Raw genomic sequence first — 1,153,433 nt, forward strand, 5'->3', positions numbered from 1 at the left:
TTTGATATACCACATTAACAAAATGAAGGATAAAAAAAATCAGATGATCATCTTAATAGAAGCAGAAAAAGCATTTGACAAAATTCAACATCCTCTTATGATAAAAACTCTCAACAGAGTGGATATAGAGGGAAATGCCTGAACATAATAAAGACCATATATGAGAAGCCCATAGCTGACATCATTCTCAATAGTGAAAAGCTAACATCTTTTCCTTTAACATCAGGAACAAGACAAAAATGCCTACTCTCACCACATTTATTCAACATAGTATTGGAAGTTCTAACAAGAGCATCAAGAAAGAAAAGGAGATAAAAGGAACATAAATTGGAAAGGAAAAAGTTGAACTGTCACTATCTGTGGATGACATGATTTTATATACAGAAAACCCTAACGACCACCAAAAAACCGTTACAAGTTATAAATAAATTCAATAAAGATGCAAGATACAAAAAAATCAACATACAAAAATCTGTTGTGTTTCCATACACTAATAACAAAGTGGTAGAAAGAGAAATCCCATTTACAGTTGCATTAAACAGAGTATCTAGAAATTAACTAATGAGGTGAAAGACCTCTAAAACAACTAAAAACGACAAGACAAAGTAGTCCATGCTCATGGATTGGAAAAATTAATATTGTTAAAATGTCCATACCATTCAAAGTAATCTACAGATTCAATGCAACCCTTATCAAAATTCCAATGGGATTTTTCCAGAAAAATAGGACACACAATCCTAAAATTTTTACAGAACCACAGAAGATCTCAAACAGCCAAAGCAGGCTTAAAGAACACAGCTGGAGGTATCATGTTTCCTGATTTGAAATTATATTACAAAATCATAGTCATCAAAAGATTATGGTATTGACAGAAAAACAGATACACAGATCAATGGAAAAGAGTAGAGGCCATAAATGAACCCACACATATATGGTCAATTTATGACAAAGGAGGCAAGAATATATAATGGGGAAAGGACAGTCTCTTTAATAAATTGTGTTGGGAAAACTAGACAGCCACATGCAAATAAGGAAACTAGACTATTATCTCATAGCATAGACAAAAACTTACCACAAAATATATTAAAGACTTGAATGCAGGACCTGAAACCATAAAACACTTAGACACTTAGAAGAAAACATAGGCAGTAAGCTCCTTTATATTAGTCTTAGTGTTTTTTTTTGTTTTTTTTTTTGATTTGACAGCAAAAGCAAATTCAACAAAAGCAAAAATAAACAAGTGAGACTACATCAAATTAAAAAGCTTCTGCACAGCAAAGGAAATCATCAACAAAATGAAAAGGCAATCTACTAAATAGGAGAACATATTTGTAAATCACATCTGAAAAGGAGTTAATACCAAAAAATATTAAGAACTACAACTCAATAGTAAAAAAATCAAACAACCCAATTTTAAAGATGGGAATAACTGAATACACTTTTTCCCAAAGAAGATATCCATATAGATAACAGGCACATGGAAAGATGCTTAACATCAGTAATCATCAGGGAAATGCACATCAAAACTACAATGAAATCACCTCATGGATGTCAGAATGACTTTTATAAAAAAGACAAGTAATAACAAGTATTGGAAAAGACATAGAGAAAAGGGAACCCTTGCTCACTGTTGGTTGGAATGTAAATTGGAACAGCTACTATGGAAAATAGTATAAAGATTCCTCAATATATTAAAAATAGAACTACCACATAACCCAGTAATTCCGCTTCTGGGCTTTACCTGAAGAAAATGGAAACACTGATTCAAAAAGATATATGCATCACCATCCATTCATTGCAGCACTATTTACAATTGCCAAGACATGAAAACAACCTAAGTGTCCAACGATGGATGAATGGATAAAGAAGTAGCATACATACACTCAATACTATTTAGCCATAAAAAAGAATGAAATCTTGCCATTTGCAACAACACGGATATAACTTGAGGGCATTGTGATAAGGGAAATAAGTCAAGCAGAAAAAGACAACTGTATGATCTCACTTATATAGAGAACAACAACATAAATAAGCTCATAGATACAGAGAACAGATCGGTGTTGCCAGAGTTGCAGTGGGGGAGGGAGGTGAAATTGGTAAAGAGGGTTAGAAGGTACAAAGTTCCAGCTATAAAATAAATAAGGCATGGGGATATAATTTAGAGCATGGTGACTATAGTTAATAATACCTATTGCAGAGAGGAAAAATGGTGGAAGAGTAGGAGACCCTATTCCAACTGGTCCCTGGAATTGAGCTGGATATCTACCAGACCACTCTGAACACCCACGAAATCAGCCTGAGATGTAAGAAGATCGATGTGGATCTCTACAAACAGAATATTACAGGCAGTTGGTTTTGAGGTATGAAGTGGGGAGCCGTGATTCCGTGGGCAGATATGGGAGGATAAACAGAAGGGGGAAGGAGCTGCCATAAACCTTGGTGCCCAGGAGGTGAAATAACACAGGAAAGCAAAAGCCTCCCACGCTGGGGATAGGACATAGACTCGCAGACTGGTAACAACAGGGAAAGGACTTTAGGGCAGCCCCCCAGGCTGAAACCTGGAGCAGTGGGGCTGCGCCTGCAAACTGGGGGCGGCTGGCGGTTTTAGAAGCACAAAAGGCAGAGACGTGCCCCGACCTGGAGGCAAGGACTGGGAGTGCTGCTGAGGGGCGTACAACCCAGGATGCTTCAGTTTATAGCAGCACAGACAGAAACAGAGATAGTGTGGCCTGGAGAGCTCACTGAAGAACAGACTGCGATCTCTCTGCTCCGAGGCAGAGGGTTGGAAACAATCTCTTCTTCTCACTCATAACAGATGGGGAAAGCCACCAGGGAAACCCGCCAGAGAACAAAAGCCCCCAAACTGGTTTTCACTGAGCTCATCACCCCTGCCCCCCATAGGAGGCAGGGCAACTCTGCCCAAACAGGGTTGCCTGAGTAACAGCGCAGCAGCTCCCCCCCCCCCCCCCAGAAGACAGGCTGAGAAAACAAGAGCCCAGCAACCCTAAGGTCCCTATAAAACAGTTGCATCTTGCTTGGGTTGTGGTCAATAATCTGGACTCTGTACATTCCCTTCACCACCCCTAAAATCAGAAAGACTCAGAGACTATGACTTTTGCCACAGATTTACAAATGGATACAGATATAACCAAGATGTCAGAAATGGAATTCAGGGTAGCAACTGTGAAGACCCTAGCTAGAATGGAGAAATCAATTAATGGCAACAGAGTCTCTAAGGGAAGAAATGAAAACTGAACTGGCAGAATGTAAAAATTCTATCAGTGAGAGTGATCTAGCACCAATTGATAGAAAAGAAGGAAAAAGAGGAGCCCAGGGAAAAACAACTCAAAATCCATGAAAACAGAATCAAAGAAATAAGTGACACCATGAAACATTTCAATGTCAGAATTATTGGGATCCCTGAGGGGGTGGAGAGGGAGAGAGGACTAGAAGATATGTTTGAGCAAATCGTAGCTGAGAACTTCCCTAATCTGGGGACTGAAACAACATTCGTGTCCTAGAGGCAGAGAGGACCCCTCCCAAGATCAAGGAAAACAGACCAACGCCCTAGCATGTAATACTAAAACTCAGAAATCTTAGAACAAAGGAAACCATCTTAAGGGCAGTTAGGGAGAAGAGATTCCTTATGTACAGAAGGAAGAATATCAGAATAATGTCAAACCTATCCACAGATACCCGGCAAGCCAGAAAGGACTTGCAAGACATATTCAGGGTACTAAACAAGAAGAACATGCAGCCAAGAATACTTTATCCGGCAAGACTGTTATTCAGAACGGATGGAGAGATGCAGAGCTTCCCAGACTGGCAGAAACTAAAATATTATGTGACCACTAAGGCAGCCCTGCAAGAATTATTAAGGGGGGTTCCATAAAAGGAGAAAGACCCCAAGAGTGATATAGAACAGAAATTTACAGAGACAATCTATAGAAACAAGGACTTCACAGGCAACATGATGACAAATTCATATCTTTCAATAATCACTTTCAACATGAATGGCCTAAATGCTCCCATAAAACAGCACAAGGGTGCACATTGGATAAAAAGACAGGACCCATCCATATGCTGTCTACAAGAGACTCATTTTGAACCTAAAGATACATCCAGATTGAAAGTGAAGGGATGGAGATCCATCTTCCATGGCAATGGACCTCAAAAACGCTGGGGTAGCAATTCTCATATCAGACAAATTAGATTTTAAGCTAAAGACTGTAGTTAGAGACACAGAAGGACACTATATCACTCTTAAGGGTCTATCCAACAAGAAGATCTAACAATTGTAAATACCCTCGCCCCCAACATGAGAGCAGCCAACTACATAAGCCAACTGTTAAGAAAAATAAAGAGCCATACTGATAATAATATGCTAATTGTAGGAGACCTCAATACTCCACTCTCAGAATAGACAGATCATCTAAGCAGAAAGTCAACAAAGGAACAAGAGCTTTGAATGACACACTGGACCAGATGGACTGCATAGATATATACAGAACATTCAACGCTAAAACAGAATACTCATTCTTCTCGAGTGCACATGGAACTTTCTCCAGAATAGACCACATACTGGGTCACAAATCAGGTCTCACCAATACCAAAAGACTGAGATTATTCCCTGCATATTCTCAGACCATAATGCTTTAAAACTGGAACTCAATCACAAGAAAAAATTTGGAAGAAATTCAAACACTTGGAAGCTAGAGACCACTCTGCTCAAGAATGTTCGGGTCAACCAGGAAATCAAAGAAGAACTTAAACAATTCATGGAAACCAGTGAGAACAAAAACACATCGGTCCAAAACCTATGGGATACTGCAAAGGCAGTCCTAAGTGGGAAATACATAGCCATTCAAGCCTTGCTCAAAAAAAATAGAAAAATGCTGAATTCACCAACTAACTTTACACTTTAAAGAACTAGAGAAAAAGCAACAAAAGATGCCTAAGCCACGCTTTAGAAGAGAAATAATTAAGATTAGAGCAGAGATCAATGAAGTAGAAACCAGAAACATAGATCAGATCAATGAAACTAGAAGCTGGTTCTTTGAAAGGATTAATAAGATCAATAAACCACTGGCCAGACTTATTCAAAAGAAAAGAGAAAGGACCAAAATTAATAAAATTATGAATGGAAGGGGAGAGATCATGAATAACACCAAGCTAATAGAAACATTTATTAGAAATTATTATCAACACTATATACCAATAAATTAAGCAACCTGGAAGAAATGGATGCCTTCCTGGAAACCTATAAACTGCCAAGACTGAAACAGGAAGAAATTGACAACCTGAATAGGCCAATAACCAGTAACGAGACTGAAGCAGTAATCAAAAACCTCCCAAAAAACAAGAGTCCAGGGCCTGACGGATTCCCTGGGGAATTCTACCAAACATTCAAAGAAGAAATAATACCTATTCTACTGAACCTGTTTCAAAAAATAGAAACAGGAGGAAAACTTCCAAACTCATTCTGTAAGGCCAGCATTACCTTAATCCCCAAACCAGGCAAAGACCCCATCAAAAAGGAGCATTTCAGACCGATATCCCTGATGAATATGGATGCCAAAATTCTCAACAAAATCCTAGCTAATAGGATCCAACAATACTTTAAAGGATCATCCACCACGACCAAGTGTGATTTATTCCCAGGATGCAAGTGTGGTTCAACGTTCTCAAATCAACCAATGTCATAGAACGCATTAATAAGAGAGAGAAGAACCATATGGTCCTCTCAATTAATGCAGAAAAAGCATTTGACAAAATACAGCACCCTTTCCTAATTAAAACTCTTCAGAGTATAGGGATAAAGGGAACATTCCTCAAGTTCATAAAATCCATCTATGAAAAACCCTCAGCAAATATCATCCTCAATGGGGAAAAGCTGAGAGCCTTTCCCTTAAGATCAGGACCACGACAAGGATGCCCACTCTCGCCACTATTGTTCAACATAATACTAGAAGTCCTAGCAACAGCTATCAGAGAACAAAAAGAAATAAAAGTATTCAAATTGGCAAAGAAGTCAAACCCTCTCTCTTCGCAGATGACATGATACTTTATGTGGAAAACCCAAAAGACTCCACCCCCAAATTACTAGAACTCATACAGCAATTCAGTAACGTGGCAGGATACAAAAATCAATGCACAAAAATCAGATGCTTTCTTATACACTAACAATGTAACTGTAGAAAGAGAAATTAGAGAATTGATTCCATTTAAAATAGCACCAAAAACCATAAGATACCAAAAACTAAAGAGGTAAAGGATCTATACTCTAGGAACTACAGAGCACTCATGAAAGAAATTGAAGACGACACAAAAGGATGGAAAAAGATTCCATGCTCATGGATCGGAAGAATAAACATTGTTAAAATGTCTATGCTGCCCAGAGCAATCTATACCTTCAATGCCATCCCAATCAAAATACCAATGGCATTTTTCAAAGTGCTGGAACAAACAATCCTAAAATTTGTATGGAATCAGAAAAGACCCCGAATCGCCAAGGAAATGTTGAAAAAGAAAAACAAAGCTGGGGGCATTACGTTGCCTGATTTCAACCTATATCACAAAGCTGTGATCACCAAGACAGCATGGTACTGGCACAAAAACAGACACATAAACCAATGGAACAGAATAGAGAGCCCAGATATGGACCCTCAACTCTATGGTTAAATAATTTTCAACAAAGCAGGAAAAATTATGCAATGGAAAAAAGACAGTCTCTTCAATAAATGGTGATGGGAAAATTGGATAGCCACATGCAGAAGAATGAAACTTGACCATTCTCTAACACCATAGACAAAGATAAACTCAAAATGGATGAAACACCTCAATGTGAGACAGGAATCCATCAAAATCCTAGTGGAGAACATAGGCAGTAACCTCTTCAGCATTGGCCACAGCAACTTCTTTCAAGATACATCCCCAAAGGCTAGTGAAACAGAAGCAAAAATGAAGTTTTGGGACTTCATCAAGATAATAAAGCTTCTGCAAAGCAAAGGAAACAGTCAGCAAAACAAAGAGGCAACCCACAGAATGGGAGAAGATATTTGCAAATGTTACTACAAAGGGCTGATATCCAAGATCTATAAAGAACTTCTCAAACTCAACACTCAAGAAACAAATAATCAAGTCAAAAAATGGGCAGAAGACATGAACAGACACTTCTCCAAAGACATACAAATGGCTAACAGACACATGAAAAACTTCATCATCATTAGCCATCAGGGAAATTCAAATCAAAACCACATTGAGATACCACCTTACACCAGTTAGAATGGCAAAAATTGACAAGGCAAGAAACAAAAAATGTTGCAGAGGTTGTGAAGAAAGGGGAACCCTCTTACACTGTTGGTGGGAATACAATTTGGTACAACCATTTTGGGAAACAGTGTGGAGATGCCTCAAAAAATTAAAAATAGAGCTACCCTATGACCCAGCAATTGCACTACAGGGTATTTACCCCAAAGACACAGATGTAATGAAAAGAAGAACCATATGCACCCCAATGTTCATCACAGCAATGTCTGCAACAGCCAATCTGTAGAAAGAGCCAAGATTCCCCTCAACAGATGAATGGATAAAGATGTGGTCTATATATACAATGGAATATTACTCAGCCATCAGAAAGGATGAATACCCAACTTTTGTATCAACAGGGATGGGACTGGAGGAGATTATGCTAAGCAAAAAATAGTCAAGCAGAGAAAATCGATTATCATACGGTTTCACTTATTTGTGGAACATAAGGAATAGCGTGGAGGACATTAGAAGAAAGAAGGGAAAAATGAAGGGGGTTTTGGAGGGGGAGACGAACCATGAGAGACTATGGACTCCAAGAAACAGACTGAGTATTTTGGATGGGAGGGGCACGGGGTGGATGTGTTGGCCCAGTGGTGGGTATTAAGGAGGACACATACTGCATGGATCACTGGGTGTTATACGAAAACAATGAATCGTGTATCACTACATCAAAAACTAATTCTGTATTGTATGGTGACTAACATAACATAATTAAATTAAAAAAATAACTATTGCACATTTGAGAATCACTAAGAGTAAATCTTTCAAATTCCCATCACAAGAAAAAAAAGAAAAAGTGTAACTACGTATGATGATGGATGTTAACTATACTTACTGTGGTAATCCTTTTGCAGTCTATACAAATATCAAATCATTATGTTGTACACCTGTAACTAATATGTTATATGTCAATTATACCTCAAAAAAAGCCCCAATGAAGTATAAATGGTATAAGTGTAAACAAAATATATTTCACCCTAATCAATAATCAAAATCAAATATAAATGATATAAACATTCCAATTAAATGACAGATATCATATTGGATAAAATTGCAAGATTCAATTTTATGCTATATACAAGAAAGGAACTTTAAATATAAAGGCACAAATAGGTCAAAACATAAAAGGATGGGAAAAGATATACAATGGTCATAGTAATCAAAAGAAAACTGGAGTAGCTATATTACTATTGACAAAGTTGTTGTCAGAGTAAAGAATATTAGTGGGGTAGAGAAGATAATTTCATAATTATAAAGAAAAAATTATCAGTGTAACATAACAATCAAACATTTATGAACATAATGGAGCTTCAAAATACATACAAACTGGTAAAACTTCAATAGACAAATCCACGATTACACTTAGAACTTGCAATTCTGCTCTCTCAATAAATGATAGAAGAATAGGCAGAAAATCATTAAGAGTTAGCAGACTTGAAAAATCTTATCAACTTACTTAACCTAATTGACATCTTGAGAACACTCAAGAATGGAATACATTTCTTTTTCCAAGTGTACTTGGAACATCTATATAGATAGACTATATCCTGGGTCATAAAACAAGTCTCAATAGATTAAAAAGATGAATGTAATACAAGGTACTTCTGTGATCAAAATGAGATTAAATAATAAATAACAGGACAATATTTGGGAAATTTGCAAGACTGACCAGCCATAGGTGACAATGTGGAGTAATTGATACTCATAACTACTGGTGGAACATTCCTTTTGTTAAATAGTTCGTCCATTTCTTAAAAACATAAACATATATCCTCCATGTTATCTCTCAACTCCACTCCTAGATAAATGAATACACATATCCATAGAAGCCCCATACATGAATTTTCATAGCAACATTATTTGTTATAGCCAAAACTAGAAGTAGATGTAATTAGCAGTTATAGATCAATGTCAATTAATAGCTGAATGGATTAAAAAACTGTCGTACATTAATGCAGTGGAATACTACTCAGCAATAAAAAGGAATAAACTACTGACACAAACAACATGGATAAATCCCTACATAATTATACTGAGTGAAATAAGCCACAAAAATAACGTGTGTTGTATTATTCTATTTACATATAATTCTAGAAATTACAAACAACCTGGAGTGGCATTCAAAACTTATCTGATTATGCATTTTACATATGGGCAATTCATCTAATGTCAATTATGCCTTAATAAAGCAGTCAAACTCTGTAAAGTTAAATTCTTGGCTCAAAAACTAAAAAAATATATCAATAGAAACGTATATGCACCTCAGAGTAGTTTCACCTCCTTCTGTGTGTCTTTCACCATATATGATGGACCATAAAATTTCTAAATGCATAAGACAGAGACAAAAAGTTCAAATCCTAGAAAAAGTACATATAAATATATTTTAACTGGTTACTGTTTAAATATAAGGACTTGGATTTGGTTATTTTAATTTTGTATTTTCTCTCTTCCTAAATTCTTTTATCATTTTTGTTAACTATCATATATTGTCTTGGGTATGCCATATCGTATCATCAGCAAATAGATATTTATTTTTTTTCCAATTCTTATGCCTATATTAGATTTGCTAACCACAAATCACTATATTAAAAAAATGTGCTGGGGTACCTGGGTGGCTCAGTCGTTAAGCGTCTGCCTTCGGCTCAGGTCATGATCCCAGGATCCTGGGATCGAGCCCCACATCGGGCTCCCTGCTCGGCGGGAGGCCTGCTTCTCCCTCTCCTTCTCCCTCTCCCCCTGCTGTGTTCCTTCTCTCGCTGTGTCTCCTCTGTCAAAAAAAAAAAAAAACTTTTAAAAAAATGTGCTGAATGCCAAAAGATTCAAAAACTCTTTCCATGAGCAAAATTTAATCTAGTTCTCTTTCTTATTAGCTATTAAGAAATAAAATCTAACTGGGACAATGTTTAAGAATATTTAAAAATTTACTTACCTAGTATTTAAAGGAGGAAGAATCACAAAAATAAGTCATATTTCAAAAAATGCAAGTTGTATATATGCTGCTTATATGCATCAACAAAATTTTTAGGATTAAAAAATAAGGTAGACATTTTTATTCATCCCCTCATGTAATTCTCAACAGCTGTAAATATGTGGTATTATTTACTGTCATTTTGTAAATAAAGTCTCTGAGATTCAGAGTGTTTAAGAACTTGCCCACAGTAGCCCAGTAACTAATTTTGGAGATCCTATGTAAACCCAGGTCTGTCTGATTTCAAAGTCCATGGTCTTATATTATACTTGGCTAATCCAGACTATACATTTTAGCAATTGTTTGAATTATTTGTTACTGTGTAACAAGCCACCCCAAAACTTAGTGAACTAAAATAACAACTCACAAGTCCACAGTTTGGGCAGGGTTCAGCAGGGTTCAGCAGGGTTCAGCAAGGTTCAGCAGGGTTCAGCAGGGTTCAGCAAGGAAGGCTTCTCTGCTCTGTGTAGCGTCAGATGGGATGGTTTGACTGGGACTTAAGATCCACTGCTTAAGAGAGCTCATTCACGTGGCTTGCAAATGGGTTCTAGCTGTCAGCTGAGAGTTTAGCTGGGCTTGCCAGCTGAAATACCTACACATGGCCTCTGTAAGTGGCCTTTCTGCATATACTAGTTGTGGTTTCCTCAAATGTGTAGCAGCTGGGTTCCAAAAGCAAGCCTCCCAAAAGTACCAGGTGGAAGTTATATCATCTTTTCTTGTCCAGCACCAAAAGTTACATAGCATAGTGACAGCTCACTCAGATTCCAAGGGAAGTTACATAAACCCTGCCTGTCAATGGCAGGTGCATTAACACCACATTATGAAAAGAACCACTGACTAATCTATAAGCAAACTGTTTTGAAATTTTTTCAATGCAGTCTTTAGAAAGCTCTTGCATTTCATTTGTTTTACAGTATTTTAATATTTTAAAATGCCTCTGAAAAAAACAAAACTTTTTTTTCTCCTTTAAAATTGAGTGTGAGTGATTTGTTTTAAATGTTTTTTTTTTTGCTACATTTCCTTAGCCTGCATTCTCATAAGTTCATTTTGCTTCATATTCATTTGGCCATTAAACTGCTTTGCAAATATAAGAAAGAAAGGAAGAAAGGGAGAGAGGGAGATAGAGGGGAAGGAAGGAAGAAAGGAAGGAAGCAAGGAAGGAAGGAAGGGAAGAGAGGGGGGAGGTGAGATACAATATAATGTGGAAGGCTTCTTTAAAAAATACTATTTGCCATATAAATAATCTAGAATAGTATGTCTCAAGATATAGTACATATACCATCTCAACAACAATTACCTGACATACATGCTCAAATGATGATTCTAAAGTACCTGTTGAGAAATATATCATTTAAAACTTGGGAGATCAAGGCCTAGGAATGAACATTTGTAACAAATTATGTAAGTGGGTTTTTTTGCATCCTAAAATTTGAGAAACAACTTTCTCCAGCTCTCTTGCTTCGGAGAAAAAAAAAAAACAAAACTAAACTAAAGAAATTAATGTCTTTCCCAAGAACAGAGTTAAATATGCTATTTTCAGTCTCTCTTTGGGAGTGTGTTACTGTTGAGTTATTAAGAACAAGTTTCTTAATGATTTCTATCATTTAGATAATAAAGAGTAAGCCCAAGAAAGAGCATCACTGCAAACTCAAGTGACTACAGGGGCAAGGAGATAGTATAAATGAGTGTGGTAGAGCTGGTACATGATAAGATAAAATAGGAAACCAAGGGAAGGTCTTGAACTGGCAACAGTTTGAATGATCAAAGAACCCAGAGGAAGATAAAATTTCATTCAGGACCCAGATCACTTGGCCTGGGAAATAAGGCAAATGCCATGACCACTACAGTACAAAGGTTACACAATGGCAAAAGAGGAGAAAATCCCACAGAGATCATAAATTGTTTTTGGCCCAAAGATGGCTCCAGAGCCTCGCATTCTACTTATGAAAGAGGACTTCAACTACCTTTGTTTGACATCAAATTTTTAATTGATTAAGTTCTTTCTAGCCCGTCTCTTAACTCAGGCAAAAGACCTTGAGAGTAGAGCATGCCCTGATGGGAACAGAACTAGCCTCTCAAGCAGTAAGGATTGACCTGAGCCAACAATCAGGCCCTGCCCCCCACTGACTCCAAAACAACAATAAACTTGACTTTCACTGCCCAACTCCAGGTACCCACCTCCGTCCCACATTTTCCTTATAATAAACCTAGAATTATTTTCAGCACTTTGGAGACAGTCTTTGAGATGCTGGTCCATTGTCTTCCTGGTGTTGGCCTCACTGAAATAAATTCCTTTCTTGTTTAACCACTACTCATCTCTGGCCGAAGCTGGTCTGCTGGGGACCCCTGGAGCGAGGTGCTCTTGCATCCTTGCACCCTGGCTACGCTTGATGGGCAAAAATGTTTGCTGGGTATTTATTGAGTAATAAGTTAGCTTTTACTTATTGAGTAAGAGAAGTTAGCTTTTGGGATCTCCAGGAAGTACCTGAAACTGAGTCGATGACACACAGTGAATTTTTTGCCCTGAATTTTAAGGTGGATGAACATTTTTTCCCCGTCTTTCTGAGTACACACACAGAGAAACAATTCCTTGAGATTCTGTAATTCTATGAACATTCTCTCACTTTTGTGTATAATGGAGTCAATCAAGAGTTTATTGTTCTTCCCAATAAGTTCTCCTTTTAAAAAGGTCAACATTACTGGTCCCCAAGGAGCAGGATCCCTGCTGACTCCTGTTCATGACTCCTCCAAAAAACAGCCTGCTCTCTCAAGAAAATTTCAATTTTCATTTTTCAATGGCTCCTTTTTGTAGGTATAGCCTGTCTTCTCAAGTCCTGCTGGATCAAAAGCTATTTCTTAGGTACTATTATATCTATGCAAGAGGACAGGAAAAAATATTTTTGAATTCTGATGAAGAACCTAATTTTGGCTCATCGGAGTACTTCTCAATGCAGCAAAACCAACTGCTCCCTTAAAAACAAAAACAAAAACAAAACAAAACAACAACAAAAAAACACCTCCAAGATAAATAGCCAGAGGCACAGTGGCAAAAATAAGACCTGCTTTTACATTTCTGGGACACTGAACAGAGGACATTTAAAAGATTCAAAACAAGCTGAAAAGAGGGTACTGCTGCTGTTGGAATCTCTGCTGTTGTGAGCCCGTCACTGGCCTTTGCCTGTCAGGGGCGGTTGAGATCTGTCCACTTACCCGTTTTTTTCTCTCTGCCATTGCTGATTGCTAATTTCCTGAGCATTAATTACAAAGTTCAGTCCTTCCCCCATGGAGTCTGAAATAGAGAATGAGAGCTAACTTTAGAACAAAAGCCGTTAAATTCCCCCATCTACTCAGTACATTTAAGGCCAAGGACATGCAAAGCAAAGAGACACATTCCTCCCCTTTCAGGAAAATTTCTGTGAAATTAGGATGACTCAAACATTCCTCTCGGTCCTTAAAATAAAGGGTGAGTGTTAAAGGCATTCCATTTTTGAATGGCCCTAAAAAATCTTTTTCTGGGAGATCTAGGAAGAGGGGTGAAATTATCTCAGCTCATTGAACACAAATAAATGTTCTGGCCATCCTTCCCTGTGTGATTAAACCATTGTCTTGATCACAGACTGGCCTCTAATTCCCAAAGGTGTACATCGCCTTTGTGCTGTTTTTCAAGAGAAAAGAAGAAAAAGAATTTTGAGATAATTAACTTTTTTACTTTTGATCTCAGGGACAAATTGCATACTGTGGGGCTACCGGCTTGTTGTTTCAGCCGCCATGTTCAATTTGTAGCACATCCTCATACTTCCTTACCAAGATTTTGTTTGATGGTTAGCAATTTCCATGTGGAACAGAGAGGAGAGTCAGAGAAAGAGAGGGCCGATGTGACAGGTGGCAGGCATATAAGTGTCTCTAGTAGCCACAATCATAATTTGACTTGTATCCTGTCAGGGAGATTCTGTTAAAGCAAAATACGTCTTCCATTTTAAAAATGTCCTAAGAAATTATGATAAAGTAAATGGGGAAAGCTGGGAACAAGTCAAATGTGAAACTTGTGTGCCTGCACCCACTTAGGAACAAAGACTTCCCTTACGAAGGAGTATTAAAACTCTACAGAGTTAAAAAAAAATCTAAGGGTGCCTGGGTGGCTCAGTCTGTTGAGTGTCCAACTCTTGGTTTCAGCTCAGGTCACAATCTTAGGGTCCTGGGATAGAGCCCCGTGTCGCGCTCCATACTCAGCAGGGAATCTGTTTGAGGATTCTCTCTCTCTCCCTCTGCCCCTCCCCCTGCTCATGAGCTCTCTGTCTCTCTCCCTCTCACTCTCTCTCTAAAGTCAATAAATTTACAAAAAAATCTAAACCCCGGAAACACAGACTAAAATCGGAAAATCAATGTCAGTGTTATTTAATGACTCTGTGACTCAGTCCAGTCAAAGACATTAACCTTCTCTACAAGCCTCCGCTTCCTCGTCTATAAGATGAGAGATTCTGGACTGGACAAATGTTCCTAATTTACTCTCTAAATTTCTAGGGATGCCATGATTCAAAAGCCTAATGGAAATTGTCCTCATATCATAAAAAAATGCTCATCTAGCTAATCATCCTTTCTTTGTATTAGCTGGACTTAAATCTATTCTAAACTGTAAATGTAATAATTATGGTCAGAAGGCAACAGTCAGCCCTCTGACTTACTGAGAGCTGCTGAAATCATTCCCATCTTCCCCGTGCCCTCGCACACTGGGGGCAATCCCACACCTCAGTCACCTCCCCACCATGTTGAACACGATTTGATGCTGGGTCCATTAATTCCTCCCATACCAAACAGTTGATAAATGATGAGAGCCTGTTGGCTAACGTTCCACCATCTCTTGGGCAGCTCTCTTCCCCCTGCATCTTCTCCCCCTCTTTGTTCCTCTCCTTTTTGCTCTCCCCCCTGTGGAGCAAAATATGTGTCATGTAGGGCCATTTAGCGGTTACTTTTTGAATCTTTATTATGTCCTTGAGTTTTCCTTTTGTACCCTACATAGCTTATTTAAGTTTTGCTTTTTTCTTTTCAAACTATTATAGGAGTTGTTGAAGATGAATTCTCTCTACCTCCTAACACATATATCTTTGATGAATAATAATTCATTATGCCATTTGATGAACAAAATAACAAAATGATGACATTAGATATGGTCTTCCAGACTAGCGCTTGAGCAAATATCTTGTTACTGCGGGCTAGCCAAGTTGGCACATAAAAGGAACTATCACAATGTATTATTACTTATCGTGGAATATAATTTGATAAATCAATTCTTTCAAAAATGTTAATTCCAGATGTTGAAAAGTTTGAAGACTACAGATGAAGAAGTTTGGTAAGGTCTTTTTTCAAGGAAGGAGAAAAATGCCGGCTCTGCTGACTGTCTTGTTGAATGATTGGGCAGTGTTTAGGGTTTCTCCTAACCTCTTAAGTCTCTTTGGAAAGACCAGTTTCAAGGTCCTCTACCTCTTTCCCTTGGACTTACAGTGAGGATGGTCTGTTTTAATCTGATATGCTCTGAGGGCCACTTTTCCTTTGCTTCTCTTACCTCTTTACTGTTTTGTTGTTTATTTTTGCTAAGATAGTCTTTGAACCTGAAGAAAGAGGAGAGAAATGTTGACTGACCCAGAGCTTATCTTTTAGGAGATTTTAAGAATGTGCAAATATAGCAAAACTTTGAAGCATTGAGGAATTAAAAATAAGTCAAAACAGAAATATAATATAGTAATTACCTTTGGATTTTCATTGAATGGACCCAAACAGTTTTGTGAAGTCACTTAGGAATAAGTTGTAGGACAATCTACATTTTTTTCCTCTTTCTCCTGCCAAATTTTGCTCCTTCCCATTTCCTTCCTGGACCAGGAATCTTTGCCATTTCTTGTAATGTCTACATCTCTATAAAGTTTGCCACACTAAAGATTTTTTCTCTAAATGGATAAATGGCTGTAAGTATTTTATTTTGTTACATTATATTTGTTTTTTTTTAAGGTTTTATTTATGTATTCAACAGAGAGAGAGCACAAGCAGGGGGAGTGGCAGGTAGAGAGAGGGAGAAGCAGACTCCCCACTGAGCAGGGAGCCTGATGTGGGACTTGATCCCAGGACCCTGGGATCATGACCTGAGCCAAAGGCAGATGCTTAACACACTGAGCTATCCAGGTACCCCTATATTTGGTTTTTAAATATAGATAAAGTTAGACCTAGATATACATTTCAATTACATAAAAGCATGAACACCTGTCTCCCCACAATACAAAGCCTGATGCAAGATATGTTGCTCAGAAAAGGAAACATACATGCAATGCATATCTCAAGTCCCAATTTGAAAATCAATGTTCATCTTTTAAAATACATTTCAGAACTAATGTGCTTTGATGGAGATAAAAATGGAAAAATAATTAGACACTATCCTCCTTATTTGCATTCTTCAGACCCATTCCTGATTAAATCAAACTAGTAGGGTGTTTTGTTTTGTTTTGTTTTTCCCCACTGATGGCATTTTTTGTGGAGTGGCAATTAAATCTCAGCCATGATGAATGACCCACCAGCACCATAAGAAAGGATTTTCTGAGACACAACTCTCAACCGAAGAGGCAGTTGTTTGTTAAATGAGAATTTTGTGCAAAGGCACAAAGTCTGTGTAATAGTAGAACTAAAACTCATAAGCTCCAAAATGGTAGAGTGGGGTCTGAATTTCCCTCTGGAAACTGCTGAAATCCAGCCCTCCTTATTTCCCTGGTGTGTGTGTGTGTGTGTGTGTGTGTGTGTGTGTGTGTGTTGGCACTGAAAGGGGAAGAATCCAAAAACTCTGTAAACTTTCAAATACAGAATGTGCAAATCACTGAACTCAGTTACAATGTCTGTTGGATGGAATTGGCAAGAAGCCGAAGCTGAAAGTAATGGTGTGGACAGCCTCACCCCATTACTTTCAAAGCAATTGATTCTGTTGTAGCCATTATATCACTCTCGATTTAAAAAGAAAAAAATGGTGGTGGTTTATCATCTCTCCCTTCTAATGGATAGGAACATAAATTTGCTCTCAATGTGGAATAAGTGAACTAAATATAAGGTGTTCAGCTTGTGAATCTCTGTGTCTGACCCAGCGATCAGATGACATATGCTCAACTCTGTTGCCAACATTTATATTTGCTTCCTGTGTGAGGGAGTTCCTGGGTTGCCTGCTTGTCTAAAATGGCTTTTGAGATTCAGACCAGCTTGAAGGAAAGAGAGATACTTATCAAAGTCAGTCATTCCTCAATGCCTGAATATAATGTATCATGTGATGGTAAGATGGAGGATTTTTTAAGGTCTGGTACTACTATTATTGTCTGTCTTTGGGTATGTGATTTTTGTTGTTTATTAGACTATTAACTAGAAAGAGATATTATTGATTAAGACTACTTATACCATCCTATAGATCAGATTCTTTTTTTAAAAAGCTGAAGAAAGAGAAAATGCTGTACTTAATATCAAATGCATAGTCATTCACACATACATGAGAGGCTTTTTGTTCAAAAGTTGTTCTGCCAACACTATTTTAAAATAAACAGATCCACCTGAGAAAACAATATGATATCAGAAGCGAAAGTCCAAACGTAAATTAGGAATAAGGAAAGTCAAACATATTTTTATCAAGTTTATAGTTCCTTCGTTAATTGTTTAAATGAATTGTTTTATGCTAGTTGGTTTGGTTGCTGGGTATGAAAGGAGAAATCTACAAATGGATAGAAAGGACTTTTCAGCATTATTTCCAGTTGGTTAGGTGAGGATCAGTTCATGTCTCTAGGTTTAATACACACAACGGTTCTCAAACTTTGCTGCACATTGGAATCACCTTGGATTCACCTTAAAACATACTGATGTCTAGGTCCTACCCCCAGAGATGTAGATTTAAATTTTCTCAGTTTTGTCCTGATGATCAAGACTTTTAAAAGCTCCCTAGGCTTCCTTGGGCAACCAGAATTCAGAGCCCTGATTCTCAGAAATTAGTCTCATAAGTGCAGATGTTTGAGCCCAAGTTGGTCTGGGTTTTAGGAAACCCCTATTACCACTCAAGTATGAACAGAACCCATAGCTTGTCTTTCTATGTCAAGGTGTTAGTATCTTCAAACACCATTAAAATTCCATTTTCATTTTTAGAAACCAACAGCTCAACTGGGAATTACTGGAAATGGTTGATGACTCATTCCATTGTTAAAATTAAGTAAATTCCAAATATTGATAACAAGTTATCCTTTAGCTTTCAATCCACCCCTCCAAAAAATTTGGTAAGAAAATTCAAACCATGTAGGTCAAAGGATACAAACTTTCAGATATAAGAAGAATAAGTTCTAGGAATCTAACATACAGCATGGAGACTATACTTAACAATACTGCATTGCATATTTGAAAGTTGCTAAGAGAGTAATCTTAAATGTTCTCACCATAACAACAACAAAATGGTAATTATGTGAAGTGAAAGATGTGTTGACTAACATTATTGTGGTAAACATTTCACAATATATACATGAATCAAATCATCACATTGTACACATTAAGCTTACACAATGCTATGTCAATTACATCTCAATAAAGCTAGGGAAAAACATGAAGGACCTTTGATAAAGCTTTAGTTTTGAGCTTTATTATTTCTCTTCTAAAAACATTTATTTATGTAAGCAATTTATCTAAGTCAATAAAGTGATATTATTGAAGTTACTCTAGTACTTTTTCATCTAGAAGATAATATTTATATATATATATATATATACACTATATAATTTGAGTTACAACATAATATATTCCACATACAATAAGTGTACAAGTGCTTTTGTTATATTCACAACTCAACAAAAGGGAATGGAAAACCACCCATGTTTTACAGATGAAGAAAGTAAGTTTTTATGATGTGAAATGACTTGTCCAAGGCTACCCAACTACAAAGTAATGGAAATAAAATCAGAGCATTTGTTTCCACATTCCAAACTAATATACCTTTTTTTTCCTGGTAGAATAGTATATTCCAAACAGTCTCTGCACCTTAGTTTTCCTGGAGAGCAGCTTATTGAAATTTGAAAATTTTTCCTTTACTTTGAAAGCAGAGCCAGTAACAAAGTGGTAGGAGGAAACACATCTAAATACAAACTGAGCTGGGTAAATACCCCTGTATAATGAGAACACCTATTGCTGAATACCATTGTTAGGTAAAGAATTTTGAAATATGGCATTTGCTAACTGCCTTATGCAGGAATTAATTGTTAATGAATTAGAGATATTATATCAAAAGAAAATCAGAAAGAAAGGTTACTTCTCTTTTGTTGGTAGATATGTACCACTGCAAAAATATCTTTGTAAGTAAAAATTTAAGGAATGTTACGATCCTACGAGATATGTTTTGTCACTAATGTTATTTGTAATGGAATTCAGAAATTAGGATAACATAGTTAAGTACTTAACTCTATGTCCTATTCTTAAATACTTTTACCTTATAGGCCTCCTTTAGAAACTAATAAAAACCACAGAAGCTCTCTCTGGAAAATTGCTCATCATTACATTTCTCTCTTTTTATTTAAGATTTTTATTTTTTTAAGTAATCTCTACACCCAATATGGGGCTTGAATTTACAACCCTGAGATTAAGAGTTGCACACTCTACCAACTGAGCCAGGCAGGAGGCCCATCATCATTACATTTCTAATACAATTTTGAGAAATTCAGAGACTCTTAGACCCAGATTGAGAGTTGTGCTCAATTAAATGGTATAAAAATTCAACCGAAGCAAAGTAATCCATTTATTTTTGTTTGTTTGTTTGTTTATTTATTTATTTATTTTAAGATTTTATTTATTTGACAGAGAGAGAGACACAGCGAGAGAGGGAATACAAGCAGGGGGAGTGGGAGAGGGAGAAGCAGGCCTCCTGCGGAGTGGGGAGCCTGATGCGGGGCTCAATCCCAGGACCCTGAGATCATGACTTGAGCCAAAGGCAGACGCTTAACAACTGAGCCACTCAGGCTCCCCCAAAGTAATCCATTTAAATATAGAGCCATTTCAGGCAAGGAGACTTTAAATAAAATATTTTTTTATGAAGAATTTTCTTGTTTAAAGAGGGACAGCACCTGCCATGTGTTTATCACTCTGTATATTTAGAATTATTGTAATTTAAGATTTAAGAGACTGTATATTTTCTCTTAGGCATTTTGCCCATATTTGGTAACAAAGAACTATAACCAACTGACCACTGATATCTGGTAACAGGGTAAACTAATAGCTAGTTTTGGTAGAATTACTAACAAAGAAAACAAATATATATATGTAATATATATATATATATATACATATATTACATATATATAATATCTCAGTTATCTTTAAAATAAGGAAATGAAGGACTCTTCTCATAAGAGCTACAGTTAAATGAGTTGTTAAGAGAATTCTATAAAACAGTTTAAATAGACATTTTAGTTTAATTGGATTTCCTTCCGATTAATTCTTAGCTAACATCACTTACTGAATTTAATTTAGCATTGTTATTTTGACCATTTTAAGATATACTCTCAAATCCTGTAAGTTGTCACAAATCTTAGTGTTTGACCTTCCCCAGAATTCACTGGGAAGTTTTAAAATTTCAGAACTCAGTATCAAAAACTAGCACATAGGTGACTTTTGGTTTCAGTTCTAACCTGTAAAGAGCTCGGAAGTTTGTCACTTCAATCCTTAAAACAAGAGAAAGTTTGACAAGCTGAAAAACATTGACTATTCCTGGACCCATCAGAGAATTAAGATTTTGCAGGGCAAACCATCAGTCCAAAATCAAGAGAGACAGGAACATCAGTGAGCTATGACAATTGAGAGCTGCTTATCTGAACCTGTAGTTACTAGAAAATAAACTTACTAGTAAGAATGCTTAAAAGATAATTTTGATAAATTCCTGGAGCTGGAACATGGAGTAGCAATGGTAAAGTGATAAATTCCTGGGAACTACAGTCTTAGGGGAACTCCCATATTTTTATGGGTGCTATCTGTAGGAGCCTCACTAGATTTGCACAGGGAAGATCTAAGAAAGATGCTCTTGTGGCTCTGCCAAGAAGAGGAGTAGAAAAATCATTGTAAAATATGCCCGGAACCTTCTTTATAACGAAGGTCTAGCCTCCAGGGGTAAAGAGTTTATCAGAACTTTATGCCAGCTTGAGGAAGGAAATCCTTCCCATTGCAGCCCTTCCAGCCTTTCTGTCTCACTGAAGGGGGGGAAAAACATTAGTCAACAAGAGTCAGGCTTCAAGGAAATAAATTAGGAATACTATAGCCAGAGAGGGGTGCAGGGGAACAGGGTGAAAAAGAGCTCTACCAAGGGAGAAATATTTATGAAGTTCACAGTCCCATCACAGATCTATCAGAGCACTGAGATTTCATTAGATTATAGAATGCCTCCCATCCCAGTATCTTACATCACACCAATAGAACTCGGGAATAATAACAGTGGATTACAGATTGAAAAAAGCTACAAGACATAGATTCTTCATGAGAAGGAGTACTTAAGGAAGCTTGAAGTCATGAGGGGAGACAATCACAAGGACACTAGAGGAATTTGATTCTCTAAGCACATACAGCTGCACAAATATTAAACACAGTCCCATTCCTAGCAACATCAATACAAATCCCAACACTAAGGTCCTATTTACATCCTTACATCAATTCTTATTACCCAAAACAACCTTTCAATAAGAAAATTACAAGGTACAACAAAAGGAAAATAAACTAACCCACAGTCTGAAGAGGTAAAGTAATGATCAGAACCAAATTTACATATGACAGATATTAAAAGTATTGGACAGGAAATGTAAAATAATTATAATTAATATGTTAAGGGCTCTAAGTTAAAAAGTAGACAAATATGCAAGAATAAACAGGTAACATAGGTAGAGAGAAACTTTAAGAGAGATTGAAAGGTAAATGACAAAAATCAAAAAGACTGTAACACAAATGAATAAATGCCTTTGATAGGTTTGTCAGTACATTGAACACAACTGAGGAAAAAATCAGTGAGCTTAAAGATATGTTAATAGAAACTGACATTACCAATTTTTTGACAGTGGAGCGACAGGAACTCACATTCATTATTGGTGAGCAGTTGGGCAATTTCCTACAAAGATGAACACAGCAGTCATCCTTCTAGGGATTTACTTAATTGATTTGAAAACTTATGTCCACAAAAATACTTGCATGGAAATATTTATCTATTTATTTATTTATTTAAGATTTTATTTATTTATTTGACAGAGAGAGACACAGCGAGAGAGGGAACACAAGCAGGGGGAGTGGGAGAGGGAGAAGCAGGCTTCCCTCCGAGCAGAGCAGGGAGCCCGATGCAGGGCTTGATCCCAGGACCCTGGGATCATGACCTGAGCCAAAGGCAGATGCTCAATGACTGAGCGAACAAAGCACCCCACATGCAAATATTTATAGAAGCTTTCTTTATTGTTGCCAACAACTGGAAGTGACCAAGATATTATTCAGTAGATGATTGGATAAACAAACTATAATACCTCCACACAACAGAATACTCTTCAGCAGTAAAAAGGAATGAACTATTCAGTGACACAAAGATATAGATGAATATTAAATGATATTTCTAAATGAAAGAAGTCAGTCTGAAAAAGCTATACATCTATGATTCCAATTATATAACATTCTGAAAAGAGCAAAACTATAGAGATAATAAACAGACCAGCAATTAGATTGGGAGGGGGTTGAATAAGTGTGAATAGGTGAAGCACAGGGATTTGTTGAGGGTGGTGATGAAACTATTCTGTATGATACTTTAATAGTGGATATATGACACTGAATTTGTCAAACCCACAGTACTTTAAAGAATGATGCTTAATGTATATAAATTTAAAAAATATTTAGGAAGTTGAGATATTTCATTATAGAATGCAGAATGTGTCAAAAGAATATAACTGTATTACAAATATATTAAATAATCTCCCCAAAGGGGCAGGAGGAAAAGTTAACTGCCTTAAGTAACTGAAAGTGGAGTCTGTACAACCAAAAGTAGAAGGTACTTAGACACTGTACTCTAGTTGATTAAGTTGTGTCCCATGGGGATACAGGTAAGCAATTCTGAAATCATTTTACATGTATACTGAAATTAAGCAATGAAGTAAATGTAGTAGATCATGGGGGCAGGTTTCTCAGTATTGGAGTGTGGGATTACAAATAATCAAGGGGAGGGGGCCAGAATAATCCATGTGGTAATAAATTAGAGTAGGAAACATCAGTATGAATTCCTGTTTAGCTTAATATAGGTAAAGTGATTAGGGATAGAAATATTCATAGATATATGTATCAGGTGTGGGTTAGTATATACAAACATATGTTTCCTTCTATGTCAGCTGAGAGGGCCTAGAAGCCATGATGTCGCAGTAGAAATGTGCACACCTAGTACCTAGATCTCAGTTTGTAATATTCTATGATAAAAGGAACCAGGGATCTTTACAGAAGTGGTTGATTACAAGACTGAGCAGGAAATATTTAAGATGGGCCTGGGGCATTTGGTAAGGAAGTAAAAAAAGAGCCAAACAAAACAAAAAACACAATGATGAAGTATGTCCAAAGGACACAGCAGTCAACTGAAAAAGTTCCCAGTGGCCAAAGCTGGAGTAATTTGAACAAAAAAATAAATAAAGTAGTATTGTATTATGACCTAAAAGTATAAAGTAAATACCTAGGAGTCCATTCTAATATAAATAACTGATTGAGTAAATAATGAGTAATAGACTGATTTCCTTTACAGAAGAATTCCAAATAATTCACGTAGATGCTCCACTCACAAGGAATTGGCATATGACTCTTCACTCTTTAAGTATGAGCTACACATAGTAACTTCCTTTCACAAAGTACATGGTGGAAAGCAGGAAAGAAGCATAACTTACAGTAGAGTAACCAAATACACCTCAGCCATGTGATTAAGGTTAATATCAGGAGTGAAAATCATGTTAATTGTATGTTACCTTGACATGATGTGGTTAGAATAGATTTTACTTCTGTGACCTCTCTTCCAAAAACCCATCAATCTAGTCTAGTCGTAAGAAAACACCAGATAAATTCCAATTAAGGAATATTCTACAATACCTGACCAGCACTCCTCAAAACTTTTTTGAGGTCTTCAAAAATAAGTAAAGTCTGAGAAGTTGTCACAGCCAAGAAGAGCCTAAAGAGACAAGACAACTAAACATAATGTAGTATCCTGAATGACAACCTGGGACAGAAAAATGACATAAAAACTAAGGAAATCTGAATTAAGTATGGACTTTAGTTAATAATATTATAGCAACATGGATTCATTAATTGTGACAAACAGACCATTATAAAATATTAATAATAGGAGAAACTGGGTATAGGGTATATGAGAATTCTGTACTTTCTTTATGTTTTTGGTGAGGTTTTTTTTTTGGTAAATCTAAAACTATTCTCAAAAAAAAGTTGATTTTAAAAACTCAAATAGAGTGTCACTTGTCAAATTCTTGTTTAAAGTTATAAATCATCTATCCCTTGCTAGAATGTTATATCTACAAAAAGGCTTACTTTTCATTTACTCCTCTACACCTACTTTTTCTCTTTATTAGTCTCTATATATGTACATATTATACATAATTTAGTTTAGTTACAACAACATATATCTTAAAGAGCTCTCCATTATCATCTAAAATGGTTATTTTCTACTTTGCTTTGCTAAGGCTTCTGACATATCTTTAGATAGATGTGCACTATTTCAATTATTTCTCAAATTTATTTTTTTGAGAAGATACATTTTCACTCTTATCATGTGAGTTACACTCAAACTGCTTTTCCTTGAAGAGAACTCGTTTAAACCTACTAGACTAACTTTTAGCAACATATTGAAAAATAAGTTAACATACTAAACTATAAATAGCTATTTAATATCCAGATGCATCATGTTTGATCTTTAAATAACCAACAGAAGTAAATTTAAAAGTAGAGATTCATCAGCTTTGCTGGTTTTCCACATTCTCTGAATTTGAGTCTGTCATCTAATAGACTGTGAAAACCTCGTGAGACTCAGAGTGACTGCCTCTTGGAGGCACATTTACAACTGCACCTGAAGACAAACACAAGCAGAATCATAAAATGGCAAATTGCATGTTCAGATGCCAAACTCCAAGACCAGATTGATATTTACACCTGCAATTACAAACCGAAGTGCACAGTACATTACATGTTCCAAAGAGATATGGGATCACGTTTCATAGGCACAACCTGACTGCTGGAAATCACAGCCTTCCCTGACACACAGTGAGTTTTTGTACCTATAATCATGATCACAGCGATGTAACCATTGTGGGGAAAGTCTTCCATTACATGTTCCAGCTTCATGGCTACTTCTGAAAAAGAGATGGATCAATCATTGTAAGTAAATAACGAAGAAATAATTTGTATATATTGGGGATAGAGTTTTTGTCATTTTGGATTTCTGAAAACCTCAGAACAATTTTTACAAGTTTATTACAATACGGACAAGAGAAACAAAAATTAAAGAAAAAAGAATAGTGGGTAAAGCATTAATGGGTGAAATTCTAGCTCACGATGGTAATTACATGGGATTTTAAATAACATAGACTTTCTGGCTGCAGAAATGCGGATGAAAAATGGGGAGAAAGGGAAGGAAACGTACAAGATACAAATAAAGACTCATCCCTCAAGAAGACTTAGCCAAGGAAACATGAAGACATTCTAATCAATATTTCTTCATTTCTCAAAGAAATTTCTGAATATATAATTTCTCTAGACAAATAGCTCAAGAAAAAGATAGAAATATTCAAAGAAGGTATTGAAACCACAGAACATAAAAACTGTGGAAAAATATAAATATGACAGAGCTGCAACTTTACAGTATGAAAGACGACAAAATAAATACAAATTGAAATGTAATTGGTGACATGTTGTACACATCAGGGAAAATAATACAGATAAAATGGTAAAGAACTAAGATATAAAATTGCTATAATCTAAATGATAGAAGACAATGGAGAGTTAAATTCCTAAAGATCAGAACTAAGTAAAACAGAAAACGTTAGAAATATAATAGAAGAAAACTATTGAACCTGCAGATCAAAAGAACTTGGTATATCCTGGGCTTTACTAATAGAAAGCTAAATTATAACCAAGCCAAGAAAGCACTGAAGTCAGTTTTCAAAGCAGCAGGATTGAAGAGGGAGATAACTTCAGGTTGACACACACTGAATTTCTTTAAAATATTCCAATGAGATACTGAGTAGGCAGCTCTATATGTACTTCTTGACTTCAAAAGAAATGTATATTACATATATATGTATATATTTATACATATATTTCATATATGGGATGCTTCTGGAATTTAATACAAAAATAGAGAACACATTTATAATAATCTGACACATAATATATAATAATAATTGTGCCCATTATACAAAAAGCAATTTCAGAATCCAAACACTATTTTTAAAAAGTCACATTAGATGAAAAAATAAATTAATAAAAATGGTAATTTTTCTGCTGGTCTCTTCATGGTGTTAGTTTCTCTGGTTGGACTGTGGAGGGCAGAAACCATGGGGCAGATACAACATAAGAGCTCTTCATTGCCATTTTCTCATAGTTTTATGTTTCAGTTTCTGATTGATTCTAAAAATATGCTGAAAATGGGGGTAAGGTCTACCTTGCCTGAGAAAAGCAATCAACCCATCATGGTAGAGTTTTTTGTTTTTTTTTTAGTTTTGTGTTCCTTAAGGTATGTTAAGCTCATGTCAGAGTAAGCATTTGAGAAAAATCTGAAAGCTATGTCTATAATGGTTAATTTTATCTGACAACTTGACTGGAAGGTGACCAGACATTTGGTCAAACATTATTCTGTGTCCATGAGGGTGTTTTGAATGAGATTAACATTTGAATTGGTAGACAAAGTAAAGCAGATTGTCCTTTCTCTAAAATGGGTGGCCCTCATCCAATCAATCGAAGACTTAAATAGAAAAAAAAAAGTCAGGGCACTTGTTTAGAGCTGAGACATTGGTCTTCTGCTTTCAGACTCACACTCAGACTGGAACTATGCCATCAGACCTGGGTCTCCTGCTTGCCAACTACAGATCTTGGGACTTAGCCTCCATAATCGCATTAGCCAATCCCTTACAATAAATCTCCTCATACGGTTTATATGGATATCTACATCTATATCCTTTATCTATCCAACCATCCATATATATTTAGAGAGAGAATGTGGTAAGAACCTTTATTAAAGCATGAAATCAACAAGTCTACAGATGTCAGACATCAAAATGAGGCAATGGAGAAGTCATGCTAGATAGAAGCAGTTAACCAACTACATGCTATTGGCTAGCAACTGGCAGATCAAGAAAATCAGGGTAATAGTCTCAAACCAAAGACAAGTACTAGGTACAATTTTTCTTACTTATTCAGGAATTTGTTTTATTCCAGGATGAAACCAATCAAAATGCACGACCATTCCAGGTAGAAGCAGATAGGACACATTTGAAATTTGATAATTCAAACACTTGATTGGAATATAAGTCTAAATATAAGAATGTCTTCTGATGGCAACATTTCATTTATAAAGGGGTTATAGTAGGTTTTCTTTTAAACAAAAATTGAAAACCAGCAAAAATAAAGCCATATAAATAAAAAAAGATGTCACCAGGATATTTATGAATATTTATCAAAATATTTATCAAAATTATGTATGGCTTAGTTATATGTAATGGTACTGTGCTGCACCATCCAAATGATCTATGTAGAACAGAAGGTCTGTTTACTCTCTGAACTGCTTAGAGTACTGCCAGTTGACAGCCCTTAGCTCCATTTAAGAATTGTCTCATCTGAAAAGAGTCATCTTGCCCAACACCACACTCCCAGCTCTGAAGCAGCCTATATCCACTGACTGGTTGATGTGAGGATATAAAGCCCCGACCTCTTTGTTTCTCTTTGGGACAACACTGAAAGGCTATCTCACTTTTAGAGCCTAGGAGATCCCCTCTAGTCTTTGTTAAGACTTTGTTTTGATGACACTACAGGTTATCACCTCCTCCTGGGCAATCTTACTCCTCTACCTTTCTGCTTGGTTGCCTTCTTTCCTCACCCCATGCTGAAGGTATGATTGAGCCAACAGTTTAAAGACAATACCCTGTAAGGATAGGATTTTATGCAGAATATACTCTAAATCAATTGTATTATTTTATGCTCTGCTCCCAAAAGTAGAATGTAGGGTTCCATAAACCAAAGGGTGTAAAAATGGGCAGCTTCACTAACCATCACTTTGAATTACTCACTCAAGAAAATTTTGCTTTCCATCCCCACGTTCTAGGTTCTGGAGGTTTATAAGTCCTAGTTCCCAAACGGTAATTTTTCCACTGGAAAAAGTTCCATGGAACTTTAAGGTATGGCTGCTAACATCTACATCAGAGTCCTTAAGGTGCTCAGGGACAAGTGGCAAGTAACAGGAGTAACTGACTTTAATCAACAAGAGGAAGTAGGGATACTCTTACCCAACAGGAGTATGGCTGAATACTTGCAGCATCTAGACAATTTCCTAAGGCATGCTGAGATGAGCATGCCGACAAGAGTCGTAGATCCTTTAGGAATGAGGATCTGAGTAAACCAGCAGAGAGGGTGAGAGGAAACTGGAATGATTAGTAAAGGAAGGAAATGATTGAATATCAGTTTTGGGAGACCAGTTTCAATGGCAGGAATGATCTTTTATCCCACTAATCTTCCTTTTATAAATTCACTCCACGAAGGTGAGACAATCATAATCTTGAAAGAGTTGCTTCCAGAAATTAAACAAGGAAGTGTATTTGAACAATGTAAGAGGTGGACTTAGAAGGGGTGATATGTCATCCACATACACTTCAGAATGAACTAACCTATATCCCTAGCTGCTAAGAGTACTGTTGGCTGACAGACTGGGTTTGGTCTATACAAAACATCTAACTAAAATGCATTAACTATCTAAACATCATAACATGAGCTTTCTAAAGCTGGCTATAGCAGATGCTATTTAGTTGCCCTCAGCTGAAGAGAGTTGCTTCAACATCATCTCACCACCATTTTGGGTAGCCAGCACCTGCTGAAATATGGGCATAAAGACCCAGTCCCTTTAGCTAATCTGGGAATAACTATGAAGGTACAATCTCAACCTCACAATATTCTGGGGTCATCTGAGTCTTTTTCTATGATTGCATCACAGACCAACTTCTTACTCTGCCCAATTCTGCTACATTTCCTTCCCACACTAGTATAAATTCAGGGAGCTTACCCTAATTAATCTCCTGAATACTAATTTCTGTCTCAAAGTTGGTTTCCTAGGGAATTCAATCTGCAATATTTTCCAAAGATAAGAGATGATTGAGTTGTTTCTATCCTTCAAGATAGAACCAATACTCTACAACCATATACTATCACAGTTTTGAAGAATATTTGGTAATGTACATAAAATTTCATAATATAATGTTGAGTGAAAGAGAAGCAGGGTAAAAAATATGATTATAAAGACATGTGAGAGAGGCAAAGTGAGAGAGAAATCTGAAAAGAAAATGCCCCAAATATTTTATAGGTAATCTAGACTTAAGAAAGATTATGATTTTTTTCTTTGTGTTTTTCTGTGTTTCTGAATACTCCACAATTAATATGTATTGATTTTTAATTAGAAAAGAATATTTTAATCCACATCTCAATGCTTGGTCAGATAGCACAGTACATTTTAGAAAATTGTGGTATCAGTATAATTTTCACACATAGCTAGGATGATTTTTTTACATTTATCATTTTAAGGGAGCTGTGGGCTTCTTCATTTCAGCCAATGTAATAATTTTTGGTGGTTAAGCTATATTTTCTGTCTTCCTTTGTGATGAAATATTGAATAATTGTTATTTTCAAATGTACAACCCCATTGAGAGCTTACCAGCCTAACTTCTGACTTGTCTGTCTTTAGGACAAAAGACCAAGGTACACACATTGTATTTCTCACAGTGCTCAAGTGCAGAGAATGGGATGTGCACAGACCGCTGTTCTTAGATTGTGACAAAATATCTCATCCACAGGCATTCACTTTTTGACCATTAGGACCCAGGCTTTCTAAAGATGATTATCAGGGATGCTATGCAAGCTATACTCCTTAACACTACATGCAGTTTCCCCATAAGTCATTTTCATCTGATGAATTTATTATATTCCCTCTCATTTCTCCAGCACTGCTATTTAACCTTGGGACCAAGAGTAAAAGAGGGGTTCTTTTTTTTTGGTCCCGCTGCTGTAATTTATTTATTTATTTATTTATTTATTTATTATGTTAATCACCATACATTACGTCATTAGTTTTTGATGTAGTGTTCCATGATTCATTGTTTGCTTATAACACCCAGTGCTCCATTCAGTTAGTGCCCTCTTTAATACCCATCACCAGGCTAACCTATCCTCCCATCCCCCTCCCCTCTAGAACCCTCAGTTTGTTTCTCAGAGTCCATCGTCTCTCATGGTTCGTCTCTCCCTCCGATTTCTCCCCTTCATTCTTCCCCTCCTGCTATCTTCTTTTTTTGTTTTTTAACATATATTGTATTATACATTCTTATTATACTTTTGATGCACTTTACTTGATAAATTCCTACATTGGACTTGGGTCAAAGGGGATATATTTAAAATATATAATATAAAACTTTTATTAAATATTTCCAGATTTTTCTCCAAAAGTTTATATCAACTTAGAGTCTCATTAATAGTGTATGAAATGGCCTGTTCCCTGACACTTTCACCAACACTAGTTCTTATCAATATTTTTAATTTTCGTCACACTGGTTTGGTTTTTTAAAGTTTAAGGAGGAATTGCAAAGGGGAGACTTTGGGGATAATAGATATGTTCCTTTTTTTAATTATAATGTTGTTTCAGTTATATACATATGTCAAAACTCATCAATTACATACTCCAAATACATGCAGTTTATTGTATGTCATTTATACCCCCAATAAGGCTGAAAAAAAAGAAAAGAACCCAAAATAAAGGCAAGGCAAAAAAAAAAAAAGAGTAAAAGAGAGGTGTCGTGTGTGTGTGTGTGTGTGTGTGTGTGTGTGTGTAAGGGGCAAGGTGCTATCTTTTTTAACAACCAATTCCCTCAGAGCTGATTTCTTCTAAATTGGAAAGATCCTTTATTTTGAATGACTGGCTGATATGGTGCCTGGTTAAGTGATTGCCTTCCGAGTGCTGGCAGTAGTGACTGATACGGGTTGACAGACCCAGGTAACCGAAACAGGCATCTACTGCCAGCTATTGTTAAATGAAGCAAGGCAAGAGGAGGGTTAAAATATCCTACAACTGTGGCCTCAAGAATGAAAATATAGCAACACAGCAGTAACAGGAGCAGCAAGATAGAGGCATTAACTAGCTTTCTGTTCTTGTTACCACCTTAAGACGAGATGGCTTTGCATTTTGGAGGTAAATCACAGCCCTGTTATATATTTCCTAACACTCATATGATTTCTGCGAGTGTCATGCTACCCAGAACCAGCCACATTCATTCCATTCCTTTTGTTCATTTCCCTTTCTATATTCTCCCCCAGCAAAATCAAGTTTTTTTTCCAGCAAATAGAAAATGAGGCATGTGACAGTTATCAGAAATGAAAATACATTTGCCTTGCTTTAGGTAATCCATTTCTACATTTGTATATCCACATTTAGTTTTAGTGATTATTTTGAAACAACTTCAACCCTTAGAACTGGCCTAATAACTTTCATGGCATATATAGCCATTAAAGAAACCTGAAGCTTTGGACAAAGCTTGCCAACAAATTAAGGAGGCAGATTATTACTCAACAAATGTCACTCTAACCTGAGGTTCCACATTATAAAATCATTTCCAAGTCCTAATCAGCAGCTCATCTATTTTCAGCAATATTTGACACAGCATAATGTTACTGCACCAAAGGCATGTGGGCAGTCTTATGGCATTCCCGACTGTGATGGACTTAACTAGGTGAAGAAGGTATAGGTTTATTCTGGAATCAGCTTCAAATACAAGCAGCTTAGAGTTGAGTATGCTTGAAATAGTCTGCTGCTTTTGGCCCTGTGTGCCAAATTTAGCTGTACCTTCACATGTAAGTAATTTGCCCCAAATATAAAGCTGCAGATTCACCACACATCTAATTATTACTAGCCAAAGAGGCCAAATTCAGCATCTACACCGAGAGTAACTAACTCACTAGACAATGAAAAGTTCATAAAATAATCAGATTAGGTTAACTATGTGACTCTGTGCATGTGTGTGTTTAACTGAAAAATAAAATACAGAATAATCAAGAGCTGAACAGTTGATTTAATTTCATTGACAAACACAATGTTTGAAATGGAAATCAAGGGAACTATCCTGATAATTGCTTTTATAGCAATTGAGACAGAAATGTTCCTGAAATACTCAGTAATTGTTTTACTTATCCATCTCATTTTGCACTTCAAAATAGAGATTTTTGAGACTTCAGCTATCAAAAAGTTATCAAATACATAGTCATCAAAAGAAGAAACAGATTTCTGCATACCAGTAGATGAATTGTTCAAAAACAGATGAATAAGTAAAAGAATGAATTTGAAATGAAGCCAGTAGCTTTTTAGTGCCTTGTAGGTTTCAAAGATTTTTACATATACACTTTAAGTGCTAATTGTTAAAAATAAGATACACACAACATTCAAATTTGAGAATTCAGTTTGCTTCTTCATTTCTCACCACCAGTACCAATCCATCCTGAGATCTACTTCAATTATTTATAAAATAAAAATAGTACTACATAGGAATATATACCACTTGACTTACTAGTAGGTGCAACTCCACTAATCCGACCTCTTTTTCCTTGCACTTTTGTATTCATTCATTCACTTGACAGACATTCATTATTCTCAGTTTATGCTGAAACTGTAATGTTCACAAAATGAAATAGATTTAAGTTTGGTTTCTTAATTCTAGGTGCTTATACCATGTGTGAGAGGCTGTGATTTACCTCCAAAATGCAAAGCCATCTCGTCTTAAGGTGGTAACAAGAACAGAAAGCTAGTTAATGCCTCTATCTTGCTGCTCCTGTTACTGCTGTGTTGCTATATTTTCATTCTTGAGGCCACAGTTGTAGGATATTTTAACCCTCCTCTTGCCTTGCTCGTTTAACAATAGCTGGCAGTAGATGCCTGTTTCGGTTACCTGGGTCTGTCAACCCGTATCAGTCACTACTGCCAGCACTCGGAAGGCAATCACTTAACCAGGCACCATATCAGCCAGTCATTCAAAATAAAGGATCTTTCCAATTTAGAAGAAATCAGCTCTGAGGGAATTGGTTGTTAAAAAAGATAGCACCTTGCCCCTTACACACACACACACACACACACACACACACACACACACACGACACCTCTCTTTTACTTTTTTTTTTTTTTTTGCCTTGCCTTTATTTTGGGTTCTTTTCTTTTTTTTCAGCCTTATTGGGGGTATAATGACATACAATAAACTGCATGTATTTGGAGTATGTAATTGATGAGTTTTGACATACGTATATAACTGAAACAACATTATAATTAAAAAAAGGAACATATCTATTATCCCCAAAGTCTCCCCTTTGCAATTCCTCCTTAAACTTTAAAAAACCAAACCAGTGTGACGAAAATTAAAAATATTGATAAGAACTAGTGTTGGTGAAAGTGTCAGGAAACAGGCCATTTCATACACTATTAATGAGACTCTAAGTTGATATAAACTTTTGGAGAAAAATCTGGAAATATTTAATAAAAGCTTTTATATTATATATTTTAAATATATCCCCTTTGACTCAAGTCCAATGTAGGAATTTATCAAGTAAAGTGCATCAAAAGTATAATAAGAATGTATAATACAATATATGTTAAAAAAAAAGTGACTATGCCACTTTCTAGCTGTGTGTGGTAGAGATTATTCATTGTCTGCCCATATCCATCTTTGACTTTAGAAACAGATCTTTTTTTTTTTCCCTCTCCTTCTCCCTATCAGTAGCACTGCACTCATTCCTAAGATGTTATGATTGACCAGTGGCACTTATTAAAGAGTTGGGGTTAGGGGGCATCCAAGGAAAGAATTTAAAAGGGAGCCACAGAGATGCAAATGCCTGGCTCTATCCTCCCCCATAGTTTCTCTTGCTTTCTGAGTGGAATATAGGATTTCCATAACTGCCAGCAATTTTGTGTAGTGAGGCAAACCAGAGGATGAATGTCAAGTATACAGGTTGGCATAGCAGGGAGAGAAGGAGTATGAGTGCATGATGACTTATTGGAGGCTCCAAAAAAAATCACAGACTCCCTACTTCTGAAATTAAAAAAAAAAATTTTGTTAGTTAACATATAGTGCAATACTGGTTTCTGGAGTAGAATTCAGTAATTCATCACTGACATAAAACACCGAGTGCTCATCATAACAAGTGCCCTCTTGAATACCCATCACCCATCTGCCCATTTTCTATCTACCTCCCCCCATTAACTCTCCGTTTGTTCTCTATCATTAAGAGTCACTTATGGCTTGTTTCCCATCTCTCCTTTTTTTTCTTTTCCTCCTTCCCCTATGTTCAACTGTTTTCTTTCTTAAATTCCACATATGAGTGAAATTATATAGTATTTGTCTTTCTCTGACTGACTTACTTCACCTAGCATAATACACTCTAGCTCCAGCCATGTCACTGCAAATGGCAAGATTTCATTCTTTTTGATGGCTGAGTAAAATTCCATTTTGTGTGTGTGTGTGTGTGTGTGTGTGTGTGTGTGTGTGTGTGTGTACCACCTCTTTATCCATTCATCAGTGGATGGACATTTCGGTTCTCTTCATAATTTGGCTATTATTGATAATGCTGCTAAAAACATTGGGGTGTTTTTCGAAACTGTATTTTTGTATCCTTTGGGTAAATACCTAGTAGTTCAATTGCTGGATTATAGGGTAATTCTATTTTTAACTTTTTGAAGAACCTCCAAACTGTTCTCCAGAGTGGCTGCACCAGTTTGCATTCCCACTAACAGTGCAAGAGGGTTCCCTTTTCTCTAGATCCTCGCCAACACCTGTTGTTTCTTGTGTTGTTAATTTTAGCCAATCTGACAGGTGTGAGGTGGGATCTCATTGTGGTTTTGATTTGTATGTCCCTGATGATCAGTGATGTTGAGCATATTCACGTGTCTGTTAGTAATCTGGATGTCTTCCTTGGAAAATGTCTATTCATGTCTTCTGCTCATTTTGTAACTGGATTGTTTTCTGGGTGTTGAGCTTAGTAAGTTCTTTATAGATTTTGGATACTAAACCTTTATCAGATTTGTAAATATCTTCTCCTATTCTCTAGGTTGCCTTTTATATTTTTTGATTGTTTCCTTCACTGTGCAGAAGATTTTTTATCTTGATGAAGCCCCAAAGTTCATTTTTGCTTTTGTATCTCTTGCTTCCAGTGACCTGTTCAATAAGAAGGTGCTATGGCCAAAGTCAAAGAGGTTTCTGCCTGTGTTCTCCTCTAGGATTTTGACGGTTTCCTGTCTCACATTTGGGTCTTTCATCCATTTTGAATTTATTTTTTTGTATAATGTAAGAAAGTGGTCCAGTTTCATTCTTCTGCATGTTGCTGTCCAGTTTTCCCAATACTATTTGTTGAAGAGACTGTCTTTTTTCCATTGGATATTCTTTCCTGCTTTGTCGAAGACTAGTTGACCATATAGCTGTGGATCAATTTCTGAGTTCTTTATTCTGTTCCATTGATCTATTTGTCTGTTTTTGTGTTAGTACCATAGTGTCTTGATGATTACAGCTTTGTAATATAGCTTGAAGTATGGAACTATGATGCTTCCAATTTTGTTTTTCTTTTTCAGAATTGCTTTGGCTATTTGGGGACTTTGTGGTTCCATACAAATTTTAGGATTATTTGTTCTAGTTCTGTGAATAATGCTGGTGGTATTTTGATAGGGATTGCATAAATGTGTAGCTTGCTTTGGGGAGTATTATTTTAATAATATGTGCTCTTCCAATCCATGAGCATGGAATGTTTTTCCATTTCTTTGTGTCCTCTTTAATTTCTTTCATAGGTGTTCTATAGTTTACAGAGTACAGATTTTTTACCTCTTTAGTTAGACTTATTCCTAGGTATCTTATGGTTTTTGGTGCAATTGCAAATGGGATCAATTCCTTTAATTATTTTCCTGCTGCCTCATTATTGGTGTATAGAAATGCAACCGATTTCTGCACATATTTTCAGACTACAATGCTCTGAAACTGGAAGTCAACCACAAGAAAAAAATTGGAAAGACCTCAAATACATGGAGGTGAAAGAACATCCCACTTAAGAATGAATGGGTTAACCAGAAAATTAAAGAAGAATTTAAAGAATACATGGAAACAAATGGAAATGAAAGCACAACAGCCCAAAACCTTTGGGATATAACAAAGGCAGTCCTGAAAGGGAAGTATATAGCAATACAAGCTTACCTCAAGAAGCAAGAAAAGTCTCATATATACAATCTAACATTATACCTAAAGGAGCTAGAAAAGGAACAGCAAATAAAGCCTAAAGCCAGCAGAAGAAGGGATATAATAAAGATTAGAGCAGAAATAAATGACATAGAAACAACAACAAACAGTGAAAGAGATTAATGGATTAACGAAACTAAGAGCTGGTTCTTCAAACCCCTAACCAGACTTATCAAAAAGAGAAAGGACCCAAGTAGGTAAAATAACAAATCAAAGAGGAGAGTTCACAACCAACACCACAGAAATACAAACAATTATAAAAGAATACTACAAAAAATTATATACCAACTAACTAGGCAACTAGGAAGAAATGGACAAAGTCCTAGAAACTTACAAACTACCAAAACTGAAACAGGAAAAAATAGAAAATTTGAATAGACCCATAACCAGCAAAGAAATTGAATTGATCAAACATCTCCCACAAAATACAAGTCCTGGGCTGGATGGCTTCCCTGGGGAATTCTATTAGACATTTAATGAGTTAATACCTATTCTTCTCAAACTATTCAAAAAAATAGAAATGGAAGGAAAACTTCCAAACTTATTCTACAAAGCCAGCATTATCTTGATTCCAAAACCAGACAAAGACCCCACTAAAAAGGAGAATTACAGGCCAACATCTCTGATGAACATGGATGCAAAAATTCTCAATAAAGTACTAGAAAATTGAATTCAACAGTACGTGAAAAGGATTAATTACCATGATCAAGCAGGATTTATTCCTGGGCTGCAGGGGTGGTTCAATATTTACAAATCAATCAATGTGATACACCATATTAATAAAAGAAAGCATAAGAACCATGTGATCCTCTCAATAGATGCAAAAAAATTATATGACAAAATACAGCATCCATTCTTTTTTTTTTAAGATTTTATTTATTTACTTGACAGAGAGAGAGAGTACAAGCAGGGGGAGCGGCAGGGAGAGGGAGAAGCAGGTTCCTGCTGAGCAGAGAGCCCAATGTGGTGCTCGATCCTAGGACCCTGGGATCATGACCTGAGCCAAAGGTAGACACTTAACTGATTGAGCCACCCAGGTGCCCTTACAGCATCCATTCTTGATAAAACCTTCAACAAAGTAGGGATAGATAGAACATACCTCAACATCATAAAGGCCATATACAAAAGACCCACAGCTAATATCATCCTAAATGGGAAAAAACTGAGAGCCTATGGTCAGGAACAAGACAAGGATGTCCACTCTCACCGTTACTATTTAACATAGTGCTGGAAGTCTCAGTTTCAGCAATCAGACAACAAAAGGAAATAAAAGACCTCCAAATTGGCAAGGAAGAAGTGAAACTCACTATTTGCAAGCAACCTGATACTCTATGTGGAAAACCCAAAAACTCCACCAAAAAATTGTTAGAATTCATACATGAATTCAGCAAATTCACAGGATATAAAATCAATGTGCAGAAATCTGTTGCATTTCTATACACCAATAATGAATATTTTCAATCTGTGAAATTAATTTCTATTATGCTTGCTAGCAGTTAATTAATAAAAATTACTAATTTATAAAATGTATAATCTTGGAGAGTCCCCTATTCTCTCTGAGCCTTCTCTTCAGCTTTAAAATAATACCAGCTTTAGGGGCACTTGTGTGGCTCAGATGATTAAGTGTCTGCTTTCAGCTGTGGTCATGATCTAGGGGTCCTGGGATCAAGCCCTGTGTCGAGCTCCCCACTCAGGGGAGTCTGTTTGTCCCTCTCCCTCTGCCCCTCCCCTCTGCTTGTGCATGCACTCTCTCAGAAAAATAAACAAAATCTTTAAATAAATACATACATACATACCAGCTTTGTAGGATTTTCAATTAAAAGTTTTAATGTTGGGGCACCTGGGTGGTTCAGTTGGTTCAGCGTCTGCCTTCAGCTTAGGTCATGATCCCAGGGTCCTGGGATCGAGCCCCACGTCAGGCCCCCTACTCAGCGGGGAACCTGCTTCTGCATCTCCCTCTACCTGCCTCTCTGCCTACTTGTGCTCTCTCTCTGTCAAATAAATAAATAAAATCTTTAAAAAATGTTTTAAAAAATAAATAAATAAAAGTTTTAATGTCTGTAAAACAGACAGCACATAACAGGGGTATGCGCAACAGATATTTCTTGTACCTAGAATGCTCTGATGCAGTCTTACAGCTTGATTACAGAGAATTCTGTTCCGATTGGTCAGAATCTATGTCTTACCAAGGGTTGATCTGGTGTTGAATAACACCTCAGAATATGTTATAGAAATTAGATCCTAATCTAAAGAGAATTTTTACTTACATAAAAGCTGAAATCATAATTGGATTTAGGTGAGAGAGAAAGCCAATAAAGATGTTATAAAGTAACATCAGTGGAGGTCAACCACTTGGTGCCAAATGTAAGTGGTTTTGCCTTTTGAGCTCTATGATTTGATATGGTTACTGGGAAGAGAAAAATACCAATGAGGAATATTTATATCCATGGCATGTTGGCATTGATGGAAGATAAGCTCATTGGAAAAATTGCCAACAAAATATACAATGCACATCCTGTCACAATGAGAGTTGAAAAAATAGGAAAACCCCATATGAAAAGTCATAGCTTTGTAAAAATTTTCATATCATCCAAATTCTTATTGTGCAAACCAAATGTAGGTTCCATACATGCTTTTAAAGTTGAATTCTTATTTAATCATTTTAAGTACTCTCTCTCTCTCTCTCTCTCTCTATATATATATATATATATATATATTGAGCTTCATCAAATGCTTTTTTAGAAGTGGGTATACACTAAAGAGTATTAAATAAATGAATTAACAAATGTAGACGAATGGAATGGAAACAGGTAATGATTAGTTTTGTCTTTCGCTTTATATATAAAGGATTTATTATTTCAACCTGGTAATGAAATGCAAAACACTTCCAAAATAATGTTTATAAGTTTGTTTTAAGCTCTGATGTTTAAACTTATTAACACAAATAAAGGAAATGCTAATTAATACATGAGAGCTTCTATATGATGTTTATGACCCTCAGTGTGATGAATGAAGGGAAATGTCTGTGATAATTAAAGAGGAAAAGGAGAAGGACCCATTGTCATCATAATTAAAGATATGAAGATTTTCCAAGAACACAGACTGCCTCAAGGCTTGCACAAACTCTACTCAAGACCACGGAAGGAATAGATGGAGAAGTCTTTGTGGTTTGTCTTTACAGGAGAGTTGAGAATTACTTATGACCCTTCGAAATAGTTCCCTTAACTGCTTTGCCCATAAGATAAACACAATTTAAGAAGTGCACAGCCTTTCACTCCATGGTTAAAGAGAAGGGAAAAAGTATCAGTCACAGTGTCACAAACAGACATGGAAGAATCTTGGAGATCCAGACTTTCATTTTGTAGAATGGGGGGGGGGAAATCAAAAGCCAAACAAGAACAAGAGTAGTATTTTAGGGATTTTTCTGAAACAAGAAAATGTTGGATAGGACTTTTAGGGTCAAACTATATGACTGGCGTTTAAAAAGGAAAATATCAATAAATATCTATAATAGTTTGGAATTTCTGTCTTTTGCAAGTGAAAGAACATTGACTAATTCAATTTTCAAAAAGTCTCCATTTTTATATCAATGAATAGTAATGATAATTATATAATAAAAATAAGGTTTAGATAAAAATTAATATCTGCTTAGAAGATGGGTTAGTAGCCTAATATCAATGATAAAATAAAATGTCCTGTTCTTGGGTCCTTTGCTAATACCAGTGGTAACAGTGTGTGTGTGTGTGTGTGTGTGTGTGTGTGTGTGTGTGTGTGTGTGTGTCAGGGGAAGGGCAGGGGTACAGGATAAGATCCACAGGGAATAACTGGATATATAGAAAAAAGGTCAGAAAAGGAGTTTTAGGAATAAGTTCTAGAGTGGGCTGAACTATTCTGAATATGAAAATGAGAATCTGTTTGTTTCAGTCTTTTTTGACCTCTGAACAGAAGAGCCAACTGCATAAAAGTGAATGGCAGAACAACTTGGTAGAATGTTTGAAGGACATTCAAAAATGGATTTTAAATACTCAGTTTTCAGTTACTTGCATTTCTCCAGTATAAAAGTTCTCTACTCTCAAAACTTTCAAAAAATATCTGTTAAACACACAGTGACCATGTGTGTATGTGATTGTGTGCACATGCACCTAAATTAAAAAAAAAAAGAGCCAAGTCCCCTTGAGCAAATGTCATATTGAAGATAAAGAAATAACAGTAAGACAGAGATATGGAAAACAAATATTTATCGGACACAGAACATCAGAGACAGAAATTACTATGAAAATTGACAGAAAAACAGGGATGGTATTAGGCTTTCCATGGCAAGATGATTTAGGCATTTATATGAATCACTGTTCAACAAAGCAATTATTGACAAGCATGTTATTCTGTAATGAAGAGTATATAAATGTTAGTATAAAAATAGATTCATGGTGAATATTTCAGTGAAGGGTATGTAACAGAAATATTTTTTTGAAGAAAAGTCCCTCAGAGTTCACACAAAAATCTGATATCAGCATTGTAATGATGTCTCAATCTATGCACAAATAACTTAATAAGAAGGCTGAACTTAGGGATATACAAACATGAAAAAATTTTTATTGTTCACCAAAACTGACTTCAGCCATGTTGATTTGTACTTCCATTTCCTCATTCTAGATCTTTCCAGTCACTCTAAGTAAACCTTTTCCACTGTTCTTCCGTTCTCTGGGCCAAGACTGCAGCTCTTCTGCCACTGGTGGTATGCTGTACAATTTCTCAAAGCTCTGCCTAGTCTCAACAAGACATGGCTACATTCCAAGGTACTCAATGAGCGCATTAGAAACGCATGTACTCATGCCATGTCCTGAAGCAAAATTACAAACTGCTCCATTGTAAAGGGGGAAGTAAAATCCAGTGCCTCTTTCTGGACAAATGACTCAGGACTCTGACAATATCTTCAAATCCCCCCCTTCCTATAATTCTCTACTTATGTTAACCTTTGAGGTAGGAAGGGTTATAGTGACACAGAAGTTGGTCATCTTGTATTCGTCTTGGAGGTATATGTTCCCACTAATTCTCAGCTCATCATCTTTTTCTCATTCTCAATAATGGAGAAAAAGAGCTAGAAAATAAAGACCTTTTAAAGACATGATGTGGCACTAAAATAATAAGTGGCTCTCTTAAATATTTTTAAGTAAAATAGTTCTTGTTTTGCCAATATGGCAACAGTGGTAAAGAAGACCCAACTATTAAGGTGGCCTGCTATTGTATAGTTACATTTTCTCTCTGGTGAAGTAAAATCTAAGAGACATATCCATCTTTTAATATGGGAATGTGTCTTTTAAGACACCACTGATGATTTTTAGTTCTACAGGAGGAACTCTCCTTTTAAGCTAAAACAAAAAAGATTTAGGCTAAACATAATTAAGAATTTTTGTCTGTGTGATTAAACACTGAAAATAGGATGGACGTTCAGAAAATATTTACATGATTCCAAATAATAAGGGGATTTAGCTCTCTAAGGACTGATCTATTTGATCAATTCAAAAGATGAATTCTTTCTATCTGTGCAGGACCTAGCCTCCTTTGGAAGCACCAGCCTGGATCTGACAAACTTTTTAACTTGATAGGTAGGGCAGTGGTAACATCCCCTACTGTGAAATTGGACATTTTTTAATTGATATGTTGATTGGCGGGTACAAATAAGCATTTACTGGGTGGGAGCCCATGACGGTGACATCTTGGAATTCTTGAGACCACCTGGCAAAATAAAGAAATATTCTGTATTGTGCACGACTTTTGAAGAATTACCCACCAGCCAAGTAGGTAAGAAGCCTGATTGTAATTATCTGTGCCTAAAAACAACAACTTTTCATAATAAACTCAAAGTATTTTAACACTGTTTAAATGTATGCTGAAAGCTGCAGAAATATAACTACTGTGTTTATGGAGTCGAGATCTTGCTTTGTTTTATAAGGAATTTTATGTGGAGTTGTTAGCTATTTCAGAAAAGTACATGACAACAGCAATGCTGTTCGTGATATCTGGGACTTCAGTACAAACTCCTATATTAATCTGTATTTGTAGCTGTCACAATTTAGGGATTCTACAATTAGGTGGAAACATCTGGCTAGTTAATTTATCTTGTACAGAAGTACCACAGGGCTTGTGTATTGGAAAACGTATTATTTTATTCGAAATTACATTCCTTTTAAGTTTACACTATAATTTGAGAATTATATTAATTTTTTAAGATTTTATTTATATGGGAGAGAGAGAGAGAGCACAAGCAGAGGGAGGGGCAGGGGGAGAGGGAGAAGGAGACTCCCCGCTGAGCGCAGAGCCTGATGCCTGGCTGGATCCCAGGATCCTGAGATCATGACCTGAGCTGAAGGCAGATGCTTAATCAACTGAGCCATCCAGGTGCCCCAAGAATTGTATTAATTTTAAATGTGTATAAATAGTTCAGTAAATATATGATTTTCATTTCAGGATAGTAAAGGAGCATTACAAAAAGTACTTGTTACCAAAGGGAGTGGTGTGGCTGATAGTCCTGGCTACTTTTCAATTAGATTATATGAAAGCTTCAGGTCCTGGACACCAGATGTGGAGAGGATTCTCATTCAATTTTAAAGGCATTTCTATTTACATAAATGGTTGAAAAAAATGACATGAAAATTTGGCAGACAAAAAATATCCTTAAGCAATAGTTAAGAATTCTTTTGATTTTTATATTCAGTCCCCTAGAATAACGAATGCTAAGGTTGGGATAGATCAAGAATCTTCTCTGAGAATCAGGAAATAATGCCCAAAGCCAAAGATAGAAAGATTTTTTTTTTTTAACAGAATGCAAAATACCATCATGGTGTTCTAAAGATTTGCCATATTATAAGGTAGAAGGAAAAGTATAAAAGTTCAGGTATGGAGATTAATGTGGAACCCTCCAAGGAGAAGATAGTGATTGCAAGTTAGGAGTAAATGATTATTATGTTGAGGTGCATTTACATCATTGACATTGCACAGAATAGGGGTTATCCAGCCTTGCTCCCTAAACATAGAGGTTTCTTCAAGGTACATCAAGTTATATACTTAATCGAGGATGGGACATGCATATAGGCTCCCTCAAATCCTGCTTTTCTTCATATACAGCAGCAGTTCGGCACTGTTCAAACTTATATATTTGGGTTTCCAAGCATTTGTCATTTATGACAAATGTCATTTAATTTTTTTTTTTAATTCCTGGTTTTATAGACTGAATGACACTGTTGTAACCGAAAGCTAGAGTTAACTTCTTAGTCTGTTCAGACTGCTATAGCACAATACTGCAGACTGGGTGGCTTATCAGTAAGAGACACTAATTTATCACAGTTCTCTGGAAGTATAAGATCAAAGTGCCAGCATTGGTGGGTTCTGGTGAAGGCCCTCTTCCCAGATGCAGACTGCTGACTTCTTGCGTCCTCATATGGCAGAAGAAGCTAGGCAGCTCTATGGGGTCTCTTTTATAAGAGCACTAATCCCATTCAGGAGGGCCTCCCTGTCATGACCCAAGCACTTCCTAAGGGCTCTGCCGCCTAATACCACCACATTGGGCATTAGGATTCAACATATGAATTTTTGTTTGGGGTGGGGGAAGACACAAAATTTCAGTCCAGAGGTTATGAAGTTGAGATAGACTGTTACATTGTTTGCCTCAATGAACCATGCCTCCCATACTCATCCCTTGTATAGTCCCCTCCCACACTGGCTCTTGGCTTGGTCATATGTCTTGCCTTGGTCAATAGGACATTAGTAAGCAGAGGCTTGATAAGCACTTGCTCATTATATCTCCCTTATTTCCCTACCTAGAACATTCCCTCTTGAGATGATCATAACTGTGAGGAAGCTCAATTCAACCACCGACAGTGGCCAAGTGATAAAGAATGAAGGAAATTAGCCAACAGCCAGAACTGAGGCCCCAGGTATATGAACACTAATGGAGGAGCCACAGGCCAGTCCCGACTATTTGAGCTTCCCCAGCTGAAGCCCTAACCAACAGGAAAGAGACAAGCCATCTTTTGCCCTGATGCTCAGAAGAGTGAACGAAAAAACAGCAGCTGTTTTAAGTCACTAAGTGACATAAGTTAAGTGAAACAGGGAGCCTTTATGATCCCTTAGCTAAAGGACCAAGGCTACTGTATGTGTGAAAGCAAAGGTGATATGTTTCAACTATTTTTCCAAAGAAATGCTGCTCAGAGTCCCTGCCCCTCTTCTCTGGGTCAAAATTCAAAGTGTCTCTGAATGTAATAAATAATACTTTCCAATATAAAATAATATAAGGGTTTGGGCATGACATGGATTAAATTATTTCCTATTTGTTTGTTTTAAATGTCAGTGACATGCCATTTCTGTGGCATCAGTGGCAATTCTCAAGAATAGAAAATGATGTGGAAAATTGTAAATTTGGTTCTTTTTTTTTTCACTACTGGGTATTTACCCCAAAGATGCAAATGTAGTGATCCGAAGGGGTACATGCACCCCAATGTTTATAGCAGCAATGTCCACAATAGCCAAACTATGGAAAGAGCCAAGATGTCCATCGACAGATGAATGGATAAAGAAGATGTGGTGTGTGTGTGTGTGTGTGTACACACACACACACACACACACACACACACACACACACACCATGGAATATTATGCAGCCATCAAAAGGAATGAAATCTTGCAATTTCGTTCTTTTTTAAAATAAAAATTCAACAGATGAAATTTCTTTTTCTATTTAGAGAGTAGAAGTCATATTCCACAGTTCACTGCATTTGCAGAGTAAGAGCATTAGTATTCACTTACTGGTATATAGTTTGCCATGTAAATTGACTTTAACAACCATATCCTGCAAGACACTTAGAAATCTTTAACTATTTGTATCTTTTTAATACACAAATTTGGCTCTACCTCCTATTGCCTATGTTTTCGCCTGAAGTATGAGGGCATGGTATTTTAATTCCTCCATCAGCTATACATTTGGGTGAAATTTGCTCATCTACTGTGTAAGATCTGTAAGCTCTCAACTGATGCCAGGAAGTCCACCCACACCTCGTGTTCTGGCCATGATCTCACCAGCCCCTACTCTGCCCTGATTGAATAATTGTTTCAATAAAAATAAGTGTAAGCTCTCAGTTAGTATAAATGAGTAGTTGTGTGGAAAATCTTGTTTCATCCTGCTACCAGCTTGACAGGATGTGCTGTCTCTAAATGTGTACCACTTGGGAAACACATGCTGGGACTTCTAAAGTCTCAAAAACCACCAAGGTGAAAAGTCCCCCAATAGCAATAGCAAAATCTCAGTTATTTTGTTCCCTCTCTATCCTAACATGAGACTTTGTACAAGTCACAAAACTTCTGTGTCTCAGTTCACCCAAAACTAGACTGAAATTTTTAAATTAAGTGATTGCTGAGAGGATAAAATGAGGAGATACAATTATATGTAAATCTGTTTTGATATTAATCCTTGTGGGGGGGCAGGTAGAGAGAAGTATGTGCTAATATATATCATTGTATAAATCCAAGATAGTACTTTTATAAGCATTGTTATTTAAAATTTGAAATGGAAAAAATTAAAATTAAAAATTAAAAATCTGGTTAAGCTTATGTGTCAACTTGACTGGGCCACAGGATGCCCAGATATCTGGTTAGACATTATTTCTGGGTGTTTCTTGAGGGTGTTTCCAGAAGAGATTAAGATTTGAATTAGTGGAATTAGTGAAGCAGATATCCCTCCACAGTGTGGGTGGGCATTATCTAATCTGTTGAAATCCTGAATAGAACAAAGGGTAAGGGAAGATTTAATTCACTCTGACCCCAAGCTAGAACATCAATCTGCTCTCAGTGCTCCTGGTTTTGAGATTATCAGACTTTGAGTAGAATCTATACCATCACCTCCCCAGCTCTCAGTCCTCTGAACTATACCACCCACTTTCATGGGTCTCCAGCTTGCAGAAAGACGATAGGACCTCTTAGTCTCCATAATCACATGAACAGGGACCTTACAATCAATCTCTCTCACTCTCTCTCAATCTCTCCTATTGGTTCAGTTTCTCATTGGAGAACCCTGGTCAATATAACCATCTATAAATTGGCAAAGGAAACATTTTAAAATCAAGTGTAGGGGCACCTGGGTGGCTCAGTCAGTCAAGCATCTGCCTTGGGCTCAGGTCATGATATCAGAGTCCTGGAATTGAGCCCCGCATCAGGCTCCTTGCTCAGCAGTGGAGTCTACTTCTCCCTCTGCCTCTCCCTCTGTCCCTGCTTGTGTACTCTCTCTCTCTATCTCTCAAATAAATAAAATATTAAAAAAAATAAAAAATAAATAAAATCAAGAGTAGCTTTCTAAAATTTAGGCATTGAGTAGATTCCCCAATTGCTTTGACAAAAACAAGTGTAAACTGAATTTTTAAGTTAAATTCTATTTTTCTTACAATGAGATTGGTTTCCAAGACAAACTAAAATGTATACAAATAGCCACAGCTCAAAGGAGTATATGCTTAAACAGCTAAATTACTTTAACCTTTAAGCTATCATCCAGTGCTTTTGCAGAATAAATTTAAAAGAGATTTTTTTTCTGTTTTATTTTAAACTACACTATTGTATAAACTTACTTCCTTGATTCTTCAAACATGACCTAATCCAATAGGAGGTTATCACATCTCAAATATTTCTGGGGTTCTTAGGAAAGGGAAACATAGGTCGGAAAAAAATATAGCCTAGCAGGCTGTCATGGAGAATCTCAAAATGAGAAGCCAGAAACCACCACGTCATTTCAATTTAAATGAACATCCAGGACAGTATTAGAAGGAAGAGGTAGGAGGCTGTGAGTTGGGAAGGAGAATGAAATCACATGTTGGTGATGGACGGGAAGTAATGGAGGAATGTTTATGGTTATGTCAACTTAATTTCGGTAATTTTATTCTGCTATCACCTGACAGTTTTATCCCCTTCCCCAATCTTCTGCTCCCACAGCATGAAGTTTGTGGTACAATTTTTATATACTAGGAAGGGCCCGGATTACAGGAATCTTCAAAGCTCTCGAGGAGCCAAGGTGAACACCAACATAGAATCAATTCCATTGTGTAATAAGAATGTATTGGATGGAAAGCCTCAAGACACAGGTTCCTCCCACTTCTGCAAGGTGCATTTGCAGAAGTCACTTAATCTTTCTATTAAGTACCAAGCCTAATGGAAAACAATTTTAAACACAGGGTCACTCAGAGAATGCTGCGCTCATGTGCTCTCCTTGAGCAATCTACCTGAGGTGAGCCTTATCCAACCAAGAGATGGCTGGGAAAATTTGGCAAACAGACCAGTAGTGAGTGTTTCATGTATTTAATTATAGAACTGAGTCTAAAACAAAAAGTGAAAGACTACTATGTATGTATAATGTGCTCTGATAAAATAAAAGGAATGCAACTAAAAAATAGGAGAATATGGGAGATTCAAGAGAACACTCGCTATGATGAACACTGAGTAATGTACAGCATTGTTGAATCACTGTATTGTACACCTGAAACTAATATAACACTATATGTTAATAATACAGGAATTAAAATTTAAAAACTTAATAAAAATGGGAGGATAGGAGAGAGAGAAAAGAAAGTAGAATAAGTTATAGGCTGTTGTGTAGGAATACTAATGAACACTAGCCAACCAGACAGTAAAAAATAAGAGAAAGGGAGATCAAGGGTACTTGAAAAGGTATACATGTAAACAACAACAAAAGCAAAAATCCAAATCTTCAAAATACCAAAAGAAATTTTTAAAGCAAGGAAGACACACAAAATATAGAAAGAAACAGTAAATATAACATAACACAGAAATTATTAAATAATAATATACACAGCTGAGACCAAACATATCAATTACAACAAAAGTTTCTTTTAAAGGAAAAACATTTTCAAACTGGCTCCTTCAGTAAAATCTACCTCTAGGTGTATTTAGAGAACACCTGAAAGATGATTTAAAAGGGCTAATATCCAAAATCTATAAAGAACTTATCAAACTCAACACCCAAAGAACAAATAATCCAATCAAGAAATGGGCAGAAGACATGAACAGACACTTATGCAAAGAAGACATCCAAATGGGGCACCTGGGTGGCTCAGTTGGTTAAACGATTGCCTTCGGCTCAGGTCATGATCCTGGAGTCCCGGGATCAAGTCCCGCATCGGGGTCCCTGCTGCTCAGTGGGGAGTCTGCTTCTCCCTCTGACCCTCCCCCCTCTCATGTGTTCTCTCTCTCTCTCTCATTCTCACTCTCTCAAATAAATAAATAAATAAAACCTTTAAAAAAAAAGAAGACATCCAAATGGCCAACAGACACATGAAAAAGTGCTCAACATCACTTGGTATCAGGGAAATCCAAATCAAAACCTCAATGAGATACCACCTCACACCAGACAGAATGGCTAAAATTAATAAGACAGGAAATGACAGATGTTGGTGAGGATGCGGAGAAAGGGGAACCCTCTTACACTGTTGGCGAGAATGCAAGCTGGTGCACCCACTCTGGAAAAACCTCCAGTGTGGAGATTCCTCAAAAAGTTGAAAACAGAACTATCCTACGACCCAGCAATTGCACTATTAGGTATTTACCCCAAAGATACAAATGTAGTGATCCAAAGGGGCACCTGTACCCCAATATTTATAGCAGCAATGTCCACAATAGCCAAACTATGGAAAGAGCCTAGATGTCCATCAACAGATGAATGGATAAAGAAGGTATGGCATATGTATAAAATGGAATATTATGCAGCCATCAAAAAATGAAATCTTGCCATTTGCAACAATGTGGATGGAACTAGAGGGTATTATGCTTAGCGAAATAAGTCAATCAGAGAAAGATAAGTATCATATGATCTCACTAATATGTGGAATTTGAGAAACAAGACAGAGGATCATAGGGGAAAGGAGGGAATAATGAAACAAGATGAAATCAGAGAGGGAGACAAACCGTAAGAGACTCTTAATCTCAGGAAACAAACTGAGGGTTGCTGGAGTGGTGGGGGGTGGGAGAGATGGGGTGGCTGGGTGATGGATGTTGGGGAGGGTATGTGCTATGGTGAGCCCTGTGAACTGTGTAAGGCTGATGAATCACAGACCTGTACCCTTGAAACAAATAATATATTATATGTTAAAATTTAATTTAATTTAATTTAATTTAAAAAAATAAATAAATAATAAAAGGCCTAAAAATAGAGGAAAGGACAAAGGCATAAGGAAAAAAAATGAAAGAGCAGGATTCTAATCCTGATAGCCAGATAAAGTCAAATTCAGACCAAAAAACAAAAATAAAAACAAAGAACAAGTAACATTAAATGAGACAAAAACATAGTATAAAGCTAAGAATACATGTTCGGGAAGAAAAAAAAAAACAGCATTGAGTTCTACTTCTAGTTCTTTCTGTAACTTTGAGTTAGGCAAGTTCACTACCCTGAGTGTAAATTTCCTCCATACTAAATGATAATAATAAATTTACCGAACAGAGTCCTTTCCTTCTGCCATAAATATAATCCACATTCAAACAACGGGGAAACAATTCCTGTCACCCACCAGATGCTTTAATGCTGAGTGGAACGTACAAGCTCTATTAGCTTGTATCCAGAATATTTTTATAAGCTCCTCTAGATGTTTGTTTTTTTTTAAAGTGTATTATTTAAAACTAAGAACCTCCTGTCCTTTCTGGATTTCTAAAATGACGGAACCATATTTTTGGCTGTGGGTTTCCGAAGGCAGTATCCATAGTCCCCTGTGGTAAACACAAAGAGAAAAAAACTTACAAAAGCTCATCCAGATTTTCAGCAAACCCACTGCTTTTTCCTCCTTTGGAATTAACACATGTTTATTGAATTCTACTGTATACTGGGCACATATGGCCCTCTTTCTTGCATTGTAATTTATCTCAATTCCACAAGACTTCGTCGAGGGACTACTGTGGCAGGCACTAAGTGCTGCCAGAGTGGCAGCTACCAACAGCAGACACAGTTCTCAGTGACCTCGCAAGGTGGCCTGAATTTCCACCTCCTTATTTATTTCTAAGGAGTTCTCATACTCCTGCCCTATAGATGCTGAAAATGATTACTGTGTGCAGATCAGTCTGGAAGACCTTGAAACATTGATATGCGGAGGTAGTTAAAGCCTGCACCCATCAGCCTATAGGGTTTTCTACTGTGAATCAATAGGGAACCCCCAGCTTGGCCTTACCCTGAATCACAAAAGAAATTTTTCATTAAAGAACTAAAAGAAGGAAAAAAGAAGGGAGTAATACAGAAAGGAGGGAGATTGTAAGAGATAAAAGCAGAAAGAAGGGAAGGAAGAAGACAGAGAGAGAGAAAAATACCTTGTATATATTTATAGATTTTCAAATGCCACATAATTTGGCCTTTGAATATCACTAGAATGTACCTGTCTCTGACTTCAGCTTTTGCATTATGTATTTATGTAAAATACATGTAGCCAGGAGGAGGCTTTGAAATTCTCATTACTATTCCTTGGGGGGGAATTATAAACTTGTTCCTGCTCATACAAACTCAGAGAGAGCTGTCCGCAATCCTCTGCAATATAATTATTTAATCTGAACCTGTTATATGTCTCTCTTCTCTTTCCTGCCATCTGATTAACTGACATGCAATTATCCTGTGATTATTGTATTTCATTAATACCTTTGGATCCTGTGTTCCCATTTTGTTGTACCATCATTTGATTTTAAATGCATTAAATATAATCAGTTTAATCCCAGCTATACTATATCAAATAGTTTGCCACCTACAGAATTTCCAGATATATTTTCAGTTTGCACAGTAAATAGAGAATTGAGGCCTCACCCTGACTGAAAAACGGGCACTATTCATTAGAAGAGTAGAAACTGAAAGAACTGACAAGAGTTGAAGATTTGAAGGCAATTTTGGCATACAGTTTATCCGGTATTACAAAAGTACCCGAATGAACAAATTACTTATGGGAACACAGAGCAAAGTCCATAATATAAACTCAAATATTGGAGCAGTTGTGGCTGTAGGGCCTAAACAATGTGATAATATAAAAATACTTTTATTATTAACAAAGTGTATCATAATCATGAGTTTTAACAGTCCATCATTGACTTTGCCTATGGATTCCTGCTTTGTATCAAGATAATGCAAATTTAATTTTTAACACTGTAAATATTGTGATGTTTTCTAAGAGTTTAGATAGTGAAAATAAGAACAATCCCAATACCAATGTTAGCATGACCCAGACATCACCAAAAAAGAAAGCTAAATGTCTGTGTTATTTTAATAACAGACGGAAGTACAACTGGGCTAAGGAGGTAAATGATCACAACAGTGCATATTAAATAGTATGCTAGAAAGAATTTGGAAATGGGCAAGGTGGAGGAGGAGATATGAAAGCACAGATTGAGACCGAATCTCACAAATTTGGGATGATTCGGGATGATAGGGCAAGTACTTCTAAATCAATTAAAGGTTTTTTGTTTTTTTTTTTCAATCTCCCAAAAAGATAAGAATGCTCAGTCAGAAATAGCAGCCACTGAATTAGCTTTGGCATTCTTCACAAATGAAAACACATACTGTTGTGACTTTGTTAAATTAACATATGGTAATGAAACCCTGGTTTCATATCTGGGCAAGGTGGAGGAGGAGATATGAAAGCACAGATTGAGACCAAATCTCACAAATTTGGGATGATTCGGGATGATAGGGCAAGTACTTCTAAATCAATTAAAAGGTTTTTTGTTTTTTTTTTTTCAATCTCCCAAAAAGATAAGAATGCTCAGTCAGAAATAGCAGCCACTGAATTAGCTTTGGCATTCTTCACAAATGAAAACACATACTGTTGTGACTTTGTTAAATTAACATACGGTAATGAAACCCTGGTTTCATATCTGATAGCGAGCCTCCATCAACAGAAGACAAGGGAAATTGAAATCGAGAAATGTAATACTCAAAGGTCCTGGAGGAAGTTCATGGCATGCCTCAAGGGGACATATGAAACAGCCAATACAGGGTACAGGCAGAGACACACACGACTGGGGCACATGCCTTTTTTGGGGTTAGTAGGTGGAGTGCTTTGGGGTTTCCAGGCTAAGGCTGGATTGGTCAATTTAAACCAAAAAGAGTGAAGTTTTAGTAAGCTCCATGGAGGTTGTAGCTAAGGAGCAACAACAGGAGGGCCCTGGGAAGCAGAAGCCTTTATCACAAGGACAGTTGGGAAAATCACATCAAAAACTTGCATTTACTCTTGGACAACCAGGCCGTTAACGTAAGGTGTAAAAGGCTTTCGATCTAAAAACGGAACCCGAGCACCTGAAACAGAATCTCACGCATGCGCCCTCAGAAAAACAAAACCTAAGAACGGTCCGGAGAGAATGATTTCCTCTAAATGCCCGACTTAGAGAAAACAGAACTTACCTCCTGACTAATTAGGAACATCCGCCCAGAATCTCTAGCTTCAAGCCAATGAACTCCACTGTTTGAACTCTGGCCAGCCTTCCCCTTGTTTGTATTCCTTGAGCATAAATAGAGCCTGCCCCAGACTTTTCAATGGATTCACCTGTAGCTTGCTACAACTGACATTTCCCAAATTGTAATTCCACAGCTATTTCCAAATAGACTTAATTTCTGGTAATTTGGGTTTGCCTCAGTATACCACTTAAATTAGGTTGACAAGGGCATGAGCCATCGTGAGGGGCTAATGTTAGTTTAAGGCCCCCTTGGCCAAACGAAATGAATGCCAAGACAACACCACCATGCATTAACTTAGCTAAACTCTTGACAATATCATATTGTTCCCTTTATTGTTCTATGAAAATGAGTAAAGTTACATTTTCTGGTTCAGAGACTGCCATTAAAATGTCTTGTGGGTCAACGAAAGTAGAAATTTTGAAAATAGGTATGTTGGCTCCTTACAGCTTACAGCTTTTTCTGTCAACTCACGAATGGTCACACTTTCCGCAGTATATAAAGTGATACACTGAATCATGGCAAAAAACAAAAAATTTTGGGGGCGCCTGGGTGGCTCAGTTGGTTAAGCCACCGCCTTCAGCTCAGGTCATGATCCTGGAGTCCCGGGATTGAGTCCCGCATCGGGCTCCCTGCTCGGCAGGGAGCCTGCTTCTCCCTCCAACCCTCCCCGCTCTCATGTACTCTCTCTCTCTCTCTCTCATTCTCACTCTCTCAAAATAAATAAATAAATTTTTAAAAAAAATTTTATCCCTAGCTATTAGATACTTTGATTTGAAAAAAAAAGTAGTTTAAATTCATTTTCTAAATTCTATGGTTTTAATAAAACATCAGTTAATGTAAAATAAAGATTGTTGACATCTTGACCAAATACACACCTCTACACTCTGCCTATCAATCTGCATAATTAGGCGATAAGGCAAATGTAAATTTTGGAAAATTCCATTCAGTTTATAAACTTCTTACAAAAGAAAATGAAAAGATTTTACCTGTTAAATCTCCTGTAAACCTTGTACACTATGGTGCTAAAAAAATGATGTGATTTGCTTATCTGTAATATTAAGGATTTCATAATGAAAAATTTTTATCACTTTTCAGTTTCCTTGAAATGTGCATTAACACTTAATGGCACTTTAGATTTTATTGAAATAAAAGAAGATAACCTTTCACGTGTCTACAGGATGGCTTTCATTGTGGTCAGTCATAGGAAAGATATTAAAATGTTGGCCTATTGTAAAATTACATTTTCAAAGTTTGGGACAAGAAGAATATTCTCCAATTTAGACATACATTTAAGATGAGAAATGGAAAAAGGATTACAGTAAAACATAAACTTATATGCTGTTTCTCCAAAACTATTTGATCATCTTTGGGGGGGCCATAATGAGTCAAGAAAAGGATGAACTGATTGTATCTGAATTATTTAATGCTATGTGTAGGTTGCAACAAAAACTCATTCAGCAAAAATCATGACTTGTTTTTTTTTTAAAATAAGACTGCTTAAAAATCCAAAAGTATGTCTACAGAAAAGGAAAGCCAAATTTAATAGGACTTTCTCAATATATTTACTAAAACCATAATTTATTTGGGATCCAATTTTGATTTCACAAGTTCAGATTATCTCTATATATTAAAACCACTTTCCTGGAGAGATTTAAATTGTGATGAAATCCAATGTGCTTCTGAATGCTCAAAAAATGATGGACATTTTAGATATGGATAATTTATATGATGAATTTATACATGCAAAAGATCTTATTGACAAACATCTCATCTACCAAAACAAGCATATAGATACAAAATGGATGACATTATTGTCAGTGTTTTTGATTTAAGCCATAATTTAAGTTATAAGAGATATAGAGTTTTTTTTCATTATTTGTTTTAATTTGCAGTTCACTAATAAAATATAATATGGAGCATCTTTTCATATGCTTATTTGCCATCCATATATCTCTTCTGATGTTCAGATCTTTTATATATTTTAATATTGGGTTGTTTCTTTATTGTTGAGTCTTAAGAATTCTTTATATATTTTGGATACAAGTCCTTTATCAGTTATGTTTTCAGCAAATATTTTCTCTGAGTCTGTAACTTACCTTTTGATTCTCTTAACAGTGTCTTCACAGAAATCTTTGTGTCTTTGTTAAAAATTAGTTGACATTATTTGTGTGGGTCTATTTCTGAACTCTCTAGTCTGTTCCATTGATCTATTTTTCTATTCTTTCAATAATAGCATATTTTCTTGGCAATTGTGGATTTGTAATAAGTGAAACTGGGGAGTGTCACTCCTCCAATTTTGTTCTTCAGTATTGTGTTGGCTATTCTGAGTCTTTTGCCTTTCCACCTATACTTTTGAATAAGTTTGTTGATATCCACAAAATAACTTGCTGGTATTTGGACTGGGATTGCGTTGAATCTATAAATGAAATTGGGAAGAACTGAAATCTTGATAGTATTGAGTCTTCCCATCCATAAATATGAAATATCTCTCCATTAATTTAGTTTTTCTTTGATTCCTTTTATCAGAGTTTTGTAGTTTTTTTCACATGGCTCTTGTATATATTTTGTTGGATTTATACTGCATATTTAATTTGGGACATACAATAAGTGGTGTTGTATTTTTTTTTATTTCAGTTTCCAAATGTACACTGCTGGTAAATAGGAAAGAATTGGCTTTTGTATTTAACCTTTGTGTCCTGCAGATTTGCTATAATCACTTATTAGTTCCAGGAATTTTTGTTGTTTTTGTTAAATATATGGAATATTCTACATAGACGTCTAATCATGACATTTGTAAACAAAAGCAATTTAGTTTTTTTCTTCCCAATCTGTATTCCTTTTATTTCCTTTTTTTTGTCTTATTGCATTAGTTAGGACTTTCTGTACAATGTTGAAAAGGAATGGTGGGAGGAGGCATCCTTGCTCTACTGCTGATTTTAGGGAGAAAGTATATAATTTCTTACTATTAAGTATGATGTTAGCTGTAGGTTATGTTTACTGTTTGCTCTAGGTAAAGGTGTCAGAGACTAAACTTTCCCCTTTCTGGTCTCTACTGTGGTCTTTGGATTTTCCTAGAGATACTTTCAACAGGGCCTGAGGCTTGACGTTCTTTCAGCTATAATCTTTAGTTACTATACAAGAGCCCTATCTATGACGGTGATAAATTGTGGAAGAAGAGGAAGCATTCTATAGTCTTCTTTTAGGTTATTAGTCTTTTAGTGAGCCTAGGCCCTTGGGCTCTAACCTTTACGAGTACTTCTCTGAGGTAACACAGGAAAGCTAAAGGAGACCTGAGTTTTGGGTATTTCACTTTTCCCAGGTCAGTTATGTTCTAATAAAACCCAGGTCCCTTAGGCTCTGGAAAATATTTGACCTTTAGGATAGACTTTTGTTACGGAGAACAAAATGTTCCGAGCTGACTTCAAAATTGCGGCTTTTCCTTCCCTATTCCAGAAGCACAAGGAATTTTTCTTTGATTTTTACCCTGAGAACCCGGTGAGGCTCTTGGACATGAAACTCACAAAAGTGTGGGGGATCCCTTAGAACTGGAGCCCCTGGAGCTTTTAACTCTTAAGCCAGTTAATGCTGAACTTCCAGCAATTCCTCAAACATGGTTTAAGTGTTCCCGCAGGTACTGGTTCTAGTTGCGTGCTTCTGTTCCAGGTAAGCTTTGGATCTCTTTCTCTGACTGTTTCTCCAGTTTTAAGGTAAGGTTTGAACTGTGACCTCAATTCTTTGATGGGTTTAAGAAGAGTTGGTGATTTTCAGTTTGGCCCTTTTCTTATTTTAAGACTAGGAGTCACAACTTCTAAGCGTTTTACATATCAGACCAGAAACCAGAAGTCTCTGGATGGCATTATTGAAAACGAATCCCTACAAATTGAAAAGGACTGCTTGTTCTGGTAAGTAAAATCTTAGGTACACTATGGCCACATGCTTTTGTTGAGAGGATATTTAGTTTGATGTTATCGTATTGGACTGGCCCCAAGAATCAATGTATTGTGGCTTTGATAAGAGCAAAACTGTAAGTTGAAATAAATTTTACGTTTAACCAAATTCAATTTTGCCACTACATAAAAGAAAAAAAGTTTATCCTAAAGGCTATAAGAAATTTAGAGAAGTATTACTGGGCAAAGAAACAGAAGGAGTAAAAGTATCCTAGTCTATCATCAAAGAGAAAACCAAGCAGTTTTTTAAATTGAATATAGGTAATATCTGTTTAATTAGTCCTATTATATTACGTTCTCCTTTAAAAGGGTCTTAAATTTATGTATCTTTAGAATATACAATAATACAGCCTATAAAATATAAACATCCAATAAAGAATTTTAAGGGTTAAGCTGTTGCACTGAAGAACACAAAGGAACATAAAATTATTGTTATATTTTTCACACACATTATTTATTTAATTAGTCTTACTCTTAATTACTACCAATTGCCACTGTTCTTTAGTCCTGTTGCTGTGTTTAAATAATAGCATTTGTGTGACAGAAAAATGACACAAAATAATAATAATTTCAAACAAACACCTATATTTCATATTTATATGTTAAAGTAACAACTCATGGTGGATAATTACTTAATATATTATTATATTTTTGTTGTGATATGGCTGAGTCCTGGGCTGGCTCTCTAAAATGTGGTTGCCCTATATGACTTCATTCTAAGAAGTATAAGCTTTCTGAAGGCAACTAGTGGGCAGGAGGCAACTGGCTAATGGCCAGTCAAGGAAGCACCTGTGGTAGACCCTATTAGTAAATGACAAGAGCCTATCCAAGCCTATGAAGTATATGCCATAAATCACTGTTTTTAATGTAATTTTCCCAAATATGTAATAAAATCCATTGCATATTATTAGCCTCCTGCAGTACGGCAGGAAACAGAGGGGAGGGACTATATGCATGGTGGGAAAAATGGTAGAAGAGGATAATATATACTCTACATACCACAAGTGCCCCAGAATGAAAATCAGGAGGAGGCATTTATCAGCTCTGAGGCTCAAAAGAAATGATAAGAACAGGTTGCTAAAGACAGGTTGGTATAGACCAAGAGGTTAATCATAGGTGAGGCAACAAGTTGAGAGTATTACCCAACTAGAATGACAAAGGAGGGCTTTTACATAGCTAGGGTGGCAGTACCAGTGATAGCTTAAAAGTTACCTGTCAGAACATGTAAGACCTTTACAGACTCCTAGAACTATTAGCAGGAATAAGAAAGCTTAAAGAACTTGCACAGGTGGGGCAGGACCTGCGGATGGAGAACAGATTGCTATAAAGGTGAGAGAACTTTTTCACTGAGAGAGAGAGAGAGGTGCTCAGTAATAATATCATTGAAAAAAAGATGTCTGAATCCTATCTCTTGAGTTTCATCAATAGACCTCTTATTGGAATTACTAAGTTTTAACTAATTTCTGTCACTTACATACAAAAGAATTATAACACAATCCTCTATATTTACTTTAAATAATTGAGAACAAATAAAGATATTAAAGTTTTACAACATTAATGTATTTTTTCAATTTATTGTTATGATTTAAAAATTTTTTAACTATGTATATTTGATTGCAAGTTGGCCTAAGGTTTTGACCATAATATTTTCCATATAAACTTTCTGCTAACTGTCCTTTCATTTTTTTAACCCGGAGCTCTATCTTATATTAATAAGAATCCCAATTACTTTTGTTTACATTTAAATGTTATAATTTTGCCTATCTCTTTTGCATGTCAGCCTTGTTAAATCAATTTTCCAGTAATCGCTCATAGACAGCTCAAGATTGGATTTTGTTTTATAATGTAAACTGATAATTGTGTGTGTTTGTGGTTATTGATTATATTCTTCCATCTTCAATTTTTTCATGACCTACTTATGGTCTTATTTTTGTCATTTGTTCTAATTTCTGGTTCTTACTTGGTTATGATTTAAAAATCTTTTTTTTCAATTCTATTTACTAGTATTTTGTTAAGAATTTATACACCTATATTCAGAAGATATATTGGTCTATAGTTTTCTTTTGTTGTACTATCTCTGTCTGACTTTGTTTTCAGGGTAATACTAACTTCACAAAATAAATTAGAAAGTGTTCCTTTCATTTCAATTTTCCCGAAGAGATTGTGAAGAATTGTTAATTCTTTAACCATTTGGTAGAATTCTCCAAAGCAACCATTGGACTTAGAGATTTTTCTTTTGGAGAATTTATTTATTTTATTTTATTTTATTTTTTTAGATTTTATTTATTTGACAGAGAGACACAGTGAGATAGGGAACACAAGGAGGGGAGAGGAAGAGGGAGAAGCAGGCTTCCTGCTGACATGGGGCTCAATCCCAGGACCCTGGGATCATGACCTCAGCCAAAGGCAGATGCTTAACGACTGAGCCACCCAGTTGCCCCTCTTTGGGAGAATTTATTAATTACAAATTTAATTTAATACTTACAGGGTATTTCAAATTATCTATTTCTTATTGGGGGAGTTATACTATTCTGCATTTTTTGAGAAATTAGTACTTTTTGTTTAAGTTGTCGAATTTATGGGTGTAGAGTTGTTGGTAGCCTTCCTTTATTATCTTTTGTGATGTCCATTCAGCCTGTAGTGACCGTCCCTATTTCATTCTTAATGCTGATAATTTGTGTTTCCTCTTTTTTTTTTTTTCTTTTTCGGTTTTGCTAAGGGTTTGACAATTTTATTGACATTTCAAAGATCCAGATCTTTCTTTCATTGATTTTATCTATTGTTTTCTGTTTTGAATTTTATTGATTTCTGCTATTATCTTTAGGATTTTCTTCCTTCTAACCACTTTGGAATCATTTTGCTCTTTTTTTCCTAGGTCCTTGAGGTCTGAGCTTAGATCACTGATTTGAGGCTTTTCCTCTTTCGTAATGTATATCTTTAATCTTGTAAATTTCCCTTTCAACACTGCTACAGTTATGTCCACAGATTTTATCTGGTATTTTTTTTTTATTCAAGCTCATTGTATTTTTAATTTTTGTTGAGACTTCCTTTTTGACTCAAGAGTTATTTAGAAGTGTATTATTTCACTTCCAATTGTTTGGAGATTTTCCACCTAGGTTTCTATTATTACTTTCTACTTTGATTCCAATGTGCTCAAATAACACAATTTTTATAATTATGTCTTTTCAATTTGTTGAGGTTTAGTTTTTGGTGCAGGATATAGCCTATCTTGGTATTTATTCCACAGGCACTTTAAAAGGATTCTGAACCCAATTTCCAACATGTGGATGTGACACCAGTTGGGGATTCTACAATTCAACTCAATTCTGACACGATCTGCCCAGTGATAGTCAGATCCCACAGGATAAGCGGTTAGTTTATGAGACTGTCCCCACTCTCTCCACTTCAAACTCGAATCACAAGTTCAGGTTGTTTTCTGCACTTCTAAACAGCAGAGGTTTCTACAACCTTCTCCTTGGGTTCTATTAATTTGCTAGAGTGGTTCACAGAACTCAGAGAAACATTTGACTTAGTAGATTACTTGTTTACAATAAAAGGATGTAACGCAGAAATAGCCAGATGGAAGAGGTGCATAGGGCAAGGTACAGAGCTTGGAGCTTCCATGATCTGTCTGAGCATACCACTCTCCCCAAATCATGTGTTCACCGATCCAGAAGCTCTCCAAACCCCATCCTTTTGGGGTTTTATGGCAGCTCCATTACAAAGACATGATTGATTAAATCATTGGCCTTTGGTGATTGAACTCTATCTGCAGCCCTGTTCCTATCTCTGAAGGTGGTGGGGATGGGAGGTTTGGAGGGACAGAAATTTCTAACCCTCTAACCACATGGTTGGCTCCACTGGCAGCCAGCTCCCACCCTTAAGTGGTGGCTCCAAAAGTCACCACATTAACGTAACAAAGACACATTTATTGTCCCCATCACTTAGGAAATTCTAAGGGTTTTGAGGAGCTCTGTGCCAGAAACAAGGACAAAGACTAAATATATGTTCCTTATAGTCACAGTACCACCCACTTGCAAAGAATGTATATTGTTATTGTTGAGTAGGATGTTTTATAAATATAATTTCAATCCTTTTAGGCGCTGGTCTTGAGTTCATTCATACCTTGCTGATTATCAGTTTAATTGTTTCATCAGTAGTGATTAGGGTGTTAAAACCTCCATTCAAAATTTTGGATTTTTCTGTTTCTCTTTTCAGTTCTCTCAATTCTTGCATCACATATTTGACAGTTCTGTTGTTTAGGGCATACACATCAAGGATATCTCTGGCTTCACGTTGGACTGATCTTTCATCACTGTATAATGTGCTTCTCTCTCTCTAGTAATTTTCTTTGTTTTAAAGACTACTTTATTTAATATTAATACAGCCATCCTTGCTTTCCTTTGATAAATGTTTGCAGGATATATTTTCTTCCATCCTTTTATTTTTAATCTACTTGGGTTGAAGTGAGTTTCTTATAGATAGCATACAGATGGGTCACATTTTTTGAAATATATTAGGAGATTGTTTTCTTTGTTCTGGAAGTTTTCCCCATTACCAAGTTGGACCAGCTGTGCAGATAAGATGTTGGTTTCAAAAACACTTTAGTGATTTTTTGACATTAGGTTTGGTAAGGCCACACACTTATTTCCTCCAATGCAGATATTTCAACAACTCTTAGGTTGGAAGTACAAAAATGATACTAATTGGGTTTGTTCCTATTTTCTTCTCACCTCTCCTAACCTCTAGACCATGTTTTCTCAGATTTAGAAGTTACCCTAATATTGTAAGGAACTGGTATAAGTTATTATTAAGAAATGTAAATTATAGAAAAACTGCCTAGAGATAACACTTTCTCTTCAACTCTGCAAATGTAAATTTGAAGTACTATTGATTTCTGTCACTGTATCAGTCATAGTCCACGTTCAGCACTTGCTGTTCCTACTACTTGGAGTTTTCTTCCTTTTAATATTTAGATGGCTTACTCACCCATTTTATCCACAGCCATGCCGAAATCTCACTTTCTCTGAGACTCCTTCTCCAGTATCTCTTTCTGTAAGAGGTCCTCTTCCCTTCCAGCTTCTTGAACTATTTCATTTTTATTCATTGCACTAATCACTCACTACCTGGCATCCTAGCTTATAAATCTGTGTGTTTATTTCTCTTTTTTTCTGTCTCCCCTCTAGAATGTAAGATCTGTTAGAGCCCAGGCTTTGGCTGCCTTGATAACAGTGATGTCACAAGCACCTTCAAACAGTGTCAGACTCAACAAAATATTTGTTAGAATGTGTCCAGAAAGGGGACTCAAAATAATTACCTCCTTACTTCTCCAGAATCTTTCAGCACATGTATTTGAATCATGGGATTTTATGATGTTTGGTTCAAACTAGGCGATTACAGCAATGACTTATCATTCTCTTGGAGGAAAAACACATGTTTTGGCCCTTGATGTCTATTTTCAAAACAGTCTGATCAGTTCTATACATAGCAGAAATCCCTTTAGATAAGAGGTTTGTTTGGACCATTCTGTAGGCAGGGTAACTATTCAATAAATTTTTCCCAATTTTTCTTTTTTATTCTTTTGGTCAGTTGCTATAAGGTGGTAGTAAGTGAAAGGATTGGCAACCTGCACTTGTCCCACCAATTTTCCAGGAGTCATAAATATATTTATTTTTTTCAGTAATAGGATGTGATATGAAGAATATAGGGCAGCGAACACCTACTACCTGGGGATAGTATTGTGGGATTTCTTCAAACCATTCATATATCAAATATCACAACTAACTAAATAAGTGATCCACATCTACTAGCCAAATGTGTATGTGGATGGTGTTAGGACAGCCAAAAACAAAAACAACTTGCTTTTTAAAATTACTAGATCCACTACGGTTTTTACTTTTCATTATAAATATGTATATAGTTCATTCTGTGTAGGACATATGAATATATTCTATGTGTATATTTTGCTATTAAAAAAAGCAAAATTCAACTTCTATTGGGTAGGGAGCCTAAATATTTTCTAAACAGTTTTAATAAATTATATACATTATATATATAATATATATTATGTCAGAATACTACATTATATATTTTAATGTATGATAATTTTGCTGGCCTCATTGAAGAATTGTGGCTTTGGCATAGTCATAGACTTCATTAGTTTTGATTGAGACTTCGAGCATATTAAAAAACTTCTTTAGAGTTTCAAGTTTCTTTTTTCATATAAATTTTAGATAAGATTCTCTACTATTCCTATTAGAATTAGAAATAATATTATAAACCTGTATAAATTTTTCCAGTGCACAATAAATGAATATAAATATTATGATAATTAAAGACAATTTAATTATACAATTAAATAATTATTTCTGTGCATTTCTAAGTTTTTCACGTAAATAATTCATAATTAGAAAAACTAATTATCTGTCAGACTATGCATACTGAGTTTTCATTTGTTGTTTTGGGTAGAATGTTCCCTTGGATTTTCTATTTGCTTTGGAATATTAAAAATACTTGACAGTCAGCTATGAGAATGTAATTTCCTTCCTCATAACATTAATGGGCTGCACAACACAGAAGTTGAAACAAGAATGAGAGAGGGACTTGACGGGAAAAGACTGAAAAAAAAAAAAAAGGTGGCAAAGAATTAAGATGTCAAGAGGAAATTATATGTAGAGACGCAGGGAACTCCAGGACTGAATGCCTTAGAGTTTATCTAACACATCTCCTTAACTACTTATTGAGGGTTGTGCCCTTAAGAAAAAGGCTTACAATTTTCTAACTTCTACCAATGGATACGTTCAGGTAAGAATGAAGAATTTTCCAGTAAGACTGAGACTGGATGGATGTTCACAGACCACTTTCTTCTTTCCAGGCTCATAGCTCAGTAGTGTTCCCCACCCAGTGTCCTTTGCAGTTAAGTGTGGCTACGTAATTGATTTCTAGCCAATGGATTTCAAGGAGAGGTGACATGTGACTCTTCCAGTTCGGGCCTTGCAGAACGTTTCTAGTACAATCCTCCATCTCTCTGTCCATTACACTGAAGGTTAAATAAATATTTTCAGAAGAGGGTGAAGTCATAAAATGAAAGGACCCTGGGTACCAAGTGAACCTGGGAAGCCCATCGACCTAACCATTAGAAACACATATGTTGAGATCATTAATAAAAAGTGTTAGGCCACTGAGATTTAGGAATTTATCGGTCACAGCAGTTAGCATTACTGCGGTAAATAAGTCCGCAATTACACTGAAAACATTGTACTGAAATTATAGTTTTATAAATCTGAATCACTTAATTGGCTGCTGTAACAATTCTGAGTTTAGAAACAGTGCTGTGTCTTATTCGTGTTTGTATTCTTAAGTTAATGCAGGTATTCAATGAACGCCTGAATTCAGTGAATGATGAACTAAAGTTCCATATTCATGGAAATAACATATTTTAGGTAATTTATACAAGTTCTCTCATTTAATTATCACCACATTGCTTGTGATATGTATCATCTTCTCTATTTTATAAGCAAGGAAAAGAAAATAAGAAGGCAAGTAATTTGGGCAAGGTTGACAGCCCTCATAAGAAATAACAATCAGGGCGCCTGGGTGGCTCAGTCGGTCGAGCGACTGCCTTCGGCTCGGGTCGTGATCCTGGAGTCTCGGGATCGAGTCCCGCATCGGGCTCCCTGCTCGGCGGGGAGTCTGCTTCTCCCTCTGACCCTCTCCCCTCTCATGTTCTCTCTCTATCTCATTCTCTCTCAAATAAATAAATAAAATCTTTAAAAAAAAAAAAAAAGAAATAACAATCAGACCTGCCTAACTCTAAGTTTCACATTACTTGCTTGAAACATGTGTCACAAAGTCTGTGGAAATCTGCAATTTATATCTATAACCTTGTGTCTCATCGTTTTCAGAAACACTTTGGTCGTAATTCAGTTCCATGTTTCTCTGGTGGAGGTGAAAACTCAAAAATCCCAGAAGCAGCGTCTGCCTTCTGCTCAAGTCATGATCCCAGCATCCTGGGATCAAGCCCCACATCAGGTTCTCTGCTCAGGGGGAGTCTGCTTCTCCCTCTGCCTCTGCCCCTCCTCCTGTTCATGCTTTCTCTCTCTCTCTCAAATGAATAAATTAAAAAAAAAAAATCCCAGAAGTAACTTTCTTTTCTCGGGAAGCTTATTAGAAGTTATTATTTTCTAAAATATTTTATGTCTATCATATGCATTTATTTTGTTTTTTAAGAAGTTGGTAGGTTTATCTTTTAAAAAGTGCTCTAGGTTTTTTTTTTTCTTTATGGGAGGGAGAAGGTGATTTTGCTTCAAACAATGAGGTAGTTTATGATTTAATCGAAAATAAAATACCAGTGACTTGTTATCTTCCAACAAGAACTCTACAGTCCTTTGCTTGCACACTCCTTATTAGTCTCCTTGGCAACGGGTAATCACTTGTTTCCCTTAAATAGATGAGATGCCAACAAATATGTAATAGTGACTCGATGCATCAGCAAAGAAAAGTGCCATAATGACAGCATAATAAATCTGAACATGAAAAGTTAATAGCCACATTAGTGACAGCCTAACTATAGTGTGAGAAGCACATGGAGCCTGAATTTTCTGCTTCTATTTCATTCTTTTTGTGATACTCAGGTCTCCCTAGAAGGCCCTCCCCGCTCCCTCCCAATGCATGGCCTAAAACCTGTAAAGGCATAGAAACCCTTCAAAGTTAAAATGGACCAATTAATAATTATTACCCCCCATAAGAAAGGATTTTAACTTTATCTGGATCAGGTAAATATTTTTATAAAAAATATGACTTTGAGGTCAACCTTAAAGAGTTAAATGTGTAATTTGAACCTAACGTATTTATCTAAATATTTCACATTTGGAGGTATTCACCTTGATTTGTTCCAATCAGGGTCATTAATCTCTATTAGGATATTCTCTCTGCTCTCTGATTAAGTATCACAGCTCTGTTGTATAGACCAATATAAAACTCACCATCGTTCTCTCACCGTGGAGCCAGAGAGAGCTGGGGCAGGCCACACCTCTGAAGGTGTAACTAGGTACAGTGACCCTGCTTGATTCATGGGGGGGGGGCATTTCCTCTTCTCATTGTTGCTGGGTATATATGGGCCTTTTGCACTGGCCAGTGGACAGCCATTGCTTTAATTCATCCCAGAATTAACTGTGCTCTGCAGTGGCATGAAATTTAGGCCAAAACAAGAAGCCAGTGACACAAGTCTCCTACCTTTCCTCCCTTCTTTGTTTTTAGCTCCACTTCTTTTATTTCCTATCATTTCTTCTAGTCTTTTCCATCTTCCCTTAATCTAGGGTCCAATTCTGTCTTTTCCCTTGACAGAATAATAGAGCCATCTGAAAAATGCATCTCCTATAAGATATTAAGTAGCCCAACATAAAAAAAAAGGTGAGACTAGAGAATAAAACAGATCAGAGAAATAAAAACCTAAATAAATATAAATATTATAATAATACTAGAAACTTTTGCTGTCATCTGCCAAGTTGTTGCCATATGTCAAACTGCGGGCTAAACTTTATATACATTATTTTCATTTAATCTTTACAATACTGATACTACTGTCTTGATTTTACAAGCAACAGGGTCACATAGCTAGAAAGTGGCAGAGTGAGTACTTTAATCTAAATCGGCTGGTTTCCAAAGCCAACACAGAGTTGAAAGGGTCATTCAAGGAAAATGGATCATTTTTTTACAAAATGTAGTCATCGTTCATTCAGAATTCTTGGAGGGTAATTAACCAAACTCTGAATAGTTCCAAGTCTCTGCCTTCCAAGGCATCTTTTCCATTATTAATACTCAGAGGAAGAATAGCTACTATTTATGTCATGCTTGCAATGTGCCAGACACATTCTTAACCTAGAACATGATCAGTGATTCTAACTGTGGGTTCTGGAGTCAGACTGCCAGGGTTTGAATCCTTATTCTACCATTGTGAGAGCTTGGGCCTCTGTACCTTCATAACACCTCAGTTTTCTCCTTTTATAAAGTGGGAAATAATAAAATCCCCATTAATATAGGGTTATAGTGAGAATTAGATGAGGTAATGCACATATAACTCAACCCCTGGGAATGTGATTGCAACTAGGAAGCATTCAGTTAACCACTTTGTTGAGTTGTTTTTATTGTTGTTGCATGCAAGGCAATGTGCTGAGCGACTTACCTGCATTATTGCACCTGATCTTCTTAGTAATTCTAAGTTATGCACTATGGTTATCCTTATTCTACAATTAAGAAAGATGAGGCCCAGAGGGGTTATACAATTTTCCTAAAGATACAGAGAGAGTAGTGGCTGAGCCAGGATCCTGTCCTAGGCATTATGTCTCCAAAGCCTGCCATGTCAGCAGCTGGTATTCTGACTCTATTGTTGGACAACCCTGTTGGTTAAGAAGCAGGTTCCTATTTGAAGCCAAACTGTGTCAATGAAATTTAACCCCTTGATCTTAGTTTCTGTTATTAATCATTTATGCATATCCCTGAACCATGAGAATTTTCTTTTTCATTCCTCCCATGTAACGCTCCACCTCCCTCCTCATCCACCTTACCCCAACAATCCTGCCTCACTAACTTCTCAACACAAGTAATTTGTTAAAGTTACTCTAGGGAAAATGTACAAAATAAATATATACCTCCCAAAACAAGAAAGCAATTTTCATAACGTGTTTGACCAAAAGCCTGTCTTAAATCTAACAAATAAGATCTATTAAGGATCAATGCTTTTCTTATGATGGAAGGTAATGATAGAGGCAATCCACTGAATCTGGGAGTTTCTCAGCCTATTCTCTGAGAAGAGTCAGTTCTGTGTCCTTTGCCAGCGAGAGAGGGGCATGCATGTCCAAATTTACTCTGCCCCAGTAGGGATGGGTGTTCTGGCTTGGCGGCTCACATTACCTTACACCCACAAGGCACTGGGACTGCCTTTCAAGAATCAGCATCTTTAGAGAAGTTATATGCCTGTTGCAAATTTGTATCATAGCAACATGCACATTTTTAATAAATAAATGGTTCTCCAAATAACTTTATTCACTGAGGAGAGATTTCAGGTTCTTCTCTCAGTCTGAATAGCACTTGATGTTCTGTTCTTCCTGTGTTGAATCTAAAAACCACACAAACTTTCTTCCCCCTCCGTAAATTATTATCAGACGTGGAAAATACTTTGGTTTTTCAGGGGATGGTAAAACATTATTTTTCAAAATTCTCTGGAGTTATTAGAGAAACAATGTCAAGGATGAGAGTTTGACTTAAAAGGATGAATCTCTCTCAGATATCCTTTCCGTATCTACCACTAGAACACTGACTTGGCAAAGGTAACGTTGTGATTTCATTTCCAGTCAGCTCATGCCTTGAGTGCTCCTCCTTGCAGTTTAGGGGGTAGGGTAAAGTGGAGTGGAGTAACAGAAAAAATATATATACACTACAAGATAGAGCATTATATAATTTTTTACATACATAATTATGTGAGGGATTATGCAATTGAACCAAGGAAATCAGGCTAAGTTCCAAGTAATCTCTATTGAAATGCCAAATATCTCTATTTTCACTCATACCTCACCCTACCCCAATTCTGTCCTCCATGGTTTATGGTGAGTGGTCTAACATAGTCCAAAGATTCCTCCTATACGAATGTCTCTACCTCTGGGAAAAATACCTGCCCAGCCTTCATAAACAAGAACTTCATCATTTAGAAAAGTCATGGCATCCCTTCTTGTATGGCTCTAGACACTGGCTCATCTTCCACCATTCTGAAATTCTCTCTCATCTGCAAGCCTTCTCTGACCTGCCTTTTCCTTTTCCCCCAGAAGATAGGTACTCATTTTTGGTTTGTGTAACAGTTTATGTATCCTGCCGGCATAATCTACATTTATTTTTCTGCACGTTCATGTACTTTCTATAGTGTGAACTTCTTAGGACAGATGCTACGTTTAGGCTTTTTGTTGTTGTTGTTTTTAATCCAAATTGTTTAGCAAATTGTTTCAAGAAATGTTTGTGGGATGGTTGGATGACTGGATGGATGAATTAAATGATGAGACTTAATAGTAGAAGGAACATAGAAGATAGTAGAAGAAAAGTAGATAGTAAAATATAGTAGATGGTAGAAGATAGAAGAAAAGTAGAATTATATAACTGACCCAAGCTCTTCGCTGCCTGGAAGAATCACTAATCAAACATTCATTGATGTAGGAGATCATTAATTTGAGAGAAAAGAGCAATTGGATTAAAAACAAAAAGACTGGGGCTTAAATACCTACAACAGTACCTACTTCCTGTTTGACCTTGCTCTTATTGCTTAATTTCTTAGATCAAAGACTACCTCTTGCATAAATTGGGCATAATAAAGTTTACCCCAAAGGATTTTTATAAAAATTAAATAAGATTATGTAAATAAAGGGTCTGGTCAATTACAAGTACTCAATAAATGGTAACTATTACTATTTCTAAGCCTAAGAACCTCTGTATACTTTAAAACCTATTTTTGCTCTTAAATAAAAATTATTGAAGACCTCTCAGTGCACACAAATGCATGGATAGGCATTTTCTCCGTAACACTAATGTTCAAATCAAGAGATGATTTATCACACACACACACACACACACGATCAGGAGTACAAAATGTCTGTTGTTCCCTGAAAATACATTTTGGCTTAGGAACTGTTGCTTGTGTACAAGGCATACAGAATAATAATAATAATAATAATAATAATAATAATAATAATAAAAATGGTAATATTTATATTGTGGTTATTATGTGCCAGGTACTATTTTAAGCACCTCACTTATATTTGGTTCATTCATGGACATAAGAGCACTATGATGTAGAGGTACTGTTAGTTTCCCCATTTAACAAGTGGGGAAACTTAAGCACAGAGTAATTATATAACTGGCCCAAGCTCAAACAGCTTGTAAATAGCACCAGTTGGGCAAATTGATTAAGGGAGCAATGACATGAAGTTACCTCATTATGAAACAAGTGGCTGGGCAGGAGCTATTCAGTATTTGTAGAAAAGCATCTACCCAATCTTATGAAGCTAAACATAATGGAAAGGAAGAATGACTTACAGAAACATATACTATGCTAGTCTAACTTATGCATGGTTGGAAAAGAGGGTCAGGTTCCCACCCAAGTGAAGAGAGTCCTTTTATTGCTTGCTGTCTACTGGCACCTGAAGTTGCAAGACTCTCGGGCAAGGTGGGTGGCAGGTAGGAATGCTCAGCCCAGAGCATTAGGTGCCCAGAGGTGCCCAGAGCACCATTTGGATTTGGAGCTTGCAATTTTTTGTGTGTGGCTTGTCCCTGAAGAGGAATGCAGTGATATTTGGGTCATGTAAACTCTCTAGAATGTACTTCAGCTATGTAATCACATAAACTGGTATCTATGGGAGATTTATACCAAAGTGGAAAAATTCCTTTTGGGAAAAAGCCTAGTCATAGTGGTGACACTACTCCAATATTATTTATTATACCAAAGATTATAAAGAAGGGCCACTAAAGAATGTCAGAACTAGTAGCTCTTTCAGACAGTGGTTTAGTGTACAAAAGAATCACCATGAGAGTTGGAAACAGGTAGAGCATCATCTTCAAAGATCCTGATTCTCTCTTAGGTAGTGCCCAAGAATTTGCATAATGTGCTTTCCTCGCGATGCCTTTGGGGGTGGTCTATGTACCACACTTGAGCAAACTCTGCTCGAGGGCATCTGTAGTTGTTTAATAGTTGATACCATTTGTTTTAAATGCTTCAAAACCTGTTAAAAATTACAGAAATGATCTCTTGACCCTTATGTCATTACCCTAGATCCTAAGATATGCAGGCATTCTCATACCAAAATTTGGAAGGCAATTAGTCTCAGACACAACGGAGATTGTAAAATGATCCTTCATTAAGTGATACAGATATTTTTGTCCTCAGAGATCTCAGGGTGCCATCAGGCAGATTTGGCCTTGTAATTTTTTCTACCATATTTAAAATGTCTATTTCCTATCACACATTTCCCCGCAGTGGTTGGACCCTTGCTTAGAGACAGTGGAGATGTGGATGCCTCATGGAGAAGTCCTGGCATTCCATGATTTCTGACTGCCGCTAAGGAATTCATCAGGTTTAGAAAGGCCTCTTCTTGCTGCTCTGTAATTGATGACCCTTCTAACATCAATCTTATTGCTGTATTAAAGTGACTACAACACACTGAAGACTAAATAAAAGGAATTTGAGATTTGAATATAAGAGGTATGGCCAAGAGCAGTGAAAGAGTTGATGGCTGGTCACAGATTTTGCACTTCGGTCTGAACATCTTAGATCGTTTTACTGTAAAAGGAAAGACAGTGAATGGTGAAGTGCTCTGCAACTGAAAGGAGCTCAGAGTCATCAGCACCATCATCGTTACCATTGTGATCATAGTCAACATTATTATGCCTCAACAAATTTAATTAAAAGCTGTGACCTTCAGCCTGTAGTACAAATGATTTCTGGTTATCTATTCTTTAGCTAGATTCTATGAAGTTTTGTTATTTTCTCTACAAAAGAGCCTGATGAAACACTTCCTAGTGTACAGTAGAAAAAAAATAGGCATTGGCATTCTTGATCTAAATATTGTCTCCAAAGTTCATTTACTGTTTATCTTGAGGCAGGTGCTTGACTTCTCTGATCTTATTTTACATTTATAATATAGGGACAGTAATTTTTTGCCCTTGTGATCATTGTGAAGATAAAATTTAAAAACCAGAAGCATAGGATTTAGCATAGAGACTGGCACTGACTATATTTTAGTTACCATCCCCTTATCAAAAAGCAACGTGTTTTATTTAAATTTTTATTGTTATGTTAATCACCATACATTACATCATTAGTTTTTGATGTAGTGTTCCATGATTCATTGTTTGTGCATAACACCCAATGCTCCACGCAGAATGTGCCCTCTTTAATACCCATCACCAGGCTAACCCATCCCCCCGCCCCCCTCCCTTCTAGAATCCTCAGTTTGTTTTTCAGAGTCCATCATCTCTCATGGTTCGTCTCCCCCTCCGATTTACTCCCCTTCATTCTTCCCCTCCTGCTATCTTCTTCTTTTTTTTTTTTCTTAACCTATATTCCATTATTTGTTCCAGAGGTACAGATCTGTGATTCAACAGTCTTGCACACTTCCCAGTGCTCACCATAGCACATACCCTCCCCGATGTCTATCATCCAGCCACCCCATCCCTCCCACCCCCCCACCGCTCCAGCAACCCTCAGTTTGTTTCCTGAGATTTAGAATTCCTCATATCAGTGAGGTCATATGATACATGTCTGTCCCTGATGGACTTATTTCATTCAGCATAATACCCTCCAGTTCCATCCACGTCATTGCAAATGATAAGATTTCATTCCTTTTGATGGCTGCATATTATTCCATTGTGTATATATACCACTTCTTCTTTATCCATTCATCTGTCGATGGACATCTTGGCTCTTTCCACAGTTTGGCTATTGTGGACATTGCTGCTATAAACATTGGGGTGCACATACCCCTTCGGATCCCTACATTTGTATCTTTGTGGTAAATACCCAGTAGTGCCATTGCTGGATCATATGGTACCTCCATTTTCAACTTTTTGAGGAACCTCCATACTGTTTTCCAGAGTGGTTGCACCAGCTTGCATTCCCACCAACAGTGTAGGAGGGTTCCCCTTTCTCCACATCCCCGCCAACATCTGTCGTTTCCTGACTTATTAATTTTAGCCATTCTGACTGGTGTGAGGTGGTATCTCATTGAGGTTTGGATTTGGATTTCCCTGATGCCGAGCAATGTTGAGCACTTTTTCACACATCTGTTGGCCATTTGGATGTCTTCTTTGGAGAAATGTCTGTTCATGTCTTCTGCCCATTTCTCGATTGGATTATTTGTTCGTTGGGGGTTGAGTTTGATTAGTTCATTGTAGATTATGGATACTAGCCCTTTATCTGATATGTCATTTGCAAATATTTTCTCCCATTCTGTCGGTTGTCTTTTGGTTTTGTGGACTGTTTCTTTTGCTGTGCAAAAGCTATTTATCTGGAGGAAATCCCAATAGTTCATTTTTGCCCTTGCTTCCCTTGCCTGTGGCAATGTTTTGAGGAAGAAGTTGCTGCGGCTGAGGTTGAAGAGGTTGCTGCCTGTGTTCTCCTTTACGATTTTGATGGACTCCTGTCTCACATCTAAGTCTTTCAACCATTTGGAGTCTATTTTTGTGTGTGGTATAAGTAAACGGTCCAGTTTCATTCTTCTGCATGTGGCTGTCCAATTTTCCAACACCATTTGTTGAAGAGACTGTCTTTTTGCCATTGGACATTCTTTCCTGCTTTGTCAAAGATAAGTTGACCATAGAGTTGAGGGTCCATTTCTGGGCTCTCTTTTATATTCCATTGATCTATGTGTCTGTTTTTGTGCCAGTACCATACTGTCTTGATGATGACAGCTTTGTAATAGAGCTGGAAGGCCGGAACTGTGATGCCACCAGCTTTGCTTTTCTTTTTCAACATTCCTCTGGCTATTTGGGGTTTTTTCTGGTTCCCAAATTTTAGGATTATTTGTTCCATTTCTTTGAAAAAAATGGATGGTATTTTGATGGGGATTGCATTGAATGTGTAGATTGCTCTAGGTAGCATTGACATCTTCACAATGTTTGTTCTTCCAATCCATGAGCATGGAACGTTTTTCCATTTCTTTGTGTCTTCCTCAATTTCTTTCAGGAGTATTTTATAGTTTTCTGAGTACAGATACTTTGCCTCTTTGGTTAGATTTATTCCTAGGTATCTTATGGTTTTGGGTGCAATTGTAAATGGGATCGACTCCTTAATTTGTCTCTCTTCTGTCTTGTTCTTGATGAATAGGAATGCTACTGATTTCTGTGCATTGATTTTATATCCTGCCAATTTACTGAATTCCTGTATGAGTTCTAGCAGTTTTGGGGTGGAGTCTTTTGGGTTTTCCACATACAGTATCATATCATCTGCAAAGAGTGAGAGTTTGACTTCCTCTTTGCTGATTTGGAAGCCTTTGATTTCTTTTTGTTGTCTGATTGCTGTGGTTAGGACTTCTAATACTATGTTGCATAGCAGTGGTGAAAGTGGACATCCCTGCCGTGTTCCTGACCTTAGGGGGAAAGCTCTCAGCTTTTCCCCATTTAGAATGATATTTGCTGTAGGTTTTTCATAGATGGCTTTTATGATATTTAGGTAGGTACCTCTATCCCTATACTCTGAAGAGTTTTGATCAAGAAAGGATGCTGTACTTTGTCAAATGCATTCTCTGTATCTATTGAGAGGATCATATGATTCTTGTTCTTTCTTTTGTTAATATATTGTATCACATTGATTGATTTGCGGATGTTGAACCAACCTTGCCGCCCAGGGATAAATCCCACTTGGTCATGGTGAATAATCCTTTTAATGTACTGTTGGATCCTACTGGCTAGTATTTTGGTGAGAATTTTTGCATCCGTGTTCATCAAGGATATTGGTCGTAATTCTCCTTTTTGATGGGGTCTTTGTCTGGTTTGGGGATCAAGGTAATGGTGGCCTCATAAAATGCGTTTGGAAGTTTTCCTTCCATTTCTATTTTTTGGAACAGTTTCAGGAGAATAGGTATTAATTCTTCTTGAAAGGTCTGATAGAATTCCCCTGGGAAGCCATCTGGCCCTGGGCTTTAGTTTGTTGGGAGCTTTTTGATGACTGCTTCAATTTCCTTAGTGGTTATAGATCTGTTCAGGTTTTCTATTTCTTCCTGGTTCAATTTTGGTAGTTGATACATCTCTAGGAATGCATCCATTTCTTCCAGGTTATCTAATTTGCTGGCATATTGTTGCTCATAATATGTTCTTATAATTGTTTGTATATCTTTGGTGTTGGTTGTGATCTCTCCTCTTTCATTCATGATTTTGTTGATTTGGGTCCTTTCTCTTTTCTTTTGATAAGTCTGGCCAGGGGTTTATCAATCTTGTTAATTCTTTCAAAAAACCAGCTCCTAGTTTCGTTGATCTGTTCTACTGTTTTTTGGTTTCTATTTCATTGATTTCTGCTCTGATCTTTATTATTTCTCTTCTCCTGCTGGGTTTAGGTTATATTTGCTGATTTTTCTCTAGCTCCTTTAGGTGTAGGGTTAGGTTGTGTATTTGGGACCTTTCTTGTTTCTTCAGAAAGGCTTGTATTGCTATATACTTTCCTCTTAGGACTGCCTTTGCTGCATCCCAAAGATTTTGAACAGTTGTGTTTTCATTTTCATTGGTTTCCATGAATTTTTTTAATTCTTCTTTAATTTCCTGGTTGACCCATTCATTCTTTAGTAGGATGCTCTTTAGCCTCCATGTCTTTGAGTTCTTTCCGACTTTCCTCTTGTGATTGAGTTCTAGTTTCAAAGCATTGTCGTCTGAAAATATGCAGGGAAAAATCACAATCTTTTAGTACCATTTGAGACCTAATTTGAGACCTAGGATGTGATCTATTCTGGAGAATGTTCCATGGGCACTAGAGAAGAATGTGTTTTTTGTTGCTTTGGGATGGAATGTTCTGAATATGTCTGTGAAGTCCATTTGGTCCAGTGTGTCATTTCAACTCTTTATTTCCTTGTTGATCTTTTGCTTAGATGATCTGTCCATTTCAGTCAGGGGGTTTAAAGTCCCCCACTATTATTGTGTTGTTGTCAATGTGTTTCTTTGCTTTTGTTATTAATTGCCTTATATAATTGGCTGCTCCCATGTTAGGGGCATAGATATTTACAATTGTTAGATCTTCTTGGTGGATAGACCCTTTAAGTAGGATATAGTGTCCTTTCTCATCTCTTATTACAATCTTTGCTTTAGAATATAATTTGTCTGATATAAGGATGCCACTCCAGCTTTCTTTTGGTGTCCATTAGCATGGTAAATGGTTTCCCACCCCCTCACTTTCAATATGGGGGTGTCTTTGGGTCTAAAATGAGTCTCTTGCAGACAGCATATCGATGGGTCTTGTTTTTTAATCCAATCTGAAAGCCTGTGTCTTTTGATTGGGGCATTTAGACCATTTACATTCAGGGTAACTATTGAAAGATATGCATTTAGTGCCATTGTATTGCCTGTAAGGTGACTGTTACTGTATATTGTCTGTGTTCCTTTCTGGTCTATGCTGCTTTTAGGCTCTCTCTTTGCTTAGAGGACCCCTTTCAATATTTCTTGGAGGGCTGGTTTTGTGCTTGCAAATTTCTTTAGTTTTTGTTTGTCCTGGAAGATTTTTATTTCTCCTTCTATTTTCAATGAGAGCTTAGCTGGATATAGTATTCTTGGCTGCATATTTTTCTCATTTAGTGCTCTGAAGATATCATGCCTGTCCTCTCTGGCCTGCCAGGTCTCCGTGGATAGGTCTTTTGCCAATCTAATGTTTCTACCATTGTAGGTTACATATGTCTTCTCCCGAGCTGCTTTCAAGATTTTCTCTTTGTCTCTGAGACTTGTAAGTTTTACTATTAAATGTTGGGGTGTTGACCTATTTTTATTGATTTTGAGAGGGGTTCTCTGTGCCTCCTGGATTTTGATGCCTGTTTCCTTCCCCACATTAGGGAAGTTCTCTGCTATAATTTGCTCCAATATACCTTCTGCCCCTCTCTTTCTTCTTCTTCTGGGATCCCAATTATTCTAATGTTGTTTCATCTTATCATATTGCTTATCTCTCGAATTCTGCCCTCGTGATCCAGTGGTTGTTTATCTTCTTTTTCTCAGCTTCTTTATTTTCCATCATTTGGTCTTCTATATTGCTAATTCTCTCTTCTGCCTCATTTAGCCTAGCAGTTAGTGCCCCATATTTGATTGTACCTCATTAATAGCCTTTTTGATTTTGACTTGGTTAGATTTTAGTTCTTTTATTTCTCCAGGAAGGGTTTCTCTAATAACTTCCATGATTTTTTCCAGCCCGGCTCGTATCTTTAAAATCATGATTCTGAACTCTAGGTCCGACATTTTACTAATGTCCCTATTGAGTAGGTCCCTGGCAGACGGTACTACCTCTTGTTCTTTTTGATGAGGTGATTTTTTTCATCTTGTCATTTTGTCCAGAGGAGAAGAGATGAATGAGAGAACAAAATGCTAACAGGTTAACAACATCCCCAGAAAATATGCTCTAAACAGATCAGAAAAGACCTGAAACCAGGGGAGAAGAAAGGGAAAGAAAGAAAAAGAAAGAGAAAAAAAGAAAAAGAAAAAGAAAAAGATAGAAACAAAAACAGAACAAAACAGAAAAAAAAAACAGAATATGATCAAATATGATCAGGCTAGTGCATAGATCATTGTCACACACTAGATTTTGGGTGTATTTTAGTCTGTTAGAAGAAAGTGCCTCCTAAAATTTTAAAGAAAGAAAGACTTATATATGTACAAAATAAGGGTTGATATGATGAAGGGATGGAATATGACTGTAAAGATGAAAATTATAAAAAAATTTTAAAAAGGAATTGATAAGGTGCTTGAAAAAAGAAAGAAGAGGATAAAAGAAAGAAAGAAAGAAAGAAAGAAAGAAAGAAAGAAAGAAAGAAAGAAAGAAAGAAAGAAAGGAAGGAAGGAAGAAAGAAAAAGGGGAGAGAATGTGATCAGGCAGGAGACTAGAACAAAGCCATACACTAGAGATTTAGGGTATATTTTGATATGTTAGAAGAAACTGTATCTCAAAATTTTAAAGAGAGAACAAGTTATATATATGCCAAAATAAGGGTAACTACTATGAAGGGATAGAATATGACTCTAAAAATGAAAAATAAAAATGTGTTTTTAAAAAAAGATTGATAAGATGTTTGAAAAAGGGGAAAAAAAACAGTTAAAAAAATTAACTTTGAAAGACTAATGAATCATGGTAAAAAAGCCATGAATTCTATGTGCAGTATTCCTCTAGTGCTGGTGTTTTGCCGTTCTCATTGATGGGTAAACTTCATCTTGGCTGGCTGTTTGTGCTGATCTTCCGCGGTAGGGGCCTGTTGCCGTGGTTCCCAAATGTCTTTGCCGGAGGCAGAATTGCCCCGCCCTTGTCAGTCCGGGCTAAGGAATCTGCTCGGGTTTGCTCTCAGGAGCTTTTGTTCCCTGTAAGCTTTCCGTACAGCTTTGAAGGACAAGAATGAAAATGGCAGTGTCCCAGTCTCTACCCTTGAGGAGCTGAGAACTCGGGGCCCCGCTCCTCAGTGCACCCCGAGAGAAAAGCAGTCACTCCCGTCTCCCCGGTCTCCGGCCGCACTCCATGCTCACCCGGCCTGTGATTGAGCATTTCTATCTCTGGCACCTGACCCTGTGTGGAGTCTCCAAACCCAGCAGATCCCTGTGGTGTGCTCCCGCGCCGCTCCTCCCGGGGGGAGGAAGGGGAGTCTCTGGCTCTGCCACTTGTTGGGTCTCTGCTGCAGGAGCAGTGGCCCGACTGGGCCGCAGATCACAGTTTATGGCAACCCCGAGCTGAGAGCCCGCGCCTCGGCTCCGTCTCTGTAGCCTGCTTCCCCGCTCCGATCCCTGGGAGCTCTGCCACACTCAGGCACCCCTGGTCTTTCTGTGACCCCGAGGGTCCTGAGACCACACTGTCCCACGAGGGTTCCAGCCCCCGCTTAGCCACTGGAGCGGCGTCCCTCAGCGGAGCCGACTTCTAAAAGGTCCGATTTTGTCTCCGCGTCTCTATCACTTGCCAGAAGCGGCCGACGGAGGCCCCTCCCCCGCCATCTATCCTCCCGAATATCGCCTCGGATTCACTTCTCCGCATGTCCTACCTTCCAGTAAGTGGTCACTTCTCTGTTCAGAGAGTTGTTGCTATTGTTTTCTTCGATCTCCTGTTGAGTTCGTAGGTGTTCAGAATGGTTTGATTCCTATTCAGCTGAATTCCTGAGACCAGACGAAATCCAGGTCTCCTACTCCTCCGCCACCTTGCTCCGCCCCCAGCAACATGTTTTATTAAACGCAAGGTACTATGCAGAAATTTTTGTTATTGGAAGGGTCCTTATATATCACCTATTTCAACCCACTGATTTTATAAATTGGGAAAATCAGGGTTGAAAACAAACTGTTCATACAATTATTGACCAAACCAGGACATTTTGGTGCTTATAATGGAGCACTATTCATGATTATACCTACGCAACTGCTATAAATTGCAAGTGTTCCAGGCAAACTGGGATTTCTAATCAGTTTACCCAAAGATAGCCAATGACTTGCCAATGGTCCTAGGAAATGATATTAGCTATCTCTTTTGTACTCAGTTCAGCATTCTTTGTGACCACACCTGCCTCTTTTAATACCTTATTCTTGAATTGTATTAATGATCAAATATCTTAAGGAATTATTGAAAATATTCATAATTTTCCAGAGACCAGGCTAAAGCCTGTCCTTAGCTTTCCCCTCTGGCCCTACCCTGCTTCCCTGTTTCCTCTGCTCCTGAGAGCACACCTTCGGTAAAAAACAACTTTCATGAGAATCTCATTTCAGGCTCTGGTTCTAGAGGACCCAAACTAAAGACACCAGGAGTGATTGTGGATAGCTTTCAGGGTCCTCAAACTTTGATGACAGAAATGGAGGCCTTGGTGGTACTTGTTTGGCTCAAGAGCTAGGCAAACCATAAGATTAGAAATAACACCTTAAAGAGAAGGGTACAAATTGTGGGTAGAAGTTTTCTGGGAAAGGTAAGGTAAGCCTACAGTGGGTTGGTCTCTGTTCGCAAAAAGGTATATTGAAGTCCTACCTCCAGAACCTGAGAATGTGACCTTATTTGGAAATAGGATCTTTGCAGATGTAATTAATTAAGATGAGGCCATACTGGAGGAAGGTGTGCCCTAAGTCCAACATGACTGGTATCCTAATAAAAAAAAAAAAGAAAAGAGACGCAAGCCTGTAAGGAAGGTAATGTGAAGACACACAGAGAGAACCCCAGTGTGAAAATGAAAGCAGAGATGGGGTGTGCATGCACAAATGGAGAACCTGCCAGCCACCACCAGAAATTAGGAAAAGGCACAAAACGGTTCATTCCTCTCAGCCCCTAAGAGGAAACCAATCCTGCCAGCACCTGGGTTTTGGATTTCTAGCCCCTATAACTGCGAGAATGAATTTCTGTTGTTTTAAGCCATCAAAGTATATTGTAATTTATTTCAGCAGCCCTGGGAAATTCGTATACCTAAGTATGCAATGGTAGTGAGTCGGCATAAACTATGACAGAACCATTTCTATACCAGCTGTTGCTGGCAATTGTGCACCCCTCCCTGTCCCACTTCTTACCAAGAGGAAATCCAGAGAAAAGGAAACAGTGGCCAAAAGAGGCTTCATTTTCTCCTATCCTGTATAGCATTTTGCTCCCATTAAGTGTTGCATTTAACTAAATCACAAACTTGCAGAGGGTATGTTTATGTAGTCCTTCCCATTATAACCCAACCCAGCCCACCTGAAATGCTCTGACACTCTTGAAAATAATTCTGATTAATGAATAAAACATGATAAACTGATAATTAGCTTTTGAAGGTGAATGCTTTAACAAGGAGGGTAATTCAGTAAGGTTCTAATTGTTTTCCCCAGCATCAGACCCTTAGCTGACATTTGGTTTTAGCTTCAGCATAACAATTCCCTGTCTATGTTTAGAAAGACCACGAGCAATTTCCTAGGACTTGGCCAGATATTATTCACAATGCCTGGATTACACACTGAAAAATGTGAAGTTGTATGTTAGTCAAGATTCCAAATCTAGTTTTGGCTTAGGCTCCTGGCTTGGAACACTGAACAGAAACTTATGATCGGCCATGTTTTGTTGTCGTTGTTATTGTTGTTTTTTTTTTTTCTAAGCAAAACAACACGAAGAGACTTTTGCTACTAGTTAATTAACAACTTAAAACCCATAGATGTTAATGTTAATGGCAATGGGTCAGGCAGAATTTAAGGAGAGATATTTTGCATGCCATGGCTGCTTCTATATTTTGAATGTTAATCCTAAATGTGGGAAATTATGGGGGTTATTTCAAAAGTTAATAAAAATACTTTGGTATTAATTTTTTTTTCAAATTAACAATCTGGCAGTTCATATGCCTTTGCGAGAAATTGTCTAGGGCCCTAAAAAAAAGAACCAAAATGTATTCAGCAAAGGTATGCTCAGAAATATTATATCTGAATTTTTCTTATTTTCCTTGAAAGAATAGAAGAGATAAAAAGTGTTTTCATGTGAAATATGCTTGGTGTCTCTTCCTAAAATCCGATTTCTGCTGTTAGCTGAAGCCAAACCATCCGTTAGAGAAATGTGAAGGAAAAGGCAGAATCCTTTTCTTGAATGCAGTCACCCACTCGCTGCCTGAATCAGTTCTTTTCTGGGTGTCAAATCTAGAAAATCCCACATGCTCCCATCATCATATTCTAGTGAAGGGAGCCTTTACTGAAATTGATGCTTGTAAAACATTAATCGTTAGGAAGCTGCCTATCTAAATGAGAATCAAAAGCATTACGAGATGAACTCGGAAATGCCAAATTGAAGGAGAGGGTAAAAGGTTAAAGAGAACCCTGAAAACTAGATGGCAAAAGTGTAGGTGGTGATTGAGAATCAATAAGCCATGCTGGAGTTTGTAAACCAAATGATTACAGTGGCCTGGCAGGAAACAATTACTATGGTCTCCGAGTGTACATCATAATAAATTGCAAAACTCCACTTTGTCCAAAGGGGGCAGTCACAGTTCAATTGCAGCTGATAGTTGCCTAGTGGGAATGCAGCACTACGGCTCTCAGATTTTTCTGATTTGTTAAGAGAAATCAGAATTTCCAATTAAAAAAATAAAAAAGCTTTTTGGGATATGGGAGATGTTTGGGAGCTAATTAAAATTTGTTTAAAAAGCACTGCTCAGGCAAAAATCTTTTTCAGCCCTATGGAGACATGGACTATTATCTTGCAACCTCTTGTCTGCACTGAAATTTTATTTCAGCAAGGGCCAACCACAGGTTTCAATGCTACAAATAAAATGACTGTACTTCCTTATACTTAAATGAAATGTACTGAGTGGTCAATTTAAAGATAAGAACTCCTGTCTTTCTGACAAGGGAGAAAGAGGGGCCAGTGGAACAGGCAACATTCAGAGATGGACAAAACAAAATATTTTATTCCCCTCCCCCTCTCAAACATTTCTTTTGAGAAACAGTCATGGGACACATGTTCTGTGAGTTGCTGAAACTTTTAGCTGATGCTTGGAACAACCATGTTATGCAGGGGTTGGTTGGTTTGTTTGTTTTGTTTGTACTTCTCTGAATGGTAAGATGTTACAAACAAGCAGAGTAGAACATATAGAATGCACATCGAATTTGTTCTAATATTTCTCTTCCAAAAAGCCTTAAAACTTAAACTAAGAAGGAAAAATGTTTCTTAAATTGGATACATTGCCTAGGAATTATTTGTGGATGAGAGGAAAATAAGCAACCACATTTATTTCATGAACTAAGTGAAGACTAAGGACTTAAACGTCCCAATTTCCTGAAAGCATCTGAAATATCTTGTCCCCAGATAATTTTGATATTGTTGAGCAGAGAGGAAATAATGGCTGAGGACATTTCTAGGGCTGCTGAAGGAACCAGGGAGCTTTCATCACAAAAATATTACTAGTGTCTTTCTTTTATTGAAACTGAAAAGTTCTTAAAGAATTCCTGATAAAAATAAAGATTAATTTGTTCACAGCTGAAAGCTTAACTTAGTACAGGACCAGAGACAGGATAAAATGTTCTACATTTTACATTTCTGAGTCAATAAAATTGATGGCTTCATTTCATATTGGGGAAATTATTAGCATATGGGGAGATTTTATTACGTGACTTAAAACAGAAGAATGGCATGATACGAATTATGTGAATTGTCCTGATTTCATTATTTTAAACTTAAGATTTTCCTGGCACACAAAAGGGAGTTCTTTGAGTCTTCAATTAAAATAAACAATAACAACAACACAAATAATCATAATTCAAGTATCAAAATGTAAAACACACAAACAATTTAATCTCAATGGTCCAAATCCACCTGGGGACATCAAGAACCTCTTACTAAGGCTTATTCAGCATGATTTGGCAAGATGAAAAGAGCAAAGTGATTTACAGAACATATGGGCTGTAAGGTGGCACAAATTTGCATCCTGAGCATTTTGGCTTCTGCTGCTCAAGTTAAGATCCCAAAGGTGCAGATGAAGGAACATGCTAGAGCACCACCTCGGCATCATTTTAGCTGACAGTCGTATCTGTGTGATTATAGGCAGGGCAATTTCTTTGATCCCTGGTTTCTTTCCTTTTTCTTTTTTTTCAAAATCAAGAAAGCTATGTATATTGTCCCTCTTCAGTGTTTGTGGTAGTGCTCTTTCAAATATGAGGTATTATTGTCATTGGGTAGAACTTTATCAAACCTTTTCCCACGTGGTTGATATTGGACGAAGCCCTGCCTATATTTTCTAAACTATGAGAATATAAGGTGAAAAAAAAAAATCACATAACTTTTTCCCTTGAGTAGTTTTTTTGCAGGGTTACAAAAATGTAGGACAACCCATAGCCTATTTTTAAAATTTCAAAATTTTATTTAATTTCTTTGAATGTTAATGTCAAAGTTTCCAATCAGAAGTCTGGTTGTCAAAAACAAATATTGCCTTCAATTTGCGGTCACTAAATGCATGTGGATTAGCTATTTTTAGAACTTGAGACTAAGGCTCAAATTGGCTATCAGTAAATAGGCATAGTCATCACTCAATTTATTTGATAGAGTCTGTTTAATGTTCTATTATTAAGAATAACTACTTAAAAATTGCCAAACCTCCAGTTTTCATGAGGGTTGAGTATCTCATCATACATCAGCTAATAATAATTTTTTCTTCAACCACTTTTAGGAGGCAATTTAAAAGTAATTGTAAAATTCCAGTAAATTAAATGTTACTAGCAGAAATGATGGACTACAATTAAGTAAGGAAACCTTAGTTGAACTGACATAAAGATTTTGACTGATAAAAGGAAAAAACTTACCAAGAAATTTCCCAGGAAAAACAATGTTCTTAGCATAGAGTGACATGTGTGTTTAAGATTAGATGTCTTAAATAAAATCTATCAGGTTTTTTTTTTCCAGGACAAAATTGAGGGTCTAACATAGCTACAAATGATATTGGTTTGGCATCAGATTAATTCCACTTCAGATATGTAGGAATATGAACACTGTAAGCATAAGATGCATTTTAAAACAATTTTATTGAAATTTATAGAAATTAGGCTCAGATTTTGGAACTAATTTTGAGAGGCAGGTGACTTGCATTTACTAAATTCAGCTTTTTTTTTTTTAGCATATCTTTGTAGTCACATTGTTATTCCTTTTTTTCAGAAGGGAGTCATCAAAATACCAAGTAAGTTGGCCCAATTTCCTCATAGATAATTTGTGTTCTGTGATGATCAGTCTTATGCCTAGACCCCTTTGCCACAAGGCTTTCCTCAATATTCACCACTTCCACACATTTTTTTCCATAATCACTTTAAAAAACAGATGTTATCCCAGGAAATGCTTTTTGACTATTTCATGAAAGCTAAACTTTCCAGAATCTCAAGACCTTTATTTCTTTTCTGTATCTAATAATATTAACTCACGGTCATAATAGACACAAAGCATTCAGTGGAGGGTCTTTACCTAATATTAGCTTTGCCTTGCCCTGGTGTCCTATGTTGAAATTATACAGTGAAATATTTTAAATTGAGTTGAGAAGTATCCAATAAAACCCATACTGTTATTTTTAGTTAATAAAATTCCATACACTTTTACCATGGCTTAAAGATGCCATAACACATTTCCCAGTGGATTTATATCTTACTAGATTTAGATAATCAAGTAGCCAAATGACTTTAACAAATTTTGTTTCCTAAAAAAAAAAAAAAAATACAATCCAGGCCCCCAATAAAGGATTCTCTCCTTGCTAATTGTCTTTAGTCCTGTCTTGCACACTACCTGGATTTAAAAAAGATTTGATAAAGGTTCAACTTCTATATTGAAAGTCAGTAGCTTGTATGAAATGTTACAATTGCATTATCCAACTCAAACTGCTAGCATAATAATGTTAGTAGAGAGCATAGAACCTTGCTTTATATCTGCTTGTCAACCTCTCCAATGCCCTAAATTTGTTAAGATTCCCAAATGTGATATTAGAGTTTCTCTTCTTAAAATAAAACTAGCTTGATCATTGGAAAAAAAAAAGATACTGCCATGGCTTTGTAAAAGGATGAATTCTCTATCACTTCACGTATATACACACACACATTAACCTTAGAATTGGTTACTGTTCAGGTATTTATTTTTAGTTGGACTCTTTTGCTTATAAGCCATTTTAGCCCTACTCTTTGGAAATTGCTTTTAGAGTTGACTTGTCAGTCATGAAAAGAACATAACCCCATTCTCTGTGGTTTTAGTAAACTTTAGTAAACTAAATTTACTAAATTTAGTAAATATATACATAATATGTATGATCTCCTAGATCATACATATTAATCATCAAGTTTGACCTGAAATGCATTTTGGCCATTTGTAGAGTCAACTTCACCGTCTAAGACAGATTACTTTCTGTCATTGAAAACAAGAAAAAGATGATCAGACTGAAGGTAGTTCTTGGTCCTTTCACACCTGAGCAAGCCAAGGAATTCTTCAAACTGTGATGTTTTGTAACCTGCATGGACTTTTTAAAAAAGTAGCACATAGGAGGTTTTTCCAGTGCAGAAATGGCCTTCCATCACCATTCATAATTCTGATAAGCTGTAAACCCATTCCTGAAAGTAACAACCCTGTAGGCCACCTGAGGAGGCGATATCAATATATCCATCTTTCACTGGAAGCCCTGATACCACTCTCAGAACTAATAAGTAGACAAGTAAGACTTGCCTTATAAATGATCCATTTCACTTCCTGGTAGTAGCCTCTGTCATTATTAAAGTGTGCCATAGAAAGAGCAGAAGAGGTGCTCTAGAAATAAATCTACCTTTTTAGTGAAAACCTACAGAAATCAATATGTAAAACATTCACTGTCAGGACACAGTTCAAATAATTCTTGCTGTAACAATGATGAGAGCATCACTGATATCCTTTGTGGACGAAGTGGTCTTAATAAAGTATCCATTAGCTAAAACACAGGCAAACCCAGGATAGAATTAGTGATGGCGAGACCCTTTCTGCTGAAGAGAGAAAGCACAACAAAAGGAATAAGGATGAGGCATTTAAAGCTCCCTTCCACACTCCCACTGACAACTTTTTATTGCTTTTATTGGGTTTGTTTCGTTCAAAATTTATGGTGTTCTAGATTGAGAAAAGAGATGCAGTGCATCCTTTATGACTTTGTGAGAAGTCCAGTGTGAATTAGCAACTCCTCTGATAATTGTTGAAGTCTACATTCTGATTAGATGAGTGACCTACAGTGTGGTGTACACTCAGGATGGAGAGGAATATAGAACACCTTTCTGGACATATGAAAATATTTGAGTAGCTCTGTGGTTCACTACAAGAAAGCAATTTTATTTTTGACAGGATGAGAGAAGTGGTCTTTTAATGCAGAAATAGTAAACCAGCTCAGCCGTACTACTGATGAAGAAATTGAGGACAAAGCATGAGTCTACTAATTATTACCCTGCAGGTCAGAGATAAAGTCTACAATAAAATTTGACTTCCTTCAGCTCGTTTTCCCCACCATTTTATGATGCTCTCCCATATACAAACAGTTATTAATATAATGTCATCCATGCTAATGTCCTGAAAGGTAGTTCTCTATATTAATTCATATTTGAAGGAAGAGGACTTTAGACCACTTGAATCATTTAGCTTTGTGATCCGATTTCTTCAGGAAAGTTGAACATTACATGGGTATGGGGACAAAGTATTAATTTAAAATTTAATTGTAAGTGAAATTTAATGCCATGTGTGCTATGTATTGGTCCTGTGCCTTAGAAACTTACATGGCCACATCCACAATAAATTTGAATAATCTTATTTTTTAAAAAAATTGTTGTCTTTTAATTTTTTTATAATTTCCTCTTCTTCTAATTTGCAAGTGAGTATGAACACTCCTGGTTAAATAGTTCTTTGGCAGGAAAATATGTAGCACCTTTCAAAAAAACCAAATTATAGCTCTGATGATAATGGCAGTGAATTATTGCGATAGATGAAGGGAAGCCTAAAAGCACCTAAGGATTGTAATCTTTACAGATGTGGCAGGGATGGTATAAACTGCCAAAAGCCAACTGTGTTTGCTTATGTGAATAGAACAACCACTCTTCAAAGATTAGGAACAGTGAGAGGAGCAATTTGTCATGAGTAATCACCTGTTTTCTCAAAAGAGAAATACAGTACCTCCCCAACGACTGTTTCCCATTTGTCTGGTTGATCTGGAGGAGGTGCAGCATTGCTTTTTCCAGAGGCATTTGGTTCCTGCCATGCATTTATATTTGTTTCAAATGAAATCAGAGATATTTTCTCTATCACTTCCTTGCCATGGGTGTGATGCATGGGAAGGGATATATAACCATAAAGTCAGACCACCCTTGGGGATTTTCAGAGCACCAATGCTGACCAATCGGACTTATTGATCTTTATTCATGAGAAAAGTTCCCTAAGGAAAAGGATATAGCTTTATAGCAGTCTGAACTCTAATAGATGTTGATCTGGTGTTGATAAATAATGTGGAATGGAGGGAAGCAATTCACAGAAAAGCCACTGTAAGTTCTATAGTTAGGCTTCATCCTTTATTAGGTAGTGAGTAAAAGACAACTGATGATTACAACTCCAATTTAAGAGACCATTTAAACAAAAATGGTTCCATAGCGAAGTGAGGCAGAAGGGATTTAGGTATTTCTGAGTTTTCTCATATGGCTGATGGAGAAGATATGGCTGATTTGTTTGTTCCCAGCAAATCATTAAAGTTAGTAACACCTTGTGATCCAGGACTCTTTGCATCCCACAGGCCCTGACTTCTAGTGGACTGGCGAATTCACTTGGGTGAAAATGGGGAAGAACAGCAAAAGCACATAATAGTGAGACTGCATCAATTAACATGAAGTTCTCCAACAGAAAGAGGTTTTATCAGGTGTAAAGGTTGTTGGATAAGGATTCAGGCTAACTTATAGTGAAAGATCAAAATATTTGACAAAGCAGGAAAAAGGCAACTAAAGTTCAAATCCGTTAGAAGCTGGTCACACGGGATATAGACAGAGCCCCAAATTCATGAGCAACTTTCCATCTGGCTGAACCAGTAGGGTCTGTGAGTGAAAAAAAAGGAAACACTTGCTAAGACCAGAGAGTAGAGATGTTGGTAAATGTGAAATTACCAGGTATTCTCAAAAAACAAATTTTAATACTAACCAACATGTTTAACCAGAGATGTGTGGTTTGAAATTCTTTTTACCAAAGACTAATGAAATACTTTTTTCTTATCTGCCTGCCTTCTCCCTTTTTTTTTCCTTCCTTCTTATTTTGTTGTTTGTTTAACAAAAATTAAATAAAGCCAACTGCTTTAAAGATATGTTTATATGACAAATGTCTATATAGCTAGATGGTGGAGAAGAACTCCAAAGACCATGTTCAATGTTGAGCACCAAGCACGCTATGGGTGTTTATTAAATATAAAATGACAAATGCTAAATACCTATCTCTCAAATGGTTTCATCTTGAATCTTTTTACCTCTCAAAAAGGTTACTACAGTCTAGTTAAGAGCAGTTTCAGGAAGGCCATACCCAGCCCTCCCCTATAGATTTAAATAGTCTTTACAAAACCTTTTCAAAAATATTTTTTTTCTCTAAATCTAAATCATGTAGGGTTGATTTGTACATGTTTTATCATTGTTCTAAGTTTGAGTCTCCTTGTTCTTATTAATGCAACAGACTGGCTGCATCGAATCCCATCATAGTGATAGGTATACGTTAGCTTTCTATGGGAAAAAGCAAATAGCCTTTATCACAAATTAAAGGCACAGCTATTTTTATGCCATTTGTTACCAACTTAATGATAACATGTAACATGGGATGGTTATATAATTATTTTATATAGATTTTCTTTTTATAAGTTATTCTCTTAATCTTTCTAACATATATACAATATACATATATTTATATATACCCCTGATAAATCTTGTTTTAAAGGTAAAACATCAACTCCTTTCAGCCTTCTGGTGAATATCAAAGGCTGCCAGTATTTCATAACTCCACTAGAGAAATGATGGTTAAGTGCATCTTACCAGAATTTTTTCAACACTATATCCTTGGTCTGCAATCACCTCAGGTTCATTTTTCTTGTTTTACTAACATTTAAATATATATTAATTGTTTATATCATGTCAGTAGGAAATCTAAAAAAACAAGAAAAAGCCCACAACAATAGCTAACATCTATCATCATGTTCAAAGCAGGAACCTTTGCCTAAGAGACAACCTTACTGGTAGGATATAAAGGGGATATTGCAGAGATGCAATATTCTCTAGTATTTTGTTTGTTTGTTTGTTTGGGTATGTACTAACATGAAAAATCTTTACTTTGCATTATCATCTTAGGTAATGATCATTCCTTATCCATGAAACAGAACAGTTGTACTGATTGTTTCTAAAAACCCCATGATGCATGGCTTTACCTGTTTTCGGATATAGTTTCAGTACAAAGCCTTGCCTCTTTCCAGCAATACCGCTTCAGGGGGGGGAAATAGTACTTTGTAAGAAATTACTTTTATTATTATTATCTCCCCCACCTCTATGCTGAGCCCTGCACGCTTGTCCTCAATCTCAAGTCATCTACAAGCTGGATAGGAGGGGGAGAATGTGGACCAGGAAGACCTCGACAAAACCCTCTGGCATTTCTGTATTGTTTGACTGCTTACTGGCATGAAATAGTTGTTCATTCTACCTTTTGCAATTCTTTAAAACCTAGTGGCATAGATTGAGACACAGCACTATTGTTTTACAAGACATCTACTGTATCTACTTTTGTTGGGATAAATACCCAGTAATTGCTGTCATAGCAAGAGGACCAGCACGGGTACTACTATTCACAGTGTTGCTTTTGTTGTTGTCTTTTTTTTTTTCTTTTTGTTTTTTCTTTTTTCATATTATCTTAATCTACAGCGTAAATTATTATATATACACATTGGAACCAGTTAATGCCCTTACAATGTATAGTTGTTTCATAAAGCGGGAAAGACAACGCAGAGGGAAACAGGTGCCCAAAAGCACAGTCACAAAGGCTTCAGAAGTTCTAGATACCACTACAAGTCAATGCTGGAGATCACTTCTAAAACAATCAGTGTTCAAGAGGAATGCTTTAATTTGGAGAAAATACCACCCCCTCCCTTCCCACCCCTAGACCGCCCTCCTTTTTTTTTTTTTTTTAAATAATCTTTTCAATTCACTATCAAAAGTCCTGGCTCTTCAGATAGACTTTAAACTATAAATAAACACTGCATAGTTCTCTTTTGTTTTTTTTGTTTTTGTTTTGTTTTGTTTTTTGTTTTTTGAAAAATTATTGCAGTACAAGTACTCCCATTTGGAACTCAGTAAGGAGCAAACAGCACAGGAGTGTGGGCGGTCCGAATAGGTCCCGGAGCTGGCCTCAGGAGTGCGGGCGGGAGCGCCGAGGTCTGGAACAGTGTGGCCGCTGGAGCAGTTCGGAGACTGAAGGGGGAGTTCACAGCTACGGCCGCAGCGGCGGCCGCAGCCGCCAGTGGGTTTGGTAGAATGCGTGGAGCCAATGGCTTTGAAGGTTCTTTTGAAAATACTAATTTTACCTGCAAGGAGAGAGAAAAAAAAAGGGGGGGCAGAGGACAGGAGTTGGGGCATCTACCCTTAGAACCCAAAATGAAGGGCAGCTTTAAAATGTAGCAGAAAACAACTACCAAGATAAAATCACACAATAAAAATAACAAGTGTCACTAAAAGTAATGAAAAGTGTAGAACATCTTTCCTTTGAAAGAGCTGGAAGATCACTTGAAGATGACCAACTGAGGATGTTGAGAAGTCCTCTAGAAAAATACTCAGCAACCTTATTTTATTTTTCTTCATAAATATACCTCCTGAGGAAAGTATTCATGTTGAGAAAAAAAAGTATGGAATCTTTACACACACACACACATTAACTGTCATGGAATAGATACTTTAAAAGAGATTTATTAATGCTGTCAACTACTATTAGGCTACCCAAGTGTGTAAACTGGGGAGCACAGCAAGGTGCGAGGTATTAACGAAGAGAAATAAAGATAACAAAATTCCACTTTCAAGGAAGACACTTACCTCCCCCCCAGATCTTCCAGGTTCTGCTTCCTCTTTGTGCAAATGGTAATAACATTCTCTTAACACTACTCTACAAAACCAGTTCATTCTTTGGCTGGTAGCGTTAGTAAGATGGCTGTTCTCACAGAAAGAATGTCTCCCATTTATGGAAACAGTAACATAGAGCTAGGGAGGAGGTTTTGGATGGTAACATTAACACAATTTGACTTCCCTGTTTATTTAAGAACCGTTCACTTGATTGTTGAAAGCTGCATCTATGCTGGTCAGAAATAGCACTCAAAGTTAGGACCAGTGGTGCTGAAACATCAGCTCTGTGCAGAATTCACAGCCTTTCAATGAAGCTAAAATTGCTTCTGTACAAAAGAGTAAAGTGACTTCATTTGCATAAAAATGGATGATGCTACTAAATTAATTGGGTCAACTCCTACTGAGGTCTCATAAGAGATGATTGAAGTTTTCCTTTAACTATATTTTCATGTGCCAGCAACACACAATAGCACCAATTATTAATAAGATCTATTTGGAAGAAAACAGATTTCAAAATGCACAATTCAGCACATACCATAGATCAGTTGTTCTTAACTTTTCACTGAGGCGTGGGTCTCCCTGATAAAAGCTATGGTCAATTCAACCAGGAAAACAAAAACAAAAGCGAAACACACACACACACAAACAACGAAAAACTCCACATGGTCATAAATATTAGCTTGAGATCATCAAGTTTCACAGATTTCCCCTAAATTCCTAAAAAAAAAAAAAAATTCCAGGTCAGGACACTAATACTAGTGTGTTCACTATTCTAAAAGGTATATTTGGGGTAATGGGAAGAGGGCATCTCCCGGGAAGAATTTCCCCAGGCCTTAGATACTATTCTTGGTGTAATAATTAAATAAAATCAGCCATGCCCTTGAGACTGTGCTATTCGAAATCCAAAACTGTTGAGGGTATCAACAACATCAGTGCTTTGCCCCTTGAAGATATTAAAAAGGAGATGTGAGAACTTGCTTTTCACTGCCCTTTCCTAAAATTATCCACTAACATCAAGACCAGATTTCATGTGATTACTTTCCTGACTCAAGAGTTTGGCTTTACTCCCGTCCCCAGGCTCTGTCATTAACCAGAGCCCAACTCCAAAAGGTACAGTTATCGGACAGTGGCTAAACGTGGCAAACCACCCAAACAACTCATGGAACTAATAATTCTGTTGTTGGAGTAGGGGTTGGACTTTCCAATCAATTGTTTGTCATGACTTAGGTTCTTTCCATGTATTTCACTCAGTAATTAACAACAACAACAACAACAACAAAGTCAAGTTCCGCAGACAACGGGACATTCAAGATCACTGTTGTTTGGGAATCAACGATGACACTCACCCCCAGTGGATGTGCTGCCTTCTGTAGTTTGTTGTAAGGACTGTATTTAGGTTTCGGGGGCTTCCCAGCAGCTCTGTCTTTGTGCCTTCTACTGCTAATGTGCTATTAAAAGCAATTAAAAATGACAGCTTTAAAAAAAAAATCCCCAAAACCCCCTCATAAATATTGTTTTAACCTGAAGAAGGATATTAATTATTTTATACAAGTTGCAGAAAGATGAAAACAAAAGAGCATGCACTTTTGTCCTTGGATTCTGATGGCTTGAGGATATATCTTTTTATGCTACTCATTTTAGTATATTTTTAACAAAAAGAAGGCTCTTCTTTTCTCCAGCCTTTCTCTTCATCGCTGCACAGATCTCCTTTTTAAAAATGTACAAAGGAAAGGAATGTCTAAAGGAATTTTATGTGCAAATAAACAAAGATGCCCAGGCAGGCATGAATTTATTTCCATACTAATATTTATCCTCACATTTGTACAGCCAAATGTCAACCCCTAAAATTCTAAAGATAAATAACAAAGGTGCATAAAATGACTACGATATTGCACATATGCATATAAAACACAACACAGTATGGGGGTTGGGCCTTCAATTGGCAACGTCTAACTAATCTCTTTGGAAGACTAGTCACAGTAAAAGTGAATGCAATAGGATTAGTCATCCCTTTAGCAGGTGGCTGCAGGATAGAGAAATACAGTACAACACCATGTAATAAAGTACATAAAATAAAAGAATAGAACAGTATAAAATTAGTTGTAACATGTAAACATCTAAACAAGTAAAAATGGAACGTTGCAATTTGACCTTTAAAGAAAATCAACACTTTTGAGTGGGAAACCTGGTAGAGAAAAAACCTAATACCCCTTTTCCTCCCACTCTTCAGAAATAAGAATAGTACAAATTCACTTCAGACATTTTCTGAAAGGACTTAGAAAATATTACATTTTACTATTTCCTTGGCAACTAAAATAGGCATAAGTAAGGGCAGCGAGTAGATTAAGTGGATGGATGGGTGGATGGGTGGGAGAAAAAAACAGGAAAGAAAGGGAACAAAGGAAGCACACACATTCTGCTCATCAGGATGTCCCCTATCTGTTGTTTTCATTTCTAGAATATGTGCTGTCTACCTGTTTAAGTTGTGTTTCCGAGTTGACGTGCACATCACAGATTTCACAGTGAAACGTTTTGTTTTGCAGACCTGTGTTTCCCTTATTAACTGGTCCTTTGCCTTTCACACCTGCCCTAGGAAAGGCTTTGATAGTCCCACTTCCATTCCGGGCTTCTAGCATGGTTTTGTGCTTAGTACCTGCCAGGAGGATTTAGAAAAAAAAGAAAGAAAGAAAATCTTAGCTAGTATATGCCTTTAAGAAATGATACAGTAACAAAATGAGATGTCTAGTTTTAGAGCAGTTCTTCCAGGGATTATGACTGAAATATGCTTAATTTAGAAGACAAGGTGCTCTGACCACTTTACATAACATTACTTAACTACTCATGTTTTTACAATGTCCCACATAACAAACCGGCACCATTAGTAGAACACCTACACTCCAGAGTCCCGAGATGAAATTAAATGGGTGTGACTTCGTTTCATTTCCTCTTGATGCTAATAAGACATAAATGATAGCAGATGAGGAAGAGTGATTTAGTTGCTAAAGGTATAGTTGGAGGTGATGTGTAACAAATGTAATCAGTTTAAACATGGTGTGTTTACAGAAGTGGCACTAATTAAAGACCCACTTTCTAAACAGAATACAAACAAGCTTTCTTGGCTATGTCTTTTAGGTTCAAAAAGGAAGAGCAAGAGTATAAAGATCTTGATGCCTGGAAAAAAAAAAAAAAGCCCTATTAGGATAGTAAAGGTCACACTGATTGGTCATGTCATTTCAAATAAAAAAAAACAAATGACCAAGAAGATGAGCAGTGAAAGGCCAAGCAGAGACACTATACACAAATGCTTCTTTTTAATAAGCTAGTAACATCTCTGGACTCTCACTCAAAACTAGTGTAACTCCAGTTATTAACACTTGTTTTTTTTTTAATTTTTTTTTAACTACTAGAGTTCATGAATGGGAGTTTTCTCTTAAAGTTTTGTTCACAATTTTCTTTTTCTTAGCATTGATAACTATTCTTTATTTTTCTCACTTAGCCATATGGTTTTGCTATGAACTTTTCTCTTGTCATCATTTATGTACTTTCTGCCATTCCAGTTGCTTAAATCCTTTTTAGTAGTTTCTCTTTCCTACTTGGATTTATTAGATTGTTATCAGCACTGGAAGCATAAAAAATGAGATTCTCAACTTCGGATTCCTGGACCAGCCTCCCAGAATCATTGACTATGAATGAGGAAAACACATTGAGGGGCACACTAGGTCAGTGCCAATCACCATCGCCTTAAATAAGAGGTGATGAATACACGGAACAGGTTTACTGGCACGTCTCTTTCAGAATGATTGCAACTTTACTGAATCCAATATTAAAAAATGTATATTCCTACAACATAGACTCTCCACTCTCCACTCTCCACAGAAAAAGGTCAACACCTTGTAAGTAGACTGGAGGACTTGAAATGTGGAGCCTTAGCTAACTGCTCTGTGGTGCTGGTGGGGAGGCCTCCCTGCAGTCTGCTTTTTTCTTGCAGTTTGCAAGCCCACCCACCTTGCAAAATAGACACAAACACTTTTTACCTGCAGATGGTGTAAGCCAGTGTAGGGCAAAACAATTCTCTAGGGAGCAAGATCTATTTATGTGTGTGTGTGTATATATATATATATATATACACACACACACATATATACACTTTGTGTATATATATATATATATATACATATATACACTTTATATATATATATACACATATATATATATACACATATACACTTTGTGTCACTGTGTATGTGTGTGTGCATGCCGCGTGTATGTGTCCAGATGGTTGTCCAACCTTCTTTATCCCAACAGGTGATTTTATCAAAATATTTCTTTTCCATGCAACTTCTTCAGTCAAACTGAGAATTTCTGGGCTGGTTTGGCTTATCAATGCTTAAGAAGTAGTCATTAGGAGAATGACACTTATTCTGACTTTCTGGAGGGACTCTTGATCCACCCTGGTTAATATCTTTTGTAATTGAGAAGCTTACCGTTACCCTAGAAGATGCCAAATAGGAGTGGCAGATAATCTTTGGACCTTAATAATAATAAGGCCATGAACACTGACCACAGCTGACTTGCTTAAATGAATTTTTCACTCGAAATGTGAAACAGATGTCTCGATGAAACAAGTTTTACCTAATTCTCTTCCTGAACACAGAAACATGGATTAGACCTGGGCTTCTTGAAGGTAACTCCTGGGTTTTGCTCATACTGTATTCTCAGCGCCTGACACACAGTAGATACAGCTCAAGTATTAGATATTAATAAAGAGCAATGAACAGATATTTGTAAAGAGCATTGTGAGCTCAGACTCAGGAGTGGTAGGAGTCAGAGATTGCCTCCATTAGCTGTGTACATTTCTTTGGGCCTCAGTGTCCTCAGTTTTTCGTGAAAAATGAAATTATCTGCTCTACTGAAGTGTTGCATTAAATGCATTTATTGTTTTAAGGATTACTTTTGGCACTTCCATGTGCTCTCAATAAATTTTAGTCAATTCTCTTTTTCTTAACAGTGCTGGTCTTGTTTAAGCAAAAATTTGGAAATCTCTAAATACTTTAGAAGTTAGTAAAATCTATCCTTTGATAACTGCCTTTTCTGTATATTAAAACTTAGTGAGGGATAGAATAAGCTCTGTCTAGGGATAGAAAGCTTGAATGAGCCTAGTGAAAATGATCAAATGTTACCACTTCAAGTTATTGCCAGAAAAATTTACCCAAATTTGTTATAAGCATTAACTATAAAACATTTCAAAGGTTTTTTTTTTTTTTAATTATATAGAGAAAACCATCAAAATCAGCTAAGCAAAGCATTACTTAATAGAATGTTTTGGGGAGATTTCTTTGAAGAAAAAGACAAAACATTTTTTAGTATTATCTGTGTCTATAACATACAACTAAAAGGAGACTTACAGATCTTTTGAAAAGAATATGTCCTCTTAAGTTGTTTTAAACATTCTTAGACTGTTTTGTGAATCATGCTAGTAAGCTTAGAACTACTTCTTTCAAATTCTAAAAAAGAAAAAATGCAAAGCAGGAATGCTCATATTTAAATCCTGCATTCCAATGTTATGGAATATAAATCCACTAACCGCAACTTTAGTGAAAAATAAAAAGAGAAAGCAAATGAAATAACGCAACCAATCCCCAAATAAAGTTAGCAGCAACTGTGGTCATACTAATAATCATGACATAATAATTCATCCTTACAAGGTGCCATATGGCCTCTTAGCTCCATTAGAGAGAGACTGAGAGAGAGAGAGACAGTGAAGTCCAAAGAGGACAGTCGACTTGCCCAGGTTCACATAGAATTGCTATTTGCGGATCTGAGGTAAAAATGGTCTGATCACTTCTAGCCTGTTTCATTGTAACATAGAAGAAGAGGTGGTGTTTGATGGAAGCTATAGTCAAAATCAGTTTATGATTAAGAATATATTTTTTTAAGATTAAAAGAAAAACCATAAATGCACAAGTCTACATTCAGAGCTACAGGCCTTATTCCATGCATAGAAGGTGTTTCTGAAAGGGAAAAAAAAAAAGAGAGAAATACATAGAACCACAATTTAGATGCAAAAGACACATCTCCCCACCCTTTAGCCTGGTTGCCTCTGAACAAAATCAGCCTTCAAACCTGGTTCCCTGAAAAAAGGCCCAATCTTCACAGTGGCTTCCTACTATCTAGCTCTGAAAGAAAGCACTCTGCTAGTGATATTGGAGAGGTGGGGGTGAGTATGGGGGGAGTGGAGCACTCAGGCAGTGATTGTGGTCTGCTTTGGGTGCAGGTAACAGGGGGTCCATTACAGAGAATTAGAAAATAATTAAGTGGACTAAAACAGTTGTCTTTCCACTAGCACCATGAACTAGCAATGCTAACTAATGTCCGTGATAAAGGACTGCTTCCTAGAACACGATTTGTCTATATTCTGTTTTTACTATTGAGATTTTAGCATATATTAAATTAGCCCATTGTCTAACTTATTTTATACTAAACATCATATGCTACATGGAAATTAATTTGCAGACCTCTCCATTATACCGTGGGCCACAGACACACAGGAATTCAGCTATAGGCTCTTGTTTCATTAGCAAGTCCATAACAGTTTGAAATCATTCAAGCTCACAAAGGCTGCAGTTCATGCATTCAACCGCTGCGGTACTCTGTATTTTTAATGTAAACAGTAGATCATAAATGATCAATGAGATGATAGCACCATGATTGTAAAGATGAAGGCACAGAATTTGAGCTAACTCAATTCTGTCATCCTATCTGACCACTGGACCTTTTTATGTTTAAAACAGTGAAACGCAGTGTGAGCCAGGGTCACAGCTTTGTTTGGCAAGTTCCAGTTGCCCACGTTGGTAACTGCCGAGTGATGCACACGGCACTGGCTGCTTCCCTTCTCTGTTCCCTCTTCCCACTTCCTTACCTGTGCCCCTGGCCTCCCCTAAAAGCCATTTGCTCTCAAATCCTGGTCCCAGAGTCTGCTTCTAATGGAACCCAAACTACAACACACCATACTAATCCTATGATGAATCCTACGATGAATCCTACAGCAGCTATTCTTTTCGTGATGGGCAAGTGAGCCTACAGAGATCCTCTCTCCTTTACACCCCCCTCCCCTGAGTTTCCCCATATGGGATCCTAAGGGAATGATGCAGGAACCAGTGCACAAGGGGCAGTTGTTTGAATATGGGAACGACTGCATTCGCCTTCCACACGTAGAGGACGTCCCAGACACAACACGCCTCCCACTGGGGCTTCAGTTACAAAGAAGAGAGCTGAATCTGCAGATCAAAAATGGCACACAGAGGGGGTTAAAGAGAATTTACTTGTGTATCTTCACTTCTTCCTTTGCCACCTCCAGTTCTGGCCCAATTGGCTAGTGCAAGTTCCGGGGAGGCCTAAAATAAGCACCGGGCCTGGACCCTGGAAAAAGATCTCTGATGCAGGAAGGGAAATGCAGGGATAAAGAAACCAAACTTAGACAGAAGGGGGCTATAGTCCCCTGAGCAGGCTGAAGGTTTGGAGGGGACACCCCTATAAAACGATTCCTGTAATGTTTCACTGCATTTGCCACCTTAAACTCCCAGATAAGATGGTTAGAATAGTACTCAGCTCTGCCTGCACAGTACTTTTGAGTTTTTTTGTTTTTGCATCTTTTCTTTTCCCAAACACTATAGCTTCTAGGCCTGGATGTATAATAAATCAGAATCCCTGAATATAGGAAATACATACATATATATATATATGCCAATTACTTTCTACACAGATGGCTTTTTAAAAAATAGAGGATAAACACTTTTAAGATATTTTTCTTTTTCTTTATTACTTGTCTTTCTATTTTCCTTCTATATTTATTTCTTAAAATATTTAAAATTTATATATTTATATATTTAAAATATATATATATATATATATATATATATATATGTGACATGGGTGAATATGCTTTTAAAGCTTTGTGGGCATTTCTGACACAGAAAGCAGAGATGAGGATTGTAGAATTGGAATATGAAAAATGTTGACCTGATACAACATAATGAAATAAGTAATTATTCTTTGCTTCTTAATCCGATGTTTCTGACAAGAATTCAGGAAGGACATCTAAATTCTTGATAAATTAACTCCAGCCTCAAAGGTATGCTTTATCTGTCAAAGCTGATCCCTCCTCAAAATGAGTGTGTTTCTCTCTCGGTCTGCAGAATGATCAAGAATTCTTGAGAAATAAATGGACTTTCAATGATGTTTTTGCTCTACAATTATCTGGCATCCCTGAATAATGTAATTGCATGAGTAAAACATGAGGCACGTCTGCACAGTATAGATTCTGACTTGGGGCCAGATCTTTTTCTGTATTTCTCAGCCTCTGAACTCATGAACTCCCAGATGGCACAACTAATGTTGCATGCGCGGGGCGGGGGCGGGGGGGGAGATATGTGCTGAAGGAATTGCTCTCCATCTGCAACTATTCCCTTAGAATACTGAAGTCAATACTTGAACATTACCGTGCAGCACAGTGATTGGCCAGTGACAGCCGACATAAAGCTGCAATATTAACCCAGGGTATGATTTACAAATGATTCTGTTCCTATTGTAATTGCTGACAGGGTCCTGGCAATGAACTAGGCCTTTTAAAGGAAATCTAATCTAGGGCCAAAGGGCTGGCTAAAATCTCAGGCAGGATATATATATACAGTTATTTATATCAATATATCGATATAATCTAGATTTTATTAATAGATAATATAGATATTGATATATAGATTTAGACTCTCTTTTTGTATCTACGTATCTAGATAGATAGGTATAGGTATATAATATCTATGTAATATCTTTCTATACATACAGATATACAGTAGATGGATAGAACTGAAATACATTGGGGAAGCATTTCATCCTGGCTTATCGGTATATTCTGTTAAGATATGTTCAAGTTTAGTGTTTAAGTTAGAAAGACCTAAGTTTAAATCATGGCTCAGCCACTTAGTTGGTCATGTGCCTTGCCTGAGCCTCAATCGAACAGCAAGAATAGTATCTTTAGGTTGTCACAAAGAATAAATGAAATATTGCATGTAGAGAACATACCTCAGTGGTTGCCCATAATAAGCACTTTCCGTTTAATTGCCCAGGTGATATAGAATTAGCCCAATTGGCATCATTTTGCCATAAAAACCATAATGGAGAGGTTTTAGCTAAAAGCTCATGGAATTATGGAACCAGATTTTGCAACTATATCATTGAAAAAACTTCAAAAAACTTCATTTAGAAGCCAGTGTGTGGGAGTACATAGCAGTTTTGAAATCAAATAAATGCAAAGCTTATACTTTAGAATTATATTTTACTTTATCTCCTAATGTTTAATAACATCTGTGCACGCACACACACAGACACACATCCATAAACACAAACACAAGCACGTCAAGGCGCAGGAGCCCTGCAAGGTCTCGTGTAAATGACACTTTGCATGTCATTTTTATTTTTTAATGGTTAATGACTTCCATGTAATAATTGCCAGTTTTCCACCACCCCTTTGTCCCCTGCTGCAAAAGATACAATCCATTCAGAGGAAGATAATTGCAGAGCTGTTGAGACAGAAAAGAAATCACTGCATCTCACCACTGTTGTGCGCCTCCAGCTGCGAGGCGGAGTTGACAGCAACCTTGCATAGCGAACAGTAAAGAAGCCGTTTTGCCTTTTCTTCCTCAGTCTCCGTGGAAGGACATGAGCTATTGCCAGTGGCTGTCGTGGGGCTTTTTTCCACTTTGGAGGTGATCTCAGTTGTCATAACACTGCTTTTGCGAATTTCCACAGTTGTCGTTGATATTGCTGGTGTCCCTGTGGTACTGTCTGCATTCAAAATAGCACAGGGAAAAAGAGAAAAACACTGGTATTACCTTTCCCTACTTGGAAATGTATCACTAATATTACATTCTGCTAATAATGATAAGAGCAGCCAGCAATTACTGCTTGTCGACGAGTCAATCATCTCATGAAGAAATTTGCATAGATGGCCACATGTAGTTGCCTATATTGATATAAACCATGCAGATGATTCTGAAAAATACACCCAAATACACTCACATTTTTTTTCTGCGGGGCAAATAAACATACCAACAGATTTTTCTTGTTAACATGTGGCCTTAGTAAAATAGTCTTTACAATGCATTGTACATTGTATGCATCTATTTCTACACAGATGGCTTTAAAAAATAGAGGATAAACACTTTTAAGATATTTTTATTTATTACTTGTCTTTCTATTTTCCCTCTACATTTATTTCTTTAATTAAAATATAAGTACTGATCCTTTTCTATAGACTTGTGCAAAAAAAAAAAAAAAAAAAGAAAGAAAGAAAGAAAAAAAAAATGGAACCCTGATGACATACTGGTTTGTTCAGGATCAACAATTTAGAAAATCATTGTCCTATTTACAAAGAGTCGTATATTCAATGCCAGGTACAAAAACTCTGGCCTGGCATATTTATTAAATGTATGCTCTGTACCAGGCTGTGTTCAGAGAGTTTGTTACACAGTATTCAAACATCAGTGGTCACTCTACAAGAAACTCACAGTCTGGTCACACCATGTTAAGGTCACATCATCGTTTTAAGAGTCTGATGACCATGAAAGTGTTGATGTACTGGAACCCTACAACCCTTCTGGCTCTGAAGTCTGATTCTAAATCTGGAGAGGTCAACCTCTAAAGCAAAAGTCCTTTATCCTGACTTCACTTGGGTATACACAGCTCCCATTCCAAAGATGACAATTACCAATTACCATTAGCAATGTTTGCCATATCCAATAACAAACTGCAAGGGAGCTCTAATGCTCCTATCCTTTCTACTTTTCTACTACTTACTCGGCCTCCCAGCCGGCTGGTTCTTAACCTCCTATTCAAAATATTCCCAGGCTGTCTCTCTAGCCGCACCTGCTCCTGGAACTGTTTTTCATTCCAGATGCTGCCATGGTCATTAAAGCCACACTGAAAAGTTCATAATAAGTGAATTAGGCAGTGGTTATAAGGGACAGTGGTCTGCCTGCAATGAAGTGTTGTCCTCATAAATGCTTACTTCTTATTAGATTACATTATCAAGAGTTGATTGCAGTTACAGGATGCCCTTTAACTTGGACATCTCCTTTGATCCAGATATAGATGTGGCAGTTTAGATGAGATTGGTTATGGCTTCGTTCCCAAATACGGCATCAGAAACACTAGTCAATAAGAAGAGAAATGGGCTCTTGTTGAGGGCTGTCGTATAAAACAATTCATCTGGATCTTATCTCCTTTGCCTGACGCTTCATCCATGTTTAATCACTTATTTAACTGCTAAGATCCTCGAGTAAGCCTACTTTAGTGTTTTGAAGAATATCCTTCAACCGTGTAAAAAGAGTCATACTGCTCATCAGTTTTTCATGACTAGAGAAAAATAAATAAAATTACTCTAATGCCAAGTTCTGCCACCAGAATACATTTATTCCCTTGAACATTGACAGGTTCATTTCCTGTTTAATTTTTACTTATCTCTTGAAGTGCCAATGTTAAAATACCAGGTCATAGCTAGAAAATATTTCTGAGAACCTAGATATGGCATCAAAAGCAATGACTACTGTACGATAGTCTAGTAGCTATTCCTTGCTCCCCCAAAACCAGAAAGGATTGAAAGCATATGTGTCTATGAATAAATAACAAATGCCCAGTTAATTTGCTAAGTGTTTTATGTACATAATTTCATTTAACCTTCACACAAACTTGTACAAGTGAGGAAATTCCAAAAATTAAGGACATTTCCCAAAGTCACAGAAATAGAATACAGTGAGTCAGGGCAAAGTGTTTTATAGGTTGAAAAAATCAGGGATTTAAAATAAAAAGGTTGTGGATGATATTCTTGGCCATGACTGTGACACATGGTAAGGTCACAAAGTAAGGTGACAAACAGCAGTAGGCTAAAACTACTAAATTGGTCTTACAATCAGCTCCTTGTGGCGTGACAACCGTAAATATAGGTGTATTTAAACTTTGTGTGGCTACATGCTGGAGCCAGTGTGATACTCTGGCTATTTATTTCATTTAAATCCAAGTAAGGATATCCCTAGTAAAACCCTACTTCTAACAACTTTTCCTCTGGATTGACTATGTTTATCTTATGTCTTGATCTGAAAACTGTGCATAGCATAGATCATAGTAACCCTAAACCAACTTCCCTATTTATAGTGAAATTCATAAGAAAAATATAGAATAAACAAAACCATGGATCTTGTAATCCCTGTGACAGCTACATTAGTATTTTCTCTAACCTCAGAGGATACTGTACATTTAGACCAAGGATGCCAGAAGATTACAAACAGCCAGATACTCTATGCCTAGGGCTTAGTGAAGTATTAACATTTCTTAAGGCAAGTTCTTTGCATGAGACAGGTTTAGGGGAATTAGTAACAAAATGCTTAACTTCTGGCCCTTCTGCTTTGGTGCTTTAGACCTCATAGCTGAGCACAAATCTGTTATTTTCACAATTTTGCAGTTAATTTGAGAGAAATACAAACAGTTATATTTTTCACTTTACCTTTAATATATAAATCTTGTATCCATAGGTAGGATTACTATTAATTTATAACAATGGATTTTTCAGTTACTTTTCATTTATCAGTGGTGAGGAAACTTTTTCATGGAAAAAATAAGGCAAGTATATTTTAAGATTATGCTGTATTTAAAGAGAATCAACTATGTTATACATTGCCTAGAAAATTACATCTAGCCAAGAGATTTTCCTTAATATCATACATTAAGTTACCAATTATACATAATTCTTATCCAACCATAAAAATAGAATCTTCAATGGGTGTTCACATTAATAGCATATATCTTTGATAAGATGTGAGACGAATTACCTCTATATTTCCTCCCCCAAACTCACAACCCCTGTCTGACCATGGGAAAAGCATTCAATAAACCTAAATTTAAAGACATTTTATGAAATTCCTGACCAATAGTCCCCAACACTGTTAAGGTCATCAAAACTAGGAATGTCTGAGAAACTGTCAAATCTAGATGAGTCTAAGGGGACATGATGTGATGACTATATATAATGTGGTAGCCAGGTTGGGATTTTGGAGCAAAAAAAAAAAAAAAAAAAGGACATTAGGTAAAAACTTAGGAAATTGGAATAAAACATGGACTTTAGTTAATAATAATGTATCACTATTGGTTCATTAGTTTCGACAAATGCACTATGACCCCGTAAGATGTTAACAGTAAGGGCAAACTGGATGCAGGGTATACAGGTACCCTCTGTAATATTCTTGCACCTTTTCTGTAAATCTAAAACTATTCTAAAATGAAAAGTTCATTAAATTTAAGAAAAACAGAACTATAACCAGTCAACAAATAGTGCATCATTGACAGTTACCTGGTAGAATCATGATCAAAAGAGATCTTAGTGGTTTCATGATATAGCTTTCTTAGTTTTCAGATTAATTTTTTCGGTAAATTTCTCAAGGTCACATAATGCTCTGGGGAAGAAACTGGGACTTGACAATGCATCTCCTAACTCTAAATTAAGTGCTTATTATCCTGTGTTGCAATGACTCACGTATTCAAACTTGATTCCATCAACATTTATTAAGCAGCTCTTCTGTGCAAGGTTCTATATATACTAAACCACTGAGGATGAGAAGGCTGATAAATATCCATCATGGTTTATGAAGACATCTCATGATGACTTGAAATGATAATAATAAAGTTAAATCTTTAATCAGTTTTATGCATTGCTATATGCTTGTACTTATACTTGGCATGAGAAAGACACTCAAATATTTATTAAAAGAAAACAGTAAACGAATGAATGAATAACAATTACAGCTAATGATTACTGAATCACTTTTAAAGCATTTAAAAAGTGTGAATTCATTCAATTCTCATAGAAACCTAAGAGGGGCATACCATTTTTATCCCCATCTTGAGAAGAAATTGAGGTATGGAGAGATTTGGGAACTTACCCAAAGCCAGAGTGGCCAGGTGGAGCACAAGGATTTGAACTTAGTCTGGCTCAGAAGCATATGCTCTTCATTTATTTTTTATTGCTAAAATTTTGATTTTTCATAAAAGAACTGACTACATTCTCTTCAGCTAATTCATTTTTTTTTTCTCTTCAGCTAATTCAAATTGGTCATGATTTATTATGCACATTTGAAGATAGCATCTTAAAAATTTGACTTTAAAAGAAACTAAACATAGCCTGAGCTAGAATCAATCATGTATGTCCAATCATCCATTTATGCTAAAGTATTAAGTTACTGGAATCCTTTTGGGAGGAGGAGAGAAAAGAAAAATCAACAGCTCTCAAATAACCTCTTGTGCAAAATGGTAAAAGTAAACTACATGTCTTACTTTTTCTTTTTTTTTCTTTTCTTTTGTTCTTTCTTTCTTTCTTTCTGTCTTTCTCTCTCCCTTCCTCCTTCTTTCTTTCTTTTCCCTCCCTCCCTCTCTCTCCTTTCTTTCTTTCTTTTTCCTTTCCCTTTTCTTTTTTCCTTTCCTTTCTTTTCCTTTCCTTTCCTTTTTCCTTTCCTTCCTTTCCTTTCTTTTCCCTCCTCCCTTCCTTCTTTTCTTCCTTCCTTCTTTCCTTCCTTCCTTCCTTCCTTCCTTCCTTCCTTCCTTCCTTCCTTCTTTCCCAAAAGATGGGAAACTGGAATAAGGGATTCACTTTTCCTAATGTCCCCTAAAGGTGGACTCAGATTTCTTTGCACTCTTCAACCAATGACCCTCTAAGAACAATATATATCACAGGGAGTCAAAAATAATGGGTGCTATTCAGTGGGAAGGAAAAGGTTTGAGATGGTTTGGGTCTGCATTTCTGGGCAGTTTTTCTGCTGGTATCCTGTAGCAAATATTCATTATTGCAACTGTCAGTATTTGGACTTCGCATCAAAACATTACTAATAATTTGCGGGATGGGGCTTTAGTTGAGAACGAAAGAAAACTTGTCAGTATTCAGAGTGGCCCATTGGTGGCCCTCATCCTTGTGGAAAACACATTTTGTTTTTAAAATACCTAAAATACCTTTTAAAAATCCATAAAGCATAAGAAAAGTTTCCAGAAAATATCAACGACTTGAATTCCAGATAATAAAACAGAACAGCCAAGTTACATGGTCTAGGTAAGAAATTAATTCTCCTAGACCCAGACCTCATAACCCAAGTAGGACAACCAGAGCTGAGTTATTTAAGTTTCCTCTCAGGTGATAGGAATTAATATTATGACCCAAAGATGCTCATCATGTTTTCCTGTAGATTAGAAACTCAGAATTATATACAATTTATGTCCTTCTTCCATGTGTGAATTTAAGTCTCACCCAGGCTTGCGAACAAGTGAGCAGAACAGCTGCTTCCTCTTAAATATGCTGACATTCTGAAGTATAAAAAGGTCCCTCGTGACAAAAAAAAAAAAATCACAAAATTTTATAAATTATTACTGGTGGTTTCTTTCCTATGGATTTAATTTAATTTAACTAACACTTATTGAGCACAGTACCACACCATTAGAGCCAGGCAGGAATGACCTCTGCATTGGGTACTGTATTTTTGAGGGCTCCACATATCACAAGCCATTGAAACAAATGTCTATTTTTTTATTTTGTTGATCTTGTAAGAATGTTTGTTTTTTAATATTTTTATTTATTTGTCAGAGAGAGAGAGAGAGAGAACACAAGCCGGGGGAGCGGCGGGCAGAGAAAGAAGCAGGCTCCCGCTGAGTAAGAAGCCTGATGTGGGACTCGATCCCAGGACCCCGGGATCATGACCTGAGCCAAAGGCCGAAGCTCAACTGATTGAGCCACTCAGGCATCCCTTGTAAAAATGTTTTTAGAGAGTTTGATAACGAATTGAGCAAGTGAGAATGATAGGAACGGGAAGTGAGAGCTGGAATGGGTGCCTCAGAGGCCAGCATACAGTCAGAGCTTACAAGCTTGTGTGTGTATGTTATGTGTCTGTGTCTGTGTGTGTTGCAGGAGGGTGGCTCAGTCGTCTAAGCATCCGACGCTTGATTTCATCTCAGGTCATGATCTCAGGGTCAGAAGATCAAGCCCCTCATCAGGCTTCGTGCTGGGTGTGGAGCCAGCTTAAGATTCTCTCTCTCCCTCTCCTTCTGTCCCTCCCCCCAAGCTGCTCCTGCTCTTTTCCTCTCTCCTAAATAAATAAATAAATAAATAAATAAATAAATAAATAAATAATGGAGGGGGAGGAGATCACAGCCTATATCTGGAAACCAGAGGAAGAGGTTCGTTTGCTCATACCCAGCTACATGAAATCACCTAAGCAGACAAAGTCCTTTCCCCAACAAATTCCCTCCCTCCCCTCTGCCGGGATGGTATAAGAAGGGTTTCAACCTGCCTAAAATCCTGAGCTTACAAAACGAAGGTGGGGAGAAAGGGTACCTCCCCCACAGGCTACCTGACTTGGGTGGGTCCAATCACCATCCGAAAGTCCTGGCTTGGGGAGCAGCTGCTGCCCTGTCCTTGCAGATCTTTCTTACCACTTGGTAGGTCTCAGGTCTGACACAGGTGAGTAGATCTCTTATCCTTCAGGTTACAGGGGCTAATCCCTGGGGTGCAGGCTGTGGGGCTGCCAGGTAAGCTTCAGGTAGAAAGTGTCAGTATTTACCTGGATGACATCTGCACTCTGGTCTTGGCCCTGAAACTTTTGGGCTGGGCCTGAATGAACCCTCATGTCAGACCCTGTGCTACTCACTGGAGGTGAAGAAATAAACATGGTATAATTTGTACACTCAAGAATGTAATACAAAGTGCTAATACAATGAGGGAGAGGGGGCAATGGATTTTCTCTCTTTGAGGAGGTTGAGCACGAGGAAGTGTCACTAGAAAATATTAAAAAAATAAGTTGTACTTCAAACTTTGATTTTATCATGCCTCCAATTGTTCAAGTGGCATGCAAAAAGTGATTTCCTGTACTTTTTAAATCACAGAGCATATTCTTGTCCTACAGTGACCTCAATGAATCTCTTAACGTCCAATGAAACTCTTAATGACTGAATGAGTAATTCTTTCTGCCTTTACCATATTTGAACTAGATTTCCCATGTCTTGCACATATTAGAAATTATAGAAAGGCAAGAGATTTCAAAAACTCACAAAACAAAAATATCAAACTGCAACTTTGGATGCTTCTCAAAGCTGCCCAATCTATGATCTCTTTGAGGCAATTACATCAGGAGTAGATTCATACATGATAATGATTATCTATTGAACATGAACTCACTTTGTGCCATGTATATCATATGCAGAGTAGGATGTAAATTATTTTGATGAAATGTATTTAAGATGGAGCCTATTTTTTTTTTTTAAATAGGTGATTTAACTTTTGGATTTGCCTCTTGAAGCCAGGACCAATTAATTTCATTGGGAATGGCCATTTTTTAGGAGTATCTATGATTTTTGAGAGGGTAATATTAGATTAACTTTCATAGGATAATTTATCAGAAATTTAGGTTATTCCTACCACTGATTAGAATTTTGGAGTAATAAGCTAGGGAATGAGGTTGCCAGGTTAGCATATAGTTGCAGAAGCCCTCAGAAGGAAGTGATGATTAGGACCAGAGCAAAGGATTGACTTAGGTTGGGCAACTGTAAGTGCAGCTAACGAGGAGGAGGAAGGACTGGAGGATGAGACCAAGCAGGAGGGACACCAGAGGTCCCTGAAGCTCAGGAGGCTCAGCAGAAACTGTCCAGCCCCCTGAGGAGGTAGGCAGGATGGAACAGTTGGCCAACCAAAGCGGAGATCTACTTATATCTCCAAACCTTAAGCCTCCAAAATGTCCTTGATCTCAAAGCGGACCTCTCTAGTTTGAACAGGGATCTCATCAAGGAGAAACAGGTAAAAAACTAGGCAATAGTCACACACACACACACACACACACACACACACACACACACACACACACACACACACACACACACCAGGGAAGGCAGAAGATGTAAATGAGTGAAGCAAGGCCCCTGACAACGATAGTATTAGCCGCTGTGGTAAACCGGAGAGCACACAGCTCTGTAGGAAAGAGGTAGTTCATTATACCACTTCAGTTAGTTCCTGTCATTTTAGAAACACATCTCCAGTTTTGCCAGATGCTTTATTATTTTGATAAAAGCCAAAAAGTTTTATGTAAAATTTCCAAATTATAAGCATTAGCAACTCGTGTGTGTGTGTGTGTGTGTGTGTGTGTGTGTGTGTGTGTGTAAAATCCTGTGTGGGCCAAAATCTTCTCTGTGTTCTATCTGAGCTGTGGACCACCAGTTTTGCAAAGTTCTCTAGGGACACAGTGGCTGTGCTTCCAGACACCGCTCATTTCTACAACGGATCAGAGACTCTGGTCCTATGGCTTGACTTAGCTTCTTCCTCAGAAGACAAGGTCTCTGCTTGAAGGAAAGATAAGCTGATTAGAGTTGTTATTTTTTTTTTTTTCTTTATAAGACAATTTGCCTTCATTCTTTTCTTTCAAGTCCACAAGAAGGGGCTGGTTCTAGAACAGAAACCCTGGCATGTCTTATCAGCTATGTATCAGGTTCATAACTTAATATCTCAGTGATGTTCTTGGTTGATAATAGTTACCTCGGCAATCTCTATCAATGTCTTACCATGTTGGAGCCTTAGTTTCTAAAAGTCAGGGGGATATATTATACTCCTTTAGTATATATACGTACCCCACAATTCATCTAGAAAGAGCTTGCTAGATATTTTATAATTGATACATATAGAGGCTGTTGTCAGTAAATTCACTGTTAGGCATTTGCCTTTCTTTCAAAAGTTGAGGTCATATCCCTGTAAGTCACCAGACTGAAAACTGGCATAGCAATAAAATAGCAAATCTCTGACCTGCTAACCTAAGTTTTCATCCGTAATTATTTTCATCTTTTTTTAAAAAAAATATTTTATTTATTTGATTGAGAGAGAGAGGGAGGGCGGGAGGGAGAACACAGAGGGAGAAGCAGGCTCCCGTGGAGCAGAGAGCCCGATGTGGGACTTGACCCCAGGACCCCGGGATCATGACCTGAGCCAAAGGCAGACACTTAACCGACTGTGCAGGTGCCCTCATTTTCATCTTATAACTCTTAAAACACTGCTTCTTTCACTCTCTTTTCTCTGTGCTCTTTTGGCTCTTACAACATCCAACAACGATGAAACCAAGAGGTTAGAAACTTTTGTGCATCAAAAATAATCCTCTTTCTGGAAACTTAGTGGTTGCAAAAACGTGTTCTATTTCAGAATCACCTGGAAGTTTTGATAAAACAGATCATTGATTCCCTCCCTCAAGAGTTTATGATTCCTAGGTCTGGGTTGGGGCCTGAGTATTTGTTTTTCTAACAAGTACCCAGGTGTCGCTACTGCCACCGCTGCTGGTCTGAGGCCAGAAAATCAAGAACCGCAACCGACAGATCTGTCAATTAGGTTAACGCAGCTTTAGAGCTATAATATCACTTAAGTAGAAAGTCACTGATGTAAAAAGGGCAAATGAGGGGTCAAGTGAGCACTGTCCTGTTTTGCTTGTGACTAAGGGAGTTCCTGAGACGGAACTTCCAGTACTAGAACAGGGGAAGGCCTGGCAAGTCAGGGCAAGCTGATCACCCTATAAGGGAATTCAGGATAAATCAGGAAACAACTCTTTAAAAATATAGATTTTAGATACTACCTAAAGCAAGCAATGAACATTTCTATTGAGAGATATATATTTTTTGAGATATATGTGACAATAAATGAGGGAGGATGGAGAAACATTCAGATTGTTGAAACAGAGAAACCTAACTATGGGGCTTAATTAACCTTCCATGTAGCAGTTAAACCAGGGGCTCTTTTGTAGGAATATAGTCTTCTCTCTCTAATGCACAGTCTGTACATTTCCAAGGGAATCCATTTCTTAGATTGCTCATAGGACGTCTGCTTCATCCCTTCCAAACACAGATTAATCTAAGTCAATTCATTCAAAACTAAGTTAATCAGAAGGTAGGACTTCTAGGACTTGGTAGAGTCCATTGAGTGGGTCTGGCCACTGTACATACAATTGTAGGCACCAAGAAGAAGGGGTGAATTTTGTCAGAATTTGTGAACTTTCTGATAAATTTTACAGAAGGGAAAAAAAAAAGGAGGCATCAAAAAGAAAATCAGTTTATTTCAAAGCTATTTTAAGTGACTTGGATGCCACTAGATTAGGAAGTTGTCTTTTTAGGCTTCTAAAGGAATAAGAAAACAAAACAAAACAAAACAAAAAAAAACCTTTCCAAATCTATGAATGGCAATCCCCCTGCTCCAAGACTTCCAGAGGGGAAAGTGCTACACGCCACAGTAACCGTTCCCATTTCATCAAAGAGAATGTCTGTATATTCAAAAACTCAATTTGAAATTGGGCAAAAGTCAAGGCATGCTTTTTCAGTAAGGGCCTTTGGTAGTTTGTCTGTTTAATATACATAACAATAGTTTCCTTTCTGCCCTTGTGCTTTAGGCAAAAAGTAAGGATTTGCCTTGTGTCCTCCATAACAGCTAACTATTAAAAATTATGACATGATAAATCATGAATCCTGAAAGCTTTTACTAATTAAAAGTGAAAACAAAGTGAGAGAGAACATGCCTTCTGACTAATGAATTTAGAATGTGTAGAGAATTGGGGATATGGAGATAGTTCCGCCAAGCCACTTGGCATACAAATCCTTGCCGTAGAATCCTGTTAGGTAGCCCATAGGATAAAAAGGAAGTAATAATTGTCAGCTCTTCAGTTTTCAGGGTTTTTTTTGGGGGGGGGTGGGGGATACCATAGATCTGTCCTGAAGATAAGAAAACAAGCTCTCATAAATGGCTGGCATACTGATAAATTATTTAGCGTGGGTATAATTTAGGACCTTATCCCATCTGGGCTTGGGCGGTTTATTGTATGTGTGAGTTGCTTAGCAGTTTTCATTACAATGTTAGTGCTTCATGGATTAACTACACAGACAATGTTTTAATCACCAGAATGATAACATGATGTAACATGCCACACTCAGACATCTGGATTAAAGGATTTTTTTTTTTTTCTTTACAAAATTTCAAAACATCAGGAAAGGTGTTTTCAGGAAGTTAAGTTCTACTGGATAAATTATGGACAATGGTTGGCAAAGATGAGAGACATAGAAAAAGAGAAGACCTTTAAAAATATCAAGGAAACATATTACATATATATTTTTAATGACAACTTTTCAACAACTGCTAGGCATTTCGTATAAACTATGTTGTCTCAAGATTCAAACTCCAGTCATTTCACCCAAGACAGCAATTTCTTTTCCCCTCTGCTGAAAGCAGAACAAAAGGGAGGTCATCATATAATACAATCACTTTTCGATAGAATTTCTCTCCTCAAAGTTGTTGTTTCCTTGTAATGTTAATATACTTCAGCCAAGAAATTTTTAAGAGCTGGGGGGGGGGCATAAAAATTAGGGGAAGTATGCACATCAAAATAGAACAAGAGAAATGAGAATTCTACACATTTCTAAAAGTTTGGTTGCTGAAAAATTAATACAACTGCTTGGAAAAATAATAAAATTCTGGAGCAAATGTCTCTCTTCCCCAGCAAAGCCAAGAGACCTTTTTTCCAAGATGTTAAGAATCTCATTTTATCTACGGAAGCAACCTAGACCGGATTTTCATGAAATTCCAGATATAAAACTAACTCTCCTATTATTCCGATAAACTATCATATTGTCCCAGAAATCTCAAGCTACAGCAAACTGTTTCTTGCACAAAAATTTACCATATCAGGGTGCCTGGGTGGCTCAGTTGGTTAAGCGACTGCCTTTGGCTCAGGTCATGATCCCGGAGTCCCGGGATCGAGTCCCACATCGGGCTCCCTGCTCAGCAGGGAGTCTGCTTCTCCCTCTGACCCTACCCCCTCTTGGGCTGTCTCTCTCTCACTCTCTCTCTCTCTCAAATAAATAAATAAAATCTTTAAAAAAAATTTACCATATCATATAATCTTCTTTTTGTTTTTGAGAATACCCTCATTGTAATTGCATTGCCATTTCACCAAAACACTAATTGAAACATTAAAAAAAATTAGACTCTCTTTTGTCTAATGATACAGAATAACCATTTTGATTTTCCTTAGGGCTTACTTAAGAGGCCAGTTATTTTGGCATTATTTACATAGCTTCAATTATTGGGCGCCTGGGTGGCTCAGATGGTTAAGCGTCTGCCTTCGGCTCAGGTCATGATCCCAGGGTCCTGGGATCGAGTCCCACATCGGGCTCCCTGCTCCTTGGGAGACTGCTTCTCCCTCTGCTTCTCTCTCTCTCTCTCCGTCTGTCTCTCATGAATAAATAAATAAAATCTTTAAAAAAAATAAATAAATAGCTTCAATTATTTATTTTGAGTATATACTTGGGGAAAAAAAAACCTTTTTGGTTAGCTCTATCAACAAAGATTTCATTCAATACCTTAAGATAAATATATTTTTAAAGTACAGCTGTGTTAATAAAGGATATGCTGCCTGGGAATTAATTTCAAAGTAAATTCATATTATCTGTGACAGTTGGTACTGTCATTCTGATCCTATAGAATGCTAAATATTTTTATAGTTACAAAAGAATAGAAATCTATCCTATGAGACCTGACCTCTTAAAGGATGATGGCATTTCTCTTCCATTTCACTTTGTGGGATCTCATTTCATGAGTCAAATCAGAACACCATATTAGAGACCATTTGATATGAATAAAAGTTCTGAAATTTCATCATTAATTTAGATAAAATAATTTTTTAATGATTTCATTTATTTATTTATTTAGAGAGTGGGGAGAGGGAGAGAAAGAATCCCAAGCAGACTCCACACTGAGCTCAGAGCCCAAACGCTGGGCTTTATCCCATGACCCTGAGCTCATGACCTGAGCAGAAATCAAGAGTCAGATGTTTAAGCAACTGAGCCACCCAGGTCCCCCAGGTAAAATAATTTTAAAATATAATTTTTAATCAAGGCTTAGGAAAGAGTCATGATTTTATTTAGGATACATATTTGTATAGCTGTTGTTATTAAACACGATTTCTATTACTTTTACCAAAACCCAACTGTGACAATTAAAATTTAAAGCCAGCACTTAAAGTAAACCACTTTGCTGTATTGATCATTTTTTGAAAATTAATTTTCTTGGGACAGAAGATTTTCTTTTCTATGTACCCTGTTTTCTATAAGCCTGTTTTAAATCAACATTGTTCTTTTAAAGTTGTGTCTCTAGAAATGGGGAAAAAGCTTTATTGTGGCATGTGACTAGTTTCGTTCACATCCTTACTAGCAAATTCTTCTTACTCAGGGAGGAAGCCAGGCCAAGGATGCTAGCTGTCCAGGGCAGGACGTGTGAAGTCAGAAGTCTGAGTGGATGGGGAGTGTGCACAGCGGAGGCCTCATCCAAGCCTGGCCCTTGGTAGGCTGTTGCCAACCAGTCAAGATCACAGCCAGGTCGACAGCCACTTCACAAGGCTGGCGAAAGAAGTCAGAGCCAGAAGGCAAGCTGGGTGAGAAGAAACAGCTCTCAGGTATTTAAGGACATGGCTTAGGACCATGGCAGGCAGACAAGGTGGTGACCTTGTTAGGTTATTTTTAGCATGGAGGCTTTACCTCTTGGACAGCACTGTCACGGTTTATTGAGGAAAGAGTACTCATGGCCACTATCTGTGCCTCCCAGAAACGGGGAGGAGAGGCAAAGGAAGAGATGGTAGCTGTGTGTCTAGAGACCTTGTGCTTTATGTCCCTGGATCGCACTGCAGGAAACTGGGAGAGTGCAGGCAAGCCCCAGGCTAGGACTCATGCTCCTCTCTTGCCTGCTGTTTTGCTCAACTTCCCTATTTCCTACCTCATCCAAAATAAAATAACTAACTAAATAAAATCACACATGTACGTATGTATCTCTCCCTTTGAGATTTCAATTTGCTCCTGTGAGCTGCTCTTCTAGAATTGAGGACATTGCTAGAGAAAAAAAAGTTAAAAACTTTCCAGGTTGACTGGGAAAAAGAAAAAAAAAAAAGTGACCAAGTACTGGGCAGGTTAGCTGAGAGAGTTGAGTTGTATGACCTGAGTTCAGTGAAATCATTTTTTTTCTCATCAGCTCATCTAGAGAACATTGAAGCTTAGGCCTAGCTTTGTAAAAATACAGTGCTTTTTACCAAAAGTGAAGCACAAAATACATTTACCTAGATAATTTAAGTGTAATAATAATTGTATGTATCTGGGGAATTCTTGAAAAATGCTTAGACATTAAAAAAATAATGCATTTTATTTTCACACAATTTTATTTTCATTCCACATGTGACATATTCATTTTCAGCACTGCTAAGCCATAATTTCAGTAGTCATTTGCTTTTACTTAACTCTTCAGAAAAATCCCACTGTACCTAAACTTCAAAGTACAATTCCAAAGCCAATGAAAGTCTCTTCTCTGCCTGACTTGTCAATCTGGGTTAATAAATGTTTCCTCAGACTGGAAGTTTAATTAACTTAAGTTGAATAGATGTGAATGAGATAGAAATTATTTGTATTTGCTTATTAGCTCTGTTTTTTTGTAAGATAAGAAGGAACTAGAGAGAAAAGAAGCAAGAGAGACCTGTGTCGTATTTGCCCTTCTAAATTACAGATTTTATAGGGAGAGTACTTTTGTGAGCTTCTCCTCTTAAAGGATATTTCTCTCAGTCAGTGGACTGATAAAAATATTGATGGATCAATATGATGGACCAATCCATAGGATTTGGGTGAAATTATTCTCTTTTGATCTTTGAAGCTCACATCATCATAAATGCTCCATTTCTAATTGAAGGCTATATTCTGTTAAGATTTCTGAGAGGCCAATGGAAAAGGTGCCACCACAAATGATGATTTATGAATTCTGAAGTGAGTATCACTGACACGCAAATGAATGGTAAACGCCAAAGAAGTCTGCAGCTGATTTTTGTGAGATATATGTTACACAATATACCCAAGATTATAGATAATGCATCACTCAAAATGAGATAGACTGTTTCTTCAACTACTTTTATGTCTCATTATTTTTTGCTATTTTAAACTTTGCATGATATAGAGTGGTTCTCTCTAGTGAGTCCAACAACCTAGCTGTCTAGTTTTATAGATTCTTATTCTACATGCCATTACTGTTACATGAATCAGCCATCAGGTGTGACAGTGGACTCTTTCAAAGGTAAACTAAATAATTACGAAATTAAACAAATGTATGATAAAGAACATTTAAAAGATGCAAGATAATAGTGATGCTCTACATTTGTTTAGTGCTCTTTAGTTTTCAAAAAAATTTTGTAGACACTTTTCTCTTTTTATCCTTGTAACAATACTGTGAGACATGAGAGTTCTTACTTCATTAACAAGGAAACTGGCTTATTGACATAAAGGCACTTGCTAGAACCACGTGGCTATTAATTAGGAAAGCCATTATCAGTGCCAGGATTTTTTCAGGGCTTATTGTTGCCAACTGGCAGAAAATATTATCTTTGATTATCAAGAGTGAAGTATAAAAAATTGCATATTATCAACAGGACATTGCACAATCACACAGTAATATAGATAGATAGGGAGGTAGAGATATAGCTAAGGCAATTTGTATGACCTGAACACGTTATATATTTAATTTTTAACTAGTTTTATTGTACTTAAAAGAGCCATATGTATGTGTTAAACCTTTTTTGTATAGTAACATTACTCTATTATTTAAATTTAATGAACCATGTCAGATTTTAATACCTATTTATCATATTTACGAAGGGTTTTAGCTTTAGTTTTAGAAATTGTAATCATTTAAAACGTCAAAAAAGACAAAGATATTATTTTAAAATAGAAGTTAGATCACATCACTCTTCTCCTCAAACTACCAGAATATTCCCTATTTCATCTCAAGTAGAAGCCAAGGTCTAACTGAAAGCTGGCATTCCTTATCTTAGATCAGAAACAAGACAAAGATGTCCGTTTTGCCATTGCCGTTCAACATTGTACTAAAAGTTCTAGCCAGGACTATTAAGTAAGAAAAATAAATAAAAGGTATCTAGAATGGAAAGGTAAAAGTAAAACTATCTTAGTTTATAGATAGCATGATCTTATATATAGAAAACCCTAGGAATCTAGAAAAAAAAATAGAGCTAATAAATGAGTTCAGCAAATTTGCAGAATACAAGATCAATGTGAAAAAAAACAGTTGTATTTCTATACACTAGCAGTAAACTATCTGAAAATAAAATTAAGAAAACAATTTCATTATCATAGCATGAAAAAGAATAAAATACTTGGGAATAAATGTAACCATGAAGTGCAAGGCTTGTACACTGAAAACTACAAAGCATTGCTAATGTAAAATTTAAAATATCTAAAAAAATGAAAAGACATTCCTACTCATGAATTGGAAGACTTAATATTCTAAGATGGTAATACTCCTTGAAGTGATATACAGTATAAATGTAAAATCTATCAAATTCTCAATGACCTTTTTTGCAGAAATGGACGAGCTAAAGTTCATATAGGAACAGAGGGATCCCAATATTCAACAATACTGAAAAAGAAAAATTAAGTTGGAGTTTTCATACTTCTTGATTCCAAAACTTACTAAAAAGCCACAGTAATCTATAAGGCATAAGGATACCAGAATACAGATAAATGGAAAAAAATTGAGAGTCCAAAAATAAAACTACATCTATGGCCAACTGATTTTTGATAAGGGTAACAAGACCATTCAAGGGGAAAGAGTAGTCTCTTCAAGGGACATACGGTTATTTACATGCAAAAGAATTATGATGAACCCCTGTCTCAAGTCCTATACCACTCAAAATGGGTGAAAAACCTAAATATGATAGCTAATACTGTGAAACTCTTGTAAGGAAATATAGTTGTAAATATGTGAGACTTTGGATTAGGCAGTGGTTCTTAAAAATGATACTAGGGGCACAAAGATAAAAAGAAAAAAATAAATTGGACTTCATCAAAATCAAAAACTCTTGCATGTCAAAGACACTATAAAGTGATAAAAAAAAATCACAGACTCAACAAGAAAAAGACAAACAGACTAAGAAGTGGACAAATGATCTGAGTAGACATTTCACCAGATACAATATAAAAATGGCCAAAAGACACATGAAAAGATGTTTGACATCATTGGTCATTAGAGAAATGCAGATCAAAATCACAATGAGATGTTATCTCACATTGACTAGAATGGCTATAATAATGATGAAAAATTGAAATAATACAGTAGTGTTACCAAGGATGGGGAAAAATTAGAATCCTCATTCATTGCTGGTAAGAATAAAAAATGGTGCAGTGGCTGTGGAAAAGTTTGGTAGTTTCTCAAAAATTTAAATATAGAGTTAACCTATGACTTAGAAGTTCTACTTCTAAATATACACCCGAGATAAAGGAAAATATATTTTTACACACCAATTTGTACAGGAATGCTCTCAGTAGAATTTCACAACAGCCAAACAATGAAAACAACTCAAGTTCATCAGCTAATGAATGGATGCACATATGTGTGATGTCCATACAAGGTAACACTAGTTAGCCTATATAAGGGAAGGGAGTACTGCCCCATGTCACAACGTGGATGACTCTTGAAAACATGATGCTAAGTAAAAGAACTTAGTCACAAAAGATCTCATATTCACGAGAGTAGCCAAATCCACACAGACGAAAAGTAGATTCGTGGTTGCCAGAGAATGGGAAGGAGGAGAAATTAGGAGGTACAGGGTATCTTTTTGTGAGGATGCAAATTCTGGAATTAGCGCAATCGTTGCACAACACTGTGAATATACTAAAACCCTTTAGATTGCACACTTTAAAATGGTTAAAACAGCAAATTGCTATGTGAATTTTATCTCTGTAATGTTTCGTTTGTTTGTGTTTTGAAAAGCCAATGTTCTTGCAATGGCCATCAGGCCTAGGTAGGCTGGACCTCGTTATCTATCTGACTTTATCTTTTTCTACCCTTCCCTTTTGTGCCCTCCTTAACGACCACGCCGCCGGGTCTTCTTGCAGCCTCCCACCTCAGAAACTTTGAGTTTGCTGTTCTGTCTATCCAGGATACTCTTCTCCAGAAAATCACATGACTCCTTCCCTCCCCATCTTCAAGGTCTGTATTACCTTCTTAGTGAGAGGCTTTATCTTACTACCCTGGGTAAAACTGTATCCCTGCATCCAGGCCTGCAATTCCTCTTTCCCTTCCCTGCTTTCTTTTTCTCTACAGAACTTAATCACATTCAAATATGCTTTGAAATACTTAACAGCCTAAGGGCTGTTCATTATCAGTCTCCACCAGCAGAATGTAAACTCTCCAAGGGCCGCGATTTTTAGTATTTTTGTTCTCTCCTGATCCTTAGCATCTAGACTTGCACTTGAGACATAGAGTCCCCAACAGATATTTCTTGAACGAATGGAAGAACAAACAAAACACCCCAGGAAATAAAATGATGCTTGAAAAGAGAGAATGAATTGTAGGAGGAGGCAGAGGAAGACCCAACATCAGTATGTGATTGCATTTATGTAGAAGTCATTGTTTATCTCTTTAAAATATCTCCTTTCTTTTTTTCCGGTGTGACTTAACTAGGTGATTTTTAAAAAGTGATTATTTTTTAAAATAAGGAATTTTGTGATTTCTGAAATCTCTTCCAGCTCTAAAATAATATGATGTTTTGAAAAACAGGATGTTTATTAGAACTTAGCTGTAAGATCCACAGATTTTCTAAAGAAGTGATTAATAAATTAATTTGAGAATTACACACAACTAATTCTTCACTGTCCCTTCTTTACCAAAGGCCAAAAGCTAAGTTAGATAGCGTATATGTGCAAAATTATTTTCTGCATTTGGGAAGTTATGTCAGGAATCATATCAAGGCGATATTGCAATCTTTTTTTTTCTTCCCATTCTGCTAGATCAGGAAGAAAGGGATGATAAAGTCCAGAAAAGTGAGTTTCTGAGACTCCTGGGAAAACAAACAAACAACTAACTTAAAGAGGCTGAAAAGGAGATTGAGATAAAAGCCAGTCATGCAAGAAAAAAAGGAAAATTTGAATTCTCAAGTGTCAAACAGTGTAAAACCTAGGAAATGTGACTCTGTTAAGAAACATTGAGGTTCTCTCTCTTTTAAAACTAAAGGTAAAAATATGAGACACCTGGGTGGCTCAGTTGGTTAAGCGTCTGCCTTCAGCTCAGGTCATGATCCCGGGGTCCTGGGATTGAGTCCCATATCAGGCTCCTTGGCGGGGAGCATGCTTCTTCCTCCGCCTGCGACTCCCCTTGCATGTGCTTTCTCTCTCTGACAAATAAATAAGTAAATCTTAAAAAAAAAAAAAACTATAGGTAAAAATATGAAAAAAGTTTACTTTTACTAAATATCATGGTTCTTTAAATCTTATCCTAAACCTAAATGAATTTTATGTGTATTATTAAGACTAGTTTAGTAGTTATACTTTATGTTTGTTCACTTTATGCGCTTTGTTCTTGCTCTTACAGAAACACCATCATTAAATAAAAACACAGACTGATCTTTTTTTTTTCCAGGTAGTTAATTCTGTGAAGAGCCTACCTCCTAAGAGCATGAACCTAGGGAAACTTTATAAGCAATTTTTGACCTGGTAGCTAAGAATAAGTAGTCTCAAACCTAATAAGTTGATGCGGCCACACTGGAAAACATTTTAACATAGTTTCTCAAAACATTAAAAATAGACTTACTATGTGACCCAGCAACTCCCATCCTACCCAATTCCACACATACCTAAGAGAAAAGAAAACTTAGGTCTACACTGAAACCTGCACACAAATGTTCACTGCAACATTATTCAGAATACCCAAAATGGAAAAATCCAAACATGCATCACCTGACAAAAGGAAAAACAAAATGTATATCCACACGATGGCCGATTATTTTGCCCCAAAGAGGAATGAAGTCATGATACATATGACATCATGAATGAACCTTGAAAATATCATGTTAAGTAAAAGAAATCAGTCATAAAACCAGGTATTATGTAATTCCATTTTTGTGAAATAGCCAGCAAAGGGAAATCTACAGAGACAGAAAGCATACGGGTGGTTGCCAGGGGGTGGGAGGGATGGAGGGTGACCACTAATGGGCCTGGGGTTTCTCTGGAGGGCTCTAAAATTGACTGTGGTGATGAACGCACAGCTCTGTGAATACACTAAAAACCACTGAACTGTATACTTTAAACGGGTGAATGGTATGGTATGCAAATTATATCTCAATAAAGCAGTTATTAAGAAAGCACAATAAGCTGTGAAAATCCCTTTTAAATCCTAGCACCTTCATTTCTGGTTTTACTATGAGGAAGCACAACCAAATGCTGACTCATGTTACCTGGAGGATATGTCAACTCTTATGTTGATGCAGTGGTGAACTTAAAAGTATTAAGGAGCAGGACTTCCAGCTGTCTAGGCCCTGAGGCTTCTATGTTGGGGGCTGAGCTTTATAAATTAATACATGCAAATGGGATGGTAGTTATGTACCTCAAGCCAAAAAGATCCTCCTGAAAGACAACTATAATCATGCCTCTGTTAAAAACCTTGTAGAACAAAATCTAACCTACTCTGTATAATATACCAGTCTGGCTCTTGACAGCTTTCAAGCTTCCATTCAAGCTCCTCACCTGCACACTGTATTTTAATCTTGTCATACTGTCCTAGTTGCCACACATGCTATGCCCTTTTCTAGTTTGGTGTGCATCTTTTGGCCAAGGTTCAGCACAAATGTCGTTGTAGAAATTCAGCAATTCCTTCACCATAAGCTTATAGCACCCTTGCCCATAATTCTACTGGGGTACCACTCATGTTACCATAATTATTTTTTAAATTAATAATTTTTTCCCCAGACTGTGAGTCTCCCAAGGGCAATATCTAGCACTTACTAAGTGCCTAAAAGAAGTACTTATTATTTGGCTGGCTGGATGAATGATTGAATCTAGTATTGCATTTAACTATCTCTGATTCACATCTCTGCTCTGCAGGGAAGGGGAAGAAAAGTGGAGTGAGACAATGTAAGTGAAATATAAATTTAAAATTATGTAAATGGTGTGGGTAATCACAAATTAAATGGGTGGATAATGGTGTGGAATAGGTACAAGACTGATGGGACATGTTTTACTCTCAGTGAGTTTTCAATCCCCGTCAAGAGAGCATTCTACTAAAAAAGGAGCCCACCTGCACTGTTGGTGGGAATGCAAACCATTGCAGGCAGAGTGGAAATAAGTATGGAGTTTCCTCAAAAACTTAAAAATAAAATTACCACATGATCCAGTAATCCACTACTGGGTATTTACTCAAAGAATACAAAAACACTAATTTGAAAACACACATGCACCCCTATGTTTATTGCAGCATTATTTACTCTAGCCAAAATCTGGAAGCAACCCCAGGGATCATTGATAGAGGAATTGATAAAGGAGATGTGGTACACACACACACACACACACACACACACACACACACACACAGACACACAGACACAGACATACATACACAAATGGAATACTACTCAGCCACAAAAAAAGAATGAAATTTTGTCATGTGCAACAACATGGATGGATCTAGGGGGTATAATGTTAAGTGAAATAAGTCAGGCAGAGAAAGACAAATACCATATGGTTTCACTCATATGTTTAAGAGTTTAAGAAACAAAACAAATGGATAAAGAAATAAAGAGACAAACCAAAAAAATAGACTTTTAAATATAGAGAACAAACTGATGGTTACCAGAAGGGAGGTGTCTGGGAGGATGAGTGAAATACGGGAAGGGGGTTAAGAGTACACTTATCGTGATGAGCACTGAGTAATGTAGAGAACTGATGAATCACTATATTGAACATCTGAAACTAATATAATGCTGTATGCTAACTATACTGGAATTAGAACTAAAAAAGAGAGAAAGCATTCCACCATGCCAAGGATATTTTATTTTTAAACAAAACAGCCCATAAACACAACCAACCACCTCAACTTACTGCTTGCCCAATGTACCATAATCTATGGTTTTGCTTGATGAAAATGGAACAGGTTGGGCATTCAGGAGAGATGGAATGTCTACACCAAATTGCCACCTTCCTGAGATATTTTCTTTCTTTCTTTTTTTTTTTTTGAGAGAGAGAATGAGATAGAGAGCATGAGAGGGGGGAGGGTCAGAGGGAGAAGCAGACTCCCCGCTGAGCAGGGATCCCGATGTGGGGCTCGATCCTGGGACTCCAGGATCATGACCTGAGCCGAAGGCAGTCGCTTAACCAACTGAGCCACCCAGGCGCCCTTCCTGAGATATTTTCAAGGGTAACTATGATGATACCCAATTTTCACCTTGGTGGCAACTTTAGAACTCAGCTCACATTAAGATGGGACCCCATTCTCTAAGTCTGGGGAGACACAATTCTGTTCCAGGTCCTGAGCTAACCCCTTACAACCTCCCATAGTCTTGCTTTACAACCTAGGCTGCAACAGCTTTGGCCCACATCACTAATATTATTGGTTGTTGCTAAATCACCTGTCAAATTTTCTGAATTCTCAGTCAATTTACTCTGAATATGAAGCTTGCTCCTTTGTGTTCATGTTTCTGTTCATGCTGTTTATATAAGGATTCCCAAGAGACTCAGGCCTGATCTCAGTTTTATGCTCAGATGCTCTTTCTACAACACCCTCTTTTTTCTTTCCAATGCTAGACAAAATAAAATTCAAATATAGTTTATTGTTGTGTGTTCTAACTTGCATGAACGACTGATGTAGATTTGGAGTGGAGTGCTTTTGGTTTCTGTATTTGCCTGAAATTCATGTCTCAGCGTAATGCCCTGTGTAACTATTTCATAGATATCAGATCATGTGAGAAATAGTATAGAGAGCCATAAAGTAGTTGGTGGATATTGGGTACTTATCATTTAACTTTGTTTATACAAGATTATATTTAGCATAAAGCTTTAACAGCATGCTTTTAAATTGGGTACTTCAATGGGAATAAAAGGGACAAAGCAATTGATTCTTTTTATAAAATATTATATTGCATGCAGTTTAGAAATTAAATCTTTGGATGTAATCTTGTGATGAAGCTATAACAAATGGGTCCTTTAATAAACACACAGTGTTTATGTGTGTGGTCTTTGTGCTATGTGTGTAAGAAATAATATTTTATATCATTTTTTATTGGCTACAATGATTTTTAAGGAAAGAAGATATAACAAAGTTATTAGAGCAGCTGTAATCTCTAAAATTGATGGTTTTGTAATTTGATATAGAGTCATGATGTGGAACTTTTTAAAGAAAAGAACAATTAATTAGGACAATTGGTTTGTGATCTAGTTCCGGAAAAAACTCAAGACTCATCTCTCTGTCATGAAAAAAATATTAAGTTGATTGCCTTAATAACATCTAAGCTTTGTTGAGCACTGTGCAATTTGCTAAATGTTTTTACATCCTTTCGTTCTCACAAAATTCTTTAAAATCAGAACAAGAGTTATTTTTGCTTCTTTTAAAATGTCACTGTGGTTGATAACACTGTATTGTATAATTCAAATTTGCTAAAGGAGTAGAACTTAAATGTTCTCACTAAAGAGAGAGAGAGAGAGATGTGAGGTGATGGATGTGTTCTGTTAATGAACTAGATGGGGGGGAATCCTCTCACAACAAATATGTATCTCAAATCATCACCATGTATACTTTAAATTTCTTAAAGTTTTATATGTCAATTATACCTTAATAAAACTGAAATAAAAGCACCCCACAAAAGTGGAAGTTGGGAGACCTGAGTTTGCTTCTCTAAATATCCAAGCTCTGGGGCACCTGGGTGGCTCACTCAGTTAAGTGTCTGCCTTCGGCTCAGGTCATGATCCCAGGGTCCTGGGAATGCGCCCTGCATTCAGGCTCCCTGCTCCGCGGGGAGTCTTCTTCTCCCTCTCCCTTTGCCTGCCACTCTGCCTAGTTGTGCTCTCTCTCTCTCCGTCAAATAAATGAATAAAATCTTAAAAAAAAAAAAATAAAGATCCAAGCTCTGCATGGCTGGACCAAGACCATGGTGTACCTCTCCCATCACCTACGGTATCATAGAGAACTGAGGTGAGGAAAGGATACAAAGTGAATACCGACTCTCTGCCTTTCACCTTTTAAAATCATTTTCAAGGTTTCATTTTTCCTTTTTGGTCTTCACATTCTAAATGCTATGTGAATTTTTTAAATTTAAAACTTTGGAATTAAGTTCTAACTTTGAAGAGGACAGTGTAAGAGAGCAATTCTAGTACAGATGTTATAAATTCACATTTATAACATTATTTTTGTTGGGCCAAATGTTAAATAAGAACTTAATTGTTTTCAGATTTGCACAGCACTAATTAGACCTCCAGCCAGTTGAAATCACACATTATCAACTTGTAGCTGTACATTTTAAATGTCTGCTGAAAGGAGCTGAGTTGAATGCTCTTCTGAGATCATGCCCCCCGCATAACTACAAATGTCCAGGAAGGCTGCTTGCGGGCACAAACTGGGACAAAAACACATCTGCAGCCATATTCAAGTATTTTTAACCTCTGAGCACTTCATATCTGACTTAGATACTCCCTGTGACACTTTCTAGATAATAGATAAGAGTAGGAGTCTTGCTATATAGTAGTTGCTAAATAAATATTTTCTGAGTGAGCTAATATTTTTGGTTCCTAAATTTTCAGAACAGAAATGTGACAGTCCAACACATCATTTGCATGTCCAATGGCAGCAGTAAAAAGAACAATCAACAACAAATCCCTCAGACTAGAAACTCCAGAGCACCCCATAGGGGCTTGGTGGTTGACATTGTTATATTCAAATCCAAACACAAACTTTGACTTTTAATTTAATCCTTACCTCTCCCCTAACCCTGACATAGGATGCAAGGATTCTTTGGTATTTAAGATTTCTCAGACTATAAGATATGATTTAGTTTCTGGAGAAAAGTTGTGTTGTCATAGAACCAAATGACAAAGAGAAAGAGACGTTTACTTCAGAGCTGATCCTGACACCTAAAATGCTTGCTTGCAATTAAGTCAAAGGAAGAAATATAACTTCTAAGTAAAGAGAGATAAATAAGTATATAGGTACGTAGATAAGTAGCTAAATATTATTTTAAGGGTAAAAATAGACATTAAAATATATACATGTAACATTATGCTAGAAGTAAATAACAACTTTTACGAGTCTAAGGATAAAACTGATAATGAAGGTAAGAGACAAAATAAATTAAAATGACTTTTAAATGCTATAAAATTTGAATTATATATGGCAACATTATAATTATACATTATAATTATATAACATATATAACTATATATAATTATATAGAGCATATAATTATATATAATAAAAATTATATAATGCTTTACATAAAAAGCTAAAAAGCTAAACAGGCAACACCAAGTGAAACAATTTTTAAAATATTGTTTGGGACACCTGGGTGGCTCAGTGGGTTAAGCGACTGCCTTCAGCTCAGGTCATGATCCTGGAGTCCCGGGATCGAGTCCCTCATCGGGCTCCCTGCTCAGCAGGGAGTCTGCTTCTCCCTCTGACCCTCCCCGCCTCATGTGCTCTCTCTCTCATTCTGTCTCACAAATAAATAAATAAAATCTTAAAAAAAATCTTTAAAAAAAAGAATTAAAAAATATTGTTTGATGGAAAAATATGTAGATGTGAAAGATCAAATAAGTACAGTAAGTACAATATTAAAGGGGATACATAAAATTGTATTAGTCTAAAACTGTAAATATACAAAAATAAAATAGATTAAGAGGAAAAATGAAGTAGAACAGAAAATATTCAATAACATTATATATAATATGATCCCATTTTTATAAAAAATACATCCCATGTAATTTGAAAGGAAGCTAGGATATATAAGTGATTGACACAATCCGTTTTTTCTGTATTAAAACACATACACAATTTATTGCTTTCACAATTAAAGAAATACTAATTACTTAAAACGATGACAAGAGAGCACTGAGCAGTGGTCAGCATGTGAGTCACACAGAGAGGCCGAGAGGCACACATGGGAGCCTGAGAGTCCTGAGGGTATGCTCAGAGCTGCCAGCCCTGGTGGAGTGAGAAACAGCTAAGCCCCTTGAAGATAGAGTTCTCCGTAAAAGCCGCCCAGGTTTTTCTCACTCAGGACTCCAGACTCATTGATTTTCTCCACAGACGCCTACAGATATGCAAAGATGCCCCTTTCCAGGTGGTTACACTAGAGACCAAACATCTGGGAATCAGGAGAAACCTCTTCAGATCTGAGGTCTTTCACTTTTCAAGGACAGGCCTTACAGGATGATTTTCAGCATTATGGATGGGGTTAAATGTTTACATTTTAAAGATGGTATTTTTTTCTTTCCAAATTGGTACTCTCATATAGTGTACTCTTGGCAACCGCACACATACAAATGAAACAATTGAAACAATGCAATGAACTGAAGTGAGCTCAGCTGAGGTAAATGTTACATACAATTCCGGATTAAGCAAAGGAACAAAGGTTACAATAATCCTTAAACTCCTTTAAATCTCTACCTAAAGCAAATATTTTATTTTACAATATTCACAGAGTATTTGCTTCAAACACATAAAGAAGACTTTTGAGAAAGTAATTGCGGAAGTTTCAAAATAACTTTATAATTCCTGACTGGAAGGTTAATGTAGAGTAACACATTATTCATATACACTTTTCTGTTAACTAGGCAATCTTATATTTTCAAATGGAAAACCAAAAGCCTTCTTTTAAGTGAGTCCACTAATTTGAAGCAAATAAATCTTAATGTTAATAAATGCATTTTTATATTAAAAAGACAAAATATATTCCCATGCTGTCTCTCTGTGTCTCTTCTTATAGGCATACACACACACACACACACACACACACACACACACACACACACACACACACACACACACACACACACACACACACACACACACACACACCCCTGCCTAGAGAACCTCAAACTCAAATGCTGATTGCTTTTTCTCTCTGGAACACTGTATTAGCTTCAGAAACAACAGCAGTCAATTCTTCCCCAAATAGAGGAGGCTTTAAAACCACAGCTGTTAGAAGCTGCAGTCCAAAGTTAATATGTTTATGCCATGTTTTCAACTCATGGTTTCCAAAAATCCCTTTTTTAAAAAAAAACATAGACACACATGCTTAATTATTTACAGCCAACTGAAAATAAAATACACACACATGTGTGTGAGCCCACTCACATACACAACTCAACACCATTTCAACAGTAATTTCTGGATTAAGAAAAACAAAATTACAGCAAATGTGTAGCATATTAAAATGTTCATAGAAATATCACCCATGTGAAAATGAGATAGTACCCCTGCTTACCAAACATTACTCGGCTACTCTCTGTTTTTTCAGTGGGGTGCAGGCAGAGAGATCCAAGCAAATTTATGAGGCGGTCATGTGACCCCAGTGTCAGCCAAAGACTCTGCTACAAGGTGAGAAGCTATAAATTTCTTTCTCATTAAATACTTAGTCATCTTCACAGAAAGATTTTACATCCAAGTACTCTATGCCTTGTGTTTAACAGATTTCCATCCATCTCTCTTTATATGGGATATTTTCTGTTAAATATTTTTTTGTGCATATGTTTTTACTGTCTTCTTGACCACCTGGAAAACCTAAATTTTATTTCCATGTAAGGAACTACATTTATATCTAGTCTTTCCAATTTTTTTTTGTGACTTTAGATTATATTTTTACGTAACCCATTAAGTGTTTAATGAAAAACACATTAATTTTTAAGCATTGTTCTCCTCACTGGATTTTTTTATTTGAAACTGTGGTCATGTAGGTGCTATAAATTTGTGTACTAATGTCGTATATAATCTCAGTCAGTGTGAAATACTTTCTCTTTTCTCAGTGGGGAAAATCACGTATTGAAATATTTCATGCAGAGCTTAGATCTAACGGGCTTCTCTTCCCTTATTCATGTTTTTGCAAGCACCCCTAGCCCCAAGACGGTCACAGCCTCTCATCACCTGGCAAGGGTAGACAACGCAAGACAAAATATTTTAAAGTCCAGGAAAAGCCATAAAAGAATGAATGAATCAGGAGCCAAAGCTGTCAGTTATTACAAGAGCTTAAGCCTACATTCTCAAATAATTCCAAGAATGTATTACAGTTATTTAGTTTTCTTGGCACTCTTGTCTCACATCTGTGTGAGTCTCAATGTGTCTTGTTTCTGTCCCAACTCTGCTTCTTCCTTGACTGTGAAAATAAGCCAGTTAGAGTCCACCTGTGTGAATTTCACCCCATTTCTGTAATCTGTTTCTTTATCACCCATTTAATGTTTATAATTAACCGCACAGTAGACCTACACTAGGCACTGGGGATAGGATCTGGCACATAACCAGACTCATGGCCTGCAGGCTGATCTACTCTCTTGGGTTCTATTCATTCTCTATCATACTTTAGGCTATGGAGACTAGTGTGAAGACTACTACTCTTCTCTGCATAAATGTGTGCCAGGCAGCTCTACTAGGATTTGCAAGGGTCTTGGAAAGTTCTTGTCTCTTTCTACTTCCACAGTGAAGTTCGGACTACTAATAGTTCTCACACCTACATCACTGACATAGCTCTGTAAATGATGCCTGCATGTCTTCTGTTACACCATTACATCCATTCTAATATGCAAATCTATTACCAATGAATCTCTTACGTTATAATATGTTCATTTGGTCAACATTCTGGGACACAGGATCCAATGACCTTAATATGGCTTACAAGGTCCTTAAGGATGTGGTTTCTGTCTAACTTTCCAGATTCCTCTTTCACCTTGCCCACTCCTCCATATATCCACTTCGCTCTAGCCACACTGAACTTCTTCCATTTCCTTGGAAATCATTCTTATCTCAAGGCTTCAAATAGTATGTCTCCTTCGGCTTTAATATTCCGGCTCATCATTGGGTAAAGCCTATTTGTTCCTCAGCTAAGATAGTTGTTTTTCCAGGAAGCCTTCAAGGATCCCCTAAAATGGGTTGTCAACCCCTCCTGCATGCTGTGGCTAACAATCATGGCTTTCAACATCTGTATCTCAATTTCCTGCCTACTAGTTGCATGCCTCACTAGTCTGAAAGCTCCATAAGAAATGGTAACATCCATCTTGTTCTCCATTATGTCTTGTGAGTCCTGCTCAAGCATTTATTAGGTACAAAAATTTGTTAAATTAATGAAGAGCTGGTTCCATCTCCTTTAATTCCATGTTCTCTCCCAATTACACATGCCCTCTTTCTCCCCACCTTAGGTCCTTGTGAATTATTGGCAAGTATAGAAGAAAGCAGAGGACTGGAAACTGAGGACAGTATCTAGTACTGTCCTACGATTTGATAAATGACAGCACACTAGCCCAAAGAGATAAAATAACTTGCCCAGGACACTGAACTAGAGAGAAGCAGGCTCTAGACCAGAACACAAATCTTCTAAATCCCTGACCTGTGCTCTCTTGACTACGCCAAACTACTTACTGATGATCAAGAATTTCTCATCAGCTCCTTCCAACAAGGTTGTTGTGCCACTGGCCCTCGCCTTTACATTCTTATCCATACCAAATGCTGTTTGGGGGGCCTGGGCAGCTTATTTCATTCATGGCTCTTCACCAATGTACTCGTCAATGCATGTGAAAGTAGAATTAAGAAGGAAACTTAATTAATGAGATTCTGTGTCAAAACTTGAACACAATCCACTTACTTCTCTATTGAACGCACTTGACAGCTCTTACAAAATACTAAAGCTAAGAATGGTTTTGTTTTTGTTGATGCTGTAGTTGTTGTTAGAGGTTTAGATTTTATTTATTTATTTATTTATTTGAGAGAGAGAGAGAAACAGCATGAGAGGGGAGAGGGTCAGAGGTAGAAGCAGACTTCCCGCCAAGCCGGAAGCCTGATGTGGGACTCGATCCCAGGACTTCAGGATCATGACCTGAGCCGAAGGCAGTCGCTTAACCAACTGAGCCACCCAGGCACCCGTTGTTAGAGGTTTAGAAGTGTTTTTTGTTTGTTTTTGCCAAAACAGTATTCTAAGTACATGTAAGTTGGAAGACTAAGTAAAATAGTTTCTTTGAGATATTATTACTGATGCATAAAGACTTCATAGTATTTGGGGAAAAAAACAGTTTTCCAAAATTGTGCGTGAGGTTGTTTTGTTGTTGCTGTTGTTGTTGTTGTTGTTTTTGCCAATCTTACTGCTTTCCCAATGAGTCTGGCCTGGGGAAGAAGGAGAAAGGGTGGATGCTAGCCAAGAGCAAACACACTGATCTCAGTTCACTTCCAGGGCTATAGCTTCATCCTGGTCTTAGATGTCTTGTGTCAGTGACCTCTTTTTGTGGGATCTCCCTGGTCATTCTCAATATCCTGGTTCTGTCCCAGCCAACTATGCTTCTCAATGGCTATTCAAGGCTCATATGGGTGCCACATGCTTTAGGACCCAGAAATTGCACTTGTGAGAATATGCATAGTAGTTATGGGCACATTGGAAATGTTGGTTCTGCCCCTTGTGTGTGGTGTGAATTTGAACAAGTTAACTTTGGAAATGTTAACTTGTTCAGTTTCTACACTTACAGAACGGGGATATTAACCACAATGAGATACTGCATCCACACCCACTTAGAAAGGCTAAAATTTAAAAAGCTGACAATTCCATTTGTTGGCAAGGATATGGAGTAAATGAGACTTAGGTATTGTCTGTGAGATGTAAAATGGTATGATCTCTTTGAAAAAAGTCGACAATTTCTTATAAAGTCAAACACTTCTATCCTAGAACACAGCAATCTCCTAGGTATTTATGAAGAAAAATCAAAATATATCCACGAAAAAAAGTATACACAAATGTTCAGAGCAGCTTTGTACATAAAAGCACCACTGAGAAACAACTCAAATAGCCATGACCAAGTAAATGGAGAATTTGTGATATATTCATAAAAGGGGATACTATTCAGCAATAAAAAGAAACAACTTAATTCGTACAAAAACAATATGTATGAGCCTGAAGAACTTTATGTTGCAAAAGACACTAGGCACAAAAGAATACACAGTATGATTTCATTTATATCACATTTGAGAAAGGCAAAAGTAGTCTACCATGAAAGAAAGCAGATCTGCGCTCTGAATAGGGAAAGCATTGACTGGAATGGGGTATATGAGTGAACTTGCTGGGGTGATGGTAAGGTCCTATATCTTTCCCAGGGTGATGGTTATCCTGGTGCATTAAGAAAAAAATAATGGGTAAGAGGACTAAGAATATAGCTACTAATGGAATGTGTTGATTTTAAAGTGGGATAAAATGGGTCATATCAACCAAGGATAACCGTCTTTCTCTCAGCACTTTGCTTGCTGTGTGTCTTATTAGGCACTTAGGGCAATCTCCCCACCCCCCCCTTGAAAATACAGGTTCATTGCATAATCATGGTAAGGGCACATACCACGTATTTCTCTATTTTCTGTTTTCCCTGGTACAGTGTGGCACAGACCAACTCTTCAACAAATGTGTGCTGATAGAACTAAAGAATTAAGAGCACATTATAAAAAGCCTATATTAAAAATGTGCTGGATACAGAGTAGCTGTCTAGGTAGCTTGAGGAAAGCAGGCAGCTGTCCAGCTTTAGAATTCTTGACCCAGTCACTAGTATTATTCTAAAATGTGATGGGGCTGGATGTAGTCTACCTATATTATCCTTAAATTTCTATAAAGCTGTCAGAGTATAAAATGAGAAAGCACATCAGAAATTTTAATATAAATCTTTTTAACATTTAAAAATATTGTTTCAGGGCACCTGGGTGGCTCAGTTGGTTAAGCAACTGCCTTCGGCTCAGGTCATGATCCTGGGCTCCTGGGATCAGGTCCTGCATCGGGCTCCCTGCTCAGCGGGAAGCCTGCTTCTCCCTCTGACCCTCCCCCTGCTTGTGTTCCCTCTCTCGCTGTCTCTCTCTGTCAAATAAATAAATAAAATATTAAAAAAAAAGAAAATATATAAAAGAAAAGCAAAATTAGTGTGATATGTACCTAATATGATTTCTATCTTTAATTTTTTTGGAAAAGCAAAAACAAATGGTTTTCCTAACATCTGATTAGAGAAAATGTTCTTTATACGCAAACAATGAATCATGGAACTCTACATCAAAAACTAATCATGTAATGTATGGTGTTTAACATAACATAATAAAAGAAAAAAAGAAAAAAAAGAAAATGTTCTTTATTGTCATATCACAGACCCAAAGTGAGCCAGACCTATAGTTTGATAACCACTCCCATGGACAGAAGATGCCCTCTGGGACTGACTATGAAGATGAATAATATAGGACACAGCAAAAAGTTAAGGAAAGGGCCCAGAGTTGACTACCTCTTTGTGGTGAAATTGTGTTTGCATGGTTGTTCCCAACTGTCAGCCACCAATGGGCCCAAGTATACCTTTATATTTGTGGTACACTTTGGGAAGGTTTGCAATTACATGCAACACAACACGGCCATCAGAATATGCCAGGAGATTAAAGTAAGTAATGGGACTTTGAATTCAAATGCTATATCCAATTCTTCATTAAAGACCATATAGGATAGTGAATCACAAAAATTATTGAATTTTAGAGTTAGATGGTGGGTCTCATGTTATATCTCTGTCAATTTAATATGAAAAACAGGGGTCTAGAAAAGTGTGAATGACTTGCCCAAGATAACACACATGTCTCATATTGTAGCCAGGGTCAGTTCCAAATTCTCCTGAGTTCTGAGTTAGAACTTCTTGCACTGCACCATCCTCTGTTTCTCACTCTCATTCCTTCCTTCACTTAAACCCTGGGTTGTTTTCTTACCATTATTTGGCAGGGTCTATTTATACGAGGACATTATTTTTATGAACTAAGTTCAAAGCCATAGTCTGCTGGTACTGCAGAGGTTCTGCTAATACATAGCCCCTAAAGCAGCTCTGATACTCTCTCTAAAGAACGCAGAGCAAGTACGCAAACTCATTTCTCTGCAATAGAATGTCAGCCTCTTATATATATGGTGGAAATATTTCTCTGTTAATTAATCTATTATATGGAATCTTCTAATAATCAAAAATTCCCAGGGGATGGAGTACAGAGAACACTTTTCATCCCTCAAGTTAAAACATCAAAATATTTTTATTATAATCAGTTTTGTCTTATTTGAAATCGCCTGCAGTAAGTAGGGTAACATTTCCCTTAAGACTCTTTAGTTTTGACACAATTGGAAAAATGATTTCTTTCTGAGTATATTTATAGGGTCTTTCTAAATATCTTTGTGCATGAAAATCTCAGAGAGACAAAGGAAATCAATTATTTTTGGTTATGTTTTTTCCTTCCCTATTGGAGGGAAACAGTAATTATTTCTTCACATTTCATTACATACATAGGTTCAGAAAACAAAATGCTAAGTTTGCTAAATTCCTTTGCTTAATTTAGAGAGAAATTTTGTGTTTACATGAGGACTGGTCTGTACTATTGCCATCTTGAAATATGTTCAAGACAGCATGACCTGAGTATTTAAACTTTAGCTCATGTTACACTCTGATGAAGCCTCAAGGTTAAACTTTTTCCATAGGCTTGTAAAGTAATAATTCCTTATGTTTATAACAAAGCCATGTTGCTAAGGGTTGGAATGTGACCAAAGAAGGACTATTTAATTCTATTTTAACATTTGTTGACATAAGGCACTGTCCTAGGCACTTCAGGGGGATACAAAACCTAACTTAAAAATATGACAAGAGGTCTCTACTCATGAAGAACTTAAAACTAAGAATAGGAGGCAGATAAGAACTCCCCCCAATGGCAAGGGGACATAAGAGGAGGGCTACAGCACAGGAGCAAGTAATATATTATGGAACCCTCAAGAGCAAGTGATGACTCCTATTTTGAAAATCCAATCCTCAGCTACAAATGGCACTACCAGGCAGCCAACTGCTTACATCTGACTCTGGGTTATCCTTGCTCCCTTACCTCTCACCTCTGATCCATCCACAAGCCTGCTTGTTTCTGTCTCAAAATGTACTTTAGATCCTTCTACTAATTCTCTCCCCACACTGTTCCAAGGGACCATCACTTGCCTAGACTGGTGTAACCACCTTTATTCATTCTCCCTGATTCCACTCCTAATTTCTGATCCACTCCCTGCACTACAACAAATGCAAACATTTTTGAAACATGCAAAAGGTGACTCCTATTTAAAACTCCACAATGGCTTCCCATTACTCTTGAAAGTCCAACTGCTACTGGGGCACCTGGGTGGCTCGGTTGGTACAACTCTTGTTGTACTCTTGATCTTGGGGGTTGTGAATTCAAGCCCCATGTTGCGTGTAGGGTTTACTCAAAAAAAAAAAAAAAAAAAAAAAAAAAGGCCAACTGCTATTGTAGCTTACAAAATTAGCATGATTTGGTTCCTGTCTCCCTCTCTTGTTTTGTAGAGGACAGAGTGGCTCAGCTCAGCATCCATGCCAGAGGCCAGAGAGCTACAAATTCTAGGTCCTAGATCTACCCATTATGTCCTGGCTATGGTTTGGTTTCTATCATTTAGATTGCATCAGACTGGACAAAGGGATTTAGAAAAACATTTCTTTCTCTTTTTTTTCTCCCCTTTTTTGACAAGTAGTATGAAGGAAGGGTCTGTTTTTCCTGGGGAAGTTTCCCCGTGTGGGCTGTTTCCTGATTGCAGTGTCTCCCTGATACTGGACATGGGCCCCCGCTGGCCCAATTCTACAGGTTTTTTCTTTCTGTAGCTCTCCTAATGAATCTGCAGTCCATTTTATCCCCCCTACTAAAACAAGCTAAGATGAATTCTAAATCCAGCTGTTCAACCCTGAATGATATATTTATTTTCCGTTTCTCTAATATGCCAAACTTTTTCTTTTTTAAAAAAGTCTTTGCACATACTTTCTTCCATGACTGGGTTGGCCTTCTTTGGGGCCCTTCTCATATCTCACTTCTTGTTGTAAATGTGAACTCCTCAGAGATACTTTTCTTGGTTAATGAACCCAACTTAGATGCTCCCCAATTTTCTCCCATTAAACACTCTGCTTTTTTTTTAACAGCAGTTAACAGAAGCTATGCTATATAAACACATATAAAATATCAGATATTTTGTAGCATATACCTATATCTATATCTACATAACCTTGCTTATCATGTTTAGCCACTTAATTGTAAGTTCTGGCACTTGCTCAGCGATGTATACCTAGTACCTTGGAGAGTGCATGGGACAAAGATATGTAAATTAAATCTATGTTGCTTCTAGGAGTTGTCCAACTTTTCAATCAGCCCATTCTTCTTTCATTGTTTTTCATTGACATGGTTTAATGAGGGAAACCGAGAGGGAGTATCTATTCAGAGTAGCAGGGGAAGTTCCCCAGACCACGGCATCGGGGCAAATCATATCAAAACTCTCAGAGTAGTGAGGATCACAAGCCTGGGACTGTGTCTCTGTGTGTCTTATCTCCCAGGCACTGTGCAAGGTCTCTGCAATTTTAGTAGGTACTTGAGAAATACATGTTTGGCAAATGAACTGATCTCATTCCATCCTTACATCTGAGAGTAATATGAGGTCTGGGAGGTTAAATCACTCTCCTAAGGTCAACAGAAATTATACTTTTTTTACAATATTCGCTTACGGTTCAAGCTATCATGCCTCAAAAATTTCTCACATTTTACTTTTGACATTAGAAATATATTTCATTTATTTTAAATTCTGAGAAAGAAAATTAACAATTTTGGATACTGAAACCTTAAAACAAACATGCAGAATATTTTCTAATCAAAGCCCTCTCACAAGTCTTGCTCTTCTTAAAATCCAAAATGATTTTATACTGCTTGAAACCCATATGTAGGTCTTTGTTAACAAAAATCATACATAAATGATATAGTCCTCATATTCATTACATTCCTAATTACACATTTCCTTGAATAGTTTTATATTTTAATTATGACTAAGATGTATTTGGTGTAACTGATAAGGACACTTCTCTCTAGCTGTTGATACAGAAAATATAAAATAAATTAAGAAAAAAACTTGTTTTGTTTTGTTTTAGAGTTAAATCCCTGATATGTTATTTCTTTTCCTGAGGTATGCAGAGTGATAAAATGCTACTGGGATAGTTAGAAATTTAAAAGAAAAAAATATTTTAAAAAATTGGTTGGTGAAGGTAATAATTGCTTTGTTTTATTCCATTTATCATTACCAATAGTTGAATTGATATTTATATTAGGTAATGCAATTAGACTAAATATTTTATACTAAAATATATATATATTCTGTAACAATATATCTGAATGCATCTATTTCATCTGGAGCAATCAACTTCTGTTTTGATGTTTAGTGAATAATGTCATTTATAAAATAAGACTATATATTCATTTAAAGTATCTAATGATTCTGGGAGCCTGGGTGGCTCAGTTGGTTAAGCGACTGCCTTCGGCTCAGGTCATGATCCTGGAGTCCCAGGATCGAGTCCCACATTGGGCTTCCTGCTCAGCAGGGAGTCTGCTTCTCCCTCTGACCCTCTTCCCTCTCGTGCTTTCTATCTCTCATTCTCTCTCTCTCTCAAATAAATAAATAAAATCTTTAAAAAAAATAAAGTATCTAATGATTCTTTTGCTCATCTTTTGTCTTCAGGAGATTAGGGATTTGATACTCATTTTTAAATCTCTCATAGCTACGGGACACCTGGGTGGCTCAGTCACTTAACTTTCTGCCTTCAGCTCAGGTCATGATCCCATGGTCCTGGGATCGAGCCTGCTCAGTGGGGAGTCTGTTTCTCCTTCACCCTCTGGCCGTTCCTCTGCTCATGCTCTCTCTCTTTCTCTCTCAAAACGAATAAATACAAAAAAAATCTTAAAAAAATAAATCTCTCATAGTTACTAAGAGATTTCTTTTTTGTAAAAATCCAAAACTTTTATTTAGACTCTCTAATATTGAAAAGATTCAAGAGGAAAGACCCTTGTAGATTCAACATTCTAAAACTGTATAAAATTTCAAAACATCTTTATTTTTCTCATAAACCAAAGAGCTGGCTCCCTTATGCTCAAAGTTAAAGACATACACACTTCAAATGTCAGGCCCATTAACTCTTTCAGTCCCCCTAGGAAACAATCAATGCAGAGTTATACTCGTGCAAATAAAATTTAAGACAGGAAAAAAGATTACATTTTATAGGTACTTAAATTTTGAGTTTAAAGTAGACTCCATTGGCACACTTGGGAAAATCTATTTCTTTTCTCTTGGTTTTTATGGCTTAATGTAAAATCATTTCCAGTGTATTATGTATGGAAAAGACCTCATCTTTTAGATACAGCTCATGTGTATATGCATTTTGCATGCACAGTAAATCATCAACAGACATGTAAGTGTGTTGCTTTCTCAGCAATTGTTGGTCATATGGATTAAGGGATAGAGAGTAGTTAAATATTCCTGATTATTGGAACATAGCTCTGTAAATATTCTTCAACTCCAACTGCAGGGTTAGACATTTAAATGATTGATATTTGTTTGGGCAGAGAAGCTGCAAGCTATGATAATGCATGTAGCAGCTTTACTCTATTGAAACACAGCATTTAAGTACAGAACCAAACCACTTCAGTTGTGGATTGGATTTAAACACGGCCTCCATGGAGGAGGGCCACTCCTTATTTAATTGTTCACAAAGCCTCTAAAACAGACCAAAGTAGTCATAAAAGGGGACTGCTCAAAGTAATAATTGCCAAACTTATTATTTACCTAATAAATCTAAAATTAGACCATCCACTTCCCTGACACCTAAGTTGGAATTTTTGTAATGACACTGAGCTCAATTTTCTTCTTATGGTAGAAGATAATCACATATATTTGTTTGAATTATGTCTTTAAGATACTCATGCTCAGGGTGCAGTGTGTGTGCATGTGCATATGTGGGTTGGAAGGAGACCTTTATTCTCTTTTATTCTGCATTAGCAGCATATATAATATAGCTGTTTTTAGGTGAGAATGGCTACCTTTTTCAGATCACAGAACTTGAATTTAGGTCAGAATTAAAATAGAACACTTCTTTTCTAGCAAAAAAAAAGTTCCTTATCCAAAATCTATTTCTTAGCTCCTTTCACTTTGGCCAGAACCTAATTCTCCCCGAAAAACTAGTTCCAGAGGGTGCTTATTCTTTCCCTTGCATTGAAGAGATTCTGGGATGACCGTCTTCCTGGATGCAGTCTCATCCATATTCACAGCCCTCTCTCTGTTCCCATCCCTTGAGGAGTCCCCTGATCACCTTGACCATCTTTGCAATTGCCCCGCAATTCTAACACCTTCCAAGTCACAGTCTTTAAGGCCCTTCCTTTACTCTGATAGACCGAATCCACCATACTTCAAGGCCTCTTCATCCCACCCCTTCCTTTCCTGTCCTATTAACAGCTCTGTTCCGGGAAATGTATCATATTTACAATTTAGCAAAGATCTGCCTACGTACTTTCTTCTTCAAGTCACTGCTGGTACCCAAATAACCTACCAACTGTCAGATTAATCTCCCTAATGTCAAACGCTGAGTCCTTAATGTACTGTGTTTGCCTTTTCTTGCTGGAGTCCCATCCTCCCTACTCAACCCTGGCATTCTAACTCCCCATCAACCAACATCATGTTCATTTCTGCAACCTCGTTTTTATTCGTGCTCACTCCCATCAGGCTTGTTTTTTCTCTGACATCCCAAAAATCTGTGTCCAAGCAAATTCTTCCTTTAAATTTTATATCTCTCTTGGAGCCCCCGGAAATGAGAACCAGTAAATACAGATGCATGGCCACCAGTTTTCTGCCCTATCAGTTACCAACCCCGTTTCTAAAAGACACAAATCTATGGGTGGCAGTGACTTTCTCTACTATCACATATAATAAAGAAGTCAGAGGGGGCATCTTCCAGAATTGATGATTCTCCGGGAATGTGTATGGAAATGTTCTTGGCCCATTTCTTGCTCCCTTATCCTTAATGAAATTTCTTTCAGAAAGTTGTATTTGCAGCCTCTATGAAAGGAACATAACTTTTCAATCAACACAATACCAATTAAAGAAGAAAATGCATCTATGTTATTTATTTATTATATGTTATTTATTATTATAGCCTAAACCCTAGCGCAAACATTAGCGCATATGAGATGTTCCAAAATATGTAATATATAAACAAATATTTACTGGGGATGATAGCATCATTGTTCAAAATACCCAAAATGTTTCTCCACAGCGCCTCTCCCTACCAGAGAATTGTATATGCCTCACAATGTGAGGACTCACCATGTGACAGACCTTGCTCCCCTACCAGAAAAGCATGAGTAAAAATGACCCCTTCTATCTCTTAGCAGATAATTTAACAGATAATGTATGGCTTAGCCTTTCTTTCTTTTTTCCCTGTACCATAAGACAGGCAATACCCAGATACACCAACTCTATCTAACCATGCCCAGAAATAAAGGTTTATTCAGCAAAATCATAGCAAAGAATAAATTTTAGTCTTTGTAAGCCATTGAGATCTGGGGGTAATCTCTTACCATAATATAATAATATTATATTGTATTATAATCTATTACCATAATATAATTTGGCCTAGCTGTCTCAGACAGAGAGAATCAAATATCTGAAGTAGGACTACTCTCTCCTAGTACTGGCTATTGTCTCAGAAAGAAGGAAAGGGCAATTTTTTTTAATTCAACTTTGTGAATATATTCAATACAAAAACACTGTCCCCAGTCACACAGAAAACAGACTGCCTGAAGGGACAGGAAAAGAGATAAGACTTCATTTTTTCTCTTGACTTTTGTTCCAATTTGCAGGAGGGTAGCAGGAGAAATTTGAGGTAGAGGGGATTATGGGAAGTTTTTTTTTACCCTTTAGGCCATATACATCTTATAAAATATGTAAAATGAACTTGTATGATGTATAATTAAAATATTAGTAATAAATATATGAGAGGATAAAGTGACAACCCTAAATTTCATGTAAACTTTGGATAGAAATATTTTTGTGAACATACTATTTAAGATCAAAACATAAGTTATCAAGTTAATGTTTTTATACCTAGATGGGTAGCCTAGAAGTACCGATATTATTCCCTCCATAGGAAACTTTAGAAGATTCTAGAGCTGTAAACTAATTTATTTCAATATTCAGGCAGGAAATGCATATTTCTCTGTATAATTTCATCTATGATACCACTTGAGAAATTTATCTTTGCTTTATGTAACTTTTGTGGAAATTTTCCTTCTCAGACCTGATCCATAATTTAGCATGTGTAATTAACACATGTAATGATGTGTTAATGATCTCTTATTTATACAGCATCTAGCTTCAATGAACACAAAGTACTCTATTTACTTAATTTATTCTCTAAACATATGCATCTGGAACTAACTTTGGACTTAAATTAACTCCACTAAAGAGTAGATTTCTATAAAATAAGATTTATTTAAGGGCAAGAATAAAAAATTAAGACATGCAAATATTCTTCTGCATGACAAATTTATTTAAGGCTTTTGATTTAGAGTTAAGAGTACTAGAAAAGCATTTCCAAACTCCTATCAGCATTCAGCAGGCTCCAGATGACTACCTAGAACCTTACGTTTTTATTAACATCATAAGAACTTAATTTGTAAGGAAAGGCTACTTTGCAGTTGCAGCTAATTCTATATTTACCTGCCTCTATAATTTGCTTTACTTATAGCTGTCTCTTGCATTAATATGCATTACAAAAGCCCCCTTCTAATATTACTCGATTTGACAGAAATGCATTAGCTATGACAAATGCTTCATAATGTACTCAGACAGTATTAATGCAAGTAGAATCTATGCTAATTATTGCTATTTAAACACAGAGGTTACTCCTTCTGGTCTTCTTTTTCAAAATGGAAATAAAATTTACAGCCACCAGAAATTAGAAATATCTGCTTTTTAAATATGCTTTGCATTAAGATCATTTCCCCATATTAAAAGAGCCATATGCAGACTTAATGGCATATAATAAACATGGTGGATTCATATACTTATTAAAAAAAAAGACAAAAAAGGATAAAGCCCTCACTTGTATGGAAAAAAGGGGGATTTCAGGAGGATGAGCCACTTGGTATCACAGTAAGATTAAGGCCGTTTGTCACTCGGTATCAATTCACCCTCCAGTGGTCCCTTTTTTTAACTGCCCCCTTGTTCTCATCACATACACCCAGATCAGCAGCTCCTTTCAATAAGGAAAGATCCAGGAGATGAAGAAGGATTTCCTGTTCACTTTGATGATCACTAAAAAGCATAGCACATATGGCCTGATTCACTAGTAGGTTATTTGGCCGATGATTTTTGATACTTGACTTGTTCAAATTTGTAAGCTTAGCCCATGAACCAAATCCTTTATGGAACTCAGTGAGAACCTTGGGGTCCACATAGCAGATTGTGAACCACTGCCCCAATCATACCGACTAAAATGCCCCAGGCTAGCTTATCCAATTTGCACGACTGTTTTAGCACAACTACAAAGACTGAGAATTCATCACCTCCCAAGGTAGCCCAGCCCACTTGCAGATAGCTTTAAATCTTCGAGAAGGCTTTCTTATTGAATGGGAATCCATCTTTCTGCAATTTCCTTTCATTGTTTGGCTAACTCTGGACCAGTTAGCTCTGTCTCTGAGGCCTAGAATAGCACATGAATGTAGTAGGTGTTCGATATACAGTTGTAGGATGAATGAATGTATTAACAATCCTATTTCTTTTGAAGTCATAAACTTTGTAATCTTTTTTTCCAAATAACCAAGTATTTGGACACTGTTCTCAATGTTTTCGTCAGGTTCAAAGTTCCAGTTGCTTCAGGTACTTCTCTCCTGGTGTGGTTTTTAGAACTTTTACCTTCCTAAGGATTGGTTCTAGCCTTGAGCAATTTCATAGACTTTCTTTGAAGTGAGAAGATAAGAACTAAGGGAAATGTACTAAGCACGGTTTGACAAGAGCAGTGTAAGTAGAACCTTTGGTTCTTTAGGTCTGGGACCCATTTGTTCTGAGTAGGATTGCAAAAACTCATGGTCTAGTACCATGAGTAGGTTGGTTTCTTCTAAGTGTGTGGTTCACTCTAAATCAGCAGCCAGTGAATTGCAGGCCTACTCTTGTCTACGTCTGTTTTGTATATAAAGTTTTATGGGAACACAGGCACAGCCAATCTTCCATGTATTACATATGGCTGCTTTCACTCTACAATGGCAGAAATGAGTAGCTATGACAGGGGCTGAATGGTGTGCAAAGGTGAAAATGTTTCCATCTGTTCCTTTACAGAAAAAGTTTGCTTTTTTCAGTTAAAGTTTATGGCAAAATAGGGGCACCTGTGTGGCTCAGTCGGTTAAGCATCCAACTCTTGATTTCAGTTCAGGTCATGATCTCAGGATTGTGAGACTGAGCCTCATGTCAGGCTCTGCATGAAGTATGGAGCCTGCTTAAGGTTCTCTCTCTCCCTCTGCCCCTCTCCTCCCCACCCGCTCTTCATGTGAGCATTCTCTCTCTTTTTAAAAGATTTTATTATTTATTTGAGAGAGAGAGAGAAAGAGAGAGAAAGCATGAACTGGGGGTGGTGTGCGGAGCAGAGGCAGAGGGAGAAGCAGGCTCCCGGCTGAGCAAGGAGCCTGATGTGGGACTCGATCCCAGGACCCTGAGATCATGACCTGAGCTGAAGGCAGACACTTAACTGACTAAGCCACCCAGGCACCCCTGCTCTCTCTCTCTTTTTTTTAAAAAAAAGGTTCATGCCAACATAAGCTGTATCACCAAGCATCACAAACCCAAGGGAACCCAGGAAACTATTCCCTCCTAGGCAAAACTAACTTTTTGCCTTATAATTCCTTCAAGTGTTTCCCCAGCCTCTGCAATTGTTAGAATTATCTATGAAATTTTTTAAAAAATGCCAATTCCTGGGTCTCAAACTAGGCCAACTAACTCAGAAACTCAAGGGTGTGGCTTTGAGTCATCCCTGGCATTGGCACCCCTGCCTTAGTCCTATCCTTCATTTATTTCTGGTTTTGTTGTTATTGTTGTGGTTGTTTGTTTGTGTTTGCTTAATTTTTACTCTGACATAATTTTAGACCAACAGAGAAATTGCAAAAATAGTATTGAGAGAATTCCCATGAAGTCTTCATTCAGAATCCCCAATGATAACATTTTATATAACATTAACAAAATTATCAAAACCAGGGTGCCTGGGTGGCTCAGTTGTTAAGCGTCTGCCTTCGGCTCAGGTCATGGTCCCAGGGTCCTGGGATCGAGCCCTGCATGGGGCTCCCTGCTCCGCGGAAAGCCTGCTTCTCCCTCTCCCACTCCCCCTGCTTGTATTCCCTCTCTCACTGTGTCTCTCTCTGTCAAATAAATGGATAAAATCTTTAAAAAAATTATCAAAACCAGAAAAATGACTGTGGACAATCCTCTTGACTAAATTATAGGTCATATTCAGATTTTACAGTTTTGACATGTAATTTTTTTAGTGTATATTTCTTTGAAATTTAATCACATGTGTATATTCTTGTAATCACCACCACAGTCAGGAAAAAGACTATTACTCCAAAGAAACTTCCTCATGCTACCCCTTTGTGGCCACAGCCTCCCTGCAACTCCAAATCCTAAAAACTGGCTGACTATGATTTGGAGAATGTTACATAAATAGAACAATAAAGTAGGCAATCTTTTGAGATTGGTTTTGTTCATTCACCCTGATGCCCTGAGGTCTACCCAAGTTGTTGCATATATCAATGGTTTATCCCATTTTATTGGTGAATAGAACTCTATAGTATCAGTGTACTACCATTTGTTAATTCATTTGCTCAGTGAAAGGCATTTGGGTTGTTTCCCATATCCAGTGAGCATTAATAGAGCTGCTATAGAGATTTGTATTCCGGTTTTTTCGTGAACATAAGTTTTCAGATCTGTTGGAAATACCCAGAAGTAAGACTGCCAGGTCATATGGCAAGTAGAATTTACTTTTACAGAAACTGTGAACTCTTTTGCTTAATGGCTATACCAGTTTGCATTCCCACCGTCAATGTGTTCCAGTTGCTTTGCATCCTCACTGGTATTGGTATTGCCAGTATTTTATTTTATCATAGCCATTCTAGTAGGTGTCTAGTGCTGTCTTATCATGGCTTTAATTTGCATTTCCCTAATAGCTAAAAAAGAGTTGAATATATTTTTGTGTGCTTATTTATCATCTGTGCATTCTTTGGTGAAATACCTGTTCAAGCCTTTTGTCCATTTTCTAATTGGAATGTCTGTCTTTTTTTTTAAAGATTTTATCTTTTTATTTGAGAGAGGGAGAGAGCATGAGTGGGGTAGAGGCAGAGGGAGAGGGAGAAGCAGACTCTCTGCTGAGCAAGGAGCCTGATGCAGGGCTGGATCCCAGGACCCTGGGATCATGACCTGAGCTGAAGGCAGACGCTTAACCAACTGAGCCACTCAGGAACCTCTATTTTTTATTTTTTAAAAAGATTTTATTTATTTATTTATTTATTTGAGAGAGAGAGAGAGTGAGAGAGAACACAAGTGGGTGGCAGGCAGAGGGAGAAGCAGACTCCCTGCTGAGCAGGGAGTCCAGCACAGGGCTCCATCCCAGGACCCAGGGATCAGGATCTGAGAGGAAGTCTTAACCGACTGAGCCACCCAGGCTCCCCTGGAATGTCTGTCTTCCTACTGTTGAGTTTAACATGCTCTTTATATGTTCTAAAAAAGATTTGTGAACTGAAAATATTTTCTCCTAGACTAATATTTTTCTGTCACAGAACAAAAGTTTTAATTTTCATGAAGCCCAATTTATCAATTTTTTCTTATAGGGATCATGCATTTGCATCATTATCACTCAAGGTCCAATCTGGAGAGATAAACTACATAGTAATTTGCTCATGGAAAGTTCACTATTAACGCCAAGAGGGGATAGCTTTATGATGATTGGTTAGTAAGAAGTAAAGAGATCTCTGACTAATTTAAGACTAACAGATATACAAAGTAGCTAACACTCCTAAGGCTGAGGTCATGTGCCTAAGGAAGAGCCCATCCTTCCCAGAGCTGAGCTCCAGAACTTGTTGGAGAAGGTGTGGCCATGGCCCACTGAATGGTTTCTATAGGGCATCCCTGGTGGTACTTGCTGGAAATCTGGCCTCTAAAGTACTAGGGAAAGGGGTTCATGGTTAATTATCAAAGGGCACAAAGCTAGAAAATTTCTATTTGGTGAGTTGGGAGAAGTTGCAGGCCTATGTGTGCTTCTGGCCACCATGCACAGTAGGAGCTGGGCGTCTATGGCAGAAGCTGTCCACACTGCAGGAAGTCTGGTCAGTGACCAAGATCAGGAAGAAAAACTCCTTCCTCCTTCAGTGTCTCTCCAGTGCCCTTTACTGACAAAGCTTAACATAATGCCAGCTAGTAAAAAAAAAAAGAAAGAAAGAAAGAAAGAAAAAAGAAAAAAGATACTTTAGAAGGGCCCACCCAAATCCATTTTCACAGAGTGAGGCCTGCGAATAGGGCTCTGCCCTACAGTTTCACAGTGCCTACCGGAGAGGGTACTGCCTCTGCTTGTATCAGCATTGAGCAGGATGGTAAGCAGGACTCTACCCCACAGTTTCTGAAGGGACCAGTGAGGAGAAGAAGCTTCTTTGTTCTGTTCACCTATAGTGGAGTGCGTACAGCCAGAAGGGGCCCATCCTACAGGGCTACCATCTTGCAAGTGTATAAGAGGGCTGGAAAGAGGCTTTCCTTGGGGCCGTTGTGTGTGCACTCACTGGAGGTTCCAGGTTGCAGGCTGTTCTAGCATCCAGGCTGGCATTTAGGGGAGGAAAACGGAAAAACAAAACAAAATAAAAAACAAAACAAAACAAAACAAAAAACATGGAATTTCCCACCGAGTCATCCCTCAAATATAAAGGCCCCCAGGCAATCCTACTTCTGTCTACCAATCAGTCTTCCGAGAGTGGTTCCATGAGAATTTTGCCCAGGTTTTATAGTTGTAATTAGCAAGAAGATAGGCTGCTGTGTGCTTACTCCATCTTCTCTGAAACCAGAAACTCTTCATAGCCTATGTTTAAATTGATTTATTTCCTTAGACAGCTTGTCAAGGATTGTTCCATACGTAGGTGTTTCTGAGGCATGGTATTATGTTCAGCTGGCTCAGGAGGATTCCTTCTAAAAAATGCTTATTCTGATCTGCAAGACTTTCTTATTTGCTAAATCTAGAGATGGGCCATAATGTGGGCATTAAAGAGACCCATGTCGATACGAAGGGCAAGCTTTAGTAAATATTGGAACTGATGAAGAAAGAACTTGAATTGTCCTAAACTACCAGCTAGTGGAAGCAAATGTACATTCAGCATCATCGATTCTCACCTTTGTGGCACAACAAAGGTCCAGGAATGCCTTGGTATTCTTTTGGTTATACCATCATTTCTGATCTTGCTGGCTATCGGCTCCCTCCATGGGGTTTCCTTTTTCTTTATTTTTTTTATTTTTCAAATTTCTAAAAAGATTTACTTATTTGAGAGAGAGAGAGAGAGAGAGAGAGAGACTGTGCACTTGCAGGAGGAGGGGCAGAGGGAGAAGGAGAGGGAGAATCTCAAGCAGACTCTACTCTGACCATGGAGCCAGACCCAGGGATCGATCTCATGACCCTGAGATCATGACCTGGGCTGAAATCAAGAGTCACACATTTAACTGACTGTGCCACCCAGATGATAAACTTTCTAATCCTCCCCTCTCCCATTTTTTTCTACTTGTGAGGATCACAGAGGAGTGAGAAAATCCTACTCTCATCTCAAAATTACAATACATGATAATAATAATGATTATAACAATAAATGGTAAGAGTAACCTTTCTACCATTTCAGAATATCTACTCTGTGCCAGGCATTATGATACTGTCTTAACTGCAATTTTGATCATCCTCACTACAATTTATTATTTGACAGATGAGGAAAATAAATTGTATAGTAGAGATGGGAAAACTAGAGTCTGATTCCAAATCTCTTCTACTTTTCCCAAACCAACCCCTTGCCTCTAACCCCCTACTGCCACATCTATAACACCTTTTTTTTGCCTGTACCTAAAGGTAATACATTGTAGTATTTCCATTCTGATTTTATCTACTAAACAAGACCGAAAGCTCCTTGATGGAAGTGAATTACCTTAGGTCTTAAAACACTGAACTGACACAGAATCCTGTTAGGTGTTGAGTGGCTGCTGATTTTCATAGCTGCCAATTTAGACGCTGTCTCTCTCTAGCAACTGACTTAGCAGAGAGATTAAAAGAATTTATCTAGAGAGTCACAAATCCAGCCAATGACTAGCTGAGTGGAAGGGATGCTCAGTGAATAATGAGGCTAACCTGACTGATAATCAAAATTTGACCATGCATGCATATGCACACCTAACTTGAAAAGATGTGTCACTGTATGCATTAATTTATAGCTACATACGAAGAAACGGAGTCAAGTGTCATAAATGGAAGTACAAGCCTTTCAAATACACACATTTCAGAGGCTCATATATGATGATGATACTTGATAAAGGCTCACATCAGTCATGCCACAGCCTCCTGTCCTGATTACAAAGTACACACTGTCCATTTCTCTGAACATGATGACATGTTATCAAAAGATGATAAATGTCCTCACAAACAGGTAGGGCTAAAAGAAGTGCCTGCAATATTTCTCAGTGGTTTTGCAACAACAAACATCTTGTCTGGATTTTCTATTCTGTGGACTGAAAAGCAAAAGGCTTTAATTATCAGGAAAGCTCAAATGTAAAGATATAAAAATCAGAGGATCTGGGCACTGGAAAAAACATTACATCACATCTCGTATAACCATAATCCAGAGCTGGAACTTGCTCCAAAACATTCCTAACAACTAGTCATATGGCCTATATCAGAATTCCTCCATAGTCAGGAAACTATCTGGATGCTTTATTTGAAAGGAAGTTCTTTTGTTCATTTGTTCATGCAGTCATTCATTCATTTGATAGTCATCATGTTTTGTTTTTTGTTTTTTTGAGCCAAGACTATGCAAGGCACTAGGAAAATAGCCATGAACAAAGCAGACACATCCCCGTTCTTAAGGAATGTCTGTTCTACTAGAAGTGGCCAACAATAAACACAACTGCACAAGAATAAACTCTTTATAAGTGTGATAATGTGAACCTAGTGGATTGTTCTATATTTTTCATCAATTAGCCCTAGTTGCATAGTTTCATGCCATATAGAACAAGGCTGTCTTCGTTCTTGCACATGGTGCCACACCAGATATTTGAGGATACCTAGCATCTTACCCTCAAAACTTCTTCGGGACAAATGCCTCCAGAATGGCTTTACCTCTTTCACATTTGACAACATGTTATGACCCTTTATTCACTACTCTGGTCCTACATGCTAGGTTCTTTCCTTTGTAAATGCAGTGGTTCCTAATCTATCACCTTTGGTCATCATCACATTTGTTACAATTAATTATTTGACCCTGATATAAATGCAAGAGGGCTTGAACATGGATGGGAATACAGGGCTATTTACTGAACATTGTCTCTACTGCAAATTCCAAATTTCACCTAACATCGTGACGGTAGATGTAATAATGAACACTATCAGCTTCCTCATTGTCAATCCTACACCTATACTTTCAAATGTAATCACACACACACATACCATATAATACGCACATACATAACAATGTTAATATAGCAATAAAATGGAGAAGACTTGATTTAAGAAAAGGAATTAAATAATATGCTTACTGAAAATGTAACACACATGGCTGGATCACAACCTTGCATTGCAGAGGCAACATGCCTAGTGTTCAGGATCAGTCCTGTGGGCTTAGATTTGCTGGATTCCAATTCTGGTTCTATCATTACCAGCTGTGTGACTCTGGTCAAGTACTTAACCTCTCTGATCCTTAGTATCTTCATCACAAAATGAGAATAAGATGAGAATCCATGTTCATCCATAATATATAGACTGCTTGACTCATAGTAAGTGCAAGAGATACATATGTTATTGTTGTCATTATAGTAAATTATGCAATGAAAATGCAATTTTTTTTATTTCTTAAAACCAAGTCAGTGTTCCTAAAGAGTTTCCTCCATGCTAAATTGGAAGGGGGTAGAAGAATGTACTAGAACACTGAACTTATGTATTTATATTATCATAGTCTTTATAGGTTGAATAACCTCTTTTTGATTTCTTTTAACCCTATGGTACAAAATTAAAATTTTATGTCTCTTTCTCTTCCTGTGCTTGATCTACCTCTTCCTCTTCCCTTCCATTAATTTCAGGAGGATTATAATTGTTCATAAAATTTGTTCTAGTCTTCCTGACAGTCAAGGCAAAAAGGGAAACAACTCATTATTAAAAAGCAAGAAGTATGCCAGTTCTAAAAAGAGCTAATATTAATTTAGCTTTTCTGGCACCTGTATATATCTGCATATCTAGAATATAATCTTCTACCATACTACCAAGGCAAAATTCCTAATCTTATTCTAGTACATCTGACTATCTGTAGAGGAATTCAAATGTATCCCTCTGATTATCCTGATTCTCAACCTTCTGTTCATCCAATGTCACAAGTGCCATAGAAATAGGACAGACATGACATTCAGGAGATTGCAAGTAGAATAGGCCTGGGCCCACTGGGCAGATGGCTACTTAAGACTTGGCTGTTTTGTTAGACCAGGGTTTTTAGAACATGAATAAACCCGGTCAGCTTCAGTTCTCTGGAAGGAAATTTACAGCATTTATTTGTTTAATCTCTCTAAAGCAGTCCAAAAGCACTACCTGAAGGCAGAACTTAGAATTGGATTTCTGGTCCCAGAGGACACCACTGTTGCTGCTACAGTTGGCCTAAAGCCCTAGCATGTAACAAGCACATTTGCAGTTAGAGTCTATTAATAAACTGATGAAAGCTCACCAGTTAAAAGCTGAAGAATGCCATTTAATGCTCTCTTTTGCTTTTAATGGACTGAAACCTGTTAAAATGGTGCTAAATAATAAGACAATTTTTTTTTTTGCCGCTGATAGAGGGGCAGGAACACACACACACACACACACGCACACACACACACACACACACACACACATTGAGAGATTAATTTCCACAGGCTCAACACCAAAAGTAGCTGGAATGGAGCAAAGCCTAGAGTCTGGAGGGTCCGAGAGCCCCACAGACAGTCTGGAGATGAAACTCGAGATGTTTCATTCAGACAGAACTATGATTACATTATCAACTTTTCCTGGGGCTATTAAATCAGTGGAGCAAAAAATAGGCACATTTGGTCCACAGACAGAGAGAGCCAAGTATAGCGGAGAGCGGCTTAAAATGGCACAACAGATGTCTCGGGGCTCTCATATCAAGGTGCATGCTCAGAAGGGCTCTTCCGGGGGCTCTAATGGGGAAAATGGCTTATTGAGCGCAAAAATGAGAGAAGTTAGGGGATGGACTTTTAAAGACTTTGCTCATTCTTTCACTTCCCAGACGGGCTGTTTCATCTATTTTGGATTTGTGATGTCAAACCAACCCATCGATGCAGTCATTTTGGTGAGACTTTTGCTTTTGTGATGGCTGTCACAATCAAACTTCACAGTCAACATTTGGTTCTCTCTTGCCTCCTAAGAACATTCATCTGCCTGTCCCACCCAATGTCCTTGACCGGCAGGAGGTTCCAGACCTCCAGGAGATGAGGAAGTTCTTCGTTGGTCAGAATGTAGCCTTAATGTTAAGGACATCTCACTCGTGTGGTTATGGAGACCACTTTCTGATTTCCTTCCTGTTTGTCTGGATTTAGATTCACAACCTTCGTCTGAAAACCTGAAGCTATCCATTCAATTTTTATATATATTTGTAAAATTCTTTTACTTCAACTCATGGCTCCAGTGTTTTGAACCTCATTTTAAGTTGGATTTAGCTTCTGCTTGCCTCAGTCACATGATCAATATGTCCTTCCTTTTATTGCCCCAATTTCTCTCTTGCTTTCTAAATCTTGTCCTGCCTTTTCTATTGCAGCTGTTAGAATAGAATAGAACAGAATACCACTGTGGCAGATTTCATTTACAAAGGTGGTTCTCAACTCACAGGACCATCTTACATTGGGACTTTGCCATCATTGGGTGGAATCTAGGCCCTCTTCCCTTGTGTCTGTCACAACCAATAGAGTGTGGTAGAAGGATATTATGACTGTAGAGGATAGGTCATAAGAGGAAATAAAGCTTCAGCCTGGCTGTTGTTTACAAACCTCAATGTGAGCAGCCCAGAACATATGGAGAGGCCACCAGTAGGTACTCTGGCAGATAGCCCCAGCTGAGGTTCCAGCCCAAAGGCAGAATCAGGAGCACCTGGGTGGCTCAGTTGGTTAAGTGTCTGACTCTTGATTTCAGCTCAGGTCATGATCTCAGGGTGATGAGATGGAGCCCTGCATCGCTCAGCATGGAAATTGCTTAAGATTCTCTCTCTCCCTCTACCCCTCCCCAAGCACCCCCCCAAATAAATAAATAAATCTTCAAAAGGCAGCATCAAGAGCCTGACATGTAAGGAAGGTCTTGAAATCACTCCAGCACAAGATCCCATTTGACTGTTAACATACAGAAGATAGCACGCCCTGCTCCTCCACCCAAGCAAAACCTGCCTACTTAATCCCAGAATCATGAGATATTAATAAAATACTAATAATACTAGTAATAAGATACTAATAATCATGAGAGATACTGATAGTAAATGATTCTTTTTTTTTTCACTACCAAGTTTGGAGTGGTTTATTTTATACAGAGATAATTGAAAAAAAAAAAAACAACACATTAAATAGCTGAATATGTGGAGACATCTAGACCAGGGATTTGCAAAGTATGGTCAGTAGGCCAAATCAAGCCTGCTGCATGTTTTAGTAAATAATGTTTTATTGGGATACAGCTCATTTGTTTATATATGGCCAATACTGCATTCATGTGACAGTGTCATCGTTGAGTAGCTGTGACAGAGAGTACATGGCCCACAAAGGCTAAAATATCAATACCTGGCTCCATTACAAGAGTTTGCTGAACCCTGATCTAGACAACTGGCTGACTTTTCTTTTCCATTTTTTAAAAAACTTTTGACCTTGGATTTTTACCATTTTGCACGCTTATTTCCTATCCAACTCTGTAAAATTATATATTAATTTGCGCACTAAAGATAGACTACACATACACACTCATGCATTTTGGTAAAACTTTCATTAAACTAAAATATACCACGGAGATTCCAAATAGTCATACATGTGGTTTTCATAATGGTAATGTTGAATTGAGTATGAATTGAGGAACCCAAAATTAAATATGCTCATTGACCAAATCAGGGGGTGTGCCACATTATGATAAAATGTTTCATTTTTCTTTCTGGAATAAGAAAACTGCTAATAATACTGGCAACTCCTGACTGCAGAAGTTTACACTGAAGTGGATTTTGATGAAAATAAAACAAAGGTTTTCTCAGGTTTTTAACTAAAGGTAAATGTTCTTAAAAGCCAACATCTAAACTTAATTCATCTGATGACAAAATACCCACACACTGAATAGGCCTGGTTTATGGATCTTAGATGTGTTCTACGTGAAAGAATTATTTTGTTAATCAAGGCCAACTTGGCACGTTTTCTTCTTTACTCTTTGTATTATAAAAAATTAAATTTCTGCAGCATACAACCAAAAAAAAAAAAATCTATCTTACCCTCGCCTGTTAATTGCAAGTTTGACGGAAGATGTTACCTTTACCCTTTTGAATAAAGAGACTAAGAGTGGACAGAAATACTCAGGGGATTTGACAACCATGGCAAGTAAATTATTCTATCAATGTTCCAACCATAGCTATTAGATTAGCGGTTTTTAACACAAAGACACATAATCTGGTTGGAAACTTGGATTACTCTAAATTAAGAAACTGTTTTTCATCTACTATTTCAAAAACCTTTTCAAAATCTACTCATCCTTTAGGGTAATGAATACTTCCGGCCCCACTTCCTAGGAAAGAAAAGTTAACACATACTAGGATCTGGAAAAAACAAAAAGACAGATATTACATCACTAACATATTTTTCCACAGTATTTGGCAAATGAGAGATTTATGAAACGTTTCTACTAATAGGGAGATAACTATTATTCTGTCCCATTTCTGACACACATAGCTTTCTTCAAAGCAAATTCTTTAAAATGGGGATGCCAATAACTTAGAAATAGCTCTTTTCATTTTTAATTTTTCTGTATGAGGATAAAATGTGATAATTTGTATGATGGCATATTGAAAACTTAAAAGCTATATAAATAAAAGCTACCCTGTTTTTGAAATTGCTAATTTTATAGGGAAAATTTTTATGACCTTGAATTCTAGATTACATTACCTTATTTTTAAATATCACCATATGCTAATCTAAAATGTCTTAGTAACATAGGAGGAAGCTTGCATTTATGGGCCTTGAACCAATCCTTTCTGGGTTACTGGATTTTCAATTACTTGAATTACTGCACTAAATATCATTTTAGTTGCCTGAAAGAATTAAAGCACTTTTCCAAAGTAGAAATTCTGAGATGATACATATCCTATGAGACTCTAATTTCTTGAAATGCAGGTAATCTCATCTCTTTATTTGATAATTTTGTTATATTCATTTAGAAAAATAACGTTTGACTGAAAAAAAATCCACTTGTTTCTCTTGTAGTTTTGTTCTTGCAGAGAATTCTGTCATTGTGTAGACAGCATTATAAAATCACACAGAAAAGTTAAGGCTGCAATGGTTTCACATGCAATTCCTAAATTAGCTACTATAAATTTTACATAGATGAAAGATGTTACTTTCCAATACACATGAAGATTTTCTGTGTGGAAAAATAATAGCAATATGGTTTTCATTAACAAAATGTAGACCAACAAAAAACTCTGGCCTTTAACCTTATCTTCTCTTACCAGCTTCCATGCAGGTGAAGACCACAATAAAGATGTGAAGAGCTTAAATGTGGGCAGACACACACATTAGAAACTTTTAACAGTTCCAAGGACTGCTATGCATAGACAAAGATTTAACACCCCTTAGGGGTGTTAATAATGTTTTGCAAAATAAGTGGAACTATCCTGGATGATCCACAGCCATGATGATGTCAATTAGCAACCAAAACTGGGGCTAGTGCTAACAAGGTTTATGGGAGGATTTCATGTTTTGCTGCTTAAGAGAAGACAGCAAGGCAAAAGGAGTCAGAACTTGCATTCAAACCCTAGCTCTGCTTCCTACAAATTTGTAGACTTCAGTCAAGTTCTTCAATTCAGAATGTGGTTTCTTTATCTGCAAATTAAGAATGTTTATTTCTAAGAGTCAGGCACTCCCCATAACCTTCATAAGCCTCTAGCACAGAAGTTCTAAACCACTTGGGATAGCCTTTTTTTCTGTCTCCTTCACTAAAGTGAGTCACTAGAGGATGGGAGTTATATCTAAAGGCAGCAAATACTGAATACTTGCTAAATGTTGACTAAATGCAACATTTCAACAAAGAAGTCATTTTAAAGATGACATACTCTAGACATTCAGTTTAGCATACACCAGTTAATATTCACCCCCCTTCTACCTCCCTCAAATGAAAGGGTCATTCCAACAGCTCTAAACTTTCATGGTACCATTATCTGCTCTTTTCTCCTGACAAATCATGTTCTATGCTGGGTTACATTTTGGGCTTATTTCTTGTTTTCTCAACCAGACTGAAGAACCTTATGGAAGAACTCCTTTTCTGCATCTTAGTTTTCATTCCTGGCTTATCTGACCTACTGTAAAAATACTTGTAGCTGAATGAGTAGGTATGACTGAATGGATGGATGAAAGAACAAATAACCTACAGTTCATGAGTCAGAGTCTCGAATATCTGACCATTTCAGAGAGTGGTGAGGGAGCTTTTCTTTTCCACAAGCCTTTCTACTTTGGCAGCATGAAAGAAGTACATTGTTTTTTTTTTGTTTTTTTGTTTTTCTTATTGTACTTAATTCCATTAGAGAGTTGGCAGGAAAACAGAAGGCGGGACAATAAATAAAATAAGGTCCAAATGGGTCAGTATCATTACTGCTACACATTCTGCATCTTGACCTTCACCTTGGAGTTTGGCAAGGCACCAACTGTTAGTCTGAATGTGATTGACTTGAACAATCACATAAGTGTAAAATGTCAAGGCTGCCCCTAAACTGAGTCATAACAAAAGCAAAGCAAACTAAAGCACCAGCTGCACGCTGGCTGAGTGGCACAGATTAGACCCCACATAGTTAAATATGCTCTCTGCCCTCAAATTTAACCTGATGCCAATGTCAGAACTTGAAGTTAGTACATAGTCAATCTGATTCTGTACAGCTTTTTAAAATGTTCCCAACTCTCATTAAAAACAAGAGTAGCACAGTAATTTCATGATGAATCTGACTACAATTATGATCATTAAAATAGTGACTTAATTTTATGCTGTCTTTAGGAAATGTTCAACCCAAGGGTTGCACATTCAAATTCTGAGTTACACTGGTTAATATCTTTGATTTGTATTATAAAGTAGTTAAATGTGATAGAGTTCAATTAGTAAGACTCATTGACTATATGCATTCAAATTGTTGCTAAACATTTTGGAGTGTGTTAGTTTTTACTGTTAATAGAATTCTTAGGATGATCTTCCTGAAAATAAAATTAATACAGCACTATTTATTGATATATATTTTTTCTTTTCTTTTCTTTCTTTCTTTTTTTAAGTAGACTCCATGTTGGGCATGGAGCCTGATGTGGGGCTTGAACTCATGACCCCGAGATTAAGACCTGAGCTAAGACCGAAAGTCAGAGGCTTAACTGACTGAGCCACCCAGGTGGCTGATATTTTTAATGTAAAACTGCTAGTTGCCAGGGCGCCTAGGTGGCTCAGTCTGTTAAGCGTCTGCCTTCAGCTCAGGTCATGATCTTGAGGTCCCGGGATCGAGCCCCCCGTTGGGCTCCCTGCTCAGTGGGGAGTCTCCTTCTCCATCTCCCTCTACCCTCCCCACCCCCGCTCATGTACACATTCTCTCTCTCTCTCTCTCTCACATAATTTTTTTTAACTGCTAGTTGCTGGGACAAAGATGTGTGATGTAAAGGTGTATGCTCTATCAAGGAGGTGAAAATTTCATGGGGTTGACAAGTAGGAAGATATACAATTTCAGTAAGTGCTAGGGCAGAGTTTACATAGAAGCTTGGAATAGGAATCAATCAGGCAGAGTGTGAATGCATTTGTATGCATTTGTATGCATCCATGCACATATGCATTGGCACATAACACGTACATCCTCTGTGCATCGGTATGTGATGCATTAGGTAGGGTGAGGTATAAGAGAGGATTTTTCCAAGCAAAAGAACACACACATTTTGCTTGCAGCCCTCAAGTGATTTTGCTGGGCTGGAACTAGGGACAGATATGGAGGGCTGACAGAATGGTAGGTAAGAGCTAGATCACAAATAAGTTTTGATGCTATGTTTAAGAGTTTGGCATTCATAGAACATAAATAAAAGTGTAATTTTTAGTTTAAGTATCTGTTTCAGTTTGGGTTTTACTAAGAATTCAGTAGAAGCTTTATGTCTCCTGGCAGCAAGAAATATGCTGTTGGTGTGCTTTGTTTCACATTTCCTGTCTACCACTATTAGATAGCAAACTCTTCACTTTCCCAATTTGAAGACAAAGTTCTCTAATTGTCCACATGTTTTTACAGGTGCTCACCTCACATACTGTCATATTTGATCATTGTTCAACTTTTTTTGTTGTAGTAGATATTCTACCTTAAAGAATTATTATCTTGCCATTGAAATAGTTTATCAATATATAAGTATGTGTCTACTCAATTCCTAAGAAGGACATAAAAATAGGGGAAAAAATTCCTCCATGAATTAAAGAAACAAAAAGAAGAAGAAGAAAAACACATACAAACACACAGAGACACAGATGTTTCTGGAAGTGTGGCATCTGTAGGCAAAGCCACAGGGAGTTTTAATTTAATTTTTAAAATTCATCCAGATGTCTGGTATTTCATAGATACCGGCTAGATGTTTAGCTTGTAATTTATTTTAAGATTTGATATTTCTGGTAAAAAAAACAATCACATATACAGAGTGTGTACACAGACACAGACACCCATGTATGCATGCCAAGTTAGAGACCCAGTTGCTTTAGACTCTAACATAAAATTATACACTAGCTTGTCAAGTTAGTCTTAATTCCCTTATCTTGCACACCATACACCTGCACCCAAACAAAGCTGGATGACAGGTCCTTTACAAAGTTTAGGTCTCTCACTGCTTCATTCATTCATTATGTTGAGGAAGACCACATGTTCTTGTCTAGATGAATAATTCATTGTGAAATTCTTCTGTGATTCAAGGAGTTTTATGTAGTGTATCTAAGACAAAACCTTTATCAGCCTAACAGGACCAGCAAAATACCATTCATCTTGATTTCCTCAAGCACAAGAACAGGACAGAATATTTTGTGTTATTTCCATGTCATCTCTAATATACAACTTGTCATCACTGGTTCACATACAAAGATCCTGGAACCACAATATTCAAATAAGTGCTAGATTTTTTTTTTTCCTTCTGAATTTCCCTTCTCTTTTTCAGTCTCTCTGGAGATCTGCTACCAGCATACTCTGCTGGCACTTATCACACATCTTGAGAAGGGAACACTTGATAGAATTCTCTATCTTTGACCAATCTGAAGCATGTCATGAGCCAGTGCTAAGAAAAGAAAAAGCAATTTAGGCATAAATGTTCTCACAATTGTACTTCAACTCCTGCCCCAAGAGGCATGCAATGGGGTCCTTTATCATCGTACTGATTGTTCCAGGGAGGGTTTGTTTGGAAGAATGGATCAGAAAAGAAAGACCCTAGGAGCTAGCACAATTTCCACTAAGCCAGGAGGGGCATTTATACACCACTGCATCAGATCTTTAAGTGCTGATAGAAATGTGTCCCTTTTCAAATGACTTTATATTTCTTCTTAAATTTCAACAGAGCTATGGATTCATAAAGCACAAAAATGTTTGTTTCTCTGCTTAAAGAAAATGGGCAATGCTGATTATGAAAACCTGGTGTAGTGGGATATTTCAGGGGTGGGTATGAAAGATAAAATCTTGTATATAAATAAATGTGTTAAATAGTTATATTTATATATAATATGTACTATACTCTATCATATATACTAATATATAATACAATATCAAAGATACATAGCTTTCTGATATCAAGCCCAGCTTGTATTTTGTTATTATTTTCAACATTTGGGACATTTGTTTGAAGACTATGTCAAGAAAAACAAACTTTTCCCATCTTCCTTATGAAAACAGAACAGAGCTAATTCCCACTTGTCCTCCATTAAAAACTGTGTACCTATTTCCTAAATGACATTGGGATTAGTGTTTCCTAACAAATGAGTCATCTACCACTTCTATTTCCAGTTTACAATTCTCATGATTTGGCTTCTACATAAATGGAAGGGGGAAAAGAAATGTTTGTGCTTAGCTTTGCCTGGAACTGGGCCAATTGTAAACAGCTGGCTCTAGAGGGTAATTCTCAGGAAAGAACCCAGAAAGGAAAGAACCCAGATTTTGTGACTTTACAACTGATTGACTTTCCCAAAGAAGCTTTGTTTCCTGATATATTTGCTTTCAGTCACTGGCCATCACTTTACAAAGTAAATCTTTTTTATCATTAGAAAATATTTTCTTTATCACTCCAAGTGCCTGACCAAATAATGTGAATTCAAATAAACACTTAGAGTCAATTATTAACCCAGAGCAAATAAATACTCCTTTGCATTCCTAGAGCTTCTCAAAAATAGATTCAAAAACATTTCAGTCTCAGCACCTTTGAGTCAGATGAACACGATATCCCCGGATTATAATTTTAAATTTTAAAAAAAGAGAAAGAGAGGAAAAAATGGATACAAAAGAAGGCTAAATCATAAGGATGAATAGTGCAAATTCAAATAACACAGTGGCTTTATCTGATGAATATATTTGCAATTCACTGAGACTTGATAAAGAGAAGTATGTACTAGAACCAGAAGAAATGTTCTCAGATCTTACCAGTTAGATGACTAAGGTATGTCTATATACTCAATGTATAGGCTAATTAACTCTTGATCTTTAAGTGCTGATAGAAATGTGTCCCTTTTCAAATGACTTTATATTTCTTCTTAAATTTCAACAGAGTTATGGATTCATAAGGTAGTCACAGGAGGGGACATTAGAAATGTCAAGGTATTCCTTACCTGTGCAACTAGAGAAACTCAAAACAAATAAACTTCAGGGGTTAGACTTGATGACCTTTATGAAAACTCTGAAATTTGATGACTAATATCTCAGAATTCTTTAGATTAATGAGAACCGTTGTTCTTCCATGGAGTCATCTATGCAACAAATATAAAAGTCTAAAGCTTTGCTATGCTCCTCCCTTCAAAGAACAAAAACACAAAGCTGGCTGCTTCAAGTTTTAAAACTTCTTATTTATATTTTATATAAATAGTACTCTGTAAAAAAATAAACAGATTAATCAAGTATATACCCTCAATGAATATGTCATCTAGCAATAGGAGGAGGTAAAGATATAAAAATTATATCTTTTTTTAAAGATTTTTATTTATTTATTTATTTAACAGAGATAGAGAGAGAGCACAAGTAGGCAGAGTGGCAGACAGAGGGAGAGGGAGAAGCAGGCTCCCCGCCGAGCAGGGAGTCCGATGCGGGGCTTGATCCCAGGACCCTGGGTTCATGACCTGAGCAGAAGGCAGACGCTTAACCGACTGAGCCACCCAGGCGTCCCTAAAAATTATATCTTAAGATAGGGTAGTTAGGTATGGATTCTTATGGGATTTGAGATGCAGAGAGAAGAGAAAAGTGATATACTTTTAAGAGAGAAATTTAGAAGAACAGTAAGACAGAAAATGAAGGTGAGACAGAAAAATAAGGTGTGTTTCTAGTGGAGAATATTGCAGGTGAGCAGCAGAAGAGAAGTTTGGAAAGGTAGGTTGTGGTCAAACCACAGAGGACCATGAGGCTCAGCATGAAGATAAACTGAAGGTTTCTGAATGAGTAGGTGCTATGATCTGCCCTGTAGAGTATAAACAGACAGGAGAATGAAGAACATGGTTGTCAAGGGACAAGAATGGAGACAGCTGGACTTGCCTGGAGGCTAGGGCAATTGTATGAGCAAGGCACAGACTTGTACGAGGCCAGAATGAGGGTAGTAACCAAAAGGGAATGAGTAAAGGATGGGAGGGGAGTGGATTCTAGCACCTGAATAGACATATGGACTGAGATAGAAGAGGCAGAGACACCTAGAAAGTTTCAACTCTGTGAAGTTCAGGATCAAAACTGAAACTAGGAAAGACAGGATGGAGACAAAGTTGGGGATGGTAGGGAAGGTTAGGCTTTTTTCTTTCTTTCTTTCTCTTTCCTTCTTTCTTTCTTTCCTTCCTTTCTTTCTTTCTTTCTTTCTTTCTTTCTTTCTTTCTTTCTTTCTTTTTCTTTCTTTCTCTTTCTCTCTTTCTTTCATTCTTTTTTTTCTTTTTTTTTTTTTTTTTAACCTGTAAAACAGAAGTGCTGACAAGCCACCCAAGTTAGTGACGAATAAGTCATGGAATGTCAGGTTAGGTTTTAGGCTAGAAATGAGGAATGCTGAGACATCTAGGCACAAGTGATGGTTAAAGCCATGGAGGAATGCTGTGTTACTGTTCACCAATTTCTGCTTCCCCTCCCTGGAGGAGATTATTCTTCCCTGCCCATGATAATCAAGCTTGACCATGGAACTTGACAAAGTAAAGTGAGAAGAATATTAGATGTCCCTTCCATTAAGAAGCTTTGAGAGCCTATTGATTCACAATCTTTTTTCTCCCCCTGCTATAGAATTGGTAATGTCCAGCTAGTGACTCCTTCATTAGCCTAGCCTGCAGTTAAATTAACCTGGAAGAAAACCACAGCTAATATGTAGTGTGAGGGAGAAATAATTAGTTGTTGTAAAAGCCACTAGGATTTGGAGGTTGTTTATGACTGCAGTATAAACTAGCCTAACTTAACTGATAGACCATGGGAATGAATAAGATTACCCAAAAAGGAAAACTAAAGAAAGATCATAAGATGACCAAGCCTGGGACTTAATTCTATGATTGTGAATTTGTCATTTCACAGGAGGAAGAATGAGCTACATTTGCTAAGTTACTTTGGGAATACTTCTTAATTTTTCTCATTACTTCTTCTGGGTAAAAAAACCTCACATTTAAAAAAAAAAAAAACCTTGCTAGATGAGACAAAATCATTCTGGCCATATTTGGAAATGTTTGCTCTTTGAATTATTCTCTAATGATTAGCAACCATTCTTACGTACCAACAATTCTGAGTGCTTATTTTTAAAAATATTATTTTTGTCTGGAAATTTTTCTTTGTGTAAATTCACTAACCTAGCACTCTTCATTAGATCATGAGAAATAAAATTATGCTTTAATGTTAGGGAGTCTCATCCTGCCTAGAGGTAGGGGAACTAGGCTTTCTGTGAGCAGTTGGTGGTTGATCACTGAATATTATCTTTTGCTCACCACGCCAGCAGGCAGAATGACATAAGCAATGACAAAAAAAAAAAATCCCAAAATTATAGTTCATGAATAAGAGCTTACCCTGCAGATCATGTAGACATATTTGTTATCCTAAGGCAGCAATTAAAACCCATAATATATGATTTAGGAATTTAAGAGAAATGGTCAGTCAAAATTATTTTTATCAAGTAGATATGCAGTGAAACTTTGTTCATTATGACTATTCTACTTCCTGTATTTTAGAGAATCCCAGGAAAGCCTCCAAATCAATGTTCTAATTCAAGTCCACACCACTTCTTGTCCTTTTCGCTACTGTCGTCCACTCTTCTTTAAGGTGCTCATCTATCAAATCGTTGTATACTTAGCCTTCTTAATAGCAGTTAGCTTTTTTATATAGCTGGATTATTTTCATTAAGAATGATTTTATAAAACTAGTAAAATGTGATTTAATGCATCTATATCTTTTATGTATGGATAAGTCCAGGAATCACAAAACAACCTTGTGTATTAAGCAGTAGAGTTAAAATTTTTTTTGTTAAAACATACATGATCTTTGGTTCTAGAGTCTTATCTCTCTCTCCTTCTGCCTCCAAGTATTTAACTATTCTAGGAAACTAGCTCAAAGACCCATCTTGTTTTCAGGGTTGTACTTCTTCCTAATCAATATGAAGAAGCAGACAGTAATAAAAAGGACACGTAATAGTTTTAAGAAAATTCCAATTTGTCAGCGTAGGTGCATCTGATTTATATTGCAATACAAACGGGTAAGAAGGCTATAAAATGACAGGAGGTTTCCTGGGCTACTTCTCATGGGTAGTTTTGTGGAAATCCCAATTTAAGGACAGAATTCAGCTTAAAAACTTCTAGCGAGTGTGTTGAAATTGTTAGTCTTTCAACCTATATGACTTTTTTTCCTGGGTATAGTTTCCCATGGATTAGGAAGGCAATGTACTTCTGATGCTCATAACGTTCTTCCTTTGGCTTTAGGATATTTATACTAAGTTTACAGACTTTGCTATCCTTTCTGTCCTTCTGGAATTTTCTTAGCTTCATCTTGAAAGGGTATGTCACCATTTCAACACCATTCCAACCATTAGATAAGTGCTGGCCTCTCTGCTAAGAATCTGGTTATTTTACGTAGGTTCTCGCCACACCCCAATCCAAAACCTATTTCCATTTAACTTCTGAAAGGACAGAACCTTCATGACTGCCATCCTTTCCAAACGAATTTCTGACTGAGGCATGGAGGTATGTATTCATAACTCATTTATTATTCTAGTTTCCTAGGATAGTTAAGTACCTGGAGGCAGAAGGAGAGAGAGATAAGACTCTAGAATCAAAGATCATGTATTTTTTAATGATAAAAAATTTAACCCTACTGCTTAATATGCAAGGTTGTTTTGTGATTCCTGGACTATCCATACATAAATGATACAGATGCATTAAATCACACTTCCCTAATTTTACAAAATCATTCTTAATAAAAATAACCCAGAGACAACACACATGGGAGCCTTTCCTAACCGAAGTTAGCAGTTTTACCCATCATGTACAAATATATTTTTAAATGATGAGAATCCTCAATTTAACAGGGTTTGTTTTTTTTGTTTTTTTTGTTTTGCATTTTAAGAGGATTCGAGGTAACCCAAATAGCTATTGATAAGAATATCTAAGAACAGAGAAGACTGGGGACAAGCAAAAACTTTACATCAAACCCCATCTCTTTATATCAAACTAATTTCTTTGTTCTTCCTACCTACTATCTTTTTGCAAAAAAAAAAAAAAATCTTTATGGAAAATATGGCTTTAGGGATCCCAATTTGTACCCTGATAACTAGGAGCAGAAATTACACTCACCTGCTTCATTACTGCTCATTCCCCTACAGCCACCAAAATAAGGCAGTGAATTTTCAGTTAATAGAGAAAAAAATTAATGCTTTCTTGATAAGGTTTTACATCTGAATTAATAAGATGGCATAATCCAGTTCTTGCTCTGGATACCAAAGAATTGAACACGACAAGCACTTTTTTTTCCCTGTAGTATGTTGTGACACAAAATTGGATGAATCAGAGAGCCAAAGAAGTGAAAGAAAATACAGCGATTTACTAGATATTTTACTCAGTACCTACACCATACTAGACCAGGGTACAAAGATGACAGTTGCACTCAGCCTCAGAGGGGACATGGGGATCTCAGGGAGTGTGGGGCATAATGCATCTACCAATAATATACTTCGGTAAAGGACATGACATGTGTCATGGGAACTCAGAGCGAATATCATTATTCCTTACAGATTCACATAGAAGCAAGCATCTCTCCAGAACATCTGAGGAACATATATGTGTCTAATCGATGCCACCATGTGTAATAAAGTTGCTTTAATCTGTTCTATTTGTTCACTGTAGCATTTTACATTTTCATCAGTTATGGCTGGAAGATTCTCTTCTACTTAAGATATTACTATTGATGATGATATAAATGCTTCCTGACCATTGTCATTTGTAGGGATTAGAAAACAACCGACATGTACCAGCCATGGTGTTCTAGAAATTGATTTATTAAAGATACATCTATGAATCACACAGGACCTCTTTTTATGTAAATATTGAGGACCAATGGTCTTATATTTAAAAATGCCAGCTTCGGGAAACCCCACTGGTTTCCCCTGCCATGAATAAACTGGTTGCTTGCAGGAGCTATCCCAAGAGGCCATTCAGAGGCCATTATTTCACTGTGAAGACTCTGTTTAAAAGAATAATTGGCATCGATAACACTTACCTGTGTATGCAGAGGGAAGGTTACGCAGCCGTAACAAGCCCATAATCACACAGCCACTACTTAAAACAACGCAGGGTTTGGGATTTATGAGAATAAGTCCTGTCAGTAATAAAGCCCTTATCGGGGCCTTCTCGATTCATTTGGCATCCGCTGCCGTGTACTCACAGTCAAATCTGCCATGTGGTTATAGGCTAAGGTGCTGCATACAAGACAAACGATACCCACTGAAAAGATTTACTTCTCAAAAACATGGCTTCAAGTGCCTTTATGCTTTCGTGTTCCTCTAAAACAGCCACAGGACCATTTCAAATGTAAAATCTGCAATATAACTAGTGATTATCTTAAACAGTTGCTTAAGGGGATTGGAAAAATGAGGAGAAACAATTACCATTACGCAGAGAGATGGATCGAGCATGAATCAATGCGCAGGAACATAAGGAAACAGACATGGGGCTGGACAAGGGAAGGGACCCCCAAACAACGATGATGACAACAACAACAAAGATCATCGCTTAACCTGTTTTGTCAGAGCTGGTATTGATGGTATTGGTAGTGATGGAGGTGAAGGTAGTCTTTGCGCTGTCCTTGGCAGTTACAGATTTCTGCTTATTTTTCATGGCTTCCAGTGCTTTGAGCTTCTTGGCATGTTTCGTGCCTTTGTAGTGGGCCGCAGCCTGGCTCTACAAAGGAGAACAAAATGAACCATGCAATCAGGCTCATTTCTAAACTGGCATTCTCTGTATTACTGCAAATACAGACTTCCTTTCAATAATAGGTACCATTCAAGCTAATTCTGGCAGTGGCCAAACAGTAGGGCTCTATTTAGAATGATGCTAGAAAGCAATGGGAATCAACTTCTGAAACCTTGGGACCGAAGGAAGAAATATTCTATCATTTCTCTTAAGAGAAATGTAGCTGAACACTAACACGTTGACAACATTTTCCTGGGGAATGGGGAAAAAAAAAAAAAGAATCTATACCCATATTGCTTTTGTTCTGCCACAGAAGATGCTGGGCTCCCAAAGATTAACAAGGGCCCCAGAAAAGAGTAACTCTCTTGGCTCAGGAAATGTGTTTTCTCTTTCTACAATATATCTTATTAATATGATCCCCGACAGGTGTCTACAAGGAAAAGTTCACATATAACAAGGGAAGTGGGCACCCTGGAGACTAAGATTGAAGCTCGAGAGTTCAAAAGCAAATGCACTAAGTCCAGATGAAGTACACAGAAGTTGGGCAATTTCCTGATCCTTTCTTTCTCCTCACTTCCTACAGAGGTAGCCTGAGAAATTCAACGGAGTGGCATTCCTTAAACACGTGGGTCTTTCATGCCCTAGTCCATTGTCAGGAGGCTCCAGTGTGTTTTGACTGCTTAACGGGGCCAATACTATTCTTTTATCCATGACTTCTGAGATTTGAACAGTAATATACATTTTTCCAAGTTTACATTTTCTTAACACAATTTTGTTGTTGTTGTTCTTACTAGAGACATACTAATTGAGATAGAAAATCATTTTAAAGAATTCTGTGTTTATTAATGTTCACTGGAAGAAAAGAAGACTTGGTGGCTTGGGGTGGGATGGGAGTGGGCAGGGAGATTCTTAGATCAGATTCTTAGATCAGCTCAAAACCCTTAAAAAGTCTCACAAAGAAGAAATCTCAGTGGAGGACTATATCGGTTAGACTACCTACCACTTCCCACGACTTATTTAAACTCCATGTTCTGGCTCCATTTTGCCAGAAAAAATAATAACCACACTGTCCTCTTTGTCATAGCAATGGTGGGTAGGTAGGGTTGCAGTATAATATCTTTTTATAAATAGATAAATAAATAATCCACACCTTCATTTGCATCATTCTGACAAGTATTCTCAAAGGACTAGGTACCCTTATTGAAAGAACACTGGACAAGGAAATTATATTAGAAACAGTCTGAACAGAGAGGACATTCATGCATCAGTTACAAGTTTTCCAACAACACATAACATCAAAAGACAGTGTGAGCCAAAACGTGAAGTTAAGACTTGCTATAGTTAACTGAAAAACCAGTGATAAATTGGATTGGGTTGATTCTACATAAAGAATGCCACTTTGATGGACAGAGTTGCATCCCCTTTTTTCCTGCTTAGTTCTCCTTTTTAATAAATCAAGTCCTTTGGCCCTATCTTTTGAGGGCAATATGCTATAGTCAATTAAATCCACAATATAGACAGTCATCTTTTCTAGGCAGCTGGCTACGTACTTTCCTGTAAAGCGAAGTCCCTCTCTTCTCTCTGTCAGCATTCCTACCCTTGACATAGAAGTAAATGTTTTATATATAATACACATTAAAAGACAGGGTTTAGTTTAACAATGCTATCTGCACTTATACCTCCAAAATATACATTTTAAGATTCCTAGCAAGTCTTCATCCTCAGTAGTATTTCAAATCAGACAAGACTTTGTTTTAACACACCATAGGACCAGGTGAATGTCGCTATTTTGGATATTTGGAAACTAACTCCAAAAAAACCCCTGCACGTGAAGAAAGTACTTATATCCCCAAAATGTTCTCTGCACAGGTACAGCTAAGCCAATGCTTTCAACCAGTGAAATGGCTCAGGGAGTTGTGAGGAGAAGGGGGTGACAGAGTGAGCAATAGTTGGTGGTGGGCTCCCAAGTGAGACACCTGATCCATTAAAGACATGATAAAAAATGCATACTCACTTGAATACTTGAATAATAGTCCCAAAGCATCTTGATAAAATTATTTCAATTAAAAATTATCTGACTTAAAAAAAAAGGTAACTAAGCCTTTTCTAAATTTGAAAACAAAAAACAAAACAAACAAAAAAAACAAATGAAGATCCAAAGTGCTATGGAAAGATCAGGACATGTAAAATTTAGGGGAAAGATAAAGTATAGAGGGGTTGACTGCCCTGGAGGTGACCAATGTGATTATGATGATGAAGGGCATATGTGTTGGGGGAGGAGGTGGACATACAGGTTGGAAACTGAATGTAAACACATAACCCTTTCTGGATATTTTACATTTCCTTTGTCATAGACCTTTATTTAATGTTTGTAGAATTTATTGTACTGCTCTTGGATTATACTGATATAAATTTTTCTAGTCTATGCATGTTGACCCCATAACTTCTGATCCATCTTGATACAGGTGTGTTGTATAAAGGTATGTTCCTTGTGTAAAGGAAGTACACCCAGCGAGCTCTCTTTACCCCTTTTGGCCACTTCCTGGACTGAATAAATTATTCAGCCCCATCTAATATTTCTGTAACTATAGACAAAGCTGGAGTCACTGGGAGTTTTTTTTAAAAAAGCAGTAGTTGGTCAGAGATATTTCTTTGGGACTCAGCTGCTTTTCCTTTGGGTAGAGAGGCGCTGGATGCACCTTACCACCCCACATTCCCTCTGGGGTTGTTTCTATTATTAGCCATTCTCTGAATCAAGTCACTCCCAGAAGCCTGGGAACCATCAGACACAAGCAAACATTATTTTTTCACAAGAATGGTTTCAAGGTTAAATAAGTGAACTATTTCATTGCGGCACATTTCAGCATTCTGTATTTTAAAACTGAAACAGAATCAGATGATCACAGTATACACAGAAGTGAGCAGAACAATAGATATGGGGCTTTGACAACTTCTTTTTAAATAATGAGTGTAGTATTAGGGTACTGTATAATAAACATCACTACTACCGACCTTGAAATAGCACATGACAGCATGAAATCTAACAAGTGTCATCCCAGAGGCGAGTGCTGACATTAAAGATATGCACACGCATTCCTGTAGAATAGAATGACGCCACTTTAAATGTCATCACCACATCCCAGTCATCAGTAGCCAGTCAGACTTTCTCATCTTCAAATTTTATCTTCAGTATTTCAAAATGGCTTCAAGTTTAAATGCAACTGAAGTCCCAAAGTAGAAAAAAATAATTGTCAAATGGCCAAAATTGGGAGAGGAATCTCATTCCTTTGAAACACACGTATACACATTTATTTTACTGATCGAAGTGGGAGGCCAATTGATAAATCACTTTTATCTTATGAAACTCACTGAATAATTTTATGTTAATATTCATCTATCATTTTATCTCATTAGCACCAATACATTGTACATTTTTACTCTACCTCTCTTTAATATGAGGTGTCTTAATATGATTTTTAAAAACTAAGTTTATTGTTAGCACACACATCTAGTTCCCATAACCAGCTAGTTTTCATGAACACATATCATTTCAAAAGGAACATGGTAGTCTTTGTTAGTTTGTGATATCAATGTAATTTTGCCACATATGAAATTGCATTAAAATTAAATGAAAGGTAACATATTAAAAGGTAACATCAGAAAAAGAAAGGTATCATATTAAAAGGTAACATCAGAAAAAGAAAGAGTAGTTATTAGAGAAGTTGTAATCCTTTTTGAGGAGGGGAGAGATAATACTTGAGCCAGAGGAATTTTTTCTTCCTTCCCTTTCCTTCCTTCCTTCCTTCCTTCCTTCCTTCCTTCCTTCCTTCCTTCCTTCCTTCCTTCCTTTCTTCCCTTTCTCTCTCCCTCTTTCTTTCTTTCTAAGAAATTATCTGATATTTTTAATTTTAGCTTAGATTATTGTTTTAGAGATAAAGAGGAAAATAAAGTGATAAAACATGATATAATATCCTAAACTCTAAAACACTTACTTTAGATTTACATTTTAGGAATTACTAAAAATTACTTCAGGGAGAAGTTCAACATTTTTATTTATCTATGTACAGTTGTTTTTATGTTGTATATATTCATTCAAATGTAATACTGAGGCAGTGTTTACAGACTCAGCCCTATAGGTTAGGGCCAGTGTGCATTTTAAATTGATCAGCAGCTGGGGTGCGTGGGTGGCTCAGTTGGTTAAGCGACTGCCTTTGGCTCAGGTCATGATCCTGGAGTCCTGGGATCGAGTCCCACATCGGGCTCCCAGCCTGCTTCTCCCTCTGACCCTCCCCCCTCTCATGCTCTCCCTCTCATTCTCTTTCTCAAATAAATAAATAAAATCTTTAAAAAAAATAAATTGGTCAGCAGCTTATTAAATACTTTGAATATCACTTTTGTATAATATACCAATCCTTAATGTATCTTAATTCTTTTATTATCAAATCTCAGCTTCATTTAACACTGATATAAATAAAGAATTAGTTCTCAAAGTGTGGTCCCCAGACCAGTATCAGCAGCAGCAGCTGGGATCTTGCTATAAATGCAAATTCTCACCGTCCATCCCAGACTACTAAATCAGAAACAATGGAGCTGGGGGGCTTAGCAATGTGGGCTTTACAACCTCTCCAGGTGCTTATAATGCATACTAACGCTTCAGAACCACTCATCTTAAATGTGTTAGAACATTTTCTTCAAAGATGGCCCCTTCTTTAATAAATAGCCAAAGTTTAGATTTTTTAAAAAGATTTATTTGTTTAATTTTAGAGGGGCGGGGAAAGGCAGAGGGAAAGAATCTCATGTAGACCCTTCCTGAGTGTGGAGCCCAAGGAGGATGCAGGGCTCAATCTCAGGACCCTGAGATCTGACCTGAGATGAAGTCAAAAGTCGGTCACATATCCAACTGCAACACCCAGGCGCCCCTTAAGTCTAGATTTTTTAAGATTAATATTTAATCATTTAACATTTACTAAATGTGAACAATGGGTATCACCCAAGAAAAAACAAAAGCTTCTTTCCTTAAAAACAAGTCATAACAAGAAATTAAAAAAATAACTGATACACAGGTAGTTGGGGAACTTCTATCAAAGAGGGATGGATGCAAAAGAGCAAATCAACCTTAGTAACCTCCAAACAATTCTAAAACCCCATAGAAGTGCTTCCCAAGTCCTTGAAATTTTCTCTTTCCAGTTTTTACCTTTTCTTTTCAAGCTAATTATTGTTGCAGCATGACCTTCTGACCCCATTATTTTACCTTTATATTGAATGCTTTGCTATGATTTATTTTTCCGGGGTTTAGGGACATCCCCAGCTCTATGAAAAAAATAAATAAAAATCAAGCCCTGTGCACAACACTTAAAACATTCCTATAACAAGTACCTAGTCCACTATTTTACATGCATCAAACTGACTTAGTGTTAGTCATGTCTAGCTTCTTTTCTTATGTACTTTGGGCTCTTTTACCAAGGGAAACTTCTAGCCAGCAGACAAAAAAAGACAACTCTGGTAAGCTAAGAGAGTGCTTCCTCTGTTACTCCGTTTAACAAAATATTTGAAGAAGAAACTTAAAAGACAGAATAGTTCATTGTTTTTACACTTACCTTACTGCTGTGGATACATGTACCTTTCAAATTCTCTTACATAATGGAGAAAATGACGCAATATAGGTATTTTTATCGCTTAATTACACGTCCCATAAAGAATATTTAATAATTTATTTCAACACTTGATTGTGTAGTTAACATCTAAGTAGATGACTGCATTATGAATAAAAATGAAAATTCCCTTGCACTGAGTCCCAAGGTGAAAAACATGATTCAATTAAGAGTGTTCTCTGAGCTCAAGTGATTGATGCCTTACTTTAAATGTGTTCCTGTCTTCCGTACTTTTCAATACAGAAATGAACAGTAAGAGTCACAGGAATAGAAAAAAAATAGAACAAAAGAGATAATGCCACAAGATTAGAGTGATTTTTATACACCACCACTATCCACTGGAAGAAAGAAATTCTAAATAAACAAAGAAAAAGAAAAGGGGCATGTCACAGTTTCTCAGATACATTAGGTAACTATTTGATTTTTTACAAGAAAAGAAAATACCTTTTCACTAAGTACTTATGTAGTTGTGAAAAAAGTAATCTAGATGGACTCACTTATCTTTTCAAAGTCTCTCAATGCATCTACAAACTTCAGGACTTTTAAGCGATAAGTATTTAATGTTTTCAAGTATTTAATGTGAGTGCTAATGTACAGGACTTATTTGAGCGGGAGAAGCTAATCTGAGAGGTCCTGCCTGGTTCCTGCTGTGAAACCACTGTTTTTGTGTATTTGGAATCCAGACAGCTGCCTCACTGACCTCTCGTGGTGGGGTCCTGACTGGGGGACACTGGCTCACCATGGGCTCTGGTATGTATGTATGTATGTATGTATGTATGATGTACGTATGGAATGTATATGATGTGATGAAGCCAAAAGAAACATCTGGTTTTGCCTAAATTTGGTCAATATTGATGGGAGCTTTTTGTAAGCCCGATCCTTCTAATGAGTTTTAACTCTAGTGATATAATCACAAACATGTTTTGTATGGAACTAAGAGAAATCAGAAAACCACTTTGTCTAACTACTCAATCGGTGTTCGGTATCCTTTCACAATGCCCATAGCTTAACACTCTGCTCAGTGTGTGATTGTCAGGTACCACTTAAAATGAGGGGGGGTTTAGAAATGTTGAATCTAATTATATGGGAGGGTCAAGTTGTCATAGGTATTGGTATCAGTAACAGAGAAAAACGGCTTTATTTCCCGGCAGGGTATGCATGCTTCCTCTAAATAACCCCCAACTTCCTCCTCCAGGCAACCTACCTGCCCCCTGGCACAACCCCACAGTCCTGACCCTCACGGTCACCACGTCTGCTCTCTATAGAGAACAACTGTTTGCAGTGTAGCTCAAGGAGGCATAGCCTTCCCTTTTATTCTCTTAAGGATAATACCACAAGAAGAAATAATTTTCAGGCCTTTGCGTGACTGCTTCCCTCTGTCTGGAGAACCATTACTTGTTTGGCAGAAATCTACTCATCACGTTTCACCTGCTCCATGGAGTCCAGGGTAGGTCTGCGTTATAACACTTATGTCACTGCCATAAAAAGGGTTAAGTGTCTGTTTCTTCTAATAGGGAATGAATCTCTGAACAGAGAGAGAAAGACCTGGTGTTACTCATCATTCTGTCCCTAGAACCTAGTATGGATCTCTAAATAGGTGCCTATTAAATGCACGTTGAATTAATTTCACATTTTGATTTTAAAATGGAAATATGCATATGGTGTCTCAATGGATTTTGTATGTGAACAGGGTTCAACTTAATTCTCTGCCATTCTTTGGCACTCTGCCTTATCTGTTGAACACACTTTAGGGAATTTTTATGGCGCTTAATGCTGGAAAAGCATCTGGCACAAACACAAACTATTATTTTTTCTCAGGGAGAAAGCTTATCATCAACCACAAATTGTGCTATTTACAGGAGCTCTCTTTGCATGGAATGTAGCAAAGGAATAATATGGAGACTGTTTCACTTTTTAAAAACTTTGATAAATAACTAACAAGTTTTTTAATCTCGGAAATGAACTATTCCAGTGATGACTCGCAATTTAAGATTTCTCTGAAAGACTAAATTCTTATGTAAGAATTTTCAGTACTTGGAGAATGCTATTTCTCTGTTAACACTATTTTTAAGCTTTCAAAATGGAATATTTTATGCTCTAAAACAATACAGGGAAATTATGACATCATTAACCCACGTTCCTCCCTGAAAGCCCACATAATAATATACATCTTGTATTTGCTGAAAAAAGAGCACCTTCCATGGGGAAAAATTATCAAATTCCCTACTTTTCCACAAACCAAGGAAGGGCTTCCCTCTATAATTTTGTAGCAATTCTAATCTCTAATTCATAAATTTGAGAATTGTTCTGATCACAACTTTAATGAACTTGTCCCAAAGATGACCTCTAAGATATGCAATTGTTAATAAGATTCATTGGGTTCACAAAATAACTATTTATATTTGAGATAGATATTTTATCAGTGTTAAGCATCAAAACAGTTTTCTGAAGTACTTTGACTCTACTGGGAAAAGATGAAGAGTGAGATGACAAATAACCTCAAGAACTTAAACCCTTATAGGCATAATCAACCTGTATTCCAGCTGCAGTCCATTCATTCACAAAGGACTCACAGAACTGTAGCCAGACATTATCGTAGTAATGGGAATAGAGCAGAGACAAGTCAGACTGATAAATTACATTTACACATCTTCTCTATAAAAAGAAATACCAAAGACAAAGTAAAAAGGTTTGAAAAAATATGAAAAATACTTGTAAATCCTACTGCAAAGAGGTTAAACTTCATATTACATAAAGAATATCTAGAAAATCAGGAAGAAAAAAAACAACAATGATTAGAAAAATTGGCAAAGCCTTCATGCAATTCAATGAGATAAATTATCTCAAAGTACCTAAGGTTTCTTGGGATGGAACGGGGGCTCAATAATGAGAATAAATGGCCATTTTTTGGTCAAAATAAAAGAAAGTTAGTGTTCATCTGTTTAAATCAATTTGGTGCCTAGGTAAGAATTCTGGAAATAGAAAAAAAAACTGAATAAATTGTTATTTTGTGGAAATTGTGGGTTTAGAAAAAAGAGAGAAGAAAATACTTTTAAGTAAGAGAAGTTATGCCAACTGAACTCCACTTCAAGACATTCCTTTGACCAAAGAGGTCTGAGGTAAGAGAATTTGTGGGCAAAACCCAGCAAAATCACCCAGCTTCCCAAATGATGGTCTCTTGGACTTAGGAAACTATTTGGTGGACAGAAAACACTGTTTGTTGTTGTTGTTTTTAATTTCATATAACCAAAGTTGCAGGAGGAAATGGCTTTGGCCTTGGATTAACTTTTGGAGGAAGGGTGAGCCAGGAAGAGATAGTGGCAATGACTCTAGAAGACGGAGTTACCTGGGCATGCGTAAATGCCCGATACCTTGTTATGCCAAAATTTCTAGAAAGTATTTATTTTCCCTGATTGGCCAGGGGGTGCATGAGTTATGTTAGCAACTCTAATCCCATGAGTTTAGTGCTTAGACAAAACTTCCACAAATGGTGAGGTGTTAATAGCACAGCGTTCCCCTTGAGCAATCAGTAGTCCTTGGCAGAATTCTGGTCAGAGGGTTTTTTTTCCTGAATGATACTTGGAGGAAGAGCTCAGTGTGTCATGAATGCATCTCCTGATCCTGCTGTTCCTCTACACAGTGGATGTTTGTATGAGGCGTTTATGGAATGCTCATCTGTGCCAGGTAGTCTGTTAAAGGCTTTATATGAACATTCTCACTCATTCCTTGCAAAGACCTATGAGGGAATTATACACTCACTATGAGCATTTTATGAATGGAGAGACAGAAAGTTAGGGCCACTCAACCACATAGTAAGGGCAATGCAGGGTGTGCACCTATCTGTCTCACTCCAAAGACCACGCGCACAGTCTTGTTGCCAGTCCCAAAGAGACTGGAACATGGAGAACCTTATTACATAACTTCATAGTGGCTCACCTTGCAAAGGACATAAGTAAGGCTAAATAGTGCATAGATATTAAGCTCATGAATAAGAAATTATTCTTGATTTTTGTGGCCATTAATTCAAATAATTTCACTCATTGTCTGTGTTAGGCCCATGCTTTAGATACTATTATTAGCATCATTCTGAGGGTCTACCTAGTTCAGCTCTTTCCTTACCAGCTCCAACAAAGCAATGCTGATGTTCTAAACATAGTATGGAAAACTATGTGATGTTTGCTTATATCCCCGAATGTGAAGCCTTCAGGCATCAGGAAATATCACTGGGCACCAGTCAGCTCTTGCACAGAGAGCCTTGTAGCCTTGGTTAAAGATTATATTTTTTACTCTTTGTTCAAAAGAAAGGCTGCTTGACAGTTTTATGATACGCAAAAAACACAAACATTTTGCATTTCTGTGAGCTCACTCTGGCAGGGGCAAAGAACACTGGATAGGAGGAGGAGGGCCAGAGTGGGAAAGGAGCAGAGGGGCAGATTTCTACTGCAGTGGCCCAAGGAAGAGATCGCCATTGCTAAGAATTAGATGCTGAAAGCAAAAACAGAGAGAGAAGTGTGCACAGATTTGCTTAATATGTGAGTTAAAAATGTCAAAAATTGATGATGAACTTTGAGAGGTGGTCTCAAATATGCCTCATGGATTTCTGCTTCTTGCAAACACATGACTGGAGGTTCCATCCCTAGAACTGTTGATGGTGAAAGAGGTCCAAATGTTTGGGGAAAGAGCAAGAGTCCGGTTGGGATATGTTGAGTTCACGAGTCTTTAAAACATCCAAGTAAAGTGTGGGTTCTGCAGTTAGCTATGTGGTCTGGAGCTGAGAGATGAAATCTAGGCTGGAGCTAAACTGGGGAGTTATCAGAAACAGATGGTAACTGAAGCCACTGGGAATTGCCATTTGAAAGGCAAATAAAAGATTTTTTCCTGTTTAACCACTGAAACACAATCCTTAATCAGCTGCAACATTTGAATGAGTGAACGAAGACTCTGGCTGATAGTGTATGGGATAACATATTTCCAAATTCTTCATTGAGCTAAAGTATACTTCATCACTTAGCTTCAAAAAAAGTCTTTCCTTAAAGTGCTTAAAATCTTCAAGTTTCAGCCACAGAGTGAATCATTCCTTTTTTAATCTTCACACCAACATGTTAACTAGAAATAAATGACACGTTTCTCTCTGCTATATAGAATATCATATCTCAGCATTTGGTCTCTAGAGGCTTGATTCATAAGGATAAAAGTTCTATCACTAGAGCAGGAAATGAGGATTGGTAAAGTCCAACAGTTGAAGGCTAAAATGAGTGGCCTCCAGACATGGCGGTAAGTTGTTCTTTCAGTTAAAATTGTAGTGGATAGAATTAGCCATTTACAGAAATCTTATTAAAGGGTAGGTCAAAAGCAACAAGGCAGGATGGGACTACTAATCAAGGGCTGAGTAAATGTAAGCGAGAACTGTGCTTAATGAATATTATTAACATGTCTGAAGTAAGACCATCTTAGTTGAATAGGTCTCACCCTGGCATCTGGAAAAAGGGAATTTAAAGATTAACTTTATCGAGATTTCTTTCTTTCCTCCTGATAAATGTGGGTGAAAAACCAAACCAAACCAAAAACCTAACACTATCTGTCTCTATCTATTATGACCAAAGGAGAAAGGGTTTATTCTGTAAGTCATGTTTTATAAATTTGTACACATGTAACATTTAAAAGTCAATAATTATAAAATTTAAGTACTTTCTGGCTTGCACATGTGAAGAAATAAAAGCCCACAACTTCATGAGATTACTAAGTTTAAGATCTTTATCTACATTTTTTCAATATATTCAAATGTTAATTTTCAATTTTTGAACAGACCTTTAATTTTAATGCTTTGGGGGATGTAGAGGACTGCTTCTGACATTTTTTTTTTCCCTAATAGTATTTGTGATTAGTACTAAGAAAAGTTAAAAAAGTATTCTCTAAATAAGACATTCAAACTTTGACTTTGTAAATATTAAGAAATTTCTAACCATTGGATTTTCTATAGTATTATCTGAACCCCCAAACTGTCTGAATTTACCAGGGTCAAGACAAAATTAATAAGCATCTATATTTTCATGACAGGTTGGAATATTTGGATCCAATTTTAAATACAGGAGTTGTTTTAAGTGATGCTTGTTAATATCACTGCTTCCAGTGCTTAAACCAGCAAGTGATTCCCCTCTTGGGCATACATTAACAATTTACTTTTTGCAGACAAGTGCACAAATATGATTAGCTTTTACAAATTGCTCTTTATTCTGTTACTAGTAATTTTTACATTATTACAGTGTAAACAGATGCTATTTTCCACCACATATGCAGCTGTAATGAGCTAATTTAATGTATTAAAACAACAAAAGAACTTCAAGAATGAGTCAATGATTCAAGATGCATGGAAACCGAGAGAAAAATCAAGCATGAAGTTTGCAAAAATTGTTCCAAAATTCAGCTTTCAATAAGGAATTGTGGAGCCCCTGTTCTTTGCGGTTGTTTAGCCAAAGCTGTGTTTTAACCTTCGCATGGGAAGTCCTGCTATCTTCCAAGTGGAAGGGTTCCATAGGCTCCTTTACTCATTGTGCTCCCATTTCCTGAAAGGCTATTAGTGTCACTCCTTAAGGTTGAAGATTACATTTACTTATTTGTTTATCTGTTCATTTAAATATTTATGTATTCAACAAGTATTTATGCTGTGGGGCATTCCAAATATAGATAGGCATTATGGGAAGTAGATCAAGAAAAGGAGATGAAGAAGAGGTAGCAATGAAAATAGGATAAAACCCTGAAGAATCTGGTATCACGGGAAACAGAGAGATAACAGCTTCTGGAAGGGAATGGTTATCAGTACTGACTGCTGCTGCCATATCAGATAAAAGGAGAGCATGGAGGGGCGCCTGGGTGGCTCAGTCGGTTAAGCATCTGACTCTTGATTTCGGCCCAGGTTGTGATCCCGGGGTTGTAAGATCGAGTCCGGTGATGGATAGGGAGTACGCTTCAAATTCTCTCCCTCTGTCCCTCGCCCTGCTTGTTTTTTCTTTCTCTCTCCCTCTCAAATAAATAAATGAAGAAATATTAAAAAACAAAAAAAGGAGAGCATGGAAGTGTCCACTGGATTTTACAACATATATATTGTTGGTAACTGTAATACAGGATAGGATAATTTAATGCTTAATCAATTGATTGGAACAATGGATTTTGGGACGGTCTGGATTGCGTGAAGTTTCTGAATGTTTGGTCATGGAGTTGCCAATTTAAGTGTTTCCAGATGCAAACCTTGTCATCTGACACTATCATGCTGAACTGAGCACTATTATCTAATTCTACTAATACATGTTTCCATATTATAAGTGGATATCTGGAAACAGACCTGCATTTTGAATCTATCATTCATAAAAGCACAAAGATGAGTTAATATTTTCAATAACATCAATGAGTTATTTTAAAATACTTTCACTTTTTTTAACAAATCCCTTGGAGTAGAAAAACTTTTATTTTTTATTTTATTTTTTTAAAGATTTTATTTATTTATTTGACAGAGAGAGAGCAAGAGAGGGAACACAAGCAGGGGGAGTGGGAGAGGGAGAAGAAGGCTTCTCGTGGAGCAGGGAGCCCGATGTGGGGCTCGATCCCAGGGTCCTGGGATCATGACCTGAGCCAAAGGCAGACGCTTAACGACTGAGCCACCCAGGTGCCCCTGGAGTAGAAAATCTTAAAAGTTTAAATAAAGAGAAGGGATGATGTAAAATAACCTATAAATAAACCATCTAGTATTAATCCTTTCCGATTTTCAGGGATTGTTTTTTTCTATCAGTAGGTATATAGTAGATGCTCAATATCTATTTGTTGAACAATGATTATATATTATTATGCAAAAAATGAGATCACATTCCTTACTGTTACATAAAATATTCAGTTACTAACACATCTTCAAATTTCTGTATTTGATCAAGATTGTTTCATTCACACCCTCATCGTGATTGCCACTCTTAGGGAGAGATGATGTAGTTTGGTGTTGCAAACAACGAGTTAGCGAAGTGAAGGCAAAACTCCCTACTAGTCTCCTAGGTTTATTCATGTATCCAACTTAAACCATTTTACCATTTCACCTGAAATTTTTCCTATCCCTAAAATAGAGCAATGGTGCAAATGGTTATAATCAGGTTCCTGAGTAAAATGATTTATTTGTTACTTTGAAAGCAAATTTTTAGATAAAGATTAAATAAGGGTCTAGTCTTACTTATTCATAGAAATATTACATGTAGGCTTTCCTCTATAGATTAGTATTTTAAATTGGCTACCCTCTGGTCTTCAGCATCCTCCATGTCTGCAGTGGCCATAACTTGCTACATCACCAAAACAACAGGGAACAGAGGTGCCTGACAACCAGAAATGCTCAGTGCAGAAGGATTAGTAAAAGAGAAATAAACATCTATGTTCTCAAGTCTCTCTAGTTTAAGTTCTATTTGTTACAGCAGCTTGGCATGAATATAACTAATCAAATCCTTCCCACAGATTTTCAGGTGAGGAACAAAGAACATAAAAGTGCCCTGCTAGTGGTGCCTGGGTGGCTCAGTCAGTTAAGCGTCTGCCTTGGGCTCAGGTTGTGATCTCCAGGTCCTGGGATCAAGCCCCGTGTCTGGTGTCTGGGCTTCCTGCTCAGCAGGGAGTCTACTTCTTTCTCTCTCTCACTCTCTCTGCCTCCCCCCGCTCATGTTCTCTCTCTCTCTCTCAAATAAGTAAAAATCTTTTAAAAAAGTGCCCTGATAATAATAATAGTAACTACCAAGTATTTGCCAACGAATATATTCTATGTACTACTGAACAGATTTTACCTAAAGTTCACAGTTTCTCTCAAAATTAGATCTTATTTTATTCATGTCACAGATGAGGAAACTGAACTTCATAATGTCTAAGTGACCTGCCCAAGGTCCATAAGGAGCAAGCCAGAGAGGAAACATTTAAAGCCAAATATTCCTGTCTCCAAAACTCATGATCCTTCCAATACAACAGCAAGAATTTTTCAAATAGTTCTGTCTTTAATGCAGATATTTAGGAAAATGAAAAAATATGTATATAACCAGAAGGGGAGAAAAGATTAAAAATTTAAAAAAAAAGTCCTTTCTGATAGATTTCCTACTTTCTCCTATACCCTTACCATAAAAACATATTTTTTTTAATATACTGTCCGCTTTCTGGGGCACAGTGTCAGGTACTCATAGAAGAAACGTATTTCTTCTTCCTTGGCAAACCGGCAGATTACACTTCTCTTATACCTAAGTGGCTATGAGGTGGAGTGATAGACAATGAGTGTGAATGTAAGTGACCTGTAATTATGTCCAGCCTCAGTTTACTAAAACTTCCCAAGCATAGTTTTCCAGGTTCTTTCCCCTTCTGCCTGTTGGATGCAAACAAGCTTAGCCACATTGGAAGCCACACACTAAAGATGTTGAAACCACAAGATGAAAGCGTCTGGATTTCTGAATCTCCACTTGGAAGAGATGTGCCAATGGATGGAGTGCACAAATATTGGGTATTACATAGGAAAATTTAAAATATCTATTATTAGAGCTATTATACATCCTTAAGAGAGATTTATTTATTTATTTATTTATTTATTTATTTATTTATTTGAGAGAGAGTGCGAGTATGGGGAGGGGTAGAGGGTGAGGGAGAGAATCTCAAGCTGACTGCACGGAGCTCAGAGCCGGACACAGGGCTCCATCTCACAACCCTTAGATCATGACCTGAACTGAAATCAAAAGTTGGATGTTTAACTGACTGAGCCACCCAGGCACCCCTAGAACTATACATCTTTTGACTGATTTACACAACAGCCAGAGTTACATTAAACTAACAAATGCATATACTGTCTTATCATGTTTTAAGTCTGGATAAACATAGGGCTCCCAGCCAAGGAAAAGAAGAGCCAGTGTATGAGCAGGTAGACACAATTAAGTTTGCAAATTTATTTTTTTAACTAATCTTTGACTAAATGAGGACCAAAGTACTCTGAAAATCTGCATGTTAAGTGATTTTTTAAAGAAGCAAGAATGTGATGTATCTTTCTTTGGGCCTCTTTGGGTATTTCTTTGGATAGCCGAGAGTAAAGAAAGACCCAAAAATGGTGTTAAACCATAAATTGGACAGACCCAAATCACCCTTTCTATATATTTCCTTATCAATTCTTACTAAATCAATATTATTCTGGTATGATTGGCATACCCAGTTTCCTCAAATGCTCTACCTGAAACCAAAGTTGGAACCATGACTGAGGGTCTTCTCAGACTTTTCATTGAAGCCAGGTAATATGTTCTTACCACAGGGCAATGGAATTTCAGTTTCTCATATCCTATTTGATTTTGACAGAATAAATCAAAAGATCCTGCTCCTTCCTAGAAAGTCCTGCAAGTGACTGATGAAACTCCCCAAAATTTTAACATCAAACACTTCAAAAATAAGTACTCCTTTTATTTCAGGAACCCTTCAAATCCACAGCTTTTTATGTGTCTTCATTTTTCCTGGCTGTCCTTTCTCATCACACACTTAGAAAGCTTAAAACAAAATAAAATAATTTACTCGTGCCTTTTAAAAAGAAATCTTTTCAGCAGACACCAAGTTAATCTTGTAATTCTTTTTTCAATCTTACATAAATTTAATCTATAGACCTTAAGTTCCTTTCGGAAACATCCATTCATTTTCACTATCTTCAAGTGAAGAACATAAGAAACAATGCCTCACAATAGGTGTGTAATTGCAAAAAAAAAAAAGTACATAAAACTTTGTATAAATGTTACTATAACCCAGAAGATCACGGTCCCAGGTTTATAAGCTAAGCATTAGGCATAAGCTTTACTTTAAGTAAGTGGAATGAAACTAAGTTTGGATTACATGGTTCTGAATTTAAAATTTGGCTTTCCACTCAGGGACTATGTGACTTTAAGCAAGCTACTGTTCTCCAAACCTCAGTGTCTTCATTTGCAAAATTACTGTAGGAAAGGCTGTTCTTTATTTTGTGAGGATCAAATTAGAGAAGCAAAACTTCAGTGCCTGGAATAAAAACTAAATTTAAAAGAATTCTGGAGTCTCCATCCTGGTATTTGATTAACTTACTTTTCATTACATTAGAACCCTTTTGTGGAAGGCAGAGCTTTTTCTATGTCCAACTCTCAGACTTAACCCCGTTTGGGAAACTCAACTAACTGCCCCCATCAGCTCCAAGCTATACTAATGGAAGGAGAGAATATTAGTAGTCTTAATAAGGTAAAAAAAAAAAAAAAAAAAAAAAAAAGATGATAAGAATGTTTTCATAATAACTTAGAAAAATTATGCTAAAATAGACCCTCAGCACGAGGAAAAAAATGTTTGTTTTATGGGTATTTCATCCTAAGGAACTTGAGAAACCTACGTACCCCTTCCAAAGCCCAGAAGATGCAAGATCTAAAAAGTTGTCCTTCCTTGCTGCAGATACAGCTAAAGGAAAACCAAATGGAAGCCAATGATGGAGTCAACTCTGGGGGAAATGCAGAGAACAACTTGTCAGCGTGTTAGTAGACCAAGAGAATGGTAAAATAGGAAATGAAGATTCGGAGATGAGGGAGGAAGGAATCCCCAATTCCATCCAAAGGGACTAATGGATCATTTTAGAGACTGACAGATGATTAGACAGGAAAGGAAAATTAATTTATGAACATGTGTAGTCATCTAATAAATATATGATTTCCTTACTGGCAAGGGGCTAGATCTTCCCAACCTAATATTATGGCTGCATTATAGCTCTAACACAGCTACGTTCTTAAAAGTTGTTGCAAAGAAATCATTCTTACTTGTACGTAACGTGGAACAGAAGATCTGCTTGCTCCTGGAAAGAGGCGGGAAAACGATCCCCAACTTTTTGATGCCAGTTCAACCCCCTTCTGATGTTTAGTGGGAACTTTCTTTGGGACCCTTAGGACTCAAAAGGTACCTTATAGTTAAAACAATATATGCCACCGTCATGGTACATTTTAAAGAAATAGGAAACAAACTATATAGTGTTTTGGGAACATTCCTTTTTCTCCCTCAAATATTTTAATTCTTGTTAAAATTCCTTGGAAAGACATTCTTGGTTTATTGTTTTTCTTTTAACTTTGGGTGGGAAAATAAAGTGTTTTTGTTGTTGTTCATTTTTATTTTTTATTTATTTACTTATTTTTAATTTATTTTATATTTATTTTTATTTTTTAATGTTTCTTCTCATAACTTTATTATTTTAAGTTTCTATTTTACTTCCAGTTATCTTACAATGTTATATTAGTTTCAGGTGCACAATATAGTGATTCACCACTTCCACACATCGCTCTGTGCTCATCACAAGTGCCCTCCTTAATCTCCATTGTCTATTTCACAACCCCCCCCCCCCAACTGCCTCCCTTCTGGTAACCATCAGAATTGTCCTTTGTTTTTCATTAAATGCCAGCTTGATGACCAGCACACTTAGTTTCAACTCCTCTCTCTCATTTGCTCTATAATTCAGATCCATGTCACATTTTCCCAAGACCTTTCGAGAAAACGGCGGCTTTTTGTGGTGACTACAGGAAAGCACAGTATTTAATGAAATGTGTGGATTCTGTGTTCAGAGACCTGGTTGCAATCTTAGCCCCACTACGTGCTGGTACAGGGAATTTATGCAGCCTTTTTAAAGCTAAAGTTTCTCGGGGTGCCTGGGTGGCTCAGGTGGTTAAACCTCTGCCTTCAGCTCAGGTCATGATCCTGGGGTCTTGGGATTGAGCCCCAAGTCCTTGTTGGGCTTCCTGCTTCGTGGGGAGTCTGCTTCCCCCTCTCCCTCTGCCTTCCCCCTCACTCCCGCCCCTGGCTTGTGCTTTCTCTCAAATAAATAAAAAATAAATAAAGCTCAATTTTCTCATTGGCAAAGTAGAAGTAACAATCCATAATTACCTGTTCATTCATGCTTCTTTCAAATGTTGCTATAACCCACGTCATGTACTAAACTCTGGGCTAGATACTAGGGCTGTGGTGGTGGAGAAAAAGAGAGAGAGAGACTCAGTCCCTGTCCTTGGTGAGCTTGGCATTATCATAAGGATTAAAGGAGTCAGTGAATTTAAAAACACTAAATGCTCAATATATGATAGTTATATCTATTAGTGCTCAGGACACTGTTATTATTATGACACATAGACAAATCATGGTGCAGGTTATGAGGCTTTTAGGAGATTTCTAGATTTCCATTAAAAAAAAACAGCAAAAAGAGCAATACACTTTCAGATGAAGTGTGCTTCTCTCACACTAGATTGCTTGTAGAATAACCAAAATGTATTTGCATGCACACACATATGAATCATATTAAATTGCCAAGACGTGAAAATTTTTGGACCTATAAAATCAGCAATTTCACATGCCCATTCTAATGTCAGCAGGAGCGAGGGAGTGCATAAAAAGATGTATGTGGGAAGGAGAACACAGTGATGAATAGTACATGCTGCAAAAGTTTCCCTCTCTCCAACATCATATTTAACTAAATATAGATTTCTGATAATTAGATTTTAAAATATTCTTAAAAATGGAACATTTTGGCTTCCTTCTGGCTATAGCTCCAATATAAATTGTCAAGCCTAATGGAAAATACTTTTAAAATGAAATCATCTGCACTCCATATTTGAAACAAGTGCAGGAAGCATTTGTACAGAAGTCTGTAACTGTCTGTTGTACACAATATAATATTCTGAGTAAATATTCCAAATTGAAACATACGCATTAACTTCCGGCATCACGTTCTTCTTCGCATTTCTGTTTTTCTTTCACCAATTCGTTCCAGCACATACTGAGTTTATTCAACAGTTACTGAATGCCCATGATGGCCAGAAATGATTTAGGTGCTGTTATTCAAAAACACATTTAAGGTAGTAAATCAAAACCTTTTACAAAGGAAAATAGCCCCTAAAATTCATTGAGACACTCCAAAGTATCACTAACCTCTGATGTTGGAGTTTGTGCCACTGCCTCACGTGGGGTCCCGCACTTCAAGGTTACAGATCCTGTGATTCAGACCCTGAGTCTGTATTCCATGAAGATGGATATAATCACTGCCATCAACTGACGAGTTATGCATAAAGCGGTGGTGACAAACAAGGCCACAAGCCATCACAGGTCCCTGAAGTTACTGATGTAGTACCAAACCTCCAGTGACTGGAAGAACAGGTGGCCCTCGCCCTGTAGACTGCAGCTCTAAATCTTCCCAATGGACTGGGAAATAAGCACTTCGCCATTTAATATGAGCAGAGGAAGTCACTTCATCATTGGCCTGTCGCATGAATTGCTGACATAAGAAACTTTTCCCTACTTAGAAAACCACAAGTACCAAGCAATTACTTATCAGTTGGAAAATGCCTGGGTACCCACCCCCCCACACACACACACGCATGCACGCATGCAAACAGTCTCTTATCTGGAAATAAAGGCCAGTTCTCTTTGAGGAACATTTTGGTGCACTAAACATTTGAACTCCAGTCATCTTCTGCTAAATTCTACAGCAGCAAACCTTTCAGGGATCTGTCAATGGCATATAAACTTATTTATGACTATAGCTGTGCATCTGTTATCCATCTATATGATGCAAAATGCCAACTGTCTCATACCTGAACAGCAGTTCGCTGGATATCATTTTTGAAAAATGTTAGGTCAAACCTGCATTTATTATACAAGATCTTGTGGCTTAGGATTAGAAAGAGAAAACCCAGAATCAACCTGTCAGTTACTGAGTCAAGCTATAAATTGCTCCTAGAATTAATTGCTACCATCTTCTTATATTTAAAAAAGTAACTTAGTGACTCTGCATGTTCAAACTTTATTGGAAGGAGGAATGGGCCAAAAAGGTAGAACACATCTGCAGAACCCAAGGAACATACGGTTATCTAATTGATGAAGAAAGATAAAGGAGGAATCGAACATCTAGCAATCCTTGTCACAGACATGTAGTTTGTGACTTTGGAAAGACACCGAGTATGAAAAACATGACCACTTTTTATGCCAATACCGAATAGAAGAAGGAAAGAAAATTAACTCTAAATACCTGCTGTGAATCTACTGCTTTGCTTACAATACTCCCTTTAAACCTCCGAGACATCTTTGCATGATAGTGTTATCCCCTTCATTGCACACGTGAAAATTTGAGATTCGTGGAAGTTAAACAAACTTGCTCAAAATCACACAGGAAATACGTGCTAAAACAGGGTTAGCCTGATCCAAGTCCCTTAGTCTTTCCATTTCATGAATCTGGAGCAAATAGTAACCTGGAAAATAACTCCTTTCTCATCTGAACTTGCATTGTGTGGACTAGGTGCAAAGCTAAAGTGATGGTCTTGGTGATTTATCAAGGGATCATCCAAAAATTTGAACAGATTGCCACGTCAACACTCTAGAATGTTTACTATAGCAGGCTTAATATAATCCTCCCTCCTCCACCCCTCTCCAAACTCCAAAAAAGGTGGTTCAGTTCTCTGACACAAAGGAACTGGAACTAAGCTCAACCTCCCTCAGCAGCAAATCACTCACATGCTGACCAGAGAAGGAGAGAGCTGGTGCTTCTACCCCCACCACTCACTTGGATAAGCACAGCTGGGCTGAGGAGACCTCTTTTCCTAAATTCTGTTGCCAAGCTGAATTTTATGATCTTCATTGGCAGATGATCAAATACAAACTCTTAACTTACAGCCAAGTTATCTTACAGCAGCTGTTGGAAGAACTAATTTAGAATGCAAATCTAGTCCTTAATCTATGGGAAAACTGTTGCAGTGATGGATGGTTTTTGAAGCAATAGTTCATGAAAGACACCCCTGTGCCTTCTAGTATTATGGAAAGAGAAAGATTTAGCTGCCGTTTGTGTTTATTTGTTTTCTTTTGAGCAACTGCCTCTATAGGGGGAATTAGAGCCCCATGGTGGAGGGTCCAGGTGTTTCAATCTGCCTCAACTCTCTTTTCTACATAAATAAAATTGAGATCAGAAGACACATGTGTAGACTGACTTTCAGATAATGTCTTCTTAGTATTTAGGACTCCTTGATTTTATGCTAAGTCTTCTAAAGAACAAGGCAGTGGGGATGTTAACAATTCGCCTAGAGTTTTTTGCCATGTCAAGAAAGGAGGAAGGTCAGCACCCACCACTGCCTCTGCCTCTGAAGAATCCTGTTACTGTAGGTATGAATTATCAAATAAAGTTGATAGTCATTTTTTGTTGTTGTTGTCCACTTAACTGCCAGTGAACAGTGCCCTTCTAGAACACCTAATAACTAAGAGTTCACTGAATCATTCCACAGCTTTGATCCCCATCTTTTCAGTTGAACAAAATCTTAGAAAATATTCACTCCTGGTTATTAGGAAATTTCTTAGTATTCTACTGAGTTATCAAAGGAACCCGGGCTTGTGCCATATCTATGAAGATCTCATCTATGGCAACCGTCAGAGTTAATGCAACTGAAGAATGTATGTCTCGATCTGTTCCTGTTTTGTTAGGCATGGAGAATGAGTATTGTGTAACTGCAAATCAATTCAAAGAATTATTAGAATAAGAATAAAGGGAAATTGCTCTAATAGGTAAGGAATTAGAAAAGGGAAGATACATCCACTTTGGGTTTTTATTGTTATTCTTTCAGCTTGGCGTTGTATACAGTGGAGAAAAGTTGGTAGTCTAAGTGAGTCTAAGTGATTTGACTTTGAATATTAGACTAGAAACTCTCTTAACCCATGAGGTACCTCTAACTAGTCACCTCGACGTATGCTTACTGTTCCACATGAGCCAACATGCACAGAGGAAACAAAATGAAATGGTGCTACTCATCATGCCTATTTGTGATCCTGCTTTTTCCTGACCACACACCATTGCTTGTCACCCCTTAGTTTTCTCAGACACATAGCTGTCTATATGACTGATAAACATGAGTCTGTGGTAGAGAAGGTGGGGTTTCAGTTGGGATTAGGAAAACACCATGAATTCACCGTAATCACAATAGGGAGCTGGTGCTGGATCTATTCAAGTTCAATACCCCCTTATGTTCTCTAAGATTAGGTGCAGCCAGAGCCCTTGATCATCCTAAATCTTCCTGGGGATAAAACACTGACAACTCATCTGGAAATGCAGTGCCTTTCTTTTCCATTTACTATTGCCCTCATGGACATTTGGATATTTACATCATTGGGTATTCATCTTATTTGTTGATGCAGTACATGATAGAAGAGCCTAACAATGTGTTTGGTATTAAGATACCAAGAAAAAACATCTAATGTACATTGACAGACCAAATACTTTGAAGTCAGGGTATGAAGCAAGCTCATAGGAGGAAAACCATATTTGTTCACTAAGTGTGAACTAGGGCAAAGGGAGTTTCTTCCATCTCTCCTAAGAATGTCTCTATTCCTTGTCATGGGGTGTGGGCTTTTCTGGTTTGAGTATGAAAGAAGAGGAAGACAAATTGGGGGAAGTCTGATATGTTATAAACCTTGGGTGAAGTGAAGCTTCAAGATACACACACACACACACACACACACACACACACACACACATACACATCTCAGGTAAGCACCATGATATTCATTTAGCCATTAATTTACACACTCAATAAATACTTATTAAGCACTGCTCTAATTACTTGATAAAACAGTGGACCAACACACAAACGATCTTTGCCCCAATAGAGCTTACATTCAAATTGGCAGTGGACAATAAACATAATAAATACTTAAACAACGAAGTATATTAGGATGTAATTAGTTCTTAGGGGAAAAACTATCAGGTAAGGAGAGTAGGAATGACAGGGGTTGAAATCCTAAACACAGTGGTTGCATCATGAGGTGGTAAAATTTGAATAAAGTTTGAAAAAAAATTGTAGAAATCTAAGGAAAGAGAATTTCAGGCAGAGAGAGAGTCCATGTAAAGACCTAGAGGTAGGAATGAGCCTGGTGTATTCAAGGTATAGTAAGGGCAGGGTTGGAACTAGGTTGAGGTAAATGAAGTACTTGCCTCAGGAGAAAAATTTAAGGGGATAATAAAAAATCTCCATGATAGAAATGAATAATATTTTCATGCAATATTTAAAAAAGTTAAAATCAGTGCAAACAAATCCATGGTAGACAAAATATCAAACTTTTAAATAAGATAGAATCTGACCTGTACTTATATATCCCTGCCTCATTTGCCTCTTTCCAGTAAAACTTTATCTACAAAAGCAGGTGACCAGCCAATGGGCCACAGTTTGCCATTTTTATCTTTTTACTATTGCATTTAATATTTGTTCTGATTGCTCAGTTTTTTAGCAGCCCTTACATTTTGCACCTGAGTGCCTCACTTGCCTTACCCTAGTCCTGGCTCTGCAAAAGAGGCCACTGTGGCTGCAGAGGGGCAAGTGAGGGGGTGATGGGAGGAGATGAGGTCACAAAGGCCCCTGAAGGCCACATTTCATAGGGCTGTAGAGCCATTCTAAGGATTCTGCCTTTTAATCTAAGTGAAACATACCACACTGGAGGGTTTTAAACAGAAAAGCCATCTGGTTCGAACTTACGTTTTTAAAATGTTGAGTAAAAGGAGTAGAAGCAGCAAGAATAATTAAGAGGATGTTTATAATAATTTAAATAAGAGATGATGGATGTTGGCTTGGACCAGTGAGGTAGTGTGAACGTGGTAGAGAATGATCAGATTCTAGATATATTTTGGAGGTAGAACTAACATAATTTGTGTAGTATTGAACATATGGTGTAAGAGAGTAAGAAAAGATAATTCCAATATTTTTACAGGATGAATCAGAAACATGGAGCTGCTATTATCAGAGAAATGCCATTTATGAGGCAGGTTTAGGGAATGAGCCATGGCCTATAGTTTGAACAGTTTAGATTTGAGGTATCTATTAGCTAACGAAGTGATGATACTAAGTAAGCCATTGATACTCAAATACGAAGTTGAGGAAGAGATTTCAGCTGAAGAAATAAATATGGATGCCATCCTGAAATCTATAGAGTTAACTTATTCCCCTCCTCAACCTCCAGACAGTGAAGTCATTCTTCCATAAACTAGAATTCATCTCTTCATGAGATAGAACTATGTTAGCATCTACTCTTTCAAGACTCTTCAGTAGCCTAGGAGTTTGTTTAAAAACAACAAAAAACACCACCCCCCTTGGTTTTTGTACCTTCGGTGGAAATACCTTTGGTGGGATCTCTGTTTTCCACTGAGGTTTTAATTCTCAGCATTTTTTTTTTTTAATGTAAAGATTGACAGTGTGTTTCCAATTAGAGGAGATGACATGGTAAAATTTTCATAACTGGATCCCACCACAAATGTCTCACTTTCCAAAATCTGCATTAAATTTTCTGCCAACAAGGAATGTGCTAAAGAACTACAATGTAACTAAACATATCCACAGGGGAAACACTGGAAAAAAGGGAAAGAAACCTCTCTTGAGTTATTCAAAATAAAGGTCTGTCACTTCATATCAGTCTCCAATAAACTGTAACAAATTTTTCAGCCAATCTGTTTTATGAATATATAAACATGGCCACTTATGTTGGGCTGATTTTCAAAGTTTGTCATTAGGTTATACACTGTGGCTACTGTTTGAAAGTACAAAAATCATATGGCAGGCTAAGATGACAAGTTCCTTGTGGCAAACTATTTGTCTAGTGTCTCTGGGCTAAGAAGAGATGAATTGTTTTGACCTGCTCTTCATTACAAGATCCAGTCTGCTGACTGCTAATGAGGAACCACAAGAGTGGGTGCAAATATTCTTGTTAATTGTCAAACCTGCATAATGACAAAGCATCTCTTGCCCGAAGTGATCAGCTCCTACCCTGGTAAGAGAGTCAAGACCACAGATCTATCAGTGAACTAGTTTGAGCTGTTTAGCTCAGACTTTCAAAACCAAATCCCATTTAGTGTTGTGTGGTTTATGTTTCTACATGGATCACTTTCTTGTTAATTGATGCCATTTGCCCTTGTTTTGTTTCATGGATTAAAGTAAGAACTAATAATGTCTAAATGTTGGTATCAAATGAAAACAGCAGTCTCTCCTTGTTGTCCTCTTTCACTCAAAAATAGAAATAAATCATCATCATAGGAAGTCCAGCCACAGAAGAAATTTCAGGCTTTTCTTATTAATCCTTTTAAACCGAAAGGCAGGAATCCCAATCAAATCCACATTATTTTGTAATTTCATATTCCATTCAGTTTTCTTTATGCTTTGTACTCTAAATGTTAAAATATCTTTTATGCTTCTCTAAATTACTGTTCTGGATTTTATAAAGTAATAAAATACAACAAAATGCAACAAAGAGAGAAAGTATCTTTGTGGCATACACAAAGGACATATTAAATGTTTATTTAATCATATATTTATTTTAAATACTTTATGAAATCAATAAATATTTCATCATGATAATGTTCTATCATTGCCCTCGTACTGCTCTGAAAATGCTCTTGTTTTAAGAAATATGAGTTGGCTTAGAAAGATAAGAAATAATTTTACTGCTTATAACATATATTACAGACACAGCTAAGAATAGTGCTGACTTTGGACAATTGATCTTAAAACATTTGCTTCTCAATGTCTTTTTAAAACATGAAGATAGCTACTTACTGTTACTTAAAATAAGATAAAAATTAAAGATAAATATTCCCTAGCCCAAGCCAAAACATAAAACAAAAAAACCTAACTGAAGAAACCATTAAAAATCAACAAAATTAGACTTGCAAACATTCTACTAAAACATATGCTAAACTGTTTTTTACAGAAGTACTGAATATTCATTGAATTATAATTTATATCATTTTAATTTCTACAATAACTGCATTAAGAATGAGAAAAAGTTCATATGAAAATAAGGAAACAATAGATCAAAGCTACCCTTTTGAATTAAGAAGGCAAAAGCATGATAATAATAACAATATGGTACAAATTATCAACCAAACCTTGAGAGCTATTTCAGGAGAATATTTCATATGAGAGAGCAGAGTTAAAGATAGACATGACAACTCAATGAGAACCAAATGTAAATGATAAAACCATCGACAAAAGCCTTGAAGGGAAACGCTTTCCCCATCGAGGGATGATTTGTACTGGCCTCCAGGTGTAATATCATGTGCACTGATGAGCTGATCAACAGAACAGAACTTCTACCCAGCTGTAATCAAGAGTGATTGATGGTTGGGACAAAAAAGTTGATTATCATGACAAGTTCGCTGATGCAGAGAAAATAAGCTCTGCTTCGGAAATGGATAAAAAACCTGTTAAGAGACTACCTTCTGCAACCTTATTTATAAAGGCATCTAAGAGAAGGTGTAAGTTGTACAGACGAATCTGATACCCCGATAAACCTGATAAGAATAAATTTGCCATACCTCGATCTCCACAGATTTCCTATGTAAGGAATTTAAAGGCTCATTTAGGTCCACTAAAAAATAAACCACATACGTTCAATGTTACCTGTGCAATTCTTAAAAGTATTCTCTCTGCTTCTCAAAGTATTACTGAAAATCACACACAGACCAAGAAAATTAAACTTTCATAGCACACCATGCCTCCATTTGCCTTCCTCAGCTCCGTCCTCACAGAGTAAACTCCCCAAATGACTGCAACCTTTACAACTATCGTATTCAATTAACATCAAAACATAGATTTGGACTGAGACAACCGATCCCAGAGGCAGTGTTTTGCATTTAAAATGAGATTTGGCAGGCTTGAAAAAGGTGAATCTGGGCCAGAATGTTGGGTGTACTACAGTGTTCTAGAACAGTAGTTAGATTATACAGAGTTCTAGGGAGTCTGAAGGAATACATCCATTTTCTCAAGTTCTGGTTCTAATGTCATCTAAGAAATTCTAACACCATAATCCCAATGCAGTGTGCAATTTATAGCATGCCTGGTACAATTTCAATCTCCTTAAGCTGGCAATAAAACCAAATAGCCACTCTTAAACTAGTCAGCACAAGAAACTTCTAGTGTGGAGGAGGTAAAATGAATGGGTATGTTCATTTCATCTATAATCTTCTGGCCCTGTGAACCCTTGAAAAAGGTACAATGACTCTAGTTAATTAATACAGATAATAGGACTCAGTAAAAGAGACAATACAGAGCAACAGCTCAGAAAGCCAGGATACAAAGGGCCAAAAAATCCCAAATGACAAAAGAATAGATGCTAATAGGAATTACCTTTTACTTGAATTCCTTTGCTCCTCTGCCCAGGAACAAATTCCTCTACTGTCCTAGTTTGTAGGGCCATGGCAAAACCAATGGTTTATTAAAAGCTAAATGAACTATAATGACATGTAACAAAAAAGTCAAGGGAGGGGCACCCGGGTAGTGCCGTCAGTTAAGCATAGGACTCTTGATTTTGGCTCAGGTTGTGATGTCAGCTTCTACACTGCAGCACTCTGTACTTCTAGCAACTTAGCAACGAGAGCATCCACCTGGATTAACTTCTGTGTTATGTGTAGGACTTAAGTGACCAATTGTCTTAGCTGAGAACAGTCAGCCGATGCCAATGCAAACCTCAAAATAAATTTCTCTTAGGGCATGTCACCTGATATGGCAAATAAAAGCACTGTGCTGGGACTTAAGAGCCCTGTTTCCAGCCCTACCAGTGGTTTCAACAGCTTAGACACCTTGGACAAGTCAACCAATATTCTGACCTTTGTTTTTTCCAAATCTCTAAAATGGACAGAATGACTTCTTAGCATCTCTAAGTCCTAATACACAACAGTTCTCTGAGGTGTTCACAGTAGTTCATAGAAATACAAATATCAGTTTGATTACCGGAAGTTATATAATACACCTACTCATTTACATGTTAAATCAACTTTTCTTTCTAGAGAAAATGGTCAAATTTTCCATGTCTAGGAGAATCTGATAGAAGAGTGAATTTTATTATTTTGTTTCTCTTTGTTTATAGAGAAAAAGAAGCCCAGAGAAATATAAATTCTTTTATAAAGAGTTCTCTTTTCTCAGTCCCTTACCCTTCATTCCATCCACAGATGAAACTCTGGAATATCAAAGCCTGATTCAGAGAGTCCCAAAATATCCCAGTGTTGAAGTTTTATTTTTAAAAGCCTGCCAAAGAAGCACGACGCTTAAATAGGTTCCTGTGCTCTTGACTGGCTCATTTTCTCCTGAAATCTCTAACAGCCAGACCCAATATTTCCTGCCTAGTCCTTCTGTTCCAAGTTTTATTTTCTGAGAATTCCTGACAGAACTCTAGGCTCTATTCAGGAAGTAGATGGTAGTGAGGCTGAGTGATGAAATGGGACCCAAATGCACACCCAGAGCATAAGCCCTTCAAAAGGGACGTCCCAGGCACTTGTTTCAAAAGCAGTCAAACCTCCAGTTCATCACCACACGCCCCAGAGCTAGCTCCTCACACAAGGGTGACATGACAGTGCAACTAAACCTCATCAGGCCCCAGACATGACTCTTCACACACAAGCTGAATGGCCCTGTCATAGAAGTACTTTTGAAGAAGAAAAAGCACCCAGTGGGAAGGCCACAGTGTGCAGCCCGAAGCTCTAAATAGCTCTGTGAGTCCTGAAGACGCACGAGAGACACTCTCTTATGACAGGGATGTTTCAAAGCTGCCTGAAATTTAATTTCTAACTGGGTCCCTCAGAAAATCCTTTGGGACTTAACCAGCAGCAGCAACAGACTTAAAGAGGTTGAGAGTTTCTAATAAATGCAGCTTTGCCAGGGACAAGTTGACCCTGCAGTTTTTAAAAAGGTAAAAGGTAAAGATTTATGAGGAGTGAGAACCTCAAATCAACACAAGAATACACTAAACACAGGCACTTGCCAAAGGGTGGATCCCTTTAAGTACTTTTCTTAAAGATAGATATTTTCCAACTTCAATATTTCTTAAGAAGTAATTTAGCATTCGAAAATAAAACAATGATAACCACATTATTTATCCCGTCACATAAAAATGACCTTTCCATTTCATTTGCTATACAGTTTATAATCCAATTGTTTACATGTTCTATTTTATAATCTTTACAACATGGCATAAGGAATGGCTATTCATTTTATTTATTTTTTATTTTTTTAAAGATTGTATTTATTCATTTGAGAGAGAGAGAGAAAAAGAGAGAGTGAACACAAGCTGGGAGGAAGAGGCAGAGGGAGAAGCAAACTCTCCATTGAGCAGGGTGCCTGACATGGGGACATGGGGCTTGATCCCAGGACCCAGAGATCAGGACCTGAGCCGAAGGCAGGTGCTCAACCATCTGAGTCACCCAGGCACCTCCGGCTATTCATTTTAAATAAGGTGATTATGGAACCTGTAAATTCAACAAAGAGCCCCAGGACACACGGCCAATTAAAAAAGTGGCAGATCTAAGCAAGAGGTTGTCTAAATCCTGATCCAGTGATTTTCCTACCATCACACTTGGCTTCCCTGGATGCTGTTTTCGCATTTGGGATTAGATGCACATCCCCATGCATAGATTTTTATTAACCCTTATCATAGGATATGCAATAAAATGCTGAAATCTGAATGAGGCAATGATATCTATGAACTCTCCTGGGCATGTTTTGAGACAGCAGACACTGACAGAAATAGGCAAGAAATATTTAGAAAACTGCAACTGAGGCCTTCAAAATGGAATTTATAATTTAGGACAAAATATGTGCGTTTTTTAAAAAAGCCATAGTAGGATAGTAGATGCAACAATTCCTTTTTATTTTATAAAATTTAAGCATGCTTATAAAGGACATTTGGAGAATAAAAGTAAAAAGAAATAAGAATAGTTCTTCAACTCCAGTACAACCACCATTAGTTTTTTTTCTCTTCCTCCAAGCAGTATTTCCTTTAAATATCGACCCCCACAAAGAATATAGATTTAAATATTTTAAAGATGTGTCTTAAATTGTGATGTTATGAAAGTTTAATTATCTAATTTGGTAATTTGGTAGGAAAAAATGTTCCTTTTAGCAACTTCATCACTATAAGGTCTCATTTGGTTACAGAAGTTAACACAGAGGTATAAATTAAATTCAGACATATTACTTAATTTTACTACATTCCCGGGTTCTAAAATGTAGAAAAACAATAATGATTTCTATTTTATAATGCCATTGAAAAATGTATCAATTATATCAGTGATAATCCCAAGGTTCCCCTTTGGAAGGGTCTTAGGGTTCCAAGCAACACAACATTCTAATGAGGTGCTTTTCCCTTCTGCTTTACAAAACAGCACCTTGAAGTAATTGATGCTGGATAGTCCTGAGTCATAAAGACATGTTGCTACTATATTATCACACAGTAATTTGCATTTGTACTTAAATTTTCATCAGGTTTATGATTAAATCATGTGACTGAATATGGGTGATGCTATTTGAAAGTACTCGCAAGTACTGGTGGGCAAGGTCTGGCCCAGGCTCTAGATGACTTACCACAGCAGCCGACACATCCAGTTCGTTCTGCAAGGGAAGGAGCCCCCAGGTACACAGATCTCCAGCCACACCATTACTCTAGGATTGGCTGGAGCCTTTGGATGGACTTGCTACTCCGCCTGGACCAGATGGGGCAGGAACAATGACAAGAGTGGACACTGACCCTGTGTGGCTAGTGGCCAGTAACTGGCCAGGTGGCCTTGTATGTCTCCTATATTTTCTGCTCCTCAGTTTCCACAGTGGAAATTAGCAAAAATTTTCTTCTGTCTCTAACATGTTATGAAATACTATTGTTAGGCTAACCAGAGTGACTCTTAGATGCTACAGCTTAATGATTCTTTAGTTTGGGGCCTGAAATCTTACTTTCCACCCTATAAATAGTCATCAAGTAATCATTTGATACCTCACTTAATAACCTTACATCCATGCTGGTCCTGCTATAAACTGTCTTTCAAAGGTACACTTAATAACTTGCTCAGGCCAATGGTAATTTATACTTGTTTTAAGATGCTGATAAGATAACTGGACAAATTATAACCTTTTGGTCTTTATTTGGGAACTTTTTGCATAACCCTTACATGTGTTTCAGGTAAATGTTGAGAAAAGTTTTTTTTTTTTTTCAAAGAAAAAGCTTATACTAGGAGAAAGCAATCTCATTTAAAGTGCATATAGTATAATATGCCATTTAAAAAGATTTCTGTGGGGCCAAAAATAGAAAATGTACTGTACAGGAAACAGGTATCACATAACACCAAACCACACAGATTATAAAATGAAGGGTTAAAAAATAAATAAAAGCATAGAGGGAAAGGAAATTGAATTTTCATGATGCAAAGATGAAAAGAACTACAAGCTATTATTTTCATTGGAAGGGGAAGAAGCTTTGAAATGTAAAAAGGTTCATAAGGCAAAAATCCTTTCCTATGTGATTGAGGATGCAACCAAGCATACGAGTGAATTACAGGGTTACTTTTCCAAAATAATTCTAGGTTTAAGAACAGAAACAGGAAGATAAATTCCAGATATACCTGGAAGGAGCAGATGTAGTTTTATTGGGATTAAAAAACTTTTCTTGGGTTTAAAATGGTCAAATATGAGATATATCTATATGTACCTATCTAGAAAATATTTGTATTTTCTCTTAATGTAGATTATTTTCTTATATGTGGGTGAATGGATGATAAATCCAATTGATCTTGGCACTCACTATTAAATATTTTATAAAAGTAATATTTGTGGACATGACCAGTCAATAGTAAACAAATTTCATATTTCCAGAATATTAGTTCCCCTTATTGACATAATAATGCTACAGAGACATTTTTTAAGTCTTTAGAGTTTCTGCTCCTGTACTTCAACTTTGTAATAATTATATTTTGTTTGTAAATCATAGGTAAAATGTTGCTATGTCATTTATAAATTTAATAACATTGGGTTTTCCCATTTTTTTTAAACTGCAATTTTAAAAGTTAGCACTGCATAGTGAATTTACTTTTAACTTTCAAGATAAAAAAAAGCAATGAATTCACATGCGTCCAGTTTATATAGAGCAATGAAGCTATACTGGGTAATTATCTGATAAATTCAAGTGGTCATAAAATTCAGTTCAAATCTAAGCCAAACATCCAATTGAGTATCTGTGGCAGGCAGAATAATGATATTTAAGACCTAATCCCTGGAAACTATGAATATTTACATTATATGACAAAGGGGGATTAAGTTAGCAGATGGAATTAGATTGCTAATCAGCAGATTTTAAAGTAGAGACATTATCCTGGATCATCCAGATGAATTCATTGTGATTATAAGTGTCCTTAAATGTGGAAGAGGGAGGCAGAAAAGTGAGGGTCAGAGTCATTCAATGTGAGAAGGATTCAACTGACCATTGCTTGCTCGAAAGATGGAAGGGAGTCATGAGCAAAAGGGTTGCCTCTAGAAGGTGGACAAGAAAGGCAAGAAACTGAATTCTCCGCTGGAGCCTCCAGAAGGAACATAACCCTGCCAACAGTGTGATTTTAGCCCAGGGAGACCAATTTCTGACTTCTCACCTTTAGACCATAATACATTTATGTTGTTTTAAACCATTAAATTTGCCATGATTTATTACAGCAGCAATTGAAGATTAATACAGTAACCATCTAGTGAATGGTCAAGTCTGCAATTGTGTAATTATGACCTAGACCAATTAGTCTAAATTTTCCAAATACCTTGGCCACTTTCCATGTACCACATGCCAGACACACCTGAAAGCAAAATTGTGAGAATGAAAAGCAACTGTCCCCGGTAAATACATATTGATTTCTGTATCAACTTGAAACTTCATTAGGCAAAATAAATTGCTATTCTCTCTTATCAAGGAAATAATACAAGATTACATTTTATAAAAGATGTAAATGTTCTTTATGTTAATGTTAATGCATACCGGGTAATAATTCTAAAGACTTTAAACATGACTTTGATATCCAACAACAGGATTAGAAACTCTCAAAAAAAAACAAAAAACAAAACAAAACAAAACAAAAAAACAAAAGGAACAATTTTCCTGAAGTGGTGAGTGATCCATAGTTGGAGATCACCAGCCAAGGGCCTAGCCTACATGTGGCAGATGGTTTTCTTAAATCTGATGGGAGATTGGGTGCAATGAGCTTGAAGTCTCTTTCTGATTCCCAGTTTACAGGAAGTTTACTTAACACAGAGGAAAATATTGACACTGAAATTGTTGGCAGGAGGAGATATTGAAACAGCCCCCATTAGATGTAAGAAGCTGACCGCATGGCTCCTGGGAGACTTTTGCCTCATTATCTGATCAGTTCCGAGGGAAATATCAATACGATTTAAGAAGGAAAGAAATCAAGAAAGAGCCACTTAACACAGCAATTACAGATCTATATGATTGTTCACTAAATGTTTAGAAATGATCAAAATTGAAACTATTGAGTTCAGAACTCCAATGTACAGGTCAAGAGGACTCTTCTTTTTTTTTACCGAAAGAGATTATTATATGACACTTATCAGTTGAAAAGATCTTTAGTTAATAAATTACACTGTGGCAAATTTCTTAAAATTCAAATCAAATCAAAGCACTCAGTATTTAAAAACCAACAACAAAAACAAAACAAAAAACCAAAAACCTCTCTTTAAGTAAAATGCCATATGTTTAGCGTATTCTTTTTTTATATATCAACAAATACCATTTAGGTGCTATGCAGGCAGCCTACTCTTTTTTTAAGCCAACAGAAGAAATGTTATAAAACGATCTGATGACTGTACTAGTAGGTATGAGTTCATAAGACAGTAGCAATCCTTATACAACATGAGATGTTCTCACAGAAGAAAAAAGACATTTTATTTCTGTCACATCTGTTTTCTGTGGATGATTATCTCACATGATCTTCTCATTACCAGAGCAACTAAAAGATCTACTTGCCTAGAAAGATTAAATATTGGAAGGTCTAACATTCTCCAGAATCCAGATCATTTTGGTCATCGCCACACTGCACATCCACGTAGGGGAAGATAATGGCACCTCAGAGGAGTCACTTTGACAGGATGGGGTCCTCTCTTTGCCTAGAGTACCAACAGGTATTCAATTCCTAGACCTTCCAAACCAACATTCCTTCTGTTTTCTGTACCTTTTAGGACAACTCCACACCAGAGGACTCTGGTTGGGGAAGGCAGACAGTGTTTTTCACATTGGCCATAAGCCAAAATGAGCTTCACTGTGATGAATCCAGAGATTTTCTGATCCTTAGAAAAGGTATGGAAGATATGAATAACTCTCTGGATAATTTGCAAAGCACTGGTCAGGTCCACAAATGTCTCCTTTCTGTCATGTTCTCCACCTAAGTTTTATTCATCAGGGGCTTGAGTGCTTTGAAGTCTTTAAGACTCCCTTTTAAAATGCTAATACTTCTAGAGTAATAGCTTGAGAATTCTAACACAAATATCATTAAGGACACAAGGGCTGGTCTGGAATTGGGGACCACCAAGGCAGATAAAAAAATTTACAAAGCAAAATGTTGGCCTTGAAATATAAGTTGGGACCTATATCAGAGGTATAATTTATTAAAATCTTGTTGGTCCTAAATTTGACTATATTCCAAAGGGAAAGTGTATTACCTAAATTTAGTATTCCCGAGAGACTAAAAAAATACCATTAAACTGCAACTATAAAATATTGTTAATGTATGATGTTTCCAAAATAAACAACCAAAAATAATAAAATAAACTCCAAATTTAAAAGACATAAGAAGTTAAAATGTTATCTTTGAATTTTGACATGCTCAGTTATTGGAGAAAAATGTTTAAGAAATCTCTTCTGCAAGATTAGAACAGCATAATGCATTTTTTTCAGTGAATACTAAATGGTAAACTTACATCGGAATTAAATCTCAACTGGCAAATGTTGCATGATATGATTTGCTTTCTTCGATGAGGAAGAGGAACCCCGAATGTATGATTTATTACAGCTTTCTGAATCGGGTCCATCTGTAATGAGAAAGAAAATACAACAAATAGAAATAAAGCTTGTCAGTTCCATTGGAATGTTGCCTATTTCATTAAAGAGGCAATCTGTACAGCTTGAATCTACTGCTCACATTATAAAAAACATTTTTATTCTAAGAAACAGCCTTTCTACTTTCTTGGAAAATAGACAATAAGCTCGAAGCTCAGTATGATAAGAAAATGATAAATGTACCCTTTAGAGTTTGCATACTAATGTTTTTTCTCATTTATGATCAACAATTGTCTCAGTTTGATAATCCTAAAATATAATTAAAGGTTTATCAAAATTCAAGTTATTGAAAAATGCCAGCAATCTTACATAGAAGTGTGTCTATGCCATTGCCCCAAAATGGACTTGTAAATAGACTTGGTCGGATGAGTAGTTCTGAAAATAAATTATGCACCATAATCCAACATTAACCTTAGGCTACGTTTGGTATCTTTTCTATGTTAAGAATATATTACACAAATCCTACTTTCTAAGAATTCAAATGCATGCAGCTATCCATTCATTCAAAAATCATTTATTGACCATTTACTATAGGCTGCTATCCTTGGACTTATTATTTGAGGTTCAGAGAGTCTGGACCAGACCAATTATGTCTCTCCATCCCATATTCCCAGGATAGGTCAAGGGACACCAAAGACATAATGTCAGCAATCCGGCTCTGATAAAACTCACCAGCTTTGTCCCACCATCCACATCAGGGGTTCTCAACTGTTGGAGTCAGACAAAAATTTTGATCTGCTTCTTAATACTGGTGCAACCTCTTTGCTTATCTGTGTCTCCTAATGTGGTGATGAGGTTCAAAAGTGATAATTCATGAAATTTACCTAGCATAGTTAGTGCTAAGCACATTAAGAAGTCAATAAATGTTGGCTATTATATTTTCTCTATCACAGCACATGTGAAGATCAGAGTTAACTTGAGCCTCAACCTCCTATAATCATTGTTGGCACACTACTAATTTCTCACATGGCCAAGAAACATTTCAAAATAAATCAAATGTTACACATATGGCTATGACTTCTGTTGAATGCCTGCAAACTTTAGAACTCTTAACTCTCATCAGATATAAAGTTCTTCTGAGAGTACTCACAATGGGTTTAGATAGCTCAGAAATAATTTCACACACAAAAAAATAGCTAAGAACGTGTCTGTGAAATACTCTAATATTCAGCTTCTTTGATACATTAGAGTTTATTAATTATCCTAAACCAGTCATTGATAAATTCCACCTCCTTTTGTGTAATTCAGGTTACCAGAACTAGTTCATTCATAGGCTGTCTTCATAGTAGGTAGGAGGAAGCTTCTGTCTATTTAGTCATAATTCCTATTAGGCTGTCTAGGCACTCCTAATGTACAATAAAAATAATAATATTCAGCATTTATTAAGTGTCTTCTATGTGCTAAGCACTAGGCTAGGTGGTTTATATATTAAACAGTTGTGATGATCAAGAAGAACTGATGGGTGTAATCATTTTTATCTTCCATCATCACTTTACATTTTTTTATCTGATGTTAATCCTTTCCCAGATTCTGGAGAAACTCAGCTATCCCATGATTTTTCTGGTCATTTCCAGGTATTAATAAATTCTAGGATCCCCTTTCTCCTTACTATTGAATTTTATCATACTTTTTTTATCATAGCATACTTTCTTTTTAAGCAGTTTTATTTAGGTATAATTTACATATAATAAAATTTAACAATGGTAGGTGTAGAATTTGATGAGATTTGGCAAATACGTATAGTAGTATTATTACACAAAACATTTCCATTTCCTGGGAAAGTTTTCTCCTGCCCCTCTCAATACCTGACTCCCACCCCCCACCTCCGAAATCGCTGGTGTGCTTTCTGTCACTATATTTTTAGCCTTTCTTGAAGTTCATATAAAGGGAATCACCCCTGCTTCCTTAGAAGCCCAAATGAAAAATGAACAGAGCTTGAGAAAGCCAAGAGCCACACAAATGTGTGAATCTGGGCTACTTCAATAGCCTTCATTCTGCTTCCCAGGATCACTTTTATACTTGTTTAACGTGCCATCACAATGTTTCTCTGACAACAATCATAGAGAACACTTGGAGATAATCTGCCTTCTGGCCAACAGTTAAAGAAAAATTAAAAGCAGAAAGAGGTCACTGACTTAGAGGTAGCTGCTTCATCATATGTTACTGCATCTGTTCGGTGCATAAATGGGGACTATTTCTATTTAGGGATAAGGCGAATTATGTCTATAATCCATTTAGGAATACTGAAGTCCTCTTATAATGACACTATAAAATAAAAATAAATTATATGTCTATATTAAAGATGCTCTCTCAGAATGAATAGTGCTGAATTTTTATCATATATTAGTGAGCAGCATATTATTTTGGTCTTTCAGGAACACTGGAAAAGCAGTGACCACATTCAATCCAAATGTGTAGGAGGTGTTTTGGAACTAGACACTTAATGCAAATGTGGCATATTCTCTAGATTTAATTCTTTTATTTGAATTGAATGATGTTCTGAACACTGTGAGTATAAAATCAAATTTCAAAATGCAAAGTAGTGTATTCTTCAGAGACAATTTTATTTCCCAGTATACTTAAAAAAAAACCCCACTTAACTGAATTATATTTCAAAGATGGATTTCACAAACTATAGTTACACCAACAAAAGTAATTATCTTTATCATTTTAGAAATCCAGTACAACGAAATGATAAGTTTAATGCCTTTATTAATGAGCATGAATCATATTCACCTCTCTAATATATGCATCTATAAGTATAAGTAAAACCATTTACAACAAAGAATCATGAAAGGGCAAAATCTAAATAATAACCAGTTCTATTGTTACACAGTTAATTAAATGATACCACCTGGTATGCATCTATTACCAACCAAGGTGACACACACACACACACAGCCACTTTGATCATTGTCTAAACATACCATTATTTGCCATTATAATCAAACATTTTGTTTAAAAAGAAAGTCATATGTGTTGGTTTTTCCCACAATAGGTGTGATCTGTCAAAACAATGATACCTTATTGTATGTTTGCATATTATCATTAGGAATTTTTCCACAAAATCAGTCTCAAGAGATGCCAATGTGTGGAGGTAAGAAAAAGGGGTTATTGGGTCAAATAAACTGCAGGAAACCTCGATACTACAGCCTGGACATTCACAGTACACAATAAAATGTTAAATTCTCTGAGATGACTTGCAATAAAAACATCTGATTTGAATAAATAATTTCTAAAATAATATAACCAAAACTTTTGTTTTCTCTGTCTTTAAATTTAGCATCCTTGTTCAAGGCGTATAGTTTAGAAAATAATGATCCGGTAATATAAACAACATAAAAATATGAATGAAATGGAAAGCTTTCAAAAGAAAGTAAAGGCATTAAATTAAAAATGTAACACAAAGAAATGAGATCCATAAGAGCTTCGATACATTTCACTTATGCAGCACGGAATTAACTAAATTAAATGGTAAAATCTACGTGATGTTTTAATACATATTTATCTAATTTCTAAAGCGGGATATTCTAAATACATTATCCAACCCCCCAAACAAACAAAAGTGAAGAATGATACACTACCTATTGATATGCTTACCCAAACTCTAGTCTAAAATTCAATTTCAAACAGCCTATGGCTTTATTTAAAGCCAAATGAATATGTTTTTCTTCATTTCAGGCTTAAGGATCTTTGCATTTCTAGCTCAGGTCTTGCTTTTCCCTCCCCTCCCCTCTGGGCATTCTGCTAAATTGATTTGTAAATGAGTATACAAGGGACAGCTCCAGCTCAAGATTCCCTTCTCCAGGATGCCCCTGGTATTTTCTGAGGATGGGGGTTAGCCCTGAGTTTACATTTCCTGCTCTAAGAGACTTCTCTTTCTGTTCCTATTATTATTGTGGCTTTCAGTTTTAAAATCAAAGAATAAAAACTGAAATGCCAGGAAGTTTAGAAGTTCATAAATATAAAGGTGGTCTCTTCCAGCTGGTATTTTGATGTAACAATTGCCAGTAACAATAACTCTAAAGGTTACACTCACAGGAATTTACTGTGTGCTTTTATGTTTATAAACGTCATTTCCATCCTATCAACTTGCTGAGAAACTCTCATTGCCCCTCGCCTACTATCACACTACCAATAAATGGCAGGGCCAGCTAAGATGCACAACCTCCTACTCTGACCCCCCCACCCCCCCACCCCTCCACCCCACCCCCCGGCCCGGGACTGCCTGTCTCCCTCGGGTACCACCATTAAGATTTGTGATGTCCACTGTCCTGGACATTTGTGCTCTGTAGTATTAGGGGACATTGGGTTGAGGCCCTGGTGGATTTACTATATCAACTATGAATTAACAAAATTTGAGTTTATATTACCTATATTCACACATTAGAAAACACCAATAAAAAATCCTGATTATCCCAATCCTGCAACAAATTTGTTCATTTGAAACATATGCAATGTTGACCTTTTTCTTTAATCTTTTAAATGGACGTATAATTTACATTAAAAAGTGTATACATCTTAAGTATATCATTAGTCAATTTTTTAACCTGTGCATACTTCCATGTTATCACCATCCCAATAAACATATAGAACATTTTTAGCAATCTAGAAGGTTCCCAGAATGGAGTCACAAATTTGGGAGTCCCCAAGCCACCTGCACTTCTGACAAACTGACTACAAATTTGGGGGTTAGCATGACTCCTGCAGGTTTGATAACTTGCTAGAATGATTAACAGGACTCAAGAAAACACTATACCTATAGTTACACTTTTATTATAAAGGATATAAATCAGGATCAACCAAATGGAGAGCCCCAGAGGGTGAGGTCTGGTAGAATCCTGAACATGGAGCTTCCATGTCCCTTCCCCAAGAAATTAGGATGCATCACCCTTCCCAAAACCCTCACAGCTAAGAAATTTGCCCAAACCTTGCTCTCTGAAGTTTCCATTGGCGTTTCTATACATATGCATGGCTGATTGAATCTTTGGCACAGTGAATGAACTCAATTCCTAGCCCCCTCTCTCCTTCCTGGAGGTCCAGACCGATATTACCTGCTCAAAGCCCAATCCTCCAATCACATGGTTAGTCTTTTTGGTAACTGACCTCCATCCTGAGTCATCTCATTAGCATAACCCCAGGTGTTATCCAAGGTGGGCATGATTCACAAAGCCACTCATCACTCAGGAAATTCCAAGATTTTAGAGGTTACCTAAAATCTAAAAACTGAGGACAAAGATAGCCAAATTCTTTATTATACAACAATTGTACATCTTTGTATTTTTGAATGTGTATTTTTACAGTTATAAGCATAATATAGAATATTTTCTCTTTAGTTTTTTATTTAACAATATATCATAAGAATACTTTCATTTAAACATAGTTTTCATACTTACCAGTTAAATGGTGGCATCTATTTCATTAAATAATTGTACCACAATTTACTTAGCTTATTCTCTGTTGTTGGATACTTAGGCTGTCACAGTTTTAAATAGCACTGCATAGATCATCTGTATAGGTGCAACTTTTATTAAGAACCACAGCCTCTTATGACTCAGTCATTAAGCGTCTGCCTTCAGCTCAGGTCATGATCCCAGGGTCCTGGGATTGAGCCCCACATGGGGCTCCCTGCTCAGCGGGGAGCCTGCTTCTCCTTCTCCCACTCCCCCTGCTTGTGTTCCCTCTCTTGCTGTGTCTCTCTCTGTCAAATAAATAAATAAATCTTGGAAAAAAAAAAAAAAAGAACCACAGCCTCTTAGTGCTGGAAAGAATCTGAGTGATCATTTTTTGCCTTGTCATTCTGTTGACAAGACCACTAAAGCCCAGAGGTGTTTCTACCAGTGGTAGAAAATGGACAAGAAACCAATTCTCCACATCCCAGTTCTAGGTTCTTGTACCTATAATATATGACAGCAAGTCTAATCCTTCCTCTTCCTCCCCCCCGCCGCCCCCCAGTAGGAAGTAAAAAATGGTTAAGATGTAGTCTAAAATGTTGCTGCTCTTATTTGCCGGCTGTTTTATTTTAATTTTTCTAAACTTCTATGTCTTTACCTCTAAATGGAGTGTTAATCATGTTGGGTTATTATGAACAATGAACTATATAAAGTATACAGAGCCCAGCATTGTGCCTGTCACACAGAAAGCACTCGATAAAGGAAAGTGCTTCTTCTATTATTAGTTTATAGCAATGATAATAAACATCACCATTCCTGTCCAGAAGCAGAAAACTGAAAAAAAAAAAAAGAGTAGGAAGATGCCTTAAAAGGTCCAAGTGATCCAAAACCATCCAAGAAAAAAATAAATTTAACTATAATAAACTTTATAGTTGAAAAAAATAACAATAGCTAATTTTATTTTTTTTATTTATTTTTTTTCGAGAGAGAAAGAGAGAGAACAGTGGAGAGGGGCAGAGGGAGAGAGAGAATCTTCAGCGGGTTCCATGCCCAGCGCAGAGCCTGATGTGGGGCTTGATCTCACAACCCTGAGATCATGACCTGAGCTGAAATCAAGAGTCAGGTGCTTAACTGGCTAAGGCTAAGCCACCCCAGCACTGCAACAACAGTTAATTTTAAATGAGCACTTACATGTGCAAGGCACTGTCAATAAGGCCCATATGTCTCATTAGGTCTTCACAGTATCCCTACAAGGAAGACACTCTTGTTTTCTCCTTTTAATAAACTTTATTTTTTTAATAGCAGTTTTAAGTTCACAGCAAAATTAAGCAGAAGGAACAGTAGTAGATCCTTTTTTTGCTCCCATGTTATGTATGAAAATGTTTAGGTACAGAGACATGAAGTTAATTGGGTTAGGGATTCACAGCTAGGCAGTTCTAGAGCTGTGGTGTGAATTCAGATAGTCTGACACCATCATTTTCACAGTTTTAAACACTGTGCTAGATTTTCTTTCATCAGCAAAAGAAAAAAATATATCTTTACACACACACATACACACACACAAAGGGGGTGGTGGGGGGGAGAAAATGTCTACAACATCCAAATCAATCAAAGATTATGTACTCTGGCTATACAGAGGAGCTCTAGAAATCACTATGATTGCTAAAAGATATCAAAGCCAAAATGTTCAAGGCATATTAAAAGGCAATTTGTAGAGAAGAATATCTGAATGGTCGATAAAAAATAAAATGTAGTACTTATTCTGGAAGTAAAGTTTAAAATAACAAGGAGGGTGCGTGGGTGGCTCAGTTGGTTAAGCGACAGCCTTTGGCTCAGGCCATGATCCTGGAGTCCCGGGATCGAGTCCCACACTGGGCTCCCTGCTCAGTGGGGAGTCTGCTTCTCCCTCTGACCCTCTTTCCTCTCGTGCTCTCTATCTCTCATTCTCTCTCTCTCAAATAAATAAAATCTTAAAAAAACAGATATTAAATAAAATAAAATAAAATAACAAGGAGACAGCAAAAATAGCCTGACAATATTTTGTATTCACAAGGATTTGGGAAAAGTGCATAAAAACTTGGCATCACCTCGTAAAACTGAAAATGAACTGAACATAAGATCTAAACATTCATCCTCTGGAGAAACTCGGGCTTATGTGCAATACAAGATTATTACACAGAAGTTCCCTGCAGTTTTGTTTGTATCAGTAAAAACGTTAAAACAACCTAAATAGCCAATGGTAAATAGTCCAAGAGCTATAAAATGGAACACCATACAGATGTTATAAGGAATCACTTAAATATTTCTTTATCAGCAATGGCAGATAAAATAAAATGCATCAGAATATCTACAATATGACATCAGACACTAAAAAAGAAAATCACACACGCATAGTCAATAGATAAAGTAAGAAGGAACGATTAGGGGAGCACCATTTTACACCTTCTAAAGAAATAATGTGTCTAGAAAACAGCCATCAATTATAGCTATTGAACAAAAAGAGACAACTAGACAGCGGGCATCTCTTGAAGAAGTACAAAACCACCTCTGAGGAAGTCATGCTCAAAATAACAAACCTGCATCTGATCAAGCCTCTAGATATACTTACCCATTCTTAGGAAATAAAGGGACAAAAGAACATGGTAAAAGCCTCTACATGGATAGAGAAAGGGGAACCCTCATGCACTGTTGGTGAGAATGTAAATTGGTGCAGCCACTGTTGAAAACAGTATGGAGGTTCCTCAAAAAATTAAAAATAGAAATACCATATGATCCAATAATTCCACTATTGGCTATTTACCCAAAGAAAATGAAAACAATAATTTGAAAAGATATATGCACCCCTATGTTTATTGTAGCATTATTTATAATAGCCAACATATGGAAGCAACGTCAGTGTCCATCAATAGACAAATGGGTAAGGAAGATGTGGTATGTATATATACACACACGTGTATACATATAATGGAATATTACTCAGTTATATAAAAGAATGAAATCTTGCCATTTGCAACAACATTGATGGACCTAGAGGGTGTTATGCTAAGAAAAATAAGTCAGACAGAGAAAGACAAATACCATATGGTTTCACATATATGTGAAATCTAAAAAATAAAACAAATGGACAAATAAACAAAAACAGAAACAGATTCATAAATACAGAGAAGAAACTGGTGGTTGTCAGAGGGGAGGGGAGTGGGGGGGCAGGAGAAATAGGTGAAGGGGTTTAAGAGGTACAAACTTCCAGTTATAAAATAAGTAAGTTATGGGGATGAAAAGTACAGCATAGGGAAATAGGATTGTATTAACGCTGTATGGTGACAGATGGTGACTACACCTCTGGGGGCTGAGCACAGCATAATGTACATAATTGTTGAATCACTGTGTTGTACACCTGAAACTAATATAATAATATATGTCAACTATACTTCAATTAAAAAAAGTCTCCACATTAATAAAATCAATACATTCCAAACTGTAGCAAACAACAGAACATGTGTCAGGCTTTTTTAACCAAATAAGTAGCTAGAATATAATGGGAAGAAGACCTATAACTTTAAAGACCTATAAGAGACATAGCAATTAATTCCAAACAACGGGGCTTACATGGACCCTGATTCTAACAAACTGTATAATAAATATTGGAAGATAATCAGGAGGAAATAAAATTGGATATTTTAATATTTTTTTTATTTTCAGTTGTGATAATTGTAGTGTAGATATTATGGCTACAATTTGCTTCAAAATAGTTGAGAATATTTGAGAGCTAAAGGAGTGAGGATACTGATGAAGGTCGGTCCTGAGATGAAAACTGCTGAAGGTAGATGCTGGCTATGTGAGTTTTCATTATATTATTCTATTTTTGTACATGCTTGAAATACTCCATAAGACAAAATTAACAATAATTACACACACACACACACACAATCTATAAATGATTCGTGGATGCATACATGTGTATCTAAGAGAACGTGAACCAGAGCAGAAGGAAGGGAGCATACCAAACTCACAACAGTCGTCTATGGGGGATCTCAGAATGGGACCAGCACAGTGGCTATAGAGGACGGAGCTACAGCCAAAACATTACATTTCTTCTCAGTATGGAACTAGAAGCAAAAGCAACAGAATATTAATGGCTGTAAAATTCTGGGTGAATATGGGTTTTGTTATAATATTTATCATAATTTTTATTTCTTTTAAAAGATCAAAAAGTAAAAGATCATGTTCAAATCCCTCAGTAGATTGTACATGGGTGAAAATAAGTTGAGGTATGATGCCTTTACAGTTCTTTCTTTGAAATTTGGGCTGGTAGGGAATTTAACAGGAGTACCCATCACACAAGATCAATACCCTGCTCTGAGTGGTGTTGAATGCAGATACACTTTAAATCTCATAGTTTCTCTGCTTTGCCAAATAGCAAAGGATGTGCATGAGTTCATTCAGCAAATAAATTCATTCGACTAGAGGTAGCCTTATTCCCATGAATCTCATTAATCAGGTCATGCCCAAATCTGCTGATTTAAATCAAGTAGGAAATATAATACATAGAAGTCATACAGGCACATTAAAGGAATAGCCATTTGTCAAAACTCCACCCTTCAATTCTTCTGTACATTCTACTTTCTCTGCCTTGAAAACTCTTTTCCCCATGCCTCCGAGTCCATCTTCTCCTGACTAATGCCTACCCACATTTCAGAATTCAAATTTTCAAGATACTTAGCTGGGACCTCCTTCAAATGGGCTCAGTCCTCCCACTTACCCAGAGTAACACTCAAATCGCACCATCAACTTTATCCTTGTTTTTCTCTCCCAACAGATAGTTAAGTCAAGGCAGGGCTGGGTCCCCTTGTTCTTTGTCTCAGCTATTAGTAGAGTGGCTCCCAGTTATCATGGGCTTAACACATGCCTTTTGAGTTGATAGATAAATTGAATAATATTGAAACCCAATATGAAAACATAATACCAATCTTGGAATGGTATTAACAATAGCAGTGAGAAAACATGGATTCACAAGGAAACCTTAGGCATAGGAGGTGAAGTCAGTCTATTAGAAGCAAAGTCACAAGAGAAATGACTCTGTGATAAATATGGGATGTAGGATATAGACTCTGGGAGTGTAATCTAGAACTCTAAGCTACCAAGCAGAATTTGCTTATAATCTATCACCATCTAAGCAATAGGGCCCTTGTTGATAGGTTCTTTCTTTCCTTTCTTCAATATGAGATCATTTTTCCCCCACGCATCTTCCCGGACAAAGGCTAACAGCCATACTGGTCCCCTGCTTGGTTAAGGAGAAGATGAGTTTGTTCAGAAAACAAATACTTGACCTTCAGTGAGCAAAGACATGTCCAAATGTCAGAGATTTCATTGTCAGTAGCTCTCTGCCATGGTTATTTTTCCTCATGTTCTGTGAGTAGGCTAATTAAGTGAAATGTAGAAAGCTCAAAGTAAAGGATGGATTAGCTTGAGGGGATCTTAAGACATTATTTTTCTTAGAATCATTTATATGACCATGCAAATTGCATTTAACCAATGTATCATGGCCCTGTCATGGAATGCCCATAGATACATGCATTTTGATATTTTTAAGTGCAAATATGAAATTGTTACCAACACAATTTCTCTGTCATGGAAGTTCAATCCTTGTTACAACTTTAGAAATTATCTCTTTGTGGTATTTTCAGTGGGTAGGGCCTATGTTTCATGCATGTTCATAGGCCCTGTGCTTCTCATTCTTTTCTCTGGAACTCAGAATATATTTAAAATTTAAAGAAACTTCTCAGTTTATAAATGAGAAAAGCTATACCCTGAAGTGGGGGAGGGAGTCTGAGAAAAAAAGGAAGGGAAGGTGATTTCATTCCACTGATGGGCTTCCTTTTCTGCAACGTTGATATTTTTTTCTAGCCAAGAGAATATTGTTTTTTTGAAAAGAATGAATCTTGACTGATCACACTAATAATGCCCTGTAGAGAAGATTCCAGTGTTTAATTTGGACACTTTAGAAACTTTGTTATCAGTATTACAGGGACTTAATTTAACTCAAATGTTTTGATCAGAATCCTGCTTCTGGTGGACTTAAATAAGAAAATCTCTTACAAAGACAATGAATGCCTAGGATGCTTGCCTGTGCAAGAAGTCAGCTTTCTCAATACTCTTCAAGCTTGGTCTCTGAATAAGGTCTAAAGTAATTAAACCCAACAACTCCAGAGCTGGGATTCCATTTACACAGAATGCCCCAGAGAGCATGGCATTATTGATTGAGCAAGAAAATAAGTTCTAGAAATCCATTCTATTACCAGCTGTACCAGAAGTCCACAAACACACCTGGTTGCTGGGCAGGTCGTTGAAATATGGGCCAGGTGTTGAACTCTGCCATACTCTGAGATGTAAAGAAAGGTAGGGACAAACACACTGTTGTACATAAATTATAAGTGGCTAAATTGAAAGGATTTTCTCTTATTCTGAAAGTATGTCCCTCCTAATTTTCTCTTGAACTCCTTGCTTTTACGAAATCAGATGAATTTATTTATTTAATTAGGTAGTTCTGGCTTGAAAAATTAAAATGCAAAAGTCCTATGTTAATTGGCCTTTTAATATTTTCTTTTTAATATTTTAACCATGTATTAATTTCCTAGGGCTCCCATAACAAAATAGCGCAAACTTTGTGGCTCAAAACAACAGAAATTCATTATCTCATACTTCTGGGAGTCAGAAGTTCAAAACTGAGGTCTTGGCAAAGCCATGCTTCCTCTGAAGTCTGTAAGGAGAATCTTTCCTGCCTATTCCTAGCTTTTGCTGTTTTCCCAGTCATCTTTGGCAAACTTTGGCTTATAGATGCCAAGGATTACTATAATCCTCTGCCTTCACATTGCATTCTTCCTATGTGTGCCTGTGTCCAAATTTGCCTTTTATAAGGACACCAGTTATATTGGATTTTGGACCACTCTGCTGAATTCATTGTCACCTGATTATCTCTGCAAAGAGCTTATTTTCAAATAAGGTCACACTGTGATGTACTAGGGGTTCAGGCTTCAACATCTCTTTCTGGGAGGACACAATTCAGCCCACAAGTGGAATGGACAATGTGAAAATGTAGAAATCACTGTAAAATTTTACCAAAGCACAAATTCTAGGACTTCTTGGTTAAAGGAAAAAGAAAAAAATCAGTTTCTTTGTCTTAGTGGCTAAAAAGGGAAATCTGAACAAACAGTGGATCACTGAGACCATTCCTTGCCTGCCAGCTCCTTAACATGATCACTTTAAGCCTCAAAGAGTTTTGCAACCCCTAAGGGTCTGGGAAGAAGAAATAAGTTCAAAGGATTGAAATATACATAGAGATGAGGAGAATGGAGTTCAAAGAGGTAGTGCAGATCTTTACGAGCAAGCCTGCAAATAATTTATGGGGGTATTTCTGAAATGTCCAAAATGAAAGTTATAAAGTCTACAAAAAGACTAAACGGTGGCACATCGGTATGATATAGGTAAGTGAATGTCCTGATTTTAATTGTTTGGTTAAATTACAAATGACATATATTTGTGGCCACATGTTTTGCATTGTATTTTTTTTTCTTGCTCCTTTGCTTGTTTGTTTCTTTGTTTAAATCACCACTTAATGCTTTTGGAGAAAGTGTCATGTTTGGACCCTTTTTATACAAATTCCATCTCTTAGGTAATCTATATGATCTGTTCTAGCATGGAAATACCAAGATAATACACATATTAAAATTAAACATGTAAGAATATTCCTCTTGCTTTTGTTTTGTTAAAACATAGATGTACATATATGTCTGTGCACATGCATATTTGTAGGTGTGTATGTGTGTGTGTATACACATGTGTGCATATTATTTATGTACTAATTTATGTACCAGTATTTATCCACCAATTCCCTGTGTAAAGTCTCTTACTGCTTGGAATTTGGCATGACTCCATTTCTATTGTTCTGTGTTTGGCTAGACTTGATCCTTTCTTGAAATATTCTACCTCTCCTTGCACTGAAGTATTCACTCACTAATTTACACACACTTCCTCCCCTCTTCCCCATAGGTTGCCTATATACCTGTTTCTCTTAGCCAGTGATATGGAATTCAAGCCACAAAGGGGCATTTCATATTGTCAAACACTGCTTTCCATGAACTAGCACAGACCTCTATTTCTGGATTCATTTCCATTCCTCCCTGCCTCTGATATTTTGCTCCACTAATTCAGATCTACTGGCAAATATCTTGCATAATCCAACTGTGGTTTATTGTCCCCTCATCTTTTGTAGGTTCTTTCCTTTCTTTAACCTTTATTACTTATTTCTTACATGTATAATTCCTGTCTATTGCTCCAAATGTCATCTTTCCCAAGAGAATCCCCTTTGGTCTCTTAGTATGCAGGGTTAAAGACCCCTCCTCCCAGTACTCACAACACCCTATGCATTCTAGCATCATGTCACAGACTGCCACTCAGACATTCTGCTTAAAGTTCTCCCCTCCCCAAACTGCAAAAGATGTAGTGTTACTCATCTTTGAAAAACAGGTGTCTAAGCACAGAAAATGCTCAAGAAAGGTTTATTGTCGAAGAAAATAATTATATATGTAAAAGTGGCCATTCTAGCCAACCATAAATCACTTTAAATAGAAAAAGTGGCCCAAGGTATTATTCTTGATTGAAGCCACATCATTCAATTTTACAGAAAAATTGCATTGTCATCTGAGGCTAATTGTGTTTGGAGCTTTGATGTAAATAATCAAAGTAAGCTGCATGTTTAGAAAGTAAAAATAATAATATGCCTCTTAAAATGCTTGCCATATATTTAAGACATCCAACTCAAGGCCTCAACACAAGGCAAATTCATTCAGTGTTTAAAAGGATCCGTGTGGTGGGTGGCTAAGAAGTACTAGTTAAAGCGTGGGTAACAGAATCAACTTCTTGTGATTAGAATGTTTTCCTCACATGTTTCCCAGAAAACCAGTATCTTTTTTCCACCCACAAACGATTTTTAGTGAAATAGTGTGGTATTACCCTCATTTTATGGAAATGAAAACTGAGGAATAGCCAGGACAGATGACCTACTATGGTAACCTTTGTATTACCAGGCAGCTCCAAGACTGAAATCCAGGTTTATGAAAAGCCAGTGTTCCTCCTACAAATCACATTGAGAGTCTCAAATGCATATCAAACAAATCACAATGACTCTCAAATGCGTAATCGTGCAACAAACTTTTGGACTCAATTTAAAAACTGGATCTGAATTTGGGGTTTTTAGGAACTGGCAAAGGACAGGAACAAATACACATTAAAGAAAAAAAAAAAAAAAACGGAGGAAGAAAATGACACCAGAACAAAAGTTATCATAAAGTATTTCTAACAATTGGCTTATTTTTATTATATTACAGGCTATTTTTAATCCCCAAAATGGTGCTAAAGCACTGATTCACTTCTTTCTAGATCTTTTTCTACTTTGTTTATTCTTCACTTACTGACCTTTTTAAGGATTTAAGTTAAAGAAACTAACGTAAAGTTGAACTAGTTAAAAGCTTGAATCAGATATTATGAAGGCCAAGTGGTTATGGTTAGCAAGACGTTCTCAATTATGGAGATCAAGGAAGGATGAAGAGGGGGCTATCGGGGACTCCCAGAAATCCTCAAGATCAAACCCACCTGAACCCAAAGTAAAGGTAATCCAATACCTAAGGACCTCTTCTCACCATGAAGGTACAGTTACATTTTGTTTGTATTTTAAACAATTTTGGTGTGTACCATATAGAAACATGTGTATAAACTTTTGAAAAACCCCAAATACAGTGCTGTTGGACTACTTGTAACTTCTTGTATAAACTACAGCAAAACTCTATAAACTAAAATATAAATTGTAACCACTTAAACCAGGGATTTGCAAATCTCAGATGGATTCCCAGGAGCAAGCGCGTGGAGAACCATGGATTTAAGAAGTTATTTTGTCAGCTGGAACATTACCTAGTACATTTTGTATTTCCCATGTACTTCCAGTATTCTTCATAGGGACTCTCAGAATATACTGTGCTATAATTCTTTTCTATTTTTGTTTATTTTGATCAAATAATACATACATGGTAACAAACCAAACAGTACAAAAGAGCTTCAGATGAAAAGCAAAACTCTTCTACTCTAATCTTCCTAGCCCAGAGGTAAATGCTTGAAATGTTTATTTATTATTTATTTATTTGTTCTTTTTTTTTTTAATTTCAAGATTTTATTTATTTATTTGACAGAGAGAGAGAAAGAGCGAGAGCATGAGCAGGGGGGAGGAACAAAGGGAGAGGGAGAAGCGGACTCTCCACTAAGCATGGAGCCCGATGTGGGACTCGATCCCAAGACCCCGAGATCATGACCTGAGCTGAAGGCAGATGCTTAACTGACTGAGCCACCCAGGCACCCTGAAATGTTTATTATTATTATTATTATTATTTATTATTATTTTCTGCCTGTTGACAACATAACTCTAAATAACCTACTGACATATTTTTATCTCTAGACACTCAGAAAGATGGTAATTTAACACATATACACTATCATACATTTTATTTTTATTTATTTATTTTTTTTAAAGATTTTATTTATTTATTTGACAGAGAGAGACACAGCGAGAGAGGGAACATAAGCAGGGGGGAGAGGAGCAGGGAGCCTGATGTGGGCCTCGATCCCAGGACCCTGGGATCATGACCTGAGCCGAAGGCAGAAGCTCAATGACTGAGCCACCCAGGCGCCCCACTATCATACTTTTTTTAAAAAAAGATTTATTTATTTGAGGGGGAGGCCGAGTAGGGGGAGGGGCAGAGGAAGAGGGAAACAAGCAGACTCCCTGCTGAGCAGGGAGCTCCATGATGGTGAGGGGCTTGATCCCAGGACCCTAAGATTATGACCCGAGCTAAAATCAAGAGTCAGACGCTTCACCGACTGAGCCACTCAGGCACTCCTCACACTTTTTTATCTTTCCATATTTCTTTACAGAACCTTTCAAAGTTTTATTAATTTGAATATTCTATTATTTTACAACTCTATATAATACAGATCCACATTTACACTTGGTTTCATTAACTTGAGTCAAGATCTCAAATTCCCTGCTGGAAGTTAATTGTTTTCTTACATCTTTTCTCCTTCAATTGCCAATTTCCAAATTCTTTCAACTATATTTACCCTTTAAAATGTTCAAAATTTTCTAACTGAAATATTTTGTCCTCTAACTTTAGCCCATTCTTCTAGGCTTTGCCTAAGGGTAACTCTAAAACTTAAAAGCTGGGGCGCCTGAGTGGCTCAGTCAGTTAAGCATCTGATTTTGGCTCAGGTCATGATCCTTGACCCCAGCATTGGGCTCTCTGCTCAGCAGGGGCCTGCTTCTCCCTCTCCTGACCCCCCAGCGTGGGCACGTGCACTCTCTCTCTCTGTCAAATAAATAAATAAAATCTTTAAAAACATAAAATAAAATTTAAAAGCTAATAAACAACATTATTAAACATTGTTTTGGCTTTATCACTATTTTGTCTGCTGATGAGGTAATGTCATAGGATTAGATTTCTTTTTCTATGATTCCAAAGCTACAAATCTTGGTCTGTTCAAAAGAAAGTATTTTAGCTTAGAACAAAGCAGCTTCTACTTTCTTATTATCTATCAATTGATTGAAATTCTGTCCTATTTTTGACTAATACATATACAAATGATACTTTTTCATTCTTCCTTTTCTGCCTTTTCCTATAAACGTGTTTTTATCTTAATTTAAAATGAATTTTCTTCTTTTCAGTCAAACCCCATATTTTTAACCCCACTGTCTCATGCCCCCTGCTTTGTTCATTTATCATTATACCTACAGACTCTAACTCCAGACCTTCTCCAAGGTTCTGGCTTCATACTTTTCTCCACTTTATTTTTATGTGCACATTCATCCACCATCTATCTGGCTTCCAGAAATGTTTAAACCTTCATCTTTTGGAGACTCAAAACACCTTTTTTTCTTTGGTAGCTATGTATTTCTTCAGATCTCCTAAGAAGGAGAAAGGAATTGTATTTGTATAATCTTTGTCCCATTTTAAAATAAAACTAGAAGTTATTTCTAAATGTGTTTTAAATAACAAATCTGAAGAGAAGTAACCTTGGCTCTTAAAAATGTACACTAGTCCAATATACCTGACATCTGATATCAATAAATTATAGTTTGCAGGTAAAGGATTATTGTTGCTCATAATTTGATTAGAAAAAAACTATTCCATTTAAATAATTGCCCTTCTAAACAACATTTTAACATCAAGTACATGATTTAAGATCATGTCACTTCCTCTGAAATCTTCTGGGAACTCTTAGTGAAAGTTGCTTTCCTCCACTTCTTAGGATAAGTAATTCCTTCAATCATGAAAATCATACATGACAGCTAAAAACTACATTTTCCTCCTTCCTCTGTTACTGAATATACTTTGTATTTTAAGTGAACTTTCTAAACCAATTCTCCAGATCTTTCTTGATAATGATTTACATTTTGTAAAAAAAAAAAAAAAAAAAAAAATCTTGGCTAAAGAAGAGCAAACATAAAAAAAAAATCACAATGAAGAAAATGTCCTAGTACTAAAGACTTCTGCTAATTACCTGGCAAAATATTCTGGCTGCCTGAGCACCTCTGGGATGGCAATGTTAGGTCTTGAGAAAAACACATCACAGATCAAGTGTCAGGCTACTAAGCTGAATTTCAAGCAATTCCAAAACATTAAGGAAAAACCCATGTACTGTAAGACATAGCTTGGCGAGAGTTTCCATAACCAGTTGCACTTTATCATATAAATCTACACATGAATAAAATAAAGATGACATTGTGTTAAAAAATGTGGTGAAGGGAATAGCTGAGTATTGGGACATGGAGAGACAAACCTGGTTTAACAAAAATAAGGTATCCTGGAATACAAATCCTGTGGTGGGTAGACTTGGGTTTACATTCAGAAACGGGTACCTATGAATTTTTTGACTTTGGAAAAGAGTACTGGGAGAATTAAATGAGATAATATATGGGAAGCACTTGAAACACAGCCAGGCATGTCATGGATCCATAGTGGTATTGTGGTTTTTTAGACATCCTCCTCCTCCAGATATTGAGGGCCAAACAAGTGGAAGAAATAGTAATTCCTTCACTGGTGTGTTTTGTTTTGTTTTGTTTTTTAGTGCTTAAGATCATGCCTGAAATATAGAATTGTTAAAATATATTCTGTGTTGATTGTTGATTGAGAAGCTGGTTAATACAAAATTCATTGAAAGCAATGAATTAAAGATCAACTGGAAGAGTTGATCAGTTTGATCAGGTTTTAGGAAGAAACTAAACACATCGACCAAACATATAGGCTTCCAAGAAGGATGGTAGTTGACCAGTGTTGGTGAGAAGGAGGGATGCCTGTGAAGTAGACAAAAGGTGTTTTCTAGAACTGTGCAGACTTTTATGCAAGAAAGGATATGTAATTTAACTGTTGGGGCAGGTATGATAATGTAAAACAAATGGTTTTAATCTCCAGAAAGAAATCTTAGAATAATAAAAGTGAGAAAAACATCTATATGCATTTATAAGTTCAAATTAGCAAGTATTGAAATAAAGATATGAACAAAGTGCCATGGGAAGGGAAGAGAGGAGGCAGTTACTCAGTTACTCAGTTTCTCATTCAAATATGAATGATCATATTTGGGCTGAATGAGCAGGAATTATTTAGATAGAAAAGGGGAAATGACAATTATAACAGAAACCACCCATGTGAAGGCATAGAATGTGATATTGCCAATAAACATTTAAAATTTAGGTATAAATGGAGCACGGTGTGAGTAGGAGAGATGAAAGTACAAGGTAAATTGGGGCATGTACATAACATGTGCTATGCTACTGAACTTGGGCTTTTGTCCTTTGAGCAATGCTAATCTATAAGGAAATATGCAGCTCAAAAGTATATGTAATGATATTTGTATTTTTAGAAAAATAATTTAGACAAGAACTTGATGGGAGAAAATCAATCTGGAGTCAGGAAGACAAATCCAGAGGCTGTTGCACTAGTCCAGCAGAAAACACAGGTCATAAATCAGCCACTAGCAATTGGGAAATGGAGGGAGAGATTGGGTAGATTTTTAAGAGATGGGCTTTAAGTCAGCATTATCCATTTGAAGTAAGACCTGAGAATGACTGATTCTCTCATTTGAGTAAGAGAATGGATAGTGAAAACATTAACCATCACATGAATAAAAGAAGAATGGCAAATTTCAGAAAGGTATGTGCAGAGGTGTATGTGTGGGTACAAAAATTAATGAGTTCATTATTGGGAACATATTAAATTTTATGTGCTAACAGCAGGTTTTACATGAATTGTTATAGATATTTAGGAAATTAGAAATAAGTCTCAGGAGTTTAAGTATATTTAGTGTTGAAGTAACAAATTTAATAATTCTTGGTGTAACTGAAGAATGGGAGTAGATGGTATAGAATAGACTTTTGAGTAAGACTAGAAGTGATGGGACTCCAGAGAGATTCCTGGGGGAGTGCTGGAGGAAAAATAGGAAAGAATGGAACAAAAGTGTCTAAGGGGCAGGGGATCCAGAAGGAAGGAGTTACCATACAGGCCTATTTCTGTGTCATTTTTGAAGACTTCACTGAGAGTAGATTCTGTTATCTTCTTTGGATGCCCAGCCTTCATGTCCAAAAGTTTACACAGCCTGTACTCTACATGGCAGGCACTGGGACTGAGCCCTGTGATCAGACACAAGATTAAGTCCCTGCTTAAATGTGTCATCCTGGGTGGGGCAGAGCCCAGGGGTGGAGGGGGTGGGGGCAGGGCAAGGGCACCTAACATATCTAACATATGTGGAGGTAATTGCAACACAAGACAATATTATGATAATTGCTGTAAAACAGTCTCATAGTTAGAAACACAGGGGAGACACTAATGAATTTTGTTGGGGATGGGTCACAGAAGGCTTCACAGTGGAAGAAAAGTTGCCAGTTAAGAGCAAAGTGTTTTTTCCTTTAAGCTTTCTCAGTAGTTTTAATTAGGTTTTTCTTTTTAGATTCTCATCTCTTAGCTAAATGGAAATTTTCTGATGAATTATAATTACTAGCTTCTTTCAAAATTTTACCTTCATTCAAAAAGCCATGTTACTTTATGATTTAATTTTTAGAACGTATAGTGACGATGTTTAGTTAAAGATAAGGACATCAATTTAATTGAAGAATATATGGATAGCTTAACTATGTCTGCAAGAGTAATAAGAATTTATCAAACCACGTATAACCTTATAGAGATAATCTTTAAACTATAATGAAAGACATTAAAGAAGAACCTAACAAATGAGAGATACATCCCATTTATGGACAGAAGAATAATTAAAATGTCTCTTTGTTCTTTCCAAATCAAACTATAGAGTCAATGCAGTGTGGATCAAATAGCTGTGAGATTTTTCATGGGACCTGATAGGATAATTCTAAAATTGACCTCGTGAGGAAATGATCCAGAATAAACAAACCAGCCTTAAAGAATGAGAGAATGGAGAGGCATGTCCTATCAGGGAAAAAACTTATTAAAAAGGTATAGATTAATGATATTCAGCCAGAGAAAAAGAAATAATAGACCAGTGAACAGGTCTGAAGCCCAGAGAGAGATAAATTTTCAAAACGTAATACGCTGACTTATCCACTCATTTAATATGGATTACTGAGTGCTGATTATGTGCCAGGAATTTTCTAGGTGCTGTAAATGGACAAAAACCTTTCTCTTCATTGTACTTATTTTATGGTGGGGAGATACACAATAAAATACATAACACTATGTATACAAATTCAAATAGTCATAAGAGTGATGGAGAAAAATAAAGCAGACAGGAGGGACTGAATAAGTTTGGGGGAGTGTTGCATTTTAAATATAAATGGATGTGGTCTCACTGAAAAGTGACTTTAGAGGAAAAGCCCAAAGGAGGTGAGGGAGGGAGGGAGACAGAGGGCAAAGTCAGTGCAAAGACTCTGAAATGGGATGGTACCTGAACCAGGTATGTCATTGTCATGTGCTGGAGAAAGAACTGACAAATCAATGAATGAGTTGGGACATTTGTTTATCCTTATGGAAAAAATAAAATTGGATTCATATCTCTTACTGTACATAAAAATTAATTCCTAGTAGTTTATAGACTTAAGCATGAAAGAAAAATCTTTACCTTTTAGAAGACAAGGGGAAAAAGAAAAGAAGACAAGGGAGAATATTTCAATGGCCTTAAGGTAGAATTTTATTTTTTTTACACTTAAGACAAAAAAAGTTCAAACAACTTTGAAACTAAGAATGTTTGTCCATTAAAAGTCACTTGTAAAGACAGCAAAATGCCAAGTCACAACTCTTAATGAAGGATTAATACCCTTGACATATAAAGAAGTTGAACAATTCAATAAAAAATCTTAACCTAATAGAACATGAACATTTCACAGAAAGGAAAACTAAATAACCAATAAACATGTGAAGAATTGATCAATCCCGTTAGTAGTCGGGGCAATTTTTGAATACACAAAATTACTTTAGGATTCTATTTTTCATTCAACAAATGGATATAAATTTTTAAAAATGTACGACAGCACCAATCTTTGATACAGATGTGGAACAAAAAAGAACTCTTACACACTCACGCGGAAGTAAAAACTTTTGGTAACTTCTATTGAAGTTAAGATCCCATTACAAGACCCAGAAATTCCATTCTTAGGCAATTGACTCTAGAGAACCTGCAGCTATGCATGGAGGTATGTGCAAGAGTGGTTATAGTAACAGTCCTTATAACACCAAAAACAGAGCCAGATACCCATCTGTACTAGACTAGACCTCTATCCTATGGTCTGCTCATACAATGGATACACCATGCAATATGATAAGAAGTGAAGTACAGCTAAATGTGTCCACATGGGTGAATCTCAGACACAAGGTACTGAGTAGAAAAATATATGACAGAGGAGATATATCTCTCTATCTATCTTTATATAGATATATAGATATACTGAGAGAGAGGGAGAGAGAGAGTTCTGTGATGCCAAAAAAACAAGCAGAACTATGTAATCCCTTAGTCAAGAGTATATCATTAGGGGCTAAAACAATAAAGAAAAATAAGGAAATGGTGAATTAAACATTTTAGATAGTGGTTATCTCTGATAGGGAAGCAAGAGTATATGACTAGAGGGAGAAAGAACAAATTATCTTAAAATTTAAAGATAATGTTCAATTTCTTAAGCTGGATAGGAGGTTCATGGTGTGTACACTCTGTTATGCTTTATAATTTACATATATGGCACATATACTTGTAGATATAGATTTCATCTAAAAAAGTTGAAAGTTTCCCAAAAGAGAGTTGATGAGAGTTTATGAAACATTATGAAATAATGTTTACAAGGAACAATGTCACAAGGAAGATTACAAGGAAAAAATGCGCCATGAGAAAATGAATTACACTGTTTTATTAATTGAATTTTTGGGGTGCCCGGTTGGTACAGTCAGTCAAATGTAGGTCTCTTGGTTTTGGCTCAGGTCATGGCTTCAGGGTCCTGAGACCGAGCCCCACACTGGACTCTGTGCTCAGCATGGAGTCTGCTTAAGATTCTCTCTCCCTCTCCCTCTGCACCCCCTCTCTAAAATAAAAATAAATAAATCTTTATCAATTGAATGTTTATCCCAAGAATCCTGAAAAATGGTTCATACTACTAGGAATTCAAGATAATTAAAATTAAGTGGAGGTAGTGATTATTTCTTCTATTTCTCCTCCTTTTTCTTCATTTGGTAGTGGGAGAGGAGCAGGGAACAGAAGGATTATAACATCAATGTTGCATTGCAGCAACCCCCCCCCACCAAAAAAAACTCTATAATGGCCATCTATATCTCTACCTAATCAAGAAGAAAAAAACAAAAAACAAAAATATTCAAATGAATCTGAACTCCATTATATTTTATAAAAAGTAAATTAAAATTTTAAATATGTATATGGAATCTTTTTTTAAAGATTTACTTATTTAGAATGCACTCAAGAGTCGTGGGGAGCACTCTCTCTCCTGAAGGAGATTCTCTCTCCCGAAGGAGAGAGAGAATCCCAAGCAAGCTCCATGCCCAGTGTGGAGCCCCATGCAGGGCTATCCCACCACCCTGACATCACGACCTAAGCTGAAATCAAGAGTCAGTGGCTCAACCAACTGAGCCACCTAGGCACCCCTAATATGCATACAGAATCTTAAAATCACATGCTAGACATGGCAACTCAGAAAAATAAGTATGAAAAATGTTTTATAAGTTTCTTCATGTTCTTTTTAAATTAAATTGTAATAAACTACAAGTCCAAATTATAAATTTCTCTTTTATCATAAGCAACCATTGCATCTTCGATAAACTATCTTATGATGTTCTCTCTTAACTAACCAAAAGGAAATGAAGAGTCTATTTGTTCTTATATTTACTTAAATACCTCTTGGGGTGAGGGAGAAATCACTGAATAGATGTGGAAATAGAACAAGGTGAAAGAAATTCAATAAATTTCCAAATCATTGTTCACCCAAACTTACCTTTAATGAGTTGATTACATGATAAAACACTGTTATAATCAGTCTAGTTTTAAAAGCCAACAATATTAAGTCTAATATGAACACAAATTAACTTACTAGATATTCATAAATGTTTACTGTGCTGTCCTCACATAGAAAAAACACATACATGCAATTAATTTAGTATGTATTTGCCTAGTCTTAGAGTCATACCCTGAAGCTTGATTTAGCAGCTTTCCTGCCTCTGAAATCTCAAATGCATCCTTCACTCTGTCCACAAGATTTTTACCCACTGTATCTTGTTTTTAACTTCCTTCAGAACACTAGTTCTTTCTAGTTGTATTTCTGACTCCAATATCAAGCCTAAAAACCTTTCATAGGAATGACTTTCATGTCTCTGTTATTCCACTATACTTCCATCACATTTTTTCCAAAAAAACCCATCACAAATCAACCAGACATCTGAATTCTTAGCCCTTTTGATTATTACTGTTTATTTTTACCAGTTGTTGAGTATGATATCCTTTCAAGTAGCAACTCCTAACCCTTACTGGTGGTGAGATTAACCTCTGTAAGCCCGTGTATTTATAATGAAGATAATAACATGTGACATACAGTTATGCTGTGGGCTTTCAGGTGAGATTATATTTGCAAAGGACTTTAATATATTTTCTGGCACATAAGAAATTCTCATAATTAGCACATGTGATTATTAGCAGTATTCCTGATTTATCCGAGACAAATGAAACCCTCATGGAGATTTCCTGCATGGTTTCTACACTCTTGCTACTTCTCTATAAATTCTATTATAGGATGCTGTTTCTCTGCCTACCACTTAAATGATACCATTCTCCAGTATTCCATTTGTATTCTAACATGATGACTTATTTATCTATTACGATTTAGTGTCCTTATAAAAGGGTACTACTTTAAAAATTGTCAACAAACATCAAGAGGAACAAGTCAATGATCGCCACAGATGGCAATATATTGATGTGTCCTGTATTTCTCTTGTCTCATGTTGTCCTCTATAATAGGATTTATATTTTCTTATAAAGCCTTCCCTCTTTCATAACTTTGTCTTCATGCAAAATACAATTAATTATTGAATTATGTGCAATTTTCTGCTCTTTAAGAAAAAGCAAAAACTTAAAAAAGATGCATCTGGGGTAAAGCTTTGGTTTGCTCACATTCTTGTTCTCAAATCACATCTCTTTAGATGTGAAAGGAATGGCAACTTCTATTTTAAGATTTCAAATCCCAGCAACAGGTACCTTTCAAGAATAAAACCTATTCCATTTTCTTCTAAGTAGAAAGCAGTTAGAATCTGTCAATCAAAGTGCAAAACTTCCACAAGGGAAAAGCATTCTAGAACATAAAGCCATTCATTGATCTAAATCAAATGAAAAGGTAGATCTCTTAGGCAGGCGCTTTTCTTAATGTGCTCTGTTCCCTACACTGGCTAAGCGACAACAAAGGCTAAAATATGGCCTGCACAGCAAGCTGCTGATGGTGAACTGCACATCCTTGCATGATCTCAGAGTGTCCTGGCACATAGCCCATCACCAGGACATTCAACAGCCCCAGTCACAGAATGCCTTTTCCCCTGCCGCTGTGAAGCATTTTTCTGGGTTACACCCAACTGGTCCTGCTTGGATCTCTCAACTCAGTTCCACTTTGCATTTTGCAGTGGGGACTCTGGTTATCTCTGTTGCAAGAGGGACTGAGGAAGCAGTGGTGGGAGTGTGGTGACCAAAGGTCCGGCTGGCTTTTCTCCATCCCTCCCCCCACCTCCCCTGGCTCCAATGCCCATGATATTAGCAATGTTTCTAGCTTCCCTTCTCCTCGTCTCACTTCCCAGACAAATCTTTTGTCTTCCTCTCTTCACCCTTACACTAGACCCAGCTCTGGGCCAAAACATCCAAACCAACTTCGGAGGGACAAATGATTCCTATGCCATCCTTTACGGACAAAATTCCTTCTTTTCTCCGAGTTTAACTGAAAAAGAGAAGGGTGGGGAAGGGGCACCTAAGGAAAGCAGACTGTTTTTGCCATTTCTTGCATTTGGCTTTTAGTAGCAAATCTTTCTTTCTAAACACAATCCGCACACCACTCGAAAAATATGTGCACGTGCACACACACGCACACACAATGGGTTTTAAAAACCAGGAACAGAGATTATTTTTGCTTCTAGATCCCTAGTTATATACTACAAACTTTGTTTAAAATTACAGTGGGCAACAGGAAAGAAAATGTGATCTGAAACTACTTACAAGGAAAACAGAGAGGCCAAAAGTTAAGCCAGTCCCAGAAAAGTGCCGACAAAGAGGAAAAGAGGGGTTTTAAGAGGAGAAAACGAAAGTGCCAGGGCAGTGGCCAGAGCCCAGAGGATGTCCGATGGTTTTATCCTGTCACTGAAGCCCTACTACTCGCACTGCTGCTCCCTGTCCCACACGGGCTCCCCAGTTCGGAGCTTCACGTTAGGAGAGTTGACAGGAAATAATTAAAGCAGTATACAGCTCCAACCAGACAGAAAATGGGTAACTTTTCACTAGAGTTGCCACCCCAGAAGAACATTGGTCATGGAAGAAAAGATCCAACTCTAGCAGCGCGGGCTTTTGCAGGATGCCGTGGGTTCCTTCAGGCAGTGTTCAAAAGTTGTTCTTTTCCTAATGAAGTCCATGGGGGTTTCTGTGTCATACGTCATGCCTGAACTGCCAAGATCATTTCGTTATTTTGAAGTGGGCATTTGTCTTCTGGATTGCCTGTCATTGTAGCATCTTCGTGAAAGTGCGGCACGACAAATAGGAATGGAGCTAGCTAACGGATGACGTCTGTGCATCTTTGTTTTGGAAGAGATCTGTCTTAGGTCTCATTTCCCAGAAGCAGATGCTGAGATAAAGATCACACTGCACAAGTGATTTGTAATGACATGATTCTAGGGAAGACCAGTCAACTTGTGGGGAAGCAGGACAGGGAAGGCAGGAGACAATCAATGCTGTGATTTTAGGCCCTGCCTGTGGAGAATGGCTTCAGCCTGATCCTACAGGGATGTCTGGAGTGTAGGTCATGCCATAGTTTGTCCTGACTTGACGTGAGGAAGCGAGGCTTACATATTCCCACATCTGTCAGTCACTGTTAAGGACCTTCCTTGGACATCTTAAATTTCAGAGACTTCTGGTTCTCTGCCCAGGTTGGCAGTGTAGTAGCCCAAGAGCAAAGTGTTGGAAGCAAAAACATACCAAGGCTGGGCAGGGCACACAGATACAGTCAGGGGGATCAAGGTGATCTGGGTGGATGATGGACAGTAGCCACTACAGGCCCTTTAAGCAGCCATGACATAGTAACTAGAAATTTTAAGCTTAGTGATCAGTCTGACACGAATAAAAATTGGAGAAAAACATAAGCCAATCCTAAATTGGAGTATTCCCCCCATCTTTCTTTATGCCCAACAAATTATTTTTAAACTACTCAGTCTGTTTAAGCCTTTGTTCATTTATAATGACATTTTGATCCTATAGCCATGACCCACAGAAAGAAGAGGCAAAATAAACTCATGACCTAGGATACAACTGCTTTTACAATTAGCTGTTGAACCATAATGCTAATTACTTACATATTTTTAAAAAATGCATGGACATATATACATACCTATGTATCAATCAATCAACATAGTACAAAATTAAACTGCTCATTTGCTATCACAGGTAAACTCACAGTTACTTAAATGTTCTAACATTTCATAACCAGTATTAAATAATTAAGCAGTTGTGACATGCTCTAGTTCAAGCTTAAAAATAGGCATTTGTCTTAATAGAACTTAGAAAAGAAGGAACCCTGAAAAGCATGCATATCACAGCTTACATACACCAGGGCTACTGTGAGTTCCAACAGATAGCCACATACTTGGACCTCACCCAATATTTTTCCCAAGGACAAGAATACAACACACTTGTAAGTTTGGTTCTTTGTTCCAGGCTCTATAAATGCCTGTAGTGGTCAATCTTGGCAGAGCCTCTTAACAATGAGACTTTTCACCTTTGTTCAGTGCTTTGCTTCACCTTCCAAGCCCTATTATTTGTGTACAGGTCTTCACTTTAGCACAGTTCAACACAGGAACCTATGTACATATAAACCAGGAAAATGGGGTACCTACTACATGACCAATATTGAATACCAGACCACCTCCAGAAATTAAAATGAACTAATCCCCAGTTTCCAATTTCTATAGTTTTCTCATCTATCCCAGGACTCAATAACCAATGTGGGCCACCTAATGGCACCTGCTCACTATAAAGAAGCACATTATTCTTAGCTGAATCACCTTTCATCAACCAAGATGATTTTTGAGCCGCAGAAATAATGACAACGCTCCCTTAGTGAAGTAAACTAAAGTTGTCTGCAGACACAAAACTTTTAGACCAAGAAAGACAAAGTAAAGAAGATAAGCATGAAAGTCTTAGAGTGATCTTTTATAAATACCAGTGTACACCGAACACCAGCCCCCAATCCTTCATTCCATGGTGTTTTTCCACCAAAACCAGGCACAATACCTAACTGAAGATTGAGTCTCTTCTAAAAACATTAATCTAGAGGCATGGGTATTAGTGCAATTTCACAATGCAAAGGCATTTTTATTTTTCAAAGAACTAGCAATTTGACAGCCTTGACTGAAACATAATGAACATTTAACTGCAAAAGTTCACAGAAACTCTTTCTCAATCATCTTTTAATTAAAAGAAAAGATGATCTAGGAAAGAAAGTTATCCAAAATGGTTCTGAATTTCAGTTTTAGCAGCTGCAAGAAGGGAAGAGGGTAATTTGAGTTTGAGAGTAATTTACTGCCAAATGCTTCAATAATTTTCTAACAAAATTAAGAGGATAAATAAAATCACAAAGCAAACACTAGATAGTCACAAACCACCCTACTAAGTATACAGAGCCACAAAGCTTTAGAATGGTAGGAACTTAGTATTCTTTGGAGACTCCTAGTCTCATCCTCAAATAGTCTATAAACTGTGTGACACAGACAGAAGACAAATTTTTCATCAGCCAAACATCCTCTGATTTTTTTGAGGTGATGCTCTGAGGGAAAGGAAGCCAACATAATCAGAGGTGCATTTGCGAGTAGTTCCCATTTCCCTCCGTACTTGTGAGGAACTGAGTACTTGCCACCCTCACTTTTGCTTTTTCTTCATAGCTAAGAAATACAGAGAAAATTAATGATGGAGGGGAAAAGGGAGTATCACTTTATGATCTACTCCCCCACTTCCAGACCTGAAAACAACAAATTTAGCCTAAGAATGCATCCCTCTGCTAATGCAGTCTGGGGAGTTGCAAGTTTTACTTTCATGACAGCTCTGTAGTTTTCCCCCATGTATCTGTGGGTGTCAAATACTGCCAGATATCTTGATGTTGGATAATATATCCAACTGTTGGCATATTTGTAGATTTGAAAAAAAATATTGACCACTGACCTAAAAACAGGCATTTTAATTAAATAGGGTTTGCTTTAAAAATGATGCTGTGTTTCAGTTCAAGGTTTAATCAACTAGTTATAACAGATAACCTAATTAATTAGTGGTTTCATTTTCTTTTCTAGTGGGAACATTCATAGAGATTATTTTTAAGTAGTGTTATCAAGTGACTAAAGAAGTCCTGCAATTCACACTGCATTGATATTTATTAAATGAAATAAGCGAAATCCCTGCAGCTGTATTCATCTTATGTGAGCTAGAAACTGTGTTATTAAAGAAGGGGGGGAAGGATCTAAAGAAAAATGAGGTATTAACTCACTCCCATAAAACTTAGAATATAGGGGCACCTGAGTGACTCAGTCAGGTAAGCGTCTGACTCTTGATTTCTGCCCAGGTCATGATCTCAGGGCCGTGAGATGGAGCCCCACTCCCTCTCCCCGTGCCCCTCCCCACCCTGTGCTCGCTCTCTCTCTCTCTCAAAAAACAAACAAAAAAATAGAATATACAGAGAGTAACAAACCATATACAAATAAAATGGAATAGGAGTTCACAAGGTAGAAAGAGAGAAAATGAGAGCAATTTCTGACAGGAGTGAAGAAGGAAGATTTAGTGGAAAACAGATTTAAAGCTTAGGTTTGACAGTTGAGTGGGGCCATAAAAATGGAAGGGAGCGGTTGAGAGTCACATCAAACAAGCCAATTATATATCAGAATGGAAGGAATGGAAAAGGCATGGAGGTAGCAAAGCAATGGATAGAGATAGTTAATAATGTAGTGGGTAGAGATAGGTGATAAGGCATTGGGTAGAGTTGGGTGATAAACTTAAGAAGGTTGTTATAAGATGAGCTCACCAAAAACCTGGAATGTATTTTTGAATAGGTGGGAAATGGCATCAGAGACAGTCCTTGAAAATGTGAACCCAACATTCATGTAGAGAGCTGGTTGAACAGGGAAGAGAAGAGAAGACACGGCAACCTAAGATGTCTGAACAATGATCCAGGCAACATTTAATTAGCGACGAAAGACAAAAGGTGAACTGAAAGGATGATTGAAACTTTCAAAAAAAATGAAATGGAATTAGTAAGATATCTACTGATTCAGATAGCACCTTAAAGAAAACCCACTTTATAGAATACCTGTTATCAAATACATCTGTAATAATTCGTAAGGGGCTGAATTATTTATAATAGAAGATAACCATGAGAGTCTTAGAGAAAGCAGACTTGGAAATAAGTGATTTTTTTTCATCCTTTTCAAACAATATCTGTAGGATATATTTAGCTTAATATTTATATGGGTAAAATTGTATATACACATCTCATTTCTAAATTATTTTCAAAGAATTCTAGGTTTAAAAGATTGTTTCCAAAAAGTAAGAATAGACAGCAGTAGAGAGCCATGTCCATGCAAATTTTAGCTTAATGGGAGAAAAATCCACAATAAAAATTTTAGAAAACATAGAAGCATTTTAAGCTTGGTCATTAAGAAGGAAATTTAGGGGAAAGAACTGGCAAGCACTACATAACATATTCCCAACTGGATCATTTATATGTGAATAAATGATATAACTGGACCAAATACTATAATTGGATTAAATGACACTGAAGCAATGTCATTGCTCAAAACTGACTGAAGAAAGTGAGATTTCTGTCCAACAGACAAGAGACTAGAGTCTCAAAAAATGTCTGTTGGTTTGGATTCTGAAAGAAAAAAAAAATCTCAAGCATCAATTTATGCCTTTAATTAATTTATGAATATATGAATTTGTGTGCTTTAGTTTAAAGCACAAATTAGGTACTATGAGTTAGGTAAACTACATAAATATTTGGGGACTTGAAAAGGGAATGCAAATTTCTAATAAAAAATACCCAGTGTCACCAGAGTTTATCCTGGCCTCTCAAGCAAATACAGATCTATTTCATTTCAAAACTATATATTACTTATTCAACTTCTTCACTATGTTCTCTAACGTTCAGAAAAATCTTAAATAGGGATTATCTACATGGCTGACCTGAATGGAACAAGATGTCCTTGAGTCTACCAGCCATGTCTAAAACTATTTGCAATGTCATATTTATAAAAACAGCTGGAGAGGACTCCACTAAAAAAGGCAGTGATTTCCAAACAAACTTCAACTGTTTTTTAATGTGAATCTGAGGTCACATATAAATTTTTCTACAGGAGGTCACTAAAAGTTAATGCTGGTTCTCATTGCAGGCTGGCTCTATTTTTTACAGACAAATATCCAGCCTTTATACAACAAACGGAGGGCAAGCCATTTTATGGATTTGGTTGAAATACTGTTATTTCATTTGTGAGAATGAGAAAGTTGAGAACAGATTCTGGAAAAGATTCTTTAAGGGATAAGATTAGTGCTTGCAAATACGAAATACTGAATACACATTTATTGAGTGAGTGAGTTATATGTGGTATCAAAAGACAAAAGCATTAAGCATGAAGTATTTGCATTTTATGGTTTTAAAATCAAATTTTTTCCTAAGTTGCCTAAATATTTCCTCCAAGGTGTGCATAGGAGACAGTTTCTCCAGGTGAACTAGAATGGCTACAATTTATTGAGAATCTGCCACGTGCTACGACTGCTGATCCATTGAACAAATCTGAAGTTTTGTGTTATTATTCCTGTTTTACAGATGAGGAAAATCATGCTCAGAGAGGTTATTTACTTAAAGTTGCAGAGTATGTAGAACAAATACTTAAGGTTGACCAAGAAGTAGTTGAAAGAAAATAGTAGTCTGAGGGGTTTTTAAAATTTCTAACAGTAGAACATTTTTTTTTAAATTTTATTATGTTATGTTAGTCACCATACAATACATCATTAGTTTTTGATGTGGTGATCCATGTTCCACTGTTTTTGTATAATACCCAGTGCTCCATGCAGTACATGTCCTCCTTAATACCCATCACCGGGGTAACCAATCCCTCCTCCCCCCTCCCCTCTAAAACCCTGTTTGTTTCTCAGAGTCCATAGTCTCTCATGGTTCATGTCTCCAATTCAGTAATGTGGCAGGATACAAAATCAATGCACAGAAATCAGTTGCTTTCTTATACAGTAGAACATTTTTATTTTAATATGTACTCATGCCTTTTTGCATTTTTAAAATTTTCCAAATGAGGTTTCTTAACCCGATTTTGATTTTTTCTTCCAGATGATAACAACTGTATTGATTAGTATCCGTTATACAAAATCGACTGAAACAAAGTCAATCATGCCAATGTGATATGCCATTTTTAAAAAGGGCAAATTATTGGTTCCAAGTATGCTTTATTTTTATTTTTAATGTAAAATTTTAAAATATTAATGTCATAATAAACTAGATTACATTTACTCATAAAGCATATAAAGACATCAGTCATTTATTTTAGTGGTTTTGTAAAGAAAAAATAAAAACATGGTAATCAAATAAAATTTTGTATTCAAATATTTTTGAATTATTGTTTTGGACAGGTCTGGACTGACACAATGAATTCCTATGCAGCATATTCCTAAATGTTCAAGTTTTTAAGATATTAAAAAATAACAGATATTAAATTCTTAAGAAGCTTGAATTTCTAAGGTGGTTGGCACAATTTCTAAATTGAGTATTTGAAGAAAGTCAAACAACAAAGCATTATTTTATGGAATCACAATTCAAATGGAAGGTGAAACTCTATTGTAAGGTGAGAGATAAATAAATTTCTGCCCCTTTCTCCTTTAATTTAACACCTAAAAAAAGATCCATGAACACAAGAACCAGAATCAAAATCTCTATGGGGGATGATAACAAAAATATGGAACAAAGTGAAAAAAGATGAAGTCTAGAGACTTCAAGAGAGAGAACAATAACAAAATCTCATTTATCCCTCAGAGTCATAGTAAGCATCAGGGATTTGGGCCACCAGGCACCGTGGGGGGGGTGACACTTGGGGCTATAAAAGCAGTGAGTGTTTTATAAGGAGTGGTTAGCCCCATAGGTCCTGCCATTTTCTACTTCATGCCCACTTTTGATCCATCATTATGGCAAGCAAGAGGTATATTCTTGGAAGTGTTCAAACACAGTAGTCATTTGGGGTGGAGTGATTGATTAAATGTGAGTTTAGTAAAGGTCAATAAAATAACTGGTAAAATTTCTCAGTCTTCTTCTTCCCTCCAACATCTAGAACTGTGCTGTCCAGTACGGTAGCCAGTAGCCAGATGTGGCTACTGAAATGAAATAAATAAAGACCCAGTTACTCAACTGTACCTTCCAAGTGCTCAAATACTACATGTGGCTAGTGGTTACCATACTAGACAGCTTGGTGTAGGACATGCCCATCACCATAAAACAGACAGACTAGACAGCATTAAGGAAATGAACAATCTGTCTTACCACCACCAGAGAGAAGATTAAATGGTGCCTCTCAAAACATCTGAAAGCCCCAGAATAAGACCTATGGTCCATAATGTTTAGAGTCTTCTATTGAAAAGTAGTTCTGTCTTATTGCCTTGCATTGCTCATCCTACCACCATTCATGCAGGGCATCAAATTTGCCTTTTCAAATTTGCCTTTTCTAAAACTGATGATCAATCATAAAACATTCGAGAAAACTTTTCAAGATGGAAGACAGAGACCTAAACAAAACACACACATACACACATACACACACACACACACGATATGCAGAGGAAACAGGAAGAGTGCAAGTAACAGAGAAAAAAAAATTCCATGCCAGATAACAGAAAATATTCATGCATGAAATTAGAAGAAGATGCTGTGAAAAGGGAATACTCAAATTCAAGAAAAAAGCTCTGAGAAATTATAAATATGAAAGCATAAAGAGGGCACGTTCTGCATGGAGCACTGGGTGTTATACGCAAACAATGAATCATGGAACACTACATCAAACACTAATGATGTAATGTATGGTGATTAACATAACATAATAAAAAAAAAGAAAGTATATATGCAAAATGTAGTTGAAAATTTTAAAGATAAACTCAAGAAAATATCTCCAAAATTAAAAACAAAAATCTAAACCAAAAGTATGAACAACAAATGAAAAGAAATGAAAATTAAATATTCAACCTAGAGAGCCCACATCTGACTAGTGGAATCCAAGAAAATCCTGAGAAAATCTGCACTGAAAGTTATAGTAGAAGTCTGGGAAATACTTACTATTTTTACTGCCATTGCTATTTTTTAGGAGCATTTTATCATTATTACTTTTACCATGTATGCAAATAATTTTGATAAAATTAAAATAATAATTATTATTTGAAAACTCCAAAACAAGTTTACAAAACAGAGTGGAATCCCTATATTCCACTCAATGGGTGATCAAGTTATTTGCAGAGTGCATATTTGAGATCAACTCCTGAGGGTAAACCCAAAAGATTTTTCACTTTATGAAAGCAGAAGATAAACTATAGGCCAAGACAGATCTGAATTCTTCCTGCTGACCCATTTGCATGAAGTAAAACATTCAAAATCTCAAGAAAGATAAATAAAATAAACTGAAAAAAACCCTCCTGTTAATGAGGCCATTTGTGCAAATTCATTAGCATGAATACTTCCAATTGATTAGCACAAAGTGTTGCAAAGAAACCTCAAGAGTAGAAAGTATCATATAAGATTAGAGGCTGTTCTCCCAAGATGGGGAAAATCTCCAGGGAGGAGGCACTGGGGAGTTAAGAAAAGCATCTGGCCTCCTTTGCAAATGAACATCTCTTAAAAAGCAGTATCTTCTGGTACTTCCAAGCTTGGATTAGAGCAAGTGCTTCAATTTTATAAAGGTTGCTAAATGTGAAATCAGTTCAGGAAAGCAAAATTTAATGCTAATTATTAATAGAACGTTACCATTATTTTGTAAACAAAAGATCACATCACTTTTGCTCACAAGCGTCCAGAGATGCCCTGCTCCCTATCAAGCCAGATAAACTGCATTCCATTAGTGATCTGGAAGGCACATTTGACCCCTCAGATGATTGTAGCTGTCCCTTCCTGCAGGAAGCTTGAACGGATCAGCTCAGGCCGTGGTGGTAAAATAATCCAACTAATGGTACCCAGGCATCCTTACACGTCTCCATTTGAAGCACTTAGAACCATATTGTAAAGATCCCTTCATCTGGTCCCTGTTCTCCATGATACTTTATTTTCAGAGAGAATTGGGAACCAAGCTAACTTTTTCATTATTGTACACAGAGCTACTAATGAACTGTCTCACACATCTTGGCAGACGCACATATATTGAAGGAAAGATGAAGAAATAAATGGAATTCTTCATTTTAGAGATGAGGAAATGCACTACTAAAGATGCAAATACTAGCCCAGAACAGGGTAGTAGCAAAGACAGGAACAGAACTTAGATCTCCTGCTTCCTTGTTATTAATCATTAAAATAACTCATTACCCCACATTGAAGAGCCACCAAAAAAAGATCATAACTTCTCCTCCATTACTTATCCTCCACTACTCTTACACCTCTGGACAAAAAGTTCTGTTTATTGTTTAGATAATCCCAGTTTACTTCCTCTTGCCTCTGTTTTTGATGCCTCTGTTGATACCAGGAATTCTCTGCCTTTATCTTTATCCCAAACTGACTATCATTCAGGGTCCAAGTTAAATACCATCATATTCAATTATAAAAATAAAAAAGAAATTAGAGAAAACACTGAATGCTTTCTATATATCAAGCAATACAGGAGACAAAAAGATGGATAATGAATGGCCTATCTTAAAGAAGCATACCATTTAATTAGGTGATTAAAAGATTGATAATATCTAGAGTTGGTAAGGGGTTGAGAAAAACCACTGTTATACACTTTTGGTTGGGATATAAATCAGGGCCACAGTTTTGCTTTCTTTGGGGGGTGGAGAGGATTTGGCAAGGTGTCTCCAAGTTAAAAGTGCCTGTCTCCTCAGAAGATAGCAGGAGAGGAAGAAGGAAGAGGAGTAAGTCGGAGGGGGAGACGAACCATGAGAGACGATGGACTCTGAGAAACAAACTGAGGGTTCTAGAGGGGAGGGGGGTGGGGGGATGGGTTAGCCTGGTGATGGGTATTAAAGAGGGCACGTACTGCATGGAGCACTGGGTGTTATACGCAAACAGTGAATCATGGAACACTACATCAAAAACTAATGATGTAATTATGGTAATTAACATAACAATAAAAAAATTTTAAAAAAAGTGCCTGTCTCCTCAAATCCAGCAATTTTGCTTCTAGTAATTTCTCATAAACGTACTCTCCTATATCCATTCACATTCTTATGTGCATTAATGACAAGAGCAGTTTTTGTAAGATTCCAAAACTGGTAAAATGAGTGTTCATTTATAAGATGTGGTAACAGAAATTGTATCTATAAGGAAAGTATGTGTGAACAGCAATGTGCTAGTTCTCTACAAGCTAAGAGAGAAAAAACTCAAACATAAGATGTGAAAATAGCAAAATACAGAACAGTATGTCTAATACAATTCCATTTGTTAAAAAATACCTACGCAAATATGCCGCAATATACATTAAAATTATCAAAGTACAGTTGAAAAAGTACAAGGAGTAATCAATTATCTCAAGGAAGTGGGACTGGAGGAGTGGGGTGGGGATTGGTCTTTCATTTTTCATTCTTCAATATTTGAACTTTTTAACAACACGCGGTTATCATATTCATAATTACTTATTTTTTAAAAGTCTATATGTGGGCGCCTGGGTGGCTCAGTTGGTTAAGCGACTGCCTTCGGCTCAGGTCATGATCCTGGAGTCCCGGGATCGAGTCCCACATCGGGCTCCCTGCTCAGCAGGGAGTCTGCTTCTCCCTCTGACCCTCCCCCCTCTCATGTGCTCTCTCTCTCTCTCTCATTCTCGCTCTCTCAAATAAATAAATAAAATCTTTAAAAAAAAATAAAAGTCTGTATGTGCTTATGTAGTTTATAGGATAGCGGTTTGAATATTGGGGAAAGACTAAGTGAGATACGGATATCTTATACAGGCCTTGAAATGTAGGTAGTGTTTCAGTAGGTAGAGGTGGTGCAAGGATTCTACACAAAGTGTGAACAGCATGTAGCAGGTATGCGTGGCCATATGAGTTGTTCCAGCCAATGAAAAGTTTGTGGAAGTGGCATATCTTCTATCTAGGCTGAGGAAGTGAAAGCCCTTGTGTTCTCTCTGATTCAATCAGAGAGAGATTTGTGTTGAGCTGGGGGAACAGGACGCTGAGTAGCTGCGTTAACACTGAGACCAGTTGCTCAGTGGTCATGTGAATCCTCAAGAGTGAAAAATAAACTTTCACTGCAAATCCACTGAGAGTTGGAGTTACTAGAGCCAAACCCAGCCTGATTGACGCATCAGAAGAGGAAACAAAATTATATATATATGTTCAGAAAGTGACCTGGATTTGAAAGGGGAATGAAATCACCTGCCAACATGAAGAGTTACATTTGATTTGTCTGGATTTAATAAGTTGCTGAAAATTTTTTGGTTGTTTGGCTTGTTGTTTTTGTTTTAAGCTGCAAAGTGACATGATCAAAGTCTAGGAATATCAATTATCACTCAGGAAAATTAGCCTGACAGTGTTATGCTAAGAAGGATATCTAGTTTTGGAAATGGGAGAGGGGTATTCAGCAACCAAGAGAGAAAAAAGAGTAAGAGAAAAGTGGGAGAATTTTGTGTTCTAGAATCCAAGGACAAAGGAAGGAGACCAGGTGGTTCACAATATAAAACCCAAGGTGAAATAAGGTAAGGACTGAGAACTAAGTGATTCTGATGATTAACAGATAAACTTAGGGAAAGTAATTAGTAGAGTAAGGCCGAAAGAAACTGGGTTGTAAGAGTTTGAGCAGTGAGTAGGTGATAAGAAAATGGGGTCACTTAGTGTAGGAAACTCTTTAAAGAAATATGCAAAGAGAAGGAAAGAAATGAGAACAGCCTGAAGAATTTTTTAAGTGAAAAAAGTGGTTATTTTTCCCCTAAAATTTAGCTATTTATTTAGATAGGGAAGGTAATAGTGGTCATAGAGGAGTCAGGTTAGGAAGGTAGAAGGAGTGTTAGAGGGTCGTAATGAATGGCCCACACATGGTGCTAAAGGACCAAGTCGCATGCACAGGTGCAGAGAAATAACCCTGAGCATTCTTCTGACTCAAGCAGGAAGCAGGAGAAAGTGGGTGAAACCCTGCAAGCTTCTGGGGGTGAAGAAGAGGGAGCTCACAGGGAAATTAACCTTAGTCCTAACACTTTGTGGTAGAGGAAACAAAAGGCATGCCCTTTCTGTCAGTGTGGAGGCTGCAAGTGGTTTAGGAGTGAGATCACTGGACTGGGCAGTGTGGGAGTTGAGGACATGTCATTTCCAGGAATAGACAGGGAGTGGGAAAGGAAGAAGTGTAAGAACATGTGAGCCCCATTGGGGGTTTGGATACAAAGAGAAAGGATTTGTATTGGATGCAATAGAGATAGCTGGTAAATGTCTCCAGTTAGGCCCAGCAGCCCCGGGACAGAATGGAGAAAACAGAGAATTGGGGTTTCTTTGGGCTTAAATTGAAGTAGAAGAGTAAAGGAATGAATCATAATAGCATGTCTATTACTGAACTCTCTAAATGATGGCAAATGTGTGAATCATAGCATCTACCAGTGAATTTTCCAAATGCCCAGCGACAGATGTGAGCCAGGGTAGGAAATTACAAGTGTGTCAATCATAGGTGATGGGCCAAACAACCTGAGTGGTAGTTTTCCAGATCACATAAAGAAAACAGATCATTCCCTCCTCAGATGTCTTTCAGCATTTTTGCCTGCCTCATTCCCGTGGCATGGATAACCTCTTCATGCCTCAGTTTCTTCATCTCTAAAATGGATATAACAGTAGATATGGACATAACCTTATTATTCATAAGGTTAATGTGAAAACTAATTGTCATTTTTATCTCATTTAATCATTATTACCATCTGGTGAGTTAAGCATTATCATTAATCGCAAGGTGATAGATGAAGAAATTGAAAGATTCTTACCTTGATCTTTAATGATTTCTTTAAAATATTTGAACATAAACACTTCATTGTAATGGCTCACTCTACTCCATGTTATTCAACATTTGATAAATCAAATGCAGAATGATTCATGTACACTACATATAGGAAAGCCACATAATGTGTACCTTAGAATGCGCGACTGGACCAGTCATTGTCCTTTGACCACCTCTATCCACTCTCTGACTTTCTCTCACCTCCTCTGTTCCCTGAGGGGCTCAGTGTATGGATGGACTCCATCACCTGGATCCCTTCCTCCTGAATTCTAGTTGTGTTTGGTTCACAGAGGCACCAGCAGGAGAACTGAGGGATGGAGGTGAGAGAGGTCAGTGTATATCTTCCCCAGCTCTCTCCAAATGTTCACACCACTCTGATAGTAACTGCTTCTCTTTAATACCATAGCGTAAACCCTGTGACCCCTCTGCCCAAGGCCAGATCTCCAGGGCTCCAGCATCATTATTACTTCCCCCTGCCCCTTCTGGCCCAGGAGTGGCCACAGCTCCATCTCTGGGGGCCTCCACACAACTTGCCTTCACCTCTGAGCACAGTCCTTTTGTGAGTTCCATTAAACCCTGCCGAGTAGGTATTTTTCCTATCCGTACCCTGACTGATTCACAGAGGGTATATGAAATACCATAGACTTTATGTACAAAATGGAACATCAATAATAACTTTTAGATCCATAGGTGACTTTAGAATGCATTTGAAATACATGAAAAAACTGAGGCTTGGAGAAATAAATTGGATCCCAGCTGCAAAGCGAGTAAGAGTGAAATGGAGAAGGGCTGCTCTCCTGACTCCCAGTACAGACAATTTGTGCTCCATCGTGTGGTCTCCCTCACAGGGGGACCTGAACTGGAAAACAAAGGTTTTGATTAGAAGAAGCAGCTGCAAGACAGTGACTGTGGCTTCTATTAAATAAATTCCACCATCAAACTTTTCCACTCCATTGAAAGAAGAGTCGTACCATCTCTCTCCATGGAGATAATTAGGATTTAACCTCCGTGTCAGAGGCAGAAAGCTGCTAGCTCTCAAAAAGAGATGTTACTTAAGGGTCAAAACTATTTTCTTCTGATCAATTCTGCTGCAAATGGATGAAGTTCTTATACCTGCTTCTGGTTCTGGGGTGTGTGAGGGGGTATCTTTTTCTTTCTCCCTCTCCTGCATACTTATAGCAAATCGTAGATTATCAGGCAAAATTGAGGAATCCAGTCTTTAATTAAGACAATTCCTTAATTCGGATGCATTTACAGAGCAGAGAATTTATTCATATTAATCAAAGGTAACTTGCAAGCTGTGGTTTGTTCTCCCAAAAATTATTCTTGAAATTGATGGCGTACACAATTGATGATATCTTACACAGACACACACACACACACACACATGCACAAATATATAACTACATACAAACATATATACATAAAGTCTTTAAAAACTAATAAGACATTAATTAGTTTAATCTACAATAAAGAATGATAAACATATATTTATTGTTTAGTTGGGGAAACTTTTGCACGAATGACTTTATGGAATTATCCAATAACTTGAGGTGGCATTATTATTGTTGTTTAACAGGCGACAAAATCAAAGCATATTGAAATTAATAAAATCAGCCTAAACTGGCACAGGTTAGTAAGTAGAAAACTGCAAATTTGAACCTAGGCCTTCCTATATAAGCAGTGTACACGCTTTCTATTTTCTGGTGCTCTATAATCAATACCATTATTGCACTGATCCACAGAGGATAACTGTATTGATGAGGCCTCTGCCAACGATGTCCTCTGCCAATCATTTCTTTCCAGTCCCCACATATTCTTAAATACCCCTCCACTCTCTAGTTTGTAAAGTGATAACACCCCTCCAGTCACATCCCGTTCTTTCTTCTGGAAATTTAGCTTTGGGTCCTGCAGATATGGGTTTAGGTTCTGTTGGTGGTTATATGGAAAAAAACCCGTGAGAGCATAAGCTGGAGGCCATGTGCATATTGGACCAGAGGGAGCTAGTTATATACAGAGAGAACAAATATTTCCAGAAAGAAACAACGATGAGAGACTGCTTAGTTCTGGAAAGAGAGAGAGAAAATAATCCAACACCCTGGTGGCTGTCTTGTCTTATCCCTGTAAAAGTTATGATGGTCATTCCTGCCTTGAGTTTCATGAGATGTCCCTTTATTCTTCCAGTAAATTACCTCTTCCTTTAATTTACATAAGCAAGTTTGAATAGTGTCGTATTACTTGCAACCAAGTGACCCATGATGCAAAACTATAATTTCTTCTGATAATTATGTATGTCTTTTAGGACCGTTGCTATGAACATGAATTCTGAGTGTGGCTGGTTATTATACCACACGCATTAGTGGAATGTCAGATAATTAAAAATGTAGAATTATCAGAGAGTGGTTAAAAGTATGGGCTCCGGATTCAGAATGCCTAGGTTCAAACCTCTGCAGAAATGTAATATAAAACAAAGTTATTCTGCTTCCTCTGCTGTAGAATATGGAAAATAAAAGAATTTACCTGAAAAGGTTTTTATGAAAATGAGTAATATATGGAGAACAATTATCACAGTAACCGATCCAAAGAAGAGCTTTAAAAAAGTCCAGTTATTTTTGTTTATTTTTACTCTGATCATCTCCACAACTATTTTTCTCTGTCTTATTCTCTAGATAAAGCTTCATTTCGGGTTTCATGTAGAAGCATCAAAATTTCATTTACAAATGAAAGTAGTTCCAAATCCAGTTGTGCAATAAAATCAAGGTCTGCCATAGCCACTAGTATTAACATGTATGGTTCTTCCTTTATCTTTGTTTAAATTTCCAATAAGTTCCATTCGTTCTCATAAGAATGGGTTGGGATGATGAGACCTCACTGAGAGAGGCAGGAAAAATCTTTTTAAACATCTTGGCAATGGTAAGTCAGACAACTGTGGGATGTAATCAGGTACCTAATATGAAAATAATTGTGCCATCTTTTATAAATGTAAATGATTGCCAGCCACTTTCTTGAGGAGTTACCGTGGAATTGTTTTCCCAGTTGTGCTAAATAGAATTGTGCTGAATAATTTCATTTGATCTATCTTACATCCCAAAGCTGGTGTTTTCCGAAGAAGGTAAGAGGAAGAGTAGAGCCCATACTCCACAATGAGTAAAACCGACTGGTCCACACAGGGATTTACCCACCACATTAGCCTCATTAACACACAGCTCTAGCCAATTGAGCTAAATAATTAGGGTCAGCTATAGATAGAATTACCATTAATTGTTTTCAGATTTCAATCTCTGGGCCTTTCATTCCAGAATCACTAATTAAAACAGGGAATAAAAAAAGTGCTCAGAAGTATGGAGTGAATTTATGCTTCATAATCATCTATTAGCAAGCCAAATGGCTCATTTATAGAGAAGGCTATCCAAATCAGGTTTTCCAGTAGTAAATATTTAAATTCCAGGCACTTGAGAAAAATGTTGCTAAATAAATTCTAGACATCACTGTTTTGTCTAGTTAACATGTCTTCCCACCCTTCTTATGGGAATAGGTCTACCCACCCCCTAGAAAGAGGAGTAGACTCACAAACTACTCTGAGCCCCTTAGAGTAGCTTGCCCCATGGTGGTCGTACTCATTGGTTGGAAGTGACAGAAGAGAAGCTAAGAGAGGATGTGTTCTTGGCACTCTGGTCTTGGAACTGTTAGTATATAAGCTCAGTTGGCTTGCAGCCATTTCTGAAGCCACACAAAGACAAATGAAACCCTCATGCTGAGGAAACAGAGATGTGATGTAGGGAGAGATGAGTAGAGAAATCCCTCCTTCCATCTGCCCCTAGCTTTACTCTTACCACTCCCAATTATAGAGGCTAATAAACTTCCCATATTTCTTAAACTAATCTAACTTGGGTTTCTGTCACTTGCAATCAAAATGTCTTGATTAGCAAGCCACTATACCAGGATTACTTTCTTTAAATATTGTTGAAGCTTGCTTCATTTCAAAGACCTAGAATTATAGGGGCAATTTAGGCAGTAGTCATGTCTACAAAAAATATATATATATAAATATGCATAAACATAGAAATATGTCTTCACAAAGTCCTCATAGGAAGTTTCTAGGAGATTGTATTATAACAAAGGACAGGCATGTGTGTGTGTGTGTGTGTGTGTGTGTGTATGAAGAAAGCAAATATCCTTATACTACTGGATTAAAGAATAAAGCATGATGATGACGCCTTTGAGTTGATACAATGTCTGTCATAGATATAAGCCTTTCACATCTATTACCAGATTTAATTCCACAATAGCTCTATTAGGGTGAATTATTTATCTACGGATGTACAACAATCTAGCTACAAATTTAGGGGCTTAAAACAACATGCATTTATTATCTGGCAGGTTCTGTGGGTCAGGACTTCAGACACAGTTTTGCTAGGTCCTTTACAAGACTGTGAGCAAGGGGTCAGCCTGGGATGCAGTCTCATCTGAGGCATAGATGGGGAAGCACTGCTTCTTTACTTACTTGGTTGCTGTCTGCATTCAGTTCCTTGCGGGCTGTTGAACTGGGCCTCATTTTCTTACTGACTGTTGGCCTGAGGATGCCCCAAGTTCTTTGTCATGGGGATCTCTCTATGGGCAACTCACTAACATGGCAACCTGCTTTTTCAAAGCCAGTAAGAGAGAAAATCTCCTTGTAAGACTGGTGTTTCAAACATACACAACATAATCATATACATTTAATTGTTTGTCCATTACATTTGTCATATTCTATTGGTTAAAAGTACATCATGAGCCCCCCCCCCACTTAAGTAGAGGAATTACATAACAGTGTGAAGGTGGGCTCGTGGGAGCCCCCCTAGGGTCTATCGGCCACAGATGTATATATTATTATTATTTCCTATATTACAGATGAGGATGCTGAGGCATTCTTCACAGAGAAGATGTACAGCTATGCTTCAAATCCAGGTAGCCTGTTTCCACTATGCTACTCTTTATGGAAAAACGAAAAACAAACTACATATGACAAGATCAATATCAGTCTCAGACCTGATGTTCACTAGCTGTTTGAGCTGGGACTAAGTCTTAACTTCTCTGAGCTTCACATTTTTCTTCTATAAAGCAAAAAAGATAAATAAAAATAATGTTTATACTTTTTGAAAGTATAAGAATATTGTGTTAAAAATATTACCCTACATCTCTATGACAAAGAATGGCATTATCAACTAAATTGCTCTAAATTTCTTTTCCCCAAATAAATTGTTCTGTATACTCTAAGTTGGCTAGAATGCACCTACATGGTCAAAAGCCAATAAATCATCCATTGCTTTCTGCAGGGTGATACCAAGTTCTATCGTGTTAGGCAGAGGGACATAAAGATAAAAGTGTCTGAAGATGACATGATGCTTCACCATCACCAAGACATGATACTTGAGAACGCTGACAGCAGGACAGATAGGTTTGCACAAATCCACTCATATTCTTTTGCTTGTCATGCCTTATAATAATTCCGTAAAGACTGGACTTAAAGAAATGTCTTTGGTAATAATGGATGGGTAATGAAGGAAATTCACATCTAGTGAGCAGCTACTAAAAGCTACCATTTTCCTAGGCAGTTCAATGATATTATTTCATTTAACCTTCAGGAAGTTACGTGAAATAATCATTTTTAACTCTATTTTCAGATTAAGAAACTAAGAATCAGGGAGATCATATAACATTTACGATGTAGAATTTAAATCCAAGACTTCTTCAAGTTGGACACATAGGAGAAATATATATTTAAGTATATATACTACATCATGGTGGAATTTACTCATTTTTTCAGTTATCAAATCACCAAAGAGTAATTGAGCTCTTATACCTGTCACAGATACATAAAGGCAATGAAAAGTCAGCTTAAATGTCACAGTATTTTGAAAGAGAAACCATTGAGTGGGGACTCAAAAGACATCAACCCTCATCTGGCTATACTGCAAACTCGCCATCTGTCCAAGTAAACTGATTTAGATTCTGTAGTCCAAGCCTCAGTTTCTCCTCTGTAAACATGGTACCAATTGCCTTTGTTCTATCTTTTTTTCACAAAGCAGTTATTAGAATCAAATTAGTTAAAATGTCTGTAAAAATAAAGCACTATAATTACAAGGAATTATCACAGTCATAGGTGAAACAAATCCAATCTTGGACCCATTTAGCTTTGCGTAACAGTCAAAAACAAACATCTTCATCTGGTATCTTCTTTCACCAGAGTACCTCAGAACACTCTGTATTCATAAGAACAACTTTGAAGCCTCTTGTATTTAATAGTAAATGTAAAATATGTATAAGAAAGAACTAAATTAAATAACTGGCTTCTAATCATTAAATACCCACAAGTAAACTAATTTTGGAAGTGATGATACAATTTTACAAGCTTTGAAGAGATATAGGGATCCTATTTAAAGAAACGTATTTTCCCCTAAATCTTTCATGTTCCATTTTAAAACATTATGGCCTTTAATAAAAACAATCTAGAAAATATACTAAACTTCACATACCTACTTCCCTATAACACCAATGTGTATCTATGAATACATGGAACTGGAATGGAATGTTCTCTCCATGTCCCAGGCAGAGCCAGGTCAAAACTCATTTCAGGAGTTAAGTCAAAACAACCAAACCAGTAATAATAGCAGTAACAGCACAACAGACATTGTCACAGGTAGCCTTCCCTCCACTGAAAGGAAAGCCTGAGGGTGGGGTGCGAGGCTCTTGTCACCAGAAGAGCTCAAGTCAAGGCTTATTAGTGGCACAGATTCAGGGTTTTGTGGGGCCCAAAGTTGAAGTTCATACAATTTTAGTGAGTATTTTTATGAAAAAGAATATATACTTACAAATACAAAATTCGATTGGAAAAAGAATATTTTTATATAATGAGATGTGTAACAAACTCCAAATCTAAAAAGAAAAAACCTGACAGACAACACAAACATAAAATTCAGAAAAAAAAAAAATTTTTTAATTCACCCACTTGATAACACTTTTATCCCCATTCTATATCTTTTGGGCTCATACTCTTTGATGACCTCTTCACATGGCAGTGGTTTTATACTATAATTTTCAATGAAGGCAACTAAAGAAACAAAGTCAGTCTTTCTTCTGGTTTGGTTGACTAACTTTTTAAAATAATAGTTTGTAAGGTAAATTTTTAAGATTTTTGTCAAATTTGGGACACTTCTATTAAGTTTCTTTTATACTTGAGCTATAAGATTTAGGTTTATAGACCAGTTTCTGGCTCCATAGATGTCAAACCTCATCCCTCCTCCATTACACCCATACCTTTAGTGCTAGGCTTTTTAGAATTGGTTCATATTGAGATCTAAACTCTGACCCGACATTTCTGTTGTTACTCTGTGTGTTACTGATACTATAGAAGAAAACCTCACATCACATGAAGTTTTGTCAAGAATACCCTTAGTGAACTTTCCAATGTTGTAATTACATACACTCTGTTCTTTATTCATTAAATGGTCCTTCAAACTCTTGAAGGAATAAGTAAGCAGACTTGTATTATCAGATGCGGACAGATGAGAATATTGAGCTTGGAAGTTGGAACCAAGAATATGAATGAATCATAGAAAAGCTGCTTTGGGAGCGAATGGATACATGTGTTCCTCAGCTCATTTCCATGCATGCCACATCGATGTTTATTTGAGCAATCAATCCCTGCCTGTGTATCTTGTTGGACATAGAAGCCACCTCTGCTAGTTTAGAGAGGCAAACTGCTCTAACAATTAGACTCCAAATATAACGATGACTCAAGTACACAGAAGTTTGGGGGTTTTGTTTTTTGGGTTTGTGGGTTTTTTTTTGTTGTTTTTTTGTTTTTTAGAAATCTCTATACCCATTGAGGGGCTTGAACTCACAACCCCAAGATCAACAGTCATATGCCCTTCTGACTGAGCCAGCCAGGCACCCCTAGGGAAGGTTTATTTACTGTGCACAAGACAGTGTAGGGAGGGTGAGCAGATCTGAAGTGACACTCTCACCCAGGTAGTCATTCAGTTACCCTAGATGACAAAGGTTCTACCAGCTTTAACATGTGGTTTCCAAGGTCCCTGTAGGAGTTTGCTAGGACAGCCATAAAAAAAAAAAAAAAAAAAACACACACAGAGTGGGTGGCTTAAACCACAGAAATTTGATTTCTCACAGTTCTGGAGGCTACAAGTCCAAGATCAAAGTGTTGACAGGTTTGGTTTCTCCTGAGTCCTCTCTCTTTGACTTTCAGACAGCCACCTTTCTGCTGTGTCCTCACATGGCCTCTCCTCTCTGTGTGCATCTCTTTGCCTGTGTGTCCTAATGTTCTCTTCTAATAAGGACACCAGTCAGACTGGACAAGGACCTACCCTGAGGGCCTCCTGTTAACTTAATTACCTCTTTAAAGGTCTCTCTCCAAATACAGATGTACTGAGGGTTAGGAGCTTCAACATACATTTTGAGGTGTGGGGGCTATAATTCATTCCAAAACCATCATCCTGGCGGTTTTCTTTTTTTTTTTTAAAGATTTTATTTATTTATTTGACAGAGACAGAGACAGCGAGAGCAGGAACACAAGCAGGGGGAGTGGGAGAGGGAGAAGCAGGCTTCCCGCTGAGCAGGGAGCCCGATGTGGGACCCGATCCCAGGACCCCAGGATCATGACCTGAGCTGAAGGCAGACACTTAATGACTGAGCCACCCAGGCGCCCCTGGCCGTTTTCTTGATTCCGGTCACACAGACGTGGAAAGGACTATGGAGAAAAATAACACTGTGTGTTTTCTGCAGCCAGGCCTGAAGTATGAAATTATCACTTACAGTCCAATTCCTTTAGCTGAACTCGGACATATGGCTGTGCTCACAAGGAGAGCTGGGAACTTTAGTACCCCAGGGCAGCCCTCTCACTGTAAGAGCTCACACAATGGAAGGTTGGAACACATTTTTGGTGGATAGGCAGGCCTCCTTGCCATAGCACTGTATTTAAATCTGTAGGATCCTTATTCAAATGAAACACTGAGTTTCACATAGGAACTCAACAAATCCAATTTTATTTCACTTAACTTTGTTTCTTGCTCTCATCTCCTAGTATTACTAATCTTGCCCTCTAGCCATGTCCTTGACCTTTTTTTTTCTACTTTAAAACACTACAGTTTTGTTTTTTTGCAGTTGTGTGTGTGTGTGTGTGTGTGTGTGTGTGTGTGTGTGTGTGTGTGTGAGTATGTATGTGTTGGAGAGTGGTTTAAAAAAAAACTGATCAATTTGAAAAGACCTCATTATTCAGTGAAAGGGGGAAAAGGCATAACAAGCTAATCTAAATGAGGCTTCAGGAATCTGAGCGGTTTTATTTACGTAGGACAGGAAAAAATAACTTTCTGAAAGGCTAATCAGAATTAATGAATAGAAAAATTAAGGAATAGAATTAATGCACAGAAAACAGGAAAAGAAAAACTGCAATCAAGCATCAAGTTTGTTCTCTTTAAACAAGCTGAAATCTATTAGAATTTTAAAAATAAAATCACCTTAAGACTACCTTCCCCATAATATTAAAAAAACAAGTGAATATAATAAAAGACTTTAAAAAAGAAAAGGATCTCTAATAGTAATCATAAAATGTGCACAATGTGATAAAAATAACGGTAAAATGAAGGTGTGAGAGTACATATCATCAGGTTATTTAGGAATTCAGGGTGGCCACAATTCACGCTATTGCCTTGCAAAGGAATCTGGGTAATAGAAACAGGGTAAGGAAGGGCTTAATTCTTGTTTACTGTTGGGAATATACAGACATCTGACTCACTGAGAGTGCTAAATTAGTTGCTTCTTCACTGATGCTAAAGATACCCTTCAGTACCTTCCATCAGAAAATCAATTTCCTTGCAGGAGAGTTTTTGAAGGAGGCTGGGGAACTTCTATTATGCTAAATAAGTAGTCACAGCAAAACACACTTTCATTCCTAAAATGACCTCTACCAAATAGGGCACATTTATGCTTGCAAATCACAAATATTTCTCTAGCCGTTAAATCCAACTAGTTTCACCATTTAAAAAAAAATTAAAAACAACTTATATTCTCTTACTTATTTCTTATTTCTTGTTATATTTGGTAAGTGGTTTGTTCAAATGTCTCCAAACAATGGTGAACAGCTCTGGAACAATGTATGTGTGTGATTGCAAGGCTCACTCATTACAGTATCTGGTGTGTAAATGCATAGGACAAAATAGTTTTTGTGATATTTGTAGGCTTTTGATAAATAAAGACAGAAATTACTAACACAGGTCACTTTGAAGCTGGAACTTCAATGTGTTATAAAAAGAATATATACATTGTCATCACCTCCGAATCTGCAAGAGAGTTCTTTATTGCAGCAAACAGCCAAGTTATTAATTCCTATTCACTGATTATTTTTTGAAAGGCCTCAACAAAGTCAGAAGGTACCATGTTACTAAATCACCAGAACACATTGATTTTACCCCTACTGCATATTTTAAAAATACAATCCTGATATTCTCCTTCTTTGCAAAAGCATGAATTTTAGCAATCTCCTCTCTGTCCTTGAGACCTGTTCCATCAATAACAATTTCTACATTTATAAGCCTTAATGAGTTGAGTAATAGAGAATTCTGGCTTCTCTAGCCACTAAGGATACCAAATTTTCATCTTCATTTAATAGAGTTGAGAGCAAGTTGTCTCGGCTCTCATGCGCACAGAACAATAAGCTAAGTTCTTCATGAGAGTTTTCTGGCAAGAATTTGGGGTATAATAATGCTGGGTACAGAGAACTGGATGAAGTTCCAGAGAGCTGGATTTGAATCTAGCTCTGTTATTCAATAGCTGTGTGTCCTGGAATAAGTCACACCTCTTAGGACTTCCGGTGTGCATCTATAAAGTGAGCTATTTGGACAAGATACTTGCTAAATAGTTAACGTTACCGTGTTTTCGTGGCCCAGATACTTCCCCTGTGCCTTACATGTATTAGCTCACTTCCTCCTCAGAACAACCCCAAGGGAAGGCACTTCAAGAATCTTGGCTGAACAGACACAGAAACCTAAGGCATGGTGAGATGAAGAATCTTGCCCAAGGTTGAAACAGCAAGTGAGTGTGAAGCAAATTCAAACCGGGAATAAATGCTCTTAGCCACCCTGTTAGGCTGCTAAGGTCTTTCTTAGCACTAATGTGCTCCAATTTAGATCAACCTCTCCTGCAAGGAACTTAGATCTAGTATCCTTGGCAAAATTTTTTTGATACAAGTAACATGCCATAAAGAAAAGTACCTGGATCAGCAACCAGTCAACTGGCTTTCTCTCCCTCCTGCACCCTTCAGAAGTTGTATGCAGCCAGGAAGGTTGCCAATAAGCTTTTTGTGCTATACAAATCCTTAAAGTTGCCTCCTGTTCTCCATGTGTGGGATTTTAATTCTGAATTAAACAAATGGCACATCTCTTATTGTGAACAGAAGCCTAGATTCCCAGGACAATGATTTCTTTTTACCTCTGAAGTTGGTTGAATGGTGGTCTCCCAAAAGATAGATCCATGTCTAATCCCTAGAACCCCTGCAATCTGGGAATACTACTTTATATAGCAAGAGAATAAATGTTGCCTTTTTCGGGGAAAAGGGATCTTTGTAATGTAAGGAAGTGAAGGACTGTGGGTAAGATTTCCCTGGTGGGCCCTAAATGCTATGTAACTAGACACAGCAAAACACATTTTCATTCCTAAAAAGACCTCTATAAAACAGGGCATAGTTAGACCTGCAAACCACAGTATCTCTCTATATTTTATATCTAACCAATTTTACCAAAAAAACAAATTATAAACAGCTTATGTAAGTGTACATATAAAACAGAGTCAAAGGGAGCTTTCACACATGGACACACGGAGGAGACTGGAATGATGCATCTATAAACCAAGGTAGGCCAAGGATTGCCAGGAGCCAGCAGAAACCAGGAAGGGTCCTTCTCTAGAGCCTTCAGAAGGAAACAACCCTGTGATATCTGGTTTTGGACTACCAGCCTCCAGAAATGTGGGAGAATAAATTTCTGCTCTTTTAAGACACCCATTATGTGGTAGTTTGCTGTAGGAGCCCCCACGAACCAATACAGTGCCCTGTTCAGGGTGAATTAGGTAAGACAAAGAGGGGTGTCTGAATCATCTTTATATCCCAGTGACTGCAAAGTAAATAAGCAACACATATAAAAGCACATCATAGAAATCAATATACTTTGGTTCTTGTTTTTTTTTTTTTTTAAAGGAAGGGCATTCTTTTTTTTTTTTTAAGATTTTTATTTATTTGACAGAGAGAGAGACAGCGAGAAAGGGAACACAAGCAGGCAGGGTGGGAGAGGGAGAAGCAGGCTTCCCGCTGAGCAGGGAGCCCAACGCGGGGCTCTAATCCAGGACCCTGGGATCATGACCTGAGCCGAAGGCAGATGCTTAACGACTGAGCCATCCAGGTGCCCCTGGTTCTTGTTTTCTTGTTTGTTTTTTCAGTATAAATTGGGAAACACGAACAAGGACAGTAAGCTTAAACAAAGAAAGCATCCATCAATAAAGAACACAGGTCTACCAAATATAAAATAATACAGTTGAGAAAACTTGAAATGTAAAGCTATCTTCTTCTGGACTTAACCTTTATGTATGTGTGATTATATATGCAAATATGTTTAAGTACACATATATTTAGATCCAACCTGGCATGCCTGTAGTTCTTCCTTTCTAAATTCATACTCCACTATCCAGCCAAAACAACAGTGATAAAACAAATCTGATGATCACATTATTCTCCTGCTTAACACCAGCAATGCTGTAAAAGAGAGACTCTACTCCATTAAAAATTCCCTGAAGACTCTGCTTCTCTGGGGAAAGGCAGTAAGGCTGCAAAACCTATAGCTTTAATGTTCTCAGCCAAGATTTACTGAGGGAGTCATGCTGAGAAGAACCCACGATATTCTAAATCTGATAAGGAGATTCTGGGAACCCATTGAGAAAGAGAAGATAGGAACTCTAGCAATTGTTAATCCCTAGCAACTGCACCCCCCTAACCCCCCCAATCCCAAACCCCCCTCCCACTGCCCCACCTACCCCCCCACCGCCCTGTTGTACCTGAGAAAGAATGAGGAGAGGTGACTACTTCACGTGTATGGAGACCACACCCTGTTCTGGGTACCAACCAGGCATCTCTCTCCAAAGCATGTTAACAAAGGTAAGGCAAAGGTATGTACCACCTGACTGAAAGCCCATCAGGATGATCACAGGATGAGCTTACTAACAAAAGATCGGCATGTATTTCAGGGTAAGGGAAAGTTATTTTAGAAAGCAATGACCAGTACATCAGAAATACAGGCTGGGGAAGTTGATGTTCAAAAACAAAAGCAGTCAGAGATCTCTGGCTGCTTCACATTTTAAACTGAAGCCAAAAAGGATCTAGGCCCCAAGTCTCCCACCTCTTGTGTTCAAAACAGAGGAACAACAGCTAAAATGGGGCTGATTATTATTCAAATGAACATTATAATTCATTAGAGAAGAGCCTTCTTTTTGCCAATTTTTAAGAATCTCCTCCCCTCCCTCCCTGCTCAGCTCCTCATTCCCTTTTTAGTGGCTCTTTTTGGTGGTGAATAAACACGTGATTGGGGCAAGATGTTTTCTGTCTTCCTTAGCATGAAACTTTATGCTAATAAAGTGCCACTTTACACTAACAAACCAATAATTAGTCTCCTTCAAAGCAGCCATTGCCTAGGGCCTCAGATTCAGGCTACCGCTCTGCCAGGGCCTCTTTCTTTTAGCATCTAGGCCTGTCCTTTCAGCATCAGGTAGCACAGAATGACAAGCAAAGTATTTTAGTCTCAGTCCGTTGGTTTCCTCCTTCGAATGCCCTCAGCCTGTCTGATTCTGTTTGGGTTTTGCCCAATATGCCGAATCGGAGTCATGCATGCGACGGGAACACGGGTGGCCATGATACGATGCCTGCCCCTCTCCATGTCACCCCTGAAATGTCACAGTAGGAGGCAGTTTTCCATAAAGGACTCAAGAGGCAGCACTGGCAAGGGACTCAAAGTCCAAAACTGGAAAGCTGCATATGCAAACTATTAATGTTGTGACACTAGTTTGCAAGTCCTTGTCAGGGAACTCATCACAAAGCAGACACAGTAGGTAAGCAAGGCAGTGTGACTGTGTGCATAGGTGCTGTGCATATGTGTACCACACATATGGTATTTATTTTCAGAAGTACTAAGTACCTGGCATAGGTTAACCTTAAGCAATGGAAAGCAATCGTTCCCTTATAAAATCCTGTGGTACTCGCTGTGATGTTAATGACGAGGCGGCAAAAGCACCCCTTTGAGGGCTGGACTCTTTGCTGCAAATACTGGGTGGCTTTTTCCCCTGATAATTATGCATTTGCTGTCTAAGATTAATCAGGGAAGTTAATGATGCAAAAAATTACATTTATAATCCAGTCTGAATACAGCTGTACTGCAAGCTAAGTTCTAAGTCCTATTAAAGTAAATGGAATTAATGGGCTGTCGCTGGCAATCTTTATATCTATCAGTTACTAATTAACATTCTTCTGTAAAAAATAGTTTGTGGTGGGGAAACAACAAAACATACCTTAGTAGCAGCTGTGGTAAAGCTGCAGTGGAGTCTTTAAAGGCGGACCCAAGCAGTGGCTACCAGGGATGACAATGCAGACTGTTCACAATGCAGTGAGTGAGAAACTGCCAATTCACTGAGCCATCAGTTAAAAAAAAAAATCTGCGTGTGTGTGGGGGGGAGGTACGTGCACACGTGTGCAGGAGAGCATGTGTGTGCATGTGTAAAGTTGTTTGTTTTATGCAGCAGCAAATGATTGCCACTAAGGACAACCTTTCAGTGGGAAATGTGGCCTTCAGCTAATCATGCAAGAGCAGAGGCAAGCCAGCTGCAGCACGTGAGAGTTAAATTAGCAACCGAGGACAAATGAATGTAGTGTGTTATCTTCAGAGCTACTCAAGCACATTTGAGGCTCTCATCACAAAAAGCTCCCAGTTTGATTACTAATTTTATGTCTTCTGTTCTTGAATTAATTTGAAGTGTCCTTTCCAACCCTTTACCACTGTGTGCGTGTGTGCGTGCGTGTGTGTGTGGGTGTGTGTGTGTGTGTGTGCGCGCGCGCGCGCACGCGTGTGTTTTGTTTGGTCCTTCATATATAAGGGAAAATTTATTGCTCTTCTGGATTTTAATTCTTTCACATTTTTGTGTTGCTTCTCTTTTCTTAGCCAGGAACATGTGCTTTGTTACTTTACAGTCAAGAAGAAACTCAATTTGCTAATAAAGGGTATAAGTTTCTTGTAGAGGGGGTACCTAGAGTTTCCACGTATTTTTTATTATTTACAATATGAGATTCTGATACAATAAACTCTCCCTTAGGTCTTATCATAGATAAAACATAAATTTGTTTCAATAGGATAAAAGTGATTGAGGAGGAAGGGATTAAAAAATAATGCTTTAAAAAAATAAGGTTAAGAGAATTTGCCCTCAAATTTTCAATATCACAAATCTGCCTAGACACAACAGTTAACACTTAGTCTGAAGACATCTTTTGTTTGTAAACTTTCTAGATGGGCAGAACTTTCTTTTTTCAGTTAGATTCATATTGAACCTCACAAATCAGAGGAAAGGCAAATTTTTAAAAAGTCAAATGATAGAATAAACTGAGTCCTAAATTTTCAGTGAAAAGATCAAGGGTGACATTGTAGCTTTGTCACTTACAAGGAAAAAAAAAATCCTGGAATTTAGATTTTTTGTCCATCAAAAGGGAGTAACAGGACATGATCTTCCTTCCTATGAAGGAGGTATTAAGATGTTAAAAGCTTCATGTGATTTTACAGATAGGACAGTGTTCATAAATGTAAATCAATGATCTGTGTTGAATTCAGTTCATCTATACAGCTAATCAATAAAGATGCATCTTCAGTTCAGGCCGTGGAGATCAGAACCTCCCAAGAGGGGGCCAGGAATCAAAATGTCCCTTAGAACTGGGAAGGGAGCCAGCTGCCTGACCCTGCAACTCAGGGCAACTTCCTGGAAATTTTCCAAGACCTGCATGGGTGCCTGGACCTGCAAGGAGTTGTCAGGGTCAGGCCCTGAGGCATCCCGAATGGGGCACAGATGCCCACATTGCTCAGTGACTCTTGCTGTTGAGGTGGTCACCGTCCCTTGCAGTTCTAAGAGGGTGACCTGCATCACTATTGCTGGTCTGTGCGCTGTTTCTTGCACAAGAGATCAGGCCACCACTGGTGCTGCTATCTGATTTGGAGCAACTACTCACATGGCATAGGCCATGTTTGGGGTTCTGAGCTACCACTGTCCACCATGAACCCTGCAGGAGTTGCATGTGTGGGCCCTGTGTGATTCTGACTATCCATGTCCGCAACATCAAGGAGGATGAGCAGCAACCTTGGCTGTGTGCACCCTCACTGCCAACACCCCGGAAGGCCACCCACCTCCAAGAGCAGGCTCTTCCTATGTGGCCTTCCTACATGTCATCTTCTTTCTGGCCTTCCAGGCTGTTCCTCCTCAATGCCAACACTGCCATACCCTGCTGGTCAATGTCCTCTCTTATCTCCTACTGATGTCTCCTACCTCTTGCTGTCTCTGTCATCTTAGACTATGCCTGATGAAGGTAGACACTTTGTGCCAGAATGGAACTGCTTTTACCACTCTTCCCTCAGGCCAGTACTCTCCGGGCTGGTGGCCTTATGTGGCTGGCAAGGCTGTGGTCCCCATTGACAGAGATCACATTCTAGGAAGCCAATGATTGCCTCCTGAATTGTTTGAAACATATTGTAAGATATTCTACACTTAGGCTAGAAAATTTCAAACAGTAAACTTAAAGTCACCAACAAAGAATTATCCTTCACACTTCCTGGCATACCCAGGAAGATCTGCATTTCCTGTTCATCATCAAGGGGAAAACAGTAGCAACCTCTGAGAGGGTCCCTGGGAGCCAATCTTCCCCTGGAGCACAACGGATAAGGCAGCTCATCGGATGTAATAATGTAACAACCCTTAAATAGTGTTAGGGAAAATCAGAAGTGAGAAGATCTATTCTGCTTCAAGATAAACCTGCTCTGAGGAACTCTGACACTGTAATTCCCCCCTCCTTACAGTGTCGAGAGATGATGTCCACGAGGAATGGTGCATTGGATGATAATGAACAGGAAGAGATGGTAGTCTGGGCCCTACAAAGAATCTTAAAGTGCACTGACTGGACAATAAATAAATACATCAGTAGCTCTTCTCTACCCATGATTTTAATTTTTCTTCAATGAATCACTATGCCTCATATAGGCCCATGGATATTACAATACATTTTATAGTCAACTTGTTTTATAGACAGGAGCACGACCAAACAGTATTTGCTCAGGCTCTACACATGCCAGAGGCAATTCTGTTGCACACCCTCTTCTGATTTTTTCTTTATTTTATAGGAAGATAGATAGATAGATATAGGTAGATATACAGTCTATATATTTATACACTCAAATTAATTCTGTCTTCAATTCAGTCCATCTATATGGCTCAAGAGGCCTTATTTTTAATTTCTCTTGGACATAATTGTTATTTTGCTTTTTAATGTAAAAATAAATGTTGCATTTTGCTTAATTCTCACTTTATTTGATGACAGCCATAATACTTGTACAGCCAAGGCTCATTTTAACTAAACTAATTCATTTGTTCCTTCAAAATGATTTATGTGGATGTTCCAAGCAAAATGTAATGGTAAAGGGAAATAATAATTTAAAAATCTTGCCCCCAAATGAAAAAGAAAATGTTTACTAGCCTATTCCAATTTGTCACTGAACCAAAGTGATGATAAAGTAATGTTGTCAACTAGAGGATCTTTTTTTTTTTTTTTTTTTTTTAGTAGTTAGGGGCAGTAAAACTCATGTTTGAAAACAGGGGCTCAGATTTTATACTGCCCTCATTCACAGGTGGAGCTTTGGTCTGTCCTGGCTGTGTGATCTGGCTCCCAGTTTCTTCAACTCTATATTAAGACAACACAGCTCCCACTCTACTAGGTTGCTGCTGTAAGGATTCCAGTAAATGATGTTGGTCAAGAGATTATGTAACAGTACTTAGAACCTGGAATGTGTTTAATAAATACAGGTTCCTGTTATTTTATCATAGACCATAAAATCACATTTTGCCTCGATGATACTTTTATTGCACATTAATTACAAATCTCAGCAAAAAAATAAATTTCTATATGATCCTTAAATCACTACGGTATATTGTATAGTTGCACATACCACAGGAGTTTTGCTTCACCTCTTTTAATAAGGTATGGCCTGATAATGTTGATTTTAAAATACTTTTCCCCATTCAGTGTGTCCTATCTATCTGAGCTGCAGGTTCTTTTTCTTGTAAATGTAAAGCAATGAAATGTTGACAAAAATTAGTCTTGAATTATGCATGTCAATGGGTTTGAAGTGAAAAGCTGAGTTATATTAAAATCATTAGGGTGTATTGAGAAAAGGGAGGAATGGCCCTGAAGTGTTTTATGGTTGTTTGTTTGTTTGTTTGTTTCAGAGACATAAAGGGACTGAACCATGTATCTAGCCAAGATGGAACAAAACAGAGTGAGAAAAATATTAAAAGTATTCAGTTCTGCTTCTTATTCCTACATCACATGCAACCAATCAACATTATCAAAAGCGCTATTTCAGAAGGTCCCTCTATTCATAAAAGTTCTTTTTATTGCCATTAGAATGCAGTTTTAGAAATTACAGTTTAGTCGGCTTTTGGAGCTCCCTAGGTTGGCCACAGACCTTAGAATGGAGCCCAGCTTTCCCCTGCACAGAGGATTACCCTGTCATATATCAGCTTTCCTGCATGACCTACAAAATTAGCCTGATGTTAAAAACTGGCATTAATGGAAGTAATTCTTTTCTTTTTCTTTTCAAAAAGTGCTGCAATAAAAATAACAATCCTAATTCCAGTTAGACAGATACACGTAAAAGATGAAAAAAGATACACTACCTGAATTGGAAAGGACTTATTTTAAAATAACAGAAATCTGGGAAATAATCATACTTTGCGACCTTATAATGACTACTGGCAAGAATTAGATTGGTGGAAATCCAGGCAGTTGGGAAAATCCTGGCTCAACAAATGCACAGAGAAACCTTGGGTCCCCACCCAGAACTCAGGAAGGAAACCATCACTCCCCAGCTTCAGAAGACCCAACTCAGGCATCATGCAGGTTTAGTGCTGAGTATTCCAGGAAAACCTTGGGCCAACTGCAATTTGAATCCTGTAAGTGGGGAAGAACATTTGATTTCAACTCAAGTCACACTGTAATGTCCAGACTGTTTTCCTATCTCCTAGTGGAAGCCAAATTTGAATTTTTTGAAGAGTAGAGGTAAAAATTTCCTTCTCCTTAGAGTGAAATGCCAAACCTACCCAATCTATACCCTCAAATAGGCTTTGAAAGAAAGATTACAATTCCATAAAAATTAGACTTTGTAAGCATCTGTTCACTCATGAATATTTTCTTAATCTATTCTTAAGAATTAATAATAATTCTTAATTAATCTACCTCTGGCCTATCTGTTAAGTTCTCTCTTTGAACCAGTTTGTTTTTTTTTTTAAGATTTATTTATTTGACAAAGAGAGACACAGCAAGAGAGGGAACACAAACAGGGGGAGTGGGAAAGGGAGAAACAGGCTTCCCGCTGAGCAGGGAGCCTGATGTGGGGCTCGATCCCAGGACCCTGGGACCTGAGCAGAAGGCAGACGCTTAACTGACTGAGCCACCCAGGTGCCCTCTCTTTGAACCAGTTTTAAGGATAAATGAGTTAAAACTGTAATGTAACAAGACAGAACAGAATTGATTTTTAGAACATACTTAAAATATTTTGATGCTGGACCTCAATAGTCAAATGAAATAGTAAAAGTAAAATCTGATTAGCTTTATAAATAAGAAGCAAAGAAAACATTTCCTAATGATTCCAAATTCAGGGCAAAGGACTTTCTGTGTCTTCCTAAGGTTCATATTCTTGTGGATGCAGGCATTTTACATGTTTTTGGCCTTTCTGTTGGCAGTCAGAATATGAAATGATCCAAATAGGGAACAACCAGAAAGGACTGCCTACCTGAGAATTCGTTAGGACGCACTCAAATGAAAAGTTTCTAAGCCATGGTGAAGCCTTCGGGACTCTGGGCACAAAATTGTCCCCTGAATCTTTTTCTGATTTAGTCCTCTTAAACAATAATACTTAGTAACATTTTTCTTTTACCTTCACCGATAGCTCTAGATACACACACACATATCCATTAATTTTGAACAAATCAAGAGAACAGTGTTATAAGACTACATAAGGAGAAAGTCTTAGCTTCAGCCTCAAATTTAGCTCTTGGAAAACAGCAATGTGTTAAGAACTCAGTCTTGTCCATTTTTAAGTTGAGTGATTAAGACCCAAAAAAGTCCTAAGGTTTCTCCTCCTGTGCTGCCAATACTATGGACAGTGGTTAAATGTGACTACTTAAACTTAAACTAATTAAAACTAATAATTCAGTTCCTTGATCTCATTGGTCACATTTCCTGTGTTCAACAGTCACACGTGTTGAGTGGCTACCACATCGGATAGAACAGAACATGTTCATCATCACAGAAAGTTCTAATGGACAGCAAGCACTTCCATGGTAGTCAAGCAATCTGAGGTTGTCATTCAAGCCCTCTCTCCTTTCAGATTTCTTAAAGTTACCATTTTATTTAACTCATACTATTGATCAGGTACTTTCCACATTTCATCTCCATTGAATTTTCAGGGCTACCCTATGAGACAGATGATACAATTTTCATTTTATAGATGAGGAAACTGGAGTTGAGGGAAGTTAAACACATTGCCCAAGGTCACATACCTAGTCCTCAACCCAGGTCTGCCTAGCCCAGAGCTCCTGCTCTATGTACTATGCTTTGTGGCTTCTGGAGTTTGAACTCATTGGTCCAAGATATTTCAGAGACACAGATTAAGGAGGCAAACCCACCGAAATGCTCTTCATATGTGTCCTTTGGGTGAAAATGTCACAGGGTGAGAAAGTAGAAAAGAAATTAACATGGTCTAAGAGTCACCTCTGTGCCAGGAACTATGCCAGATACATTGTCTCAATCTTCATAAAAAGCCCAGTACAATGTATACAAATAACACAGACAGGGAAAGTGATGGTCATTGAACTAAAGTAATAAATTGGTTTATTTATTAGAGTGGATGAAATGTCATCTCTTGAGGTCAGATCTGCGTCTGATCTGTGGCATTCCCTTTCTTTCCTGTGGGACATTCCTGTGATTTGAGGTAGAGATCCCCAGTGGCTATGGCAGGATAAAGCACTGAGAAGTTTATGGCTATCACCACCTTGTGGCAACAATGGCCACTGCATATACTCCCTCCCCTGAAAAGAAGCCTAGGTAGGTAATGAAAATACTTCTCACCTTGGTTGAGGTGCCTGAAAGTGATGGGAAGTGTCAAGATGGAACCTCAACAGTGAGTCCAGTTGGGTACCAATCTAAGAAAACCTAAGGAAATAGTATTTGGAGGCAGAATGGGGAGACAAAACCAGGAAGAAAGAGAGGGCAACAAATACATTAGAATTTGTAACTGGGCAGTGATCCAAATGGGATCAAGGCTGGAGGGCTCTTTATATGCTTTAATGCAAAGAGACGTGGCCCTGATTGGCCTGTTTAAAAGGCTTGGTGTTGAGGTGCTTAGGAAGAAAAAGCACATGTCGGTTAGGGATTTGGTGCCTATCAATGATGGGTTTTTGTGTTGTGTAATAAAATAAAAAAAATTAGAACAGTTTAGTGTTTTCTTTTCTTTACTTTTTTTCATAAAACTCAATGACCACAATTACAGAATTATTTTTCTTCCCACCTGAGGTTATGTCTTTTGGTTCTAAAATATCTATTTTAAAGGAAATGCCATCCATAGTATATGCTAGGCTGTTCATTTTATTGCCCTTCCTTACTTGTCAAAATTAAATACTGGCAACCTTATGTTAGCTCAAAAATATGTGTTATTGTGTGAGAGAGAGAGAGAGAGAATTATTACTGGTTTGTGAAGGTCAAGTCTAGGAACCACTCTGCTATGGGACAATTAGTGAGAAAGCTAAGCTAGACTCCATATGCTTAGGTCCTCCACATGTTGCGGTTTATGCTGGGTCCTGAACCTTTTAAAGAATTGCCCTTTAATCAGTGTGTCATATTTCATGAGGAAGCTGAAAGTTTGCAAGACAAAAGATGCTGTGAGAATCAGGTGATAGATCAAGTGTCTTTTTCTCACCATCCAACTTAATTCCAATTACTGAAATTATACCCACTCCCTTTGTTTATTGGCGGGGTGTGGGGGGCTTCTAAGCTGTGCACATCACAAACAACAGAATAGATATAGAAGAAAATAAACATACAAAAAAATTTAAAAGCAACTGCCTTAGACGATACATAGTACTAAGGGGCAGACATGGTATTCCCATGAAACAATACATCAAAATGCCTGCTGCTAGGGCAAGCATCAGCCATGAAGGATTTACTGTTCTGGAGCAGAAGGAACTTTTCTATTAAAGTATCATTATGTGGAAAGAGGTCTGCTGGTCATCTAACTGCTTTTGAATCATGCAACAATATTGGGAGATTTTGATTTATACCACAAATATAATCTGATCCAAAGAGCTTATTTTAAATTTTGTTGGGCAGACAACAAGCAGAGCAAACCAACATGCCAAGTGTTTCTTTTGCAAATATATTCTAAAACAAGGAAGGGATATATTCATAATTTGCTTGCAATTTGCATGACAATTTGCATGACAGATTGCAATTTGCACAACAAAATTGAGCAATGGTCTGAAAGATTTTACTTTTCCCACCAGCTCCTTTGTTCCCCACTCACCCCTGACACTGTGGACAAAGGCTTGCTGCATAGATACTTGCTACTTTCCAGAAGTCTGAAAAGCGTGTAAGGTGGCAATGCGTTTAGAAAAACTGAGGCTGGGGTTGAGTAAAGGCTGTGGCAAAAAACGTCTTCATTCTGACACCATGGGCTTTAAGAGACACGCCATTGTCAGATAGGATCCAACTGAACTGCTCGTAAGCAACAACACTGCTGTTAGGAGAAGTTAAGAAGCCTTGGGGCGCCTGGGTGGCTCAGTTGGTTAAGCGACTGCCTTCGGCTCAGGTCATGATCCTGGAGTCCTGGGATCAAGTCCCGCGTCGGGTTCCCTGCTCAGCAGTGAGTCTGCTTCTCCCTCAGACCCTCCCCCCTCTCATGCTCTCTCTCTCTATTTCATTCTCTCTCTCAAATAAATAAATAAAATCTTTAAAAAAAAAAAGGAGAAGTTAAGAAGCCTTAACTGAGGAAATCTGTGGGTTCAACAGAGGAAACATTAACTGGCAGTGGAGAAAAAGGAGGATTTATTCCCAAATCTGCCCTCAACTGGCTAATATCACCTTAGGCGAGTCATTTGTATTCATTTCCTAAAGAGTACTCTTGGAGAGAAAGGATCTGAGGTCGCTTTTGTGGACAACCTAGATAAAAGAAAAAGGTCAATTAAGTAAGAAGAAACTGGGGCACTGCTTAACTTCTCCCAGCCTCCATTTACTGTCTTCTTAAAAAGGCAGAGGAGTTTACCAGTGGTTGTGGAATTCCATTCCGCAGCTTAGTGGCTGGCTGCAGCATCAGAATAACCTGGGACCTTCTTTGGTATACAGATTCTTGGGAACCACTTCTGAAATTCTCACTTAGTGAGTCTGAGGAGGAGCTGTGGAACCTGAATTGTTATAAGCACCCCAGATGATTCAGACACCTAACCAAAAGTGGGAGTAGTTGTAGTCATAATAATAATAACAACAGTTAACCTTCTGTGCCAGAGACCCTACTAAAATAATATATATATATCTCTCTCTCTCTTCAAAAATGACATTTCTAACTCCATGATTTTATGACCCCATGTACCTTCCCACTCATATTTTGCCTGGTAAGTATTTATTAAGGGCAGGATGGTATTTTTTTTTTTTAATTTCCCAATCAGCCTGTACATTATAATTAACAAAGGCTTAGTAAGTGTTGGTTGAAATGCAGAGAATCAGCCTAAAGTCTCTTTTTCTTGTGATCCGGTCCAAGTCAACTCTGGGGAGAATGAGTCTGTTATACTGGGAATCTGCACTTTCTCTTTTCCTGCAGACTTGCTAAAAGTTGTGGTCTGTCAAAGGTATTTGTTATGGGAAGGAGCACCAAAAAAGGTGCCAAGCTCTTCATCAGGCCTCTCTGGTCAGGGCTGTCTTAAGCTAGGGGTGGAGGTTGGAGGACCCACAGAAGCACAACCAGCTGTACCTCCTCCCCACACAACACCCTAGGAAAATCTACTGATTTCCATCTATTTTTCTCCAGGGCTCTTCCTCTCCTACAAGGTAAGAAGACTCATTCTTAAAAGAGAGTAACAACTCAGAACAGTACATATATTCCAGGTTCTACTGTTCACTTTGAAAATAAAAGGATTAAATACAAGAAAAATGACCATTTGCCCAGGTAGTGGGAACTGCTGCCAATGACTACTCAATCAAGCACTTGGAGTTGTTTCTTTCTCTTTCTCTTCCTGTTTTTCTTCTTTCTCCTTCCCTTCTCCTTCTTCTTTTCCCCACCACCAGCATTTTCTCAAGGGAAAGGTGGCCTCCTCCCACATGGACTACTATTTTAAGCTTTATAAGCAATTGGTTTACAGTTATTTATCAGCAAGGAGAATCTAAGATGCAATATATTATATAAGCTTTCAAAAGTCTAGTCACAGATTAAACAGAAAGAGGGAAAAATGGAACATATTGTACTGGGACCCACATTATACCCTAGAATTGCTTTGATGGAATGCATTCTGACATCATTTCACTGGTCTCTGCCAAATAAGGTTGAGGAAACCCACCATAATATTTGCTGCAAGGATGTGATTAAATATTCATCACACTGACAGTGTTTTCTCAGAGAGGATTCTTAGAGAAAGTGTCCTTCTGTGTATTTTTCCTCAATGCTGCTGTTTATGAGTTGATAGGCAATCGAGGTCTTCCTAATAATGCAGAATATTCTCTTCATGAACAAAAACATTCTGTGAAGGAGGTTTTGTTGTCATCATTACCAGATGAGGAAAGTGAAGATTATAAAATTTAAGAAATTTCCTCATTATTTGGCTAGTAAATAGTGGAACTCGGGACACCTGGGGGCCTCAGTCAGTTAAGCGTCTGACTCTTGGTTTTCACTCAGGTTGTGATCTCATGGATAGTGAGAGCGAGCCCCCCCCCACCGCCAGCTCTACACTCAGTGGGGAGTCTGCTTGAAGACTCTCTCCCTCTGCCCCTCCCCCCACTGGCACGCACCCATGCAAGCATGTGCACAGTCTCTCAAATAAATAAATCTTATAGATAGATAGAGAGAGAGAGAGAGAGAGGAATCAGCATTCGAAGTCACCATTTTCCAAATTCACCACCTTTATTTTCAAAAGTTTAACTGCACTTCTGTAATACCACCCGTATCTCAGTATCACAAACACTTCATCCTTGTAAACCTCAATTTGCTCATCTATAAAATCGGGAGACGTGACTAAACAAGCTCCAAAGTACATTTGCGGTTGGATATTATGATAACTTTTTAATCACTGTTCTCATCAGGAATGTGGACTTTAAGTTCCTCTGCATCATCATCACCACCTTCCTCACAAACCTCCATCACTATTACTTACTGAGCACATATTATGTGTTCATCACTGTGAGTTTTACTTCTCTCACATATCTTGTGGGCTATGGACTACTGATTTCTCTATTGTAAAGATGAGGTAAGAGATTAAAGACATGAAACAATTAACCCAGTCCGCATATTAGTAAGTGATGAAGATAACATAAAAGTCCAGATAGTCTATTGAGTTTCCTAACTAGATACCAGGGAAGTCCTGAGACTTACATAAATGAATATCTCCAGGTATTTGAGATAGGGAAGGGAGGCTTCCTAATGCCAGAACCTGGGTATCAACAAGCAAATGTTCTCGTAAACAACCAGGTTAAGTTCTAAAGGGTATATTCTCATAATGTTACTGGAAATTAAAGCACTTCCTTTAAGGTTTCAGAGGTGGACCCTTATTAATTAGGAACGTATATAAAATCCAAATTTATAGAAGTCTTATTGATATGTATTGGTATGTATATGTCTATTTATGGATGTCCAATAGAGATTTCTCTCATTTAACCTATATTTATTGAGTTCCTAATATATGCCAGGCACTATTCTAGGTATCGGTTACAAATGATAAACACAAAATAAAAATCTCCATTGTCACAGAGATTACAGTCTAGTGGTAGGAGAGACAGTCAATCAAAAATGGGGAGAAATTATAATATTCTTACCCTAATAGAACTTATATCTAAAGGTGAAGAGAGAGATACTAAACAAACAAATATATAAAATAATGTCAGATTTTGGCAAGTATTATGTAGAAAACTAATACTGGAAGCGAGGCAGAGCATAATACTGGTGAGGTTATTGTAGCTGATAAATTTTAATTAAAAGTGACCAATTTGAGACTGGCTTTCTTAATCTGTTCATTTACTGAGTTTACAACGTTAGTTTAAACCCTTGGGAAATATATTAAATTTTACTTACTTCTCATGCTGATTTTTGTCAATTCAAAACAATTCTGCATGAAATGCATTAAGTTAATTTCCAAAAGAATGTAGTTGAGGGGAAAAAAAGGCAATATAATAGCATTTTGCTCTGGGAGATTAAACAATAATGTGCGATATGAATTGGACCACAGAGTGTATTCTTTAATGAAAGATACCAGAGAAAGGAGACATAACAAATCTATTTTCAGATTCAGTTGACACGGACTATTGCTTCTTCCTAATTTGCAGTAGAACACACATCATCTCTCTTGGATTGGATGTGACAAAATTTGGGGAAACAAAAAAGAAGTCATCACTTTGTGTGAAAATTGGAATCAAGTTACATTGTCATCAAGCAATTTGAAGTCCTCAGAAATTATTTTTCATGTATCTTAGTCAAATATCATAATGTGAATAACTGAGACATTTGCATTGTATCTATTTTATTTCTTTATTTGATGAATTAATTTATAGGAAAGTTACTCTTATATGCTTACTTTATTACATTTATTTTGAAGAAACCTATGATGCTATTAGAATGAAATTTTTTTGACTTAGTTGAAATTCAAATACGCTGAAAAAACCCTAAAATTCAGTATATTCCTGAGATTTAACAGAAAATTATCAATTTTCTAGCTGTCATAAGCTGGTATTTAAAGGCAGAGAAAGAAAAGGAATATAAAATGACTCATTTTGATTTCTTATCATATGAGAGTGAAATTAAAATGAAATCATTAGAGGTGCAGCAGTTTTTATTTTACTGTGTGGTTTTATCTTTATTTTACTCTACTATTCGTGATTATTCAATTACCTTGAATAAGAGCTTGCTGTAGCACTTGAATTATACAAAATGTGTGTCCAAATGACAGATCTTTAAATTGGAATACACAGGCAAATGCAGGAAAATGAAACAAACTAGCAATACAACAAGAAACAGAAGGTAAGAGTGCGTGGTGGGACAGGAAAAAAAAAACACAACAACTTTAATATATTTACCTGTATGCAGCTATTGTGCTGAATTACTATTTTCAGACTGTTCTAATATTAGTCTGGATGCCCTGACCTCACTGAGGAAACTTCAAATCCTATCTTATTTTGATAATAAATTTATTAAGATTCTAAGAGATGGAGCTTTTAGCAATGTGTTCTTTTTATGATTCCAGTAAACAGAAAATTTATAATCAAGTGTAAACATTTTATAAAATTGCATATTTCTTCCAATTCTAGCCTCTCATTAATGCATATATTGCATTATTCATAACATACGGATAAACCTAATGAATATATGATCTTATACTCACATACTTAGTTAATGTTCTAACCAGTGATACTGGTGGCTATGCAAAGCAAATAAAAGGGAAAGATGGCTTTCTTTTTCGTAATAAAAATAAACCATAAAATCAGCCATAAAGGAAATCCATGATCTTCTAGCTCTAAACAGCATTGTGTTCTACACATCTCTCTCATTTTTAAATACTTAATATATTTGTAATAGTAAACTTGAGAGGTACTTAACAAAATTTAATTCTCATTTGCCAGTGAATAAAAAGCTGAATATATGATATACTTAGTTTAGAAGGATATAAAGGCTAAGTAACATCCTTCTAGTTTTTCCAGCTACATAATAACATTTTAGGTGAACTGCATGCATGTTATGTTGTTGTGATGGCATCTTAAGTTCACAAATATCCAGCTAACCAAATTACCTGTAAAGAAAGCAATGTTCTCAACCCTGGTATTTTCCTGCAGTGCATTCTAGGATTTAAGGCTTACGAATTTTTGGATTGCAATTTTTTTAAAATCTCATTTTACAGAGAAGAAAACTGTCACTTAGAAGAAATGTAATTAAAATATGAGTCAGGAAAATAAATCTATTCATACATCAGGGTAATGTGTCATTAGCTTACGATTTCAATGGAAACAAACTATGGTTTTGTTCTCCAGGTCTAACTGTGCTATCAAGAGGCTCTTCCCTAAAAGTCAACGCAGACCTTTATGCCAATAGAAACCCACAGGCACATACACATGCATACAGAATAAATCATAGACATTCTTTACGTCCCTGTAGATTCTGTTTCAGGATTTTGATGAAAAAATATTTATTTTATTCTCCTATTTAAGTAATATTGATCAAGCACAGATGAGGCATTGTGGTTGCCTAAAAATATAATGGTGAGCAAGCTAGACTTGGTTCCTATTCTTGCAGAATTAAATGGATTCAGAAAATGTCTTTGTTTCCTAAGGTTAAAAAAAAGAAACATAAACAATTAGATGATATCTAAAAGAACTAAAATGTATCGAGTGCCTACTGCATGCCTGTATATTAACTGGTTTAATCATCACAGCAATCTTACAAGTTATGTTTCATTAGTACCTCCTGTAAGTAGAGGAGGAAACTGAGGCACAAGGAACTTATGTGACTTGTCCTAAACTACATAGCTACTAGAGTGGCTGGGATGGTAATCTACCTTAGGCAGCCTGGTTCCAGGGCCCATGCTCTAAAATGCTGCATGAACTTTGGTAACGGATCCTGTGAGCACAGTGCCACCCATCCACATTTACCAAGTAACTTTCAATGCCGAGTTCAAAAAATGTATTGTCTCCAAGTGGTCCAATCCTCTCTCTCTATTTGCTTGCTTTCCCTCTCCAGCTTCTCTCTCCCAAAAATCTAGATTCTAGATTTTAGATGACTCTAATGGCTCACTCTCAGGGGAAATTGCTTTTTCTGTTGTTGTTGTAAAAGGAGAAAACAGAATTTTAAGATAGTCGTGATTATCTCCACAATTCCAAAACCTCAACAACTGACTCTGGATCTAGGCTGAATCAAAAATTAAGTCCTAATTTATATGTCCCTCTACTTTCCTATCCTTCTCTGTTTTTGAACACATCATCCACAAAAATTCCAAACAATAACGGGAGGAAATTAAAAGAAATACAGCAGCAAAAATAAACTAATACTGGTCATTACATTATACTGTGCACACATTAACAGAAGAATTTTAGCCTGTACTTTTCCTACGCCTCTTAATAAATATGAACTCAAGCAAACAGATAAAATTTAAGAAATTACAAATAACTCGCCAGGAAATTTAATATTCAAAATAAAATTGGAAGGAAAATTCTATGGGTTTTAGGTTTCTGCACTTCTGAGCAAAAGGACTCCATGGCTTTGCTCTGGACTATCTTTTCCAGGATGTTTGTTTAGAAAACAGCCTTTTGAGTTAGGTAGTGTTTCCCTCTGGGCAGAGGACAGATTTGTTTCCTGACTAGTGTAGTAAAGACAATGCTTTTCTCCGGAGCAAAGGTTGTACAAGTTTGCTGGGAGTCCCCTTTAAAAGGCTGTGGTTTTTGGGCGCCTGGTTGGCCCAGTTTGTTAAGCGACTGCCTTCAGCTCAGGTCATGATCCTGGAATCCTGGGATCCAGTCCCACACGGGCTCCTGGCTCAGCAGGGAGCCTGCTTCCCCCTCTAACCCTCTTCCCTCTCATGCTGTTTCTCTCTCTCTCAATAAATAAATAAATAAATAAATACATAAATAAATAAAATCTTAAAAAAAAAAAAATTGGTTTTGCCAAGCTCAAGTTTCCTCGGCTGTGATGCAAAGGCCACTACATGTGCAGTATCAATCTGTGCCCAGCCCAGCATCACCCCGTGGGTTTGGGAGGCAAAGCAAACCAATGTGAATGAGAACCTCAATGGTTCCAGCAATAAAGTCATTTATCCCTGACCCACGAGTCTCATGTCTTTTGCCAACATCTATAAATCTGTGATAGACTTACTTAGTTTGTAAGTAGTGTAACATCTCAGATCCTGTACTGTTCTTAACACATTCCAATTGAATGAGAGGTACATTGGTTTTGTGTATAGAAAGCTATTATAGTTACCCTTCATTTAAATCTTTATCTACCTCTTGTAATCCTATTTCTGGAAGAACACATAGTGAAATATAAGCTTGTACTTGAACTTGACAAGAAATGACCCAATGGCAATCATATCCGAAATTTTTATCTAGAGAAATTTCCTCACTAGCTGAAGCATACATACATATTCATTGCTATGAAACCACAAAGACACTACAAAAGACAGTTTCTTAAACTCACCAGATGAAAGATAAAGGCACACACATTCCAACTTCAGAAAGAGTTAACCTCATATTCCCATCTAATCCAACTGCCACTCTGAGACTTAACAGAATTTCAGAATTTCAATTGGTTGGAGAGCAACCAACTACAATTTTTCAAATTATTTAAGAGCAATTAAGATAATTGTTATATACAATATTTCTAAACTTAAGTCCTACAACAACAGAGAAATACGCACCCACCACCACACATTACCTATATCTTTCCTCCACTTTATTGTTTTCCAGAGTACTTAGTATCGCCTAACATCCTTTATTTATCACTTGTTTATTTCTTTATTACCTGCCTCTCTCCACTAAAGTCAAACAGTGTGATCGCTAGAGCAATAACAGAATATGATACATAGTAGGTACCCAATAAATATTGAATGAATTAATACATTAAATAAATAGATATGCTAATTGACCTTTTTTACAAAATTAGAAAACTATTGAAAAGAGTTTTATATTCTGCTTTATAAATTAAAATATTATGAGCCTTTCCTTATGTCATTAAATATTCTTTCAAGCCATTATTTTTGATGACTATATAAAATTCCATTTTACTGATGTACCATAACTTAAATATTTCCTCATTGGTAGACTCTTGGCTTTTGTCCAGTGTTTTGATATTATAAATGATCCTCCTTATACTTCCATGAATATTCATCTTTGACTATTTTAGCGCTAAGTATGTACTCTCATTTTGGTGAATGCCTATATATACAATTTTAGATGAAAACCAGTTGTGCTTTAGATCTGTCCTACTTTAAAATTTTTGGATAAAGTGTAATTATTTCCATTATAGATTTATTTGAAAATATTTGTCATATGAGTCTCCCAAAGAGAAATTCCTTCACTTCACTATGACAGTTTAGAAAAAAGAAAATTGAGACCAAACATCTCAGACTTCGTTTTATTGGATAATAAATAGAATAAATAGACTTACGTTTTTCAAATGATGTTTCTGTATTATTCCCCTTTTGCAACACTTTAAGTAATTAAACACTGAAATTGTTCGCTCAAAATTATCTTGGATTTTAAAATTGGGAGTTCTTTTTCCCCTTGTTTAAAGTTTTAACTTACTTTTCTTTTTGCAAACCTTTGAGAAAGAAAGAAGTTTCAAATCCACTCTGTACTGTGAAAGTTTTACACATCTTACATTGGTCCTCCCAGTGTTGCTGATTCACACATTTTGCTGGAATTAAAATGGTGGGAAGTGGGTCTTCCAGTTGAAATACACACACACACACACACAAACACACACACACACACACACACACACATTTATTGAGACTATCCCAGTAATTTATCATCATAGTTTTGTCTCTCTTTTTTCCACTTTCTGACTGAGCCATGGTACTAATTTGGGGGGGCGGGTATGAAAGATTGTGGCACTCCACACAACCCATGTTCCTGATATTCATCTCCAAATAATAGACCATCTCGGATTTACCACTCTTGAAATTCAGATCCTATTTTCCAAACCTATTATATTTTTTTCAAGGCATAGTATAATGCCTATTGAAAGTGCCTCTTATGATTGGGAGCTACCAACTATATACCTGTAACAAAGATCCAGAATTTTGTGTGAATGTATTCTTTGGTATGTATCATGGCACAAGTGAGAACATACAGCTTGGCCTCCTAGGAAATGAAGAGAAAGGGTGGGATGGTGTGAGAACTCTAACAGTTAAGAGATTTCACTGCTTTCTTACAAGCTCTGAGATAAGCCCTTACAGGAAGTTAGAACCTCTTTGTGACAAAGGCCATCATTGGTCGATCCCTTCTGTTTTCTTGACCATAGGGTCAAAGTCACTCCAACACACTAAATGTAAGTGTTTCGTGCCAGTGCTAGATAAATTCATTGGTCTGTAAACTGGCTGTAGGAAGAGCTGAGAACCATGCGAAGCAAAACCTGATATGTCCCTATTATAATACAAGAGAGCTGGAATACGACTCAGTCTAGGCCAGGGATGGACAACATTTTCTATAAAGAGCAAGATAGCAAATATTTCAGGCTTTGAGGGCTATGGGGTCTCTGTCTCAACTATTCAACTGTGTTGTTGTAGCATGAAAGCAGCCATAAACAACACATAAACTAATGAGCATGGCTGTATTCCAATAAAACTTTATTTACAAAAACAGGTGACCCACCGGATTTGGCCCACAGGCTGTAGTCTGGTGACTCTCACTTGTACTGGCTTCTACTGTGACATGGCGACTAAGCACAAGTAAATCACCTAATTACTCTGGCCTTTAAATTCACCATCTATAAAAACATTAATGGAATTCTAGATCTTAATGTGCTGAAGGATACCGGCATGTATGTCCACCCAAAAAAAGACAACCACACATTGACCTCTAAATATTTTTGCTATAAATACACATACACATGTGGATTTGATTGAGATGCCGTATTTGATGTCTCCGCTTCAGTTACTCCAAAGGTACCTTTTGAGTATCCAGTTAGAAAAATGTGGCCTGAAAAAATGCATCTATCAATTTTTAGCTTTACGAACATAGGTAAATTAATTTCTGCCTTTATGTCTCATATCCTTTGCTAAAATGGGGATAATTAAACGAGACAAAATCGTTCAAACGGCAGGTGTAACTACATGTGTTCAAATAAAGGTGTCCCCAAGTCATTCAATCTTTCAGTCCGCTCATTCATAAGCAAGTATCCTGATGTCCATCTCAATGTGGTGGAATGCTCCAAATTCTCAGCAGTATCTCCAAAAGCTGTAAGGAGAGTTAGAGTTTTCCTATACGTGCCCTCACTGTAACTACTTCCCTGCCAGCTTCTACAGAAGAGCAAAGGGCAAACTTTCTCATTGGTCTGCTTTTGTTTGCACTAGATTATCCCTCATCTTCAATTTTCCTAGAGCTATTGTGTTCTGTAGAGTGTCATAAACAATTAAGGGGCACCTACAGTAAATTTTAGCATGAGGAATGATGTATAGAGCCAGAGACGTTGGGTGAGAAGGAGAAGCAGAATGGGGAGGAAAAGGAAAAGGAGAAGAAAGAAGGAGGGAGAGGAGGTGGAGGGAGAAGAGCGAACAGGAGGGAGGAGAAGGAAAAGAAAAAAATGGAAAATTATTGTTATTATTTCTATTATTATTTCCTATTACTGGGAATTTCATGGGTGTCCCCCTGCCATGTTCTCAGACTCCTCTTTCTTGTTAAACCATTATCACAGCTCTCTATTTTCTCTATTCCCACACCTCTTCCACTTTCTCCAACCAAACAAAAATTTTCTCCCTTTACTATGTAGAACAAATCAGCTCTTCTTTGAAGCAATCTTCTTAAAATCTCCTTACAAGTCAAGATGCGTTCTGTGGCATTTTCATTCTACCCTCACTTAGTCAGCAGGACTCACTAGTTAAGAAAAAAGAGACCTCTGGGTAGATACTTAAAAGATTTGAATGCAGGGGCACCTGGGTGGCTCAGTCGTTAAGCGTCTGCCTTCAGCTCAGGTCATGGTCCCAGGGTCCTGGGTTCGAGCCCCGCATCGGGCTCCCTGCTCGGCGGGAAGCCTGCTTCTCCCTCTCCCACTCCCCCTGCTTGTGTTCCCTCTCTCTCGCTGTGTCTCTCTCTGTCAATAAATAAATAAATAAATAAAAATCTTTAAATAAAAAAAAAAGATTTGAATGCAGAGACTTGAACGGGTATTTGTACACCTATATGAATAGCAGCATTACTCACAATAGCCAAAAGGTGGAAATCACCCAAATATCCATCGATGGATGAATGGATAAACAAAATGGGGTACATACATACAATGAAATATTATTCAAACTTTAAAAGAAAGGGAATCCTGACACATGCTACAAATGAAGACATCCTAAATGAAATAAACCAGATACAAAAGGACAAACACCGTAGCCAGAGTATTCAAACCCTTAGAGACTGAATATAGAAAGGTGGTTGCCAGGGGCTGGGGGAATGGCCAATTGTTATTTAACGGGTACAGAGTTTCAGATTTGCAAAGATAAAGTTCTGGAGGTGGATGGGGGTGATGGTTGCACAACAATGTGAATATACCTAATGCCACTGAATGATACACTTAGAAATGGCTAAAATGGTAAATTTTAATTATGCATATTTTGGCACAATAAAAAAAGACAGAACAGAGACAATCCATTTGATTTTTAAAAGCCAATGTTTTTGAATTCTAAGAGTTGGGCTTTTGAGTATAAGTTCTCAAGGCCACAGTGTATCATGTCCCCACCATAACAAATCAGATTAAGAAAAATGCAGGTTCATGTAAGAGCCATTTTTCTCATGTCAGTGAATAATAGCATTATCTGGGCTGAGGAAGACAACACAGAGTCAGAGAAGACAGAAACTTAGTGTTATTTGGTAAATAAGAGTCAAACTGAGTACCAGGAAGACAGGGACATTATGTACTTTGTTGGGAAAGTAGAGAAAAGGAGACCTGTTTCAGCTACATCCCTGACCTATATCACCAACACCAAGAAAGGCCAGTGACACAGCAAGAGCCCAGAGCTTGCTTGGGCCCACCATAGTTCAGGAGCAAAACGTACGTCTGTATGGGTGAGTAGAAGGATCTAAACAAATGAATGAGTCAAAATCATGGAATTACAGAATGTTCCAGTGACGCAAAGTTCAACAGAATGACTTTTCATTCACATCACGGTATCATTGAAGCTATTATGGCCCTTACACTTCAACTTTCCAAGGATCTAGAGTGTCATGCGGAAATGACTGGATTTATTTCAAGATCCTTCACAATTTGTAGAAATGGCTAGAAGTGAAGTAACCTGCAGAGACCCGATGTGCTGTCCAATGCAGTAGCCACAAGCCACGAATCACTCTTCAAGTATAAATAAATTAAAATTAAATACAATTAAATACTCGGGTACTCAGTGGCATTAGCCACATTTCAAGTGCTCAATAGCCACCCATGGCGAGTGGCTACCCAAACAGAGCAGATACAATTCGTTTCCAACATCACAAAAAGTTCGCCTGGATGACACTTGGTTTAGAACAAAAGGCTACAAAAGCAATCTATGTGGCTGAACAACCAAGAGTCATATGAATAGACCAGAGTACCTCCCACCTCTTGCCAACATAAACAGGAAGGACAAAGAACCAGATGTCTCCTGCCCCCTGAGATTTTTAAAGCACCCAGAATATAAATATAATCCAGGAAAGTAGAAAGACTCTGGATTAACTAAAATTGTATTTCTACCACACACAGAATTGAAGTTCAAAATAGACACTAAGTTCAGTTTTTTTTTAAATGTGGTTTCCTACATACATAGGCTTATGAATCAAAATTTGTACCATATCACACATAAATCATGCTTTCATGAGATAAAACAGACCACACTATTGTGTGAAAGTGACTGTAGCACCTTTTTAAGATAAGATTGTATTCTTATCACCACCTATATGAAATGTGCAACACAGTGCCTAGTTTATACAACTGGTTTATAGACAACACTCAAAAATCATAGTTTTTCTGATTATTACTCCCTAAACACATTTTGTTGTTATGGACACACAAAATAAAAGTATATATCTGAGAAGCAAAAGTTCCATATCTAAAAACAACAAAATCATCATTGAGAATAAGCAGCCAATAAGAGCCGAGAGAACGTGAAGTCCTCTAAGTCAGAAAACTTGGCGTGTCTTTGACGCAATGGCCCCTGAGAAAGTTTTGCAAATTCCAAATTGTAGAATATCCCAGGTTCTTGCACCCACTGGCAGTACAGGAACTGGGAACAGCTGTGCTGTCAAATTCACACTAATCAGTTAACAGTTGTCCAAATCAAATTGCAGCCAAGGTTGTTAGAGTCGTTGATAAAATAAACAGTTGTTGAGAGGGAGATGGTGCAAGCTGGTGAGATCGCACTAGCAGCTGGGACTTGGGGTGTGAATGAAAAGGGACAGACAGTAGAGGCCAGTTGAGAGCCTTACGACCTACATGGTTTCAGACTCCGGTAGAACTCACTTCCTAACCTTTTTGTCTCTAACCCTCCTAATAGTGGGGGATCTTAACTGCAGCTGAAGTAGACCAAGAAAGACAGGATAAATGAACCAATGAAACTTAGGGGTGATACTCCGGATGTGCAGCCTCTGTTTTGAAGGTGGGAACAGGGCTCAGAAATAAATAAAAACCTCTAAATCCACTGGCAGGCCAAAATTGGGGGATTTGAGAAAAATAAAGCTATTAACTGTTAGTTGGTACAAATTCTACAGAAGTGGGTATGACCTAAGAGTTTCTGGAAAAGCCGAAGTTCCCTGCAGTCCCCACCTACTTCCAAGACAGCCAGCCATCAGCCCTCCCTGTCAGCCAAGTTTCACACCATCAGTCCCTGCATGTAGGAAGGAACGTCAGAAAGAAGGGCAACTGGACAAAGATAAAGCGACTTCATTCCAACTAGTCATTTTTTCTCCCTCATCACTAAGTCACAGTGGCTGGGTCTTGTTTTCAATTTAGCTTTCCTAGGTCCATGTTCAAAATCAGGTACAGAAAAAAAAAATATGTTAATAAAACTTAGTAAGTGTCTCTTTCATTAGCCAGGGTTTTAGTTTTTGCATTTGATTAGTTTGTAATTTATGGGTAAGTCATATATTTGTCTTCTACCTGTAAGGGCAGTCAACTCCAAGAACTGAGTTTAAGTGAGCATCTTGTAAAGCTCAGAGAAAAGTGCAGTCTCAGTTTACAGGGACTGAGAAAAGATGTAAAAGATCTGATAGGGCCAAATAATTTTTTAAGAAGGAAAAAATTCAAGAAAAGTTTTTAAAAATTGTTTTTCTTTTTAAGACTTGATGAATTTGGGGGTGTGGAGATAAGCCATGGAAGTAAACATGGTCACGGATTAGGTTATGTTCAGGAAAATGAGGAAGGAAGGAAAATACCATTCACTAAGCACCTACTTATCCAGAACTGTGCTTAATGGCATAGAGTTTTTATTTTGGAGGTTTCGCTTATTACTGTGTTCCGCATTATTATCCTTATTTTCTAGATGAGGAATTAGTTGCCCAGGAAGGTGAAGTAAATGGGTCAAGAACCACACTTGCTGAGTGGCAATGCTTAGATTTGAACCCGATCTCTATCTTCAAAGGTAAGCTACAAATTTGAAAGAGGACTTATCAGCCACAGACTATTTTTCAGTGGGAACTGGGACTTTCATTAAGCCAATATTAAGTGAGCATCTACTGTGTGTTGCCCACTGTTTTGGGAAAATGGCAAATGGTGCATTTTGGAAACATGTCAAGCCTAGAGAAAATGGGATAGTGTTGACAATGCTATAGGCTCTACCCACTTCAGAGGTGGTTACAGAGAAAGAAAGGAAGAAAGAAACCTTTCTTCCCATTTCCTATTTCCTTTCTTTCCATATATCATCCGGCAAGGCTTCCACCAGCACTCAGAGCCAGCAGCTTCAGAACGTCGGGTCACAAACAGAAAGCAGTGGAAACAGAAAGCAGTGGAAAGTGCTGTACTGATACCCATAATAGCAGGACTGCCCAGCCTGTCTTTGTCTCATTCTATGGCTTCTTGAAATTAAGGCCAGACAGAACAGAGAGCCAGCACAAAGTGACTTTGCAATATGTCATTTATACCATGCTACCAGGGACATTTTTAATTGGTAATCAACTTCTTAGTGACGTATGTAGTTTCTCATTTCTAAGCAAGGCAGAACACTCAAAGAAAACAGCAGGTATAGAGCTACGGTTTTCAATATTAAATTTACAGGCAATCCAAATGTCCAGAGTAATTCTTATTATCCAAATTCTGATATGGCCATTAAGGAAATTATAGTCATTTTCTAAGTACTAATCTTTTAAAGGGATTGCCTAAATAACATGTGATAAAAACAACACAAAACCTCAATAGGAGAGTTTCCTTACTGTCCTACTGTAAATCATTTCCAGGCCTACATGTCTTTGGCAGAATATCCTGAAATGACAGTGATGAATCAATCCTTCCTTTCCTTCCCCCCCTTCCTCTTTTTCTCTCCCTTTCTTCTCTCTTTCCCTCCTTCCTTCCATTTACTTAGCACCCCAGATACAACAAACCCCTGCTTATTTTTCAAGAGTGCTTTCAGTTCTGAAGAACATCGGTTAACACAGCTAATTATATAATACCCATTAACACAGCTGAATTCCTAAAATAATGATTTTGTTGCATTTTCATTATCTATATGTCTGTTTCTTTTACCCACAGAATTAATTGTGGTGGTAAAATGTGCTTCTCCCTCTATATTCCTGACTAGCTTAATCAAATAATTCCTGAAAGTACATCACTTCTCATTTTAAATGTAGCTTTAAAAAACAGGTTAACAACTGCCTACATTTAACAGCACATTTTATGTGCTATAATATTATATGTCATCTACTACCAATTTTATAGGCTTAGCAGAATAAAATAATCATTGATCTTTTTCATATGAATGCTATTAAGAAAAACGATGTAAACTTCAGCTGATTAAAATGTTACTTAAGATGCTTTACTAAAACTTATTTTAAAGCAATTTTTCTCATTAAGACTTGACAAATCTGGAGAGCACTTTATTTAATCTCCATTATGAGGATGTTTTGCATGCAAAGAGGAGCCTGCAGGACCGTGAGACCCAGAGAGACTTAGGAGGTCTAGAGTCACTGGTACCTGCGGGCGATTATTTCTTGCAGATCTGCGGTGCAAACTGCTTCTTACACAGATCGAGGTGGGAAGAGCAGGGAACCAAGATCTTGCTCATAGTTTTAGTCTTCTATAAATAGCGATAACAACTCCCAATGAAAACCTGTGTGATTCTTACACATCTCTTATGATTCCTTGATTAAAATATCCCACAACAGGAATTTAACAGATTTAAAGAATGCTAGTAGGTGACAAAAGAACTGGAAAAGATCTCTCAGGAAATAGCAAAGGAGCAATCACCCTTGCTACTTTCCCAACTGTCCAAAGCCAGTACCATATTCTTGAGGTCAGGTGTGTTCTGGGAAATAAGATATATGTGATGTTTCATTTAACCCCCAAATAACCCATGAGGCAGTTAGCAGGGTTACTTCCATTTTACAGATGAGGTAACAGAGGTACAGGGAAACTAAGTAACTTCCTCTACACTATATATTTAGTAAGAAGTGAATCCAGAATATAAACCTTCGACTCTGGTTCCAAAACCCACTGTCTTCAGCTCCATGGCCTTGCTCCTCAATATGTGGTCCCTGCCGAGCAGGATCGGCTTTCCCTGTAACTTCGTTAGAAGGGCATTTTCTGATTTAATTGCATACAGATATTCGGGAACTGCTCTACACTATAACAATAATATGAATAATAATAAAAAAATTACATTATATATTATATATTTCTTTATAGCTTTAAGGTATGGGCACATATACTACTGAACCATGGGCAAACCTAGGCAGAGGGCAAGTAAGAAGAACTTTTTTTTTTTTTTAAGTAGGCCCAAAATGGGGCTTGAACTCATGACCCTGAGATCAAGATATCAGCTGAAATCAAGAGTCTGATGCTTAACTGACTGAGCCACACTGGTGCCCCAAGAAGAAAGTTCTGAAAGACAAAGAGTCTATTTGGATGTCACTGGAGGTGTTCTGTCCCGCAGTTTTTAAGACAGCATGAACAAGCTGGATTCTTAGACGATTATGATGGGAGTGGTCATGGATTCGTGTCCCCGAAACTACTTAGTGCTATGACATCATGGAAGTTTGCTGAACTTGCCTAGGAAGGGTTGCCCAACCACATCAGAAGGCTATCTACCAAAAATGACACTAAATGTCCTTTCTGAGAATATAATGAAAGAAACCCATTTCATGAGGGTTTCCATTTATACAAGGAGCAATCTTGGCAAAGCAACTGTTCAGAACCAGAAAATATTTAGAACTCCAGTGTCTTTTACTGAATGCTTTAAATAACTCAAAGACCAAATTTAATTAATTTGTATCAAATGCAAAACTGGATATAGCTCTCTTATAATAAATGCAAGTTAGCTAAAAAACTATGAGATAGGATAGAATTTATTTTTTTTTTCAATTCTTTGACTTTGTTCAAATAAGAGCCAGTGCATTAAAGGGAATCAATCTGTCAAATTAGTAGTATTGACTTTGCAACTTAAATTATTTAAAATATGTTGATTTCTTGTGCCTGCCTCCTCGGCTAAATTATGAGCTTTATTCTTCATTTATTCTACAACATTCTACAAACATTTATGAACTGTCTATTACTTGCATCTCTGAGAGTGTCTGGTATGATACAGATCCATATTAGTCACATAATAAATGCTTATTGATTCATGAATTAAAATAAAATTTATTCAGTTTCTCTGGATTAAGACTACATTCCTTGAAGGAAAGAACTGGATCTTGGTCATTATTGTATCTCCCCAGTTAGAAACCTGATAGTAACAGAGTATTTACTGAATTAATGCATGAGTGAAAGGTTGCAGAGAATTAGGAAGTTGCCTGCTCTTGAAGGGTACCATGAAATATGTTAATTCCAACAAGCAAATAATGCCCATTTTTATGGCAATAATGTGAATATTTTATATCTTAAAATTTAAATTAACAACAGAACCCTTATGTCCTGAACACCCATCAGTTCAATTAAATAAAACTAGCTATCGTCAAAGTTTTCAGTTTCTGTTCATTTCCTACTGGCTCATATATGTTGTGGTTCAATATTGTCTGCTAGCAATCAAGCTGATAAACACATTTATGTATTTACATATGTTTCTTTTATTTCCAAAAGTTAACTCTTACTTAATATTCACATTATCAAGAGTCAAAATTTATGAGAACAAAGTTCACAATTACAAAACATGCATTCATGATTTTGGTAGCAGAATTCCTTAAGGCAGGTCTTTAAACATCAATGCTCCACAGGAAGACAATTTTTAAAAAGGGTAGAGATAAAATATGGGTTTTTATTATAACAAGTGTTTTTTAGAGCATCTGATATCTGTAAGATTTTTGTTTATGTCATTCTTAAAAAAATAAGAAAAAGAAGAAACTAATACAGATATCCTCGGGACATGGGGAGAAATCTAGAGCCATTTATTCTTTCCACTTTAGCTACTCAAAAAGAGAAGTTGCCAATGTCAGTTAAAAATAATGGCCACCAACCACCATGTAAAGAAAGCAAACAGCTTCTACTGAAGAAGGCCAATGTACTAAATACAAATTAGATAGTAATTGCAGAACTAATTACCATATTTACAGTCAAACATTAAAGTTGGCAAGAAGATCAAAAGAAGCGATGAGAAGGCAAGCATCCTGGAGTCCTAGTATTTCAAAAACTGAAAATGTGGGAAAGGTGGCCAAAATAAATGTGGAATATGAAGAACTGCATATGTAATCAACATCCCCCAAACCTGTGGAACCGTATATTAAAATATAAACAAATTTCATCTTTTGTCAACTTTAAATCTTTGGAACGATTTCAGGAGCCAACATTCAACTTGGAACATTTTTCTTTGCGCCTGTGGTGATTTTTTTTTCTTCCGGATGTTCTTTTAGATTTATTTGGCTCCATTAAGAGTAAAGCTAACACCCCTTTCCCTGCCAACTACTATAGGAGTCTTCTTAACCAGTTAAAAACAGGACAGGCAGCAAAATACTTAGATAGGAAAGAAGTGGTGAGGGATGCCTGGGCGGCTCAGTTGGTTGAGCACTGGACTCTTGATTTCGGTTCAGGCTGTGATCTCGGGATCCTGGGACCCAGCCCTGCATCAGGCTCTGTGCTCGAGGGGAGTTTGCTTGGGATTCTCTCTCCCCCTCTCCTTCTGCCCCTCCCCCACTAGTACTTTCTCCCTCTAAAATATTAAATCTTTAAGAAAAAAAAAGAAAGAAAGAAGTGGCTACATTCATTTATTTTTCTTTATTTAGTCATGAAAGTCTTTAAAACATCAATTTTTAAAAATCCTTCAAATAGCTTGCAGGTATCTGCAAATGATACACTATTTAAAATAACACATGCCATGTATCTCATGCTTTCAAAAGAATTCTGAGAGCAACATGGGCTCTCTGGTTCTTCATGTTTGGCTCTCACAGATTCCAAAACATTTCAATGAAGTTAGAAATTAACTAGTGTAACACAAGGCAGGAAGTCTTGCCTCCTCATCTTGGCCTCATGGACAGTTCCTGAAAAGAGTGCATTGGCTTTGAACACAGTAAAAGACATCACGCAGACTTAAAGTTAAGTAGTCAATTGGTTCAAAGTTTGTTGATGTTGTTGATGTGGGTCGTTTTCCTTTTTAAGGAACATGTTAGCATTTATATTTTTATCATTTTTTTAAAAGATTTTATTTACTTATTTGTCAGAGAGAGAGAGAGAGAGAGCACCAGCAGGAGAAGCTGCAAGCAGAGGGAGAAGCAGGCTCCCCGCTGAGCAGGGAGCCCCATGCAGGACACGATCCCAGGACTCTGGGATCATGGCCTGAGCCACCCGGGCATCCCTATATTTTTACTTTTGACAGAAATATGTTTTTCAGGCTCTTACAATTATCTTAACAATTTAAATCTTTTTACAAAGTAAAAAAGTGAAGACAAATTCTGGGGCTAAAGGCCTATAAAATATTATCTCATTTATATTTTAGCTCATGTTATTTTCATTCAGCTAAAATTGAGTGTATTCATCAGGTGTACCACATAGTATATCTGTGATCACTTAATTCTATTGTGTGGAAGAAATGGTTCTATGGTTTAGTAAGCACAGCAGTCTGGATTTTTTTGGGGGGGTGATGGGGAGAGGTACCTACAAGTTATTACTAAAACTATGTTGAATAATGGTATTTACATGGTAAATCGAAAGTATTAACAAGTCCATTACCAACTTTAAATTTAAATTGGACTTTTTAATCTCATTCAGGAGTTTTATAGATATGTTATTGTGGGTTCAATGATACTTACCCCTAAAATGAAAGTTTTTTTAATACTCAGAACCCAGTGGTTATCAAAAAACTACAGCCATTCCTTGAAAAATACATACCTTTCAACAGAAAGGTAAGCATCAACTTGACATTTGAAATTTACTGGGTGGCCCAAAAGTTGACCACTTCTGAGAAATAACCAAAGGGCAGTGTTTGAATGGTGATATTAATCTGCCAAATACTCTAAAATACCATCCCTCCTATACTATGAAATCCAATGTAAGGCAGAGCACCATTTCAATCAAATTCCATTACAATTGATATTAATAACAAGACTCCAAAATTTTCCTAACCTCTTAGACCTCAATGAATATGCAATGTTTACATGGTAATGTTTTTAATAAGTAAATTTGAATTGGATTTTAGGAGTAAGTTGTCAAGCTTGGTCAATACATTCTCTGATAGTGCAATCTCATCTAAATAGTAGAAAGTTAAGGGGTGCCTGGGTGCGTCAGTCAGTTAAGTATCTGCTTTCAGATCAGGTCATGATCCCAGTGTCCTGGGATCGAGCCCCACGTTGAGCCCCACATTGAGCCCCACATCAGGCTCCCTGCTTAGTGGGGAACCTGCTTGCCCTCTCCCTCTGTCCCTCCCCCACTGCTTCTGCTCTCTCTCTCTCACTCTTTCAAATAAATAAAATCTTTAAAAATAATAAAATAGGGGCACCTGGGTGGCTCAGTCGTTAAGCGTCTGCCTTCAGCTCAGGTCATGGTCCCAGGGTCCTGGGATCGACCCCCACATCGGGCTCCCTGCTCCGCGGGAGGCCTGCTTCTCCCTCTCCACTCCCCCTGCTTGTGTTCCCTCTCTCGCTGTGTCTCTTTCTGTCAAATAAATAAAATCTTTAAAAAAATAAAAAATAAAAATAATAAAATAAATAGTAGAAAGTTACAAGAAGCAATATGTTAACCTTTCTACTTGGGTATTAATCTAAATAGTTCTAGTAGAAGCCTTTGAGCAAGACTAATCATAAGTGTGATATAGAAATCCCAGAGTTGGGAACATGTTGATCAGAAAATAGAGACTTGCGTCTGAAGCCAGCACATCTAAGTATTAATATCAGCTAAGCCCTAAACTAATCATATATTATAGGTAGTATAAGTTGGAATAAAGTATTTTGCCAAAGACATCTGCAACTAACAAAATGTGAAAAGATTTTTTAATACATAAAATACATAGAATATTATAAATAACCATGTACTGATCACCTAGAATGAAAAGCTAAATATTAACAACTCTTTGCCTTTATTACAGAATATATTTTTTTAAACAACACAACCTGAACATCATAGACATGTTGAAGTCTCCTTTGTTCCCCTCACCAGTCCTATTGTCTCCTTCTCATTCCTTAGAATCCTCTGCAAATAAGGATTTAATGTGTGTTCTTCCAGTCCCTGTTATTATATTTCAAACATCTCTTAAGACATATTTATTAAATATATCTCGATGTTTATCCATTTTCCTATTGATAATCATATTGGTTGTCGTGCAGCTGTTTTGTTTGTTTGTGTCTCTTGGCTAATAAAAACATTGCTGCAATGGACATCATTGAATTAAGCCTCTTGACACACATATAGAAGAGTTTTTCTACATACTTAGATTCAGTGTTTTAAACCATGATCCCCAGTAAGAAGCGTGTATGTATGCATAAAAACATAGATATCCATATACATGTGTGTGTGTATGTATATATATTTTTCCTTATTCAAAATTCTAGATGTTTTACTATGATTTTAGATAAGTAGAATTAAAAACAAACTAATTCTAAGGTCAAAATCGTTCTATTTTTATCTCTCTGCCTTTATTCCAAACTAGGATCTCAAAACCAGAGAATGCCAATAGGATTTGATAAATAGTCTAAGAGCTAAATAAGTTGAGTCTCAAAACCAAGTTAGTATTTTCTGACTTTTTTTTTTTTTAAGTTAAAGAACAAGTAAGGTTATCTAGGGGGAAAAAAAGGCCAGTCTTCCCATAGAGACCATCACACATAAGCACTGTCTATTTGGTTATATAAACTCTGTAATGTAGAAAGTGCCAGAAAGTGCTGATTATCTCTCTATTATATACTTCCTATCACAAGTTCCTAGGAAAGCAGGGACTGTTGCTTTTCAATGTAGCAGGTGACGAAAGTCACAGAAGTGCTAAAACAGTAGGTATGCACAGATGTTCTAAAGAGCACAAGGAAGTTTTGGTAAAACTGATTGTTTTTTCTGTGTGATTTCCTTTGAAAAAAAAAATGCTTTAAAAATGTCTCCAGCCTACCATACTATTAGACTATCATTTATTCTAGTTTCTCCTTTTAAAACAATAATTTGGATTTAGAAATCGAAGTAATAAAGTTAGTTTCTTATCTCCATATGTAGTCACTTAAAGTTCTTTCTTCTTTCTTTTTTTTTTCTTTTTGTCTTTAGTCCCTTAAAATCCCTCAGCAAGGTCCTTGAAATAAATTCCGTTTTAGAGTGTTCGAGAAAGGAATTCAAGAATTAACTGCTAACTCTACCTCTTTCATATTCGCCCAAACTCAAGATAAAATGTGCCATAAGGGGTTAAGCTTCAGAGAAAGGGGAAATGCATATTATCTTACTTTTGACTTTGGTACTGTCCTGATTTACGAGTTTCAGAGAGAGCCATTTACCATCGCCACACCTCACCGGGATAAGGGAAATTGGATAGCACTAAGGGAATTTAGGTGAAATTGTATTTGTGGCTTTCTCAACGCATTGTTCGAATTATCTAAATAATGGCTTCAAAGTCCCCATCACTTTCTACGTAGAGATGAAACTCAAATCCTTAACAATAAGAGCAGAGCAGTGCTTCTCAATTCTCTCTGCTGAAGGACCAGCTATCCTCCACATCAATCACAGGCCAAAACTCTTATAAAATATAATAAAATGAATTACCCAAAAAAATAAAATGAAAAAACATACCAAATTAAATCACAATTCTTTATTGGCTTCAACAGATGTAAAATTGCTCTATGGTGCTATAAAAACTTCCAAACGCTGCTCACTCTCTATTTCTGTACCTATCACAGACCTGTCAACAGTTTTTGGACCAGTATGGCTCTGAGAACCACACTTTGAGAAGCACTGGGTCATGAAACTGAACTGTCTCACTGGCAAAAAGTTCTCATTCCTTTGACTAGGAGTAATGAGAAATAGCATTCACACTGTTCTTTACATTTGTGTTGAAGGGGACGTGTGAAGAGACAACTTTCCTCAAAAGATTGTCTGAGAAGGTTATTTTTACACTTGTACTGAGCTGTAAAAATGGATTTTCCCACCGATTTTGACCACAGGGTGGAATATACTGACTCTCAGCATTTAAGGGGCAAAGGAATCACTTTGGGGAGATTATAAATAATGCTCATTAGGGTCCCAACACCAGAACCTCTGATTCAATAACTTCCTTAACACCTACTATTTCTATATTACTTTCAATCTTTAACACCTTTAGACACTCATATGAGGTCAACATGATTATTCTAGTTCCACAAATGAGAAAATCTGGACTCAGAGTTTCACAATAGAACTTAAACCTTTAATTTCTAAGTTTATTATTATTTTTTCCTTATGTGTGTACATGGGTCTTGAGTCTTAAGAAGCCTAAACTGTTGCTAGAGTAGGAGTGGATTTTTTTTTAATTTATTGCCATTTAAAGTTATTTATCCCAACAATGATTGCCCCTCTACAATATAAATGCTTGTGAGGGTGACATAACATACAGCCCCCACTTATGATCCAAATGTTCTTTTCCATACTTGTCCAGTCATGCCAGAATATTATTCAGCTTACTGTCTTGGAGTTAAGTCTTCCAAGGAATTACAGATTACTCAATTAAATAACTAATAGAGAACCAAGGCTCTGATAGCTGATTAAAGAAACTACAACTGTTTTCAGACATGAGATCAGTTAGCTTTGTTATAAATGAAATTGTACTGAACCTGGATCACTCAACCTAAATCTAGACATGATTTGGTGATCACTATTTGTGTGATTTGGGGCAAATTACTTTCTCTCTCACCTACAAGTTTCCTTACCTATGTTATTCAGGTTAATAGTTATAACACACAAGACTCTTATGAAATTAGATTTTTTTTTAAAAGGTGGATGTAAAATTGCCTTCCTTGAGAGCCCTTGTCACTCAGTTCATGATCAATACATATTTTTTATAAAAATGCAATATATTGTGTGTTATATTTTTCCTTTGTTTTTAGGGGTTCCGGGGAGCCTGAACTAGCTCCATAAGGAAAACTTCCCTATAGAATAGGTGACCTATGGTGTAGGGTCTCTCTCCCTGCAGGGGTAGACTTCTTTACAATCACTGCAGATAGTGAATAAAAAGCTGGATTACAAGTTGTCAGAAACACTGTAGTATGGAGTCTGGTGGGGGTTGGGGGAGTGGTAGATCAGATGGTTCTAAAAATCTTTTCTTGTTAGGGCTGCCATAACAAAGTACTACAAACTGGGTGGCTTAAACAACAGAAATGTATTGCCTCACAATCCTGGAGGCTAGAAGTCCAAAATCAAAGTGTCAAAAAGGTTGATTCCTTCTTTGGGCTGTAAGGGAAGGATCTATTCTAGACTTGTCTTCCTGGCTTGTTGATGGTGTTTTCCATGTGTCTCTTCACTTCGCCTTCCCTCTATGTGTGTCTCTGTGTCCAAATTTCCCCTTATAAGAATAACCAGTCATAATGGGTTAGGGCTCACTCTAATGATCTTAACTAATTACATCTTCAATGACCCTATTTCCAAATAAGATCACATTCAAAGGCACTATGGGTTATAAATTTGGGGGGGCACACAATTCAATCCATAACATTATGATTCAATGATTAGCATCCTCATGAAACAGAAGACACGAGTCCCGGGTTTTTTCTCATGTCTGCCACTTACTAGCCAAGAAACTGGAATTCTCTCAATTATTATAGGCTTATCTGTAAAATAAGTGAGTTGGAGTAGAAACAAATTAACTCTAAAAAGTGTATTTCATTTCTAAAATGTCTATATCTAAGTGTGGTGTAGGGATCTCCAAAAGAGCTGCTAGATCCCATAAAATCTGAGCTTTGACAGGCTCTTATGTGGGTCCTCCTCTTTTCCCCAGTATCAAACAGTTGGTAAGAAATTCCTAGTAAGAAACGAGGAAACAGGTCAAATATATTCTCTGCAAAAGCAAAGTTTCAGCTCATTATGATTAGATTAACTGATAAGGGAAAATAAGTGTATGATGTGTATTAGGCCACAATCTTTAATGAAAGAAACATACTCAGACATACATCTATCTCTGGAAAGAGAGATAGAAGAGTCACTGACCACCCTGATTGTCAGTTAAGAGAGGAGAACTGAGTGGCAAGGGAAGACCAGTAAGGGAAACTTTTTTGCTGTTCTTTTTACATTTTAATCACAGAAAATGTGTAACCTGCTCAAAGAGTAAACAAGTGTTAAAATAGGAAAAAAACATTCGTGTGTTGTGCATTTGTTTATTAGCCTTTTACTTTCAAGCCGAGCTATAAATCATTTTGTGTTTTGGAGTCTTTATAAGTAGGCTTGACTTTTATAGCTTTTGACTTCAGAGGAAGCTCTGGGGTTCGGCAAACAAGCTTATGTATTTGTTTCAGTGTGAAAACATATAATGAAAGAAGACTTCATAAGCAGATGTTTCTTAAGAGGCTTTTGCTATACAAATATGACACACTTAATGCACAGAACCAGCTAGTAATCTGCTACCTCTGTCTTCAAAGGACAAGAAACTTAGCAATCAATATTATATTTACTACGGCATTTTTCACCTGAAAAATTTCCACACCCTCTACCAGTTATGACTAAGAAAGACAGTCTTATTTTTTTCTACCCAAAATTTCACAGCTGGCTGCCTCCGTATTTTAGAGACACCAGCAATTGTACACATTTAGTAAGAGCAGTTACAACGTATAAGCTGCATTTAATTAGTATCTCTTTAAAAACACAAGTGAAAGTGTGCTGAACTATTGTTTCTCTAACACCTACACTGGCTGAGGGATGGGAGGCATCTCCATAGCTGGAGCAGTTAACAAAACACAGAACCTCAGAGGAAAGCAAGAGTAAAGAATAGGATTTTTGTTTTTGTTTTTGTTTTTGTTTTTTTTTAAGATTTTGTTTATTTATTTGGCAGAGACATACAGAGAGAGAACAAGTAGGCAGAGAGTCAGGCAGAGGGAGAGGGAGAAGCAGGCTCCCCGCCGAGCAGGGAGCCTGATGCGGGGCTCGATCCCAGGACCCTGAGATTATGACCTGAGCTGAAGGCAGCAGCTTAACCAACTGAGCCACCCAGGTGCCCCAAGAATAGGTTTTGAAAGGAAAGAAGACCCAGTGCGCCAATAAACATGGTAATATTTCCATTTTAAAGATGGAGGAAATCTTGAAGGGTATATATCTGAAGATAACAAGAACTTGAATCTGACATTTCCCATTTAGGGTTCTGTATTTTTGTCCTTCACCTACTATGATATTATAAATGCATATTCAAGCTACAGCTGTAGAACATAGGGTACACACATGTAATGCTGTCCTTTTCGCGTCATAAAGTGACTCACGAATATTTTACGGTAAAAATCCTTCTGGGTTCACATGAAATAGTTGATGAATATTATAAAATACTGATTTTAGAGGACTTTCTATAAATAACCACTGTGATTTTAACATCACTGTACTTTTATATAACCAGAGTAAATAAATGCATGAGCCAACATAAAATTATGGATGTAAATTAAGGGGATGGTTTGATGCTATGCTTGCTTATGTTTCCTAATAATTGCTTAAATTAATAACTTTGGTTAGATGGAAATAATCTAATGTATGAAAACCAGGAGTACTTAGATTTTTTAAATTATTGAGACATTTCTGTCAATTATGTTTCTTATGGCACAACTATAATGGCTATTTCTTTTCTATTATCGATCATGCATTTTCCCTGCCATCTCTCTCTCTCTCTCTCTCTCTCTCTCTCTCTCTTTCTATCCATGCATCCATCTATCCTCCACTCATTCATTCTAGAATTGTGTTTTGAGTCTTTGCTCTGTTCCAGGTTCTGTGCTATGGTTACTTTCCCAAACAAGATAAATATGGAACTGATCTCAGTTCCCAAATTAAACCTTAACTTTTACCATATAGCTTTCCTTGGCCACCTCCAAGTGACCTCACTTTCCCTTGAACTCAGGGAGCATTTACTTTCAAAGGACTTTATTTAAGCATTTGATTACAGAGCCCTTTATAGAATGATTTAACTACTCCACCCCATTTTCTCAACAAATGAAGCAAACTATATAGACAGGGTTCTTGCTTGCCTGAATCTTACTGTCTAATGTAGTGTTTTAACACTACATTAACACAGTAGCTGGTAGAAGAGTGTTTTCGGAAGTGACTAATCAACTTATTTCAATAATGATAAATACAAGGACAAGTCCTCCTTTCACCTCCCCCTCACCCCTTTTGCTTCTTCTTTCTCCTCTTCCTCCTTCTTCTTCCTCTTCCTTCTTCTTTTTGTATTTCTATTGTCTGCTATAGTGTCAGATATATAGTCAGTGCTTAGTAAATGTCCAAAAAACAAATAAATGCAGAAGAGATTAATTACATCTTCTTCCTCATATTCTCCATTACATTTATTTGGGTTATCTTTATAAAAGACGCCTTTGTCAAATGCTTTTTCTCTGTCAATTGAGAGGGCCGTATGGTTCTTGTCTCTTCTCTTATTAATGTGTTCTATCACATTGATTGATTCGCAAACGTTGAACCACCCTTGCATCCCAGGGATAAATCCCACCTGGTTGTGATGGATAATCCTCTTAACGTACTGCTGGATCCTATTAGCTAGGATCTTGTTGAGAATTTTGGCATCCATATTCATCAGGGATATTCGTCTGTAATTCTCCTTTTTGATGGTGTCTTTGTCTGGTTTTGGGATCAAGGTAATGCTGGCCTCATAGAATGAGTTTGGAATTTTTCCTTCTGTTTCTATTTTTTGAAACAGCTTCAGGAGAATAGGTATTATTTCTTCTTTGACTATTTGGTAGAACTCCCCTGGCAATCCATCAGGCATTGGACTCTTGTTTTTGGGGAGGTTTTTGATCAATTGCACTATTGGGTATTTACTCCAAAGATACAGATGTAGTGAAAAGAAGGGCGATATGCACCCCAATGTTCATAGCAGCAATGTCCACAATAGCCAAACTGTGGAAAGAGCCAAGATGCCCTTCAACAGACAAATGGATAAAGAAGATGTGGTCCATATATACAATGGAATATTACTCAGCCATCAGAAAGGATGACTACACACCATTTGCATCGACATGGATAGAACTGGAGGAGATTATGCTAAGTGAAATAAGCCAAACAGAGAAAGACAATTGTCATATGGTTTCACTTATATGTGGAACAAAAGGAATGGCATGGAGGACATTAGGAGAAGGAAGGGAAAACTTAAGGGGGGGTGGAATTAGAGGGGGAGATGAACTGTGAGAGACTATGGACTCCAGGAAACAAACTGAGGGTTTTAGAGGGGAGGGGGTGGGGGGATGGGTTAGCCCGGTGATGGGTATTAAGGAGGGTACATATCGCATGGAGCACTGGGTGTTACACACAACCGATGAATCATAGAACGCTACATCAAAAACTAATGCTGTACGGTATGATGACTAACATAACATAATAAAAAAAAAAGGCATCTTTGATGGAGCTATTATTTTCAAGAGGCCCATGTCTCAATATATAGAATTATTTCATGGGACTCAAAATTTTGTAGAATGAATAAATTGTTGAATGAATAAGTGAATAAAAAACTGAGTCATGTGTTTTTCTCACTAACAATTTTGGGACTGTGACACACAGAAAAGCTTTAAAGCTCCACAGAAAATTTTTGCTTTTAACCATAGAAAATTTTTGCTTTTAACCAGTTGGGAGGCAGGTGATAGTGTCAGATACCTGGTACATAATAAGCATTTAATAAATGACAGCTGTAGCCAGTCCTGCACAATGTCACCCTACAAGCGAGACTCACAAAATTTCTGGAGATGAAACACAACCACAGAAGGATTATGCTTGACATAGAGCTGTAGCTTCCAATACTTCAAACTTCCCTAACACCCCGCCACACAAACACGAGAAAGCAAGTTTGACAATGACAGAAAATTAGCCTGTTAGATTTACTGTTGATTCTGAAGGGCCTGGCACATGGTCAGTCCTCAATAAACTTTTGTTGAATGAATGAAGAAATAGGCTCCAGGAGTGTAAGAATTGTCCAGTGTATTTAATCATTCCCCTGCTTCCCCTCCCAATACCCACAGATGTTCAAAATCTGAGGTCCCAAACCTGAACTACTAAATCAGAACCTGCATTTTAACATGATTCCCCCAGTGATTCACATGCACCATAAAGTATGAGAAGTGCTGCTATAAATCACATAAATTTCACCTTCCTCTCCCCCTCCACACAACTGATAACACTTCTAAACTGAAACTAACACCAAACTCAAGTGTCTAGGGTAGCTCTTGTTTTTTGAGAAAAAGGAGGAATTAGAGTAGAGTTGGATGCTAAGATCTGATCTCTCTTTCTCAGCATCTTTCCCCCACTCTGTCTCCCCCATTGGCTTCCTCTCCCCTAATGAAATCATCTCATAAAGAGGAGTAACAGAGAGTCAACATTTCTACACTGATTTATTTTTTGAATGTTAAAGAATATGGGGGACCTGGATGCCTCAGTCAGAAGAGCATGTAACTCTTGATCTTGGGGGTCATGACTTTGAGCCCCATGTTGGGTGTAGCAATTACTAAAAATAAATAAACTTAAAAAAAAGGCGGGGTATTAGCCTAGGCTAACTGAAAGCAAATAGTTACTCTCTTTATTTGCTTATCTTTCTGCCTTTGGGCCCTCTATGTGACCTTGTTCTTTTTCGTGCTTCTCCTGGAAGGAGGAAGACCTCAATATTTAGTGAGAATCTGGTATATGCAGGTGATTAGGTCAGTTTACTCATTTAAACTTTATGCCAACAGGAAACATAGCCATGGAAGGGGCGGGGCATACGATCCGGCATACAGTCAGTCCCCATGAACACATTCCCCCAAAGCTGCACATTTTCAACAAAATTTTGAAGGTTCATTATTGTCATAACTACTGATGAGGATATGAAGAAAATATGTTAGAGAAAAGAAAAACAAAGGGGCAATTCTGAGACCCAAGGAGAAAATTGTCAAGGAGTATAGGCATTTTTTGACGATCAGCTCCCATTCTAAACAATACCCTAAGTAACCCAAGCTAATTCTCAGCTTCAATCTCCAGCATTTTAAAAGTCAGCTATCCCTCCAATCACAAACCTAAGAGAAATTTATTCATTCTCATTTTACAGAACAGGACACTGAGGCTCCAAAGGATTTAGCCTCTTGTCCATGGTTGCAAACATGCTCAGGTTTTCTGATTATGCATAAACCTTTCCATTCTGCCATCATGTCAAGTCTGTTGGTGACTCAGCACCGCCTTCCCTCTTCTGTGCTCTTCCTTACATCACAAGGACTGGAAGCCCTAGGGTTACATTCCCACAGGTCTCTGCCAGCAGTCTTCAGGCATGGATCCCATAAAAAGAGGCATTTCATGGGATTTGGATGAAAGTAACTGGGATTACTGAGCATCTTGTATTTCTGCAACTTCCTGATTCCATGAAAGTAAGCACAAAAATTGAGAGCCAACAATAGCCTTCTCTGACCTTTGTTTGCCTGCCCAGCACCTCCAAAGACTTTGTAAGCACCTAAATCCTTATATTAAGTCCTTCCTGTTTACATGCCTAGAATAGTTTCTATTTTTCTCACCAAACCCCCACTAAGCCAACCACACAGCCTTCCACTCTTGCCCCCAACCTGCCATTCTATCCTATACATCTTTCTTCATAAAAGCCACCCATATTTACAAATATTGGTTTGTTCTGCTTCCCTTATAAATTGAATTATTTCAGGGCAGACATCACAATATAATTTTTGTTATCACTATTCCTGCCACATAGTGATGTTTAATTAACAGCAATTGACTGAATGGACCACACTCATACCACTTCCTAATATTTCTTTCCTAAACATCATCTACCTACTTCCAGGATTGGGTCCTTTCAAGAAATGCTGATGCAGAATGGGATCAGAATGGTCCTAAGCACTGAAACTCCAATGTCTTAAAAGATTGAGGGGTAGGGTAGGGGGTACACGAGGAATTCAAGGAAAGCTTTCTCTTGTCTGAAAGCTACCGAAACAACCAGGTTACAACATCCTTAGGTCAAAAGAACAGTTTCTGTTGCTAATCTTTAAAAAATGACTTTGAGTAGACTGAGGGATCCTAATGGTTTTATCAAATGTCCTCTTTTATATCCATATCCAAGCTCAGATTCTCCACCTGTTTTCCTTTCCAACTATGCATATTTTTACAGATGTTTCATTATTCTACTTGACTTACCTAGTGGCTTATGCTCTTGTGAAAGGATAATAATCAAGGATATACATTTATGTTTCCATGATTTTATTTCGTTTTTTTTCCTTTCACCATTCTGCCCCACCCTACCCCCGAGAGACAGATGATTCCATACACAAAGCCTCAGTGGAGAGATATAACAGGCAGTCAGTCTGCAACTATCATGAACTTGCTTCAGGAAGGTCTGATGCGGGAAGGTTGTTCAGTGGCAGATGGTTTATCATTTTCTTGGCAAAGAGATAAGAGCAGTTTGGCACATCTAGGCAGAAGGGACCACCAACAGCCTTGCAAAGTTTGTGTGTCTAAAGTTGGGAGCTGGGGACTTAAATAGCCATGCTAACCTGGTGCTGACCATCTATGAATGCTTTTGTAGGTAAATAACTTAGTGAACAGAGGAGTTTCCCATAAAGAGTTGGATGGATAGCCTGTTAGATTCTACAACCTCAGCACACCCTGAAACAGAATTAAATTGCATTTCCCTTCACCATAAAATGGTCTCTTGAATCAGAAATAAAATCAATTTACAGCAATAAAAAATTATGTTTCATACACCCTGAATTCGTGGATTGAGATTCACACCTGCTATAAAATCAAGAAGTCAGGCTATTACTTAAAGAAATGCTCTATACTCTAACTGTGAGTCCAAAGCCACCTGATTATGGGCTTTGCCACCATTCCCCCTCAGTAAGAAACAAGGAGTGGCTTAATCCTCGGTTGCCGCAGCTTGACTAGCACTGAAAGGAAATAACAGTTATGTGTAGGAACAGAGGGTCTCCTTATTTAAATGGAACAAATACAAACAGAAGTCAAAATTCATCATAGAGGAAAAAGAATCAAGTCAAACTTCTGCTATCAGTCAATGAACTGCCACATTAAAAAAAAAAAAAGAAGAAGAAGAAGAGTTTACAGCCTATGCATGAACATAATGGCTATCACTCAAATAGTGCTTGCTATGTGTTGAGTGCTGTTTTACATTATTTTAGCACACATAAGCATTACCACATGCCTAAGAAGTAGGTTAATTATTAGTCCCGTTTTACAGATGAAGATACTGAGATACATGGGAGTTATGTCACTTGCCCAAGGTCATATTGATGATAAGCAGCGACTTTGAGATTTGAACACAGTCAGTCTAGTTACAGGATCCAGCTTGACCACCACACAATGCTGCCTTTGCCCACAAAAGTGCAAATATATGAATGAAATAAACCCCAAAGGAAGAGATTATTAGGTCCACTCCCTTTACTTCAAAGAAGGGTAAATAGTAGCAAAGAGGATAAAGAGACTTGCTGAGTGTCAAATAGCTCAGCCAATCACTCATCTTTGTTTTTTATGACAAACAATACTCGTCAATCAAATTAATATTGCTTTTAATGTTTCTCAAATGGCAAACCGAAATTTTAAAACTCAGCTTTTTACAGCCTTCCAGGAATTTCACCTCAACTGTTCTAAAGCTGACATGAGACCTAACTGACAGGATGCCAAGTGGTCTTAGAGGCCAGGTAATGCACCTTGATGGATCATCTCTGGGCATCTGGGAAGCAAGACTGTGCCAGGAAGCCACTTAACTGAACAGCAGAGAAAGGGAACCCATGGGACTTTGGTGTGGTCATTTAAAAATCAGAGAATTTGATGCTGAGCAATTTTTTCTCTACACTTATGAAATGCCTAGGATTAGAAACCTTTACTTTGAAAATGTGATCTTGACGCTCCTCCATTTATGCTCCATCAATTTCAAAATAAGATTCCCATGGAAAACCCATCACCCCTAAAAGAGCAAAGTGATCATTCTGATTCTCCCTTGCCCTTTAGCGAGGACTATCATATAACTGGACCATGTCCCTGGAATGACCAGAGTCCCCAGGATGAAGTATTATTAAAGAAAATGAGACCCACTTCCATCTCCTAAAAGAGAATGATCTAACTGTGGGAAGATTTTTAAAAAATCCATCATGGAAGCAAGATGTTGCAATAAGAAATCTATATTATTTAGATCACTGGGCATTCAGTGACCCACCATCTTAATCCTCTTTGCTCTGGTTGTGTTGACACATCCTGTCATTGATAAGCTCAGACCTCCATTATGACAAACTGCTGAAATCTGAATCAGATGATATTAGGAAAAAAAATAGTCACGGGTTTCTAACCTTTTCAACCCTTATTTCTATTTTCATCATAAGAATACTTTCACTGCCTGTACAAAAAGAGATGATGATGAATATGAGAAATCTGTCAACTTACAAAGACATGCTAAGAGTGAAAATAGAAGCAAGTAAGTAATTGAACTTGTGTTGAGAAGGCCATTAACAAAGCCCAAAAAACAAAGTAATTTAAGAAAGACCTAACCTGAACAACTGTGATGCAGTAAGAAGGGAAAACAAAACAAGACAAAAAAAGTAAAACAAAAGAAACCCTCCTACCACCAGAATGTTGAGTTGCTTTAAGTTAAGGGGGAAAAAAAGTGCTCTGCAAATGGAATGCATCACTATTGTGCTTATTGGCGTCCTCTTTATTAAATTAGAAAAGGAGCAACAGATTTGAAAATTAAAGTGTAGGACCCAGATAGAAGAAACTCGTTTAAGTTTTTAGACACTTACTTGAATTCTAATTTTCTCTTTGATAAATTCATTAAGTTTTAATGTAGATATATTCCAACAAAATAATGGAATCATTAATATTACCCAGAAAGACACTAAACGGGAGACATGAACTCAAGACCAACCCAGTTGGATTAAATCTCTTTTCATTTTCCCTTGAAGGAGCCTGGCTCTGGGGACCTTACATAACCAGACAACCAGCTACCTTGCAGCCTTCAGACCATCCATGGAATAAATGATAACAGCAAAATGGAGGTAGTGACCAGCTTACCCCTAGCACATCAGGACTACTCTTATTTCTATTGGGTCAACTTCCTTTTCTATTCTGCACCAAGGTTACAACTTTGTGGCCAAATGAATTTATTGTTCATAACAAGTCCCAAAGGCTCAGCTATAAAAAAGGAACTCTCTGACCTCAGCTATTGTATTGAAAGGACCCTGCAGCAGACTCTCCTCTGAGAACTAACAAAACATTTTATATGAGCCTTAATTTGAAAAACTAAAATAATCCTTTCTTTCAAAAAAAGGAAAGCAACAATAGCAAGAACAGAGTACTCCTGGAGCTTACCACTCCGCCACGTGCAAATGTGACCCGGGGACTTACCGCGTTAAAGTTGGGGAAGAGGTTGACTGCTGCCGCTGTGTCCAGAGGAAAGGGAAGAAAGGGTTTGATATCCAGCGAAGGTTGCAGAGGAGGGGCTGGTGGACGGACCAGGGCTGGGAGAGCAGGGCTCTGGCAGGTACCACCTGCAGAGAGGAGAGCAAAGGGAGCAATCAGCGACATTGTGCATGTTAAAAACAAAAACAAAACACCATTAAGGTGTCTTTTGAGCCCAAAAGGCCAGCTTTGTGGGTCACTGCAAAAAACAAGACAGGGAGTGTAGTGGCCTCAGCTAGGAAGTGGTCAATGAGCGGATCTGCCTGCCATTAGGCAGAGGGAGCTAGTTAAGTTGCTCCCTTTCCCTCCTCAGATAAAACTGTACAGTTGTGTAAGTAACAGTTACCATTTCCAACATTTCATACTCTACCATCTATCCTTCCTTTCTGGCCTAAAGCTCTGGATCGGATCAGCAACAACTCTTTCACTAAGATCCCTTGATTCAAAAGGAAAACCCCTCCCTCCGTTGCACTCTCATCCATCTTTGAAAACGAACTTCTATTCAGAATATGCATCGAGTCTAAGTGATTCCTTTACAGAACTGCTCTTTTCCACCACATCCAAAACTCTGGCAGCAAGAAGACATGAACTTGGCATGGAAAAGAAACTTAACCACAAATACAGGCAGCCATACGTTACTGCCCTGGCAACTGAAGGATTAAAACAAGTGAACCCAGCTACAAACCAAGCAATCCCTGAACTGTTCAGCACCCTGGCAGCTTTGAGCATTCTATGACTACCTACCTCCTTCCCAGTCGTGAGTAGGTGGAATTTAGAAGGCCACCAATGAGCAAGCAGTGGGAATATTATGCCAACAAAGACACCCTTTGCATACTAGTAGGCAACCAGCTGTTTGCAACGGAGCACCCCCACTCTTCTCCCCCACTCCCCATTATAGGGCTCCATGCACTCAGAAGCTGGAAGGAAAGAAGCCCATCTCAGTGTTCAGTCTCCCATATTTTGGTAACATTCCAAAACATCAATTTGCTCTTAATTAAAGGCTGTTTGAATCCTAGGAAACCGTTAAAATATGCCAGCATTCTTCTAATCTGAGAGGCAAGCAACAGACTGTAAAAACCTGCTGGTGAAAATCCAAGAAGCATTAGGAAAAAAAACACAGTGGGATTTTTCCTTTCTCATGGAAAAGAACTCTAAGAGGCAGAAAAGAGAAGAGAGGCTCATGTCTGTGCCACTCACTTGCCTGCCATTTTGTTTTCAAAACAAAGTAGAGTGAGACCCATAGGAATAATCTTTAAAAATCTCACAATCACTTCTCTGGTCAACTGGACACACCCATCATCCTGCCCTCAGTCAGTTATCTGAACACAAGGTAAACATTCTAAAAATGATTCCCCAATGGCAAATCTAACCCTACTAGACCAGTAGACCCCTTAACAAGGTGAGTGACTTAATGCCTACAACAGAAGCCGTCAGCACAAGATGTAATTAACCATACAAAAAACCCATTAACTCTCCTATTTCCAGGTATAAAATCAGCTGGAGCCAAATTAACAAAACCAGTATTTTTCCCACTCTTTTCACTTCCCTTTTAAAATATTCCTTAACAACAGCAAGGCCAACAGCAACAAGTATGAATCAGTAAACCAATTAAAATAAAAAGTAGTACAAGTCAGAAAATAGAGGACAGATGTTAAAGCAAACATAGATAAAAGCAAAAAAATAACAAGTCTACATTCACCAGAGCACACCATAAATGTACTTTATTGTCCACCTGTTGGTATATTGAGTGTGGGTGTCTAAACTTTCTTAGAGAGAGCATCCATAAAACTTTGGTGATAGTTTTGCCTTGAGTTTAGTATTACTAAAAATTTCTTTTGATAAAAAGTTAAAGAACCAAAATAAATTTTTGGTCAGTATGTCTTTAGAAAACTCAAAGTAAAGTATGTCTGGGTGGATATCAATGATATGGTTTAACGTGAGCACAATTAATAGTGAGCTTTAATAAATAATTTTATAATCTTTTTATCTGTGTCACACATCATGCTTTGCAAAAGGTGTTCATATATATCCATTACCTTGTTTGAGTCTAAAATATCAGAAATCAAGTAAGGGTTAACATAATATTATGAAGAAAAAATAAGTTGGAAAACTCTTTGGTTGTTAATGTAGCTTCCATTGAAACGTTCCATTCTTGTAATTAAAAGAATGCAATTCAGCAGGAACATATTCTATAATTATTTCATTTTTATAAGTCCCCCTCTGGTTCAGGATGACCAAAAATGTTAAACAGATAGTTTAAGCTTATTTATTTTATCCAACACAAGAGGCACAAAGTTGACTGACTGCTTGATAAACTCCCACCTCTCTTTCTCTGAGATATGTATTTCATTTAACTTACACATGCAGCTCAAGACCTTCTCTCAATGTTGCCACTGGGTTTTCCTTAGTAAGGGATGCAAAAATATCAAGGAAGAGTCAAAATTTGGGGAACCTAGGCAAACCATTTGAACCCATCTCTTCTTACCTGTTTGAAGAGATAAACCTAAAAGATGGTTGGAGAGCAGAGCACATGTGTGACTACACAATTTTTGGCTACTGGCTATGCAAATTCAGCTGTAGTAGATGCTGCAGCGTGCTTCCACCACCCCCTTCCCCAGCTCCTGGGAGAGCTGCAAAGAGCTGGTAGCTGATAACTCACACTGAGAATCTACACATATATTGCCTTGGGCCAGAGGGTGCTGCCTCACCCCCGGTCAAAGTCTTCCAGAGTGCAATGACTGATTGATACAGGGGTGTCATGGCTTCTTCTTTATGCCTCAAGGCAGGATGACTCTGAACCTGTATTTGTGCTCTAGACCTCCTCATAAGATCTAGGATAGACTGAGGCCTCTGTTGTGACTGCCTCACAGTTCAACTTTTCCCTCTGCCCAGTCCTGTCTGCCTCACTCCTCATAGAAGATGGTCTCCAATAAAGTCTGAGTCCACTTGCAGTTCTTGGACGGCAGGGTATAACTATTATGAGTCTAAGTGAAATGTTGAATTGCTTTATTCTAAAATAGATACTTGCCACAAAATCCATAATGCTTCTATTGAGGTATAAAACTGAAGGTCCCTCTTAAAAATTATCCGTGACTACCATTTCTACTTCTAAAATTTGGGTATGCCCTGAAATATTTCATTGCACCAATCTGTACATGCTCAGCGGCAAGAATATTATTTGTAAAGAGCCCAAAATCAAAATAATCAAATGAAACATATTTCATTTGTAAAGCAGATTAAAATATTCTCCTTGAGAAAACAATTATTTCATTTCTTCATTTTTGAACAGAAACTACTGCATTTAGGATACAAATATATGTTTATTATTATTTTCTTTATTATAAAATGACCTTAACAATGATAAACATCAAAATACACAATGAATTTGTAGGCATTACTATATGTTAAAAAGAGTAGCTTTGTTGTTATTGTTTACCAACACTGTCACTTCATTCATTGGAATGTCACACTTCTGGAAGTATTGGTATTCTTAATTTGAGGAAAGCATTTTGAAGCCTCCATGAGTGGAGACTGAAAAAAAAAATATAAGCTCATACCTTTTATGTTTGAAACCCTGCCTACCTAAGTCTAGTACCACCTCTTTCATAGCCTATGCAGTTTTAACAATTAAATTATTCTGATTTCAGAGCAGTTACTATCTCTCTATATGCCAAATTTCTAATATACCATGAAAGTCAGCAAATAAAAACATTCATTGAGTATAGAATGTTAGACACTAAGGTATTGAATAATTCAGGTCAATACAGTAAATAAGATAATCATTAAAGCTCACAAACTTTCTCTGTCCCTTTTTTATGTTTATTTCTGCTAGGTTATATTTAGAATTTAGAATTGAACTATAGAGCAAACATTAAATATTACCTTGGTGTATTCATAAGACAGCTGTATATTCACAAAAGTACAAACATGTATTTGAAAAAATACAGGAGTAACTTATTTGTTAATAGAGTATTTGTTAATAAAGATTATGTGACAGAGTAAGATACATTCACTTCAAAAGTTTGCATTTCTGAAAATCAATTAAAATATAAATTTGGAAATGTTCATTTTAATAATTCATACAGAAAAAAAAGGAATTCTAAGCCAGTTGCCACTTGAAGCATATCTTATTAGAGATATTATATATACAGTGCCCAGCCCAATGCGTGGCCAATTGGCGCTCACTAAGTGAGGCATGTATTTTTTAATGAACCTAATAGATTGCAAAGGAGCTGTTCAAATTCCTCCAGACACAAACTGGGGCTCTCTGAAAGCAGTCAATCAAGATAATTTTAAAAGCATGTTCATATTGTTCACTTTGTTTATTTTCACCCCTGCCGAAACAGAGTCTTCACAAAGAGGATACTTTGTAAATCAATATTTTGAAATACTCCTTCAGAGTGGGACAGTGTTCTTTCTGTAATATAACACTTTTAACCTTGAACTTCTGCACTTGATCCATGCAGGCATTCAGGGTTTATCAAACAGTCACAGATGCCCTGTCTGACAGCCTGACAGCTTAACCTACTTAATCTTTCATTTCTCCAAATGACAAAACTGAAGTTCAAAATAATCAAGGGTTGCAGCTGTTAAATATTCAAAACCATGTACGCTTTAGAACCGGGAATCATATATATGTATATATGTATAACAAATATATAATTATATATACATGTATACATATGTAAATATATATAACATATATGATTATTATATAATATATGAAAATATTTTTTAAATCTACATTTATAAAAGCAGCAGAAATCCTCAATTTCCTGATCAGATAAATAATTTCTGTGGTATCTTTATCCTTAACCATCAGTTTTATACACATACACACACACATATGTATATATATAAATTTAACTATATATTTTTATTTATTAATACACATATTAATTTATATATTATATATATAAATAATTATATTTATACTTATCTACAAGTATAATATATATATTTCAATAGTGAGCTATGATTAAACCAGTAAAGCACTTAGAATATTCATACCTAACAGGAAAACACCAAGAGCATTTTAAGTAGTATCAAGTCCTAAGTAGATACTTGTGAAGCAACTACTCTGAATTCACATGGAACACTACTCACATCTATTTCCAACTACTTCAGTTAGAATTTGCCATGTGCCTTGCGGGAAGGAAAGGTGCACTAGGAATTCCGGGGTCTATGGGATGGTAGACATAAAAAATTTAGATCTGATACCACTATCATGAAGTAGAAAACAAATGAGTATTGGGGGCATAAAGGTAAAATTTGATTTGACACAAAACACCAGCCATAGAGTGCTGTGAAATCGGCCAGCCAGCGTGGGTGGGAGTGAGTGTAGAGAATATAGCTAAATTTTATGAATCTACTGAGTAATTGCATGGACCATGTCTGCTATCCCTTAATTCCTTTAAAATGCACACCAACAAACTGATGGTTACCAGAGTGGAGGTGGGCGGGGGATGGGTGAAATAGGGGAAGGGGATTAAGGAGGGTGCTTGTGATTAGCACTGGGTGTTGTATGTAAGTACTGAATCACTAAATTGTACACCTGAAACTAATATTACACTGTATGTTAACAAACTGGAATTTAAATAAAAACTTAAAAAATAAAAAATAATAAAATGCACAACAATTCTGCATGTATCTACTGTAATACTCAATTTATAAGCTCAAAAGCCAAAGCTCTAGGAAGCAAAATATCTTACTTAAAATCACACAGGTAAGAAATGGCATTTGTTGTGAATCCAAGTGACCTTAAGAATTTTCAAAGTACTGATGCAAATAGTTTTTAAATTAAAACAACCACAAAAATCAACAAAATAGCAGTAAAAGGAAGACTCTACAAAGTCAGTTTTGCCATATAAGGCAAGCAGCTCCTTTGCAGCCAGACGTAATGCATTAAAATGAGAAATTTGAAATTTTTATTACTGCTCAAAAAAAATACCCTAATAAACACATTCCTTGTAAAGACTATGATAAAGGAATATTCAGTATTTATCGCAGATATTTATCTACCATGGGAACACCCTGGCACTGCCCTATATTTGAGAAAGAATCCAGAAAGACATGCATATCATATCAAATATGTTTCAAAAGCCCTCAAGTTTGCATTCTTTAACATCTACTTGCCAAATCAGAAAAATAAATACGTGTTTGTTGTATTCCCTTGTGTGACTGCCTCTAAAATGCTCAAGGTTGTTCACTGGGTACTTCAGTGTTATGATGATTTTTCAACTTTCTGGCTAGAAAACTTATATTTACCATGTTTCCATAAACCCAGTGATCCAAAGTCCCTTTCAGTTCTGATCTTTGTTTAAATATTGTTCCCAACTGAATGATAAAACTAGAAACTTGTTTTGAAATAAAATCTGAATTTAATGTGACTTTGTCACAATTTTTCTTCTATTACCTTCATTTCTTCCCTATTTTAGATTGTTGATTTACCTACTAGGTTTTGGAAAGTTGACCCAGCACTTTCTCCCTCAGGATGAAGGTCCTCATTGGCCTAAAGTGACTGGCCCTTGGCAGGTCAATTCCAATGTTAAAGCAAGGTCTGATCCACAGGCAGGTGGCAGCACTAAGCCACACAGGACGGTGGCTGTGCTCTCACATCCTGTTCTTGACCAGAGAGGGATCAGGTGAGAATAGGAATATGAGTCAGGGCAACTGGAGCATCACTCCGGAAACACTGATTCAGAAACATTAGCCCGAGTCAATGGTCAGGACTCCATCTTAAACCATGAAAGAGAACACATGTGAGCCAGCCATGTTTTCCCTTATCCAAATTCCATATTTTTTTCATCTTAAGTTGTGGTATTTTAGCATTTCAGTAAATCACCTCAAAACTCATTTTGGAAGGAACCTAAGAAGGACTAGCTAACATTGCTTTCTCTGTCACTGTCAGTGAATGTCATGACCAGAATTAAAAAAAAAAAATGCTATTATCTAGTTGCCAATATGCTGAGTCAAGTCTTCACTAGAAGAAAAGTAGAATCTCTTATTTATTTAGCTAACTGTCATGACAATTTCTGGTGCCTGGGAAAAACTGAAGAAAATTCTGTTAGTACTGTCAGAGTAAGGAGTTTTAGACTTTTACTCCTGTACTTCAGTCCCTCTGTCAAAGGGTACATAACTCCGGATAAGTCCCTCCTCACAAGAAGTCAAAAGATTTTGCTTGAAAAATTCCTCTCAACTCAGTACCAGGGACATAAGATGTAGAAATGTAAAATTTTCCTCAAGAGGAATTGCCCAAGATTTAATTTCACAAAATAAATTATAAGTAGTAATAAAGATGCTCTAGTACCAAGGTGTCCAATACGGTAGTCATTAGCCATGTGTGGCTATTTTAAATTAAAAATTAGTAAAATTAAAAATTCTGTTTCTCAGCCACACTAGCCACATTTAAATGCTCAATAGCCACATGTGGCTAGAGGCTACCATGTTGTATGCAGCAGTTAGAAAACATTTCTATCATCACAGAAGTTTCTACTGGCCATGACAGCTCCAGAGCAAAGCCAACATTTTTGAATAATGAGCAATTTACAGATAAGGTGCCTGATACAGTCTGTTTCAGAATGTCTTGCTGATCAGAGAGAAAGCCTTGCTTTTTCCTGGTTTCTTCTCCTTCTGGGATTGAAGAGGAAAGCTTTCCAAGAGCCAAATGTGGCCACTGTCAAAAGGCAGACACTATTGGAATCATATGAAAAAGGATTACTTGTCCACTCCTGGAGAAGACAATGGCCACGATGAATCTTCATGTGTGATCAGTGATGATAATATTCAATGGGAAACCTAATTTTAAAAAAAATGTTTAATGCTAAAATCAATATTAACGAATAATGAGTGCTTTGGGTAAAAATAATACCACATTTTCAAACCAAGGATGCAAAAAGGGCCAGCCCTATGACAGCAATGAATGTTTATTCATATCTGATACTCTTTGAGAATGCTATCACAACACTTTTATTTAATGAAAACAAAGTGTGTCACAATGCAGTCGCAATAATAGCCAAGTGTTTAAATCCAGCTAATGTAGGCAGTTAAACCTGCCTAACCACATCTGTCTCTCAGGATAATTTTGCTCATAATATCTAGGCTTTAGTCACCTCACTCTAAAGAGGTTAGTCGGCATTGCTTTTCCATGATCTGTGCCTTTCAACTGGGACTTACCTGCATGAACTTCACTATGCCCGTAGAGCTGGGCATGCAGTTCCTCCAGAACCTGATAAATATCTTCCCTCATGTTTTTTTTTTTTTTCCCTCATAATTGTGTTACATTCTTTGTTTCATCTCCAAGCTCTTGCCAATCTGTGTAGATACTAAATGTGATCCAAGGTATTAATAAAACATCTCCTGAGCTTAAATGGTGTGGTGTAGTTCTCCCAGTACCATTAAAATGAGTTAAATAAGGGGGCGCCTGGCTAGCTCAGTAGGTTAAGTGGTTGCCTTTGGCTCAGATCCTGATCCCAGGTCCTGGGTGGGAGTGAGCCCTGTGTCCCTCAGGCTCCCTGCTACTCCTTCTTCCTCTGCCCCTGCTCCTCTTTCTCTCTCTCTCTCTCAATCTCAAATAAATAAATAAAATCTTTAAAAAACAATAAAACAAAATGAGTTAAGAATTACACACCACCTCCATTTATCTTAAGTAGTATTTTTATTACATAAATGGTGAAGCTATTAGTTGACAAGAAGAGCAAGTCTAAGAGAAGACAAGCTAAGTTTTTGACCTAATGAGCCTGAGGTCTAAGTGGAAAAGCAGCCATTGGATAAGAGGGCGCACTGCTTAGAGGCCAGTTCTGGGCAGATTCCACTCTGAGCAAACACTGGAGAGTCATCAGATAGGAAATCTGGACATGAGAAAGATTTCCCTGGGAAGCATAGAAGAGGCCCGGGCCTAAGCCTGAGCCTTGACAATCCGATTCTTAGCCCAGTGAGAAAGACCCAGAAGGACTGGAAAGAGCAAGATGAGAGGGGGAGAATATGTCTGCCTAGAGTCAAACTGACCAGCAACTTCCTGGAAGAAGAGAACATAAATGGGGACTAAACGATCAGAGGATATTTTTTTAAAGATTTTTTATTCATTTGTCAGAGAGAGAGAGAGAGAGAGAGCACAAGCAGAGGGAGAAGCAGGCTCCCTGCTGAGCAAGGAGCCCGATGTGGGACTCGATCCCAGGACCCCGGGATCATGACCTGAGCCGAAGGCAGACGCTTAACCGACTGAGCCACCCAGGCGTCCCTCAGAGGATATTTTTTTAAAGATTTTATTTATTTATTCATGAGAGATAGAGAGAGAGAGGCATAGGGAGAAGCCTGATGCGGGACTGGATCCCAGGACCCCAGGATCATGACATGAGCTGAAGGCAGATGTTTAACCAACTGAGCCACCCAGGCACCCTAAACTATCAGAGTTTATTGGCGTGTATTGATAAAAGGCAAGGAACATTTTATCATATATTTTTAGTCCAATTTAGACTAATAATTAGTTCAATTAAGCTTCCATTGTTGATTCTTTTCTTTAAAAAAAAACTAAATACATGGTCTAAACATAAAATGCTCTAATCTGTTCATAACATAATTTTATTAGCATTTTCTCTCAACATAAGTTTCTTAACCATGGATTTCATTTTTAGGTGTGAATTTATTGTCTTTTAAACAACTCCCCTTTCCTCCATCAGCCTAAAAGCAATTACATTTCAGCTCCTGCACAAGGAGAACTGTGCAGAGAACTCTACGTAGTATATAGCTCCTTTGTCCTTTCATAGCCTTTTGAATAAAAAAAAAAAAAGGAATAATGATGAGGTTAAAGACAATTGCTCAAGGTCACACCATTAGTAAGGTGTAAAGCCAAAATTTGACACCAAACATTCTGCTTCCAGAATTTAAGCCATTATAGCTACATTTTATTCAGATATTGCCATTTTTTTGATGATGTGTAATAGAGAACAACAAATTCTATAAACAAAAAGCTGATTCAAATTAAACTTTGCCAAAGCAAATCAAATGAATGTGTACTGAGAGGGACTCATTTGTAAGGCACTGGAACATTCAAGAAGCAATTTCAGTTTCTTGCTCCATTGGTGCTTATAATCCAGTATATTGCATATTATGCATATATTGAATCTACCAGATACCATAATGCAATAGACTGAATGTTTGTGCCCCTCCCTAAATTAATATGTTGAAACCCAGCCCCCAGTGTGATGGTATTTGGAGGTGGGGCTTTTGGCTGTGTTTAGGTCATGAGGGTGGAGCCCTTAAGAAGGGGATTAGTGCCTTTACTGAAGGGGCTCCAGAAAGAATCCCGCCCCTTCCACAGGTGAAGTCTATGAACCAGAAAGTAGGCCTTACCAGACACCAAATCCGCCTGTGCTTTGATCTTGGACTTACCAGCCTCCAGAACTGTGAGAAATAAATGGCTGTTAATTACAAGCCACCCAGTCTGTGGTATTCCATTAAAGCAGCCTGAATGAACTAAGCAGACGCACTCATCCAAAGATACCACTTTTTCTGTTTGAATTAACCCGTTATTGGTTTAGTTTTTTTCCCTTTCACTTCATCTACACAGTCCAGAAGAGCAAAGTAGAAGTTAAACTTACATCCATCATAATTAATTCTATTGAACTGAAGACTAATATCTGTTAGCGGATTCACTTGATTGTGAATGTTTTCATTCAATGTTTCACTGTGATTTTTTTCCCATTTCAACTGAATTTTCTTTCATAACAGTTATGACACAGAATTCCTAGGAAATGCAGCTGGATTAACACTGGGTGACATTGAGAAATAATGTGTCACTATCACCATCACCGAATAAAAATAAGATATATTAAAAAGAGTGACAATCACATTTTTGCCATCTTAAGGGGCCCACACTTGGCACATCCCATTCGTAGCACCTCTTAGCCTCTAAGGTGTAGGAACTGTGAGTTCTGATTTCCATTGCTTTGGTGAACATTCTTACAAATCCTACAACAGCAAAAAGAAATTCTGATTTCAGTTTCCTCAAGAACATTCCCTGTGGAGCTGACATGTGCTCTGTTTAATCTCGGCCCCAATGTGATTGTTTCTTCTGGCAGGTTTTGCTTGAAACAAACCTAACTTTATATTTTCTTCTAATTCTGAAACATTTGATCCTTGGAAGAGATATAAAATCAGTTACTATTGGAATTGTAGTAATGATAGTGTCCTGAAAATGACTGGCTTTAAAATGGAAGAAGAATAAAATGTCTGTAAGTGATTGTAAGTGAGAAGATACACATAGCCATATTTTATTTTTATAAGAAGTCCTGTCATTTTGAGCACTTATTATATTCTAAGTTCTGTGCTAGATGGAAATTTATATACATTATTTATATAAACAATGAACATATCCTTGTTCTCATTATACAGATGAAGAAACAGAGGCTTAGTGAGATCCATTTACTGAAGATAAACCACCTTGTTAAGTGGTAGAGGAAAGAAGAATTAGAAACCAGAGATGTCTGATTCCAAAGCCCATATTCTTTGATTATATTACACCCTTCTTCCTCTCACATACCTACCAAGTTGTGATTCCCACCAATGTGGAAGAGGTACTGATGGAAACAGAAATTGCCTCTGAGTGAAGGACCTAAATTTTCACATTCAAATAACTAGGAAGGAGCAGATACAGGATTTACAAATCCAGAAAAAAAAAAAAAAGCAACAACAACAACAACAACAAAAAAACAACAACCCAGAAATTGCTTGTAGCCTCAGGGAGGAGAAAGTCATCATACCAAGGTTATGGAGTCATCACCAAAACGTAATGCAGAATGAAAAGGGACATCTATAATGTGATAAAATAAAAGACATCATAAAATACTGCAGTTAAAAACGAGGATTAAAGTGAAACTAAAATGAAGAGGAAGCAAATAATCCCTAAGAGCTGATACTGCTGGGATCCATGTTGGTAGAGATGATGGGCAGTAAAGGATCCATCTGAGAGAATCTTCTGGAGTGGCCCTGAACTAAGAGAATACCAGGCTCTGGCCAAAAGTCCAAGACCAGAGACCAAGGGAAACAAGAGAACACAGATTTTTTTCTGCTTGCCATAATCAACTTCTCACCCTCCTATGAATTCCAGCCTAAATTATTTAGTTCTTTGCTTGCCATGAGGTACATAAACATCCTGATTTGTGCTACTAATACCCATTGATTTGACTCAACTCAGACTGAGCCAGAACTAACTGGCTAATGTAGGGCATCACAGAAATTGTCTCTGATTTTTCTTTGACTACAAATTTACTAGAAGCTCATCTTCTTATTAGAAGAATTAGAATTTGAGTATCCAGATAGCACAGGCCTAAATAAATTTTGAAGAGAAATATTTAATTTAGCCATTAGGATAAAATATTCCAGTGATTAAATTGTACTCTGCTGGTGGGTAGTGGACTATATGTGCTGAATTATTCAATTTCAAATAATAACAATAAATATTAAAATAATAATAATAACCACTCTCAATTTTTGAGCACTTTATATATACACAGGATTTTAATTTTCACCATCTGTTAACTCTTAGTAACTTAATTTTTATAGTAATGAAACTGAGGTTGTATGAAATTAAGTACTTTGTTGCAGCTAATTCAAAGTAGGAAGGCAACCACTATGACAGATTTCAATATTCCTGCTCTTGGTAAAAATCATATTCTATCCATTGTCCCCATAAGCCAAGGATACAAATCCATGATACTGCTTTCCTTTCTAGTACACAGGGCATGGTTACAAATCAACCATATATTTAGTTGACCTATTTAGTTGACCTCAGAATCCTTCCAACACAACATACCAGTATCTAATTCAGTTGATCAAAGTTTGCTACCCCCAACCCTGTTGGGGGTAGCAAACTTTTTTTTTTTTTTTTTATCAATACACAAGAATCTCTCTTATTTGTATACATTAGCCATGAATCATCCAAAAAATAATTTAAGAAAACATTTCCATTTTAGGGAACGTTAACATTGACAAAATACTTAGGAACAGATGTAATCAAGATGCAAGTCTTGTACGCTGAAAATTACAAAACATTGCTGAAAGAAAGGGAAACCTAAATAAATCTGAGGACCCCACGGCGATGAAAAGACATAATATTGATAAGATGGCAATAGCACACAATGCAATGTGGAAATTCAATGTGTTCCCAAGAAAATTCACAAAGGCTTTTGGAAAGAACTGCACAAGCTAATCCTAACAGTCATATGGAGTTTCAAGGGACCACAAAATAGCCAAAACAATCTTGAAAAAGAAAATCAAAGGTGAAAGGTCATTCTTCTAAAGTTCAAACTCAGAATGACTTAAACATGATGACATTAGGGCATCCTAAACTCTGCTCTCATCAATCAGGTTAGAAGACACATGGAAATGCTTTGTAAGCATGGGAAGATGGACAGCGGAATCACCCTCATGGTGTCCTTATAGCAAGCTCTTTGGCGAAGTGTTCAGCCTTCTCTGGGTTAGAATCTGGTGAAAGGACAAAGAAGGGCATTTGACTTCTCTGCCAAAGTTTGCCCAGGTTATGAGGACAACTGGAGATTTGCACTTGCTCCTCAAGGAGTAGGAGATTTCCATCCTTGGCTTTCTGCAACAGTGATGGTAGACACAGTGAATATGTTTTGTGAGACCCCCTCCTGACTCAGATGTGATTGAACACCTTGAGAATATACAGCTTCCTCATAGCTATTCCTCCTCATTGATCTGTCTCAGAGAGGGGAAGCCCGTGGACTGACCTGATCAATGTAAACCCTGAAAGGTCGGTGGAAAACAAAAGAACTACCGACCCAAAAAAGAAACTGGAGAAGGGGTTCTGATCACAGACACGGAGAATTGGATTAGTTCTTTTAAATTCGTGGGCCTGTTTGCCTTAAATTGTAAAGATTATTTTGTGCTTTTGAAAGGACATTAATCCCAAAGGAAGAACAAAACAGAATGAGTCAAATTGCTTTGAGCAGGAATGCCTGCTGAGAGAGGAGAGAAATTTCTGCAAGAAGCGTCTCTTCTGAAATTGCCCCTGCATTTTCCTGAATGATTCTGATCTGTCCTGCATATCATTGTCAAAAGTCATTATGCCTTCCAAGAGCTAACTATCTGTCTCCCATGTTATCAATGTCATTACGACCTTTTCTTGCCTCTTCATACCAGTGAGTGACTTCATCATATAACTAAGATAAGGAAAATACTTGCTTAATTTTTTTCACATTTGTGTCATTTAACTCCTCCCTGCCCTTCAAGGTTTAGCTGAAATGCCACTTCTCCCTCCCCCTGTCCATTTAGCACCAAAATCAATTTTATCTTTTGCAAACTTCCACGGAATATTTTAAGTAGTTACGAGAACAGGCTTTGTCATCAGAAACCTGAATCCAAATTCCAACATTTTCGTGTCCTAAGGAATTTAACACCTATGTAGTTTCTTCCCCTATAGATTAAGGAAAATAACACCTAAATCACACGATTTAAGGATTACATGAGAAATATTTAACAGAGTAAATACTAAATTATAGTAACTCTTCTTATTGCCATTTTCATTATTTTATTTAAATGATAGGAAATGAATTGATATACAATATTTTATGAAATTTGATTTCATTGAAGTTATTGTTGAAATCATTAATCATTATGTTGGGTCTTATTTTTTATTTACTAATGGAGTTATTTGGCTATGGTGTAAAAAGCTTTTGAAGGGGAGTGTTCATGTCTGTGTTACCTTAATTTTTCTCATGATGCCTAATAAAGTGCTTTGAAATTTATGGGCAGTTAAGTGTTCTTGAGTTAATGAATAAATGAATGGATAAATAAGACATCGTTTATCTGAAAACTAATCCAAAGAGAGTAAATGGAAATGGCAAACTACATTTAATTTCATTAATACTATTTGGTTCATTCCTACTAAGAACATGAAATATTCACTGATGCCTGTATAAGCACTGTGGTGGTAGGAATAGGAAATAATATTAAAAAGAGAGAAGCGAAAAGGAAGGAAGGGAGGAAGGAAGGTACAGGAAAGAGGGTGTTAGGAAAGACAATCTGGGGAATGATCATATTCAAATCAGATATGCAAATGACCCGCTTGACCTAGACAGACTTGTTACTGAAACAACCTGTAAACAAAATGGAAAACTACCCAAAAAGATGTCCTATATGGAAACAACCACTCTTCGAAGAGCTCATGGTAACCCACAAAAGTATTTCCATCTTTTAATTTATTTTATTTTTTTAAAGATTTATTTATTTATTTATTTATTTATTTATTTAACAGAGAGAGAGAGAGAGAGAGAGAGAGCACAAGCAGGGGAAGTGGCAGGCAGAGGGAGAAGCAGGCTCCCTGCTGAGCAAGGAGCCCTATGTGGGACTCTATCCCAGGACCCTGGGATCATGACCCGAGCTGAAAGCAGCTGCTTAACCAACTGAGCCACCCAGGCGTCTGTATTTCTATCTTTTAAATTGGAAAGTAATTAAGTGCATGACATTATCTGACAAAGTATTGCATGAGACAGAGACCAGCTCTGTGTCTAAAATAGCTGACTCAGAATCTAGCATGGAAACATTTACTATTCTTTTTGGTCAGTGGAAAAATGGACATAACACTGATTCACAGTCATCCCTGCTTAGCTTTGTTTTTAATTACTTCCCTGCTCAGTCACCTTTTTTCTCTTACTGTCCCTCACTTCTCTGTCCTCTTGGATTTACTTCTTAGCACGTTCATTCTCTCTTACAAACATTCATCAAATATTTATTGGTTGCCCACTGTCGTGAATGCACTGGGTAAGTTTTAATAAAAGTAAATATGATCCCAAGCCCTTTAAATAAAGATAAAATGAAAGCAATAGCCAGGGAATGAGCACATTCTTTTTTCCATCCCTATTCTCTTCGGCAACCCCTTTGGAATAATAGTTTTCTCTTATTTAATAAAATATTTCTCTGAACCATCAAGTAAAAACAAGGAAAATTTGTTAATGTCAGCATTTATTAACAAAAGCAAACCAGCTTCTCACTGAACATTGGTTGGCCTTACTTTGGTCTTTGCTCCATATTTTCATATAGTTTGAAGCCCACCTTCTTCTTCTTCTTCTTCTTTTTTTTTTTTTTTAGTAAAGAGCCATGTGTAGTGTTTAATTAACAGTATCAGATATGACTGGCACTTTTTTTTTAACCAAAATGTCACATGTTCTGGTATTCACATGGACTGGAATCAAGGCCACTTAATTTTATGAGTAGTTTTCTTGTCCATTTGCTACATTTTCACAACTATTCCAGACAGACAGTTTTAGATGGCATATTGGCACTGGGGAAATCTTGATAATAATTGTTTATGGCAGTCCTGCTTGTAGCTGAAGAATTCAATTAGTCTAGCCAAAATTTTAGTTGGCTCTTTTTGTCAAATACCTCTAGCCAAATCATGAGTGCTACACAATTCCTTTCTTTTCTATTCTTGTACACAAGCTCACAATCATATTTCTTCTTCCCCACAGACAACTCATGTTGTATGCTCAGCCTTTCTTTAACGCCCACTGCCACAAAGCCAGGTAGATGTTTTGGAGAGTCTGTATTTTCATTTTTAATTTTGTCTTCCATTTTCAATTGTCCTTGGCTACATTTTCATTTAGCTAGTCTGGGTAGGATCTCAACTGATTGATAAATTCCAACTATAGATATGAGCATAGTGGAACTGTTTGCAAAGAACTCAGACTCTCCCATCACATTTCAGAGTATTATACTGTTACAAAATATCTGAAGTCCTTCGCTGATAACATAAGAATATGGTAAAGTAAATCTTCTTCAAAACATGTTTACTTTTATTTTAAAAAAGTCACATGTTCAGAGAGCCTATGTGCATATAGTCCATGAATAAAACCCTACATTTCTGGCACATGGGATGCAAATTTGATTGGCATGGAGCAAATTATATTATTCGTTATGTTTCTGGAAAGGTAAAGGCTGTACAATTGGTAAATTAAAAGTGATTATTTCAGTAATGAGATATTTCAAATGAGCCGGCTTAAATCTGCTAAAGGAAATGGCAGGGCGTACCTCAAGAGGCAAGCTTAGGAAAACTGGCTCTTCCTCAAAGACATCCATAATACCAAAAGCACAAATGTACATCACTGATAAAGTGGGGTAGAAGGGAAAACAAAAGGGACAGAACGATAGCTCTGCATGTATTTGCAACCCGTACAAAAAACATGTGTTCTGGAAGAGTCCAGACAAAGAATGATAAAAGAAATACAAAAAGTTGAAACAAAACAACCACACAAAAAACAATCGTGCATATTTTCAGTGTCACAAATCGGAAAATACCCAGACTAAGGATCAAACTCTATGTGACTAAAAGAAAGGGAAAGCAAAGATTTCATTGATTGATTCACAGGATGGACAGAAATGAAAAAAGAAAGCTTGTAAATTAGAGTTGGGCACCTAGAATATGTTGAACCAATTGGTTGGCCAACTAAAAATATCAGATGCCATTGAAAAGCACCCAGTATACTACATGTTTCACATTAATGAGTCCAGCCTCAGAACATAAGAATTAGTCATATTAAGCCTGATTGTTGGACTGTTTCTGGAGAGAAAAGGGTGTAAAGTAAGGCATTAGGCCACATTTAGTGAACTTCAAACAAAGGTAAGGTCAAAAGAAACACGATTACGTAGAAATCTTCACAAAATAAGAAGCTAAAATCTGGACTTTTGGAAGGTTCATTTGTTTGTTGTTCTATTTTATTTTAATGTTGCCAGAAAGATTAGTTAAGTATGTTCATGGTCTAACAGCTTATGAAAGAGGTGCACACCCTAGTAAATACCCAAAGCAGAGAAAAGGACATGATTCAAGGGTAGGCACATAGGAAAAGAGAAGGAACGGGGAAAAGCTAAAGTTATTGGCAATGTTTGCCTGCAGGTAAGAGACTCAGTGTGCCTTAATAGCCTCCGACTATTTGAAAAGTAATATAAGAAGGATGGTGAACAGATGTTCTCCATTTTCACTTAAGACAGAAAAAGCAGACAGAGGACTGAAAGTGCAGAGGAAGAATAAGAAAACTTATTTTAGTTGCAACCGTGTCTGGAGGAAATGGCACACTTTCAAGCCCTCTAATAGGAATGACTATCAAGGGTTAAAACTTTTTAAAAATTAGCTTCTAAATCTCATCTGCAATTTTGTAAGATTCATATGGGAAGATATAAACAAATCAGGATGAGTTAGAATAGGATGGGACTTAAATAATCAAGTAATCGGGCGCCTGGGTGGCTCAGTTGGTTAAGCGACTGCCTTCGGCTCAGGTCATGATCCTGGAGTCCTGGGATCGAGTCCCGCATCGGGCTCCCTGCTCAGCAGGGAGTCTGCTTCTCCCTCTGACCCTCTTCCCTCTCATGCTCTCTATCTCTCATTCTCTCTCTCTCAAATAAATAAATAAAATCTTTAAAAAAAAAAAAAATCAAGTAATCGACTCCCTGAGCAGGGGTAGGCAAACTTTTTTTTATTTTTGAAATGGCCAAATAATAAATATTCTAGGCTTTGTGAACCGTATGGTCTATACTATAATTCCACCACTGTAGTGGTAAGGCAGACACAGACAATATTTAAACCAATGGACATGACTATGTTCTAATAAAATTTTATTTACTAAAACAGTCATCAAACCTGATTTAGTTCTCTGGCACCAGCTGTAAGTTTGCTGACCCTGATCTGAAATGTTGGGTCTCAAACTTTGTGAGCATCAGAAGTACCTGGAAGATTTGTTAAAACATAGACTCTTGAGGCCAACCTCTACTTAGAGTTTCTGACTGAGTCTTGAGCAAGCCTGCTAATTTGCATGTTTTACTCATTGACAGACAATGCTGATGCTGTTGGTCCAGGGACCCATACACTAAGAACCCTGAGGCCAGAGAATGGAATTGATAAACCCAAGGTCCAGGGCGGAGTATGTGTGTCCATGTGTGTTGAGCAGAATACTGAAATGGCCCCTAAGATTTCCTGCATCCCTGTGTACACACTGTGCATAATCCCCAGGACTGTGAATTTGGTGGGTATTACTCCTCTGATCATGTTATTCTACGTGACATGACCTCAGAATTGGGAGATTATTGGAGTGGGCCTGAGCTAATCACAGGTGCCCTTTAAAGGCAAAGAACATTCTCCTGCTGGCCACAGAAGCACCAAAAGTATTCAATGTGTTGTTGCTGGCTTGCAGGTAGAGGCCACACAGTTAAGGAATTCAGAACAGGAGCAGGCTCACAGGAGCAAGGAAACAGAGACCTCAGTCCTACAACCATAGGAACTGAATTCTGCCAGCAAGAATGAGCTTAGAAACAGATATTTATTTTTTCCCCCGAAGTCTCCAGATTAGTCCAACCAACATCTTGATTTCGGCCTTATGACACTCGGAGCAGAGAACACAACCACACGAGTGCTAGACTTCTGACCAACAAAACTGTGAACTAATAAATGAGTATTATTTTAAGCCTCTGAATTCCTGGTAAATTTATTACTGAGTAATAGAAATCTAAACCTGTGTGAGGTGTATGTCCCAGCTTAGACCTAAACCTCCCCCACTGAACCAGTTATATATCTACCACCAGACATCATTATCAAGTCCAACAAAAACCAGACATGTTCTGCTCCACCCCTTGTCCCCTCTACACACATACTCCCCCAAACACTGTGTTTAGGAAGCATCTCTCTTGGAGTTAAAAACTTCTCCAGCTGCTCAGTTCCCTCTTCTGGTCAGGGGCTAAAAGAAACTTAGGTAGTAAATAGCTTATATGTTTGGCAAGCTTAGCCACACTAAACCTAAAAATAGTTAATTGTTTTTAATCTTTCCGAGGAGGTTTATGTTCTTTAGCATCTAATTTGAGCTGATCCTGACTATTTCAATGATGGAACCCCTTTAAGAATCTTAAATAAACCCCAAATTCATAAGAAGTTCAAAAATACCCTCAACAGTTAAGTATTATAAAAATCACATTAATTTAAAAGCATTACATTTTCTGACATTTAAAAAGGCTCTGACATGGCATATCCATAGTTTGATTTTTCTAATATTCTTATAAAGGTCATGTTTATGGTATAATAAGCACACATTTGCAAGGGCTATTAATCAGAGCAAAGCTAGGTTGCAAACAGATTTCCAAAGAATTTCCCATTTTTATTCTGAACATATTAGCTACTTAAGAATGTCACATTTTTCAAGAGACTACTTGGAAAAAAATTAATGATTAATTTTGTTCAAAGGGATGTCTTCATTTTAAATGAAGCAGGAGTACAGCTTAGGAAAATAAATGACAAGGATGTATTCTGCTAGTTCAGCAAACCTGTATGGCAATTTGGAAAATTCTAATTTTTAAGCTAATGCGTTAGAGCAGGTACACTGCTAGCTAGCAAGGAAACCGATAAGGTCTATGATCTTCATAAAGAATCCAGTGAATATTGGCACTAGCCTTTTCTTTTCTTTTTTTTTTAAAGATTGTATTTATTTATTCATGACAGACAGAGAGAGAGAGAGAGAGAAGCAGAGGGAGAAGCAGGCCCCCAAGGAGCAGGGAGCCCGATGCGGGACTCGATCCCAGGACCCTGGGATCATGACCTGAGCCGAAGGCAGACGTTTAACCATCTGAGCCACCCAGGCGCCCGGCACTAGCCTTTTCTAATTTGTATCTGAAGGAAGGAACATATCCTATTCATGCTAAGAAATACTGCAAAGTCATGGTCCATACAGGTGTTAAACTTTATTTTCTCAAACAATTGCCTTCCCATTTTGTCTTAGCAAGAGAGATATTGGATTCCTTCTTGTTGAATGTAAGAAAAGAATAGACTTCTTTTGTTTTAATATTCAAGAAATGTCAAAAAGAGGAATGTCCCTGAAGATTTTTTTTGGTTACTAGCTATTTGGAAGCATCATTTGCCTTGGGGACAAGAATTCAACCTACTCTTGAAATATAAGCACATTTTCAAAATATTTAAGTTTAACGAAAGAAACAAACACACAAGATGGCACAGCCTAACTGTTCATAAAGGACAGCACAAGTGGCAGAACTTTAAGCTTTTAATTTTCAAATTTTTGTATCTCCCCCTTCAGTCTTTCCATATGCGTTTCTCTAACCTTGTGTGTGATGAACTTTATAAACCAAACTGACAAGCTGGCACATGCAATTTTGCTCCAACAAGAAGAACTATCGCCCCAAAGCGTTGCTTCACCTGGTGGGTGTTTAAACCAAACACTCCATCTAGATTTCAAGGGCTCCAAATGGCACAGCTCATAAAAGGACCAAGTACAAACCCATGAGAAATTGATGAAATTAGTAATTGGCATTGCCAAATTACTAATGACACGAGATGTCTGGAAAACCTTCCTTGTATGGAACAACACATCTGCCTATCTTAATTTAGAAAATGAAGTGCCAGAAGTACAAATGATCAGCCACCCTGAGGTTTTGGCCAAGGGATCGGTAAAGCAATAAGCCAAGTATGACAGCAAGACAGGTGAATTTCCCAGGCAGTAAGTCCTCAACTGAGACGATAAGAGCAGGGAGAATGGGTCAACCAGGGAAACAGAAAGAACAATGGTGAAAACTAGCAGGCAGGCATCTTTGGCTGTCACAGATGTCTGGTTTGGGTTTCCACACAAATAAGGGATAAAGGCAAATTGAAACATTCTAACCTTTCACGGGACCCACATTCAAATAATTAAAGATAAATAATATAGACAAAGGAAACAGACACAATGAAAATTTTAAAATTAACTCTTTTAAAACGCCAAGCTATTTGGTAGCTGTAAATGCTATAATAACGTGAAGAAATGTACACGCAGTTTGTAACAGTTCTCTTCAGTAATGTAATACAACATAACACTAAATTATTGTGTTTGGATTTTAAGGCTGCTATTATTATTATTGTGGGCAAGTGCAGATTATACATTGGTATAAAGAGATTTAAATATTATGCTTTGAAATCATGTATGGTCTCCAACCATGTAATTAAAAAAGTAACTATGAGAAACTGAAAAGCATGAGTGTATAGAGTAAAACTGACCAATTGCAATATAATGTGTACTGCAGATATGAGTCACATATGGAATTTTACATTTCCTAGTAGCCACATGAGAAAACAGTAAAAAGAAACAGGTGAAATTAGTTTAATGTTTTATTTAATTTAATTCAAATAAAAATGCATTTCAATATATAAGCAATCTAAAAAAATGAGCTATTTTATACTCCTTTTCTGTATTAAGTCTTCATAAAAAGGTATACATCTTATACATACAGCATACCTCAATTTAGACTAGCCAATTTAAAGTCTGCGATGGCCATACGTGGCTAGTGACTACTGCACTGGGCAGCAAAGGGAGAAAAGTTAAGAAATCAGATTTTGGAGTCAGAATCTGAATCTGAAAATTGTCTCCACCATTAACTGGCTGTGACCTAAGCAGCAGGGCTAATATTTCTCAACCTAATTTCCCTTCTCTGTAAAATGGAATAAAAAACAATTGTAACTACCATTAAGTGTTGTCCTGTTGATTAAATAATACACACTTCCTAAACATTTAATACTTTTTAGTTTTAATAGAGTATTTTTATATGACATTGGAATTACTTATAGTGTCAAGATGTGAGAGCCACAAAATACTTTTTGGCACTAAAAGTGGGATTCTACCTTTAATGGTTTGGTCACTTCTATGGCAAATTAAATATAGATATTAATACTTTCTTGATGCTTCCATCATGAAGAGGAGCCTATTTTCTCACCCTGTGAGTTACTACTGGCCCTGTGGTCTGATTTTCCAATGAAATATGACAGTTAAGTGATGCCATGTGCATTCCAGAGTCTGCGTCTCACGAGGCTTCACACTCTTGCCCTTGCTGCCCAGTAAGGCTGCCTGAAGACCAGTAGGAAAGGAGGCCAGTCTAGCCTAATGGAGGATGGGAGGCCATAAAAAGGAGAACCAGGGTTCATAGCCAACAGCTAGCACCAACCTCCAGAAAGATGAATGAGGTCATCTTGGACCTTACAGCCCCAGAGACTCTTGAGATAAATGCTGCTATATGAAAAAGCCAGGCAAAATAAGCAGAAGTACCCAAACCCAACATATCACGAGGAGTGACGTACTGTTGTTGTAAGTCAGTTAGTTTGGGAGTTACTGGTAAGCAATAAGTAACAAAACCATTAACCCAAAACCCATTATGTTTTCTGAGTAAAGCAAAAGGTACTTCTAAATTCATAGGGAATAATAGAAAAAGAAAAAAACAATAGTTCATCAATGATAATCATGTACAGTATTGATTTGTTCTATTTGAGAAATAGCTGAAGTGCTTAATGAAGCTTTATGTTCATTATTAAAAAGTTAGACAACATAAATAAGCAAAGAATAGAAAAAAAAATTAAATCACTATAATCTCACTACCAGAAATCACCTCTGTTACTTTCGGTGTCTCTACTATTTTGCTCCTTTTTTTTTGAAGATTTATTTATTTATTTGGCGGGGAGGGGCAGCGGGAAAGAGAGAAAAAGCCTCAAGTAGATGCCGCTGACCACAGAGCCCAACTCGGGGCCTGATCTTATGACCCTTAGAGATCATGACCTGAGCCAAAATCAAGAGTCAGCCGGCCGCCTGACCGACTGAACCACCCAGGTGCCCCAATTTTGCTCCTTTTTAAAATATATATTTGAGGGGGGTAAACACATCAGTTAACAAAAACAGAATCATTTGAAACTGCCTTTGTTCTTTTGAGAAGACATTTTAGTAAATATACTACTAAAACATCATTTGAAATTTTTAAAAGTACTTTATTTTAGGGAAATACCATAACTGATTTAACCAATGCCCCATCACTGGGCATTTATGGTATGTCCAAATTCTCCCATTATAAATAAAGCTGACATAGAATGATTTTACAATCATAAATAAGTTATTTCAAATGAAACAAAATAAGGCAGTCAATAAATGAGGGGGAGGGATAAGGCATACCGTGAAACACATCATTATATCATTATTCATTAGTTATCTTTATATTATAAAACTCAAAAAGCAAGTCTTTATCGCAGCTAGATATTAACTGTATTCTTTTCAAGTCTCAGCAGCTTTAAGTGTTTTTACCAATGTTTCTAGCTCCATAGTGCAAGGGTAAACTGTTAAGTCTGTTTTTAAATAATAAACTTTTTAAAAATCCATAAATTATGCCGCAACTGTTGTCATCTGATGAAATTTGAATATTCAATTGGTATTCTAATATTCAACTAATAACTCCAGAAATAAAATGTGAAAACCAAATGCCAAGCCATATAATTTTAAAAATGACAAAGAGAAATTTCTCAGTTGCCGCTCAACAGCTTTTTACCATACCGTATGTTGAGAAGATCAATTAAGAGCACACCAGGGTATCTGAAAACAGCATGTGTATACTATGAAATTATTATAATGTGCTTATGTTCCCAACAACATACTTCAATACATATAGAGATGTCTTTCGCCAAGAAGACTATTATCTAGTTAAATAAGCTAAGAAAAATATTCCCTGTGACAATGAAAGGGAAGTTGGAGATACAAATCTTACACACTCCCGCGGCTGAGACTGTGCAATGTCAACACCCAGAGATTTTTCTGATGTCCAAATATTTAGAATCATTTGGCCTTCCCTACTTTCTTTTCTTGAAGCACAAAGATACTATAACAATTAAAGACTGAACAACTGAATCTCAGAACAGTTATGCCAAGCTGAATGTGTTCTAATGCAATGCTATAAAAGTAGATACCAGAGAGAGAATTTTGCTGTTTATCCAGGGCTGTCCGGAGGAGAACAACACCAAATTTAATGAACCACTAGTATTCAATCACTGCAGACATGTATTCTGTAGTAGGGTAGCATAAGCCCCATGAACTTGCCATGTCTAAATGGACTGTCACTCAAAATGATCAACTTCCCTTTGCTCCCATGCTCACCAAGCAACCTGCAGACTGATTGGGCCTTTTCAGCAACCTGGGAAGGGTGGAATTGAAAAGCCACTAGAGATATATAGTCCCTGGACATTCAGTATAGATTCAACTGCACGTTAGTAATTAGACACTTAGGTTTAGATTTCACATGCCTTTTGTTCTTACATGTCAGAACTGTCTTGCTTTGAGAACTGACTTGCTTCTTGTAGTAGTATCAGAGTCTGGGAAGGCCAGTCAGGTAGCTGCCTGGGGCATCAATCTTATCAGAAACCCTAACGCAGTGAGTCTCAAGATTTATCAGAATCACCGAGAAGGCTTAAAACAACAACACAGATTTCTGGGTCCCTCCACCTGAGAATTGGCATTTCTAAGAACTTCCCAGGTGATGCTGACTGTACTGGCTTGAGGACATTATACTGAGAGTCACTGCCCTAAAATACCCTTGGATTACACTGGGAATGTTATGGCAGTTTATACTGGTCTCTAAATATGACTCTTCACAGACCTAGTGAAATGTAAGTGCTTTTGCTCCTACCGAAGTAGATAGTGCCCTTGAGTGACGTCTCAGACCCGGCTCCTTAGGAAACAGAGCCCAAGGCAAGAACTAATATTAATGCTATATTTAGGAGGTGCATGGCCGGGGCAGTGAGAGAGAGGAAACGAGATGCAAGACAGGGAAGACTGGCAAGAGTTGCAAGGTGATGCGTGGCCACTGCTTCACAAGAAGCTGTGAAGAGACACAGCCAACTCTGCTGGACCACATCTGATGTTTCCAGAAAGGCTGCGCAGAGAAGCTGTTCTGTGGAGCAACCAGTGAGAGAGAAGGGAAGGAGGGGGAATTTGGCTACCTTTCTTCCTCCTTTCCTGTCCTACGTGTGCCCCATAGGAAGTCAACCCCCCCGCCCCCGCTCTTCCAGGTCGTATCGTCTGACCTCTTTGGGACAAAACCACATTCCACTTTTCAAGAGGTGTGGCATTTCACCCAAGTCTGGAAGTATCAGGAGAAGCCAGAGACCCAGAGCTTAGCTCTAACTACAGTAGCCAGTTAGTCGCAGCCCAAAAGGAAAGCTTGGCCCTCCTAGACTAGCTACTGGACGACACCAGGTGGCTTTGGGAGTCTTCCTTGACATTGAGAGTGGGTGGCATAGCACAAGGAGCTGAAGATCTAGGGAATGAAGGTACTGAGAATTTCCAGGGAGCTCAGAAAATCTGTCTAATGCCAGCAGAAATTGAAAGTCTTACATCATTTTCACCCACTTATCTCCAACGAATAGAGAGAGCATTCACCCCAGTCAACTCTGAAATGACAGATCTTGCTACCAATTCTGAGATCAGTGAGCTCACCGATGCCTGAAAATGCTAGACAGCATCAGCTAAAATTCTAAGACTGAATAATACATGCCTTGGTGCCCCTGACTGCGGAAAAGGGGATTATCTTCATTGTTTTAAAAATCTAAATGTGAAAGTCTTTAATATGCCTTCCAAAAATTTGGCTGTGTCAAAAATTGCAAAAGAAAAAAAAAGTGTTGTTGTTATTCTAAATGGTCGCCAATTAGAAAGAATGAGGATTTTTTAAACTATTTTTCTTTTTTTTTTTAAGATTTTATTTATTTATTTATTTTGACACAGAGAGAGAGACAATAAGAGAGGGAACACAAGCAGAGGGAGTGGGAGAAGGAGAAGCAGGCTTCCCGCCGAACAGGACTCTGAGATCCTGACCTGAGCAGAAGGCAGACGCTTAACGATTGAGCCACCCAGGCGCCCCTAAAACTATTTTCAATGAGACTTTACAACTGTCTTAATGAGTGTGATCCACTAAACATTTTGAGTGATGAAAAGACTGAGAATTACACATACCAATTATAATGTACGTGTAAAAAATCCTTTATTCTAGACACTAAATTTATATAATTTTTATATATATAAAATTTCAATTTCTCTAATAGAAAGATCCAGTTTTTAGTCTTTTCTCACTAAATATAATTTTTAAAAATTTTTGTTTTTACTTTGTTTTTATTTTTAAATAATCTCTACACCCAATGTGGGGCTACGACCTACAACCCTGAGATCAAGAGCTGGGGCGCCTGGGTGGCTCTGTTGGTTGGGTGTCTGCCTTCAGCTCGGGTCATGGTCCCAGGGTCCTGGGATCGGGTCCCATATCAGGCTCCTTGCTCAACAGGGAGCCTGCTTCTCCCTCTGCCACTCCCCGTGCTCGTGCTCTCTCTCTCTCAAATAAATAGATAAAATCTTTAAAAAAATACAAAGAGTCACAAGCTCTACTGACTGAGCCGGGAGGCACTCCTATAATAATTTTAATATAAAAGAAATATATATGGATAAACATGTATGTCCATATAACACAAATCCAAAGAATATTGACTTGAAAGGGCACTAAACCACTAAGCTACCTAGGATGCATATGTAACTCAGTGTAGTTTTTTTGGGGGGTCCTTAAAGGTACCTGAACCTGTAGACTCAGGGCCACACCAAGGTTTGAACACCATGTAGAGCCCTCATCAGATGGGTAACTGGTGAACCTAGCAGAGATCTCATGCTTACCCCTCACTGTGCTTATGTTCCTGACTCTACATTCTCCTGATGATCCTCTTCAGACCCCCAGGTCATTTCCTCATGTTCTTTGAAAACTTCAGCACATGGAACAGAGTACTCCTTCTTCATCTTTTTCCATGTATAATACCTATATTGAAGATCCACCCTACCCACTAATGTTAAGACTTTTTCCTATGTTCTACTCCCGTGGTTCTTAGCGTGGTCTTCAAGCCGGCAGCATCAGCATCAAATGAGAACTTGTTAGAAATGCAGATTCACTGGTCCCATCCCAGACCTACTGGATCAGAAACTCTGGGTGTTAGACCCAGCAAAGGACGTTTTAAAGAACCTCAGGTAATTCTGATACACCTAAAGCTTGAAACCACCCACCTGCCTTCAACCCAAGCATTTACTTGATAGTATCTGGAACCACTCCACCAAAATCTTGAACTGAGGCATTCTGACCTCTGATCACAATCCATGATTACTATACATTCCCTTTCTCACAACCTCTGGTCCTGTGCTTCCAGGTCTCCTTTCAGTCTCTCAACCCCTCCTTTTTTTTTTCTTTCCTTTCCAGCCTGGACAACATGGTCAACCAATTACACTGTATTCTCATGAGTATCCTCAATTTCCTCAACTCTTTTAACTTTTGACCACAACTGTCTTGCCGATGCCATACCCTAAATCAATCCAACTGACTGTTTCTCTAGGTTGTGTCTGTGTTGCCAAGTACTGTTAGAGAAAATGACATAGCCATGCTTACTTGGCTCCATTACAAATTTATTATAGTCAACCTCAGCTGGTTCCTCTGCTACTTGGCAATTATTTTATTCATCCCGTCTGCTTCCTTTCCCACCCACAGCAGCTGTTCCACAGCTTTGTAAATTTCCCCAAGTCCTCGACCTCATCTTCAAGCTTCACACTCCTTCGCCCAGAGAAGAGTCACCAGGCAGGAGCTCTTTACACTTCCTTACCCTCTACCTAAAAATGGACTCAAATGTTTATGCCCATCCTTTCCTCCTTTTTTTTCCCCCTGAGATGTCTTGACCTCCTTTCCTAGACCATCTTCACCCATCTCCCTTCTCTTCTGTCCTACATTCACCAAGACTTTGATGCCTACCTATTTAACATTCTGATCATCATTCCTTTGAAACTGTGTTATCCGTATGCACTGCTCATCTTAATTCTCACAACACTTAACTTTTTTATTATGGTAAAATATTATATAAACATTCACTATTTTAAGTATCTTTAAAAATATGGTTCAGTAGCATTGAGTACATTCGCACTGTTGTGCAACCATCACCACTACCCATCTCCAGAACTTTTTTATGGTCTCAAACTGAAACTCTGTACCCATTAAAAAGTAATTCTCCATTTCCCTCTTTACCCTCATCCATGGTAACCACTGTTCTACTTTCTGTCTCTATGAATTTGACCATTCTAGGTATCTCATAGAAGTAGAATCACATAATATTTGTACTTTTATGTCCAGCTTATTTCACTTATCATAAAGTTTTCAAGGTTCACCCATGTCATAGCAAGTATCAGTTTCATTCCTTCTTAAGACTGAATAATAAGCCATTGTGTGTGTATACCACATTTTGTTTATCCATTCATCCATCAATGGACATTTGAGTTATTTCTTCTCATAAAACCTTTTGTATGGTGTCTATTTCTAACCTCATTTTTTGATGAAGATCCTGAGGTCTATAGAGATTAACTAAATTGTTCATATTCATACAGCTGTTAAGCAGGTGGAGTAATCAGATCAAAAAACCTCTAACTTTGTATCTCTGGGTTTTGCCACTATATCCCACAGGCTCTATCTCATACACTTGCACTTCTCTGAAGATTGTACTATATCAGTTTTCACCCTCAATCAAGTAGGCTTTCTACCTCACCACCCATTCCTTTCTAAAATCATACTCAATTCTATTCAATACTAAAAATAAGTGACTTCCTGCTTTCAATTTACTTCACACATTCTCCCAAATGTGGCCATCAAAGGTCACCAATGATGTTCTAAGTGTCTCTTCTCCCGCCTCTCCCACTCAGAGCCGGTCATTTTGTGCCCTCTTAATCCAGCACAAATGTACTTTTCCAGCCTCATCTGCCAATGATACCTCACTGCACTCTATGCAAGGCGTCTGTCCCTCCTGAAGAGGACAGGAGGGCTCCATTCTTCTCCCCACATTCTCTGTATAATGCCCTTTTCTTCCCACTCCTTCTAACAAACTCTTCTTCAGGCTCAGGTCATAAGTTCCTTTTGTGGAGTCTCCCAGGCCGCCCCAGCTCTCACCTGTTTCAGACGGAGTAACCATGTCTTTCTCTGAGCTACCATTATTAATGCTACTGCCCACCATAATACTATCATTATCTGAACATCTTTCATTCTCCAAGATACTGTGAACATCTTGAAGATAATTACTACTTTTAAATAGAGTCGAAAATTTATATATCTGGATATTCCTTGTGACCTCCTCATAACCCCTTAGCCATCTTTTCTCCAGCTATAGTTCTGGCAACTAGCTTCACACAGCTGTAACCATTCAGCTCCTGGCTTCAGTGATAATGGGTATCTGTTGCTTTCTTCCCCAGAGCTTTTCTGGTACCTCAATGAGGGATGCCTATGGGAGACTGAGTTCACACACATGGACAGATTTAAATTTCTGGGGGATTTATCCTCTGTTGCCATCCATACCCAAAGGGAAACAGAAACAGGTGGACTGCCTCCTTCTTTAGTCTCTTGAGTGGAGATTTCTGAGGCTACTGTATACAGCACCTCAGAGGGACGCAGCATGATTGAGCCTCGTTGTCCAGAGCCGTGATCAGTGTGATAACATACCTTTGTTAGATTCTTCCCCATCCTCCACTCTGGTTCCCTGTGATCCCTTCTCAAAATAAACTACTTGAAATGCAGACCCTTGTCTCAGGCTCTGCTTTCTGGGGGAATCGCAAATTTACAATCAGAATACTAAATCTTGCATGTTTCTTTGCCATTTATAAGCTATGTAATCTTGGGCAAATTACCAGACCTTCTTGCAATTCAGTTTTCCTTATCCATAAACAGAATATATTAAGAAGAATTAACGCTCATAGGATGAAAAAGTATATTTTCTTTCTAAAGTGTACCAGGTGTTAGAAATATTAGAAGTAATTATCTCCATATTGATATTTTCAAAAGTTTTTAAAAATATTTCCCACAGATTTATGCAAACCAACAAAAGCCAATAAACAATTTATAAATTTAAGAAAATAAGAAAAATGAGGTATCAACTAGTCAGAGAAGAGTAGGAACTATAGTTAAAATTACTGATACTGGGGGGGCGCCTGTGTGGCTCGGTCAGTTAAGCATCTGCCTTCAGCTCAGGTCATGATCCCGGGGTCCTGAGATCGAGTCCTGCATCGGGCTCCCTGTTCAGTGGGGAGAGTCTGCTTCTTCCTCTCACTCTCCCTCTGTGCTCTCTCTCACTCTCTCAAATAAATAAATAAGATCTTTTAAAAAATAAAAAATTACTGATACTATAAAACTTTAGGAAATCATGTAGTAGAAGCTTCTAAGGAAAACCTTCTGATATAATGAGGGCTTATAGTAAAAAACCTGCAACTTGGATATGTACTCATAACACAGTGGAAGTAGCTCAGATTAGGTGTCACTTCTCAATGTGACCTAAATCTGCTTTCTTTCAGCCCTTCAAAATACTAACTGATCTTACAGCCAGATCTGGGCACTAGGGAAGGATTCTTAGATCTTGGAACATCTCATACTTGACAGAGGAAGACAATTAAAAAAAGAGAGAGAGATCAGAACTATGGTGAGCTCATTCTCTGGAAGGTGACTTGAGTGCTCATTTGTGTCCATAGAGACAAAAGATGGAATCTTGGGTGTCTGAACATATGACAATGGATGAGGGTAACTTAGAAAGCTTCTTGTGATGGATTTCGATTGCTGTGTCTCTTGAGATCCACATCTTATTAACTGTGCAGGGTCAAGCCGGTTGTTCAAGTTCACTGAGTCTAATTAAAACAAACAAAAAAGAGAATTTTTAAAGGAAAGGGAAGGGAAAATAAGGGAAAGAAAATAGGGAGATAGGGAAGAAGAGAAGAGAGAAGGAGGGAGGAAGGGAAGAAGGGTGGAAGGGTAAATGGGCTTTTGAAGTGAGGCCAACCTGTTCTTGGATCCTTGCTCTACCACAGAATTGCTTTTGTGTTCAATAAATCATTTAACTTTTCTATGAAATGAGAGCGTTATCTTGGAGATCAGATACGGGGTATGTAAAGTGCCTGAAACACAGGCTTTATGCATGAATGGACATCATATATGTCATTGTCCTCCTTACCATCATCACAAGTATTAGCAGCATATCACCTCCAGAACACAAAAGTGCAATGCAAGAAGCAGAGAGTCAGGCATCCAAAAGGACAAAAGAAGAGCAATGTAATGGAGTTATTTTTCTCGTCTAAAGTAGCTTTCAGAAATTACTTTTCTTTTCCCTTTTAAATTAATCTTCAAATGCCTCTGGAGACAGGTGATTTTCAAGAGCTGAGCGAAAGTGAAGCTGATCCGTAGTAGAGCATAATACCCAAGGGATACAGTCTGGTTTGCAAAATGTGTGTCATCAGCAAGATATCACCGGTGCAGCACTTTTTAGTGCAAAGGTTGCAGCCACATGTGATTTTAAGCAAGCATCGCTGCAGGACACAGTATGTATTACAGCTTAAGTAGAAATGACCAATAGCCCATCCAGCTAACACCAGGCCTCTTCCTCAAATAATGCCAGATGCTTCAATGGAAATCACAAAATGCATCAAATATCCCTCACTACGCTTTACAACATCATAGAGAGAATTTATTCTTGACCTCAGCCAGTCGTCAAGCTATGGCCAGAAGCATGAGATCTTAACAGCCGTCCTAATAATTTTATCCTTGTAGTCAAATTGCAACTCTATTAGAGATATGTTATGCACATACAGAGTCCATGAAGATGTTTCATCTTATTCCTTTAAAATGCCCCCCCTGTTAATTCTAATTGCTGCTACCTCTTATTAGAGTAAAAAGATGTAGTGTAAATAATAACAGCATTTTATTCTCCTGAAGTACTTTGTAATTATAGAGATAATTGCCATTATGTGTCTTCTCAACACTAGACCCTGTGCTAAGCAGCTTAGATATATGATTGCTTATCATAATAGTGCTCTTGGTATTATAGCCCCATTTTACAAAGAGAGGAAGTGAGGCTCTCAGTGGGTAAATCATTTTGCCCGATTTCCTACAGTTAGTAATCGTCAGAGTTGGATGAAGACCCAGTTATGTCTGTCTCCAAAGCCAAGCAGAGTGCACTTCCTTTGAAGTGCCTTCAGAGAGTAGAAAGAGGCAGGGGCCTGGTAAGTTAGGATGCTTATAATGTAAGGGGGGCAAGTGGGAAGGTTGGACATGGAGTTTGGATTCAGAACATTCGTATCAGAGCACTGACAGCAGGTATTCAACCTTGGGGAATTTACTTAATCTCTCTCCTCTTGGTTACTTTATCTATGGTGTGGAGACAGTAAACTCTCCTGCCTAAGCATGCTTGAGATAATCCCAGGCCCCTTATATACCTGGCACAAAGAAAACACAACAAATATTCGTTGTTATTATGATATTGACTGTGTTATGACAGCACATAATCATTATACACAGTCATATAGACGCTGGCGCATATGAATGAAAGACAGTAAATTCAGCTACAATCCAGAGCATTTAAACATTTCTCTCTTAAACCACTTAATCAGTCAATAAATAGGCTTTCTGATCTAATCGGAATAACTATGTCCATATATCTATGTCCACATCCACCAAACTTCAGCTCTTTAAACAATTGATCATTGTCTATCAAGTCCATATAATGCATTTCCAGAGAATTGTCCAACAAAATAATGAGAACTTAGCTTCTATCAAACAATGCTTTATTGTGGGGAAAAATCTACTCCTGAGTCAACCTCCTCATAAATCAGCAGAGCACACAGTTACTGGGGCCTGAAGGGACCAAGAGCCTTACCACTGAACCCATCCTCTACGGCTAGCTAGGAAGGACCTGAAGTTATTACCTTATAAATCATTTTGTGTCTTGTTAATATGTGTTTAACAGTATTTGAAAAGAGGAAAATTATGAGAAAAACATGAAAAAAGTGACAGCTTATCATTCTCATCAATGTGTTTGTGTATTTTTTAAGTTCAGCAGAGTAGCTTAGATTAAGTATGTGCTCTTAAAGAACAGACTGCCTGGGTGGAAATCCATTAACTAGCTGTGTGGCCTGGGGAAAGGTACTCCTGGTGCCACTGCCTCGTCTTGCAAATGGGGGTGGCGGGGAGTCAAAGCTGAACCTGCTTCATAAGATTGTTATTCATCCAACAAAGATTTGAGTGCTTGCTTTGGGTGAGATAGCATTCCACACGTTGTAGACGCAACAATGAATAAAAGAGACTAATTTTCTGGCTCTTAAAAAGTTTATCATCGCAGGAAGAAAGACAATAAGTCAATATATATTATGTCAAAATTGGTATGTTGAGTTCCATCTTAGGTTTGATAATAGTAAATTTTGCGATCTGTTTTGAATAACTCATTTGGCCTTGCTGAACCTCATAATAATAATAATAATAATAATAATAATAATAATAATAGTAATAATAAAGTAAAGTGGGGTAAAAGGCATAGAGCTGTACTGACCAATATGGTAGCCACCAGTCCCAGGTGGCTGTTGAGCACTTAAAGTGTGCCTGGTCCAAATTGAGATGTGGTCCAAGTATAAATACAGTGTATTTACCAGATGTGTCCTAAATGTAAGTACCAGATTTTGAAGACTTAAATATGAAAAAGAGAATATAAAGTATCTCATGAATGGTTTATATTGACTGCACACTGAATGATAATATTATGGATGAATTAAGTTAATTATTTTGCCTCTTTAAAATGTGGCTGCTAGAAAATTTAAAATTACCTACGTGCTTTTCAGTTGTGGCTTGTCTTATACTTCTATTTCTACTTGGCTCGAGAGTGATGGAGGCCAAGTATGGAGTAGGGGGAGGCACAGAGAGGTCAGGGAATACCTTTCTTAATAGCATGACATTGGGGCAGGGACTGGAAGGAAGTGAGGGAGAGAGTCATGTGGGTTTCTCAGGGAAGAAGCATTCCTTCTGAGGGAACAGTCAGGAATAAATGAAATAATTTATCCTACACAAGTAAAAAGAGATCTGACACCTAGTAAAGGAGTAAATTTTAGCTCTAATTATTATCCAGGCTCAAAAACATAGACTGGTATTTATAGATCTGCATTTATACAGTATGATTAATTTTAAAAATTAGTTTTGAGTTTTCTTTTTTTGGAGGAGGAAGAGCCAGGATTAACTGTCATTAGGGATTAAAGAAAAAGCAGCTGGACAGGACAGAAGACCTGAGTGCACTCTGGATGTGACAAATTTTGTGACCTTGTGACATTCAGTAACTCACTTGGCCGTTCTGAGCTTCATTAATTGGTGTGTAAAATGGAGGAGAAAGATAAATAAAAATATCTGCTCTGCCTTCTGCAGAGAACTGTTGTGAAGTTTTAGAAAGTTATTTAAACTATATAATGCAAGAAAAACCACACTAGAATACTCAATGTGCATGTGTTAATTTCATAATAGAAAGGTACAGGGGAGACCTCCAAAAACAGTTCTAGTTCCTATCTGTTACAACTGCCTATAAAGCTTTATGTTGAAAAGGATTTCCTTCAGACTAATATACATTTTTATATATCTATATCTTTATCTATATACCTGTATCTCTATATATCTTCCATAGTTTTATGTTAAAAAGGATTTCTTCAGATTATCTCTCTCTGTCTCTCTGTTCTCTGTTTCTCTTTCTCTCTCTCTCTCTCTCTCTCTCTCTATATATATATATATAAATATATAACTGCTCAAGAACTGCTCTGGACGTTTTCTCTTTGCCCCCTGTGTGTATGCTCTAGCTTTCTCCACCCTTTCCTGAGAGGCTGACCTGTACGGATTGCAGCAATGGGCTCCTTAGCCTTCCAGCTTCTGATGACTTTTGTCATTGGAGACAATGAACTATCTGAAAGCCGAATGAGTATAAGTTTGAGGTTTTACTCCCTGATGGGTCTCCGTTGGTTGTCCATGTCCTCCACCAAACTTCCCAGGAGACAGCACTCTCCATGCTCCTCAAAGATGACTACCCTTCTCCTTGTCCAAGGTGCTGCACGATCTTTGTTGGTTTCCTTAAATCCTACCCAACTTTGTAAATAGTCATTTTATTAATCCTTCACAATTACACAGTTTTAGTATGACATCTGTTTCCTGCTAGGTCCCTGTCATTGGTAAGTATGTGTAACATAAACTATTTAAATGAGGAAGAAGTTATTGCAAGCTTATAAAAGTAGCTTATACTGTATATTCTCTCATTAAAACAATCTAGGACATACACACTATTATGTAAAGACACCACTGTAGAGAGCTGTTGTCCTCATGTTGGTGCATGAGGCTAAACATTAGACTGGTGAGTTAGCCAAATTTGTCATTTGTGGCTCCTCCTTTGGGCTTATACTGAGACCAGCCACTGATACAGCAGTTAGCCACTGCTCCTTCATGGCCACCTCCCACCACATCCTTCCTGAAGCCATACACTCCAGTGCTGGGAAGGTATACCTTTCAGATTAGTGAGCATGCCAAACTCCTCTCCCACTCTCTGCCTTGCACACTGTGGCATTTGTCACCGGTGCCCATACCTGCTCTCTTTGGGGTTATACCTGCTCAGGTCCTTTAGCAACTACAAACGCTGAAAAGCAATTGTGTGTCAAAATACAAACAGTTCCCAACCATAAAATGCAAAACACACACATTTGGAAATTAGAACAGACTTTCCCAGGGCTTCTGATCCCCCATAAGTTTTCCAAGACCAAACTTTTCTTATTCTTGAGGTAACACTACATGACCATTTTAACTTTGTGGTTGGTTTGCCTACTCAGTCACCCATCAATGCTCCCCTCTGTACTCTTAAGATTCTACTCAGGTACAATTTCTTGCTAAAAGCCACCACTAAATCCTAGACTCTGGATTAAGAGCCCTACTTCATGTGTACCTGGAACACAGTGTCTGTGCCACCATCAAAGTCCCGAGCACACTTTACTGTTATTGCTGGGTCCCCTGCCTTCCCCTCAAGTGCTTCTTTTTACTCTTTATCACTTTTCCTTACTTCATTTATTTTATTATCTTTATCAACATCTGATATTATTCATTTGCTTCTTAATTCATTATCCTTTTCTTTCACGGAAGTGTAAGTTCCATGAATTATGTTTTGTTCATCACAGTATCCCCAATACCAGGAATAGTACCTGACACATAATGGGCCCTCAATAAATATCTGTTACATTAATGAATAAACACACAGTATTGGACAGAGGAGATGCATAATAAATGCCTGTTTGAATGCCGAGTAGCTTCACTCTGGTACCGCACTACAGTAACAGGCTATTTCACTATTTCTAATAACCAATCCGTACAGGTCAGCCTCGTTTGGCATGGAGGTAGCCATGGTGAACTGGAGAGGGTCTGAGCCATCTAGAAGGAGCAGCTTGGACTCAATGCCAGACATTTATTATCATTTGGGAATGTAGGCTTGGTGCTGCCAGATCTTTCCATATTGAAAGAAAAGCCAAAGTTCTTGATTTTTCTATGTTACAGTTTCTTCATTTTCAAAAGTGGCCATTAATTTAAAATAATATAACTATTTGACCCAAGTAAAATGTGTTCAAGTGTGATACATCCAGTAGCCTATCAGTTTGAGAACTCTACCCCACATATTTGCCCTACAAAATGCATCCATAAAAGAAAGCAAATTTTAACAAATATCAGCATCCTGGACTAGTGCATTGCTGTAAAAAATATCAAAAGTTATTTCTTAATATAGATTAAGAAGGAACAGCAAAAGCTTGTATATTTATATTCAAAAATGTTCTCTTGTAGAAGTCACAAAGGCTATGAGATAAAACCACTAATTAGCACTTAATTTGAAACTTAATTAAAGCAAATTCTACTGTGCTAAAAACTCAATGATCTCAAGGAGCCTATGACCTTCAATTTGTTCATAATGAGGTTCTTTCTAAGCGGGCATGGCTGGGCACAGAATATGAGAATAAGAAAAGTTCCTCAAAAGTCATCTTGCCAATCAATTTCTTCCTTTTATAGCTGAGAAAATTAAGGGTAGGAGAATAAGAGACCTGCCTGAGGTCATGTGATGGCAGAGATGGAAAAAGAACCCACTCTGTGCTCCACTGCATCTTTCTACCACCCTCCAAATCCACCTGCTCCAACATGACTCAGTTTAGACCCCTTTGTAGTGATGGACTTTGCTGCACCACTCGTGTTTGGGTTTGACTCTGGACTATTCTCTGCTTCCTGACCCAGCAGTACTCAATGGTCCAATTCCTGCTACTCTCACACCCAGCCCCGCTTGCCAAAGCCTCAGCCTGGGACACGTGCCCAGATGAGCTCAGTCACCAGGGAGAAAACATAACTTGACCAGTGATGGCAGAGGTGGGGGTGGAAAGTGGAAATTTACCATTCCTGTCCCCTGCGGAAACATCTGATGCACTCTTCGACTCCTCTGAGGGTCTAACTCACTTCCACATGATGATTGTCCTTCAAATAGTTACTCATGTATGATGGAACTAGGAATGACTCAAAAATCACTGTACTTTCCTCAGAGGACCAAACCAGAAGAGTCTTCAGCAAGGCCATACAACCTTACACGACTACACATTGGCTTATCACAAAGCTCTTGTCCCGGTAATCTGTCCTTGTCATGCAATCAGCTTTTCTTCTCCTAACAGTTTGAGACATCATTCACATACCATACAATTCATTCCTTTAAAAGCAAGCAACTTCTGATAGCTTACCTGAAACATCTTACACTGGGGTCAATGAAAGATCACATATCTCTACAAAAAGGTGTATCTTTCAGTAGAAACTACAGCAAGTCCAGGGATTAATTTTGCAGGAGCCACAGCGTATTTATGATGTGAAGATACAAAAGAGATTTTATAATTTTTTTTGGATCCTACAGTTGGCCCCTTGAGTAGAGGCAGAAATTAGGGCTCCAGGGACATGTTTTCAAATTCATGTCGATATTAGCTTTATAATCTTGTCATTAGAAGTGATCGTGGACCAGTAGGGTTTGTTTCACTTTCCAATCTTTTTAGATCTCAGAGAGTCAATTATAATTAAGACCAATACCCCAAAACCTATTGCTTTGCATGCCACCATGCACCATGAATGCTGCTGTTAAGGTGACAAAGGGCCACACTCCCCAATACTCTGCTTCTGAGGGCAGCTATTTAAATAGGAAGATAGATTCATCTATACTTATGATAGATAGATAGACAATATAGATTTTAGTACCAGAGACAAAATCAGGTGTGGAAAGCAGACAGTTTATTTTTCTTCCTCCTCCTTCAAGTGGCCACCTCCGCCTGAATTCCTCTGTACATGTAGGCATATCTACAGAGACAATTTGAAAAGCATGATGAAGTTTAAGTTCAGAGGCTTTCGGTAGCTTACCTTTAATAAAACCCAGATGTGACTCAAACTTGAGTAGGCCTTACTTGCCAAGAGTATTTGTTGCTATTATTTAAAGAAAAATCGAGCGAGTTGATGATCTGAATCACACTGCCGGGGGGGAGAGATGCTTAGTTAAATAGTTATTATTCTTTTTTAATAACTCCTATTTAGATTGGCTTCATTATGTGACTTACAAATCACATCATCTTTATTAAAGACACTTAAAATATTCAACATGAAATGAAATTCCAAATGCTTGATTTACTATAAATTGTGCACAGGTGTGGGACTGTTTACAGTCCTTTGGTACAGGAGGAAGTCAAGCTTTCCTTTATGTTTCACAGTGCAGTAAATACCGTTTAACTCTGAAATGTTAGGATCGTTACAAGGAAGCTTTATATACGAAGCATCTGTCAATGCAGATCAACTTTCTGACTCAGGGACCATCATGGTATCTCTAAAGAGACACTAAGAGTGCTTCTTTGTTAGAACCTTAAAAAGGAAAGATCTCTACATATAGAAAAGATTCAAACCCCCAAATGCTTTTGAGAGAAAAAAAAAAGACTGCAGATTAGGGAAGTATATGCTAATATGGGCAAAACCTGAAATGGGCTCCCCTGGGATGGCAGCGTTTGGAAAGGGCACAGCCAATCAGAGCACAGCTAAAACTGCTTCTGAAGGTGAGATCATTGGAGAATCTACTGGTCTCTTTAACTGTGTTTTAGTTGATTTTTCCGATTAGTAATATCTAGTCTCTAATCAGCCCCAGAGACTGGCAAAAAAAAAAAAAAAAAAAAAAAAACACACACACACAAATTGTAGAAGATGACAAATCAGTTCTTTTGAGATTTCAGAAGATGAGAAGTAAATGAGTAGAATTATGTATGTGTGTGTCTGTGCTTAGTGACCTGAGACCATTTATTTTGCGGTGACATGGGGGAGCTCTGGGCTGGGAGCAGGCAGCTGGGTTGTAGTGCTGCTTCTGGCGCAGCAGGTACGTGGGACCTTGGAAAATAACAACTGCCCTGTGACTCAGTTTCCTCGTCTATCAAAGGGGCAGCTGGAAAACCTACCCGGAGGCCCTCTTAGCCTCCAAACTCTAGGATAAGGTGCATTCTAATCTAAGGCAAAAGCTCCTGAGTATCAGCTTAAAACTGCTGGTGACTGTAAGTAAAAAACAACAAAAACAAAGTCACTTTGGGTTAATTTTGCTTACCCTTACTAGCATGGGCAGCAGCAGTAACTCCAGAACACGGGCTATGTTCTAGGGACCGAGCTGAGATCTGTGCAAGCTCCTTCAAGGCTTACAACAACCCTGTGAGGGAGCTGCTGGTTCCTCCAGGGTGAGGTCAAAGACAGATCCCACCAAAATGGCCCAGCTCGTAAGCGGCAGAAAGAGGTAAACTCATGGGACTCTGACTTAATGCCAGTGCTCTTAACCACTATCACCTCCTCATGTAATTTGGGACTCCTGAATATTCTAACCAATCTCATAGCTTCCCCCCATCTATGGACATTTAAGCTACCTTCATATTTTACCAGTCTTCTTTAAGAAATTGTTCATCCCGGGCACCTGGGTGGCTCAGTTGGTTAAGCAACTGCCTTCGGCTCAGGTCATGATCCTGGAGTCCCCAGATCGAGTCCCACATCGGGCTCCCTGCTGAGCAGGGAGTCTGCTTCTCCCTCTGACCCTCTTCCCTCTCGTGCTCTCTATCTCTCACTCTCTCTCTGTCATATAAATAAATAAAATCTTAAAAAAAAAAAAGAAATTGTTCATCCCAAGTCCCAGAGTATGAAAATAAATCTGATATTGTTGTTTTACATTACTTACAAAGATGCTTTTAGTCCTTCCTTTTCATTTCATTTTTTATATTTTTTCCTTGATTTTTTTGGTATTAAATGTTAAAAATAATTTTAATAGAGCATGGTTTGAGTCCCTTCAGTCCTAATATCATATTTCATTACCAACTATTAAAACACCATATATTTGGGGCGCCTGGGTGGCTTAGTAGGTTAAACATCTGCCTTTGGTTCAGATCATGATCTTGGGGTCCTGGGAGCATCAGCCTTCCTGCTCAGCTGGGAGCCTGCTTCTCCCTCTCCCTCTGCCTTCCACTCCCTCCTGCTTGTGCTCACTTTCTGTCTTTTCTCAAATAGATAAATCTTAAAAAAAAACACACAATATATTTAATTGTCTAAGAATTTCAACTAATTTGTGTGAATGGCTTTCACTGGTTCTTTCTTTTTACACTCAACCTGTTTAATTGAGCCAATGATTAAAACATCTGGAGTGTGCTAACACACACACACACACACACACACACACACACACACACACACACACAGAGCAATACATTGATCATAATGTCCTTAGTTATAAAGCAAGTTTTTCTTGAAGGTAAGGCTTGTTTCCAAAGCTTCCGTGGTAGAAGAATCCACAGTCAGAGACTTGAGACCACATGGGTAGACTGGCACTCAAATTGTGATGAATTCTTGCAGGCCTTTTGGGCCTTCCTTATGTATTTCTTAAACTAACATAAGCACACACCACAAATATAATGTCTGTCAGGGACACATGACACATTTTACATTAGTCATAATGGATACCAAATGTTTTCCATTTCCTATCTCCTTCAGGATCTCACATACCTTTAGTAATGATGATGTACATCACTTCATTTCACTTTGGTGGAGCAAGCAGATACACGAAAGGTCAGGTGCATTGTTTTCTGTATCATCTCTTCCCTTCAAATATTCAATGTCTTTCTGATTTTAGAACTCAGAGTTATCTATATCTACTTGCCACTAATACTTCAGTTTCCAGAAAGGCCCATGAGGTTCTAGAAAGACCCTCCCTCAGCTCACTTACCATCCTCTTATTAGGAGCGGGGGCTTTCTCAGATGACCATACCCCTCCCTAGGCTTCTGTGAAAAAAACTTCACCTCTCTTTAGCCTCTTTCTCTATTTCTAAACCATCGTTTTCTTCTTTTCCTAATTCTTTTCCATACAAGTGACTCTTGCGTGATGTTGGAACTAAAAATCTCAAGGTTTTATCGACTATAAGAGACTACTATCACACATTAGACTTAACAAAAGGAAACTCGTGGATGGAAAGGACTACTGTAAATATTTTTCAATATTTGTTTTAAAAGTGAACATTTCCCCCAGTTTCTTAACAGTTAAGTCTACACTGACCCAGCTCTCTCACTCCTTGGTAGTTCTCACTTTTTTTGAATGTAGATAGTAGAGTTATTTGTGATCATCAAAAATTAGAAATAAGGAAGTTACCCTTCAACAGGGGGCTGGTTTGACAAACTGTAGCACACCCATACATGAAATATCATACGTAAAAGAATGAGTCAATCAATCGTTCAGAACAAAGTACTGAATCATAAAACAACACAGTTGAATCTCAAAGGCTTTAAGCTGAGTGAAAGGAGCTTCTCAAAGGACTACTTACATACGTTTCATTTCATTCATTTACATGGTATTCTGGAAAAAAGCAAAACTACAGGGACAGAAATCCATAAATTCTTTTAGCAGCTGGGGCTGGAAGTAGGCATTTACTACTAGGAGGCATGGGGGAATTGGGGAAGAAAATGGAACAGTTCTGTATTTTGATTGTGGTGGTAGTTACATGACTGTATGCATTTCTCTGGCTTTTTCTGAGTTCTGCAAGGTGCTATGACTTCTTTTTATCTCCTGACTCTCTCTCTCTTTTTTATGATTTATTTATTTGAGAGAGAGAGAAGAAAAGAAAGAGCAAGTGTGAGTGGGGTTATGGACAGAGGGAGACGGAGAGAAATCCTCAAGCAGACTCCCCACTGAGTGCAGAACCCCACATGGGGCTCGATCCCACGACCCTGTGATCATGACCTGAGCTGAAATCAAGAGTCGGATGCTTAACTAACTGAGCCAGCCAGGCGTCCCTATCTCCTGAATCTTTATCATAATCCTCCATCATCTGAGGGCTGGATGGTTCCACTCCACAGTGCACACTGGCCGGCAGTGCCTAATCTGCACTGCACTTTTAAATTAGTATTTTACAGTCTTCACATTTTCCCAGCTTTTATCCTCAGTCATTTTTACCTTCACTCAGGCATGTTTGTGACAGGATTTGTTAAATTTCAGCTAGAGTAAAGAAGGGATCTGTGCTAATTCTGCAGATTCTCAGTGCTGGAATTGACATTTAAGTTCTCTGCATCATGGATGCTTGAATATCTTCTCTATAGTATTTCCTCCAAAGAGTTACTTAGCCTCTCCTTGGATACCAGTAGGGTGGAGGAATGCATCACTACGTGAGCTAAGGCTGATTAATTCTTCCACAGCCCTGATGTTAAGAAATTCTTTGTAAAACTCAGCCACACCTCATGAACTAAAATACTCAAATTATTTTTGCTAATCTGAAACCTCTCTGAAATTCTCTTATTCCTTCCTCTACAATTGCCCTGTGACCTTTGCCCTTAGGCAACTGTTTTCTATCAATAAAATATATAATCCTCTTCCCCTAGAATGATTTCAGAATTTCTTATATTCTACTAATAAGCTTATAAATGTGGAAGAAATGGTTAGGATTTTTGGAAAATGCTCACCTAACTCATTTCAAACTCATTTCAAAAAAAATTTTTTTAACAAGAGTAATGGTAGGACAATTCTGTTATAAGTAATCCAGTCTGACAGTCCCAGAGCCTGTACATCACTGACATGCAATCTGGAGCTATCATATGGAGAAGACGAACAGAAATAGTCCCCCAAAAAACACTCATTCATCCTGCCTTTTCAAATTTTAAAACACACCCAAGTAATTCGGATGTTTATATTTAGCTCTACTAACATACGCATTACGAAGGCTATTAAAAGGAAAATAAACAGCAACATCCAAAGGCCAATCCCCATCTCCTCTAAGAGCTGAGAGAGAAAATTCTGAGACTTGGAGGTGGCAAATAACATTAGGACTGGAATTCCATCTGGAAAACCCATTTCTACCACCTCCATCACTGCTCAGGACAATGAACACACAGAATTATAGACCAAATAACTCTTGAAAACACACGATCACATGAATGTCATTTTGCTAATTAAAACCCTTCCACAATTCCCTATACCCTGTTGTAATAATACCTAAATCTTTATTTGACGGAGCATTTGAGGCCTTTTTTAAAGGCCCCACCACCATTTCTAGACCCTTCTGCTACCACAGCCCTTACTGTCTATGGCAATGGACAAGTAATGACTCCCCAGACTTGCTATGTTCTTTCACATCTGTGCACCTCTGTTCACTATGGTCACTTTGCCTTGAAATATCCTTTCCTCTTGAAAACCATATGGATGTCCACAATCCTCCCCTCTCTTCCTTAGACATGTCTGTTTCTAAGGCATCACTGCAGGAATGTGATGCCCATGCTATGGAGCAGGATCTCTGCCCCTTAAGGCCAGGTGTCCTGCATTCCTTATTCTCCAGTAAGCACCTCACCTGCCTGCTCTAGCATAGCCCATTGGCAAACTGATCCATGGAATATCACTCTCATCCTTATATTTCAACAACCTGTTAAATCTTCATATTTGCTTAGCTTAAACCATCATGGGGTAGTTATTTTAAATAATAGAAAAGCACAGATATAAGAAAAAGATTTCTCAATAATTTGTACATCCCTGTGAAATTCTATTAATTAAATTTCCCCCTATACACATTGGTATCCAATGTGGAAATTTCATGTGGAAAGAAATAAGAATAGTTCATGTGGAGATTATTCAGGTTTGCAAATACATAAGCTCTTGAAAACATGGATTTTACTGTTGTCTAAATACATAAGACCTGTTGGCTACCTTTATCTACTCTGAACAAATACAGTTTTCTCTATTCAATCAAGAGTAATTTATTTCTTGAATCCATCATATCCTTTCAGCCTCTACTGGCAGTGAATTAATTCATTCTCTATTTATTTCTTGTAACAGTGCAATGGACTCCTAACTGGCTTTGATGCTTTCAGTCTCAACCCACTACATGCACGCACACAGACACACACACACACCCACCCACCCCCACACACACACTATTTTCAACTTACCAGTGGTACCAGATTTTTTAAAATATGAGAATCACGAGCACCGAGTGCTGAATTGGGATCCTGTAAAATATGAGAATCACTTTTCAATCTAAAAATAATTTTCTTTCACTTCCCTACCATGCAACTACATCAATCTTGGGGCCTCCAGTGGAGACAGTCAACAGAGTACCCATGTCCTTAAATGAAGACTACTCCCCTAATTTCACTGTCAGAAGCCAGAGACAAATATACACACACGTACTACTAATAATCCCTTCCTAAAGACCCGAAAGACTCCACCAGCAGGGTACAAGGGAAGTCCCATTCTAGAAAAGATGACTCATCCTCTAGACCTCCACTTGGTGGAGACAAGTGGCAGCCCCCAAACCATGTGGACCTGCAAACCTCTTCTGTGACATTTCTTTCCATAGTCTGGGCACTTTCCCCGTAATCCTCTCATGTGGTGGCTATTTTCTCCTCCACTTTCCTTGTACCTTGGGCATGGAGGTGGGGGATATGTTCTTGCCTCTCACCGCCATTTCCAGGCATTTTCCCTCCCACCCCCAGCTTCAAATTTTACACATTCGAAGTGCCACTGTCATTCACTATAATGATACTGTCAGTCACTGTTGCTAGCCCAACCCATCCCAGGGTGCTCTTCTGCTTTTCTTGATGGTTTCAGCACTTGTTTCTCTACCTCCATGCTGTACACTATTTTTGGCATACCTTGTAGTGATTCCAATATACACATAGCCAATACTTCCAGGTCACTGGAGTTTCTGCTATTTGGCCTCCTCTCTTCCAACAATCTTATCTTCCACACCACTTCAGCCACTCTCTTCCACAGTGATAGCCTAGAACTTGTCATTCACAATAACTGCAATTTTACCACAAACTCAGTCTTAAATATCCTGCCCTCCAAATGCCACCTTCTTTATTTACAAGTCACTCCTATTATACCAACTCAAACAATCCTTTTTCCCATGGGTACCCCTAATCTAATGATCTTACCATCTTTTCAGTCCTTCAACTTGTTCATGCTTTTCTGTCTTTACTCAGCTTAAATCTTTGGTTAATCATTATAATACTCTTGCATGCATCCTCAACTCCCTAGCTCTTTCTTGCTTCTTCATCCCCTTAATGAAATGAAACCAAGCTTAAATTTAATCTTTGCCTACTCCTGCCTGCACTCAGGCCATTGAATTGGGCAGGAGAAGAAATTAAACATTCCATAATGACTACTCTCAATTTAAATTCATGATAGTTAACATCAAGTGGGCCCTTCATGCTGCCCAGTAAACAAATACCATCCCCGAGTCTGTTCACTCACTCTCCTTCTTTCCTAGACAACTGTTTTGATTTTTTCTCCTTTCTCCTATAATTTCCAATACATCCCAACTCACCTCTGTGCCAATGGCCTTGCTTCACATCTCACTGAGAAAATGGAAGCAACAAAAGATGAACACCATAAAAACAAATATCACAGAATCTCATCTGTGCCTATATCCTCACTACTCCCGCTGTCTAGGAATGAGCTGCATTTCAAGCTCAGGCCAATTCCTCCTCTTGATCTCTGCCCTGAAGTCTGAACACAAACATCACTTCTTCACTCTTCCCTCTCTCTGTTTCATCATCAAATTTCCCTCCCAACTGTACCAGTCCTATTCATCTTTAAACATATTATTTCTCCCATCTTCAAAAACAAACAGGAAAAAAAAAGCAAAAAAATAAGATTCCTGATCCCACATCCTTTTCCAGCTAACACTTAACTTCTGTCTTTCCTTTACAGCAAAGCTCCTTGACAGGGTTGTCTATAATTGCTGTCTCCAAAGTCCCTGTTGCTATTCTCTCTTAATCCCACTCCAACCAAGCCTTTGCTCACACTATGCCATGGAAACTTCTCTCACTGAGATCACTAAAGACAGTTTTCAGTCCTTGTATTACTTAACCAATTGTACACTTCTCTTTGGATTACAGGATATTGGCTTTACTCCTACCACTCTGGCTGCTCCTTCTTATTCTCCTTTGTTGGTTCAACCTCATGCCCCATGGCCACTAAATATTGAAACATCTCAGAGTCTGGTCCTTATAACTTACTGGATTTCTAACTTATTTGCACTAATTTCTTTGGCAATCTTTTCCAGTCCATGTTTTAAATATCATCTATATACTAATGACTCCTGTGTTTACATGTCTAGCCCAGCAGTTTCCCCTAGACTTCAGACTCACTACATTCAACTGCCTACTCAGTATTTTCCACATGGATATATGACAGGTATTTCAAGTCTTTCATGCCCAAAACCAAATTCCTGCTTTTCACCCTTCAAAGCTGCTCCTCTCAGCATTGTCTCCATCTCATGAAATAGAAGTTCTATCCTTCCAGTTACTCAAGCCCCAAAACTCTGAATCATCGATATTGTTCTATACTCAACCCCTCAGCAAATCCTGTCAACTCTACCTTTAAAGTAGACATTTCCTGGGGGTGCCTGGGTGGTGCCATTGGTTAGGCATCTGACTCTTGGTTTTGGCTCAGGTCATGATCTCAGGGTCGTGAGACCGAGGCCTGCTTTGGGCTCCATGCTCAGTGCAGAGTCTGCTTAAGACTCTCTCTCTCCTCCATCTGCCCCTCCCTTCCACACTCTCTCTCTCTCTAAAATAAATAAATCTTTAAAAATAATAAAATAAAATAAAATAAAATAAAATAAGACATTTCCGCCCCCCCCAAAAATAGACATTTCCACCACCTCTGCTGTTACTACCCTCCTCCATTGCATATCATGCCTCAACTGAAATACTCTAATAGTTTCCTAATGGGTTTCCTTGCTTCCACCCTCATCCATGACCAAGTCTATTCCCCACACAGTGGCCAGAATGATACTATTTATACATACGTTGGATTATTTTTGTCCTCTTCTCAGAAACAGTCACCATCTTCCCATCTTACTCAGAATAAAATCAAAGGTCTTATACTATCCCAAGGTCCCTATATAATCACTCTATTACCTCTCTTTATGATTCCTACCACTACCACCCTCCACCACTCAAAGTTCACCTCCTGCAACTCTGCACCACTCTCAGGCCACACTGGCCTCCAGGTTATTCCTCTAATCATGTCACCGACTGTTCTCTCTCAGGACTTCAACATCTGCTGTCCCCTGTGTCTGGGATGGTTTTTGCCCATATATCTGTCTGGCTTGATTTCTTAGCTTCCTAAATATATTGCTCAAATTTCACCTTTTCATTGAAAATGTCCCTGGTCCCCCAATATTTGTCTTCATCCTTCATTCCTTTATTTTAGTACTTAAAATATATTCCTATATAGCATGGAAAATATTTCACTCATTTGTCTTATTGTATCTCTATCTCCCCACTAGAGTGCAAGTTACATTAGGGTTGGGAATTTCATTTCTTTTTGTTCATTGCTCTGCCTTCAGTGCCTAGAAAAGTTTCTGGCAAAGCCATACTAAATATTAAGGGAATAACTGCTGTACTTCCAGCTATCAGTTGACCAAGAAAATACATGGTAAAAATTTTTATAAACACAATTATGTCCTCAAATTGCCTTTTTTGATCATAAAATCATTTAGTACATTCAGGAAAAGATAGAAAGGATATGCACTAGAGAATGTTCTGAGCCCCTCTGGAATTTTCAAACTTACAGATAATATTTGGAGCCATGTGAGATTTTCAAATCCCTTGTAATAACTTCTTGGATCTCTCTGCAGTCGTGATCCAGAGATTGAAACCAACACTGTACTATTTCTGCCAAGGTAATCTTTCCAAAATATAAGGCCCCATCATTTTACTCCTCTGGTTAAAGTCCTTTAGGATTGCCTATGCCTATAGCAGTGCTTCACAAATTTTCACCTGCAACTGAATCATCCAGAGAACTCCTTAAGACACAGACTATTGGGTCCCACCCTAGAGTTTCAAATCCAGTCAGTCTGAGGTGGGGACGGAGAATGTGCACATCAAGTTCACGGGAGATTCCACTGCTACTTGTGCTGGGACCACACTTTGCGAACCACTGGGCTAAAAAATGAACACGTTTGCTTCCCTCCCAGTTCCCCCTCCAGATGAACCTACATGATATACTTCAGAAATAGTCAGTCTGGGGCCCTCTAGGCAAACTGCTGGGAGCGTTCCTGGATTGCTCATCCAAGTTTTCTCCTGACCAATCCTTCCAAGGCTCCAACTCAGTTAACTGCACTCTGCAATTTGATCCCCCGGGGCTGATAGGAAGACCAGTTCTGATTTGGTCTCCTGAGAAAGCCTTCCAGGGACATTCCTGACAGCCAAGTCAGAAGACTGAGTCCTGGGAACCACTGGTGTCTACATCAGTCAGCCAGCTGTAGCCAGCCGCCAACGAGGTAGGATAACAACGAGAGCCAATGTTTATCTACACACTCACTAAGTGCCTGGATATTTGCTAAGAACTTTCCATGTATCGCTTTATTAAATCCTCTCAAAAACCCTACAAGGCAGGTACCATCATTATCTCGATTTTGTAGATGAGAAAACTGAACCTCATCAAGATTAAGTGTTGTGGTAATAATTAAATAGCTTGTTAGTAGCAAAGCCTGGACTTGAGCCCAGATATTCTAATTCCAGAAGCCAAAGTTGTAACCAGGTGCTACGCTACCTTGTCCTAATGATGAAATCAAGAAAGAGAAAAACTAACACAACTAAACTACTTCCCAACATGATTTGGGAATGTTCAGTCAGGACTAAAAAACAATTGGATCAATTTTAAAATCAAGTAGCATTGTGGAAGTTAGTTGACTCCAAATCAATTTTTGCTTTTTTCTTACCTTTAAACTATATTATCAGCAGAGAGTTAAAAAAATTTAAATATTTAAAATTTTAACTTAAAACTGAATGAAGGAAAATTATTTTAAAAGGCTACAAATTGGTCTAATACAGTTGCTTAAGATATGCCAATTTTCCTTGTAGTAGTTATTACCTCATATTTGAAGTCATGGTTTTTATTATATTTCCATTTGAAATACTGATAAAGCCCATTTCCACCTCAAAGTGCGGTCTGTAACCAGCCGTATGGACCAAACCTGGGGACTTGTTAGAAATGTAGACTCTCAGACTGCACCCTAGGCCTGCTGAGTCAGACTCCATATTTTAACAAGATCTCAGGTGACTCTTACGCAGAGGTCACATTATGCAATTGTTGCTAAATTTTAAATCCAGGCATACTGGTAAAGAAGTGTCAGGTAGTAAAAGTGCCCTGGCCCAGACATCAGGAGAACTTTCTCTCATAACTAGCTGTATGACCCGGATTGGTATCACTTCTCTTGGCCTGCATTCTTCATTTAAAAGAAAGAAGGATGGACCTAGATCTGCAGTGGTTGGCTGCACATTGGGATCATCTGGGATCTTGAAAAAAAATATTGATGCCCAGTTATCACCGATAGAGAATCTAATTTAAACTGGTCAGGGGTGTGGCCTGGGCATTGGGATTTTTAAAAACATCCCCCTGTGATTCAAACATGTAGCCATGATTGAGAACCACTAGCTTAGAACAGTGATTCTTAGTGTGTTCCCTGGACCTAGAGCATTGGCATCACCTGGAGACTCAGAAACTCAAATTCAGGTCCTACCTCACCTACCGAATTGGAAGCTCTGGAGGTGGGGCCCAAAAACCTGTGTTTAACAAACCCTCTGGGTGACTCTGCTATGAGCTACACTTTGAGAGCACTGACCTGAGAAATCACCACTTTTATTCTGTACAGCTATAATTTTAGCACATATTTCTGATTAGATATGTTAACAATATGTTTACCTCATGAGTCCCATGATATTTAACTTGAAGACTTTCTATTTTGGGGTAAGGAGGAAAGAGGAAATTCTCAGGAAGAGTTCCAAATGGTGACAAAAAAAAAAATCCTTGACAACAACCATGCAATTTTTGGTACCTTTTTCCTCTAAGATGAACTTCACAATTGAGAAGGCATATTTAGCATATGCCCATCTGATGAATGACATGCTTTGCTTAGAATTCCTTTATTTTTTAAAATATACCTCTTATTGCATGAGAAAGTTGTAATAGAATTTTTTTTCTGATGAGTAGAATTTAAATATAAATATAACCTGGGGTCTATATTCTTGGAAAGGGGCACACACACCTCTTATCCATTGCTAAATGGTTGTTTAGAAGTCCCCTACGAGACCCCAGCTGGTGTTGGCGCTCATTCTGCCTGTTCCAAGACCTAGAACCAGTTAAAAATTTAAGATTTCCACCTTTAGGCAGAGAGTTGAAGCAGACTGGGTAAGATCTGAACATGTTTGGACATTTCATCCTGTAGGAAGAAAGAGCAACTAAAATCCTTTGGACAGGTTCTGTCTCCCATTGGTCTGAAACATCCTTCCCATGGTTATAAAAAGAAATAATCCAGAGAGGAGAGTACCAAAAGTTGACATATCCTAAAAAAGACTTCACAAAAACAGGAAAATGCCCATCTTTAAATATAAAGAAATAATTTTCTTGTGCCTTGAGTTTCTTTGAGGTTTTACAATGAAAATGAGGACAAGAAAATCCTATTTTGGAGAGTACCTAATTTATTTTAAAATACTTTTGATCCTTAAATCCCTTAGCAATGATAGTAATATTAATTCAGACTATTTTAAGTTATGCAAGTGAAATGTTACACTTTATGGAAAAGATGAGTTTATAAATACACAAAGCCTCTTGACTGGATTTTATAAAGATCAGCATGGAATCTGGAGTCCAGCCTGGCATTTTATGTCTGAGCTGTAAGAAGTGTCCCATCTTCCAGAGATATCTGCAAACAAATAGCAGAGCAGAGGGGTGGCACCTGGTCCCCAAAGGGGACTAGTAATCTAAGTCAATGGCCGCCCCCAGCAAACTCCCTGTTTCTAACAGACAAGCTATACAATAGCAGTTCACTCCCCTGTGGCTGTGCAAATCGGCAAGCAACTCTGGATAAAAACTTCTCCTTAGATACCACAGTTTGCGCACAATAGATACTTTGTATGATATGCATACAGAGCCCTCTTCCACTCTCTCCCTCCCTCTCCCCTTTATCCTTGAAAAACAAGGCTTTCAACCATGGGGTGCTTAGACCCTATCTATCTGCTTTGCCTTTCCTTTCAAGTTTCTCTGTGGCAGAAGATGCAATGGCACCCATGAAGTCGGCCCAGGGTTACCTGACAGACCAGAGCCTGAATTCTCAGGCTCCTGGGCCCCTCCTCCTTGAGTAGTTTAGAATTCTGTCTTGCTCCCAGCTAAGTCAGGGGAGGCCTGGAGGCCACTGTGGCCTCTGAGAGGCAGCTTTGATTTCCCTCATCCCACCCCTCCTGAGGCCCATTAGGATTCCGTGCCTCACGCTTCAAAGTCCCTCCATCTCCTGTCCCCCGATATGACCTAGATTCTCTCGCCAACCTCCATCCATACTGAGGAGACCAGATCCTTTTCACCAGCTTTCAAACCAACTTTGAAGCCTCCTGGCACTGAACAAAGGTCCTAAAACCTTCAAGTAACCCAAATGGCCTCCAAAGCTATAGTGTAATTGGCCCCATTCACCAGACTTTCTTGTCTTCCCTTCCACCACTCAACAGACTCTTGTGAGCTTGCTGCACCTTTTGGACAGTGGGTCTCTGACCCGCTGCCCGCCCCCCCCCCGCCCCCAGCTAGTTTCCCAGGCCCCTGCAGTCCCGGCTCACCCTGCTGCCTACTCAGCTGTGTGTTACCTTCTGTTCTTGACACTTGACATCAAGCCTGCTCAGGTTAGGACCTAGGTGGTTTCCCCAATATCATATAAGATGAAAGGAAGAAAAGATCAGACACCCACCCAGCCAGTAGGGTGGCATTTTCTTTCCCAAGCTCTGTTTACAGGAGAAAAAAAAAAAACAAAAACAAAAAAGTTTTTTGCATAGTGACATCACCACGAAGCATATAGCCACTTAAAATAAAAAATAGTTAAAAAAAAAACAGTTAAAAACTGTTTTACTTCGCTTTTTAGAACAAAAGTTTAGACTATCTGAATGTATAATAATAATAAAACAAGTCATAAAAACCCTACAGCTTTCTGAGGACCTGCTATAGGTCAGTTGCTTTATTGGGGTCTTTGTTTTGTCTGCTGGTTCACGGTGTCTAGAACAGTGCCGGGGACCTGGCTGAACTGTGTGTGGGGGAGGATTCCACTAATAAAATGGCTGAATGTCTTTGCAGCCTATGTTCTTAACTACTGCTCCACACTACCTCTGTTCTGAGCGCGGAAATAGAAATTCTATTTCATTCCATGCCAAGTCATTTTCCCTGCTAATGATTCAGGAGGGGTAAGCAAGAGGCCTTCTACCATTCTAGTCTCACTGATGACAAAAATCAAAATTATAAGCATTCGAGTATGCCTTATGCCTTAAGGTATAAAAATTTATAAACAATAAGAATTTAAAAAGCAAGAAAACCCTAAAAGCTAATTGCTCATTAAGGCATATTTGTTTAAATATTGGTTTGTTAGTTGTTGGCTAAAAGACCTTCATTCAAGCTATTTTAAAATTAAGAAGAGGCAACACTTATAAGCCACAGTGAAAATGGATTATCTTCCCACTTCACTTTATTTGAAGATAAAACTGTCAGTTCCACACACAGTGGAAGACAGTGTGACTCAAGGACTTTGGCAATCTTGTCAAGTCTGAGGAACTCCAGTGGGAAGGAAACTTCTCTCTCCCCACAAAGTACTTTAAAAATAAGATCTTGGGCTCCCCCAATGCCTTACCAAGCTGGGTTTCTGTAATCTCTCAGATTGCAGTCCTGAAATGTCTGGGTGGGAAATCCTGGCACAAAATGAAAACAAGGGAGGTTTAAAAGGACAGCAACAGCCCAGAAAGCCAGGACAATGCAGAGGAAATGCCTTAGTAACCCACGAGATGACACCACTCACGAAACCTGGGAGGAACCGCACACCCATCAGTGACTAGGCTGAGGAACAAGAAATGGAGACTAAGATCTCCTTGTAGCTAGAAGGGGATTGACTGTATATCCAGTTTGGGCAAATCACCAGAGGAATTTTCATTCATCTCCCTCCTGAGCTACTGAGATGCGGGCATAGCCTGCCTTGGGATGCTCTTCAGAATGCTTGAGCCGCTTCTTCCATTTCTCTGTTCTCCTTCCATTCAGTAATCATTCACTGGCTGCATTACTCCATGCTAGATGACAAATTGCCACTCTGTATACTAACAAGATTGTACTATGCACACTACACACATCATCTAATTTAAGATGACCCTATGAAGAAACTAAGATGGGACCCCAGGGGTTCTGGCCAGCGTCACTCAGCTAATAGGCTCAAGAGGTGGGGCTTAAAACCAGGCAAGCTGACCACCGAACATGGGACCTAAATCACTTCTCAGCACTGTGCAAGAGAGGACTCTACCTGCAAAGGCCTGGAACCTGGAACCAGGGACCATTCCTGACTACAAACATCTATCCTGCTATCTGAGAGACACTTCCCCAAAGGGGATAAGATGAAGCACCTACAGTGCTCTCTAAGTCCGGCTGAGCATTGGAACCACCAGGGAAGCTTTTACGTATATTTATACTAGTACATTTCTTATCCTTAACTAATATATTTATTAACCTTGTTAATGCAGAGAAATATAGCAAGAAAACAGCAACAAGAAAAGTGGCTCATATTCCACTGACAGATTACCCTTGATGAGAGGCAAAAAAAAGCAAACCAGTTATTCCACATAGTTACATACATTCCATAGTTACTGAGCACCTCTGATTGGCAGGTCTTGTCCTCATGCTAAGGTGTAAAGAAGTAAATAAAACAGACATGAATCCCTGGCCAGTGGAGCATTCTATTCAGAGTGACTTAAAAAGCATAAATCCTGTCCAAATCTAACAACTACTAATGATTTCTTATGTTTCTCTTTGAAAATACACATGGAGTTATCGGTATAGCTATTCAAGAACCTTCCTAAATTTTTACTCCCGAAGGGCTTTCTTTTGGAATTTCTCTTTACCCTTCTGAGCCTTCTTTTACCGATGTTAAATTCTACATTTTTTTCCATATCACAACATAAATGTACTCATTTTTTTCATGGCTGTACATTTCAACATTTTGAATGTACCATAATTTTATTTAATGTCTCCCCTACTGATGTTCATTTGTGTTATTTCTAATTTGTGCTTTAAAAACCAACATTGCATTTAACATCCTTACTCATATGTTTGAGTGACCTTTTGGGAATATAAAGCAGATTTCTAGTAAAAAACTTGCTAGGGCAGAGAGTATGTGCTATAAAAATATGCATATATAAATATTATCACATCACCTTGTGCAGAGTTTGGAAAAATTTACTCCCTTACACACATGACTGTGTATAAGATTGGTTTCTCACAAACCCAATTCTTAAAAATTTGTCCAACTTTTAAATATTTATCAATCTCCTAAGTGAAGAAGTATACGTATATCCCTTATTTTCATGTATATTTTGTTAATTATGAGTGAAATTGAATATAGTTTTATATTTTCACAGGCAATATATATTTCTTGTAATGTTTGCTCATATTCAGTCTTCTTCTGGGTTGTCTTTCTTACTGATTCTTATACAAGCTCTTTGTTAATTAAAAAAATAGCCATTTACCTAACATTTGTATTTAAATTAATTTTGTCATTTATTAACTTAGTTTCTGAATAATTTTTCCCAAACACAAGTTATTAATTTTGTGTAATTAAATTTCTATCATTTCTCCAGCTTATAGTTTTGGGCTTGGATCCTGATTTCAAAAACCTTTTCTACTGCAAGAGCATAAATTTATTCACTTGGGCTTCCTTCTATAAATTTATGGCATCAGTTTTTATGCTTGAACCGTTGTTCAATCTATAATTTATTTTGGTGTAAGAAGTGGAATAGGAACCCACTTTATTTATTTGTTTAAATGTTCATCCAGTTGTACCCAAACCATTTATTTAATAGTTACTGTTTTCAACAATGAATTTAAATGTCATTTTTATCATAGCCTAAATCCCCATATACATAAGTATCGAGGTTTACTTCTAGATTTTCTAATCTGTTTTTTATTACCTATTATTGAGGACCAAATAATTTAATTATTGTGATTTTATGATATAATTTAGGGTAAGTCTCCTCTGTCAGACCACTCTTTCTTCATAATTTCCTGGAGTGTTGTTTCCTTATGTTTCTTCTTGCAGATAAATTGTGATATAATTTTTTTCTAGTTCACATTTAAATCATGTTAGTATTTTAAGTGCAATTGCATTGCTTTTATAGGTTTATTTCTGGAGAGCTGACAAGCTTGTGATATTAAATTTGGAGGTAGTTTTTGACAATTCTGATTCTTGGGCTCTATCCCTGGAGATTCTGATTCAGTAAATCTCGAGAGGGGAATAGGAAACAGAATTTTCAAGCACTCCAGGCTATTGTTCAGATAGGTTCTGGCAATACCAGACATGGAAATTCAGAGACGGTGTTTACTCCTTTTGTAAAGAATTAGATGGTCTTCCTAAAGGAGGTGCACTTGCATGGAACTTCTTGAAGAATTAATAAGATTATGTTTTTACATCAAATGTTTAAAGAATAGAAAAGGGTAAGAGTGAAAAAGATAATGAATGTATAGAATTTTAGTGATACAGAGGCAAAAACAAACTATGTATCAGGTAGGAAAGACAATGTGAGGCAGAGTCTCAAAAGGGTTAAGAAGCAGGGTTTAGGATGAGATTTTACCTTGAAACTGCAAGGTGAATTGGGACCCAAACCTGGACTGTACTGACCGCCTGGATAAGCAGTTTGGAAGCTCTGTATCAGGGAATAAGAATGACTGGAGGCATTGAAGTGTGTGTGTGTGTGTGTGTGTGTGTGTGTGTGTGTGTGTGTGTGTGTGTGTGTGTGTGTGTGTGTGTTGGGGGATATCATGTCTGTAGCTATGCCTTGGGATAGCAAAATGTTGGCTGAGTTGGAAGCACAAAAGAATCAAGTCAGGAAAGCCATTAGGGATGATTATGACAGTTCACACAAAAGATAAATGATGTGGTCTGCAGACAGTGAGGGATAGAATGAGGGACACTTGCTCAGGTGTCTGGGACTTGTGTGAGCTACAGTGATTTATTGCTCCAATGAGTACTACCCTCTTATCTCCAAAGCTACCGTAGGATCCAGGAATTTTAGGGCTGGGAGGGATCTCTGAATTGATTTAGACCCTAAGAAGTGCAGGGATCCACACACGCTCGAACTTAATACACACAATGGCAGACTGGAGCCTTGATTCCAGGAGGCAGAGAGAAGGAGTAAAAAGCATGTGAGCCTGGATTCAACTCTGGACTCCCACACCATCTCTGTAACATTGGGGAAGGAACTAAATGTCAGTTTCCTCACCGAGAAGATGAGAATAGTAACATCCATCTCCTAGATTTGTTGTGAAGGAAAAAAAAAAAAATGTGACAATGAGCATTCCCCTCCCCTCTGTCTTCCAACAGAAGAGAGAAAAGATGATTGGTCCCCCTCCCTCCTCAGGTCCCCTACTGCAGGGTAAAACTCTTAGTATTGTCTATATCTTAGCAGTGATTGCTACTCTTCAATAGCACGGACCAGGAAAATGAGAACCTCCACTTTAGATAAATGTCCCCTTCTAGCATGATTCCACAGAAGTGGCCAAAGAGTAGTGCGTTAAACAGAAAATATCAAAGGGTTGTGTCAACATTTTGACACACCAGATGTCCAGTTAGATTGTTTTGGGTTTGAATCCTGTGCCTGCCATTTTCAATCTATTTTTGGGACAAGAAACTGAACCTTTAAGCACACCTTTCCTCTTTTGTAAACCAGAGAGAATGACATCTAGCTCATTTAAACAATATCAACTAAAACAAACAAACAAAATTATTATTTTAGAGAGTGTGTCGAAGTTTGTAAAGTTTGTAAAGAACTCAAGAACTCAATAAATAAACAAATAAACTCATCGTTGTTTGGAGTCTTTGTGGTTTTTGGTTTGTTTTTTGTTTTTGGGAGTTTTTGTGTTTTTTTTAAGATTTTTAAAATTTATTGGGGGGAGGGGCAGAGGGAGAGAGAAAAGCAGACTCCCCTCTGAGCAGGGAGCTTGACTGACACAGGCCTCAGTGCCATGACCCCGGGATCACGACCTGAGCCGAAGGCAGATGCTTACCACCCAGGTACCCCGTGTTTTTAATAAGTGTGGCATTTTTACCATAGAAACATGTTATAGACATTCCAGATATTTCTAAGCTTAATATGTTCAAACAGAGATGCTGCAAAAGTCAAAGAAGAACACGGAGTTAGGAATAGAAGAAAAAAAACCTGAAATACAAAATTATGCAAATGTGTCTTTACCTTTTAACGCTCACTGACTCCAAAGAAAACGAAACTTCCAAACATATTTGGCTTAAGATCTAACTGATGCAGAGATCTCTCAAGGACCAACCTTCTAGCTTTCAGGCGGAGGGTACAATTTTCTTTACAGTGTGCAAACCCCCTGTTGTATACATAACCATTCTTAAAGCATAGGGCATCTTTCCTTTTATGGCACCATTCCTTTTTTGGAAATTGAAACTAGTATCCATATGGAATTAGCACAATGGAAGTGAAATGGAGAAATAGATTGGGGAGGGAGGAGCACAGACAAAAAAAAGCAGAAAGCCATGTCATTTTGTTTCAGTCTGAGAACTCACATTTGAGAAGTCTGCAAGGCAATGTTCACATAAACAGTTTACCGCTTTGAAAGTTTTTCTACTCTTTAATGATAGGAATATGTGTAGAAATCAATCAGGAAAAAATTTCCATGGGGCACTTTGGCAATACCCATGAGAATTTAATAAGCCTTGCCCCATAAATTCCACTTTTAAGAATTTACCCTATAGATCCGTGTTCTTGCACACAAAGAATTATGTATGCACAATAATATTCATTGCTTTTGTCAGTAAAAGAATGGAAAGAAGTTATTTCTCTTATAAAAGGGCCAGTAAAATAAAAAAAAAGGGCCAGTAAAATAAATCACAGTATGTTCCCGCATTAGAATACTATGTAGCTATAAAATAAAGAGAACGAGAAACATCAACTGTGCTAAATAAAGCAATATGCAAAACAGGGTTCACGGTATGTTTCCATTCCATGTAAAAACAAGAGGGTGGGTATATACATATACCCTTCCATTGAATTTATTTTTTTCCAGCTTTATTGAGATGTAATTGACATATGACATTATATAAGTTTAAGGTATGCAACATAATAATCTAATATATGTATGTATTGAGAAATGGACAAAATAAGTTTAGTTAACATCACCTCACAGGGTTTCAATATTCTTTTCTTTTGATGAGAACTTCCAAGATCTACACTCTTAGCAACTCTCAAATATACAATACAGTATTAACTGTGGTCACCATGCTGCACCTTACGTCACCAGGACTTACTTATCTTGTAGCTAGAAGTTTGCATCTCTTGACCACCTTCAACTATTCCACCTACCCTCCTTTTCCTGACTTCCATACAATGTAGTCTCTCAAAAACAAGAAAGTGCACAAGAGTGAAAGAAGATTTCATTTTCACTATTTACCCTTTTATAATATTTGATTTTAAAAATTGTAGTGTATTACTTTTTCCAAAAAAAAAAAAAAATAGCAAATCTTCTCTTAAGGGTATAGAGAGAGTTCATTGTCCCTTTCACTTCCCTGGTGCTCCATGGACCTAAAACAAGTTCAGATGATTATCTGATAAGAAAAGATCACCTCATGTATGGCACATTGCATGATGTGCCCAGGAAGAAGTCAGTGCGAAAGGAAAGCGAGGTCCCTGTAAGGGGTACACACACACACAGGGAAGGCCATAAGCACAGCTCCTGGCACACAGAAGCCAGTCAGTCCCTGTGATGACATGATTTGGAAGCATTACTGGGATTGGTGCAATGTGTTCTATGAACAAGATTTCTTGTCTCCTGCCCTCGGACAGTCTTTCTGGAAGGGAACTGGAACCTTCCCTTGATCTGGGCCTCAGCCCCACCACCAGGTGGCTGTTGGCAGTCAAACTAAGAGGAGTTTTGCTTTTATGTTGGCTTGCTTGTTAGTTTGTTTCCCTGCTTCAAAAACCTGCTGCTCGATCTGAGTACTGATAATATGCTCCTGGGCTCTGGTTTTCAGAGGCTGAGATTTACTCAAGGTCACACGGAACAGGATGGTGGAGGAGAAGCCTGTGTTGGGGAGCCAGGCATCTTAGGTATGCCTCCGCTCAGCCACTTACTGTACTCTCATTACTAAACCTCTCCGTAACACCAATTCCTCATCTGTAAAATAGGCATACTGATCATTCCTCCATCACAGGGATGTTATGAGGAAGAGTTGAGGGGATATACTTAGAACAGTGATGGCAGGGACTAAGCATTTAAAAAACCTGAACTATTTTTAGTAGGTACAGTGCTGCCTGGTGAGGTAGGGTGACTTGTCATTATTCAGTTTGCTGGTTTGGAAGCTGAGGCCCAGGACAATTCACCCAAATTCACACCGCTAGATAAAGATATGGGGCTTAATTTTTAGTTTGAGTATTGGTCCTAGCCAGATACATGCATTTACTAACCACTTGGCCTCTGTTTTCTTGTCTATGAAATACAGACTTTGATTCTGTATGTTTAATGCCCTTTTAGAATGGCATTAGGCTCTGGCTACAGTAAGCAGGGATGGGACCACAGACAAATCTCCCAATTTTGCCTTTAAAATGGATATAAGGGAAAGTAAGATTGTGCTGGGCCCTTCCTGCAATTGCACGTCATGCTGGAGGAAAGCAAGAATAGCTTCTGCTTTGTTGTTCATTTGTTTTCTTGTCTAAAATGCTAGCTGGCAGCAGTTCGGGCCCAGTAACCCCTACTGTGGAATAATTTGCTGCTTGTAGCAGTCCTACTTACTAGTCATTATAGAAAACCCCAAGTGCACCTTGCTTCACCCGTAATAGTCACATATTTGGCAGACTAAGTGCTCTGATAAGCTGATAGCATTTGACAGGAGGTGAGTGAATTGGCCTTCCTAGGTAAGGACTGGCAAAGCGAGCCTCAGTCACTCAACACCAGCCAACGGAACACGAGGAAGTGGAACCTCAGGTCTCTATTAGAAATTCACTTTCATGACAGAGTGATGCCCACAGTTTGGCATTGCACTCAACTCTTACGAATCTAGTGTCTCTGTGCCAGGCTCTGTGCTAAGAAGTGTATGAGTTAATAGTGTTTTTATTTTTTTCCTCTCCGTGGGCATTTTTAGTAGAAGCTGCAGTGTAGGTGCTGCCTTATCTGTGTGTGTGTGTGTGTGTGTGTGTGTGTGTGTGTGTGTGTGTGTGTGTGTTGTTTTAAGGATATTGATTGTCAACACAATGACAGGTCAGGAGATGGAAGGCGCAGTCATTAGCTGCAACTGCCCTCATAAGTTGTTATAGAGCTCAGAGAAACACTAATGGATAAACAAGGTTGACAGGAACACCAGGGGCCAGTTCAGAATGTCCCAATGTGGCCAAGACTTAGCCAGGCCTTTCTTTCCCTAAACAGCAAACAGAAAGCATTCCTATTGCTATTCAGGGTAGGCAAACGAGACACTGAACCACAAATGCCTTGCCCATCATATCTCAGGGCAGGAGAGGATTTACAAGTTGCCCTCTCTGCACAGAGATGGTGTAATCCAGACGAACCATGAGTACTGACACTTGACCTTTGGGGTATTTCTTTTCAGTAATGAAGGGGAGTGCTGGCTCACATCCATGAATTTGGAGCAAGAGGCACAGCCAGCATGTAGTGAGCATGAACAAGTGCTTTATATGCACCACCTAATTTAATACCTACAATTATTCTAGGCAGTATCATTTATCATTCCTGCTTCCCAGACAGGGAAACTGAGGCTCAAAGGGATCAAGTTACTTGCCCAAGTTCTCCATGGAGAACTCAGTCTTGAATATTGAACCTAGAATTCACGCTTGATCTATTGTAACCAGGGTGACTGATTCACCACCGTTGGCTTGGGACTTTCTCAGTGTTAGCACTGAAAGCCCACATCCTGGGACCCAGGCAAAGTAGGATGCTTGGTCACCTGATGGAAATAGGGAGGTTTAGGTTAGAGTCTGAGACCTCAATCCCCATAACTGCAGAAAGCTGTAGCTTAGATCATTGGTCTCTAACGCCTTACTTTAGAGTGTGGTCCACGGGACCAGCAGCACCGAGAGCACCTGGGGACTTATTAGGTAGGAAGACTCCCAGGTTGCACCCACACCTACTAAATCAAGAGCTGCAGTTTACTATGATCCTCAGGTGATATGTATGAACATTAAATTTTGAGAAGTATGGTTCCAAAATCCTTTCTAGAACCATACCACTGTGATTCTGAATCAACTGGCATAGCATGAACCTCGTTTGGGTGCCAGCTCTATAAAGAATCCCAAATAGAAAGGAGAGGGCTCATCTCTTAGGGACTTCTGCTCTAGAAGCAAGGGGGCAGCACAAGAAGGTTGTCATCAGGCCCGGACTTTATGCTTTATGCCACGGGCTGATTTCCCTAAGGGGAGTCAGTGTATTGAGGGAGAAAGAACACAGACTTTGGGTTCAGGAGGACTTCTTCTGCTGGATTCCTGACTGGGCTGCCTAGGTGACCTGGGCCAAGTTGGGAACTCCTAGGGTGCAGGATGAGCTCTGTAAAGTGCTTAAAATTACCTATCTCCGTGGTTTTCAATTCTGGCTGTCCTTCAGAATCAAGGGAGGCATTTTAAAAGAAAATGCAGATGCCTGGGCTCCACACCCAGAGAAGTAGTTTTCACTGGACTGCAGTGGGGCCTTGACCATGGCATCTATTCAGAGTTCCCCTGGGGGTTTCCTTTGTGCAGCCAGGATTTAGATCCACTGACCTTCTTTTAAGGATGGTGGTGAGGCGCAATGAGTTAACTCACGCCAGCACCTGGCACAAAGTGGGCACTCAGGCTGTTAAACCCCCTTCTCTGTCAGTGGTGCCACCTCATCTGTCAGCACCAGGCCTGCTCTCCACAAACAGGAGCTGGGAAATATTCTCAGGGAACCAAGAGGTCCATAAAGTCCACGCCTTGGGCTTTTCACTATAACTTTCTTATTAACTTACTAAGCATTTTAAAGTTAGGGAAAACCAAGCCGCCATGCTAAAAAAGAAGTAAACCAGAAGGTTAGTGTTTAAGATCTTAAACTATTTTTAAAGGAAAAAAAAACATTTTTTTAATAAGCTGCTCTCTAAAGCACCTTTTAGCTGATAACCTTAGGATGTCCCCTAAGGATCCCCATAGCCCTCTAAGGTATATCCCACCATCCCTCGGGGCAGCTCATTGAAACACCTGGTGGTAATCATGTGCCTTCCACATTGTGCCCTGCAAGGGCAATTCTCCCGAGCAGTTACTGTGGCATTGCTTCTAAACAACGGCACCATAAGTTATGAACCGTCACAGGGCTTTACGAGAAGGCTTTGAGAGAGATGCTAATAACTCCATACAGGAAGGGCAGAATGTTTTGCCTTAATTTTTTTTTTTTATTTTTTTATTTTTATTTTTTTTTAAAGATTTTATTTATTTATTTGAGAGAGAGAGAATGAGAGATAGAGAGCATGAGAGGGAAGAGGGTCAGAGGGAGAAGCAGACTCCCCGCTGAGCAGGGAGCCCGATATGGGACTCGATCCCAGGACCCTGGGATCATGACCCGAGCCGAAGGCAGTCGCTTAACCAACTGAGCCACCCAGGCGCCCCAATTTTTTTTTTTTTTTTTTTAAACAGCAGGGCCAGTCAGCCAAAGAAATCAGTCTTTAAAAGTCCAGCAACACATGGAAGGATAGGTAAAATCGATATCAAATCCCCCTTCCATTCCCAAGCAACTATTAATTAACTCCCTCAGCTTTCAACGTGTCTATTCCCGTCTGAGTCTTGGACAGGAAGGAATATGGGGCACAGAATCTTTACAGAGGGTTTCCCGCCCAGCTCACTTTCTCTACCCTGCCTTTGCTCTTGCAATTTCCCTTTGTTAAAATTACAAGGAAGAGATTAGATATGACCTTACAGGTACATCTGATCCCATCATGCAAGGGGCTATGTGAGGATGTACCCAAGTGTTTCCTTTCTCAGTACACTCAGAAATCCCTGCTGGAATGCTAAATTGCATAACTGAACATATATTTCCAAGTTGTTATTTTTTTCAAACTCACTCTTCTCTTTCTAATTCACTGGGTTTTTTACATCCTCATAAGGTCCATTCACATAGTGCTTTGCATATTGTGAAGCTTGCATTCAGCAGCTCATTGAATCTCGCTGTCAAACAGACTCTTTAACCCACTGTACAAATGAAAAAGTTCACACAGAGATGGATTCACCAATTTATCCAACGTCATGGTACCAGAAAGTGACAAAGCAGGTACGTGAACCCGGAAGATTGGCGAGGGGCTGCTGAAAGCTCTTCAATGATGGTCCTTTCCCTCTAACTTGCATCTCCCCCAAGCAAACCTCTTGCTGATAATTGAGATGTTTTTGCAGAGACACTGTCCCATTTAATGCGCTCCTCATATCAGGTGGAAGATCTCCCTCCAGGTCCTCAGCCAGTTTGCCCTGAGGTCTATTTCCTGAGGGTCCCCTGGACCACCCAGGTGCTGACCCCTGCAGGATGCCCTGCCCAGGCTACCTTGTCAGTTGGCCTCCGGCTCCATTCTACCAATGAGAGGCAAAGGCAGTGCATTGGAGCGTGGGCAAAAGGGAGAAGCCAGGGTGGGGATTTCTCTGTCTCTCTCCATGCCGAAGGCTTCCATCCTTTAACGTCTTAGGTCTGCCATGATTTCTTGGGCCCTGGCCTTCAGGCCCACGTCTCTTGTCTTTCCATTTACAACTACCAGTTTCTTGCTATTGCTAATCTCTGGGTTGCCTCTCCCAGCCCCCATGTGGCTTCTCAGCAATTCTATCACCCATCTAACAAATTATCTGCATTAAGTCCTTTGTGAATTCATTAGCATGGTTCCTGTTTTCTGATTTTTTTTTTTAATTTTTATACATTTGTATATTAGGCTGTATATAGAGGGAAAAAGTAAGGAAGAATCAAATTTTACTGGCGGCTTACCATGTACTTCCTGGGGCTTGGCACTTTCATATGCCTTGTATATTTTAGTCCTCGAAATAGAACCATGGGAAACATATCATTATTCTCCTTTTACACAAATCTGGATATCAAAAATGTGAGGTGACTTGCCCAACGATATATAGCCAGTAAGTAGAACAGATAAATTCTAACGTAGGCCATTTTTCCGTCTTTTATCAGTCACGGAATAAAGACCAGGCTGACTCCATCTTGAAAAAATACTGGAGATGGGTGTCATTGCAAATATCGAAGAGTTTGTAGCACAAATGACCTGGATTTTTTCTTCTTACAAGCTTTGAGTTAAATAGTGACACAGCAGGAACAGATAGCCTATAATTACTACAAGCCTTAATATCTAACACTGCCTTGGAAAACCAGAGGCAGTGGAGAAAGCTGGGTCCTGCCTGAGGCCGATTAGTATTCTAATCTAATATTCTACTTAGGGTTTTTTATTATTAATTATTTGACATAAAAACAAAAGCGAATAAATAAAAGTAAGAATTATGTTCAGACCTCTGTTATTGTGATTCCACCCAGTCAAACACAAACATATCTTATTTCCCAGTCATCTGTATTCATTTCTTTAGCTATCAGCTGGAATATTTTTTCTAGCATTATTGTTACAAATAATCTTCCATTCAAAAAATATATATATACACATATATATATCCCCCTGTACTTTTCTTTCAAGTGTAAAGAGCACTGAAGTAAGCCTCAGAAGGACCAAACTGGAGTCTTGGCCTTAAGGTTTACTAGCTGTGTGACCTTGAGAATGTTGTTTCAGTCATCGGACGCTCAAATTCCTCATCTCAAAATAGAAATAATTGTATTTTATCTACCTCCTGCAATGGGTCATTTGAAGGATTAAAAAAAGCATAATGTTGACGCATTTCGAAAAATACCAATTGCCATACAAGTATAAGGGACCGTGTTTATCAAAGTGCATTTACATTCATTATGGTGTTTTTATCCTCAGAGCAATTTGCCACAAGCACTTTCCTTCATCAGCAAAATGTATGAATATGAAAAAGGTAAGTGTGAAGAGCAACTTTACAAAAGCCTTGCAAATAGTACTCAAAATTATCTCCATTTTCTTCAGCTTTCAGGAACGACGGTGTTCAAAACTGGTGGCCTTCCTGGGCATTTGTGGCTACTCGCACAGAGCCGGCTTTCGTACCTACCCCAGCCTCGTGGCAAGAGCATGTCAACATCTGGGGCAAACTCACTGAAGCCAAGTAAAGCGGAGAGCTGAAGCTGTGATCAAGTGAATGGATAAAAAGTGCAATTCTACTGCCTTATATGCTGATTTTAGGTATCTTTCAGACATTTTTGTACATTGGTCTTAATATTCTATAGATCTGTTCCTCTTTACACTGCAGAGTCCTATGAAGAAAGACATAAATGGAAACAGAAAAAAGACTGTAGAATTCCTCACATGTATTTTAAGATCTAATTTCTAAGGACTAGTCCTTACCTTTAAAGATTAAAAAAAGGGCAGCTAAAATGTTTTCACAGGAACAAAGAGGAGCGTTTCTCTTGTCAACACACATATACCAGTCTTCACTGGGGACATCAGCCTTAAAGGATCTGCTGAGGAAGTGGACAGCCGTCCTCCCTAATTCTCCAACCCATTCGGTGGTGCACCATCAACACCATTTGGAAGTGCCTATGCACCTGGCACTGAGCTAACCAGGGTGCTGAGGATACAGGTTCAACAGCATCCATCCTGTAAAAGAACTCTCAGCCCACATACCGCATCCCCACCCCACAGCTCTCATCTCCCACCAGGTACAATAATGCTTTGGGGTGGGCAGCATTTGTTCAGAGCACCAATCCTGCCACTGCGGTCTCCCTCCTGACCTTGGCCAGGTGACTTCTCTCTTTCCTCCTTACTTACGGAAATGTGGTACTGCAAGGGTAGGAAAAAAGAGAAGACGGAAAAGGTTGATAAGGAGAAGGGGTTCAGTGCATTGCATCCAGTGTTCCAGTGGAGGTTCACGTGTATTTCAGGTTTTGGAGTCAAGAGTGTTTCCTGGGAATACCTTACATTTTAAAAGCTGTGTAAACCTGAAGCTCACATGCAATGAAGCCCGACTTCCAGGGGCTTCATAATGATTTTAACGCTGCGACAGAGCAAAGCGTCTTCCTATTTTCAACCCTAGCAATTTGGTCCAAGCATGATCTCAACCACTGTAAGCTTTGGTATTTCTATCCACCTCTTAAGCTGTATTTTCTCTTAATGCCACCAATCATGTGTGAAATTCTGTTGCAAAACTAATCTTTGTGGGAAATGATATGTAATGGCTTCTTTAAAGAGAGTCGGGGGGGCAGCAGCTATGACCTTTGTTGTTTTTTGACATGTTTTTCAGAGTGTAACACAAATGGAAACATCTCTTTCTCAAGGTCAAAGTAGAGATAGGTTTCCGCTTGTATAAGCACCACTCTTAAGCAGAAAGAGGCTTGAAAATTATCCTTAGGACTTGATCTTTAAAACCTCTAATGTAAATAATGGTTGTTAAACTTGAAGCCAGCAGTGCTAAAAAAAAAATAGTTTAATATCCATCTTGTTAAACCAATACTTAATGATTTACCTTTTAAATGATGTGAAAAGACTTATGAATACATAAAAGATGTGAATGAGGAATGAAATTCAGATAGTTACATAAAAAGGCACTATTTGATGATCCAGTATGAAGCGCACACGCACACACACGCCAACACATCTTGCCTTATCAGGGGAGGTTTCAGCCAAAAGCAGCTGTGACCAAGTCTTCGGGAATGGAAGTCAGAAACCACTAATTTAAATTTTTCATTTGTTTTTTGGAACAATTATGCCACCCACAAAATGGTAACTTTGCAAATCGTCATTATCTCATGAATTTTGGAACGTATCCCTTAAATAAAACCATCTCATTTCCATATAATTACAGCAACTAATAAGGTCCTTAAAAATATTTTTTTTTGCTCAAAATTTAAGAGTGTAATAAGGATTCCACGCTACTGGCATACTGATCAAATCTGGAATTCGTTTCCTTAAAATAAGAGCTTCACATGAATTTAAGAGAGCTTGCCTTGAGAAAGAAATCTCCATGGTTTTCCAAGTTCTCTTCGATTGCTGTTCCTGCATGTGATCCCTTCTGACAGGATTCACCTGTCATATTCTCCATCCCTGTTATGTAGTAATTTACTGCATGTCATTTAGATTCATTTGTAACAAAACATAATGGTAATGACTTCAAGCTTTAAAAAGGAGAATCTGCACTAACAAGTGCCTTCCCGAGTTATTCTTTCCTCCTGTCAGCCTCAGGAAGATAGAAACAACTCCAGAGCATTTAGAGAGACTCTAGTGGACCTAATTCCCCATAACAGATCACTCAGTACAAACTAATTAGGACGAGTTAAATGTTTCCACTGAAAACACAAAAAAAGAGGAAGGTTTTTCTCTGCCGCCCGCTGTTTTCCACTCATTTCCTTCCCCAGAACCTTGTCGCTTACCTGTTTTCCTAACAGACTGCTTTAGAGGTGAAACTTGATGGTCCAGCCACAAGCAAAAGGGTAAATGCTGACGTGAGAATGTTCTCAACATCCCAGGGGAAAAACAAAAGTCCTTTTTATGACAATGTACAAACGTATCTATTACAGGCTGGGGAATAGGTTTCTGGGCTAGAATTTTCCTACCAGATTTTTCCTAGCTGTTGTATCACAAGTTTCCTCAATTAAGTATTTCTCGTTGGGACTGGCATCCTGCTAAGTATTTTTTCTATTTTTCTCAGGCATTTTAAGGAAGACAGCTGATCCATAAGGAACACTAAGCTGAACTTGAATGACCCTTTCACACTTTCTAAATTGTATTTGCCCCTTTCTCGGGGTTTATTTAATACACTGTTAATAGTAGCATTTAGAGTGGGCTCTAATATTTGCCTCTCAGTTCTGCTCATTTGTTTAAGGTGTATCATTCCCTTTTTCCAGGTTATGCTCATGGAGCAAGCCCCAGCCTCTGATTGGCTGTAAGCTCCCCAGAGTCTCCAGCTGGTGGACTCAGGCCTGAAAACATCTTTAATTTCAGCCACACAGAATTTCGTCAGTGCAATTGGCCTCCCGTTTTCTCTCCGGATGGCAAAGGATTGAGACATGGCACCTCCCTGGCCAACCATGGACAATTTGTGAGGTTGACATGACCACTGGCAACAACTCACCACTCCAACAGTGGAGAAATGTGGTGGGCCAGATGGAAAGCGGGAGATGATTCAGGCATACGGCACATAGAGCTGGAGACAGTACATGGTTACAACCTTCTGCCAGGCTCTGACAAATAGCCGGGATGCACTCAAGCAAAGAACATGCCCTTCATACCAGCACACTCCTCTTAACCAAACTGTAACCCAGCAGCTCAGGTCTGTTGTACTGACAACCACCCACAGCCTCTCTTCCTTAATCTGAGGAAAAGCCTCCCAGCTGCCTTGCTTTTATTTCTGGATAAATTATTAATGGCTATTCATCCTTGGCACATGTAATTTTTAACTATGTAAAATATTTATGGGGGTGGGGAGGGAATTTCATACGTATTTATTCTTTTTCCTTGCTTTTACTGTAAATCCCAATCAGGCTGCTGACGGGGATTTTCCTTGCTTCTTTCTCCTCTGTGAACCTTATTTTTAACTCCAAGTAATGAATGCAAGATCGATAGCATAAGTAACAAAAGTATCCACGGTGACTGAACAGCAAACTCTTAAATCACTGCACAGTAAGTGCAAATGAACAATTATTGAAAACACTGCACTAAAATTTCAATAGGAGATAAGAGTGAGGCTTAAGTCATTAAAAGGGTCCATTAGTCTTGTAAGTCTGAGGCATCACACTCAAAACATGAGCTATTCTTGAGAACTGGAAATATTACATATTCCACCCACTTGCACACACACGGAACTGACTCCAACTGAGCAAGGATGGGGTCCAGTTGTCCAGTCCCTAAGGCAAAAGAGACACACAGAAAAGCAGGTAGGCTGAACCAGCCTGTCCAGGCAATGATTCTTCAGTTATATTTGAAGGGGGGTATTGAGCAACACTGACAAATTAGATTATTTACAAGGGAAATAAATATCCTGCTTACATATCAGTTTACCTGGCGCTACAGCATCACCATGCTCCTCATCACTCCCTGCTGGAGATGCAAATAAAAGTCTGCTGCCACCTCAACTCCATGCCCACAAATCACCAGAAAAGCCCCACTTTCTCTTTGTCCATGTTCTCCCTGACTCAGTTCAAAAATGAAGAAGTAATAGGCAACTAAACTTCAAAGTGGAAGTGTTGTTTTCAAAAATTACCTGAAATAGCTAAAATTTTGGAAATACCAGCAAACACACAAAGACACACACGCGCGCGCGCACACGCATAGTCTTAGAGATTTGCAAACATTAGGATGCTAATGAATCTTGAAAATGCCTGGGTTGTTTTGCTCCATTCTTCTTGCCCTACCTCTTATACCATGCATTTTATTAGAGACAGGTGGGCTCTCAGAGTTCTGAATGTCTAACAGCTTGAGCCAGGGGCTGCATAGCATAACCTGAAATAAACGGCATTCCTGAATACCCACGATTTCCTCCAGGAATAGAAAAACGTTTCTCATGCCGGAATTATGGTAAGACTGAACCCTGTTCATGACACAGAGGGCAACTTTAGCTTTGCCTTTAAAGAGTATAGTTTCCTCTGAAGTAGGACATCACATTTCAATTCGTACTATTAAAAACTTGCATTACACAGTGAAACTAATTGTCCTGTGAATCACCCTGCTTTACAAGACAGCTGGACTAGCCTACAGTTAACATGAGCTAGCCCAGTGAACATTTCTCCAACAGCCACATGATAATCCAGGACAGCACGGATGGCCACTGACCAGTACTTTTAGACTATGCCACTACTCTGGCCAACCCTCCTTCCTCACCACAACCACATAAGGAATTGTTGCAAGAGGCTAAAAACTTAAGCTAAAATTATACTTCCTACTTCTTACCCCTCAATATCATTACAGATGCCGAAATTTTATTTTGTCCAAAAGATATATTCCTTTACAAGATTTCCCATTTATCAAAAATATATTCACAAGAAACACTTGGTGTTTTATCACCTGCCAATAAACAAGCTTACCACCTCCATCACTACCCCTGGAAAGAGGTGTTGTTTAACTCTGGATTCAGCTTAAATTTGGCTATGAAATGATGATTGTTTCTTCTAAATCAATTTTAATTATTTTTAAGACTTCTTTTCTAAGATGACACACATTATAGGGAAATCAAAACTGCTGTCAAGACAACTAAAGGCATTCAGCTTTCCCAACTTGTGTTCCTTCCATACTTTCACAAATGTTTCAAAGTCTCAAGAAAACAAACAAAGCAACAGTATACACAGATAAATGCCCAAGAAACTAATACTCCCCCAGCACAAGTTTACCTAAGCCCCTCTTTAATTTGAAAAATCACTCTCGATCTCAGATTTAAAGCAAACCAAGAAATCACCCAGAGCATTTGCATCTTGGAATCTTCCCTGGCCCCTCTCCAGCTGTTCTCACAAACCTTTTAATATCATATAGATGCCCTCGGATGATGACGCGGGATGGAACTTACAGAAGGAAAGCATAACTTCAGGGAGGAGGGAAGGTTATTCAGTCCCAATCCTTGGCTTCTTCTCATTTAGTGAAGGGGTTGTGCCTTCTCTCCCAGCAGTAAGTTGCAGCGTTACAGTGAGAACATACAGCTCCCAGCCCTCTTAGAGTGCTCCAGGGATAGCCCACATCTAAGCCTCAGCATGTTTTCTGGAAATGCAGGGAGCTCAGCTGAAAATCTTTAGGGAGCGTTCCACCGTGGCACACAACTAAACTGCACAAGTATTTAACAGCTTCGAGATCTCTAAAGGTTTAAAATAATATGCATTTTGTGCTAGGCTGTTGTAGCTAGAAGGAAAATGGGATGGTATGGAGGAGCGTCCTCAGCTGCTCAACCACGGCACACCAAAGAATGTTTTCCCTTTTTGTCTCAGAATTAGGGAAAAACCAAAATGCCTACTGAAACATTGATACCAACTAAGCTTTCACAGCATCAGTAGTATAGGAACTTAGTTTTACATTCCATTGAGTTAGCCCATGACTTCCCACGCCGCACCATTTCTCCTTCTTCACCTAGCTAAAAAAGCCAACTTCACGCAGACAAATCATGGCAAAGTTTATCCACCCCCACCAGTTTCCTTTCTTTTCCAACTTAAACTCATCCACGACTAATAAACAGCCCCAATTGTAGCACAAAGGAAGCTCTGACGGCTGCACCAGCTTGGTCCTCCACTTGCCAACTGTAGGTAGGGTTAATGTAATATATTCTCGCGGCTTAAAGATGTTTTTAAAGGGCTGCTCTGCCCTGGTGAAGAGCTGGACACCCCCAGAATTACATCATCAGAGCTAACACTCACCAAAATACATTATGTTTCTCATTAATCAGACAGCTGGAACCCCACCGCGGCGTCTTCAGCATCAGCTCGCACCCAAGGCTGACACGCAGAGCAGAGCCGTTTCATGCTACACTCGGTGGAAATGTCCCCGGCGTGGAGAGCAGCGAGCGCCGAGCCGGCGTCCTCCGCGGGATGAGCGCCTTGCAGGCTGCCTTTCCCGGGCTACGATCCCCGGCGGCTGGAGCGCGCGCTCCGGCTGCCTGCTGCACTGCCCATCCTTACTGTAATCCGACTCCTCCTTGCGATGTCCTTGCCGCGCCTGTGACATCAGGACTGAGAGTACTACAAACAGACCCCCCCACCCCACCCCACCCCACCCCCGGTTAGCAGCGGCTCCAGGAGGTGCTCCGATTGCCTGCCTGGACCAACCATGGCTCTCGGAAAGCTTTGACGAGCCCAGAGACCTGGGAGGGGGCGGAGTGAGGGGCGCGGGAGGTTCTTAAAGAGAGAAGGGTCTCTGGATCCACATGGGAGCACACAGGGGGAAATTCACCACGGTGCGGGAGGGGAAGTGGTTAAGGCGAGTTCTGCCATTAACGTGTAATTATAGACACACTTTTATCCCGCCCCTCCCGTGAATGTCATCATCTTCGCCAAAATTTAGCCTACCACCTCAAGTTAAAAAAGCAGTGGGAAAAGGAATGGTGCCGTGTCTGCATTCTCTTTGCTGTGGGCTTGAGGGTTTGTTGTTTGTGATGTTTATGCCTAAGAGAAATAAAACATTCAAGGGACCATTGCTAGGGCAATAGAGGTTTTCACTTTAGAAATGATCAGATCACAGAAACCTAGCAGTTGGTAAAGAGTTCTTTTTATTTCTCGAGTATTTTCTAAGCTAGGTTGATAGAGAAATCTGAAGAAAAATAACGTGATAAAAGTCACCCCTCAGTTTCACAAGATCACATTTGCTGCTTCCCATAGTAGGTAGTAGAAAGGACTCTGAGCCTGAAATGATCTTTGACCCCTAAAGAGGAGAGACAATTTAGCCTGAAAGACAACCAAGATTGTGTCATAATTCAAGTCTGGTCACTAGTATAATATAGATACACCCACGCACAAGCGCACACAAACTCGCATTAAATTCGAGATGAACTATCAAGAAAAGCAAAGCTTAGCAAAGCCTCTGGCTCCTCCAATAGTCTAATGAACTGCAGTCCTTATCTTACATAGAAAAGGATGTTAGAAAGAAATCCCTGGAAGCAGTGCTGATTAATACTTAAATGCTCAGCATGGAAAATAACCCATAAAATAAGTTCAGTTTCCTAGGGACTCATCACTTTGGGATCCAACTTAACCACTGGACTATTGAAACTTAAAAATTTCCACAAAAATCTAGAAAATTAAGAACTGAAGATAACAAAAGAACTATAGCCTATGGAAGGAAGCAGTTGATATATTTTCACTACAGGTTTTTATAAGCCATGGTAACAAATATTTCTACATTGTGATATTAAAATAATCAGTGGTTTTTCCTTGCACAATCCTGTCTCTATTGGTAGATTTAATACATATTGGAACTAGTGGGCTGAATAGCTGCGTGCTGTGCAATCTTGAAAAAAAGCTAAACCCCCTATTTCCTCTCTGTGAAAAAAAAAACACTATGACCAATATCCTCTCTTACAATGGATTATAAAGAATTTGGTGAATGTGAATGGGTAATCATATATAAATCAGGAACATTACAATGAGTCTTCGGATAAATCTAGTGTTTTTTTTTTTTTTTTTTTTTAGAAATACTCTTCATTTTGAAAGCAATTTGGAGAACGAAAATTTAAATAGTAAAGAATACTTTTTTTACTCCTTTTTAAAAATTAGAAATAAAAAGAACGTTACAGGAAAATACTGAAGAAAACACATAAGTGTTTTTCCTTTTGGACAGATGGAAATCATCCAAAAGTACAATTAATGGCCCTTCCCTCAGGCAAAAGAACCATCTGTGGTAGAGCTTATTCATGAAGCTCATCAGCTGTCCTGACCTCCTACATGGGCTAGGGGGCACTGTAGTTTAATACTACAGTTTTTGGTCCCTTTGTGTTCCTGTAGTTTGAAGATGCAAGCTTTGAGAGTTGAGTTTAAGACTGGAGGTTTGAGACACTAAAGGACTGTCTTAATAATTAATAACACCTTGCATTTGCATGGCATTTTGCAGTCACAAGGTACTTTCACTTATGCCATCTTCCTTACTAACAAACTGACATATAAAAAGGTGGATATTTTCAATGTCTTGATGAACAGGACCTTGAACCCGAGGACAAATGAATCTGAGGCTCAGAGACATTAAGCAGTTTTCTCACTGGTGCAGTTAGTATAGTTGCCTTATTTTGAATTTATGTTAGTGTCCCCAGAAGATTCCTTTATTCAAAGAAATAAATTATAGGGGCGCCTGAGTGGCTCTGTCAGTTAAGTGTCTGACTCTTGATTTCAGCTCAGGTCATGATCTCAGGGTCCTAAGACCAAACCCCCGCTCCCTGGGCTCCTCACTGCATGAGGAGCCTGCTTAAGATTCTCTTCTTCCTTCTCCCTCTGCCCCTCCCCATCCTGAAAAAGAAAGAAAGAAAGAAGAAAGAAAAGAAAGAAAGAAAGAAAGAAAGAGAGAGAGAGAGAGAGAGAGAGAGAGAGAGAAGAAAGAAAGAAAGAAAGAAAGAAAGAAAGAAAGAAAGAAAGAAAGAAAGAAAGTTATAAATTTCCCATTTATAGTTGCTCAGGTAAAGGTCTTCCCCAATCAAATTATGTCACTGTATGTTCCAGAAAAAAATGTATCTACATGAGCATGAATGTACAGGCAGAGAATATTCAGTAATAGAATATTCCAACCTCTGCCTGGTCTATAGAGGATCATTCCTGAAAAAGCAGCATGTAGCCTCTGGAAGAGAATGGCATCCAAGAGGCAACTGAGTGTTACATGCATGCATTGGAATTCTGTTCAACCCCAAAAAAGGAAGGCATCCGCTTTATTTAAAGGGGTATGCCCCACCCTTCCCCAATTAAGGGTTATCTGGACTATCAAGACCTCAGATAGAAACAGTGCTTATCTCTGGATCGAAAACAAGTGATTTTTATTTTAATTGTACACTTTTTACTGTCTCCCCTAAAATTATTTGTATGCATTACATTCATAAAGGAAAAAAATGCAACTGTTTTTATTTTAAAAAGGAATAAACATCCAAATAAAGGCATAGCTGATGCTGGCTAGACATGGGGTTGTGGACATGCCGGCCAGCCTGAGAGATGCTTACGTATGTCATGTCCAAGAAAGGACCCAGCCGCTTTTGGGGAAGGACCTGGTTCACACCCCTGAACTTTATCTGTCTCTAAGTTGCTCGGAGAAGCTGGGGGATCCTGAGAGGGACCCAGGTCACTGCTTGCCAGAGAGAAATACACCTTTCACGATTAAAACAAAAGATACCTGAAAACCAGTTACATATTTTGAGTGAAAACATTATGGTAGGTGGAGAATTTTCTCTCAGCTCAAATATCCAAATAGCTGCCTGCCTGGATCTCTCCTCTCCGAGCCTTGCTCAAAAGTTTGTCAGTGTAGTTTCCCTCCATAAGAGTTGTCACCATCTGACACACTACTGTAGAAATCTGTTTATTTTGATCTCTTCTACTGGGATATAATCTCCATGAGGGCAGGGATTGCTGTTCGTTTTTCACTGCTGTATCCACCATCCCTACAGGGTATCGGGCACCCACTCCTACTCAATAAATATTTGTGAATGAATGAGTGAACATCCTGAATACAACCATATTGTGTGTAAAACATCATACTTTTCTATGTGCCTGCAGTCAGTTCTTTGAGGTTGATGACGTTTTATACAAAATGTTTACACAAATTGAATTTGTCCATGCTTAGCAGCAGCTGTTCCTAAATGCTATGCAATACAGATGCCAGGTGTTACTGCAGGCCACAGTTTGTGAGCTTGCTTGTCCTTTCAAGTTCTCAGAGCTGAATGTGGCAGTGATTTAGCATGGAGTTATCACAGCCTAGTTGTGTCTTCCAGTGCTTTCCCCTGAGCCTTAGTTTAGTCCATTTTCATTTCTTACTATATTGCAGCAATAAAATTTTATCCAGTGTTCCTAATTCCAGCTTGCTCGAATCCTATCCATTCTCCATATTAGATTATTATCTTTTAATAATAAAATCACATTATCAACTCTACTTCAATTAAAAAAAAAGAACTGAGGTCAAATAGGTCACATGGAGCCTAATTCAGTAGGACTTTGTAGACCATATTATAAGGATTTTGACTTTTATTCTGACTTATACTGGATGCCTTTGGAATAACATGTTTTGACATATTTTAACAGGTTTACTATGACTGATGCATAGAGAATGGATAAAAGAAAGCAAGGGAAGATGCAAGGTGACCATTTAGGAAGATTTTGTGATAATCTAGAAAAGAAATGGTGGCTCGGATCAGGTAGGAGCTGTGGAGGTGGCAAAACATGGTCAGAGTCTGTATGTATGTCAAAATAGGTCAGTAGGGTTTGCTGTGGGTTGGATAGGTGATAGAAGAGAAATAAAAAGATAATGCATTGGGTGTCATATGCAAACAATGAATCATGGAACACTACATCAAAAACAAATGATGTATGTATGGTGATTAACATAACATAATAAAATTAAAAAATTAAAAAAAGATAATGGATTACTGAAGATCGGGGGACTGAGCAATTGAAAGGTTGGGATTTCCACTAACTGATGTGGAGAAGTCTGTGGAAGAACATGCTTTGGGTGGGGATTAGGAGATGGTCAATACGGAGCATCGTAGTCTACAAGTCTATTACATATTCAAGTGAAATGTTTATAGAAGTTTGGCTGTATAGGTCTGGAGTTCAGGGGTGATGTTTGGGCTTTATATTTAAATTTGGAAGTCATCATTTTATAGATGGTAATTTAATCCATGAGGCCAGATGATATCTTCAAAAGAGTATACTCCTTTGGAAGAAGAGAAGAGGGTCAACACTGAGCCCTGGGACATTGTAAGAGCAAGGGGCCAAATACATGCGTACTTGGTGACTGAATAGTTGTTGAAAGCATAACAATTTGTTGAATGAGTATTTGTTGACATATGAATGATATTTGGTGGAAGGCTATTTATTTTAAGCCTGAGTTTGCCTTTGTCTGATATATAACCACCCACCGTTAAAACAGTTTGAGAAGGGAAAAAATAAGTAATTGGTCTATATGAGAACAAATGCCTAGTTCAATTAATCTATGTAGTCTTTTGATTAATTTTTTAGATTGTGTAGACACTGTTATAAACTCATAAATCATTTTTATTCCTAGATTCTCACTGGATGCTTCCATTGAAATTAAATGTCCAGGGGCCTTAGTCTAGAAAATGAATTGCCTACAAGAAAAGAAGTAAGAAAAAAAGTGCTAATAGTGAGCTAAGGAAAAAAAAAACTATTAATACCATAATATTCCAAAATTCTATTTCAATTTCTCTGTCTTTGGAGACACCCAATAAATGCCTTCTGTATATGGTCCAATCTATTCTGATAGTCAGTTAATAGGAGCTCTTTTACAATATTTAGTAACTAGTATTGGCAGAACTCTTCGAGTTCTTACATTGGAGCTGGCTGTGGCCTAGGCATCTTTATTTATTCAACATATTGGGTATTGGGTATTCATGTGCCAAGAACTGTTCTAGGTGCTCAAGGAACATTGATGAAATTACAGAAATATCTGTCTACAAGGAGCTTACATTCTAGGGGGTTCTGCCTATCAGCTTCTCTACTACATTTAGAACATCTTTCACATTTCTCCATGCAGAGGAAAGGACCTAAAATATCCTCCATCTCATCCATTCATTCATTGGTTACAGTTTATTGCTTCTTTCCCCCTGTACAATGGACATGAGGGAAGGGGCATGTCTACCATGTTCATGCTGTGTCTACTGTCTAAACAAGAGCAGGTATGCAATAAATATTTGTTGAGTAAATAAGTATCTCAAGTCTTCTACCTCTAGATGATGTTTTATTCTGATCTTACTGAGAATATAGTTATATTCTACCAGAAATGCCCTTTTGTATTCCCCTTGGTCTAAATACTTATATTCACCATCCGAAACTGCTCAGATATTTTGTTTTCTAAGAAGCCTTCCCTGGGATTATTTATGTCTGACTCATGTGTTCCCCCAATGAGCACTCACACATTCTTTATAGAAATCCATTACAGTATTTATCAGATTGGCTTTCAGTGACCTTTCCAATTGTCAATATCCCCCAAGTAGAATGAAGGCTTCTTTGGGGTCATAGAAAAAAGTGAAATATATGTTAATTCCTTGACTGTTTTAACATACTCTAGAACACAGCAGAAATGCATGCCAGGGACATGTCCTATTGGGTTAGTGACTAGAGTATGCCATTAACATTAAACATTGCCCATGATTTAGGAAGCAGCAAACTTTGTGGTTGGAGTCAAGGATCAGGAAAGGAAGAGACATTAAGAGTAACCTTAGGTTAGAGAAATCCCAAAGGTCTGAGGAAAGGCCAGTTAAGGACAGGATGGCTGATCAGCTATCAGGCAAGATAGAGATCAGAAGTGTTACGGGCAGGGGCATCTGGATGACTCAGTTGGTTGAGCGTCTGCCTTTGGCTCGGGTCATGATCCTGGGGTCCTGGGATGGAGTCCTGCATCGGGCTCCTTGCTTGGAGGAGAGCCTGGTTCTCCATTTGTCTGCCACTCCCCCTGCTTGTGCCCCCCGCCAACAAATAAATGAATGAAATCTTAAAAAAAAAAAAAAAAAAAAAAAGCTGTTGTGGGTAAGTCAGGAGACCGATATGGGAGTCAAGAACAGAAGGGAAGTTTTTTGTCTTTTAATTTTTATTTATTTATTCATTTGAGAGAGAGAGAGAGAGAGTGCACACAAGTGGGAGCAGCAGAGGGAGACAGAATCTCAAGTAGACCTCACACTGAGAGTGCCTGGAGCCCAATGCGGGGCTTGATCTCACGACCCCTAGATCAGGACCCGAGCCAAAACCAAGAGTCAGGCATTCAACCAGCTGTGCCACCCAGGGACCCAAAGAACAGAAGAGAGTTTAAACAGAGAGTGATTCAGGGGAAACTAGTCAACCACCTAGCATCTCTTACAGATGGTTTTTATTAGTGCATTTGCCCTGATTGATTGATAGTTCTGCTTCCCTTTTAAAGAAGTATCACTACATTCCTTTCTGAAGGCTCTCAGACTATTATTTCCCTTCCATGTTTCCCTTTCTTTATCTTTTTCCCCCAAAGTCCTTCAAGAAGTTGTGTATTTTTATTTAGTTTTCTTTTCTTAATGAAGTTGCTTTGCATCTCTGTAGATACTATCTCCAAAAATTGATGGACACCACATCATAAGTTTAGAAGTCCCACACCACCTCATTTGGTGCCTCACTAAAAGGAAGTGAGGTCATAATAACTATTATCATCATCACTGGAAAAAAAAATTAAAAGTAGAGATCCTAAATAACAAAGCACTGAACTCTAATGTTTAAGCAACCACCCTGTTCCGAAAAGCACTTGGTAAGTAATTTAAGGAGATGAAGCATATACCCAAAAATACAAGTAAAAACAAAGGTAATACAAGGTAAAGGACAAATGAACAATGTAGGACATGCATGTAAGGGTTTGGTAAAAGATAAGATTATGATGGCTTCCGGTAAACCTGGAAAGCTACAAAGAAGTAGAACCTGAACTTACTCTTCAGTATCAGTTCAGATTGATTAAATGCAGAAAAAGTTGGCAAATGACATAAAACAAGGGTGGGATAGTGAATGCTATGTCTGGGAGAACAAGAACAAAGTATTAAAGAGCAAGTTTCGTAAAAGATTTCCATGCAAACTAAATTTAGAGAAGAAAACACAAAAGCCCTATTGGATGTGATCTCACATTCCAGGTTAAAGGGTTTTAATTTTATTTGACAGATAATGTAGGAAGTGTTTGTTGAATGAATACATGAATGAGCCTCAAAGTTTTTCCAAGGACAGAAATATAATAATATGCCTCCTCTAAAGACATTTGGCGACACAATAACATGAGTTAATATATCTTGTATAGCAGGTTGAAAGATCTTATACACTCCAGAGGTTTCCAATTTTTCTTAAAATAAAATTCATTTATGGTTCCTGGGCAGCAATTTGAGAATCAGCCCTCTCCCCATCCAGCCCCACAACAAATGTGCTTGCAAACAAAATGGAAGAAGAAAACAGCATCATATTGAATTTCTTCTTTTGCTTAAAAAAAAAAATATCCTTCGAGATAAATTGAGTACAGCTCTAGTAAATTTGGATGCTTTAGGTCATGGACATTCCATTTTTATATATACTGTGATAATAACTATATAGAGTGAGCAGACAGACAGGGCAACTCTGCCCCAATGTTGCAAGAATTCACAAAGTAATTGAAAGTGTTTCCAAGTGTGCATAATTCTATGCCTCCAGTCAAATACAGTAGATGGAAATTTGTTTGGCTTCCTCTGTCAAAATGTCTAAAACACATAAAGGAAATGTGTAAATGGAAAACAAAATATTACAGTTTCAACATACTTTTAATTATATCTCAATTTCAATCTTGGCTTTGCTCAAACATACTAATAATCCTAAGGGTTCATCTCTGATCCTTTTGGTGGATAAAATGACCGAATGTGATTTTTACCCTTGACTCAAAAGTGTCAGTTCTGGAAATCTACAGTATTTGTCACCATGAATACCATTTAACTGCAGCAGTACCCAAAGGAACTCTGCACAGCCACATGTGAATAGGGCTAGAGGAACTTAATTAATCTTGCTGTCACTTCCATGATGCTTTTCATTAGTTTTGCTCCTATCTGATCAACTGGCCTTCTCTGTATTGGAAATGGCTACCCATAGCTTCTTGTGAAAGAATTTTCAAAAGGTAAACAAAGACTCACCTTTGTGCTGGGGAGCTTTTATGCAGATGGACATTACTTTTGCTACTCTAATATGGAGGTAACCCTCACACTTTATATTTAAGTTATAAAAACACAGGAAACATAAATACCTCTTCTGTCCCCATCAGGGAAATTATTTTAAAATCTATACATAGATTATGTATTTGATATAAAAGGTCATAATTTTCTTTATATTGTTTTCATGAATACTAATGCTTAGTGCATTATCTGGAACTGTACTAAATATAGAATGTAATTCAGAAGAAATCTAGACTTTATCATTGATCCCTGGTAAGTAGATTAGGTGAAAATTGGATTTAATGATGGAACAAAAGAACTGATAACCCAATGATAGTATCAGCTCTCTCTGTCATATTTTTGAAAGACTGATTTAATATATGTATATGTTAAATATAATTTTATTTACATGCATTATTTTTTCAATGCTGACCATAGTTTAATTTACTAAAAAAAATTGGAATGATTTTATAAATGTTATCACAGTTTGACTATATGAAAGTCAATTCATACCTATGGGATAGCCATGGAGAACTAGAAAAGGAACTCACCAAGAGTCAACAAAATGGCAGGCTCTGATGAAGAAAAACAAGACTGCACTGTGTCCCCTTTCTTCATATGTGGAAGCCAATCTACAAAATAGTCCCCAGCAATTCTTGTTTCCTAGTATTCACACTCTTGTGTAGTCCCTTCCCACTTTGAATAGAGCTGAACTGTGTAACAAATAGGATGCTGTTGAAATGACCAAGTGTGTCATACAAGATTAGGTCATAAAAGACAAAATGGGTTCTGTTTTTCTCTCTTAAATCACACACTTTAGGGGAAGAGAGTTGCCATGCTGTGAGGACATTCAAGAAACCCTATGGTGAAGAACTGAGATTTCCATCCAACATTGAGCATCAGCTTGGTTAATATTTGAGTAAACCACCTTGGAAGTAGATCCTTTAACTTATGTCAAGTCTTTAGATGCCTGCAGACATGACCAGTATTTTAAATGCAACTCATGAAAGACCCCAACATCCAACAGAGCAACTTCCAGATTCCTGACCCATAGCAACTGTGTGAGATGATAAATATTTATTGTTGTTTTAAGCTTCTAAATTTGAGGTAATTTTCTTCTATGCATCAATAGATAACTAAAGCATCATAGCCTTACTTTATAACTTAAAATTATGGCAATGTGATGTAGACCTCAGTTGAGATTGAGATAGACATACGGCCTTGAAGAGGTACGTATTCCTTTGGGTCTTGGTTTTGGTTTTTGGGTTTTGGGTTTTTTTTTTAGAGAGAGAGAGAGAGAGCACTCATGTATGCATAAGCTTGTGGGGTGGGGGGAACAGAGGGAGAGGGAAAGAGAGAATCTTAAGCAGGCTCCATGCCCAGTGCAGAGCCTGACACCAGGCTTGATCTCACAATCCTGAGATCATAACCTGAGCCGAAATCAAGAGTCAGAAGCTTAACTGACTGAGCCACCCAGGCACACGGGATCTTGGTTTCTTAATCCAAGAAATGGTATAGGAATGAATGAGGGTCACCAATGTAAGATCCTTTAGGGAGAGGTGAGGGAAGTCACACAGCTGTATAGGGTGAGCTAGATATACATTTACAGAAAGCATTAGAGACTTTAGAGGATTGAAGAGTATCAGCTAACAAGGGAGGGTCTGTTACTTTACTTCTCTTGACAGAATGCCATGAGGAAATGTTGCCAGGATTCTTCAATTTTTTCTTCCACTTCTTACTTTCTATGACTAAAACATTACACATTTGATAAAAATTTCATGTGACTTCAACTTGAAGCCATTGGTTAAAACTATGATTGAAACAATATTTTCTTTTTTAAAAATTTTATTTTATTATGTTATGTTAATCACCATACATTACATCATTAGTTTTTGATGTAGTGTTCCATGATTCCTTGTTTGCATATACATGCCCTCCTTAATACCCATCACCGGGCTAGCCCATCCCCCCACCCCCTCCCCTCTAAAACCCTCAGTTTTTTCTCAGAGTCCATAGTCTCTCATGGTTTGTCTCCCCCTCTGATTTCCCCCCCCTTCATTTTTCCCTTCCTGCTATCTTTTTTTTTTTTTAACATATAATGTATTATTTGTTTCAGAGGTACAGGTCTGTGATTCATCAGTCTTACACAATTCACAGCGCTCACCATAGCACATACCCTCCCCAATGTCTATCACCCAGCCACCCCATCCCTCCCACTGCCCCCACCTTAATCTCAGGAAACAAACTGAGGGTTGCTGGAGTGAAACAACATTTTCTTCTCTCTCTCTCTGTCTTGCTTTTTCTAGTATCTTCAGAATTTTATTCAAAGATCTCTGCTGTTATATTCATCTGTTCCGTCCTTCTTCCCTTCCACCGCTTTCTCTACCCTTCTCTAACTCACAAACTTCTACCATCCATCTACCAACACACATTTCTCTCTGCCTGGCATAATGCTCTCCCCTTAACCTATCAGGCTCTTGCCCACACTTTCTTAGCCTGTTGAAATGCTACTTGTCCTTGATGGTCCACTCATATAGCATCCCTCCCCTAGGAGGGGAGGGGTTGCTTGATTGCCAGTCACAATTAGTGATTACTTTTCTTATACCTCAAGAGTAATGTTCTTTATTTCTTGAGTCCTACTAGGCGTGTCTCCCTATTTATAATGTGAAATCTCATTTGGCAAAATTAATGTCTCATTAATTTTATTGTCACTGAGCATTTTTACAATGTCTTTCTGCAATGTACCAACCAGATCTCCCTAAAAGGAGAGACTGTTGCTCACTGCTAGGAGTGCTGTAGACATGTCTTTCAACTGTTGGTTCCTTTAGGTATTTCTCTCATCTGCTGGGAATTGTACTTCCAGTTTCACCCCTTTATGGTGAACCTTATCCAGTGATCAATGCAGGAGTAAAAAGGCCTGGCCATCTTAGATCAATGTGGGACAACTTGGTCAAGTTGGGCCACTCAAACTCTGAAGCATCCAAAGATGACTTTGGCCCTGCATCACAGCTTAACTTCTCCCTCTCCCTACTCCAATTCCTCTTCTTGCCAAGTGCTGACCTAGAGCATTCTCTAGTAAACATCCTTCATGCTAACCTTCATCTCAGTCTTCTTCCCAGAGAACCCATCCTGTGACACCATCATTGAGCAGGTACTCAGTAAATGCCTGGTGGCATCAATTTAAGTCCCAAGTCCCTGTAGACAAACAAGACTAATTTCCCAAAGAAGAGTGTGGTCCTTACCCAAGAAGCCTGGAAGGTGTTGGATAATTTTGAAAGAAAGCCCACCTTTTACCCAGAAACTCACTGATTTTAGAATTAATGTGAGGAAAAGAAAGCCCAGAATTTAAATGAATGCCCTGGTCCGTGTACTCTGTCTGAGTAATGGTGATGGCTCAGAGCTGTCAGGTCTGCCAGGAGATATTCAATCATGATGCTCTCTTCTTTCTCTTCAACAAAGGTAATCACTCAGCATTTTATCTTTTCTAGAAGGTGTCATTACTTTGAAAAGACAATAAAAGTCTCACAAGGGTTTCTATGTAGTGGAAAATTTTCTCCTCATTTTCAAGAGAAAAAAAAAAGAACTAAAGGACAAAAAGACCCTTATTAATTTAAGCATGAAAAAATACATTAGCTTGGAGGAACTTTCATAATTTTGAAGTTTAAAACTTCCTGAGAAATCCTTTCAAACTGAGTAATTTATCATGTTCTTTAGAGCCTATAATATATAACGTATATCTTTTAAAATTTACATTATTTTAAATAACCAGACCATTTTTTTTCTGGAAGAAAGCAAAAATTTGCCTTAGAAAAATCTATGTTGTAGAGATATGTGTGGGGTAATCTACTCTAACGAAACTATCAACTATAAGACCTTCTTAACCTGTGACTACATGTTACCAACAACAGAACATAGACATAAACCAAGTGGTTTATTACCTATTTTCAAGGCCAATGCTTAATCTAGAAGTCATTTAAGTGTTTTCATTTTTTCACTAATTTGACAAATATTCATTGACCATCCATTTGTCCAGTACTATGCTTGGGACGAGGGATATAGGAGTGATCAAGATGCATATTGTCCTAGGCTTCATAGAACTTACAGTGTTCCAGAGAATGGAAAATTGTAATGGAAGGTGGATCAATGGCTGCAATAATCTGTTGAGATGGGCAGAAAGGGAAGAGATTTTGGGCAGTCAGGGAGGTTAGAGAAAGGACTTTTGAGAATGAAACATCTAAGTTGAAGAGGGCAGAAAATTTGGAATTAGTCAGATAAAAATAAGGCATAGTTAATAGCCTGTGCAAAGGCCCAAAAGAGAAAAGCATGGTTATAAGAGCTAAGAGAAGTTCAACAAGGAGAAGCAGGGAAAAGTGGTATAAAATGAGATAGGACTGGTAGCTTGGAGGCAATCATGAACCTGCAACAAAGATTTGGAAAACTACAAAGGCTTTAATTAAGAAAGTGATAAACCATATGATTATAGATTCAAAAGCTACCCAAATAAACACTAACTATCCTGTGGCAATATGGCAAAGCTCCTATATAATCGTGTGACATTGTGAAAAGTATATGCAGTAAATGCTGTAAATCTCTGGTACAAGGCACAATTCTCCATGCTCAGGTTTTCTGTCTACATGCAACCCAATAAAACATAGCAGGCAAGAAAAGGAAAAAAAAAAAGAAAAGAAAAGAAAAGAAAAAGATGTCTTGCATGGCTGGGCTCCTCTAGTTGGGAATCATCAATTCAACTAGTTTAAGGATAAATCAGATTTTTTAGCTGTCATCAGAGCTGAGCATTGAATAAAAGAATGAAAACTGAATGGTTGATGTTTGACAATTGACCCAGATTAGCCTTCAAATGATGGGAGTCAGTGCATTGACTAGATTGAATTCTGTGCCACACAAATACCAGCACTATAATTTTATACATATATACACATATATATTATATATGTATACACACATATGTGTGTGTGTGTGTGTGTGTGTGTGTGTGATTCATGGAAGAAAATGAGGAAAATGACACTTCAAGGAATATGTCATAAATTTTTATGTTTACATGCAAGGTGTGGTATAATTTTACATTTCTGGCTCCCAAACCCAATTTTTTTCAAGTGTTCAATTCTTTCCTGCCAGCATATTGTCTAAATCACTTCTGTCATATTATGGGTAGCACTGTTTTTTGAAGATCTTGACCATTGAAGAGTATTCTTAGGTTACCATTACCTATAGTTGCCTCAAAGAAATAAAACCTTAGATATTTGCAGTGGCCAGAAGTGTCTTGTTCTTCTCTAAAATTTCAAAAATGTGTGTCTTTCTAATCACAGTAATATTTTCACAAAATAAGCTAATCATCGCATTTATTTCAGAAAATAAAAGCAGCCATTTCCAGCAGGTTATATATGTATAGCGCCCATACACTGTATATATGTAATGTGAGTATGTGAGATTTTACTCTTACTTTCCTAGAAATATAAGTCAAGAATCAATCTTGATGGGAATATAGGGTACTTTGACATATTTCAGGGTATCTGCCAAGCCATCCTCCTCTCTGGGGAAATTCTTTTTTTCATATGAAATATGCAGGATTTACTCACCCTTGGACATGACTGATTTGATTAGGATGGCCTCTGAATAGGATTTTCTGAGACCTATTCCTCAAATTAGAAAAGATGAACTGAGACAATCATGTTTGTTCTTGAAAACATAAACTAAGAGATAGAAGAGGAACTTATCAATTGGTGATGGGTCCTGGAACTAGAAGGTCATATAGACTCAGGTCATACAGATTGATATGTAATATGAACATGCACAAGAAGGCAGAAAAGGGGAAGAGGCAGAAAGCGAGAAGAGTTCCCATGCTGGATGCTGGGTGGAGAGAGAGGCACATTCTTTCTTCCAGGTCGGCTTTGATTATTCAATGGTTTCTTTTCCCGTGCACCTTTCCAATAATCTCACCATCCCACCCCCCCACCCCCCAGGCAACTTTAATAAGACTCTGTTCCTCGAGTAGTAATATCTTTTATTACACCTTCAGTTAATTAGAAGAGATCAGTAGCACCAACACCAGGAGGAGTCATGTTTAAGTATTGTTTACTAGCCTTCAGACTACCCCTCCTAAACAAGAGAACAGAAGATGGCAGCATTGTGAGGAAGGGAAAGATGGCAGTCTAGGGAAAAAAGAAAGAGTGGATCATGCTGGGGGGAATTCAGGGCTTTCAGGAGGTGAACTAAGAGTGGTTATGGGATTAATAATAACGGTTCCTACAGGGAAAAAATAATTGATTCTGGCTTTTCAAATCAAAGATGTATTCTCTTCCAATCTTTATTTTCCACTAATATTTTGTGAAGATGTACATGTAAACAATAAGAGTAAAGGTTTTTGACTCAGTGTTGGTATGTAGCCTGTATTCCTTATATTTTTACATATTGTGTTCCTGGTAATCAAAACCTCTTTTATTAATAAAGTGATAAAGAGCATTGATTTTTGTCAACCAGATAATTTCCTATCTGTTATGGATAAGAGACATGCTATTGAAGTATTAGGACCCCAAATCATGACTTTGGCCCATGTACTGAGGCATGGTCAGCAAACTTTCTGGAGATGAATTTGCGTTTTAATGAAGAGTAGGAGTATAGCACATCATTAGCCATAAGTAACATGGATCCACTTTCTTTTTTTCAATTTCTGGTAGTTCACAATAAATTTGCCATGAGATGCAAATCTCAGGGGATATCTTGCAGGAGAACAGAGAAAATTTTATTAAACTACTATGGAGTATCAGCTATGGGATGGAGGATGACAGAAAATTAAGTAGTAAAGACAAGACGAGCAAATTAGAATACATGAAATTCAAAAGACAGTATATTAAATTGAGTAAAGGTAGAATGAAAGGATACAATGAGCTAGAAGACAGGTTAAAGCAGTGAGATCCTTGAAGTCAAAAACACATAGTTAAAATTGTATTCACTAGAAATATAATTTCTACTTGAACCAATGTACTTGAAAGGATTTGTGGCTATGGGTTAGGAGGACAGCCAGATGAGGTTCTATTAATATAAATCTTACCTAATCCAGTACTTGATTCAAGTTATGGGTTCAATAATCATACATAATGTAGCTATCAAATACAAGATCTTTTCAAATCCAATCTTTTTACTCATGGAAAGTAAAGAATGTGTGTACAAATACCTCCCCCCTACACACACACCCTAGATACTGTCTAAGCCTACACTGAAGCAGAATTTAGTAACAAATATTGTCAGTTGAAAGCCTTACAGAAATTACAGTTCTCAGGGGAATACTAGAATAGTATTGGACAGCTACCTTGAAACAAGACTAAGGTTACACATGTTTCTTAGGCTTGTACAATTATTCTACAAAATCAGTGATTGATATGCCACTGTTCCCTATCTAAGACTTTCTCCCTTTCCTAATATCATTTATCTGAAGAACAGAAGTATTAGTCAGATAATCAGTTGTTCTTAGAGAACACAACATTAGAGCAAAGGGAAATGGGAAGACTTACAGGTTTATCCAGGCCACAGGGAGGTCCTCAGCAAAACTCTTATCTTATGTCCCTAATGTTTACGCCATTAAAATGTAGTACCCCACTCATCTGGACAGTGCTGTACAGATATTGCCAAGATTGAGACACATATTTATTGTTATTTATCATAAAAATTCTATGGAACTGCTTTATTCCCAAGCCTGGTTTTACAGGGTACAGTTGTAGAAATTCTGTATATCTTAATTAAGGTGATGGTTAAATGGGTATGTGTGTCAAACTAATCAAACTTTAAACTTACAAACTGTGTTTTTATTAAATGTAAATTATAGTCCAAAAAAAGGGAAATAGAAAAATAAATGGTAAGTGCATACAGATGCAGGAAAGAATTGGATGGGGTAAACAAAAGGTTGAAATTTAGAGTCAACAATGAGATATGGTCATAAAATTTAAAAAAAATAAAAATAAACCTTAAATATCTAACAGGCTTGAACCAAGATTGTTGCAACACCAGGAAGAATGGGCCTCTTGGGCTTGCTGATAACTCAGAATGTTATAGAAAATAGAGCATGGGTTTGGAGTAATACTGACCTAGGACTTAATCCAAGCATTGCCACTCAGCAGCTATGTGACCCCATGAAAGTCACTTAACCTTTTGAGATTCCATTTCATCATCTGTAAATGGGATAATAATCCCTACTTTGCTTTGTGGTTTTGAATAGTTGGCTCATATAGGAGTTTAATAAATAGCTGCTTCAACATTATCATCCATCATCTTAATGTCTTAATATTAATTTCTGTAAATTTAAAATATAGTTACATTAATATTTAAAAGAAATGCACCATTTCGTGCTTTTATGTCTGGCAATTTCAGGTTTCTTTAATCTTATCTTCTGTATAGTGGGTTTTTCTGTTAAAAATGGGTCAAAAAGAAGTAATACCTTTAAAAAGAGAGGCCAGTGGAACATTGTGATGGAAGCACGCAAGGGGACAAAGGAAGTGGAGTCTCAATTCCATGGTATTACAAAGCCCAGAGACTAGTTAAAAGGAAATAATAATTCCCAAGAAGGATCTCATGGTAGGTACAGAGATGGAAAGAAGTGGACTGATCAGAGAAATACTGAAGAGATATTGACTAAGTAGATAGACATTGATGAGTGGTGGTGGTTTGATGATGGAGTGGGTATGATTAAGAATAACTTATGGTTTTGACTTTTTCAGTTCAGTGATTGTCCTTGATAGAAGTACTTGGGGAACTTTGAAGAAGCCCAGTTTAAGGAGCAAAGGTAAAAGATTTGGATAAGACCTTTGTGTTACTTTGAAACAAGGAAATGGAAATGACATTAGGCAGTTGAAGAAAAGGTCTGAAACTGAGCAGAAGGATTTAGGCAGTCTTCTGTATGCTGGTAAATGTTTAACAACTGGCTCTTTAGGGAAACAAAGCCCTAATTTGTAGCCTTTGCCAATATTCATGGTTTAGATACTCCCACCACGACACCAGTTTCATGGTATAATACAACCAGCATAGCTTCAGAAGAGATGTGCACAGCTGGCTCTTGCAAGGGGTGCAAGCCAGCTCCATCTCATAATGGGTGATTCAAGAAGCAGGAAGTAATCAAAGGTGTAAGTATCCATGGAAAGTAGAATAAATTTCTCTGGAGGAGGGATGGTTTTTGCATCTCCTTTGCTTCTGTTTCACTTGTGTTTCCTTTTTTATTAACTCTTTCATGCAGGGTTGCTTAGTAGTTGCAGGAAGAATTGGCATCTGTTCCTTACATCATCTTGGAGCTTTCACTGTTGGCACCTATAACACCTGCTATGTCACAAGGTCATCTGAAGGTGAGAATAAATGAAGAATAGCTTCTCCTTATTAAAAAGGGGGTGAGGGGGGATGACAAGGGCAAGGGAAACTGCTTTTATGGCTCTATTATTCTAAAAGTAGTCTAAATTCTCAATGAACCTATTTCTACCTGTCTGATGTTAAACTACATCTGGCTATCTCCTTCAGCAAAGAGAACATTGTATGTTATCTGATTCCCAAATTTAAATCTTCTATAATTTTATCATGACTCTTTTGGTATTTGTGCATCTTTTCCTCCTCCATATGTGTTTATGTCCCCAGAATTTTTTTTTTAAAGACAAGGGGTATTTTTTAAAAGATTTTATTTATTTATTTGAGAAAAAGAGAGGGGGGAGCACAACTGGGGAGGAACGGCAGAAGGAGAGGGAGAAGCAGACGCTCCGCTGAGCAGGGAGACCCATGCAGGGCTCAATCCCAGGACTCTGAGATCATGACCTGAGCTGAAGGCAGATGCTTAACTGACTGAGTTACCCAGGTTCCCCACCCCCAGAAATTTTTATGCTAAAATATTTGGGGTTTTCAATGACAAGGGAATAATTAATCATTTTTATTGATATAAGGATATGATTCTAGGGTACATTTTTGGATTATCTAAGCTAAAAATAGTATACATTCCTTTCTAAAGCTCATTTTTTAATGAGCTAATTATAAAATTATGACATGCTCTTGTTAAAGAATTTGGAAAATTCAGAAAAAAGAAGTAGCCATAATCCCATATAAAATATTACTAATAGTATTTCTTTTCAGATAGTCAACTAGTATAGTTTATATTCATGATGGTATGTTTTGCCTATATACTAAATATTTGAGAGTATTTCTTTACATTTTGAAATTATGTTTGGCATTATACTATCAAGATCTTCCCCATGTCATTAAAACTCTGCAAAATGTAATCCTAATAGTAGAACAATATCCTCTGTTATGAGTATATCATATGTATTTAAATATTGTTTTAATTTTGGACACTTCAGTGGTTTCCAGGTTTCCACTATTATAAATGGAATGGGAATGGATACCCCCTTCCATTAGTTTTTATGCTTATTACTCACTGCTTCCTTGGATAAAGTCCTAGAAATGCAATTACCGGGTTAAAGGGTAAAATTGCTGCAAGGAATTTTGGTACATAGTGTTCAATTGTGCTATCAAATGATTGTACCAATTTACAACCACATCAGTACTGTATGTGAGGATCTATTTTCACTCCACCATTGCCAGCATTGAATATTATCTCTAAAAAAGGGAATATATATGTGTGTGTGTGTGTGTGTGTGTGTGTCTGTGTATATGTGTGTATATCCCATTTTGTAAGTAATAACTAGTATTTCATTCTTAGTTGCATTTATTTTTCTTTTAAGATAGGTTAATGTTTTTTATAGGAGAAATGTGTGTGTGTGTGTGTGTGTGTGTGTGTGTGTGAATTTCTCTTCAGATCCCTTGCTCATTTTTCTATTGATGTTTAGCATTTTACTTTACCCAAGGAATTTGATGCAATTTAGAGGTAAATGAAATAATAAACTTTATTTGAGCTTCTGGAAATATAATTTCTAAATAGAGCATTAGCAGTTACCATAAAAGGGAAAATAAAGCTAAACTATGAAAATGATGTTTACAAATCATAATTACACAAAGCAAAAAGAAACATTATCCCTTACAGCTATTAGAACCCTATGAGAAAGGCACATTTGTTACCACTTTGGGCATATACTGAAGGTGTTTTCTTCTGTCGATGGATGCAGTTGGATTTTAGAGTGAAGACAAGATTCAGAAGGGTTCCCAGGTCCCTTTCCATCACTGCTGAACAGAATTGCAGTGGAATCCTCGCAAACAATTGCTGTGAGCTTTAGATATGATTTTCTAATTCCTCCTTGGCCCCCAAACATGCTACTTCCTCAGTCTTGTCACCACATGGGATCATGTTGCCAATAATGTCTTTGGGATAAATTTGAATTCATCAGACTTGAGTTTAATTACATTATGTAAACTAGAAAATGTCCCCAGTAGGCTTGGAGGGAATAGCTTCTGTATGCAATTGCAACGTCCTGTTTTGTTTAAAATATTTGCATTTTGATAAATCCACTCTGACTCCAAACCCTTTTTTGATCTTTGTCAGGAACTCATTTCATCACATAGGTCCAAATTTACTTTTTTTCTTTAATAAACATTTGCAAAATTTTGCATAAGTTCTTTCCTTCTGGTCCACATCCTCTCCAAATGCCTCTCTTTTTACCCTGGTTGGGGCAGAACAGTGAGAAGAGATAGACAAAAGAATCGTTTTCATGAGTTATCTCAGCACCAGAGAAGTTGACAAATATTGATCAGCTTCTGAATAGAGAGTATTCTTAGTGCATAGGGAAGAAAGGTTTTCAAAGTAATCAAACAGAGAAAGAGGGATAATTTGAAACACTACATGGACTCCATGCATGGACTCCACATATGATGTTCATGAACTTGCTCATAGGGATCCCTCATTGTAGATTGAATCATTGGCTCTAAATTGTCATCTGTCCCCATATCCATGTCTTTTACCATGTAACTATGTAGTTCCTGCCTCTAATGGGCATATTATATTTCAACCTCCTCCTTACAGTGGGCTTCGCTTTTGTAACCAATTTTAATTAATAGGATGAGGTGTGCCATATTTGAACTTAGCCTCTGATATCACTATAAGAAGAACCTACCCTGGCAAGCTTGCTGGTCCAGGGAGAATGAGGGACATGTGGAACAGAGACAACCCACCTAGCTTCAAACCTGCAAGTGAGAAACGGAACTGCTCAGCAATCACAGCCTGAAGCAAACATATTCCGCTGAGCCAAGCCTAGATTAACTAAACCCCAGCTGATATACAGCATATGTCAAAAAATGAAGATAATAAGCAATTGCTGTTTTGAGTCAATGAGTCCCGGGATGGTTTGTTAAACAGCGATCACAAACTAAAGCAATACTCTTAGAAGTTTTAGCAACTTACAACTTAAACACTTGATGCAAAAATTAAAAAGTTTAAAAACTCCTCAGTTGGGGAGAAAGCCAATCAGCACCCTTCATTTAGGAACGGTGATGTCCAACTTCCTCAGATTCTTGTTTATAGCTCCTGAGATGTATCTCCCACTAGAAGAATTTCTATTTGTTGGCTTTTAAGGAAACATCTCTCACTACAAATACATACACCTTTATTCCCCCCTCAAAACACCTAGTCATTGCTCTTCAAAGCTGCTCCCAACTACTTCACTCTTTTCCTATGCACAGAGATGCAAAGAGCCTGAGTGAAAGGTGGTGATGGTTGAGTTCAGAAATAAAGCAAGCCTTCCCATTTCCTATTCATCTCACAGGGAAAATCTAAACATTGAAGCACTCTGTAGTCAATCAAGCAAGCTCTCACTGCCAGCTCTTGAAAGATGCAGAGAAACAATCCTGATTCAGGGTATGGCTCATGAAAAACAAAATCTGCAATCACAGAAAAATATATATATATATGTACACCTGCCTTAAATGAAGCCGAGAAATTACATCCCATATTTTGTATCATTTCTTATTTCTCACAATAGAAAAGAGGGTCATATTTACTTGTTTTATAATTTAATTAAAATAAATTGAAAAAGCCAAATCCAAACCCTCCAATGGTCATGTTGTGACTCAGTTTTACCAAAATCAATAAGCCACTTGTAGCTTAGTGCTTTACAAACAGTCAGCAAACTCAAGGAAAAATGTCATGATGAAAAGGCTATTTTAATAAGACAAAATCACCATCTGGCACATAGTCTGGAACATTACTATATGTGGACCAGATCCTATTAATACCCTTGCTTTTCTAAGGACAACAAACTAGCCTGTTTTGTTAGGCAGAACTCCGTCTTCCCTGTGGAGAACCAGGTTGGAAAAGGAGGTATTCTTTTAGCAACCCTCAGTAAGTGGTGATTTGGTGGCTGATGTTGACAGAGGCATACCCACTTTTAGCCTGGAGTAGAAAAAAAATCAGCCAGTCATGACTGGAACCAGCCTAGGCCGGAGCTGCCTAGGAATTAGCCACGTGCATACATTTGACACCAATGACAAAACAAAGAGCATCGATGTCATTAAGCACTGCTGGGTGTTTCAGGACAGAAACATTCCAAATGCTCTATATTCTGTGCAACAAAATTGAGCAGATTATGCAAGTCAAATCAATTTCTATCTCAGTGATCATAAGTCTCAAAGGTTTGTATTTGGAAACATGTCTAAATAGACCATGTTGGAGAAATAGATTTACTTTTCTTTGCTTTTTTAAAAAATGTGTGGAAAAAACATTAAAAAGGGTTGACTATTGCCTTTTTATAAATTGTATGGCCTGAAGCATAAGCTATAGTTTACTATGAGTATAATAAAAAAGGCAATTGAGGTATCTATTGTAATTAGAGATTTTATACAATAGCTATTGCTCTGAATATTAGAAACAAAAGTTGTTTTTCTGACTTTAATTTCTACCTCGGAGAAAAAGAAAGGTGTGGGGAGTTAACACTGACTACCTTCTGAAAGAAGGTAGTCAGTGTTAACTCACTTTACATATGTAAGTTTATTTAACATAGTACAGTAAAAATAAATCCATGACCAAAGAATCGGTAGGATGTGAAGCACATACCCACTTAGAACTGCAAGCTCTCAGATATCTAGACATGTCTGTAGTAGTTTCTGAGCGTGGCCTTACATTGACCAGGTTTTATATTATGTTGAAAAGGATCTACCAACTCAATCATTCAAAATAACTTTTTTATTCTTTTTTCATCCTCGCTATATATTTCCTTAGACTTAGTTCAGAAATTAAATTTACATTTTTAAAAAAGAGACTCAGAAGACTCTACACATAACTTCCAGGCATTGTCTTAAGAGGTTGCCTTTTCATGAAGAAAAGAGAAAGATGGGTTTATGTATTATGTTACGTGAAAGTGACTTTCAGCATTTACCTAGTATATTAGTGAATAGCACACATGAACACAGAAACACACACAGCCATCTATACAGGAAATAAACACTTCTGGAGAACCAACAATAGTAATAACCACAAACACATAACACTTATCATGTATGTGCCAGGCACTGTTATAAATATGTTATTTCTATTAACTATTTTAATCTTCCTAACAATCCTATGAGACAAGTTTCACACGTTTCAGAAGAAAGGAACAGCTTAATAGAGTGCTCATGGCCAAGTGAATACTAGATGTAGGCCACGCTGTCTTTGCAACTTCTACCAGGGGAGTCATGTCACAGTTTACAGAGTTTTTCTGACATTTCCCTCTCTTCCTCACCTACTTTAGTTTCTACTGTTCAGCCTATGTATTCTTCCATTTCGATGTTTTCCAAATATGGATATAATATACATTTGTGTTATTTACTGAAAAACATGAATATGTTCTCTTTCTGGATTTGTATTTACTTTTTCTTTCTTTTTTTTTAAGTTTTGATTTTAACGATTTATTTATCCATTTGTCAGAGAGAGAAAGAGAGAGGGGGAACAAAACAGAGGGAGTGGCAGGCAGAGGGAGAAGCAGGCTCCCCGCTGAGCAGGGAGCCCGATGCGGGGCTTGATCTCAGGACCCCGGGATCATGACCTGAGCCGAAGGCAGATGCCCAACCGACTGAGCCACCCAGCGTCCCTACTTTTTCTTTCTCTTAGAATAGTTAAGATATATTAGGAACCAATACTAGTTAATACATAAAAGTGCTACTAAGGCACACACAGTATCTTTCAATTGGAATAAGTCCACAGGTGTAGTATTAGGGTCCCTAACAACATTCTAGGGGGTAACCCATAGGACCTTTAAGGGGTTACTGCATTGTCCTCAAATTAACCCTTTTTTCTTCAATGTTCACCTGAGGGAGCATTTTCTGGAACCTCCTCCATCAGGTGACCAGTAACAGTATTCAGGTATTAACAACACAACAACAACAAAACCGAAGACTTCCTGTGAGGTCCATCTAGCATGACGGGTGGTTGTTTGTTTCCAAAGCTGTCATGGCAAGTACTTAAGACATGAGAATTTGAAGCAATCAGTTTTAGATCCACCATATTTGAGAAATTTTGAGGCAGTGGTTTTAATGGGTTCCCCCAAATTGGGATGGAGCATCTAGGAGATTATAACAGAGAGGTAACCCAGAAGAGAGGTAAGGTCAGCTATATCAATCTTTAAAAAAATAGAAAAAAAAAGGTACAATATAAATATGAAGTCTAGGATTAGGGGAACTATTACTTTCTTTGAAAGGCAGACACAGAAGAAGGAAAGAGTGGACTTCAGGAAGAAAGAAAATAAAACAATTGAACCTTTTCAGAAAAAAAATATTGTCAGAAAGAATGGGAGGTACAAATCTAAAGTTCTCTTGCCTATGTAGAATGGGCAGTCTCTCTACATCTAAAATGGAGACCCGTGCACAAAATGTGCCAAAAATTCCTGAGTTATTTCAACACCCTCTAGACTTTATCTGGAAGCAAATCATGTACAGCAAACTTTAAATATATTGAAAGCTGTTCCAAGGAGTGTCCAATTCTTGAGGGTCCATGCAATATATAATATTTTGATAAAACAAATATTTCTTTATAGAAAACCTTTTGAATATCAGTTCATTTATGAGTCATTTGGGGCAAGTGTTCCATGAGTCTCATCTCTAATAATACCTCATATAAATTCAGGCCAGAGAATGACTAAAGATTCCTTGCTGTTCTTGACTACATAAGCCAGACACCTTGAGCAAACCCTTAAGTCTTATTATTATTATGACTCCTAAACTCATAATATCAAAGGTTATAAATATCTAACCAGCATGGGTTTTAGAGGCTCAGCCCTTCACCAGACAGAGAAAAGTTCTTATAAGTAGACCTCTAGCCCACAGGTCAAGATAACTGACGTCCCAGCAATGGCATTTGACCCAGACAAAAGATATTGCAATAAAGTGAAAGCTGAAAGGACTAAATGGGGATGGAGCAACTAGCAACTTCCATCACTCCTCAAACTGATGAAAATTGCCTCTATCAATAAAATAGGCACTTCACTTTCATGGTTTTCTCTGTCTCCATCCAGGGGGAAGATTCACCTGTACATTTTCCCCAAACTTTCTACTCCTTCTCTTGGATGATGAGGGACATTTCATGACTTGGATCAAAAACTGAAGCTCTTTTATCATCTAATGCACTGTTAGCATAATTCATTCAGAGAAGACACTGCCTTGCTTTTCGTGGAGGTCAATAGCTTTTCCTATAAGAGCTGTGCATACATGCCTGTCAGAATTCGGTATCCTGGGCAATGCTTATTGGTACCTACCACATGGAGGGCACAATGTGGACACCTATCTCAATGAGATATCAACATAAAATCTCTAACCTTGGAAATGAGAGAAATGATCTGTCATCTGGAGGGAATTTAGGGATCAGAGAATTTAGATATCTCTTTTTTAAGTGAGGAAACTGAGGCTTGGAGATATTGAGGTTTGTTCAAGTCACCATTTGACTCAAAAGACAAATGAGCCTCTAACTCAGGACCTTTTCATCTAGATTCTGACCATTTTCATTTTTATACATATGGGTAGATCACCAACTTATTTTGTGTTTCCTTTTCCAGCCTCTCTTTACCTTTAAGTCTCTCCAGATTTGCTATCTGTGTGACTGCAAGCAGGATACTTAAACTCTCTGAAATTATTTCCTTATGAGTAAAAACATGTATCATAATATACATGATTAATATTACTCTATTATTCCTAGGATTGTTCAGAGAATTAAATTAGACAACACTTTTAGAAAACACGGTCTATTACTTGTATAGTAACTATTTGATAAAAGTAGGTTTCCGACCATTACTCTTTGGATGAGGGTGATAAAATGCAGGTTATGGTATATTTGAACAGAAGATGTGAGGGAAAGCAGAACAGGAACTTGATTTAACCTGGTCACTTCATATGCTGGATTATTAAGCTTACCTACCTGAAAATTCATTATGCAATTATAATTGCATTCAGACTTAGAGAAACATGACTTAGTTAAAATATCTATACCTCAACTGCATATCCTACTCAGCCCTGATCCTAGCTCTGATGCTTTGCTTGATTTACATGATTAGTAACTGATCACTATTCTTTCTGATCTTTGGCTCAATATTTCAAGATCATCATAGGAGGAGAATACCATAGTCCTTTGATAAATTATATTTAGTAATGTTCATGTATTGTGATATTCTGGTTATATATGCATGGATATCTGAAACAGCCTGACAAATGAAAGATCTGGATAGGTAGCAAACAAACCATTAACTCAGACAAAGTTGCATGGGTACAGTTTCATGTGATCAAGGCTTCCATCAAGTGATATTCAAAATTAAACTCTTTCAGAGAGTGTCAAACATTCTGTGAGAACAGTGGAGAAGAACATGAGAAGAGACCTTCCCTGAAAATCTTCCAAGTAATTTGGAAGAGAAAGGAAAGAGCATCTTTTCCAAGGAAGACACATAGATGTTGCTACACATCACCATTTGGAAGAAAGGTTTTCAGAGAGTACTGTGTGTGGACTATCTATCTAAAGCATGAATTGAAAAAGTCATCCTCAAATATCTCAGATGCTCCAGCAGCACGGTTTGATGTGTAAGCCCTGAGCTTTTGGAAAGTCCAGCTGTTTCATTTCGCTCTGAACCAGTAGTTTCTCCACCCTTTGCTCGCACATCGTCAGGCTTCTCACCTGGCTTTTCTGAATGCCAAAGGGGCACCATTACAGAAACACAAAGGTACCAGCTAAATGATGCTATTCACCAACATTGGTAAAATAAAATAAAATAAAATAAAATAAAATAAAATAAAATAAAATAAAATAAAATAGCAGCACTGGAAAAAGCTAGCTGATCTCTTCCCTTACTATTTATTTGAATAAGAAAACATTCAAAAGCTTACAGTATAGCTGCAGAGAGTTAAGCTTTTCCTAAAATATCTTGATCGACACCCACTTCCTATGACAAGACTAAAAATATAGCATGTAAGCAAGTCTTCCAGAAAGAAAGTTGGGGCATTGATTTTTTTTTTCTTCCCATTCCTCTTTTTCTATCAGACTTCATATACCACAGTGAGGCGTTATCAGCATTGCCAGACTAATTCAGCAGGTGGTCGGGTTCTCTCATACATGTGCTTATCAGTCTCCTGTAAGAACTCTGTCATTTAGTGCACCATGGGTATTAAAACTGAGTTACTGGGAGCAAATTCTGTCAAGAATAAAACTTTAAAAATCAGCCTATAGAGAAGAAGAATGTTATTATGGCTTTAAAATCCATATATCTAAAAGGAAATTATAAGCAGCCATAGGTTGGGTTTTCTTAAAAATGTAAATGTGCTTTCTGAACCAACTCACAGTGTGGGCTACTTATTTACTTACCTAAAGATCTATCTTTTGGTGTTACGTTTCAAAATACCAGCAGGATCATGTTAGCCATTTTGTTGGCACCTGGAGTTTCTAAGGTGATGTCAACTCTATTCTACATGGCTTAAATATGGTTATTTAACATATAGATTTCAGATAAATTGAAGCTATAAAGAAGTTTCAAATAGTTTACTTTTAAGTTTCGTGTAAATGTACACACAAGTATGTATGTATAGAGATAAAGAACCAGGAAATGGACCAGGGTGGTGGAGAATGAGTTCTCACCGCATGCACAAAATTGAAGAGGGCCCCAAACATCTCAGTAACCACCAAGATAGAAGGTATTTGAACACATTTTTTAAGAGAAGTCAAAATTAATGCAAAAAAAAAAGCCTCCATGAAGAAAATATAAAAATTTTAAATAAAGATTTAAGCAGGCTTCCTCATTTCTCCACTTGCCTTAGGCCCCAATAGGACTCCACATGGCACTGTTACTGATTATCATTTTTATTTAAAACTTGCATATTTTGCTCATCATAGATTCTTTTGCATTTTAATTTTGAAAAATATTGCACTAAGATATTATTTATCTCGATAATGGAGTTCTTTGGTAACCCCTTACATTCTGTGACTGAGGCCAGTGCCTCATGCACCTAACCCTACTCTGCCCTGGAAGGAGTGCACATGCCGGCTGCTGCTACGCATGTCCCTTGTGGCATTACCACTGCCCCCATACCCAAGCCCGGGAGAGTGGCGTCATGGAAAATGAGGGTCAGAGCAATTTAATGCCTTGCCCAAATCACCGAACTATTTGAGAGGGCAGCTAGCATGTGAACCCTGGTGTGGGTCACACCTGAGCCCCACATTTAACCACTCGGCTACACAGTCTCTCCCTTGAGTCAGGATTATCACAACGTAATAACAAGTTCAATTCATCAAACACCTAGTGAGTACCTACCCTTAACTCTATGGCGCTTTGCTGGAGATTTAAAGACAAACGTGACACATGTTTCAGCATAGTCACGGCCTGCTGAAGTACACATAAACCTCTTTGACTGACTATTAAATGTGACAATTGCCGTTTTCCCCCTGCCTAGCCTCCACTCACATAAAGCAAAGTGAATGATCCTTCATCTCCATGGAAGCTTAACCTTGATGTAAGGAAGGGATGAAGAAAGGCACAAAGCACAGAGCATGCAGTCTATCCCAAGTGCTGGTACTATAGGATATTTGTACATGTGACTTCATTTCACCTTCATAAAATCCTTGTGGATATTGATGCCTTTATTATTCTAGATTCATAACCTGTCCAAACTTACAAACATACGTGATAGAAATGGGACTCGAACTCCACTCTTTCTGACTTTCCTTTTCCAGAATTCTTAACGGGGAACTTTATAAGCTGCCCTGAGTGCCAAGTGCGGTCCTACTGACTGTGCCAGGAAGGACAGGGCACTGTGTCCCAAGCACGGTGTACCTCTTCATGGCCCGACCAGAAAGGTTTCTGAAAATCTCAGTCTAAGAAAGGCAAGAACGGTTAGAGAGTACTGTCCTTCTCTAAGGAACTCAGGGTTTTTTAATCTTCATTGTTTGCTTTGACATATTTCAGATTTTGAACATATACAATTCACAGCAAATGGGATATAGAGCCTCCAGCAAGAATTATTCAAAAGGCTTTAATCAGAAATTTTGTTCTCATTCCCACTGCCCTGAAACCACAAATCCCGTCTTCACCAGTACATTATCTCTGAATCAATCTATGCAGGGCCATCAGCGAGAAAAACAACTTTCGAATACCTCCCATTGTGCAAAAACTATGATCTGAAACAGTACAACATCAGTACTGACAGAATAATAAGGCCATTTATACTTTTCTATTTGGTAACTAGTAAAACCAAGTTGCATCTAAGTAATTTTTTCAGCATTAAGCTTTGCCATATCTGTGGACATATGCTAATGAATGAAATGAAATTATTTTTTGTATAAATGAACCTTATCTTCTAAACCAGAAACAAATTCCCAAGCTAAATCTCCAAATATATTTTCCTAAGCCCATATGAAGTAGTTCATTATGTTATTTTAGGAATTATGCTACCAAAAATAAACGAAGAATAAAAGAAAAAGAAAAATTTACATTTATTTAAACCTAATAATAAAACATAGTGGATTGAACACATGTGTTTATCTTCATTCCTGCCTGAAATAACACACACTTAAATGCCTGCAAGGCATAAGAAAAGCATTAATCCATAAAGGCAAAGAAATAAGACAGAAAATGCCAATATATAAGTGATATCAACTCATTTTGGAAGATAGAAAATGGAGGAAAAATACATGATCTAGCAAAGTAGTGAAGGTGAAACTAAGTATCCAGAGGAGATACTGAGGAGAGATCAGCTTGTTGAACTTCCAGAACCTTGAAATTCTCAGGAATTGGAGGAGTGAGTTACATCCAAAGGCGTGGGTACAATCAGACAGCATTCCTCCTCATCCTTTTGTGGAAGAAAGGAGACTTCAGAGACTCACTAAAGGGGGACGTAGGTGGCGAGAAGCTAAAATAAAAACAGAAGTACTTAGTGAAAATGAAAACTAAATGGAAATAGGTACCACTTCCCCATCTCCCCCCAAGCCCTCCTGCCTCTGCTCATTATCCAGACACTAATATCCAGCACACTGCCAACCACACACATTCTGTCCTGCAGGACATTAGAAGCTCCTTCATCAGAGAAACAGAATGATCCCAGAAAAGTGACATTCAGATGCTGACATTTTGGAAGCTGCCAAGAAAAAGCCAGCCAATCACCCTACAGGGAAGGTTACCAGCCCACAAACTCTGCCATCAACTTTTTAACACCTCATTTTTAAATATGAATGAACAGAAAGATCACATATTTTGAGAAAGCCTCCATCATGAAAAGCAGAGACCAAGATAACTAAGGATAAAATTCAAAGAAAGAGTGACAATGCCAGTTGCAGAAGAGATATCTCTTTTTATTTATTTTTTTATTTTTTTATTTTTTTAAAGATTTTATTTATTTGAGAGAGAGAGAGAATGAGAGATAGAGAGCACGAGAGGGAAGAGGGTCAGAGGGAGAAGCAGACTCCCCGCTGAGCAGGGAGCCGGATGCGGGACTCGATCCCGGAACTCCAGGATCATGACCTGAGCAGAAGGCAGTCGCTTAACCGACTGAGCCACCCAGGCGCCCGAGATATCTCTTTTTAAAAGAACAACAGTTAATAACCTCAGAGAAGTAGGAGTTAATATTGGACCCATTAAAAAAAAAGGAGGGTTCCATGAAAAGGAGCAATCAGATAAGAAGAGCTCTAGGAAATTAAAATCATGATAGGAATAATCAAATATTCAACAGAAGCATTAGAAGGTAAAGTTAAAGATATCTTCTAAAGAGTCTAAATAAAAAGACAATTAGCTGGAAAGGGAGAGAGAAATGATAACAAAATTAGAGAACTGATCTACACAAGGTGATATCTGCTAACGGGAGATCCACAGATAAAATTAAGGACAGCAAATTAGCAAAAAAAAAAAATTACCTACATGGAAGGACACGTGTCAAGATACATAGGGATCAAGTAAAATAAATTAAAAAGAGGAAAAGAGATACTCATGAGAGCATATCATGTAAGCATGAGGCTAGAATAAAAGTATTTTTGATCCACTAAGTTTTCCAATGAATAACCCTTCTCTACTCGTTCCACTACAGGAGGCACTTCATTCTAAGGAGTCAGTAATCACACTAGAGGAAACACAGAATCCAGGAAACTGGAATCAGTGATGCAACACACCTGCTAGAACTTTGGAAATTTCCAAGGTGATGGCCAATGGGATGTTTTGACCAAATAGCCACACAGGGGACCTAGAGCACTGCCAGTCTAAATTAGGGCAGGAATGGGGCACCTGGGTGGCTCAGTTGGTTAAGCGGCTCCCTTCAGCTCAGGTCATGATCCCAAGGTCCTGGGATCGAAACCTGCATCAGGCTCTCTGCTCGGTGGAGAGTCTGCTTCTCCCTCTCCCTCTGCCTGCCTCTCTGCCTACTTGTGCTCTCTCTCTATCTCTCTGTCAAATAAATAAATAAATAAATCTTTAAAAATAAATAAATAATAAATTAGGGGAGGAAGTCTGAGGTTATCAAGAAAGAGAAATGTAAAAAAAAAATGGATGAGATAGAGTATCTGACAGACTATCCCATGTGTTATTGAAGGTATGGAGAAAAGCATCCCTAATGCTCTGAGCAAGGGGAAAAAATTAAAACAATGTTTAACTCCTAGAAAAACAAAAGGAAATTGTACAATAAAGTAAAAGTAATTATAGTCCATTACTTGGGTTCATCATGAACAGTATGTACACAGGCATAATAAAGAAAACACAAAATACTGATTTAATTAAATCCATAATATAATTATCTTTAGAGTATGGGGAGGGTGTGTGTGCCATACACATTCCAACTTAAGAATTCATGACACACTGTCTAAAATTATAAATCAACCAAGAGCAATAAACTCCTATATTAGTAGGAAAAAAAAGAGTAAAATCCAGAAGAATTATGTAGGAGAATTGAAAGTGGTAGATTCTGGTGAGCAGGACACGGGAATGGGGAGAATCAGGGCAGAATGTCAGTCTTGTTGCTCAAAATCTTAAAGCACTGCTTGACTTTCAAACTATGGGCATGTGTTCATTTGTTAAAAATATAAATTAATTTAAAAAGATGCTTTTTAGCTGCACTACTGCAAATAAATCTCCCTGAAAAATAAAGGTAGACATCACTGATTTACATGGTGAGAAAGCAGCCTTATTTGTCTGCCTTTTGAAAATTCTGGATTTGCGTGTTTATGTTAAAAAAAAGGAATAAGGCAAAACAGGAAGTCAAATTAAATACTAAACAAAGATCCAAAATGCTTAAAGTATTCAGCAGGATTATTGCATTTTTATTGCATTTATCACATATACTGTATCAGAGTTTTGGATGTAATTAATGAATATCCGATGACCTTCATGTATAGGACTTCTTGGCTTCTTTTAATTTGTCAGTGTTGTCAGAGTATGGCAAGTGGGTAGGTTAAAGGGACTCAAAGTTCGACAACAGGAAATTGATTAAGTAGAGTCAGATCTTAAAATGAAACATTTTAAAGCTGTTACTAGACTGTCATCGATCTAGATCAAAAAGATCTTCAGTAAAGATTAAGTAAAAGGATCAAGATGTAGAGAAGAGCATGAATTCTGATTCTTTTTGTGTTCACATACACACACAAACACACACACAAACATAAACACCCAGTATTTATGCCGATGGATATACAGACTGATTTAAGGAGGACACTTATTATATTCCTAACTGCTTTGCCCTCTCTGGAAGAAATCACAGGAGAAGATTCATATTTCATTCAGAACTCTTTAATACTCTGACTTTGTAACCTTATTCATATATGGTTTATTTTCCATAAGAATGTGGTTAATAAGGATAAATAAAATGCCAATTTTTACCATGCTACCATTAAAATGAATAATTTTGAAGAAGAATGGAAAGATTGATCAAGTTACAAAGGGGAAAAGGAATTATGATCATATGTGTGTAAAACAAACACAGTTATCTTTTGGTTATGAGATTTGGAATGATTGCTGTTTCTTTTTTGCAGTTTTTGTTTTGAAGTTTAAAGATTTTCTACAATTTTTTTAATTATTTTAAAAATGAAAAAATATTAAAAAGAAAAAAAGAAAGAGGAGGAAATGCTATTCCTTTAACAATTCTCTAGAGCAGAGAAGATGGGCAGTCAGAATGTAGCTTTTCTGGAAGGGGAGAATGAGCATCTGGGTATTACATTTGCAGATGGACTTCATACAAAGCATATGGTAGATTTTTTCAAGGAAAATTGTTGCTGTAGAGGCACGAGTTGCTATTTAAACCTTGGCAGACTAGGTCTTTTTTATGCTTGACTTTTCTCTCTCCAATATGTGAATTAGGCATCTGCTCAGATTTTCTTAAGGAGTTCCCCATTATCAAAATTAGGTTTTTTTTTTTCTTTGTAAAGATTGTAAGTTACAGAATGTGAACTTTTGCTAGCTTGGATGGGTAAGGGTGTGGAGATCATTTTTTAACTTGTCCTTTAGCCCTACTTATTTTTTCTTTCTGTGTCCTAAGTTGCCAGATATGTTAAAATGAGGGCTAAGGAAAACAAAACAAAACAAAACACTATAAACTAATATGAAGATATTCACAGAACCAGTGGCACATGAGCCAAGCGGGCAAAGGACCATTTTAGAATAACAAGGAACTTCATTCTCAATTTACCAGAGGTTACAGTTCTAAAAATCACAAGTACATTTCATGGAAAGTAAATGCCTTTATAAAGGTCAGTGCAGAATTTATCAGCTTTATTGCATGTTTTCTGTCCTTTTCTTAGGCATGTAAAAGGAACACAATAGAAAGGTGTTTTTTTTTTTTTTATTGTCTTTTCTGCAACACGACGAGGTAGAGCAATTCCTTTGCTTCCAACTCAGCAAGTTGTTTTGATTTCAGGTAGGTCCATTTTTAACAACAAACAAACATTCCTGCAGTGACTCAAACTAAGAAACAGACATGAAGTGTACAGAGTGATAGGACACAGACAGGAGAGAATGGCAAACATTTACCCAAGAGAAATGGACAAATGTGGGAGGTACTACAGAAATGTCTTCACTACAGATCATTGGCCATTTAAATTTAAGGTTTTCAGCTGAAAGTTTTAAGAGAAACTCCCTTTCCCAAAGAAGAAATCTGGCTCCTTTGACTTCCCATCCTGCTTTGGGGACAAAATCCAGAACTCTGCCAGGGCTTACTAGTACTGGTAAATATCCCCCCAAGGGATATTTTACAAAACATTAGCAACTCTAGTGGTTTTCATTATTTAATGATTTCTAACATTATGCATCGGAATGAAAACTAAAGCAAAGTTGCGAAAGTTTATGTATTAATTCATTTTTTAATTTAAATGACTTTAACCATTTTCATATTCTCTTCGTCCTTTTCTGCCAAAGATCTTTGATAATCAAAAGACAAGGGCTCAAAATTCTAAGCTTCTCTCAACTGTAAGTTGTATTGTTTCAAGCAATTAGTTTCTCTGGGCCTTGTATTTTCCTATCTGTAAAATGAAGTGATGTCTCTCCTGACTTTAATATTCAATGATTATTCAAGATGTGCTTTTCTCTGTCTGTAGAGCACTTTGCACCCTCCATTAAAAGACATGGGATTTATAAAGTCATGGCAACCACTCCCTGCCTCTAGGTCAATAAATGTTCGTCTAGAGAAGGGGTTGGCATATTTCAGCCCTCCAGTCAAATCTAGCCAGCCACCGTTTCTGTAGATAACATTTTATCCGAACACAGCCACACCTATCTGTTTGCTTGTTATCTGTGGCTGCTTTCAGGCCACAGTGAGTTGAGGACTTGCACCAGACACCGTCCGGCTAAAATATTCACTAACTGGCCCTTCACGGAAAGAGTCTGCTGATACCTGGTCTAGAAAATCTCTAACTGCTAAGGACATTCTGTGAGGTAGGGGACCTGAGAAAGGTACAGGTGTCCAGGTGAGGAATGAAGAAGTGCACACACAGCCAAAGGCAAGTTCCCCAGCAAAGCCCAATAGGCAGATTCCTTAGATTAAGAGACAAGCTTTCATCAGGAACATGCAGCTATTTGACTTCAAATACTCGTTTCCATCATCTTTAAAAAAATGCTCTAAATTTCCCTTGTTTTGTACATTTTAATCAATATCTGACTTTTTGGTTGGTCACCAACATTTTTGAGGATAGGGTTAAAGTTATGGATCCTCCCAAGGAAAAGGAGCTTGCATAATTCAAACAACGTTTGTTTTTTTTTTTTTTAAAGATTTTACTTATTTATTTGAGAGAGAGAGAATGAGAGACAGAGAGCACGAGAGGAAAGAGGGTCAGAGGGAGAAGCAGACTCCCTGCTGAGCAGGGAGCCCGATGTGGGACTCGATCCTGGGACTCCAGGATCATGACCTGAGCCGAAGGCAGTCGCTTAACCAACTGAGCCACCCAGGAGCCCTATTTTTTATTTTTTTTTAAGACTTTATTTATTTATTTATTTATTTGTCAGAGAGACAGAGAGAGAGAGAGAGCACAAGCAGGGGGAGCAGCAGGCTGAGGGAGAAGCAGGGTCCCCGCTGAGCAAGGAACTGGATGCAGGACTCGATCCCAGGACCCTGGGATCATGACCTGAGTGGAAGGCAGATGCTTAACTGACTGAGCCACCCAGGTGTCCCTCAAACAAGGTTTTATTCTCGATGTTCTTTCCTGGGTGCTGGTTGGTTCACAATAGCCTAAGACTTTACAACAGATAGGCACCATAGTTTTGCAACAAGATAATTTGTACAATATGCTCACCATAAGATTTCTATACTGGGTTGAATACCAGTGTGACCTAGCAGAAAGAATATCAGATGAGGAGCCAGAAGAGCCAGTTTATGCATTGCCTCTGCTACTACCCAGACAGATCAGGCCACTGAAGTGCTGCATGCTTTTGGTTCCTGATTTATTAAACAGTGAAATTAATAAATGTCCTGTCTACTCCACAGGCTATAATAGACATGAAATGAGGTCATGTGTACGAGGATTTTGTAAAGCACACAGCTCTTCCCACTGGAGTGGCGAGGGATTTTTGACAACCCATTTCACAGGAGGTAACAAAGAACCTTAGCTACTCTGTATTCAAAGTGTGATCCGCAGGTCAGCAGCGTAGATAACCCCAGGCAGTTTGTTAGAAATGCAGATTCCTGGGTCCCTCTACAGCCTCCCCTGAATGAATCAGAATCTGCATTTTAACAAGATCACCAGGTGATTTGTGTGCCTCTTAAAGCTTGAGGAACACTGCCATGGAAAAATCTCTCTACAGAGTACAAATAACTTCATAAGGCTCATTTCCTTTAGATAAGGAAACTGAGGCCTACAGAAATCACAGCACATGCTGAGGTTTTTGCACAAACCAAGTTGCAAAGTGATAGGAGCACAACAGATATTTGATTTTAGAAATATTCTCAAAATAATTTTGTGTCCACAGTGCTCACTGCCTAGTGAAAGATAGGTATATCATTACATAAACACAACATGCTGTAGGAAGCAACCAAACTGCGTGACCAGGCTGCTGAAATCCAAAAAGAGTTTCCATGTATTATTATGAGGTCATGGAACCAGTGTCAGGGCAGATGGCAAATTTCTAGATCTTCTTTTAATCTACAAAATATGGGAAGTGGCATGTCTATTCCCCTGCAATATCTCATTGGGATGGAATAAAATCAGTCATGAAAATTATATAGACTTTATTGGCTATTCTCCCTATCACTGAGCCATTAGTCTTAGAAAATAACGAGATCAAGCACATCACATGGAAGAAGATGTGGAGAGAGGAACAAAGAATAACAGGATATTTTTACAAGCACACACATACAAAACAACAGAAACTGCTACCAATAGAATAACCAAGAAAAAACAATAGCAAGAGTATAGATGAGGAGTAATGTTTTTTTGACTTACAGAGGAAGGCCCCCTATCTCCATCTTCCCATTCTCTGCCACCAGGAGCAACTTGCCAGGTCAGGGAAGGAGGAGCATGGGCATGAGAAATAAGTTAGAAGAAATGGAAAGTTTTAAACCAGCGCTAAAACTGGGAAGAGAAGTGCAGTTTAGACCACTGGGAACTCCTGCTCTAACGAGGCCACTAACCCCCAAGGCCTCTCTCTTCGTGAGAGCTAGAGATGCCAGACTGCCCCTCAGAGGAGAGAAAGCAGAGTGGATGGAGAGCTTTTCGCTCAGGCTTAAAGAAAAGACAGACTCTAGGTTGTCTAGTTCAGACCCTCCCCCCCACTACTGAGAGAGAACAGGGATTCAGAATGGAAGACATACCCAGGGGTATAATTGCACAGTCCTTAGAAACTGGGTTAACACATTTCGTTATCTTTTATCTCTCAGACCCCTGAGCATGGTGGATTAGAATGGAAGGGAAAATAATCCAAGTTTAATGATCACATTTAAAAAAGGGATAACCTTTGGGACACCTGGCTGGCTCAGTTGGTTAAGCATCTGTCTTCAGCTCAGGTCACGATCCCAGGGTCCTGGGATTGAGCCCTGCATCGGGCTCCCTGCTCAGCTGGGGAGGCTGCTTCTCCCCCTGCTCGTGCTCCCTCTCTCTCACTCTCTCTCTCTGCCAACTAAATAAAAAAAAAAATCTTAAAAAAAAATATATGTGTGTGTATATATATATATGATAACCTTTGAAGCTGCTACTGCTGCTCACTCTGGAGTATCTTAAAAGGGCAAAGAGTTTGACATCCTAGAAGCCTGGATTTGAACCCAGTTCTGCCACTTACCATTACTGTGTGATCTAATCTACCACAGTCATCCTCTCTGAGTTTCCTCTGAAGACTATGAATTATTGTCACGTGTCACATAATATGATAATTAAGTGAAATAACAAATCATTAGTGCCCATGACATATTCATTCCTTCCTCTTCTGTTTTTTACTAAGGCTCAGTTTGTTAGTCCATACTCTCTGGGTCAGTATCCGTCCTGTGTTGAGTATTGTATCCAACATTTTATGTATGATCCTAACTTAAAAAAGGGGGGGGCACCTGGGTGACTCAGTCGTTAAGCGTCTGCCTTCGGCTCAGGTCATGATCCTGGGGTCCTGGGATCGAGCCCCGCATCGTGCTCCCTGCTCGGTGGGAAGCCTGCTTCTCCTTCTCCCTCTGCCCCTCCCCCTGCTTGTGCTTTCCTGCTCTCTCTCTGTCAAATAAATAAGTAAAATCTTTAAAAAAGGAAAAAGTGTAAAAAAAAACAAAGAATCTAATGCTTAAGTTTAAGTGTTCCAGCCCTGGTTGTCCTCGGCTCACCCTTTAGGTTTAGTTCTCTAACAACAGTATCAGCCTGCTCTAAGATCACCCAGTGTGAATGGAAAAGCCATCAAAATCTTTCATGTAATTATGTACACAGTTGCTGTAGGCCTCAGGGGCCCCATTGGCCCTCTAATAACTGAGGAGCCTGGAAAGTCTGTGCCTCCCCAGATTACAGCAGTGGCAGGCTATGGACTCATCCTGGTACCAGATGGTTTTATTAGTGGCCACTTCCAGACTCTTGGCTGAGGATGGAGCACATGGCCTTTAGCGTCTGTTCCACTTTGGGGGAGTAGGAGCTGTGTGCACGAGGAAAGCTCGGTCTCAAAATAATTGACAGTGAGCAAGATAATGCCCTCTTGATGTCACCCAGGGGAAAAAATAAGCTGAAAGAAATTAGGGGAAAATTTTTCTTTTGGTTCCTGAAACAGGAAAGATAAGTCAAAATAATTGTGTTATTTCCATGGAAGAGGAAGATCGGGGTGTCTCCTGGTGGGGGTGAAATAAAGCTCGGAACAAGATGTCTACAGGTGCCTGACACTCAGTGAATATGCGAGAAGAAATTCTGACTCTTCTACCACGTCCTCAAATTATAAACACTCATATATGATGAAGGGACAACTATCAAACAGCATGCAGGAGAAAGCCATTCTCCATCCTCAATGGCAAACAGAAAATATTCTTTTTAAAAAAGAATATAGGGCGCCTGGGTGGCTCAGTTGTTTAAGCGACTGCCTTCAGCTCGGGTCATGATCCTGGAGTCCCGGGATCGAGTCCCACATCAGGCTCCCTGCTCAGGCGGGAGTCGGCTTCTCCCTCTGACCCTCCTCCCTCTTGTGCTCTCTGTCTCTCATTCCTTCTCTCTCAAATAAATAAATAAAATCTTAAAAAAATAAAAACGAATATAAACACTAATATTTAAGACCTAGAATGCAGAAGCTACAAAGACAAGCAAACATATTTAAGACATACCTTTGAAAGATCTAGGGGTCACATATAAGTAGATTTAGGGCAGTAACAATAGCGGCAAAGCCCAGGTGGCACTCAGTTTATTTTCCCACTTGGCATCTGGATGTAAATACTGTGACCAATTGTGGGGTGGTCTGTGTTTTAATCAAGTTCTGGTAGATTCCCCTAGTCCTTTAGAGCTTTTAACACTGAGTTAGAGTGTATTAGAGAACTTCACTGCAGTGAAATCTCTCTATCCATCTTAGTTTTCTATTGCTGTGCGACAAATTACTAGAAACTAAGCAGCTTAAAACAACACAAATTCATTATTTCACAGTAACGTGGGGAAGATGCCAGGCACAGCCTAGCTGGTTCCTTTGCTCATGGCCTCACTAGGCTGAAATCAAGACATTGCCTAGGCCTGCTATCTACTCTGAGGCTCCAAGTCCACGGGTGGTTTCTGTAGGTCTGTAAAACTGAGGTCCTCATTTTCTTGCTAGTGTTAGATGAGGGACCACTCTCAGCTCCTCAAGGCCATCCTCAGGTCCTTACCACATGGCCCCTCCTCTTAACACATGGTAGCATACTTCTTCCAGGCTCATAGGAGAGCATCAGCTTCAGCAACTTGTCTTTTTGAATGGCTCGCCTAATTAGGTCAGGCCCACCCAGGATAATCTCCTTTATGACTAACTCAAAATCAACTAATTAGACTTTCATTACATCTGTAAAATTCCTCACCTTTGCCACATAATGTAACCTAATCATAGGTGTGGCATTTCCTCATATTCACGGTTTCTGCTACCACTTAAGGGGAGGGGATCATACATAGTATGCACCCAAGGAGGTGGGAATCTTGGGAGCTATTTTTGAATTCTGTGTGATACACTTTTTTTTTTTTTTATTGAGGTAATAGTTACAGAACATAAAATCAACCATAAAGTGTACAATTCAGGGGAATTTCGTACATTTATAATGTTGTGCAATGATCACCTCTGTCTGTTCCAAAATATTGTCATCACGCCAAAGGGAAACCCCATACCCATTGAGCAGTCACTCCCCATTACCCTCTCCATGGCCTCTAGAAACCACTAATTTGCTTTCTGTCTCCACGGATTTAGTTATTCTGGATATTTTGTATAAATGGAACCACACGGTGTGCGACCCTTTGTGCCTGGCTTCTAACAGTTGATGGACATTTGCATTGTTTCCACTTTTTGGTGATTGGGAATAGTGCTACAATGAACATTCCTGTACAAGTTTTTAAAATATCTATTATCAGTTCTTTTTGAGTATATACCTAGGGGTGGAATTTGTGGATCATACAGTAATTAGTAAACTACTGTCCACCGTGGCTACATCGTTTTACACTTCTCCCAGCAATACGTGAACTACATATTCAGCAACACTCATCATTTCAGGTGTTGTTGCTGTAATCATAGCCCATTTTTCAACTGGCTTGTTTACCTTTTGTTATTGAGTTGTGAGGGTTCCTTATACATTCACATTAATAGATCCTTATTAGATACGTGATTTGCAGATATTTTCTCCCATTCTGTAGTCTTGCCGCCTTCTTGATAGTGTCCTTTGATGCATATTTTTTTAATTTTGAAAGATAATTTTATAAAATTTATCTATTTTTTCTTTTATTCCTTGTTCTTTTGAGTCTTATCTAAAAATTCATTGTCAAATTCCATGAAGATTTACACCTATGTTTTCTACAAAGAGTTTAGCACTTCTATTTAGGCCTTTGGTTCATTCTGAGTTAATTTTTATATATGGTGTGAGATAGGGTCCAGTTAATTCTTTTGCATGTGGATAACCAGTTATCCCAGAAATATTTGTTGAGGAGACTATTCTTTTCCTATAGAATGGTACAGTATCTCTGTTGAAAATCAATGATCACAGACTTATGGGCTTATTTCAAGACTACTCCAATTGTCTATATGTCTATTCTCTTGCCAATATCATACTGTTTTGATTATTGTGGCTTGTAGTAAGCTTTGAAATTAGGAAGTGTTAGCAGTCTAATTTATTTTACTTTTTCAAGATTGCTTTGGCTATTTGAGATGCCCTGCAATCCCATATGAATTTTAGGTCAGTTTGTCCATTTATGTAAAAATGTCCGTTGAGATTTTAATAGAATCTGTACATTGAGTCTGCACATTGCTTCGGGTGTTTATGCCAGCTTAATATTAAGTCTTCTAACACATGAATATGAGGTTTCTCTCCATTTATTTAGTCTTCTTTAACTTTTATCAGCAATGTTTGATAGTTTTCACTATATAAGTCAAGCACCTCCTTGGTTATATTTACTCCTAAATATATTTTTTTATGCCGTTGTAAATGAAATAGTCTTTCTTAACTTCATTTTTCAAACTGTTCACTCATTACTAGTACCTAGAAATACAATTGATTTTTGTACATTGATCTTGTATTCTACAACTTTGCCAAATTTGTTTATTAGTTCTAATAGCATAGCTTTTTTGGGAGATTCATTAGGACTCCTTAGAATTTTCTATAACAAGATCATGTCATCTGCAAATAGAGATAGTTTTACCTCTTTATTTCTAATTTATAAGTCACTTATTTCTTTTTCTTGCCTAATTGCTGTCTAGAACCTCCAGTATTAGCATCTTTGTATTATACTTGATCTTTCCCCATTGTGTAGACTATTAGCTGTGGGTTTTTCATAAATGTCCTTTACCACACTGAGAAAGTTGGCACCTATTCCTGGTTTGAGTGTTTCGTTTTGTTTTTAATCATGAAACAGTATTGGATTTTGTCAAATGATTTTTATGCATCAATTGAGATAACCATGCATTTTATTTTTTTCCTTTCATTCCATTAATGTGGTGTATTACATTAATTGATTTCATATATTGAATTATCCTTGCATTCTTGGAATAAATCCCACTTGATCCTGGTGTATAATACTCTTAACAGGCTTCTGGATTCAGTTTGCTAGTATTTGCTTGAGGATTTTTGCACTGATATTAAAAATGGTTATCAGCCTATATGTTTCTCCTGATATCTTTATCTGGTTTTAGTATCAGGGCAATGCTGACCTCATAGAATGACAGGAAGTATTCTCCCCTCCTAGAGTTTTAGAAGGACTGGTGTTCATTCATTTTTAAATGTTTGGTAAGATTCAACAGTGAAACAATATGGTTTTGGGCTTTTTTTGTTGAGAGATTTATGATGATGATTATGATGATTACCAAATCACTCTCTACCTTTGTACTTATCTATTTTATTTTTTTATTTTTAAAGATTTTATTTATTTGTTAGAGAGAGAGAGCACAAGCAGGGAGAGAGGGAGGCAGAGGAAGAAACAGGCTCCTTGTAGAGCAAGGAGCCTGATGCGGGACTCCATCCCAGGACCCTGGGATCATGACCTGAGCTGAAGGCAGATGCTTAACTGACTGAGCCACCCAGGCGACCCTGTATCTATTTTAAGTATAAACTTTCCGCTAACAAAGCTGGAACTTAACTGAGACACTGTTTCCTTTCTCTCTCTGGTCAAAACACTTGCATTGTGAATCTACTGTGGCAAAGCCATCAAACAGGAGGGCCACACTGGGGTGAGATGGCAGTGGACTGTCTACTTAGCTGCTCTGGCTTGGAGATGCAGAACAGGTCATTTGCCATCTTAAAATTGGAAGCTATAGAAAATTGTTCTTATTATCTTAAAGGTATTGAAACTTGGGTGATTTAGAAGATAGATCATCTATAAGGAATTAATGTCTACTCATGAACGCTAAAAGGAAAACATAAACAATTAAGACATAACTCTCTCCACAAAGAGGAAAGTATATAATTTTTAACTTTTGTAAGAGACTGGATGTCTTTCTTAAAAACTATTGCTCAAGTCACACACTGGACAATCAGAGGCTACAGAAATGTCTAATTAATACATTTCCTGAAAGACAAGGAAATTGTGCATAAAAATCTAATTTATGGTTCATGAAAATGATACACATTAGCTACTATGGATTGTAATTCCAATATTGTCCAGGAGTTTATAATTATAAAGGAGTTAACATATGTTAAATATTGTTTCCCAGAGAAGTAGAGGACAAGAAAGGCTTTGAGCTTCAAGTATGGGGATGAAATCATTTCTTTGATAAATCCAATTACTGTTTCCATAGGGAAATGGACTCACTTCTTTGGGAAGGATTTTCCATTATTGTTTCCAAAACAACTTGTTTTTTCTTCACTTCAGAGCCCTGATGTGGAAGGTTCTGAGTCCCTTCAAAAGCACAGAGTCAAAACATTATTTCTGTAACAAATCTCTTCAAATAAATAAAACACTTGAACCAGCACTTTATCACGCAGAAAAGGAATTTTATTTTCCGAGTGGATCCATTTTGGTGTATAAAGTGTAGCAGGTACAACCTAAACTACTTGTGTCTGGCTGACAGGCAAGGGAGTCCACATAGCCAGCTGAACCTGGTGATGATTTTCCTGCTCTGGAGGCAGTAACGTCTCCGCAGAACACTGTGCTGGCAGCCCCATCTCAGCATGTGTGTGAACCCGAGCGAGTCACATGATCTCTGAGCCTTTTGTTTCCACACCTCTCATATAAATGCTTACCTGCCCATGTGGGCAGGTTAATAACATAATGTTCATGAAATGCTTTGAAAGCCACCAGACCTAAGCAAAGGTAAATTTTCAAAGGTTTATGTGCAAATGATTGATTGGAGAGTGCTCCCAGGAGAAACAAGGAAGGGAGTCGGGGAAGAAGCACAAGGAAGGGGAAAAAGAGGGAAGGGTGGGAATGCAGGCAATCTTGATCTTGCAGGGATCTTTGGAGTTGTAATTATGTCAGTTTGTCTTGACTCAAGGCAAGGTGGCTGTAAGTCATTCCTAAGGTCTCCCTTGTGGAATAAAAAACCCTTAGCCACTCTAGTTTTCGGTGTATGTGAGCAAAGCAGCTCTAAGAACCTGAGGGCACTCTTCCAAAGAGGATCACAGGTACGGGGGTACCTTAGAAACAAACCACCAAATGTGAGCGTGGGGGAATGGTGATCAAAGGGTAAAAGTGATCTGCTAGGATCGGGCTGGGCCAGGAAGTGTCCACTGTACCATTTTCCTTAACATTTCATTTTCTTTCCACATTTTCATTTGTTAACAGTGTTCTAAAAATTGTCTAGACACAACTTTTGTTCTGTATAAGCACAGATATTTAAAATATCTTTGATTTTTTATCACTGATATTTAAAGTCAAGATGCTTTGGGGCACCTGGGTGGGTTCAGTAGGTTGAGCATCCAACTCTTGATTCGGTTCAGGTCATGATCTCAGGGTCCTGGGATCCAGCCCTGAATGGGCCTTCCCCCTCAGTGGGGAGTCTGCTTATCTCCCTTTCCCTCTGCCCCTCCCCCTGCTTGTGCTTTTTTTTCCCTCTCTCTCAAATAAATAAAAAATAAATTATAAAATCAAGATGCTTTAATAACTGTGCAAATGAATTATGGTTACAGAACTCAGCATAAAGCCTATTCTATAATAAAATAGCCTTTTAAAATGTTTCAGTTTTCAAGTTAATTTTACAATGAAGAAAAATATTTTTCTTTAAATCTATGTAGAAGAGATGTGAAAACAGTTCAAGGCAATGTTGTTTGTTCTGGTACATAAAAGATACATATACCATCCCTGTCAAAATTTAAATAAAATGTAACTTTCACAGACAGAACATAAAGAAACAAAAGTCTTTTTCTCTTGCTTCACCATTTTTGAGTCTTCTTGAAATTGGACAAATTCAAGTAGTTTTTAAATATCTCCATATGAGATAAAGTTTGTGTGGAATCATTTATCCCAAGAGTCTTGGAAAGCAAATTGGTGGAGGGGGGAAATGCTTTAACAGGTCCCCCTGGGATAATTAATCATCGCTCATTTTGGAACTGCACTCAGCACCCGTGGCACTGTCATTTGAGGATGAGGAATTCAGTATTTTTCAAATTCAATAGGAGTATTGTCGGGTTCTGTAGTGTTTCATTTCATGTTTAGACAATGAAAGACTCTTTCCTAGAAGTAACATCAAAAACCAAAGTTAAGGGATTTTTATGAAGGTGTAAATTATTTCAGCTGAGAAGTCAGCATAGTCACAGGCCAAATTAAAACTACTGCACATTTTTTACCCATAGTAAAACTATTTGCATACAATTATGACTACATTAAAATGTGTTTGATGTGGTTGTTTTAGTAAATAGAATAGTATTTTTCTATACCACATGCCTATTGTTCACAATTCTTGTCCTCTATGAATTCTTAGTTTCTTTTCTTCCATGATAAAATGTAATGCTGTCTCGAATTGAAAAGGCTAAATAGGTCTCTATTTGTGAGCTATAATTAAAATGAACACACGTGGTGATGGCAGTTACCAGTGAAGAGTAAAGTTTTTAAGAAGTCAATCGGATGAAAAATTAAGTAAATCTATCACCAAGGAAGTGTTTCCATTTCTCCAGGGAATGCAGAAGGACTATGAATAAAAGATGATTCAAAAGTAGAGGCAGTGGTATTTCTTTTCCATTTGTCAAGCCTTGAACAAAGTGTAGCCCCCCAGTGTGTGAAAACTGCATGGGGACAATCAGAAGACAAGAGTTTGAATTCCTCTGTCCACTTAAAGCTGTTCATCCCTAGGCAATTCATTTAACCCCTCTTGTCTTCAGATTCTTCCTAATTTACTTAATTTAAGCTGTTTTTAATTTTTATTTATATTATTTACTTAATTTTACAGATGAGGAAGCTGAGTGTCCGAGCAATTAAGTAATTTGTCCAAGATCATAAATGATGAAGGTGGGTCTATCTTGGTTCACCGCTATTATATTTATATTGTTTCCAGTATATTACCCCATTTTCCTCTATCATTTTATGATTAGAAAGAATGTTGCGTGGAAAATCAGTCTTAAGGACAAATATTTTATAACTATCATTATTTCTTCCTTGAGAAATTAAAGTTTAAAACCACAGTAAAACTTTCTGGAGGAGTCTAGAATAGAGCCATGCCATTTGCTATGATGGCCACTAGTCACATGTGGTTTTTTAAATTAATTTAAATAAAAAAATTACAAACTCCTCAGTTAAAAGAATCATATTTCAAGTGCTTGATAGCCACATGTGGCTCCTGGCTACCATACTGGAAAGCACAAATAAGGAACATTTCATCATCATACAAATTTCTATTGGGTAATGCTGACTAGAGTCTTGATCCAGGACTTCCAACATTGCATTTTATAGTCACTAGTGTTTTATTTGTTGTTTTGTTTTGTTTTGTTTTGTTTGTCTTACTCCTAGGCATGGTATTTTAACTTACGTTTACAACCATATATAGCAGTATTCATCTTCAAGTATTTTGGCTGGTATGTGCTCACACGGAAATCATATTGTAAAATAAGAAATAAGCCCAGAATTTTGGAAACACAAACATTTTTTGTCATTAGAGAAGACAGTGCTAAAACTCCAACTCCAGGCAAGATGCAGCTTAGAGTCTTATAGACAAGAAGTCAAGTGAAGTAACGAAAAACCATTCTAAGATTCATAGATTTGTCTCTGATCATATGACTTTGACCTGCAGCTCCTCTGGAGACCAATTTCGTCGTTTATAAAATGAACGAGCTCAGCAATTTTTAAACACCCCACCTCTGACATTAGGATTCCTCCCCCATCACAACTAACCTCAGAGTTGCCAGGAGTATAGTACTCCTGCCTGACAAGACTGTATCTAACTTTCTCCTCTTCCATCTATCAAGTAGAGACGCTAATGACCAGTGAAATGGGCACAATTGCAGACATTGGGAAAGCATTGGCTACTGCTTGGAGCGTGGGATCTCATAGAAAATGAAACATTTCCTCCTGGATAATTAGCATTTGGCTGAAATGCCTGCTGTATATCCTTTCTATTTACCTCCATTGACCAGATGATGGGAATCTGGAAGGTTACTTTCAGTGTGGTTTGGAAACCATAAAAATATAATGTCTATAAATAAACAGTATTTTAATAAACATTGTTGCACATACCTTTATTCTCATTTGCCCTGCACAACTGATATGCGCATAGCCAAACAGCAAAGCGTGCTTATTTGCTTCTTACTCCAGTGGGGCCTGCTTCCTTCCTTCCACCCTTCCTCCTTCTCTCCCTCCCTCTCTCCCTTCCTTCCTTCCCTTCTGTTCTCTACCTTCCTTCCATTTGTAATTCTGTTTGTTACAACAATCTAAAATCCTTTTGCATTCTCTGTAGTAAAAATGTTATGATACAGGTATACAGTAACACTCATGTTGGTATGGATTCCAACACCATCAAGATTCTTGCTCACTCCCTTTCTAAAATACTATTAGGATCACCAGCAATCTCCTCTAAGAATTCTATTTTCCAAGTGCTCTGTACCACTTGTTTTATTTTTAAAATCTACTTCCTCTGTTAAATATGATACTACTATTTTATTCCAGTTAATCAGGACCAAAGGAAACTACATGGACTAGAGAGAGTTTGTTTTGTGGTTAAGTGAGGTCATAATAAAAGTATACATAAAGCTAGTACTATTTTTATAGCGGAATAGAGCACAATGTCATTCTAGAATTTCTTCCTCCAAACCACACAATGCCTAATTTTTTATAGATGTTGTTGTCAGCACAAAGAAATGTATGTTACACAGTAATGACATTTAGCTTTCAAATCAAATCATAAAACTTTGTGTTTGTATTTCCCTCTACTCATGGTTTCCCAATTTTCCTGGTCAAAAAAGTTACTCAGGGCTCTTGTTAAAAATACAAACCCTGGAACCTTCCCCTTGACCTAAAATAAGAATCTCAAGGGGAGAAACCTTAGAATCTGTATGTTCAGAAAACATCAGCAGTAATTTTTACAACGGGAGCCAAATTTGGAAGCCATCAATATGCCTCCAGACAGAAATTGCATCACCTATGTGTGCTTTTTCTGAAATCAATGCCAACCTCCCTCCTATTTTTCTGATGTGAGTCTAGCCCATTTCATAGTCCACAGTACTGTGGAAAACTAGAAGAAAGAAAGAGGGAGTAAATGAAAGATCTAGAATAGCACCATTCAATAAAAATATAATGCTAACTACAGGTATAATTTGCAATTTCCTAGAAGCTACATTTTAAAAAGTAAAAAAAAAAAGAGCTAAAATTAATTTTGATAGCATATTTTACATAACTTAATATTTCCAAAGCATTATTATTTCAACATGTAAATAATATAAAAACTATTGAGGTAGTTTACATTTCTTTTTAGAACAAGGGCTTAGAAGTCTGATTTATACTTAAAGTGCACCTGTATTTGGCCTTGCCACTTTTTAAGGGTTCAGTGGTCACTGTATCTGATGCAAATTTAGAATATATTGGTTTATGACACAATAACAGTAGACAGTAACTCTAATTTGTCCTACTCATTTATCTTGTAAAAAACTGCAAATGGGGGACGTTTGGGTGGCTCAGGCAGTTGGGCAGCTGCCTTCGGCTCAGGTCTTGATCCCAGGGTCCTGGGATCAAGCCCCGCATCGGGCTCCTTGCTCAGTAGGGAGTCTGCTTCTCCCTCTGCCTGCCACTCCCCCTTTTTGTGCTTGTTGTCTCCCTCTCTCTGTGTCAAATAAATAAATAAGATCTTTAAAACAAAACAAAACTGCAACAGGGTAGCCTGGGTAGCTCAATCAGTTAAGTGTCTGAGTCTTGGTTTTGGTTCAGGGTGTGATCTCATGGGTCATGAGATAAGGCCCCAAATCAAGCCCTGCATGGGGCTCTACACTTAGTGGGGAGTCTGCTCAAAGATTCCCTCTGCCCCTCACCCAACTCATTCATGCACTCTCTCTCTCTAATAAGTAAATAAATCTTAAAAAAAAAAAAGCTGTAACAATTTTTAGACATCCTAATGATGATTTAACTTGACTCTCAAGATTAAAAGTAAAGAGAAAACCAGGAACACTGGTTACACAAATAATATGGCCTGGCTTTTGAGTTTCTTGTAGATACAGTTTCATTTTCATTGTCTAAAAATAGTATTGAGTTAAGAAATACAATAGAGCATATATTCTAATTCTCATTTGTAAATATTAGGTATTAATCCTTACCATGCCCAAAACACATTATACTTATGTGCATATTTAAATAATTACGTTTAGTATTAGTGGAATGGAATCATGGAAAAAAATATTTGTTAGGATATTTGAGTTTCTTTTTCTTTTATTTTTTTAACAAAATAAGGGCTCTGTTTATACTCTTTCTTGAGCTTTTCAGAAGACCAACCTCTGTTTTTTAACGGCATCTCTAAATACACTGGTTTTTTAAATGGTCCCACTTCTAAGGAAGGCTTGAAGAATGTCTCTGAAAGGCTCTGAAACTTAGCTAATTTATTTGATCCTTATATGGAACCTCTAAAAATAAAGCCCAGATAAGTTTTCCATAGTTATTTTGTTAAAATAAATTAAGAATACAGACTAAGTGAGATGTCAGTGCAGGGACCCCAAAGTCAATCCATTTCCTTGATAATATGTGGAACAAAATGTGCTCCTTAAGGTAGACAAAGTCGTAAGAAACATTATAAGCTCACAGTTATCCACTCTCTTTTCCTAAATTCAAAACCTGCATTATCTTTAGGATCTAAACTAAACTTACATAAGAAAATTATTTCCTGGATGTTTGCCTGTGCCAATAATTCAAATCTTAATTTTGTATTAGGTCTAACCTCCTGTATGGCCAAATGTGTTTGAAAACAGAATAACTTAGTATAGACTCTATTTTTATCATTTTTCCCTGATACTGCAATGAAATGATCAAAAGATAGGAAGCCAAAAGCAGCATTAATTTTCAATCAAAAGTTTCTTTGCATAAGGAATAATGGTAATGTTTTTCTTTGTAGTTGTCATTGCATATATGTGTTAATGTATATACGTGTTTCTTACTTTTTCTTATGTACAAATACACACACACAAACATGAATTTTGTAATAAGAAAAAATAGCTGCAGATCTCCTGAGGTCCTAATATGAAAGAAATTCAAATATGTTTTATCGAACAAAGTGTCACATTATTTTAGATAACTTTCCACTCTCTAGTTTTTGAGTTCCCTTTACAAATAGAACCCCAATTAAGTTGAGGTGTCAATATTTCTCAGCCTACCTTAAAGTCAGGGCTGTCCACGTGACACAGTGACAATAGTTAAACGTAAGCAGAAGTTTCAGGTTGGGGCATTTAGTTAAACCCTTTACAATAGGAAAGACCTAGTTAGTTTGTCCCTTTTACCACTAGCCTTCACAATTCCTCTTGTTGCCTGGACTCTGGTGTTGATGTCTGGAGATAAATTAGCCTTTTCATCTTCAGATCAAATGGCGTGAAGATGGTGGCTTGCCATAAAGATAGTGAGCCAAAAATTCAAAAAATCTTGAGGACTGGCATCACAGATCAATGTTTCCATACCAGTTTTCTTTCACCTAAAGTTGATATTAATCCACTCAGAAACTTCTGAAAATATAACAGAGCTCTTGGGAAAAAAAAAATTGAAGAACTCTTCTGAATACATTAGCGATATTATCATTCTTAAGAAGGAAGAGGTAGCTCAGTGATAACAATATTCTCTCCTCTGCATGACAACTGCCTCATATAGTGAAAATGCTAAAGATGTCCCCTGATTTCCTGAATCTTTTGTCATTGATATAATTTTACCTATGGGCATTGGCATATGTCTTATTGATATAGGACATGTTGAAATTATGGGTAGGAAACAATGATTAGGAAGAAAGTTTTGAAATATTTGCCCATTGGGGATTAAAGATATTTATAGGGTCATCTTGACTTTGCTAAGGTACTGAGTTGAGAAAACCAGAAAGCAGTTCACTTCTGCTGGAAATATCTCCAAATGCTGTCAGAAACTTCTTATGGTGTCCACAGACAGGAGCTGCATTGTGCTGATAAGAAATAGAAAGTAATTTCTTACATATAATATATAAACTCTTTAAATTGATTTTTAAATCTGCTCTTTCCAAATTGTCTATTCCATAGCTCATCCTGATATTCTCATTGCCTAGAAAGTCATTTGTGATGGCTATTGCATGCCAAGCACATAGTCCTGTGTTCCCTTGAATTATAAGAAAACATAAGATTGTCCATCTGCTTCAGATGTGAAAATTTTATCAGATGTTGGATTCCACAAAGAAGATGAGAGATGTCATAAGTCATCAATTTTAATATGCATTTTCTGAAATAGGCTTTGCTACAACTTACTAGGTTTCTTTCCAAAATAAACAATTCATGCTATAGATAATTTTTATGGGTGAGTGAAAATATTTGTAGAACACTAAGAATTTTAGAAATTAAAAACAAGCAAATAATTGAGGAAAATAAAGTTAACATATTAACATGTGAAAATATATATTTATGAATATATATTACCATATATATTACATAAAATGTCATATGATACACGCAAAAATTATATAATTTATGAAAAGTTGAATGTGCCAATGGTCAAAGGTAAGGTAGAAATGTATATTTTATACATTTATTTTAATGTGACTGGATTAATATACATATGAACTATATAATGTCATATATCCATATGTAATCACTAGTACTAATCTTTTAAAAAAATATGTGTAGCATAATAAAATGACAGAAAACATGAAAATTATGAGACTAACTATTTCTCAGTTAAAATGATAAAGATAAAACCAAGAACTCATAGAGAGTTTATTAAGGAGCTTAGTTCTTAAAAAGACAAAATGCTCATCTAAGTACTATGCTTGCATGTAAAATAAAAGTGACACAGCATAAACAAATGAGGATTGGAATTCTTAAAATACATAGAAAAAGTTAATTTGAAGATGCTTATAGGACTGAATTAAATAGTACAAGTAAACTTTTTTAAAAAATCACCCTACAAAAACACACTCTCTTTACAAAAGGACCTGGGACATAAATCCCTTCTGAATATACCTGCCCTTCTCCTGGTAAACACCAGAAGCCTGGACTCCCCACCTGCTACTTTGTGCAGCCTTCTCAAAGATTGTGGTAAGTTGCCCATTGACCATCCCCACTCTGATAAGTGAATGCAAGCAGAGATGACATCCATCACACTCCTGTCTGGGCATCTGGACATGTGTGTGCAGTTGCACAGAGTGTGAGGAGAACCCTGTTGACTATCTCCTCTCTGCACTAATGTAACCCCGTGCCACCCCTTTTTTTTGTCAGTGGCCATTGAGATTGTTGGGTAGAACATTGTTGACTGTCCCTCTCCTGCCCTAAGTAATAACAGCAAGGAGGCAAACTCTTCTCCCCAGTGACTGAGGGAAGGACTAAGGAAAAAAGTGAGCTAGACAAAACAATGCTTTAGATAGGTGTGTGTAGTCCCAGGGCACATCCTGGAGTAGCCCATGACACCAACCAGAATCAACATCACAAAAGCCTTGAGAACTGAACAATGGTGTGGAACACTGCCCTGGTTTCAGATGGCCTCAGGGTAGTACACAAGTGCGACAGACAAGAATGACTAGTACTGCAAAGACTTTCAAAAACTAAATTGACATTTGAACCACAGGCCATGAAGGACAGCCAGGACACACATTCTAAACTTCAAGGGATTAAGTGTATATTATAACAAAAGAATTAAATAGGAACCAGAGTTTCATAACATAAAATATCTAAGGTATAATGCAAAATTGCTCATCATATCTAGAATTAGGAAAGCCTCAACTGGAATAAGAAAAGGTAATCAAAAGATACCAAATGCCAAGATGACACATAAGTTGGAATTATTATGAAGACTTTAAAGCAGCTATTATAAAACGCTCCAGCAAGCAATTACAAACACTCTTAGAGGTAGGGTGGGGAGGAAGGAAAATTGAAAGTCTCAGCAAAGAAAGAAATAGAAATTGAAAACGATTTCAGAAATAAATAAAAAATAACAGAGATTGTAAATATTTGGGTAAATATAATATGGCATTCTTATCCTCTTGTGTTTGTAAAATTATGCTTTATAATTAAAAGCAAAAATTATAACACTGTCTGATGTGATTTTCAATGAACATACAGGTGATATTTAAGATAATTATATTACAAAGGTGAGCGAAGAAGAGTGACCTAAAAAGAGTTAAGGTTTTTACATTCTCCTTGAAGTCATAAAATATTGAAACAAGATTGTAAATTGTGATAACTTAGGAATATATGAAAACCCTAGAGCAATCACTAAAATCATGATGCAGAGATACATGTTCAAAAACACTAAAGATAAATTAAAATCGAATACTAAAAAATGAACAAGCAGGCAGTGAAGGAGAGAAGAACAGAAAACACAGAGGGAATAAGCAGAAAACCAATAGATAACCTGAATAGAGCTATAACTAAAAAGGAAATTAAATTCATAGTAAAGGGCGCCTGGGTGGCTCAGATGGTTAAGCGTCTGCCTTCGGCTCAGGTCATGATCCCAGGGTCCTGGGATCGAGTCCCGCATCGGGCTCCCTGCTCCTTGGGAGCCTGCTTCTCCCTCTGCCTCTCTCTCTCTCTCTCTGTCTCTCATGAATAAATAAATAAAATCTTTAAAATAAATAAATAAATAAATAAATTCATAGTAAAACAAAACAAAACCCCCCAAAAACCTTCTCAAACAAACACCGAGGCACAGATCGTTTCAGTGGATCTCCAAAACATGTCAAAAAGAAACCATAGCCATTTTGCACAATCTCTTTCAGAAAATATAAGAGAAGGGAACATTTTTCAGAGCATTTATGAACCCAGCATTACCCTGATGCCAAAACTGGACAAAAATAATACAAAAGAAATTACAGACCTGTATTTCCTGTGAACATTGACAGAAAAGTAATCAAAATATTAGCAAATCTAATGTAGCAATGTCTGCAAAAAATATACCATGATTAAGTGGGGTTTATTCCAAGAACATAAGGCAGGTACAATATTTAAAAATCAATCTAAATAAGCAATCAATCTATAGACAGAAACCACATGATTTTATCAATAGTTGTGGAGAAAGCATTTACCAGACACATTACTAAAAGCAAAAGAAAGGTTTATATGTATACATAGATGCACACGCAAACACACATGTATATATCTATATTAAAAAATGAAGATGCAAACCAAACCTAAAGAAATTGGTTACCTATGTGGAAGGAATATAAAAAGTAGAGAGATTAGAGATTATAGCTAGTCTCTGAATATACCTTATTTAACAATTTGGTTTTGGATTCATATAAATATTTTACATAACTATTAAAATGACTCAAGTGACACTTGCTATATATCAAGTTGGGGACTTAACTACATAGGTAAGAATTATTTTGAGTGAATTTAAACAAAGAACTTTGAATATACATTCTACTGAATATATCCAAAGAATAAAATAAATTACACAAATAACTTAAATGGTAATCATATTATTATATATATTAGTATGAAATAAGTAATTATGTCAGGTCTTTAGTGACCACATTTCCCATGTAGGAGAAAGGGTATAGAAAAGGGATACAATTGCAAAAGGCAAACAAGTTAATAAAAATTACCTGAAATCTTAAATATGAATTGAAAATACCAGCAACTGTATTTTATTCTATTTAGCATAAATCCTATTTCTTAACCCATATGCTGAAAAATCCTGGAAGCAATGACAAATGCAGTAGCAATAAACACTCTAATTGCTGTGACTGTGGTCTTTAAATAACTTCCTACTTAGAACAACCAGGGCTTCTTAGGAAAATTGCTGATTCTCAGGACTGGAAGAAGAAATACTCAAGATGAGACCAGAATATATTTTCATATTAGAAAGCAGGAAACCTTATCAAAGACTATCATGATAATTTCAAAAGGTCCAAGAATCAGTAGAAGGGTCTTCTACTTCTCAAGCAGGGACAATTTTCACAACAATAAAACATTAAAATATGAAAACTCAACAAAAACAACACAAAATAAAATAGAACTCAAACATAATTGGAGGTTGCTAATATATGGCACCAATTAATTATTCTGAAAACTCATAAAACAAGGAAAGTATTTATTCTGCCTTTAATTAATGAAGAATGATACTTCCTTGTAAAGTAATTCCAGTTTATTAATGTAGAAGATAGAATTATAATATCACCATTTTGCAAACTCTAATAAAATTATGTACGTAAGCAATGGTCATCAACTGTTGCTAAATTATTTGGTAAAAGGCAAATTGATGGTGAACTGTATAATGAACAGATGAGGATAAACAAAACTTGATCCACAGCTGAATTTTAGTACCTCAGAAAAAAAAGACAATAAAGTATTTTGTACCTTCTAAGAGAATGCAATAGAAAGTACACAGAACCACCTGTAAGATATTCTTGAAGAAAAAAAAAAAAAAATCAGTCCTGAACTTCATCAAGTCTGTAGGTATAACAACTAGTTTATAGGAAACACAGGGAACAGAGAAACAAGTTAAATGCCACCAAAGGGATATAATCAATCAGATTTAGAATATAAAAATGTTTATAGAAAAATAATCTGGTTCTTTTAATAAAAAATAGAGAGGGGAAAGTCTTATAGATTAAAAATCCTTTAAAAGCTACTTACAAGACCTATCAACCAAATGCTGTTTTGACCTTGTTTGAAATTTGATTTAAATGATCAATTGTAAAAACATATTAATGGGACAATTGAGTGAAATCTGAATATTAACTAGATATGAGATGGTAGTAAGGAATTATTTTTCATATTTAGTTGTGATCACGACAATGCATTAATTTTTTTAAGAAGAGTTATCTCTTAGAGATATATTTTACAATTTTTCTAGATTAAAATTTAACTAGGATTTGCTTGAAATAATACACTAGGGAATGAGGAGTGAGAAAATAGAAGGGTAATGCTAAATAAGATAAATGACCTCTATCAGGCCATATGTTGATAATTGTGGGAGCTGGGAAATAAAATTCTCTTCTTTTCTGTATATACTAAAATTTTTTGTATATTAATAGGAAAGTAATTTCAGGTTGAAGAAAATGCCAGAAGGAAAAAAGGAGATTAAAGATGAGTAATGAACAAAAAAATGAGAACATCGGGATGAATCTAAATCAACATTATCACATTATCTATTTAATTTTTCATATTAAAATAACAGAACTAAAGTTATGATAGAGAACTGCATATAAGCTATTGAGAGATGATTGACATTAACTAGTTCTAAAGGGCTTATAATTTTTCTGGGATGGAAAAGATATTATTCAAATTTACAGTTGGTTGTAATAACTATGTTATTAAATGTTTTTGAGTAGCCACTAAAAATATAAATAAAATAGAGAAAAAAGAACAAGAAAAAAACAAAAAGAAGGAAAAAAGGAAATATGAAAAAGCAGAATAAATAAAAAAACATACAATAAGATGTTAGAAATGAATTCAAATATATTAATAATCACAATCAATGTAAATTAGGCTAAACACTAGAATTAAAGGACAAAGATTGTCAAACAAAATTGGAAAACTAAAAGGTTATATGCTCTTTACTTTTTAAAAAGATTTTATTTACTTATTTGAGAGAGAGACCAAACAAGAGAGAGAGCATGAGCAGGGGGAGGGCAAGAAGGAGAGGGAGAAGCAGACTCCCCACTGAGCAGAGAACCTGAAGAATCCAATAACTGAAATGAAAAATACACTAGAGGGAATCAATAGCAGATTAAAAGATACAGAAGAATGGATCAGTGATCAAGAAAACAGGGTAATGGAAAGCAGCCAAGATGAATATCAAAGAGCAAAAAGAATAATAAAAAATGAGAATAGGTTAAGGGACTTCTGCAACATCATCAAATATAATGACATTCACAATCAAACAATACTTGGATTCCTTCTCCAGAAGGAAATGAAAGAGAGAGAAGAGACAGAAAACTTATTTGAAGAAATAATAGCTAAATTTTTCCTAATCTGGGGAAGGAAACAATATCCAGGACCAAGAATCACAGAGAGCCCCAAACAAGATGAATACAAGGAGGTCCACATCAAGAAACATAATAATTAAAATGGTAAGAATTAATGATAAAAAGAGGATCTTAAAAGCAACAAGAGAAAATAGTTACATACAAGGGGAATCCCATTTACTGATTTTTCACCAGAAACTTTATAGACCAGAAGAAAGTGGCATGATATATTCAAAGTGCTAAAAGGGAAAACAAACAAAAAAGCCTACAACCAATACTATACCTGGCAAGATTATCATTCAGAACTAAAGGAGAGATAAAGAGTTTCCCAAAGAAAAGTTAGCAGAGTTTGCCACTAAATCAGTTACAAGAAATGTTAGAAGGAATTCTTTAAGTGGAAAGTAAAGGCCAGAACTAGTAGTAAGAAAATTATAAAAGAATAAAAATTTAGGGTTAAAAGTAAACATATAGTAAAGGTAGTAGATTAATCACATATAAAGCCAGTATGGAGGTTAAAACACAAAACTAGTAAAATCAATTATACCTACAAAACCTAGTCAAAAGATACACAAAATAAAAAGATGTAAAATAGGACATCATATGTGGAGGGGGTTGTAAAAATTTAGTACTTTTAGAACGTGTTTGAACTCAAGCAACTATCAACTTTATTGTACACATATAATGTTATATATGAACCTAAAGGTAATCAAAAATCAAAAACTTATAACATATATAAAAAAAATAAAGATAAAGGAATCCAAGTAAAATCCTAAACAAAACCATGAAGCCACAAGGGAAGATAATAAGAGAAAAAGAAAAGGAACAGAGAAGAACTACACAAACAACCAGAAAACAATTAACAAAATGTCAGTAAGTACATACCTATTGATTATTGCTTTAAATAGACTAAATGCTTCAATCAAAAGACTTAAGGTGACAAAATGGATTAGAAACAACAACAACAACAAGACCCAGCGTGCCTGGGTGGCTCAGTCGGTTAAGCATCTGTCTTTGGCTCAGGTCATGATCCCGTGGTCCTGGGATTGAGCCCTGTGTTGGGTTCCCTGCTCAGTGGGGATCCTGCTTCTCCCTCTCTCCACCAGTGCTCTCTCTCACTAGCTCTCTTAAAAAAAAAAAAAAAAATCTATATGGTGACTATAAGACACTCACTTCAGAGTTAAAGAAACAGAGAGACTGAAAGTGAAGGGATGAAAAAACATACGTGCAAACGGAAACAGTAAAGAGATCAATCCAAAAAGAGGCTACAACTATAAATATCTATGCACCCACCATAGGAGCACCTAAATATTTAACCCAAAAAATAGCAGACATAAAGGGAGAAGTTAACAGTAATACAATTAAGTAGGGGGTTTTAATACAGCACATACATCAATGTATGCATCATTCAGACATAAAATTAACAAGGAAAAAATAGCTTTGAATGACACATTAAACCAGATGGATTTAGCAGATATACATATATACTATTCCATCTCAAAGCACTAGTGTGCATGGAATATTCTCCAGGAGAGATCACATGTTAGGCCACAAAGCAAGTCTAAATAAACTTAAGAAGAATGAAATCATATCAAGCATCTTTTTAAACTACAATGGTATGAAACTAAATATCAGTTACAAAGAAAAAAACTGGGGGAAAAAACCACACAAGTAGGTCATATATTACTAAACAACCAATGGGCCAACAAAGAAATCAAAGATGAAATGAAAGAATACATAAAGACAAAGGAAAAGGAAAACACAATTTCAAAATATTTGGGACTCAGCAAAAACAGTTTTAAAGAGGAAAGTTCACAGCAATGCAGGCGTACCGTAAGAAAAGAAATCTCAAATGAACAATTTAAATTTTCACCTAAAGTAATGAGAAAAAGAATAACAAAGCCCAAAATAGAAGGAAATGATAAATATTAGAGCAAAAATAAATGAAATGGACATTAAAAAGCAATAGAAAGGATCAGTGAAACCAAGAGCTGTTTCTTTGAAAAGATAGACAAAATTTATAAAGCTCTAACCAGACTCCTCAGAATAAAGGAGAAAGATTCAAATAAATACAATCAGAAATGAAGGAAAAGAAAGAACCAATGCTACAGAGATACAAAGAAATATAAGAGGATACCATGGAAAATTATATGCCAAAAAATTGGACAACCTAGAAGAAATGATAAATTCCTAGGAATATACAATCTTCCAAAACTGAATCAGGAAGAAACAGAAATTTTGAATAGACCGATTACTAGTAAGGAAATTGAATCTGTAATCAAAAAAATTCCCAATAAGCAAAAGCCTGGACCAAATGACTTTAGAAGTGAATTCTACCAAACATTTAAAAAAGAATTAGTAACTATTATTTTCAAGCTATTTCAAAAATTAAAAAGGAAATGGAAACTTCCAAATTCATCCTATGAGGCCACTACAAAAAAAAAAAAAAAAGGAAACCACAGGTCAATATCCCTGATTAACACAGATGGAAAAATCCTCAAGAAAATATTAGCAAAGTAAATTCAACAATACAATATTAAAGGGATTATTCACCACATTTAAGAGGGATTTATTCCAGGAATGCAAGAATGGACTAACATTTGTAAATTAATCAATGTGATACATCAAGAGCAAGGATAAAAACCATATGATCATGTCAATAGATACAGAAAAAGCATTTGACAATATACAACATTCATTCATCATAAAAACTCTCAACAAAGTAGGGTTACAGGGAACATACCTCAGTAAAGTCTAGATATGATAAATCCACAGCTATCATACTCAATAGTGAAAAGCTGAATGATTTTCCTCTAAGAAGAGGAGTTCCATTGCCACCACTTTTAACTAACAAAGTCCTAGCTGCGTTAATAAGACAAAAAGGAAATAAAAGGCATCCAATTGATAAGAAAGTAGTAAAACTATCACTACTTGCAGATAACACAATACTATATAAAGAAAATTCTAAAAACTCTATCACAAAACTATTAAAACTGATGAATTCAGTAAAGTTTCAGGATACAAAATTAATATACAGAAATCTGTTGTGTTTCTGTATACTAATAATGAAGTAACAGAAAGAGGTATTAAGAAAATAATCCCATTTACAATTGCACAAAAAAGAATAAAATGCCTAGGAATAAATTTAACTGGGGAGATAAAAGACAAATGTTCTAAAAAAAAAATGACATTAATAAAAGAAACTGAACACCACACAAATAAATGAGAAGATATACCATGCTCTTGATTGAAAGAATTAATATTGTGAAAATACCCATACTACCCAAAGCAATCTACAGATTTAATGCAATTCCTATTAAAATACGGAAAGCATTTTTCATAGAACTAGAACAAATAATCCCAAAATTTGTAAGGAACCAAAAAAGATCCCAAATAACCAAAGCAATCTTGAGAAAGAACAAAGCTAGAGGTATCACAATCCTAGATTTCAACATATACTGCAAAGCTGTGGTCATCAAAACAGTGTGGTGTTGGCACAAAAACAGGCACATCGATCAATGGACTGGAACAGACAACCCAGAAGTAAACTCACACGTATATTCTCTTAATCTATGGCAAAGAAGGCAATGGGGAAAAGACAGTCTTTTTAATAAATGGTGTTTGGAAAACTGGACAAGCTACCTGCAAAAGAATGAAACTGGAAAACTTTTTTATACCATACACAAAAATAAATGCAAAACGGATTAAAGACTGAAATACGAGACCTAAAACCAGAAAAAGAAAAAAAAAAAGCAGTAATCTTTGGGACTTCAGCCTTAGCAACATATTTATGGATATGTCTTCTTGGGCAAGAGACTACACTAAAATAAAATGTTTTTGCAAAGCAAAGGAACCATCAACAAAAATGAAAAGGCAACCTACTAAATGGGTGAAGAAGATATTTGTAAATGATACATCTGATAAGGGATTAGTATCCAAAATATATAAAGAACTTATACAACTCAAAACCAGAAACAAACAAGGAAACAGTCTGATTAAAAAATAGGTAGGGGTGCCTGGATGGCTCAGTAGTTGGGCGTCTGCCTTTGGCTCAGGTCATGATCTCAGGGTCCTGGGATCGAGCCCCACATCGGGCTCCCTGTTCGGCAGGAGGTCTGCTTCTCCCTCTCCCACTCCCCCTGCTTGTGTTCCCTCTCTCGCTGTGTCTCTCTCTCTCTCAAATAAATAAATAAAATCTTAAAAAAAAAAAAAATAGAGGACCTGAACAGACATTTTTCCAAGGAAGACATACATATTGCCAACAGACACATGAAAAGATGCTCAACATCACTAATCATTAGGGTGATGCAAAGCAAAACCATAATGAGAAATCACCTTCCACCAGTCAGAATGTCTAGTATCAAAAAGACAAGAAATTACAAATGTTGGCAAGAATTTGGAGATAAAAGAACACTCATGTACTGTTGGTGAGAATGTAAATTGGTGCAATCCTGTGGAAAACAGTATGAAGTTTCCTAAAAAAAAAAAAAACTGAAAATCCATATGATTCAGTAATTCCACTACTGGGTATTTACCCAAAGTAAATGAAAATACTAATTCAAAAAGATACACACACCCCTCTGTTTATTGCAAAGTTATTTACAATAGCCAAGATATGGAAGCAACCCAAGTCTCCATCCATAGATGAATAAAGAAGTGGCGTGTGTATGTAAATATTACTCATAAGAAGGAATAAAATCTTGCCATTTGTGACAACATGGTTGGACCTAGAGTGTATAATGCTAAGTGAAATAAGTCAGACAGAGAAAGACAAATACCATATGATTTCACTTATCTGTGAAATCTAAAAAACAAAATAAATGAACAAAATAAAGAACAGACTTTTATACACAGAGAACAAACTAGTGGTTGCCAGAAGGAAGATGGGTGAGAAGATGGCTGAGACAGGTGAAGAGGATTAAGAGGAACAAACTTCCAATTATAGAGTAAGTCAGGGTGATGAAAAGTACAGCATGGGGAATATGCTCGGTATTGTTTTAATAACGCATGGTGACAGATGGCAATGACTACATTTATGATGCTGAGCACTGAGTAATGTATAAAATGGTCAAATCTATGTCATACACCTAAAACTAATATAACATTGTATGTCAATTGAACTTTAATAATAAATAAAAACAAAAACATTTGAGAAAATATTTGGGGTTGTTATATTAACATAAGAAAAATTATGCTTTAAGAAGAAAATTAATAGAGTAAAATGTTCTACATAATTATAATAGACTTAATTCCCCAGCAAGGAACAAATTATATCATATAAAATAACATTACTTCAAAATTAGGAAGCAAACTTGGAAACAACTACAAGAATTACTATAATATTTGGCTATGTGATATAAATTTAACTTAGATTTAGATCAAGCATATAGAAATCAGTAGGAAAATAGGATATAAACATAATGCATTTAATATGCTTTATCTAATGGATATATTTATAACACTTTATTTCCAAATTGTAGAATATACCTGCTTTTCAAGCACAGTGCAAATGAGCAGTATTAGGAACAACTCAGGAAAAATTTAAAAACCTCAATAAACTCACAATAATGAAGTAAATTGAATTAATATTTTAAAATATTTCAAGAGGTACAGATGATTTCTCAAAGATGTTTTACCAAATTTCAATGAATAGAGAAATCCAATCTTACATAAATTCTATTCTTACATAAAATTTTACAGGAAAAACTTTCTAAGTGATTTTATGAAGCAAGGACAGTAGAAGGCAGTTATGCTACATGACAAGTTCACTTACAAGCTTTGTGGAAAAAATCTTCAACAAGGGATGAATAAGCCAAATTCAGTAGGGCACTTTAAAATATGTAAACTATCACAAACATGTTGGTTTTGTCTTAATACTGCAAGGTCAGTTCAAGTAAAAATTACACATGATTATAACATTGGAAAATTATTAGGCATTTTACAATTAAAAAAAACTGGTGATAGAAACAAACAAAAAAACCCTCTAACTACTAAAAGTTGAAAAGAGCATTTTTTTACCAATAAAGTTCACTTAGAATTTATATATATATGTATATACGTATGCTCAACATCACTAATCTATCTATCTATATATGAATTTATATATATATGATGTATATATATAAATGTATATATCAAACATAGTATTTAAAAATAAAATGTATAATCCATCCACTTTAAAATTAGAAGTAAGATCTTAAATACAGAGAACAGAGGGGTGGTTGCCAGAGGACATGTCACTGGGGTATGTGTAAAAAAATTAAAATTAATAATAATAATAATCAGAAATAAGAATGATGATGACCCAATGGAAAATTTGGTAGAAGATTTGAATGAGCACCTCACAGAAGAAGAAAAAAAAAAAAACCCAAATTACCACCATGCTTGTGAAAAGATGTCTAACTTTGTTGGTGATCAGGAAAACATAAATTAAAATCACAAGGCAATGTTACTGCACACTCACCAGATTGTGAAAAATTAAGAAACTGGCTAAACATAAATGTTGGTGAATCAAGAGGGACCTTCATACTTGGCTGGTGGGCGTGTATATTTGTCCAACCATTTTGCGAAAACAATGTGTCATTTTCCTGAGAAAAAACTAAAAATGCATGTACCCTATAACCCAGTGATTCTATTACTAGGTATATAACCTATAGAAACTTGTGCAAAGGTACAACAGATGACCTGAACAAGAAGGTTGACAGTGGCATTATTAAGAGAGCAAACTCTGGGAAGAAGCTTCACTAAGATGGCTTAGTGAAGTGTGGTGTACCTATAGACTGGAGGACAGGAAAGGGACGGAACTAAGGTGACATGCATCAACATGGATAAATCTCAAAACAGCCCTGAGTGAAGAAAGCGAGTGACAAAAGATACATGTGGAACTTATATAAAGATCAAAACCAAGCAGGGAATATTGTTTAGAGATATGTGAATATGTTATAAAGCTGTAAACAAAAGAAAAGAAACGGATCATTCAAAGTTCAGAATAGTAGCTACTTGGGACGACAGCAAGAAGAGAAGGGGTTTGTAATCAAAAAGGGTGACACAAGAGACTTCAAAGATCTTGTAATTTTCTCCTTTTCAAGCTACAGAAGGGCACACAGGGGTCTTTATTATCACATTTATACTGCATACGTGCACTATATACATTGTTTGGCATTAATGATATGCTGCATAAAAACCTTGAAAGACTGTGTAAATAGAGAGTAGGTAGAAATTTCTACACCATAGTTTATGAGGTTGCATATTGAGACCAAATTAGTAACATACCAATTTGGGCAAATTTAGGTTTAATCATTGTACCCAAATCTTCACTATAATAACTTTGTGAGTGTTGGTAATTCCCATTTGTGTCCTAAATGTTGACTTACTCGACCTGCATTCATTATATGTCCCACACCTGTGTGCCCTCTGTTATGCCCCCCAAACCCACGCTATGTGTATGTAGTATATAAACACATTTTGTTTTAATTCACTTCTCTTTTCATCAGACACTACAGGCTCTCTCTGGGGATGAAGTCAAGCGTTGCTATGTTCAGATGAGTTTTCTGGCCCAAGGAGATAATTTTGCACATAGTCAATAGCAATATCCCAGAAGTGAGCCAGAAAACTCAACCAGTGAAACAAAATTCAATAGCAATATCAGAGCAGAAAACTCCTTAACCACAGAGGGTATGTTTTCTAAAGAACACACCAGTACATGCAAATGGAGCACGTAATACCTACATATGATCCAAGCTGATTGTGCCACATCATCAGATAAGGTTGCAACAGAAAAAAAAAAAAAATTCTGCCTCTATAACTCCCAAGTCGTCTCTACTGCTTAGGTTTACTGAAAGTCAATTTATGTTAATGGATTGCACAGAGCTGTATATCAAACCTGAGGTGAAGTTGTCACTTTATTGAGAAATCATTAAATTATTACACTATTTAATGATGCATGAAAGCAAAATGCAATTGTGAAGAAAAGCATTTTGGGTGTAGACTGTGCATTTTAGTAATGCAAAATCGTGCTTTTCTGTCAGTTCCCCGAACACAGCATGGCCATCTGTGCAAACCTAAAACTAAAAGGAGATGACAAAAGGTGACTAATTAAAACACGACTTCTTTCAAAATTCATTATATCACAGTACAGTGCACCACCCGAGGCCTTAAGACTTCTGAGCAAAACAGGGAAGACTTGCCCCTCGTGCTGTTGAAATTAACATTATATTCAAAACAAAATATCTATCCATGCCTTTGAGAATTTTTATTAAAAAGACTACATAGTAATGGTGCTTTTATTAAAACAACTCTTGGTGCAAGTGAAAAAAAGCAAGTGAAAAAGTTCATTTGTCCAAATGATGACTTTGTCCACATACATGAGTCCACTAATGTAAGAATATGCATACCTATGAAAACCGTTGGTATACAAAATCGATAAATAACAGTATTTTCTCCTTCAAGCCTAAAGACACACACATGCACGTATGTACATACACACGTATACACACGTACACATACCTTCATATACACATACGTCTGTATCTACCTTTCACCAGATCCTATATTTTTATGTATCCTGATCTCTCTCTCTCTCTCTCTCTCACACACACACACACAGATATAACTATATATAGTCATATATTGCATCTGTATCAGTATATATATGTATAGTTGTGGAGTTATATGTACAGCCTAGTTTTTCTTTCAAGAGCTTGATACAGATTAGTGGCAAAACTAAGTAGAAACTGAAATGAGACAAATGATTGCCCTCGGTGGTGTCATCATGTAAGAGTTCCAGGATGTGGAAAACACTAGCTATGGGTGAAAATGGAAAAGTTTAATATCTTAACAAATAATTTAGGAATTTAAGGCAAAAAAATAGATATTGTTCTAAAATTTCCAGCTGAGAAGACTCAATGACTGTTTTTACACTATAAGGAAGTGGTGAAGAGATGTTGCCTTGCTCCTTTGCACCATAATGCTGATTGTAACTATAATATGATGATGAGGCATTTCAAACAAAATTACTTCCATTCAAAATGTTATCTATAAATGCCTTTTAGGAAATTAATATATGCAGATTTTAAGAGAGTATAGAGACCCTCATATCATTTAAATAATGATCCAGTTGTCTATTTGAGACTTTTCAAGTTTCATAAGCATCAGTACTACACAGGTCATTTATAAAGAAAAACTTTCTTCTAATACTTACATTTTCCCCCATCAATATTTAATAAATGCACACCCTAATGAAAAAAAAAAAACAAAACACAATTTCACCCCCTAAATAATGTTCTAAAATGACAAGCATTCCTAACTGGAAATGTCAGAAGGAAGGTAGGGTCCAAGTGAAATTCCACAACCTCCATGAAGTGTGCATCAAACTCAAGTAACATTTCCTTTTTCTCACCTATAGCATTTATTGCCAGAACTATTTTGCTGCTTGAATGCACACTATTTTGTATTCTTCTCAAATCACTTCCAGTATTTGCAGTTTGTCTCCCCACATCAGTCAAATTGCTTTTAGTTTCAAGAAACAAAATTTGAAACTAAAATTGGTGAAACATTTTATATTGTTTGCAAATAACAAAAAGGGTACAGTTAGGTTGTTCCAGGTTTGTTTCAGAGGCTTATAAACCTCCTGAAATACCTAGGCTCTTTATTTTTACTCTGCATTCCTCAATTCCTTACCATTATCTTGCCTCACGGTCACAAAATGGCTGCAGCAATTCAAATACCAAGTTTTCACAGGGCAACATTTAAGAGCAAGACAGAAAGAAAGAGAGTGCGAAAAGGAGAATGAGATTACAAAAAGAATAATTCTCCCAGGAGCTAAAATCTAGAAAAGAACTCTCCGAAATGTGCATGACATTTGGCTCTTCATTCAAATGTAATTTCGTATTCTTTTGAAGTTTGCCTTTCATTACTTAAATATATAGCGCAGGAAGAAACACACTGAATTTGTAGCTGATGTTTCTCTCTCTATTCAAAGATTATTGGTAAAAGGCTCGACATATTGAGGGCAACTAATCTTAAGCTTCTTTACCTGGATAAATGCCATTATGAGTCAGCTGTATTGGATGTTAAGAAAAACCTGACTTTCAGTTTATGCATTTTCTTCTGATTACCTTTTTTCTCATTCCTACCCTGTAGTTATAACTAAGCCTATGGGAATATCATGTTGATAAACTAATCAGAAATATAAACCATAAATGAACACTCTGTGTTTTACAAAGAAACAAATCTATGCATACCAGAGTTGGTTATAATTTCTAAAAACTAGAGCCATATTTCCTACACAAAATATTACTTTTAAACTCATATGTTCATCTGTGCAATAAAAGTTTGTGGCCATATCGTCACATATATTCATACTGCACATGCTACCTCAGAAGGTCAGTTCCAAGGAAAGAGTCATATAGGTGTGTTTCATAGGCAGCTTTCAGTAAACCATGAAGTTAGCAAGGGTCATATTTTAGACATCTTCTGAATGATATAATCAACATATATATTACTATGTTTTGTTGCCCACTAGAGAAATAAGCAAAAGAGAGTGGGGGAAATCTTATTGTTTTTTAAAACAAATGGGGTTTCTAACTATATAATCTTGCTAATATACAGTTTAAATCACTTCAGCATTTACATCTTCTCATAAGGTAATTTTGGCATGTGGCTTACCATTGTTTGTTTTACAAATTTTTATTGACTCTTCCCTATGGGTCAGGCAGGTGTGGACAGGATGGATTCAGCAGGGGACAAAGCTGAATCAGTATGAATCAGTATCCTGTTGCTGCCCTAACAAATTACTACAAATTTAGTGGCTTTCAGCAATACAGATTTATTATCCTACAGCTATGGAAGTCAGAATGCTGAAATTAGTTTTACTAGACTAAATTCAAGGTGCCCTCAAGGCGGGTTCTTTCTGGAGATGCTAGGAGAATATGATTTCCTTGCCTTTCTCAGCTTCGAGAGGCCACTTGCATTCTTTAGCTCATTGCCCCATTCTCCATCTTCAAATCAAATCACTCCAACCTTCGGTTCTCCCCTTATATCTCCTTTTAGTGACCTGGACCTTCTTACCTCCCTCTCATAAAGGCCCTTGTAATCATACTGGGTTCACTTGGATATCCAGAAACATCTTCCCATCTCAAGGTCCTTAACTTAATCACCTCTTCAAAGTCCCTTTCTCCATGTAAGAAAACATATTTACAGTTTCTGAGGATGAGGATGTTGGCATCTGTGGGGGTTGGGTGTTATTCTATCCGCCATACCAGTTATCTGCTCTCAGGAAGCTTGTCTTCAGGGGGGAAGACAACAAATATGTAACCAAATTAATAAATTGCATAATATCAGGAATTAATCTCTACTATAAAAAAATTAAATGGGCAACAGGAGAGTGAGTAATTAGATATGGAGGGAGTGGCTATTTTATCTGAGGTGGTCAGAGAAAGCCTCTGAGATATGAAACTTCATGTCTAAGTGATGAGAGAGAAGGAAAGAACTTTCCAGGTAGAAGGGACAACAAATGCAAAGGTCCAGCATCAGTAACAAGCTTGGGTGTTAGGGCAAGAAAAAGGCCATTGTAGTGGCTGAAAGAGTCCCTGTGGCAGAGACTCAGTCAGAGAGCAAGGCTATGCCCTGACCAAGTAGGTCTCTAGGTCCTGGTAAAAAGCTTGAATTTGATCCAAAATAGAAGGCAAAGCAAAAGAGAATTATAATCAGTGGGAAGACATGATGTAGTTTATCCTTTGAGAAGATAACTTTGGCTATTGCTTAAAAGTATAAACCAAAGAGGGGCGCCTGGGTTGTTCAGTAGGTTAAGTGTCTGACTCTTGATTTTGGCTCAGGTCATGGTCTCAGGGTTGTGAGATGGAGCCCTGCATAGAGCTCCTTGCTCAGCGGGGAGTCTGCTTCTCTCCCTCCACCCTTCCCCCTGCTCTCTCCCTTTCTAGAATAAATACATAAATCTTTAAAAAAATGTGCACCATAGAGGGTCAAGTTGGTGGCAGGGAGACAGGTGGGGAGGAGGAGTTGCAATAGCCCTGTACGTTGCAGTGGTGTTTTGGATTAGAGTTCTCATGGGAGAGATGTTGTGAAGTTATTCGAACATATTTTTAAAAAGCTCCAAAAAATACTTGCATTTAAGACTCTAGTTACTCTAGCAAAAATGTGATCTTTATATCCACCAAACCGAAAGCATCTACTCTGTACATACATAATAGGCATGAGTATTTGGGGGTTGTTGTCTAGTTCATTTGGTCTGGCAGTTGATTTGACTGATACGTGTTTAACTGAGTTGATCAGCTATTTGGCTGAATTGATTGGATTGATCTGTTATTTCAGCAGTGTTGATGCAGCTGTATCCTGGCTCTACATTTAAATTCTTTATATAAAACTACTAGTAATAATCTTAGTTGATATCCTCTTGGATACAATGCCTCTATATGTAATTTGTACTGATGGTTGTTTGATGTCAAATTAATTCTGTAGCCCAAACTATATTTGCTCAGCCATTCCTACTCAGTGTTGGTTTGCTTTCTTTCTTCACTTCTCTGCCCTGTCTAGAATGAGGGGAATTCTGGCCAACATCTTGCTTACAATATCTTTATTAGCAGAGTTGTGGGATGTGCCTGTCAAATTTTAAGTAGGCGTTCCATGTTTGTGATTTCTTTTCCTTAGCAAATATTTGTGTCTGGAAACTTTGCTTGCAGTATACAAAGAAACCTTGTAGTTTTGGTGAAAAAAAAATAAGCAGGTCCATATTTGTCATTGCCTTGGGAGAGACAGAAATCCTGGAATTATTTGGAGGAAAATATTCATGTAACTGATCTAATTTATCATCAAAGCTCATTTGGTGGATGCCATGCCATAAATTGGCTTTAAAAACTGATGTATAAAATAGTCTGTAAAAAAAACTCGGTTTCAAGAGTAAAGTTTTATAAAACTAAACATGTCAGATTCTAGGACTTCAGAATTTATGTACAATAGTGAGACTGGAGATGGAATCTAAGCGTGAAAGGAAATGTTTTCTTGACATTTCTTTTCAAAACAAATCAACACTCGAGGTTGTTTTTAGAGGCACAATTCAATAACTGTGTAAAAACATTTTGCTTAAAAATTTCCTCTCCTTTGCTACCTGGAATGCCCTTTCTCTTATGTTTTATCATTTCTTTCAAAATTTAACTGTTCCAGGACTCTTCCCTGATTAACCTCTCTTGTGGCGGGGAGGAACAGAATCATTACTTACCTCATAGGATGCTATGATAAAGAATATATATGCAAAGTCATGTGTCGGACATAGTAGGTACTCAAAAGTTTTAAGTATTTTATTTTATTTTTATATTCCTTCAGCCCTTTTACAGTTAATTGATTCACTGGCAAATTGCTCTGGATGTATGAGCCCTAGACTAGGGATAAGAAAGCCTCAGCTTTGTTCCAAGCTAGTGGGATTGTTTGAACTTAAACCCAGACCATTCTATATTCAGTTCAGAGGTCACCTATTCCACTCCCCTACTCATTTGTTCAATAAATATTTACCAAGCTTCAGTACAGTTCAAATCAACTCCATTCTACCCATGAACACAACCTTTGGGAACACAGACAGTTGGAAGCCTTGCAACCATTTGGGAGGGACATTGCTTTCTCCTCTTTGAGGGGTAAATGTGCATGGGACTCCTTCAGAGGCCACAGTTCCAACACAGAGGTCAGAAACTGAATCTGATCAATTCTGGATTTTTATGGTGGGTTTCCACACATACGATTTCAACTATGCTATCTTAGTAACATATTTAATACTGCATAACCCTGTGCTCATACCAAAATAACCTATCGTTTAAAAATATTTAAAAAAGCTTACACATACCTGTTCATACTTAAACATCTTATGAGAAATGGGGTTAAGAAGTGTGTTTTTAAAATATAACCATTTTGACATTAAAACACATTATCCCTTTAACTAGCATGGATATCATTTTTCCAGATTGAGCTTTAAAAACATTAAAAATCAACCCAATCAGTTTTCTAGACAGTGTTGTTAAATAACTTATCTTTTGCTTGTCTTTTCTTCTCTTTCAAGCCCATATATTTAATTTTTTCTTTTTATTAAATTTTATAATATTGAATGTGTTAATAAATCACATGTCTTATTTGATTCTTTTTCTTCATATTTATACTCATTTTTAAATGATCCGATAAAAATATGAAAAATAATTATAGCATTTTTCTTTAATGTAACAAGTCTTAGAGCAAATCAGCTCATCTCTATAATGTTTTCTGCATTTTAGCATTTTATATGTTAGACTCATTCACATTCTGTCAGGGCTTTATGATAAATAATAAACATTGCTTTCAAGAAATAATTTGAAAACCACTGGTGCTCGGTCCCTACTTCTGAGGAGAAATAACCTTACACTTAATAGAGTGTCATATATTCTCATGGATTAGGAAAGTAAGTAACCTCTCATGATCTTAGGAATTTACAATATGGGAAGTTGCTCTCCCTTTACTAAGAGACTCTCTCCAAACTTAGAAATTATAGCTGCCCCAGACAACACTCTGTGTAATTGGTCACACACATTTGAAGCGTTGTATTATTCACCTTCACCCTTCTGGATCAGTCCAATGATAAAAAGGGCTGAACGGTCTCAGCATTGGGGCATTTGAATGGAAACTGTCAGTGTTACACAAGTGTGATTATTTGTCACTGGGTGTGTAATTGGACTAGATAACATTTCAGGTCCTTCACATCTTGAAGATCATCTGATTTATGAATTCCTTTGCATACTCTCTTTTGTGTCTTCTATTACCCATCCACAACAGGGAAAAGATTAATGCAACAGATATTCAGTTATATTTCTGACTTCACTTAAGGACATCCTTGTGGTCAAAGACTTGTTCGTAAGTAATCTGAATATCTGATATAAAACCAGTCTCACTTCCTCAGCTGTGCTCTTTACCCACAATGGTAGGACACATTCTACCAGAACTGGGGCAGGTTCCACCCTTGTATCCTGATGTATTTACTAGTCATCCATTCAACAAATGTTTTGAGCACATTCTATACCAGACATTGTGTTGTGTTGGATACTAGGAACACAGCAGAGATCAGGATAGACAGGAATCCTGTTATCACTGAGTTTTCTTTTAATCAGATTTTTAGCATGGTATGTTTAGTGGGTTGAAATATGGCCCCATAGATATGTCCATATCCTAGTCTCTGGAACCTGTGATTATTATCTTAAGTGACAAAAGATGTGATTAAATTAAGGATCTTGAGAGGAGGAGTTTATCTTTTATTATCCAGGTGGGCTGTATAATCAATCACCTCTATCCTTATAATAGGCAAGAGGGGGAGGTTCAACTCTACACATAGTAGAGAAGATGATGTGAAGTTTGAGCAGGGAGGTGCTGGGCCACCAGCCAAAGAATGCATTTGACTATGATAGCCAGTAGTCATTTAAAAGATTATATAAAAGATGAAGTTATTTTAAAGGAGTTCTTCAGTTGAAAATATGAGCGAGTATTTTGGAATTACTTTTGTGGTGATAATGAAATACGCACAAAATATTTTACCTATATGTGATCTTTGACACTCATACGAACAAAATAAAAAAGAAGACAATAAAGGAAAGGGGGATGGGATAACTTTATAACATCAAAGTTTTATTGCATTTCGCATACATATAGCTGGCTGACGTAGATACTCATGTTTGGTTATCTGACAGCCATTTCTTTCTCCGTCTTTTCTGAACTTCCCTAGTTATGTTCAAATAGGCACAAGCCCATGAAACTCAGAGCTGACCTCATCTTCTCATCTTGAGCTCCAAGTCCAAGTACCAAACTCTATCTTCTTTATAAAGAAAAGATTGTCTCAGGAATGAACATATGCCACAATTTGATGGATGAGACACAAAGGACTCACTATTGAAGGCTGCTTAGAAAGTTGTTTTTTGCTTATCTGGGAGAGAGTTTGGGAGATTTCTCCGTCTTCTACCCACTAAGAAAGAATGCAACTGTTGCCATCCTATGACATTTTAGGAGAAAGGTGGCACTTTGGACTACAGAATGAAGAGTGGTTGATGATTCTACTGCTGATCTTTTGAATCAACCAACATTGAGATTCACCCTAACTTAGCCTTCCCAGTTAAGCAAGATAATAAAAGGTCCCATTTTTTAAAACGTAATTTTCAATTGTACTTTGTCACTTGCACATATCCTAACTGATAGGCTGGCCTAACAAATGGTTCTAGCCCTAAGTAAATCTACCTGTTCACTGGCCCTAAATGAACACGTTAATTCTCTAATTTATTTATTATTTAAATTCAAATTTAATAAAATCAGTGTCATATGTGAGAATTAACCAGAGAATAGGAGATGCTCAATAGCTAAGAAGGAAAGATGAAAAGTAGTGAAGATAATTATAGTTTACCTTTTTTTTTGGTTTGGGGTAAAGAAACAAAAAAAGATGTAGTTCTTAGTACTAAATAGATTCGTAAAACTGTATAGCAAATGGCTTATGATCCTTCCATTGTAAAACTTGCTGAGAATAGGCTTTCCCTCCAGAAAGTAGTTAAAATAGCATATGTTGCCTCCAAAATTTTCCAGCTGGATAATGTTCCCTGCCGATCTACTCTTAGCCCTCCAGGAACGTGGTAAACACAATGTGATTTGGAGGTTGAATCAAAGTCAGATAATTTTTAAAAAATACCCAAACCAAATACATATGTTCACTAAGGTGAAAGGTAAAAGTAATAAATATTAGCATATGGTCTAATAGGAAAAGCTAAAAAACATGGGGAAAGAGAGTCATGCAGCCTAAAGGAGAAAAGATTTTATATATTATTTAGAAAGGTTCTTGGTAAACCAGAAATTATACTTGAAACTGCTGTTAAATGAAAGAGGACTTGTTTTTCTTTTCTTCCATTTATAAGTAATGGTGTGTCATTTCCAGAAAAATAAGAAAATTCTTCTAGACCTAACAATTATTGTTTCTCTAACCAAATGTCTCTTTCAATTTTGTTTCCTGATATTTTATTACATAATCCCTCAACAGTTGTAAAAGCAAGGTATATTAATGGATTCTGAATACGATTTATAAAAGAAATCATAGGTTGCTTTTAGGAACACCTTTTTGAGTGAAAATGGGAAGGGGGCAAAGTCTATGGATGCCTGGAAGCCTGTGAAGGTCAAGCAGGTAAGGAAAAATGTACCTAGCATTTTTATGTATATATTTATCTATTGTTAATGACACTGTCAAAATAAGATCTTTTGGAGAAATTTGCTGATGATGGAAGAACATAGAGAGGAAAACATTATGTTTTAGGACTGATGCTGTTAGTCACTTGCTATTCCAGCTCTTTAAAAACACCTTTGATCTATAAACAAAAAAGTTACTTAAAAGAGGTACCGAAAGAGAAACACGAATGTGGGGAGTTTTTAAGAGTCACTTTTTCAATTGTTATCACCCAACTCTTAATCTGTGATCTACAGCTCTCTCACTCTCTCTCCTCCCATCATTATTGCCCTAAGAAATTTAGGACTTCAACACCTTTACACTTTTCCATATGAGACCAATGAAGTGTGAGGACTATGAGGGGAGCTGGAGGAAGTCAGCTGGGTATGTTTATTTACAGGGTGACAAACACTGCCATGGGATGTAACATATTACAGCAACCTAAAAAAGAAAATGTTCAAAGCTGCATTCTAGACCTAGAGTTGACAAACTTTTTCTATAAAGATGCAGGTAGTAAACCTTTTAGATTTTGCATACAGCCTCTATCACAACCATTCAATTCTGTCATTGTAGTGAAAAAGCAGCCATAGACTACAATGTAAATGACAATATATAAATGAAGGAGCATTTCTGTGTTCCCATAAAACTTTATTTATGGACACTGAAATTTGAATTCCATTTAATTTCTACATATCCTGAAATACTAGCATTATTTTGATTTTTCTCTCTCAACCACGTAAAAAATACAAAAAAAAAAAAAAAATTCTTAGCTCATAGGCATACAAAGACATATGGTGGCAAATTTGACTCCTGGGCCACAGTTGGCTGACTTTGCTCTAGATCTACCCCATTTTTGATATCTTAGAATGATATTATTCTAAACCAGGAGATATCATCCAGCTTATGCTGGGCTTCTTCTTCTCCCCATTTCTTGAGCTAATCATGTCACTTCTGTATGTTGCAGGATGAGAAATCATTAAGTAGGGACCTGTAGCTTGTTAGAAGAGCACTTTGTGATGATTTCATGAACTCGTTGTAAAAAAATTCAAACTATCTTTATAGTCCCATAAAGTATAAAGCCTTTCACATATCACAAACATTGGAAAGGCAGAAACAAAAGTTAAAAAAAAAACAGTTAAGTGAAGATTTTTTTTTCATTGTCAGATATCTTCCTACAGGCTTTCTTTCAACCTCTAATTCAGAGAAATGCCTTCTAGCTACTGAAAGACTTTGACTTCTCTCAGTTACCTACCGGTGTGTAAAACACACTGCAGATCTAATGTCTTCAAACCACAATAATTTACCATGTCTAGCGATATGGGGTCTTGGCTATGGAGTTCCGGTCTTGCCTGGGCTCACTCATGTAACTCTGTGCAGCTGATGGGTAGACAGGGGTCTGGACTCCTCTGGGACAGCTGGCACAGCTAGGCCTTTCTCTCTTCACCTGAGCCTTCTACATGGAGGCAGCATTCTAAGTGAGCACAGGTAGAAGCTGAAAAACTTCTTGAAGCCCAGGTTCAAGAATTTGCACTGCATCGTTTTCTCCACATTCTATTGTTCCAAGCAAGACCGAATTCTAGCCTAGATTCAGTAGAGAATTTATTGACACCAAATAACCTACCATAGCACTCTAGGTGTTGTCATCACATTGGTTTGTGTTGACTCTTGTCATTTTGATAATATGGAAAATTCAAGAAGATTGCCTGTGGAGACAGTGCAGAGGATGAACACAGTAGAGAGGATGAAAATGCTAGTGAGATCCTCAAATATGTCAGGGACAGGCTCAGGACAGGCAGTTGGAGGATTTGGGAGAAAGGAAGTAATGCATGGTAAAGACTGTAGAGACAATGGTATGGGAATGCTTTGGTCATGGCCACAGTCAGAACTGTGGATCAAGAAGAGCTCCCAGAACCTGTCATAGTCAATAATATGCATGTTAGTGGCCAGCCTTCCATGTCAGAGTGTTTTAGTTCAGATTTAAGACCTTCTTCATCTAGAATATCATGCTAGATCTTTATAGTACCAAAAGACACAATTTCAAATGTTGCTAGGAAACAATTGGGGCTCTGAGTGGCAACAGTTAAAGTGATGGGAAGGAGAGATGCAGCCAGGTTATGATATTGCTGCAGGACAATCCTGACCCATTCTACTATGACTTAATGCTCAAGTTAACTCCATCCAGAAACCTGATAATGGCATTAGCAATAACCTGTTTCCTCAATTCTAAGATGCCATCTATTTTAAGTTGCATTCTGATTTATATACTATCAGTAACTATAATTATAAGGTGCCACTAATTGTTAGGATGCATCCTGATCGGGGCACCTGGATGGCTCAGTGGGTTAAGCGTCCAACTTGTGATTTTGGCTCAGGCCATGATCTCACCATTGTGAGATCAAGTCCCACGTGGGTTTCCACACTGGGGGTGGAGCCTGCTTGGGATTCTCCTTTTCCCTCTCTCTCTGCCCCTCCCCCCACTCTCTCCCTCTATAAAAAACAAACAACAATAAAACATGCATCTTGATTGATTTCAGAGACAAATTATAAGAAAACATGCTTTTTAGAGGTAACAGAACTGGCTAGTAATAACAAAAATAGCATGAACTAAACAATAAGCATAGAAACATGCTAAGCATTTTTCATATTTTTCCATCAATGCTTATAACAGTCCATGAAGGACTTTCTATGATTGTAATTCCCTATTACATGAACAAGGCAACTGAAGCTAAAAAGAATAAGTCACCTCTTCAAGGTCATGTAACTAGTAAATGCAAAGCTAAGATTCTATCCTTGGTCTAACCCCAAAACCTGAACTTTTAATTACTCACCCCTATGGCTTTTCCTGCAAATTGGTCATAGGCATGGGACAAGGTATTGTTCAAATAACCCTCACAAAAACAAGTTAAAACAAATTAATCCTTCAAAGATCTGAAGTTAAAACAGAATGGAGAAAAGCTTCAGGCAAGTGGGATCATACTCATTTTTCCACCGATAAGAGGGCAGTGTAATGAACGTGCTCATTAGGTAAAAGGCAGAGTGCTTTCTATTCCAGACATTCCCATGTAGACATTTCATTTCTTCCTTCTTTTTTTTTTTTTATGACCCAGTAGTGCTCAAGCTTTAGCAAGCATAGGAATTACCATACATATATAATCTTAAAACTTCTGTACTTTACGGGCAACTTTGAGAACTTTCAAGAAAAGTTTTGTCTTTATCCAATGTTGGCACACAAATGTATTCAGGATTTTATAACCCTTAAGCTGGATACCACTGCTTCCACATGAAAGCACCTAGTAGATGACACTCTTCAGCATTCGGTGATGTTCCATCTAATTTTATTATTCTACCACTACTTATTTAAGCATCAGCTTTTGGAATGTGGCTGAACCATTACTTTTTCATCCATTCAGTGTAGCTTGATAAATCATCCCTTATGTCTGGTACTATATCTAAATATTATGCTGGGGATGCTAAGATAAAATACATAGTCCCCGACTTCAAAGAGTCTATGGTCTATAAGAAACCAAGAGTTGAATATATGGCCATGACTGAGGTCAGAATAATTTGGCAGCACAGGTAATGAACATATATCCCACCTGGGCTGGTCAATTTAGCTTTCCTGATAAGCTGAAGCTCCTGCTGAATTTGGAATTATGTAAGAATGAGACATTTAAAAATATGTAAAAATGAGACGAGATAGATGGCGCAAGTAAGAGAAGGAAAGCAAGTCAAAAGCAAAGAGGCAAGGACATTCAAGAACAAGAATGACACCAACTATTCACATTACTCGGCAGCTTACAGTTTTCACTAAACTGCATATCATGAGCATCCTTATGGATCAGTGATAAGAACTAATTCATTTTTTCTAATAGCTACATAAGTAATCCCAAGACTAGAGGTAGATTATTCAACTATTCCTTTACGCTTGGACATTCAGATTATTTTCAGGATTTTGCTACTACAAACAATGTTGTCATAAACATTCATTTTTGCATAACTGTATGCTTACCTGTTTTGAGTTCTCCTAAGATCATATCTGCAATTTGAAATTATTGAGTAAAAGGATATTTCATCAAAAAAAAAAAAGTCAAACCACCATATTGATTTATCCTCTCATCTAGCAGTGTATGTATAAATCTTACTAAATTTTGCTGATTTAATGAGCACAATAATAAGAGATCTTCATTGTAATTTGTACTACCTGGACCACGGATGAGGTTGAAAATGTTTTCTTTTCTGTGATTAGCCTGTTTATATCCATTGGGCATTTCCCTGTTGTCTTTTTTTTTTTCCCATCATTTTCAGGGTTTCTTTTGAATACTTAGGATATTAACTATTTGTATTTTGAATTATACACATTTTTTTCATTATTTGAGTTTTGACTTTTTTATGATGACTTTGATTTGTTAACATCATTTATGATGTATTTAGTTATAACATTATTTTTAATTTCATAAATGCATATGCATTCTTTGCTTTTATAGTTTCTGAGCTTCCTCTAGAAAGTCTCCCCTATTTTGAATTTATTCTAACACTTTTATCATTTCTAAAATTTAGATTTCTTGTTCATCTTAGAACTATCATTTTAGGATTGCTTTATCTTTCAGAAAAAAATTATAACTGGTTTTGATGTAAGTAATAATTAAATATATAATTTTTTCTCACCAGTGCAGGTCAGCTGGGATTTGAGAGAACAGCCACTTTGGAACTGTAGGAATGTCTTTTAGAATACCTCTAATTTTGAATGGATGTGCTTGCTAATAGGGAGTTGGGAGAGGAAGGTAATGTAGGAAGGTGAATGAATTTTGTCCTGAAATCTGATTCTTCTCCCATCTGATTTCTATTGCTTATGTGGATTTTCCTCCACATTATTTCTAGCAGTTCTGAATTGAATTTGACCCACTTTTTGAAAGGTCAGGCAGCCATTGGTAAGCATAAAAGATGACTTAAAACCCACCTTAGCTCCTCAGAGGTTCTTTGGAGCCATGGTGGATGCTTATGGTGATACTTCTTTTTGCTGATGCTGTAATGATATCTTTGGAATGGTTGCTTACTTATTGGCCCAAGAATGTGAATTTAAATCTAAAGGGTTGTTTTATAATTGTAAAACTTTTGAAAGTGAAATGAGTTTTTTCTTGCTAAATTCAGCCCCATAGTCAATCCATCACCTCTCAAATGCCAAAATATAGTACTTTTCAGCTTTGGTTATTTCTACATTTGATCTGCTGTCAAATAGCAGTTAAGCTGATGCACAAGCATTATTTTGATAAGACCATTTCTAAAGACAGAATTCAAAATAAGAACATTATAGTCTCCCCCATTAATGTCAGATAAATAATATTCTGCCAGACATTGTTGGGGCACTTCTGAAAATCTATTCTCTTTCAAATTGTACTGCATTATATTTTCTGAAGAATGTTTGGTCCTTTTTGAAATTGTTTAGAGTAAAAGTTTTCAAGAGCAGTTTTTTTAGAATCTGGGTTGGCTTTTATTGGAATCTGTTTTATCCTAGAGAGTAGTTTTCTGGATAAATGCTAGAGAATGATCAGAACAAGCTGAACAGAAACATCCTATGTGGGGTGCTCTGAGCAGTTAGAAGATAGTGTCAGGACTAGCTCTTTGGTGTGAGAAAAGGGGCTCAGGACCAGGAGACCCAAGAAATCAATATTAATTCCTTTATCACTTTGATTTTTTGCTTGGGGTCTTAAAATGGGCCTAGCCTAAAAGATCACCAGTGTGGCATTAGTGGTCCAGGAGTTACCTTGGCCATTTGGGTTATCTCTGAGGTTATGTCTCAACCCAGTAAAAATGCAAGCCTATTGTCTATTTTAGAAAAGTGGCCTCCAGGGATACAGAGCCATTTATATTTCTCATATTCTATAATCCAAGCAAGTGAAAGGTAGACTCGGGGATAACAACTGGAAACGTTAATTTGTTAATTCAACTAAAATTTATTGAGTCCTGGGCGCCTGGGTGGCTCAGTTGGTTAAGCAACTGCCTGCGGCTCAGGTCATGATCCTGGAGTCCCAGGATCGAGTCCCGCATCAGGCTCCCTGCTCAGCAGGGAGTCTGCTTCTCCCTCTGACCCTCCCCCCTCTCATGTGCTCTCTCTCTCTCATTCTCGCTCTCTCAAATAAATAAATAAAATCTTTAAAATAAATAAATAAATAAATAAAATTTATTGAGTCCTTAAAATATACAAGGCACTGCAGGAAATATAAAATAAATACAACCAAGGAGTAATAAAACAGTGGACATACATTAAAGTCAGGATATAGCAAACAGGAATAATTAAGGAATTACCAATTTTGAAAAGGAAAAAAAATCCCAGAAGATGGTATATTCTTAGTGAGAGAGTTACACAATATGGACTTTGAATAGGAACAATTCCAAGGGTTCTGGGTGGAAATAGGAGGACTGGCACCTCCAAGGTTAGAGGAGAAAATTCATGCTAACTTTCTAGTGAGTATCAACTCCATTCAAAGCATCATGTTTCCTGCCGTGGGAACAAAGTTGAAACAGACATGAATCGGACAGGAAGGAGCTCCAGCAGTGAGACAAGACACGTTCCCAAATAAAGATGGTACAAGACAGAAAGTAAGGCTTTACACTAGAAGTATATATAAATCCTTGTTCTGGGAATTGTGTTGGAATTTAGAGAGATACTCAGCATGACAGGAGGCCAGAGCCAGGGGACTTGAAAACACACACGTCTTTTAGCATTTCACTATGGCATCTAATTCATAGATACCATGAGTGGTAGATAAAACAGGCCAAGATTTATTATTATCTCTGTTTTACAGATGAGGAAACTCACTAAGAGAAGAGGGCTTTTGCTATTATTTTTTTGTTGTAGTTGTGTTTCACTCCTTAACAGTAGTTTCATAAGGTTGTTGTTGCTAAAGGGAATTCACCCTGACGTGGGACCAAAGAATCAGTTGCTTTATTCCAGCCCATCAGTGGATTGGACATTATGGATGGTGTTCTTGGCATTCATGATTGACAATCTATATGCTGAAGCTGTATGAAGCTCAGTTTCCCCATATGTCAAGTGGGAGGTAATAAAGCCTACTTAAAAATCAGACAAGGAAGCCTTTTTAAAATGATACACAAAGGTAAGGTGTTAAGTTTTGCATGAACATTCAGTCCAAATTCAGTGCCATGGCATCACCTTTAAAATTTAGCCCAGTGAAAGATGCTTAAAATCTGAAATATTTAGGCCTATGAGGATTTTGTCAAAATCAACAAAATTGCACTATCACCAAATTGTCCACATTCTACTGGGAGCTAGTATTTTCATTTAACTTGAAAAGCAAAAAAGATCAATTTTACTGTAATTTTATGGAGCTGCCTTGTTCAACTTCACAAACAGATAAGCATCAGTGTATAGTGTACTGTGACTATGCTTAGATAATTTAAGAGATCCTGATGGACTTTAGAATTGGTTTTATAGATGTTGGTTTCACTTGTAGTACTATTATACTTCTGACACTTTAAAATACGTGCTGATGTAGTGTCAAACAATGAACAGAGACAAACAACAACAACAAAAAGATACAGAATTTGCTAATCTCTGACACACAGGTCTTAATGTTACTTTGCAACTTCTATCTTCCAAAGAATCACTTAGAGTTAAAATGGGGGGACCTAGTATTAGTCATTTACTCTACTGTCTAGTTAATAAAAATGCCAGATTACAGGTTGCATATCCATGCTGCAAATTTGCTGTCTGTAAGAGAACATGGCTTCCTGAGATTAAAAATAAAGGGGAAAAAGAATCTGGAGATCTAAATGTGCCTTGTGGCACAAAATGACTTCTGGTATAATGTAACATAACAGGGATGATAATTTAGGTTGTTACATAAATTCATTCATAAAAGTAACCAAATACACTGTAGCTCTTGCAACTAGTGCTACTGTATTCTTTTTCTCCATCCTCTCTTTCTTTAAATCTCTTTTCATTTAAGAAATCTACTCTCTGAATTGATATGGAGATCTTTCTAAGCAAAAATAAATTTTTTCAGAGTTAAATTTTAGGAAGATGAACTGAACAAACCATGCCAGTTTCCATTAATCCAGAAAACCTTTCAGCATTACAATCTCTTCCAGGAAGGACTTCTTTTTTTTTTTTTTTTAATAGTCCTGTAAGTGCTTTCTGATGTATAAAGATACCCCCTGAAAAAAACTCTGAATAACCTCAGCCACATTTGCCATAACATCAGGCTGTTCAGTGAAAGGGCCTAAAAGACTTGATTATTAGACATGAGATTTTTGTGGTTAATGAGAGTTCCTACAAATCAAGGCCTTTGACTTTTAAAGGAGAGAGCTTGACTGCAATTTCGGTATCAATTTCAGGTTAAGAAAACACACCAGACTATAGGAAAATATTTGGTGATTCACACAAAAAGAGGCTACTAGAGCAAAAATAATCTTACTGATAAAGACCATGAAGTAGCTTTGCACAATGCAGAAAGTACCCAAAACCTGCTAGAGCTGACATCACACTGCATTTCTGATTACTGGTGAGCCTGCTAGTTACATACAGGGAAAACTGCTCCAAAGTGAGAATGAACATGTAGGCTATATTGACTTGGTCCATGGGGGTCAGGGAAAGAACTGCACATTAGCCTTTGTTGTGGAAAGGCTTCCTACTTACATTTGTACAGCTGGGGAAACAGGCCAAGAAGATTTGGAAAAAGTATTTGAGAAGTAATTCTCAATTCTAGAGTGTTCTAGATGCTCAAACTTATTAATATATCCTACAGCAATTCATATTTTTATCACCTCTGCCCAACCCTGGAACGACTACTATCCAAATTATTCAAAAGTCTCTTAAAGTTGTGTTAAGGTTTTATAGATTTAAAAAGCACTTTCCCATAAACTAGTATGGTAGGAAAATTACAGACTTACTAACTTGTCTATGCTCTCTTGATTTTTTTCTCTTGTCTTTGAATTCTAGCAGATAGCAAGAGTTTTTAATGTATTGCTTTAGGGCTTTCGCCATGGCTGAAAGGTGAAGCAGGCTTTCCTCCAGGCATATGAAGAAACAGGAATTTTTTTTAAGAAAACTATGACACATTGCTGGAAGGGCAGAAAGCTGCAGAGTACACTTGTGATGCAGGGGAGATCTAAGAGAATGGAGGGAAACTGAGATTTCTCTGGGTCCTTGGGTCTGGTTCTGAGGCATTACCCTTTGCCAACATACACCTCAAATTTGGAAAGTGAGAATGAGAAGTGCTGAAAGGAGTGGCCTATTGGTACACCTAAAGAAGTCTACACCAGGCACAAATCCATGCCCAAGGCCACAGACATTTGGGACCCAAAAGGACCTTGTAGGCTTAAGACAGAGGTTGTCCTGGCAAAAACAAAGGAGAGTATTGATGGCTTGTTATTGCTATTCTTGATTTATACAATCCTGTGGGCTTATGACTTAACAAAGATTATGTGACCAAAGGTAAAGCAAAAGGAAAACCCAAAACTTCTCCAGCCCTATCCAGATTCCTTCTGTTACAGGGCTCCAACCTCAACTTTTTCAATTGAAGCTAATTCTAAATTCTTATCCCACATCAGCTGCCAAACATTTCACCCCTGGAAATCCAGCTGCTGGGGCGCCTGGGTGGCTCAGTCGTTAAGCGTTTGCCTTTGGCTCAGGTCATGATCCCAGGGTCCTGGAATCGAGTCCTGCATCGGGCTCCCTGCTCAGCGGGAAGCCTGCTTCTCCCTCTCCCACTCCCCCTGCTTGTGCTCTCTCTCTCTCGCTGTGTCTCTCTCTGTCAAATAAATAAATAAAATCTTAAAAAAAAAAAAAGAAATCCAGCTGCTAATGTTATTTTTCACCAGTAGAAACATGGAACAATTTATATTTTTATGACTCACTTCCCAGAGACCCTGTATGAATAAAAAAGCTGTATATGCAAAGGGCTTTGTTAGTTGTTTGGAAGCATCCCATTATCTATATTCAAAACAGTTGCTGCTGGGTAATGAAGCAGGGGGATTGAGAATAAGATAAGGGGTCCATGGCTTATTATCAAAATTAAAAACAAAATAATAAATGTATACATTGATAAGGCTGCATCAGTTAAGTGAAAGATTACATTTCTATGCTTTTGACAGGACTAATAGCAAAACATTTTAACAATACAATTGTTTCATCCTAATTAGGATCTTTCTTAAGCTCTTAACGTTTTAGATTACTAGAAAAAAAATTAAATAATTACATAGTGAATATAGTTTATTGAATAATGTTTTTGCAGTTTTCCCCTTCATTTGGGTGTGTGTGTGTGTCAATTTTATTGAGATATGATTTACATACAATAAAATTCACTAATTTTCCAAGTGCATAACGTTAGGGTTTTGATAAGTGTGTGAAGGCTTACAAATGCTGCTACAGTCATGATATAGAGCATTTATATCACCCACAGAAATTTTCCTTTTGTTCTTTTGTGATTAGCTTTCTCCCCTACTGCTGGTCTTTGGCAGCAACAGATTATTTTTCTTTTCTTTATTTTCATTTTAATTTATTTTGACAAGAATACTTAACATGGGGGGGTGCCTGGGTGGCTCAGTCATTAAGCGTCTGCCTTTGGCTCAGGTCATGATCTCAGGGTCCTGGGATCGAGCCCCGCATGGGGCTCCCTGCTCGGCGGGGAGCCTGCTTCTCCCTCTCCCACTCCCCCTGCTTGTGTTCCTGCTCTCACTCGCTCTCTGTCATATAAATAAATAAAATCTTAAAAAACAAAAAAACGTCTTGTTCAACAAAAAAAAAGAATACTTAACATGGGATATATCCTCTTAACATATTTTAAGTGTACAATACCATATTGTAAAATATACATACAATGTTGTACAGCAGATCTCTTATTTATCTTGCATATCTGAAACCTCATGCCCATTGGTTAGCAACTCCTGATTGTCCTACCCCTAGCCGTTGCCAACAACTACTGTATTCTCTGATTCCATATTTCACTTAACACAATGTCTTCAAAGTTCACCCATGCCATTACATATTTCAGGATTTCCTTCTTTTATAAGGCTAAATAATATTCTATTGCATGTATGTACCACATTTTTCATTATTCATTCATCTGTCAATGGGCTTTCAGATTGTTTCTACATCTTGGCTATTGTGAATAGTACTTCAATGAACATGGGAGTGGTATTATCTTTCTGTGATCCTGATTTCCATTCTTTTGGATAAATGCACAGAAATGGGATTTACAGAGGAGACAGTAGAAAATAAAAAATAGAGATGAAAAATCACATGATCATCTTAATAGATGCAAAAAAAGTATTGGATAAAATTTAACATCCTTTCATGATAAAGACTCTCAACAAACTAGGAATAGAAATTACTTCAATATAATAAAGGCCATATGTGAAAAGCCCATAGCTAATATCATATTCAGTGGTGAAAAACTGTAAGCTTTTCCTTTAAGATCAGGAATAATGCAAGGATGCCCACTGCTGCCACCTCTATTCAACATGATATTGGATGCCCTAGCCAGAGCAATTAGGCAAGCAGAATAAATAAAAGACAACCAAGTCAGAAATAAAGAAATAAAATTGTTCTTGTTTACAAATGACATATGCTTATATATAGAATACCCAAGAGACTACACACACACACACACACACACACACACACACACACACACACACACCTATTAGAAATGATAAGTGAATTCAGTAAAGTGGCAGGATATCAAATCAGTACACAGAAATCATTTGTGTTCCATATACTAATAACAAACTATCTGAAAAGGCAATTAGGAAAACAATCACATTTACAAAGGCATAAAAAAGAAAATATTTAGAAATAAACTTTAAAAAGTGAAAGATTTATACAATGAATACTACAGAACATTAATGAAAGAAATTAAAGAAGACACAAACAAATGGAAAGACGTGTTGTATTCATGTACTGGAAGACTTAATATACTTAATATTATTGAAATGTCCATGTTACCCAAAGCTATCTAAAGATTCAATGTAATCTATCAAAACCTCAATAGCATTTTGTACAGGAAAAGGAAAAAAAAATTCTAAAATTCTCATGGAATCACAAAGGACCCTGAATAGTGAAAATCATCTTGAGAACAAAGCTGGAGGGCTTATACTACCTAACTTCAAGACATATTACAAAGCTACAATAATCTAAACTTTATGGTATTGGCATTAAGACATACATGTAGACCAATGGAACAGAATAGGAGCCCAGAAATACATCCATGCATACATGGTCAACTGATCTTAGACAAGAGTGCCAAGAATACACAATGAGGAAAGAATATCCTTCAACAAGTGTTACTGGTAAAACTGGATATCTACATGCAAAATGAAATTGGACGTTTATTTTAACACCATACACAAAAATCAACTCAAAATAGATTAAAGACTGAAACAAGATCTGAAACTATAAAACTCCTACAAGGACACATGGGGGAAAACCTTCATTACACTAATCTTGGCAAATATTTTATGGTTATAACATAAACAGCACTAGCAACAAAAGCAAAAAACAAACAAGTGATTTATTTTCTATCACTCTTATTTTGCCATTTGTCTCTTCCAGAATTTCATTATAAATGGAGTAATACAGGATGTACTTCTTTATGTCTGACTTTTTTCACTTATGTATATATGACAAGCTAATTCATATATATATATATATATATAGTCCTTTACATTTATTATATATTATATATATATATGATATATAGGATCTAGACTAGTCAAAATATTTGGGGAAAAGAAGAACAATATTATAGGACTCATACTTCATTATTTTAAGGATTATTATAAAGCTACAGTAATAGATGCTGTGGTACTGTATAAAGACAGACATATGTTTGACTGGAACATTATAGAAAATCCAAAAATACACCCACATATATATGGCCAGTTGACTTTTGTCACAGGTGCCAAGGCAATTCTACAGGCAAAGCATAATCATTTCATCTAATGGTTCTAGAATAGCTATCTATCAATACGCAAAACAATAAAAAAATTAGAAGAATGAAACTCAACTTTATAGCACACCATACACAAGTACTAACTCGTAATAAATTATAGACTTAAACATGAGATAAAAGGGGCACCTGCGTGGCTCAGTTGGTTAAGCGACTGCCTTCGGCTCAGGTCATGATCCTGGAGTCCTGGGATCGGGTCCCGCATCAGACTACCTGCTCAGCAGGGAGTCTGTTTCTTCCTCTGACCCTCCCCCCTCTCATGTGCTCTCTCTCTCTTTCTCATTCTCGCTCTCTCAAATGAATAAATAAATAAAATCTTTAAAAAAAAACATGAGATAAAATTATAAACATTCTCTCATATATATATATGGAACTTAAGTCAGGCAAAGACTTTTAAAATACTGTATAGAGAGCACAAACTGTAGAAAAATTTAATACACTGGACTTCATCAAAGTTAAAAGTTTGTCTCTTCAAAAGGAACTGTTAAAAAATTAAAAAAGCAAATAATAACTTTTTGAAAACATTGGTACACGTTTTCATAGCAAACAGGATGAAGTGAAGGAACTCTGGCTGGAGAAACGTGGTGAAATCCTAATTAAGGCAAAATGTTATTTTTAGAATTGTGACACAGTTTGATTCACCTTCTAGTCCCATGGAATGAACAATTTTCACTTCACCTCTCCCTTCTACTTTTCCCCAGAAACTTGTGCAAAGCTATTAGACTCCTTCAGTAAAAGCATGACAAATTTCTCAGGCATTGTGTTTAGATTCTAGGGGGAAAGTCCCTGCCACATGTCAAGTAGGAGTTTTAGGCTAGAAGTCAGTTTGATTCCACCTTCCAAGGGCTTCCATGATCTCAGTATCCCATGTGAACATCAGAGATTTGGACAGAATATTTACAGTCATGAATGGTTATGATCCAGAACAATATTTTAGACAAAATAAATTGACAAAAATAAATTGACAATAGCTCTGTTTTCTTTTTGGCTACTTTTCTTTATGATCTGATCTCAGATGACAATACATTTGAAAATAATACTTAAAAGATGAAAAGGCCTTTCAAATAGTTTTCCAAGTATCATTTAAAATGTTTTCTATTCTTTTATGAGTTCTAGACATTGCCTCTGGAATTTAAAGAGAGAAAAAACATTTTTCAAGCATTGAAGCTAGCATAAAGTAGATTTCTTTTAGACTTATCAACAAGGATTAGCATTAAAATACCAACAGGATGTTGCTATCTTATTTGAAATATCTGTTCCCACACTGGATACCCAAAGTGTTGTATTTTAATCAAGTAGCAGAGTGGTTAGAATAAAAAATGTTCCAAACTCACATACACTCAATCATTAAATGAGTCATAAATGACTGAAACCTTGAAAACTGACTAGTTGATTAGCTTAGAAATTTGAAAGATCTCTTTATCATTATATAGTTTTCCATCAGAAAACAGTACATAACTAATAATGCTACATTTACTAAACTTCTGATCATCTTTTCCAGCCCAAAATAGGCTCTACAGTTACCAATAGACATCACTTATTCTTGGGAATAGATAATTAGAGATCACATTCTTTTATCTTTTGAATATACCCACATTGCAGAGACATGAACATTATCTCCTGTGAAAACTTTCATTACTTAAACTCATTTTACACTCCTGTTATAAGGCTTTATTAATAGTATAAAAATACTCTCTATGATTATTCTCATGTCTGCATTTTATAACATATTTAAATTCTACATGGTATCATTGGTTGCCTATATTATTTGTACTTGGAAAGTATATGTATGCACATATCTGTTAACATTTATATTTTTTATTCAAGGTATTTGAATATATATAAAATATATATTATATATATAAATATATATAAAATATATATAATATATATTTTATATATATAAAATATAAAAATATTTACTATTTTTACACATTATGAGTCTTAAAATACAAACATCAAAGTAATTTCTTTTCACTACACCTTGGCTAATTGAATTTCAATAAAAAAAAAAGAATACCTAAATCTACCTTATACATCTTACATATTTAGTATAATAATGCCATATCCTATATAGTAAGAAAGTGAAGTCTAACTTACATATATATATACACACACACACACATATATATATTTCTATGTCTTTTTTAACACAAGAGAATAAAAAAATCTGAATATTCAACATGCCCTTTCTTCAACAATGGCTTTTTTTTTTTATTACTAACAGTATATGATATACAGCACAGATCCTAAATGGGGCAATAAAATAATTTAAAAATTAGTTTTCCTAATATTTTCTTCCATTTATGCACCAATTAAAGTTGTTATTTTCCAAATTGTAAGTCAAACCCACTCATTTTTCCATTTTCATCCCAAGCACCATCCTAGATACTATCATTTTTTTGCCTGAACTACTCTCATATATCTTAATATAGTTGTCTTCTAAATTTCTTGCTTATATATTTCTTCAAAGATTCAAGAAACCTATCTTTGTTCTCTTTGCGTAATATTAAATGGAACTCTAAAATTATTTATTATAAGTTTACACAGTTGCAAAGGATGGTAATTTGTGACTTATCAGCATTGACATGTAAAAATAAGTTGTTACATGCCTCCTTGAAAGGCTCAATGGGTAATAAATATAATAAAAGTCTGTTACTCTATCAGGCATCTGCACATGATAGAATAACTTATTTCAGACTAGCCTTTCTGCTATAAAGAACTAGAAAATTGGAGAATGTTTTAAAACAATTATTCTCCAACAATGCATAGAAAGAAACATGGGATTAGGGTAAGACTTCACAAAGCAGGGCAAACACTATTAATGGAGCTAGAACAAGTATCAGGGAGTTAAAAGGTAGAAAACTAACAGAGTTCATACATGATTGGAAAATGTTAAAGTTCTGACCAGCCAAAGAAGTCATATCTTATGAACATTTGAGACATTTAGTTGAGGTTCTAGTAAGGCTATGTCCTAAAAGGAAGTACAAACTGGCTTGACTCTAAAAATTACTCTATATCTGTCCTAAAAAAAAAAGAAAACAAACTTAAAAATCAGCCTACAAACTATAAAACTGACTCACAAGTAAATTGATTGCTTGCCAGAAAAAACTTAACATTTTTAAAAGGAAACAACAAAATCTAGGTAAACAAACATGCATCATTCAAATATCCAGCATCCAATAAAAATAACTACCATGTAAAGAAGACAGATGTAATTTGTAATTAGTCAATAGAAACAAACCTAGGGAAAAAAAGTTAATTAGAGGACAAGGATTTAAAATAGCTACTGTGGGGCGCCTGGGTGGCTCAGTAGTTAAGCGTCTGCCTTCAGCTCAGGTAATGATCCCAGAGTCCTGGGATTGAGCCCCGCATCAGGCTCTCTGCTCGACAGGAAGCCTGCTTCTCCCTCTCCCGCTCCCCCTGCTTGTGTTCCCTCTCTCGCTGTGTCTCTCTCTCTTTGTCAAATAAATAAATAAAATCTTTAAAAAATTAAATAAAATAGCTACCGTTATTACTATGTTTAAAGATATAAAGGAAAGCATGAACACAATAAAAAGATTAATAGAAATTATAAAACAGAACCAAAAAACTTGTAGTGGTGAAAAATACAATGTCTAAAATGAAATTTTCATTGGATGACCTGAGCTGGTCAGGAACTACAAAAGAAAAGATTTGTGGACTTGATGGATGGGCCTCATGAACTATTTGAATGCAAGAAAAGAGAGGTGAAAAAAGAGAATAATGAAGCAATGATTAGGAATATGTGAGACAGTATCAAGAGGTTCAGCATACATGTAATCAGAGTCTCAGAAAGAAGGGAAGAAGAAATGGTATAGGGAAATAGTAGCCAAAAAATGTTCAAATTTGATGAAAAACACCCAGATATCTAAGAAGCTCAAAGAACCTGCAGAAAAAGGAATAAGTCAGATAAACCACCAAGATACATCATAAGAAAATTGTTGAAAATAAATAATTTTTAAAAATGCAAAACAACTATAGAAAACATATATTAAATACAAAGAAACAAAGATAATGATACTCCTGGATTCTCATCAGATCAAATCCAAGTCAGATGACAATGGAATGACAGTTAAAGTAATTGAAGGACAAAAGAACTGTAAACCTAAAATTCTACTACCAGAAAAAATATGCTTCAATAATAAAATAAAAACTATTTCAGAAAAATAAAAACTGAGAGACTTTGGTCCCAGCAGAGCTGCAGTTAAGAGAAATGTTAAAGGATGTTTCTTAGGCTGGAGGACAATTATACCAAATGGAAATGAACCTAAAGAAATGAAGAACATAATAAATTATATTCATGTAGGAAAGTATAACTTTTTCTCATTACTAAATTTCTTCAAAGGCAATTATAGAAATAAAATATCTGAAAAAAGGATAATGGACAAAAATGAAAATGTACTATATTTAAGTTCTTTCATTACATATGAAATGGTATAAAATTATTTCAAGGTATACTGTGACAAATTAAAGATGAAAATTGTCAACACTAGAGTGAAATCCACAAAATTAAACAAAGAAGTATAGCCTATAAACCAATAAAGAGATAAAGTGAAATATTAACATACACCCAATCCAAAAAGTACAAAAATAAAAATAGGAAAAAAGAGGGATCCCTGGGTGGCTCAGTAGGTTGAGCAAGTGACTTTGGCATAGGTTATGATCCCTAGGATAAAGCCCCATGGCAGGCTCCCTGCTCAGCAGGGAGTCTGCTTGTCCTTCCCCCTCAGCATCCCACCCCCCACCCCGACTCATGCAATAGCAAAAATGGTATATGTAAACCCAAGTACAACTACCATTGCATTAAATGTAAACTGCCTAAATATATCAAATGAAAGGAAAATGCTGTAAGAATAGATTTTTACAAACCAAGAAGCTACTTTATGTCTTCAAGAAACACCCTTTAAATGTAAAGCCTGAATAATATCAAAGTCATCTGATGGAAAAAGAAAGATCATGCAAATAATAAACCTAAGAACATCGGAGTGACTATATCAAACAAGCTTTTTCTGACAAGGAATATTGGAGTGACTATATCAGACAAATTATTTCCAACAAGGAATATTACCAGAGATAAAGGTGGATATTCATTATGATATCATATATAAGACCAGAACAACTTAAATACTATCAACAAATGTAGAATATATGCTCATTTCAAATACTTAGGAAACATTTACTAACAATGGCAATATTCTGGGTCATAAAACAAGGCTCAAAATTTTAAATCAATGATTAAAACACTACTTCTGTTCAACATTATATCAAAGTCCCACACAGTGTAAAAGAAAAGAAAAAAACAATAGAATAAAAAATAAATTAAGTTAAACTAATTAAATCATAATAAATAAATAAATAAATAAATAAATAATAAATAGATAATAAAAGGATACAAATTGGAAAGGAAGAAGTAAAACTATATTTTTTTTGTAGATGACATGATTAGGTACCAAAAAAGCTGAATGAATTTATAGAAAGCTACTAGAAATAGGCAGTTTCACAACATTATAGGGTACAAGATCAAAAAAGTAATTATATTTCTGAGTATGATCAGTAATCATACTATATTTTAAAAATATTTTTGAGGCATTAAAAAGCTTAAAACACACAGGGATAATTTTAACAAAGATGTGGATATGCAAGACCTATATGTTGAAAAGAACAAAATGTTCCTGAGAAAAACTAAAGAAACCAAAATAAATAGGGAGATATATCATGTTCATGGATTAGAACACTCAATAATATTAAAATGGAAATTCTCCTCAAAGTAATCTGTACACTCAATACCACCAGATTCAAAATACATGCATACTTCTTTGTAGAAATTAACAATCTAATTCTAAAAATTTTGCAGAAATTCAAAGAACATATAGATTAGCAAGAAAAATTTTGAAAAATCAGAACAAAGTCAAAAGACTTACACATACTATAAAGCTGCATTAATACAGAAAATGTAGTATTTGGATGAAAACTATAGACATATAAGTCAACATGACTGAGTAGAGAACCCAAAATTTGACCTATATAAATGGTAATTAAACTTCAAAATGCCAATGTTATTTAAAGGGAAAAGATATGGAAAAAAAATAAATTGTGATGCCTACGTTGCACCATAGACAAAATTAAACTCAAATGTACCAAAGAAAAATCACAAAATTTCTGGAAGAAAACATGGGAGAAATCTTTATGTCCTTGGGATAGGCAAAGATTTCTTAGGTCACAAAAAGCATTAATCATAAAAGAAAAAAAATATAAATTGGAATTTATTTAAGTTAAAACTTTTTGCATTTAAAATTTTTTCCTTCAGAAAATGAAAAACAGGGGCGCCTGGGTGGTTCAGTTGGTTAAGCGACTGCCTTCAGCTCAGGTCATGATCTCAGTCCTGGGATCGAGCCCCGCATCAGGCTCTCTGCTCGGTGGGAAGCCTGCTTCTCCCTCTGACCTTCCCCCTGCTTGTGTTCCCTCTCTCGCTGTCTCTCTCTCTCTCTGTCATTAAATAAATAAATAAAATCTTTAAAAAAAATGAAAAACAAGCCAGAGTGGAAGAAAATATTTCTAATGCATATACCTAGAAAGAAATTTTATCTAAAATTTATTTTTAAAAAACCTTACAGCTCAATAACAAAAAGAAAAACGCTCCTTTTTTAAAAATGGCAAAAGATTTTAACATTCTTCACAAAAGAAGGTATATAAGTGACAACATGAAGGAATTCTCAGTATCATTAGTCATCATGGAAATGCAAATTAAAATGGCAGCAAGACACCAGCACCCCTCTGCTAGACTGGCTAAAATTAAAACTTCCGAAAATATCAAGTATTAGTGAGAATGTGGAGCAACCAGAAGGGTAACACCCTGCTGGTGAGAGTGCAACATATACAACCACTTCAGTTTGGCAACTTCTTGTAAAATTAAATATACATTTAACATATGATTCAGTAATTCCACTCCTAAGTGTTTACACAAGAAAAATGAAAACATATTTCATGTAAATGTTCATAGAATCTTTATTTAAAATGTTAAAAACTAGAAATCTCTCAAGTGTCCTTAAATAGCTAATGACTAAACAAATTGTGGCACAGACCCTTAAAGTGATACTAAACAGCATAAAGAGCAACAAATAAAATCTCTTATAATCATAAGACTCCATGTTGTAAATTTTTTGTGATTAGTATTAATAAAAGCTGATTAAAAGAACATAAAATAAATCTTACAAAATATTAACAATGATAGGGTCTTCGGGATTAATTATCTCTCATTTTTTGTATATTTATAGGTATAAGCACTGGGAATTATGTTAATTTGAGTAAGTAGATGGATAATGCAAGTTTTGTTATGGTAATATTACTGAATTTTTGGACCTCTATGCCAGCCACCACATTGTGATCTACCAAACAAATATTTTCAACAATCTTAATAAAATGACAAATAGGAAATTACCTGATTTGTTAAAGAATTTGTTATTTTGTAACTAGTCATTTACTTTCTCAGTACCAAAACCAATAGTTCTAATTGTCCCTTTGTTTGGTATCCTAGAGCATTTTACCAGGGCAATATACCATAATAGATTCTAAATGGATAAAAGCTGAACTTTTGTTTTGTAAATTATGAAAAATTATGTAAATTATGAGAAAATAGAGTGAGTAAAGAGTGTTTTCAGGAAGACTAGTTTTAGAAAAGAATACATATGGGGACGCCTGGGTGGTTCAGTCAGTTAAACGTCCAACTCCTGATTTCTGCTCAGATCATGATCTCAGGCTCACGCGATCAAGTCCTGCATTAGTCTCCATGGTCAGTGGGAAGTCTGCTTGAGATTCTCTCTCCCTCTGCTCCTCCCCCCTGCACTTTCTCTCTCTCTCAAATAAATACATCTTAAAAAAGAAAAGAATACATGTGGAAGTTGAGGAGTTGTAAAATGATTCCCTTAAACAATTCATGCCACAGAGTACCCTTTAGAATGAATACTACAAGGGGTGGCATCCCTAGGTCGGAACATCTCCACTTAACAGCTCACCGTTCTTATCTCTTGCTTCCTGCAGTCCACTCTCTTCACAGCAGCAAACTAAGTGATATTTTCAACAATAAAGATTGGATTTAAAAAAATTCTCTCTCACTGCTATTCATTCAAAACTCTCCTATCTGTGTCTACTGGAATTTGAATAAAATACAAATTCCTCAACTCAGAGGCCAGATTCTTCTCTCATTTTGCACTTCTCTCCTTTTCCATATCTGTGTTCTGGATATATACATCCTGCTATTCCTCAGACATAAGAAGTTCACATCTACCTAGGCCTTTGTCCCCTGGTTACTCAACCTAAAGCAATCTCTGTAGACATCCCTTGTTTTATTGCTCTGTTTCACCTTTCCAACATTTATCACTGTCACTATTGCTCTTCTCCCTCTTCTAATATGCTTCACGCCAGCAAAATCAAAACCTTTTGTCTTTTTTTTTTTCCTCTCCATTACCTAGAACTGTGCCTGGTAGGTCCTCAAAACATTTTTCCAATAGGGGAATGAATGCCAAATAGTTTTTATAAAGACTATTTTTTAAAAGACATTTTGGTGTTGTTGAGCAATAACAACAAAAATTATTCTATTTTCCAATGTAAATTTATTGTTTCCTAAAGCTAAAGGATGCACATGGTATGTCTCTTATTTGGCTGTACATCTCTAAGGAATCTTTGACTGCGAGACAATTTAGGGAAGGTAGAAATTTCAAGTTCAATTAACTGCCTAGTAGTTTCCCTGAGGACATTTATAACACTGTTCCTAGGTCTTATTCATAAAAGAGCTTCCTTAAGTGACTGTAATAGACAGCATTCCTTTGAAAACTGTCACCTCGACTGTGGCTTTACTGATTTCTACATTGCTTTTACTTTTGAGGTATCAAAGTAAAAAACAAAATGAAGATCATGCTAAATGGTTGACTGTAAAGGGAACTATTTTCTCCAAAGAATTGTGATTCTGAATAGGATAAGAGTAGGCAGTATTATTGTCCTGAGCTAAGTATTAAGTTCTATTATTTCTCTTTAAAAAAAAAAAAAAAGATTTTATGTATTCATTTGAGAGAAAGAGAGACAGAACAGGCAAGGGGAGAGGCAGAGGGAGAAGGAGAAGCTGGTTCCCTGCTGAGCTGGGAGCCTGACATGGGACTCGACCCCAGGATCTGGAGATCTTGACCTGAGCCGAAGGCAGATGCTTAACCGTCTGAGCCACCCAAGTGCCCCAAGTTCTATTATTTCTATAGTAGTATTTAGGACACAATGATGCTGCAATTAATAAGAATTGACAATGAATAAAATAGTGGACAAGATGAGAAGTTGTAAATTGAGAAACTATTTCAAAGGATAAGGGTCATTATGAAATCATTGAACCTTAATGGAAAAGGGAATAGAGCAGGGGTTGGATATTGAAAGATAAGGAGATCTGAATAAAAATGTCTTCAAAGAGAAAATGTTCCCCCTCAAACTCCTGAAAAAGTCATCATGAAATAAAATAGAATAATCCCACAAAGAAAATAAGTTATACATCCATGTTCAGAAATATTGTGGGAGACTTAAGTTCAGTTTTAATTTCTTCCACTTGTTCCCGTCACATACTAATGCAAAATCCATTTATACCAATTGCTAAGGTTTCCTTCCCCAATGGTAAAAGCCAATTAAAGTTTTGCATACATTTCAAAAATCAGCCTTCCAAGGAAACTGAAAGTGGTTTGTGAATAAAGCTAAACAAACAACAAAAAGATACATTCACAGGATCACAGTTTTTAAAACAGCAAATATATATTATAATTAGGTGTGACTAATTTTACCTACATTAGGGGATAAAATTTTTCTTATTGTCAGTATGAAATCCCAACAGGTGTTTTTAGTAAAAGGAGTGTAAAAGATCTAGAAAAATATATCTGACTCTTTTTTTTTAAATAAACAATTTTCCTGTTTGGTTTAAAAAAAAAAGGTTTTGAGGGAAAAAGGTGGTTGTCCTTATTAGCTCAGAAATAATATGTTTGGTAAGTCAATCCAGTTGCATATTTATAGCATCATAATGATCAAGGTCATCATAGTTAGTAATGAAAATGCTAAAGTTTTCAAGGTTTAGAATTTAATTTTTCCAAAATTTGCATAACTGTTCTTTTTGAGTTCTGAAATGTCACTTTATCAGATTATGAATGCCCAAGTAGGAAGTTGTGAAAAAAAAAATGGTGGGGAAACTTAGCTTACAGTTGGAAGAATAGATTTTGAGCCTTGATTTTATTGCTTGTTAACCATATGATGTGATATGTTATTTTATAAGTATTAATTTTCTCATTTGTAAAAAGGATGACCAAGAATAATTTCCTCAAAGCATTAATATAGTGATGGACTGAAAATATGGCTGTAAAGTCACTAATTAAAATATCCTGTACAAGTTAAAAGGAGCATATATACCGTATGATTCTATTTATATGAAGTTCAAGAAAGGCAAAACAAATGTACTGTGAAAGAAAACAGAACGATGATTATGGGGGATTGGGCTATTGAATGGAAAGTAACCCAAGGGAGGATTCTAGGGGGATAAAATATGCTATACTTTTATCTAGGTGGTTAAAAGATTACATATAATATAAAAAGTCATAAAGATGTGTACTTAAGATTTATGCATTTTGTAGTAAACTAAACCTCAATAAAATAAATAAAAAGAAGATATTACTGTGATACTTATCCATGTTCCTTAGCATTGCCACAAGGGCAATCATGAATGTTTTCTATTTTATTCTCAAGTCTGACCACTCCATGTTCTTCCTTCAATCAATTTTTGAACCAATCATTATTTCCTGGCCACAACATTTGCCTTTTAACAGTTAAAAAGAAATTGTAAAAGGCCCACCTCTTTTCTTATTTACACTCTATTCCAACCTTGCCAAACCAACTTCAAGTCCTCTCTCATAACAGAACCTATATGCCACTCATTCCAAAAATCTTCCCAGAAATATTCTACACAGATAATCAGGTAATTCTCTGTTGCAGGGCTAGCTTCATGGGCACACAACCACAGCGATAGTACAGGGTCCCACAGTTAGAAAGGCTTTACACACTTGGTTAATGCTATGCTATAGCCATCTTGAAATTCTCAAATTTTCAACAAGGGAATGTGCATTTTCATGTTGCTCTGGATCTTGAAATTATGTACTAGGTCCTGCTCTTCTGACCCTTTGCTATACCTGTACCAGTATCTTTTTTGTTGGGATTTATTATTTACTTCTCTGACTCTTTAACTTACCAAGAATCCCTTTAATCATGACTATGGCTTTCCATTTCTATTTCATTTCAAGAATCCAGAATAACTCTTAGCACTTAATAGGCAGTGCATGGATATTTACTGATTGATAGAATAACTAAGTGACCCATTAACTAGGTGAATTAATTAATAACAGTGAATTAATTAATGTTACTGAGTAAGAGATTGATATGGCAAGTTAAGAAATGATAAAGGAGTTGAGTAGTTAACTGAAAATTGTATTTGCTCATTAATCAGATCTGTAAATTCATTCAACAAACATTAAATTAAGTACCTATAGTGTGCCAGCAGACTTGATTGGCTGGTAATCACATCCATCATTTCCCTTCCTTGACAGACTGATTTGACTCTCTTCCTTCCCATATGCCTGGGCCAAAGCAACAAAAACCACATTACCTCTGTGCAGCACATCTGTCCCTAAAGACCATGGCAGGAACTGAGTGTAAAGCTGGGCAGAATCAGTGAGTTTTAGGCATGCTGCCGTATTGTTTTCAAGCCTACTTTCTAATTTTCTTTTAAACTTTAACTCATCTTATAACCTTAAAAAAATCATTCCTTGGCAACTCCCTTGGAAATTTGTTCCTTGTCAATGAAGTGAGAAATGGAGGATAAGAGGAGATGGCTAGGGAAGTCGTATCGGATACATTGCAATATCCATTTTGTTTTGGAGGCACACCCTCTAAAAGGCAACTGTTGGAAACACCATGATTTTTACTGTTTTCAAAGCCAACCAGAGCTCTCACTGAGTTTTTCTCAGTGGCTTCTAAGTCTCTTAATAAATGGGCCATGTTGTTATCAATAAGCTATATTACCACTTCCCAAACCCATTCCCATACCTAACCCAGAAAGTATATTGTTATTTTCTCTAAGAACTTGATTGTAATCTAGTCCTAAACATATTGTCTCAAAATAATTTGTCTCCCTTCCCTCAAGAATTTTTTAGCTGATGAAAAATTGTACTTTTTGGCATCCCAAACTGCCCTGCTGAAACAGTGATTGTGTCTGCACCACCTAGGGAATTAATCACAGCATGGTGTGTGACAAGGTGCACACTCTCCACAGACTTGCATTTCTTTAGGAAGATAAGGTACTATAGGCTCCATATCATTTGCCCTCTGTGGAACTAAGGCCTCCCCTCACTTCTAGTGTTTTAACCCTGTGAGCCTGAATTTCATTTCTTTCCTATTTTCACAGGAAATTAGAATCACTGCATTAATCACAGCCCTTTGAAAGCACAGTTTTTAGTTTTCTTCCTTCTCATATATACCAGAAAAAGTTGTCCAAATGACATGTAAGCTAATACAGACCTGAAGCCCTTCTCCTTGCAGAATTGCTATTTAGTTTGTCCCAAAGACTTTTTCCTAACCACTTGCACTGAAAGATACAGAATGAAAACTTGTTTTCAAAGTAAACTTAAAGTAATACTTACAAAACTTCTATTGAATGTAAATATTACTTTAAGGGTTATGAACTCATTGAAATTGCATTTGAAGCTTTATAATAATGATTTGTGCCAATAATTCTAGCATATTGTGATGTTAATTCAGTTTATTTCCATTCTGTGGAAGGTGTTAAGAGGAGGTAACTGATAACACTGTACCACCAAACACAAGACTGGATAAAATTATCTATCATCTATCTATATTCAGATACATATACCTAGAACATACTATGTGAGAACAGTATATGTGTGTGTATATATGTGTATATATATATATATATGTATATTTTTCTTCCTATAATTTCCAAGAGAAATTATTCACATGAGGTATTTTATAGCACTGGTTGACAGCAAACTTTCATTTTCATTCACCGACCATTTTTTCATAGCCCCTTACTTGTGGGTGTGTTTCAATAACTAAAGTTCAGACATTGGATTGTCCAAGATTATTTCCATAGACCCACCTACTTCTCTACACGCATTTACTCGCCCTGTACTCTCTTCTAGTTCCTTGGCTTTAAGTAACATTCCCACATTTCTATCTTCTTTCTGAACCCTTTCTGTGAACTTCAGACTCAACTACTAATGGAGCATCTCCATTTGAATATCAACAAACTCTTCAAAATAACACGTACAATGTGAAACTCCTGATCTTCCCTTCAAATTCTGTTCTAACTGCAGTCTATCTCATCCTTTCAGCTGCTCAGGCCAGAAATCTTGGAGTTCTGTTTCGTTTTTCTAATTTCTCTTTCTCATACACCACATAGAATCTATCAATTAACCTGTTGGCTCTACATTTTAAATAAATTTAGAATCTAACCACTACTCATCCCTTCCTCCCTTGCCACCCAGTCCAAACCACCATCATCTTTCGCCTGGATTATTGCAGTGTATTCCTGACTAGCTGGCCCATTTCTGTTTTTGCTCCTATACCTCTAACAAAGCACATGAGGAACAACCAGCTCATAGGTGCTCAATAAAGAGCTCTTTTGAACAAATGCAATGCAATGTCCTTAGAATATGGTTCCTTTTTTATCATTTCTAAAGCATTGATTGTACACCAAGTAAAATATGGTCTCAAAGGAAACTTAGAACTTGATTCCAAGTGAGTATCTCAGAAATCTTTAAAAAAAGAAGATACAGACATAAGATAAAAATAAAATTCAAGGGAGATGACTCTAAGTGGAGCTAAGGTAAACAGCCTTCACAGGTTCTACCATGACTCCACATAAGAAGTGTACTATTCATAGCAGAAAAGTGTACTATTCATAGCAGAAATGCAATTTTCATGACCCCGCTCATCAAGACCTTCCCTCACCACTGTATTTAAAATTGTAATAACTTGAGCTCAGCCTTCACTAGCTTTTCTTACCACCTTTATCTTCTTTTATGTCACTTCATAGTACCATCAACATGTATTTATTTACTTTTATATTTTGTATTGTGGTTTTCCTCTGTTAGACTATAATGACATGACGTAGTGTTTTTTTGTTTTTTTTTTGTTTTGACATTGTGTTCACATTGCATCCCCAGGTCTAGAACAGTGCCTCACATATAGTAAGTTGTATTGTTCAGGTCCCAGAAGAAAATAGAATTCTACTCAAATAGTGAGTTTGTTGTTTTTTTTTTTTTTTTTAAGGTAGAAAGTACATAAGGAGATGTTAAAAAATCAATAAGGGATTTTGGGCACAAAATTACCAACCATAGGAAGTCCTTATAATCCTGACACCCTAAGAAGCAGGGAGGCTAAAGAGGTACTAGAGCTCAGTGAGAGCTAAAGCCTTGGTGGGGGCTTACCTGCCAGAAGTTGTAGTCCTGTATGGAAAGGAAATGGCCCTAGTTACACAGCCTGAAGCATCAAGGGAGCAGAGGATATATGCCCTGATCTCTGTTGTCTCCTGCCTTTGAATCTCCTGCTGACACTGTCCATTGGGCAAACCCATTGGAAGTTTGAGATCAATGGAACCCAGCAATTCAGGCCAGGGACCAGCCTCTCAGGGCACAGAACCAGGCAGAGAAGGATGGAAATGGATCTGAGGGACAATCAGAGAACAACCAATATGTATTTAATAAATAGTCATGGAATAAATGGAAGGCTTAAAGTATGGTTTCAAAGGAAATGTAGAAATTGAATCCAAATGACTGTTTATCTCAGATAAGAATGCTAAGAGTATAAAAGAATATAAAATCACAGTAAAACTCAGAGGAGGTAATTCTGAGAAGGGTAAGGTAAGGAGGTCTAACGGAAGTCACAGAGGAAAGGTTATTTACACAACAGACCCTTTGGTTAAATTAAATGTTCACACAGATGGGTAGCTATACATGTCCAAAATTTCATAGTTCTGTGTAAGTTCTGTAACTTACTGTGACTCCTCCATTTAACTAAGTAGCTTTCACGGACTGTATCATTAATTCAACTTCCTGCCATGGTGCAGCGCTGTGTTGCTAACCTAGCATGCAGGTTAGGCATAAGAGCTTCACTGTGACCACCCATAACAGGGCCATTATGTAAATGCCATGCAGTTCCTGTTTTTCCTGACTGTATACTCCATTTTTGGTGAGCTCTGCTTTATGTCAAGAGATCTAGGAACAGATGTGATATCAGGAAGCCAGAATAGCAGACATCTCAGCCATCACCCCCTACATACAACGAGGAGAAAAGGTAAAACTCAACTTTCATATCTGAGGTTTGAGGAAGGGATTCTTTTAAGTAACAATACCACCTGGAACTAGAATTTATTACTTCTGTAAATAGTAAGTCAACACAGGTAAGAGATGAAAACCTCAAAGCAGCTACTGAGCTTTTCTGCTCTGAGATTCCAGGAGCTCAAAGAACTTCCTTCCCTTGGCAGAACTACACTTTATACTCTGTCTGTGGATTTACTTCTGCTTTAAGAAGAAACCCAGGAGCAAAGCCAGCATGTGGAGAGCCCAGAAGTTGGAGAGTCAGGGTTGTGCCTGTGTGGATATCTTACCTCTTAAGTAGTTGGGTTTGGAAAGAAAGAAATAGAAAAAGTTGGAAAACAATAAAGGGAGAAATATAGTTGCCCGTTTTTATGGTTATGTAGATGAAAAGAACATTCTACTGTTCCTCCATTTGCTCTCATCAAATGCCCATAAAATAGGGCACTCAGGAAAATAAAGAGAGAGAGAAACAAAACAGCATGTCTCATGCCATGTCAAGGTGCAGGCCCATCAATTCAGCAGCCTACAGAGCTCTCCTTCCTGCAAAGAGCCTGCCACTGAAACAACATTGTTGCTGGCTTTGGCTCAGGAAACTCTCAAGGCATTTTTTCCCTGTAGCTATGAGGTGCTGACCTCACTGCTGGAATTGGAAGATAAGAAAAATGTTTTAATCCATATGTTAATTATTGAAATTAGAACTGCAAACAAATATTTTGGGAAACTTCAAGTTGCTTCCAAACGTGGCACTTTCCATTTTAAGCCCAAAGTGTAATTGTGTATTCAAAGGCTCAGATCTTCCCTAAGATTCATGCATTATGTATGCCGTACTTCCCTGGGACACGGAGGATGTCACGCTCCGCATCCTGCTGAAATGGGGAAATAATTTCAGACAGAGTTTGACTTGAAAAAATATCAAAACTTAAAAAAAGAAAAGAAAAGAAAAAACTTGGAACTCACTTTTTCAGATTCAGGAACTTGACTAATATAGAGGTCTTTTTTGGGTAAAAAAATATATATGAAATTAAGATGAATGTTCAAATAGCACATTAACAACTACAGAAGTACACTCTCTTGTGTAAGAAAAAAGTATTTCTTTTTTTTAAAGATTTTATTTATTTATTTGAGAGAGAGAGAGAATGAGAGATAGAGAGCACATGAGAGGGGAAAGGGTCAGAGGGAGAAGCAGACTCCCCGCCGAGCAGGGAGCCCGATGTGGGACTCGATTCCAGGACTCCAGGATCATGACCTGAGCCGAAGGCAGTCGCTTAACCAACTGAGCCACCCAGGTGCCCGGAAAAAAGTGTTTCTGAAAGAGATTATTACTGACCAAATTTCAGCACACTTCTTCTGTAAAGGGCTAGATACTAAATATTTTAGGCTGTGTGGTGACATGATCCCTATTTTAAGTACCCAACTCGGTCCTTGCAGTGCACCAATGGCTGTATGTAAATAAATGGGCAGAACTGTGTTCCAATTAGCCTGTCTTTACAAGGACAGGAGGTCAAAAGGATCTCATCTGCAGGTTGCAGTTTGACAACCCGTGATGTAGAATATACTTTTACAGATTAATTAATATTTTTGTGAGGCAAGTTCAATATTTGAAAGCACTACTGCCTACATTTGTGAGTTGATTACTCCCCTTATAGATTCCCAGGCCTTTTTTATCAGCTGGACAAGTACAGATTTTCCCACATCAACATCAATTAAGGAGGGAGACATTTACATTGCCAACATCAACGTGCTCCTGGGAATAGATCAAGCATCCTGTCTGTATTAGGTTTAACATTTCCATCATCAGGTTTCATAGAATCTTAGTAGTTTTCAAAGCCGGGCTCACAAACATTTTCTCTAACTTCTGCCTCAAAATCATATATTAATTTCAGCCATTGGTACCCAAGGCAGTTCCACTGCTATGCTTTCTGCTGCTTCAGGGACAGCCAGAGTAAGGGAATTTGAACATCTGTAGCAACTCCACTTGGAGTTCCATTTGGAGATCCCCATCAAGTCAAATGAAAAGGGGCAGAATATAATAATATCCATTTAGATTCACTGCCTAATTCTCATTTAGTTGTTCTGATTTCTTTTAGTCTCTGGGCACATCTGCCAGTGCTTATTTTTACAGCTGATTTATGGTAAAGGTTTGATTAAGATACTTCCATATTTTGCAATGCTTACAATAGATAGCCCAGGGCAAAGGGCAGAGTTTAAACTCCACCAGTTCAAAGTCAAACTAAAATATTTAAGCCCATCCATCCAAGACAGTGAGATTGGTCAGCTCACAGACAGCCTCCCGCTTCATCTTCAGTGCATCTGGGAAATCCAAGGAAACAGACTGCTTTCAAAACAAGCTCTATTTTTTTTTTTTTTTTTTTTTGTCATGCCACAGTACAGGTGTTTCAACGGTATCAATACAGTCTGTCATCATAAACTGGAAAATTCTGAATAATTACAATTTTTCTATGTTCAGAAGTAAGTGAATTTTTTCATTTAGGGGCATCAGTTGCTGCTCATAAAAATGCATTTATCTAATTGCCTTCACTCATATCACTTAATGTGCTGTACTCTGATGACATTTCTAATACGATCTTGAAAACAGGTAAATTCTCCTGTGTGCAGAGTGGAAGTTTAGATAAGCGCAATTAATTAAAATGAGTATGGGGAGAATTTGACCAATATATACTTGATTTGAAACAGCTTAACACTAAAATCACTGATCAACCAGCATTATTTTGCAAACTGTAGCTGGGAAAGCCAAATGGCATATGGTGAAAAAATTTTTCCACTATCCATAGGTGGATGGGGCGTCAGCAGAATAGAAGAATGTGCTGAATGCTATGGTTGTCTCCCCAGGAGCCTTTCCTTCTCTTATTTAATGAAATGTATAAATTTGTGAGTAATATCTGTTCAGTATAACCCAATCAAGGAAATCCCCTTTTTTTGCTATGGCAGTTGGTTGACATAATCTGTTCTATGTCAATCAGCACAGAGCATTCCCTTGATACTTTGCACACATAATCTGGGCCAGTGAGACAGGAAGAAAAGTCCTAGCAGCTTTGTGAAAAAGAGGTTACTCACACATCAGGAAAGCCATGCCATGCCTTGAAGACATCATTAAATAGTTAAACCAATCATAAAGCTAGACCATCTGGTCATATAATCTAAATAACCCCTTAATAAGTATAATGTATGTTTTTAAATTATAAAGTACTTTAAATGTACAGGAAATTAAATACTGAGACAGATACCCCAGTATCTCATCTGTATTAGAAATAGCAACACTTTTCCATATTGATATCAAATCCTTTTTTTTTTCTCTTTTAAAGAAGCTGTTTAAAATGTTGTGGAATGTCTTCCACATTTTTGTACGTAAGTACTTGGAAATAGAAATAGCACTAACATGGAAGCATTATTGATAAATTAATTCTGTGTACAAAAGTCAGGATATCTCTACTTTTTAGCAAGTTCAGGTTAAAAGCCTAAGACAAATGTGGTAAGTACAACAGGTTTGCTACTGAACATGATCAAAGTGATATGAATCAGCATAGAATGTGAACCAATTTGAGATTCTTATATCACACTAGGATCACAGGAATAAAAAATGTACAATAGAAACAGAACAAAATATTTCCCTTTATCATTCCTGACTAAAGATATGCCAATACTTTGATAAAGAGGCCACAGGTAACGTGTATCACCACATCATGTGGCACATTTGAATGAGTTTTCTTCATGTCCTCATTGTGCTCTGTGTATGGGGTTCCAGCATGAGGGCTTACACTAAAGAGAGGTAATTAAATTAGAAGGAGCCAAAAGACCTTGGAAACCATCATCCTGCAGCCCAGATGAAGCTGTCCAGGCAGGCAGCTGGGCCTTCTTATAAAGGTCCTTTTTCTCTTTGCATGGTCCCATTACATCTGCCACTACAGATCTGCCAGTGCTGTGCGGACAACTCTAATGACATAAGACACACCTAACATGAAGTCCAGCTGGACTATTAGCTCAATTACAACTGGTATCCATTGTTTCCAGGATTTCTGGAGCCTAATGAAGGTAGACTAATGCTGTCCTACATCCCACCCCACTTAGTTTCATTGGAAAAATCCACTTTCCCTCATTTTGTGTACAAATATGTGGAGATATATGCAAATAATCTTCTTGCAGTAGGATATACATATTTGAAAATACACACGTAAATATTCATAGAGTCCACTGTCCTCAAAATCCCAGAGGCCAGTAGCATAAAATCATGTTGGGAAACCATATTAGAGCTCGTCTCTAAGCAAAATAACTTACTGATACTGAATTCAAATTATCATTTAAAATGTAAAACTATATGCTGATAGTTTTCTTTTCATTCTGTATTTCATCATTTGCCCCATTGATTTCAATGTTGTCAAACTAAATGTTCAAAATGTTGACATTCTTTTTAAAATAAATGCCACTGTTTGATTATGTTTTATAATATATCTTCTCTTTTCTTTTTTTTTTTAATTTATTTATTTGAGAGAGAGCAAGAGAGCACATCCAGGGGGAGAGACAGAGGGAGAGGGAGAAGCAGGCTCCCACTGAGCAGAGAACCCCACATGGGGCTGGATCCCAGGACTGTAGGAGCATGACCTGAGCCAAAGGCAGACGCTAAATCAACTGAGCCACTCAGGCACCCTGTCTTCTCTTTTTTACGCCTTTGTAGGTACTCATTACGAGTTGAGTGCATGGATGGATGATTAAATTAATAAATGTCAAATGCTCATTTTAAACATTTGTCTTCACTCTTTGAGCAACCTTCTTGGCTATGAGAAATAAAAATAGTACTCACGTTTAACACACATAGAATGGTTATCAAATCATAGGTTTTAAATCTATATTTCTTAGGGCAAACCAGTATTTAACCAAATGGTAATCAAGAGTTGGGAGAAATTAATAGTGGAGACAAAAAAAAAAAAAAGCTATGGAGGGTCTGCTGAATACTGGAAGAGTTATTCGCCAAGGGTTTAACTCAGAAAAGGACAAGGACTTGCAAAGACAAACAGTCAATATATGTCGGCATGATTGATGCAGAAAGGTCAGAATTTTAAAGACCAGACTCATGTTGCCAACAGAGAAAGAAATTAGGAGCTATTAGTATATCTGGGCAGACACAAGAAAGTGCCAGTCAGATCCAGACATCTATAGAACATGAACACAGTAAGTTCAGGGTTCTCAAATGTTGATGTGCATAAAATAACCTGGGAATCTTGTTCACAATGGAAATTCTGACTCACTATGTCTGGGAGAGATTCTACATCTCCAACTAGCTTCCAGATGATGCCCATGCTGTTGGTTCACGGACATAACATTTCTTAGCAAAAAAACTCAGGATCCTCACAAAAAATAAAGAAGATCCAGGTAACCAATGTGCCTCACCAATATATATGCTGTGTCTATAATTTGCTTATGTGCTTACACGCATATGTGCGCACACAGCATTCATTTCATAGTTTAGTTCTGAGTCTTTTTGTTGCCATTTTGAAAACCTGAGCCCAATAACCAAGATTGTTTAAAGAAAATAAATGTGATATTTGATCCTTATCATGAGGTCTGCTTGGTTGGCCAGATAAACATCCTATTTATGTCAACCCCATTTATGATAAAAAGGAAATGCATTGGATGAAGAGTCTTAGGAAAGCTACAAATTCTCTGAGCATCAATTACATCATCTATAATTTGGGCCATTTACCTTGCTTCTCTGACTGACTGCTCCTCTGAGTCTAGCTGAGTAACAGGAAGAGTTGATTAATCCTTATGAACCTCAGTTTCACTATTTTTAAATTATGGATAAAACATAACATGTAAAGATCAAAAAGGTGAATATATTTAAAGTGCTTAGTACAGTCTTTGGTACATCATGAATGCTCATTAAATGACAGTGTTATATAAAAACTAGTAAAGTAATCCAATACTATTATCCATTTTCTGAAGGACTATTCAGGTTTACTATTATTGCTATGGCTCTAAAATTAGTCTTTTGGCTGTGGGTGTGCCCGTGGATAACTATAAAGCTTTCCATTCCATTATGTATTCCCTTTCATCACCTGGTTTAATTCTATTCATTGTATCTTCTTACTAAGAAGCTTAGTAATCAAGCCTAAAAATGTCCTTGTAAAATATCATTCTTTATTATGCCAATAACTCAGAAATGTAGGTCAAGTAAATATAAGTGGTGTGTGAAATGAAGCCTTCAGAGTTAATAGTGCTACTGACCAAATAGTCAAACATTGTTAGTGTGATTATAACAGCCTGGAGGAGCCATCCTACCTTCAGAACAGCACTTTCTTCTCTTTTGCAACAAATACTCTGGGACTTGGGGGACAGTAATTTTTACTTTCAGAAGAGCCCATCTCTTGCCATATCTACTTTCATTTGGTGTAATACAGTTGTGTTTCTTCAAGTTACTATTGATAAGATTAGCCTGTGATAGAACACTGGAAGTAATTGAAGTGTTTGCTACACATTGTGGGCTTCCGGAGCCTGTAAGAAAAACCATGAATCTGCTTTGCAAACTTACAAATAGATGGAATCAATACACAGTGAAACCTCAAGAAATCATTCCATACTAGGTTAGAATTTGTGATTTATCGGACATAGGACTGACTGAATTTTTTGTTGTTGTTGTTATTTGTGGAAGGAAAAATGTTTCACAGTATAACAAGGTCATTTACCTTTTTAAAGGAATGTATTATCATTAAGGTATTTTATTTTATTTTTTTAAAGATTTTATTTATTTATTTGAGAGAGAGAGAGAGCACAAAGGGAGAGGGAGAGGGAGAAGCAGACTCCCCACTGAGCAGAGAGCCTGATGTGGGACTCAATCCTAGGTCCCTGAGATCATGACTTGAGCCAAAGACAGATACTTAACCGAATGAGCCCAGGTGTCCTATAATTAGGTATTTTAAATGGTCTAAGGGGATACAGTGTCCTACACACCAATATTGCTTTCAGTTCATTAAAAGCAGACTCATCAGATATTTTTTGACAATATTTTTTTAAAGATTTATTCATTTATTTGACACACACACACACACACACACACACACACACACACACACACAGATAGTGAGAGCAGGAACACAAGCAGGGGCAGAGGGAGAGGGAGAAGCCAGCCTCCTGCCGAGCAGGGAGCCTGATGCAGGGCTGGATCCCAGGACCCTGGGATCATGACCTGGGCCGAAGACAGACGCTTAACGACTGAGCCACCCAGGCGCCCCATTGACAATATTTTTAATGTACATTCTTGATTATGAAATCAATGTTTAGAAAGCATACAGAATGTCTTTACTGACAACTTGCTAAGGTAGGGTGGATAGGTGAACATTGCTGAGTAAACCATTAAATTAGGTTGAGTAACTTACTTTGTGGAAGAACTTGAGCTTTCACTTACACAGACTGAATTTCTTTCCCATTAAATTGCCTTGCTTAATACTAAGGTATCTGAAATTCAAGTACTGCATTATTGAACTAGTCACTTTATTCAAATGTGTACACTTTACTACTTCAATACAACTAAGAGACTTTTAAGTGCAAATATAAATATTTCATTTGCAGCTTAGAGCTATAATTTATCCTATTTGGGTAACCAGTTGCTGTGACAGTGCAAAGGATACTCACAAGATTTACATCATTGCATTTCAAGTGACTAAACACTAGCCTAGAAAATAATACTAGATTATATCATCATTTAGAATTATAAGTACAATATACTGTTATACTTCAACCTGGATCTGTTTATAACATTTATATACATATATATACACAATGATAATTTTTTTAAGATTATTTATCTGTTTAAGAGAGAGAGAAAGAGCACGAGAAGAGGGGAGGAGCAGAGGGAGAAGCAGGCTTCCCACTGAGCAGGGAGCCTGATGTGATGCGGGGCTGGATCCTAGGACCCTGGGATCATGACCTGAGCCGAAGGCGGACGCTTAACCAACTGAGCCACCCAGGCGCCCCACACAATGATAATTTAAAAAATAGTAGCAAAACATTAAAAATAGTTTTATCTTGATTTTATAAATCTAATATTAACAACAACAACAACAAAACACCTCTGCCTGGGTTTCATGAGTGCGCTACGATGCAGTTGTTCTCAAACTTGAGTTTGTATCAGACTCAAATGGAGGCAGAGCTTGTTAAAAGAGTCTCTGATTCAGTAAGTCTGGGTAGAAACTAAGAACTTGCATTTCTAACAAGTACCACAGCTGATGCTAGTCCTGGCAACGATATTAGAGTCACTGCTCTAGATTATCTCATTTTTATTAAGCAGACACAGTAGCAAGATGTTCTATTTTGGCTTTTATTTTTTTCCATTAGAGCAAACATTTACAGAATATGTTACCACATTTTTATCATCATATTCTTTAAATCAATCATTAGAGTTGAGTATTTAAAAATATATATAAATATCTGGGTCCCACATCTTTAGAGCTGAGGTGAGGCCAGTGATTCTACATCAGTGGTTCTCAAACTTTGTTGCCTATTATAATCCACTGGGGGGCTTTTAAAAATCCCGGGACCCAGGCTGTACCCCACACCAATTAAATCAGGAAGTCTGGGGGTGGGACTCAGGCTTCACTAGATGTCCAGATGATTCCAGTGTGCTTCCAAAGTTGAGACCAGTCTGCATGCTTGAGAACTGCTGTGTTGAGTCTGTATTCCAAAGAGTACTCTATTGCTTCCTTCCTATGAGATTGCAATCATCATGAAAATCAATCTCTCTCTCTTCCTTTCTCTCTGTTAAGACTATATCTTGATCACATATTTGTATTTATTCTTTACATTTAAATCTCTAGTTTTTGTGTATTTATAAATGTTTTAGTGGAAACACATATTTCATTGTTTTTTTAAAAAATAAGATGTACAGTTTTATTAGCTTATTTTAATGCCTCTCAATCCCTCACTTAATGTCAAGAGGAAATATATTTTAATAGGAAAAAACCCAACAGAGTTTTTAGTCAGTTTTGAGACCTTAGACCAAAGCTATCCAATAAAATTTTGAGTTGATGGAAAGATTCTATAACTGTTCTGTTTAATACAGTAGCCACTAGCCACATTTGGTGACTTTTGGGCACATAAAATGAAACTTAGTGCACCTTAAGGAACTTTAAATTTTGTTTAACTTATTAATTTAAATTTAGATAGCCACATGTGGCTAGTGGCCACCCTATTAGACAGTAGAGCATTAAACAATAAACTTAATTTAGCACAAAACTGGCCTGCAACAAGTAGTAGTGATTATTTTCTAAATTTCGAATACTCATATATATATGTATATATATATATACATATATATATAATATATGTTGGATTCTTAAAGATTTACTAAGTTCTAGGCTCTGTGCTAAGAAATGACATACATTATTACCTTTGATTCTTTTCACAAGTAGCTGGTTAAAGTTTTCTGTAGAGCCAGAGAGTAAGTATTTTAAGCTTTTAGGCCATCCGATCTTTAATGCACATTCTCAACTCTGCTGCTGTTGGGAAAGCATACACAGACAATTCATATATAAATGGGGGTGGCTGTGAACCAATAAAACTTTATTTATAAAATAGGATGCAGGAAAGATTTGGCCTATGGAACATAATTTGTAGACCCTGTTCATGATAATCCTATAAATTTATAGAGGAGGCAATAATAGCAGAAAATGAATGCATAGCAAGCCTTATTTCTACTATGAACAAATGCTTCAACATTCACTTCCCTACTTCAGAGTATCATTGCATTGGAACCAGAAGAGGTAACTTCTTGACGTGAATTATCCATAATAAGGAACTCTTTCCTCTACTTTTTTTCCTGGTCATCAGTTCAAAGACAAATGTCTTTTTACTGTTATTAGGTTCACTATTATAATGTGTTTGTAAGCTGAGACTTTATGGTGCAATTCTTGGTTCCAACTACTGGACAGAAAGAGTTATTACACAGCAGTTGAACAATTTTATGACAGTATGTATATTATTAAATACAGCTATAAGAAGCTGATCTGCTATATATGTTTATTATTTTGCATAACAATAATTAAATGACTATTATATTCAAGGGACAATGCTGGGTCCTATTGTGGAAGGCAAGAGAATACAGCATGATTCTTTCCAGGGAACTTAGAGTCCAAGTAGGGAAATGCAACATACATAAATCATTGTAATACAAATTGACTTGAGAGAGGTAGAGGCTAAATATTTAGCAGTCCAGAGAAGCTAGAGATCACTTTTCACTAGAATTCAAATCAATTCAACTAATGTTCATCTATTAAATGTCTACTTTTCCTGAAATTTTGCTAGGCTACTGGCAGAATACAAAAAAAGAAACATGTTAGGTTTCCCGTTTCTTGAGTTTAAGATATTATTAGAAAAGCATGAATACATTCTTCAAACAACTGAAAGAAATTCCAAGGGGCTAGTTTCAAAAGTATTCTACAAGCCATAAAACATAGCTAGTCATAGAAATCAAGAGTAAAGAAGACCATTGCAAAATCTAATTAGGCTCTGAAGACTCACATCCTATGGAAGGACCAAAGCATAGGGCTGAAGTTTGTGTTTACAGAAGAAAAAGTGCCAAAGTGTATTATCATGTAATATTCTACTTGACAAAAAAAAAAAAATTAGAATAATGTGGTATAACTATCACCCAGCAATCAATAGGGTCAAACACCTTCAAGTTTTAACATATGATAATATAAAACAAACTGCTGTCATAATGTGTACAGTCAACATATAGATCTTAGAACTCTTATGGTAGAACCGTATGATACATAGGGTGAAGACTTTTGTGGTAACTGTGAAGAGATGAGGGATGGTTAAGTCTTCAGAAAGTAATTGTCACTGGGACAAAAGCCAGTATGGTATATATATGCTCTAAGCTCATAGGATCCAATACAGCAGAAACAAATGATTAACAGGAATGGAACAGTAGCAAAAATTAGAATCCCTTGATACACACAATAATTTTTCATTTGCATTTAAAAAATGGTCTTCAGTATATTTTTGTTATTTCAGTATATTAACAATATACTTACTCCTTGCTTCTCCTCCTTCCCTCATTTTTCTCCTTCATACCATTCCTTTTAAATGCACCATATTGCCATTTTGAGGGAATGGTTGGCCACTCTATTAGACATTTTTCATCATTTAATTCTAAATATACTACCATTAATCCAAAATGCATATTTAAAAGTATCATGGTGAGAAAAAGCACAATATTTCACACATGTTAAGTCAAATGGAAAGTAAAAACTATTTTCCTAGCATCTAAATAGGTCAGTAAAAGGTAGTATGTTTTTACCTGAATATAGTATTCTCAATTATAGTAATACTTTCTTTAACTGAATTCTTGTTTCATTGTAAACATGTTATCCATCTGTTACATGGATGCCTGAGGCAAATTGTGCCTTCCTGAAAAAGACCCTATTTTCAGAGGTGAAATTTTAGGCTCTCTCATATTCTACAGATTGCCTAAAACGTGAAACATTAAAATGCCACAACATCAGGTGGCAAGAATTATGGGAAAAAAGATTCATTTTATCTCTATTTCAGTTGGAGTTTATTTATTTTTAATTTAAAGTGCCTGTTTTCCCTCCCATCAAAGTTGTGCACTACATAACAACATTTTGAGCGACCCAGAAAAAAACATTATACAAACTCATTAGCACACAGATTAAGCCAACAGAAAGAGATTATTTTATCGTTTCATTTAAAGACTATCATTCTAGAGCTAATGGATTGGTATATTTTCACAGGGTAGAGGTGCAATGTCAAGTAGTATAATATTCAAATAAGACGCCTTTCAGAGGGAGGATGCACACATTCTATAACTAGCTTCCCTAATGCATAGTCATTAAGACACACTTACTATTATTATTATAGTTATTTTTACTAACTATAATGCCCATAGAAACTATCACAAACATTACAATAAAAAGTTTATTCAACATGGGACACCCCCACCTCCTATAAAGGCATCTTTTCTAAAGGAGGGATATGTATTATATTCAGAGAGCAACGCTGATGTTGCCAGGTTTGAAGGTTGGCAAAATCCACCAAGTGAATTAAATACATTGAATAAGCAACATTAATCTATATGGTGAGGGATCAGTAATGAATTATTGACAAACTAAACGCAGGCTTACAAAATATTAAATGTTTTAAATGATGCAGTTTAGATGCACTCTTAGTGAAAAAATTGCATATTATTCTTAGCTTTTAATGCTATATAAGAAGAAAAATAAACATGTTATGCATTATACTAATTTGTTAATGCCACCTACTTTGAGCACAGATTAGATTCTTCTACCATAAAACAGAAAATTAAGCCTGGACTCAATCAAAGATATTATTTAAATAAATTTCTTGGGCGCCTGGGTGGCTCAGTCTGTTAAGCCTCTGCCTTCTGCTCAGGTCATGACCTCAGGTTCCCAGGGGGCAAAAAGCTTCCTGCTCAGCGGGGAGTCTGCTTCTCCCTCTCCCTCTGCCCCTCCCCTCCTCCTCCGCTTTGGCTCCCTCTCTTGCTTGGTCTCTATCTCAAATAAATAAATAAAATATTTAAAAAATAAAAATAAATTGAAAAATTTCTTGCAAGAGCAGTATTAAAAGTAGTTCAATAAAGTAGTTGTGAATCTCTTAAAAAGAAAGTTGCAACTTAGCATTAGGGCAAATATTTCTTTAATTCAGATGAAAACTGGTAAGCTTGAAATTGGTAAAAGAAGGTTGGTAAAGATGATAAAACAAAAGAGATACTGTGCTTTTATATACTGCTGTGGAATTACAAAAAAAAAAAAAAAAAATCTCCTGAATGTATAGAATACACATACCTAGTTTTAAATTTGAAGTCAATCCAAAAATATTCATTAAATAAGTTACAGCTGCAAACTGAAAGAACATATCACTGGTATAGATAGCTAAATATTTTGGAAATTATTTGCCCCCAGGAATAAAACATTCTTCCTGACTCAAATCACAGTTTTCAGCAAACATGGCTGGACGTTCTGACCCCTTTTTATCAGCTATAAATTAAAATGTCCATGTATGGTCAGCAAATCTACAGAGGATATACAGAGATTGAGCAATTCCTCCCTGACATGTCTTTTTATTTAGATATTAGCTTGAAGTAAAGGGTAAGCCCTAGCTCTGATTTCATCATGGTAACAGTAAGACTGGATTCAAGATATGGATGCCTTTATATCTAGTATGCAAATAAATTTGCCATTAAATAAATAAATGAATTCTTACTGCTGGCATGACTAAATAAATCTACAGCACGTTCATGTCTGTGATTCATGTAAAAAGTAGCACTATTATAAATCTTCTTTCTCACTTTATAACTTGCAATTTGGGTTCATATTTACAATCAATAATATCTTTTTCTGTGATATCTTATTTTGTAGGGCATCATCTGCCACATGAACCTCTTGTTCAAATATACTATTACTGGTACCAAACTTCAATTCAGTATATATCAGAACCACCTGACACACTGCAAAAAACAGAGCCTTGGGCCACACACCCCTAGAGATTCTTTTTTTTAAAGATTTTATTTATTTATTTGAGAGAGAGAGCACACGAGAGGGGGGAAGGCCAGAGGGAGAAGCAGACTCCCTGCTGAGCAGGGAGCCTGATGCGGGACTCCATCCTGGGAATCCAGGATCATGACCTGAGCGGAAGGCAGTCGCTTAACCAACTGAGCCACCCAGGCACCCACCCCTAAAGATTCTGATTCAATACATCTGACATAGCACCCAGAGTCTGCATTTCTAACAAGTTCACAGATGCTGCTGTTTCTGCTGTTCCACTCTGAGCAACAGAACTAGAGGATGTCTATTTGGAGGTTGACTGTCTATTTCCTTAAAGATATAGAGTATATTCACTTGGAGGACTGTCAGGGGCTCCCTAAATAAATTTCATTTACATAACAGAGCCTGTATTTAATTTTAGGCTATTTCAAATAAACTTTCCAAATCTGATAAAATTCTTATTATTGTCATAGGATAACAAAACAATAGACAACATTAATAAACTAAAAACTCTTTTCCATAAAGTGTTTAATGACTTGGTCAATATACAGTAGTGAGAAATTTTTTAAGAGAATTATGGTTGCTTAACCATTACTGATGGATGGGTAAATATACGCAAAAGCTGTACATCAAGAATTACAATTCAGCTATATGTAGAAAAATAGAATTTAAAAGATTGACTTCTTGTGTCAGCTCCAACATGGAAAAAGCTTGAAAATCATCATTCCCAAGCTCATAAGAAGAAGAAAACTTGAGCAAACTGAAATTCAATGACTTTTCTTAGATCCACTTCAGAATTGAGGCTACAGGGCAAACCACCACTGCCAGATCTGGAGAGACAGAGAATACCTGAAGCCTGCTTACCTGAAGGAGAAGCTCCTGAAACCAGTAACTGATAGAAATATTTAAATGGAAATTTGATGAATTACTGGAGGTTGAGTGTAGACCAGTTAGAGAACTAGAATCTTGTGCGCTGAGTTTTAGAAGGGAGTCCCTACATTCTCATGGGTTTTACCTCCAAGAATCCCATCAGGTTCCTAAGAATGAAGACTGGAGAAAAACCTACTCCTGTGTTGGGCAGATGGAGGTGAAAAGTAACTATTTTGAGTTAGTCCTGAGACAATGTCCATAAAAAAGTCTTGTCATTCAAATTCCTATATCTGAGCCTTATCTGGCTTGAAAAGCCACAATAAAACAAGTTCAGGTCAAAATATATAACAAAGTGGTACAACTCAACACCCAAAAAGTGAATAATGCAATTAAAAAATGGACAGAAGACATGAACAGTCTTTTCCCCAAAGAAAACATACAGATGACCAATAGACACATGAAAAGATACTCAACATCACTAATCATCAGGGAAATGGAAATCAAAACTACAATGAGATGTCACCTCACACTTATCACAATGGCTAAAATAAAAAAACACAAGAAACCACAAGTGTTAGCAAGGATGTGGAGAAAAAGGAACCCTCTTGCACTGTTGGTGGGAAGGCAAACTGGTCCAGCCACCACAGAAAAGAGTATGGAGTCTCCTCAAAAAGTTAAAAATAGAACTACCCTATGATCCAGTAATTGCACTTCTGGATATTTGCCCCCAAATATAAAAATACCAATTCAAAATGATGTTTACAATGTTTATTGCAGGGCACCTGGGTGGCTCAGTCGTTAAGTGTCTGCCTTCGGCTCAGGTCATGATCCCAGCGTCCTGAGATCGAGCCCCACATCAGGCTCCCTGCTCTGCAGAGAGCCTGCTTCTCCCTCTCCCACTCCCCCTGCTTGCATTCCCTCTCTCTCTGTGTCTCTCGCTGTCAAATAAATAAATAAAATCTTAAAAAAAATACAATGTTTATTGTATTGGCTACAATAGCCAAATTATGGAAGCATCCAACTTATTCATTGATGGAAGAATGAATAAAGAAGTGTTTATACACACTCACACACACACACAATGGAAAATTATTTGGCCATTAAAAAGAAAGAAATTTTGCCACTTGCAACAACCTGGATGCAACTAGAGTATAATGCTAAGTGAAATAAGTCAGAGAAAGACAAATACCATATGATCTCACTCATATGTGGAATTTAAGAAACAAAATAAATGAGCAAAGAAAAAAAGGGGAGAGACAAACCAGGAAATAGACTCTTAATTATAGAGAACAAACTGATGTTTGCAGGGGAACGGAGTTGGATGGGAGGATGGGTTAAATGTGTGACGGGGATTAAAGAATACACTTATGTATTCTTTAGCATGAGCATGAGTAATGTATAGAATTGTTGAATTCTTATATTTGAATTATTGTATACCTGCAACTGATATAACACTGTATGTTAACTATACTGGAATTGATATAAAAAACTTAATTAAAGAAAAAATGTACATAAAACAACTCTAGGCCACTCCAGCTTTCTGGCTCCATCTAATGGGAAGAAAAACAAAAAGGCTAATAAATTCTTTTGAAGGTCACAGCCCAGGAACTCAGGCCAATTAAAGAAAAGATTTAATCATAAGATTAAAGAATGTTTCTCTTTTTCCACATCATACCACTGCATCAATAGGGCCTCACGTATAGCAAGACTACAACTGAGAGAAATGCACATTCTATTCAAGAAGGACTTCTTAGGGAAACACAAAGATACACAAGGAAGAAAAAAAGGAAAACATAGGAACTGAAGTCCAAAGCCTACAGCTATGATAACTATTAATCACAGCCCAGCTTCCAGTCAAATGGATATAAAACCTCACACTAAATGCCTAATTACCTCGGTTCCTACAACCGGAAGCATTATGTCCAGCTTTCAACAAAAAAAATCACAAAGCATATTACAAGACAGGAGGGAAAACAGTCTGAGGAGACAAAATGTCAGGTCCAGATTCATATATGACACATATTTTGGAACTATCAGATAGAGAATTTAAGTAATTATAATTAATATGTTAAGAGGCATAAATGAAAAAGTAAACAGCATGCAAGAACAGTTGTATAATATAAGCAGAGAAATGAAAACTCTAAGAATAAAAATATGCTATAAATAAAGAATAACAACAAAAAACAGGAATACTTTTATCACAAATTTAAAGATTTCTCAGTAGAAACTTCCTCAGTACAAATACAAAAAGAAAAAAAATGAAAAAAGAATATCCAAGAACTATGAAACAATTATAAAAGATGTAATATTATATATATGTTTATATGTAATTATATATTTATATAATTTGAATAGTAGGAGAAGAAAAAGAGAAAAAAGAAGAAAACAATTAAAATTAATAGCTGGGCATTTCCCAAAATTAATGAAAGACACCAAAATATAGATCCAGGAAGCTCAGAAACCAGTAAGCAGGAAACTTAGATGAAAAGAAAACGTTCACACCTAGGCACACCATATTCAAACAGCAGACAATCAAAGACAAAAAGAAGATATTAAAAAAAGCCAGCTGAAAGAAAAACACCTTGCTTGTAGAGGAACAGATAAGAATTACACTGGACTTATCATAAACTACACAAAAAAAGAAGAGGGTGAAGTAAAATTTCTATAAAGTGCTGAAAAAACCCACCAACATAGAATTCTGTAACAGGAAAATTATCCTTCAAAAGGTATAGAGAGGGGGCGCCTGGGTGGCTCAGTTGGTTAAGCGACTGCCTTCGGCTCAGGTCATGATCCTGGAGTCCCGGGATCAAGCCCCACATCGGGCTCCCTGCTCGGCGGGGAGTCTGCTTCTCCCTCTGACCCTCCCCCCTCTCATGCTCTCTCTCTCATTCTCTCTCTCCCTCTCAAATAAATAAATAAAATCTTAAAAAAAAAAGTATAGAGAAACAAACAAAAACTAAGGGAAATTTTGCCAGTAGGTATTCCATGTAAGAAATGTTACAACTGCTTCAGAAGGAAGGAAAATGATATAGGTCAGAAACTCAGATCTACATAACGAAAAGAAGAGTGCTAGAGAAAATAAATAAAATATTTTGTTTTTCTTATTCTTAATTACTCTATCAGTTAATAATTTGTTCAAAGCAATAATAGTAACAATCTATTCGGTCATTTTGGCATAAGGATAACTGAAATGAATGGCAGAAGTGTTTTAAGAGATGGGAGGAAAAATGTGGGAAAATTCTGTTATAAGGTATTTATACTCTTGTGAAATGGTATAGTATTACTTGAAAGTGAATTTGGGGTAGTTGTAAATATATATGTATGTTGCACCAAGAAATTTTAAAAGGAAATAGAATTGATATGCAAGAAAATATATATGAGATCATATGGAATATTCAACTAAAATCAGAGAAGACAGAAAAATGGTGGAAGACATAAAATTGAACCATCTTCTTTCATTTCAAGGGGAGGAAGTCTTTCTGAAGCATACAAAGAAAGCTCAGGACAGAGAGGGGTGATTGACACACACCCCCAGAAAGGTGCAAACCGAATCCATCTTTGCACATACCACGATGACGTCCAAAGGACAACAAACGGGGGTGGCGGGGTGGGGCGGGGAAGCACGGAATGGGGAGGAAGGGAGTTAAAATAGCCATTCACTCAATAAATCTAGCTGGGGGAGGAAGAACAAAGACAATGAATAAAAACCACAAAAATGGTAGATATTAATCCAACTACATAAATAAACTATATCAATAGTCACTTTGAATGCAAATGGTCTAAGCATACAAAATAAAAGATAAAAGCTGTCAGTGGATTAAAAAAAGACCCAACTATATAGTCTACAATGAAGACACTTTAAATATAAAAACACATGTAGATTAAAGTAAAGAAGAGAAAGATATATCATGCTAACACTAGTCAAATGAAAGCTGAAGAAGCTATATTAATTTCAGACAAAGCAGACTTCAACACAAGGAAAATTATCAGGGATAAAAAAGGCACTACATAATGATAAAGAGGTCAATCCTTCAAGAAGAAACAACAATTCTCAATGTTTATGTGACTAAAAATAGAGCATTGAAATACATAGGCAAAAACTGATAGAATTTCCAGGAAAAATAGAAAATCCACCGTTATACTTGGAGATTTAACACTCCTCTATCAGTAATTGACAGATCCAACAGGTAGCAAATCAGTAAATATAAAGAACAGCATCATAAATCAATAAGATTTGATTAATATTTAGATGATAATCCATCCTAAAACAGAATACACATTATTCTGAAGCTTACATGGAATATTCACCAAGAGAGACCACATTTTGGGCCATAAAACACAACTTACTAAACTTAAAGGAATAGAGGTCACACAATGTCTGTTTTCAGGCCACAGTAAAATTAATCAATAATAGAAATCAATAACAGAAAGATAGCTGACAAGTACCAAAATATTTGAAGATTAAGTCATATACTTCTAAATAACACATAGGTCAAAGAACAAGAAGTCTTAAGAGAAAAAAAAATAAAAATAAATTCATCACGATTTGTGAGATATAGCAAAAGTAGTGTTTTGAAGGAAATTTATAGCATTGAATGCATATATTAAAAAAGTAAAAAAAAATCTAAATTTAATAATCTAAGCTTCCACCTTGAAAAACTAGGAAGAAAGAGCAAAGCAATGCCCTAAAACAGGTAGAAAAAAAGAAATAATAACTATTAGAAATCAGTGAAATTGGGCACCTGGGTGGCTCAGTCGGTTAAGTGGCTGCCTTTGGCTCTGGTTGTGATCCCAGGGTCCTGGGATGGAGCCCCACTTTGGGCTCTCTGCTTATTGGGGAGTCTGCCTCTCCCTCTCCATCTGCCTCTCCCCCAGCTCATGTTCTCTCTCTCTCAAATAAATAAAATCTTAAAAAAAAAGAAATCAGTGAAATTGAAAACATGAAATTAATAGAGAAAATCAACAAAACCAAAATTTGGTTCTTTGAAAACATCAATAAAATTGATTAACCTCTAGCCAGACTACTAAGAAAAAGAGAAGACACAAATTACTATTATCAGAAATAAAAGGGGCTTGTAACTATTGATCCCGTAGACATTAAAATGATACTAAAAGAATATGATGAAAAACTCTGTGGCCACAAATTTGATAATTTAGATGAAATGGACCAATTTCCTGAAAAAACAAATGACCAAAACTCCCACAAAAAGATATAGGTCAGTTAAACAGGCCTATATCAATTAACAAAATTGAATAAATAATAAACCTTCCAAAAAACAAAGCACCATGCTTTTTTCCACTGGTGAAATTTACCGAACATTTGAGGAAGAATTGGTACCAATTCTCTATAATTTCTTCTGGAAAACAGAAACAGAGGGAACACAGCCTAACTCATTCTATGAGATTTGCATTACCCTGATACCAACTAGACAAAGACATTATAAGAATGGAAAACTGCAGATTAACCTCTATTATAAACTTAGATGTAAAAATTCTTAAAATATTAGCAAATTGGATCCAACAATGTATAAGGATTTATACCCTATGATCAAACAAGATTTATTCCAGGTATGCAAAGCTGGTTTAATATTCAAAATCAATGAATGTAATCTGTTGCATTAATAGGTTATATATAAAAAAAACATGATCAACATACAGAAAAACATTTGAAAAAATCCAACACCTATTCATAAAAACTCTTAGCAAATTGGAAATAGACAGGGACTCCTGTAACTTGATAAGGAACATCTACAAAACCTCTACAGTTAGGATCATTCTGGTGGTGAGAAAGAATGGTGAGCTTAATGGAGATCTTTTCCAATAAGCTCAGGAATAAGGCAAGTATATATCCTTTCATTGCTCCTATTCAATTGATGAATACTGGGAGGCCTCGCTAAAGCAATGAGACAAGAACAGGAAGTAAAAGAAATGTATACGTATTGGGAGGGAAGAAACAAAACTGTCTTTATTTGCAGATGGCATGATTGTATACATACAAAATCCCAAGGCATTGATGAAACCAATCCAAACAAAACAGAACAACAACAACAAAACTAGAACTAATTAGCAATTGTAGTAAGGTTACTGGATATAAGTTTCATAGACAAAAGTCATTTGCTTTCCTTTATACCTGTAATAAGCAATTGGATTTTAAATTAAAAACCTAATACCATTTACATTACCAATAATAACAACAAAGAAATACATAAGCATAAAACTAATAATATATGCATGGGATTTATAAGAGGATGACTACAATCTCTGATAAAAGAAATCAAAGAATATTTGCATAAAGGGAAATATATCCCATGTTCATGGATAGGAAGGCTCAATACTGTTAAGATGTCAGTTCTTCCCACTTGATCTACAGACATAACACAATCTCAATTAAAATCCCAGCAACATATTTTGTAGATACCACCAAACTGATTTTGAAGATTATATGAAAGGAAAAAGACCCAGAATTACAAACAGGACATTGAAGAAGAACAAAGTTGAAGGACTGCCACTACTGAATCCAAGATTTATTATAAAACCTAGGTCATCAGAGCAGCAAGTTTTTGGTGAAAGAATAGACACATAGATAAATGAAACACAATAAGGAGTCCAGAAATAGACATACACAAATGTAGTTAACTGATCTTTGATAGAGGAGCAAAAGAAACTCAATGGAGAGTGGGTAGTCTTTTCAACAAATGATGCTGGGACAACTGGACATTTGACATGAAAAGAAAAAAGGAAAAAAAAAAAAAGGAATCCAGACACTGACCATGAAGAGTATAAACTTTTCACAAAAGTTCTGAAAAACAAACTGAGGGTTCTAGAGGGGAGGGGGGTAGGGGGATGGGTTAGCCTGGTGATGGGCATTGAGGAGGGCACGTTCTGCATGGAGCACTGGGTGTTATGAACAAACAATGAATCATGGAACACTGCACCAAAAACTAATGATGTAATATATGATGATTAACATAACAATAAAAAATTAAAAAAACAAAAACAAAAACAAAAACAAACAAACAAAAAAAGTTCTGTCAAAATGGATCCTAGACCTAATGGTAAAATTCACAACTATAAAACCAGAAGATAATATAGGCTGAAAATGTAGGTGACTCTAGATACGGAGATGAACTTTTAGGCACTAAAAGCATGATTTATGAAAAAAAGTGATGTTTTATATTAAAATTAAAAATATCTACTGTTTGTAAGACATTAATTGTTAGGACAAAAGACAAACCACAAACTGGGAGAAGATATTGGCAAAACACCTTTAACAGGATTTGTATCCAAAATATACAAAGAACTTTTAAAATTAAACAATAAGATAACAAACAACCCAATTAAAGTGGACAAAAGATTTGAACAGACACCTCAACAAATAAAATATACCAGCGTTAAATAAGCATATGGAAAGTACTGAAAATCATTTGTCATTAGGTACTTGCAAATTAAAAACACAATGATATACCACTATACATCTATTAGCATGACTAAAATCCAAAAATCTGATAATACCAAATGCTGATGAGTATATGGAGCAACAAGAACTCTCATTCATTGCTGGTGGAACTATAAAATAGTACAGTCACTTTGGAAGACATTTTAGTTGTTTCTTACAAAGGTAATAAAGTTTTTACCATATGATTTAGCAATCACATCCTTTTGTATTTACCCAGTTGATTTGAAAAGACCTGCCCAGATATATTTATAGCAGATTTATTAGTAACGGGAAAGGTCTGTAAGTAAACAAGATGCTCCTAATAGTTGAATTCATAAACTTCAGTATATCCATAAAATGGAATATTATTTAGCACATAAAATAAATGAGCCATTAAGCCATGAAAAGAGATGGAGGAAACTTAAATAAGTGAAGGAAACTAGTCTGAAAAGACTATTGTATGATTCCAACTCTGCATTCTCTTAAAAAGGCAAAATCACAGAGACAATAAAATAAAAAGTGATTATAAGGGATTCACGGGAAGGTGAGGGTGGATGAATTTCAAATTCATTCTATGAGGCCAACATTACCCTGACAGTAAACCAGATAAAGACTCCACCAAAAAAAAGAGAACTACAGACTAATATTCCTGATGAACATAGATGCAAAAATTCTTAACAAAATACTAGCAAACCAAATCCAACTACAATTCCTCCCTACTACAATCAAGTGGGATTTATTCCTGGGTTACAAGGGTGGTTCAGTATTTACAAATCAATCAACATGATACACCACATTAACAAAAGAAAGGGTTAGAACCATATGATCATTTCAATAGATGCAGAGAAAGCATTTGACATAGTAAAACATCCGTTCATAATAAAAACCCTCAACAAAGTAGGTTTGGAGGAAACATCCTCAACATAATTAAGGCCATATAAGAAAAACCCATAGCTAATATCATCCTCAATGAGGAAAAAAATGAGAGCTTTTCAGGAACAAGACAGGGATGTCCACTCTTACCACTGTTATTTAACATACTACTGGAAGTCCTTGTCATGGCAATTAGAAAACAAAAAGAAATAAAAGGCATACAAACCATCAAGGAAGAAGTAAAACTGTCACTGTTCGCAGATGACATGATACTCTATACAGAAAACCTAAAAAACTCCACCAAAAAACTACTAGAACTGATAAATGAATTCAGTAAAATCTCAGGATACAAAATCAACATACAGAAATCTGTTCCATTTCTTTTTTTTAATTTTTTTATTGTTATGTTAATCACCATACATTACATCATTAGTTTTTGATGCAGTGTTCCATGATTCATTGTTTGTTCATAACACCCCGTGCTCCACGCAGAACGTGCCCTCCTCAATACCCATGTTCCATTTCTATACACCAATAATGAATGAGCAGAAAGAAAAATTAAGGAATCAATCCCATTTACAATTGGACCAAAATGATAAGATACCTAGGAATAAACCTAACCAAGGAGGTGAAAGATCTCTATTTTGAAAATTATAAAATACTGACAAAAGAAATTGAAGATGCTGGAAAGAAATGGAAAGACATCCCATGCCCATGAATTGGAACAACAAATATTGCTAATATGTCTATACTACCCAAAGCAATCTATACATTTAATGCAATCCCTAACAAAATCCAACAGTATTTTTCACAGAACTAGAACAATCCTAAAATCGTATGAACCACAAAAGACCCTGAATAGCTAAAGCAACCTTGACAGAGAAAAGCAAACCTGGAGACATCACAATTCCAGACTTCATATTATATTAAAAAGCTGCAGTGATCAAAACAGTACAGTACTGGGACAAAAATAGACACACAGATCAACAGAATAGAATAGAAAACCCAGAAATGAACCTACAACTATGTGGTCAGCTAATCTTAGACAAAGCAGGAAAGAGTATTCAATGGAAAAAAGACAGTCTCCTCAACAAATGGTGTTGGGAAAACCAGACAGCAAAATAATGAGACTGGACCACTTACACAATAATGAACTCAAAATGGGTTAAAGACCTAGATGTGAGATCTGAAGCCACAAAAATCCTAGAGGAGAACACAGACAGTAACTTCTTTGACATTGGCCATAGCAACTTCTTTCTGGCTATATCTCTGGAGGCAAAAGAAACAAAAGCAAAAATAAACTATTGGGACTTCATCAAAATAAAATGCTTTGCACAGCAAAGGAAACAATCAACAAAACTAAAAGGCAACCTACAAAATGGGAGAAAATATTTGCAAATGACATATGTAATGAAGGGTTAGTATCCAAAGTGCATAAAGATCTTATAAAACTCAACACCCCAAAAATGAATAATCCAATTAAAAATCGGCAGAAGACATGAATAGACATTTCTCCAAAGAAGACAGAGGGCCAACAGACATATGAAAATATGCTCAATATCACTCATAATCAGGGAAATACAAGTTAAAACTATAATGAGATATCACCTCACACCTGTCAGAATGGCTAAAATCAACAACACAAGAAACAACAGGTGCTCACAAGGATGTGGAGAAAGGAGAACCCTCTTGCACTGTTGGTGGGAATGCAAACTGGTGCAGCCACGGTGGAAAACAGTATGGAGGTTCCTCAAAGTTAAAAATAGAACTACCCTATGATCCAGCAATTGCACTACTCGTATTCACTCAAAGAATACAAAAATACTAATTCAAAGGGATACATGTACCCTGATGTTTATAAGAGTATTGTCTACAATAGACAAATTATGGAAAGAGCCCAAGTGTCCATTGACTGATGAATGGAAGGTGTGGTATATCTCTACGATGGAATATTACTCAGCCATTAAAAAGAATGAAATCTTGCCATTTGCAATGACATGAATGAAGCTAGAGAGTATTATGCTAAGTGAAGTAAGTCGGAGAAAGACAAATATCATATGATTTCACTCATTTGGTAATTTAAGAAACCAAACAAATGAGCAAAGGGAAAAAAAAATAAAGAGAGAGAGAGAAAGAAACCAAAAAATGCAATCTTAAATATAGAGAACAAACTGATGGTTATTAGAGGAGAGATGACTGGGGGTGGGGGATAGATAAAATGGGTGATGGGGATTAAGGAGGGAAGTGTCGAATCACTATATTGTATACCTGAAACTAGTATTACACTGTATGTTAACTAAGTGGAAGTTAAATAAAAACTTAAAAAATACATAAAGGATAAAAAAGTAAACATGAGATTTTTAAGGTGATGAAACTATTTTGTATGATACTGTAATGGTGGATATATGATATTCATTTGGCAACACCCACAAAACTGTAGAACGCACATTGAGCCTTAATGTAAACTATGGACTTCAGTTAATAGCCAGCTTTCAATTTCGGTTCATTAACTATAACAAAATATTATGCTGACACAATATGTTAATAATAGGGGGACCTATGTTTACATACATGTAGAGGGAGGGATATATGGGAATTCTCTGTACTATCTGCTCAATTGTTTTATAAATCCAAAACTTCTAGAAAGTAAATTCTATTGATTTTTAAAGTTTCTATTAAGTATGTCACCTTAAAATTTAAAATGCCTGCTAGGGTCCTAATGAAAAAAATCTTTTAGCTTATTTTATTTAAATATATAAATATATACATAGATGCCATAAACACACTTGTATACCATGAATATATATATTTTCCCCCCATAAGCTGGATGTTAGTATTTGCCAGCACACTATTGCTTAGAGTAGTCCTTATGTCTGCTCTTTCTTTCTCACCCTTGAGGGCAACAACTTTGTTGTATTCGTTGCTCTGTCCCTATAGTTTTAAGCAGTACCTGACTTGTACTAGGAACTCAGTAAATACTTACTGAATTAATCAATGTGTGAAGAAATGAGTATCAAAATCAGCAATCTAGTAAATGGGTGTATCTTCTATTGAATTTATGTGTCTCTGTGAGGATTGAATTTGGTTAAAATAGAAATTTCAGAGTTCTGTTCCTTGCTGCTGTGGACTCTGGGCCTCCAGGTTCAGTGAAGAATCTCAAGATGGCTGCGTGAAAACTTGCTCTAAAAACCATTGACTGGGTAGCTTCTGGGGAGATTATACCCTGAAACCAGAAGGCCGTTACTAACTCCCTGAAATCCTGGAATGAGACACTTACCTCCAGGTTGGCTACTCTCCTTGAGAAACCACCTGCTATCGACTGGGCTTACTACAAGGCCAAGGTGGCGAAGGCTGGTTTGGTAGATGACTTTGAGAAGAAGTTTAATGCCCTGAAGTTTCCTGTGCCAGAGGATAAATATACTGCTCAGGTGGATGCTGAAGAAAAAGAAGATGTGAAAAGTTGTGCCGAGGTTTTGTCTCTCTCAAAGGCCAGGATTGAGGAATATGAAAAAGAACTGGAGAAGATGAGGAACATAAATCCATTTGATCAGATGACTACTGAGGACCTGAATGAAGTCTTCCCAGAAACCAAATTAGACAAGAAGAATTATCCCTATTGGCTTCACAAGCCAATTGAGAATTTATAAACTTGAGTTGGGGAGAAAGCTCTGGCCCTCATATTGTAAATGCTGGACATTAAAAATAATGATACGGGGAAAAAAAAGAAATTTCAACCAAATTATTTGTTTTAAACTGAATTTAGAAACAGACTTTGAAATTACTCCATCATTTTGACTAATGATAATTTTTATATAATATTTTTATATAACATTAATTTAACACATATATTAAAATATGGGCTTTTTAGGCATCCTATTTAGTGCCTTCATTTGAAGATGTTTATTACTATTAGAGAAGATCATTTATAAATTATAAATACATCAGTATACACATAACAAAAACAATATAGAAATTCGCTGAGATGATGCATGTTTCAATATATTTGAAGACAACTGCCTTTCACAATACAGCCTTAACATTTTTATTTGAATGTGTCTGAAATTGCATTTTCCCCATGGGACATGCTACACTAGGTTGTAAATGCTTTGAGGGTAAGAATCATCTTTCATTATATGTATATTTCTAATACCAAACACAACTGGAACTTGATATATATGTTTTTTAAAAGAATGAAACTCTATTGAATTGAAAATACTGAAGGCACTCTAGATGATCAAATAAAAATATACTGGTCTAATACAATAAAAACACATCCTTAGGGCAGGAGTTTAAAAGTTTCAGTATTTAATCTAGAACTCTCCAATTATATGGTTTTACATACCATACTTTAACACTTGAAATAGTGCCATGCCTCAGTGAAGACTTAATATTTAGACTCTGAGACCATGATGAAGTGGTTGGCCTTCACTGGGGGGCAAAATGGCCTTAGAGAAACAGAGTTGCTGAGCTTGCAAAGCAAGCTATGAAGGGAAAGGACCATCACAAAATATAACTGTCTTCAGCAAATTTCAAAGCCAATACCATACTGTCTTGATAACATATTTTCTTTAAAGATGTAATTGGATCCATATAATTTGGAGTGTTTAGAGTACAAAGCTGATAATGTCAGTCTCATTAACAGAGGGTGCCCATAAAACAGTGTTAACAGCTTTATTTACAGCGGAATAGCTACTGTATGTGGGCGCATCCAAGAAAGAATGACACAATTGTTACCACCATTTTCTACCAGCAGTAGGGTTGTATAAAAGGAGAGCACATACCCAAGTCAATCAAGGTCACTGCATCACACAATCTAATTCCTTCTTTTAAAGTTTATCTACATTTGTATCAGATAGGCTTTGATAACTTTAAATATATTTTGGAATGAAAAAGGATATGTTATAAGTAGACATCTATATGATATGGAGATAATGCTATATTTAGATATATAGACATATAGACGTGTGTGTATGTGTGTGTTTCATGTATATGTTACATATGTAACAGCACTCCATATCACAGTGAGCCCATGAGGTATGTTTTTAAAGTTGGTTTATAGTTTTTTTAAATTTAGTAATCTCCTAAAGTTGAAATGAATTTTCTAAAGGCACACAGCCAGCAAGTGGCACAGCCATGATATAGTCTGAACTCGATACCTATTCTTAAATATAATACACCAGATGACTCCTTATTTTTCTACTTATTACTATATTTTCATGGCTGCATAATCTCTCATTCTTTTCTCTTCCTGATATCCCCAATAGATGATTGTTTCCTTCAGTTTTTCATTACATTTCTCACATCCATTTCTTTTGGATCCCACTTTAGTCACTAGACTGGACTTTTTTCACTTCATATGTTGAATAGTAAGCTGTATTCCTGCTTCCATGCCTCCCTCCTCAAGTTGGCAAATGTAGCATCTATAAGCGCCTCTGTAGGTCATCACTCACCTGCTACAGCCCTGTGTCCTTCAAAATCTCACGCTCACCTCTTATTTTCTGAAGATATCTGATCTGCTTCATGGGAAAGACAGCTTTGATACTGCTATGTGATTCTCATCTCACCTTTGCTCACACTTCCTTACATATGCAGTGTATTTTCATTTCCCCACCAACCAACTAAAATCCAGGCTGCCTTTGATGCCCAACTTTGATACACATGCTGAGTAGCGGCAGTGATGTCATTGTTACTATCAGCATCGTCGTCATCATCATCATCATCATCATCCTTGTTCTATTTTTGTAGACACTAAGAGCATTGCTACTCAAAGACCAAAGCCTGGGAGACCCTATCCATTAGCAAACTGGTTCTTTTTTTTTTTTTTAAAGCAGAGCTTTTATTTATTTATTTATTAACATATAATGTATTATTTGTTTCAGGGGTACAGGTCTATGATTCATCAGTCTTACAAATTCACAGCACTCACCATAGCACATACCCTCCCCAATGTCTATCACCCAGCCACCCCATCCCTCCCACCTCACCACCACTCCAGCAACCCTCAGTTTGTTTCCTGAGATTAAGAATTCCTCATATCAGTGAAGTCATATGATACATGTCTTTCTCTGATTGACTTATTTCGCTCAGCATAACACTCTCCATTTCCAACAACATCGTTGCAAATGGCAAGACCTCATTCCTTTTGATGGCTGCATAATATTCCATTGTGTATATATACCACATCTTCTTTATCCATTCATCTGTTGATGGACATCTTGGCTCTTTCCACAGTTTGGCTATCGTGGACATTGCTGCTATAAACATCGGGGTGCATGTACCCCTTCGGGTCCCTACATTTGTATCTTTGGGGTAAATACCCAGTAGTGCAATTGCTGGATCATATGGTAGCTCTATTTTCAACTTTTTGAGGAACCTTCATACTGTTTTCTACAGTGGCTGCACCAGCTTGCATACCCACCAACAGCATAGGAGAGTTCCCCTTTCTCTGCATCCTTGCCAACATCTGTTGTTTCCTGACTTGTTAATTTTAGCCATTCTGGACTGGTGTGAGGTGGTATCTCATTGAGGTTTGGACTTGTATTTCCCTGATGCTGAGTGATGTTGAGCACTTTTTCATGTGTCTGTTGGCCATTTGGATGTCTTCTTTGCCTAAGTGTCTGTTCATGTCTTCTGCCCATTTCTTGATTGGATTATTTGTTCTCTGGGTGTTGAGTTTGATAAGCTCTTTATAGATTTTGGATACTAGCCCTTTATCTGATATGTCATTTGCAAATATCTTCTCCCATTCTTTCAGTTGTCTTTTGGTTTTGTTGACCGTTTCCTTCGCTGTGCAAAAGCTTTTTATCTTGATGAAGTCACAATAGTTCATTTTTGCCCTTGCTTCCAAGGTCAGGAACACAGCAAAGATGTCCACTATCACCACTGCTATTCAACATAGTACTAGAAGTCCTAGCCTCAGCAATCAGAAAACAAAAAGAAATAAAAGGCACCTGAATTGGCAAAGAAGATGCCAAACTCTCACTCTTTGCAGATGATATGATACTTTATGTGGAAAACCCAAAAGACTCCACCCCAAAACTGCTAGAAGTGATACAGGAATTCAGTAAAGTGGCAGGATATAAAATCAATGCACAGAAATCAGTGGCATTCCTATATACCAACAACAAGACAGAAGAAAGAGAAATTAAGGAGTCGATCCCATTTACAATTGCACCCAAAACCAAAAGATACCTAGAAATAAATCTAACCAAAGAGGCAAAGAATCTGTACTCAGAAAACTATAGAATACACATGAAAGGAATTGAGGAAGACACAAAGAAATGGAAAATTGTTCCATGCTCATGGATTGGAAGAATATTGTGAAGATGTCTATGCTACCTAGAGCAATCTACACATTTAATGCAATCCCTATCAAAATACCATCCACTTTTTTCAGAGTTGGAACAAATAATCCTAAAATGTGTATGGAACCAGAAGAGACCCCAAATAGCCAGAAGAATGTTGAAAAAGGAAAGCAAAGCTGGTGGTATCACAATTCCGGACTTCAAGCTCTATTGCAAAGCTGTAATCATCAAGACAGTATGGTACTGGCACAAAAACAGACACACCGATCAATGGAACAGAATAGAGAGCCCAGAAATGGACCCTCAACTCTATGGTCAACTCATCTTTGACAAAGCAGGAAAGAGTATCCAATGGAGAAAGTCAGTCTCTTCAACAAATGGTGTTGAGAAAATTGGACAGCCACATGCAGAAGAAGGAAACTGGACCATTTCCTTACACCACACACAAAAATAGACTCAAAATGGATGAAGGACCTAAATGTGAGACAGGAATCCATCAAAATCCTTGAGGAGAACACAGACAGCAACCTCTTCAACCTCAGCTACAGCAACATCTTCCTAGAAACATGGCAAACTGGTTCTTACCACTCCACAGTAAGATAAGGACTGAAAAAGAAAGAAAGCATTCAGAAACCTTGATACCAATGTAACAGTGCTGTAACTTGAAATATGAGGATTGAAAAGTATCAATTCTCAACTCATTTGAAATTAAAATCCAAGAAAAAAAGCTGGCCCCTCATCATAGTTGGTTTGAGAAATATTGCTTTATAGTCTTCTAAAACATTTTCACATGTAATATAGCATTTAATTTATGCCAAGATATCAAGAATAGATACTGTGCTCATCTTATAAATGTAAAAAAAAAAAAAAAGGCAAAAAATAGGGCTAGGAAATGTATGTGATTTGCCAAAACACATATCTTGTTGGTGGTAAAACTTTTTATTCCAAATCTGGTGATGCTACTCTCTGTGCTTCTACTTACACACTAAGAGGAACCACACAGTAAAATTTTTCCCCTTCTGCCTGGCCAAAACAGAGTAGACAAAATAATTTGTTTGGGATCACTAAAGAGCCACTGGCTGCCCAATTGTTTTTTTTGTTTGTTTTTTTGGATTTTTTTTTGAGTAGGCTCCACACCCAGCATGGAGCCCAATGTGGGTCTTGAACTCATGACCCCCAAATCAAGACCTGAACTGAGATCGAGTTGGATGCTTAACTGACTGAGCCACCAAGGTGCCCCAAGTTTTGTCTATCAGTACAAATTAACCAAACATTTGTCTTCAAGAAAATGAAAGTAGTAAAATATATACTTATTATTTCTACTTAGAATTACTCTAAAGGCTGATTTACTCCCTCATTCATTCTTTTCAATCAGCTAACATTTGCTACATTTAGTGAACACCTACTATATCCCAGGCATTGTGCTTAGGGTTGGGTATACATGAAGAACAAAATAGGTTTTCTACAATGAGTCACAAATAAAAAATGACATGGGGTTTTGGATCAGTTTTCTTATATTTTATGTAATTTGTATCATTTGGAATCACTGGAAACTCAATTTCCTGTTTTATAACACAAAAGCTTTGAAAGAATTCCATCTGATGTGGAAATAAAATTCTGCACAGCTTCACCTTGCTGCAAGCTACTAAGCATTAGCTTCTGTCTAAATGTTCTTTCTCTAATTGCTTTCTTTAGGATCACTAATCTTCCAAAGAATCATTGTTTACATTATGCCTTTGCCCATTAACCAGAGAAGCATTTCTTTCCACCCTATCCCCACTCCAAGGAAGGATTAAGAGCAACTGTTAACACAATAATTAAAGCTCAGTTTAATTTCTATGATCCATTTGCATTTGCAGTAAAACACCGTGACTGTGGATTCCTGGAGAGTTTTAAGTGCCATGGGGTCAAGTTCGTTCTCCTGCCCTAAGTGACCTGTACAGCAAGAAGGCAAGGCTTATCATGTGGAACACAAAAACACTCAGATTCGATAAACAAGGTCATTTTGGATGCTCTGTTTGCACAGGAATAAGCATTACAGTAACTACTGTTTTTATTTTCTATAAAGCTGAAAATCAACCTAGCAAACACCGTACCCAAATATCTATCGCAGCCTGAAGTGGAGTCTCAAAAGCACAGTGGCCCAGAATTTTGATCCACTAAGGAAATCAATTCAAGAGCAGATGCCCTCAATATATGACCCATTCTCAGAGCCTGTGATTCTAGGTAGCACGCAGATTCCCAGAAACGTGTTAGATTAGAGGGATGACAGTGGTGTCACACAGACTTTGGTAGTTATTTAAAGTTAATTAATTTAACCTGACCTTTCCCTACAACTATACGGCACAATAGACTACTGGTGATAATTGATTCCAGAGAGCCTCTGAAATGGTTCAAGGAAAACACAGCTGTGCTGTGTAACGGTTCTTGTTTGGTCTGGATTATAAACTATTTTTAGTACTTAGTTAATAAAGCTGATTTTCTTAAGGGGACTGTAGTGGAGTACATGAGCTGCCGTGTCAGATGCTATTGGAATTGGGATTTGCAATGGATGAACCTAAGAAAATTAAGTTCACCAATACTGCCTGATTTTTAGAGCTGAGCCACTGGTGTACTTGCTTGTGGAGATACCTAATGAAGGTAGTTAGAACCTATTTCATGGTTTCCCAAAATAAATCTACTTTTGAAGTCACAGAGGACTCAATAAAGCCTATCTCCCTTTATTTTATGCATTGACATTTTATTAATTATAACAGCAGTAAATGAAGATTTCTGAATATAATGATAAGCAACATATATAAAGTGCTCCTTATAAAGGCTTTATATATATTTTTCCATTTTATGACCCTCATCTTTTCCCATTTTGACATTGTTAAAGCTGACGATATATCATAAGAGTGAATCTTAGAATCAATGACATCTTAGGTTCAGTAAAATATGGCAACTAAGGTAATCTAAGCAACTTTCTAAAGGACGTACTGCTTTTACTCCCATCTTCCAGAAGAGGAAGCTGAAGCACAGAGAGATCTTAAGTAACTTATACAAAGTGACATATGTGGTAAATAACGGAGCAGTGACTTAAATGTAAGCAACCTAGTTCCACATTCAAATCCTTAATCACTGTGAAATGTCTCAAGGATCCATTTAGATATGACTCAAGTGCCATGTGAACAAGACCTTCTCAAAAGGAGCCACCATTTTCAGTTTCATTTTTGTCCCATCAGTATGAAGAAGGCATTAATACATAGAAAATAGAAAATATATAGTATTCTGTGTATGTTTATAGAAGAGTATATCATATGGTGCAAATCTTTATATTTTGTTTTCATCATTCAATATTTTGCATGAAGTCCTTTTTAACTGCTACCTAATATTCTATTACATGAATGGACATGTAAGTGATTTTCATGTTTACTTACTATAAACAGCCCTATAATGAAACATGTTTAAACGTTCTCATTTAAACAAATTATTTTCTAAGTAGATATTAGGAATTGGAATTTTGGGGTCATGCATATGTTTATATTTGCTTTTTTAGAAGATTTAAATATTTTAGCTATAATACACCAAGCCCGTTATATAGCACTTTATTCCTAAGATCAGCAAGTTATTTATAATTATATATTAGAGCAGTTATTTCTCAAACTAATTTGAAGTGCTTTTCTGCATCGTGCAAAGAATCCTTTATACCATTTTGATTTAGGTTCGTACACACTCTAAAGATATTTTGCATAAAGAACTTTGTACATTTGAAGAGCACAGCAATAAGACAAGACTTGCTGCCAAGAGTAGTTCTGTGCTATATGTCCAGGAAAAAAAGTTGCCCTTGTTATTTTTCATCATTCAAATGCCTCTCAAATTTGTAAAACACATCAAGACTGACATTTTGCCTGTCACAAATGGTGCTAATGTGGCATCAAATGATATGATAAAAATTTACCTCTTATTGGATCAAAAAATCATGAAGAGGAGAAAAAAATCCTGTTTGTCATATTCTTTTCATCAGCACAATGGGTTTAGTCCTCTTGACTCCAAAGTGTTTGTTTTCATAAATTATTTCTTCCAAACTGCAGCAATGTCTAAATGACAGAATGTCTGCTAAGGAGAGTACACATGGGATCAGTTTATTGCCATCTTTGGGAAGAGAATGCCCATTCTCAGCTTCCTTCAGAGATGCTTCTTGTCTGTGTTCTCAATGTAGTTGTTTTGCATTAAAAATAGTTATGTCATCATAACACCTAATACGAATAACAGGACTGTAATCTTAAAATGGTGTAGGCTTTTGTGTATTAGCTGATCTGCTGTAAACCAAACTTTCTTCAAAGGCAAGAAGCTATTAAAGATGAATTTATTAACTTAAGTATCAAGTCCTTCACACAGTCTAAACACAACACTTTTCTTACAGCTGCTGTAACACACAGCAGCACTTCAATTAAAAAATAAATATTCACATGGTTTAGGAATAACTAAACATAATAAAAATAGCTGTCTCTGAGCCGCTGGGTGTTACATTTAAAAAGGCACCAGAGAGTCCTCATTTGGAAAGTTGCTTACAAACTTCAGTATCAGAGGATGCATAAATATGAAAGACTTTACTTCATTTCATGATGTTTTATCCCTTTAGTCTTATAATGGAGAGTTGACATTCTTCCTTCCTTCTTAAGGTTTTCACCTTACAAGGAAGAAAATGCAAGGAGAACAAACCCTTTTCTCATGTTCCCTTGAGCTATTATGTCAGTCCACCAAATTAGTTCTTGGCCATGCGTTGGCTCTACAGGGCAGTAATAAAGCTAATAAATTAATCTTTTAAAATGTAAAAATACTATGGATACGCAAATAGCATGCAAATCAAGGCATTGAAAGTTATTCAAATGGAATTATGGCTTCTTATCCAGCCTTTTCTAAAGACCCCAGAAGTACAAAAATGACCATACCAGAGAGATTTTTCTACTCAAAATATGGTCTGGATCAGCAGCATCAGCCTCACCTGTGAGCTTGTTAGACTTACAGGCATTCTCATACCCACCCCCATTCTAGAACTTGTAAATCAAAATTTGCACTGTAACAAGAACTCCTGATTCTCAAACATTAAAGTTTGAGGATTGCCCTATATAAGTCAGTAATAATTATGTTTTTAATTTTCAATAGACCAACTACAATCAGCAGTTGCAACAGTGTTTTGCTTAGCTAATTCAGCTAATTGGAACAGCTAGTTCCAGCAACAGCTAGTCGGAAACTTCCCCAGATTCTCCACTCTGTCCTCAAAAAAGTGTTCAAGAGCCTTTAGATAAAGGTAAAATTAGCTTATAGTGTTTACATTTAGAATATTTACTCTGGAGGATGGAGTACAACTTAATACTTCTCACTATTTAACAAAACAAAAATTGTTAAATATTTATGAAAATAAATATTATTTATGGTTATTTGGAGGTGAAAGATTTATGTCCTCCTGTCTCCCACCACATTAAAGACATATCATAAGAAAACATCATAAATCATCCACGCGTTAGTTTTATGTAGATAAGATTATTATCTCACCATTTTGTCTAGATTTATGACAATGCCTTTGTAGTTTATCTCATCAAGAACCCTATTTCTTATTTTATAATCATTTGTTCTATAAAAATTAGTTCATGGGGGAGAAGTCAAATTGATTTTAAAGTTAGAAGCATGTATCATTTAAAATAATTTATCTTTAAAAAAAACTAACAAACTCTTTTTTCCTCCCATAAAAAGAAAAATAAATAAAAATGTTTTTATAACCAGACAAGGGTCTAGCTAAATTGACCATGTCACTTATTTATTCTAGGTCTTTGTTTTCCCATCTGTAACATGAGGAGGCTTTATCTGTTTATGATATACATTCATATGTAAAAATGTATGATTATGTGAATCTACCATTTATTCTTAGCCATGCTATTTCATGATATGAATAAACACGTACAGTTTGGCAGACTTTCCCAAGATTCCTAAAGCTTGGAATGGCACAAGTTTAAATAAATTAACCAGAAATGATGAGAAACGGGTTTTGGTGATGCACAATGTTTCTATACAGCAAAATAAAGCATATTGACTAAAGAAATGATCATTCCATTTTTATTATATTTCATCAACTTGTACATATAAGGGTAGAATTTATATGTGTGGAAAACGTGATTATTTATTAAAGCAATGCATTTCTATCACTGTCTTTGAGGTTCTTCCAGAGGCTAATATAGGCAGAACCACAGGTAAGAACAATTAGTCTCAGATTGAGACATACTACACCATCTCATCTATTTCTCTATCCTCAGCAGGAAATCATAGCTACTAAGTCAAATTTCTGGTCTTTCAAAGAGAATCAATTTGTTCACTATTTTACGGCATCCTTACTGCATGTTAATAAAGGAATGCTAAGTCTTTTAGCGTTAATATGTAGACATAGAGTCATGAAGGAGGTGGTCTGCAGAGGGGAAAGGGAGACTGAGGGCTTGTTACAGATTGCTTGTTCCCATTTGGCAAGAAAAAATTAGGACTGCTAAATTTAACACTTGTTAAAACCATTTCTATGAATTCTATTATTTTTATTTAAATTCAATAAGCCAACACAGAGTACATCATTAGTTTCAGATGTGGTAATCAACAATTCTATGAATTCTATTCAATACTGTTTTGGCAAAATATAATTTGTCCATGCAAAAATGACCCTGTTACTTGTATTATGCACAGGCAGTCTACAAGTTATGAACACAGTGTTCTAAAAAGGTCCTTTTCAAGTTGGTTGTTAGGAATATGAGATTTATTTTCCCATAGAAGTAACATTTGAAATAATAATTTTATTATATATTAATAATAATAATAATTTTCTCTAGTCAAATCAGAAAATTCTTTTAATTCCAAAATGTTGCTAAACTGAAATTATCAGACATTTGATAGAGAGTGTGTCTTGAAAATCAGTAGACAACACTGAAAGTAGCTTTGCCTAAGTAAAACATTCCTTCATTGTTGTTGCTACCTGAGTGTTCTGCCTAATATCTTCATCTTGTATTTATGTTTCTACCCAACAGTTATCCCCTGGAATAGTTTCATGGCCTTGACCCAGATTTTAAGCTGGTTCTTGACCTTGGCTAGTGGTGTGCTGAAGCCAGCTTGTATTGGTTCATAAGAGCTAATTCTTAAGTACTCAGGAATTTTGCAAGCCAGTTGTTCAACAGAGCCAATATTATTTATTAGATTTTTATACTTACAATTATATTAAAAATAAGAGTAATAAATAGAACTCATCAGTTCTAATTATTTTATACATTTTATTATTATCTACTCTCTTGAGGTTATTTATGGGTATTGCATCTGTCTAGTGGAAATACTACACAATGTTGTGATACTGCACATCTCTGTCCAACTAAAGATTCAGTGACATCATGCTGGTAGCTTGAAGTCAACCATGATGGAGTACATACACCAAGGACATCAGCAAACACAACAAATAAAGGCTTGATTACTTTGATTGTTGATTTCTAGACTGAGGGATAGGGAAGTATGACCTTTGAAACTGCTACCATTTTTGTTAATATAGTTTAATGAAATACAGCCATGTTCATTTACATATCTTCTGGCTGCTTGAATACTTGAGATTCAGAGACTACATGACCCACAAAGCCTAAAACAGTTATTATCTGACCATTTAATCAAAACCTTTACCAACTCCTGCTCTGGATTTAAGAAAAATGGAAAAAAAATGTTAATTTAAATTAGCTTAAAAGTATGTCAGGTTTGTCCCTGTTACATTGAGAATAGCACAGAAATTGAGGACATTTTTTTCCAGTATTGTAAAACTATTATTTAATTCAGGAAAGAAGTCAAATAAAGCTCCAAAGTATACCTCTATTCTTCCACTTTTGTTTTACTTGTTAATTTAAACTAAAATAGCAACTAACATTTCATGTCAAACTATGTTCACAATGATGTGAGTGATTTCTTTGTTGAACTGAATAATAATTAAACATTTATTTGTAGTCTCATTTTGTGACATAAGTGTTAGTAACAGAATTTTCTAAAACTGATAGTGAATTTCACAAGGTCACATATCAGATTTTATAAAAATATGTTTATTGAGAAAAGAGTGAGCAGATTGGGAAATAACTCCATTTGTCAAACCTCAGTTAAATTACAACTACATGCTAACTACCAATATAATAGTTTGTCAAAAACCAAGAGAGCATGTGATGATCAATTTACTATAAAAAATTTACAATAGTTTTACATATTTTATTATTTTTTAAACTGTATACTACATAACCTTTATATCAGTAACATTTATAATAAACTTATGTATATTGTATTAGTCAGAATTCTCTAAGGAAGGAAAAACCGAAAGGATAGATGATTGACAGATAGATTATAGGTTTAGATATGAGGATAAAGGCAGAGAGAAGGACAGGGAAAAAATGAGAGGAGAGAGAGAGATTTATTTTAAGGAATTGGCTCACATGATTATGGAGGCTTGGTAAATCCAAAATCTACAGAGTAGACCAGCAATCTGAAGACTGGGGTGGAGCCCAAAGGAAGTCAGCTGGCGGAATTCCTTCTTACTGAGGGGAGATAAGTCTTTGATCTATTAAGGTTTCCAAATAATTGGATGAAGCCCACCTCTCCACATTATGGAGGTAATATATTTCACTCATGGTCCACTGATTTAAATGTTATTCTCATCCAAAAATTACCCTCACAAAATCATCCAGAATAATAACCAAATATTTGGGTGCCATGGCCCAGATACCTTGACATATACAATTAACCATCACAGGCAAACAGACACATGGAAAGATGCTCAACATCACTAACTGTCAGAGAAATGCAAATCAAAACCACAGTGAGATAATCACCTTAAACCTGTCAGAATGGCTAGAATCAAAAAGACAATAAATAACAAGAGTTGGAGAGGATGTGGAGAAAAATGAACCCTCAGGCACTGTTGGTAGGAATGTAAATTGGTACAGCCACTGTGGAAAACAATATAGGGAGTCCTCAAAAAAATTAAAAATAGAAATACCATATTATCCAGTAATTCTACTACTGGGTATTTACCTCTCCCCCAAAAAATGAAAACACTAACTCAAAATGATATATGCACCCATATGTTCATTGCATCATTATTTATAATAGCCAAGATATGGAAGTAACTCAAATGTCCATTGATAGATGAATAGTTAATAAAGAAGTGACACAACACACACACACACACACACACACACACACACACAGTGGAATACTACTCAGGCATAAAAAGGAGATCTTGCCATTTGTGAAACATGGATGAGCCTAGGGAGTACTATGCTAAGTGAAATAAGAGAGAAAGACAAATACTATGATTTCACTTATATGTGGAATATAAAACAAAACAAAAATAAAAACACCCCTAAATAACAATGAACAAACAAACAAAAACAGAAACAGAACCATAAATACAGAGAACAAACTGATAGTTACTAGAGGAGAATGGATGGGGGGTGGGCAAAATGAATGAAGGGTAGTAGAAGATACAGGCTTCCAGTTATAGAATGAATGTCATGAGAATAAAAGGTACAGCATAGGGAATACAGTCCATGATACTGTAATATCATACTGTAATATCATCCTGATAGATGATAGCTACACTTGTGGTGAGCATAGCATAATATATAATCTTGTGGAATCACCTGAAACCAATGTAACATTATGCATCAACTATGCTTCAATAAAAAAATAACTATGATATACATTTATAGATTATTTTTTCTTTAAGTGTCATTTAAACATTAACCATCACACATTGACCCTTGCTCACCCCCAACTCTGAATATCCTGTAGAGGTCTGCCGGTTTAACAAAGGCTGTTCAGCTTTGTACTTCAAAGTTATAGCTGGAGGATGGATGAAACTCCTCCCTCCTGTGAGTCACGGCATAGATAAGGTCACACTCAATTTACCACACAATGACTGTGGACATACTAGCTGGATCTGGGTGTGATTGATGCATGAAGTAGAGAGAAGAAGGAGGAACATTGGTTCAGAACTAAGCAAGCTTTTGAAGTGAGCTTTGTCTGTATTTAGCATCCATTCACCCTCCTGAGCAACCCCTCTGTCACTGATATACTTGTGACTAGTTCTGGCCTTCATCCTGTCTGAAGAAGCAGGACCTCAGGTGGATGTGGAATAGAGGGCTCAAAAAAGCCATACCAATTTTTTCAATTACAAGTCTGCGTAGGCCTAGTCTTGTTAAATCTTCGTATGTTTTCTTGTCCATGTCCAATTGGAGTGTGTGGACAGCTGATAGTTATTTATGGAATGTTCTCTGGTTTACATTTAGCAAAGACCATGATAAGTTGATGAGATTTGAGTTCAAACGCATGATTAGCATTGGCCTTGCATAAACAAACCCAACAATGTGCTGTGTGTTTTTTAATAGTTGTTCCTACCTAATGGCATTAACTTCATCTTCAGTTTTGGTAATGATTAGGTTCACAGTGTCCCTGTGGGTCCCCTTCCAGCATATTCTTTCATTGAATGTGTGGGCCACCTGGCTAGAATATCTGGAACCCCATTAGATGCCAGACTTCTTAAAGAGACTTGGCAAGTGTTCCTTCCCCTCCTCTTCTGTTCAAGGATAGCCCTCTGGAAGCAGCATTTATTGGTTCTTTCTTAGGGGTATTTAAGTTTCTCCATTATGCTTCTATTGGTGGAAAGAAACGGTCCCTGACCTCTGGGAGTATTTACTTAAAAATTTACCTTTGGGAAACTTTTATGAGGATGAAATTTGAATTTGGGCTTTTTGCAGTTTGCAGATTCTCAATTCTGGAGTGACAGTTTATTTCATGTATAGAAATGCCATGAAAGATGATTGAGTTTTGTGGATTTAGTCTTAAATAACAGTTTGTTTCTGAGTGCGACCCTTAGCTTTCTACTACCAATAGTTGATTCTAACATTTTGGCAATCATTTAGGGAAACACACCTATGCAGCTTGATGGCATAGTTTATAAAAAATGAATTTATGAAATGAAGACAGAATACATGTGGATGGAGAATTTAGAAGAGCAAAAAACAACAGCAACTCTAAAACCTTAAAATTTTATAAGTCTAGCAAATGCTATGAAAATAAGCATACAAAAAAAGAAGTTTAGTTAATTTTAAAGGAACATATTTGTAACAATTATATATACATCATCTGCTGCATGTGCAGGAGGCAAACTTAGCAACATAGATGGCATTTGTTCTCCTGAAAGCTGCTTAGGGACAAAGCAGTGTGAAAAAAGCAAGAATAAAATAAGTAACACAAATAACAATTATTCAGCATAGGGAACAGGGAAATTATGTTTAAAATCATCTAACAAAGTGGCTTAGATTTGGCCTAGGTTCTGATGATTCCAAAATAAAGAATGTATAGAAAAGATATTCCTAAGAAGCCTACCACCATTTCCTGTATCACTAAGAAGAATATAAGGAACTGAAGAAAAAAAACATGACTAACAAATTGGTAAAATGATTTTAAATGTTGCTTTTAAGAAATTGTAACAGAATGTTTCCAAATGGATGACATATTTCAACTGAAAGCATATTAATATACTATAAAATAACTCCAGTATTTCGTGAAGTACACATCACAATGAATAAAATTACTTTTAAAGTAAAGTGATTAAATGATTAAGAATTTATTTCCCTTTCATTTTTCACATTTATTCAGACTCACTAATTGCTTCCCTTCTTTTTTGAGAGGTAATCTACTGAAGGTTTTTAATTCCAGGTAATTCTTCCTCCATTGTTAGATTACCAAATTTTTATATCAAGAATAATAGTTCAAAATTGTATAGCTTCAAAAATGTTCATTGGGTAGTTAAGTAAGTATCTGGATTTTAGGAAAGTGAGCTACTGTGGACCATTAGATTTGTAAGTGATTAGAGAAAAAAACTTTTATATTGAGTTAAACTGCAAAGAGAGAGAAAAAAAGGTACAAAAAAGGAAACCTGGAGACCACTAGCATTTAATGAAGGAAAGAACAAGAGGAGCTTTTGGAAAGTTATGGAAAAAATGAGAGAGAACATCATATCAGAGCACATGGGAGGGAGAGTTTTAAGAAGGAAGGAGAGGTTCAGAGAGTTTCAGAGAGATTCAAAAATTCCAGAGTGGTCAGAACTGAGAAATAAACATTGTTGGAGTAATCAAGAGTTTATTAATGAATTTCTTCCAGGAGAGTTTTTAGTCTTGTTGTGGAAAAAGTAGATAGAACTGTGAATTGAGTAGTATGTGGAAGAAAATGGAAACAAATCTAGCTACTTTTTTCAGAAAGGTTGGCTGGAAAGGGAAAGGAAATAAGGTGCAGGGGCAGGTAGACAGAGGCTGAATAGAAGTGATAATAGGATGTTAAAACTGGACCTGTTTTTCATTTCATCTAAAACCTCACACTAATAGCAAAATAGTAAGTAGTGAGATGCCAGCTTACCTAAGTTGGGGGTACCAAGGAGAGAGCAGAGGACCAGATCTGTGGCTCCTATCTGACCACCCACCTCCAGCCAATTACTTGTTCAATAAGCAGGATTTGCAGGATGACATAGAAAAAATTACTTCACTTTTTCCTTCCCATGTCAATAAAAGAGGCTAGAGACCTGAGTTCCTCAGGAAACTACAGATGATTTCTCCGAAGAGAGTAAATAGCATGAGTCCTCTAGACATCTGGTAAGAGGCACAGTACAGAAACTTCTCAGAGATTGTGATAAGAGCACTTTAAGGGTTATAGTGGACAAGCATCTGACAATGAAAGCAGCCAACAGAGAAGCAACTAGCTGAGGCTGCTTGTGGCACCAGCACAGAATATGTGAAATACTGACAGCCTTTTTTTTTTCTTTTAAGAGAGAGAGCAAGCAGTGTGGGGTAGGGGCAGAGGGAGAAAGAGAATCTCAGGCAGGCTCCACGCCCAGCGGGGAGCCCAATGCAGGGCTCGATCTCACGACCCTGAGATCATGACCTGAGCCAAAATCAAGAGCTTAGCCAACTGAGCCACCCAGGCGCCATCTGACAGACCTTCTTATATCAGGTGAAAGGTGTATGTTTCTCATGGATCAGATAGGACACACATGAGAAACAGAGCAGGCCTGACATGGCCATAGATGCTGCCTAAAAAGCCCATCTAGAAAGGCAAGGAGACTATAGGTATAAGACAATGGAGGCAAAGTGCCAGATAACCTGGCCTGAATCAGAATCCTAACCAGATTGTGGAAACTCAATAGAACATACGTTTCCCTAGTGCCCTCACAAAAACAGGAGATGGTTTTTAATGTCTGCCAGGCCATCAGAAACTGCATTTTACATTGACAACCATCAAATAGGATTTGGTTGCCTCTTACCTTTCCTCAGGAAATACTAAGAGAAATCTCTGGGGGAGAAAGGAAGAGGGTCCAGGTAGAAACGTATAGAGAAGACCAAGTGGGTATGGAGGAAGAGAATGATGTGCTTTTTTTCCTCAGGTCACCCTGTGTATTTGTTTTCTAGAACTACTATAACAAATTACAACACACTGGGCGACTTAAGCAATAGAAGTTTATCATCTCCAGTTCTGGAGGCTGAAAGTCTGAGATCAAGGGCTGTGCTCCCTCTGAAGGCTGTGGGGAAGGATCTGTCACAGGCTCCTCTCTTAGCTTTTCTGGTAGTACTCTGGCTCCTGGCAGAATAACTCATCACATGGCATCTCTGTGTGTATGTTTCTGTCTCTGTGTCCAAATTTCCCCCTTTATAACAAAGACATGAGTCGTATTGAATTGGGCCTTCCCTAATAACCTCATTTTAACTTGATTACCTCTTTAAAACCTCATCTCCAAATAAATTCACATTCTCACGTACTGGGGGTTAGAACCCCAATATATTTTGGGGGAAAGAGGTGGGGGACACATTCAACCCATAGTACCTGACAAGTCCTAATTTTTGAACATGTAGATTACATAAGAGAATAATTAATGCACAGCAGAAGGGGGAGGATTTAAAGTTAATAGATTTATTTCCCCAGGACTTCTGGGGAAAATGGTGGAGTAGGAAGACCCTAAACTCACCTAGTCCCACAGATACAACTAGATAACATTCATCTCAGTGCAAAACATATGACACCATACCTGAAATGGGGAGGGGAATGGGGAGGGGAATAAAGATTGGGTTCGAACTTAAGCAACCATCAACTTCATATAGACTGCTATATGCAAAAGAGGTTATATACAAACCTAATGGTAACCACAGATCAAAAACCAGTAATAGATAGGCAAAGAATAAAGAGAAAGGAATCCAAGCATACCGTTAGAGAAAATCAGCAAACCATGAAAGAGAGCAAGAGAAGAAAAGATCAGAGAAAAACTACAAAAACAACACAAAAAAGTAACAAAATGACAATAAATACATATCCATCAATAATTACTTTGAATCTGAATGGAATAAATGCTCTAATCAAAAGACATAGGCTGTGAGAATGGATAAAAAACAAGACCCATCTATACGATGCCTGCAAGATATTCATTTCAGACCTAAAGACACCTGCAGATTGAAAGTGAGGGGATGGAAAAACATTTATCATGCAAATGGATGTCAAAAGAAAGCTGGGATAACAATGTTCATATTGAACAAAATAGACTTTAAAACAAAGACTGTAACAAGACAAAGAAGTACACTATGTAATAATGAAAGGGACAATCCAACAAGACTATGACACAACATTTGTAAATATTTATGCACCCAACATGGGGGAGGACCTAAATACATAAAACAGGTAAAAACAAACAAAGGAACTAATCAATAGTAATACAATAATAGTAGGGGACTTTAACACCCCACTTACATCAATGGACAGATCATCCAAACAGAAAATTAACAAGGAAAGAGTGGCTTTGAATGACACACAGGACCAGATAGATTTAACAGATATATTCAGAATATCCCATCCTAAAACAGCAAAATACACATTCTTTTCAAGTGCAGATGGAACACTCTCCAGAAGAGATCACATATTAGGCCACAAAACAATCTCAACAAATTAAAAAAGATCAAAGTCATACCATGCAACTTTTCTGACCACAACACTTTGAAACTAGAAATCAACCACAAGAAAAAATCTGGAAAGACCACAAATATATGGAGGTTAAATAACATAAATCTCTAGCCAGACACATAAAAGAGAGAGAGAGAACTCAAATAAACAAAATCACAAATGAAAGAGGAGACATACCAACACCATGGAAACACAAACAATTGTAAGAGAATATTTTGAAAAATTATATGCCAACATATAATGAAAAACCTAGAAGAAATGGATAAATTCCTAGAAACATATAACCTACTAAACTGAAGCAAGAAGCAAGAAGAAATAGAAAATTTGAACAGAGAAATTATCAGCAATGAAATTGAATCAGTAATCAAAAAACTCCCAACAAACAAAGGTCAAAGACCAGACAGCTTCAGAGGTGAATTCTACCAAACATTTAAAGAGATAACACCTATACTTCTCAAACTGTTCCCAAAAAATAGAAAAGGAAGAGCTAACAGCATACTCAGTGGGAAAAAAACTAAGAGCACTTTCTTCCCTAAGGACAGGAATCAGACAAGGATGTCCCCTCTCACCACTTTAATTCAACATAGTACTGGAAGTCCTAGCCACAGCAATTAGACAACAAAAAGAAATAAAAGGCATCCAAATTGGTAAGGAAGAAGTAAAAATTTCACTATTTGCAGATGATATGACACTCTATATAGAAAAATCTGAAAAACTCCACCAAAAAACTACTAGAACTGATAAATTAATTCAGAAGCCACAGGATACAAAATCAATGTACAGAAATCTGTTTCATTTCTATATACTAATAATGAAGCAGCAGAAAGAGAAATTAAGAAACAATCCCATTTACAATTGCACCAAAAATAATAAAATGACTAGAAATAAACCTAATCAAAGAGTTGAAAGACCTGTACTCCGAAAACTATAAAATGTTGATGAAAAACATTGAACAATACAAGAAATAGAAAGACATTCCATGCTCATGGAATTGAAGAACAAATATAATTAACATGTTTATACTACCCGAAGCAATCTATACCTTTAATGCAATTCCTATCAAAATACCAACAGCATTTTTCACAGAACTAGAAGAAATGATCCTAAAATTTGCATGGAATCACTAAATACCCCAAACAGCCAAAGCAACCTTGAAAAAGAAAAACAAAACTGGAAGTATCACAATTCCAGACTTCAAGTTATATTACAAAGTTGTAGTAATCAAATAGTTTGGTACTATACAAAAATAGACACATAGATCAATGGAACAGAATAGAAAACCCAGAAATGAATCCATTACTATATGGTCAATTAATCTTCAACAAAGCAGGAAAGAATATCCAATGGGAAAAAGACAGTCTCTGCAACAAATGGTGTTGGGAAAACTGGATAGCTGCATGCAAAAGAATGAAACTGGACCAGTTTTTTGTATCATACACAATAATAAACTCAAAAGTAATTAAAAACCTAAATGTGAGATCTGAAACCATAAAAATCCTAAAGGACAACACAGGCAGTAAGCTCTTTGACATTGGCCATAGCAACTTCTAGATATGTCTCTGGAGGCAAGAGAAACAAAAGCAAAAATAAACCATTGGGACTTCATCAAAATAAAACGCTTCTGCACAGCGAAGGAAACAGTCAATAAAACTAAAAGGCAACCTACTGAATGGGAGAAGATATTTGCAAATGACATATCAAATAAAGGGCTAGTATCCAGAATATATAAAGAATTTATATAACTCAACACCCAAAAAACAAATAATCAAATTTAAAAATTGGCAGAAGACATGAACAGACATTTCTCCAAAGAAGACGTACAGATGGCCAACAGACACATGAAAAGATACTCAACATCACTGATCATCAGGGAAATGCAAATCAAAACTGCAATGAGATGCCACCTCACACCTGTCAGAATGACTAAAATCAAAAGCACAAGAAACCACAAGTGCTGGTGAGGATGTGGAGAAAAAGGAACTCTCTGGCCCTATTGGTGGGAATGCAAACTGGTGCAGCCACTGTAGACAAGAGTATGCAGTTTCCTCACAAATTTAAAAACAGAACTACCCTATGTTCCAGTAATTGCACTGTTTGCTCCCAAAATACAAAAACACCAATTCAAAAGGATACATGTACACCTAGCATTCTGTACAATAGCCAAATTATGGAAGTAGCCAAAGTATTCACTGATAGAAGGATGAATAAAGAAGAAGTGGCGCGCGTGTGCGTGCACACACACACACACACACAAAATGGCACAATGGAATATTATTCAGTCATTGAAAAGAAAGAAATTTTGCCACTTGCAACAACCTGGGTGGAACTAAAGAGTATAATGCTAAGTGAAATAAGTCAGAGAAAGACAAATACCATATGATTTCACTCATATGTGGAATTTAAGAAACAAAACAAATGAGCAAAGGGAAAAAAGAAAAGACAGACAAACTAAGAAACAGACTCTTAAGTATAGAGAATTGATGGTTACTGGAGGGGATTTGGGTGAGAAGATGGGTTAAATATATGATGAGGATTAAAGAGTACACTCGTGATGAGCACTGGGTTATGTATGGAATTGGTGAATCACTATTTTGTACACCTGAAACTAATACAACCTTGTACGTTAACTATACTGGAATGAAAATTTTAAAAAATGAATAAAAAGTAAAGTTAATAGATCAGCCTCAAAACTCAGGGAAAACAAACCTCCTCAAGACTAGTAAGTAGTAGGAAAAAACGAATGATGGCAGGCTCAGGTGAATCATAAGAAAAGTTGTAGGGGCACAGATGGATAAAAGAAAATATAGCTTGCTATATGGTTAAAGAATTAGAGGGATAGTGAAATGGGTTGGCCCAAGCCCTCAAGAGGAGGAACATGACAGTTTCTAATGGGAGGAGTGATGGGAAAGGTCACAGCAAAGTGAAGATTGACTCAATATTGAGAGGATGTAAGAGAAGAGAAACCATGAACTTGCTGTGGCCTCAAACCACATTGACTGTGTGCCTTTGTTTCCAGGTTTGGCTTTTGTTTTTGTTTTGTCCTCAGAAGCACTAAAGCGTTTGACAGTGAGAAGACAAAGTACATTTTTGAAGTGGAATGGAAGAGCAGCAGACCTACTTGGAATTGGATAGATATAGCTTTGAATTTTGTCTCTGACATTCATTGTGCAGCAAGTTTATAAACTTTCTAGAAAGTTATCTTCCATTGTTTGTAAAATGGTTAAAATAATACTTTCTTTGTAGGGTTTTTATGAAAAATAAATAAAATGATAGAGGAAAATATCTAATACACTGCTTGGCAAACAGTAGGTACTCAGTAGTAGATTTTTATTATTGTTACTGTTCTGTTTTCAGTGTTAAGATTATTATCATCATCATCATTATCTCATTTTTCACCTTTGTAGGTTTGGTGGTTGCTTGGGATAAGAGGATGTGTAGGAGTTGAGTATGTTTCTATTAGTTGTTTTGGTGCTGTGTAAAACCTTACTAAATCTTAGCTGCTTAAAAGAACACATGTTTATTATCTCAAAGTTTCCACGGTTTAAAACTCAGTCATGCTTAGCTGGGTCTTGCACTCAGGTTCTCACAAGGCTGCAATCAAGATGTTGGCTAGGTTGCATTCTCATTGGAGGCTCAACTGGGGAAGAATGCACTTCTAAGCTCAATCAGGTTGTTAGCAGAATTCATTTTCTCACAGCTGTATTACTTGGGGCCCTGGCTTATTATTATCAGTTGTTGGTTAAGTCAGATCCTACTGGTATCCCATAGTTCCAGGAGACCACTCAAAATTTCTAGAGATGATCCAAATTACCTGGGACCACCTAGAGTTTCTAGAGACCATGCAGAGTTCCTGCAAACTATCCTGAGTTCCTGAAGACCACCCACAGTTCCTAGAGACCACCCTGAGTTTCTAGAGACTACTCAGAGTTCCTTGGCACATGGGCTTCTCCAGCATGGCCACTTACTTCATTAAGTTCATAAGGAGAATCTCTAGCTCTATTTTGCTAAGATAGTCTTTTTTAACATAACATATTCACAGGAGTGCCATCTCATTCCCTCAGTCACATGCTATGGTTAAGAGCAAGTCACAGATCCTACTCACACTCCAGTGGAAGGGCTTAAGCAAAGATGAGAACACCAGTAGTTCGGAATAGTTGGGGTGTCACCTTAGGGTCTGTCTGCATAGTTGTATCAGGAAGTCCTCCATGAGTAACGAATTCACAAAATTGAATGACTTGATGTAGATTCTCTCATTCTCCTACAATTATTAATAAATATCTCCACTTACTTTGACAATTTGTCATGTTGGCTCTATTCTTCAAGGTGGATAGGAAAAACACATGATTTAGATGGCATTTATTACAATCTCCTATTAAATATGCAACCAAAAATAATGAAACATCAAGGTATACTTATAAGTCAAACAAAAAAGTTATTTCCCTAATAAAAATTTAATTACCTTAAAAGAATAAAAATTAGGCATCAATGTGGCCAATAGGCAGATAAAATAAAAAGTTGACCAAACATCAGTGTTCTCTTAATTCATTTTAGGCAGTTTCTAGAGAAAGTTCTCCAATATTGTTCTTAGGCAACAATGAATATTAAATAGAAATTTCTGTGGTTAGGAATGTCTAAAGGCAAGCCATTTACCAGCATTAAAATGCATGGTATTCTAACTTTCCTGCACAGAAGGCACAAAAGACAGTGAACTAGAGATATAGTTGGGGGAGGAAAAGAAATTTATTTTGATATCTTGAAGTGCAGCTTCCGAGAAAAGGTAGGACTTGTCCAAATCTCTCTTGCTCAGAGGGGTCCCCCCAAACCATGCCAAGTAAAATAACTCCCCACCACTTTCCACTTTCCACTTTCCAACTCCTTACTCTGTAAGTTTTTTCAAAGTCTTTATCATGATGATCAGACACTATTATAATGTGGTTGTTTATTATGTTTCTTCCTAACTAGAAGATAAATAGTGTAAGCATAGGTTTTGTCAGTTTCACATGTGTGTTTCTAATGTTTTAAAGGTGTCTAAGGGTGCCTGGGTGGCTCAGTCAGTGAAGTGTCAGACTCTTGATTTCGGCTCAGGTCATGATCTCAGGGTGGTGAGATTGAGCCCTGCATCAGGCTCTGCCCTGGGTGTGGAACCAGTTTAAGATTCTCTCTCCCTTTTCTCCCACCCCACCCCTCCCAACACTCTCTCCTTCTCTCTTAAAAAACAAAACAAAACAAAAAACAAAGAGTCTAGCGCTCAGAAAACAGTAACTGTTCATTGATGAAATGAATGCTATGACTTCATAGCAGCAGAAAATATCCAGCTAATGTTCTACCCAAGGGGCTGAATCAGTTTGAAATCAGGTTGAGAGGCCTTGAAATTTCTTAATTATCTGAGACACAATTTGTATTCTATTATCATTATTACTATATGGTATATAACTAAAATTCTGAAGACATGGTAAGTTTCTATTTTTTTAAATCCATACTAATTCACCAAATTCAGTAATCCATAGAGGGATTATCTATCATTGATGAGATTTAGAAAAGTTCTACTCTGTTTGCTTAATAGTCTTTTGAAATAGAGATCCAAGCTGATCACAAAATATTAAATCAAAAGAATATTATCAACAGCAACAAAGATATTGGTCTCTGTGTGTGCATGTAAAATAATAATTTTAATTCAGCTGTAGCTTCTATGATATCTATTAATTTCAAGGGCAACTGAAATTACTTTGAAAATTAAGTTCCAATACTGCTTCATGGGGTAGGAGGTATTCTGAGTGAGAATGTTACAAAAAGCAGAGAACTTAAAATACCTCAAATAAAACTTAATTTTAATAAATAAAATGGATGAATTTAAACTTTTAGAGAGTGAGAAATGCCTAATTTTTTCAGATCCTGTAGTTTACAGCCTTGAACAGCCTGAACTACCTACCTATACATCAGGTATATGCTGGTTCTGCACAGAAACCTCAAGGGAAAAACAATAGTAAATGACTGCCTTAGGTTTGCTCAAATAAATTCCTCAAAAAATCTCTAAGGATGTCACAATCTGGAAAAATCATTCTGAAAATGCACTCTTATCTTTCACAGTACTTTTCCAAATATACTTGTTTGTGTTTTCTCTCTATTTAAAATAGTTATTATCCTTACTGATTTAATTTGATAAAACTCTTATTAATGTAAGCATGACTTTTCTCAAAATACACTTGAAAAAATATCAAGATTAAGATTTATTGGTTTCCTTCCACAACAAGTCTTATTTATATTCAAAGTACCTAAACATTGGTCTCTAATGGATTTTTAATTTAATTTTAATTTAATTTAATTTAATTTAAAAGACAATGACTCCATCAACTTTCCTACTCCTTTTACCTCAACTGGTCCAAGACCCTCTGAAGTTAATTTCCAGAAACTATTTATTCCCACAGCAAAATAAAGTCCAGAAGTGAAGTGAAGATTACTGTTTTTCTAATCACAGGTTGTGACCAATTAGTGAATTGCAAAATTGGTTTATTGTTTTATGTCTTAAAAAGTGAAATAGAATAGAAAAGAATGTAAAATATCAATATAAATGACAGGTTGTGAAGATAAATATTTTTTGAAAATGTTTTATTGTGTGCATCTGCATTTGGTCAAATGTAAAAAGTTTAGAATGGATTCCAACCAGGAAAGCTTGAAAAACACAGGAGTAAAGAATGGATTTTAGAGGCAAACAGGCCTAGCCCAAATGCTGGCTGTGACACAGAGTAGGTAACCTCTCACAATCTCATGTTTCTCCTCTAAAATTGTGATGATTGTTCCAGGTGGAGAACTGGAAGAATATCAGTAGATTAGAACCACTTTGAACATGAGATGGGACAAACTGGACTGACATCAGATCTCATCCACATCTGCTTTTGTCACAAACATGCCAGATTCCCAATGTGAGTGACATACAGAAGTGAGGAAGACCTGACCCAAAATTTAAAATACAGGTAAAAAATACTGACAAACAGAAAAAGTGTCTTGCACATTGCAGTCAGCCAACTGACTCTTAATCAATGCCCAAGTCATCAACCTGTTTTACTGTGCTGCACTGGGGTCTGGGAGCTAGCACAAGAGATATGCAAAAATGAGTCATGATCTCCATGAATAACATTTTAAAAGGCTCGACCATAAATAACTTAGCATTTATATGAAATATAAAACTTGTTAAATGTTTTAATGTGCCCTCAAATAATTTAGCTCATCGAATGTTTTTCCACTGAACTCACTCAAATTAGTTATCTCCAGAACTCTGAAATGTTAACTGTGCCAAGAGACAGCATTGGTCCAAAGGTTGAAAGTTGCTTCATAGAGAAATTTGAAATTGAGAGCCAATTAGAATCTCCTTGTTGTTAGAATTCCCTTGTCTAGCTGCCTCAGAGCTTAGAGAATTACTAAAGAGACATTTCACACTTTATCAAAGCCACTGTTACGCATTCTAGTACCTGAGTTAGGCAATCATCAGTTTCTACTCCGTGCAGACTTTCAATACCATCACTGGAGATGGAATTTGTTTTTGTTTTTATTTATCATCCAAAAGGAAAATTATTTTAATTGTATGGGCTTTAGATCAATCAGATAATCACTGCCTTAGATGCTTCGCAAAAGCAACTTTTTAATACATTCAAAACTTTTGCCCAGACTTAGCAAATTCTGAAAGATCCAATGATAGAATCTTTGTATGTGTGTCTTTAGGCAAAGAAATGTGCTTCACATTCCTTAAAACCTCTCAAATTTTCGTACTTGCATAATCATGTATCTCAAACGACATTTTAAAATTGCCTCAACCTAGAAAATTTCTGATTTATTTCACTTTCAACAATATTACAAGAAAGCCAACATCTTTATCTCTATAATAATTAATTAAAATGAAAGAAATTCAGGCCACTGAGTTAATAAAAAACCATTCCAAATATCCAGTAATACTGTCTTAAGACTAGTATGTTACAATCGGTCTATTCATCTAATATTACTGGTTGGAAAATATGCTTCTTAAAAAGCAAGTTTAAAGATTATATTGTCACAAATGCAAAGAAAAAAAATGTTAAACCAATGTTTCAAGCTAAAAACACTCCTGATTTTTGGATTTCCTATTTCTTTCCTATTTGTTCTCTTCCTTATCTTCTACGACATAACTTGTCTTTCAGATCAAAACAAACTTAGACTTTTATCTGATTTCTTTCCAGCTGACAGAGTGTTTTGCTTATTACTTTAGAATGGCAAAACTCACCTTATTTTAAAGATCTACTGTATAATTATCTTTAATTAACGTAGTTTGTGAGTGGTAATGATTCTCTAAATTCATGGTATATGGGCTCCCTCCAGTGGCTAATCTAGCATCCACAAATCTCTTAAAATGGCTACTTAATACTAGTAAGCTTTTTTAAACAACGATCAGCCATGGTTTAAAAATCTCTGAGTTTAAATCTTACAAGAGAAAATAAGTATCAGGTGAGCATGTAGCCATAAAACATTCATCTGTTTATTCATTTAATGAGAAATGGTAGAACTTAAAATATGTGCCAGGCACCATGCCAACCTCTGGAGATTCAAGATAGGAGGCAGCTTCTTCTAGAAGCTCAGTTTGAAGAGAGGACTTTACAAACAATGACAAGCATCACCCATCAAAAACACAGTGAGGTGAGCACAGTAATGTCGGCATACACAAAGTGGAGTAGAGACCCCATAGAGTAAGTGAATAATCCTAGGCAGGTAGACCAGGGAAGACTTCTCAAGGGATCATAAAATAAGAATATGTGGTTCAGAAGAAGAGACATTCCAAGCAGAGAAAACAGCATGTTCAAAGGCTTAGAGTCATAAAATAGTTGAGCATATACAGAAAAATAAGTGTTTCTGTTTTGACTGATTAGAGTTCACCTGGGTAACCAGAAAGTGCTAAGGGTGTTCAGGAAGATAGGAATCAAAATATGGAGGACACAAGATTCCTACCTTCCTATCTGGAAGATACCTTCTTGATATGGATGAGCTACTAAAATATTTTTTAAAGGTAGTTACATGGATAGATTTCCACATGAGAAAATTACGGTGGTGTACAGTGCAGATTGGAGCAGGGATTGAAACCAAGTTCAGGGGATTCAGTTGGGTAATTCTTAGGGAAAAAATAAGTGATATGAAGGAAGTGAATGTCAGAGATTGCAAAATAGAAATAAGTAAATACAGTCAAGAGATGTTAAGATCTTAGGTTCAGGGCAGAGAAGGGAAAATGTGTCTATGATGCTGTTAGAAGTCAGGTTTACATTAAATTCAAACTAGTACCTAATTTATAAATTTTTAAAATTTAAAATAATGTCATTAGAAATTTATTAAATGTCATCAATGATAATTATATTTAATGAATGGAATAGTTGTATGAACAATATTAAAAGTTAATTTGGCTCATCTTTAACACTGGGAATCAGTAACATTACTGAAATATCTCTGCTGCTATGTCAATAAAAGAAATTTTGTGACACTATGTGTCTATTGGAAAGAATGTTAATGGAAACTAGGAAAAGAGAAGCTTGGGAAGTCTGAGATTCCAGTCCCTGAACAGTTTACTCCACTAACATGTTCAGTTTGAGTGGGCAACAGCTGACCTTTGGGAAACACTGATGCTTCAGATATATGTCATTCATATCCGTCCCCAAACTCCACAATTTGATAGTTTCCTACAGTGTAGATACCAATTCCCAAAGTAGATTGAAAAAAAAGTCTACTTTTCCTAGTCTCCTCTGATACTAAGACACACACAGGTGAGTTGGGTTCTATAAATATACCCATGGGAAACTGATTTTGAAGGGAATGAGGAAAGGCTTGGGGTATCCTTTTTTCCCCCCTGGTGTATTTTATGAACAGGCATCATTTTCCTGAAATGACTACGAAAACAACATTCTGTTTAGGAGCTCCCTGATTGTGGTAGAGGTCATGTGGTTTTATTTTTTTAATTTTTTTGAAGATTTTATTTATTTATTAGAGAGAGAGAGAGCAAGTGCATAAGTGGGGAGAGGGTCAGAGGGAGAGGAAGAAGCAGACTCTCTGCTGAGGGGGCAGCAGAACACAGGGCTCCATCCCAGGACCCAGAGATCAGGACCTAAGCTTAAGTCAGATGCCAAACTGACTGAGCCACCCAGGCATCCCATGAATATGTGGTTTTAAAGCTGGCAATTGTGTAGTAGTTTTCCGATACAATAATATATGATTATGATAGGGGCAGCAGCTCCTGTTTGAGGAAGATTGGCATTTTATTGATATGATATAGGAAAATGTTCTTGACTGTTTCTCTTTCTCTCCAATGTGTTCTTAAAACACTTAAACTAGATAGAGGTGAGATTGTTATCTGCGATTAAGAATTCTGGCCAGTACATAAACTGCTAGTTAGAGGCTGTTTCTCTTTCTCTCCAATGTGTTCTTAAAAAACTTAAACTAGATAGAGGTGAGATTGTTATCTGCGATTAAGAATTCTGGCCAGTACATAAACTGCTAGTAGAAGTCGTTGAAGGCAGCAGCTCCTTAAGGAAACAAGACATTGGGATTAGTTTTCTGATGACTATGTTTATAGGCAGTGAGCATGGAACACTGGTAAATCTATGAAAAGTAGTAATAAAACAGTTACTGCAGTTATCATCCAAGGACATATGAAATGCAGAGCCTACTGAAGGCAGACTTTGGCTGATTAGGTAGTGGCTTCAATAGACTTGCCACTTTGGGCTTTCCTGCTTTAGAGGTTTTTAAATACCTAAAGAAGAATGCTTAGATCAGTAGCTCTCTTGAGACTGCCACGTGGCTATTTCACACTGCTCGTGCCATTGAAAATAGGCAAAGGGAATTAATACATTGCCTGGGTGATTGATCTTGACTAGCAAGTGAAAATAGAGTGCTTTACAACATTTAAGAAAGAAGTATATATATTGAACCCAGGAGATCCAATGTGATCTTTTTGTGTACTTGTAGCCTCATGATTTGCTGCAGAAATCAAGACAGGAGCAGCTATTTTCTTCCCTCCTGACTGTCACATATTTATTTACATACGCTAGCTAACTCCCCATTCTCCTACCTCCTTTCCCCTTACTCTTCTCTTTTCTGTAGGGTGTGCTGGCTATGGCTAACTTTATCGCTTATTTCTTAGATTTCAGAATATTAAGGTGGGATTGTGGCTAAGCAAGAGAAGACACGAATGCGGAGTTATGTCTGCACAACCTCACTGAGATGCATTCATGTGACCATCATGTTGATTTAACTAGGTCTGAGAATCAAATGTTATCACTGTTATGCAGGAAAGGAGCAATCTACATCCTAATCCATGCCCAATATTGATTTATCTGTTGGTTTTGTTGTTACTGTTAGTTTTAAATAAGCTATATCTATCTTCTATCTTTATAGCGACCAAAACTTATTCCTCATTTTTTACCCTCCAAAAGGTTCTTTTTATAAACAGAGATGACTGGATAAGTCATAAGCTCTGAAGTTGTATTTTTGCTCATTCAAATGTTAGACTATGAAGTATGTAAATCAAAATGTACAACTTTCCATTCTTCTAGCATTTAAGTACTACTTTTGAGGCCAATTATTTTAAAACAAAAAAAGGAACAATGCACACTAAAGAGATAAAATTACATTTCAGTGATGTTCAATATCACAAAAAACTTTCATTATCACTGAACAGCAAAGACACCTGGGCATATATTCACTAACAAAACCCCCCTGAGATCTAGCATAATGGCAGTACTCTACACTAAAGCAGCTCATTGTAATGGAATTTTCCTAATATAGACATCTGAATGTGATTTCTGGAGAGTTTCATTTTCATTGTTATTGGAAGACAAACTTCATACATAAACACATAAGAAAATGTTGTTCATGCATAAACTACTTTCAGTTTATTTTTTCTGTATACTTCAGTATTTTCATATTATTTATATTTGTAATTTGCTGCAGTTGAGTTTGAAAAGGACTAAGATATATATTAACTCCCCGTTTACCAGAATTTATAAGTGCAGTATCTCCAGTCATAGTGCATATATCAGGCAGGATGTTTTAACTTCAAGTAACACAAACCAACTAAAGATTACAAAAACAATAGATTATTTTCTCAAATAACAGTAGGCCTGATGGTGGTTGTTTCCTGAACCAGCTGATGTAGTAGGTCAATTATGACAAGTTTGCTCTGATCTTATAGGTATTCCCCTAATGGTGCAAGTGCTGCCACAGCTCCAAGCAGCGCATACACAAAAGATAAGGTTCAAAGATAAGGAAGAAAGAAGAAGGTTTTCTCCTGGCCATCTCCAATTTTACTGGGCAGAAAAATGTTTCTGAGGACCTCTCAAAAGACTTCCCCTCAGGTCTCATCATCCAGAACTAGGTCATATGCCTTGAATTCCATCACAGACAATCAGGAATAGGGTGATGATGCTCAGATTAGAGCAAATATGAGTCATCCCCCGGGGCAGTCATTCCCATTAGGAGAAGGGGGGTTCTGCTCCCCAGGGGATATTAGGCACTGCCTGGAGACATTTCCGATTGTCACAACTTGGGGGGGTGTTACTAGAATCTAGTAAGTAGAGGGCAACACTGCTGTTATGCATCCTAAAATAAAGGACAGAAAAAAGGAGTGGAACCCCGCCCCCTCAACAAAACATCATCTGGCACAAAATATCAATAGCGCCAAGGTTGAGAAAGCCTGTTCTAGGATTTCACTCACCTTCTGTGGTTAGAATGCCTTTTGATAAGTGAACAAAATTAAGTTTCTCTTAGCAAGAACCCAAAGGGGAAAAGACTATAAGATCAATGGTTCTCAAACTTTAGAGAATATCAGAGGGGGATATAAAGGAAAAATAGAAAACATCAGAGACATATCTGGAGGGATAATTAAAGATTGCTGGACCCCATTCCCAGATGTTGTGATTCAGTGTTCCTGGGAATGAGGGCTCAAAAATGTGCATTTCTAACAAGTTTTCAGGAGATGCTAATGCGAACACCCCATGTTTGAGAACCAGTGTAGTCAACCATACCCCAGGAGATTATGAATAAGCATTGATCAGATTGTGACCTTAGACAATTAATGTAACCTCTGTGGGCTTCTACTTTCTCACTGGTAAAATCAGCAATATATGAAAGGTACATGGCTTTATATTTGGTGAGGTTTGACTCCTCTGTGACCAAATGTCCCATTGAAATTGCACTCCCTGCCCCTCATGGTATTCGTATCACATAACAGAAAATCAAAAAAGTTGTTTAAGATATAGAAAATTTGAACCATGTTAGCAACCAAACAGATCAGTTGAATTCCTTCTAAGTAGAAGACCAAAAACAGCTAGCCTCTATGTGAGGTGATGCAGTTTAAGGTAAATGGTTGGACAACTAGTAAGGCACATAGTAATCTCAACATTTTCGTGAGAAACAGCATTTGAAAAACTGCGATAAGATCCTGAAGAGGCTATTTACAGAACAAGAAATACAAATTATTAATGAGAAAATGATAAAATGTTTAACTTAACCAACAAAGACATGCCAATTAAAATAACCAAGACGTGCTTCTTACGCTTTGACAAAGATAAAAGAAAAAAAGGAAAACATTGCATGAGGGTGATCAGGGGAAAACAACCAGAGCCACAGTGGACACTATTTAGCAAATTTTGCTCTAGAAGGATGATAGAGTCAAATAAGAAAGAGATATCAAATTATGGAAAAATCAAAGAGGTAATAAAGTAGAATTTTACTAGATCTGGGCAAGAATAATAACCAGCTCTGAAACAAGAGAACAACATTATGGCCACTTCGTCATGATGATGTTGATGATCAGGAGGACACTATACCTTTACTTATTAACATACTACAAAAAGGAAGAGATTTTAGAAAAATATTCATTTAAGTATAGCAGGGAAGTGGGCGATATTTATACTTTATAAGTGCTTACATAGTATGAAGGAAAGATAACAAGACAACCGATGGGAAAAGAGTAAGAACTGACAAGTCACACAAGAAGAACCATAATATGAGATTAAGCCAATAAGGTAAATTGAAAAAATAAAAATAGTGGTATTAGGGTGGCATCACTGTAGTTGACATATTTATGTACACATATACACACATAAAGAGAAAAATAATTCACAAATTATTTGTTCACGAGGTAGGCCTGGTAAAAGATCTGACTGACCTTGACCTTGGATGGGGATAAAGGCCGGTGATTACTAAACTCTCCATTCCTGGTTTTTTTTTACGGACATTGTTGAATTTAGTGCACATAATAGCCCTTTCAGGAAATCAGTATTATCTCCATTTCACAGATGAAGACACTGAAGTTGAGGGAGATGAAGGGACCACACTAGTCCTGCCTGGCATCAAAGTCTGTGCTCTTTCTACTGTAATTCTGGTGTTGCCCTTGGATGGTGATAATAAACATCGTAGCATTAATGACTAACATTTATTGAGTAGCAAGTGCTGTGCTAAGCAAATTGCCTGTGTTATCCCATTTAATTCTCAATATAATCCTGTTATCTATTCCCATTTGTAGATGATAAAATTAAGAGGATATGTTCAAGGTCATATAATTCTTAAAGCCAGTTCTGCATGATTCCAAAGCCTACACATAAACAACTTTCTTGTATTTTCTTCTTTAAGGTAACTTTTTTTCTTTTTTAATAAGAGGAAAGAAATGGGGGGGGGGAGTCCAAAAGGAGATACAAATTTTCCACTAATGGTCACCTAACCAGTTTGAAAGGAGGCATCTGTTGTTTTATTAGGGATTAAGAAAGATGAGAAGGCCCTACCTGACTTGATTTAGCTCTTAATTTCTACCCTCACCTCCCAGCCCTAAGTTCTGGTTTAAAATAGAATTTTCATCATCAAATTTACTATTGGTTTTAGTCCCCAAAGTTTGGAGGAATGTGGAAAGTGGGAATTAAAATGGATTTAGAAGCTGCCTGCTTCTCTCCAAAAGTACACTAAACAGTTAGCAACATATGCATTAGGTAATTTTGTACTACTGTTAGTTGGACACTTAAGTAGTCAGGGCCAGGGTCCCCAAGAAGAAAAAGTGGAGTCAGGCCAGCTAAAATAAAAGAGCACTGACATCCTGTTTTGCAGCTTAGACAGGACCGCACTGACATTCTGCTTTGTAGCCTTTGCAGAAATGACTTCTGCAAAATGTCCTAAAATAAGACAATTAACCACAAAAGCATTTGTCAATATCATGGGCAAGGGGCAGTTAAGACCTAAGCCCTCAGATGTCAACAGAAAAAGACCATCAGCAGGTGGACATTAACCTAATAGGTAGACAGATACATAACCAAAGCCCTGATTGGCATGACTCAGCACACTCCAATTGCTTTAAAAAGTTCCGCAAAAGAGCTCACAAGAACCCCTCAACTTAGAAACTTCGAGGGCAACCCTCTCGGGCCCCCTCCTCTTCTGGAAGGTTTGTACTCTTGCCCAAGAAATTTTGCTTTGCTGCCCACCATTCTTCATCTTGTCTACCTCTTCATTCTTCAAAACAGCATGATCAAGAACCATGGGCACCAAGGGGACACAAATCCTGTAACTTTAACAGTGCAGGGAAGATACCAATGGCTGGCATGCATTACATGCATATATGCTTTAAAATATTGTTAAGCCTTGCAACAAACCTCTAAGGTAGATCATTCTCTCCAGTTCGCAGATAAGGTAAATGATGGTTAACTGACAGGATGGCTTAGAATGGTTAAATGAGCTATTGACTGGTAGAAATGGGTTTTTATTCCCTAACTAGCTCCAAACCATGTGTGCTCACCCAGGGGGCTAAACAGCAAAACAGGCAGCTTTACAAAGAGCTGTGAGAGTGAGAAGTACCAGGATACAAGTTTGCACAGGAAGACCCAGATTGACAGGCTATTTTAAGGGTAAAAAGGAAAGTTAGGAAGATTTAGATAATGGGTGAAGGATCTCAGAAGAAAAAAAAAAAAAAGGAAGACAAAGAAGAGTCTATAAAAAATGCATGTATAGTTTGTTTGCTTGCCAGTCAGCTTCCAAAATGTCAGGGATGTTCAGTGTTCCCCTCCACTGGGTGATAAGCTGTTATTCTTTGCTTTGTGTCATCTGAAATACGACACTCAACTTCAAGTTGAGTTTAGTAATGAAGAGTACCTAAGTGAAATCCAAATTGGACCTACATAATCAGATAGAAGTTGCTTTTCTCCATGTCAAAATATTTGTAGAAGATATATTATCTGTTTGCATTTAAAACTTTATTCCTTCCAAGTTAGCTTTAAGATTAGTGCAAAACATTCATGGATACACATTTTTTGTAGAGGCCTCAATAATTCATAGAGGTCTCAAACTATTGATCAGTCAACATGAAATAGCCTAATGTCTGATGGGAATAGATCAAGTTATCTGACTTTATGTTCTTTTCCTTTCTCTTTTTATGGAATAAGATTGTCTTCATGAAAAAAATTAAAAAAACATAAAGAAAGGAAGCAGGAATCCATGGAATTTGGGAGTAGCACCTAATGAAGCTTTTCCAATAACCAATGGAGTGACATCAGTGAAAGTTATTTTTCTTGATGTATTGTCTGTATTTATTTTAATATTTTGATTTTATTTTCTAGGAAGCAAGTCAAAGGGTTTCTGAAAGAAAATGGAATTTTTAAGAGATTTGTAACACAGTTATTTCATAGGAATAACCAGCTGCTTTATTTTTGTATAATTATAATGGTCTTTGGCCTTTAGCCCCATCAATACAAGCCTGTTTCTTCAGTCTTTGAGATCAACACTCAAACTTCACCACAGGCCCAAAGGAAGGATAACTTAGTTTCTGTCATGGTGACTTTAAGTAAACAACATTTGCAGTGCTAGCTCTGCAACCCCACACCTATAAAATGACTGCACCTGTCACCCACAACATGAAGTCTTGAGACCATAAGATAAACCAAAACCACGGAGTCATCTTTCTAAAAAGGGATGACCCATTTTAATAACTAGTAATATGCATAAGCTTTTTAGCCTCAGGACAGAAACTGATCATTAGAAGGATTTGGGAAGGCATTTCCTCCTATTTCAAACACAGTATCACAGAATTAGATGTGTATGTGGGGAGGCTCACTTCAAATAAGAACTACTGCCAAGGGCAAAACGCAATATTTGATGCAATGATTCAGTCATTTAAAATAGGACCCGAGCTCTATTGTGTCACATTCACACCTGTCTCTATTTTAAAAAGATCCTCAGAGTCTGCAAGGCTGGATTAACAGCACCATCTGAGACAGGCAAAAGGCCAAGTGTCGAAGCAAGCATTCTATGAAAATCAAAATTGATGGCTGTCACAGAACTTTATAGGTTGATGGAATTGTTCTGCATTTTGATTGTGATGGTAGTAGTTACACTGGTGCAAACATTTGTCAAAATTCATTGACCCATACATTTAAAATGGGTTCATTTCATTGTGTGGAAATTATACCTCAATAAAGTTGATTTAAAAAAATGACAGCTGTCCATGTTGACCATGAACACATGCCCCTCTGGCAAAAGCAATAGAAATCATGAAGTCAGTTCTGGGTGCACGCTAATAAAGATTAAATATAGCATTTAAGCCTGTGCAGTCAAGAGCAGAAGAACTTCCTTGTGAAAAGCTGGAGATGACAATTAAAGATCTATTGGGAACTTTATCTAACTAAAACAAAACTAGTCACTCACTATGGGACTCTCAAATATGCTTTTTCCTTTATCAAACCAACCATAGAATGTGTCAGAATGTTTAGTGGATTTCTAAAGGTTTGTACGTTATCTATAGGCACATAACTCACCATTAAAACGGGTAAAGCTCAAGCTCAGTATGCATATTAATTATGAAGAACACATCTTATTTTTGTTTTAAGAAAATAAAATGTAGCATCATTCTCTGGGATTACTGAAAATATATCTAAGAAATATGATCTTGAAGGCTAATTTCCTAAATATGTAATATTGTACATACTGAGAGGCAAACACATGTTCTAGAAACCACTTTTAATTGTGTGACCTTGGCAAAACCATATCTTTTTGGATCTATGTCTATTTTTACTACTCTAAAATGAACGGGATAGACCAGACAAAGCTCTATGACATAGAACAGCATAAATCACACTTAACTCTTGGATTAGAAGCTCTATTTTTACTAACTGGAAATTCTCTCTTTTTATCACCTAATGCTTTTCTTTTGTTATACTAGATTCGGAGAAAGGACAGTGCTGATGAGAGAATGAGGAAATTTTTTTAGTTATCTCATTGAGATACTCTAAATATACTAATCTCATTTCAGCATACTGGATTTGATATGAGGAATGTTCTAGAAGTTGAGGTTGCCAGGAAAATATTAGAAAGAAAAAGAATATTATTGGCAAAGAAAAAATAAAAAAGAAATGAAGCTATGATTCATCTCATTAATATTTAACAAAAGATCTATAAGAGATTAAAATATTTTTCATTGGAAGTAGTTGAATGCATCTTTGACTTTTGTGGAACTAACCATATGTTTTAGAAATTATGACATTATAGAATCTTGGATTTATAAGGGAACAAAAATGGTCATCAATACCAGTTGCTCCACTTGGAGTCCAGTGGTAGCCAGTATTTTAACATAAAATACAAAAACAACTAAACCTGTCTTGATTATTTTACTTTTGTACAGGAAAAAGCATAAAAACAACTTCACACACCTGTCACTTTGCATGTTTGTTTAAGCCAAGCTGTGATTAATATTTTAGAGATAAATATTCAGAGATAGCAGCAGGGGCTTTCTCTTATCACATAAAGGCTAAATTCAATCCAAGGTTACATTTATTCATAAACTTTAACTTGTTAGCACCAGGCAGTCTTTCTCAATTTCAAACCAGGGCACACTTTTCAACCTAAGAAGTGCTGATAGTATAACGGATTTGCCCAAGGAAATCTAAACCCCTCAGTTTGGAGAATAAAAAAATAAAGCAAAGAAAACAAATGATAGAAGTCTAGAGCATCAGAAAAATTATCTAAGGGGCGCCTGGGCAGCTCAGTCAGTTAAGCGTCTGCCTTCGGCTCAGGTCATGATCCCGGGGTCCTGGGATCGAGTCCCACATCGGGCTCCCTGCTCAGCGGGGAGCCTGCTTCTCCCTCTCCACCCCACTCGTGTTCTCTCTCTCACTGTCTCTATCTCTCTCTCAAATAAATACATAAAAACCTAAAAAAAAAGAAAAATTATCTAAAATTTGGACATAATGTGCAAAGGCGGTGGCCCATCATTTCAGTGTCATTTGAGAGCAATGGCCATTCAAGGATTATGTACAAGAATATACTCAGTATAAAGCCAAACTATTATTAACTGTTGAATACCAGTTTCAAACTTAGTCAAGTTACTTGTTTACTTCTTAATGATCTTTGTCTGATAGAGGTGTAAATATTTTTTTTCTGAAACAAATAAATCCAAATTTATGACCCTTTGAATACTTGACAGTTTTTTTTTCAAATAAAACTCAGGCATCTTACCCTAATATTTATTTGTTAAATGGTTCATAGATACTTAATTTTTCAAATGCTCTCTGAATTGGTGATAACAACTTTCTTTTTGTCTGATTAACAAGTTAAATGGAATAAAAGATCCCACATATTCACTTTATATGTGCCTGCCAATCATGATTTTGCTTTTTAAAAATTATATTTTAACAAGAGATCAAGATGCTAAATGTAAAGTGTTAATTGCTGTTTTCTTCTTTCCTTATTTTAAAGAAAAGTTTAAAATAAAAGGGCTGAGCCATATAACTGGAAGTTTTATGAATTATGGCTACTTGGGAGAAAAACCTACAAAGCAATGTCTTAAAAGTGGTGCAAGCCCTACACAAAGAATGCAGTGCTCTATCTGCATTCAGTTCCTTCTACTTGGAAAGAACTTCATCACCACATGCTTAGCTCCTACACATCTCTTACAAATCTTCCAAATTATTTCTTTTTCAAGGATGTCAGTAATTCTCTGAGAACAGTTATTTCCTTCAAATCATTTGATTCATCCAGTTTTAAAGCAGCTACTATCTTGTAGTATAATTGATCTGTTTAAATGTCCTTATGGATTCCTTCTCAGCTTCATGTCTACTTCACGTCCTAAGTAAATGATCACCTCAGGGACCCTCTAGGCTTCACCAGCCACCTGTGACCTGAAGAACACAGATTGTAGAAGTTCTTGCCTCTGCTTCCTTCCTTTACTTATGATTTCCTATGACCTTGTCTTCACCCAATATGCTCTCTTTGGTTTCTCTGGGCTCCTGCCCCACACCCATGGACCAGTGTCCCTCTATTCTTATGCCTAGCCATCGCTTCCAAACCACAGGTTTGGCCAGGGACTGAGGCTGTTTAAAAGTTTTTCCCAGGTATTTGGCTTCTGGATGCTATCATTGTTCTCATATCCTGGGTCCTTGTCTGTCTGCCACACTACTTTGCCTCCCAGCTGCCACTGGTATGAACAGCTGAGAGAATGTGTGTGATCAAAGAGGACACACCCCAGGCTCCTGCATTTTCAGTCTTCAGTCTTCAGCCTCTGTGCCCGTCAAAGCCCATCAGCAGGTTACTTTGAGCTTTGTACTAATTCTAGCGTTCTTCCCTGCCCTGTTCCCCACTGCTTGAGAGCTAACAATGTGGTCATTCTCTTTAGAGTGCAGCCACACATACTGCCCAGGATCCATGCTGATATCAATCTCTAGTGCTGCTAATGTGGCTCCTTGTAGCAGACCATCTGAACATACATTTTCCACTTGCTCATCAAGAATGTTTATCAGAACTCATACCTCCTCTTTAGGCAACCCAATGGCCTCTTAATCTTAGGTTATTTTTCATTAGATATATAATAAAGCTCACTTTAGTAGCATTTAAATATATATATCTCATATATATGGAGTTGAGGGGGGGGGGCGGGCGGGTGTGGTCAATGAACCTGCCTGACAGAAGCAACAGGGCCAGAAAGACCTTTACTCATGGAAGGATAAGCAAACCACAGAAATAAAAACCACAAGGAGTCTGTGAAAGGGTGAACATTTAAAGAACAGAGACCATTATACTCAAGGTGAAGAGGAAAAAATATGTTTAAAACATCACTGGTAGAAAGTAGGGGGGAAGTTATTTGTTTACTTTCTTAATATATTTTATAAAAACAAGGACTCTCAGACACAAGAAAAGAAGGGTGAAACCAAGATGCGAGGAGATGAGTTGAAAAATTAGAAAGGTGAATTAAGAAAAATTGTAAGGGAAAGAAAATGTAATTGCAGGATGCAAAGCTGTATTTGACATAAGAAAGAGCCTGAATGATAGGCTACCTGAGAAACAGATACCTTTTCTATTAAGGATGGTGTTATGTTATATAGCATTCAATTATTCTGAGGAACAATTCTGGGCACCTACCGTTCATAGCAAAGTCGGAGGACACATGCTGAGAATCCCACTTTATAAAGAATTCACCAGCAGAGGGGGAGACCGATTGGAAACACTGTAAAGGCTGAGTTGTCAAACTGAGGCTGGGCTCAGTGCTACAGGAGCAGAATGAAGGAAGGATTACCTACACATAGGGTGAGGAAGGTCTTCTAACAGGATATAACCTGTAAATCAGGGCTTGCAGAATTTAGCAGATTTGGCCAGACTATGGAGGGACAGGAGGAATTCCAGGAAAAGGAAAGAGCATGGGCGAAGTTCTCAAATCCATGTTCATCTAGACTCAATAACCCTTAGGATACTGGTTGTTAACAGTGTGAGGGATCGATTTAGCTGCTTAAAACACCTTTGCCTGAGAAACATGCAGATTATGAGCATGCACACCCACATGTCAATGTTATGACAACTGCAGCTGTTAAAAAAGGTTATGTGACTACAGAATGGGAGAGTTATTTATAGCCATGGGCTAGCTCTGTTTAGCATAGTAAAAAATCACTAGTTTTTTTTTAGCTTATATTAAAAGGTTATAGAAACCTCAAGTTAGTATTTTTTTTAAATATGGGAAAACAAAACATAATACAGTTTCCAATATTTAAATTGCTTTTTCTCTAAAGGTCTCAGTGTCTAAGCAGTTAATCGCTCATTGATAGCTCAAGTGTTTAAAACACGGATGTTTCATTTCTTTAAATAACTTCTCTTCCTATGGAATGGCCATGTCCTGTGAGATGTTAAGTTCGTCGGAATATAATATGGAATGCATATGGAAGCAATCACATTCTATTTTGGAACCACTTGACAAAACTCTGTCACTGCATAAAATACAACCACCGCCCCTCATTTTTTTTTTTATTTATGCAGCATGTATTCAGTTTAACAATACAAAATAACTCTGATATTCTGAGAATTTGGCGACATTGCATTTTCCATTATGTCAGGTGGAAATGAAAAGGTACCAAACATTACTGATAATAACATTACAAAAGCTTGTCCTCTCGGCTTATGTACAGATGGGAATCATTATTGGTAACAAAGTCTTTTTTTTTTTAAAGATTTTATTTATTTGACAGAGAGAGACACAGCAAGAGAGGGAACACAAGCCGGGGGAGTGGGAGAGAGCCTGATGTGGGGCTCAATCCCAGGACCCTGGGATCATGACCGGAGCCGAAGGCAGACGCTTAACGACTGAGCCACCCGGGTGCCCTGGTAATAAAATCTTTTTAACAATCATTTTATCTCTAAATATAGGAAACATTGAGCTCCATAGTCAAATTTGAAAGAGAAGGTTAATAGATGGGCGTACAAATTCTATTTCATCCTTAGAATCTCCAGCTCAAGGTTCTGAATGAAATACTCCAAAGTCATTATCCCATTTCCCATGGAAAAAATGCAGCAGGGATAGCACAGGTGTGGTTAGGGAGAAAGAACACTGGATATGGAGTAGGAAGACAAATTCCAGACATCTAATTCTGAGAATGCTTTCCAAAACTTACTTATATTTAATGAGTTTCAGTTTTCTTGAATGAAAAATGGGATTGCTAATGAGACTATACCATGCAAAAGAAAAGTGGGAATATATATGGCACAACTCTTATAAACTATGAAGTACTGCAACCCTATCTTTATGAACAACGTGTCTTTGTTATTATACGGGATAAGAATTTATAACAAATTGCTTGTGTGACTTTGACAATTAACAGGCAACTAAAAGTGGCTGAAGAAAAAATATAAACTGCTTTTCAGTAACTATTTAGCTAACTGCTGCCTTTCAAAGTGTGTACAGACCTAAGTAGCTATGGGTTAAACACATTTAACACACATGCCCAAACAGAAACACACAGAAATTACTACTTATCTTTCTTTTTCCTAAACTATTATTGTCCTACTTCATTCTACTGATGTGATTATTCTGCCACCCAATATCTATGTTACTCTAGGGCTTCATTCAGCCATTTAGTTCATTGTTGTTGGAAATGATAATATTCACCAGGCATTATATCTGTTCCATGTGTTTGTTATGTAGGTTCCATATGTTCTGTGTAGTTCCCAGATCTCTGAAAGTGGCTTATTAAAAGCTGCTAAAATGATAATCTTCTCAGCTCAACAAACAACTTTTTAAAATGTCAAAATGCAGAGACCTTTTGCACTTATTTTAAACTCTTTTAAATATTATCTCTTTTGCTTGCTTCTAAAAACACAAATAGTAAAAATTGGAATTTACTACTTTCAGGAAATTATTAAAATTTTCATTTACAAATTATATAACTTCTCCAGTGCAATGAGTTAAAAGTCTTTGAAAGTCTAACCAGCAATCCAGAAACACAGACTCATAATCACTGCAACTCATGTATAATATTCATGTGTTAATGAACAGATATGATTGATAGGTCAAAGTATGAATGTGGAAATATGGGATGTGATGTGGGCCAGGGAGGGCGAACAGAGACCTTTTTTTGAAGGAAGCAAGAGAGAATGTAAAGAACACTGCATAAGTTCCCTGAAAATAAAATAATGGCATTTGAGGAACAAAATAAACGACTCATAATTTAAAAATATACTATCAATTGGCTTTAAAATTAAATTTAGTAATAGAATTTCATTATATTTGATGACTAAGTATTTATACACATTTGTTTGAAGTAAAAAAGAAACATAGTGCCCTTTAATTCATATTTGAAAAACCACATGGCATTTTCTAAAATTCCTAAGAATGAAATGTGTATTTGTTTGCATGTGTGCTATGTACTGGGAGAGGATGCTGATGAGGAGAAAGGAGAGATCAGTGTGTTTTTGAAATGATATAGTTTAACAATCTCTTACATATAATAACAGAGCTTCTAAAACTCAAAATAAACTTGTAAATGCTAATGACTTCTAAAACTGCAACTATTTGGGATAATCATAAAATGTAGAAGTAACTGCTATTTTTAAGCAAACTAAAATGGATTTTATGATATCTCATTAGCACTCATTTTTAGATTTAATTCACGTTGTAAGAAATATTAGTGAAGCTTATTGTTAAGATACTAAATAAAGACAAAAAAATGTAAAGTGCTTTGTAGATTACTGGTTTTCCAGTGACAATATGTATACTGTCACAAGGCCATGCTCTAAGGAGGCTGGAGATCCGAGTTCACATTCTTGCTTTGCCATCTATGTGCTACGTGACTCTAGGCAAGTTGCCGAAGTGAAGTTAAGGTTTTGTATTTGTAATATGGCCATTGTCCTAATGTTTAATTCATAAAGTTATTTGAGGATCACAAGATCTAAGATGACACAAACTTATTCAACACGACAAACTGGAAAAACTCAACATATTTTAGCATTCTTGTTTAAAATTAAAGCTACATTGCAGAAGTTGTATAAATTTTTTTAACATTTTAACTGAGTTTTAGTTTTTCAGCTTTATTGAGATAATTGACGTTTGGCATTGTGTAAGTTTAAGTAAGGTATATGAAATGATGATTTGATACAAGCATATATTATGAAATGATAATAACAAAAGGGTGAGTTTACACATCCATCATCTCATATAATTACTTTGTGTGTGTGGTAAGAACATTTTAGATCTATTCTCAGTATTGCATAAGTTGTGCTACCATTAAAGGCCATTAAATAATTTCCCTATTTAACTATTTGCCAACAAGTTATTTTATTAAAATTGAAGAGATATGAAGGATTTACATGTCTTTATAATTAGGTATTTATCATACCTGGAAATCATTCCAAGGTTTAGAGGGAATTATATTTTATAAGATGGATTTCTTAAAACTTACATCATGATTCTTAAGTTTCTCAGTAGTCATAAAAGATAGTAAAATGGACATTTATCAATATGTCAAACTAAAAATAAACGAGATTGATTTAGAACATTGAAAATGAAATTAGTGAGAACTGAAACTAAAATAAGGTCATTGTTAAACAATACTCAGACTAAACAAAATTAACCTAGCTTCTTACTCCATGAAATATTTGCTCTTGGAATCTAAGACTGTGAACCAACTAAAAAGCTTATTTATCAAGACTAATGGTTTGTTTATTAAGACTCACTTCAAGATCTTTTGCTACTCACAACAATTCAAAACAATTATGTCATAAACTCTGCTTCATCTCAACCATTTCTCTACCTTGCAAGACCTGCCTTAAAATTATCCAGCCCAGTCCCCAACACCGGTTAAATGCCCTACCCTAATTTCCTATTTTGAGACATTATTAACTTTAAGTGGTGTACTCCCTTGCTGCTGTAGGTTTAATAAACTTAGGTTTACTTCATAAGCAGATTTTTTTTACTGGACATTTAGGGACTATCTACGGACAACAATTTTTAAGACATCTCTTATAGTATCCAGAGAGATAAGATATGAGTATCTTTTACCCTCTTGATGATAAATGGTAAGAGTGTTTTTCTCACTGGTGTATGGATAAAAGTGAACAGGTGTTGAGGAAAGGAAACAAACTACCATGCTTTGATCTAGGAGTTGTGTGCCATTCAAAACAATCCAGTGGATTGTTCTCCAGTCCATGCAAGTTAGATACAGATATCTAATTGTGCACCAGTAGGAAATGGCTATCATTAGAACTTCTACCAGCCTTCTGGAACTTAAGGAGAAAATCCAAGTAATTATATTATATTCAACAATATTCAGACAACACATTTGCCACACTTGGACCTCTACAGAAAAGTTGTTAATAAGATAGATTGGCATTCCTATTCTATTCTTTGCCATTTTACTCTTGAACATTTCTCTGAAATAGCATTTGGCTCCCTACCAAGAATATAAAGAAAAATCTTAAACTATCTTGGCTTCCACATCTAAGAAATTGAAATAGTACTGACAAGCTTACTGTGGTTTGAGAAGATTGGAAATAGAATTGCAAGGATGATAAGAAAAGAATAAATTGTTCACTTTCTGGATGGGGTTCTCGCTTTTGTGAACCAGAGGATAATGACTCTGGACGAGGGTTCTGGGAATGTACTCTAAAAGAGTGATTGAACCGAATTGAATCTTCCGGCGAGAGAGGCAATGTTCCTTCAAATGTGAGTAATGTGCTACCTACTCACCAGGAGAATGAATCCTGATGACCACCAGGGGTAGGTGCATGGGGAAAGGAATATCGAAGAGAGGAGAGTGAGCATGCAGTGCTGCAGCGTGTCCTGGTTATAACTGTGACATCTAAACCTACAGAATAAGTCTTGTATTGCCTCTTCCTCCTAAAAACTGTTTCCTCAGGTTATGTATCTTCATTTGTAGGAAATAATGATTAACAGAAAAATTCAGCACATTCCACTTCCCAAACCTGTTGTTAGAAGACTACCGACATGAATTTCTGAGTTTTGTATTGCTAATTCATGGAAAAGCATTTGACCAATGACTATTATATTCCAGGAATTATTACCATCCTCCAAGTGATGGTTTTTAATATTCCAATAGAAAAGGTGGATTTCTACAAAGAGGTACTCATATCAATTTGTTTGTTTTTGAGAAGCTTCTACATCACAAGTCTTGTCTTTATTAAACTAAACTTTATTAAATCAAAGGGCCTGTGCTCTTCCTTTTGTTCTTCCAAAGGTTATTGTGTTTCTGTCAATTTGGGATAAAAGTATCAAATGTCTGGCTTTTTAAAGAGAGATTAGAACTCTTACTTGGCAGAATTAGTAATCCCACCTCCTTTACCACTCACTCCACTCCAAAGGCCATCCTCCCAGCCTTTGATCACAATGTTCATGCATCATAAACTCATACCTCATAATGATCCATCTGTTTAGATTTCCTCATCAGTAGTTGTTAAAATTAGGCAAGGATTTGTTGGTTGGTTATTTTTATTCACAGCCACATTAATGCAAGCCCTAAAGTAATCAGCTTGTATTATGTGGCCTTTCATGCAGGGTGCACAGATTTGCAGCTTGTTTGGTTTATCTAGGCTCATGCTTGTGAGGCAGCTGTTAGGCATTTAGTTAATAAAATCCTCTTCCTCTGGGGAACTGTGCTTTGTCCATCACAGGGAGACACATGTAGCCTACACATGTAGTCTACAGTTAACATGGGAAGGATTTTAAATCGCCTTCCCTCCCTCCCTCCCTTCCTTCCTCCCTCCCTCTCTTTCTTCTTCTAATTTTTTTTTAATGAAGTCATCTCCAGAATTTTCGTGTATACGTTCTCTAAAACTAGCCCACTAATTCAAGCATGACAGAACTTGTCCACTGTTTATTTCAGTTTTCTTGAAGAGGGTGGGTTAACACTTCCTATTATATTTTTGAGATAAATCATATTGATTTCAAGTGTTAGCAAGTAAATGATCTTTGAATGTACTTAAGCTATTCAGTCTCTAGCCCATCTTCTGTTCAGTGCTTCTATTTGACTTTTCTTTTTTTTTTTTTTTTTGGTTTTAGTGGGGAGTGTCTTATCTGTCATTTTCAAATATTGAAGAAATGAAAATATATGAGATTAAATCTTTTCTCATTTGATTGTGTCCCTGCCAAAAGATCATATCAATGAAAACTCATTCAAATACCTCATTAAAATTCAGTCCCTAGATGAACAAACTTAATTGGCATGAAGTCAAGATACATAATTATTTAAATTATGAATATTTCTAGAAACAGAAGATTATGATGAAAGGCATCTATTTATGTTGCATCATTTCATTGTGTTGGAAGTTACAATAAAAATAAATACTATGTATTGTTGCTAAAAAGTGGAATATAAAATTATGAACATATATATAGCATTTTCAAAACAAAAAAGGTTTTATTTAAAATATCTTAAATGCCCTTTGGTTCATTTGTATTAAAAAATAGCATCATTATCTGAAAGATAAAGTCTTACTCTTTTGAGGAGTTCAGATCAAATCTAACATGATGTGAAAAATTACCCCGATGTTTAGCACAGACAGCGTGGACATTAAAAAGCATATATACCAACAGCAAAAAAGAACCACTCCAATAAGAAGTTGTATGTGAGCACAGACCACCAATATGGGGAGACGTTAAGAGACTTGGTTAGTGTGAATCACCACAACCATATTCAATAGAATGCCAGAGTGTGAACATACTTTAAGAATTAGTAAAAACACAGCAAAAAAGAGAGTTGTGCGTTACTTAACACCCTGCATACTTCTCTGTCATTCCATTTATATGGCATATTTTTCCTACTACCCAGGGACCGTGGGTGCTATGCCTTGACAGTGCTGTGGTTATCTGGGAATAAGATAAATATTTTCAGAATTTCAGAGAAAGGGTCTATAGTTCATTAAAATTCAACACACTATAGAACTGCTGACACTGTTTTCCATTTCCCAAAAGGCACCTTGGGTGGAGGTTATTTTTCCTTTTTAAAGATTGGTATTATTATTGCAGGTATTTGCTAGTTCAAGACAATGCAAATAGAGTTGTAAGCATAAACATCCAACAGCATTGTATAACTTTAGAAATGCTATCATGCTTCTTTTTAATGTAGGTGTATCTCTTTCATTTTCATCTTTTAATGTTGTTGTTTTAACTAGTGTTTTTCGGTTATCAGGTAAAATGATTAAGAGTTTCTCTCTCAATACTATCTGTATTGATGATTTATATTAGTGGTTACAATAAAGCAATTGGCTCGTTCAAGAAACTTGAAAATACTCTCTTACTCCCCACCATAAAAGGAAAAATGAAAACAAGAAAAACAAAGTGACTTATATCCCTATACACAAACAACAAGGGGATCAGCTGCATAGAGCTTAAAGAAGGTAGAATATCAAGTGTAAGTTGGAAGTCAAGGACTTATTTAGAAAGTCAGCAGAAAGAAAAGATAACTGTTCACACCTCATACTTTTAATGGGACTCAGAGCAAACAGAGGACTAGTTGGACAATTTTTTGTCCCTAGTGTATGAGTTTCAATATGCACATTAAGATGCTATTCAGAAATGAGGTTTTCTTGCTGAGACTACCATGGCTATGGTATTCATTACTATGGCCAATGGCAACTTAAAAACTAAACTGGTCCCATTAAATTCTAGCTTAAAACTAAAAAAGATGACCAATAACAACCAGGTATATACTAGATTTTGTTTAAATAGGTAGATTTTAAACTTCATATTTAATATCAGAAATGATTCTCCCTTTCTCATTGACCATAAATATTGAAGGTGTGTTACACCACATCAAGGCTTAGTATCTATCAAAAGTTAAAAACTCTGTAAGCTATGTTCTACTTCCTGAAGGAAACAGAACTGGATATTTATAACAAAAAGATACAAAAAGTTAGAACATTTGGAAAGTAATAAAGTTTTCCTGGATAGATGTTATCATCTTAAGTAACAAATATTCTGTACACATTTTTTGTAGTTGAATCTATTTTTTATTTTTTTTAGTTCCTCAAGATGTTCCACATTATTTATTTTTCTGCTGGGTTAATTCTATACTTGGCTGCTTCTGATGCATATTTTTAAAGATTTCATTTATTTACCTGAGAGAGAGGGAGAGAGAGTAGGCATGCCTGAGCAGGGGGAGGAGCAGTAGAGGAAGGAAAGGGACAAGCAAACTCTGAACTGATCCCAGGACCCTAAGATCATGACTTGAGCTGAAACCAAGAGTCAGATGCTTAACCAACTGAGCCACCCAGGTGCCCCTGATGCATATTTTTAATTGTGTATCTATATTTAAAATATGATCTTTACAAAAATAATACCTATTATAGAATTTAGAGAATAAAATAACCATAAAGAACAAAAATGACAAATACTCCTATATGCAAGATAACTATTTTAACCACAGATAATATGCTTGTATATGGTCAGCCATATATTCTTTGGCAAAAATTTTTCATAGCATTTATACTACTTTGTAACTTTATTTTAAATTTGAATACTCCACTGTTAGTCTTTTCAAGTGTAGTTAAACATTCTTTACAAAAGCAATTTCAATTAATTCATACTAAATTCCTGTGACGGTCTACTACAATTTATCTACCAAGTCCCTTATTGCTTGATATTTGGGTATTGGAAGAAGTCATTATTATTGTTGTTACTATTCCAGTTCTTTTATTCAAGAATGCAACAAGCACAATCAGTGACTTTTTCAGTGGGGTTTGTAATCTAAAACTGCCTTTCTTGATATTTCAGAAAACTGTAGGTGGTTTGCCTGAAAGATATAAGTATTTTTATTCCTTGAATTAGAGAATGTATGTGAAACATTCATAATTGTCCTTTTGACACTAATGTCAATAGTTATAGTGATCAGCATATCTGATAAGAAAAGTGAAATAATAACATAGGGGATTACATGGTCTATGATTTAAAAATAACTATTCATTGGGGCACCTGGGTGGCTTAGTCAGTTAAGCGGCTGCCTTTGGCTCAGGTCATGATCCCAGGGTCCTGGGATCGAGCCCCGCATCTGGCTCCCTGCTGAGCAGGGAGCCTTCTTCTCCCTCTCCCTTTGCCTGCCACTCTGTCTACTTGTGCTTTCCCTCTATCTCTCTGTCAAATAAGTAAATAAAAAATCTTTAAAAAAAACTATTCATTTCTTTTGACATTTCCCTCTCTTCCTCTTTATTCCAATATCATTTTATAATTTTTAAAGTTAAATTTCCAGCTTGAAATGACTTCTTGACAGGGAGATCTTGTGATATTAATCAACGTCTTTATCTTCAGGCCTAGCCTTTGTTATTTATTAGCTCCAAGGTTATTTCAAATGCTTGCCCTAAATCCTAACATCTAAGAGGAAATATTCAAACCCTTCCTACTCCTATTAAATAAAGACTGCCTTAATTTAAAATCTCTTCACTTGCTATCAGATGATTTCATAATGCATCAAATCGTATCAGGAACATGGTCTTCTCTAATAACATTTGTTTGAATAGTTGTCCCTCATATCTTGCCTTTGATAGTTTTATTGTAAAATTGCCAAGGGATTTAGAGGATGTTGGTGAATAATGTCAGCATTCAGTCTCCATTCATTAATTATTCAGCATTATTATGGTCAACCATTTATTAGGAACCAAGGTTGGCACTAGGAGTTCAAAGATGTAGTATACATATTGCCTGGCATCAAAGAGGTTGACCTTATAACTGCACACACAATTATAACTAAACTGCACTTTCAAAGGTGCAAACCTAGTGGCTGGAAGTGATCATCCAGCAGCTCCTCTTCTATTTACAAGCCATGTAATGTGGGACAAATTAATTCACCAAAGTCAGTGGTCAAATATGTAAAATATGGAAATTATGACTGTACATAACCTATGGATTTGATGAAAGAGTTAAATGGCATATGTATACAAAAAATTTAGCATAAACTCTGGCATATACTAAACACTTAGCAAATGTAAATTTTATTCATTACTAACATTGCCACCATTTATGAGAAAATTAAATCTACAGCTTTGTGGAATAATGGATCTTAAGGGCCTTATACCATCAGAAAGTTCATGACATCTGTGAACAATTAAAGACAGGAACCAAGCTGCTACTTGGGGGATGGTCTACAACAAAATGGAGATGGTTATACAAATTACCGTGAACCTATATCAAGGGTTGGCAACTTTCTCTGTAAGTGGTGAGATAATGAATATTTTGTCTTTGAGAGTCAGTTTCTGGCAGGAATTTCTCAACTCTGTCATGGTAGTAGAAAAGCAGCTATAGACAATACATAAACAAATGAGCATGGTTGTGTTCTAATAAAACGTTCTTTACGAGAACTGAAATTTAAATTTCAAATAACTTTTCAGTCATAAAATATTATATTACTATTATTTTGATATTTCAACTATTTAAAAGTGTAAAACCAATTTTTTTTTGTTTGTGGCCTGTGCAAAAAAAAAAAAACAAAACAAAAAACAAAAAACAGAACAGATTTAGATTCCAGATCATAGCTTGTCAATCTCTATTCTACATAATATTATATAGCAATTAAAAATATTGTATTGATTTAGAAGAACATGTAATAGTATACCAAAGTGTCCCTGCTTAATAATCCTAAGTATAGAGAAAAGTCTGAGAGAAAATGAACCAAAAAGTCAACAATAGCTTATTATCAATGTTATAGATTATATTATATTACAGTGGTTTTACTTTTAGGATTTTAAAATTTTCCAGGCTGAGCATGAATTAATTGGAAAATTAGAAAACTCAGCTTTTATATATTAATATCTACCAAAGTTGTTAGTTGATAAGTGGCCCAATGTATTTTCAGTACATGTTCATTCAAGATAAAATTCAAATATTCAAAATCAAAATACAATCTATATCCCCAACAATTTTATTTCTCTTACTGTTGCTTTTATAATTTTAATCTGCATAATGTAAAAGAAAAAACTGGTCAAAGATGAGTTTGGAAACTTAATAGATATATGAAATCTCTGTTAGTTTTTAGAATTTTCTTTCCTTTCTACTCTCACTTTGTGTACATGCATATTTCTTCTGAGAAAAACATTATTGCCCTGAGAGATGGAGTGGATGCTGGTAAGTGTGAGAATAAGAGAAAATATGAGGGAGCAGGAACAGGCTTTTAGGTAAGCGTAAAATCTGAGAGGAAGTCATTTTGGTTATCCTATTATAAAATACCCAAAACAGAAAAAGAAACTCCTCAGAAATAGAAATCTTTAAAAATGAAATATTATACTTCCTGGAAACATAACCAACTTCAGGCTCATTCATTCACAAATATTTATTAAAATTCAACAATAAGCTAGACATGAATATAGTCACTGAAGATAATTGGACTTAAGGGGGAAACATTCCCATTAACTCAAGAATGAGACAGATATCCCCACCACCACTACTTGTAGTCAACACGAACATCCCAGCTGGTGCAATAACAATAGTGACATAACTTTAAAATCCTAAAGATTTGCAAAAGAAAAAAATACAAATATCATTGCCTGTCACTGTACTCTAGAAAACCATGAGAATCTATAAATGATTAAAAATAATAGAAATATTCACCAACGTAGCTAGATTCATGATCAATATAAAAATAAATTCGATTCCTATATGACAACAGAAAATAAAATTAGAAAAGAAATATAGCACCACAATGTCAATTTAAATATAAGGTACTATAAATAGAGCCGTAGCAAAAACTGCACAGGATCTTTTTAGAGAAAAAAATACTGAAAGACATACAGAAGGACCTAAATAAATGAAGGGTAATCTATGTCCTAATTAATAACTCCCTCAAAATTAAAATGTACATTTAATGCAATTTTGATCTAAATCTCAAAATGAATTTCATGGTATTTGAGAAGACGATGTTAAAACTGTATGGAAGAGAAAAGGACAAAGAGTGGCCAAGGCAATTTTGAAGATGAACAAAATGAAAAGACTTGCCCTATCAGATAACAAGGGTTATTTATAAAGTTATAGTAGAGTATGTAGTATTGGTATTGGTATTAATATAAAATAGCTTAATAGTTGTGGAACAGAATGGAGAGCTCAGAAATATACTGAGTGCTAAAAACAAAACAAAACAAAACTATTCAATAATTCATCTAGGAAAACATTGTTAGCACCCTATATAACATAATACACAAGTATAAAATATCTCTATGTTCCTATATATATTTTCCATGGTAAAAAAGTAAAAGAAACCAGGCTCTGACAGATAGTCCTTAGTCTGCATTTTGGCCTATCAGAAAGAATGGACTATTACTGGGCCACCTGGGTGGCTCTGTCGGTTAAGCATCTGCCTTCGGCTCAGGTCATGATCCCAGGGTCCTGGGATCAAGCCCCACGTCAGGTTCTCTGCTCGGTGGGAAGCCTTCTTCTCCCTCTCCCACTCCCCCTGATTGTGTTCCCTCTCTTGCTGTCTCTCTCTGTCAAATAAATAAATAAAATCTTAGAAAAAAAAGAATGGACTATTATCAGAAGTCAATCAGATTGCACTTGAAGTTTTCAACTAGACTATATAAAAACACAGAAGTGGGATTCACCGAAGATACTGTAATGATCCCTCATTTCTTTTTTTAAATGTTATGGGATCAGCTCAAAGCCCTCAGGTCCTATGGTTCCTACTTCTAGTAAAAAACTGGTCACCTAAAAAAAAAACAAGGAAAACCTACCTCCCCTTACCACATATAGTGCTGGAAGTGATCATACAATTATTGTTGAGAGGAATTATTATTCTCTTGGAGATCATGAGACAGTCTGCTGGACCAGATTTGGACCAGAATATTACCTGACTCTTAGGAGACTAAGCTTACTGTATGGCAAATAAAATGACTCTAAGGATCTGCTTGCCTTCCTAGGATGGATATTTTATATCTTGCTACCACCGTGGGCTACATGAATGTAGGCATTTACCAATACCTACTGAACTCGACGTTTTAGACCCATTTAATTGATCATACATAAATTACATGTCAAAGAAAAGTTCTCGAGAATAAAATCAAGTGGTATGGTGGGGGGCAGGGGGTTTGGTCAAGGAAGTTTGGGAACTTTTTTCCATACCCTTCTTCCTTCTTGGAGAATGCACAATGCACATGAATATTAGAGTCTGGTAAATGCTGCAGGAATACTTAGGGTTAGCTTTGTAGATACAGATTGTGTGATGCTGTCATAAGGAGAGGCAGGGGAAGAACTGAGACCAGAAATTAATCCTTATATTTAGAGTCAACTGATTTTTGGTGGTGATGCCAAGGCAATTCAGACTGGTAAAGAATAACTTTTTCAACAAATTGTGTTACAAAAATTAGATATCCATATGCAAAACATAAATTCCAACCCATGCTTCATACCATTACAAGCATACCTAAAAAACTCAAAATTTATCATAGGCCTAAATGTTAGAGGTAAACCATAAAATACATGGAAAAAATGTAGGAGAAAATCTTTAGAGCTTTTGGTTAGGAAAAGATTTTTCAGATATGACATCAGAAGCACAATCCATTACAAAATTATAATTTTGATATTGTCAAAATTTTAAAAATTTGTGCTTTAGCAAACCACATTAAGACAATGAAAAGCTAAGCCACAGAAGGGGAGAAAATATACACAAATCATATTTGATAAGGGATTTGTGTCCAGAATATATAAGGAACTTTTATTACTCAATTATAGAGAACACCCCAATTTTTAAAAATGGGCAAAGGATCTGAATATCAAAAAATACACAAACCGCTAATTAATGAGCATATGAAGACTACTCAAAATCATTAGTAATTAGGAAAATGCAAATTCAAACTACAGTGAGATATGATTTTTCAGTCAATAGAACCGCTATAATCAAAATGACAGACAGTAACAAGTGTTGGGGAGATTGTAGAGACACTAGAACTCTCATGCACAGCTAGTGGGAATGTAAAATGATATAGTCACTTTAGAAAATAATTCGGCAGCTTAAAAAGTTAAAGATAAACTTAGCAGATGACCCAGAAATTTCATTCCTAGGTATCTAGCTAACAGAAATGAAAACCATATGTCCACACAAAGATGTATATGCAAATATACATTATAGTATTGTTTGTAATAACCCAAAGTTGAAATAATCCAACATTTCCATCAATTGGTGAATAGGTAAATAAAATATTTTTCATTTTATCCATACAGTGGAATATGATTCAGCAATAATAGGAACATGTTACAGCATGGGTGAACCCTGAAAATACTATGGTATTGAAAGATGCCAGTTGCATAGGCACACACATTGTATGATTGCATTTCTGTGAAAAATCTATAGAGACAGAACACAGATTGTTGGTTACCTGCGCTGGGAGTGACAGCAAGGCTTGACAGCAACAGACATGGGAAATATTTTTAGGATGATGGAAATGTTCAAATTATTTTGTGGGAATGTTTGCACAATTCTATAAACATGCTAAACATCACTGGATTGTATACTTAAATGGGTGAATTTTATGGTATGTAAATTATACTTCACAAAGCTGCTAAAACATGTTAGTTGATCAAGGCAAATAAAAGATTAAAAAGGGCATTTGTGATATAGGAAAATATAGTTTGAATACTATCCTTACAGTAAATACCATATTTAGCTGCCTTTGTTAATCTTCCTCTACCTATGCCTATGAAAAAAAAATGTGAAAATGAAATTAGTGAGATCAAGTTTTTGGTACATGATGCACTCTATGGCTTGAAACAGGTATAGATTTTTTTTTACATTTAAGCGATGGGCAGCATCTCCTTCAGGCTATCTATCTGCCATAGGTATTATATCTTTCTACCCAACTCTTGATTAAATATTGAATACCAGTGAGTTTGACGTTATAATCCTTGACAAGTATCTAGAGAGAAGTTATTCTGTGTGGCTGATTAGGTGGGGAGCCATAAGCTTTAACAGTCAATTGAGCTGGAGTCAGGATTACTCTCTTCTTGAGAAAGTTAAGTAGCTTGAAAATACACATGCTGGAACAGAAAGCCATTCCACCTTATTTCTTGACTTTTTGCTTTCTCAAATAGGTGAACAACTTCTAAAAAGGTAGCCACATCTAAGTAATATCTGCACCAGAAAATGCCACAGAGTAAGAGCAGCATACAAAGCAATTATACAACCATGCCTGCTCCTTTGCATTGCCATGGTGAGGATGTTATTTTTATATTAACTATGACAATAATAACTACTTATGGATTGTTACCTGGACCTACTTGAAGTATTTGTTGAGACTGTCACTAGAGACAGAAGGTCACAGGGCTAGAGCAGATACATGGCTTTCTCCAAACCAGGCTTTCCTTAAGGAGACATCGACATTCTGAACCCATGGGAAATGGAGGGAAACTTTCTGGATTTGGCAGCTGTGAACAGATTCCTGTGTACCATTTGCTCATGTGCTACTGACATGGTCTTTGCCATATTGATATTTGCCTTGAATTGGGGACTTATATATTTAATGACCAATAAAATATGATTGGAACAATTCCTCATGTCCAAAGAATATTTTGTGTTGTTTTTCGTCCTTCCCTCCATACCTTAATCTTCTCTAGATCTGTGACTTAAAGTATCGAAAAGGATCATCACAGCTTATTTTGTTTTTTCTATTCTCAAAGGAATTTATGTAAATTTCTCTGATTTTACTATTTAACATGTGTGGCTTAATTCATAGTACATTTAAAATCATATAACTGAGTTGGTTTATAGCTATTTAATGAGATTAATGATAGTAATTAAAGAAGATATTAATACACAGAATTTTTACTCAATTTCCAAAAAGATAATGCTTCAAAGCTATAACTTTCTTTAGTATCTCAGGATCACAACTACAATATCTGTTTTGTATCTACTGGTCCTAACCTACTAGTATTTAGCACGGAGACAGAAAACAAAAATATAACATTTACTTTTTTATTTGGGATAAGGGGGGAAACTTTATTAATTTCTGTACAACCATGACAAATACTCTTATCTTAATATGACTCTACCATTGATTTTTCATATAGATTAAATCTTGAAAAAGTCAAAATATTTCCAAATCAATTTAAAGAGTCCTACAAACAGCAAAATCTGAACAACTTTCATATCTCCTGGTTTCTTAGAACATTAAAACTCAGCCTCTGTTTCCCCAAGTCTAAACCAAGTTAATCTTAATTCTACTTAGATCATAGGATTGCCAGGAATTTTGGAATGAGATAATGTATATAAGGTACTTAGCAAAGTTGATTAGTGCATAGTTGGCTTTCAGCTAATTAGTTACTATTATTTACAGGGTAATTCATTACTAATGAAACTAATTTGGGCAGAGAAAGTGTTGGAAAATGAAAATTTTGAAAGTTAGTCTTCATATGAAAGAAAGCTGAGTATGTTTTTCAGACAAGAAAAAAGAACAATATTCAACATATCCTATATTTTCCCCCTTAGCTCTAAGAAGCAAGTACTACCGTTTTTGTTGAATACTATTTTGGAAATCATCTGAAAACATCTATTGTTGATTATATTTCTCTTTTTGGAGAGGAATATATTTAGAGGGAAAGTCTATAAAACCTGGAATACTAGGGGCTCTATTTGGTTGAAATGTGCTCTATGCTCTGTGTATTTCCTCCAAATAAAAAGAGAAATTACAGTTAATGGATTATCTGAGTTTCAAAGAAATTTATGTTGCTGCTTTTTAAATTACCATTTATCATCAATTATTTATTCTGAGATTCATAATAAATTATCTTTTTAAATATCCAGCAGCATGTAAAGATCTTGGCTTTTTATCCGAAGATCCCTTCTTACAGTTAAATATAGAAAAAGTACATGTAGCTTTAACTTCTAAGACAAACTCTTTATTGACTACATCATAAAGACATTAAAATATGTTAATGATCAAAAATTGGAGACAGATTGAGAACACAGCATGAGGGAATCCCAATGATATAATAAAAGAGTTCAGATTTTGGGATCAAATTGCTCCAGTTAAGGGATAATTAAACAATTTTAGCCTCGAGGAAGGCTGCTTTGGCTGGCAGCTTGACTGTAGTAACAGATGAACTTGTTTTGCAAGCAAATGAGTAAACAAATCTGTTAAATATAGTTAATTTGGTTTTTCACACTTTGATCCACCATCTTCTTATTTACTGAATTATTCTGACATCTACCTAAACCTAGAGGACTGATTGCACATATATTAGCTATGGTTTAAATGATGTGAATGAGAGTTGAGCAAAAATTGTTTTAACCTCACTGTCCTGTGCTGTTGGGTACATTGCTGTTAGTTGTATTGGCACTATTAAGTTTGCTCCTTAAAACAACACCACAATTAATTTACCTGATTTTTCTACTAAATCCCCTTTATAGATGATTTATACAGTTAAAAGTGCAATTATCTAGTAACAAATTGTACAGGAGAAGACAGTAGAGGAGTATGTGTACTCTGATCATGAAAAATACACACTATTGACATTAGTAATTAACAAGTTAATTTTTAGCCCTATGCACGTCTTAAAAGTCTTCATAAGAACACCATGTCAAAAAAACACTCAACACTTATTTTATAAGACAAACACTTACATAGCACTTACCAAGTAACATTAATTGTTCTAAGTGCTTTATTAACTCAGATTTACTCCTCAAAATAACCATAGGATTAGGTGTTATCATCATACGATGAGGAAACTAAGACATGGGCATGAAGTGAAGTAATTCACAGAAGTAGAGACAAATTTTATAAATAACTTGAATAAGGAGATGAGAAAGGGAGAACAAGGTAGAGAAAGAGGTCTAAGGTAATTCCAGAGCTTCAAGTATGGTATCTAAAAGAATGTTTCACTCACATCACCAGATGAGAAAAATCTTTGCTGAAAGAAGAGAGGCAGGAAAGGTGGCATAGAGTTAGAAGAGAGAAGATGAATGTGACTTTTGAACAACTTACAAAAGGATTATATACTTTTCTAAATTGCGCTATAATTAACATACCATGTTATATTAATTTCTGGTATACAATATAATGATTCAATGATTCTATTCATTACTCAGTGCTTATCGCAGTAAGTGTATTCTTAATCCCCTTTATTTCACCCATCCCCTCTTCCATCTATCCTCTGGCAGTCATCAATTTGTTCACTGTATTTGTCTGTTTTTTTTTTTTCTTTTTTTGTCCTTTGTCCCTTTATTTTTCTTTGTTCATTTGTTTTGTTTCTTAAATTCCATATATAAATGAAATCATATGATGTTTGTCTTTCTCTGACTCACATATACACACACATCACTTCTACTTTATTCATTCCTCTCCTGGTGGACTCTTGGGTTGCTTCCACAATTTGGTTATTGTAAATAATGCTGCAATAAACATAGGAGAGCATATATCTTTTCAATTCAGTGTTTCATATCCTTTAGGTAATTCCACCCGGTAGTGGAGTTACAGAATACCTAGTATTTCTATTTTCAATTTTTTGAGGAATCTCCATACTTTTTTCCAAAGTGGTTGCACCAGTTTGCATTTCTACCAGGAGTGCACTAGGGTTTCTTTTTCTCAACATCCTTATTAACACTTGTTACTTCTTGTCTTTTGATTCTAGCCATTCTGACAGGTGTAGGGTAATACCTCATTGTGGTTTTTCTGGTCTGCATTTTCCTCATGGTTAATGATGTTGAGTATCTTTCACGTGTCTGCTGGCCATTTGTATGTATTCTTTGGAAAAATGTCTATTCAGGTTCTCTGTCCATTGTCTAATCAGATTATTTTTTTGTGTGTTGAGTGGTGTAAGTTATTTTATACTTTGGATATTAACCCCTTATTGGATAAATCATTTTCAAATATTTTCTCTCATTCAGTAGGTTGCCTTATTGTTTTGTTAATAATTTCCTTCACTGTGCAAAAGCTTTTTATTTTGGTGTCATCTCAATAGTTTATTTTTGCTTTTGTTTCCCTTGCTTGCAAAGACATTTCTAAAAAAAAATGTTTCTTCAGTCGATGTCAAAGAAATTACTGCCTATGTTTTCTTCTAAGAGTTTTGTGGTTTCAGGTCTTATATTTACATCCTTAATCTATTTTGAATTTATTTTTGTGTATGGTATTAGAAGGTGGTCCAGTCCTGTTCTTTTCAGTGTTGCTGTCCTATTCTCCCAGCAGCATTTATTGAAGAGCCTGTCTTTCCCCCATCATATATTCTAGCTTTCTTTGTCATAGATAATTAAGTGTGGGTTTATCTCTGGGCTCTCCATCCCATTCCATTGATTTATGCATCTATTTCTTGTGTGTCAGTACCATAGTATTTTGACTACTGTAACTTTGTAGTATATCTAGGATTATGATACCTCCAGCTTTGTTCTCCTTCCTCAAGATTGCTTTGGCTATTCAGGGTCTTGTGTGGTTCCATACAAATTTGAGGACTCTTTGTTCTAGTTATGTGAAAAATACTGTTGGTATTTTGATCATTTAGCTTAATGAAGCTAAAAATGCTCAAGCTTTGTAGAAGTAGAACTCAGCTTTTTTTTTTTTTTTTCTTTTTTTTTGATTATGTCAAGCGCTGGTCTGTGTATAGAAACTTTTTTATCAATACTAAATTTCTTCACTATAACTAGCCCTACTCTGTGAGGTAATCAATCTAAATTGGTACATCATGTTACTTTCTCATGGAGTCTATTTTTCCCTTATAGTATTTATCATAATTTATAATCATATACTCATCTATATGTTTACTGGTTAAGTGTTTATTTCCTCCACTAAATAGATCTTTATGAAGACATGTACTTTATCTCATTTTACAGCAATGTATATCCAGTTATTAGCATAGTTTATGGCACAAAATGAATAAATGATCCAGGTTTCTTCTCCTTACTAAAAACTAAGATCTTTTTAATATTAAAAGATTAAAAAACTGAGGTAATATTTGGGAGTTGCTATTCATATTATTGTGTTAAAATAGGGAATAAAAGTCTATAAACTTTCTAGGCTTCTTTTTAGAAATCAAAGGTTAGGAATAGTAGCAACTAAGTAAATAGTGAATTTGCCAAAATTAAACATTCCTCTTCCGAGTGGTTAAAGTCTATTAACACTTCAACTTTTCAGGTTCTTGGATGTAAAATATTTAAGAATACAAAAGGCTGTAATATAACATTATAAAAAGCAGAGAGAAAAGCACTAGTCTAGATCAGAGAGATTTATGTTAAATCTAACGGAAGTTAGCCTCACAGCTGGAGTGCCACCAGAAAGAAAAAGTACATCTTGAGATGGAAAAAAAAAAAATGTGTGTTCATAAAAGTTCAAATACTTCAATCAAAGTAGAGTACAGCATACACTAATTTTTTTCACAGATGAAAGACCCAAATAAAGTAAGCTTTAAAAAAATCAAAGTACAATAAAGGTCTGTGATCCAGAACATCTTCAATCACAGCCTCTTATTCTGCTCTGTCATCTAATTTCACCATTCTCCACTCCAGTGCCTTTGACCTTCGGAGAACAATAATGCCAATGGCTTTTACAGTTATTTGCCCCATTGTGCCACTGTAATTGAGTTCACCTAAGGACCTATTTGACATTGTATTAATAATTGTTTATGGTAGAGGTATTTTAGTCACACTATAACAAGGGTTTGTAAAATCTAATCAAGAAACTTAAAAGACATTTTGTGTTATTGATGATGAAGCATCCTCAACTATATTGAATTTTTCACTATTGTTTGAATTATAAAAATTATTTATCTTTACATTTATGTTTAAAAATAAAAAGACAAAGGACATTCATACTTTATTATGCTCTTTTGTCTTGAAATTAAAGGAAAAACTGTCCCTATAGAAGTGCTCCTACAGTTTAAGAGAAAATAATTAGTTTCCCTTCTGATGAAGAATGAAATATGTAATTTTAATCTTAATTAATTTTAATTGTTTTATACAGTCTCCAAGTTCTTATCATCTCAAAATTCTCTGAATACATATTCAATGTAAACTATGCATAGTTTATAGCTTATTTTATAGTTTATATATATTTTTATATATTTTTATATAGTTTATTTTATAGTCTTTATAAAATTAGCACATTGTTCTATCATTAAAGTCTCAAGCCAAAAGACCAAAAGTAGAAAATAATATTCTTCAAAAAGATGTCTCTTCCTTGCAATAAATGTCCAAATTCTTCCATATGCCACACATGCAATTTCCAGAATTATTAACAGAATGCCAAACATCTATGTAAAAAAGAAGGTCCAAGTTTTTTTTTATTTGCTTCAAGTCATACTCAACACAACAAAATCTCAGTTCATGGAGTGTATCAGTCCAAGCCTGAATATACCTGTTGTGAAGGTATGAGTGGAGAATGACAGTAGGCTGAATGTTTCTCATCAATTATTGCTTGCCCCCTTTCTAAACATGAATCACCCTTTGTCAGGCAACCATTCATCATATACTGCCCCAGATGATGAAAATGAGATATTTTTATCCCCTCTCTACTACTTCACAATAAACTATTATTTACATTTTATCTCTATAGTTTGGCCATGTTCTTTCTCTCCAACTGTGTGAGACACATGCTATGTCAGTCACACTTACTGCTCATCATCCACTAGCGACCCATACTAAATTCATTTATTCCTCTCTGTGTTTTAAGTGCACTTTGCCCCAAAACTAATTCCCAACCCAACACCCCAATCTGACATGTCTATCTTTCTACCTTTACTCAGTACAAAGTTCATCATCCCTCAAAGCCAAGAGCAAGTTCACTTCTCCTATTTCTTATCCAAGTTCAGTCCATACCAATTATCTTACTCTAATTTTAGTCATTACTTAGAAATTTAGCACATATTCTTTTAAAATTGTTTCGAGCCCACTGGCTCATCTAACTGAACTGTGAGGTCCCCTGGTCATGACCCATATTTTGTGCCTCCTGCAATTTGGTTACTAGCAGTGCTGGATGTCATATTGAAGGGGCAGGCTTGTCACTGAACTGATTTTTCATGCTAGCAGCTGAACAAAAGGCAGAAAGCCACTCAGTAGAGATAAGGACATGTGAACAATAACTTGTGCTGTTATTGCCAGGATAAGAAGAGTGCTGATATCCCCATGTGTTTCTACTGAAATATCTACGAAATAACAATTACCACAACCACAATTATAACAAAGACTAGCATTTGCTGGGCTCCTACTCTGTGCCATGCTCTAAACCAGGGGTTTAATAGATACATCATTTCATTTAGTCAGGATAACAACACTATTAAGCAGGTATCCCTACCTCCACTTTACAGATGAGGAAAAGGAGTCTTAGAAAGAGTAAGGAATGTGCTAAAGACTTCTTATTCCACAGGTCTAAGAAGAAGAACTTGAAGAAAAACTTATTTTGGTTTGACTTTACAGCTTTTTACCACAGAATTGTAGGAAGAGCTTAGGCCTTCTAAAAACTGTGTATTTGTTCATTAAAACATGAGTCACTCACCAAAATTACCTATAAGTAATTCATTACTTATATATTATTAGAAAGCAATATTCATTTAAGCCTTGCTGAGTATCTAGATATTGTAAAGTATACAAGGAATTAAAATATGTAATCCACGGGCGCCTGGGTGGCTCAGTTGGTTAAGCCACTGCCTTTGGCTCAGGTCATGATCCTGGAGTCCCGGGATCGAGTCCCGCATCGGGCTCCCTGCTGGGCGGGGAGTCTGCTTCTCCCTCTGACCCTCTTCCCTCTCGTGCTCTCTCTCTCTCATTCTCTCTCTCTCAAATAAATAAAATCTTAAAAAAATATGTAATCCATACAATTAAGAAGAATAACATTTAGATGAATATCAAGAAATCAAGAATTACATAAAAATATAACAAAATACAAAATATTTTAAAGCAATATGTGATGTACCTAATAATAACTGATGCCATTAATTTTTATGGGGGTAATTTTCTTTAAGTTTTTATTTAAATTCCAGTTAGATAACACAGTGAATATTAGTTTTAGGTATACAATATAGTTTTTCAACACTTCCATCTAACACCCAGTGCTCATCACAAGTGCACTCCTTAATCCCCACCACCTATTTAACCCATCCCCCCACCTCCCCTCTGGTAACCATTAGTTTGTTCTCTATACTTGAGTGTGTTTCTTCGTTTGCCCCCCTCCTTTCTATCCTTTTGCTCATTTGTTTTGTTTCTTAAATTCCACATATGAGTGAAATCAAATGGTATTTGTCTTTCTCTGATTGACTTATTTTACTTAGCATAATACTCCAATTCATGTCATTGCAAATGGCAAGATTTCATTCTTTTTATGGCTGAGTAGTATACTAGTGTGTGTGTGTGTGTGTGTGTGTGTGTGTGTGTGTGTGTGTGTGTGTACCACATCTTCCTTAGTCATTCATCCGTCAATGGACACTTGGGCTATTTCCATAATTTGGCTATTTGTAGATAATACTGCTATAAACACTGGGGTGCATGTATCCCTTTGAATTAGGATTTTTGTATTCTTTGGGTAAATCCCTAGTAGTGCAATTCCTGGATCATAGGATAGTTTACTTATTCAAAATTTTATTTATTTATTTGAGAGAAAGATGAGAGAGAGGGAGCATGAGCAGAGGGAGAAGCAGATGCATCGCTGAGCAGGGAGCCCAATGCGGGGCTTGATCCCAGGACACTGGGATCATGACTTGAACTGAATGCAGATGCTTAACTGACTGAGCCACCCAGGCACCCCCATAGGGTAGTTCTATTTTTAAATTTTTGAGGAAACTCCATACTGTTTTCTACAGTGGCTACACCAGTTTGCATTCACACCAATAGTGCAAGAGGGTTCCCCTTTCTCCATATCCTTGCCAATATCTGTTGATTCTTTTGTTGTTGATTTTAGCTTTGAAAGGTGTGAGGTGATTGCTCATTATAGTTTTGATTTGCATTTCCCTGATGATAGATGATGTTAGCATCTTCTCATGTGTCTGTTGGCTATCTGTATGTCTTTGGGAAAATCTCTCTTCATGACTTTTGCCCATTTTTTTATTGGATTATTCATTTTTGGATATTGGGTTTTATATATATTCATATGAGGGTAATGGTCATTGCAGGCTGAAGGCTTAAATAAATAGGTGGGCTAGGAGAAAGACCTTGGAAAATGAATGGGAAGGATTTCTATCATAAGAAGGGAAGGCCCTGGAGTTGGGGGTGGGAGTTAAGTAGAGTTCTTGGTTCAGATGGCACTGAGAAAACACATTTGACAGAAGGGAAGAGTCCGCAGAAGACATGATGCATCGAAGTCTGGAAAGTTGTCCCCAGTGGGGGAAAAAAAGAGAAAAAAAAAGTTGTCTCAAGGAAAAAGAAATTAAAGACCTTCTGGACTAGTGTGGCAGGAAAAGTTGGAACTAAAAGAATTTTTTCTGTGCATGTTTCAATTCTTTTGGATTCTTCACTTTTCTTCCCTGGGCTCTTTGCCGTATTTGGAGATGTGTTTTGTTTATGTTCTTTTATAAGTTTCTAGCTAATCATGAACTGTGACATTGTTCACTGTCACATTTACTCCATTTCTCTAACCTTCACCCCCTTCCTTATAAAGGAACTTCCTTGAAAAAAACTTTTTCAACATGTGAAATAATTATTTTTGCAAGTACAATATATCATCAGACCATGTGATGTAGCAAAAATGTATTCACAGGTTTTGAAGCAGACAGAGCTAGATTTGATTCAAGCTCAGCCATTTAGTGGCAAGTCACTTACACAATGTGTTTCAAATCTTAATCTATAAAATGGTGAAAATGGTAACTACTTGACAATATTGATGGGAAAATTAGAAATCATATACACAAAGCACTACTTTTACACATAGTAAATATAATATTAGTTCTGGGTGTTATCAATTCTTCAGCATTCACGTCAAAAGTTTACATTTTATGCCAGAAACTCTTTCTTATTGTGGCATAGCAATAAAGAAAAACAAAACAAAACACAGTCTACATGCTGTCAAGAATCTTACATGCTAGTTAGGGGGATAAAAAACAATCAGATAATAAACTTGTAACAACTTTAGCTATAGTTAAATGCTGTGAAGAAAAATAATATAGGCTAAGAGGATATAGGGCTAAGGCTGCAGACAGTTCAGTTAAGGTGGCCAGGGAATTCCCAATATATAGATTTGTTCTTAACAAAGAAGATATCATATGAAGAAATATTTTATATAAAATATTTGTCAAAATAATGATTTGGAAATAGTTTTGAACACTATAAAAAGATTATTAACTTTATAAGAATTTATTTCAAAAAGATACATCACAGAGGATTTATCCAAGCACTTTTGGATAATTAGTATTTTATCAATGGCTAAAAGATAAAGAATATTAAATCTAGTCTTTGAAATCCATGACTAATGATCAGTGAGAAACAAAAACAAATTGTCTTTGAAAGTGTGATTTCAGCCAGTGATACCTGTCAAGTATCTACTTTATATTTTTTCGAGAACAAACTATCAAACAAAATGAGTTGAATACTTTTTTTAAAAAACATTTTATTTATTTATTTGAGAGACAGAGAGAGACAGCAGGTGAAGGGGCAGAAAGAGGAGAGAGAGAATCTCAAGCAGACTCCCACTGAGCACAGAGCCTAATTTGGGACACAATCTCACAACCCTGAGATTATGACCTGAGCCAAAATTAAGTCAGAGGCTTAACCAACTGAGCCACCCAAGTGCCCCAAGTACTGTCTTTATTATATGGTGGTTAAAAGAGAAACTTCAGAAGACAAAATATCCGGGTTCCCAAGCTCTGATTTTTCTTAACCGTGTGGTCTAGCTTCTGTAACTTGTATGTTACTTTTTTGATGATGCCAATTTTGTGGAAAATTCATTTTTATGGAAAGACCAATCCATCTCTGGTAAATTATGTAATTTCCTTGAAAATGAAGTAGTAGTATATGTATATACTAAGCTGAATCTTGTGTCAGCTGTACTGCAATTTTCTGCTTAGCTAAAAAAAGTGAAGAAAATAAAATTACTATAAAAAATTACTATAAAATATAGTAATTAGGCTGGGTGTTTTCTATGGTATTTTCTAATACTAATTCCATGACTCTTTAATTTCCTCTTTATAATATAGCCCACCTTGTTCCATAATTAATTTGAAGCAACTAAAATATTAATATCTACACCTGGAAAGAAAATAAAATTTTAAAAATATTGTGTTTGTTCTTTCTCTTTCACAGACTTAGGTTCTTTTACAAAGCGACAGAACTAGATACCACCAGCCTACGTACAATTATCCTTTTTGATTTTGGATAATTCTCCTTTACCAAACTTTGTCTTTTTTTAATAAAGTATATATAACATACATATATAATTGTTTCAAGTTCCTTTTCTAAAACTGAGCACTAGTAAAGGGCTCTTTAAGATTATGCTCCACATTCTAATTTCTAGCGAGTCATCCTTCTGTCCTATAAAATATGATACAAACAGAATGCAGGGACTCATCCTCTAGCTAATGCATTGTTTAGAGACTTACTAACTTTGGATAAGACACATGGCCATGAGGACACAAGAAAATCTAAGCACTGCAGAAGAAACCACATAATTTGTTCCTTGATTTATTACATCTTTGGCAGGGAATGCTCCAAGCTTCCATGCATATATGGGCAATTGGGGCATCTGTGATGAAGTGCTGTTGACAGAAGTATGGCCTGTGGTAACATGATTGCTATAATAAGGAACCATGGTAAGTCAGACAGCTGTATCAATGGTTATTCTCTGCTTTGATATTTCAAAATGTCAATGTGCCATCACAAACTGTCAGGGGAAAAAAATGCAAAGATGTGGGGAAAGGAAAGAACACTTCTATCTGCAGTTATTTAATCAAGTCATTGTTTGAGATGTCCCTAATCACAGGTACATAATACATGCAGTTCTGCTACTTTTCTGAAAAATGAGAATTTCACTAAAAGCTGAATGTCAAGTTCATCAGTCTTATTTTAAAATCATCATTTATTTTGCCTCATGAGATGTTACAGTTTAACCCTGCTAGATCCATAAAGGAATCTTCTTGACAATACATAAAAATTTTAACTATACCATCACTCCAATAAGCACTTATATTTCTAATAAAAAACTGTATCTGAGAAACAAGAAAAAGCCTTAACATTATGCTGAATTTAGCTATTTTATATCTGAAGACCTAAAAATAAGGGTGGGATTAATTTAGCACACCCATTTCATTTTTGCTTCTATCTATCCTATCGGTTAAAAAAAGTACCTTAAAGTGGTACTGACTCCTCCTTATTTAACTCATTGTGTTTTTCTAGTTTCTTTCTCTATGCTCCAATTTATCAAATATTGAACTTTAAAGTATTAATGACTTGTGCAATAATAACTTCAAGTAAACAATATATCTACTGATGATTTATAATATATTCAGTATATTTCATCATCCTTGAATTCAGGAATTAGCCCACATAATAAAATATAGAATAAATTATAAAAGAAAAATTTGAACAACACATAACAAATTATATAGGATATAGCAGTTAAAATCACTTTATAGGGGAAGTATCTGGCTTGTAATATATAAATGCATTCACAGATTAGTATAATATGCTGTACCAAATATAAATGTGTATGTTTTTCTCAATCAGAGTTGAAAATTTTACTAACCAGTTATACTTTTTCTGGCAAAGAAGGAAAGAAGAATGCTAAATAAACAGTAATTTAGTTCTGGAGGTTTAATGGAATGGCCAGACTAAGCCTGAAAATACTAATGCATTTTGTTGCATATGAAAATACAAAGAAATCATTAAATATTGTTACATTATTTGACAAGAATTATGATTGTGCTGAAAATTCAATCAGGTTTCCTTGTCAGTCCAATAATGATAATTTTAACATGTTCATACCAAAAAAACAGTGAACCATCGTAATGCATTCAACAAACAGAATGAAGCCAAACGCTAAGTCTATGATTTAGAAAACACAAAGTATATTTACTATTTCTTTATGTTTTCAGCTCTATTGTACTTAAGTAAAAGGACAGTTTTTCTTAAATGCTATAAAAATTCATATATATAGCACTCTGCTTTTTTATAGTCTCTCACATTAACTTACCCAACAGCATTGCATTTGCTGCTAATGAAAAGAGAGTAAGCTGTACAAATCTTCTTAAGTCTCCTGTGGCAAGAAAACTATCACAGAAATGAATAGAAGGAAGTTTCTGGAGATTTTCCCTTGCCTTTTTGTTTTACCAAAGGCTGTTAGGATCACACTGAGAACTGTCAAAGCTGAATAAACCACTGGCAATTGGGTTTATACCCTTTGGGCAGTCAGGCTTTCATAGGGGATGATTCGACTTTGTCCAAGCACCAATATATTAGAAACAATGTGAAAACTCCCAGAGACTGGAGACTGGCTTATAACTATAAACAAAGAGGCACTTTGCTGCTGGTGGTTTGCAAGGGAAGTCTTGTCAGAGAGAGTTAATTCGAGCAGCCTGAAATTACATCAACCCTGGACATCTAAGTATTGTTAATCTGCAGCTTTGCATGTTGTATTTTCAAAGCTGTTCAGCTGTAGGGTGGGTGAACAACTCGCTTTACAGAATCATTAAAAAATATGAAATTTTTTAACTCTCATCTTTAACAAGAAATGTTCATTGCATTTTATGAGGTAAGGTTGGGAAGGATGTCTTCCAAGTTCTTTCTCGGAAATTATTTGAAAGTCAAATTCAGATTATTTAAATATAGATATATATGTAAGGTACTTGTGAGGTCAAGACTTTCACCTTCATTTCACAGATGAGTATAGATGAGTATTTCATGTGAATAACAGAACTCTCATTTAAAGAGAAAATATTACAAATGTACTATCAATATGAACTTTGAAATTCTTGTTTATTTTCAATTTACACATAGGTAGACTCTTAGAAAATATATGTTATAGTGTTAAGAATTCTCAAATACTGAACACATAAATTCTCTGACTATATGAATGTACATTTATACAGAAAGAAGGAAAAGAGAAAGAGAGACAAGGGATTGTTTCTATGTCATGAAGTCACTGGCAGGGACAAGAAAATGGTATCTGACTTAGTAGAGTTTGTGAATATATTTCTATCCTCTAATATTGTCTGGACTTCAAAAAAATTTATAACATATACTGATGCTCATGCATACACAATGCATATTTATGGTGAGATTCATGTTAGTTGTATGTTTTCCACAAGGAAGAGCCAAAAATTTAAGGCTGGTTCTCCCCTTTAGTGTGTGAACTTTGTCAACTCACTTAAAAACTGGATTTCAACTTCTGTAAAACAGAAAAAATAATTACTTAGAAGACTGTCAATATTAAATTATTCTGCTCATGACAAGGAATATGACATGAAGTAGGTAGAACAAACGTTGGTTTTCCTGGACTCAGAATTTTACATGATAGCAAACATTTATGTTCAAAAACATATTTTGTCCTTATATTAAAATGTGTGCTTGCTCAATGATCTCACGCTTAATTGATGTACCATCTTAATCATACCGTTAACTAGACTGCTTATATTAAACCTATATCATCAAATTGCTAAATTTTGTGAAAATACCTTAGAAGTAAAGATACTTAAATATGTACACTGAGATATCAAGTTTATGACCTGGCACTGTGTGTTTATTCCAGAAACATAAGTAACTATGCTTCATTTCCTCTTTAAATAATTCACATTAATAAGAATATCATATTTTGCATTATGCTGCTCAATTTTAAGAGCTCTCTAAAAATTAAGAAATCAGTTCACAGTAATATGAATTTAAGCTGAATCCAGTAATCATCTCTTAATTTTACTTAATGGAGTATGTATGTTCCTATGGCAAATTAGCTGATTTAGCTGACCCCTGCTCCGTTCATGGATCAGTTCACCAAATGTATTCATGTATTTCTCCAAAGTCATACACCAGTGAACGACAAAATTAGGATCTCTTCTTTTGTAGATGCACTGGTTCCTTGATTTTCTGACTTTTCTCTTTTAACTTAACCATTTCCATACTTTCTTTAAAATGAAAGAATTAGAAGGAATAGAGGCCTAAGACTAGCAGCATAGAAAAACCTGAACTCAACTCCTTCTGCAAACGCACAAATCTAGACCCATAAAGAGAGCAGTTCCTCCTGAAGAATTGAGGGCTGGCTGAGGAGCTTCTGCACAGCAAATGATTGAGGAACCACATAGAGAAAGGTAGAAGAGATAGAGACATGGCAGTGATGGGAACCCAACCTCCTACACGATAATCGACAGTAGGGAGGGATATCACTCAGGGCCTGCACACAGGCTCATCTGCCCTGGAGCACAGTGAGAAAACAGCAGTTCAAGCGGCAGCTAGACTAGAAATTAAGGAATTTCATTTACTAGTCCTAGAGCAAATACCAAACATGTGAGTAACCACTGGAGCTTACTTGGAGGTTGGAGGCCCTGGTAAGTGCCATTTCTATATCCCCCTCCTCCTCCACATTGATAGTGTGGCCAGGAGCAGGGTCCATGTGCTCTAGCCAGCTTGCTATGGTCACCTCAGTGTGCCTAGGGCCCTGGCCTATATCAGCTCTACTCTCCCCCTAAGGTGGCCCTGGCATGGTATGCCCTGGGACCTCACCTGTGCTTAACCTTGTTCCAGCCATCCCACCAAAGTAGTCCCAGTATGGCACACTCCAGGACCCACTGGTCTGCAGCTGACCCAATCATCCAACTGAGGCAGCCCTGCAGTGGTGGGTCCTGGAATGCTCTTGGCCCATGTGTGCTCCAACTCCAACCAGCCATCCTGCCAAGATAACCCTGGTATGGCATATCCTGGCCTGTGCCCACTCCAGCCCCAACTGTCCCACCAAGGAGACCCTGGCACGCACCCCAGGGCCTTCCTGGCTTGTGCCAAATCCAGCTATTCCACCAAGGCAGCCCTGGTGCATCATGCCTAAGACTCCCTGACCTGAGCCCATTACAGCTCCAGCCATCCCACCAGGGAAGTCACTGAATCACACTCCCAGGGATTCCCCCACCCAAACCCACTTCAGCTCCAGGCAGCCTGCCAAAGCCAGGAACATGCACTCTACATGGGTGATGCTCCTATTCAAGTATACTCTTTCAAGACTGATAGAGGTAGCTATTCCACTTAATTCATAGAAACAAATACAGAAAGTCAAACAAAATGAGAACACAGAGAAATAAAGAACAAAATATGACCCCAGAGAGAAAACTAATGAAATAGAGATAAGTAATTTACCTGATAAAAGAGTTAAAAGTAATAGTCATAAAGGTGCCCAGTGAAATCTGGAGAAGAATGAAGAAACATAGTAAGAACTTCCATAAATAATTAGAAAATATAAGAAAGAACCAATCAGAATGCACTTAGAACATTCTCCAGGATAGATCAATCAATCACATGTTAGGCCATAAAACAAGTCTCAATAAATTCAAGACCATTGAAATCATATAAAACATCTTTTCTGACCACAATGGCATGAAATTAGAAATCAATTATAAGAAAATAACTGGGAAAAAAACCAAACACTTGGAGAATAAGCATGTTACTAAACAACCAATGGGTCAACAAAGAAAAAAGGAAATCAATAAATACCTTGACACAAATTAAAATAGAAGTGCAACTTTTAAAAATCTATGGGATGCAGCAAAAGCAGTTTTAAGAGGGAAGATCTTAGCAATACAAGCCTACCTCAAGAAATAAGAAAAATCCAAATAAACAATCTATACACCTAAAGGAACTAAAAAAAAAGCAGAACAAACAAAGCTCAAAGTTAGTGGAAGGAAGGAAATAATAAAGATCAGAGTGCAAATAAATGAAATAGAGACTAAAAAAATAGAAAACATCGAGTAAGCCAAATGCTGGTTCTTTGAAAAAATAAACAAAATTAACAAATCTCTAGCCAGACTCAACAAGAAAAAGAGAGTGCCCAATAAATAAAATCAGAAATGAAAGAGAAATTATAACTGATACCACAGAAATACAAATGATTATAAGAGATTATTACAAACAATTATATGCCAACAGACTGGAAGACTTAAAAGAAATAAATTCCTAGAAACACACAGCCTTCCAAGACTAAGTCATAAAGAAATACAAAATCTGAATAGACTGATTACAAGTAATAAATTTGAATCAGTAGTTAAACTCCAAACAAAAGTCCAAGACCAGATGGCTTCACAGGTGAATTCTATCAAATATTTAAAGAAGAGTTTGTACCTATCCTTCTCAAATTATTCCAAAAAAATTTTCCAAACTCATTACATAAGGCCAGCATTATCTTGATACAAAAACCAGACAAAGACACCACAAAAAAAGAATATTACAGGCAAATATCACCAATGAACATAGATGAAAACTCCTCAACAAGGTAATAGCAAGCTGGATTCATTAACACATTAAAAGGAGCATACACCACAATCAAGTGGAATTTATTTCAAGGATGCAAGAATGGCTAAACATTTTCAAATCACTCAGTGTGATACACCACATAACAAGTGGAAGGATAAAAATGATATGATCATCTCAACAGATGCAGAAGAAGCATATGAAAAATTCAACATCCACTTATGAAAAAAACTTTTAAAAAGTGAGTGTAGAGGAAATGTACCTCAACATAATAAAGGCCATATATAACAAACCAACAGCAAACAACAGAATCAATTGTGAAAAGCCAAAATCCTTTCCTTTAAGATCAGAAACACGACAAGGATTTCCATTCTCACTACTTTTATTCAAAGAAGTCCTAGCTGACTCAAAAAAGAAGAAATAAAAGGTATCCAAATTTGAAAGGACGAAGTAAAACTGTCACTATTTGCAAATGACATGATACTATATAGAGAAACCCTAAAGACTCAACTAAGAAAACTATTAGAACTAATAAACAAATTCAGTAAGGTTTCTGGATACAAAATTAACATAAAGAAGTTGGTTGCATTTCTATACACTACCAACAAGCTGTCAGAAGAGAAATTAAGAAGACAATCCCATTTACAGTTGTATCAAAAAGAATGAAATACCTAGGAATAAATTTAGCCAGGGAGATAAAAGACCTGCACACTGAAAACTATAAAATACTGATTTAAAAAATTTAAGATGACACAAATAAATGAAAAGATATCAGGTACATGCAGGGGGCGGAGCAAGATGGCGGAGGAGTAGGAGACCTAGATTTCCTCTGGTCTCAGGGATTCAGCTGAATAGGGATCAAACCATTCTGAACACCTACGAACTCAACAGGAGATCAAAGAGGAGAGTAGCAACAACTCTCTGAACAGAGAAGCGACCACTTACTGGAAGGTAGGACGTGCGGAGAAGTGAATCCGAGGCGATATTCGGAAGGATAGATGGCGGGGGAGGGGCCTCCGCCGGCCGCTTCTGGCAAGTGCTAGAGCCGCAGAGCACAAAATCGGACCTTTTAGAAGTCGGCTCCGCTGAGGGACGTTGCTCCAGTGGCTAAGCGGGGGGTGGAACCCTCGCGGGACAGTGGGGTCTCAGGACCCTTGGGGTCACAGAAAGACCGGGGGAGCCTGAGTGCGCCAGAGCTCCCAGGTATTGGAGCGGGGAAGCCGGCTGCAGAGACAGAGCTGAGGCGCGGGCTCTCAGCTTGGGGTTGCCATAAACTGTGATCCGCGGCCCAGTCGGGCCACTGCTCCTGCAGCAGGGACCCAACAGGCGGCAGATCTGGGGAGACTCCCCTTCCTTCCCGGGGAGGAGCGGCGCGGGAGCGCACCGCAGGGATCTGCTGGGTTTGGAGACTCCACACGGGGTCGGGTGCCAGAGATAGCAATGCTCGGTCACAGGCCGGGTGAGCACGGAGTGCGGCTGGAGACCAGGGACAAGGGAGTGACTGCTTTTCTCTGGGGGCGCACTGAGGAGGGGGCCCCTAGTTCTCAGCTCCTCCGGGTGGAGATTGGGAGGCCACCATTTTTGCCCTGGACCTCCAAGGCTGTACGGAAAGCGTGCAGGGAACAAAAGCTCCTGAGATCAAACCCGAGCAGCTTGCTTAGCGTGGACCGACAAGGGCGGGGCAATTCAGCCTCCGGCAAAGACATTTGGAAACCACAGCAACAGGCCCCTCCCCCAGAAGATCAGCATGAACAGCCAGCAAGCCAAGACCAAGTTTACAGATCAAGGAGAACGGGAGAACTCCAGCGCTAGGGGAATACTGCACATAGAATTCATGGCTTTTTTTTTACCATGATTCATTAGTTCATCAAAGTTAATTTTTGTTAACTGTTTTTTTTCTTTTTCTTTTTCCCTTTTTCAACCAACATCTTATCAATCTCTTTTTAAAAAAAACAAAAACAAAAACATTTTTTATTTTTCATTTTTAGAGTCATATTTTATCCCTTCATAGTAGTTACCCTTATTTTTGGCATATATATATAAGTTGTTCTCTCTTTAAAATTTTGAGATAGTTTCTTCTAACAGATAAAAATATACCTTAAATCACTAGTGTATGGTTCTGTTCTAGTCTCCTGCCTGATCACATTCTCTCCCTTTTTTCTTTTTTTTTTTAAATCTTCTTTCTTTTTTCAAACAACTTCTTATCTTATCAAGTCCTTTTATAAAATCTTTTATAATTTTCATCTTTACAGTCAACTTCTATCCCTTCATTGTATCAAACCTTATTTTGTACATATATGTCTTTCTTCCTTTAAGATTTTAGGAGGCACTTTTTTCTAACAGACCAAAATACGCCCAAAATCTAGTGTGTGGCACTGATCTATGCACTAGCCTGATCATATTTGATCACATTCTGCTTTTTTTGCATTGTTCTGTTTTTGTTTTTATCTTTTTTTTAACTTTTTTTTTTTCTCTTTCTTTTTTCTTTCTTTCCCTTTCTTTTCCCCTGGTTTCAGGTCTTTTCTGATTTGTATACAGTATATTTCCTGGGGACGTTGTAAACCTGTTAGCATTTTGTTCTCTCATTCATCTATTCTCCTCTGGACAAAATGACAAGACGAAAAAAATCACCTCAGCAAAAAGAACAAGAGGTAGTACCGTCAGCCAGGGACCTACTCAATACGGACATTAGTACGATGTCGGACATAGAGTTCAGAATCATGACTTTAAAGATACTAGCTGGGCTTGAAAAAAGCGTGGAAGTTATTAGAGAAACGCTTTCTGGAGAAATAAAAGAACTAAAATCTAACCAAGTCGAAAGCAAAAAGGCTATTGATGAGGTGCAATCAAAAATGGGGGCACTAACTGCTAGGATAAATGAGGCAGAAGAGAGAATCAGTGATATAGAAGACCAAATGATGGAAAGTAAAGAGGCTGAGAAAAAGAGGGAGAAACAACTACAGGATCACGAGGGCAGAATTCGATAGATAAGTGATTCAATAAGATGAAACAACATTAGAATAATTGGGATCCCAGAAGAAGAAGAAAGAGAGAGAGGGGCAGAAGGTATATTGGAGCAAATAATAGCAGAGAACTTCCCTAATGTGAGGAAGGAAACAGGCATCAAAATCCAGGAGGCACAGAGAACCCCTCTCAAAATCAATAAAAATAGGTCAACACCCCAACATCTAATAGTAAAACTTACAAGTCTCAGAGACAAAGAGAAAATCCTGAAAGGAGCTCGGGAGAAGAGATATGTAACCTACAATGGTAAAAATATTAGATTGGCAACAGACCTATCCACAGAGACCTGGCAGGCCAGAAAGGACTGGCATGATATCTTCAGAGCACTAAATGAGAAAAATATGCAGCCAAGAATACTATATCCAGCTAGGCTGTCACTGAAAATAGAAGGAGAGATAAAAAGCTTCCAGAACAAACAAAAACTAAAGGAATTTGTAAACACGAAACCAGCCCTCCAAGAAATATCGAAAGGGGTCCTCTAAGCAAAGAGAGAGCCTAAAAGCAGCAAAGATCAGAAAGGAACACAGACAACATACAGTAACAGTCACCTTACAGGCAATACAATGGCACTAAATTCATACCTTTCAATAGTTACCCTGAATGTAAATGGGCTCAATGCCCCAATCAAAAGACACGGGCTATCAGATTGGATTAAAAAACAAGACCCATCAATATGCTGTCTGCAAGAGACTCATTTTAGACCCAAAGACACCCCCAGATTGAAAGTGAGGGGGTGGAAAACCATTTACCATGCTAATGGACACCAAAAGAAAGCTGGGGTGGCAATCCTTATATCAGACAAACTAGATTTTAAAACAAAGACTGTAATAAGAGATGAGGAAGGACACTATATCCTACTTAAAGGGTCTATCCAACAAGAAGATCTAACAATTGTAAATATCTATGCCCCGAACATGGGAGCAGCCAATTATATAAGGCAATTAATAACAAAAGCAAAGAAAAACATTGACAACAATACAATAATACTGGGGGACTTTAACACCCCCCTGACTGAAATGGACAGATCATCTAAGCAAAAGATCAACAGGGAAATAAAGACTTTAAATGACACACTGGACCAAATGGACTTCACAGACATATTCAGAACATTCCATCCCAAAGCAACGGAATACACATTCTTCTCTAGTGCCCATGGAACATTCTCCAGAATTGATCACATCCTAGGTCACAAATCAGGTCTCAACCGGTACCAAAAGATTGGGATCATTCCCTGCATATTTTCAGACCAAAATGCTTTGAAACTAGAACTCAATCACAAGAGGAAAGTCAGAAAGAACTCAAAGACATGGAGGCTAAAGAGCATCCTACTAAAGAATGAATGGGTCAACCAGGAAATTAAAGAAGAATTAAAAAAATTCATGGAAACCAATGAAAATGAAAACACAACTGTCCAAAATCTTTGGGATACAGCAAAGGCAGTCCTGAGAGGAAAGTATATAGCAATACAAGCCTTTCTCAAGAAACAAGAAAGGTCTCAAATACACAACCTAACCCTACACCTAAACGAGCTGGAGAAAGAACAGCAAATAAAGCCTAAACCCAGCAGGAGAAGAGAAATAATAAAGATCAGAGCAGAAATCAATGAAATAGAAACCAAAAGAACAGTAGAACAGATCAACGAAACTAGGAGCTGGTTCTTTGAAAGAATTAACAAGATTGATAAACCCCTGGCCAGACTGATCAAAAAGAAAAGAGAAATGACCCAAATCAACAAAATCATGAATGAAAGAGGAGAGATCACAACCAACACCAAAGAAATACAAACAATTATAAGAACATATTATGAGCAACTCTATGCCAGCAAATTAGATAACCTGGAAGAAATGGGTGCATTCCTAGAGATGTATCAACTACCAAAACTGAACCAGGAAGAAATAGAAAACCTGAACAGACCTATAACCACTAAGGAAATTGAAGCAGTCATCAAAAATCTCCCAAGAAACAAAAGCCCAGGGCCAGATGGCTTCCCAGGGGAATTCTATCAGACATTTAAAGAAGAATTAATACCTATTCTCCTGAAACTGTTCCAAAAAATAGAAATGGAAGGAAAACTTCCAAATTCATTTTATGAGGCCATTACCTTGATCCCAAAACCAGACAAAGATCCCATCAAAAAGGAGAATTACAGACCAATATCCTTGATGAACATGGATGCAAAAATTCTCACCAAAATACTAGCCAATAGGATCCAACAGTACATTAAAAGGATTATTCACCACGACCAAGTGGGATTTATCCCTGGGCTGCAAGGCTGGTTCAACATCCGCAAATCAATCAACGTGATACAATACATTAACAAAAGAAAGAACAAGAATCATATGATCCTCTCAATAGATGCAGAAAAAGCATTTGACAAAGTACAGCATCCTTTCTTGATCAAAACTCTTCAGAGTATAGGGATAGAGGGTACATACCTCAATATCATAAAAGCCATCTACGAAAAACCTACAGCGAATATCATTCCCAAGGGGGAAAAGCTGAGAGCTTTTCCCCTAAGGTCAAGAACGCGGCAGGGATGTCCACTCTCACCACTGCTATTCAACATAGTATTAGAAGTCCTAGCCACAGCAATCAGACAACAAAAAGAAATCAAAGGCATCCAAATCGGCAAAGAGGAAGTCAAACTCTCACTCTTTGCAGATGATATGATACTTTATGTGGAAAACCCAAAAGACTCCACCCCAAAACTGCTAGAACTCATACAGGAATTCAGTCAAGTAGCAGGCTATAAAATCAATGCACAGAAATCAGTGGCATTCCTATACACCAACAACAAGACAGAAGAGAGACAAATCAAGGAGTCGATCCCATTCACAATTGCACCCAAAACCATAAGATACCTAGGACTAAATTTAACCAAAGAGGCAAAGGATCTGTACTCAGAAAACTATAAAATACTCATGAAAGAAATTGAAGAAGACACAAAGAAATGGAAAAACGTTCCATGCTCATGGATTGGGAGAACCAACATTGTGAAGATGTCAGTGCTACCTAGAGCAATCTACACATTCAATGCAATCCCCATCAAAATACCATCCACCTTTTTCAAAGAAATGGAACAAATAATCCTAAAATTTGTATGGAACCAGAAGAGACCCCGAATAGCCAGAGGAATATTGAAAAAGAAAAGCAAAGCTGGCGGCATCACAATTCCGGACTTCCAGCTCTATTACAAAGCTGTCATCATCAAGACAGTATGGTACTGGCACAAAAACAGACACATAGATCAATGGAACAGAATCGAGAGCCCAGAAATGGACCCTCAACTCTATGGTCAACTTATCTTTGACAAAGCAGGAAAGAATGTCCAGTGGAAAAAAGACAGTCTCTTCAACAAATGGTGTTGGGAAAATTGGACAGCCACATGCAGAAGAATGAAACTGGACCATTTCCTTACACCACACACAAAAATAGACTCCAAATGGTTGAAAGACCTAAACGTGAGACAGGAGTCCATCAAAATCCTAAAGGAGAACACAGGTAGCAACCTCTTCGACCTCAGCCGCAGCAACTTCTTCCTAGAAACATCACCAAAGGCACAGGAAGCCAGGGCAAAAATGAACTATTGGGATTTCATCAAGATAAAAAGCTTTTGCACAGCAAAAGAAACAGTCCACAAAAGCAAAAGACAACCGACAGAATGGGAGAAAATATTTGCAAATGACATATCAGATAAAGGGCTAGTATCCAAAATCTATAAAGAACTTATCAAACTCAACACCCAAAGAACAAATAATCCAATCAAGAAATGGGCAGAAGACATGAACAGACATTTTTCCAAAGAAGACATCCAAATGGCCAACAGGCACATGAAAAAGTGCTCAACATCGCTCGGCATCAGGGAAATCCAAATCAAAACCTCAATGAGATACCACCTCACACCAGTCAGAATGGCTAAAATTAACAAGTCAGGGAACGACAGATGTTGGCGGGGATGTGGAGAAAGGGGAACCCTCCTACACTGTTGGTGGGAATGCAAGCTGGTGCAACCCCTCTGGAAAACAGTATGGAGGTTCCTCAAACAGTTGAAATTAGAGCTACCCCATCGATCCAGCAATTGCACTACTGGGTATTTACCCCAAAGATACAAATGTAGGGATCCAAAGGGGTACGTGCACCCCAATGTTTATAGCAGCAATGTCCACAATAGCCAAACTGTGGAAAGAGCCAAGATGTCCATCGACAAATGAATGGATAAAGAAGATGTGGTATATATACACAATGGAATATTATGCATCCATCAAAAGGAATGAGATCTTGCCATTTGCAACGACGTGGATAGAACTGGAGGGTGTTATGCTGATTGAAATAAGTCAGTCAGAGAAAGACATGTATCATATGACCTCACTGATATGAAGAATTCTTAATCTCAGGAACAAACTAAGGGTTGCTGGAGTGGTCGGGGGTGGGAGGGATGGGGTGGCTGGGTGATAGGCATTGGGGAAGATATGTGCTATGGTGAGCGCTGTGAATTGTGTAAGACTGTTGAATCACAGATCTGTACTTCTGAAACAAATAACGCAACATATTTTAAGAAAAAAGAAAAAGAAGAAGATAGCAGGAGAGGAAGAATGAAGGGGAGTAAGTCAGAGGGGGAGACGAACCAGGAGAGATGATGGACTCTGAAAAACAAACTGAGGTTTATAGAGGGGAGGAGGGTAGGGGGATGGGTTAGCCTGGTTTTGGGTATTAAAGAGGGCACATTCTGCATGGAGCACTGGGTGTTATGAACAAACAATGAATCATGGAACACTACACCAAAACAAATTATGTACTATATGGTGATTAACATAACAATAAAAAAATTAAAAGAAAAGATATCAGGTACATGCATTGGAAAATAATTATGATTGCTAAAATGCTCATATTACCCAAGACAATCTAGAGATTCATTGCAATTTCCATTGAAATACTGATACCATTTTCACTGAACTAGAACAGAGAATCCTAAGATTGTATGAAACTACAAAGACCCTGGATAGCCAAAGCTATCTTGAGAAAGAACAAAGCTGGAGGTATTATGTTTCCTGATTTTAAACTATCCTTCAGATCTATAGTAATTAAAACAGTATGGTAGTAGCATGAAAATAGACTCATCGGTCAATGGAATACAATAGAGAGCCTAGATAAAAATCTAGGCCATATGGTCAATTAATCTATATCAAAGGAAGCAAGAATAGACAATGGAGAATAAGTCTCTTCAATAAATAATGTTGGGAAAACTGGACAGCTACATGCAAAAGAATGAAGTAGATCACTATCTTATATACAAAAATAAATTAAAAATGGATTAAAGATCTGAATATAAGACCTGAAACCATAAAACCCCGCAAAGAAAACATAGGCAGTAATCACTTTGACATTGGTCTTAACAATATTTTTTGGACTAATATCCTTAGGCAAGGGCAACAAAAGCTAAAATAAAGAAATGGGATTACATCAGACTAAAAAGATTTTGCACAGTGAAGGAAAACCATCAACAAAACAAAAAGGCGACCTACAGAATGGGAGAAGATATTTGCAAATGACACATCTGATATGGGGTTAATATTCAAAATATATGAATATTTTCATATACACAAAATATACACAACTTTTATTCAAAGACACAGCACAATTAAAAAAAAATAGGCAGAGGACTTCAATAGACATGTTTCCAAAGAAGACATACAAATGGCCAACAGGCACATGAAAAGATACTCAAAATCACTAATCACCAGGAAAATGCAAATCAAAACCACAGTGAGGTAATACCTCATATGTGTTAAAATGGCTAGTGTCAGAAAGACAAAAAATAACAAGTGTTGGCAAGGATGTGGAGATGAGGGAATACTCATGCACTGTTGGTGGAAATGTCAACTGATGCAACCAGTATGGAAAACAGTATAGAGATTTCTCAAAAAATTAAAAAAAGAATTACCATATGATCCTATAATTCCATTTCTGAGTATTTTTCCAAAGAAAATGAAAACAATTCAAAGAGATCTATGTACCCCTATGTTCAATGCAATATTATTTTTAAAAGGCAAGATATGGAAGCAACCTAAATATCCATTGATAGATGAACAGATAAAGAAGAGGTGATATATACAGACACAATGGAATATTACTTAGTCATTAAAAAGTGAAATTTTGCCATTTGTGACAACATAAATGGACATAGAGCATATTATGCTAAGTGAAATAAGTCTTAGAAAAAGACAAATACTCTATGATCTAACTTATATGTTCTATATAGATGATTAAATAAAATAATCAAATTAGGCTTCTAATTCAGAGTTTGGCACAAAACAATTGCTCAATAAATATTGGTTAATTTAAGTATAAAGTAATTACTGAAGAGTGGTATAAAAGTTTTGTTATATGATACTATAATAAAATATACCTGATTCATAATAATTTGTATGATGATTTCAAAGAAGTTCTAAAAACAGGCACATCCACTTACTTTGCATTCCTGCAGATAAACTAACCTCAAAGCAAAGTTTAGATACCTAAGGTAGAATGGCTAGGTACATGAAAAATGTTGATAATCTATGAGCTCATACCTAAGACTTCCCAAAAGGCTTCCCTTGGTGCCTTAAACACATTCTCTTCCTCTGCCCTCAGTGAACATATTTAGCAAGCACAAAATCAAGATTACAGGTGGCTGACTCCTTTATTTTCTAACTTTATGTTCTTTGTTGGGTTACAAACTACCACAATTATCAAATCTGAATACCCTACAATATTATTTCCTCTGCTGTCTGGATTTTCCTCAAGTGTCTACTTACACCCCTGTCTCTGTCTAATGAAATGTAATAAAACATTGTAAAGGTCATGTGGGAAATGAACATTTCAAGCATAGCACTTACAAACTAGAGGCTTGGAATATATGTTTTTTTCCTCTCAAAAGTCACATCAAGCTCAGTGGATAACTCCTTAGTCTGCAAGTGGTAGTAAAACATCTGGAAAAAGTGGAATTAACTGGCTCTTCGAATTCCATTGTGATTTTTCCTGTCATTACCCTCTGACTCATCTTTCAAGACTATCTCCATTATGATATACTTGAAATCTCCTGAATAAATATAACTTCAATAAGATTAAATAGTTATTTCCAAGTAAAACTTTTATCAAAAGTTTCACCAAATGGTCAAAATACAATATATGAAATAACTTTAGTTATTAAGGAATATTTTAAAATAATACAGCTTTCAGGAAAATGACATGAACTAATAGTTTGGTTTGACATAAACTCTGTACTTTCTAAACATTCAAGGAATACTGTGCATTTTTTTCACTTTCATTTGATTTCAGTAAATAATAAGCCCAGCCATTCATTTTTTTAATGTTCATGTAACTAAAATGAATATGGGGGATGAGAGGGCAACTTATTTAGGCTTACACAAAGATATCACTGCACTATTTGGATATTAGAGTAAGTTAGAAAAGGTGGTTTCTAATTAGAGTAGTACCCACACACACAATAAATATACATGTCGTCTACAACAAAACACTGCCAGAGTCTTATTTTAAAATGCGACATTTCCAATCTGTTTTGCTGAGCCACATTTATAATATTATCAACAAACATGAGCTGACTAAAAACATGAAGCAAGGACAGAAAGACACAAGGAAACAAGTTTTTATTGGGTGATGTTTGACCTATTGAAGATGGAATTTATCTCAATACAGTAATCCATCTCTCTCTCTCTCTCTCTCTCTCTCTCAGATAGATAGATAGATGTATTTGTTTGAAGTAACCACATAGAGTTCAATTTGCTCAAAATTGTAGTTTTTGGCAATTTCTCATAATGGGGATATTCTGTTATTTCATATAATTCCAGGGATCTAAAGAACAATTAGAATAGCTCCTCAACTCAGAGGTTTCCAAACTTTCTTATTTTGTGGCACTCACAGTGTTTTAGTGATTTTTACTTGATACCTGTGGGCTAAAAGAAATATGAGTCCTGTTTATTAAGCAGTTATATCCAAACAATAAATATTTGTATCCTAAAAAAAACAGTTGCCAAATGACTAAATAATAAATATTAATGAAAATAAAACATTATTTTTATTTCATTCTTTAAATACCACAATTTCTTAGTAATGAAATGCTCATACCTGTTAAGCCTGACATAATTTCTCAAACTTTAGAATAAGATGGAACAATTTCACTGTCATTTTCTGTTCCTCACTGATTTGGTGTTATACTTGCTTTTTATCATAGCAACCACCAGAAACTAAGCTATACAAAAATATGATGCTGCAAAAAGTAATATATATGATCTAAGGTTGAAACTGTAAATAAATAGCCTCAATAAAGTGGTTAGTGCTGTGTCTGACAGGCTGTGTTGTCTTTGAAAAATTTAAAATATGTGGTGATTTACTGGGAGTTTACTGAAGAGCTTTGGACCACCTTCGCACACAGTATGGAACCATGATTTTAAATAATTGTTTCTTATCGTAAAAATTCAAGATATTTTATACAACAGAGGCTTTTGTGTTGCACTACAAGTAGAGAGTTATGGAAAGCTATGACAAGTTCTTTTCTCAAACAAAGGAAAACAGCTAGATGCAATCCTTCTTTCTCCCCATAACACAATATTGTTAGCATAATAACACAAATTTGGATGCAGCACTATCAGTGACTGGCTTCTTAACTTTCTTCCTGGCTGTTTCTCAAAATGGCTGGTGTGGGGGCGGGGGACAGGTGGGGTGTAGCGGGTAGCAGCTAAAGGTCCTATTTTCTTGTGGGGAATGGAATAGAGAAGGAAAGGGAGAACAAGGCTGGATGAAAATCCAGGTCACTCCACCCTAAGAAATGGGGAGAGGGAGGGTGGGTCCTCTCATCTCCAATATTTTCCCATGCTTATCTTCCAAAATCTGGCCAATAAATATCACCTAAATAGGTGATTCCTTATGGCTCTGATGCTGTCCAGGAAACCCCCAGGTAGCCAATGGATCCAGAATCATCTCTATCAGTACTTAAGACAGGGCATGTTAACACTACCAGCTGGAGCTAAACCAAACAAGAACTTGGACAGGTCTAAATTTTGTATCATTGTGGCCATTCTGTTAACTCTCATTTTATGTAATTTAATATTTTGGATCCACTCATCAAATTACTGTGCCAGGAAATTTAACTACCTCATGTATTAGATATCCACTGCAAGTCAGTTCTATACCAACACAAGAGTTATATAGATAATTAATTTTCCATAAATCAGAGAAGAGAACATCTTTAAGGGTTTCTCACAAGTAATAAGAACCTGAGCTTATTTATCCAGATTCTTAACCATAAGCCATATCCTTGTCCCAACCCCATTATGGCACCAAATACGAGGCATCCAAACTACTGCCTTGGATCAGCGTCAGACCTTGGACCTTGGAGAACTCAGAAAGCCTGATGGAACTTTCCAATAATGCTGGAAGACAGTCATACCCTACTACTCTAAAATATCTTTGAACCTGTTTGGAGTAGTTTTAGAAAATATCATTGATTTTTCAATATTTATTTTATAACCAATCATTTTATTGAATTTGTAATATTCTTCAGTAGTGCTTTGGATATCATATTATTGTCAAATTTGTGTTGCTGTTATGTAATATTATGTGTAATATTATACCTCTTATTTTCTTTCTTTTCTAACTGAAGTGGTTAGAACTTTCAGAATATCTTTAAAAGATATTACTGATAGTGAGCAAATTTAGACTATTCCTGACTTTAATGAAAATTCTTCTAGTATTGTACACTAAATATATTGCTGGCAACATTTTCCAATTTAAAAATTGTGCAATACATATTGATATTTTAACATATCCCTTTCATTTACTGCCATATACACAATTTTTGACAGCATGCCTCCCTCTAAAACAGGTTAATATTTCTCAAAAGTACATTCCATGACATAAAAAAACGTGCAATTCAACAGGAAACAAATTATTTTAATAGTGCTTTGTCATTTCCATTAAGACAATAATAATAGTAACAATAGTAATTTAAGACAAGTGGCATTTCTCAACACGTCTCTATGTATTTATTACTGTTTATTTTTCTAACCACAAATATTTGAATTTATGGCCTCACAACTGACTAGTTACAACCAAAAAGTCAAACTTGAACCACTGATACTTATTTAAATGGACTTGTTAAAAAGAATAAAAAAACCCAACAATTAGCACTAACGTTTGTAGTAACAAGAAGTATTAGACAATTTAAGTTTAATACTTTAATCTGTTGAAATTAAAGCAAATAACAAACAGGCTGAAACATAGACATCAGGGCTTTGATAACCTTCCAGATGGTAGACAGACTACAAGGCAGAGATGAGACTCAACTCATTTAATTTTGCTACTTGTCAGCTGTACTAATAATATGAAGAGTGGCAGAAACTGTTAAAAGGAGGTGATGAAGTATGCCATTTATTTAAATGACAGAGTCCTTTATTAGCACCTATTTATCATAGATAAATCAAAGTGAATGGTGAGAATAGCTTATAGTCATAGTGAAATAGCAGAATGCTAGGGCATAAGAAAAATATTACAGCAGCTCTTAGAAGATCAATGGATCTGAAAAAATTGGGTCTTCTAACAATCATTGCTGCACATATAACAGAAACATTTAGGACCCATGTGGAATATTTTTCTTTGACCATTTTTTCTCCTATTTCTCCCCCACTACTTCAAAAAACATGCTGGCTTCAGATATCCTTCAGTTTAGCTATTGTCAATAAACATTTTGTTCAACCTTCTTTCAACCTATAGGGGAGAAGTAAGAATATAAACCAAGGTAGAATAATATTTCTAAAATAAGTTTATCAAAACACTGAGATAACATTGTGTTGATTGAGCTTGACTTGCTAACTTACTAAAGGTGAATTGTTCTTCCCTGGTCTGAAAGGAAACTGATTTGACATCCTATCTTTACCTTAAATATGTCATAAAATTATGAAACACTCCCATAAAATTAGATTTTACAAAACCATGGCTTGCATAGTACATATAAATAGCTACAGATACAAGATAAAAGCTGGTTCAATTTATTTAATTTCCTAATATTAATTGAGGTGGGGGGGACAGCTTTCATATTTTTTTTATAAAGTTGTTTCAAATTTTACTCTAAGAAGTGGTATTAGTTCTGTCCAATCCTATCATTTGGGATTTGTTTTACAAATGTGATATCCTTACTTGTTTTTAAATTGTATTACAGTTACAAAAAAGGATATACGCAACTTTAAAAATGATAAAGTTTGGGTGGGGGAAGAAAGAAAAAATTATCTCTCTATAGTGATAATTGTAAACATTTAAAAAGGAGACAACTAAGAAGTTACCCTCGGAAAACAAAATACTTTCCATTATACTTAACTCTTCAATAATTGGGAGAGTGTTCCTGGCCAACAAAGCATTATATTTAAAGCAATCAATATGTCAGAGAAACCTGTTCACAGTGATGAAACCTTCTGCTTTCCGATATGTCTGTGCAATGATAAGAACTGATTCAAGATTCTGGTAATTTGAGGAAGTGCTATGCTAAGCATGATCTCTCAAAATAATCATGAGATGAGCCTGCTTTCAGAAAGAAGGATGCACAGCTGCAGGGGCCAATTCCAGATGAAAGCAAACCTTAAGCAGAAAGAAATCTATATTTTATCCTGTGGTCTATAGTCTTTCCTCAACAGGTGATCCAATTTAAACTTTATTTGAGGTGTATTATCTCTGAATATTCAGTATCCTCAGCCTTGGTACTCTAATTGCTTCTAGCCTTAAGGTTGTCCTTACCTGGCAGGTGACCTAACGCAATCATTGTTGCCAACTATACTCTTCCCTTAAAATTCTACTTCTGTTTTGCAACTTTGTTCCGGTAGTGACTCCCTGATAAATTTATTGCTTCCTGGTTCCAAAGACACAGCTCCTGTCACATTACTAAGCTTCACAAATATTCTTACCTTAAGAACAATAGTGTCCTTGTGGGTTGTAATAATGCTCATCCATGTCTGCAAAAGAAGGGCATTCTTTTTTTTTTCAGAGCAGTTTTATTGTTATGTTAATCACCATACATTACATCATTAGTTCTTGATGTAGTGTTCCATGATTCATTGTTTGTGCATAACACCCAGTGCTCCACGCAGAATGTGCCCTCTTTAATACCCATCACCAGGCTAACCCATCCCCCCACCCTCCTCCCCTCTAGAACCCTCAGTTTGTTTTTCAGAGTCCATCGTCTCTCATGGTTCGTCTCCCCCTCCGACTTATTCCCCTTCATTCTTCCCCTCCTGCTATCTTCTTCTTTTTCTTTTTTCTTAACATATGTTGCATTATTTGTTTCAGAAGTACAGATCTGTGATTCAACAGTCTTGCACAATTCACAGCGCTCACCATAGCACATACCCTACCCAATGTCTATCACCCAGCCACCCCCTCCCTCCCACCCCCCACCACTCTAACAACACTCAGTTTGTTTCCTGAAATTAAGAATTCCTCATATCAGTGAGGTCATATGATACATGTCTTTCTCTGACTGACTTATTTCACTCAGCATAACACCCTCTAGTTCTATCCACGTCATTGCAAATGGCAAGATCTCATTCCTTTTGATGGCTGCATAATATTCCATTGTGTATATATACCACATCTTCTTTATCCATTGTTGAGAGACATCTTGGCTCTTTCCACAGTTTGGCTATTGTGGACATTGCTGCTATAAACATTGGGGTGCACATACCCCTTCGGATCCCTACATTTGTATCTTTGTGGTAAATACCCAGTAGTGCAATTGCTGGATCATATGGTAGCTCTATTTTCAACTGTTTGAGGAACCTTCATACTGTTTTCCAGAGTGGTTGCACCAGCTTGCATTCCCACCAACAGTGTAGGAGGGTTCCCCTTTCTCCGCATCCCCGCCAACATCTGTCGTTCCCTGACTTGTTAATTTTAGCCATTCTGACTGGTGTGAGGTGGTATCTCATTGAGGTTTTGATTTGGATTTCCCTGATGCCGAGTGATGTGGAGCACTTTTTCATGTGTCTGTTGGCCATTTGGATGTCAAGAAGGGCATTCTTCTAGGAGGAAAAGCTTCCTGCTGTAATCCTACTCAATGGTCTTAAAAGTAAAATTATGCTCTTTCCTATCTCTATATACTCACAGGGCACAACTCTGCCCAGAGGATAGAAATAAGATATTGCTGTAATGGTGTGCAGCTTGGCTTGGGGGGCTATGGCAGGCTTTGTCCCCAGCCCTTTCCTCTGAATATAACCATCTGGCCATCTCTGTTTTCCAAGCCATTTCCCCCAACCTAGATTTTCCCTCACAGTTGAAGAGCCGATAATACATTTTACTCTGCCTTTCTAACGTTTTGTTTGACTTTTTCTCCTTTAATTTTCCATTCTGTAGCCCACAGGACCACCTCTATTGCTACTCCATTGGAAAATAAAATGTCTCATTAATAGACAAACTAGCTCCATTCAATGTACTAATTGACCACCAATTTGGGGGTACAGGTAGCATGCAGTACTGGATGAAACAGTTCTCTTTAAATAAGCACCCTGATTCTCAAGATCACCTCTGGTGTGCCCGAGTGCTACTTCACCTGAGTGCTACTCCACATACTTGCACACACACATGTGCACGCACGTGTGGGCTGGCGCACACAACCACCCACCCACCCACACACACACATTAAGAGAAGGAGATCATGGGATCCCAGTAGTTATGGAAATACCCTCTTTTAATAAAACTGTTACAATTCATTGGAATGGACATGTGCAAGCTTATCTCTCTCCCCCTGGAAATCGTTGTTTCCTTACTGGTTTTTAAAATTAGTGCAATTAAGCCTTGTAGATCATATTCTATCTCTGCCTAAGAATACTGGCTTCTGCAAAATCATTTTGTTAGCTGATCATAAGACCACCTATATTTTGTAGGTAGGAACACTGGATTATGGCATTATAGATAAGGAATATGATATGCTATTAGACAAAAGTTAAAACTGTACTGCTTTCTGGGCGCTTGGGTGGCTCAGATGGTTAAGCACCTGCCTTCGGCTCAGGTCCTGATCCCAGGGTCCTGGGATCGAATCCCGCATCGGGCTCCCTGCTCCTTGGGACCCTGCTTCTCCCTCTGCCTCTCTCTCTGTCTCTCATGAATAAATAAATAAAATCTTAAAAAAAAAAACTGTACTGCTTTCCAGTTGCTGGACTTTGTGTAAATTTCATATCTCAAAACCTCAGTACTTTCAAATCTAAAATGGGAAAAATAATGCTTTTTCATAGGCTTGCTGTGGGACCAAATGAGACAATATTTATACAATGCCACCTTGCTGGGTACATGTTATATAATTAATAAATGGGAGCTCTTATTTTATTGGTATTATCATTATTGTTGCTGACAAGAAGCTGTATACTTATTAAAAAATAAAACAATTGCCCTTAGTCAATGAATATGAACATTTTCATGTGTAATACAATCCCAGGGTAGAAGTAAATTATGTTGCCAAATTATATAATAACCAGAAAACCTATTTTTCCAAGCCATTGCAGAAAGTTTCACAATTGAAAAAGAAATCCAAATAAATATTAATCCAGACTGGCTTGCAGGTTAGCAATCGGAAAATCTGCTAAATATAAACCACTAATGCTTATAATGTTATTTTTTCCTCTTATTAAAGCCATATGCCAGTATTTTTTCATTACAAATAATCCAAGGGAAAATCATGGAAGATAAATAAAATATTGCATTGTAATTTTTATGAGGAAAAATGTACAAACCATAATGTCTCCCTTTAAAGCCCTGAGATTTTATGATGCAACATTATAAGATAACTCCTACTGGGATTGCAGCATAAGATACAGAATTCTAGGGGCACCTGGGTGGCTCAGTCATTAAGTGTCTGCTTTCGGCTCGGGTCATGATCCCAGGGTCCTGGGATCAAGCCCCATATTGGGCTTCCTGCTCTGCGGGAAGCTTGCTTCTCCCTCTCCCACTCCCCCTGCTTGTGTTCCCTCTCTCGCTGTGTCTCTGTCAAATAAATAAATGAAAAATCTTAAAAAAAAAAAAAGATACAGACTTATAGTATTTGTTGTTTTATTCTGTATATAAAAAATGTCTTTGCTCTTGTAGTATCTCAAATAACCTATGATATCTAGGTCAGAAATATTGTCTTAACAATTTGAGGTTTCTGTGCTTTTCATGAATCAGAAATCCATTTAAATTAACAAATCAGAATGAGGCTTAGCGCTTCCAACAGATTAAAAAAAAAAAAAAAAAAACCCTTACACTTCAAATAGGACAAAATGCATAGTCAAAAACAAAGAAGCATGCTAAATGCAGTTAAATGCACTGCTCCTTCAAGGTTTTTTTGTTTTTTTTTTTTATCTGTCAGTACAAAATGATAACAGAAAATAATTCACAAAATTATAAAATATCATAGTGTTTCTGATGAAAGAGTCAAAATTTTAATGTTTCTCCTTCCCATCCAACTGAGAATGCAGGCAATCAAGGCATTAATTTCAACTTGATATTTTCAGAGCACTGGAAACAACTATCTGAGGTTCTTACCCTGACCCCAGTCACAGGAGTCAAAGTACTTGAAGCCCATCAATGTGATGCTAGGGACTCTGTCACCCAGCCTGCTCCCTTGGAGGATGGGGCTAGCCCTAAGGTGGGCACAGGGAAAGGAGCTTTGAGCCAGTGTGGTTGCCTGGGACAGGGGGATCCTAAAAGGCAGATGATCTAACTGTTCTAACCCAGAAAAATTAGATAATCTGACCCAGAAAGAAGAAATGACTTGGACAGGTGGGCATAACCTCTGCAAAGGGTAGAAGCCTTCTGTGTCCTATTATTTGGGTTTTACAAAGTCTAGAAGAGTAACAGGCATATAAAAGGTTTTGGTAACAAGTTATTCAATGAATGAATGAACAGGAATTTACTTAAGGGATAACTTTTTTTTCCTGTCATCAATTTGGCCAATTTCATGTCACACTTGAAGAACATTGGACTGCACAACTTTTTCTTCTCTTTTTGGTTTACAACAGGTATTTTGTCAAAAATTTTTCTAAAAAAGAAGACAATTTAACTAGAACTACTAAGTAACTGCAGAATTGGTTCAATTGCAATGAAGCAAATTATGGCGAAGCAGGAAAAATTTCTTGGAACAAGATGCAATGGTGAATTAAATGACTGTATTTTGCATTTTAATTATAATGTCTTTCATTTGTTAAAACTATAAGATTCCTAAAGTAGGCCGTATAAATTATATCTTTACATTGTTATATTTCAACTGGTGAGTAACTGATTCCCTAATATTTGGAAGTGAACCAGTTGTAGCTTCCAGACAATGGATAATTAGAAAAAACTAGAAATAATTAGAAAAAATAATTAGAAAGTAATAATTTTTTAAAAATGCATATTACCCCTCCCCCCCCAAAAAAAAATCCTAGCCACCACTTAGTGTGGTATGGAAAGTCAAAGCATGTGTAGCAAAGACAGTAACTTCTCCGCATACTATAAGCTAAATATAAATGAAAATAGTGAACAAAAAGACTGATTCAGGTTATAGTTTCAAAGTCTAGGAAGATTTTATTTCTGCAGTAAATTGACTTGAATAAGGAGAGGTAAAGAGAACCCACTTTCAAAATTATAATTGAATAATGAAAGCAATAAAAATTGAGGTTATCTTTTAGCATGTAAGCATGTTCATATGTTCATAGAACAAGCGCTTTCAATTATATACATCTGTGTTCTAATTTATTCATTTACCCAACCATCCATTTGTCCGTCCATCCATCCATCCATCCATCCATCCATCCATCCATCCATCCATCTATCCATCCATCCATCCCCTGATTCATCTAACCATTCATCCAAGCTTTTGTTCATTTAGCTTGATTTCATTTAGCTTCATTTAGCTACTTAGAGGCCTTGTGGATTTAGTGATGTAAACTAGTATCCCATCTTTCTTTGATTCTAGAGATAGACAAACATTCAATAATTAACCAATTAAGTATTAGATTAAAATTTTTATAAATACCATAATGTAGAAATGTCAAGAGCTACAACTGTTTCTAGCAGGGGTTTCTGACCTCATTTGGAGCTCAGGAAAGCCTTCCTTGGAGATATTAGTTCTGAAGGATACATACAAATCCATTATTTAGTGGGAGAACATGGTGGACCAGATGAGGAGCAATTTGGAAAGAAGGAGGACATTTGTAGGATTCTGAAAAGGATCATAGAATCTATGAGAAATTGAAAGAATAATGTAATTAAAAGGAAGAGAATAAAATGAAGAAAGTTCACCCCAAAGGGAGAAGAGTTGGGTTGTTGGGAGTTTAAACATGGTGTTTTGGGCCAGCTTAAAGAGCTGGTTCTTTCCTAAAAGCAACAAGTAGACACTGAAGAACGTAAAGTGGGGTAACATATGTGGCTGGGGGGGATGGGGTAATTGAGTGATGAGCACTGGGTGTTATATGGAAATGATGAATCATTGAACACTACATCCAAAACTAATGATATACTATGTTGGATAATTGAATTTAAATTTTTAAAAAAGATGGGGAGGGTATGCGCTATGGTGAGCACTGTGAATTGTGTAAGACTGATGAATCACAGACCTGTATCTCTGAAACACATAATATATTATATGTTAAAAAAAAAGTAGAAAGGGAGAAATGAAGGGGGGGAATCGGAGGGGGAGGTGAACCATGGGGGACCATGGACTCTGAGAAACAAACTGAGGGTTCTGGGGGGGAGGGGGTGGGGGATGGGTTAGCCTGGTGATGGGTAGTAAAGAGGGCATGTACTGAATGGAGTACTGGGTGTTATACGCAAATAATGAATCATGGAACACTACATCAAAAACTAATGATGTAATGTATGGTGATTAACATAACATAATAAAATAAAAAAATAAAAAATAAATTTAAAAAAAAGATATGGCCATAAGAGTGTCTTTCAAAAATCCTTTTCAGTGAATGTGGAGAACAGATTATGGATAATGTAAAAATAGAAAATGTTTGAGACACCATTGCTGCAAAGAGATGATTATGGATTTGATTAGAATCCTAGTGGTAGACATAAAGAGAAGTAAATAAATAGGGATTTCAGAAGCAAGCAACATGTGGATCAGAAAGAAGTTTGGCCTGGATTTTGAATACTTAGAGAAAATTGGGTTCTTTACTTCTTTTATAAGAATCTAAAACTTGGAAGTACTGATTTCTTTCAAATAGAATCCAGAAATTCAGCTTCCAGAAGGGAAATCTGACACAATATTCATGATGGCTGCTGACCACTTTTGCTAGCTAGCGAGGTGTTGAGACCTTTGTGAAGAGATCTTTGTGAAAATGTATTTTTTTAAAGATTTTATTTATTTATTTTAGAGAGAGAGACAGAGTGAAAGAGAGCACAAGAGTGGAGTGAGGGGCAGAGGGAGAAGCAGACTCCCTGCTGAGCAGGGAGGCTGATGCAGGGCTCAATCTCAGGCTCCCAGGATCATGACCTGAACCAAAGGGAGACCCCTAACCTACTGAGCCACCCAGGCACCCTCCAAGCAGTATCTGTTATTCAACAGTCCTAACCTGGCTTAAAAAACCAAACTGGCTACATGGTCCTTTCCCAAGATTTCCACAGAATTTGTGTGGAAATACTTTAAATGTTCATATGCTTTACAAAATGTTAAATCTTGAGCAAACTGGCGTGTGCCACTTATAACTCTGTTGCAGTAACCATTTGGGAGAAGTTTATCATCTGTTTGGCAGGTTACCTTCTATCTTTGTGGTGGCATTGGCTCTGTGTACGGTGTGTTTGGACATAGGGTGAAGGCAGTGTTCAGGAAGAGGGTGAGCAGTACTAATCTAGTTTTTCAGATTATAATCAATGATCTAGCCATGGCAGTATGTGGAAAAGTATGTTAAGGATAGGGAGGTAAAGAAGTTCCTATTGCTTCTTCTACTCATTTCTTCCTCTCATTACCCAAATTATCCTTATTACCTAAGATTCTGAACACAGTTATCACTTATATGAAACTTTCTGGCCTGAATTACGTTCTGAAAATCTAAAGCAGTCAAAACAGTGAACTCCTCTTCTAAAAACACTTTGTTTTATAATTTGCTGCCCCTGGTGGTCAGATAATTTCTCTATACTTTTACCTGTAAGGTATAATATAATGAATATGTAAGAGATGTCTTTATGACATCTTCACGTATTTCTTCTCTTGGTAATTAAAGATGTATGCATACCCAAGATTCCAGAAATACACATTAAAAGAAACAAAGTATAAATAAAAATGATGGTCTGACAATGATGTTGAATCTCAGTGAATAACCCATACTCAATGAATTGCAGGCTAAGTGCTCTGTGCAGTGCTAGGGATATAATAAAGAGTATAATAAGGGATATACAAATGCTAATCATCATCATCATGCCTGTTTAATTCTTCTAATTCAATTTTGTACAATAATCCAAAACTTCAAGTCCATTCCACTTATAAATCAATTTATAATATTGAGTAAGGAATGAACCAAATATCATTAGCCAGGAAGAAAAAAATCAAAATTGGTTAAGTTTAAAGTGTTTTAAATATGCAATATCATTTCCTATCTCTTTCAGCGTCTCCTTCATCTACTAAAACATGCAGTTGGCATCATTATATGTCCAACAAAGTGAAAACATTTTCACAAATGAAAAAAAATATATATCCCTAGGGCTCTTTGTAAACACTTGCTTCAGAGAATTCTTAAGTATTTGCTCCACAGTTGGTCCTTCAAAAAAAGAAAAGGAGAAGAATCTCCAATTTCAAAGATTTTTGAAGCAACAGAATATTCTGTTTTATGTTCAAAGGTAATTTCTATTCTTATACACTGTATTTGGAGACTAGCATTATGAGACCATGAAACATCTTTAGAAGGTATTGAACTGAGGAAAATGCATGTGTTCACGTAAAGAGCAGATAAAAATAATGTTAGTGCTTAGGTTTATTTCATTCTATCCAGCTACACTTATCCCTTAACAGTTTTCCAGCATAATGATTGGGAAGCACTATGCCCAGAGGATGAAAAAAAAATCTGTACTCTGAGAGTGAGCAGAGTTTGAAGTGAAAACGTTTTTGACCAAGGGAGACATGGCTTTTAATCATAGCCTTGCAACTTAATAGCTGGGGTAACTTTGGTGGTTAGTAGACTTGGGTCTTAAGTTTCCCTATCTGCAAAATTGGTTTAAGGATAATTCAATTTCAAAGTTGTAGCCAGGAAATGAAATAATATACATAAAATGCATGCCACATATAAGCACTTACTCAAAAATCAATTATTGAGTACCTAACATGTACCAAGGCTAATGAAGAGGAAACACAAGAATAAGACAGATACATTTCCCAGACATATTCTATCAGGGCATACAGAAAGGAACCAAGAAAACAAGTACATTTCAAATATACAATGTCAGAAATATAGATTGAAAAACATTCTTCAGAATAATTGGCTTGTATTCTTCACAACTATCAAGAAAAGAAAGATAAAGAAAGGTCGAAGAACTGTTTCACAATAGAATCGTAAATAACAAGAAAACTACATGCAGTGTATGATCCTAGACTGGACAGAATACAAAGGAGAAATGGGTACAGAGGACATTATTGGAATAATTGACAAATCCGAATATGAACTGTAGATTTGGTAATATTATATCAATGTTAAATTTCCTGATTTTGATAACTGTTCTATGGTAAGCAGATATCCTTGTTCTTAGGAAAGACACACTAAAGTATACAGGATTAATGGGAAAAAATGTTTCCAACAATCCTCAAAAGACTTAAAAATATGGAAGGAAAAGGGGAGGGAGGATGCAAAGGGGAGAGACAACAATAAAGCAGTTGGGCAAAATGCAAATAATAGTAGTCTGGATAAAGTCTGTGTGAGAGTTCATTGTACTATTCTTGAAAATTTTCTGTCAGTTTGAAATTATATAAAAAATATAAAGACACTTTGATTCAGGAAAGGTAAAGAGTAATTCAACAAGTATCATTCCCTTTTTTCCTTGTTTTGGAACCTGCCTTTCTAGAGTGAATTTTGTTAATCTTATTTAGAATTCAGCAGTAGAAATTGAGAGTTACACTTTGTAGGTCCTCCATATCGAGTAGTACAGTTCTACCTCAATGGATTTGATGAATTCAATAATTTTATAGTACAGGACTTTAGGTAGAATTATATTACTGACTTGAATGAGTTGAAAAACAACCCTGAACACCTGGCACAGCTTCTAAAGCTGGTGTTTTATTTAGAAAATAAACTCAATGTGTAGCACACATAAACAGCATATTGACATTTCAAAGCTAAGGAATTGATCTCACCTTCATTTCTCCTAACAATTGAGAGAAATGAAAAACTTTAGGTAGTAAAGACACATCTGTAGCTTTCAATTTAATTACTCTAGCATTTCTTGGACTGGGTCAAATCTACCAGGTACAACACAGGCTTTATTATATTCATTTCCTGATTAATTAATAGTGTCACATATAAATCTATTGGTGTCAACTAGAAGGTTTACTTCTAATCTATTAGAATAAGTGTGCATGCACATGCATGTGAATATTTGAGTTTGTATGTTTGTTGTAGAGCAGAAAACCATGTATATATATCCAAAAGAACACAAATACATAGATAATAATGTTTATAGTATTTGAAAAAAATAAGGTCAAATAATTTTGAAAAGTGCTATACATATGTTTTACAAAGAAAATTTGTACCTTTGACTTGTAAAAAGCAGACATGTGTGAAAATATAAAATCTAGAAGTACTGTAATGGTCATTATTTTAAGTTTTTAACTTTGGCATTATTAGCCTCTTTCGACCTAGTTCAGTCTTGGGCAAGGAAATAATCTCTCTATTTTACCCCAATTCCTTAAAATTACATAATGTGAAGATAATTCACTTCTCCCAAATTTACCATCTTAAATGCTTTATCTTACTACTATTTAAGTATTTATTCTAAAAAAAAAATAGGATAAAAAATTTCAAGCTTGGAACTTCCACTTCCAATTATGTTGAGATTTCTTACAGCAGACCAAAAATCCTGCTAAGAACAAAAAATATAATGAAATTTTAAGCAGTAGATTTAAAAGCATGAGAAAGCTGCTGAAGTAGCCAGTTTTGAAGGGCCAGATCCTGGAGAGAAGGAAACTTTATTGAGGTAAGCTAGATTTTCTGTACAATGGCTTTCTCTTTGGGACATTTATTGATTCTTGACATATACCAAGATGTGACTAGGCTGGGTAGAGAAGCTGCTAAGCATCCTAAAATACAAAAGAGCTTTTGGTAACTTCACGTTTGGGGAAATAAGAATTGGAGTTCTGGTACAAGAAGACATCTAGGACTTGATTGACCAAAATTCCATTGATGAATAACTTTCACAGAAGTGAGACTGCCACTCAAGACCTGTTGTCTCATTGAGTCATTATCTGATTAAGCTACACAGGAAAAGATGTAACAGAGCCAAGCAGAAAATGTGTGTAAAGGAACCAAATATGATCAAAGAGTAGTGTGGTGTTCTCAGCGTTCCCACTATGCTCAGGAGATCAAAATTAAAGACCTCCAAAAAGGAGTGGCACTAGTAAACACTCCATGCTTTAATTGGGATCCCTGGGGGATATACCATGGGGGTAAACCAGAGGTAGACTAAACCATGCCAAGAATGCAAACTAGTATCAACTTAGTTCAAGGTCTGACTGGATTTAGGTGAATGGCTCTTTTTGGTCTGCCAGAGGATAGGGTAAATCATCACTAAAATTCTTCACATACAAGATTAATAGTGAAACTAAAATTTCTTGGGATATTAAGAAATACCACAAAAAGAAAAAAACAGGCAACACTAAGTGACACAAATAATACGGTCATGAAATTTTAAAATAACGGTGATTAATATCTTTAAGCAAATAGATGACCAGGTAGAGAATTTTCACAGAAAATAAGAAAAGAGTCAAATGGAAATTTTTTTAATTGAAAAATACTATAACTGACATCATAGCATGATAGATGGGACACAGCTGAAGAAAGATGAATGAAGTGGAAGACAGATCAAAACACAACATCTAGACTATATAATACAGAGGGCAAAATAGATGGAAAGTACAGAGAGGAACATATGAAACATATTATATAACCGATGGACCCCAAAAATGTGTACTACATTTTTCATATCTGTATTATTTATAATTCCAAACTTTCCATCAACAGTAGTATGAATAACTACACATTGGTATGTTCATGTAATGGAAAACTATTGTGTTGAGAAATGAACCACTGCTACACACAAAAGCATTGAATCATTCAAACATAATATTATACAAAAGAAGCCATATACAAGAGTACATGCTGCATGATGCCATTTACATGGAACCCAAAAATGGTAAAATAAATCTATTATTATTATCAGAGAGGAGTTAACTACTGGGGCTGTTAGGGATGCTAATAGTCTACTTTTTGACTCCATGGTGGTTATGCAAATGTATTTGCTTTGTGAAAACCCATCGAATTGTACACTTATGATTTGTGTGATTTTGTGTATGTATGCCAAGCTTCAATTAAAAAAATATTCTAAACAATTAAAGCCTAAGTATATTAAAGTCAAAATTAAAATTAAATTTCTGAGGGATGAGATGAATCACTTTCATTCTCCCACAGCTAAGAAAATTTCTTTGGACATTGATTGCCTTTGGCTTTCAAGGAATGAGAAAAATTAATCAGGAGAGAGGACATCAAAAAATGGGGAAAAAAGTAATAGGAGGTGGGGTATAGGATGTATGTATATCTCTAAGACTACTCAGTAGCTCTGTATATCCTTAAAGAAGTAAGCAGAATGGCGCCTGCTGGAAACCAGGTAAACTGTCTCAGCAATTCTTTCTTCTTTAGCAGTCCAGCAGACCTAAGGATAGTTGATGTAGCCAAAGGCAAGAATCAGAAACACCAGATATTAACAATAATAATAGTACAGAATTTATACAGAAATTATAAATCAAAGCTTTAATAGTACACTTATCTTGATGAGCACTGAGTAAAACATGGAATTGTTGAATCACAATATTGTATACCCAAACTAATACACTATATATTAACTACACTGGAATTAAAAATTTTTTTTAAAGTATTTCCAATCTTATTTCCAGGTAACAAATTATTTTTTTCTCTGTATTTTTTTTTGTTTTGTTATTTGTTTGTTTGCTTTTTACCATTTCTAGACATAAAATGTCCCAGACTTATTTGGAGCCCCTTTCACTGTTTTATTCCTTTTGATTAGAATTTCTTGATTCTAGATGCTGAGTTCCTTGACTTCTGTTTCTTACTTAGTTATGTACCTATATTTCCTAATCAAGCGCCTATCAAAGAGTAAGTACTAAACATATGGGTGGTGTCTCTTTACTAGCATAATCTAAACCCAGGATTTGGGGATGCCTGGGTGGCTCAGGCAGTTAAGCATCTGCCTTTGGCTCAGGGCACATGATCCTAGGGTCCCAGGATCGAGTCCCACATTGGGCTCCCTACTCAGCAGGGAGTCTGCTTCTCCCTCTGCCTGCCGCTCCCCCTTCTTGTGCTCTGTATCTCTCTCTATCTCCCTCTGACAAATAAAATCTTAAAAAAATAAAAAACCCAGGATTTAAATTAGGGCTAATATTGTAGTATTTTAGATATGGTACATATTTTGCATTTTTTTCCTAGAGAGAAAATAACCCAGGAACTATTCCATCACTAGCAAACATATATTAGGATGTATTTGTCCTTTTGTGATTTAAAATCCTGCTAAATTTTCTCTGAGATTAGAGGTTTTGCCTGTGATATGGCACATAAGTTTATGATCAGATTTTGCATTTGTCTCCAGACTAGACTGGATGTTAGTAAAAATTTCCATACACCTTTTTATCCAATTACTGTTTTGTGAGTACAAGGCATTCCTACTCATTATGTCTCTAGATGGCTCCCCGCAAATGTAATCAGGAAGAAAATCACAAACTGGGAAATTAACACTTTAAAAAGTCTTCCTGGGGAGTGAGGCTAGATGGCATGTGAAAACTACCTTAACAAGTTCAGTATTACCACAAATGTTTCCTACACAACTGAGTTCAATTCTATTAAAAAACTCCAGAAGAATTTAAAATGTATGAAAAAACAAAATATATTTGCTTCACGTAAACATCAAAATCCCAACTTTAGGTTTTAAAAGGTTATTTGCTTTGGATATAGCTTCCAAGAACCCAGCTTCCCCAGCTCTAGTAGTTTGCCAATAGACATGATGAGATGGAGAACAGTGACTGTCTCTAGTACATGCCAATCTTCTTTTTCAAGTGCCACTTTGACAAAATGATGCCTGGTTGATGATTCATTTGCTTGAAAAATATTATGGGCTAGATCCAAACATTACAAAAAAGGTGTACAAGAAGTATTTTGTCACTGTTCCATACAACCGCACCAAATAGAAGAGAGAAAAAAAATTCTATACTCTCCTACTATGTATAGTTAATTCCATACCTCATATTAATCATAATAATATAATATCTTTACTATTAAATAAAACCTTAGAGTCAATTTTACCATAGAGATAAGAAACACTGAGGTCTAGAGATTGAGTTTCTTATCTAACACTTGACAGTTAATTAGTAACTAACCTGAACCACAATTTAACTATCTAGCCAACAATAAGGAGGTTTTCCTATAATAAATTTTTGGGGTAGCTCTTTCCAAAATGTGTGATTTTGAGGTTTAAATAAACAGGGAAGTAATAAAACTCTTGCCCCAGTCCAATAAAACCTTTACTTTCTAACATGGAAAGTTCAATAATAATTGTTTCTTAGGCCCCTGAAATGACTACTATTTTTAGATGCTCCACCTCAGCAGATATGCTGAGTAAGGGAAGAAAGAAGAGTAAAATCTGCAGGAAGATTCAAGATGAAGAGGAGATAAGTAGTCAGGGACATAGAGCACCAGGGTGGAAAAATACATATCAAATCTTAGAACAAAGGAACTTGTATTAAAAATACTGGATGAGTATCAGTCATATATATTTACATGCAGAGTAACTACTGTTGTTATGATGGTTCAATAATATGTTCATAAATTCTTCGATACCCCTCTCTTCAAAAGGCAGAATGTAATTACTCTCTTCTTGATTTTGGGCTAAACTTAGGGATTCACTCCTAATAAATAAAATATGTTAGAAATGATGGTGCCTGACTTCCAAGATGAGTCACAAAAGGCATTGTGACTCCCTTTCTTTCTCTTGGATCTCTCATTATGTTCAGTCAGCTGCCATACTGTGGGGACAGTAAATAAGCCTTATAGAGATACCACTGTGGCAAGAAACTAAGCCTTCTGCCAACAACTGATACTAACTTGCTAGCATATAAGTCACCTTGGAAATGGATCTACCAGCCCTATTCAAGCCTTCAGATAACTGCAGCCCTGGCTAACATTCTCACTATAATCTCATAAGAGATCTTGAACTAAAACCAGGCAACTAAGCCCCGTTCCTGCTGCCTAGAAACTGCAACATAATAAATCTTTATTGTTTTAAACCATTAAATTTGGGAGTAATTTGTTACAATGCAATCAATAACTAATAATGTTGTCATGTTGAAGTGAAAAGTAGCATCACAGAACTCATAAAACACCATTATTGGAGTGAGCCATATGAAATCACTGTTTCTGTAAGTCATAGATCAGCCATTCCATGTGGTTCAACCTATTGGACAGGAGCTCTACCAACTTGTTTCATTCCTGATTTGGACTGGACTTCAATCTCTCAGGACACATTGTTCAATGTGTTTGTCATTTTCTAAATTACAGTCACATGGTAAAATAGTCAGGACTTTCTGGCACAATGTTCTGATACAAGAGTTGGAAACCAATTATTTGTGGATTACCTCTTAGTTTAGACATGTAAAAGATAATTACTAGCAAATGATGATCATTCTCTCTTGCAAAAGGTATTTTGGGTTTTAAACTTGGAACAAATATTTGAATAAATGATAAAATATGTTTCAAATATCTTACACAATCCTAAGTACCAAGTCATTTTCTTCTGATCCTTAGAGGCACTGGTTGTTCTTAGAGCAACAGGTTTTCTTTGCATTAAAACACACAAACACACAACCTCAGTCTGTAAGTATGTAATTACCTTAGAGTGCTAGTGCTCTCCTGATTTTAATCCCATTAAGATGCCTCAGCTGATGAGACTATGGACTCAGAAACAAACTGAGGGTTCTAGAGGGGAGGGGGGTAGGGGGATTGTTTAGCTCGGTGATGGGTATTAAAGAGGGCACGTATTGAATGGAGCACTGGGTGTTATAAGCAAACAATGAATCATGGAATGCTACATCAAAACTAATGATGTAATGTATGGTGATTAACATAACATAACAAAATAAAAAAATTAAAAATAAAAATAAAAACACGATGGTTTATATATCTTAAAAAAAAGATGCCTCAGCTGACCCAGGTAAAACAAAAATTAGCCTTTTGATAACTTACTTTTTTTGACACAGCCTTTGCCATTTACTCATTTCTATTGACAGAATATATCAAGCTGTTGAGTGAGAATTTATTTCTACTTCTAGACTCCCTAGAGCTTTCACATCTGTGCTTGATTTAATGCAAAGCTTTATGTGTAGCCTTTCCAGCACCAGATCACAACAATTTCTCATTTATCGTTTTCATTTTCAGCTTTAATTGAAGACAAATCTTAAATGGGAAATTATAAAAATTGGTCAATAATTTACCCTGACTCCAGATGCAAAATTCTGCTATTACTTTAAAAAAGTTTTCTTCAATTACCTGTCTTAAGAGTTTGTAGGGATATGTCATATATGAATAACCGTCATGGGGTATTTATTTTCTTTGAAAAAAAGAATTCCTGAGCTAAAATTCCATGATTGCTAATGAAATTACTCTATCATCTTTGGGATCTATTGACAGAGGAACAGATAGGGTTCTTCTCATGATTCTAACAAAGGTTTGGCCAACACCAGTGATTAATTGGAAGCAACAAGGAAATCTTCACAAATTTAAAATTAGAAATCATATTTCATTTTGTATATTACCAGAGCATGAACTTACCTAACTTCCTGGTAAGAGCTGATAATGTTAACTGTGCCTTTTTCTGAATAATAAGATTAAAAATTGATTTTTATTTTCATTTCTGTTTATTTATATTCCTTAGCATTAATTTTAAGAATTCATGTGTATTTCTACTCTATTCTATTATATAAATAGGCAATTATTAGAGATCATATTTATACTTAATATATAATTTATGTACTATAAATGATCGTGTAAACACAGTAACTCTGTTTGGCACACTGATACTAGAAATAATATATAAAATTACCAATTGACTCAAATGTAAGTATAAAATCTTATTGAGTCTTTTTCCTATTTTATTTTTAGAGAGCTCAGCCTATCTCTACATCCTCTAACAGAGAAAGATTATGAGCTGAAACACCTATGCTACCCACATGGGGAAATTCTGAGCTTCTTAAACCATTGGCAAATAATGTGTACAGCTTGAACTTCCTTTGACAACAGAATGCTACATTAAAGGACAACAAATATTCACGCAATAACTCAAATTGAACAGGTTACTATAGCAAATCTATCTTTCTAAACAACCAGTGTGTGATCCCACAACAGTATCAACAGTACACTGTATTGAGAATTAGAATGCTTATATTAAAGCTGCTAATTTGCAGTGGGTTTTATGGAGGTATAATTTTCCATTTAAAATGTAAACTTCTCTGTACAAAAACACTTGAATAATTATGAAAATGTAAGTAAATCCTTTGCAAAAAGTAATTATGGTGAGGGAGACTTTCCTTTGCCTTCAGTGTTTTATGAGTGTATTTGGTTCCATAAGCAAACTAATTAAAATGTTGCAAGACACACTGAAATGCTGGCATTTTAGATGGAAAGCAGTTGTACTCCTGGCAAAGACTGTTTCATGTTTCTAAGGAATTCTGAAATTGTAGTTATAAACTATTCAGTCCAGCAAACTGAAAACAAGAGCCAAAATCATGCTCTCAGCTTTCAGATCTGTAGCCACATGCCACCACAAAGCCGTGAATTTTCTAAGTATAAAATGGGACAAAAAAACACATTTGTTTTGTTAGAAAACATTTGGAGAAGGGGGTGATAAAAGACTGTAGTATTTATATAATTAAAATAAGAAAAAAATAATTTGGAAGTCATAAAATTGTTTTAAGTTGATTATTTCCATGATTTAAAAATGATTAGCCAAATGGCTGGCAAATAATGTTTCCACCACAAATAGGAATGCTCTAGCATGAAAGCTAATAAGATGGAGAACTGTGTTATGGTACAGTCTCAAGAGCAGATACTTTACTTGAGAGCCCTGGATGTATAAAGCAGCTGCACAGTGATTATCAGGAGTACTGCATGCAACAGACTGCATTTGGAATTTGATATCCATCTTCTTCACTTTGGCCAGTCCTACTTTGGGCAAGATTTATTGAGTTGCTACTTTGTACCAATCACAGAGGTAGGAAGGGGAGTGCCAGTACTAAGAAGTCTAGTATGGTGTCTGTCTGCATGGATTTACAGTGCAATCCCTTAAGAAGGCAGTTTAGTGTGTTAGTGATTTATGGACTCTGGGGCCAGACCACATGGGCTTAAATTGCACTTGTCCACTAATTATCTGTGTGATATTGGACAAATTAATCTGTCCAGTATGCTCATCTGTGGAATAAGAATTATAACAATCCTACCTCATGTAGTTGTTATGAAAATTAAATGAGTTAGCCTACGTATAAATGCGTAATTCCTGGCAGTCAGTATTATATAGGTTATTTGCTATCATCTTATCTCACTCCAACTCAGCAGTGCTATAAATATTTCCTACTAGATAACATAATAGCTAATTTTACAGAAGGTAGATATCCAGTAATAGTCAAAGATCAGAAAAAGCCTCTAGAAGGCAGAGCTGTGGGCATCTAAAGCCTTTACTATGTGCTCTGCATGCAAAATATAAGGATACAGTAGGGCTATTACAAACAAGCTCATGTTAAATATGACAGAAAGCATACAAATGACATCTGAGAGCAGTTGAACTATTTTTATGAAATAGAAGAAAAACAGCAGTTTAAAATTAAATCATCATCATCCATCACAGCTTACCCCTTCTAGATGCCAGGTACTAAACAAACTCTTTAAATGCTTTCCCAATAAACCCTGAAAGCAACCTTGTAGAACAAGCACTATTTTTTTTTCCCATCTTACAAGTGTAGAGGCTGAAGCTCAGATAACGTCATTAAGTTTTCCCAGGCTATACAGATAGTGATGAAGATATGACAAGAACTCAGGTCTCTCTGTGTCTAAAGTGTATGTTATTATACTCTATTGCAATCCTTATCATATTATGAGCATGTTGCCATGTCATTAAATGTTCTATACAAACATGTTTTCTAATGGCTGCAAAGTATTCTAGTGTATGTCTGTACCATTATTTATTTACCCCTTTCTGTCCTGTCAAATATTTAGGTTGTTTCTAGTCCCTGAGGTATTGTATATCATTTGCAATACAAATCTGCCTTACAAGTTTTTGTGTACATTTGATTAGTTTCTTAGTATACATTCCAAGAAGTGAAGTCACCAGGCTAAAGGATGTGAACATTTATAAAACCCTTAATATAAATTGTCAAATTGCCCCACCAGCAATGTGATAGCAATTTGCTCTCCCTTCCATAATTTTAGAGCTTGCTCATTTCACTGCATCCTTGCCAATCCTGAATGTTAGCAATATATCTTTTTCTAAAAGTTTCTTATCAGATTTCTAAGTCTCCTATTGATGTAATTTGTATTTTCATTTCCACTGGGTGCTTGGAGAGAAAAGTACCATTTATTGAAAATAAAACATGTGGACAATACTTCAACATTGACTCATATCTATCTTTACCCCTCATGCTTCTCCTTGCATTCAATCTTTACTTTTCCCTTCACAGAATTTCCTAAAACTCCAAGTCCCAATTTATTGTCACAATGTTTGGGAAGTTTTCCCTACATCTCTAGACAAAGTTTGTTACTTTCTCTGACCTATGAACATGACTTATGCTATCATTTATTCCATTAGAGTGAAATTATGATTTACTTTTCTCTTGTCTCTTCCAGATTATGAGCTACTGAAGAAGATCTTATGACTTATTAGATCCCCAGGACCTAACAGATAGTCAAAATTCTTAAGCAAATTTAATTAGCACTTGCCACAAAAGCACAATGACTCTAGATTTCAATTAAATTTTCATTGTTTCCTTAAATTATGGATTTACTCATCAATCAATAGTGTACTTGATTACATGCTATGGGACAGTATAAAAACTGAATAAAGGCATATAGTTGAATTACCTTGTTCTAAAAGAACTTGTTCTATAAAAAAGTGAAAATCAGCCTTGCTGATTGGTTGGAGTTAAGGACTTAGACATCATAGCAATGTCTGCTCTCTATCTTGTACTTACTATGTACACTTACTGTATGCCCTACTCTTTGCAGGACACATGTGTGTGTGTGTGTGTCTGAGAATGTGTGTGTGTATGTATATATTTGTATATATGTATATATCCATATACATATATACAGTGTGTGCATATATATTTTTTATTTAACTTTTAAACAGTCATGTTACTTACCTGCTATAATTTTCATTTAATAAACAAGAACACTGTGAGATATTTTAGTTAACAGTTCCAAGGTTAAAGACTAATGGCAGAGCCATATTTGAATATTAGTCAGAGTGACGCCATAGATTGTGCTTCTGCCTTCCAATAATATAATGTAGTTAAAGAATTTAATGAGGGGGTACCTGGGTGGCTCAGATGGTTAAGCGTCTGTCTTTGGCTCAGGTCATGATCTCCAGCTCCTGAGATCGAGCCCCACATCAGGTTCCCAGCTCAGTGGGGAGTCTGCTTCTCCCTCTCCCTCTGCCTCTCCCCCTGCTTGTGCTCTCTTTATTTCTCTCTCAAATAAATAAATAAATAAATAAATATTTTTAAAAAATTATTTAATGAGAATACTGATAAAAACAGCAGGTGCAAGGATGTTGGTGATGTCCAATTGTTTCTCTTCATTTTGAAGAACTATTCTCACGATGTATTGAAATCAAACTAGCAATGTTAAATATTCTCATTTCATATGCTTAGACTATATTACAACTTGTTCTTGTAAAATTCAAATATTGCAGGAAGAAGAAAAAACAACTTTGTCTTGTTTTAGGTATCTTTTCAGATGGATGCAACAACAGTGAAGATATCAAATAAACTTCACAGAAATTATTTGTCAGTGAAACTCTCAGAAGATATCTTTGCTCTGGAGCATTTTAATGCGATGTAATGCCTTTAGTTTTTTATTGATAAAAACGACAACCAAACCACAAGGGAAATTCTATAACTCACTGAGCTTGATGTGTATGGCTGGACTTCTACATCGTTAAAATAAAACCCAGAAAGAGTATGTTCATTAATAGCAGATAAAACTTAAGAGGTATGGCAACGCCTTTTTAAAAACTCAAACTATTCTTTTTCAAGGCATATATTACAAAAAAATTCTTTGTCAAGGGGTACATACTGCAAAAGAAATCCTTTTTCAAGGAGCATACATTGCAAAATAAAGTTTCTGCTGTTATATAATTGTATAAATTAGCACAAGAACTCTTCAGAAAGTACAAATGAGAGGTCATGCAATGGAACCCTTTGGCAGTCTGTTCAAGCCTATGTATGTCTAATGATGGTTTAAATACCTAAAATAAAATATTAAGGTACAAATAATTACAAAGCAAACCAATTACATTAAAATGTTGTTATCAAATAATTTAAAAAATGTGATATGGTCATATATGTTCTTTCTTTTTTTTTTTTAAGATTTTACTTATTTGTCAGAGAGAGCAAGAACACAAGCAGGGGAGTGGCAGGCAGAGAGAGAAGCTGGCTCCCCGCTGAGCAGGTTCCCTGGGATCATGACCTGAGCTGAAGGCAGATGCTTAACGAACTGAGCCACCCAGGAGTCCCAATATGTGTTCTTTCTTATTAATACATTAAATAACAGATTTCTCAGTAGGTCTAATGATGATTGTTATTTCAAGGTGGCCATAAGTATAAATAAGTCAGGTTAACTGCAACAACAACAGATTTCTATTATGTCTATTGGTGACAAAGTCACAGGAGTTGCCAATAGTAATAAGGTTTGTCATCTACATTTGTAATTGAAAGAAATGCTATATTTCCTCTAGAGGAAATAAAACTAAATATAACCAAAAATAAAGACGTGATTTTTAAAATTTCTAATCACACAGGTGCTCACCACCCCCCACCAAACAAGAGCAAAAATATACACAAACAAAAAAACTATTGGAGTCTATCTACAGACTCCAAGTTCAGAACTTCTATATTTGTGCTCACTTTGGCAGCACGTATACTAAGACTGGAATGACACAGAGAAGATTAGTATGGCCCCCATGCAAGGATGACACACAAATTCATGAAGCATTCCATATTTAAAAAAAATAAAGAACTTCTATATTAATGTGTTTCTATTTTAAAATACAATTTGCCATTTTCTTGAAAACTTAAAATTCTGATCACATGAAAGAGAAAAAAGTTGAAAGAGAAATTAACTATGAAATGCAAATACATTATCACAAGGAAAAAAATTTTTTTCTATATTTTGTATCTATATAAGATAATGGATATTAACTAAACTCACTGTGGTAATCATTTCGTAATATATGTAAGTCAAGTCATTTACCCCACACCTTAAACATACAGAATGCTGTATGTTAATTATATTTCAATAAAACTGAAAGAGAAATAAGTACAAACTTATAGGCACACTTGTATATCAGGAAACTAAATAAACAAGTATGGAAATGAAATTGTTGTCTAGATCAGTCATATTTCATTGATCTTAGTGACTATAAGAAGTCCAAAGATGTTAGTAATATTTTGTTGTTTTAAATTTTACAACATGTTGCCAAGAACATCATATTATTTTCCTTTTTTTTTTTCTTTTGCCTGCCAGAGTCACACATTTCTCTCTCTACCCACCCACTCCTTTATAGACTATATCTTTTGCAGGAATAGTCACATTTAAATAAAATCTTTGGATTAACAATAATCACAGTTTAAAAGAAATGCTATTCCTCTGATGGTTTTATTAAGAGGTGAACTTTAAATAACATTGTCTTAATCTCTCAGGAAATCGAAATTTAGATTTGTGGTTTGGCAGCAGACCCTATCGCTATTCATGCACAGTGATGCCAAAGTTAAGGCCATGGTTAATTACTGAAACAGGCAGAATTCATCTCTTTTTTTTTTTTTTAAACAGAAATATGAATGAATCTGCCAATCCTCCTTACTCTTTTTTTTTGGGCATTTTTAAAATTTTATTGTTATGTTAATCACCATACATTACATCATTAGTTTTTGATGTAGTGTTCCATGATTCATTGTCTACATATAACACCCAGTGTTCCATTCAATACGTGCCCTCTTTAATACCCATCACCAGGCTAACCCATCCCTCCATGCCCCTCCCCTCTAGAACCCTCAGTTTGTTTCTGAGTCCATAGTCTCTCATGGTTCTTCTCTCCCTCCAATTTCCCCCCCTTCATTTTTCCCTTCCTACTATCTTCTTTTTTTTTAACATATAATGTATTATTTGTTTCAGAGGTACAGGTCTGTGATTCAACAGTCTTATAATATTCACAGCACTCACCATAGCACATACCTTCCCCAGTGTCTATCACCCAGCCACCCCATCCCTCCCACCCCCCACCACTCCAGGAACTCTGTTTGTTTCCTGAGATTAAGAATTTCTCATATCAGTGAGATCATATGATACATGTCTTTCTCTGATTGACTTAATTCGCTTAGCATAATACCCTCTAGTTCCATCTAGGTCATTGCAAATGGAAAGATTTCATGTTTTTTTGATGGCTGCATAATATTCCATTGTGTGTGTGTGTGTGTGCATGTGTGTGTGTGTGTGTGTGTGTGTGTGTATCACATCTTCTTTATCTATTCATCTGTTGATGGACATCTTGGCTCTTTCCATAGTTTGGCTATTGTGGACACTGCTGCTATAAACACTGGGGTGCACGTACCCCTTCAGATCACTACACTTGTATCTTTGGGGTAAATACCCAGTAGTGCAATTGCTGGGTCATGCAGTAGCTCTATTTTCAACTTTTTGAGGAATCTCCATACTGTTTTCCAGAGGGGCTGCACCCAGCTTGCATTCCCACCAACAGTGTAGGAGGGTTCCCCTTTCTCCACATCCTCGCCAACATCTGTCGTTTCCTGACTTGTTGATTTTAGCCATTCTGACTGGTGTGAGGTGGTATCTCATTGAGGTTTTGGATTTCCCTGATGCCGAGTGATGTTGAGCACTTTTTCATGTGTCTGTTGGCTGTTTGGATGTCTTCTTTGGAAAAATGTCTGTTCATGTCTTCTGCCCATTTCTTGATTGGATTATTGTTCTTTGGGTGTTGAGTTTAAGAAGTTCTTTATAGATTTTGGATACTAGCCCTTTATCTGATATGTCATTTGCAAATATCTTCTCCCATTTTGTTGGTTGTCTTTTGGTTTTGTGGACTGTTTCTTTTGCTGTGCAAAAGCTTTTTATCTTGATGAAGTCCCAATAGTTGATTTTTGCCCTTGCTTCCCTTGCCTTGGGCGATGTTTCTAGGAAGAAGTTGCTGCAGCTGAGGTCGAAGAGGTTCCTGCCTGTGTTGTCCTTTAGGATTTTGATGGATTCCTGTCTCCCATTTAGGTCTTTCAACCATTTGGAGTCTATTTTTGTGTGTGGTAAGGAAATGGTCCAGTTTCATTCTTCTGCATGTGGCTGTCCCATTTTCCCAACACCATTTGTTGAAGAGACTGTCTTTTTTCCATTGGACATTCTTTCCCGCTTTGTCGAAGATTAGTTCACCATACAGTTGAGGGTCCATTTCTGGGCTCTCTATTCTGTTCCACTGATCTATGTGTCTGTTTTTATGCCAGTACCATACTGTCTTGATGATGACAGCTTTGTAATAGAGCTTGAAGTCCGGAATTGTGATGCTGCCAGCTTGCCTTTCTTTTTCAACATTCCTCTGGCTATTCGGGGTCTTTTCTGGTTCCATACACATTTTAGGTTTATTTGCTTCATTTCTTTGAAAAAAGTGGATGGTATTTTGATAGGAATTGCATTAAATGTGTAGATTGCTCCAGGTAGCATTGACATCTTCACAATATTTTTTCTTCCAATCCATGAACATGGAACGTTTTTCCATTTCTTTGTGTCTTCCTCAATTTCTTTCATGAGTATTTTATAGTTTTCTGAATGCAGATTCTTCGCCTCTTTGGTTAGATTTATTCCTAAGTATCTTATGGTTTTGGGTGCAATTGTAAATGGGATCGACTCCTTGATTTGTCTCTCTTCTGTCTTGTTGGCGTATAAGAATGCCACTGATTTCTGTGCATTGATTTTATATCCTGCCACTTTACTGAATTCCTGTATGAGTTCTAGCAGTTTTGGGGTGGAGTCTTTTGGGTTTTGTACATAAAGTATCATATCATCTGCAAAGAGTGAGAGTTTGACTTATTCTTTGTCGATTCGGATGCCTTTTATTTCTTTTTGTTGTCTGATTGCTGAGGCTAGGACTTCTAATACTATGTTGAATAGCAGTGGTGATAGTGGACATCCCTGTTGCATTCCTGACCTTAGGGGGAAAGCTCTCAGTTTTTCCCCATTGAGAATGATGTTCGCTGTGCTTTTTTCATAGATAGCTTTTATGATATTGAGGTATGTACTCTCTATCCCTATACTCTGAAGGGTTTTGATCAAGAAAGGATGCTTACTATGTTACATGCTTTTTCTGTATCTATTGAGAGGATCATATGGTTCTTGTTCTTTCTTTTATTAATGTATTATATCACATTGATTGATTTGCAGATGTTGAACCAAACTTGCAGCCCAGGAATAAATCCCACTTGGTCATGGTGAATAATCCCCAATCCTCCTTACTTTTATACAGAATAGATACTTATACCTAAGGTTAAGATGACATTTAAATTTTTAAGGTTTTTTATCTTTGGCAAATAAAATTATACCTTCTAAGATAAAAAGATACACTTTTGAATGAGAAGTGACTTTTTAAAAAATTTACTTAAGATAAATTTTGAACAAGCTGACAGAAGTGCAAAGCTATGCAAATAAAAGTTAAAAATATCCTTGAGGGGCGCCTGGGTGGCTCAGTCCTTAAATGTCTGACTTCGGCTCAGGTCATGATCACAGAGTCCTAGGACGGAGCTCCACATCAGGTTCCCTGCTAGGTAGGAAGCCTGCTTCTCCCTCTCCCACTCCCCCAGCTTGTGTTCCTGCTCTTGCCCTGTTTGTCTCTAATAAATAAAATCTTTAAAAATAAATAAATAAATAAATAAAAATCCTTGAGAAATAATGTGTGTCAGTGAGTGCCCACTCATTAAACTAATTGCTTAAGCTTTGAAAGGATATATTATTGTCATATAATGTGAGTTTAAGCAATTACAATTCAATATTAAACATTCTCACCCCACCCAGCCACTTAGGGAATGGTCTTTTATGAGTACCCCTCTGAAAATTTAAATAACGAAGGAAGCGAAATAAGTCAATCAGAGAAAGATATGTATCATGTGACCTCACTGATAGGAGGAATTCTTAATCTCAGGAAACAAACTGAGGGTTGCTGGAGTGGTGGGGGGTGGGAGGGATGGGGTGGCTGGGTGATAGACATTGGGGAGGGTAGGTGCTATGGTGAGAGCTGTGAATTGTGTAAGACTGTTGAACTACAGACCTGTACCTCCGAAACAAATAATACACTATATGTTAAAAAAAAAAAAGAAGAAGAAGAAGAAGAAGATAGCAGGAAGGGAAAAATGAAGGGGGGGAAATTGGAGGGGGAGACGAACCATGAGAGACTATGGACTCTGAGAAACAAACTGAGGGTTCTAGAGAGGACGGAGGTGGGGGGATGGGTTAGCCTGGTGATGGGTAGTAAAGAGGGCATGTACTGAATGGAGCACTGGGTGTTATACGCAAACAATAAATCATGGAACACTACATCAGAAACTAATGATGTAATGTACGGCGATCAACATAACATAATAAAAATAAATAAAAAATAACGAAGGAAGAACCCATTAGACAATTTTTAAAACACTAAGTGTGAAATTTCAAAATGCCACTTTTTTATTGAAAATGCCCCTTCCTTTGTTCCAACAGGCACTTATAGGAGTGGGAATGAGTGTTAGAGTAGTTAAAAGCAGAAACAGAAATATATCAAAGGCCATTATATTGAGATTTATCTCTATCTAATGACTGACTATTCACAGGTTTTAAAGTTTTAAAAGCTTTTTTTTCATCCTTGAATGTGCCTTTTTGAGCTTTGACTATAAATGTAAAGGAAAGAATAGCACTTTTATGTATTTAATACAGCCTAAGAATTCCACATGATGATTTGGGTTTGGATCATTCTTTACTCATCAGATGCACTTTTCTTTTCTTTTTTTTTTTTTTTTAGGAAGAGGCAAAATGAAAACATGTAGATAAATTTACATCAGGCTTTACTTTTTCAGAAGAGGAGGGAAAGAAAATTAATTGGTGCATTTGTAGAAGACAAAATATCATCCGTGTTGATATCCATTACGAAAAAGTCAATTGCAAATGGTTTGGGGTTTTAGTCACAAGATAATCTGGGTTATATTTCTTTATGTGTTTTACTTAATGAAATGCTTATGAAGTTAGAAATGTTTGCAACACAATATTTCAAATTTATAAGCTTAGGGAAATACAGGAAGTTGGATCACAGGTAGAAAATGAGAAACAAAATAGCAATAAGATTAAAAAGACAACTGTAGAATGGAGAGAAAAGTGGGAAGAAAGGGAAATAAATGGGAATAGAAGAGACATCAAGAAAGAACACCTTTTATTTTTGTAGTACAGCAAATTAGATTTGTGAAGAAGTTGTAAAAACAAAAAAATGAATATAAAAAAATCCTTTGAAATAAAAAAAAAGAATGAGCTTGTAAGGTAATACCAAAACCAAAGAGGAAGAAAGTGTGCCAAGTAGAAACCATGTGAAGCTGGCATAGAGATGGTAGAGACAGGGTCCTGGGTTTTCATAGCTCTGCCAAGAAAACATCAAACCATGGGTCTTGTGAAGTGTGAAGTTGCTCATGGTGTCAGTTTGACAAGAGTTAGACTCAATTTTGTTTTTTTTTTTAATCCTCATTTTATTAATGTTTTTGAAAAAGGAAATTATGTGGTTTAAGAAAAACTATTTGAAAAGGTATGTGCAAGGAAGTTTTCAATTTCATCCACACACTTCTATGCTGGCTTCACCCACTCCTATTCATAAACATTATCCTTAATTTTCTGTTCATCTTTCTATGTTTCTTTACACAAAATAAGAAACATTCTACCACATTCTGATTTTTTTTTCACTCAACAATATATATTCTGGAAATCATTCCATAGAAGTTCCTAGGAAACCATCTTCATTCTTTTTAACATCTGACTAATAGTCTTTTGTGTAGGTCTACCATAGTTTTGTCAAATTAGGCTTTTATGGGTATTTATTTAGGTTTTTTCCAAAATTTTGCTATTACAAACAACATTGCATGAATCATCTGTATGTAAGTTGTTTGGTATATATGGAGGTTTATCCTCAGTGTATATAGCTATAAATATATAGTTATATAGCTATAAAGTATTCACTGAAAGTTCAACGGAAAGTGCATCTATACTTTTCATAAATATTACAAATTCTTCCCCACAGGGATTGTGTATACCTATCAGTAATGTATGAGAATATTTCTTCACAGTTTCATCAATAAATAAAGTGTACTTCCTGGCTTTTGAATTCCTGACAATATGTGAGAAATAATAGTTCAGTGTACTTTTAGTTTACATTTTTAAATTTATGAGTAAAAGTTAATAACCATCATTTGCATAAGGGCCATTTAGATATGTTTAATTTGAACTGTCCATGTATTTTCTTGACTTTTGTATTGTGTTTTCAACAATTTTATATATTATATATAGATATAATATATATAAACTGCAATGTGATATATCTAGCTTATATATACATATATATAATATACATAATAAATAATATTTTCTCCTAGTTTATCATTTATTTTTTGTATATGGAGTCTCTTTATAATTTTTATATGGTCAAATTTATCAATTTTTCTTTATTATACATGAATTTTGAGTTTTATTTAGGTTTTCTCACATCTCTGTTATAAAGGAACTTTATAATTTTTTAATACAGTCCTTTAATCTTCTTCTAGTCCTTGTATAGTTTATCTCTCTACATTCGAATTATTCATTCATTTGGACTTTATTCTGGTGTTCAGTGAGAAGGTCCAATTTTATTTTTTTAATGGTTATCTAGTTGGCTTACTATTTATCTTTAAAAAACATTTATTAGATGAGCTTTGAAACTGAGACTCCTCATAAAATTTAGACCTTTAACCTGCTATACTTTCAAAATAAAGTAGACTAGAAAAATAGTCATTGGAAACAGAGGGAGTTGATGAGGAAACACTGTTATTGGTCTGTGTTTTGAGGAAAGTACTTTCTAGAATATAAGGCAAATGTCAACAACCTTAATCACTTTCACTTAATCACAGGCTTGGTTTTTCTACCTACAATGAAATTAAATTGAAAAGTAAAAAGAAAATACAAGGAAAAAGTGTGTGGAAATTTTTACACACACTTTGAGTAACAAGAATTAAAATTGGGAAGTGCTAAAAAGCAATTACAAAACTACTATGAAACAAGGCAAGTAGTAATTAGCTAAATCAGTGTGTATAATAAAATTGTACATTTAAACTAATATTAAAAAATAAAAAAGTCTGAAAATGAATGAGTCCCGTGCCTAACAGGAAGACAGAATTAAAATCATATAATAAAGCAAAAGAGGTTGGAACAAAGGAAATTAAAAAAAAAACAACAGATAACAGAAAGAAATCAAAATATTACCAAGTTGTACAAATCCTAGTATTAGGAAAGATGTGGAGGAATGGAATTTTCATGTACTGAAAACAGAAGGGCAACTTGGTCAAACTTCTTTGGAGAACAATTTATCTAGTTTATTTAAGCCACAATACACCTTAAAACAAGCAATCCCAATAATCTTATCCTCGCATGAGCAGTCCACTAAAACGTATGTAAAAATGTTGATTCAAATAACAGGGAAAAATTGTAAGTAATATCCATATCTACCAACAAAAGAATAAATAAATTTTGATATATCCATACTACAGACCATTATACAATATCAACTAATCTTGAAAAAATAAATTCAGTGAGAAGTTAAGTTGCAGAAGGTTATGTGAAATATACAAAATTTTTATGTTTAAAATATGCACATTTAATACTAAAATATGGAACTTAAAAAATATTTAATTTTTATGTACTCTCTATATCCAATGGGGGGCTCTAACTTACAACCCCACGATTGAGTCACATGTTCCATTCACTAAGCCAGCCTGGTGCCTCTAAAATACAGAATTCTTAAATTCCAAAATGTAGATAGTAGTCAATTCTGGTTAAAGAAGAGACAGGCAAATTTTAAAGTGGTATTCAGGGGCCATCAACTGCATCGCCATGTTTTATTTCTTAAGTTTGGTTATGAGTATACAGATTTTTATTATATGGAATCTACAGTTTTATAAATAATGCATTACCAAAGTATTACAAAAAAACAAAATTAAAAAAGAAATGAAAAAGGAACAGGATAGAAGTAGAAATAACCATAGGAATAGAACCAGTAGACTGGAGGATAAAAGGGCATAAAGGGAAAAGGAAGAAAACAAATTATCATAGTCCCTTCTAAAGGGTTATTAAAGTCCTACAATTAGGCTTATCATCCACCTGACTATATTTGCCCTTTGTAACTTATTGCAGGGAAAATACAACAACAACACATACAAACAAAAAAAGCCTAAGAGATATTTTAAGACTAGAATAATAAAATATGAAGAAAATATGTTATTTATTTTAAAAAGCAGCTTGTGTGAAAAAGCAGGTGAACATGAAAGGCAGAATAATAAAAGGTGGAAAGATCAGGAGCCATTTTAGCAGTTGTTGCCATAAATACCTTATTAGTCTATGTCACAAAACTCAAAATATTTAGGAAATTAACTTTGGGGCAGAGCAAATTCACAAGAATTCTACACACATAATTCATCAACAGCATCCTTTCTGCCTTGGTAAAGGAAGAAACACTCTCTCTAAAAACAATTATTTACTCCCAATACCAATTCACCTCTAAGCCAGCTCTTGAATTTGTTGAGGGGGCAAACAAAAGAGACCTCCATTGAGTTTTCTTTGTGTAGAGTCAAACCTGTGTCCTGTCCAGTGTGCAGACTGGGAGTCCAGTACGATGTACTTGGAAAACTACATTTCAAGCCTAGAAATCCAGAATCTAAGACTCTCTGACTCTTGCACACAAGGCATCCATGGACCCAATACTGCAAAAACATTTCAGGGTCAAATTTAACCCCACAGGCAGAAGATAACCAGCTGGATTTCTTTCCAGGTGTATCACTATCTCTTTATAAGAATTTAACAATTTCTGCTCTATTGTGTTAGTAATTATTTTGATAGATGTTGTTTGGATTTTTTATATTTTGAACTGGGAAAATGATACAAGGAAAGCTATTTCAATAAATCTTGTCTGATTTTTTTTTTTCTTTTCAGCCTTTCTCCTGCCCACTCCCCAATCCCCAGTGAAAATATCATTCATTCAGAGCTAAATATACATGGTAGAATCCTGGAAAGAATATTTCAACAGATCATAATTGAAAATGTTTCATTATTAATACAACTCATTGAAAACATGATATGTGAATTTTTAGTTTTGTTAATGAATCACCCTTAAATTGTTCCCTGAAGCATAATAAATAATTACTTAATTACTTAGAGCTTGACGTATTTTTGCACATAACTTTCATAAATTATGAGTAAATTCCACTGTGTTTATGGTTTCTAAAATAACTATATGTAAGCAAAAATCCCCAATAAGAAAGCTTTTTATGGAAATAAATACAAACTATGGCTACATGGTAACTTTTTAAAAGATTTTATGTATTTATTTTATTTGAGAGAGAGAGAGAGAGCAGGGGGAGGGGCAGAGGGAGAGTAAGAGAGAAAATCCCAAGCTGACTCAAGGTGGAATGCATAGCCAGATGCAGGGCTTGATCTCACAACCCTGAGATCATGACCTGAGCCAAAACCAAGAGCCAGAGGCTCAACCAACTGAGCCACCCAGGCACCACTGGCTAGGTGTTTATTTTAAAGCACCTAAAAATATTGAAAAATTGTATACTTATTCTTAGGGAAAAAGTCATGTCTAGATTTTATTAGAGCATTATCATCTGCTTCCAAACACATCTATCACTAAAGTAGAGGCAAACTGCCCAAGAATGAACTCAGTACTGGGTTACTGTCTACCTGACTTCATTTCTTCACATTGATAATCTTAGTAGATTCAGCTTACAACAAGAAGGGAACAACTCTTACTATCATGGGATTTAATGGAAACATAGAAAAGAGATACACATAACAATAAAGTTTGATATTCCTTAGGAACTTCTAAATTTTGATGCATAAAATAATGTTATGGATGATCAGAGGAACATTTTGGAATCCAAGTAATAGTAAGTTAGGAAATGGGTTGTATTAATAAGTATGGTTGTAAATATCTAATGATTTAGTAATATAATCTGTAATTAATAGAACAATCATTTAATATTTACAACAATCCCTTGAAGAAGGTAGGGAATTGTTATTATCCCATTTTTAAGAAGAGAATTACTGAACACATAGTAACATGGTAATTTATCTAAGGTCACACTTTTGGTAAAGTTGTTGAGCCAAAACTCTAAGTCTAAAGACAATAATTATGCTACTAACAATACACCTTGTAATTAGCAGCACAAATTAAGCACCTTTTAAAAAAGACATGAGCGGGTAGCAGCTTTCTTCTTCCCCCCTCTCTCCCTTCCTTTCTTCTTTCATTTCTTCCAAATATTGTGGCTCAATATACACATAAAATAATCAGTACATGTGCATAATATCAAGCACAGAGTTATATTCACTTTCTACAAGAAGGACTCCAGAGAATCCAGGACTCTTCTAGAATCATTAGCAAAATTTGTTTTTCACTCTTCTGGGGAGAAGTGTGTTGTTTTCAATACTAGATTTTGAAAGGGTACGTGACATACCACCTCCTTGACATTTTAAGAATTATTGTCCTGAAGTCTTCACATTTGCAAGCTTGAAATGCATAGCACTTTCTGAACTTTACCAAAATATTGGTTCCATTAATAATCATCAAATGTTTGGTCAATCCTAAAGGGATAACACACTAAATGTATTCCACAAATGTGTTTTAAAACTAAAACCTAAAGTACTTTATTTGCATTAGCAGTTGTAAAACACTGCTCATAAAATTTTCCTCATCCCCTCTCTCTCTCTATCCCACTCCCTCTTTCCCTTGTTCCAATATTTTCTCTTCCTCTTCCTCTCCTCCAGAAAAACACATGTGCTCTAGAAAGTGCCCCAAATGGGGAATTATAAAGATGAACAAATTATGATCCCTAAGTTGTAGTCTAATTAGTAGGAGATCAGATCATATCCAAACAAATATTCAAAATATTTAGTATAAGATAAGAATATTGTTGTGACAGCAGCTTGGTATATATTCCTGAGTTGGCTTCTCCTGCCCTCTCACTTGACAGAAAGGACAATGACTTATTCTGGTCTTTAGATACATTCAGAGTCCTCCAAGTGTGACGACCCCACTGTGTTACAGCATAGGGTTAAGAACATTTTCCGTGAGCTGCTAAACACAGAATTGTTAGGAACTTGGAATTAGTTTCCATCTGATTTTAAGTAATGGCAATAGATTATATTTATTAAAAATGTATATGGTCAAAGTGAGAGTTTCTCGGTCAAGAGTGATTGTAGGCTCTGGTCAAAGAGAGCTGACTCAACAGCAGTGTTTCACTTTTATACTTCCCCAAATCCCATTAGAATTATAGAAGAAATGTAAAATTGAAAATGAATCCATATTAGTACTGTAAAGTAGAAAAAGACTATTAATAGAACAAAATCTGAGGAATATATGGGAGATTTAAAGTAGATGAGCTCAAACAGAAGGTAAAACCTGAAAAAGCTAACAAATAAGCAAACCACACAGGTTAAAAAGAGAGTGACTTCCTAAGATCATCTATAAAACTGTTTAAATATTGAAAAAAATATATTGGCTTCAAAATACAAAAAGTAAAAACCTCAAATGAAAAACACACTTGCTTAAATGTTCACAGAACTTAAAATTCTAATAATTGTCTTACCCTTTAGACATAGCATATATAAACATTTTATTACATTTGTTAATGAAGTTAGATATTCTCACTTTGCAAGAATCCCCAAGTATGATGATGATTACTGAGAAACTAGAGCCAACTGTATTAAGTTAGTTACTTTATACCAAAATTTTTTAAATTATTTTTTGTCTTATAAAATTTTCTTTTTAAAAGATTTATTTGAGAGAGAAAGAGAGATATCACAAGTGGGGGGAGAGGCAGAGGGAGAGAATCCTCAAGCAGACGCCCCGCTGAGTGCAGAGTCCTATGTCGGGCTAGATCCCAGGACCCATGAGATCATGACCTGAGCCAAAACCAAGAAGGGGATGCTCAACTGACTGCACCCAGGTGCCCTTCAAAATATTGTCATTTGTTGTTGATGTAGGAATACTTTAATGTGTTTTATATTTGGGTTATTGCCTCCCAAAAATAACTGAAAAAAATGTATTTTCTAAGTAGAGCTTTGAGATAGCTCCAATAACTCAGGTAGCAGTGATGGAAGCAATATCAGCCCATGGAGTAACAGGTAGAAAACTTAGTTAAGTAGCTGGGTAGCTTTGGAGGTTGAGCCAGACTAAGGCTTTAAGTACCTCTTGCCAAAGGCAATCCCTGAGGAGACAAAGTGAGTGAGAAGGTTGGAGGATGAACCTGGGTGGTGCCTCAGGGTCTGTGTGTTTCCACAGGAAAACAAACCAACTGGACAGCAGGTTTCCAGCATCATCATCTAATGAGTCATACAGATCTTCAAGAGTACTGAGTTAAGACCCTCTGTTAATAGTTTTGGTCAATCAAGACCCTCATTTACATATAAATGTATATGTAAGCATATATATGTATATATAGGTACTAATTATAAATATAAACAAGCTGTCCAAATCACAAAATATTTGAGGAAAATCATTGGCAGTTAAGTCTGTAAAAGCAAGGAGTAAACCCAAGAAGCAGAGCTGAATCAGGAAAGAGAAGAAATCATTGGGAAAAAAACATGTAATTTGTATCTTCAAAGAGTTTCAAGATACTATCATATAACTAAAAATAGAAAGCCCTGTTATTTTAAAAACAAAACCAAAAAGAATCAGGGTTCTTTGAAATTAAAAGCATAGCTGCTAACATTTTTAAAGGTGGGGAAAAAAGAAAGAAAACAAAAAGAAAAGCAAAGTCAACAGAAGTAGAGAATTGTCTAAAGGCAAAAGATTAAATCAGTATAAAAGCAAGGAAAGAGATTCTTCCAGAACACAGAATACAGAAGCATTAATACATCCTCAAGCCCAACAATCCTAGATGGTGAAATCTCCAAAGATAAAAACAACAATCCTAAAAACTGCCAGGAAGAAGAAAGATGGTATCTATGAAGAAATATGAACCAAACTCATTTATATCAAGAAATAAGGAATGCTAACAAAACAAAAAGGCAAAATGTAGCACTATATAAAACCTGCTAAGAAAGTTTTGAACTTGAAATATACACCCACCCTCCAGAATATTCAAAACAGAGAACTTTTTATGTATACAAATACTCAGAAGACTTATCACCCATGGAACTTTAAAAAAAATATGATGCTTTGTGTGTGCAAACTAAAAAATGGATTGACGGGAAAATGAAGACATGACATACAAAAAATAATGAACAAATAAAATTTCTGAGAATAGTAGTTAACTTAATATATTTCTTAATAATTGCACTTCTCACAAAACAAATGTATAATGCAATAAAATTGGAAATTAATAAATGGTTGAGAGAAGTAATCTTTGGAAACAGAGTTCACAATTTTTTTTTTTTTACAGAGTTCACAATTTAAAAAAAAGCTAAAAGTAAAGGCTACAAATTAATCTGAAAACTGTTTAAAGTAGCTCTTACAAAGGTTTGAGGAGAGGTTTGGAGGCAGAATAAGAGAATTCCCATTCTTTATATATGTCTTTATTGTTCGACTTATTTATAATGAGCATGTATCATTCCTTTTTTTAAAAATTTAAATATAGCTGTGGCCACAAGATGGGTCTATCTATTTACCTAAGCAAATAAATTATAGAGTAAGATACTAAAGAATTACTTATTTGCCAATTGAAGGATTCATTTTAAAGCAAATAGGTTTAGTGTCAAGCATTAAACAAGATGTCCGTGGATCCATTTTATAGCACTACTTTATCAATTTATTATACTATAATTAGCATATAAACATTGATAATAGCTAATAGATTGCAAACACATTCATTGCCTTGTAACTTTTATTTCCCTATGCTCCATAATACATCATAAAAGGATATGAACCCTTTCATGTCATTAACCGCTAAGGCAACTTGAAAGAAAATATCTAGGCTTATTACAACTTTATCTTTTTTAAAGATTTTTATGTATTTATTTTAGAGAGAGAGCATGCATGAATAGGGGGAGGGGCAGAGGGAGAAGGAGAGAAATCCTCAAGCAGACTCTCCAGTAAGTGGGGAACCCAAGGCAGGTCTCCCCCAGGACCCTGAGATAATGACCTGAGCAGAAATCAAGAGTCCAAAGCTTAACCAAATGAGCCACCCAGGCCCGGCACCTGGGCTTATCACAACTTTTGAAATGAGTATCTCCTTTCTCTTTCCCTAGCAATAATGCTGAGGAACTTTGTCTCCACCCTCTTTGGCAGCCTGGCTCCCCACTGGAATTCATTTCCAATCTTTTGGTTTATTAACTTTGTACTTGGTGACTCACAGTTCCATTCCTGTCCATTGATCCAGTCAGGTACCCCTGTACTTACATCTCTCTGCCTGGAAATTTGAGCTCTGAATACTCATCTATGAATGAACACAAACATCACACTTCTTGCTTATTTCCAGCAATAAGTGTTTTATTAGAGGAACCATCTGGCTCCTGGTTCTTGGTCTTCCTCTTATTTTTGTTGCCCCGGTATGTTATTTCAGCATTATCTCTGGTAATTGATCTCCATCTCCTGGCTTCCCTATCATGACAGGCTTAAATGCACTCTTGTGCTTTTGATGTTTGAACCACCATGCCAGGGTTCTAGAGAAACATTCCAAGGCTTCATTTTCTGGATGACACTTGAATAATGTGCCCACATTGCTGTCAAAAAGACATCTTTCCCACTGGCACAGGGGACAGTGGACATTGCAGAAGCATATGATTGTCAACTTTTGGGAGCAAATCAAAAAGGGAGAGTTTCTCATATTGTTAAAAGGGACTTTATGAAAGTCATGGGTGAATCAACATAAATTTTAGGATAAACTTATTTGTATTTTTAGCATTTGCTACTTTCTGTTACGGAATCTCAAAGACATAGTCTATTAGACAGTTCTTTTATTTCTTTTAGACCAGTGTTTCTCAACCAGGAGTAATTTTTCCCTTATGGGACATGGCAATGCTTGGAGATATTTGAGATTGTCACAACTGGGAGATGCCGCCAGCATTTAGTGGGTAGAGGTCAGGGATGCCTCTAACCATTCTACAGTGCATAGAACTGCCCTCCATAGCAAAGAATTGCCCAATCCAAAATGTCAACTGTGCTAGGCTAAAAAAATCTTGATCTAGACTCTTGCTAGTTCCAAGATGGCAGGAAAATTGTGTTGTTCCACACAATGCTAAAGAAAAATTTCTAATTCTTTTTTCTTTACTGTTATTTCACTGACTATATGAGGTTAGGCATGGCCATCTGAATTTCTTTAGTCAATGAAATAGAAGGGAAAGTGAGACCATTTAAGAACTGGCACGTGACTCTTCATCTTCTCATTTTTCCTTCCATATGGACCAAAAGTTTATTTTCCAACAATTAAGAGGCTTTATCTGCCCAAATCAGGCTGAGGGGAGTAGCTCTGGAGTCACTTGAACTTGCAATGGATTTTAATAAGTTAAAATGGTACTTTGTGTTAAACCACTAAAGTTTTGGGGTTTTCTGCAGCACAACCTAGCCCATGCCCCTGACATTGATCTTTACATCCCAAGCTCCTAGTTTGTCTTCATGGCTGGAAAACTGAAGGCATTTCATAAATGTTCATTGAATTCAAGAATTTATACGTATATATGTATTTATATGTACACACACACAGAAAGCTACAAAACTCTGGCTTAGTTGAAAGGACTTAATTAGAACAATAGTTACCCAATTTGTAAGGTGCAAAAGCTACATTTTAAATGCTATTAGAAAACATTTCAAACATTATAAAGTACAAAGAGTAACATGAAAGGTATCAGGGCACCTGCCATTCACATTTAATAGACATTAACATTTTGTTATAAATATTGTCGGTATTATTAAGACATAACATTATAGATAAAACTGAAGTTCAATTTTCTTCTGTCAATTTTTGCTTTAAATATTTTTAGGCTATGCTGTTAAGTGCGCATCTGTTTGGGATTACATGAAGATGTGCTGAATTATTTCTTTTTTCCAGAATGAAATAACTCTCTTCATTCTGGGTAATCTTTTTTTTTTTTTTAAGTCCATGTTGTCTTATATTAGTATTGCTACACAAGTGTTCCTTTGGTTAGTAAAATTCTGGCATATCTCTTCCCACCTCTGCTTTCAACATTTTCTGTGTTATCTTTTAGCTGCATCTCTTGTAAAAAAAAACAATCCTATTATTTTGTTTCTAATTCTGTTGATAATTTATCACTAGAAAATTAATATGCTTATATTTACACTGATTTAGATTTATTTCTACCTATCTTTTATCATTGCTTTTCTGACTCCCCATTTTCCAATAATTTATTAGATTTATAGATTTTAATTTATTCATCTCCCCACTCATTTGCAATAAATGAATTTACTATTTTTTTAAAAGATTTTATTTATTTATTTGACAGAGAGAGACACAGCGAGAGAGGGAACACAAGCAGGGGGAGTGGGCGAGTGAGAAGCAGGCTTCCTGTGGAGCAGGGAGCCGGATGTGGGGCCCAATCCCAGGATCCTGGGATCATGACCCGAGCCGAAGGCAGACACTTAATGATCGAGCCACCCAGGCACCCCTAAATTTACTATTTTTAATGTTTTTAGCAATTATATTTAATTAAGTTGTAAACTTGAAACAAAGTCTAAAATTAAGATATTTCTCTTCTCATTTTCATTGTTTCCTATTATTTTAGCATGCCTTGTTCTTAATACCCTGCCAAAATTAATATCTTCTTCTTATCATTTAACCATCTATACTTATTTTGATTTGTTAATATGTTTGCTTATGTATGTGAACTGGATTTCTCCTTGCATCTAAGTTGTTTCTTAAAAATTCAATTAATTTCTTACTGAACTACAGCTTTGGCATTTATTTCAGTATAGTTCTCTGAGTGGAAAACTCAGACTTTATCTTGTTTTCAATTCACATAGTATCAAATCATATTTAACTGGGTATAGAATTTTATAATATTTATATATCAGTATTCTGAAGATCATATTTCATTAACTTCTAGTTGATAGTAATTCAAATGTCAGCCAAATTTATTTTTATTTGTAGGTAAACAGTCTTTTTCTGGTATCCTTTAAAATGTTCTCTTCATTTAAATTTTTATGATGATTTGCAATATCAAGTACTCAAAATTATGTGTAATTATTGTCTGTAAAGGATTCATGCTTTTCTTTAAACAATTTCAGAAAATCATTGATTGTTTTCTTTTTCCTTTATTATCTCTAATTCATTCAATTTCACTCTGGATATTCTATCAACATATAGATTGTGCCTTATTCTAAACTCCAATCCTGTTAACTTTCTTTTTATAAATGTCTTGTTCTTATAACTTTGTAACTTTTTTTGGTAATTTTCTGTGTACCTTCCAACATGCTAACAATTCTTTCTTCAAAACTGTGAAATCTGCCTATTAATTTCCTTAATGAATTTTAATTACCTCTGTTATATGCTTTACTTGTAGTCATATTTGATTAGTTTCTAATTTTCTAAATGTTTCCATTTCATCTTCCATTATATACTCTAGTTCTTCTCTATTACTTTAATAAACTTAGAAATTATTTAGAGTTTCTTTAACAGTGGTCTCTTTTATCCAGATTTCAGGTGTGAATCTTCCTGCTACTTGTATTTGCTTTCTCTCCTTCATTGTGGTCTACTCACATTTTGATCATGTGCTTAGCCTTGTTTGGACTGCCTCGGAGTACAGAGTCCTCTATGCACCGGATTGTGGAAGAGCCCCTACAAAGGGATTTGACTTTTGCTTTTGCAGTGTGGTCAGCTGTTTCACAGAATTTGTTGGAGTTTAAAGTTATTTTTTGAAGTTAAATTCACAATGCACAGGTTATGTAAATTTGGACTCTATACCTGTAGAACACAGGTTTAGAAGTGCCGTTTCCACCTTCCTTCCCTTCTCTACCTAAGCACAAGCCTTGATAGATATATAGCTTCTTGGCCACGGTTCAGTTTCATGAGTAGAGTTATTTAAATCTTTTTTTTTTTTAAGGGGCTGTCTTTACAGGGTCCTTGCTTCACACAGGAATTTTTTTTCCAGTCTTTTCTATACCTAGTTGAGTAATAAACCAAGGCCCTAAGGTCAGTCCTCTGGACAAGGCATTCCCACCTTGTTTCTAGAATATGAGAATTTCTTTAAGCTCAAATATCTATTCTTTTAAAATTATTGTTACATCTTCATATATTTTTATTTTTATGAGGAGAGATGGGAAAGTTCATTTTAATTCTTTCAGATAGGTTCAGTCAGTACATCAATTATGTCAAGGACACTTTTAATGTCAAAAACTATGTCTAACCATTTTCACATACTAATAGCTAAAATTGTAGGACATACAAATTCAATAAAGATACTAAAATGAAATAATAACTATACACATGAAAAATGTGAATACATATATGTAGAACATTACTATTCAGCCTAGTTCTAAAGGAAATCCTTTTATTTGTATATTTATCTCTATTTTCATTATAATAACCAAGAGGTATTTTTAGGTGTCTGTGATGAATATGTTTGGTGCTAGGAGTCTAAATACCACCCCTCCCCCAAAGTTTTGCATAACCACTTTTGGAGACTCTAAGTTTAAGCTTAGATATATGTCCTCTATGCAGGACAAACTACATAACACTATGTTCCCATACATAATTTGTGGGACCTTGTGAAGAATAAATATGTGGGGTCCTTTTCCACAAATTATTAAACATTTCAAGATAATAACAGCAGGGCATTAAGCTAAGTATAGGGTCTCTCAGAGCATGGAGCCCTTTGTGATTGCACAAGTCACAGACCCACAAAACAGACTTTGCTTCTACATATACTACTTCTAAGATTCAGTAAACTTAATTCATCTGTTAATATGTTTTTATTAATTTTCTATGTCCCCAATGCTGTGATAGAAAATGAACAAAAGAAGATAACATTTTGGTAATTAAATTACTGCATATTTTATAACTTTTACTAAAATTAGCAACTCTTAATTTTAAAATCAAAATCCATAGAATTTAAAAAATGCAACACAAATTTTTAATTTGTATTCTCTAAGAAGAATCTTTCATTATGGGATGCTTAGGAAATTCTGGATTCTATGTAACAAGTCTATGATTTTTCATGCAAAACATGACAGGAAATTCTTTAAGTATTGTAGAGTTACAGAGCTGTGACTGCAAGTGAAGAACGTAACAAGAGTGATAGCCAGCATAATGTCTGCTAAAAGGAGACCCAGGTGGCAATGCTGGATGCAGAGATTTCAAGGATGTTGGTGGAAGCTCTTTTTCTTTTCCTATTTTTTTTCTAAAGTTGAACCACATGGGGAATCCAGGATGGAGAGAGTTTTGGTGCTCCAGCAATTTCATCAGCAACAACAGCTGGAACCTAAATATAGATAAGGCTCTAAACACAGCAGTTATTATGATTAAGACTCTCAACATGGGAAGCAACCAGAGTTATGCTAAATGTGGATGCTCCAAACCTCAAAGCTTCAGGAGGAGTTGGGGTCAGTTAAAATAAATGTCAAAAACAACACAAATAAGTCCCCAGGTATTATAAGGTTAGAAACAAAGAAAAGTGACCTCAAAATAGAAACAATCAATATTATTCCCAGAATTCCTCATCTTGGGTTCTGAGTCAAGCCCACTTGAATTTTGAATCCTGGCTCCCTACTAACTAGGTCTATGACTTTGAGCAAGTTGCTTTGATTCTCTCAGCCTCTGTTTTCTTATATACTTTATGGGAGGATTGAGGGAGATAACACAGGTAAATTTCTCAGTTCAATGCCAAGTCCATAACAAGCACTCAGTATGAGTTGAAGCAGAATGATCCTTTTGAAAATCTCCAACCAACAGGAGGTGCCTAATATAATTTAAAAATGGCTATGGAATGAGGACAGTTTAGCCCTTTCCAAGCATTTCCTCTAACTCAGTGTTTCCCAAACTTGTCTGTCTTTGGAATCTGACGGGGAGCTTCAGACATTACCAATGCCTCTGTCCTTCTCCCTGAAACTATGATTTAATTAGTCTAGGGTGTGAACTGGAGTTGGAATATTAAAAAAAAAAATCCTCAGTTGGTTCTAATGCAGAGAAACCTGGTAACTCTACTCTAATTTATTCTATGAAGTGATGAAACTCATGAAACCTCAATTAGCCTGTTTCCCTACTTATAACATGCAGAGGAAGAGAGGGGTATAGACTAAAGATCCTGTGTTTGGTTAATAGTATTAGAATGGAAGCCAAAAGTAACTGAATGTGAATAAGATATTAGTCACTGGCTAGGTCTGCAATTAAGGCAACTTAATTTTTCTGTACTTTAGTTATCTATAAATAAGGCACCTAAAACTATAGGTCTCAGAGGGTTATTATAAAAACTAAATGAGACAACCCATAAAAAGTTCATAAAGTACAGTGACTAGCACATGGTTAAACTTCTAAAGAATGTTAGCTGCTATCATCATCATCATCATCATCGTCATGATTTTTTAACTCACAAGCACTTCACAATTTGTTGAACTGCCAATTGCGCACTCCTATTTCTGTACTGGTTTATTTACTTCAACATTTATTACATAAAAAAGACCCTCCCTAAACTCTGACCCTCTCAACTTGAGCTTGCTCTACAAACTTTCTACTCTTGCCTCCTCAAAACTTCAGAGAAAACCAATAGCATCAAGAAATAACACACCACTCAATGATCCTAGTTCAGCTCTTTGTACCTAAAACAAGTACACCCTGAAGGAAATGAATTAAAAAAAAAGTGACACATCAGAAAATTCCTAAGTTTGGCAAATAAACATGGACACACTGATAGGATACCCTGGATCTTATCAGAAATCTACAGTTCTAGAAAGGAAGTGATAATTTGTCCTAAGCAAATTCAACAGATTTTCTATCATGTAGTATATTATTTTTTTAAGAATGAAAAAGGAATAGAAAACAAAAATTGGAGAAGAAAAATTTTAAGAACATTTAAAAATTTTAAAACTTACTGTTCAGAAATAGCATCTATTCTTTCAAATAACATGCAAAATAGTTATCAGAAATATGAATATATTTAAAGAGACAGGCCAGTGTGGCTTATTTATTTATTCATTTAACCAGGAAGGCGTTGAGGACTTATTTTGTGAGGATCAGGGAAGAGTCTAGGGACTGAAGATAAAAATGAGGGTTCTGGAGGAGGCATATACAGATAAAAGTACACAGTTCTCTGTACCTCTAAAAAACATGGATTTTAGTCTGCTCTTTCCAAGTGTTTCCCCCCTCACTGAAGCCTTTTCTTATTTTTACCTTCCCTACCCATGCTTTGTCCAAGCATGGTATCATGAACCTTTCAATTAATATGATTCAATTGAAATACTGATGGTGAAGGAGTAGCAGAGAGACTAAAGGATCAGTCAAAAGTGAGAACAGGAGGCAGCAGTGTAGCAAATGAGTCTGGTCAGGAACCCCAGCTCATGTATATTTTGTGCCACCAATCTGTGTAGAGACCATATGCTTTAGACTCAGACCAGGACTGAGGGAACATACTCATAATGTTATAAACGTGTACATACCACTTTTATATTAACATTTGAAAAACCAGTGGCTTAGAACACTAAAAAGGATCACACTGAGAAACTAAATTTGATTTCTCCTTTCAAATTAAAGTTTTACATCAAAACCCATCTTCACTGAGAATAAAATGGAGTCATTTTGACAATGTTTCTTCCCTTTGCACTTTAAGATAAATTACAAAGCTGATTTGGGCTAAGGGCAAATGAAGAGAAGTTGATCAAACAAAAAGACATTCTAAATATGATTTGAAAGCAAAGAAATGCTTTTTTATAGCAAATAGATGATTCAGTGAATTTCGGTAGAAAATACTTTATCTTGTATTTGAACACACTGTAGGTTGAGTCATGTGAATCTCGCATTGCTAAAAGGTACAGTCTGTTATAGACAAAGGCCCAGAGTAAGAACTTCAAAGGATATCCTATACCTGGTATAGTGCTATAGAATGAGGCCAGTAATGTTGTGTTCATTTAGGGACTCAGTATATGTGAGGTTCAAGCACTGTTTACAATTGATAACACAGGTGACTTTCTTAGTTCTAGATGCTTAGATTTAACAGAGATCTGCCCATTTAACTTACTGACAGATACTAACAAATTAAGTAAAATCAGAGTATGAGGGTAATACCACAATGATCAGAAAAAAAAAGAATCAAGATTAATAATATCATTGCTTTTCAAATACTTACTATATGCTATGGACTATTTTAAGTGCTTTAGATGCATTAATTTTAATCTTTACCATATCTTCTAAGAGGTAGAGATCCTATTATTGCCCCAGTTAAAAAGCTGAGAGTACTACATAGAGAAGTGAAGTAACTTGCCAAAGATCCCATAGTTGGCAAATAGTAGAGCTGAAGTTTGAGCTACACCATCTAATTCTGAAGTTCTTGCTCTTACTTACCATACCATACTACATACACATAAGGAGAAAAAGATTGAGCTGAAATTCAGAGACTGAGTTCTTATCCAAAAAATTCAAATTGCATGGTGTAAAAGTCCAAGAATAGAGGATAAACAGTGTGATAGGTTGAAGACAGAAGTTGACAGAACCAGGAAAATCTGGGGAGAAAAGGGAATGGAATATTTTTTTAAAAGATTTTATTTATTTATTCATGAGAGACAGAGGAGGAGAGAGAGAGGGGGAGAGAGAGAGAGAGAGAGAAGCAGAGGGAGAAGCAGGCTCCCAAGGAGCAGGGAGCCCGATGCAGGACTCGATCCCAGGACCCTGGGATCATGACCTGAGCCGAAGGCAGATGCTTAACCATCTGAGCCACCCAGGCGCCCGGGAATGGAATATTTTTAAAAGACATTGGGTTTCACTGAATTCATGAGTAGACAGAAGATGTTATCTGTTGTGCAGAGTGGGACTCCACCAGAAGAATGCACCCCGAGAGGAAAGGGCAAACTTAAATCACTCTCTGGGCTATCATCATAGAAATCAAGGTGATAATACCAGGGAAAAAAATACATCACTTCCTAAACAACTTGGGATCAAGAAGTAATTAAAAACATAAAAAGCAATTTTCTAGAAAAAACTTATTTGAATAGTCTGACTGTATAAATTACACTAGATTATCTTTTTCACTTCAGTACCAAGCACCTGACAAAAATGGTTCTAAATTAAAATCTATAGTCATCATCAGGATCCAGGGTCACCAGTCATCCTAGTTTACCTAGAACTCTCCTTAACACTGAAAATCATGCATCCCAAGAAACCGCTCTCTCTCCAGTCCACCTGAGATACTTTTTCCCAGGATAGTGCCAGTTGTAAAACTGAATATCCTTTTCCCAGAAAACCCTGTCAGTCCTGACAAACCAGATGTTTGGTCATCATATCAGGATAATACAGTATGTTAAAGTCCCATTATAATGATCATGAGTTGGATCTCAAAAGGAGGATTTACATGATTAAAAATGACTGACATAAAGACATGTCAAAAGAGGAAGAAGTCAACTTGACTACAAAGACGTTAAAAATGTGTATCATACATTTAAAACATGTAACAAAAATAAATGGATGTTGGAACTATCAAATGATATAAGTGGTATCATGGGATGCTAATTCACACCAGTTTTTCTACTGACGTGTTATTTTCAAGAATGTTGTAATTATTACAAATGTTTTAATTCAAGAATAACTCAATAACATTAAAAAATAAGTAGCATTAAATGTGGTTAAAGGAATACTCAGGAAAATAAAATACTGTATATTTTAAAGCTATCTTTGATACTCTAGGCAAAAGAAATTTATAGGATAATAGAATAAAATATTAAATATCAGCCCAGAGATGTGTTGGATTTATCCTTTAGGATAATAGTATTTCAAGATTTAGGTGTCAAATATATTTTTTAAAGATTTTATTTATTTATTTGAGAGAGAGAGAGAGCATGAGCAATGGGGAGAGGGAGAAGCAGACTCTCTGCTGAGCAGGGAGCCCGATGAGGGGCTTGACCTTAAGACACTGGGATCATGACCTGAGCCGAAGGCAGACACTTAATCCACTGAGCCACCCAGGCACCCCTAGATGTCAAATAATTTTAAATATACTTTCAATAGGAAAATTTACAAAATGGTACCACTTAATCGTTTTATGATGTTTTTAGGATACACTGTAGACTTATATACTGTTGTCTGTGAAAGAGCAGTCTAGTGTTCGCCTACATCTGGGTATCAATGAACTGTACAGGGCACAAAGAATGTTCTGAATGAAGTGTGTTCAATCACTTATTCAGTTTGATCTCTACTAAAAAGCAATCAGGTTCAAAATAACTAGTGGAGTAAGAAGTACTAGAAGAGCAGACAAAACTTCACAACCCTGTCCTCACAGGTCCAAATAATGCTATTAAATTATGAGACAAAAAGCTGGACAGCCTTGTTCTCAGTGTTCATCTAACAACCTCCTTTTATAAAGATGTTTTGAATGTTAAGTAAAATGCTGCATTATATCAAGCATACCACCCTTTCAGTGAAAAAGAAAAACATTTTCCTCAACATTTAACCCAGCGCATTACAGAGCATACACAAGAAAAGGTGGTTTCTTGAAAACAACATTTTAAAATTGTTTTTTAAGCTTTTCCCCTTGTTTTAAAATACGGGGACCCAGCCATGAGTATATACCGGTGTTTGTCTTTGATCAGTTTCTCTAACAGTAAAAACGTTGCAGAAAGAAAGGAGAGAGAAGAGAAGTGGCCAGATCAGCCTAAAGACAGCATTCTCCCAGACTCCCAACTATTCAAGGAGACATCTATAAAACAAGCAATGAACCATGGCTATTTCCAAGGAGGATTTCTGGAAAGAACAAGTGGTTGTGCTTCATTTTAAGATGCAGAATGTAGATGACAAAAGCATGACCACCCTGCAGAAAAGTAATGAGAATTCTGGCATCCAGAAATGGTATGGATGCTGTTACAAGTTCCAGAAAGTAGAGACATATAGTTTGCAGATGGCTTGCTGATAAATGATTAGGGACACAAAGAAAATGAACAGTCCAAGTAAAAAGGCATAAGTAAAAGAGAAAAGCAGAAATGCAAAGTGAAGAGTAAAAGCAAAATGTATTTGTTTTTCTAGACCTTGATACCTAGGGTTAAAATGATATATTGCTTTGGAGGATTCAGATAAACAATAGGAGCTAAATCAATTGAGGACCACAGGTAAAAAAAGAATAGATCCATGGGGAAGAAAGTACTCAATTGTTCTCAGGAGAAAACAACAGGGGAGGAGATAAATAATAATCACTTTTCCCCACAATGGAGCGCAGTTATTTAACCAAAGAGCTATATTTTAAAGCATGCTGGTAACTGTGGTAGCACGGACATCACCAAGTTTTGGTCCAATAAGAGTAACAATTGGAATACATCTTCTTTACATGAATTGATTCAGAAGGAAAAGCAAGAGTAACATTAACTGACAAGAATATTGACCTACAGAGAAGTTCACAAACCAAAGGGAGAATGGAATAGTGGGAAATACCCGAATGGGAAAGAAAGAAGGAAAAAGCAGTAGTGATATGAACATCAGGATACGTGTCATATGAAACTGAATGTTATCTAGATTTACTGGGCACTAACCAAAAGCAAAGTGCTAGACTAGAATGTGTAAGCAATGACAAAATGAATAATGCATGTGAAAGAAGTTTTCTTGATTAAAATTACAAAACATTCAAGAAAGACAAAATGTTTTAATGATGGGCTCCCTCAAATTAGCTGTGGAGATTTTATAAATTACTGGTTAAATTCATGATCCCTGGAATCAAATGGCCTCGCTTAGAATACTGGCTCTCTAACTATCTGCATGCCCTTGTACTCCTTACCTAAATATTTTGGCCTTAGTTTTTTCATCAGTAAAACAGGGATAGTAGTAGCACCTGTTTCACAGTTTTGTTGAAGACAATTAAATGAGATAATACATGTGGAACAGTTAGAAGGGAGCCTAGAGCAGAATTAACACTGACAAATGTTGGTAGTGTTGTTGTTGTTTTCATTATTGTAATCTACAGATGGAAGTAAATTTTATTCTACACAATTGGAGCTCTAAACACATTCTTTAATTACTTTCTTGACAGCTTAATCAATCAAAAGTTTGGGGAAACTAGCATTATTTGAAGTTTCAATTCTAATTCTTTGGGATGTAACCAAAAGAGAAAAAGTCAATATACTGGTATCGAGAACTTTACATTTTGAAAATGAATGATAATCATCAAAGATTTCATACATGCTAAAAAAGAAATAAACACTCAAGTCTCCATATTTAAGTACATTTTGAAAATGTGCACTGCAGTGATGGATATGGTCATTATTGGAACCATCATATCAAAGATACTTATATGTGATAAGGTATGATCCTATGGATAAAAACTCTAAATTATAACTGTATAATTTTATCTTTCAATTCAACAATGCCTTAACATTTATGTGGTGGTCTAGAGAGGTTATGATCTCTAACAATGAAATAATAGCAAAATAATTGTAAAGGATACCTGTGGAAAACATGCAAATGAGCCAGAAGTAGGAGAGTAGGAGAATATAGCAAAGCTATTGCAAAAAGTAAAACCCACAAAGGATGTAAACATGACTAATATAAATAATAAGTGGAGGTTTCTAAAAATATTAATAACTATAGAAATGTTCTATTTGGCTATGATCCAAGCAAAAGAAAGAATAAGCAGAATCATTGTTAGGGGCAAAGAGCATGCTATTTCTAGAAAATACTACCTTCTTTTCTCAGGACTGATAGTATCACATCCCAGCTTTAACAGCTCCAGTGACTTTAATAAGATCACGTCATACCCGTCAGAATAACTAAAATCAACAACACAAGAAACAACAGGTGTTGATGAGGATGTGGAGAAAAGGGAACTTTCTTACACTGTTGGTGGGTACACAAACTGGTGCAGCCACTCTGGAAAACAATATGGAGGTTCCTCAAAAATAGAACTACCCTATGATTCAGCAATTGCACCACTAGGGGTTTACCGAAAGAAAACAAAAATAGGAATTCAAAGGGAAACATGCACCCCAATGTTGATAGCAGCATTATCTATAATAGCCAAATTATGGAAACAGCCCAAGTGTCCATCCACTAATGAATGGATAAACAAGATGTGGTATATATAAACAGTGGAATATTACTCAGCCATCAAAAAGAATGAAATCTTGCCATTTGCAATGACATGGATGGAGCTAGAGAGTATTATGCTAAGTGAAATAACTCAGTCAGAGAAAGACAAATACCATATGATTTCCTCATATGTGGAATTTAAGAAACAAAACAAATGAGCAAAGGGGAAAAAAAAGAGAGAGAGAAAGGCAAACCAAGAAACAGAAGAAACAGGCTCTTAACTATAGAGAACAAACTGATGGTTACCAGAGGGTAGAGGTTGGGGGGGGGATGGGTGAAACAGGTGATGGGGATTAGGGGGCACACTTTTTGTGATAAGCACCGGGTATTGTATGGAAATGTTGAATCACTATATTGTATACTTGAAACTAATATTACAATGTATGCTAACTAACTGGCATTTAAATAAAAACTGAAAAAATAAGTAAAATTTTTAAAAGTAAAAAAAAAAACTACAAACTCATAACAACAATAGCAAAATCTCCAGTGGCTTCTTAATGAGTACATGCTAAGTTCAGAACGTCTTAACATGGCATCCAATGTACCTTATCTACCTGTGTCCAGTCTACCACTCCAGTCAAATTTTCTATCATTCTCCTTTAATCCAAAGTGTATCTTAAAGCCTCGTCTTATCAGACCAGAGGGGATTGAAGCCCCCATATGAAAGTATAGGCAGTAAGCTATTATTGACCTACAAAATGACAATTTCATGTGGCTCAACTTAACATACAACATAAAAAAGGACAACCCACAGCTTCATGGTAGATTTTCTGAAAATCTAGAAACATTACATCTTAGGATTGTTAGGGAACCTGAATAGGTAACTAAATGATTTTAAAAATTACTTTTAATAGAGTGTATTCTTTTAGGAGTTGAGCTTTTGCTGGATGTATTCCATGTGTTCCTTCAATACCACTCTCCAACCTTTTCCACACTTTTCTGTGATGAAGAAACTAATCTGCATTTGCTATTGCATCAAACTGGCTTCCTTGCATTCCAACTTTTAATTGGATTTAGCCAGTGCGGGATCCCTGCCAGGAGATCAGACACTGGGAGGAGTGGGATGCTGGGTACTTGGGTCTCCTGCTCTCTCTTACGGGGTTGCCTGAATCTGGCTATGCATCTCCACTGATGGTCACTGCTATTCTCAAGGTTTAATGTCTGCCTGACTCTCCACTTCTAAGCTCCTGCAAGAGCCCCCTCCTCTCTCTGCTTAGGCCTCTAGTGGGATCAACTCCACCATTATCCTCAGGATTCCCCTACATGCTGCCCACAGCTTTGTAAATGGTCTCTTTATTAAGCCCTTTGTTAATTATCCTAATTTGAATGTGTCATCTGTCTGCTAGAATTCTAACTGATATAGAACTAAATTCTTTATAAGCATTATTCACATCTAATTCTTACAACCCTTTGAGGAAGGTTTGATTTTTATCTCCAGTTTATAGACAAGGTAACTGAAGCTCACAGAGGCTAATTAACTTGACCAAGATTATATACTGCTTTGTGGATCTAGTGTTGGAGTTTCAGCAATCTGACTCCAGAGGCTCTGGTTTTGATGGATTATAGGAATTTGCTATCCTGATTTAATAAAATGGGGAAAAATAAATTCCAGATCACACCCTGCTATGAAGAAATAATGCTGATCACAAATTTTTAGGGTGGGTTACTATATATGTAGATTGTCTCCTATGGTACGTTTTTTGGAGAATCGCAAAAATTATGGAAATTAGGTCTTAATTAGACTTTAGGAGATTTGCCATTTGAGTTTCTAGATTTTTGTCAACAACTTAAGGAAACACAGAGAAGACAGACTTACTAAATTTGGAGATGATGCTAAGCTGGGACAGAGGATTAACAGACTTTCAAAAATGTTAATGAGCTGGAAAAATTAGACAGGACAAGTGAAATAAAATTGCATGGCAATAAATATTGCATTGTGTTATGTTTCTATTAGTCAACTGCCTTGCTTACTAGAGACAGAAATCCAACTCATGTAGGCTTAAGCTGAGAAGAGTACTTATCAACTCAGCTAACTAAAGATTTTAGAAATGGACATTAAATAAAAATGAATGAAGGGGTTCAAAAGATGTCATTAGATGAATTCTCCCCTTCTATAAATTTCTTTTCTGCTTTCTTCTATGTTCACTCTTGAGAAAGTTGTCACTATGAGGGTTGATATTTTGTCTCTTGGGTTTAGATCCAGTAGAAGAAAAAACCTTTCCTTGGAATATCTCTACAAATGACCCAGAATTATATATCACTGGCCATGAAATAGACCAACAACTCATCACTGGAGTGTCACCAGAACCCTGGCCAGGCATGCATCACATACCCACGCCAGAGAGAGAAATTGTTCCATACAACATGAATCCAGTTGGAAAAGTGTGGCATCAAAAAAAAAAAAAAATCAGAAAGATATTACAAGAAGAGTAAGTGAGGGTTGTATTAGTAAAAAGACAATGTAAACTGATGACAACATTAGAAACAATTTGGAGCACCTGGGTGGCTCAGTCTGTTCAGTGTCCAACTCTTGATTTTGGCTCAGGTCATGATTTCAGGGTCGTCAGATCAAGCCCCTCGCAGGCTCCAGGCTCAGTGGGGAGTCTGCCTGAGATTCCCTCTCTCCCTCTGCCCACCCTGTGTTTGATCTCTCTCTCAAATAAATAAATAAATCTTTTTAAAAATTAGAAACAATTTGAAAAATACAGAATAAGGAAGACATAACTGAACCACAGTATTATTAATATTAGAAAGGCTTTGGGATTTTTAACTGTATTTTTATTGAAGTATAATTGACATACAAGATCCTATTAGTTTTAGGTGTACATCACAGTGACTCAAAATTTTAATACATTATGAAATAAGCTTCACAATAAGTCTAGTTATCATCTGTCACCATACAAAGTTATTACATTATTGACTATTTCCCATGCTGTACATATATGCCTCCATGATTTATTTATTTTATAACTATAAGTTTGTACCTCTTAATCTTCTTCACCTATTTCACCCTTTCCCCCCACCAAGACCTGCCTCCTCTGGTAACCAATAGTTTCTTGTATCTGTGAGTGTGTTTATGTTTTGTTTTGCTTTTTTATTTGTTTAGATTTCACATATTCACTCAGCATAGTAAGCTCTAGGCCCACCCATGTTGTCACAAATGGGAACATTTCATCTTCTTTATCCATTCATCTATCAATGGACACTTAGGTTGCTTCCATAGGTTGGCTATTTTAAATAACGTTAGAATGAATATAGAGGTGTATATATCTCTTCAAATTATTGTTTTCTTTGGATACATACCCAGAAGTAGAATTGCTGGATCATATGGTAGTTCAATTTTTTATTTTTTGAGGAACCTCCATACTAATTTCCACAGTGGCTGCACCAATTTACATTCCCACTAAAAGCATACAAGTTTTCCCTTTTCTCTACATCCTTGCCAACACTTATTTCTTGTCTTTCTTTTATTTTTTTAAATAAGCTATACTCCCAAACATGGGGCTTGAACTCATGACTCCAAGATTAAGAGTTGCATGCTTCACCAACTGAGCCAGCCAGTTGCCCCATATTTCTTGTCTTTTAATAACAGGCAATCTAACCAATGTGAGGTGATATCTCATTGTGGTTTTGATTTGCCTTTCCCTGATGATTAGGGATGTTGAGTATCTTTTCCTGTTAGTCATCTTTATATCTTCTCTGGAAAAATGTCTATTCAAGTCCTCTGCCCATTTTCAATCAGGTTGTTTGTTTGTTTGATAAAAGTTGTGTTAGTTCTTCATACCCTTTGGATATTAACCCCTTATTGGATATATGATTTGCAAATCTCTTCTCCCATTCAGTAGGTTGCTTTTTGTTTTATTGATGGTTTCCTTCACTGTGTAGAAGCTTTTTAGTTTGATGTAATTCATCTCTGGATTTTTAGATGATGTGAAACTCAGTATGAACTAACAGGGTAATGTGGATACTAAAAACTAGTCACAGACTCAATTCACCAATGTACATTGTTCACAGCAATAAAGGCAATAATGATATTCAGTTGCACTTATCAGATTATACCTGGAATATCATTTTAGGTGTTAAAACCACATTTTAGGAGAGATACTGAATAATTGAGACTTAAGAATGGATCTGGAAGTCATACCCTCTGATGAATGGTTGAAGAAACCAGGATGTTCAAATGAGATGATGAACATTTCAGTGAGGTTATAATACCTGTCTTCCAATAGTAAAGAATTTCCATGTGGAATACAAAGTAGATTCATACGAAGTAAATCTTGGAGACAGAATTAAGATCAGGAAATATTAACTTTCATCTGTATTTCAATGCTTTATAAAAGAAGTATGTTTAAGTAAGAGAAACAGGTAAGTCAATAGCCCCTTTCCCCCTTCACCTTTGTTGGTGGCAAGCAGAGGTTAAGTAACCACCTCTCATAGGTGCTACCAAAGGAATTATCAAATGGGTTAAAACATTGGACTAGAATTGGTCTTAGGTACTTCTAGCCTAGGTATTCTATAAGAAATCACACTGAGAAAGATCTCTGAGAAATGGGAAAAAAGGTGCAATCCAGAACACAAAACATAATTTAGTCTTCCATAGCATTTGGAACTCTTCCATTGCCAGCTGGGAAGAGAATGCTGCAAGCTCCTACCCCTCTTTCAACTTCCACACCATTTCTAATTGCTGCCAGCTTATTTAGAGATTCAGAGATAGGAGTTATTCATGTACAACTTTTCATTCTACTACCACCCCGCACTATGGGAACTTCTCTACAGGTTTTATTACCATTTCTAATGCTGAAGTAAGGTGATATATAAAAACAATATGTATGTATAAAATGCTACAATCACTTTTGAAGACTATTCAGAATATCTTGCTTCTACAGTTTTTCCCTCTCCACTTTGGTTTCCAGAACTTTCCTTCAAACCAATAAAATTTGGAGACACTGGAGACATGATCAAGTTCTCTATATGTGGTTACTTAGGACAATAGCTGCTCCCAAGAGATGAGACTCCAATCTCTTTGCCATTAATCAGAAATAGAATTATGACTGAGATCTGAACAGATTTCTCTATCTCTAAGCCCCAGGTGAAGAGCTAGGGACTGTTCATATCAAATGCCTCCAGGGAAGAAAAATAATGAGGGAAGCAATCTGAATGACTGAACATTACTGAACAAGCACTTGTTAGTATAATAATTGTCAGCCTTGGCAGATTCAACTGGGAGGAAAATTGATGATAGTGGCTCAGCACAACTGTTCCAACCAAAATGACAGTGGAGTGGGCAGCAGGGTATCTGCTAAGTGGAATAAACAAATGGCCACTGAGAGGAAAAAGTCAAAGAAAAATATTCACTTAGGGTTTCAATTCAAAGCACCAATACACATTTTTGCAGACCAGATAAACTTTTCTCAAACTGCTCAATTTTGCTGCAATTTCATTAACTATGTTTTCAAGCCTATTTTTTCCTCACTATCTCTCTCACTATTCCAGAATACTCAATAGAAATGTTCTCTAAAAGAGACAATGCCTTGACAGCCAATTACAGCCTATGTTCATATAGAAAAGACATGGTAAATTGACTAAAATTCCTTTTAAGTTAGTTCATTGTCATTTAATCAAAATGGACAATCCACTAGCCATTTTCCCCAAGGTTTGCTATCTGCAGCATTTAGAGAACTACCACTGAAGGAAATCAATGTCCTTCCCTTCCATTGATGTTTTCTGCTTTTGTTTTCTTCTGTCATTTTCATTCACATAAGTGATTGCAAATACCTTGAGATTGATTCAGTGAGTTACTTTTAATACATATGAAGCTCATCGCTGTTCATTAGTTCATTCAAGGCCAAATTATACTCCAGCTGCAGTGGGTAGAATTGAGTGCCATTTTATCCTCGGCTCAGTATTTTATTTGGACCATATTGCAAAAGAGTCAAAGACAGGTACTTCCCTATATTAAATTGTATTGGGAGAGGTAATTTATTTTATGGAGTAATTTTAAGGTTTTCAGTAAGAAAAAAGGAAAAGTTGAAACTAGAAAAACTTCAAAATAGGTTATACTCCATAAGATCAATCAAGGTAACTGGAAAATACATGCCCATATTAGATTACATCTACACTGAATAAACAAAGAACAATTACTAAAATTTACATTAATTTTCAGTTAACCAACACTGAAGAATTTGGAGGATAAACTATACTGGTAACTGGACCGTAACTTAATAGTTCACCTGATTTCTCTGCGCCAATAGTGAAGGCTCTGACTTTTGACTAAATCTTAAATAGACTTAAGGCTCATAATTTTTCCATGTAAACTAGGCAATTTTTAATGAGTTAATTCCTCACATTTTATCTAATTCTAAAATTCTATTAATTTATTAAGTATTACATTATGCATCCATATAAGAATTCTAAAATTCTATTAATCCACTATATAATGGATTTCAGATCTTTATAGTACCATATAATTTAATGTCTTATTGGACAAAACAAACTATATTAATCAGAACACTTTTCTCCTCAAATGAAAGAAACACAACTCAAAGTAGTTCAACTGACTGAGCCACCCAGGCGTCCGGAACTCAAAGTAGTTTAATTGAAGAATAAAAAATGGGGAAAAGAACTTGATATGAGCTCACTCCAACAAGCTACCTCCCATTATCTATAGCTGTCTGGGGCGCAGGCCTCTAGGATTCAAGCCAGGAGAGCTGTTCTCCTGAACTCTACTGTTTAAAAGACAGTATGACAAAATGGGCTTGCCCATTCCAACTCTCCCCACTTCTCACGTGAACTAAGAACTCTTCACAGAATTGGATAATGGAAGTGCTGTAAAGTGAGGCTGCAGTTCCAACCTCTAATTGGTCAGGGGATATGGGAGTTGTTGGTAGCGGCAAAAAATATTTCAGGACTATGAATTGGAAGTTTTGATATTTAAATAATTTAGCGATGCTAAAAGGAAAATAAGACCTCACCATGTGTTTTCTTTACGTTTTTAAATATTTTAAGTTATTTTAAAACATTTTTATTACAAATCTACACTATTTCAAATTTATGTATACTAAATGAGCTTTTGAAATCCAGCCTGAAATTTTAGCCTTAATTATTAATTTCCTTTGTATATTTGGTTAAGACCCTGCAGGTTGCCTGTGAAAGAAATGACTGATATTTATTTAGGTGGACCACCGCCCACCTTCATAGCAAGAAGTTTGGTATCTCCCTATAACTCAAGTCTTTTCCTCTTAACATAATTTTCAGTGATATTTATTAGCTAAGAGTGTAATTGAATTCATAAGAGGTTTACTTTAATCACTCTGAAACCTCCTACTAGCTCTGGTTTGAAAAGAAGGAAAAGGACAGTGGTGTGACACATTGCTTTGGCGACAACTAAGCAGCAGGGAAATCACTTGCTGACCTGGCTCAGAAACTAACCTATCAGAGGTTATGTCTTCAAAATGGTAGTGTGTAGTATTTGGAGGTGACCTTCCTTGTGGTCAACACTGAGCATTAAAAAAAAACAACAACAAGACTTCTCACTTAAGTGACAGGTGTGTTTGTGTGTTTCTGTGTGTGTGTGTGTGTGTGTGTGTGTCTAAGAGGAAGAGAGAGACAGAACAAAGAGACTGTATATAAGTGTGGGGGTGGGGATGTGAGAACCAGTGGGTTTGGGTTAATTACTTTCTTAACATCAACATCAACCTTACAGTTGGCTCTGGGAAGATTTTCTCCTGTGAAATAACACACAGAAGAAGTAAGATAAGATATGGGTGACTGCCTCACCTTTCTTTTGCAAAGCTTTAAAATGTCCTTTGTCATAGGATGTGGTGAAGGGCAGGAATCATTTGCTAGGGGCTTCCTCAGGTACATTCATTTTAGGGAAAAGTATGTCCGGAGTTGAAATTCTAGAAATGTATGCCCTTAAACTCTTAATTAGCTTCTTGCACTGTCTTTGGACTCCATTTCAAAGAACATAAGTCAGTTCCAAAGGGCAGGGATTATGTCAGTTTTGTTCACTGCCGTATTCCTGGGCCTAAGCATCAATAACATGTGCTCAACAAATATTTATTGAAAAATTAATGATGGTTACTACATTCAAATTGAATTTCAACCAACTATCAATATATACTCTATTTTCTATAATTAACTAAAGAGACTAACATTAATGAAAGGAATAGGGTAAAGAAGTCTTTTTCTAAAGGGGAAAATCAGTCATTACTTGGTCAGTAAGTTTTAATTTTATAAATTGTATTTCTTCTTTGGAAAGAGAAAATACATATTAATATACTAACTGCTCTAAAAAATTCTGAGGCATTTTCTTTTTGAACTTTGTTCATATTTCCAAAACTTCCTCATAGAATCAATCCATCTTAATTCTCATTTAAAACATGTTAACATGTATGGAAACTATAGATCTTCAAGCATGAAGAAATAAAGTTTGGATTATTCAGATTAAAGGTAGACCTATAACATAACATGGTAGATTATTATTAGGTTAGTGCTTCTCAGTTAGAAAATAAGAGAAAACCTCATAAGAAAAGCCATACATGAGAGTTTTTACAAAAATGATGACTATTAATTAAAGAAGAGAGTTTGAGCTCCAGTTCTAATTGCTTCATTATTCAATCACAAGATGAAGAATACTTTGGTTCTTATAGTAAAGTATAAACTATGTTATCAAAAGAGACTGTAAATTGATAATAGAGTTAATTTCATATCAAACTCATGACATTTTTACTAAATAACTTTTCTATAAATATATAATGAACTGATAATCATGGATATTTAAAAGCTTTATCGATTTCCTCATTCTCTGAGGACAGTATTAATGCAACTATACCTTGGGTAATAGGAAAAATGTTAATCACTTGATGGTTATAAAGAACTATTTTCCCAAACCCTCACTTTGTTTTCTGAAATTTCTTCAAGGGAATAAACAAACTCTGAAAGCATTTCAGCAGCAAACATAAAGTAAAAAGAAAAGTCATCATTTATTTCTCAACTCTAGTGTTAAACAAATATAAATATTAACATTAACTTAAATACAGACAGAAGAGGAACTCATTTAGGGTTCTGGCGTTGGTAAGTCTTAGACTCAAAGAGGAAACTGTTTGGCTATTCTCTTGCCCTCCTCCTAATACTGTGAGAAATGCGCTAGGAGAAGTAGAGAATGAAGACCCGTAATAGGGGGAGATAAACACCCCATCCCCCAGCTAGAGAGATACCTGAAAATGGCAAAAACAGTCAAACCTACACCAAAGCTCAGATGTCCACAGAAAGTGTTTGGGAGAGCTTGTCTCTCTACTTAACTCTAAAGTCTGGTGCCTGCTCCTCCAGGAAGTTCTGAAGGTGAGAGGCAGCTGGATCATTCTGCAATGGCAGAATGAAGAGTAGCTCGACGAGAGTTTATGGCCTGCCCTCCCACGTTGGTACGACAGGAATAAGTGAGTTTTCCAGTTTTCCCCATGCCAGGTGGGTTGTACAATATCAACCAGATGTGAGCCGGCTTGGTGGGACTTCAACCCAAGGGGGCTGCTTGTTTGAGCAAGGCAAATAAATAAATAAATAAATAAATAAATAAAATTTATTTGTGGAGGAAGGAATGGGTGTGAATGTAAATAAGTGGGAAGTTGGCACACGCACTGCTCCAATTAGGTAAATACGCGAGGACCAGAAATCTCCTGGAGTGGGGGGTGGGTGGGAACAGAGGTGTTCCCAAAGGACATAAAATACACTGCATAAAAGAACTAGCCATAAATGCCTATCATTACTGAAGGTCACCGATACCCATACATTGTACCAGTGATAAAAGACGGTTTGTCCTTTTTCTTCTAATCTCTACTCTCCCCCATGTTGATTCTGGAAAAATCAGAAGGGAAGAGAGAATGAAAGCACAACACATGAAAGATGCTGGGTGAGATTGTTCCCTGTATGTACACCAGGAGGCGCCATAAGACCAGGGCAGCTCTTCTAAGCCCTAAGTAGGACCACCGGAGAAAAAGGGAGTTCAGTTCGGGAGGAACAGCTAAGAAGGTAAGTATTGTGCACTTAGCTATCGACATTTACTTGATGTTACCTAGTTGGTTGTTCATGACCTGAGATGAATCTTTTCTAGAAAGAGAATAGGCCACATGAAAAAGAAATTGAAAATCTATTTCTATGGAAACATAATCTAGGATGCTAAGTAAGTTTCACCTCCACTGAATGCTTCATCAAAATCAATGTTGCCTATAATCAGAAGTGCCCCATTCCTATTTAGTTTCTCTACTTTCTAACATCCATAAATTCAACAATGGATTATGAAAGTCTAGCTCACACTCAGGCACCTAATGTGACTATAAAGAAACATTCTTTTCCTCAGTGGAATTACTCTTTTAATGTTCTTGCTTTCCAATTTACATCAGTTAGAAGCTGTTAAAGTAATGGCATAGGCATTAGAAAAATAAAGGGAATATGGAAAGGAAGATTGCTCATGTCTGTGTTTTATTCATCACACTGCCTGTTGAGTTTATATCACTGGCTTCAGATTTATCCAGTTTCTTTTCTTTTATGACTGGAAACATTAAGGGCAACCTGTCAGCTCTGTAAAATAACATTGGTAGTACTCTGAATCTTCTCCATATAATCTTTAATAACTGTCTTACGTTCAAGTTGACAGCAAGCAATAAAATGCCTAATACCGTTTTACAGGTCACATAATATAACACTTTATTTTAGTTCAACAGGGCAATAACAGGTAACAGATAATGAAGTCACTATAGATTTGTATAATATAGTTTCTGCGTTGGCAACAGCTTCAGAAAAGCCTCAGAAATCTTCTTTTGAGCTATAACAAAACAGAAGTGCATTTCCCATTTTCTCTTTCTAATGATTCATAACACTAAGTTACCTTCATAGATGATGCACTTCAATTTTCAAAACTTGATGTATATTATTATGCAAACAAATAACATTTTTAATGGGAAATGATAGCTTTCTCTCACAACTTCAAATTACATAAGTGAAAGAAGCAACTATTTGGAATACAAAAATATCTAAGACATCTCTGTATAAAACAGTAACTGCTGGCTACCCATGGCTATTGAAATTGAAAATAATTGAAATTAAATAAGATGTAAAATTCAGTAATATTAACAAGATCACATTATTTTATTATGAGTTATCTCCCTTATAGCTATTTTTGTCAGTTTAAACACAGTTGCTTTAGAGCCTCTTTCAGATAGTTGTATTAATTCTAGATATTGTGATGCTAATTCTACTCTTTGCTATACCTAGTAATACCTTTTCATAGGAATACTATGAAGGGTACTCTGAATACTATTTTAGTTACAGCTCAACACTTATAGCAACACTACAATTCCTGTCTTAAAATTCAAGATACCATCCTTAGGGTCTCTATCCACATGTAGTAACAGAGCTGAATATTTCCTTCCTTCCTTCCTTCCTCCCTTTCTTCTCTCCTTTCTTTTTCCATTTCTCTCTCTCTCTCTCTCTCTTTCTCTCAGGCCCTCTTTCTCTCCCTCCCTCTTCCCCGCACTGCTTGAGCTCTATTACTTTTTATGATATTCTTCTGAAGAGCTACACTAACAGCTAGAGGTACCTGGCTTCCTACAAGTTCAACACCATTTACACATACCCTAATCTGGTTAGTGACTTTAATTTGGTCCCTTTTGGGTCCTTTTCCCCATTGCCTCCCACATTTGTGCAAGAGCTGATTCCTATAATAAATTCTTTATTTTGCATACTTCTAGTTGAACCTGATTGAAGTTTTATACAAAGGATAACTGAATTTCTGCAGCCAATATGTGAGGAAGAATGCTACAGAATGTTGGCAAATGCACAACCTTGAAGAAATGCTTCTACCTAGAGGTAACAGAGAATCTGATAATAGTAACTTAGATTACAGGGGCATTTAAAGTTAACTTAACAATAAATATGGAAGAAGGTATCTCAGAACTGGATAAGACGCTTCAAGATGTCATTATATACCCAGGCTGTATCTTTACCCTCCATCATGCCCAGCTTTAATCTTTTGTTTTTATGCTCAGTGTTTCATTCCCAAGATGACTGCCATGTCTCCAGAAATTACATCTGTGTTCAACCAGTACATAGGTATAAAGTGCAGGATTAGCTACAAATGGCCCTCGTGTTAGAAAATCCAATATTTTGGGGCGCCTGGGTGGCTCAGTTGGTTGGGCAACTGCCTTCGGCTCAGGTCATGATCCTGGAGTCCCGGGATCGAGTCCCGCATCGGGCTCCCTGCTCAGCGGGGAGCCTGCTTCTCCCCCTAACCCTCCCCCCTCTCATGTACTCTCTCTCTCTCTCATTCTCACTCTCTCAAATAAATAAAATCTTTAAAAAAGAAAAGAAAATCCAGTATGTTAACAAATCCCTTTCTCTATCACCTTACATTTCATTCATCAGTACTGAGTCAAATAAGATCATAAGAAAAATAAGATCACAGGGACTGGCTTAGGCTAATATAGATAATTTCTGGGAACTGGCAGAAGGGTCTCCTCACAGCCAAGGATCTCTCTCTACTAGCCAATAAATCAAGGTTCTAACAGCAGGAAAGTAAGGGGAGGGGGGAACCACTGAATGCTTTTTGAGTAAGAGATCAACAGAGATCAACAGTTTGAGCCTTGGTGTTGGGGGAAGACAAACAAGATGTAGTCAAGATATGGCAAGATCCCAAAGGGGCTGGAATGTATAGTACCTAAATGGTGTAAAGGTAAAATAAACAATAAAAATGGCATGCTGAAAATTTTGGACTTGATTCTTTAGAAAATTGAAATTACAAGAAGAGTTTGAAACAAAAGAACTGCACTGATTTCTCAGTGGCTTAGAATGGTATCTGGTACAATGTTTTGTTCTTTAAGGAGAAATAAAATATCTCCATGATGGTTCTTTCTTCCTGTAATTTTCCCTGAGGAGGAGGAGAGAAGAAGAAACTCCAGGATTTTGGACCCCTTTTCTAGGTGTGGAGGGAGTAGATATATCACAGTGGGAAATAAACTGGGTCTCCTTCCCATGGCCCTATTTCTCTCCTTTATTCATGAAATAGCCAGGACAAAGCCAGCAGCCCGGGAACCCCAAATGAAGGCAAGCACCTTCCTTTGTCCTCCCATGTCCCCTGCTGCTCTTCTGCTGCTGCTATCTGGTGTAGGATGGATTTTAAGGTGCTTAAGCTCTCTGCTACACTTAGTGAAAAGAACAAGCTAGGCCAAATGAGCCTTTTGCTGCTCTACCATTCTTATTGCTTTGTTTTTTGTTTTATTTCCACTCACAAATTGGCTGAGTTCTGTAATGCATCCTCACATTGATAATGGTGTTTTCTAGAATTGGAAATCCATTAACTTCATTTGTCATTCAATAATTTTCCACAAATGTGTCACTTTGAACTTTAAAGATAAGCAAGCTTATTTTTTAAATAATTATTATCTATTCACACATCCTTGAAAAAAAATCAGTGGTTTCATCCATTTAAAACACAATTTAGGTCCTGGATAAAGACACAGGTCCACTAGTTTATAAGTGGAACCACCTGAAATTATTTATTTTTAAAGACAAGTAATATATACAGTTAACCGTTGAACAACACAGTTTGAACAGTTTGGGTCAGCTTAAGTGCAGGTTTTTTTTTTTCAGTAAATACAGAGTACTGTAAATGTATTTTCCCTATGATTTTCTTATTAACATTTCCTTTTCTCTAGCTTACTTTATTGTAAGAATACAGTATATAATACATATAACAGAAAATGTTTGTTTTGTCTGTAAGGCTTCTGGTCAACAGTAAAGTTTTTGAGGTATCAAGAGTTATATGTGGATTTTCAACAATGTGGGGTGAGGGTCAGTGCCCCTAACCCCCACATTGTTCAAGGGTCAACTGGACTGCAAAGAAATAGATGTCTGTGAAGTAACTGCCTTCCAGACACATTATTCCTAAATTTTAAGACCTTAATATTTAACAGGTCATTGGATGGCACACACATTGCTAATTGTTTCTGTTATGACTTGTAAGAGGGAATTGTGTACTTTGCTCATTACTTTAAATTTACATCTAGAAAAATGAAATGGGTTTCTCTAAGGTTTTTCCCATTCCTGGACACATTATGATGAGAAAACATAAAAGAGTGCACCTATTTTCAAACAGACACACAGCTATTCTAGTCACAGGAAGCGGTACAGTCACTCAAGGGTAAAGGGCATGAGAAAATACTGAAGAAAGATGTTGGAGAAATAAACAAAACCTCCAAATAAAATCAGAGTATTTACAATGTTGAAATTTTGTTAAGGGGGAGAAGAATCTAGATAAATGGTAGTGCCAAAAGCAAGCCTCTGCATTTCCAGGTTTACAGGTAAGTTAGGAAATTACAAAAAGTACAAAAAAAAAAAATGAACAAGATCAGCTTCAATGATATTATTTGCAACAACTTATAATTTCAATGAGCTTCAATCCAATCGCTTTTATTATGTTCTCTTCTCATGGGTCTTCAGAAAGCATTTACTATATTGAAACATTTAAGAAATAGTTTTATGAATAGCGTGTTAACTCACATTACAAAAAAAAAAAAAATCCAGCACTTTCCAAAGTCTGTCAAAATTTAAAACTCTCTACTTGTTCCTTTATCAAATCCATGAATAGAACTTAAAACGTCTGTGGACTGAACACTTTGAAACAGAAAGGTAACATGATATTCGTGAAGTAGCTCAATTGTGGATACTGAATGGAATGGTCCTGTGCTGGCTTTACATAAGGTTAAAGAACACATATATTTACACTGGAAATTACCTTCCCATCTCACTCACTACAAAACCTAAATTTAAAGTATTTGATAGATCCATAATATTGCAGTTTTGATCCCATTCTTCAGTATCTCTTGGTTATCTTAATCAAACTTATATTCAAAGTGAGAATCTCAATAATATTCATGGCAGGTGGCAACCTATAGATGATGGGCAGCCTAATATTCCTCTCAAAGTATAAAACAGTAGTTTAGATACAAACCTGAAAAAGATTTGATTCACCTTCACACTAGAGTCACTGGGTGACTTAAGAGAAATTGCTGGCATCTGCCTCCTCACAGTACCTTTTAAAGCCATTACAAATCCGCCATCCCTGTTCTTCCCTCCTCTCTTCTGGAGCCCCCTCTGAAGTTCACTTTACTCATTCTTATATATTTCTCTCATTTTTTTTCAGAGAGTAAACATTAGCTTAATATTTCAACGCACTTAGAAAACATCCCTGGTTATTTATGAGTTAGCTCATATTCTCGTGGGTTGGCAGATGAGGAAGCTGAAGTACAGAATATGTCTTCTATTCAAAGACCCACAGAAGGTCCATAAAATCTCTAAACCTTTCTCTTTCTGGATGTGCAGTTAAATGCCTAGCATACATGAGCATGCTGTTTTCACTCTGCCATTTATAGGTGGGGCAGTCGATAATGGCCTCATCAGAGGCTCCTTTGAAGTAAGTCAAAGGCTGTTAATATAAGGGCCCTGCAGTGTTTTTTTTGTTTTTTTTTTTGTTGTTTTTTTTTTAGTAACCAATACTGTTTATCAAAGTGTCTGTAGGAAGCTATCAAATTCAGAAAAAATTTGACGTAAAATTCTTTTCTTGAGAAGGATAATAATTTATTCCTGTAACACCCATGGTTAAGTAAATTGTGATATTATTACTTACATTTCCTCATCTTAGGGACAATGATGAATTTGAGGAAACTGAATCATGAGATTATAAATGAGACTCTTAAATTCCAGATTAGTGTTATAGATAGTAACTGAAGCTACCTTGTGGTAAGAAGTTCTGAGAAAGGGAAGAACATCTTACTTGGACATGGAAATGCCTTAACTGGCATGGACAAAAGTCATGTGCAACAGACTACTGTGACTATCCTCGATTATATATTATTTCTCTTGGAAATTATTTCTCTTTCTTCTAGCAGGATCAAGCATTCTCTCAGGAACAGAGTGGAGGATCACTGGAACTCAAGAGCACCAGCTACTTGCTGAAGAGCTGGTACCTAATGGAGTATTACACTTACTAAATTTTCTTCTATGGATTTGGTTATGGAGTTAAAAATTTTTAAAGCAAGTGATTTTCCAATCTATGATATATTGTTATATAAAGCAAGCAAAATTGAACAAAAGAAGTAAAGGAATGGAAGTTAGATCTGAAGAAAGGGAGGAAGCAGGGGGAAGGATGGAGAACAAGGAAAGAGTGAATGAAGAGGGAAGAGAAGGGGGAGGGAGGGCCACAAGAAAATTTCGACAAGGAGAAAATAAAGATGAAATATTAGAGGTGAGAGAAAGTAGAATGGAGGCGAGGAACTAAGGAAACGAGGAACAAAAGAAAAGGTCTAGATTTGATTCCTAGTGCCCTGGAATACATAGTCTTCCTGAGGCTGAGCTGTTTGATCCCAAAGTGAGGTTCCCTGGAAGAAGAGCCAAGCTAAAATTCCCTGCTCTCAGTAATAGAGGAGAGAGGCCGTGATGAGCTTGCCTCTCAGATGGTTTCCAGGCACTTTCTTTTCAATAGTTCAGATTCTAGCTCCAAGCACCTCCAATCACCCTTGAACTAGAAAGCTCTGCAGTCATAACAAAGCAGCTTCCCTCAGGGCAGAGACAAGCAGACTCTGTCAGGCTGAAAGCACCCTTGGAATACACCTGCTGGAAACAAAGCCAGGTTCTGGTTAAAAGCCAGACTCTCAGTCGTCTTTAAGTCCCAAGTTGTTAATTAAAATCATAATTGGGAGATAAGTCCAATAATATTTCCCTTTCAGGTCTGTGTTTTTCATTTTCTAAATCACTATATGTTAAAATTAGTTTTATGTAAAGAAGAGATTGGCAGCGAGAGAAGGGGAAACGAGCATAATTTCTGCTGAAGGAGGATGGGGCCAGAAGGGTACAATGCGTGACGGCTCCACTGTGAAAGCTTTATTCCTTAGGGTCAAAGTAGTTTAAGTTTCTAGCTTTCTAGTTAAATTACCTTAAATTTCTAAATTTCTAGTTAAATTACCTTTCCTGAAATTCAATAATTGATTTATTTTTAAAAAGTGTATAAAGCCACACTCAACAACCTTTCTTGGGCAGAAAAACATTGACAAGGTATCACAAAGCCTGGGTCTTAGTCTTATTTCTGGCATCAATTATAAGACTATACAAATAGGGCGCCTGGGTGGCTCAGTTGGTTAAGCGACTGCCTTCGGCTCAGGTCATGATCCTGGAGTCCCGGGATCGAGTCCCGCATCGGGCTCCCTGCTCAGCGGGGAGTCTGCTTCTCCCTCTGACCCTCTTCCCTCTCATGCTCTCTATCTCTCATTCTCTCTCTCAAATAAATGAATAAAATCTTAAAAAAAAAAAGACTATACAAATAATTCAGGCTCTTTCTTTCTCTTCATCTGTAAAAGGAGAGTAATATTAGCTTCCCTGTCTTACAAGTTTGTAGTGGGAATTAAAGGAATGGGGAGGTTAGACAGTAGGGATTAAGAACTGTTTGCTGAATTGAGGAATACATTTGGAATACACCTGAATAGGTAAAAGCCCACTATTTTTAGTATCATAAAAAATGCAAAAAGAGGTTAACTGCCAAAATTAGACACTTCCTCAAGGCAATAAGCACACTTGTAGCAAGAGAAACACTTCTCTTTTAAAAAGCAACCTTTTACAAACAAGATTGTTTTACACAATTCATGAATGGTTTTGCATCCTTTAAAAGGGCTGTTTATCTTTGTGTATTGAAAGGAACAACATTATCAAAAATCTGTTACTTTAATTTTTTTCTGCTTGTCCTAAATTGATTGATTCAATGTTCCTTCCACACTTCCAGGGATGTTCAATTTTCATTCCTACGTATTCTGGTACCCTAAGTAATTCTTCCTAGACACTAGGATAATTTTTTCTGTTGCTGTGTACCTAGAAGATGAAGACATCTAGAGTGAAGTTCCCAAAGGGTTTTACAGGAACAAATGTCAACAGCTGCTTGATTTGCTTGCCTGTGCCAGCTCATTTGCTCTGAAAAGAAAAGGCAAGGACAAACTGATCCCACAATGATCAGCTAAAGTGAAGGCATTGATTATGTCAATGCAAGAATAATTAGATACACAGTTACCATAAACAGCCTTTGAAGTGTTTCAATAGCTATAATTCCATTCATTGGTATCATCTAGCTCTTGGCAGAGAAGCCAGCTCTCAGGGGTTTTTTTGTTTGTTTGTTTGTTTGTTGTTGTTGTTTTTTATGGATGGATCTAAGCAAAAAGCATCTAGCCCATTGCCTAATCCTAGAAGATTACTAATAAATGGCAATTGAACAAGAACCTTATATATTGATCACTTCTGGTTGCTATATGAGAAAATCATATAAGTAGGCTATTTCCTCCTTTTAAATTTCTGATTCAGACCTCAAATGAGGAATGTATGGTATTCCTACTATATTTCCACCATTTGCTTAATATCCACAATAAAAGAAAATAACATCCCTCTCTTCAAACTTTTATGTTCCCATTCCCCACCTAGCTCTCATCTAATTACCTGACATATACTTCATTGAGATGGGTATGCCCCGGCCTTCCTATCGCATATCAATATTCACATTGTCACTTTCTCTCCCATGATAATAAGGGAAGTAAGCTTCTGTGCGTCCAGGGTGCATCCTTCCACTGGTACTCTGGACCCCTTTCCTTTCACACCTTTATGTGCAGTATGATCCCTCTGTTAGTTCAGTGGTTCTCAAAATGTGGCCCTCAGACCAGCAACATCAACACCACTCAGAACCTGAATCAGAAACTCTGGAAGGTGATACAGATGTCCTCTAAAGTCTGAGAAACCATTGAGTTGGTTCAGTGGCCCTCAACACTAGCTATATACTTGAATCAAGTGAGAAATTTTAAAAGATACAAATTCTAGGGCTCTACTCCCAAAGAGTCCAATTAGCTAGTTTGGGATTGGCCCAATTGCTGATACTTTTTAAATCTTCCCCAGTGATTCTAACATGACACCAGAGTTGAAACCACTAATGCTGGTAGACCTTCTTTCTTCTATACTGTCAATTTCATTTCTACCACTGAATTACTCCCATCAACATACATGTACAACCTGATCACTTAACTTTAAAAATTTTCCCTTTGAGATTCCCTCAAGATTCCCCTCCAGGTACCATGTATTTGAAACCATATACAATCACCTCCCTTCCTCATTCCCTACTCAATACACTACAATGTAAATTCTAAACACTCCATTGAAAATGCTCTTACAAAAGCTGCCAATGAACTTTATGTTGCTAAATCCAAATGCATCTCCTCTGCTGTCATCATCTGCCTCTCGCTTTCCCTAACAGATCTTCTTTCTTGGATTTCGTAACACTCTTTGCCCTTGGATTTCTTTCTCCAAAATGGCTACTCTCTAGTGAGAGTGTCTTTCTCTGTGACTGAAAAGCTTGGAGATCCTTAGTACTTAATCCTGGGTTCTCTTTTCTTTCTTGCATACTCTTCCCAAATAAGTTTTGATTCATTCTGTTGAGTATCACTTAAGTAAAACACTCAAATCTAACTTAGATTTTTATCAGAACTTTAGATTCAAATATCTATTTCCCATTTTTTTGTGCAAGTTTCAACAAACATCCCCCTCTTCCCATACTATAGTTCAGTATTTGTATCTGCTTTTTGTGAAGATTGTATGGCGCTTCATCATTGTATGCTGCACTGATAAAACATAAATTCACCTATATTAGATTCCGTTCCCGTCAAGAATTTTGCTTACGTTCTACTCTTTCCTTGCCTATTTCTACTACACTCAAAAAAGTATCTTTGGTATTAGAAGTGGAATGATTTTATAAACAACCCTAGATTCAACAGAGAAAAAAAAAAGGAAACTGTGCAATATTGGGAGTCAAGTGAATACATTATCTATGCTGAATGTGATTTTGTCCAGTTAAGCTATGTCTGAAATAGGCAAGGTTCCTTGTCAGTAGAGTGTTACAGAAGTTGTTGTCTTTTACCTTAGCAAGGCCCATTGAGGGTATGGTCCCATACCTAAACACAAAGCAGATTTCCTATTTAACACTTTCCTCAATGCAAAGAATTAGATGAACATTTTATGTTTTCTGGCACACATTTGCTATTGCTTTGGTTGCCACTGCATGATCCCGTCATATAGTAATTCTTTTCAACAGATGTCTCAAAGTACAGACCTAGCCACCTACAACATACTTCCTGCCTTAAGAGCTATTTCTAACAACAAAAGAAACAGGGAGGATATCTCAATTAAGTACGTTAGTGATACGTTCCTATTTATTGTCCTAGTGAGACACCTTTTTTCACAGAAAATGCTCACTAAATCCACTTCTGATACATGAATCCTGACTGTGGCTCCACAGTTGGAGAAGCTGACATTTGGGAAGTCTGTGATGAAAGAGAAAAATAAGGTTGGCCTAAAATAATCATGCATGTTTGTTAAGTTTCAAAACTGAAGACTATCTACCTTAAATATCTCTGAAATTTAGAAACACCATTTTAGCTTCTCTGAATGCCTTTCCATGAATGCTGCAATCATGGGAGAATTTTCTAGGCTCATTACCTGAAAAGTCCAGATGGACAGGCAATGTTCAAAATGTTTAGTGAACTCCTTTTAAAAAAAGTCACACCACAGACCTCTTTCAAAAGATATAAACATTGTGTTTTTTATATTGTAGAAAGAGTTTCCACTTGTTTGGTGTCTGTATTTTTAAGAAAATGTTAAGAAATCAAAAGCCTGAATGATTGCATAATTTGGCAATATGACCATGAGTGGTCATCATTTGGTGATCAAAATAGATGACGTTAGCCAGCTCAAAAACTGAGAAAATTATCCAACTGCAGTGCTACCATCAAGTGAATCGGTATCTTTTTTATGCATTTATTAATTTTATTCTTGTTAAAAGATGAATGGATAAGAATATGGCATTGAGATATTTTGTCTCCAAGTTCACAGATGAGAGAATCTGGCAGTATTTTATAAAGAAAATCAGAAAAGGCACAATGTTTAACAAGGCAAGAATTCAGCAACAAAAGCAATAAGGCCTGGTCACCTTGTTGACATTATCTTCAAAACAGAAATCTCTAATAGTGACAGGAGATGGTAATCAGTGTCTTTTCAAGCTACTTCTCAGGCATGGCTGTCAGGAACCTGTATCATAAATAATAGCAGGTTGTAGAAATAAATGTCATAAATTTGAAAAAGGATTTAGGAAATAACTTTTCTATACAGAATATATATACTATTATTTAAAAATAATATGGACAGATAGGCAAGATGAATACCATAGAGCTGAATATATAGAGTCATATACCTTAAAAGTTGAAAGTGAATCTTGTTTCTAAAAATATGTACTTTGTCCAAAAGTCTGTGTAATTACACTATATTCCTTTATTTTAACTGTATCCTTCAAAATTATTGATGCTTACCTTAATTTTAATAGCTAAAACTCTTATCTTTAGAATAACCAGAACTTAAGTAGAAGATGTGGGAGATAGAAAGGAATCAAAATTAGTCAAGATGTGAGTAAACATCTGGATAAATAGGAATAAATAGGATGGCCATAGTTCTTGGGAGTTACTTGTTACCTAGTTTAGCCAATCTTGAACTTGAATGCCACACTACACACACAGCTGCAATATTTACCATTAAAATAACATGAGCTGATAAAAGAAAAATATTTACGACAAACCAAAAACTTGAACAGCCTATGGATCTCATTTTATAAATAAGCCTTCAGAGTAAAAGGTGTTACTGCAAAAACATCATGTCACAATCTAATAAATGAATTATATGATTAATACATTTTAATATGAAACTACCAAGTACAGGGCGCCTGGGTGGCTCAGTCATTGAGCGTCTGCCTTCGGCTCGGGTCATGATCCCAGGGTCCTGGGATCGAGTCCCGCATCGGGCTCCCTGCTCAGCGGGAAGCCTGCTTCTCCCTCTCCCACTCCCCCTGCTTGTGTTCCTGCTCTCGCTGTCTCTCTCTGTCCAATAAATAAATAAAATCTTTAAAAAAAAGGAAAAAAAAAAAAAGAAACTACCAAGTACAAATGGACTAACAATGATACTTAATGGAGAAACATTCTTTTGAAAGTCTTTCCTATATTTTTGAATGTGAGAGTTCAAGAGCTTGGAAACTAGAACGGGGGGAGATTTCTGAAGTGAATTAATGGTAATTACCAATTAGTAGACACAAGCACAATATAACAAGTGTTCCCTCACAGTTCTTCAAGGCAGGTAAGAGCTTTTTCATTACTTGGAAGTACCTACATCCTATTATAATAAGGAGATGTTGCCCTAAGTAAGATAATTCCAATTTCATTGATAGCATAGGGTATCTAAAATTAGATTACTGTATGCCTTTATTTGTATCATTATCACCTTAGAGGATGTTTTTTGCCTCTGATTTTCAAAATTATAGGAAAGAGTACCTCCGTTGAGAAAATAAAGACATAGGAATGGGGCGCCTGGGTGGCTCAGTTGGTTAAGCGACTGCCTTCGGCTCGGGTCATGATCCCAGAGTCCTGGGATCGAATCCCGCATCGGGCTCCCGGCTCGGCGAGGAGCCTGCTTCTCCCTCTGACCCTCTCCCCTCTCATGCTGTTTCTCTCTCTCTCAAATAAATAAATAAATAAATAATCTTAAAAAAAATTTAAAGACGTAGGAATGATGGGTTTTATAAAGACACATGTGAATTCATAAGGATAATTGATTTTTGTCTATGTTTAAAAATAGGTCCCTAAAAATTTATGTATACATATTGCACCTAAAAGTATCAGAGCAATCATTTTAAATATATGCTCAGGGGAAGAACATCTCAGATAATATGCTTATCTGGCAGACAGCCTAACCATAGCTATGTTAATGAAGACACAAAATGTTTGGGGATCATTTCATAAAATGTTTTTGCCATTATACTTTGTCATGTAATTACTTAGGAAGTTATATGTTTCTCATCTACCTCTTTCCACTAATGTATCCTGAAAACTCATTCTGTTTTAGCACACAAATTTGAGTGTTATTGACACAGTAGGCCCTAAAAATTCCTTGTGATGATTTCGTGTCAATGAACCTGGGAGACTTTAATGCATAGACAATTGACATAGTTATCTACGCAGCTGACACATTTGCTTTAAACTTGCATGTTGAGAACACTCATTCTACTTTTGTCTTTCTAGAAGCCAATGTCCATGACCAATAAATAACAAAGAATCTGCTTTCATCCTGTATCTTGACAGAAACTCACAAACTTTAAAGAAAACTAAAATACCTTATGTAATTCAAAGTTATAACAGTTATTTGCCACTCAGGATATTTATCGCAGTTGTTATTTTTATATATTTCTATGAAAATACCTATAATAGCTATAGGTTATATATATAACTCTATCAATAAGTATATATTACATACATTCTATATGTAATCTATATACATGCATATAAAATATTACACATATAATGTTTCTCCAACTAAATTAGAAGTCCCTGATACTCAACAAACATATCTTGTATCTCTTTCTGTCTAATACATTACTGAATAAAATGTTGTAGATGCTCAAGGATTTTTGTTAAATGCCTGGTGTTAACTTAGGATAGCTTATTAATTTATTTCCACAAAATTCTCCCTAACCTCCTCCTATATTCCATCCACTTGTGCATCCTAATTTAAAATCCTGGGAGTAGTGTGCTATAGAACTGGTTTGGGAACATGAGTTTAAATCCTTGTCCACACATTCAATAGCTCTGTTTTGTTGAGCAAGCTACTTAACCTCCATCTCCTACAAAATATTGTATTAATATCCAAATTTTCTAATTCATATGTTTATATGCATAAACATGTTTTTAAAACTTTTAAATAATAGGAAAGCTAAGGAACTGTTACAATAATGGCTGAGGCAGGGATGAGCTAGCCATTCTCCAAGGTAGTTTCCTCTTCCTCCTAAGCACACAGTGAGCCTTGGCTCTCCTAGGAGACTGGTGTTCTAGAAGATTGAGTATTTCAGTCACCTCTTGGCCAGAAACACCCACAGGAAGCCAGGGCCAAATCCTGACAGCTACCTGCTTTCACAACTAAAAATTTATTGGAACATATACATGCCCCCTCATGCATGTATTAGCCATGCCTGCTTTTAAGTTAAAACAGCAGAGCTGAGTAGTTGTGACAGAGACTCCATGGCCAAAAAACTCTAACATAATTACTATCTGACCCTTTACAGAAAAAGGTGCTCTTCCCTACGTTAGCAAAAAATAAACCATTGCTCTGTGGATCCACTGAAATTGTTTGATTTGCTCATTATATCATATAGTATTATGATAGCTAACACAAGGATATTACAGTCTACTAAAATTACCATCTGTTTTTCCCCCTAATAGTGTCAAATGTAGTTGTTTTATGGTTGCTTTTTTGTTTCCTTTCATATTTTTAATCTAACAACCAAAATAAATGGCTGGAACTACATTCAGTGTTAGAAATTTTCTGGTTGGAAGATGTTAATCAGCGGAGTGGTAATTGTAAGATATTCTTTGAACACTGATTATTTGAACATCACAAATTATTCCTGAAAATCACATCGTCTTTCAAGTAAGAGAGTAAAATTAGACAATATACCATTTTCTTACTTCCTATGGTCACAAAGACTGTTAATTGTCTGCCATATCCAACTCCTCCGAGTTTTGTTTTGTTTTGTTTTGGTTTTGGTTTTTTTGCTAAATAAATGCCCAAAAGAAACAAAAAAGATTAACCAATCTTCCTTACCAATGGCTATGTTATGTGACTAAGTTCTGGCCAAAGGAAGTAAGTGAAAATGAGGTATATAAATTCCAGGAATAAAGGGAAGATGTGGTCTTCTTCATTCTGTCCTCTCTGCTGAAATGTAAAATGGTGGTTGAAGCAACGGAGTTTTTCTTGGACCTTGAAGTAGAAATTCATTATTGAGGATGAGCTTCAACAAGAGAGAAAGAGCCTAAATCCCTGATGATTTTTGAGCCATTACGCTACCCTAAGACTGCCTACTTTTACAAAAGACAGAAATAAACAACTTTTAAAATCATTTTGTAGGGGCGCCTGGGTGGCTCAGTCATTGAGCATCTGCCTTCGGCTCGGGTCATGATCCCAGGGTCCTGGGATCGAGCCCCGCATGGAGCCCCGCATTGGGCTCCCTGCTCAGTGGGAAGCCTGCTTCTCCCTCTCCCACTCCCCCTGCTTGTGTTACCTCTCTCGCTGTGTCTCTCTCTGTCAAATAAATAAAACTTTAAACAAAATAAAATGAAATAAAATCATTTTTTTATTTTGAGCCTTGTCACTTGAGGCCAATTATAATCCTATTTGATAGAATAGATAAGCAAGTTTAAAATTAATGATTTATTCATAATCAGAAAAAGGAAAGAGAACAGTGGGGAAATTTAAAAACAACAAAAACCAAACAGCAGCATATAGGAGAGATTATCCAAAAGACTATGTAAGAGGGATATTTTTGAACTATATTAATGACTCTTGTCTCTACTTCCTTTTATCAATATTTCTGTTAGTCTGCCAGTAGTGCCTATTTGGATGGGAAAGATTTAGGGTTGTTACAGCAGGAATGCAAAGAGAAGCAATGTTAATAATCAGCTTCTGTACCCAAAAATAAAACCCTGTAGTAGTATTAAAGCAGGGCTTTGTCTAGAACAAGAGGATTTTACCACTTTAAGTTAATATATCAGAACCACGCACAGAAGGGAGGGCAGAAATCATAGATTTCCTCCCATGAAATTAGAGATAACCCTTCTTCTCATGATGCTAGGCCACAAGGTATGTAAGCATTGGCACAAAATGTATATGCTATAAAAAAAGAAAACCCAGAGTCTGCCCCTCCTGGTCCTAGACGCTGTGAGAAGATAAAATACAGGATAACACATGAGGGGCTCTGAATCATCTCCTTCCCATCTTGCTCTTTCTAGGTGACACGATTGGAAGCCTTTCACGAAATGTGAAGGGGCCTGGCAACACCAAATCTGGTGAGCCCTTTCCTTTGTTTCAGCATTGGGCAACTCAGAGGCACTCTCCAACGTGGTATGAGAGCAAAGGCAAATACAGATGAACCTGAAGCCAGTTTCTTATGGTCTGCAGTTGTTGTGTGAGAAACTTAAAAATGCTCTTGGGTCTGAGTATGGACACCAATGATGAGAGCTCTAGTGGAGGGCAGGACAGAGGCAGAGCAGTGACCAGAATGTGTAAGAACCTTAGGTAGAGGTTCTGTCTGAGACGTGGGCATCACGAGTGAATACCAATGCTCCACAAAAAACAAACAAACTACAACAAAAACCAAGATGAAATGTTAGCCAATAAAAGGAGAAAAACAGACAACATTGCAGCAAGATCATAAAAGAGTGACCAGTGAGAAATGAGATTCATCCTTCCTTACTGCAGCCAAGTTGCCTTGCCCGTATACCCAGATACCATCAAGAAAACAGAAGAGATCAGAGAGAATGAGCATTAAATTTAAAAGGTCTGAGTTCATCTTAAAGAACTTTCTAAAATTATTTCATTAAAGATTGTAAATGGTAAAATTAACATAGTATTATTTTTTCCCTTAATTAGTGGGTAGGGCTCATAAGGAAGATTAGAATAGCTAAAAGGACAAATAATGACTTATATTTTCTTTATACATCTAAGTGTTGTGTGAGTTAATCAGCTAGATTGTGATATTTACAATGTTCAAAGATAGGGTGTATGACACACCACTTTTTTTAGTTGTACCAAAGAGCTTTAGAACAGAATATTTTCTTGAAAGAGTAAAATAATTGATGTGTATATCTGTTATTATTTCTGAAATGTATAAAAGAGTAAAACAGCTGTAACAACATGAAGCATTGTAATGAAGCTAAATCAATTGTTAGAAACTTCTTTCAGGTAACTTCAGAGAAAAATCTATCAGTTGATTCCAAGTTCAGATTATTCATGCTTTCCTTTTCTTTTTATAAACATCTGTTAAAATGTTATGTCAGGTGATCTACCAATGTGCTGAATAGACTCAAATTTCCTCAAATATTCTCTCTTCAGTTTCTTTTTCTTTTTTTAATTTTTTATTGTTATGCTAATCAAGATACATTACATCATTAGTTTTTGATGTAGTGTTCCATGGTTCATTGTTTGTGCATAACACCCAGTGCTCCACACAGAACGTGCCCTCTTTAATACCCATCACCAGGCTAACCCATCCCCCCCCCCAGAACCCTCAGTTTGTTTTTCAGAGTCCATCGTCTCTCATGGTTCATCTCCCCCTCCGACTTACTCTCCCTTATTCTTCTCCTCCTGCTAACTTCTTTTTTTTTCTTAACATATACTGCACTATTTGTTTCAGAAGTACAGATCTGTGATTCAACAGTCTTGCACAATTCACAGCACTCACCATAGCACATACCCTACCCAATGTCTATCACCCAGCCACCCCATCCCTCCCACCCCCCACCACTCCAGCAACACTCAGTTTGTTTCCTGAGATTAAGAATTCCTCATATCAGTGAGGTCATATGATACATGTCTTTCTCTGATTGACTTATTTCACTCAGCATAACACCCTCCAGTTCCATCCATGTCGTTGCAAATGGCAAGATCTCATTCCTTTTGATGGCTGCATAATATTCCATTGTGTATATATACCACTTCTTTGTCCATTCATCTGTGGATGCACATCTTGGCTCTTTCCACAGTTTGGCTATTGTGGACATTGCTGCTATAAACATTAGGGTGCACGTACCCCTTCGGATCCCTACATTTGTATCTTTGTGGTAAATACCCAGTAGTGCAATTGCTGGATCATATGGTAGCTCTATTTTCAACTGTTTGAGGAACCTCCATACTGTTTTCCAGAGTGGCTGCACCAGCTTGCATTCCCACCACCAGTGTAGGAGGGTTCCCCTTTCTCCACATCCCTGCCAACATCTGTCGTTCCCTGACTTGTTAATTTTAGACATTCTGACTGGTGTGAGGTGATATCTCATTGAGGTTTTGATTTGGATTTCCCTGATGCCGAGCAATGGTGAGCACTTTTTCATGTGTCTGTTGGCCATTTGGATGTCTTCTTTGAGAAAATGTCTGTTCATGTCTTCTGCCCATTTCTTGATTGGATTATTTGTTCTTTGGGTATTGAGTTTGATATGTTCTTTATAGATTTTGGATACTAGCTCTTTATCTGATATGTCATTTGCAAATATTTTCTCCCATTCTGTGGGTTGTCTTTTGGTTTTGTGGACTGTTTCTTTTGCTGTGCAAAAGCTTTTTATCTTGAGGAAATCCCAATAGTAAATTTTTGCCCTGGCTTCCCTTGCCTTTGGCGATGTTTCTAGGAAGAAGTTGCTGCGGCTGAGGTCGAAGAGGTTGCTGCCTGTGTTCTCCTTTAGGATTTTGATGGACTCCTGTCTCATGTTTAGGTCTTTCAACCATTTTGAGTTTATTTTTGTGTGTGGTGTAAGGAAATGGTCCAGTTTCATTCTTCTGCATGTGGCTGTCCAATTTTCCCAACACCATTTGTTGAAGAGACTGTCTTTTTTCCATTGGACATTCTTTCCTGCTTTGTCAAAGATGAGTTGACCATAGAGTTGAGGGTCCATTTCTGGGCTCTCTATTCTGTTCCATTGATCTATGTGTCTGTTTTTGTGCCAGTACCATACTGTCTTGATGATGACAGTTTTTTAATAGAGCTGAAAGTCCGGAATTGTGATGCCACTAGCTTTGCTTTTCTTTTTCAACATTCCTCTGGCTACTCGGGGTCTCTTCTGGTTCCATACAAATTTTAGGATTATTTGTTCCATTTCTTTGAAAAAAGTGGATGGTATTTTGATGGGGATTGCATTGAATGTGTAGCTTGCTCTAGGTAGCATTGACATCTTCACAATGTTTGTTCTTCCAATCCATGAGCATGGAACATTTTTCCATTTCTTTGTGTCTTCTTCAATTTCTTTCATGAGTATTTTATAGTTTTCTGAGTACAGATCCTTTGCCTCTTTGGTTAAATTTAGTCCTAGGTATCTTATGGTTTTGGGTGCAATTGTAAATGGGATCGACTCCTTGATTTGTCTCTCTTCTGTCTTGTTGTTGGTGTATAGGAATGCCACTGATTTCTGTGCATTGATTTTGTATCCTGCTACTTTACTGAATTCCTGTATGAGTTCTAGCAGTTTTGGGTGGAGTCTTTTGGGTTTTCCACATACAGTATCATATCATCTGCAAAGAGTGAGAGTTTGACTTCCTCTTTGCCGATTTGGATGCCTTTGATTTCTTTTTGTTGTCTGATTGCTGTGGCTAGGACTTCTAATACTATGTTGAATAGCAGTGGTGACAGTGGACATCCCTGCCGCGTTCCAGGACTTAGGGGGAAGGCTCTCAGCCTTTCCCCATTGAGAATGATATTCGCTGTAGGTTTTTCATAGATGGCTTTTATGATATTGAGGTATGTACCCTCTATCCCTATACTCTGAAGAGTTTTGATCAGGAAAGGATGCTGCACTTTGTCAAATGCTTTTTCTGCATCTATTGAGAGGATCATATGATTCTTGTTCTTTCTTTTGTTAATGTATTGTATCACATTGATTGATTTGCAGATGCTGAACCATCCTTGCAGCCCAGGGATAAATCCCACTTGGTCATGGTGAATAATCCTTTTAATGTACTGTTGGATCCTGTTGGCTAGTATTTTGGTGAGAATTTTTGCACCCATGTTCATCAAAGATATTGGTCTGTAATTCTCCTTTTCGATGGGGTCTTTGTCTGGTTTTGGGATCAAGGTAATGGTGGTCTCATAAAATGAGTTTGGAAGTTTTCCTTCCATTTCTTTTTTTTGGAACAGTTTGAGGAGAATAGGTATTAATTCTTCTTTAAATGTTTGATAGAATTCCCCTGGGAAGCCATCTGGCCCTGGGCTTTTGTTTGTTGGGAGATTTTTGATGACTGCTTCAATTTCCTTAGTGGTTATAGGTCTGTTCAGGTTTTCTATTTCTTCCTGGTTCAGTTTTGGTAGTTGATACATCTCTAGGAATGCACCCATTTCTTCCAGGTTATCTAATTTGCTGGCATAGAGTTGCTCATAATATGTTCTTATAATTGTTTGTATTTCTTTGGTGTTGGTTGTGATCTCTGTTCTTTCATTCATGATTTTGTTGATTTGGGTCATTTCTCTTTCTTTTGGATAAGTCTGGCCAGGGGTTTATCAATCTTGTTAATTCTTTCAAAGAACCAGCTCCTAGTTTTGTTGATCTGTTCTACTGTTCTTTTGGTTTCTATTTCATTGATTTCTGCTCTGATCTTTATTATTTCTCTTCTCCTGCTGGGTTTAGGCTTTATTTGCTGTTTCTTCTCTAGCTCCTTTAGGTGTAGGGTTAGGTTGTATATTTGAGACCGGTCTTGTTTCTTGAGAAAGGCTTGTATTGCTATATACTTTCTTCTCAGGACTGCCTTTGCTGTATCCCAAAGATTTTGAACAGTTGTGTTTTCATTTTCATTGGTTTCCATGAATTTTTTTAATTCTTCTTTAATATCCTGGTTGACCCATTCATTCTTTAGTAGGATGCTCTTTAGCCTCCATGTCTTTGAGTTCTTTCCGACTTTCCTCTTGTGATTGAGTTCTAGTTTCAAAGCACTGTGGTCTGAAAATATTCAGGGAATGATCCCAATCTTTTGGTACCGGTTGAGACCTGATTTGTGACCTAGGATGTGATCAATTGTGGAGAATGTTCCATGGGCACTAGAGAAGAATGTGTATTCCGTTGCCTTGGGCTGGAATGTTCTGAATATGTCTGTGAAGTCCATTTGGTCCAGTGTTTCATTTAAAGTCTTTATTTCCTTATTGATCTTTTGCTTAGATGATCTGTCCATTTCAGTCAGGGGGGTGTTAAAGTCCCCCACTATTATTGTATTGTTGTCAATGTGTTTCTTTGCTTTTGTTATTAAATGCCTTATATAATTGGCTGCTCCCATGTTAGGGGCATAGATATTTACAACTGTTAGATCTTCTTGGTGGATAGACCCTTTAAGTAGGATATAGTGTCCTTCTTCGTCTCTTATTACAGTCTTTGTTTTAAAATCTAATTTGTCTGATATAAGGATTGCCACCCCAGCTTTCTATGGTGTCCATTAGCATGGTAAGTGGTTTTTCACCCCCTCACTTTCAATCTGGGGGTGTCTTTGGGTCTAAAATGAGTCTCTTGCAGACAGCATATTGATGGGTCTTGTTTTTTAATCCAATCTGATAGCCTGTGTCTTTTGACTGGGGCATTGAGCCCATTTACATTCAGGGTAACTATTGAAAGGTATGAATTTAGTGCCATTGTATTGCCTGTAAGGTGACTGTTACTGTATATGTCTGTGTTCCTTTTTGATCTATGCTGCTTTTAGGCTCTCTCTTTGCTTAGAGGACCCCTTTCAATATTTCTTGGAGGGCTGGTTTCGTGTTTGCAAATTCCTTTAGTTTTTGTTTGTCCTGGAAGCTTTTTATCTCTCCTTCAATTTTCAATGAGAGCCTAGCTGGATATAGTATTCTTGGCTGCATATTTTTCTCGTTTAGTGCTCTGAAGATATCTTGCCAGTCCTTTCTGGCCTGCCAGGTCTCTGTGGATAGGTCTGTTGCCAATCTAATGTTTCTACCCTTGTAGGATACATTTCTCTTCTCCTGTGCTGCTTTCAGGATTTTCTCTTTGTCTCTGAGACTCGTAAGTTTTACTATTAGATGTCAGGGTGTTGACCTATTTTTATTGATTTTGAGAGGGGTTCTCTGTGCCTCCTGGATTTTGATGCCTGTTTCCTTCCCCACATTAGGGAAGTTCTCTACTATTATTTGCTCCAATGTACCTTCTGCCCCTCTCTCTCTTTCTTCTTCTTCTGGGATCCCAATTATTCTAATATTGTTTCATCTTATCGTATCGCTTATCTCTCGAATTCTGCCCTCGTGGTCCTGTAGTTGTTTCTCTCTCTTTTTCTCAGCCTCTTTATTTTCCATCATTTGGTCTTCTATATCGCTGATTCTCTCTTCTGCCTCATTTATCCTAGCAGTTAGGGCCCCCATTTTTGATTGCACCTCATTAATAGCCTTTCTGATTTCGACTTGGTTAGATTTTAGTTCCTTTATTTCTCCAGAAAGGGTTTCTCTAACAACTTCCATGCTTTTTTCAAGCCCAGCTAGTATCTTTAAAGTCATGATTCTGAACTCTAGGTCTGACATCATACTAATGTCCCTATTGAGTAGGTCCCTGGCAGACGGTACTACCTCTTGTTCTTTTTGCTGAGGTGATTTTTTTCATCTTGTCATTTTTTCCAGAGGAGAGTAGATGAATGAGAAAACAAATGCTAACAGGCTAACAACATCCCCAGCAAATATACTCTATACAAATCAGAAAAGACATGAAACCAGGGGCAAAGAAAGGGAAAGAAAGGAAAAAGAAAAAGATAAAAACAAACAAAAACAGAACAAAACAAAAAAAAAAAAAACAGAATATGATCAAATATGATCAGGCTAGTGCATAGATCAGTGCCACACACTAGATTTTGGGCGTATTTTGGTCTGTTAGAAGAAAGTGCCTCCTAAAATTTTAAAGGAAGAAAGACTCATATGTGTACAAAATAAGGGTTGATACAATGAAGGGATGGAAGATGACTGTAAAGATGAAAATTATAAAAGATTTTATAAAAGTAATTGATAAGAAGTTGTTTGAAAAAAGAAAGAAGAAGTTTAAAAAAAAAAGAAAAGAAAAGGGAGAGAATGTGATCAGGCAGGAGACTAGAACAACGCCATATACTAGTGATTTAGGGTATATTTTGATCTGTTAGAAGAAACTATATCTCAAAATTTTGAAGAGAGAACAACTTATATATATATGCCAAAAATAAGGGTAACTACTATGAAGGGATAAAATATGACTCTAAAAATGAAAAATAAAAAATGTTTCTTTAAAAAAGGGATTGATAAGATGTTGGTTGAAAAAGGGAAAAAGAAAAATTAAAAAAAAAAACAGTTAAAAAAATTAACTTTGAAAAACTAATGAATCATGGTAATAAAGCCATGAATTCTATGTGCAATATTCCCCTAGCGCTGGAAGTCTCCCATTCTCCTTGATCGGTAAACTTGGTCTTGGCTTGCTGGCTGTTCGTGCTGATCTTCTGGGGGAAGGGCCTGTTGCCGTGGTTCCCAAATGTCTTTGTCGGAGGCGGAATTGCCCCGCCCTTGTCCGTCCGGGCTAAGCAAGCTGCTCGGGTTTGCTCTCAGGGGCTTTTGTTCCCTGCAACTCTTCTTACAGCTTTGGAGGACGAGAGTGAAAATGGTGGCCTCCCAATCTCCACTCAGAGGAGCCGAGAACTCGGGCCCCGCTCCTCAGTGCGCCCCCAGAGAAAAGCAGTCAATCACTTCCGTCTCCCCGGTCTCCGGCCACACTTCGTGCTCACCTGGCCTGTGACCGAGCATTTCTATCTCTGGCACCCGACCCCGTGTGGAGTCTCCAAACCCAGCAGATCCCTGCGGTGCGTTCTCGCGCCGCTCCTCCCCGGGGAGGGAGGAGAGTCTCCCCAGCTCTGCCGCTTGTTGGGTCCCTGCTGGAGGAGAAGTGGCCCGATTGGGCCACAGATCACAGTTTATGGCAACCCCAAGCTGAGAGCCCGCGCCTCAGCTCCGTCTCTGCAGCCGGCTGCCCCGCTCCGATACCTGGGAGCTCTGCCGCACTCAGGCACCCCCGGTCACAATCCTCTGTGACCCCGAGGGTCCTGAGACCACACTGTCCCGCGACAGTTCCACCCCCCGCTTAGCCACTGGAGCGATGTCCCTCAGCCGAGCCGACTTCTAAAAGTTCCGATTTTGTGCTCTGCGGCTCTAGCACTTGCCAAAGTGGCTGATGGAGGCCCCCTCCCCTGCCGTCTATCCTCCCAAATATCGCCTCGGATTCACTTCTCCGCACGCCCTACCTTCCAGAAAGTGGTCACTTCTCTGTTCAGAGAGTTGTTGCTACTCTCTTCTTCAATCTCCTGTTGAGTTCGTAGGTGTTCAGAATGGTTTGATCCCTATTCAGCTGAATTCCTGAGACCAGATGAAAACCGGGTCTCCTACTCCTCCGCCATCTTGCCCCGCCCCCTCCAGATCACCCTCTCTTCAGTTTCTACTATTGTTATTATTATTGCTGTTTTATTGATCCTACATGGCTCCAATATAGATTTCTTCCCCCCATTTATCATCAGAGAAATGGCTCAGTCTCCTATATTCTCCACATTATATTACAACTTTTATTCATACTTGCTAGGTAAAATTATCAGCAAATATACAGGCATACCTCATTTTATTGCATTTTGCTTTGTTGCACTTTGTTGCACTTCTTTACAAATTGAAGATTCAAGATTTCTGAGCAGGAAATAACTACAGATGTGGTGGAAATAGCAAGAGAACTAGAATTAGAAGGGGAGCCTGAAGATGGGACTGGATTGCTGCAATCTCATGATAAATCTTGAACAGATGAGGACTTGCTTCTTATGGATGAGCAAAGAAAGTGATTTACTGAGATGGAATTTACCCCTGGTGACGATGCTATGAAGATTATTGAAATGACAACAAAAAAATTAAATATTACATTAACTGAGTTGATAAAACAGTGGAAGGGTTTGAGAGGATAGACTCTGATTTTGAAAAAAAGTTCTACTGTGGTTAAAATGCTATGAAACAGCATCACATGCTGCAGAGAAATGGATTGTTCATGAAAGGAAGAGTCAACTGAAGTGGGAAACTTCATTTTTGCCTTACTTTAAGAAATCGCCACAGCTACTCCAACCTTCAGCAACCAACACCCCGATCAGCCAGCAGCCATCAACACTGAGGCAAGACCCTCCACCAGCAAAAAGATTACAACTCTCTGAAAGTTCAGATGACTGTTATCATTGTTTTAGCAATAAAGTATTTTTTAAAATAAGGTATATATATATATATATATATATATATATATATATATATATTTCTAGACCTAATTCTATTGCATCCTTAATAGACTATGATACAGTATAAACATGATTTTTACATGCACTAGGAAAACAAAAAATTTGTATGAGTCACTTTATCGTGATATTCGCTTTATTGCAGGGCTCTAGAACTGAACCTACAGGATCTCCAAGGTATGCCTGTAGTCCTAATCTGACAATGTTCTGTGACAGCCATTAATTTTTATCTTTATCTATATCCACCCTTCATTGCCTATTTGGTAATAATGTTGCTGGACTCTAAATATTTCTCATTTGTCAGCTGGCATGATGTTAAGCTTTTTTAGCAGAGGGTGCTAAAGGGACACTGGAGGGAGAAAGTGAGGCATGGCAAGCACCTTCTCCAATGAGGTTTAGATCTCAGCCCTGGGAAAGGGGATCTTTCAGTTCCTGATGATTCCTTGGCTATTCTATCTCAGTCAAAGGGGCAATCCTTACCGGCATGTCTTCCGTTACCTCAATCCCTGTTGTAACCAATAATTCCTCATATTTAACTTCTCCTGCTCAAGTTACTATGGGGTTTCTGCCCTGGGAGTGGTCCCAAGCAATAGAACTGCAAAGATGGGATTCAGGGAGTAGTTTGATTATAGCCTTAGGCTTGAGTACAGTGCTGAGATTTTTGCTAATGGCAAATGGGATTCCAGGAATCTATGGCGTGCAATAAGATCATAATTAATCAAACTATCACCTATGGTGGATTGTGATAAAGAGCCAACTAAAGCAAGTGTCTTGAGAGCCCAAGTGGCAGCTGCACCTGACCATTATGACAGCAATGGTGACTACAAGGACTATGGCATGGATTTTTCTGAGCGGATTTAAACATTTACTGAGAAAAAAATGACAAGCTCTCAGCTTAAGTCATAATCTGAGGACCAGAGAGCTACCAGGAGAATGATGAAAGAATATTTTATTTATTGTAGCAACGAGGCTGATATTGCTGAAAATCAAACACAATATTTAATTGTACAAGTTGCTAAATGACAGCAACAGTTGCAAATCCACAATTCATTGCCTTCTCTACGATAATGGATCTGGACCCTGTGAACATTTCTCCTTTGCTAGATGGCACAATGTTAAGCTTTGTCAGTAGAGTGTACTAAAGGAAACTAGGAAAGGAAGGGATTTCTCTTCTGGGTTCTGGTATGTTCCTGGAGGCAGTTTCCTGAAGCACGTCTAATTTCTCCTAATGTCTGGCTCTAACCACACCCATAGCCTTTGCAAGGCCAGCTCCAGGCATTCAGGTAGGGCCTACTATAGAGTCCTCTCAGGTAGCACATGGCAGAGTACCACTGGCATGACATCACCTTGTGGGTGGCCTCCACTGGCATCCCCATGAGCAGCTCTACAGGTTCAGAAAACTCTGCAGTCCAGTCATGGCTACACCCTTTCCAGTGAAGTCTAGATCTTAGTATGTGTGTGGGGGCTTCCTCCAGACCATGTCCTGTTCATTGTGAACTATTTAAGCCCTAGAATTAATGGCTCTATTCCTGTATGTTATTACTATATTATTTACAGATCTGTTTATTCACTGCCAGCCAGTCCCCAGTTACAGCTAATCATGCTTGATGCTCAGATTTCTGTATGGGTTCATCTTCTCCTAAATCCTGACTGACAGACCTCTTAAAAGTTCAATATTTTAGTTGAAGAAAAAAAAAAAAAACTACTAAATAAACTAAGGTCTGATTTAATCATAGTCTCCCAGGAATCACTCATTTCTAGCTTTTTATCATTTACAAATTATCTATTCCTAAAATTATCTAAAGTGAATTAGATTTAATGAAATAATTATTTTGGATGTTACTTAAGTAAAGTAAAAATTAGTAAATCTGTCAAAACTCAGCATTACAAAAAAAAGCCTACGTAAGAATGTGCAAGATTCAATTTTTTCCTATTTATTTATGGAAACACTGAAAATATGCAATTTAATGAAGACAAAATCTTGGAAAGGTCTGTTAAAATTAAGAGCAAATGTTTTATAAATGTAATTCTAATGGAAAGATTAAACAAACATATTGAATGGGATATAAATGAAATATAACTTTATCTTTGTCTACCAATATTCTTTTAAACTTCAAGGGAAGACCATTTTTCTCTTAATACAGGATGAAATCATAGAATCCAGTAGGTCCCCGGGCTAATAGGCTGATTTCTTTTAAAATAAAAAAAAAAAATCACTCATTAATTGTAAACACAGTATCGATTGAGACTTCTCCAAGAATTAAAGCTTTACTCACGACACCTTATGTGAAGGGAACCAGAGCCCTCCATTCTATTTAGCAAAAAAAATGAAAGTCATATTATTACTCCAGTGACTCTTCCAAAAGCTGTTCTCACAAAATCTTCATCTTTTTCGGGTTTTGGTCATTCTTGTTAAATTCTTATTTCTTTTGCCTGGTTTAAGATGATCACATAAGAGGTGCAAGAGTAATGAAACTAGATATAGTGTGATAACTTCATATTTTGGTCTCACATCTCATTTTTGTAAATGCATCTTCTGTTGCATCTTGATGCCTATGTTGAAATGTCAAATTTAATATCATATATACACATGCACACACACATATAGTTATTACATATGTATTTACTATTTTATTTAATAAAATTTATTGTTCTGATATCATGAGTTGATTTGAAAAAATCCAAGTTATTTCAAGTTTCATATCAAATGATGTTTTCATAATGAGAAAGTTAGGAAGGATTTCTCAATTATTTTTTACTTATTTCTTCTTCTGAAAAATCACTTTCAGTTTTGACACATTTGTTGTTTTATCAACTGCCTAACTTGGCAGGCTCTCAAAGCCTTCCCAGGCAATCATGCTAAAACTGAACTTAAAACTTGGGGCTCAGATAATGTTTCATCAAATTATATCTTAATAATTCCTTTGTATGACTTCTACTTCTAAATTCAAAACCATTTTGACTTTTACATGCTGCTTTTCTAACTTCCTGTATAAATGAACATTTAGAACAGATGGACATTGTATTTTAATTTCACATAAGCAACTATAATGCTTAACATAAATTATTTATACCAAGTTCATGCTTGCTCATGAATGGGAGAGCAGTAAAGAAAATGTGTATTTTTTTAAAAAGAGATTTAAGTACTCCATGTTTTTGTTGTGTTTTTTTTTTTTTTCTCTCAGATTGAAGTTCACTGTCAATTAAAATGTATTCTTCAGGGAGAAAAAAAGATTAAAAGTATAGAAACTATAAGACACCTCATCTTATTTATTAATAGTTACTACACAATGAATTCTAAGGATATAAGGAACATTGCAAAATTCTGTTAGTGATGAGCATCCTTATTCTTAGGCAAAAAAAAAAAACAAAACCTGATTAGAGATTTTTAAAGAAATGTGTTATAGGCATTGTTCTGTAGAAGCCAGACATTAGAAACTTACAGAGAAAATCTGCAGGCACACAAAAGTATGAATTAAAATACATAATACTACTCTTTGGTCTTTGATTGCAGCCTGAATAGAAAAGCATGAAATCAAGGCACTTCATTATTTGATTATATCTACAAATATCATTATATCCGATACTGAGTACAGGTTATTTTTTCAAAGATTTAAAACAGAAAGAAAAATCCAGAAAGAAATAGTAAATGCCTTTAATTTTAGTAACTTATAACTTATTTTTATATATCTAATCTTAAGGTTTATCTTCACTTATTTCTATAATTAAAAATATGTTAATACAACTGAATATAATTAGCACGTTATATGATTCCATTCATTCAACCATTCATTCACTCTTATATCCATTCATCTATGATTTTTCAAAGGCCCATTTCATTTAAGGGTCAGGGATTAAGAAGATGATCTTAGAATCCTAGGATTCAAAGTGCTTACATTTTAGCGAGAAAATTCTTCACATTAAAATAAAAAGAAACAATAAAGTGTTCCAAATGAAAGCCTAATATGCCTGGAAATTCATAAAGAAAGGGCCCAACTCTGTTAGGAAGGGAGGAAGGGAAGGAGAAAGGTCAGACACCAATGAATGAGGTTACTTTTGAGCTAAGTCTTATTTATTTTTTTAAGATTTATTTGTTAGAGAGAGAGCCCAAGCAAGGGGAGCTGCAGAGAGAGAGGGAGAAGCACACTCCCCATTAAGCAGGGAGCACGACGTGGGGCTCAATCCCAGGACCCTGAGATCATGACCTGAGCTGAAAGCAGTCGCTTAACCGACTGAACCACCTAGGCATCCCTTGACCTAAGTCTTAAAGAACAAGTGGGATGCCAGTAGATAATGAAATAATAGAAGAAATGTTTGAAGTCCTGGACATGCCATAATGGAATACAAGTAAGAGCATATGTGGAGTTATGTAGGAAATGAAGCTGGAAAAATAGGAAGGACATGGCATCAAAGGGCATGTATAATTTGCCAAGGATTTTGGACTTTAACTTCTAACCTGATACATTAAGGATCATTTTAATGATTTCTCACTACCGGAAAAGAGTCAAATGTACTATATACAGATAAATGCATAACACATTACAATAACATATCTACTATTACTGCCACAACAATGCTACATAAGAGGTAAACAAAATTTTCAGTGGCATAAAACAAGCATTTTTTGTTCACTTGTTTTAGGGTTAGCTCAGGGTTTGGCAGCTTTGCTAGTTATGGCAATGTTAACGCATAAGCTCATATCATGTGTCTGCCTGAGTCATGCCTGTTAACATTTTATTGCCCAAAGCATGTCATGGAGTTGAGTCCAGTGTCTAGGGACAGACAAGTCATAGCTTCCCTGCCCCTAAAGTAGGAGGTCAGTGTAAAGTATGGACACTGCAAGAAGTGACTCATTGGAGCCACATGCTATAATCCATCACACATAATAAAGAAGTAGAAAAATTCCCCAGGAAAGTCATTAAATTGTATGTAAAAAACTTACTTAGTTTTAAGACTGACTGTACTATTCTTTATAAAGATGAAACAGACTTCTTTTAAAAAGAGAAAACCACCACCTACCATCTAAAACTCAGAAAGTATAGTCTTTTAATACATATAAATCAACCTAGACATTAATCTACATATAGATATAAATTCAGGGGTATACAATTGTTAGATGCATAGTTATAATTTAATAAAAAATGTAATTTGAATAGAATATGTAGAATTTATTTTACCTGATTTTACCAAAAGTAAAAGGAAATCAAAGTGAATTAAATATAATTGCTGAACTTCACATATTTTTTCCACAAAGGATTTATTAAAAGGTTCATTTATGACTAAAAACATTCAGAAAAATACTAATAGGTTGAGAAGCTTTGTGATTTTAACAATAAATTCCCATCCATCATATCAATTAAGAACCCATTATGAACAAAAAATGAGAAAGTTACCAAGCATTCAACTATGTCCTCCTATCTACCTTTTTCCCTAATTCCCATTTTTATTATGTTATTCATCTTATTTCTATTTCTTCGAGGCTAGCAACATTCAGATTATGTTCTATAATTCCCATAGCTGTTTAGGCTTAGTTCTATATTAATATGGCTTCTAAGCAAATTTTGTATTAAAGTATAATATATATACAGAAAGTACACATATACTTTACAAGTTTTTATAAACTAGGAAAATTCATACAATTATACCCAGATTAAGAAATAGAACATTACTATCACTACAGATATTGCCAAACCCATTTGCTTCCTTCCGTTTACTATCCATACCTATCCCAGGGAAACCAGTACCTCAATTTCTAAACTGATTATCAACTAAACACTTTTGATTTTTAATAAAGGAATAGACTGGATTTTATTTTCAACTTTTTTAAAATGAAAGGTTTATTGCTATTGAATTTCCTAAGTCCTTTCACATTTTAAAATGTGTCTATTTCATCTGTTTCCTTTACACATGAATTCATTTCTCTAATGTCCTCTGGCATTAAGTATTCTATTGATCATGTTCCTTTTGAGATGAACTATTGCATTCATCTTTTGGCTGTATTTCAAGGCCAAGTAGTATTGTTTTCTCAAAAAAATCTCTCTTTGAGTTCTTGAATATTTGAGAATGTATGCATCTGGCCTTTATACTTGAATGGTAACTTGAGCTAGGTATTTTGTTTTTAGGTTTCTTTTTTTTTTTTCACTCAGAAATCTGTAGTCATTGCACTATTTTTGTGTTCTGTCTTTAAATCTTGCTTAATAGAAATATAAACATATATTAGATGAGTCTTCTAAGAAAAAGGTCCCTGAAGAGAGGGTTAGTGGGAGCCTAAGATCCATGAGGAGACATGGACATAAAGAAAATTGGTTAGGACATAAAGAAAGGCAAGCAAAATGTTATTGGAAGCTGGAAGAAATTGACAGAAACTTTGACAAAATTATCACCCACCGTATTATACAAAGTAGGAAATATTCCCAATGAACTCAAATCCAGCTAAGCAGTTTTCTGGCCAGAATACTGAAAGATATTCTACTTGGTTTCTTTTCACTGTGATAAAATGTGAAATTAGAGAACTAGGGTTTCCTTATGTCTCCACTCTTATCTCCCAGGAAAGAAAGGACAGTATTGTGAGGTCCACGTATGGGAAATTATGCCATGTTATCCCTGAGTAGAAGGGAATGTGTGCTTGAAGAAGTAAAATAGGAAGCAGGTAGACCTGAAATAATTTGTACAGTATCCCTTGTGACAGAGAAAGAACTCTGTGTACCAGGAATTTTCAATTTCATCCAGATACCCCTAGCAAGTCAGAGCTTTGATAGAATACTTTGGAGTTATTATGGCCTTGACAGGAAGAACAACAATATCCCTTGCCCCCAATAACATAGAGATAGTGGAGTTGCCCTTCTTTAGAAGATCGTGTAAGCTTGGACAAGGAGTATGCGAATGTTGACCAATGGCCACCAAAAACCAGAGGACTTTTCCCAGAATGTCCTAAATTTCTAGCTACACTGAGGGTAGGGTGATATCCAGAATATATATGTGTGGGTGATGGTAACTTTGGGAGGGGAAAGATTCACCAAACACAACTGAAATAGAATTCCTCCTAGCTAGGCAGAGGATGGAGTTCATGGAATATTGAATATGTTATAAACAACAAAATACGATATTATTTGCAGCCTTGAATCATGGACAAAAATGGTTATCCTCAACAACTCCAAGAAAACACAGGTATGAGAGAAAGTGACTATTTAATTTGACTCAATTATTCTGGGAGGAGTGAGACCAAGTCAAATACTCTAGGGAAGTGCAAGAGCTATAAATACATGGATTGTCATATAAGGTACAGAGAGTGGCTTTTCAAACACTTTATCAACTCAGGGTTTAAGAGAAGTCATTTGAAAGATTTTCCTCCAATTCACTGAAGGAAACCATGCTAAGTGTATGAGGGTAATTGGACATTGATTTAAGTGTTGGGTGTTTAACCACCCTCCAGAAGTCCCTCCAAAATTGGTCATCTTGTCAACACCAAATACAGGGTTTCAAGCCTTCTGTTTTTAATCAGATAGTCCTCATTTGAACTTGCCATGTAGTCATGGGTACAAATGACATGAGGAGTCTATTCACAAGAGGGGAAATGTCAAATGTTAAGCACACAAAAAATTGTCCAGTTTCTTTAGTCATCAAAGAAATACATGTTAAATAAAGACTATATTTTTTGACTACCACATAAGCAAAATAAAAATAAAAAGATCACATACAGTGTTAGTGGCAGAGTGGAACAATAGGAAGATACTTATCAGTTAGGCAAAAACTCCTGGAAGAAAACCTGGCATTATTTATCAAAAGTTTTAGCACTTGCATACTATTTAAGCCAACAATTTCCATTTGAATAACTCACATTAAAGGCATAATTAGAGGCGTGCACAAGTTACGGATGTTGATCACAACTATTTGTGCCATTTGAAATAGAAAATGATAGAAAGAAAAGAGAAAAAAAAAATCTGCTTGTTTAAAGTCGGGGGACGGCCTAAATACGGTATTTCTAAACGGTAAAGGGTCAAGCAGACAAAAATATTCATGCTACTGTGTCAGGTGACATGGGAAAATGTTTATGATAATTTTTAAGTGAAAAAGCAAACAACAAATGAATATACACAGTGTTACACCATCATTATCATGGCATGCGTGCACACATAAACACATATGAAAATCCTCTTTGCAAGTGGAGTAGATGACTTGAGGAAGGGCTGAAGGTTTGGAATAGACAAGTGGTCCATGAGAAAGGAAGCAAACTGGTATGAATGATAATGGATAAAATAAATAAATAAGTATGAATAATGTAAAGAATTTCTTGGTGCAGCAGTTGGCTTAGTTGGTTAAGCATCCAATGCTTGGTTTCAGCTCATGTCATGGTCTCAGGGTTGTGAGATCAAGCCCCACGTCATCCATGCCCAGCGTGAAACTTGCTTAAGATTCTCTCTGCCCCTCCCTGCTCATGTTCTCTAACAGATAAATAAAATCTTCAAAAAAAATTCTTGATGTACTTAAAAAATATGAGGTGCAATTAATGATCAGAATGTTGTAGTGATAGCAGTTAACCAGAATAAGCAATATTATTCTGCTTGTCTCAAAGTCCTGATATGGAGACACTGGACTTGCAGGGAGCCTTGAAGCATAGGTGGGGTATCAACAGGTGAATGGAGTGTAAGGAAACCCAACACAAGCAAAGGTGGCCTGACTGGGGTCTGTAGAAAGGCCAGAAGCCCAAGGATTACACTGACAATAAGTGGAAATAAGAATTATATACTATAAGGATATATATACTAAATACTGTAAGAATAAACAACTAGGGTCTGGTTGTAGAATTCTTAAAATGTTAGGTCAAAGAACAGAGGTTCTGGTAAATGCACTTCATCAAAAATTTCCAATATTAAACATCATTTTTTAAGATATTTGCCAAAATGGTAAGACTTTGAGGGTTGTGCTAGAGATTTTAAGAATAAAATGTGAAACAGTAAATGTAACGTCAGGCAAGACTTTATTGAATACAAATACTCATGTTTACAATGAAATGCATGGGGCCTATTATAAATGGGCTATCCAAAAAGCTTTTAGGGACACCTGGGTGGCTCAGTCAGGTAAATGTCCACCTCTTGATTTCGGCTCAGGTCATGATCTCAGGGTCATGAGATCAAACCCTTCCTTGGGCTCTGAGTTAAGTGTGTAGCCTGCTTGAGATTCTCCCTCTTCTCCCTGTTGTGCAAGCACTTTCTCTCTCTAACAAATAAGCAAACAAAAACACTAAAACAAACAAGCAAGCTTTTTAATACTATGGTTTCAGAGGTACATTAGCTTGAAGTAATAGAAATTAGGGAAAATGAGATATTGTTGAATCCTAATGCTCATAAATAATAAGGTTCTATTTGGACTAAAATTTTTACAAAAATCAATAATCTTTTCTAGCAGTATTCAAAATGCATTTGGGAATTAAAAAGCACCAAAATTCATTAAGTAATGAATAAAAATGCTTAACTTAATGCAAAGTTCAAAACAATAAGATATATAAAAGGATCTATCTATCTATCTAGACTTCCTTTGAGTGTGTATATAAGACACTGGTAAAAAAGCAAAATAAAGGGATGTCAGTTCACTGAGCAGGTATCATGTGCCAGTCTGTGTGCCAAGTGTCCTCAAAGAGATGAAATATCATCTCTATTGTCATACTTGTAATAAACAGCAGATACTGAGTTTAAACATTAATCCAAATCACTGAAAAATAGCATATTATTACTCCCACATTGAACCATTTCCTTATAAGTTCTATTTATACTGTGCTAAGACTGCCAACACCAGAATAGAAACAGACATATTTAATTTTGCCAACTATAGCTTCTTAAAAAAAAAAATAGGGAAATGTAAGTTTTGCAAAGTATCAGTTCAGCTACAAACCACATTGTTTTTGCCAGAATCGCTGGCAAAAATAATACAAAGTCAGCAGTGTTCTTGGCCCCATAAATTGTGGACCCAAAAGAAGATGAAATCAATTATCAAAAAATGTACACTTCTTGGAAATGTTCAAATGAATCCAAGGACACATTTTAAATCATCTGGTGACTACAGACTTCATTTTACAAATGAGTAAGCTAAAACCCAGAGAAGCAAAATGATTCAATAAATAACAGAATGAGGTAGTAGACAAATTGGGTTTCTAAAAAGATCAAGCACTACAGGATCTAGTATCCTACTACTTTTCCATTGTACCACATCAGGTTTTTGTTTTTTTTCTAATAGTAGAAAAATTAAAAAGTACCTCAATGGGAAAGTATACGCCTAATATGAAAGAAAAGCACCAACCATGGTAAGTTGTCCTTTAAAACTCAAAATGCCCCAGGACTGATAGCCAAGAGAATTGAATTGTCCATGTTTTCCCCTGGGAATTCCTTTTATTCACGTGTCATTAAGGGCTGGTAGTACTTCTAACACTAGCCAATATTTATTGAAGCACTTGATATTTGCTAGACACTGTACTAAACACTTACATAAATGATTTCATTTAATTCTCCTGTTACCATATATAGTACGCTTATTTTTATTTTTATTCCTATTTGAAAGGTAAAGAAACGAAAATAGAAGCAATGAGTCCAAGGTTGATCAGATAGTAAAAGTTGGAATCTGAATCCCTGCAGTTTGAGCCAGGAGTCCCTGTACTTTACCTAAACCAATTTATGCTAAACCGATTCCCTATCTCCCACACTGCTAAACATGAAGGTACAATATTTTTACTCAAAACGTAGTTTAGAACGGCAGGAGGCTGGTTTTTGAATACTGAGAACTCCCCAGGAAAGTTAGCAACATCTTTGGAGTAAGTGGCTAAACAAGGTACAAGCAGAGATGAGAAAAATATACACTGACACCAGGAAAACTGGGAGAGAGAGAAAAGGAAAAGAATAAAGACCTTAACTCATCTTTAAACTGTGAGGGTATTTTGATTGATCGACAAGTCCTCACTAGACCAGAGATTAAAGAAAAATCATATGCCTTTCTGTTTCCTCACAGCACTTTGACATACTTCTGTGGTTTTGTGATAGCACTTAACACTTGCATTAGAGCTATTTTTCAAAATATGTATTTGTCTCTCCTGATAAACTCTGAGTTTCTTGAAGATAAGGCCCATATCTAAATTATCATTATCTCACCTGTGCCTACCATTTTACCTGGAATAGTAAATGTTCAGCAAATGTTTAGAAGAAAGTAAGAATGAAATCATATGGTTACAAAGCAAATGGCCCCACATTCTACCCAACACTCCCAGTCTACTCAGGGTTGCTCTGCAGGCAATATTAATGATCTGGCGATTTGGGTAAGCTTGTCTTCTCAGTCTGTGTCTCAAATTGAGTCTAACAGCATGATCGCAGGGTGTCAAGAAATCTCTTCAGTAATTTATTCTTAAGTGACATATTTGTATTTTGATGATCCACAAAATTAAAACTGAACTTCAGTGCCCACATTTGGGTTGGTGCTTGTGGTCACACTCGTACCATGTGAAGGTTCACAACATTACTGGTGAAATGAAAATCTTATGATTTTAAGGAAAATTAAGTCCTCACATGGCTCATATTAGAATGGCAAACTATGCCCTCGCATAGTCATGAGGGGTAACTTCACTCTGAAAAGGATAATCCCATCTTGAGAAAACACTAACATTCATCCTATAAAATTAACATGATTAATTTGAATTGTTTGTTTTTAAAGTATTCTTTGAAATCAATAGGTAAATCAGTTATGACTTACTGAATAAAGGCCAGCAGCATCAGGAATGTATTCTTTGTTTGTAACTAATACATATCATAGATTATGTGTAATATATAGGACATATATACATATGCATTAAATATAATATATAAAAATCATATTAGAAAAATAATGTGCCTACCTCAGGGAGGGAAGGAGATCTGTGAGAGCCTTTCCATTGTTTTCCTTTAAAAGGTGTCCATATATTTTCAAGCTGGAAACAAACTAGTCTGGCTCTTACGGAAAATGCATTTCTGCCAATGCAATTGCCATCACTTCTATGATGGATTCCAGCAGATGCATCTGAGGAAACTTCTCTGTTCCTACATATGGTATCCTCTGTAGAATGCCATCACTCCCAGCTTTCCTGTGCACTAAAATTCACTGAGTGTGCCTCCTGCTATCAAAGACTGTTTGAAAAAAGATGATGTTTTATTACTTGTTCACTATAATCTACTTTGTTGATTCTTGTCATTGCCCTGCTTTAGAGGATGAATAATGACGTTCTTCTGCAGGTAGCATTATGATGTTTAGACTCATTTTTTTAACACAGTGATTGCTCCTTTTTCACTGACTGTTTCATTCAGTACTTTACAGCTCCCTGTGTTTGTCAGGCAGTTCCTGTTGGGATGTGTACTTTTTGGTGATGTTTCTGTTTCTTTATTGTTTAGAATTATGAAATTCTATTGCATTCTACATAAAAACTACAACATAAGACATGGCATAAAAATGACCCCAAAGCTGTTAGCCTCTTCCCACCTGCACTAGAAAGAAAAATTGTTCCAATCAAAAGCAGTAGAAAATAAAGCATTGTTACGAGAGATAAATTGCACCATCTAGCAAGTATGAATCATATTCTGTGCCACAAGGCATACTGCCTGAAAGTATATTGTCTGGAAAAAAGAAAAAGAAAAAAAGAGTCTATGAACTTGAGTGAATTAACTAAAGGAGATTTTTCTCTAGGGTACCCAGTGGCTGCTGGTATAACTGAAAGGAGTACTGAAGAATGGCCACTGTTTTACTCAAGTCTGGTGCTACTTGCCATGATATCTTTACACTGACCCAGTATTATGAGACAATCAAAGGGGTTCAGAAGATTAAAATGCTGACATATTTGAAATTGAACTCTGTTTCAACAATAAAAAGAAATACTTTCATAAGGAGATTTGGAAACTAGAATATGTATTCACATTCACAGTCCATTCTTAGACACTGCTTCCTTCCTTCCTTCATTTATTTACACGTGGAAGGGTTGTGAGAGAAAGGCAGAAAGAATTAGAGTTTCTGTATATCAGAATCATGAAATGGTATCATTAGAATCAAGCTTTTCTGTATGTGCATGCACTGCCCAAAAGTACATTTTAACACACCTAAGATCATTAAACTCAGTGATTATTACATAATCTTGTTTTTTTCCTTCGGAGACTAGTAGTTATTTCAGTTCTAACTATGAACTTATCTAACTGAATAGTATCCATCTGCTATAATTGTGTTACTTTAAGTAATCATAAGTAATATTTTTGTTTTACTTTAAATAATCATAAACAATTTTTAGTAAAAAAAAGTGTCACTATCACATGCTTAGTCATTCTTTACAGAATACACCACTCCTGGAAGTCTCTGGAAATCAGAGAACTTCAGATGTCAGTCTGAGAAATTCTAATTCAATAGGACAAAAGTGGAGCCCAGGTATTTGCAGCTACAAAAAGCTCCCAGGGCAGTTTTCACCAGCTACCTGAAAGAGACCTACGGATATAAACATCAGGTTATAAGGAAGTGGACATCAAAAGTAATCAAGTTTTCCAAATAACGAAACTAAGCACTTAATACATTAGTTATTCCACACAAAACTTGCATGAAGTGGGGACAGTTATTGCTCCCATTTGACAACTGAAGAAACTGAGATATGGTCATCCTATTAGTAATCTTCATCCTGGATGCAAGGACTAAAAACCTGTATTTTAAAAAAAAAAAAGATTTCTATTTACATATTTGAGAGAGAAAGTGACAGAGAGAGAGAGAGAGTATGTGTGTGTATGTGTGGAGGGAGGGCAGAGGGAGAGAATCTTCAAGTAGACTCCCCGCTGAGCATGGAACTTGATCCCAGAACCCATGAGATCACGATCTGAGTTGAAACCAACAGTCAGAAGCTTAACCAACTGAGCCACCCAGGCACCCCAAAAAAACTGTTTTACAGAACCTGAACACACAACCATATTGGGATCCTGTACTTTAAATTTCCATGAGTGTTCAGAAATTGTTTGCTATCCTTTCTCCCAAGGTCACTTTAGTTCCTGAGTGTCTGCTCTGAGGCCCCTGTTAGTTAGTTTAAGTCTCTCACCAGTCCCTACTTGCTTGGTTCAATACCAGTTCCTGTAAGCCCATCTCTGAACCTGAGCCCAGTTACCTGGAGGCCTGACCTCTTGTCTGGTACTAACCACTTGCAACTGGAACTTTCTTCCAATCCCCTCAAATTACCTTGCATGACCCACTTGGATCTATAACTCACTCACTTACCTGATACTGAGAAGCCTGACCAGTTTGGATCAAGATCATTTAGACTCTGCGTCACGATGATCCCTTATATTGGTGGTTTGGACATTCGTTCCTCACAAAACAGGTCATATAAATCTTCTTCCACTTCCCCCAGCCCTAGCTGATTGCTGCTCTCTCTCCAAAAATTCCCTGAGAGGAATTCCCAGAAGGCCTCACAGATACAGCCATCTTATCTAATTATGCAGAAAAATGTGCAATTACAATTTTTAAAAGGCAGTTCCCCTTTTGACAGAAAATTATGTTAAATTGTCCAGATTCTGAGAGTAGAGGTTGTAAAATGAACTAATAAATAGAAAAAGCATGAGAAGAAAGCAGAGGTTTTACACGGAAATAAATTTTAGAAACTGCCGATTTTTTAAAAATCTGTAATTTTTTAAAAATAAAATGGGGTCAGTTAATTATAATAGATTTCATATGTAAATTGGAACCTAACATGAAGTGATTACTTTAAGGACTATAAATTCCATAATTTTAAATTATAAAAACAACATATACCTATTACAAAAAATATACATTAAAAATATTAAGTCATCAATAGCTAACTGCAAATGGTTGGTATAATTCCTTACAGTCTCTTTTGTGCATGTGCTATATGATGCCAACTAAGTGAATGTATGTTATTTTATATACATATGTAGTTCAACGTTAATAATGTTGCTTTATGTAAATATTTTTACATAGAATAAAAAATATTTGTGTTTGCCTACATACACAAACTTGATATAATAGAGGATTCTTTCTTTTTACTTTGCTCTATATTCAGTAGCAATTTCCCTTTCATTTTAATCCATACCTTTGGTCAGAACAGCTGTCAAATGTGCAGTTTTCCCCCAAGAGGTGATTTTCAACAGTTGCTATAAGTATAGTGGAGGTTTCTTTTGCACGGTCTGTCAAGGCATAAAATTCCTTAAGAGAGAAGGAACATGGGTGTGAAATGAAGCTGTAGCTTGACAGGGACCGAGATAGGAAAATTCGAATGACTGGATACATTTTTGATCCCAATCACCATGAAATGATTGCCAAATTAATGCATTCTGTATGAGCTAAGGTTTCTGTAGTTGAGCAAACTGGAGTTCAAATTCAAGCTTTGCAACTCATTGTAAGAGTGGCCTTAGGAAAGTTACACTCCTGAGCTTAGTTCTCTCATCTGTGAAATGGATACAATTTATAATCACTTCACAGAGTTGTTATAAAGTCTAAATAAGATTAATATGAAAAGTATTAGGTGATGATGCTTGCACAGAGTAGAGCCTTGCACACATGATAGCTATTACTTGTCCTTCATTGGTGTATACCTATCGGGAAAGGAAACTATACTTGACTTCTGCTGCTTGTAGCCACCGATAACCAAAATCAACTTTTCCGGATGGCAGGCCATTTTGGAAGGAGGCCCAAGCCCACACATTCATTCATTCACTCATTCATTCATTTAGTCACTTACACCTATTCACCTAATAATGATTTACTGGTTTCCTAGTATGTGCCACGTATTATAAAAATACAAACATATAAGAATAAATATAAGATGCTGTCCTGCATATAGACATGCAATATAAGCCCCTAATATGTCATAGCTATAATTACAGAAGTATGTATACAGTAAAGCTTGAGCTTTTTGAGGACTGCATTACAGCCTCTTCCTGGACAGGAGAGAGAAATCATTTTAGAGAAAATGATTTTTGAACCAAATTTTGGAAATGAATAGGTATTTTCTAGATAGACGGGGCTAGAGGCAAAATTAATAGGGTTTTTCCCAGTGAAAGAAGTGAAGGTGAAGGCAATATGAATAACATCAAGGTAAATACAGGTATAGCAAGGGGCTTGAGGTCCTGATGAGACTAGAGCAGGAGATATGGCTGTCAAGAAAGGTTGGATTTGCCTGAGAGTCTTGTATGTGAGGACAAGAAACCTGAAATGGATTCTATGTATGATTTTGAAAAGCAATGTGAAGACTTTTGGGCTGTGGTGTACGGTTTCATCAGGTTGTTTGGGAAAAGCCACTCTGGTATCATGTTTAAAGGCAGATTTAAATGGTGCAAATTCAGAGTGGGACTAAGACTTTATAAGAACTCAGCCTGAAATGGATGAATATTCAAACTAAGGCAGCAACATATTGGGGCTCCATGTGGGTTTTTTGTAATCTCAGGAGACTAGTTTATACATTCTGAATGTGAAAAGGAGTCTGTAAACAGCTCTATTTACTCAGGAATAATTTAAGAAAAGATGAGGAATATCTACAAGGTAGAAATCTGTCCTGACTGAACTTGGTACATCTAAATTTACTAAATATGTATGAGAGCTTCAATTTAGTAAGCTCAAACAGATGCAAGCAGAGCAGTAATCAGGCTGAGGACACATGGCTTGGACACTGCAGAAAAGGGCCCCACTGCACGGATTGTCAGACTCCCGGGGAATGTACATGATAATGCAATCACCAAGAGTCTTTATGTTCAGAACTGTGAAAGAGCCACACTGAAGTGATTTAAAACTCTTGGGTTAGACACTACTTGGTGCTTTTCCTAATTGACCGTGTTGGCGTTTTGTTCAGCCACTGCTGAATCCCTATATATTTCCTTGCAGTGACTCAGTGAATTGAGCACATGGCTTTGTTGTTAGACTTATACTGTGTTGGTAGATGGCAACTACCAACTGACTAAATCAGTGAATTGAGCACATGGCTTTGTTGTTAGACTTATACTGTGTTGGTAGATGGCAACTACCAAGTGACTAAATCCATAAGAGGTAGAAGGAATCAGATCAAGCTTTTATTTCTCTTTTATTTCTTCTGAAAGTTTTCCAAACCCTTTTGCTTAAGACTTTCATGAGAATCTGAGCAGTGAAATATGGAGTTAACTTACTGTTCTGTTGGTTTTTTTAGAGACACAGGCTAGATTTCCAGGACAGAAAATACACCACCGACTGGTGAAAAGCACAAGAGATGCTACATCCAGTCCTAATGTTGCTTTGTCTGATTCTAGCAAATGCACCTCAATCATTAAAAAGTAGAAAAGTTGGTTGCAGTAATATAGCTAAATTAGTCAAACATTTACCCTAATCTCAAAAGCTTGCAACCAAATTCACATGACTTAAATATGGATAAAGAACACTCAAGATGCTGCAGCTAAGAGCTAATAAACATACTGCAAATTAACATGTAAATGCAACCAAAGTGGCAGTTTCCTGATTTCAGAAATGGTTTAGGCTATTGTTTAAGAGGGTATTATTCATTACTCCTATATTTGATTAGCATTAGCTGCAAAATTAAGTTTCTCTTTCTTGAATAAATTATAAATAGAATAATTTCTGGAGTTTTTACTCTGGGAAATTAAAATAACTAATGGGTAACCACAAGAAATCTTTCAGTAATTAACAATTTTAGACCAATCAATTTCCTCTAGCCATCAGGAAAATGAAGAAATTATACACAAAAATATTATAGAGAATTTTTACATAACATAAAAAGAAGGATAATAGTGGGCAATAAGTTTACTAATAACACTAGTGATTATTTCGCCTTAATAAGCAAAATTATATTTATTAATGCTATCAATTTTTATAAATCATTTATTAATATACTTTATAATTATATAAGTATTATGTAAGTATTAGGACTTAGCATGATCACTTTGAGATCTAGCTTTGTTTTTATAAATGAAGGCTGGATATGCACAGATGTAATTTGAAACTACAAACCTAGGTGACATAGGGAGAAAGCTATGCACAGAGGATTGAGACATGAGTTCCATTCTCAGGGAAAGGTGAAAGCACTGAAGTGTTAAGAAATGGACTGCTAAGAAATATAGGTTCTATTCTTGGTTAAACCTCTGTTTCATTCAGGAGCTGAGTTGTCACTTTTCCCAATGGGGAAACATTATAGAAGCAATATTCTACCACATTGATATTCTTTTAGTAAATCCAGATACGAACAAATGATAGTGTGATATACTACATACATGTGCAGTAAGGTGAACATGCCCAGAAAATATGGAATTTTATCCTGTTTTTCAGGTAGCTGTGTGGCCTTGGTCACCTGCATTAATCTCTCTTTATTTCATGTATGAAAATAAGGAAGTAGATTAAACCCAGAATGACAAATCATTTTCACATCAAGTGCCAATAATGGTGGGTTGGAAAAAGCTGCTTGGTGCTCTATGTTGAAATAGATTGTGAGCTTGTGTCACAGCTCAGCAAGTAAGAATGAAGCGAGGGGTAAGGACTTGGCAGGTCAAGTGCTGCTTATTTGCTACTCATGAATTGGCTTATCCCTGGGTAATTTCTAGTTCTAAGTCTCTGTGACTCTATAATTTAACATCAAGATAATAGGTAATGTTGAAACATGCAGGGGAAACAGGCAATCATTTGACAAGCTTTAGGAAAGGTCCCAATACTTAAAAATATCACCTTCAACCGCATTGCCTTACAGCGTTTAAATTTCTGTATTTGTTCATCTTTCACGTTAAGGCGATAAAGGCAGCTATTATCAGTTTAAACTGTTACTAATCATTAACACCTTAGTTCAAATTAATTGATCAATATAGCTAACCTATGATGATAGTAGACCTTGGAAAAAATGGGGTCTATAATAAATATGTCAGTATAAGTAAAAAGGCAAAAGGTCTTATGTATGTGACAAAGTGGTCAGTAAGGTTAGTGTAGACTGAAATATGCAGTGAACAAACCAGGAACCAGGAGATCATGGGACTTGCCTTATTGCCAGTAATGGAATGTGTCCAGAAGTCAGGATTATAGGTGATGAGAAACTGATCAAATAATACCTAGATACAAAAGAAAGCTCAATGGCTATGGTGTTACTTGGGGACTACTCTACTCAAAGAAGTAAACAACAACAACAAAAAACTTGGGTCTTCTTTGAGAATGAATATATCCATAGAGATCATTTCTACTATCCAGATTAAAGTACATGGTTCTACTTTGCTAATCTAGATCAAAAAACTAAATGGAAATACTAGAGTCCATTTATCAGATCTAGAATTACCAACCCCAGCTATGGCAATGGTTAATAGTTTTCATTTACCCTTAAAATAGTCAAATTGAGAATAGTAATAAATCAGATTGTATAAATGTTATAATTATTAACAGAATTACAAATGGATTAATAAATATTTAACAAGAGAAATAAAACATAAGTCAAATTCTTTAGGAACATTTAAAATTACATGTTTATAGAAATTAGATGAAAATATAAAACTAAATTTCAAATCACTGCTAGACGCTAAGTGAAAATAATTATTTTTTTAGAGATTTTATTTATTTATTTGAGAGAGAGAGAGTGAGAGAGAGAGAGCCCAAGAGGGGGTAGGGTCAGGGAGAAGCAGACTCCCCACTGAGCAGGGAGCCCGATACGGGACTCAATCCTGGGACTCCAGGATCATGATCTGAGCCGAAAGCAGTCGCTTGACCAACTGAGCCACCCAGGTGCCCCGAAAATAATTATTTCTGTCTGTTGTATATTTATTTCTCTTTATAAAACATTATCTAGAGATAAGGATTTATATAATGGTAAATATTTAAATTGGCAGAAATATAAACAGTAATTCATATATACATTTGCATATATAAAATACTAGTGATATGTGATAAACAAGCTGTATATGTATCTACATGTAGATGGATATACATTTTACATATATATGCATATAGGTATGCAGTGTTAAGAAATTATATTCAGTTACTTCTATATTTAAAGTGACAAACTGAACTAATCACTTTGTTAATGTCAAACTTTCTGTAAAAGTTTTCAGAAGAGATAAGCTGAGAAGGTTTTGAAAAATGTGCTCTTAGTAGAAATGAATGTTCTGATTGATTATTGATGTCTGCCACAGGCATAGAAGTACCCTATTGATACTCATTTCATGCATGTGATATTCCTATTCTGTGTACTAATATTGGGAATAACTGTAACTGAAAAAAACATTTTAAATCTTTTAAATTATATTTTAATGATCAGACCCAGGATAAGTGAAAATTAGTTGAGAAAGTGAAAAAATACAAGGGGGTGAAACAAAACAAAACAAAAACCCTCAAATATCTAAAAAAATGCAAAATTCAATAATAACCATTAGAATAATTATATAAGATTGTTCAGTAATAAAAAATCACAAAAGCTGTAAATTTTCTAGAATCAGGTTCTAGAGCTATACTATGGTTATTATGATATAGTACTTGAGAGATTAAGAAATAAAGTCTGTAAATTGTTATATAATAAGTTTTTCTAAAAATATAATCTATTATTTTTATAACACTAGGAATGATAGAACTTAAATTGTTTGATTTTATGTTGTTTTTTTAACTTCAAGACTATTCAGCAGCTATGGTGATCAAGAATTTAATGCTTAAGTTTATTTTAAAGTATATCAGGGTATGTGCTATTTATTTGACACTAAAATCTTATTTTTCATTTTTACAGTGAACATATAACAATTAGAATTTTTTTCATATAAAACTATTGTGATATTTTTAACTTTTTGAGGAATCTCCATACTGTTTTCCACAGTGGCTGCACAAGTTTGCATTCCGACCAATGGTGCAAGAGAACTTCCCTTTCACCATATCCTAGCTAACACCTGTTGTTTCCTGTGTTGTTGATTTTAGCCATTCTGACAGGTGTGAGGTGATAGCTCATTGTAGTTTTGATTTACATTTCCCTGATGCTGAGTGATGTTGAACATCTTTTCATGGGTCTGTTGGCCATCTGTATGTCTTCTTTGGAAAAATGTCTGTTTATGTCTTCTTACCATTTTTTCTTTAGATTATTCATTTTTGGGGTGAGTTTTATAAGTCCCTTATATATTTTGGATACTAACTCTTTATTGGCTACCCTATGGTCCAGCAATTGCACTACTAGGTATTTACCTAAAGAATACAAAAATACTAATTCAAAGGGATACATGCACCCTGATGTTGCTGCAGCATTGTTTACAACAGTCCAATTATGGAAATAGCCCAAATGTCCAAAGGCTGATGAATGGATAAAAAAGGGATGGCATATATACACAATGGAATATTATTCCACCATAAAAAAAGAATGAAGTCTTGCCATTTGCAATGACACGATGGAGCTAGAGAGCATTATGCTAAGTGAAATGAGTCAGAGAAAGACAAATACCATATGGTTGTGCTCATATGTGGAATTTAGGAAACAAAACAAATGAGCAAGGAAAAAAAAGAGAGAGAGGAAAACCAAGAAACAGACTCTTAACTATAGAGAACAAAGTGATAGTTACTAGAAGGGAGGTGGGTGGAGGGAATAGGTGAAATAGGTGATGGGGATTAAGGAGTGCACTACATTGTACACCTGAAACTAATATAACACTATCTGCCAACTGGAATTTAAATAAAAACAAAAACAAAAAACAAACAAAACTACTGTGATAAGATTGTCTGAAGATATTAATTAAATCATGGTACTGTTTTCCATGATCCAGAGATCATGGAGTCTCCGACTATAAACCACAAAATCATAGTGTGCGCCTTTTAATGAGAAAACTTTCAGAAATAACACCAAATTTTGCCTTAATAAAATACAGCATGAATGGAAATAACAGAGGCACTTTTTTCCTTCAAGTATATCTGATTGCTTTTCTCGCCATAGCAATTACAATGGATTTATTATGCTTATAGTTCAAACTGACAATATCTTGACAGATTGTCTTTTTCCATTGAATTAAACTCAAAGTGCAATATCAGTTCTCCATAAATATCTGTGCAAAATAGCTATACTGGTCTTTCTACATATGAAGGACAATTCATATTTCTCCCCCTCAGTTAGTGTGACAGAGAACATTTTATCTAGCTATTAAATTTTCTTATGTTGATATTATATGAAGCAAGGAGATAACTTTGAGGAAATAGAGATAAGGTGTTTAGATTGGTGCCTTAGCTAATTGGATACTATCTAGCTAAAATTTTCTTTTGAAAAGGAACATTTGATAACATAAATAGATAACTTATCCATGTCTATCCATCTACTCACTCATCCATCTGCTTATCCACCCATCATTCAACAAGTATGTATTGTGATCCTCATAAACACAATATTTCACTTTATGTTTTCCCAGAAGTACATCCTGAGATAAAGACTTAAGTGCAACTAGTTTATTTGGGAGATGATTCCAGGAAACACTAGGAGATTGGGGAAGAGAAACAGCAAATGAGAGAAAGCCAACAGAAGGTACATTAATGAGCATATCACCATTGTGAGCAAATTGGGCTCAATCCCACTAGCAGCCACTGGAAGATAGCATATAGAACATACCTGAGAGTTTTCCCAGCCAAAGGGTAAGAAAATTGAGGTATTTTCCAACCAAGTCTCACTAATCGTTGATGGAGGGCTTATCCTGGGAGTGTTAACTCTGGCATTTCTAGACTTGTGGGTGTATTCTCCCATAGCCAAAGAAATCCATCTAGCAAATCATTGTAGGGACTGGCAGCAAGAAGTCATTGGTAAAAGGTGAAAACCTAGTGGACTTGTTCAGGGCATTGACAAATTTTACAATAGCGAGGGAGAATGCTAGACATTGCAGAGATTAAAAAAAAAGGGAGCATGGATTCTGCCTGTATGGAGTTTCCAGTAGAACTGGTAAATCTTGGAAACCAACGATTTTAGTACAATAAGAAAATGAGCAAAAAAATGAAGTTTATGCACAAAAGAGAAAAGAAGCATAGGTGTCCTTAGATTTCCTAAAAAAGAATTCTGGTATCTGAACCCAAATTATTTTGTATCATATGGTTGCTGCCTCTCATCTTTGAGTTGCAAATGGGAAAAGAATAGTTGTTCCCAACATATTTCAAATAATGAGACAATAATGCTTCACGACAGCCATCAGTAACAATGACAAGGAGAATTGGTTACATGTTGCCAATTGTGGCTCTGTTGGTTAAGCGACTGCCTTCCGCTCAGGTCATGATCCTAGAGTCCCGGGATCGAGTCCCACATCGGGCTCCCTGCTCGGCGGAGAGTCTGCTTCTCCTTCTCACCCTCCTCCCTCTCATGCTCTCTGTCTCTCATTCTCTCTCTCAAATAAATAAATAAAATCTTTAAAAAAAAATAACATCAAAGAAAGTTAAAGAATTTTGCCAGGACTGAATCCCACAAGCTTCCAGTGAACGATACGGAGAATTCTGGGTGCTTAACTAGCTTTGTTGCAAAGCCTAAATTTCAAAGTAATTAATAGTAGGTTTCCTAATGTAAGGAAAAATAGGTGCAGCTTTAGTCATATGACCTCTGAAACACTGGGGTGCTTTGAGTAATTATCGGGAAAGACCTCTAGAGGTAGGGTTATACCTCATAAGGCAAAAGGCTTTAGCTTTTTCAAAACAAAATGATCTTTGAAACATATGATCTTGATAGTACTGTAAAGTGAGCTGATACCTATTTCAAAAGCTGCAGCCCTGACCACTTCCAGATTAAAACTGGAAGGTTAACAATAGCCTGTTTGGGGCCTATGTGTCCATATAAAGAAGACAAACACTGGGCACTGTCAGCATTTACACGTGAGTATGATTTCAGCCATGCCAGGGTAAAATTATAATCCTAATGAACCAGTGAATTTTTATAATGAACAGATATTCAGAGTGAGAGAACTGGGAGAATCAGTCTTCAAATCTCAAAGTTTCCTTTCCATTATCTCCTAAATCTATTACATTCAGATTTCTTATATATTTACATTTAGTACTTTTTGTTGAGTTCATAATTACTACAACTCACAGAGTGAAGTCTTCAGCAGTTCACACATATTACCTTCCTTTTCAATAAATTAGAAAGTTTACTTCTCAGGAACCACTCAGATTTACTTTGTTCATTTATCTGCATGAATAATGCATTTCATAACTAGTTCAATAAGAAATTTAAGGCCTTTTGAAAAATATACATAATTAAATTTAATAGATGTGGATGAAGAACATAGAAAAAATGTATCTGAGAAGATATTGGAAAATATGGAAAGTTAAATTATATAAAATTTGCTAGAATAAGGTAAAATTTGGAACATAAGCCTTCTAACAACTAGGGCAAAAACAGAGCCATAACAGATGATTCAAAGTGATCAGATAAAGCCAAATAAATTGCTGACATAATCTAAAGCATGACTGTGCTAAAATTAGAAATACATTTCTTCCATGGGGCGTACCAATATAAGGACAGTGCCCTTAAAAAATATATTTTCTATAAAGAGAACAATAGGTCTTATAAGGCTATTTCTAGTAGCCTCTTCATAGAAACCATATAAAATGCTAAAGCTAATAATAATTATATTGATTGTTACTATATACCATAATTGTTAGGTCATCTATCCATCATAACCACCCTATGTAATAGGCAAAATTATTACCCTCTTTTAACAGATCAGGGAAGAGGTTTAGGAAAGTTACATACATTGTCCAAGATAAATTATCCATCAGTGGCATAAACAGGATTCCAAACTGACAACTCTAAAACCAGGCTCTAAGAATCTAGGCCTTATGAATTCCCACTGGTCAGGTCCAATGTCATGATATCTCAGCATTTAGAAACAGAAAAATCCAGCAATATAGAGCTCATGTAATTATCTTAAATCATTACAAGCAGAAGTATGCTTTTGATATCATGAGATTTTCACTCTAAAGATTAAATAGGAACTTAGTAAACCACTCATAAGCCATCCTTGGAGCAATACAACTTCTTAATGTTCCCTCTTAAGATAAGCAGGTTGCAGAATGGGTTCCTTGTAACTGAGTTAATTTGCTATGTGGGAATGTTAGCTATGAGCCAACTTCATTATGGGGGATGGTTATACAAATATTGATTTTGAAATTAAGAAAATGCTTATCTCTTTGGCTTCAGAAGGAAGAGATTAGGCATAAGAATCTTGTCCAACCAAAACTGGTATTAAACAATTAATTAACAGGTAAAATAGGAAAGGCGTCTGAATTCCCACGAATTTATCCCATTATATATATATTTTTTACAAACACTTGATATTTTCTCAACTAAAAAATAGGTTCAAATTGAGTATTTTAGATATTTACTTTTAAATAACCTTAATGGCCATAAACCTCTAATTGATCAACATTGCTGTTAAATTACCACTGGCTGTTATTAATGAATATAAGTATTTACACAAGAGAATGAAGTTTTTGCCAGTACTAGAAGAAATTAGGAAAAATTATTCACTTTTCTAAATTGCAGCAGTTAGGTGGCAAAGGTAACATTCTCTTTAATCTACAATGATAATAGTCACTCTGAGGTTGAGGGTTGTTTTTTTTTTTTTAAAGAATTTCATGAGGCATAATTTCTTAACATCTGAACCAGGTACTCTACTGCCCTCTCATGGATATTATATAAGTAGCATGAAGAATAAATACATCACCTTAAGAAGCATCAACAAAACGAAATTTGTTTAAATAAAGCCTGTGGTAACTATACTACCATAAAATTTATTTTTTTAAAGATTTTATTTATTTATTTGACAGAGAGAGACATAGCGAGAGCAGGAACACAAGCAGGGGGAATGGGAGAGGCAGAAGCAGGCTTCCCACAGAGCAGGGAGCCCAACGTGGGGCTCCATCCCAGGACCCTGGGATCATGACCTGAGCCAAAGGCAGACGCTTAATGACTGAGCCACCCAGGCGCCCACTACCATAAAATTTAAAGAACAGCATTGTTTTCTTTATGAAGACTATTAGACACAGACACTTTCCACAATTGTTAAGTAAAATAAATGCAGTACACTTTATTTTTGGTATTATGAACTTTGGCACTAGTAATGTCCTTTTTACTTCTAAAATCCTGATTCTAAAGTATGCTATTATTTGCCTGAGTTTGGTAATCTCAGTTAACTTGCAGAGAGAAAATGACTTTAAGTTGTTAATCCTTACAAATGATTAAGTGTTTTGCCATAATTGATAAAGTCCTTCATGAAGCAAGGGCTAAGAAATCTTAGGAAATTGCAATAGAAGTAAAAATACAAGCATGGTGCTCAGAGTAAGAGGTTGTGGTGATGAGGGTGGAGGGAGGGAATGAATGGAAGATCGCTGTGTACAGTTGTATGGTCGTAGACTATACATTGCCAAAGGGTGTTGCATACATAAGTTTTTTTTTTTTTAATGGTAGCACACATTTAAATTATTCTAGTGGGAATTCTAGTACCTTGAATTAAGAAATTAAACTTGTTTTTCCAATGAAATCACTGAGAGATTAAAAAAAATCATTGGAACTGGTGTGAAAGTGTAGCCTACACACCGTGTAAAGACAACAGATAGGTATAGTATCTCTAAAACATAATATCTTCGACTTGATTTAGCACATCCTCAGCTAACAGTAACAATTCCAGGTTTAGAGTTTCATAGGCCTTAGGAACATGATAGAAACACTGTTTTAACACTATTTCTTGGTTCATTTCAAACATAGAGTTATGAGCATTCCACATGTGCTTTCTAGTAAAACTTTTTTTACTTAAAATTTCTTAGAAACAGTTACAAATCTGACAACATTATCAACTAAACTGAAAATGCTTTTAGTTGTTTAACATGTGATATGATCCAAGACACAGGAAACTGCATTGTTTCTTTAGTGATTATCTAATTCTAAAAAGACAGAAGTTTAATTATCTTGTATACCAAAGAATCAGGTCCAGATTAACTATTCTAGGGAAGCTACAGAGCCCACCAAAGAGATGTCAGTGTGGGGTTGCCAAGAATGCCACCTGTCAGTTGAACTTTGCCACTGGCTCTGCCTTCAGAAGGGATTTGTTTGGAACTTAATATATGATAAATACCTAGTCAGTGACTCAACATGGATTAAGAATATAAGCCAACATCTTCATTGCTGTAAAACTAAGTCAAAAGAAATATTAAACAAACATAAAAAGAAGACAATGATCTATATCAAATTTTAACAAATGTACTCTAAAATCGTATTTCCTTGGCATATGAACTGGAACTCGTTCTAGAGTAATCTACTTCCATTTTAATCTGAAAACATGCTTCATTTAAAATTATTATTATTTTTATCATTTTGATGATGATTATTATTAAGTAGGCTCCATGCCCAGTGCGGAGCCAACATGGGACTTGAACCTACAACCGTGAGATCAAGACCTGAGCCAAGCTCAAGAGTCAGACGCTAAGCCACTGAGACACCCAGGGACGCCTCATTAAAGACACTATTTTGAGGGGTGAGTATGCTTATATATGTGCATGCTCACATGATTTTTTATAATATTTTTTATCACTTTTATTCTTTGTTTCTTTAAATGGTTTCACTTCCACAGTACTCTCCTCAACTACTGCGTTTTTAAAGTTGTTGCTCACCTTTGAGCTACTGTCTCTCTGGTAAGTTTCTGATCATTTGCCCTGCTTCTATGCACTTCTGATAGCCATTTCAGTCACCAAACAGGTCTGGATTCTGGGGCGTCTCAGGAAGTGTGGACTGAAAAATAGGCTCTATCATCAATCCAGTGGATTTGCTATCACAAAATTAGTTAGGATCTCTTTGATATACTGTTTTGGGAAGTGTCTGATGAGCCTCTGTTAGTGAATATTTATTCAGCATCTACTACATACCAGGCACTGGTGCCAATTAAAAAAAGAAAAAGTAAAGGGATTTTTGTGTAATTGGGAAAGTCATAGTGCTTGAGTCTCTTAGGGCTGCTGTAACAAATTACCACAGACTGCGTGGCTTAAACAAGAGAATTGTATTTCTCACAGTTCTGGAGGCTAGAAGTCCAAGATCAAAGTATTAAAGATTTGGTTTCTCTCACAAAAGCTCCCTTTGACTTACAGATGGCCGCCTTCTTGCCATGTCCTCACATGGCCTTTTCTGTGTTTGCCACATCTCTGGTATCTCTTCCTCTTCTTACAAAGGCACCAGTCATGTTAAATTAGTGCCCTACCCCTAATGACCTTATTTATCCTTAATTACCTCTTCGAAGGCCCTATCTCAAATACAGTCACACTGGGAGTTAGGGCTTCAACATATGAATTTGGTGGAGGGCACAGCATCACACATAAATGTTCCAGCTTTAAATTAAAGCCACCCAAGGCTGAATTCCTTCTCTACTTTTTACTAGCTATGTGATATTGCACAAATCATTTAAGGGAAAACTAAGCTGTCTTAACTTCTTTTTCTATAATTTTAAAATAATAACATAATCCAGGTCATATACTACTATTTATCTCACTTAAGACACATAACAACCCTATGAGGTAGTTCCTTAAAATTGCTTTCTTATTCACTTGTTATATTCCTAGGACATTATGTTTGACAAACAGGTTCTTAAAAAAACATTTGTTACAAAATGCATAAATATTTTTTAATGTTTTATTGTTATGTTAACCACCATACATTACATCATTAGTTTTTGATGTAGTGTTCTGTGATTCATTGTTTGTGTATAACACACAGTGCTCCACGCAGAATGTGCGCTCCTTAATACCCATCACCAGGCTAACCCATCCCCCCCACCCCCCTCCCCTCTAGAACCCTCAGTTTGTTTTTCAGAGTCCATCGTCTCTCATGGTTCGTCTCCCCCTCGGATTTCCCCCCCCTTCATTCTTCCCCTACTGCTATCTTCTTCTTTTTTTTTTCTTAACATATATTGCATTATTTGTTTCAGAGGTACAGATCTGTGATTCAACAGTCTAAAATGCATACAATATTAGAAGCAGTGACTTTTAAAGGTAGAAGGGAGTTTAGAGACTATCCATTTTTCTATCTGTAAACTAAAATAAATCACCAAGCTTATGCTTTCTTTCTGACTGGGCCATATTCAGTATCTGGAAGCCCACCAAAAATAACACATAGAAATGCAAGGTTGCTTTATATCAAAATCATTTTCACTTAAAGAGACCCTGATTAAGCCACTGGTTGTTGCCACTGTGAAGTATCTGTTTCCTTAAGACAGCATGTTTTCATTTTATCAACTTCTTCATTAACATCAAACCCTAAGCACAGGAAATTCAACCTCCTTCTTTTACCTGCTCCTGAACACTCACTCTCCTAGTGATCTGTAAATAATCGTCCAGGCAAGCACTGAAGCACAAAGGCAAATAGATCAATAGTCCTCCTGCAAGTGCTTACAACGTGGAGAGAAATCCTGCTTCCCTTCATTTCCTACCACAGAGGACCCCATACATGAATCAATTCACAGTCTGCAGCCCCCAGATTTAATTCAGCATGCATAATCAGCAACAATTGCTGAAGTCTTTGATTAAACTTTTAAATTGCCTCCTAATACGATGCAAATGGAAAAAGGTATTGATTAAAGAATCTTAAAATGGTAACCTGTTCAAATGAGAAAGGAAAATGCTCTGAATTGGTGAGCTTGTGTGACAGGATGAACAGTGTGAAAAAAGCACTAAGGATTTCCAATACACAGATGCAAAACAAGCAGTAAAAATACCTACTGGTTGTCATGTTCATAAACTTAAAAAAACTTAGAGAAAGTTGTAGAATGGTGTGGCCTTTATTTATAATGAAAAATGAGACAGAAAACCTGCAGAAATATAATCCCTAAAGACCCCAAAATGATTTGATTTTTACCCTAGGAAATTCTTTTTTTTTTTTTTTACTATAATGGATTCTGGATTTTAGAGTAACTTGGTTGTACCAGTCATTTCTTAATAGTATTCTCTCAAATAAATTCATAACAATTTTATCAAGTGGATTTTCTTCTTGTATGAATAATTTTTCCATTCACTACAAATTACACTAATCACACTATAAATATTATTGAGCATACAATATATGTCAAGGTCCTTTCTACTTATTGGAGATACAGATAAATAAAACTGACAAAATTCTGCCTTCATGGAGCTCAGTTTCAAGTGGGGAAGAGAGAAAATAAATAGAATTTTTTTATTATGTTATTTTTTTTATTATTATGTTATGTTAATCACCACACATTACATCATTGGTTTTTGATGTAGTATTCCGTGATTCATTGTTTGTGTATAACACCCAGTGCTCCATGCAGTATGTGCCCTCTTTAATACCCATCACCAGGCTAACCCACCCCCCCATCCCCCTCCCCTCTAGAACCTCAGTTTGTTTCTCAGAGTCCATAGTCTCTCATGGTTCGTCTCCCCCTCTGATTTCCCCCCCTTCATTCTTCCCTTCCTGCTATCATTTCGCTCAGCATAATACTCTCAAGTTCCATCCACGTTGTTGCAAATGGCAAGATTTCATTCCTTTTTTAAAAGCACAATATATGGTTGGTTAAATGATGATAATTTCCATAAAGAGGAGAAAAGCAAGTATGTCTATTCATATATATATATATATATATATATATAGTCATGATTTGGATGCAGAAAGTTCCAAGAAAGGTCTACTGAGATGATGACATTTCAGTACAGAGCTAAATTGGTAAGAAAATGAGTCATGCAATTTTCTAAATAAAAATGCTTTAAACAAAGGCAGCAACAAATGCAAAAGCCCTGGGGTGAAATCAAGCTTAGTTTGCATCAGAGAAAGAGCTAGCAGGCTGGTATGGCTGGCATGCAATAAGCAAAGGGGAAAGGAGCAAGAAATGAAGAAAGAAAGGTAATAGGGGGTTATATAGGACTTTGAAAGCCACTATAAGGATTTTGCTTTTATTCCAAATGCAATGGAATGCCACTGGAGCATTTTAAGCAGAGGAGGAACATAATCGAACTTCTGTTTGACAGGAACACTTTGGCTGATGTATTGAGGATAGATTGTTTGAGTTACTAGAAAAGGATGGGTTAAGATGGGATGGGGTGAAATGAGACAGAAGGGGTATAATAGAACAGAACAGAATACTAACTTGTCAAGAAAGTGAGGAGATCTTAAAAGGGAGGATCAGGAGTTCAGTTCTTTACCAGCCACATTTGAGAAATTTATTTATTACATATTTACAAAGGCCTTAAGTAGCAACTGGTTACATGGGTCTCAAGGCTATATGACTTCAGGGAAGAGATCTAGGCCAGAAATACCAACTCCATTGGGAATTCCCAATTCCAGTGGAAATCACCAATGTTTAGAGAGCACTTACACTATGATATTGAAAGGAATCACCAAGGAAATGAAATAGAATAAAGAAGATTTCCAAAGACTAAGCCCTGGGACACCCCAACATTTAGAGGTCAAGGAGGTGAGGAACCAGCAAACAGAGAAGGTGTGGTAAGGAAGTAGGAGAAAAACCAGTAGGTTAGAGGCCTAGTGAAGACAATCTTTCAATAACACGACAGTGATCTCTTTCTAATAAGTCACTTAAGATAATGACTGAGTGTTGATCTTGGAATTTATCAGGATGAAATCATTGGTAACCTGGAATAGAACAGTTTGAGTAAATAGGTGAAGGAAGCAATGCCTGTTTGGAATAGATTCAGGAACAAATTGGAGAGAACTATAATAAATGATTCTCTCAAGGAGTTTTCCATGAAGGGAAAGAGGTAAGTGGGGTTGAGGGAAAATAAAGCAAGGGGAGTAATTTTAAGATGAAAGAATATGGGATGTTTGATGAGTGATGGGAAACACCCAGCAGAGAATGAAAAATTGATGTGTCAGGAGAGAATAGGGAGAGCTGCTGCAGGACTGACTGGACTAGAAAAGAGGACAGGAACTTGGCCATCGCCAGGAGAATGGGTGATCATCCAGAGTGAGGAGTGAAGGCACACTGTGTAGGAGCATAGATGGAGGGAAGTAAGATGCCACAGAGGGAGCTTCTGGAAGCTCTTTGCTAAATGCGTCTATTTCCGTAGTGAAGTAAGACGCAAATTCATCAGCCAAGAATAAAGATGGGGAGAAGGCTATGAAGGTTTGAGGAGCGAGGGAAAGGATGAAACGATTCGTCTAGTGGATTAGGAGAAAAATAACCGGGGAAGTATCGTGCAATTACCCAGCAGCCTTGAGAGCCCACTGGAAGTCAGTGATTATGGAAACAAGTCAGCATGAACGTGTGTGTGGGTTCATGTGTATGTGTGTGTTCACCTGCATGGGCACAGATCTGAAGTAGAAAGAGAGTTGCATGATTTAATCAAAGTTGATAATTTGTCCACCAAATAAGAAAAGAGGAAAGAATTTTAGGGTATACGTAAGGGAGTGATATTAATGGTAAAATGTGTAACAAGCTAAGTAAGGAGAGAACTAAGAAGATAAAGATAAATTTCAGTGAATAGATGGTGAGACCAATACAATGGATTGCTTAACACATACTTATTTCAACATGTACCTCACCATATTGTATAACTAGTGTTCCATTATATACGTTTTGTAAAAACACTCTGTAGATGAACTGTAGCAGAAGTATTACTGAATAGTAATTATAATTAATGGTCTTTATTAATATTGCAGGAACTTATTGCTAATGATTTGGTGCCTAGGAAATATGAATACTTTAGAAACCTAATAATTTACCCATGTCTTTAATAGTAACTTATCAAAAAGGCACTAAAAGTATATTTACAATAAATTAGTAATAATTTCTTCCTGTTCTGAAATTCCAGAAAATGTACCTGTATAAAATGTTAAAGATATTTCAACATTTAAGGAAGAGATTAACTAATACAAGTTATTCACTGAAAACTCTGTTAACTTAAGAAAATATAATACAATAGATTCAGACTATATAAATATTGTGAAGTTGCCTTAAAATGTTCCTTTTTAAAATGAAATTATTGGACTAGAAAATCTCTATAGTCCTTCCAAAAACTAAAATTCTAGATCTTTATGAAATCTCTTAAATGATTTATTAGCTGGAAGTGCAATTAATTGATCTCTTTTAATAAAACAGTTGTTATTTTTATATTATTGTCTTTAAATACCCTCAAAATTCCCTTTCTATCCTTTCCCGGCAGAGATAACAAAGGATTTGGATTCTTAAATAAAATATTTTTTGACTTTGGGAAATACTTCATATCTTCAAGATCCTTTTTTCTTCATCCCCACAAATAAAGTTTGCTTAATACCCTACTCAATAGCAATGAAGACTCTAAGGTTTAAAAAGCAATTCAGACGGACTATGGAACAGAATACTGAATATGAACTCTTTATGTGGGGTATGCATGAGGAGAGGTGGAGCGAGAGGGAAAGAAGGAGAGAAAAAAAGGCTATATAAACAATCAAAAAACTGCTCTTTTATTTTATACTATACTAGAGCACAGTACAATGGCCACATTAAATTAATAAAAATGATTAAGAAATTTGTTACAGATCACATTTCCGGTTTGAGGCAAGATAAAAAAAAAAAAAACACATCCTACATATTCCTCCTGCTAAGTACAACTATAAACCCTGGACAAATATATAAAGCAACCACCAGACAATTGAAAGATAGAGAAAAGAAGGATGACTGGAAAGAGACCAGAACTCAAGAAATGATCCTTCTAACCCTCTCCACCCTACACCAACACAGTAGAAACAGCACGTTTCCCTTCTCCATGGACACCACAGTTACAGAGGAGGGGAGAAGTCTGGTGGATCATCCTCAGCATGAATTCAGTAAATGACAGTAAAGAGCAGCATGTCTCCGCCTCCTAACTATAGAGTGAAGGGAGAATTGTGCAAGATAATATTGCTGATGAAAGGGATTTTTTAAGCTATATATATGAACTTCTGAGCAGATCCATGAGTGGCTCACATAAGAAAGTGAAAAGAATGTTCAGTAACCTACAGGAAGGCAGGGAAGGGGAAGGACAGAAAGAAAAATCAGAAAGAACAAACAGAAAACACATAATCGAATGACCGATGTAATGATATCAATAATGTCATCAAATGTAAATGGTTTAAACAAACTAATAAAGACTGATTGTATGAAATGATTAAAAAACAACTCAACTAGATACAATCTACAAGAAATACCCTTCAAATATAGTAATATAGATGGGTTAAAAAGATCAATGGAGAAGGAAAATGTGATATATGCACATATCTCAATAAAGCTGGAAAAAGAAAAAAAAGTAAAAGCATAGGAAAAGAAGTTACATATAAGCACTGATCAAAGAAAGCTGGAGGGCTATATTAATATTTAGACAAAGAATTCAGAACAAATAAAATCACCAAGAGTCAAATCACCAGGAAAATCTAATAATGCTAAAGTGTATGCATCCAACAGTAGAGTTTCAAAATATATGAAGGCAAAACTGACAGAAGTGAAAGTTGTTAGGGGCTTCAAAACCTTTCTTTTGGTAATCATTAAAGCTATGAGACAGAAAATGAGCAAGTATAGAAAAGATCTCAATACCACCATTAACCCACAAAATCTAACTGACAAAGAAAAACGCCACCGAACAGCAGAATACACATTCTCTTCAAGTACACAGGGAACATTCATCAACAAAGCACACATATTCATTCATGAAACCAACCTCAACAAATTGAGAATAACTAAAACTCATATAAAGTATATTCCCTGTTCATAAGGGAATCGTATTAAAAGTCTTAAACAGAATGAAAACAAGAAAATTTCCAAACATTTGGGTCGTCACTCTTCTAACTCCCAATCAACATCATACTGCAAATCTTAGCCAGTGCAATAAAGCAAGCAAAACAAACAAAAAGGATATAGATTCAATAAGTAGAAATAAAACTTGCCTATTTGCAGATGACCTAATTAGCTATATAGAAATTTTTAAGTTATACACAAGAAAACTGCTATAACTAATAAGAGTTCAGCAAGTTCATCACACACACACACCCATCAATCTTATTTCTGTATACAAACAATGAACAATTGAAAACAGAAATTTTACATGCAGTTTACAACAATCCTAAAAATTATCATAAATCCAATAAAACATATTCAGAATTTGTGTGCTAAAACTAAAAAGACCTAAATAAATGAAGAGACACACCATGTTCATGCAATGGAAAATACAACATAGTAAAGATGTCAAATCTCTCCAAATTTATCTATAGGTTTAACACATTCCTATCAAAACCCCAGCAAGATTTTTGCAGATATAGGTAAACCAAGTCTACCATTTAAAGGAACAGGAACTAAGAAGCTTTAATCACTAAAATAATTTTGAAAAAGAATAAAATTTCAGTCACCACATTACACAATACTACTAAGTCTTACTATAGAGCTACAGTAATTTGGACATTGGAATTGGCAAGAATATACACATAGATCAATAGAACAAAACAGAGTCCAGAAGAAGACCCATCACAAGCACATCACTTGATATTTGATAAAGGTGCAAAAACAAATAATGGTTAGCTTCTCAACAAATAGTTTGGGGACAATTAGACACCCACAGGCAAAAGAATATAAACTATAAAAATAACCTTGACCTAAACCCAATACTTTATACAAAAATTAACTGAAAATGGATCAAAACTATTAACGCAAAATATAGCACTACAAAACTAATAGAAGAAAAAATAAGAGGAAATCCTTGTGACCTAGGGTTAGCGAAGAGTTCTTAGACATGGCACCAAAAGCACAATCCATAAAAAAAGAAATAAACGATAACATGGACATCATCAGAATTAAAAACTTCAATGGAAATCTACTCAACAATAAAAAGAAATGAGTTACTGAAACACACAACTCTAATGGATATCACACTCATGTTGTATGAAAAAAAGACATTTGAAAAGGTTATATATACTGTATTATGACATTTATAGAACATTCTGAAAATTAAGTGATAGAACAGATCAGTGGTTGGAGAAAGGGAATTAGGGATTAGTGTTACAGGTAGGTTGGGCATTTCTTTGTAGTGATAAAACAATTCTACATCCTGCTTGTGGTGGTGGTTATATGAATCTACCCATTCAATAAACTTTCACAGAACTATACAAAGCAAAATGAAAAAAAGGAATATACGTAAAAATGGATTCAAACCACATAAATCTAGTTTAACCATATTATAGCAAGGCTAACTTCCTGGTTTAATAAAGTGCTCTGGTTGTAGATGTTACCACTGGGGAAAGTTGGGTAAAAGTGCATAAAAATGTACTATTTTTGCAACATCTTGTAAGTCTTAAATTATTTAAAAACAAACAATTAAAATGCATATGGGAAAAAATCAGGTTGATAAATTTGTAGAAACTCTAAGCTAATATGCAACCTTAGGATGTTGCTTTTTCTAAAATTAACTTCTTGAAGGCCAAGAGAAGGAGGGGGGTGTGCTAGGTTTTGTTAGCTATATTTTTCCCAGAGGACAAATGGGACAATATCTCATTTCTTTAATCATCTATATTTTGAGGTTTACAGTAAATAAGGTATACTAGTTTGGTTTATATTAAATAAGATATACTGAAGCTTATATAATTGCTGAATGTAAACACAAATTGTACAACAAGGCCACCAGGATTCAAGTCCTGAGCAATTTACAATATAATAAATACTCAGCGATTAAAAGGTGTGCTCTCATGCACTTGTAAGCCAAATATTTAGAGAGCAACATATTTAATTATTTAAAAATATAAGAGAGGTTTATTGGACTTCTAAAGAAATTAAAAAACACTTCAGAAGAAAATTAAAAACTTCTTTGAATGCTTTATATAGAAATACAAAGAGTCACCTGTTCTTTGTAGGGTAGTATAATTAACAGACCCAAAACAATATTTCATTATTTTAAAAACCCACTGGCAAGACTAGTTCTCAAAGAACATATTTTCTTTCTCTTGAAATCATCTAATAGAACAAAAAGACCCCCCAAAAGAATAACTTAATACTTAAAACAAATACATTTTTAAAGTATATGAATTAGTTCCCCACCCACTTTGTTCTATATCTTGATCTGTTTACATCTTGGGCAAAAACAGAGCAGGAATCCTAGGCACTTTTTTCAATTTGCTGAACTTCCTGAGATTAAGGAGACCAATCTTAATAACCCAGTTATTTGTACCAACGGAGGGAAAGCACTGTCATGTAAAGTACAAAATGCTTAGAACTCAGCCTGGTGAATCTGAGCATTCCAGGGCCTCTCTGATAAGAGTAGCAATAGTTTACTGGTCCGCCATTCACCTTCTGGAGACAAGAATAAGATTAAGAACTGAAAGCACTGCGCCTGGGGGAACAAGAGGAGGACCGCATATCCAGGAAAGAAAAGCTACCTGTGTGGAACATGCATTTTGCCCCAACACTTATTATGTGCTAGCTCAGTGAAATTACAGTGGCCCAAGTTGTTACTCATGTCTCAGTTTTACAGTTGAGGAAACTAAGGCAAAGAAATAGTAAATGGCCTGGGGCACGTGTGGCATAGGCAGTAGCCAAAACTCTTGGTTTTGGCCCAGGTTGTGATCTCAGGGTTGGGAGATCGAGCCTCGTGACCAGCTCTGCACTCAGCACAGAGTCTTCTTAGGATTCTCTCTCCCTCTCCACCCACTTTCTCTCTGTCAAATAAATAAATAAATCTTAAAAAAAAAAAAAAAGAAAGAAAGAAAAAGAAAAGAAATAGTAAATACCTTGACCAAGGACATACAATTAGCCTAGCCAATTTCAGATCTCTTTATCCCCAAAGCTGGTACTCCTTGCCTTGTGGTATATTATGGCCTCTTAAACATGTATAGCTCAAAAGACATTGAGTGACTGCATTTCAACATTTATCCACAAAACTCATGGTTAAATGACAGTCAATTTTACAGATAGCTAAAAAGCATCAGCAGGTTGACAACTTATTTGGAGTAACTGAAACATGAGAATACTACAATTCTCAGGCACAAAAAGACTTAAGTCTTGAAGGAAACTTGGAGAACACCCAAGCCTACCCTAGGAAATGGCTTTATTTTTGGTAAAATGTTTAGCCCACAGTAATATTGTGGGGTTTTTTTGGTCATTTGTTTGTTTGGTTTTCATACTATGTTTTTTTTCAATAAGGGTTTTACTTGTCTTTTTTAGTAATTTTTTTAACTAAACAAAACTGTTTGGTTTATTTGTGGTTTTTTTTTACTAGTTTTGTTTTGTTTTTACTAGTTTTTTATTACAAGTTTATGTGTTTTGTGAATTTTATTCTTTGGATTTCATTTCAAATTTAACCGTTTATTCCTTTGTTTTTCTCTCCATAGCCATTTTTCTTAGTCTAAAAATGGCCAAATTTAAATTAGTGATGGAAAACCAAATCAAACCATAAAATGTGGTAGTTATGATGAAATTATGAACAAAATGCATCTATAAATTAATTTAGTTGTGTGTGTCCACTTATGCAGATTTTTATACAGTACAGTACTATAAATGTATTTTCTCTTCCTATGATTTTCTTAACATTTTTCCTTTCTAGCTTACTTTATTGTAATACAGGATATAATACATATACCATTCAAAATATATGTTAACTATGTTATCGGGGCTTCATGTCAACAGTAGGCTACTAGTGGTTAAGTTTTGGGGGGAGTCAAAATTTATATGTGAATTTTTAACTGTGCAGGGGGGCTCCATGTTCCTAACCCACATGCTGTTCAAGAGTCAAGTGTACATATAAACATTTGTTTAAATTCTCATTTACGACATTTGTTTTATTCTGTAGCTGTTCTTTCCATCCTTCTCTACTCTGTTCTCCAACCTGAAAAACTTATCAGGCAGGCCATCTCCCTCCATGGGTGTCCTTATTTCCTGGCAGCCTTCAGCCAATGGAGAGCCCCAGCAGGAGATGGGAGCAGCAGAGATGAATGAGGTCAGTGAGGTCAAGGGCATTGTAATGTTTTATTTCCCAGTTCTCTCCCTGGAGGTCACCTGGGTCTAACTGTGTCAAGAGGCACAAGTCTCAGAATAGGCTTTTCCATAGGATTTTCCCTGCCCTGGGTTCCTAAAAGCTCTCTGCCCTCAACTCTGTCATGAATGGTGGTGGTGATCATTCACTATTAGATGTTTGCTCACTATTATCAGATTTCCCTTCTCACAGTCTGCCAGTTTGAGTGTGTCACTTGCTTTCTCTGGGGTTATGAATGATGACAGTGATAATGAAATTTATAGGGAGAGGGAGAAATTCATTTAATATAGCATGTATTTTATGCATTAAGGTTAAAACAAAGACAAATACAAAGTAGAGTTCAGGACATTTTCATACTCCAAACCTTCTATGATCCCCAGAAAGAACAACTGTACTATTCCCTATGTATGCAACCAGATCTATTTCTAACCACTTGCATACACATTCTGGCAGATAATTTGCTGAGCTTAGATCTTATGACGCATATTCTTCTGTGACTTGTCTTTAAATATTTCCCTAATGATAGACATTTAGATTTATTAAATTTTCATATTGTTACCCATAATGATGCAATGGACATCCATATATATGATTAGTAAGTTACTTTCTCAAAAAATTCTTATTCAACATCTTGCTTTCCTTCATTAAACAATTTCATTTAAAGTCATGATTATATATATGTATATATATATATGAAATCTGAACTAGTACTAGAGAAATTTCTTTGAATATTAGCAACTATGACACACCTTCTTTAATGAGTGAATGTTACATTTTATTCTTTATATATATATTTTTTTTTCCCTATTCCTCACAACCACCATGGAATACAGCTGTCATTGTGTGATCTAATGTTGAAATTACAGAGGCTAAGAAATTAAAAAAGCCCAAATCTTCAGAGCTTGCAAACAGAACTTTATTTGAATACAAGGCCCCCTGTCTTTAAACCCCTGCTCTTTGAAATACATCATGCTCCCTCTCCTTACTAGACAAGATTCTTCACTTATGAAGGGAACTCAGTGTCTAGTAGAGAAGTTAGTCAGGCAGAATACTTTTTCTGAAATATAATTTTAGGCTTCTTTTCTGGCTATGTCCTCCTACTCTATGTAGCATCCCCAGATGTATGTTTAAAGCGAGGGATAGGACAAAAAGAACAAATAAATGCAGTTTATGGGTTTTGAGTTTCAAAAACTATCCTTCATCATGTGGGGACAAGGGGTTAGGAGAGAAAAATTCAGACATAAAGAACACATTTAAAAGAATAAAGATTCAGTCACTCTGCATTTAGACCAGGTACTAATAATGATCCAGAGTGTTAGAGAGCCTAAAAGTGGGGTTTACAGGCCAATGTTTCCCCAACAAGGAGTACTGTTAGTTCACTGACCACACTGGCCTCTAGGTCCAAGTCAATAGGAAAGCTGGAGGGAGATAAACCTCCAGGTAGTTGGAGATGAGAGAGAAGAGAACATTTTTCCCCAATAAAGCAGTAAAATCATCCCAGCTGGGGTAAACCACAGATAGACTTGCTATAGATGTTAGAGCAAAAGAAATCCAGTGCTAGAAACATGTGCCTGAAGAGTCTGGCTATTCAGTGAAGGGAGAATGGAGCAGTGACCTTCAAGACAGATGACCAGGACATGCACACATGACTGAAACAAAGCAAACTGTGGACTACAATGAGCACAGTGAAAAAAGGTGCTTATGGACCCCTGTGAGCATTCGAGGAAAGCATTAATTAGCCTGAGGGAGAATCATCTGGTTTACTAAAAAAGGAGGAAGGATTCAATTTTATTTTTAGGATCGGATCAAACATTTCTAAAATGTTTCATTTAAATAGAATAAACGGTAATATTTGAGAAATAGCTCCAGTTAGAATTATTTTATTTACTATTACTTAAGCATGCTAAAAGTACAAGCAGTCCACAGGAGTTCTCCATTAATATGATTAACTGTTATAAACCAAAAGGCTATAACAATGGGTTAGACAAAATAAATTTTTTCTATGACTTTCCCTCCTGTCTTAAAGCTTGAGACTGAAATAAATCACACTGAGTACCTAAAATAAAATCTACATTGTCCCCATACTACATTATACTATACTGACACTGTATTATAATTTGCTTTTTTATGATACAGACTTTTATTGTCTCTCTCTACTTACCAAATTATAAACTCCGTGACAGCAAAGATCTTTGCCCGGCAAACAAGAGGTTCTCTATAATATTTGTTAAATGAATGAATAAGCAGATGACAAAGTATTTTACGATTACATTTAGATCATGTTAATTCTGACATTCTGGTTTTCCTGACACTTTAAACCTAAAAATTTGTGCAACATTGAAAAATATCTTCATAGAATAATTTAGATGAATAAAACACTAGGCTGCAAAATAGACCAAAATAATACATCTTAATGATAATGTGATAAAATAAGAGGATCCGTAAGCCAGTGTCTAGAATTTCTTATAAATTGTGAAGCAAGCACATTATATGGAGATTTTTACTTTCTGGGTTTTTCTGTTTATTTTTGGGAGACTTTTGTTTTTCACTATTAAAAGGAGATAAGAAAAACAACAGAGAGTGTTTTTCAAACAAGACATTTTGGTAACTAAAAGCTAAATCCTAGCTGTTAGTGAATCTGTATTTCATTTATGGTTAGTGAATTAAATGGTTTAGTGAATTAAAATTACGGTAGTAAATTTTCCTATTGCTATTTTGTAAATGCTTGTGATTAGAAAGGGACCAAACAACTTAGAACAAATATAAAAAAAGTGTTAGAATCAAAGTTCAGAGAACTAAAAATAAACAGTTGCTATTCTTGCTTACCCAAATCTACTTCCTTCCCTTCTGGTAAGAGAACCTCAATTTTCCTTGCAAAACCACCAGCCCCTACTCCATCACTGTGCTGGATTGAATCCAGGTCCAAGAGTGGGCATGTGTCCCACAGCTGGCTTATCAGAGCAGGACATATGCTTTCTGGCCAAGGGGACTGAACATAACCCAATCAGTTTAGTGAATGTTACCCTGAGGATTGTACTGTAATAACTAGGAAAGGGATATTTTCTTTCGCTGAACTTAGTGTTGGGAAAATGGAAGCCTTGAGTTGCTGGTAAGGATGGTGTTATCAATAGAGAGGAAAACTCACCCTGAGAAATGGAGACTGGTAAATGGACTCTTTATGGTGCTACTGCATGCTTTCTATCTTTCAGGTCTCATTCTAAGAACCTCATGCCCATTAATACAACACTCAAAACAAGATGACATTATTATATACATTACACAGCCAAGAAAATTGGAGTCAAAAGACCTTAAGTAAAGTGTGCAATATGATAGCTAGTAAATAGCAGAAAGAGGACATACTGACAACAGAGGCTGTGCCCTTAAGTACTGCTGTGCATAAAACCACACACACCCCATTCTTTCCACCTTCAACTTTTCATTAAATGAGTTAATATACTCCCCTTTTAAGTCAGTTTTTCTGACATTTGCAATTAAAAGTTCTGAATAATAACAGCATTGTAATTAATGAGAACAGTAACAAGTATGCTGAAATAACATAAAAGTCTACTATATAATTTGGCCCACCAAACAAAAAATTAACATAGAATAGACTATGTGTGTGTAGTATTAGCAAACTAATATTTATACTATAGCAAACAAACTAGTTAGTCAAGTACAATTTTTAAGATTTTATTTATTTATTTAGAGAGAGAGAGAGAGAATGAGCAAGGGGAGGGGCAGAGGGAGAGGGAGAGAGAGAATCTCAAGCAGACTCTGTGCCAAACATGGAGCCCGATGCGGGGCTCCATCTCACGACCCTGAAGTCATGACCAGAGCCAAAAGCAAGAGTCGGTTGCTTAAACTGACTGAGTCACCCAGGCACCCCTAATAGTCAAGTACTATTTTTTATTGTTATGTTAATCACCATACATTACATCATTAGTTTTTTTTAATTTTTTTATTGTTATATTAATCACCATATATTACATCATTAGTTTTTGATGTAGTGTTCCATGATTCATTGTTTGTGTATATCACCCAGTCAAGTACTATTTTTTTTTTTTAAAGATTTTATTTATTAGAGAGAGAGAATGAGAGATAGCAAGCACGAGAGGGAAGAGGGTCAGAGGGAGAAGCAGACTCCCTGCTGAGCAGGGAGCCCGAAGCGGGACTCGATCCCGGGACTCCAGGATCATGACCTGAGCCGAAGGCAGTTGCTTAACCAACTGAGCCACCCAGGCGCCCCCAGTCAAGTACTATTAATAAGAGTCTTGGATGGAATTTTTGAAGAGGTCAGAATGTGATAGATCTTGATATTCATATTATTCCTTTTGGGGGGAATAATGTGAAATTAAAACTAAGGCTACCTATTAGTAGGGTTCTCCTTTATGATAAAAAAAAGTATTCTCCTAAGTGCTAAATATTAAAATATACACTTATGAAAGGACAACAAGCAATATAATGTTTCCATGTTCAAAAAATTAATTTTCTGGGGCACCTGGGTGGATCAGTCAGTTAAGTGTCTGCCTTCAGCTCAGGTCATGATTCCAGGGTCCTGGAATCGAGCCCCACATCAGGCTCCCTGCTCAGCTGGGAGTCTGCTTCTCTTTCTCCCTCTGCCCCTGCTCCTTCTCATGCTTGCTCTCTGTGTCTCTCTGTCAAATAAATAAATAAAATCTTAAAAAAAAATTTTCTTAGCAAAAGTTCAAATTATTTTAAAATCCAAACAATCGGCCAAATCCTGCCTACAAGGTATATAAAACTGAGGCTACAACCCGATGGGTATTGTTTTGTTTGTTTTTGTTGTTGTTGTTTTTAAAATATGGAACACTTCACGAATTTGAGTGTCACCCTTGTGCAGGAGCCATGCTAATCTCTGTATGGTTCCAATTTTAGTATATGTGCTGCCTGCTGCTGAAGCAAGCACTATTATCTGATGTTTTAAGAGACACATTTAGAATCTATTACAGGCCAAGAATGAAATCTTGCCATTTGCAACAACATAGATAGAGCTAGAAGGTATAACGCTAAGTGAAGTAAGTCAGTCAGAGAAAGACAAATACCATATGATTTCACTCATACATGAGATGTAAGAAACAAAACAAACAAAGGAAAAACAGAGAAACAAATCAAAAAACAGACTCTTAGCTGCAGAGAACAAATTGATGATTACCAGAGGGGAATTGTGTGGGGGATGGGTGAGAGACGTGAAGGGAATTAAGAGTACATTTATCCGGAGGGGAAGAGGAACCATGAGAGACGATGGACTCTGAGAAACAAACTGAGGGTCTAGAGGGGAGGTGGGTGGGAGGATGGGTTAGCCTGGTGATGGGTATTAAAAAGGGCACGTTCTGCATGGAGCACTGGGTGTTATACGCAAACAGTGAATCATGGAACACTACATCAAAAACTAATGATGTAATGTATGGTGATTAACATAACAATAAAAAATTTTAAAAAGCTAATGATGTAATGTATGGTGATTAATATAATAAAAAAGTAATGATGTAATGTGCAGTGATTAACATAATTTTTTAAAAAATTACATTTATCTTGATGAGCAGTGAGTAATGTATACAACCTGTGAATCACTATATAGTACACCTAAAACTAATATAACACTGTAGGTTAACTATATCGGAATTAAAATTTTTAAAAATTGTATTATAGGCCAAAGTACCCTTTTTGAGTTTGTAGAGATTATGTGATTTTTCCCACAAAAATTTTTGGAAAAGCAGATTTTATTCTTGGTCCATGCAAGAGCTTAGCTAGTGTTTATTATCCTTTAAATTTCTATAATTCCTCATAGGGCTTTAAAATTGCAATTTTTCAGTTACCTCCTTTCAGGAAATACTTCCTCCACAGTTAGTCAGGGTTGACTCTAGATCCTACTCACCATATCCCTAGCCCTGCATCTGCTATAGAATTCACTGATAAATGAGGCTTTTTCCTGTAATAACTAGGAAAAAGGGACTATTTTTTCTGGGCTTGGAGTTGAGAAAATGGAAGCCTGGAGCTGCTGACAATCGGGGCTTCAACAAAGAAGTAGTTTGACCAGAGAGATGGGGATTGAAAACCAGTGTTTCTGAGGCTGACATTGAGTAAATGTTACATTTCTGTGGTAATTGTTTTACGACTGTTTTAATAGAAAAATGTAGTTTGAATATAGCTTATTCTTATTATTCAATATCACTTTAGACTAAGAGTTTCATGAATAGAATTCCAATTGTATAAAATTTGTATAACAACCTTAATATAAAACCATAGAATTCAAGGAAACTCAACTGAGTTAGAATTTGTGCTTTATAAATTTGTCTTCAGTCATGCATGATGGAGCTATCAAATCCAATTAAGTACAAATTTACTGGGCCTAAAACAACAGAGTCCAGAAACAGTGAAAACTCTTTCATTTAAATGGATTCTTCATAAATAAGAGGTGTTATTTCTGGTCTGTCATACCACCCTTTTAAATAGTTAACTGTTGAGGTTCCTCAAAAAATTAAAAATAGAGCTATCCTGTGACCCAGCAATTACACTCCTGGGTATTTACCCCAAAGACGCAGATGTAGTGAAAAGAAGGGCCGTGTGCACCCCAATGTTCATAGCAGCAATGTCCGCAATAGCCAAACTGTGGAAAGAGCCGAGATGCCCTTCAACAGACGAATGGATAAAGAAGATGTGGTCCATATATACAATGGAATATTACTCAGCCATCAGAAAGGATGAATACCCAACTTTTACATCAATGTGGATAGGACTGGAGGAGATGATGCTAAGTGAAATAAGTCAAGCAGAGAAAGTCAATTATCATATGGTTTCACTTATTTGTGGAACATAAGGAAGAGCATGGAGGACAGTAGGAGAAGGAAGGGAAAAATGAAGGGGAGGGAATCAGAGGGAGAGATGAACCATGAGAGACTATGGACTCTGAGAAACAAACAGGGTTCTAGAGGGGAGGGGGGTGGGGGGATGGGTTAGCCCGGTGATGGGTATTAAGGAGGGCACGTACTGCATGGAGCACTGGGTGTCATATGAAAACAATGGATCGTGGAACACTACATCAAAAACTAATGATGTATTTGTATGGTGACTAACATAATAAAATTTTAAAAATTAAAAAAATAAATAAATAGTTAACTGTTTTGGTTAAAGAACAGAACCATTTACTCAATACCACCCAGCTTCCTCTATTAAAGTGTAGACTGTATCTTCCATTATTTCTTGGAAAACCCTCAAAACTGCAGAAGGGGCTGACCACAATTAAACAGTTTTTTTTAAAGATTTTATTTATTTGTTTGTTTATCAGAGAGAGAGAGAGCACAAGCAGGGGGAGTGGCAGGCAGAGGGAGAAGCAGACTTCCCACTGAGCAAGGAGTCTGATGCAGAACTCGATCCCAGGACCCTGGGATCATGACCTGAGTTGAAGGTAGACACTTAACTGACTGAGCCACCCAGGCATCCCTAAACACAACTCTTAAAAAGAAATTCCCTTTTGTGTCAGCTATGTGGCTACAAACCAAGAATCTATGTATATGAGTCAACAATTAAAACTAAGTTTAGCTTCAGAAAACAAACTCCCCCCAAAAAAGGAGCTGCTTTTGAAAATTACATGTGTAAGGTTTACTAAGCTAAGCTGAAGCATGGACTGTTCCAGATGGTTTTGCAAAGTAAGATCTACATGGTGGTAGTTATACATGGCTTATCCAATGCATCTGTCTGACCTTTATTTAGTCCAGCAGTCTGGGATCCCTTTGAAATTATGAAATCAATGGGAAATGATCATAAAACTTGAGGAATTTATGGCTACTTTCCAAACTCTCTTTTCTAAGAACCATTAAATTGCTTCCAAAAGAAAAATAAACAAAAGCTACACTTCAAGAGAGTAGATCACATGAACTCCAGAGCATCCCAACTTGCTACTCACCTATTCTTTGGCTTTCCTATGAATACACAAACTTCTGCTTCATATTGCTTTGGGGGTTGCAAAGAATTGTGAAGTAGAAGTAAAAGGAGTTACACACCGGATCATTGCTACTCAAAGTGTGGTCCCAGGACTAGCAGCAATAGCATTACCTGGGAGCTGGTTAGAAATGTTGAATCTCAGACCCTGCCCCTGACCTGTCTGAATCAGAATCTGCATTTGCAATCCCCAGTTGACTTGTATGCAGGTCACAGTATGAGGGAGGTCTCTGAACTATTTTTATAAGAACACTGTAAGTCTTAAAACTCTTTGCCTATACACTTTTCCAATCTTTACTTTTCTGCCAGCTGATTATAGGTTTCACAAGGACTAACTATAATTATAGTTAACACTTATTTTATTGCATCCATGCACTGAATATGTAGGTTACTTTATTTTATCCTAAAATTATTGCTTCTGAGATGTATTTATGACAGAGGGCAGTGATTCTCATACTTGAGCCTGCATCCAGAAGCATGTGAAGGGCTCTTTAAGACACAGATTGCTCAGCCTACCACCAAGTTTCTGATTCAATAAATTTGGGGTAGGCCATCAAGAACTGGGTGTACCCAAGTACTCAGGTGAGGCTGATTGGGACCACTAATACAGAAGCCCCAAATATAAGTATCTGCCAATTCAACTACCTGGGTTCACATCTCAGATGCAGGCTAATTGTCAAAAAAAATTTGTCTAGTCCTAGGGGTTCTCTCTGGGCACCCCTCCTTCTCACAGTTGCCATGGCTCATTTTGCCTCTTTTCTCAAGCTACCTGCAAAAGACAATGCACTTTCCCCATCTCTTCTCCTCCTGACTGTCCCTAAGTCTGAAATGTTTTGGCTTTGATGTTATCAGTGCTAATTACTACAGAGTGATGGGTAATTTTTGTAAGAAGTATTCCAGAGATTTCACAAACCCTCAGGGTTTATTCCCCTGACTTTTACTTCAGTTTTTAATGTGGAATTAAGTTCCTATTAAATTCTTGGAGACTTTATGTTCAAATAATTCAGAGATACTTCCAAGAAATAACTAATTAAAATTTATATCTTTGTAAGAAAAAGAGATTGTTGAAATACTTCCACCTACATTACTTCATTTGCTTCTGTCAAGAATCTCATTAAATAGGTAAGGTAAATAAAATAATGCCACAAAAAATTAGGAGGAACTGAAAACAAATTAGCAACTGAAAAATAAATCTTAGTTTAGGGAGATCCTCCTTTCATAATAACCATATTTCCATCTTTTTCTACATGTTCACACAGGGCCCTAGGTTCAAAACTATGCAGTAATTGTTATATGCGTGTATATTATATGCACATTCGTTTTATTGTTTTATTAAAATAAACATTTCTCAGTTGAAAAGTTGTGTTCAAATTAGATTTTACCTAAAGGAATCAAGTGTTAGATACTTGGAATAGCATCCCCAGAAACATAAAAGTAGGAAAAAAGGTTTTTTGGGGATTTTTAAAATCAATAGTTAGTAGTGAAGGGCACCTGGGTGGCTCAGATGGTTAAGCATCTGCTTTCAGCTCAGGTCATGATCCCAGGGTCCTGGGATTGAGTCCCGCATCGGGCTCCCTGCTCCACGGGAAGCCTGCTTCTCCCTCTACCTCTCTTTCTCTCTTTCTGTCTCTCATGAATAAATAAAATCTTAAAAAAAATAATTAGTAGTGAAAATTCATGCTTACTTTTCTTCTCCCCTAGGTTCTGAACAGGAATTTACATAGAAGGCATGCCCATTGCATTGAGTATTAAGTAGGAGATAAATATTTTTAATTTCTTCCTCCAGGCCACTAACCCAATTAGTCTGCTAACACATTAAACTACAGAAGAATAGAGACAGTGGTTAAAACATGACTTAAGCCTGCTGTGAACCTACATGTTAGTTTTTAAAATATATTAAACATTCAAAAGGAGAATCCAGAACAAAATTTAAGTAAATATAACTACTGGAGGTTTTAACTTAATCTGAGCTGTATTCCATGTAAAAATACAGACCTACCCAATCATGTATAAAGCGTGTGTGGGGTGGATCCCTCAGGAGATGATGTGACTGAACATTGAGACTCCTGGGAAGGCTTTTCTCACAGGGGACTAAAAATCCACCATTTGGGGAGCATTGAAGGGAAAGAGTGATTCCCAATTTATATCTATTTAGATATAATTCAGTTATAGTTATTTTTAGCACTTTTGTCTTTTAACTTTTATACTAAATTTAAAAATCATTACCCACTGCTGTTATGGTAAGTTATGAAGAGTTCTCTTTAACTTTTTTTGTAAGGCAGGTCTAGTGGTGATGAACTCCCTCAGCTTTTATTTGTCTTTATCTTTCCTTCACTTCTGAAGGACAAGTTTGCCACGTATAGCAGCTTGGTTGGCAGGTCTTTTTCTTCTCAGTACTTTGACTATACATACCACTCCCTTCAGTTCTTCAAGGATTCTGCTGAAATATCCACTAATGATCTTATGGGAGCTTCCTTGAATACAAGTGACTTTTCTCTTGCTTTCAAAATTCTCTCTTTAACTTTTGACAGTTTGATTATTAAGTGTCTCCATGTGGGTCTCTTTGGATCCATCCACCATACAATCCAGGAGTTCTACTTCTGAGTATATGACCAAAGGAAATGAAATCAGTACCTCAAAGAGATATGTATACTCCTATGTTCTTTGCAGCATTATTCACAATAGCCAAGATATAGAAAAACCTAAGTGTCTGTAGACAGAAGAATGAATAAAGAAAATGTGTATGCATTTGGATTATATATACAATGGAATATTATATGTCTGGATATAAATATAGAATGAAATATGATTCAGCCTTAAAAAACAAGGAAGTCCTGCTATTTGAGACAACATGGATGAACCTGGAGGACACTATGTAAGTGAAATAAATCAGACACAGACAAATACAGTTGGCCCTTGAACAACATAAATTTTAGGGGCACAAACCCCCTGTGCAATCAAAAATCTATGTGTAACTTTTGACTTTCCCAAACCTAACGACTCATAGCCTTACTGATAACATAAACTGTTGGTTAACACATGTTTTATATGTTATATTTATTATATACAGTATTCTTGCAATAAAGTAAGCTAGAGAAAGGGAAATGTTATTAGGAAAGTTATAAGGAAGAGAAAATACACTTATAGTACTGTAGTGTAAAAAAATGCACATATAAGTAGACCTACACAGTTCAAAACCATGTTGTTCAAGGGTCAACTATACCACACATCTCTGGAGGCAGAGTTAAGATGGCAGAGGAGAAGGGGTACTCTAGGCTTGCCTCATCCCCCGAACACAGCTACATAAACATCAAATCATTTTGGACACCCAAGAAATCAATCTGAGAACTAAGAGAGCAAAACTGCACAACTAGAGGTAGAAAAAGTACCATATGGGAGTCGTAGCAGAGTTACAAATTAATATCTAAATGTGCTAATCATAGTAACTCTCTCTGTGTATTGATTCAAATGTTCCTATTTGGGTAATTCAGTCACTTTCAGTTTTAATATTGTCTTTCAACTTAATCTGTTTCCTCTGTTCCTGTCCAAGAAGATTTTGGTATCGGAGCAAGTCCGAACAAATTTGGAGTAAGGGTGATCTCTGGCACCATGATGATGGTTTCTGAAAATCTGCTGGTTGATGTCGATTGGGGTGCAGTTGGTCGGGTACCCATCTTAAGGTATTCTACCATGTACACTGCTAAAGTTCTGTTATTATAACTAAAACTCATTTCATTTCTATCTAGAAGAGGAACAAGAATATCTGCCTGGCTAACCTGACCTTACATTGATTCATGTTAATGCTACACACCACTTTGAGTCTTTGCTACCTCATCAAACCAAAACCAAGTCTAGGATGTGCAAAACCAAGTCTAGCATGTGGGCATTCCCTGCCTCTTCCCATGCCAGACCCCAAAGCAACTCAGTTATGTATGACTTCACCATGTGGAGACACAGGGAAATATCTGAGTTTCTCCTTCCATCAGAAGAGAACTAAGCAAAGCTCTAGTGTGCAACCTAAGCCCTCTTTTTCTTATCCCTTTACTTGTCACAAACTCACCAAAGTAGAACTATTCTGGAGTGAGTTCTAAATGAAGTATGAGCTAAGTTTCTTTAGGCCTTGATGCTTCTATAAACATCTCTAATATATCTTACCTCCCTGTGACTTCTTGTCTCACTTCCAGTTTTCCCCTATACCTACCCCCCTTCTTTAATTTTAAGACTTCCCTGAATTACATATGATAAACAAATATGTGGTACTGTTCATAATAATAAATAACTCAGAAATACTTTAGATCACTTTATTCTGCTTTAAATTTTCAAAATCCTTCAACTGTTGGATTACTAAGGCCATATCTCCAAAGGAAACAAAGAGCACCCCTCTTCCAATGATGTTAAAAGAAATATGTTATTTGGATTTCTTGATACCACCTCACACCAGTCAGAATAGCTAAAATTAACAAGTCAGGAAACGACAGATGTTGGCAGGGATGTGGAGAAAGGGGAACCCTCCTACACTGTTGGTGGGAATGCAAACTGGTGCAACCACTCTGGAAAACAGTATGGAGGTTCCTCAAAAAGTTGAAAATGGAGCTACCATACGATCCAGCAATTTCACTACTGGGTATTTACCACGAAGATACAAATGTAGGGATCCGAAGGGGTACGTGCACCCCAATGTTTATAGCAGCAATGTCCACAATAGCCAAACTGTGGAAAGAGCCAAGATGTCCATCGACAGATGAATGGATAAAGAAGAAGTGGTATATATACACAATGGAATATTATGCAGCCATCAAAAGGAATGAGATCTTGCCATTTGCAACGACGTGGATGGAACTGGAGGGTGTTATGCTGAGTGAAATAAGTCAATCAGAGAAAGACATGTATCATATGACCTCACTGATATGAGGAATTCTTAATCTCAGGAAACAAACTGAGGGTTGCTGGAGGGGGGGATGGGAGGGATGGGGTGGCGGGGCGATAGACATTGGGTAGGGTATGTGCTATGGTGAGCGCTGTGAATTGTGTAGGACTGTTGAATCACAGATCTGTACCTCTGAAACAAATAATGCAATATATGTTAAGAAAGAAAAAAGAAGAAGATAGCAGGAGGGGAAGAATGAAGGGGGGGAAATTGGAGGGGGAGACGAACCATGAAACACGATGGACTCTGAAAAACAAACTGAGGGTTCTAGAGGGGAGGGGGGTGGGGGGATGGGTTAGCCTGGTGATGGCTATTAAAGAGGGCACGCTCTGCATGGAGCACTGGGTGTTATACACAAACAATGAATCATGGAACACTACATCAAAAACTAATGATGCAATGTATGGTGATTAACATAACAATAAAAAAATAAAAAAAAAGAAATATGTTATTTGTTTTTTGAGTATGCTGTTTGGTTAATACAATTTTATTGCAATTGAATCTCAGAGAAATTATATTATAGCATATGATATTTGGTGGTGGGCTTTTATATTAAGTTAATAAAGGCAGTCATTAAATAGTATATCAAGGAAAAGACATTTGTAAGCATCATGAAATAAGTCAATCCACCTTAGTACGTGATGGCAATGACAATATCATTGATAGTTTGGTAAAGAAATCATTTCAGGATCAGATATATTGAATGTAGGGATCTTCACTTTGATTTTTAAATTTCCACCTATTTCTATACCATGTAGTTAAAATGGGCCCTGATGCTTATAATAGTGAGGATACTGTACATTAAGATATTTCTAGAACTAAAGAAATTTCTTAAGGAAATTCTATTTAAGAAGGAAAAATATTTTATGACAGTAGGAATAAAAGCCTGATAGCAGGAATTATGTAACACTTTCATTAGTCATGTTAGCAAACAGGGTCCTTGAATAGTTGAGTAAATGTGTCTGACAGGATTATAATAAATTAATATTTATTGAGTACCTATAAGATGTCTTAGGTTGTTCTGACACTATTCTAATTTATTATCTCAAAATCTGACCTCTTGACTAAAAGATTTAAATAGTGAAAACATTTCCACTACTCATAAAATTGTGATTTTTCAGCATTTAAAAAATGAATTTTGAGATTAATAACTGAGTATAATTCTAAACCTCTTACTGTCTTGATAAAAAATGACAGTAGCAGAGGTTCTTCCATGTTTGTTGAAATAAAATAAAAATAATATAGTTTGTTATTGATATTTTTTTGAGTTTCTTTTACATTTAATAATGGATGAATTAAACATAGGAAAGTTACCAGTAGTCAAAAGAGTATTCACTTAGCTCAGGGTAAAAATCAATTTATAAATATAAGCCTTGAATTTTAGACAGGAGATGAAATGAAAAGAAAAAAACTAAGACCTCTTATCAGTAAATCTATTGCACAGAAGAATATTCTGGAAATAGGGACTCTAGCACATATGTGGCTGTTTAAGGTAAAAAGTAAAAGAGACATTACAGAACACTTGCCATCAACAAATATTGACAATTATATAGTAAGTATTTTTCAGGTAAAAATGTAAATGTAAATGACTCTAAGAAACAAACTGAGGGTTCTAGAGCGGAGGGGAGTGGGGGGATGGGTTAGCCTGGTGATGGGTATTAAAGAGGGCACGTACTGCATGGAGCACTGGATGTTATACGCAAACAATGAATCATGGAACACTACATCAAAAACTAATGATGCAATGTATGGTGATTAATATAACACAATAAAATAAAAAAATGTAAATGTATTTCTAGGAGAAAATATTACCACCATATGAAGAGAGCATTCTCAACAAATGAGGATATAAAAAGAAAAAAGAAAAACATACAAAATAGTGCTGAAGGAAGTAGTTTGGGATAAATATATACACTTGGACACTCTTTCATGATTAAGTTGTAAAATTTCATGGTCAGAATGCCAAACAAAAGAGCAAGAGCAGATGCAAACTGTGGTGTACATAACCCTCCTGCCCCTGCACAGATGGATTATCTGTTCCTCAAATTACCTACAATGTTCAGAACCCACTCACAACCACCAGAACTAGATTTAGAGGGAGGTAAACATTTGGTTTCATGGCTTGTAGATCTATGCGAGTCCCTGAAACATTGCTGAAAATATAACAAGAAAACACTTTGATTAGTCTCTTGGGTTTGCAATTCATCTTTCCTCAGCACATGTTAAAATAAAAACAGATGGTCACTAAAATGCCTCTAGAGCAGAGCTTTTGCTGCTGAATGAAGTATGCAAATTAGACCATGACCATCTCATTGCTCTGTCTCTTCCTTTCCCTCTTATTGATTTTCTATTTCTTCTGTTACTGGAGAATCCCAATTAAAGGAGCTTGGAATGCATACCCAGGGAATTTGAAATTTTAAGGAAAACACAGGGTGATTCTGAATCACATGTTCTAAAAACCAACAGAGAAACACCGTCTTAACCTTTCAAACTCTGGCTTGGCTTTTCCCACTTCATTGAAATAATTTTTCAAAGACACCTGCTATTTTACAATTTTCAGATCTCCAATATAGGTTGTCTTTCTCAACCTCTCCGAAAAAAGCCTTCAGGATCCACTGGTTAACCACATTCTTTTTCTGAAATTTTCTCCTCCTTTGACTTCCCAATCCTGGAGCAATCCTAGCTGTTGTCCAAGCTTGAGAGGTGATGTACTGTCATGGATATGAGCACAGACTCTAGAGCCAGCTTGCCAGGGTTCGGGGTCTGACTCTAGTTAAGAGACCTTGGGCAAATTACCTTCTTTGTTTCAGTTTACTGATCTACATAATGGACACAAATAAACTATAGTAACTCACAAAAATATGATGTAGTATACATTACATACCTAGCACAAAGTAAATCCACAACAAATATTACTCATTATTTGTATTTCTGACACCTTCATTATCTTAGGATATTTCGCTCCCTCCTATAGAACAAGAATTAAATTTTAAGGTTGCTTTCCCTCTTCTTCTTTCTTTTGGCTATTTTATAACTCCCTGAGCTATAGTTCTTCTATCAATGAGATAGAACTCCATTTAGTATCACAAACTGAGTAAGTACCTAGGTCAAATCATCATCTTTGTTACCCACACTCCAATCAGCTTTTCCTCTGTTCAGTCTTAACATTTAACAACACTAAACTAATGTAACAATAGTCACATAGCATACAAACAGGGTTCTTTTTTTTTAAGATTTTATTTATTTGAGAGAGAGAGAATGAGAGACAGAGAGCACGAGAAGGAAGAGGGTCAGAGGGAGAAGCAGACTCCCCGCTGAGCAGGGAGCCCGATGTGGGACTTGATCCCGGGACTCCAGGATCATGACCTGAGCTGAAGGCAGTCGCTTAACCAACTGAGCCACCCAGGTGCCCTACAAACAGGGTGCTAATCTAGAATCTTGCTAATTCTTCATTCAAGCTGTATTCACTATTTTATTTCTCCTGCTAGTTATATATATTGTACCAATTTTCTTTGTTAGAGGATAGTAATCTTCTTTGGGATTGGGAAATATGAATTATCAGAATTACTATTGCATACACATGTTTGTTTAATATACGTTAATGAAGTTTAATATTCTTACATTAATTCTGTTTTTATTCCTCTCCTTTTGAAACCATACTTGTTGTACCTCTAAGTCAATGATTAGTTCATACAATCTTCTACACTTCTATACTTTTATTTAGCCATTGAAATAAAATCTTAAAGGAAAATCGTATGTGTTTTTTGTCACATATTCTCTCTGAAGTAAAATCTTGAATTGAAATCTACATTCATTTTTTTCTCTCCTCTATAAAGACTGGCAAATCTTAAGTGACTAGTAAACATGTCTTGCTCATATCTTTGATTTCAACACTGTACCTGATACAAGTAGTTGGAAATGGGCAAGCATATGTAATCTGTCTTTTGTCTTTCTATCTGTGTACATAGTGTCAACCTCAATCTGGATAGTCTTGACACCCATTTAAGTTTCCCAAGAAGAATCTAACTGCATGTAAAATGTCAGTAAACAGAACTGTCGTTACTGAAGATGCCACAGGTGAGACATAAGAGAGAATTATAGCACACATTACAAAGTTAACAAATTAAAATTTCAGACTAGACAAGCCTGTCTCCTCCATCCCCTTGTCCCTGACCCCAAGAAGACATTCATTTTCCGATCTGTCTGGCTCCTAGTCCCCAGACTCATTGCTCTTCACTTGTCTACAATTAGTTTGGGCAGGTCAGTTATGTCCCATCTCTAACTGCAAACCAACATAACTAAATTCATCGCAATGTTCATCAAACACTGAGCTGCACCTCTGAGGCTATTTCAGATTAATCTTAGAGGTATTCTAAAGTTTTGTTGGAAATAAAATTATAGAGCTTTTTTCCCCACCTCTGTGGGTTGCCATATTTGTGTTTAGATTCAGGCTTTTACCTCATTCTCATCACATTTTTGTTATATCTTCCAGAAATTTCTATTTTACTCTTCATGGTGCAGTGCTGCTATGGATTTATTTACTTCTGTTCTCAAATTTCTTGTGTCACATCATTGCAATTTTGGAAATAAGAGGAAATAGATGTGTCTATGTTGCTATTTTTGAAAATTACTTTCTTACCTTTTATTCAAAGACTTAAAATTAATATTTTGAAAGTCTATTTAATGAATTGATCTTTAAAAAGTGCCAACTTAAAAACACACACACACATACACATATGCTCATATTACTATTTAGTGTTTCTGAGAAACAAGCACAAAATGATGAAGCATGCCATGCCTGGGGTGAAGCTGTAGAAACTTCCCAATGCCAGTTTAAATAGGGTTGGCCTCTACATGCAAACTAACCTGTTTAGGAAAGGGAAATTCATACATAAAATCAGCCCATTTCCATTACCTGCTAGTTCTGCTACTGTGGGCAAATTACTTTAGGGAAAATATAAAGGAAATAGAAAAATAATGAAAAAATATGTACTTTCAAACATAGAAAAGTGAAAGTGATTATTTTCCTAATACTGGAGAATAGAAACACTAGACCGGAAGAGATTGCTGTGGAAGTAGTGACTGAAAGGGGCAAAAGGTGAGGGAACGAGAGAGTTCAAACTGTGCTAAACAGATTTGAAGTTTTGATGCACAAATGAATTATTCTGCATCCTCAGTTTATGCTACCACTGCTAGAAGCTCCCAATTCTTCAAACTGCCCCAAACAGACACACACATATACACATAGAAAATCTCCAATAGAAAACTGTTACATCCCAAATAAATTTTATTCTCAAACTAAATGGCATGCATTTAATTCATTCTTTTTTTTTTTCTTAAGGCTTCTCTTAGTGGCCATTTCACCTAATTTTTCATGAATAACCACAGTCATGAAGAACTAGAGTATACTTCTTCCTGGGCACAGTTGCCTACTGGGGTGGTCTCCAGATAGGAGTCACGCTGGATTATCAGCCTCAGATTATAAAATGTCACTATTATCCCAGTAAAGAGGGGTTTTCTTAGAGATATAGACTGGATAAGAAATCTCTGTGTTGATAAAGATGCTACTATTCAATGAAATTAATGTTAGGCCCAGGTGAAACATGTAGCTAGTGGCTAGAATTCCACCTATTTGAAATGATCAACATGTTTTTCTTTCATGGAGAAAAAAAAAAAGTTGGTAACCAAAGCCAAAAACCTACTCAAAATTTGAACATGATAAAACTAGCATTTGTCATTTTCTCCCATATTTTTATCCTTCAGTGATAAAAAAGAAACTTGGATCGGGCGCCTGGGTGGCTCAGATGGTTAAGTGTCTGCCTTCGCTCAAGTCATGATCGATCGAGTCCCGCATCGGGCTCCCTGCTCCTTGGGAGCCTGCTTCTCCCTCTGCCTCTCTCTCTCTCTCCCTCATGAATAAATAAATAAAATTAAAAAAAAAAAAAGAATTCGTGGCTTTAAAAAAAAAGAAACTTGGATCAAAAAAGAACAAAATGTCTTATTACATAATGTTGGACAATTTAATATCAGCATTTTTTCACTGTCTCCCCTAGGCTGAATCTTCTAAAGGTCGAGAAGAGAGAAGCTTGAGAAAAGCAACATTCCTTATTGCCATATCACATTATGTCATATACTAATATAGATATTATTCAGAAAGCAGTTACCATTATTTAGGAAAATGACCTGAAAAGGCATCACTACTAATCCATAAATATACTAGTAAGTTCTAACTAGTCCATGGACATTCTACAAAAGCACAAATAGTCCTTGGAAATCAAAAGGTGAAATGAATTTTTATATAAATGAAAAATTTATTATAAAATCAAGGCCTGAAGTAACAGAAAATTCTATGAAACTATTTTGAATTTTTATTAACTACCCATGTTTCAAGAGAAGGCACCTCTTATAAATTTAAAATCCACTGACACTTTAAACCTTATCTGGAACAATCAATGGAAAGAGAAAAGAAAATAGATCAGTGAGAGCTTGAAAGGAAAATTTTATTTAGCTTTTCTGTTAAATAAAAGAAAATTTAATGCTAAGAGGATAGATAAGGGTGACAATATTCTAGATTTATGTGTTACAAAACAATGAGCACCGAAAGACTCTAGAATACTATTAGATAAAACTGAATTATTTGATAGCAGTTTCAACCCAATAAAAATGGAAAACCAGGCTTAATAAAATAACTCAAATATGACAAAGGTATTATGAATAAAATAAAGTTGTCACAATAGGTCAACTTGTTACTCAATCCTTTAACAAACCTTTAACAACAGCTTAACCATGGTGAGTGAGCACATGAAATTGAATTAATTTCAATTTTTAAAGTATTAAAAATTTAAAGTATTTTTAAAGTTTCTATTAAATAGAAACTTTAAATACTCTGAAAGTTTTACCCTTTGTTATATGTATTCCAAAATGCTCTTATGAATCAAAGGAGCATGTTTATGCTAATCTTCAAATTTCAGTTTTTAGATAAAAGTATACTTTTATCTTAGTATATTTATATAATCTTAGGATACTTCATTTTAATACTCAACTTTATACTTCTTGAAAATCTTATTAAAACCCTATATACACAATAAAAACCTCAAGGTTTTTCCATTATAGGATATATCACATAATTAGAAGATAAAATGACAAATGTGAGTAAAATCTCAACATCTAGCCAGAAATCACAATTCCATTATTAATTTCTTTAGGGTAATTTTAAAATATGCATTCATAAAAAGGTGGTGGTATGCAAACACCATTATATTATCATGAATGTAAAACTGTACATCCAATATTGCTTACTCAATTTATTTGCATACCTGATAGAATTGTGACAATTTAGATGAACTTATCTCCGCAGGACTCTAGGTGATTTTTATTTTAGTTTTGCACATTTATGAATAGTCCAGATGGGACAATATTATTTTTATCATCAGAAAAATAATAGTCATTTGCAGAACTTAACTTCTAAGTAAATAAATAATTAAAGACGTTTTCCAAAGAGAAAATTAGTAAGCCATGCAGTTTGTACTGGAATTTCTTTACTTTATAGTTTTCATGAGAGGGTAAAGCATGGAATCTCTGGAATATGATAAAGTCTACACACTTAAGCAACTTTTAACTACAGAATACCCTTTTGCCACTTTTGTATCTTCTCATCTCGAAAAAATGTGCAACAAAAAGAAATGTATTTCTGGAATAACAGTGATAAATTATACAAGACCTATTTACATGACTCTATTCTCTACAAAATATTTTCAGCAGTTATTTGGTAAAGAGAACTTAAGGAAACTCAGATTTGTTGTAATAATGTAAGTTAGGTAGTTTAAAAAATAACAACTCAACAACATAAGAATACATCCAAATGTAGGATATAATTTTGTGACACTAGAATTTACGTTTACCAGAGAAATTTGTATGTTGCTGATAATGGAGACAGGTGACTTTATGGATAGAATTATTTCGTAAGTGTCTTAGTCCCTTTGATTCCTGGCTACCTTATTTATAAAATAGAATAATATATTCTTTGCAGAGTTGTTGATTGGGATTTAATAGATGATATATATAAATCACCTGGAACAATAAATACTAACTCACTTTTTGTTCTCTTTGCATTTTTTTATGACCACTTATATTTAGGCATCAAATAGACAATACAGATGGAGGAAAGTATTAAATTTTGTTGCATTTGAACAATGAAGCATATTATGCATATTACTTATTAAGATACAGCAAGCATTGGTGGTGTCTTAGGTAGATTTCCAGGAAGTAGATGCAGATGATTTTGTGGGCGAGTCCTGCAGTCCATTTTGCAAGTATGAACATTCAAGAAGAAGAATAAAACAATTTCCATATCTTTCTCTAAATAAAAATGATAATGTTCTCAACTAAGAATTTGTAGGATCCTTTATTCTTAGGAATTCCATTTTTAGCTTGGTTTCTGTGTGGTAAAGGAATTACCATTAATAGGTATATGAGGCTTGGAATTGGGCTTTCTTATTTGTGAACAGGTCTAAAAAAGTACACTTTTAGAGTGGGGAGGTGGAGGAATATGTACAGGGAATAATATGTTTCTATATTAATGTAAGGTACTAACGCAGTTGTGAGGTCGATTGCCCATAGTAAGATCCACCTGCAGATAAAGGTGAGCATTCCTCTGAAGTATCATTCCAGACCAAACTAATATGACCTAAACCAAGTGTTCTTACTTATTCACGGTTGTTTTTAGAGACTTTTACTAGAAAGAGCCTTGGGAAAAAATAATATGAATAGAAAATGTAGCAATAAATTTTGTTAAGCACCATATTGATCAATGCCTTGTTGGCAATATGATAGGATTTTTTTATGTTCTCTTAAAATGATTTCTCTCTTTGAGTAAAGAAAGGCACAGTTTCTGCAGAATATTCATTCTGAGAAGGCAGTAGACTTCAGAAGTGCAGGTATGTAAATGAATAAGACCTGAGTTTGATTGCTAGTTTGACCATTTAATAGTTGTATGACCTTCATCACACTATTTAATCAATGTTATCATCAATTTCCACATTTATAAGAAGAAGATAATGGCAACATCCCTGTGATTGTAAGGAAAAATTAAACAAGAAAATGCATATAAAGACTTTACCACACTACTAGCCCATAATAAATACACTGATAAAATGATTTTAAAATAATCAATTTGAGAGAACTCATTCCTATTACTAGGATTTGAAAATTTTGACCATTCTAAATTTTGTCTGGGACTGGCTCTGATTTGAGTTTCTAAGCCAGGCATGACTGACTTTTGTCCTGGTTTCTTTCTATGATATCATTTATTATTCCTCCAAAAGAAGTTTGTCAATGTAAACATAGGTAAAGGAAAACACCAAAGCTGCTACCATTATCTCCAACAATACAAACTTAAAGAAAAACAACTTGAAATTGAATCATACTGTGCTTAAGAAGGTTTCACCTAAATGTCAAACATAAGGTTAAGAAGTTCAAAATAGAGGCTGTGAAATATATATTTTTAAGCAGGACTTAAGAAACACATTCTGTCTTACTAGTTCATCTTATGCCTATAGAATTTAGTAATTCTCAATTATTTTCTGATGACTATTTTTGTTTTTTTACATATCTTTGACCAATAACATCCAAGATGAACTATTTGCCATACAGTAGAAAGAGAAATATGGAGTCCTTTCTAATTAGACTATTTTAGCTTAGCCATACTAAAAAGAACAAAGCAAGGTAGAAATAATTTCCAATTTAAAAATGTACTGTTTTTCTTCTCATTATTTGGTAGCCTTGAAGCAAACTACAAATTTATATTAAAAAATCTTCATGATGCCAAGTCATGAGAACAGATCAAAATTCAGGCTCATTTTTAAGTGACATTAAATTTAGACAAAATGTATCTTATTTATCAAACATGAAGTATCCAACCAGAATACAAGATTGTAATATTTTGTTTGCTATTGATTTAGCCTTCCTAAGGAATCCACCCCTCCTCTCCCTCACCTCTCCTTGCTTTTCCTAATAAAGTTGCATTTGCTTCCAAAAGTATTTTTGTGCTATTTTTAGTATCTGTTTACTCCAAAACTCAACATACACTTTCCCCAAAATGTATTCTAAAACACTTAAACAAACAAATGAATAGAAAATGTAGCAATAAATTTTAAGCACCATATTGATCAATGCATTGTTGGCAATATAAGATTTTTTTTACATTCTCTTAAAATGATTTCTAATACTAATACATTTGCTAGTGTTTTCACTAGCAAATTTAAACAATCTTTAAGTACTGACAGATCATACTTTATTGTTCAAACACCTAGTTCATAAGATATGTATTTTTCTCAATTTAACTGCAATCTTACTAACCAACTGAAGCCCCTTAACATGCAAAAACAAAAACTCTAAATATTGTTTTATATAAAATTTAAAAGGATGTCCATTTCCAAAAAACATTAAAGTTGAACATCAAGGAACACTAACGTCAACTTTTTCAAATTATAACAAATATCTTGGAGGGTCATGAAAACAATCCTAATACAATTAAATATATACAACAAACAAAATTTCCCCTTTTCATCCAAAATGCTGTGAGAGATTATTCAATGTACTGTGCTGATAAAGCTTTTATTTAATGTTCTGTCCTGGTTTTAAAAATAGATTAGTCTATTCTTTTATCTTTACATCTGCAGGCACACAAATAACTTAAGTTGATGATGTAAAATTGAGAATATATTTTTAGAAAAACTTACCATTGTCATTTTTCAGGATCCCATTGCTCAGTTGTTTTAATCTCTTTTGATGTGATTTGCCATTGTAGTGGATTTGTGCTTGAGCTGCCGAATTCAGCTGAATGTTACAAACATTGCACAAAGTGAAATTGGCATGTTTCTTTTCTCTTTCAGGTTTTTCTTCAAAGTCATCAGGTAAAAATTCAGCCTCACTTTCTCCATCATGTGCACATGTGAAATCTAGGAGTGCAAAGGAATTTATGAACAGGCTGATCAAGACTTCTGGATTCTTTCATAGTACTGAATTGGATAGCAAATAAGCATTGTTCTAGATAATAAGAATTCAAAATTTCCACTTCCTCCCTTTTTAGTGCATCACCTTCATACTATCTAAAGTAGTTAGCTTCTTTAATGGAATACAAATGAGAAATATTTCACTTTTTTTTTCTATGTCAAATAGTGGGTTAAAGGTCTGAAAAGGGTCTAACATACATTCATTCAATCATTTGACAATAGAATAGGCACTATAGATTTTCCTGTCTCATAGCTGAAGAAACTAAGGTTTAGAGTAGTTAAATAACTTGCCTAGGCTCACACAGCAAATAAATGGTACAGTGGGATAGAAGTTTTATTAATCTCCAAATCCCAAATTCTTCATCATCTTGTTCTCTAACAGGTATTAATGTATTAGATATTCCCCTTTTGATTCAACTAAATAACTTTCTCTTGTTTTTCTATTCCTTGCACATTAAGTAAAGTCACTTATATCCGGATGGATACATCCTACAAAAACAAAAATGCTGAAATTGTTTCAGTACCTAAAATTTTATATTTTATACCTGGAGCACAAAAGTGATTCTGAATACCCAAGATATCTTCATAAGTAGGGTAAAAAAAGGGTAACTTATCTGTGGATTACAATGAAATATATTATTTTGGGATAAATATATGCTTTGTATACTCAAATCCAAGAGAAAAGGGCAACTGATAATTCCAGTACCTCTGGCTTTAACATTTAACTACTGCAATACATCTTTTACTATTCATTTAGAAATTACTTAAAATAATGGCTCCTTTCTAAAATTTTTCTATGTTTTCACTACATGGGACTCTGTACAACTCTTATGGTCCAGGTTTGGGACCATTCCAATTTTCCAGATTTCTCAAGGATTTATTTTATTGTCATTGAAAATATTGGCAGAGGAAAGCAACAATTATTTTAACATGCATTTATTAATTGCCTACTGTGTGGCAGGCAATCTTCTAGGTGCTGGAGATAAACTGATAAGATGAGGATGGTCCTTACCATTATTCAACTTACTGATAATGATAAGAAGGTCATTAGAAGATGGGCTTTGGCATCAGGTGAATGAGATAATAAATGCTAAAATAATTTTAACAATCAAAATTTTTCTACTAAATCAAGCCAAACACCTAATACTTGAATCAAAGAATATTGAAGTATCTAATTTCCAAAAGGAGTAAAAGCATATAACTCATACTTTTGGGAGGAGCCATTTATTTAAAATATGTTAACCTCTTTTTAAGAAGGAAGCTTCATCTTTCTTACTCAGGTAGCCCTATTACAAAATATTAAACATATAATTTAAGTGGTCATATTGAAAAGAAAATAGATTTTGTGAAATGATTACATAATCTTAGTTAAAGCAAAATATATAAAAAATATTAGCTTTTCTTCTTTTATTTTAAGATTTTATTTATTTATTTATTTGAGAGAGAGAGCACAAGAGGGGGAGGAAGAGGGAGAAGTAGGCGCCTCACTGAGCGGGGAGCCTGATGTGGGACTCAACCCAAGGACCTTGGGATCATGACCAGAGCTGAAGGAAGACATTTAACCAACTGAACCACCCAGGCGCCCCTAGCTTTTCTTATTTTATATTAAAGAAAATAATTTAAGTATCTACTCTAGGTTTGTATTCAGAATGTTTCAAAACTTCTCTTGCTAGAGCTGATTTATATTTTTAAAGTCAAAAGACTTTAAATACCATGAAAAAGATTAAGTAAATGATGGTGCATTTAATCACTGTGATATTGGGGTGCCTGGGTGGCTCAGTCGTTGAGCGTCTGCCTTCGGCTCAGGTCATGATCCCAGGGTCCTGGGATCGAGCCCCACATCGGGCTCCCTGCTCCGCAGGAAGCCTGCTTCTCCCTCTCCCACTCCCCCTGCTTGTGTTCCCTCTCTCGCTGTGTCTCTCTCTGTCAAATAAATAAGTAAAATCTTTAAAAATAATAATCATTGTGATATTGTATAGCCAATGAAACAGATCGGAAAAATTTGTAACATGGGAAATTCTTTCTATATAATTAAAAAACAAACACAGGATGTAAATTTACAAATGTTGACACTATGTAAAACACAAATAAAACTTAGAAAAAATGATAGTAGTTGATTCTGAATGGTAATTAGAGTTAGCGTTTTTTCTACATCTTTTCCTCATTTTCAAAATTTTCCATAATGGCCACTTACATTTATTATTTTAAAAATCAATATATTTGAAAGAAATAAGCCAAAAAAAGAGAACCTGTATCCTACTGAATGAATGGTAGCTTTGTCAGAACTAGGCCAAACTACACAGACAGTCCCAGTACATGAGCCTCTGTGATACATCATTTTTAATAAATATATGCCTATGTTTGGAGGAAACATTTTCTTCCTTGATTCACATTTCCACCTTGACCTATAAAATAAGAATGTCTGCCAACAATTTAGTAGGAGAAAATACTGGAGAAGATTTTTTCTACCAAGGCTATGAGATTTATTTGCTTACATGTGAAGGGTTCCCTGATTACTAAAGAAAGTGAAGACTAGGTCACCGGAGTTGATAATTAATTTTGCACCAGGAAGGGGAGAGGCAAGGATAACAACTCTTAAAGGAAGTAGAAAGTAAGATATATTAACCATGTGGCATGAACATTAGGAAAAAAAGGAAATCTTGAATAAATTGTTGTGACTGGGGTCACAAGACATTTATAGAATTTGCAAGAAAACAGCAATGTTTCAAATGGCACTCTCTAAAGTAGGAGGTGATATGCATAAGTAATTTTTTACTCCTCATATGGTAAAATTATCACTTAACTTCTGGAAGGGAAATTTTGTTCATTTGAGTTTCACTGAGAAAAAAAAATTCAGTGGCCCTACATAGGCTTTAGGTAACCAGCTTGGAACCCAAACTATTTTATCAATTAACTCATTTTTTTCCACCTAACCGCTATCCCTCAGAACCACTGAAGACACTTTGAAAGTCTGTGGCTTTACATAATAATGTGGATCTAGACCGTATCATGTAATAGGTTTAAGGATTAAAATTATCCGAGGGATGATTACTGTAGGAATTAGGTATTTGCTTGTGTGCATGTGTGCGTGTGTGTGTGTGTGTGTTTTAAGATTTGTAGACAAAAAGTTTAAATTAATCCTATGATCATAGAAATCAAAGGTGGGGTATATAAGAGAACTCATCTTTGGTAAGCTATATTAAACCATGTATCTGAGCATAATTTGAGCAAAATAAAAGTGGAAACAATATTTTTCCTGGGAAGCAACAGGGTTCTTGAAGTTGATTTATAGTACATTGTTTTGACCCACTTGGGAACCTTCTGAGGTAGAAGTTTACATGTCACCACTTGAACCAAAGCACCAGCTTTTGGCATTAAGACTATCCTGAAAATTGCTGATCTTTTCTTCCCCACATTACCCCCAGGGTAACAGGCCATAACCCTGGTGGACCCTAAGTTTGGTGTAACCCAACTTATTAATAATCAAAAGTTGGGGAGTAGACATAGAAGCCAATTGAAGGAGGTCCCAATGACCAAAGCTGGAACAACCAACTAAATACCATATTATTGGATTATAGTCCAAAGTATAAAATACTTTATACTTTAAATATAAAATATCAAGGAATATATACTGATATTAAAAAATAAATGGGGAAGAAGATGCAAACCCCCCATGAAGAAGTGATCCAAACAGTTTAAATAGATACCCTTCCTCAAGAAGGATGGAACATTACTCCTTACCCCTTAAGAGCAGGCTACACTTAGTGACTTGCTTCCAAATAATAAAGTAACTCAGTAGTGGAAAAACTTGACAAACACTACCTCAGCTATGTAATCAAGGCTAACAACAGTGATAAGTCATGTGGACAGCATGTATTCTTGATATGACAGGTTGAGAATGGTTTTTCACCTCTACATGTCTTCCTCAGAAAAACACATAACCCAAGTCAAAGCACGAGAAAAACACCAGACAAAAAAATGAAGGACATGCTACAAAATACCTATTACTCCTGAAAATTGTCAAGGTCATCAAAAACAAAGTTTGAGAAATTATCACAGCCCAGAGGAGCCAAAGGAAATATTAAAAGTAAATGAAAGGTGGTATCTTGGATGGAGTCCTGAAAGAGAGTCAGAACGCTGGGTTAAGGAAAAAAAAAGAAAAGAAATAAAATCTAAATAAATTATGCAGTTTCATTAATATTAATATATTATTATTAGTCCATTAGTTGTGACAAATGGACCATACTAATCTGTCAACAAGAGAAGAAATTGGGTTGGTAGGGTATATGGGAACTCTAGTAACTTGGCAACTTTTCTACACATTTAAAACTATTCTAAAATAAAATATTTATTTATTTTAGATTGGGGAAAGGTCAGGGACCATTCTCTCTCTTCTTGATGCATCAAGCCAGAATTTCTTTGGAACTTCTATACACTGGGAAAGAACTAAGAAAGAAGCTTCTCTTCTTTTCTTCATCCCTTGCTCATTTATTTCCAAGCAGGAAAAATAAATTGTGTGATTGGGATGGTGAGGGAAAGGATCACTGCCTCATGTGTGGCCAACCATCATGGCTCTGTATTTCAAATTCACTTAAAATTACATTTTCTGGGGTGCCTGGCTGACTCAGACAGAAAAGCATGTGACTCCAAGAGGGGTCATAAGTTTGAACCACATGTTGGGTGTAGAGATTACTTAAATAAAAATAAAACTTTTAAAAAACTTACATTTTCTTCTCTTCTCAGTTGCGATATGTGAACTTAAAGTATAAAGGCTCACATCCTTGAATGGAAGGCCCAGAATTTTCCAGCTGCCCTGCATATAACTGGGGAGGTAAATGCAATTCAGACAGGAAAGGGTGGGAAATCCAATATGGACCACGGTTCCAAGCAATTTTCTTGAATTCAATTTCCCTATTAAATAACCAACCAACCAACCAACCCATTAATGAAAAATTTAACACATCTTCTGAGGCCTTTTGTCTATTTATGATAAGTTCCAATCAGGATGAAGAATAAGCTATTCACACACACACACACACACACACACACACACACACACAGTGTTATCCAACCAATCTCCATATTAAGAATTCAGAAACTCCATTTTGGGTTAGTATTTCAACCCTACCAAAACAATCAACAACCATTAGCATAAAATTAGAAGCATTTACAGTAGTGTATATTATTTGACAAACAAACCTAATTTATTGAGTGGAAAACTTTCTCTACAGATAATTTTGGTGTTTTATTTCAAAGTTAACAAGCCAGGTTCCATTTTTTTGCCCATGGTTGCATATAAATGCAACCCTTGTTCTTGGATCTGCTACCTTATCAAATGGATAAGCCTTTAAAATCTTCAAGAATCGTAAGGTTCTACAATATTATGAAGTGGCAGTAGATAACATCAGCCAACAGGCAGTTTAGAGAACAATAAACCATACTTTAAAGGGGTTTTACAAATGACCTATAAAATCATTCAATAGTAAATGTCATAAATAAACTAATCTAAATGATTATTGTTTTTCAACGGCTTCTACTGCCATAGAAAACTTTTTAATGAAATAGAGCGGGACTTAAAATATAGAACACATTTAGCACAGACCGGTTTCCATAAACAGTGGCATAACTAAATAGCAAACACTAAAAATACCTTTAGAAATCTTGGTATGACCATGTATGTAGCAGTCATTTAGATGAAATATAAAATAAATTAGATGAAAATAAAATAAATATTTGATCTTTAGATATGAAAAATGAATAGTTCAGGTGGATAACAGCTAGCTACTTAAAAAAACAGAACTCATAAGTTCAACTGATAGGCAGCTTTAGTTCTTTGAGTTTTGAAAGTACTTATACAAGGACAAGAGGTGATAAATTTGGTCTATTTGTTTCAAAATCAATTTCTTTGAGAAAATAAAAGCAAACATCTAAATACTACTCAGATTTTTTAGAACAAACTTTGTCTGAAAAGAGGAATCTACTGATATGAAGTTCCCTACAGAGTCTACTATATTATAAAGAGCTTTCTCAATTGCTTTATTATGAAAAAGAAAAAGTACTTTTTGGAGAGGACATGGAATTCTAGACCATTTCACTTAAGGAGAAATTGTACTTTGTACAATCTGTACAAATCCTTATAGAGTTTGTAATTCATTCCTGCACGACTTTACTTGACTGGCTCAAAAAAAAAAGAAGGTAAGAAATATAACAAAGATTTAATCATTATTTTGAGAATATAATCTCATAACTACAACTGTAAGATGGCATTCTGAAGAAACATTTCAAAGGTCATATTAAAAATCAGAGAAAAGTTGTGAACATCTTGAATAAGTATTCATAGAGCAAAATACTTTTAAAAAATAGTACTATACTACTGTTACATGATTGGATACTGGTTACTTGGAATAAAATTTCCAGAGACAATATTGTAAATGGATTTTAAAAGCACTCATTTAATTTGAAATAACTTAAAAAAATAAAATAGCCATTAGTTATCTGAAAGGTGATTCTAGTGATGACAAACATTGTTTTCAAATGTTTCAATGAAGTTGCTTCTTGAAATTAGAATCATGAATGAAATACAAGCAAATATTTTATTTTTTAAAGATTTATTTATTTTGGGAGAGAGAGAGAAAGAGCATGAGCGAAGGGAGGGGCAGAAGGAGAGAATCTTGCAAGCAGACTCCCTGATGAGTGAGGAGCCAGGAGCCAATACTGGGCTCCATCCTACAACCCATGGAGATCATGACCTGAGCTGAAACCAAGAGTTGTACGGTTAACTGACTGAGCCACCCAGGTGTCCCAAAAAGCCAATATTTTAAAATCTAATCGTCATTCTTGAAATTTATGGAAGAAAGTTAACCATTCTTTTCTCTTCTTGGTAAAAAAAAATGAGGGATTGAGTTTTATTCAACATTTCCCTAAATTAGGATTACACAGCATAAGTTATATTTATATCTATACAGATACAGATAAAAATTCCAGATATGCTGCAAGAAACCAAGTGAACTATTTCAGTAGTCAATTTTCCTCTGTTTTCAAGACTAATTTATAAAAAAAATATTTTACTGTAATGGTCAAATTATATGAATGTATTAATTACATTTATAGCATTTCACCTTTGAGAAAATTATAGATCACAACATTCTTGTACATTTCAATTTTAAAACTATAAATAGTCCGTAATTATGTAATTAAAGTACCAACATTAGAGCAATTTTGCATTGATCTCATTCCCCACTAGAGTGCAGTATGAATTTAAAATTAAAACTACAGTATCTGGAGATTCCCATAACACTAGGCGTAAAAATAGCATTACTGTAATTTTGTAAATATATAATACATATACACATATTCATATACACAATATTCAGCTTTTGTGGTATGCATATATATAGTACATCTAATTAATTCCATGTAAATTCACCAAAATTTAGCTATAAAAATCAGACATTAAAAATAAATTGGAGGAATGTCACAGAAAAGCAGACACTCTAAATCAATCTAATAATCATGTTACTATAAGTTCTCTATTAATGAGCAGCAACTGTTTTATATAGTTTTCTGATTTAAATATCACTGTGGAACTTTAAAAATTAGGACATTTTAATTAGTATTATCTTACTTTTATGATAGGAAAATGATATTATAAAAGATTACAGGAGACAAGTCAAGGTTAATGGATTATTTCAATTACAGTTTTTATTATATCATGGCATTAAACCAAATTTGTCAGTCTCAATAAGATTATGGTTTTCACAAGGTGAAGAAAAGCTTACTAAATATTCAAGGATTCACATACAAAATTAAACTGGGAATGTCAGGATGAGATATAGAATGCAACTTTTAAATATATTCTTTTCCCTTCTTAGGCAGTGGGCTTTTAGAATTGTAAACTCACAATCAGAATTTCTAGTGTGAGGCCTCAGATAAAGAAAACCCTACCTTACTCTTCAAGTGACCCATCATGAAATCATGGCTAGAATATCTTTGAGAGCAAGCAAGAGCTCATAGTTTAATGTCAAAAATAAAAACAAAGGCAAGTCTTATCTTTTTAATAAAAGGCATTCTATTAAAACCATATTCAGTAGATGTATCTTAAATTTCAATGTAATTAATGTCATCTCTTAAAGTTTCAAAATCCTATGAAAAAAACTTCATAATGACAATATATTTTTACAAATAAGCTACAGATATTCCCCTATATTCTGGCCTTTTAAAGTTATTTTTGCTTTTTTTTTTAATTTTAGGAATCTCTTTTGAAATCAGTCATGACTTTGGGGCCTCATTGGCAAAATCTGACCCCCTGGATTTAAGCCATCCAGTATCATGCCACCAGGGTGTTGAGGCCAGATTATGAGCCATGTTCCTGAGTTCTCATGCTATATTTTTTATCATGCTATTTTAAATATTAACCCTGTTCCCTTGAAAATGCACAAAAATTTTTGTGCTTTCATCTGTATCCTACTTTGCATCTAAAACAGCTTATATAAAACTTAAGAGTGGTTTGCCCCAGAAAAACTTCTGAAGATCTAAATTAGAGAGAGATTGCTTTGGCTTCTATCTGGTGAAAATTTCTGTGAGAGGAGGAACCAGGAACCCAGATCAGTGAAAAGTGATTTGACAAACATATTTAAAGCACCTCCTCTGTGTGCAGCACCCTTTTAGACACTTGGGGGTATCAGCACTCCCAAAAAAGCAAATATCCTAGTCTTCTTTGGAGTTTGAGAAGAGAGTGAAAATGTAGGTTATATTGACTTTAGGATGACCTGATGATCGGTTACATGCCAAGAAAGAGTAAAACTGGTATTTATTGCAATTAAGATTTAAGTTTGCAAATTCAGCAGTTGGATGCTTGAATTATTCATTTATTTCAAGAAACAGCTTTGCCTTTGTCTTATTCATAATACTTAAAAGTCCCAAGATTTTTTTTTCATGGACTTTATCTTCTTCAGACATATTTTGTTATTTGTGTGATATCAGCTGTTGTCTGTGTCTGGTTTTTCTTTATAATACAGACTTTCTCATGATATTATGCATGCAGTTTTAGCATAACCATTCTTATGAATGATACAATTACTCTTATTTCAATATTTCCTTTCACATACCCCCACCCTGGTATCCAAGGATTAGAGAAGATACTACTGATAGTTCAGAATATCTTCAGACTGCATAAAAATATTTTCTCATATTAAGAGAAAATTCCCTGAAACAATTTGTGCATTCCAACTGTGGCAGACATGCCCTAAGATAGTCTATGTCATAGTGGTCAGACCTTTGGACAGTCTACTCCCCTGGAGTGTAGGCAGAACCCATAACTTGCTTCTACCAATAGAATATGGTAGAGGTGATGGGATGTATATAATTATGCAGATATGATTATGTTACATGAGATGAAACTGCAATGCCTATCAGGTGAAGAGAGACTTTCTTTCCCTTGCTAGCTTTGAAAAAGCAAGCTGCCAAGTTACAAGCTTCCCTATGGATAGGTCCACTTGGCAAGGAGGTTAGGGTAGTCTCGACCAACAGCCAGGAAGAAACTGAGGCCATCATAACCAACTGAATGGTACCAATAAAATGAGTGAGGAAGTGGTTTCTTCCCTAGTCAAACCTTAGATGAGACCAGAGCCCTGGCTTATATCTTGGTAAACAAGTTCTAGAAACCTAAGGAATAAAAAAGTCTGACACCACTTCCTTTAATTAGCTTTCTTATTCAGTATTTCATGTAGCCATTAGCCCTGTGCTCTCAGATGATATGTTTTGTTTAGAGCTGTTTTGCTCCAAAACTCTTAAGCCTACACAAAGTAATTGGTATATCACTGAGTAATTTGATTCTGAGTAAGAGTGTTTTAACTGTAGCCAATCAGAGAACTTTTTATGTTTAGCCTTTCTCTTCTTGCTCATCAGCTGCAAGCTGACAGAGGACCCAGAGAAACCAGCTAAACAATGTCTGGATTCTTGATGCTCAGAAACTATAAGATTATAAATCTGTGCTATTTTAAGTCCCTCAATTCACTGTGATAATGTTATACAACAAGAGATACCTAATATATCAACTAACTCTTCTATATTCTATCAGTAAAATTAGGAATTAACCCAAATTTCCAAGAAAATGTATTTGTTTGTTAAGAATAAGCCCTCAACAATTTCCCACCACAGCTTTTTCAAAAAGGTTTGAGTCATGTCTTCCTTAAATATTTCCATTTAACACATATCTGCTGTCTCTGAACTTCACACATATAAAGCATATTCAAGTAAAACAAAGAGAAAAATAATTCCCCCATGAAGATCTAAATCTCCTGACATAAATCCATGACAGACATCACTAATTATGACACTCTTCCCTTCTGAGCCTGGATTTGGTTTCACACACTCTATACATCAATGTAGGGATCCACAAATTGTTCAGATTTGCCATATAAGATGAAACTGTATTTGCTATACAAAATACATCGACAAATATATCACTGTCAAATTGACTTAGATATCGATTAAAAAATAAGACAAAACTTAAAAAAATAAAAAATAAGGCAAAACTATGTAGTAGTCATGTAACATAGTTTTTCCATTATCAGGATGATAAGCTTGAAGATCATTAATTAAGTTTGTATAGCTCAATAATTCTAGACCCAGTAAAAACAATCCAAGTTTTAAATGACTTTATTATAGCAGTTATTATAAATAAAAAGTTACGCAGGGTGGTAAATTTAAGACAGAACATAACTGTATACATAAACAGAGGGTTTTTTGTGTGTAGAATACTTCAGTAAAGATTTCATTTATACTCATATTTCTCAAATGCATTATATTCAGATTTAAGTTCCAAATAGAGACATGACAGATGTGAATATAGGTCTACGAAGAGATGTGAAAGACCATTAAATGTTAGAGGATTCATAAATTTAAATTATAACAAATTAGGTTTCTTAGACCAAAAAAAAAAAAAAAGATTAAGAAGAACCTTAATAATGGGCTTAAAATATATAAAAGAATATTATTAAATTGAAGGTGGTTTTCATTTCTCTTAATGAAAGAATAATACTACATGACTTTAAACTACAGCATGAATAATTTAGGCTACATACAGTACTATAATTAAGAAAGTTCTTTGGCTGGGTCTTTTTCTTTTCTTTTTGTTTTTTAATAGATTTTTATCCATCTAGGGTAGTTAAAATTAAATCCTTTTAAAGATAAAAAGATGAATTCTGCTCTTTTCAAATGCTCTGATCTCCAGAGAATGAAAAATTTCACTAACAAAGATTCTTCAAGAAATGAAGTTTCCTATAAAAGTATATTTATATCCCACCATTAATACATAATTTTTCATTAAAAAATCTTTAGTAGGCAGGGCACCTGCCTCAATCAGTTAAGCCGCTGCCTTTGGCTCAGGTCATGATCCTGAGGTCCTGGGATCAAGCCTTGCATCTGGCTCCCTGCTCAGCAGGAAATCATCTTCTCCCTCTGCCTCTAACCCTCCCCCAGCTCGTGCTCTGTCTCTCTCTCTCCATATATAACAAATAAATAAATAAAATCTTAAAAAATGTTTAATAGGCAAATAAATTATAATTTCCCCTTTCAATGTTGCTTTTTAATTGAAATGGAATTTAGCAAAATATTGAGTCTCAGAGCAATTAGTGGGTTTTTTTCACTTTCTTTGTAGCTTGAGTTTTTTCTTTTTTTCAATTTTCAACAATATACATATTTCATGTTTTTGTTATTCTACTTTTATAATCCAGAAGAAGTTAATTAAGAAAAGAAAGTACTAATTTTTATTTAGATTAAGATTTATTCAAGAGATATGGGATACAAAACCACAAGCTTCACTATATCAATACCTGGATTTTACCTAAATATCAATTCTAATTCTCTAGTGAACCCAAAGATCACTTTAACGAGCTCTGAACATGAATTCATAGTATAAAGAGCAAGGCTTATCAAAGTGTACTTATCCTAATATTTTTCAGGTGTGTGGTCTCCAGAAAATCCTTCATCCCTCTGGCTCTGTTTCCACATTTGTGAAAGAGGTGGATAAATGATCTCTGTTTCCTTCTAATGCTACAAAATGTAGCCCAGTTTGGGAAAGTGATATTTTAAACTCATACTCATGTTTCCATTATTGACCTCACTGCAACATTGTATTTTGCCTTTAGAATAAATTTTTTACTCTGGTATTTGTTTGGACTTCAAGAGTTGATAAATGATTTTCACATATATTTTCTCAATTAATTTTCTTCTAATTGTGCCAGATTTCAAATCTTGAGCAATGTATGTTATATATTAATTAATTGATAAAACTACTGCTTTTGATTAATTGTTAAGACTACTGCTTTTCCTTTTGCACAGCAAAGGAAATCATCAACAAAACAAAAAGACAACCTACTGAATGGGGGAAGACATGCAATGTCTTGCAAATGATATATCCAATAAGGGGTTAATATCCAAATAAAATAAGGATCTGGTCCAAGTTAACAACAAAAAACAAACAATCTGATTAAAAAATGGGCACAGGACTGGAACAGATATTTTTCCAAAAAACATACAGATTGCCAACAGACACATGAAAATATGTTCAACATCACTCATCATCAGGAAAATGCAAATCAAAACCAGAATGAAATATCACCTCACACCTATTAGAATAGCTAAAATCAGGAAGAAAAGAAACACATGTTGGTGAGGATGTGGAGAAAAAGGAATCCTCATGCACTGTTGGTGGGAATGCATTGGTACAGCCACTCCAGAAAACAGTATGGAGTTTCCTCAAAAAATTAAAATTTCTGAGTATTTACCCGGAAAAAAGAAAATACAAACTAAAAAAGATATATGCACCCCTATGTTTATTGCAGCATTATTTACAATAGCCAAACATGGAAGCAACCTAAGCATTTACAATAGATGAATGGATAAGGAAAATATAGTATATATACACAATGGAATATTTCACAGCCATAAAGGATAAGATTGTGCCATTTGGGACAACATGGATGGACCTAAAGATATTATGTTAAGTGAAATAAGTCAGATTGACAAAGCCTAATACCATATGATTCCACTTATATGTAAAATCTAAAAAAATAAATGAATAAACAAACAAAAGGCAGAATCAGACCTATAAATACAAAGAACAAACTGGTAGGTGCCAGACAGGGATGGGCAAAATGGGTGAAAGGAAATAGGAGATACAGGCTTCCACTTATGGAATGAACACATCAATGAAATAAAAGGCACAGCATGAGGAATATAGTCAGTGACCATTTAATAGCATTGTATGGTGACAGATGGTAGCTACACTTGGGATGAGCATAGCATAATGTATAAACTTGTCAAGTCACTATGTTGTACACCTGAAACTAATGTAATATTGTGTGCCAACTATACTCAATTTTTTTTTTAAATTTAAAAAAAAAGACTATTGCTTTTGATTGATACCTCTCAGAATTAAACTACAGAATGTACTCTTTACATTCCAAAGAGTCAAGAATGGGCAAGAGCATAGATTGCCAAGAAGTCCCTTACCACTCAAGGTTTTATAGATTTGTCATGTCATATACCTCCAATTTTTAAATTTATGGTAGTGCTATGTGGCTATTAAATAGAAAAAAAATCCTTTTTTAAATCCTATCTTTTGAGTTATATTTAAATTAAAATGTTTTAAATAAAGATGGTTTTCCTTTCAGAAATGCTGAAATCAGCAGATATGTGGCTGTACATTGAATGTTATTTACTATGAACTTTAATTCATTATAAATGTAATCTACCAAATGAGAGAGTGAGCTACTTTATCTGATCCAAAGTGCCAGTGATGAAAATGGGTAAGGCCATGGAAATTTTAAAATTGTCAATTTGGGGGAATAAAGGTATTGAGCAACACTGGACTAGGAAAGAAATAGAACACTAAGAGAACATTTTAGCCAAATGAAACACTATAATAGATAAATGTTTAGACACGGTATTCTCAATCTCATATTTATTTCTAACTCGATGCTTATCAGTAAAACAACTTTTATTGCAGCCTTAGTGCAAGCTAAACTACAATGTTATGTGCAAAAAGCATGCATAAGTGACTTTTTTTCCTCAAAACAATTCACAAATATTTAAATATGTTGCAAACCATTCAGCACTCATGATCTTTTTCTTTTCTTTCTTTTTTTTCTTTTTTTTTTTTTTTAAGGATTCCTGTCCCACCTGGAAAAACACCCTGGTAAGGGAGATGTTAGTTACATTGTATCTGAAATCTGCCCAGGAAAGAAAGAGAATTTGTCACTGATTGTTTTCTCGACCTAATGACCTGTTAACCTAAGAACACTCTTAACTCTCAGATCAAAGACAGGACAATGGTGGAAAGTTGGCATGATAGAATATATTTGTACTAAACTCCTGCTAGCTTATTTTAATCCAACTCTTAATACTAATACTTTGCCAAACTGGAATAGGCCTAAATTGAGACATCCCTGGACAAAAGGTCACACTTCTAACTATTTCAAAATTCAACTTAGTTTTACATTCCAATAGCTTAATTAAGCAAGTTTACTCAATATGCACTGCAGTTAAAAAGTGAGACTTCTTCAGGAACTTGAAATTAAGAAAAGTATCTGAGGAATTAACCTTTGAAATAGATACATTATGGGTTAGAAAAGAGATCTTTTCTAAACTTTTCTAAAGTTACCATGAAGTAAAATGCTCCCAGGCCAGCACCAATTCGGAGGCAACTTAAAATAACTTGAACAAAGGCATCCAGATTTATGAGGAAATATTGACTTTAAGGGATTGTCAACAAGGAAAGCATGTGAAAGAGTTAGAGAGACAAGGGTCACGTGGATCTAGTAAGGCACTGTTGGGAGGAGACCATGACTGAAGAAAAGAACTGGCTTTTGATACGACCATATCTGTTGTGACAACAGAGTTGTTGCAGGCTTCAGCGTCCTGATGCCACAAAACTCTTAGATCATTTAATTCTACCTGTCCTGATTATGTGACCAGCAACAACCTTTTGACTTTTATCTTTCCTTTTATGTATCCAAGGGAGATGTGTATAAGGGGAGAATGAGCTGATCATAGGAACCTGATATGTTTTGATCCCATGAAGTCCATTCCTTCTGAAATCCTGGTGTCTTACTTCATTTCATGCTCCTGCTGGATGCACTATACCTCAGTGTTCAAAAAATAGACTTGTTTAAGACCAGTGTTCAGAGTAATTGGCATCAATACCATATTTGAAATGTGTTCACAATTAATTCATATTTTACAACACTAATGAAAAAAAGTCAGGGCTTTTTAAGTGTTTAAAAAAAAAACCTAATAATTTAGAAACACTTTTCTTCTAGATGCCATACATTGATGAAACACTTTATAAATATTAGTTCATTTAATTCTCAAAACATCGCCAATGAGGGTTATACTGTATCCTATAATTAACCCAAATTTATAGATGAGAAAACAGAGGCACTAAGTAGCAGAGCTGGATTTTGAGCTCAGTCTCTGGTTCTAGAGCCAGTGACTAACGATGTCTTCAATCTAGATTGTAGCAAATAAGGAGCATGTACAATCTAAAATCCCCTCACACATGAAAAGGCAAATTCTTTGTGCAAATTTTTAACAAAATATAGGGGCTGCTCTTTACTGAAATCTATCCATTTCTTGGTTCGGTACCTTTTCCTAGCAGCAACTTTTAACTGGCATCTTGTCATCTGAATACACTGCAGTCATTTACTTAATTGAGATCTATTAAAATAAGATGGCTAAGCACTAATCAACAACATATGTTTTTCAATTAACTGGTATTACAATTTATTTCTCATGCTCATGCTAACTAATGGGGCACTCTGAGTGGTTTAAAAGTATTTAAGACCATAATTTACAAAAATTAACTCTTAAAATACGAAATTAACTTTGAAAAGAGTGACTCATTTCTTTCGTTCTCTCTTACTCTCTCTATACATACACACACGAGTATACTTTTTAAATACGACATAAATGTTTAATTCATTTTGTAGGAAGAATGAAGTACTGAAATCAGAAGGAAACACATTTCCTTTCATGAGGAATATTTAGATATTTATATATTCTTAGTAACATTTAATTTCACAGACCTGTGCCAATTCACAGTTTTCAAACTTCTGTTTAAAGGGAAAAGTAATAACTAATGAGAGATTTGAATCAGAAGCAGGGAAACCCAAAAAGGAAGGGAGGGAGTTGGGAGGATACGGGGTAAATTTGGGTGAGTTTGTAGACCTGAATAAACTGGTTCACATTATCTAAAGAAAGATGTCACAGGAATATAAATTTTTCTTCTCCTCACCACCAGAAACCTCACATTTTTAGATTTGTCTTGCATGTTTCTCTTCGGGGGAGGACAATAAGTCAAATTTAAATAACTCAAAATTGTTTTGCCTGGCATCTACAAAAGCAGCTGTTAACAGACAGGGGACCTAAGAAGATGATTCTATATTGCCTTGTATCCCGGTGAAAGTGTCCCATTGTTCATTAAGCAAACACTACCTTCCAAATGATAATAGGACATCCTAGAAAGTGAGCTCTACTTATGGAGCTATGTATATGCTAACCATCATATGCCATCTGTTATTCTTCACTAAGTCTAATGTACTTTTGCCCTGATGTGCTTGCATTGTTTGGAAAATAAACACTTACCCATTATATTCAACAATAAAAATGGCCCAGTGGGTGTAATGAAGCAATAAAAACAGTGTTCTTGGCAAGTGCTGCCATCACAGTTTGAGACTTTATATTGTTGCTGAGAAGTAATTTCTAAAACAATTACTTGTGGGCAAATATATTGATAATACTCACATACAGTCAAAGTTGAGAAGCAAACCTACAAGACAGAAAATCTGAAGTTCAGACTGACATTCTCTCCATGTTTTGGCATATCTCCTGGGCTCAGATTCCACAGCATGTATTAATTTTATTCTGGCTTGTGCCCTCTGTGATGATAGTTGCATTTAAGGAGTGTAGCAAATAGATTTTTGAGGATAGTTCTTTACAAAGGTATTTTTTTTTAAGATTTTATTTATTTATTTCACAGAGAGATAGAGAGAGAACACAAGTAGGCAGAGAGGCAGGCAGAGGGAGACGGAGAAGCAGGCTCCCCGCAGAGCAGGGAGCCCGATGTGGGGCTCGATCCGAGGACACTGGGATCATGACCTGAGCCAAAGGCGGATGCTTAACTGACTGAGCCACCCAGGCGCCTCACAAAGGTATTTTTTTAATTCTTATATTGGTAACCTTACTTTCATTTCAAATTAGTGAAAAGTTCTTTCTGAAATGACTAGAGGTAATTTCTCCAAATACATGTGTTGAGGATTTTGCTGTGGTCACTGAGCATAATGTCTAGCAGCTACAAGTTCATAAAGCAATTGTTCATGGGTTTTAAACGATCAAAGTTATATAAATAGTAACCTAGAATTATGGAACAAGTTCGCAAGAACTATCTGAAGTCACTTGGTATTGAGGTAAAACTAAATATTGATACGTATAAAATTGATCTCTATGAATTACCTCATGCTTCTCCAGCATTCCTTCATAAAATCGCAATCCTTTAAACACACCCAACCATTAGAAATAATAAGTAATATGACATAGATATGGGGCTTTCTTTTCTCTATATAGATAGCTTTCCATTCTTGTGATTTTGGGTGGAATTCAGCTATGTTAAAAATAACAAGAACATGACCTATTATTTTACAATGACTATTTACAAAGGATATTCTATGAAATTCTAAAATCTACAAAAAATGTTTAAAAATAGCAAAAATTCATATTCAAACAAGTTTTTTTCTTTCAGATTACATGACTTGTTATTCATCTATAAGAAACATGCCCAATTTGGGGTCACCTGGGTGGCTCAGTCAGTTAAACATCTGACTCTTGATTTTGGCTCAGGTCATGACCTCAAGGTCTTGGATCTAGCTCGGGTAGGGCTCTGCACTCAGCAGGGAATCTGCTTGAGATTCACTCTCTCTTCCTCTCCACTGACCCTCCCCCTGTTTTCTCTCTCTAAAAATAAATAAATCTTAAAAAAAGAAATATGCCCAATTTTAGTGAAATTGGCAATAATTATTTTAATTATTGATTTAACAGTGAATTAAGTTAAGCATAGCATTCTATTTTCTTTATAAACACAGGCAGTATATAACAGAAATCATTTTCTATATTGTTAATTGGGTTAGGTAATTATTATTGGTTGGGTTAAATATATTTTTAAATAATGTATTATACTGACTTTTCAGGACTATTTTTCTTACTGTGATCACTTACAGATGTCTCCAGAGCATACTTTTCTTCTAGAGTTAATTCTAGCTGGAAGATATTATGACAGAATATGAACTTTTGTTTTATTCTGCTCTCTATAGTTTTTAATTCTTTAAGCTGATAGTCATTTTTTTCAAAAAATTGAGACACCAGTAGGATGTGTAGTACTTGCAAAATAGCAATTAATGAATAAATACTTTTGATGCATAGTCTAAGGAAATATAATTAAAATAAAGACTATAGTTTAGGGGAGCCTGGGTAGCTCAGTCAGTTAAGCGTCTGCCTTCGGCTCGGGTCATGATCTCAGGGTCCTGGGATTGAGCCCCACATCAGGATCTCTGCTCAGTGGGGTGTCTGCTTCTCCCTCTCATTCTCCCTTTGTGCTCTCTCTCTCTCTCTCTCTCTAAATTTAAAAAAAAAAATCTTTAAAAAAAAAGACATAGTTTAAAATATTTCAGTGGGGGAATAAAATGACCCAGACATTAGTAACACAAGCTTTCTAAGAATTATACTTTATGAGAAAAAATTAACAAATAACTTACTACTGATACTTATAGAATCATTCTGAAGTGCCAATCTCTTTAAAAAGTGATTTCTAGATCCATTTATAAAGCAAGATTCTTCCCTTATAGAATTCTCTCCTGTATAGAATTTGATTTGATGATAATGTTGAAGAAGTAATTTTCTTCTACCCAGCCACCCTCAAAAGCCTGCACTCATTCCTCTCCTTTTCCACCCCACCAACCATAGTCCCCTGCCCCTGGCCTCAGGCTTAGGAGAATGACCCAGGACTAGCAACTCATGGTGACTACTTCCAAAAGAGGACATAGGACCCAAAAGTGGGCCATTCAGAGACCTTCTGTGAGATTTTATGTTCAGATGCTGAGAGGGTTATTTTCTCTACACTGCAAGCTGTGAGTCCCGCGTTAGCTGTTAACAGCCGTTGCTTCCCCTGAGTGACAAAAAATCCTATTGCAGTCTGAGAAAATGAAGCTGTGCTGGTCAGATTCCAGGGTTGTTCCCAATGGAATCATGCTCTTGTGCAAAAATGATGGTGTGTGACTCCTGTTCTAGCATCATCAGGCTTCTGCCCTGCATAATCTTATACCACTGGTTTGCAGGGAAACCAGCTGGCACATTGTAAGGACACTCAAGCAGCCCTTTGAAGAGGTACCTATGGCAAGGAACTGAGGTCTCCCACCAAGAGCAAGCCCCAGCTCCCCAGCCATGTGTGTGAACCACCTTGTAAGTGGATCCTCCAGCCCCCATCAGGCCTTCAAGAGATTACTGATGTCATGCCAACATCTTGACTGCAACCTTATGAGAAACCCTGAGCCAAAACCACCTAGCCTAGCTGCTCTTAAATTCCAAGCCTACAGAAAATGTGTGAGGTAATAAATATGGTTTTATGCTGCTAAGTTTTAGAGTAATTTATTACACAGATATTGGTAACTAATACTGAAGTTCAGTAGAGTCATGAAGAAATGAGAAGCAGAAAAGGAAACAGAATTATAGCAGAAGTGTTCAAACTTAAGCCCTGCTTTACTTGACTTTTTTTTTCACTCTTTAAGTTACCCAATATCTTCCTAATTATAAGTGTCAAGTTATTTTTCATGCTCAGGTACTTGATTTGGTTTTAGGTCACTTGAAGCTTAAAGAGTATTACTAAGGTTGTTGATGATATAATGATATCCATTTAGGGATACCTCTAATGAACCAGGCACTAGATTAAAGACTTAACTATTCTCTCTAATCCTTTAACAACTCCTCTTTTGTCATTTTTATGACCAAATCATAACTGAGTGCTTAAGTACCCTGGCCAAGAAACAAATCTGGGTTTTAGATGCAGGTCTATTTAAAACCAAAACCCAAGTTTTTCCACCATGACTCTATAGTTCGTATTGCCATATATCTGGAGAGGGCTTAATATCAGATAAGGCAGGACTGTTTATATCACTCTACATTCATAAGAAATTATTAGTTAACATAAATTTTAATTCTTAGAAAATTAATAATACTTTTTTATGGATATTTTATATCTCAACCACTTTGAGGAAGTCCTTTATTTACTTAATGCCTTCTTCCAACATTTCCCCTCCAGGCAGAATTAATTTTCCTATCACTTTGTTCACTTAGAAGTTCATTCATAAGGCTAGCATAACCCTTTCACAAAGAGCCTTTATTAATTAGAAATGGCTTTCTCTCTCCAATAGGTTAATTAATTTTTATCACAAAGATTTTGGACCAGTGCTCCAAGGAACTTTGCAAATGAGAGCAATATCCCATTACATATTTAGGCTCTTTGTAATTTTTTCACTTTTACAAATAAGTCTGTAATAAAAAAATCTTTGGATATTTACATTATTTTGTATATATTCTGGATAATTTCCTTAAGTTATAGTCAAAAAGATGTAAGTACTGCTTCAAAGAATAAGAACAACTTAGATTTTCATCTATATTGTGAGATAGCTTTTAAAATGATTATACTCATTTTTATACTACAATGAAGAAGATGTGAGAATGTCAGTTTCATTGAACTCTTGTTAGCATTAGGTATTATATTTTTGCTCAATGAAATAAGTGAAAAGTGGTAACACATGTGTTACCCTGATTTATCTTGGGTTAGGGGATATTGGTGACCATCCCTACTCTGGGCTCCTAGTGCGATGGCACATTCAGTGATCCCTCATCCAAGTACCCACGAAGGGTTACAATCTGTTGGGTGTTGCCCTCTGTCATGGGTTGGGGTGGTGGCCTTGTGAAAAGTGGAGACTGCCTTCCCTGCCCTGCCCTGCTAGGTTATAGTATGTAGGTTCCTGAAGGAGCAAGAGATTATAACAAATAAAAACATTATGACCGTGGGGCAGGGAAAAATAGGAGGAGCACAGAGGATTCTCACCCCATTTTAATGCTCATTCATTGTACATCGCAGCCATATAAAGGATACATACATGCGAAGGACTTCTCTCCAGTTAAGCTGCTGACCCCTCACCTTGCGGGAGTAGCAGCTTCCTGATCAGCCCCATCAGTGCCCACCTCCTCCCTCCACAAAGACAGGCAGCTTCTTTCTCCTTCCTTCTGAGGGTTGTTATTTAATGGAAGCATAGTTTCCTTTCCATCATCTTAGAAATGTTAATGAATAATCGAAACAAAATATGTGAATGCAGACCCGCCTTGGTAAATAAGAGTATCAACTTAATAATAGGCCATTCTCCTGGAGGAACCTTTACAAATAGAATGTGCTCCAGGTGTTAACCAGAACAACAGGTGCTGAAGAAGAGAATTATTTTTTTTTAACCACAAGAAGGAGAAAAGTTTACCCCACTTAACATCCATAGATAAGAGAATTAGAAGTGTCACTTGCCAGAAAACTGGAAAAGAAGACTCCTCTCTGCCATCCCTGTCAATTTATACCATGAAAATTGCTTTATGATTTTTAGATACGACACCAAAGGTACAATCTATGAAAGAAATAATTGATAAATGGGACTTCATTCAAATTAAAAACTCCTGCTTTGCGAAAGACCATGTCAGGAAATTGAGACAAGCTACAGATTAGAAGAAAATATTTGCAAGAGATAATTATGAGGGCGCCTGGGTGGCTCAGTCAGTTAAGTGTCTGCCTTCAGCTCAGGCCATGATCCCAGGGTCCTGGGATAGAGTCCCGCATCAGGCTCTCTGCTCAGCGGGGAGCCTGCTTCTCCCTCTTCCTCTGCCCCTGCTTGTGCTCTCTCTGTCAAATAAATAAATAAAATCTTAAAAAAAAAAGATAATTATGAGACATAACTGTTATCTAAAATATACAAAAACATAAATTCCTTTTCTAAATAAGCCCGAGTACTTATTCTGATAATTATCAGTAATCCCACTGTTTACATGCAATCTTCCAATTACTGCTTAAATAAATAAAAGTAATAAAAGAGCCAATATATATAAATTTATGTATATCCACCCCCATATATATGGGTATGGATAAATGTAAGTATATGTGTGTGTGTGTGCATGTACAAAGAACTCTTAAAACTCAACAATAAGAACCCAATCTGATTTAAAAATGGATACACATATGACAAATAAGCATATGAAAAGAAGCTGCACATCATGTCATCAGGAAAATGCAAATTAAAACAATAATAAAACCTCACTATGCACCTAATTAGAATGGCCAGAATCCAGAACACTGACAACAGCAAACGCTGGTGAGGATGTGGAGCAACGGCGACGGGACTCTCATACATTGCTGGTGCGAATACAAACTGGTAGGGCCACTTTGGAAGACAGTTTGACAGTTTTTTACAAAACTAAATATACTCTTGCCATTTGATCTACCCAAAAGAGTTGAAAACTTATGTCCACACAAAAATCTGCACATGGATATTTATAGCAGTTCTATTCATAGTTGCCCAAACTTGGACACAACCAAGATATCTTTCAGTAGATAAATAGATAAATAAGTAAACTATGGTACATCCAGAAAATAAAATAGCATTCAGTGCTAAAAAGAAATGAGCTATCAAGCTATGAAAATACCTTCAATGCATATCACTAAGTGAAAGAATCCAATCTGAGAAAGTTACATAATATATGATTCCAACTATATGACATTCTGGAATAAAGACAAAATTATGGAGACAGGAAAAATATCAGTGGTTACCAGGAGTTGGAGAGGGAATGAAGTGATGACTAGACAGAGCACAGAGGACTTTGGGGGCACTGAAAATACTCCATATAATACAATAATGATGGCTACATGTCATTATACATTTGTTCAAACCCACAGAATATGCAAAACTAAGAGTGAACCGTAAGGTAAACTAAGGACTTTGGTGATCACTATGTATCATTGTAAGTTCACTGATTATAGACAATGTGCCACTCTGGTAGGGGATGCTGGTAATAGTAGGAGGATGCATTTGTGGGAACAGGGAGTATATGGAAAATCTCTGTACCTTCACCTCAATTTTGCTATGAATTTAAACTTGTTCTAAAAAATAAAGTCTTTTAAAAAATACTATGAAGATTGAGAGAGAAACCATGAAAGATGGGGACAAGTTTTATTTTAGTACCCTTAATGCAACTTTTTTCCTCCTTTTTGAACAAGAGACCTGTGTTTTCATTTTGCACTGGGTCCACATATCAAATGTAGCCAGAACTGTTTGTTGATATGTGTTTTGCAAATATTTTCTGCCAATCTGTAGTATGCCTTTTCATTCTCTTAACAGGTCTTTTACAGAACAAAGACTTGAAGTTTTGATGAAGTAGAATTCATCAATTTCTTCCTTAATGGACTCTGCTTCCAGTAACATGTTTTAAAACATTTATTTTAACCCAGTTCATAGAGATGTCGTATAATTTCTACTAAAAGTTTTATAGTTTTACATTTTACATTTTGAGAGCTATGATCCAAACATTATGAGCAATTTAATGCTTTTAATGTATATTATTTTTTAAAAGATTTTATTCATTTATTTAAGGGGGGAGGGGCGGTGGGAGAGGAACAAGCAGACCTCACACTGAGCGTGGAGCCCTACATGGGAGCTTGATCTCAGGACCCTGAGATCATGACCTGAGCCAAAACCAAGAGTTGGATGCTCAACCGCCTGAGCCAACGAGGTGCCCCTAATCTATATTATTTCTACTTGAGACTCTCTCTCCTCTCTTTCTGGGACTACACTTCCACCATTAGAACTTTTCTCAGTGAATTATATATCTCCATCTTGATTTTTCTTCATTTTTACAACTTTGTTTTGTACCAGTGCTTAATTCCAGATGTTTCTATTGAGTTGTATCAGAATTAAAAAACAAAAACAAAACCTCTTTTCAGCTTTGACCAAATGTTTGGTGAATCCATCTACTGAGCTCTTAAAAATTATGTATTTCACTTATAGAATTTGAGTTTGACTTGGTTTTATAGATCCCAGTCCTTTGGTGAAATTCTACAATGTATCATTTATCTTTGTCAACATATTGAGTTCAGTTATATTTTATCCCTCCAACATCTGAATAATCTGTGGCCTATGGCTCTACCTTTCCTCTTGGTTTTTGGTAAGTTTTCTTGATATACTTGAAAAATTTTATTAAATGGTGGGAAATCATATAAAAATATATAGGGGCTCCAAAAGATGGATGTCTCCCTCAGAGATTACTTCTCTTCTGGCCTTCAACTAGAATTGAGGCAGAGCCTCTTGACTCTGTCAGAAAATGAGAGGAGAGTCCAAACTTTTGGCCCTTACTTGTAAGGCATAAGTCTCCAGGAGCTTCAGATGAAAGTGGGGGATCTACCCCAAGTTTCCCTCCAGACCATGAATTCCCTGTTTGTGTCCCAGCCCTGTGGCCAGAAGCACTCCTTAGAATCTCAGCCTCTGCACCTTCATTCTGTTCTGTCTCTGGGACTCATGACTCTCCACAGTTCAGGATTAGACACAGGCCTTGATGAACAAAAGCTGTTTAAAATATCCATCTCACTTGTTTTGGGTTTCCTCTTCTCCGCAAACTTGCCTCCAGAAGTCCTGACTTTCTTTACTGTGTTCAGATTTCAAACAGCCTTCTGTTGTGATTTTATGTTGCTTTCACAGCTGTGCTTAGAGGGAAGCTTGGCTTGATACAAACTACTCTGTCATAGTCAGAAAATGGTACCTACTTTTATATTTTACCCTATATATTTACGTGGTGCTATTCAACAAGTATGTATTCATGAAGTACTTATATACAATTTGTAAAGGAAGGTAAGATGTTTTAATAATCCAGATTAAAATTCTTGGGAAGAGACACAGAAATTGTGTATGGAATCCTAAAGATATGAGAATATTTAAGCAAAGATACACGAAAGAGAACCAGCATGAACAAGGAACTCTTAATACCTTGATTTGACAAGTTCACCTAGTCAATTTAAAAAGTCAGATTAAGTTTAAAGATAAGAAAGCGACTTTTACTGATTTCACATTTAGAAGCAAGAGGACAATAGTACTTTCAATTTATGATGTCGAGGCAACCACTGATATTTGCAGCAAAGACATACTAAGCTTGATTTGTGAAAGGACGTTCAGTGAGAGATAGTTTTAGGATAATTAATGATCTGGTACTAAGCATATTGTGAAAGAGTGTTCTAAGTCTTTTATACATAGGAGATAACTGATGAATCCTTGTTTGTGTAAATAAGCCTTCAGAGAAGAGATATGGAAAATGAGAGAGGAGTTAGGTTTTGTTGTATTATTGAATTGCAAGTGTTTGTAAAGCAAGGGAATTAAAAAAAAAGTTTCAACAAAAGCAAAGCTTTGTCTTGGCATGCTTAAAATCTCCTTTTAGACTTTTTATATTGCTTTTCTCTCTTGTATTTCATGCTAACACAAAGTAAAACAAATGACCACATACATGTATTACTATTGGTAAAATGGCAGACAAACCCAGCAATAAAGCACACATTTAATATAAAAGTAAACAATTCAACAAACAACCTTTCCTCAGTCTTCATTTACGGGAATGTACTCTATGCTTAACTTCCTTTTCTCAAGTTAGATTTTACCATTTCTTTTAAATAGAAAATGGTGGTTCCTAAATTTACTACATTGTCCTTACGCTATATATTAATTAAAGGAAAAGCAGAGTAGAAACTTCCTTGTTGCTGTACATTTCAGTAAATCTATCTTCTTTAACATCTGCAAAAATATAAACTTACACTATCTACTGCTCTTCAACACATCTCAGGATTATTGATCATTACACATATCACTCTTCATTGACTAGATCTCACATGTCTTGCTTCTCTCCAATTTCTGAAAACACTAGAACTTCTTAATCCTGAGATTTGAAAAAACAAAATAACAAAACTAACTGCACACAAAAAAATCACAGTCCCACAATCCCATCTCCACATTCTTTTTGTCATTTTATGATCTAAAGTGCTTTCCCTCTGCTTTTCTATCCCTTTGTTTCACCAAGCTGTAATTGTCTGCCCAGTGTAGATAACACTTTACATCTCAGATCAGGGAAATGTGTGGAAGGAAATGCACGAGTTATAAATAACATGATTTGAATGTTTGGTTCAATGCATATTTAAATAGGCAGCATCATTAACAACAATGATTGACAACAGGCTGAATGCAAGAGCTATCCAAAAAGGGAGTGTTTGTCCCTGAAAAATAATAAGATGCTAGCCCATGGAAATACTCAAAGTTTAAAGTTTCACTTGGCAGGTTCTGCATAGTCAAGGAATTAGACTTGCTGACTTCAGATTTGGCATTATTATAAAAGTGCATAATGTACACTGAAGAAGGGAACAAGCACATGCACATTCTGACTATTGGAGAGAAGCTATACTCATCCGGGAAGACATGTCTTATTGTTATCCTCATTATTCAGATAGGAACACTGAGCCAAAAACTCTAAGTAAATTTCCTAAAATAAAAAATCTTTTTAAAGCCAGAGTTTTGATTTAAATGAGATATGGTTAACTATAAGGCCAAAAATTGAAGAAAATCAGTATATAATTAAACAAAGAGATGCATATATATGATATATAGGCAGATTTTTATGATTATACTTCAAATAGGAAGAAAGGATGAAATGTGGAGTTTTATGGAAACTCAAATAAAAACAAAAGCTATTAATATTTAATATTACGGATATTTATTATATGATAGAAACTCTTTTAAGACTTTACCTGCCCCGATGCATTTATAATCATCAAAGGAACCCTACAGAGTACATACTAGTATATTTCTGATTTTATAGGTAAAGACTGTGTAGAAAGAGGTCACAGAAGGTTCCATCCAGATCATACAATTAGAGTATGTTACAGTGGGGAGCTTCTGGGTGGCTCAGTTAGTTAAATGTCTGCCTTCAGCTCAGGGTCCTGGGAGCAAGTCCCACATCAGGCTCCCTGCTTAGTGGGGAGTCTGCTTCTTCCTCTACCCCCCTGCCCCTGCTCATGATCTCTCTCTCTCTCTCCCACTCTCTCTCTCTCAAATAAATAAATCTTTAAAAAAAAAAAGAAGAAGAAGAATCTGTTCCAGTGGGAACTGGAAACTCCAGAATCTATGCCCTGATCATTATACCACACAGCCCTAACAGAATTTACATTGATAAGTTTGATTAGGAAATTAAGGAAAAGAGGTCAATTCATTTTTTACTCAGCTTTAATCATGGCAGTATGATAGATAATAAGATGTTTAAAATAAACATTTTGCTTTATTCTCATTTTAATTCTTGAAATCTAACTAATATCCAAACACTATTTTTCTACTCTTCTAGCCATAAAAAGTTCTCACTCCTATATAGAAAAGGAATAATTAGAAGTGGTCATCCTGATAAAAGAAATATAAAATCAGGGGCACCTGGGTGGCTCAGTTGGTTAAGCGTCTGCCTTCGGCTCAGGTCGTGATCCCAGGGTGCTGGGATCGAGTCCCCCATCAGGCTCCCTGCTCTGCGGGGAACCTGCTTCTTCTTCTCCCTCTGCTGCTCCCCCTGCTTGTACTCTCTTGCTCTCTCTCTCTCAAATAAATAAAATCTTTAAAAAAATATATAAAATCATTTTAATTTGATAATTTTGACGACATAGAATTATTTTTGCAGTTTTCCTTTGAATTTAAGTATAAAGAAAATCAGTTACTCAGTTACTACATAGGAAAAAACAAACAACAACAAAAAAGTGGGTTAGACAAATTGAGATATAAAATCATTCTTCACAGGGGTGCCTGAGTGGCTCAACCCGTTAAGTGTTAGACTCTTGGTTTCAGCTCGGGTCCCAATCTCAGGATCATTAGTTCAAGCCCCATTAGGGCTCCACACCCCCACCTCAGGCTCAGTGCTCAGCATGGAGTGGGCTTCAGGTTCTCTCTCTCCCTTTCCTTCTGCCCCTTACCCACCCATTGTGATCTCTCTTAAAAAAAAAAAAAAAAAAAAAAACTTCAAAAAAATAAAATAAATGAGTCTTTACCAAATTTATTTAAATATTCTCTTGGTGGCTTTTATACCAAAAGTCTTTCTTCCCGATTTGAGACCAGCAAGCTGGGGACCTACCAAAGTTCAGACTGATTATTTACCTTCTCTCCAAGTTTTATTTTTTTTAAATCTATACAATAATAGTTAACTACAGACACCTTACTGGTGTGAGGGAAGGATTAACTCAATTCAAACGCAGCCCATAAGAAAGCTGATGGCAGAGCCTACTGATAAACTCTACTGGAAGCATTTTTCCCGGATTCTGCTACTGATCTGGTAAAAGATCTTTGGAAAAAGTTGGCAGCACATCTTCTGGGGGAAGAGTTCAGATTCAGCCATGTCTCCTTCATCTCAGAAGCAAATGGAAGGACTTTTCAAAGAAATGGTAGCATAATCTCCTGATGCCACCCCAGGAAAGTGTGTCTGGGTTAGGTAAGAAACAACAAAGGCTTTAGGTCCTTGAAACTTCTTATTGTTCAGGACAGCTTTCTGATAGGTGTTATCAGCCACCAGATGACTAATGGTCAGCAGTTTCCAAAATTTACAAGCTGGCAAACCCAGCAGAGTTGAATCACAGTTCTTAAAGCTGAAAAGGCTCCTAGAGAATCATGTGATGGCCTCGAAATGAGATCCTGGGGAACCTCTGTTGCCAGTTTTGTAACGTTTGTTACCAGTTTATAGTTCCACTTACAGATTCCAAGGTGATCCCCACGTTATGAGACTATAAATGTTAGGTGTCTCAGTCTTTGATATGGCCACCTGGAGTCATTGACAATGGTAGTATAGTGGAGAAGTACAGGCCATAAAAGCATCCTGTTTCTCAGATCCATTCAGTCAGCACATAATATTTACTCAAGGCACAATGTGAACAAAATATTCTGCTATGTATATCTTGGGAGAGTGACAAGAAGAGCAGATATGACACGTTCCTTTGAAAAGTTTACAGTTACAAAACAGAAACTTCTCATAGACATGTCACAAATGCTCCCATTCCTATTTAGTCTTATAAATACAAATGAAATAAACTGTTAAACTTACCGGTGGAAGCTAATTAAAGAGACTGGCAAGCACTATAGGAACTGAATCAAATGTAGCGCACACCAACACTTCAAAGGCATTCATATTTAGTAAAACTATTGTGTATATTTCATTATTAATGCTTCTAAATTCCTCTATCCTACATCTGGTCTATGTTATTTATATTAGCATCTTTTTATAATAAAGTTGGTTTGAGGATGAAAAATATAAATATGAACTATAAGGAAACCATGTTTTCTTTTTGTGCACTAGCAATTCTTTTTTTTCCCCCAGGATTATTCATCAGAAGTATTCCTGAAATAATTTTATTCTTTTATATTTATTTTTGAAAACTCTAGCAAAATATCAAGTTACTGCTGCCTTACCATCATGATTTATTATCATTATTTTTTTAATTTTTAGAGAGAGAAAGAGTGTGTGAGTGGAGGAAAGGGTAGAATGAGAGTGAGAGAGAGAGAATCTCAAGCAGGCTCGATGCTCAGTGCAGAGCCCAATGCGGGGCTCAATCCCACAACCCTGAGGTCATGATCTGACCTGAAATCAAGAGTCAGACACTTAACTGACTGAGACAGCCAGGTGCACCCCATCTTTTTTTTTTTAAGAGAGAGTGAGAGAGACTACCACCATGATTTGTGTGATGTTCACTTGTGATTTAATCTTTAATAGAACAATCATTTCTTCCTCTTTTTTGTCTTTCACTTAACCAAGCAACAGTACAGACCCACACATAAAAGTCAACTAAGGGTAGATGTGGACATTATAAGGCAATTATACATTCAGCCTTACCACTGAGAAGATATAGGCATAAATATTCACTTTGGAAAACCAACTGTTTACCATAGCAATGGGACATACGTAATTTCTGATCTGAATTTCTAGATACCTTAAGAACTCCTTTATCCATAATTATATTCATTTCATTCAATTTAAAGTGTCATATTCTGGATCATATTTCCCTAAGTACCAAAATGTTTTGAAAGAGAGAAATCTATAGAAAGTTAAAGAGCTAGTTTCAAACTCTTTATATCAGCTAAAACCTGGGAAAAGATCCTGTGGAAGTGAAAGAAAGGAGTCACTGAGTGGTGATTGCTTGCTCTGCTTAACCCTTATTGAGACCTGTATTAATAATCAGTAAGATGTAGCTCCAAATATTAACTCCATGTCATTCTTTTACATTGATTAATATCTTCAGTAGCCAATGTTGTAATAGGGACAATTTTTTTTTCTATTTCAGAAAGCATAAAAAAATAATGAAATTTGTCTAATAGTATTATACTTGTATCTCTGAAGGAACAGAGGCATCCACAAGTGAACTGGGAATTAGTAAAGTCTAATTATATTTAATGTTAGTGAGCATAAGGGCTTGGTTAAAATACATTTACTGATCACTCAAAGAACACATAAAGCTGAAAAAGAAGAAAATGTGTATATTCTAAAATACCATAACAAATCAGAGATAATTTAGTTTAAGAAAAAATATTCTTCTTGATCTCAAGAAGCCTACAACCTATTGAAATGAAATGGATATGGGTAAATATAAAATAAATATAAATAATGTGTCTGGCATATTTTTATTATGCATGTTTTTTGGACATTACCTCTTGTCAATACAGAAAAGCCTACTAAGCGGTAATTTGTTTTTCCCCTTTCCTCCTTTCCCCCTCCCAAATCATCTTCCTCTGCCCAGTACATATTTTATGTTCTAGGCATAAGTAAAAAGAACTTTTTCCCTCATACTCTGGATCTATGCACTTGAAAGACCAATATGACCAGGGCCAAGGGCAGGCTGCCCCAAGATGGGCCACTTTGGTATGAACATTATTTTGAATTAAAAGTAATCAAAACCCATCAGATGCAGGAACAGCTCTCTTCCTGGTCCTCAAGAGACTAAATTTACATGGGAAAGGAGAGCTTTTACCAGGAAGAAATTATTAATAGAGACTCCCCTTTACCTAAGAAACTTAACTGCAAAATAGAGCAACCTTTATTTTTCAAAAACATCTCCTTTCACCTTCCTGCTAATGGCTTTCCTCCGCTTCCTATCATCAGACCTACCCCACTCCTTAGCTCATATAAGCTTCATATAAGCTCACTGTCTTTGGAATCCCATGTCTGTGTGGATTCCCTGTACATATGTTATTAAATTTGACTTTCTCCTGTTAATCTGTCTCATGTGGATTTCATTCTAAGTCCAGCTAGAAGGACTTTGAAGGACAGAGGAAGATTTTTCTCCCCAACAACACAAAGGCAATGCACTGAATTATAAATTTACTAAATATCAATTTCATCAAATGATCAATTCAGTAAAATTATAAAAGTCACTATGTATCCATAAACATAATATATTCATATTGATTTGTATTGAATCCATTAGTATTAAAAGGATGATATTCCTTAAAATAAGTTTTGATAATAGGCAAGTTTGCCAAATTGATCTTTTGGTGAATTGGCTTTTTGATACATTGTTCTTTTTGACAATTGATCTTAATCAAATGGACTTAGATCCTAAAATTTATCCTTCCGTGTATGAGTTTCCCCAACTTTCTCCATCTGACTAATTTCTATACATCTTTTAATAGGTGGCTTATGTCTCACTGTTTCCCCAGGAAATCATGTGAATCCTCCATAACTCCTCACATGAGTGCCCTGTGGTACACCCAACTAAAGAACTGATTTCAGTAGAGAGTGTTTTCAGAGTTGTCAATCCCAGTAGATTATAAATGCCTTAAAAGAAACGACTGTATCTTACTCATTGTTATAACTCGAGCACATACCAGATGCTCAATAAAGCATTTGGTGAATGAATCAATATTCTTCAATGTTCAGAATGACTGGAAAACCAAATAAATATCTTTGTTTTAAAGGTTTTATTTATTTATCTGAGAGAGAGAGAGCATAAGCGTGGAGGAGGGGCAGAGGGAGAGGGAGAAACAGACTCCCCACTGAGCAGGGAGCCCAATATGGGGCTCCATCCCAGGACCCTGAGATCATGGCCTGAGCCAAAGGCAGATGCTTAACTGACTGAGCCACCCAGGCGTATGTAAATGTCAGTAGCCACTCTTCTCACCATAGTCTTTCAACTCCAGATAATCTAGTTCCCTGGACTTTCTGGCAGTCAGTGGATCATGTAACTTCACCCCAGAGATAACAGATCATTCCTGTCACAAATGAGCAGCTGGCTCAAACAAGGACAATCTCATTCTCTCATGTTAGCATTTGGAATCTAGATTCAGAGAGTAGACTTAGAGTTTCATTTGGGTGGTTGAACGAGGAGGAGATACAGAGTAGAAGGAGCAACTGTGTATGTTCTTCCTGTATTTGATACCAAGAAATTAAATCTGTAGAGAAAGGAGAATGCTGCTTCCAGGCAGAAAGCAGCAGAAGGAAAGATCAGGAGAAAGGGTAGAAAAACAGAGGGTAATGTGGAAGACAGTGGTGCAGAGAGTGGGAGTGGGCAAGAAGTGTTCCAGTGGTTCCTGAGTCATGTATTTCTTGGGCCCACTTTTATAGGGACATGACTGAATTTCTTGTACTAGAGTCTATAAGATCACTCTATATTCTTCCAGCAAATTCCTTCGTCTCCTGTTTCCTTTCTAAATCTAGTTTGACTGTTTTTAATTCAACCAAATGACTCCTGGCTCTGGCAACACATACCTAAGCAATGTTCCATTTATAATTCTCCAATTTTCTCTGCCCTGCAAATACTCTTTTAGATATGAGGTGATTATTGCTGCACAAATGGTAATTCCCTAAGATACTGTGGCAATAGAGAAGTATTTTAGCAGCAATACGATATGTAGCTTTCTCCTCCAAAAACTTGAATTTTCAATTGCAAATACAAAAAAAGACCTGGCAGTCTCTTGTTCAGTTATTCCCAGTGGACTGCAAAACACAAAGGAAGAAGTTGACAAGATGGGTAGAAGACAATGGACCATCAAATACAGCATCATCCCACCTGCTCACCACAGCTCAGTCTTCACCTTAACCATCTATCAATTCCTGCTCCACAAAAGGACAAAAACAACAACAAAACTATGCTTCTATCTTTTCATGCCATCTTGCTACGTTTCTATATGCGTATGTCTTCCTGTAATGATTTTTAAATCGAGAAGATTGAAGAAAAAAGAAATTGATTAGCCCAGATCAAGTGGCTCTGATCCACCTGTTATAAGGTAATAAACTGCTGACCTTTTAGAAACACGTTAGTAATGTTTCACTTACGAGAGTCTCTTTTCTTGGAACTAATAAGTCTCTAAAATGTCAGGCTTTATTCCCACATCATTAAACAAATCAGCCTTAATATACTTCTCTTTCAAGTGACTATTTTAAATAAGTCAAAAAGGCCATTTCTAATGTCAATATAAAGATGACTTAGGTGAGAAAATGTGAAGGCAAATGAAAGCACATCTTAGGGTTAAGTAATGTATAATGCTTGTTTTCTTTTTATAATTAGAAAAGTAAAATTAGAGCGAAGCTCGAAGTGTAGCCATAGTTAATATACAACCGTCTAAACTAAAAGCACTCACTTGTTCTCTTATTTATAGCCTCTCTGAGAAGAAATCACTAATATTTAATTGTAAGATACTGGGCTAAGATGCACATCCCAATTAATTACATTAGCTAAATTGAAAATAACAAAATGTGTTAATTTGGAAGCAATGAAAGACTGTTTAAACATAATGATTAGAGTGCATTTATTTGGAGGTAGTAAGATGCTAACTAAAATCTTTTTCAGCTTCTGATGGATAAAATATAGGTTAATTTGTGGAAGCTTATAAATCACATTCTTTTCAGAAAGTTCCTTTCACATGGAAAGGACATTTCTCAAAGAATAGATGTAATTACAGGAAACTAGTCAGATAACATAATAATTGATAAATTATAATAATGTCACAGTTTGGCTTGGTAATCTCAGACAGGAGTTGAAAAATATTTTCCAGGGGTGCCTGGGTGGCTCAGTTGGTTAAAAGTCTGACTCTTGGTTTTGGCTCAGGTCAGGATCTCAGGGTCATGAGATGGTTCCGGGCATGGAGCCTGCTTTAGATTCTCTCTCCTTCTTCCTCGCCAGAGCCTCCCTGCCCCACCTGCTGACTATCTAAAAAAGAAAAAAAAGAAAAATAGTTTCCATAAAAGCTAGATAGTAAATATTTTAGGCTTTGTGGGCAACATACAGTTTCTGTTTCATATTCTTCACTCCCTTTTTTTTTTTTTGTTTCTATTTGTTTGTCCGATTTAAAGCTTTAAAAATGTTAAAAACCATGCTTAGCTCATGAGCAGTAAACAAGCCAGAGACCATATTTACCCCAGGGGGGTTTGTTACTCTAAAACAAATGGTGACTGAGTTGTCACATAACCAGATACAATTTTCCTCTGGAAGTAGAATACTTCCTATGTGTATCTCACATTCACATTGGCTCCTAATTTAAAAAATATGTTAACTTATGGTTTATCACCAACAAAGCACTGGGTAGGCACTGTAGATACCACTGTAATTCAGTCTTAGATACAGTATTCAAAATTAGTATGACAAATTTATTTTACTATACCCAGTGAACTATAACAAACAAAGTAAAGAGAGATGGATGTCATAAGGAGGCCTCAGGTGACTGATGTTGGACACATATTGTTCATTATTAGGTCATTATAATTCCAAAAAGTTTCAGAGGACAAACTTTCCACGGAGCAGATTCTGGTACTTATTAAGAAACACAGTCTTACCAGCACACCAGAGATGAGAAGTCATGGGGAGATTAACATTAAGTAAAATCATAAGAGACTGATTAAAGTCCTAAATGTTAAATGTCTATAATTTTGTAGCCTGTGTATTCTCCTATTCTCAGGCAGATTTACTTAAGAAGCCAATTTATGAAGAAATGGTTGCTTTATTATGGAATTAGAGGAACTAGTTTGTTGAGTCATATTTTTTAATTATTAAGAAGCATTCCATCAAGCATGGGTAAAAACTGGACAGTTCTGTGGGTCAGAGCAACTTACTTTTGGACAGTGCTAAGGATTGTTGCCAGTTCTACTCCTATGATGTTGGGATGTTCTATGTTCCAAGCAAAATACATTCCTTCTAACTGATGCCTTTTTCTCCCTTTATCTCCTCTGACTCAGTTATCTCCTCTAGTCCTTAAAGTTTAGATAATTGCCTCTAAAATAGATATTTAAGTAGACTCTGACTTTAAATAGAATCACTCTCATTCTTGTTGTAAAAATATTTTTCTTATATTAAAGAACATTTTTATTTATCAAATTCCATAATTTGATAAGATTTTTAATAAAAATTTTTGATAGTTTCATAAATATATATATTCCATTTATAATGTATATTGGAGACTTTTATGGCTGTCTTGTTCACAGCACCGCTTTCACAATAACTTGCTATGGAAATCTAAAAGAAGGAAAGCCCCTTTCAATTTTAATCATGGAAGGTATAGAAGAGATTTCCTGATGGCAATGATACTGCAGCTAGGTCTTTAAAGATAAGCAGCATTGTTCATGGAAACCTAGGAGTTAAGATGTAGGGGTTTTAGTTAGAGGAAATTTTAAGCATTCATCCAGATGTGAAAACACAAAGTAAATATGTGGAGAATAATCTATATCTTATTTTGGTCTACATCAAGTTCATAAAAAGGATGAGTGTGCAGTATCAGGTGGGAAAGTAGTTTGGAAAGTATCATAGAAAAAATTGACTGTCATGTAGTAAACACTGCTTGCAGTTCACCAACCCGTTTCTTCTTCCTTTAAAGCAACAGGTGGATGATACTCCCCATTCACCCTTGCAGTTAGATGTGGCCATGTGACTAAGATAGAGTCAATTCCAGGCCTGGCCTATTAAAGCCTCCTATGCCTGATTCTTCAATTTTCTTTTGCTTTCTGTGGCCATTTGGAAGTCATATATTGTAGATGATTGAGCTACAAAATCACCACTGGGAGGAAAAGTACCTACCAAGTAGAAGCATCTGTCTTAGATTTTCAGAAATAAGAGCAAAACTCCTATTGTGTTAAACCACCTAGATTTTGCTGCGTATCTGTTGGAAAAGCTAATATTACCTTAACCTTTGGGTATTAACCTAAAGGTAATAAAAGAAAAATGTCAAAGGACAATGCATTGGAAAGAAAAAGAGAGACCAATTAGAAAGCTGTTGTAGGGGCAGCTGGGTGGCATGGTCCATTAAGCCCCCCACTCTTGCTTTGGCTCAGATTATGATTTCAAGGTCCTGAGATGGAGCCCCACATTAGGCTCTATGCAGGGCATCAAGACTGCTTGGGATTCTCTCTCTCCCTCTGCCCCTCCCCCCCCACTCTCTCTCTCTTAAAAAAAACAAAAAACTGTTGTAATATTGTCCAAGACAGTATACCCCACTCTCTGCTAATTAGAGTAGAGATTATGAAATTAGAGAAGTAGAGAAAATTTATCAAATACTGCACAGGTAATATCATCAGAAATCCTTCATCATCCACATAAAAGCTAGCTTTAATAAACTCTTCAGTTCTCTGCCATATCTATGTTACTCTCTGCTCCTTCTTTCTAATCCTATCATTCTCCCCAATACACATCCTATATATTTGCCATTACATTATATACTATACAATCCTACGTGTTATGAAGTTTTCAGATGTTTTTAACACAAAAATACACAAATAAATAAGTTCAGTTGACCTCTGTTTTGAGTTGAATTATGTCCCACAAAAGTCCATTTGTTGATGTCCTAATTCCTAGTACCACAGAATGTGACCTTACTGAGAATCAGGTGATTGCAGAGGTGATTAGTCAAGTTGACGTCATCCTGGAATAGAGCAGTCCTCTGTCTTAATGTAGCTAGGATCTGTTTCAATCATGCATGGCAAGTCTAACAAATCAAGAGATATTGCTACAAAGGGAGAAGTTTTTTCTCACAGTTCCCTAGAAACAAGAGATACAACATACCATGCAGAACCACACAGAGAAGCACCTGGGTCAGGCAAGAGACAGAAAAAGTGAAAAACATGGATACATTCTTTATTGTGGTTTTCATGGGAAGGAATGGGTAAAACAGGGGAACAGACTGACCAGGTTTGGAATTGGCTAGTTTGAATATTTCAGTAAGCTCCGGGGTGTAGGGGGCTGCCCTGGTTGTCTGATACCTGTCCCTGGGATGATTAGGGCAGAGGAATATTGCCTCCTGGAATATAAAAGACAGCTAGAGAAAGTGGCTCAGTGTGGGCTCTGGATTGGCTGATTTGCATATCAAGGATGTGCTTGAATGCAAGTTATTTACTATCTCTAGAAATCAGCTAGCCCTTTGAGGCTTAGTCCCTAGAACTGGCAATGCCCCAAGATGTCAAACCATCACAAAATACAGAAAAAAGAAACCATGATTAAGACAGACTCTGATTAATATGACTGGTGTCCTTTATAAAAAGGAAAATTTTGGACAAAGACACACACACACACAGGGAGAACGGTGTGAAGATGAAGGCAGTGATGTGGGCAATGCTTCTACAAGACAAGGATTGCCAAAAGTTGCTGACAAAACACCAGAAGCTAGGTAACAGGTATGGAACAGATTCTCCCTCAGTGCCCTCAGAAGGACCCCTGCTGACACCCTGATCTCAGACTTCCAGCCTCTAGAAACATGAAATAAACTTCTGTTTTTGACCATCCATGTTGTGGTACTTTGTTACTCCAGTGCTAGCCAACAAATACAACCCCCAATGTCTTCACACTATATTGTCATTCAGCAAACATTTATTTCACTCCTACCTACTCCAAAGGAGACACTGTATAAGGTGTTATAGGAGAAACAAGTGGGTCATAGAGTCCCTGCCCTCATAGAGTTTATCATCTCAAAGGGGAGAGGAAGGATACAGGCCCAAATCTTTGTTTTGAGGAACTTTCATTAAAAATTCAAAAACTTTAAAAACTCTCTTAAGATTGGTCGTGTCCCGAGAATCAGCACAATGAAGAAGTCCCTAGATCAGATGACCACATTTCAAGGTCTGGAGTAGCAAACTCTGACTTCTGGGAAGTAAACTCCTATTTCTGAGTCTCATGTTCCTCAACTACCATCATGAGGAGGCTGTCACAGTCTCAGTGGAGTCAGGGAAATCGGATGAGAGTGCTCTGAAGTCTAGAAAACACCCTGTACACTTTAAACATATTATTCTAGCCTCTTACCAGCATTTTTTCCTATAATATGATAATTGTTTCCTGAAGTAGTGGTCCTAGTAAATTTGTTTAAAAACACTATGGTCATAGCTGAAATACTTTTATAAACTATTTCATTTTTTAAAGTTTTTAATTCCAGTTACTTAATATGACGTGTTATATTAGTTTCAGGTATACAATATAGTGATTCAACAGTTAAAGTACATGAAGGTAATAGATAGGAATAGAGTCATATTTGTGCTGCTTTGGTGCTATGAAACCAGACATCCCATAATTCTTTTAACTTGTAAAGAAAACAAGCATAAGATAAACATAAAAAGGGGATAATTAGCTTGCCTTTTCTAAATGAACTGGGGTTTTGTCATATGAAAATAAATGTTTGAAATATGATTACTAGTCCAAAATTTCTACAAACCAACTAACAGTATTTATAGATCCTTGATTTTAAATCCAAACATAAAAAAAGTAATCAGTTATGTGAAAGTTAATGTCTGTTTATATTTACACAATAAAATCATGACTTAATTCAAGGAGTAATTTAATCCCAACAATATAAATATAAAGAAGGATGCGTCTATCAGGCTCTGTCTCTGTGTACATGATATGTATATGTAATATACCATAATGTATATATACATGAATATATATTCATTCGATTATTATATTCATATATAATTATTAGAGGGGTTTTCAGAGAAGGAAGAAAATGGAGTGGGAATGAAGGACTATAAAAAGCTCCATGAAGAAGTGGAAGAGGTTGACATTTAAAAATATTAAATATTTAAAATTAGCATGCCTATTTTGGAGCAAGAAAGTGAAAAAATTATATAAGGAAGAAAATCTACTTACCCATAGTTTGGCTTATGTCCTATTACTCAGGCATAGATTCATGCCATGTAGGCAATATAACATCAGTTTCAACATAATTCCATATTTTGAATATTTAATTTCCAAGCAGTATAAATGTGCCATGATTGATTTTAAAACTCCTGGACTATTGGGTGTTTAGGTTATTTCAAATGTACATACATCCACTACTGTTATTTCCCAACAATTGAGTATTAGGAGAAATACAAGCTGAAGGGTTGAAACATTTTTGCCAAACTGTTTTCCAATAGTGTGTACCAATTTACAATACTGAGAGTATAAATATAGAACTATTACCAATATTTGTTCAATATTCATCTTGAAGTCCAATTTGATAAGTGTATCATTCTTTAATTTGCAATGATTTGACTTCAAGGGAAGCTGATTTTTTTTTTCTTGTTTCACTTTTATTTGTGGCACTTTTGTGAATTGCCTGTTCCCATTATTTGCCCACTTTTTGATTGGGATGTTTTGTTTATATTTATCTCCAAAAGCTTTTCGGATCACAAGAACATTGTAATCTAATTTTTATGTTTATTTAAATATTTCTCCAGAGTTATGTTTGCCTCTTTTTATATTTTTATAGAACAGAAAATGCTTATTTGCTCAAAGCTATGTCATTAAATTAATTTCTTTTTATTACTTTCATGTTAAAAATTAATCTCCATCTCAAAATTTAATATTTGCTCATATGTTATCCCAGTTTTTATTCCATTTTTTTCACTTCTAACTCCTCAAATAATCAGGAATTTTTATTTCTATATTAGTTGCTGACTCAGCATCTTAAGTTTTTACTAACTTGATAATTAATGGCTTTCAAGAAGATTTTTTAAGTATAATTCTTTTGTCCAAAATTTCTATCTGTGCTTTGTTCAAGGTTCATCTGAATTATCTAGTTAGCCATTACCAGGGGCTTCATTTTTTCCCATTAAAAAATACATCTTGGAGGTCATTCCCTATAGCCAAGAAGGCTACTATTCCTTTTAGCTTGACTAAACTTTAGACAAGTTTCTTCCAATTGGCTCCTGACTTCACTTTTCTTAGGGCATGTCCCCTTTGAGATGTCAATCTTCTCCCAGCTTCTTGCCAGTTTTACAACCTAGCACAGTCTTTCCCAAGGTCTTGGCAGCCATCCCTTTTAAATGTAATCATTAAGAAAAACAGTGCCTCTATCTCCAAGTTGCCATGGGATAGTAGGAATCTAACTTACTTAAGTGCCTATTAGCAAACATAGATGGCCTAATCACAGTGATCAAACTCCCTGATACCCCAGTAATGTTTTCCTGTATATTTCCACTAACTCACCCGAGTGCTTCAAAACTCTCTCAACCTTTGTTTCAGTGGAGTTGGGGTCCATCTCCTCCTATTGCAATAACCTTGATCTCCATTGCAACAGTATTGAATAAAATCTTCCTTGCCTATTTAATTCTGCATTGTACAATTATTCTTTTCCACATATGAGTACAAAAATACCTACCTCATCTTTTTAACTCATTACAGAGAATTATGTGATATACATGTATTATAATTTAGTAATTCCTCTTTTGATGGACATTTCAAATGAACATCCTCAAAGCTTAGGCTACAAGCAAGGCAATTCAATAGACATAACTCAAAGTATATGGTGATGTGCTGGTACTTACTGCAGCTCTCTTATTGGATGAGACAGATTTTTTTTCTGTTTCATATAACCTGGAACTAACTATGAAAAAAATGCTATTCTTCAATAATTTCCAATAAATTTGGTAAAAATTTTCTATAAAGGTGCATCAGAAACTAGTAGGCTCACCAGAGAACTCCTCTTTCAATGTTCTCCTGGCAATGTCACAGATATTTTTAGTCTTTGTTTATATTTCTACTTCAGAGTTCCCTCCTTTCTATGTTCTCATGTGTACTCTAGTTAGGAAAATATAAAGAAGTTAAGCAGTAGAAATCTAGAAATAGGAAAATTCAATTATATTCTGCCCCGTGCACATATGAGTCAATCATTGATCATATTGCCTTGATACCATTCACTTAACAACCTATTCTCCAGGTAATGTCCAAAAAAGGTCATGATCGATTTTCGTAGAGTTATTTTACCTTTTAAGAGATGAGGTGGCATCTTTTTAATAAATGATATCTTATTATATTGCACTACCAATCCATAATCTCTATCAGAAACCCTTAGGACTAGATATGTTTGGTATTCAGAATATTTTGGATTTTATAAAGATAAGGAGGTGCATATACGATGTATTACATAATAGTCTCAGCTCTTTCTAGGACAATGGCTCATAATTAAACACACTTTTTCAAGTTCTTATTTAAATTCCAGTTAGTTAACATACAGTGTAATACTGGTTTCAAATGTATAGTATAGTGATTCAACACTTCCATACAACACCTGGTGTTCATCACAACTGCACTCCTTAATCCCCATCACTTACTTAACTCATCTTCCCACCCACCTCCCCTCTGGTAACCATTAGTTTATTCTTTATAATTATGAGTCTGTTTCATGGTTTGCCTCTCTTTTTTTCCCTTTGCTCATTTGTTTTGTTTTTTAAATTCTGCATAGGAGTGAAATCATATTTGTCTTTCTCTGATTGACTTATTTTGCTTAGCGTAATACACTCTAGCTCCATGCATGTCCATGCAGATGGCAAGATTTCATTCTTTTTCATGTCTGAGTAATATTTCATTGTAATACATAAACCATGTCTTCTTTATCCATTCATCAGTCAATGGACACTTCCGCTGTTTCCATAACTTGGCTATTGTAGATAATGGTGCTATCTATAAATCTGCAGTAGATACATGAATATTTATACTATGTAGAATAAAGATTTTTTAATAATCTTGGATCAATTCAAAAAATGGTATGCCATTAAATAAGTTTTGGTAAAAAAAAAAAAAGAAAAAGAAAAACAGGTAAAAAATTGATCAGGAACATGTAGATTTTGGAACTGTAGATAAATGATTATGGACCTGTACTCTAAGCCCTCTTCCCCAAGTTAGAAATATGAGAGTCATTTGTTTGATACTTTCTTCCTCTTTTTCTACTACATTCAACATGATGAGTTAGTTCCATTTCCTAGTTATTTTTTAAAATTTATTCTGTATTCTTACTGCCTTAATTTACACTTTTGTTCCTTTCACCTGGACAGTTATGATTTCTTAATAGTTATTTCTGCCTCTAATCTCCCTAATTTCAATCAGAATTTCATAGTAATAATTGGAAAAGTGACAACATAAAACTAAACTAGAAATATCACCTTTTAATTTAAAGCCACCGAATGGAACCCATCTTCCATAAATAAAAGTTCTTGGTCATCTGAATCTCTCTTCTATATTTTTTTATTTTTTTTAAATACATAAACTATTCCCAAATCATAATACTCTTAAAGCATTCCATATACACCATTTTTTCATACTTCTGAGTGTTCACTTATTTGGTTGTCTCTGTATGAAATTTCATTTTACCTCTCAATCACATAAACTCTTAGACTCATTTAATGTTAAATTCCTGAAGCTCTTAACTATCCCTTTCCCCCACACATCACCCCTACCAACATCACTTCACTATTTTCTACTATACTACAATAGCTATTTGGGGGTTTACATTTTTTTACAGAACTTAATATTTAAGATTTTTTTTCTATCACAAGTACAGATTATTTATATTTCACATGGACATTATCAGGAAAATGCATTTTTTTTCAATTTTCCTTAGGAAAGCACTGATTCTCATATAGACAAAGTAATCTCTAAAGAGAAGAAAAATAAAAGTCTTTCATCTCTACATGTGGTAGCTTAAATTCTCTGGAACACTGCAGCAATAGAATATAACCAGAATCCAAATATTTATTTACAATATTCTCCAGTTAAAAGTGTCATGTGCATATGTGTAAGTATACATACATACATACATACACACATGCATACATAACCATCCATACATGCATGTATAGCCATATAAAAATACACAATTTATGTATATGCACTTAATTAATATATGGAATATTAGAATGATAAACTTATTTCTTATTTTTTACTTTTTTTATAGAAGCAGAAAAATGATTATGAACTTCATGTATTCATTGCCCGGCTTCAATAGTTATCAATTCACGGTCAGTCATATTACATCTATACCCCTATGCAGTTCCTCACCCTCAACCTCATTTATTTTTTTTTTAAGATTTTATTTATTTATTTATTTGACAGAGAGGGAGAGAGAGCACAAGCAGAGAAAGTGGCAGGCAGAAGGAGAAGGAGAAGAAGACCCCCCACAGAGCAGGGAGCCCAATGCGGGTCTCCATCCCAGGACCCTGGGATCATGACCTGAGCGGAAGGCAGACGTTTAACTGACTGAGACTCCCAGGGGACCCTCAACCTCATTTATTTTGAAGCAAATCCCAGACATCATCACATTTCATTCATAAATATGGCATTCTGTCTGAAGCATTGCTTTAGAATGTTATGACTGAAAATCTTCACTGATTTTCAAATTCACACAGGCAATTTTGAAAAATGATAGTTTAATTTCATTTTGCTTTATTTTATAGAGATTTATAATCGCTTCGGTGCTTATGAGAAAATAGATTTCTTTGTAGCTATGTGTTTTTGATCTTTTTAATAATAAAAACAACTCATTTGTTCTTTTTAACTTGTTAATACATATATCTTAATGGCATAGAGTGTGCATGGCTGACAGTAAATTACAGAGTATATGTACATAAAGCTGGTGTAAAGATTTTTTAAAAATCTTAATTTAATTTAAATATAAGTTAAATCATTTTTGTGTGATTGATGCAGTTTAAGCTTTGTCTTCTTTACTCATCAAAGCCTTTAAGATATCTATAAAAGACATATCTCCATGACCCAATAGCCAAAGTGAATGCCCTCAATAAATACACAGAGAAACCATTGGTTTTCTAGAATCTTTTTCAAAACTCTTTATACAGAGATTTCATTAACCACCCTCAACTCTGCTAACCACAGTCCTTCACCACATAGTCTTTACCAGCCAGCCCCAAATTAAAAAAAGAAAAAAAATCTGGGATGACAGCCTAGTGAATAAACAAAATTTGCATGCACTTATTAAAGTCATCATAAAAATACAGTAAGTTCTAAGATAAAATATATTCAAATTAAGGGTTCTCTGGTGCCTGGGTGGCTCAGATGGTTAAGTGTCTGCCTTCAGCTCAGGTCATGATCCTGGGGTCCTGGAATCGAGTCCCACATCAGGCTACCTGCTCAACAGGGAGTCTGCTTCTCCCTCTACCCCTCTCCCCTGCTCGTGATCTCTCTCTCTCTGATAAATAAAATATTAAAAAATAAAAAATTAAGGGGTTCTCAAGGGTAAAGGTCATTTCTTCATATATCTCCATAAGGACAATGACAGCAAAGAGCAGACAGTCAACTTCAGTTTGAACTTGCTTTAGTAAAGCTGGAATTGAACTGGGCTTGCATAATGGACAGAAGAATGAATTGGCTATGTGAACATGGATAAGACACTTACTGCTCTGAGCCTCAACCTCTTCATCTATAAAACAGAAATAACAACCCACTTTTCACAGCCACTGTAAGAACCAATGAAAGAATGGATGCAAAAGTGCTTTTGCAAATTATAAAGCTCTAAGTAAAATGTGAGTTTTATATTTATTATTAGGCAACTTATTCAGCACTTTAGATGGATGCTCTATATTGCTACCAAAATAAGAACCACAGATGACTTTTCAAAATGATAATGAACATCTTGAGAGTGTTAAAGTCTTTTTTGCTGATAGTGCTCATCTAAATATTCAATGTTGATTTATATAAACCAGTTAACACATTTTTGTCCTTTTTGTGTGGTTTGTTTTAATCATTTAGTAATTATCCCTGATGTCTTCCCTAATGCAATCAGCCTTTTTCCAAACTCAGTTTAGATATGTTATTATTTCCACTTTAAAAGATATTAAAAAATCTTTTACCACCCTATAATTTCTAGTATAATATCATTTAATGTTTTGAATATAAAAATTATGATAATTAATTTCAGTGCTCTGGTTTTTTATTACCCCTCCTCCAATTTTCATAAGCAAATATTTAGGCTTTAATTATAAATGTTCTCAGTTCATTTAAATCAAGGTGGTCAAATGAAAATCAGATATGACAACTAATGAGAATTTTATTATGCTGTGCTGATTTTTTTCCTCATGTTTTCTAGATCTGGATTATTTGTTGGTAATTTTCATAGGTGTATGAAATAGTTGGTAATTTTCATAGGTGTAGTTGTAGTTTCTGGTAAGATGAGCTACTATGAGCTACTGTGTTTAGTGTTTAAAAAGTAGGCTCTGAAAACAAATCTTTATTTCTGCACATACACTTACCTGCTGAATGGTACAGCATTGATATATTATTTAATTTTCCTAGGCCACAAACACCTTCTCTGTAAATTGGATGATACTAGTGATTTTATCATAGGATTATTGTGAAATTAAACAGAGGTGAATGGAAAATATGTGGCAGTGTTCCTGATCATTAGCAGAACATAATGTATTTAACATTAATAAATAGTTTTATGGAAAGCATAGTATGTGCCAGTCATTGTGCTTAGTGCTAAACATACTCTAATAATATTTTAAAAATCAAATACATGAGACAAAAAATCAAAGATGTCTAAGAATGTGTCAACAGAAAATAAGGTGAATGAAAAACTTGGAAGTTAAATTGAATGTCTGTAGCTTAATAATTTTGGACTACTATTTGTAAAATTACAAGATATGCTATATATTTTCATGTAACTGAAAGTATCCTAACAATTTTACTGACTGAATGATTCTTTACTACATGCCAACTTCCCTAGAATGAAATCATGTGAACTCAGAGGCATTGCCTATTTATTCACCATTATTCATTGCCTATCCCCAGCACTTGATACCTGGTTCATAAAATAACCCTACAAAGAGCTGTACAAAGAATGAATGCACTTAAAAATGACTAAAATCCTGCCTATTCCAAGAACATGCAAGGCATTAGCCTAACTAAACATTTTGAGGCAATTAAACTGGTGATGAATCTGACTCTCAAAAAAAGAACGAGGAGAACAGATATTCATAATGAGACAAGAAGATATAAATAATTTCAATACAGGTAGATTTCAGATGGAACTGTTATTTCAACCATGAAAGAGAAAATTAAACAAAAGATTTTCTTTTAATTTATATTTTTAATATTCACTGGAGTAATAGTCACAAACATGCCACTTATTCACCAGCTTGGTATATTTCAGGTTTGTATTTTATTTGGGTGAATGTTTAAAATATCTGACTTTAAATATCTTCAGCTGATGCATGTATTTTCCATTTTACCTCAAACTCTACCTCTCTATACTGTCATAATGCATATGGTTTAACCTCAAAATGTTCTACTGCCATTCTGCCCCTGAAGTCATGATAGACAACCCACAGCATCTATTAAACCAAGTTTTGCAGTGTCTAGAAAAGGATAATAAATGATAGCAGGCTCATGGAAAACACAGTTGAGACATAGTGACGCACAAGCTAGAAATCCAAAGAAAACTACAGGGAAGGCAAAAAGATGTGTAAGAGCATTGTCAGGAAGTCATGGCAAAATCCAATCAAAATTGAGCTATTCCTATTAAAGTGATCTCATTACTACCCACAGATAGGTGAAGCTTGGGACACTCCCAACTCAACTATTGGGCATTGCTCCTGCTGCAGGGCATGGCAGGCCAACCCACTCTCGGAACCACCAGTAGGCCTCTGTTCATTATAGTATGGCACTTATATTCATCAGAAAATCTGATCCCTGAAAACACTGTGTTTCTAGCAGATCTTACTGTCAAGAAAAAGGTCTGATAGATTTCTGATTCCATTAACAATAGTGTATATTTATAATCACAGCTAAAATTATGTTCTAAAGTTTTTTGTCACACTTTCACATATCTAAATTTCTGATTTTATATAGTAATCATTTCCTCCCTTTATTTTTTACATTCAAAAGAGTTCTGAATAAATAACATATACCTCTAAGAAAATATGACACATATAAACTGGAATTCAATACTATAGTATATAGTAGACACCGGCAGTGCTCAATCCAGAACTTTTGACCCTTACTACTTCACTGCGCACTAGCCTGGTGTCCAACTACCAGCATGTGCATTTCTTTCTAGAGTATTTGGATTCAACATCCCAAAAAACTACTTAAACTCAAATCCTTGTCACAGGTCTAACTCTGAGGTGACCCAAACTAAGACATAGTAATAGCAAATTTTCACAGTCATCTCAAATGTAGAATTTGCCAGACTTAAATGTGATCTTGTTAATATTTATCAAATGATCTTTGCCTGTAATACTAACACATTCAGTGTGTTTAGTTTAGCTAAAATGACTTCTCCACAAATCCCACTTTTCAGTAGTTTCTATTGTATCTGAAAGAATATGAGGTCTTTAAACCACTCCCTCTATTTTAACCCACCTCTGATACCCACTGAAATTAAATCCTGCTGTCTACTTCCATATGCACAGTTATTGTACCTTCACTACAGGGTCCAACATGAAAAGAAACTATAAGTGGAATAGAATCTTAACTTATCTCTCTGAAAGTAAATGGAAGTCAAAAAAAGTTATTTAAGTATTGCTCATTTTATATTGATGTTCCCTTTTCCAAGTTTGATCCTATCTAAAGAAAAATCCCTCAATTGCCTTTTTAACAGCATTCCCTTTTACCACAGCAGGACACAAAAATTATAAGCAACTCCTCAGCAGTGATCAAGGTGCTTAGAAGCACAGAGCCCCAGCATGACAGGCCAAAGAAATATTGGAATCATAAACAGACAATGGGAAGGACTGTCATTTGAAAAAGCCGCACAGCACAAGGGAAAAGAGCTCAGCAGAAATTAGGTGAGGATTCCTGGATACCAAGATTATTGTTTTATAGCATCATCAAAAGTTTATCTTCCAAAGCCAACTTTTTGTTCTCTCATCTACAGGTGAGAAAACACTTTTAAATTGTGATAACAGTAACCTTGGCAACACATGTGTAATAATTACTTTTTGTTTATTTAGGAATTTGTCATTAAAGTTACCAAGCAGAAAATGAATTTCATTTGTTTATGATGTGCTTTGTCATGACTTTCTTTCCCTAGGCAAACTTTCACCAGTTGCCTCTTTAAAAGTCTAGGTCATCCATTTACAGCATCTTCTCCACATCCTTGTCAGTCAGGTTTTTATTTTTACCACATTTTTTTACCCTCTTCACTTATCTTATTTTTCTACTTCATCTGTCATTTTATTATATGGTATTAGTTAGCATCTGTGTTTTCTCCTAATAGTGCAATGCTGACAACTCCAAAGACCTTAATATTTTCTCCATTCACTCTCCCCATATGTTTAGTCATATCTTTGAGCTCATCCTTCCTTGACATGTTTCTGCTTGCAAAGGCCAAGATGGAGAGGTATAGGCCAGATCTGTGCTACCGATAGTGTGATTCAAGCACATCAGCATATAGTGGTAGCTTGCTAGAAATGCACATTCTCAGGTCCAGCTCAGACCTACTGAATCAGAACCTGCATTTAATAAGACTTCACATTATTTACATGTAGTTTAAATCTTGACAAGTCTTAATAAAGGTAATATAGATGGTAATAAGTGGAATTTATGGCTGTTTTAAATTTTTATACTAGGGGATTTCATTACTGGATCAGGGTCAAGTGCTAAAGTAGAAACTATAAAGGAAAGGAAAAAAAAAAAAGAAGCACACAACCATAAGGAATTCTGGGAGCTCCAAATTAAAGAAAATGAAAGGGGTAGAATGCAAGGCAACATAGAATTTTTCTGAGGAAGTGCATGTGATTCTAATTACTTAGTTCAAAGGGCCTTTAGAGAATTCTAGTCCAACCCAGGAAAAGCATCCATAGCCAAAGCACCCTATATTAAAGAGAGGACACAATGGTGCCTAACTTATGGATCATGAGATTCACCCAAGACTGAATGGATTAGATTTTTCCACATTCTCCACCATCGTTCCCTCACTCCATTTCCCCTTTTATTCTCCTCATCCATCAACTTCCTGGACTTTTCTTTCCCCTTAATCTAGACCCCAGAGTTAGTGGGTTTTAATTTATTTATTTTATTAAGTATAACTGACATACAATGTTATATTAACATCAAGTGTACAATACATTGATTCAATAATTCTATATATTACTCAATCACCACAATAAGTGTAATCATCATCTGTCACCATACAATGTAATTACAATATTATTGATTATATTCATTACTCTGTATTTTTCATCTCCATGACTTATTTATTTTATAACTGCAAATTTATACCTCTTAAACCCCATTACCTATTTGGCCCACCTACCCACCAACCTCCCCTCCAGCAACCACCAGTTTGTTCTCTTTATTGAAGAATCTGTTTCTTTTTTAGTTGGTTTATTCATTTGTTTTGTTTTTTTTCTTAGATTCTACAAATAAGTGATATCATATAGTATTTGTCTTTCTCTGTCTGACTTATTTCACTTAGCATAATACCCTTTAGGTCCATTCATTCCATTCAGGTTGTTACAAATGACAAGTTTTCATTCCTTTTTATGGCTGAGTAATATCTGATTGTAAGTTTATCACATCTTCTTTATACATTTATCTATAGATGGACATTTGGGTTGCTTCCAAGGAAACCCTCGTGAACTGTTGGTGGAAATATAAATTGGTGCAACCACTATGGAAAACAGTATGGAAGTTCCTCAAAAAATTAAAAATAGAAATACCATATGATACGGTAGTAACACTATTGGGTATTTAGGCCCACCCCCCCAAAAAAACAAAAACACTGACTTTTAAAAGATATATGCACCTTTATGTTTATTGCAGCATTATTTACAATAACCAGAGTGTTTTAAATGATACTTCCTTGCACAATGAAATCCTTCACTTTCTTGACCCCATACCCTACTTATTGTGCAATATCCAATGCTATCTTCCTTCTTTTCAAATGTTGCTAGAATAAGTAAAAAATATGCTGAGTATACAAGAAGTCACCAGCTGATTCCATGTGCCATGTTAATAAAATAGATCTCTTTTCCTCAAATTTTCAACTCCAACTCCATATTTCTAATTCTCAGAGGATGGTTTCACTTTCTTACAAGGAAAATCTAGGCTATTTGATGTATATTTTCATTACTGTCTTCTCTCCACCATAATTCCTGACATAGTCTTTAAATCTTGAAAATTTCATTTTAACTAGACTTCCTTTTTAGTTTATCTTATCTCCTTCACTGTGGTTAAAGAAACATTTTCTTCCTGTTTTTGGTTTTGTTTGTTTATTCTAATTCTAAGGCTAACTTCCCTGCTTGTACTCTCATTTCATGGCCTTTTTCCTTTTATAACCCAGAGTCCTCTAGGAATATTTTAAATAAATTATTTCCTATTTAGTATTCTCTATTTGGTTTCTCTATTGAGTCCTTTTATCTATTTACAAACACTCTCAGATTTTTGCTATCTGAAAAAAAGTATGACATTTATTTATATTTCTCTCTTATGGTCTATACCTTACATCACTAATAAAACTACTCAAAAACATATTTTACATACCTACCAATAAAAGAGAACAAATTACTGACACATACAACAACATGAAAGAATCTCAAAATCATGCTGAGTACAAAAGGCCAGACACAAAAGATTATGCACTATACGACTGCACTTACGAGAAATTCTAGAAAGGACAAATCTAATCCGTAGTGAAGGAAAGCAGATCAGTGACTGCCTGGGGCAAGAAGTTAGGAAGTGAATTGAGAAGGGTCATAAAAGGACTTTGTATAATAATGAAAATATTCTATATCTTGATTGTGTTGGTGTGTATAAATTCATCAAAACTCATTGAAATGCATAGTTAAAACTGGTGCATATTACTGCATGTCATTTATACCTCAATAAAGCTGATTTTAAAATACTCCCTACTTATTGTTTATATGGCCTCAAAAGTAGATTATTAACCCCCAAGACATCTGGCTTTTGCTCATACCCCTTCAATGAAACTACTCCAGTGTCACAAATACAGTCCCAATAGTCTCTACCTTCTTGGAACTTTCTCTTTTTTTCAATTTCCAGGGAGGAAGAGCTTATTATCCTCCTACTTATTTAAACATCCCTTCCACACATCTCTTCCCCTAATTCTTACTCCTCTACTTTTATTTTGACATTTGGAAGCAATTTAATGATTATATTAAAAGCCCGTTGCCAAACCAGCCTAAGAATAGGGGAAGATGGTGGAGTAGGAGGATCCTGAACTCATCTTCTCCCACAGACACACCAAGGCAACTACATGTAATGAAACTCACTCTGAATATGGCCCGAAGATTGGCACAACAGATCTTCCACAGCTAAAGACATAAAGAGAATGCCACACTAAGAAGAGTAGGAAGGACAGAGATGTGGTTGGGAACCAAATCCCCAATCCACAAGGTTGGAGGAACATACCCACAAGTGAAATAGGCATGGGGGGGACAAGGGAATTCCCCATACTTGGACCTGAGGACCTGCACCAAGTAGAGAAGCTTCCATAATATCTTTAAAAATGGCAGGCTTAACTCTGGGAGAGCCAGGGGACTATAGAAAACTGAGTCTCTGTTTTAAAGGGTCAGCAGGCTATATCACTCAACCTGAGACCCCACACAGTAATAGCAGCTTAAAAAGTACCTGAGGTATATCTGAAGGAGATTTATTACCAATTTTAGGACATGTGCTAGAGAGGAAAGGAGCTTTCTCCAGAAATAGAAGTACTGACAGATACCTTTTTCTTGCCTTCCATCAAGCTAGCTGGCCAGACACTTTCAGGAGGCAGCTGTAATGCCTTCCATCCTCCATGTTAGTATTGCTTGTTTTACCCCAGCATTTCCTTGCAGAAAGACCCCACACAGACTGCAGACTTGGCAGGCACCCCTCCAAAGTTGCTCCTACCCCTCCTCACCCAGTGGGCAGTCTTAGTTGGGACCAGCAACGCTCAGAGCAACTGCTGCACTGTCACACCTAAGAGCCAGCCCCAGTTAGGACTGGTGGCCCTCCAGAGTGACTCTTGCACCGGGGAAGGAGGAGCTAGCATGCCTGCAATAGTTATCACAAGGCCTCTTAGTCAGCTTCACTGGTAGCTAGCCCCACCCACCTGTGCACATGCAGTAGCCATAGCCAGTCTTCTCAGTCAGCTGCATGGGCACAAGCCCTGCCCACCAGTGCCCCTGGAATGGTCATGGCCAGTCACTGCTGATAGCAGTGAGGGCCAGCCACACCCACCAAGACACCAGTGGCAGTCACAACCCAGTCTAACCAGAGGGCACATGCAGCCCACATAAGGGACAACCTTGGAGCATCTGGTTTTGATGACCAAAGGGGGCTGTGCTATAGCTCCACAGAACTTCTGCTACACAGGACCACAACTTGTAAGAACAGGAGTCATAGCTGATCTAAGAACTAGTGGAAAGAGAAATTAAGAAAACAATCCCATCTATAACTGCATCAAAAATAATAAAATATTTAGGAATACATTTAACCAAGTAGGTGAAAGACCTGCACTCTGAAAACTCTAAGACAGTGATGAAAGAAATTGAAGACAACACGAACAAATGGAAAGATATACCACCTTCATGGATTGGAAGAATTAATAATGTTAAAATGTCCATACAACCCAAAGCAATCTATAGATTCAATGCAATCCCAACAAAGTACCAAAAGTATTTTTCACAGAACCTGAAAAAATAATCTTAAAATTTTATGGAATTGCAACATACCATGAATAGCCAAAGAAATTTTGAGAAAGAAGAGTAAAGCTAGAGGTACCACAATCCCAGATTTCAAACTATTACGAAGCTATAGTAATAAAACAGTATGTCACTGGCAAAAAAAAAAAAAATAGACACATAAATAAATAGAACATAATAGAGAGCCAAGAAACCCATGTGTATAGGGTCAATTAACCTACAACAAAGGAGGCAAGGCTACAATGGGAAAAAGAGAGTCTCTTCAATAAATAAATGGTGTTGGGAAAACTGGACAGCTAAATGCAAAAGAATGAAACTGGACCATTTTCTTTTACCATACACAAAAACGAACCCAAAATGGATTAAAGACCTAAATGTAAGACCTGAAAGCATAAAATTCTTAAACTAAAACATAGGCAGTGATATCTTGGTCATCAGCCCTAGCAACTTTTTTCTGGATCTGTCTCCTCACATAGGAGAAACAAAAGCAAAAATAAACAATTGGGACTACATCAAACTAAAAAGCTTTTGCACAGTAAATGAAGCCATCAACAAAGTGAAAAGGTAACCTACTGAATGGGAGAAGATATTTCCAAATTATATAACCAATAAGGAGTTAATATCCAAAATATATAAAGAAATCTTGCAACACCCAAAAACCCAATAACCTGATTTAAATATGGGCAGAGGACCCAAACAGAAATTTTTCCAAAGAAGACATACAGATGATCAGTAAACACATGAAAACACCCTCAATATCACTAATCATCAGGTAATGCAAATCAAAACCACAGTAAGATATTACCTCACCCCAGTCAGAACGGCTAGAATCAAAAAGATAAGAAATAACAAATGTTGTTAAGGATATGGAGAAAAGGTAACAGTTATGCACTGTTTGGTGAGAATGTAAATTGATGCAGCCACTATAAACAACAGTAGGTAGATTTTTTAAAAGATTTAAAAACAGAACTACCATATGACCCAGCAATTCCACTCCTGGATATTTACCCAAAGAAAATAATAACACTAATTTGAAAAGATACGTGCACCCCTATGTTTACTTCAGCATTATTTACAAAAGCCAAGATATGGAAGCAGCCCAAATTTCCATCAGTAGATGAACAGATAAAGAAGATGTGGTACACATGTGCAATGGTATATTACTCAGCCATAAAAAAAAATGAAATTCTGCCATTTACCTCAACATAAATAGACCCACAGGGCACTATGCTAAATGAAATAAGTTGGAAAAAGACAAATACTGTATCATTTCACTCATATGTGGAATCTAAAAAACAAAACATACAAAAAACAGAGAGATTCATAAATGGAGAAAACAAACCAGAGGGGAGGTTCCCTGAGGGGAGGCTGGTGGGGGGAAAGGTAAAATAGGTGAAGAGGGTTAAGTAGTACAAACAGCCAGTCATAAAATAAGTAAGTCACAGGAATGAAAAGTACAGCATATGGAATATAGTCAATAATACTGTAATAACTTTGGTAACAGATGGTAACTATACTTAATGTGGTGAGCATTTAGTAATGTATATAATTGTCAAATCACTGTTTTACATGTGAAACTAATATATATCAGCTATACTTTAAGAATTAAAAAAATAGTAAAAGCAAAAAACAAACAAAAAGTCTCATTGCCTTGCTCACGAATTACCATGATTTCCTAAAGCTTCTTAACCTCTCCTCTGTGATTAAACTCTACACTCTTCTACCATGTACCCAATACTTCCACCTCCAAATTCACATATTTAAAAACAAATTCATTCTCCAATCTAAAGCTAGGCACTCCTCCTAACTTCTCTAACATTTTTGTAGGTATTCAAATTACAAATAGCATGGAGGACATTAGGAGGAGGAAGGGAAAAATGAAGGGGGAGAATTGGAGAAGGAGATGAACCCTGAGAGACGATGGACTCTGAGAAACAAACTAAGGGTTTTGGGGGGGTGGGGGGATGGGTTAGCCTGGTGATGGGTATTAAGGAGGGCACATTCTGCGTGGAGCACTGGGTGTTATGCACAAACAATGAATCATGGAACACTACATCAAAAACTAATGATGTACTGTATGGTGACTAACATAATAAAATAAAATAAAATTTTAAAAAATTTTCAAAATAAGTTTATCTGTGCCAATTCACATCAAACATCCACCAAGTATGTAAATACATTATTTGTACTGACTTTCAAATTCAGATTTTACTCTCCATTCCCATTACATCTATCTGAACTCAGGTCTTTACCTGCCACCTTATCAATACAATTGGTCTCTTTCCCTCCAGAATTCCCATTTTAAACTTCATCTCTTCAATGCATTCTATTTACTGCTATCGGATTTACTGCCTGAAATGCATCGTGGTGGCTGTTCCACTTAGCAGCTCAATAAACCATAAAGATCATACCTTTTGACCAATGCCTTTTAAAGAGAGTCTCAAATCTTGAGCCCTTGGAAATCTCTTCCTCTGTAGACTTATTAAATTCTATCCTCAAATCCAAATCACAGATTTCACCAGTCTGAAAAGAGGCTCTGCTCCCCTGAGAACTCCCTAAATTTTTCACTCCTGAACTTCTGTTTTATTCTTCTCTTTAATGTAAAAGTATCCCACCATAATCTTAGGCTATACCTGTCTTGTAATGACTACCAATGCCCTGACGACACATTCCTTCGGAATGATTTTATTTATGATTGCTTAAGGGATACCTCCTCTACATGTTTCTAAATTATTTAGTTTATCCCAAATATTTACCAATTATATACTCCTTTGTATTATAGTGATTTGAATGAATAGGTGATTCATTTTTTTCAGACCATATTCTGTCTGAATGGAAATACTACGAAACACATCTCTGTACTAGAGTGCTCACATAGACCTGCTCCTTGCAGGTTCTCAATAAAAATGGCAACTCAATATTTCACCAACCATCCTATATTATAATCTTATTAATTATCAAATAATGTATTTAGGGATATTTTGATACCTAGACAAGCCAAATATCTTCAAGCAAATATATTTGTAGCACCAATTAAGTAAATGTAAATTTTCTTCGTTTCATTATGTATGTCAAATCTCAACCACCTTACAGGAAAATTTAAAAGGTGTCAGATAGGTTGGTGCCAAGGCATGAGTTAACTTTTGGTAAAAGGACTCCCCGTAGGCTGATTAAGGACAGTGTCTATGTATACGTGAGATTGTGTATGTGTGCATGTGTGAATCGTTATGCACTTTTTGGTTACAAAAAAATAAAAATAGTTTTTATAAGAACCCCAAATTTTACTTTCAGCCAGACCCAAATCTGTGTCTTTCACATATTTTAATATCTATGCATTGTCTTCTCAAAAGGAGTGAATACTTTGATTTTAAAGGTGTTTGTTCATTTTTAACTGAAATATAAATTTAAATGTGAAAAATAAACCTGGAAGAAACTAAATGTGAATTTGTTTGTAATCTTGAAGGAAAGGAAATTAAGGCTAATTACTAGAAAGGAAAGGAGGAAAGACAATATTCATTTTAATATGGCAAAACATTCAGAAGCTATTAAAAAAATGGATACAACCAAAACCTTAGAATCTTCAGCATGGTCAAAATACCCCAAACAATGCAAAAGTGACAACTAGAGATGAAATATACAACTGTTACACTAAACAGAAAATTTTCTTAATGGTTAAAGATAGTTAAGTCAAAATAAAAATGGCCAAATGAGGGCTGCAGTCAATTCCTTTAAAAAAAGGGGGGGGGGAAATAACAAATAAACATAAAATTATGTTCAATCACACTCAGCATGAAAAATTGGAAATCAAAACATTTTACAGTTATACATTTATCAAAGATTAATATGCTTAAAAACACCCTGTATTAACAAGGACAAGAAGAAACAGAATTCACACATAATCTTGTGGGAATATAAATTGGTACAATCTCACTGAAAGGTAATATGAAAATATCCACTAAAGTAAGTGCCTAGTTTAATGCCTGACAAACAAGGAGTGGAAAATATACATGGGTCAATTAAAATTCAAAAGTGCATAAGTTTTTTGACCCAATAATTCCACTTCCATAAGTTTTCTATGGACAGATGTTTACAAAACTGACAAGATATAATATCAAAAATCATTGCAACACTGATTGTAATAGCAAGGAATTTGGAAAGACTTAAAGGGGGACATGGTATATCTAGAATAATATACAACCCAACACAAAGAATAATACAAATTTTTAAGTGCAAATAAGGCAAGTCATAAGAAATCATTTAAGCAATGATATGATTTGGAAAGCAACATTTAATGATATATGTGTGTATATATAAATGTGTATATTTGTTATATATGTGCATATTTATATATGTATACACATATATTTTGCTTACATATAAAAGCATCTCAAATTATTGATACCTGTTACACTGGAAAGTTGACCAGTGGGGAAAGGAGATTTTTAATTATAATGGTACTTATATGAGGCTTTATTACTATTATGATATCTATTATTATGTTCAAAACTTTGCCAGGTCATCTGCTGTAGTGGCTTTTTAAAAATAGATGCAAATTCTTTGAGATTTTTTCTGTTAAGAGGTAGGGGTCCATTTTCTTTCCCTTGAATCTGGATGGTATTATGACTGCTTTGATTGGTAAAGTATGGTGGAATCTATACTACATAACTTTTGAAGCTAGATCATAAAAGGCCATGCAACTTATACCTGGTTCATTGAAGATGCTTGCTCTGAGGAAAGCCAGACTTCATGTATGAAGTTTATTCTGAGACCACCATGCTGGAAAGGCCACATGTAAATACTCTAGTTAACAGTCAGTTAACTGCCAGGTGTGTGACTGAGTCATTTTTGGATGTCCTGCTAGGCCAAGCCTTCAGATCAGGGCCATCTTTATGGGCATTGACTTGTGCCATCACTGAGGGCCCCCTGCTAAAAGAGCCCTACCTTTGGTGTAGTGTTTTTCTGTCACCATCTTAAAATTTAATGGTTTTATCTATGAACTTATGTTTTGTGCGTGCATTCCACTAGAACAATGGAGAATGTGAGTGAGCAAAGGAGATACGGTTATGAGTATCTGCTGTTCCTTGCCATTCTTCTCATATACAGCATTCACAATACCACAGCAGCACAGAATTCTGTTGGACTCACAAAGCATGGGAACTCAGTGACTTAAGCTGAGTATAAGACAAGTGAGTTACGTCTACAAATGAATAAGCATGGGGACTAACGTGATCAAAATGCCATACTTTTCTTTTTTTTCCATTTAAATTTTAGGTAGTTAACATACAGTGCAATATTGGTTTCTGGAGTAGAATTCGGTGGTTCACTTTCTTACAAACCATGCCCTTCTGAATACCCATCACCCATCTAGCCCATCCCCCACCCACTTTCCTTCATCAACCCTCAGTTTGCTCTCTATCATTAAAAGTATCTTATGGCTTGTTTCCCTCTCTCTCTTTTTTTCTTTTCCCCCTCCCCATAAGTTCATCTTTTTTTCTTTTTTCTTAAATTCTATGTATGAGTGAGATCATATGGTACTTATCTTTCTCTGACTTATTTCACTTAGCATAATGCACTCTGGCTCCATCCATGTTATTGCAAATGGCAAGATTTCATTCTTTTTGATGGCTTAATAATATATATATATATATATATATTTGATGGCTTAATTATATATATATATATTTATCAGTTGATGGGCATTTGGGCTCTCTCCATAATTTGGTTATTGTTGATAATGCTGCTATAAACATCAGAGTGAGGGCATCTGGGTGGCTCAGATGGTTAAGCATCTGCCTTCGGCTCAGGTCATGATCCCAGAGTCCTGGGATCGAGTCCCGCATCGGGCTCCCTGCTCCTTGGGAGCCTACTTCTCCCTCTGCTTCTCTCTCTCTCTCTGCCTCTGTCTCTCATGAATAAATAAATAAAATCTTAAAAAAAAAAAGATGCTAAACATCAGAGTGAATGTGTCCCTTCGAATCTGTGTTTTTATACCCTTTGGGCAAATATCTAGCAGTGCAATTGCTGGATTATAGGGAGTTCTATATTTAACATTTTGAGGCACCTCTATACTGTTCTCCAGAGTGGCTACACCATTTTGCATTCCCACCAAAAATGCAAGAATGTTCCTCTTTTTCTGCATCTTCTCCAACACCTTTTGTTTCCTGTGTTGTTAGTTTTAGCCATCCTGACAGGTGTGAGATGATATCTCATTGTGGTTTTGATGTGTATTTCCCTGATGATGAGTGATGTTGAGCATCTTTTCATGTGTCTGTTACCCATTTGGGCAACTCTCTGGAAAAGTGTCTATTCATGTCTTCTGCCCATTTCTTAACCGGGTTAATTTTTTTTTTTTTTTTGAGTGTTGATTTTGATAAGTTCTTTATAGATTTTGGAGACTAACTTTATCTGTCATTTGCAAATATCTTCTCTCATTCCATAGGCTGCCTTTTAGTTTTGTTGATTGTTTCCTTTGCTGTACAAAAGCTTTTTATCTTGATGAAATCCTAACAGTTCATTTTTGCTTTTGTTTCCCTTGCCTGTGGTGATGTGTCTAATAAGAAGTTGCTATAGCTGTGGTCAAAGAGGTTTCTGCCTGTGTTCTCCTGTAGGATTTTGATGGTTTCCTGTCTCACATTTAGGTCTTTCATCAATTTTGAATTTATTTTTTTGTATGGTATAAGAAAGTGGTTCAGTTTCATTCTTCTGCATGCTGCTGTCCAGTTTCCCCAAAACTATTTGTTGAAGAGATTTTTTTCAATTGGATATTCTTTCCTGTTTGTCAAAGATTAATTGACCATATACTTATAGGTATATTCTGGGGTCTCTATTCTGTTCCATTAATCAATGTCTGTTTTTGTGCCAGGACCAACCACACTGTCTTGATGACTACAGCTTTGTAATATAGCTTGAAATCTGGAATCATGATGCTTGCAGTTTTGTTTTTCTTTCTCAGAATTGCTTTGGCTATTCGGGGTCTTTCGTGGTTCCATACAAATTTTAGGATTGTTTGTTGCAGCAAAAGCAGTCCTAACAGGGAAGTATATTGCAATACAGGCCTACCTCAAGAAGCAAGAAAAGTCTCAAATACACAACCTAACCTTACACCCAAAGGAGCTGAAAAAGGAACAGCAAATAAAGCCTAAACCCAGTAGAAGTGAAATAATAAAGATTAGAGTAGAAATAAATGATACAGAAAAAAACCACAGTCAAATGAATTAATGAAACCAAGAGCTGGTTCCTCGAAAGAATTAATAAAATTTATAAACCCCTAGCCAGATTTATCAGAAAGAAAAGAGGAAGGACCCAAATAGACTAAACCACAAATGATAGAAGAGAGATCACAACCAACACCACAGAAATACAATTATATATATGAAAAATTATATATGCCATCAAACTTGGCAACTTGGAAAAATGGACAAATTCCTAAAAACTTACAAACTACCAAAACTGAAACAAGAAGAAATAGTAAATTTGAACATACCCTAACCAGTAAAGAACTTGAATCAGTAATCAAAAATCTCCCAACAAAAAAGAGTCCTGGGCCAGTTGGCTTCCCATGGAAATTCTACCAGACGTTTAAAGAAGAGTTAATACCTAATTTTCTCAAACTGTTCCAAAAAAAAAAAAAAAGAAAAAAAGAAAAAGAAAGGGAAAGAAAGCTTCCAAACTTATTCTACAAAGCCAGCATTACCTTGATTCCAAAACCAAAGACCCCACTAAAAAGGAGAATTACAGGCCAATATCCCTGATGAATATGGATGTAAAAACTCTCAATAAAATACTAGCAAATCGAATTCAACAGTACATTAAAAGAATTATTCACCATGATCAAGTGGGATTTATTCCTGGGCTGCAGGTGTGGTTCAATATTAGCAAATCAATCAATGTGATACACCACATTAATAAAAGAAAGGATAAGAACTATATGATCCTGTCAATAGATGCAGAAAAAGCATTTGACAAAATACAGGATTCTTTCCTGATAAAAACCCTTAAAAATGTAGGGATAGATGGAACATAGCTCAACATCATAAAGGCCATACACAAAAGAACCACAGCTCCTATCATCCTCAGTGGGAAAAAAACAGAGCCTTTCCTCCTTGATCAGGAACAAGACAAGGATGTCCACTCTCAAAATTACTGTTTGACATAGTACTGGAAGTCTTAACCTCAACAATCAGACACATATAAACCATGGAATAAGAATTGTTTAATTTCAGTGATTCCACATGTGAGTTAAATATTCTTATATTTGCATTTATAACTTGTACACTATAAAGATGAATAGTACAATTCATACCAATAATCAAAAATCTTAATTTTTCTTTACTTAGAAAAGCATTAAATAGAAAATAGCATGTATCATGACAATTTGAGAGACTGTAAGAAAGGGAGGTTTATTTTTATCACCATTAACACAGCACTTTTTCCTTTTTGTATAAAGGGCCCCACTATTTCATTTTACACAAGGCTCCACAAATTATGCAGTTCAACTTGATACAGATGACTATATCCCCAACAAACTTCTGACTACAACATCATACAAGACTGTAAAAAAACTGTACAACCAAGCTATTCCCCAATACCTGACCTGAAACTTGTGAGGAAAATAAATGATATTGCAATAGACTATTAAGTATATTTTGTTATATAACAGTAGTAAACTGAGCATCTGCCTTCCCAGGAAGACTCATTGTTCCTTCTATGCTTATCTAAGCATATAGTTCCATTTATGATTAATCATATTTATAACTTTTTTAATGTTTGTCTACCTTATTATTTTAAAAAATTTCTTTAAAGAGTTGCTGAATGGATTAACATATAAATTATAACTTTGTTTGGAAAACTAGAGAAAAGTCCTAAAAACTAACTTTTGGAACCTCAGGGTTGGTACAATTAATAATGGTATTAGAGAAAAAAGACTGGGAGGAATAGGTGACCCTCTTTCAACTGGTCCCCTGAATTGAGCTGGATATCACCAGACCACTCTCAACACCCACGAAATCAGCTTGAGATGTAAGAAGATATATCTGGATTTCTACAAACAGAATATCCCCGTTGGTTGGTTTTGAGGTATGAAGCGGGGAGCTGTGATTCTGTGGGCAGATATCGGAAGATAAACAGAAGGGGGAGGGAGGTGACATAAGTGCTTGAGCCAGGAAGGTGAAATAACACAGGAGCGCAAAAGCCTCCCACAGCTGGGGACCAGGCAAAGATTCACAGACCCATAGCTACGGGGAAAGGACTTAAGGGCAGTCCCCAGACTGAAACCTGGAGCTGTGGGGGCAAGCATGCGAACTGGGGGCGGCTGGCAGTTTTAGAAGCACAAAGGGCAGAGACGTGCCTGGACCTGGAAGTGAGGGCTGGGAGTGCTGCTGTGGGACAAACAACACAGGACACTGCTGTTTTAGCAGGACAGACAGAAATAGAGATGGTGTGGCCTGGAGAGCTCACTGAAGAACACACTGCAATCTCTCTGTTCTGAGGCAGAGGCTTGGAAACAGTCACTTCTACTCTGACTCTCAGAAGAGATGCAGAAAGCCACGAGGGAAAGCCACCAGAGAACAAAACACCCCAAAATCCAGTCTTCATTGAGCCCATCCTCCCCCACAGAGGTCAGGGCAACTCTGCCCAAACAGGGTTGCCTGAGTAACAGAGCAGCAGGCCCCTCCCCCAGAAGACAGGCTGGAAGAACAAGAGGCTGACAACTCTAAGGTCCCTATAAAACAGGTGCATCTTGCTTGGGTTTTGGTCAATAATTTGGATTCTGTACACTCCCTCAACCATCCCTCAACAGAATAACTAAGAGGAGGAACACCCAAAATAGGAAAGACTCAGAGACTGTGACTTCTATCACAGATTTACAAATGGATATAGATATAAGCAAGATGTTGGAAATAGACTTCAGGGTAACAGTTATGAACACAATAGCTAGAATGGAGAAATCAATTAATGGCAACATAGAGTTTCTAAGAGCAGAAATGAGAGGTGATTTGGCAGAACTTAAAAAGGATATCAATGAGATACAATCTAATCTATATACCATAACAGCTAGAGTAAATGAGGCAGAAGAACGAATTAGTGATCTAGAAGACAAAGTCATAGACAAGAAGGAACAGGAGGAGGCCTGGGAGAAACAGCTCAAAATCCATGAAAACAGAATTAGAGAAATAAGTGACACCACCAAATGTTCCAATGTCAGAATTATTGGGAATCCCTGAGAGAGTGGAGAGAGAGAGAGGACTAGAAGATATATTTGAGCAAATCATAACTGAGAACTTCCCTAATCTGGGGAATGAAATAAACATTCATGTCCTAGAGGCAGAGAGGACCCCTCCCAAGATCAAGGAAAACAGACCAATGCCCCAGCATGTAATAGTAAAACACACAAATCTTAGAACCAAAGAAACAATCCTAAGGGCAATTAGGGGGAAGAGATTCCTTATGTACAGAGAGGAACATCAGAATAATGTCAGACCTATCCACAGAGACCTGGCAAGCCAGAAAGGGCTAGCAAGACATATTCAGGCTACTAAATGAGAAGAACATGCAGCCAAAAATACTTTATCCAGCAAGGCTGTCATTTAGAATGGATGGTGAAATGCAGAGCTTCCAGGACTGGCAGAAAGAATATGTGACCACTAAGCCGGCCCTGCGAGAAATATGAAGGGGAGTTCTATAAAAGGAGAAAGACCCCAAGAGTGATATAGAACAGAAATTTACAGAGACAATCTATAGAAAAAAGGACTTCACAGGCAACATGACAATATATTCATATCTTTCAATAATTATTATCAATGTGAACGGCCTAAATACTCCCATAAAATGGCACATTGTTGCAGACTGGATAAAAAGATAGGACCCAACCATACGCTGTCTACAAGAAACTCATTGTGAACCTAAAGATATATCCAGACTGAAAGTGAAGGGATGGAGATCCATCTTTCATACCAATGGACCTCAAAAGAAAGCTGGGGTAGCAATTCTTATATCAGACAAATTAGATTTTAAGCTAAAGACTGTAGTTAGAGACACAGACAGACATTATGTCATTCTTAAAGGGTCTATCCAACAAAATGATCTAATGATTGTAAATATCTATGCCCCCAACATGGGAGCAGCCAACTACCTAAGCCAACTGTTAACCAAAATAAAGAGACATATTGATAATAATACGTTAATTTTAGGAGACCTCAACACTCCTCTTTCAGCAATAGACAGATCATCTAAGCAGAAAATCAACAAAGAAACAAGAGCTTTGAATGACACACCAGACCAGATGGACCTCACAAAGAACATTCCACCCTAAAAACAAAATACTCTTTCTTCTCAAATGCACATGGAACTTTCTTCAGAATTTATCACATACTGGGTCACAAATCAGGTCTCAACCAATACCAAAAGACTGAGATTATACCAAGCATATTCTCAGACCATAATGCTTTAAAACTGGAACTGAATCACAAGAAAATTCTGGAAGAAATTCAAACACTTGGAAGCTAAAGACCACTCTGCTCAAGAATGTTTGGGTCAACCGGGAAATCAAAGAACTTAAATAATTCATGGAAACCAATGAGAATGAAAACACATCAGTTCAAAACCTATGTGATACTGCAAAGGCAGCCCTCAGGGAGAAATACATAGCCATCTAAACCTCACTTAAAAAAATAGAAAAATCCCAAATTCACCAACTAACTTTACACCTTAAGGAACTGGAGAAAAAACAACAAATGATGCCTAATTCACATGTTAGAAGAGAAATAATTAAGATTAGAGATCAATGAATTAGAAACCAGAAATAGAGTAGAGTAGATCAACAAAACTAGAAGCTGGCTCTTTGAGAGAATTAATTAGATCAATAAACCACTGTCCAGACTTATCCAAAAGAAAAGAGAAAGGACCCAAATTAATGAAATCATGAATGAAAAGGGAGAGATCATGACTAACACCAAGGAAATAGAAACAATTATTAGAAATTATTATCAGCAACTATATGCCAATAAATTAAGCAACGTGGAAGAAATGGATGCCTTCCTGGAAACCTATAAACTACCAAGACTGAAACAGGAAGAAATTGACAATCTGAATAGACCAATAACCAGTAACGAGACTGAAGCAGTGATCAAAAACCTCTCAAAAAAACAAGAGTCCAGGGTCTGATGGATTCCCTGGGGAATTCTACCAAACATTCAAAGAAGAAATAATACCCATTCTCCTGTAGCTGTTTCAAAAAATAGAAACAGAAGGAAAGCTTCCAGACTCATTCTATGAGGCCAGCATTACCTTGGTCCTCAAACCAGGCAAAGACCCCATCAAAAAGGAGAATTTCAGACTGATATCCCTGATGAATATGGATGCCAAAATTCTCAACAAAATCCTAGCTAATAGGATCCAACAGTACATTAAAAGGATCATCCACCACGACCGAGTGGGATTTATCCCCGGGATGCAAGGTGGTTCAACATTCACAAATCAATCATTGTGATAGAACACATTAATAAGAGAGAGAAGAACCATATAGCCCTCTCAATTGATGCAGAAAAAGCATTTGACAAAATACAGCATCTGTTCCTGATTAAAACTCTTCAGAGTATAGGGATAGAAGGAATATTCCTCAATTTCATAAAATCCATCTATGAAAAACCCACAGCAAATATCATCCTCAAAAGGGAAAAGCTGAGAGCCTTTCCCTTAAGATCAGGAACACATCAAGGATGCCCACTCTCGCCACTATTGTTCAACATAGGACTAGAAGTCTTAGCAACAGCAGACAACAAAAAGAAATAAAAGGTATTCAAACTGGCAAAGAAGTCAAACTCTCTCTCTTTACAGATGACATGACACTTTATGTGGAAAATCCAAAAAAACTCCACCTCAAAATTACTAGAACTCATACAGTAATTCAGTAATGTGGCAGGACACAAAATCAATGCACAAAAATCAGTTGCTTTCTTATACACTAACAATGTAACTGTAGAAAAAGAAATTAGAGAATCAATTCCATTTATAATAGCACCATAAGATACCTACCATAAGATACCTTGAAATAAACCTAACCAAAGAGGTAAAGGATCTATACTCTAGGAACTACAGAACGCCCAAGAAAGAAATGTAAGAAGACATGAAAAGATGGAAAAACATTCCACGCTCATGGACTGGAAGAATAAGTATTGTTAAAATGTCTATGCTGCCCAGAGCAAACTATACTTTCAACACCATCCCAATCAAAATACCAATGGCATTTTTCAAGGTGCTGCAACCAACAATCCTAAAATTTGTATGGAATCAGAAAAGACCCCGAATCTCCAAGGAAATGTTGAAAAAGAAAAACAAAGCTGGGGACACCATGTTGCCTGATTTCAAGCTATATTACAAAGCTGTGATCACCAAGACAGCATGGTACCAGCATAAAAACAGACACATAGACTGTGGAACAGAATAGAGAGCCCAGATATGCACCCTCAACTCTATGGTCAAATAATCTTCCACAAAGCAGGAAAAATATGCAGTGGAAAAAAGACATTCTCTTCAATAAATGGTGCTGGGGAAGTTGGACAGCCACATGCAAAAGAATGAAACTCGACCATTCTCTTACACCATACACAAAGATAAACTCAAGACCTCAATGTAAGGGGCGCCTGGGTGGCTCAGTCATTAAGTGTCTGCCTTCGGCTCAGGCTGTGATCCTAGGGTCCTGGGATGGAGCCTCCCATTGGGCTCCCTGCTCTGCAGGGAAGCCTGCTTCTCCCTCTCTGACTCCCCCTGCTTGTGTTCCCTCTCTCGCTATGTCTCTCTCTGTCAAATAAATAAAATCTTAAAAAAAAAAAAAGACCTCAATGTGAGACAGGAATCCATCAAAATCCTAGAGGAGAACATAGGCAGTAACCTCTTCAGCATTGGCCACAGCAACTTCCTTCAAGACAGGTCTCCAAAGGCAAGGGAAACAAAAGCAAAAATGAACTTTTGGGACTTCATCAAGATAAAAACCTTCTGCAGAGCAAAGGAAACAGTCAACAAAACAAAGAGGCAATCCACAGAATGGGAGAAGATATTTACAAATGACACTACAGACAAAGGGCTAATATTCAATATCTAGAAAGAACTTCTCAAACTCAACACCCAATAAACAAATAATCAAGTCAAAAAAATAGGCAGATGACACGAACAGACACTTCCCCAAAGAAGACATACAAATGACTAACAGACACATGAAAAACTGTTCATCATCATGAGCCATCAGGGAAGTTCAAGTCAAAACCACATTGAGATACCACATTACACCAGTTAGAATGGCAAAAATTAACAAGACGGGAAACAAGTGTTGGCAAGGATGTGGAGAAAGGGGAACCCTCTTGCATTGTTTGTGGGAATGTAAGTTGGTACAGCCACTTTGGAAAACAGCATGGAGGTTCCTCAAAAAATTAAAACCAGAGCTACCCTATGACCCAGCAATTGCACTCCTAGGTACTTACCCCAAAGACACAGATGTAGTGAAAAGAAGGGCCATATGCACCCCAAGGTTCATAGCAGCAATGTCCACAATAACCAAACTGTGGAAAGAGCCAAGATGCCATTCAACAGATGAATGGATAAAGAAGATGTGGTCCATATATACAATGGAATATTACTCAGCCATCAGAAAGGACAAATACCCAAATTTTGCATCAACATGGATAGGACTAGAGGAGATTATGCTAAGTGAAATTAGTCAAGCAGAGAAAGTCAATTATCATATGTTTTCACTTATTTGTGGAACATAATGAATAGCATGGAGGACATTAGGAGAAGGAAGGGAAAAATGAAGGGGGGAAAATCGGAGGGGGAGATGTACCATGAGAGACTATGGACTCTGAGAAACAAACTGAGGGTTTTAGAGGGGAGGGGGGTGGGGGGGATGGGTTAGTCCAGTGATGGGTATTAAGGAGGGCATATATTGCATGGAGCACTGGGTGTTATATGCAAACAATGAATCATGGAATACTTCATCAAAATCTAATGATGTACTGCATGGTGACTAACATAACATTATAAAAAAATGGTATTAGAATGACAGCAAAATTTTACATTCTTCTCAATACATTTACATATTTCTCAATTTTTTTAAATGATACATAAGTAATATCATCTAGGTTTTCACAACATTACAAATCTATATTTTATTGAGGGCATTCAACCTCAAATAATAAACCACTTGGACCCTTAAAGATGGCAATAGCTCATAAGTTACTTCCAGCATCTTTAAGACATTTAAGAGGTGTATATGACATTTGCAACAGCATGGATGAACCTAGAGGGTATTATGTTAAGTGAAATAAATCAGATAAAGACAAATACCATATGATTTCACTTATATGCGGAATCTAAAAAATAAAACAAACAAAGCAGAAACAGAGTCATAAATTCAGAGAATTTATGGTTGTGGGTTGGGTGGCCAGGATGGGCAAAATGGGTGAAGAAAAGATGGAGGTACAGGCTTCCAGTTATAGAATAAGTAAGTCATAAAGATAAAGATACAGCACACGGAATATAGTCAATGGTACTGTAATACTGTTGTATGATGACAGAGGGTAGCTACACTTGTAGTGAGCACAGTATAACATATAAATTTGTTGCTATGTTATACACCTGAAACTAATATAATATTGTTTGTCAAGTATGCTTCAATTTATTATTTTATTTTTATTTTTTTAATGGTTGATCTATTTTTTATTATGTTCAATTAGCCAACATATAGTACATCATTAGTTTTTGATGTAGTGTTCAATAGTTCATTAGTTACATATAACACCCAGTGCTCATCACATCACATGCCCTCCTTAATACCCATCACTCAGTTACCCCTGGTCCCCACCCCCCTCCTTTCTGTAACCCTCAGTTTGTTTCCCAGAGTCCAGAGTCTCTCATGGTTTGTCTCCCTCTCTAATTTCACCCCATTCAGTTTTCCCTCCCTTCCCCTATGGTCCTCTGCACTATTCCTTACATTCCACACACGAATGAAACCATATGATAATTGTCTTTCTCTGCTTAACTTATTTCACTTAGCCTAATACTTTCCAGTTCCATCCATGTCGATACAACTGATAGATATTCATTCCTTCTGATGGCTGAGTAACAGTCCATTATATATATGAACCACATCTTCTTTATCTATTCATCTGTTGAAGGACATCTTGGCTCCTTCCACAGTTTAGCTACTGTAGACACCACTGCTATGAAGAAGGGGGTGCATGTGCCTCTTCTTTTCACTACATCTCTCTTTGGGATAAATACCTAGTAGTGCAATTGTTGGGTTGTAGGGTAGCTCTATTTTTAACATCTTGAGGAACCTCCATAATTGTAAAAATGTCTATGCTGCCCAGAGCAATCTACATATTCAATGCAATCCCTATCAAAATACCATTAACGTTTTTCACAGAGCTGGAACAAACAATCCTAAAATTAGTATGGAACCAGAAAAGACCCCAATCTCCAGGGGAATGTTGAAAAAGAAAACCAAAACTGGGGGCATCACAATGCTTGACTTCAAGCTATATTACAAAGCTGTGATCATTAAGACAGCATGGTATTGTCACAAAAACAGACACATAGACCAATGGAACAGAATAGAGAGCCCAGAAATATCCTTCGACTCTATGGTCAACTAATATTTGACAAAGCAGGAAAGAACGTCCAGTGGAAAAAAGACAGACTCTTCAATAAATGGTGCTGGGAAAATTGAATACCCACATGCAGAAGAATGAAACTAGACCATTCTTTTACACCATACACAAAGATAAACTCAAAATGGATGAAAGACTTAAATGTGAGACAGGAATCCATCAAAATCCTAGAGGAGAACATAGGCAGTAACCTCTTCGACATCAGCCACAGCAACTACTTGCTACGTCACCACAGGCAGGGGAAACAAAAGCAAAAATGAACTGTTGGGACTTATCAAGATAAAAAGCTTCTGCACAGCAAAGGAAACAGTCAAAAAAACAAAGAGGCAAACCACAGAATGGGAGAAGGTATTTGCAAACGACGTATCAGATAAATGGCTGGTATCCAAGATCTATAAAGGACTTCTCAAACTCAACACCCAAAGAACAGATAACCCAATCAAGAAATGGGCAGAAGACATGAACAGACACTTCTCCAAAGAAGAAATACAAATGGCTAACAGACACGTGAAAAAGTTCTCCACATCACTAGCCATCAGAGAAATACAAATCAAAACCACAATGAAATACCACCTTACTCCAATAAGAATGACTAAAATTAACAAGACAGGGAACAATAAATGTTGACAAGGATGTGGAGAAAGGGGAACCCTCTTAGATTGTTGGTGGGAATGCAAGCTGGTACAGCCACTCTGGAAAAACTATAGTTCAATTTAAAAAAAAAAATTGAAAAAGTGCATTGCATTAAAAAGAAAATGAATAGGGTGCCTGGGTGGCTCAGTCATTTAGCATCTGCCTTCAGCTCAGGTCATGATCTCAGGGTCCTAGGATGGAGCCCTGCATCGGACTCCCTGCTCCATGGGAAGTCTGCTTCTCCCTCTCCCACTCCCCCTGCTTGTGTTTCCTCTCTCGCTATCTCTCTCTCTCTCTCTGTCAAAGAAAGAAAGAAAGAAAGAAAGAAAGAAAGAAAGAAAGAAAGAAAGAAAGAAAGAAAGAAAGAAAGAAAGAAAGAAAGAAAGAAAGAAAGAAAGAAAGAAAGAAGGAAAGAAAGAAAGAAAGAAAGAAGGAAAGAAAGAAAGAAAGAAAGAAGGAAAGAAAGAAAGAAATAGATAATCTCAAAAAATGAACAAATGAAACAAAAGAGAAACAGACTCATAGATACAGGAAACAAAACGTTGGCTACCAGAGGAAAGAAGATTTTAGGGAGGTGAATGAAATACATCAAGGGGATTAAGTGAAATGAACCTCTGTTTTAAAATATGTACGTCACAGGGATGTAATATACAGCATGTATTGGGAATATAGTCAATAATACTGTGATAACTTTGTGTGGTGACAGATGGTAACTAGATGTATCGTCAGGATCATCTTGTAAGGTATAAAAATATTGAATCACTACGATGTATGCCTGAAACCAACAGGATATTGAATGTCAGTTATACTTCAATTTAAGAACAAATAAATAACATGAAAAAAGAAGTATATTTAGTTATACTATTTGAATAATTTTACTTTCCTGTTGTAATTATCTTTTCTGACCAAAGCTTCATGGTTTACTTTATTCAATTTTACATGCATTTCACAAGACTTTTCTTTTGTCCAAGTTTAAAAAAGCTACTAGCATTTCTTTTCATACATTTGGAGGAAAAAATACAATAAAGCAACAAAGCATTAATATTTATTTATAGTGAAGATAAAAAAGACTTTATCAAAAAGAGAAAATAGTCAAAAGAGTAAAAATCAATCCCCTCACTCTGTATTTTTTCCTTCTATATTCACACATGGCTAGACTATTTTAAGAATAATCCAAGTTTTTTTTTTTTTTGCTAATTTTATTCTCATCAAAATTGTAGACAGTATGTGTATGTGTGTGTGTATAAACATATACACCAGTAAGAAAACTGATACAAGAAAAAAACAAAAACACTGAGCATAAGCAATGATGTCTGGTGCAAAGTACACAGTGCTCAGGGTTTGGCAAACTTCCTGATTTTCAAAATGTGCCAGTAATTTTCATAATGCCACCCAAATTGTCCAGTTTTAGGCTTCCCAAGCTCCAAAGCTGAAACATTTACTGACTTTTAATTTCCTCAGTTAACACTAGCACTTTAGAGATTTTTAAATAGCCATTTAAATCAGATTTCACCATTTTTTAACTCTCTAAAATTACACTCTCACCTAGCAAGCATTTCAATAGATTAATTTTTTTTTCTGTGATCTCCCTCATCATGAAAATGAGTTTGAGAGTTGGTATAACAGTGCAGTTGATGCATGTGGGTTTATGATTTTTTAAAGAAAATATTACAATGTCAATTGCCTTTCTGCTATTAGCATCCAGAAATTCTCCATGATCCCCATCCTAAAAATAAGAGTTCTTTTTTACTCTATCTTAAAGGCAAAAGTTTTGGCAAAACTTCGAAGAAATGACTCTTAATATTTTCCCAATTCAAAAACTGATACACATATTAGCAGAAAAATAGCAAAGTGTAGATATTTAAAATATTTTACAATCCAGTAACCCAGAGTAATAATTTTCAAATTGTGATATATTTACTTTCAGTCACTCTCGTTCTTTCCTCTCTTCATCCCTCCCTCCTTTTCTCCCTTCTTCCTTCCCTTCCTTATCCTTCTGATTTTGTTTTGTTTTGTTTTGTTTCTGAGGATCCTTACTGCACTACACTTAAACAATAAATACTAGATTATCTGTCTCCAGACTCTGAACCTGCAAGGGAAGGATTCTATCAACAACGAGCACACATGCCATCTCCTCCCAGAAGCCTTCCTTGACTAATTCTCCCCTAACTTTACCTCCACAGATCTAATCATTTCTTTGTCCGTAGTACCTCCATACAAAGTGCATGCTTCTATTGTTGTACATCAAAGTGAAATATAATTAGTTTGTATCCACACCCATTGTTTCTATTAGACGATATAAATACCTTCCACAACCCCATACATACTTTAGGTCATCTGTGAATGGCTGCTCAATTAAGTAAATTTATGTATTTTGAGTCTTGAGTACCTGATGAGGCACTCATAAGAATCAGATATTCAGTATATGTTGTATGCTAAGAAACTCGACCCTCCTTAAATGCTCTGAGAGCTTTCCCCCTTTCCCCAAAATAAGTGCCAAATAATGTTCCTAGGAAATCACACACAACATAGAAAGTGAAAGAAAGCTCAGTGTCCTAGGGAGTTTGGCAAGGCTTTGGTCTTCATAAATGACACTGACTTCTAGAGGTCACTAGCCCCACACACTCTTTCTCCCTAATTCTTCACCTTATTTCTCATATCTTATCCCCTTGTCCACCACTCTTGGCTTTGACCTTGGCCTATTCTATGTTTGCCGGCTTTCTATTCACCTTTACCTGGATTTCTCTATTGTCTGGATGCTTAGGTACTGGTCCATCCCAGACTGTTTCCCAATCATGGACAAGATTTATTTTGTGTGTTCTAATTAGACACTTATAGACATTTGAGTTTTGCTATTTTGACATTCAGGCTTCAGGTTTTGAGTTTATTATTTCTAAGTCGACGGTTCTTTGGCCTTTAACAAATTCACCTAGTTTCATGGCTTGGGAAATGATGCTACCTCCCACATCCATTTTTTTTTTTCCTAGAAAGGAAGGGAAGAATGCTTTCATATTGTTTTAATTTGGTTGAGGCTGAAATTAAAAATACTTAAGAACACCTTTTTTCCCCCCAGACAAAAGCTACATAGTGGTTAATACATGTTCTACAAGCAATGTCCATAGTTTGCAATCCCAAGCACAATGTACTCCTGCATTGATAACTCTTACATATTCTGAATATACTACTTGTTTTTGTATTTTATCACAGCAAGAACTTAAACAAGAGGGACAAATGTTCTAAATATGCATATCCTGAGAAGTGGAATATTCTGTGTAGATAGACTACACTAAAGGAGAAGTTTAAATTTAGGATGGAAACCATAACAATTTACTCTGTAGTTAAGAGACTTTCTCAGTTATCAAACACTGCTAGGAATTCAATGGAGGAAAAATAATCTTTTCAACAATGGTTATGGAACAATTGAACATCCACAGGTAAGAAAATGAACACTAACACATTCTTTGCATTTTATACAAAACTAACTGAAAATTAATCATAGACTTAAGTGTGATATGTAAAAATATAAAACTGTGAGAAGGAAAGAGAACATCATTGTGACCGTGGGTGTTTACATTAAGACATCAAATACATGCTCCATGAGAAGAAAAATTGATGAACTGGACTTTGTCAATATTAAGCACTTTTTGTAACAGCTCTATGAAAGACACTATTAAAAGAAGGGAAAAAACAAGCCACAAACCACAAGAAAATATTTGCAAATTATATGCAGGTAAAGGACTTGTATCCAGAATATATAATGAATACTTAAAACTCAATAATAAGAAAACAGACAACTCCAATTAAAGAAAATATGCAAATGATCTGAACAGACACTTCACCAAAGATGATAAATTAATGACAAATAAGCATATGAAAAGTTGCTCATTATCATCAGTTATTAGGAAAATGCAAACTAAAACCACAATGAGATACAACTGCACACCTCTTAGAATGGTTAAAAACAAACAAGCAGGGCGCCTGGGTGGCTCAGTCGGTTAAGCGACTGCTTTCGGCTCAGGTCATGATCCTGGAGTCCCGGGATCGAGTCCTGCATCGGGCTCCCTGCTCAGCGGGGCGTCTGCTTCTCCCTCTGACCCTCTTCCCTCTCGTGCTCTCTGTCTCTCATTCTCTCTCTCTCAAATAAATAAATAAAAATCTTAAAAAAAAATAAAAGTCATTAAAAAAAAAAAACAAGCAAAAACTGACATTATGAAACGCTGGTGACATGCCAGAACAACAGGATCTCTCATTCATTTCTGGTAAGAATACAAAATGTACAACCACTTTCAAAAGCAAAGACAGACATACATTTACCATATGACCTAGCAATACTACTCCTATTTATTCATGTAACAACATGAATGAATCTTAAATGAATTTTAGTAACTGGAAAGAAGCCTGACCCAAAAGGGTGCCATTCATATGGCATTTTTAAAAAGGCAAAATTATAGTGAAAACACATCAGTAGTTGCCCACAATTGGTAGAGTGTTGTTGACAACAAAATGGCCACACAAAGGAATTGTCAGGATGATGGAAATGTTCTATAAGCTGCTGTGGTGGTAGATAGATGATTACATATTTGTCAAACCCCACAGAATTATACACTACAAAGAATGAACATATGCATTTCTTTTTACTGAAGTATAGTTGATATACAATGTTATATTCCTTTCAGGTATACAACATAGTGATTTAGCAATGTTATACATTACCTAATGCTCACCATAATAAGTGCAGTTACCCTCTGTCACCATACAAAGTTATTACAATATTATTGACTATATTCCCTATGCTGTACTTTTCATCACCATGACTTACCTATATTATAACTGGAAAGTTTATACCTCCTAAGGCTTTTCACCTATTTCTCCCATTCCCCCTTTCCTTCTGGCAACTACCAGTTTATTGTCTGTATTTATGAGTCGATTTCTGATAATAGATGGCAGGGGACTCCCAGATAGGAAGCAGATTGTTACAAATGAATCTAACTGTATTACAAGTGTTGTATCTAACCTCACTGAAGAGGGTAGAAGAAAAGGAGCAGCTCTAAGTAATTCTGGGAAATGATGCTTTGACTGAATACTCTAAAACTAAACATAAAATGAGTTATATATAAACACTGTATGGGTTGGTAATTCTGACACTACTTTTAATGTTGTTTAGGGCTGGATATCAAGGTCATGAAAAACAAGGAAAGAGGAACTGCTGCAGACTGGAAGAGATTACAGAGATATCACAACAAAATATAACATAGTATCTGGTACTAGATCCTGGAACATAAATAGGACATTACTGGAAAAAATTAATAAAATCTGAATAAAGTCTATAATATAGTTAATAGAACTATACCAATTTTAATATCTTAGTTTTGAAAATGTACCATGGTTGTATAAGATGTTCACATACAGGAAGTTGGGTGAAGGTACATAGGAACTTTCTGTTCCTACCATACAGCTCTTCTAAAAACTTAAAATTATTTCAAATATTTTTTTTAAAGAAATGAATCCAGGATTTATACTAGGAATATAGTCAGCTAACAACAGTGTCAGGAAATCATTTCATGTTGTTGATATAAAGTTTAGTTGTACAATGTGTAAATATATTTTAAAATACAGTTCATAAGGTGATTGCTCATGCAGTCCAGCACAAGTAATCAGTAATGTTGAGTAGTCAAGTGGCCTAAGTAATGGTCTAGTTCCTCCACTGAGGGAGAAACATGCCTCTCCTTAATTTAGAAAATAAAAATGAGTTGCTTCTTCATCCAAAAGAATAAATAATGGTTAATTAGCAAAAGAAACAACTGGAAGCAAAAGAAAATCTTTGGAAATTAAAGGTTCTGCATTATGTCCAAAAACAGAAAAGTGATAGAGTTATGAAGTCTAAAGAAATCAATCTGTGGTAGTAAAGCCAACACAGGTTTGGGGGAAAAGAGGACTATCAGTATTTAGAACATTGAGTTTAATTAGAATATGAACAAGATAAAACTTACACTGGGACTAAGCAAATGAGTGAAAAATACCCCAGACCACAGCTACATGTGTATATGGTTATATATTGTTTAAAAAGCTTTATTTGCAAATCCATAACAGCCTTTAAAACAACACCTATAAATTAGCAAACTCAAGAGTACTAGTGAAACACAAAGAACTTTAAAAACAAAAGGCAATGACACAATAGAAGGTTACTTTCTAGATTTTGTGTTTTGTCTAATTGCTCCTAAGAGCAAAGTCAAAGCTAAGAAATGAACACAAACACTCCTTTCCCCTCTCACTACGATAGCCTTGAATTAGAATTGTGAATTTATGAGATGGTTAAAGAGAAAATTCAAATTCAACTGTTTACTAGAAACAAGTAAGTAATAAGAAATATACTTTAAGATGTTGAGATCTTGGCTAAGTTAATGATGCAAGTCAACATTAGCAATTTGTTCATGATCCTCCAGGGAAGATGTTGGTCCATATTCCTAATGTCCCCTGAGGCAAAATCAGTATTTGTTTCTCTTTAAGATGGTTTCCTCAGGGATACAAGATTCTTTGGGGAATATAAATGTAGGTAAAATATCATAAACTTGGCACTAAAAATAAAGGGAAGACATATATATTATCATTTTCATTAACTAGTTGTGTCTCTCCTTAAAGCTAGAATTAAGATTTTAAGAACTATTTTCTTCCATTAAATAGCTATGTTTGTGTGCATGCAATCAATATATAAAGGGAAAAAACCATTTTTCCAGCAATCCTGTATTATATACTGGTTGCAACAAGAGCAAAGCATTAAAATTCTCACTACTAACAGGTGGACAAGTAATACTTTGGGTAACTGTTGCGTACAAAGTGTATTTTAGGTGCTTTGTAAGTAGTATTTAACCTTCAAAATAACCTAGAAGGAAAACTGCTCTTAGGTCTGCTTTGTAGATGAGGAAACAAACTAACATTTAGAAACATCAAGGTTCCTTTTGACCTCTTATTTCTCTGCTAACCTAAATAAATAACTTGACCCAAATATGCATGAGACAATCCAGAATACCAAAAACAACCTTTAAGGACTATTATAACTTATTTAAACAATGCAAGTCTTCCTATGTTTTCTTTGGAATGGATTGGCATTTTTGCTTAATGAGAACAAATAAATTATTACAGGCAATTATGTAAGACATTGAACTAGAAAATTGGGAAATGCAAAGAAAAATAAAATTTACCATCTAACCCCAAGAATCTTAAGATCTTTGGGGGAAAATAAAGTGCAAACTTAGAAGAATAAATATTAATATATTTTTAAAATAATTATTTTGTTTTCTTTTGTTTTTAGAAAGAGAGTGTGTGCATGAGCAGCAGCGGGGAGGGGGCAGAGGAAAAGGAAGAGAGAGAATCATAAGCATGCTCCATGCCCAGTGCAGAGCCCAATACAGGGCTCCATCTCACAACCCTGAGATCATGACCCGAGCCGAAACCAAGAGTTAGACGTTCAACTGACTGACCCACCCAGGTACCCCATTTTTTAAAACAATTTTTAAGACCACAATAGGATGGACTTCCCATGAAGAGATGGGAGGAGAGAAGAGGATGGGGGAGTAAAGCATTTGCTAGACCACTGTTTCAGGGCAGGGAGAGATACCAGGTTGTTTCAATTAGCCAGCCTGCCCAGCCCCTCCCAGATGTATAGTTATTCAAGTGTGGTGAGTGGTAGCTTTCTCAGTTCCCTACCACCTCTGGTTGCTCCAGCTCCACACTTAACTGTAGAGACTAACTAGAACAGTGTTACTCCAAGTACGGTCCACAGATGAGTGCTGGTCTGGACACTGTTTGTTACTAGCTCCAGTGAAATAAACCTAGACATTCTAATATTTAAAAAAACTTCCATAGTAATTTGAATGAATAATGTTATAGCTGTTGATTCTTACAAGATATTTGGACTTGATTTTTTTGAATATCTTTTTTTATCCCATTTTTCTAGTAATTTTTATTGTTTTATAAAATATCAGTCTGCAGTTGATTGGAAATGAAAACTTTAAATAGACACACACACACAATCTGGTCTTTCACTACATATGATTTGAGAAGCATCATACTAGATTCTTGGCCACTGGGACAAAGATTTTGCTCAAAAAACAATCTGCTAAGAAAAATATCAAGGTATAAATTGGCCTCATGCCTCCCAGTGGTCGCTAGGTAATAAACCACCTGCTTAAAAAGGGAGAGCCCACTTAGGATGATAGTGAGGTAAAAGTTCAGGGAAGCTTCTAATTGCTCTCTTGTCCACATCATCTCTTTCCCTTCTCCAGCCCACAGAATATCAACCAGTCCAAGAAAAAGGAGAACTCATGTTTCAAATGTACACACATTTCTTTTTTACACCCAAGCCATCAGCATTTATACTTATATGCTAAGAATATACTTACATGATTTAAATTCTGTGGTTCCACAATGACTAACATCTGGAAAAGAACTTGAACACTTATGTCTAATTCCCTAAGCAAGGTGTGGAAGAAGGGGATGTTTGGGGGTAAAAGTGAAGAAATGAATTAAAACTGATAAGAAGAACACCACTTTTGCTAAGTAATACTTGCAAATATCTCACCACAGACAAAACAATAAATTCTGTGGAAGTTCAGCAAATTATTCCAGGGTGAGTTACATGGAAAGATTTTATGAAAGAAACCAACCTGGAGACAGAGAAAAAAAATTAAAGAAATGTTATAATTGTGTCAGAGAAAGAACATTCTACAGGGTAGGCAAAATGTCTGGGAAACCAGGAAAATATGCATTAAAATCATTTAGCTATATTATATCAAATTACATAATAAATTCAGTGACATTACATACTATGTTTAATACATTGTCCCTCATTAGCAATGTGCATAGTCTCCTGCTATGTCCCAGAAAACTGCAGTGAGGTTGTGTATTTCCATCAATCCTTGCGTGTGTATCTGTAATTTGTATTTCTTCACTACATAAATGTGGGTCTGTAACATTATTGTGTGGAATAAATCAAGAAGCTTCCTTCGAATCAGATAAGCCAACATGCCATTCCACTTGGCCACATCATCCAATCCAGCTCTGGAAATTATCATCCAAAGAGTCCCTCATTACTGGAAATACTAGGTGGTCTGTCAACCTTTCAAATCACTCAAAGCAGGCTTCCTTTCCCTAACCATCACACACACACACAGGCATTAAGTGGTCACTTAACGTGGTTAGATATGTCAAACATTGCCTATGTATATAGACCTTGTGGCCATGCTATAGATCAGTAAATAGGCATGATCTTAATTATCGAAGCCAAATATTTTGAAAAGAGGAACAGGAAGTTGTCAAGGGTTAGATTTGAAGGGTTTGATATTAGGAAAATCAATCTATTTCTGACTTCCAAGCTAAAAATATACAGTTATATAGCAATAGGGAACCATTGAAGACTTCTGAGCAGGAGAATAAGATGTTAAAGTGTATTGAAAGGCAGATTGAGTTAGAGAACAGGGAGAGAAATTAGTCTACTGCTATGACATGAGAAATGCCATATATCATTGCTCCAGTCAGTTTGGGGAAATGGAAATGAAAATCAAAAGGTTTCAGAGTACATGAAAGGCAAAAACAAGCTAACCAATGTGGCTAACTGGATTGTTTGAAACAGAAGAGGGCAAAGCAGCTGGAAAATTTTAAGCCTAGCAAAACAATGACACTGTTACCAGGAATGCACAAGTGGGTGAAGAACTGGGTTTGGGTTTCAGGGGAGATGTTCAGAACTTTGACCTTGGAGCTCAGCCCTCCATCAAATGAGGCATTCAATCAACAGTTCAAAGTATGAAACTTAAGCTCAGAAGATGGGTAAGAGCATCTCTGAAATACAACCGTTAAATATTTCTGATAATAATGACAAATTTATAGTTCATGACAACAGCCAATCTTTCACTGAGTAAATCTCTTCAATAACTTAACACTCCTCACCAGAACAAAGAAAGTTATTGAAAAATCTCGAGATCTTTTTTTATTTTTCCATGAAGCCAACAAACTTCTACAAAATCTACAGTTCCAAAGTGTGTTAATACTCTGAGCAACAACCTTCCTAAGGGAAGAAATAAATTAACCATTATTAAACTTTTGCTCTAGGGTTTACAATACCTGTGGTTTGCCACAATGTGTTGCTTTGTTATAACTGCCTAAGACTTGTGAAGTGATTTAACTTGAAATTGTGTTAATCTTTGGAGAGTTTCAAGAGATATTCCTTACTTAGCTTTGAAGTAAAGTGATACCAGACAAGTGGAAATGAAAAAAGTTGAAAATAGCAGAAGCAGAAAAGTATAATAAATACTAGGTATATTCTTATCAATCCAAGAGCTCGATTTTTTCTTTATCTTTTGCTTTTAACAAATACTCCAATCAAAGTGAAACCCTTAACTACTTTGAATTAGGACCATAAAATCTAAAATGAGAGGCTTAGAATGATTAATATTTAATGTCCCTTTCAGGCACATCAGCTCCCAAAGTACAATTGATAAATTTGAAATAGGATAGGTTGCAAAGTGTGTTTAATACCCCTTAAATACAAATGACTTCACAGTCTATAACTCTATGCTGAATTTACTATTTCATGGGATCCTCCAAATATAGGTATTTCATGCCCTGTAGGCATATTTAAAAGTAATAGCAAAGACTAAAAACATTCTAGGTACAGCTATTATTTTTTAGGTAATTTTAGGAGGGATAAATTTTTTAGCGCACCTGCTGTACAACTTGGCCAAGCATGTGCCCAGATGAATAAATATCAGTCTGTCAAATCTTGCAAGGTCTCAATATCAGCTGTGATTTTCAAAAGTTATGCTTGAGGAACTGTGACCTTGGCATATCCCAGGTCCAAAATGGCCTATCTTAATTCTTCTTGTCTCCACTTACATTAAAATTGCTGAGGAAATGACTTGAAAGTGAATAGAAGATGTTCTCTGTTTTTCAATCCTAACTCATGGGCAAGCTAGAAATACTGTGTTACAGACTAAAGGTTTGTGACACCCCTAAGATTGCTATGTGGAAATCCTAACTCCCAGTGTGATGGTATTAGGAGGTGAGGACTTTGGAAAGTAATTAGGTCATGAGGGTGGAGTTCCCATTAATGGAATCCGAGAGACATAAGGTTTTGCTCTCACCATGCTCTCCACCTGTAGGATACAAGAAGAGGCTGACCATGCGCAAGCCATGAAGCAGGCTGCAGCAGACACTGGATCTGCCACACCTTAATCTTGGACTTCCCAACCTCCAGAATGGGGAGAAATAAATATATGTTGTTTAAACCACTCAGTCTATGGTATTCTATTATGGCATCCTGAGCTAATACTTACTGTATATTGCATTCAAGGAAACTAAGGTTCCAGAGTTTGAGGAGAAATTCTAAACAATAAATGGATTAATTTTAGTAACTTTATTTTTTTTACTTTGTTTTCAGGTTACTCTTGATATTTTTTATTAAAGAGGTGTCACAGTAAATAGAGATGGGATTTATATCTTGATTTTTTTCACCACCACTTTGGCCTCAACATTCTTACTAGATGACATGTGTCCTGAGGTTGGTAGAATTGTGATTTCTGCATTCCAAGGGAAGCATACTGTTGGCTTCACTGAAGCAAATTCTATAGAAACCAGTGTGTTACTAAATATTTAGAAGCAGTGGAATATGACTCAGCTATTTGATTTTGCAAAAACAGGGTAAGCAACAACAACAAAAAAATTCGAGAGTATACTTCCTCTTTTATTTTCATTAATCAGCATTTGAAAACCACCTGGTGAAAGCATCTTAATTTCAAAATGGCAAATTTGTTTTAGCTTTAACAGCTTGCAACTATAGATGACAGATAGATATGTGCTACACAGCAACTACCAAGTGTTTAGTGAAAACTGTAGAGAAGAAAGTGCTTTAGCAAATTGTTCGTTTTCTCTTTAAATATTTGTCAGTCAGTGTGGAAAACATTTAGTCCTACCTGGCTTATCAGGAGGATGACAAGCTTTCTGAATTTGCCACAAATTGGAAGGAACTGTGATTGAAGGTGACATGTAGAACCACTCTAATCAAGTAATAATCACTCTGAATCATTTCCAGGACAATCTGCAAAGTAGTTTGGATTTAAGTGTCCTGGCTCAATCTGAGCTCCTTATGAAGTCTCAGTTCCAACCAAGCTCAGGGATAGTGACAGTGCCATGAAGCCAGCCTACCACTACTTTTATTTTCTGACACACAACATTTGGCCAGGGGATTTTGATAGCATAATAGATACTAGGACCATATTCATAAAACCATGGATAATGAGAGAATGTTTTAAATGTAAAGTTTCATTCAAGCATTTGATTACAATTATTCTAAAGGCTCACACAAGAAGAAATATATTTATTTTCAAATCTAACTCTATGTCTTTCTCTTGAATATGTCTCAGTCGGATCTATGCCTTTCCATGGCTATTAGCAAAATTCCTTTTCAGTCCTTAATATTCACATAGGACTAAATGTGCCTTTTTGCTGACCTCTGTCCATTCTTAAGCATTTTACCTGCCATAGCTGAAATAGTTCACCTTGTGGGTTATAAACACCTTCCTTACTACCAGAAAACATTAATTTAAAAACCACACAGAGGGGCAACTGGGTGGCTCAGTCATTAAGGGTCTGCCTTCAGCTCAGGTCATGATCCCAGAGTCCTGAGATCAAGCCCCGCGTCGGGCTCCCTGCTCAGCGGGAAGCCTGCTTCTCCCTCTCCCACTCCCCCTGCTTGTGTTCCCTCTCTCACTGTCTCTCTCTCTCTGTCAAATAAATAAATAAATACCTTTAAAAAAAAAGAAAATGAATTTGAGCTTACAGTTTTGCCTAATTCTATTATACATTTTAGCACAATGTGCTGCTTTTACATGAATAGGAATTTAGAGTCTTTAAAAAAATAAAATAAATAAAAACTAATAAACCACATAGACACATTTGCCAAAGGAAACTCAACTGACAAGTAAGAACCATACTCTGAACCACACTGATGAACTCCAAAGATACATTTTCTCTCACTTCAAACCTAGAACTGACTTTGTTACAAAACTAACTAAAATGCACTAGAGGGTAGTTAACTTTAGGATATAAAATTTGAGGTTAGTATCTCAATTGCCTGACATGCACACTAAATCATTCAAACAAAAAGCTTTCAGTAGCTTTCATTTTTATATGATCAAAGGGGGAAAAGATTATTGCATTTTTTAATCCTATAATGAAAATAGGAAAAAGAGAAAATCCTTTCAGAAATGACTTTGTGAGAGACTCTACCAATTCTCTCATTCTGTTTTAAACACTCCTATTTTCAAGCTTTTCTTTTCTTTCACTTTTTCTGATAAACCATGACTGTGCTTCCTTCGACATCCTGTGATCATTAAGGTTAACTTATTTTTTCCAGAACTGACAGCCTCTGTTTATATATATTTGCAGCATACATCATTGCACCTTTTTGTCAATCATATGCATATACACAAGTCACACTATTAAATTAATACAGACCCAGTTCCGTTTATTCACACACATACATACACACACAATTTCATTTATACATTCACAAAGTTTTATTTATATTACAGAGTTTCATTTGTCCTTTCTGTTCTGTTAGATTTTGAATTGCTGGGTATCAGGAAGTAGAACTATATTGGTTATTTTAATCAATTACCTTGGGTCACAAAAATGCAGTTTTTAAGAGAATATTAAATCGTTTATTGATTACACATGATAATGGATGATACACAAGCTTTAATCCCATCTATAATTTTATCTGATACCATAATTCAATTTAGATATACTGCATAGGATGTGCCAACAATCATATTAATAACCAAATAAACTCCAGGACTTTGCTTGGGTGACCCTTTTAATGGTGAACTCCAAGTCACAACACATTAACTGTCAGTTCAACTACACCAAGGTTTGTGGAGACAACGGCTTCTGTGCCCAAGCAGGTTGCAAATCAATTTCGAATGGAACCTGTCATCACCCTGAAGGAATTCTAACTTCACACTGTTGGGGTAGTATTCCAAGATGGCTTCAGAGTAGACTAACTTTACACAGCACATTTAAAAAAAGACACCATTTATTTAGCGTCATGATCAGACTATTACATTTAGCAGTCAAGAGCATGGGTGCAAAAAAAAAAAAAAAAATCTACATCAAAACCCTTTGTTGGAATGCTTTACACTTTCCACAGAACAGAAACTAAAATAACCTGTTATACAATTAGTCACAAATACAGTCCTCGAGTTTTTTGCCCATACACATGAGTATTGTCTAAAACATGTCTTCTTTGCAGCAGCTAGGCCCTGCCCCCACTGTGCTTGGCTGAGTTCACAAATCTGTTGTAACCTGTAGCTTCCCTGTCACTTCTCTGGCTCTCCTCTCCTGCTAAGCTTTGTTTCCTGGCAGTAATTAAAACCTTCTGCCACTGCCCTAGCTACTGCTGCTGCTGGAACCACCATAGCCACCTTGGTTTCGTGGTTTGGCAAAGTATCGGCCTCCACCACCATAGGGGCCAGAGTTTCTGCCTCCAAAATTTCCTCCTTTCATGGGTCCAAAATTTGAGGATTGATTGTTGTAATTGCCAAAATCATTAGAGCTTCTGCCACCTCCAAAGTTGCTTCCATCATTACCAAATCCGTTATAGTCATCCCCACGGCCACCATCTCCACCACCACCTCGACTGCCGCCAAAGCCACCTCGACCACTGAAGTTCCCTCCACGACCAAAGTTGTCATTCCCACCAAAACCACCTCCACGACCACCACCAAAGTTTCCAGAACCACTTCGACCTCTTTGGCTGGATGAAGCACTAGCCACCTCTTGCTTAGAGAGGGCTCTCCTTACTTCACAGTTGTGGCCATTCACAGTATGGTATTTTTGAATGACAATCTTGTCTACAGAGTCATGGTCATCAAATGTTACAAAAGCAAAACCTCTCTTTTTGCTACTGCCTCAGTCAGTCATGATCTCGATCACTTCAATTTTCCCATACTGTTCAAAATAATCTCTTAGATGATGTTCTTCAGTGTCTTCTTTAATGCCACCAACAAAAATCTTTTTCACAGTTAAGTGGGCACCAGGTCTTTGAGAATCTTCTCTTGAGACAGCTCTCTTTGGTTCCACAACTCTTCCATCCACCTTGTGTGGCCTTGCGTTCATGGCTGCATCCACCTCCTCCACAGTGGCATACGTGACAAACCCAAAGCCTCTGGAGCGCTTGGCGTTTGGATCTCTCATTACCACACAGTCCCTAAGCGTTCCCCATTGCTCAAAATGGCTCCTCAGACTCTCATCGGTTGTTTCAAAGCTCAAACCTCCGATGAAGAGCTTCCGCAGCTGTTCAGGCTCTTTGGGAGACTCTGACTTAGACATGACGGCGGTGGGAGGGGAGACTTTAACGATGCTTACTCTGCGGCGTCCACGGGCGGAAAGCACAAAAATGCAGTTTTATTTCCCATTTTTGTTGTCCTTCAGAGTGCTGATTATTTAACATATTAAGTTACTGATTGGTAGAAAAAATAATTTCTTAGCTAATTATAAAACCAGAAACATTTTTTTCCTTAAATTAAGTCTAAAAATTTAACTGAAAGTTAGGAGAAAGTGGCCTGTAGCATGGAGATATAATAAGCTTTAAAACCATATTTTTAAATCACATGAAAAATTGTTAAGCTCCATATAACCTACACCAACAATTGCATCAATGAAAAATATGAGATATTAAAAAATGCATATGCTGATGAAGATTTGTCAGAGATGTTTTGGGAACCAGTATTATTCTTGAAAATCACACAGGTTAAGCTTACTTGATATATTTTCCAATATTTAACAGATTGCTATTTATACACCAAAATTTTCACAATTTTCTAATATGACAGTTGGCAAGGCAAATTTCCCATGGATTTCAGAGTATATGTATAGAAAACAAGAATTTTACTGTATACTCTATAAAAATAAGCTCACAAAAAGCATGAGTTTTAAGTCTCCAAAAAGTGACAAAATTGTTTCATAGTCCTCTGTCAAGCTGATGCACTGGTTCATTAACTATAAAAACTTTCTCTCTGAAGATTCTGTTTCCTGGAATCGGGCAAATCTCAACATAAAGCATCCCAGCATAATGAAGGTTATTCTAGTGAAATCGTTCACTGTGTAATGGGAGAGAAATCCAACAATTGCCAGTTACCTACAAGGGACATAATGACCACATGTCCTTTATAGGACCATACAGATGTATGGAAAGAGAAGCTAAGCTTTATCCAAGCCTGATGAAATTGAATTTCCATTCCTTCATTCATTCAACAAATATTTATTGAGCTCTTAATATGTACTTTGGGAATATAGGGAAGAAGATAAACATACTCTTCAACTTTTCATGAGGTGTTGAAGTGGGAGACAGAACATTTAAAAAATCACACAATTATATGTGTACAATTAGGATCACAGTTATGAAAAGTAATAGAAACTGAGCCTCTTTCAACTGGCATTACTCTTTAGGAGGCACAGGATTTTGGATTTGGATTCTGGTATTGTCATTTACTTGCTCTGTGAACTTGGGCAAATTGTTCAACCTTCTTCGGTCTCCTCTTCCTGAACTCTATAGCAGGAGTTAATTCCTACTTGTGGACATTTTAAAAGGGGACTGCAAAGTCTTTTCTGTGCCTCCCATGAAAACTGAAGAGTGGAGTTCTTCATCACAATGCTCTTTACAGGTACTCCCTTCTTTGTTATGGCTGGGGTTTCAGGCATCCAAAGCTTCAGTGCTAGTCTAAGTAATCACGACCTGGACACCACTTAGGAAAGCTCTGAACTCTAAGGAAAGGGCGGTAGAGACAACTGCCGTGTAGATTTCATAGTTTAAAATGGTATTTGGGGCAGGAAGAGGGAATGGAAACAATAAAATTAGGAGCAGTTATGGATCTTCACTTGAAGCTCAGCAGTGACTGCTGTGACCTGTACAACAGGTAGAAGTAGAAGTGATGCTCTACTCTTCAGGTGAGGTCAGGAAGGTTATGTGACTATACCAGTCTCTCTTAGATGCTTCCTCTTGGAAGGCATCTGCCAGGCTGAGAGAGGTGGAAGAAGCCACTGGGAGAGGTCATCTGTAAATTCTCTGGCAGATACTCCAACCTAGCCACCCTTCACGTGAGTAGAGAAATCATTTAGAAGTAGATAACTCCAGAAACTTTTTAATTTGATGTAATCCCACTTGTTTATTTTTGTTTTCGTTGCCTACGCTTTTAGTTTCATATCCCCCCAAAGAATCATCTCTAGGAGTTTGATAGTTTCAGATTTCATATTTAACTCTCTAATCCATTTCAAGTTAGTTTTTGTTTATGGTATAAGATAAGGATCCAATTTCATTCTTTTACATGTGGATATGCAGTCTTCCCAGCAACATTTATTGAAGAGACTGTCATTTCCCTATGGTGGATTCTTTTATTTATTTATTTTTTGAGTACAGTTGGCATACAATGTTACATTAGTGTCAGGTGTACAACATAGCGATTCAATAACTATATGTTATGCTCTGGTCACCACAAGTGTAGCTACCATCTGTCACCATACAATGTTATTATAAAACCAATGACTATATTCCCTGCACTGTGCCTTTTATCCCCATGATTTATTCAATCCATAACTGGCAGCCTCTATCTCCCACTCCCTTTTACCCATTTTGCCCATCTCCCTACCTCCTCTTCCTTCTGGCAACCATCAGTTTGTTCTCTGTATCTATTAGTCTGACTCAGCTTTTTGTTTGTTTATTCTTTGAAAACAAAATAAATACCCACTATGTTCACCCACATTTTCACAAATGGCAAGGGATGAGGTCAGCAGACTGATTTGTTATGCTGGGAATTTCTAGAATGGAGATACACTAGACATAAATCCATAAATAAGAGCAACGGCAATAGTTTCTGACAAACCCTTTCAAAGCTCTGAGAAATGTGCAAATGTGCATTATTTGAAATTATGCTGATCCTCAGTTTCTAAATGGCAGAAGCTAAAATAGTGTTGACTCTATTTATACCTAGGTCCAGTAGAGTCTACCTGAAACAAGGGAGGGATGTATATGCCATGTCAGCTTTTCCCTTCTGCAAAGAAGCCTCTCTGCCACATAGTCTATAAGGATATTGATCACCCCTTCTAGCTAACTGGGCACCAAATTTTCTCTCAGGGGGCTATTTTCCAAATTATCCAGAGCAAGTACATGGGATGGAGACTAACTTCTGCCAAAAAACAAATCTCAGCGTTCATATTGCACAGTTAAATTTCTATGTGTTTACAAATATTCACTCCCAAATTTGTAATTTTGGAAGGAACAAGCCAAGGATATAATAAACTTATTTTCCCCAAATTGTATTTACATATAGCAAAACACAGAGTTATACAATCATATGATACAATTTAAAAAAGAAGAAAACATCTTTATAAAATACTTTCTTATATTCCCTGAGTGGATTGTATCATGTTCTTTTTTAATTGTAAAAGGCCTTTAATTTTTTAATTCTTATTTTAATAAGGGTACTAAAATGGATTTATCGATTTAGATTTTAGCATACATGGAGTGTACTGATGACTTTTTGCAGGCAGGTATATTCCTAATTACTGCCCTTTCTAGGCTACCTTTCTCTTCCCCCTTTTTTTTTTTCCTGGAAAAAAAAATAAATGTCATTTATTCAGATTGGAATGACTTCCCTTTTAATTGATCCTTTAGGAGTGTATGGGAATATTGCCCCCAAAACTCTGCATGTTCAACTTAATAATATGTAATCAGAATGTACTTGCTATACAGAACCAGCTATAAAATATGGGAACCCAGGACAAAATGAAAATGTGGGCCCTTGGTTCAAAAGTTTAGAATTTCAAGGGGCACCTGGGTGGCTCAGTTGGTTAACTGTCTGCCTCCGGCTCAGGTCATGATGCAGAGTCCCAGGATCGAGCCCCGTGTCTGACTCCCCACTCAGCAGGGAGGCTGCTTCTCCCTCTTCCCCTCCCCCCTGCTCATGCTCTCTGCTTCTCCCCCTCCCCCTGCCCATGCTCTCTCTCTCTCAAATAAATAAATAAAATCTTAAAAAGAAAAATTAAGAATTTCAAAATGTTGAGAAAAGAGGATTAAACAAAGCATGGGGTGGGGCCTCCAAAGCACATGGCCCTTTGCCACTGCTTCATACACGCTGGTTACAAGCGTTTGAAGCCAGTCCTGGCTACAAAGTATTTAAAGAATATTGCAAAAACAGAACAGTGACCAAGTGAGCAAAAGGCAAAATGTTCTGTCAGTGGAGAGTTCCAGTGTGAATTTGTGGGTGCCTAGTCATTTTAAAGTTGAATCCTTCTTGCCAAGAAAACCTTAATTCATGGAATCCAAAAACCCAAAGAACTTTCCTAATTATACCTTGAAACTCTACCAACCACTTCAGGAAAATGGGTTTCCATACCTATTTACCCATCTAAAGACCTTTAATGCATAAATCTTGGGATCAGAGCAAAGGCCACGTAACCACTTTCACTTCAGCAAAATGAAAATATCAAACCTAAAAATGTGTTCAACTACTGATCCACGTGCAATTTCAATATTAAACTCAGATTAAGACAAAGTTTACACCAAATTAAAAAAATTTTTACTGATATCCATTTGCTAAAATAACCAAGACCACAATTAATGAGCACTGAAAATCTGATATTTTAAAGTACATATGTAAAACTAAATATTCCTTCTTAACTATCACCTTTACACAAATGTCAACTATAATCATTCTTCACTGAACAATTTAAAAAGAGTTTCTCTTGTTTTAAGTTCTATAAGAGAAATAAGCACAACAGCATTATATTTCCATGATAACATTTGTCTTCCACAAAAATAAACATATATTACCACATGTAAGGTAAAATTTAGTACCATACATTGCCAGGCTTGATTAGTACAACCCCTTCCTCACACATTTCTCTATATGGGAATTTTCTGAGGGGGTCTCCATAATTTAAATTTTTCTGCCTTTACTTTAGACCAGGGTTTTTCAACTTTACCACTACTGATTTGAAACAGATAATACTTTATTTTAGAGAGCTGTCTTGGGCTCTATCATTGGCCAGGATCTCTGCCCTCTACCCACTGTCAGCAGCACCCCTACTCTCAGTGGTATGAACCAAAATTGTGTCCAGACACTGTCAAATACCTTCTGCAGGGCAAAATCACCACCCATCTCCACTGAGAGCTACTATCATAGACCTAACTCTATATAAACAATGAAATGAATAGAACAATGGTTCAGGGTTTGCGCCCAGCATCCTATAGATACTATTTTTAGTTCCCTGTTACTCAGATGTTGCATGGACTGGGGAAATTCACACAGCCTCTTTAAAGTTCAATTCCGTCCTTTGTAAAATGGAGCTTATGAGATTTACATCCTAGGACTGCAGTCAAGATTGAAGGGATAACACTTGTAATGTGCTTAGCTTAGTACCTGGCACATGTTAACAATTCAATAAATGTTATTTAAAAACTGCAATTGAAATGCAACTGAATTCAAATCAATAAAATAAGAATAAAGAATTAAGGGAAAAAAGAGAAAGAGAGTGATATATTTCCAAAACTAAAGATATTTGTTTTCCTCCATTTGGATGTGAACTTTAGACTGTGATATTATATTATTGGCTTCAGAATTTCAAAATACTGACTTAGGAAAGTTTAAACAATTGTATGCTTTCTTAGCAGGTGTTTCAGTCCATCTTTGTAAAGGTAAATTGAAGGGAAGAATACTAGTAATTAGATTTTATACCAATATGCTGAGTTTCCTCCATTGGAAATTTATTTGATATTCATTTATTTAATCAGAAAAGAGGAAGGGGTCACTGTGCTATGGGGAAATAAACCCAACAGAAAGAAGCCTAAGATGCAGCTCATGCCTTTATAAATCTTAGTGGAGGTGGATGGATGTGTTTAAGTGTATCATTACATCACAAAGTAAATGATATGATAAAGGTATAAACAGAATCCATAGGAGCAAAGATGAAAAAAAAACTGTTATTAAAAGTGATGCCCATTTATTCAGGGATTATTAGGTGCTGAGGTTTCTGCTGACTATTTAACATATCATCTCATTTCACTAACAATATCTGTGTAGCTGAGGAAGGCAGAAAACTTACCCTGGATATTGAAGGATTATTCACGGGCATCCAAGAGATTTTTTAAAAATGGAGAAGAGCATTACAGGAAAAAGACATCACGTTTGCACATAGGGACTTGAGTAAGCTTAATGAGTTTAGTGTGATTAAAGCACAGGTGTTCTTTTGAGTTGATAACATAGAAACAAAAACCAAGAGGCACATTGGCCAAGACCATAAAAAGGTCTCTCACTCCAGGCTAAAGGGTTTATTTTTTACTCTATAGATATCAGGAAGTACAAATGATTAAGTCCCAGCATGACACAGTAAAATCTATTTGCAAGAAGATGATTGTGGTGTCACAGTGTGAACCTAAATTGAAGAGCAAAGGAATTCGATAAGTGATGAGATGCTGGAAGACAAGGAAGGAAATGTCATGGACAAATATCCATCTTCTACCCTAGGGAAATGGATAGACTATGGTAACAGTAACTGATATAAAGAATACTCATGTAAAAAAGTCACATTAAAGGGCAGGAAAATGTTAAGTTTTGGTGTTGGGGGACCACCCATGTTGTCCAGTACGTTGTTGGAAATAATTGTTGAATCTTGGTGGTAGACTGGGAAAGAGAACTAAGACAGTGATGTAAAAACTTACAGAATTTATTGTAATTAAAACCATAAGGTTAGTTATAATCAAGAGAGCAGTGGACTGGTTCATAGTTTTGAATTTCAACTTTGATTTCAAAATCTTAGCAATTTAAGTTATAAAAGCATTTTCTCATTAACCAGCCAAATCTTCAGGTATAAAGACTATAGAGTTTTCCAGTGGGGACTCCTCAAAAAATTAAAAATAGCATTACCATATGATCCAATAATTCCACTCCTGGGTATTTACCTAAAGAATATGAACACACTAATTTGAAAAGGTATATGCACCCCTGTGTTTACTGCAGCATTATTTTCAAACTATGGAAGCAACCCAGGTATCCATCAATGGATGAATGGGTAAAGAAGATACAATACACACACACAGTGAAATATTACGCAGCCATAAGAAAGAATTAAATTGACTTTCCAAGATGGCAGAGGGGTAGGACACCTTAGTTTTGTCTGGTCCCAGAAGTTCAGCTAGATAGCTATCAAGTCATTCTGAACACCTGTGAACTCAACCTGAGATCTAAGAAAAGAATTACTGAAATTCTACAAATAGAAAAGCAACCACTTTCTGTAAAGTAGGAGCTATGGTGAAGTGAATCCAAGGTGATATATTGGAAGTTAAACCACAGGGGGAGGTATCCTCCAAAAGCCAGCTACTGGAAAGTAATATAGCAGTGGAGTGCAAAATCAGAACTTTTAGAGGTCTGCTCCAGTGAGGGACGTCCCTGCCTGAAAGGTGCACTGATGGTGAAGCAGGGCCAAATCCTAGGTGGGACAGTGTGGTCTCAGGATCCCTGGGATTACAGGAAGACCAGGGGTGCCTGAGTGTGGAAGAGCTCTCAGGCAACAGAGCAGGGAAGCCAGCTGGCATCAGTGAGCCCAGGGGTGGGCATTCAGCGTGGTGTGGCCATAAACCGTGAACCACTGCAGGGTCAGGTGACCGTTCCCAAGCAGGGGCCCAGCAAGCAGCAGAACTGTGGAGAGACCTCCCTTTCTCCCCCGGGGAGGCACTTCATGAGTGCACACCACAGGAATCTGCAGGGCTTGGAGACTTGAAGCAGGATCACGTACCTGAGATAAAAATGCCAGGTCAAAGGCTGGGGGAGCACAGAGTACGGACAGAGACCAGGGAGACAGGAGTGATTGACTGTTTTTCCCTGAGGGGACACTGAGGAGTGGGAAGGGGGGCTAGCTTTCAGTCTGGGGCTGGAGGTCGGGAGGCTGCCATTTTCATTCTCATTCTCTAAAGCAGCTCAGAAAGCCTTCAGGGAACAAAAGCCACATACGGTAATCCCCAGCCGCTTAATTAGCCTGGCCCCATGACAAGGGGGTGCAATTCCACCCAGGGATATATATATATATGTATGTGTGTGTTCTTTCTTTACATTTTTGGGATGTAGTTTCTTCTAACCAACAAACCAAAATATACCCAGGACACAGTGTATTGCTCTGTTCTGTTTACCTGTTTATATTTTGTTTGTTTTGTCTTTTAATTTTCATTTTTTACAGTTACATTTTACCCTTTCATTGTATTTAATTTTATTTTTGTATATACATAAGTTTTAGTTCTTTACAATTTTGGAATCTAGTTTTCTAACAAGCAGACCAAAACACACACAGGATCCAGTGTACTGCTCTGTTCTGTTCACCTGTCTGACTATATTCTCTCTCTCTCTCTTTTTTTTTTTAATTTTCTTTTTTGTTTGTTTTTGTTTCAGGTCTCTTCTGATTTGTTTAGTGTATATTTCTCTGGGGTCATTGTTGCCATTTTACAGTTTTGTTCTCTTGTTCATCTATTCTTCTCTGGACAGAATGACAAGATGGAAAAACTCACCTCAAAAAAGAGAACAAGAGGCAGTACCGACAGCCAGGGGGACCTAATCAGTATGGACATAAGTAAGATGTCAGAACTAGAGTTCAGAATAACAATTATAAAGATAGTAGCTGGGCATGAAATAAAGCATAGAAGACACTAGAGAATCCCTTTCTGGAAAAATAAAAAAATTAAAATCTAACCAAGTCAAAATCAAAAAGGCTATCAATGAGATGCAATCAAAAATGTAGGCTATAACTGCTAGGATAAATGAGGAAGAAGAGAGAAGTAGTGATATAGAAGACCAAATAATGGAAAATAAAGAAGCTGAGAAAAAGATAAAAAAAAAAAAACTAATGGATCACAAGGGGAGAATTTGAGAGATAAGTGATATCATAAGGTGAAATAATACTAGAATAATTGGGATCCCACAAGGAGAGGAAAGGTGGGGGGCAGAAGGTATATTGGAGCAAATTATAGCTGAGAACTTCTCTAATCTGGGGAAGGTAACAGGCATTCAAGTCCAGGAGGTACAGAGAATCCCCCCTCAAAATCAATAAAAATAGGCTAACACCCCAACATATAATAGTGAAACTTGCAAATCTGAGACAAAGAGAAAATCCTGAAAACAGTTCGGGACGAGAGGTTCATAACCTAAAGGGTAGAAATATCAGACTGGCAAAAGATTTATCCACAGAGACCTGGCAGGCCATAAAGGCCTGATATACTCAGGCTGCTAAATGAGAAAAAATATTCAGCCAAGAATACTTTATCCAGCGAGGCTGTTATTCAAAATCGAAGGAGAGATAAAAAGCTTCCAGGATAAAAAGAAACTAAAAGAATTTGTGATCATTAAAACAGCCCTGCAAGAAATATTAAAGGGGATCCTTTAAGCAAAGAGAGAGCCCAAAAGTAACATAGACCAGAAAGGAACAGAGAAAATACACAGAAACAGTGACTTTACAGGGAATACAATGACACCAAATTCATATCTTTCAATAGCTACTCTGAATATAAATGGGTTAATTGCCCCAATCAAAAGACATAGGTTATCAGATTGGATTAAAAAGCAAGACCCATCAATATGCTGTCTGCAAGAGACTCATTTTAGACACAAAGACACCTCCAGATTGAAAGTGAGGGGGTGGAAAACCACTTATCATGCTAATGGACATCAAAAGAAAACTAGGGCAGCAATCCTTATATCAGACAAAGTAAATTTTAAACCAAAGACTGTAATAAAAGATGATGAAGGACACTATATCATAATTAAAGGGTCTATCCAACAAGAAGATCTAACAATCGTAAATGTTTATGGCCCTAACATGGGAGCAACCAATTATATAAACCAATTAATAACAAAATTAAAGAAACATATTGATAATAATACTATAAGACTAGGGGACTTTAACACCCCCCTCACTGTAATAGACAGATCATCTAAGCAGAAGATCAACAAGGAAATAAAGGCTTTAAATGACACACTGGATCAGATGGACTTCACAAATATATTTAGAGCATTCCATCTTAAAGCAAAAGAATACACATTCTCCTTGAGTGCACATGGAACATTCTCCAGAATAGATCAATACTGGGTCACAAATCAGGTCTCAACTGGTACCAAAAGATAGGGATCATTACCTGCATATTTTCAGGCCACTATGCTTTGAAACTTGAACTCAATCACAAGAGGCAATTTGGAAAGAACTCAAATACATGGAGGTTATAGAGCATCCTATTAAAGAATGAATGAGTCAACCAGGAAATTAAAGAATTTTAAAAAATCATGGAAACAAATGAAAATGAAAACAGAGTTGTTCAAAACCTTTGGGATGCAGCAAAGGCAGTCCTAAGAGGGAAGTATAGAGTAATACAAGCCTGTCTCAAGAAACAAGAATGCTCAAATACACATCCTAACCCTACACCTAAAGGAGTTGGAGAAAGAACAGCAAATAAAGCCTAAACTCAGCAGGAGAACAGAATTAATAAAGATTAGAGCAGAAATCAATGAAATAGAAACCAAAAGAACGGTAGAACAGATCAATGAAACTAGGAACTAGTTCTTTGAAATAATTAATAAGATAGATAAAGCCTTGGACAGACTTATCAAAAAGAAAAGAGAAAGGACCCAAATAAATAAAATCATGAATGAAAGAGGAGAGATCACAACCAACACTGAAGAAATACAAACAATAAGAAAAAAGAAAAAGAAGATAGTAGGAGGGGAAGAATGAAGGGAGGGGAAATCGGAGGGGGAGACGAACCATGAGAGACGATGGACTCTGAAAAACAAACTGAGGGTTCTAGAGGGGAGGGGGGTGGGGGATGGGTTAACCCGGTGATGGGTATTAAAGAGGGCACATTCTGCGTAGAGCACTGGGTGTTATGCACAAACAATGAATCATGGAACATTACATCAAAAACTAATGATGTAATGTATGGTGATTAACATAACAATAATTTTTTTTAAAAGTACTAAGTCTGTGAGTTTTCTTTGACTTAGCAAGCCTCTTCTGTGCTTATACTAAGGTTATTTGTTTTTCTACTTCCTCACACCTTTTATTATAAGATACATATCATTTTCTAAATACACAAGTAAACTTTATTTACCATATAAGCAAAAATACAATAAGCAAAAACAAATTTTGTAATCACCAACGTCCTGAGGCAAATCAATGCTGACACTGATTCTATAATCATATAAGATTTTCTCCCACACAATGGAAATTATCAGAGTGTTTTTAAAACCTATATTTTCTCTTTCCTTTATATAATGTGGGCATCAATAAATAGACATGTATATAATGTTGTTTTACTTTAGGGTATATTTCATCCTGTAGATATGAAATAATTTCTCTAAATACCTCATTTAACTTAACATTTGTAGCAGTTCTTTTCTTTTTTTCTATTCGTAGTAAGGCTATGTAAATATTATTGAATATGTATCTCTTTGTAAACTTTCATTTATTTATTTTAAAAAAATTCTTGCAAAATTGTTTTGTCAAAGAGTTTTGGATGCATATTGCCAATTAGTTGCCAAAATGGTGATATCACTTTACGGTCCTACATGCCTATCTTCAGTCTGTAAAAATACTATAGCATCACACTAAAAAAAAAAAAAAAAAAAACAACATTCTGTTAAGAGAAGTTCATATTTCCTTAACCATTTAATGTTCATTCCCTTGAGAAGTCATAAGATTTCATAAGCATGTTTACTACTAGTTTCTATTTTTTTTCCTGAGAGTTTCAATTTCATATCCTTAACTCGTTTTTTGTTTTGTTTTGTTTTTCCCCTAATTGGGACTCATGTTTACCTTATTGCTTAGCAGGAATGCTTCCATTATTAATAAGTCTTCCCAGCATATCACAACTAGTTTTTATGCTTTATCAGTTACATGTGAACTTTGTTAATGGGGGAAGCTTTTGATTATTGCCACCTGTAATGATTAATAATCATAAAATAAGAATTTATCAATCTTTGTTTTGAGTTTCTCTTCACAGAGTCAGATTTCAGATAATTATTCCCCAACTGGACTGTATACTTCTATTAGAATCTATGTGGGTATGAGTCATGAGGTAGCAATATAATATATAATATATATAATTTATAATATAATTTCCTTCTTTCTACAAATGAGATGGTAATATTACACTGCCTGTCACATAACCTCTACTGTTATTATTGTTTATATTGTGGTAGTTGTCTTGGTAAGTGATTAGCCTACTGTCTTTTAAGACCATATTTCTATAACCAAAATTTCCTGTTGCCCTCTTTATATATGTATTCATTCCACTAATATTTAATGACTATCTTCTGCAACATCAATTTTTGTCACTAATCTTGGACTTATGTGATCAATCAAAAACAGTGCCATCTTCATGGGGTTTACATTTCCTTAGTGAAGACAGACTTAACACAAGTAAATGTGAATGGCACATTTTGTGATCCAGAAGAGTTAAAAAATGGGTTCATATGGACAAAGAATATTATTCAGGTTAAAAAAATTTCTTTGAGAAAAAGTTATCCATGACTTGAGACCTCAGGTGTTTTCCAGTCAGAAGGAAGAATAAAATTCCTGGGGAAGCAGAAACAGTGATGTATTTCAAGACCACACAGAAGACTCATGAGATTAAAATGCCATGACCTCAGTAAGCTTCCTCCCAGTTTCCAAAGGCAATTTCCAGATCATAGTCAATAGGCTTCTTAGCACCAGCAGGGGAAAACTTGTGTCTGTATTTTCGATCTCTTTTGACAAACTCCTTAGCTCAGCTTCTATCTGTGTTCGTGTCTTCTGTCCTTTAATAGAATCTTTCAATTCTATACTCCAACTATGAACATCTTCTATTCCTTTACATTTCTCAGATTAAAGCACCACTAGACCTTACCACTCTCAGAAATGCTACAAAGCTACGAACATCTTTCAATCATCACAGTAGACCTCTCTGTATTTTGTGCAATTGCCCAATATGTCTTAAACTTTCTTGTCCCTTAACTGGAATTGTATTGTCATTTCCCCTTCTATCTCCCTGGTGATTTCTCCTCTGTCTCCTCTAGTCTGTGACATTCTATTATACTCTCATTTTCAATGTAGGTTTTTTCTAGGATTTCAGATGCAGTTCTCATCTAAGTCTACATATTCTAAGAGGCTCATATATGTTGGAGATGAAGGAAGATAAAGCAAGCAGGATAAATCCTGCCAAGCAACTGAGTAAAGGATGTATAAATGGAGTCCTGTCAATCTCCCTTCCAAAACCCCTTTTAAATCTATTTCACCCTTTTCGCTCATACTGCTACTTTCTCAATTCAGACAGTCTTCCTCTGCACTCTGGACTACTGCAGCCATTTCCCCCTCCAGTGTTCTTTTCTGTAGTGCTAACTTCAATTTTCTCACTCAGTCACTCCTCTCTTTAAACTCTTCTATGACTTACATGTACTTGCAGGATAAAGTACATGTAGGCAAACTCTTCCCTAATCTGGTCTTACTCTGCTTCTCAGCCCTATTTCTTGTCCAAGCCTCATTCAGTAACTGTTGCTTCATTAATACAGAGGAACCTGTGAATCAACATGTAAAGATATTGGTTCATATTTCTAAGATCTCTACAAACATTATATCTCTGAATAAAATATCCACATTATACATATTTTCCTACCAAATTTCTATTCATCTTTCTAGATGATGCTAAGATATAGCATCTTCAGTGAAGGCATTCCAAATATCCCTCCAATCCCCAAAAGAATAAATCACTTGTCCTTTGTGCTGTATCTGAATTTTGCACACAATTTATATATTGCATTAATCACTATGTACATGCATGTTTATAATCACATATCTATGTAAATCAGTCTTCTCTTCTAAACAGTGAATTCTGTAAAGACTGAAACATATATCTAATAGAGTAAATGAGTGGAGAATAGGACTGTTGTTACACTGACTCTAATTCTTACCAGGTTTGAATCAGAGAACTGATTTGAAATGCTAAAGAAATATAAAATTCCCAGTGATCATCTCAAGATCACATACTTTGGTACCAAGTCACTTTCTATTGATGTTTGCAAAAGAAAAACAGGTCAGCAAATACTGCAAAATATTTTACATTGCATTTAATCTTTTTTAATTAGTTGAGGCTAGATAGCACTATTTAAGAATAAAATAGTTATATTCATGAAGGAGAGGTGTTAGAGAGACTCAGTGCTGTTTCCTGTAGAAGTACAACAGGATATCAAGTAAACTGATGAGTTTGTAGTTCAGGGTAGGGGAAAGGTTTACTCTTTCTAACTAAAGCAGATTATTTTTAGTCTGTCTAGGGAAAACTTTGCCAAAGAAAGTTAATTAGAACAATTTGTTTTTCAAGCCTTGGGGTCTACTATGTGAAAAAGCTATAAATGTTAGAAGTAACATTTGCTCTAAAAGGGAGGGGACATACCAAAAAAAAAAAAAAAGAAGAAGAAGAAAAGAAAAGAAATTGCCAATGCAGCCACATATATGTAACATTCAATTAGGAAGAGTAAGATAAAAAAGACTCCTGCTCAATTTTCTCAAGTCAGTATTTGTGAATACTTAAATGGAGCTTGGTTCAAAAGTTAAGTTGTGAAACAAATATTTTTCTTGCTATTTCGGAAAAGATTCACAATATACTCTGTATAGTATCATGAAAAATATTTTGCTTTTACAACTAAACTTGTTCTTTTAAAAGAATGACAAAAAAGGGGGTGTTTCTCTGGAAAGAACTCAAAGTATTCCCCCACCTAAAAGGGATCTAAGAACAGATTTAAACTACTTTGACCAACTGTAGTTCAACTTTTTGGTCTCAAGACTCCTTTATACTCTTAAAAATTATTGAAAATCTCTTGAGGCGCCTGGCTGCCTCAGTCAGTGGAGCATGCAACTCTTGATCTCGGGGTTGTGAGTTTGAGCCCCATGTTGGGTGTAGAGATTACTTAAAAATAAATTTTTTTTAAAAATATTGAAAATACCAAAAAGATTTTATTTATATGAGTCATGTCTATTGTTACTTGCCATATCAGAAATGAAAATGTAGAGAAATTAAACATATTAATTCATTTTAAAAGAACAATTATAATCCCATTGCATGTTAAAATACATAACATGTTATACGAAAAATATATTTACCAAAACAAAAATAAAATTAGGGAGAAGAGTGGCATTGTTTTATAATTATGCCAGTCTCTTTGTTTTGGTACTCGATCTGTTATACTGTATTGCTCTGCTTGAAGTAGAAAGAAAAGCCTGTCTCCTGAAGGCATATGGTTGGACAAGGAAGGAGGTTTTAAAGTCTTTTTCCAAAAAATTGTGGATATTATTCTTTGATACCACAATAGATCTCAACATGGATAGTTTGTAAAGCTTAGTTGCTATATGGTTTCTGAAATATTATCAATACATAAAGAGTCTATCTTACACTTTGGTAAATCATGCATGATTTTATAACATGTGTAGCTCATTTAGAAAATACTGGTTTACTGAGTTATATTGATCTTCCAAATTTTGGTGCATTTCACTGTATAGTGTGTGTGTGTGTGTGTGTGTGTGTGTGTGTGTGTGTGTGTGTGTGTATACTTAAATATCATTTGTTAAAATCAGAACTGAGCTCATCAGAAAAATCATTAAGAATCAGGAAACTGTCTAACTCGTGGTGGCAGATTCAAGTTTTCCAAAATTCTAATTCTCTCTTGAAAACTTGAATTTTATCATTGGCAGGAAATACCGAGAGTTAGTTTCCTTGAAATGGTAAGTTCACTTCATTCTGACAATTACCAATGTATTAATAATAATCATAGTTTGTCAGTTGTTCTTTGAAGTACAGTTGACACTTCATGATAAAAGCTGCTAGGTTGGCCTGCAATTCAAACAGTCACACCAGACTTTTTGTGGGGATAACTGTCATATTCCAATATGTAAAAATATTTTATATGAATTTCCTGTTTTTGTCACTAGAATATTAAAAAGATGAGTATATTTATTGAGATTAATAAAAGAAATGCTTTACTGCTCATAGGAGAATTTCTTAAATAAAACTAGAGGATTTTCAGGGCATTAAAAATACTCTGTATGGGGCACCTGGGTGGCTCAGTCATTAAGCATCTGCCTTCGGCTCAGGTCATGGTCCCAGGGTCCTGGGATTTAGCCCCGCATTGGGCTCCCTGCTCGGCAGGAAGCCTGCTTCTCCCTCTCCCTCTCCCCCTGTTCATATTCCCTCTCTCGCTGTGTCTCTCTCTGTTAAATAAATAAATAAAATCTTTTTAAAACATTTAAAAAAATAAAAATAAAAATACTCTGCATGACACCATAATAATGGATACATGTCATTCACTATACATTTTTCTGAACCAATAGCATATATAACATCAAGAGTGAAAAACAATGTAAACTATGGACTTTGGGTAATTATGATGCGTCAGTATAGGTTCACCAATTATAACAAATGTAGCACTATGTTGGGGGATGTTGATAATGGGGGAAGTCTAGCATGTGTGGGGGCAGGAGGTATATGGAAAATCTCTGAACCTTCCCCTCAATTTTACTGGGAACCGAAAACTGCTCTAAAAAATGATACAATGGAGTATTATGCAGCCATCAAAAGGAATGAAATCTTGCCATTTGCAATGACATGGATGGAACTGTTGGGTATTATGCTGAGTGAAATAAGTCAATCAGAGAAAGACATGTATTATATGATCTCGCTGATATGAGGAATTCTTAATCTCAGGAAACAAACTGAGGGCTGCTGGAGTGGTGGGGAGTGGAAGAGATGGGGTGGCTGGGTGATAGACATTGGGGAGGGTATGTGCTATGGTGAGCGCTGTGAATTGTGTAAGACTGTTGAATCACAGACCTGTACCTCTGAAACTAATTATACATTACATGTTAAAAAAAAAAAGAAGAAGATAGTAGGAAGGAAAAAATGAAGGGGGGGGAAACCAGAGGGGGAGACAAACCAAGAGAGACTATGGACTCTGATAAACAAACTGAGGGTTCTAGAGGGGAGGGGGTGGGGGGATGGGTTAGCCTGGTGATGGGTATTAAAGAGGGCACATACTGAATGGAGCCCTGGGTGTTATACGCAAACAATGAATCATGGAACACTACATCAAAAATTAATGATGTAATGTATGGTGATTAACATAACATAATAAAACAAAAAAATGAAAGTCTTAATATTTTTTAAAAAATGTTTGAACATAACATGAAGAACTCAATGACCACTAATATAGTTGGTACCACTGCCTTGATTTGTACTAAGTGCCAGAATTTTTACCAGTGTTGCTCTGTTCAAAACCAGTGGAAGTGTCAACACAGTGAAAAAAAGCAAATAATCATGATTTTATTATGAAAATAGTGTTTCCCTCTCCTGCTCTCTGAATGAGAATTATCAACCTTGTACTTCTCTACTTTCAAGGACCTCAAAACCCACATAAAAGAGAGAAAGGTTGTTGTGACATAAAAGTAATAAAGGAAACAGAGAAATTTAATGTGTGAAAGAGATAAGCACCTTGTATGTACAATTAATCATGTAAAGACACAATTAATCAGGTTATTTTCAATGTGCTCCACTCTAAGTAGTAAGTTATTCAAATACATTTCATTCAGACTTTCTGTGCTAATATAGACTTTAATGGAAAATTAAATTATATTCTAATTAAAAGTTGTAATTATTGTATCTAATAAATGAAAATTACATTAGAATTGATTTTGATAGGTTATAAATCATTTTGTAATCTCTTGTAGGAAGAATGAGTATAAATTTGAAAGTCAGATATTTTAGGATTTCTATTTAATACTGAACAAGGTTTCATTAGCAAAATGGTAATAAATCTGCTTACTGTCAAAAAGAAAGCATTTTTACCTAACATAATAAATATCTTCTCATTTTATCCTATATAAAAAATGTTAATTCAACTGTAAATTTTTGGTTATGGCTTTACTTTTAAACGTTGAATGTGATATACCTACTACTTATCAAATTCAAAATTATAGACAGATTTTTAACTCTGAAGAAACATGTTTTTACCAGTTTTTCTGTGGAAATAATTTTTAGTGAAGCAATATGTTTAATAAATCTATTTATTATGCTATTATTTCAAAATTACATTAAAACATTTATTATGGAATCTCTCAGAAATTCAAGAAATTAAAATGGCATTTTAATATGATTTCAATGAGGGTAATTATTTGGTTATTATGCATAAGAAATAAACTGCAATTACTTTAAGCAACAGTCTTTCTCCCAGAAATATCTATTTATCTATTTCTGTATCTACCTCTTTTTCTTCCTACCTGTATATTTCTATTACCCGCCACTTCCTGCACTTCCACAACCCTCTAACAGCAAAGGGGTAAGAACAGACCTTGGACATATTTAAGTAGTTGGAGACGAGAGAGAGAACTGGTTAGAGAAGCTGCCACATCATAAAGACTAGATAGAAAATGACACAGTATAATATGAGGAAAACAATTTAGGACATGGATTTACAATGCAAAGTGGTATGCAAACATGCTGGATGATATTTGGTCTGATAAGATGTGGTTGAATTAGCTCGGTAAGGCCTGTGCAGTAAGTATTCAAAACAGTTTCAGAGGAACAGATGAGGATGTATAAGGTATTCCAGGATCTAATATTGTTAAAAAACAATAGTAATAATCGAGCTAATGAATGTGCTAGATTTGCCCTTCCAGAAACTTTCACCATTCCTCACTCTTTTCTATGCCTGGGAGCCTGATTTTATGGTCTCCTCCAATGGGCCTCTTATTTTCTGACTGGACTGAGCAAATGTGTGTGGAGGGAGGGTTGTCAAGGAAACTTGAGCGTGGGGGAAAGTGAGGCAGAAATATTCAACTGCCCCTGCCATGTTGCTTCAAGTTTGCTGTTTTCATCTATCAAAAACTATAGTATACATCTGTGGGCATCTTCCAACAGGGTTCTCTTTAAGTTTCTGAAACTCATCCCTCCAGTCCAAGGATCCCTCCTTGATAGGGATCAAGTCTAAGAGTGGCAATAACCTTCTAGCCCTGTGGTAAGTGCCATCCCTGTTGATTTATCTCAACCTTGCTCTTTTCATTAAACTCTCCTCAATTACTCTATTTGAGTGTGTCACATATACTAACTCTGAAGAATAGACTGATCCATTATTTTATTTTAAAAAATTCCAGTAGATTATCTATAAAGTATTTAAAAGTAATATTCTGAACTGGTTCAAGTTGGCAATGTAGAAAGATCCTGAACTCACCTCCTCCCACAGAGGAGTCTATGGTTACAAATGAAACAATTCTCTCAAAATAACCTAAAGGCAGGCACCTAACAACCACACATTGGATAAACAAAAAGAAAACAACATCAAAGCAGGTAGAAGCTTATATACGTTCTCACCATATACCCCACTTCAAATGCAATGACCCACAACTTAGAGGGAACTCAAAACCTGGAGCTTCCCCCTGGGAAGTGAGGGGTTCAAAACCAACATGAGGCATCCCAATTTTTAAGACATACACTTGAGAGATAAGCACCCAAAACATCTAATTTTGAAAACCAAAGAGACTCACATCCCAAGACCCACAAGACTCTACAGATCTGAGAAACTGATCTTAAAGGGCTCATGCATTTAGCACAAGGTGTTATATGGAAGTGTTAAATCACTATATTGTACACCTGAAGCTAATATAACACTGTATGTTAAGTAATTGGAATTAAAATAAAAACTTTAAAAGTGTTTCATCTCCCCTCCCCCCAACAAAAATGTCTCACACACTTAAACTCACCCACCCCTGGGCCCATCCCAGAGAGAGGTGATCACACCCAGATTCAAAGTGAATAAGGCTCTCCTGCTTACATTACAGCATGAGTCTGAAGGACAGGTACGTAATTTAACACACATACCTAAGAGTTTGCTAGAACACTCTCCAGGGACAAAGACTGGTGGGTACCATCTTTTCATGCTTCATGAGCTATACTCCTGAGGACCAGTGTCACCTGGAAGGGAGCTTTTGCATGAGTCTGGTGCCCCAATTTTTACCGCTGCCACCTGGGATATACTACTGATCACCTGTATCTGTTGGCCAGCAGGCTTAATCTTGCACCCTACAGGACTATATATATTTGCATACTTTTAAAAGCTACTGCCTGAGGATATGGCTTCCAGTCAGCCTGAATCTAGGAGCTGAGATCCTCCCTCTTGGGATACTGATGTCTTGGCACATCCTCAACTACTCAGAACTCTTAAAAACAGAATAGGATGCTTGGACCAATCATAAAGCTTTGAGAGGCAATTGAGAGTGTAGGAAGGTTTCAACAGGGTTCACCTCCTACACAAGGCTACTACTTCAAGACTTGAGAGAAGTGGTTTCATCTATTGTATAGAAACTAGCACACAGCATCAGGTAAAATGAAGAAACAAGAGGTATGTTACCTACGAAAGAACAAAATAAAACTTCAGAAAAAAAAAAAACTAATAAAATGGAGATGAGTAATTTACCTGATAAGAGTTCAAAGTAATGGTCAATAAGGTGCTCACCAAACTGGGGAGAAGAATGGAGGAACAAAATGAGAACTCCAACAAAGAGATGGAACACGTAGGAAAGCACCAAATATAAGTCATGGAGTGAAAGAATACGATAACTAAACTGAAAAATACAGACTAGATGAAGAAGGATCCAGGATCAGTCAACTCAAAGACAAGGCAGTAGAACTCATCAAATCAGAGCAGCAAAAAGAAAAAAATGAAAAGGATAATTTAAGAAACTATGAACAACTTTGGAGAGACTAACATTTGCATTATAGAGATTTGCATCAGAAGAAGAGAGAGACAAAGGGGTAGAAATTTTATTTGAGGAAATAATAACTGAAAACTTCCCTAACCTGGAGAAAAAAATGGACACCCAGATCCAAGAAGCAAAGAGAGTTCCAGATAAGTGGAACCCAAAGAGACCCACACCAAGATACATTATAATTAAAATGTCAAAATATTAAAGAGAAGGAGAGAATTTTAAAAGCGTCAAGAGAAAAGCAACTTGTTACATACAGAGAAATCACCATAAGCCTAACAGCAGGTTTTTCAGCATAAATATGCAGGCCAGACAGGAGTGATAAGATATAGTCAAAGTGCTGAATGAAAAACACTTCCAACCAAGAATATTCTACCCAGCAAAATTACCTTTAGAAGTGAAGAAAAGATAAATTTTCCAGACAAGCTAAAGCTAAAGGAGTTCTTCACCACTAAATTGGCCTCACAAGAAAGAAAGGGTGCTAATTAGTTATAAGAATACATATGAAATAATATATCTGACTTCAAAGCTAAATATGTAGTAAAGGTAGTGGATTAATCACTTATAAAGCTAGCATAAAGGTTAAAAGACAAAAGTAGTAAAAATATTACAATAATCAGTGAAGGGATACACAAGATAAAAGATGTAAATGTGACATCAAAAATAAAACATGGTAGGGAAGAAATAATGTTGTTTTATGATGGGATCAAACTTAAGATGTTACCAACTTAAAATAGACTGTTACAGAGACGTTGTTAGAAGTAAGCCACATGTTAATTGCAAAGCAATAACCTATAGAAAATACACAAAAGAAAAAGAGAAATGAAAGTAAGCACACCACTAAAGAAAGTCATCACCACAAAGGAAAAAAGCAAGAGAAGAAAGGAACAGAGAGGAATTACAAAAACAGCAAGAAAATATTAACAAAATGGCAAAAAGCACATACCTATCAATAATTACTTTAAATCAAATGTTCCAATCAAAATATAAAAGGTGGCTGAATGAATACAAAATAAGACTCATCCATGTGCTGCCTACAAAAGACTCACTTTAAATGCATGGACACACACAACTGAAAGTGAAAGGATGGAAAAAGATATTCCATGCAAGTGGAAACCACTTTTATTAATACTACTAATACTGCAGACACTAACTATGAGGGGTGACATCTAAAAAAATCTTCCAAGGGATGCATGGAGTGATAAATGGGTAAGAAAAAAGACCAGGACCCAAAAATAGTCTTTGGAAGAAGTTGATTAGATTATGTAGTGATAAATCCATTCAGATATTTTTTTTTTACCATAATTTCATCCTTCATTTTAATAATAATAGAGATAAATAAATATGTAAGTGCCTTAGAAACATGTGTTTTCAGTTTGGACTTGCACTTAACTTTTATTTGTTGCAAAGTATAACAGGAAATGCTTTCTCTTTTTGAGTTTTAACATAAAAACATCAGAAAATCACTGGCAGCTTTAATTAAGCGTACTCCTTCAGAGTCTCAAGTTAGAGTCTGAAATTTTATGTGCAAATCCTGGCTTACCCAAGATTTCTGAGCTTTGGTTTCCTCATTTAAAAAGGAAAAAAAAAAGGTTGCACCAACTACCTATATACATTTCTGTTTTGAGGTGACAGAAAAAACAGATAATCAAAATACAAGTAATTACTTACACTAAACATCCCCACAAACTGCCATTTCATATTTAAAATACACAAAATGAAGCTCTTAAGCTCCCCAGCCTGTTCCTCTCACAGTCTTGTCCATCTCAGAAAATGGCAGAAGGAATCACCTAGGTTCACATGCCCACAAATCAGCCTTAGGCCTTTTTTTTTTTTCCATCTACATCCAACATCCAATCCATCAACAGGCACAGCCAGGCCTTCCTTCAAAAGACATCTCTTACTACAATAGCATCTCAACATCAACACCTCCAGTAACATCACCCCAGTTCTAACCTCCATCTTCTCTCACTTATGCTCTTGCCACAGACTCCTAATGGATCTCCTCGATCCCATTCTTGGCTCCCTTACTACTGTCAATTCTGTCCAGAACAGTCAGAATGTCCCTTCCTGATTAAAAATCCAATTCCATTATTGCCCAGCTCAATGCTTTTCAGTGACTTCTCATACCCAAGACCATCACTCTAACCCAGCTGTTGTTCCCTCAGTTCTAACCACGTAGGTCATCTTGCTGCTTCTCTATCACAACAAGCTTGTTCCCACTCAGGAACTTTCTGCTTTCTGCTTCTTTCTTTCTGCAATGATTCTGTCCAAGATCTCCACAAAACTCTCAACTTCCCTTCCTTTCTGTCTCTGCTCAAAAGCTATCTTCTTAGAAAGACTTTGACTACTCTCTCTAAAATGATGTTCTACCTCCTCACTTTCTTTCTTTTAATTCATTGTGTGTTTCATGAATTGGTATTATATTGTTTATTTTTTATATTTTCCTTCTAAAAAAATGTGAGTTCCATAAGGGCAAAGGCTTCTCTGCATTTACTACAGTGGTATTCCCAATGCCTTGAATAGCTCTGACACCAAGTAGGTTGCTCAATAAATATTTATTGAATGAGTGGAAGAATGAATAAATGGGCAAGTGAAACAAACATACCTTGGTTACTTAAAAGCATATTTGGTTCTCAATTGGGGAAAGTTTCACCCCAGAGGATATTTAGCAATGTTTAGACACATTTTTGTTGTTGCAACTGGGAGAGGGATTCTAAACCTCCTAAAATGCACAGGGCTGTCCCCACAGCAAAAAAATTATCTGACATAAAATGTCAATAGTGTTGAGAATGAGAAACTCTGATCAGAAAGGTTAAAAAATATAAATATGTGTAGCATATTTCATAGTCATCAGCAAGGTGAGTATAAAAATATGGAACCCAGAAGGGCATGAAATAGAGTAAAGAGGGTAGAAAGAACAAAAGAGAGATTCGAAGTGGGAGAAGACTGGAGGAATCGGATCAAAATCCAAATCACATTTAAGGGAATTCTGGGCTACATCCTGACAGAAATGCACGAAGTGTATGACAACATGAAACAAGTAGCAGAGCAAAAGTGTTCATCAGTTAATCCAGAACAGAAGTGAACCAACAGCTACTATACAGGAAACAGTGTGCTTCTCCTTGGAGTAGGATTGGCAAAGAGGAAGTTGGCAGGATCCCAGGCAAAAGGGATGGGTCAGAAGGAAGGACACCAATCCCACTTGGAAAGGTAAATGCTTATGAGGACACAAGACCACGGGTCAATGACAGAAGTGTGTCCATACGGTAAGGACTAGGGAACTGCTGAACCCAGTAAGGCATAAATCCAATAAGAGTTCTGCAACAACCAAGGTCAGAGCAGAATGGCTAATGAGAGATGACATGGTGGGGAAGAAGACCCTGCCTGCTCCTTAGAAAGAGCTTCTGAGATCCTCTTCTTCCCACAGTTTAAATTAGGTTTTCTACTTGATTTCTTCATTATACTTATCACCATATGTGCAACATGTTCCAAAAATATTTGCTTAATTAATATGGGTCTCCCCACTGCATTCTAAAATCTACTGGAGAAAGAGCCCTATCTGTGTAGTGCTTGGTACACAGGGTCTGCTTAGTAAATATTTGCTGAATGACTTAATGAATAAAGGTATACACAGCAATAAATTGCACTGTAATAAAAAAAAAAAAAAGTTTCATGACCCAAACTGGATGCTGGGGTGGCTAAAATTCCATTCTCCATCCCAGTATAAGAAGAAAGGATTCAAATAACTTCATTAAACCCCTTCAAGCCAAGGAGACTACCAAGCCAGGTTCTGTAGTAGCCTCAGGATTTCCAAACTCCTCAGATAATGGACAATGTTTTTCTTTCGATGTATATTTTGTTAAACACCTTCTATGTGCCATGATTACAACTAGGTGTTTGGGATAGAATTACGAGCAAAATAGACCCAGCCCCAGTTCTTGTAGAGCTGACAAACTAGTGAAAGGAGCAAGCATTAACAAACACAATTGCAAATCTGGTAGGCATTAAGGAAAGATAAACAAAAACTACAGTCAAAGAGAGAGAATTACAGGGTGATGTACTCAGATAATAGGATTAGCAAAGACCTCTCTGTGGAGGTGTGCTTAAGCTAAGAATATTCTATGATTTAAAAAAAAAAAAAAAAAAAGCCAGTGCTGAAATCATTTCTAAATGAACAAAAACACTTAAGCTTTCATCATGAAATTATAGTCTTTTTGTGAAACGTTATAGGCAAAGGAGGTTAAATGAACTCTTTTGTATCTGAATAATAAACCTTTGTTGAGTAGAAATATTTAAAACTCTCCAGGCCTTTTAAGGTCTCCACATACCAGAGGAACAAAATTGATTACTTAGAGACAAAAGCAAATCGAACTCAATTGACCTTGTCGCCATCAACCTAACACACGCTATCAAATCAATTTTTGTCACAGAAGGATTATGACACAGGCCTGTGAGTCAGCAGTCTAACTCACTGTGTGATAGCATTATGGACATGAAAGGAAGGAGTAATCAAAAGGACTGGCTTGAATATCAACATTCTTCGGCCTTTTTGAGAAGGGACAGTGAGGACAGGTAAGCAATATGCAATGGAAATTTTTTATTCTGGCTGCAAAAGTATTATTTCTATAATTTGACATATATTTATATTTAATGTCCCAAAGCAGCACTCTCTTTGGCCACTGCTTTCAACTTTATCATTATATGATAAGACTGCTCAAATATTATCAGAGTCCATTCCTGAGTATGTGATGATACACAGATACCCAAGTAGAGTCAGGTTCTCTTTTCTGGGAAAAGCAGCGTCATCCATCATTATCATTCCATTCACAAAACTAAGCCAAACAAACTTTCCTACCAAGGATATGAAATGACAATAAATATAGTGCTCAAAGCTTTGACACAGTATTCTAAGTATCCACAGCTTAAATGCATTACTTAAAGCAAAACAAAAACTAGGCTACTCTATTCTGAATTTTAATTAGTAGACCATGAAAAAGTCCATTTACTTAAATAAGTAAATGAACCAGTCTAAGTCATGGCTTTCTTCAGAGAAGAATCCCAAAAAGACAGTTGAACTTGGGGGCATCTAAGTGGCTCTGGCGGCTAAGTGTCTGCCTTAGACTCAAGTCATGATCCCAGGACCCTGGGATCCAGCTGCTTGTCAGGCTCCCTGTAGGGAGCCTGCTTCTCCCTCTCCTTCTGCCTCTCCCCTCTGCCGATGCTCTCTCTCTCTCTCTCAATTAAATAAATAAAATCTTTAAAAAAAAGACAGTTGAACTTGGATCAAATGACCATGGGAAAAAGCATTTTAGAAGTAGCTATTATATGTCTAAATTAACTAATTAAGCTTCAAAGGATAAATAACAGAGTCTAAACCACTAGGAATAAAATTTACATGTATGGAAATCCATACATTTCCTTGTCGTAACCTAAAGAATCAATCTCTTAATTTCTAATTCTAACCAAACTGTTTTTCATTATAGTTTACCAAAGAACATTTTATTAAAACTACATATTTAGATAGCCATTTTTAAGAAACAGAACATAAAGAATAATTTGCATGTGTAAAATTATAATTCTTTCTTATTTTGAAAAGGTTTGAATTTTCTACTTTCAAAAATTGTAGTTTCAGTGAAAATAAGATGAAGAGTGAAATCAGTATTTCTCAATAAGAAATGCAAATTCACAACCCCAGATGAACAATAAAGGAAAGATTAAGAAAAAAAAATCCTTTCAACTTTATTAAAACACCATAATTTTTATTTTAATTACACTTTCCTTTACTTTGTCATGTAAAATGATTTTGTGCAAATGATTGCTTTCCTTAAATGCACTCCAAATTAGAAGGATACATATATAACCAAATGCTCTATTTTGATTTTACCTATTAAATTGTTAAAAACAAATTAAGCTCTAAGTAATTAAAGTAGTAAAAAAATACTCAAAGCATACTTTTCATATTTTATGTGAAATAAAAGGCAATAAAAAGCATTGACGGAACAAGATAAATACTGACCACATTCCCACTTAAAGTGAAAAAATAAAAATAAATCTGATTTAATATTTTTTCAAGTCTTGGCATTCCAATAACTGAAATAAAGCAAATATTCTTTCTCCTCTTTTCCGGTGACAGTGTAAATATGCACTACACAAGAAATTATTATTTTATTTAATTTTTTATTAAGATTTTATTTATCTTAGATAGCATGAGCGGGGGAGAGGAAAAGGGAAAGAGAGAGAATCTCAAGCAGACTCCCCTCTGAGAGTGGAGTCTCACTTGAGGCTCGATCCCATGACCCTGAGATAATGACCCGAGCAGAAATCAAGAACCCACTGCTTAACCAACTGAGCCACCCAGGCTCTCCTACACAATAAAATATTACATAAAGTTATTCCACAGTTTCAGGTGATGCTAAATAATTACTAACAAAAAAGCATTATTGAGCTTGGAGACATGAAACAACAATAAAAGGAACTGGTAACTGTATGCAACCTAGTTTCCCAACACCAGGGTCACTGATGCCATCCACAGAGGCACTCAGCAAGGGCATAAAGCAGCCATCTCTTTGAAAGAATGAATTATTTACCCTCCAATTCTTACTGAGACTATTTAAAAATTATATGCCTGAAATAAATGTAGTTTCTTTATTTTCCTCCATTAAGTCTCATTCTAAGTTATATTCAGTGTAGAAGGCATTACCGCTCAAATTGCTTTATGTAATACGTAAGGTATGAATTGATTTTATTTATGTTTGAACAGGGGCTGGCAAATTTTATACTGAAGAGCCAGATAATAAATATTTTAGGCTTTCAGGCAGAAGGTCGATGCCACAACAACTCATCCCATGTCACTTTAGCACAAAAGCGGTCATAGGCAAAATGTAAATAAATGGGCATGGCTGCATTCCAATAAAATTTTACAAAAATAAATTTGGCCTGGGCCATAAGTTGTAGACCTCTGGTACAGGAGAGAATGAGAACGTAAAATGAGGGAGATATTATTTTCATCTACCAAAAAGGTACTGAGAGGCAATTTATGTTATAAGGTGACAACACACTTCAAAGTGAATCTTAGGAGGTGAGGAATCTGGAGCCGGATCACTTCCGTGTGAATTCAAGCTCTTCTGCTTGTCAGCTTTCCCGGCTATGCCAGGTACTTAATTCTGTCTTTTCTCCTTCCTTATCTGGAAAATGTGGGGTGGAGGGGAATGTGGTTCTTGTGAGGGTTAAGTGAGTTAGAGTAGATAATCCACTCAGAAGCATGCGTGGTAAATCCTAAGAACTGAGTAGTAATATCTATTATCATAAAAGTTCATTTCCATACACCATAGCCTGTCAGGAAAAAGAAGGGCCCGTTCATATTTTCCGGCATTTCCTTGCAATCAGAAAATAAAGAAACACGTGTGCATGCACTACCAGTATATGAGAAATCTATCTGCGTTAAATCATTCTAAGTTCCCAAGGGCCATGCCTGAGGCTTATTTATCCTGTATCCTCAGCACTAAGCTACTGTCTAACACAGAGTTGGGAAATATGAAATGAATGAGGGAAGAAGTGCCTGAATGAATCCATGAACATAAGAACTAACAGAGACATCCCTGGTGGCGAAGGATTACAGAAGCCCTTGAGAGTGAACTAAAGGCAGGAGGCATGATTACACAGTGAGGTCCTAACATCAGATATTTCTTAGAAATTGGAGCACTTAGGGGTGTCCTGAGAACAAGGTCAAATCTGTATCTTGTAAGGAATTTAACGTCAGGGCTAGGATACAGCCAAGGAAGTTCAGACTCTATCTGATGACTTCAGAATGCCTTTTTGGAGGGCATAGGAAGTCAGGAACACTTTTGAGTGATGAAGGAGCACTGATCATTAGAGACATAAAAGATATTTCAAGAAAAGACATAGATTGCAAGGTGAACAATGTGGGGAAAAGGATTTTTCTAGCTTCTTCAAGGTCTCCAAAGACAAAATACAATTGAACTTTTTTTTCCTTTTTTTTTTTTTTTTTGGTAGGTGCAGAACTGTCAATATGACCTCCAAACACAATGCCATAAAATCATCTTTTCACATTCCTTAATCTTGTTTCTGGTCTAAATATCAGTGCTAACCCCAAACACTAAAGAACCTTAAGTGGCAAATCTTGGGTTGGTCTCACTTGCATCGCTTTCTGTTTATCTTATGCTGACAAGAAAACCCAAAGTTCCATCAGTGCTCTTTCATAGTCTACGGGGGCACTTCTCAGACTAGAACAGGCATGGAGTGCATATAGGTACCTGGTCAAGGGCAGATTCTGGCTATGAAGGTCTGGGGTGGAGTCTGAGAATCTGTCTCTGACAAGCTGCTGATCTGTGAGCTCCCCAACTTTGAGAAGCAAAGTTACAAGGAATATTTAGTTCTTATTTTGTGCCTAACCTTCTGTTCTTTTCCCTGGAAAGGGGCCGCTCTTGCTCACAGCTCAAATGGAACATTAGCGATTACTTTTTCTTTCTACCTTCACTTTGTGAACATATCCTCAATGTCCTTCAAATGCCTAAATGATTTTGTACAGTTAGGGATTTTAGGACAGTATCTTAGAGTTTTAAAAAGTTGAAGATATCCAACAAGACTTTCAAATATAGCTTTTGAGTCTCATTTTGATATTGAGAAGCCTGTTTCACTCCTCTTCAGCTAAAATCTACAACACATTTTTTCTTGATTTTTCTTTCTTTTAACACACTTGAGAATGTTTATGTAAACTTATTCTCTGTTGGGCACACTTACATTTAAATTAAAAAAGTAATGCCTAGTTCACATTTTAGATTATATTACTATATAGATTGAGTGACAGTGTAATATATCTGTCCAGGTATAATAAAATTTAAATGTTCTGTTATAGTAAGAAAGCATATAGAAAATATAAATCTATACAACATGAAACCCTTGGTTATTACTATATTATTTGTGGTAATAACCTATATTGTTTGTATTTTTTCACTATAATGTAGTACAATAATGTGTTCTATCTCTTGAATAAGGTTTGAATCTTACCCAGAATGTAATTACTTTAAATGGATGCACCTTTAATAAATGTATTGAATTCACTTATTTAATTTTTCTCTTTTCTCTCTCTAGCCTGAAATGCTCTGTAAAATTGTGAAGTCAAGAACCCATATCACACACACACACCTTATTGTGTTAACCTTGGACCATTTCTCGTTAATTTCCAAGTGTGACCCTTGTTGGCTCTGCCTCTTGACAGTTTCCATTCTTGGTGTTACCTTTTTATCACTCTTTGATGTCTGCCCAAGGACCACCTCTAGATGCCCCATCCGTACAAACTTTTTTTGGGGCATTCTCTCCCTTGAACGAGAGATCCTGCCATCTATCCATCTATTCAATCATCTGTTCATTCATTTCTTCATATCCACTGTTGTTACATGTTCGAAATGCACTTGGTAATACATTGGACACTGTCTTTTGGGTCATGATAGTCAGGAGACAGCAATAACAGTTTTTCCGTATTGGAGGGAAAGGAGAAAGAGGAGGAAAGGGAGAAAGAAAAGAGGTATAAGAAATAAAGACATTGGGGAAGATGAATTTGGGTTCATTACCACATAATCTTTCTATACAGTCTTTTTCTTTTCTAAAACTTTTTTTTCTCTTGCTAACATTTTCTTTCAAACTTCCAAGGATTTTTCTCAAATAATTTGAAGATAAACACAAGAAAACTGAACCTGATTGCATAGAGAAAAAGAAATTACCCTTGGAATAAAAAATAGATGTCCTTACCATGGCTTACAAACCCACACTTCATCTGACCCCAGCCTACATTTCCAAATTCACCCCTACTTTCTCCCCATGGCCTTGAGTTGACTGACCCCAGCCATGCTCCAGGTTTGTGTTTCCTGAAACATATCAACTTCATTCTCACCTCAAAATTATGTACTTATCCTTTTGGCTTAAAAGACTTTTTCTCCAGACCTTCCTGTCTGCCTCCTTCTCATCATTTAAACTGTTCTCAAATCTTTTGTTTCAAAGAGGTCTCCCTAACTTCCCTAGCTCCATGTATCAAACTACCAATCAGGCTCAATCATTTTACTCTACTTTAAATCTTCTTACATTTTTCAATAGCTGGAATTATCTTATTTTTCATCTTTTAAGCTACCAGCTTTCTTTTCCCCTGGGAATATAAACTCTTTGAGAGTTGGACGTCTGGTCTTCAAGTTTTATTCTATATCCTTGACACCTAGGACAGTACCCAGAATACACTCAAATAAATAGGTACTGACTGACCACAACTTAATAATTGCATCTCCTCTACCCTGCCCTGCAGAAGCATGTTCTCTGGGTGCACAGGGAGCAGTGACCTGTAATTTCTTACTGATGGAAGCAGCCTTGTAAAACCTGTGATTGGGTTTAGGTATGGATATTCGGAGGACACGATCTATCATTGTGTCATCACCATGACCCTCTACTCACAAAATTGTTTTTTTCTATTTTCTTTTGAGATAAATGTCAAAAAATGTATTGTATTGAGGATCTGATATATTTCTTTGTTAAGGACTGTAGGTAAATAATTGCAGGAGGCATGTGGGTTGCTCAGTAGGTTAAGTCTCTGCCTTCAGCTCAGGTTGTGATCCCAGGGTCCTGGGATTGAGCCCGCGTGGGGCTCCTTGCTCTGTGGGGAGCCTGCTTCTCCCTCTCATCCCCACTTGTACTCTCTCACTGTCTCTCCTTCTCTCTCTCTCAAATAATTAAAATCTTTAAAAAAAAAAAGAAAGGAACATTGGTCACTATCAAATGCTGCCATTGGCCAAGTACATTCTGGTGGCCTTGCAGTAATATTCGCTAAGAGAAGGAGTTTAGTCAGACTATGAACAATATCTCTATTTAGTTAATATTTCAAATAGATTCTAACTGAAGTATCTCCTAAAAGATGCACATCTAAAATCAATTTTTTAAATTTATTTTCTCTACCTCTACACCTCAACAAACATAGAAGAAAGAAAAAAATACATGCTACTACATTGCCTTTGTCTGCCTAAATACTAAAACTAGAATCAAATGTTTTTTCTTTTTAAATGGACTTTATGGAAGAAGATATCATTTTTCATTATAATATAACCAAGAGGACAGTATCTCATAATAATCTATATGGAGGACAAATTAATGATTCAGAGAAAACCATAGGCTCGGAAAAAATGACTGAGACAATAAGTTTAATAGAGACTATTTAGAATGTCCAGTATAGGCCCCTAAGGAAGCATGGATGATTCAACTTCATATAAATCACTTATGATTTTTAATGGCTCACCATCTTAACTTCATTTATGTGTGAACTGTTTCACCAAGGTTGGCCAAGAGTGCATTACAATCAAGATGTTAAATTCCTGTGGCTTTCTAACAGTTTGGATGAGAGAATGTGAAAATAACAGTCAATGATACCAAATGTGTTCATCTTACTAAATTTGAAAAATAAAACAAAGGAAGTCAAATATGCATAAATGAAACACTCTACACTTAATATAATCTTTTCTATGCAATCTTCTAGTAGAAATGATATGTTCACCTAGGATTCAAAGAAAGTTAATCATTATTTTTTTGAAAGTTTTGCTTCTTATTCTCTTTAGTTTTAATGTTGGAATCATTAAGACTATTTTTAAACTAGACTTCAGAATGACAGAGCCACTAAAAATAAAAACTGAAAATATTTAAGTGTATAAAAACTAAGATCAGGGGCACCTGGATGTCTCAGTCATTAAACGTCTGCCTTGGGCTCAGGTCATGATCTCAGGGTCCTGGGATCGAGCCCCACATCAGGATCCCTGCTCAGCGGGAAGACTGCTTCTCCCCTTCCCACTCCTCCTGCTTGTGTTCCTGCCCTCGCTCTATCAAATAAATAAATAAAATCTTTAAAAAAAATTAAAAAAAAACCTAAGATCAACATAATAAATTACATCTGAATTTGGTTAAAGAAACAGGATGTGCGTGTACAGTGCAAATCAATCAATTAGAAGATAACATAAACCCAATGGATAGCTGTCTTGCATACTGAATGGTTCTTTTATTGAGCCTGGATCCCATGAACTCATGGTCACCACTAATTTAAAAATGAGAATCAAATATGCCACTTTTGTCAGCTAGGTTCTGTTATTACTCAATTACTTGAGAACATTATGTCTCAATACCTAATGGTAACACATAGTAAAGACAAATGCTTCTGCTATAGTAGTGAGAGCATATTTTCAGTGAGGGACATTTTGCATTGTATTCTATTTCCTTAAATGATTACTGTGGCATTAATCAGAAGGAAACCTGATTAGCAAATTAAAAAAAAATTTATTCTGCAAAGAGCTAATCAAAAGAGATTAATCAAAGGCTGTCAGTAGGGCATAACTAGTCCCTTACTTCAACTAACACCTGTGTGCTGGAAGCAAGGAGATAATGGCTGTTAACATATAAGAGTTTGAGAGCCCTTTGATTGCTGTGAAACCTTTTTTATTCTTCTTTAATCAAGGTAATTACAGAGTACAATGGTTCTTCAAGGCCTATACTGTATTTATCAAGGTAAGACTGAAGTGTTTTTAAGACACAGTTCACTTATGCAGAGGTTAAAAAATACAACAGGATGTCTCTACCAATCTTGGGGTTGTAGCCTTTGCTTTCCAATCCCAAAAGCTAAAAGTTAGATTCATATTCTTATATAAGACAAAAGTTTATTTCACCTTTGATAGCATGAGTGTTTGGAATTGGGAAAAGGCAATAGAGATATTTTTATCAACTTTAAAAATGACAGAAAATCCACAGCCTTTTATCTGGTAATGTCAGAAGACCTCTGTGGCAAAATTCCAATGTGAGTAACTTTCAAATATTTAGCATATTCATTTTCTTTAAAGAATTATGAGAAATGAAATGGTGACAGTGATGATGGGCACTGGCACTAAAAGAAAATTGCTTATTAGAAATGAATTCAATTTTGTTTGTAGTGTGCATTTCAACACTTCTGGATGTCAGTAGGGGACGTACCAATCATTTGCATGGAAGTTCAGAATTTTAATTAGAAAGATTCATCCTCTAGTGTGTACTCTAATTGCCACTAGGTATTAATTTATGATAGCCACTACTATCACTTACACACTCAGTAAATGCTTCAACAATGCTTTTATTTGCATAGTAATCTCATGAAAAAGTACAAAGTTTAACACACACAGGCCTGGACCTAGACCTATATTTGAGACCCAGTTCTACCAACTTTTTAGCCATGTAAGCTCATACAAGACATTTGAAGATGCTAAGACAAATTTTATATTTGAAAATTGATGATGGTGATGCATTCCTAGCTTATATTATAATGCTACTTTATGGATTAAATATGAAAATGAATTTGGGAAGTGTGTGGGGGGGAATCACAGCAAAGATATGTGATTTTCCTAACCATTACCATGTATATCACTGGACACAAATGGCCACAGAATATTTGCATCCCCATTTTTTGTTTTGTACTGGCTTTTGTGGCTTATGGATGGTACCCTCATGGAAAACAAAAATTATCAGGATGAGGATGTCAAGGGCAGAAACATAGAATGGAACCAAAAACAAATGATAAAATTTTAGCCTCCTTTTCTGTTTAAGTTATTGTACCTGATAATAGATCGTAGGAGTAAAATTATCAAAAAGATTAGTTATTCCAACCACATAGGTTCACTTAATATTTTATTTTGAAAGGCCGGTAATGAAAAATAGAAAATCTAAGCACTACTTAAATATAACATCACGTTTCATTGTATTGCATTTATTTGTGCTTATTTTTCTATCCTCCAAAGCATGAGACAGCTCAAAATTCTAATTCTAAACAAAAGATTTAATTCTTTCCACACCAAAACTGTCTTGGAACCTCCCCAAAAGAAGTAAAAAGTACAGAACATGTCTCATTCATGTTCATATATCCCCATGGCTTACAACAGTGTCAAGAAGATACACACTCAGAGTTGGGAGGAGGGCATGTGAAGATTAACACTGGTGAGAGTAGAATTTGGATTCAAGGAACCAAAGAAGAATAAATGAATATAAAGAGAATGACTGAGAGCAGAGGATGTAAGTAGCTTCAAGAGGCTGAGCCTAGAGGAATTCCTTGACACAGTTCATACAGAAGAAGGAATCTCTTTATGGAATGCCCGGAGTTGAGCTGAAGCCTGGAACAATTGTAGTTAAAGACAATGGGCCCATTTAGATTGGCCCTAGGTAGCTCATGAACAATAAAATCACTAAATTCAAGGAAGCAGCAGGAAGAAAGGAGTGCCAAAGGCCAAAATAATCACACACTGATTAATGATTCACTACATAATGGCAATGGAAATAATGCAGCAAATATTTATTGTGTACCTGCAAGATGCCAGAAGTATGATAGTAAAGAAAACAGGATTCTCTGTCTCACGAAGCTTATAATTTCCTGGGGGTATAAACGTATTAATGAAGTTGACACAGGCATTACTTATGAGGAGATGTGAAGCAATCAGAGAGCTCTGACAAAGTAACAGGGAGGAAAATTTGAGATTTACATTTCAGGTTACCTTTTTTCTTAAGAAATGGCTTTTCACCTGAATCTTAAGAATGCTGAACATTAGATTTTCAAAGAGTGAGAATGTTCAAGGCATGAAGGAGTTTCCTGTTATGGATAAAGAATTAAAGATAAAGTGCAGAAAATGAGGAGTAGTACCTCTAAAATATGTTTCATATTTTGATCTAGATCTCTTCCATGAAGCCTTCCTGATTTCTCCGACTTGGCAGGTTGCCCTTCTTTGTGCTTCCTAACACTGTGACTCCACCACTGTACTTAAAAGATTTTGTGATCATTACCTACCTACATTTTCTGCACTGCATCACTGATTTACTTAGAAAGTACAGACCATGTCTCATTCATGTTTATATACCACATGGCCTACAAGAGTGTCAAGAAGATACACACTCAGTATATTATTGAATAAAAAAACAATGCAGTTATAAATATAGTCATTAAATACACAACACTGAATTCAAAAACCACATAGTCACAGAAAATAAAACTTCCCATTTTGTACTGTCCCAAGTGTATCATGACTGTGATCACGTGAATATATTTCTAATCTGAAGTAAGCAGCGTCTCATCTACAATAAGAAATCAGAGTCCTAGGTGGCTAATTTACTGAACAATCTGAATCCATAGATAAGCCTCATGAAAGAGTTTGATTTTTTCTCCCAATTCTTCCCCCCCCTATAATCTTGTTTCTGTTTACTCTTTTTCTGTGCCTTAAAATTAACTTGGGCAGATCCAATAACTTTCTAATAATTCAAGTATTTAACAATTCAGTTCATTTAATCCACTTTAAAATTTTATCTAATTGAGTTCTCTAATTTTTCCCTTCAGTCCTGCATCAATCCTTCCCTAAAGTCAAAGGCTAGGGAAGGCAAATCTGTGCTCTTCATTTTCCTTCCTGTTACCTCTACTTCTCTTCCAGGACTTTCAGCAATGAGGTTTAGATAAGGATCAGAAAAAATGACAATTTTTTTTCCACTTAAAAGATTTAATTGTAGGAAAGGACAGTCTCTTCAATAAATGGTACTGGGAATACGGGACAGTCACATGCAAGACAATGAAAGTGGACAACTATTTTACACCATACGTAAAAATTGACTCAAAATGGATTAAAGAATTGAGTATTATGCCAGAAACCATAAAAATCCTAGAAGAAAACATAGGCAGAAATCTTCTTGATATTGCTCTTGGCAATAGTTTGTTTTTTTTTTTTTTTGGATTTGACTCCAAAGGCAATGGTAACAAAAATAAACAAATGGGACTACATCAAACTATAAAGCTTCTGCACAGAGAAGAAAACCATCATCAACAACAACAAAAAAGGCAACCTTCTGAATGGGAGAAGATATTTGCAAATCTTACATCTGGTAAGGGGTTAATATTCACAATACATAAAGAACCCATACAGCTTAGTGCCAAAATACAATCCTGTTTTAAGATGGGCAGAGGATCTGATCAGATATTTTTCCAAAGAAGACATACAGATAACCAAGAGGCACATGAAAATATGTTTAACATCACTAATTATCAGAGAACTATGAATCAAAACCACAATGAGCTATTACCTCACTCTTGACAGAATGGCTTATATCAAAAAGACAAGTAATAACAAGTGTTGGTGAGGATGTGGAGGATGGTGAGGAAAGGGAACCCTTGTACACTGGTGGTAGAAATGTAGGCTGGTGTAGCCACCATGGAAAACTGTACGAAGGCTCCTAAAAAAAAAGCTAAAAAATGGGTGCCTGGGTGGCTCAGTTGGTTAAGCAACTGCCTTCAGCTCGGGTCATGATCCCTGAGTCCCGGGATCGAGTCCCACATCGGGCTCCCTGCTCCGCGGGGAGTCTGCTTCTCCCTCTGACCCTCCCCCCTCTCGTGCTCTCTGTCTCTCATTCTCTCTCTCTCAAATAAATAAATAAATAAAATCTTTAAAAAAAAAAAACTAAAAATAGAACTACCATATGATCCATCAATTCCACTACTGAGGATCCAAAGAAAACAAAAACTAATTCAAAAAGATAAATGCATCCCTATGTTTACTGCAACATTATACACAATTGCCAAGATATGGAAGTAATTTAAATGTCTACTGATAGATGAATGGATAAAGAAAGTGTGGTAGATATATGCAGTGGAATACTATCCAGCCCTAAAAAAGAATGAAATCTTGCCATTTGTAACAACATGGGTTGACCCCAAGGTTATTATGCTAGGTGAAATAAGCCAGACAGAGAAAGACAAATACCACGCTTTCACGTATATGTTGAATATAAAAAAAAAATGAACAAAACAAAACTCAGATGTAGGGAACAGACTGGTAGTTGCCTGATGGGAGGGGTGGTTGGGTAAAGGCATACAAACTTCCAGTGATAAATAAGTCATGGGGAGGTATTGTGTATATCATGGTGACTATTGTCAACAATATTGTATTGCATATCATGTAACTTTATGTGATGATGGGAAAACTAGACAATGTGGTAAACATTTCACAGTTTATACAAATACTGAATCATTATGTTCTACACTTGAAATTAATAGAATGTTTTATGTCAATTATGCCTGGATTTTTAAAAAAGATAAAACTGTAGTCTTTTCTTGCTTAACAACTGTCTCCCTTAGGCAGGAATCCAAATGCTGACTCTCTGATGGGGTCTGGGTTGATAGGCTTTGCATGGGAAATATTGATTGATATGATTTTTCCAAATCCTCCCTCCAGTTCCCTCCTGCACTGGCATCTTCCATGGCTCTTACTTTTTGGTCCCTTTGCCTGATAGGCAGCTCTGTTGGGCAGGATTTTGGAAATATGGACCTAGACTTTCTACTTCTTAGGGTGTCCACCTGATGCACAGGAATGCTGTGCATTCTGCCATAACACAGTAGAAATATGGTGCTATCTCCAACCACTCTGAGTTTCTAATACCTTCTTTTCTTCTTAAATAGGAACAGAGCACAAATCTGCAAGTCTGATGTGTAAACAGATATTCAATCAAGGAATAGTGTTCTAGTTTTCTTTTCTTGCCATAATTCAAATCCCTGTCAGTGAGAGGCAATATAACTCTTAATGAGTAAAGCATCTGGATACAAAAAATATGGAAAGAGTTGAAGCCAGATTCTGATGGGTGGTAGCTATGTGTAACTTTGAGCAAGATGTTCTTCTGTACTTCTTATTTCCTCATCTGTAAATTTGAGATAATAGCAGCTCCTACATCAGAAGGTAGCTGTGAGAAGCAGGTGAGTTCATGTAAGTGTGATGTGTTTAGTCTACTCCCTGGCACAGAATGAATACTCAATAAATGCCAGTTACTATTATATCTCTTTTGGGTACCTGAATTCAGTGGGAAGGTCTAACCTTCCATCTTTTCTCCCAAAAGATAGAACAGAGCAATTCCCTTAACAGGAATAATGTATTCCCAATGTCTTCTGTCCCTTAGATTCATCTAGTTCTTTAAGAAATGGGTAGGGCATGCTGTTTATGTTCCTGTAACTGGGTCTGATACTCCTTAATGAGGTCATTCATGATGTGTCTGGTGGCTCTCTTTATTATGTGTGGATACTTGGCTATAATTCCAAGACAAGAGAAAAATGAAATCCAGCATCCTTTTATAGTAACATGAAGCAAGATACTACAGGAGTGCCATTCTACATCCACCAAAGAAAAGGAATCTTCTTCTTTAAAAATGTAAGGCTCAGTTGTTAAGCGTCTGCCTTTGGCTCAGGTCATGATCCCAGGGTCCTGAGATTGAGCCCCACATCAGGCTCCCTGCTCAGCGGGAGCCTGCTTCTCCCTCTCCCACTCCCCCTGCTTGTGTTCCCTCTCTCGCTGTGTCTCTCTCTGTCAAAATAAATAAAATCTTTTTAAAAAATAAATAAAAATGTAAGTATAATCAGTAAACACAACTATCTTTCAAATATCCCAAATCTTTTGCATATAATGCATCAATTCTAAATTCTGTGGCAGACCACAAAGAATAGTGATCCTTCTAGAGCCATTAGACACTGACTGATTTTAATTTCAAAGGCGTGGCTAAAATTGAAAAACCTCTTCATTACATGTGAAATAAAAGAAAAGCAAGTGTGAACTAACCACACAGTGTATCAAAACACAGCAACTTCCCACTTCAGCATGCTTGTTCTATGAATCATTCATTCTTACGGAAAGAAATAAGAGAGAATTCAACCATAAAGTAAGAATGTCAGGGGAAAGGAGAAGATTCTGAATCTGGACTGCTTGAAAAAGAAAATCCTTTCTGAGAGAGTCTATTTTGACAGACCAAAATCATTTTAGATAAGAGAATATTTTATCACATTAAAAGGGCAGACAAAAAATGGCACAGCAAAGTGATTACAGAAGGAACAAGATGAAAAGGAAAATAAGCAAAGAGGAAGAAAAATTACAGAATAAATGTTAGGTTTACTGAACAATGAGTTAAATGTTGCTGAATAATCCATTAGAAATGGCCTTGCACAAACTCAAAAGAGAGAAAAAGGAATTTTTCAGTAGTGATTATAAGCAGTGTTTCTGTGATAAACCAACTGAATTATCACTTTTGTTATGAAGAAAGATTAGTATCCTTAGGGAAGATATCTTCAAATATACACTATCTTGTAAGTGCTTCTGATTAAGCCACAATGTTTTTGGTGATAAGAGGCTCATTCCTCTCTCAGCCTCCAGAACATCCGTATCTTCAACTTCACATGTCCAACTGTACATAGAGACACTGACTGTCACAAATGACAAATGCTTATTTTACATTTAGTTGGTTGAAAAATATTGGACACACTGATAAGTTAAGTGTGTTTTTATTTATTCCATTTTTCTCCTAGTGAGGAATTGAGGATGAAGTAAATTTTATACCAAGCCATATTCTGAACAAACAGAAAGAAGTTACATATAAATTCAGGTGGGTTGGTCACCTAGGAATCAACTAGATCCCCTAGACCATTTATTTTTATTTTTAAAGATTTTATTTATTTATTTATTTGACAGCGAACAAGAGGGAACACAAGCAGGGGGAGTGGGAGAGGGAGAAGCAGGCTCCCCGCTGAACAGGGAGCCTGATGCGGGGCTCAATCTCAGGATCCCGGGATCATGACCTGAGCCGAAGGCAGCTGCTTAAGGACTGAGCCACCCAGGCACCCCAAGAGCATTTCTTTTTAAATTCATTTCCTTTGTAAATAGAGGAGGTAAGGGCACACTCACTCAAAGGTTTGAAATAAACTACAGTGGTGTAAGGGTAGCACTTGATTCAATACATTGATTTTTTATAAGGTGTAGAACACTTTCAGCATTACTACTTATCAACATAAATAAAATCCGGCAAACATATTTTGGGTTTAATTTTAAGATCAGCTAATTGACATGTTTCTAATTCTTCTTCTACAATGTGTAATGCACTAATACCTGTACAATAATACACAGCATAATGAAAAACAAAACCATGTTTAAAAAAACACTCATAGAAAGAAGAGCTCTGAATTCTTGAATTTTCTGGAAATGATCATTTTGTTTCAATCACCTCAGTCAACACCATTTAAAAATATAACAGTAGATTCTCATGCCCATGAAGAATATGTTGACTATAAATGAAGTTTTATGGTTGGTATTATTGTTCTGCTGATTGAAAGTATTTGAACTCCCTCAGTATCATAAAAGTAAACATCAAGGCTCATTTTAAGTATGGATTTTCTGTCCTTTTCTGACAGCACAATCTATTCAATGATCTACAGAAAAGATTATTCAAACATATTTATGATTCTCATGCAACCCACAATTTGTATTAAATCAGCAAGGCATGCAATTATTAAAAAATGGTAATACTGTCTCTCATTAATTGAAAAAACAACTTGAATATTTGTTGCTTCCATTTTTGGAATTTTGAATAAGGTTCTTTAAGGGATATCAAAAACACTAGTTTAAGATATTCACACAGAATGTCATACATTTCTTTGGCCATGAGATTACGTTCCACAGATTTCCAACTACCTTATGTACAGTGGCTTCCTAATTTTGGAATCATTTCCTAAGATTTATGAAAGTAATTTTAGAAACTTATAGATTCTCAGTAAAGTAAATAAAACAGGAATCACAGCCAGATAGTTGTGAAAGAATCAAAACAGCTGATCAGATGCTCAGGAAAGAAAGTGGGTCTCATTAGCTAAGAAATAAAGTTGCTACCAGGTATGAGGGGAAATGTGACACCACTCCTATTCTAGATCCTTCTTGTTCCCAGTACTACAGTCAATGTAAAAAGGATTGGGAAGGAATAAAGAGACAAAAACAAGATACAAGAGAACCACAGAATTTTAGAGTCAGCAGAAGCCTTAGAGTTACTTTCATTTAACGATGTTTTAAAGGTATGGCCATAACACACTATATTATTACATAACCTGCTCATATTTTCTACATCCCTCTATTCACCTCAGGCAGATACCAGTAGGCTTCCCAGCAGCTTCAGGTCAGTCTTATATTCCCATCACAACATCCCTAATATGACAAATGCCTACACTGGTTTTGAGAAGAGATTTCAAAGATGTATTAAGCTAAAAAGAAGCAAAGTTAATTACAGCTTCATAATGAAGAACATTCTAAGATATATTCTTAAATGAAAATAGCAACATAAAGAACACTGAGTAAAAATGCTGAGTAAAAATAATATGCGTGCTATTTTGAAATCCACTTCCACTTCTTGTACGATATGTTCTGGCCATTTCATATTTTGAAACCTTCAGGAGTTTTTTAATGGTTACATAGTATTCCATCACAAAGATTTGCCATCATTTGTCCACTAATTGATACATATATTTTTGTGTGCCCTTGTAATTGTGTCCTTAGCATAAAGTCCTAAAAGAGAAACATCAAAGTAAACACACGTATTTCCCAATTGCCTTCCACAAATGTCACAATAGAAGAAGTGTTGAAAACCCATTTCCTTGCATATTTCCCAAAATGTTGTTTGTGTATGTGTTCATGTGTATTGAAATCTAAGTTAACAAATAACCAGTCATAGTTCAGTTTGCATTTCTCCATTACTATGGAGTCTAAATATTTTCATGTATGTGAATATTGTCTCTATTTGTCTTTCACAAATCATACACTTATACTTTTGCCTACTTTTGTGTTTTGATTTTTTCCTCTGATTTATAAGATGCCTTCATATGTTGAAAGGTACTGATTTTTGTCATATTTTGCAAATTTTTTGTCATTCTGTACTTGACTACATAACTTGAAATAGGGATCCAACTCTGTCCCAATATTGATTGCCCATATTCCATTTTCTAAAAATCTTATGTGTTCTTTTCAATAGCTTCTCTATCATATTCTAAAATCTAATCATTTCCAGGTTCTTTTTATATTTATCTGCAGTTTTAAGTTGATAATTCATTTTATTTTTTCCTTCTTTTCTTCCTTTCTTCTGCATGTTTTTTTTCTCTAGTTCCCTCTCTCCTTTTTTTCTTCTTCCCTTCTACCCTATTTTCTGTTACTTCTCTGTCTTTTGTGCCCTTCTTTCTCCCATCTTTACCTTTTCTCTCTTCCTTTTATTTCCTTTCTGATGTTTCTGCAAGAAACTGGCTAGTAACTCTGGGTGTTTTTCTTGATGTTCCTGTTGATGTTCCAGATCTGGGCAAAGCACACAGAATTTTGTTACTGCACCAATCACATCTGACAGCTACCCCAAACTGAAGACCTGATGTTAATCCCCACTGAACAGGCTGCAAAGAGGGAGGACCAAAATAGACTGTCGATAAGTTTGTTCATGACAATGGTCCATCCATATTATGTATATAAACATGACAAGTTGAGCTAGGTCTGCTATCCAACATTCTTTATACATGCTCAGTAAATACTTAGTCATTGAATTAAAATTATTAGTATTTTGATTATTTTAGTTTTAGAGAATTTTTGTTGTTGTTGTTAATATAATCCTTCCCTCCTCCTATACCCTTACTCTTCTTTGTCAAAATGGTCTTCACTATTTTCTTATTTCCTTTTTACAAACTTAAATTTATTTTGCAAAGCTTTTTCCAAAAATCATTAAAATATTCATTGTGTGTCCAAATATGGCCTGAGAGACAAAGGAGAGGCAACTGGCTTGGGGTGTTACAGTGGCTGGGGACACAGCTGAGGTCACCTTCTGGGATGGGGCTGGGGTGGTTTGGAATTCCTACTGGTGTCCTAGGAGGGAACACTCAGTCTTTCTGTCAGATTGCCCAGACAGAAGAGGAAAGGGGAATGTTGGGGCTGGAAATCTGTCAGCAGTCAAATGTTACAAATAGAATCAGAATCTTTATTACAAGTGATAAGAATACTAAAGAGACTTTAGGAATAGAAGAAGCTATAGAAATTTACGAACAAATAAAATAAATTAGCTTTGAAAAAATATTCATTGTGATTATTATGCTAAAAACATACATCGATTTGGAGAAAAAAAGTTACACATACCAGTATACATTTAATCAAGTCTTATTTTCTTCCCCTTTGAGTTTTTTTTTTTAAATCATTAGGGTCCAACATATTTCTTGATAATCTTATTTCAAGGTACATCAATTAAGAGTAAACTGTTAAACACAATTTTCTACTCAATTTTATATTCTGCCATATGTAAACCTTTATAGCTTTCCTATATAGCATCTATAATTGAGTACCCTATTGAAAATTATTTGTAATAAATTTTAGTTGATTAAGTACATTTGCAAATAGTGATAGTTTTATATTATTCATTACAATAGTTAAAATTATTATACCTCTTTACAGTCTTTTTGCATCACCAATAACTTTGTTTTAAATATAGTCAAGTTTGTGATACGGGGTATCTTTACTCTTTTTTCTTTTTACTTTATTATAAATATTTTCTATTGAATGATGTGATGCTTTATAACAGATTTAATTATATTGAAAAGCTTTTGCATTCTAAGGATTAATCTCGTTTATGCACATTCTTTCAATACGCAAAAATTCAATTTTAATATTTACCATTTCAATTTTCATATGAGAAATTAGACAGGAATTTCCTTTTCTTCCATTACCTTTCTCAGATTTGATATAATAATCATATTGGATTCATAAAGTTAATTGAGAATTGGTTAATCTTCATACAAGATAATCATACTTTGTGCTCTGTTATTTCTCTGAGAAAAGAGAAGTTTCTCCCCTTAATTTTCATCTCTACCTTTTTTCTTGAGAGCCAGGTGAACTCTTAATGTTGTTTTCTGCTATAGGTCAAATTGTGTGTCCACCCAAAATTCATATGCTGAAATCCTAACCCCCAATGTGATGGTATTAGGAGGTAGAGTTTGGGGGAGGTAATTAGTTCATGAGGATGGAGACCTCCTAAATGGGATTAGTGTCTTCACATAAAGAAACTCAGAAAGCTCCCTCATCCCTTCAGTCTTGTGAGGTTATAGAAAGAAGACATCCATCTATGATCCAGGAGGTAGGCTTCACCAGACATTGAATCTGACAGTGTCTTGATCCTGGACTTCCCAGCCTCCAGAACTGTGAGAAATAAGTATTTGTTAAATCACCTAGTCTATGGTACATATATATTAGAACCAACCCAAATGATTAACAGTTTCTAATTAACTAATTCTGCAGTATCTAATATATTTTCTATCACCTCCATGATTTTCTAATTTCATCATTTGTTGAGTTACAATATGCTTTTGAAAGTTGTTTTTGTTGCTGTTCTTGTTGCTTTTCCAGGAAGGGAATACAGAAAGTTTTTCCTTTGAGTCCTAACATATATGTAGAAATTTTTTTCTCATTGCTGCTTTAACATATAAAATGCTGTATATGTGAATCATTATATTTTCATCTCACATTACTGTAAATACTTTTCCAAGATAGTCTGGAATTAAGTGTTGTACAAAAGTTTGAGACTTTGTCTATTTATAGATGAAAAGGCTACATGCTTTAATTTGGATATTTGTTAGTTCATTCTCTTGGAGAATGGCACTTTATTGTCTAGCACCAGAATTATTGTGAAGTACATGAGAGATTGTATAGACTTCTACTAGAAAGTAACAAGTCCACAAGAGTGTCAAAATGAAAAATTTAGATTTATCTATAGTTTTACATAGCCAACTTAAAAATCTAAAGGCTTCAGGAGATAAGGAAATGGGTAAGATACAACAGTGGCATGGAGTTTTATTTCTGTAACAAATGATTTGTTTTCTATATTTGATTGTTGGAAATTATGAAGGTTGTGCTACCGTCCCGTTCTTTTCCTGGTATTTTTTTGCTGTTGACTCCCTGCTCCACTTCCATTACTCCTTAGGACCAAAATTCTATGATAACCATAAAATTAAGAGATGATTCTAAGTAGAGCCACTGAATTTTGTTCAGTTACAGATCTCCAAGAGAATGCACTTTTGTATTTTCCTCATTCTGGGTTCCTGTTTTTGTCTTAGTTTTTGTCCCCCCCCCCCGCCCCATTATGATGCCAGTGAGTTAAACAATGTAAATAAACCACATGATTTATTATCTCCATTGAATTAGAGTTACCTGGAGAAGCAGTAAGTTAGTGGTCCAAGTAGCTCTCCCCAATGTGGATGCTAAACTTTACTCTTTTACTGGCAACTCAAGCACCATGTTATTATCTGTACATTATAAACCCCTCTGAGAAGGTTCCACAAATCTGATCTTGGTTATGATCTTCATTTGCATGTGTCATTTTAATTCTGCTGCCTAGGAGAGCAAGCCTCAGTGTTCGGGTAACATGGCATTAGAAATATATTGTACCCTTTGTTACTTACGATTAAACTCCAACTATGTCCTCAGCTCACCCTAATTAGTGGTCACATGAATTCCTAATTTCATCTTCCTTTCTCCATAAGATTTTAATTTATACATCTTCCTTTTAATTTAGAAGGTTCAAACATTCTCTTTCTATTAACCTGGTACTTTTTCCTGAGCCAATACAATGTATTTCTCTTTGGTCAATGATAACTTCTCAGTAATTGTTCTTACAAGCTAACTGTGGCAGTGTCTATGGTTATACCTAGCTTAACACCTAGGAAGTTGGAAATTAGTTCCACAGTGGTATTCATATATTTGATATGAATATGATATGATATATGAATTCATATGATATATGAATATATATCTTTTTTTCCAAATGAATTCCATCTGGAGATTTTCCTCTGATGTTCCACAGCCTCACTTCCCCATGTTAGATGTAATTCTCAAAGTGTGGTCCCCAGACAAGCAGAATCAACTTCAGCATCAGCATCATCACCTGGCCCCTTTTCACAAATAAAAATTCATGGGCTCCACTCCCAGACTACTGAATTAGAAACCCTGGAAAGGAGGACCAGCAATCTGGTCCTGGGGATTAAATGAATGCTAAAACTTAAAAACACTGGTCTGTAACAGTGTTTAACAGCTGTAAAATCCTGACATTTATTTCACCTTTGTTAAATTTTGGGTTAATAATTTTTTTTCTCTAGACATTGGCATTTCTATTCTTCCTTAGACTGTAGCACTTATTGGTACTTCTTCCCCTAATTTATTATATTCTCTTGGGTATTTGGTAGAGGAATGTTGGACACACACTCAAGATCCCTTGAGGTCATTGTAAAGATAACCTTGACGCTGCATTATGTACTTCTACTGGGTAGGTGTAAGAAACAAAATCATGGCAGACTCCAAGAGGAGGCAGATAGTTTTAGCTTCCCCACAACTTTACACTCCTATTAGTGCCTCTTTGTGCAATTTCTCTCCTTGTTGAGCTGCCAGTATTAAGTGATATTTTTATCCTATTTTCTAACAGGATCTATCCTGATAGGAAAATTGTGCCTGTGGATCTATTCCTTATTCTATTGTTGGGAAATATGTATATATATAAATATATATATTCCCTAATAATGTACATAAAAGCATATATATGAAAACATACATATGGAAAAGTGTGTGTGTGTATTCCATTTCTTTTCATTTTTCATTTCCAATTGATTTCCATTTCCTCATGATCTTAACTGGCTAGCTAAATGGATACATTGATTTAACTTAAGACTTCAAGGCTAAAATAAATAAAAGACAACATGAAATTCAGGGTCAGAGAGCAGGATGTGGCTACTGATGCTAATAGTTACCCGCTTTGTGTTGATGGGTGAACTACTTAACACCTCTTAGACTCTATTTTCTCAATTGCAAAATGCTTAATCTAAAATTCTAGATTGTAAGAATGCTAAATAAATAAGACATCAAGACTGAGTAGGAATTTAATGCTTTTGGTTCTTATTACAAAGTTACTAAGCAGCAAATCTTTAATCTGTTGCCACTATTAGATATCTTTTAGCTTAAAAGAAGCATTTAACAAATTAATCCAAAGGGGTGGGAAAATTAGATACCTGGTTTCAATTATAGGACCAGAAGAATAACTATCTATCTTTGTCTATCTATTTATATGCACACTCACACACATCTTTCCTTATAGAATAATTGGTTTCAAAATGTTTGCTTATGGCTCATTAATTTCTATTATTAGTGGGAAAACTCCAGTGTTCCTATTAATGGAAAATCATCATGCTGGTAATAACAGTAACATGTGTTTGGAATTACATATCATAGGTAACAAATTCTCTACACTTGAATAATAAACTGTAAAAATTCCTAAACTAAACCTGGCAGTCTTTCAGAGGCTGGGTAAATTATAGTGAAGTAGTGTTTAAAATATCCCCTATATGTTTGGGTGTAATGTCTGCACAAAACCAAGGTGATCTTCTAGGGGAAAAAGTTTGACTTTTAATACAAACACATGAGATATAGGCCCTTATTTAACAATTTTTCATCTAACAATTTCCACCACTCTCTCAACAACCACTGAAAACCATAACCTTTGGAAGATGTGATCAGAGAATGTACCACCCCTGGTTTGTGGTCCCTCCCAATTGGGTTTCTGGTTAAGCGGTATAAAGGCTAATTTTTGAAGGAGACTGACACTTAGAAGATGGAAAAAGAAACAAGACAAAGTACTTAAGAATATTCAAGGCAAAGGAGAAGAAAAGAAATATCAAAGTTTCACAGTAGCCAATGTCAGGCCCAGCTGTAATATATGCAGGAATGGAGTGCGAGTACAAGTGGAGGTCCACACGCCATATATAAGTATCTAAACATTTAAAGGTTATGAATCAAGCCAATGCCATATGTGTTAGGTTTTTTTTGCTATGGGATCACTAGCTTCAGGTAATTTCTGTTTCATTATCTATTGCTACAAACCATTCCTAAAACTTATGAGTCTCAAACCATGGTGTTTCCCATTTGTTCAGGATTCTGCAATTTGGGCAGCACTTGGCACAGACAGCTTGTCATTGTTCCACGTGGCATCAGCTGGGGGACTCTGAATGGCTAGGGACTGCGGAAATGACTCCACTAGCGTCAGCTGCTTGAGTCCTAGGTTCTTGCATCTGGCTCATGCCTCAGTGGCTATGTCAGCTGGGTACTCCAGGAAGAAGATACTGAGATGGAGTTGGGATTGCCAGCAGTTTTCTGGGGGGATAAGTGGGGCAATGCCTATGAAAGTTGAAAGAGGGAGGAAGCCTAATTGGGCAGAGAATGCCTTTGGGGCATGATGCAGATTTGGCACCTATAAAATGGAAGAAGGCAGGAAACAATCCAATAGGGAGAACCTTGGACTTTGGTGCAGAGGACAAGGTCTCAGTCAATTCACCGTGGGGCTCCACAGCACAGACTGTCATGTTGGGCAGTGGCCAGAGCCTGGTATCCCCACCCTGCCCAGTCATGGGCTGGGAGCTGACTGAGAAAAGCCTGGCTCCAGCTTGAACATGGAGGTGGAGCCTGAAGGAGCATCAGCTGGCTGCTCCCAGCTAACTGCACTCCTTGCTGAATAGAACATTCCTTTTCAAAGGATGTACACCTCCATGTGATTTCTCCACATAAGTAGCTTGAGCTCCCTCCCAAGACAGTGGTACCAGGCATGGTGTATGGCTTCTCCCGAGGGCCACTTCTGCTATATTCTATTGGTGAAAGCAAGCCAAAGGGAGAGCCCAGATTTAAGGGGAGGAGATGATATAAGAATGTAAATACCAGGATACATACTTCAATGAGAGTCTCCAAAGTCACCATCTACCCTGAAAACACTGACAAGCCATCCTCACATTTGCAGGTCCTGAGCCACCAGTATTAATCGGAGCCTCACACCTAATTATTTATGTCACTGTATTTCTGTTATATATCAAATTAGTAAACTATTAAGATTATTATATTCTCCTATCTTGACAAATACAATTTCCTAAGAACCTGAAGGACCAGGCTCAAGTTTAGAGATCTTGTACTTCTCATGTCTTCACACTAGAATGTGGCAGTACAAGGAGACCAAATGGTTCCTCGTGCTCCGCTCCGAGATTGGGACCATTCACCTTTATTCCCAAACCCGGACCCTCCAGTAGGGTCTCTCATACTTATGTCTAGACACTCCAGATAACATACCCCAAACCCATTCACATCCCCCACCTTTCCCTTCCTCTGAAAAAGGCGGACTTTTGGCCAGATCTCTGGCCCTGTCTCAGGCTCAGGGTAGAGGCTCAGGGTAGAGGCTCACACAGACCCTGGAGGAAGCCACAATTCTGCTACTCAGAGCAAAGTCTAAAGGGACAGACATGCACTATAAAAGAACAAGCTCCTTGATCCGCAAACTTCTTACCTCACAGAGATAGGGGCCAGTGCCAGAGCAGAGCTCTGCTAAAGGCAAAGCCCAGAGCAGAAATCCTCTTTATCTGGGCAATACCGGGTGATGAATTGGAAGTATCAAGAACAGTGTAACCCTGGGTGGACTCACCTGTCTCCTTTCCATAGCCCTCTCTGACACAGCATAACTAGGTACACATGTGTGGGGGAATGTACAATTGAGCACATTCTTACATAATATAGAAAAAATTTATAAAAGTATTGATAAATACATATAAACATATAAAACATAAGTATTAAAATGAATGGCCATGATCTAGAAGCACACAATACAAGGTTATATTTCAAGAGCATGTTTAACATGCAATGTATATTTTAGTTCAATACTTATAGACAGTGAACCCAAAAAATAATCTGCACATCTATAAATACGTTTCCATAGCTTTGAGAAGAGTAGTGACATAGCTTTGTCATAGAGCAGTGACAGTTACCAGCCTATTAACAAAGATAACTTTTGGGATCAGTAAAGGGTACAGAATAGGACTAAGAAGGGAGTTTCTGAGCTTCTCCTCAAATGTGTCTCTATCATTTGATTTATTAAAACAGGCAGATACTTCTCCATGTTTTAAAAAATTAAGTCCAATAATTTAAAGTGAAGGGAAATGGAAGCTATTAAAGGTAGAATTTTTTAAAAGGTTGTTAAGAATTTCAAAAGACACACAGGAGTCAAAGAGAATAAAAATGTAGGAAAGGTCATCAGATTTGGTGACTTAAAGGTCATTGTATAGTGTGCCATTTACTGGAGGTATACAGTTGACAGAGGTTTAAAAAAAGAAAGGGGAAAGGGAGGAAAAAGCAGCATTTGTGACCACCTATAGCCCTCTTTTCTCATAGCATGCTACTTCAGTGCATCTCAAGTTAAATTCTGTAAATAGTGTTAATAGGCAGGCCTAAAATTCAAAAATAAATATAAAACAAAAGATTCTGAATGGTCAGATTTCCATTTCCAGGATTCAATTTTCATTGTATCGTAACAATAAGTGGCTCTGAGAAACAGTAAATAAATTGCTCAACTTTATTTAAAAGTTTCCTGAGCATACTTGGGCATGGACTTAATGATCTTTCATTTCATTTTTCCACAAAACCCATGCAATTATAACCATATTATGTTAGATAGTTCTAAAAAAAGAATTGCAACATTCTTTTGATTCCATTTAATTTTAGGAAAACATGATTTGGCAGAGGGGATACTGTCAGAGCCAAGGCCTTTTTTATGATTAAAACATAGAGCAGTTTCTACCATAATTCAAATTTTATGAGCTTGTGTCAGGAGGAGAATATGCTTCTATCAATAATGAACTAGCATCTCTTCTCAAATTGCTTTCAGGGTTCACTGGGTCTGTGGATATTAAAGAGGCTGATGATGACTTTAATAACCAATAAAGTAACTAACATCTATACAAGTTTGTGGTGGAAATTACTATCTGTTCTTTTAAGATTATAATTTATATGACGATTACAGTTCAGAATATAGCTACAGTAACTGACCAAAAAATAAAAAAGCAGAATTGAAGAAGTCCACTCTCAAAATAACTCTTTAGGTCACTACTTTAACGTAGGCCCTGAGTAACTCAAATACTGAGAATATTTCCTACTTTAAACAGGACTATGCTACATACAGAGAAGAGAGGAATATATATGAGTAACAAGAAACAAACACTAATTTGAAAAACGGCAAAAGTAAAACATTCTGTAAGAATATCAATTAAAACAAGAACTTCTTTTTTTGGAGTAAAAAAGTTCAGACATACAAAAAAAAAATCTTTGTACGTAACAACAACCTTAAGAAGTGAAATACAGAAAAAAATAGCTAAATCCTCTACCCTAACTCATTGCTCATTCTTGCCCCTGGAGGATAAATAAATATAATAAAAAAATAAATAAACCATTTTTATGAATTAGGGTTTATCATTTCAAGTTACTGTATGTGAACTTGGCATTATATACAAATATGTGTTATTTTGTGATATATACCATTGTTTCACATATATTACAATTTATATAATGGGCATATTACTACATGTATTCTCTGCAGTTTGCTTTTCTTTGCTCTTTATTGGGTTTTTGAGATTATTATCTGTGCTGATATATGTATGTCTTCATTTGGTTTTGCTACTGTATATAACATTATTTGTTGAGAGTTTACACTTTATTATTTATTCATTCTCCTATTCATTACACTTATGTTGCTTCCATGTTTACACTTTGCAAACAACACTGATATGAACAGTTTTACTCGCATCTCCTCATGCACTCAGCAGAGTTTTTCTCAACTGCACAATTGCAGTCACACTTCCAGAATGTATTAATGTAGATTTTCAATTTTACTATCTTTTGACAAATTTATCCCCAAAACTGCTATACCAATTTTCACTATCACCAGCTCTCTGGGAGAGATTCTATGGCTCCATGTCCTTACCAACACTTAATATTGCCACAGTTATAAATTTTTTAATTCTGATTTCTGTAAGCTTTTAGCTATGATTTTAATTTGTATTTCTACCAATCAATTGTAAAATTACATATATGTAATGGCATTATATTTCCATATATATATTCAGAACAAAATTTTCAATTCAGACAGAACATGTTTGTTGGGTTTTTAATTGGATTATGATGAATTTGTACATTAATTTGGAGAGAATTAAGATCCTTACTATTTTAGAAATTGTATCCTTGTACATGGCTGCTTATTTTCTAATATCTTTCCAAATAGTTTAATTTTTTTTCCAAAAAGGCCTTGAATTTTCTCTTTTTTTTTTTCAAGATTTTATTTGAGAGAGCAAGAGAGTGAGTGAGAGCACAAGGGAGAAGAGGAGAGCATGAGAAGGAGAGGGAGAAGCAGGCTCCCCACTGAGCAGGGAGCCCAATACAGGGCTTGATCCCAGGACCCCAGGATCATGGCCTGAACTGAAGGCAGACGCTTAATGGCCTGAGCCATCCAGGTGCCCCACCCCAAGGCCTCGAGTTTTTAAATTAAATTTCTTAGTTACCTGATATTTTTCTTTTTATTTTAAAAGGAATAGTATATATTTTTGTCTTATTTCTCTAAGTAAGGAAAGAAGTAAAATGTCAGATAGTAGCTCTGACAGCAAATTTTCTTCTATTCTTAGTTTGAAAAGAGTTTTAATTATGAAAAGGTGTAAAATTTTAATTAATTCCCTAATTTCCAAATTTGAAAGGTGACAGTTCATCTTTTTTATTAATGTTGCTAATTATATTCTGATAAGAGAACATGATTAGTGCATACCAACTCTTTGACAGTTGCCAGGATTTGCACCCCACCCCAATATCCATTCTCTTCTAAGTAGTAGTAAGATTGTTGACCACACATGATGTTGCTGAGGGTGAACACTACTTTCCCCAGCCTCATTTGCAGCTACTGGTGCAGTCTCTCAATAGATTAGCTTATATGAACTATCAATGGGAGTTTTCACCTTGCACATGCTCTGGGTTTTGTCCCCAGCCCAATTCCATCCTATACATATATAACTGATTAAAAGCAGTTTTTTTTCTAAATTTTAGTATGTTATGTTAATCACCATACATTACATCATTAGTTTTTGATGTAGTCTTCCATTCAATATGTGCCCCCTTTAATACCCATCACCAGGCTAACCCATCCCCCCAACCCCCTCCCGTCTAGAACCCTCAGTTTCTCAGAGTCCATAGTCTCTCATGGTTCATCTCCCCGTCTGATTCCCCCCCTTCATTTTTCCCTTCCTACTATCTTCTTTTTTTTTTAACACATAATGTATTATTTGTTTCAGAGGTACAGGTCTGTGATTCAACAGTCTTACACAATTCACAGCACTCACCATAGCACATACCCTCCCCAATGTCTGTCACCCAGCCACCCCATCCCTCCCATCCCCCCACCACTCCAGCAACCTTCAGTTTGTTTCCTGAGATTAAGAATTCCTCATATCAGTGAGATCATATGATACATGTCTTTCTCTGATTGACTTATTTCCTTCAGCATAATACCCTCCAGTTCCATCCACGTCGTTGCAAATGGCAAGATTTCATTCCTTTTGATGGCTGCATAAAAGCAAAAGTTCTAACCGCCAGGGATCACCTTGTATGACCAGGCAGGACAGCTGTTAGCTCTCCACTGCTTTCATTTATATTGATTCATTCCTTTTCAGCTTATGAGGATTTCTTTCATTTTTCAGCTAGTCTATGCATTTAAAGTGATTTCTTAAAGCATAGTCTATGCAGTATGTTTAGCTTTTCTGTCCCAGGACAGTTTACAGTTTACCTACTAAATCATATTTCTATAATTAAAGCCAAATCATTGATTTTATCTTTTTATGGTATATATAAGTTGGTTTTAATGGAGAAAATCATAAAACCTCAATTAATAATTTGTTTTCCTCTTTTCCAGTTTTTTTTTTTTTTTTGCCACCTATTTCTGTTTTTTTTTTTTTTGTGGCATAGATCTTCCAGTATAATTTTCAATAAAAATGCCGGGAGGAGGCTTTTCTTGTCTTCTTCTCAAATTAAAGTCCCTCTCAATACATTTTCCTATTAAGTATGACTTTTCATCTGAAGTGTGTTTTGACAAACAACATTATACTTTGTGATTTAAGATATAATATTTAAAAAGTCAAATTCCTTTTTGTTCGTGATTTATATACAGTTGAATTCTAATTATATGCATTTTATTTAAGATTCTTGAATACATATATTTTACCTGACATTGATGTGCAGCTTTCTTTTTTGTTTTCTGCTATTAATTTCAATCCTATGTGGACATTGTAAAGTGCATTGGAGACTTTTCTCTTTATGTGCCAGAAATTTTGAAACAAATAACCTTAAATCCATCTGAGGTCAGGACCCTCATGGAGATAATTCTTTGATAAATTTTTAGTATCTTTCATGGTTAGTGATATAATCACATCATTTCTTCTAGAACCAATTTTGATCATTTATCTTTCCTTGAATAATGATTACCATAATGAGATTTCCAACTATACCTAATATTCTCTTTTTAAAAATTTCTCATATGTATGACTAAAATAGTTTTCTTATTGCTATTCTGAATATCTCCTATTCTCTCTCTTTACATGGGTAAGCATATAAAAAGTATTTTTGATTTTTAAGCAGCTGGGTATTTTATTTATCATTGCTACTCTGTTTCCTTGTATTTCAATTAATATCTGTTTCAATAGACATCCAGTTTAAGTCCTCTCTGTTTTAGTAAAATCATTAGTTCATTTATTCATTTCTTTTTATAATGAGAGCATTGAGTCCTTAGTACAGTACCTTTTTTCTTTTTCTACAGTGTTAATTTTGCTATTATATTCAATAAAGACTTCTGTTTCACTTTTGCATTTTAATTTCCAAATATTTTCCTTATCTCATTTGGTCTTATTTAATCTCAGGTTTCTTCTTATGCAGGTTTTTTTAAATTTTTTTATCACTTTATTCTTTATGATTTCTTTATTCATGAATTATGATTTATTAGATTTTATTGAAAACACAATGCAGAAGCTTTCTAAATGTATATATAATTCTTTTATCTTCTCTCAGATACTATGTTACTCTTTTTTTTGTTGTTTGTTTCAGATAATTTCTCATAGGTTCTAGAGATACTTTTTCTTTTTTCTTTAAATTCATTTGTCCTTACATGAATATGGTACCTATCAGTTCTTGGTTTACCAATTATATGAGGTTACAATGTAGTAAAAAATAACCTCAAAATCTTAGTGACTTAAAACAACACCAGTTGATCTCTTGCTCATATGACATATTCAAATTACAGTCAGCCCTGGGCTGTTTCATATCATCATTATGCAGAACCTCAGAGTGATGAAACCTCCATCTTGTGGATTGTCACCAGTTGTCAGAGCACAGGAAAGAGATGAGAGTGAATAGACACACCAGCTCTTAAAACCTCATACCCAGAAGTGATGCATGTCACCCACTTATACATCACTGGCTGAAACAAGTCACATAGCCACCTCTAATTTCAAAAAGGCTTGGTAATACATTTCTGTCATAAAGATTGAAATAAAGAATTCTTTAAGATTAAAATAAAGATTTTTAGCTGTTAGCTGTTTCTTTTACTAAGGGATGGCAAACCTCCCACCTCCCCCCAATATATTTGAAAGTCTACAGCTGTTTCCTTGTAAAAGTAGGGCAAGGGAATTATAACAGTCAGAGTTCCCCACTACTCATTCATATTTTCTCCTTCTGAATTCAAGTTATTCTTACCTAGTGATGAGGATGGAGGTGGAGGTGTGCATAAATTACCCTGGGCTACTTCATTAAGGAAATTTTAAAAGCTTTTTAAAAGCAATTTTAGATTCACAGCAAAACTGAGCAGAAGGTACAGAGATTTCCCACATTCCATCTGCTCCCACACAAACATGGCCTCTCTCATCATCAACATTCTCCACCAAGTGGTGTATTTTACAATCAGTAAACCTACACTGGCGCATCATAATTACTCAAGTCCACAGTTTACCTTAGGGTTCACCCTTTGTGTTGTACATTCTAGGGGTTAGACAAATGCATGATGATAAACATCTATTATAGTATCATACATATCTTTTTTTCACTGACCTGAAAGCCCTATGTGTTATGCCTATTCATCCCTCCATGCCCCTCACCAACCCCTGATCTTTCTATAGTCTCCAAAGTCTTGTCTTTTTCCAGACTGTCATATAGTTGGAATCATATATTATTCAGCCTTTTGAGACCTGCTTTGTCCACTTATTAATATGAATTTAAGGTTTCTCCATGTCTTTTCATGGCTTAATAGCTCATCTCTTTTTAGTGCTGAATAATATTCCATTGTCTGGATATACCACAGCTTATTTATTTACCCATTCACTTACTAAAGGATATTTTGGTTGCTTCCAAGATTTGGCAATTGTGAATAAATCTGCTATAAACATCTTTGTGCAAATTTTTGTGTGGAAATGAGTTTTCAATTCCTGAGGAGCACAGCTGCTGGATCAAATAACATGAGAATGTTTAGTTCTATAAGAAACTGCCAAACTATCTTGCAAAGTGACTATACCATTTGGTCCACTTTTAATTGGATTATTTGTGTTTTTATTGTTGAGTTTTAAGAGTTCTTTGTATGTTTTGGGTAACAGTCCTTGATCAGATATGTCTTTTGCAAATATATTCTCCCAGTCTGTGCCTTGTCTTCTCATTCTCTTGACACTGTCTTTTGCAGAGCAGAAATTTTTCAATTTTAATGAAATAAACTTTATCAATTATTTCTTTCATAGAATGTGCCTTTGGTGTTATATTTAAAAATCATAAGCAATTCTCATGTATACGAATTTGATAAGGGTGGCACAGTTAAGTCCTTTTCAGTTTTCTGGCAAGTGACACTTCTTAATCTCTTATCTATGGATATCAAATGGGATAAAATTTTCTTCTTGAGGTTAAAAAAATGTTCTCTTCTGTACCTCTTGTCCTGGTTCAGCACACAAAGTACACTCTATTTGTAAAAGTTCCTCCAGGAGAATGGCGTATTATTAAGTCCATACTCTTATTTTATTTACCAAGTTTGGTCTAACTTCACACCTTCTCTTTTGTCTGCTCATTAATATTTCTAAGAAAATGGAGAGGAAACTATGGTTCCATTAAATAACCACCCTCAGAAACAAGAAAGAAGCAGCCTATCTATTTGAATGGAGGAGGAGGATGCTGATATTGGGGCTGATCAAGAAGCTGCTACTCCAGTGGTGGGGGGTGGGAAGGATGGGGTGGCTGGGTGATAGACATTGGGGAGGGTATGTGCTATGGTGAGTGCTGTGAATTGTGCAAGACTGCTGAATCACAGATCTGTACCTCTGAAACAAATAATACAATATATGTTAAAAAATAAAAGAAGAAGAAGAAGAAGAAGAAGATAGCAGGAGGGGAAGAATGAAGGGGGGGAATCGGAGGGGGAGACAAACCATGAGAGACAATGGACCCTGAAAAACAAACTGAGGGTTCTAGAGGGGAGGGAGGTGGGAGGATGGGTTAGCCTGGTGATGGGTATTAAAGAGGGCATGTTCTGTGTGGAGCACTGGGTGTTATACACAAACAATGAATCATGGAACACTACATCAAAAACTATTGATGTAATGTATGGTGATTAACATAACAATAAAAAAGAAAAAAGAAAAAAAGAAGGGGCTACTCCAGCAAGGTGAGGGATCAGCAGCTTAACTGGAGAGAAATACTTTGCATATATGAATCTTTTGTATAGCTGCAATATAAGTCAAATGGGATATTTCAGAGAGATAGGATTTGCTAGTAACTGGTTGTGGGGGTGAGGGAAGAAAGGACTTCAGCATTCCAGACTAGGCCTACTTACACATAAAGCTAATGAGCCAAGTGACAGATATTATGTTTCAGAAGAACTGGCCATCAAGGCATCTTCACTTTGATAAGGGAAAATGCAACTTCAGAAATGACTACAAGGTTCTTTGAAGTGTTTACAGAGGTTCTGTGTAAATGAGCATTAAAGCTCCAGGGAGGTAAGGATGATATCTCACTTATGGCTCCATGGAAGGGACTGACTTTGATAGTCATAAAGGAAATGAACCCCTTTTATTCCTCTAGAGCTTAGGGTTTAAACATTGGGATAGACCCAAGGCTTCTAAGCATGGGAATTGAGCCATGAAGAGTGGAACAGAAAAGTAAGTGAAAGACAAAAGTGACTGCCTGAGAAAAGTCCTTCTGGGTGGGGAGTGTATTTCAAAAAAAAAGTTTAAATCAAACGGGCAGAAGAAGAAAGAAAAGAATGAAGATAAGTCTGTTAATGACAGACTGAGGTCATAATGCAAAAAGCCTTCAATCCCACAATGAAGACATTAAACTTAATAAAGTAGGTAATAAGGAGTTTTTGATCAAAGAATTGAAGTTTGGGAGCAAAACTGGACTACAGATAGAGATTTTGGAAACCTTCATGACCACAATGGTTGAAAGCCATCCATCTGTAGATTTAAATTGAAGGCATGGAAAAAGATGATTATTTGGAAAATTTACAAGTATTATGTATGTGTGTGTTGTCTGTATCTGTGTGCATGTGTCATTTATCCAGCCACACAGATAGAACACATGTGGTATTCTGGGGAAACTGTAACACAAATGCACTGGGGTAGACTCTTTAGCTTCTTATGGAACAAGGTATAGGTGTGTGTATAGTTATGCTGACCTAGAGGTAAGAAGTAAGGTATTTGTTTGTTTGTTTAAAGGTCATATTATCAACATGCCCAGAATTTATTCTCTCTGCTTATTAAGATAAAGTTGCTTTATTAAGATAATTTAAACTAGGCAAGTTTTAAAGCAAGTACATAAGAAAGCAATGCTGCTTATTTGGAGGAAAGGTTAATAACATCAAACACAGAATATGTTGCTAAGGGGGAAATTATAAAAGGAAAATAAAGTACTTTAAAGCCAAATAAAATTAAAATTATCTTTAAATTTTTAACTAGTTGATTCAGATTTTTTTCAATGTATAATCAAATTCTATACTATATTTTAGGCCTCTTGAAAGTTCCACTTACTTTTAGGTCAGGATAATAGAGCATGAAGTAGCACAGTTTAAAGCACTGAATTAGTAATTAAAGAGCTCTGGTGATCTTAAATTACTGCAACTTCCAAAAGATTGCAAATTATTTAAAGCACAAAGAAAATCTACTTTAGATGTCAAAAATACTAAAATAATTATTTTACCACTTTCTCACACCATACACAAAAATAAATTCAAAATGGATTAAAGACCTAAATGTGAGAAATGAAACCATACAAATCCTATAGGAGAACACAGGTATTAACCTCTTTGCCATCAGCCATAGCAACTTCTTATTAGATATGTTGCCTGAGGTAAGGGAAACAAAAGTAAAAATAAATTATTTGGTCTTCCTCAAAATAAAAATACTTCTACACAGTGAAGAAAACAATCAACAAAACTAAAAGACAACCTATTAATGGGAGAAGATATTTGCAAAGGACATATCTGATTAAAGTTAGTATTCAAAACATATAAGAACTTATAAAACTCAACACCCAAAAAATGAATAACTGAATTAAAAAATGGTCAGAAGACATGAACATTTTCCAAAGAAGACATACAGATGGCCAACAGACACATGAAGATGCTCCACATCGCTCATCATCAGAGAAATGCAAATCAAAACTACAATGGGATATCAACACACACCTGTCAGAAGAGCTAAGATCAACAACACAAGGAACAGGTATTGGTAAGGATACAGAAAAAGGGGAGCCCTCCTGCACTGCTGGTGGGAATGCAAAGTGGTACAGCCGATGTGGAAAACTGTATGGAGATGCCTCAAAAAGTTAAAAATAGAACTACCCTATGATCCAGTGATTGCACTACTGGGTATTTACCCAAAAAATACAAAAAATATTAATTCAAAGAGATATATGCACCCCAATGCTTATAGCAGCATTATCTACAATAGCCAAATTATGGAAACAGCCCAGATGTCCATCAACTGATGAATGGATAAAGAAGAAGTGATACACACACACACACACACACACACACACACACACACACACACAATGGAATATTATTCAGCCACAAAAAAGGAATGAAATCTTGCCATTTGCAACAACGTAGATGGAACTAGAGAGTATTACACTAAGCAAAATAAGTCAGTCAGAGAAAGACAAATAACATATGATTTCACTCATATATGGAATTTAAGAAACAAAACAAATGATCATAAGAAAAAAAAAAAGAGGCAAAACAGGAAATAGACTGTTAAATATAGAGAACAAACTGCTGGTTCCCAGAGGAGAGGTTGATAGGGGGAATGGGAGAACTAGGTGATGGGGATTAAGGAGCAAACTTGCTATGATGAGCGCTGGGTATTGTATGGAAGTGTTGAATCACAAAATCCTACACCTGAAACTAATATTACATTGTAGATTAACTAGAATTTAAATAAGACCTTAAAAACGAAAAATAGATAATAATTATTTGAAAAAATTTACTGCAAATTGAATTTTAGTCTTTATTTCAGATTATTACTCATCTCTGAATGGAATTTTACAATTAAAAAAAAAACATTTTTTCTTTCCTTCATATGAATTCCATACTTTCTTTATATAAATTCCAAAGTATTAATACCATAGCTTACCATCCTTGCTAAGTAAATTATTTAAAGAAAATCACATTCTTAAAACAAAAAACTGTAGGAACACTACAACTTGCTGCCTTTTTTTTTTTTTAAGAAAGGTGTCATCATTACCTTGAATTCTATTAAATGACTGCCAAGGAACCAAAAAAGTAAACTTAGAGTTGGAAAAGGTAGAAGTTCTCTGACAATGGATCACTCACTAGCACTTTCGGACAGGCAGAGAGATGGGTGAGGCTTCCTGACAGAGGCAGCATGGGGAAAAGGCACTGAGATTGGAGTTTTTGAGTATTAGAATTTATTAACAGAAAAACTCATGCCAGACTTGGACTACTCTGAAAAAAGCAAAGTAGTGGCATAAAGAGGCCATGTTGGAGAATCAAAATGTGGAGATTTTAACAAGGACTTACAAAAATATTTCCATGCAGAATAGGAACTTGAGGCCAATCCATTTTTCATGTAAGTTTCCAATTTTCTCTCAGCAACAGAGAAAACAAATACAGCCAAAATCCTTCTGTGAATTGCAAATTAATAAATTTCAAAAGTTTGCTTAATAATTTAGGGAATTTTTTTTTCTAACTGCAAATTGATTAATCCCTGCATTGCGTCTGCAATAAAATGGGAGGCTCTGCAGACAATTTTTCCATTTTCTGTACTTGTATTAAAATACTGCCAGGAAGGAAATAATAACCCAGAAAACCACACTGTGCAGCTCTAAGGGTGCCAAGATATTCCACTAATGGATCTGAAACAAAAAAGGAAAAGCACTGCTTGTGTTAATCTCCAGGCTATTCACCATTTTGAATAAGTGCACTAAAATGTGAAAAGGAAGAAGGTATTTGTCATTTCTTAAGAAAGTAGGGCCATCTGAAATTCTCCTCTGCAACTGCTTTTACTTTAAATAAAAATGAGTTTTTGCCATAATTATTTACTTATCTCTGCCCTGTACATTTAAAACTTTAATTATTCATATGGTAATCCTTCCTATAATAAAGCATTCAAAGGAAGGTGAGAAGTATAAATAAAACACTTCTTGGATTTAAGAGGGCATGACCTTGTCCCAGTTTTTCACTTCTAAAGGTGAAAATAAGGACATTGAACTATTTTTGTCTAGGCTATATATAAAGAGAGTATTAATATAAGGTCAAAAATATATTCTATTCAAGAGTTGAAATATTTAAGTAAAGCTTGAATGTAAAAGACAAGCTTCGGATAAGTCATGGCCAGGACGAGAATAAACTAAAATGCATCTAGATAGCTTTCTTATATTTTAAAATAATTAAAAGGTCAATTGTGATAGTTGACAATTATGTTGACCAAATTCACTTCTGAATTATGTTCTGTTTTTGTTAAGTTGCAAAAGTTAGTCACTCTTTGGAAAGAGTTTTATTCCTTCTTTCTCTGTAATCAGCTTCTATTTTACCTTTTCAAAATTCACCCTTTCCATACTTCAGCTTTCTATTCTTCCTACTGCCCGTCTTGGTACCTTATCATTCTGAACCAGTTTTGATATCCCAGAGAAAAAGGTACCAATGACCAACAGGGTGGAATTTTACATACCCAGTCGGAGCAGACATTATAGGACCCAAAATAAGTAGCAGAAACCCTGCCAATCCCCAATGAATTCACAGAGGCTTGATGCTCTATTAAACTGAACAAACAGTTCCTCCCTTGGAGGTTAGAGTTACTTTGCATTGGGACAGGGGTTGATCCAAGCAGAGCTAAGACCCCAACCGATAAACATATCTGCTCGTCTGGAGTTTACACTATATTAAGCACAGTATCATATTTGTTTTCACAATACTGGATTATGATCATTGACCATTCTGGTGACACTATAGCACAGAAGTTAAAAGTGGGCTCCAGAAACAGTTTCCTGGATTTATATCAGGCTTCACAAATTACTTGCTGTGTGAATAAAGGCAAGTACTTTAACTTCTCTGAGCTTCATCTTACTATACTTAAAACAGAAAAATTATCTTTCCTGGATGGCTGTGAGAACATGAGTTATTACATGGAAGTCCTTACCATAGGACCTAGTATACAATGTGTGACTTTTACATGGTTACATAATTAACAACATTACTACATAACTAAAATCTTGAAAGCTTGTATTTTGTAGTATAATATAATGTGTTTGATTCATTATTAAACTTTGAAAATTTTTGCAATTTCCAGGTTTTCACTGTTACAAATATTACTACAATTAACCCCACAGTTGCACCACTGATTAGTTGCTTACAGAAAATTCCTAGAATTACTGACCCAAATTAAATAAGAAAAACACCTACAAATATTTCAATGTTTATTGTCAAATGGCTTACTTGAAAATAAAAATGAATTTAAAACTCCATGAGTCATTTATCTTTCTCATCTTACCATAAAGAATATTTGCTCTAATGCTCACAAATGTTGCAAGTGACAATTAGTATGTCGTTTTCATGTTTAATCCTTTCAGTATTGTTGAGGTACAACAGTCCTTTCATAGGCTTCCTTCCCATTTTTGTATTAACGTGTAATGTGGTTCATCCACTTTTAATTAACATTTTTTTCATTGATTTGTAGGTACAATTTATATAGTAAGGGCTTTTGTCATATTACTTAAATACAATTGTTTCAGCTTTTAATTTTATATATTGAAGCTTTTCATGTTGAAGAGTTGTTATATTTTATGAAGTCAAAATTATCAGTCTTTTCTATTACCATAAAATGATTTTATGCTTAGACTGTCTATATCCAGATATAAAAGATTACATAAATATTAATACTTTCACTTTCATATTAAAAACTTTCATTGTAAGTAAAATTATATATAGTGAAAAACAAAAAGATAATTTGATTTTATGTGAACATGATTTTTTTCTTCTTACATAGAATGTTTAAAAACTGCATTAGATTGCTTTCGGTGTTAGTATTTCTAATATTCTAACACTTTAATAATCAATGTATCTTCACAATCTGTTTTCATTTCCAGTAGGGTACATTTCTCTTTCTTATTTTTAAAAGTAGTATCAGGTATATTTATCTGCTTATTCTTTCAGCTAAATTTTGTTTTAAAGCCAAACCTAGGCAAAGACAGAGAAAAACAGATTGAAAAAAATCAAGAAAAAATTCTAAATATATAGAAGTAAACTCTATAGAATTTTATATTAACTGGGCATATATAAACTTGTAATATTAATTCCAGTTGAAGAAGAGTGGATTTTTTAAAGTTCTCACCACACACAGAAAATTATAACTTTTTGAGATGACAGATATGTTAACTAACCTTATTGTGGTAATCATTTTGCAATATATACATATATAAAATTACTGGGTTGTTCACCTTAAACTTATACAACATCATATGTCAATGGGAAAAAGGCCTGGTTGAAGATGTGATGCAAAAGAGCAGAGGAAAAGATGACAAAATTGGTGCTTTGCTGTCTCATAATATGATACAATCTCGTATTTTTTAAAGCCTCAGAAAGTCAGATGATTCTACAATAAAATGTCAATTTTTACAATTATCCCTGTCATATCAGCACGGTCACATACCTACAATTTTGTCAAGTGGCATACTTGCCTTTAGACTGATGAAGGATGCTAGTTCTGACATAAATTAGCCCTGATTTATTCATTATGCAATAAGACATCACTTGGGGCATTGGAACCCTACAATTATCCTTTCTCTAATACCAACCATCATTTTGGACCATCATGCTGGAAGACTTCACACTATCCTCTTAGACTCCACTGACTTTGGCAAAAATGCCTAAGTATGTAGGGACTCAGTTAATTCATCATTTATGAAATTCTGGGTCTCTTCCCTTTGGGTTAGGTTTTACTTCTTTGACATGTGTAGATACTGTTCTGATAATCAACTTCCCTCTTCTCTTCAGAAGCATTGAGGAAAAATTAAATATGCACAGTAATCTACAAGTAAAAATGCAATTAAATCAATTTTCTTAGTTCTTATTTTGAAAGCACTCTACTAGAACCTAGAGATGAAAAAAATTAAATTAAATAAAACAATCTTCATAAAAACCCTAAAATCATACAATGTCACTAAAATATAGCCATATCAATTTTTTAAAAAAATACAACATAAAAAATACTAAAATTAATTTATGGATAAATTTCTATTATAGTAAGGTTTGGGAAAAATTGAGGACTATGGTATAGGTGTCGTTTTTAATGACGTCTTAAAAAGAGGAGTTCATAATGCAAACAACATTACAGCTAAAGAAAAAAAACTTAAGCTAAAGATGTATAAATGTAGAAGACATGAATAGATATTTCTCCAAAGAAGACCTACAGATGGCCAACAGACACATGAAAAGACACTCAACATCACTCACCATCAGGAAAATACAAATGAAAACTATGAGATATCACCTCACACCTGTCAGAATGGCTAAAATCAACAACATAAGAAACAAATGTTGGCAAGGATGTGCAGAAAGAAACACTTCTGCACTGTTGGTGAGAACGCAAAGTGGTGCAGCTGATGTGGAAAACGGTATGGAGGTACCTCAAAAGTTAAAAATAGAACTACCATCTGATCCAGTGATTGCACTACTGGGTATTTACCCAAAAATATAAAAGCACTAATTCAAAGAGATACATGCACCCCTATGTTTATAGCAGCATTATTTACATAATAGACAAATTATGGAAACAAAGTGTTCATGGATAGATGAAGACTATGATAGATAGATGGATAGATGAAGATTGATAAAGAAGTGATACACACACACACACACACACACACACACACACACACACACACCAATGGAATACTATTCAGCCATTAAAAAGAATGAAATCTTGCCATTTGCAACGACATGGATAGAGCTGGAGAGTATACTAAGTGAAATAAGTCAGAAAAAGACAAATACCATATGATTTCACTTGTATGTGGAATTTAAGAAACAAAACAAATGAGCCAAGAGAAAAGAGAGAGAGACAAAGAGAGGCAAACCAAGAAACAGACTCTTAACTATAAAGAACAAACTGATGGTTATCAGGTGAAGCTGGTGGAGAGATGGGTGAAATAGGTGATGGGGATTGAGGAGGGCACTTGCTGTGATGAGCACTGGGTGATGTATGGAAATGCTGAATCACTATATTATACACTCAAAACTAACACTTTTCATTGACTATACTGGAATTAAAAAAAACAATTTAAAAGATGTATAAATGTATAATTTAAGATAAAATTGAAAGAGGAGTAGCAGGTTAGTATGTATAAACATGGGGCAGAATATTCTTATGGACTATCAGAATATTCTTATGGACTACTACCTTGGAAAGTGATAAAAAAATAAATAAAAACAACCCAAAATGGCTTAAGCAGAAATGGGAATTTGCCTACATAGTTAAGAAGTCCAACATTAGTTCTTATTTCATAAATCACTGGATTCAGAGGTACAAAGGGTGCTATCAGGATCCAACCTTTCTTTTTTTTTTTTCCTTTTTCTTTTTTTTTTATTATTATGTTATGTTAATCACCATACATTACATCATTAGTTTTTGATGTAGCGTTCCATGGTTCATTGTTTGCATATTCATCCCTCAGTGTGCTTCCTCATTTTGACTCTGGTCTCAGACATCCTATCATTTTGTAGCAATAAAGGGTTACAGAAGATCAAGCCTGTATTTTCTTCAGATGCCAGTCCCACAGGAGACGATTACCTCTCTTTCAATCACTCTAGCTCCGTGTTTCTCAAGGTTTTTAAATTATCTTTCCCCATAGAGACTTTTAACACATTTTTTCCTAGTTGCCATACCTCACCACCTCCCCCCAGGAAATTAAGGAATAAGATTTTGTCAGTTAGGGTTGAACAGTAGGGTTCAGCTTCAGAGGTCCACAAACCATTGTAAAATTTAAGATTTTTTCATCTCCCCCACAAGAACCAATTTTCACCTCCTTGGGCAGATTCCCCATTGAGAATAATGTTCCTCCTGAAGTCTGAGTGGCTCTGTGTTCTATCTCTAAATCAGTCATCAGGGCCATTTGCTCTTGGTCAGGCCTGAATTATGTGCTTTCCTACAAGTGAGGATGGAGTTTGCTCCACATAAATGAGTGTCGAAAGGATTGTGCAACAAAGGGAATTTGACAGTACGATGATCAAGAGGAAGGTGAATTGATACAGAGTATGGGTTAAAAAAATGATAAAGGCTCAACACATCTAGGCTTTGAAGAAAGGCCTGTTTATGCAGAGCCATCAAGGCAAAGATTGAATTGAATAAGGGAATGACTCAAGGCAAACAATCAAGGTTATTGTGATAGGTAATATTCACGAAGAGAGATGATGAAATCAGGGCTACAGGCCAAAGAACAAAAAAAAAAAAAAAAGGGAGGAAAAGGAAGCTGAACCTCACTAACACAGAATCAGTAGGATTTGGTGACCAACTGATTATGGAGGATAAAGGGAGAGGAGAAGCCAAACCAGCTTAGCCAAATGAGTGGGTGGTAATGCTTTTGATGAAGGGAAGTCAAGCTGAGTAAATGAAGGTTTCAGGGAAATAATAACTTGTTTATTGATATTGTGATTGCCCTTAGAGATGATCATAAGGCAGTTGGAAATTCAGGTCTGGCAACTGAGAGAGACTTCAAAGTTAATGTTTATAATAGGGACACACTGACTTATACATGGTATTTGAAACCTTGGAAGAGGATGAGATACTCAGATGAGAGGTTATGTAACAGAACTTTAGGGAACATTATCTGGGGAGAAAAAAAGAAAAATACTAAAGAAAAACAAGTGAGGGCAGTGGTGTCAGTAGACCACAATATCAGAGAGGGGGAGGAAGAAAAGAAATTCAAAGTGGAAGAAGTTGTCTCACTGACAACACCACGGAAGTCTGCAGGAGGACAGAGTTTTAAATGAAGTGGGCCTATGTCCATGTGTGAGGCACACTGTGATTAAGCAGAAAACTAAGAATGAAACATTTAGGAAACCAAAGGTAGATCGTTTTCTCCAATAAGTTGGATAAAGAAAGGAGAGCAATAATATAGGAACTAAATGCTTAAGAATATTTGTTTTGGAGTCATATAGGCCTAGATAGGAGTCCCACTTTTGACCTTGATCCAGATTCTGTATGACTCAGCTTGCTCATCTATAAATGGGACTAATAACAGAACTTGCCACACAAGATTATCTTAATGATAAAATTATATAATTAATGTGAAATATGCCTTAGAGTGTCAGTACATTAGGAGTACTCAAAATGTTCAGCTAATATTTTTTAACTGCAAGGAAGAATTCTGAAAAAATTACAATACTGAATGTGCAAAGGAAGACAACTGACTTAATGTAGTGAAATGGAAGCAGACAGATCCACTGAATGCCCCAGTGGGAAGGAAGCCTTAAGTAGGATGAAGTAACATTTTTTATCAAATATAAGAGGCAAGATTGAGAAAGTGGATGAAGATGCAGGGAAAATTTGACATGGAAAGGAAAATTATGAAGAATGGAAACATCGGATAACCTTGATAAATCAATAAAGAATCAGACAAGTGTATCTCCTGAGTGAAGAGACTCAGGTCAGAGGCTTGAGGTAAATGGGAAATTATGGAGCTAGAGATGTATAGAGAATAAAGTGGGAGAGAAATTAAAGTTGAGTATAAGTGTTTCTGATGGAGAGAGGAGCCAAGATGAATTAGCACTAAGTGAATTGGTGGTCGAATAAATTGGCCCACTGCCTGACATTCTTCAGCAATATTTTGGAAGCAGCAAGCAGAGAAACAGACATTAAGTAGCAGAAATTATCCAAGATTGAGGATCAGCAACACAAGACTAAAAGGAAAAGATCACACGAATTCTCCAATTTTTGAGAGAAAGGAATCATAGCCTACCGGACTGAACAGTGCTGAAATAATCAAGTACAGTATATGAAATGAAGATGTACTACTGAAAAAATGATTAAGGAGCAAGAGGTCAATAATGAGAAGATAAATATCATTAGAAATAAGGAAAATGGAAGCTTTAGTCAGAGAAGAAATATTCAGAGGTTAAGTTCTCTACAATGCATTTTTTTAAAAAAGGGAGAATATTGTGCTTTTTAAAAGCATGAGTATTATCCTTATAAATGACCAAAGAATTTACCTTAAATGCCTGCAGTACAGGCTTTTAGAAATTGTTCCATTTCAAAAAATATGCCAAAAATTAGCACAAAGCGAGAGCTAAATTTATAACCATCATGCAGCTGCCTAATATAAACACCACAGAGAACACTAGATGGCAAATACTTTTTTAAAGGCATATGGGAGAAAAAGGACCAAAACTATTATTTTTACCTAATCTCTATTACATGAAAAGATCTTTATAAAGTTTTATAAAATATCATCTGGAACATTAATTAAATTATCTTTAGTTACATAAATATTATTTAATTCAAAGAACTCTTTTGAATATTCATGTCTATTAAAGTCATAATAAATAACACATAGAATAATATGCAATATTAAAGGAATTTTTTATGAAAGAGACTCACTAGAAATTCTAAAATTTCATCAAAATTAATACAAACTACCTTTTTTTCAAGTAGCATTTACAAATTACTTTAAAAACAAAAGGAATACTGAAAAACTGGGGAAAGTTGTCAAATGACTATACTGGACATTAGGAATGATGTTCTTCTTCAAATGCTAGGGTCAAAGGATGTATCAAGAAAATGCACACAGAGACTCATAGAAGCACTTCCCCTCATAGATCTCTTTAAGAATACAATAAAAGACTCTTGGGGAAGATGGCAGAGTAGGAGGATCGTAGGCTCACCTCATCCCATGGATACACCAAGATAACACCCACATCAGAGTAAATAACCCAAAGAACAACCTGAAAACTAGAAAAACAAACTCTCACAGCCAAATGTAGAGGGTAGGAAGGGGTGGAGATGAAGTCAGGAGCCAAACTGACCCATGGAACTGAACTGCAGGACTGTTCACAGGAGAGAGGGACACCATGGGGATAGGGGAGGGAGAGGAGTAGACCCCACACAAGGCATCACAAGCACAGGGGACCTGCAACGGGAAGAGGAAGAATCCCTATAACATTTGGCTTTGAAAACCAGAGAAGTCTAACTTCAAGAGTTCTTATAATCAGCAAAGTTCAACACTTGGAATTTTGAAAATCAGCACTGAGGCTCTGGGAGACAGAGGGTGATAGGAAACTGAGTCCCCACCCTTAAAGAGACAGCACAACAAACAGCCCTGCTGAGATACAACATAGATGCAGCAGTTTGAAAAATGCCAGTGACATACAGACGGAAGATTTGTTTACTAATCTCAGAGCATGTGCTGGAGTGGCAGAGATGATTGGGAGACTTCTCCATGAACAAAAGAACTGGAGAATTCCATTTCCCTCTCCTGTCCCCCAGCCTAGATACACTGACGCCTGCAGGAACCATCACAGCCCAAACACTCTCCACCTCATTTGCTAACAGTGACTCCAGCCCTGCACTCTCTAGACCTGCCCCCTCCATCCTGGCCACAAAGTTTTCCAGGGTGACTGCAGGTAACCTACTGCAGTGGACTTGCATGGATCTTGCTGGCATCAAGTACCTGGTCCTCACTCTCCTGGGGACTCACCCCCTCACACACACACCCTTGGCAGGTGTCCATCCAAAGCAGCACCACAAGACTGGCAGTGTATAAGCAGCCCCAACAGGGGCCATTACCAGTCCAAAGTGACAGGGAGAGAGGAAGATAACCACACACACTGGTCTGGTTGTGGCCCCTGAAGTGGGCTGGGGACAGACAGCTGGTCTAACTGTAGACCCCACCCACCAACAAAAGCCTCTCAGGGGACAACATAGGAAGAGTGCCCTGCAGATCAGTGCAACCACAGTTCTAGCAATTGCCAGGTTTGACCCAACTCAAGCCCAAGACAGCCCCAGACTGGCCCACTAATAGCACAGGGACCAAAATCTGCCCACAACTGGCAAAGCGAGCCATTGCAAATGACTGGACTGAAGGCAAACATGACTCAGCTACAACTGTAGGACAAAGGAATACATACTGGAGACACCCCTGAAGCATCAGGTTCTGGTGAACAGGGGACACTGCACTGTAGGGCACTACTGGACCTCTTCTTCAAGAGCAGGAAATGTAGCTGACTTTCCTGACACACAGAAACAGATAAAGAGAGTTAGACAAAATGAGGAGACAAGGAAATGTCCTAAATGAAAGAACAGGACAAAATCATTAACGTGAGAGTTAAACAAAACAGAAATAAGTAATGTGCTTTTTTTTTTAAGATTTATTTGAGAGAAAGAGAGAGAAAGCACCAGCAGGGGGAGGGGCAGAGGGAGAAACAGATTTCCCACTAATCAGGGAGTCCGATGCAGTTCCCAACGAGTTCCAAACAAAGACATATACTAATTAAAATGTCAAAAAAGTGGTGGTAAAGAGAGAATTTTTTTAAAGATTTTATTTACTTATTTTAGGGAAAGAGAGAGTGCAAGCAGGAGGGGCAGAGGGAGAGAAGAAAGAATCTCAAGCTGACTCCACACTGAGCACAGAGCCTGACACAGGGCTCAATCTTATGATCCTGAGATCATGACCTGAACTGAAATCAAGAGTCAGACACTTAACTGACTGGGCCACCCAGGTGCCCGAATAAAGAGAGAATTTTAAAAACAGCAAGAAAAAATAAAATAGTTACACACAAGGAAAACCCCATAAGGCTAGCAACTGATTTAACAGCAGAAACTTTGCAGGCCAGAGAGAATGGCATGATATATTAAAAGTGCTGAACAATAACAACAAAAACATGCAGCCAGGAATACTCTCTCCATCAAGGCTAACATTCAGAAGAGAAGAGATAAAGAGTTTCCAAGACAAACAAAAGTTAAAGGAATTCATCACCACTAAGCCAGACTTACGAGAAATATTAAAGAGGATTCTTTGAATGGAAAGGAAAGATCATAAGCAGGAGTAAGAATAGTAAGAAGCACAAAAGCAGGGGGTGCCTGGGTGGCTCAGTTAAGCATCTAACTCTTGATTTTGGCTCAGCTCATGATCTCAGGGTCATAGGATCAGGCCCCACATTGGGCTCTGCACTGGGCATGGAGCCAGCTTAGGATTCTCTCTCCCCCTCTCCCTCTGCCCCTCCTCTCTGTCTGTCTCTCCCTCTTAAAAAAAAAAAAAAAAACAAAAACAAACCATACACAAGAGAACAGAGCAAGAGAAGAAGAACTACAAAAATTATGATAAAACAAGTAACAAAATGACAATAAATACATATCTATCAATAATTACTTTGGGGCGCCTGGGTGGCTCGGTCGTTAAGCGTCTGCCTTCGGCTCAGGTCATGATCCCAGGGTCCTGGGATCGAGCCCCGCATCGGGCTCCCCGCTCCGCGGGAGGCCTGCTTCTCCCTCTCCCACTCCCTCTGCTTGTGTTCCTGCTCTCATTGTGTCTCTCTCTGTCAAATAAATAAATAAAATCTTTAAAAAAAAAATAATTACTTTGAATGCAAATGAACTAGAGGCTCCAACCAAAAGACACAGAATGACGGAATGGATAAAAAAGTAAGACTCATCAATATGGATTCTGAGAAACAAACTGAGGGTTCTAGAGGGAAGGAGGGTGGGGGAATGGGTTAGCCTGGTGATAGGTATTAAAGAGGGCACGTACTGCATGGAGTACTGGGTGTTATATGCAAACAATGAATCATGGACCACTACATCAAAAACTATGTAATGTATGGTGATTAACATCATAAAATTAAAAAAAATAATAATAAAATAAATTAATTTAAAAAAAAGTAAGACCCATCAAGCTACTGCCTACAAGAGACTTTTCAGACCTAATGACACACACAGATTCAAAGTAAAGGAATAGAAAAGCATTTACCACACAAATGGAAGTGAAAACAAAGTGGGAGTAGCATTATTTATATTAGACAAAACAAATTTTTTTAAAGGTTTTATTTATTTGTCAGAGAGAGTGAGCGAGAGCACAAGCAGGGGGAGCGGCAGGCAGAAGAAGAAGCAGGCTCCCCGCTGAGCGAGGAATCCAATGTGGGACTCGATCCCAGGACCCAGGGATCATGACCTGAACCACCCAGGCATCCCCAAAATAGATTGTAAAACAAAGACTGTAATAAGAGACATGGGACACTATAAAATCAAAAAGGGAACAATCCAACAATAAAACAACTATAAACATTTAAGCACACAACATGGCAGCATCCAAATACATAAAGCAGCTAATAACAAACAAAGAAAGTAATCAATAGTAAAACAATAATAGTAGGGAACTTTAACCCCTCACTTACATCTATGGATAGATCATCCAAACAGAAAATCAACAAAGAAACAGAAGTTTTGAATGACACACTGGACCAGGTGGAACTAACAGATACACTTGAAATATTCCATCCTAAAAAAACAGCATCCATATTCTTTTCAGGTGCACATGGAACATTCTCCAGAACAGATCACATGTTAGACCACAAAAAAAGTCTCAACAAATTAAAAAAGACTGAAGTCATATCATATGTCTCTTCTGACCAAAATGCTATGAAACTAGAAATCAACTACAAGAAAAAATCTGGAAAGAGTGCTAATAAATGGAGGTTAAATAATATGTTACTGAACAATGAATGGGTCAAGAAATCAAAGAGGAAATAAAAAAAAAAAAGAAACATGAAAACAAATGAAAATGAAAACACAATGGTCCAAAATCTTTGGGATGCATCAAAAGTAGTTCTAAGAGGGAAGTTGATAGCAATATAGGCCTACCTCAAGAAGTAGGAATAATCTCAAATCAACAACCTAACCTTACACCTAAAGGAGCTAGGAAAAGAAGAACAAACAAAACCTAAAACCAGTAGAAGGAAGGAAATAATAAAGATTGGAGCAGAAATAAATATAAGAGAAAGTAAAAAACAATAGGACAGATCAATGAAACCAGCTCCTGGTTTCATTGGTTCATTGGAGCTGCTTCTTTGAAAAGATCAACAAAATTAATCGACATTTATCTGGATACATCAAAAAAAAAAGAGAGAGAGAGAGAGACAGGACTCAAAATCAGAAATGAAAGAGGAGAAATAACTAATGACATCACAAAAACACAAAGGAATCTAAGAGAATATTATGAAAAATTATATGCCAACAAATGGGACAAACTAGAAGAAATGGGTAAATTCCTAGAAACATATAAAATCCCAAAAGTGAATCTGGAAGAAATAGAAAATTTAAAAAGACCAATTACCAGAATTGAAATTGAATCAGTAATCAAAAAGCTCCCAATGGAAAAAAGTCCAGAACTGGATAGCTTCAGAGGTGAATCTTATCAAAAATTTAAAGAAAAAGAGTTAATATATATAGTTCTCAAACTATTCCAAGAAACAGGAGAGGAAGGAAAACTTCCAAATTCATTCTACGAGGGCAGCATTACTGATACCAAAACCAGATAAAGACACCACTAAGAAAGAGAACTACAGGCCAGTATCACTGATGGAAAGAGATGCAAAATTCCTCAACAAAATATTAGCAAACCAAATCCAACAATACATTTAAAAAAATCATTCACCACAATCAAGTGGGCTTTATTCCTCGGATGCAAGCATGGTTCAATATTCACAAATCAATCTGTGTGATACATCACATCAACAAGAGAAAGTATAAAAACCATATGAGCATTTCAATAGATGCAGAAAAAATATCTGACGAACTACAGTATCCATTCATGATAAAAACCTTCAACAAAGAAGTTTCAGATGGAATATACCTCAACATAATAAAGGGCATATGTGAAAAACCCACAGCTAACATTATACTCAATGGTGGAAAACTGAAAGCTCTTCCTCTAAGATCAGGAATGAGACAAGGATGTTTACTCTCATCGCTTTTACTCAATATAGTACTGGAATTCCTAGCCACGATATTCAGATAAGACAAAGAAATAAAAGGCATCCAAATCAGTAAGGAAGAAGTGAGACTTTCATTATGTGCAGATAACATAATAATACATATAGAAAACACTAAAGATTCCACCAAAAACTTACTATAACTGATAAATGAATTCAGTAAGATTTCAGGATACAAAATCAATACACAGAAATCCATTTTATTTCTATACACTAGTAATGAAGTAGCAGAGAAATTAAGAAAATAGTTCCATTTACACTACACCACAAATAATAAAATACCTAGAAATAAACTTAACCAAAGAGGTGAAAGACCTATACTTTGAAAACTATAAACATTGTTGGCAGAAATTGAAGATGACACAAATAAATGGAAAGATACTTTCTGCTCATGGATTGAGAGAATAGTGTTAAAATGTCTATACTACAGATAGAATGCAATCCCCATCAAAATACTAACAGTATTTTCCATAGAACTAGATCAAATAACCCTAAAATTTATATGCAACTACCAAAGACCCCGAATCGCCAAAACAAGCTTGAGAAAGAAGAACAAAATCGGAGGTATCACAATCCCAGATTTCAAGATATACTACAAAGTTGTAGCAATCGAAACAGTACAGTACTGGCACAAAGACAGGCACAAATATCAATGGAACAGAATAGAAAGCCCAGAAATATACCCATGATTATATGGTCAATTAATCTATGACAAAAGAGGCAAGAATATGCAATGGAAAAAAGACACTCTCTTCAACAAATGGTGTTGGGAACACTGGACAGCAACATGCAAAAGAATCAAACTGGACCACTTTCTTAGGCCATACATAAAAATAAACTCAAATGGATTAAAGATCTAAATGTGAGACCTGAAACCATGGAAGGTCCCAGAGAAGAGCACAGGCAGTAATTTCTCTGACATCAGCTCTAACTACTTTTGTCTATGATGTCTTCTGAGGCAAGGAAATGAAAGCAAAAATAAAGCAATATATGAAAAAATGGAAGCAAAATAAAAAGCTGCTGCACTGCAAAAGAAATTATCAATAAAACGAAGAGACAACCTACTGAATGGCAGAAGATATACCCAATAAAGGGTTAGTATCCAAAGTATATAAAGAACTTATACAACTCAACACCCCAAACCAAATAATCCAATTAAAATTTGGCAGAAGACATGAAAAGACATTCCCCCCAATGAATACATACAGATGGCCAACAGACACATGAAAAGATGGTAACATCACTCATCGTTAGAGAAATTCAAATCAAAACCACAAAGAGATATCACCTCATGTCACTGTCAGAATGGCTAAAATCAAAAACAAAAGGAATAAGCGTTGGCAAGGATATGGAGGAAAACAAACTCTCCTTCACTACTGGGAATGTAAACTGGTACAGCCACCATGGAAAATAGTATAGAAGTTGCTCAAAAAATTAAAAATAGAATTATCATATGATCTAATAATTCCACTACTGGGTATTTATCTAAAAAGTACATAAACACTAATTTGAAAAGATATATGCACCCCTATGTTTACTGTAGCATTATTTACAATAGCCAAATTATGGGACAACAGCCCAAGTGTCCAATAGATGAATGGATAAAGAAGATATGGGGGATATGTGTGTGTGTGTATATATATCGGATATTAGTCAGCCATAAAAAAAGAATGAAATCTTGCCATTTACAACAATAGGGATGGATGTTTGAATATACAGGGCATAATGCTAAGTGAAATCAGTCACAGAAAGACAAATACCATATGATTTCACTCATGCGAAAATTTTTTTTTAATTTATTTATTTGTCAGAGAGAGGGAACACAAGCAGGGGGAGTGGCAGAGGGAGAAGCAGGCTTCCCGTTGAGCAAGGAGCCTGATGTGGGACTCAGTCCCAGGATCCTCAGATCATAACCCGAGCCAAAGGCAGACACTTAACCAACTGAGCCACCCAGGCGTCCAACTCATATGTGCAATTTAAGAAACAAACAATCATAAGGAACAAAAAGAGAGAGAGGGACACTAAGAAACAAACTATTAACTAAAGAGAACTTATGGTTACCAAAGAGGAGATGGATGGGGGAATGGGGTGAAGGAGATTTAGAGTACACGTCATGTGGCACCTGGGTGGCTCAGTCGGTTAAGCATCTGCCTTTGGCTCAGGTCATGATCCCGGAGTCCTGGGGTTGAGCCCCATGTGGGGCTCCCTGCTCAGTGGGGAGCCTGCTTCTCTCTCTCTCCCTCTTCCCCTCCCCCCTACTCATGCACTCTCTCTCTCTAATAATTTTTTTTAAAAAGTACACTTATCAGGATGGAGGCCTGAGTAATGTATAGAACTGCTGAATCACCATACTGTACACCTAAAATTAATATAACACTGTCTGTTAATTATACTGGAATTAAAATTTTAAAAAAAGAATATGATAAAAGCCAAAAATCTTCCACTCCATGTAGAAGAAAAATGTAATTAAGAATAAATACAAATTTTTGCTTACAATGTTAGGGGATTCTCAGATTTCCCTAAAGTTTTTGGGTCTAGTTTGTAAATCTCTGAACACTGCCTCACAATGTCCTCCTGTGAAAAGCTATGCACCCAAAAAGTAATTAGATGATTTCTTACCAAAATATCAATGAAATTATCTAATACAAAAAGATAAGCACAGATTGAGTATCAAAAGGCCAGAAGAAGCAGAAAACTGATACCACAGATAACTTTGCTTAACTTAGACGTGAAGGAGTTGGTCTTGAAGTTTTCTCAATTTCTGACAGATTTTTTTTAAGTGATAGCATTTTAGTTATACTTTTTCCTTTGAGAGCAGCTGTTGCTATCCCATACTGAAAATCTATCTTTCTGTTTATTGAGATGTTTTATAATCAGAACTACCTTGGATGCAAGCAAAAAGGACTCCTGCCTGGGCATTGTTTTGGAAGAGTCTTCATAACACAAAAACTCATGCACACATTTTTTTGAGAGAGTACATGTGTGCCTCATGTGAGATCTGATGGTCTGTGCATCCTCAGCATCCATTCTTGTATCTTACACTGATAAGGTCCCAGGGAAAACACTTCTGCTCAAAAATAAAGATGACTCTTTCTGAATGTCATTAAGGTTTATGGGTTGTTCTGCAGCTAATATCAGAGATGAATACTGCTTTAAAGCTCAATGAGGACTTGAATGGGATTAATACTCCAGGAAAGGGAAAAACAAATTAACTTGTCCCAAATCCTTCCTTTCATTTGTTATGAATGCAATAAATTCTTGCCTCAAGATTCATTTCCCTAGTATTCTTAGAGTTCTAGAACACACTAAAATGGGAAACTTTATTTTTATGAACATATTTAATAGAATGAAATTAAATTTTAAAAACTGATTTTAAGATGTTGGCTTTCTTTAAAAAATACCATTATTTTGCCCTTTAATTTGAATAGATAACTTTAAATACTTTAAAGGGAAAATAACTTCAATGATGTTATGTAAATTAGTTCTTCAGTTTTTAATATTTTACTTATTTCTATTTGTGATGAAAATATATTTAAATTTTGTACACTTTGAATATAACTTTTTAATTGCTTAGATTTGTCTCTTACTATAACAAAATTGGTAATAATAAAATTAAGCATTTTGTTGAAATTAAAGTCAATTTGTAGAAAAACATAATTATTAAATGATGCTATTTGGTTTTGGTATGTAAGATCCTGATCTTCATAACCGTTTCACAAATTGTACTTTTTCTCATTATAATATCTCATTGCACATTTCATCCTGTTTGGATTTCTTAAATCTAATTTCACCTTATCTGACACTAACACTGCTGATCTTTCTTTTTTTTTCTTTGACTCTCTGGTATATTTTTTAGCACCAATTTATTAACAACCTTTCATTATTTCATTTTAAGTGTGTTGCATGTAAATAACGTATATTCTTTTATAATCCTTTCTACAAATCCCTACACTTTAATGCAGGAATTCAGTCTATTTATATTTAATATAATGAATGATACTCTATTACTTTCAACTTGCTTTAAAGTGTTATTTCTTCATTTTTCAAGTGTTGTTTCTTCATTTTCAAGTGTTGTTTATTCAGTTTTTCCTTTTTATTTGATTTGCTCATGTTAATGACACTTTTCATCATTTCCTTTGCGAAATAGAAAGATCTGCTGTGCTTTTCTACTCTTTTAATGATCTCCATTCTGTTACTAGCTATACGCTTATTGAGTGTCTTGACAGTACTACAATTAATTTTTAAGACTATTATATCCCCTACCTAAAAAATCGTTTATCCCACTGTTACTCATCACTCCCCACCCCACCCGTCATTGCCCTCACATCCCCTATAAACTGAGAGCATTAGAAAACTTTCTTCCTTTCCCCATCTCATAGCCATTTCCCAGATACTTTAGCCCCTTTAGGTCCGAGCTGTGACTAAACTTGGTTAGCATGCATATATATATGTATATATATATATTTTTTAAAGATTTTATTTATTTGTCAGAGAGAGAGAATACAAGCAGGGGGAGGGGCAGGCAGAGGCAGAGGGAGAAGCAGGTTTCCCGCCAAGCAGGGAGCCCAATGCGGGATTCGATTCCAGGACCCCGGGATCATGACCTGAGCCGAAGGCAGACGCTTAAGGACTGAGCCACCCAGGCGCCCGTAGCATATACATTTTCTAGAGTCCTTCACTCACACTTATATATTATATATTCCCAGGCAATCTATCTTTACTAAATATCATATATACTGTTTCTCAGCACTATTTTACTCCTTTATCTTTCCCTAATTTGTGCTACCTGTTTGTTGTTTGTGGTCTTTTCTTAAATACTTTGCTCTGACAGGGACACCGGATCTCCTCTTTGAATTACTTATATCCTGAATTAATTTTCTTTCATCTCAACAGAGGAAGGATATCTTGACTTAGTAATACTACATTGTAGTACTTTTCTCTCTAAAGTTTAGACACTACTACACTGCACTCTATCTCCCAGTACTATAAAAGAGAAGCACAATGAGTGTGACTTTTTTAGGAAACTTGACCAGACTTGACAGATTTTTATAAGGTTTCCCTTTAACCTTAGACATTAAGAATTGGGCCAGTCTGTCCCAGTCTTTTCTCACCAACTCTGCTCTTTCAGTGTGCCCAATCTGCCACTTTTCCAGTTGAGGGATATTTTGGTCTATTATTTAATTTTTGTCCTTCCTTCATCTGTTTTTTTTTTTTCTCTCTCTCCCAGTAGACTAGCATTACTTACATATAATACCTATTGGACATATTCTCCACATCTCTTATATTTTCTCATATGGTATTCATCTTTATGCTTTGCCTTTCCATTTGCCCAACCATTCAATAATTTTTTTCTCCTTCAACTACTCTAAATTATTAAGCTCAGAAATAAATTATTTTAAGTTCAAGACAGACCTTCATGTAAGTACTTTTCATTATTTTTAATCAGGTTACCATCTACCTCTGCCAGAAGTCCTGGGTAGTAGGTGTTCTGTTTGCTCTGGTCTTCTTTCTCATTGCTAGGGCACCTTAAATGGACTTCTATTTTTCTGTTTTCTCTCACTGGGACCCATAAGATTTTAGGCAACCATAGTCCCAATGATGGTCAAAAGGACACAGTCTCTACCCTCACAGCCAGAAAATGTGTAAAAGTCTTCTGCAGAAGAATCTTCTTGGTTCCTGCTCTTCCTGTACTTTCAAGGCAGGAAGGATGCCCAACCTCTTTGTGGCTGGCAAGGAGATCTGGCACAAATACTTGGGGTTACAATCATTTCCAAGCTCAGGGCCCACAGCTTTCCCTGGGTCAAGCACTTCCCAGGATATATACTTTCCTGGGCCTTGTCCTGGTTATATTATGGGGATATGCCCAGCTCATATCTGAGAAGACATTTCCCATTATCTCTGATGGTCAGAGATCATCTCTGATGAACCCCCTGGGGTTTCTGACAATATGATGAGACTGGGGAACAGAGTACAAAGCGGGGGAAGTGCTGAATCACAAGATTCCCCAACCTTGCTTGTGATCACCAGCTGATGACTTATAATGCTTACGTATTTAGTTATAACAACCATCTAGACTTGAAGTCTCAAGAATACAAAATTGGGAGGCAAAAGGGGGAGACTGTGGAATTTACCTAAAGATGGCTAAATTTCTAACCATGGGAGTACTTAATACTGATTCATTCTTAAAGATGATTAAAAAATTTTAACATAAGCAAAGTTAACACAAAAATTCTACAAACAATCTTATTTATAGATATAGACACAAAATCACTTGTAAAATAATACATTGAATCTGTTTGCTAATAAAAAATAATAGGTAACCTTTATTATGTACTTACAGTGAGCCAGGTAATGTGTTAAGTGATGAATATGAATCATCCCCCCAACAGTCTAGAACTATTAAGGTATTTCAGTAAGGTGTCCATATGTGAAATAAATACACAGAATTTAATGACTCTTCTATATACCCAAAATAGGATTTATAATACGATGGAAGTCCATTCACAGTAGTAACACAAATAAAACCAGAAATAAATTATAAAAATGAGTACAACTAAGATGAAAAAATACACACATTTGCTGACTAAAAGAAGAAATAAAATGGAAAAGTATTTCATGATTCTATAGTAGTCTCAGTATCCTAAAACTTTCAGTTCTCCCCAAATTATCTATATATTCAGTACAACCCCAATCAAAATTTCAATAGCTTTTTTTTAATGCAGTTTGACAATTCTAAAGTACAAACTGGAAAAGGAAATATAAAATAAAACAAGAACAATTTGGAAAGAGATCTTTTACTGCCCCCTTCACACCCTGACCTCCACTCACAAGTGTGACCTTTAATCCTGCCTCCTCTTTGACTTATTGTCACTATCTATGCTGGATATGAAACTGACAAAGTGGTCTCCTTAGAGACAATCAAACAGTGAGATCATAGAGCAGACAAGCTATCTGAGCTCGAATCTCAGCTCTACCACTACCAGCTGTGTGACCTTAAGCAAGTCACTTAACCTCTCTGTGCATCAGTTTCTTCCTTAGTAAAATGGAGATCAGAATTACAAGAGTAGCCACTTCATAGTTCTGTTGTAGAGATTAAATAAATGAAAATGTAAAGTTCGTAGTACAGTGCATGTCACAGAGTGCTATATGAATGTAGGTTATGATTATTACTCTAACAAATTCTGAAGGAAAGGAGGTCCAGGTGTTTTGGCCTTGAGTTGTGTTAGAAAACTGTTCCAGGAATTTTTTAAATTTGGGATGAAAAATAAACTAATTTGAAACTCTAGTTTCAGCACTTTTAAATATGGCTAGAAGTGCTGACAGTGGTTAAATGTACCTTTGTTCTTATTTAGTGGGGAGAGAGACAAGCTCTTGAATTGATCACTCAGTTATACAATAAAGTAAAAAAAAAAAAAAAAAAACTATCCCTAAACGATAAGTTCTGGAAAACTGTGCAATACATCTTTGTGTATTGATACATTTAATGTAATCTGATTACACTGGGCCATCTTGCCCTCTCAACACTTACTTAGTATCATGAAGGAACAAAATAAATCACATTTTTCTCTAAAGGCCCAGAAGTTCTTAACTGAGAATGTTCCAGAGAGGTGGCGCAGAGGGCACACAAGGCAAAATTTCCTAACGATCATCATGCATCTCTTTCCCCAAAACACCACACCTCATAGGAGTTCAATAATTCCCCCTTTTCGTGGGGAATCTGGACACACCTGGCTCCCTCTCCCTTAGGTGGTCTCCAGTTCCAGCTGAAAAGGTAGGTCCTTTCCCCTTCTTGCCCTCCCTTGTTTTTCCCTCCAGTTAGTTCCTCAAGTATGTGCTTCAGAGGCGCCTGGGTGGCTCAGTCATTAATCTGCCTTCAGATCAGGTCATGATCCCCGGGCGGGGAGCCCCTGCTGTGTTTCGTCTGGCTTTCCCACTTCCCCTGCTGTGTTTTGTCTCTGTCAAATAAATAAATAAAACCTTAAAAAAAAATAATAAAGTATGTCGTTCAATTGTGCTTCTCTGAATATGCACTTGAGTCTTATCTCCATTCATTACCTGACAAGGGACAAGGATACTTACACTTTATTGTGCCCTATTTATGTAATAGGGTGTGTCCACTGTGGTCAAAATTCCTGACTTTGGAATAGACCTGAGTCTCAGATGAAGGGGAAACCCCTTTCCCCAAGGCACAGAGGAATATGGGGATCCAGAATGCTGGCTAGAGAAGAGAGCGCAATGTCAAACTCCTGCAGTTGGGGGATATGGAGGAGGGGTGTCTGGGCCACAACGCATTGTCACTCCAAGGGACTTACTGAGAGCCAGCCAAGAACTCATGCAGAGGGTTCTGGCCATGCATTTCTGCATGGCATTTGCTGCACTGGTTCAACTCTTTTCTGTTATTCCCCATGCACAGCATGAGGAAAGTTTTGTCAGTGTGTTCTACTCTATGCTTTAGGACTAAAGGGAGAGATCTGAACCCATGTACAGGACAAGCTAGACACAGGGAAAGTAGAGGCAAGGTAACAAGTCAAGAAGAATTCAGTCAACAATGGAGCATCAGCATCAGGTGGAATAGTCAAAAGGTAGGACAAGTAAAACCTAGATGGACTGGTGTTTTCCAAAAAAGCACTTAAATTTTTTTAGTGAGGGCACCTGGGTAGCTCAGTCGGTTAAGGGTCTGCCTTCGGCTGAGGTCATGATCCCGGGGTCCTCGGATCGAGTCCCACATCAGGCTCCTTGCTCTGTGGGGAGACTGCTTCTCCCTCTCCTCCCCACTTGTGGTCTCTCTGTCTCTCTCTCTCAAATAAATAAATAAAATCTAAAAAAAAAAAAATTAAAATAAAAAAAAAAGCTTTAATGAATAAATCTACCTTTGGAAGTGTATTGCTCCAAAGTTTTCAGCTATGGGCGCCTGGGTGGCTCAGTTGGTTGAAAGTCTAACTCTTGATTTTGGCTCAGGTCATGATCTCAACGTCCTGGGATGGAGCTCTGTGTTGGGCTCTGTGCTCAGTGGGGAGTCTGCTTGAGGATTGTCTCTCCCTCTCCCTCTGCCCCTCCCCCCACTTAGTGTGCACTCTCTCTCTCTCTAAAAAAAAAAAAAAAAAATTAAAAATAAAAGTTTTCAGCTTAATAAATTTTCCCAAACTAAATACATTTGTCTTAGGAGCACCCAGTTCAAGAAAAGGAATATTCCTAGTACCTCAGAAGTTTCCCTTCTGCTGCCTTACAATCACTACCTGCCCTATGCAAGAGGTAAATGGAATCAGATTGTATGTAGTTCTCTGTATTTGGCTCTGTTCACTCAGTATTTTGCTTGTGGGATTTTTTTCCTGGTTTGTAAGTAATTGCTTTATAGCATCAAGAAAACATTCTTTAGTAACACTCAGAAATTTTTGAGAAGAGGAAACTGATAAAGTATTCTACTTGCTATGCTAAAGTAGAAAAAAGGACTGATGTTACTTGAATATATAAGAGAAAAAGTACTCTTTTATTAAGTATTCCTTCCTTGAAAATGGGCCTGTGTTAATCATGTTACATGAATTATCTCATTCTGTCCTTGCAATGACCCTGTAAGCCACAATGATGATAATAATGATATCAATACCTACTCCAGAGACTGGAAAACTGAGGCTTAGAAAAGTCAACTGCCCAAGGTCACTCTAATTATGAGTAGCAGTAAAGCTGCAATTTAAATTGAGGTAGCGTAAATTTAGGTAGAGTCCTCACTAAAAGATACTCTGCTTGTAACAAATTGTATTATACTCTAAAAATAATATAAAATTATTACCAAAAATTAAACTCAACAGGAGGAGCTGATCTCAGAGCTATATCTAGGGTGGCTTGGTTACTAAATACCACAGAATCGAGGTTTTTGCTTATTATAAAAGCAACCACATATTACATAAAAAATAAATTACATATTTTTACATAAATCTTAAAATGCTAATGAATTACACATTTTTATTATGTGAACTTTTATCCTGGTTTTGCCCAAGAAAATAAGCAAGCTTATGAGAACATAACACATGAAATATATTATTTATTCACACCTATGTCTATATTTATCATTAGGCTGAAAGCAAGTTGATAAAAGCAGCTGGGGTGCCAGAAAATAGGAAATTACCTTCTGTTTAAATTCCTTGGCCATTTACAAGGTTCCAGATCTTTTGCTATGGGTCATTAACATCCTTGCTAGAGGGGAGAGAGGGACAGTAAATGGAAGTAAAATCCAAATGACTTATTTTTTAAACCTATTTTAAGAAGTTCTTGTAAAAAAAAAAAATGACTGAGAAAAATGAAGAAATTATTGGCTAAAATGAGGTTTGGAGATTATCCAAGGGTTTCTTTTTATCACTCAACCACCCTTACTAATTTGCAAGTATAATTGAGAATGGGCCACAAAAGTCAATTTGAAAACTGGTTGTCAGGAGCGTTAAACCTTACAAGTTGAATAATGTAAGAACTACTTTATGCCCAAAGAGAGCGGGGAGAAAAGTGTCTCTCAGATGACAATTACTGTAAAATGAGAAATCTAATTTCCTAAGTTAAATCATAAGTAAAAAAATAAAAAATGTGAAAGCTTGCCTTCCTGTTTCTTCTTTTAACTTCATGGGCACACATTAGCTAACAGATCCTAGAGTGGTGGTATTAAATTCTGTGGAGATATCAACTCTTCCTGAATGTGATGAAAGTTATTGACCTATCACAGTGACAAAATGCATAAAGCCACATTTTTGTCTATCATTTCAGAGAGTCTAAAGATTTCCTGAAGGTTCACATGAACCAACTGGGTCCATCTACTCAGTTAAGAATTTTCTCCCCAGACTAAGATCTCCACAAAGCCGGTAGTACCGTATTTTCTTATTTTGCTCGCCTGGTGGCAGACTGCGTACTGTTTGGCAGATGAAAAGATCTGCTGTGTATTTAAACTGAGCTCCAGGCCAGGGAAAAGGAACTTCTCCTTTTCAGTGATTTCAGTGATTCAATTCAGTGATTTATCACCTTTGTCCCTACACTTTGTAAATATTGACCCTGTACAGAGAAGAAGATTGCTATTTCTTAAAGCGTTTCTCTTCGTTTTGTCTCTGTTCAACACTTTGAGGTATACAATAAAGAATCTGATAATTTTAACACAAAAACAGATCTGGAAGAAAATTGTGAAATAAGTAACATTTATTGAATTCCTAGTATGCGGTAAGCACTCCTCTGAACATTTTTCTCTTCCTTTTTATTTTTGTTTTGTATTATCTACATATTTTACAAATGCCTTCTATTTAGGTTATGTTTCTTTTCATCTGATAATTTCGGACTTTTTAGTGTTTTATCAACTTACATATGATGTGATTACTGATCCATTTGGGCTTAAAAAGAAAAGTTCTTGGAGTGCCTGGGTGGCTCAGTCATTAAGCGTCTGTCTTCGGCTCAGGTCATGATCCCTGGGTCCTGGGATGGAGCCCTGCATCAGGCTCCCTGCTCAGTGGGGAGCCTGCACCTCCCTCTCCCTCGGCTGCTGCTCATGTGCTCTCTCTCTCACTCACTCTCTCTCTCAAATAAAATCTTTTTAAAAAATGTTCTTTTGGAATGAATCATGGAACACTACATCAAAGACTAATGATGTAATGTATGGTGATTAACATAACAATAAAAATTATTTGAAAGAAAAAAATGTTCTTTTGTTTTTTACATACTAACTCCCCTACCTCTTCTCCCCCTCCTTGACTCTTTTCCTCCTTCACGTCACACTCCTGTTGACAATTCAATAGGATTACATTTTTATGGAATCTTTTTTTCTTTTTCTCTATTTTGGAAACTATGCATTATATTTCTATTTTTTAGGATTACCATTAAGTTCATAATTCATATTCTTGACTATGAATATTTCTATACTCTTAACTTATCAATGAACATTTGCCTGACCCATTTTATTACTTTACCTGTTATGAAACAAGCAAAAAGTTACTACAAAAGAGTTAATGTTACCAATATTTTCTAACTCAAGGCTTGTATCCCATGGCTCCCCCGGTCCACTATCCTTGCTGATATACATTCCTCCAGAAATCTTTTAAGTGAGGACTTATGGATGGTAAACTAACTACATGTTATTTATTTGAAAATATATTTTTTTCCTTTTCTTTTTTCCTTATACTTGAATATCTATTTTGGCACAATGTTTTTAGATTATCATTTATTTTTGCTCATCAATTTTTACATGTTACTCCATTTTCTGTGGCCTCCAGAAGAGTCTACTATTGACCCAACTGTTTTTCAGAGGTAACCCATTGGTACAATCCACAAATTTTAAAAAATTATTCTTTTTATACTTGAGTTTCTTCAACTTCATTGCAAACTTTCTGAATATGTCTTTATTTATCCTGAACATTGCCTACTGTACCATGTGACTGTAATTCCTTTTTTTTAATTGTAGAAATTTCACTAATATCTGTTCAAATATTTTTTCTCCACCATTTCCTCTATATTGTTTCCAGGAAATCCTGCATAAGAGTAAATACTATATAGACCACCAATGCCCACCAGAAATGTAATGCAAGCTACATACATAACTTAAAATTTTATGTAGTCACTTTAAAAATTAAAAAAAATACTAATTTTAATATTTGTTATTTAACTCAATATATCCAAAATATTACCATATATCAATATAAATCAACATAAAATTATTAAAGATCAATATAAAAATTATTAGAGATATCTCACACTCTTCTTTTGAACCAAGTCCCTATAATCTGCTGTGTATTTTATACTTACAGCACAGAGCAATTGGGACTAGCCACTTTTCAATTTTTTACTTGTCCCTTATACCCAATAGCTACCATATAGGTCAGCATATGTTATAACCCCTCAAACTATTCTCTGTATTGCTTAACTACTCTTTTATATCTTTGTCCCCCTATCTGGGTGGCAAACTAACTGATTGACCTTTAAACTGAGCTTAATCTTGTATTTATCCAATCTGTTGAGCTTTTATGTCAATGACGGTATGTTTTATTTCCAAAATTTCTAATTGATTCAACTTTACAAGAACTATTCTCTTATCATTTCTGCCTTTTACTTCATATTCTCATTTTTAATTTTCAAGCAAAATTAAGCCTGCACTTATCCATTTGAGCATTCAAAATATGTTTACTTAAAATCTTTGTCAGACTGTTCCATAACATCACTTTTATCTAGAGTGAATTTAGGTACTAAATTTGAGAGTTGTTTTTCTCTTTCTCTTTTGTTTTTGTCTTTACTGTCTTTCTTAAAGTTAAAATTATTCAACTATTTTAGAATTTAGATTTGAGGATCATTTAGGTAATTTATTTTATTAATGCCTTTACTCTTATTCCCTCCTTTTATAACAGTTTTTGAGCTTGTCTCCATCCCTGGGATTCTTAGTTGAAATTCAAGTCTTATAAATGATATTTCAGGACTCCTCCTCTGCTACCTGGTAATTTACCAGGTCAGCTGATAAAATGTCTCAGTTTCTCATCAGCCACTTCTCTTCACACTTTCCCTCTCATTCTGGTTCTCCTAGCTAGCCCATGAGCTTCTTTCCATTATGACATGCACTCCACACAAGGAGGGATTTGTGTCTATGTAAATGCATACCTGACACTAGAATAGTGCTGGATACATAGTATGGGCATGTGTATTTGTTAAATAAATAGAGAATAAAATTTGTATCAGCTATAGGCAGTGAAATTATGTCGCCTTCTGTACTTGCTAGGAATTACTTCAGAAGCACTACTGATCCACTTAATTTTTCCAAAATTCTGCTTAAAAAGAAACATTAGCGATTTAATTAAATCTGTAATGATCAGATTTAAAACTTACATCATTCTGTTTTAAAAAAGAGTAAGAAATACATGAAATACAGTAAATGGGTCTAATAAATGCATAATTGGAATCTAAGTAAGAAAGTCGTAATAGAGGGGAGCTTGGGTAGCTCAGTTGTTGAGCACCTGACTCCTGATTTCAGCTCAGGTCATGATCTCAGGGTCCTGGAATTGAGTTCTGTGTCGGGCTCCATGCTCAGCAGGGAGTCTGCTTGAGGCTCCTCTCTCATTCCCTCTGCCCCTCCCCCCACTATCATGCTTGCTATCTCTCTAAAATAAATAAATAAATCTTTAAAAAGAAAGTTGTCTTTTTTTTTAACATATAATGTATTATTTGTTTCAGAGGTACAGGTCTGTGATTCAACAGTCTTACACAATTCACAGCGCTCACCCTAGCACACACCCTCCCCAATGTCTATCACCCAGCCACCCATCCCTCCCACCCCTCACCACTCCATCAACCCTCAGTTTGTTTCCTGAGATTAAGAATTTCTCATATCAGTGAGGTCATATGATACACAGCAGGAAGGGAAGAATGAAGGGGGGGAAATGGGAGGGGGAGACGAACCATGAAAGAATATGGACTCTGAGAAACAAACTGAGGGTTCTAGAGGGGAGGGGGGTGGAGGGACGGGTTAGCCTGGTGATGGGTATTAAAGAGGGCACACACTGAATGGAGTACTGGGTGTTATACGCAAACAATGAATCATGGAACACTACATCAAAAACTAATGATGTAATGTATGGTGATTAACATGATAATAAAAAAATTTTAAAAAAAGAAAGTTGTGATAGAGCAGAAGCAATATTTGAAGAAATACTAATAATTTTCCAAAATTTATAAACTACATTAAGCCATAGATTCAGGTCATACTATGAACACTAAGAATTACAAAGAAAAGCCCATGGGTGCATATTATAATAAAACTGCTAGAAAGCAAATAAACAATGAATGGAATGAGTTTATTGCTTTCATAGAGTATTATTTTTTATATTGAATATAAAATATGACAATATATGAGAAAGAGAAAAGCAGCTCCTGTGATCCAGGGGCAAAAAAAGTCTTGGTGTTGTCATGAGTTGGCCCGGACTTCACAGATAGTTCTTGTTCTCCTGCTGAACATAAAGAATTCCACAGGATATCAACATCAGATAAGGCTGATGATCTTTATGATCATATGGTTCCAGACAAAAATAAGATCATTCTGCAATGCCTGAACACAGACAAATCATGAACATTGTCAAACCACAAAAATGACTAAAGATTCCACTATCTAGGCTAATTAGTGAGCGACTAATGCTTCTTCACCAATAACATCAGTCTCAATCTAGTCTTCCCTTTTCCTAGATAGGTTTATTAACATAACCACAGCATTAGCCCTGCTTCCTAACAGCATCTAATCTAAAGCAAAGCCTCAATTCCATAAACCCTCCTCCAAATCACCCAACCCAAACCTAAATAATAGAATCCTAATACTATCTTACTCAACAGTCCCCATGTAACATATTCTTCCTCACCAAAATGGGTAGTAAACTCAAGTTGTTCAACCACAAGGTGTGTTCTTGTTGGTCATTGCCTGGAGGGTATTGACATATATAAGCATATGTGTAGAAGTAAAACCACAGGAAATTAACCAAAAGGTCTGTCACAATTATTTCTGAAGTTTTTTCTTCTACTTTTATTTTCCAGATTTCTAGTAAACGTATTTCTTTGCAAATTAAAATAAGACTTAAAATTGTTAATTTGTGAACCTTTATTAAATAGCATTACATAAATGTGTATAAGATCTCTTTTCAAGATTTTTGCTTAAAATGTAGTAATATTTGCGTTGTCTGCTAAAACAAAAATACTAAGTATCTCTGGATGGTGAGTTTTTGGATGATTTATTTTTACTTTGGTTTTTTCCGAATTTTCTAAAATGTACATGTGCTCAGAATTCTAAGTCCACTAAAAAAAATCAATTATATTTTAAAAACTATCCAGTACTGCTGTTATAGATTAAATATATTAAATTACTGATATAGATTAAATTAAGAAATATGAATGTTTATAACTAAACCCTACCTACAAAGAAACCCAGATAACATGTCTGTCTCCTCATTGGGTAAGCCTTACCAGGTAAAATTGTTGACTTGAAGTAGAAAGATATAGTAAGGATTAAAGTAAAATCCACAAATTTTCAACATATAAACAAAGATATAATATGTTCACTGTAATATATTATGGAACTTCAAGTGAAATATTTAGAGTTGTCTTCCAAGGGTAATAACTAAAGGAGTATTGAAAGTTGCATAATAGCAAAACCTAATTTTGTTTTTTTTGTTAGAACTCAAAAACCATTCAACTGTATCAGAAATAGTTTATGAAACTGACTTATTCAGCACTAACTCTAAATTAGTGTGTGCCTTCTGAGTTGGTTTTTTTTTTTTTGGTCTTAATTACACACAGGTTATTTATATACTCCATGTGACTTTTTGAAGAAATCCAAGTTGTTATTTTCAAAAGTTAGGCTGGTGACCTATGGGAGAAATTATGCATTTTTATCTTGTCACATATGATGGCTATTTTCCAGAGTATATTATCAAGTATTATACTACACATCAAATGTTCATATTTACAACTAGTAAATTAAATACCAAATTAGACCAAAATTGTTCCTGCATTATTCCCTTTATTAAAAAAAAAAACTGGGGCAGCTGGGTGGCTCAGTCATTAAGCGTCCACATTTGACTCAGGTCATGATCCCAGGGTCCTGGGATCGAGCTCCACATTGGGCTCCCTGCTCAGCAGGAAGCCTGCTTCTCCCTCTTCCACTCCCTCTGCTTGTGTTCCCTCTCTTGCTGTGTCTCTCTCTGTCAAATAAATAAATAAAATCTTTAAAAAAACCTATTTTATTATAGCATTACTAAAAACAGCCACATTTTATACCACACTTTAACATAATATGGTTTAGTAATCTTGAAACACTAAGCTTTAATATGTTAGGACCAGAGTGCTCAAGGGAAATGCCACCTGTGCTAAAATCGTTTATTACAGACATAATGGTAGTGAGTGACATCCTTGAAACCACTGTGCAAAGGGCTTTATTTTTTCCTAAGGAAAAACTATAGTGTCAGTGGGGAAGGGATATATTATGTACCATTAATGCATACCTCTTGCAGCTTTTTTTTATGTACAATAATTCAAGAGTCTTAAAAGCCCATTCATTTATTTGCTGAAGAGTGGAAAGTCATTAAGAATTATACAGCTAGTAACACTTTGTAAATCATTCTAATTATGTTTTATGAATCATTCAACATTTGGAAATAAAGCCTAACTTTTCCCATGACATTTTTTCCAAATCTGTATACTCATTATAAGAATGGATAGTTCCACATTTTATCAAAACAAATATAGTTAAGATGCTCACTTGGTATTACAACTTACCCAAAATGACCAATTAACTCAATGGTTACAGAAACATGGACAGACTTAACAGGACTTTAGAAATGCTTGTTGAAATGTTGGCAAGGATGCAGAGAAAGGGAAAGCCTTTTGCACAGCTGGTGCAGCCACTCTGGAAAACAGTATGGAGGTTCCTCGAAAAGTTAAAAATAAAGCTACCCTAAGACCCAGCAATTGCACTACTAGGTATTTACCCGAAGGATACAAACATAGTGATCCGAAGGGGCACCTGCACCCCAATGTTTATAGCAGCAATGTCCACAATAGCCAAACTAAAGAGCCTAGATGTCCATCAACAAATGAATGGATAAAGAAGATGTGGTGTGTGTGTATATATAATATATATATAATCTATCCATATATATATATACACACACACATATATACATACATACATATACATACAATGGAATACTACTCAGTCATCAAAAAAATGAAATCTTACTGTTTGCAATGGAACTAGAGGATATTATGCTAAGTGAACTAAGTCAATCAGAGAAAGACAATTATGATTTAATTCATATATGGAATTTAAAAAACAAAACAGAGGATCATAGGGGAAGGGAGGGAAAAAAATAAGATGAGATCAGAGAGGGAGACAAACCATGAGACTCTTAATCTCAGGAAACAAACTGAGGGTTGCTAGAGGGGAGGTGGGGGAAGATGGGGTAACTGGGTGATGGGCATTAAGGAGGGCACGTGATGTAATGAGCACTGGGCGTTATATGCAACTGATGAATCACTAAACTCTGCTTCTGAAACTAATAACACACTATATGTTAATTGAATTTAAATAAAATAAAATTTAAAAAAAAGAAAAATATAGCAAGATTAGAGCCCAGAAAAAAAAAAAAAAGAAATGCTTGTTGATTTTAGGATGAGACCAACACTAATGGAAATTAAATAGCAGAAATAATTAAAAACTTGTATTTCTCTACCATTTTTTTCCTTTTCCTTTTCTATTCATAGGGATTCATAACATTTCAAAAGGGCATGAGAGGAATGGCACCACATTAGTTTTTTATCTACAAAGTGAGAGAAAAGACCTGGAAATGAACAGAGTTATCACTGTGGTTTTTCATCTAGTTATTCATCAACTGGAAGGCAGCTGACCACATAGATAGTAAAGAGAGTGGGTCCTTTGGCTTTCCAAAAACTTGTTATACAGCAAGCTAACTGAACAAAGAAAAGACACAGCCTATTTCCCAACCAGAGTTGAAGTTCCCCCAGGGTAGGAATTTTGTCTCAACTACACATAATTTGTTTCAGAGCCTTTAATATTATGTTGAAAGCACAGAAACTTCTCATTTGGTTGAAATATTTTTCTAATAAGTTGAGAAACATGAAAAGTAGGTAGAAGGAAGGTGACCGTTAATATCTAAGAGAACTGCAGCAGGTGTCTGTTAATTATTTTAAGAATTTCCAGTTAGTACATAATTAACCTTTCACAAGCATAACACATGATTACAATTATTTATTGGGAAAATTCTACTTTCTGAGAAAAGCTTTGGTGAATATATGATTTCTCTCTGAATTTCTGGTTTAGTAATTCAAAGAGAGACATAAACATATGAGAGAAAATATCTTAGTTTTGATAACATAGAATTCCATGAAGAGTTTAATAATCCATGGTCTGTATACATGTAGAGTGCACTGTAGGAAAGACATGTGAAATGTGTGATGTTCACAATGGATAAGCAGAAATTACAGAAATATCAATATATGGTGAATGGAAATTGGTGCTGGCTCAGGAGTAAATTTAATATAAATGGCTGTAGTTGCTTATCCTCTCTCTCTACTTTGTGAGCTGTTTTCAGAGCATGGAATATAACAGGAGTTTTAGACCTGAAATTCACTAAAATCCAATAAAAAAGAAGGTAAAGACAATGTGCAACAAAACAATGTTTTTTGGGCTTTTTAGAAAAGGAAAACATTGTCAATGTTTAGATACGCATGTAGATCTAAACATTTCTCCATACCTTATAAATATGTACACACACATACATGAATGCACATTATATTTCTATATGTGTTTTAAAGTACGTGCTCCTGGGGCACCTGGGTGGGTCAGTCAGTTAAGCATTGGCTCTTGATTTCGGCTCAGGTCCTGATCTGGGGGTCATGGGATCAAGCCCCACATGGGGCTCAGCGCGGAGTCTGCTTCTCTCTCTCTCTGTCCCCTTCTCCCTCTGCCCTTCCCCTTGCTCGTGCTCTCTTTCTAAAACAAACAAATAAATATTTTTAAAAAATAAAAAAAAAGGATGTCTGGGCTGTTCAGTTGGTTAAGCGTCCGCCTTCGGCTCAGGTCATGATCCCAGGGTCCCGGGATCAAGTCCTGCCTCAGGCTCCTTGTTCAGCAGGGAGCCTGCTTCTCCCTCTGCATTGCCATTCTCTCCTGACAAATAAATCAACATTTTTTTAATTAAAAAATTAAAAAGTATGTGCTCCCTGCATTCTACTTTGCTCAGAAACTATCCTTTTTAGTTTTGTTTTCCATCATGTATAAAGTTTTGTAATTTTTGCTGAAGCCCAATAACTAAATACCCTAAAAGCACAATACCACAACACAATTAAGGAAACTGAAGTTGCCCAAGTATGTAGCTAGGAAATTTGAAAATAACTCATGGATATATTGATATAGCTCATTTTTATCCATCATATCATTCTCTCGTTTTCTTTATAAACAGTGAGGCATCTTTTTAGTTTAACTAATATTTATCACATACTATGTGCCATATACCATGTTAGGTGCTGAATACCTAAAAATTCATAAACCCTATCTCTACCCTATTAGAGATGAAAGACATGGAATAAAGTACATATTCAGTATTGACATTTGAGCTGAAAACCCTCAACATATCCAATAACGGCTAGGTATTAATATATCACTTTTCTACTAGCCCCTTCCATTTAGTGTTCAGATATAAACAAAAGCTTCCTTCTCAAAACAACGAACCAACCTGTTCGTTGGTTCGATCCACAGTACTCTTCCATAATCCATTTTAGCTGCCCAAGTTTCTGAAATTAATGCTCGCCTGCTTTATTTGCTTGCTACTTAGACATCTGTGCACTGGTTTCTGGCCTCAGCATATTGCAACATCATTAAAAATGTCACTAATCACCTTGAAGTACCAAGTCAAGTGATAAGTTTCCGCAGCTTCTGATACCGTTCAACATTCACTCTCTTCCCCCCACTCTTTCCCCCTGAATCTCTGGCTCTCTGAGTTATTCGGTTTCTCTACCCAGCTCTCTGAGCTCCTCTCTATACCATTTGTTGTTCTCTCTCCTGTCTCCTACTTTCTGTGAACATTTCACAGAGTTGAGTCATCAGCTATGTACTAATACTCATTCCCCACTCTGCTTCATAAAACTCAGCCATCTTCAAGAAATCAATTAAAAATTTCATTTAAAAATGAAACTATATTAAATATCTATGAATGGAGATAGAACACTACCTCTTTGGGGAGATATTCAGAATTCTGCTTATCTCAAAATTATTCTTATGAAAGATCGATTTTAATTAAATATAAATTATAAGCTTGTGTGTTAAATGGCTACCTTGAAAACAAATGTTTCTAAAATTGGAATGAATGTCAACTGACACCCATACAAATTTTCTTTTGTTTTCTACCAAAAAAAAAAAAAAAAAAAGCACAGCGTGAATAGGACAAAAGATACAGATACAAGGGCATAATAGGACACGCCTTCCTTAGTGTCTCTCTAGATGCATACAAATATGCTACCAAATGATAGATTAATTACACCCACATGGAATGAGGGACCCACCAGGATAAAGGAGTCCAGAGCCACAGTCTTTATATTTTTGAGCTAGGGAAGGAGCCATTATCAGCCTTAATAGCTACCTACTATTACATAAGGGAATTCACTGCTATGCAACCATGATGTATTTCTCTTTCATGATCTATTTCTTCCATGTTACCAAGTCAATGGCAGGTCCAGGTCATGGCCTTTCATGTAGAATAACTCCAGCAGCATCTAAGTGACAATTGACATCTTTCAAAACAGAGTATCAAAGTATGGGGGTTAGAGACCTAGAATAAAAATCAAGGAAACATGTCTTTTTATTCTAGTTCTAGCAGTATCAATGATTTTGAAAATCTCTGGCTCTCTTTACACTTCTGTTTTCTCATCATCTACAAAAATGAGGAAATTATATCTCATGATTACTGATTTCAAACTCCATGATATAATAATACTTTTATCTATATCAGAATCCACAAATTAAGAGTCTATAAGCCAAATGTGGCCTGCCACCTACTTGTGTAAATACACACGTTTTGGAACACAATCACAACCCATATATGATATGCTACAGGGACAGAGTTGAGTAGTTGCAATAGAAACTACATAGCCCAGAAACCACAAAATATTTGCTATATGGCCTTTTATAGATAAAAGTGTACTGATCAACAAATCTACAAATCCTCCTGTGATCTCTCCAGAAGTCGATCCCCTATGTTCAATTGTTGTGCTAGGCAAGACTTGGATGCGCCACCGAGCCCCAAATACATATTCATTATCTGAGTAGCAAAGTGGCATTCTGTTCTTTCTCCTCCATTCTTTCTCTATTCATTTTAGGAGGCATTCCCATGGAAATCAATATAATACCATTACAAGCACATCTTTTAGAGCCTGTAAAGTGTGGTTATGAGTACCAAATTCATAACTGCCAATGGAATCAAACTAAGTTATACTCTGAGCTCTTCCAATTATCATTCACTATCTCCTAAAGTATGGTGTATACTATAATCCTTAAAACAATACTGTTTTGTGTAAAGTACATAAATCAATTTCAAACACACAGTAAGTGCTCCATACATTTGAGGTATTACTATTAATTATGATAGTATCTCCAGCTTCTAGAATAGTGCCAAGTACATAGTAAACACTTCATAAAACTTTGTTGAATTAATGAATGAGTTAAAAGACTTAATGAATTACTACCAATGATAATTTCATTTTACCAGTCACCTAGGTTAAAACCTCAGCCCTCCCACTGGCTTTAACATGTCCTATAAACCCACAATCAAATTCTGCTGCTTATTTACCAGCAAACTTTATGATAATCTGAGTCTCCAGACTCCTCCCTGCATCTAGAATTATTTCCCCTTCCTTCTACTTGAATAAATCCTTTAGAAAAGTACATCTATCCCATCATTTCTGAAATACTTTTTGACAGAATTCAATGGCAACTACCTAAAGAACAGATCTCTGTAGGAGGATAGATTTTAACGTATATGTAACAGAGGGCTGCTGGAGATTTTTAAGCAAGAAAGGAAAAAAAGCAGCAGTGCCGAACTACTGATGGTCCAGTATTTTCCATGGTGATTTTCCATGAATGACGCTAGTTCACCAACAAAGAATACAGGATACAATACCCTAGCCTGGCAAAAATGTCTTCACTGTGTTAGGTTAGTCATATGCTCTAAATGTTTTTGTAAGAAAACTTGTTCAAGAGACCTCTGTCTGAAGAGTCTCCTGAGTATTTCATATCACAAGTGAAGATACCAAATAATCTAAAGTGTCTATGTCTAATAGTAGAAATTAGCTCTAAGTAGATTTTGGGAGCTTGAAATATGACTAGTCCAAACTGAGATGAGCTGTTAAGTGCAAGACACTCACATAATTTCAAAGACACAATAAGAAATATATGTATATCCTATGTATCTCAATAATTTTTATATTGATATGTTGCAAAAATTTTTGGACATACATAAATAAATCATTAACATTTTCCCACCTCTTTTTACTTTTTTTTTTAAATGTGGTTACCATAAAACTTAAAATACATATAACTTGTGTTGTATTTCTGTTTGACAGCACTGGTATAAAGAGCTGATTCAAAGACCCATCATTAAAACCATCAGTATAAGCCTTTCACCTCTTTGGTTAAGCTTATTCCTAAGTATTTTATTCTTTTTGTTGCTACTGTAAATGGAATTGTTTTCTAAATTTCCTTTTCAGACAGTGTATTGTTTGTGTATAGCAACATTACTGATTTTTCTATGTAGATTTTGTATCCTACAACTTTACTGATTTTTTTTATTATTGATAGGGGTTTTTTTGTTTTGCTGAATCTTTAGGTTTTTCCAGATATATGGTTGTGTCACTGGCAAAGAGAGAATTTTACTTCTTCCTTTATAATTTGGATACCTGTTATTTCTTTTTCTGGAATGGGGGGAAACGACAGGGAGATGTTGGTTGAGGGGTACAAAGTTTCAGTTATGAAAGATGAATAGTTCTAGAGATCTAATGTTCAGCAACATGAATATAGTTACAATATTGTATTGTATACTTAACATTTGCGAAGAGGGTAGAACTTAAGTATTCTTACCACACAAAAAAGGAAATATCTGAAGTGATGATTATGTCCATTAGCTTGATTTGTGGTGATTTCATAGTAGATATCAAAACATCAATTCACACCCTTTAAGTATATACTACTTTTAGTTGTCAATTACAACTTAAGATGGAGAAAAAAAGTCAGAATCTTTAAAACTATTCACTAAACAGCAAAAAAAAAAAAAAAAAAATCCAGAAATTATTATGGCATATCTACTATCCCAGCTTAGGGAACTTTTCTCTGTTGGAGCCAAAAGTGTCCAGATAGACCCTCTCTTTATTCTCTGAATCTGGACTTAAATATCTGGCTTCAGCTCATCCAATCAAAAACTTCTGCCCAGGGCTTTGGAACTGAAGGGACAGAGAACAACTAGGCACCTAATTACAATTGACTACCCTGCTAGGAGCAGCAAAACATGTCCAGTGGCAATAGTCTCTGTGTCAGTACCAGTAGAGCACCCTATTGTTCATACGCAGGACTTGACCTTGACAATGCCATGTTCTCTGATACCCTTGGTTTCTGCTTATTTCTTTCACCTCATTCTCTAGTAATCCAATGGATTCTGTGAGCTACCCAATATCTTTCTAATAAATTCCCATCCATCTTGTTATGCATGTACCTAAGAACACTTAAAAATATATCTAGAATATTTTACTATTTTTCTTTTCATTAGAAACCAATATCACATGCAGTGCTGTTAGTACCAGTGGTTCTCACACTTAAATGTATATCAAGATCACCTGATGGACTTCTGTAACACACAGACTGCTGGATCCCACCTCTATAGCTTCTGATTCAGAATGATTCTGATTCTTCATGGAGTCTAAGAATCTGCATTTTAACAAGGTCTAAGTGGTGGTGGTGCTCTGCTTTTGCTGCTCCTGGGACCACACTTTGAGAACCACAGTTCAAGTAATTCCTATTCTTGCTGCTCCCTTTAAATGGTCTTTTTCAGTAAACAGCATTTTCTTTCCTATATTTTAACTTTTTTCATCCTAAATGTTTTAGAATTTTGATTGACTATTGGACAATTAAAATCTTAATGTCTTAGTCTTTTTTTTAAGATTTTATTTATTTATTTGACAGAGAGAGACACAGGGAGAGAGGGAACACAAGCAGGGGGAGTGGGAGAGGGAGAAGCAGGCTTCCCGCGGAGCAGGGAGCCTGATGCGGGGCTCGATCCCAGGACCCTGGGATCATGCCCTGAGCCGAAGGAAGACGCTAAACCCACTGAGACACCCAGGTGCCCCTAAACGCCTTAGTCTTGAAGCACAGGTACCTCACAATCTGGCTCAGATATATTTGCTAACTTACTCCATTTATACTCTTGGTTCTGGAAACACCAGCCCAGTACTTTCAGAGCTGGGCTTCCTAAACTTTAGTCTGCACTACTCACCTAGGGATTATGCTGAAATGCAGATTCTGATTCAGCAGATCCAGAGTGGGGTCTCAGATTCTGCAAGCTCAGAGGTTATGCTGATATTGCTGGTCTGTGGACTACACTTTGAGTAGCAACACTTCAGAGCACATGTAACCTCTATGTAACATTTTTTGTAACCTTTTACAACATACATTTTTTTCTTAAAGCTGAAAAACCGAGAAGATTCTTCCTACTTTTTTCTTCTTATCCACTTCCCACTCAATTTTTAAGATCCAATTCAGTCCTCCTTCCTCATGATGCCTTCCCAAAGACAGAGTCCTCTTTGCAATGACTTTATTGCATAGTTGTATACTCTTCCTGTGAAGATGAATGACAAACTCCTCTATTTTGTCTATGTTTTGCTGAATGTTTATACATGTGTGTGTGTATGTGTGTGTGTTAAATTACATGACAGGGAAACTTCACAGTCCAGCAGAAAGGAAAAGTGCTTTGAAGTCAGAGCAGGATTGGAATTTATCTCCACTCATTGCTAACTGCAATATTAGTAATTCCTCTAAGTTCGGTCTGATATTTAAAAAGCAATAATAATACTATCTACCTTTCAGCCTCTCTTTGGTTAGAATTAAATAAAGTTAATGAAGGTAACACCTAACACAGTCCTGGCACAAAACAGATGGTGAATAAATTATGGTTATGTTTCTCTTCTTGACCTTTTATGGTCTATCCATCAATTCACCAACTAACCAATTGATCTAAAACAGAGTGCAAGAACATGACCTAAGGAGATTTTAAAGAATGCATTGCCCTGCCCTACCCCAGAGAGATGCTCTGGGTCCATAATTTCTACTTTTACATGATTCCTATATAATTCAGTCCTAGTGGTTTGGGATCTTATAGTGAGAAGCACTAGCTCTAAGTTTCTACAAGTTTTTAAATGTTTTTGATGACCATGGATCCTAGTATAACATTTCCCACACATTGGTATTTAAAAGATACCACCAAATGATGTAGTATTAGCTATAACATCAACAGTAATGGTAAAAAATGCAAACCATATTAATAATGATTAATGGCATTATTTTTATTATGAATTGTACTTATGGTAGTTCTCTATTAACCCAATTATTATACTGTCCAGGATATTCCATGACTAGATCATCCTAGATTCAGAACAGAAAGTTCCCAACTCCTCAGTTTGCCTTACAATAATAAATTTCTTTGTTTGGACTTCAAAAATATATGTACCTATAAACTCATGTCTACCACTTTCTTCAGCTCAAAAAAAAAAGTAAAATACTTACTTTCTTCAAAAATATTTGTATAAAATATAAATGACTTATCTATTAGAAGAAAAGAGAATCTGGATTACTGAGACACTATACTGGGACATCTCCCTTCACTCTATTTTGAAATGTTGTAATAGCAATCATAGCAAGTTACATTTATAGAGCATTTGCTATGATTCAAATAAGTGAAGTACCTCCATATTCACATTTTTATTTTATTATGTTATGTTAATCACCATATATTACATCATTAGTTTTTGATGTAGTGTTCCATGACTCATTGCATATAACACCCAGTGCTCCACGCAGAATGTGCCCTCTTTAATACCCATCACCACGCTAACCCATGCCCCCACCCCCTCCCCTCTAGAACCCTCAGTTTGTTTCTGAGTCCATAGTCTCTCATGGTTTGTCTCCCCCTCCGAGTCCCCCCCCTTCATTTTTCCCTTCCTGCTATCTTATTTTATCTTTAGAAAAACTTTATGATTTACAAATTACTATTATTCCATTATAGTAAGAAGAAAATTGAAGTTTACCAGGTGTAAATAAATGTGTCCAACAAACCAAATCCAGTAGATAAAATTTTAATTTAAACCCAGGCAGTGGACACTTGACCCTTGGCCACCATTTAGAGTTGCCTTTTATACCATTTGAGAACTGTTCTAAGGGTTAGGTGTCAACTTATATATTTATTTTAAAGATCCCGTTCTCTTCCCTCATTCCAAAAGAAACTCAGTACATTTTATACTAATTAGGAAAATAAAGACAACCAGGTAGGTTTTTTTTTAATTTTTTATTGTTATGTTAATCACCATACATCATTAGTTTTTAATGTAGTGTTCATGATTCATTGTGCATAACACCCAGTGCTCCACACAGAACGTGCCCTCTTTAATACCCATCACCAGGCTAACCCATCCCCCCACCCCCCTCCCCTCTAGAACCCTCAGTTTGTTTCTCAGAGTCCATTGTCTCTCATGGTTCGTCTCCCCCTCCGATTTTCCCCCCTTCATTCTTCCCCTCCTGCTATCTTCTTTTTTTTTCTTAACATATATTGCATTATTTGTTTCAGAGGTACAGATCTGTGATTCAACAGTCTCACACAATTCACAGCACTCACCATAGCACATACCCTCCCCAATGTCTATCACCCAGCTACCCCATCCCTCCCACCCCCCCACCACTCCAGCAACCCTCAGTTTGTTTCCTGAGATTAAGAATTCCTCCTATCAGTGAGGTCATATGATACATGTCTTTCTCTGATTGACTTATTTCACTCAGCATAACACCCTCAGGTAGTTTTTAAAAGTGTAAATTTCAAATACAACCTGATACTTTTTCCTACTTTAAAAAGAAAAAGAATTTTTTTTTTCTCCAGAGTGCTACACTCCACTACCATAATGCTCTCTTTTATTCTGTTCTAGTTCTTAATCAGTCACGTGTTATTAATATGCTAATGGAATAATACAAAAACCAAATATCCACATGAGGCATTGACAGTTTCAGACTTTAAGTCCCACCTATTATAAATATGTTGAAATAAGAAGTAAAATTTCAAGTATTCAGATAAGACATCACAAAAAAGAAAGTGACACAAAAGAGAGAGGCATAGTATATTGTTTTCTATGTAGTGTATTTTATTATCCTTCCCAAAATCTATTTCATTTTGAGCTACTGAGCAATATCATGTGGTTTGGTCCACAACATATTTATTCATATTTTAATCATTTATATTTGAATAATGCATTTAATTAAATTTATCATGGATATCCTTTCTAAAAATAGGTTTAAAAAACTCAGTTTACAGGAAAATATATCATCAGTTTCTTTAGGTCAAACCACTGCAGGAAGAAAGATTTATCTCCTTTGATCCATACAGTTCTGAACTGAAGTCAAAAAGCCTCTCCTTGAATCATAATAGTAAACTATATATAAATATATATTTGATCCACAGCCCCCAAAGAAGAAGAGGAAAGTTGATGTTAAGTCAGAGGGAAGGATAACTAACATGAGAAAAACACAGTTTCAATCAGACATAGCAGCAGAAGTTAGGGCCATTCACTGCTCAACAAATTCAAAATTTGAGAAGAGTCTATTCTCATTTAGCTTCTGTTTGGTAGTAACACTACAAAGGTTAAATTATTGTTATGTCTATAAATTATTTTAAGACTAGATAATTTGGGGATGCCTGTTGGGGGCTCAGTCAGGTGAGTGTCTGCCTTCAGCTCAGGTCATGATCCCAGGGTCCTGGGATCGAGTCCCACATCAGGCTCCCTGCTCAGTGGGGAGTCTGCTTTTCCCTTTCCCTCTCTCCCTACCCCTGCTTGTGCTCTATAAATAAATAAATAAAATCTTTAAAAAAAAAAAAGGCTAGCTAATTTTATGTGCCATAATACCACAGACTTCACAAAGGGATAGCGTAAACTCTTATGAAATCTTAGAAACCAAAAATTTTTTTAAGATTTTATTTATTTATTTGACAGAGAGGAGAGAGCACAAGCAGGCGGAGCAGCAGAGGAAGGGGAGAAGGCGGCTCTCCACTGAGAAGAAGAGAAAGAACTTTTTAAGAGGTAATTAAGTTAAAATGAGGTCATTAGGATGGGACCTAATCCATTATTCCTGGTGTCCTTATATGAAGAAGAAATTAGGACACAGAGGTTGAAGACTATGTGAAGACTCAAGAAAAGGCAGACATCTACAAACCAGGGAAAGAAGTCTCAAAGAAACCAACCCTACCAGCAACTTAATCTCAGATTTTTGGCTAGCAGAACAATGAGAAAATACATTTCTGTTGTTTAAGCCCCCAAGTGTATGTATGGTACTTTGTTATGGCAGTCCTAGAAAAACTAATACAGGCATGTAAACAAAGCTAGCTATCAAATAGTATAAATACATAAAGTTGTTTACTCTGGTAGTTATCTGAGAGCAAATGATTCCAACCAGCACAAATGCTAATTGTTACATTAATGAATCAAGTAATTAATCTATCTTATTTATGGAATTAGTCTCCTTTTAGGTTAATATTTGTTTAAAATTCAGAAGTGTGACTCTTTCCCCCAGATTATAGATGATTTCTCAAGGGCAAAAAAAAGCAAAAAACAAAACAAAACAAAAAAACAGTATTTAATCAACTTAGCAGGTAGAGTGCTTAACACACCTTAAATGCTTCAAAGAATGGAATGAGTCCATGAAGTACAGATGGTTTCCAACTTATAATGGGTCCACTTATGATCTTTTGACTTTACCATGGTGCAGAAGCAATATACATTCAATAGAAACTGCACTTTGAACTTTGAATTTTGATCCTTGCCCGGGCTAGTGATACAAGGTACAAGCCTCTGTTGTGAGGCTGGTCAGTGGCCACAGCAGCTCCCAGGCAGGGACACTATCAGGAAGGTAAACAACCCACACTTACAAACATTGTCTCTCACTCTCAGCACAGCATTCAATAAATCACACAGGTATTTAATACTCTATTATGAAATAGGCTTTGTGTGAGATGGTTTCGTCCAACTGCAGGCTAACAGAAGTGTTCTGAGCATGTTAAAGGTAGGCAGGCTAAGCTATGAGGTTCGGTAGATTAGGTTTATTAAATGCATTTTTGATGTAGGATATCATCTTACTTATGATGGGTTTACCAGGGTGTAACGCCATCGCGAGTCAAGGAAGATCTGTAGTGAATGAACTAATGCTCATCTGGCTGAATAACAGCACAGCAGCAGACCCTCAAGTTAACCTGAGGAAATGATGATATGAGTTACTCATTCACCATATTCATCGTTACAATGTGAACGAATGGTGGGTTGGAAGCCCTATGTGGAGACGCTGTGGTTTACTAGAAAGACTGCTCTATGTGGAGCTACAGGTCATGAGGTCCGGTAGCAGTGCCGAACTCTGAGTAAATCATTTAGCTCCCTGTCTATTCTTCAAGTGATACACTGGTGATATCTGCCTTTCTTAACCCACATGCTAGTACTAAGGTTGAGAAATAAACAGAATAATGCAAATGCATATATTTTTAAAAACATCTTTTATGAGGTTTGACATTTCTGGGACCAAACCCAATGCTTTACTGTGTCTGGTATCCCTCATTTAAAAAAATAGAAGCCACTTATGATCAACGATTGGTGAAAGATAACAAATGCACTGGACAATAAATCAAAAGGGCACCTGAGTTTCTTACGTAGTTTCCAATGTAATATTTATAGTCTGAGTCTCACCACACTTATTGTGAGAACAAAATGAAAAGATGTTCCAAAGTGTATTAAGAACTACTAACTTCTATAAACTTCTAGGCACTGCTATTATTTTTATATTAGTGTTCTACATGTAGAGTAGGACATTAACCAACTAATAATGTAAGATATGACAAGATATAAGTATAAGATTAATAAACAAGAGTGAAGAAATATAATAATGCAACTGTATAAAATGTGAAATAAAATTTGAATATAAGTAAAAGTAAACTCACTTAAATTGTGAGCTCATTTGCTCAGGATATAACTACAAAATGTTCAGTAGAACTTACTAAAATGTTCTTCTATCTTATGAATGAATTCACAATACTTCAGTTCGGGATGTCCAATGCACCTATACCACTTACCCATGACTCTAGGCCAAGCTGATTTTATGCAAATTATTTTTCTTTACTCATGGTTTAGACTAGAAAAAAGCAAAACAAAAAATAGACAACTGTTTTAACATCTTAAATCAATTGTTATTTATGATTGTCTCCACTTTGCATTATTTAAAGTGTCTTCTCACTTGAAATTCAGTATTATTTTTTAAAAAGAAAAAGAAAGAGATGTGCAGTTGGGAAATATCTCAGTAGAAATTTCTCTGTGCCTAACTCTTTAGACTGGCATTACCCATCTGTTTACATACTCACCCTTGAGCCCAAATGTGGATGAAATCTTAAGAGAATGTTGAATATGAAAATTATTCTCCATAATTAATCAAAGTCATTCATGATGAGCATTTAGAACACTGAGCATTTAGAACAGTAGCTCAAAACAAATCTATTTCTGGAAGCTATTGATTTGGGGCTTAACAAACTTTGGCAAAACCTTAATATTTCTGGAAGACACACTGTGTGCAAAACACTATTTCTCTATTTAGCCATTATAGTCACAGAACTTATAATTCAGTGGAAAAGATAACCATGTACTCAAGTAACAATACTCCGATAAATAATACCTCTTATAATTAAGATACACGTGGAGTTTTTCCATAAGTAATTATAGCTTTCTTAGTGGAATGGATCCATTCTTCAAAGAGTACCCATATTAAATGTACAAATATTTAAATGTACAAATGTATAAATCTAAGCATACATTCCATTGTGTTTTGCTATGTGGGAGATGTACGCTGTGGTTTAAAAAAAGCTATAATTCATCACAACACTTTAAAGATACTGTTAACCACTGCTTAAGGAGTGGCAGGTACACTCTACACCCTGAGTGCATCTAAAATCATCCTGAGAGATCTAAATTATTTTTCACATTTAGTTGATGAAGAAACTCTCAGTGAGGCTGCACAAGATCACATACGTAGGACATGTCAGACCAGGTTGAATAGACCTTCGTCTCTCTGACTCAGCACATATTCTTACCCACAGTGCTATACTGACATCAGCAAAAAATAATTAGTATTATTTCTTACAACTTCATGTGTATCTACAATTATCTCAAAATAAAAAGTTTAATTTAAAAAAGTAATTAGACTGATAAAACTAACCAGGTTATAAAAGAGAAATGCAAAGTAGTCAGAATTGTTTACGTTTGACAACAAAAATAGCAACTTTAATTTAGCTAAACAAATACACTGCATTCTAAGGTCTATGAGATTCTATCAAAACCTCCCCCGAAAAGCACAGCAATATAATGTTCACTTATACTCTGTCCTTAGACCACTTTTTTAGAACTTTCTAGAACAATTTATATTCCAGAAATGAGTAGTCTGCTCAAAGAGATATCCAGACACAAGAGACATAATTACTAAAAATTAACAAGCATAACTGTTAAAACACCTGGACAAACTGGCTAAAAAATACTTTAAGTGTCATTTCCTAGATAGTGCATTTCAAAAACCTGAATCAGATTTTTACACACCAGGCTGCAATATAAGTATTATGCTTGCCATAATTAACTTGCTTCAAATACAAATATATCCAAGAACTCTATATCAGAATAAGCTGAAAATCCAATGCAAACAAGCCAACAGTGATAAATGGTAATTTAAGACTAAATAAATAGCCATCAGCACAAAGCACATTTAAGATTAACTCATATCTTCAACACTGATTCCAAGTAATGGTACAATCATGGGATTCACAGAATTCATAGTCCAAAGATCTAAATTGCTTCCCTCCCTACCAAAAAAAGGACAGGGGGGGTAATTCAAAAATCAGTTTAAGTATGAGTGGGAGATTTAAACTACTTTTCCTTCCAAATATGGAATGAAAATCGTGCCAATTTGAAGAGAAAGAAGAGAATTGCTTGTTTCCTCTCACTGACCCTTAAGCAGGGCTTTCTTTTATATATATATTTTGAATCATTACCTCATATTATTCATGTAGCCAACATAAAAGGATTTTATCTGAGCCAGCCACAGACATTTCCACAGAGGCAAGAAAGATGTGACTGCATAGCACAATGCATATCACAGACTTTCTTTCTCCCTGCAAGGCTGAGAAGTCTGTAATGACTTGAAATTAAAAGTTTACAATCCTTACTTTTCTTAGCATATATAAAGTAAAATCTAAAGGAGAAAAAAAGTAGGACAAGTTATCAGTTTTCTGCTTAAAAAAACTATGATAAGATGGGCTCCTGGGTGGCTCAGTCGTTAAGCATCTGCCTTCGGCTCAGGTCATGATCCCAGGGTCCTGGGATCGAGCCCCACATCGGGCTCCCTGCTCGGCGGGAAGCCTGCTTCTCCCTCTCCCACTCCCCCTGCTTGTGTTCCTCCTCTCGCTATCTCTGTCAAATAAAATAAAAATCTTTAAAAATAAAAAAAATCTATGATAAGAGCTCCTTTCATTCCTCATCTAATGAGATTATGATAATGTTCAATTATGCACAGGGTCAAAGTTCACCAAAGTATTGGAAAGTGTTTGTGATAGTTTCTATCCATCGAGGTTAGCAGAGCTCCATTTTCACAATTACACGTGACCCTGTTCCTGTGCATGACATGGTGTGACTGAGGCTTGTATTTTCTGAGGTGAGAAGTGTAATTCACAGCCCAGATGGAGAGTTGTGTTAAGATTCTTGGATTCTAAATTAAAAATTTTCCTTGGAACTTTGATTCCTGCAACATAATTATTTCCTAACACATTTGTAGAGGAGTGGTTTCGTCTTGACCTGATGAGGACCTAGCCACCAGGTCTATGTAATTTCCTGTCACTAAAGATTGACGGACAAATGTCTCAGGTCTTTAGTGCATAATATTGAGTTGTAATAGAGTCTGAGTTATTCATTCACTCCACAAATATTCAGTCAGTAAAAACTGGGGGCATACGTAGCTTTCTAAAAACCGCTACCAAATATTTTCTGTTAAAGTCTCTCCTTTTCCTTCAGGGAACAGGCTCCCCTAACAAGATTTCAGTCTGATTCTGTAATCTCAAGAGTTTGTTTCAGTTACTAAGAGTCACTCATAACCATTTTAAAACTTCGGTCTCGTGTTGGGTCAAATGCTCTCCTCCTTCCTCCTTCCTCCAAGCTCTGGAATTCTGCCCGCAGGGACACGAGGCCTCAGCTGTTGTCACAACTTTTTTTCAAGAAAGTTTCCTATTCTACTGCAGTTGAGGCAGGAAGGAAGAAGAGGAAGAAAAGATTTATTTATTTATTTATTTTTGTGCTAGCCCATGGAGATTCATTGGTCTTCTTCTGATTGTTTCTTCCTTACTTGAACAATCCCACAAGCCAACAGTGAGCTTAGATACTCCTTCCAGTTTATTTCCTCTGTGTGGGCAGCATCCAAGAGGACTACACTTGTCATATGCCTCACTCCAGCCACCTCAAGCAATTTCCTGGTGTGGGTGATTTGGTCATACCTGAACCCATCAGCCCTGCCAAAGCCTCTTCCTGCTACAACCTCCTCACCCCATGTATGGCCCTCTATCCATGGAAATTCATTTATCTGTGCCCTGCCAAGGGTAGAAACACAGGCTGGGCCCTCAGCATTCCTTCTATGTGTTCCACCATGTCTCCTGGACCATATCCATGGCCCAACAGCAATCATGGTCATCAAGGTCAGCTGCTCAGCCACTGTCCTGCAAGATACAATTACTCCTCCCTGATTTATTGTTGTAGTCTCTGTGGTAGCCCCCCACCAGGTGCAGGAAAGAGGCCCAGTTGGTATTCATGCCAGAACCTGGTGTTACGAGGAACGATAGAACATGGAAGTGAATCACACCACAGCACACTGCAGCCCCAGGCCCCTTCCTTGGTGCAGTCATCCACAAACCACTGCAAGATTTTAGTTCCTGGCTCACAATCACTCTCTCCGAAACTACTCCTATCATATATCATGGTGATTTCATGCATGTGGATTCCCTTCCGAAGCCTTGTTCTTTCAATTCTTTAACCCTCAGTGAGCATACCCTCTGTTCTACTCCAGCCACATACTCTTCTATTATAGTCTTAGGGCAAATAAGTGAAACCCCTCCTAAATCTCAGACAACCCACTCTCTGACTGCCACCTCCTATCTTTCCTGCTCACATGTTCTTCTACCAGAACTGACATGACTTTTTATCCCTTCCTACCACATTTCATGTTCCTCTTTCCCTTGCTTTGCTCTCATTTTCCATCTTCTTCACCTAAATTCCATGGAAAATCATTCTAATCACAAACGCACACAAACTCTCAACTCCTTTACCTTTTTATTTATTTTCTTTCTTAAATTGTATGTTCCACCTGCTTCTTACCAGCAACCTCTTTGCTGAATGTGGATAGAGTTATGCTGACTATAGGGCTTTTATACTGCCTGGGTTTGAAAGTCAGATTCTCGTCTCCATACCCCTATATCCTAGCTGAGTAACTGGGGCAACCTATTTAAGTTTTCCATGCCTCCGATCCTTCACGTAAGATGGAGAAAGTATCTGCATATATTTCAAATATATGCCATAACAATTAAATGAGTTAGTACATGTTAATCAGTGTCCAGCGCTCAGTAAGTCTTGATAAATGCTGGCTGCTGCCGCTATTATTAAAAATAATTTTCTGTCCCTTAAAACACAAACTTGATCCAAGAGACAGAGGCAGATCCCTTGTGAAAACTTAATTATTCCTAAAATATGGCAGAAATGTTGATATGAAAGAAATGAACAGTTTATGTATTATTAAAATCTTAAATGACTTAGATGCCATGGTTTTCATAATTTAACAATATATATCAGGCATGGTTTTCTTCAAAATAAAGCTTCCTGTACTGTTTTTAACATAAATTTCATTTTAAAAATAGAGATGAGAATTAAAAAAGTAAGAAAACCTATAATCAACGATGCCCTTCTAGAAACAATCACCATTGACACCTTAGAATATAATAGTTTTCTATACCTATGCTGTCCAGTATGGTGTTGTGGTTATTTAAGTTAAACAAAGTTAAAAATTAAGCTCCTCAGTCACACTAACAACATGTTAAATGCTTAATAACCACAAGTGACTAGTGGCTACACTATATTGGACAAAACAGATGTAGAACATTACCCTCATCACAGAAAGTTCTGCACAACAGTGTCTATACCCTATATTATACACATGTAATGATAAAAATTAAAATCTAGATTTGTGATTCTTTTTATTCATTCACAATATAGTAAGTGTAATTCAGTGTCAATAGATGTGTTCTGGTTACCTCCCACTGTGTTGCTAAGATGAATTTTTAGGGCTTTTATATAGTCTCCAATGCCTTGCAAAGAATTTGCAACTGTGAACTTATCATTAAGTCTTTATATATAATATTTTCATTAAATTCATTTTAGAAGAAATCCCCACACATTTAGTTGTATCAAATGATATATACATTTTTAAAGCATTGGATATACGTTGTAAACTCTTTTGCAAAGACTCGGATGTATTTTACATCACACACATCATTTCTAAAAGAAGTTACCTGTTATGTATTCGAGTAAAATGACAGTAGGATCCAGGAAAATGATGACATGGGAAATACAAAATAGAAGAAAATAGGAACATACAAAAATGAAATAAAATCTCCAAGTGGCAGCTGTCTAAGGAGCCCAGAGAGCAATGGAAACCAAGAAACCAGTGAATTCATGAAAACTTAAAGAAGGATCCTTAAATGGATTCCAAGAAATTAGAAGAAGCTGGACAACATTAACAAGATGATAAAGAAAAAGATCTGCCATTAAAAAGGAAGAAACAAAGAAAATTTCCAGGAAAAATTTTTTTGTAAACTCACAAGAATATCATCATCAAATATGAAGCAAGCTAAAATGTATTATCACTTGGAATTATCTATAGAGTGTAATTAAAGAATATTCATTTGTCCTTAACTCAAGGAAAAAATAAAGGATTTTTAGCATACACAGTATACAACCGTATCACAAATTTAATGGTAGAGCCTGCAGACTAAGAAAGATATATGTCCACATCATGATGTACAGAAGCTATGAAACATGAAAAGCTGTATTACAATAAATAGATACTTAACTTAGTAAATTCCTTGTGTTATCCTTTCAGTATTATTTCTCTTTTCTGCATATAGGTTACAAATACTTCCAACTCCTTTCTAAAGAACAAATGTGTAAAAAACATATATGGGATAATAAAAACTCTTATCTCATATATGGATATATACCTGTGTGAGCACATGGGCATGTTTTAAGCAGCTTGAGATTTAATTACTTTGGGTTCCAATGACTAGCTGGAGGTGGAAACCAAGAGACCAAACCATGCAAATAGTATTTAACCAAAGCATCTGTGTTTATACATCACAGATATGCTGTTTTGCATTATTATTGAGCATTTGTAAAATGGTCCATACATGAAACAGCAAATCCCACAGGAGGTGTATTTTGATGCATATGGAGTGTTAAATTTTACACACACTGCTGTTTTGAGTGTTATCTTTATGGGATTTTTCTTTCAGTATCACCTTTCTTTTTTTTTAATATCTATGAGTTTTTGTTTTGTTTTAAATTTTATTTTATTCTGTTATGTTAATCACCATACATTACATCATTAGTTTTTGATATAGTGTTCCATAAGGAAAGTGTTTTTCATGGGGTATTTGGAGGTGGGGCAGCAGAGAGCGAGGGTAGGCCTAAGAGAAGGGAAGAGGAAGGAGGCAAAAAAAAAGCAAACATCACAGTATCCTTCTTCACGGCCACAGAAACTCTCATCTCAATCAAATGTTAGCAGGCTGTCAATGCTGGAATTCTGAGTCCCAAATGATTTTCTGTATACTAAAGCTTTCAAGGAAATGCAAAGACAGGTTTCAAGTATCAATATTACAAGTATCAGGATTACATAGATTAATAGAACAGAGACTGTAATGGCTTAATTCTTTAACAGATGAAGATAGAGCAATAATGTAACAAATATGAGCACAAATCAACACTACATCAAAAACTAATGATGTAATGTATGGTGATTAACATAAAAAAAAGATAAGGCCATTCTAAATGTTTGGTCCATTCAATGTCATCCTCAGTTTTATATATATATATATATATATATATATATATATATATATATAAAATATATTATTTGGACATATTACAAAATAAAGTCTTTGGTGAGATATTTAAAAGAAAGTAAAAGATATAAAATATCAAGAACAAGAGGTAAGGGTGGTAACAAAATCAGAGTCTACCATTAAATGAACAAAACATTTACCCTCCAGACAATGCCCTCTGTTCAGTATGTATAGGAAATGAGATAGCAAGTTATAATAGGTCCTATATTACTGTGAGAACATTAATTATATGAAAAGTGCAGGAATAAGCATTTGCACATAAAAAGAAAATTCCATCACTGAGATTATCAAGAAGTTCACACACATAATTACATAGTACTTTTCCAGCCTTAACACAATGAAGCTTTCAGATAGGAAGAAAAATAGACCAAAGCATATCATTATCCCCAATCTCTAAGTGAACTTGAAATGTTTTTAAGTTTCAAGAAGTTTGTGGAGAAGGAAATATAAACTTCAGATAGCCCTGAAATACAATGACCAGTACATTAAGAAATGCATATAGTTGGTTATGAATTCATTTTCTCACAGACCCTCCACCATTTTTCAGTTAGAGGCAAGACAATTAAATTCAATCATGAACTGCTTAGCAATTACTTCCATTTTTTCTGAGAAATTTTATTTTTAATATGCTGAGTTTAAGGAAACACTGGAACATACTGTTTGAAAAGTCTAGTAGAAGCCTAGAAGTGCAGGGTTCAATTTTCATAATACTTTTTACATTTCTGTGTAGCACTGCATCAGTCAGGATATGCTAGGTTACACTGCAGTAGCAAAGTCCTAAAATCTTAGTGACTTAAGTAAACAAAGACTTACTTCTTGCTCAGACAACATGTTCGTCTCAGTTCAGCAGGGCCTTCACTGCAAATTATCCTCACTCGGGGTCATGAGCTACCAAAGCCTCCACCATCTGAAACACTGTCGGTCTCTGTGACAGAGGAAAGGAACCTAACAAATCACACACCAGCTTTTAAAGTCTTTGACCAAAAAGTGACAAATCACTTCCAATCACATTTTCTTGGCCAAAGCAAATGACTTGTCATAACCTTACTTCAGGGGAGTGGAATACTGCAATTCTTCCAAGTGACTGATTAGTAAACAGATCTAATCACTACAAGCATTTTATATGTTCTATTTTAAATTGATTATTTCCTCCTTTCCCAGTTAACTTAAAGTTTCTGGAAATAAAATGTTGAATCTTATCCATATTTCCAGGTTTTGAATCTTATGCTGCACTGGGCACTCGGTAAGTATTTGTTGAGTGAATAACAAGGACAGTTGGCGGAGTCAAATATTCCAGCATGTTCAGGACTAAGCAATATTGAAAAGAGACCTTTGGATTTGACATAAAGTTCATGCGTAACCCTTTAAGAGTGTCTCAGAAGTAAGACAAATTGAGGTGAAGAAATGAAAGAAAAGCACAGAGACTGCCCTTTCCAAAAGTTTGACAATGATTACAAGCAGAGATTTAGGGCAGCAGCTTGAAGGAAGTTATTCTATATAGAAAGGAGAATACAGCAGATCTGGAGGGAGAGCAGATGGAAAGAGAGAGTGAAGTTTTAAGAGAGAGGATGAGTAATTGATAAAATGTTTAAGAGGTACCAGGAGGAAGTGGATCATAAAATAGGTAAGCAGGCATTGGGACAGCAATCCTTTTGAGATAGAGATGTATGTGAATCAGGATGGTTATAAATAAAGCTGTGACTAGTAATGAGAGAAGGAAACTTTGAAGGCGTGCTTGTCTAATGATCTTTATTTCATCAGAGAAGCATAAACCAGATAAGATTCTGAATTTAAGAGCAGGCATTGGACCAAGGATTTGAAATGAAGGACAAAATTTAGAATGGCCATTATAAGAAGGCACATACTGAGCATTAGGAGAATGAATGACATTGAGATTGGATGTCCAGTTGGAACTGAAATTTTAAATGGCAAAAGCAAATACTCATCTCCAAAGTTAATAGAACCATCTATGTGATTTAGTGACCCAATATCATAATCCTACAAAACATCTCGTTACACATCCAGGCTCAGAACTCAGGAAATGGAGGCAGATGACCCCTTTCTGACATCTAGCAAAAAGTGTGATGCTTTGACTTCCTGGAAGGAAGGAAAGAAAAGAAAGAAAAGAAAGAAAAGAAAGAAAAGAAAAGAAAAGAAAAGAAAGAAAAGAAAGAAAGAAAGAAAGAAAGAAAGAAAGAAAGAAAGAAAGAAAGAAAGAAAGAAAGAAAGAAAGAAAGAAAGAAAGAAAGAAAGAAAAGAAAAGAAAAGAAAGAAAGAAAGAAAGAAAGAAAAAGAAAGAAAGAAAGAAAGAAAGAAAGAAAGAAAGAAAGAAAGAAAGAAAGAAAGAAAGAAAGAAAGAAAGAAAGAAAGAAATCTGAAAACATGCTTGCCTATTTGACTTAATTTCTAGGAACAAAATAAAAATATAATTGTGGAATGTTTCTCTTAGTATGGCCATTTTAAATTTACCATATTGGGTAATGCTAGGAGGAGGCTGGAATTGATCCAACTAACTTAAAATATATACAGAAATACTATGCAACTTCCAAGAGATTTTTCTGTCTTGCAGAATCCAATACCCCCTAAAAAATGAGCTGGTATTAGCCTTTTACAAGAAAGATAAGTAAAATAGACAGCTTTTGCATTGTGCTCAAAAGTACAGCAAAATCTTCTTTGAATATTTGTAGATGCTCTGCTACTTTGGGGACATTGATGAAATTTAGTACTGGTCACAGTAATAGTGAGATCTGAAAAAATATATAATGATACTAACTATAGGACCTTTTTTTTTAGGTCCTCACGATTATTAACATACAATGACAGAAAGTCATTTTAAGTCAAGATTGGTATCTGCTATTTAATGTACACAAATAGTTAAACTCTGAGAAAACTGTCGGTATTGAAAGAAAAAGTCAAGTCAAGAAGAAATGGAGCTGAATTTAGGGGCAAAATGATGAACTCAGCTTGAGACGACAATGGGAATACCAGTAGAAATGACAGGAAATGATGCCCTATAGAGACAGTAAATGTCTCACTGGCATGAAAACTAGTTATAAATCATATGTAAACGAATGTATGATATCATTTCTATTCCTTGGCCATATGATTTTATGTGGTTTGTAAAAGAGAATGAGTTACACGTAGTAAAGGCAGCATAATGTTCAATGAAAAGGTATTTTTAACGGAGAGTTAAGTTCTCAAAATTGTTTATGGGATCACTTTCTTACTTGAACAGAAGGCAAAACAAGAACTACAAACAGCATGACACATGAGGTTGGGATTATCCTATTAAAATTACAGCCACTTGGCTGGCTTTAACAAACGTCTTCTTTGGGGACATTTCCACAGTTATCTTGGAAAGTATTCACAATTGAACTCTGACAACTTGTTTCATTTTCTGAAAAATTTCAGGAACTAATAAAGTAAGAGCTAAATAAACCTTTACTGGACTATTGGAAGAGCATGATCTCTTTCTTTGAAACATAGGCCTGGTAATTTTCTTTTAGAGCAAGCTACTTTTACGGTTTTCCACAAAAATATGCCAAGCCATCCTCAAACTAACCTCCCAGTGACTTCCAAACTACTTTAGTATGTGGACACATATTATAGTTCCATACACACACAACCATATTCACGGAATCAGCACCATGATTCTAGTTCCAGACACAGTAAGTATTGTGCAGTGCTTGGCAGTATCCTAAAGGACATACTTTACTGTATTCACTATACACATTATGACAATCAACCAAATTTCAATAATTTATTACCATCATTTTTACTAGACTCTACTCATGCTTCCATATGAGCCAACTTCCAAGATCCAATGCTGTTTAATAACAAGGCAATGACACGAAGTCTTAAAAATTCTTTCCAAATGAACAAATACCAATGCCCTTGTATGCCCTGTTCACTGTAGGGGGCATGAGAGGCACATTATGTTGACATACGTTGTCTGTGTGTCCCTCTGTTCACCTCATGCTTTAAGTGTTAGAAACAAAGAAATAACACTTTGACTTTAATGTTTTGACTCTTCTTTAGTAGGAATTCATGGAATAGAAATGAATAACTGTGTATTTCTATGAGACTCTGATAATCAGGGTGATCACTCAGTTGTCACATTTCTGTTTCCATCAGGTCATAAAAATTGAGAGCCTTCTAATATTATTTGATTATGCTGCCCCTCTAGAGATCACTAGCTATTATTACCTTAAACCTTTTATTATTCTGAAACACACAATGTCAGTTATTAAAATATTGCATTTGATTTATAAAGATAAAAAAACACTGCAGTCTTTTGCCGTTCAAAACAAAACTCATTGACATTGCATCACAAACACATTTGGGAAAGTAGTTAAGTTGCCAGGTTTCAAATTATCAAAGGGATGGAGTAAAAACAAATTCATTGAATAACACAGAATTTCCAAACTCAGCTAATGGACAAGATGATTCATTGCTCTGATGTGGCAAGACAAAATGGAAAGCCAACGACTGGGAAAGCACAAAAATGCAGAGACTGGAAACTTTCAAACTTGGGCGTGGAAAGCAAGCAATTTGCTATAATCAGAATGTAATAGGCAGCATTAATTTGTAGGAAGATGCCTTTTGGAGTACCAAATTAGCCTAATCAATTTAGAAACTTATTAATGGTCCTGACAATCTTCCTTAAGGACCACATCAAGGTATATAACATAACTGTTAAAGTCACTTTAGCATTTGCATAAAATTAGCTTATCTTCACATCAAATCTGAGTGTGGTTATAAAACCTATCTTGGAATACATTGCAGAGCAATTTTCAAATTAAAGTTTCATTAGTATTCCCTTAATACTGTCATTTATTGATTGTTCTCATCTCCATAGTCATATACTATCATTGTCCCCGGTAATTCATTCCAATGTATGATAGACTTAACAGAAGCTATTTCCCTGCATATGTGAAAAGAAAAAGAAACTATTCAGGGTAGCACAGAGAACATCAAGATTTGAGTCAGACACGGTGAGTTCATGATCCAACTTTGCTACCTCCAAGTTACTTGGCCTTGTAAAATCACTTGAATTTTTGTTTCCTTATCTTAAAAAACTGTGATTGTGATTAATGGTAACACTTACCCCCCTAATTTGTGGGAAGAAACAAATAAGAAAATACAGATGTCATTTCTGTATTCTGTGAAACACTAATTCAATGTAAGATTTTAGTATGTGCATTAATAGGAAAAGAAGTCTTGCTCTAAATGGACATAGAGATGTGAATCCCATCATTCGTAATGGCAACCTTTTCTACCCTGATTAGTATTTAGTTTTTCTCAAACTTTCTTATGCATGCTAAAACATCCTAATTAGGTAAATTTTTACTTTGTTAAAGGCAATCTCTTAAGGAAGAAATTCTTTCTTCTAACTTCCTCAGAGTTCTGAATGGCTCCTCTTCAACTTTTGAAAATTTAAATTAAGAAATCATGTTCTAATTTATGATCTAAAAAGAGAAAACATTTTTTAAAGTTCTGGTATCATCTCTTCAGGTTAACTTATTTTTTTTATTTATAAAGAGTCAAGGAAGTATGCATTGGCATCAGACATAATTTATGATTAATAAATAAGAGTTATGCCACTAATAAGGAATTTTTACAAATACAGAGTGCTCACCAAAATCCATAGGAACTGAAAAATGTATTTTGAAAGCAATTTCCTAAAGTCAAACTCTCTGAGGTACTAAAAAACTTTATTCAACCTACTAAAGCCATTAATTAACCAATAACTGAGCTGTATCTACTTTTCTCTGAAGAGAGCAAATGACACACTCTATCAAAATCTGATTGATTATGTTGTTTTTCAGGCAATTTTTGGAATATCATTAGAATCTGATAATTATTTAGCTCAATTTTGTACAAATTCCATGTCAACCACAGAATGGAATTTAATTATTCATTCAACAATGTTTGGGGATATCTACTTTGTTCAAGGCACTGTTAAGCATTACAAGAGGTAGAAAGATTAATACAACATGGTCCCTGTCATAATGGAATTATTCAATATGGGACTGTAGCTATCATTATTTAGATTATTGATGCTTAGGGAGGGCTGTGAAGAGCTGTGAAGAATTGTCAAGGGATATCCAAATTAGTTCACTGTATCCTACTTATTAATTCTAGGCAAATATGGACTTACCAGCAGCTCATACCCTCTCCTTCCTAGAAGGTATCCATTTTCTCAGGTTCCCCAAAGATCAGGGTGACTCCAGTTTTTAACTCATCAAAAAAGAGTATCAGCACTAAGAATTTGTCTAAGAAAGTGGGCTCAAGCTCACTGCCATGGAACTATGGCTAAAAGTGTCATTAAAGGGAGCAAAATTTATAAAGCATTGTCTAAGGGATACATGGCTTTCCCATTCCTCTAGAAACCTTGAAATGTTTAAAGTTAAGCCAAACCAAAGGTAAGCCAAAGTTAAGCATACAGTAACTAAACTGCTCCGTACTTTGTAAGAAAGATTCCTATGAAAGTCTCTGCTACATTAACACCACAGAAGTTTACTGCACCATTCAATTCCCTTTTCATGAAGACTCATGGGAAAAATTCCCTCCAGTCTCAGTCCTAGGAATGATCTTTTTCTCCTGAACAACAGAGTTCTGATGGTATCTGTGTCAATGGATCTGATTGTTGTTTAAAAACTTATGGCCCAATTTATGGACCAAGTCCTCCAAATGGAAAAACCCTTAGAACATAGCTTGGAGCATTTCTTTACTTACCTTGCCTACTTCTAAGGAAATTTCTCTGTCATGTGTTTCTGAATGACAAATTGATTTTTAAATTTCTTAACTGTAATTTAAATACAGAGAAGTACCTAAATCATATGTACAACTTGATGAATTTTTACAAGTGAATTAGTTCATGTAATCAATACTCAGATCAGGAAACAGAACATTTTCAGCACTTTGCCCCCTTCTGCCCTGATAACTCTGATGTACTCATAAGTTAGCTTAATTTTGAACTTTGTGTGAATAGAATCAGGCTTTTTGGACTTTCTGGCCTTTGTTGATCAATATTACATTTAGGAGATTATTTGTATTTTAGTCTGCAATTATAGTCTATTCCTTCTCATTCTAGTCCCTTATTTTGTAAATTTAATTTAGCAATATTTCACGTTGTTTTTAAAACACCTCAAACCCATCACCAAAAAGGTAAAGAGGAGACAATTGTTTTCTTAGATATGATAACAGAAGCTCAGGCAACAAAAGAAAAAATGAAAAATTGCACTTTGAAAAATTTTTAATTGGCACATCAAGAAACACGTCAACAGAGTAAAAAGGCAACCCACAGAATGGGAAAAACTTGCAAATCCTATACCAAACAAGGGATTAATCAGAATATAGAGAAAACATTTTTTTTAAGATTTATTTATTTGAGAGAGAGAGAGCACAAGCAGAAGGGACAGAAAGAGAGGGAGAGAGAATCTCAAGCCGACTCTGCACAGATCATGGACCCTGACAAGGGGCTCAATCTCATAACCCTAAGATCATGACCTGAGCCAAAGCCAAGAGTTGTATGCTTAATCGACGTGCCATTCAGGCACCCTTATATAGAGAACTTTTAAAACTCACCAAGAACAACAAAACAAGCAATCTAATTCAAAAATGGGCAAAGGACTTAAAAGACATTTTTCCAAAGAAGATATACAAACGGTTAATATACAAACCACACAAAAAAATATTCAATACACTAACCATTAGGGAAACGCAAATGAAAACATACCACCTCATATCTACTACAATGGCTACCATTAAAACAACAGGAAAAAAGGAAGGAAGGAAGGAAGGAAGGAAGGAAGGAAGGAAGGAAGGAAGGAAGGAAGGAAGGAAGAGAAAATGAGTTTTGGCAAGGATCAGAGAAACTGGAACCCTTGTGCACTGGGAATGAAAAATGGTACAGCCACTAAGGAAAACATTATGGCAGTTCCTCAAAAAATTAAAAATAGAATTACTATATGATCCAGGAATTCTACTTCTGGGTAGCAGCCTGAAAGAAATGTTTGTACATCCATGTTCATAGCAGCATTACTCACAATAGGTATAATGTGAAGCAACCTAAGTGCCCATCAATAGATGAATGGATAAACAAAATGTAATATATACATATAATAGAAAAGAAATATTCTAATATACGCTACTACCTGGATGAACCCTGAGGTCATTATACTAAGTGAAATAAACCAGTCACAAAAAAGACAAATACTAAATGATTCCACTTGTATGAGGTATTCACAATAGTCAAAAACTTACAGACCAAGAGTAGAATGATGGTTGCCAGGGGATAGGAGGAAGGGGCACGTGGAGTTATTGTTTAAAGGGGTAGAGTTTTAGTTTTGCAAGAACAAGAGAGTTCTGGATATTAGTGATGGTGATGGTTGCACAACTCTATGAATGTACTTAATGCCACTCAACTGTGCACTTAAAATTGGTTTAGGTGGCAACTTTCATGTTTTATGTTTCTTATTATGATTTTCTTTAAAAAGGTAAAGAATAGGGGCACCTGTGGGTGGCTCAGTCCGTTAAGCATCAGCCTTCAGGTCAGGTCATGATGCCAGGGTCCTGGGTTCGAGCCCTGCTTCGGGCTCCCCTCAGCAGGAAGCCTGCTTCTCCCTCTCCCACTCTCCCTGCTTGTGCTCACTTTCTCTCTCTCTCTGTCAAATAAATAATAAAATCTTTAAAAAAAAAGGTAAAGAATAAGTAATTAAATAGTGTCAATTCACTAAGGCCAGAAAATCAACTAATACCTTTAGAAAAAAATATAAAATATAACAATTCTAGAAGAAAATTTCTTAACTTTTCAGCTAAACCCAAGTCCAATTAACCATAATATCTTATTAGTTGATATTTCTAGTTAATTATGTGGTTGACAAAATTCTGTTTATATTGTTAAAAGTGTATTTTTATTTATTTTGTTAAATTTGTCCCTGATTTTTCATTTTATTTTATGGCATATATATTACAACCAGAAGAAACTGAGTTAAAAGTTGTCCTGCCCTAGGTATGTATATGTGTATTTCTTAGCCTAGTTCCTTATCTCAAATGTGAGTTTAATAGCATTTCTTTGCTCCTAAAATCTTGATCTTAAACATAAGGAGGCAATCGTACTTCATAAAAGTACTAGTTGAAAGGTAGTAGTTGTCTAGCTATTTTTTTAATACACTAAATGCTCCATGAGTCCAGGGCCTTGCTTTTCCTGTCGACATTGATATCCCCAGCACCAGTACTCTATCAGCATATACTAACCACTCATCAAATATTTACTGACTGCATTATGTTGAAGTGAACAGAAAATAATTAATTGCCCTGAAGTCTTTGATTTAAAAATCTGGTCAAAATTTGAACATAAATTAAGACAACGTGCTTCAAAAATATATGAAATTTCTGATCCTTTCTACATTTTCCATAATTTAGTTATGTTGGTTCTGCCATCTTTTCATACATCTAGCACAGTGCAAGAATATGAGGATGATGATTATAGTAGGCAAAATAATGTACACCCAATCCTCCCACTGCCCACTCCAGCCCCTCAGATCCTAACACCTAGAACCTATAATGTCACCTTATTGGGAAAATAATCATTGCACGTGTGATTAAGCTAAGGAGCTTAAAATAAGAAATTATTCTGAATTACCATGATAGGCCCTAAACGCAATCACAAATGTCCTTATAAAAGAAGAGCAGAGGGAAATTCTTCTTACAGAGGAGAAGGTAATGGGAAGACAAAGGCAGAGATTGGCGTGATGTGACCACAAACCAAGGCATGCCAACAGCCACCCAAAGCTGCAAGAAGCTTCTCCACATTTCTGTGTTTTAAGCCACCAAATTTGTGGCAATCTGGTGCGCTAACTACAGACAACTAATATATGACAATGATTAAAAATAGCTAATATCTATGGCATATTCACATTTTACTAGACACTATTTGAAGCACTTTACACATATCATCTTAAGTCTTCAATCAACCTATGAAATAAGTCACTTAGTACCACCATTTTATAGATAAGGCAAAGAAATGTATGGTAAGTTGATTAAACTCTCACAGCTTGTAAGGAAAAGAACAAGGATTCAAACAGGCATTCTAGTTCTTGAGTTCACATTCTTAAATGCTACATCATGTTAAATGACTATTTTGTCTCTATAACTTTAACGCCAAATTGTACGATGAATGTAAGATTTTAACTAGCTGAGAACTCAATCCAGTACCTGAAATCTTTCTTCTTTAAATTCTAGGTATTCTGGATAAATTTGGTACACCGAGACTAACTCATAAAAGTTGTTCTCAACAAAATAGTTTTAAAATCTAGATTTTTCAGGATGCCTTCTGGAGTTTCAAATGTATTCCTCTAAGTAAAATAAAAATAATATAGAAACATTTCATTAATTTTTCTTTCATTTCAGTTGAGGGTAGATGAGAGATTGTTAAAGGAGAAATAAATCTCTATTAATTTTTAACAAGAAATTATATAAACAGCAGTGATTAACTCTTTAGATATAAAAAAAGGACACATTACGGGCGCCTGGGTGGCTCAGTTGGTTGGGCGTCTGCCTTTGGCTCAGGTCATGATCCCAGGGTCCTGGGATCGAGCCCCGCATCGGGCTCCCTGCTCCATGGGAGGCCTGCTTCTCCCTTTCCCACTCCCCCTGCTTGTGTTCCCCCTCTTGCTGTGTCTCTCTCTGTCCAATAAATAAATAAAATCTTTAAAAAAAAAAGGACACATTACAAGATCACAAACAAAATTAACAGAGAAAGTCTGACTCCATGTTATGAGAAATCCTTAGTTAAATCCTCAAATGGACCTCCCTAACACTGTACTGTATTAGTATTTGTTCTCATGGTGACAGATAGGTCTAATGGGTAATCAAGATATGCCAAGATTAGTACTGTTTGCTAGAAGATGGGCTACGTAACTACATGGATGCCAAGTAAGAACTCTCCTTTACTGTAAACCTCTCACTTAAAAGACCAAGTTTAGGCATGCTGCATGTTTGCCTGCTTTGGTACATATAATTCCAGATCAGGGAGAACTGCCCCTTTGTGTTTCAAATAAGGCAAAAAAATGAAACATATGGTTGGATGACACTACAGAGAAAGTCATTAAATGGTCTAGAGTTCCCCATTGCCACTCTAAAGATTTTATTTATTTGACAAAGAGAGACACAGTGAGAGAGGGAACACAAGCAGGGGGAGTGGGAGAGGGAGAGGCAGGGCTCCCGCTGAGCAGGGAGCCAGACACCGGGCTCGACGTGGGGCTCGACGTGGGGCTCAACGTGGGGCTCGACCCCAGGACACTGGGATCGTGACCTGAGCCAAGGGCAGACGCTTGACAACTGAGCCACCCAGGAGCCCCGACCCTGTTGCCACTCTAGAATGCTGTACTAGTATTCTCTACCAGTTCATCAGTAGGTTAAGGAATAAGATACTTTTTGAATCCCATGCTCAATCTGGGCAAAACACTCAAAGTGGTACAGAACTATCTGGATATGATTAAAATCACATTTAAAATGGAATAAAGACTTCATGAAGAAATTTGACTCATCTCTGCCTCTCAATATCCTTAAAGTTCTCTGTCATTGAACTTTATTTTTTAAGTTAAGACTGGGTCAATCCAGAAAGGGGAGGTATTGCTAATTTTAGCAGGCCCTAGAATATATAAATTAAAATATTTTTAATGTACTGTAATTTTTAAATGATCTCTAATGTGTTATTCACTTGTCCAAAAGATTAATTACACTAATGAATTTTAGGCACATAACTCCGTTTGAGCTGATCTAGGTTTCCTAACAGGCTACTGAAGTGCTTGCTTGATGTTCAACCCACGGGCTTTATCTTATTCAAACTCTCTTTAGAGCACTTGTCAAAAAACTAAGGAGTCTCACCTACCTTGAGTTCTAAGCTCTTGAAACATTTAAAAAAAATTGTTCCCCAATATTAGTTTCTTCTGTTTGTGATATCAATGTGACTCAGATGCTTACCGAGTTTAAATAATTTTCCAGAGATCTGGCTACTCAAATCACCAAATAATATCAAATAAACTAATAGTCCTATTGTGCAAATATGAAACTTGAATTTGTAAAACACAGAACATATGTTCATGTGATTATAAGGTTAACCCACTTACAAGATACTCCTCATAAAGTATTTTGCAATTCAACAATTCATATTCAAAATTAGTTTCAATACTTCATTACTATGGCTAAACATGTTAACCCCTAAAACAACCTCATTATCTACTTCCAAAAAATAAAACCTCTAGGCAAGTTATTACTACACTATTTTTTATATCCCTGCTAAAACCCATATATATTCAGAAATGTATTGTTTATGTTAGGCAAAATGTGATTTTTTAAGCCTTCAAATGTATCAAGAGAAAAGACACAAATTTATATTTCATGCAATGCTAAGTTACTATCAGAAAATATAATTTAACCCTAAAACAAAAGAAATCATGGGACTAACCACTAGTTTACTAGAATAGAGAAATGTAGTTTTATTTGAAAACAACAAGATACTACTCAAGTGCAATGAAACATAGTAAAATAGCTTAACTTCTCAAAGATTCTCTATTTTCCAAAGCTGTTCCCACATCTGGGGTGTGAATATCATTAGTATCCCAACGGATTTATATACTTTTATCTGATAATTCCATTCATCTGCAGGCAAATCAGATCTATAACTTAACATATATCACTATTCCCCAGATAAGTATAATTACAGCTTGTGAAGAAATATGACACATGCATCTTATTTGTTGTTCTTGCTCTTAGTTTTAAAACCTTAAAATCTTTAGACAAGCACGAACATAAATTATCTGAAGAACTCATCACTAATGAATTTATAAAGTTGGAGATTACAAGAAAAGAATGGAAGACGTGTACCCAGCTACCTGCATACACTTTGCAGGAAGAAATGCAACATCTTAATTAAATTTCAGATAAAATAAGCCCTCAGTTGGATGTCAATCTTTTAGCTGAAGTTGTTACCATAGATGACACTATGTTTTGTTGAACTGCAAACATTTTTCATTACTGTACTTTTGATGCACCTAGTAAATAGCAAATCACAGCAGGGGGTGTAATTGTTTTGAAAATACTGTTGAAAATAGAAAGGAAATTTTCAAACAAGCTGCTAGTATCTCTTAATAGAAATTCAACATGCTGTTAAGATCTGAGCATTAATTATAAGCTGGCTAAAATATGAGAGTGTCCAGGTAGACCTCAGGATAACTCTAGAGAGTCATACAAACGTGATGTTAGCACCAGGTATGTTTGATGTTATAAATCACACATTGTTAAGAGAAAGGCTAGACTATACTACTATTGATTTACAATAAAGGGGCTCAAAGAAGGAACACTGTCAAGGGAAACACCAAGACCTCAGCATTTAGCTCTCTCTAGAGATGGCAGACGAAATTACATAAATGCCACACAATTTTCATTTGTTTGAAGTCTAAGTTCAACATTTCTGTTAAATTAAACATTTTAAATAGTTGTGAAAAAATCTATGATGTGGTCATTGCCGTACTAATTTTTCATGGTGTTGAGAACTCAGGTAGTACTCCCGCTTTTCAAATGAGGTTAACAAGATTGTGTAGTGGCTAAAGGATCTAATTTTGGAGTCCAGCAATCTCAGGTTCTAAAACATTAACTGGAAATTTTCCAAAATTTACATGTCTTTTCCAAAATTTACATGTCTGTTTTTCCTTATTGACAAAATGGAGATGTAAGGATGTTGCCTTCTTGGGGATGTTATGCACTTACAGGAGCTGTAAAGCCCTTAGTATGTTGCTTAGTGTGCAGTGAATGGAAAAAAAAAAAGTTTGATGTCATTATTACTATTGTTCTTGTTGTCAAATGACCCCAAAGGTCCTTCAGCCACTTTGTCACAGAAGAAAAACAGTCCAGACATCCTATATTTTGGCCTAGGTTCCTTTTTCCTAGCATAGCAAGCTCCCAGCACTTTGTTTACTGGAATCTAAGATAATACATTAACTCAAGATGTTTGCCCATTCCCCCAGTCTATGTTTTAGCTCCATGGATAGAGTGCTCAAGTTAATTTCTGAGGAACATCTGGAAGGAAATGTGAAGAAATTGCAGCAAACCCCAGACACGCTGTGCTGCATCAATCTACATAATTTGAGATGACCCATATTTGCCTTTCATGCCTACAGACCAAAGATTATAGTGACTAAATTACCCAGTACAGGGCAAGGGTGACATGAAAACCCAGAGGGAAATAAGCCTTTCCAGTTGGTTTCAGAGAACACAGTGAACCAGAATTGACTGGACATGAAAATCACTTTTAACAGACAGCTAGCAAACAGCCTCAAGAGGAGAGAGACAAATTTCCCCCATGACATCCCCAGAAAGCACCACAGGACTGTCATAAAAAAGCACTAGCTCCAGGGTCCTTGGTTACACCTACAGAACACAAAGTAGTCTTCAAAGTCAGTTCAAGATTCCAGAATTTGGGGATGCTCAAACACCCACGAACATCACATCCTTGTTTCTTTAGCTGCAGCTCAAGCTAAAGCAGACAAACATCATCTACAGAAATACGTGATGCAGACAAGTCTGAACTGTAAGGGGGACAGAGGGAATTGAGCATTTCACAAGGGGCGATACTGTATTGGGCGAGGCAGTTTTCCTCTGACCCCAATTTACACCCACAATAAAACTTCTCCCCACATGCAAGAAGTCACAAGGTATTCTCACCCTGTGTTCTCTCTTCGAACTCAGTCCCCTGGACCAGGAAGGCAATCAGATCCCAGATCCCGGGACACTGATTTACCCTTAACCTCCCAACTCCCCCCTAAATGTTAAAATTATTCCCCTGGAGGAAAGCTTCCTATAACACTGTAGCTCCCCACACTGCGCGCAAATCCTGTGCATCCTGAAGATCTTGAAAAGAAACAAAAAAAGGAAAGAAAAAAAAAAGACGAAGAAGGAAGAAAATAAAAAGAAAAGACAATCATGAAGCTGGCCCGCTGTGCTTTCTTATCCCAACAACTTCGCCAGGTTTCCCGAGGAGGGAGCGCCCCCCCCCCAACACACATACACCCAATAGGAGACAGGCCCATCCTCGGTGGCCCAGCCCTCGACTCCCGCCAGAGCCTGGCTGACCCGGCGCCCCCCCCCCCCCCCCCCCCGCTGCTGCTTCCTCTGCCCCTGGTTTCAGTCAGCGGGAGCCCCTCAGGCTCTGCGCTCCACACTCCGGCCCCCACATCTACCTCACCTCCTGCTGGGCGCTGAGCGGAAGAGGCATGGGGGCAGACTGACGGTATGGGGTACACGAGAAAAGGGGACGTCCCGGGTGTGGACCCTGCAAATGCCCATTCCGTGAGCCTCACCTCTCGCGGGGGCACAAGCTCAGCACCCGTGCCCAGCACCCCAGCCAACTCCGCCACCTGAACCGAAACACCTCTTTTGCGCTCAACTTACCGTGGCTGGGCTGAGCTTTCGTCACCCCCAGCAGCTTTTCTCTTCTTCCTCCCGCCGAGCCCTTCATCCTCCTGCTGGCGGCCGCTCGGCGCCCTGGCCCTGGCATCGGGAGAAGCAGGGGCGGCCGCCCGGGCTGGCTGGCCCCGGGGGCGCACAACTGCCCGCCTGCAGCTTCGGTGGTGATAGTCACCACGAGGCGAGGCGTGAGCGGCTGCTGCGGAGAACAGTCCCTGAAGCAAGCGCCACGCGTGTTGTCCCTCAGGCGCGGGCTGGAGGCGGCTGTCAGCGTGCCTCTGCTTCCACCGCACCCAGTGGCGCTCCGCACGCGTCCGGAGCCCAAGCCAGCCTCAGGTGCACCCAGCTGGGGAGAGGTGCAAGCTGGCGCGGAGGGAGGGGCCGGCCCGGGGGTGCCCAGGAAAAGAAAGAAGACTGAGGAGAGAGAAAGAAACCGAGAGGCGAGGAACTAGCTTTAATGGAGTGAGTGGATCCTGGGTGTTAAGGAGAAATGCGAGGAAGGGAAATGCATCCAGAAACTAGAGGTATTAGAAATGAGCTCATTGAGCTGCTTTGGGAGGCTCAGGAAAGGGGCTTTCCTTTTGCGCTTAGGTCCTTTATCCTCCTGGGTTGCTAACAGTTACACCTGAAAACAAACCCTCCTTCCCCCCCCTTTTTTAACGGTGAACCTCCAACCTGAGTGCAGATACGAAGTGATAGAGTGAAGATACTACAAATTCACAGGAAAGTCCCACCTCCACAAAACCCGTTTTCACCCCTCTTGAGGGACCCAAGTGCTACTGGGATTTTTTTCCTTCACCGTCAGTCTCCCTTCTGTTTCTCCCTAACTCCCTCTCTCCTGCCCTCTCTCTCCCTTTCCCCCTCTCCCTCCCCCCAACTACAATACCCTGGGGATGAAGACACACCCTCTGTTGTCCTTGCTTAGGAGGTAGAGGGGTGTTTCTCAAACTTTGTTGTGCGCACTGATCATCTAGGGAATCTGGTTAAAGTTCAGATTCTGTTCCAATTGGTCTGGAGTAGGGCCTGAGATTCTCCCTAAGTCTAATGGTGTGGCAGAGGCTGCTGATCCAAAGACCACATTTTGAGTTGCAGAACACAAAAAATATAAACCTGCTTTCTACTATCAGCTGAACCACCAACTATTTGTAAGATGATCTGAAATAACAAGTCACTGCAACACTGTCTTTCATGGGGTTTCAGCATGCTATGGAGGCCAAATAACTTAAAAACATGAACAGAGTGCAAAGGTATAAAATGCCCCATTTATACAATGCTGTCATTATTGCCATTAATCATTGCTCTTGATAAAATTATTAGGAATACTAATGGGGATGAAAGTATATAAAGATAACAGTAATTTGCTATATGTTCTCAAGAGAGCTCTAAAAAATAATCAGCAGTGACCACCCTGCAAACACATGGTCACTTAGAAGGAAAATGCTAAGTAACATCCTCTAAAGCGTAGTCTATTCATCCTCTCAGCCAGTTGTTGACTTTAGCAGATAATGCAGCACTCTTCAAGTATGTATTATCAAGTATTTAAATCACTTTTCAAGCTAATAAAGAAAACCAGTAAGAGTAAATGCCAAGAAGAAAGAAATAAAAAGAGAAATATAGTAAATGCACTAAAAAATATGTTGTTTCAACTTAGCATGAATATGTTAGTTTGGTTTGATCCTCTCTCTACACATGCTTTCATCTGGATTTAAACACTCATCCTATCATTTTAGTTCACCAAGTGTTAATTAAGTCTTTACCATGGTAAAGGCCTTCCCTAGGTTGAATAGAATCTGACACAGTTCCTGCTTTGAAAGAACAATTTACATATACCAATAAACACCATATTAGGCAGTCTATGGTGCCACAAGAGAATACCAAACACATTAGCACAGAGAGTTTAAAAGGCAGAGAGGTCTGGAGAGACTTCACAGAAGGAGAGTCATTCTAGACCAACCTTTAAATGTGATATGATTCCTTCAGGCAGAAGTAAAAAGGAAGGACACTCAAGGTGAAAGAGTAAGAGCAGAAATGTATGGGGAGTAGTGGACCCTTGGCCCAAACATACACTGCTTGGAAGTAGGTGGAAGAAACAGCTTGAAAGGTTGGCAGACTTCTACCCTGAGCAGTTTGTACCTCACTTTAAAAGTATTGAGCAGGGGACCACCACGATCAGAAATACAGCAAGAAGATTTGATAAAACAAGTTAAAGGGCTGAACCAGAAGCAGAAAATAGAATTGTAGAAAGCACTTAGGAGGCAGTGGAAGCCACAGGTAAGGGATCATAAAGATAGAAACAATGATACCAGTTGTGGGAAATGAAATATAAAGGTCTTTAAAAGGAGACATAATTAACAGAAATACAGCAACTGTGTGGAAGAGAGAGATTTATTCAAGAGATCTCTAAGGTTTTACGCCTGGAGTACTAGAAATAGGTGAGACCATTAAGAACTGAGAAGTCAAGAAGGAAACTTACAGTTGGTTGTATTTTTATGCTTATTGGGGAAAGACTATCAGATAATCAATTTTCTTTGGACATTTTTAGTTAGAGGTGTGGGGGAGATACTCAGATGCAGTTGATTACACAGTTAGGAATAGAAGCCTTGCTTTGAGGAAATAGATACTGGGTTAGAGCCTGTGTTCACTTTCTTTTTTTTTTAGAGCCATGGGCATGTATATGGAGTTAATTGTTGGAGAATGTAAAGTTAGTGAGGTTGAAGAGAGAAAGAAACACAAAGTGCTTAGGAGAGGAGCTTAGAACTATGTCTCTTCCTGTTCCTCAGTCCCATCAGCATCCATGAGCCACAGATAAGAATACCCCCTGCATAAACAGTTTTGAGGATCGAGACAGTGTACTGTTTTCTCACTTATATTTTTGGGACTAACCTGACACATAGTAGCCTCTAAAAATGTTCACTGAATTAATAATTGGATAGAAAGAATAAGAGACACCAAATCACAACCGAAAAGATGGGAAGAGATGGCTAAGTGGGCTCTGTTATTTCAATGTCATGAAAACCAAATTAGGGAAAAGTTTTGTTACAGAAATGGAAATGACAACAGAAAACAAATGGGACAGAGGTATTAAAGGAGAAACATTAAAACCACTTGAGGAAGGTTTTAGATTTGTTTTGGAGGAGGATCTAGTTCTACACATTTAATCGATTACTTTCAAGAATAGTGTTGCACAGAAAAGATATCACTATTATGAGTGGCAAAGGAATTAAAGAAGAATCTTAGATTATTCTTTAAAGAAATCTGACAATCAACTGAAGATGAAAGAGAGAGATTGGAGGTAGAGGGCTGATAGCAGGATTGAGGAAGGTTGTTCCTCTGTAGAAAAAGGAAAGTCCAAACATACTTTGTTGATGAGGTTAAGGGGCCAAATGTGTGGGAAAAAAGTTCCAGGTGAGAGAAGGGGAGAATTCATTGAGCAATATATGGAAAGAAAAACAGGACTAGTGAACCAAGAGTGTAGGTAATCAATCTTAACAGAGAAATGGGTCACCTGTTCCTTAGAAGAAAGAACACAGGAATAGAAACAAGAAGATGTACTGAGATTCTAAAGTGAAATGGCAGGATGTAAGAAAGGCTTACATTATCTTGTCCCTGGATCTCTAGGAGAACAGAGATGAGCACTTCTACTGGAGAAATAGCATTGTGAGCTAGAAAAAAGTAGAGAATATTTGGAACAAGTTTTGGCAGAGATATCACGGTGAATTCACAAGAGATGAGAAGATCACCAAGTGATCCTATAAGGTGGGAACCTATCTCAGAGGTAAAACATATATTTATTGTAATGAAGTTAATCAGCATTTTTATTTGTTATTCTCCTAGGAAAATTCAAGGACAAAAGTACAGAAACAAAGTATACAGCATGGCTTACCTGAGTTTAGTAAACAACAAAGTAGAAACTGTAGGAGATCCAACAATGAGAGGTTTCATGGAGTAGAACTTGAGAGGAGGGACTCTCAAAGTCTTTCAGACCTGGGGTTGGTTTGCCATGGAATGTGTGAGACCTTACACAATTTACCTAATCTCTCTGAGTCTTAGTTTCCTCAACTGTAAAACAGGGATAAGGATAAGACTATTTTCCTTTCAGTTTTATGCCTTTATAATAAAACGAGACAATATTGGTAAAGCAGCGGTTCTCAAACTAGAGCATTCAGTAGAATCACTTCGGGGCCTTGTCAAAACAGATTGCTTAGCCTCCCCCCAAGAGTTAGTGTATTACTAGATCTTAGGTGAGTCTCAGAAATGTGAGTTTCTAAGAAGTTTACCAGGGATGTTTCTGGCCTAGAAACCACCCTTTGTAAACCCCTGTTGTAAAGCATTTAATATAATGCTTGGTACATAGTAAGTACTAAAAACACAGTAGTTGGTGTTTGGGGTTGGTGCTCACTTTAGGTATGATAGTTGAATATAGAGTTCAAGATGAAAAGGCAATAAATGAAACACAAAGGTGAATAATGGACAGGGATTATAGGGAAAGACTGATCAAGTTCACAAAAACACTGATTGTATTTAGTGTGGGAAAGAGTCAAGATCGAAATCTTGGACATCAATTTATGCTTAGCCCAACACTTTCCAAAATGGCGGTTTATAATAAAATGCCAAGGCCATAACAATTAAATCAGATAATGGAAAGAGAAAACTGGGTCAAGGAAGGACAGCAAAGCTGTCAGCAGTGTGGGTCAACAACAATGCTGTGAATGAACATAGAGCCAGACTCTCGGCCTTGGAAGCCACTGAGATGTTACAAACCGTCATTGTCTGAAATGAAGATTTGTAAATCCCAGTCTCTCATGCTGTAAAAATTGCTCCTACTCCCAAAACTGAGGGAAATCTCACCCCTGAAACTTTGAGTAACTTGGAATTCGTGTGGCTTCTTAAAGATTTACTGCAAATCAAGACATAGTATTACAACACAATTAATAAAAAGCACTTCTGGGAGGGGTTCAGAAAATGTGCTCTAGATATTTAGCCTTCTAGTGATTCAGCTTTACCAACTTTAGGCCTCCCTATACTGAGCGCCTAAAATGCTGCAGTAGGATGGTCTTCAACCTAGTAAAATTACTCTTCCAAGATAAGAAAACATGCTCAGAGAGTTAAAGTAACTTCCCTGAGATGGTACCTAATAAACTCCAATCTCTCTGATTAAAAAGCATATTTAATTTCCACTCTAAAATGTTGTCTCTAAAAGGGCAAAACAGAGTTAATAAATGCTGTCTGTCCACATTCCTTTTGTCTTAGGTTGGATTCTTCAGCAAACAGACTTGGAGATATGGAAATTTGTGTGCAGGAAGTTTACTGGGGAGAGCCCTTGAGGTCAACACCTATGAGAGAGCTAAGGAAGCAGAACTGAGTAAAAGGGAAAACTGGAAAAAAAAAAGGGTAGGGGGGTTGGAAGCTGAACTCCAGTGCAGTCTCAGCAAAGGCCTCCACCAACTCCACACAAGTTCTGGGCTGAATGGACCTTACAGAGTTATACTGAACTGAGAACAGAGAAGCAGGTCTTTGTACTGTCACATCGATCTGTCATTCCTCATGATCAGAATTTACTTCACAGAGAAGCCTGTAGAACTAACCTGCCCAAGTATTTGAGTATTTCATCATTACTGCTTTATAGCAACCCAAAGAAACCTATCTTGAATGCAGCAATTATTATTTTGACAAGCATTATTATTCGCAAGGTACTATGATGGGTACTCTGGGGGAACACAAATTTATTTAAATCACATGTCTGATATCATATAACTTAAATTTGAAGTACAATGAACTATAGAGAAGTAAATTACCTACAAAATGGATATAATAATATCTGTGTCATAGGGTGGATCTGAGAATTGAAAAGGCTGCCACAAAATAAATGCTATAAAAGTATTTGTGGTTCTTTTCCAACTACAGTAAGTAGGAATGAAATGTTTTGCAAAATACAAATGACAAAGTACAAACAGTATGTAGTAAGTCCAAAGTAAGAAACTATCACTTTATCTGAGAAAATTTAATGAAGGAAAATGAATTTATTTTAGTCTTCAAGAAGGGGTTGGACTTTGAAATGCAAAAATAATGGTGAAGTTGGAAAGACAAAAAGGAAGAACAAATAAAATGAGCAAATGTGTAAAACATGAAGGCCTAGAAATGTCTTTGAGGGCCAACAAGTGGACTGATGTCAAGAACATACCTGAAAGGTTAGGGACACTGCTAATGATTTTTGATGTCTGGTTAGTTGACTTTATTTAGAAGAAAGAGTGAAATTTTTGTGCAAATTAGAAATGTGAATAAAGTACTGCTTTATGAAAATTGACCTGTACACAACTGAAAGAAATTGGAAGCAAAATTTTCTCTTGTTCCTGCCTAAACCTAACCTCTCTTTCTAGAGACTGTTCTAAGGCAGTAGTTCTCCAAGGGTTGTCCCTCGCCCAGCAGCATCACCATCACCTGGGGACTTACTAGAAATGCGGATTCTTGGGCTGCACTCCTGATCTACTGAACCAGAAACTCTGTGGGTCCTAGCAGCCTTTGTTTTAATAAGCCCTCCAGGTATAGATTCTGATACACACTCAAATTTGAGAATCACTGCTGTAGTGTTTCTCTAACACAGTGTGCTCCAAGAGCAAATATCCTTCGGGAATATCCTGAAGCAGTTCTCTTCTCTAACTCTCAAGAGTGTGATTACTGTCTACTAATATCTTTCCAGACTGTCTCTGACCAAATGACTCAGCACCACAGGGGAGGAAAACTTTTCCTTTCTTCCCCTTTAGGTTTTTTGGCTAGTCTAATAATTAAATTGACAGAAAACAGTTAGCAGGAGAAAAAAAAAAAAAAATTTATTTTTGTATGTGCTCACAGAAATATAAAACTCAAAGAACTGATCCAAGGAGGCAGCCTTTATAACTTTTAGACAAAGATACAATTTGTGAAGGGTCCCCAAGACAAAGAAGCTTGATCTTGATGTAGCAAATTAATGAGGCAACAAGGTTTCTTAATAGAGCTTCTGGGCCCTGACTTCCTTATCTGTGGTAGTAAGGATGCCTTCTATTCTCCAGGTGCAGGGAGAACACCCTTCACATGGGGGAATTATTTCCTAATTTCAGGCAGACAGAGGAGAGCCAGAGTGCTCCTCTTGCACTGGCTGTTACTGAAGTAACTTTAATTCAAAAGAATCAATATGCCAAAGTGCCATATTTTGGGGTGGCCTGGCCTGAACCCCATCAGCACTGAACTATGCTACGCTGGTAAATGGATCAATTTTTTTTTTTCAGAAAATCTTTAATGCAAATGTCCTTCCATTTGTTTCACATGTGGAATTCCTCAGCACCAGTGTGTCTATTCTACTAGAAGAGACAAACAAAAGTACTCATTAAAAACCTCGCAGAGTATCAGAGAAGAACCACTGGTTAATATTTTTTTCCATTAAAAATTTGCTTTAAGAGTCCTTTCCCATTACTAGTGAAATTCTGCAATTGCTAATGAAAAATACATATAAGACTATAGCAAAATCTTGGCTCAAAATAATGAGAGCTTGAATATTGAGGAGGGGACTGTGGTCAACAGAAAATAGTTCTGAGCACATGTTAACTAAAAAAGATCAATGGAATGGCCAATACAGAACATACTTGGGATTGTCCGGGGATCCTAGATCTTTTTCAATCAATGGATGGGAAGTTAAAAGAAAAAGAATAAACTGACAAAGGAGTGAACTTGTGTTGGAGGAAGTCACCGAGAGGATGTGACCACTGGTTAACCTGGGAGCTAGACTCAAGCAATCAGAGGCTCCTCACCCTCTGCTTGTCCTTGGAATGTATGTTCTACACACCATTCCCACAGTAGGAGCTGTTTTCAAGGATGCAGCCTTGAGAGAGTGGTATGCTGTTGAAACCAGCTAAATAGGAGTGATGCCCTGAACTACATACACAAAGCAACTTCATGGAGTGGCATGTCTGTAATAAACTCAGGACATTTTGCCGACAAAGAAAAATCACATACAAGCACTATGTGCAATGTACGTAATTCATTCATGCTTCAGAACATTTTTATTTTGCCACCCAAACACAAATCTATTCCATAACTAATGTATTGATTGTTATGTAGTTATATAAATTAGCAGAGACTGAAGTTTCTCTTAAGTATATAAGTATAAATTATATATATTTCAGCTTGCCCATCTAGCTATCTTCCCAGGGAGATATATGGAAATTTGTATTTTTGGTTTTCTGAGAGCATTGCTATCCTGGATGTTTAAAAGAATGAACATGGTAACTCATAAATCCCCCTCACCTCAAATGGTGTGTGTCTTCTTCAGCAACATCTCCTCCCACTGACTTCTCTTTTGCTTATAGTGGTACCTCATTCTTGTCAGACTTGGAATCTCAAAGCCATTTTTAATCACTTTCTGTCTTCTACCCTAACCTCCAAGCTATCAGAAACCTATTTCTGAAAGCTCTCAGCTTGGTGAAGGCTAATTTTAGTGTGCCTCTGGTTACTATTCCTACCACTTATAGTAAATATTTACTGGGATTCAGCCAATTTTGTTGTACTTAATTATTATAGTCATGCATTTTTCTTAAACATTACATAAATAATGGAATATGAACGTGAAAAAGACATACTGCCTCTAAGAAAATTTTATTTAATGCTTTGCATACCCCCCCAAATGTCAGTACCATACTGTTTTGAGGACTACAGCTTTATAGCATAACTTGAAATCATTAAGTTTGATGTCTCTTGCTTTGTTTTTCTTTCTCAGGATTTCTTTGACTACTCAGGATCTTAAGAGCTTCTGTATAAATTTTAGGAGTGTGTTTTCTGCTTCTGTAAAATAAAAAAAAAATTCCACTGGACTCTTGGTAAGGATTGCATTAAATCTTTAAATGATTTTTGGTAGAATTGGCATTTTTTATAGTAATGCTTCCAATTCATGAACATAAGTACCATTCCATACAGGCCTTCAATTTCTTTCATTAATGTCTTATACTTTTCAAAGTAGAGATCTTCTTCACAGTTAAATTAATTCCTTGTTTTTATGCTATTTTAAATGGGACTGATTTCTTTCTCAAAAAATTCATTGTTAGTGCATAGGAATGCCACTGACTTTTGTATGTTAATTTTGTATCCTGCAACTTGATTTTTTGGTTGAGTTTTTAGGATTTTCTATATTAAAAAAAAAGTCATTTGCAAATAGAGACACTTTTACTTCTTTCTTTCTAATTCTGATACCTTTTTTTTTCCCTTGCCTGTGTGCTCTAGCTAGGAATTCTAGTACTATGTTGACTAGGAGTGGTGAGGGTGGGCATCCTGTCTTGTTCCTAGTCTTAGAGGAAAAGCTTTCAATTTTTCACCATTAAGTATGATGTCAACTGTGGACTTGCCATATATGGCCTTTATTATGTTGAGATATATTCCTTCTATGCCTAATTTAAGAGTTTTTATCATGAATGGATTCTGCATTTTGTCAAATGTTTCTTTGTATCTACTGAAATGGCCATGAGAAAAAAACATGTAAACCATATATCTGATAAGGGGTTAATATCCAAAATACATAAGGAACTCATGCAACTTAATAGGAGATCTTTTAAATGGGCAAAGGACCTTAATAGATATTTCTCCAAAGATTTATAAAAGCCCAATGAGTATGTGAAAAGATGTTCAACATCACTTTTCATTAGGGAAATGCAAATTAAAACCACAATGTGATATCACCTCACATCTGTTAGAATGGTCATCATCAAAAAGACAAGCTTTAACGAATGCTGGCATGGATGTGGAGAAACAGGAACTCTTGTGCTCTTGGTGGGATTGTCAACTTGTACAGACATATGGAGAATAGTATAGAGGATTCTTGAAAAATTTAAACTACCATATGATCCAGCAGTTCCACTTCTGGGAATATATCCAAAGGAAATGAAAACCCTAACTGAAAAAGATATCTGTACTCCCCTGTTCATATCATCATTACTTATAATAGCCAAGACATGGAAACAACGTAAGTGTCCATAGATGGGTGAATGGATAAAGAATTTGGATAGAAAGAAATGGAATTATAATATCCATATTGGAATATTATTCATCCATAAAAACAAGGAAATCTATTTGTATAACATAGATAGACTGTGAAAGCACCATGCTAATTAAAATAAGTCAGAGTAAAAAGACATACTATATGATCTCACTTGTATGTAGAATCTTAAATATTTTTTTAAACCCAAACTCAGAGAAAAAGATCAGAACTGTGGTTACCAGAGATAGGGATGGGGGTGGGGGAATTGGAGGAAGGTAGTCACAAGTTACAAACTTCCACTTATAAGTAAGTACTAGGATGTAGTGTACAATATGACTTTAACACTGCTGTGTGTGATATGTAGCAAAGTTCATGAGACTAAATCCTAAGCGTTCTCATCACAAAGAGGGTTTTTTCTTTTATTCTTTTTATTTCTATGAGAAGGTGGATGTAGCTGAACCTACTGTAGTAATCATTTCATAATAATGTAAATGAAACCATCCTGCTATAAACTTTAAATGTATACAGTGATGTATGTCAATTATTGCTCAATAAAACTGGAAAAGAAAAAAGAAAAAATGAGTTGCTCAAAAAACAACCAACCAACCAAGAGATCTGCTCTTGCGTTGGGTGGGAGACAGTTGAAAAAGATTGGAAAAATCATAACAATCTGGAAGGATTATTCACTTGGCATATCTTAATGAATGTGTTTAATATCTCACTGCAAGTTAAAGAAACAAACTAGGAATTGTGGTATTTTAATTAAGATGTTTCATCTGTAAATAACACAAATTCTACTTGAAAGGCAAAATAATGGGATTATTATTCCAGCTAGCCAGAAGTCCTGAGGTAGAAAAGTTCGAGATTTGCTTAATACGACAATTTAATCAAATCATCCTTTTTCCACCTTTCTATCCAACCATTTAGTTTATTGGCAGACTTTCTTCATTGAATCAAAATGGTTGCAGCAGCTCAAGGCATCCCACCCCCAAACCAAGAGCCAAAGACTGAAAAGGGACCCTGGGGTCCCTTGTGAATTGCCCTTTAAGAGCAAAGATATCTTTCAAAGAAGCTCTTTAGGTTTCTTTTGTGTCTTATTGGCCTGGAACCAGTGAACTACCTAACATCATTTGCTGATAAGGTGGAAAATCACCCAATTCATTTGGGAAAGGGGAGGACACTAGGGAAAAACAAATTTTTTAAAAGAGAGTAGCTGTTGAACAGGAAACCCACAGTCTGTGCACCAGGTAGAATATGCATCATGAGTTACGAAAGATCAATGACAATGAACACTCATACTGAAAGGAATATCTCTGCCCTACATAAAAAAAAATGGTGAATATGCATTTATATGTACTAAGTTAAAAATAAAAATGCTTGAGTTATGTATGCCCTGCTTTAACTGACCTACTGATAAGAACACAAATAAAACTATCTAATATACTTACTGTACTTAAATTTTTTAGTGTAGGCAACACAGAGTTTCACATATGTAGAAAATAGGTATTAATGAAAGTGATGATTTTACATATTTGCTACAACAGGAACTCAGTCAGTACTTATTGATTTACTATAGATGGGAAATGTTATATATGACTATGAAGTGGCTTGCCCCGACTTGGAAAATTATATCTAGTGCCAAACAAATTTCTGTTCTACTTCAGATGTTCAAGACTTTTTTGCCTTTAAGATGATTATTCCTATTAATAATTCTGAAAGCTAACAGTGGCAGGAAAGTACTGTATGTTTACTAAATGATTTCCTTTTTTTCCTGGGAACAGGGAAAATTCCCAACCCCCTGGCATCCAGAATAAAGGCTTATTATTACTTTTGACCAGGGAAATATCAACAGAAAACACAGGCCTAAAGTCTTGGCCCCGAAAATCTTCTGGGGTTTTTGTGCAAACACCTGTTCACTCCTTCTCTCTCCCCTTGTCATCCGTAGATTTGAAGCATAGGAACAATGGAAGACTCCAAGGTCCAAGGGTTTGACAGTGTCACCATATGCCAAACATCCCGTCAGAATGTTTTCTTTTATTGTTCAGTTCATGAGATGCTGTGGTCATTACAGCAGTTAACACCTACACACATGCAGAATGAAAAAAAAAAAAGAGTGGCAATATCTACAATTGTGAGGTACAGGCTATTGGATTTTAGTACCTTTCCACTCACTTTTCTGAAAATTTGCCTTCCCTCCTACTTTTAATGTCTTACTTTGTGTATTTCACTTCAAACACTTAAAAACATTTATGTTGCTATGCTGAGAAAAGAATCCATCTGATATTTGCAACCATTCTAAATTGTAAAGAACTTAATTTGGTTGCACTTTCCATGTGCATTTGCATTTTAAAAGGCCTACAGAAAGACCACAATGCTTGCACCTAGAGAATGAATCACTAATGGTTGAATTTCAATAATCAGAAAAAGAAAAAATATTACTATGCAAATTATACCATATAGGAAATAGCCTACTTCAATTAGAATTCCAGCCCTGAACAGAAATTAAGTTCACATTTTGATAAATTTCCTAAAATAACAAGAAAAGGCAGTTGTTCTATTTACATTTCTTTCTCTACATGGTTTTTGATCCACACTTATTTATAGTATACTAAAATTCTTTAAAACTGGAAAGTTTTTATTGTATCTATTGTTATATCTCATGAATTTTAAAATGTCTAAAATAGAGAAAGATAATTAAGGAAAGATTGCATACGATTTAATTGTGCAAATGAACAATATTCACTAACTGCGTAATGAACATAGAATTGCTTTACTTATATTCAGAAATGTTTATATCAGGGTTAATTTTCTCCAGTTTAGATTGTAAGCAATTGCAGGGCAAGAACTTATACTTTTTACATGTTGTGTGCTATCATGTGTAAGTTCCTATTAGGATTAATTCTTACCCCTTGGAATAGGTGGCAAATTTTACATATGTAATGAGGTTGAAATTCATACGTCACAATTAAGATGCTGTTGGAGAGAAAAATAATCCCTCTACCCTTAGACTAGCTAGAAGAATTAAAGTGACATGAGATTGATTAACAGGGGAAAATCAAATTTAATTACATACATATCAGGAACCCACACAGACATAAGATTTCAAAGACAGGCAAAATGAGCTATATATATATGTGTCATCCTGAACTAAGGAGGAGGTAGGGGTCTGGGACTTCAAAAGGAAGGAAAACAATTCAGGAAGATGAAAAAGACTCAATGTTTGGCCAACAAATTGTTGCTGGGCCATCCAGAAACAATGGGACAGAGAGAAGAATTTTAACAGACTTTGCTAAGTTCCTCCCTGTCTATTACACCTAGTTCACATTATACTGTAGCGATCTGTGGTGATCATTTTCTTCCTGGAGCAGGTCCTCTACAGTCTTTTAGGAATTTACTGGGGAGATCAAAGTTTCTTCCTGAGTCTTTTGGGTCTTGATTGTTTTCAGCTTGAACTAATCTGCATGCCAAAGCTGCACATCCTGGAGTGACTTACCCTTGGCCTTCACAAGGTACAAAAACAAACACAAAAAAGTAGTTCATCTAAGTCTCTGAACTTCAACAACTTCCTGATGAGACCTCTTCCCTGCTGATGGAATGTGGGGGGAAGGCAGAAGAGGACGGAAGACTTAATTTTAAAATCAAAGTTAATTCAGTCTCTTCCAGCTTCAAATAATATTGTTTGAGTAAATACCCCATCAACCCAAAGTTCGAATTTCCTTTAAGGTCATCTCTGCTCTCCAAATGTCTTCCTGCTCCATATTCCTTTGGAAATGGTGTCTGGCTCCAGGGGAATGTTGTGATATTTTAATGGTACTGTGGAAGATGAGTAACTCGTTGGTTCTCCTTCTGAAGTTGAGGAGAAATGTCCCTTCTCCTGGATGGGGGTAGTCTCATGCCAGGGTGCATGGCTGGGATTTCAGTCTCAACTTGTCACCTAAGATGGCACCTTCATGCAAATTTGTAATGGTACATAGCAGTACTAAATCTCTCTTATCAGTTGAAAAATTACTTATAAAAAGAGGTTCCCAGAGATAATTTTCAAATATCCAGTTGTCAGTCAGGCTGCTTAAGAGGCAATTTATGACTGCCAAATATTATAACACAATAAAGCTAATTTTATTTTCATATTGTCCTGAAAAAAGAGGAGATGGACATGATATATATTAATTACAAGCATTTATCTGATATGTTGTGCACTGTTGAGTTAGAAATTCAAATTCCTATATCTGATTTTGCTAATTTCAGTTTTGGCTTTCTTTAGATTCACTGCCAGACATGGTCAACAGGTCTTGGGCTCTTTTTGATTATTCCACTCCTGTGGAATTAGCTTGCTGATGTTTGCCTTCAAACTCATTATCTCAAGGCTGCAATATGGCTGCCGTAGCTAGGGTAATCATTTTCTCACTCCAGACAGGAAGAAAGGAGATAAAGGAGAAGGGATAATGCCAGTTGGGAAGATCACTTTTGCTAGAAAATGAGAGCCTTTCCCAAACAGTCTCCAGTTGAGTTCTCCTTATACCTCATTGGTAAAAATGGAGTCTCATAGCCCCCTTAGCTGCTTTTCAAACTTCACTTTGAAGACAGGTAAGGGAGAAGGGAGTTCAGATTGGCTATTTAATTAGCTAGTCCAACACTGTCCTCAAATAAATGGAAGATTATAACATAAACCCAACAATTTAGAAGATTATAGAAATGAGAAAACATATGGAAAATGACATATCTGTCTTTAAATCTGGAAGGCTGCCATGTGGAAGAAAGCTCAAATGTTATATGAAGCTCCGTGAAGCAGAAACAATAGGTGGAAGTTAGACACCACAGATGTTGGCTCAACAAGCAAAAATTTTCTAATGATTAGAGCTGTTCAAGAGGAAATAGGGGGCACCTGGGTGGCTCAGTTGGTTAAGCGACTGCCTTCGGCTCAGGTCATGGTCCTGGAGTCCCAGGGTCAAGCCCCACATCAGGCTCTCTGCTCAGCAGGGAGTCTGCTTCTCCCTCTGACCCTCTTCCCTCTCGTGCTCTCTGTCTCTCATTCTCTCTCTCTCAAATAAATAAATAAAATCTTAAAAAATAAAAAGAGGAAATAGGATGCTTATAAAATAAGCACCCTATTACTCCACAACCATTTCCCAAAAATATATTGGAGAAAATTCCTGCAATGGATCTCTTCCAACTTTAAGATTGTATGTTCTAATTGACTACAATTAAATTATGTTATGGATAATAATAATTACTTGATGTATGTTTACTCTATCTTTGACACTGTATTAAGTGCTTTACATGCATTATCTCATTTTCTACCACAAACCCCTGTGAGATAAGCACTATCATTACTCCCACTTGAAGAAACTAAGATATATATGAGTAATATACTTTGCTCAAGGTCACAAATCTCAGGTGTGAGCCCAAGTAGTAGGATTTCACAAATCATACTCTATTCTAACAACAATCTCCTGGATTTAAAGCCATCCTACAATTTTCTAAATTCAAGCAGTAAAATACAAATTCCTTGGTTAGCTATAAGTGCAGACTTGTACCTCACTCACTTCTAGTTACCTACAGTAATAAAGCCAAGTCTGTGACTACTCCATTCTGGCATGCTAACTTTCCCATCTTCATTTTCATAGCTCCACTTAGATCCCCATTCTTCTAGAACCCAGTTTGAACAATTAGAGAATCTGTCCTGGTGGGTTAACTTGACTTCTCCTTAACAGTTTTCTCTTGGAAAATTGTCCCATGGGAGTGACTTTTCCTCACTCTTTCTGTGCATTGACACTGGAGTAAAAATCCTGAATGCTGCAAATATTTTCAGAGAAGAATTCATCTTTATTTCCAATTCCTGGACTAACCTGGGAATAGGTTTGACAACTTGTCTATTATTTCTCCCGGTTTTCAAATGCCCACAATGGCTGAAACAAGGTAGATATTGACTGAAAAATTGTTAAATGAAGGAATGAACTCATAGACATTAATCACCATGGCTTTTTGAACCCATACACAGCCTCACATATATAAATCTCCTAATCATTTTTTCTTGACTGTGCACTAGCCCAGAAATAACAGAAGACCATTCTGCATACATTTGGTAAAAGCAAAACTATTTGTTTCCTTACAATAGGGCTAATTATGTACTACCACTAGAGAATAATTCTACACCAAGAACTAGCAATATTGGGATCATGTAAGCAAAACAGATAATGTAAAGATGCATATCTGAAAACTGATGCCAACCTGAATGTTGGACCCAATCTTCCAGAATCACATGCACAAACATTAGGGGAACTCCATGTTCAGAAACTAAGAACTAAATATAATTTAACTAATTTCTAAATAAAGGGTAAAGGTTAGAATGATGAACTGGCAAACAGATTCCCTAAGTTTAACAAGAGATCAGCAAGGATAGAAGACTGGCAGTCCCAAAATATAAAAGAGTTCAACCAAATGCCTCAGAACAAGATAGAATGGCAACAGCAACCCAGCCACTTCTCTTGCATTCAACAGTATTTGATAATAATGATGTCCCTCTTTTTTTTTTTAAGATTTTATTTATTCATTTGACAGGGAGAGAGACACAGTGAGAGAGGGAACACAAGCAGGGGGAGTGGGAGAGGGAGAAGCAGGCTCCCACTGAGCAGGGAGCCTGACGCGGGACTCGATCCCAGGGACCCTGAGATCATGACCTGAGCCGAAGGCAGACGCTTAACGACTGAGCCACCCAGGCACCCCTGATGTCCCTCTTCTAAACACTGATACTGCTGGCATCACCAAAAGGCCCATATATTTCACTATTAAATTTGAATCTCTCTGAAAATAAATGTGCTGCAAGAGAAATACATTCTTGCAAGAGGAAGCTTATCCTCATGGCTTACAGCAACAATTACAGATGTCAAACTCATGTCCTTAAAATAGGTACAGTAAAAATTATGGATAGTGTTATTTAGAAATGAATACCAATGTGAATTCATAAAAATATAGTTGTTTGGATCATTCTACTTTCTGGCATCAGACAGAAACAGAAAATGAACTGAATTTGCAGGTTATTTCTGCAAGATCACAATAAAATGCATGTAAAAACTAAATTTGCCAACTGATAATGTGGTTTAAAAGTCAGTGCTTAATGCCAACCAAAATCAAGTGCCCTAGACTCTTAAGCTAGGATCATGGGTTCTCTATTTTCTGTGTACAATACCAACAAAGGAGATGAAGCACTTCAAGGACACCCTAAATCCTAAAAATATTCAGGTTGACAGCTGAGAAATTATGGAAAACCCATCATTTTGATGTACAGCAATCAGAAATACAGTATTTCACATAGAATAAAAACTGTCTGCTATCAGTTATGCAAAAAAAGCCAGGCTGTAACTAGGGATTTCAAGCACAGAAACAACTATTTATGTGCATAAACGTGGAAAGGTCTGCAGATGATGAATCCATCTCTACAGCAACATCCTCGACTTTAGGATTTTAAAGCAGAAGAGAACTTCTGATACAACCTCAGCTTTCAGAAATTAAAGAAACTAGTTAGCCAAAGAAGCCAAGTGAATTATTTAAGGTTAGCCATCTGATTGATGACAGCTAAAATGAGATACAGTCCAATTCTCTTATGTTTCTCCCATGCATTAGGGAGATTTATTTTTTCTCCCAATCACAGAATGGGGATGGGAGGCAGGTAGGAGAAAGGCTAATTCATTTCCCTTCAGCATCATCATCATTCTAAATCACAAACATACACTAGAGCTTTACTAGAACAAAGAGGAACATAAACAGGTAAAAGGTATAATACCTCTCCTTAGGAAGCTTATATTTTAATTGGGGAATTAATGATTCCTTGGAGGGAAAATATTGCTTTCTTAGACATTAGAATGCTACAGTCTTTGATAATCTGTAACACCTTAAGAGCTCAAGTCTCCTCTCACTCCTAACTTTCTAGGACATTGATTCTATGGTACCTGCTGCTGTAACCCTCCTTAATTTTTAAACATGCTTTTGTTGTAAAATATTATAATACAAAAGAACAAGGAATAATTAATTTTATAACAAATATCTGTTTCCACCACAAATATCTGTTTCCACCAAACAGAAGTTTCTTATGAAGTTCTTCCTGTGTCCCTTCCTAGAAGTTTTGAATATAACTTTTTGTCAGTTATATATACATATATGTACATAGTATATGGTCAAGTTTTGTATATTTTATACTTTATGAACATTAACATTTTATTTATATACTTCCATGATTAGCATATTTATTCAACTTTATATTTTCAAGATTCAACCATGTTTGCAGGTAAACTATAACTTATTCATTTCCCTGTTGTATATATTTATGCTGTACGAATATGACACAATATATCTGTTCATCTTAGAATAGGCCTTTCAGTAGCCTCTGATTATTTCATTGTTTTACTTCTTTTAATTTTACTTTTACAAAAAATGGTCACTATTTTACAGATACAATGTTGCACATATACAGGAATATCTTTTGGGGGTGTGCAAGGTAACATCACAATGTTTTCCTAAATGGTTATGCCCATATACTCCCAGAATCAGTGAATAAGCATTCCTATTTCTCGGTACCCTTCAGTTCTTTGTAACATCTGAGTTTTTAAACTTTGCCTATCTGGTTAGTGTGAATTATATCATGATGTAGTTTTAATTTGCATTTCCCAGTTTACTGATATTGAGCATCTTTTTATATGCTTATTAGCCATTCAGGTTTTCTCTTCTGTGAAATGCAAGTTCATGCCTTTTGCCCATTTTTCTGTTTGGTTGTTTTTCATTTTTTTTATTGATTTGTAGCAGTGTTATTCTCAAAATTAATGATTCATTGATTATATGTGCTGTAAATATCTTCTCCCAGATTATAATTTGCATTTACAGTTTTCTACATTGTCTTCTGATAAATGGAATGTTCAATTTTAATATATTGATCATCTTTTCACTTATGGTTAGTGATTGTGTCTTGTTTATGAAAGGTTTCCCTACAATGAAGTCATGAGAAAAGTGATACATTCCTTCAGACCCTAATTTAATTCTACTCCTTATTAAGCCCTACCAAATGCAATAGCATTCCAAATAACCTTTGTGACTCCCCCAATCTCTGTTCCTAAATCTCTCTTCCAAATTGTAGCCAACTGCATGTCTCACATGATAAAACCCTACAGTGGTCTTCCTAGGTCTTTTGCCCCCCTCAGATTCATGCTTTCCCTTTCCTCCTTGATTTGTATGCTAGGGGGAGAGAGCTGACTCTTTAGGAGCATTCCCCAGGCTTCTGCTCTTTGTCCACTGGGAAACACTGGCCAGAGAGTGGAGGACTCTTTTCCCCCCTAACCCCATGCCCTAATAACTTAGCAATTCTGGCAATAGCTGTATTCCCTCTCTGACAAGTCAGGCTCAAATGGACCCAGCTTCCACCAGTAATTCTGGGTCCTGGCATGCAGCAACATCACTGTCTTCCTTTGTTCCTCCAACCTAGGGGACTCATGGCTTCCTGCTATGGTAAGTGTCTGGATTACCTCATTATCCCTTGTTGGGCTTTCTACTCCTCCATTACCCCTGGAGATTGAGTTCCTCCTGATGGAAATACTTGAAATGTATTCTGTTTTCCAGGTTTAGACACCAAGTGATGTTGTCCCTATAATCCACATTCTAATCATCTCGCATTACTTATAAGACCCTTCATAATTCAGCCCTGTTTCTCTCTCCAACTTTATCCCCTGCTTCTTCTGCCCTTAAAGTTTGTGATATAGGGGCACCTGGGTGGCTCAGTTGATAAAGCATCCAACTCCTGATTTCAGTTCAGGTCATGATGTCAGGGTCATGAGATGGAGCCCCAAGTCAGCTCCGCACTGGTTGTGGAGCCTGCTTAAGATTTTCTCTCCCTCTCCCTTTGCCCTCCCCTCCGTTATCTCTCTCTCTAAAAAAAAATTTAAATTAAATAAATTTAAAAAAAATTGTAACATAGAAAAGCCAAGCTTTATTTTGTTTTTTGTTTTTTTGAATAATCCCTTGGCTTCTCTGCCTGGAAGATGCCTCTACCACCACGACCCCCCACCCCCACCTTTTCTTAGGAAATCTGTTTCCTCTTCAAAACTCTGCTCATTCCATTGTAAATCCATCTCTACACTTCGATCAAACAGATTAATCTATTCCTCTTCTGTAAGAACACATAAGTGCTGCTGTTGTGAGTTATACAGGGAGGAGGGAGGAGTTACATCATAACAGTTAAGCACACTGATGCTTGATCCAAGTTTTCATTGGTTCAAATCCCAGCTCTATACAGTGTCAGGCAAATTACTCGACCTTCCTGAACTTCAGTTTCATCTTTAGAAAAGCTGAGGGCACCTGGGTGGCTCAGTTGGTTAAGCGACTGCCTTCGGCTCGGGTCATGATCCTGGAGTCCCTGGACCGAGTCCTGCATCGGGCTCCCTGCTCAGCAGGGAGTCTGCTTCTCCATCTAACCCTCCCCCCTCTCATGTGCTCTCTCTCTCTCTCTCAAATAAATAGAATCTTTAAAAAAAAAGCTGAAAATAACAGTACCTACCTCATGAATATTTGTCAGCATTTAATGAACTAATACATTTAAGCATTCAATAAATGGCTACCTATTTGTACATAGTCTCATATTTTTGGTTTAAATGCCCCTGCACACTTTTGAGTATATCCATGAGCTCCCTGAGGATGGGGACCATGGGCTTTGTTGTTCTTGCTCTTTTGTTCAGCAGCCCTCTAACTTAGTGCTTTGCCTTGCACCTAATGAATGTTCTATAAGTATTTGTTAGACAGTGCAAGTCTGTTGCTACCCTTGGGCAGAGTAGGGCAGGGAGGCTAGAAGGCAGGAAGCATTCTCCTCTCACCTCATCTCCCCCTTGTCACAATCCTGTCAGAGAGTTTACCTTTCTATTCTTACACATCCAATCTCTTAGCTCTCAAATACATTTAAATAGAAAAAAAATCAAACAATATATCCATTTACCTTTCAGGGGTAGTGTACAAGCAGGACATTTGCTACATCTGTGAAATCTTCACTCTCCTGAAGATACACAGGACACCATTTACAAAATAAACGCTAGTCTCAGAAACTAAGGGAGGATTTTTTTTTTCCTTTTAAATGTTATCAACAGGGAGAGAGTAAGTCAGCAGGAGCTCACATCCCTGGTGATGCACCTGGTGCAAAGGGGAGAACCAAGCTGAGGCTTTTAAGACAAGGAAGTGATGCATTTGGCAGAGGTTGTCTAAGAAAGGTCAACTCAAGAGCAAGGCACTTCAAGAGCAGTCCAGATGACCAGTCTCTAGAAGCCACTACCCAGAACCAGATCTGCTGAATAGCACACCTCTCAGCACAATAACCCAGATTGTATAAATACTTTACAAGTTCCTTTTACAATTGAGGGTATCTAACAACTAAAATCTCTTAGATCCACAAAATTAGGGATGACCTCTCCTATTAATCAAAAATTGATACCCTTAAAATAGGTAATATATAATTTCTAAAGAACTTGAAGCAACAATTACATCTAACAGATATCTATTAGACTGGCAAGACACCAGAGGCATTTTAGACTTAACATAGATAAAGAAATTATCCGAATTAGAGTTAACATATTCAAGTTTTGCTAGTTCTAAAAAAGCTTAAGAGGAGTCTCAGCTCTCTAGTTAGTGTGTGGAGTATTAGACCACCTTCTTTCTTCCAACATTCTGTATGTCAAGGGCAGCAGATGCCAAAATAAATCATTAAGTTATCTTGCTATTAGCAAAAAAATCCAGAGTGTTGTACTACTATAAATCTTGCTAAAAGTTAGGAGATTAAATATGAAAAGAACTCATATTCCTTCACTTAAAACTTTTGCATATTATATACTTTGTAAAATTGATGTTGATAAAATTCACTGCAATTAAAAAGAAGAAAATGAAACAGCCAAGCCAGCGTAGGACTTACATCAATATTACTGACCAGCAAGTTTCCCAGCATCAGTAAACTTCTATGGAAAATTAATTTCATGCTTGTCTGCTCTGGTAAAACCCCTTACTGAGTTGTTATAAAAAAAGAAAATTGAGATCAGCTGTGGGAATACCAAAAAGAGTTGATGCAGCTAAAAAGAATTGTCATGTTTACATATTTTATTGCTTTAAGGCCCATGCCCACCTAGAACCTCTAGTAAGGTGCCTGTCTGCTGACATCACAGCTCAAAAGTATTGCCCACATAGGTTCTCACAAAAATTCTACAAAGATGCATGTATACCCAGAATAAATAATAATAATAGTGATAATAATAAATGATTAATCTATTTAAAGAACAGGTAGATAAAATTTTTATGTGAGAAACTAGCCAATCATTGGCAGATCTGCAGAATTTACTGTACAGCGCTTAAATATACCTCCACTCGCTGATGTTTCTGTTTGCTGTAATTTGTTTCAAAAGACTAATTCCAGGGTACATTCATTTAGGTTAGGAAGCTGTACAACTTTTCAAAATCCATAGGAAAAATTCTTAACAGACACTAAACATATTATTTTGTTTATCTTAGGAAGCAATTTGTCTCAAGGTGAAATTTCAGAAAATTCACCTTCCAAATGGTTTCACATTTTTTGTTATCACGCATTTGAAAACAGCTTGGGCATGACATACCACACCTTCTGCTCTTCTAAATAAGACTGAGGAACAGATGGCTACTGACCTTTATCTCCAATCAAATTCTGCCTGCCTGCATACTATCTTATTTGTAAAATTAATCTTCTTACCTTTCAATATTTTTCAGACTGGAACAGTTAATTCAAGAGCCTATCACTAATCATCATAATTATTAAAAGCTTGACACACATGCATATTCTTCCGTGAATTCCTGTTTAGGAAATAAGTTTTTTGGTATTTTTAATAATCAAAAAACCCCAGTTGGAGATATAAAACACCAAGTGTATTTGCAAAACTAGTGTGTCCACCCTAAAATGCTCTGGTACATTTATCAGACAAATAGGCAAATCATTCAAATATCAATGTAGAAAAAACAATTTTCAATGGTACAGGTCAAAGAAAAATTTACCACCAGGAAAAAAAATGTATTAATTATCTTATTCTAAAATATTTAATTATTAACCAGAAAAGAAAGGCACTCCAAATATGAAAACCCTTTGTGATTTACAATATTTCTATAGCAAATAAGCAAATATTTTACGAAGATGAAATTGATGTGCTTCATAGGCAATATTTCTAAGAACTTGAAGTTTATAACTGCATGCCCATAGACACACACAGACTCAGGGCAGAGTTAAGACAATGATAACTACATACTCACTCAATATGTTACAAATTTTTTAACACATGTTTTCTCATTTCATCTTCACATATTAAGTAGTAGATATTACATATATTCTGGTAGGTAGTAATTTACATAACAAACATATATTTAAAATTTTGCAGTATGGGGAGCTTAAGTGGCTCAATCAATTAAGTGTGTGACTTGATTTCAGCTCAGGTTATGATCTCAGGGCTGTGAGATGGAGCCCCACGTTGGGCTCCCTGCTCAGTTTGGAGTCTGCTTGACATTTTCTCTCTCCTTGGAGTCTCCTTGGAGTCTCCTTGACATTTTCTCTCTCCTTCTCCCCCCGCTACCCTCTCTCTTTCTAAAATAAATAAAATCTTTAAAGAAAATTTGTAGTAATAATCTATATATTTATATACATAGTCTATATAATCTATATATATTTATATATTTTATATATATATTTTAGAACCGAATATCTGAAATAATCCTACTTTTACTTTGCATTTGAAGACCCATGTGCCATGTGAAATATTCAGAAGAAGTACAAAATTATAGTATAATATTTGAATACTTTGCATTTGAAGACCCATGTGCCATGTGAAATATTCAGAAGAAGTACAAAATTATAGTATAATATTTGAAGAAAATTACTACCCAAGAATTGTGTGGTTGTTTAACAAATTTTGTCAAATAAGTTTTGGGGTCCAAAAATAATCTTTCCCAAATTAACAGTAACTACTGTATATAAATAGCCGCTGGGAAAGGACTTAGGTTTTTGCTCTTTAAAAAAAAAAAAAAAAAAAGTCAGGCTAAAAGACATCTCTTTGAGAATAAAAAGTGACTTTTTTGTTACCTATAAAACTTTTTGCACATTTTTTAATACTAGCATCATTATCCTGATATTTTCTACTTGAAAAGAAAACAAATTTTCATAGTGAATACTGCTGTAGAAATTTAATCTCTTGCCAGTGAACCTACAGATTCAAGTCAGTATGACAATTTACAAATAACATGAAGTGTTACTCATTATGTGGGAGTCTGTTGGAACTGTTCATTTGATCCCAAAATTAATTAAAATAATGTAGATGATAAGGTCAGAGTCCAGAATTCTATCTGCATGAGTTTTTATGAGAATTGACTACATATATTCAAATACTCTTTGAAAAAAGAAATTATACTTGTTCACCTATCTTGGCTTATTTTTTTTTATTATGTTATGTTAATCACCATACATCCTATCTTGGCTTATTAATAGCTTCAAGCAAAACTCAACAATTCAAGCAGCAATTATATTAAAAAAAAATAATGACACTAGTATTTCCCTAAAGTATTACTGAGAAATTAGTACTAGGTCATCATTAAAATGAGCAATGGTATAAACAAGATTTTGTTTAATTGCATTTTTAAAAATCTAACAAAAAGGGATGGGTCTTAAGAAATGATTCAATGACTTTATTTAATATTTGTTTAATGTCCTGTAATGTAAAAAGCACGTAAATAATATACCCTAAATACTTATTTTAATTTTTAGTTTTGTTTATTTAAGTAATCTCTACACCCATTATGGAGCTCGAACTCACAACCCCACGATCAAGAATAGCATGCTCTTCTGACTGAACCAGCCAGGAACCCCCCTACATACATATTTTTATTTCAAAACTTTTTAAATGTAATTTATACTAAGCCATTTAAAGGGGTATATTTTATAAGTAAGAATGAATATTATACTCATTTTGTTGATAATCTGAAGTGAAAGACATTATTGAGGGTATATAAAGACAGTAATAAAAACAGACATTGTAAAATTAATACATTTTAGCCCTAGAGCCTTGAGACTTCTCAAATTTCTTCCAAAATATATCTGAAGGTGTGACATGTACTCCAGCATATCTGAGGAACTAATCCAAAGGAGCCAAGGTATTAATTCCAATTTCTTTGAAGTCACATATTTTACTTTAAAATGTGATATTTATCTTACTATTATTTTTCAGATAATATCTTTCCCCAAACCTTTGAGTAAAACTGCTCCAGAAGTTATGTCCATATTAATACTATGGATTTGTTTAAACCCTTGCAGTCACAGAACCCTAAAGTCCTGGCATAAGAGTATCCCTGAATCAAAAGCATAGATTTGGTCCAATCTCCACTTATACCCATGAGATTAAGCTAAACTTGACTAAGGCCAGCAGCTATGCAATGGTAATGCTACAACAAAGACTCTGTTGACTCCCACTCTCTCTTCTAGTCCACAGTTTGCTCCAACAGGTCAGTATATGTGGCTATAATTCACGAACTATGGTTTCTACTTCCAGTTTTACTGGAAACTTGTTTATAACACAGCTTGCTATTAAGTAAATCTGGATATTACGTAAGATAAAAGCCAATCTCATCAACATCTTCCCCATAAAGAACAATAACAACAACAAACATACGTTAAGGAAATCATACATATCCTAAGCAGATGTTTAGAGTTTTGAAACTTCTGGAATGGTTCTAAATCTAAGAAGTAAAAGGTGGGAAAGGAAGAGAGAACATACTATAGTAAGTAGAAGGGGGAAAATCTTTAATAATGAAAATCAAACCAATGCTTACTGAAAATGTACCCCATTCCAGGCATTTTGACATACCCTTTACATGGATTAACTTTCTTGGGTCAAACCATAACCCTATAGGACATTACTATTAACATTCCCATTTTGGGGGGGTGCCTGGGTGGCTCAGTTGTTAAGCATCTGCCTGTGGCTCAGGTCATGATCCCAGGGTCCTGGGATCGAGCCCCGCCTCGGGCTCCCTGCTCAGCCGGGAGTCTGCTTCTCCCTCTCCCACTCTCCCTGCTTGTGTTCCCTCTCTCACTGTATCTCTGTCAAATAAATAAAATCTTAAAAAAAAAAAAAGAAAAGAAAAAATGTAACATTTAAAAAAAATTCCCATTTTTGGAAATGAAGAAACTTGAGACTTTGAAGCTGTAAAATAACATATGTACAAGTAATTAGAAAGCAGTAGATACAGGATTTAAATTCAAGCCATCAGACTAAAGAGTATACTCTTAATCATTATTCTCTAATCCTTGCAAATTAAAAACATTGCTAAAACATGAAGATTATCCCATTCTATATGAGTGATTAGTTCACCAACTAAAAATTATGGGAGGTTCAGAAACATTGTCACTGCCCATCACAAGGTGGTCAACATGGAAACTCAGATACTTGGGAGATCGAGAAATTTAAATTTTAAAAAAGAAAGAAAGAAATGCAGACATGGGATAAGAAAAGTTAGAGAGGCAGATTGAAGCAGTGGCAGGGTGCAAAGTAGCAAAGATGGTAGGTAGAAAAACAGAAGTCTCAGAGAGACTGAGCATGGCGGGGCAGTTAGAAGCAGCAGGGCCATGAGCATTAGATCCTACAGCAAGATAAACCGTGAATGAAATTTCAGAAAAAGATAATTATTTCTGCTGTGAAGTAACCCATGGAGGGGCAGGGTTGGGAGGGACTTGTAAATTGCTGGGAGGTAGGAATAGGAGAGAAAGCAGAGAAGGCAACATTTAACTCCATTCATAAGGAGAATTAAAATCCAAGTCAGTAGGTGTGAAGCTCCTTATCAACGAGAGCAATAGCGATGCTCAGAACTCTGGTTCCAGAGCCTGCAACGCGGAAGGTGTGAGTTATATCCTGCCAGAAGGCACATTGGAAAAGGCAAAGAAAACTGGCTCACACAAAATGCACAAGTGTGTGACTTTTACTTGAACTATTTTAATAATTTCATAATTAGGGACCTCTCATAAAAATTAGAGTTTCTTTATTTAAACCCAGCAACCCTAGGCCCTTTAGACAAAGTAGGCCTCTTTAGTTTACTAGAGGACACACTATTCACATGTCAACACCAACACCAGCACGATCTTCTAAAATGCACATTTTTTTGTCACCTTGGACCTGAAATCATTCAAAATATGATCTCTAGCAAGCCTGTTATGGCCTGGCACTGTGGACTTCTCTAGTGTAATTTCTGTCTACTTTTCCATATGTACCTCCACTGAAAGAAATTCAGAGCCTTGAAAGCACAATACTCTGGCTGCCTATACACCCTTGCACAGGATGCCCCTTCTGTCTTGAGCACCTTTGCTCCACCCTCTTTACTAACTAACTCCTTCACATCCTTCAAGGTCAGGAACCATTTCCTTGAGGATTCCTTCCATTACCCTAGTTTTGTATTTTTCTACATCATGACACTCATCTCATCTACATCTATCACCTGTATGATAATTTTTCCCAAATCTTTATCTCCAAGCCAAATTGCTCATTTTTGTATTATGTATGTTCTATATCCTTATTTTTAAATTAGATGTTCATAGTTCCAATTTGTCTACTTGAATGTACCTCAGTCAAGTACAAGTCTGAACTCATGTCCTCGAGTATCTCCCTATTTTAATAAATATTCCAGATGCTCAAGTGAGAAACCTGAGGGTTATCCTTGATGTCATCTATGGTGACCAAGAGAAAGCACTCACAGATCACCAACTAGGGTTACAAGTGATGCACTTTGAAATTCCATTCCCACATTTAGACTGAGCCCATGATTCCCCAAGAGCCAGTGATGGAGGATATTAGGAATAACATGGTAGAACCATTCCTGGAGACAAGGGACTCTTTAGATGGCCACTTTAGCTTGGGGACTCCCCAGCAACTCTGTAGGAATTCTGTTAGACTGTACGGTAATCCAGAACACTTGCGCCTAACTTTCTCCCTCTCTCCTTCACTTACGGTTAGACTTGCACCATGAGATGCTGGCTCTCCCAAACGCATTTAGCTCACGATTTTCTCTTACAAAGGTCCTTCCTCTAATAAAATTTTTTCATGTTCAATCCCATTCTTGAGGCTGCTTCTTGGAGTATTTGGACTAATACACTATCCTTCTTATCCAAGTCCAGTTGATCTTTTTTATTAAATATGCCCTGAATTTATTCCCATTGCTATAACATGGTAGAGCAGGCCATCAGCAGCTCTTGTCGTTTTTATTTTATTAAGGAAAATTGTCTTGTTGTCATGGTTAGTGGGGGTGGGGGTAGAGGAAGGAATGAATTCTATGATGTTGTTATAGTCAAAGAAACACACTCTTTTGATGAAAGCATGGACGACCAATGTTAATCTGGTTAGCAGTACGATCCGTATCTACAGCAAATGAGAAAGGATTCTCCCAAAACTAAAGGGAAATTGGGCTGGTATGAAGCCTTCTCAGGCTCTATAATAGAACCACTTTAAGTAGTGTTTCAAGGCCTTTGATCCAACCTAAGTGCACAGGAGTTGCTTAGAAGGTTGTCTTTTATTAGAGCAGAACCTTCAAATGTCCATCATACTGACATCATAATATATTTGCCATCCATCCTTCACTTGGAAACAAGATATTTGATAAGCTTGTAGGATTCGAGATTATCTTTTCACTAACATTATCTACTATAAGTACATTTTAAACGCCGTAAGATAAACCTGTAGGTTTAGGTGCTTACAGCAAAGAGGCAAACTATCAGGAACTGGTACTGGGTCTCATCATTGTACCCCACCCCCAGCTTTCCTCCACCATCCTCATCAAACATGGAGCCCTTTGGGATTTAAGGGCAATTTAAAAAGGAGAGGCCAGGTGACTTACAGATACTTGATTCATTTCTCAACAACACAATATCTATCAACACTGTGAACTCAAACACAACCCTGGTCCAAGGCTGAATAAAAGAAGATAGTAAAGATTTTACCAGCTCCACTTTGGCAAAATAGTCTTCAGCCCCTCCCAATTCCTTCTTTCTAACCTTATCACCACATCCATAATAAAGAGGGAAGAAGTGATGTTTGGGATATTTAGCTTACTCAGGGGCCTTTTCTTGTCTTTTGATTTCCATAATTTACACCACCAAAGAGTCATAGCCAGAATCCTCATCATTTTAGTCGATAAATCCAAAGTCCTAAGTTACACAGATGTGGTTATTTATACCTGCTGGGGGAGGCATCCATTTTTCACCTTCCCCAAATCGTATCCTTGCTCATAGCATGCCAAACTTGATCCTAGGTACTGTCTGAAGGGAAACTGTGTATGTGGAAAATAACCTTTATAATCATTATACTTAATTTCTATTAAAAGTCTAAATACAATTTTTTATCTTAAATCCCTTAAGCTCAACTTACAAAACTTGCTATTTTACTTATAAACCTAGTGATTTGGGAATTAAAAATACTCTTTCACTTTTTTTCTTGATTAGCTTATGAAGCTGAGAGTTTTATGTTCTCTAAACATTATCATATTTAATTGATTAAATTACTTTAATTTAAATATTAATCATAATTTTCCTAAGCAATTAAAACACCTACAACTTAAATCATGATTTTCCAAGAGATTAAAAACACCTTAGGAAGCAGAAATCTACATAAATTATGAAATATTTGCAAAAATTGTTAATATAATTATAATCAAATTGAATTATTTTGGCTCATTTATTCGTCATCTCTATCCCTACTTACATACTTTCACAGGGACCATACAGTTATTTAGTACTTACCAAGAATGGAATTAACTCTATCAATTTCAACCCACTCTTATCAGTAGAAAATTTAAGAGTAGGGAACAAATTGGAGAGCTGTAACTGGGACACAGAAACCTGGACACTTTCCAGGATAATTCGAGTAAAACTGGCATATAATGGCTGTGCCCTTACAACTGGTTTTCCCAAGTCCCTGTTTTTCCCTCCAAACTGCATATCATAGATCCTCTCAATGTTGTTTTCATCTTACATAATTATTATTCATCTTACATAATTCATCATAATTCATCTTACATAATATCTTACATAATTATTGCTGTGCCTTTGATGATAATTTTTACAACTTTATCCTTTAACCTCTATCACAACTTAATGTTACTTATTTTGACTTCCCAAGGCTTTTCTTCCTCCAAATCTGGGTTAAAAAACACTTTACAGCTGGTAATGGCCACGCTTAGCTGTTACCCACCCACCCGTTACACCATCCTTTTTCCTACCAGAATCTGATTTTGTTCAGGAATTCATTCCAGATAATCAGAGGAATCTGCCTCCATCTTTAATTCAAGTGTGTTTCCTAATGAATCTAAGTCAATCAGAGCAAAAGCAGAGGAGGCTCTTGTTGGCCACCTAGTAGCAAGCATGGGGCTAAAGTTGTCCAGAGCAGACTTTGGAGAGGGAATGGCAGAGAGGTTCTCCTCTTCCTACTTAACTTCTGGAAGCCATTTTAGGATCACTTAGAATCATGAGACAACCAGCCTCACAGGGAAGCCAACACTGTTTCTGACCAAATGACATGGAAAGTACAGGGGTCCTCGGCACCATGGGTACTGGAGCATAACCTACCATGGTCTTTTATGTGAGATAGTATTTTTTAATAACAAGGTGCAATGGAAAGTTCAAAAATTTTACAGGTTTTAACTTTAGATGTTTAACAAAATTTGAATGTAGTATGTGCCCAGTTCAAGTTGTTTGATATAAACCCTTACATGATAATTTATTGGAAATTTATGGCTGTCTTCCTTTTAAAAAACTTCCTACTATTTGCCTAATTTTCAGGATTATTAGGGACTCCTAGCTTTGAGGAATTATTGTTTTCTTTATCATGCTTAAAATTTAACAACTTCACGGTGGAAGCCACTTTAACTGGCTCCATCATTTTAACAACATCCCACTACCACCACCACCACCTTTATTTTTTAGTTTATAATTATTCTTTTACTATTGTTTCTTTCTGGTAACAAGAAGGTCCTGGATCAGCCTAAATTCTCTGTCACAAGGAACTCTGGTTTCTTTTGGGTAAAGGTCAGTATGAGAAACTAAAATCTGAATGCAAACAGGTTGTTCCACATGATTAATGACAGTTTTTAAAAAGATGACATCTCTTTAGGCCCATTTAATAATATAGTTAGACAATATTTTTAAAGGTGATAAATTCATATTGATATTTCTGATATAACTCTGAAAAAACTAAATTCTTAAAAAAAACTTTATACTAAAATAAAAATATTTACAATATACTTAGTTTTTTTTAAACCTCTCACCCAAATTGTACATTGCATCCTCTTATCTTTTAAAACCCTATCTCTCTCATGAGACACCAGTGTGCAGTCAGTTTCATAACATATTCTAAAGTAATTATCTGCAGTCAAAAGTAAAACTAGAAAGTTCATTTTCTAGGAAAGGGCCTTTTAGCTTTAGAAAATAGTAAAGAATGAGGGAGAGGGAATATTCAAGCTTTCTGGCTCTCTGAGTTTAACCCATTGCAGTTTTCCACTTTTGTTCGAATATAAAGATCTCCTTATGATTAATATTAGGGCTCTGTACCCATAGTTCTCATCTTAACTTGCTAATATTTAATCATACCATATGTATAAACCCTGCAATTTAAGGGGTCCATAAACGATAAACAGCAGGCTCCTCTTGCATGTGGAATTTGCAATGCAGCAGTTCAGTGATGCATCCTGACTGAAATATATACATTTATAATGTTCCACAAAAAGCACAAGGCAGTAAGGCTATGTCTTTATATGCCAGACAAATTTTTTAAAAAGTAGCTTACACTACACTCATGCAACAAGCAAACTTGCAAACAGATAATCTAAAATGTGCCTTACATTTGAAGGAAGGAAAGAGAAGATTGGAACACTGGAAATGTGCCCTCTGTATTATCTGCTGGATACACCAGCCCCATGCCTTCCTTATGGTTTCTAAAAGGCAAGATATATATACTCTGCACAGGGAAACAAAAATTTCAGATACTAAACCTTTTAAACTTCATTTAAAATTCTTAGAAAGCAGCAGTTTTACATCACATTGTACGATTACATGTCAAACAAAGGAATTTTATGAATTCTGAAAGTATAACATTCTAGAATCCTTAAGACCAAATATGTAATGGAGATATTGGTCCATGCTGTGTTTAACACAACTTCGTATTTTCTCAAAGAGGGCCTTTACCAAGGTGACTGAACGCACTGTGTGTTCTCAAATGTGTCTACGATCAAAATGATGTTATAGCCGGGTGTTTTCAAGTGACTATGAGGCAGAACTTTTTCACAGGGAAAATTTCACTTATCACAGCAAGGGGGAGTACAAATGGATAGAAAAAAAAAATAGGGAAAAATCAGAGTACAAAGCATTTTACCATTAAAACAACTCAACTGAAGGAAACTGTCAATAGATTTCTTAAATTACTCTCAGAAGAATTGATATCTTCAGCTAGACAAGGAATCCAGCACAATTCCATCTGGATCCAGGCTTTGCACTAATTAGTTGAACTCTCATGGCATATGTGATGCTTGAAGGAATAAAACTAGGGACTACTCTGAGCCTCTAAACCAAGAAGGCACCCTTGAATCATTTGCACATGGAAATTCACTAGCACATGTCCCAAGAACTCTCTCTGCCTTGAATGCAGTATCTTTTAATGCTTTGTAAGATGGGCTTTATGAAGGCCACAAAAAACATAATGTCCTTGAGCAGCACAAATAGTTTAACAGGCTTTAGAACTAATCATATCTGGGTTCAGATCCTTACTCCGCTAACACTTATTAGCTCTATGCATTTGATAAGAGACAAATCTCCGAACCTCATTTTCTATGTCTAAGGAAGCATGATAATAGGGCTTATAGCATGGTCAGAGGAAATAAAAGATATACTATGCAGAAGCAAATGGCATAGTACCTGAAGAATTAAGGCTATTTATAAAACCAATATAAGTTATCTGTCCAAAAATGATAGAAAAAATTGCATGTTTTTCAATGGAACATTTATCATATTGCCTTAGCCATACTCTGTGGAGTGTACCCAGAAATTGTTAAATCAAATTATTCTCAAGTTATACTCGATTTGGACATTGAAAAGAATAGCAAGAAGTAGCACAACAGGTGTGTAGTTGGCATAATTGATGAAAGTCATCTAAAATAAGTCAAAAATTCATCCTGAGTTTTATGAGTACCGAAAGCAAACAATGAGATACTCTGAGATGCTCCTTAATATCTGTATTAGTTAACTACTGCTGCATAGCAAATAACCCCAAACTTAGTGGTTGAAAACAACAATGTTTATTATCTCAGCTTCTGTGGGTCAGAAATCCTAGTTCAGTATTTTAGATCTCTAAAAAACTATTTAAAATACACATGTAGGGGCACCTGGGCAGCTCAGTAGGTTAAGTGCCTGCCTTCAGCTCAAGTCATGATCTCAGGGTCCTGGGATCGAGCCCCACATCAGGCTCCCTGCTCAGTGGGAAGCCTGCCTCTCTCTCTCCCTCTGTAGTTCCCCCTGCTTGTGTTCTCTCTCTCAAATGAATAAATTAAAAATAAATCTTTAAAATACAAATGTAGGATATGGCAAAACTCAAGCTTCATAAATGTCCTTTTACGAAGTGGAGGAGCATAAGGGAAAATGAGGCTTTGCCTTTGGTCTCAGCTAACATTGCATAGAGGATATCAAGAGCATTACCCATTATGGACCATGGGACCTGCCACTCTAGCTACTGCCCAAATGCTCACTGCTTTATCCTCTGGACAGTGGACACACCCCAAGGGCAGTAAGATGGAGAAACTACCTCACTGCCCTTGGTAGCTCCTATAAAGCAACACTTCAGTTCAGGCAAAAGCTTCTTGGGCAGCTTGCATACTTAGCTAAAAGTGAATAACTGACTTTTATGAAACAACCTTATCTAAGAATGTTTTTTTCTTCCTCACTCCTTGGGATAGGTATATTATCCTCAGACTTTATTGTGGAAGGATTTTGTGCAACTTAAGTTACCCATACACATCCTCCTTTAATGGAAGAAGAGAAAAATTAGACTAAAATATTTTGCTAAGGAATTCATAGTTAATACAGTTTGGACTTTTTTTTATATAATTTTGGTATTTAGAAAAATGGATAGATGTCCAAAATCACATAAAGTATACAAAGTTCTCATGTGCAAGTAAACTTGCTTTGTGGTAATAGTGCAGATCAAAGAATGCAATCTTTTTTTAAAAAACCAACCCTCAAAAGCTTTCCTTGACAAGCTTTACCTCACCTTGATTTTTACTTTACTTTACATCTTCACCATTTAGTTGATTTTGTCTCATCTATTTCTTTTTAAATGACTTAAGCCTTTTCCTTGAGAGAATGTCTTTTTGGTTATATGTAATCTCTTTTTTGTGCCCCATTACTGCCTAATATAGTCCTCAACACCTGAAGATCACTGCATTCATTTTGCTGACTAATTGACTCTAAGAGTTTAAAACTACTGTCCAAGATTTTGTCATTCATAAATTATTTGATTGTGTGTTGACCAATTCATAAGCTGCATCAAGTTGAGAAGACTACCAGAACCTCATCTAGAAAATTACTGTTCAAATTTATGTAGCTTCCAAAATGCCCAGTTAATTCTCAAGATGTAATTTATTCCCTGGAATTATCTATTTTATTAAATTTATGTTCCTCCAAGTTAAAAGATTATTTTAAAATTAAGGATGTTGCATACTCAGTATCTCTTTGTTCTCCAGATGAGATACCCTAAATGTGAATGTAATTAACTTAATCTTTCCCTATAGTGTTTTATAGTTTTTAAAATATTTCCACACTTCCTGTACATACACAAGTTCCGTAAGCCAATCAGATTCAGCATTTTCTACTTTATCTGAAAGAAACATCACTAATCAGAGGCAACACTGGCACCTCTTCCAAAGCTCTTTCCAATATCCCACTCTGCTCTTTTCCCATCAATACTTTTTTTATTTTATATACTCCACATGAGCATGTACACCATACCCTAGTTTAGTTATAGGCTAATGGAAGGCCATTATTTTAAAACTCTCCTTTTATGGCAAGAAAAACCACCTGACTCTACTGAACATATTTCTCCTACAGCAGCAGCAACTTTCCCAAGGTAAATATGCATTTAATGATGCCCAGCTGAACAGGGTGATGGAGAGAAAGGAACTCTTCTGCCAGTTTTCAGGACACTCTCCATTACCTCTTGTCTCCACTCCATTACATACACCTTAGGTCTTGAGAAAACCAATCAGCAGAGCTCACCATCAGCCAGCATGTTTGTAAATGAGCAAAAGGGGGGAAGGAATCACTGACCTCCAGAACAGTTAGGGTGAAAATTTAGGCAGACAAGGATGATGAAGCAACCCTCTGCCTCTTTCACAGGCTCATGTTCTCTTTGTGTTCACAATGACCATAAAGGAAAAGGAACAAAGACAATTCAGCAGACCTTATTTTGAACTTGCTTCTTGCAACCCTGTCAGACCAATACCTCCCAATAAAATGAAAAATAAGTGTCAGAACAAATGTGACAACCACATTCTGAGGCCACGAGGTACAGACTGTCAAGCATCTGCTTTGCCTAACAATTGGAGTTGTGACATCATTGGATTGGATTCCTTTTGTATTTTATTTTAAATTCGCAATAAAAAAAACGAAGGAAAAATACTTCAATATATTAAAAAAAAAAAAGACCTCCAGTGAATTCATCAGACTTTCCTGTCTTAGAAACAAATGAAGGAACTCATGAAACATATAGCAAAGAAACCCAATCAGGAGGGTTATGTTTGTGATAAAAGGTTAATAAGGGCCCCAAAATATAAAGTTGCATTCTTTTGAGTGATTTTGGAGCAGTTTCCATTAGGAAAATTTATTTTTAACATAATTTGACTGAGTGCGTCACTTGACCTCTCTGGATCCCAGTTTCTTTGCTCCTGTGCACGTCAGTGAATTTCCGTCAGAATTAAGTAAGTCAAGGTATGTGAAAGCACAAATAAATAAATAAATAAATGTACTTGCCTTACCACTCTATAGAATCTTCAAGACAAGAGTACAAATGTACTGGGTATACAGTATGGGTATGATCCAGGCCCATCATATTCTTCCTTAATAGAATATTCATGTTAAGATGACATCTGTGGCTTTTCTGGCTTAAGGTTTTTGGTGTAACTTGCATTTTTATTAAAAGTTTTTTAAGGGTAGAACACCTTGGCTCAAATGTGAGGGTCAGAAGAGCCTGTTACCCTACCATGTAGAGTTTAGAACAACAGCTGTCAGAGGTCTATGGATACATTAGGCAGACAGGGTTCTGTAACCAATTCAGGAATATTTAAATGCCCATCAATACATAATGATTTGTGTGGGGTTCACAAGTCCTGTGGGAAAGATCTTGAACTTTGTCCACAATTTAGATTCAGACTTACACAAACCAATTGACTGGGGCTTTGGGAGTTTTAATTACCAAAGGCAGCCACTGAGAGGAGCAAAGAGGCCCTGAAAAGGAAAACCCATGTGGGTGAAGAAGAAATCTGACAGAACGGATTAGAGTGAGTTGGGTTTCTGAGGGGAGTGATTCCAAGTACAGTTCAAGGGTACATGTAACCAGGACTTAGACCAGCTTCTCCTACCAAATGCCTATGCACCCTGGGAAAGTAGAAACCATGGTAAAAATGAAAACTGTATCCTCAGGAGCACAAACTTAAGTGCTGGGGGACCACCCTCTCATAGAACTTGACACAAGAAAAGGAAAGATGATGATGATGATGATGATGATGATGATGATGATTTTGCTGGCTAGAAAAAGGGGTGAGTGCCTATGTTTCATGGACAGATTCTCTCCTGAGAAGCTCTGACATGACAGCTCAAGTTTATGTAGACAGCTCAGATAAGGTCCACAAGAGCATAAAATCCAGTGAGTGCCCCCTCACAAAACCCACATATTTATGCCCTATTCCTAGAAGTATCTGTCATCCTACTAGCCTGATAGAAGAAAAAGAGAAGTAAAAGAGAAGTTTCTAAATTTGGTGTCAAGACAGTCCTCTACCCATACTGAATATCATCTTGGATAATATACCTGCATACTGGTATAACAAATTAAATATAAATAAGAGGACAAGGTCCAGCATTCAGGAATTAGTGTGGAAGTCAATAGGCTTCAGGAAACACCCTTTGAAACTTTTCAATAAATTTTGGAATAAATTTTTAAATGACACCCAGTATGTAACTCATCCAACTGGTTTCCTGCTTGGTTTTATGAACATGGTGGAATAGCAGACACCTTTAAAAAAGTTCCACAGAGGGCGCCTGGGTGGCTCCGTTGGTTAAGCAACTGCCTTCGGCTCAGGTCATGATCCTGGAGTCCCTGGATCAAGTCCCGCATCGGGCTCCCTGCTCGGCAGGGAGTCTGCTTCTCCCTCTGACCCTCCCCCGTCTCATGTGCTCTCTCTCTCTCTCTCATTCTGTCTCAAATAAATGAATAAGATCTTAAAAAAAAAAAAAGTTCCACAGAATCTGCCTCATGCTAAGAGACTGAGCTCTCCAGGTAGACCAGAGTTGACGGTATCTTTGGGAAGACAAGAGGTAGCAATAAATACTAATTAGTAACAAGGTGGAAGTTCAGACTCCAAAATCTCCAAGGTCACTCCAGGGGTCAAAGGGACACCAGCAACAGTATGGGTAGAGAACTAGTAATTAAGGAGCTAACTGGCAGTGAGGTAAGCAGTTATCCACAGTTAGCATAACAATCAGTGGTACATTAAAGCTTCAAAGGGACCTGCAATGGCCCAAATCAAGCAAAGATCAAGAGCTGAAGGAGAGAGAATATAGCCATTTTGGTCTAAATTCCTTGTAGGGTCTATTAACCCTATAGAAATAATATCCTGGCCTGAGAGGTCCACTAGGCACATATGACTATTTAAATTTAAATCTAAATTGTTTTAAATTAAATAAAATTAAAAATTCAATTCCTCAGTCACACTAACCACATATCAAGTGCTCAATAATCACATGTGGCTAGTGGCTACCATACGGAATAGTATAGATATAGAACAGTCCCATCATCACAAAAAACTGTATTGATAAGCACTGATCTGGAAGTGACCTTACTTATGACCAAGAAACTACTACCTAGAGGGGACTTGAGTTAAATACATAAGAATTTCAAGTGATACCCAGATTTGACTGTGTGCTAAATAATTGTTGAATAAATCAAAGAAGAGAAAGCATTAAAAATACCAGAATTCCTACTATTCAAACAGCAAATGGGAATAAAAAGTATAAGGCATTGAAATATTACTGAGAAGGTGACCTTAAAGTACAAACCCAGAGTACCCCAACTAGATCTGTAATGATACCCAGATGCTGTAGTAATAATGATGACGACAGAGTAAAACTGTATTTGTTCACACACAGTTGCATTTCCATAACTAGAATTAGAGGCCATTATCCTTGGATGTTTTTAAGCAATTGTTTGCATATATAACTTTTTTACCATGTATCACTACATACTGCAATCACCATTACATTTTGGAATGGAAAAATAAAAATAAAACAATTCCAAAATAGACTTTAAGAGCATCTTGGCAATAGCTTTTAGGTCCTGCAACCCTTCTTCCTAAATTTGGTGAGTGAAAAATAAACATGTATTAAAAATGCTAGTAAGACAAACTAAGAATTCACTTACCTTCAGTGTCAGTAACTATTTTTACAAGTGTGAAATGTTTCTAACATTCAGATTAGATAAATATCATCAAGTGTTCTAGGTTAGTAAACAATGTCTTGTTTTAAAAACCACTTTACGCAAGGAAAATATTGTTAAACCTTAAAATTGTTTCATAGAAGTGTAGTCATTGACTTCATTACATACCAAAGGGCATTCTAGGACTCCTTTCAAGCAACAGAAATCAATTCAAATAAATAATATTCAAGCAAAGCTTTAGCTGTGTTCCTAATACTGATGTCCAGTCTATTAAAATATGGATGTGTAAGCTAAAAGAGACATATTTATAATCCATTTTTCTTTCCTTTGGAACAACAGCATCCAACATTTCTATACAAAAGCAGTGCCTATTGAAGCTTTATGGTATTAAGAATTTCTATGGCTTGGGTGCCTGGGTGGCTCAGTTGGTTAAGTGACTGCCTTTGGCTCAGGTCATGATCCTGGAGTTCCAGGATGGAGTCCCACATCAGGCTCCCTGCTCAGCAGGGAGTCTGCTTCTCCCTCTGACCCTCCCCCCTCTCATGTTCTCTCTCTCATTCTCTCTCTCAAATAAATAAATTAAATCTTTAAAAAAAAAAAAGAATTTCTATGGCTCATCCTGACTAGAAGAAGGATATCTTATTTAGGTATACAGAAATGGAGTTCACACTCTAACCTAAGGACAGATAAATAATTAAAACTAGATTCAAAGTGTGCAACTATACTTTTTATCAGTTCCTCCATATCCACCCCAGTGAATTCAATAAATTTACTTAAATAATACAAATCCTGTGTATGCATGATCTAATCTAAGATGTATAACAAAGTATTCATAATTCATAAATGCATTTGGTTAAAATGATGCTAATGAAGGAAAATAAAGGAGTCTCTCTATGTAGAAATTAGATTTACATAAAGGACTATCTGTCCTATAAATGTAAAGTAAATCTTTTGTCCTGGCTTGCCTTCTCCCATATACAAAGCATTGATTGCAGCATCACTGAGATAAATTAATGCATCTACTTTATTTTAAAAATATGAATTAAGTGCCTATTATTTACTATGGAAAAAGAAAAGACCATTCAAGGGACAAATGGCTGGAGGTAGATAAGACTGACAATTTTAAATAGGGTGGCAAAGGCAAATCTCCTTTGGAAGGTAGACATTTCAGCAAAAATTCAGATATCATAGGTGAATGTGGTAGCATTGAGAATATTTCAGGGAAAGAGTAACCCAGGACTAAGGAAAAGCTAGTGCAAATGCTTCACAATGGTTGCTTGCCTCGTGTGTTAAAGAAGAACAAGGAAACCAGTGTGGCTGGTGCCAAATGAATGTGGGAAAGAGATTTTGGAAGCAGCCAGAGTGGTAACAACATGAAAAATCACATAAAGCCTTATAGATCATCAAAACTTCTGCTTTTACTTAGATTGAAATGGAAAGCTACTGAAGGTTTAAAGAGAGGAACATTACTGGATATGACTTTAAAAAGAATCACTCTGACTTCTTGGTAGAAAAAAAGGGGCAGGGGAGCCCAGCTAGTATGCTACTGGCATAATTCAGGGAGAGATGATGATGTCTGGGCCTGGTATGGTAATAACAGATGTGATGAAAAGTGATCAGATGATCCATCGACTTGGAAAATAGAGTTGACAGAATTTTCCGATGTCTAGTATTAATAATGTCTCACTGTAGGCTAATAAAGTCCTGGAAAAATATATATATACATATTTGCATATATGTATGATAGATATGTTGATATCACATCCTGATTATAACATTTAGAAGAGACGTCTCTCTTCTTCTCCAGCAAATTGGCAATAAATACTCTAGATCATGCAGGAGGGAGGTCAAAGCTTTAAACAAATCAAGAAAACTCTTCAAAAGGATGAAGTTTTTTTGTGATCAAAGCTACTTTTAGAGAATTCATGTGGTCATGAGGAAATGACCTATATGCTAGCTGCAGTTGGCCCTTGGGTATTACAGTAGTAAATGAAAATGTATCACAGCTTTTGTTGTCTACATTTAATAATATTAATAGCCATGGTCTCAATTTTTTAATTGAAGTGCTCCTGCTACCGAAGATACGATAGATTCCTAATTGATCCATTTTTCAGGTTATGCACTTGCGCTTTCTTTGATATTATCTTTTAATAGCTAAAACTGTTTTACATCTCCCCCTTGAGAATATCTGAATCTTGCCTCTCATTAAAAAGTCTTTGGTAGTCATCCTGGGATCTTGATCTTGTGGAATAAAATAAAAATCTCTAAAGGCTTCATCATTTTGATGAAATAAAGGAGATGTTTTTAGATATCTACTATTGATATAAGATTTGTAATGTATATTTAAAAATCTCAAAGATAAACCCATTTTTTAATTTAATAACATCTGCAGAAAAAAAAATTGTCCATAGTTTTCTTTCATAATAAAATCGATAGGCAAATAGTACATCCATTAAAAAGCAATGAAAATATATTTTAAGAGTATAGTTAACATGTGGTATGTTGAATATGGTATAAAATTTTGAGGTTTTCTGTATTAGATACATAGAATAGAAAATGTAATTTAAATCTGGGCAAATTTCTTTGCCCAGATAAGGTATAAACTCAAAAGTTTAAAAACAGGAACAAAATCTTCTGCAGTCTAAATTACCAATAGGAAGCAATGAAACTTAAAATATGAAAATTAGGTGAAAAACACTTAGGTTATAACATAATTGGAAGGCTTTTATATTTTAGAAGTAGAAAATTCTCTAAAAATTGTTAAATGGGACAATAGAAAGCCAGGTGATCGAAGGTATAGGACATGGTCTTGTTCCCTAAGAGTGCACATGCATGTGTTCAGTGGGAGTGGACAAATTGTTAAAATAAGAATAATCAGGAAAATGTCATGGCTGGAAATTTTCTGCAAAGGAATATAGGCATAGAAGTTGTTTTTTTTTTTTTTTATAAAAGTCCACAGTACTGTTTTTTGTTGTTAGCTCATTGAAAAGAACAAAACCTGAAGAGAGCAGATCAGAACATTGTAAATTCTTTTTCATCATGTCATTAATGACTGAAAGAATGGGACCAACTCAGTTATCCAAAGAGGAAAGATTAACAATCTATTACTTCTTTCCCCAGAGGCATAGGGCTTACAGAAAAAGCAAGGCTACTAGAAAGATAAAATGAATAGAACTGAGAGGAGAAGCCAGCCAACCTTACCTATACTTAATCTATGCAACATTCTTCATTATATATTCTGAAAGACTATTCAAATGCAATGTATCTGTGATGATTTATGCAGGAGGAACAAAGGGGGTTGAACTACCTTCCCAAGGTCACAGACTATGAAAGAAAATTCCTTCCCATTCTAATACCTTTGGTGATACCAGTAAATTATGCCATGTGTAATCTCAGGTGGGCTTGGGTATAATCCAGTCTAATAATGATTTCAGAGGGAGAGTGTATCTTTTCAAGGTTAATAAACTAGCTCATCATAATCTTGACTCACATAACATGTGAATCCTTCATGTCTCTTGATCAGTCCTGTAGGGTCTATTTTGTAGACTACCTCCACTCCTATGAAAGGATTGAAATGTAAAATCCAAACGTGGGCTTCTGCTTCCAATAAAGACAAATCAGAAGTAGATTTCGGCTCTCATCTGAAACAGGCCCTCCCCTCGGCAAAAGATAAAAGATTTGAAACAATGATTTTCAAGACAACTGATGTCAGGTTCTGAAGGATGGTGATCCTTCAGAAGTGAGAAACAAGATGAGTCCTATAAATGCCCCAGCTTGAGAGAGTTCCAAGGCTATAGCAAAGAGAGAGAACTAGGCAGAACTTGGTGATCTCAATGAATGTAGCAGATGGAAGTGAGAGCCTGAAGAAACCAGGACAATTTAGAGCTCCAGAGAGAAGAGAATTGCACAGAAAAAGGACTCTAGAGAACTGCAGAGGGTCTTGACTATTTAGCTGAAAACTAATTAACGAAAGTACCTGAGGAAATTACTCAAGACCTGGAAAAGAATCATCTGAAAGGAATAAATGCAACAGTGCCCGGCACTCATGTGCGGGTAAAAACAGTGCCTGCTTCTGCTTCCACCAGACAGATTGGAAAAATTCATCATGCATAGGTAGCATGCTCGGGAAAGTCTTGCCTCGACAGTGGGAAATACCTCACTCTAGATGAGCATTAAATCAGACACATTTAACAAATCATAATGCAAACCCGAAAGGACAAGACTGTTTCCAAGTAATTTAGCTTACGCTAGAAAAAAAGCATAAAAATATTAAGACTATAAAAATATCCAATACTCAACAAGTTAAAATTCCTATCTGCCATCTAACCAAAGACTACTAGGCATGCACAGAAGCTGGGAAACATGACCCATTGTGAGGGAAGTACATAAAAATGACTCAATATTTTCACAGGTGTTATAATTGACAGACAAGGAGATTTAAATATTATACTTGAAGTCCCTATGTTCAGAGCATTAAATAAGGAAATGGGAGTTTTTTTAAGAAACAAATTGAACTTCTTAGAGGTACAAACTGCAATATTTGATGTAAAATATAGATTGGGTGGAATTAACAGAAGGTTAAGCATTCCTGAAGAGAATAGGGAACTTGGAAGCCTAGTAATAAAGTTATCTAAACTGAAACAGAGAAAAAAGAAAGTTAAAAAAAACAAACAAACACACACACACACACACACACACACACACACACACACACAACTTCAGCAAACTGTGGGACAACTTTAAGCAGCCTAATTTATATGTAACTGGGAATCCTCAAAGGAGAAAAGAACAGAAAAAATATTTGAGGAAATAATGGCTGAAAATTTTCCAAAATTGGTAAAAAATATAAATGTGAAGTTCTAAGGGGCTTGACAAATCTGAGGCAAAAGAAACATAAAAGCACTTCATAATCATATTACTCAAGACCAATGAGAAAGAGAAAAACTTACTATCAGCCAGAATAAAACGTTATGTACAGAGGAGAGACAAAGATGGTTGCACATTTGTCATGAGAAACAACACAAGAGAACAGCAGTGAAGCAACTTTAAAGTACTAAGTACTAAGAAAAAAGGAAACTATAATATCATGCTAACACCCCTCAAAAGAAAGCTGCAGTGGCTGTTAATAAGAGACAAAGTAGATTTTGTAGCAAAGAATGTTATTAGGGATATTAGAACGTCAGTATTAATAACAGAGCTTCAAAATACATGAAACAAAAATTAACTGCAAAACTAGACAAATCTACAGTTATAATCAGACATTTCAATACCATCACTCAATAACTGACAGGAAAAAAATCAGCAAAGATATACTTGAGCAACATTATCAAACAACTTAGCCTCATCAACTTTAAATAAACTTTCTACCCAACAACAGCAAAATACACATTTTTTCCCAATAAATATGGAACATTTACCAGCACATTCTGATTCATAATGCAAATCTTAGTAAGTCTTCAAAGATCCAAGTCATAGAAGGCATGTTCTTTGACTAAAGTGGAACAAATTAGATATCAATAACATACAGATGGTAGAAAAATATCCAAATATTTGGAAATTAAATAACACACTTTAAATAACCAATAGGTCAGAAAGGTATTCAAAAGGCAAATTAGAAAATTCTTTGAAGTGAACAAAAATGAAACACAATATGTCACAACTTGTGAAATGCCACTGAACTGTACTTAGAGGAAATTTTATGGGCCCAGCATGCTTCTGCTACGCAACTCTGCTTTAGAGGAAACTTTAAAGCATTAAACCCCTCTATCCAGAAAGAAGAAATATCTCATGTGAGTGACCTCATTTTATACCTTAAGATACTATAAAAATGAGAGCAAATGATGCCCAAAATGAGAAGAAAATAATAAAGATAAAAGTGGCAATGAATGAAATAAAAATAAAACAGAGAAAAGTCAATGAAATGAAAAGCTGGTTCTTCAAGATCAGTAACATTGATAAACCTCCAGACAGACTAATCAGAGGGTAAAGGGGAATGAAAGACACAAATGACCAATATCAGAAATGAGAAAGGTGACAGCTCTCAGGTTTTAAAGACATTATTAGAAGGATAATAAGTATTTGTAACAAGCCCATGCTTATAAATTTGACAACTTAGATGAAATGGACACATTCTTTGAAAGACACAAGATATCACTGCGCTCTCAAGGGGAAGCAGATAACTAAAAAGTTCTGTATCTACTATAGAAATTCAAATTCTAGCCTATTTTATTTAAAGATTTTATTTGTTTATTTGAGAGAGAGAGAGAGCAGAGGGACAGAGTGGGAGAGGAGAGGGGCAAGCAGACTCCATGCTGAGTACAGGACCAACCTGGGGCTTGATCCCAGGATCCTGAGATCATGACCTGAGCCAAAATCAAGAGTCCCATGCTCAACTGACTGAATGAACCACCCAGGCACCCCCAAATTATAGTTTAAAACCTTCCCAGAGAACTCCAGACTAATATGTCTTTACTTATTTAAGAAGGAAATATTACCAAGTCTATACAAATTTTTCCACAAAATTAGAGGATAATTCCTAACACATTTTGTAAGATCAGCATTGCCCTGATACCAAAACATTACAAATAAGGTGATAGACCAATATCCCTCTTGAATATTGACATAAAAATCCTAAACAAAATTTTAGCAATTTGAATATAACACTATACAAAAATGTATCATAACCAAACGCTATTTATCTTGAGAGTGCACATTAAGTTTAACATATGGAAATCAATGAATGTAATTTACCATATTAACAAACTGGAAGAAAAGAAAGAAATTCAAACAAAACATATAACCATCTCTACAAGCTCACAAAAAACAAAACAAAACAAAAAAAAAACAAAAAAACAAACCACTGGACACATCTCAAATCCATTCCTGATTTAAAAAAAAAAAAAAAAAGCTCAGCAAACTAGGAATAGAAGGGAACTATCTCAATCTGAAAAATGTTTCTATGAAAGCCTATGGTTTCCCCCTAATATTAGGCACAAAAAAAATTTTTTGCTCTATTTCCATCCAACATTGCACTAGAGGTTCCAGCCACTGTAGTCACATAAAAAAATAAAATAAGTAAATTGAGAGAGAGAGAGAGAGAGAAAAGAACAGTCATCCATATAAGGGGGGAGGGGGAGACATAAAACAGGCTTTCTTCACAGACAACATGATCATCTACATAGAAGATGTAATGGACTCAACCAAAGATCAGCTATATTTTTATATACTACAACAAATAATAAGAAATTCAAATTAGAAAGTATTATTTATGATGGACTCAAAAATAATGATAAATATTATAAGCAAAAGGTCTATGTACTGAAAACTAAAACATTACTGAAAGAATTTAAAAAAGATGTAAGTAAGAGTTATACCTTGTTCATGGGTAAGAAGACCAATATTGTTAAGACATAAGTTCTCCTTGAATTGATCTATAGATTTAATACAATCCCAATCAAAATTGAAGCAGAACTTTCAAATATAAAACCTCAAGGGATATGTGGGAACTCAGGAATCTTTAAGGTATAAATTCTGGTTCCATGTAGTACATATTTTTCAAACACTGAGTAGAGACGGTGGGGGGTTATGTTTCTGGTTCCATTTATTCAGACAAATTTGAAGGACTTAAAGAATGTTTTTTTTTTTTTTTTTTTTTTTGCACAGAGCATGGGTTGTCTTAGTCAAGAGTAAGAGAATCAAGATGCAATACATGTGTGTTTTACAGAAACGTATACATACATGTAGCAAGAATAGGTAGAAATAGAATATGCCCCCAAAATAAACTTCCTGGTGAAAAAATACTTCTCAAGAACATCACTTATAAAATAAATTGTATGGATAACAATCCTGTTACTGAGTAAGAATCTATGCACCTATGACCCAGATCCTAAACAATCTCTGCTTGTATTCTTTTATCACTTATCACCAGCCTTGAAACAGTTCTTCACAAATCTTCTAGGTATTCTACTCACAAAAATCATTATGGAGGAATGAAAAAGATTTCAAAGATTTCACAGGGCAACATAGAAGAGAGCTTACCAAAACAGAGCAAATTCCATACAAAATCCACCTCAGTAGTCATCATCAGATAAGGCAGGTATCCAAAGTTTCATCATCACATACCCTGCCACCTGAGGTACTCATTCTCAGCCATTTAGTGTCCTGTGTTTCAACTTGGTCCCACACTTACCTACCACATCCATATTGTTGTCTAGCAAAACAAATGCCCTCTAATTAATGGAGTACCTCCTCTTCCTTAAAAGATAGCCTACTGGTCAGTGAATGCGCTCTTTGGGGGTTTCACTTCCTACCCCAAATAAGTTAAAGTATTCTTCTAACCATAAGCAAGTCTCTCCTTCAAAGGATTCTGCTTAAGGAAAAAAAAAAAATCTCCTCTGTCATTACTATGTCATTATATGCAATGTAAATAAACAATCCTACATGTTATTTATGTAAATGTCCATTGACAAAGTATGCAAACATCAATATTTATAGATACTCACAGCTAAATAGGCACCCTGCTATACATTGGGGGGGTGGGTAATTGATTCTGTTAGATTGACTCAGAAAGCCTAAATCAAGATGCATCTATGCATACTTTAGAAGAACTTTGTAAATGGTGGAATCTTGACCATCAAATTCAAAGAATTTCCTAGTTTTGTTTTTAGTCCCTTCTGCTCATATCCTAGGCATTACAAGATTACCCATTTATTTCTCCACACATCACATCACCCTGTGGGAGAGCTATGCTCCTGGCTGTATGTTTCTTAGACCTTGATTAGAATAACTCACAGTATGGATGAAACCCGATTCTCAGTTCCAATTACAAAAGAAGAGTTTGGAGATCTCTATTTTCAAAAACTCACACATTTCAATTTTTTAAATATTTCTTCAATTTCTGTATATTTTTCTCAAAATGGAATTAATTTTTTTAAAAGATTTTATTTATTTGACAGGGAGAGACACAGCGAGAGAGGGAACACAAGCAGGGGGGGTGGGAGAGGGAGAAGCAGGCTTCCCGCAGAGCAGGGAGCCCGATGCGGGGCTCGATCCCAGGACCCTGGGATCATGACCCGAGCCGAAGGCAGATGCTTAGCGAACTGAGCCACCCAGGTGCCCGAAAATGGAACTAAATTAAGTACATACTGTTTTTATTTAAATAGTGATTAAGTGACTAAGATACTTGTTTTCTTTTCCAAATACAACAAAGAAACAATCCCAAGGAAAAGGATGAGCTTTTGCCCAAAATTTGAGTGCAGTTGGCATATTTAACAGCATTAAGTTGGAAAATCACGCTTCCAATCTGAAGCAAACTGTTCCTTATTTGGTTTTAACACAGAGTCATTGAAGCTAGTTTTTTTTTCTAAGATTGTATTTATTTTATTTATTTGACAGAGAGAGACACAGCAAGAGAGGGAACACAAGCAGGGGGAGTGGGAGAGGGAGAAGCAGGCTTCCCGCCGAGCAGAGAGCCAGATGCGGGGCTCAATTCCAGGACCCTGGGATCATGACCTGAGCTGAAGGCAGATGCTTAATGACTGAGCCACCCAGGCACCCCAAAGTTAGTTTTTTTTAAATAGATAAATAAAAAATTAGGAGTAGAAAAAAAAGTCTTATCTCTAAATTTACCTCTAATTTTAAAGGGAGTGAAATGACAATTAAATGCCCCTGAAAGACATATTATTCTCCTTATATTTATATGATGTTTGCAGGCTTCAAAAGATAAAATATGTTCAAGAGCTTCATTTCATTGTTTCAAAAATAATTCATTAAAGTGAATTTTAGCAAATCAAGATATTATAATAATATTATAATAATACTAATGCTCTTCAGGTGAAAACCTTTGTAATAACAATTATGGAAAGATGATTATTGCTTTCTAAAAGAGCCATTTGGATAATAATATTCTATAATTTGATTTCATCTTTTATTCTGATATTTGATCTTTTATATGCAATGTTTTTCAGTATGCAATAAAAATATATTTGTTTATTAAAAAATTATTGTATTTCATATATATGTGTGTATATATATATGTATATATATATATAGTTTGGAAATGTAGCTTATTTGGTTAAACTTGAACTCAATTCAGTAGTCCTGATATCAAAATCTGCCTTTTATTTATCCAAGTTATTCATTCATTTATTGACAATATCCACACAAGCATTAACTTAGCAAATGGATATTGTTAATCTCAGTCATTGGGGGGAAAACAGTATCATTACTGTCGAATTACTGACAGCATGGTGTCTGGTCAAATTAAGTAAGTTTGCTGTTTCATAATAAATCAAGTTAATGGTATGCTATGCAAATGTGTTAAAATTAATCTTTCAATGGTATAAAATCATTACTTGAAATGACATAGCTTAATGACCAAAAAAGTATTCATTTGTCCTACCTAAAATCTTGATCTGGGCCAGTCAAAACAGATTGTGAACTGTGTTACTTAACACTAAAAAAGATGTATCTGGGTTTAAGTAAAATATTTTTCATGTCAATTGTGTGTGTGTGTGTGTGTGTGTGTGTGTGTGTGTGTGTGTGTGTGTGTGTTTAATTACAAGACAAAAGGAAGCAAAAAAGAACTAAAAGCCATATTCACATCCTGATGTGCATCAATTTGTTTATTGAGTGCTTACCATAGATTAGGCACTTTGAGAGATGCTAGGGATTTAAAAACAAGCATAACACATCCTGTTTCTGCAAGTATAAAACTAAGTCTTTTAGACAATGCAGTGATTGGGGAGAATGGTTAGAAAGAAGAAATTTCTCCTCCAGTTTGATAAGTGTGGCGAGCGATGCCGTGCAAAAACACCAAAGAGGAAGGTATAGGAAATTCCTGAAGACAATGATGATGAAGCTGAGTCCTTAGGATGAAGAGGTTGGGGAACAGGAAAAGAGTGAGTGTCTGGGTAGGGCTGAATATGTGATGGGACTTGGGTGAGCTTGTCCCAGGTAGAGTGAAGAGTTTGTGTAAAGGCTCAGTGGTAAACCATCATTGATTTTAGGAATTTTATATGGGGGCACCTGGGTGGCTCAGTCATTTAAGCCTCTGACTTTTGATTTCGGCTCAGGACATGATTTCAGGGTTGTGAGATCAAGTCCTGTATTGGGCTCACAGGCTGGGCATGGAGCCTGCTTAAGATTTTCTCTCTCTCCCTCTCTTAAAAAAAAAAAAAAAAAGAATTTTAGTATGGAAAGGGCCTTGAGTACAATGACGAAGTAGTAAGGAAAAGAACTAAAGCAGGGACTGAGTTTTTATATTCTATTACTCTTTTCCCTTACCATAATTCCCACATTATTAATCTCGACCTACAGTTGAATGAATTCGTGAGCCATCCCAAGTCCTTCCAACATAGTCTCTTTATCTTTGGCTGGGTAATGTTTTAACATCTGGTTTCTTTGAGAAAATTTGTATGATCAAAAGTGTTTGCTGCCTTTATACTTGAATGTCCATTTGGCTAATTATAAACTCTAGAATATGTCATGTTTCTTTTCCTTAAAGATTTTGAAGGCATTTTATCACTATGTTGTTGTGTGAGAAAGCTGAAGGCCAGATTTGTGTTGTCTGATATGGTTGGTTGTCTTATCAAATTTTCTACAGAATGCTGAGGAAACTTTTATCATGCTAGCAGACTCTAAATTTATTGATAATATATTTTTAATAGGACAGTATGTAAAAGATGAAGGTTTCTAAGAAACAATCATCAGTCAGAAGAGTTGGGCAAAGTTCCACTGCCTAGAAAACTGAAGGACCATGATTCCCTGAGACACTGCTCTATATCTATTGCAGGGATGCAAATTTACAAACATCAGATTCAAGGTGAAGATAAAATATATTTCTTCACATTTCCTGAACTAATTTATCCTCTTCGGAACTCTTTATTAACTATCAGGGAAATAAAAAGCTCTCAATTAATGATATTTCTACCTCATTCTAGTCAGTGTCCTCTTAGCTTAAAAAAAATTCCTTTCAGGAAAATGCTGTCAGTTTTCAAAGTTTCCCTCACTCCATTTTCCCTTCCTTAATGGCACCTGTAAATACAGGAGTAGGTTTGGAGTGGGGAGGGCTTCTTACATATTTCTGGAGCATGAATAAGATCTTAGATCTGCCCGTTTTTTATGCAGGTCTTTCGAAGTATCTTTTGTTTCCCTCCACAGGTGAACTTTGCCTTTGTCTCTTGGCCTCTGCTTCCCTAACCCCCACCACCACTGGTGGAAGTGTGGAGACTGTCTATCAATAGGCAGAGAATTTATATAAATAGGTGAATATATAAAAGGTAAAGAAACTAATCAGAAGTCTATTTTAATAGTCCAGGAAAGAAATGGAGATATTCTTTACTAAGGAAGTGGTAGTAGGAATCCAGACACAAAAATTACAAATATTGTTTTATTTAACAATAAATAAATAAAATAATAGGAGTGCCTGGGTGGCTCAGTCATTAAGTCATAAGATCCCAGAGTCCTGGGATCAAGCCCCACATTGGGCTCCCTCGCGGGAAGCCTGCTTCTCCCTCTCCCACTCCCCCTACTTGTGTTCCCTCTCTCGCTGTCTCTCTGTCAAATAAATAAATAAAATCTTGAAAAAAAAAAAGAACAACAACAACAACGGTAACTATGTGGCTCTGAGTGGCATGTACTATCATACCTACAAAGTAGGTAAGAAAATAGGTTCAGAGAAACTTAATAAATTGTGCAAAACCTCACAGTTGATACATTGATCTACCTGACCATTAAAGAACATGTGCATGAATGAGTTTCTCTACTGGTCAATCAGTGGATCAAGGAATCAACAGAAGACATTTATGTCTGGGAGCTCAGCGGAGAGGACCATCAGCATACATGTGGTGCCTGACTCTTGAAGCCCCAGTAGGTGATACTGCCCAGCAAATATCTGCAGAATGAGCTAAGAAGAAAAAAAATTTAAAAGGCTAATGTGAAAGGGCATGGGAAATGCTATTAGGATAGTCAAATTTAGGCTTATTTATATTATCATTTCTAAACTTTTACCCTAAAGAAATTCTGTGAGTGGAGCTTAACTTCAGTTTGTCTACCATTTAGTGAGCCACAGCTCAAGATGAGCCTGAATTCCTAGTCCTGCCTGAGAGAATTCGGTCAAATCCCACCATTTTACCAGTCAGGTTGCTTTGTTTTAACTGTCTAGAGCCAGGTAGTGCTCAATTGAAGGCAGGATCTGAATTTTCCTGTCATTCAGTATTCTAATTGTTGGGTATTAAAATTCTAAACAGTCTATAGGATGCTTTGGTTTGTTTACTCAGTTTAATGATTTGGCTATTCTCTCCTCCTTGTATGTTCAAATTTAATCTGAATTCCAGTGACATGCTTTGATTAAAAGATAATGACTTTAGGACCATGAGAAATTTAAAATGAATCAGGTGTTAACATCACACAAAATATTCCAACTTTGATACTAAACGTGAATGACTCTCAAAGAAAATAACAATTTAAAAAATCCTTATCTTAGGGCGCCTGGGTGGCTCAGTTGGTTAAGCGGCTGCCTTTGGCTCAGGTCATGATCCCAGGGTCCTGAGATCGAGCCCCTGCATCGGGCTCCCTGCTTGGCGGGGAGCCTGCTTCTCCCTCTTCCTCTGCCTGCCACTCCCCTCTGCTTGTGCTCTCTGTCAAATAAATAAATAAAACCTTAAAAAAAATCCTTGTCTTGGACTAAGCCTCTTTGAAGTCAAATTAGCTTTCTTATACCTATTGAATCAAGATTTAGAAGGATGTTTGTTTTTATGAATTTCCCCCACTTAGTACTGTCCTACAAAGAAATAATATCTGTATGTGTCACTGGCATAGCTCTATGCATTGCTTTTAAGTCACTCCCCTTCATGGCATTAAATGAAAACACTGCCTTTCATAAAAATAATTTGTAAAAAAATTAAAAATACAAAGGAAAATTAACACAATGAAATACCACTACATACCTATTAGGATGGTCAAAATCTAGAACACTGACATCACCAAATACTGGTGAGGATGTGGATCAACAGGAACTCTCATTCATTACTGTTGAAAACTTAAAACAGTACAGCCACTTTAAAGACAGTTTGATGGTTTCTTACAAAACTAAACACACTTGTACCATATGATCCAGTAATCACACTCCTTGCTATCTTCCCTAAAAAGTTGAAAACTTATGTCTACACAAGAGCCTGCCCATGAATGTTTATAACAGCTTTATTCATAATTTTCCAAACATGGAAAGTAACCAAGATGTCCTTCAACAGATGGATGTAAAAACAAATTGTGGAATTCATACATTGGAATATTAATCAGCACTAAAAAGAAATAAGATATCAAGCCACAAGAAAACATGGAGGAAACTTAAACACATATTGCTAAGTGAAAGAAATCAATCTGAAAAGGTCATGTACTGTAAGATACAACATTCTAGGAAAGACAAAACTATGGATGGCAAAACTGTGGTTTCAGTTTAGGAGGAGGAAGGGAAGGAGGGATGAACAGGTAGACCACAGGGGATTTTTATGGCAGTGAAACCATTCTATATAATGATGGACACATGCCTGTGCATACTTATTAAAACTCATAGAGGGGCGCCTGGGTGGCTCAGTCGGTTAAGTGTTCACCTTTGGCTTAGGTCATGATCTCAGAATCCTGGAATTGAGCCCTGTATTGGTCTCCTTGCTGAGAGGGGGAGTCTGCTTCTCCCTCTCTCTGCCCTTCCCCCTCACTCGTGCTCACCTTCTCTCTCTCGCTCATCTCTCTCTCTCAAATAAATAAAATCTTAAAAATATAAACAACCTTATTGGGGCACCTGGGTGGTTCAGTCATTAAGCATCTGCCTTCGGATCAGGTCATGATCCCGGGATCCTGGGATCAGTCCCCACATCAGGCTCCCTGCTCGGCCGGGAGCCTGCTTCTCCCTCTTCCACTCCCCCTGCTTGTGTTCCCTCTCTAGCTGTCTCTCTGTCAAGTAAATAAATAAAATCTTAAAAAAAAAAAAAACCTTATAGAATGTACTGCAAAAACAGAGAGACCAAATATTAAGTATAAACTTTAGTTAATAATGATATATCAATTTTGGTTCATCAATTACAGCCAATGCATCCACCACACTAATGCAAAATACTAATAAGGGAAAATGGAAGGGGGTGACAAGGTACATGGGAATTCTACTCTCCACCTATGTTTCTGTGGACTTCTTCTCTAAAAAATAACATCTATTAATTTAGAAAATACGGAGAGAAGACCCCACTTCCCATACAATCCCATCTACTAAGTATATCAGTGTATTATTTTCTTTCAATAGAGTTTAAAATAAATATTTCCTTTTTGCTCATTTCTTGACAATGTAGTTAACATTTGAAAAGAATGTTATTGAAATGATCACCACTAGATGTGTAACTTCTGTCATTTCTAGGCACTGGGAGAGACCCTTGAGACAAGATACAGCCTAGTGTCCATATGTCCTGCAGTTACCCACTGATATGTATTCACAGACGATAAGCAAAATAGCAGAACATGTAAGAGTTTCAAAATGGAAAAAAACAATTTGTCCAACATAATAAAAGCCCTCCTGATCCAAATTCTCATCTCAGATGAATAGTACTATTCTTAAAAAGTCAACCACGGTGTTGTAATAGATTTTTTGAGATACAAAAATTCATGCCCTAAACATAAAATGAGTAACAGACACTTTTGTTTAAGCTTAAGAGGAAGAAAGGAAAAGCTGTTTTATCTTGCATGCTGCATAAATAAATTGTACGCAACACTGATGATAAACTAATTGTGTCATATTTTGTCTTCTCTTTTGACATTATGTCCCACTAATTTTTATTATATTTAGTAATAGTATGAGATGTCTGTCACATTGGGTGTTTATCTTGCACTTGCTGATGTTTATGGACATTTTATACTGGAGGCTTTTGTTGATTAATCAAATGAATGTTGAATCACAGAGCAGAGAAATATATTCATCTTACTGTTAGAATAATTAAAAGTAGGTTAATCAAAAGCATACACAAGTTTTTCTTAGATACTGCTAATCCAAAGAGATTTAGGCAATCCCAGAATAGGTTCAATTATTATCCAAAAATATATGGGAAAATGTATTTTTCTTTCTTGTTCATAGGGCTACTATATCCAACTCAGAAAGGTAGAAAACAAGTTCCAAATTTTATTTTTGTGAAATATGATTACAAATAACATATATATAATCCAAAATATATGCAAACTACATGTACTATATGCATAAAATTTGATTTGTTATAGCAGAATTTCTCTAAATAAATATAGTATAATGAATGAGTATTTCCTATATTCTAAGGGCTTCTCATATACTAGCTTGTTTAATCTTCACAAACACCTTATGAAATATGTATGCTTACTTACTCTGCTTTACAGATGAGGAAACTGATTAACAGGAATTCAAGTGACATGTTCAAGGTCATGTCAAGTGACTAGAGAACGAGGATTCAAACCCAGGCACAAATGGACTCCAATATTGGTCCTCATAACCCATACATTATACTTAACGAATACCCAAAACAAACAGTTTGCAGACATTCAGAGAACACCACCAAAAGAGTCCAAAGTGAGTCACAGCAAATTTTTCATAGCCATAGAAGAAATCTTATATTCCCCACAAGGAAACGTGATTTTATATCTACTCAATGTTTTTTATTTTTTTAAGTTTTTATTTAAATTCTGGTTAGTTACCATACAGTGTAATATTAGTTTCGGGTATATAATACAGGGATTCAACACTTCCATACAACACCCAGTGCTCATCACAGTAAGTGCTCTCCTAATCCCCTTCACCTATTTAACCCAATCCCCTCACCCACCTCCCTTCTGGTAACTGTCAGTTTGTATAGTTACGAGTCTGTTTCTTGGTTTGCCTCTCTGTCTCTCTTTCTCTCTCTCTCATTTTCCCTTTGCTTTTTTTTTTCTAAAGATTTTATTTATTTATTTGAGAGAGAGAGAATGAGAGATAGAGAGCACGAGAGGGAAGAGGGTCCGAGGTAGAAGCAGACTCCCTGCTGAGCAGGGAGCCCGATGTGGGACTCGATCCTGGGACTCCGGGATCATGACCCGAGCCGAAGGCAGTCGCTTAACCAACTGAGCCACCCAGGCGCCCATCCCTTTGCTTTTTTTTGTTTCTTAAATTTCACATGAGTGAAATCATATCATATTTGTCTTTCTCTTATTTTGTTTAGCATAATACTCTCTAGCTCCATCCGTGTCATTGCAAATGGCAAGATTTCATTCTTTTTTATGGTTGAGTAATATCCTATTGTGTATATGTGTGTATATATACACACACACACACACACACACACACACACACACACACACAAACACCACATAATATTAAAGGGGACTCTGAGTTCCAAGGAGAGACCAAAAGTGACAAAGACAAGAAAGGATCAGAGAAAATCTCCAGAAATGATGACCAAACAAGTAATAAAATGGCAATACATATCTATCAATAATTATATCTAACCAATTTTAAGGTTTGAAGTTTCTAGAATCACTGGTTTAAACACTTTGCTGGAATGAAAGATATGATTTTAACCCAGTGTTCCTCAATTTATGATGTACTTCTACTAATGCAGTAGAAATCTCAAAGAGAATATCCCTAAGGCCTTTTGAGATAAAACCCAGATTCCTATTTTCCTTTTTTAGAAGCTAAGTCAATGAAGTTTGCTAAAAAAAAAAAAGGAAAGTATGAGAAAAGGAATATTTCTTGTACAATTATATCAAATGCTGGTTATCCACTATTACTATTGTTGTTATAAAATCATTAATTGAACATTTATCATCTAGAGAGATACAGAAACAAGAATACAGATTAGAGATGAAGAGAAATAGTTACAAGTAGACAGAGATATAGAAAATAGACACATAAGTGATAAATAATAGATTTAATAAACAGTTGGATACTCAAAACAACCCTGTGAGGAAGGTTTACCATTTCCACTTTACAGATGAGGAAGCACAGAAAAGTAAAGTAATTTGCTCAAGTTTACATAGCTGGTAAATTTGGCTGGGATTCCAACCCAGGGCTGTAAAGTTTCTTTGCCATGTATACACTAACTTACTTTGATATTTTTATTGCTAGCAAAGAAATAAAAAGAGGAACAGGCAACAGGTATGGTAAAAGACCTAGTCCTTTGCCTCTCTATTCAATGCGCTATAGAGAATGATAAAAGTGAATGTGAGCACTCATAGATGTTAATGATGAATCTCTGGGTGTATGTACACCGAGAAGATAAACCAGGGAACAGTCAAGTTGGGGATTTGCCTGTAAGAGGAAGCTGAAACAGGGAAACTAGCACTGGGATAGGGGGGGAAGGAACTAGCAGATGTTAGGATTTTTCTTTTCCTTTTCTTTGTCACTTATAAAAGACTCTGAGATAAGTCTAGAAGTAAAGAGAGGGATTGAGAATTTAGCTTCAGCACCTGAAATGATTAAAGAAAAGGGAGAAGAAAACTGAAGACCAACAAGGAATAGGAGTATGAAAAGTTACCAACCCTCATGGCCACCCAATGAGAGAAGAGAATGCCTATCCTTGGCATAAGTGGGCCCAGATGCTTAAATATCTTTGCAAATTAATATACATGGTAGAGAATGACTTTAAAATATTGGTTCTCAATTTGGGATGATTTTGTCCCCATCCCCACCCAGAACATTTGAATATGTCTGGAGACATTTTTGGTGGTTGAGACTCAGAGAGAAGTGCTATTGGTATTTCTGCATAGAGGCCAGAAAGGCTGCTCAACATCCTAAAATGCACTGGACAGGTCCTCAACATAAAGAATTATCCAGCCTGAAGTGTCAACGGTGTCACTGTTGAGAACTCTTGAGTTAGGGAGTCTGTTACTTTTTTCTTTGCTTGTATAGATACAGGACCCTCAGAGTAAAGTTTGGAACTGATGGAAGGAATTAAATGGTGTCTGTCCTCCCCCCAGTCTCTCAGATAAATTTCTAGTTCCTGCATAGAAAGGATTTGGGGCTAGAAGCTGAAAGAGTTATTTTTAGGAGAAATAGGAATGTGTGAGCCACGGCACTGCTATGTGAGGTTCCAGGAACAAAATGCAACCAAGGATTGGGGAAAGGGCTGTTTCTCCCCCTTCTACTTGGATCCTGACATGGATCTAGCATTTTAAGAATGTTTTTAACCTAAGCATTAATAGTTTAAACATGGTAATCATCAACATACACAGTTTCCACAAATGACTTTGTGAAGAGGACAACTTCAGAAGGTAGCTGGGGCAGCAGATTGATAACAATGTGGGTAGGCAATACACAGTGACTACCACTGGCAGATAGACGTATGAACATGTCATTAAACCCTAACACTCCACCCCCATGACTGCCAGAAATACCTGAGGGATGTTTGAGCAGTGGGGGTAGCTAGCTGGAGGACTTGTGTAAGTCAACAGGAACAAAAACAGGGAATTTAAGATTTCCAAGTTTTGGGGGCCACATTACTGGCACAACTAGTGAAGACTTGAAAGCTTTTGCATTACACAAGACATGCAAAAATAAAGCATTTATATGTTGGGAAGTTCTTATGTATGATTTCCTTCAAACAGTAAGACTAATGATAAATACAGATATATAGGAAGAAAATGCTTGTTCACTTAGAATATCAGGTAATAAGTATAGAAGGAAATATAAAGTTAGAAAATATTTTTCAAACACCATGATAAAAATTTAGCTTAGAATTGTCAATGGATTCTTAAACTACTGAATAAAAGTTTGAAAAAACAGAATATCTACATATTCTCAAATTATAGCCTCCAATAGTTAACAATTACAAACAAAAAAAAATAACCCTGCAATGGAGAAACCCAACAGATAACATCTTTACTAAATGATCAAAATTCATACTTCCTTCACCCCATTTATGAGAGAACACAATACCCTGATACTGTGCCTCCTGATACAACAATGAGCTGACAAGGACACACCATCACTTCTCTGCCATTTCTGCCAAAAATATGTAAGCTGAAAGGAAGCTTGAGGAAGCAGCAAAGTCAAATGTTAGGACCTTCTACAAAAGACTGACAACTTCAGAATTCCTCTAAATTACTGATGACAAGCTATTTGAAGAAGACTGGGGCTAGAAAACTTATCTTGAAGCTGTGCTTTCATTTTTGTGGGTAGTTGTGTGGGAAGAGGGCTGATAGACATTACAGAGACGGTAATTTTCCCCTCCCTCACCCCCAATCATATCTTAATCTACAATTGTCTCTCTCTTTTTAATTTCTATTTTTTAATCTTCAATTGAAGTATAGTTGACATATAATATTAGCTTCAGGTGTACTACATAATGATTTGATAATTACATACATTACAAAATGTTTACCACAGTAAGTGTAGTTACCATCTGTCACTATACAAAGTTACTACAATTTTACTGACTGTATTCCCTCTGCTGTATTTTTCATCCTCATGACTTATTTACAACTGGAAGTTTGTACCTGTTAAAGGAGGTTAGCTGCAAGTGCTGAAAGCATTCATTTTGAAATTAAGAAGAATAAACTGAAAACACCTAACTGTCTCCCAGGATGGAGCTATGGTTTTACCATTATGAAAATCTCTGGATATCTAGAGATTTGATAGAGACTTTCTAACATTATTTCAATTACATGAGGCCAAATTCAGTGCCCTTTTAAAATTCATATTCTACTGTGTAAGAAGCATCTCTCATAGCGTGACCCACTGAGTATTATAATTCCTGAGCTCATAAAGGATAGCAGTTCCACAACTGCCATTTATTCAAAAACTCTTGGTGCAAATTTAACATTATTTTAAAAATATTTTTCAAAATGTCCTTAGTTTTTTTCTTATGCTAATAAGTAAATTATTAAATGAAGTCAATAGTTAGTATAGCATAGTTTATTATTTTCATGGAAGTGATTATTTTTGTTTAAAAATTTTAATCTTGATCACGGATATCAAAACTTTCTATTGCTAATTTGTTTGACCATCAATGTGTTGATAGCAGAAGAAAAAGGAAATGGGATAATATTCCTTTTGTATTTGGAACAACTCTTACACTTAAATCTCAATAAACAGAGAAATGTAATTATGTACACACACACACATACACATTATACTAAGTGACATGTAAATTCTAGGTGTTACGGTCTTGGAATTTAAACTCTGGAAATAGCGAAATTATAATTATCATAAAATAATATGACCTTTTGGGTAGGTGTAAAAATGCAGGAATTTGTGTATCAGTCAAAGTTCTTGTTTGCCAACAACAAAAACCAGCTCTGGTGGCCTTAAGCAGATTAAAAAAAATAATTTAACTAGTTGGGAATTGGTTGACTCACAGAATCAGGAAAGAACTGATAATGAGACTCAAAGTAGATAGCAAATCCTTCAGTTAAAGATAATAGATTGAATATGTATATATGCATACATTCATTTGACTATAATACCACCTAAAACATTTCTAAAATTACAGGAAAGTATATACACACACAGCAAAAACCTTTAAGGCCTAAGAAAATGATGGGAATAAATGATAGCAACCATATTAGGGAAGCCTAATTTCAGATGGGAAAGTTGGTAACAAGCTTAACAGACTTGATAAAATAGAATACAAACCAGCAGAAAGGGAGAGCAGGAAGCAACATAGCTCACATTACAGAATCTCCAAATGGTTAAGGAGTTGATGAAATGACTATCACCAGAAGAGGGGGTAAAGATGAAAGTAGAGTAAAGAATGTGAACCTAAGATGCCCTGTCACTCCATGTAACCAAGTGATTTGGCTCATAGCAGCAGAGGCTCAAAGATTTGGTGCTGGCTTTGGCAGCACATATACTAAAATTGGAATGATACAGAGATTAGCATGGTTTCATCCTAAAGCAACAGAATACACATTCTTCTCGAGTGCACATGGAACATTCTCCAGAAGAGATGACATACTGGGTCACAAATTAGGTCTCAATTGGTACAAAAAGACAGAGATCATACCATGCATATTTTCAGACCACAATATTATGAAACTTGAAGTCAACCACAAGAAGAAATTTGGAAGCACCACAAATACATGGAGTTTAAAGAACATCCTACTAAAGAATGAATGGGTCAGCCAGGAAATTAAAGGAGAATTTAAAGAATACACGGGAGCAAATGAAAATGAAAACATAACCTTTCAAAACCATTGGGACGCAGGAAAGGCAGTCCTAAGAGGGAAGTATATAGCAATACAGGCCTTCTTCAAGAAGAAAAATCTCAAATACATAACCTAACCTTACACCTAAAGGAACTGGAAAAAGAACAGCAAACAAAACCTAAATCCAGCAGGAGAAGAGAAATAATAAAGATCAGACGAAATAGAAACCAAAAGAACAGTAGAACAGATCAACAAAACTAGGAGCTGGTTCTTTGAAAGAATTAATAAGATTGATAAACCCCTGGCCAGACTTATCCAAAAGAAAAGAGAAAGGACCCAAATAAAATCATGAATGAAAGAGGAGAGATCACAACCAACACTGAAGAAATAGTTATAAGAGAATATTATGAACAACTATATGCCAACAAATTAGGCAATCTGGAAGAAATGGATGCATTCCTAGAAACATATAAACTACCAAAACTGAAACAGGAAGAAATAGAAAACCTGAACATACCCATAAGCAACAAAGAAATTGAAGCAGTAATCAAAAATCTCCCAACAAACAAGAGTCCAGGGCTGGATGGCTTCCCAGAGGAATTCTACCAAACATTTAATGAAGAATTAATACCTATTCTTCTGAAGCTGTTTCAAAAAATAGAAATGGAAGGAAAACTTCTAAACTCTTTCTATGAGGCCAGCATTACCTTGGTCCCAAAACCAGATAAAGACCCCACCAAAAAGGAGAATTATAGACCAATATCCCTGATGAACATGGATGCATAAATTCTCACCAAGATACTAGCCAATAGGATCAAACAGTACCTTAAAAGGAGTATTCACCACAATCAAGTGGGATTTATTCCTGGGCTGCAGAGGTGGTTCAACATCTGCAAATCAGTGTGATACACCACATTAATAAAATAAAGGATAAGAACTATATGATCCTCTCAATAGATGCAGAAAACGCATGTGACAAAATATAACATTCTTTCTTGATAAAAACCCTCCACCATGTAGGAATAGAGGGAAGGTACCTCAACATCATAAAAGTCATATGTGAACAACTACAGCAAATATCATCCTCAATGGGGAAAAACTGAGGGCTTTTCCCGTAAGGTCAGGAACACAACAGGGCCATCCACTCTCATTCCTGTTTTTCAACATAGTACTGGAAGTCCTAGCCTCAGCAAGCAGAAAACAAAATGAAATAAAAAGCAGACAACAAAAAGAAATAAATTGGCAACAAAGAAGTCAAACTTTCACTCTTCACAAACAACATGATACTATATGTAGAAAACCTAAAAGAATCCACAAAAAAATTGTGAGAACTGATTCAGGAATTTAGCAAAGTCACCGGTATAAAATCAATGCACAGAAATCAGTTGCATTTCTATACACTAAGAATGAAACAGTAGAAAGAGAAATCAAGGATTTGATGTCATTTACAATTGCACCAAAAAGTGTAACATACCTAGGAATAAACCTAACCAAAGAGGTAAAAGACCTGTACCCTGATAACACGCATGAAAGAAATTGAGAAAGACACAAAGAAATAGAAAAACACTCCATGCTCATGGATTAGAAGAATAAATATTGTTAAAATATCTACGCTACCCAAAGACATCCAAATGCAATCCACATTCAATGCAATCCCTATCAAAATACCATCAATATTTTTCACAGAGCTGGAACAAATAATCCTAAAATTTGTATGGAAGCACGAAAGACTCTGAATAGCCAAAGGAATGTTGAAAAAGAAAACCAAAGCTCGAGGCATCACAATTGCTGACTTTAAGCTGTATTACAAACTATAATTATCAAGACAATATGGTACTGGCACAAAAACAGACACATAGATCAATGGAACAGAATAGAGAACCTGGAAATGGACCCTCAACTCTATGGTCAACTAATCCTCAACAAAGCAAGAAAGAATATCCAATGGAAAAAATTCTCTTCAACAAATGGTGTTGGGAAAATTGGACAACCACATGCAGAAGAATGAAACTGGGACCACGTTCTTACACCACACACAAAGATAAACTCAAAATGATAAAAGACCTAAATGTGAGACAGGAATCCATCAAAATCCTAGAGGAGAACACAGGCAGCAACCTCTTTCACCTTGTCCCCAAAAACTTCTTGTTAGACATGTCTACAAAGGCCAGGGAAACAAAAGCAAAAATGAACTAGTGGGACTTCATCAGGATAAAAGCTTTCGCACAGCAAAGGAAACAATCAATGAAACTAAAAGGCAACCTACAGAACGGGAGAAGATATTTGCAAATGACATATCAGATAAAGGCTAGTATCCAAAATCTATAAAGAACTTATCAAACTCAACACCCCAAAAACAAAGAATCTAGTCAAGAAATGGGCAGAAGATACAAACAGACATTTCTCCAAAGAAGACATACAAATGGCCAACAGACACATGAATAAATGCTCGACATTATTTGGCATCAGGGAAATACAAATCAAAACCATAATGAGATACCACCTCACAACAGTCAGAATGGCTAAAGTTAACAAGTCAGGCAATGACAGATGTTGGCGAGGATGCGGAAAAAGGGGAACCCTCCTACACTGTTGGTGGGAACTGATGCAGCCATTCTGGAAAACAGTGTGGAGGTTCCTCAAAAAGTTAAAAATAGACTACCCTATGACACAGTAATTTCACTATTAGGTATTTACCCAAAGGATACAAAAATAGGGATTTAAAGGGGCATGTGCTCCTCAATGTTTATGGCAACAATTTTTACAATAGTGAAAATATGGAAAGAGCCCAGATGTCCATCGACAGATAAATGAATAAAGAAGATGTGGTGTGTGTGTGTGTGTGTGTGTGTGTGTGTGTGTGTGTGTGTGTAATGGAATATTACTCAGCCATCAAAAGGAATGAAATCTTGCCATTTGCAATGACATGGATGGAATTAGAGTGTATTATGCTAAGTAAAATAGAGAAAGACAAACACCGTATGATTTCACTTATCTGTGGAAATTAAGAAATGAAACAGATGAACATAGGAGAAGGGAAGGAAAAATAAGAACAGAGGGAGACAAACCATAAAAGACTCTTAACTATGGGAAACAAAGTGAGGGCTGCTGGAGGGGAGGAGGGTGGGGGGATGGGGTAACTGGGTGATGGACATTAAGGAAGGCACATGATGTAAGGAGCACTGGGCGTTATATGAAACTGATGAATCACTAAATTCTACCCCTGAAACTAATAATACACTATGTGTTAACTAAATTGAATTTAAATTAAAACAAATTTTTTTAAAGAAGAAGCCCAAAGATCTTTCATCATGGATAACATATTAGCCACTCTTAAATACAAAGAGACAAATTGATTACACATTTGAGAAAAACTTGAACATAAAAGACAAACACTAAGAGGAAGGAAGGGAGGAAGGGAGGAAGGGAGGAAGGGAGGAAGGGAGGAAGGGAGGAAGGGAGGAAGGGAGGAAGGAAGGAAGGAAGGAAGGAAGGAAGGAAGGAAGGAAGGAAGGAAGGAAAGCAGGCAGGCAGGCAAGCTACATCGGTAAAATAAAGACTACAGAGAGAAATAATCTTCAAATAAAAATATGTTCTATTAATTTAGAATTGAACAGAAATCAAACATTCAACTAAAGAGTTGGAATATATATACTTGAGGTATATCCACAACAAAGGGAAAATGTCAGAGATGAAAAATAGAGAAAAAATAAAATTAGAAAAATATACCAGGTCCAACATTCAATTAATAGCAGTTCTAGAAAGAAAGATTAGAGAAAATTTGAGAAACAGCATCAAAGATATACATGAGGAACACTTCAAAAACAAAACAGCTACATACGAAAAATGGAAATCAGAATTGGCTCAACACTAAAACCTGGGAAAAGAATGGATAAATAACTTCAAAATTCTTAATAAGAATTATTTCCAACTGAACCAAACTACCACACATGGGCAGGTAATCTACAGAAATTTTCAGAAAATCAAAACTTCTCAAGAAATTGCCATCCCATACATGGCTTATTAGGAACTAACTGGAGGATTCCAGCAATATAAAAGATAACTCAAAAAAAAGAGAAAGTGCATCCATACAGAAAGCAATCATTCTGGGTTGAATGCTCCAATATTCCAATAAAACATATTTAGATAATATTCCAATCAAAGATGACTAAGAAAATAAAATGATAAAAGTACCTGAAATATTGAAATGAATTTTACCCAGTGGAGAAAGAGATGAGGACTAAGTACTCACAAAAGTAAGCAAATAAAATTAGGCAATTATTACTAACAAAGGGAAAAAGTTGGGCCAGAAAGGAAAAGTGATCAATGCAAACAGCTTAGCTCAGCTGAATAACATTTACATAGTCATAAAAGCATAAAGACTATTAATCTAAGCAAAATTATGATATAACTGTATTTGGAAAATGGGGGGGAAAAGTGTACTCATTTGTGGTATGGGCCAGGGCAGTGAAAAAGAGTGACGTTTTCATCTGCCATAATGGGAAGCTGATATGCCTAAAACTCTTAAATGAAGAACTGGCAAAATAAGTATTTTATTAGAGAGATGTGGAGATAAATACCAAAAAGCTAAAAGAATTGCAGGTGGTTGTTTCTGGAAAGTAGGAAATGTGAGCAGGGGAAGAACAAGAGACTACTGCTTTCCATAAGTTTTGTTGACTCTGACTTTTTAAAAACTGTGTGTATATATAATGGCTGAGACTAGAAAACTGCATTAAAAAAAATAAAATATAAGCCAAGAGAATTTATGGTGACAAAACTACAGCCAAAGTCATGCTAGCGGAAGATATTAGAATATCTACCAGACACTGGATAGCTGGGACAATGGGCATTATCACCATCACCACCAAAAAGACTTAGGACAGAGCCACTCAAAACAGGGTCCTCCACTAGTAGTGTTAATATCACCTTAAATCTTGTTAGATATGCAAATTCTTTTTTTTTTTAAGATTTTATTGATTTTATTTGAGAGAGAGAGAGAGCACATGAGAGGGGGGAGGATCAGAGGGAGAAGCAGACTCCCTGCTGAGCAGGGAGTCCGATACAGGACTCGATCCTGGGACTCCAGGATCATGACCTGAGCCAAAGGCAGTCGCTTAACCAACTGAGCCACCCAGGTGCCCTAGATATGCAAATTCTTGATCTCCCCATCCCAGACTACCAAATCACAATCTGGGGTAGGGGTGGGGGGTGCTAAACTTGAATTTGCCATTTCACAGATCCTTCAGGCAATTCTAAGCCAAGGTTAAGGCGAAAATTTTTGCTCTAAACCACTGGTTCTCAAATATGAGCATGTATCAAAATCACCTGCAAGGCTTGTTAAAACAGATTGCTAGGCCCCACCCCCAGAATTTCTGATTCATATACCTCAGAGAGTCCTAGCCTTTGCATTTCTAACAAATGCCCAGATGATGCTGATATGACAGATCTGGGAATTGTACAACAGCGGTACTCAAAATTTTGTCACACAACCCCATTATATTCTTAAATTTTTCTGAGGACTCCAAAGAGTTTTTGTTTGTATGATCTATATTAATATTTAATGCATTAGAAATTAAGGCAATTTAAAATATTTATGTACTCTTTCTTTTAAAATAAACACATTACATCCCAGCACAAATTTTTAAAAATTTTTATTCATTTATTTATTTGAAAAGAGCGAGCGAGCGAGCAGAGGGAGGAGCAGAAAGAGAAGGACAAGCAGACTCCATGCTGAGTGCAGAGAGCTTGATCCAACACAGAGCTTGATCCCACAACCCTGAGATCATGACCTGAGCCAAAATCAAGAGTTGGACACTCAACCGACTGAAAAGCCACCCAGGGCCCCTAGCACAAGTATTTTTAATAACTGTATTTTCTAAAATAAACAAATTTAGTGAAAATAATATTTTGCATTTTTAAAAAATCTCTTCCATGTCTAACTTCATTAAAAATAGCTGGATTCTCCTAGTTTCTGCAGCAGTCTGTTGCAATATCACGTCATGTGACCTCTAGAAAATTCCACTGTATGCTCATGATAAAATCAGTGGGAAAAAGGCAGATAATGTACTAATGTTTTTATGAAATTAGTATTGATATTGTGAACCCCCTGATAGGGTTCCAGGGACCCACAGAGGTTCCTGAACAATGCTCTGAGGACTGCTCCTCTAGACTATCCCTATTTTTTATGTTCTCATTCCTCAATTAAATTCCAGGCAGGAGCACCTGTTCGGTAGAGCTCTAAATGCCAGAAATCAAGAAAAGCAGGCATCTAGTCTTTTTGTTTCTCTGGTAGGAATGGGAGGTAGAATTCTGCTTCCTACCATAATTTACGTAACTTTAGTTTTGCCAAACACAAGAAAAGATTTCAGATGCTGGTCAAAAAACAAAAATCATTGCAATATTGAGTTTTACCAGAATTCATCTGACAGCCATGTCTGGCATTGCATGGTTACATGCAGAACAATTGCTCATGTAACAGGGAACACTAGGTAACAAGAAAGACATAGCTGGTGAGCACCATTGCAATGATTCTTGATGTGCCAAAGAACTGGAGATATTAAAAAACAGGCCATTAAAAAAAGCACCCATTATTCTCAGAATAACTGGTGAACAAATAAATTTGCCATAAATCCTAATGCAAATGTAAGACGTTAGATGCTTCACTGCACGGGGGCGGGGGGGGGCGGTGAGGGGGGCATAGTTTTCCTACCCAAACGTGAAGATTGAAGTTGTATTTTCTCATCAGGATAAGCAAATTCATTGATCACAACCTATCCATTTCATTACCTGTTTATAATTATCCTTTCATTTTTCTTCCTTGAGAATAGTCTAGAGAAACATTTCATATGCATTTGTATCATAGCTTATAGTTTCAACTAATTTAGAGCCTGTTTTTAAAATGGTTCACATTATATTGGACATTTTTTTGCATGTGAACTGTTTTTCAAACAACTATTTCTTTTCTGACAGGGCAGGGTTTGGTTGTTTAATACTGTTTATATACTTCACTCTTAGTTCGGTAGTTAGAAGCTATCTTCAGATGCAATTGACAAAGTGCCTGCAATTTAATAGCATCTTAAATACTGGTGATGCTATTCTAATGGAGTTGTTGCTATAATTCAGAGCATCAGGTGAGTCAGGAAGAATCTTGTTCACAGAGTCACAGGATTGAGTGATTCTCCTTCACGTGTGTGGAGGTCAACCTAAAGAAGAATGCAAACTAGTAGAAAACTTAATTTATGAACTCCATAAGGATAAAGCTATGGAAATAATGGACTTAAAAATGGACTCCCTTAAACATTGCTTCATCAACTAACAACACTGTGCACAGGAGTGGAAGGAAAGGACTGTCTTTGGAAGAAAATAATGTGACATGTCACAGTATGAATAGCTAATAATGAGCATCATATTTCAAATGAAATGCCAAAGAAGTGAAAATCTGGGTGTTGAGCCACCTATTCTTTTTGGTATTTGTGTAGATATTAAACAGTGGGTGGTATGCCATCTTTCAATTCAAAAACATAATTAGATAAAGAACACTTAACACAGTATTAGAAGTTGTAACATGCTATATAATACGATGGTAAAATACGGCTCTTCAGGGAAGATGATGTTTTGTCCACTTCATTTCTTTGACAATCACCCCAATTTAAATAACTGAAAGACCTGAGGGGTCGGATTCTATGTCCTACAGGTGAGTTCATTTTCCTTAGGCATTATAATTCTATGAGACCAGTGTTAGTGTCTTAATAAAGAATAGATTCCAGGGAAAACTTCACTGTGATCACCGACAAGCCACTGAGGACCCAACACAGCACCACTTTGCCTACACTGCAATTCCAGAGTCAGGTCATTTCCCAAAGCTTTGAATTCGGTTCAAAATATCTACCTATGAAACTCACCTGCCAAAATTCCAGAAGTCTACAAGGATTCGTATTCAGAAGGTAAAATCTTTAACAAATCATCAAGACAGAATTTTTTTTAAAAAGTGAGAAAACTCGTTTCACAGAAGGGAATAGATGTCAGTAACAGTAAAATTCCTCTTGAGTCAATTATGTCTGCTGTAAAATATTTGTTTGTGAATTTAGGAGCAGTTATATTCCAATGTGAGAGTGATCTGTCATGCGAAAGTGATCTAGGATGCACAAAAATATAATTCAGCATCATCAAACAAATAGGTTGAGATAACACAAGGAAAACGGGAGCATAAGGTAAATCAGATCTTTGAAGAATATAGGATTATGTTAAAGACAGGGCTAAATTCCAGAAACAGCTATAGAGCATAGGAAACAATCTTTGCAAAATGTTACTATTTTCACCCATTAACAGAGTATCAGGAGGTGACTCTTCAGACAGAACATGTGATGATAAAATGAAAGGGAAGGCAAGGATCCTCGCTCTACTTGGAGCACTCATCTTCACTTTGCACTCTAGCTTTCATATGAAACCATAGCTCTGCAAGCTCAGGTCCATGTGAATGTGCTCCTGAGCACATGAATCCATGACCAAAATGTTTCAATAAACACGTCCAACCATCCTAAATGAATCTTACATACACATTTTCTATCTGCAAACTAATTGCCCTTTTAAAGGCTATTTGTTTCTGACAAGCCATAGAGAACAGAAACATTAATTTCTAGGAAAGTCATTAAATATAAACAAAAAGTAACAGTTATTATCAAACAAAATTCACAGATGCAGGAGATCTTTCATTTGAAATGTCAATTCATATAACAGGTTTCATATGATGAAACGATGCAACTCATGAATGTGCTTTCATTTTATAGGTTGGGCTCTGGAAGGCTCTGAAATGAGGTACCTTGCAATTCATGCCAATGACTGTCAGGGTGATCCAACAAAATAGGCACCACCCAAGTAACAGGCCTCACATATTCTAATACATGAATTCTTAATTACACTTTCTCTTTTGAAGTATAACTCTCTTTCTCCACCAATAACTGTAATTTGGTGTCTATTTAAATAGATAGTGGAAAACAGACAACCTAGGTATACCTGGACGTTCCTGAGTAGTCTGCTTCTCCATTCTAACCTAACCCAACGCTGGTTTTGCCTGGCTTGACTCGAGTACACCTCTTACTCACCCTAATCTTCTCATTTTGCCATTTGGGACTTGACTATGTCTTCAAAGCTGAGGTATTCTTAATCTCAGGAAACAAACTGAGGGTTGCTGGAGTGGTGGGGGGTGGGAGGGATGGGGTGGCTGGGTGATAGACATTGGGGAGGGTACGTGCTATGGTGAACACTGGGAATTGTGTAAGACTGATGAATCACAGACCTGTACCTCTGAAACAAATAATACATTATGTGTTAAAAAATGAAGAAAGAAGAAGAAGAAGAAGAAGAAGAAGAAGAAGAAGAAGAAGAAGAAGAAGAAGAAGAAGAAGAAGAAGAAGAAGAAGAAAGGAGAAGAAAGAAGAAGAAAGAAGAAAGAAGAAAGAAGAAGAAGAAGAAGAAGAAGAAAAAGAAGAAGAAGAAGAAGAAAGCAGGAAGGGAAAAATGAGCAGGGGAAATTGGAGGGGAAGATGAACCATGAGAGACTATGGACTCTGAGAAACAAACTGAGGGTTCTAGAGGGGAGGGGCTTGGGGAGATGGGTTAGCCTGGTGATGGGTATTAAAGAGGGCACATTCTGCGTGGAGCACTGGGTGTTATACGCAAACAATGAATCATGGAACACTACATCAAAAACTAATGATGTCATGTATGGTGATTACCATAACATAAAAAAAAAGCACCAATATTCCACTACAGCCTTCTCTCCTACACTCCAGACCAAATTAGAACCTATCATGGGAAAAGATCCATTTGTCCATCTGAGTTTTCTGTTCCTCCTTCTTAGGAGCCACAAAGATAAATAAAATAAATAATTGAGAGAAAACATGCTGAACTATCTGAACCCCATGATAACTGTCCCCCAAGAAGAATACTCTTAGAACTGCTTTACTGGCTCATTTTGGCAGCACACGCTTATTTGCTTCAGTGACATTCTACAAGGTAAACTGAAGCTAACATTCCTGTGTTACTTCCTAGCATTTAATTTTTAAAAAATGCAGTATAAAAGAACATAATAAGGGTCTAGAGTATTGTTTGATTTTTCTAAAATATGGATATGAAGCAGGGTTCCCCCACAGAATTACATAATTCTTCTAGAAATCAGAATAGTACTTCACCATCAGCCTTGCCCTCAAGTGTCATTTGAAGCAACTGTCCTATGAGACAAGGGTCTTAGCATCTCAGCCCCAAATCAGATATAATCCTTATTACTCAGTCACTTTTGATGCATCTAATGCTCTAAACATTTCCTACCTACAGTTGCATTAGGACATTAGGATTAGTTATTGTGTGAATTGCCTCTACCTAGGTGCATGGACCATGCTTGTTACCAAGAAAAAAAAATTAATTAAATTCCGGATAGCTCTTTCTATCACTAAAGGGAGAAAAGTCTAAGTAGAACTCTAAAATATTCATAAGTACTGAAATCTGTTCTGTTAAAATGAGAAAGAATTATAGCCCAGATAGATTTAATGTGAAACTACTTTTAAAGGTCAGTTATCTCCTGTTTCGTCTTGATTAGTCACATGATTTAATCAAAGTAGAGGGACCATGTGATGGGACACTTATAATTAATAGACCAAACATGTTCATCATTTTATGACAGCTAGATATTTTACAGCTTAACCCAGAAATCTTGAGCACAGATTACTCCAACCTATTACATTTTTTGGTCTAAAAAAAAAAAAGTCATACAGAGTAACTACAGAAAGAAGAGTGCCTCAAACTTTTCCACTCCCACATTAATAAACATTTACCATTAGTTCCTGGGGTGATTCTTACAAGTAACTGCAAAGCTTGTGTTTGGTTGATCTTATACTAACAAGCCTGTAGTAACAAATAGAGCAAAGAATTAACTTTCTAAAGGGAAAGCAACAAAAATTCTGCAACAAAAACTCAGGCCTATTAAAGAAGATTTTCCTTTCCTTTTTTTTTTCCCTACCCTGACTTTCAATAGGCCTTGGGTTTGTTAGCCTGGCAAAAATGAACATGTCAGCTCTCATTGCAAATCACTGCCCAGCTAAAATGGGATTTTGAAAAAGATGTGCCACCTGCTTCATTAAATAACATCAAGTTCTTTTTTCTTGGTTTGCTTTATAGACATATTCTCCTCAGTTCCACAAATCATTTCTTTATGTGACTGTGGATCTAAAAAAAAAAAAAAAAAGACTGAAGAAGACTGAATTTTTTTTTCCTCTGTCATTATGAATTACATAAATATAAGATATAGCAAAGTCTTTCTGCCTTAAATACCAAGAAATCTCTTCCAAAAATCTCCTTCCAAGAAAGCAAAAGAGAAAAAGTAGAGGGAATCAAGCAAACAGCAAGAAAGGAAGGAGGAAAGAAAGGTGGGGGGGAGAAAAAGAGGAAGACCCTCTGTATGAATAAATCTAAACACGCAAAAGAAGTATCAGAAGCAAGTATGCCAAAAGACTCAGTTCTCAAGAAAAAGAAGTTGTTAATTCAATCTGCTAGTTTATTTACAAGCACTTTTATTACTGATAATGTATGATTCAGAAACCAGAATAATATTAAAGCTCAAAGCTTTACGATTTTGCATAATATGTCATGATGGGAAGGTGGCGTACTGAAGTACTTACAAGGCAGAGATGGGCTGAACGTTAGTATAACCCCAATACCAATTAGCTTACCTTATGATACGTGAGTTATCTATGGTTATTATGGATTGCCTTTTTTTCTCCATCAGCATTTGTCTGCTGTTTACATGGACCGATTAATATGTGGGATTTGTATTTCACAGGCACAGCCATCAGACTGTCACTTCAGCTGCGAGGTAAACATACACAGTTTGAGGTAATTGTTCTTTATAATTTCCATACCAACCTCTGACTGATGGAATGCCAGAGCTATAAAATGTTTTAGTAAAACAGAAACTTGGTCCAGGTGTGTGTGGTTTTTATGGTTTTGACTCTCAAGGTCAAAGCACTACCTCTGTAGTCAGGCTTCATCACAGCTTAAGGGAAAAGTGGTGAAGGCCAATGGAAAGGACCAGAGTCTTTCTTCTCAACTCATGAACCCCCGAGCAGCAGCCTCAGAGCCCCTGCTAGACATGCAGATGTCAGGCTGAGCCCCTGACCTGCCACATCAGAATCAACACTTTAGCAATTTCCAGGGATTCAGGATGTACTTTAATGTTTGAAAAGTGGGCTAGAAAGATTGCCCCCTAGTGTGCAATATATTCCAGTAGTTCAAAGCCCTTCAGTGGACTTCAAGAACAGCCCCTCCCAGCCTGAATCTTCAATTTTTTTGAACTGTGTCATTAGTATTGATGGATTAATCTCTCATAGATAATCCAATACAAAATGACTTTCTTGTGTGTACAATTCGTAGATCTACTCTGCCAATTAATTATCCAGCCTGATTTTGATTGTGAAATTCTTTGACTTAATTTATAAAAACAAAACAAAACTTTCACATTCAGAGTATCTCACAAGCCAGCATATGAGGGAATAAAAACAGTAATTAGGTGTGCCTCAAAGTTACTTAAATGTATTATTATTTAATTTTGTATGCATTTAAATGAGGAGTCTACAATTTTTTCCTATCTAGGGCCAGATGGTAAATATTTTAGGCTTTATGGACCAACAAGAAATATAACTTCCTTTATATCCTAATTTAGTATTCCCTCCATCAAAGTGTAGAAGTCATTCTTAGGTCTTGGCCATACCAAAAAAAAAAAAAAAAAAAAAAGGCAGTGGTCAGGATTTGGCTCATAGGGTATAGTTTGCTGATCCATTATTTGGGTCAACAATCTAAAATGTAGAGAATGAGGATCTGAGAGCTAAAAGATACCATTCTGGAACAGAATCCAGGAGCCACTCCCATACTTCTTCTGTTGATATAGCAAGTCTAGTTGTCACTGTGGCCCTAACCCCTACCGAGGCTTTGGTTCAGTAAGGCCAAGAGGCAGCGTGACATATTTCTGATTCTGATTCTGAAGAGAAAGGATAAGGCTAATACAGATTTATTTATCAAGTATTATTGCATCAGAAATGAGTGTGCACCCCTTTGATACTCAAAGGAAGTAAGTTTCACTAAACAAAAGAAAATGCTTCCTCTAAATTGAGAGCAAACTTACTGGACTCTCCACAACACAAGTGATAAGGATGTTTTTTTAAAAACCACTTTAAATACTGAATAGAATAAAAGTGTCAAAGATCAGTGATTGAAACTTTGTTCAGTATCATAGCTAAGAAATTTATAATTCTGCATTTTTTTTTCTTAAGAAATGTTCTGCAACTTAATTAAAGAGAGGTCCTAAATGGGTTATGTTCAAGGTTCAGGGGGAGTGCTTTGCAACTGTCCTTTATTATTTTTTAAAAGTTATTTTATTTCTGTGTGCATGCACTTCTAACAATGCTACTGCTTTATTACTACCAGCAGGGGTGTTTGCTCTGTGAGGAACAGATAACTGGGAGGCTGGAAGGAAACGGGGTGGGTGGTCTGGAGGCCAGGCCCAAGAGCTCCTCAGTTTTACTTCTGGAAATGGACAGGTATCATGAAGGAGTCATGGTAGGCTATGGCTATGCCACCAATAAGATTAAGAAATTCTTGGAAATCCATCCGCCCATCAGACTTAAGGTCCAGTTTCTTCATCATGCCTTCAGGAACACTGGGATCTTTCCGGTTCTTTGTGAAGGCAACCAGTTCTGTATTCATGAAGGTGAAGAACTTGTTCTTGAAGGGTCTGTAGCTGTTAACTTTCTATCCAGCATACTTCCAGGAGACAGCAGAGACTCGATGCACTGCTCAGTCTCTGTATGGCTGAACATTTTTGCCAAGGTGGAGCCGAGTGGAGTGGAACAGAGTCTGTGACCTGGGAGTGGCACTGTGAGCTCTGTCCTTTAACTTTAGAGATTAGTTTTAAGGAGCTACTGAAACTCACTTTCCCATCCACACCCTTGGCAAATTGCAAATCCATCCCAGCACAATCCCCTGAGCCTATATGCTCTCAGACTGCAAATCAATTGATCTGGCAATCGAGAGGAAGCCAATGGCTGTCCTTGGCTGTAGACACACTTCACCAAACGTGGAGCTTAGTAGTGAAAACAAAGACAATACGGTGGGCATTAGGAATGTGAATTTGACTCCTGTATCAACTCTGCTCTCCTCTGTGTCAGTGACTTAAGACGAGATGCAGGAGGAACCTACTATACCACCACAGACAATAATCCAGCAAAGAAGGACCCAACTTCCTCAGGAAGTCCTGCTTTATGCTCTCTGGGGTCCAGCGGTGTCCAGGTGTCAGTGTATTCTACTTCTAGTTTATACTGCTTAATATCCACTGAGAGGCAACAAATAGGGCCTATTCTAAAAGTACAGCATTATGTACAAAGACCTAATTTTTGCGAAGACTCTTTAGGTTCTGTTAAGGTGTTTATTGCCCATATAATCTTGGGAAAACCCCATTAGCAGATTTCTTGGCATCTAGTCTAAAAATTACTAATACTAAGATACCTAACTGATAAAAAGGAGCAGAGCTGTCTTCTCCTTCGTGTCTGAACTCACAAGCCCACTAATGGAATCTTTGTGTTTCGTAGTGGAAGGGACTAGGAAGAGAATGAATAATAAAGGTCTGGGTTCTATTCAAATAAAACATCCTAGAACTTTTCCAGGGGAGGTGGCAAAAAAAATGTCTGTGTTGGCTGTCATTTCAGTGAGGAGGACATTAATTTTTCTTTCTGCTTGTCAAGATACACTTTATTCTGTTTAAGTCAATTTATATGTAGCTGATGTGCACATACAAGGTTGTACAGGAAACACACAAAAGTGCACTTTGACTTTGCCTCAGAATTCCACAGTTAGCTATTCTTCCCCTGGTCCAAACTGTCTTCCCAACTCAATCTTATTGATAGTTGGTTCCTAAACATTCACCCAATTTTGGCCCTGTGCTTAGGTAGCTGCTTCATGTCTAGCTGCTTGAATATTGTGATCTGTGGACTGTCTATTCTGTCTTCAACTGTCATCCTTCAGAAAATTATTTCTAATGTTCTCAACAGCTCAAAGTACCAATGCCTCAAGATCTAAGCAAAAAACGTAACTACCTGGACCTCATTTCTAATCCCTTAGCCAAACAGATGAGAAATAAAGGATGGGAAGCACTAGAGGCTTTTGACTGAGTCCCTGAGTTCAGCATCACCTCCACAAATCTCAGAAGGCTTCCAACACTTTGATTTCCAACACAAATGGAAAACATTTCAGATTTCACTTGTTACTAGTAGAGCTAGGTAATTTCTACACTCAAACGGATGGTGTCTTTCACAATTCCATTGCCAATGGTTCTGAAACCTAACCAAGAATTATGGCCAATCCCTGGTTTCTTTGCAGATCTTCACAGAAACCCAGGTGGGAAGCCACAACACCTTGCCTGAACTCACTCAGCCAAGAAAGTTCACCAACAGAATCTAGTTACCAGCAATGAAAACCAGGAAGGGGACTCTGCGTTAATGGTAAGTAAAGGCAGAAGGAATTATGTGTCAACAGATCTGAGTGGCTCAAAAGACAGATTTGGGAGGACAAGAGCAAAGGAAAAACTCCTCAAATTGCCTTTTAGCTCTCTCTAAAAAAAGGAAATGTTATTCAAAATCCAAGTTATATAAAAGAAAATATAAACTAGACAGCTGTTCTTTCGCATCACATAAGGATACCATTGTCAGCTATCTCAACCACTAGTAGCAGGTAATATATACATTTCTTATACATTCCTGGTCACACCCAGATTTTGAGGATTATTTGCTTTGGGCAGAATCCTCATATTTTTATACTTTTGTCTCCCTTTTTGAAACTAAAAATCTCATGACCACCTGGAAATTCTGTTATGCCCTCTAGGCGGTATTCTCCCAAGTAAGGTTATTAAGATATTAAACTTGACAAATATTTGTGGAGCTCTTATTATGTGCCAGGTATTATTCTAGACATTTGGAATTCACCATGAATAAAACAAATATCTCTGCCTGAATGGAGCTTACATTCAAGTCAGAGGGAGGGAGAATGGAGAGCAGCAGAGAAAAACTCGGATCAGTAGAAATAATAAATTAATAAATAATGCAGGATATAAGACAATAAAGACAGGGTAAGAGGACAAAAACGCTTAAAAACAATGTTGTAGATTGTAGGAACCCATCTTTCCTCTGAACCCACAGCACATTGCAGTTCTTATTTCTACCTATTTTTTTTCCCTATCCAGATTTTTATTAAGGCAGCTTAGCAAAATAGCTAAGCACCTGAATTTGGAGTCAAACCTAAGATCCAATCTTTGGCCCACTATTTATTAGCTGTGAACTAATAAACTTGGCAAGTTATTTGGCATCTCTAAAGCTTAGCTTCTATCAATCAGTTGTGGGTTTGGGGGGTGGAGTAAAGGAAATTTTTTAAATTGGACCTAAAAGTAATGCCTAGATATATTAAGAACTAAATACATGGTATATAGCATTGCCTTCTGCATGCAAAGTATTCTGCACTCTTAATTATTTGTCCATCTGTCATTTCCTCCTCTCATAGATGCACAGTTCCTGAGAACAGGTCTGTATTCGCGGCAGCAGCATATAGCAGTAGAAAGCCTGAATTCCCAAAAGAAGACACGAGTTGTAGCCCAAAATCTGGGTCTCAGATTTCTTGATCAGTAAAATGAGAACTTCCTAATAAATATCTAAAAACTCATAAAACAAATTAAGGTATTAAAACTCTGTTATGCAAGAAATGTTTCCCGAACTGAGTCAGTAAAGACTCAATGACTATAATGGATTTGACTGGAGAGTATCGTCCTGATAAACAGCTGAAGTTTGTTCACTGTAGAGACAAGAGGATTAGACATTGATAGTCTTCTCATCTCCTCTGGGATGACAGTGATTCTTTAAAGAAGTCTCTAAGACTTTGAAAGTGGCTCCTTCGCTACAGAATGTCCTGTAGCTTTCCGTAAAAAGTTGCCCTGTCACTTTCAGTAAAAGGAGTAAGATGAATGCCCTTGCCAAAGTTCCTTTTCCCTAAACCCAAGGTTAGGTTCCAGGATGCCATGGGGTGTGCACCTGTCCTGTGAGATTTTCAGAGAGAAAAGTGTTTGTATAAATACCAGCCTTTGCTCATATAATATTTTAAAATAACATGGAACTTCATGGATAATAGTGCTTTCTGTATGACTCTCTTTCCCACCCTCCCTGGTAAACTAACTCAGAGTTTCTTTTTTCTCTGCAGCCCAGATGCCGTCTCGTAACTGTGTGTGTCTGTGATCTACTTCCAGATGGACCTCCACAGTTCTTACCCCTGCAGTTGCTATTACTGGCTCACTGCTGCTGGCAAGTCCATCAGAAAATAAAGATATGTTATGGAAGCTAATAATAGTCTGTCACCATCCCAGTCGAGTAACAGCTGTGTAACATTATGGACTAAAACTTAGAGTACCAGTAGCTTTGTTGTCATGTAATTGAAAGGAAACAACATGCACAGGGCCAGAAACACACATCTGAGAAAAAAACACGGGGAAAAAAATCACTATAAGGCATGTAACTTAAAAGTTCTATTTCTTTTCCAAAGTGAGGCTATAGTTTGGATTCTATTTTTTTAAGAATATCAGAGTTCTCCAATTAACATATATCATTATGTGTGGCTAATATTTTAAGCTGATGACCCAACGTTTTGCTTAATTCTTTGTTTTTATCATGCTTCCTAAGAGGGCTCTTCATACATTTTCTTTCCAGACAGAGAGAGGGATCGTATTTTCTTGAACGCTTTGAAGTTAGGCATGGCCATGGGACTTGTTTAGTCAATGAAATATAAGTGAAAGTAATATATGTCACCTCTGAGAAGTTGTAGAAGCAAGCACAGGATTGTCTTGTTTCCTTTACCCCCTTATGGTAATTACGAAGACACATATGAAATGGAAATTCTGTCATCCTTGGTCCCTGCATGTTAACAATGAACAGAACTCTATCAACAGACATATAACAAGCTTGAGAGGTAAGCTGTATTTGGTGTTTGGCCACTGAGATTTTGGGGTTGTGATCACAACACAAGGTAATGAATCCTGGCTGATATAGAAGCTTAATCATTTATTTTAAATGATTAATTTTAAAGCATTTAATGTGAACTTGGTGATGGTCTGGGCATCAAGTGTTTTAAAGTTGAAAGTCTTCAGTAAAAGATTAGGATAGCAAAGATCAAAGCCTATCTCCAGAGTGCTCAACTCTGAATAGTTTTGAAGCAGAACATGTGATGAGATAAAGAACCCATTTCCATAAATGGCAAGGAATAAAGAGCATCCCTCCACTCCATCCTCTGATGATGGTTTATTTAGCTAAAGACACATGTCTTCACCATACCAATTCTCTTAAATTCAACTTAAAATCTTTGGTGATGGACAAGAACTAGTCAGAACTAATTAGTCAAAGCCCTTTGCTGGGGCTGCACTGTGAGAAGAGACAAAAACACTGGGTGTGTGTTTGGTTCCAGGTTCCTCAGGTAGAGGCATGGCTTGCAGTGGTGCATAAAATCAAAGGAAGAAAGACAACTCATTGAGATGTACACTAGGGTGAATCTGTATGTTGATTATACATCAATTGGATATTTAAGAAAAGGCAAGAAAGCAAACGAAAGGGCTTGAATAAAGAAAAAAGATTTTAGAGAAAAATAATTCAATTACAATAATACCAGCTCTAACAAAACAAAACAAAACACATTACCTTTCTCTCACCTGAACATATGGAATCAAATTTCTATTATGAGCTTAGAGAGAGGATGTAATCATCTCACACATAAGCTAGATTGATGGAACTTAGGAGGGCATAAATACTAGTTATTAAAAGGATATATTCCTTAAGGCACCCTAAAACATTACTGCCTTTTTGAGGACTGGAGAGTAGGGACATTTAATAGCTCACTAACCTGTGGTCCAGTTGTAAGCATCTCTAAGTGTGAAAAGAAAACTCAATGCCAGGGAGGGGAGGCAGTTTTAGTTCTGTTTCACAAAAGAACTACTTCTAGGAGTTCTAGGGATGCTGTGACAATCCCCAAGGGGCAGCTATGTTATTCCTTCATGGCTTCTCAGAAGGAAGAATTACATTTCTCATATTGTGCCTATATATGTTTCCTTATTAACATTCAGAATTGGGAATTTTATCTTATAATTATTCCAGTAAGAAATTTTCTGAACTTGATGATTCAGAGGATAGAACAAATATGTTTGTAATTTTGTACTTACTTTTATGTAAATATTTGTTATGTGAATTACATAACTCATAAAACCTCATATCTTTTCATTATATCTAATTTGAGCTCTCAACTTCACATTATAGAACGCTTCCCTAAAAGTGCTTTTATGAAAATATATAAGCTTGCATGTTGATTTATACTTCAGAAATCCACCTGTCATATTTATTTTTTAAAAAACCTTCTAATTATCTGCATGGCTAAATGGAATTTAAAATGAACCCCCCAAAATAAAGTTGTGTAATATTGTAATCTTTGTCCAAGATGGTATGTGCTACAAGTTGTCAGGTCTTCATAAGAAAATAGTTTAAAATTACATGGATTTTATATAAAATAATAACACCTTCAAACTTCAATGGGCCCAAGTTATTTGCTAAAATTTTTGTGCTATGAAAGATCTTAGAATTCAATTAGCACAAACTTCCATACTTGACTTGATGATCTAGACTTAGGTCATAATTTCTTCCACTAATGAAATAATAAGCATGCATTAGACCTGGTAGAAGTCTTTTAATGAAGTGTGTGACTTCCTGACATGCTTTGGTATGTGCTTAACAAATATGGAAGAACAGATTGTAAACTCCTCCAGCAGTCTTTAGTCAAAAGGGGGCAACCAAAATTTTAAAGGTTGATCTGGTACAGCATACTGTTATAAAATTAATAGTGGCAGTCCTAATGAAACCCCTTAATGTGATGATTAAAAAGATCCTATGAAATAAAGTACACATATAATCTAAAAATGCATTCTTACCCCTGGAGAAATGAAGGTTGGGTGAAGGATCTGAGTTTTTCAAACTTCTTTTCAGTAATAATAGCTCGCACCTGTGTAGGCATTTTAACTTTTTACGAAGCACTTTCATAACTTCCACCTAACTGTATCCTTATACCATCTCTATCAAGTAGTCATGGGGGAAATAACCATTCCCATTTGTCATCAAGGGAACTGCTTCCAGAAGAAATTATTAAGGGACTTACTCAAGGCCAAGCAAATCAGTGGGGGACTAGACCTGGAAACCATATTACGTAACTCCAAACCCAGGCCTCTTCCACACAGACAAACCAACACCAGTGAGTACTAATATCTCCTGCTGGGGATAATCATTCTCATAAAGGAGACTGTATTCTGTTCTGAGAACCAGCACTTGAATAAAAAAGAAACTTGGAGATGGTTTAGAGACAAACAGTAAAAATGATCCACATTTGAGAAATAACTAGAGGAAGATAATGCCCTGAAACTGATTTGTTGGGAAATTTTAGCCGTGTGTACAAAAGACTGACCAAGGACTTACTATCATTAACAAAAAACTTACAGCATTTTCTGCTTAAAATTTAAGACAGAATGGCAAGTATATTACATCAGAAGATAGGTTGGGGCTCCTGGGTGGCTCAGTTGGTTAAGTGACTGCCTTCGGCTCAGGTCATGATCCTGGAGTCCCGGGATCGAGTCCCACATCGGGCTCCCTGCTCAGCAGGGGGTCTGCCTCTCCCTCTGACCCTCTTCCCTCTCATGCTCTCTGTCTCTCATTCTCTCTCAAATAAATAAAATCTTAAAAAAAAAAAAAGAATATAGTTTGGGTTACTAAGAATTTCCTAGGATGAGAATTACCAGATATCTGTACTACCAGGTGGTTTATGCCAATCTGTTCCTGAGACATTGTCAAGGCTGGGTAGAATGCCGCCACTTTGGGTGTAAGAGACTCCAAAGTCAAAAGGATCCATTTGATAATTCTCTACCCTTTGATGGTTCACCTCCATCATCTCTAAAAAAAGACCTGAGTCTAAATGAAATGGAGCCTCTCTTGAGTCACACTGAAGTTTGGTAACTCTACTCTGTATACAGAGTTATTCATTCAGAATTTCCAGAAGTTTCAGAACTAACCAAAACCAGCAGGAACATATACAATCTGCACAAATTTATATGCATGCATGTACACAAAATGTAAGCACACAAGAGACAAGTTGATAGTACTAAACCAGTTCTCACTGTTTGCAATTGACCTGGGAGCATAGTGTGGCACTATAAGTACCTGCTTATAGCATTCACATAAGTTTCAAATGGTTGTAACTATAGTGATCGATAATTCCAAAGGGTGCACTTTGTATGAAGGGAATTTTAAAAAGATAGTGACAATTTATTCTGAAAACAAAACACAATAAAAAAGCAAAGACAACTCACATGGTTTTCCAACTCTAGGCATCATCATCTTGACTAATTGCCAAGAAGTAGCCAGTAAATTCAGGCACCATCATATATAATATATATAAATGTGAGAAACAATTTGAAGATGGCAATAGATATGTTCAAAATTACCAATCTACTCTTTGGAATAAAGACTGTGAGGCGGCTTATCATACATGTGATTATATAAAATGACCTTAAAAATAGCTCTGAAGTCAATTTCCAGTTCTCTACTATAGAACTTGTGCACCCCCTTTACTATATGCCTAAAATGATAAATTTGGTTAATCAAAGATATTTCTGTACTCTGTAACTCAGATCTTAACTGTTGACAACTTACTGAGTCCCAAGGAAAGGTTCAAATGTTGGTTAACTGGTTGATTTGCTAAGCCCAGTAATGACTATGACGTGGCTCTCCATTCTCCTCTGACCTGAGCCTTCTTCATATTCTAAATCTATAGCAAGGGTATATTAAATCAGGTTAGAAAATGTTCTTAAAAAGTACTTTTTTCCCCTAAGATGCTATCATTTCTAAGATTCACCACCAGGTTTAGTCAATAGTGGTTTTGTTTTTGTTGGGGGATGGGCACTGCCACAGTAAATATGCACATAGTGTCCAGTTCATCCTAGTATCAGAACTGCTTAAAAGTATCCAAGGTGTTTCAAGAATTAAAGAACCACAGCAGTTCCTGCTCAGAATTGAGTTGAAAATAAATCATTCACTGTACTCTACCCCACTGCTTCTTAAATTATATACAAACCTCTATCCCAATACGGGAGCTCAGTAAATGGCTGATAAACCATTCTATATTCAATATTGTGATCACTGCACAGGGCTAAGTAGAGACCATGTAGCCTAACTGTAATATCTGAATAGAAATCTACTTTTCCTATTATTTCTATTCCTAGAGCCTTTTCTCTTATTTCCTCACATGTCTCCTTCACTTAAAGATCAAGCTTTAGCCAATAAGGGTTTGTCAAGAGGCAGGCAGAAGCAAAAATATATTGCCATTTTATCAGTAATGATAGTCAATTTATTGTATGGTGATTATACCTACCTTACAGAATTGACGTGAGGATTAAATAACACAGCACATGAGCATCTAACATTGAGCTAGACATTTCATAAGCAATAAGATGTAGTAACTATTAGTTTTCCTCACACTCTACAGCTCCTCCAAAATTACCTATAGAAGTTTCTTCTATTTCCCAGTGGAGCTTACAATTTGTCTAAGAAATCTGTATAACAAACATCCCAAAGAGCTGGTCTGTCAATGGGAGAGCCCTCAGTGGAGAGCAAGGGAGAAGAAAGTAAATGAGCAATGCCAGAATTTTCTTTCATAGATGGAGGAAGCAAACCCTGACTTCTTTATTTCTGAGACTAAGTTTCCAATTGTACCCTCTTCCAATTACTGGATTTCTGTTTTACTCCTCTGTTCTGAGTCTCTGGCTAGGTAATTCTAATCCCTCCAGGACTGAGGTCCTAGATACATGCCAACAGTTACTCTCAGAGTCCACAAACTTGTTCCTAAATTTAGGAATAGAAGTTGCTCTCAACAAGGCCCCAGACTATGATTTCCTTTGTGGATCCCTGAAGAATTTATGCTTCTAAATCCACTGTTGCTATGCTGCCTCAATTGCTTCATTATCCCTACATGCAACTCTCTTCCTTCCACTAAAGTGGGCACCAAATGCTTCCCTGGAGCACCACAGGTGGTCTTGGCACAGTGTGGATGTGCCCAAAGGAAAATCTTCCAATTGCCCACATGATTTGTCCCCCAGTGTTTCTTAACCACAGTGGGTAGTTTCACTCAAGATCCTTTACCTGTAATACCTTTACCACCACCATTTTCTGACAGCCAATGCTTTCATACCCATCTGTGGCAAGAGAAACCATTTCAAGATTGGAAGAGGAGAAAGATGCTTAAACCCATCAAAGATATGCCATCCGTAATGTGTTTATTCATAAGCAGATGCTTTATTTGAAAGCAGTCTTCAATGTGTGAACATGAAACTTATATAAACTAGTTTATACAGAACTCTATAACAAGGTTTAGAATTATCTTTTCTAATCCACGCATTATAATCACTCTTGTAACCTTCAGAAGAGCTGGATGTATAAATTCTGAAAACTTACTAGGGAAAGAAACCTATCAGCTCTGTTACTTGTAGGTAGATTATAAGATTATATTCTGGCAAGGTTAATGGAAAGTGTCATCTACTATATATACGTATTTCCATCCCCCCCAGAACAATCACAAAAGCTATTAAAAATCATGACAAAAATCAAACATCGAGAATAACGCACTCATGTTTAAACATGACTCTTCCAATTGACAGGAGTAACCTTGACAAGCTGCCACCCATCAACACTTTCTAAACTGACTGGGGTATTCCACATCTTTCCTGCAACATTAAAAGACAGTTTGCAAAATTATCAACTCACAGTGAGCTTGAAAGGAAGTTTCTCATCCTAATAAAAAAGTATCTCTTAAGGTTCCTGTTAACTCAACATTCATGAATAGTTAAAAGTTCTTTGCATATAACTCACACTTGCTCTTGAGACTTTCTTCTGTGCATATTTTTCCTCTCTCTTGAAGCTTCCTTTTACTGTTAGAGTTTATTTTTTAAATTTTTTTCTTGCTTTATTTTCATTTCAGACCCCTAGGGCATATAGTATATCACATGATTTGGGCTATAAGTTGGTTGGCAACAGCTTTCTGAAAAGTAAACTATAGATTTAAGTAGTAATGATGGATATGCACTGGGTTATCTTAACTGCATTCATTTCCTCATATTCTTTGGAAGAAAAAAAATTCCAATTAACTCTGAGTAAAGGCTGCCCCGAGATCCCATTCATGGAAACATCTTGTGTAACTTAGCTGCTCTTGACTCTACGCCTAGCTGTATTTCGGTTAGGCTTGATTTGGCCACAGTGATTGATCCAGAACCAATGAGAAGAGAGACTTCTATTGGGCTCCCAAGAGAGAGGCAAGTGCTCTTTCCTGATCTTGAACAGGAGAGAATATAAGCTAGAATTGCTCCAGCCATCTTGCCATCAGGCAGGAAGGGCAAATCAGAGATTTTGATCAAGGCAGAGCAAGTGTAAGTGAGAGGTGAAGAGGAAGCTTGAGAGTTGCCTGAGCTCTTGGCCTGAGGCAAGCCCTCTGGCTAATTCTTTAATTACTTGGATCAATAAATCCCACTTTTGCTTAAGCCAGCTTAAGTTGGGCTTTGGGACACACACAGTCAAGAGGAATGCTAATTAATGCAGTTTGTTCAGTGAGGCTAGAATGAAGAGACTGAGAATACACAAGAAATACAATCCTTCTCAAAATGTACAAAAAATCCTCAATTACCAATGTTTAGAGAATATGGAAAAAATAACATAATTAAATGTGAATATTTTTTCTTTTCACAATTTTATCTCTATGAGCCAAAGGTCCTTTCAATTATTTAAAAGGCAAGCTAATTGTTTTGGTATCTTTTAGGTATATACACATTAATTATGAAAACAGAGTGTGTGGAAGTCACATCAACACAGACTGTACAAGCATATTTACTGGGAGGGAAATTACAACTAAAAAATGTCATTTTATTTACTTATTTATTAGTTTTGTTATGTTAATCATCATACATCATTAGTTTTTGATGTAGTGTTCCATGATTCACTGTTTGCGTACAACACCCAGTGCTCCATTCAGTACATGCCCTCTTTAATACCCATCACCAGGCTAACCCATCCCCCCACCCCTCTCCCCTCTAGAACCCTCAGTTTGTTTCTCAGAGTCCATAGTCTCTCATGGTTCATCTCCCCATCTGATTCCCCCCCTTCATTTTTCCCTTCCTACTATCTTCTTTTTTTTTTTTAACACATAATGTATTATTTGTTTCAGAGGTACAGGTCTGTGATTCAACAGTCTTACACAATTCACAGTGCTCACCATAGCACATACCCTCCCCAATGTCTATCACCCAGCCAGCCCATCCTTCCCACCCCCCCACCACTCCAGCAACCCTCAGTTTGTTTCCTGAGATTAAGAATTCCTCATATCAGGGGGGCGGAGCAAGATGGCGGAGGAGTAGGAGACCTGGATTTCGTCTGGTCTCAGGAATTCAGCTGAATAGGGATCAAACTATTCTGAACACCTACAAACTCAACAGGAGATCGAAGAAGAGAGTAGCAACAACTCTCCGAACAGAGAAGCGACAACTTTCTGGAAGGTAGGACGTGCGGAGAAGTGAATCCGAGGCGATATTCGGGAGGATAGACGGCGGGGGAGAGGGCCTTCGTCGGGCGCTTCTGGCAAGTGATAGAGCCGCGGAGCACAAAATCGGAACTTTTAGAAGTCAGCTGCGCTGAGGGATGCCGCTCCAGTGGCTAAGCTGGGGGTGGAAACCTCGCGGGACAATGTGGTCTCAGAACCCTCGGGGTCACAGAAAAACCGGGGGTGCCTGAGTGCAGCAGAGCTCCCAGGTATTGGAGCGGGGAAGCCGGCTGCAGAGACAGAGCCGAGGTGTGGGCTCTCAGCTCAGGGTTGCCATAAACTGTGATCCGTGGCCCAGTTGGGCCACTGCTCCTCCAGCAGGGACCCAACAAGCGGCAGAGCTGGGGAGACTCCCCTCCCTCCCCGGGGAGGAGCGGCGTGGAGGCGCACGGCAGGGATCTGCTGGGTTTGGAGACTCCACACGGGGTTGGGGGACAGAGATAGAAATGCTCAGTCACAGGCTGGGTGAGCACAGAGTGCGGCCGGGGACCAGGAAGATGGGAGTGAATGCTTTTCTTGGGGGGCGCACTGAGGAGCGGGGCCCCGAGTTCTCAGCTCCTCTGGGTGGAGATTGGGAAGCCACCATTTTCACCCTGGTGAAGAGCTTGCAGGGAACAAAAGCTGTACCAGAGCTTGCAGGGAACAAAAGATCCTGAGAGCAAACCCTAGCAGCTTGCTTAGCCTGGACCGACAAGGGCGGGGCAATTCTGCCTCCGGCAAAGACATTTGGGAACCACGGCAACAGGCCCCTCCCCCAGAAGATCAGCAGGAACAGCCAGCAAGCCAAGACCAAGTTTAGCGATCAAGAAGAATGGGAGAACTCCAGCGCTAGGGGAATACTGCACATAGAATTGATGGCTTTTTTTTACCATGATTCATTAGTTTTTCAAAGTTAATTTTTTTAACTGTTTTTTTTCTTATTCCCTTTTTCAACCAACATCTTATCAATCCTTTTTTAAAAAAAAACATTTTTTATTTTTCATTTTTAGAGTCATATTTTATCCCTTCAAAGTAGTTACCCTTATTTTTGGCATATATATATATATATATACATATATATATATATATACACACATATATATATATATGTTGTTCTCTCTTTAAAATTTTGAGATAGTTTCTTCTAACAGATCAAAATACACCCCAAATCACTAGTGTATGGCTTTGTTCTAGAATACTGCCTGATCAAATCCTCTCCCTTTTTCTTCTTCTTTTTAATCTTTTTCTTTCTTTTTTCAAACAACTTCTTATCTCCTCAATTCCTTTTATAAAATCTTTTATAATTTTCATCTTTACACTCATCTTCCATCCCTTCATTGTAACAACCCTTATTTTGTACATATATGTCTTTCTTCCTTTAAAATTTTAGGAGGCACGTTTTTCTAACAGACAAAAATACGCCCAAAATCTACTGTGTGGCACTGATCTATGCACTACCCTGATCCTATATGATCATATTCTGGTTTTTTTGTATTGTTCGGTTTTTGTTTTTATCTTTTTCTCTTTGATTTTTTTTTCTTTCTTTTCTCTTTCTTTTTTCTTTCTTTCCCTTTCTTTTCCCCTGGTTTCAGGTCTTTTCTGATTTGTATAGAGTATATTTGCTGGGGACTTGTTAACCTGTTAGCATTTTGTTCTCTCATTCATCTATTCTACTCTGGACAAAATGACAAGATGAAAAAAATCACCTCCGCAAAAAGAACAAGAGGTAGTACCGTCTGCCAGGGACCTACTCAATACGGACATTAGTACGATGTCGGACCTAGAGATCAGAATCATGACTTTAAAGATACTAGCTGGGCTTGAAAAAAGCGTGGAAGTTGTTAGAGAAACCCTTTCTGAAGAAATAAAAGAACTAAAATCTAACCAAGTCGAAATCAAAAAGGCTATTGATGAGGTGCAATCAAAAATGGGGGCACTAACTGCTAGGATAAATGAGGCAGAAGAGAGAATCAGTGATAGAGAAGACCAAATGATGGAAAATAAAGAGGCTGAGAAAAAGAGAGAAACAACTACAGTATCATGAGGGCAGAATTAAAGAGAGAAGCGATACGATAAGACAAAACAACATTAGAATAATTGGGATCCCAGAAGAAGAAGAAAGAGCGAGAGGGGCAGAAGGTATATTGGAGCAAATAATAGCAGAGAACTTCCCTAATGTGAGGAAGAAAAGAGGCATCAAAATCCAGGAGGCACAGAGAACCCCTCTCAAAAATCAATAAAAATAGGTCAACACCCCGACATCTAAGTAAAACTTATGAGTCTCAGAGACAAAGAGAAAATCCTGAAAGCAGCTCAGGAGAAGAGATATGTAACCTACAATGGTAGAAATATTAGATTGGCAACAGACCTATCCACAGAGACCCGGCAGGCCAGAAAGGACTGGCATGGTATCTTCAGAGCACTAAACAAGAAAAATATGCAGCCAAGAATACGATATCCAGCTAGGCTCCCATTGAAAATTGAAGGAGAGATAAAAAGCTTCCAGGTTAAACAAAAACTAAAGGAATTTGCAAACACGAAACCAGCCCTACAAGAAATATTGAAAGGGGTCCTCTAAGCAAAGAGAGAGCCTAAAAGCAGCATAGATCAGAAAGGAACACAGACAATATACAGTAACAGTCACCATATAGGCAATACAATGGCACTAAATTCATACCTTTCAATAGTTACTCTGACTATAAATGGGGTAATGCCCCAATCAAAAGACACAGGCTATCAGACTGGATTAAAAAACAAGACCCATCAATATGCTGTCTGCAAGAGACTCATTTTAGACCCAAAGATACCCCCAGATTGAAAGTGAGGGGGTGGAAAACCATGCTAATGGACACCAAAAGAAAGCTGGGGTGGCAACCCTTATATCAGACAAACTAGATTTTAAAACAAAGACTGTAATAAGAAATGAAGAAGGACACTATATCCTACTTAAAGGGTCTATCCAACAAGAAGATCCAACAACTGTAACTATCTATGCCTCTAACATGGGAGCAGCCAATTATATAAGGCAATTAATAACAAAAGCAAAGAAACACATTGACAACAATACAATAATAGTGGGGGACTTTAACACCCCCCTCACTGAAATGGACAGATCATGTAAGCAAAAGATCAACAAGGAAATAAAGACTTTAAATGACACACTGGACCAAATGGACTTCACAGACATATTCAGAACATTCCATCCCAAAGCAACGGAATACACATTCTTCTCTAGTGCCCATGGAACATTCTCCAGAATTGATCACATCCTAGGTCACAAATCAAGTCTCAACCAGTACCAAAAGATAGGGATCATTCCCTGCATATTTTCAGACTACAATGCTTTGAAACTGGAACTTAATCACAAGAGGAAAGTCGGAAAGAGCTCAAATACATGGAGGCTAAAGAGCATCCTACTAAAGAATGAATGGGTCAACCAGGAAATTAAAGAAGAATTTAAAAAATTCATGGAAACCAATGAAAATGAAAACACAACTGTTCAAAATCTTTGGGATACAGCAAAGGCAGTCCTGAGAGGAAAGTATATAGCAATACAAGCCTTTCTCAAGAAACAAGAAAGGTCTCAAATACACAACCTAACCCTACACCTAAAGAAGCTGGAGAAAGAACAGCAAATAAAGCCTAAACCCAACAGGAGAAGAGAAATAATAAAGATTAGAGCAGAAATCAATGAAATAGAAACCAAAAGAACAGTAGAACAGATCAACGAAACTAGGAGGTGGTTCTTTGAAATATTTAACAAGATTGATAAATCCCTGGACAGACTTATCCAAAAGAAAAGAGAAATGACCCAAAACAACAAAATCATGAATGAAAGAGGAGAGATCACAACCAACACCAAAGAAATACAAACAATTACAAGAACATACTATGAGCAACTCTATGCCAGCAAATTAGATAACCTGGAAGAAATGGGTGCATTCCTAGAGATGTATCAACTACCAAAATTGAACCAGAAAGAAACAGAAAACCTGAACAGACTTATAACCACTAAAGAAATTGAAGCAGTCATCAAAATTCTCCCAACAAAAAAAAGCCCAGGGCCAGAGGGCTTCCCAAGGGAATTCTATCAGACATTTAAAGAATTAATACCTATTCTCCTGAAACTTTTCCAAAAAATAGAAATAGAAGGAAAACTTCCAAACTCGTTTTATGAGGCCACCATTATCTTGATCCCAAAACCAGACAAAGACCCCATCCAAAAGGAGAATTACAGACCAATATCCTTGATGAACATGGATGCAAAAATTCTCACCAAAATACTAGCCAATAGGATCCAACAGTACATTAAAAGGATTATTCACCATGACCAAGTGGGATTTATCCCTGGCTGCAAGGTTGGTTCAACATCTGCAAATCAATCAATGTAATACAATACATTAACAAAAGAAAGAACAAGAATCATATGATCCTCTCAATAGATGCAGAAAAAGCATTTGACAAAGTACAGCATCCTTTCTTGATCAAAACTCTTCAGTGTATAGGGATAGAGAGTACATACCTCTATCATAAAAGCCATTTATGAAAAACCTACAGAGAATATCATTCTCAATGGGGAAAAGCTGAGAGCTTTCCCCCTAAGGTCAGGAACGCGGCAGGGATATCCACTATCACCACTGCTATTCAACATAGTATTAGAAGTCCTAGCCACAGCAATCAGACAACAAAAAGAAATCAAAGGCATCCAAATCGGCAAAGAGGAAGTCAAACTCTCACTCTTTGCAGATGATATGATACTGTATGTGGAAAACCCAAAAGACTCCACCCCAAAACTGCTAGAACGCATACAGGAATTCAGTAAAGTGGTAGGATATAAAATTAATGCACAGAAATCAGTGGCATTCCTATACACCAACAACAAGACAGAAGAGAGACAAATCAAGGAGTCAATCCCATTTACAACTGCACCCAAAACCATAAGATATCTAGGAACAAATTTAACCAAAGAGGCAAAGGATCTGTACTCAGAAAACTATAAAATACTCATGAAAGAAATTGAAGAAGACACAAAGAAATGGAAAAAATGTTCCATGCTCATGGATTGGAAGAAAAAACATTGTGAAGAAGTCAATGGTACCTAGAGCAATCTACACATTCAATGCAATCCCCATCAAAATACCATCCACTTTTTTCAAAGAAATGGAACAAATAATCCTAAAATTTATATGGAAACAGAAGAGACCCCGAATAGCCAGAGGAATCTTGAAAAAGAAAAGCAAAGCTGGCGGCATCACAATTCCGGACTTCCAGCTCTATTACAAAGCTGTCATCATCAAGACAGTATGGTACTGGCACAAAAACAGACACATCGATCAATGGAACAGAATAGAGAGCCCAGAAATGGACCCTCAACTCTATGGTCAACTTATCTTTGACAAAGCAGGAAAGAATGTCCAGTGGAAAAAAGACAGTCTCTTCAACAAATGGTGTTGGGAAAATTGGACAGCCACATGCAGAAGAATGAAACTGGACCATTTCCTTACACCACACACAAAAATAGATTCCAAATGGTTGAAAGACCTAAACGTGAGACAGGAGTCCATCCAAATCCTAAAGGAGAACACAGGCAGCAACCTCTTCGACCTCAGCCGCAGCAACTTCTTCCTAGAAACATCGCCAAAGGCACGGGAAGCCAGGGCAAAAATTTACTATTGGGATTTCATCAAGATAAAAAGCTTTTGCACAGCAAAAGAAACAGTCCACAAAACCAAAAGACAACCCACAGAATGGGAGAAAATATTTGCAAACGACAAATCAGATAAAGGGCTAGTATCCAAAATCTATAAAGAACTTATTAAACTCAACACCCAAAGAACAAATAATCCAATCAAGAAATGGGCAGAAGACATGAACAGACATTTTTCCAAAGAAGACATCCAAATGGCCAACAGGCACATGAAAAAGTGCTCAACATCGCTTGGCATCAGGGAAATCCAAATCAAAACCTCAATGAGATACCACCTCACACCAGTCAGAATGGCTAAAATTAACAAGTCAGGAAATGACAGATGTTGGAGGGGATGCGGAGAAAGGGGAACCCTCCTACACTGGTGGTGGGAATGCAAGCTGGTGCAGCCACTCTGGAAAACAGTACGGAGGTTCCTCAAACAGTTGAAAATAGAGCTACCATACAATCCAGCAATTGCACTACTGGGTATTTACCACAAAGATACAAATGTAGGGATCCAAAGGGGTACGTGCACCCCAATGTTTATAGCAGCAATGTCCACAATAGCCAAACTGTGGAAAGAGCCAAGATGTCCCTCGAAGATGAATGGATAAAGAAGATGTGGTATATATGCACAATGGAATATTATGCAGCCATCAAAAGGAATGAGGTCTTGCCATTTGCAACGACGTTGATGGAACTGGAGGGTGTTATGCTGATTGAAATAAGTCAATCAGAGAAAGACATGTATCATATGACCTCACTGATATGAGGAATTCTTAATCTCAGGAAACAAACTGAGTGTTGCTGGAGTGGTAGGGGGTGGGAGGGATGGGGTGGCTGGGTGATAGACATTGGGTAGGGTATGTGCTATGGTGAGCGCTGTGAATTGTGCAAGACTGTTGAATTACAGATCTGTACTTCTGAAACAAATAATCAACATATGTTAAGAAAAAAGAAAAAGAAGATGATAGCAGGAGGGGAAGAATGAAGGGGTGTAAGTCGGAGGGGGAGACGAACCATGAGAGACGATGGACTCTGAAAGGGTTCTAGAGGGGAGGAGAGTATTGGGTACTGATGGGTATTAAAGAGGGCACATTCTGCGTGGAGCACTGGTGTTATGCACAGTGAATCATGGAACACTACATCAAAAACTAATGATGTAATGTATGGTGATTAAGCTAACAATAAAAAAAATTAAACAATAAAAACATTTAAAAAAAAGAATTCCTCGTATCAGTGAGATCATATAATAACATGTCTTTCTCTGATTGACTTAATTCGCTTAGCATAATACCCTCTAGTTCCATCCACATCATTGCAAATGGCAAGATTTCAGGTTTTTTTGATGGCTGCATAATATTCCATTGTATATATCTACCACATTTTCTTTATCTATTCATCTGTCAATGGACATCTTGGCTCTTTCCATAGTTTGGCTATTGTGGACATTGCTGCTATAAAATTTGGGACAAACATACCCCTTCGGATCCCTACATTTGTATCTTTGGGGTAAATACCCAGTAGTGCAATTGCTGGGTCATGCAGTAGCTCTATTTTCAACTTTTTGAGGAACCTCCATACTGTTTTCCAGAGGGGTTGCACCAGCTTGCATTCCCACCAACAGTGTAGGAGGGTTCCCCTTACTCTGCATCCTCGCCAACATCTGTCATTTCCTGACTTGTTAATTTTAGCCATTCTGACTGGTGTGCGGTGGTATCTCACTGAGGATTTGATTTGGATTTTCCTGATGCTGAGCGATGTGGAGCACTTTTTCATGTGTCTGTTGGCCATTTGGATGTCTTCTTTGGAAAAATGTCTGTTCATGTCTTCTGCACATTTCTTGATTGGATTATTTGTTCTTTGGGTATTGAATTTGATAAGTTCTTTATAGATTTTGGATACTAGCCCTTTATCTGATATGTCATTTGCAAATATCTTCCTCCATTCTGTCAGCTGTCCTTTGGTTTTGTTGAAAATGTCATTTTATTTAAAGATTTGACCCATAATCAAAAGAAGAGTTGGGCTAGTGTCAACTTTTTGAACACTAGCTTTCTCACAATTATTTTTTTTAACTTTGTAATAATATATTACATCTGATATCCAGTAAGTTTTTATCAAGACATCTTATATTATATTGTTTCAGACTTATTTTTATTTTTAGAGAGAGGGAGAGAGGATGGGGGGAGGGCAAAGGGAGAGAGAATCTCAGGCAGGCTCCACACCTAGCATGGAGCCTGAAGCAGGGCTCAATCTCACAACCCTGATATCATGACTTAAGCCAAAATCAAGAGTCAGACACATAACTGACTGAGCTACTCAGGTGCCCCATTTGAGACTTATTTTTTAAAAATTAAGAGATGTATATTATTTACATTCCACATCAATAGCCCTGTTCCCCCCGTTCCAGCTAAGGACCACTTCCCAAATTCTGGAACTATAGACAATGATATTCAGGGATTTAATAGAAGAGCGATGTTTTAGCAAAATATGTATACAAACTGAGTGTTAGATGGGAAATAATTTACCATATGGGATAAGGCCACTACTTACTATAAATAATGTGCCATATTATTTCAGATCTGTAATACCGATTCAAAGAAATAGTTCAAGATGATCAAGTTGTATTTAGTATTGGCATAACTCTGCTATGGTATTGTCATGAATCTGGAACTAAACTATAAAGCTATTACCTAGTTCAAGATATCATAATTTCAGGTGGACATTATCCAGGTGGTCATACCCTTAGAAGAGAGACAAGGAAGAGCTCAGACTTTGGTCAGACAGCTAAGAATCTGGTCACACCCACTTACTGTTGTATGATCTTAACCAAGTTAATTCTCTAAGACTTTATTTCCTCATGGTAATAATGGAAAAATCATAATTGCTAATTCCATAGTTACTGTTATGCTTATACAAGATAGGTCATGTAAGGGGCATAACCAGTGCCTGATTATGGGGCTTCCATCTCTGAACAGGTACACAGACTTCCCTCCACTGCTTTTGGCAGTTAATGGCTCTCAGCTGACTCACTCTCTGGGAATTGTCCTCAGTCAAAAAGCTGTCTCTTCCTGGGGTATCCTACTTCCAATGCTTGGTCAATGACATCTACTGTATCACTTCAAGACAACTCTGAAAGGCCAGGTCCTGAGCTACCCATGGAGTGGCAGAGAAGACTGTATTAAAGCCCAACTTCTCTTTCTGGTCTAATCCTGCTTTCCTCATTCTCATGCAGATGATGATCACAGTATCATTTCCCAACAAACTTCATGCACACCCATCTCCATCTTAAAGTCTACTTCAGGGAAAGCTGACCTAAGACACTATTACCTAAAAAAGGTTTGATCAACATTAGCTTTGATGATGCCTATGACTGTGAAGCGGAAGGGGGTATAGAAAGATGAAGTTGATTGTTTTCTTTCAATAAAATTTGATCTTCAACATGCACAGAAATGGTTTCCTTAAATTAGATTCTCTAATAGTGTAGGACAAGTTCCATGTTAAAAGTAGAACTGCTGACAATTATGACTGGCTACTCTTCACTAACAATCAGCTTAATTAGTAGATTGTATCCAAATTGACACTTCCATTTTCAACTCAGTGATTGTGTAGCTATTTCTATTTTGGAGCTTCTATCACACTGGATAAGTGTTGATCCAAATTTTAAAAAAGCAAATCCCCTTAAACAGCAGCTTCCTCTAAGGGTCCTTTACACTCTAATATTCCATGATTCTGTAATTTTGATGATGGCAATATCTGAATAATACATTCTCTGGGAAACAAAGTCATTTAATACCAAATTGTCCTTGAAAACAACACTTTATAAAGTATGAAAAGCAGAGGCAGTATGAATCAAATAATTCAAGTGGCAGCATGCAAACTGCAATTGAAGAGTAGGGATGTGGGGAAAAACAATCCCAGGTCTTATCCTAACAGAACCATAGGAGCAATGAGGCAGAGCATGGCCTAGCTTTGGATGTTGGAATAATGTCATGACAAACTGTAGTGTAGGACACGACACTGGAGATCACTAGGTCAACTCTTCTCTCTTCATTGATAAATGAACTGAGGGCCAGTAAAACTAAATTACTTCCTCATGACCATACGACTAGTGAGAGACAGAGCCCATTCTCAAAGCCAGCTCTTTTCAATTCACCTTGACTCCAGGCACATGCTCATTCTCTCAGACCCTTGGCCAATCCAAGAAAACTCCTTCCCTCCTTCTTCTTCATTCCCATAAATTATTTCATGTTCTCTGCCTGAACCAGGCAGGTCTTCTTTTCACTAACATCTCTTTATATAATTTCCATCTGAGAAATTCTCCAAGATACACCTTTTGTCTTTCATATCTGAAATAACTTTAGCCATTATTAAATAACATATGAAACCATAATACACACATGCATGTGCTTTTAATAAATCCATTTGCTTTCTTTATGATTTCTACTGATTTTAACAATATTACAAATGTGGCAAGGTTAAAACAGTCTCCTTCATTTACAGGTTAGTATGGTCTTGGAACAAAGATTAGAGGAAAATATTTTGCCTTGTTCACAAAACACTACTTTAATGTAAATGCAGGCCCTCACTGGTCACAATCAACATGATAGCAGGTTTTGGAAATGCTTTTTCTAAGAATTTTACAAGTTCTGACAAGTAACACTCTAAACTTCACCTTAAAATGGTTCTCAAAAATCCATAGTAGAAACAAAATGTACAAAGAAAATGAATTTAGAAGAGGCTGAATATTAGTTTTTTAAATAATTATTTTAAGGACATGCTGATAAAAATGATCTGAAATGGTTTTGTGGATGAGACTTTCAAGTCAGAAACAGCATAATCACAATGAACTGAAGTTAAGTCAAATGTTCCTGAGTAGTGTGTTTCCAATAGAATTGAAAAATAAGACACATTTTAAGTTAATCCATAAAATCTCTAAACATATATTATTTATCTACACTGAAGATGTCCTTTGAGGCACAAACATAATTTAGTCTGGTGGCAGTTGTGAAGGCAGATGTTTCTTAATGGGCTGACACTAAGCACAATCATTACATGTGCAGTGAATTACATATAATATATATACTATCCCTGTCTGAACTTTCTGAATTAATCATAAACTAGCTCTTTTGAGTGTTTCATATGCTTTTATCTTTATTTTGTAATTAAAAACAAGTGTGTGCTACACAGGAGAAGCACCTTTTGTATTTCCAAATAATCCTGGGTGGGGGTAGGGGAGACCACTCATTATCTATTTCTAATCATTTCATTCTATAATGTTTTCCAATTTTCCTATCTTGATTTGCTTTGGGAAAGACAAAAGGTGGGGAGGCTAAGAATCTATCCTATGCTTAGTTCCTTTTTTTAAATTTATTAAGGTTTTAAGATTTTATTTACCTGACAGAGAGAGACACAGCGAGGGCAGGAACACAAGCAGGGGGAGCGGGAGAGGGAGAAGCAGGCTTCCCGCGGAGCAGGGAGCCCGATGCAGGATCCCAGGGCCCTGGGATCATGACCTGAGCCAAAGGCAGACACTTAACGACTGAGCCACCCAGGCACCCCTACGTTTTTAATTTTAACTCCAGTATAGTTAACATACAGTGTTAAATTAATTTCATGTGTACAGTACAATGGTTCAACAATTCTATACATGATTCAGTGTTCATTGTGATAAGTGTACTCTTAATCCCCTTCACCTATTTCACCCATCCCCCACACTCCTCTCCAGTACTATAAATTTGTTCTGTTTCTTGGTTTGTCTTTTTTTTCCCCCTTTCTACTTGTTCATTTCTTAAATTCTACATTTGCGTGAAATTATATGGTATTCATCTTTCTCTGACTTAATTTGCTTAGCATTATACTCTCCAGCTCCATCTATATTATCGCAAATGACAAGATCTCATTCTTTCTTATGGCTGAATAATAGTCCATTGTATGTGTACATCACATCTTCTTTATCCCTTCATCTGTCAGTGGATACTGGGGTTGCTTCCATAATTTGGCTATTGTAAATGATGTTGCAATAAACACAGGGGTGCGTGTATCACCTTGAATTAGTATTTTTATATTTTGGGGACAAACACCCAGTAATGCAATTACTGTATCATAAAGTAGTTCTATTTTTAACTTTCTGAGGAAACTCCATACTGTTTTCCACAGTGGCCGTACCAGTTTGCATTTCACCAATAGTACACAAGGGTTCCTTTTTCTCCATACCCTTGCCAATACTTGTTTCTTGTCCTGTGCTTTGTTCTTGACCATGACTCACATAGTGCCCAGGGTATGTTCTCCTTTCTGATTTAGAAGGTTCCTTACCATACACTATTTATAAAAACATATGACAAAATAAACCCTTTCAGCCAATATTTGTAAAACCATGCATGTTGCTATACTCCTGTGGCTAGGTAACTATCAGAACATGTGTACTATGTGCTAAGCCTAAATCAATAAGGAACCAAAAAAAAAAAAATCACCATCTGTCAAATGATTTATATGTGTAGTAGGGAAAAAATAGTTAAATTTTTAAAAATCAGTCAGGTTCAATCTTTTGACTTAATTAGCCAGTTAATTCTGTCAAAATAGTCAATAATTTACCCAATTGAAAGATTTAATAGTCAACTGAGTAAACTGCTTAATAGGTATACTTTAATAGGTATAATATAAAAATCCTAATATTTGTTTTCCTTAATTTTGTGACTTCCAATTATCGGGGTCTAGTTTAGCCCTGTATATATTTATGAAATCCCCACAGCAGTATTACAAGGTAGGTGGTGCCATTCCCATTTCACAAAAAAGTAAAGTGAGACTTAGAAAGAGAAGCTTGCCTGGTGACAGACAAGGAGCAAATTGCTGAGCTGTGGTTGAAGCCCTTGACTATCTGGCTCCAAAGCTTTTGCAATTTTTTTATCTGACATGTTGCATTCCTTTATATGTCATGTGCAAGGATTACAACTAGAGTATAAAAGTCACATACAATGACAGATCTGCCTTTCCCCCCAACCCAGTGCCTCCCTCACAGCTGTTTCTCAGCCCTCCCCGACAGCAGGTGAAGCTGGAACGATTGGAGGTAAAGCTGACTGCATGGGCGTGCACACACGTATGTCTATCATGTATATATTCAATCTCTAGGGGACTGTGATATATCCACCATGACTCAAACATGGTGCACATCACAAAAGGGGGTAGGGGGCACTGAGCCCTCCAGTGTAAATTTTCCTAAAAGCTTAGTCAAAGGCTTAGCTATCTCTTCCTAAGCCCAAGCCACACCCCCTTGGGCAATCCTGTACCCCAAGCTACTCAAGCACTATATTCTGAAGCAAGGCATTGTTCCCTCATCTCTTTTAAACATGTACAAGCACTTTAAGAATTTCCTTGGAACTTGCAGAATCTTGGGAAACTATGACCAGATATACTGTGAAACAAAACTCAAGGATGCCCCAAAATCTCAAACAAGGTAAAAAGGAAAAAAGATAAGCGAAATTAACAGAGATGGGGAAAGCATCCTGATTCTGTTATTATACTTAATACTTATGCTGGTCATTCCTGAAAGAGCAAATGGCTTGCTGAAAGTTTTCTATTTGAATACCACTGTCTGTGCTATAGAATAACTAGTGCCTATGTATCAGTTGTGCAAATCACAGTCTGTGTTTGTCTTTTGTTGATGCATTTAGGTATCTGTGTGTGTCAGGGTTCCCACAATCCGTTGCTAGAATGAATTGTTATACTCTGATTAATGATTTTGCCATTCCTCTTTACTACTGAATCCAATAACAAGGACAACAAAACAGGAACCAAATATATGCTGCTCATTTGCCTCTATAAGCAGAAGCAAATACTCAGTGGTGGAAGCATGCTTTGCTCAAAGTTTACTCATTAAAAGAGAGGTTAGCTGTATAAAACTCAGATTAATTACCCCCAAATGACTGGTTGAGGTTGAATAAAATATATACTCATTAACATTCAACAGTGTTGCTTAGAAGAGAAAGGAGGGGAAAGAAAGATTAAAATTAGATGAGAACAAGTATATTTTCAGTGTTTCAGTTGAGTTTTTCAAAGATAAATTCTTCCTCTACTCCAAATCAAATTCTGTTGATAAGCTATGCATGAAAAGACAGCCTTGAGGGCGCCTGGGTGGCTCAGTTGGTTAAGCGACTGCCTTCGGCTCAGGTCATGATCCTGGAGTCCCAGGATCGAGTCCCACATCGGGCTCCCTGCTCAGCAGGGGGTCTGCTTCTCCCTCTGACCCTCTTCCCTCTCATGCTGCCTCTCATTCTCTCTCTCAAATAAATAATCTAAAAAAAAAAAAAAAAGAAAAGAAAGGGCAGCCTTGAGTGACAGATTCCTTGGGTTTGAATTCTAGCTTTACTAGCTGCATAACTTGAAAAATTTACTTAATATCTCTGTGCTTCAGTTTCTTTATCTGTAAAATAAAGATTGTGACACTGTCCAGGGTTGTGTTCATCATGAAATGACTTGAAACTCATAGGACTGTTTTGATAATGAAATGACTTAAAACTCACATACAGTACGTAAATAGTGCCTAAAACATAGCTATTTGTAAATTAGTGCAGCCCTGATTTAAAGAACCATCCTATCACATGGGATGGAGGGTTCACAGTCTTTATTTTTCAATAGTTTCAGCTACATTTAGTTGTGTTTTCATTTCCAGGCCTTTTGTATTTATCTTTTTACTGTGAAAGGTTTTATTGTTACTGCTGTTTTTTTGAGAGCTGGAAAACATCCCTTTGGATCAAATAAAATACCATAGTGGAAGTATTTTGAAAAGCATTAAGTTATATAAGAGTAAGGAAGAAGCCTAGTAACAAAGGAGTGAAAGCGCTCATGTCTTTTTTGCAAATAATTATTTTACTAAGATAACAAAAAAGATTATACCACCTGTTTGTCTAACCAAGAGATAGTTTCTGAGCCACTGCTGGGTTATCTTCAAACAAACCATATCCAGAAAAGAATTATGCTATCTACCTTAATAAAAGATAAAAAAAAATTCTGGTTATCTTCATTCCCCATTTTCCAATGAATAACTCATGATCTCAAAAAATCAATTTGATTTAAATGCCGCACTCTCTTGCTAAGGCTGATAACACCGCTGACGATGTGTGGGTGCGTGCTTGGGATAGTTGTCTGGAGCCTATTTTGCATTCTTTGAACAATCTGTTCATTTAGGTGACAATAGCTGAAGATACCAGATAAGAGACAAGAAGGGAGGTGAGAACTGTAACATAACACAAAGAATGGAAGATAATTATTATTTTGACTAATGTCTACATGTGGCCAATGTATCATTTTCATGCCCAAATATGAGTGTGCATTTATTATAATCAGAGACCACTTCCTCTTATTTGGATATTAAGCTCACATAGTTGACATAAGCCTTTAGTCTATATCTTCATCTGTTTGGGCTGCTATAACAAATTCCCATAGACTGGGTAGCTTATCAATAAGAGGAATTTATTTCTCACAGTTCCTCACAGAGACCGGGAAGTTCAAGATCAAGGCACTAGCAAATCCATCGTCTGGTGGGGGTCTGCTCCTGGTTCAGAGATGGCTATCCTTTTGCTGTGTCCTCACATGGTGAAGAGGCGAAGGGTCTCTTTCACAAGGTCACTAATCTCATTCATGAGTGCTCTACCCTCATGACCTACCACCTCCCAGAACCATCACATGGAACATTAGGATTTAACTTTTGAAATTGAAGGGGACACATTCAGTCAATAGAAGCCTGCAAAATTAAAAAATCAAATAGTGCAACAAAAAGTATGAAGTTCTCTGGGTTTTAAGATTCTTGAGATGAAGGAGCACCCTGTCTTCAAATGGGCCACTCCCTAAAATAATTCTATTTGAACTGTCCCTGAACCAAGTGAAGATGTCCTGTATTGAGCTGAGACTCATTGAAAAGTTTGCATTTATGTCCCAACTGACATCATCATGCACAATGCAGAACAAAGTACAGAGTCAGCAATATTTTCAATTTAAAATGCTGGGACATTTCCAAATAGATACCATAAGTCTAAGACATTCTTGTCATTGCTTACATTCTAGGCCTTGCTTATTTGCTAGATGTTTATTTACTACAGATACATAATTATACACACCTTCTTTCCTTACCCCTTCCACATTCCCCCAACACACATCCCTGTTGGGGGCCTAGGAAATTTATTGCAGCTATTTTTCTGTTACTACTAATAGACAATTACACCTATGCAGAAAGTATTTAACAACATATACCATGTACAAATTGCAATGGAATTTTGTATTACCATTGAAAGACAGGATCCTATACTCTTAAATTTATGACAGTGTTATTTTGTACACTCGACAGTTTCAGTTGTGCCAAGCAATAATTCAGGGCTTCAGGAACACTGAGGTAATTAACACTTTAAAATGTTATAATTCCTGCAGGTTATAATTGCAGCCCTCACCTTTTCAAGCCCTGCATGATCCCTAATAGGAGATTGTGGGCAGTGGCTTCTGGACCCATTCTCTTCTCCCTTCTTAAAGTGATAACCCTTTCCTGTCCTAGTTAAAGTCATACAAGAGATTTCTTGGGGAAGCAACCATTTTAAGAAAGTTTATAGGGATAGCATGGAAGGAGAAAAGGATGTTACAATTCTTGATTTCATTTCCTACAATTTTACATGTGTCCCTGAGTTTTAGTTATCAAGTAAATTATCACCAGTAAAATGGTCTATTTCATAGGACTACGGAGAGAGCTACAGGAAATCAAACATATAAGCCATAAAATATACTACAAGAGATGGTTATTTTCCTACCTTTCTCCTATTTTTTTTTTCCAGAAATACAGAGGCATTGTCACAAGACTTGGCTGAAAAGACAAGGGTAACTGAACAAATACTTGGTTGGGATTATTAAATAAGGCACCAGGAGCTCCTGACTGAGAGCCGACGCTCCTGGAGAGAAGGGGTAGATGATTCCATTCAGGAAAGACAAAAGGCAAGGAAAAAGAGACAGGAGATAAAGGGTTTTTCATATTGTTCAAATCAGGTCTTTTCTTGTTTTTGTTACTTCAGCTTTTGCTGAATAAATTTGATGTGTAATGTTGCATAAGTTTAAAGTGTATAGGGTGTTACCTTGATATGTTTATATATTATAATATGATTGCCAATGTAGTGATATTTAAAATAATATTGTCGGGGCAACTGGGTGGCTCAGCCATTAGGCATCTGCCTTCGGCTCAGGTCATGGTCCCAGGGTCCTGGGATCGAGGCCCACGTCAGGCTCCCTGCTCGGCAGAAAGCCTGCTTCTCCCTCTCCCACTCCCCCTGCTGTGTTCCCTCTCTCGCTGTCTCTCTCTCTGTCAAATAAATAAAATCTTAAAAAAATAAAATAATATAATATTGTCTATATTCATTATACTATGTATTAGATCTCTATGCCTTACTTACTCCTTGTTATAAGTTTGTACCATTAGGTAAAATTCAAGCTCACCAAAGCTATTTCTCACCCCAAATCAGGGAGGAACAGTACAGATGTTCTCAAGATTAGAGAGGGTGAAAGGACTCAGAAGCCACACAAATAATATGACTCTTCCCAAAGACATTAGCAACTGGAGCAGGCATTTTGAAAAGTATGTTAAAGACGGAATCATCTTAAAATTCTACAAGTAAACATTTATACAATAGATGGAACAGTAAAAATGCAGTTGTTGAAACTGTGTTTAACACTAGACTTTTCAGAGACTGAAAATTCTCTGGCAATGAAAAAAGCATCTTGATACATGCTTATTACATTGAATGCACAGAAAGCTTCTATAGTCCTCAATTCTTACTGAGGTTTGGTGACTATTATAAAGTCCAAAGTTGATGAGAGATAGAGATAGGTAGACAGTACCTAGTTGACAGATGGAGATTACTAATTAGATAAGCAAGCAGCACCACTTACATTCTGGGTCTTACCATGGGTTAGCACCATCAACTTCTGCTACAAGTTATATATACTATGTGGAAAACTGTTTCTTGACAAAACAATATACAGATTGCAATGGGATTTTACCTGCACCACTATCCAAAGACAGGACCTTATACACTTAAATTTATGGCATGTCTATACCCTTCAGCTTCATGTTTATACCCTACGGCTTCAATTCTGGGTTGTACGTACAAGGATGGCCACATATCGGTTACCCAGAGCTCGCATCTGGCTATAGCAAGGAGCCATGCTACAAAACTCTTTATCGAGTAGTCCAGATGTTCTAGCTATCTAGCCCATGTGGGAAATGAAATCTACAGCCTATGCCCCAAAAGTAGGAAGTTATAACCAATTGTGCTGATGGCTCACACTACTAAAATTTAGCAAAGGAGTACCATGACATTCTTCAATCCTGACAGATCATCATTTACAAGGGTTAAAGTTTATTCCTTCTGAGGTACTTAGAGTAAGCCTGATTTTTCCACATTTCTTTTATCCATTTGCCAGTTTAAATAATTTTTCACTTGACAGAATCACATATTATTATTTTGCTTTCTTGGGTACAATCAACCCTCTTTTGTCCATTTATTTCAGAACTTTAAGTATACACACAGACCACATACCTATATACTCAGTGTATCACGGCAGGACTAAAATAAAATATTCCAACAATTTACTTACAGCAAGAAGTTTTTCTAATCACATCTTTCCAGAACACTTGCTTTCCTCTGACAACCTGATTTCCTTTAAATTACATGTGAGGGCTTCTTTCTCTTGATTCCTCTATGTGTATCTTATTTCTATCCACTCACTGGCTTTCCTGTAATTTTTTTCAACTCAATATATCCAACAAAGGCATTTTATTAGCAGGCAAAAATAGTATTTCTCCACCTCTTTTTCCTTGACTTCTAGCTCAACTGACAGGCTACTTTGTAGAAATGAACCTCACAAGAAGAATGAGGGTATCCAAAGACCTTGTCAGAATACATATGCTCTTGAAATTAGATTAATAGGAAAACAATAAAACCTACTGGGTCTTGGTAACAATACAGCCAACAATTTGGATTTCTTCCAAGATTCTGTTTGAAAAATTTCATTTAAAAACTCTAACTCCTTATGATCAGAAATGTAGAGGAGAGATTCTTCATTTTTATCTTTAAATTATGTATCATTTTCAAAGCACCTTTCCCATCCAGTGCAACATGGAACATCTGTGAATCTAATCCTGGCTGCTCAAATATCTAGATGGCTTTAAAGCAAAACATGGGGGTCTGAGGATTTATTTTTATTATTTCAGAGACTTAATAAATATTGCTATTTTTTCCAAGCCAAGGAGAGGCAGACTAATTGTCACCAGCTATAATACTTTAACCTAAGATCATTATTCACTTCCCCTTGTGTTCATTAGAAACTCTCAATGCTATTTTACGTGTCCACAGATTTAACATAAAGAGGAGAAAAATGAATTATTACTTTATAACCTTTTTTGCTTCATAGGCACCATTTCTTAACATATCATATCATGCCCACCCATAAATACATAATTCAGTACTTCTTTATTGATAGAAAACTTGGAAAATTATGAATCCCTGAGGGTCTGGTCATTTAGCCTTCCTTTGAAATTCCTTTAATTATACACATTTAAAATATGTTCCAGAAGTCTCCTGGTTTGCTCCCCAGACACACCATCTATAGACCTCTGTCAGACTCATAAGATAATATATTAATACCTCCTTTCTCTATCCCTTATGTAAACACTCTAGAGTTCAATATTCTCCAACAATAACTACCCATCAATAAAAATTCACTTTTTAAGAATTCCAAGAAAAAAAGAACAGTAGTATTTGTTTTTTTTTAATATTTTATTTATTTATGTGACAGAGAGACACAGCAAGAGAGGGAACACAAACAGGGGGAGTGGGAGGGGGAGAAGCAGGCTTCCTGCCGAGCAGGGAACCCGATGTGGGGCTCGATCCCAGGACCCTGGGATCATGACCTAAGCCGAAGGCAGACGCTTAATGTCTGAGCCACCCAGGCGCCCGAACAGTATCAGTATTTGAATCAATATGCTGCTGCTTCACCATACTCTTGTACTCTGACTCAGCTATTTCTTTGTCTCCTATCTGTATTAACAATCTATTCAGTTCAAACCACAACACATACTCTCTTGTATTTTATTTACTGTCTCTAATCAGTTCCTTGGCAGAAATATATTTTCATCTCTGTCATTCCTCCCAACTACTTCATCATAAACTGTAGATATTGTGCCCATCAGTGTCATAAACACCTTTGGCTAATCTATACTTGGTATTCAATTTTTTTTCTAAGACTGATAGTATTTCTTCATTCTTAAATGAAACTATACAATAAGTAACTTCCTATTTGTATGTCCCAAGTTTCTCCAAATTCATCCTCAGAATTTTTAATTTCTTAATTCTTATGGCAATTTTCTGACCATGCCTATACATTGCCCTTGTGAATATACACACAGCAGCAGCTGACAAAGCAGGATTCTGCAGAGTGTGAAGAATCCTAAAATTAAAAGAATGACACTACCAAAAACACCTTGCTCCCACTGAAACATCTGAGACACAGCCATGGAAGGGAGGAAGGGAGGAAGTGAGGAAGTGAGGAAGGGAGGAAGGGAGGAAGGAAGGAAGGAAGGAAGGAAGGAAGGAAGGAAGGAAGGAAGGAAGGAAGGAAGGAAGGAAGGAAGGAAGGAATCCACCTCTAAAGTTAGAATATGTCAAGAGAAAGCTGTTCTTTCAGAGGGATCAGAAAAAGGGTGAAAGACTAATCCCAGAAGCTGGAAGTTGCCAGAGTGTAACTATAACTACATCAAAAATGCTATAATTTTATGAGAGTTTTCAAGTGGTTTTTAAAATGATAAAGGAAGATTTGAGATATGAATAAAATACCTGAAAACAAAATGAAGTATCAAATATATGCAGATCCTAAGTCATAAATTCCTAGTTGGGTTAGTAAGAGCTATCAGTCAACTCCTCAGAAGATAGAGAGGGTGTTCTGGCACAGAGACAGAGCTTACAATCTTAGAACCAATGTGTTCAGGGATGAGTTAGCAGATGCGACATACTGCACAGAACCTGAAATTGGATTCATCAGGAATTCAGGGAAAATCAATTAGTGTCCCCTTAAAAATCTATACAAAGCAACAGAAATGAGCCAGAAGTATAGGTTAGATAATATATAACTAGTTGTAACCATCTGATTAAGTAGCTCTGATTATTTTAACGGTAGGAACGAGTGGGCAAAACCAAAGGTGACCAGCCAGGAAGAAGTAGGATGACTCCAAGTGTTTGCAACAGCGTTTGCATCCAGGCCACTGCTGGCAGGCACCCTTTAAATTCACAAAGTATCTTGTAGGCAAACCAGTCTTCATGGTACCACCAGAATACACACTTCGGGAAGAGCTCTGGGTTACCTAACCAGGAGTCCTCACACCACATACCCACTTCCTCCCATATACCAAAATCTTTTATCTCTTCACTGGTTTAATGCTGAGGTCAGGTCTCACCTGCCTCAAAATAAAACTGAAATCCTTGGCTGAATTCTTTTGCCTTTAATTCCTGCCCTGGTGCTTTTTCCTTTCACTGTTAAACTTTTCGACAATTCATGTAGGTCTGGCTTCATTTTAACATTGACACAGTCTCCCTGACTCCAATCAACAGCACTAAAACAGCTTTAAATCATGGAGTTTACTTCAATTTCTCTCCCATTTGACCATGGTTATTCAGCACCTTAAAATTTATTAAACCCTACTTTATTCTCTCTCCAAATACAACTTTCTGACTCAAGCTGTTCTCATCAGGAAACCCCTATTTCATTGCTTTACACTATACTTACAGAAACAGCCTTCTTTGATTCCCTGGCTCTGGTTCCTGACCTATTCCAGTCCACTATTCACACATGGTTGCCAAGATAATTTTCCCCCAACATTTTTCATTTCATCCCTTTAATCAAATATTGCAGAGGTGATTTCTCTGGCTAAACCCAGCAAATTGAATACATGTGTTTATCTCTATTATTTCCTGAAACTCCATTAAAATGACAGAGACATTTCAAAAAATGTAACTAGCAAGGACCATGAGAACAGGAGAAAAAGAGCAGCGATGTCCACCAGGGTGGGGACACTGGGCAGCAGAGGAAGGAGTGACATCTGACTTCACAGAGCATTGAATGTAAGCACCTAGGGTTGTGGGAGATGGACGCCAGCCAGAACCTCAGTCTCCTTTACTTAACCACCAAGAAGAGGAAAAAGCAGAGATGGGTGATTGATTGGGTTGAAATAAGAGGACTATCTTAGTCTGGTGGACAGCTACCAAAAAAATACCATAGACTTGGTGGCTTAAACAGTATTTATTTCTCACTGTTCTGGAGGCTGCAAGTCAAATCAAGGTATTGACCATGTCTGGGGAGAGCCTACTTCCAGGTTCACACAAGGCAACTTCTCCCTATGTCCTCACATGATGGAAAGGGCAAGACAGTCCTCTGGGGATCTCTCATAAAGACACTCATCCCATTCATGAAGGCTCCACTATCATGACCAAACCAACTCCCAAAGGCCTCACCTCTTAATACCACCACTTTGGGAGTTAGAATTTCGACATACGAATTTGTGCGAGGCAGAGCACAAAAATTCAGTCTCTAACAATGACTTATTAAAAACCCACATAAGGAACTCCCCTAGGTCACTTCTCCTTTTCCAACGAAGCCAACTGGCAAGATGAATGGACACTGAGAAGTCAAAAAAACCCAGCAGAAATCCATTTATAGAAAACTCACTTTAAAAATAAATACATGCCATTAGCAGTTTTAAATATATTACAATCCATTAGAGGAAAACAGAATCTTTATTATTCTCTACTCCAACACTTCTGATAAGGATGAGGAAATTAAGGCCTATCAATGGAAGTGCCTTGCTCAAATTTGGCCTACCGGTGGCAGTGCCTTGCTCAAGTCCACTGTCTAATTACTGACAAAACTGAGATTTGAAGATGGGCCTCAACTCCCAACACAGTGGCTTTGCAACTATTAACTTCAAGATTGCCACATGAGGAAAAAAATGATCGAATGAGAATGTCATCCTGGGATTAAAAAGGAGAACAGCAGAGGGCAAGAATGAATGAGTGTTTATCCTGTAGCAACTACAGGAGATGAGACTTCTGAAAAGTCGAGCTTCAGGTCCTTACACAGATAGTTCTAGAGTTTAAAGTAGCATTTCATCAACTTACTTTGGCAAAAGAGGGTATCAGTTCTCTTTGATGGGATTTAATGTAAGAAAAAAAAAAAATTCGCTTTATCTCCTGAGCTAAAATAACTTCTAGCACTGATGTTTGCCATCCCCCTACCAAATCTCCACTGTACTTTCCTCACCCACCAGACCCCACTAGATCTGAGGTGAAGTGAATTTCCTACCATGAAATAATTCTGATTTATGAGTCATTCTCTTATAATTGTTTGTATGAATCAACTTGCCAGAGGCTGATTTTGTCTTGGTGTATGCATGGAATCGAATGACTTGCTGTGTAGAGCTAAGTGACAGACAGCTGAACCTACCAACCACTACAACGGTGCCCTGAAATAGCGAGAAACTTCCCTCCATCTCTCACAAACCTACCGTAACAGCCCTGAACTTTTACAGCAACTCCAGGTACCGCTCTGTTCCCCAAGAAGCCCCCTCTGAACAGACCCATTCATTTCCTGCCTTAATCTTGCTTATTCTACCGTTCCCATAACTTTGCTAAAGTTATTCCGCAATTCTCTTGAGGCTAAGTTCAAATCCCTTTTCTCAAGTAGCAGCGTCTGCTCATTCTAATTATTTAAAGGACTTCCCTCCAGAGTTGGAAGCCTGGGATCTAAATCCCAGGTTTGCCCCTTACCTATTTGGACCAATCACTTCATCAATTCCCTGAGCTCAGTTTCCTCAGCTATAAAGCTTATAACAGTTTTATATACTTAAGGTATGTTGTAAAATTAATGAAATAATGAAAGTGAAGTCTTCGGCAAGGCACATAACTAATAAATATTTGCTCCTACAGCTGGAAATACAATATGTCAAAATAGAATGGTGAAAATTGCATAGAAATTGGAATTAGAAGACTAAGTTCCAGAATAGACATTATTCACTGGGTAAAAGATTCAAGATAAGTAACTCAACTTCCCTGAACTCTATTAATATCATTTGAAAATTCATTCACTTAACAAATATTTATTGTGAGCCTTTTATAACCCAGACAGTATGCTAGCGTCTTGGGAAACAGCAATAAACAAAACAAAAAAGGATCACTATCCTCATAGGATGGGAATGACCATAAAACTAACAACAGAATGAGATGTTTAAAGGCAGAAGTACTTTCCAAATAGAGTTGTGTCATTATTGCCTACACTCATAAAATCATAAGATGGAGTGAATAGTACATAAGATTTCATCAATCTCATTCTAGCAGTGAAGAAACGGAGAGTTGGATGTGACATCCACATTCACACAGCCACTGAATTGATACAAAAATTTGAATCTCCTACCTACCACAGTACCTTTTCCTACCACCACAGAGTCTCAATATATCGAGGTACCAAGTGCACAGGGCAGGTAAGTGAAGATGATAAGAGGGAGCACTGTGGAGATTTAAAGATAATAAACCCAACTGACATCAGTTTGCTTTATGACCCGGAACATATTTTTAAACAATTCATAGCAGTATTTTTCACAATAGCCAAAAGGTGGAAACAACCCAAATGTTTATCAATGGATAAATGATGAACAAAAGGTGGCATATACATACAATGGAATATTATTCAGCCATAAAAAGGAACGAAATCCTGATACACGCTACAACATGGACAAAACTTGAAGACAATATGCTAAGTGAAATAAGCCAGACACAAAAGCACAAATACTACATGATTATACTTATGTGGTACCTGGAGTACTCAAGTTCACAGAAACAGCAGAATGGTGACAGCAAGGAGCTGGCAGGAAGGAGGAAAGGAAAGTTATTGCTTAATGGGTACAGAGCTTCAGTTTGAGAGGATGAAAAAGTTCTAATGAATTATGATGATACCTCACGGCAGTGTGAGTGTATTTAATCCCACTGAACTTATCTTAAAACAGTGAAGACATTTAATTTTATGTAATATATATTTTGCCCCAATGATAGAAGAAAAAAAAATTGCTGTTTTTTTATTATCACTGTACTGCAGCAGTTTTAAAAATGCCAGCAAAATACTCCATCCTCCCCAAAATATCTTTCCTTTAAATTCTAAAAAAAATTGCTGCAGGTAATGTTGAGATTTAACTAGACAGATAGATAATATATAAGCATTTAAATATGGTTATGTAATATTTCATATATAACAATACACGTGTATATTTATGTGTGTATGCTGAAAATTAGTAAAATTTTATTACCTTCTAATAAGCCTTATATTCTACATGGAATTAATTTGGAGAAATCTCCATTATATAGTGTGCCCCAACATATGTAGACTCAGCTACCTGTGCTCATTTTAAGAGTAAGTTCATAAAAGGAATATCTGAACACACTTCAGGCACAGTTTGTCTCTCCAATCCCTATGGTACTAAGATTCCTTCATTTAAACATCAGATTTGAAATTAACAGTAACATAGTGATTGTAAAGATAAAGAAATGGAACCTGGCAGCGTGTGTCAGCTGAGGCTTGCACCCTGGAGTACTCAGGAATCTGGCTCCAATATGCAAAAAAAAAAAAAAAAAAAAATGGTACCTGGGTTAATTTGATTCTATCATTCCATATGACCACTTGAATTTTTACTTATGTTTATATTTTAGAAGAGTGAAGTAGAATGCCAACTGCATTCTGTAATGTTTTTGTTTGTTAGGTGTAAGCTTCAGTTATATGTATCTGTTTCACTTCATCATTATTACTGAACATGATGCTGAAACATATGGTGGGGGGGATATTGAAAATGGTTTGCTCCAGCTATCAAATATGTTGGATACAGCAAGGCCTTAATAAATGTCTAATGAATGCAATGAATGAATGAATAATAAATTCAAAATACAAATAACAATGTCAAAAACATATCTAATCCTCATTTGAAATAAATAAATCAGGTATTTTTGGAGGAAATTACTTTAAAATATTCAGAGAGATTCTATCAGATGACAAGATCTTTGGAGCTGTAGGAATAGATGCCACACACAGAAACACCACAGGGAAGTAGCATTTGGATGTTTTTTTTTTCTTTCCCATAGTTAGGTAATATATGTTCTGAAGTATCAGCTATGTTTATGAATTCTCCTGCATGTCTCCTTACCAAGGTTCCAGTCTCATCCTGCTGGCAGAATTGATGTTTTAATATCAATTCTATTTTCCATCTTGGAGAAAACAATAAAGTTATCTTTCCTGGAAAGACTTGGATCAATTCTTCCCCTTCTCAAAATACAGGAAAATTGGACTACCATGGATAGATCAGACTTCAAATCTTACTCTACACAAACTCCTCATACATACACTCCAGGACAAATCGTAATCAATTAAAACAATCTGTAAAGCAAATGACTGTCTTTCATTTCATCTTTTTAAAGCACACAGTATATGAACTTTAGTTGCTTTTTCTTCTTTTTCGAGACCATTTGGAGGCTATTCAGAGGTGAAGTTGAGCTGTACACACATCACTGATTTATTTAGTTCTCTTTAACCAATTATTTACCTACAAGGACAAGCGCAAACCAGACAACATCTCTCAGGGGGTCAAAACAAACACTTCCCTGCTATCACTCCACCAGGAGCCACATCTGCTTCATTCATAGGACAGTATGGATACTTACCTTAAACTGCTAGAGAGAAAACAGGCAGCCACAAACCCCCCCGCCTTGCTGAGTCTGGTATCAATTGGGAGAACAATATGTTAGGCACTGTTTGTTTTGGCCTGAGAGAGAATTTCTTCAATTGGTAACCCACTGTGTCCCAAACACTGAATTATGGAATGGTTTGTTTTGTTTGGATCTGTTTTACTCTCCAAGAAACACAAACGACACTTTTTTTAATGTAAAATTAAATGTACTCACAGTTCCTGTGGTGCAATTTAAATATGTTTTCAGTATTTCCTCCAGAAATTCACATAGAGTGTAAAATGATTTGCACAGCTTGAGTTTCTTTTTTTATTGACATAGAATTAACTCTGCTGACTTGATAAAACAAAACTAAATTAAGCCAGAATTACATTAATTTTGTCTTAAAAAAAATCACTGCTTCAGTTAAGATAGCCTTAGTGGAAATATCCATTTTATGCTTTATTTAACTCTGTGGAGTTTCTATCTCATTTAATTCTAAGTATTAAACTGCTTCATTTGGATTTTTTTGTTTACTTACTAGTTTGGCAAAGAAGCAGTGTGGCTGAGACTTTCTTTTAATGAATTCCAAACCTTTCAAAATGTGAAGATCATTTGGACTGACTAGGCCACACATAAAAAGCTTGTAATAGAAGTGAAGTTCTAATAAATTCCACATCCCCTTGGATGTAAAGTATTCTCATAAATATAAAATCAATAATACAGATAAATAATCCAACTCTTCTATCTCCTTTCCTTAATAGAGTATTTCTGTCAGAACCTACCTGAGAATCTTGCTCCATGGCTGACTCTCATAACTAATGAGATTTTTCTCACTCACCATCCTAAGAGAACATTTCATGAAAAAATAAAAATATGACATCCACCCAGCTGCCCCTTGGCCTCCACATCAGATACCCACTGCCACAGTATTGCATAACCACCAATAAAACATCAGAAGCAGAGACAACCATGTATTGTTCATGTATATGGGGTGGTTGGCTGGGGTGGGGGGCTGCTGATTGTGGCTGGGCACAGTCATCTACCTTAGGACTGTATAGCTGTCAACTCATCTATGCTGCCCTCATTTGGGAAGAGAGGGTAACTTATCCCTGTTCTATCAGAGCCTTGGGTATTAATTTTCTATAGCTGTCTTAGCAAATTACCACAAACTTAGCATCTTAAAACAACTCAATTTATTATCCCATGAGTCTACAGTTCAGAAGTCTGGGTTATCTTAGCTGTTTTTTTGTTTCGTTTTTTTTTTTAGAGAGAGCAAGGAAGGGGGGGTGGGGCAGAGGGAGAGAGAAAGTCTTAAGCAGGCTCCACGTTCAACACAGAGCCTGACACGGGGCTCAATCTCATGACCCTGAAATCATGGCCTGAGCTGAAATCAAGAGTCAGATGCTTAAGTGACTGAGCCACCCAGGTGCCTGATTAGCTGGGTTTTCTGCTCCAGATTTTACAACACTGAAATTAAGCTGTCGGCTACCTAGGCTCTTACTGTGAGTCTCTGGGAAGAATGTACTTCAGAGCTCATTCGTTTGTTAGCTGAATCTATTTCTTTATAATTGTAGAACTGAGGTCCCATTTCCTTGCAAGCTGTAGCTCCCAGAGGTTTCCCTCTGGTCCTCACATGTGAGCCCCTACATATCAGAGCCAACAGCAGGGCACTGAACCCTTCTCATGCTTAGAATCTCTCTTATTTCCCCTTCTGCTGCATCAACCTTTTGCCTCTTCTGCCCATTTTCTGACCCCATACTAAGAAAGTTCTCTGATATTATATTGCAATTACATGGATCTTACCCCCAAAATCTAGACTAATCTTCCTATCTTAACCCTGATTACATCTGCACAATCTTTTGCCATGTATCCTAACACATCTACAGGTTCTGGAGATTAGGGTGTGGACAACTATGAGGGCTGTTCTCCCTACTACATCTAAAAGAATTTTCTTGCCATGGCAGAGGAGAGAAGGTAAGCTCACTCAAAGTACTTTTCAACAACAAAATGACCAAATCCTGTCATAATATCAAGGCCAGTGTCAGAGTGGGAGAGTAATACACAGTTATATGACAAAGAATGTGGATGCAGGGGAGGTGAAAAATTGAGGTCACAGCTTCCTTAAGACAAAAGAAATATTTATTAAGAGTGGTGACAGTGTTAGGCATGTTAACCATCTCTAAACACCATGTGGTAGACAAGAGTAAATGTCTTCACAACAGAGGTGGTCCCAAAGGCAGAATCACATGTATAATTACTTTCAGCCTCAATATAAAATGAACAACCATTAGTTAAAAGTCTTGTTCCTCACTAATGCCTGGCATACAGCAGATATTCAAAATAAAAATAGTATTATGACTAACGCTCTATGCCAGGAACTGTTATGTGCTAAATAGCAAACGTGTTAATCCATAACAATTTTATGAAGTAGGTATATCTCCTATACATAGACATTTCATAGATAATAAAACTGATGCAAAGAGGTTATGAAATTTGCCTAAGGTTATACAACTATTAAGTGACAGAGCCAGGATACAGACCCAGAAAGTAAGTAAATATTTGATAAAAAGGAAGATCTATCTGAGATAGATCTCAAAATCCCTATCAAGTATAGGATGAGTTTGTGTGAATTTCACACACAAAAAAGCTTACAATGGAAATTTTCGATTTTAAAAAAAAAATTTAATTGCAAAAAAAGTTTAATTTCAAAAACTGAGTTCACCCTTTATAAGTACAGTAAAATATAGTCACTGCAAATTCAGATTAGCAATAGGTACAATATATTAACAAAATGACAACTTTTCCAAAAGGTCATAGGCAAATGAGTAACTTGTTTCATCCAGAATATTTAATTGGTTTGAAATAAGGAAAGGAATCCTTTTCTAGATGTTGAAGCAAAAACTATGAGACTTATTACTATTAAAAGAAAATCTGACAACTGATAATTCATTCTGATGCCCTTGGAATTCTAGAATACCCCAGTGACAGCTAAATCTTCTCTATTATAAAAACAAAACTTAAAATTCGTACAACACTTACCCTAAAGGTTATAAGCACTGGTTAATAGCTATGCTGATGGATAATATCCATCAAGGATGGATTCAATTAATCATCAATCATTTGTTGAATGCATTCTATGAGCAAACCCCCTAACATTGTGAGGTTTTAAAGTATATCACCACCCTCAAGACCACTACAATACGTATTAGGAGCTCCAAATACACCAGATGATACACGGCATTTTCTCAGTAAACGGGTTAGTTGGATATACACACAAAATGAATAACAATACTAGAGCATCAGTGCAAGATGTGTAGAGATAACTATAGCTGAAGGGCTAGATGGTAGAATTGAGATTTTATTTCTATTTTAAGATCGCTCAGTGCTATGTAGGGAATGGATCTGCACAGAGCAGGAATGATATTTGGGAGGTCAGGTGGTAGGTTTTGTGCTAATGAGAAATCACCATGATCCCGACCAAGATGATGGCAGTTGACGTAGGGAGAAATTGACAGATTTGAAATATATTTTAGTGATATAATCAGTAATATTTATCAGTGAATCAGATGGATGGGAAGAGGGAAATAGAAATGGGGAATTCTAAGACAATGCTTAGATGTTTTGCTTGGACAGAGGCGAAGGGTGGTACTAAAGAATGGTGGTATTAATGAATCATGGAAGCAAAGCTAAAGTGGAGGAACAGAGCTGTGGGTAATATTTAGTATTTCTGATTATACTGTGATATATAATATACATATGTATGTATACATATTATACATATATAGTATAATATATAATGTGGGATTATATTATGTTATATTTAAGATATAGAGGAGGATGTATTGAATTTGTAAATCTGTAGCTCAGAGAAATCTAGATCAGAGATCTAAATTTGGGTGTTGTCCAATATAGATGTCATTTAAACCTTGGAACTGGATGAAATCACCTTGGCTGAGAGTGAAAAGAGGGAAAGGAACAGGCAAAATTCCAAAACCCATACAATACTAATATTTAGAGATGAGGTAGAGAAGGTGAGGTCAGCGAAGGAGACAGGGAAGAAAAACAGAACAATGTCATGTCATGAAAATCAAGAAGGTAAATTTCTTTAGAAAGGTTGAGATTAACTGAAACATCCTGATAAAAGACTGAGTTACATTTGTAAATTTAAGTGCCCAATAATTTTGGCATTGAGATTTCAGGTGACCTTGAAAAGGACAGTTTCTGTGGAGTGGTAAGGACTGAAGTCAGATTAAAAGCTATGTGGGAGGTGAAGACAGTGTGGACAACATGTTGGAGGAGTTTTATCACAGAAAGGAACAGAAAAATGGGCAGTGGTTAAAGGAAAATGAGAGGCCAAGTTTCTTTAAGTGTGTTATGCTAGGACAGTGGTTCTCAGAATTTATACCTTTCATAAGAATTAACTGATGGGCTTTAAAAAAAAAAAAACAATTGTGGGGCCAGAGTTTCTAATTCAGTAGGTTTTGGTGGAACACGAGAATTCCCATTTTTAACAAGTTCCCAGGTGATGCTGTTGCTGCTGATCCAGGAACCACACTTTGAGAACCATGCTCTAGAATATGTGTTTTTGCTACAGAAAAAGGGCCTGTATAGAGAAAGACATTGGTGATAAAAGACAGGAAGAACTTTAGGAGTAGTTTTGAAAATGTGTGAGGGCCTGGGATCCAAAGAACAAATGCTTTTGATTGTAACAGGGACATTTCTTCCATGGGAAAGGAAGAAAAGAGAGGTTGGTGCCACCTCATCTTTTGCCCTTGCTCCCCACATTCAGGATCCCTTAGCACCTCTCTATAGGCTCCCTCTGCTCCCAGATCTAAGTCCAATCTGCAGCAGTCAGATGGGGTTTAAAAGCCTGATCTGGTTCATCACACGGGGGTCACAGTGCAACACTGGTCAGTTGCTCTTATTGCTAGCACTCTTTTGACTTTCTGCCTTCTTTCCTCCCTGCCTTGCCCCATCCTTGGCACCTGAACATCTGCTATGTTCCTTTAAACTAAGGCTATATTTTTGCTCAGTGGAACCCCATGGATGCTGAAAAAATTACTTTTGGGCTTGCTACTCTACAGCAAGAAGAGGTGAAGACTATTGTTACTTCAACCAGAGAATTTCTGTTGTCATCTAACTTATATATTAGGGCTCTGAATATTTCCTTTGAAACAACAGTAAAAGATTTAAAAGCTAGTGCCTTGTAGATGACTATGTGTCTCTGAGTTCTAGCTGTCTTCTAGAACATGAATTCCTACTTTCTTTACCTGTCATAACTCAGTGCTCCAACACAGACACCTTTCCTTCCACATTGCTCAGTGACTGGAGTCTACTCCTAGACCCCAATTTTCTATTTGTCCCTCGATTTCCTGCTGCTATTCTTGGTTGAGCTTTTTCAATGCCAACTGCTTGTCTGGATGAATGCCACATTCTACCATTACTCTCTCTTGGGTCACATATAGGTTAAGCTTGTTCCTGGACTTTTCTTCCCAGTGTTTTCTCAGCTACAGTGGATGAGGTTGGTTTAGGATTCCACATCTATACTGGGTCCCAACCACACTTAACCCTTCAGTGTCATGCCACATTAGGAGATGGGCCAGTAGGGAAAGAATGAGTGATACGGGGCAGAGGTTGAATAGAAACCTCTTTGGTTTAGGGAAACTTATTTTGTGACTATGGGCAAGATGGATAAAGGTTAGGAGATGGTAATGAAGAGGTCTATGGATGAGGCTAGAACAATGGTCTAAGTGAGAGGTTAAAAAGGCCTCACCAGCAAAGTGACATAAGGAAAGAAAAGGAAGAATTAATCAGAGATACATGAATAGAGAGCTCTGTAGGAAAAGTTACTTTCTGGCACACAGGATGGTTGTACTTAACTGCCCTTTGAAGATTAATACATGTAAGTGTGGGACTCACTTCAACAAAAAGAAGCATGGGTAAAAATGATTTTGTAACTTCCAGGGTACAAACATTCAGAGCTTGTGGGAGGTTTTCAATGTCCTCTCTGCCCTCAACAACCTGCAGGCATGTATTTGCAAGAGCCATAGAAGCAAAACAGCCTGAAATACTGATCCTCCAGCAGAACTGCCTGGAGAGCAACTCAGACTCCCAATGAACACTGTGTGTTATGCCAAACCACTTTCTGGGGAAGATAGCAGGAGGGGGAAGAGATGATTTCTGCAGCATAACGTAGCCTAGCCTGTATAATGCAGATTTTGTAAAAAATTATTTTACTTCTTGCTTTTTTATTATGTATAGATTTAAGTATAATACGAAAATCTAGGATTAATACAAAAATGTTGAACATGGATTAACATTGTTATAAAATAATAATTTTAAAGCAAAAATTTTAAATCTCAAATTCTGAAGTTATCTACTCAACATAGTTATTTTATTCATAAATAAAATAACCATACTAATAACGTGCTGGAAATAAAATCATTTTACTTTGATTTTTTTCAAATGTAACCTTGTGTGTCAACTATACTCAAAGTATGACCTGAAGTATAAATACCACCCCCTCCCACCACAATTCTCTCCCTTGGTCAGTCATTGCCTATTTCTTCTGAGAAAACTGAGTGCATATTTTTGTTTTGTTTTTGCAATGCCCTAGATAACATAAGCCTTTATAAACACTGGATGTTTTAATATCATGTAGTATGAGTTTCCCTATTTTTCTTTATACATCTCTCATTTATGATGTAACAGAACATTTCCAGGATCAGACCTTCTAATGCCTCAGAAAGAGAGAAAAGATTATTTTCATGCTTCCTTTTCTTTTCCAGTTTCTTCAAACTACAAAGTTTGGCCTGTCAATTTTATAACAGATTTTGTCTTTCCCTTGGGCAGTTAGTGACCTGAGATCTTTTGAGCTTGAAAGAAGCCAAAGGTTTGGATCCTCTTCTGGGGCCAATTTGTCTTTCTAGTTCAATCTGGCAACAAACTCTTTATTAAAATCCTTATGTGGAAAGAACACATTATTGCTAGACAATAAAACAGCCTATGGGACAAATACATACAAATGCATATTTTTCCTCTTCAAAGCATTTGACCATGTCCTTCCCCGAAAACTTTCTATTTCTCTCCAGGTAATGGTTACATAGCTTTCTGTTTCAGTATTTTATATGACTGGCTATTTCCAGCAGTAAAAATACTTGGCATTTATATTAGAATTGTTTCTAAAAAAATCAACACGCTGTCAAGTGACAAAATATTCAAAATTATGATGCAATATATCCATAGTGGAAAGGGAAATCCCCAAGTAAAATGTTGGGATAAAAGTGGGAAAATCCAACACAGAATTTATTTTGATGAAAAGTGCCAATGTTTTTAAATAAATTGCTAGTGTTTTAAAATGTGTCTATTTTAGGGCACCTGGGTGGCTCAGTTGGTTAAGCGACTGGCTTCAGCTCAAGTCATGATCCTGGAGTCCCCGGATCGAGTCCCACATCAGGCTTCCTGCTCAGCGGGGAGTCTGCTTCTCCCTCTGACCCTCTTCCCTCTCGTGCTTTCTATCTGTCATTCTCTCTCTCTCTCAAATAAATAAAATCTTTTAAAAAATAAATAAATAAAAATAAATAAAATGTGTCTATTTTAAATCATATTATAAGACTCACTGAAAATTAAGGAGATAAAATTGCTGGCTTATAGCTAGAGACTTATAAAAAGAAATTGAAAAAACTGCATTATATATGCACATAGACTCAGACCTAATTTAACAACATTGATTTATAATGTTTATAACACTCATTTTTTAATGTAACACTCATTCTTCATATAATATAAAAATATCACAGGATTGTATTTGACATCTTGGTGGCTAAGTTGGCTGTGTAAGATCTGATAAGAATTCTGAAGTTCCCTATTGTTCAAGCAATCCTTCATTATTCCCATAAGGATTATAATCTGTAATGAGTAATTATGATATTTATGTAGTCAAACCCTGTATAAATATGCTATCATCTTGAAGAGCATAAAAGCTACTCTCAAATGCAGAAGCCCCTGAGAGTTGCATTCATTTGGTAAGGCTTTCCAAATAAAAAGACAGCTCCACAGAATTAGACACTCCATGAGAAATTAGTATGTTGAAGTATATACATGAACTTCAGCTTGAGATGGTTCTGAGATTAGTCAAGATAATGACAAGGTCATCAAAATGGCCAGCAGTTAATTCCATGAAGAAAAGAACCACCCAGGTGGCTCAGTTGTTAAGCGTCTGCCTTCGGCTCAGGTCATGATCCCAGGGTTGTAGGATCAAGTAGCACATTGGGCTCCCTGCTCAGAGGGAAGCCTGTTTCTCCCTCTCCCACTCCCCCTGCTTGTGTTCCCCCTCTTGCTGTCTCTCTCTGTCAAATAAATAAAATCTTTAAAAAAAAAAAAAAGAACCACCTGAAATATGCTGAATCATGGCCATGCCCTTGATGTTCAAGATGTGGTCCCTGAACAGCAGGATCGACATCATCTGGGAGCTTCTGAGAAATGAAAAATCTGGGATCCCACCCTAGACTTCTGGAATCAGACTCTGCCTTTTATTAAGATCCCCAGGTGATTCTTTGGCATGTTAAAATTTGAGCATTCAGTTGTACAAAATTAGCCATTAGGATTAAGACCTAAAAGAAATCATGTTGAGGACAGCATTATACTGATACCAAAACCAGATAGAGACTCCACTAAAAAAGAGAACTACAGGCCAATATCCCTGATATACATGGATACAAAAATTCTCAGTAAAATACTAGCAAACCAAATCCAACAGTACATTCAAAGAATCATTCACCACGATCAAGTGGGATTTATTCCTGGGCTGCAAGGGTGGTTCAATATTCACAAATCAATCAATGTGATATACCACATTAATAAAAGAAAAGAAAAGAACCATATGTTCTTTTCAATACATGCAGAAAAGCATTTCACAAAGTTTAACATCATCATAAAAACCCTCTACAAAGTAGGTTTAGAGGCAACATAACTCAACATAATAAAGGCCATATATGAAAAACCCACAGCTAATATCATCCTCAACGAGGAAAACCTGAGAGCTTTTCCTCTAGGAGCCAGGAACAAGACAGGGATGTCCACTCTCACCATTGTTATTTAATATATTACTGGAAGTCCTAGCCACAGCAATCAGACAAGTAAAAGGAATAAAAGGCATCCAAATTGGCAAGAAGTCAGGCTTTCACTATTTGCAGATGACATGATACTCTATATAGAAAACCCAAAGACTCCATCAATAAACTGCTAGAACTATTACACAAATTCAGCAAAGTCACAAGACACAAAATCAACAGAAATCTGTTGCATTTCTATACACCAATAATGAAGAGAAAGAGAAATAAAAAAAATAAATCCCATTTATAACTGCACCAAAAACCATAAAATACCTAGGAATAAACCTAACCAAAGAGGTAAAAGATCTGTACTCTGAAAATTGTAAAACACTAATGAAAGAAGTTGAGGATGACACAGAGAAATGGAAAGACATTCCATGCTCATGGATTGGAAGAACAAATATTGTTAAAATGTCTATAATACCCAAAGCAATCTACACATTTCAAGCAATCCGTACGAAAATACCATCAGTATTTTTCACAGAGCTAGAACAAAAATACTAAATACTAAAATGTGTATGGAGCCACAAAAGATCCCAAAGATCCAAAGCAACTTTGGAAAAGAAAAGCAAAGCTGGAGGTATCACAATTCCAGATTTCAAGCTACATTACAAAGCTGTGATCAACAAGGCCATATGGTACTGGCACAAAAACAGACACATAGATCAATGGAACAGAATAAAAAACCCAGAAATGAACCGACAACTATATGGTCAATTAATCTTCAACAAAGCAGTAAGGAATATCCAATGGAAAAAAGACGGTCTCTTCAACAAATGGTGCTGGGAAAATTGGACAGCCACATGCAGAAGAATGAAATTGGATCACTTTCTTACACCATACACAAAAATAGGTTCAAATGGACTAAATATGTAAATGTGAGACAGGAATCCATAGAGATCCTAGAGGTGAACACAGTACACTCTTTGACATCAGCCTTAGCAACTTTTCGCTAGGTATGTTGCCTGAGGCAAGGACAACAAAAGCAAAAATGAACTATTGAGACTTCATCAAGATAAAAAGCTTTTGCACAGCAAAGGAAACAAACAGAACTAAAAGGCAACCTACGGAATGGGAGAAGATATTTGCAAATGATACATCTCATAAAAACAAATAATCCCATTAAAAATGGGCAGAACACTTGAACAGACATTTTTCCAAAGAAGACACACAGATGGCCAACAAACATGAAAAGATGCACAACATCACTCATCAGGGAAATACAAATCGAAACTACAATGAGATATCACCTCACACCTGTCAGAATGGCTAAAATTAACATAAGAAACAAGTGTTGAGTATGTAGAGAAAGGGAAACCCTCTTACACTGTTGGTGGGAATACAAACTGGTGCAGTCACTGTGGGGGAAAAAGTATCGACATTCCTCAAAAAGTTAAAAATAGAACTACCCTAGGATCCAGCAATTGCACTACTAGGTATTTACCCAAAGAATACAAAAATACTAATTCAAATGGATACATGCACTCTGATGTTTATGGCAGCATTATCAACAATAGCCAAATTATGGAAATAGCTCAAATGTCCATCAACTGATAAATGGATAAAAAAGAAGTGGTGTACACACACACACACAGGAATGTTACTCAGCCATCAAAAAGAATGAAATCTTGCCATTTGCAATGACATGGATAGAGTTAGAGTATATTATGCTAAGTGAAATAAGTCAGAGAAAGACAAATACAATTTGATTTCACTTGTATGTGGAATTTAAGAAACAAAACAAATGATCATAGCAGTGGGGGCAGGGGAGGGGTGGAGGGAAAAGAGAGGAAAACCAAGAAACAGACACTCAAATATAGAGAACAAACTGATGGTTACCAGAAGGGAGGCGGGTTGGGGGATAGGTTAAATTGGTGATGGGGATTAAGGAGTGGACTTGTGATGAGCACAACATGTTGTATGGAAATGTTGAATCACTAAATTGTGTACTTGAGAGTATTATCACGCTGTATACTAACTGGAATTTAAGTAAAAATTTTTAGAAATAAGAAATCATGTTACTTTTGAAAGAAACTTTGAACCAAGTAAGAATTGATGCCTCTAACCAGATATTTATTTCAGCTACCATCATGCTCCTGGTAAGATTTGGTAAGATAATTTACTTAAATTTCCACTAATATCTCAGGCTGTTATGCTGTGATAAAGATGATGCTGATGAAGTTACTTTTCTTTTACATGAATTAGTTATGGATAATGAAATTAAATATGTAATATAAAGGAAGAAGAGAGTCTATTAATATTATTGCAATCCCGTATCCCTTCCATGTTCTGTGCTGAGCACTTTTTTATTCATTCATTTATTTATTCAACTGATTTTATTGAACATATAGTATATGTCAGGCACTGGGCTTGGTACTGGGAACATTGAGGAGGAATGTATTCCTTAGCTTCATCTGCTATCCTTCTCTAAATATTGACAATAAGAAAATAATGGATAGTTTTCTAGGATGAGGATTATAACAAAAGGAAGGGAGCCTCTGAAGATCCTACTAACTAGATGGGTTATTTTTGTCTTCTAAAATGCTAGACCACATTTTTTTTTAGCCAAGAAACTACATTAGAATCTACACTATTTTCTCTCCCTTTGGTATACCATCTCGTTAACTGGATGACATGCTCCTCAAGGTGGAGGGTCCCTCTTCATTTGCCCTAATTGTTAGCAGGGCATCTGACTCAGTAAGTACCTTTGATTGATGATCTCACCTGGCTTCTCTTGAAGAGTGTGTCAGAACCCTGCCTTTGGCATGAATCAATATCAACCATGCTGATGTTAAATATTCTAATCCTAGTAACTACTTGAACAGTAACTTCTTCATGGCTAGCATCACTGTCTTGGCACACTTTATGATTTCATGTACCTGGATAACACTAACAGAAGGACAGCAACAGGAGCAACTACCATTAATTGAGCAACTAGTAGTGTATGACACTGTATTACTTTGAACATATGTTCTTTAATCATAATAACCTTATGATCTTTTATACGACTTATGACATAATGCACCTTTTACAGAGGCTGTAAAACGTTCACATCATCTTTTATAACTGAGGCTAAGAGCTTAAATATTTGCATATTGTTATGAAAGTACTAATGGGCAGCATTACCATTTGATACCAGCTTTGTCTGGCTCCAAGTACTATTCTAACCAACTAGGCACATCAAAATTAATACCAATAGTGATGATAGCCACTTGTATTTTTATACAATTTTTTTCAAAGTACTGTATTTAGGAGTAGGGAGAGAGAACCCATTTCTTTCGGAGGTACCAGGATTCTGAGAAAAACTTGTTCCCTTGCACTGAGCAGCTAATGTGTATTAGGAGTATGTTAGCGAAGAGTTTCTATAAGCAAGGTTTTCAGCAACATCTTTTCAAGGACAATATTTTATATCCATTTATTTGTTCAGCTAACAAGCAAATTCTCAGACCATATTTGCCAGATGTTGATCTAGGCACCAGGGACTATAGGACAAACAAGATCCAATTCCTACACTCAAGTTGCTCACACTATTTGGAGACATAACCTATGACCCACAAATCTTAAACTATTTACTAGCTGGGTCTTACAGAAAGTATTTCCTGACACAAACCCCCTGATACATGAACGTGAAACTCAGGGAAGATGTCAGATCTGGGAATTATCAGAGTACAGATAACTATTTAAAGCCATGAGATAAGATCATGCAAGGAAGAAGGGGAGGTCTGGGTCTGAGCTCTAGACCACAGCTTTGAGGAAAAAAAAAATGCTAAACACAGTGGTTAAGAGCAAGGGATTTTATGTTAGAGACACCAGCAATTGAAACACATCTCAGCCAGTGGGTAACTTGAGCTAGTTACATAAGTTTTTTGACCCTTTCTCATATGTAAATTAAGATTAAACTACCCACCTTCTTTCCATGGAGGGTGTGAGTAGTAAGAAGGCGAATTTACACAAAGTCCCTGGCTTTTTTTATGACAGGTTATAGAGTATATTAGAAGCACAGACAACTGGGATGGAAGCAGAGCTCTGCTACCAACTCTGTGAGCTTTTGACAAGCTCTTCCTTCTCTGTGCCTCCCTTTCTTATCTACAACATGGGAAGAATAATGATACTTGCCAGTTTTTGTGACGATGGAATTTATGAAAAGCATTTAGAACAGTATCCAGCGAGTAATAAGAGCCATGCAAGGGTTAGTACTGTTAGTTAACAAGAGCTGTTATTATCTGCTCACGAGGCCACATTTCTATCAGAAAGGGCTTCTGCAATAAAGAAACATACAGGAGAAAAACCCACAAGGGACATCAAATCGAGCTAACTAAGCAAGCTCTTCGCTTGAAGCAGAAAGAAATAGGTGCTGGAAAGAGTAGGAAACTTTAATCGGACTCAAAAAGGACAAGCAAATCAAGCAAAATTCAATAAGGCAAAGTTCTGCCAGGATAAGCTGAGTCTCAGAGAGACCATACTTTAGAGGGCATTGAACAAAAGAAATTGAGTTTTGGACGTTGAGCCACAGTTTGAGTGATTCAGCACAGAAGCAGGCCCTGGTGTCAGAGGTCTGCATTACTAGGGTGAAAGGTTTTTACTTTAAAAAGTCATCTCTATCCAGTATCCATAGATTATACTTGGTTTAATTCTAAACTAATAAATGATGGGCATTCACTCCATACTTTCCCCCTAACTTCCCTGAGTAATTACTCTAAGTGAACTGCCTTTTCTATAAATACTTCTCATTCAGGGAGTCTGCTGTTTTCTCTTTGCCTTACCAACTTTTTGAGGGGTCAGTGGATCTACTGCAGTCACTCAAATGGAAAATGTGAAAAACACCTGAAGATTAATGGATTAAGAAATTTCAAGCACAAATTCCATTTGGCATCGCACATAGATCAACTTACAGAATAGCATAAAAGAAAATAAGAAAGAACCCAGCTCCTACTCACATTTCAAAGGTCTCATCAAGCCAAGGATTATAAAAACGGAAAGTTTTTGTTTGTTTTCTGTTTTGTTGTTGTTGTTTGCTGGGGGGGGGGTTGTTTTTGCCTATGTGCATACCTTTCTCCCAAGGTGTTATTTCAACAACTCTATTCCTTTTCTGTTCCATACTACCTGGAAAATTCCTGCTCATCCTTTAATACCCAGGTCAAATGTAACCTACTGGATTATGCTTTTCACTCTCCCAATATATCTTCAGTGCCTGTCAGGATATTAATGTGGCCACACAAATCTATAATCATGGATCAAGAGACACTGTTCTTGCTTTCAGTTGGAATTCACCCAGGGCCACAGGGAGGGGAGAGTATTCATTAGGTTAAAAAAAAAAATGGCTTTGATATCAGAATTCACAGACTATATTAGAACTTTCAGCAGCATACTGGGCCACTGCTCCTGCAAAAGCACCAGTTTCTCTTAAAAATATCTGAAGTCCCTCCTTCCAACCAAGAGGGTATGGTTCCAAGGTGCAGGAAAACATTGCCTCTGTTTCCTCCAGTGTCAAACTATCCATTATCACTCATCTGTTTTACTAACTCTCCTCCTATTTCCAATCATTTCTAAACTCAGTACATGTTTGTAGAATGAAAAAAAAAATAATCAAAAGAACTTAGGAAGGCTTAAGTCTCATGCCATAAGTATATTAGTTAAAAGACTATCTCTGTAAATTCTACTCCTGATACATTCTTTACGGTTAGAGGACAAAGGAAGTGAAGGGAGAAAGGAAACCGTTGAGTAATACTTATAACCACTAATCTAGAAAACATGAAGTTTCTCAAACAGGGGAAATAAGTATCTCTGTCCTGAAATCAGCATCCTTATTCCCCCATGAAGATACAACCCAGAACAGCTATTGCTCTTTGCCTTGCTCTACCCCCAGAATAGTGTCATCTTTTGTATGCTGGTCACATCTGTCCATACAATAAGGTTAGAGACCAAAAAAATTTTGTGGATAAAATCTAACATCTAATATTCCCAAAGTCAAAAAAAAAAAAAAAAAAACCCTCAAGTCAGAAAAAGTGTCTGCTAAATTCCATAGCTCTTGAAGGAAGATATTTTCTTCTTTCCTTCATAGGCCTGGATATATTGGATCCTTTAAAATGTTTTTTCTTGGGCGGGGGGGAGGTGCCTGGGTGGCTCAGTCAGTTAAACATCCGCATTCGGCTCAGGTCACGATCCCAGGGTCCTGGGATGGAGCCCAGTATCGGGCTCCTCTGCTCTGCGGGGAGCCTGCTTCTCCCTCTCCCTCTGCCTGCCGCTCCCCCTGCTTGTGCGCTCTTCTAATAAATAAATAAGAAATAAAATAATTTTTTTAATACTGACTTATATAGTTTTTCAAGAAAGTCCAAACTCTTTATGCTTCTCTTTTTTTCATGGTGTCAGTGACGAGAATGAGCAATTTTTTAAAAATTCAATTTATATCTTATTTTTAGCGTAGCAAGCACCTTTGGGCATACAAACAAACCACTCCTCTTTGACAGAATATGGTGATTCTTATAAGCAAAAACCAGTTAATCCGTCTCTGGATCACATAGCACCAAATAACTCTGAATGGGTTGAACATTTTACTTGTAATGTTTCACACAATGCTTAATTTTCCAACTAGTTGTCTTGCTACCACTGACATACAGCCCTTCTCAAGATAAACTTTCTAGACAAGCATTTGACTATATTTAGTTCTAATTGTAAAATAGACTTTTAAGAAGTCAACTTACTGGATAGGAGAAACATAATGGTTTTGGCATTACTAGACAATTGGGAACTACCATCCCAGATGTAAGGAAAAAGCTATTTATGTAACAGGAGAATTCCACAGTAGTCAAAATCTGGGGTGGCAGAAGCTGTGTGTAGGTGGCCCCACCACAAGATCGCTCCACGCACAGATTTTCACCCCTACTCTCTACTGAGAGGTCCTACGGCGCAACAAAGAGAAATTTAGTGGATTTCCCAACTTTAACTACACAAAGATCTGGTGTTCCAAAACAGCTGGACATGTCTGACAAACTGAGGAGTCTGACCTCCTGGAAACCAACTTTCATGAGGGACTGAGGCAGTTTCTAGATAAAAACATACTATAAGGAAGAAAGACCAGGACACAATAAGTTGATTGGACCCCACAGTATGGTCTTATTCCACAGCAAAAAGGAGAAATTCTGACCAGGTCATCATTTCTGGGGGAGGCATCTGCCCTCTAGTCCCCTTTAATGTATACCTATCTGAACATATGTGGAAGAAAAGCAAGAGGGAAAAAAGTAGGCAAAAGTTATAAGAAGTTATCCACTTAAAACTCCCTAAAACACTGAGACAGAAACAGATCTGCCTTGGTATTCCTTTTAAAGAATAAACCACTAGAAAATCAGAAGAGGACACCTTCCCTCACTAACCACAACACTTGGTATGCTTGACGCAATCCTTCTGAACTCCCATGACAGAACAGGCAGCACCTGAAAAGGAGGGGAGACTGCACAGGGAACCTGAGAGACAACAACAACATGCTAAAGAAGACTACAGTTTCCCAGGACGATTCTTTATGTCATTGTGTCTGCACTGAGCACCTTCAGGTATAGTGACTATAGGCAGAAGAAAGAGAAAGTACTTTACAGACTAGGTTTCTAGTGCTGGTTTTGTAGATGTTTTATTAATTAAGCTACTTCTCTATTAAGATTTATTGGACTTTTTTTCCCTTCTTCTCCAGGATCTTATAAACATTCCTATAAATAAAATTTATCATTTTTAAACTATATTTACTTATTCTGTCTCAGGCAAAGAAAAGGTTCCAGGGGTGAAGAAATCCATCTCTCAGTGGAAATTACTACATATTATATACTTCATATTTTTTATTTGGGCAAACATATTACTTTTTTTTTACAAGTACTACATATTATATAATTCCAATTATATTGGAATTTAATTACTACATATTATATAATACCAATTCCTATCAGTTATCTAGAATAAGCAGATCAATAGAGAAAGACGTGACAAGGGGCTTGGGACAAAATGGGGAATGACTGCTAATAGGATAAGGTTTCTTTTGTGGGTATTGAAAATGTTCTAAATTTCGATTATGATGGTGGCTGCAAAACTCCTCAAGTACACTAAAAAACACTGCATTGTACACTAAATAGGTGAGTTTTATGGTAGGTAAATTGTATCTCAATGAAACTTTAAAAACTATGCTCTTCTCAGCAAATGAATAAAACCCCAAATTAAAAATGTTTCAATATTGCCAGAATTATATTTTATGTTTTTAAAGATATTTATTTATTTATTTGACAGAGAGAGACACAGTGACAGCGGGAACACAAGTAGGGGGAGTGGGAGAGGAAGAACCAGGCTTCCCGCCAAGCAGGGAGCCCGATGTGGGGCTCGATTCCAGGACCCCGGGATCATGACCTGAGCCTAAGGCAGACGCCTAACGACTGAGCCACCCAGGCACTCCATATTTTGTTTTTAGCAAAAATCACATTTCTTGAAAAAATTAAAAATGCATAATGTCAATAGGAAAAATATTTGAAATACTAAAACACTGCCAAATGTAATTTTGGAAATTCATATATTTAACCAAATGTTTCCTTTTTATAGTTCATATAAATCATGTGATGATTTATAGTGTATAACGTAAAATACATACAATTTTTCTTCAGTGTGAAATTTTCTTATACACAATTATGATTTATAATTTTAGAAAAGGAATTAGAACTGCCCTAATACAGTAACTACTTGGAACGTATTTACATTTAAATTAAATTTACATTTAAATGTAATTTAAACAGTCAGTTCCTCAATCCCATTAGCCACATATCAATTGCTCAACAGCCACATGCGGCCAGTGGCTAGGATATTAGACAGTAGAGATAACAGAACACCTCCAACATCACAGAAGTTCTATTGGACAGCACTATTCTAGAAATCGACTTTCAGTCCTGGAGTACATAAGATAACTCTACTTTTGGACTCATTTCTTCCTTTTTAAATTCTTTTTAAAGTATTTTAGTTATTATTTAGATTCATACTACTATTTCTAAAAATCTCATCTGAATGCAGAAAAATAATATTGCCAGTGATAACTGTTATAATCACTTGTTAAAGAGATGGCTTCTTCTAAACCTGATTTTTCAGAATTGATGTGCTTAAGATAACTCCAGGTGTTGCCTAGTGACCCTGACAGCCTCCTAGTCCCTGAGATAATTGCTGGCCATTGCAGTAAAATAATTTTCACTCTATTTCAAAATGCTTAAGGGCTGGTAACAATGAAATCATCACTGATTCCTACTGTAACTTCAGGGCATCTATGGAATTGGGGCCCATGCTGTATTCCTTTAAAAAGTGAAGAACAGACAGTCTGTTGACTTCTGTTGAATACCAGAGGGACTTTCCAAAATAACCAGTGAATTCCATCACACCTGTAAAATGTTTTTTTTTTTAAAGATTTTATTTATTTGACAGAGAGAGACACAGCAAGAGACGGAACACAAGCAGGCGGAGTGGGAGAGGGAGAAGGAGGCTTCCAGCGGAGTGGGGAGCCCGATGCGGGGCTCGATCCAAGGACCCTGGGATCATGACCTGAGCCGAAGGCAGACGCTTAACGACTGAGCCACCCAGGTGCCCCACACCTGTAAAATGCTTTAATGAATAGAGCAAAGTAGCAAAATTTGGGTTCATTTATTCTTCTGACTTTCCTAATTGTTCCTGATCAGTTATTCCCAGAGGCTGTCCAGTCCTTTGACAGACATCATGTACCATGCTCATAGCAGAAAGCTTATCTCCCAGTCGAGATTGGTTGAAGGGAATCTCTACGAGATCTAACCTCCCACGTCTGCCTGCCTTTTGTGATTTATGATGTTATGACTATAGCTAGGTCTTGTTTTATGATGTTACCATCGGTCTTTCTTTTTAAGCCATAAATACAAAACAGAGTTTACCTCATTATGAATACTGCTTCCTCAATGAGTTATTATTTCAAAGCACTTAGAACAATGATTGGCTCATAGTGAGACTCCATGTAAGAGAGAGGCATAGACAGTCATTCACTTTTCCTTGTGAATGACTCTGAGCTGTGGAATACCGTGATCCTGTCCCAATCATCTAGTTTTCCAGCAGTCCCTGTTTTGTCTTACCCCAGTGGGGCAGAATCAAGGGTATTGAGATTTCTTGTAGAGAGAGAGGTAGATATATTTCCTGGCAGTCCTTTCTCTCCACCCCAACCTCACAGGGCTAGCCTATCATCTTATGATTGAGAGAACTAGATCTCTCTGATGTTCATATACTTAGGAAAAATTAAGATTAATAAAGTTATTAGATTAATCTATCCCATCATCAACTGATGATCAGATACAACCATTTGTCTCCCGGCAAAGATGCTTAGGAAAACACTCGGTAACTCTAGATATTATCGCCGAGGCTGTAAAAATAACTTCAAATGAAAACTTCCCACAATAAGCTATTTAAATCCAATTAGACTAAACATTACCAGCTACATCGGGGCATTGATGATGAAGCACTTCATAGATAACATGAAGCTTTGAAGTCCCTAAAGCCAATTGCCAGAATTCACTTAGACATCCCATCTTTGCCAGGAAGGAACAGCAGCATTTCAGATCATTTTGAACTCCTTTAAAAAAGTATTATTTCATCCAAAGAATGTCATACTGAAACATCGTCTTTAATATTTAATCAGTAAATTCCATTATGTTCTAGCGGTTTATTATGAATTGTACCCATTGGGTCAGAAGTTTATATGTATTTAATTTCTGATTATTTCATTTAAAGTACCTACAGACTCAATCTAGCAGGAAGAAAAAAGTAAGTTGAGAGTGTAAGCCCATGGATAATTCTCTTTCTAGCTCAATTACAAAAACTTTTTCTGGTTACGGTCCTCTAAGTAGGTTTTTGTACATTTACCAGAGGGGGCTTCCAAATTATGCTTTAATTTAAAGCAGATGATATACTCTGAAGCAGCACATTGAGATCTTTGGATTGATGCACAAGCTGGCTTAAAATTACAATTTAAACATGTATATTATAACCATAAAATAACGTGGTATTAATAAACAAGTTTATCCATCCTTCTGTCAAGCTAAGCACAAAGAATGTAATCAGCATTTCTAAAGACTTCTAAAGTTAAACTGAGGTTGTAAATACAGAAACTAAGTGAAAGACAGCCAAAAAATGACTTTGGAATACTGTTTGTTCCGATAATTAAGTTTGGAAAGAAGTGAGCTTACTTTTCCCAAATCCATATAAGTCTTAGAGTAACTGATCATGGTTTTATGTGCTGAGGGGTGAAAGGGAAATAAGAACCCCCTGAGTTCAGTAGACAGGAGGGGAAAAGGTAACTTCAGAAACAGAAATGGGGCAGCAACCCTGGAAAGTAAGACTGGAGATTTGCTCTAGAGTCACTCATTATGCAACCCCCTCAGAGAAAGCACTGCTCTCTCTGGATTGATTAGGTTCACTCTCTGTTTCAGAGGTTACAGGGCATTTCTTTAAAATGGATCAGAGATCCAAGCTATGCTACAGAGTTGGGCCTATTTTACAAGGAAAATAAAAATTCACAGTTTACCAGTGAACACTGCCACCCAAGCACATCCTCATGAATATTAGGTAAATAATTGCATTATAAGGATAATGTTCCCTTTACATCCTATGCATTCAATGTATTTCTAAAGATCCTAAAACACTGGATTAAAGAATACCGTCATATATAATTACATGAAAAAGTTCATGCTATGTTAAGTAAAAAAAAAAACAAAAAAAGATTATAAAACTATTTACATACAGTCCTGTATTTCATAATTAGCTATTTAAGTTTCTTTAAAAAATCAGCATATAAGACAGGTAGAATATCTGAGAAGATGGATAATTATCTTTTCATATAATAAATATATAAGTCCTTTATGATCTTAAGAAACAGCATTAAGTTTTACTTTCCTGTGGCCTTTCAATTCATAGCTCATTGATAAACAGCTTTCTGGGAGAAGGGGCAGGAGTTAAGATGCTTGGATTCTTCTTTAGCTCTGAGAATATAGTTCACAGAAAGTCCTGAGCATGAACATTCCACAAAGACTATCATTTTACGGGGGAAAAAGATATAGATATTGACATACAGATATACATACTCAAAAAATAATTTGATGGTTATTTTTAAGAGGGTAAGAGAGGCAGTGGGCAGAACAGGAAAATGGAGGATTAAACTCTTAAATTAACTCATTGAATTAATAAATTGATTACTGACACTAGGAAAAGTCTATCTGTATATTAAGGCTCAATCCTTTCAAGAGAATGATTGTTTATCAATGGTTTTGCTCTACTTTTCTTTATTATTTATAAATTAAGAATTATTTTAGAAATGGAGAAAAGTGCAGGGAATAAAGCATACACCTACCTATCAGACACACATAGTTGATAAATGTTAGTATCAATTAACCACATTTTGAAATAATCTCTTATTGAGGTATAGCATACCAAAAGAAAAGAATGTTAATTAACAACATAGATAAATGACATTCCATAAAATGAATATGCCCATGTAACCACCACCAACCTCCAGAAATTAAACCCCATCTGTACCCAGAAGCATTTCTTGGGCGTATCTTCATTCACCACTCCTCATTCCTTCACCATGGCAAACACTACCCTGATCTCTGATTCATAGAAGGTTTCTAACTAATTTTTAAATTTTATATGAATGGAATCACACATTTTTGGATCTGTATTTATTTTCCTCAAAATTCTATTTATGTGGGGACAGGTATTTGTGCATGATGTTCGAAGTCAATATCCTTTTCTTCATTTGGAAGTTCCATTGACGTTATAGTAAATGCTGTTCAAAAGTGCCATTTTCCTATAAATAAATTATCCATGACTGTGAAAATCTTCTGTGCTTTCTAATCACTATTGTTCTTTTTATCTATACTGTGCCAATAGCATGCTCATAATTACTATAGTTTTGTAGTAAGACTTGATGGTCAGTAGCAAAAAAAAGCAGCCAACTTTGATCCTTTAAGATTATCTTGGCCCCTTGAACTTCCCAACAAAGATTAGGATCAAATTTGTTAATTTCTACAAAAACTGTTGAATTTTGATTAATGTTGCATTTTATCTTTAGACACTTTGGGAGAAGAATGCATAGCTTTATATTGTTTCAAATCATGAACAAGGTATATTCCTCAATTTCCTTGCCTGCTTTATTTTTTCTCAATTATATTATAGTTTATGTGTAGAGTTCTTAAACATGTTTTGTTAGATTTTTAGGTATTTGGTGTTTTAATACTACCTTATATTTTTAAAATTTAATTTTCCAGTACATAATAGTAGTATTGATTTTTCAAAGTTTTTCTACTGTATCCAGAAACCTTACTTAATTCACTTAATAATTGTAACATTTATCTGCAGATTCTCTTGGACTCTCTAGATACACAATTATGTTTTCTACAAATAACATTATCACTTCTTCCACTCTAGTTCTTGCAAGTGTTATTTATTTTTAATGGCAAATTATGCTTAATAGGATACTCAGTACAACATTCAATAAAAAGAATTATATCAAATATGGTCTTACTCCAAATATCAGGGGAGAAAGCCTTAAAATTTTACTATTAAGTATTGTAACTACTCTAAAATTTTAAAGATGTCATTTATTAGATTAAGAATGTATCCTTCTGGTCCTAAGATTTTTATTGAACAATCAGTGACTTGAATTTTATCACGTTTTTCCTACATGTATTGAAATTATATAATTTGTCTTTTCTGTAATTGTGAATTACGTCGATTCATTTTCAAATAAACTACTGCTATATTCCTAGTATAAACCAAATAGATCATAATATATTAGCCTTTTTATGTAACACTAGATTTATATTGCTAGTATTTTTGTTTAGGATTTTTCCATCTATGTAGATGAGAAAGACTAATTTTTCTTTCATGAAATTTCCTCAATAGTATTTCATGACCATCTTCTGGCCTCAAAAAAATGAATTAGGAAATGGCTTCATCATCTTTCATTCTCTGGAAGAGTTGTGGTAATTCTCCCTTAAATGTTTAGAAAAATTCACAAATGAAGCAATCTAAGTCTAGATTTTTCTTTGTAGGAGGATCTTTAATAATTTTTAATTGCTATAGGATATTCCCATATTTGTGTCATTTTAGTGAGTTGTTTTTCTAAGAATTTGTCCAAAATATATCAGTGTATTTATATAATATCATTATTTATGCCTTCTTTCTTGATCAGTCTTACCAAGTTTTTCAAGTTATTTGTCTTTTCCAAAAAAGTGAATATGGGTTTTGTGGATTTTATTGTGTTCTCCATTTCATTAATTTCTGGTTAATGCTTTTTTCTTTCTTTTTTGGATTTTAATTGTTATTCTCTTGCTAATTTTTTGAGCTGGATCTTAGAATATTAGCATGCAGCAGGTATTTCTAATATATACATTTATGGTTTATATCTCACATAATTTCATATATTATTATTTATTTCAAAATGTGTTCCAATTTCCATTTTGTCATCCTCTTTGACTAATGGGTTATTTAGAAATGATTATTTGGAAATTTTCCAGTGTCATTTTGGTTTTGATTTTCATTTTCACAATTATCAAAGAATATAATTTGTATGCTGTAATTTTTTAAGAAACTCATTGCAACTTACTCTCTGGCTAAACCCACAGCCAATGATTATAAATGTTCAAATCTGTACTTGAAAAGAATGTGTGTTCTGCAGCTGTTGGGTGTCGTGTCCTATATATATCAATTGCTGATTGTATCGCTCAAATGACATATATCCTTCTTCATATCTGTATGCACTTATTTTATTGGCTACTGAGAGATATGCATTAAAATTAAAACTATTTTATTATGTTCCTTTGCTTATTGAAGCTATATTATTACATGTATGCATAAAAAAGATTTATTATACCTTCCCAGGGATGGAGATGTTATGAATGCTTCTATGTCTGGAATGTCTGTCTACTCTTGGCGACCACCCAAACGCAAATATATGTTGTTTCAAAGATTTATACCTTAAATTTAAGTTGCAGAAAAGTAGAAAGAGTATATGAAAGGTATTCTGCCAACACTAAACCCCCAGAAACACTTTGGTTTTCAAATTATTTTATTTTCTACCTTCCTATAAACTTGTGTTTCAAGTGTAGTTCATACAAATAGCATAAAAATTGGGCTTTTTGATGTTGTTCTATTTTTGTTCCTCTACTTTTTAAAATCCAATTTGGTAGTCACTGTGGGGTTTTTTTTAATGCTTTTATTTATTTATTTGAGAGAGAGCCCAGGAGAGTGCATGAGAGAGAGCATGCACAAGCAGAGGGGTAGAGAGAGAGGGAGAAGCAGACTCCCTGCTGAGCTGGGAACCTGATGCAGGACAGGATCCCAGGACCCTGGGATCATGACTTGAGCTGAAGGCAGACACTTAACTGAGCCACCCAGGTGGCCAGTAGTCACTGTGTTTTAATTAAAAAGTTTAACCAATTAATATTTACAGCCATGATTTCACTATTTGGACAACCTTTTCCCTCTCCTTTCACTCCTTCCTGATAACCCTTCCCCTCACATATATGTTTTAATTGTATTCAATATCTTCTTTATCTCAGCACAAAGCCCTTCATATTTAATCTTCCCTACTGTTAAAAGCAGAATATTATCATCACTCATGTGGTTGACATTTAAGTTCTTTGTAAAATATTGATGCTGCTCATAATTCTGGAACGTACATCCTTTTGTTTTTCCTGGTGATCTCTATTAGGTTACTCTGAATTACAGCCAGGAGAATAATAATTGAGTATGTAAACATTCAATTATATTTGGTATTGTCAAGTTGATCTCTGAGGTGTTTAAATATAACCAACTGACATTACAACCCATAATATAATATGACTTGGTATTTCCCTACTTCTCCAGCATTTGGTATTTGAGTCTTTTTTAACTTTGTCAGTTTGAAATGGTGTTAATTATCTGATCTGGGATTTGACTTGCATACATTTGTTTTTTAGTGATCTTGAGTTTCTTGTGTTTATTAGAGCAGAGAGATTCCTTTTAGGTGAGTTGCCTGTTAGGTGGCTTTTGTTTTCCACATTCATGTGTAATTTACTTTACATATACTCGATTCTCATCCTATGTATTTTTTTTCACTTTGCTTATTCTGTTTCTTTTACAGAAGTTTGGGGTTTTTTTTATTTTTAAAAATTTTATTTCCTCAAATTTTTAAGTTGTTTCCTTTGTTGTTGGTATGTTTTAACTCTTTGAAAGTATCCTCCTCTTCTCTCCTCTTCAGTATTTTTCCTACATTGACAGTTCTAGCATTCAGGTTAAATGGAAAGATTCCTATTCAGTAATACTTTCCTTTCATTCTCCACAAAGAATACCTGCAAATAGTTTTTCAGAAATATTTCTTTGGTTTACTACAAAGATTTTAAAGAAAACATAATACAAGAAGGATAGCAGTGAAACTTAATGGAGATCAGGGCTGCAAAATAAATTCATACTGTAAATAAATCAGAATGCAACCTAAGTAGAAAAACACAGAGCACAGAGCTTTTTCCTCCACTGAACATCTGCAATTTGCTCATAATAGCTCTAACCCATTTATGAGAATATCTGCCAGAGAAAAGGAGATGAACAGTTAGTTACAACAGATTCTTCTTGTCTATCAACAACCATCATCCTAACACCTCAAAAGCTGGATCCACTGACAGATGGTTGATGCCATGGGGATATCTGAGCAGTCATTCTGGATCAATGATTGGCAACTTAACCTATGGAAAAGCCATCTTTGAAATGCTATAGCACAACAAAATAAAATAATCTTTAAGACTGTATACAAATTTCCATCTATGCTGCTACTTGCCACTCCTATGATTGGAACAAATACCTCCACATTTTAGCAGCAGTAGACATGTCTGAAGGCGTGTGTGTGTGTGTATGCATGTACTGAGACATTCATTTGTCTGAATACCCAAAGCAGATGACTGAATGACTGATCAAAAGTATTTATCAATTTGCCAAAAGAATGGAATAATGGAGTGGCCTTTTTCCAAATCCACCGCTTTCCTAGAAGGTGGATGTATCACTTTCTACTGAAGTGTCATTCCTAAATGGTCTCTCTCTACTGCCTCTCCATTATCTAATACAAGATTTATGTAAAATTTAGCATAAGAGATCAGAAGCATACTAAAACTTTGGGATTAGAACCTAATAGAGGCAGTGGTTTCACAACATTGTGAACGCACTAACACCACTAAACTGTGCACTTTAAAATGGTTCATTTTATTTTATGAGAATTTCATCTCAATTTAAAAAAGAAAAAAACACTAAAACAAGAGGTGCCCTAGAGTTAAATAAACTATTCTGTGTTCTAATTATGACTTCAATTCTCAACCCCCAACTAAATATTGAGAAGTAGGTCACTAATATTTTGTAATCAGTAGTCGTCAAAGTAAAACATTTGTGAAGACTGGTGTTTACATAAATCAGTACTGATTCAAGATTAGTCTTGGAATATTACAACTCTTTTTGCATCTTAGTATGCTTTCTGAACTGGTAGAGAAAGGGTAGAGTTATAGCAGCTACCAGCTACAATTGCACATATTCTGCAGTTTGTCTTGTTCATCCATTTTAGGGACAGAACTCCATAGGCACAGCTTACAGTCGTTTGCTTGCAAATTATCACTGTGCATCTTAGCTATGACTTTATATTTGGTTTTCATTTTATCCACGGATAAAAAGCTAGTAAGGAAATAGGCAGAAATAAATATGAAAGCAGGGTTATTAGTGCACGTATATTCACATTAATTTTCAGGAAGAATAATGCTAGGATATCTCGGTAAGGACAAAATGATTTTATATATCAAAAAGCAAATTAATGATGCATGTGATATTATTAATATTATGCATATTAATTGTGTTAAAATCTAAATTCAAATAATCTATAAATTCAATATATTTAAATTTTAACTATAAAAATTAATTTTTCTTATTGTTTTATAGACATACATGTCTTTATTAATGTTATCTGTGAAAAACATCACATTTTATCAAAAGAAATTAAAGTGTAGTAATTCATTTTTATTCATTATAGCCATATTTACTTTTTCAGGTAAATTTCTATTCTTAAACCCTGAAATAAATAACTTTGTGATTCATGTGCTTTTATTTTTTTATTTATTTTTAAAGATTTTATTTATTTATTTGACAGAGAGTGAGAGGGAACACAAGCAGGGAGAGAGGGAGAAGCAGACTCCCTGCTAAGGAGGGAGCCCAATGCAGGGCTCAATCCCAGGACCCTGGGATCATGATCTGAGCCAAAGGCAGATGCTTAACGACTGAGCCACCCAGGCATCCCTCATGCACTTTTAGAATGTATTTTATAAGTGCCAAGCCAAAAGAGGAAAATGTCTATAGGGATATGACTTATTTCTTACAAATTTTGATGTGGTTTTATTAAAATGTGCACATGTCCATTAGAGTATCATATGTGTGATTTTATGGTGAAAGAATGATTTAGAAAGGCAGATTCAAGACCATTACCCAAAAGGGACCAATAAATCCCAAAAACTGTTCTCACTGATTCAGCACGTATTCTTTGACCAAATTATTCTGTGTCCTTCTTTTAAGGCCATGTCATGTGTGTGTTCCAATGAAACTGCTCTTCCTTTGCCTTTCATGACTCTCACGCATCCCTCTTGGCCCTGAGATTCCTGGCCACTTTTGACTGTCTACCAAGGCAAGCCTTACTGCCTACCCTCCTCCCTCCCGCCTACTCCCTGTCTTTTTTCTTCCTGAGCTGAAATTTTATTCATTGTCCTCAGTACAGTCTTGTTCCTAAGCAGCAGCTAGGTCACAACCCAAGCCCCAGGGGTTAAGTCTTGACTGGTCTAAGCCCATAATAATGGTCTCATTCACGTAAATGATTGCTTTTGGCATTGGTGTGTGACACAATAACAGCCAATAACAATGAGACAAATATCTGCTGAGTGATTCCAGGATGGATTTCTGCACTCTTTAAATGGATTTCAAGAGAGATATGTTCTTTTCTACCTTTCTACAAGCTTCTGCCACCTGGAGTTGGGACAGCAATCCTGGGAAGAAGTCCCAGCGTTAGAAGCTACGGTGAATTGGATATGCCAGAAGCAGACATTAAGACAGAAGTTGGGATATTACTTAACCTTGAAAAAGGGGAAAATCCTAGCATTCATGACAATATGAGTGATCCTGGAAGACCTGATGCTAAGTGAAATAAGTCAGTCACAGATAGATAAATGCTGCACGAGTCAACTATATGAGATATCTAAAACAGTCAGACATATAAAAGCAGATAATGAAATAGGGGATAGGGAGGGAAGAAAATGGGGAGTTATTGTTCAATGGTAATAAAGCTACAGTTATAGGAGATAAGTTCTAGAGATCTGTACAACATAGGGCCTGTAGTTAATGGTGGTATGCACTTAAAAATGTAAGAGAGTATACCTCATGTTAAGTGATCTAACCACAAAGACACAAAAAACAAAGGGACACAAGGAATCTATTGGCAGTGATGAATATATATATTACCTCGATTGTGGTGATGAGATCATGAGTGTATGCATTTGTCCAAACTCATCAAAATGTATGCATTAAATATCTATAATTTTGGGAAAGGAGCAAGATGACAGAGGAGTAGGAGACATAAATTTCATCTGGTCCCAGCTAGATAGGGATCAAACCACACTGAACACATACAAACTCAACAGGAGATGGAAGAAAAGAATAGCAGCAACTCTGAACAGAAAAGCAACCACTTTCTGGAAGGTAGGACCTGGGGAGAAGTGAATCTGAGACTATATTCGAGAAGACAGACAGTGGGGGAGGGGGCCTCCATCAGCTGCTACTGGCAAGTGATAGAGCCGCGGAGCACAAAATCAGAAATTTTAGAAGTCAGCTCTGCTGAAGGAGGTCGCTCCAGTGGCTAAGCTGGGGGTGGAACCCTCGCTGGGACAGTGTGGTCTCAGGACCCTCGGGGTCACAGAAAGACCGGGGGTGTCTGAGTGCGGCAGAGCTCCCAGGCATCGGAGCGGGGAAGCCGGCTGCAGAGACGGAGCCCAGGAGTGGGCTCTCAGCTCGGGGTTGCCATAAACCATGATCTGCAGCACAGTCAGGCCACTGCTCTTCCAGCAGGGACCCAACAAGTGGCAGATATGGGGAGACTCCACTTCCTCCCCAGGGAGGAGCGGCGCGGGAGTGCACAGCAGGGATCTGCTGGGTTTGGAGACTTCGCACGGGGTCATGTGCCAGAGACAGAAATGCTCGGTCACAGGCTGAGTGAGCACAGAGTGCAGCCAGAGACTGGGGAGATGGGAGTGATTGACTGCTTTTCTCTGGGAGCTCACTGAGGAGTGGGGCCCCGACTTCTCAGTTCCTGCAGGGTGAAGACTGGGAGGCTGCCATTTTCACTCTCGTCCTCCAACGCTGTACAGAAAGCTTGCAGGGAACAAAACCGCCATTTATCCACTAAGTTAACCGAACCTGGAAAGTCCCCGCCTCCAGGCTTACTGTTGTATGAAATCATAAATGGCCACATTTTGTTAAAATTTCCATTACTTGCTCAATACATTGAAATTTACATAAAGGCTCTTGACTTTTACAGAATTTGAGAGAAACTACTTCAGCTTGATCCTGAACTTTTTCTTCAGGCCTAGTTCTGTGATTTACTCTTCAACTCCACTTGCTGTGGCTAAAACATGCTGCCTGCTTTTTTCACAGTTTCATTCCTAGAAGAAGGGGCTCAGACCCCATGCAAGGCTCTATGCATGTGCTGGGGAAGAGAAGAATAACACAGCAAACTCCCACTAGAAGGAGCTCAGGGACATATAATAAATAGCAGTTGTAAGAGTTAGCAGTACCTCTTAAATGAAACAAAGTATACCACCAAGTCCTTGCATTCAATTTAATTTTACTCATCAGATAATCTAATTCTTATAAAGACTACAAAAAATCTAGCTCCTCCATTGACTAGCATTGCAAACTCCAGACAGTCCAGTATCTCACTAAGCCTCGATTTCCTCATTCAAAAAAATGAGATGTTTAAGCTAGATCATCTCTAGGGCCCCTTCTAACTTTAAAATCCTATAATTCTATGTGCCATGTGTTCATTTCTCCTTATGACATTCTGCTTCCCAAAGTGCGTTTTCAATAACAGCCACCAAATAATAGCCATCCAGACACTTTCTGCTTAAACCACCCTTTTGACCGGATGTCACCCTGAGGGCCTCTGAACACCTCAGTGGAGCAACAGACGCAAGGGAAGCTGTCATACAGCTCCCTTCTGAGCTGTCTTCTGTGAAAATACCTAATCATATCTGCTATGTATGAGCAGCCATCCAGCCCCAGGCACAAAACAGAGGCTAACAATAAAGCATTCCCCAGTAATGTCTATGTTCCAACAGGCTGTGAGCAGTAGGAACATCTTATTACAGGATCTTTTGGGAACCAACTGAAGGAGACCCCTGTGTATTTTTCTTTTTTTTTTAATTTTATTTTACTATGTTATGTTAATCACCATACATCATTAGTTTTGATGCAGTGTTCCATGATTCATTGTTTGCATATAGCACCCAGTGCTCCATGCAGTACGTGACCTCTTTAATACCCATCACCAGGCTAACCCATCCCCCCACCCCCTCCCCTCTAGAACCCTCAGTTTGTTTCTCAGAGTCCATAGTCTCTCATGGTTCGTCTCCCCTGCCAATTTCCCCCCACTTCATTTTTCCCTTCCTACTTTTTTTTTTAACATATAATGTATTATTTGTTTCAGAGGTACAGGTCTGTGATTCATCAGTCTTATTTTTCTTAAAGGAAGACATAGGTCTTTACAACCAATTAGCCTTGGTCTAGAAAATGAAAGTATATTTGCATTGGTTTAATATTTTAAAAAAACTAATTCCAAGAAAAACACTTATCTATCATCAACACAAAAGGACTCCTCAAAAGTGCAATTGGTCAGTAACTCTTTGGTTCTATCAATAGGCAATTCACAAAAGAAGATGTCTGAATGACTACCATGTGAAAAGACATTCAACTTGACGGGTATGCAGGGAAATATATATTAAATACACAATAAGAAGCCACCACAAAATTTTTAAGAAAGGGTACAATTATGCTGACTGAATGCAAGTTTTGGTGAGAATGTAGGGCGCTAGAACTTGCATATACTGCTGGTGGAAACAGAAGATAGAACCATCACTTTGGAAAACACTTGGCAGTTTCTAACAATTTTAAGCATATGCTTCCTTTATGACCTAGCAATTCTATGTATATAGTCCGAAGAAATGAGAGGCTATGTCCTCAAAAATACTTATAAAAGATTGATAGATTTTTTTCAGAATAGTCAAGAGCTGGAAACAACCCAACTATTCAGAGGAGAAAGAAATGAACTACTAATGTATGGTTGAATCTCAAAAACATTATACTGAGCAAAAGAAGCCAGACCCAAAAGACATACTATAGGATTCTCTTTGTATGTTGTTCAAGAACAGACAAAATTAATCTGTAGTTATAAAAGTCAGAATAGTGATTATCTCTGAGCACAGTGGAGGACTGACTGCGAAGAGGCCGGAGGGATCTTTCCAGGGTACTGAAAATGTTCTCTATTTTGATCTGGGTAGTGGTAACACAGGTACATTTATATGTAAATATTTACTAAGCTGTATACTTAAGATTTGTGCAATTTATTCTATGTAAATTATACTTCAATTTAAAAGATAAATTTTTGGTTCTCTCAATATGGTAAGAAAAGGCCAGATTTGTTTTCTCACGTGGGCCCTACTCTGGACATACTGCTTTCCTTTTTGAAGCAATAATTCCAAGCAAGTTGGACCCTATTAGTTCCACCTTACATAAAAGGACATCCACAATTCAGACTGACTGGAATTTAGTGGAGAAGTCAAAGACAGCAACATCTATGCAAACAGCTTCCATATATCAAAGGCTTTCTGTGTGCCGTACACTGTGTATGCCATGATTTCATATTCCCAAACCATCCTGCAAGACAGAGACTACTAATTACATTATCCAGATGAAACAACTAATGCTCACAGCAGTTAAGTAACTTTCGCATTCTAACAAAACGACTGGTGGTAGACCTGGGACTCAAATGGAGTTTTGTTTGGCTACAAATTCCTTATTTTTTAATGCATCCTGCCCCTTTAAATGGGTAAAGGGCTGGAGACCACATAAGGAGGGGGTGCGGGCTATACATATTCCCTCTTTTGCTATTTTGAAGGTGGCTTCCCTGGCCTTAGATAAGGCCAGAGTGGGTCAGAGTGTAAGCACCTCAGGTGTGAGAGAAAGCTCCCTTGCATGAAGTGAAAAGAAATTAATGAATCACCCAGGCTCCCACTGGCAAAACATGTTCTTCACACCTGTTCAGGGGAAAAATGAGCAACAAAACGACCTCCCTCCCCACAACACACACACACAAATAAAATAAAACTTAAAATTTTTATGAATATGCTTCTTAGTGATTTCATAATATATGCATTTTTTATTTTAAAAATATGATGATACCATTTTTAACTATAACTGTCATTTTTCTCCACTCCAGGATGCCAAGCATTCAGGTCAAAGAACTTTCATATCTAAAATTGTTGCAAACGAAATAGTTCCTTGGGGATGGATAGCTGTGATTAAACCTGGCAACTGTTATGAGCCATATGAAAAGGACAATGAAATTAATTCTATTATGCTACAAATCTCTGCCATTCTATTCTTTGTGCCTTTGCAACAACTTTTTTTTAAAGTTATTAAAAATATATTGGAGCTTGGTGTAATTATAAACACAGAGAAAAATAATGAAAGCAAAACACACCAAGCACCTCCTGTCATTTGAATATACTGCTGCTACTTAAAAGTATGTGTGGGAAAATGCGTAATATAGGCTTGAATTTTAAAGTAAGGTTTTTAATCTTTGGGTTATTATCCGATGCTTAGCAAAACCCAATGGTAATAAGGAGCCTAAATTGAGTGCTAACAACTTCTTGTGGCTTAAAAAAGTACAACAGCAATAACAAATACACAAAAGAATATCAAAAGCCGTATGCAAAGAACTGAACAGTCATTATACTTAGGTCACCCCAATTCTTATGAATTAAGATTGTGAATATGTGACAAACACATCTAAAGGAAAATTAATACTCTCATCAGACAGACAAGTTCATGCAAATCAATAATATATAAATTCAAATCATTTCTTGGAAATACTGTGTAACTAAATTCTGTAGACTTATCTTTTAAAAAAATATATATGAGCTGCTCCAAAAAATAGCTCAAGAGTTACTTCTGCCATTTACCCCAGCTTTGTGACTTTGGACAAATCTCTCAGTTTAAGACTCAGTTTTCTTACCTAGCAAAGGTGATTGTATGGATAAAAGAAAGTAAATACATGCCAAGATGAATACAAAGGAATGCAACAGCTATGGGCTGCCAAGAATGCTTTGTTTCACCATGAGCTGAAGATGGCATTTAGAGCACAAAATACCGAAACCAGCTTCCTGCAGGGTGGGCTGGGGCACTGCGGCACCTGACATGGAGAACAGCAAAACAACATTTCTTTTTCTGACTATAATAGCCTTCACCTACCAGAGATACTCTATCTTTGAACTCCCAGACACTGACCACTTTAGGAAAACGAGAAAAAGAACTGACCACTTACCCTTAAAAACAAGCCAGGAGATCCAAATGAATCGTAAGTCTGTCTTCACACTGTAAACTTCCACTTGGGATTTTAATCACAGCTTCTCATACCACATCTTAAATGGACATTATTTATAGCTGACTAGAATCTTACCAGGCATACCTAAGGCTCCCAAAATCCAACCAAAGTCTCTTCTTTCACAAATTCTAGAGCAATCCAGCATGCCCAGTAGGCTTAGAAAAGATACAAGGTATACCCTAATTGGTAACATACAGTATTTTACTATAATCTTGCCTTTTTCTTTCTCTTTGGGCAGTTACTCTTCAACATATATCCCATATGTGGGCCACTGTGGGGTTTTGTCCTCTTTTCAACGATCTCTTTGGTCCCTGTTATGTGACCAACTTATTCGATTAAATGAGAACATCTGTATCTGAACACAAATATCCACAGATACAGGCGTACATACACAGAGAGAGACAAAAAGACATTAAAAAATAAGTCAGCTGTATCAAGTTGGCCTGGCTCCTGCAACTTACAGGAACATAGTGTCTGCTAGCAAGAACACTGAAAATTGCAGCCATTCATTCTCAGGCTATTTGGCACTTTTGATCACCTCACAGATCAACGGCTACACAAGGACAGACTGAAACCTGTCACTGACTGAGCTGGAACCCAAACCTGCCACCACTCTCCCTTCCCCCGAACAGATGCACGGGCTAGACTCACAAAGCCCAGGCTGGAGGAACTCAGGACTTTTCTGATTTTCTCCATGAAAATTATCTCAACTATGATTGGAACTTCCATCATCTGTACTAAATTTTAAAGGCATTTTTGTCAAGGGTCATGAAAAAGACACTTAAAATTTAGATTAATTTATAAATTCAGCTAGTAAATTTTGTGGATTATATGTAGATCTTTTTATCTATAAATAATGATTGTATCTCCTCCTTTAAACATTTTTTTCTTATATACACTGTAACTACCAAGACTAAAGAACAGTTGAGGTGATACCAGTCATGCTTGTATTATTTCTGATTCTAATTGAATGCTTCTAAACTTAGACTACTATGATGTTGATATATATATATATATACCATGTACAAGATCAAGGAAACTGCCTTCTAATCCTAGTTTGGTAAGCAGTTTTAAACAAGTGTATTATTGGATTATACCAAATGTTTTTTTACTTAAGTGATATTTATTTCCTTAATATATTAATAGATTACATTAATGTTTCATGTGGATCATCCTTGTAATTATGGGATCAACTCTACCTGATATTTATTTTATACAATGCTAGATTTTAATTATTATGTTTCATTTAAACAGTTGGCAGCTATATTCATAAGTGAGTTGTCTCAAATATTCCTTTCCTTTACAATCCTTATCAGAATTTGATATTAAGATAGTTTTACCAACATAAAAAATAGAATACATTTTGCAAACACTCTGTTTATTCTTGGAAAATGAAACTGTGGAACTTACTGAACCTTGATGAATTTTCTTTTTATGTGGGAATGGGGTGGGGGGAAGAAAGGGAAAGAAGGGAGGAAGGGGAGGAAAAGGGACTGAAGTTTAAAATACATCACTGGTGCTCAAGCATTTTGATCTCATGACCTTTTTACGTGTTTATAAACTGTTGAGGACCTCCAAGAGTTTCTGTTTATGTCAATTATAGCTATGAATATTTACTATATTAATGTCAGAGAATATAATCTACATAATACTGACTCTTTGAAATTTGTTGAGACTCATTTATGGCCTTATGATAAATAAGTGTATATAGGTTTACTAAGTACTAGAAAAGAATGTATAATCCCTATTTGTTAGATGAAAGATTTTGTGCACATGTATTAAAGTTTATTAATCCTGTGTTTCCAATATTTCCAAATATTGTTGCCTGGTTTTGCCTTTTTTTAAAAGATTTTATTTTTTATTTATTTGACAGAGAGAGACACAGCAGAAGAGGGAACACAAGCAGTGGGAGTGGGAGAGGGAGAAGCAGGCTTCCCGCGGAGCAGGGAGCCCGATGCGGGGCCCGATCCCAGGACCCTGGGATCATGACCTGAGCCGAAGGCAGATGCTTAATGACCGAGCCACCCAGGTGTCCCTGGTTTTGCATTTTTTAACCTATACATTTCTCAAAAAGCTGGGCTGAATTTTCCCAAAGTATAATTATTTTCATTTTATGCCTCATAAATCCTGCCTAGGTTGTTAAATACACAAAAGTCTTGGGAGTTATATATTCTAAGCAAACTATTTCTTTTAACATAAAGTGATATTCCTCTTCAACTCTTTTGTTTTTTTGGTTCTTATCTACTTTACATTTCAACATTTATTTTCAAAATTTTTATTTCAAAATTTCTCTAGTCTTAGATTTCAGGTACCAGTCTTAAGTTTATATGGCTGGCTATTTTTTTTAAGATTTTATTTATTTATTCATGAGAGACAGAGGAAGAGAGAGAGAGAGAGAGAGACAGAGGGAGAAGCAGGCTCCCAAGGAGCAGGGAGCCTGATGTGGGACTCAATCCCAGGACCCCAGGATTAGGAATTGAGCCAAAGGCAGACACTTAACCATCTGAGCCACCTGGGCATGACTGGTTATTTTTAATCTATCTAAAACTTGTTTTAATAGGTGAATTTAATCATTTCACATTTATTGTGCTACTGATATACCTGGCCTTGATAATATTTCCAGGAAGGCATTGTGGCCTTGCTTCTGCAGTATATACAGATATACCAATCTGGGCTAGTATTTTCTTTTTGTTATATTTTTTATGGTTTAATATCCAAAATTCTTTACCATAAATACCACTCAATACAGTGGTTATGTGTGAGGTTTATATAAAGTTTTGCGTCCACGAAACTTAATACATTTTTTCTAACAAAATTTTATGTGGGACAAATCTTAAGCTATGCTTTAAATGCATTATTGCAAGAATGACCTAATCACTCTATGAGAACCCATGTGGAGCACACATCAAGATTGCCCCATTGCAAGATGGGGAGGCTGTACAATTTAGGAGCAGACTTCCATGCACAATATTTGAGGGCTCCCCTAAGGGTATTAACTACCCACAACCTCTCTCCTGGACAAGATTTCATGGTGCAAGAGAAACTGTCAGCATGTTGAGGCGCTGTCTTCTCCAAATGGCAGTTAATTCAGATACAATGCCCACCATCAGGGATGTCTATCACAGCCTGCGTACTGATTACCTGGCTATGTTAATCGCTATGAAAATTCACTGCCTGTCCACTAACATATGTATGCTACACTTTAATTAAAAAGTTTAAATATTGTTTATAAGAAATATATGAGCTATGAAGAGAGTGTCCTCTCAGAAAAAAAAAAATTGAGATGCCTTTCACAACGTCAAAATGATCTCCCCAACTATTCTGGCTCAAGTTTCAAGGTAACTTAATTTGCTACTGCTTATTTCACCAACAATAGTGTCTAAGTTCCTGACATGACATCAAAGTTTTGCCAATATGGAGAATGTTGTTGGCAAGGCAGCTCAACTCATGCTCACAAATATAATTATTCATTTGATCACTCACTCACTTGTTCACCAAGTATTGGCTGAGAACTTAGTACTGTGTGTAGTGCTGGTGATAAAATGACAATTTTTCCTCCGCCTTCAAGGAGCTCAAAGACAAGTGTCAAAAAGAAAACCACAGGCCCCAAATGGAGTCACTTATTCTAGGCCACATCCCCAAATCAGGCTTTAATATTTAAGCTAGTTATACTTTCAACCACCCCCAGAAAGGATCAGGCAGGAAATTCCTATTCCATATCAGTCACATGGACCCTTCTCCATCCCCTAAAGGAAGATGAGGTAATCCAAATAACAAGACCACTTACTTATGGGCCTAAGGAAAAGTGAACTTCCCTGAAACAATCCTTTTTTTTTCCTTTGCTAGTTACTTCTTTGTGCCACCCTCCTTCCTATAAAAAAAAAAAAAAAATTGTACAACTCTTCAGAGCTCCCCTCTCTACTTGCTAGATGTGATGCTGCCCAATTCATGAACTGCTTAATAAAACCAATTACATCTTCAAATTCACTTAGCTTTGAATTTTGTTTTCTAATACCAGTAACAAGAGTTAAGGGGCCAATTAAGTATGACAGCAGAATTAAGAAAACAGCAGCATAAGCAAAGTTTCATGAGCACCAACTTGGACCAAAAAGTTTAGGAATGGCACTCAAGAAACCCTGGAAGTGGGAGTAGGGTTCCAATGAAATGAGCAAGCAGGGGAAGGAGATTTATGTCAACGAACAAGGCATGGTGAGATCAGTAAAAGAGGAGGCAGTCAAGGACAGTCTAACTCTAGGTGGTGCGGTGGGTGGCAAGGATAAATTACTAATTATCAATAATGTGGTAGGTAGTGTCAGATGGTAAGGGACGTCAAATTGTACGTTATTATAAGTAGAATTTATTCTGTAGATAAAAACTTTTTCTGGATCATGCTTTAAGCGAGCAAATTTTTTTTTTTGCTCAACAGATCAGTGTTTTAGGCAGGTGGGACATCACTGAAGGATAAACTGGAGAAGAAACTGTAGACAATGAAGTCAACAGAGAAGCTACTGAAACCATTCAAACTATTGAAATTCTTGCAGGGAGGACAGTAAGGCATGTGTTTAGAAGTAACATATCTATAGGGGCACCTGGGTGGCTCAGTTGTTAAGTGTCTGCCTTCGGCTCAGGTCATGGTCCCAGGGTCCTGGGTTCAAGCCCCACATCGGGCTCCCCACTCGGCGGGAAGCCTGCTTCTCCCTCTCCCACTCCCCCTGCTTGTGTTCCCTCTCTCGCTGTGTCTCTGTCAAATAAAATCTTAAAAAAAAAAAGTAACGTATCTATAAATGTTTAAGTTTCACCGTTAGATGTGTAGTCACAGCCCCAGGCAAGGTAACAACATGCTGTTGGAGCAGTAAGCATCTTTGTTAGTCATGTAAAGGAAGAAATAGCCCTCTCTAGAAATCTAAAATACACCTTGAGGGGTGAGACAAGGTGAAGATGCACAATTTAAACACCCTGATACAAAATCAAGTAAAACAATAAAAAGAGAAAATGAGCAAATAAGATAGAGGTGAATGTGTAAGGACTGATAAGGATGTTTTTAGCAGCTAAGGTATTAACCAGGAAAAAAAAAAAAAGAAAATTGAGCTTTTGTAAGGGAAAAATCACTTGGTGCACAGTTTTGTTTTACAAAAAAAGAAAGGTATAAAATATAATTTATAGCAGATTGAAGAATACAAAATGCATAGTTCTTACATGAAATTTCAGGGATGTCCCATTTGTAGGTATAAAATGTGCAGATAAACGAATTATCAATTTTCTTGTGAAGACAAAGTTAATCTTTTATTTTTTTAAAGATTTTTTATTTATTTGTTTGACAGAGACATAGAGAGAGAGCACAGATAGACAGAGTAGCAGGCAGAAGGAGAGGGAGAAGCAGGCTCTCTGCGGAGCAGGGAGCCTGACACGGGGCTTGATCCCAGGACCCTAGGATCATGACCTGAGCTGAAGGCAGCCGCTTAACTGACTGCGCCACCCTGGCACCCCAAAGTTAAGCTTCTAATAAAGCTATTTTTTGAGAGAAAATTAATATGTAGATGGAGGAACTCTAGGGCAAAAATAATTAACAGTCATAGGAATGCATGCACACACATACTATATCTGTATTTTCAACATATTTATAGAGCACCTATTATATTCTAGGTACCATTCTGGGGTAGGGATGTAGTGGTGAGTTAAACTGATACAAATCTCTGCCTTCACGGAACACTTCATTCTCATCCCTTTTATAATCAATCCAGGCCCCCCCAAAATAATAATCTATTCCTTACAGTTCCAACACACAAATCCAATCTCACTCCCCCTACTTAACCTCCCTGCCCAGTGGTATCCCAACACAAATCCCCTACAACACTCTCCATAGCCCAACCCACCCAGCCCTCTCCAACCTCATTTTATTCCACCCACTTCCTTGCTTCCAATAGTTCCACTGCTCTGGCTGCCATTACTTTTCTCAAACGCTTCAAGCTTATTCCTATTTTAGAGCTTTTTCCCTTGTTCTTTCATCTGCCTGGAGAGAATTTCCCCAGATTTCAACATGATGGCTGCCTAGGACCTGCAAACTCAGGTCAAATGCCTTCTCCTTGGTGACGTTTTCTGGACTACATGAATTCAGAGTTCTTAATACTTAAAATTATTTTATTAGCTTATATCCTCTGAGGTCCAGGAGAGCTGGGACCATAATTATCACAATCAACAGTGTATATGCCCAATGCCTGTAAGTAGGTGTTCAAAAGCACTGCTTGTTAGATGACTGTGTGTGTGTGTGTGTGTGTGTGTGTGTGTGTGTATGGTTTTGTGGGAACAGGTCACTGGACTATTGCAATTTTGCTAATTGCACACTGATTTGTTGGCAGGGTGTCAGTGGTGATCTTGGTGGTGCTGGTGGTGGCGGTGGTGACTAAATGAGCTTTACTGCACCATAGCCTAAGGAAACAAGTCTGTGCCCAAGCCAACAATCTCAACCAAACAACCTCCAACTAAAAGGTCAGAAAAGGTGAGAAAATAAGTTACATCCCCCCCGGATTTCAGTTGTGACTTACAAGATACCTGTGTTTCACCTTCTATCTTCTCAAAGTACAGTTTTGCTCATTTTGCTACAGTGAAACGTGTAGGGCTATACATACACCTACACATGTGCATTCTTTCATTCATGAAGATTTTCAATGAGACTTCACGTTTTATTGACACTCATAAATCTTCTACAAATCTTCCAAGCCACAAAAATGTCAAGGGTGACTCTAAAACCCTTAGACATGCTGTTTTGCCTCCAATTCAGCAGCAATCAGGGTTCAGGTAATGTTTATGTGGCCTTTTAGGCCCAACAATATTTAAAGTACAAATGCTGAGAACATGCATCCAGGCGCAATGCGGTGCAATCTGAACCTGGGAAAAACACTTCAGCACCTTTGATTGCCCTGTTGATTGCAGAGTGGTGAACTCATGTGCATTCACTTTTCAATCAACCATTTTTTTGGTCTCAGTCAGCTCAGAAAGACAACCTCAGCTAAATAAACGTTACTGACAAGTGACCTGGAGTGCGATGAGTTGCTCATAAAAGAACAATAAGGAGAAAAAACAGATTTAAGCTGCCTCTCAGCCTTTATGTTTGTGATAGAAAGGAGAGCTTCAGATGCTTTGGAAATGGTTATAACTTGCATATACTAATGGGAGAATATAAAACCAAAATACACAAGAGTTCCAAGGATCATTCATTTTATGTTAAAATAAAGGACATCGGGCACAAATGGAAATAGCTTGCTTCTATAGAGACAGTGAGAAGACAATAGTCATGTCACAGATACTGCCATCTCCCCCTCTACCTTCCCCCATAAAGGGTTGAAACATGGAAGAGTGGGGCCCTTTCTGCCCAGGCTGAACTTTCTCCTACAGCTGGAAAATGAGCCCAGAGTCCCTAAGGGTAGGCAGTGGAAGAACCGCAGGTTAGAAGTCAAGTTGGCTGTGTGTGACCGTGGGTAAGTCACTTTATGGTTGAGCCTCTAAGTTCCCATCTATGACATGAAAAAATTGGACATGAGCTCTATGGTTTCTATCAATTCTAATATTCTAATAATTTAGTTTTTTAATTTAGCTTAGTTTTACAAGACTTGATACTTTTATTTTCTCCTTTTAATGGGAGTTAAGACATGAATTATTTACATTAAAATTGAAAAAGACCAAATAGAACTCTGCCCTTCTCCCTGTTCCTAGTTTTCCTAGTAATATGTTTTCAATCTACTTCCATATAATTCAGGGTATTTCATCCTAATTATGCATCCTCCGTACTTGCTACTATACTGCATTTACTTTTTAATGAGTGTGTATTTTCTTTAAGGCGGCATGTTGTAGGGGGAATGGAGGGCATAGAACCAAGAAACATCACTCTTTCTCTTAGGAATCTGAGATTACATTTTGTTATACGTGAAGATTTATTTTTTTTTTAAAGCCAAGGACCTACGTTAAGACAGCTTGACTTCTGACGATTGTAATTTTTTTAACTTAAAATTTCAGTTACTAACCATATCTCGCATTTACCATTGCTGAAAGATTGCCACTTAAGTACGTATTCCATACTGGGACATAAAAAGCTCATCTACAGCCATGTATATACAGTGGAGACACATTTCATCATTTATTTTTTTTGTGGATTTTCTTCAATTTTTGAATTTCTTTTGTACTTAACTATACTTACAATGACTAACAAAATGCATAACGCTTAAAATTAAAAATTTAAAGCAAGTCAGTGAAGTATTTTATCTGTAAAATTAATGTCTGGTGATTTGAGTCAATATGAATCAAGGGTGAAAAAGAAACCCATTCCCAGTTAAGATTAAACTGTCCCATTCCACAGTGAGCACCTCCTCCAAGGAAAAACCCTTGAAGCCAGTGAAGCGTGGCAGGCCAAGACAATCACTAATAAGAAAGCTGCTGTGCTGATTCATAGAATGAGAAAACTTTGTATTTCTAGAATCCAATGATGTAAATTAACATACCTCTAAACAAGATAATTCAAACAGGGTTGGTGATCCAGACATCACCAAGTTTTCAGGTGCCTCCTGAATAGGGGAATTGGTGGGCCTAGCATCACAGCTCAGTTTTATCATAAAGGAATTTGGAAGAAACTCTGCCCTAACTGGGTCAGGATTTTAAAGAATTTGCATTTCATATTAGCAAGTATCAGTGCCATTGTGACAAACGTCCCATGTTTCCTGGAATTAAAGTTTCTTTTTCAAAGTTTGAATCATTGGATTCAAAAAGCTTAGCATTGAAACTGTTATTGAAATGGAAATCATGGAATAGTTATAGATATAAAAGAATTAACTAGGTTTGAAAATTATAGCTAAGGTAAAACATTCTACTGTTTTCCAGTTATAAATGCATATAAAATAAACAATGCCAGGGCGCCTGGGTGGCTCAGTTGGTTAAGCGACTGCCTTCGGCTCAGGTCATGATCCTGGAGTCCCGGGATCGAGTCCCGCATCGGGCTCCCTGCTCAGCGGGGAGTCTGCTTCTCCCTCTGACCCTCTTCCCTCTCGTGCTCTCTATCTCTCATTCTCTCTCTCTCTCAAATAAATAAATAAAATCTTATAAATAAAAAAAAATAAATAAACAATGCCAATGTTCCAAAGCATAGCTCTTCCTTTGTCTCAGTCACAATTCCTGTTTTATTTCATTCATAGAACCTTTTATTCTGACATTATCTCATTTGTTGCTCTTCCTTTGTCTCAGTCACAATTCCTGTTTTATTTCATTCATAGAATCTTTTATTTTGACATTATCTCATTTGTTGCTCTTCCTTTGTCTCAGTCACAATTCCTGTTTTATTTCATTCATAGAACCTTTTATTTTGACATTATCTCATTTGTTGCTCTTCCTTTGTCTCAGTCACAATTCCTGTTTTATTTCATTCATAGAACCTTTTATTCTCTGACATTATCTCGTTTGTTTATGTACTTCCCCTGTATAATATCTATCTTTCCCCAATAGCAGCTCTATTAAGATATGCTACAACTGAATCACCTTTATAACCATAATAAACACTAAACAAATAAATCGGTGAAAGAGCAAGTTTATGAAGTGAAATTTGAATGCAGCAGCATTACAATGCTTGTCCAGTACAAAGAAAGTAGGAAAAGAAAGTCCTCTCTAATAAAAGCTTTCTAGTATTTTAAGAAGCTACAAATGACTTTGGCAAACAAAAGTACCAGAATAATAAATGTAATGTGCCTTATAATTAAAATACTTGGTAGCATATAGTCAATACATTCCTTAAAATATTTTGTTATTTTATGATCAATTAATATATGGTGTGAAATGGGCTTTTAGAACTCCAGTGCACATCACATTGTATCTACAAGAAAGAAGGATTGGGTATATAACTGTATCACTAGAACTATTAAGGGGCACTTACATTTTATTAGAGATTTCCTATATACAATTTTTGTCTTGCCTTTTCAGGTAATATGATTATATTCATGAGATATACATTTTTCATAACCATCACTGTAATGTATATATAAACTATGTCAGATAACAACACACATAAAAGTAGATAAATTGGACTACATCAAAGTTTAAAACGTCTATGCATTAAAAGATATAATCAAGAGAGTGAAAAGACAACCTACAAAATGGGAGAAAATATGTGCACATCATATACCTAGTAAGTATTTGCAAAAAATATGTGCAAATCATATATCTGTAAATCAGTAAATAAGAACACCTACAACAAAAACACCCAATTAAAAAATGGGCAAAGGACTTGAACAGAGATTAATCCAAAGAAGATATACAAGTGGCCGTTAAAAATGTGAAAAGATGCTCAACATCACTATTTATGAGGGAAATGCAAATTGAAAACACAATGAGGTAACACATCACCCAAAGCAGGATGGCTATTTAAAAAAAAAGAAAGAAAGAAATAATTAGTGTTGGTGAGAATGTAGAGAAACTGGAACCCTTGTATACTGCTGGTGGGGATGTAAAATGGTACAGCTACTATGGCAAACAATGGGACAGTTACTCTAAAACTTAAGAAATAACTGTATATTCCAGGAACTCCATTTCTGAGTATATGCCCAAAATAACTGAAAGCAGAGTCTTGAAGAGATATTTGTGTGCCTGTGTTTATATCAGCATTATTCTCAAAAGCCAAAATGTAGAAGTAACCCAAGTAACCATCAATGGATGACTGGATCAATAAAATGTAGTATACACGTGCAATAGAATACTATTTAGACTTAAAAAGGAAAAAAAAATTCTGACACATGCTACAGCATGGATAAACCTTGAGGACAGTTACCAAACACACACACACACACACACACACACACACAAAAAAAAAAACACACAAAAGAAACAAAAACCCACAAAGAAACAAATATGGTATGATTCCACTTACATAAGGTACCTAGAGTAGTCAAATTCATGGAGATAGAAAGTAGAATGGTGGTTAGCAGGAAATGGGGGGTGAAGAAGAAATGGGGAGTTGTTTAATAGGTACAGTTTCAGTTTTGCCAAAAGACAAATGTTCTGGGGATTGGGTGAGCAAAAATGTGAGTGCACTTAACATTATTCAATGGTACACTTAAAAATGGTTAAGGTGGCCAATTTTGTTATTGTATTTTACCACAATTTTTTTTAAATTTTGCCAAGTATGTTTATCAGTGTTTATCCATTACTTTTTAAAAAAAAAATATTTTATTTGTCAGAGGGAGGGAGAGAGCGCACGCACAAGCAGGGGTATCAGCAGGCAGAGCAGGGATCAGGCTTCCCGCCGAGCAAGGGACCCAATGCGGGGCTCCATTCCAGGACCCTGGGATCATGACCTGAGCTGAAGCCAGATGCTTAACTGACTGAGCCACCCAGGCAACATTTTATTTAGAAGAACACTTTTATGTGATTCTTATTATAGATATGCAATAGGTTAAGGCCATATATAAAGACTCAAGATGAGATCCACTCAGAATTCATGGTCAGAAAGATATCTGTCCCTTTTTCAATTTTGCTACCAGCCAGTGTCAGCTTCATCTACCCCCACATTTCTTTGCTCTAGATGCTAAGAAGCTGAGACCAGTTTTGGTGCAATGTTCTTCAACCAGAGTTTTATTACAGTATTTCCCTGCTTTTCCTCTTTTATTTGAGGAGATAGGGATGGGAACTATAGACCATGAGCTGTGCAGGGAATTTTATATACACTATTTCATACCATCTGCTTGACAGCTATGTAGTGCAGTTGTCCAGATTCTGCTTCTATCAATAAAATTGTTGCATAGAGTTTGAGTAACTTGACTTTTATTATATAGCTATTCTTGTCCTTGTTATATTCAAGTTTTCATTATAAGTTGCTACAAACCTTTTTGGAAGTAAAGAAGATACATAAATAAAGCAAACCAGTAAATTCAACATCAAAACGTCATTTTATATAGGGCTGAGCACTAAATACTGATAGAATGTTAGAGCCAGATGGAAATCAATCATTTTTCAGCCCTACCCTTAGAAAAGAAAGGCCCAGGGAGGTAACCTAAATGACCTGAAGCGTATACCTGGTGCCTAGCTACATGCCTGTCTCCTCTTCTTCAAAATAGATAGAACCACCTTTTGTGGTTCATTTTTACTTCCTATGTAAGGATCTCACTGCCTGTTAGTCTTAGGATCCATAAAATCCCAAGAAAATAATGAAAGGGAGCTTTAAACAATAGGATCAATTTGTACTAGAATGCAATGCAACGATACAAATAATAAGCAAACTTTTATGTAAAAGTCATTCTTATTATTCCTCAATACAGTTTACTTTAAATTATCCACTCTTATAAGATCTCTACTCTCTAGGCTTGTTAGTTGTTTTCTTCATGTCCTTGAGAATCAAGAACTATTTTAAATTGATACCTGTTATCATTCAATCTACTTCTAGAGTTTACTCCAAGGAAATCAACAGAAAATGTATGAAATAAGTAAGTACAAAAATGCCAACAGTATTTTTTATATTTAATTGCAGTATGTTTTTTTTAAAAAAAGGAAAATGGGAGTTATGTGAAATGTCCAATTAGAGATCATTTAAATAATGATACATCATAAAAAGGATTCTGAAAAGCAATTAAAAACCATGATGCAGATCTATATCAACATTAACAAAAGATAACCTCATTTATCTAAACAAACCTATTGCTATATATTTTTAGGCTTAGCAAAATACCTGAAGGATATTCCAAAATGCACTTGGAGTTTTCTCTGTATGACAAGACTATGAACGCATTACACTTTTTTTAACACTTTCTTCTTTACATATTTCTCTCATTTTTTTTATAAAGAGAAGGTATTATTTTTAATCACTAAAAGGATAAACTACTTTTATCTAGAAAAAGCTAGTTATTTAAGTATTTGTCCAAAATTAACTTATAAACAACATCAAATCATAATGAACCTGGCTTGAAAATTCCCACTAGTAATCAGATTTTTATAAACATTTATGATGCACTAATAAAACATTCAATAAAATCAATAAAATTAAGTTTTTATATCTTATGATCCAGTGAGACTTATTTTATATTTCTCTTATTTCATCTTGCTTTCCTGTCTTTGTGACCTATGGTAAGAAGAATAACACTCCCCACTCCAAGATGCCCATAATTTAATCCTGAGAATCTGTAAATACGCCATTAACTATGCTGTTACATGGTCAAGGAGAATTGAGGGTGCAGATGAACTGAGGTTGCTCATCACCTGACCTTAATATAGTGAGATCATCCTGGATTATTCAAGAGGGCTGCAAGGAAACGGATTTTTCCCTAGAGCCCCTAAAAGCAATTCAGCTCTGCCAAAATCCTGATGCTAGCTTAGTGACACCTACTTCAGATTTCCAATCTCCAACACTCTAAGATATTAAATAAGTTTGCACTGTTTCAAGCCACCAAATTGGTAGTAATTTGTAGTAATAAGAAACTAATACAGGCCTTAATATTTTCATGTGATTTTTTTATTTTTTTTATTTTATTGTTATGTTAATCACCATACATTACATCATTAGTTTTTGATGTAGTGTTCCATGATTCATTGTTTGCATATAACACCCAGTGCTCCATGCAGTACGTGCCCTCTTTAATACCCATCACCAGGCTAACCCATCCCTCCACCCCCCTCCCCTCTAGAACCTTCAGTTTGTTTCTCAGAGTCCATAGTCTCTCATGGTTCGTCTCTCCCTCCGATTTCCCCCCCTTCATTTCCCCCCCCTTTTTTTTTAACATATAATGTATTACTTGTTTCAGAGGTACAGGTCTGTGATTTTCATGTGATTTTAAATTTAAATGTAAAGACTGTTTCCCCTTGAATGTTAATTAATGCTAATAGATTATTGTCATACATATGAAACATACCCTTACATCAGGGGGCTAGCCTTTACCTTATTACCTATCATTTTACCTGGAAATCTCAAAGTCCAGACACACACACTTATACTTTTGATTCGTTTACCATTCATTTATCTTTTGAACCAATTTTTAGGTTATCTTAAAAGTTTCCATTCATTCCCAGTATTCTGATCTCTTACAGAATGCATTCAACAAGGACATTTCTCTAACATCCTCATTATCCCCAATATCATCTCCTGGGTCCTTATTGTACTAAACCTGACCAGAGAATTATTTCCTGACCCCAGATTCTCAAACAACAAGGGCATTAGAGGCATTAGTATGGATCTCCCAGGGCAACCACAAGGGAGTGCAATGGGCTCTGATTGCACCACTCACACAGGTCCACACACTGGATGGTCTTCCATGTACCATCCCAGCCTCAGCCACAGCCGACTGCAGAATTCTTGGTCAGAGTGAGTTAAGTAATCACAAAGTCATAAGTCCATACCCTGAGACAACATACACCTTCCTTTTCCCAATCTCCTCCTGAGCTTCTTCTCTCCCTTCAGATCTTATATATCCATGTATCAGGTTCCTGAAATCGACTTCCTGGCCATTTCCTAATAGTTGGCATTCTAAATGCTTCCAAGATTCTCTACTATCCAGAATCCCCTGTCTCCTCTCAGATAGTAACTTTCCTGCCCCTCTCCACAGAGCAAAGAAAAACTAAAGGACAAATAAAAGCAAAATGTAAATCTCCGGAGTGCATGCCCTTATATATAATAAGAATATTTATGCTATTTTAAACAATTCATATATCCCCACTTACCTAATTTGTACTATTATATCAAGTAGCTGTGTAATTTGTTACTGTTTTCTTTCTATAGAAAATATTATTTCATCCTTCTGCTAGGTATATGAGGCCAAAGAAATTTTGCAAATAAAATAATACTTCATGTCTTTACTCACCCTGTTCATGAAGGAAGGAGTGTTTAATAGTCAAGCATTTAAATAGGTTCTTTTCTCTTTCCTATATTGTCCTCGGAAACCCACAACTTTATTTTCTTTAAAACTGTCAAGCTTAATTTTCAAAAAAGTAAGAGCCATTCTACAGAAGTAGAATATATATGTCAAAGATTTACTTATTTCACAAGTGAGGGAACCAGCAGGATGGTAAAGCTGGTTCAAACAGCATTTGAGAGCCTCTCAGAGAAAATCTGCTGAAATAGTTTTGCTAAGCTCAAGAAAGGACAGGTTAATGCTCTACATGATACTAAAACTGTAACCACTATGGTTACCCATTCATTTGCATCTGTACCAGAAATCTTTTGCTTCTCTAGGAGACAAAAATCTACCAGTTAACATGTAACTTCACAGTCTTGACCAGCCATATGGTAAAACATATGGTAAAACGGTAAGGTAAAACAAAGCTACATTATCCTAGAAAATTAAATAGCCCTTGGGCAGCTTTGTTAAACAATGCTCAGGTATGACGTGGAGAACATATGCCATCCTCCTTTTATTTCCAAGTTTTTGGTGACTTTTCTTATCAAAATAGGTGGGAAATCTTGTATCCACATCATTCTTTCCAAATGAATACCTTAAGCTTCTACATCTTTAGTCTGCCCTTCTAGTAATGGTGAATTCCTTCACCTAATCTTTTTTTTTTTACCATCTTCCATTTCCCAGGCCATGTTCTAGATACATCAAAACAAGTTTACACTTCCCAAAATTCCTTGATGGTAACAGCCTCATTTTTCTTTAGTATTTAAGGAGAAACAGGGCAACTCAGGAAGAATTGATTTCCTAAAATTTGTATGGAACCAGAAGAGACCCAGAATAGCCAGAGGAATACTGAAAAAGAAAAGCAAAGCTGGCGGCATCACAATTCCGGACTTCCAGCTCTATTACAAAGTTGTCATCATCAAGACAGTATGGTACTGGCACAAAAACAGACACATCGATCAATGGAACAGAATCGAGAGCCCAGAAATGGACCCTCAACTCTATGGTCAACTTATCTTTGACAAAGCAGGAAAGAATGTCCAATGGAAAAGAGACAGTCTCTTCAACAAATGGTGTTGGGAAAATTGGACAGCCACATGCAGAAGAATGAAACTGGACCATTTCCTTACACCACACACAAAAATAGACTCCAAATGGTTGAAAGACCTAAACGTGAGACAGGAGTCCATCAAAATCCTAAAGGAGAACACAGGTAGCAACCTTTTCGACCTTAGCCGCAGCAACTTCTTCCTAGAAACATCGCCAAAGGCACGGGAAGCCAGGGCAAAAATGAACTATTGGGATTTCATCAAGATAAAAAGCTTTTGCACAGCAAAAGAAACAGTCCACAAAACCAAAAGACAACCGACAGAATGGGAGAAAATATTTGCAAATGACATATCAGATAAAGGGCTAGTACCCAAAATCTATAAAGAACTTATCAAACTCAACACCCAAAGAACAAATAATCCAATCAAGAAATGGGCAGAAGACATGAACAGACATTTCTCCAAAGAAGACATCCAAATGGCCAACAGGCACATGAAAAAGTGCTCAACATCGCTCGGCATCAGGGAAATCCAAATCAAAACCTCAATGAGATACCACCTCACACCCGTCAGAATGGCTAAAATTAACAAGTCAGGGAACGACAGATGTTGGCGGGGATGTGGAGAAAGGGGAACCCTCCTACACTGTTGGTGGGAATGCAAGCTGGTGCAACCCCTCTGGAAAACAGTATGGAGGTTCCTCAAACAGTTGAAATTAGAGCTACCGTTCGATCCAGCAATTGCACTACTGGGTATTTACCACAAAGATACAAATGTAGGGACCTACATTTGTCCCTACATTGGGGTACGTGTACCCCAATGTTTATAGCAGCAATGTCCACCATAGCCAAACTGTGGAAAGAGCCAAGATGCCCATCGACAGATGAATGGATACACAATGGAATATTATGCAGCCATCAAAAGGAATGAGATCTTGCCATTTGCAACGACGTGGATGGAACTGGAGGGTGTTATGCTGAGTGAAATAAGTCAATCAGAGAAAGACATGTATCACATGACCTCACTGATATGAGGCATTCTTAATCTCAGGAAAGAAACTGAGTGTTACTGGAGTGGTTGGGGGTGGGAGGGATGGGGTGGCTGGGTGATAGACATTGGGGAGGGTATGTGCTACGGTGAGTGCTGTGAATTGTGCAAGACTGTTGAATCACAGTTCTGTACTTCTGAAACAAATAACGCAACATATTTTAAGAAAAAAGAAAAAGAAGAAGATAACAGGAGAGGAAGAAAAGGGGAGTATGTCAGAGGGGGAGACGAACCATGAGAGATGATGGACTCTGAAAAACAAACTGAGGGTTCTAGAGGGGAGGGGGGTAGGGGGATGGGTTAGCCTGGTGATGGGTATTGAGGAGGGCACGTTCTGCATGGAGCACTGGGTGTTATGAACAAACAATGAATCATGGAACACTGCACCAAAAACTAATGATGTAACATATGGTGATTAACATAACAATAAAAAAAATTTTAAAAAAAAGTTATTATTCAGTAACCAGATTTTCTATAAATATAAAATGAATATATAAAATGGTTATTTTTCACTTAATCTCTGCAATAGCCTTACAAAACAGATTTTGTTACAGATATAGAAACTGAGACTCAAAGAACGCAATTTCCTTGTAACAAGTAAGTAGAAAGGTTTCGAAGCCTGTATATTTTCCAATTGGCTTCATTGCCTTAAGCTATTATTTTTCTAAGCATGAGGACTAAAGTTTTCCATTTAAAATTTAGGTTTATCTTGTTTATAGATTAAATGCCAATCTGATTTAAAAAATACTGGATAGTTCAAAATCATTTGCTAAATAAAACTCTATAACTGAGAGTTCTTTAAAATTATTATTAAGGTAGAGTCCCTCCTTAAATAATTGCTAACACTGCTCTTTCCTGACACCCATTAAATCTGTACTTTTCTGTGAGATTTATGGCCCAATAAAGCATCCTTTTTATATTTTAATTATTGTCAATTCTGAGTTAATTAACCTATCTAGGTGTCTCCCCTGAGGTTTGAATGTCTTAAAGACCCTAGAAAGTCTTTCTTATATATTTATGTTATAAAACATATATATGTTATATATATATATATCATATATGTTATATATTTATAGAAACATTTAAAATATCTTATAAATTCCTGTTTTATAAAATGTATTACATATTTTTATGATCTATATTTTTATAATATATATTTTATAAAATATATTTTTATAATATAAAGTATATTATATATATTTTATAACTAGAGTGCATTATATATTTTATAGTATAAAATGTATTATGTATTTTTATAATGTAAATATATGCATATATATATTTATTATGGAGAAAGAGCTGTTTTTTCAGATAAAATAGGCTGCTAAACAAAGAACGAGATTTCTCCAAACTCTGAGGTTGATCTCAAAGTTTATATGCATTGAATGACAATATATTAGAATGCATAAATTAATATTATGGAATGTGAACTCAGCATGAGAAGGTTGAGGCTCAGTTGTAATTCTGAGCCAGGAACTCACTTCATCCCTATGACCTTATTTATGTCAGCTGAGGTTGTTGTAATAAGCTAGATAATGCATGAGAAAGTGCTTAGCAACATTTGAAGAGCACTACAAATACCAGACATGCTTACTCAAGAACACACACTCCAGCACATTGAACCTCTGGGTGTTTAAACTTACCATGTTCTCTCTAGTGCAGGAGACCCGTACATGATCTTCCTTATGCCTGGGACTCCATCCCCACCACCTTCTATTCTAACTCCTACTGTCCTGGAGACTACTGCCATGAGCATTTTCTCTGAAAACATTCCCTCAGTCCCAGTTCTAGTTTAGTTGCCGTTATGTCCTCTCCTTCCATCAGAATATTTATCTCTGCTTTACTTATGTGCCCATCCCAACATTAAAATTAAGCTTTTTAAGAGAAGGGATCATATTTACTTCATATCCCCATCTCTCACTTATATTACCTTAAGTCAGCTCACATTATGTGGTAGATACTGAATAAATATTTGTGGAATGAATTTTAACCTGCCAAATGTTTTATCTCCATCTCATTTTATCTAGACCAAGCATATTGAGTGCTGAATACTTCATAAGTATCATGCAAGGAATTTAAACCATATGATCCCCACTCAAAAGAGTATTAAGATTTATATATAAAAGACAGTTACATAATACTGAAAGCATGTTTATGAATAAGCCGAGGAAGTATGATACAGACAAGTAATACTGCATGTGGATAAAAAAGGAAGCGTTTTATAGGAAATAAGAAAGTTTGAGGCATTCTTCCCTAAAAGTCCTAAAACATCAGTATTCAGAACTATAAATCCGAACAGAACACTCCTAACATCACACAGAGGCCACCCCTGGCAACATGACAACCATGGGATGGAGAACACAAAAACATTTTCTCGGAGGTAGTGAGGGAGAAGGTTTTGTTTACAGTCACCATTTGGCATTATTTCCATAAAGCCTTTGTTGCTGAGCTTAAAGAGATTCATTCTCGGCACATAGTCTATTTGTCAGGTCATTATTTTTACACGAGCAAATATTCTAGTATATTCTCTGTGCTAACTGCTTTTCAGTTCTGAACATCCTTCTCACGAAGGCCCTTGATTCACCAGAACTCCCCATTCACCTTGATGCCACTGAATTGCTTTGAAACATATTATTCTCTCTGTGGCAAGTGCTCAAAGAAAATTCATCCTGTATTTGATTCAGATCTACCCTTTGTTATTTTGGCAATAGGTCTAATTTTAAGATCTGAAAGAAAAAAAGGTAGCTTTAAAGCCAGTCCTTCCCCCAAGGCTTTGGATAAAACATTCACTTTAGCAAAATGTTTTGTGTTGACATATATTCACACACACAAATGTCAAAGTGTACATGTGAATTTTTGTGAATATACGTGCATATTCAAAAATTGGTGCATATAAAATAATACACACACAAACCCACACACCCCCTATACATATAATATGCTTTCTATCCATGTCGATCAGCCCTTATGTATGCAGCCATCACTGCATACCTGAGATGCCCCAGAATGCTGTTTTATACCATTGCACAAATATACACATCAAACCAAAACATCATCCTCAAAGAATGAATTACGTTGCCAAAGGAAGCATAAAAATGCAATGTTACAATATTTCCATCAAAAAGAACTAAAGGTAAAAAAAAAAAAAAAGCACAGATTTACTCTACAAAAATATGGAACACCCCTATTTGTAGATTATCAATGTGGACCCAAGAGTCTCATAATAGATATTTGTTCCATTTTTCTTCCCTTCTACCTACACAACATCTGGTACTGTGTAAAGAAAAGTAAACTTGTTAGGTCCTCATTCAAAACATTCTGTCCCTGATTGGACTAGTTTGTTACTTTTAAAATTTGATTTATGATTTTAAAAAAGTCACTGGTGCTAAAAATATGGATTTGCACAAACCCTCTAGTGCATTAGAGGGATGTATTAGAGGGATCTATGGGAGAGGGCCTGGGAATCAGTATTTTGAACAAATGTCCTAGGTCAGCATTTCTCAAACTTTAATATAAAACTAATCACTTGGGGAACTTGTTAAAAAGCAGATTCTGACTCCGTAGAACTGAGGTTGTATCTGAAAGTCTGCATGTCTAGCAAGCTCCCAGGGGACACCGAAGCTATTAGTAAAAGGACCACACTTTGAGCAGTAAGGCCCTAGCAGATTGTTACCATGAAACATAATTGGGAAGCAATGGTCTAGTTACTTATTATTAGCTTACTTAAATACTTTGGAGTCAAAGTATAAGTATTGGTATTAAAAAAAAAAATACTTAGGAGGAAGGACAGTCTTGAACTATTGTGTTACTGCTCTATACACCTTGGCTGTCATGGTAGAATTGAGTAAGATCTGATTAGCATTTCTCAACCTGATAGCATTCTCTATAATTTCTATAGTCTAAATAGCTTCATAACTTTTCTCTGGTTGATTGCTGGGTTTTGCTATTTTGTTTCTTGGTGGTGGTGGTGTTTTTTATTTAGAGAGGGAGGGGGTGGAAAGGCAGAGGGAGGGGGACAGAGAGAATCTTAAGCAGGCTCCACGTCTAGTGCAGAGCCCAATGCCAGGCTCAATCTCATAACCCTGAGATCGTGACCTGAGCCAAAAATCAACAGTCGGACACTTAACCAACTGAGCTCCAACAGGAGCCCCTGGGTTTTGTTGTTCTTTTTGTTGAATTGTCAGAGGCACCTTTATTTTTACCCTGTGAAAGTCTCTAGATTGGATGATATTGGTAGTCACAGCAAAGAACAGGGTACATTCCTGACGCTTCAAAGCATATGCAGTCTGGTAACAGAAGTAAGATATGAACCAGAATACTTTAATTCAAGATAAGATGTCATATCATGGCAACAGAAACACTGGTGCTGTTGTTATGGGAATTCATAAGAAAGAGAAATTATTTCTGATTGCAGTGTCAGGGAGGGACACAAGATTTGAACCCAGGCCTGTCAGATACATCTTTACCACATGAGAGAAGGTACCTGAGCCCAACTGTCAAAGGCACAGGACCCAAACCTTGCCCCAAGCAATCAGGGTGCCGGCAAAGGTTATGTGTAGGTCTGGCAGTCACAACCCCATTTGTGAGTTTAGAAAATAAACCTCAAGTTTCTCCTTGAGGCTAATCAGAGAGTCTTTCAGGAGCTCTGAGGGAATAGCTGTTGTATGAATATAATTACAGAATGTTCACTTAAGATTCATTTCTCTGCTGTGTAATCTTCATCTGTTGACATCATCCCTCCAAGAAGTTTAATTTTTAATATGCATCTTGTAATCCAAAATCTTTTGAAAGTTAGCTCTCTTTTTAGCAGATTGATATGACACATTGCCATGTACTCTGTGGGGATTGCAGTCACTCTGTACTATTCTATTAAATTGTGGCATTATTTGTAACTCTAGAACAAAAGACTATGAGACAGTAAGTTTTATTTCTAGCAAAATAAATCTAATTTGTGTGAACCATTTGGACTTATAATCTTACATTCACAAGAAGCCTTGAAAATAGGCTATCAGTTCAAAAGAAGCTATTTTATCAAGAACAAATTAGGAAACAATTTACCAGTTCTATGGCTTGAATAAAAGTTACTTTATTCCATATTATACACCTAAATCTGCATAATTCTAAAAATGGACCATTAATAGTTCTATGATCTATAGAACTCTGAAGCAACATATATTTATGGAAGAAAATACACACAAAATTTTTATGCAGAAGGGCAAGATGTTGTAACATCTCAGCAACATAACTATATTTTTTGGTAATGGTTATTTATGGCTCATCTGTATATAAAGATAAAACAGAAGGCATACATTTTTTAAAACAATGCCCCTATTCCCTTACCAAATTAATCTTTAGAGTGTTCCAAATCATAAACATATAATAATGTTTGATTTTTAACAGTGTTAATCATGGTATTTTTCCAACAGCCATGTGTTAAGCAAAGTCACCTGTTAAAAAGAATAGTTTGAAGACTAATTCTATCACATTCATACTATGATAGATAAAACATCATATTGGTGGTTAAAAAAAAGTTCATTGGCTAGCAAGAACACAATCAGTCATACAAATAAACAGTTATAATATCGGTATGCTGTATCATAAAAAAAATGTCATTCATACTTTGGCTTTGGAGCTGATTCCTGGGACAACCCATCATTGTGATGGACACTTACTCTACATGGCTTTTACATCCTTTTAAAAATGATGGAAAGAGCTCCTGTCAACACTGAAGAGCATGAAAGGGAGCAAACCCAGGTTCAGAACACGGTGATTAAGTACTCAGAAATTCTTTCAATCATTTCCAGCAAATGCTCAAGAAACATATGTTGATGGAACAACCCCATACAGACTTGATACTGAAAACAATCCCTCCAGCAACTGTACATAAGCCAGGTTCTCATTCTGTTGCATGGGTATTGTTGACTCGGGTCATTTCTCTGCCAAAAGCACAAGGAAGCCTAGTGAGGTATAAACCCCTCCAGCTCTCTGTGAGCTATGATTGGCCTCTAGAGGTATCATCCACCATTCACTAATGAAAACAGCCCTAGAGTATTCTATGGGGGGAAAGGGGGAATTATATAAAGACACAGAAGTCAAGCCATTACCTTTTTAAATCTTTGTAAAAAGAGTCCCAAAGGAAGAGTGTGGGAGAAATAGATCACTCACAGAGAAGGGACAATCCTAACTATGAGTATTTCTGCCTTGGGCTTAGGTCATGATCCTGGAGTCCCAGGATTGAGTTCCATGTAGGGATCCCTACTGAGCGGGGAATCCCCTTCTCCCTCTCCCGCTGCCCCTCCCCCCACTCAAAGTCTCTCTCTCTCTCTCTTTCTCTCTTTCTCTCTCAAATAGATAAACATAGTCTTTAAAAAAATATCAGTTGTGAAAGGAATTATCTTTACGTCTTTGAGTAGTGTTAATATTTGGGGAAATTTTCTCATTTATTTTTATTTTCTTTATTTATTTTTAAAGATTATATTTGAGAGAGAGAGAGCGCACAAGATGGGGAGGATCAGAGGGAGAAGCAGACTCCCTGCTGAGCTGGGAACCTGATGTTAGGCTAGGTCCTAGGACTCCAGGATCATGACCTGAGTCGGAGGCAGGATGCTTAACTTACTGAGTCACCCAGGCACCCTCTCATTTATTTTTAAAGAACAAAACTATTTGGGTAAGATACTTTACCATAAAATAACACCAATCAATGGTAGTTTTAATGTTAGTAGTGGTCATCTGACAGAATCAGTAAAACATGATTTAAAAATTTGACATGAATTTAGTAATTATTCGTAGGGATATGACATCACTATTGCATCATTGAATGTAATTGTGAAGATGCCCTTCAACAATTACTTTAAAAGACATTATAATAAGTGGTTACTTTATGGAAACCATTTACATCTACCCACAGGAAAAAAAAGAAAACAACGCTACTGTTATACATGGATTATATATGGATTCATAGAGCATAACATCATTATTTCAATTTCGATAAAAGTGAAAACTATATTCTTACTCTGTAAAACTTCTAAGTGAATCATGATTTTTTTTTTTAAGAATTACTTTAGGGGTGCCTGGGTGGCTCAGCCGTTAAGCATCTGCCTTAGGCTCAGGTCATGATCCCAGGGTCCTGGGATCGAGCTCAGCATCGGGCTCCCTGCTTGGCGGGAAGCCTGCTTCTCTCTCTCCCACTCCCCCTGCTTGTGTTCCTGCTCTCGCTAACTCTCTGTCAAATAAATAAATAAAATCTTTAAAAAAAAAAGAATTACTTTAAAAATTGCATACAGAAGTTGAGCAAAATTGTTTTTGAAATAGGAGATTGGAAAAACAATATTCAAAATTCATGTTATAATGTATATACTATTAAATATGCATATTTGACCAAGTGAATTAAACATTATACTAATGTAATGATTCCATCTCTATCACTTTAAGCTTATATTTCAATGAGACCGGAGATATATGCATGTTTTGTTTACTGTTGGATATCATGCGCATCAGACAGTGTTTGACATATGCTGAGCATTCAAATATTTATTGAATAAAAATAGTTGTCTTAAAACTCTCCTTTAATCTCTCACTGGCAAAAAAAAAAAGTAAATTTCCTTATGCTCAGGGTATAATATTCAAGAATATATAGTAGTATTGTATTTTTGAGTTTGAGGTATGGGTTTATGAGAGAACAAAAAGGAAAATAGCTCTTTACTAAGAGCTGTTTATGTTGCTAGTGATATACTGATTAAGATCTGCTTATGTTGCCATCAATAATGATTATTTCTTAATCTTTTAAAATGCTAATACCATTCTCAAGATACTTAGATCTTCTTACTATAAAGTATAGTGAGTTAAACCAATTAAAACTATTGCATAGAACATATGTATTTTATAGGCTAATATTCCAGAAGCAGGTAACATGAAATCTTCAAAGTTTATTCTTTCCTTTCTCTGCTATTTTAATCAGAGCACAATGGACTTTTCTACATGTACGAAAACACTGGCTTAGAAATAAACCTGTGTTATGGGCTGCCTCAGGTTGCTTATGCATTCGGATATCCTTCAGCATTAGTAACTCGGAAAGAAAAAAAAAATGAGCAAGGCTGGATTTCCATGTAGTCACTGAAATGATTGCTTTTCATTTTGAACTGCTTCTAGGATATGCCTTGCAATAAGCTCTTATATACTGAATACTTAATTTTGACCCCAAGGAAAGTTCTGTGCATCATGGGGAATCCAAAAAACAGAAGGCACAGTCCTTAGCAGTATGTTCTGGGACTAGAGTTTCTTTTTTCTTATTTGGTTCTCTTTCCTTTTTAGATGTCAGTAACATTAGTTAGATGTAGAGAAGTAACAGAGACAACATTGTACGGAGTATGCTAGGATTTTAGAATAAGAATGCTTAAACTGGATTGGAAAATTACATTAAATTAACTCTAGGATCTCTACTAACCCTAAAATTTCATAATACTGTCCCAAACAACTGCAAACTAATGCAGCAATACATGAAGCCCATTTTAATCCTTTGGACTGTGTTTTTATACTAGAAATGCCTCCTCATACCTTCTCTCCTTAGTACCTTTCAAGACTCAGATTAGGCATCCCTTCCAAACACACACCAGTCCAGATAGGTGACCTCTCCTCTCTGCTGTCATGGCAACGTGTACAGACACATACTGTAGCATTCTTCATTTTCTCTGTAACAACAGATTACAGTTTTTCTTATAAACCTTTGTATAGTCACAGTCTAGTTGATTGCCAAGTAAATTTATGTTGAATGGAACTTTAGAAAGCTTAACATTTAGTACAAAATGTAGTCAGAATCACTCATTTAGCACTTAAAATCTATATTGGACTCCACTCTGAATGACTTCAGTTTTATTTATTTATTTGAGAGAGAGAGAGAGAGAGAGAGAGAGAGCATGCACGAGCAGGGGGAGCTGCAGGAAGAGGGAAAAGCAGACTCCCTTCAGAGCAGGGAGCCAGACATGGGGCTCGATCCCTCATGACCTGAGCCAAAGGCAGGTGCTTAACCAACTGAGATACCCAGGCACCCCAGCTTCAGCTTTTTAATACCTACAGAATCTACCTCAAAAAAAAAAAAATCACTCAGGGATCAGGAAGTATAATCCAACATAAGATGCTTGAAGGCCTTTTTCTGGAGGAAAATAAAGCCATTTTCTATTTGTACCATTTCAAATTCAAAGTCTATTCAGTAAACGAATTTCAACAATTGCCTGTCATTCCATTACTAGTAGTAATATCTATTTCTAGGTCTAGCTTCTTTAACATTCTTAAAGGCAGAAAATGTTTTTGAGTTGTAACATTATAACCTAACAAGAGACCAAGTTAAGTGTTCAGTCCATCCAGGTTGTTTGTTTTTTTTTAATTCTATCTAAATATCTCATGAAACAAGAGTGTGAATAAATTCCCCCCTGCTGTATCCTTAGCTTTTTCATTCATTCACAAACATTATTTGTCTATTATATGCCAGTAAGTATGTTAGACATTCAAATGCAATTATAAACTCAGGAAATGTGATCACCGGCCCCATGGACCCTATAGTCTACTAGGAAATACACAAAGTTCCCTGGCACCTATTACATAGTGGGAAGATATGAGCAGGGTCTATAGGAGCACCTAGGAGGGACACTTATTATGCACTGTAGTGTTAGGTTTAGTGGAGGACCCATTAAGCCTAAAATATTTACTATCAGGTCATTTACAGAAAAAGTTTGCCAACCCCTGTTGGCTAGGCTAAAGGTCCAACAGGGTATCACCCACATATCTGGTAGTTCAACTGCCTATCAATTAGGTTGCCTCCCCGTTTTTCTTTGTGGCCTCTTATCACTCAGTAGGCTAGATGAGGCTTCATCAGAACATGGTATTCTGAGGATTTCAACAGTATGACCGCAGAAATTGCAAGAAGCTTCAAAAATCATATAACATCATTTTCAACACTTCTGTCAGTCAAAGTATGATCCAAGCCCAGCCCAGATTTAAGGAGTTGGACAAATGAACTATTATCAGTTAATGGGAAAAGTGGGAATACTGTGTCCACACACCTTTGCACTGCTATACTACAGTGTAAATCCTGTTTTTCTTAGCATCCCAGAAATTTTCATATGCCAGGTTTTATTTTCATTGTCTGCCACATTCAAAGAGTTAAGTGCCTGTATCTTGATTGATGTATAATTACACGAGTGTATAATTTGTCAAAATTTATCAAACTGTACACTTAAGATGTGTGCATTTGATATAATTAAATTATGTCCTCAATAAATTTGTATTTTTTGAAAGAGTAGAGTGAACAGAATGGGACTGGAAAACTGGGAAGTAACCAGAAGGATCAGCCATGGTTCTCCAGAGCAATGGAATAGGAGAGATTATATAAATGCATGTGTGTGTGTATTTATATACATGTGTTACATAAATATTATATAACTTATGTTTATTATACACACACAGACTTATTTAAATTGGCTCACACAATTGTGTAGGCTAGTAAGCTTGAAATCTACAAGGCAGGCTGGCCTGAACACAGGCAGGAATTTATGCTGCAGTCTTGAAGTAACATTGCTTCTTCTCTGGGAAATCTGTTTTTGCCCTGAAAGCCTTCAACTGATTGCATGAGGCCCACCCACATTGCCAAAGGTAATCTTCTTTAAGGTGAACTTATTATAGATGCTAACCATATCTACAAAATACCTTCCCAGCAATACCTATATTAGTATTTGATTAGAATAGCCCAGCCAAGCTGATGTAGCTCATGCCATGTGTCTGCAATATATACATACTGATATTTCTATTTCTTAGAAAGCCAAAAAGTATCTTGTTATCCCTACTAAAAGCCAGTTTTAAGTTATCCATTTAAAATTATAAATGGTATAAGAATTGTTTTTATGTGAGGCATAGTTAACTTTTAACAAAGTAATATTAAAAATGTCTTTCCTTTTCTATCAGTTTATATCCTGAATCATCACAGAGATCTTGGAAAAAGTCCAATTTATATTTCTGTGAGTTACTATTCAATGAAAACACTTGTTGTAACAACTAGACAGACAAACACTAAGGTTATAGAAGACTTAAATAACACCCCAACCAACTTGACCTAATTGCTATGCATATAACCATACACCACCAACAAAAGAATACATATTGCAAACTATTTTGAAGCATACAATGAATATTCTCTAGGGCAGACCATAGGCTAGGCCATAAAATGAGTCACATTTTTAAGAGGATTTAAATTACACAAAGAATATTCTCTGACTATAATGGAATAAAATTGCAAACAACAAAAGAAATTTGGGAAATGCTTGATTATTTAGAAATTTAAAACCAGTTATAAATTACTAATAGATCAAAGAAGAAATCACAAGGAAATTTTTAAAACACCAAACTAAATATAAAAACAACTGAATAGAAACATATCAGTATTTATGGGATGCAGTTGAGTGTTTAGAGGAAACTTCATATCTTTAAACAATTATATTAGAATGGAAGCTCTATGGTCAATAACCTAGACTTAACCTAAGATGCTAAAAAAGGAAAAAAATATCAAAGCCAAGATAAGCAGAAGAAACTAAAGATCAGAACAGAAATCACTAAGATAGAAAACAGAAAACAAAGCAAATCAATGAAACCCAAATTAAGTTCTTTGGAAAGCAAAATAACACTTTACCTTAACTGATCAAGAAAGAGGACACAAATTACCAAAATTAGGAATTAAAAAAAAAAAGGTCTATCACTACAGAACACAGAGAATTAAAAGGGTTATAAGGGAACACTGTGAAAATCTTTATACCAATACACTGGACAGTTTAGCTGAAAAAGAGAAATTTCTAGAAAAACACAAATGACTAAAATCGACCCAAGAAGAGATAGAATATCTGAATTCACCTATATATTAAAGAACTTGGTAACCAAAAATCTTCCCACAAACAAAAATCAAAGCTCAGATGACTTTATTAGTGAATTCTACCAAACATTTAAGTATGTATATGTGTATGTACAAACACACACAAACATACATCCCAATTCAAAGCAAACTTTGAGAAATAGAAGAATGAACACTTTCCAAAATTATTAAGCTAAGATTACCTGATAACAAAGCCAGACTTCACAAGAAAGGAGAGCAACGATGACAATAGAGCATCATTTGGTGATTTTGTGGGGAGGATAATTGATCTTTTAACATTAGTTAGCAATATCTGTTCCCCTAAAGAATGAGAATAACCTTCACCTGGTTACATTTATAGATAAAATAGAACTGATTTTTTGAGGGCTTGTTGTATACTAAGCACTGTGCTAAGGATTGGGAAATCAAAGGCAAGTGACAGTCCTTATCTTTAGATTGCCTCACTATCTTGCAGAAGAGGACAGAAATGTGAACAAGTAGCTGTTCTTACGTTCAAACGCTCTACAATAATGGTGTCAAATGCACCGTTACAGAAAGGAAAAGTTTCAATCTCAATGTCATTAAGAATTAACTTCAAACAACAAATGCTTAAACAGCCTTGAAAAATCTTGGAGGACACCCATTTTTTCATGGTCAAGAATTTGGACTTTAGCCAGAAGGTGTTTCTGAAAATGTGGGAAAATCACTTGGGCTACTAGATAAAGATGAGACTTCTAAGCCTGACTGTACATACACATCATCAGAATCTTTGTGTTGCACACTAGGAATTTTTAACAAGAGTTATTTTCTGAAGCTTGAGAGCACTTTATTTGGTAACAAAGGGTTTTAAAGTGGTTTATGGGAACATGAAAGAATTCTTAAGTCTCACTTTGGACTCTGCTCAGTCACCTCCTCTACCCAACTGCTCTCTTCTTGTCTGTCCTTAACTTCTTCCCCTCCTGGGCTCTGCAAGCACCAACTCAGTCTCAGTAACCTTGATTAGATGTCTACATCTTCCACCAAACCAGCTGATCTTCCACTATCTTGGTCTCAATTCCTGTGGATCACAGTTTTACCAAATGGGTTGACAAACCATGCACCCAAAGTCCGTTACATCCATGCCATTCAGTCTTAACCTGGACCTTGACCCTCTTGGCAAGTGCACCTTGACTCCTTGGCTTGCTACCCAAACCTACTAACTTCATTCTTATCCCCCTTTAAAAGGCCCACAACCTTCTTCCCAGGTCTGTGTTCGGTAGATATCTTATGTTACTAATGATATTATTCCTCTAGTAATTTTACATAAGCAAGCATAAGAGTTAAAAATACTTTATATGGCTAAGGAGGTGGAAAACATTTCACAATAATATGTAACAATTATCAGGAACTGTTATCCATGTTGAGGGGGAGGGCAGAGACAAAAATTTTTGTAGCTGTATCAGGTTGAAAAGTGTTTTTTCCATCCAAGAAAAACCACTGTTGTTCAATGCAGAGGGACAGATTTCAGGGATGCAAGCATTCAGAACAAAGAGAGAGCAAGCTGTGATAAAACCCTCGGAGACAAACGACCTCAGAGCCATTACAAAAGCAAATTTCTTCAAGTTCCAGAACTAAATTGAAATTTACAGTAGATATTAATCAGACGAGAAAGCAATGCACACACAGTTGATGAGACTGCTGTATTATCAACAGAAACTCTGAACATGACCAACAAAGAACTGAAAGGTCTCTGCAGTCAGGATGAAGGCAACCATTCAGACACAGACATCTTGGGACTTGGAACAGATGAGACTTAGAAGCGACTCACTGAATGACTAACAACCAGAAGGAGAAAAATAGGAGCAGGGCAGAGATATTTCCCTAAGGTTTTCACCAATTCTTTCTTGAAAATGTACTGAAGCTTTAACTTCAGAACCATACTATATGTTGGGGAAGTATGTCATATATAATTTATAATCATGCTTACTTCAACTGCTAGGTGAACTGCTAGTCCCCATTACAGAATGTTGCTTTACAGAGGTTCAACTTTGATGTAGGTCTTAGACCATATATTTACCCTCATATTGCCTTAAATTCATCTCAACTACAAACACAAGAAGACCAAACTCATTGACTTGAGTTCACACATAGACCCTCACCATGACCTCAACAATATCTGTACAAGGCATTAACCCCCTAGGCACTTTGGGGATATGTTATCTGGTCTTTCTAAGAAACTCTGAGTATCTGGCCCAGTAGAGTCTGGGTATGGGAGAGGCTAAGGCTCCTTCCAGGTGGGCTCAGAGGAGGATAAATCCTCGTTCTCATCCCTGGGAAAGCTGAACAAATAGAGGTACTGGAGAAGTGGGTCTCAAATTTTATCACTCAAACTCACCTACAGGGCTTGTCAAAACAAATTACTGGGCCCCACTTCAGAGTTTTTGATTCTGCAGTTCTAGTATGGGGCATGAAATTTTCCATTTGTTACAAGCTCTCAGGTGATGCTGATACTGCTTATCCGGATGTCACACACAAAGAATCATTGTGTTAGGAATGAGGTGACAACAGCCTAGGTCCAGGAGTTAGGTAGGACTGAGTAAATGTGGGGAGACACATCAAACAGGTCCAGTACAAACATGTTTCATTCATTCATGTACATCCTCCAGTTGATTTCCCTTACTCTAGGGTATCCAAAAGTATGCAATACAGTGTAATCTGAATAAAAGCTAATGAGACTATCCTTTCATCCACCACACATTTATTGAGTGCCTACTGTGTAGCAGTTACTGAGCTATGCACTAGGCATTCAGAAATGAAACATGATTCTTGCTCTTGTAAAGAGTCTTCTATTTTGGAATGTTTAAAACAATGATTCTTCCATCTCCATAAATCATGTTGCCTCTGGCTTCTCATTTAATGGCCTTTCATTTCTGAGGGAAGTCAGATGCTGCCTAGAAGAAATCATTGCTCAGCTTTAAACTTAAAAATATATAAATTTTCTTGAGTCCATAGCATAATAAAAGTCTTGAATGTCCAGGTTCTGTTTAGAGACAAAAGCCTTGTAAATTCCAAAGCCTGACTTTTATTTATCAAGAGCAAAGCTTGGAAATCTGAGCATAGAGTTTTATTCTATAGAAGAGAGAGAATGTCATGGAGTCACAGCTCTAGTCACAGAAGGAAAAATACAAATTTCTCTGGCCTTGGGAAGAAAAGCACAATTTCAGAAATAAATTTTGATGAGATAGAACCAGGGTAAGATTGTTGCTTCTCTGGAACTCAATGTTCTAATGCCCTGAACAAAGGCCCAGGGGGCAATAGATACTTGATGATAAAAACTTCAGGGTAATAGAAACTCAACAGCAAAAATCCCACATAGCTTCAAGAACAATCTAAGCACAGCTCTATTGTTCTGCTTCCCTTTCATCATGTCCAACACATTGCGCAAATGGTATAATGTTGTCCGTGAGTAAGGGGGCTTCTAGATTATGGTCCAGAAATATTGCTTCCCTCCTTCCCTATGCTTGCTCAATGCATGCTAAAGATTCAGAAGTCCTCACATGATTGTATGAAAGATCTAAGAGGGGCGCCTGGGTGGCTCAGTTGGTTAAGCAACTGCCTTCGGCTCAGGTCATGATCCCAAGGTCCTGGGATCGAGTCCCACATCAGGCTCCCCCTGCTCTGCGGGGAGCCTGCTTCTCCCTCTGCCTCTGCCTGCCACTCCCCCTGCTTGTGCTCTCTCTGTCAAATAAATAAATAAAATCTTTAAAAAAAAAAAAGAAAGAAAGATCTAAGAGGCAGGTGAAATTTTAAAAATCAATGTACCTCCTGAAGGATCACAGAGCAAGGACCTCCTACAGTCCAGGCTGAGGACTGGACAGCTCAATACCAGGAGGGAGGTGAAGCATCTGAGCCACAAGAGGGCAGTAGCACCTGATGAGGCTGAGGCAAGGAGCTAAGCAGCAGGGAGAGATACTTAGGTTCACCATGATTGCTGCTGGGAAACTTTAAGCCATGCTCTAATTCAGCCATAAACTTCTCACCTGAAGACACAAGCACAGACAGCAGCACCCAAAGACTCAGCTTAAACAAGCTCTACCTCAATCGAGGGCCATATACAGTGTCAACACAGGGACTTACAGCCCCTACACCCAGTTATGTGAGGTTGGGTAAAATTTCTCTAAGAAAGAGGAAAGTCTTGAAAGACTGAGATGTTACTCAAAAAAAAAAAAAAAAAAATCGAGTTTACCAAATGGAAACTCCTAAGCTGGGAGAAGCAGTTTACCCAAAAGATACTATTATAAATTGAGAAACATTAATTTACCTCTAATAAACAAGCTGAAAATGTATTATTGTTTTTGCTATGGTGGTTTTTGCTGCTTTATTTCCTGCTTATAAGCAGGGATGGGGATTCCAGAAAAAAAAAGTTACAGAATATTTAAACACTGAGATCTGTTTTATTATGAAGGAGGGAGTGATTCCTGAGTTGCTGTGAATAAATTGCAAACCCACCACAGTCAGAAATTCCTAATATATTTGGCTCATGTCTATACACAGTTACAATTTTTTAAAAAATCATTCATTTATAGGTTAATTTGGGGGATCTCAGGCTCCAGATGAGACTGAGACCTCTAGGTAAACCTGAACAGGACATGGGACTCAGAGTTGAGAACCAAAAAAAACAAAACATCAAAAACAAATACCAGTCTGGCAGGGGGGAAGGTGTTGGTCTACAAAAAAGAGCTAAATAGGTGGGTTAGATGAGGATGATACAGGCATACAAGTCAATACAACAGTAACTTGAAACACCACTATCAGCTATGGGAATGCTATGGATGTCCTGCCCTATAGTAGGTATCCATTAAATATATTTTAAATAAATCACTAATAGGAAGTATAGCGTGGAATGACTACCTGCATTCTGGAACATAAACACTTGGGTTTTTCATAGACTACATGTAAGTTCGTGAATAATTTGAGAGGGAGATAATTAAGGAGGGCACGTACTGCATGGAGCATTGTGTGTTATACGCAAACAATGAATCATGGAACGCTACATCAAAAACTAATGATGTAATATATGATGATTAATGTAACAATAAAATTATAAATAAATAAATGCCATTAGCCATTTGAGCCACCCTTCCTTATCCACATCCATTTTTCCACAGGGGAGCAAGCTTGGTAGAAATTTTGAGATACTACTGATGATGGAAGATAGGCTCCCACCATCAATCCTTTTTGGGTTGTATTTTTCCTGATTTATTTAGTGCCAGGAATCTATTGCTTCCTGATAATGCATTCAAGTTCCAACTCTGCATTCCTGAAGCAGTCACTGGGACAGAGTCTCTATCTCTGTCTAGAGCAGCTGGAGCAGTAAAGAGAATGATGAATCCCCAGAAAAGGAAGCAAGAGGATTCCAAAAGCCACTGGATTATGACTACTCTCACCTTGAAGATATCCACCTGCTTTCAGCACTGGCTGCTACCATGTATACAACTGAAAGAAAGGCAGGGCTATCCCTAAGTCCCCAAGCTGGCAAGTGAATCTCCTATGTCAATCACTGGATGGTGAAGGATAGCTTTATGAAACTTCAAGGCAACCAGAAATTACTTCCTTAGAGGCTTTCTGCCGCTCTTATTGGCCCAAGGAGTTCCAAGAGAGAGAAAAAGATGGAAACCACAGTTGCGGGGTGAGGTTTTTCCTGCTTAACTCTCCATGTCCCTCCTCTCATTTTATCTCAAGAAACCTACTGAAAAATAACAGTTAGTAACTCCATCGGGTTATCCTGCTATCAGGGAAAAAAGTCTACTAGGCTACTAACACAACTGGGCTCCAGAACTCACACAGAGTACTTGATCTCAGATTTGAACTGACAGCTTGTTAATAATTCTCAAATCTTATATTCTGCATGTATGCCATTCCTCCTCCCACAACATATGTGAAAGTTCACAAAGATCCTAGTTAGCACCAACCATATTAATTGTGTATGAAAAGAATTTGTGCACTTTTAAAGCCTTCACATCTTTTGGCCAAAAAAAAAAAAAAAGTATTTAAGTCTGAGGTAAATGATTCTAGGGAAATAAAAGTTTGTAATTAAAGGGACTGATTTTGAATTGGAGATCCTCTGAGGAAGAGAGCTCAGAATGTCTGGGAACATTGAAGAATTGAGTAGCCTGCCCAGTCCAGTCTTTCAAGCAGAACTGACTGTGTGTTAAGGAGACAATTAGAGCTTTGCTTCTGATAAGCAGCTGAGAAAAGGCTGAAGCCAAAGATAAACAGCCAGGAGCTACAAAAAGTGGCCAAGGACAATGCTGTTAGCAGGGAGAGGTCAGCATTTACACAGGCACCGTTGAAGGGGTCAGCAAGGTGGAAAGGTCAGCAGACCAAAATCCAGCAGTCCACGTTCTATTCCAGCCTCTGGCACCCATTCTTAGGGTGACTCATCTGAGACAGTAACAACTTCTGCCTCAATTTTCACACCTGCAAAATGAAGAAACTGAATCACACAGCCTTTGAGGCCTCATCAAGCTTCATCATACTCAGAAGCCATAGAACCTAAGTGCTAAGTGTACCATCTTTAATTTCAGGTACATTCTCACTTTGAAGTTTATGGTACCCTGAGTTATCATTAGAGATTTAATTAATAGTACCATTTTTGACTAGAATTATATTTTGGTAAAAACAAATGCCTTGTTGATTTTTTCTAGTCTCAGTTATCAAAAGCCAAAACAAATAAGAGCTCCTAACTCCTTGTCTCCACCATCTGGGTTTTCTGGAACAATGCCAATTTTATGTATTTTGTTGAATTGCCCATTCCCACTATGATTCAAAATTTCCAGCATTTTGTCACCCAATAGTATCTCCTTGACTATCATTTACTACCCAACGTGGCACAACATTACTGTCAAAGATCTTTTAAGCTGCCTTGGAAAATGTGTTCATGGTACCTCTACAGATACACAGGTTCTGTCCATAGGGGGAGCAATAATCAACTCATGGTAGCAATAATTTATTCCCACAGTAATGTAGAAAATGTAGCACTAGGATTATTTCTATTCACAGTTAAATAAAAAATGTGACCAGAATGTCCCTATGAACCCTTCAATTTGTAGGTGCTAGGCAGTGTACTTCAATATATTCTTCCTAAGTACTTCGGATCAAATCCCCTGTCCGGTTAACTTGCAGGACCCCAGCCCTCCTCCTTACTGTGTAGTTTAGGTTTTCATAAGGAGGAGCACATCTTACAGAGAAGCCCAGCCATGAACTGGCTCACCAGTGCTCTTGCCATCCCTCACTTCCAGTGTCTGCAGTGGTGTGCTCACTATGACTTTGCTGGCCACCGCATTGTTGCAGATCCCCCCAAGTGAGGCAAGTGGCAGCACTGAGTTTGTGATACCTCTTAAGGTGTTTGTATTTTCTGTGACTGCAGATAGAGCTGCAACATTGACTCTGAATTTCCATTGCCCCCTTCTACAGGGGAAAGGTTAATGCCCCTTCTTCTGGCCTGTTCTTAGAAGGTATCCCACAGCAGACCTGGGTGCCTCTCCAGAAATACAGAACCTTTTGTTTTCTCAGCCTAGGGTCTGACAGAAATCGACCTTCTGATATGGGCTCCAGCTAGTAGAATTGACGTACATTTAGAGCACTCCCGCATTTCAGCAGCAGACAGTGAAGCGGAGGTCCTGCAGATGCAATACCACTGGCCTTGGTTTAACCAGGTCTAATCTGCCTCCCTGTGTAGAATATATCCAGTGATATACTGGAGCTGGCTCACAACAGCTCATACATTTTCAGGAAATCTGTGAGCCAGTTAAATACATTATACTAAAACAAATTTATATCAGTTTGCAATTAAACAAATTATATTAAAAACAAAGGTAATAAACACTCAAAACTCATTGCTTCCTAATGATTTTATTACAGCTAATTCACCAGTGTTAAGATAGCATCTCTAAAGGCCCAGAATTTATTTGCTCCGCCCACTATGGGCTTCACATCACCTGACACAGAGACAGAAGCCAATTCCCACATCTCTCAAAGACAGTGTTAGCAATTCATGGACAAATGGATCTGAAACAGACATATTGAATTCGTCTGTAATTTTCTCCTTCAAAGTACTGTTGGAATTTTCCTCTGATCCTAGTATCCAAATTTATAGTCTTTTTGTTATATTTGGAAACACAAAGAGAGCAAGGCAAAGAACCAAGGGGATGGGGGAAGGGTGCAGAACGGAAAATCTTGCCTCTACTGGTGACAAATCCTGTTCATTTCATGCTCCTTCAGCCCTTAAAAGCTTCATTATCACCCATCTGTTAAGCAAGCAGCACCTCTTCTAATTTTCATTTGGCAAGAAAAAAACTTAGGAGCCTTATTCCTAATAAATTAGATGTCATTTTAAATATTTTTATGCAATCCATTTTCACCTGAGGGAATTCAACCTGCCTCTCTGGAGCCAGTTATACCCTTTTAAGAGTAGTCTATTTATATTACACCATTGCAGATGGAATACTCCACTAACTGGGATCCTTACTAGGTAGCTGACTGAAGCACTTAGGGTCATATTTCTTATTGTACTTATGTTGTTATCAAGCTAAACTGTAGGAGATCTTAAGACCTCCTCTGCCCTTCCCCCAACTCATGCTCTCTTTTCCTAATAATATATCAATCTTAGAAAAAGAAAAAAAGGCTTTCAGATTACAAGACATGTGAAGCTATAGAATACAGCATTATACTTGACCACACAAAGTATATTTAGCATGGGACTCCTTCCCTTTGGTTTTAAACAAGCCAACACCCCGCAAAGAATGTTAGTAAAGTAGGTATGTGCACAGAGTAAAACAAGGTAACACCGACAGAACTTGAATACTAATTGAGCTTGTTTCCTTTTGATGATTTTCAATTATATTTAGCCATACATTGAACGGATACCTAAAAATTTAATTACTCAAAATAACAAGGATCTAGCATAAAGTAATCAATAAATGAGGAAGTACACATAGATTCAACCCAATTGGTGATTTGAGGTCCATCAGGATGAAGGTGCCAAGTAGCTTGCAACAGGGCTGTGCTCAGCCCCAACAAAAAAAAAAATGTTTTTTCTGTAGACATTTTCTTATCCTATTTATACTTACATAATTATGACATTGCTCTCCTATAGGCCTCTTATATTGCAAGATCTATTTTTTTCTTCCAGATTGTCTCTCCTACTCAATGTGATTTCTCAGTTTAGCTTAATAACCCACTCATCTTCACTGGGTCAGGGGAGAAGCAGTCAGTGTAGGGTTTATGAACACTGGCTCTGGAGTTAGGCTGCCTGGGTTCCCCACCTCATCGAGTAATGCAAGTTAATGTATTTAAAGTGCTTAGGACAGTATCTGGTACAAAGGAAGTGCTCAGCTAATGTTAATCTTTAACATTATTTGGGAGTGGTTTCAATCTCTCTCTCTCCCCAGAAGGGCTTTCTCAGAATTAATCTGAAACTAGAAACCTATTCCTCAGGAATTCTGAGAAGCAACCATAGGGAACATGGCTACCCCTTACCCCACCATCAACTCTCACACACTTACACATACATACCTCCTCACCCCCTTGTCAATTATTATTAGACTGAGCCCCTTTCACTGTCCATAGTGTTTTCTGTCACAGAAGAGATTATGAATTGGGTTTTAAGCTTCTTCAAGATGTCATTTTGCTTTATTTATTTTTATCCTCAGCACTTAGAGTATTCAATAAATAAAAATTTACTGTATGAATGAGTGAAATCACAATTTGTTTAGCTACTAGCCCACAGTTTGGCCTTTGAGCCATTCCAGTGGGGTTTTTTTGTTTTGTTTGGTTTTGGTTTTGGTACAGAACTGCCTTAGATTTTTTTTTTTTTCCTTTTGTAGTTCTTCTTTGGGACATATTTGTAAAAATAGTGTTACCAAGACAAGTGGTGTCATCTTTAGGATTCTTACTTCACATTGCCCAGGTGCTATCTACAACCACTGGGTCCCTTTATAGCACCTCTAGTAATACACAAGTTTGCCTGTTTCCTGTATTGGCGGTGGATTGATTTTTATCATTACAGTAATTTAAAAGCTGTGCTGTGGTGATGGTTACCAAGTTTGGTAGTAGAATTTCTAAGTGGACTTCTGGGACTATTGGGATAGATTTTTCTTGCCCTCAGAATTGGTTAGGTACATTCAAGGCATTTTGTTAGTAGACTTAGTCGATTTATAGCCATTTGAAACTTGAATTCCTTTCATTGCTAATAAGCCTAGACATTTATCAAGGATGTCCATATATCCACATAAAATATATGAACAATGAATTGCAAAGATATACATTAATTACACTGAAGTGGGAGCATGAGACATAAGTAGATGTTTGCTTCCGAAGGCTACCATAACAAATTACCACAAACTAGCTGATAAAAGCAATTTATTCTCACACAGTTCTGTATATGAAAAATCTAGAAATCAAGTTGTCAGCAGGACCATGCTGTTTTACCAGCACACTAAGATACAATATTAACCACAATTATATTCTGATCTTTACCTATGTTTCTTTGGCTGACATTTAAGCTTTTTGCTTTAAACCTGAAGGTTCAATTTGTTAGCTCATTTATCATCTTTCCTTCTTACTAGATGAAAAGCAATTCTACTAAGTGCCCACAGATACTACTGGGAGGGTCAACCCTATGTATCTTCAACTCCACTGTCAGACTGTACCAAGGATATCTAAATGGATGCCACAACCAATCACTGTATTGAAACCTCTACTTCAGATACAAGCTCAGCTTTCAAACTGCTGCTTCTCAGAGACTATGGATTCTTACTGGAAAACAGACTGTTAGTGTCAATGATCCCAATTAAGTTGGGCACATTTCAGAACTTCTCATTTATCAAAGTTAATGCTGAGGAATAATTTGCATTCACTTATTTAAAGAGTATTACCATATATGCAAGTTAATGGAATAAAAACAATAAACAAGAGAGGTAGGACTTCCAAAAGGGCATAACAAGGAGGTCAAACTCACCCCCAGCAAAACAAAAATTTCACCGGCAAAATTTACTTTTTAAAATCATTTGAAGTCTCTGGAAATTGCCCTAAGAATATATCAAATGGAGGGGCACCTGGGTGGCTCAGTCAGTTGAGCCTCCAACTCTTGGTTTCTGTTATAGGTCATGAGATCAAGCCCCAGGTCAGGTCCATGCTCAGCACGGAGTCTGCTTGAAGATTCTCTCCCTCTGCCCCTCCTCCCCACACATGTACACACTCTCTAAAATAAATCTTTAAAAAAATAAATTAAAAAAAAGAATACATCTAATGGAGAAACATTGATTTATGACAATCCACAAGGTCATGGGAAGAATAATCAGAGTCTGTGGTATTTAAACCAAGACTCCTTGCTTACATATCCTCCCAATCCAGCTCTGTGCTCTAAATATCCCCCTCTGCCAACATTCCTTTCTTTTCCCCAATTATTTAATTTTTTATTTTATTATGTTAATCACCATACATTACATCATTAGTTTTTGATGTAGTGTTCCATGATTCATTGTTTGCGTATAACACCCAGTGCTCCATGCAGTATGTGCCCTCTTTACTACGCATCACCAGGCTAACCCATCCCCCCACCCCCTCCCCTCTAGAACCCTCAGTTTGTTTCTGAGTCCATAGTCTCTCATGGTTCATCTCCCCCTCTGATTTCCCCCCTTCAATTTTCCCTTCCTACTATTGTCTTTTTTTTTTTTTTTAACATATAATGTATGATTTGTCTCAGAGGTACAGGTCTGTGATTCAACAGTCTTACACAATTCACAGCGCTCACCATAGCACATACCCTCCCCAATGTCTATCACGCAGCCACCCCATCCCTCCCACCCCCCACCACTCCAGCAACCCTCAGTTTGTTTCCTGAGATTAAGAATTCCTCGTATCAATGAGGTCATATGATACATGTCTTTCTCTGACTGACTTACTTAGCTCAGCATAATACGCTCTAGTTCCATCCATGTCTTTGCAAATGGCAAGATTTCGGTTTTTTTGATCCTCTGCCAGCATTCTAAGCCAAGAAGGTAGAACCAAGAGTATGGTGAATTTGTTCAGCCAAATTACTAAACACAAACCAGTGACAAAGCAAACCTATGATCAGGCAAACAAAATTGTAATTCCTGAGGGAATCAGTATCAAGAATTGCTACAGTATCTAAAATGTCCAGTTTTCAACTAAAAATTATGAGACATAAAGTAACAGAAAAGTGTGACCCATATGCCAGGGTGGGGGCGAACAGACAATAAGAACTGCCTTTGGAGAGGTCTAGATGGTGGGTTTAGTAGCTAAAGACTTCAGAGCAGGCCTTAAAAAGATGTTTAACAAACTAAATGAAACCATGCTTAAAAAAAAATTAGCATAGCAAGGTCCTTTCAAATAGAGACGATCAATAAAAAGTTACTTAAAAGAACCAAATGGAAGAGATGGAAAAGTACAAAACCAAAATTAAGAATCCACTGAAGTGGCTCCACAGTGCATATAAGTTGGCAGAGAAAGAATAAGCAAACTTGTAGATCAGTATAGATTATATGATCTGAAGAGTGAAGATAAAAAGAGTATAAAGAAAAAAACACCTCAAAGAAATATGGGACATCATGCATACAAACCATGTGTATAATGGGAGAGAAGGGGGAAAAAATTATTCCAAGTAATAATGGCTGGAATCTTCCAAAATAGGATTAAAAAAAACCCATTAATCTGTATTTATTGAGCTACCACTGGATGTCTAAACTGTCTAGGGTTCCCTAGAGACCCCCCCACCCCCACCCCACACACACAATTATTTTAAGCCTGCTGCTAACCCTTGACTCCTTGACTCCCTCCAGCATCTGCACTCCTGAACGCATCCCTTCAATCTCCCCAAGCCAGAGTGTTAACCCTCTGCTCAAAGCCAACTGCTGCCTCTATGCCCTATCACTTCGGGTTTCATGTCACCTATTCTCTTCGCTTCCTGAACCTATGATGACCTGACATTCTACAAACATCAGTTTTCCCTTTATTCTCTATTTCCCAGACTGCTGGAATCAATTCCTTGCCCCTTAAAGGAATCCAGTCCCACCCCTGAAACCCAGCCTCAATCAGAGCTAGGAAGAGTTCACACAGCAAGAACTAAGCATTGAATTATGGGGAAAAGGAAAGGGAAAGGATAGGAAAAAAAAGGAAAAGACAGACCTTTAAAGTATGTAACTTCTGCCCATTTCAGAGATGATAATATTGAAGTTTAGAGAAATTAAGTAATTGCAAAGGGTCACCTTGCCAGTAAACCGCAGAGCAGTAAAATGATCTGTACCTTTCTACTCTACAGACCACCTCAGGTCTCATAACTAAACGTCCTTACTCTTTCTGTGTTTCTGGGTTATAGGGTCTAATAGTTTTCTGTTGAACAGAACAAATTATCCACATTGACATAGCATGAATTTATTGTCCTGCAGTCCTATAAGTCGGAAATGTGTTGCAGGTCTCACTGGGCTAAATTAAGGTGTGCACAGGGCTGCGATCCCTAGAGGTTCTGAGAATCAGTTGCCTCCTGCCTTTTCAGCTTCTAAAGGCTACATTGTATTCTTTGGCTTACAGGCCTGTTTCATCTCCAAACCCACAATAGCTGGTCAAGTCTTTCCCACATTTCACCCCGGACACTGGCTCTTCTGCCGCCCTCTTCTACGTTTTAAAGATTCATTTGATTACATTGAACCTAGATGGATAATGCAGGCTAACATCAAGGCCAGCCAATTAGCAACCTTAATTCCAAATGCAACCTAATTCCTTCTCACCATGTAAGATAACATATTCAAAGGTTCCAGGGATTAGGAAGTAGACCTCTTGGGGGCCATTATCCTGCCTACCATAGAAAGTAAGCATGGCTGTCATTATAATGGTGTGGCACTCCCATTCCCCTCCCCCATACTATTTCTCCACCCTACTTCTACACCACCATCTTCTATTATAAGGTTCTGCCTTTTGACATACTTCATGTTTTGTTTCATGTTTTAACCCTTTCCTATCATCCCTTGTAGCATAATCCACGTGTCGTTTTCCCTCATTCACTTGGATTTCCACACATGCTTGTCTCAATGAATACGCTAAGTTGAACTAAAATGTATGTAATGGATAATAGCTTAAATGTATTACTCCTTTCAGAAAACACTGACCTTTTCATAGTTTCCCCACCCTGTAACTTAATGCAAAAGAATAAACCAAGTCAACTTGATCATAGGCCCTTTAAGGGGTTCTCTGGACATATTCTGGGAGCTCAGGTTTGAGTGGGACTCAAGTTTTATTTAAATTTGTCAACGTGCTCAGGGGCTGTATCAGTTAAGCTTTTTTTGTTCTTGTTCCAAGTGACAGAAATGGGTGTGGTAGTTTTTTAGAGTTTAGTTTTTCTGTGGCCAAGCAAAAGGAAAATTTCTTTAGAGAATACCGTAGCTATGAACCATGATCGGAAATTAAGCAAAAACAAGGGGGAAAAGAAATATTGAAGGATCTTGTTAGGACAGTTTTATAAGAAAAAACTTCAAAATATCAGGGTATTAGTCTTTCACTGGAGGAGAATAATGTAAGGAATAAAAGAAAAACAGTCAAAGTCACCAGCTGGCCAAGCTTAGCTTCATGTCTACCCTCAGGGCTATTGAGGCAGTGAAAGCAGAGATCTGGTGAGGAGGAAACTAAGCACTACTAGACATCCCTTAATGGTCATTTGTAAGAAAGCAGAAAAGGAAAGGTATCCGTCTGGGTTAATCCATAGAAGCAGAACGAATAGGAGATATATATTAAGAGATTTGTTGCAAAGAATTGGTTTACAAGGTCAAGGGGGCTGGCTAGGTAAGTCCAGACTCCTCAGGCCATCAGGAAGTGCAGGGTGAAATTCTCAGGCACTGTCTGAAACTGAAGCTGCTACTCATAAGCAGAGTACTTCTCAAGAGAAGCCTCAACTCTGCTGTTGAAGTCTTTCAACTGATTGAACTGGGCCCACCCAGATGATTAAAAGTAATCTCCTTAAAGTCAACTGATTATGGATTTTAATAACATCTATAAAATATATTCACAGCAACACCTAGGTTAGTGTTTCATTAAATAGCTGGGGACAGTAGGGTAGATAAGTTGACACATCAAAAGACCAACACACCAGAGTAGCAAAACAGAGTACCTCTATTTTGACAAGTAAATATTACCCACCATGTACGAGAGAGAAGTCACCTGAAGACAATGATGGGGGGATATCAAGAGGAGTAAGAGGCACCTGGGTGGCTCTGTTGGCTGAAGGTCTGACTCTTGATTTCCACTCTGGCTGTGATCTCAGAGTTGTGAGATAGAGCCCTACCTAGAGGTCTGCACTCAGCAGAGAATCTGCTTGAGATTCTCTCTCTCTCTCCCCCTCTGCCCCTCCTCCACCCCATGCTTGCTTGTGCACTCTCTAAATAAATCTTAAAACAACAACAACAACAAAAAGAGTGAGTAGATTCTATACCGCCAAAAACCAATGCCCACTATAGAGGCTGGAGAAGAGGCTGCAGTGAGTGAACAGACAGCTCATGGTGGCAAGGGGAAGGGAGGCAGTTCTTCTGCCAACCTGGATCTTCCTATCAAATCTCCTTCTATCATGTGGCCATCCCATAAGCTACAATATCTATAAGACTATCCATAGTCTTGTCATTTTTAATTACTAGAATACAGAGCAATTTTCATGTGGTAAGTAATTTAGTGTTATCAGGTACATGGTGAGTTTAGTTGTAAAAATTGTTTTGAGGGTATAAATGCCTGTGGAAACCCTCAAATGAAAACGTATTGGAAGTTTCTGTTTCAGCTTAAAGTCAAGTGCTAACTTGAGTTGGTGTATCATCAAGGTGTATCAGTCTTTCTCTTTATAGCATACCCACACCAACTGAGAAAAATTCACCACATTCAAGGAGAACTACTCCATGTTATCGGCACAAAACAAGTATGGATAAAGAGATGATAAACTTCAAGTCTTCAAGAAGTAGGTCTGTCAAATAATAAATCCAGTTGACATCTAAATTCCTCAGGATTTCTGAAAATGCGGAGGATAAACTAAAGCTGGAGCCTAACCTTTGTCTGTTTCATCACCTGAACTGTTGGTTTTTGCTTCCCCTATCATTCCTTTTGCAAGTTTGGATAAACTCTTCCTTTCTTGGTTGCCTATCATCTTTCCCACTTTCATCCTGTATAAACACCATTTCTGCTGCATCTTCAAAAGCTTATCTCCTCTCCACAGCTGTCTGTTCAAAGTTGAGAGCCTGACACTGATTTAAACAGCTTGAATTGCTCTGAAATAAATTCCACAGGGCAGAGACCAATTTCTTATGCATTGTCAATAGCTAAATACAGCACTGGTGCTTCATAAACACAGTATGAATATAAAGAACAAAGAGGCCAAAAATAGGGTAGCAATTTCTATATATTATACAATTAAAATCTGATGTTTTGGATTGAACTTTGAGCACACACACAGGAAAAAAAAGAACTTATAAGGTAGATGCTCTCATCTACTATGTGGGAGATAGATTTATAAATGGAAAATTGTCAAACCTTTCAGCATTTTATGAATGCCCAGGAAAACAATTCTTATTCTACTCTGCCTAGACTCTCTGTGGTAGAGAGTATTACTTGTTCACAATTACTCCTTTGTGCCATGGCCTCCCTGTAGGTAGAATCCAGTTCCCAGCTCTGTTGACTTTGGGCTTACCCATGTGGTTTGACTTATCTAATGGAATTTAAGCAGACATGGCATGAACAGAGGTCTGAGATGTTCTTGCATGTTCTTTTTTTTTTGGCCTCTAAAACTCCTAAATTTTATCCTAAGTTCAGAACGGAACTGTACCCTGGTTCCAGAATGAGAACACAAGTGGAACATACCTGGACCCACCCACAGCCTGAAGCTTAGTCCAGCTGACTCCAAATAATCTCAGCCAAGCCCAGAAGAGCCACAGCTCATACCCAGCCAACCCCTGCCCAAAGTCTTTCACAAAATCATGAATATAAAATGATTTTTGTTTTAAACCTATAGGTTTGGTATAGTTACACATCAATAAATAACCAGAACATTCATTTACATGATTTACCAAAGTGACATAACTAGTTATAACAATATTTTCTAAATGTTATTATATGGATGCTATGTACCATGCATCATTATTTAATTTATTCCACGCATTAAAATAAGTACTATAATAATTTAACATCATCATTGCTGTTTGCTAAGCGAGAAAATTTAGATATGATAGTATTAAATGGCCCCAAGTCACATGGCACCTGGGTGGTTCAGTCAGTTAACTGTTGGGACTTTTGATTTCAGCTCAGGTCATGATCTCAAGGGTTATGAGATCGATCCCCACCTTGGGCTCTGTGCTCAGCATGGAGTCTGCTTGGGATTCTTTCCCTCTTCATCTCCCTCTCCGACTGCCTCTCCCCCCTTGTTCGCTCATTTTCTTTCTCTAATAAAATCTTTAAATTTTTTTTAAATGCCCAAAATCAGATGGATGTTAAAGTAGTAGAACCAAGGTCTTATCTAGGAAATATCACAGGTCCTGATGTCTAACCACACTAATTGAAAAGTTGGGAAAAAACCCAGGGTTCTGGTTTCCTGGACCAGTGCTTATTTCACTTAGCCTGTCCATAGCAACTAGGCAATCAGTTTATAAGCCTTTTGGTAAACTTTATAATGTTAGCATTTTGCAAAGAAAAAGGCAGGAAATTAAATTACATGTCTTAAAGACTGGTTTAGACCAGTTGAAAATCTGCCTGACAGTCTTTGAGATGTTGAAAGAATGGCAGAAAGTCAAAAGAATTTACACAGAATAAAACACTGTTGTCAGCTGACCAAATAACAGTGTTTACAACAAAAACAACCACTACCTGCGAATTCAAAAAAAAAAATCAGAATTAAGTAAAAGTACAAAACCAACTACTTTCCCTTTCTACTTCTCCAACTTGTCATCAGGGCCTGATTAAGCTGGGTATAAAATTTCATTACAAAGTTGACTAAGGTTTTCATGAGTATTATCTCATATATAATCACCCTTATGGCCAACAAGTAGGCAAAAGTCATTCTAGTCATTTATAAACAATGTGAATCTACGAAGAGTACAGGGAATCTAAAATTTCCAAGCAATATGGAAATGATAGGTTTTCTTCTATTGGCTGTGGCTGATAACAGGGAGTTTGTCATTATCAAGTGGCTTTGAATGATAAGCCCCTGAACCAGAGGTCCATCAGACCATTGCCACAGAACAGCCTCAAACCTGTAGAATAGGCCACTGTTTGAAAGTCATTATAGAATACATCAATCAAAAGCATGGTTAAGAATGTCTTTAGTTATGTCAAATCAAACTGAGGGACAGTCTACAGAATAACTTCTATACTCTTCAAAAACATCAGGGTTATAAAAGCCAAAGATTTTTTAATTAGAATTGCCTGAAGAGTTAAGACTGAGGAATTCTCCCAGACTAATGTAAACTAGAGAGACAGGAAAACCAAGTATGACAGGATATCCTGAAATGGATCCTGGACTAGAAAGACTTACTATCCCTTTAACATTAGTGGGACAATTGGTAAAATTTGAATTTCCTAGTATCATAGATGATATTGCATTAATTGTAATTTCCTGATTTTAACTGTGATTTTGATTGCAGTCATTGTTTCTAGGAGATACACACTGAAGTATTTAGGGGTAAGAAAACATCTTGTCTGCTACTTTCTCTCAAATGGTTCAGGAAAAACAAACCTTTATTTAATCGATCTGGAACTTTTTTTTGTATATAATGTAGGATTAGAATCTAGTGTTATTTCTTCCATTTGCATAGGGCATGGAGTCAGCTCAGTTTAATAATTTATCCTTTCCCACTAAATTATTACCTTTGTCATACATTATATTCTTACATATAACTAAGATCTATTTCTAGAATCTCTTTTGTTTCATGCATTTACTTTCCATTCCTATGCCAATATCATAATGAGACTTTATGATGTACTTTAATATCTTGGAAGTCAAGGTCCATCTCACTTTTCTGTGTATCTTTTCACATATATACAATATATGTGTATAAATGTATAAATATGTATATCCATATATATGAATATATACACATGTATATCCATATACATGAAGTATATGTGTATATACATATGTACATTTATGTATACATATTTGTTTAGATAGTTATGTATATGCATTTGTGTGTTCATGCATGTGTGCATACTCTGTATACATATGTGTATACATACATTGCATACATATGAAATAATGTGGATGACTGTACTTGGGCATTTCCCCAAAACACCGTTGTTGGAATTCTAATTGTAAATGCATTGAATATATGTATTCATTTGAGAGAATTACAATTCATATTATTTTATTTTTATCATCCAAGAAAATATTTTGCCATTTAGCTCAATTTATATCCTCACATTAGTTTTTATGATTTTCTTCATGGAAATCCTTTGTGTATTCTCTTAAATTCATTCCTAATATGATAGGATTTGTCACCGTAAAGAGTATCCCAAGACCATTTCTAGATGCTAACTGCTAGTAGAAAATGGACTTACTGTCACCTTACCAATTTCATATATTTGTTCTAGTTATTTTATACTCTTTGGTTTTCTAAAAATGCAATTAAATCTTAGCAAAGGCTATAGCGTTGTATCAATCAAATCTTGGCATATTATCTTTTTCAGTGTTTTCATCAAATCATTTCTTGTCTTGCTTCATTTTCTAAAACCTCTACTATTGAGTTAAAATAAACAAGTTTCCCTATCTAAGCCTAATTATTTTAATGTTCTGTTTAATGGTTTTAACATTTAGGATAATATTTGCTATTGATTCTTGGTAAATAGATTTTCACTACATTTGGTTTCCTTCTAATACTCTTGCAATTAATTTTAATAGAAATGGCTGCTGGATATCAAATATTTGTTCAGCAGTTTTTTATATAATTATGTATTTAATAGGATTATGATGGCAACTTTCCTAAAATTGGAAACCACTATTTTCATATATTAACACTACCTGGCAATGATACTTGAAACTCACATATATTATTAGATTCTATGCACAGATATTTTATTCAGAAGCTTTACCTTTATGTTTGTGAAGATAAGTTTTCTTCTTTAGAATAGTTTCCTTATCAGGTTTCACTTCTAATATGAAGCTATCTTCATCAATGAAATGGGATAATTTCTGTCTTATACTAGGGTATTACCTTAAATAAAATTGGAACAAACTCTTTTTAAAGATTAGATACAACTTATCTTTGAAATCTATCAAGACTAGTGGTTTTTTTCAATGCTTCATCTCACACCTTCTCTCACCTTTCACCATTTTTTTTAAAGATTTTATTTATTTATTTGACAGAGAGAGAGACAGCAAGAGAGGGAACACAAGCAGGGGGAGTGGGAGAGGGAGAAGCAGGCTTCCCACTGAGCAGGGAGCCCAATGCGGGGCTCAATCCCAGGACCCTGGGAACATGACCTGAGCCGAAGGCAGACACTTAACGACCCAGCCACCCAGGCGCCCCTCACCAACTATTTAGTTCTCTACTTTTTCTTGGGATCATTTGGTAATTTATAATTTTCTAGGAAGGGACATTATTGTCTATTTTATCAAAACTGCTACTAAAAACTCGGAAGATTTTTCCAGTTGCTCTCTGCATCTTTATTCCTTTGTTTCATGTTTTTCTATTTTTGCTTTCTCAATTTTTCCTGTAAACTTATGATTGGTTTAACTAGTTGGTCACTTCAAAAATTAGCAATGAGATTTACTTATCCTTCCCTGTATTGTAGTTTTTCCCCTCATACTTTCATTTTGACCTTTGTTCCCTTTTTCTTTTGATTTTTTTTATCTTTTAAAATTGATAATAAGTTAACTTTCTTTAATTTTCATCTTTCTTCTTTAAAATTAAAGGCATTCAAGGCCACACTTTTTTGCTCAGAGTACAACTTTGGCTGTATCATGTGTTTACAATATCATTGCTCTCTATATGCAGTTTTGATTCCTAGTTCCATCCAACTCTTGTGTAGAAAAGCATTTTTAGTTACTACATATTTAATATTTGGGGATTACCTTCATGTCATTTATTCCTAATTTTTAGTAATTGTTTTGCTTTCTACTATTTGTTGTGTTATGATCAGCAAATGTAGCCTATATATACTTCATAGAAAAATTTCTTTGAGCCAAGTACATGATCAGTTTTTGCAAATATTTTATGAATATGTAGAACAGAATACATTCTTTTTAAAATAAAAGGAGATCTTTTTATACTTTTCTATGGTATTACCCTTTTTGTGTGTAAGATATGCACAATTCAAAAGGAGATATATTGAAATAACCCACTATATTTATATTTTCATCAATTTTTTCTTATATCAAGTTTTGCTTTATCTGTTTTAAAAGCTATTCAGTTGTTCAAATGCCACTTCCTGGTTGGCATAGGTCTTTCATAAGCTGTGCCTTTAATTATTGCCCCTCATAACTTTTTAAGTGCTTTTAATCTTAAATTCTACATTGCCTAATATTCCTTTTGCTTTTTATGCTTTCCTTTTTCTTCCTATTTTCATATTGCTATTTTTAAATCATTTATGTTTTTCTTATAAATAGCAGTTAACTGTATTTTAAGTCAGTTTGACACCCAGACAATTCACTTTTCATATTTAGAGAAGTCACTGACAAAATGAAAATAAAGGAGGAATAAAATTATGTTTTATTAGTTTTGTGTTGTTTTGTTATTTGCTCTTTTCCTATGTTTGTTTGAAAATTTTACTAATAGATTTTTCCAATTCCTTAATGATTGCCTTATCTTTTCCTTATTACCAGAAACCCATTCTTCTACATTTTAAATAAAAATAAGCATCTCCCCCCAAAAAATGCTTTATCATTTTCTACTTTTCCATAAAATTACCCATTTAACATAAATACATTTCTCTCCCTGACCACCCCCATCAAAATTGAGGAAAATTTTGAATGCTTTTGCTTTACTTATCCTTTCCTCCTGCTTCAAATCCTAGGATTTAATAAGAACTAATAATTAATAAGTTTCCATTGCAGTGTGTCACCTTTATTCAGTATCTTTATCACACAATGCTAAATATCATGTATTATCGTCCAGCGTCCGGTTAAATAAACATACAAGCACATATTCTCAGATTCATTGTTCACAATTTTCACTTCATTTCACATTTTCTTGGCTTAAGTACTCATTTCTCCTTCCCTTGTCCACTTAGAATCTCTTCTAGACCATTTTGTTTTTCTTAGAGATATAGCCTGGAATTTTTTTTTTTTTAAATCTTAATTGAACTGTTGACCTTCCAGGTGAATTATAATTTCAGGGGTAAGAAATTCTCAGGTTGAAATTCTATACCCTCTGTGTCTAGGAACCATAGTACTGTTTTCAAGATTCCAGTATTGTAGGTTAGAAATAGGGAAATTAATTTAGAATGTTACTCTATGTGTAACTTGATCTTTCCAACAGAAAGTTCATCAGAATTCTTTATCCTTCAAGTTCAGGAATTTTTCAGGTTAACCGGTGTATGTTTTTCTCATCAATATTCCCTTGACCCCAATATGCCCTTTCACTGAGGGAGTCAGACCTTTCAGAGAAATCTTCTTAAATTATATGTGCATTTAGAGGTCCAGGTTGTGTCATCCATGTCTCTAATCTTTTTCATCCTAATTTCTCTCTTTATGTTTTTGTTCTGTGCTTTAAGGTATTTATCCCAATTGATTTCCTAGATCACAAATTCAGGCTCAACTCCGACCTTCCTCTCCTTCAATTAAACCAAGAACTTGGGCACAGAAATTCATCTCCACAAAACTTATACTGCCTGGAATGCTTAAGTTTTTCAAGTTGGCATTTGTCTCCTCTAGTCTCTATATCACTGGATGTGCATTTGGTTTGATCTGACAGACCCTCATCTTTCTAGCTTCTGGGCATGTTTAATTTTATTTTTCCATGGAGTCTAAGGTTTGATTCCTGGAGTACTCTAAGCCCTGTAAACAGTAGACAGCTAAGTATTCTCAGAGACTCATGGAGTAGAAGGGGCATTAAAAGGAACCCTTTCCCCTGGTACCTGGCTTGCACTCACTCTCTTAGCTTCAGGGGCACAGAGGACTCCATCCATCCAGTTGGTTCTCTTCTGGCGTCCTGAGCACCAGAGAGCAGCTACATGCACACTGCTACTGCTGACCTCCTACCAGAGGTGTACGTGAGGTCCATGATTCTCCCAAGACTTCACACATCTGATCCTCACTACAGTTCCCTCTGAGGCTGGTCTTCAGGATCTCACCTACCCATGAAGGCAAAGAAACTCCCTATTCCTCTGACCTACCACAACCCCCACAGAATTAAAGTGTCACTTGCAGCCCCAGTGGTCACTGGGCTTACCTGAGAAAGACAGATTGGAAATAGAATCATAAGAAAAGGAACAGTCATCTTCCAAGAACATGCCCCTTTATTTTCCCATTTTATCTTGTTTGATCCTTACAAAAACACTATGAGGTAGAGGTTCAAACCCAGAAATTACAGGCACAATGCTACTTCTCCTTAAAAAAAAAAAAAAAAAAGAGGTAGTAAATAAAGATCAAAAGTTTGGCTCTTCTTAGGTGTGCATACTTACATTCCAACATAAATATACTCAAGTTTCAAGGCCTACAACCAGCCATTATATCCTTGCATTTTTTCGAGAAGACAATCTCTCCAAAGGGATAAAAATCTGAGGTGTGGGTAAGTGATGAATAGAACAGCTCACAGAGATTGGGACTGTGGGTTCAGTACCATTATGATATGCTCTCCTGGCAGGACTGCACCAGCTGGTCACAGGTAACTTGGCATCTTGCACCCGCAAAGCTGGCAGTACATATACAGGTCCATGGGCACTCTCTGGGCAGAGGAAAGACAGGTACTGATAAAGATTCTTTCCTCTGGATGTTAAAGCGGGGATGTATAGCCTTCCCCAAACTCCACACACCATCTAATGAACCTTCAATCAACACAATGTACATAAAAACATATGTCGGTTTTCTCATTTTTTTTTTCAGTTAGGGTCTACATGTTAAAATCTGAACATAAAAGTAACTCATGTATGCACTGCTATAAAGTAATTAACAGAAACTGCTTCCTCTACACAATAAAACCTCAGCCATTTTTTGCAGTGCTCTAATGTTTGAACAAGTGTGGGAACTATACTAGACATCCCTTTCTTTTTGAGATATAACTTTCACTGGTGACTTGAATGGTGTAATAACTCTTGGTGACCTTGCAAGTTTCTTTTACCCCCCTCTTTTCCTGAACTCCAGCTCAGAGTTATCACCCTGGAGAATTGACATTGCATGCCCAAGATTATAATTTGCATGTTGGTAACAGCTTAAGAGAGAATGCCTCTTAGCAATATTCTAAAATGTCCTCCCCTTTCTTCTTACGGGAAACCTCCTTTACCACACTCCTGTAGGCAGCACAGCATCCTTCAGGTTTATGAGCAGAATACTACAAGTTGCTGCCTTCACCAAGTAGCCCTCCCTACTCTCATATAACTTACTGTCTCATCAGAAAAGAAAACCGAAGATGAACTGCAACCTCAGACAGCCTTACAACAGACCCAGGGTGCAAAAGCATTCAGTTTTTCTCAGGGAGTTCTCTAATGCAAGCTATCATTCATCACCTTCTTGGACTTTTTTCCTGTTCCACTCCTTTTTAAGTAATGGATACAGTTGCAGATTTGGCTCAAGAATATCCAAGTTTTCTGTTTCGATTTCAATTCTCTCAACTAGAGTTTCTTATAATTGTTGTCTACCTGCTGAGTGATCAGGCATGCAGAGAGCTCAACACAGTGTCTGACATACAGTAGGTGTTCAATCAACAGTGGGAGTCAGAAGGCTCAAGTTGAGGGAGTAGAAGGCTGTGATCCCAGGGTCTCCCTGGAGTGAAGCATGTATGTATGTATCTTTGAAGAGAGGGAGAACCCTAATGAAAATGAGGCTGCTGTTTATGAAAATTTGCAGTTCTATAGTGATTTTTCCCAACATTCTTTGAACCCCACTCAGGATCACTTCAATAGATAAAGAGTCAGAGTAAACGCCTTTGGGATATGTAAAAAAAAAAAAAAAAAACTTGTCTATTTTCTGTATAGACAACTTGTTTCTGACAGATTGAATTGGTGTATAATTATATGACATCAAGGGTTACCAAGGCACATTTTCCTTCTGAGCTAGTCATGACGTGAAATATTCTCTCCTGAGCTAGGCCTGGTGTTACAACCCATCTCTTACAACCCAAACAGAAATCCTCTTATAGACATTCTTCCACAACCAAAATAACTCTCTTCCCTCCTCCCCATTAAAGACCAACAAGCAGTGGAAAATGGTAGTGACAGTAAGAATATTCCTCTAGCACTTAAGAGTTCTTTCTCTACCATAAATTTGAGGCCTGGCACATAGAACTCAGAAGTAACAATTCAATGGGTCAATGGATGGATGGATGGATGAATTGATGGATGTATGGATGGCCTAGAAGTGCTTAATATCATTTGAGATAGAGATCTTTCAGGGCTGCTTCCATAGTGGCCATACTCTCTTGGATTGCCCTGTATTTTCATCAGGGTCTTAAGGACCCACCTAATTTTTTTTTCCAATCTTTTTTTGTTTCTACTTTCTGTACAATTTCTTTCTTTCTTTTTTTTATTTTATTATGTTATGTTAATCACCATACATTACATCATTAGTTTTTGATGTAGTGGTCCATGATTCATTGTTTGCGTGTAACACCCAGTGCTCCATGCAGTACGTGCCCTCTTTAATACCCATCACCAGGCTAACCCATCCCCCCACCCACTCCCCTCTAGAATCCTCAGTTTGTTTCTCAGAGTCCATAGTCTCTCATGGTTCATCTCCCCCTCAATTTTTTATTTAAATTCAATTTAGTTAAAATATAGTGTATTATTAGTTTCAGGGGTAGAATTTAGTGGTTCATCAGTAGCATATAATACCCACTGCTCATTCCACCAAGTGCCCTCCTTAATGCCCACCACCCAGTTACCCCATCTCCCACCCACCACCCCTCTCCAGCAACCCTCAGTTTGTTTCCTGAGTTAAAAGTCTCTTATGGTTTGTCTCCCTCTGTTTTCATGTTATTTTTCCTTCCCTTCCCCTATGTTCATCTGTTTTGTTTCTTAAATTCCACATATGAAGAACCCACCTAATCGTCAGTGAAAACAAACTCAATTACATAATATCATATACTCTGAACACTACAGGAACATACATGTGCAACTAAAACTTACTGCAAACAATATAGAAGTCACTTTCTTAACTCCTTTACTTAGGAAAACACTTATTTAATGCTTTCTTATTCCCTTTTCTTATGGTTGGGGAAGTAGAAGTCCTGAGATAATTAAAGAACTTGCCCAAGGTACCCAGCAAGAAAATATATGGAATTTTTTTTAATGTTTTATTTATTTATTCATCAGAGTCAGAGAGAGAGAGAGAGGCAGAGGGAGAAGCAGGCTCCCCACCTAGCAGGGAGCCCAATGCAGGACTCAATCCCAGGACCCTGGGGTCATGACCTGAGCCGAAGGCAGACTTTTAACCATCAGAGCCACCGAGGCGCCCAAGAAAATATGGAATTTGAAACTAAATCACTCTGACAATGGAGTCCATGCTCATATTCACGTAGTCACTTAGTACTTGTCACAATTTATCAGCCCACAACTTCTTGATGCTCTGACAGCCTTCACTAAATGTAAGTAATAGGACTTGTATTTGCTAGTAATAGCTAACTTAATTTTTTTTTCTGCTTCTACTGGCAATTAGCTCCAGGCCGAGACCCAGCTTCTGAGCCTGAATGTGCCCCTGTATAAAACAGCAAAAATTGGTACATGATCTCCAAAGCTCCTTTCTGCCTTTCACACACTATGTCATCAAGGACCAATGTGGTAAGTCTACACTGATGAATCATGATATTAAACACAATTTTGACCATAAGCAAGGAAAAATATGGAAAATATGGAAAACAAAAAGCTTTCTTTCTTAGGAAATGTGAACACAATATACAATGTATTGTACATATATTTCCTAGATTTTAACTATCCTTGCCATGCTTTATTTATGAGCCAGGAAGCTATAATCTAAAAGTGTAAGAATATAACACTCATGGTGAAGTTCAATATGGTATTCAAACTATTAAAATCAGATGCCACTTTGTTGTCATGCTGGAGTACACTA

At 36.5% G+C, this 1,153,433-nt stretch overlaps 1 protein-coding gene, 2 non-coding genes and 2 pseudogenes across 3 annotated transcripts; 1 reads left to right on the forward strand and 4 right to left on the reverse strand.

Annotated features, from left to right (window-relative positions):
• Positions 1-90,737: 90,737 nt before the first annotated feature.
• Positions 90,738-950,544, reverse strand: ZNF385D (zinc finger protein 385D). Its single transcript, XM_088021277.1, has 9 exons — positions 950,439-950,544; positions 736,262-736,480; positions 299,903-300,045; positions 202,010-202,120; positions 166,422-166,584; positions 101,110-101,340; positions 93,975-94,153; positions 92,847-92,948; positions 90,738-90,971 (listed from the first exon to the last, which is right to left on the reverse strand). The coding sequence occupies exons 1-9, from the start codon at positions 950,542-950,544 to the stop codon at positions 90,738-90,740; spliced, it is 1,488 nt and encodes a 495-aa protein (XP_087877403.1).
• LOC114205751 (U6 spliceosomal RNA) lies at positions 611,217-611,323 on the forward strand. The gene has a single exon (XR_003608459.2). It is a non-coding gene; the product is annotated as a U6 spliceosomal RNA (small nuclear RNA).
• On the reverse strand, positions 717,453-717,563 carry LOC114205752 (U6 spliceosomal RNA). The gene has a single exon (XR_003608460.1). It is a non-coding gene; the product is annotated as a U6 spliceosomal RNA (small nuclear RNA).
• LOC148165063 (heterogeneous nuclear ribonucleoprotein A1-like) lies at positions 821,018-822,266 on the reverse strand (annotated as a pseudogene).
• A 74,342-nt stretch (positions 950,545-1,024,886) lies between the features above and the next one.
• LOC148165064 (protein S100-A11 pseudogene) lies at positions 1,024,887-1,025,188 on the reverse strand (annotated as a pseudogene).
• Between the last annotated feature and the right edge of the window lie 128,245 nt (positions 1,025,189-1,153,433).

This window comes from Eumetopias jubatus, unplaced genomic scaffold (assembly GCF_037043125.1).
Source record: "Eumetopias jubatus isolate StellerSeaLion01/CBP00866 unplaced genomic scaffold, mEumJub1_p1.0 scaffold_1, whole genome shotgun sequence".
Lineage (NCBI taxonomy): Eukaryota > Metazoa > Chordata > Mammalia > Carnivora > Otariidae > Eumetopias > Eumetopias jubatus.

Bases quoted from the DNA above. Each gene is read 5' to 3' on its own strand.
- ZNF385D (XM_088021277.1), bottom strand. From the start codon at position 950,544: ATGCCAGGGCCAGGGCGCCGAGCGGCCGCCAGCAGGAGGATGAAGGGC. The intron at 166,585-202,009 runs GTAAGTTTACCA...TCTCCTTTGTAG, and splicing joins AGTTGAGATTTAATTCCGAT to AGCCAGGCTGCGGCCCACTA. The intron at 101,341-166,421 runs GTTAAGCGATGA...TTTTGAATGCAG, and splicing joins TACCAGCTCTGACAAAACAG to ACAGTACCACAGGGACACCA.